Source organism: Staurois parvus, unplaced genomic scaffold (assembly GCF_062004578.1).
Source record: "Staurois parvus isolate SC_StPar_1 unplaced genomic scaffold, SC_StPar_1.0 ptg000136l, whole genome shotgun sequence".
In the NCBI taxonomy this organism is placed as follows: domain Eukaryota; kingdom Metazoa; phylum Chordata; class Amphibia; order Anura; family Ranidae; genus Staurois; species Staurois parvus.
This window is the reverse complement of record NW_028317932.1, coordinates 10,368,334-11,521,766: the sequence shown is the minus strand read 5'-3', so window position 1 is coordinate 11,521,766 and position 1,153,433 is coordinate 10,368,334. Positions and strand designations below refer to the sequence as shown.

At 41.6% G+C, this 1,153,433-nt stretch overlaps 2 protein-coding genes, 1 long non-coding RNA gene and 1 other non-coding gene across 6 annotated transcripts in view; 2 read left to right on the top strand and 2 right to left on the bottom strand.

Annotated features, from left to right (window-relative positions):
• SNX13 (sorting nexin 13) overlaps window positions 1-67,501 on the bottom strand; it is a 169,084-nt gene extending 101,583 nt beyond the window's left edge. The window contains exons 1-3 of the mRNA XM_089673177.1: window positions 67,292-67,501; window positions 17,785-17,897; window positions 6,802-6,904 (exon numbers count right to left, since the gene is read on the bottom strand). Coding sequence (XP_089529303.1) covers window positions 6,802-6,904; window positions 17,785-17,897; window positions 67,292-67,303 — 228 coding nt within the window. The 5' untranslated portion in view covers window positions 67,304-67,501. The remainder of the gene's footprint in view (window positions 1-6,801; window positions 6,905-17,784; window positions 17,898-67,291) is intronic.
• A 141,259-nt stretch (window positions 67,502-208,760) lies between these two features.
• Window positions 208,761-987,640, top strand: HDAC9 (histone deacetylase 9). Of its 3 annotated transcripts, XM_089673174.1 has the most exons (15): window positions 208,761-209,167; window positions 290,370-290,481; window positions 340,092-340,130; window positions 624,108-624,170; window positions 705,833-706,071; window positions 725,884-726,040; window positions 734,593-734,719; window positions 741,494-741,615; window positions 808,886-809,017; window positions 815,564-815,679; window positions 827,373-827,495; window positions 846,626-846,830; window positions 850,377-850,594; window positions 872,761-873,012; window positions 980,104-987,640. In XM_089673174.1, exons 1-15 carry the CDS (start codon window positions 209,156-209,158, stop codon window positions 980,290-980,292), a joined length of 2,106 nt encoding a protein of 701 aa, XP_089529300.1. In that variant the 5' UTR covers window positions 208,761-209,155; the 3' UTR covers window positions 980,293-987,640. The 3 variants fall into 3 exon arrangements, with proteins under 3 accessions (XP_089529300.1, XP_089529301.1, XP_089529302.1); XM_089673175.1 differs by lacking the exon at window positions 624,108-624,170 and having other exon boundaries at window positions 208,763-209,167; XM_089673176.1 differs by lacking the exons at window positions 208,761-209,167; window positions 290,370-290,481; window positions 340,092-340,130 and adding an exon at window positions 623,599-623,815.
• On the bottom strand, window positions 344,741-344,867 carry LOC149465950 (U4atac minor spliceosomal RNA). The gene has a single exon (XR_016312203.1). It is a non-coding gene; the product is annotated as a U4atac minor spliceosomal RNA (small nuclear RNA).
• Window positions 987,641-1,133,810: 146,170 nt separating the features above from the next.
• LOC149465948 (uncharacterized) lies at window positions 1,133,811-1,148,504 on the top strand. Its single transcript, XR_016312195.1, has 2 exons — window positions 1,133,811-1,133,882; window positions 1,148,290-1,148,504. It is a non-coding gene; the product is annotated as an uncharacterized LOC149465948 (long non-coding RNA).
• The last annotated feature ends 4,929 nt before the right edge of the window (window positions 1,148,505-1,153,433 follow it).

Genomic DNA, 1,153,433 nt, shown 5'->3' with positions numbered 1-1,153,433 from the left:
GCATGAAGGACATTCAGGCACTTTCATGAAAATGCATGATCTAATAGAAGTCAATGGGAGCGCATCTAAAATGTGTAAAAAGCACATCAATCGTGATAAACCCAAACTGCAGTGCACTGGTGTGAACCCAGGCTAAAGTATAACTAAAGACAACATGTTCTTTTTAAGTTTTGGATTTCCTCTAACTTCCTGTTTTGGCTATGGCACAGAAAAAGAAGGCAAATCTCCCCAGTGGCACACAAAAGGAAAAAAAAAAAACTCTCCCTTTATCTAAAAAAAAAAAAAAAAAAAAAAAAAAAAAAAAAAAAAAAGACTGACTTTAGTTCTATTTTAAAGAATATTTTCCCTTTTGCAGCCAAAATGCAATGACACCTACTTAAGATCTGTAAATGCAAAACTTTTTTTTTAGTTTTGGATAGAGTGGAGAGGGTTTAGAACTGTCAGTTTTTAATGCAGTCTGTGTACCCGTTAGTGAAAGTCACACTCTCTATTTGTCCTGTTTACCATTATCATTGAAAGTGGGGGTTCCCAAGGAGTTACCTTTATTTGCAGGGATTTTCTCTCACTTCCTGTTTGGCTATAGGACAGGGAGTAAAGAGAAATGTCCACAATAAGACACAGATGGGAAAAAAAAAAATTCCTAACAGGGGTTACAACCCTTCCTTGCTTTATCTAAAATGGGAAAAAAAAAAAAAAAAAGAGAAAAAGTCTGCCCATAGTTCCACTTTAATTATATTTTCTTTCACATAAAAATATTGAAAAATTGCTGCTTACCTTTTCCTTGCATCATGTGTGATTACATGTGGCTAGGGATAGATGAGCGGCCCTATACGCTGACCATTTGCATCCAGGGCCATCCATTTATTTGTCCCTAATTGCAGGTAATTGCTCTATGTGTGATTACATGTGGACAGCTGCACAGGCTCTCGGCCTGTCATCTGTACAGGCTGAGCGGCTGCAGCTAATTGGGGACACCGGTTCATACCCACTAAAGAATTACGCGGCTCTGGGTGGTGTATGGCCAGGAAAAGCCGCGTGAAGAGAGATCTACAGCAGATTCAAAGAAACTAGTTAGGTAAGAGATATTAGGGTTGATTTACTAAAACTGGAGAATGCAAAATCTGGTGCAGCTATGTATGGTAGACAATCAGCGTCTAACTTCAGCTTGTTCGATTAAGCTTTGACAAAAAAAAAAAATTGGAAGCGGATTGGTTTCTATGCAGAGGTAAACCAGAATTGGCATGTTGCAGTTTTAGTAAATCAATCCCCATTGTTTGTAGCCTCCCTAGTGGTCTGATTATGTCAGTATTTCTGTGCTCAAAGCGGTACATTAAGTGATATAATCAATTGATATAAATAAAGTCCCAACAAGTGAAAAAAAATTTTTTATAGCACAATATATATATATATATATATATATATATATATATATATATATATATAATATAAAAATCCAGATTTTTCAATTCTTTGACTTTTATATTCCCACTTTTTGTTGCATGCTCATATTTATGGTGCCAATTATATCCATCACCTTCTAGTGTGTGCGCTCCCCCTTGAGGGTCGAATTTTTGAGGTGAGCGCACACACTAGAAAGTGATGGATATAATTGGCAGCATAAATATGAGCATGCAACACTTGTTGGGACTTTTTTTATTTATTTATATCGATTGATATATGTCACAGTTTTATAATTGGTCACTTTGATTTTATATTTGCTTTGGAATATATTTCACCTTTAATTAAGGTAATAAGGATACACAAGGTTTATTAATATTCTTTCATTTTAATATTATTTATATTTTGTTTTGACAACATTATAACAAAAAAAAAAACCAAACAAACAAAAATCCACAAAATGTTGACAAATGCTTGTGAAACACTACGATTTGCCTGATACCGTCCTCTGATATAAAAGTGGACTGGGAGGAGGCCAGCTTTCTAAAGTATTTTTGTAACGTGTATAGAACACTAACTGTATGTTAAAGGCAAAAAAAACTTCCTCTGCACTACTCTCCAAGCAGTCCGGTGGCTGCAGAGCAAGTTCCTCCATTTCCCGTACAGTTCTATGGAAAATGTTGTTCAAACAAAACCACAAACAGCACTTTCCTCGCTCTTATCAGGGTAATTGATTTCATTAAGTTGGCACAAGCCCAGCACCCTGGCAGTCCTCCATATACAACTCATGCTTTATGTGATTGTGTAGCCTACTGAGGTGACCTGGCGCATGACCATGATATAATAAACACACCCATCACAGTGCCCTGCACAGAGCGGGCCACGCAGAGGTCATACAGGCAGGCCATCCACTCATCTGCTAAGTGACTGATGGAACAACATGGAGAACACAGTTAATGCAGCTATTCCTGGGCAGACTTTCATGCTTCAGAAATATTCTCTTAATGTAAGAATACCTTTAATAAAATAATTAGGTCTCACTCACAGAGGTACTGAGGCCCGTACACCATGAACTGGCTATTTGTGCATGCACCAGGAGCTGCCAGGTGCTGCGTGCGGGCACAGCCTATGCAAGGCCGGACATACATGGGCTGATTTCTGAACGATTTTCTGTTTGAAAATCGGACCTAAGAATAATCGTCCGATTTTCACTCTGTTAGTAGGGCAATGGCACAGGCCGATTTTTGTGGTTCCTCCCCATTTCGTTTATCGGGCATGCTGGAAAATTCGTGACCGATTTTCGAAATCATTGGTGGCACCTTCGGATTACAGAATGAACAATGTTTTCGTTTTTCGATCGAAAATATGTTCGGAATTCGACCCATGTGCGGCCTTCTTAAGTCTATGGGGATGCAGCAGGGAAATGGACACAAGTGTGGGTGAGCGGCCCTAAACGCACACTGCATTTGGGGCCACTCACCCGCACGCCTGTCAATCTTTGCACAGCACCTGGCAGCTCCGGGCACATAAACAGCCAACTTGACGATGTACGGGTCTCAGCGCCTGCATGAATGAGGCCTTAGCAAGATTGGATCTGTTTAGTACAATTTTGCCAAGGTAGTAGATACTGTATATAAGGAATGAAGTCAAATATTCATTCACCAGCCTTTAACCCCTTGTCTACCAAGGTGCATTTATAAACATTCTGGTATTCAAGGGGTTATAACAAGCTCAGGGCTGCTACTGCGGCCGCAAGCTTGCTATGGTTTTTTGTAGCCAGCATCTGGCTTTCATGTACAAATTATCCAGTCAGCTCACTTTTACAGTACCGTGAAGTGCCCCATTCCCGATCTTCTCTGAGATTTGTGAACCCGGAGGTGCTCAGCTCTGAGCAGTTACCAGATTCAGAGCTGTCAACATTTCAGCTGAAATGCCAGGTAGACGGCTGATCAAGCACCGTGCTGGTACACCTATGAGTTGTTTAGCATCTGTACAAGGCAGATTTTCTGTGGGTCCCTTTTTATTTAAACCCCAGAATTGATAAAATATTGATTAAAACTGGAAGCAGTAACAGTTACAAAAGGCACCTAAGGTGGGACATCATTGAAAGGGATTTTTAATGCACCAAAAAAAAAAAAAAAAAAGTGAAAAAAACAATTACACCGCAGCACATCAACCCAATGCAATAGTGTAAACCCAGCTTTAAAGTTGTATTAAACCCAAAAATGTAATATACTGCAGCTTACTAATCATTAGATGTGGTGGCTGCATTCGGTTTTTTTTCCCCCTCTGTTTTCACCTGGTGGTCCAACCAGTAGCCCACCTCCTGTATTAGAGCGCCCCCACTCTGGATGAAGGAGCACAGGGGGCACCTTTGGACAGCAGCATTGACAGTCTGGAGGGGAAGGGAGTGTTAACTGTACTAGCAGATTTAAATAAACTAAAAAACGGAAGCCAAACTTCATCTAATACTTTATACGCAGTTAGAGCACAGTTTTTGTCCCTTTTGGGAAAAAGATTTTACATAAATAAAAGCTGATCATTGTAAACACCCCTATCAGTATTAAATTGTTTGTATCATCCCTGTAACTGATACATTCTGCTAGAGAGCTTGTTCTTTTGAAAAACAATAGACTTACTAACTGGATCACCAGGTGAAAACAGAAGAAAGAAAGCCTAAAAGAGAAAGTGAATGCTGCCATCATGTCTAAGAAATGATAAGCTGCAATATTTGGGTTTAATGCCACTTTAAATTGACACTAAATATTTATAGTCTCCAAAAATAATCTCTCTATATATATATATATACACACTACTTATTGAGCTTGTACCCTATTTTTCATTAAATCATTTATTTTCTTTTTCGTCTTTTCTGACTCCTTGCAACATCTTCTGTGAGCTTCTGAACCTCTTCTTTTCCCTCTCACTTCCATTTCTTTGAAAAGAGCAGTGCACACTAGTTGTGGACGTGCACTGCCATATACACACTACAAATCCCATAGTCCATAGTCCCTAGTCCATTTTAGGAACAAGAAATCCTGAAACTGTAACAGCGAGTCAAGTCACAGAAGTAAAAAGGCTAATTTGGAGATTCAGAGGAGGCTAAAAGCAAGAGAAGGTACTTTCTAAGTTAGGGAACAGAGTGGATTTGATTTAAATCTCTAGTGAAAAGGCTCGATTTAAATCATATTTTTTTAAAGAGCACCTGTCATCTCTGTCCTGCAGCAGCCCCTCCTTTGACCCACTTTTGACTCACTGACAGTCCCATTCACTTTAATGGGATGGCAGGTGATGCCACAGTGACACAACAAGGTGTTAATATTTGCAAACCAAATGAAGGTTTCCCTTTTAGAATAAGCTGTTAGGTTAGTAAAACAGTGATAGCAGAACCGATTTTAGGTTAATCACAAATAGTTGAACTACTCAAATTCTTTTATTTCATGTTTTTTCTCATGGTTACTGTGATATTGTGTGAATTCATCAATGCAGTGCATCTTATCTCAGCTTGCAGAGCTCGGATTCATTGAATGAGTTTACTAAGAATGTAAATATTGCAGAATATACAGCCTCATGCTACATAATTAAGTTCCATTTCATGCTGAATAAACTAAATTATCAATGGATCTTAAAAAGAATACTATTTTTAGATAGATTTTTACTCCAAAGGAGTTTTATTAAAATAAATTTGATTTAAATCAAAAAAATCCGATTTAAAACAAAAAAAAAAATCATTGATTTTTATCTACCCTTTTAGGAATACATATCTGAGTAGAATTTATTTTTTTTTTTGAAAACCAGGAGTTTAGGGTCACTTTAAAGTGACCACATCATGAGAGTTTAGTGGCTGCCATTACTGACCTCTTCTCTCTAAGATGCTGGTTCTCTAGCTGTCATACTAAAGCTTTGGCTTTACCCCAGGTTCACTCCTAAGCGTTTTCTGCAGTGTTCTGCGTTTTGCAGAAACGCACTACAGTCCATTTAACATGATTTCCTATGGGGCACATTCACACCTGTGCGTTTTCTGGAAAGAGTCAGGGACTTTTTTGAACGCAAAAAGTTGCATTTTGTTTCTATAGACCTCAGCGGAAATGCTGCAGAAAAGCATGAATTTCATTCTTGCAGTTTAAATCTGCCTAGCAACAAGAAAAAAAAAAACAAAAACCACAAAAACGCATAAAAAAAAGCGTCAAAAATGTGTCAAAAACGCAACCTAAAGCAAAAACAACTCAAACACAACCTGCGTAGGTGTGGACCTAGCCTTAATGATTTCTGAATTGTCTGCGGGTTCTGACACGTTTACAGTATCCTTCTTCTGGGTCTGACTTAAAAGTACGGAAAGCCAGGCAACCAAGCAACTTGCATTTTCAAAAGCGAACTATACTTCTCCCATGACAGAATCGCTATAATGAGGCAAAAAGCAAAGTCAAATATGCAGTAAACCATGCAGAACCCTGAGGAAGTCACGTGTCTATCGTGACGCAACGTGTCGGTACGCGAGGAGGATTCTGGGAGCACGGTGACGTCATTTCTGGCATGGCGGCCATATTTGAAACCCCTATAACAAATACCCATGCAAGGCATTCATAGCATGAGGTATAGTGCCTGATATTGAAGATCTAAATGTGAGTGGGCATTCTTATTATATATAGATTGAATAAATACAGTTTTACACTATGAAAGTTTTCTGTTTATATATGAACTGGGGAGGAAGCTGCTGACAGAGTATACGACTCTGGGGAGGATCCGGTGATACATCAGAGTGGTGTTTTATCCTAAGGCGAGCTGACCCTGTGGGAGGTGAGGGGCCACTGTAGCCATTGTTTGGATTCACACAGTGTGGACACCTGTGATCACATGCATGAAGATTGAGTTTTTTGGACACTATTTTACATATGGACTTATTTTGAGTGATCTATATTTTGAGTGATTTTGATGAATTATTTGCTGTGATCACTTTGACACTTTGAATATTCCCGGTGGGAACACGTGTGTTGCACTTTACTTTATTTGCACATTTGCACAGATTTTTAGAACACGTATTTATATATTTATTATTATTTTATATATGACATTTAGGATTCAGCGCTGCACTTTGTATTAAATATGCAGTAAAAACACACAAAGTATTAGTAACTATCTTTCCATCTAGGTCTGTGCTACGCTGATAAAACGGATATTGTGAGTTCCAACACAGGATTGCTATTCACACTGCCTTAGATCAATAAATCCAACAGCTCCAACTTAATAGGTGAAAGCTGATAGGACAGATATGAGAGATGGCTCCTTCCACATTGAAAAGCTGTGTCTTGTTTTCCAGGGAACGTGAAAGTAAACAGTAAGATTACACCAAAGCAGAGTTCAATGGCATGTAAAACAAGCAGTGTTTAATGTAATGGAACTTACCCGGGGGATTCCAGCTGAGGTTGGAGGAAGAAACGAGTGCTCACACCTCTCAAGGTACTTTTCAGAGCTTATTTTCCCAAACAGAAGTGTGACTACAAAACCACTGTGAAAAGAAATACAAGATATTAAAAATATGGGAAAAAAAAGAGACTGCAGAGAATACACTGTTGACATAAACTTCCATGGAAAAAGTTAAAATAATATCCTGATAACAGCAAATAATGAAGGTCAGACTGTAGTATTATTATACAGGATTTATATAGCGCCAACAGTTTGCTCAGCACTTTACAATATAACGGGGGACAATACAGAAACAATACAGTTCAATACAAGAGGGTTAGGAGAGCCTGATCCTTGGAGCTTACAATCTAATGCCCCGTACACACGATAAGAATATCGGACAAACGATCAGCCGTTTTTTTTTGCCCGCTAGTCTCACATCGAAAGTGAAAAGGTTACTAAAGATATGAAAATTCTCCTATGAAAGAAAAGATATTCGAAAGGGATGTCATGTATTGCATTGTATTTTCAGACGACTACTGTACTGATTAAATGAAAATCGTACGATCTGGAATTGTACAAGAAAATTTTTTGCACTTGTCCCTTCAGATATTGTCGTACGAATTGTCGTGATCAGCTCTCAAAAGCTGTGTACCAACGATCCGATTATCAGACGATCGGTCCTCATACAAAAATTTTCGTATGATTTTCTTACAGTGTGTACGGGGCATAAGAGTAAGGCTACGTTCACACTAGCTTTGTCAGCAGGCATCAGACAGGCGTTTGGGAAGCGTTTTTAACGCTTCTGAAACGTCCATGAAAATTCTGCACATGGCAGCACACAGTGCTGTTCACATGGAAGCCTTAGCGTCCCCTTGCATTGCGTCAAAACTGACACCTCGTGTCCAATCAGGAGGAGTTGAAGCCTCTCATTCAAGTCTATTGTGCTGCTCTGCAAACGGCTTTGCGGTTGCGAGGCGTTTGCGGAGCGTTAATACCATTTAACTTCATTATAGGAGTTTGTGGTGCGGTTTTAACGCAACCACCTCAAAACAGCGCATAGGGCATTTTGGGAGCGTTTTAGGAGCGTTAAAATTGCTTCCCAAATGCCTGTCTAACGCTATAGGGGCGTTTGGCAAGAGTTAGAAATAAAGTCAAGTGTGAATGAGCCCTAAGGGTTCTTACATATTTGCTTTGCCCTCTGAAGAGCGATCAGTGGTACATCACTTCTCAGGGGGGGGGTTTGATAAGCGGGGAGGAGAGGTCACATCCTCACTGCCTCTTTTAGCCCCTATAACCATGCACCACATGTGCATGTAAGGCATGTGGTTGCGGGGGAAGTTGCGCCGTGGCACCTTTCAGTTACATGGGTCATGTTTGGCAGGGCATAATTTTGCTACCTTTGCAGCTTAAAGGAGAGTGGTTGGGGGGAAGGAGGCAGTAAAAATGCAGCATAATGTGTTTTTACCGCCTTCGCAACCACAATCTTAGATGTGCAAAATTAGATTATAAGAACCACTCAAGGCACAAGTAAAATTAGAAAGTGAACATGTAATGAATCATCTTAGGTCAGACATTGTCATCTTAATTTGACATCATCATAGAAAACATTTCAGCCAGATTCAGCAGGCTTCTCTTAACACTTCTGCTCGGAGGTGCAACTGTCACATGATTCTGCAGGGCCTCACACCGCACAGCTCAGAACCTGACTGCCATTTCCTCAGCAAAAGATCTTTCACTTTAAGGCCACATGCACACTAGCCATTTAGCCTGTGTGCATTCAATCTCGGTGCTTTAGGACAGTCCCACCAGCTGTCAAGAAACCCGAACAGTGCTGGCATCTGATTGAATGCAGGTGCTGTTTGGCCATTTTCTGCCTGGCTCCTTTGATTTTTCAATAATTTGATATTGGGCAGGAGTTGGCTAAAATTCCCTCGGTGTATGGCCAGGTTAAATTTTGTTTTCCGTTCCAGCAATCAGATACAGACGCCATACATGATTCATTATTCTCATTCAACCAGCAGGTTGAGCAAAAAAAGAAAAAGCCAATTCCTCCCTTTTGCATATTTGATGTGGATGGGGGAATCCTTCTCAATGAGCTATTGCAGGGGTGGGAAACTGTGGGCCTCCAGCTGTTGGTGAACTACAAGTCCCATCATGCCTCTGCCTTTGGGAGTCATGCTTGTAACTGTCAGTTTTGCAATGCCTCATGGGACTTGTAATTCTTCAACAACTGGAGGGCCACAGTTGCCCACCCCTGAGCTATTGTGTTCTGACAGCGGGGACCCTTTCCCGCCGGCAAAATACAACGATCAGTGTTGCCAGCTATAGCCAACGGCACTGATCGTTCGGGAAAAACCCAACAGGCTGGTTGTACATTAGAAGATCACAGATTGACTTGTGTACAACCAGATAGACCATACATTATTTATTTAATACAGGTACTTATGTAGCAAAAGATTTATACAGCGCTATATATATATATAAGTACACCTGTTCAATTGCTTGGAAGCACAAATTGCTAATCAGCCAATCACATGGCAGCAACTCAATGCTTTTAGACATCTAGACGCTGTGAAAACGACTTGCTGAAGTTCAAACTGGACATCAGAATGGGGAAGAAAGGGGATTTAAGTGACTTTAAACATGACATGGCATGGTTGTTGGTACCAGAAGGGCTGGTCTGAGTATTTCAAAAAGTGTGGCTCTACTGAGATTTTCACGCACAACCATCTGTAGGGTTTACAGAGAATGGTCCGAAAAAGAGAAAATATCCAGTGAGCGACAGTTGTGTGGATGCAAATGCCTTGTTGATGTCAGAGGTCAGAAGAGAATGGGCAGACTGGTAGGAGATGATAGAAAGGCAACAGTAACTCAAATAACCACTCGTTACAACCAAAGTATGCAGAATACCATCTCTGAACGCACAACACGTCAAACCTTGAAGCAGATGGGCTACAGCAGCAGAAGACCACACCAGGTGCCATGCCTGCCATCTAAGAACAGGAAATGGAGGCCACAATTCACACAGGCTCACCAAAATTGGACAACAGAAGATTGGAAAAACATTGCCTGGTCTGAGGAGTCTCGATTTCAGCTGCGACATTCAGATAGTAGGGTTAGAATTTGACGTACACAACATGAAAATACGGATCCATCTTGCCTTGTGTCAACGGTCAGGCTGGTGGTGTAATGCTGTTGGGGACATTTTCTTGGCACACTTTGGGCCCCTTAGTACAAAGGCTATGGCCTACCTAAGTATTGTTGCTGACCATGTCCATCCCTTTATGACTACAGTGTACCAGTCTTCTGATGGCTCATTCCAGCAGGATAATGCACCATGTCACAGCTCAAATCATATCAAACTTTTTTTGAACATGACAATGAGTTCACTGTACTCCAATAGCCTCCACAGTCACCAGATCTCAATCTAAAAGAGAACCTTTGGGATGTGGTGGAACGGGAGATTCACATCATGGATGGGCAGCCGACAAATGTGCAGCAACTGTCCAAAATAGTCTCTGTTGCTCCTTCATCCATGGTGGAGGCACTCTAATACAGGAGATATGTTACTGGCCAGACCACCAGGTGAAAACAGAGGGAAAAAAGACAAAAAAAAAAAAGAAAACTAATGCAGCCATCACATATAATGATTGGTAAGTTGCAATATGTTAAATTTTTAGTTTTGTGTTCAATACCGCTGTAAGGCAGTACAACGGACACTTCCGAAACTGACCACTCTGGTTTAAGTTATGGATTGTTCCTTCAAAAACAGCAGATTGGGGTTTCAAATTCTAGAGAAGCCACAAATCACAGTTTAATTTTTTTTATTAGAAAAATAAAATAAAAAACAGCTGTGATATTTGTTGTTAAAATCTATCCAAAATAAAAAAAAAAAAAGTTTTACCTTCAGTTTTGTCTGAAGTACAGAACATTCAAAAGGAAAAATCCATGCAAAGCTGGACAAGAACAATCATAGGATTTCTAAAGTATGTGAACAAGGCTTTACTCTGGAAAGTTATATAGGTTGCAGACACTACCATGTCCCATAACTTAACGGAAAATAGGACCAGCCACTGTGAAATCTGCTCACACAATACTTTTATTATATACACAATTAGCCATCTCAAATGTATGGAACAAGTCATATCAGAGGCCATTAAACTGCATGTCTCTGTACACAGGGCTGCTATTCAGCCACTGGTTTCAGCAGATTCATTCACTGAAAGTGATGTCTAGAACGAATGATATATGCCCTTATGACATAATACATGCCCTTATGATAGAATATATGTCCCTTATGACATAATATTTGCCCCTTATGATATAATACATGCCCTTATGACAGAATACATGCCCTTATGACAGAATACATGCCCTTATGATATAATACATGCCCTTATGATATAATACATGCCCTTATGACAGAATACATGCCCTTATGATATAATACATGCCCTTATGATATAATACATGCCCTTATGACAGAATACATGCCCTTATGACAGAATACATGCCCTTATGACAGAATACATGCCCTTATGACAGAATACATGCCCTTATGACAGAATACATGCCCTTATGATATATTATATGCCCTTATGATATATTATATGCCCCTATGACATAATACATGCCCTTTTGATATATTATATGCCCCTTATGCCATTAGGTTTAATGCCCATAATCAGTTACGTATATTTAATGTGAGAGCTAGCTGGTAAAAGGTTACCCACTGCCTCAGCATGAGTTATATTCTGGTTGTTGCATAATCAGGCAATATTTTAGGCGTATGTAATATGAAGCAGTCATAATCTTGGTGCGCAGCATACAGACTGCATGACAGTGATGGCTGCCCAGAGGTCCCTCTTATGACCATCACACTTAAAATTCACAGCAACGGAGTAAAATTCGAGCAGCTCATCTATTTTTTATGAGACCTACTGCACAGCAGCGTGATAGACAACTGCCTTCTACTGTAGGGAACCACCAATATGTAAGCAAAGATTTAGGGCACATTCACACTAGGAACTGCATGCGAATTGCACAAGAATGCTGTGCACCTCCTGTGCGATTCACATGTAGTTCTGTGCAGTGCGATTTTATCTCATTCATTTTAACCGAATCCCGCAGCAGACCGCAGAGGCATTGTGATCGGAATGTGGTGAGGGAAGCTGCATGGAAATGCAGCTCTCTCGTACTGCATTCATGTCTGCACGGGCCCTTAAAAAGTGTTTGCGCTTTCAGAGCCAAGTTGAGATAACATCTACTTTAAGTTATGTTATGTGAATGGAACATGTAACAAACGTAAAGTGTTACTAAACCCAGGACCCTGCATTCACTCTATCTGCTCTCCCACAGTACACAGAACAAAGAAATGCAATTAATTTAGTAAATATAAACTGCTAAATACCTTTTCTCATCAGAAGTTAGAGCAGTCTTGTGACTACTATCAGTGTCCAGCAGAGCACTGGTTAAACCTTGTAGGAGTTTTCTTTCTGCTCTAGGAGGATGCAGAACCCCTTACCTCTGTCTGGACAGTGGTGATTGGCCCTGTGTTGATCACATGCACTCCCCCCCACAAAAAAACGCTGCAGCAATACACACTAAACTGAGCATGAGTATGTGGCTACGGGTTCAGTCTGTCTTATCAGGTGGACAGGAGGAGGGGCAGAGAAAACAGTATCAAACAGTCTTTTTACACAATGCAGAGGATTAACCCCATAGGTTCCACAGGAGTATAACAAGCATGCTTTACTGCATACACAGACTGATTTTACTGTTGTGGGTTTAGTAACACTTTAAAAATAAAACATTAAAAATAATTGCTTGTAGGCAGGTTGCCTATTTGTAGTTTAACCTCCCTAGCGGTCTGATTATGTTAATATTTCTGTGCTCAAAGCAGAACATTTTTTTGCATGGAAATATGCTGTTTTTTATTGTAGGCCTGTAATTTTTAGGAATAACTCACTGAAAATCTGTCTGAACAAGAGTCCAGTAAACATCCCAGGTATGATAAAATTTGAGACACAAAATCATAAATTATAATATAATAATCATAAAAAATAATAATATAATAATACATTTAATAATATAATCAAACCAAAAACACAGAAATTTGAAATATAGCGCCAAGTTTGCACATCACTGAGCAAAGTCGCAAAATCATTTTCAGTGTCTGATGACGAATTTCCCCACGAATCATTATCCCTCAATTCTGCAAGTGGTTCTGATTTACTATCGCTGTTCTCTAGCTGGTCTAAAACCGCTTTTGACCTAAAGGGACGCTTTTTGGACGCCATGGATGTTTTTCAGTTTCCAGGCAGAAAGAACAGTAAAAATGCAGGCAGGGCACAGGACAAAGCACTAGGGACAAAATGTATGTGAAATGGTTTGATACAGCAATGTTTTACTATGTGATTTTAGGGAATTTAGTGAATGTCACTTTTTAAAATTTTTAAATTTCCCGCCAGTTCCGTCCCGACATCGCAGGGACCGGAACATGGAAGACGGATGCCGGCATCGGCTGGAGGAGATGGTCGGGGACACTGCAGGGGGGACATCGCCGGAAGCGAAGGACAAGGTAAGTGAAACAGGGAATCCCTGAGCAATGCTGCACGGTATTCCTGAATGTAGCTCAGGGTTACCGCTTTTGGTTCTGAAAGTTAACCCCGAGCTACACTCGGGAATACCGCCAGGGAGGTTAACTAGTTGTTGTCCCAGACAGGAGGGCGAGGGTTAACGGTTTCCCGGGCTTTCTCTTGGTGGGTTTTTTTTGGAGTCTGACCCACTGATCGTTGTCAATACAAGGGGACAGTGATCCAAAGCCAAGAGGGAGGGAGAGAGTCAGAACTCTTCTGTTACAGTAAGGTAAAAAAACCTTCTGTTACAGAGGATCCCCCCTCCCTCTCCCCCGCTAAACTTACCTGAGGCCGATCATGATCCAGCGCTGTGTACGAGAGCAGAGACTCATCCAGCTCCTCACTAAGCAGACTGGCCATTGGCTCCTGCTGTTGTCAATCAAATTCTATGACAAGGGAACAGGGCCAAGCCCCTCTGTCTGGGACTCAAGAAGAGGAGGATCAGGGCTACTCTGTGCAAAACCATTGTATGACAAGTTTGTTATTTTAATTAAAAAAACAAAAAACAAAAGCTTTACTATCACTTTAAAGCAATCCTGTGCTTTATCCATGCAGGGTAATACAACAGGGTTGCCAACATCCCTCCCTTTCTAGTACCATATATAGTAGCATCAAATTATGCAGCACTATACATACATATATAGCTACCCCCGCAGGGGCCACTTGATAATGCTTGTCCCCAATGGCTGCCCTGACCCTGCAAGCCTCCCAACACCTCTGACACTCTGGGTTCAGACATATTTCAACAGTATAGGATAATGCTGCAAGAGACACAGATCTTTAGTAACACCACTATATTAATCTTGTTTAAAAAAAGAAAGAAAAAAAAAAAGGAGATGGCCACAAGAATAATGGGTTTCGGATATACAACCCCAGTTAATGCATAAAAATAGAACACTGGTAAAGTAGGAATAATTAGTTAAGAACACACTGGACATTTTAATAACGCTGGTAACGTTAGCTGTGTAAAGTCACATTAAAAACCTGAGTTTTTCAGCTTTTTTTTTGTGTTTTTGCATTAGCGTTTAGCAGAGTTTTTTTTTTTCTACCAAGAAATAAATAAGTCCAAAAACCCCAGTTTGCGGTGGTTTACAGTGATTTACCACGTTTTTCAGCGTTAGAGCGTTTTTACAGCTAGAAAACTCCTCTAGAAACCCATTAGTCCTGGGTTTTTTCCAGCCAAAAAACGTCCCTGTCAAAAAACATTAATTACCGTCTATGTGTGCATGGACACATAGGATAGCATGCTGGGGGGTTTACTAGCTGTAGAAAAAAACATGAAAAGCCAAAAACAGCCGCTGTAAAACCGTCCAGCATGCATGAGGACTTAAGCTTCAACTTTTAGACTGCAACACCAGCAGTAAGAAGGGGAAGAAAAGGCTTGCTGACTTATCAGCTTCTTTTAGGCCACTGGCAGTCCCCGTGTTCAGCTCTGAATCCCACGCCTTCTGGTTCCCCAGCTCCCTGGTAGTTGCAGTTCAATCAGCCCTCAGAAATACCGTATGTATCCACTATAGGACTACAGGTCCCAAGATTGTCTGCTGGCAGAACAACTGGATTCACTCTGCTAACCGGAAGTGATGTAGCAGTCCCAGTACTGGGCACTGGGGGGAAAGGATTAATCATAGTAACTTCTGTAAATGTCCTTGAAAGGCATAATGATATAACCGCAGCTGCCTCCAGTATATTGTACATTCACATCAGTCCCTGCCCTCAAGGAGCTTATGTCTACAGTCTCCAACAACTTTTTTAACATCTCCCCAGTCTCTAACCACATGCTGTAGTATGTCTTCAGTTTGACCATTTTCTGTTGCATTACATTCACGAAATATAATGTGCACCCCATTTGGGGATGTCAGGGGGAAGCATTTGATACCCATACATCAAGTAAGTAGAATGCTCCTGGTATAATTATGCTCCAGCCTACAATTATATTTCTAGATGTCCTAATGTTCACATAATTAATGCAGAAATAGGAAATTAAATGTTTTATTATAAATAGACAGTCCCCAATAAACCAACATTTTAAGAACTACTCTGGACTACAGTATACAGACTGAAGTTGGTAAAATTGCACTACAAACAGCAGAAGGGTGAGTTTACAAGCAAATATAATGTATGACTCTGAATAATATCCCAGAAACACAATGAGTTGCTTTCAAAACAGCAACAGTGCAATCAATCATGGTTGTGACTTGTCATTAAAGTGTCATTTAAGTGGTTCTAAAGCCTAAAGGTCTTTTAACTTAATGTCTTCTCTGCATCAAAGCACAACTCTGGGCAAATGTTTTTCCCCATGCAGTAGGGCTGTGACCCCACTTCATGGGTTAACGGCTAGTTTTTTCTAGGGATGAACACAGAGCCTATACTCACCCGATCCTTCAATCCTCCGGAGAACAGTGGTCCCCCACATTCAGCAGTGAAGTGTCCCTGATGTCTGATGTCCTGGGCTGGTCTATGGGCATGATGAAGTCAGGAACAGTCCACCACACAAAAGGGACAGGAGCGGCAGGGACTGGTCTTGCACTCAGAGGATCGGAAGATTAAGTGAGTCTGTCCAATCCCCTAGACAAAAACGAGCAGTGAACTCATACAGTGGGGGCACAGCCCAACTGCATGGGAAAAAAAATTACCAGCGATATATATTTAATTTTTTTTTTTAATAATAATATATTAATATAAATTATATACAAATTATTGCTTCAGTGATCAGTCGGGTAAATCTGGCAGCAAAGAGGAAATTTTTGTACAGGAACAATCAGGGATGTTTACACTGTCTAGCTGTAATGCATATGAACAAGTTAGTAAAATAAGGGTGATTATGAAGAAAGGAGAAGGCTCACCACAAAAAGTCATTGCTTTAGAATCAGGAGATTTAATTGCATTATTTATTATATTAGTTTTTAATCAGAATTAACACGTCATGGGGAAGCACCACACACACACACACGAGAAGTGGGAGCTACGTCTATGAAAAGAAACCGGTTACACGCATGGTACACAAATGTATTGTTTTGGATCAGTAAGAACGACAGCAGGCTCACTATAGGGGCATTTTAGAACATGCAAAGGCTCCTTCTGGAGATCTTTTTTTAAATGCAAATCCAGTCATATTTTTTCTTTCAGATTGAGTTGAGAGGGGTCAGAAGCTCTGTCAAGTTTTTATTGCTGTTTAAAACAGTTCTTTCCAACACAAAAAACAGAGATGTCACAGGATAAGTAAGACAAAACCTCCTCCTAAACCTGAGACACCTGTTCTGGTGACAACCATCACAGGCAAGATTCTGGTACCCAGGACAGGAGCAAAGACAAACATTTACGCCAATGGTGTAGTGTCAGTTCTATGGTGGCTTTTGACCTACTTCACCTTGTGAGAGATGCATTTGCATTGCAGGTAAAACAAGGCAAACTTAGCCCCATGCATACACGGCACATGATTTTACGGAGGATCTTGCAGACACCGAGTTCTAGTGCAAAAGGCAGCATTTGAAGGAAAAGGCCTGTTTACACAAGTCTGTAAAAAGTTGGTTGACTTACAAATACTCCCTATTCTTGTACAGTTGGATAATTTTGGGTGCAGGGACGCACAGGATGCCTTCACTGCCACTGTGCCCTTGCTGGCTGTCACGTGTGTCCCTGTGCCTTCAAGGAGGAGTGGGCTACCTCCAGGCACACCTGCCCCTAATCTAGCCATTTGTGCTCCTACTATGGAGGCTCTAGACATTTAGAGTTAAGACCACAGTAAATACAGAGGTCCCTTGGGGCGAGCACTGTGGCTTACACATATATTTGCAAATGTGTGCAAACAAAACCCTCTGTTTTTAACGCAAACTGTTAAGACAGGGCTGATTCGGTTGTTTTACAGGCTGGTCGGTAAGTGTGCTGGGAAATCTTGTGTTTGTTTATACTCTATTCATACCTAAATACGCCTAGGTTCACACTAGAATGCAATGCAGGAAGACCCACGATCTGTGTGTGGTACCCACACTGCATTCAAATTGCACTATCCTTACGATCTGCAGTGGGTGTCAGTGCAATCTTAAGGACTCCCCAAAGGCAGTGCATTTGCCTGCACCAGATAGCATGGTACAAAACAACCATGAGATCTGGCTGCAGCGCGATTCCAAAATTGGTGCATGCAATACTTTGGTGTAATGCAGTGTAATGTGAGCCCATTCAGAACGAATGGGCTCAAATTGAATTGCATTGAATCGCATGTGAATTGAACAGGAATGCAATGCGGTTCCTGAGCAAATCATATGCAGTGTATAGTGTGAACATAGCAAGAGTTCAAATGAATGCAGAGTTTTACATACATATATCTGGAGATCATGGTACTTACCCACCAACAAAACAAAGGATATAGAAGGCAAAATAAAATATAGCAAAAGGCCCAAAAGTTATTAGGAAGAGCACAACGCCAAGACTTCCCCATCCCCATATGGAAAGGCTGGCCTGCAAAAAGAGAAGAGATAATTAGTTGTGTACATGACTGGTTAAAGAAAACACAGCAATGGGTGTAAAGATTTAATCGATATAACAACATGCCGAATATACTGAAAGAGCCTCCACAATCTACCTTCTGAACAGGTCTGGATGTTAAGCCACAATACGCAACACAACCTTTTGTGAAGATTCACAAGCATCTGATTCACACATGTGCGGTGTGAATTGAAGCTTGGGTTTCACAGCTAATAGACACAGTAGCTGTTCACTGGTTCAGGTCAGGTTTACATCAGGTTCAGGACAGGATCAGCTCAGAATTTTATCCTGTTCACATATGTCAGATTTAGAAACCGTTCCCATAGAAGTCAATAGCCTGTAAGCCGCACCTGAACGGGACCGCACTGCTCAGAAATCGGACAGGACTCTTTTAAAACTGCACTGAATCCACATCGGCAGTGCACTGGACATACAGTGCATCCAGAAAGTATTCACAGCACTTAACTTTTGCCACATTTTGTTATGTTACAGCCTTATTCCAAAATGGATTAAATTCTTTTTTTCCCTCAACATTCTACAAACAATACCCCATAATGACAACGGGAAAGAAGTTTGTTTTGAAATCTTTGTAAATTAATAAAAAATAAAAAACACATGTACACAAGTATTCACAGCCTTTGCTCAATACTTTGTTGAACCACCTTTGGCACCAATTACAGCCTCAAGTCATTTGGAGTATGATGCTACAAGCTTGGCACACCTATTTTTGTGCAATTTCTCTTATTCTTCTTTGCAGTACCTCTCAAGCTCCATCAGGTTAAATGGGAAGCGTCAGTGCACAGCCATTTTCAGATCTCTCCAGAGATGTTCAATCGGGTTCAAGTTTGGGTTCTGGCTGGACCACTCCAGGACATTCACAGAGTTGGCCCATAGCCACTCCTTTGTTATGTGGGCTGTGCGCTTAGGGTCGTCATCCTGTTGAAAGATGAATGGTCAGCCCCAGTCTAAGGTCCAGAGCGCTCTGGAACAGGTTTTCATCAAGGATGTCTCTGTACATTGCTGCATTCATCTTTCCTTCGATCCCGACTAGTATCCCAGTTCCTGCTCCTGAAAAACATCCCCACAGCATGATGCTGCCACCACCATGCTTCACTGTAGGGATGGTATTAGCCAGGTGGTGAGCAGTGCCAGGTTTCCTCCAGACATGACGCTTGGAATTCAGGCCAAGGAGTTCTCTCTTTGTTTCATCAGACCAGAGAGTTTTATTTCTCATGGTCTGAGAATCCCTCAGGTGCCTTTTGGCAAACTCCAGGCGGGCTGCCATTTGCCTTTTACTGAGGAGTGGCTTCCGTCTGGCCTCTCTACCATATACGCCTGATTGATGGAGTGCTGCAGAGATGGTTGTTCTTGTAGGTTATCATCTCTCCACAGAAAAATGCTGGAGCTCTTTCAGAGTTACCATCGGGTGCTTGGTTACCTCCCTGGCTAAGGCCCTTCTCCTTCCATCGCTCATTTTTGCTGGGCAGCCTGCTCTAGGAAGATTCCTATTGGTTTCAAACTTCTTCCATTTACAGATGATGGCAGCCACTGTGCTCATTGGGACCTTTAATGCTGCAGAAATTTTTCTGTACCCTTCCCCAGATCTGTGCCTTGATACAATGCTGTCTCGGAGGTCTACGGACAATTCCTTGGACTTCATGGCTTGGTTTGTGCTCTGACATGCAATGTTAACTGTGGGACTTTATATAGACAGGCCTTTCCTAATCATGTCCAATCAACTGAATTTCCCACAAGTGGACTCCAAGTTGCAGAAACATCTCAAGGATGGTCAGTGGGAACAGGACGCACCAGAGTTCAATTTTGAGTGTCATGGCAAAGGCTGTGAATACTTATGTACGTTTGTTTTTTGTTTTTTTTCTGTGTTTTTTTAATAAATTGCAAAAAGATTAAAAAAATTAACTTCTTTCATGTTGTCATTATGGGGTATTGTTTGTAGAATGTTGAGGAAAAAAATGAATTTAATCTATTTTGGAATAAGGCTGTAACATAACAAAATGTGGCAAAAGTTAAGCGCTGTGAATACATTCTGGATGCACTCTATGTGAACAGGCACCATAGGAAGCAATTTTATTTCACATGTCATGCGGATTGGATGAAGTTCAAATGTTGATTGTGATTGTGAACGGGCAATTATACAAAAAGTGCCTAATTGTTGACAGGTATTAACAAATGCATTCTTGTAGTTATAAACTAGGCAACATGTTATAAAGAACACAGAAACATGTCAGACATCACAGTAACTGCAGACACATGATTGGACGCCAATAAGGTTACCACTGATTTTTTTTTTTTTGGGGGGGGGGGGGGTGACCAAATCTGAATACAAGGAAGAAACATGAGAAAATCAGATACAATACAAATTTTCTACATGTCCCTGGTGGGGACTGAGCTCAAAAGCATAATGCTGCAAGACATGTAGCCAATATTGCTCTTCCTTGATCACAATTACACAATAGCAAAAACAGCAGATCCTTCAAATAACAGGGAAAAATCTCACGGAGTTCATTTGAAAATAAAATAAGTAAAAGGGAGAAGTCACAGCCCCTATGGGAGCCCAGCAATTGTTTGTAGAATTGCCTGCTGTTATTGGATATTATATCCCTACGCATGAATGACGAGATGAAAAGGCACTAAAAGGTAGCGAGAGTTCACACAACAGCACAGTGTGTGTCAATGTTATACTTCGAGTTTCGTGGCCAAATTTCCCATTAGCGAAGAAGTTTCTTGGCAGTATGTTGAAAAACATATCTATAATCATAAAAGCATAAGGGAAAAATAGTTCACAGAAACGTGTTTAACTAAAATCTATTGAATTCTTTAAGCTTTAAAGTCTAACAGCATGCCTAGGCACCAGAATAAAAAAATCTCAAGATTTGCAGTGGTTATAGGGAACATCTAGAAATGTTAATAGTGCCTAAGTAGCAGCCTGAAAAATATACATTCTGTCTGGGATTCCAATTAAAAAGAAAAAAGCAGCGCAGTTCTTGGAATGTAATGGTGCCTCTTGTGCTTTTACAGCCTCATAGTGTGTCTGTAGTGTGAGATCCAAGGCACTGCTGCCTCCCATTGTCTCAGGAGACTTGGAGTGACATTTGATGATGTCACTACTGTGCCCTTACAGGGGTTATAAGAGTCCACAGGTGTCAAACTGGCGGCCCTCCAGTTGTCAAACTACAAGTCCCATGAGGCATTGCAAGATTGACAGTTACAAGCATGACTCCCAAAGGCAGAGGCATGATGGGACTTGTAGTTTCGCAACTGCTGAAGGGCTGCTAGTTTGACACCCCTGCCGTAGTCTATCCAAAATGAGTAAGAAAAGTTTTATTCTACTTTTACTACAAGCAAATTTGGGGATTTTACTGTGTGGTGGGGGGGGGGGGGGGCAGAGATTGCATTTTAATGCATTAAGCAGATAACAGTGATAAGAGTGATAGTACAAGGGATAGCTATACATTCATAGAAAAGCAATACATTCCATCTGCAGTTGGCTATTGTATTTGGAAGGCCATGACAAGCCTAGCTGCCTGAATACCCCAACAGTGACTCCATCTGAAAGGATGCAGTCACTATTCTGCTGATAATGGCCTACCTAACTGTTGCTTCTTAAATTGGCTTTTGTTAAGTAAGGTGTTGGAGAATGGGAGGATTTTGGTCAATTCAGCAGAATTGGACAGAATTTGTGCCATGTACGGCCAGCTTAAAGTATAACAAAAAGGCCAAACTTTTTTTTTTTTTTCAGTTTTAGACATAGTGGAGATGGTTTTTTTATTTCTACCTCTGCCCCCATTAGGGAGATTTGCCCTATTTTTCCCATTTACTGTTCTCATCAAAAGTAAAGATAAAAGAAGATCCCAAGTTTTGGGTTGTCCCCAGAAAAGTAATAGAGGGGAAATCTTCTAATAGGACACTAGTTATGGTAACCTGGCAGCCCCAAGGGATTCCTTTAATTTTTAGGATTTCCTCTCACTTCTTGTTTTGGTTATAGGAAAGGAAATCTCCCCAATGGAACACAGATAAGAAAAAAAACTGACAGGGGTTATAACCCCCCCCCTACTCTATCCAAAATGGGAAAACAAAATGTTTTGCCCATAGTTCTACTTGAAATTTCTGAGATCTCATTCTAATGACCTTCCTTTATTATCATCGCAAACATATGGGAGAACAATGTAAAGGCATTGTCAAGTATTATTTCCAGAAAATACTGAAATAACTCCCAATATGTGCTCACCGAAATGAATATACGGCAATAAGTGGTTTTCTTTATTACTTACTTAGAGGTCGGCTGTAGGTAACCTGGTAGGGGCCCAAACAAACCCAGAATGTTATTACATTTTGATCTGACATCACATCAGTTTTGCAAGTAGCTGTGAAGCTTTCAGCTATTCTATTCTTGGCTTATGACTTCTTGTTACTCCGGCATTAGCTGCACCATAGAAGTCACCCCAGCTACTTAGCATCATTAAGAGAATTACATTTCCTCTGGATAACTACAGCACAAAACCGTCTCAATTAGAATTACTACGGCTTTTGCAGTAACCAAACTCATTAAACTTATTCGATTAGATTTGAGGAACGCCAATTTAGTGGAACATTCGGCTGTTTAATAGTTTTAACAAAATTCTATTTTGCAGTAACAGCCGGGATATCTTTAAGAATGATATATATGAGCTTTAGGGCTCATGTACACTGCAGCTGGTAAACTCACATTTAGGAGCTGTTCAGCTTTTTTTTCAGCAGCCCCTGAACTCTCCCTAATGTTTTCCTATGTGTCCATGTACACATCTTCATCTACAGTCATTTACAAGCAGTTGAGTTTACAGTCGTTTTTTTGAACGCAACAAACTTGCATTCAGACGTCGATTCTATCAGCGTTTCAAACGCAAAACGCGGCAAATCACATTTATAAGCGTTTGAAATTGTTTTTTAACTCTTCCAGTTCCCAATGCTATCCAGAGCCTTTTTTCATCATGAAAAATGCATGTAAAGATTTTTCGAGGTACTCAGATGGACAACACACTTAACAGGATGTTCCTACCAAGCTTGTCACACATTGTAATGACCAGTTCACACCTCAGACCTCTCCCACCCTTGGAAACAAAAGATATGTTAATGCCCATTCACACCTCAAATTCCTCATGAAGATCCCCTGCCAGGTGGCCTTAATGACTCCACCAGGCACCTTCCCACCCTTGGAAACAAAGGAAATGTTAATGAGCAACTCACAGCTAATTATCTCAACACATACTGCTGTGTCTGCTTCTACTCTCTGTATTTCTCTGAAACAGTCTGAAATAGTTAAAAACTTACCACTTTTCAGTGCATTCTGGGCATTTGGGAGGTTCTCCTGTGCTTATCTTTAAAAAACACTTCTAAATGCAAACACAGCTAAACGTGGTATGCAAACACGGCAAAACTAACGTTTTTTAACCTGTGTTTTCCTGTCAATTTCCAGCGTTGAGAATTGTTCATTCAAGCGTCCCGTGTACATGAGCCCTTACAGTACATCCACTTTTCACATAAATAATCATTTTTCCACTGAGACTGTCTTTACTAGCTTCAGAGCAAAAGGGTATAGAATACAGAGTAGTAGGGATGGCCTGCTAGTTAGCACTGTTATCCTGCTTGCAATGAAAGACTCGTTGAAATGTACTTTGAAATTCTGGATACCCTGAAAATCTATTAATGCGCCTATCACATGAAGATGTGTTACTGATGCGTTTTTGCATGCATTTGCGTCACGTTAAATAACACGTCCTCTGTGTTGGGTTTCTTATGCTATCATTCTTGAACTATCCTTTCAGCTAGTAACACTTTCCAAATGCATCTCAAACGTACTGTAAACACCATTTGCATTGCATTTACATTGACATAAATGGAGGTGCCTGGGAGCTGTAAAGCCAGCCCAATGCTACATGCTGGATACATTTTGGCATGATGCAACACAAAGCACTGCAAACACATCCATGTGAACTACATTGTCAACTGGACATCATTCGTACAAAGCTGGAAAGGGAGAGGCTGGGATTGTGCACATGCTGCATCCGTGATGTTTTCTTCTGGAATTATACCCTCATGTTCGGTGGGCACTATCGACCAGCCAAATTCAACTTATTCAAGTGCATGGGTCTGTACTGCAACAGGTGCAATGCTTGTGGTTGCAGCGCAGCGATATAGCATTTAGGGGGTTAAAAACAGGCAGTGAGAAGGTAATACAATGCCTCCTGAATCCTCACCGCTTGTCAAATGCTCTCTGAAGAGCGTTCTAAACACAGATTGCTCTTCAGAAAGCACAAGTGTAAATGAGGGTCCTGGGTTCATATCACACGAGGTCACCATCTGGCTTTAGTACTTACAGTGCCTGACCATAAACAAGTACAGAGATTGTGAGGGAGGAAGTAGAAGCTGATGGCAGGATCACCAGGTTATCTGTACACACGTAGAAAGAATTAGAATTATGGGTATATAGGGATTCATTATTATTGCTGAACAGAAATTAGATCTCTGAAGGTTTAACCACATTAAGACCAGTGTTTTTTCATAGCTACATAGTTAATCTGGTTGAAAACAAAAAGACATAAGTCCAACCAGTTTTCAAACGCAAATTTTCGGGAGCAAAAACACACTTTAATGAATTTTAATGCACAAAAACACAATATTTATTTATTTATTAATTTCAGGTACTTATATAGCGCCGTCAATTTACGCAGCGCTTTACATATATATTGTACATTCACATCAGTCCCTAACCCACAAGGGGTGTACAATCTAAGGTCCCTAACTCACATTCATACATACACATACTAGGGCCAATTTAGACAGGATCCAATTAACCTACCAGCATGTCTTTGGAGTGTGGTAGGAAACCGGAGTACCCGGAGGAAACCCACACAGGCACAGGGAGAACATGCAAACTCCAGGCAGGTGGTGCCGTGGCTGGGATTCGAACCAAGGACCCTAGTACTGCCAGGTGGAAGTGCTAACCATTTAGCCACTGTGCTGCAATATAACACCCAATTGTTTGGTAAGGATAAAAGATGATGTAATGGCTTGTAAATAGATACCCAACATGCCATGATTTAAAATTGTAAACGCTCGAGAAATGGCATTAAACTATGGTACTTAAAAATCTCCATAGGCCTTTACAGGTTACCAGTTTAGCATTACACAGGAGGTCTTGAGCTAGAATGATTTGCTCCCGCTATATCGTTCACAACGATACCTTATAAGTTTCATGCGAACACACGTTTACATATCCGTGCGTGACTTTACCACGCTTTAAATTTTATTATTTTGTTACTTTTTTTTCTACTTTTATTGTTAACCACAAGAAATGTAAACATTCCTTGTGATAGCTATAGGCAGTGGCCGGTACTCTCTACTGAGAGATCTGGGGCCTATTGGATCCCACATCTCTCCTCTGCCCCTGAAAGCTTTGAATCAAACTCGGATCGGTTCAATCAGCAGCTTTCCTTTGCCAGCCAAATCATATACGATAGAGATGATTGGGGATGTTCCAGTCCCCGATCAGCTCTATGGTAAGCTGGCAGAACCGCTGGCTTCAGTCCGGGCTGGCCAGTTATGCCGTAGAGCCCCAAGAGACCCCTCCTGATTCATGGTTATGACTAAGGCTTCTTAGCTGAAACGCATCAACCTATTGTATTTTTCATGTACTCTTTTGTGGTCGCTTCAATAAAGAGGAAGATTTTAGAGCAGTGGCGGTCATGGAGATCTTTTGTTGTAGTACCTTTTTTGTTTCTGGAGACCCCTCCTGATGCCTGTAAATGCAATCCAGCGGCTAGGATGGCTTTTACAAAAAAAGAGAATCATTGTTCCCACAGACCATCACACTAATGTGTCATGAATTGAAGATCTAGTAACTTTTAGCAGGGGTTCCCTGAGAATGGAAAGTTAATTCAAGGGCTCCTCTGTGTTAAAAAGGTGGAGAAAGACTGCTGTTGATGGAGGAATGAGAATCCTTCTGTTGAAGACAGATCCATGGCTGAATGATGGCTGGGCAGACACACTGGTCAATAGATTCACCATAAAGAAAACAATGGGCGAGTTAATTACTGTATTGTATACCAAGGTCTATAAAAGATTATTTCTGACAAGCAAGGCCCGCAGAGCGGCCCTTTGGCACCACAACCAAAAACAATGTTAGTTTATAATCAGAGTAATAGTATTAAAGAACACATGTAATTAGGTTCTTGGATACAAAAACTGTGCAGGTTAAAAACAAACCTGCACTGGGAAAAAGTAGTGAAGTGGAAAACCCAGTTACTCCTGCCCTTGGGGATGGACTCAATGTCATTAGGAACACATATGGAAATTCTTGGGATATGCACACCTTGCTGCCCTCAAAGGACCTGAATAGAGAAAAATAAACAGAGGGCGCAACGGCCTAGTGCATTACCTTAAAAATGTTTAATGATTGTAAATAAGTATTATACTCACAAATTATCAATAAATAAAAAGGTACATCATAAAGGAACATCTCTGTCCAATTCACACTGCGTGTCTATCTGTAGTGAGAACTCTAGACATCCAAAAACTGACGCGTTTCGAGGACTAGCCTCTAAAGGCTGAGGAAGAGGCTAGTCTTCGAAATGCGTCAGTTTTTGGATGTCCAGAGTTCTCACTACAGATAGACATGCAGTGTGAATTGGACAGAGATGTTCCTTTATGATGTGCCTTTTATTTATTGATCATTTGTGAGTATACTACTTATTATTTACATTCATTAAACATTTTTAAGGTAATGCACTAGGCCGGTGCGCCCTCTGTTTGTTTTTCTCTAAACTGGGAAAAAGTAGCCTAACCTCCAGAACTCTGCAAGTCAGTTCCATTTGTTATACAACTCAATGAATGCCTGGAATTCTGAACAACACTGGTAATTCTTAATGGACAGTAATGGCTCCTAGCACAGTGATGAGCCAATAGTACTGCTTGAAAGGGGAGGGATAGGCAAAGTGTAACAAAAATGTACCTGAATACTACTGCTTCTAGAAATAAAACTAGATCAATGAATGGAGGGGGGCAGGCCTATTCATCATTTGCCCGTCCTCTATTCATAGAAGCTGTAGTAACGGCTTCTATGAAAGGAGCATCTGGGCAGAAACAGTGGGCATAGCCAGGCTTTCTTGATGAACGCCTGTTACAGCCCCTTAGTGCTATCAACCCCCATTGCACTGGAAGACTATGGCAACAGTGGTAGGGGGCATCGGAGAAGGAATATTTCGGCAAAAGAAAGACACACATCTCACTGAAGGCAAGCAATGTCTCTTGTGCTTTTTTTTTTTTTGGTAAATTAAAGCCGGCCATAGACTGTTTGAATCTCGCTCAGTTCAGCAGGGACCAGCTGAGATTCAAACCATGTATGGGCAGGCTGAATGTACCCAAGTTGATTGATCAAATTGGGTACAACCAGCCTGTCAGATTTACATACGATTATTGCTAGCTAGCAGTACTCACTGTATTCCCCTGGCAGGGCAGCTCCCCCTGCCAGAGAAAACAATTACTCTGCGGGAGGGATTACCCCATCAACACTGACTGTGTTGATAGAGGAATTGATGGATTTTCTTTCCTGCAACCCATGATCGCAGGAAAGAAAATTGCTACATCTATGGCCAGCATTAGGCTTTAAACACACCACAGCCAAGTTTGTTAAAACTCTTCCAGGTCACTGAAACTATTTTGAAATGAAAAGCAATTATCTCACGTACACTTAGATGCCTCTGGCATGTCATAGAGTAAAGCAAAGAAAGTGTGAAAATAGATAAATTATGTTCTACAAAGATAGTCTCAAATGGCCTGGAAAGATTTGTGGTACCTCTAGAAAAGATCAGAAATAATTGGATCTTAGTGACATTTCAAACTGCCTTATGTAATTAGTATCACACGTCTTTAATCTTGTAATCAGTCTATTTAAATGGAGAGAAGTAGACGCTGTTCTGGGTGGTGTCATCATATGCATCACAGTGAATATGGACCAGAGAAAACAAGGGCAGAGTTGTCTGCAGAGGGGGTGGAATTATAGACCAGCATGTTAAGGATAAAAAGACTATAAAACCACCTCCAAGCAGCTTGATGGTTTTGTGACAATATTTCTAATAAGTCTAAGGTCCATGGGAGTGCAGCCAACTGCCCCATGGCCACCATAGGAAAGTCATCACCAGACAGAACAGAGCAGAGTAGTGCGAATGGTATTCTAAGAGCCAAGAAAACATTCAAAGAGATACAATCTGAAGTCCAAGGTCAAGGGACATCAGTGTCTGATCACACCATTCATCACTTTGTGCGTGTCAGTGGGCTTACAGTAATGCAGGCCATAGACTGCTCGAAACCCGTCCGATTTTTCATCCAAAAGATTAATCGGCCTATTTTCGCACGTTAGTGGGTTAATTCGTCGGCTGGTGTTCGCGTTTTTTCCACTTTTGGATTATTGGTCATGTTGGAAAATTTGTGGAAAACTACCGATTTTCGCGTCAATGATGGTCAAATCGCACAATTGTTTAATAAAAAAATATGCGCATGAGCCGTGACCTGGAAGGAACAGAAGTTTTGCCTCTTATATGGGGTGAACTTTATGACTTGGTCGGCTAATTTTCATAATAATTGGTGGTTACGTCAGTTTAACGAACGACCGATGTTTAGTTTATCGGACGAAAAAACGGCTGGTTTTCAAGCAGTCTATGGCCTGCATAAGCTGGACATACATTATACAATGTTCTTTCCTTCAACCACAGGCTGAAGGAAAGAAAATCACTTGATGCCCTCATCATTACAGTGTTGATTGGGGAATCCCTCTTGCTGAGCTATTGTTTTCTGACAGCAGAAGGTTTTTCCATCATCAGAATTCAATGATCACTACTTCTGGCTACAACCAGCGGCAGTGATTGTGCAAAAAAAAAAAAAAAACCCCAAACAGGCTAGTTGTACTGAAGTTGATCAACAGATCGATATCAGTACAACCATCTTGTCCATAGATGGATCTAATCTTGGCCAGTCCCTGCTGAACTGGCCAAACTTCAATCTGTCTATGACCAGGTTAAAAAGACCCAGGATTCCACTGCTGAAAGAAGTGCTTTAAGTGATCCTAAGGTGGTTGTAAATCTCAGACATGAAATATGAACAGAGCACATCTCTATACAGTGTGTACTTGTCTTTATTAGGAGCACTAAAGTCCAGGCCAAATATCGGCCAAAATAAGCTGACATTCAGCACGTGTGCAGAGGTCCTTGTTTGATAGAAGCCGATCTCACGGTCGGCTTCTGTCGAATGAGCATCGAATGATCGGCATCCAATCAGCACTCTCAGCCAATGGCTGTGAGCACTGACCGGAGTGTTCTGCTGGGGGGGGGGTCATCCTGCCAGAACACAATAGCTCAGCAAGGAGATCACTGTGCTAACATTGCATCATTAGTACAGAGACCTCCTGGGGAGCGCCTCAGGTTTTTATTGTTCAGCCCAGTGTGTGTACAAGGATTAAGTGTCATTTCTGTCTGCTGCTTCCTTCCTGTTATCAGAATGAGTCACTGCTGCTAAGTTTTTCTGACACCAGGAGAAAAATGGTGACATCAGACAGAGCTCCAGCAGATTGACAAGGCAAAAGTGATCAGTGCTACATTAGTCTAGAACACCTCGTCTTTTGTTAAAATGTTGTAATACTTTTAGCACACTACTTCAAAACACTCTATAGATTAAATTGCCTATATACCCAATGCATTACATTTACACCTATTAAAGAATATGTAAACTCAAGATTTATATTCCTAATATGTGCCTGCTGTCCCATGTACTTGTAAGAAAAAGTATCCTGTTCTCTTTGTATTGCTTCCTTTGTGTGAAATCCCTGGTGTTCCTGCTGGTCCCTCTGCTTTCCTATTAAAGACTGACCACACTAGGCATGAGACCACAGTGTGGACAGTTCTCTAGATGTGCTGGGAACTCAGTGTGCTCTCCTCCAATGATCAGACTTGTCCTGACACCCCTGCAGAGCTGTTTTCTGGGAAGATTGGTGAGCTGCTGTTTCTCCTCCCTCAGCTCTTATGCAGAGAACAGAGGTTATGTGATCGCTTTTAAAAAAAATAAATTAAACAATTTAAAAAAGAAGGGGAAAAAGGGTATTTTAATGTTTTTTTTTATAAATCGATACACAAATAATTTGCCTTTAATTTATATTCTAAACTAAATGGGTTGTTTTACCAGGTGAGAGTTTACAATCACTGTAAAGACATGATATAGGAACAAAGCATATCCCTCTACAGCGTGCACTTGTCTCAAACCAGAGCACTAAATGTCAATTCTGTCTGCGGTTTCATTTATATTCCTATAATGCTGCTATTAGCATGAATCGTTACCAACATGTCTTTCTGACACCAAGAGAAAAATGGTGACAGGGTAGGGAGCTCTAGCAGATTGATAGCCTCAGCTCTGTTCCTGTGAGCTGTGTGGAGGGGGATGTCTCTTCCCTCCAATCAGCTCTCAGAGCTCTCCTCACTGAGCTCTGCAGAGTGTAGTTTCAGCTCTACGTCCTGTTTTTTTGAACTTAGAAAAGCTTTATAAATTCAGCACTTCAAATGGATGTAGAGAAGAGAAATCTGCAGATAGACAGGTACGACTAAATGTAGGATTTGTTTCATATCTGTGTATGATCTGAGGCTGGTCACTTCACTGGGTATATCTATGGGTGTAAAATCACTTTATTATACAAAGAATGCCTGACCAACCTTCAAGTGACATAAACCTGTGCAATTCCAAGCAAATAAATATAAGGTTACCTTCAATCAAGAACTTGTGAAAGTTACTTGTAAATCTCTACTCTTTCTATAAAACTAGTGGTGCACTGAAACCAAAAATTCAAAATGCACTTGGCCGAAAACCGAAATGCGCAATTTTTAAAAATAAATATATGTTTTTTTTGGAAAAAAATACACTTTGATTAAAAAAAGAAACCAAAAAATGCCCAATATATACCCCAATTTTTTGTAAAATATGAAAAAGGATATTACGGCAAGTAAATAGATACCAACATGTCACGCTGTAAAATTGCAGACGCTTTTGGAATGGCGTGAAACTGCGGTACTTAAAAATCTCCATGGGGAAACTTTCAAAATTTCTACAGGTTAGCAGTGTAAAGTTACAGAGGAGGTCTAGTGCGAGAATTATTGCTCTTGTTCTGATGTTCGTGGTGATACCTCACATGGCCTACGTATGCGTTCACCACTACATGCGAGCACGGGGGGGACAGGGGCACTTTAAACTTTTTTATTATGTATTTCATTTTTTGGGGGTGTTTTTTTTGCACTGTCCCCTTTAAAAAAAAATTTAATCACTTTTATTCTCATCACAAGAAATGCATGAATCCCTTGTGATTGAAATAATTAGTGACAGTTCCTCTTTATGGAGAGATGTGGGGTCTTATTGATCCCACATCCCCAAAAATGACCGGAACGGAAAGTAACATTGCTCCGGTCCTCCAAGGGCATAGAGATGAGTGGAGGCCATCTTTTCTGCACTAATCTTAAGCCCAGTGCCGGGATCGTTTGATGGTTTCTCAGGTAAGGTTGAGAACTACCGAGCAGCAGCCGGGGGCGGCGGGCAGGTTTTTTTTTGGCACCTGTATTCTCATTTCAATAATAAACACAAAAACAGTGCAAAATCTAAAATTTAAATAACACAAATAGATAAACACTAAAATTTATAATAAGTGTCTGTGAAAAAATATATAAGTCCTTATTCCCATCAAAACCAAAAAAAATCAATCAAAAATCTTCCAAATGTGCTTCCACCTATCCACCACGTGAGAAATAATGTTGACCGCACTCACCAGATGGAGGTGAGTAGTGAGCCTTATAGGATATAAGGGATCCTATAACCCCTCCAAAGGAAATCAAATCTCCTTCTTCACCCTGCTATGGTATAGCCCTCATCTCCACTCTATTTCTCCATGGATTCCTCAGAGCTCAGGCTCAGCAGATGAACAAGTCGTCCTTGCCCTGGGGAGGTTGTGTGGTCCCTCAGAAAAGAGCAGGCGGTGGGTGTGGTGTCGGCGTGCAGTACAAAAAGTCGTGTAGACAAAACGTCTACACAAGCCACCTCCAAATCTCGGGGAAGGAGAGGGAGGGAGGAGCGCACACACATTGGCCGGCACTGTACTGCACGCCGACACCACACCCACCGCCTGCTCTTTTCTGAGGGACCACACAACCTCCCCAGGGCAAGGACGACTTGTTCATCTGCTGAGCCTGAGCTCTGAGGAATCCATGGAGAAATAGAGTGGAGACGAGGGCTATACCATAGCAGGGTGAAGGAGATTTGAGTTCCTTTGGAGGGGTTATAGGATCCCTTATATCCTATAAGGCTCACTACTCACCTCCATCTGGTGAGTGCGGACATTATTTCTCACGTGGTGGATAGGTGGAAGCACAATTGGAAGATTTTTGATTGATTTTTTTTGGTTTTGATGGGAATAAGGACATTATATATATATATATATTTTTTTTTTTTTTCACGGACACTTATTATAAATTTAGTGTATCTATTTGTGTTATTTTAATTTTAGATTTTGCGGTTTTTGTGTTTATTATTGGTGTTTTTTCACTGGTGCACAGCTGCATAATCATATAGGTTTTTCTTTTTTTTGGCGCTGGGATATATACTTTTGCTTTTTCTCATATCGGCCGATGGCTGAAAGGGGTTTTTTTGGCCGAAAAGTTTCAGCCACCAAAATTTCAGTGCATCCCTATATAAAACTTGACTTTTTGACTCCTAAACATCCCTATTTGTTCTTTAATGCACAAGATATATCCACAACCACCATAAAAGGTTTGGAAGGCAGGACAAGCCCAAATATTATTCATTTTCTTACTGGAATCAGGAGCAAATCTCAAATTAATTATGAACAGCATGTTAACAATAATAAATGATTGTAGTCCCCCGTGTAAGCATTATGCTGCATGGCAGAACATAGAAGCTCAAGTGCTTTCCAAGGTCTAATGGTTACTCGATAAATATCCACATGAGAGCCTAGCCGTGTACAATAAGACAATATAAATATCCTGGAATATTACTCATTAATGAGATAACCACAAGTTGTTGAGTGTGTAGATGAAAGACGTCTCTACAACTATCACACCCTGTATCCTAGTGTGGTAATCTAACACAATGTACTCCTAGATACCATTCATGTCTTCTACAGGCAGGGAGTGCTTTATTCCCTGATGACATCTATCATGTAATACCTAGCTGCAGGTCACCAGGTGCTTTTCCTGACGATTAGCACTGAGAGTTCTATAAATGACTGCTTACCATCCATGTTTTCAAAGACAGGAGGGTTCCTTATATCTGGCTGAGGACTAGGAGAAATAACCGATTGTAGGGAATTGGAAAGCCTATTATAGTTGTTGCCGTTCCCCCCGCCGCCCCACCTGAACAGAGAGATGTTTTTGACAGCTCCACAGGGAGAGAATGCCTAAATGCTAAATGGATCATGCATGCGAGGCAAAGCTAGCTATAGAAGGTTCAAATATCACCTGGTTCAGCAGGGACCAGCCGAGATCAGAACCATGTACGGGCAGGCTGGTTGTAACCAATCGATTAACTTTGGTACAACCAGCATGTCGGATTTTTAATGCAATTGTCAGCAGCTACAGCCACTAGCAATAATCACTGTGTGTATTCTCAGCAGAGACAGCTCCCTAATCAAACTGTGGTTGCAGGAAAGAAAATTGCACCATCTATGACCAGCTTTAAGCTGACCATACACTATACCAGGCGTAGGCAACCTGCGGCTCTCCAGCTGTTGCAGGACTACAAGTTCCATCATGCCTCTGCAAGTCATAGCTGTAACTGTCAGTTTTGTAATGTTGCAATGCCTCATGGGAAATGTAGTTCCACAACAGCTAGAGAGCCGCAGGTTGCCTACCCCTGCACTATACCAAAGTTCACTCAGTGGGCTGCCTCTGGCCTGACATTTCTCGACTGAAAAATCAAAAGGAGCCTGGCAGAAAATGATCTGCCGAAAAGTAGTTGCATCCAATCAGATGAAGCCATTGTACAAGAGCCGCAGCGGAAGATTCGTCCACCCAACCTGTGTAGAGTGGATAAAGAAATCTGTGATTGTATGTCCAGCTTTAAAGGCTGCCATACATGGCTTGAATTTTGGCCAATGGGTGCCCCCTGTTGGCACCTCCTGGCTTGACATAAGTAGATTGCTGAATCAATTTTTCTAGAAGGAGCCAGGTGAAAAATGATCAGTCAAATGATGACTGCATCCAATCAGCTGTCCATACACAGCCTGAATTTCAGCATATTCCTGCTACAATTGGAGTCCTGGGTGGCCCTGCTTTGACTGATTTGCTCTTTTACAGCCCAAAGGCTGAACAATTAAATCTAGCCTTGGATGGCTCCCATGCATAATGCTGGATTGAAGAAAAAAAAAAACTGCCTTTGCAACCACTTTCAGTTTGATGCCTGCTGTAAACCTCAATGTACTGCAACACAATGCTAGACAAGGAAGAACGATAAAATAAGGAACTGAGATCAAGCATTACTTGTCCTTAAAAAGTCACTGACGTGCTGTTAGATTAGAAAAAAAGTCAGACTGTCTAAAAGCCTACACTGTGTGACTTGAGAAATCAAGTGACAAAACATGCTTCCAAATATATCTCACCACTTACAAAATGCTTACCATCAAAATAATACAGAGGTGGCAAAACGTAGACTAGCAGTTAGCCCTACCAAGTAATGATTTAACATGTTCACTACCAGCAAGTACCAGAACAGACCACATATTATGCATGCTTGTTATTGTGAACTTCACTGCAAACGGCATTTTTATTTTTGTTTTGCGTAGTTGCTAGAAAGCTGAATTGCATGTCCATAACATACATCGCTGATAGGTTCCCTGCCAGAACGCTCAACTACACCCAACAAGCAACCCGACCAAGTGAAATAAATGAATAATTAAAGAGTGACACATTTGCTGTGGCTTTATGGATCAGATAAATATACAAATTACCAGGAATAAATGTCATTACTGATGGTAATACAGACCCCTGGTGCCCATCTTTAACTCAAGAGCTACTTTTCTGACAGAGGATGTCAAAGGATTTATATCCAAACAAAAGCCTGGCCTACCACTGTAAGGAATTTGGTGAAAGTGAACTTTTAAAACTGATCTTTCAAACCCAAGAAAAATATATGAAAAAACTAAATTTATTAGATTAAAGTGATACTAAAGGTTTATTTTAGTGGTGCACCGAAATCCAAACAGATGACGGCAGCTGAAGTTACTTGTAAATCTCAACTCTTTCTATAAAGCTAGTGGTGCACTGAAAATAAAATTCTGGTGCTGAAACCGAAACTTCAAAATGCACTTGGCCGAAAACCGAAATGCAGTTTTTAAAAATGAACATATATTTTTTGGAAAAAAATACACTTTGATTAAAAAAAATGCATTATATATATATTTATATATACATTTGTTTTGTAAAATATGAAATAGGATGTTACAGCGAGTAAATAGATACCCAACATGTCATGCTTTAAAATTGTGCTTGCTCGTGGAATGGCGTGAAACTGCGGTACTTAAAAATCTCCATGGGTGATTCTTTAAAAATTTCTACAGGTTAGCAGTGTAAAGTTACAGAGGAGGTCTAGTGCGAGAATTATTGCTCTTACGTTCGTGGCGATACCTTACATGTGTCGTTTGAACACCATTTACATATGTGGGCATGGCCTACATATGCGTTCACCAGTACGTGTGAGCACAGAGCGACGTCGGGCGAGCAGTGGCGAGGGGTGGGGGTGTTTTTTTGGCACCTGTATCGGTACTTTTTTTCATATCGGCCAACAGGGATGTTTTCAATGCATCCCTAGTTTATTTATTTTTAAACAACAAAAAGGTTATACTTACATGCTTTGTGCAACAAAATTGCACAGAAAGGTCACATACCTCCTCCTCTGGCAGTCCCCAGCCAGTGCTGTCGGGTGCCTCCTGTAGCAGGCTGGGTGTTAAGGAGGCACCCAAGCAAGCACGCTCCCAAGGTGACACGCACATCGCTTGCAAGCCACTGCCCCCCCCTCCATCACAAGGCTTGTGACTCAGCTGCTCTCGGTTTCCCCTGTGAAAGCAGGAAGTGAGAGGAGTGGTGTTGGAGTCTGGAGACAGCACTGGAGCAGTAACATGGAGCCAGGTAAGTGTTTAGGGATGGAGTTAGCAGGACCCGCTTTGACCCCCGGTAGTGGAGGATTTTTCCCTTAATGCATAAAGATACAAATCATTTAGAAAATAAAATAAAAAAAATCAACAGCGCTGCTGGTGTATCACATATAATTTAAGTGCAAAAAACGTGACATATAAAGTCCACAAAACAAGTGTCCATGTAAATATGATCACTCCAATGATAAACGTGACACACTAGTGCTTCCACGAAGGAACGTTCCTCCAAGGAAAGACAGCTCACATGGATTCATACCTCACTCACCAGATGGAGTCAAGTCCTTGTTTTTAAGAAGCGAGATATCAAAACCGAGCTCCCGATTTTCCACCCAGCCCGCCCCCCCCCCCCCCCACCCTCTCCATCACGACCAACAACGCCACCATCAGTCCCACCCCGCAAGCCAAAGTCCTAGGTGTCACTCTAGACTCAAACCTGTCCTTCCAACCCCATGTCCAATCATTGGCAAACTCATGCAGGCTCCACCTCCGCAACATCTCCAAAATACGTTCATTCCTAACCCCAGACACTACTAAACAACTTGTTCACTCCCGTATGATCTCACACCTGGACTACTGCAACTCCCTCCTCACCAGCCTACCTCATCGCAGAGTATCCCCGCTTCAGTCTATCCTGAACTCAGCAGCCAGACTCATCCACCTTACCAACCGCTCCTCTTCTGCCACCCCCCTCTGTCATTCCCTCCACTGGCTCCCGATTGCCCAATGCATTAAAGTCAAACTACTAACATTGACATACAAAGCTATTCATAACACTGCCCCAAACTACCTCACCGACCTGATACCCAAATACCACCCAACCCATAATCTTCGCTCCTCACAAGACCACCTACTTTCTAGCTCCCTGGTCTCCACCTCCCACGCCCGACTGCAGGACTTCTCCAGGACTTCCCCCATCTTCTGGAACTCACTACCCCAATCAATCAGACTGTCACCTACCCTCCTCACCTTTAGGCGCACCCTGAAAACCCATCTCTTCAGGAAAGCCTACCCCATCCTCACCTAACAGCCGATCTCCTCCACTCCTCCTACCACTCCATCCCCCACAGCCACTTCCTCCTGTACCACCATCCCTTCCCTCCTAGATTGTAAGCTTGAAAGAGCAGGGCCCTTGAATCCCTCGTGTTTTGTTTTGTTACTGTATTGTCTCATGTTCTGTCCCCCACTATAATGTACAGCGCTAAGCAAACCTTTTAGCGCTATATGAATACTGTATAATAATAATAAAGGCTTGTGTATATAAGGCCAGGGATAAACGGCTGCCAGTTCCTCCATAAAATCTCACCATACAACAGGAAGTGCCTGAACAACAACCTTTTTTGGCAGGCTCACCAGGCATTATCAGATTTATAAATGCAGATTTACAAATATTTAAAATGAGTTTTGAACTTCCATTGACATGGTTAAGCTTACATGAGATTTTAGTGATTGGGTTTCCACATACTTGTGTGTTTGTGCTCTAAAAGTATTTGTGTCACTGGCTCAACATGACAGCCAGACAACTAGCATTTTCAGAGGACAGTTCAGCACCAGCAGCCTACGTATTCTCTCAGGTTTTCTTCAATATATACCATTTAGTACTTGCTTACTAATGAGTCCGTGATGCCCGGTCTAGTGCTGGAAATAGAGACGTTCCCTAGCTCTGACCTCCTGTAACCTTCTAGCAGACGATAGGCTCTCCGGTCACAGGTATGTCAATGCTTTTAACTGTAGGACAAACAGATCAGAAAGAAACTTGTCAAGAGAGGACTATTACTACCTCTGATCATCTGTCTTCAATACTTCTAGAGCAGCGGTTCTCAACCTGGGGGTCGCGACCCCTTTGGGGGTCGAACGACCATTTCCCAGGGGTCGCCTAAGACCATCGGAAAACACATATTTCCGATGGTCTTAGGAACCGAGACACCGCTGCTGTCTCCGGCGATGTGTGGGCGGGATGATATGCTGCCCCTGTCACCGCCTCCTCGCCGCTGATTGGCCACCGGAACTGTAGCTCAGGAGAGGCACACAGGCGGCCAATCACCGGCGAGAAGGTGGAGCTTGGAGAGGAGGAGCCGAGCGGCAGCGCGTGGAGATCGAAGAAGATCGAGGGAGCTGCAGGAGCGAGTGAAGAGAGAGGCCAGAGAAGGAAGACAGCTGACAGGTAAGTGCAAATTTTGCTGCTGCAGCCAGGTATGCAGGTTGTAGATGGGAGAGGGAGAGAGCGAGACTAGGCTGGAGCAGGAGTCAGCAAGGTAAGTATCATTGGTGTCAGTGGAAGGGATAGTGCCCCATCATTTGTGTCACTAATACCAACGATGGGGCACTATTCCTCCCCCCACTGACACCAACAATGGGGCACTATTCCTTCCCCCACTGACACCAACGATGGGGCACTATTCCTCCCCCCACTGACACCAATGATAGGCACTATTCCTCCCCCCACTGACACCAACGATGGGGCACTATTCCTCCCCCCACTGACACCAACGATGGGGCACTATTCCTCCCCCCACTGACACCAACGATGGGGCACTATTCCTCCCCCCACTGACACCAACGATGGGGCACTATTCCTCCCCCCACTGACACCAACGATGGGGCACTATTCCTCCCCCCACTGACACCAACGATGGGGCACTATTCCTCCCCCCACTGACACCAACGATGGGGCACTATTCCTCCCCCCACTGACACCAACGATGGGGCACTATTCCTCCCCCCACTGACACCAACGATGGGGCACTATTCCTCCCCCCACTGACACCAACGATGGGGCACTATTCCTCCCACTAACGCCAATGATGGGGCACTATTCCTCCCACTGATACCAATGATGGGGCACTGTTCCTCCCACTGACACCAATGATGGGGCACCGTTCCTCCCACTGACACCAATGATGGGGCACCGTTCCTCCCACTGACACCAATGATGGGGCACCGTTCCTCCCACTGACACCAATGATGGGGCACCGTTCCTCCCACTGACACCAATGATGGGGCACCGTTCCTCCCACTGACACCAATGATGGGGCACCGTTCCTCCCACTGACACCAATGATGGGGCACCGTTCCTCCCACTGACACCAATGATGGGGCACCGTTCCTCCCACTGACACCAATGATGGGGCACCGTTCCTCCCACTGACACCAATGATGGGGCACCGTTCCTCCCACTCATACCAATGATGGGGCACCATTCCTCCCACTCATACCAATGATGGGGCACTATTCCCCCCACTGACACCAATGATGGGACACTATTCCTCCCACTGACGCCAATGATGGGGCACTATTCCTCCCACTGACACCAATGATGGGGCACTATTCCTCCCACTGACACCAATGATGGGGCACTATTCCTCCCACTGACACCAATGATGGGGCACTATTCCTCCCACTCATACCAATGATGGGGCACTATTCCTCCCACTCATACCAATGATGGGGCACTATTCCTCCCACTCATACCAATGATGGGGCACTATTCCTCCCACTCATACCAATGATGGGGCACTATTCCTTCCACTGACACCAATGATGGGGCACTATTCCTCCCACTGATACTAATGATGGGGCACTATTCCTCCCACTGACACCAATGATGGGGCACTATTCCTCCCACTGATACCAATGATGGGGTACTATTCCTCCCACTCATACCAATGATGGGGCACTATTCCTCCCACTGATACCAATGATGGGGCACTATTCCCCCCACTGACACCAATGATGGGACACTATTCCTCCCACTGACTCCAATGATGGGACACTATTCCTCCCACTGACGCCAATGATGGGACACTATTCCTCCCACTGACACCAATGATGGGACACTATTCCTCCCATTGACGCCAATGATGGGGCACTATTCCTCCCACTGACGCCAATGATGAGGCACTATTCCTCCCACTGACGCCAATGATTGGGCACTATTCCTCCCACTGACGCCAATGATTGGGCACTACTCCTCCCACTGACACCAATGATGGGACACTATTCCTCCCACTGACACCAATGATGGGGCACTATTCCTCCCACTGATACCAACGATGGGACACTATTCATCCCACTGACATCAGTGATGGGGCGCTAGTCCTCCCACTGCAAAATTACAGTTATGAAGTAGCAACGAAAATAATTTTATGGTTGGGGGTCACCACAACATGAGGAACTGTATTAAGGGGTCGCGGCATTAGAAAGGTTGAGAACCACTGTTCTAGAGTCACAGCATGACAGCAGACATCAAGTAAAGTCAGAACTACTGAGCCTACGGCTCCGAAAAAACTGAAGTCAGGAGATCATGCTGGTCGAATAATTAGCATTTTCAGACAGAGGATAGCAAAGACAGATAACATTTTTTCCTCATTGCAGTTTTTTTTTTTTTTTTTTAAGATCAACCTGTTGGAAGTCACATTACATAGCTTATAAATTCACCTTCATAATTCAAGTGGTTGTAAACCTCAGACATGAAATCTGAACAAAGCTTATCACTCTATAGTGTGTACTTGTCTCAATTAAGAGCACCAAGTGTCATTTCTGTCTGCTGCTTCATTCCTCTGCTATCTGAATAAATCATTCCTGACAAGTTTTCCTGACACCAAGAGAAAAATGGTGACAGGGAGGCACCTCAACTAGATTGACAGCCTCAGGTCTGTTCCTGTGAGCTATGTGGAGGGGTGTGTGTCTCTTCCCTCCAATCAGCTCTCAGAGCTCTCCTCACTGAGCTCTGCAGAATGTAACTTCAGCTCTCCACCACCTTATTTTTTTTTTTAACTCTCAGACAAGCTTTATAGATTTAGCACTTTGAATGGATGTAGAGAAGACTACAGATAGACTAGATAAGATAGGACTTATGTAGGAGGATTTATTTAAATCTCTGTGTATCACCTGAGGTCAGTCACTTCACTGGGTATATGTAAGGGTTTACAATCACTTGGAACATCAGTCCCCTCTGTAGTGGCTCCACCCGTCCTCCAGTGCTGCCATTATGGTCTGTGCACAGATGTACAATATGGCTCTGCTTGGACTTCGGCCCATGCGCATTGACAGCGAAGGTTTGGTAACTCCCCAATTGCTGTCTTTGCACATGATCGGGACCCAAAGCCTTGCAATATATCAAGTATAATTCTAGCCCAAGCACAAATAAATTGCATCAGTGCAAAAAAATGCATATATATGTCCAGCTGTAAGAGAGAAAGGAGGGAAGAGGCAGAGTGACATGACATATACTTTAGGATGAAGGTCCGTTTTCAGCAATGTGGGGACTTCAATACCCAAGTTGTTCTGGTATTTAAATATCATCTGGCTTCCATGGCCAGCCCCACCCTCACAGCCCCTACTGACCTTATGGTTCCCATTAATAAAATTGGCATAAAAGTCCCATTTTTACCCGGCATGTGGCCACCCTACTCCGGCCACCTTCACACCAGTATTGTTCCCACTGCTCAACAGTATGCCAAGGGAATGTCTTCAAGTTCTTGATCAATGAAGGCAGTCAATGTAGACATACAAGAGCACCCCAAGCTTCAGGGTCCCCTTGACACTTTGGAGCCAAAAGGGAGTGGTCATACAAGAGGACCCAGAGATTCAAGGTCATTAAAGCAACATGGACTCAAGGCGAGCGGACATACAAAAGCACTGAGATTCAAGGTCCCCTCTGAAATACAAGATCCCTGTGGCACTTTGTAGCAATGGTGAGTGGGCATACCAGAGAACCCAGAAATTCAGGGTTCTTGTGGCACTTTGCACTTAACATGTGTGAACATAGAGTATTCTGAGATTCAGGGTCCCAATGGCACTTAGTAAGCAAGGTGAAATGTCATGCAGGTACCTGGAGACATCTGCTATTTGATAGTAATGGCATGTTAAGGCCTTAAAATTCACTTCTGGTTTATTATCCACTGTTTGAGTTTGATTTGCATTCTTAATTTCCAGTGCTATAAATGCTATTTATGGCAGTCAGCTGTGTGGTATTGATGTATCACAAAGGCACGAACAGAAGAAAATTCCTTGAGGAGCTAGACATAACTCCAGCATGCTCTGAACTGTGTGTAGGCAAGTTAGACTGCGAGAAAAAAACCACAATACATTCAGAAGCCAATATATGGGCAGCTGTGAGCTGAGAAAGCTTTCTGACCACATCTTTGGTAACAGTAGACATATCGCAGAGGCCCATCAATCAGTGTATTAGGTACATTTTGAAAATTGGCCTGACCGGGACAGGGAGACTTCCTCGGTATGGAACCACGCACCACTGAATAACATAGGCTTCATCTATCAAAATGCATACTGTAGGAACGGTTGATGTTGTATAAAAAGCAACCAATAAGATTTAATCTTACTCTGGAAAACAGGAGTGAAACAAGGCTGATATCATTACAGGCAAATTATTTGTCCCTTTTTCTTTTTTTAGAAGCGATTTCAAACAAATTCAGTGTTTTTTTATGGAATCATGGCCTGATTTATTTTGTATAGCACAGTGGCTCAGCAACTGGGCTTTAGCAGCATTTCATGTCGGCGTCAAGATTGCCAGCGCAAACTGCTCTTCATTTACCTCTATGGGCTTAGCTGCAAATCATTGCAGGGGAGTGATTTACAGGAGAACACACTATCCCAAATGCAGTAGCACTAGTTTGTAGCAATGACAATTGCATTGCCGCTAACAATTAAAGTACCAGCTACAAATTGCTGTTAATCACTGACGATTTGTAGCATCGATTATTATGTGCCACAAAAATCACACGTCTGACATCAGCCTAAAGAAAATACGACAACTAACAACTCTTACATTCGACCAATTCATAATGGAGATCCAAAAAAAAACAGTGTGTTACTTTTCTTGTACTAATAATTTTGTTTTTGTCAGTGCCATTAAAATAACATTTCAAATGCTGACTTGGCTTTATGCACATCTCACAATGTGAAATGAATAATGAATGAGACAGACGACTGGGCAAAGTTACAGGTTGCAGAGATTCTTACTTATTTATAACTCTTTCACTCTTGCAGAACACTGAGCTACGAGAGAGAATGAACTGCGCATGCGAACAAAGTCAAGTGCTAATTTGTCAGTTTCTGGGGCCACGGATCAAACGCTCGGTACATCCTGCCTTCTGTAGGACTGAGAGGGGAGGACAATGTAATGAGCACTTAAAAAAAGGGAAGCATTCTTTTACTAAACACAGCATGTTATTGTATTCAGAAGGCTAATGTATAGGGAGAGGTTTTGGTAAAATGTAATAAAGGTGAACTAATCCTCTAAAGCCCAGGAATAGAAAATGGCACAGTGAGTGCCTACAATAACCACTGTAAGCATGTAGAGTATTCTAATATAGTGAATATTCAATACAGAGGACACACAGCCTGCACTCCATTAGTCCTGGTCTCCTCATGAAGGAAAGGATGTGGCTTGTTGCACTGATGGCATAGAGTGTACAATGATATTCTTTATGAAGATACTTTATTCTGGCTGTTACGGGAAATGGCATAAATTCTCTTTACTGAATGTGACCTTCATTAAACACTTTAGGACTAGCAGCTGTGTATCCTTTCTGGACCAGAACACCTTTTTACATTTCAACTATTGGCCCATTAAGGCAATGATTTCTGGAAGTATTCTCTTTTAAAAAATAATGTATTTAAAAGCAAAACTCCTTTAGGGCTCGTTCACACTTGACTGTTTTACCAACTCTTGCCAAACGCCCCTATAGCGTTTGATAAGTGTTGGTCCGGCGTTTGCAGAGCTCCGCAAATGCTGCATGCGTAGTTCAGCGGCGGTCGCTAGGCATTGCCGAGCGTTAAAAACGCCCTACAAACGCCTATAATGAAGTTTGAATGGTGTTACCGCTCCGCAAACGCCCCACAACCGCACTGCAAATGCCGGCCGGGAGTTTGCGGAGCGGCACCATAAACTAGAATAGGAGGCTTCAACTCCTCCTGACTCGACCAGAGGCATCCGTTTTGCTGCGACGCTAACGCTCCCGTTAGAACAGCACCATGTGCTGCAATGTGCAGAATTGTCCAAGGCGTTTGGGAAGCGGTAAAAACACTTCCCAAACGCCTTTCTGCCGCCTGCACACAATGCTAGTGTGAACGTAGCCTTAGGGCCAAAAAAACTGAAGGGGTGAGCATGTCATGTTTGTAATAATAAATTAAATTAAAAAAATGTACCGGTATGTACATTCAGTATTTATTACAGCACATGATTCGCCTGAAGTTATTGTTTAGTGAATGTCAAATTGCCCAATTTATAAAATACTCCACTAAGTGTTTCTATAGATACAATGTATACATTTAAAGAGTTCCACCCAAAAGGGGAAGTTCCGCTTTAAGGACTGGTCCTCCGCACCCTGTGAAGAATTGGCACCTTTGGGGAACAGGTAGCCAATTCTGACAAGTACCCGCTCCCACAGCCTGTTTTTTTAAAAGCTACAGTTTTTGTAGATGCAGATTATGTTTTTCAGAGGAGACTGGGTAACGCTTTAATTCTGTTACTTATCCCATTTATCAAAAAGTTAAAATGATGTTTCTTGCACAAAGCATGTTGACGTTATCTATAAGGTTCACATTATGAAACTGCCTATTAATGGCACTGGAATCGCACCACATTGCTGTGCAATTTGCATGCAATGCAGTGCGGGGCAATTTGAATGCATTCATTTGAATGTGCTCAAATTGCACCAAAAGTAGTGCATGCACCAATTTTAGAAACACACTGCAACTGAATTGCAGTCATTTTGTACCATGCCCTCTGGTGCAGGCAAAACACACTGCATTTGCGACTTGCGTTTGGCGAGTCGTTAATACTGCACTGACATGCATAACACAAGAGTAGCGTATTTTAAACATAGTGCAGAAAACATACGTTTTTAGCACAAACGTTCTAGTGCGATTTTTTTTTTTCTAGCACTAAAGGCTCTTGTGTACTTTTTTTTTTTTTTGTTAACTTGGTCTGAACGCAATTGTATCTTATACTGTAGGCTTAGGATCTGGAGCGGTGTTTGTTTACAAATAAATAAATATGGACCATATAATGCTGTATGCATGTAAATGTTTGCTCTAAAATTTACATGCATAAGTTGTTTAGAGTAAATGTACACTATTGGCCCTAAATACCAAGGACACTAGGCAGCAGGAGCAGTCTGCATCCTAGCAACCAAGGACGCACAAGCATTTACATGCATACAGTGTACAGACGAGATTTTATTTAGCCCTAAAAGAAAAAAAACGTTAAAAAATGTACCAATGGTAAACAGCATTATGAAAAACAATATAGGAAAAATGAAAGTGAATAAGTAGAGAAAAGGTAACAAAGATGAAGGTAGACATGCCTACTAAATATGTAAATAGAGCTCACGTTGGTCATGTCTGTTTCAGTATTTCAGATGAAATGATTACATGCTTGCCAAGTCTTCCCAAAAGCTCTTCAGGTACTTTCACACGGGTGCCTTCCGTTCCAATCAGTAGAGAGATCTGTCCACTGATCCCCGGCTGATCAGAGCAGAGCAGGGCAGATGGCATTTCCACTCAGTTTATGTGGAGCGGGCATGGACGTACCCCGCTCTGCTCTATGGGGGACCGGGAGTAAATGGACTATCAGCTTACACCCAGCTGCCTCTGATCCGGTCAGTACAAACTAAAGAGTATGCAGTGCTCCTCCATTGCTTTTTTTTTTTGTAGCAGGCCTAATCGGACTCGGATTTTGGTGCATGTAAACGGACAGTTTACACCAGCCAGTCCACTGGAGTGCCTGAAAAACTGACTGGATCGCCCATGCGAAAGGACTCTAACCGTGCAGATAAAAAACCCCACTTAGCTATGACCATGCAGTTAGTATCTTGTGTAGCCTCACCTAGTTATGTCCATACTACTGTCCTATGTAACCTCACTTCATTTAATTAGGACTATACTATTCTTCTCTGTAGCATCAGTTATGGTTATATAATTCTTATCCCCTGTAACCTCACCTAGTTATCTTAGAATTACTATCCTCTTTAGCCTCATATGACCATTCAATCTCTCTTCTTGCTTAATGACGGCTGTGAGATGTAAGACAAACCACCAAAAGAGAACCGATTCTGGTCATTGGGTAATCTGAGCTAAAGAGGTTCTTCACATTGTCACATTGTTCTTCCAATGGCTTTCTAGTCCAAAGGGTATCCATACTCTTTGGAACTCAAGCCGGTCAATTTGTTTCAGTATTTCAACTGAAATGATTATAAATTTGCCAATTCTTCCCAAAAGCATTCACTGTGCAGATCTGAAGCCCCACTTAAGCTAGCCATACATGGATCAAAATTGATGAGATTTGATCCAAGCATGGGCAGGCTGATTTTACCCAAGTCAATCCATTGATCAATTTGGGTACAACAAACCTGTGAGATTTTTTTCTTTATATTCAAAATTACTGCTGGTGGCTATAGCAGTAATCTTTGTGTTCTTCCAGCTGGAAAGACTCCCTGCGCCCCCTGCAACCACGGCTGCAGGGAAAAAAAAAAAAAAATCACTCAATTCCCCCATCAACAGTCATTGTAGATAGAAGAATCCCTACTGTGGAGATATTGTGTTCTGATGGTAGGGAGCCCTCCCTGCAGGCAAAACACAATAATTACTGCTAGCAACTATAGCCAATGGATCTTCTTCAATAAAACCAGCCTGCCCATAGGTGGATCGAATCTCAGCTGGTCCCTGCTTAACTGGCCGAGATTCGAGCCACCCATGGATGGCTTTAGTATCCACTGTAGCCTCACCTAGTTATGATTATACAATTATTATTCTCTGCACATTCGCCTAGTTACCACCACACTATACTCTCCTTTGTAGCATCACCTAATTATGATTATACAGTCCTGGCAAAATGTTTTGAGAATTATACCAATATTAATTTTCAGAAAGTCTGCTGCTTCAGTGGTTTTAGATCTTTTTGCCAGATGTTACAATGGTATACTGAAGTATAATTACAAAGTATTTCATAAGTATCAAAGGCTTTTATTGACAATTAAATTAAATTTATGCAAAGAGTCAATATTTGCAGTGTTGACCCTTCTTTTTCAAGACTTTTGCAATTCGCCCTGGTATGCTGTCAATCAACTTCTGGGCCACTTCCTGACTGATGGCAGCCCATTCTTGCATAATCAATGCTTGTAATTTGTCAGAATTTGTGGGGGGTTTTTTGTTTGCACACATCTTAAAGATTGACCACAAGTTCTCAATGGGATTAAGGTCTGAGGAGTTTCCTGGCCATGAACCCAAAATTCCATGTTTTGTTCCATAAGCCACTTAGTTATTACTTTTGCCTTATGTTCTTGGATGGTTGGGAGAAGTTGCTCTCAGAGGATGTTTTCGTACCATTCTTTATTCATTGCCGTGTTCAAAGGCAGAATTGTGAGTGAGCTCACTCCCTTGGCTGAGAAGCAATCCCACACATGATTGGTCTCAGGATGCTTTACTGTTGGCATCACAACTGATTGTAGCTCTCACCTTCTCTTCTCCAACAAGGTTTTTTCTGGATGGCCCAAACAATCAGAAAGGGGATCCATCAGAGAAAATTACTTTACCCCAGTCCTCAGCAGTCCAATCCCTGAACCTTTTGCAGAATATTAGTCTGCCTCTGATGTTTTTTCTGGAAAGAAGTGGCTACTTTGCTGCCCTTATTGACACCAGGCCATCCTCAAAGTCTTTGCCTCACTGTGCATGCATATGCACTCACACCTGCCTGCTGACATTCCTGAGCATGCTCTGCACTGGTGGTGCCCTGATCCCACAGCTGAATCAACTTTAGAAGACGGTCCTGGTTCTTGCTGGACTTTCTTGGGCACCCTGAAGCCTTCATCACAACAATTGAACCTCTCTCCTTAAAAACTCTTGAGGATCCCAAAACTGGTTCATTTAGGTGCAATCTTAGTAGCAGCAACATCCTTGCTTGTGAATCCCTTTTTGTGAAAAGCAATGGTGACTGTAAAGGTTTCATTGCAGGTAAATTAATAATTGTGTAATTTTCAAAACTTCTGGCCAGGGCTGTACAATTATTACTCTCTGTAGATTCGCCTAGTTATGACCATTCTTCTCTCCTCTGTAGCCTCACCTAGTTATAGCCATACTATGCTTCTCTGTGGACTCAACTAGCTGAAATTATATGATTACAATCCCCTGTTGCTTCCAGGGTGGATAAAGATCGATGATTTAAAGGGAAAAAAAAAACAGATTTTTTTGATTTTTATAAAATTTATTTTAATGAAATGCTTTTGGAGTAAAAATCTATCTAAAGATAGATCTCTATTTAAGATACATTAATCATTTAGTTTATTATTATATGAAATGGAGCTTAGTTATATAGCATGAGGCTGTATATTCTGCAATATTTACATTTTTGGTAAACTCATTCAATGAATCCAAGCTCTGCAAGCTGAGATAAGATGCACTGCATTGATGCATGCACACAATTTCACAGTAACCATGAGAAAAAACATGAAATAAAAGAATTTGAGTAGTTCTCCAGCTATGTGTGATTAACCTAAAATCAGTTCTGATATCGCTATTTTACTAACCTGACGGCGTATTATTCTAAAAAGTAAACCTTCATTTGGTTTGCAAATATTAAAGATTCTAACTACAATCAAGAATGAGGCAGATTCCTTACATTTAAAGAGCACCTGTCATTTTAGATCTATCATGGCAGCGCCTGTTAGTGGGCATCCACTCACCTGCTGCGGCCACGTCCCTCACCTTGTGTCACTGCCGCGTCACCAGCCGTTCCATTAAAGTGAATGGGACTGTTGGTAAGTCAACAGAAAGTCAGAGGAGGAGCCGCTGCGGGACAGAGATGACAGTTGCTCTTTAAAAATTAATTTTTAAATCGAGCCTTTTCACTAGTGATTTAAATCAACTTGATTTAAATCAAATCCACCCTGGTTGCTTCACCTGGTTATTATCATACAATTACTGTTCTCTATAGCCTCACCTAGTTACGGATCATACAATTACTATCCTCTATGGCCTCACCTAGTTACGGATCATACAATTACCATCCTCTATAGCCTCACCTAGTTATGATTATACAATTACTGTCCTATGTAGCCTCTCCGAGTTATGAACATTCTACCAATATCCTTTGCTTCATGACTGCTGTGAGATGAAAGAAACAGCCAAGAAGGAAAAATGTATTCCTGTCATTGAGTAGTCTGATCGAAGAAAAAAAAGTTATTCAACATTGTCACCCACATAACTTCCAATGAGTCCAGGAGCTTTAACTGAAGGTATCCATAAACCTTGGAGATACAGGAATCAATGATCTCTAAATAATTAAAGAAATTAAAACACAATTCTAGAAAGCAACGTGAAAAATTAGACATGTCAGATGACTTTTATATAAAACATGGTGAGTAACTGTACCTCGATTTCATGTTTTGATTGATCGAAAACAACAAAAAACTCTTACCAGTTATAGAATGCTTGTGTATGTGTGATTGCTACAGAACTTAACATGACAAAATCCTTAAAGTAGAACTATAGGTAAAACACTTTTTTTTTTATTTTTAGATCGAGGAAGGGAGAGTTATGACCCCTGTAAAAGTTTGTAAGCTCGAAAGAGCAGGGCCCTCGAACCCCTCGTGGATTGTTTTGTTACTGTATTGTCTCATGTACTGTCCCCCCTATAATGTACAGCGCTTAGAAAACCTTTTGGCGCTATATAAATACTGTATCATAATAATAATAATATTTTTGCCCTTTTGTTTCATTTGGAAGATTTACCTTCACTTCCTGTCCCATAGCTCACACAGAAAGTAAGAGGAAATCCTATCAAAATTAGGGAATCTCTTTGGGCCCCCCAGGTCAACAGAAGTAGTGTCCCCAATAGTGGATATGCCCTCTTTCTGGGGACAGGACAAACAGAATCTCCCTAACGAGGTACAGACAGCATCAACAACTGACAGGGATTCTAATCCATCTCCGCTCTATCTAAAACTAAAAATAAAACCAAAAAAAAAAAAAAAAAAGGAAGACAAAAACAAGTCATTTACATCTTTTGAAAACATACCGGTGATAGGGCGGGTTCACACTAGATGTAGTTCAGTAAGTTTTTAATCTGCATCAAAAATGTTCAACAGTGTTTTCCATGTATCCCAAAGGTTCTAGTACACACCAGTGCAGTCAACCAAAGTCAAACATGCATTTTTTTTCCTTTATGAAATGCATTAAAAATGTACGGGAATGCACACATCATGAATTGAGTTGAAGAAAAAAAAAACGCACTGGAGTGCATCAAAAACACACATGCAGAAATGCATCTAGAATGTAGGAATTGCAGTGGGAACCAATTTTGACAGTCTGGTGAAGGAAGTACGAGGAGACATTGGGCAATCATCTGTAATTGTAAAAAGACTAAGAATCCCTGTTCTAGCCTGAGCATACAACGGACTATGCTCTGAGATTGGAGCAGTCATGCACATCCATTATAGTGCGCTCGTACACAGGAAGAACAGTGTTCACATACTGTATAATAAACACATGACATACCATTCACACATATATAATTCAACTATACATAGAGCCACCTTTTCAAGCTAGTTAAAGATAACTGGAAGTTTGCAGTGGAACTCCACATAAAATACTCATTAATACATCCCCATCAGAAATATAAAAATGCACGGTAAGACATACATTATAGCACACAACTCAAAACACAAATTTATGAAAACTAACTACTGTGTGGTCCTCTGAATGGACATGCTGGGGGCCACACATGAAGCCCCCTATGTTCACCAAGTTGACCACCACTTATCTAGTGGGTTCCTTTGAAATCAGCATTAAAAACACAGAACTGAAAGGGGATGTTGACTATAACATTACATAAACATCAGTAGGCTACAGCAATCTTGAGAACTGCTCGAATCATGTTTAAAAGCCTGCTAAGAGCTTGTTTGATGAGCCAGTCAAGGCTTCCATTAAAATCTAGGTTTAATATCTTCATCCTGGGAATGAAGTTTGCTTTATAGCAATGGTCTCCAAACTGCAATCCACGGGCTGGATATGGTCTTTTGCTTGCCTTCATCTGGCCCTTGGAGCACAATTTCTCTCACAGGCACCATTTCTCCCACAGACACCACTGATGAGGCACCATTTCTCCCACAGACACCACTGATGGGGCACCATTTCTCCCACAGACACTAATGATGGGGCACCATTTCTCCCTTGAATACCAATAGGGCATTATCCCTCCCACTAAAACCAAGGATGGGGAATTTTTAGTTGCAGTGATGCTGGGGTTTTTTGTTTTTGTTTTTTTACTCCAACTGACCACAGTTTGGCCCCCTAAAGCCTAAAAGAACAGTAAAACTGTCCCATTCTTTAGAAAGTTTGGAGACCCCTGCTTTATAGAATTTAAACAAAACCAATTGAAGCTTGTTGTACACCTTATTCTTGCACTTACCGAAGCCTGTAAGTACAAAACCCTAAGGTAATCCAGAGTCTACACCAAAAACATTTACAGTTAGGTCCATATATATTTGGACACAGGCACAATTTTAGTTTTTTTCAGGTATTAATTAAAACGTATTCAAGCTTATATCATGGATATGGGCTGAAAGTGCACACTCTCAGGTTTAATTTGAGGGTATGTGCATCCAAATTGGAAGAAGAGTTTAGGAATTAAAGCTTTTAAGATTAGCCATCCCCCCTTTTTCAAGGAACCAAAAGTAATTGGCCAATTGAATCAAAAGCTGTTTTATGGCCAGGTGTGGGCTACTCCTTTGTTATTTCTTCATCAATTAAGCAGGTAAAAGGTCTAGAGTTGATTCTAAGTGTGGTATTTGCATTTGGAATCTGTTGCTGTGAACCTACATCTTGCGTTCAAATGAGCTGTCCATGCAAGCGAAACAGGCTATTGTAAGGCTTCAAAAACTAAACAAATCCCTCAGAGAGATAGCAGCAACATTAGGAGTGGTCGAATCAACAGTTTGGTACATTCTGAGGAAAGAAGAATGTACTTGTGAACTCAGCAACATAAAAAGGCATGGACCTCCACAGAAGACAACAGTGGTGGATGATCGCAGGATCCTCTTTATGGTAAAGAAAAACCCATTCACAACATCCAGACAAGTGAAGGACACTCTCCAGGAGGTGGGCCTATCATTGTCAAAGTTTACAATCAAGAGAAGACTTTACGAGAGCAAATACAGAGGGCTCACCACAGGGTGAAAACCATTCATAAGCCTGAAGAATAGAAAAGCCAGATTAGACGTCAAAAAAAAATCTAAAAAAGTCAGACCAGTTCTAGAAAAGAATTCTTTGAACGGATTATACTAAGATTAATCTGTACCAGAATGATGGGAAGAAAAGTGTGGAGAAGGCTTGGAACAGCTCATGATCCAAAGCACACAACGTCATCTGCAAAACATGGTGGAGGCAGTGTAATGGCATGGGCATGCATGGCTTCCAGTGGCACAGGGTCATTGGTGTTTATTGATTATGTGACAGAAGACAGAAGCAGCTGGATGAAGTCTGCAGTGTTTAGTGATATACTGTCAACCCAGATTCAGCCAAATGCAGCAAAGTTGATTGGACGGCGCTTCATAGTACAGATGGACAATGATCCAAAACACACTGCGAAAGCAACCCAGGAGCTTTTGAAGGAAAAGAAGCGAATAATCTGCAATGGCCGAGTCAATGACCTGATTTCAACCCAATTGAGCATGCATTTCACTTGCTGAAGGAAAAAAATAGACCCACAAACAAAGAACAACTGAAGACAGCTGCAGGTAGAGCCTGGCAAAGCATCAGAAAGGAGGAAACAGTCTTTTGGTAATGTCCATGGGTTCCAGACTTCAGGCAGTCATTGCCAGTAAAGAATTTTCAACAAAATTTTTAAATAAACATCTAATTTGGATGTACCAAATACCCTCAAATTAAACCTGAGAGTGTGCACTTTCAGCCTATATCCATGATATAACTATAGCTTGAATATGTTTTGGTAAATACCTAAAACAAAACTAAAATTGTGCCTGTGTCCAAATATATATGGACCAAACTATAATTAAGTCCTCTTTAGATCAGCAGATCTCATCCAAGGGTCCGCCAAAGATTGTTAGGGCTTCCTTGAGCTGTGGCTGACTGACTGTGGAAGAACTGTTTCTCTGTCTTACCACAAAGAACCATGTGCTGTCACTCGCTGGTGAAACAACAAAAAGTTGATATGCCAGAGAAAGTTCAAAACAGGATCTCATCCAAGGGTCCGCCAAAGATTGTTAGGGCTTCCTTGAGCTGTGGCTGACTGACCACTTATTTGATGGTCTTGCATAGTTCTAGGGTCAATGCCAGTTAGAGGAGACAGCTGCATGAACCCAATGTCCTTTTTAGCTATTCGTAAGGTTGCCTGACTATCACTAAAGGGGGACTTTTTTTCCACTGACTATCATTGAACTGGTTTTACCAAAGGTTTCCACAGTACTGAAACATTTTTTTTAAAGGTTTCCCTTGGGTAAAAAAAAATTGGGAAAGGCTGCTCTAAATAGTGGGCATAATAGAAGGTGCTAAATTGTATTTGTGTAAGCTGCCCTTCACTGTGTCACAGTGGAGCTTCAAATGCAAATATGAACTTTTTAGTTATTAAGCTTAGAATGTCTTGATTCCAGACAGTGCTCCAGGCATTGCTGGGAAGCAGACCTCAGCAGATAACTGAACATTCATTTTACTGCTGTGGAGGAAAAAAAGTACCTTGACCAATGTTGAGACCCAAATCTTTCAAAACAAATAGCCAGTTTACTGCCCTTCAAACTTTAGGGGGGCAGACTGTGGACAGCGGGAGTAGAAAGTGTCATGGAATCAGTGAGAGTTAAAAAAAAAAAAAAAAAAAAAGAAGAAGGAGACATCATTGGTGTCAGTGGGAGGAATAGTACTCCATCTTTGGTGTCAGTGGGAGGAATAATGCCTCATATGAGTGGACAGAATAGTACCCCAAGGGCCAGATAGAAGCCATGGGCCACATGCAGTTTGGGGGCCCCTTCCCTAAACCAACAATACTCAACTAAATGTGCCAAAGTACTCAACTATGTGCCACTGCTGTTCTCTGTACAATTTCAAAAACAATCAAAAGGTCAAGAGCATCCCCCATAACATATCAAAAAGTCTTCATCTTTTTGTGACCGTGTGCATTTTTTTTTAAACACAAAGGTTGGATAATAAAATGTGGAACAAAACACGTATCAGCGAGCCTTATTAGTCATAACTGTTTCTCTGTCTTACCACAAAGAACCATGTGCTGTCACTCGCTGGTGAAACAACAAAAAGTTGATATGCCAGAGAAAGTTCAAAACAGGATATTTCTCAAGGTCTCATGAGAATTTAATCCACCTACTCAAAAGGAACTGTATAATATATCAAGGTAGATGAATTCTGACAGCAATATTAAATCACACAATATTAGAATACTAATATTATTATAATGAATAGTAAAGTGATGATATGACGGGGGAATACAGGATGTATGGAGAGTTCTCTACCCACATCAAAGGCTAGAGCAATGAGCTATGTGCTTTTATACAGGCTGCTCAAACTGCCAAGGAACATCTCAGATCTTAGAAATGTAAAGGAAAGGGGATACATTCGTTTCTGATGGAATGTATTACATGATTATATGGTATAGGCATTTAGGCATTTGTCCAGTCCTGATGTAATGAAAGCTTAAAAAAAAAGAAAAAAAAAAAAAAAAGGAAAATCACAGACAAATTTTCCAGGTCTTAAATGTGATGGAGCCCCTTTTACATTTTATGCCAAGTCCCCATTTGAGTAGCTTTTCCTCCCTTTCTAGGGGACAGGACTTCACATGAGCCCCAGGCAATAATTGGAGTACCCTTTAATGAGAAGCGGGAAAGCATTAGAACTTCTTTCAAGTTTTTTGGTTTTTTTGCTGTTTATTTCGATCTATTTCACTAACACTTATACCTGTTGTAAGGCCTCAATGACACAGCCAAGTTGGCCATGGTGCGGAAAGGAACTTGTGGAAAACTGGGCTTAGCAGCTCAAGTGTGTACAGAGAGTCATGGCCAAGAAGCAATGAAAGGCTGACAGCAGACAAATCTGTCCTCCAGTGTTCGGATGTAATCACATATGTAGAGATATCCTACAGTTAGGAACAGAACAGATTATCATCTCTGGGTGCAAACTGCTTGCTTCCAGAGGCAATCATCTATCTCTAACTGCAAGTAATCACTTCTGTACACTGGTGGGTAGTCTGGGAAGCAGAAAGTGCAGGGTCTGGAGTTAGATGCCGGACTCTGCTAAATGTCGAGACCAGGGGAGGTGGGGACAAGGGGGTGTTGTGGCTGAACAGAGGATCAAGATCTGGCAGAGTTCTGTCCTCCGCTCTGCTGCTGACTGCAGAGACAAGGTGGGAGCAGATACAAAGGGTGTTCTGCAGCTGCAGGAGATGTGTGAGGACCACATGAAATGACCTGGCGGGCTAGATTTGGCCTGTGGGCCTTGTATTTGACAACATGTCAACAGATCATCGCAGTCTTAATGCAAGAGCAAGAAACCAAACAGCAAGATGCACTGAAACAAGGCATCACACTTCTGCATCAGTGTGCATGCATTTTATTGTGTGGGCCGGTGTGAAAAAGCCTTAAGACCAGACATATTCTCTAGGAAGCCTTTTCTCCTACAGGAGTTTGGCAGCAGAAAAACTCTGTAAAAAGCTGCGTTTTTGCATGCGCATTCATGCGACTGGTGTTAATGCATGCTATTGGCCAGAATTTAAATGTATTCTGAACATTAGAATGGAGTTAAAGCACGTTTGTGTGCTTTTAAACTTTTTTTTATTTTGTTTTCCAATAGTGTTTATTCTTTTTTTCATAAGAAATTACAAGTCAGTACAGAGAAGATATACCATCCATTCCATCCCATTCAAACTGCAGCCCTTTCAGGCTGGAACCGGCAATGTGCAAAATACAATGTTTCAATAAGAAAAATAAATCTCTGTTGATGGTAACTAATGGGGGCCCTTAGGGACCTATAGATGGAAGATGCTCAACTCTAGGGAAGGGAAAGAGGAGGTGAGTTAAAATAGAAAGGGAAGAGTGAAAATATAGATAGAGGAAATGGGAAAGAAAAGAGGACGCTTGTTGAAGAAGGGTCAGACCAACCGTCGGGTGCGGGGAGCAAGACGGTTTATTGTTATGGACATCCCATGTCAAGTATCCTCCATCCTAGGATGATGCTGAAAGATATTGCATCCAAGGTTCCCAGGTTTTTTCTTCCTGTCTTGAAGAATAGCTCTCAAACGTTCACTGACTATTATCCAGATCAACTTAGCCTTCAGAAGATCAAGTTAGACCAAGGGGGATCGCCAAAAGCGTGCAATAGATATCCTGGCAGCAGTAAATATAAATGCAATCAGGTGTTTCACATGTCTGTAAAACAACTATGTGTACATGGACACATAGGAAAACATTAGGGAGAGTTCAGGGACTGCTGAAAAAACTGCTGAACAGCTCCTGCATGTCAGTTTAGGAGTTGCAGTGTACATGAACCCTAACACTGCATTCATAAACCAGACAGCAGCCAATTCATAAACAACTCATCTACCTTAGAAGCACAAGTTGGGCGTTTTACACCCACTAAAAAGATACATGCACTTTCATTCTGGTTGCCAAAATTTGCGATCATAATAAACTGAAAAAATATTTTTTTTAGATCAGGAAAAATTCCATTAACTAGCAAGTTGTATTTTTCTACATATTTTTTTTTTTGTTGAACAAAAGTATAACCTGGCTCTAGTTATAGTGATTAAGCTGCCCAACAAGGTAATATGGCTTTGCACGCCACCTTGCACTCTGTGCGTCTGCATTGCTGTCTGGATGTATTGATCACAACAATAACAACAAATAGAAACACACAATTCTCAGGAGACATTGGAGCTTATATTACAACAGCATGGATGTTCTACCAGACCTTGTTCAGATGGTGAAATCCTTCTGCAAATCACAATGATCACAGTTCTGTCAAATTATTTGTCAGAGTGTCAGATCTCGCCAAGCTTCACGTGTAAGCATTGAGAGCCTAATGTGTAAAAACCATCTCCAGGTTGTTATGCGTTTATTTTAGGTCTTGTAGAAAAAAAAAAAAAAAGAAAGGCACTTTGCTTTAGAATAAGTTTGCAACACTATATAGTATGAAGAAACAACTCAAAGCCATCTATTACTGTGTCATAAACTCAAAGTGACATTTATTGCCCAAGCTCAAAACAGAGCTGACATATAAAGCTTGCCAATAATGTCATATTAATTCCAAAGTGCACACTGGGCCTGTGGAACGCCAATAAAAGTGGGCGCCTGTTACCCAGAAGATAAGATATATTGTGAAGATTTCCCCAGGAACAAAATGAACCAGACTCTCTCAACCAGGGTTCATCCAGAGGTTGCTGGGGTTCCGTAAGCAATTATCAATATCCAGTGATCAGATAAGTACCCATTGACACCCACAATATTTTTAGCTATCTGTAAGAAGGTGTATTCTTCCCACTGACCACCCAATGTAAACGTGCTCATGAATTGGCCACAATATGAGCATCGGCACAACTCAGCTTGACAAAGATTGAATGAATAATTGACCTTGCGGAACCGAGAGGGAAAAAAAATTGTCAGCGGAACAACATCTGCATTCAGTCAGATGCAGCTACTGTTTGGGTATTCTGACAGCTGTCAGGATACAATAGCTGGCAGGGGAGAGTCATCTATCCACTCCATTTAGTGTTGATGGAGAAATTCTCCAGGGAAAGGAAAAATGCTTCCTTTCAGTAGAGCTAGCCACACACTGCAAGGATTAAATGCATCTTCATGTCCAGGTGACCAGGAGCATTTTTCCAACTTACCACTAATGTAAAGTGGAATTACACTCATCACCTATGCAAAGGATCCCATCTTTACTGACCACCAATGTAATTGGACATTTCTCCACTGACCATATATGCAAAGGATCCCATCCTCACTGACCACCAATGTAAGAGGACATTTCTCCACTGACCATATATGCAAGGATTCCCATTCTCACTGACCACCAATGTAAGAGGACATTTCTCCACTGACCATATATGCAAGGGGATCCCACCCTCACTGACCACCAATGTAAGAAGACATTTCTCCACTGACCATATATGCAAAGGCTTCCCATCCTCACTGACCACCAACGTAAGAGGAAATTTCTCTACTGACCATATATGCAAGGGCTTCCCATCCTAACTGACCACCAATGTAAGAGGAAATTTCTCTACTGACCATATATGCAAGGGCTTCCCATCCTAACTGACCACCAATGTAAGAGGAAATTTCTCTACTGACCATATATGCAAGGGCTTCCCATCCTAACTGACCACCAATGCAAGAAGACATTTCTCCACTGACCATATATGCAAGGGCTTCCCATCCTCACTGACCACCAATGTAAGAAGACATTTCTCCACTGACCATATATGCAAGGGCTTCCCATCCTCACTGACCACCAATGTAAGAGGACATTTCTCCACTAACCATATATGCAAGGACTTCCCATCCTCACTGACCACCAATGTAAGTGTGAGGGAACACTACAATTGGGACTGTCTGTATTTGTTTTCTGGCTCTTATTATTTCTTCTTTCATTTCAGTATTAACGAAAATAATTTTAAAGCAGACTTGTGTGTCAAGTATCCCAACTGTGTCACAGTTTTTTTTTTAATGTATTATATTGCATCTTAAAGCGGACCTCCACCCAAAGAGGAAGTTCTGCTTTAAGGAATGGTCCACCTCTCCCTGTGAAGAATTGGCACCTATGGGGAGGGAGGGAAAAGCGGGTACCCAATTCTGACAGGTACCCGCTCCCAGCGCCTAGTTGATAGGAAGTGGAAATTGTCTCCCCCCATGCAGTCTTCTGGGACACGTGACAGGTCCCAGAAGACTACGGGACCATTCACAATGCACAGCGCTACTCACGCATGCACAGTGGACACCCAGTTGTAAAGCCCTAGGTTGTCACAGCCGGGTGCCCACACCTAAGATGCCATGGGAGAGAGAGGATGGCCAGTGAACCCCGCTGATGTGAACACACCGCTGGATCATAGGACAGGGGAGTGGCTGATTTTTAAGGAAAGTCAGCAGCTACAGTTTTTGTAGATGTTGACTTTTATTTATTTATTTTTTTAGAGGAGACTGGAGCTCTGCTTTAAAGTTCACACTCTTGTAATGTAAACTTAAGAAATAGTAATCATTAGCAGGGGTTCCCTCCGTGTTAAAAAAGTTGAGAAAGACTGATGTGAATACTGAAAGAATTCTTGTGAGCAGAGTACCAGGGCGCAAGTCAACCTAGAACGCAAATAAAAAAGAAGCTCAAAGTAAACTGCAACAAATGAATACATTGTTTGTCCTTCCGATAAATGTAACACATGATGGGGCAGAATGTATAAAGTACTCTGGATGTTATAAAGAAAAGAACCTAAACAGAAGGCATGTGTTAGCCAATACCAACCGACTGGTTTCTAAGTCTGTGGTGCATGTTAGAAAACTAAAGAAACAGGTAAAATGCCAATTTCTTTTTTTTCTGTCATCCCATCAAACCTAAAAAAGAAAATGGAAAGAACAAGTATGGCAATTCTACACAGTCACAGCTCACATCTCTCCTGTAGGCTTCATTATTAGCCCTATAGAGCAGTGTACAGTCCTGCTGCTTGGGGTCTCTGCAGGCCATGCCATTCTCATCCTGCTATTAGGTACCTGGCAACTGTAAGCCGATTTGCCGTTCTCAGATGTCTGCTTCTTTGTTTACGCACATTATCTTCCTACCTTCCTGCTGCCTTTCCAATTACTACTGCAAGGTACCCGTCAGCCCACATCAGGCACAAGGATTTCAAAGGAGCCAGAATACCCACGACTTTAAAAAGCTGCATAGACCTACCAAAGGCTGCACTTACCTGACTGCAAACTATACTAAATTAGGGGGCTAAAAGCTGAAACTTTTTGTTGTTTTGGATAACATAGGAAAGGATTATTACAGTTTTTTGTTTTTTTTCCCCTTCAGAACAAGATTTGTTTTCTTTTGCTTTGCATAGAGCAGTTAAGGATTATTACAGTTTTTGTTAGTTTGGCATAGTATACAAAATAATTATTACAGGTTTTCTATTCTTTTTTTCTTTCAGATAGTGTGGAGAAGGATTATTATAGCTTTTTATTTTTTTCCTTCAGACAGTGTAGGTAAGGATTATTATTTAAAGAATAGAATTAGTTCTTAAAACAAATCAGTACAGAGAGAACGATAATATCGTCAAACTGCACCAAGAGAGAGGTACCATACAGCAAAAATACAGGTTAATATTCTGCAAACAGCACTACAAGGACCCTCATGTTCTACAAATGGCAGGCATAGGAGGCATCTGGAAAGTCTCAGACCCAGTCAAGTATTAGAAGTGGATAAATCAGCCCTGAAGGGGTTAGGGCAAGGAACCCATGCAAGTGCCCATGGTGAACAACTGCTGGTGCCTACAGATTAGCGAGGAGGAATATGTAGTCATAGCAAGAAGAGGCGGAGAGAGTAGAGAGGAAGGAAGAAAGGAAATTAGGGAAGAAGGGCACCCAGGACAGTGAGTCGTCTAAACTTAAAAAAAAAAAGGGCAGTAAGTAAGGAAGGATTTTTAGTTGTGGATAGTGTACACGATTATTATAGGTTGTCTATTTATTTTATGTTTTGGATAGTGTAGAGAAGGATTGTCAGTTTTGTTTTGGATAATGTAAAAAAAGATTATTACAGGTTTTTATATTTTTTTCCCCCATTTTGGATTGTATTAAAACTTTCTTAAACTGTTTTTTGTTCATTTCGGAGAGTATATTGAGGGATTATTTCAGGGTTTTGTGTTAGTTTTAGATAGTGTAGCAAAGCAATATTACAGTACTTTTATAAGTTTTGGATAGTGTACAGAAGGATAATACATTTTTACTGTTCTGGTTTGCCAAAACTTAAAAAAAAAAAAAAATGCATAGACTTTAATGACCAATAAAAGGCAACATACAGTCCAAAATGACTTCTGTCCATACAACTAGAGCAGTCTGAAGAAAATAATACAGACCAAGGTCCGATAAGGGAAAACAGACTGAAGAGGGGAGGAGAACATTTGGGTTTAGGGGATGAAATGGTAATTGCAGTTTTTCAACAAAATGCTGCATATTTTAACAGATTAGCCATTAAATGATTTAATGTGTACAAGCAACTTTAAAATAAAGAAATTCATCTTAAGTAATACTCTTCCTTACATCTGCATTGTCCCAGGTTTGATACTCTTCACAATGCCCACATGGCTAAGACCTGTCATCTTGGTAGTGCTACTATCTATTAGAATGCAATATGTTGCTTCCATGTTATCTGTCCAATCACCCACTATCAAACCTCCTCATCCTCATGATGCCATTATCTGTGATCTTCAGGGCTCATTTACACTTGCTTAAAAATGTAGCATTGGACATGCTTTTTTAAAGCACTCTGAAAGCCAATCAAAGCACCTGTCACTAAATAAAATGGTAGGCTTACAGTCCTGTTCCCACATTGCGTTTTACATTGGCTATAATTTTTGAAGCAAATCCCTTTCTTGGTGCTTAAAAGCATCTCCAAAGCCTAGAAAGAAGTCTATGTCAACGCTCACTAATAGCACCTGCAACTCTTGAGAGGCTTTTATTCAGCTTATCTTCGCTGTGTTTTGGAGGAATTACAAGTTTGGGATATCCCAGGATGCACTGAAAAACCAACCAGCAAACTAGAAAGACATCATCAGCAGTCACTTCCAGCTCATGTGTACATATATTCTGGGGGTGTCCGGTGCAGACGTCACATCTGATGTGCAGCATGGAGCAGCAGGAAGGTGAGCAGGGTCCAGGCTGGAGCGGAGCAACTAGCAGATGGCACGCATGGTGTGCAACATGGGGACACTATTGCAGAATGTGAGAGGGGTCCGTAGAGACAGAGAACTGAACTGCAAGGATCAGCAGAGCTGGGGGACTGGCGCAGTAAAAACTAACAATGTCACAAGTGGTGTGCAGCATGGGAGCAATATAGCGGGAGGGGATCAGGGACTAGGGAGAGAGGAGGATCACCAAGCCAGAGGACTAGCAGACCTGGGAGTTACTACTGAGTGGGGGATCAGCAGAACTGGGGTTCACCATAGAGTAGGGGGGTCAGCAGAGCTGGAATTTACTATTGAGTAGGGGGGGGGGGCGCAAATCAGCAGAGCTGGGGTTTACTATTGAGTGGGGGAGGGGGGAGATCACCAAAGCTGGGGTTTACTATTGAGTGGGGGGTTGGAGGGGGGATCAGCAGAGCTGGGGTTTACTATTGAGTGGGGTGTGGGGGGGAGAGAAGTAGAGCTGGGGTTTACTATTGAGTGTGGAATCAGCGAGAGCTGGGGGTACTACTGAGTGGGGCATTAGCAGGTCCAGGGGTTCTACTGAGAAGGGGATCTAATGAATGCAGGTACTAATAAGCTGGGGATCTGCTGAGTGGAGGTACTACTGTGCTGGGGTTCTACTGGGCCCCTTTAAAACAAATCGAAGATCAACACACACACAGGCTTTTTTTGAAGCTTTAATGAAGCTTGGAAAATGCCATCAATGAAGCATCAAAAATACATCAAAAAAGCACATTGAAGCAGTAAATGCTTTAAAGTGTGTTAAAGTCAAAGCAAGTGTAAATGAGTCCTTAATGTAGGTTTCCCTCCTGTAAATACTGTGTGCCCCTTTCTGCTGTCAGAAGTCATCTGTCCTAAGAGAAATGACCCCTTTTGTGTGTCCCCAAAACTTGCTCCTCCAGACCCATAAGTACATCATCACCTGCCCAGTTGCCGGTCTCCATCCATCTTTTAGTACAATCTGTGTCAGCGTAATTCTAGTAAGCCACAGTAATGCTATCATGTGTCACATGCCCAGCCTGCTCTCCATCTCCTTTAAATCGGAGTCTCCATCATTTCTTGTTCCGACCCCTTCATCCCTAATCTGAGGTCACTTCATATCAATCATCTGCTGCTCCATATTGAACAGAAGCACCTGCAGCTCCAATCCTGCTGTGATCGTCCCATTTTATATGGCTTGTCACCTGCACCTCAAGTCTCATACTTTTGGGCTGATTGTGGTCTACAGTAGACTCTCCATCCTGTGTCCAAATGCTGGTCTAGATGCCTTTACTCCTGTTACCTCCTCCATGTACCCAAGAGTGGAGTCACCTACATCACGTCTATACTTAGTGCTGTCTTTCTTCAACAATCTTCTTATCTTGGCTCCTTGTACTTGTAATGTAGTCAGCTGATGTAAGATCCTACACTGCTGTCACTTGTCACCTGTCTTCTCTACCTCTGTCTATCCCCTTACGTCTGTGTTTCTAATGCTGCCATCACCTCTCCCTCCATCCCTGTACAGCTGTCACTTAATTACCTTTCTACTGCTATCTATCCTCCTCTTACCTGTGTCTCTAGTTCTGCCGTCACCTTCCACTCCCTCCAGGTTGTTACCCGTCTGCTCTACTACTGACTATATGCCTCACCTTCCATCACTTCAACCCAATATACTGCCACTTGTCACATGTCTGCTCTGATTCTGATATCCTGTTACTTCTGTGTCTCTAGTACTGCTGTCTCCTATCCCTTCAGTCCTGTACAGGTGTCCCCTGTCTCCTCCATTGTTGTCTATTCTCTTAGTTGTGTGTGTGTGGCATGCTGCTGTCACCTGTGTGCCCTCACCTACCCCACAGCCCTATATAGTTGTCACCTGTCTTGTCCATTGGTGTCTACCCTCTTAGTTCAGTGTGTTCCATATGTCCGTCCAACCTACTACTGTCACCTATCCCCAGCTGTGTACAGCTGTCACTCGTCACCAGTCCACTCCACTACGTTCTATCCTCTTACTTCTGTGTCTCCAAAGCTGCTGTCATTTATTCTCTTCCCCAGCCCTGCACAAGTGTTACCCGTCCAGTCCACTACTGTCTATCCTGTCATGTCTGTGGCATGCTGCTGTCACCTGTCTTCCCCAATACTGGCAATCCTCTTACTTCTGAGTCTCTAAAGCTGCTGTCATCTCTCTCCCCAGGTCTGTAGAGCTGTCATTTGTCAGCTGTTCACGGTTGTCTATGCTCAGCTCTGTGTCCCTAATGCCACTGTCCCCTCTCCCCAACTGAGCATAGTTCTCCGGTCTGCTACTGCCACTTATCCCTCCGCCCTTCCCAGTCCTGTACAGTATCACTTGTCACCTGTCTGATCCCAGGCTGTCCATCCTCCTACCTCTCAGATTCTAATTCTGACCTTCCTATCCACTGTTATTTCTGCTCAGTACTGGGTCCCTATACTGCGGTCACCTGTCCCCTCCACCCTTGTACAGCTCTCATCTGTCCTGTCCACTTCGTGCCCCTATACTGTGGTCACCTGTCCCCTCCACCCCTGTACAGCTCTCATCTGTCCTGTCCACTGCCGTCTATCCACTCTCCTCGGTGTCCCTATACTGCTGTCACCTGTCCCCTCCAACTCAAACATCTGCAACCTGTCCTGTCTGCTACAGTCTCCCCTTTAGTATGTCTGACTTCACAGGCCTATACTCTTCCCTATACACTGCGCTCCCCTCTAATATACACAGCTTCCCCACTTCTCTCCATACAATGTGCTTCACTTTGCCCTCCATACACAGTGCTCCACCTTCTCTGACATGTACAGCCCGCTGTCCCCCATACACAGTGCTCCACTCTCTCATATACACAGCCTGCCCACTCCCCTCCATACAATGTGCTTCCCTCTCTACAGAATGCTCTCCTCTCCATACAATGTGCTTCCCTCTCTACAGAATGCTCTCCTCTCCATACATTGTGTTCCCTTCTCTCTAATATGCACAGTGCTCCCCACTCTACACAATGCATTCCCCTCCATACACAGCTCTCTCCATTCCCCTGCACACACAGCGCTCTCCTCTCCCCTCCATACTCAGTGCTTCCCTCTCCCCTCCACACACAGCGCTCTCCTCTCCCCTCCACACACAGCGCTCTCCTCTCCCCTCCACACACAGCGCTCTCCTCTCCCCTCCATACTGCTCCCCTCCACAGCGCTCTCCCCTCCATACACAGTGCTCCCCTCCCTCTCCCCTCCATACACAGTGCTCCCCTTTATACTCAGTCCTCCCCTCCATACTCAGCGCTCTCCTCTCCCCTCCATACATAGCGCTCTCCTCTCCCCTTCATACTCAGTGCTCCCCTCCATACACAGCGCTCTGCTCTCCCCTCCACACACAGCGCTCCCGTCCATACACAGCGCTCCCGTCCACACACAGCGCTCCCCTCTCCCCTCCTCGCTCCCCTCCACACTCCCCTCCATACAGACTGCTCCCCTCTCCCCTCCATACTCAGTGCTCCCCTCTCCCCTCCATACACAGTGCTCCCCTCTCCCCTCCATACACAGTGCTCTCCTCTCCCCTCCATACACAGTGCTCTCCCCTCCATACACAGTGCTCTCCCCTCCATACACAGTGCTCTCCCCTCCATACACAGTGCTCTCCTCTCCCCTCCATACACAGTGCTCTCCTCTCCCCTCCATACACAGTGCTCTCCTCTCCCCTCCATACACAGTGCTCTCCTCTCCCCTCCATACACAGTGCTCTCCTCTCCCCTCCATACACAGTGCTCTCCTCTCCCCTCCATACACAGTGCTCTCCTCTCCCCTCCATACACAGTGCTCTCCTCTCCCCTCCATACACAGTGCTCTCCTCTCCCCTCCATACACAGTGCTCTCCTCTCCCCTCCATACACAGTGCTCCCCTCTCCCCTCCATACACAGTGCTCCCCTCTCCCCTCCATACACAGTGCTCTCCTCTCCCCTCCATACACAGTGCTCTCCCCTCCATACACAGTGCTCTCCCCTCCATACACAGTGCTCTCCCCTCCATACACAGTGCTCTCCCCTCCATACACAGTGCTCTCCTCTCCCCTCCATACACAGTGCTCTCCTCTCCCCTCCATACACAGTGCTCTCCTCTCCCCTCCATACACAGTGCTCTCCTCTCCCCTCCATACACAGTGCTCTCCTCTCCCCTCCATACACAGTGCTCTCCTCTCCCCTCCATACACAGTGCTCTCCTCTCCCCTCCATACACAGTGCTCTCCTCTCCCCTCCATACACAGTGCTCTCCCCTCCCCTCCATACACAGTGCTCTCCCCTCCCCTCCATACACAGTGCTCTCCCCTCCATACACAGTGCTCTCCTCTCCCCTCCATACACAGTGCTCTCCTCTCCCCTCCATACACAGTGCTCTCCTCTCCCCTCCATACACAGTGCTCTCCTCTCCCCTCCATACACAGTGCTCTCCTCTCCCCTCCATACACAGTGCTCTCCTCTCCCCTCCATACACAGTGCTCTCCTCTCCCCTCCATACACAGTGCTCTCCTCTCCCCTCCATACACAGTGCTCTCCTCTCCCCTCCATACACAGTGCTCTCCCCTCCCCTCCATACACAGTGCTCTCCCCTCCCCTCCATACCCAGTGCTCTCCCCTCCCCTCCATACCCAGTGCTCCCCTCTCCCCTCCATACCCAGTGCTCCCCTCTCCCCTCCATACCCAGTGCTCCCCTCTCCCCTCCATACCCAGTGCTCCCCTCTCCCCTCCATACTCAGTGCTCCCCTCTCCCCTCCATACTCAGTGCTCCCCTCTCCCCTCCATACTCAGTGCTCCCCTCTCCCCTCCATACTCAGTGCTCTCCTCTCCCCTCCATACTCAGTGCTCTCCTCTCCCCTCCATACCCAGTGCTCTCCTCTCCCCTCCATACTCAGTGCTCCCCTCTCCCCTCCATACTCAGTGCTCCCCTCTCCCCTCCATACTCAGTGCTCCCCTCTCCCCTCCATACTCAGTGCTCTCCTCTCCCCTCCATACTCAGTGCTCTCCTCTCCCCTCCATACTCAGTGCTCTCCTCTCCCCTCCATACTCAGTGCTCTCCTCTCCCCTCCATACTCAGTGCTCCCCTCTCCCCTCCATACTCAGTGCTCCCCTCCATACACAGTGCTGTCTTCCATACACTCCCCCCAGTGCTGCCCCCTGCAGTCACACATCCGGGGTACAGATGATCCTGACAGCCCTGATTTCCTCGCCCAGCCCCCTCACCTTTGGGATCATGGTTGTCTCCTGCCGGTGTAATGTCCTATCAGCGCAGCATTATAATCCTAGGGAGGAGGGCTATCCTCGGCACGGATGTCAGCCCGGACCCTGCCCGGCCCCGTATCCCCGCGGCCTCCGGTAGCTCCACAGTCTGACCCACCCCTACCCTCCGACCGCCTCCGGAAGAGCCGCCATGTTGTTTCGGGGTGACAACAAGCCCTGGGCCATAGGAAGGACTGGAGATTACTAAGCAGGCGTGGCTAACGCGGCTCCACCAACCAGCGAGCTATCTGGGCATACCCTGTCAAGCATGGCGCCCAGTGACTTCACCATACCCCGCCCACCAGTGATAAACTGGGCGGAGAGTCCCTGCACTGTCCATAAATAAAACACACAAGTGACGGTTGACTCCGCCCCCAGTGGGGGGGCTCTGGCTGGTGACATCAATTGGAGGGGCGGGCCCTGCTGAGGGTAGCTTGGCCGTCTCCATAGAGCTGAGTAGGAGTGGAGCGGGCAGTGATGGACGTCTATGCTCTCCATGGAGACATACGGAAGAGCCGCACATGTCACGTGGAAAGCGGCTGATGTGATAACTGGTCATAGTAAAGCAGAACGACTTTTTAGGAGCTTCATGTCCGAGTGTCGTGCGAGGCAGAGCCCTGGTGGAGTCCGCAGAAGCTGCGTATTGGTTTCTCCTTTAACCACTTTCCTACAGGCCATTATACTCCCTTCCTGCCCAGGCCAATTTCCAGCTTTCAGCGCTGTTGCACTTTGCCAATTGCGTGGTCATGCAACATTGTACCCATATGAAATTTTTATCTTTTTTTTTTTGTGACGGATAGAGCTTCCTTTTGGTGGTATTTAATCACCTCTGGGATTTTTATTTTTTTATAAACCAAAAACCACTGAAAATTTAGAAAAAAAAAAATGTTTTTCTTAGTTTTTGTTATAAGATTTTGTAAATAAGTGATTTTTCTCCTTCACTGATGTGCGCTAATGAGGCTGCACTGATGGACACTGGTAGGCGGCACGGATGGGCATTGACAGGCATCACTGATGGGCACTGAATGGCAGCACTGATACATGGCACTGATAGACAGCACTGTTAGGCAGCACTGACTGGCACTGATAGGTGGCACTGACTGGCACTGATGGGTGACACTGAAAGGCAGCTCAGATGGGCACTGATATGTGGCATTGATGTGCACTGGTAGGCACTGATATTTGGCACTGATGGGCACTGGCACGAGGCACTGATGAGCACGGACATAAAGCACTGATGGACACTGACAGGTGGCACTGCTGGGGCTACACTGATCATCAGGGCACACTGATCATCAGTGCCCTGATGATCAGTATACATGTCCCTTCCACAGATGCCGATTACCGGCTCTCCTCTCGAGCTGTCAGCGTAGAGTCTGCAAACTATGGGATATAGTATATGAACATATACTCATACTGTATGTACTGACGGCCAGCTCATTTCCTGAGACCCTAAAATGCCAGGACAGTACAAATACCCCCCAAATGACCCCATGTTAGAAATTTGACAGTCCAAGGTATTAGTAAGAGGCATGGGGAATTTTTTGAAGTTGTAAATTTTTGTCACACTTTTTTTGGAAAATTTTGAAAATATATATATATTTTATTTCACAACATTGTCATTTTTAACAAGTTATGTCTCACGCACAGCATGGGCATACTTATAATTATGCCCACAAATACATTCTGCTACTCCTGAATAGAGGGTGCCACATGTGTGAGACTTTTTCACAGTGTATGGGCATAGAGAGGTCCAAAATCCAAGGAGCACCTTTGGGCTTTCAAGGAGCATAAATTATGCATCTAATTTCCTATCGTAATTTTGGAGGCCTCGTAGCACCAGGACTAGTGGGTGGAACACCCCCTTGTTTGGTTCGCAGTCAAACATTCGAACCTACCAAAAGTTCAACTGCGAACTTCGAATATAATGCAAGTCTATGGGACTCGAACATGTAAATTCAAAAGTGCCCATTTTGAAGGCTTATATTCAAGTTATTGGCCATAAAAGGGTATGGGTACTACCCTGAGGGACATGAATCAGTGAAAAAGAAAAATTCAAAATACAATTTTTAAAGGGGCACTCATTTTTCATTGCTTAACCTCTTTACAACCACGCTAGAGCTGAATGGTGGCTACAGCGCAGTTGTCCAGTTCTGGGAGGGTGTCATATGATGTCCTCGGAGAATGCACCCCCCCCCCCCCAATGTGCCCCCAGCGGCATGCCCCCAGCGGTGTCTCTGATCTCTATGTCCTACGATCACAGCTGATCAAATGACAAGGTATAAGGCCAATCACAGCGGCATTTTACTACGTGATCAACTGTGTCCAATGACACAGCTGATCACAAAGTAAATACAGTTGCCGGTTATCGGCAGCACTTTCCTCACACAGTGCCATAGCAAGGAAAAATACTGCGGGCAAGTGTCACAGAAGACATCTGCACCGATAATCGGCACTGATTATCAGTGCAGCCCCAAAAGTGCCCAGCAGTAGAGCCCATCAGTGGTGGCCATCAGTGCTGCATATCAATGCCTCCTCATCAGTGCAGCCTATCATTGCCCATCAGTGCTGCCTATCAGTGCCCATCAGTGCAGCCTCATCAACACACATTAGTGAAGGAGAAAATTTAACTGTTTGCTAAATTTTATAATAGAAACAAGAAAAACTTTTTTTTCAAAATTTTTTGCTATTTTTGTTTATAGTGCAAAAAATAAGAAACCCAGTGGCGATTAAATACCACCAAAAGAAAGCTCTATTTGTTTGAAAAAAATGCTAACAATTTCATATGGGTACAGTGTCGCAAGACCGTGCAATTGTCATTCAAAGTGCAACAGCGCTGAAAGAATAGAATTAAAGAATAGAATATAAAAAAATAGAATAGATTAGAATAAAATAGAATATAGCCATCTTCCAAAGTTCAAATTTTGAAAAGAATAGAATAAAACAGACTAGAATAGAAAAGAAAAATAGAATAGAGTAGAATAGAAAGACTATATCTGTCTCCCAAAATTTGAATTTCAAATATAATAGAACCAGCTGTTCTTTACAATGAATTTGGATCGATTCAATATTTTTGGTTCAACTGCAATTCAAATACTTCTAATCCATTGGAAAACTTCAAATCCTGTCGAAAACAAACGAAACAAATTTTGTTACGAATGCAATGAAACAAAATTAGTAACTTAACAAATCAATATGAAACAAATATATAAAGAAAACAAAACCTCAGCGCCCAGGACTCTCCTATTTAACACACAAATCCCCGTGAGATGCTGCTGTGCACAGGTACAAAGACCAAAAAACTTTTAACAATGAAAACCAGCGCAAACCCACATATTCAATTGCATTACTCAACTTGAAAAATCATTTTTTTGCTAATAAAGATATATATAATAAATTATATATAAATAAATTAATATAAAAATAAAAACATTAAATTAAAATAAAATTAAATTCATAAGTCCAGTGACAAAAAAATCAAGTGATAAAAAAATTGAAAAAGTCCCAAAAAAAATATATATATAACAGTCCCGTGACAAAATAAATCAATTTATAATTATCATTGGATTCTTCCGTGTTACTGATCCCTTCACCATCCACCAGTGCAGAAATCAACATTAACCGCACTCACCAGATATTAGTAAGTCACACGCCTTTCAGGAATATTAAGGGCTCCTGGACCCCCTTTACTTTTGTGAGACCTCCAAATGCTGTTTCCTCATATTTGGGTACCTCTTCTACTTACTCCTCTCACCGAATCCCCCAAAGAAAATCAGGAAAAAGAAAAGACCATAGCGTGATACCGTAGTAATCTCTCCTCCAAATAATCTCTCCAGACCACTCACATTCTTTTGCGGGATATAGCCCGCCTTTTATTCAAAACAACAATGATTTTCTTCCAAAATGATCCACTTTTCAGGTACACCGACTTCTTATAAGAGACCCCACAGTCTAGTGTGCAGCAGGATGGCAGACCTTAGCTACAGACTCATCTACTAGGCTAAAATGGCCCCTTGGAACGCACCGCTCGGCGTGCGCTCCACTCACCGGAAATGACGTCAGACGACGGACCAGGCAACCGGAAGTGCGTCAACGCGTTTCACCCCCCAAAGTTGCATGATTTGGACAGGGATTGGATGTGGGCCTGAAAGAATAGTACCCCTAGTACCCTGACATGCAGGGATGGGTTGATAGTGGTGCTATTGATCCTGACCGAGAAATCAGGGGAAGAGGCACGTGGGGGAGGAAATATCATGAGCTCAGTTTTGGATATAGTGAGTTTTAGGAAGTGGTGTGACATCCAGTCTGATATGTCTGTTAGTAAATCGGTGATACGTGAGGAAACTAATGGGGTGAGCTGAGGAGCAGAGAGATAGATTTGTGTGTCATCAGCATAGAAATGATATTGGAAACCATGGGAAGCTTCAGCTGACCCAAGGAAGAAGTGTAGATCGATAATAGGAGAGGTCCAAGGACAGAACCTTGGGGGACCCCGACAGTAAGAGGAGTAGGAGAGGAGGAAGTAGAGTTGAAAGTGACACTGAAGGTGCGGTGAGATAGGTAAGATTCAAACCAACGGAGAGTACAGTTACGGAGACCAAGTAAATAGAGTTTTTTGAGGGGTGGTCAACTGTGTCAAAGGCAGTGGAGAGGTCCAAGTGTAAATGTACAGAATAGTGACCATTGGTTTTAGCGGTTAGTAAGTCGTTTGTAAGTTTTAGGGGAGCAGTTTCTGTGGAGTGTTGTGGGCGAAATCCAGACTGAAGGGGATCAAGAAGGTTATTCTCAATAAGGTGGCAGCTCAGTCGGTTCAAGGAGTTTGGAGGCAAAAGGGAGTAAGGAGATGGGTCTTAGGTTGCTAAGATTGGTGGGGTCCAGTGAGGCCTTTTTAAGTATGGGGGTGACTAGCACATGTTTTGCTGTGCACAGCCATCCACAGCAGTTTGCCCAAGCCAACAGAGAGGAGGAGTGTTAGTAAACAAAGCGGTCCTCCTCCCCGTCGGAGATGCTTTGTAATCACCAAGCGCCGGTGGTGAATCAGTGGCTGGGACCAAATGATTGACAGCCATGGCTGCGAATGGCGGCATGGGTAGGGAAACCCTGCCCAGAAATACTAAATGACATATATGTGATTTTGTGCACCCCTGCCTCCCTGTAGCAGTATTTCTGCTATAGGGCGGTCAGGATGTGGTTAAACTGTGACCAGAGCAATGCAATGTTACCATAATAACATTATACTACTCTGGGGAAGTGAATAAGATTTTTTTTTACACATTGTACCGTATTTTTCGCTCCATAAGATGCACTTTTTTCCCCCCAAAAAAGGGGGGAAAATGTCAGTGCGTCTTATGGAGCAAATATGGAGCAGCCAGTCCGGTATTCCCACCACTGCCGCGTATCAGAATACCAGGCCGGCCGGCCGCTCGTCTCTTCTCTGCAGTAGAATCTTACCTGTTCCTCGGTGCAGCGCTGTACAGTCTTCCTGTACTTTTTTAGTGTGGGCTCTCGGCTGTGACAGCTGGGTGCCCAGTGCGCCTGCACGAGAAGCGCTGCACTTTGTGAATGGTACGGCGTCTTCTGGGACACATGACAGGTCCCAGAAGACGCCGGACCAATCACAAATCGCAGCGCTTCTCGCACATGCGCAGTGGGTACCCGGCTATCAGCTGTACTGTCCACCCCTGTACTGTCCACAATCTCTGGTCATCCCCTGTACTGTTCGCAGTCTCTTGGTCATCCCCTGTACTGTCCGCAGTCTCTGGTCATCTCCTGTACTGTCCGCAATCTCTGTTCATCCCCTGTACTGTCCGCAGTCTCTGGTCATCTTCTGTACTGTCCGCAATCTCTGGTCATCCCCTGTACTGTCCGCAGTCTCTTGGTCATCCCCTGTACTGTCCGCAGTCTCTTGGTCATCCCCTATACTGTCCGCAGTCTCTTGGTCATCCCCTATACTGTCCGCAGTCTCTGGTCATCTCCTGTACTGTGTCCGCAGTCTCTGGTCATCTCCTGTACTGTGTCCGCAGTCTCTGGTCATCTCCTGTACTGTGTCCGCAGTCTCTGGTCATCTCCTGTACTGTGTCCGCAGTCTCTGGACATCTCCTGTACTGTGTCCACAGTCTCTGGTCATCTCCTGTACTGTGACCGCAGTCTCTGGTCATCTCCTGTACTATGACCGCAGTCTCTGATCATCTCCTGTACTATGTCTGCAGTCTCTGGTCATCTCCTGTACTATGACCACAGTCTCTGGTCATCTCCTGTACAATGTTCACAGTCTCTGGTCATCTCCTGTACTGTGTCCGCAGTCTCTGGTCATCTCCTATACTGTGTCCGCAGTCTCTGGTCATCTCCTGTACTGTGTCCGCAGTCTCTGGTCATCTCCTGTACTGTGTCCGCAGTCTCTGGTCATCTCCTGTACTGTGTCCACAGTCTCTGGTCATCTCTTGTACTATGACTGCAGTCTCTGCTCATCTCCTGTACTGTGTCCACAGTCTCTGGTCATCTCCTGTACTATGACTGCAGTCTCTGCTCATCTCCTGTACTATGTCTGCAGTCTCTGGTCATCTCCTGTACTATGACCACAGTCTCTTTTCATCTCCTGTACAATGTTCACAGTCTCTGGTCATCTCCTGTACTGTGTCCGCAGTCTCTGGTCATCTCCTGTAGTACATCCGCAGTCTCTGGTCATCTCCTGTAGTATGTCTGCAGTCTCTGGTCATTTCCTGTACTGTGTCTGCAGTCCATTGGTTCAGAATATTTTATTTCTTGTTTTCCGCCTCTAAAACGTAGGTGCGTCTTATGATCAGATGCATCTTCTGGAGCGAAAAATACGGTAATTGCTTATAGCAGTGAATTGCATTGCTATACGCAAGCATTTTACTGAATGAAATCATATCCTGATGAAGTCACGTGTTTGAGTGACGTAACGCGTAGATACGCCAGTGGGAGGAGTTTTTGACGATCGACGGCTTGACGTCACATCCGGCGTCGGCGCCATCTTGGTGCTCCGTTTTCCAATACAGTACACCCTTGGAGTGGTGTAAAGGCCTGCTTGTCCTAAGAGTTTTGTAAGTAGATTTTTAGTATTGTTTTTACCAAATAAAAGGTTTTACACTATACCAGTCTCTCTTGCCTCACTGGTGACCGTATGGGAGAGTCTACCGGAGAGACACCACAGGTATCATCTGCTGCTGAGGAGTACCAGCTGCTGCTGAGGCACACCTATCTGTAACTAAGGCTAGTCAAGTGGGGAGAGATATACCCTCGCCGCCAGAGAGATCTACCTGTCATCTGGAGGAATATTTCATTCATTACTCAATGCTCTTTGGTCCCTGGGGGCCTGAGCAGGAAGGTGAGGGGGCACCCCAGCCTTAGAGGATTGGCACATTGCAGTTCACATTGCAGTTCACACCTGCATGAAGTTTGTGCGATCTACCAAAGACACTATGCACTTTTTGTCACTTTAATGCATGTTATTCTTAGACATATACCCCATCTCATATAGATGTCAGATATTTATCTATCTCACCCCATATAGATGCTATATATATTTATTTACTGTATTATCTCGTCATTATAGCGCCGTATTAATTGATATATACTTTAGTTGATGTTTTTGGTGCTGTGGCTGTGGCACCTCTAATACAGGCTGCTTCCATCATTCACTTCCCAATAGAGGCGCAGGAGATTTTTCTTTAATTAGATTCATTCAGTATTGTTGTGATTAGCTATGATTGGCCATTGGCCACACCATTAGATCACTGTGATCAATCACAGCGTGCAACACAATTTTACACAATGAATGGCATGAAAAAAAGCCATTCATTATGTACAATTGTCATGTTATCTGCTGTGATTGGTCACAGCGATCACATGATATCAGCAGCAACTGGGACAGTGATCTATCATTGGCTATGCCCGATGGACACAGCGGGTTAGAGATCGTGCCAACAATGTGTTCTGGGAGGACATCATATGATCATGTGACGTCCACCCGGAACAGCGAAAGTCCCGCCCAGCTGTCATATATTGCAATAAGCCGGGGGGGGGGGGGGACTGGTTAATATATTGTCCCCTGAGTAAACATAGAAATAGATTAACAATGGTAATAACCCAATTTTGCATACAGGGTGATTGGTAATAAGGACTAGGCATAAGATGACACTTGGGGGTTTATTTACTAAACCTGGTTGACTCAGAATCTTGTCCACTTCTGCATAAAAACCAATCAGCTTCCAGGTTTTATTGCTGAAGCTTAACTGAACATGCTGAGGTTAGAAGCTGATTGACTACCATGCACAGGTGCCCAAGATTCTGAGTCAACCAGGTTTAGTAAATAAACCCCTTGGTGTCCAGATCAGTATAAACAGTAGCAAAATCACCTAAAGTGCAACAATTGGCAGTAAAGAACTATAATGCCAAAGTGCATTGATGTATATATCACAGTTTTCAGAGTCTATAAACTATGGGAAGAGAAAAAGTCCAGTTGGTTTTATGGGAGGGGCAGTCCTTTATGTAGTTTTCTGACGGCTATTGTTGGGCCCCTTTAAGAAGCCTGGATGCAGTTAATGACAGTTTTAGTAAACCAGTATGCAGTATAAGTTCGGTAAAGATGCAGTAAAGTTGCGGTATAGATGTGGTACAGGTGCAGTATACTTAAGGGGGGATTTACTAAAACTGGTGCACACAGACTATGGTGCAGCTGTGCATAGTAACCAATCAGCTTCTAACTTCAGCTTGTTCAATTAAGCTATGATAATAAAACCTAAAACTTGACTGGATACTATGCACAGCTGCACCAGATTCTCTGTGCACCAGGTCTAGTAAATATTTCCTTTAATGTCTTGCCTTCAGTAGCTCAGTCCTTACTAGCACTTTGCATACTAGCATATTATGGCACAAATATCCAACATGCCTGTTTAAAAAAAAAAATATATAGCAGAGTTAATTCTACGTTAAGAACAAGTTTTCCTTGTTTGCCTTATGTGTTCTATTGAGGACATTTCACTTCCTGTCCCATAACCAAAATAGGAAATGAGAGGATGTCCCCATTGCAAGATTACCCCTCCATTTCTGTTCTGGTGATAACCCAAAATGTGAGATTTTCTTTCACTTTCACAGTAAACAGGACAAAAAGAGGGGTGAGCATGCATTTGTGATGTGGTTTTGATATTTCTGTAATGCTTTTTTGAAGCTTTAATGAAACTTTGTAATTTCCCTGTGTGTGTTTATTTTCTATTTGTTTTAAAGGAGTTCAGTAAAACCCTAGCTCAGTAGTACTCCCAGATCAGTAATACCCCTGCTCAGCAGATTCCCAGATTATTAGTACCCCTGCTCAGAAAATACCCCGATCAGTAGTATCCACAGCTCTACTGATCCCCCACTCAATAGTAGCCCCAGCTCAGTGATACCTCTGCTCAGCAGATCCCCAACTCATTAGTACCCTTGTTCAGCAGATCTCCTGCTCAGTAGTAGCCCCAGTACTGCTGATACCCTGCTCACTAGAAACCCCCAGCTCTGCTGACCTCCTACTCAGTAGTAACCCCCACCTCTGCTGATCCTCTGGTTTGCTGATCCTCTTCTCTCTCTGGTCACCACTGTCCTGTTATATTGCTCCCATGCTGCTCACTACATGTGACATCTGCTAGTTTCTCCCGCCCTGCTCCAGTCCCTCGGCTCTGCTGATTCTCCATTGCTCAGTTCTCTGTTATGCTGCAGGACTGGGGGGGGGGGGGGCAATCAAGGTTCCCTGAGGGGCTGGGAACCTGGGAACTCTTGCTGAGCTCTTGTGGTGCCTATCATCGATTTATTGCCTTTGTGGATTATTACTAATCATGGACTTTGTGGACTTTTTCCTACCTTCTGAGGATTTTTGCTTTAATGGACACTTGCCTCTAAAGGAGTATGGACTTTGCTGTTAATCAGGTATGATTACCCTATGAGCACTAGAGCACCTTTGTACAGGGATACATGTGAGAAATTGATTTACAAGAACTGTTCCTGTATGTTACCTTTCATCTGTAAAGTTAACGTTAACTGTTAAATGCCTGGTCTAAAGTTTCTTCCTAAGTGGTGGACTGCGTGGCATATCTAAAGAAAAAGGCTTGTTACAAGGGGACTGTAGATTAAAGGAGATACAATGCATTTTAGTCCAGCATAGTTTGCTGTCTAGTGTAGGCTATATTGCTGTTGCTAGGGACAACTGTACATGCATCATTGCCTAATGCAGCCAAGCAGCCAGAGAATGGGTGACTGGCAAAGCGCCAGAGGGAGAGGTGGAAATAAACAAAGGCAGACATATTTGAAGCCCAGCCTGGGTGGCAACCATGGCTCCCTCTATAGATACAGTAGGGGAGTGGCCACCCAGGGACAGGAAGTATGTTAGTCACAAGATCATCAGGTAAAAATAAGTAAAAGAATAAAGCCAGCAAAATTGACAACTAATGCAGACACCACATCTAAGGACTGGTAAGCTGCAATATAACTCGTATTACATTATTGCTTTTGGGCTTACATACACTTCAGTTTCAGGAGAATTGGGGCAAAAGCAGGTGATGAGTCTGCAGGACTGCTTCCTGGTGTGGGTCAGCTTCTCCCCCTCCCTGAGGAACCTGGTGGTGGCCATGTGCAGCACAATTGACTCAGTACCTTGTCTACTTGGATACTTGGAGGCAAGTCTGATCTTACTTCCAGTTCTTTTGCACAGCGGTTAGATTCCTGGTCATTCCTCTGTAACCGGAAGTGACATGACGGCATTCTGTCTGACAGTTCCGGAGGTGATGAGAGCATCATGCAGTATCTGCGTGACACTAGGATTGATCATTTGGGCTTGTTGATGTTTTTAATGTTGTAAGTGCATTACTTGGACCAAATAAAGTCATTTATCTTGGGTACTATACTATTGGAATGGAAATTTTTCTTCTCTTTCCATGATATGGTGGAGTGGAGTTTTTCAATTATCCTGGCAACCAATCTTAGAAAGGTGATTCTTGGAGGAACCTCCTGGTCTAATTAATGGATATCCTCTTGATTATGCTTTAAAAAAGGCAATTTCTGGTGAGTGCACACCTGAGTGGGGGTGCATGATGGGCTCAGTACAGAGTTTCAACACGTTCATGTTTTTTTTACGTCACATGAATTCATTTCAACACTGGACTTTAATTTCTATCACGGGACTTTTTTTTGAGTTTTTATATATATATTTTTAAGTCACGGGAAATGTGGACTGTCACAATTTTGTGTCATATTCACTAAGTTGTTTTATAATTATAATTTTATTTAATTATAATTTTATTCATTTATGTATTTTTTGTTACAGCAATAATGGTGAAGACAAAGAATGACACAATATATGAATGATAATTGATGTTTAATGATAGCATTATGAAATGTATGCACCGCTTATATTCTCTGGATTAGGGGTGATACCAATATTTTTTAAAAGCAGTTTACCAGCCACTAAAAATATGATTTTTGGTCCATCTCACCAAAATCTTCAATACGGTTTTCGTTGGCTAAACATGATAGGCCTATATATATATAACTGATTTACAACATTGTCTCATTTTGTGATCTTGGAGTATGGCTACATACAAGCTGATAGATCTAAACCAATTACTTAATGTATTTTTGCTGCTGGATACACAAAGAGTTTGCTCCTGCAGAGATCTCGAGTTTTGCAAGGTTCCTAATGGCTCTTGCCAGGAGGTGCAGAGGGCCGAGGGTGTGCTAGGTTGGGGGTCCAACTCTCATTTATTACTACAGAAAGCTGATTAAAAGCATGAAAGAAACAATGCCCATAAGCAGTAACAGGACCTCTAGCACTCAAGGCATGAAACCCAACCAGCCACTCCTGTGGTTAACAAATCATCATGCAGGTTTTGAAGCTTAGTTAAAAATATGCAATTACTCTCTTCAAGCTGTGCTATAAACATTTATCACAGCAATGGCAGCAAATCTTCTAAGGGCTCAAAAGTTATTTTTATTTTATTTTTTATAAACAATGTATATTTAAAGATACTAGATGTCCATACAGCTACACTTCAGAAACTTAACTTCAGAAAGTATGGAAAAAAAGAATTTTGTGACAAACACGGTACCCGACCCCTGCCCTTCTCACCAACTTGTGACAAAGGACCAGCCAATCTCATATCATGCTGTCACTTGCATAGCATTGCCACCCTCAGCTGCACCCTGCACAAAGATTTTCCAGCTTGTGGGACTACAATCTATGTGGCAAGAGCGGAGAGTGATTGTCACTGGGTTAATTAATTACACAATTAACCCTTCAAACTCCAAACTGCCACCAGATAGCGTTGGGACTATCAACCCCTCACAATGTTAGCAAGAACAAATGTGAATAATAAATTTCTGTAATACACACTGTCACCACAGACAAGTATATTCAGAGGATTATTATGTACAGTACCACTCTTCTAGAGACAGGGATTCTTTAGTTTGCATTAAAAGCCTTAGAGATAATTTTAACACTTTTCAAATAGAGTTTATCAATGAAAAGGTCAAATGGTACAATTAAAATATTTATGGAAAGGGATGTTACAAATAAATAAAGAGAACAATAAAACAGCAGAAAAATAAAAGAAAGGAGTTAAAAAGGCAGAATACTTGCAAAGTCCAATTGTCCAAGCAGAAACATTGCCGTTACTCTCTTGGGTGTTCCTTGGTTGATGTTAAAGCAGAGTTTCACCCAAAAGTGGAAGCTCCACTTGTTTGCCTCCTCCCCCCTCCACTACAGTATTTGGCACCTTTTGAGGGGGAGGGGGGAGCGGGTACCTGGTTTTGACAGGTACCCACTCCCACTTCCGGCTCAGTTCGCCACAGCGAAGTGAGCCGGAAGTTCAGCCCTCCTTCCTCCCGTAGTCTCCTGGGAACCTTCACAGGTCCCGGAAAACTACTGGATCAATCAGGATATGCAGCGCGACTCGCACATGCTCAGTGGGCACCCGGCTGTGAAGCCGCAAGTTGTTTAGAGCATGGGTGCTAGGAGGTCACCAAGTTTATGACCAAGTCCCAACTACAGTTTCATAATAATATTAATAACTTCCAATACATGCAGGTGGTATTCTAGCATCTGGCAGATTAATATTCAGAATAAAATTTTTAACCCAGTGATACTAAACACAGCATACCTTGTTATCCAGAAGGCAAGAGACTGCTTTCTCCCCTTTCATGTGTGCTAACATAGTCATGTATGACCTTTACTTGTTCAGTATTTTATTCCCCATTCAAATATACAGTAAAACCTTGGATTGCGAGTAACTTGGTCTGCAAATGTTTTGCAAGACGAGCAACATTTTTTATAAATTTTAACTTGATAAACAAGCAAGGTCTTGTAATATGAGTAGTACGTACGTCTGCCAAGTGTCACGTCACAACTAAGCAGATGGTTTTTCTCTCTCTTTCTCGCTGCAGGATTGTGGGTAATCATCTCCTGGTCTCAGTCGGTGTGCCTCACTCATCTCTGTACTGCAACAATGGCCCCAATTAAGAAAAAAAAAGGTAGAAAAGGAAGGCAGTAAGAAGAAGGAGATGATTATGGTGGAAGTTAAAAAGGAAATCATTGAGAAGCATGAATGAGGTATGTGAGTGGCCAACATTACAAGATTGTATAACAAGATACATCGACAATTTGCACAATATTAAAGAAGAAATAAGGGGGCTAGATGCAGCAAAAGGAGTCATGAGAGTATCAAAGCAATGGCCACGTGTTCTGGAAGATGTAGAAAAGTTGCTTTTCGTCTGGACAAATGAGAAGCAACTAGCAGGTGATACTGTGTCCGAGAACATTATCTACGAGAAGGCAAAGGCCTTGTAAGCCAACCTTGTAAGTAAACTGCCACCTATGTCGAAAGAAAATGAAGGAGGCTTCAAGGCGAGCAGGTTTGATAACTTTAAGAGGAGAAGTGGCATCCGTAGTGTTGTGAGGCACGGAGAGGCTGCTAGTTTGGACGCCAAAGCAGCTGAGGCATTCGCTGCCGAGTTCCAGCAGCTCATGGTTTCTGAGTGTTACCTGCTGTTTTTAACTGCAATGAGATGGGGCTTTTTTGGAAAAAGATGCCAAAGAGGACCTACATTACAACAGAAGAGAATACAATGCCCAGTCACAAGCCCATGAAAGACTGTCTCACCCTCTTGTTTTGTGCTAATGCAAATGGAGATTTAAAATGGGGATTTAAAAATCAAGCCCCTGGTCGTGTATCATTCCGAGAATCCTTGAGCCTTCAAGAAATGCAAGGTGCAGAAGAGCCAGTTAAACGTTATGTGGAGGTCCAACAGCAACAGCAAGACTTGAGTCACTCGTATCTTAATTGTTGAGTGGATCAACAAAGTCTTTGGTCCTACAGTGAAGAAATACCTTTTAGAAAGAATCTACAGCTCAAAGTCTTGCTGGTAATCCTCCAGGCCTTGAGGATGACTTACTGGAGGAATTTGAGTTCATTAAGGTCAAGTTCCTTCCTCCTAACACCACTCCACTACTCTAGCCCATGGATTGGCAGGTCATTTCCAACTTTAAAAAGCTTTACACCAAAGCACTATTTCAGTTATGCTTTGAGGTGACCAAAGGAACAACCTTACCCTCTGAGAGTTTTGGAAAAGTAATTTCCACATCGTGAACTGCCTCAAGATTATCGATAAATCCTGGGATGGGGTCACCAAGAGAACCCTCAATTCTGCTTGGAAAAAACTGTGGCCTGATAGTGCTCTTGGACATGACTTTGAGGGGTTTGCTCAGGAACAGGAGCCACCAGTTGTCAATGAAATTGTGTCTTTGGGGAAGACCATAGGACTGGAGGTGAAGGAGGATGACATTCAAGAGCTGGTGGAAGAACATTGCCAGGAGCTGACCATCAAAGAAACTGATGGATCTGTATCGTGAGCAACAGCAAGAGATTATGGAGGAGATCTCGTATGAAGAGGAGGATAAAAAGGCAGAGGAATCCCTTACTTCAAATGAGATTAGGGAGATGTGCAAAACGTGGGAAACAGTGCAAAATTTTGTAGAAAGACACCACCCACATAAGGCTGTAGCAGTGCGAATGATAAATCTGTTTAACGACAATGAAATGTCACATTTCTGCCAAATCCTCAAAAGGAGGCAAAAGAAAGTGTCATTGGATAGGTTCCTTGTTGAAGTCACACAAAAGGAAAAAGATTCCAGTGAGCCAACAGATAGCAGTGATCCCATTAGTGATAGACGTCCTATACAATAACCATCCTCCTCTCCTCTCTTGTTTCCCTCACACCAGCCACATCTTTTCAAAGGTAAAGTGTTAATTTGTTTTACTTTTACTGTACAGTATTTTGTATTACTGTAATAATTTTTTTAAATGTATAAATGGTTGTGGAACAAATCGCCTGAGTTTCCATTATTTCTTATGGGGGAATTTGCTTTGATATTACAAGCATGTTTCTGGAATGAATTATGCTCGCAATCCAAGGTTTTACTGTATACCTAATATTAATGTGTCCTGTTCCTCTTGAACTCTATAAATTGTATGTGGAATTGTTGCATTGTGGAATTGACATTTCATGGCCCTCTCTGCATTCCTAGAGCCTTAATGACCTTACATGTGCAATGGCTTGACTGATCAGTGTAGTCCCATCAGTGCGGCCAATAGTGCCCCTCAGTTGAATCAGTGACCATCAGCTGAATCAGTGACCATAAGTGCCACCTATTGGTGCCACCTAACAGTGCCCATCATTTTATTTTTTAAATTTTTGTTGTCTTTTTTTGTTTGTTTAGCAACAAGTAAAAACCCCAGTGGTGATAAAATACCTCCGAAAGAAAGCTCTATTTGTTTAAAAAAAAAAAAGATAAAAATTTAGTTTGGGTATTTAGTGTTGCATGACCGCACAATTGTCATTCAAAATATGACAGCACTGAAAGCTGAAAACTGGTCTGGGCAGGAAGGGGGTAAAAGTGCCCGGTAGGCAAGTGGTTAAGATAAGAGGCTCTTTTGAAGTGTGTTAAAACTTACAGCTACAAATTCCACAGTTTTCAGGAGGAGGGAGAGGAATGAGGGGAGGAAGATCATTGCTCAAAAAATGGCTGTCCCATACAGGTTCCATGTCTCTATTGCGCACAATCGTTACAAACGTGAAGTAAGGAAAGGTGGGCAGAATAGATGCATTAAGCTGAGGGGTGCATGCATACAACATTCACCCCCACATACCCACATTGGACTCTTCCAATTTGGCAAAAATAAGTGAACTTTCCCTAGAAAGCATTGAAAAGTCAGGTCCAGGTAAGTAATTTATTTTTACTAGCAAAAGATTTATTTTTCTATCACCTTTGTAGGCTATTTGACTGACAATTTAAAATACAAAAGCAGACAGCACTATTACAATACAATTCAATACAATACAACAGTGTTAGAAGGGCCGTGCTTGTGAGAGCTTACACTTTAAATGGAGAGGTGACTGATACAAATTGTAATAATTGTGGGGGATCAGTTGATGATGAAAGTAAATTCAAGTTGGTTCAAACCTCTGCTGTTTCAGCAGGGACTGGCCGAGATTCAAACCCTCTATAGGCAGGCTGATTATACCCAATTTGATTGTTGTATGACTCGGGTACAACCAGGCTGTCGGATTTTTAACGTGATTATTGTCAGCGGCTATAGCCAATAGCAATAACCACTGTGTTCTCCCAGCAAGGACACCGCCCTTGCATGCAACCTATGTTTGAAGGAAAGAAAATCTCGTTGTCTATAGCTGGCTTATAGTAGAGATGAGTTTCCTAATGAGGTTCATGTTCAATGATAGACTAGGTTAACGGATGAAAAAAAGATAAAAACTCTTCCCTCCACCCATTCCCCAAATTCTCCAAAATACACAGCATTTTGCTGCCTACAGGACACTCAGTTAGGGTTCACATTTACTAATACCCCCTACACACAATGAGAATATTGGACGAATGATCAACCAGTTCTTTTTAGATGCTAGTCTCATATATAAATTTAAGTGGTTACTAAATTTACAAAAATTCTCATACGACAGAATACAAGTTCAGAAGTGATGTAATGTATTGTATTGTTTTGTACTGTAAAGTATTCTTTCGTTTCTGAGCATGGTCTTCCGATTTGTTTTTGGATGACTACTAATTAAACAAAAATTGTTCTGGTATCATACAAGAAAAATTTTTGTGTTCGTCCCTTCGGATAATGTTGCACAAACTGTCATGTTCAGCCCTTGAAAGCTGTGTACTAACGATCAGATTATCGGACGTGCGGAAAATTTCATACAATTTTCTTATGTGCACTGGGCATTAGAGAGCCCTGCCAATGTCAAAAGCCCTACACTTATCTCTAGCTATGCATATTATCAGCAGCACTTCTTTTGCTTTCTTTATCACAACCAAAGCACTTTGTAATTGTGGCTGCTGGAAACCCACTCTTTTATAGTAAGGTGGCTGGATTGTCCAAAAGTTCAAAGGCCAAGTAGTGCATTATGGTTATTATGGCAAAATGCACTGAATATGTGAACACCTAGAACCCATGGTAGTGGCACCCCAAACCTCATCCCTAGAAGTGACCTCTCACCCTCCCAGTCTCCTCTCTCCTAATCACTGCATGCCAAACATCTCTCCTACTCGGGGCAATCTGCCAATCATGGAGAAGGCAGGCCACATTAAAAACTCCTTATAGGGTATCTATAACCCTACTTTTCATTTGTTTATTCAAATGAAAAGGAGGGTAAAATAAACAAAATAGTAATGCTAATGACATTATCCATTTTGCCTCTCACACCTGTTTACCCCCCTATGGATCAGAGCAATTTTTACATTTCTGCTATGGACCTGTTTATTTGGCAATATCTTACTACGTAAGATAAAAATGTAATACTTATGTACAGTATATTGTTTTTTAAGGACAAACAAGGCTTTCTTTTTGTTAATATTGTCTTGCAAAAATTATTTTTTTTTTTGCAATCCTTAAACAATTAAATTTAACAAAACATAACAAAATGAGCTTTTTCTTTTTTTTTTTTTTTTCTTTAGCAGTGTTAGTTTAAAAATAAATAGTGTTACTGCACATAAAATGTGCACATTTTATTCTGGAATTTGTCCTGTTTTAAAATGACACTAAAACTATGATTCTGGTTGTGATGGAGGTGTGGGTGGAACAGAACACACACTGAGAGCTGGAGTACACACACAAAGCTGTTATTGAAAGGCAGGGAAAGCAGATGTCTGGTAGGCAAAGGGTTAAATCTGTAACACAGGGCTAAATATACTTCAGGGATGGCAGGACTCCAGCAGATAAATGATTAAGTCCAGCACACAGGGCGAAGGGCTCTGGGCAGAATAGGGTTAAGTCCAGCACACAGAGCAAAAGGTTCCGGGCAGAATAGGGTTAGGTCTAGCATGCAGGGCAAAGGTCTAGGCAGAGCAGGGCTAATCCAGCACATAGGGCAAGTCCACCTCAGAGATTTGGGGAGGAGAGGGTTAAATCCAGCACACAGGGTACAGCCAGAGGTATGGACTCCAGGACAGGGTTGTGGGGTCTGGCCACAGCTCAGAAGCACCCCAGTACAGGGAGGAGGATAGGAGGCACAAAGTCCACACACACAGCAGTGTTGGCAGAGTTCTGGCAGGGAAAGGGTTAATCCACACAAGGAACTGGGCACACAGCAGGAATGGACAGGGATCTAGCACAAAATGGGCAAAGTCCTTGGCACAGTGTGGCACTCTAGTGCTGCAGAGCTTAGTCCAGACTCAAAAGCAACAATCTGGGCCCAGAGAGTAGCAAACCGAAAACTGTTACAGTCAAGTCCAGATGCACAGGGCAGCAATTCAGGGGGTCACCAGCCAACAGTGGCCTCAGCAAAGGAAGTCTATGCAGAATGGCATGGAAAAAGATGTCCAAAGGGCAGAGGTCCTTCACCAACTCATCACAGATCCTAGGAGGGCTGTGTGTCCTGGCCACAGCTTCAAGACCACACAGTCCACAGTTGATGGAAGAGCAGAGGGTAGAATAAGGTTCCAGTGTCTAGAAAAACCTCACAGACAATGCAGAACTACAAGTCACAGCAGTGCAGAAAGTAACGCACAGCCCATACTGAACTATCTGTCTCAGCAGTTCAATGCATTTTCTTGCGAGACGTGCAGTAGCCATGAGCTCCTCTGTCCATCACTGAAGTAAGCTCTGAATATTCTGACCGTTTCTGCCAGCATAGGGACATTATATTGTCCCTTCATTTCAACCAAACCTCAAGCACTGTGTGCCGACATGTCTGCCTTTTTCCAGCTGCAGTACACAGTGATGTCTGTGCCTCCCACTGAGATCAACCTCATCTCCCACCCCCTGCGGGGCACAGGAACTCAGATTTAATTAAGCAGACAAACTGACTGCTTAGCACACTGTTGAGTTCAACAAAACAACACAAAAATAAACTAATATTTCTGATCTGTCACACTGGTAAAAAGCATTGCAAAGTTATTTTCAAATGAAATGATGTGTTTGTTTTTTTTACATTTTGTACTTTTTTTAAATCTGAAATTTGTAAATATATGTTAAAGGTGTATAAATACTAACAAAACAAACAAAAACAAAAAAAGTTTAAATATTTTTAGTAAATAGAGTAGAAACTAACGGAAAAAAAAAATCAGCAGGAAAATAATAACTGAATGGAGAAGGAGAATAAGGACTTAATAAGGGCTGATTGGAGTAAATTAAGGGTTAAACAGAGGAATAATTAATTTAAAAAACAAACAAACTTTTTTTTACTTCCTTTAACTGACTTCATCTGCAGATGGAAGTTCCTCCCTTTGATCTGTAGATGAATAAAGATACAAAATGAAACATTGTTTCTTTTGAGCAATGTTGTTGATAAACATTACCAGACTGCTTTTCTTTGACAACTCTAGCTGTCAGAACTTTCTCCACATACTCTGCAATGCTGTTAATCAGAGATGAATTACCAAGTACTGTAACAGGGGATGTCCTGGCAGCAGGGCAGAAGGACTGGACATGTTACACACACCCTGTGTACAATGATGACATTTTTGGGCACGTCTAACTCGTCCAGAGTCTGCAACTGGGTAAATTGAATGAACCCTTTTTTCTGACAGAAAGCAGTGTTCAAAAAAGAGTAGACTGAAATGAATGTGAAGAAATCACCAAGACCAGATGACTTACATCCAAGACTTCTCAAAGAACTAAGCCATGTTATAGCCAGACCATTGTTCCTAATATTTAAGGACAACTTACTTACTGGAATGGTACCAGCAGATTGGCGAAATGCAAACCTGGAAACTACAGACCAGTCAGCCTAAAATCAATAGTATGTAAACTATTGGAAGGAATGATAAGGGACCGTATCGTACATGAATTTGCCAGTGAAAGTAGTATCATTAGTAGTAACCAACTGGGATTTATGAAAGCCTGTTTCTGCCATACCAGCATTTAACATTCTATGACGATGTGAGCTGTATTTGCATGGAGGAAGGCATATGGATGTAGTTTATCTAGATTTCACTAAGGTATTTGATACAGTACAATACAAATAATTAAAGTGAAAACAAAGGCAAAACCTAACTAACGCTGAACCTACTCTCAGCCACATTCTAAGCCTAATCAATCTAGCCCTGTAAAGAAAAAAATCACTATACTTGCCTGTTCTGCAGCCACTCCGGTCCAATCCCACGCTGAGCTGTCAGCGGTGGCTTTAGTGTTTAGGAGTGTGTAGGAGAGGCAGCCGACAATGGAAGCCACATTATAATTCTATGGGTGTTATCACTTCCCAGGCATTTCCCAGCTATTTTCGGCTGTCTCCTGCACACAGAGGGCGCAGCTGGAGAATGGGCCGAAGCACCTGCCAAACAGGTAAGTATAGCAATTTTTTCTCTTTACAGGGCTAGATAGAGTAGGCTTAGAATGTGGTTGACAGAAGGTTTAGAGTTAGTTAGGTTTTGCCTTCACTTCCACTTTAATTTAAAGATTGAGATCTTTTTGGCATTGATGATGTTATATGTACCTGAATTAGTAGTGCCATAAACACACAAACACACATTTACATGCACATGCAACCTTTCCAACTATATACAGTATGTATATATAATATATGTAATTAACAACCTACTTTTAAGGGCCCTCTTCCTTATATATCCACTTGAAGACCAAGCCTTTCCTGGCATAGTGACATTTCTTCACCAGAATTGTTTTTTTTTTTGCTCTTCTGTGAGATATTCAACAATGGATGCAACAGGCATTTGATCTGGACTTAGGATGTCCAGTGAAGAATGTCCATGAGACCACTGACTAATTTAACACACAATTATCTACACAAGGATTACATTTCCATTTTAGTGGGACTGACCTTTTAATTTACAAAAACACTAGTAAACTAATATAACAACATATAAAGCTGTTCCCCTAAATGAATTGGAATAAGTCCAAGGCCTTCATGCCAACCTTATAAATGAGGCCCATAGAGAGTTTGCTTTTCCTGAACATGATTGTGCATGTCAAGCTCAGATAAAAAGATTGAGTATCAAAGTATTCCTGGGAACTGGTTACTGTAATACTGAGTCTTATTAATGGAAACTTGTATTAGGAGAAATATGGAGACTGTTCTTGCTAACCTAGTCTTCTGAAAATGCGTTCTAGCTATCATGTTGATTATTTGGCTTTAGTAACTTCAGATTCAGTGACTCTAAGGAAGTATTCATACCAGATGTAATGTCTTATTGCAGGGTTCAAAATTTCAAACCCTGAGCTACTAGCCAGGACTTAAGAGTTACTTGCCACCAGTTGCCCCACCCAACCCCTAACCTGCCCCTCCCCTAATTCTGCCCCTAAACATGCCCTTGTAAATTATCTCATCAAATGGCACTGTTAAATGTTTTTTGCAGAATGAAGGAAGGAATAAAGGAAATGGAAGGAAGGGAGGAGTGGAAGGAAAGGAGGGAAGGTGGAAGAAAGGGAGAAAGGGGTGGAAGGAAGGGAAAAAGGGGTGGAAGGAAGAAAGGAAAGGGTGGGTGGAAGGAAGGATCGGAGGGAAGGGAGGGGTAGGTGGAAGGAAGGATCAGAGGGAAGGGAGGGGTGAGTGGAAGTGATGAAGGGGTGGAAGGAAGGGTGTGTGGATGGAAGGAAGAAGGAAGGAAGAGTGGGTGGAAAGAAGGAAGGGGTGGAAGGAAGGAAGGGAGGGGTGGAAGGAAGGAATGGTGGGTGGAAGGAAGGAATGGTGGGTGGAAGGAAGGAATGAAGGAAGGGGGGAAGGAAGGATGGAAGAGAGGGTGATAGGAAGGAAGGGAGAGTGGGAGGAAGGAAGGGAGGGGAGGAAGGGAGGGTGGGTGGAAGGGAGGGATGGAAGGAAGGAAGGAAAGGGTTGGTGGAAGTAAGGCAGGGGTGGAAGGAAGGAAGGGTGGGTTGAAGGAAGAAAGGGGTGGAAGGAAGGAAAGGGTGGGTGGAAGGAGGGAAGAAAGGAAGGTAGGTCAGACTCACATGTTCAATAAGAAGCATCAGAGCTGTAGGTTGCTCTGTGTGCAATTTCCCACCCACACATCCTCAGAAGCTGCATGGACTGTAATGTGGGTGGGCACAGGGGGAGGCAGAGCAGATCCAGCGCTTCTCTCCTTCTTCTCCCTCCTTCTTCAATGAAGCAGTTGAAATCTGCGGGAGGGAGAGGAGGAGATGCGGCTTCCAGCTGCTTCATTGAAAGCCATACAGGAGATCGCTGCTTGCCACCGCTGCTGTGCGCTCCTCAGTGCCCAGTCTCCTATTAGTGTGGTGGATAGGGGGAGGGGCTGGGCACTGAGGAGCACACAGCGGGAGGTGGGGCGGGTGGGGGGTGGTGGTCAGGAAAGAAACGGAATGATCAGGTATGATCTGTGCAGCGGTGACAAGCAGCGATCTCCTGCATGGCTTTCAATGAAGCAGCTGGAAGCTGACTCTCCTCCTCTCCCTCCTGCGGTTTTCAGCTGCTTCATTGAAAGCCATACAGGAGATTGCTGCTTGTCTCTGCCCCCACTACCACCCTCCCACACACTCCTAGTTCCGGTGCTGCTCGCCCCCACCTTATTTCCACTTGCCCAATGCGAGTTGAAATTTTAAGGGCTGTCTTATTGTATGCATTATCTTGGTCAGGAACTCAAACTATTGAAGCCAGAGAGAGCCAGGCAAGTATGATGTTTTGCTTTGTACCTACAGGTAAGTCTGTAATAAGGCTTGTCTGCATGTACCATAAATATCTCCTAAACATGCACCATTTACGATATATTTATATGTGAATCACCCAGTGACGGTACAGGCGCATGTGTACTGCGCTTTCAACTGACAGGATGCTGTCCACTGAGAGAGCTGTGCCACTGCTGTGACTCCCACGTGCATGTGTGGGAGTGACATAATTGCTGCTCAGTCATTCAAGCAGCCAGAGCCAGCGAACCTGGAAGGAAGACCAGGTGAAGATGGATTCTTTGTCAGTGGTGACAGGGCTCCACTGGAGGGATCTGTTTCACAGGTAAGTCTGTCACAATGTGCTAGAGCAGGGGCTTCCAAACTTTCTAAACAAAGGGCCAGTTTATTGTCCTTCAGTTTTAGGGGGGGGGGACTATGGCGAGCTGGAGTGGACATTTTCCTGGCATCGTTAGGAGTAAACATCGCCGCATTTAGTATAAGTGGGAGGAATAGTGCCCCATGATTGGTATCATTGGGAGGAATAGTACCCCATCCTTGGTATCAATGAGAGGAATAGTGCCCAATCAGTGGTATCAGTGGGAGGAATAGTGCCCCATCATAGGTATCATTGAGAAGACTAGGGCCCCATAATTGGTGTGAGTGGGAGGAATAGTGCCTCATCATTAGTATAAGTGGGAGGAATAGTGCTCCATTATTGGTGACAATGGGAGAAATGGTGTCCAATTGTCAGTATCAGTTGACAGAATAATGTGTTGTATTCATGGGAGGATTCAAGGGCTGGATAAAGACAAGCAAAGGGCCACAGTTTGGAGACCACTGTGCTAGAGTGCAGTGCATCTTAGCACATTGTGACTTTACCCTGCAGGGGGACCAGTTTTTTTTTTTTTTTCAAACGTGGTTTACTACTGCTTTAGGGAGATCAATGATGGTAACTTCAATATTTATTTCTTTAACATTTTATTTAAATTCTACCTTTGTAGGACAACTGTCAAGAAACAAATATCTCTGGTGTTTAATTCTAAAAATGCTGTATGCTTGCCTGTCATGTGGCTCCATTGGCTTTAATACCTTCTACATTACTAAACCTACACATGCAGCTGGCCCACAAACCCTATACTTGACAAGATTTACAAACCCGACTTTCTTTAAGCTGGTGTCCAGCCTTACCTTCAGTCTTACAAAGTTGTACGGACTCCTCTTCTGTACTGATGATGCTTACTGTGATTTCACTGCACACTGTGAGCTTCTCACATTGTATATTAGAACCTGCAGGAAGTCAGACAGAGCTCATCTCATTTCCTGCCTGGAAGACATTCAGTATCATCCATCCCTTTTCTCTACAGCCTGCCTGTCTCTGGTCCACCCCTTTCATACATTTCAGTTCTTTCAATCATGGAGCCTCAGAATAACATGCGGTTGTTACATAGGGTGGCCTGCATGTAAATGATGCCTGTCTAGGACTGCCCAATCCTCCAGACTGATTCCACCCATCAAGCCATATTGATATTTGCATAATTCCTTCCAAGAGCCATCCCACTGCTTGAGGGCTGATAGCTTTTGAGAGGAATTGCTCTTATGGTATCATGAAGCTATGTACAGCATCCTGCCTCCCCATGCTAAACATTTCCCACATAAACTAAGATTTTGTAATGCTCTGCTAAAATCATCCAAAATGATGGCTTCTTCCATCACACTAACTGACCATCCAAGTGCCTCATGAGTTCAGAGGAAGTACTATCCCTGCAGAAACATACTCGTACCCCTATGTTTGTCCCTCCTACCTGTTGGACAAAATGTTGGACATGCTGAGAAGTTTTAGCAGCATTTACACACTCACATTTCTACCTCAGCAGCACTGAATGTAACAACGGTACACCTGACTCCGGGACTATACTCTCAGCTTGATTGAAGCTAACAATACCCTATAAGCAGGCAAGATTTTTTTAATGTTCAAGTTTGAACCAATAAGCCCCACTCTGTTCATCTTACCCACCCATAAAGCAATAGATTAAAACCCTAACATTATCAAAATCTTGCTAAAACCCGTAGTAAGTTTCAGTAATAATATTAATAGTAAAAAATTAGGAAATAATAAATAGTCACGAAAATGCTGTATGTTATGCCTTGATTACTTGATCCCTGAGACTCTAAAGCAAATACATTGTGCCAGTGATTCAACTGATAAGACTGTAAACAGAGGTTAGGAGGATAGCTCCCCAGAGGCTACATTCATGAAAGAGAAAGTGTGCTTTCCTTGTTTTTTTAGAAGCTGTAAGGCAGAGCAAGATACATTATCAACAGCCCTGGGCGACTATGCTCACTATGCTCTGTTTATAGTAATTTAGCACATAGGTACAACACATCCCAGGGCCTTGCTCTAGGCAGTGTGCCCACACCAGTTTGGTTTCTCTGTAATGTTAAGGACCTCATTAGAAATCAGGCTTTACAAATCTCCCTTCTAATGCTTATCAAGCTAGCAGACTTCTAAGAGGACCTCATAGAGGAAAAAATGTTTCCATCAGGAGGTCGCCCACTCTAGTTGACTATGGCCCTAAGTTCCCCTCTCCTCCCTTCTCTCTTTTTGAGCTTGACAGTTTCTGCACCCACTTTAACCACTCTCCTTGCCCTAGATCAAATCTTTCCTTTAGTAGTTTTACTTTTAGATAGGCCCCCTCCATAGTACACAAGGTGTAATGGAAGTCCACACAAATTGAAATTTCAAAAGTATGAACTGTGTACTGAAAGTCTTGTTCATGACAAGCATTTTATATAATCAAACTGGAGCAACAGGTCAAATACACATTTTCTGTGGCTTCAAAAGGTATATTTTGTCCTAGGCTTCAAATGTCAATCTGGAGACCAGCTATTCCTTCACTAAAGCTCCATAAATGAGTGGTAGAGCAGCACCTGCACCACCTCCAAGAAAGCAGAAAAATATTGACACCTCGCTGCTCCACTCCATTCAAAGCACCCAACTTCAACTCTCTGGAAGCATTTCACCTGTGTAGATATAAAGTTATATCTATCATGAACGTAGACCACTTAGGGGCATCACTAAGTCTCGGCACTGGTGGCACATGCCCAGAATTGCCTTCTCTGTACCACAGGTCATGAGATACCATTTTTATAGTAAAAACAATGGAAGAAAGGGCGCACCAGCCTAGTGCATTACCTGAGAATACATTTTTATTAAAACAACAAGATATATACTTACAAACAACTATGTGTCAAAAGCACAAAAATCTCCAAAGCGACCATGTCACCAGGTCAACTCCCAAACCTTGAGAAGACCCCCAGATTGGCTCTGAGGAAAAGGGAATTGCCCCTAGAAATGCCTCAGCCATCTGAGGGTCTTTTCAAGGTTTAGGAGATGACCTAGTGACATGGTCACTTTGTAGATTATTATTCCTTTATCACATAATTGTTTGTGAGTATATATCTTTTTGTTTTCATAAAAATGTATTCTCAGGTAATGCACTAGGCTGGTATCATCCATAAGAAACATCTTTAGAGACTGATCAGACAGAGCATCATTCTGCCATGGTGTTCTGTCTGAGCAGTCTCCAATAAAGTTTCTTGTGGGTCATACCAGCGGTGTGCAACATTCCATTTCAGTTTGCATAGAATTGTATTATTCTCATAATAATTATAAGTAGATGGCAAGAGCCCCCGCCATCAAAAGTTAAGAGCCCCCTACCCTCCCTTACATCACAGTGCACCTCCTAATCTTGTGCTGCTGCTGAGAAGGATCTGGGGGTGGAGCTGGAAAGCAGAAAGCACAGGGTCTGGAGGTGAACCAGAGGAGGGCTGGAGTCAGCTGCTGGAGTCTATTGAATGCTGAGACCAGGAGAGCCGGAGACAAGGGGCTGCAGCTCCACAGAGAGGCACAGGATCTGTAGGAGGATGGGGTATGTACTTTGATAAGAGAAGTGCTCCATTACATTGGATGTCAATGGAAAAGTGCTCCCTTATATTGGTGGTCAGTGACAAACTACCCTATTAGACTGATGGTCACTTTAGTGTTCCCCTTACATTGGTTTTTGATGAAGTGCCTGCTTACTTTGGTGGTCATGGAACAAGTGCCACTTACATGGTTGTCAGAAAACGTGCCTCCTCATATTGGTGCTTAGTGATGTAGTGCCCCTTTATGTTGGTGACTAGCAGTAAATGCCCTTGTATTAGTAGACATTGGTAAGGCACCTCCTTATGTTGGTGGTCAATGGGATCGTGCCCCTTCCTGTTGATGGTTAATGAGTTCTAAATAGATCATTGCTTTCAGTGGCTACTTCGAGAGAAGAATGGATCAATGTCCTGAGCTGCTGTAGGCCTTGCTTTATAACATTAGCACCTGAACTAAAAAGGTTGTGGGGTTGATTTACTGAAGAATGCAAAATCAGGAGCAGCTCTGTATAGAAATCAGCTTCTGCTTTTTTTATGAAAGCTTAACTGAACGAGCTGAAGTTAGAAGCTGATTGGCTGATTTTGCACTCTGCAGTTTTAGTAAATCAGCCCTAAGGCCTGGTTCACACTAGTGTGGGCCATGCAGCCCACGTTCACTCGGGCATGGCAGCCCATTCTTTTGAATGGGCTGCTGTGCCCGCCTTTCACACTTTTCCAAAATGCATCAATGTGGAAACCACATGGTCAGAATAAATGGCACCCCCCCGTGTTTCACAAAAGAAACGTGTTGTGGCTGCAGGTGATTGTGGGTGCGGTGCCTGCATTGATTCGTGCACCCACAACCAGCCCACAGTATGCGGACTAGTGTGAGTGTTGAGTAGAAGATCACTCCATTCAGCAATACCTTCAACCAGCTGGGTGTTGCTATACTAAGACCTTGGATTTCAGCTTTTAGCTGCATTTAGAGGAGCTCAGTTACCGCAGCTAAATGCAGACAATGCATCCCTATGGCTCCATTCACACACTTCATTTAGCAGCGTTTTCATAACATACGGTTTTATGCGTTTAGGAAAAATAAAGTTGACGGCGTCCAGGAGCGTTGTATCGCAGCTATCTGTACATAAATGCAGTTAATAGCAGTACAAAAAAAAAATAAGTAAACAGTTGCATTAGAACAGGCAAGAATTTACTACCGCAGCTAAATGCAGCCACATATAAATGCATGTAAATGCACGTAATTGCAGATAAACGCAATGTACAAACAGGAGTGATCTCTGTGCCAGGAGTGTTGGATTTCCAAAATAAAAAAAAAACAACAAGCATTTACACTTGGCAGAGCAACCGCCCATATGAAAGAGGCCTAAGGGTACCCAGCAGGAGCATGTGCCCCAGGTATTGGAGTTTAGATATGCAAACCACATGGAGTTATAACAATACAACATTTCTTACAGTGACAACCCTTTCATTTTACAAAACTGGACTTTCCATTCACATCAACTGGAACTGGGTAGTTAAGAAATGGCTTGGCTCCCCCTAGTGGGCAGCATGTTTTAAAACTATAGCAATGAAACCAACTACGGGGCGTGTTGTTCAGTATTAAACCATTTTAACAGCACCTTCTGATAAGATGTCAACCAAGAAAAATGAAAACATTAGCGCAGTAGCTTTATAAGTTCCCAAATTATCTATAGCTTTAAATGTTTTGGTACTTCTAGAAATATGTGTAGCACCCTGTGTGCTGTATGCATTGTGAAAGGGTCACTTTAAGTGTAATTTAAAAACACAAACTAAAAAAACCTATATCTGGGTAAATTCTGAGAACTTAGGAATGATACTCTATTAGAGCTCAAACATCCTTGAGAACTGAATGAGAAATGAAATTTACATCCTTTTTTTTCTTACAAATTGAGCTTTCTTTCGGTGGTATTTGATCGCCTGTGCGTTTTTTATTTTTTGCTCTATGAAAAAAAAAAGGCTGATAATTTTGAGGAAAAAAACATAATTTTGGACTTTTTGCTATAAAACATGTCCAGTAAAAAAAAATTAAAAAATCTAATTTTGTCATAAATTTCTGCCAAAATGCATTCTGCAACATGTCTTTGCTAAAAAAAAAAAAAAACCCAATACGTGTAAATTAATTGGTTTACGTGAAAGTTATAGCGTTTACAAATGGCGGGAAAGATACTGGGATTTTTATACTAATAATGGCGGCGATCAGCGACTTATGGCGGCGATCAGTGACTTATGGCGGCGATCAGCGACTTATGGCGGGACTTCGGCAGACATTCTGACACTGGGGGGAACTGACTTGGGGTCACTGACATCCCCAGTGACACCAATACAGTGATCAGTGCAAAAAAAAAACACTGACACTGTACTAATGGCACTGGGGAGGAAGGGGTTAACTTTATTATTCAGTGAAAGGGTTAACTGTGTGAGGGGAGTGTTTTACTAGGGGGCGGGGGTGTGTACTGCAGGGAACACTGCTGATCGGGACAGATAAACTCTTCTGTCTGGATCAGCGTGTCAGGAGCTGTCAGAGAACTGACAGAAAGCACAGCTACTGCAGCTGTGCACTCTGTCACTGATTGCCGCTAATCGCCGGGACATAGCTGGTAATGACCGTCTGTGACCCAGCGACTGACATCCGCGGCTGTGATCGGCGGGACAGGTAGGGCGGCGGCACGCCTTGCGCGCGCCCCCTACCTGTTTTAAAAACACACATTTTAAAACGTGGTTTTGCCCAGCCGTGCCGCCCTGCCGTCGTATTTCTACAGTGGCTAAGCTACTAAAGTAAACCTTTCCTAAGAGAAATAAGGAGGCCTGGAAAAAAACAAATCACCTCCAATGTTGGCTGTCCTATGTGTGTGGATGTTGCTGCGTTATATAAAACTATTAGAATAGTTTTATACATTTTAGAATGGGGTGCCCTTTTAAAATTATGGACAGTCTAGAGCACCCCATTTCAGAATAAGGGTGCCTCGGGACGGTCCATTATTTCAAAGCGTGCCTCGGGACGGTCCACAATTTCAAAGGGTGCCTCGGGACGGTTCATAATTTCAAAGGGTGCCTTGACTGAAAATAGGATGAGAAACACTGCTCTAGAGGACTTTTTGGTCCAAGAAGGAAACATCCCATAAGCTTGTCCTGAAAATGTAAATGCCAGTGCAAATAAAAAAAGTATCGCAGAAAGCACTCAGTTGTTAAAGTTGGTAAAAGAACAGGAATAGAAGCAAAATTTTTCAAAGCGGTCATTTGTTGGGGACTGTTTAAGAAAATTTCCCTTTATTTCATCTTGCTTCCTGCTGTGTCTCCAGGACAGGAAGTGAGGGAAAATCTCCTCAACAGGACTAAAAATGGAAAAACCTGAAGTGTCTTAACAGTTCCTTTTTTACATGCAAGATTTACATACACTTGAATAAATTACTGCTACAAAAATCTAAATACACTAATTAAATTTGCAGAAGAACTCTGAGTCTACAAAAAAGGGTGACATATATTAGCATGACCATGCTCTAAATGTGTAATTATTAAGAAGGAAGTTTTTTTATAGCCAAAGTAGAGAAAGAAGAACAGTGAGTTAGTATGGCTGTGCTGGTTTCTGGATTATCACATTGCTATCCTTTCCAGTTGTGCCCACTGAAACACCAACACAAATAAAAAGATAAAATATAGAAAACTCCTGAGCCCTTCCTCTGCATTACTCCTCTCACCCTTCTTTAAAGTTCACCTGTACTGCTCCTCTGCCTTCAGCATTTCCTTATAATGCTCTTGTCTGCCTCCAGCAATCCTCTCCACATCATTGTTTTCCCTTCCTCTGCCATCTTCTCTGCACCTCTCCTCCTCATCCTATGCTCCCCTATACTGATATTTGCTCTTCTCCATCATCTCCTCTGTACTGCACCTCTCCTCTTTATCCTATGCTTCCCTATATTGCTCTCTACTCTCCTCCATCCTCTCCTCTGTACTGCACCTTATCTCCTCATGCTGAGCTCCCCTATACTGCTCTCTGCTCTACTCCATCCTCTCCTCTGTACTGCACCTCTCCTCCTCATCCTATGCTTCCCTACACTGCTCTCTGCTCTCCTCCATCCTCTCCTCTGTACTGCACCTCTCCTCCTCATCCTATGCTTCCCTATACTGCTCTCTGCTCTCCTCCATCCTCTCCTCTGTGCTGCACCTCTCCTCTTCATCCTATGCTTCCCTGTTCTCCTCCATCATCTCCTTTGTCCTGCATCTCTCCTTCTCATCCTATACTTCCCTGTTCTCCTCCATCACCTCCTCTGTACTGCACCTCTCCTCTTCATCCTATGCTTCCCTATACTGCTCTCTGCTCTCCTCCATCCTCTCCTCTGTACTGCACCTTATCTCCTCATGCTGAGCTCCCCTATACTGCTCTCTGCTCTCCTCCATCCTCTCTTTACTGCACCTCTCCTCCTCATCCTATGCTATCTTATACAGCTCTCTGCTCTCCTCCACCCTCTCCTCTGTACTGCACCTTACCGCCTCATCCTATGCTCCCCTCTACTGCTCTCTGCTGTCCTCCATCCTCTCCTCTGTACTGCACCTCTCCTTCTCATCCTATGCTACCTTATACAGCTCTCTGCTCTTCTCCATCCTGTTCTCTGTACTGCACCTCTCCTCTTCATCCTATGCTTCCCTATACTGCTCTCTGCTCTCCTCCATTCTCTCCTCTTTACTGCACCTCTCCTCCTCATCCTATGCTTCCCTATACTGCTCTCTGCTCTCCTCCATTCTCTCCTCTTTACTGCACCTCTCCTCCTCATCCTATGCTACCTTATACAGCTCTCTGCTCTCCTCACCCTCTCCTCTGTACTGCACCTCTCCTCCTCATCCTATGCTACCTTATACAGCTCTCTGCTCTCCTCCACCCTCTCCTCTGTACTGCACCTTACCGCCTCATCCTATTCTCCCCTATACTGCTCTCTGCTCTCCTCCATCCTCTCCTCTGTGCTGCAGCTCTCCTCCTCATCCTATGCTTCCCTATACAGCTTTCTTCTCTCCTCCATCCTCTCCTCTGTACTGCACCTTTCCTCCTCATCCTATGCTTCTCTATACTGCTCTCTGCTCTCCTCCAACACCTCCTCTGTACTGCACCTATCCTTCCCATCCTATGCTCCCCTATCCTGCTCTCTGGGTTTTTATAATGTGGCAAGTATTGCCAGGACAAAGTTGTCCAGTGCCCAGGGCAAAGATGTCAAATTGCACCTCCCACCCTCCTTCCAGTTTATTACACATGAACTGGGGTGTCAAATTGTTTTTCTGTTGGGGGTCTATGCTGTGGTTTACCGATGGCAAAAAGTAATTTTTTTTCCACAAAAAAGCTGCTGTTTAGGTGACTTAAAGCTTGAAGTTTTGAGAGAGGAACTAGCAACTTTTTAAAAGCCAGTGAAAACAGCTCCAATATTTTTTCCATGGAAGGTTTAATTTGAAATATATGTTAAAGCCCAAACTTTTTTTTTCATTTTAGATAGAGTAAGGAATGGTTATAAGTAGAGATGAGCGAATCGAACTTGGCAAAGTGGAATTCGTTTCGAAGATTAGGAAAAATTCCATTCGCGCCGAATCCGAAAATTAGCAGACTTCGGATGCGCGAATCGAATTTTTCCAAAAATGGCGGCGACATGTGTGGCGACGGAGCGGGGATCTCTGGGAAGGCGCGCAGACAAGGCGCGCTGACCCATAATGCATTCATTCATGACATGTGATCGCATTAGCCAATCAGCAGCCAGCCAGCCAGCACTGTGTAATGGTCGAGCTATAAATTGCGGCCATCTTAGAATTCTCCATTAGCCTCCGGTCATTCAAGAGAGACAGACCTCTCTGTATTAAAGACAGAGTTAGGGCCAAAGAGACTTTAGGGCCACAGAATCGTTACTCAGGGACACAGAATTGTTACTCAGGGACACAGAATTGTTACTCAGGGACAGACACAGAATTGTTACTCAGGGACACAGAATTGTTACTCAGGGACACAGAATTGTTACTGAGGGACACAGAATTGTTACTCAGGGACAGACACAGAATTGTTACTCAGGGACACAGAATTGTTACTCAGGGACACAGAATTGTTACTCAGGGACAGACACAGAATTGTTACTCAGGGACAGACACAGAATTGTTACTCAGGGACACAGAATTGTTACTCAGGGACACAGAATTGTTACTCAGGGACACAGAATTGTTACTCAGGGACACAGAATTGTTACTGAGGGACACAGAATTGTTACTCAGGGACAGACACAGAATTGTTACTCAGGGACACAGAATTGTTACTGAGGGACACAGAATTGTTACTCAGGGACAGACACAGAATTGTTACTCAGGGACACAGAATTGTTACTCAGGGACAGACACAGAATTGTTACTCAGGGACACAGAATTGTTACTCAGGGACAGACACAGAATTGTTACTCAGGGACACAGAATTGTTACTCAGGGACAGACACAGAATTGTTACTCAGGGACACAGAATTGTTACTCAGGGACTGTCAGGAATGGACTGGCCAGCTATGCTGGGACTCACCTGCCTTTTGATCTGCAGTACTAGGGCTGGCCAGCGGGTGTTCCCAGCAATCAGAGACTCAACTTTGCAGCCAGCTAACACCTGTAACTGATTATGCTGGGGTATTTAAGGGATGGCCAGACCCACAGACTCTGCCTTGGTGTGTGTTTGTCCTGGGCCCTGTATCCTGTTTCTGTCCTGCATCCTGTTTCTGAACCGCTGCTGACTTCTCCTGCTCTGATCCCGGCTCGCTCCTGACCATCCCTCTGTCTGACCCTCTGTACCACGCTGCTTGCTACCTGTTCTGATCCCTGGCTTGTGACCCTGACCAATCTCCGCTTGCTCCCCCTGTACCTACCTGCCCTATTGATATTGACCCGGCCTGCCTGACGACGCTTGCTTGTATGTACTGTTATCTGTGGGTGGTTTGGTTTGGTTTGTTTGCACTGTATTATGTTTTAGTATTGCACTGCGTTTATGTTTGTATTGTTAGTGTTAATAAATTATATTGTTTATAACATATCTGAGGTCTGCGTTTCCCTGCGTCAGTCACACATCTCTGGTCACACCTGGGAGCCCTGACATTACACCAAGGCCAATCCTGACCAGAAGTGGCTGCACAGGGAAGCCATCTTGGCTTGTTGATGGGAAGGATGGATCTGGATGAGGTTGAGTATTTATCTCTGCTAGTGCTTGATGACAGAGAGTATGCTTATCAGACTCTGAAGGAGTATCCCCGGGATGAACTGCTAGAATGTATACGGCTCGCTCATGTTCTAGTAGATCAGGGCACAGATTTCTCTATGGTGCAGCCATTGATTCAGGTTTGTGTTGAGTTGGTTTCATCTGGTTCCCCCGAATGCAGGGATGAATTTTTGCCACCATTTAGTGCAGACCAGGTTGAGTCCCTGGTGTGGTTATTAGAGGATGATGTGGGTTACTTTCTGGAGCGTTATTCCACATGTTCACCACAGACACTAAGAGATTGTATAAACGCAGTGCAGTCATTGACCAGACAGGCTTTGTGTAAGCTCAGCTTTGTTCAACCCATACTGCAGACATGGACAGACTTATTGCACCCAGCCTCAGTCAGCTTACAAAAACCCAGTCCTGCTTCTAACTCTACTCCTGTATTCCCACCAGCTCCTCCAGTTACAGCCCAGTATACTTGGCTATCTACCGCATGTCAGTACCCTGTTCCCACTCGCTGCACCTATCCTGCCTTTAACCCTGTAAAAAAGCCCTCTGTAGCAACTGCTCCCTCTCCTGTTCCATCCTCCAGTTTTTCTCTGTCTCCAGCTGCTCCATTCGTTTGCAGACCTGCGTTTACTTGCAGTGCTCCAGTAGTTAAAACCAGAAAAAAGCGAAAATTCTTTCCAACCAATACCATCCTGCCAGTATCCAAACCGGTGAACCTGCTTTCCGTGACTCAGCCTGAAGCCTCTACTCAGCCTGAAGCCTCTACTCAGCCGGATGCCTCTCCTCAGCCTGAAGCCTCTCCTCAGCCTGAAGCCTCTCCTCAGCCTGAAGCCTCTCCTCAGCCTGATGCCTGCATTCAGCCTGATGCCGCTACTCAGCATGATGAACTGATCCAGCCCGACGATCCTATTAGGCCAGTTGACTCGATGCCCGCTGTTGATCCAGATGATCCGGTACCTGATCCAGTGCCCGCTGTCGTGCCAATTGACTCAGAGCCCGCTGTCATACCTGGTGACCCGGTGCCCACTGCCTTGCCAGATGACGCGGTGCCCGCTGGCAAGCCAAATGACCTGATGCCTGGTGACCCAGTGCCCGCTGTCATACCTGGTGACCCGATGCCCGCTGTCGAGCCAGACAATCCGATACCTGATGACCCGGTGCCCACTGTCGTGCCTGTTGACTCGGAGCCCACTGTCTTGCCAGACGACTCGATGCCCGCAGTCTTGCCAGACGACTCGGTGCCCGCAGTCTTGCCAGACGACTCGGTGCCCGCAGTCTTGCCAGACGACTCGGTGCCCGCAGTCTTGCCAGACGACTCGGTGCCCGCAGTCTTGCCAGACGACTCGGTGCCCGCAGTCTTGCCAGACGACTCGGTGCCCGCAGTTCCGCCAGTTGACTCGGTGCCCGCAGTCTTGCCAGACGACTCGGTGCCCGCAGTCTTGCCAGACGACTCGGTGCCCGCAGTCTTGCCAGACGACTCGGTGCCCGCAGTCTTGCCAGACGACTCGGTGCCCGCTGTTCCGCCAGTTGACTCGATGCCCGCTGTTCCGCCAGTTGACTCGGTGCCCGCAGTCTTGCCAGACGACTCGGTGCCCACTGTCGTGCCTGGTGACTCGGTGCCCGCCACTTCGTCTGGGGGCCCGAGACCTGTTGCTCCGCCTGAGGGCCCGAGACCTGTCGCTCCATCTGGGGGTCCGGCGCCCGCCGCTCCGCCTGAGGGCCCGAGACCTGTAGCTCCGCCTGGGGGTCCGGCGCCCGCCGCTCCGCCTGGGGGTCCGGCGCCCGCCGCTCCGCCTGGGGGCCCGGCGCCCGCCGCCCCGCCTGGGGGCCCGATGCCCGTCGCCCCGCCTGGGGGCCCGATGCCCGTCGCCCCGCCTGGGGGTCCGATGCCCGTCGCCCCGCCTGGGGGTCCGATGCCTGTTGCTCCGCCTGAGGGCCCGAGACCTGTAGTTCCGCCTGGGGGTCCGGCGCCCGCCGCCCCGCCTGGGGGTCCGAGGCCCGTCGCCCCGCCTGGGGGCCCGATGCCCGTCGCCCCGCCTGGGGGCCCGATGCCCGTCGCCCCGCCTGGGGGTCCGATGCCCGTCGCCCCGCCTGGGGGTCCGATGCCTGTTGCTCCGCCTGAGGGCCCGAGACCTGTAGTTCCGCCTGGGGGTCCGGCGCCCGCCGCCCCGCCTGGGGGTCCGAGGCCTGTCGCCCCGCCTGGGGGTCCGAGGCCTGTCGCCCCGCCTGGGGGTCCGATGCCTGTCGCCCCGCCCGGGGGCCCGGTGCCTGTCGCTCCGCCTGGTGGCCCGCTGCCTGCTGCTTCGCCTGGTAGCCCGATGTGCCTCTGCCCGGGGTCCTGCCCGATGTGCCTCTGCCCGGGGTCCTGCCCGATGTGCCTCTGCCCGGGGTCCTGCCCGATGTGCCTCTGCCCGGAGTCCTGCCCGATGTGCCTCTGCCCGGAGTCCGGCCCGATGTGCCTCTGCCCGGAGTCCGGCCCGATGTGCCTCTGCCCGGAGTCCGGCCCGATGTGCCTCTGCCCGGAGTCCGGCCCGATGTGCCTCTGCCCGGAGTCCGGCCCGATGTGCCTCTGCCCGGAGTCCGGCCCGATGTGCCTCTGCCCAATGTGCCTCTGCCCGGAGTCCAGCCCGATGTGCCTCTGCCCGGAGTCCAGCCCGGTGTGCCTCTGCCCGGTGTGCCTCTGCCTGGTGTGCCTCTGCCCGGAGTCCAGCCCGATGTGCCTCTGCCCGGAGTCCAGCCCGATGTGCCTCTGCCCGGAGTCCAGCCCGATGTACCGCTGCCCGGAATCCTGCCCGGTGTGCCAGTCTTTGATATCCCGCCAGTTACTAGACCCGGGCGGTGGAACATTTTTCCCAGCTAGGACTGTTTGGAGCGTCCTGAGGCCGCTCCTTGAGGGGGGGTACTGTCAGGAATGGACTGGCCAGCTATGGTGGGACTCACCTGCCTTTGATCTGCAGTACTAGGGCTGGCCAGCGGGTGTTCCCAGCAATCAGAGACTCAACTTTGCAGCCAGCTAACACCTGTAACTGATTATGCTGGGGTATTTAAGGGATGGCCAGACCCACAGACTCTGCCTTGGTGTGTGTTTGTCCTGGGCCCTGTATCCTGTTTCTGTCCTGCATCCTGTTTCTGAACCGCTGCTGACTTCTCCTGCTCTGATCCCGGCTCGCTCCTGACCATCCCTCTGTCTGACCCTCTGTACCACGCTGCTTGCTACCTGTTCTGATCCCTTTCTTGTGACCCTGACCAATCTCCGCTTGCTCCCCCTGTACCTACCTGCCCTATTGATATTGACCCGGCCTGCCTGACGACGCTTGCTTGTATGTACTGTTATCTGTGGGTGGTTTGGTTTGGTTTGTTTGCACTGTATTATGTTTTAGTATTGCACTGCGTTTATGTTTGTATTGTTAGTGTTAATAAATTATATTGTTTATAACATATCTGAGGTCTGCGTTTCCCTGCGTCAGTCACACATCTCTGGTCACACCTGGGAGCCCTGACAGGGACAGACACAGAACTGTTACTCAGGGACACAGAATTGTTACTCAGGGACAGACACAGAATTGTTACTCAGGGACACAGAATTGTTACTCAGGGACACAGAATTGTTACTGAGGGACAGACACAGAATTGTTACTCAGGGACACAGAATTGTTACTGAGGGACACAGAATTGTTACTCAGGGACAGACACAGAATTGTTACTCAGGGACACAGAATTGTTACTCAGGGACAGACACAGAATTGTTACTCAGGGACACAGAATTGTTACTCAGGGACAGACACAGAATTGTTACTCAGGGACACAGAATTGTTACTCAGGGACAGACACAGAATTGTTACTGAGGGACACAGAATTGTTACTCAGGGACACAGAATTGTTACTGAGGGACACAGAATTGTTACTCAGGGACAGACACAGAATTGTTACTCAGGGACACAGAATTGTTACTCAGGGACACAGAATTGTTACTCAGGGACAGACACAGAATTGTTACTCAGGGACACAGAATTGTTACTCAGGGACAGACACAGAATTGTTACTCAGGGACAGACACAGAATTGTTACTCAGGGACACAGAATTGTTACTCAGGGACACAGAATTGTTACTCAGGGACACAGAATTGTTACTGAGGGACACAGAATTGTTACTCAGGGACAGACACAGAATTGTTACTCAGGGACACAGAATTGTTACTCGGGGACACAGAATTGTTACTCAGGGACACAGAATTGTTACTCAGGGACAGACACAGAATTGTTACTCAGGGACACAGAATTGTTACTCGGGGACACAGAATTGTTACTGAAGGACACAGAATTGTTACTCAGGGACAGACACAGAATTGTTACTCAGGGACACAGAATTGTTACTCAGGGACACAGAATTGTTACTCAGGGACAGACACAGAATTGTTACTCAGGGACACAGAATTGTTACTCAGGGACACAGAATTGTTACTCAGGGACAGACACAGAATTGTTACTCAGGGACACAGAATTGTTACTCAGGGACAGACACAGAATTGTTACTCAGGGACACAGAATTGTTACTCAGGGACACAGAATTGTTACTGAGGGACACAGAATTGTTACTCAGGGACAGACACAGAATTGTTACTCAGGGACACAGAATTGTTACTGAGGGACACAGAATTGTTACTCAGGGACACAGAATTGTTACTCAGGGACAGACACAGAATTGTTACTCAGGGACGCAGAATTGTTACTGAGGGACACAGAATTGTTACTCAGGGACAGACACAGCATTGTTACTCAGGGACACAGAATTGTTACTCAGGGACAGACACAGAATTGTTACTCAGGGACACAGAATTGTTACTGAGGGACACAGAATTGTTACTCAGGGACAGACACAGAATTGTTACTCAGGGACACAGAATTGTTACTGAGGGACACAGAATTGTTACTCAGGGACAGACACAGAATTGTTACTCAGGGACACAGAATTGTTACTCAGGGACAGACACAGAATTGTTACTCAGGGACAGACACAGAATTGTTACTCAGGGACACAGAATTGTTACTCAGGGACACAGAATGGTTACTCAGGGACAGACACAGAATTGTTACTCAGGGACAGACACAGAATTGTTACTCAGGGACACAGAATTGTTACTCAGGGACAGACACAGAATTGTTACTCAGGGACACAGAATTGTTACTCAGGGACACAGAATTGTTACTCAGGGACACAGAATTGTTACTGAGGGACACAGAATCGTTACGTTATTTTTGGGGTGCTTATAGAATTAAAGAGTATGTCAGACAACACGCAGAGGAGTGGCAGAGGAGGCAATGTTTCAGGAGCGAGCAGACGTGGCAGCAGAGGAAGGGGTCGAGGAGGCACTAGTCGCAGCCAGAGGCCAGTGCTCCCGGTGTCATCCAGCGGTCGTGTCTCCACCGACAACCCTGCCATCATCGATTGGTTGGCTCGGTCGTCTTCCTCTTCCCAGGTCACCTCTGACACCTACAGCCAACGGTCGGTGGGTACGTCAGACACAACCGTTAGTTGGCATGGCCCGGGAGCAAGCCCACTGAAATCACGTGTCCTCTACCTGCCCCTGTCCTTTGGTGTTCCCTCACCAAGCAAAGTATCACATGCTGTGGGCTCAGCCCCACTGTACAGTGAGGAAGAGCTAACAGAGGGCGGTCAGGAACGGGGGGAGACATCCGCCTCTTCAGCAGCCAGGCAAAGAAGTACTGGCGAGGAGAGTGGCTCGGTAGCCGGTCTAGAGACAGGTCTGTCTCCTGACCCACACGCAGCCGAGGGGGCTAGTAGTGAGGCGGAGACCCTAATTGATGATGATGAGGCTGATCGCACTTGGCAGCCTCGTCGTCATCAGGCTATTGCTTCCGCATCATCAGGAGAAGAGGGTGCCAGCTTGCCAGCGAGCAAAACAGTCGGTGGGTTGCCCAGGAGGCAGCAGGGTCGCAGCAGTGTCAGTGGAGGCAAACGGCCACGGAGTAGAGCACCAGCTCCACTGAAGCCTACCACCACGGCCAGTAGTGGTGCCGGTGTGCACGGAGGAAGTAGCAGTCAGCCAGTGAGGAGTAGCGGGGGCAAAGTTTCCTACTCGGCGGTGTGGCAATTTTTCGTCAAGCCGCCCGAGGAAGTAAACGTAGCCGTATGTCGACTATGTGGCCAGAAAGTCAAGCGTGGCCAGGGGGCCAATGTTGGGACTACAGCGTTGCGTTAGCATATGCAGCATCGCCATTCGGTGGCCTGGGAAAACCGTGATAAAGATACGGCGGTTCTGCCTGCCCCAGCCCTCCTCATGCTGCTGCCAGGCACGTAATCTGTCATGGGCCCCTGTACCGCCTCCTCATGCTGCTGCCAGGTCCAGAGTGTGTCATGGGTCCCTGTACGGCCTCCCATTGCTGCTGTCTCCATCGCCACACTCTGCCATGTGCCACTTTCAGGTCTCCTCACACTGCTGGTGGGTTCCATTTTGTCATAGGGTGCTGGCAGATTAGGGCCTCCCATTGCTGCTGCCAGGCCCGTAATCTGCCATGGGCCCCCGTACCGACTCCTCATGCTGCTGCCAGGCACGTAATCTGTCATGGGCCCCTGTACCGCCTCCTCATGCTGCTGCCAGGTCCAGAGTGTGTCATGGGTCCCTGTACGGCCTCCCATTGCTGCTGTCTCCATCGCCACACTCTGCCATGTGCCACTTTCAGGTCTCCTCACACTGCTGGTGGTTTCCATTTTGTCATAGGGTGCTGGCAGATTACGGGCCTCCCATTGCTGCTGCCAGGCCCGTAATCTGCCATGGGCCCCCGTACCGACTCCTCATGCTGCTGCCAGGCCCGTAATCTGTCATGGGCCCCTGTACCGCCTCCTCATGCTGCTGCCAGGTCCAGAGTGTGTCATGGGTCCCTGTACGGCCTCCCATTGCTGCTGTCTCCATCGCCACACTCTGCCATGTGCCACTTTCAGGTCTCCTCACACTGCTGGTGGGTTCCATTTTGTCATAGGGTGCTGGCAGATTACGGGCCTCCCATTGCTGCTGCCAGGCCCGTAATCTGCCATGGGCCCCCGTACCGACTCCTCATGCTGCTGCCAGGCCCGTAATCTGTCATGGGCCCCTGTACCGCCTCCTCATGCTGCTGCCAGGTCCAGAGTGTGTCATGGGTCCCTGTACGGCCTCCCATTGCTGCTGTCTCCATCGCCACACTCTGCCATGTGCCACTTTCAGGTCTCCTCACACTGCTGGTGGGTTCCATTTTGTCATAGGGTGCTGGCAGATTACGGGCCTCCCATTGCTGCTGCCAGGCCCGTAATCTGCCATGGGCCCCTGTACCGCCTCCTCATGCTGCTGCCAGGTCCAGAGTGTGTCATGGGTCCCTGTACGGCCTCCCATTGCTGCTGTCTCCATCGCCACACTCTGCCATGTGCCACTTTCAGGTCTCCTCACACTGCTGGTGGGTTCCATTTTGTCATAGGGTGCTGGCAGATTACGGGCCTCCCATTGCTGCTGCCAGGCCCGTAATCTGCCATGGGCCCCTGTACCGCCTCCTCATGCTGCTGCCAGGTCCAGAGTGTGTCATGGGTCCCTGTACGGCCTCCCATTGCTGCTGTCCCCATCGCCACACTCTGCCATGTGCCACTTTCAGGTCTCCTCACACTGCTGGTGGGTTCCATTTTGTCATAGGGTGCTGTATGGCCTCCCATTGCTGCTGCCAGGCCCGTAATCTGCCATGGGCCCCCGTACCGACTCCTCATGCTGCCAGGCCCGTAATCTGTCATGGGCCCCTGTACCGCCTCCTCATGCTGCTGCCAGGTCCAGAGTGTGTCATGGGTCCCTGTACGGCCTCCCATTGCTGCTGTCTCCATCGCCACACTCTGCCATGTGCAACTTTCAGGTCTCCTCACACTGCTGGTGGGTTCCATTTTGTCATAGGGTGCTGTATGGCCTCCCATTGCTGCTGCCAGGCCCGTAATCTGCCATGGGCCCCCGTACCGACTCCTCATGCTGCTGCCAGGCCCGTAATCTGTCATGGGCCCCTGTACCACCTCCTCATGCTGCTGCCAGGTCCAGAGTGTGTCATGGGTCCCTGTACGGCCTCCCATTGCTGCTGTCTCCATCGCCACACTCTGCCATGTGCCACTTTCAGGTCTCCTCACACTGCGGGTGGGTTCCATTTTGTCATAGGGTGCTGTATGGCGTCCCATTGCTGCTGCCAGGCCCGTAATCTGCCATGGGCCCCTGTACCGACTCCTCATGCTGCTGCCAGGCACGTAATCTGTCATGGGCCCCTGTACCGCCTCCTCATGCTTCTGCCAGGTCCAGAGTGTGTCATGGGTCCCTGTACGGCCTCCCATTGCTGCTGTCTCCATCGCCACACTCTGCAATTTACCACTTTCAGGTCTCCTCACACTGCTGGTGGGTTCCATTTTGTCATAGGGTGCTGGCAGATTACGGGCCTCCCATTGCTGCTGCCAGGCCCGTAATCTGCCATGGGCCCCCGTACCGACTCCTCATGCTGCTGACAGGCACGTAATCTGTCATGGGCCCCTGTACCGCCTCCTCATGCTGCTGCCAGGTCCAGAGTGTGTCATGGGTCCCTGTACGGCCTCCCATTGCTGCTGTCTCCATCGCCACACTCTGCCATGTGCCACTTTCAGGTCTCCTCACACTGCTGGTGGGTTCCATTTTGTCATAGGGTGCTGTATGGCCTCCCATTGCTGCTGCCTCCACCGCCACACTGTGGCTCCACACTCTGGTTTTGGCCCCGTGACTGCCCAAATGAGTGAAGTGTGCGGTGATTCTAAGATCGACGGCACTCATCTGCATGTCATACTGACTGACAGTATTATTTCTCTTCCCCAGCAGACTCCAAGGGCATTTAAATTAAAGGTACAGTGTTCTGCACTAATATAAATGCTCTCTGAAGCCTAGAAACACCCTTTTTATAAGTTAAATTCGCAGCGAATATATTCGCCTCGAATCGAATTTATTCCTCGAATTCGCCGAATCAGCCGAATCGAATTTTTGAATACTTCGCTCATCTCTAGTTATAAGCCCATGTTTCATTTTCTTCATTCACGTTGTTTCAAAGTCCAAAGTAAGGGAATCCACTCGTTGAAATTTGTCATCTGAACAAGTGCCCCATTTGGAACAATTTCTTTCTATTCCATAAATTCAAAAAGGTGGAGTTACAAGGACCAATAGGGAAGATGGATCCACCCAGTGGGGACATAGGAAAAAAATTAAAACCGGTCAGGGGTTCAACCCTTTCCTGCTATTTCCAAAACAAGAAAAGATAACTTTAGATACACGTTAAGCCTAGGTTCACACAAAAGCATTGCAAAATTGTTCAGTTTTCTAGTGCAATTCAATCAGCAGCTGCAGTCTGATTATCTGGTGTTTCAGGTGGAATACCTAAGTGTTTTCATGTGTTTTTCATAGAGGTGCAATTTTTCCCTCTATCTCCTGCGAAGCTGGTCAGTCATGCAAGGAAATACTATGAAAAACACATTGGACTCACAATATATGTGAACACCTATCTATTTCACGTGTGCTTATTGAGCTCTATAGACTGCAAAATCAGATCGCACAGCTCCAAACTCGCACAAAACCCTTTTTCAAAACCGCGCTGTGGCTGGACTGCATATACTGTATGTAAATGTCCTTCATAAGAACACATTTAATTTTTCAGGTCATGCAAATCTGCCAGTTCAAAATGCATTCACAAAAGACAGCACAGTGGCTAAATGGTTAGCACGTCCGCCTGGCAGTACTAGGGTTATTGGTTCAAATCCCAACCTTGGCACCACCTGCCTGGAGTGTGCATGTTTTCCCTGTGCCTGCGTGGGTTTCTTCCGGGTACTCCGGTTTCCTCCCACACTCCAAAGACATGCCGGTAAGTTAATTTGCTCCTGTCTAAATTGTCCCTAGTATGTGTGTGTATGAATGGGAGTTAGGGACCTTAGATTGTACACCCCTTGAGAGTTAGGGACTGATGTGAATGTACAATATACAGATGTAAAGCACTGTGTAAAATTGACAGTGCTATCTAAGTACCTGTGATAAAAAAATGGATATGTGTGAATCAGGGCTAAAAGTTTAAATAACCAGTTGCCTTGTAAAAAGAAAATATACTGTAATATATTTGAACACTAGATGGCAGTTCAATCCCTACAACCATAAATACAAGAATAAGTTCCAGTCATTCATAGTATACAGGCTACTTTTAGACATCGCCAGGATTTGTAGAAGGAACAATCTTAAAAAAAAATTAGGAATGAAAATTTGAAAAAACACATTGCTAAATATGATTGTTAATATGCTATTCCAAACTTGTTTTTGATCGACTTCAAGTACATGGTCCAAATGTATGTAATGATTTTAATTAGTGCATTGGTGCCTGATCAATCTCATGATATTTTTCTTGACAATACAGTTGTATATAAAATCGCTGCCTGTATGGCCAACATTAGAGGTGGCTATAACATTTTGGTGGATAGTTTAGGTAGTTGATGTCTGACAGTGCCAATATAAAATTGGAGCCCAGTCTTGAATGGACTCCCGTGCCCTGGGACACACAGGGAAGAAGTCCTTTCACTACTTGGGAAACTGAGGTTTCCAGTACGTTTGCGATTTCCAGTGCGGGCGACGTGCCATTAGAAATAATGGCACCCGCCTGTGGGTCCTGCATTTCTTTGTGTGGGTGGTGTGGCTGCAGGTATTTGCGTGAGTCCTGCAGCGGCACCACCCACACAGATGTGAATTAAGCCTTAGGATACATGTTATCTGGCTAAAGGAAGACGTTCTTTGCTGCCCAAAGTCTTCCTTTCCATTACTCCAGACTGTGAAGGTAGATTCTGACTGGTAGCTGTCAGGCTGGCTTGAGACTATTTTCCTCTTCCATTAGGCTGCATTCCCACTTGAGCATTTTGTAGCTTGAAGCTCAAAGCTCGAAGCTCCAAAAATGCTCAAACTTAAAAAAAAATTATTTGTTCTCTAAGGTGCCTGTTCACGCCATCAGGTGTGAACAGGCACCATAGAAAACAATTGATTTTTTAAGTTTGAGCTTTTTTAGGGCTTCGAGCTGCAAGCTACAAAATGCTCAAGTGTGAATGCAGCCTTAATGAGGCCCTCATTGGATCTCCTTAGGTTCATATAAGCACAGCAAAATGCATCATATAAAACAGTAGACCTTGTGTCTGAAAAGACTTTATATTCTGTATTTGTTCCATTTATCATACTGATATTCATCAGTTTAAATAAAAAGTCAAAACCTCAGAAAAGTTACACTCTAAACCATGGGCAGAAAGCAGAACAAAAGCTGACATAATGCAGTTAGTGTTCAGCTAGAGAACTGGAAATTCAATCATAGATTAATGCGCTGTGCAAACAAAGTACAGTACAGTGCTAATTGTTATGTTGGTTTTGTCGTTGCCACTTCTCAAGGTTACAGTCTAAATATATTAAAATGATACACTGCAGTTTAAAAGTCCAAATAATTATGCACAATTATTCTGCAATATGCTCAGTTACGATGGGTATTAACTATATTGTGCACCTGATTACTAAGCTAAGGATCTCACGGGATGCTGTAAACTGGCAAGGTCACCAGAAAAATAGCTTATTGTGAGTCTTTTTTTTGCAACAAAGCACAATTGTTTTGTATATCACAATATGTTTTGAAAGGGCCATTTCACCTCCTGTCCACAGAATGTGATGTCCCATATATTTATTTCCTTTTATGAAATAGATATATATCAAAAAGAAAATTTTAGGGTCCATGCACACTGGGTGACTGAAAAAAATGCCAGATCCTCTGGTAGAAAAAGCAGCATAAAAAACACTCATAGAAGCCACTATTGCACAAGTTTTTATGAACATTATTGGGTATTTGCTTTTATAAGGGTTTTTTTTTTTTCAAAACAATCCCTTCTATTTATTTTTCAACAAAATTAGTCGAACGCTCCTAAACGCCGTGTTTATGCGCTCCAAGGGTTTTTTCTACCCAAAATCTCCTGTCAAAAACGCACTTGTTCTTTTTTCTGAGCCTGAAAATTATCCTTTGCAAATATGCCTGTAAATGCACAAATATGCATGGACAAATAGGCTAACATAGAGTTGCTTATGCAAACTAAAGAAAAAAACAGCCAAAAGCCTGCATAAGCAGCATTTTTTATGCCCAGTGTGCATGAGGCCTAGATGGAATCATCTATATATTATTATATGTGGGCCACTGGGGTAAATGATCCATCCATAAAAAAGAACCAATTAATATTTTTTAAACATTTGAATAATTTTCTTTCTTGACAGCTTAATGTCAGCACAGCTGGGGTAAGGGCCCCATGGGCCCCGCCCCCCCATGCTTCAAGAACCTAACTGATAAATGTGAGCCCACCTGCAGCCTCGGTGTTCCTCTTTTTTCTCCCATGTGCAGGACTTAGGTGTGCTCCTCTACCTAGCTGGTCTACAGGGCTGTCTGTCCATCCATGCGTGTGGGTTTCAGCTGGATGCAGTCCCTGGTGTACCAGCTAAATGACCCATATTCCAGGGAGCCCCTCTGCTGGTCCTTGGGGTGGATTTTATCATGGCTAACAGCATTGTCTGGGGTCCACTGGGTCCATAAGAAGTGAGCAGTGGTGTCAGCAGAGTCTCCCCTAGGCATGTACATCCACGCAGTGCCAGTATTTACAGTTGGATGGCGGAGGATGAGTGAGCTAAATTTAAAAATGGGGGGGACTTTGTCTTTGTGCTTGAGCTGCATGGCAGCACACTGCTAGAGCTCCAGGGAGCGATCAGCTATACAGCCATTTCAGCAGTACACAGCAGGGCAATCATGGGCAGGGTTGTTAAGCCCATTTCGCACAATCGCCCACATTGATTACAATCCGGGTCCTTGGCACGCCAGATCCAGCCCTGTTTGGGGTAAGATGGCACCTTTGCACCATGAGGAGGTTCACAGTGAGGAGTCCCTGCCAGCTTCTGAGGATATGGTAAGAGAAGGCACTCGCTTCGATTCACCACTCACATACTCTGAGATGACAAAGATCGCTGCTGATCTTAAGAGATCATTTACATCTGCAATTACTGATTTAAAGGAAGATCTCATATCTCTATCTGAGCAATTAACAACATTGCAGAAAGCTGGTGCTTACAGGGACAGGGCGATATCTAGGCTGGAAAAAGTTTCTGAAACACATGCCACACACCTGATTAATGTGAATTGCCACCTTGAAGACTTAGATAATGGAGGGAGATGGAATAACATCAGAGTGAGAGGTGTCCCTGAATCTGTGTCTGCTGACCAACTTCTGTCAGCCTTACAATTCATCTTTAACAATTTTTTAGAGAGATCTGCGGACACTGTTATTGATCGTGAGAGAGCACACAGAGCCCTTAGGCCAAGGGGGGCAGATTACACATTATTTGCTGTATTGCCAATTTCCTATTGAAGGAAGAAATCCTCAGAAAAGCTAGACAAAATGATGGTGATGAACTTGCACTATTTCAGGACTTTTGCTCTATTACTTTGAAAAACAGAAGAGCACTATGCCCTCTACTGGCCGTCATGCAGGAGAAGGGGATTCCTTATAGATGGTGGTTTCCTTTTGTCTTGCAAGCTACCCAGAATGGCAAACACTATCTGTTGAGACTACTTGCAAATATCCGGGGTTTCTGTAATAACATCCAACTTTCGTACGTGGAACTACCAGAATGGTATGAGGAATTTCGACTTCCATCAGCAGTTCCCGCCATTGAATATACGCCTCCGCAAAACCCTTCTAAATCACAGTATAGGAAAACCATGCACCAGAAGCAGGCTGGTCTGGGTTCAAGCTTGTCCTCGCCGAAATCAAAGCAGTTCAGAGCTAGAGAGGATTTAGATGATACATGACTATGATTGATCGATTTTGTCTTTCTTCCTCTTTGACGGTCTTTATTGCTCTTTTCAGTCCATGGTTATTTCTGAATGAGGAGGGCATTGGGAGTTCACATATTGAGGGAGGTCTTTCCTGCGGCTAACTACCGTGGGCTCAGATCCCTTGCTGTATGTCTGTCCTGGCTCCTTGTATATATGTCTGATATAGCTTGCCTAATTGAAGGTTAGGTGTTCAATTAGCTAGGTGATACTATTTTATTCTGCTTATGGACTGACTGCCAGAATGTTGCCTATTGTTGGCTCTCAGGGCTCACATGGCCTAAAAGTTATGTGTCCATTGGCACCTTGTTTGAAAATGTTGCACCTGTGTAATTGCAAATGATCTCTGGATCCTATCTAACCTTTATGATACTACCCCTGCTGTTACCTGAATCCTACATTTATTACATGTGTTGTTGGCTTTGAGTTCAGATCTCCCTATATGTATTTGCCATCTGTTTATTATTACTTTTGCCGTTCCTACGGTAAGCTTTACCATAAGCACTATCTTTCTATCTTTCATTATTTGACAGATGGCTCTGCATGCTCAATAGCCCCTCCCATTAGCCTTGCAATTTGGCAGAGTAACACTTTGAGTTCGATATTATACCCTCTAATATCCCTGCCTACTTTTGCTGATGCTTATTTAACCTTACGATATGGTATTTTTCCTGACCCATTCACCACTTGCTCCTAAAGGTCTGCAGTATCATAAAGGTTAGCAATAAACAAGATTTTCTCTACACATGTTTGATTTGAACAGATCCGCTCACGTATTCTTTGTGACTTTTTCTTCCTATATTCTCTTCTTATTTCACCAGCATGACTTACTCAAATCTAGGGAAAAAAACCCTGATCATTTCCCATAATGTTAGGGGTTTAAATGTTCCTGAGAAGCGCTCTCAATTGTTACGCGAGTTAGATAAATCCAGGCCTTCTATAGTGCTCCTGCAAGAAATACATTTTAAAACTGGACAGATTCTGAAATTGTCGAGCAAATACTTTATGAAAGCATACCATTCCACTAATGCTTTAGCCAAGACTAAGGGGGTTACCATACTGCACAGTAGGGAGGCACAGATTTTGATCACAGAACAATCAATTGACCCTGAGGGTAGATATGTCTTCTTAAAAGGCTCACGGGCGGATACATGGATCACCCTGGCCAATGTCTATTTCCCCAACTCCACTCACATCTCCTTTTGTCAACATATTGTGGATGAGCTCAAAGGGTTTGCAGCTGACTGTCTGATCCTAGGGGGAGATTTTAATATCCCACTTAACCCTGCGGTTGACATGTCTAATGGGACAACCTGTATTGCATATAAAAATCTTAAAAGGGTTAAGCTGCTTCTGAGATCTTTACTACTGATTAACGCTTGTAGATCACTTAACCCCACTGGCCGTGACTATACATGTTATTCCCCACCACACAACCGATATGCCAGGATTGATTACCTGTTTATTTCTCAAAGAGACCTCCCTCTGTTGACTGACGCTAATATTGGGATCCAATCCTTTTCAGATCATACCCTTATATCGCTTAGTTTGACTCTCCCAAGTAAGACAGATAAGATGTATAACTGGAGACTTAACCCAGCTTTGTTGACTGATGTTGAAATCCTGACTGATATCACCAATACGATTAAACAATATTTTGATCTCAATAAGGGTACGGAAATTTCTCTTATAAGCTTGTGGGAGGCCCACAAATGTGTCGTTCGCGGAGTGTTTATTACGTGGGGGGGCAGACAGAAAAGAGAGTAATCAAGGAGAATTGCGTATATTTCCGCAAACATAGTGAAACTTGAATCTTAGCATAAACTATCCTCTGCCAAAGCTGTGGCGGTCGAACTTCAGAAGGCGCGGTTGGAATTACAAGCTATCCTAGACACCAACTATTTTTCCCTAGTTTTCAAAAAACTAGTCTACTATGAGGGAGCAAATAAAAGTGGGCGCTTTTTTGGCCTGGGCTTTGCGAGAGGCTAAACTATTTGAAAATATTCATGGAGTCAGAAACTCGAAAGGTACCTTGAAGCATGACAGTAAAGTGATTGCCTCCTTATTTCACCAATATTACACCACCTTGAATAACCTGCCCCCCACTCACAACTTCAAAGATCTTAAGGGAGAGAAATTTGATTTAATCTGATTTTCTTAGGAAAAGTAAATTGCCTTCCCTGAAACTGCTAGAATGCTCTATTGAGGAGAGGGAGTTGGCTAGTGCTATCAAAAGTTTAAAATCAGGGAAAAGCCCAGGTTCAGACAGACTGACGTCACAATATTATAAGGCCTACTCTCTACGCCTCTACTGCAGACACTCAACTCTTTGAGCAAGCCACAGCCTATACCTTCCTCTTTCTCTCTTGCAAATATCACTGTCATCCCCAAAAAGGATAAAGACCCTGCTGAATGTACAAGCTACGACCTATTTCCCTACTTAACCTTGATATAAAGTTGCTTGCGAAAACACTGGCCAACTGGCTTAGAACTTATCTATCTGACATCACTGGACCGGAACAAGTTGGTTTTATGCCTGGTAGGGAAGCACGAGACAATATTGTCAAGGCCCTTAACTTGATCTATGGGGCAGGGGTGGAGGGCTTTGAAGAATATCTCCTCTCTACCGATGAGGAGAAGGCCTTCGATCGCGTATCTTGGGACTTTATGTTCGCTACGTGTGCTCATATTAGGCTGGAACCCCATATGTTGAATTGGATCTCTGTTCTTTACCAGAACCAACGGCTAAGATTAAGGTTAATGGCATGCTTTTAGAAACAATAACTATTAAGAATGGAACGAGACAGGGTTGTTCCCTATCTCCGCGTCTGCTCATTCTCACTGTTGAACCTTTCATATGGTTAGTTCATCAAAATGAGGCGATTCATGGATTCCAGATCAACAATGAGACTTTCAAAACTGCGGCATACGCGGATGACTTGTTATTTTTCATATCTCAACCTCATATTTCTATACCTAATCTTCTGAGTTTATTCAACCACTATAATTTTCTCTCGAATATGAAAATAAATTACACTAAATCAGAGGCATTGAGTTTAATGGTGCACCCTTGCTCCCTAGCCCTCATTAAGCAAAATTGCTCTTTCAGGTGGATTCCTACAGCCCTTAAATATTTGGGCATCTGGCTCACTTCCAATCTTGATGACTTTTACACACAAAACTTTGTGCCCTTACTATGCAATATTCAGAAAGATCTCAATACTTGGTACGTAACAATTTTCTCTTGGTTTGGTAGGGCAGCCATCATTAAAATTAATATTCTTCATCAGATATTTTATTGCATGAACACTCTCCCGATCAGGCTCCCATCAACTTTTTTTAAGAAATTGCAACAGGCTCAAAGAACCTTTGTATGGGTCAATAAAAAACCATGTATTCGATTTCAATTCATCACTTGTACTAAGAGTTCTGGAGGTATGGGGTTACAGGACTTTAAAAAGTATTATTACGCTACTCACATTACCAGAATCATAGACTGGAATTGTCATGCCAAGCAAAAACACCGGGTTTTCCTGGAAAGCTCTTATATTTTGGCTCCTTTAAGACTTTCACTGTGGTTGTCAAAATCTGCCTATCCAAAGCGTTTGATAGCACATCCCTTATTTGGCGCAACATTAGATGCATTTCATGACCTTGCTAGGGTTGTGGACTTTGCTGGTTCTCCTGGCCCTCTCACTCCCTTAGCTGATAATCCAGAGTTTCCACCTGGGTTGGAAACTGGAGTGATTCCAGTGCATGAGTCAGGCTTATCTCTGCTGGCGACTCATTGCCTCAAACATGGGGGAGTTAAGTCCAAAGGAGAGCTCCAGGAGTTATGTGGAAAGGTTTCTATCCCATACTGACCTTATTTTCAAATACACAATTACTTGTCTAACTACAAGCGGAAGGAAGTTTTTTCCAGGCCCCTCACAACTCTAGAAATATTCTGCTTAAAGGGGAAACCCGTTGACAAAACCACCTCTCTGGCCTATTCATGGCTTCAAAACACTCAATCTGAACCCCCTGACAATTTTCGGACTGGTTGGGAATCAGCCCTTTAGGTAGAGTACTCTGATGAGTAATGGAGAAAAGCCTGTATTTTTGCTCACAAATGCTCCATCAGCACCAGGACTCAAGAAACCTCCTATAAATTGTTAACAAGATGGTATGCTACACCGGATAGGTCAGGCTCCGCCCAACGGGATCTCTAGTGGTCCACGGCACGGGGTTTCCCAGGACGCAGAGTCTAAGTCCCAGTCTGCCTTTTCACCAGGGCCCCTGATGGTGGGGATGGACTTGGTGCAAGACTGAAACCAGGTCGCATTCCTGGGCACCCCCGGCGGCGGCTGAGGGTATGTGCCTGGGTTGAGCCTGCTGTGAAGGGGACGACAGATCCCGATCTGAGCGGGATGGATGGGATGAAAGATCCCGATCCGAGCGGGATGGATAGGATGACAGATCCCGATCCGAGCGGGATGGATGGGCGACTGTCAGGAGTAGGCGAGGTCAGACTAGCCGGGTCGGTATTGTGCGGGCAGCGTGGTACAGGGGGAGTAAGCGGAGAATGGTCAGGGTCACAAGCCAGGTTCAGCAGGTAGTGGGCAGCGTGGTACCGAGGGTCAGGCAGAAGGATGGTCAGGAACGAGCCGGGGTCAGAGCAGGAGAAGGTCAGCGTAAAACAGAACAGGCAGAGTTTGGCAACAAGGAAACGTACTTACAGGACAGGAAACAAGACCTTGCGGCAACTTGGAGATGCACAGGGCAGCTTTAAATAGAGCGCCCTGCTCTCCCATTGGTGCGGCCGCTATCGCTACTGCGCGGCCGCCGCCGCGATCGCCGAGGACTCTGCGCTCGCCGGCTGGGACGGATCGGCAGTCTGCGCATGCGCGCACCGCCGAGGACCCGGGATCCCTGACATTGCCCCCCCCTACGGGCAACCTCCGGATGCCCAACCGACCCCTACTCAACGGCTGGTTCTGAAAAAATTCCCGCACAAGCCTTGGGGCGTGCACATTTTGGGCCGGCTCCCATGAATTTTCCTCCGCCCCATATCCTTTCCATTTAACCAGAAACTGAGTTTGGCCTCCCCTCTTCCTACAATCTAAGATAGCTTCAACTTCAAATTCCTCCTCCCCATCCACGTTTACTGCCTCCGGTGGTTTAGACCTTCGATCAGGGAAGGGGTCTGGAGTTGCTGGTTTCAACAGGGACACATGGAAGACCGGATGAACCTTCATAGACTCGGGCAGTGCCAGCTTGTATGCTACCTCGTTGATCTTACGTTTGACCCGAAAAGGCCCCAAGAATTTGGGAGCCAATTTCTTCGAAGGGCAGGACATTTTTAAATTTGCGGTGGACAACCAAACCTGGTCCTCTGGCCGCAAACTCAATTCCCCTCTTCTTTTCCTATCAAATGCCCTCTTATTGTCACCCTGGGCCTTTGCCATTGCTTCCTGCAATACCTTGCTATTGGTTGACAAAAAGGTCAACATATCCTCCGGGATCAGATCTGGCAGGAATACAGGGTGGAACCCATAGTTCGTGAAAAACGGGGACTGTCTAGTAGCAGAGTGACTTGCATTGTTATATGCGAATTCCGCAAGCGGCAGGAGAGTAAACCAGTCATCTTGGAGGAAGGTGGTATAGCACCTGAGGTACTGCTCTAGGGTCTGGTTTGTACGCTCCGTCTGGCCATTGGTCTGTGGGTGATAAGCTGAGGAGAACGATAACTTAATTCCCAGGGTTTCACATAGAGCCTTCCAGAACCTGGACGTAAACTGAACCCCTCTGTCAGATACAATATCCCTGGGAATTCCGTGGAGTCTTACCACTTCCTTAATAAACACACGTGCTGTCTCAAGGGCCGTAGGTGTGTCCTTTAGAGGTACAAAATGGGCCATTTTGGACAGGCGGTCTACAATCACGAAGATTGCTGTGTGGTCCTGAGAGGGTGGAAGTTCCACGATAAAGTCAATGGAAATCATGGTCCATGGCCTGTTGGGTATGGGTAATGGGCGCAAGAGACCCCAAGCTTTATTCCTAGTGGGTTTGTTTCTCTGACAAACGGGACAGGTCTTTATGTAGGTTTCGCACTCTCTGGCCATATTAGGCCACCAGAAAGTACGCTGCAGCAGCTCCAAGGTCTTACGTACCCCAAAGTGCCTGGCCAGCGGGTGATCGTGGCAGTATCCTAATACCAATGTACGGGCCTCCTCAGGGACCACAATCTGATCCTCCTTCCAGAAAAGTCCCTCCCTATTTAGTAAGGGGACACCGGGTGGACCTTGCATTCCTACGGACGCGGTCTGCAGTTGAGAATGGAGCTCCGATTGGAGGACTAGGAAATTTCCTGGGGACAGGATAGTGTCTGGCTTGGGATTCTCTTCGGGATCCCCAAACATGCGGGAGAGCGCGTCTGGTTTTGTGTTCTTAGACCCTGGCCTATAGGTTATATGGAAAAAGAACCGTGAAAAGAACAGCGCCCACCTGGCTTGACGTGGCCTCAGACGTTTAGCTGTCCTCAGATATTCTAGGTTCTTATGATCCGTAAAAATCAATATTGGGTGTACCGCCCCCTCTAACAAGTATCTCCATTCCTCTAGTGCAGGGGTGGGCAAACTTTTTGACTTGAGGGCCGCAATGGGTTCATATATTGGACCCGGGGGCCGGACCAAGAGTAGATGAATTATGTGTATGTGTCATCCATAGTAAGTATAGTAATATTCCCCCATAGTAAGCATAGTAATTAATCCCCCATATAGTAATTCATCCCCCATAGTAATTCATCCCCCATATAGTAATTCATCCCCCATAGTAATTCTTCCCCCATATAGTAATTCATCCCCCATATAGTAATTCATCCCCCCTATAGTAATTCATCCCCCATAGTAATTCATCCCCCATATAGTAATTCATCCCCCATATAGTAATTCATCCCCCATAGTAATTCATCCCTCATATAGTAATTCATCCCCCCTATAGTAATTCATCCCCCATAGTAATTCATCCCCCATATAGTAATTCATCCCCCCTATAGTAATTCATCCCCCATAGTAATTCATCCCCCCTAGAGTAATTCATCCCCCCTAGAGTAATTCATCCCCCATATAGTAATTCATCCCCCCTATAGTAATTCATCCCCCATATAGTAATTCATCCCCCATATAGTAAATTCATCCCCCATATAGTAAATTCATCCCCCATATAGTAAATTCATCCCCCATAGTAATTCATCCCCCATATAGTAATTCATCCCCCCTATAGTAATTCATCCCTCATATAGTAATTCATCCCCCATATAGTAATTCATCCCCCCTATAGTAATTCATCCCCCATAGTAATTCATCCCCCCTATAGTAATTCATCCCCCCTATAGTAATTCATCCCCCATATAGTAATTCATCCCCCCTATAGTAATTCATCCCCCATAGTAATTCATCCCCCCTATAGTAATTCATCCCCCATATAGTAATTCATCCCCCATATAGTAATTCATCCCCCATATAGTAATTCATCCCCCATAGTAATTCATCCCCCATATAGTAATTCATTCCCCATATTAATTCATCCCCCATATTAAGTCCCCAAGTCCCCGTGTCAATTCACTTACCTTTGCTCCGCGCGTTCCTCTCGCCGTGTCCCGCGCCGTTCCGGTGTAGCATGAAAATCTGTCTCCTATGAGGATCTGTCCCCCTCGACGTATCTGCGCATGTGCCAGTTTCAGGCATTAGCAGCCGATCGGCGATCTCCGGCACATGCGCAGATACGTCGAGGGGGACAGATCCTCATAGGAGACAGATTTTCATGCTACACCGGTCTTCAGGGCGGACTGTGAGAGGAGCCTAGCTCCGCGGGCCGGATTAAAAGGTCCGCCGGGCCGTAGTTTGCCCATTGCTGCTCTAGTGCCACCTTGATCGCCAAGAGCTCCCGATCCCCGATATCATAATTCCTTTCCGCAGGAGTTAGTTTCCTGGAGAAGAAAGCCACCAGGTGCATGAGCTCTTTGATACCCTTCCTCTGGGACAGGATCGCCCCGACCGCATTCTCGGATGCGTCCACCTCCAAGATATATGGCAAGGACGAATCAGGGTGGCTCAAAATAGGAGCTGCCGTAAACAATTCCTTTAATGCTTCGAAAGCCCTCTGTGCCTCAGGTGTCCACTGGAAGCGAACCCCCTGCCTGGTCAGCTGGGTGATAGGTGACACTAGGCCCGAAAAGTTCTTAATGAACTTTCTGTAAAAGTTCTTATCGGTGGGGGCTGGCCAATCTAAGATGGCTGAAACCTTTTGGGGATCCATGGCTATTCCCGTGGGAGAGATGGTTAGACCCAAAAACAAAATACTACTCTGTTCAAAGCAGCACTTGTCTGCCTTGGCATATAAGCTGTGTTGGCGGAGCCGTTCTAACACACGCCTCACGTGACCTCTATGGTCCTCCAAGGTTGGGGAAAAGATAAGGATATCGTCTAGGTATACGATGACGAAGATATCCAGGTAGTCCCTGAACACATTGTTTATGAAATGCTGGAAGGTGGCAGGTGCGTTGCATAGGCCGAAGGGCATAACCAAATATTCAAAGTGTCCGAATCTGGTACGGAATGCTGTCTTCCACTCGTCCCCCTCTCTGATACGAACTAAATTATAGGCACCTCTCAAGTCTAGTTTAGTGAAGACAGATGCTGACTTCAGCCTCTGAAAAAGTTTGGGGACTAGTGGTAGCGGGTAACGGTTCTTTACTGTGACTTTATTGAAGTCCCGGTAATCTACGCAGGGCCGGAGGGACTTGTCCTTTTTTTCCACAAAGAAAATGCCCGCCCCGGCTGGTGACGTGGAGGGTCTAATAAACCCCTTATGGAGGTTTTCATTGATATATTCTTTTAGTACCCCTAACTCCCGTTCGGATAAGGGGAATATCCGCCCAAATGGGATTTCCGACCCCGGGAGGAGATCAATTGGGCAGTCATAAGCTCGGTGCGGGGGGAGAGTGTCCGCCCCCCGCTTGCTAAACACATCCAGAAAACTATGGTAGACTGAAGGAATGACTTGCGCCAGCTCCGCATCTGTCTCTAGACACAAGGTCGGCGGAATCGGGGAGATCTTAGGGAGGCAATGCTGCTGGCAGTATGTGGAGAGGAACTGGATAGAACCCGCCTTCCAGTCCACCTGGGGATTATGGGCTCGTAACCACGGGAGCCCCAAAATAATTGGAAATAATGGGGATGCTATGGCGTCCAACCGAAGGAGTTCTTCATGATGGGTTGATACGGTAGTACGGATAGGTGGGGTCTCGTGGTCCACCACCCCTGACTTAATACGTGATCCATCTGCTAGAAAAATATTCAATCCCACCTCCTTGGTTTGTAGGGGAATTTGTTGCTGAACTGCAAAGTCTAAATCTATGACGCAACTACACGCCCCAGAATCCACAATTGCCGTGGTCACCACTGTTCTCCCCGGCAGCTGAAGTGACACAGGTACCGCTAGATAACTAGTGTTGCCCACACTGTTAGAAGTGACCGTAGAGAAAACAGCGGAACACTTACCCCTCTTGGCTGGACAGGTACGTACCACATGGCCTGCTCCCCCACAGTAGAGGCAGAGATGGTTGGTAAGACGCCTCTGGCGTTCCTCAGGTGTAAGTGTTGGCCGTATCCTTCCCGATGGCCCGGTCTCGGGTGTATCCATAGCATCCTGATTCTGGCTTGCCGGCTGCAACTGGGTTGAAGCCTGAGGGGGTGTTCCAGTTGGTCCTTGTCCTTGGTTGCACCTTTCCTGCCTGCGCTCCCGCAACCGGCGGTCAATTCGAATAGTCAAAGCTATTAGGGCCTCCAAAGTGCTAGGTATGTCTATTCGGGCCAATTCGTTCTTCAGGGATTCAGCTAACCCTACGCGGAACTGGTGGTGCAGAGCCACCTCGTTCCATTGGCTGTCACTACGCCAACGCTTGAATTCGGCGGCATAGTCCTCCACCGTCCGGTGACCCTGCCTGAGTGTATATAGGGCCCTCTCGGCCGTTGCGGTGCGCAGCGGGTCGTCATACAAGAGGGCCATAGCCTCAAAAAATACTGTCACTGACTTCAACAGTGGGTCTCGATTCTCTCGGAGCCGGTGGGCCCAGTCTTGGGGTCCCCCCTGTAGTAGGGAAATGATGAACCCTACCCTCACCGATTCGGAGAAAAAGGTCCGAGGCTGGAGGTCAAAGTATAGCTGACAGGAGTTACGAAAGGCCCTGAATCTACTTCGGTCTCCAGAAAAACGTTCCGGTGTGGGGACACGGGGTTCTGGTGCGGGTAACAACCCCGGTGTCTCCCTAGTGGGTTCCCCAGACCCCCTGGTAGAGGTAGCTAAGGTCTGCATGCGACTGTCCAATTCCGTATAACCCTCCTGTATGCCCCTAATTCCCAGTGTAAGGGTCTCCATCTGTTGGCAGATGTCGTCCAGAGGGGAAGTTCCCCTTCCAGGCTCAGTCATGGCCACAAGGTACTGTCAGGCTCCGCCCAACGGGATCTCTAGTGGTCCACGGCACGGGGTTACCCAGGACGCTGAGTCTAAGTCCCAGTCTGCCTTTTCACCAGGGCCCCTGATGGTGGGGATGGACTTGGTGCAAGACTGAAACCAGGTCGCGTTCCTGGGAACCCCTGGCGGCGGCAGAGGGGTCCCGCTGAGGGTATGTGCCTGGGTTGAGCCTGCTGTGAAGGGGACGACAGATCCTGATCCGAGCGGGATGGATGGGATGACAGATCCTGATCCGAGCGGGATGGATGGGATGACAGATCCCGATCCGAGCGGGATGGATGGGCGACTGTCAGGAGTAGGCGAGGTCAGACTAGCCAGGTCGGTATTGTGCGGGCAGCGTGGTACAGGGGGAGTAAGCGGAGAATGGTCGGGGTCACAAGCCAGGTTCAGCAGGTAGTGGGCAGCGTGGTACCGAGGGTCAGGCAGAAGGATGGTCAGGAACGAGCCGGGGTCAGAGCAGGAGAAGGTCAGCGTAAAACAGAACAGGCAGAGTTTGGCAACAAGGAAACGTACTTACAGGACAGGAAACAAGACCTTGTGGCAACTTGGAGATGCACAGGGCAGCTTTAAATAGAGCGCCCTGCTCTCCCATTGGTGCGGCTGCGATCGCTACTGCGCATGCGCGGCCGCCGCCACGATCGCCGAGGACTCAGCGCTCGCCGGCTGGGACGGATCGGCAGTCTGCGCATGCGCGCACCGCCGAGGACCCGGGATCCCTGACAGGATAGGCTAAAGTGGTTGTTCCCCTAGATATCAGGCTTATGTTGGTGCTGTGAATCAGCTGAGGGCTCCTTGTTACATGTTTAGTGGCATTGCCCATGACTTATGCCATTTTGGGACAAAGTGTGCGAGCTGACATACTCTATCACTGAGACTGCACTACCCTTAACCCCTGAATATTGTCTCCTCCATACCTCTGAGTGCTCATTGAAATCGTACAAACAATCCTTGGTCCGGCACCTTTTGAATGCAGCTAAGTCCTTAATCCCCAGGTATTGGAGGACCACTCATGTCTGCTCGATTCCCGATTGGATACGAGAGGTTAACGTCATTCAGGAGTTAGAAATTACATTTAAAATAAACTTCAATAAATCCCAGGCCCTCAATATTTCCCTATCCCAAGATACGATCAGACCGGCGAAAACAAATTTTCCTTTTACATTGCAGCCCGAGGCCATCACTTATTTCGGAATTCAATTACCTACGCATCTTACAGAATTCTATGCCAAAAACTTTCTACCCATCCTACGTAGCATTACCAAGGATCTACAGACATGGGATAAACCGTTTTTCTCTTGGTTTGCAAAGCAGCTATCCTCAAGATAAATGTGCTTCCTAGACTTCTGTACCTACTGCAAACGATTCCAATCAAACTGCCTAATTCCTTCTTTAAGTCTTATAAAACATTATGTACCTTGTTTCTATGGTGTAATAAATGACCCAGAATCGCTTTTGACCAACTTACCATGCCTAGGACAAGAGGAGGTATTGGACTACCTGATATCACCCGCTACTACAGAGCCTGTCACATGGCAAGAATAGTAGATTGGTCTAGTAACTGCAACCGTAAGGCTTGGGTTAATTTGGAAGCTGCTTTTTTGGGGACCCCGCTCGCCACCTCCCCTTGGCTGAAAAATTCCCACATTCCGTCTGAGTTCAAGGAACACCTTCTTATAGGCCCTACTCTATCCTGTTATCAGATAAGTCAGAAAACAGGTTTCTCTTCAACCCCTGGCCCACTCACTCCTATAAAAATAAATCCAGACTTCCCCCCCGGGTATGTTACATGCCTTTCTTGCAGGATCTAGCCTCACAGACAGTTTGAGTTTGCATCAACTTTTCAAAGACGGGACGTTCTTATCCAGAGACCTCATTCTGAATAAATGGCCATCCTTGACCTTGATGCTGTGGATGTATAGACAACTCCACCACTTTTTACATAGCTCTTCACATCTAAAAGAATATACTAGACAACTTACCCCATTTGAAAAACTTTGCTCAACAGACTCTCCCCAGAGACATGTTATATCCAAGCTTTACACTTGCCTCAAAAACACTATTGACCTCCCATTTAGGAAAGCTTGCAAGGCCTGGAGCTCTGACTTACAACTCCAACTATTGCCGGAAGACTTGGATCACATTTATGAACATATACACAAAGGGTCCATATGTGTCTCCACACAAGAAAACAACTTTAAACTATACTCTAGATGGTACAGAGTTCCATCCCTACTTCACCAATTTGACTCCAACATCTCAGATTCGTGTTGGAGATGCCACCAGGCGACAGGTACACTCCTGCATATCTGGTGGGACTGCCCATTGCTGCAGCCTTTCTGGGTGAAAGTCCAATCTACAATCACACAAGTAACTACATATACTCTAGACCTCTCCTCCGCACAATTCTTGCTTCATCACTCCACACTTCCATTTAGGGCGTACCGTAAATCACTCGCCATGCATATGGTAAACGCTGCAAAACAATGTATCCCAGTCCACTGGTGCTCAACACATGTTCCCACCATCCGAGAATGGTTTGCTAGGATCAACAAAATTGAGGAAATGGAGGAACTTATTTTTGTAGCTAAGGAACATCCCGAGAGATTCAGGAAGACATGGGCCTGTTGGAGTCATTTCAAATCACCCTACATATCTTTCTCTAACTATTCTCCTTTCTGACTTCTCTTTATCTCACACCTTTTATACGCCCTTATTATTTTTTTTATCCCCAACAAAATAGAGCATTTACCTCCATACAGGTGTGACTAATTTCACGTAAAGCACACGCTCCTGATATGGACACACAAACCACAACATACCATCATGTGCTATCTTCGTCCAACACTCCACACTTTCTTAACACAAGAACTTACCAATATACAGGTCAATATACAATATATCTATATCGGCTTATCTTTTATATTTATATAGAAACGGGAGGCAACGTGCTGTGTCTATGTTTGGAATGTGACCCATAGTTGTATATGCTTTCATATGCCTTTTTTCTTCTAACAAAAGTTTTTTTGGAAAAAAAAAAGAAATGACACTGACTATGACCGATGACATAGTTGCCAGATTTCACAAATTATGGTCCAGTTGGTATGCTTTCACTTTTTCAGAAACGTATAGAGAGCTTGTGGGTGAATAGCACTTGTTTTGCTTCTCGATGTGAGAATCATGTGGTGGATATTTGACACTGCTTGCGGAAATGGATCTGTTCTCTTTCTTTTTCTACTAAATTTCATACTTCTGTTCATGCACTCTCATGTCAAACGTGATGTTTGTATTTGCATCTTGTAAACGTTTTAATATGTGATTGCCCCATGTAGACTACTGATTTAATTGTACTACTGAGTTTTTCCATAAGCCAACTTTTGTTATCGTGTACTACATGACTTTGCAAAGCTTTTTTGTAGTTCCTTGTTGTTTATATGTTCTACCTCTATGAATAAATGTCAATTGTTTTTAATAAAAAATGTGAAAATGCTTTGTATCCAAATAAATGCTGCATTGCTAGGTATTGTTTTGCCTTGCTCCCTGCACCTGCTGTTCATACCCTGAGCTCCTCCAGAGGTAGTACTCTGTATAACAGGTGTACAAAGTAATACTTTGTCTGCTCACATATGGCATTAATCTGTTGTGGCTTCTCATGTTTACTTTATTATTGTGCCATAATGCCAACCCCCTGAAAAGACCAGCATTTCCAGAGAAAGTAGAGGAGTCACCTGTGGATGACTACTATAGCCAGCATTGCCTGCTCGAATATAGGACATCCTTTTTATTTGTTTGTTCTCTCCAGTTTCTCAAAAGAAAAAAAAAGAGAGAAGGCAATGTCAACAATTCCCTTGGATAGTTTATGTACATTGCAGAAAATTATTGTAATTCTGTTGCAGATTCCTACCTTTTTGTTGATCTTAACAAAACATTTTCATTATCTCCTGCCCTCTGATAAAGCAAAGTTTGGTTCATCAACCACCTGGTGAAATCTGGCTGTGGTTGGAAGCTGCAGTATGAACCACCATCTAGCAGTTGTTAACTCTTTAGGGTTTTCTACTAAGCAAGCTATTTTCTATTTCATTACTTTTTTTTAGCTGCTTGTTAAGTGGCAAGCAAAACCCTGTGAAAGGATTATCTAGTCTGACAATGAGCAATCTCAGAGCTTTCCCAAGCAAAACAACCCTCTTGAGACTTTTCAAAAAGATTTATGGTGACAGACTTGTGAAGATCCCAGTGTAAAATGTTGATCAGCAGCAATCCTGTGAATTTATCTTATATTCTACTATAGGCACTGTTAGGGCTCGTTCACACTAGGCCAACGCTTGCCAAACGCCCCTATAGCGGTTGGTCCGGCGTTTGCGGAGCGTTTTTTAACGCTCGGCAAACGCTCCGCAAACGCCGCATGCGCGGTTTAGCGGCGGTTGCTAGGCGTTTGCCGAGCGTTAATAACGCCCCACAAACGCCTATAATGCAGTTTGAGTGGTGTTACCGCTCCGCAAACGCCCCGCAACCGCGTCGCAAACGCCGGCCGGGCGTTTGCGGAGCGGCACCATAGACGAGAATAGGAGGCTTCAAAGCCTCCTGACTCGTCCAGAGGCGTCCGTTTTGCCGCGACGCAACGCGACGCGACGCAAACGCTCCCGTTAGAACAGCACCATGTGCTGTAATGTGCAGAATTGGCAGAGGCGTTTGGGAAGCGGTAAAAACGCTTCCCAAACGCCTCTCTGCCGCCTGCACACAAGGCTAGTGTGAACGTAGCCTGAGTGCTGTTCTTCTTTGCTTTCATAAGAGTATTCACAACCTTTACAGAGCACCTGAGATCTATTAGTCTCTGCCTCTCAAGACCCAAGCCATGAGCTTGAGCCTGTCAGGTGTTGGATGAATGAGACTTTAGAGAAGATCCCATCTTACCGGCAGAGGGAGTGGATTGTTGACACTCAATGGGAGGGGCAGAGGGTACCAAGGCCCCTTTGACCAATCTGGGATCACCTTCCCCTGCCATAGCCTCAGCAGGAAGTTGAGAATCAGAGGGAGAGGCAGAAAGGTATAAGCTGTCCTGGAGATCCACCAAGCCAGTTTGTTCTCAAAAGGATTACAGTTAGGTCCTGGAAGCATGAGGGGGCTCTTACCCCAGCTGCACTGACATTGAGCTTGTCAGGTAAGGAAAATGACGGTAAGTATCTGTCATTCAATTTTCCCTTTTTCACATGTTCATGTTTAAAGACCATGCTTCTATATAAAGTTTATAACTAGAACAAGGTTCTTATGATCTGTGATCACAAGAACAGGATGTGCTGCTCCCTCGATCAGGTATCAACATTCCTCCAACGATGATTTAATGGCAAGTAGCTCTCGATCGTCTACATCATAGTTCCTCTGTGGAGGACTTAGCTTTCTAGAGAAAAAAGACAACAGGATGGAGTAAGGACTTAGTTCCCTGTCGTTGCGACAGTATTGCCCCCATGGCATTTTCAGTAGCATTTACCTCCAGGACATATGGCAATGCAGGATCAGGATGGTTTTTTTTCAATTGCAGCTTGAGCTTCTAAAGTTCAGGAAAAAGCTATGCGTTGTTTTAGCAGCTGTGTAATCGGGGAAATCATACCAGAAAAGTCTTTAATGAACTTTCTGTAAAAGTTGGCAAACCTCACAAACTGCTGCATCACATTTTTATCAGTGGGGGCCAGAAAATCAAGTATTGCAGACACTTTCTGAGGATCCATGGCAATTCCATCTGCAGAGATAAGTCCCAAGAACAGAATGGAAAGTCATTCAAATTCGCATTTTTCGGGTTTCGCATAAAGGCGGTGTTCCCTTAACTTGCTTAACATTCTTTTTACATGGACCTGATGGATTTCTTGTGAAGCACAGAAGATGAGAATATCATCTAAGCAGACAATAATGAAGAAGTCTAGAAAGTCTAGAAATATGTCATTTACAAAGTGCTGAAAAGTAACTGGTAGAGGTGTAAACTCGGTAAATCAAGCAGGGCATCCGGTCAGGAACAGAGGACATGCTTGAATGACCAGCTGAGGTTAAAGGAGCACTCCACTGGAACTGCAAGATCTGGGTGCGTGGCTTACCTGATTGTCTTATAAGCGTGAGGATGGAACACACCGTGACAACTAGAGCTGATATGATAAATAGCCAGGGCAAGCACTCAGCAGGACTGTAGAGCCAAACTGGAGCCGGAAGCGTGGTCAGAGTGATAGCCAGGGTCAGCAACGAGCAGGCGATGAGGTACCGGGACATGGTCAGGAGGAAGCCAGGATCAAAAACCAATGAGTAGAAGCAAAAACCGGACCAAAGAGCAGGTCAATGTCAAGCCAGGTCAGTATCGGATAACACACAGGATAAGCAGGACACAAGGAAATAGCTGAAGACCAGTCAGCACTGACAGAGAGTAAGAGTCTCCTTTAAATAGTTTGGGGCCAAAAACTGTGGGCATGCTCCCGGGTGCGTGTACCTGTGTGCACGGGCATTCTTTCACACATGCGTGAGCCTATGCTCATTCTTGGAAGCAATGCACCTGTGCTCATTCTATGTGCGATGTTGCGTGCATGTGCATTTCTATGAGCCAGTCGCTGTACACTGTACAGGAATTCCCTTACACTGACTCTTCTCTGAGCCAAACATCACTTCTATGTTATACTGATGTGAGAGGGAGGATAAGCAGCAGTACATAGAAAAGTAGAAGGATCCCTGAGGATGGAGCTTCCTAGAATGGTGTTTTCCCTATTTTATACATGTCTTTTTCTGGTTTTACTACAATATGTATAGTTGTACCCTGATATTTTTTAACTGAAAATTGTTGAAAAAAATATGGCTGATTTAGATGCTGTCCTCTAAATCTTGTGGCTACGAGGATGGCCTTTGGGCTCTTTTTAAGATGGACACCACTGTTATAGCACCAGTGCAGCACTTTACCATCAATAATTTACAGCAGCACATTAAGTATCAAAGAGTCTATAAAATTTTCAAATCATCACATCCAAGCATTGCAACATCAAATGTCACTAGCGTCCTTTGAGATTAATAGTCAAAGATATGAATTTTAAGACAGGAATTCGCATTCTTCGTTACCTTGGAGACAAACAGCTCTGTAATTTCAACTTTCCATAGAAATTGAGGTTGATTCATACTTTGTTCAAACAAACAGATCTCAAGAACATTACTGAGAATACTATCTTAAACAAATAGCCATTTAATGTAACAAAGGGAGCTTTTTTCTGTTCAGCACTTCCCTGCAAGCCCTTGGTATACTTAAAAAACTTTTTTAAACTTAGTGGTCAGAAGAATAGAACCCCTGGTTTAATACTGCATTGGGCCACATTTGTCTATGAGAACAGCTGCTACATATTGACAATGATCAATAATCAAGAATCTTGGTATCATTCAAATGATAAAGCTGACCATAGAGACTGAATGAAGCCCAACTGTCCAGGTCTTCCTCAAAAGCTTTGCCTCGCAGTCAAGCACATAGGCTAATTCACACGTTTCTGCAATGACCAGTCTTGGGGTGTTTTCATTGTCTTTATTTTTGGAGAACTTGTATAGGGATGAGGGAATTGGGTAGGATACTCAAAAAACAGAAATTATGTAAAGTTGAAGACTTTAAGTATTCTTTCAGATAGATATACATAACAAGGTGCAGCGCTAAAATATATAATAAAACTCAGTACTATACATTTCCAGGTGAATATGGTGCACAAATGAGAAATAATATTGCACAGTCTAATGAGTAGAGATGTGTAGAAAGAAGTGCAGGCTTGACTTGGTTAGGTCAGCAATACAAGTGGTTAAACTTCAACTTCGTAGGGAATTCACATAATAAAATCCTGGTGATATGACTGACAGCAATATATAAAATGCGCACTCACCAGATGCACATAGGTTATGCGCATTGAACCAATATGAATCTGTAGGGGCCTTTTTAAATGGAACAGCCAGCCAGCCTGGAGCAAGGATCCCTCATCTGGACACCAGCTTCACATGCAGCTACGCTTCCTCTGGGGGACCCTATGAGCAGTTAGCTCAGAGCCAAGCAATATATAAAAAAAGCTGTATAGTGTGGTACTTCTTTAAAAAGTATTCATTTATTAAATAAGGATTATCATCCAGAAGTATATATTAAAAACATTCCATAAAAGTTTCTGGAAAAAGTGTAATATGAATATAATATGGTAAAATCTCCTGTGGCTGATCAGCCACTCTCCAAAATGGCTGCTGGACCTCCATGCGGTTCCAGTGGTGTGACATCATGACATTAGGGCTCCTCCTTGACGCGTTTCATGCAAGTGCATGTTCTCAAAAGGGGTGTACCTATCATCGGACGTCAGATTCTCCTTTTTATACAGTCAGTGCTTCCGCGCATGCGCATTGCGTGGGCGCCATTTTATCGGAGTATTAGGGACAAGACGCCAGTGCGCATGCGTGTGTGCGTACACAGTCGGATTACGGACACCGGCAATCTGTTCCCAAATGATGATTTTAAGCTCACAACAACAATAATGATTATATGAATACTAATACGTCCAAATCAACTTCTAAAATGGAGAACGTCCACGGCAATAATAATACTAATATAATTAACACTCTTAAAAAATAGGATGATCATTCATCGTGATTGAACCTTATAATATATATTTCATTACTGAAAGAACTGGGGATATAAAAAACAACAACAATATATATCCCCAGAAGTAATATATAAAGGGGAATCAAAAGGAAAACGTTAGAAAAATTAATAAAATTAATAAAAAGGTGATGCATAAGTATCGTAATGGGCAGGGGCGGACTGACCATTTGGAAACTCGGGGCACTGCCCGAGGGCCTGGGGTTAGTAGGGGGCCCCATGAGATGCCCCTGGTACCTTTTTCATAGGCTTTTTTGAGTTTGGACAAGGACACAGGGGCCCTATGTTCCCCTATTACCCGGGGGTCCCATGAGTTGTCAGTTCGCCCCTGGTGAGTGCGCATTTTATATATTGCTGCACGGAGTCACAGCATGAGGATTTTATGAAGTAAATTACCTATGAAGTTGAAGTTTAACCACTTGTATTGCTGACCTAACCAAGTCAAGCCTGTGTTTAATTACTTGTGAGCCACTTATTTTAAAGATGTATTAAGGTTCGCTGACATCAATCACATCCTCATTTAATGTGTGTAACAAAAAAAGAAAAAAACTAATAAATGTGGTGCTCCCACATCTGTGTTAATTATACAATAACTGTGTACCAACTATAATTTAAATAATATCAATTAATGCATAATTAATCTGAATAATTTAAAACAAAAATCCAAAAATTGCCACACTCTAAATAAAAATAGTGATAATATCTCCTGTGTATTAATAAGCAAACAGTGATTTCATAATAAATTAATTATGCTAATTATCAAAGTTAATTATAATCCAATGCATATACAATTTATGGTATACAACTTAAATTTTTTATAAAATTTATGGTATAAAATTGGACAATCACAACCCCCTGATGAAGCCACGTGACCTGTGGCGTAACGCATAGGGGATGGACTACGACATCACTACACACCCGGTGGACGGTGAGTATAGACTGTGTGCAGCGCACACAGCAGTGGATATTTGTTTTTACCAAGTGCATATTATCTTTTTAATAAATGTAAGTGCATTACCTGGCACCTAATAAAGATTACTATAAAAAGGATAAGGCACTATATTCCTCTTTGTCTCTTTATAATATTATACCATGGAGGATAACCGAGGATAAGGGAGAAGGAAGAGAAAGCAGTATTGGAAGGAGAGAAAGATCCCAACAGGGATACTGACATATAAGGAGGAGATTACAGAGACGATCTGGAGGGATATCCATTTATTATCCAATTGATGATACCACAAGTGTTACCATTGTGAACAATAAAGCATAGTAAGCCTATTTACTAGGCTTACAGGGAGGTGAACGCATAGAAAAATCCTAATAAGGAGTCACAGAAATTCACCATTTACTCTTTGGAGCACAATATTTTTTGGAGCACAATATCACATTTTTTGGGACTATCACTTTTATATTTATTCACAGCGTTTTTTTGTGTATTGCTCATATTAGATATATTAGCACTTTATGAGATTTTGTTCACAATTTTATTTATGGTATATAGAGATGAGCGAATCGAAGTAGGCGAAGTGGAATTCGTTTCGAATATTAGGAAAATTTCGATTCGCGTCGAATCCGAAAATAAGCAGACTTCGGATGCGCGAATCGAAATTTTTCCTAAAATGGCGGCGACATGTGCGGCGACGGAGCGGGGATGTCTGGGAAGGCGCGCAGACAAGGCGCGCTGACCCATAATGCATTCATTCATGACATGTGATCGCATTAGCCAATCAGCAGCCAGCCAGCCAGCACAGTGTAATGGTCGAGCTATAAATGGCGGCCATTTTAGAATTCTCCATTTGCCTCCAGTCATTCAACAGAGGCAGACCTGGCTGTATGCAGGGAGAGAGTTAGGGACAGAGAAACGTTACTTAGGGACACAGAAACGTTAGTTAGGGCCACAGAATCGTTACTTAGGGCCATAGAAACGTTACATAGGGCCACAGAAACGTTACTTAGGGCCACAGAATCGTTAGTTAGGGCCACAGAAACGTTACTTAGGGACACAGAATTGTTACTCAGGGACAGACAGAATTGTTACTGAGGGATACAGAATTGTTACTGAGGGCCACAGAATCGTTACTTAGGGCCACAGAAACGTTACTTAGGGCCACAGAATTGTTACTTAGGGACAGACACAGAATTGTTACTGAGGGACACAGATTTGTTACTGAGGGCCACAGAATCGTTACTTAGGGCCACAGAATTGTTACTCAGGGACAGACACAGAATTGTTAGTGAGGGACACAGATTTGTTACTGAGGGCCACAGAAACGTTACTTAGGGCCACAGAAACGTTACTTAGGGCCACAGAATTGTTACTTAGGGACAGACACAGAATTGTTATTGAGGGACACAGAATTGTTACTAAGGGCCACAGAAACGTTACTTAGGGCCACAGAATCGTTACTTAGGGCCACAGAATCGTTACTTAGGGCCACAGAAACGTTACTTAGGGACACAGAATTGTTACTCAGGGACAGACAGAATTGTTACTGAGGGATACAGAATTGTTACTGAGGGCCACAGAATCGTTACTTAGGGCCACAGAAACGTTACTTAGGGCCACAGAATTGTTACTTAGGGACAGACACAGAATTGTTACTGAGGGACACAGATTTGTTACTGAGGGCCACAGAATCGTTACTTAGGGCCACAGAATTGTTACTTAGGGACAGACACAGAATTGTTAGTGAGGGACACAGATTTGTTACTGAGGGCCACAGAATCGTTACTTAGGGCCACAGAAACGTTACTTAGGGCCACAGAATTGTTACTTAGGGACAGACACAGAATTGTTATTGAGGGACACAGAATTGTTACTAAAGGCCACAGAAACGTTACTTAGGGCCACAGAAACGTTACTTAGGGCCACAGAATCGTTACTTAGGGCCACAGAATCGTTACTTAGGGCCACAGAAACGTTACTTAGGGACACAGAATTGTTACTCAGGGACAGACAGAATTGTTACTGAGGGATACAGAATTGTTACTGAGGGCCACAGAATCGTTACTTAGGGCCACAGAAACGTTACTTAGGGCCACAGAATTGTTACTTAGGGAAAGACACAGAATTGTTACTGAGGGACACAGATTTGTTACTGAGGGCCACAGAATCGTTACTTAGGGCCACAGAAACGTTACTTAGGGCCACAGAATTGTTACTTAGGGACAGACACAGAATTGTTATTGAGGGACACAGAATTGTTACTGAGGGCCACAGAAACGTTACTTAGGGCCACAGAAACGTTACTTAGGGCCACAGAATCGTTACTTAGGGCCACAGAAACGTTACTTAGGGACACAGAAACGTTACTTAGGGACACAGAATTGTTACTCAGGGACAGACAGAATTGTTACTGAGGGATACAGAATTGTTACTGAGGGCCACAGAATCGTTACTTAGGGCCACAGAAACGTTACTTAGGGCCACAGAATTGTTACTTAGGGACAGACAGAATTGTTACTGAGGGACACAGATTTGTTACTGAGGGCCACAGAATCGTTACTTAGGGCCACAGAATTGTTACTTAGGGACAGACACAGATTTGTTACTGAGGGACACAGATTTGTTACTGAGGGCCACAGAATCGTTACTTAGGGCCACAGAAACGTTACTTAGGGCCACAGAATTGTTACTTAGGGACAGACACAGAATTGTTATTGAGGGACACAGAATTGTTACTGAGGGCCACAGAACCGTTACTTAGGGCCACAGAAACGTTACTTAGGGCCACAGAATTGTTACTTAGGGACAGACACAGAATTGTTACTGAGGGACACAGATTTGTTACTGAGGGCCACAGAATCGTTACTTAGGGCCACAGAATTGTTACTTAGGGACAGACACAGAATTGTTACTGAGGGACACAGATTTGTTACTGAGGGCCACAGAAACGTTACTTAGGGCCACAGAAACGTTACTTAGGGCCACAGAATCGTTAGTTAGGGCCACAGAAACGTTACTTAGGGACACAGAATTGTTACTCAGGGACAGACACAGAATTGTTACTGAGGGATACAGAATTGTTACTGAGGGCCACAGAATCGTTACTTAGGGTCACAGAAACGTTACTTAGGGCCACAGAATTGTTACTTAGGGAAAGACACAGAATTGTTACTGAGGGACACAGATTTGTTACTGAGGGCCACAGAAACGTTACTTAGGGCCACAGAATCGTTACTTAGGGCCACAGAAACGTTACTTAGGGCCACAGAAACGTTACTTAGGGCCACAGAATTGTTACTTAGGGACACAGAATTGTTACTCAGGGACAGACACAGAATTGTTACTGAGGGATACAGAATTGTTACTGAGGGCCACAGAAATGTTACTTAGAGCCACAGAAACGTTAGTTAGGGTCACAGAAACGTTACTTAGGGCCACAGAATTGTTACTTAGGGACAGACACAGAATTGTTACTGAGGGACACAGATTTGTTACTGAGGGCCACAGAATCGTTACTTAGGGCCACAGAATTGTTACTTAGGGACAGACACAGAATTGTTACTGAGGGACACAGATTTGTTACTGAGGGCCACAGAAACGTTACTTAGGGCCACAGAAACGTTACTTAGGGCCACAGAATCGTTAGTTAGGGCCACAGAAACATTACTTAGGGACACAGAATTGTTACTCAGGGACAGACACAGAATTGTTACTGAGGGATACAGAATTGTTACTGAGGGCCACAGAATCGTTACTTAGGGCCACAGAAACGTTACTTAGGGCCACAGAATTGTTACTTAGGGACAGACACAGAATTGTTACTGAGGGACACAGATTTGTTACTGAGGGCCACAGAAACGTTACTTAGGGCCACAGAAACGTTACTTAGGGCCACAGAATCGTTACTTAGGGCCACAGAAACGTTACTTAGGGCCACAGAAACGTTACTTAGGGCCACAGAATTGTTACTTAGGGACACAGAATTGTTACTCAGGGACAGACACAGAATTGTTACTGAGGGATACAGAATTGTTACTGAGGGCCACAGAAATGTTACTTAGAGCCACAGAAACGTTACTTAGGGTCACAGAAACGTTACTTAGGGCCACAGAATTGTTACTTAGGGACAGACACAGAATTGTTACTGAGGGCCACAGAATTGTTACTGAGGGCCACAGAACCGTTACTTAGGGCCACAGAAACGTTACTTAGGGACACAGAATTGTTACTCAGGGACAGACACAGAATTGTTACTGAGGGACACAGAATTGTTACTGAGGGCCACAGAACTGTTACTGAGGGCCACAGAACTGTTACTTAGGGCCACAGAAACGTTACTTAGGGCCACAGAAACGTTACTTAGGGCCACAGAAACGTTACTTAGGGCCACAGAATCGTTACTTAGGGCCACAGAATCGTTACTTAGGGACACAGAAACGTTACTTAGGGACACAGAATTGTTACTCAGGGACAGACACAGAATTGTTACTGAGGGACATAGAATTGTTACTGAGGGCCACAGAACCGTTACTTAGGGCCACAGAAACGTTACTTAGGGACACAGAATTGTTACTCAGGGACAGACACAGAATTGTTACTCAGGGACACAGAATTGTTACTGAGGGACACAGAATTGTTACTGAGGGACACAGAATTGTTACTCAGGGACACAGAATTGTTACTGAAGGACACAGAATTGTTACTCAGGGACACAGAATTGTTACTCAGGGACAGACACAGAATTGTTACTCAGGGACAGACACAGAATTGTTACTGAGGGACACAGAATTGTTACTGAGGGCCACAGAACTGTTACTTAGGGCCACAGAACTGTTACTTAGGGACACAGAATTGTTACTCAGGGACAGACACAGAATTGTTACTCAGGGACAGACACAGAATTGTTACTGAGGGACACAGAATTGTTACTGAGGGACACAGACTTGTTACTGAGGGACACAGACTTGTTACTGAGGGACACAGAATTGTTACTGAGGGCCACAGAACTGTTACTTAGGGCCACAGAAACGTTACTCAGGGACACAGAATTGTTACTCAGGGACAGACACAGAATTGTTACTCAGGGACACAGAATCGTTTAATTAAAGAGTATGTCAGACAACATGCAGAGGAGTGGCAGAGGAGGCAATGTTTTAGGAGCGAGCAGACGTGGCAGCAGAGGAAGGGGTCGAGGCAGCACTATTCGCAGCCAGAGGCCAGTGCTCCCGGTGTCATCCAGCGGTCGTGTCTCCACCGACAACCCTGCCGTCATCGATTGGTTGGCTCGGTCGTCTTCCTCTTCCCAGGTCACCTCTGACACCTACAGCCAACGGTCGGTGGGTACGTCAGACACAACCGTTAGTTGGCATGGCCCGGGAGCAAGCCCACTGAAATCACGTGTCCTCTACCTGCCCCTGTCCTTTGGTGTTCCCTCACCAAGCGAAGTATCGCATGCTGTGGGCTCAGCCCCACTGTACAGTGAGGAAGAGCTAACAGAGGGCGGTCAGGAACGGGGGGAGACATCCGCCTCTTCAGCAGCCAGGCGAAGAAGTAGTGGCGAGGAGAGTGGCTCGGTAGCCGGTCTAGAGACAGGTCTGTCTCCTGACCCACACGCAGCCGAGGGGGCTAGTAGTGACGCGGAGACCCTAATTGATGATGATGAGGCTGATCGCACTTGGCAGCCTCGTCGTCATCAGGCTATTGCTTCCGCATCATCAGGAGAGGAGGGTGGCAGCTTGGCAGCGAGCAAAACAGTCGGTGGGTTGCCCAGGAGGCAGCAGGGTCGCAGCAGTGTCAGTGGAGGCAAACGGCCACGGAGTACAGCACCAGCTCCACTGCAGCCTACCACCACGGCCAGTAGTGGTGCCGGTGTGCACGGAGGAAGCAGCAGTCAGCCAGTGAGGAGTATCGGGGGCAAAGTTTCCTACTCGGCGGTGTGGCAATTTTTTGTCAAGCCGCCCGAGGAAGTAAACGTAGCCATATGTCGACTATGTGGCCAGAAAGTCAAGCGTGGCCAGGGGGCCCATGTTGGGACTACAGCGTTGCGGCAGCATATGCAGCGTCGCCATTTGGTGGCCTGGGAAAACCGTGATAAAGATACGGCGGTTCTGCCCGCCCCAGCCCCCGCTCCATCACCCGCTCCGTTACTTGCTCCGTCACCCGACGTCAATCGCCCTCTATCAGCCAGTCAAGGCTCCAACACCTCTGCTGAGGGGAGTTGTCTCTCGTTGCCATCTTCCGCTCGTTCAGATGCTCCTTCTCCTGCTACTCCTCTTCACGGATTCCGTCAGCAGTCTTTCTTGGAATCCGTTTCCAAGAGACAACAGTTTGCGAGCACGCACCCGACGGTGCAAAAGCTGAACGTCCTCCTGTCCAAGTTGCTGGTGCTGCAGTCCCTCCCTTTCCAAGTGGTGGACTCAGCACCTTTCCGAGAAATGATGGCTTGTGCCGCGCCGCGGTGGAGAGTGCCAAGCCGTCATTTCTTCGCCAAAAAGGCAGTGCCAGCCCTGCATTCACATGTAGAAGAGATGGTGGGCCAGTCTTTGAGCATGTCGGTCTCTGCCAAAGTGCACGGCAGCGCCGACGTGTGGAGCTGTAACTACGGTCAGGGACAGTACATGTCATTTACGGCCCACTGGGTGAACGTGGTGCCGTCACAGCCGCACTAGCAACTTGGACAGGTCACGCCGCTTTTGCCTCCACGTTTGCACGTCCTTGGTCCACAAAAGATGTCCGCCTCTACCACCTCTTCTTCCTTCGTGTCCTCAGCCGCCACCCCCGTGCCAAGTCCCATTACCCGACCGGCATATCACATGTGCAGGGCGCAACGGTGTCACGCTGTGCTGCACCTGGTATGCCTTGGCGAACGTAGTCACACAGGGGAGGAACTTCTCAGTGTAATGAACAGAGAAATCGACAGATGGCTGTCTCCGCGCAAACTCAAAATCGGAACCATGTTGACCGACAACGGAAAGAACATGGTGTCTGCTCTGCGTCAAGGAAGGTTGTGCCATGCGCCATGCATGGCTCACGTGTTCAATCTGGTTGTCAAGCGGTTCCTAAAATCCACCATCCCACTGCAAGACATCCTTAAAATGTCACGTAAACTTTGCATGCATTTCAGCCATTCCTACACCGCAAAGCACACCCTCCTTGAGCTGCAGCGGCAGAACGGAATTCCACAGCATCGCCTGATCTGCGACGTTGCAACAAGGTGGAATTCAACCCTACACATGTTAGACCGCCTTTACGAACAGCGAAAGGCCATCACCGATTTCCTGATGTTACAAGCGGATAAAGGTACTCCCCTGTGTAACTTCGATGTCAGCCATTGGCAGCTCATGCGTGACACCTGCCGCTTGCTCAGGCCCTTTGAGGAGGCCACGCTATTCGTGAGTCGGCAGGACTATGGGATGAACGACGTCATTCCTCTGTTGCACATCCTGGAACAAATGCTGTTAACAATGGCTGGTCAGGGTGCGGTAGACGTGGCGCACAGATCTCAACGCCACATGACCCCTGTGGGGGCAGGACAGGAAGAAGAGGAGGAGGTAGAGGAGGACATTTGTGCTCAGGAATTATTGAGTGAAATGGGTGGTTTTTCCACTCAGCGGACAGGAGTGGAGGAGCAGGAGCATCTGGTAGAGGAGGAGGAGGAGGAGACAGAGGACCCAGACGCACCGTGGCAGTATGCTGTGGAGATGGAGGCAGGGAGTCCCTCGCATTCCTTGGCACAAATGGCCCATAGCATGCTCGGTTGCTTGCGTAGCGACAGCCGAATAATAACCATCAGACAGAGGGATGACTTTTGGCTGTCCACCTTGTTGGACCCTCGCTACCGTTCAAAAATGGTGGCCTTTTTCACACCTGCTGAGAGGGAGGCCAAAATAACGTACTATAAAAACCACCTATGTAGTCAGTTGGTCTCTGCCTTTGTGCGCCAACGTCCATCCTCAGACACTGTGGGCCATGTGCGCTCGCGTTCCGCTGCCATGGCAGCAGGGGAGGGGTGGGGTGGTAGGAGCAGTGGCAGCTCCACCAGCAGCGGCTGCCTCAGTCTGCAGTCGATGATGAGTAGCTTTCTTCACCAGCGCAGTGAGGAAACTACTAACCAGCCGCAGCAGCAGCAGCATCAGGTGGACCTGGAGCAGGACCTCAAACAACAGGCTTGGGCCTACTTGGACAGCACCCTGCCAACCGAGGTAGACAATCCCCTTGACTACTGGGCAACGAAACTTGACCTTTGGCCCCAATTAGCTGAATTTGCCCTTGAAAGGCTGTCATGCCCGGCCAGTAGCGTGGCATCGGAGCGCGTGTTTAGTGCGGCAGGAGGTATTGTAACTCCGCGGAGGACACGACTGTCCACCCAAAGTGTGGAGAGACTCACGTTTGTGAAAATGAATCAGGCGTGGATTAGTCTGGATTTCAAACCACCAGTTCCTGACACAACTGACTAAATTCGCCATGAATCATGCCCCTGCCATGTGCCACTTTCAGGTCTACTCACACTGCTGGTGTGTTCCATTTTTTGTCATAGGGTGCTGGCAGATTACGGGCCTCCCATAGCTGCTGCCAGGACCCTAATCTGCCATGGGCCCCTGTACCGCCTCCTCATGCTGCTGCCAGGTCCACAGTGTCTCATGCCATGTGCCACTTTCAGGTCTCCTCACACTGCTGGTGTGTTCAATTTTTTGACATAGGGTGCTGGCAGATTACAGGCCTCCCATAGCTGCTGCCAGGCCCCTAATCTGCCATGGGCCCCTATACCGCCTCCTCATGCTGCTGCCAGGTCCAGAGTCTCTCATGGGTCCCTGTACGGCCTCCCATTGCTGCTGTCTCCATCGCCACACTCTGCCATGTGCCACTTTCAGGTCTCCTCACACACTGCTGGTGTGTTGAATTTTTTGACATAGGGTGCTGGCAGATTACGGGCCTCCCATAGCTGCTGCCAGGCCCCTAATCTGCCATGGGCCCCTGTACCGCCTCCTCATGCTGCTGCCAGGTCCACAGTGTCTCATGCCATGTGCCACTTTCAGGTCTCCTCACACTGCTGGTGTGTTCCATTTTTTGTCATAGGGTGCTGGCAGATTACGGGCCTCCTATAGCTGCTGCCAGGCCCCTAATCTGCCATGGGCCCCTGTACCGCCTCCTCATGCTGCTGCCAGGTCCCCAGTGTCTCATGCAATGTGCCACTTTCAGGTCTCCTCACACTGCTGGTGTGTTGAATTTTTTGACATAGGGTGCTGGCAGATTACGGGCCTCCCATAGCTGCTGCCAGGCCCCTAATCTGCCATGGGTCCCTATACCGCATCCTCATGCTGCTGCCAAGTCCAGAGTCTGTCATGGGTCCCTGTACGGCCTCCCATTGCTGCTGTCTCCATCGCCACACTCTGCCATGTGCCACTTTCAGGTCTCCTCACACACTGCTGGTGTGTTGAATTTTTTGACATAGGGTGCTGGCAGATTACGGGCCTCCCATAGCTGCTGCCAGGCCCCTAATCTGCCATGGGCCCCTGTACCGCCTCCTCATGCTGCTGCCAGGTCCACAGTGTCTCATGCCATGTGCCACTTTCAGGTCTCCTCACACTGCTGGTGTGTTCAATTTTTTGACATAGGGTGCTGGCAGATTACGGGCCTCCCATAGCTGCTGCCAGGCCCCTAATCTGCCATGGGCCCCTATTCCGCCTCCTCATGCTGCTGCCAAGTCCAGAGTCTGTCATGGGTCCCTGTACGGCCTCCCATTGCTGCTGTCTCCATCGCCACACTCTGCCATGTGCCACTTTCAGGTCTCCTCACACACTGCTGGTGTGTTCAATTTTTTGACATAGGGTGCTGGCAGATTACGGGCCTCCCATAGCTGCTGCCAGGCCCCTAATCTGCCATGGGCCCCTATACCGCCTCCTCATGCTGCTGCCAAGTCCAGAGTCTGTCATGGGTCCCTGTACGGCCTCCCATTGCTGCTGTCTCCATCGCCACACTCTGCCATGTGCCACTTTCAGGTCTCCTCACACACTGCTGGTGTGTTGAATTTTTTGACATAGGGTGCTGGCAGATTACGGGCCTCCCATAGCTGCTGCCAGGCCCCTAATCTGCCATGGGCCCCTATACCGCCTCCTCATGCTGCTGCCAAGTCCAGAGTCTGTCATGGGTCCCTGTACGGCCTCCCATTGCTGCTGTCTCCATCGCCACACTCTGCCATGTGCCACTTTCAGGTCTCCTCACACACTGCTGGTGTGTTGAATTTTTTGACATAGGGTGCTGGCAGATTACGGGCCTCCCATAGCTGCTGCCAGGCCCCTAATCTGCCATGGGCCCCTGTACCGCCTCCTCATGCTGCTGCCAGGTCCACAGTGTCTCATGCCATGTGCCACTTTCAGGTCTCCTCACACTGCTGGTGTGTTCCATTTTTTGTCATAGGGTGCTGGCAGATTACGGGCCTCCTATAGCTGCTGCCAGGCCCCTAATCTGCCATGGGCCCCTATACCGCCTCCTCATGCTGCTGCCAAGTCCAGAGTTTGTCATGGGTCCCTGTACGGCCTCCCATTGCTGCTGTCTCCATCGCCACACTCTGCCATGTGCCACTTTCAGGTCTCCTCACACACTGCTGGTGTGTTGAATTTTTTGACATAGGGTGCTGGCAGATTACGGGCCTCCCATAGCTGCTGCCAGGCCCCTAATCTGCCATGGGCCCCTGTACCGCCTCCTCATGCTGCTGCCAGGTCCACAGTGTCTCATGCCATGTGCCACTTTCAGGTCTCCTCACACTGCTGGTGTGTTCAATTTTTTGACATAGGGTGCTGGCAGATTACGGGCCTCCCATAGCTGCTGCCAGGCCCCTAATCTGCCATGGGCCCCTATACCGCCTCCTCATGCTGCTGCCAAGTCCAGAGTCTGTCATGGGTCCCTGTACGGCCTCCCATTGCTGCTGTCTCCATCGCCACACTCTGCCATGTGCCACTTTCAGGTCTCCTCACACACTGCTGGTGTGTTCCATTTTTTGTCATAGGGTGCTGGCAGATTACGGGCCTCCCATTGCTGCTGCCAGGCCCGTAATCTGCCATGGGCCCCTGTACCGCCTCTTCATGCTGCTGCCAGGTCCAGAGTGTGTCATGGGTCCCTGTACGGCCTCCCATTGCTGCTGTCTCCATCGCCACACTCTGCCATGTGCCACTTTCAGATCTCCTCACTCTGCTGGTGTGTTACATTTTTTGTCATAGGGTGCTGGCAGATTACGGGCCTCCCATTGCTGCTGCCAGGCCCGTAATCTGCCATGGGCCCCCGTACCGACTCCTCATGCTGTGACGTTGCAACAAGGTGGAATTCAACCCTACATATGTTAGACCGCCTTTACGAACAGCAAAAGGCCATCACAGATTTCCTGATGTTAAAAGCGGATAAAGGTACTCCCTGTGTAACTTAGATGTCAGCCATTGGCAGCTCATGCGTGACACCTGCGCTTGCTCAGGCCCTTTGAGGAGGCCACGCTATTCGTGAGTCGGCAGGACTATGGGATGAACGACGTCATTCCTCTGTTGCACGTCCTGGAACAAATGCTGTTAACAATGGCTGGTCAGGGTGCGGTAGACGTGGAGCACAGATCTCAACGCCACATGACCCCTGTGGGGGCAGGACAGGAAGAAGAGGAGGAGGTAGAGGAGGACATTGGTGCTCAGGAATTATTGAGTGAAATGGGTGGTTTTTCCACTCAGCGGACAGGAGTGGAGGAGCAGGAGCATCTGGTAGAGGAGGAGGAAGAGGAGACAGAGGACCCAGACGCACCGTGGCAGTATGCTGTGGAGATGGAGGCAGGGAGTCCCTCGCATTCCTTGGCACAAATGGCCCATAGCATGCTCGCTTGCTTGCGTACCGATAGCCGAATAATAACCATCAGACAGAGGGATGACTTTTGGCTGTCCACCTTGTTGGACCCTCGCTACCATTCAAAAATGGTGGCCTTTTTCACACCTGCTGAGAGGGAGGCCAAAATAACGTACTATAAAAACCACCTATGTAGTCAGCTGGTCTCTGCCTCTCTGCGCCAATGTCCATCCTCAGACACTGTGGGCCCTGTGCGCTCGCGTTCCACTGCCATGGCAGCAGGGGAGGGGTGGGGTGGTAGGAGCAGTGGCAGCTCCACCAGCAGCAGCTGCCTCAGTCTGCAGTCGATGATGAGTAGCTTTCTTCACCAGCGCAGTGAGGAAACTACTAACCAGCCGCAGCAGCAGCAGCAGCAGCATCAGGTGGACCTGGAGCAGGACCTCAAACAACAGGCTTAGGCCTACTTGGACAGCACCCTGCCAACCGAGGTAGACAATCCCCTTGACTACTGGGCAACGAAACTTGACCTTTGGCCCCAACTAGCTGAATTTGCCCTTGAAAGGCTGTCATGCCCGGCCAGTAGCGTGGCATCGGAGCGCGTGTTTAGTGCGGCAGGAGGTATTGCAACTCCGCGGAGGACACGACTGTCCACCCAAAGTGTGGAGAGACTCACGTTTGTGAAAATGAATCAGGCGTGGATTAGTCTGGATTTCAAACCACCAGTTCCTGACACAACTGACTAAATCCGCCATGAATCATGCCCCAAACATGTGCCACTTTCAGGTCTCCTCACACTGCTGGTGTGTTCCATTTTTTGTCATAGGGTGCTGGCAGATTACGGGCCTCCCATAGCTGCTGCCAGGCCCCTAATCTGCCATGGGCCCCTATACCGCCTCCTCATGCTGCTGCCAAGTCCAGAGTCTCTCATGGGTCCCTGTACGGCCTCCCATTGCTGCTGTCTCCATCGCCACACTCTGCCATGTGCCACTTTCAGGTCTCCTCACACTGCTGGTGTGTTCCATTTTTTGTCATAGGGTGCTGGCATATTACGGGCCTCCCATAGCTGCTGCCAGGCCCCTAATCTGCCATGGGCCCCCGTACCGACTCCTCATGCTGCTGCCAGGCCCGTAATCTGTCATGGGCCCCTGTACCGCCTCCTCATGCTGCTGCCAGGTCCAGAGTCTGTCATGGGTCCCTGTACGGCCTCCCATTGCTGCTGTCTCCATCGCCACACTCTGCCATGTGCCACTTTCAGGTCTCCTCACACTGCTGGTGGGTTCCATTTTGTCATAGGGTGCTGTATGGCCTCCCATTGCTGCTGCCTCCACCGCCACACTGTGGCTCCACACTCTGGTTTTGGCCCCGTGACTGCCCAAATGAGTGAAGTGTGCGGTGATTCTAAGATCGACGGCACTCATCTGCATGTCATACTGACTGTCAGTATTATTTCTCTTCCCCAGCAGACTCCAAGGGCATTTAAATTAAAGGTACAGTGTTCTGCACTAATATAAAGGCTCTCTGAAGCCTAGAAACACCCTTTTATAAGTTAAATTCGCAGCGAATATATTCGACTCGAATCAAAATTTTTCCACGAATTCGCCGAATCAGTCGAATCGAATTTTTGAATACGTCGCTCATCTCTAATGGTATACAACACTGAAGATCAATTTGTTTGTCATGATGATTATATGCATTGGATTATAATTAACTTTGATAATTAGCATAATTAATTTATTATGAGATCACTGTTTGATTATTAATACACAGGAGATATTATCACTATTTTTATTTAGAGTGTGGCAATTTTTTCAATTTTTGTTTTAAATGATTCACATTAATTATGCATTGAAATAATTAAATTTAGAGTTGGTACACAGTTATTGTATAATTAACACAGATGTGGGAGCGCAACATTTATTAGTTTTTTTCTTTTTCAAGTCAAGCCTGCACTTCTTTCTACACATCTCTACTCATTAGACTGTGCAATATTATTTCTCATTTGTGCGCCTAAATAAGCGCCATATTCACCTGGAAGTTTATTGTACTGAGTTTTATTATATCTTGATATATTTTACCGCTGCGCCTTTTATGTATATGTACTTTTACTAGGTTTTTTTGGATTTCCTATGTTGGTGCATTTTGCAGCTGGCCATTTAACTTATTTATATACATAATTTTACATTATTGAGTGCTTGCTGTACATATTTTATTTGATTCTTTCAGATAGGCTATGAGGAAGTCCATGCTTGAAACAAACAGTAGACTTCAGTTTTAAGGCAGCAGTAGTAGTAGCAGTAACTAGAGCAGAGTCTTTTTAGGTAGGAGGTTAAGTAGACAAAGCTCTTTAGAACACCAGCCGATGTCCCCTTTAGCTAGATATGCAGCTGACTCCCTAGCACCAGAGGGGGTTAAGTAGCACAAAGTCAGAGGTGTCTGTACTCACAGTGCCCAAGAGCAGGTAGACACTTTCCTCCATGATACCAGACCAGATCTTCAATAGATGGCCCCTCAGTTAGCTTTAGTATAACCCGGGTCTCAGCATTTAGGCCCTCTACCTGAGGCCACACGGCAGTAGTTGCCCGTGGGGGGGCAACATGCCCTCGCCCAGGCTGGAACAATCCTATGCAGGAAAGACCCAGAGCCCAGTATGCCATCAGAGCCAGTCTCTCTGAGAGAGGCTGAGGCTGTATCAATATTCATGTTGCCATCTGCATAGCTTTCTGGATGCAGAGGGAGCTATCAGACCAGTAGCTAAACCTAAACCTAGCACCTATCTAGGAGGGTGCTACATTCCACTGATTAGTGTTTGGCTTGATGTTCGCCCATCAAGCTCCCCACAATGCACTGAGCTCTCACAGTGCATTGTGAGAGCCATCATTGGCCAAAGCAATGCACCTGACCACAGGTCACAATGCACTCAATGCACTGTTAAAAATGTAGTGCGGTGTTGTGAAGAGCAGTGTAGTGGTGTCAGTGAAGTGTCAGTGTGTTTTACAGCACTTCTGTGTCGCCACTGTTCACACTTTTCTTTTCTTAGTTACATTTTTTTTTATATATATATATATTTTTTGCATCATTAGTGTTCCCCCTTATGTGTCACAGGTGTTCCTTCTTCTGTGTCAGCATTTCCTTTTTTTATTCTTCATTTTTAAAAAAAATTATTTAATTTAATTTTTTGCTATTTAGGGCATAATTGCTGTTTCCTCTTCTGCATTGCAGGTGTTCCTTCTTCTGCGTTGGCAGTGGTTTCCTTTTTTTTTTTTTGGATTTTTGATAATTTTTTTCCAGCAGCAGCAAAAAAATTTTCTCCATAATTGTTGTTCCTCCTTCTGAGTCACAGGTGTTCTTCATTCTGTATCACCTCTGTATCACAGGTGTTCTTCATTCTGTATTTCTTTTGGCTTTTTTTTATTTTTTACATTTATTTGAAATTTTCATTTTTTTTTTAAAAAGGCAGTAGAAAAATAATTCTCAATAATTGCTGTACCCCCTATTTTCTAATGGTTTTAAAATGGTTTATAGTTCACCAAGCAAAAAAGTATTGCACCCAAGCACCAAATTCCCATCCCACACTCTAAAATAAAAAGTTACAAAAATTCCCACCATGTTGGAAAGGCCAACAAGGAGAGGCAGACGCTCACATGCAGCTAAAAGAGAGCAAGCAGCCTCTGTGTCCACAGTGAAAAGTGGTGGTCGTGGACATGATGCATCCTCTGTAGGGAAGGCACACTTGTCCTTTTTTTTCTGTGCTGGCCGTGTTATTGAGCCACAACACGCAGAAGAGGTGGCGAAGTAGGTAACTAAGCAATCCTCATAATTTCATCCTCCTCATCCTCTGTCACCCAGGCTCATACTGGTTCGCGTTCCACCGCAGCTGCCAAAGCAGCCTATTCCACAGCCTCCTTGCCCATAGTTACTCCTTCCATAGCATCACCATCATGTACAGAGGATTCAGCTAAATTATTGTGTCAGTTCCGTGCTGCTTGAGGATGCTCAGCAATTTGAATCCTCCTTGCTGGTGTCCAGGTTGAGGAAGGGAGTGACATGAGCCTAGAGAGAGGGGGTGCCAATGACAGACAAGAAACTGGAAGTCATGTTCCCCCAGCCGCAGCATACTGCCAAGTTGGCTCCAGGGATGAGGAGGGAGGGGATGATGAGGTCACTGACTGTACTTGAGTGCCTGAGAGAAAAGAGGAGGAAAATGAGGAGGCACAACTCCAAAGAAGCAGGATGTCCTGCAGGGGCAGGTGTAAGGGTAGCCACCCTATTGCATCACATGATAGAGCTCCACAGGTGCAGGGCGCTGTTGACTTCCCGCTGACTTCCAAAGGTTCTATGGTTTGGACTTTTTTCAACACATGTGCAGCAGACCGCAGCATTGCTGTTTGCAGTCTTTGTCTGAAGTGGATCAAGCATGGCCAAAACACCAGCCACTTAGGCACCACATGCTTGACAAGACATATAACAACCTGCCATGCAGCCCATTGGCAACAGAACCTGAAAGACCCACATCACAAAAAAGTGCAGACTTCTCCTTGCTCCTCATCTGGGATCTCTACTCCTACTATACCTCAATTCTTCTGTACCACCCATCCACATGCTCAACATCTAAATGCTAGCTTAGCTAAATTGCTAGCATTACAACTGCTGCCTTTCCATCTGGTGGACTCTGCCCCCTTCCGTGAATTTGTGGAATGTGCTGTACCACAGTGGCAGCGTCCAAAAAGACAATTCTTTTCACGTAAGTCCATTCCAGTTCTGTACCATCATGTGGAAGGCCTATGTTTTGGCCTTGTTGGACAGGGCAGTCACCAGCATGTTCCACATTACTGCTGACACATGGTCCAGCAGGCATAGTCAGGGATGTTACATTTCCTTCACGGCGCACTGTGTAATTCTGCTAGCAGCTGGGAAGGATGCAAGAAGGGGTTCAGTGCTGGAGCTTGTTTCTCCACCACGCTTCCAAAAAGCCGGTGATGATTCTGCCACATCTGTCTTCTCCACCCCCTCCTCTTCCTCTATGGCCTCTTCTGCTGAATTGTCCTCTGAACCAGTGTGGTGCTGGTCTGTCTAGGGGACAGGAGCTACACCGAGGCAGAAATTCTGTCAGCCCTGCAGAGGCAGGCTCAGAGGTGGTTGACGCCTTGGCAGCTTGAGCCAGGAGTGGTTGATTGCGACAATGGCACCAACCTTCTCTCCGCCCTCTGACAGGGACACTTGACACATGTTGCATTCTTGACACACGTCCTGAATTTGGTGTTGCAGCGTTTCTTGAGCAGGTACCCAGGCTTACAAGATCTTCTGAGGCAGGCCAGAATAGTCTGTGGCCATTTCCGGCGGTCATACACAGCCAGTGTTTGGCTGATCAACGGGAATTCAACCTGCTCACCAACTGCCTCATTTGTGACATGCCCACCAGGTGGAACTCAACATTGGCAATGCTGCAGTGGCTGCACACGCAGCAGAGGGCCATCAATGAGTACCAGTGTGAGTATGGCACAAGGCTAAGGGGAGTTTGGTTTCTTTTCACCATGCCAGTGGCTGCTGATAAAGGATGTATGCACTGTCTTGTCACCATTTGATCCATGATGACCACCAGGGTCCTCCCCAGATAATATTATATGCACATTTTACTTGCGCTTCTGGTGAGTGCAAGCATACCTCATTTCCTTACCACAAGAAGTCACGTGCACCGAAGTTTGATTCTACGCTCTTTTAGAACTTTTCTGTTACTGAAAATACTGAAATGATTTGGAGCAACATATTGTTTATCTTCTGACCCCATCCATTCACAAATTCATTGGACTATTATTTGGAGCACATTATTGAGTCAATCATTTTAATGTTATTTTAAATCACAGGATATTGATTCATTTTATAGTCAGTTTTATGGTATATAACCATACTGTTGATCACTACCTACTTTTGTCACTTTATTGATTCATTTGTTTTATACTCATCCATTCACATCTGCACTCGTCACCTTGCTGACTATATTTCTTGGATTTCACTATTATTGCACAGTCAATTCTTTGTGCCTTTTGCACTAAGTCACTTTATTAACAGCGCTGCATATTTGTTTTATAATGTACCTTCATTCGGTAGCCTATGACTTCATCGTTGACATCATTATTGCGGTACCATTGGAACCTGAGGAAGTTTCTGTAGTCTTCACGGAGATGAAAAAGTGGAATATCTGCTGAATGTCAGCCATAACAGCAATTGGCTGATGTCTGAAGCGAAGTAAAACTCCTATGAGATTGTTGTTCAGATTAGGCTTAGTGAGAAGATTGTCATTGAGGGAGATGCCTTCATGACGAGCATTTGAGTCAAAGACCACCCTAATCTGATCAGGCTTGCGAGGATGGTAGACACCAAAGCATGATAGGTGTAACCAGCGTATACCCAGAGACTGACGCAGGCCTCCATTTTGCTGAGAATCTCCATTTTCTCCCCTCATACTTCCCCCCCCCCTCTCTGAGAGTCACAGTGACATTTGGCCAGTGTGTATGTGTGTTAGGAGTGTCAAAGGAGGCCAGGGCCCAGCAGGGGGCTAGGAGCTATAGGACCCCCAAGGTAGCTGGGGCCTGCTGTCCAAAGAGCCTGTGCAATGTAACACCTTGTATAAGATAAGGCAAGCTTTCCTAGGAGTTCAAAGAACATTCCCAGGAAACACGATCAGATAACCACTTTTCAAAATCCATTTTTCCCCTATGTCTCATATCTTGGAATATGAGAGACATACATAAAAAACAGACATATCATCAGATTGGCTAAGAGGAGACAAACAATTTGATGGGTCACTCTCCTTGTCTCGAATACATAGGAAAGCAGAAAAGTAGATATCGGGAACCATTCAGTGTATAATTTCATAATTCATATCTAATCAATCCTCAGACATGTCTGCATAATAATCTACCCGCGGGTGGAGTGTCACTTGTGCATAGGAAAAGTTATGAGCCAAAATATGAACTAAACAAGATTTGGGCTCTAGTTTAGATCCACGCCCAGACCTCCAAGCCCTAAACGCATATGGGCTAATTGAGGATAACGGATATCCACGTTTTTACAATCTGTGAAGGAGGAATTCCATCTAAGCAGGTTCCATAGGAGGTGAACCACAAGTGTGTATAGCCTAATTGCAGGCTAATAAGGAGGTGAGCATACATCTTCACTAATTAAGGATTCAAGGAGAGTCACGGATTCACAATGAGTCACTAAGTCAGGATTCAATCAGGCACAAAGTCACCGAATTTAAAGGACATTAATATCACAAATTAATTTGCAGTACAAATATATATATATTTCAAGTTATTTGTATTTTTTGATCATTCACCAATCATGATGTATATTGATTTATTTATATTTATGTTTTAGTACAGATTATTATATCACCTATTTTTCTGGGGATATTATTTTCACATTTATATATTTTTCATATCAGTGGATAATATATATATTTTTTACAATATATATATTTTTATTTTGTATATATATTTTTTTTGCACATCACCTGATTATATACATGTTTACCATGGGTAAACAGAATTATTAATAAAATAGATATTCTCACTGGGAGCGCAACACAATATGAATTATTAACTTTGTGGACACAGAGGTAGTTATGTGTTGAGTGTTTGCGATCCTATTCACATTTGGGACAGTGTGTGTCCATTTTCTTGATGATTTTGGGGGGTTGATATTGGGTGGATATAAATTGGCTCGTAAGTCATACAGATATCTGCTAATTGGTCATTGACTTCACAGACATCCCCTGCTGGGGAACTACAAATTGGCTGTCAGGCCTAAGAAAAAAAGAGAGTTGAAGATGTCTCCCATTTTAACATCAGTACCACCTGGGGAGACCCATGCCCTTTCGCTCTGAAACTTGGATCTGCTAACCCAGGACTTTGGCAAATACCTTAACCCTTTCACCTCTCTCTGATATCTCTTTGCTGTGCTGTTGGTCTCTGTATATTTATATATAGATCTTAGTTACATCTTTTTCTGTAAATATTTTTACTGCACCCGTTTGAACTTTTAGTAATAAATCTTTCCTTCTGAAAGTGTTGAACTGTTTCTATAGCTCTCAATTGCAATTTATGAATTCCTGCCTCTAAAGAGAATGCTCTTTATAGCCTCTGTATAACCGGCCTGTGGTGACCGTTTTATACAGACGATTATCTCATTAATTATAGTGTTATAGCTGATATCGCCGAGTTTCCTCTTTCTCTGTACAAAAGGAGGTGGTGGCAGTGTGAAGGGTTAATTGCGTAATTAACCTGACCCAGTAACAATCGCATTCAGGTTGCCGGTACATCAATTGTGGTCCAATTAGCTGGAAAATCGTTGTGCGGGGTGCAGCTGGGTGTGGCATTGTTATGCACGTGACAGCACGGTTTTAGATTGGCTAGTCCTTCGGTCACGAGTTTGCGGAGAAGGGATGGGGTCTGATGCCACGCCTGTCACATATTGGTGACAGCGATCGTGGGATCATCGCATATTGGTGGCAGCGATCTCGCGTTCGAGACAGTAGGTACCAACATTCTTCTCCTTCCATAAGAGGAGGTGCAGGCTCAGCATGATCTCTCTCAAACACCTTCTGCATAAAGTCCACAAAGTGCTTTTTCATCTCAGGTTTCTGGTTCAAACTGCAATTTAAAGAAACAAACCGTGATTCTGCGTGTACCCTATTGTTTGGTAGACTTTTTCTTAGGGTACGAAATGGTACTACCCAACTGTTAGAATCATCTTGGTAGAACTCTTTATTCATGGTTTTCAAGCATTCTTTGTCTTCTATGGTAGCTGCCAACTCATTGTCTTTAGTGGTTGCCTTGAACACTGTGTTGCCGATGTTGTCATCTCAGAGATTAAGAGCTTTTTTATTGTCTTGTATGATGTACCGTTGTGCACTTTTTTCAAACAGTCTTTCTTTCAAGATATATTTATGTGGTCGTTGTGCAGAAGAAGTCGTTCGCCCATTTGACAGGACATGTGTTTTAAAGGAAGAGACTGAGTAGGACCTCTTGTCCTTGTCTAGGCAGACCTTGCCTCTGATGACCCATCCTAGATCCAGACGCTGAGCATATGGTGCATTGTGTGGACCGTTGATTTGATGACGAATTTTGTGCACCCTTAGGATGTCTCGACCGAGTAACAGCAGGATATTGCCACGTTCATCGAGAGCTGGTATTTGGGTGGCTATGTGCTTTAAGTGAGAATGGTGAAAAGCAGCTTCAGGAGTAGGGATCTCTACTTTTGTATTTGGAATCTGGTTGCACTCAGTGACAGTGGGCAAAGATATTTCCACATTGTCATTCAGAGGAGTAACTACAAGACCACTGGCTCTCCTACCTAAGACTTCTGTAGTGCCAGAACAAGTGCTTAGAGTATACGGCAGAGCATCTCCAGTTATGTTCAACAGTTCAAAAAACTGTGTTCTTGCAAGAGATCTGTTACTCTGATCATCCAGAATAGTATACAGTCTTATGGCCTTTTCAGGTTGACCTTTGGGGTACACACGTACCAAGCATATCTTTACACAGGATTTGACGCAGAATCCTTCTCCACAGACCTCTGTACATGTAGAGAACACTGGGGTGGTAGGTGCTGCTTGATCTAGGTGCTCCTCGCCTTGCTTTGCCTCAGGAAGATTGTTTGTGAGCGTAGTAGAGCTGTGCGAATATTGATGAAGAGCTTGCACATGGTCATCACTGTCACACTCTATACATTTGATGATCACTTTACAGTCCTTTGCAAAGTGTTCTGTGGAGGCACAGCATTTGTAGCAAACCCCAAATTTCTTCAAAAGTTCCTTACGTTCTTGGAGGGTTTTCTTTCTGAAGCCGATGCATTTCTTAAGTGGATGTGGTTTGTTATGTATTGGACATTGGCGATTTGGGTCCTCAATTTTCTTGTTTTGATCAGTCTTTTCAAGAACTGTAGCAGGCGCAGGTAGAACATTAGTGCTTTTCACTAACGCTGGACCTCTCTGTGCGACATACGTGTGTTCGTAGGTCTTGTAAAGAGTGTACTGAGAGAGTTACAGTCCCCATACGAGAAACCTGGGTCATTCTTAGTGTCTGCAATTCTTTTGATGAACTCGCAGAAGTAGGAAAAAAGGCAACTCTATGTTCTTCCTTATACTCCAAGCGCTGCCCATCTTTCTTGAATTCCATATGGTAGCTTGAGAACAATAGATTTGATGCCATGAGAGATGTCTAGGTAACTGAGACCAGGTAAGTTGATGTCAGCCTTAGCAAGTTGAAGCTCTAATAGAACATCGCCGAGTTCTTGAAACTTTAGATTGTTGCTAGCAGAAATCCTTGGGAAGCTTTGCAACCTTTTGAATAAAGCATCTTCAATGGCCTCTGGGCTGCCAAAGCTATGTTCAAGTCTGCCCCAAGCAGCATCAAGGTATGCAGCAGGGTTGTCAATATGAACTGCTTTGAGCCTCTTGATGCGTTCAGTGGACTGGGGACCTAGCCATCTGATGAGTAGATCTAATTCCTCTGTGGCATTGATGTCTAGGTCACTCATTGTGGCCTTAAAGGTGGATTTCCAGCCTCTGTAATTTTCAGGTTTGTCATCATACTTGGTGAGGCCTGTCTTAACAAGCTCTCTGCAGAGCATGTATTTAGCAAATTGTGACATGTCCGTGTTTTCAGATTTTGGGTACATGACTGCAGGTGGAACAGAGTTGGTTGTGACGGTTGGTGGGCTTACGTGGAGTGACTTGGGAACATATGTTGCTGCTAAGGCATTCAATGCTGGAGCTGGCTTAAAGTCCATTGGCATGTTAGGTTGTATAGTAGTGTGTTTGCTAGGAGGTACTCTGTTGGTGCCAAAGTATGATGGATGGTCTATTAAATACACACCAGTGTCTGCAGCTAGCTGAAATGCTGCCGTCTGATATCGCCTTGAGGTACAGTAGGTGCAGAGAAGAGACTTTGATTGAGAACTTTGGCTGCTGTGACAGGGAGCTGACGTTCTGGAGAGGTGTGTGAAGAGTCTGAGATATAAGATAGAACTGAGTGTCTGGAACTGTCTTCTCTTTCGTTTTCACTAGCGGCTTGTTCTAAGACCCTTAACCTTGCCATGGCTGTGGCATGTTCACTTTGTTTTTCCAAAACTTCAGTTTCTGCCTTTTGGCGTGTGGCTTCAGCTTCTTTCTCTGCTTTCTGATGTGTGGCCTGAGCCTCCATTTCTGTGGCCTGAGTCTCTATTTCTGCGGTCTGAGCCTTCATTTCTGCTTTCTTATATGCGGCCTGAGCCTCCATTTCTGCGGACTGAGCCTCCATTTCTGCTTTCTTATATGCGGCCTGAGCCTCCATTTCTGCTTTCTTTTGGGTGAAAACTGCCTGAATTTTAGAAGCTTCAGCATCAGCACGAGCTTTTATTAGTTGTTGACTGAGTGTAGAAGACCTTGATAGTATGGATTTGGAAGATCTTCAGGAGCGTCTAGTAGATGCAGAGCGATAAGATCTGGATTCATGGACCTGTGTTATTCTCACTTCTGCCTTTGTCTTTGTTCACACCACTAAATTGTCTCTTTCAAGATTGAGCTTCTCAAAACTCATTAATTCTTCCAATGACCTTTGAGTGTTGTACCGCTTTAAGTGAGCAATATATTTAATGCACAGTCTTTGATAATTCTCATAAGCAACATTCAATTGCTGGATAGCACCCTCTAGTTGTATTGGCTCATGAGATTGTTGGGAGAGACCAGACATGCATTTAACAGTATTAGACCATAAGTCATTAATATTAGACAGCAATTCTTCCTTGTCAGCATTAAGATTTAAGCGTTTTTCTCTTTTATCTAAGTCCTGCTCTGGATGAAGCTCTGATTGTGGTTGTGTATTAGTTTCCTCAGACTGTATATTACTTTCCTGAAACATCATGTTAGCAAGGAGAGGGGTTGATAGAAAGTTTTTAGAGAAATGTATTTTTCTGTGGGTAAGCTCAGGTATCCTAGGGAATGGTTGCAGAAAAGTTTTTTCACCTTCTTATAATTTCACAGACAAGCCATGTGCTAATGCATACAGAGGCAGTGTATAAACTTGCAGTTGTAAGACATTCACATCAATAATTTGTCCTGACACTGATGAGTGTTATGCTGAGATATACTTGCAGACATGTACAGGCTTGTGTAGAGATGGCTGCACTCTGTATTAGCTGTCCATATAACATCTCACTGTGTATTCAAAGCCAGCAAGGATCATATGAAGACATTTCACTGATCATTTGACTGATCTTTTGGCTGATCCTATGCTGACATTTAACTGATCTTTTGACTGATCTTTTAGCTGATCTTTTGGCTGATCCTATGAAGACATTTCACTGATCTTTTGACTGTTCTGTCTCTCCAGTGTAAGCATTGAAAGTGTGATCTCTGTAACTTACAGTTGTGATGAGATAACGATAACTCCAATCTCAGTTGGATACCACAGTCAGTGACTCAATCAAGATGATATCTTGTAGATCTTGTGAAGTTTATGCCATAAACTGAGAGAATCTTACAACAATGAACATCTGATAGGTCAAAAGATCATAATGTGTCCTGCTTCATGACATGAGGCTAGAGCTGCAATGCATTTCTGGGAAATAGGGTGGGCTATCTATACAGCAATAACTAAACCAAAGGAAAAGGAGGAGCAGAGACAAATTATAGAAAACACTTAAAGGCATATGACAGTCATGAGAAACATGACAACCTACAACACTTGGATCCAGGAAACAAACTATAAAATGTTGTTCTTTTTGTATAGAACCCCATGTAACCTTTTTTAAATGGTTTTTATTTTTGCATTTTAAACAAAAAGTACAAAACAGAGTACCATAAGGCACTGAATAGTAACTATACCTGGCTAGGCTAGGCAGAGCCCATATCACAGTATAAAAAGTTACCAGCTTGTTGGGCCAGTGGTAAATCAAGCCATAAGAGAAACCCTTTGAAACTTTGCATAGGAACAATCTACAGATACCAACATTTTGGAGATGCCACAAGAGTAGATCTTTGATGCACATTTTCTGCTTCTGCCCAGAAATGCAATAAGACTGGAGAAAGGTACATCCTTTGGTAACACAAATCACCAACAGCTCCATCACCTATACACCCATATCTCCTACATGTCAAAATTAGCCCTGTAACACACTCTACAAAAACCCCTCTGAGACACCTAAAAAGTGCTGCTTGTACAATAATAACGTGGCATTGGAGACTGGAAGTAGAAATAAATTGACTATATATATATATATATATATATATATATATATATATAAATTGACATCTAGTAAATTAAATCAGTCTTGCATTCAAAACAGGATAGACTACAATTCCCAAATAATTAATATGCTTGGACAAAATTCCAACAGAAAGGAATTTTCAATGGTGTTAAAACAAAAAGGGGTTAAAGGTGGAACCTAAAGAACTCACCCTGCATAAAACTGTTGGACATTTAATGTTGTTAGTTTTACTAAGACAGGATGTACCACAAGGTACCATAAGGGATATCTCCCTCTACCCTTCTACCTTAATGTTCAATCCTTCATTCATACCCTTTACTACCTTTCTCTACCTCTCCTTTCTTTAATGACCTTCCCCCCAAAACTGGTACCCTCATCTTGGGCTGTCCAATTTGCATGACCCACAGCTCCTACAAAAATATCCGTGAACCAAACCTAATAAATTGAGCAAAGTTTGAACATATGTTTGGTTTGGCTTGAGGAGTGACATTGGTCCAACACATTATTTATTTCAATTAAAGTATTTGAATTTTATTTCTATCTTTATCATTGTTTATTTAAAAGACTTGCATTTCCTGATTTAGCTCACTGTTATGCATGTTTTTTAACACACTGAAAGACATATGATCCAAGTAACTGGGGTACCAGTCATCATTAATGATATGTAAACTGAAAACATTTATTATGTGTTTCTGAAAATGGTCTATACACTTGTACACCATATGTCGTGTTGTAAAAATTTTAAATAAAGAATGTTTCAATGAGGTATGTGATTAAAATGCAGAGGTTTTATTTTAAAATGTTATTAGTATGTTGATGAAAGAGGAAAGGAGGAATCAGTGGAGGCAAAATATAAGCAGAATAAACCTCAGCTTCAAATTAATACCTAGTGGAAGGTTCTGCAAAAGTAGACCTTCAGTCTTCTAGCATTCTGAAACACTGCAGGAATTATATGATATAAGATGTAAAGAGTCTGTAAAAGTATTTTACCATAGTGCCAGTAAGCTCATCTAATTAACTCAGCTTCCCAAAGTATACATAACAGGTTTAACCTTAGAAGACTTGCTTCATCACAAAGTTTTACTGTACTTGGACCTTCAATGAATGTATAAAAGCATATCAGAATGTTTTATCTCATACAAGAAGCTGAAGGTAATATGACCTTGGGCTCTGTGGTATGCAATTCTGTGGAAGAGGAAGAAAGCCAATTAGAGGAGGTGGAGATAAGGATTCTGGGAATCCTGGCTACATCTCGTAGTTGCTTGTTATGGTGTAAAAAAGAGGAATTTCATTTTTTTTTATTTGACAGTTGTCAGAAATTAAGGATGGAAGCACAATGAAAATTGATTTTTTTAAAATCAGTTTACAAAAATGGTTTGTACAGCAAATATTTATAACAGTTTTAATAACAAAAAAAAAACATAGACTTACAGAAGCTCCAATTCCAATTTTTCCCCAAAACAAAACTAATCAAGTATTTATAAAAATGTGCCTTCTTCCTGCATGTGTTGTATTTTTTAAAAGAGGCAGAATATCAATATAAATAGTAATATACTGTATAAAGAAGGACACCCATGTATTTGATTCCTATTATAGCACTTTAAAGATGGTGATGGCTAAGCTTGGGATTTTGAAAATTACAGCATGCTTCTCCATGTTGGAGTAAAAAAATATGTACTCCATTTAATTCAGCAAAGGCTAGATTTTTTAAACTAGTTCTTTTTAATGCACATTGTATGCATTTGGAACATACCTCCTATAATTTGATCATACGTTTCTGGTCATTGAGGAATATTTTAATTTACCTTTGTCCTGCTGTTTAGATTAATCTCTAGCCACAAGCAAGGAAGTTCCTCAAGTCAAAAAGGAATCCTTCTGTTTCCGCAATTCTTTAAAAAATATGTGCTTTTTGATACCTGGCATACACATCATCCATCTGAAAGAAAATATACATTCTACTCCCTCTCTCAACAAAGGCATTCTTGTACAAAATATATTGTATATTTGCTAATGGCATTATCCTATGTTTGTGCAAAAATTGTATCCTCTCTATATCTTGGTCTGACCACACCTTGATCTCTCTTACAGTGGAGTTGCACACTCAGCATCCTAAGACATGCAACTGGCAACAGAATAAAGTCATACTTGAGCAAGAATTGTCCAGGTTGGAACTTGTCGAGACCCCTTGTCTGGATGTATCCAGTGCTACAGTGTGGGAAGCTCACAAACCTGTTATTTGAGAGCAGTTGATAGCCATACAGATTGCCCTTAAAAATAATGCAAATGCCATGCAAAACTTTCTTTAGACTCTAAACAGTTAAAGTTTAGAGTAAGTGAAATATTTAGAGCGCAAAATCCAAGCTTCCTCTTTTTTAAGGAAGACTGCCTAAACAAGAGCTAAAGTCAAATTACTTGCCCTGGGAAGCATGATAAAACAATAGTACTCCTTAAACAGAAGTATTATAATAAAGGCTACAAAGAAAATACACTACTGGCGAGGAAACCTAGAGAAAAAAACGTGATCCCACTGAACAAGCAGATAAAGATAAAACAGGAACTCTTCATTTACTCCCTTTACTCCCTAAAATTTTAGGAAATGTTTGTACAGCTCTTTACAATAGCCACAAAATATACCATAACCCTCCTCCCAAGGAGACCATACACAGAATGCAGGAGTACCTTACTGATACCAATCCTGAGGGGCATGCAATCATTTTTTCTTACGGTAATTTGCAAACCGCATAAAGAACATACCCTTTGTTCTAATTATTATTATTGAATTCAGATTAAAAAATCTTTACAAAATCATAAACTATTAGATTAAACAAAATCCCCCTCTCTATAATAAATAAATATCAAGTGGGCTTTATGCTGTTTAGACAGGCTGGATGGCCCCAAATTATAATTGATCTCATTGATGTAGCTAATAGAGATAAGAGAGATGCCCTTTTACTGAGCTGCAGCTAAAGCTTTTGATCTCCTAGATTGTAAGCTCTAACAAGCAGGGCCCTCTGTTTCCTCTTGTACCAAATTGTATTGTAACTGTAATGTCTACCTTCATTTTGTAAAGCGCTGCGCAAACTATATATCCTATATAATAATAATAGTAATAATCTGAGCTAGCCTTTATTTTTCCCCACCCTCTGCTATATTGGCATTAAAGGCCATTTTCTACAGGCTATTGCCAACCTGTACTGCTCCCTAATAGCACTTATCAGGACCCTATAGGCAACTTCTCAACCTTTGGAGAATAAGTTCACCCTTTGACCAAAAATAATAAATGCACATTTTTTTGCAGTTAAAAAAAATGTGCATTTATTATTTTTTGCAGTTAAAAAAATGTGCATTTATTATTTTTGACTGCAGGATCCTGTAAAGTATTGCATCAGAGATCAGCAGATCGCTGGTGCCATGCAGATCTCCTGACAGGAAGATTCAATGATCTATCATGGCACATTCATCAAGAACTACAGCTAAGGCTGGCCATACACTATAACATTTTCTGTCCAATTTCTGTCCAATTTCCTTTAGATTTACCTTCAGCTATGTAGTGCACGGGCCTGCCTAATTGGATACAATTGAAAGTGTTGTTTGACCTCCTATTGTATGGTTTTTGGTAAATTTAAAGCAAAAATCTCAAGAAAATTGTATAGTGTATGGCCAGCCTAAGGCTGTCAGGACTTGTAGTTCATTCATTACCAGAACACTGTGAATTAATGACACGGCCATGTTGGAGCCCCGCACGGTCATGCTGTTTTTAAAAAATGACAGCTAGTATGGGCAACTTCTCCCAGTACTTCTGTGGGGGGGGGGGGGGGGGAGCTGCTGCAGCATTGGGAACATGTTACATGTTCCACCCTAAAAATGGGTGGAACATGTAACATGTTCCAAAAGGTGAACTTATCTTTTAACTATTGTGAATGGTATAGGGCATGGCCATGTTAGCAACTGAAGAAGATACGGTTAAGAGGAGATATGATAGCGATACACGAAAAAGAGAGGAAGGCGCCTCTAAGTGCAGTATTGACAATTTATTCAGTAAACAATGGAAAATTTGCAAAATTTGCACTTACAAGATAAATGGTTAAAAAGGCTCATCATGTGGTAATTAGAACCAGGTGGGACATCCAGCCGTCCAGCAGCAAACTATGCGTATAGGATCAGGAAGTAGAGACCAGGATGTGCCTGAGCATCAAAAATGAAGCTTGGAGAGCAGAGTCAGATGTAGCAGGTGACGGGGGCGGTAATGCATTTTGGAGCATGCTCAATAGGCTCCTTCTTGAGGTTTGCAGAAGGAGCCTATTGAGTATGCTCCGAAATGCATTACCACCCTGTCACCTGCTACATCTGACTCTGCTCTCCAAGCTTCATTTTTGATGCTCAGGCACATCCTGGTCTCTACTTCCTGATCCTATAGGCAAAGTTTGCTGCTGGACGGCTGGATGTCCCACCTGAATCTAATTACCACACGATGAGTCTTTTTAACCGTTTATCTTGTAAGTGCAAATTTTCCATTGTTTACTGAATAAATTGTCAATACTGCACTTAGAGGCGCCTTCCTCTCTTTTTCTTGTACTGCATTAGAGCCTTGCTTCCACTCTAAGAAGAGCTGCCTCAGTGGTACTGCTCCCATCCATCCATCCCTGATATCTATCTGGCACCTTTATCTTACAGCTACAGAGGTTGGGCTCTAACAAGCGCGCCCTATATAATATACATTTTATGATAGCGATACACAACTACATCTAGCGTAGGGATTAAACTACTCAGTCTCAAGGAGTGTAAGAAGATGCGAGGCCACACAATGAAATTGGAAGAGAGACGGTTTAACCTTAAACTGCGTAGGGGATTTTACTGTCAGGGCGATATGGATGTGGAACTCACTTCCACAATCAGTAGTGTCAGCGGGAAGTATTGATAGTTTTAAAACACACACAGGTTGGACTTGATGGACCAGTGTCTTTATTCAACCTTACCAACTATGTAACTATGTAGCCAGAGTACTTGGTGTCATTCTGGACTCCAACCTATCCTTCCAGCCCCAAGTCCAATCTTTAACAAACTCGTGCAGACTCCACCTCCGCAACATCACCAAAATAGGTGCGTTCCTAACTCCAGAAACCACTAAACAGCTCATCCACTCCCTCATCATATCACGATTCGACTACTGCAACTCCCTCCTCACTGGCCTGCCTCGCCGCTGGCTATCCCCGCTTCAGTCGATCTTGAATACGGCTGCCAGACTCATTCACCTTTCCAACTGCTCTGTTTCCGCCACCCCCCTCTGCCAATCCCTCCACTGGCTTCCGATTGCGCAACGGATCAAATTCAAAATCCTAACACTGATGTACAAAGCTGTCCACCATACTGCCCCAAACTACATCACTGACCTAATATCCAAGTACCGCCCAGCACGCACACTCCGATCCTGACAAGACCTCCTTCTCTCTAGTTCCCTGGTCTCCTCCTCCCATGCCCGCCTCCAGGACTTCTCCAGGGTGTCACCCATCCTCTGGAACTCCCTGCCCCAACCCATCAGATTAGCACCTACTCTCCTCTCCTTTAGGCGCACCCTGAAAACCCATCTCTTCAGGGAAGCCTACCCCACCCCCTGCTAACTTGCCGACCTCCTCCACTCTTCCTACCACGCCATCCCCCACAGCTATCTCCTCCTGTGCCACCATCCCCTCCCTCCTAGATTGTAAGCTCGAAAGAGCAGGGCCCTCAATCCCCTCATGTTTTGCATTGTATTGGTATTGTTCTGTCACATGTTCTGTCCCCCTTTGTAATGTACAGCGCTGAGCGAACTATTGGCACTTTATAAATACTGTATAATAATAATAATAATAATGTAGCAACTTACATAACACATAACCCTGATATTCATGGGATCCTGGTCTGAAAGAGAGAATTCCAGATCTTGTTTGGCTGAACAATGTACTCACCACATTCTAGAGCATGATGGAACACTTGGGGAAATGAACACTTGGGGAAATTAAATTGACAGCATCCTAATCTATCTAGATCATGTATTGGAGTTTTGGGCCACATTTGAGAACCAGTTTGCACACTTAAATGAAGTGTTGGCCTTGCTACACCAGTATGAGCTGAAGCTCAATCTCAAGAAAATGCTATCTTTTGAAAGGATAAGTTCGCATTTATACAAAAATTAATAAATGCACATATTTTGCAGGTAAAAAAAATGTGCATTTATTATTTTTTGTCACAGGAGTCTCCATTGAGATCAGCAGATTGCTGGTGCCATTCAGGTCTCCTGCAGATCTGTCTGTATATCTGCTTTTTTTTGATTGAAAAGATACTTTTATTACAGAAGTATAAAAAACAACATGATACTTTGTAATCGGGGTACATCTCACCCTGTACTGCGACGCAGCGCACCACATTGCAATACAGTTCCAAGCATACGATAAATACATTCAGAAATAAATACATTCGCTCAGCGGTATGATGCCTGACGTGATGTGCGTGGAGGACAAATCTCCAGACCAACACGTCATGCATAACGCCGCTTACCCCAAAAACCATAGCATCCTAATACACAATACGTTTCCTAATGTCACAAAATCATGCAAAAACGAAAGCCGAATATTACACTATACGACAAGCATCGGGTGTGTGGGGGGGGAGGGGAGAAAAAAGGGGGAAACACAGGCCCGAAGCTTTATTGAAGGGACAAAGACACGCAAGGGGGAGTAGGGGGAAGGGGAGATCTTCAGACGTCCTCTTTCTCCTTAAAGTCCATCAAGGTATAGTCTCTGAGCAGACTGAGGGTCAGTCTGCGACAGTCCTCAATGGACATCCTCTCCCGCTGGTGGATGAGGCGCTTCCTGGCGCACCATAAAGCGTCCTTAAAGCAACACAGCACCCGCCAGGCGCCGTCAATGTCCTCCAGAGAAAAAGTTCCACAGAATAGTCCATTCAACACCCCAAAGTGAGTGATGGCTGTCTGTGGTACAAAGTCCTTGAGTTCAGGTTCCAGGGCCCCCAACAGGGCCTGAGCAAAAGAGCACTCCCAGAAAACGTGGTGAGACGTTTCCTCATGGATGATGCAGAAGGGGCAGTGTCTGTATCTGCTCAGGTTCCTGGCATGCATAAATGTCCTGAGAGGCAACCCCCCTTGGATTGCCATCCATACCAGGTCTTTGTGCCTGTTGGTGAGAATGTTGGAAGAAACATTCCTCCAGACCACCTTGCAGGTGTCTGAAGGCAGGCCTGGAACCGACTCCAAAATGTCGCTTGCTCGGATGAGCTTGTAAATGGTCTTTGGTTTCCACAAGTCAGGCTTGACTCCCTGCAGCCCCTGCTCCCTGATGAACTTGCAGGTATCCAAGTAGTACCAAGGAGTGTCCCAGTTGTAGGGGATGGAACTATCCCAAGTGTCCCACCCCAGGGACCTCCAGAGAGGCAACAGGAAGAAGCGAGACATTGCGTTCCCGCAATGAGTCCATAATCCTTTTGGGCAAAGTTCTGCGGATGCAGTTGCAGGCAAAGAACACCCTCAGTTGGGTGGCGATGTCGGGCACGCCCTTACCGCCCTTGAGGGGTTCCTTGAACATGACTGCCCGCTTCACTCTGTCCATCTTGGAGCCCCAGATGAAGTGAAACACCGCCCTGGTGATGGCCTTATATCTGCTTGCTCCACTTATGGGATATACAGGCTAGCAGATATACTGACAGGTAGACTCAATGAACTACCACTTTGCTCCAAAGCACTGTGGTAGTTTATTGAGAACTACAAAATGACAGCCGCTAAGGCACAGAACACAGTGAATGAGTGACTGAATGAGTGAGCCCCGCGTGGGTGCTTTCTTTAAAAATTCGACAGCTAGTGAGGGGGGAGAAGATACCCGCTAGCTTTCAAAGCGGGGGTAGCTGAGGGAGCAAGGCCCGGTGCATTCACAACATGTTACATGTTACAGTCTGAATATGGGTGTAACATGTAACATGTTATGAAAGGTGAACTTATCCTGTAAGCATAACACCATATTCTTAGGACACATCATCTTCAGACAAGGCATACTCCCCAATCATGAGAAAGTGAAGGCCATACAGGAATGGAGGCTTTAATAACAGTGACTAAAGTTAGAACGTTTGTAGGCCTGGTAGGATATTATTGGTATTTCATCAACAGTCTACCCCTATTTAAACGCTCTTACATGGGATTGGCCAGAAGGTGGTCCACATGAAACTGGAATGGGGATTGGAACAATAAGGGTTTTTGATTTTTTGAAGCCGAAGCTGATATTGGCTCCCTTACTGGCCCTTGTTAACTTCTTGCTTCCGTTTTCCCTAAGAACCAACTCCAGTGCTCAAGGCCTATTGGCCATACTATCACAAGTACAGGAGAGGGTCATTGCTAATGTCATTCAAAGCTCACATGAGACTAAGGGGAACCTGGCAAACTACAACTCCTTCAAGATGGAGCTGTTGGCCTTGGTGTGGGCAGTTACCAAACACTTTGATGAGTACCTGACAATTTTAAGGTTTTGACAAATAAGAATACATTGGTGCATCTTCAAACAGACAAAATAATACTGGGCTGCCAATTCTCCAGCTAATTCTTCTTGCTTTATCACCTTGGAAGGATCAACAAGGTGACAGATGCCCTGTCAAAATACACACTAGCTAGACCTCCAAATATGTGGATAAAGAAGCTGAAGAGATAGAAAAACCTGTCTTTACTGGAGTAAGGCCTAAAAACAGGCCTTAGGTAAACCGCATTCATGTACTGTAAGAGTATACCTGGGCAGAGACATGGAGAGACACAGAGAGTGGATCAAGTGGTTGCCACTCTAATAGATATGGTAATGGTAGTTTCCCAATCACAGAGAAAGATTGAAAATATTACCAGAAACCAACACATTACTGAGTGAGTGGTCCTGTCTTGTGCTGTGGGATGGTATAATGTACACCAGAATAATGTTCTCCCATGAATCATCAGTTACCTGGCAGGTCATACTGTGAAGGGTCTAGGCTCTCTCTGAAGGAGAAAAAATACAGTCATTTGGTTCAAGAGACAAAACTACGTATATGCTATTACAGTTGGTTGAACAAGTTTGCCAACACAATGTGGTCTGTTTAGTGTTGAAAGGCCCAGATTCCACCTTCGACATGGCACACTGGAAGTGCTGACCATCGACATTCTTACACTCGACATGTCAAAACATGGATACCATTACGTTCTGGTTATAGTGGATCATTTATCTCTATACAGTATTTGTTAAGTAAACTGCAAGTTACAGTTACTCCCTATCTAATCATTTGACCAAAAACCTACTCTATTAAACAGTTAATAGCATTATTAGTGGGCCAGAGCTAGGTATAATTGTTAATCCATTTATACTGTATATGTTTTTGCTTGTAATGATCTAGTGTTGCACAGAGAGAAAATGTTTCAATGACCTTTTTAATAAGACAAAGAACAGTTTCCAAAATATATTGGCTGTGTCAAATTTCAGCCACACTCAGATCATTTTTCATTATTCTGACTATACTGAAAATTGATTGCTTGTACCATGCAGCATTATTTTTCTTTATTAAATAGGATCCCAGACATATTCTGATCAAGGTTTTATATTGTAAAATAAATACGTAGGATTAAAGACATAGCTAGGGCTGCAAATAATACATTGTTAGATTTTTTGTTGTTCATCCTGCGGGCTGAACGAAAAAAAATCTAACAGATTTCTCCATTCATGTGTAGCATTACTCTTGTAAGGGTCACTAGATTTGATTGGGTCCCCCTATGCTTTGCACAGCCAGGCAATACACATTTTCCACACTTGCGCTTTCAGAGTCAGTAAAACAGTACTTGAGCTGTTTTTTTGTTGTTTTTATTAAGGGGTTAAAACTTGGATGGGGTCTAGGGGTATAACTGATGCCCAAGAAACTGTAGCACTCGAGGACAAACTTTTCAGCAGCTATGTACAAAAGAAAAGGGTGGACTGGCAGAATAAAGCAAATTTAGCACGGTCCCTTTTTCTCTTCTTTTTACATACCTCCTCTTCACCCAGCTGAGCTGAGGGTATCCCTGAGCAGGGGGGTCCCAAGAGCTTGTAATAACGCAGTCCTAGGTGAAGACTATTTGGGTGTTGCACCTGACCGCACTCTTCCCAGGGGGTGTAGGAGTACTCACACTGTCCTGTCCTTTCAGCATGGTGGGTTGGTAGCTGCTTTCAGGCCTTTCACTGGTCTGGCTCCTTCCCTGTTAACATACTGTTGAGGCAGTAGAGATCCTTCTGTCCAGCAACCAGCCTGCAGGTAGGCTCCCTTCTCAGGCTCCACACTCCAGTCTTCTCTCAGTCCATATTTCGCTCGAATCCCCCCTCTCCCGAAGCTTTGTCATAATTGAGGGTTGCCTTGGTCACTATGCCCAGCCACCTGCCTGGGGATTAGCCAGAGTCCCTCAAACATTAGGATCTGGGCTTCTTCTCCACCTCTTCCCCTGTTCCAAAAAGTTCTCAAGTTTATGGAAAGGTGGGAGGGCTCCAGAAGACCTGACCTGTAGAACCACCCTGCCTGTCCTGTGTTGAATTCCCGCCTCACTCCCAGGTGGACATAAACCAGGATGCTACTCAGCCTCTATCTAAATAAAAACCCAACAAACTCTAGCTAACCTGGAGGGCGTTACACATGTTATACAGCACACATGTATGAATCTCCAGTTGCAACTATTTTATTAAAACAGCTGGCAGCAGGGACTATTAGAATACTTAAACATTTGCTGCATCTGACTGGATGTTTGGATGAAAATTGGCCACCTGGTTCCTTTGATTTTTCAATTGAAGGATGTCAGGTGGCCACCCATGTAATGAATTTAAGCCAGTACACCAAGAACCCGAAAAAATTTGTATAGAAGAAAGAAAATCACTGCACTCATGTAAGATGGCCAGCTTAAATATAACAGGTATTTTATAGAAGTAAAAATGACATTTGCTTATGAAACACAGTTAGTTAGCAAACTAAATGTCATCCAGTTAGGCTGCTTTCACACTGATCCGTTTTTCTTTCTCTTTTGTGTTTAAAAAAGCAGAAGAAAAACATGCAATGTATTCCTGTCCATCTCTATACACTGATCGGTTGCGGGTCAGGTGTGGTGCACTAAAAAAATGCGCCATATTCACACATCCCCATTGAAATCAACGGAAAACACTGCAAAAACCTACCACTGTCAACACTATAAATTGTATGTAGCATTAACTGCATATATTACACAGCACTGTGTATGGGTATTTCCTGTCCCTGTTTCCAGACCAAAATCAAATCGGGCTAAATGCTGCTCAGCCATTCACAGGAAGCTTTGTATTCTATGAATGAATGCAAGGCTTACTCTGAATGGTTGAGATGGAGGATAACAACATGAACTCCACCCCAGCCAATCAGATGAATCCCTGTATTTCTTTTAATTCATAAAAATACAAAGCCTCCTGTGAATACCTGGGCAGTGCTCAGCCTGACTTAATTTTGTTTCAGGAACTGGATGGGAAGTCCCTAAATCACTGCTGGAACACCGCGTTGTAACTTTTACATAGCTGATGCTGCATACAGTTTATACAGCGCTGACAGTAGGCACATTTCTTAGTAAAGAAAATTGTTTGTTTGGACCACCTTTGCCTAAATTAACTATTTGTAGCACTACCCTCTTAGGAGTTGCTGAAGTTTGGGTCCCCCCTATAGTCCTGCACAGCCAGGCAACATGCTTTTCCCATACAGACTTGCGTCCAGGAGACAGTAACCTTGAGTAACTGTGAATAGGGAAGCGCTATAAATCAAATTCTATCTAATAAATAAAGATTTGTGTTATATATTGCTAGCCGTGCAAACACAATAGTGCTCAGTGAAAAATGATTGCAAACAAATATATATCTCATTCAACAAATATAAGTGAAACATAACCTTGAATTTGTGACAAAATTCAAATAACTGTGAAGTGGTTCTTTAAGGAGAAAAAAAAAAACATCCCGTGTTATTTGTCAATAACTCTAAAAAACACACTGTGTATAATCAAACAACAAACCAATCAAATTCTATCTGTGTTATTTGAGAACATAAAGTCCATGCAAGTGAGACTGTGCTGATGTGATCTTCACTCCAGTGAAAAGTGAACAGAAATCCTCAAATGTCAGCAATGCCTGCTCACCTCCACACATTGACCCCGGCAGGGCCACAGGGCTATAATTAACAGTATCAGATCCTCTCCACTCCTCATCACAGGGACCATGGGATAGGATAAAGACCTCTGCCCAGTGCACCTTATTCACTCCACTCAAGGTTACATAAATAGGGTATAAAGCAAGAAACCTTCCATGGTGCAGTATCCTTTTATTTAAATTGCAGATAAAGGTTGGTAAAGCACTCACATGTATCCCCAGTAACAATCGCCTGTCACCACATCCTATGGGTGTACTGCATGGTATACTGGGTGTAGCAAGATGGCCACTGCCGGAAGTGCGTCACCTCATACTGGAAATGGCGTACCGATGCGTTGCGTCATGTGCTTCGTGACTTCATCATCAGTACGCCATTGCCGATACGAGGTGACGCACTTCTGGCAGCCCCATGCCAAGCCTCCTGTTGGGATTTGCCAGGATCCCTCAAAAGTGCAGATCAGCCAATCCTCACCTCTGCTCACTGCTTCTAGAATTCTCTCCAAAGTTCTAGTGTGGGGGAAAATAGAGAAAGCTGGTCTGCAGAGCCTCTCAGCCCTGACCGAAATGTAACCCCTGTGTTGCGTCAGGCTGCTACTTAGCCTCTGGCTAACAATTAATACTTTAGCTCCCCCCCTAGCTGACTAGGAGCGTGCTACATATTTAAAGTGAATTGAAAAAGGTAGACCAAAAAGATTGACAGATTAATATGCAAAATAAACATTACATGCCAGAAAGAACTCTGGCACAATATCATCAGACACCTGGCTGATTATTAGCAGAACAATCATCAGATGTTAGGGACAATACAAGAAAGAAAATCACTACCTACAAGTTAGAATTTTGGTACAAAAACATACTGTATGCAAGGAGGAAACCAAGACAAAGACACCAGACACCCATGAAAACATGGACACAAAAGCCACCAGATGCCAGATGGAATACTGGCACAGTAGACACCATATGCTACATAGGGTCTTTTTTTTTCCTGGTGACCATTGCCAGTGGGACTGAAATTGAGGGAAAATCCATTATTTGGAGCTGTCACTGGAATGGTTTCTGACAGGAAGGGGGGGAGGGGGGAATCTTCATATGAGGACTCTCGCTCGGTTGACTAGTGTCTAAGAGGGAATTACCTTTACTTTAAAGATATTTCCTCGAATGACAGGAGAGAGATCTGCGTATGTAAACAACATAGATCTCTCTCCTGTCAGCAGGCATGTGCCGATTTTTACCTCCTTGCAAATCAGAGAATAAAAACCAGCCCATCCCCTAGCAAAACAGCACACAGCTAACCCTATGATCACCCCATATGTTAACCCTTTCCTGCCCAGTGTCTTATTATTAGCACTGATCACTGTATTAGTGTCACTGGAGATGTCAGTGGCAGTTAGTCAGCTCCCACCCAGTATCAGTTAGTGTCAGACTGCCACCACACTATCACAGTCCTGCTATAAGTTGCTGATCATCGCCATTACTACTATAAGTAGTAATGGTGGCAGTATCCAGTATCTATATCATTGTTTGTAGATGCTATAATTTTCACGCAAACCAATTAATATACACTTATTGGAATTTTTTACCAAAGACATGTAGCAGAATACATTTAGACCTAAATTTATAAAGAAATTAAATTTTTTTATTGGATATGTTTCATAGCAAAATGTAAAAAATATTGTGTTTTTCCCCAAATTTTCTGTTTTTTTTTGTTTATAGCACAAAAAATAAAAAACCCATTGTCATCAAAAGATGATGGAAATGATGGAAATTTAATTTGTGTATAGTGTTGCATGACCTAATTTTTGTACACAAATAGAGCGGTATTTGATCATCACTGGGTTTATATTTTTTTTATATAAAGGAAAAAAAACTGAAAATGTAAAAAACCAACCCAATATTTTTTACTTTCTACTATAAAACATATTGATTAAAAAATAATTTAAAAAAAGCAAATGTCTTCAGAAATTTAGCCCAAAATGTATTCTGCTACATGTCTTTGGTAAAAAAAAAATCCCAATAAGTTTATATTGATTGGCTTCCATGAAAGTTATAGTGTATTAAAATTATAGACAGAAGCTATCGGCTGGATCGGCTCTAAAACACCACCATTCTGAAGGGTTGACCATCTCCATTAGCCCAGCTGCTATTGTACCAACCACCGGTGGCGCCTACAGGATGTTTTGAGGATTGGTTATCTCTCATATACACAGATGAGCTTGTTTTATTACTTCCTTTGTGAGTGTTTTTAATCATTTGCTAATAAATACAGTTATTACTACACTCACATGGGCGCCTCCTGTCTCTTTTCTTCTCTCCCTGCATACAGAGCTAGCTTGCTCTGAGGATGGCTGCCGTCTTTTTTTGCTAAAAAGATTCCAGGCAAATTGGCTGAGAGACTCTTATAAGCACTTATTGTACACCTATGCATTTGCATACCCTGTTTTAGTACTTGTGTGCCAATATTGCCATTATCATCTTTTACTTCTTACTTTATACATTTTATAATTTTTATCCTTTTCACCCTTACACTACTTTACTCCTGTGCGCCAGAGTTACTCAGTTTTTACTATAAAAATCATAGTATATATACTGGAATTTTTCTTTCAAAACTTTTTAAAACTCGCTTTGCAGGGAGAAGAAACAAAAATATTTTTCTCTCTGTACAAAGTTAATTGTCATCACAGGGCTCTGGGCTGTGATTGGACATAGCCGATCAGCAGGTCCCGGCCATGAATCATTGGCTGGGTCCTGCTGACCAAATCAAGCTGTGTAGAATCACATCAGGAGTTGGCCAGCAGGGGCAGGCGTGCCCTGTACCCCCTCTTGCTTTGTAATATGTGAATGGAGCCCTAAACTGGAAGGTGAAAATTTACTTTTTGAGAGTTGGAAAATACTTTACTCCTGTAGTACATCAACTGCAATGTATCAATTTTTGTGCATTAAGCACTGATGTTGAATCACCTGTTACATGAATCAGTGCTGAAAGAGTTGCTCTCTACATCTCTGCTACACAGATCAAGATCAAACTGACAGCAGGTCCCATCAGTGCACCCATGGGCATGTCTTCAGTGGGAGCACTCTGTGATGTGTGAGGTTATGTCCTAGATCTTTAACTGGTTCAAGGATAGGCAAAAATACAATTCTTCAGAGAGTCTGGTTTAGGAGATCAGAGAACCTATATATCAGCCTCCCTCACAGATTTATTAAATTGTATATAACAATGAATTTATATTATTTGTTTCCTTTTGGTCTGTTAATTATTGAGAAATGTATTATATCAATTTAAAAAGAGCAAAAAAAAAATAGTAAACGATCCTGCAATAAATCCAGTCATCCTGTAACTTTCTGTGGACTTTGTGCTTCAATGAAATCCTTTTTCAGAAGCCCTTCTCAGTTCTCATCAGTGTGTTTCAGAATTTCTTCCCCCTATGTTACGGGTAAGAGAAGAGGGGAAGGTGTTCTGTAGTTCGAATCAGAAGTGGCAGCCTAGGGGGCCAATGCTGTGGCCCTAGGACGGTAAGTTTGTTACTGAAATAATCAATAGGTAAAAAAAAAATAAAGAAGAAAGCCTATAAAAGAAAACAAATACATCTAAGGACTGGTATGATGCAATATATTGCATACTCGGGTTTAGATATACTTTAAGGGAGGCAAAACTGTTTATTAGTTATATTATTCTTAACAGTGTGGCCATTACACATCATAGCAACATTCTGCTGAAATCAGAGTTATAATAAGTTCTGTGTAAAGTGTGTGTATCTTCATGCTGGTGGGCCTCAGGCTATCTTTGTTCTAGTGTGAGTCCCTGTTGGCTGGTCAAGTTCAAAGAAGACCTTCACCCATGAAATTACCTTCTTCTTAACTGCTCTCTCCTGCCTCCCTCTTACACAGTTGTAGATTTTGTTATGTTAGTAAAGGTAAATGCCTTTTTTTAAGTGCCGTTACTTGATTTCATGCCTAGCCAAGGTGTTGTAGGGTCAGCCACATTCACACATCCCAGGAGGTAGGATTTCAGTGCAGAGACCTGTGACATGTCTGCGCATGCGCAGGACCTCATGCAGCAGAAATGCCAAATTTATGGAACCTAAGCTTAAAGCAGAAGTGCCAGTGTTCATGAGGCCTTATGGTAAGCTACACACTGCCTTCTAGGATGTACACAATGCACATCCCAGGAGGCAGTGTTTCAGAACACAGACATGTGGCATGTCTGTGCATAACAAACAACAAAACAGAAAAATTAACTTGTCTAACAGTATACGTTAAAAACAAAAACAGGGGTTTAGTTAGCACACATTTGCAAATACATGTGTAAGCTACAGAGCCTCGTCACGGCACCCCAATATTCTGGTGCTCCTAATTCTGCACCCCCCTCGACCAACAATTCAACAGTACAAAAAATGGCCACTGCCCCAGTCTATAACTGGCCTTCACAGCAAGGAGCACATGCTGGGTGTCCAGTGCGCTCCTGCACCTTTAAGGAGGGGAGGGATCCCTCAGATCCACCTGCCCTTGGTCTATCCATTAAATACATGTGCCTCCACTATGGGGGCTCCTAAAATTTGTAGAGTTAGGAACTACAGAATACTGGGGTGCCATGATGAGGCTCGGTAGCTTATGAATGTATTTGCAAATGTGTGCTAACTAAACCCCTGTGGTGCAAAGAGAGCTTTGGCTGCAAGGAACACAATGCTGGAGTCTATGAACTAGTAAGTATTTTTTTTACCATACAGGGACAATTTCTAGAGAGCTTAATTTAGTTTTATCTAGATAAGATGAAGTTCCTCTTTAAGCATCACAAACAAAGGATTTTCCAGCACACTTACCAGCCAGCATGCAAAACAACCGAATTGGCCCTGTCTAACCATTTACGTTACAAGCAGAGGGGTTCGTTTGCACACAGTTGCAAATATATGCATAAGCTGCAGTGCCCACACCACGATACCTTTGTATATACTGCGGTCCTAACTCTAAATTTCAAGAGCCTCCATAATAGGAGGATATATAAGAATGAATAGTGTGGCAGGCGCAGCACCCTTTGGTGCCTAGTGCGCTGTGGCATTAGAAAAATTATGCAATAGCTGTTTCTTTGTTTGATTAGACTGACTTTACTCTGTAATTCCTCCAATGCCGCTCTATGGATGCAGTAGGTTTAAAGAGCACACAGAATACTTTAGTTAACTTCTTTAATAACTTCAATTTTCTTCATATAACTGCTTACAATGGCTTGTTTCATTTATCATACAGTAGCTTATTTCTTTCATATTACAGTGGTTTGATTCGATAGCTTATCTCGATAGGTTCAATAGATTCGATAAATTTGTTCTGTATATTTCGATAGATTGATAAATTCACTTGGATTTATAAATTCGTTATATTCGATAAGTTCGTAAGTTCATAAATTCGATAAGTTCGGTGGAACTATTTGGCCTTCTCTGTTTCCATAAAGCTTCTCTGACTGGAACTCTGTCTGTTTCCTCCTCTGTCTGGTGAGCATGTGTCTCTAGAAAATCCTAGCAGGGAGTTTTACACAGGCACAAATGTGAAACTGGCTGGGATTGGTTAAGGCTCTGTACAGTGTGAGGCTGTCTGTGATTGGCTCACCTTTAACTAAATCTTAAAGGCATATTTTCCTTTTCTGCTTCTGCTAACACAATGAATATATAAATGTCATATAACAATCAAAGACATAAATTACAGCAATGATTTTGCTTTTGGCTTTAACATATGCACATATATATTATACTGAGGTTATTGGCAGGTTTGGTATACACATATATGTGAACCATATTAACAACCTAGAACTGGTCTTAGCTGGCCAGCTACAAATAGATTGGGGGCAGGTGAGCCCACCCCTCTTTCAAGGCACAGGGACCCACGTTACATCCAGCAAAAGTACAATGGCAGCAAAGGCATCCAGTATGTCCCTGCACCCAATTCGTCCAACTGTACAAAAAAGTGGCAACCACCTCAACCCATAACTGGACTTTTCAGGAATGCACATCACAAACAAGCAAAATTATTTCTCAGCACACTTACCAGCCAGCCTGCAAAACAACCAAATTGGCCCTGTCTAACAGTTTACGCTAAAAGCAGAGGGTTTTGTTTGCAAACATTTGCAAATATATGTGAAAGCCACAGTACCCACACCAAGGGACCTCTGTATAAATTGCGGTCCTAACTCTAAATTTCAGAAACCTCCATGGTGGGAGCACATATAAGTGTAGCACCCTCTAGTGTGTTAGTAGAATAGTGTAGTGCAGTGTTTCTCAACCTTTTTTTCAGTCAAGGCACCCTTTAAAATTATGGATAATCTGAAGGCACCCTTTAAAATTTGGCACAATCTCAAGGCACCCCATTCAAAAATGTAAAAAACTATTCTACACACTTTCAGAACAACCAACGTTAGAGGTGATCTATTATTCCAACGCAAATACACTTTTGCACACTGGTACTGACTAGTATTCAAGATTGTCTCTTTGTTTCTCTCCCCATGACAATTATACACAATGGATGGCATTAATTCATGCCATCCATTGTGTACTATCGTGTTGATCTCTGTGATTAGTAACAGCAATCACTTGGTGCAGACAGTGATAATCACACATAGGCACAATAGTAAGCATTGAATGAATCAATTTCATTCAGTAAAAATGGTTGCTTATAACAGTGAAATTCACTGGTATAAGCAATCATGTGAATAAAAAGAAAAAATTCCTGATCACTTCCCCAGAGTAGTACATTGTTATTGTCAGGGATGTGGGTATGACCAGAAGTGTGTGGACTGACACAGGGAAACGCAAGCTTCAGATATGGTATAAATAAGACAATTTATTAAGACTAACAATACAAACATAAACGCAGTGCACCAAACCCCAAGCTAACACAAATACATACAACAAGGTGAAACAAACCTAAACTGATATAGATACACAGGTACATACACATATAGAGCACAACGTAGTCAGGCAGGCCGGGTCGATAACTATTGGGCAGGTAGGTACAGGAGGAGCAGGCGGAGAGAATGGTCAGGGTCACAAGCCAGGGATCAAAACAGGAGAAGTCAGCAGAGGTCAGGATCAGGCAGGGTCGGCAACAAGTCAGGCAGAAACAGGAACAGGAATGCAGGTTACAAGGTACAGGGGCCCATGGAAAAACACACACCCAGACACAGACTGCAGGTCTGGCCATCCCTTAAATACACCTGCAATCAGCCCCAGGTGATGGCTAATTGCCGAAGTGAACCTCTGGTTGTTGAGAGCACCCACTGTCCAGCCCTGGTACTGCAGCCCACAAGGCAGGTGAGTCCCACCACTATTGGCAAGTCCATTCCTGACAGTTATTATGGTAACATTATATTGCTCTGGTCACAGTGTGTTAAAACAAATTGTAAAAAAAAAAAAATAGTTTTGTTTATACATGCTGTCACCAGTCAGAATCTCTGATCACTGCTATACCAGTTATATGATGAAGCTGCACTGCACTGATGACAGTATGTAAAAACAAATTTCTGTGACAAAAAAAAATTACAACTTCAAAAAAACTTGCTATGCCTCTTACTAATTACCTCAGACTGTCTACTTTCGAAAAAGAGGCCATTGGGGGGTATTTGTACTGACATTTAGGGGGTATTTGTACTGTCTTGACATTTAGGGGGGTATTTGTACTGTCCTGATGTTTTCGGGCCTCAAATGAGATCGGCTGTCAGTACATAAGGAATGATCGATTTTCATATATATATATCATAGTTTGCGGACTCTAACTTTCCTACAAAGTAAACAATATACACTGATTTTGGTTATTTTCTGTAGCAGAATACAGTTTCACCTAAATTTATGAAGTGTGATGGTGATTAAATACCACCAAAAGAAAGCTCTATGTGTGAACAAAACAATAGACATCTCATAAGGGTACAGTGTTGCATGACCATGCAGTTGTCTGCCTCCTTAACCCCTGCATAAAATTGGGGGTGGGGTGAGACTGGGAACCATGATTTGCAAGGGGAAATATAGGGGGTGTCGATAGGAGATGAGGGGATGGGTAGAGAAGAAATGGAGTGAAACTAGGGGATCCTAGTCTGTATAGGGATAAAAAAGGGGGGGGGCGGATTTGTGTTAGCAAGGGGGAGGAGAGGAAAATAGAGGGGAATCAAGGGGACTGGAGAGGGATGGTCGGGGAAGGGCATGGGGAATACTATTAGCTGGTAAGGAAGAGCCACAGTATGATAAAAGCAAAAAGGAAGGGTGGGAGGGAGGGAGGGAGGGAGGGAAGTGTGGGTTAAGAAGGGTGGGAGGGGTGGAAGGAGGGATGGAAGGAAGGGAAGGGTTGAAGGAAGGAAGGGAGGGGTTGAAGGAAAGAAGAGAGGGGTGGAAGGAAGGAAGGCAGGGATGGAGGGATGGGAAGGAAGGGTGGGAGGGAGGAGTGGAAGTAAGGCAGGGAGGGATGGAAGAAAGGAAGGAAGGGGTGGAAGGAAGGAAGGAAGGAAGGAAGGAAGGATGGGGGGTGGAAGGAAGGAAGGCAGGGACGGAGGGATGGGAAGGAAGGGTGGGAGGGAAGAGTGGAAGTAAGGCAGGGAGGGATGGAAGAAAGGAAGGAAGGGGTGGAAGGAAGGAAGGAAGGAAGGAAGGGAGGGGTGGAAGGAAGAAACAAAGGAAGGGAAGGGTGGGTGTAAGGAATGGAGTTGTGAAAGGGAGGGCTGGAAGAAAGGAAGGGAAGGAAGGAAGGGAAGGAAGGGAAGTAAGGAAGGAAGGAAGGGAAGGAAGGAAGGAAGGAAGGAAGGGAGGGGTGGCAGGGAGGGGTGGAAGGAAGGGATGGAAGAAAGGTAGGGGTGGGTGGAAGGGAGGGGTGAAAGGAAGGAAAGAGGGATGGAAGGATGGGGTGGGTGGAAGGAACTCTTAGGTATCTACAAGGGGAAAGACTACCACACATAACAAGCTTTCTAAGGACAGCGCTGGGCTCAATCCTTTATCCTTGTCCCGAGAGATCTTCCAAAAAGCCAAGAGGGCTGGTAGTGCTTGCAGGCTGTGGAGCCGGGAGCAGCTTTTAATGGGGAGAGAGAAAAGACATCTCTGAGTATAGCTATGAGATGTTAAGTTGATTTTTGAAAGTCTGCTAGTTCCTCGCCCATAAAGGGCAACTGTTATTAATCCCCAATAACTGACGGCTTTCAGGAAAAGAACAGTCCAGGATCTGCCTTGTACATAGGAAGGAAGTGTCCCCTTTCCATTGATTCAAGCCAAACTAGGCATCCCATAATTCCTATATCCCTATCCAAGTTGACTTCCTCCTAATAAAACAACAAAACCAAGCCTATGGACGGGTCATTTACTTTGGATGCAAGTTTATGTGAGAAATACCAGTTGCCTGACTGTGTGGAGAGAGGCTTAGGGATACCCACTACACAGCAGCTCTCATGAGGGTAGTGCTACATAAGAATGGATAGATTAGGGGTAGGTATACTTGGAGGGAGCCCACCACTCCTTTAAGGCACAGGGACTCATGTAACGCCCAGCAAGAGCACAATGGCAGCCCAAAATAAAAGTGCAAACAATTTTAATACAGCCTATATTAACTCTGTACCAGTCCACTATAGTGTACTTAGTAGTGGTGCCAGTATATACGCCTTTTGTGTTTAGAAGATTTATCCAGGTTATAGAAAAACAAGTGTAGGTCAATGTATAAAACAATAGTAGAATTGCGCTCTCCCTGCCTGTTACTGATGGCAAATTAGTAAAAATACTTTTTGTGGTTATTTAAAAATATTAAATAATTTAAGTAGGTAATGAAGCTGCAAAAAAAATTAATATGTAAGTATAACAAAGTATATGAAAAAGTCTATCGCTTCCACTAATGTGGTGCATGGTAAACTTGTTTTTACTTCTAAATACTACTACAAGTTCTGAATAATTAAAATTATAGGTCGTAAACTGTAATTATTGGTTCATGCAACCGTTCACAAAGCTGTGTTTTTACTATAGCATATTTCCTTCTATAATTATATTTTATGTTCATTACTTAAATGCACTATGTCCCTTTTGTAATTGATTCCTATATGGTCTTCAAATCAACATTTGAGAATGGTACATTGTTTATTATTCAGGAAATTGCCATACTCATATTAAATCCCATGCAATATTAATTTGTTTATTGTAATCATGATATTACTGTGATCTTTCAGTTTCCAGTAGGGTTTGGTACTAAAAGGCTTTCAAATTGTTAAATGGCTTCTGTGAAGTGTTTCAAGACTACAATTACAGCTAGCTGAATATGTTTATCTATTTAGTTAATATTTTAAATGCATATTTCATAATCGGTTCATAAATGGGACAACTGTATTAATGATACATCCTAAGGAAAATCGTACTTTATATTTATTAGTCCTTGATGGGATGAGAAAAAGCAAGTGGGAAGCAAATCATTTTTTGTACTGTTGCAACTATTTCAATGTTTCTTTGGCAGTGTCCTTTTTTCTGGGGTCATCAAGTCTCCATCCACAGGCTTGTATAGAATCAGTTACCAGTGAGTCTGTTGCTGGGATTCTAACCCAGTTTTCTGATAAACGTAGAAGAACACGTGAGAAATATAACAGCTGTCATTACTGATTTAAAATTAGAAGTCTAGTCGAATACTAACTATACTTAAATCTGCTCCCACCCCCATTCTAGGCCTATTAACTAACCTGTAAAGGAAGGAAGGCTCTACATATGTATTCTGAGGGTGCTCCGGTCTGGTCACATGATTACTCCAGAGGAGAGATTGCTGACAATGACTGCATTGCCTGGTTGGTGACATCACCCATAGACTTACTATTGGGTATCCGTTGTTGGCTGTCCCTACTTTACACTGAAACAGGAGCTGGAAGCCGATTATGTGACCTGAGTGCACTCAGAATAGTTAAAGTGGCTGTAAACCTCAGACATGAAATATGAACGAAACATATCCCTCTATAGTGCAAATTTGTCTCAATTAGGAGTACTAAGTGTGATTTCTGTCTGCTGCTTCGTTCCATTGCTATCTGAATTAATCACTTCTGACAAGTTTTCCTGACACCAAGACAAAAAAGGAGACAGGGGAGCAGGGGCGGACTGACAACTCATGGGGCCCCCGGGCAATAGGGGATTTGTTTCATCCCTGTGTATCACATGAGGCTAGTCACTTCACTGGGTATATGTAAGGGTTTACAACCACTTTAATTTAAAATAAGGAAATTAATTTTTAAATACAGCTAGTGTAAGAACCTGCATTTGTCATAAAGCTGTACCCGGACTATGTACACTTAAAGTGGAAGTTCAGTTAAAATTTAGCTATGCCTAAAACTTCTCTCACCCATTCTAAGACTATTATATCTACCCTGTGAAAGAAAAGATGCCTATACTTACCTATTCTGAAGCTGCTCCGGTCTGGACACATAATCAGGTCCCAGCGCTGGCTTCAGTGTAGAGGAGGAACAACCGACAAAGGTTGCCCCATAGTAAGCCTATGGGTGACTTTACCACATGGGCATTTGCAGCCATTGTTGGCGATCTCTCCTCTTCACTGAAGCCACTGCTGGAGAGATCATGTGAATGGACTGGAGCAGCTTTAGAATAGGTAAATTTAGGCAAGAAAAATACTAAAAACTGACTTTAGTCATTGTTTAAATTTTTGAGGATCTTTGAAAATGAAATATTCACCTGTATCTGATCCAGCAAAATATCATTAATGAAATTGTACAGATGATTGACAATGTCTTAGGCTTGGCCAACTGATGTGCGTGTTTTCGTCTTCATTCCTGAGTTTATACTCCATGCTCCGGCGGAGTATGAATTCCTCATAGGACTGCTGCTGCTCCCTCTCCCAGGTGGAACAATGAACTGCCAGAGGATGAGTTCAATTATGATGTGCTTAAGATTCCATAACTGCGTAAACAACCATGGTGATTGTCAAGAAGGTTAGTGCATGTGTGTCTAAGCAGTAGCTCGGCTTTGATATACATAGGTTGTGCTGGCAGCTGCTAGCCCAATGAAAGAGACAATAGTCTTTGTAGGAAAGTTTACTTTGAAGCGAATTAAAGCTAAAGTCCTCAATGTTGTACAAAGTGGCCAGTGGCAAACAGATTTATAGTATATAAATATTGTATAGTTATGTATAAGTATGGTATAGTTTGTGAACTTTGTGTGCAAGAGGAAGACACAAGGCTAGTTTAATTTTAAAATGGAAAATAGAGTGCATTATTTGAGATATAATAACCACAAGTATTGTTCAGTGGCTTGACAGCATATAGGTGGCTTGGTTAGGCCCCAGTATAGGAGGGAGAGACTGGACAATAGACATTAGAGTTTATTATCTGAGAGACAATATTCACAAATGTTTTTGAATCCTGAAACATTTGAATGGACTGCAAACTCAAGATTTTCCCTGCAGCAAACTTTAGAAATTTCCAGCTGTGGAAACATTGTGTGGCACCTTTAAAGTGCCAGAGCAACAGATAGGCTAGAAGAGGAAGCAGAAGCTGGTAATTGCAGCAGGTATCATTTTTTTCAACTTTAGTTTGTATCATTAGCAGCAAGGATTTTTAACATATTGGTAATCCAGGACTGGTTCTTGACTAGGGTAGATCAGAGGTCAGCACCCCAAAACTTCTAGCCCATCTCCCACCTTCTAGCTCACTATGATTTAAACTCTGTCAGCAGTTTAAAATAGCTTAGGGAAAGAGATTTTCAGTTGTAAAGATAGGTGGATCCTGGAGTTCAGCTTTAAAAAAGAATGAAAAGTGGCACTAAACCAGCCTCCACTGCTGCTCCTCTTTCTAGAGATCAGAGGGATGGTGTTTGGAAGAGATCCTCTCCTTTCCAATTGGCGCATCCGCAGACAGTCTGCCACTTCTTCATCAACACCCTCCTCATTGCTAGAGCTCACTTAGTAGTAATCTCTAGATGCTGGTACATAACTGCATTTTGCTGCTTTCTCTTCCCTCCGTAACATCCCAATATTCCAACTAAAGAGATACATGCATTGTGGCACTGGATGGTGTCTTCTCCCTTTAAGTACCTGTGCTGGCTCAATCCCTGCTTATCAGCCTAAAGCGGCAAGGCCATCCTGTACTGGCGCCAACCGCAAATGCCTACTTTCACTGACATGCCCTGACTCACTCTGATTCCCATGTATCCTCCAAGGTAGCCAGATGAGTGCTTCTGAACACTCACCCTGCTAATAACAAAGCACTACACATTTTGGACTTTATTGTAGACAATAAGATGGACCTTCTGTGCTTACCTGCAACCTGGCACAAACAAAATGATGGCATCCTTTTCAACCAACTCACTCCTCTGGGGTATGGATTGCTTGACCTCCCACGTCTCTCGGGCAAAGGTGGAGGTAAATTTGTTATTTACAGGTTGTTGTACACTATATCCTCCATTAACGTACTTTCTTTCTCTTCATTTAAATGCCGTGTTCTCAAGGTCTGTGTTGCCTACTCATCTATTATTGTTACTGTTTATCGACCACCCAAGTCTTGTAGAGCGTTCATAGGTGAATTTGTTGATATGCTTTCATTTTTATGTCTTAGTTTTGAGAAAATCATTATCCTTAGGGATTTTAATATACACACTGACTCAGACTCTTGCAGTTTAGCTAAAGATTTTATGGCTTTATTTGAATGTTTTGAACTAACTCAATTTCTTTGCTCCCCCACACATGTCAAAGGACACACCCTGGACCTTATCATTGCTAATGGCTTTTTTGTCTCTGACTGCTTATCCCTTGACTTAGGACTGTTTGACCACCTAGCTATTCTTTTCAATCTGGAATTAGCAGTTTTGTAACACCTTCATGTTTAGGTTAATTATCACAATGGGGCTACTCTTGAACAGCCCAAATTTGCAAATTCTGTTACTTTCTCCCTATACAGCATCCCCTCTTCTGACACACATGTTGACAAAATAGATGCCCTTAATCAAGCGTTTTCATCTTCACTTGACACCCTTGCCCTATTAAAAACTATAACCTTCTTTTTCTCCAACCCAGCTCTATGGTACAATTCTCGCTTACGTTCAATGAAGGTAGTCTCATGGAGTCTGAGCATAGGTGGCGCTGTTCTGGCCTGACTGTTCACTAGCAGGTTTGAAAAGATCATTTGTGTATCTATAAGGGTCAAATTGAGACAGTTAGATCAAACTATTTCTCCCATGCCATCAAAAAACAAACTTAGCAACCCTAGACAACTCTTCTGCACCATCGATAGATTATAAAAACCTCCAGTCCCTCCACATTACCATCCTCCACACAGCTCTGTAACAATATTCTTAGAGTTTTTCTCCTCAAAAATTTACAAAATAAGGCATCAATTTCTTACTTCACTGCACGTTTCTTCCATATCACTTCCTGACCCACCCAGTTTTACTGATTCTTCTCTCTCCTACTTCTCTGTACTTGACTCTGCATCTCTGATTATATTTGTCTCTAACATGAAATCTTCCACCTGCATACTTGATCCTATTCCCACCCATTTATTTAAATTCTGTTTTAGTTCTCTATGCCCCATTATTCTCACTATCACAAATTACTCCCTTATTCTGTATCAATGATCCTTAAAACTGCCTCTATGTACAAAAAAAAACCCCAACACGGCTCTTGACAATTTAAACAACTTTTGCCCCATATCTAACTTATCCTTCCTTCAGCGAGTTTTGATATCTCAGTTACATAACCACCTGGCTTTAAATAACCCATTTGAACCCCTCCAATCTGATTTTAGCAACTGTGCAGCACAGAAACCACCTTGATCAAAGTCATTAACAATCTTAGGGACCTCAGGGTCTGGTCAGTGCACAATTTGGGCACGACACTTTTTATTATTTTTATAGATTTATTTAATTATTTATTTATTTATTTTTCCTCACCCCACGTTTGTCACCTTTTACTTTTGTGTGTGTTTTTTCTCACAGGATGGAGGGTGTGGGTCCTCGGGCCTACCCTGACGTCTAGGGGGAGGATGTGTGGCCATACGGTTCCTTCCTCCCCTGTCCCTAGGGGGTTTTCTCTTCGGGAGAACCCCCTGACCTAGTACTGGATGTCCGGCTTCGGCTGGACATAAGGAACGGTGGTCCACCAGGCCTTTTGGCCAGGAGGACCAAATGGGAACCTTGTCCCTGTCAGGAGCTTCGTGCCCCGGGGGATCAGGGTAACGGTTCAACCCCTTCGGGGGTAGGACAAAAGCACACCCTTAAGTGCACTTTTTGTGTGGTGTTTTGCACTTGCACTTTTTTGTGAACACTTACGGGTTTTTTCGTTATAGCTGCACGTTTGCGGAAAAAAACAAAAAAAAAAAACAAAAAAAAAAACAATCTTCTGTTAGCTTCTGGTACTAACTATTCTTATTCTACTGGATCTTAGTTCTGCCTTTGATACTGTAGACCACAATATTTTACTCTCTCACCTTGAAACCATATTTGGAGTCTCAGAATTGGTTCTGAAATATATTAAGTCATATCTTACTGATCACTGTCACGTTGTTTTTCTTGGTGGATTTCAGTGTAAAGTTGGTCTAGTCAAGATCGGTGTTCCTCAGGCTCAATCTTGGGTCCCATATTTTTTAGCATTTACATGTTTCCACTTGGCCAACTGCTTAGATCACATGGGCTCAATTATCACTTGTATGCTGATGACACTCAGAAATACATTCACACTAAACCTGATTCTACTTCAGCTGCTTCTCTTCTATCTAACTGTATTTGTGATATAAAAACTTGAATAGCCCATCATTTCCTTCAATTAAACTGTGACAAAACTAAAGTCATGCTTATTGGCACCCCCACCAATTGTGTAAGGCCAGTCTTGGTAGCCTATATATCAATGGCGCTGTACTTGAACTTCAGTCTAAATTGAAAAATCTAGGGGTGATATTTGATTCTAGCTCAATCTTTGATCCACATGATGTTGGATTACAAAATGTTGTCAGAACATCTTTTTTTCCACTTGAGAAACATTGCTCGACTGCATCCTATGCTATCAAACACTGTAGCTGAAAAGCTGATCCATACATCTGTGTTCTCCCGACTTAATTATTGCAATGCTCTACTCAATGGTGTACCTAAATCCACTATTAATTGAATACAATATGTACAAAATTCTGCAACCAGAATCCACACTAGGTCTGGTACAAGTGACCATATTACCCCTATCCTGGAGTCCTTGCACTGGCTACCCATCAGGTTTTGCATAGAGTTTAAGATCCTCTTTCTCACCTATAAGGCTCTTCATGGCTTGGCACCCCATTATAATGTCTGAACTTATATCAACTTACTCGCCCCCTTTGCTCCTCAAATTCTGGTCTTCTGTGTATCCCCCCTACTCACCTACACTCGATGGAAGACAGAGCTTTCTCCTGCTATGCTCCAAAACTCTTCAGTTCACTTCCAAGGAACATCAGAGAGTCATCTACTCTAAACTCATTCAAATCAAATCTAAAAGCTTTTTTCTTTAGACAAGCTTTCACTTAATTGTCCTTTGGTCTGAGAATGAACGCAGCGCTTTACACACTTTACATTCACATAAGTCTCTACCCCCAAGAAGCTTACAAATCTAAGGTCTCTATCTGACATGCATACATACATGCACAGATACTGGTACCAATTAGTACAATCACCTATTCATCTACCAGCATGTCTTTGAAGAACAGAAGGAAACCATGCAAAGTATGCAGAGTGTGATGGATAACCTGGCACCCCACCTGGGTGCCTCCAACAAACAGTGCCTCCTGTCTTCCTAACCCTTCCAGCAGACCAATAGCTAATACCAGCCCTTTACCCCAAGCATTGTACACAGAAACAATATGTTACTCAATTAACAATGGGAATTCACACCTATTGTCAGGAATGGACTCGCCAATAGTTGTGGGACTCACCTGCCTTGTGGGTTGCAGTACCAGGACTGGCCAGCGGGTGCTCTCAACAACCAGAGGCTCACTCCGGCAATTAGCCACCACCTGGGGCTGATTGCAGGTGGTGTATTTAAGGGATGGCCAGACCTGCAGTCAGTGCCTTGTTGTACTGTTTGCTTGGCCCTGGTTTCCTGATCCTGTTACTTCTGTCCTGACTCTGCTTGAACTCTGCCTGTACTGACCTCGGCTAGTCCTGACCACTCTCCCGCCTGCTCCTGGTACTCCGTTTGCCCGTTTGCTACCGACCCGGCCTGCCTGACTACTCTTGTATTGTATGTTTGTTATCTGTTGGAGGTTTGGTTCAGTTTGTTTGCACTGTGTTTATGTTTAGTTTTGCACTGCGTTTGTATTGTTAGTCTTAATAAATTATATTATTTACTATATCTGAAGCCTGCGTTTCCCTGTGTCAGTCCACACACTTCTGGTCATACCCGCATCCCTGACACCTAGCAAGCACATAATGGGAAAGTTACACAATGGGAGAAAGATACTTTACACCTAGACAAGATAGGCAAACACAGGTACACATTATAACAATAAACACATAACACCTTAATAAACAGATTACATATAACAGCCAGAGACCCCAGCATCAGGTTGTTTTGAACCCATTGTATTCTTCTGTTTGAGTCACTGAGTCTAGTAGGGGGTTTAAGCAGTCATTTTTATTTGATTGAAAAAGATACTTTTATTACAGAAGTATAAAAAACAACATGATACTTTGTAATCGGGGTACATCTCACCCTGTTCTGCGACGCAGCGCACCACATTGCAATACAGTTCCAAGCATACGATAAATACATTCAGAAATAAATACATTTGCTCAGCGGTATGATGCCTGACGTAATGTGCGTGGAGGATGAATCCCCAGACCAACACGTCATGCATAACGCCGCTTACCCCAAAAACCATTGCATCCTAATACACGGTACATTTCCTAATATCACTAAGTCATGCAAAAAACGAAAACCGAATGTTACAGTCTACAATAGGCATCGGGTGTGTGGGGGGGGGGAAGGGGAAAAAAAGGGGGAAAACACAGGCCCGAAGCTTTATTGAAGGGACAAAGACACGCAAGGGGGAGTAGGGGGAAGGGGAGACCTTCAGACGTCCTCTTCCTCCTTAAAGTCCATCAAGGTATAGTCTCTGAGCAGACTGAGAATCAGTCTGCGGCAGTACTCAATGGACATCCTCTCCCGCTGGTGGATGAGGCGCTTCCTGGCGCACCATAAAGCATCCTTAAAACAACACAGCACCCGCCAGGCGCTGTCAATGTCCTCCAGAGAAAAAGTTCCACAGAATAGTCCATTCAACACCCCAAAGTGAGTGATGGCTGTCTGTGGTACAAAGTCCTTGAGTTCAGGTTCCAGGGCCCCCAACAGGGCCTGAGCAAAAGAGCACTCCCAGAAAACGTGGTGAGACGTTTCCTCATGGATGATGCAGAAGGGGCAGTGTCTGTATCTGCTCAGATTCCTGGCATGCATAAATGTCCTGAGAGGCAACCCCCCTTGGATTGCCATCCATGCCAGGTCTTTGTGCCTGTTGGTGAGAATGTTGGAAGAAACATTCCTCCAGACCACCTTGCAGGTGTCTGAAGGCAGGCCTGGAACCGAATCCAAAATGTCGCTTGCTCGGATGAGCTTGTAAATGGTCTTTGGTTTCCACAAGTCAGGCTTGACTCCCTGCAGCCCCTGCTCCCTGATGAACTTGAAGGTATCCAAGTAGTACCAAGGAGTGTCCCAGTTGTAGGGGATGGAACTGTCCCAAGTGTCCCACCCGAGGGACCTCCAGAGAGGCAACAGGAAGAAGCGTGACATTGCGTTCCCGCCAGAGTCCATAATCCTTTTGGGGCAAAGTTCTGCGGATGCAGTTGCAAGCAAAGAACACCCTCAGTTGGGTGGTGATGTCGGGCACGCCCTTACCGCCCTTGAGGGGTTCCTTGAACATGACTGCCCGCTTCACTCTGTCCATCTTGGAGCCCCAGATGAAGTGAAACACCGCCCTGGTGATGGCCTTACAGGTGTTGACCCGAGGGGGCCAGGCCTGGGTGAGGTACTGCAACACAGGGAGAATCTTGCTGCGGAGTACCAGTGTCTTCCCTTCGATGGTGAGGTCTCTGAGGCTCCAAAGTCCAAATTTCTGCCTCATCTTTGCTAGTCTCTCCTCCCAAGACTTCAGGGCTGCGCCCTCGACACCAAACCAAACTCCCAGAATTTTCATGTCTGTCTTGATGCCAAAGGGCATGGATGCAGAAAAAGGCAGGAACCACTTTCCGAAGAGCATGACTTCCGACTTCCCGCAGTTGACCTTTGCCCCCGAAGCTTGGCCGAAGTCCTTGCAGGTCTGGACGAGCAGGTCGATGGAGCGCTGGTTGGCACAGAACACCGTCACGTCGTCCATGTAGAGCGAGCACTTCACTTCCCTTCTGTCTGGTCCCGGTGCGGTGATTCCCCCGATCTCTGGATTCTGTCTGATGCATTCGGCGAAGAGCTCTATACAGCAAACAAAAAGCAGAGGTGAAAGAGGGCAGCCTTGTCTGACCCCGGAGAGGACCGGGAAGGGGTCAGTTTTCCAGCCGTTCACCTGCACGGAACTGCAAATATCGTTATACATAATATCCACATACGAACAAAACATTTCCCCGAGACCAAACCTGCGCAGGGCTCTGCACATAAACCCATGGGAGACACGGTCAAAGGCCTTTTCCTGATCAAGACTGACCAGGGCCGCGTGCACACGGTGGTCCTTGATGTATTGGACCGTGTCCCGGACAAGCGCTAGGCTGTCCGCAATCCTGCGGCCAGGAATGCCGCAAGTCTGATCCGGGTGGATGATCTGTCCGATGACAGCCTTCAGCCTGTTTGCCATGACTTTGGCGAGGATCTTGTAGTCCACGTTCAGGAGAGAGATGGGACGCCAATTTTTCAAGTCACATCTCTCCCCCTTACGCTTGTACAGGATCGTGATCATCCCCTCCCTCAACGAAGGAGGCATCTTGCCCTCCACCACCATCTCCTCGTACAGCTCGAGCAGGTCCAGGCCCACGAGGTCCCACAGCGCTACATAGAGCTCCGCTGGGAGACCGTCGCAGCCCGGGGTCCTGCCTCGCTTAAAGGATTTAGCGGCAGAGTGCAGCTCCTCCAACGTCAAGGGGGCGTTGGTGGCCGACAAACCTGCAGGATCAATAGCGTTAGAGATACCTGACAAGAATCTGTCGGCAGCTGCCGTGTTTGTTTCTTTGGGGGAGTAGAGGTCTGTGTAGTAGTCGCTGACCACTTCCATCACGGCCTCCTTCCCCTTCTGGAGTGTTCCAGTCTTGTCGCGCAGCTCCGACAGGGGTGTGTGTCCTGAGTGGAGTTTCCTGAAAAAGAAAGAGTTACACTTCTCACCTTTCTCTAGATGCTCCACCTTGGCACGGAAGACAATGTGCCTGGATTCTTCCTCAAAGTGCTTTTTCAAGCTCTTCTTGGTGTCCTCCAGGTCTTGCCTCACGTCCCAGCCACAGAGATGAAGGTCCTGCAGGGACTGCAGCTGACGCTGAAGTCTCCTGAGTTCCCTCCTCCTGGCATACACTTTCTGGCATCCCCTGGCCTGAAAGAAGCTGCGCAGCTTGACTTTCACGAACTCCCACCAGTCGCTTACCTTGGGAAAGAAAGACTTCTCCTCCTTCCAGGCACCGTAGGTTTCCCTGAGCTCCTCTAGCAGTTCCTCATCGTCCAGCAGGGTGCAATTCAGCTTCCAGGGGCCTGGGCCCGGGTCAAAGCCCTCTCCCAGGTCACCCCGAAACTGAATGGCCCTGTGGTCAGAGAAAAAGCAGGGAACCATGGAGAACCCGCAGTGCTTGACTGCCATGGAGGTGAGCACAAAGTCAATCCTGGAACGCACAGATCCATCGGGACGGCTCCATGAGTAGTTCACGGAGCCGCGCCCCACGGATCCCACGGCGTCCTGCAGGGAAGCCTCCGCAATCACCTCCCGGAGCAGCTTCGAGGTGGCATCGAGTTTTGAGTACATGCTGGAGCTGCGCCCGTCCTCCTTTTTCGGACAGTTAAAATCACCGCCGATCACTACTGTTCTCGTTGTGACGAGTTGCGTCCGCAGGGTTTTGAAAAGCTCCAGCCGAGCGTTCTTCTCCGGGGAGGCGTACACGTTGATGAGCCTAACGGGCTCCCCCGCCCACGAGCCGTCTATGACCAAAAGGCGGCCACAGACGAGCTCATGGACGGAGTCAACAGTGAAACGTCCTCCCCTGATAAGAACCGCTACCCCTGCAGACATGCAATCGCCACCCCCAGACCAGTAGGAGGGACCGTGGGTCCACTGGGAGGACAAATGAGTGTACCTCCTCAGAGGGGGAAGGGCGCACTCCTGAAGCATGTAGACATCACTCTGCTGTGTGGAGAGAAAGGTCAGCACAGTCTGCCTCCTAGACACATCCTTGATGCTCCTCACATTAATGGAAAAGATAGAGATCTCAGCCATCATGGGAAAGAGATGAAGGGGTTAGTCGGCAGGGGCTGTGCTTACCTCCCCTGGAGAGGGGGGTGACCTCTGTGACCTCTGCAGCCTGACCAATGTCCTGGCTCAGACCGATCTGGTTGAGGACCTCATTGAGGACCTCATCGAAGTCGGTGGAGAGATCTGGCTCCGACCGGGTCAGAGCCATCTCTTCTTCCACCTCTTCCTCCTCCAGCGTGTCGAGGTCCTCCCCCACGGGGTCGGGACCTGCGGCATTCTGGAGTACAGCAGGCCGTTTGGTGGTGGAGGAGGGGTCCTCCGCCGCCGGGCTGGCCTGCTCCTTCTTCCGCTTCCTGTTCCCCGCCGCAGAGCTGCTGACGGGGGTGGCAGGGGTAAGGGGCGGGAAATCCTCCTGTGAGGACAGGTCGGGCGGGGTGGAACCGGGCCCGGGGGGGTGGGGCAGGAGGGCAAGGGGCAGGGGGACCAGTGTCCGGGGGGGGCAGACTCCGACACCGGAGGGGTAGGGGGGCTGGGGTGGGGGGTTCCTCTTACCTGGGTCCTTCTGAGGTTTCTGTGGCGGTGGTTTAGCAGGGCCCTTGCTCAGGGCCCCCGCATACGTCCTGCTTCTCTCTGGGCAGTCCCTGTAGACGTGCTCTGACTAGAGATGAGCGAATCGAACATGACGAAGTGGAATTCGTTCCGAAGATTTGCAAAAATTCTATTCGCGACGAATCCGAAGATTAGCAAACTTCGGATGCACGAATCGAATTTTCCCAAAAATGGCGGCGACATGTGTGGCGACGGAGAAAATGGACGGAGAAGATGGGGCGGGGATCTCTGGGAAGGCGCGCAGACAAGGCGCGCTAACCCATAATGCATTCATGACATGTGATCGCATTAGCCAATCAGCAGCCAGCCAGCACTGTGTAATGGTGGAGCTATAAATCGCGGCCATCTTAGAATTCTCCATTAGCCTCCGGTCATTCAAGAGAGACAGACCTGTGTGTATTAAGGGACAGAGTTAGGGCCACAGAGACTTTAGGGCCACAGAATCGTTACTCAGGGACACAGAATCGTTACTCAGGGACACAGCTATCAAAGAATCGAAAATTTAAAGTGACATACACCCTTTTTTTTTTTGGTGGCTGTCGTGCACAGTTGGTGCTGCAGTTTGCCGATTGTGCAAAATAAACTGACTTTCTGCTTCACAACCACTATTGTACGTTCAAAGAGTTAAATCCATTTACACGCCGGCTGGCGGTAATATTTTTTGGGTGATTAGTGCATTCCAGTGACACAAACGTACAGTTTCCAGCCAACGGCAAGCTGCAATTGACCGATTGTGTACAATAAACTGACTTTCTGCTTCACAACCACTATTGTACGTTCAAAGAGTTAGATCCATTTACACGCCGGGTGGCGGTAATATTTTTTGGGTGATTAGTGCATTCCAGTGACATAAACGTACAGTTTCCAGCCAACGGCAAGCTGCAATTGACCGATTGTGCTAAATAAACTGACTTTCTGCTTCACAACCACTATTGTACGTTCAAAGAGTTAAATCCATTTACACGCCGGCTGGCGGTAATATTTTTTGGGTGATTAGTGCATTCCAGTGACAGAAACGTACAGTTTCCAGCCAACGGCAAGCTGCAATTGACCGATTGTGTACAATAAACTGACTTTCTGCTTCACAACCACTATTGTACGTTCAAAGAGTTAGATCCATTTACACGCCGGGTGGCGGTAATATTTTTTGGGTGATTAGTGCATTCCAGTGACATAAACGTACAGTTTCCAGCCAACGGCAAGCTGCAATTGACCGATTGTGATAAATAAACTGACTTTCTGCTTCACAACCACTATTGTACGTTCACAAAGTTAAATCCATATACACGCCGGGTGGCGGTAATATTTTTTGGGTGATTAGTGCATTCCAGTGACATAAACGTACAGTTTCCAGCCAACGACAAGCTGCAATTGACCGATTGTGTACAATAAACTGACTTTCTGCTTCACAACCACTATTGTACGTTCAAAGAGTTAGATCCATTTACACGCCGGGTGGCGGTAATATTTTTTGGGTGATTAGTGCATTCCAGTGACATAAACGTACAGTTTCCAGCCAACGGCAAGCTGCAATTGACCGATTGTGCTAAATAAACTGACTTTCTGCTTCACAACCACTATTGTACGTTCAAAGAGTTAAATCCATATACACGCCGGGTGGCGGTAATATTTTTTGGGTGATTAGTGCATTCCAGTGACACAAACGTACAGTTTCCAGCCAACGGCAAGCTGCAATTGACCGATTGTGCTAAATAAACTGACTTTCTGCTTCACAACCACTATTGTACGTTCAAAGAGTTAAATCCATTTACACGCCGGCTGGCGGTAATATTTTTTGGGTGATTAGTGCATTCCAGTGACACAAACGTACAGTTTCCAGCCAACGGCAAGCTGCAATTGACCGATTGTGTACAATAAACTGACTTTCTGCTTCACAACCACTATTGTACGTTCAAAGAGTTAAATCCATTTACACGCCGGCTGGCGGTAATATTTTTTGGGTGATTAGTGCATTCCAGTGACATAAACGTACAGTTTACAGCCAACGGCAAGCTGCAATTGACCGATTGTGTACAATAAACTGACTTTCTGCTTCACAACCACTATTGTACGTTCAAAGAGTTAAATCCATTTACACGCCGGCTGGCGGTAATATTTTTTGGGTGATTAGTGCATTCCAGTGACCTAAACGTACAGTTTCCAGCCAACGGCAAGCTGCAATTGACCGATTGTGCTAAATAAACTGACTTTCTGCTTCACAACCACTATTGTACGTTCAAAGAGTTAAATCCATATACACGCCGGGTGGCGGTAATATTTTTTGGGTGATTAGTGCATTCCAGTGACATAAACGTACAGTTTCCAGCCAACGGCAAGCTGCAATTGACCGATTGTGCTAAATAAACTGACTTTCTGCTTCACAACCACTATTGTACGTTCAAAGAGTTAAATCCGGTTTTATTTTTGGGGTGCTTATTGAATTAAAGAGTATGTCAGACAACACGCAGAGGAGTGGCAGAGGAGGCAATGTTTCAGGAGCGAGCAGACGTGGCAGCAGAGGAAGGGGTCGAGGCAGCACTAGTCGCAGCCAGAGGCCAGTGCTCCCGGTGTCATCCAGCGGTCGTGTCTCCACCGACAACCCTGCCGTCATCGATTGGTTGACTCGGTCGTCTTCCTCTTCCCAGGTCACCTCTGACACCTACAGCCAACGGTCGGTGGGTACGTCAGACACAACCGTTAGTTGGCATGGCCCGGGAGCAAGCCCACTGAAATCACGTGTCCTCGACCTGCCCCTGTCCTTTGGTGTTCCCTCACCAAGCGAAGTATCGCATGCTGTGGGCTCAGCCCCACTGTACAGTGAGGAAGAGCTAACAGAGGGCGGTCAGGAACGGGGGGAGACATCCGCCTCTTCAGCAGCCAGGCGAAGAAGTAGTGGCGAGGAGAGTGGCTCGGTAGCCGGTCTAGAGACAGGTCTGTCTCCTGACCCACACGCAGCCGAGGGGGCTAGTAGTGACGCGGAGACCCTAATTGATGATGATGAGGCTGATCGCACTTGGCAGCCTCATCGTCATCAGGCTATTGCTTCCGCATCATCAGGAGAAGAGGGTGCCAGCTTGCCAGCGAGCAAAACAGTCGGTGGGTTGCCCAGGAGGCAGCAGGGTCGCAGCAGTGTCAGTGGAGCCAAACGGCCACGGAGTAGAGCACCAGCTCCACTGCAGCCTACCACCACGGCCAGTAGTGGTGCCGGTGTGCACGGAGGAAGTAGCAGTCAGCCAGTGAGGAGTAGCGGGGGCAAAGTTTCCTACTCGGCGGTGTGGCAATTTTTCGTCAAGCCGCCCGAGGAAGTAAACGTAGCCGTATGTCGACTATGTGACCAGAAAGTCAAGCGTGGCCAGGGGGCCAATGTTGGGACTACAGCGTTGCGTCAGCATATGCAGCGTCGGTGGCCTGGGAAAACCGTGATAAAGATACGGCGGTTCTGCCTGCCCCAGCCCCGCTCCATCACCCGCTCCGTTACTTGCTCCGTCACCCGACGTCAATCGCCCTCTATCAGCCAGTCAAGGTTCCAACACCTCTGCTGAGGGGAGTTGTCGCTCGTTGGCATCTTCCGCTCGTTCAGATGCTCCTTCTCCTGCTACTCCTCTTCACAGATTCCGTCAGCAGTCTTTCTTGGAATCCGTTTCCAAGAGACAACAGTTTGCGAGCACGCACCCGACGGTGCAGAAGCTGAACGTCCTCCTGTCCAAGTTGCTGGTGCTGCAGTCCCTCCCTTTCCAAGTGGTGGACTCAGCACCTTTCCGAGAAATGATGGCTTGTGCCGAGCCGCGGTGGAGAGTGCCAAGCCGGCATTTCTTCGCCAAAAAGGCAGTGCCAGCCCTGCATTCACATGTAGAAGAGATGGTGGGCCAGTCTTTGAGCATGTCGGTCTCTGCCAAAGTGCACGGCAGCGCCGACGTGTGGAGCTGTAACTACGGTCAGGGACAGTACATGTCATTTACGGCCCACTGGGTGAACGTGGTGCCGGCACAGCCGCACCAGCAACTTGGACAGGTCACGCCGCTTTTGCCTCCACGTTTGCACGTCCTTGGTCCAGCAAAGATGTCCGCCTCTACCACCTCTTCTTCCGCCGTGTCCTCAGCCGCCACCCCCGTGCCAAGTCCCATTACCCGACCGGCATATCACATGTGCAGGGCGCAACGGTGTCACGCTGTGCTGCACCTGGTATGCCTTGGCGAACGTAGTCACACAGGGGAGGAACTTCTGAGTGTAATGAACAGAGAAATCGACAGATGGCTGTCTCCGCGCAAACTGAAAATCGGAACCATGTTGACCGACAACGGAAAGAACATGGTGTCTGCTCTGCGTCAAGGAAGATTGTGCCATGCGCCATGCATGGCTCACGTGTTCAATCTGGTTGTCAAGCGGTTCCTAAAATCCACCATCCCACTGCAAGACATCCTTAAAATGTCACGTAAACTTTGCATGCATTTCAGCCATTCCTACACCGCAAAGCACACCCTTCTTGAGCTGCAGCGGCAGAACGGAATTCCACAGCATCGCCTGATCTGCGACGTTGCAACAAGGTGGAATTCAACCCTACATATGTTAGACCGCCTTTACGAACAGCGAAAGGCCATCACCGATTTCCTGATGTTACAAGCGGATAAAGGTACTCCCCTGTGTAACTTAGATGTCAGCCATTGGCAGCTCATGCGTGACACCTGCCGCTTGTTCAGGCCCTTTGAGGAGGCCACGCTATTCGTGAGTCGGCAGGACTATGGGATGAATGACGTCATTCCTCTGTTGCACGTCCTGGAACAAATGCTGTTAACAATGGCTGGTCAGGGTGCGGTAGACGTGGCGCACAGATCTCAACGCCACATGACCCCTGTGGGGGCAGGACAGGAAGAAGAGGAGGAGGTAGAGGAGGACATTGGTGCTCAGGAATTATTGAGTGAAATGGGTGGTTTTTCCACTCAGCGGACAGGAGTGGAGGAGCAGGAGCATCTGGTAGAGGAGGAGGAGGAGACAGAGGACCCAGACGCACCGTGGCAGTATGCTGTGGAGATGGAGGCAGGGAGTCCCTCGCATTCCTTGGCACAAATGGCCCATAGCATGCTTGGTTGCTTGCGTAGCGACAGCCGAATAATAACCATCAGACAGAGGGATGACTTTTGGCTGTCCACCTTGTTGGACCCTCGCTACCGTTCAAAAATGGTGGCCTTTTTCACACCTGCTGAGAGGGAGGCCAAAATAAAGTACTATAAAAACCACCTATGTAGTCAGTTGGTCTCTGCCTTTCTGCGCCAACGTCCATCCTCAGACACTGTGGGCCCTGTGCGCTCGCGTTCCGCTGCCATGGCAGCAGGGGAGGGGTGGGGTGGTAGGAGCAGTGGCAGCTCCACCAGCAGCGGCTGCCTCAGTCTGCAGTCGATGATGAGTAGCTTTCTTCACCAGCGCAGTGAGGAAACTACTAACCAGCCGCAGCAGCAGCAGCATCAGGTGGACCTGGAGCAGGACCTCAAACAACAGGCTTGGGCCTACTTGGACAGCACCCTGCCAACCGAGGTAGACAATCCCCTTGACTACTGGGCAACGAAACTTGACCTTTGGCCCCAACTAGCTGAATTTGCCCTTGAAAGGCTGTCATGCCCGACCAGTAGCGTGGCATCGGAGCACGTGTTTAGTGCGGCAGGAGGTATTGTAACTCCGTGGAGGACACGACTGTCCACCCAAAGTGTGGAGAGACTCACGTTTGTGAAAATGAATCAGGCGTGGATTAGTCTGGATTTCAAACCACCAGTTCCTGACACAACTGACTAAATCCGCCATGAATCATGCCCCAAACATGTTATTAGGGACAAATGGAAGACCTCCACCTGATCCGTACATTTGTATATATATTTTATTGAGAGGCTGCTGGTCGGCCGACTCATGTTTTGCACATTTTTAATGACTTATACTCTGCAGGTCGGGCCCCTCATGAATTGGGGTTTTTAAATTATTTATACTTCGCTGGACGACCGTCACATGAATTGAACCTTTTTAATGACTTATACTCTGCTGGTCGGGCCCCTCATGAATTGGTGTTTTTAAATTATTTATACGTCGCTGGACGACTGTCACATGAATTTAAACTTTTTAATTATTTATAGTCGACCAGTTCCAGACCGATGGAATAGCAATTTTTTTAAATATTTATTTGACACGTGTTGTCCATCTCATCAATGAGGTGGACTGTTTATTTATTGGCCACGGTTTGGCCCCCTCCTGTTTCTTACATTGTTAACTTGTTGTATCGGTCACGGTTTGGCCACATGTTTGGTTGTCTTGTTAAGATTTTCTGTAATGTACACAGTTACGCTTGACTTGTCGACTTTCCACAATCTACTAAGGTATAGCATCGCATCAAAGTTTTTTTTTTTGGTCTAAACCATTTCTTATAATGTCAATTTGTAGGATACGCTGCTGTAAGGCGACCTACTTTTTTGTCACTGTGTAGACATCTATTTATAGGCCGATGTTTGGCCAGAAAGATATATTTAGTAATAACCTAGCCGTTCAAGCCGCTCACTGAACACCTTGGGAATTGCTTTGTATATCTGTCGCCTTAGGGGCCGCTGTCTGGCGACATCATTTTTTGTCACTGTGTAGACATCTATTTATAGGCCGATGTTTGGCCACAAAAATATATTTAGTAATAACCTAGCCGTTCAGGTCGCTCCCTGAACACCTCGGGAATTGTTTTGTATATCTGTCTCCTTAGAGGCCGCTGTCTGAACAGCTCATGAATTGCTTTCTATATGTGTCGCCTTTGAGGCCGCTGGCTGGACAGCTGATGAATTGATTTGTATATATGTACTTATTGTCCGCTGTCCGGACAGCTCATGAATTACTTTTTGTATATAGCCTTCCAAACCACTCTCAGAATAAGTCATGATATTCATGCTGTGTATAGCCTTATAGGCCAATGGTCAATCAAGTCATGATTGTTATAGTGTGTATAGCCTTATAGGCCGCTGTCTTTACAACTTTATAATTCCATGCAGTATATAGCCCTATCGGCCACTTTCTGGCATCCAGTTGCTGTAGCCCCCATCACCACACTGTGCCACGGGCCCCTGTACCGCCTTCTTATACTGCTGCCAGATCCATCCTCTGCCATGTGCGTCTTTGTCGTCTGCTCACGCTGCTGGGTTCCAGTTTTAAACCTAGGCCTGTGTATGGCTTCCGAATACTGCTGCCTCCACCGCCACCCTGCGCCATGTGCCTCTGTCGTCTGCTCACGCTGCTGACGGCTTCCGCTTTTTAAACTAGTCCTGTGTATGTCTTCCGAATACTGCTGCCTCCACCGCCACCCTGCGCCATGTGCCACTTTCGGGTCTCCTCACACTGCTGCCAGGTCCATACTGATTCATGGCCCCCTGTACCGGCTCCTCATGAACGTGGTTCAGCGGGTTTGCATCACTTAACGGCAAATCGTTGACAAATGCTGGGACGTTCAGTGTTGTGCGCATTAAGCCAGACACCAAAGGGCAGCACAGACCTGTTATTACTCGCTCAAGCATGGCTGAACAAAACCAGTCTCTACCACAAATTGGACCCAGACCTGCCCAGGGTCTCGTAAGTAGATTGCACGGAGGAGTAGAGTCCGTTATCGGAATTAAATAGACAAAACGCCACACCAAAAAGAGTGGCCATTTCCAACACTTATTCCAGAAAGAGGAACAACCCGTTTCATATACGGCCCGTAGACGTTTCACGTCTGCCACATTCAGTCGATTTAAGACGCAAGCTCCACTTCCTGTGGTCTCTGACCGTCGATATACCTTTAAGTGTCAGCTTTAAAGCTATATTCCCTTCGGAGCACTGACACTGGTGCCCTTCCGTCAACATGCCTTTAAGTTTCAGTTTTCAACCATATTCCCCACAGAAGCCAAACTCTTGGGTATCCCAGAAGCTGCTCAGTGGGTCAGGGCAATAAAGCTCCCGGTTCGCAGGTTGTTCCGTCTTATGGATGGAAGTACGACGGTATATGATCTTCTTCGCACCCACGGCATTACCTCATAAAATTTCTGCATTGCATCTGCAATCACAACGCTGACTTCCCGGATCGCCACTCAGCCATTGGACTCTTGATAGTCGTCTCCCCACACTGCTGCTGGGGGGACTTTTTAACCTAGGCCTGTGTATGGCCTTCAATTGAAGCTGCTTCCGCTCCGCCACTCTGCCATTGGACTCTTGATAGTCGTCTCCCCACACTGCTGCTGGGGGGACTTTTTAACATAGGCCTCTGTATGGCCTTCAATTTAAGCTGCTTACGCTTCGCCACTCTGCCATGGGCCCCTGTACCGCCTCCTCTTGCTGCTGCCAGGTCCAGAGTGTGTCATGGGTCCCTGTACGGCCTCCCATTGCTGCTGACTTCATCGCCAGACTCTGCAATGTGCCACTTTCAGGTCTCCTTACACTGTTGGTGGGTTCCATTTTGTGATAGGGTGCTGTATGGCCTTCCATTGCTGCTGCCTCCACCGCCACCCTGCGCCATGTGCCTCTGTCATCTGCTCACGCTGCTGACGGCTTACGCTTTTTAACCGAGGCCTGTGTTTGGCTTCCGAATACTGCTGCATCCACCGCCACCCTGCGCCATGTGTCTCTGTCGTCTGCTCACGCTGCTGACGGCTTCCGCTTTTTACCCTAGGCCTGTGTATGGCTTCAGAATAATGCTGCCTACACCGCCACCCTGCGCCATGTGCCTCTGTCGTCTGCTCACGCTGCTGCCAGGTCCATACTGATTCATGGCCCCCTGTACCGGCTCCTCATGAACGTGGTTCAGCGGGTTTGCATCACTTAACGGCAAATCGTTGACAAACGCTGGGACGTTCAGTGTTGTGCGCATTAAGCCAGACACCAAAGGGCAGCACAGACCTGTTATTACTCGCTCAAGCATGGCTGAACAAAACCAGTCTCTACCACAAATTGGACCCAGACCTGCCCAGGGTCTCGTAAGTAGATTGCACGGAGGAGTAGAGTTCGTTATTGGAATTAACTGTGAGGGACTTTTAAACCTAGGCCTGTGTATGGCCTTCAATTGAAGCTGCTTCTGCTCCGCCACTCTGCCATTGGACTCTTGATAGTCGTCTCCCCACGCTGCTGCTGGGGGGACTTTTTAACATAGGCCTCTGTATGGCCTTCAATTTTAGCTGCTTACGCTCCGCCACTCTGCCATGGGCCCCTGTACCGCCTCCTCATGCTGCTGCCAGGCCCGTAATCTGCCATGGGCCCCCGTACCGACTCCTCATGCTGCTGCCAGGCCCGTAATTTGTCATGGGCCCCTGTACCGCCTCCTCATGCTGCTGCCAGGTCCAGAGTGTGTCATGGGTCCCTGTACGGCCTCCCATTGCTGCTGTCTCCATCGCCACACTCTGCCATGTGCCACTTTCAGGTCTCCTCACACTGCTGGTGGGTTCCATTTTGTCATAGGGTGCTGTATGGCCTCCCATTGCTGCTGCCTCCACCGCCACACTGTGGCTCCACACTCTGGTTTTGGCCCCGTGACTGCCCAAATGAGTGAAGTGTGCGGTGATTCTAAGATCGACGGCACTCATCTGCATGTCATACTGACTGACAGTATTATTTCTCTTCCCCAGCAGACTCCAAGGGCATTTAAATTAAAGGTACAGTGTTCTGCACTAATATAAAGGCTCTCTGAAGCCTAGAAACACCCTTTTTATAAGTTATATTCGCAGCGAATATATTCGGCTCGAAGCGAATTTATTCGGCGAATTCGGCGAATCAACCGAACCGAATTTTTGAATAATTCGCTCATCTCTAGCTCTGACCATCCACAGAGGTTGCAGGTTTTGGACCTCGGGCAATCCTTGGTCTCATGACCTGCAGAACCTACAAGAGAGCACATGGCAATCCTTACCCTCGTGCCCCGGCTGTCCGCACCTGCGGCATGACTGGGGTTGATCCGGGTAATGTAGGAGTCCTGCGGACGCTCCCAGGGAGAAGCACTGTTGCAGGTGTTGGAGATCTCCAGCGGGACGATCTCTCAGCAATCTGCAAAACACGGCCCACTTACCTGTCCAGAAGCCGTTGGCGTCTAGTATCCGGACTGGGTCCTTCAACACGACACAGAACCTCTGGAGATAGGTGGCGATGTCTCTTCCAGGGACGTGAGGGTTCCTCATGGACACCGTGATCCGCCTTTCATCCCTTTGAATGGGAGAATTCGCAATAAACTTGCGGAAAGGGGAGTCGGGCCCAGAGGTCTTCACCATCTCCCAGTACCTTCTGCAGACCTGTAACAAGACAAAGGTTATAAAGAAGATACCTTTCACGAAGGACTGCACCGACAGGGTCTCTGCCTTGCTGAATCCTTGTTCCAGGATCATCTTCTTGCCGAAGACTTCCGGGGTCATGTTCGGGACTCTGCCTTCCACCTCTTTCAGCCGCAGCACGACTGTCTGCTTCATCCAGGGCTCCAGAGGAGGGAGACCTTCTGCAGGGCTGGAGCGTTCTGAGGTGGAGGTGGAGGCGGAGGGGGTTTCTCCCGGGGTCTTGGCAGGGGCGGCGGTCAGCGGCTTCTTGGCGGTTTGCTTGTTCTTCCCCATCTTGTCGCAGAGGAGTTCTCAGGAGGGCTTCCAAGAGATCTTCAGCGGATTCCTTCTCCTTCTTCTTCCTCGGCGGCTTCACTCTTGCTTAGCCTTTGAAAAGGCTATTGAGCGTCTACTGCCCGGAGGTAGTAACGCAGAGTGAACAAGGGGGGGGAAGATCACAAACTCGTTCTGTGTGGGGGCTAAGCCTCAAACCCAATAGCAGCAAGCAGGTGAAGCCGAATTTAATCGACGATCCTACCGGGCCGAGTAGAGGGTACCCCACACAGACCAAATGGCTGGGATAGATGCAAGTGGTTCTCAACGTCCTAGCTGGAAGCAGGGACACCCCTAAAGGCAAGGTCGATACTACACTTGATCTTAGCCAAAAGGCTGAGAAACACTTCTGGTCATACCCGCATCCCTGACACCTAGCAAGCACATAATGGGGAAGTTACACAATGGGAGAAAGATACTTTACACCTAGACAAGATAGGCAAACACAGGTACACATTATAACAATAAACACATAACACCTTAATAAACAGATTACATATAACAGCATCAGGTTGTTTTGAACCCATTGTATTCTTCTGTTTGAGTCACTGAGTCTAGTAGGGGGTTTAAGCAGTCAATGCTGGTTTGGGTTGTTGATTCTATACCCCAACAAAACACAGAGGACCCACATCTGTATCTGGGTCCTCCAGTTCTCAGTGTCTGTGTAGTTCAGGGAGACATGGATTTGAATCAGAAGTAAAACTACTACAAAGTTCCTCCAGGCGCACACCTCCCAAAGAATAGAGCCTCCTCAAATGCCAGGTCCCATAGTCAATAGGCAAGAGGATAGCTTGCAGTCCCCTCAGAAAAGCCCCTGCCCCAGTTGGGTATGTCACACAGATGAACATGCTAACTCCATGCAGATAGCGTCCTCTAAAATCTTTTTCTTTACACCATCAGATTCATTTATTTATTTATTACATGCATTTTAACCTCCCTGGTGGTATTCCCGAGTGTAGCTCGGGGTAAAGTTTCAGTACCACAAGCAGTAACCCCGAGCTACACTCGGACTTACCATGTGGCGCTGCTCCACGATCCCTCGATCACTTACCTTGTCCTGCGCTTCCACGATGTCCCTCCTGTGGCACTGCAGGGCACAGGTGGGTAGCACTGCAGGGCACAGGGGGGTAGCACTGATGGGCACAGATGGGTGGCACTGATGGGTACAGGTGGGTAGCACTGATGGGCACATGTGGGTGGCACTGATGGGCACAAGTGGGTGGCACTGATGGGTACAAGTGAGTAGCACTGATGGGCACAGGGGGGTGGCACTGATGGGTACAGGTGAGTAGCACTGATGGGCACAGGTGGGTGGCACTGATGGGTATAGGTTTGTGGCACAGTTGTGCAGCACTGCTGGGCACTTATCATCAGGGCACAGATCATCAGCGCCCTGATGATCAGTGCCAATCACTTCTCTAACAATTTCTGGTTATCGGCAGTACTTTCCTCATGCTGTGACAGCGTGAGGAAAGTGTAGCCAATAACCGAGAACTGTATTTACCTGATTTTCTGCTGTATCACTGGACACAGCTGATCACGTGGTAAAAGGCTGTTGGAGGCACGCAGGGGGCGTGTTCTGGAATGACGTCCATGGACGTCCAACTGCACTGTAGCCATCTTTCGGCTATAGCTCAGTAGGGAAGAGGTTAAAGTGTTACTAGACCCAGGACAATGCATTCACTATATCTGATCTCCCACAGTACACACAACATGGAAATGCAATTATTTTATAAAATATAAACTGCTAAATACCTTTCCTCATCAGCAGTATATAGCAGTCTTGTGACTTTTATCAGTGTCCGGCCGAGTACTGGTTAATCTTGTAGGAGGCACTTTCATTCTCCTCTGACTGTCTTATGAGGCTGCATGACCCCTGACCTTCTGTCTAGACAGCGCTGATTGGCCCTTTGCCAATCACATGCACCCTGTCTAGCAATAGACCCCAAACTGAGCATGTGCAGACTTGCCACTGTGCTCAGTCCATAGGCAAATGGACTGGGGACAGTAGAAGAAGGGTAGGATCCGAGAAGACAGGATCAAACTGCCTTTTTACACAATGCGGGTGATTAACCCCTTAGGATCTACAAACATGGTTTACTGCATATACAGACTGATTTTACTGTTGTGGGTTTAGTAATACTTTAAAGTGTTACTAAACCCAGGACCCTGCATTCACTATATTTGGTCTTCCGGAGTGCACAGAACATGGAAATGCAATTATGTTAGTAACTATAAACTGCTAAATACCTTTTCTCATCAGCAGTTAGAGCAGCCTTGTGACTTCTATCAGTATCCTACCAAGCACATGTTAAAGCTTGTAGGAGTTTTCTCCGGGAGGATGCAGAACCCCTGACTTCTGTCTGGGCAGTGCTGATTTGCCCTGTGCTGATCACATGCACTCTCCCAAGCGAAAAAAAAAAAAACCTCTCTAGCAATACACACCAAACCGAGCATGTGTAGAGTGACTCCTCATGATATATCTTATCAGGAGATGAGATGGGGACACTGGAAGAAGGGGAGGATCAGAGAAGACAGGATCAAACATCCTTTTTACACAATGCAGAGGATTAACCCTTAGGTTCCACAGTGAGTATAACAAGCATGCTTTACTGAATATACAGACTCATTTTACTGTTGTGGGTTTAGTAACACTTTTAGGGCTCATGTACACTGCAGCTGATAAACTGACGTTCAGGAGCTGTTCAGCGTTTTTTTCAGCAGCCCCTGAACTCACCCTAATGTTTTCCTATGTGTCCATGTACACATCGTCATTTACAGTCATTTACAGGCATTTGAGTTTACAGTCGTTTTTTTGAATGCAGAAAACTTGCGTTCAGTAGTCGGTTTTAAGTGAATAAAATCTTTATTATGCTGTTCAAAATGAAAATTCCAAAATTCTGAAGCATTTATTTAATTGTGGCCTGCGACCGGTTACCAAATTGCTTCATTGGCCTGTGCTCTCCTAAAAGTTGAGCCCCCCCCCCCCCCGTATTTCGGCTCTTCTCCGCACGCAGGTATCCTCCTCCTCTGTTCATTATACCCAGGCACTGGGCTCCTGTGACCTGTACTTGCAGCGTACTCAGCACGGTGAGCATGGAGCAGCAGATTAAATAACATGTAGTCAGTGGTATCAGAAACATGCTGTCCTGCAGGACGCGGTCACCTAATCAGCAGCCTTTTGATGACATCGGGTACCTTTGGATATGAAGTCCCATTCACACCCACAGTAACCTGCCCCTATGAATGCCTATGTGCCATTGTGAGATGGTCCAGGCCGGTGAAGGCCAGAAGCTGTAGACCACCGTCAGTGAAGCTGGGTCACATTGCGCCCTCCATGCGGGCGCTCCCAGCCTCACTGGCCGTGCTCTTGTTGTGAAAGCGATCCACAGTTGTTGGCTCAGCCAGCCTCTTCCTCCCTCTATTGAGATGCTATTTTTAGCAAATCCTACTCGTGTCGCCACGGGCTGTGATCACATCTTTCTCTCCCCGTTTCTGCCTCCCTCCCATCCTCAGCCATCCTTTCCCTCTCTGTCTGCAGATTTGAGAACATCACTGGCAGCGCTCCCCGGCGACTCAGCACTCATGTAACCTGCCCGGGCAGCGAGCACGGCGTCAACTTTCTTCTGCTTTGTGTTCTACGCTTCCTGGCAGCCTCCTTGCTGAGGATGGATCGTCTGGATGAGCGGAGAAGTTCTCCGAGCAGCTACTGAATGAGCAGCAAGGTAAGTGGGCTCCTCCATCCAACAGCCGACCAGTCAGACGGAGAAGTAGTCTGTAGTTTTCTGAACAACCTGCTACGGTCAATGCTGCCGGTCATCGGCACATCACTACATCACTGCTGATCCCAAGACTCGGCCAAATCCATTTGTACCACCATTGCCTTATTTTGGCTGATCGATGAGATGAAAAACAATCACTTCAATATTTTACCCAAATCTATCAACTACTGATCATTGGCCCCTCCCTAGTTATCACTTTCAGCCAGTTTTCGTCAACTGAGTTGTATAAAAGCAAAGAGACAGGGATTGGTTTTTAGAAAAATTCGGATTGTTTTAGAGACGATCGCTCAAAGCAATTGATCAATAATCATGAGATCGCTTTTGTTTTTTGCGTCACCCAATAAACTTTGGATGGCATGGATACAGATACATTTACAATTTGTATTGCACTGAATGATCTTCTCAGACATGCAGCTGATTGAGCTTAGATTCGCTCCTTCATGAGCACGTTTTTGCGCACTTTTTTGGCACATTTTCACGCTGCATGCATGGGGCAGCCCATTCATTTCAATGGACTGTCCTATATGTAAAAATTGTGCCAAAGTAGCTACCTTTTTGGGTGTTGGCACTTTTTTACTGTGTGTTTTGATGCATTTTGATGCGTTTTGATGCATGTGAAATCGATCATCTGCTTGTTGAGTTTGGGTGCCGTTAACAATAAATGATGCCACAGGCATGGCAGGTGTTCGTTCACAGAATGCTCAGGTGTGAACCTAGCCATAGATTATGCAATTTTTTTGCTTGCTTGATTGCTTGTCAGTCAGTGTTGATGGGGGAATCCCTCCTGTTGCACTTATTTTGTATTTTCATAGCGGGAGGGTTTCCCACTGAAAAAAACCCAGCAAGCTGGTTGTACTAAAGTTGGATGCTAGATCAACTTCTGTACAACCAGCCTGCCCACAGATGTATCGAAATTGTCCAGTCCCTACTGGACCAGATGAATTTCGATCTATCATGTTACAATCTAACCATACACTCAATGAACACTAAACTTTACATTTAACAAAATGAATGTACAGTAGGGGTACCTACCTAAACTATCCAATAAATGAGTATCCAATCAGGCAGGCTGGTATACTGCATAGCTATTGGTAGACCTTAAAGAGATTGTACAATCAGATTTGTACATTGTATTGTGTGTAGTTACCTTAAAGCAATTGGATTGGATAGATGATTGTATTAAAAATTGCTGCAGATATGGCCAGAGTAAAAAAACTAAATTTTGTTCTTTGGAGCTGTTTAGGTGTCCCATACAGATTTTAAACTCTAGATTTTTACATTGCTGTGCATTTTCCTCAATATTAGCCAATCAACTCTTATGTCTCATATGGTAATAATAGAGACCTGTAATTCAGATGTTTTCTTCCTCAGTGATATTGACATTTTTTTTTTATTATTATTATTAATATTATTATTATACAGGATTTATATATTGCCAACAGTTTGCTCAGTGCTTTATTATTATTATTATTATTATTATACAGGATTTATATAGTGCCAGCAGTTTGCTCAGCGCTTTACAATATAACGGGAGACAATACAGCAACAATACAGTTCAATACAAGAGGGTTGGGCAATAAGGGATCATGGGGCCCCTGTGTCCTTGCCCAAACAAAAAAGCCTATGAAAAAGGTACCAGGGGCATCTTATGGGGCCCCCTACTGACCCCGGGCCCTCGGGCAGTGCCCGAGTTTCCAAATGGTCAGTCCGCCCCTGGTTAGGGGGGCCCTGCTCCTTGGAGCTTACAATCTAAGATTTTTAATTATATTATTGCCATATTGTCATGAATATTTATTCTACGCAGGGAAGGTATATTCCCCTCAAGCACCCAATCATTTTTTAGAAAAAAGTTCTATTTTCCCGTTATGCTCATAGACTGTTGGTAGATCTGATGAAAGTCCACCATTCTTTAGGAAATGAGCCCCATAAGTATGAGCCCCAAATCCTCGATGCAGATGTTGGATTACTAATGTAAGTTGGTCTAGTGTAGAGATCCTTTAATTACGTATTCACTGCTTTGAAAAAAATATCCTGTTACAATCTGGACATAACCCATTAAAGGATCATTCAATTGTGCAGTGAGGACAACACTGCCAATTTAAAACTGATTAGTCATCAATAAATATGCAATATGTGGCTTTGATAAAGTCAAATGTTGTGTCAATGCGGTCATTTCCCAAATACTGGTAATTCATTATGTTTGGTGCAGATACTGCTATTTTGAATAGTCATTTGTGAAGTATTGAAACACAGAGCAGTATCAGAAGCTCTCAATTCTTTGCTGCAGCAGCGACATAAATTTAAATAGAAAACATGAAAACTACTCATTTTCCACTGCTTGTTACTTGGCAGCAACTGAATTTATTTAAAGGAGAATTCCACGAAAACTGCTAATTTTCCATTGCTTATTACTGGGCAGGATTTGCATTCTTTTAAAGGAGAATTCCACAAAAATTGCTAACATTCTACTGCTTATTACTGGGCAGGAACTGCATTCTTTTAAAGGAGAATTCCACTAAAACTGCTAATTTTCCATTGCTTATTACTTGGCTGCAACAGTATTCAGTTAAAGGAGAATTCCTCTAAAACCACACATTTTCCATTGCTTATTACTGAACTGCAACAGTATTAATTTAAAGTAGAGTTTCACCTGCTGCAGAAAAATAATAAATGCACCCTTTGTTGATAAAAAAAAAAGATCAAGTGCAACATTAGTGGATTGGGGGTACAATGCTTTGGGTCCTGCAGACTATTCCTCCAGCTGCAGGTCCATACCAGGTACAGACATTCAGTTATAATTTCCATGTTCCGTGATGTCACTGTACGTTTGCTCATTTGAGAACTGTCCTTTTGTGGTGGCAGGTGGGACATGTAGTTATTTCATTCACATATACTCATGAATGAATGACACGGGTGTGCAGGTAGAGCCCACATTTTAAAACAATGACAAAAGAAGGCAGGGAGAAAGAAACCCCGGATTCTGTAAAGGTAGGGTGGGGACGAGGGCAACTGTGGACTCTGACCATGTTTCATGTTACATCCTAATTGTGGGTGTAGTATAAAACATGAACGGAAAGATGGACTTCTCCTTTAAGAAGTAAACCCAACTATGTTGCGCAGTCTGCTCTGTAACACTGAGATCTCGCCACCCCCTAAGCTGGCCACATACTTTATATCAGTGGTTTCCAAAGTGCAGCCAGGAGGCCGGTTGCAGCCCTTTGCTTGCCTTTATCCAGCCCTTGAGGCACTGTTCCTGCCATTGACACCAACAATGGGGCACTATTCCTTCCACTGACACCAACAATGGGGGGTGCTATGGCCCCCCCAGATTTTTGTTGTGCCTCCCCAGACCTCTGAGAGTGCATCCACAAATCCATGAGACCTGATGGGGATAGTTGATATAAGGGGGCACTCTGATGGGGCAATTGATGTAAGGGGGCACTCTGACGGGGCAATTAATGTAAGGCAGCACTCTGACGGGGCAATTGATGTAAGGCGGCACTCTGACGGGGCAATTGATGTAAGGCGGCACTCTGACGGGGCAATTGATGTAAGGAGGCACTCTGATGGGGCTATTGATAAAAGGGGGCACTCTGATGCGGCAATTGATGTAAGGCGGTACTCTGATGGGGCAATTGATGTAAGGGGGCACTCTGATGGGGCAATTGATGTAAGGAGGCACTCTGATGGGGCTATTGAGAAAAGGGGGCACTCTGATGCGGCAATTGATGTAAGGCGGTACTCTGATGGGGCAATTGATGTAAGGGGGCACTCTGATGGGGCAATTGATGTAAGGCGGCCCTCTAATGGGGCAATTGATGTAAGGGGGCACTCTGATGGGGCAATTGATGTAAGGGGGCACTCTGATGGGGCAATTGATGTAAGGGGGCACTCTGATGGGGCAACTGATGTAAGTGGGCACTCTGATGGGGCAATTGATGTAAGGGGGCACTCTGATGGGGCAACTGATGTATGTGGGCACTCTGATGTGGACATTTTATGTTAGGAGCACTCTGGTGAGGCTAATGTAGGGACGGACTCTTATAGGAGCCTTGATATAAAGAGGAACTCTGAGACGAACTCCTGATATAAGGAGGGACTCTGTTAGGGACAACTGATATAAGGGGGCACAGGTTCTGTTTAATCACCCCAAACTAATGACAGCATTCCCAGTTATATCCTGCACCACCTCTGCACTACCTGTCAGATGATACTTCTGGATTATGATTCCGTCGTACAGAAGCATGCTAAGTGAACAGGAAATATTGGTTCCATACATCCTTGTCATACTACTGACAATATGCCCCCTGATGTTTTTAACTGCACCCCCAGATCAGATTGGCTAGATCCGGCCCTGACAATGGGAAACTATTCCACCAATTGGCACCAACTATTTTTCCTCCTAATATCAAAGATCGGCCATTGTTTACTCCCATTGGGCACAGCCGGCCCCCCTAAAGTCAGAAGGACAGTAAACTGGCCCTTTCTTTTGAGAGTTTGGAGACCCCTGGCAATCATTGGTATAGGCAATCACTCTGTTATAGTATGTACTAGCAGAATGCATTATAGGAAATTTGTAGAAATATAGGAGCTGCCATTGGTGATTTTTTTTTTAACTGAACTTCAGGCATAAATATAATAAAATGAAATGTAACTAGAATAAGTACCTGAGATTGGTGCCAGCCTCTAGTAATCCTCTGTACAGTAGAACTCAGACTAGGAGAGGGAGGGGCATTCAGTCTCTGCTGCTTGCACATAGACCTACAAAAAAAAAATTTCTACCATGTGATCCGGTACAGACAAACACACTTGGGGTTGATTTACTAAAACTGGAGAGTGTAAAATCTGGTGTAGTTCTGCTTAGAAACCAATCAGCTTCCTGTTTTTTTTGACAAAGCTTAATAGTACAAGTTGAAGTTAGAAGCTGATTGGCTACCATTCAGATTTTGCACTGTCCAGTTTTAGTAAATCAACCCCACTGTGTTTGTGACCTGTGTTTGGGCTGATGTTAACTTAACACTGACACCCTCTGCAGATCACAACTGCAGTGTGCTTTAAGTGCAGAGCGGAACACGCGCACGGATCGCAGGTTTCCCCCACCGCGTTCTATTGTAAACCTAGCTTCTTTGTCCAGTCACAAGCCAGGGTTAAGGAGGTAACCAGCCTGTACTGTTATAACTATAGTAGACAAAAGTCAGGTCACCAACCTGATCGTGCTTTCTGGCAGAGTTGTGTAATTCTCAGGACTGGTTGGACAAAAGTAAAATCCTCTGGCTGGTAAAACTTCCATGTATAAATATCTCAGCTATGTATTTAACTATTTACCTGGAATTTAGCTTTCGGGCCCATTTATACTATGACGTGCACAAAAAATATTTCTGCATTCGTTTTATGTACAGTGTTATGTGCATTTACCTGCGTTTTTTAAAGTGGAACTTTAGTCCCACTGTGTACCAGCTCCCCTCCTCTGGTGTTACCATCATTAGATGCACCAAAGGGCACTGCACATGTGCAGGTGGTTTTCTGCTCATGTGCAAAGGCAATGAAGGTTTGGGACCCTCCTGATAGCCATCTTTGCACATACCTGGGGAAAACCAACATGTGTGCAGATGGTTGGGGAAACCAGTGTGTGTGCAGCTGTGCCGCAGGGCTCACTTGGGACCTGAAGCCCTGTGGCACATCTGTGCACATGAAGGGGCCGGGGACAAAAAAAATTAAATTTTTGCCTTGGCAAGAAATGCCTAGTGACACTAGTTCATGGAAAAATAAATAAATATAATAAATAAAATAAAATGTCCAATTTTAAGAGAGGGAGGTGGAAAGAGGCAGGGCAACATGACATTTAGGATGAAGGTCTACTTTTATATGTTTTTCTGCTTAATATGGTTTATTATTATTATAATAATAATAATAATAATAATAATATGATTTTAAAAGGTGTACTTTGAATGTATGCGCATTTAGATGCATTTACACTATATGTGATTAAATGCATTTTAATAAACTCAGCTTTGTAGTGTGAACATGCAACATAAAAAACATCTATTTTCTAGGTGTCATTACAGTTACCTGTTTTCACCCAGCTTGGTAAAACTTAGTGAGAACAAGTCCTTAAGATGCAATTTTTGGGGCTAGCATCCTGATTCTGTACTCAATCCTTGACCTGTAGCAGATAGAATAGGAAGTTCAGTGTTTTCACTGGCTGTATGCTTGTTTCACCTCAGTGACTGACAGTCCTGAAACTTGCACAGATGGCAATAAGTTATCAGTGGTAGTTTCAACAGTTTTGTTCTCAGAGGTTCACTTTAAGGCTCCGTACACATCTTCGTATTCTGGGAATGCACAAAGAAAAGCATGTTTCCATGTGCGTTCCCAAAATGCACAAAAACTGCATGTTGTACTTGCGGTGCCATTAATTGTTAAGGAGATGTGCTTTTTGCCATTGCCATTTTTCCATGGGCTACCCTATGCCCTAACTTGAAAAAAAAAATGCATTGTTAGGCTCCATGTACACAGGACATTTGGAAAACACTTTTGAACAATGGAAACTGCTGGAAAATGTAGGCTAAAAAACTCCTGTTTAGCCACGTTTGCATACCGTGTTTATGCGCATTTATAAGCGTTTGCGTTTAGAAGCGTTTTTCAAAGATAACCTCAGGAGACCTTCCAAAATGCCCAAAATGCACTGAAAAGCAGTAAAAATTAACTATTTCAGACATTTTGAGAGAAATAGAGAGAGCAGAAGCAGAGAGAGCAGTATGTGTTGAGATTACCTGTCTTTTCTGGTTGTATTCACTATGGATCCCATCATGAGCATAATGCGGCACATTCTACCATTTTTTCCTTCATGCAAAACCTGGAACTGACTGAGCTGGTGTACCGGGTCCATTTGAATACATGGAAAACACTCTGCATGCATTTCTGATGATGAAAAAAGGCTCTGGACAGCATCTGGACATGGAACAGTTAAAAAAAGCTTCTAAACGCAAATGCTTATAAAGGCAGTTAGCCGCGTTTACATGCATTTATAAGCATTTAAAAGCGTTTGGCGTTTGAAATGCTGATAAAATCTACTCCTGAACGTAAGTCTGGTGTGTTAAAAAAAATGACTGTAAACTCAACTGCCTGTAAATGACTGTAAACGATAGAGCAGGGGCGGACTGACAACTCATGGGGCCCCCGGGCAATAGAGGATCATGGGGCCCCTGTGTCATTGCCCAAACTCAAAAAAGCCTATGAAAAAGGTACCAGGGGCATCTCATGGGGCCCCCTACTGACCCCGGGCCCTCGGGCAGTGCCCGAGTTTCCAAATGGTCAGTCCACCCCTGTGTACATGGACACATAGGAAAACATTAGGGAGAGTTCAGGGGCTGCTAAAAAACAAACGCAGAAAAGCTCGAGAATTCAGTTTATCAGCTGCAGTGTACATGAACCCTTAGGTGTGAATGGGACATTATGTCTGTGGAAGATAGAGGAGGGCAACCAGACACCATCGGTGCCATTCTTATCCCAGGAGAGAGAAAAGCAATAGGCCGAAAAATATTCAACTAAATGTTGGTTCCCCTGAGTATAATCAAGCAGGGACGTCTGCTGCTAACCATAGACATCAGCTGGTGATCATTTCATTTATTCTGGATATTGTTATGGAAACACATCGTTATAGGACTGATCAGGTTAAGGTGCCCCAGACCTCCTCCATAGGACTCATGCATCTTACTACAGTACACCAGGACAACCAAGCAGTACAATCTGCACGTTTGCCTGCACACATGTGTTTGGAGCTAAAGGATTAATAATTATTTACCATTTGCCGGTATTCAATTCTGGTTCACTGGTTCAGAGAAAAACAAATCAGTGTTCAGGTCAAAGGAAGGCAGCAGTAAGTGATATGTGATCACATATAATTAAATCTTCCACTGGGGTGCCACAAAGGGACTGGTAGGTAGGAAACAGGTGGAGCCTTTTCCCTTGAACGTATAATTTCTGTTATTATCTTGTTCAAATAAAATAACCGGGTGCTGAGAAGGCTGCTGGTGTTTTTGGCTCTCAGCTATATTTGACATGTACTTTATTAAAAATAATATCATATGTAATTCTCTTGAATTACTGGGTTTAGCAACACAAAGCAAAACAAGTTTGAATAATAAGGCAGAGTCTTGTCTGTAACTGAGCTTTCTAGCATGTTGTGTTGTTAAGTGGTCCATGTTGACTGATCATAGCAGTTTTATTTATTTTTACAATGATCCCTATTGAAAACCTATTTACAACATCAGCATCAGATGTCCAGATGCTTGTAGCCTATGTTGTTTTAGGGAAGAGGTGCTCGATCTTTTGAAGAGCGGGGGCCACTTAAATGATTTGGAAGAGGGTCACAGGCCACAATAAAATAAAATGGTTCAGAATTTGAATTTTTTATTTTGAATAAGATAATAAATATTTTCTTCCTGCAGCCTCTGAATGCCGGCGGGAGGGAGAGGAGGAGAAGCCTCCTGCTGCAGGAGAAAATGGAAAGGAGCAGTTCCTGTATATGTTGCCCCCTCCACCCCTCTTGTCCAAGAGTAAAGCAGAATGTGACAGGGAGACCCCAAACACTTAACACGTAAACTAGCCCCACCAGACCTAAGGGCTACCATCCCTCTTGTAGCTTATCAGTCAAAGTGTGTACTTTATATAAAATAACATTTTATTATGAAAATTACAACAAAGGCACCCATAAACATTCTTAGAAATTACTGTCTGCTGGCAGAGATTAATAGATAATCTCAGTCTTATTACTCCTTGCATACCTTTTTTTTCTTTCCCTCCCAAATCTTCTAACAGTTTTTTTTACTAAGGGCAGATGAATCAATCTCCCTTTACATCCTAGAATGGTACCTAGAACTCTGATTCTGCCTCCTGGAACATGTGACAGGAACTTCCCAGCATGCAGCTTTGAGGCTCTGGTTGCATCACCTGTGCCTCAATCAACCAGGAATTGGAAAAACGGTAATTGTAAGAAATTTAAGAAAACTGCCTATCACCCTAAAACAATATTTTAGTGAATAACCACAATATTTTGCTCAGCATCAAAAGCTCTTTAAAATGTTGGTAACTATAGTAAAGTAAGGCCTCATTCACATGGGTGTACTAAAGCATTCACCCATTCAAGGGCTGTTTGCCCGCACAGGATATACCAGTGTTCTTTACATCCATATGCATTCATGTCTACTGGGACACAGCGGCTGCACAGACACAGTCACTGCTCCCAATTTGACATCCATGCAGGTGCAAACGCATGGCGCCGAACTCACACTGTCGGCATTTGGGGACACGCACCCACGTAGAACACACTGTGTTTATGCAGCCGCTGTGTCCCAACTGACATGAATGGGACCACCTGCATGGGGATGCATGGAACATCCTGTGAGGGCAAACATGGCCGTCACATGTGTTCATGCTTAAGTACAGCACAGTGGCTAAATGGTTAGCACTTCCGCCTGGCAGTACTCGGGTCGTTGGTTTGAATCCCAGCCACAGCACCACCTGCCTGGAGTTTGCATGTTCTCCCTATGCCTGCGTGGGTTTCCTCCGTGTACTCCAGTTTCCTTCCACACTCCAAAGACATGCTGGTAGGTTAATTGGATCCTGTCTAAATTGGCCCTAGTATGTGTATATATGAATGTATGTTAGGAACCTTAGATTGTACACCCCTTGAGGGTTAGGAACTGATGTGAATTTACAATATATATATGTGTAAAGCGCTGCGTAAATTGATGGTGCTATATAAGTACCTGAAATAAATAAAAGTACCCCCATATGAACGAGGCCTAAAGTCAACTTTTTGTCTCCTTTCAGGATCTGTAGCCTGTTTACTTTAGTAAGGTTATAGTGTCTTTCTGTCTTCCTTACTGAGTCCTATACTGGTTAGGCATTTTGTTTTGAGCAGCTGCTGTGTGCAGCCCAAAGCAGACAGGAGTATTGATGCTTGCCTGTGCTGCATGTGGGTGGCAGGTACACTTTATATTTTACATGGGTTTATTATACAATTTGTGTCAGGAGTGATCTGCAGATTGCAAATGTTTTTTATGTTTTATGTACAATTATGGGTGCAAAAAAGTCTATACCTTTCAAGGGTGAGATACTATCTGTCACAAACCTTTTTTCTAATCTCTTTATAGTCCATATTATCATTTGTGACTGATCTTTGCTATAAAATGCCTTAAAATACATTTTGCTTCCTATCCTCACACTGCATTGCCCTGTACTGGCAGAGGTATGTAACAGCCACACCCCTCAGCACTAGTGACCTCAAACAGCATTGCGTAGAAGGGGATGGGGCATGTCAGACCAGTTTCATTTCTAAGTGTTAATAAATAAGACTAGTTGGTCTAGCTCTGCAGTCCATTGGACTGCCAAATTATGTTCAGACACCGTGCACAACTGCTGTAATAGGAACATGGACATTATTAGTACAATATCTATCTGATGACTACGCTGGTCATCATCCTATTAGTTACTATCAGGCAGACTGCATGATTCCCAGGAATGAATATTGATGCCATTCTTGCCATCACGCATTGGGCTAGTCCCAAACCAGGCGCTTAAGACCAACCTAGAGATAGGTGGTCCACGGCTAATGGTGATTGCACATCCATGTGGGGCACTGATTAAGCACAGTGGAGCGCCTGTCATTTTTTGCACGAAGTTCACCAATTAGTATTCAACACTTGGGCACTTTATTTTTCCAAATTGGGACTGAATGTTACAATTATTCACTTTGTATATGTGAAGCATTATTACTCATGTTTTGCCAAATTGAATGCACTTAATTTATGCGCGGTCCACATGGTATTTTGTTTGTTTTTGTGTTATTAGGTTCACAAATTAGGACTGCAGCGTATACTTATCAAAGTTGCATTAATATCTATTCTTAAGCGCAACAGCACTATATTTTATTTACCGAAAATAATGAATGCTCAAGCAACAAACATGCCTTCTGCCGAAACGCTTCTCTCCTTAACACACAAATTATGGATTTTTTTGCCTCTAAATGCTCTTGGCCCAAAAAAATCTATAAGTGCCTGTGTGTGCATGGACACATAGGCTAACATGGAGGAGCTTTTAATGGCAGAAAAAAAGGTCAAACACTCTTAAAGGTGGTATCTATGACACCCAGGGGTTGGTTTACTAAAGGCAAATATACTGTGCACTGCAAGAGCAGTTGCTCCAGAGCTTAGTAAATGAGGTAAAGCTTTACTTTTCAAAGAATACCCAATCACATGCAAGGAAAAAAAAAACTGCATTTTTTCTTGCACGTGATTGGATGATAGAAATCAGCAGAGCTTCCCCTCATTTCAACGCTTCCCCTCAGATCTAAAACAACTGCACTTGCAGTGCACAGACTATTTGCCTTTAGTAAATCAACCCCCCAGTGTGCATGAGCCCTAAAAGGATGTTTGTCCAGCAGCCATATTGACGGGTTGATTTAATAAAGGAAAATCTCCTGTTTTGCTTTAACCACTTCAGCTCCCAAACCTGTACAGGCAGTCCTGTTACATACATCTGACTTACATACGACTCATACCTACAAACGAATGAGACAACAGGAAGTGAGAGGAAATCTACCCCTAGGAAGGGAAATTCACTCCTGTATGAATTATCATTGGAAAAAGGTGTCTCCACTGAAGCTTTATCACCAATCCTTGTTTCCACAACAACCTCAAATGTTCAAAATCCAATTGTCACAGGGACAGAAAGAGAGGTGAAATCTCCTGAACAGGGGCACAGACAGCAAAACAAATGTTACAGGGCTGTTAACCCTTCCCTATGCTATCCAAAAAATTAAAAAATGTATTTTTGTCTGGAGATACATTAAAAAAATGTACCTGTTCCAACTTACATACAAATTCAACTTAAGAACAAACCTAGGAACCTATCTTGTTTGTAACCTGTGGGCTACCTGTATACGCTTTTTGGACCACAGCAGTTTTTACATTTAAGGAATGAGCCTTTTGATTGAGCAATAACTACGTATTTAGAATACTGAAATAGTACATATATTGGGGTTTGTTTATGAAAAGAAAATAGTCTGTGCGCTGTAAGTGCAGTTGGTCTAGGTCTGTGGGGAATCTTTGAAATGAGGGGAAGCTCTGTTGATTTCTATCATCCAATCACGTGCAAGCAAAAATGCTGTTTTTTTGTTTTCCTTGCATGTGATTGGGTATTCTTTGCAAAGTGAAGACTTTTGGTGGTTTACATTTTAAAATTTTGTCAAACTATAAAGAGTCAGTCTCACCTAAGCATATGTATAAATCTAGATATTTATGCTTACATACAGTGAAGGAAATAAGTATTTGATCCCCTGCTGATTTTAAATGTTTGCCCACTCACAAAGAAATGATCAGTTTAAAAATCCAATGGTAGGTGTATTGTAACACTGAGAGACAGAATAGCAACACAAATTTCAAAAGAAATGCATGTCTAACAAATGATGCATTGATTTGCATGTTCATGAGGGAAATAAGTGTTTGATCCCCTTCACAAAACATGACTTAGTACTTGTTGGCAAATCTCTTGTTGACAATCACAGAGGTCAGATGTTTCCTACAGTTGACCACCAGGTTTGCACACATCTCAGGAGGGATTTTTGCCCACTCCTCTTGGCAGATCCTCTCCAAGTCTTTAAGGTTTGGTGGCTGATGTTTGGCAACTGGAACTTTCAGCTCCCTTCACAGATTTTCAATCGGATTAAGGTCTGGAGACTGGCTAGGCCACTCCAGGACCTTAATGTGCTTCTTCTTGAGCCACTCCTTTGTTGCCTTGGCCATGTGTTTTGGGTCATTGTCATGCTGGAACACCCATCCACGATCCATTTTCAATGCCCTGGCTGAGGGAAGAAGGTTCTCACCCAAGATTTGATGGTACATTGCCCCGTCCATTGTTCCTTTAATGCAGTGCAGTTGTCCTGTCCCTTAGCAGAAATACACCCCCAAAGCAGAATGTTTCCACCACCATGTTTGACAGTTGGGATGGTGTTCTTGGGGTCATAAGCAGCATTCCTTCTCCTCCAAACATGGCGAGTTGAGTTGATGCCAAAGAGCTCGATTTTGGTCTCATCTGACCACAACACTTTCAACCAGTCCTCCTCTACATCATTCAGATGTTCAGTGGCAAACTTAAGACGGGCCTGGACATGTGCTTTCCTGAGCAGAGGGACCTGGCAGGCACTGCAGGATTTCAATCCTTGTCGGCGTAGTGTGTTACCAATTGTTTTCTTGGTGACTGTGGTCCCAGCTGCCTGGAGATCATTGACAAGATCCTCACGTGTAGTTCTGGGATGATTCCTCACTGTTCTCATGATCATTGACACTCCACGAGGTGAGATCTTGCATGGTGCACCAGACCTAGGGAGACTGACAGTTGTTTTGTGTTTTTTCCATTTGCGAATGATTGCACCAGCTGTTTTCACCTTCTCACCAAGCTGCTTGGCGATAGTTTGGTAGCCCAGTCCAGCCTTGTGTAGGTCTATAATCTTGTCCCTGACATCCTTGGACAGCTCTTTGGTCTTTGCCATGGTGGAGAATTTGGAATCTGATTGTTTGATTGCTCCTGTGGACAGATTTCTTTTATACAGGTAACAAAATGAGATTAGCAGCACTCCCTTTTAGAGACTGCTTCTAGTCTCAGCTTGTTACTTATTTCCCTCATGAACATGCAAATCAGTGCATAATTTGTTAGACATGCATTTTTTTTTAAATTTTTTTTTGCTATTCTGTCTCTCAGTGTTACAATACACCTGCCATTCGATTTTTAGATTGATCATTGCTTTGTGAGTGGGCAAACTTTCAAAATCAGCAGTGGATCAAATACTTATTTCCTTCACTGTATTTATAACTGTATAGACTTACTTTTGAAATATTCATATTTCTCTCCATATTTAGCTTTCTTTATTTTGCCTGCCTTATGCTATAATACAATCGTTAAATATGAGTATCATTTTGATATTCTACATGGCAGTTTTACATCACTTCACAGCTCAGACAGTTCATTTGATTAAAAAGCAGAAGATCTATCTTGGTAAAAAAAAACTAATTACATTTGCCTGAATCAATTTTTTTTTATGTATGTCATCTATGTAACTTTGAAGTCATCAGGTCTATGATTATTCATTTTTGTTGCATGTACAACTGGCATTCCACATGAGTAAAGGATAGGTCAGGTCTGGTGGTTGCTATCAACTATCTGATCTGAAGTCTGTCAGATTAGAAGGAGTCATAGTTATGTTGCCATAGTAAAGGGTTATCCCAAACTGATATTTTAGTTTATGGTAGGTGCTGAAAAGGTAAATTATCTGACATTTGACATCATGACAAAGTTTGGGATCTCTGTTGGGTGAGATATCTATATTTGAGTTTCTTGGTCATCTTACTTGCTGTGGCCAAGAGAAGGTGTTTGATTTTTTATTTATCATACTATGAAGACTGTAACAGAATATGCTAAAACAAGCAAAGATGGGCAAGTAAACCCCAAAATTCCAAGCAAACAAGATCAGTTAGGAATTATGGCAGCCAGATCTCTCTGTTGTAAGAAGGCCTAAAAGACTAAACCCTTTAGAAAGCAGCCACAGCCTGACTGGAAAAGCCTGTCCTCTGCCAGCAGCTGCAGAGGGGACCCTTGCTCTCAATAGCTCTTTTGTAGAGGTCCAGCACACCATCTGCTGCATCAGAGCCAGCGTGCTCCAATCAGTGGGCAGTCTGTGCTTTGCTGATTGCAGCGCTAAAGGTTTGACTCACTAAAACATATGTAAGACTTCTTCAATTAGATCAACACTTCCCTATACAGAGCTCTTCAGCTGCTGCCAGAGTACAGGCTTTTCTACTCAGGTTGTGACTGCTTTCTAAAGAAAACAAACTGCAAGACTTTGCACACCTTTTGTTTTGATGCATGAGGAATGTTTTTTTTCAAATAAGTTTTTATTAAGAGTTTGAAGCCCCATATGGTAAAAGATCCGTAGTAACAACAAAAATTGTAGTATAGATCATAAACAGTGCAAGGTATTACATCAGTAAACATAGCCATTGGAAAGAGGCACATCAATATACAGTACATGGCAATCCATTGAGAAAAATGGAAGGAAAAGTATGATATGCAAAGTGACATGAAAATCAAATACCTATGAAGGTATTTAAGGGATCATCTGGAATGTATTTAACTGATTTACATGAAGCGGTTAAATGTTCTATAACATGAACCTATTGCTTGACCCTGTTTGCATATAACACAGATGCATTTTAGTATACAGACACGTTAGTGTTATGGTAAGGGCAGGGGCGGACTGACCATTTGGAAACTCGGGGTCAGTAGGGGGCCCCATGAGATGCCCCTGGTACCCTTTTCATAGGCTTTTTTGAGTGTGGGCAAGGACACAGGGGCCCCATGATCCCCTGTTGCCCGGGGGTCCCATGAGTTGTCAGTCCGCCCCTGGGTAAGGGGGTCTTCCATAATATTTTGCCAGTTTTCACCCACCAAGATAAAAATGTCCCTTTTTTCTAGATTTGTGATGAAAGTGATAAATAAAGGCCATCTATTTTGTGGAGGGATTTCGGTTCCTTTCAGCACACTTCACTATAAGTTTAAAGCTTAATGCTAACTGGATAAATTACCAAATAATGCATTTATGTATTCATAAAAATACTTCATGCCTTTTTATAATGCAATTACTATAATTGTGGAGGTGCCTAGATCAACAAAAAACCTGTCAGAACAGAATTACAAACACATTTGCAGGTAAAATAGTTTATATATATATTTCAGGTAGATGTACTTTAGTGCTTGCATGAACTCTATTAAACAATATGTCTTTAGTTGTTTATCTGGAGTTCAGTTACTGAAATATAGGGTGAATTAAAATGCAATTACTGTCAAATTGAGCCCAAACCCTGTTTAAATTGCTCACAATAGCAGATTTCAAGTAAAGGAAAAGTTAGATATAAAACATAGGCATGCTAGTAAGGCCTTGTTTTGTGATAGCACAGCTCCAGCCAAACTTGTTTTTTTGTAAATTTTGGCTAGAGGTAGATGGAGTTACCTCTGACAGGTTTTGATGTCCAACTCGATCCTATTGTGGAGATTTACCCTCACCGCCCTTCCCACTGACATGAAGTTATTAGATATCTCTCTGATGAGGATAGAGATGGCTACTAAAGCACATTTATTAGTACAGTGAAAAAAGTTAAAAAATCTGTCAGGTTTTTTTATTGACCTTTTTAAAAATAACCAGCACACGAATAGTAAACTTCAAAATTGCAAAAATGTATTGAGGTTCAAATGTATAAAGTACAAAAGCAAAGCTTATCCATCAACAATTTGGGGCCATGCCAGACCCCTTCCTCAAGGTGACAAGACCCCAAAATTTTGGTGGATTTACTTTCCATTTGTACTTTATAAATTTGAACCTCAATAAATGTTTGCATTTTTGAGTTTCAAAAAGGGCTATTTGTAAAACAAGCTGTAATACAGGATAACCATTGTCTTTGTATCTCTAATATAGGACAGGATGGGTATGATGCTGGATGAATTGGACTGCTACCAGGTTTTTATTGACTGTTTCTGCTTACTGTCCCAGTGATAGCAGCATTCTCTTATTTCTTGACCTGGTATTAGCGGGACAGAAAATGAAGGGAATTTTCCACAATGATGACAAGGACAGTAACAGAAATGGAATTTGAAGCACCACATCACTGCTAAGTGAAAATCCAAAAGTAGTCAATGTGTTTTGGGAGTCCAAGAAAAGATGCCAGTGTGATTACAAGCACAGGTCTGCCAAACCAGATGCTGACAAGTCCTATGCTTGTATTCACCTTATAACAAATAAAATTAAAGGTCCAGCTCACTTATAGTGTATTCACATTGTGTTTGATCATACCTGGATGAAGAGGATGTTGTTGGACTCCCGAAATATGTTGACCTCCTTTTTGGATTGTCCCCCTGACTTTTACTGTAATAAAGTATGTGGATCTCTTAGCAGCAGTGCGGTGCTTTAATTTCCATTTTTGTTACATTACACTACATTCAAGGAGACCCTGGAGATCTTCTGAGGTGTAGAAGCTGTCTGTTCGAGAACCTGATTATTTACATCAACAGCAATACTTGAAGATACAACATATTGCCAAAAGTATTGGGACACCCCTCCAAATCATTGGATTCAGGTGTTCCAATCACCTCTATGGCCACAGGTGTATAAAATCAAGCACCTAGGCATGCAGACTGCTTCTACAAACATTTGTGAAAGAATGGGTCGCTCTCAGGAGCTCAGTGAATTCAAGTGTGGTACTGTGCTAGGTTGCCACCTTTGCAATAAGTCTATTCGTGAAATTTTCTTGCTACTAAATATTCCACAGTCAACTGTTAGTGGTAGTATAACAAAGTGGAAGCAACTGGGAACAACAGCAACTCAGCCACGAAGTGGTAGGCCACGTAAAATGACAGAGCGGGGATCATCGCATGTTGAAGCGCACAGTGCGCAGAAGTCGCCAACTATCTGCAGAGTCAATAGCTAAAGACCTCCAAACTTCATGTGGCCTTCAGATTAGCACAATAGTACATAGAGATCTTCATGGAATGGCTTTCCATGGCCGAGCAGCTGCATCAAAGCCTTACATCACCAAGTGCAATGCAAAGCATCGGATTCAGTGGTGTAAAGCACGCTGCCACTGGACTCTAGAGAAATGAAGATGTGTTCTCTAGTGTGAGAAATCACGCTTCTCTGTCTGGCAATCCAATGGATGTGTCTGGATTTGGCAGTTGCCAGGAAAACGGTACTTGCTTGCCTGCATTGTAAAGTGTAAAGTTTGGTGGAGGGGGGATTATGGTGTGAGGTTGTTTTTCAGGGGTTGGGTTTGGCCCCTTAGTTCCAATGAAGGGAACTCTTAAGGTGTCAGCATACCAAGACATTTTGGAAAATTTCATGCTCCCAACTTTGTGGGAACAGTTTGGGGATGGCCTCTTTCTGTTCCAACATGACTGCGCACCAGTTCACAAAGCAAGGTCCATAAAAACATGGATGAGCGACTTTGGGGTGGAGGAACTTGACTGGCCTGCACAGAGTCCTGACCTCAACCTGATAGAACACCTTTGGAATGAATTAGAACAGAGACAGCGAGCCAGTCAGACATCAGTGCCTGACATCATAAATGTGCTTCTGGAAGAATGGTCAAATATTCCTAAACCTTGTGGACAACCTTCCTAGAAGAATTGAAGCTGCTGTAGCTGCAAAGGGTTGGCCAACTCAATATGCAACCCTACGGATAAGGACTGGGAAGTCATTAAAGTTCATGTGCGTGTAAAGGCAGGCGTCCCAATACTTTTGGAAATATAGTGTAGCAATGCCAATAAGATCACCTCAAAGTGTTACTAAACCCACAACAGTAAAATCAGTCTGTACATGCAGTAAAGCATGCGTGTTATACTCACTATGAAACCTAAGGGGTTAATCCTCTGCACTGTATAAAAACGCTGTTTGATCCTGGCTTCTCTGATCCTTCTCTTCTTTCAGTGTCCCCCTCTTATCTCCTGATAAGACATATTACGCGTGGAGTCACTCTTCGCATTCTCAGTTTAGTGTGTATTGTTAGAGTGTTTTTTTTTTTTGGGAGAGTGCATGTGATTCGAACAGGGCCAATCGGCCCTGTCCAGACAGAGGTCAGGGGTCCTGCATCCTCCTACAGCAGAATTAAAACTCCTCCTACAAGCTTTAGCCAGTGCTCTGCTGGACACTGATAGAAGTTACAAGACTGCTCTAACTGCTGATAAAAAAGGTATTTAGCATTTTATATTTGCTAAAATTATTGAATTTCCATGTTCTTTGTACTTTGGGAGACCAGATATATAGAATGCAGGGTCCCGGGTTTAGTAACATTTTCCCACTTTCTGCAAAAATTTAAAAGCTTGACAGAAGTATTCTGCTCTTCCCCTTCTGTTTGGCTGGAGTTGGAAATAAAAAATGTACTAATAAAAAAAAATGTTTTTTCCCACCGTCAATATGTAATGGATGTTTATTATTTTAACAGCCACAGTCTTTCCTTAGTATCCACAGGGACCTGTTCTCTCGGGTGTCACCAGGCTGGATTTCTCTCCCCGGTGGCTTTGGATCCGGCAGCAGCCTTTTTGCTTCTCCAGTACACTTCTGGAAGAACCTTCCATGTCTCAGCCAACTCATGGGAAAGGAATCAGCCTGCTGCATTTCACACATTGGATTATACTGACAAGTGTAATGCTCCCTCATAAAATGTAATTCTATATTCTAGAATTTGAAATATACAAAACAGACACACCTAGGCAGGTTGTTTTATATGAAAAATACCAGTCAATAAACAAAAAACAATTGCAAAGTTTCCATGAAGCTAATTACTTTAAAGGCATAATGCAGTAATCTTTGGGGAGATTATATCCTGTGAACACATGACTTCCTATCTGATATAACCCTCCGTGACTGAGATACAGTATAAAGAAATTCAAGAATATACCGAGACACAAGATGTATTTCAATATCATTGTACTAGTTATTTTCTTTGCCATGTTTCCACTACATCAACCCAAATTAAAGCCATCAAGACTCTATATCAGCAAATGTGCCATCAGCAGTCTAGGCTAAAGAGGAATTTCTCCCTTCTTTTCCTCTTCTGTTCCGTCATCTTGATATATCCCGCAAATCCGCAGATATGTCACAGGTTTGGCAGTATATCTGTGCATGTGCAGGTGATTCCAATATATGCACACAGATGACACTGGTTTCATGTATCTTGGACCTCGAACTGCATAATGCATGCACAGGAATCCCCCAAGCATGTGCAGACATTTTTGTTTTTCAAAAATGAGGAAATTTTCTCCAATGCAGGGGATGTCAGGCTTGGGGACCCAGAGGCACTGCTGTGAATTGTGAATCTGAAAAAATTGCACATCATTGGAAGGTGCTTCAAAATTGAGTGCATATCACACAGAATGCAGGGGTCAAAAGTGTGTAATGTGCAAAGGTCAGGAGTACATATCACACAAAGTACAGGGGTCAGCAGTGTGTAAAACACAGAGTACAGGGGTCAGGAGTAAGTAAGAAACAGTGAGCTGGGGTCACAAGTGTGTGAGACACGCAGAGTATGGGTCAGGAGTACATAACATACAGGGTACAGGGGTCTGAAGTGCTTAACACACAGAGTATAGGGGGAGATGGGTAATAATGCATAGAGCACAGAGATCAGGAGTGCACATCTCACATAGTGCAAGGGTCAGGCATGGGTAAGACACAGAGAGCAGGGGATAGGTGTGCATAAGAGAGTGTAGGGATCAGGAAAGTACAAAGCACAGGTCAGTAGGCAGGGTACAACAAAAAATTACTTTTATCCCAAACCAAATTCCCTCTCACTACAGATTTCCCCCCAGTACAGCTCCCCCCCTCCCCAGTACAAATGTTCCCATCCCCACAGTACATATCTTTTCCCTTTAGTACAGCAGTCTGCCCCAGTACAACACCCCCCAATACAGCTATCCCCCCAGTACAGCACTGACCCCTCAGTAATGCTCTCCGTGCACACTTACCACACCAGGAAAGTTCAGAATATGGGGAGTCCTCCCTCGGAGCTGGGGAGGAGCAGCCTACTTTTCTCTGAACTTACAGGCTGCAGAAGTGGCTTCTGCTTCAGGTGCCCGGTGTGGCTGACAACACCAGCTGCTGCATTGTGGACGCTCTGGGGGGGGGGGGGTTTGGACCCTTCTATCCCCTCCTTATCTATGCCCCTGACCAGCAGACCTCATTTTAAAAGCTGCTTTTGCTTTCCTTTACATATGCAGCCATGAGGGACCTCTCTACAGAAACTGAGGTCCCCTCAATCCCCCTCCGTTCTACATTTTGTAGGACAGACTGGATGCCACTAGTGTTTGCCCTATAGCAGCTGCTCTGTCCTGTTCCAACTGTGTGCATGCGCAGTGTGATCGCTTTCCTTCTTTAGCTGCAACAGCAGTTTGAATAGGCCAGTATAGCTGCTCAGAGATACACACCTGTAGAGCCTAGCAAACAGCAGGATGGGGGGGGGGGGGTTCAAGACATCTGCATACAGGAGGTTGTATATTGGCCACTATTACTGTATATTATAAGGGTTTACATTGTGTAGTTTTTTTTATAAGGTTTAGGTGTGAAATTTGAATGTTCTGTTGTTAGCCTGTCTGGACCCTTGTGCAAGTTTATAATGTGAATATTTCTACTGTATGCTTAGCCTTTCTGATAACATATAAAGCTCTTAGACCCTACTGTTGTATGTAAGGTGCTCATGATGATATATTTTCTTTCTGGTACCTTAGCAGGAGAACTTTGGCAATGTGCTCTACAAATATGCGCTTTTAAAATGAACAAGGTAAAAAATGGAAGGAAAGCCTGACATGACCTAATAAAGTTCCCCCTGGTTAAAGCGGTTCTTCACTCTGTTTGAAAAAAAAAAAACAAAAGTCATCAGCTACAAATACTAAAAAAAGGCATTTAGCTGTCTAGGGATCCAGCACCATTCTCACCTGGGCCGGTCCTTTGCTGTCTTCAGGTCCCTGGCACCAGCATGGTGTGGGAGGCTGGCTGTAATTTCTTGCAGTTTCACAGCCGGCTTCACACTGAGCATGTGTGAGCCACTCTGCACTTTGTGAATTGTCCTGCCCCAGAAGGCTGTGGACAGGGAGGGGGGGTGGAGAACTTTCAGTGGGCTTGCCTAGGCCTAGGATTGCCTGCTCCCCTCCAACCCCAAAAAAAATTCAAAAAGAAGAAGTGGGAGGGAGGAGGACATAAAGCAGAACTTGCCCTTTAGGGTGACATTTCACTTTAACAGGCTTCACACTGCAGTTTTCATTTTCTGAAAAAAAAATGGGCTGTAAAATTCAGAAATTCAGATTGGTGCAGAGCTGTACTGTTTTCTTTTTCCAATACCTGCATCTGGCATACCTGTATACATATGTCTCAGACACAGGACTTTGTGTTATGGATCTAAAAGCAGCGCATGCTTATGCACCAGTGAGAATGTCTCCATTGAAAACAATGCAGCTGCATTCAGATCTGTAATTAAAAAAGGCTTGTAAATGTTTTTTTTGTTTTTTTTTACAGCTACTTACACTCTTAGGCTAGGTTCACATTTGTGTTATTCGGCAGCGTTTTTTTCTTGTTACTGTGTGTTTATTTGAATAGGTTGCCTATTGCAGCTCAATCACACCAAAGAAGTCAGTGGCCATTTTTTTTAAACGCACCTCACCAAAACAGATATTACAATTAATGGCACCACTGTGCGTCTGCAAAAAGGATGTACATTTTCTATGCATGGCACGGGCATGCACAATTATGCGTTCATTCCTGTATCGCACAAATGTTAACCTAGCCTTACATTCATGTGAATAAACAATCAAATACAACCAGATTTACATTGTGCTGCAGTTGAAGGACATAAAGCATCAAATGTGTATAACAAACAAAAGTTTAAAAAAGAGAACTACAAAGAATGGTTCATTAGCAGTCTTTGAAGAATGGAGTTGAGAAACATTTATTATAAACGGTGAGACACTTTAAAAAAAAATCTGCTGTCAGTTACATTGTATATACCAACATTTATTAGTGTATCACAGGGATTGTTTTACATTCCAGACATCAATGTAGTAAACCTCATTTATCAGTTATTTAAACATGATTACATTTCTGGGAGACTTTGTCTTTAATTGATAAGTGGCAGTCTGTAGCGTTCCGTACATTTAGGAGCCCATTTTCCTCTCAATCAAGCAGTCAATTTCCTGATGAGTTTCCTTGTTGCTGGCCAAGGTGCTGAACTGATGCCAAAAAGCTGTTGTTTGCATTCACTTGCAGAGGGCCATCTTCCTTTGTATGATACCGTGCATTAATTGGGTTTTACTGAGAGTTGCAATTGTATAGTGGAACTTTGAAATAATTTGCAGGAGGTATCGCAAAATATAAAAAATATAAAGCCTTGTCAATATATATACATATACAGTATATATATAGAATACAGTGTACATCATTTAAAAAAAATACAGATACTGCCTCTGTTGTGTATGACATTTGGACTTCTCTCTATTATTTCTATCTGGCCCTGTTGCCAGGGGTTCCATGATGCTTTCTGCTTGCAGATCCATATTGAGAACAGTAGGGTACTTCTGCTTGTTACATTATACTCATAAAAAGCAGAAAAGCAGAATATAAGACTGCTCAGAAGTTTTACTTATATTCAAATATAAATGAATGTAGTGGTATTGTGTATCTCCTTGTATTGTAGTGCACCTAGGAGGGACAGGTGCAGAGTCCAGCCCTACTGTAGGCAGCCTGTCAAAGTCTATAACAGGCTGTAGCTGCATGGGGCTGAACATTATATAGAGTATTACCAATATTTTGGGCCCTGTGCATTCAGGGACAAAAGTTGATGAAGATCTTTGTTCCTTAATGCACAGGGCCCCAAATGCTACCACATTTAGCCCCTTTCAGCCGCAGCCTGTCATACACTTTGATAGGCTGCCAGCAGCAGTTCTGATTGCTGCACCGGTCTTTCCTGGATGCACTATATCATCAGGAGGGACGCACTGCAGCCAGATGGTCGCATGTGCAAAGGACCTTGGACAGCCCTGGTAGAAAACACTTTTGACAATTGAAATAAGAGAACACATGACAACACTTGCTATTATAAAAGGGTACATTTTCAAATCAGTAAATCTCAGACTGATATCTTGCATTGGGTTTAGGATTTTCAGTGCTGATGTACTCTTGGAAAGGTACTGAGACTTTCAGCACCCTCAAGATAAATATAGATTAAAAGGGGCTAAAGCATATTCGTGGTCAAATAAAATCATATATTAATTTCCACATAGTATTTTATTATATTTAGGCAACTCCTAATATTCTGAATGATCTTGATTATTAAAAAAATTACTTTGTGAAGTTCCCCTGTGAGTAGGCACTGCTGTGTCACACTTTTCACAGAGCCTGCCTTCTGAACTATAGAGGTGCTGAGAGGAGGGGTTTCAGGAGGTGGAGTCAGTGCAGGAATCAGTGTTTGCAGACAGCAATGTATCATGGTATATAGTACTTAGAAATTGAAAGTAAACAACAGAGGAGAAGCTGCAAAGAATGCAGGGAATCCAGTGAGTTGAGGAAATAGATGGCCAGCAGACAGGCAGCACTCACAACATGAAAAGAGATTTTTTTAAGTAAGCCTATATTGGATTGTCAGAAATAGCTATTGTTTGTATTGGTATTACTATGCTGATGTTATAAAATGAAACAATATACTGTGACCATAGAAGTCCTTTAAGTTGGAGTTTAGGCCAAGGCTAAGGTTTGGTTGTGGGACTAGTAGTTAGGATCATTGGTAAAGTTAAGGTGTAGGTGTTTTTTATGTTGGGTTAAAGTGACACTAAAATCTGATTTAAGAAAAGAAAAAAAATATATTGAAGTATGTGTTCTTAACTCAAAAAACACATTCTGTTTGTCTCAGCCTCCTCCAAATTCCTTTTTTTTCAGTATGTTTGGCATCATGTCTTACTGTACACAGTTTTTCAGACTGTTAAAGTTTCCTACTTGGGGATCCCACCAGTAACAGTGCTTCTTGTTTTAGGCTAAGGGCCCTTTCACATGGGGTGGGCTCTGTTTAGATCAGCAGGAGATCTGTTCATTGATCCCCTGCTGATCAGAGTAGAACGGGTCCATGTCCGCTCACTTTATGCATAGTGGACACAGACAGAACTCACTCTACTCTATGATCTAGCAGGTGTAAATGGCCTTTTCTGTCCATTTACACCCGACTGCTCTCCGGTATGATCTGCATAGATGCGGGGGGGGGATTGATCACCTTCCGTCTTTTTCTTTTAATGGACTGGATCGGATTAGAGGAAGGCAGGCATAAACAGACACAAGTTTGTTTACAACCGCTGGTCCATAGGGGTGAATGGAGGGTCTGACCAGGTCCATGGGGCTGTTTGTGTGAAAGGGGCCTAACAATGCTAAGCCACTTCCCCACAATTAACAGAGTTGTCAGCCTTTTAGCCTTTTGTGTTCCTTTGAAGTTGTCCATTGGGCTTGCCTATCACATCTGCAGAAGCTGCATACTAAATCCTATGACTCAGGAACAGCAGTTAACAGTGTACTAGAAGTTGTTTTGTTGCTCAATATGTGTGAATGCAATGATGTATGTCAGTACAACTAACATTCAGTTCTTTATTGTATCAGGTGATAAAGAGGAGCTTAGAGAAGTGTCTGTGCAGTGTGATCTGAACTGCATACACATGTAAAATACAACCAGTGATAAGCTCAGGCATATTCGGACATGAGCCTAAACCTGTCTGAGCTATCCCACCGGGAAACTGTCAAAGCCAACAGCTAGAGATGAGCGAATTATTCAAAAATTAGATTCGGCTGATTCGGCGAATTCGCGGAATAAATTCGATTCGAGTTGAATATATTCGCTGCGAATTTAACTTATAAAAAGGGTGTTTCTAGGCTTCAGAGAGCCTTTATATTAGTGCAGAACACTGTACCTTTAATTTAAATGCCCTTGGAGTCTGCTGGGGAAGAGAAATAATACTGTCAGTCAGTATGACATGCAGATGAGTGCCGTCGATCTTAGAATCACCGCACACTTCACTCATTTGGGCAGTCACGGGGCCAAAACCAGAGTGTGGAGCCACAGTGTGGCGGTGGAGGCAGCAGCAATGGGAGGCCATACAGCACCCTATGACAAAATGGAACCCACCAGCAGTGTGAGGAGACCTGAAAGTGGCACATGGCAGAGTGTGGCGATGGAGACAGCAGCAATGGGAGGCCGTACAGGGACCCATGACACACTCTGGACCTGGCAGCAGCATGAGGAGGTGGTACAGGGGCCCATGACAGATTACGGGCCTGGCAGCAGCATGAGGAGTCGGTACGGGGGCCCATGGCAGATTACGGGCCTGGCAGCAGCAATGGGAGGCCATACAGCACCCTATGACAAAATGGAACCCACCAGCAGTGTGAGGAGACCTGAAAGTGGCACATGGCAGAGTGTGGCGATGGAGACAGCAGCAATGGGAGGCCGTACAGGGACCCATGACACACTCTGGACCTGGCAGCAGCAAGAGGAGGCAGTACAGGGGCCCATGGCAGATTACGGGCCTGGCAGCAGCAATGGGAGGCCGTACAGGGACCCATGACACACTCTGGACCTGGCAGCAGCATGAGGAGGCGGTACAGGGGCCCATGACAGATTACGGGCCTGGCAGCAGCATGAGGAGTCGGTACGGGGGCCCATGGCAGATTACGGGCCTGGCAGCAGCAATGGGAGGCCGTACAGGGACCCATGACACACTCTGGACCTGGCAGCAGCATGAGGAGGCGGTACAGGGGCCCATGACAGATTACGGGCCTGGCAGCAGCATAAGGAGTCGGTACAGGGGCCCATGGCAGATTACGGGCCTGGCAGCAGCAATGGGAGGCCCGTAATCTGCCAGCACCCTATGACAAAATGGAACCCACCAGCAGTGTGAGGAGACCTGAAAGTGGCACATGGCAGAGTGTGGCGATGGAGACAGCAGCAATGGGAGGCCGTACAGGGACCCATGACACACTCTGGACCTGGCAGCAGCATGAGGAGGCGGTACAGGGGCCCATGACAGATTACGGGCCTGGCAGCAGCATGAGGAGTCGGTACGGGGGCCCATGGCAGATTACGGGCCTGGCAGCAGCAATGGGAGGCCATACAGCACCCTATGACAAAATGGAACCCACCAGCAGTGTGAGGATACCTGAAAGTGGCACATGGCAGAGTGTGGCGATGGAGACAGCAGCAATGGGAGGCCGTACAGGGACCCATGACACACTCTGGACCTGGCAGCAGCATGAGGAGGCGGTACAGGGGCCCATGACAGATTACGGGCCTGGCAGCAGCAATGGGAGGCCCGTAATCTGCCAGCACCCTATGACAAAATGGAACCCACCAGCAGTGTGAGGAGACCTGAAAGTGGCACATGGCAGAGTGTGGCGATGGAGACAGCAGCAATGGGAGGCCGTACAGGGACCCATGACACACTCTGGACCTGGCAGCAGCATGAGGAGGCGGTACAGGGGCCCATGACAGATTACGGGCCTGGCAGCAGCATGAGGAGTCGGTACGGGGGCCCATGGCAGATTACGGGCCTGGCAGCAGCAATGGGAGGCCCGTAATCTGCCAGCAGCCTATGACAAAATGGAACCCACCAGCAGTGTGAGGAGACCTGAAAGTGGCACATGGCAGAGTGTGGCGATGGAGACAGCAGCAATGGGAGGCCTTACAGGGACCCATGACACACTCTGGACCTGGCAGCAGCATGAGGAGGCGGTACAGGGGCCCATGACAGATTACGGGCCTGGCAGCAGCAATGGGAGGCCCGTAATCTGCCAGCACCCTATGACAAAATGGAACCCACCAGCAGTGTGAGGAGACCTGAAAGTGGCACATGGCAGAGTGTGGCGATGGAGACAGCAGCAATGGGAGGCCGTACAGGGACCCATGACACACTCCGGACCTGGCAGCAGCATGAGGAGGCGGTACAGGGGCCCATGACAGATTACGGGCCTGGCAGCAGCAATGGGAGGCCCGTAATCTGCCAGCACCCTATGACAAAATGGAACCCACCAGCAGTGTGAGGAGACCTGAAAGTGGCACATGGCAGAGTGTGGCGATGGAGACAGCAGCAATGGGAGGCCGTACAGGGACCCATGACACACTCTGGACCTGGCAGCAGCATGAGGAGGCGGTACAGGGGCCCATGACAGATTACGGGCCTGGCAGCAGCATGAGGAGTCGGTACGGGGGCCCATGGCAGATTACGGGCCTGGCAGCAGCAATGGGAGGCCCGTAATCTGCCAGCAGCCTATGACAAAATGGAACCCACCAGCAGTGTGAGGAGACCTGAAAGTGGCACATGGCAGAGTGTGGCGATGGAGACAGCAGCAATGGGAGGCCTTACAGGGACCCATGACACACTCTGGACCTGGCAGCAGCATGAGGAGGCGGTACAGGGGCCCATGACAGATTACGGGCCTGGCAGCAGCAATGGGAGGCCCGTAATCTGCCAGCACCCTATGGCAAAATGGAACCTACCAGCAGTGTGAGGAGACCTGAAAGTGGCACATGGCAGAGTGTGGCGATGGAGACAGCAGCAATGGGAGGCCGTACAGGGACCCATGACACACTCTGGACCTGGCAGCAGCATGAGGAGGCGGTACAGGGGCCCATGACAGATTACGGGCCTGGCAGCAGCATGAGGAGTTGGTACGGGGGCCCATGGCAGATTACGGGCCTGGCAGATGACGACGAGGCTGCCAAGTGCGATCAGCCTCATCATCATCAATTAGGGTCTCCGCCTCACTACTAGCCCCCTCGGCTGCGTGTGGGTCAGGAGACAGACCTGTCTCTAGACCGGCTACCGAGCCACTCTCCTCGCCAGTACTTCTTTGGCTTGCTGCTGAAGAGGCGGATGTCTCCCCCCCGTTCCTGACCGCCCTCTGTTAGCTCTTCCTCACTGTACAGTGGGGCTGAGCCCACAGCATGCGATACTTCGCTTGGTGAGGGAACACCAAAGGACAGGGGCAGGTAGAGGACACGTGATTTCAGTGGGCTTGCTCCCGGGCCATGCCAACTAACGGTTGTGTCTGACGTACCCACCGACCGTTGGCTGTAGGTGTCAGAGGTGACCTGGGAAGAGGAAGACGACCGAGCCAACCAATCGATGACGGCAGGGTTGTCGGTGGAGACACGACCGCTGGATGACACCGGGAGCACTGGCCTCTGGCTGCGACTAGTGCTGCCTCGACCCCTTCCTCTGCTGCCACGTCTGCTCGCTCCTGAAACATTGCCTCCTCTGCCACTCCTCTGCGTGTTGTCTGACATACTCTTTAATTCAACGATTCTGTGTCCCTGAGTAACGATTCTGTGTCCCTGAGTAACAATTCTGTGTCCCTGAGTAACGATTCTGTGTCCCTGAGTAACGATTCTGTGTCCCTGAGTAACGATTCTGTGTCCCTCAGTAACAATTCTGTGTCCCTGAGTAACAATTCTGTGTCCCTCAGTAACAATTCTGTGTCCCTCAGTAACAATTCTGTGTCCCTCAGTAACAATTCTGTGTCCCTGAGTAACAATTCTGTGTCTGTCCCTGAGTAACAATTCTGTGTCTGTCCCTGAGTAACAATTCTGTGTCCCTGAGTAACAATTCTGTGTCCCTGAGTAACAATTCTGTGTCCCTCAGTAACGATTCTGTGTCCCTGAGTAACAATTCTGTGTCCCTGAGTAACGATTCTGTGTCCCTGAGTAACGATTCTGTGTCCCTCAGTAACAATTCTGTGTCCCTGAGTAACAATTCTGTGTCCCTGAGTAACGATTCTGTGTCCCTCAGTAACGATTCTGTGTCCCTGAGTAACAATTCTGTGTTCCTGAGTAACAATTCTGTGTCCCTGAGTTATAATTCTGTGTCCCTGAGTAACAATTCTGTGTCCCTCAGTAACGATTCTGTGTCCCTGAGTAACGATTCTGTGTCCCTGAGTAACAATTCTGTGTCCCTGAGTAACAATTCTGTGTCCCTGAGTAACGATTCTGTGTCCCTCAGTAACGATTCTGTGTCCCTGAGTAACGATTCTGTGTCCCTGAGTAACGATTCTGTGTCCCTGAGTAACAATTCTGTGTCCCTCAGTAACGATTCTGTGTCCCTCAGTAACAATTCTGTGTCCCTGAGTAACAATTCTGTGTCCCTGAGTAACAATTCTGTGTCTGTCCCTGAGTAACAATTCTGTGTCCCTGAGTAACAATTCTGTGTCCCTGAGTACCAATTCTGTGTCCCTGAGTAACGATTCTGTGTCCCTCAGTAACGATTCTGTGTCCCTCAGTAACAATTCTGTGTCCCTGAGTAACAATTCTGTGTCCCTGAGTAACAATTCTGTGTCCCTGAGTAACGATTCTGTGTCCCTCAGTAACGATTCTGTGTCCCTCAGTAACGATTCTGTGTCCCTGAGTAACAATTCTGTGTCCCTGAGTAACAATTCTGTGTCCCTGAGTAACAATTCTGTGTCCCTGAGTAACAATTCTGTGTCCCTGACTAACGATTCTGTGTCCCTCCGTAACAATTCTGTGTCCCTGAGTAACAGTTCTGTGTCCCTGAGTAACAATTCTGTGTCTGTCCCTGAGTAACAATTCTGTGTCCCTGAGTAACAATTCTGTGTCCCTGAGTAACAATTCTGTGTCCCTGAGTAACAATTCTGTGTCTGTCCCTGAGTAACAATTCTGTGTCTGTCCCTGAGTAACAATTCTGTGTCTGTCCCTGAGTAACAATTCTGTGTCCCTGAGTAACAATTCTGTGTCCCTCAGTAACGATTCTGTGTCCCTCAGTAACAATTCTGTGTCCCTGAGTAAAAATTCTGTGTCCTGAGTAACAATTCTGTGTCTGTCCCTGAGTAACAATTCTGTGTCCCTAAGTAACGATTCTGTGTCCCTAAGTAACGATTCTGTGGCCCTAAAGTCTCTCTGGCCCTAACTCTGTCCCTAATACAGACAGGTCTGTCTCTCTTGAATGACCTGAGGCTAATGGAGAATTGTAAGATGGCCGCAATTTATAGCTCCACCATTACACAGTGCTGCTGATTGGCTAATGCGATCACATGTCATGAATGAATGCATTATGGGTCAGCGCGCCTTGTCTGCGCGCCTTCCCAGAGATCCCCGCTCCGTTGCCACACATGTCGCCGCCATTTTTGGGAAAATTCGATTCGTGCATCCGAAGTTTGCTAATTTTCGGATTCGGCGCGAATCGAATTTTTCCTGATATTCGAAACGAATTCCACTTCGCCATGTTCGATTCGCTCATCTCTACCAACAGCCAATCATAGACAGAGGAGGCATTCTCCATCTTGCTCCGCAGCTGCACATATACATACCCCTTGCATTCGTGCAGCTTCTGGACAGGAAATGCCTCCACCATCTATGATTGGTTGTTGGCTTTGTTGGCTTCCAAGCAGGATAGCTCAGGTGGCTTTGGACTTGTGTCCGAACATGTGTTAACTCATCCCTAGGCACAGCATTTGGTTTACTGTTTTTTGTTAATCACATTTAGGCACAGCTATTAGTGTATTAGTTTAGATAGGCATGTTGTCTGTTAAATGTCAATCATGGTTATTGGTCAGGTGCCTTCTTTTTTCTTTCCATTTTTATGGTAGCATGTTTATGGTAGTATCAGTTCAATATTATAATAAAGGAAGAATACTGCATGGCATGGAGGGCGAAGGGGGGTTGTATAAAAATATATATTGCTCCAGACTGGGGTACCTCTTAAAGCAATGAAAACTTATATATATTCTAAATATAAAATTCAATTAAGCACCCATGCATTTGATTTATTTAACTTACATCCTAAGAAACCAGATGTAAACCAGTTAAAACAGATGGAAATGGAAATGTGCACAATCCATACAGCATAATATTAAATATAGTACAGGTGCAATAGAAGTACCTGAACTTAAAGTTATACATCAGCTCTCAGAAGCTGTTTATACATTGAGTTAGGATCATGTAGGATGTCCGCTGTAGAGCTGAATGACAGGGAGCATGGTATCCCTGCACTAAGTGGCACATTTCCACTGGGCTCTTTTTTTTCTGTTTATGGAACAGAGCTTAGCTGTCAGTTCATAGAGGGCTTGCTGAACACTAGTGCTGCCATCACACAGAAATATTCATAGTGAATATAAAATGGAACCCAAAATGGAACCCAAGTTGACATGATCTTATTAGTTAAGTACTTGTAGAAATTGCAAAGATATTTTACAGTATATATGGTCTAAAAAGCACATGTTAGGTAAACTGAGTACACTTATTTTGGGGAAAACAGTCGAGTATATGCCCTTAAACTATTTTACTGCTTAATGAAATATACAATAACCAAGACATAGTAACAGCTCAGTCCTAGAGGTCAGAAAATACTTCCCCAGTAATGGTTGGCAGGGTGACACGTATCATTGAATTGGCTTTGGTGGCTATCAGTGAGGGAAAGGATCATGCACATTCACAAAGGGAAACTCAACTTTTATAGCAAATTTGATTTATCATATATAAATGTTATAACTTTCCATTTCAATCTGAAGTCATAATTTTAATTTTGTAATTTAGGTAACTGTATACAGGATGCCACCTGAAACGTAACTTTCTGCTTACATGATGCTTACATGATGCGCTCAATTCTTTTCCCATCAGCTTCTGTCCTATCCTATATATCCCAATGCTGGGACTATTCACATGATTATAGCAGACAGGTCAACTCGCTTAGCATTCATGAAGGAGAAATGAAGTATGTTTTCACAGAGCAAGAGCAGTTAAGAGGCTACAATTAAGTTTGTTAAATCCTTGCAATATACAGGTATATACAGGTTGTTTTGTTTCTTAGCACAAGTGACCCTAAAACTTAACCTTTCCCTTAAATTAATTCTACAACTTAACTTGTCCTTCTAAAACAACCTTAACTATCACTTAACCTCCCAACAATTTAACCTTAAAGAGGATCTACATCCTAGAAAGAAAAAAAATCAAACATTGTAGCTTCTGACCTTTACGTAAACTTACCTATTTAGGAATCCAGCTCCGTCCTCACCCAGCCCAGTTCTTCGCCAGCCTTTGTGTCCCTGGTACTGGCATGTTTAGTGTGGAAATGTGGCTGTGACTCCTTGCAGTTTCACAGCTGGCTTCCACCTGCACATGTGCAATCCGCAATGCCCTTTGTGACCAGTCCTGCAGCCTTCTGAGGCCTGTGATGTGTCACAGAAGGCTGTGTGCAAAGGGGGGGACTTCCCCTCAGATCGCCTAGGTCATCTGGGCGGAACTCGGAGTGGGTAGCTGTCAAAACCAGGTACCCGCTCCACCCCACCAAAAAAAAGTACTCTATTGAAAACTACTGAGTGTTCATGATGCATTCCATTATATGCTACATGGCAACACATACTTTACATTTATATACATCAGTAGGAGACAGCAGTAATACTATCAATACATTTGCTATTTGAAATGCCCCAAACCCCTGTGTCTGTTGTTAAATCCCTACATTTATTTGCTTTACTCCGAAGTGTATTTCCATATATTATATCCCCCTTGCCTATTATTTTAGAGTACACTTGTATAGATAAATAAACTATATATTTCACAGCTCAGAAACTATATTCGAGTTCAGATCTTAAAATTAGTACTTTTGTATGTTTGAACATGTAAGGCAAATTTCCTACTGCTTTCTATTCCTTCTTAAAACTCCAATTTTCATTGCTTGCCTTGGTGATTAAGTTATTATAGCTAATTATTGTGTCACGGGGAATTCCGTTTTTTCTTCTTCTCAATGTAAAATTCCTTTTGACTGCTGCAAAATAGTCGAGTAATTAGCCTTTTCAAATATGTATATTAGTCCGCAGGGAAGAGGTTGCGTGGCAAGAGAGCTGATTCCGTTTCTTTATAATTATCTACATTTACCCGGTACAGTGGAAATATTTTAAAGAAACAAATAAGAAGAAAAAGTGCAACAATTAGCTGTTTATAAGCCACCCTTGATTGAAATAATGCTGTAGCTAATCTTTATTACTTGTATTTTTAGTTGATTAGCATGTTACAGTTGCCTAGCTGCCACTCACTAAGAGCTGGACTCAAGGTACCCACAAAATACTTCGTATAGCAGTGATTAATTTCATGGGATTTAGAGACCACAATAAAGATGTCAGCACTTAAATGAAAAAGGATACAAGTTAATAAACTCAATAGAGTTAAAAATAATCCCAATATCTTCTCAATAATTAGTACATACTTCAGGCTGAACACGTAATTGATTCCACAACCTTGCAGCTCCTTCCAGATTGGAAAATCCTTAGAGACTGTTAAGAAATTAACAGAGAGAGTGCACCAGCATAAAAAACCTCAAAATTACCCTTGTGTTTCGAGAGTATACCCTGTTCATCAAAGCTAACTTCAAAGGAAACATTAGTCAGTTGAAGTTAGCTGTGATGAAGACTATATACCAGTGGTCTCTAAACTGCGGCCTGGGGGCCGGATGTGGCCCTTTGTTTGCCTTTATCTGGCCCTTGGGGCACTATTCCTCCAACTGATACAAGACGCTATTCTGCCCACTGACACCAACAATGGGGCATAATTCCTGCCATTGACATAAACGATGGAACACTATTCCTCCTACTAATACCAAAGATGGAACACTGTTTCTACTGGCCACAGTCCGGCTCCCCCTAAAATCTGAAGGACAATAAACTGGCCCTTTGTTTGGAAAGTTTGGAGACCCCTGCTCTATACCTTCAAAATGTGTAAGCCATTTCTATACCATTAAGGCAGCACCTATGTTGGTTGTGAGGGCTCAGGCGTCAGAGATTTATGCCTCTTGGTCTGAGGGACTTTGGATGTTATGGTGTTTAAGAGACATGTATTTACATTAAGTACTTTTGTGAGTACAAGGCATTTATGAAAATAACATTTTATGAAGCCTTTACACTATGCCACTGCACTTTTCAGTAAATCTGTGCTTTGCCTATTCAGGAAACATTAGAGGAAATTTTTCCCTGTGTAGGTAATTACTCCAGCAATTTAGCACTCCAGCAAATAAGCACAGATTTGATTTACATTAAACAGCACTGGTTTTTAAAAGTTGTTGCTTTGGAAAGCCAAAAGATAATGGGGCTATTTAGCAGGAAGATGGTATAATGGTCCTTCTTGAAGTACAGGTGAAACTCAAAAAATTAGAATATCATGCAAAAGTTCATTTATTTCAGTAATGCAACTTAAAAGGTGAAACTAATATATGAGTTAGACTCATTACATGCAAAGCAAGATAGTTCAAGCTGTGATTTGTCATAATTCTGATGATTATGGCTTACAGCTCATGAAAACCCCAAATCCACAATCTCAGAAAATGAGAATATTGTGAAAAGGTGCAATATTCTAGGCTCAAAGTGTCCCACTCTAATCAACTAATTAAGCCATAACACCTGCAAAGGGTTCCTGAGCCTTTAAATGGTCTCTCAGTCTGGTTCAGTAGGAATCACAATCATGGGAAAGACTGCTGACCTGACAGTTGTGCAGAAAACCATCATTGACACCCTCCATAAGGAGGGAAAGCCTCAAAAGGTAATTGCAAAAGAAGTTGGATGTTCCAAAGCGCTGTATCAAAGCACATTAATAGAAAGTTATGTGGAATGGAAAAGTGTGGAAGAAAAAGGTGCACAAGCAGCAGGGATGACCGCAGCCTGGAGAGGATTGTCAGGAAAAGGTCATTCAAAAGTGTTGGGGACTTTCACAAGGAGTGGACTGAGGCTGGAGGCTGCATCAAGAGCCACCACACACAGACGGATCCTGGACATGGGCTTCAAATGTCGTATTCCTCTTGTCAAACCACTCCTGAACAACAAACAACGTCAGAAGCGTCTTACCTGGGCTAAAGAAAAACAGACCTGGTCTGTTGCTCTGTGGTCCAAAGTCCTCTTTTCTGATGAGAGCAACTTTTGCATCTCATTTGGAAACCAAGGACCCAGAGTATGGAGGAAGAATGGAGAGGCACACACTGCAAGATGCTTGAACTCCAGTGTGACGTTTCCACAGTCTGTGTTTATTTGGGGAGCCATGTCATCTGCTGGTGTTGGTCCACTGTGCTTCATTAAGTCCAGGGTCAACGCAGCCGTCTACCAGGAGATTTTGGAGCACTTCATGCTTCCTTCCGCAGACGAGCTTTCTGGGGATGCTGACTTCATTTTCCAGCAGGACTTGGCACCTGCCCACACTGCCAAAAGCACCAAAACCTGGTTCAATGGCCGTGGGATTACTGTGCTTGATTGGCCAGCAAACTCGCCTGACCTGAACCCCATAGAGAATCGATGGGGCATTGCCAAGAGAAAGATGAGAGACATGAGACCGAACAATGCAGAAGAGATGAAGGCTGGTATTGAAGCATCCTGGTCTTCCATAACACCTCAGCAGTGGCACAGGCTGATAGCTTCCATGCCACGCCGCATTGAGGCAGTAATTGCTGCAAAAGGGGCCCAAACCAAGCACTGAGTACCAGGGGTGGACTTACAACTCATGGAGCTCCCGGGCAATAGGGGATCATGGGGCCCCTGTGTCCTTGCCCAAACTCAAAAAAGCCTATGAAAAAAGGTACCAGGGGCATCTCATGGGGCCCCCTACTGACCCCAGGCCCTCGGGCAGTGCCCGAGTTTCCAAATGGTCAGTCCGCCCCTGCTGAGTACATATGCATGCTTATACTTTTCAGAGGTCCGATATTGTTCTATGTACAATCCTTGTTTTATTGATTGCATGTAATATTCTAATTTTCTGAGATTGTGGATTTGGGGTTTTCATGAGCTGTAAGCCATAATCATCACAATTATGACAAATCACGGCTTGAACTATCTTGCTTTGCATGTAATGAGTCTATCTCATATATTAGTTTCACCTTTTAAGTTGCATTACTGAAATAAATGAACTTTTGCATGATATTCTAATTTTTCGAGTTTCACCTGTATATGTCCCAGCTGCCCTAGAACTAGTGGCATTTTCAGAAGACTTTACAGACTATTTTCAAAGCACTTTTACTACACCTAACTTGGTAGCAATCAAGAATTAACATCTAGATAATGGTGCCAAATACCCATAGCTCTTGGAAGCATTGGATCCAAATAAAGGGAGTACTGTAAGTGACTGGATTTCCAAAAAAAAAGAAAAAAGTGATTCTCTGCACCTGAAAACATGGAGGTGGACAGTAACATTGTCAGTAACTGTACCCTGATTCAGTGTCTATTTTGCACAATTGCAGCAGCACAAATCTCACTAGTTGTAGCTAACTGGTGTATTTGTGCTCTGCTATTTTTATATAAATAAATATTATAAAACCTTTATGATTTTCTTTCAGTTGCTTTTTTCCTAGCTAGGTAAAGTAAAACCATACTATTCACATCTTTTGAAATCATACTGGTATCTATTAGGGCTGGTGATGATGTTGATTTTGATAATCTGATGAAGGGGGTATGGGGACATTTTTGGAAATCCAGTGGGAGTTTTTAAGTGTAAAAAGGTTAAGAAACCCTGATCCAGGATGTGAGCAGCTGTGGGAGAGCACTATCAATTTCATGGCAGTGAGTGGGTACTTTGTAGCTGTACGGTGGTCTGTGAATTGCCCTCCCATGATGTCATGATGAACATCCCTTTTTGTCTAGCAAAAAGCACAGTTTTTACTACATATTATTCTGCTCAAGAAACAACTGAACGATGAGCTCTCATGTGTATTGTAATTATTTTAGTAAGAACTAAAACTAGAATTTGCTACTACAGCATGCTGTCTGCTTCTTATCCACAGCTGAATATTACCTGTACAGAACAGGGGGGGGGGGTCATTGGAACTGTGTGAATTTTGAAAAGAAATCAGAAATACTAGTCACAGTGAACAAACTGTCCTGATCGATGTACTGGTATAGCAACAACAGGTTGGATTATTGCAGCTGACATATTGGCAAAATAGAAAAAAGTAAAGACACATCACCCTAGTAATGTCCTCATTGCTCCTTTCTGGTTGTGCACTTTTCTTTGTGTCTGGGGTACAATTTAAAAAATGCCAATGCAGACAATGAATTGTACCTCCATATGGCTTTTTTTTTCTCTAAATGAGACCAGAAACAGGGAAAACCACAATGGTAGTGAGTTCCAGGACACAGCTATGGTCTCCCCTACAGTGTTTGTGCCTCTCATTAGTTCTGTAAAACACATTTGTTTAATCAGGAAGCAAAAAGGAAGAATAGCAAGTCTTAAAACTGAAAATGACTATTTTTATATTAGGACTAGGAATGGGTAATTCTGGCTAGGTTCCATTCAACAAGGGTTCAGAAATCATGGATGAATTTTAGAGAACCTAAACTTAACAATGAATCACAATGAAGGGGGTAAATCTGGTCAATACATTCTGGCCATTTTTAGGCCTATAGGCAAAATAGCAGAGGAAGCTTAGCGTTGTCATGGGGAATATGTACCAATTCTAATTTTGTTTTTTAATACCATTTAAGTGGGAGTGGGTCTGTTCATGCAGCTTTGAGGGTAACACTGAAAATACAAAAATCCTTCAAAAACATTCTTGGGGGATGCCTTAAAGTAGAGCTATAAGCAAAACTTGTTGGACTTGTTTTTGCCATCTGTTTCCCATTGGAGAGATTTACCTTCACTTCCTGTCCCATAGCCAAACAGAAAGTGAGAGGAAATCCCTGAAAATTAAGGGAATTCCTTTTAGACCACCAGGCCACCAGAACTAATGTCCTCATTGGAAGATTTCCTCTCTATCACTGTTCTGGGAACAACCCAAAATTTGGTGTTTTCCTTTACTTTTACTTCCAATGATAATAGTAAGCAGGGCAAATAGAGAGGGTGAATCTTCCTAACGGGCAGAAAGAGAGCAATACAACTGACAGGGGGTCTAATCCATTACCACTCTATCCAAAAATAAAATCAAAAAATTGCCTTTAGTTATACTTTAAAGTTGTACATGGTGTTGCTGAATAGTTCAATTTCACAGACAGTCTCAGCAAACATCATACACTGACAGCTCATATTTGGCTTTGGAATTGATTTTTTCTTTTACAATTACAATTAACTTTGCTTACATACAGCAGCAGAACTGAAATCTGATTCATTTCTGTTTGAAAAAAAATAACTTTTTTAGCTGTTTTTAGCAGAGACACCTGCTTTTCATTAAACAATAATAGATTAGTTTTGACTGGCAGATAAAAATTGGCCAGTAGTTCCCTAAAGCTGTTCCTGTTCTCGCTGATGCTCCCTCTTGTTCATTTCTATGAAACTCTCATTAGGGATTTTGAGATTACAGAAGATACAGCAGTGTAAAATTGGCGAGCAGCAGGACAGTTTTAATGTGGAAGAACTGGCCAAAATGTACTAGAGAAAGAGTTCAGACAGGTGTTTTACTACACGAATGAAGAGACTGCAGATGACACAGTATTGTACATTTGGCCAGAACAGTTTTCAATAGGAAGGCTAAAGCATACTTTGCTAGAGACAAAGCACACAGCTTTATGACGAGAATTGCAGAGGATACATCAGTGCAAAGTTGTTCAGCAGCAGGACAGTTTTAATCGGGGATAATACGCCTAACTGGTGTAAGTCTAACTTTTAACATATATGTGGGGACAGTAGTTGTGGTAAATGTGAGTGATATAATGGGAGGAGTTTTAGGTGCACACTGCTCTTGCACTTAGTTTTTTCTTTCAAACACTGCAGTGGCATGCTGTGAACAAAAGGCAGCGCCAAGAACATATGGTCAGATATAAGTGAATTTTACACCTGAGCACCCCAAAGTCAAAACTGAATTTCAGGTATGGATTTTATTATATAGTTACATTGGTCCAGCTTGGACCAATGTAGCTATGCACATGCCATACCTGTAGAACCATGAGGGAAGTGGAGAATCAATGTAGTACATAGTTACATAGTTAGTTTGGCTGAAAAAAGACAAAAGTCCATCCAGTTCAACCATAGAAAGAAAAAAAAAGTTATAATCCTATACCCACAGTTGATCCAGAGGAAGGCAAAAAAAAACCAGTAAAGCACGATCCAATTTGCACCTGCTGGGAAAAAAATTCCTTCCTGATCCCCAGAGAGGCAATCGGATACTCCATGGATCAACTTTACCTATAAATGTTAGTATCCAGTTATATTCTGTGTATCTAAGAAAGAATCCAGGCCTTTTTTGAAGCAATCCACTGAGCTGGCCAGAACCAACTCTTGAGGGAGTCTATTCCACATTTTCACAGCTCTCACTGTGAAGAAACCTTTCCGTGTTTGGAGATTAAATTTATTTTCCTCCAGATGTAAAGAGTGCCCCCTTGTCCTCTGTAATAGTAGTAGTAATACAGTAATCAACTCTGTTTTCTGGGTCCTGTTTTGAGCTGTTGCTCTTCTGCGTAATGAATACAGGGAGTTGCTCGCTCTGCACAAACACCATTTACAGAAAGCCTATCATTTTACGCAATGAATACAAGGCATTTTCTGATTGGACAAGGTAGAGAGGTGGGGTAGTGAAATGAAAACCCCAAAATACCACCCATGGAAACAAAAGCAAATTTTTTAGGGAAGTCTTTCGACAAAAAAACCCAGTTTGCTATGGATGAGACAACAGCAACAAAGGGATTAATTGCCCAAAGAGCTAACAATCAAAAATAAAGTGTAGTTTCCTAACTAATCCTAATCTCTCCCTTTGCAGTTTGTCAGCTTCCCCTATCCTTTTCCTACAGAAGATTCTAATACTCTAACACTACTGTATGATTGCCCTGTGTTACCCTATTTTATAGTGAGGGGGCTGGCTTATCCTAAAGCTCCCTTAATGGCCCTCTTTAGCCTGCTGGACATAGTCAAAACGCCATGCAGTGCTGACTGTATCGCCTCATAAATTTGCTGGGACCACAAATCTTGAACCTGCTGGAGTCAGCTCTCAAACCCATAGTAGCAGTGATCAAGAACTCAATTCCTGTTTAAAAATCCCAGGGTGTGGAGTGCTGTTTGTGAAATCATTTAGACTTTATGCACACTGGGGCTCTTCTAAATGCTTTTCTCCTGGCAGGAAAAAAGCCGCTGCAAATTGCTCCAAAGGTGTGCTTTTTTTTCTAACAAGTTTAGGTGCGTTAAGCACTTGGGCATTTATTCATATCACTGGCCAAAATATTAATTTAATCTGGCTATTGAAACGAAAAAAAAAAACACTCAAGTGCTTATAGCCTCTAGTGTCTCTATGCGCATTCAGACTCGTTTATAGGTATCAGGCATTTTTTCTGCCAAAAAGCTTCTCTCTTGAATGCACAAGTGATATGCACACATCTATACTGTGCATGGACACATACAGTGAGGAACAGAAGTATTTGAACACCCTGCGATTTTGCAAGTTCTCCCACTTAGAAATCATGGAGGGGTCTGAAATTCACATTGTAGGTGCATTCCCACTCTGAGCAACAGAATTTAAAAAAAAAATTCAGGAAATCACATTGTATGATTTTTAAAGAATTTATTTGTCTTGCACTGCTGAACATAGGTATTTGAACACCTGAGAAAATCAGTGTTAATATTTGGTACAGAAGCCTTTGTTTGCAATTACAGAGGTAAAAATTTCCTGTAGTTCTTGACCAGGTTTGCACACACTTCAACAGGGATTTTGGCCCACTCCTCCACACAGATCTCCTCTAGATCTGTCAGGTTTCGGGGCTGTCGCTAAGCAACACGGAGTTTCAGCTCCCTCCAAAGATGTTCTATTGGATTTAGGTCTGGAGACTGGCTAGGCCACTCCAGAACCTTGACATGCTTCTTACGGAGCCACTCCTCAGTTATCCTGGCTGTGTGCTTCGGGTCGTTGTCATGTTGGAAGACCCAGCCACGACCCATCTTCAATGCTCTGACTGAGGGAAGGAGGTTGTTGCTCAAAATCTCACAATAAATGGCCCCATTCATCCTCTCCTTAATACAGTGCAGTTGTCCTGTCCCCTTCACAGAAAAGCACCCCCAAAGCATGATGTTACCACCCCCATGCTTCACAGTAGGGATGGTGTTCTTGGGATGCAACTCATCCTTCTTTTTGCTCCAAACATGACGAGTGAAGTTTAGACCAAAAAGTTCTACTTTGGTCTCATCTGACCACATGACTTTCTCCCATGCCTCCTCTGGATCATCCAGATGGTCATTGGCAAACTTCAGACCGGCCTAGACATGTGATGACTTGAGCAGGGGAACCTTCTGTACAATGCATGATTTGAAACCATGATGGCGTAGTGCTCTCTTCATGTCATTGACCAGTTCCTCCCTTGTAGTTCTGGGCTGATTCCTCACCTTTCTTATCATCAGTTATACCCCACGAGGTGAGATCTTGCATGGAGCCCCAGTCCGAGGGAGACTGCCAGTTGTCTTTAGCCTCTTCCATTTTCTACCAATTGCTCCAACAGTTGATCTATTTTCACCAAGCTGCTTGGAAATTGCCCCGTAGCCCTTTCCAGCCTTGTGGAGGTCCACAATTTTGTCTCTGGTGTCTTTTGACAGCTCTTTGGTCTTGCCCATGGTAGTAGTTGGCGTCTGACTAACTGTGGGGTGGACAGGTGTCTTTAAAGAGCTCAGACAGGTGCTACTAACTTAGATTAATGAGTGGAGTAGAGGTGGACTTTTTAAAGGCACAGTAACAGGTTTTTGAGAGCCAGAATTCTTGCTGTTTCTTAGGTGTTCAAATACTTATGTTCAGCAGTGCAAGACAAATAAATTCTTTAAAAATCATACAATGTGATTTCCTGAATTTTTTTTTTAAATTCTGTCTCTCAGAGTGGGAATGCACCTACAATGTGAATTTCAGACCCCTCCATGATTTCTAAGTGGGAGAACTTGCAAAATTGCAGGGTGTTCATATACTTCTGTTCCTCACTCTAGGTTAACATTGAGGGGATTTTAGAGGCGGAATACAAAAAAAGCCCAAAGGCACATAAAAACAGTGTTTTTGAGCTCAAGTGTGCATGAGGCCTTACAGAACAGAAAATGTCAACTTTCTGGCAATCACTTATAGTGATTCTCAGATAAAATGAAAAGTTTAAATTATGTATTCACCCCACTACAGCTAATTTTAATACAGAATTTCTGTGGAGAGCTATTTACTTGTGCCTGGTGTTTGCTTTAACTACATCTGACAAACTGTAAATTAAGGTATCGCTCATTTATTTCATCCTGGTGCTCTGGTATTTTTGGTTTATGTGTAGCTTCTATTTTCATTCAGAATTGCTTTTTTAGTGAGGAGTTTGAAGGCATTTCAAGTACCTTTTATGTGCAAAACAAATTATTTGCAGCATCATTATTTTTTATGTTGGCTCATATGTGGCTATAGTTGTAATTCATTAATCTTGCTCCTCTTTCAGAAATATGGCTACAACTTTATTATGCTGATTTAAAGAAAACTGGAGTTGTGACCCATTACAGAACAGCTGGATCATCCTCCTTGAGTCATCTTGTATAACTAGGCTGCTAGGGCTGCATTATGGATGCCCAAACAGCTGCTGCAATGTAATGAGCACATGGTTCTCCTAGGATATACACCTCCATGGATTCTCAGATGCATATGCTAATCTTTGTTTAAAATGGTTAATATGTCTTGCACACACATTTCATTTTGTTATTGATCTTTTTAAGAGCAGTTTTCACCCCTTTGAATGTTTCTTTAGAGAAAAGCTTTGCCTAGTCTGAACATCTTTAAAATGAATTCCAGGCAGATGGCTAAATCCAGAGCTAACTTTAAATAACTTTTTGTCCCTGTGTGTAACACAGCTTGGACACTGATATGTCTCTTTCCTGCTGACTGGATAGTGAAGCTGAATCATAATACTGAGGCCATGTTCACTCTGCTCTCTCCTCCTCTCAGGAAGCTCTCAATTTTAGGTTTACAGTACATCGCTGTTCAGTCTGACTGGCTTATAGTATTACCATTCCCTCTCCCACTGTGATTCCTGCTATGCAGAGAATCACAGGAAGCTAAACTAAAAACAAAATCATATTTTTATACTTCTAAAAGGGGCTTCTTGGTTAGCTTGTTATGGCGCCAAGCACAAGGCCCTACTCCCGCTCCAGCCCTGATAGAACAAAATCCCACTTGCTGAGGCCTAACCCTCTGCCATCTTGTGCCCTGCTGTTTGCCATAGGCCTCCTCACTTCATTCTTCACCATAGACTTTTATTTCCTGAAGAAGGAATGACCACACAATAGCTTCACTTTATTGGTGTTGTTCAGGAAATACCTAGACAGTCACATTACTAGAACATACATTCCAGAGTCACTTAACATACACAGTCAATCACATAAAGTGAACAGTCCACAGTAGTCACAAGTGAAAGCACTTGCAGCACCTCACAGTTATCTCCCTACAGTCTCTCCTCTGCCCAGGGTCATCATTACTCACAGGACCGTGTTCTCTGTAGACACCATCTAGCTGGGTACACAAATCACAGGAACCCTCCAAGGAAGCATCCTCATACAGGGATCGTCAGCCTGGCCTAAAAGACCTTTTGCAATCCTCACTAGCCCCCACCTCCTTAAGGTACAAACTACAGCCAGCTCCTCCTGCATATGGGTCCATTTTACCTGGAAAAACATTTTTTGCTCTCAATGTCCTCCACAGTGACAATGTCATCTGCTTCTGTGCCCCATGATAAATCCAGTTATTCCTGCAATCCACATGTTCATGTAAATGTCCTACAGACCTTGACACTGGCATTTCAGCCTTGACTGACACACTGTCCCTCTAGAATCTCTTCATCACCAGCACTTATTTGCTCTGACAGTCTTTAGCCCTCAATTTCTGTATTGCTCTCTGACCACAGCTTATCCCAATAACTCCAACAACTCTGGGGTTGGTGTTCTATTGAAAAAAAGAAATAAAAGGGAAAAAAACCTAAAATTTTAGCTGCATGGACACACTGTACAAACCTAAAGGGCAATATTAAACCTAGACGATCTCCAGATTAATAATGCTAAAGAAACCCACAAAGAGGTCATGTCTGGGGCTTAGCAGCTGAAAACATGCTTCTTTTAAATTGGCAATTTTTCCTTTCACCATTTTTTCTTAACTTGACCCTTCCCATCCCACATGAACTCTCGATTAAACATAACTTTGCATAGGGCTTCTGAAAGCTTCTTTACACACCCCTTCCCTTAGCCATAGTCTGTGCTGAGGCCAAAATATTGGGGCTGGTAATTGCAAGTTAAAGTCAAAAGTGCTTCTGTGTTGCACTGACCACTTCCTTAGATAGTGACTTTAATTCTGCCCAATGCATTTAAGTATCTAACCACTTTCTTGTACAGCACACACATGAGGTAGTGACATGGAAGAATGAGTGACAGGTTTGCTCCATATATCAGTTGATGTGTGCTGTACAAATATGACAGCTACCATTAAGGCAACTGTGGGGGCCTGGAAACAATATGGGGAGGCACATACAAGCTGTGAATAGACACCAGTTAGTTTTCAGTGACTTTTTATAACCATATTGCGCTTTAGCTTTCAGTGTTGGTTGAATGGCAAGGGTTGCTTTTAAAGGATAAATCAACCAGAAAACTGATATTTCTTCCTATAGGTGAAGGCATGATTCTATTATGTTGACTGTTTGATTACTGTGTATGTGTTTGGGTTAAGGCCCTGTTCACACTATCGCATCGCTGCACAATTTGACAGGAGATTTTCACTCCATTCTGTGTGTCTCATAGGGCAGCCCATTCAATTGGATGGGATGATCTATGCAGTTTTGTCACCTGAAAAGAAGGCGTGCTTTGCCATGATTGCCACATGATGATCCTAGCAGAATTGCATTGCATTTGGGGTGTCATTGAAGGATAATGGCACCCAAACGCATGCAGCATGCTGTGCTGCAAATGCCACACCATTTGGAATCATGGGCAGAATGGCAGCGATTCTTTCTGCAATCACAAATCATAAGATGTGAATGGGGCGTAACTGGACCAAGAATGCTGTCGGTAAAATCTCAGTGTTTAAAGGCATAGTTCACTTCTACCGAAAAACTGCTTATGCAGGTAAGGGGATTCTGCAGATAAAAACAAACTGTGCAGCTTTGACCAAAGTTGAATAATTCCTTTGCTATAGGTGTAGGCCAGAAAAATAACATAAAAGAAAATTGGGATGCCCCACAAGGATATATTCCCAAGAAAGGGAAATCTCAAATATTTTGAGTAGTTAGCCGACTCACCAAGTCCTCCTCAGGACCAAAGAATATGCAATAATAAAAAGGGGGGGGGGACCCACAGGAACAGAGGTCCTCTTTGGAGGCTGTTTGTCTTGTGCGTGAGTGTGTGCATGTCAGAGGGGTCGGGATCCCGGAATGTGGGCTGTCTTTCACATGACAACTTTGTCATCTATTTTTTACTTCTATGTTAGGAGGAGGTCGCCTGCCTTCTTTATTGTGTTTATTTTTTGATAATAAAATTTTTTCTAGCCGCTGTTGTTCTCATTAGGACCCCTTCTCCAGTGGGTCCCCCCCCCTGGTTTCCCCCCCCTTTTTGGTATTATAGGTGTATGCCATTTACCTTCAAAAAAGGGGGATTTGTGAAAAGAAATTCACAGAAAAAGCGGCTACATTATGAACAGAACGTGACACTCAGAAAAATTTCCAAAAATTATGCTTTATTACACACATATAAATATGACATATGGGCGTTCGCCCTGGTTTACCATCACCTCAGTATGAGACAATACACACAGACCTAAAACCATATAAAATGACACCAAGACCGGTCTAAATGCATGTGCAACAATTTGGCTAATTTTCCACTCAGAAGGGAACATATTTCTTTATTGAACAAAGGTATGTCCTTCTCACCAGTGACCCCCATGGACGAGTTCGAGGTATTTAAAGATGTTAACTTATTTCTAAGAAAAGTTTTCTTGAGAATGATACATGGTAATCCCACTATTTTGGAGGATATGGCCTCTGACCCGTCCATTGAGGATCGCAAGATGCTAGATATGTTGATATCTCTCATAGAGGAAAATGAGGATGGTGATGAGAGTGTAATAGATCTGGACAATTCCAACAATATAATTAGGAAGGTTGATCTGAATATTAGATCGACAAAAATGCCGAAAATTCGTTCCAATATGAGGATCTCGACATTTCTAGATTTTGTTGCTGATGACCTTAAAAACCTTGAGTGGAAAATGCCAATTGGTGATAATCTTACCAAAAAAGAAAGAAAAGCTCTTAAAGAACTAAAAGAGACCAAAGACATTGTTATTAAGAGAAGTGATAAAGGGGGTAATGTAGTGATTTTGAATGAACAAAACTATGTCAGGGAGGTGAAGCGCTTATTGAGTGATTCATCCACATATAGGAAAGTGACTGCGAATCCTTTCCATATGGTGGTAAAAAAATTAAATTCCATCTTAATACTAGGAAAAGAAGTGGGTTTGTTAACTAAAAAAGATTATGACTATCTGAGAACTGAAGAATTTAATCACCCTACTTTTTACATTATCCCTAAAATACATAAAAATCAAGAAAATCCTCCAGGTAGACCTATTGTTTCAGCCATAAATGGTCCCCTAGATAAAACAGGGAAATATATAGATTTGTTCCTTAAAGATATGGTTCCTAATCTCCCCTCCTATGTAAGGGACACTAAAGATGTGTTGGCTAAGATTGAAAACATGATCATTAATGATAACTCCATTCTAGTGGGAATAGATGTGGAATCACTTTACACCTCTATCCCACATGAATGTGGTGTGAGATCAGTCTCCTATTTTCTTGATAAAACATATCCTACTTTGGGAGGACAGAACGAATTCATTAGTGAGTTATTGGAGTTTGCATTAAAACATAACTTTTTTCAATTTAACAATACCTTTTATCAACAAACTAGAGGTACTAGTATGGGAGCACCGTGGGCTCCAGCCTACGCATGTCTCCACTTGGGGTTTTGGGAGGAGCAGGTTGTCTTCAGATCATCAAGATTTCTTGCTAATGTCCAGATCTGGTTAAGATATATAGATGATGTGTTCCTTGTGTGGCGAGGAACATCTGAGGAATTAAAATTATTTTTGGGAGAGTTAAATCAGAACTCCTTCAACATTGGACTCACGTATATATTTGATGAAAGATGTATTTCTTTTCTGGATCTGGAGATTAGACTTGAGAATGGAAGACTCCTTACAAAGACATATAGAAAACCTACTGCTGCCAACACCCTACTAGAGGCAAGAAGCTATCATCCACGTTCACTGATTTCAGGGATTCCAGTGGGACAGTTTTTGAGATGTCGGAGAAATTGCTCAAACATCAATGACTTTAGAATGGAGGCTCAGGACCTCTATAGAAGATTTAGAGAAAGGGGATATTCCCACTCCCAAATTAGAAATGCTCGGAGACGGGCATATCAAACTGACCGCGAGGACTTATTATCTCCTAAAAAGGATGTAAAGGCTAAACCGAGTGATCAACCTGTTAGAATGATAACCCAATTTGGAGCCCAATGGCAAGATGTAAAATTGATATTAGAAAAACATTGGAAGATTCTAACTCAATGCCCTAGGTTGAGTAAGATTGTAGGTGAGCGCCCCCAGATGGTAGCAAGAAGAGCACCAAATCTTGGTGACCTCCTTATTCATTCAGATTATCAACCATTAAAACAAACAACATGGTTAAAATCACGTACCAAGGGGATGTTTAAATGTGGAAAATGTCAAATCTGCAAATATGTGGATCGTACGGATTCCTTTTATGACTCAGGAAATAACACTCATTATAAGATTCAGAGTCTCATAAACTGCTCCACAGTGAGAGTATTATATATCTTAACCTGTCCCTGTAAAAAGATGTATGTTGGTAAGACTAAAAGACAACTTAAAGTACGAATAGGTGAACATCTTAGAGATATTAGATCAAATGACCCTGACAGTAATCTTGCCCAACATTACGCCAAATATCATGGAGGTAAACTGGACGGTACAAAAGTAAAAGGTTTCTATGCACTGCACTTCCCACAAAGGAGAGGTGATTTTGACAGAGAACTGCTTAAAAAGGAGAAACATTGGATATATAAACTTGATACACTGTACCCTAAGGGGTTAAATGTGGAATGTGACCTCCAAGTGTTTTTGGAAAAATAGGTTTATAGGACTATGTACCTGTTTATTGCCATGCGGTGGGCAATTTACGGCATTTTTTTGTCTTTATAAAGGGTTGGACTTTAGATTAAATAACCCCAAAATAAACCTATATATATTGGGAATATTAACAAAAGTATGGATGATCTTATGGTATGAGCTTCAATATAGCTCTAAAAAATGTAAAAGGATTGATTGTCTGGTTAATTGTCCCTTAGTACCTCCTATTTTTGAATAATAACCACACCATAGGATGGTCGCCTGAGAATTGGGGTATTTTTGTTGTAATGACCCTTATGAGAACTCTCAGGTTATATTGCCATCTTGTGGTGTCTCTTGGTAATTTACATTGTCTCCTAAAAAACCTGATTCAATGAATAGAATTGTTGATTCTCTGATTTATATCGCCATCTTCTGGTTAAAATGTGATAAAAGCGTTAATTGACTGGTATATTTAATTCATGATCTTTTGATCAATATATGCATTGTTAAAATTGCTAAACCTCTCCCCTCTCTGTTGTCTCCAGCCGTCTGTCTTTTTAATTATATTCAACAAAGACCAGCAGCTGTGCTAAGTATTTAGCCCCCCTTTTTTTCTTCCATTAGGAACAATTGCAGGTTAGCTTTTTTGCATAAATGGGTGGGTCTTTACCCACTATAAATAGGAAATTGAAATGCAGTTGTTTCATTGGTCCTGACGAAGCTGAGTGAGATACGCCCATCGGCGAAACGCGTTGACGTCATACGTCAGATACGTCACTTCCGGTCATGCGCATTAGGTGGAACGCACGCTGACCCATAAGGAGGAAGCCATCTTCACATGCCATGAGGCAAGTGTGAGCAGCACAAGCGCCAAGAAGGGGCTGGAACCCGCGGTATATCGGCGGATGTCAGCGGTGGTTCCTAGGCCTCTGTGGCCGTGTATGGCAGTACCCATGAAGGACATCTCTTTCATTCCTAATACCCACAGCACAGGTGGTGAGTGGACTGTTACAGGACATTAGATATATGGTCCTCTGTGATCTATATGACCTTTATATCTTATTGAGTGTAAACTCTGTCAGTGACTTCCCACATATCATTTGTCTCACTACAGGATGGGGACATCATGGTGCTTTGTATAAGATACAGGATATACCACATATATCTCAACAGGCAGAAGATCTTTTGGGATATGTCCTGTTTTTCCTACGAAAGGTGGTGTGTAGTCCACATATAGTGGTGAAGATACCATTTCAAGCAGAGTGCTGCTTTTTGCATCTTTTCTTCCATCCTGGGAATAAATGGGGCATATTTTCATTCAAGAGCTCTAGGATACAGCTGTCTATATTACAGATGAATGGGCCCCAACCACTTGTGCCGGTACAGGAATGTATTGCATCATATATTTGACATTTATGTCTCCCTCCATACAGGCCTGAGGCTTGTTGTTCTCTTTTTGACGCATATTGTGCTTGCTGCATTGCATACATGTGATACTTATATCCATAGTACAATTTTTGGATTCCCTGACTGGGATTCACCATAATGGTATTGTTCTATTTATAAATTCAATATTATGGTATGCCTATGGTATAATTTTTGGATACACCTCTTTTGGGAAGTGTTCACCTATGTGTCTGTGCTACAGGGACATTAGACTCCTGCAGTCATTTTTTCTGTTGCACATGCATTTAGACCGGTCTTGGTGTCATTTTATATGGTTTTAGGTCTGTGTGTATTGTCTCATACTGAGGTGATGGTAAACCAGGGCGAACGCCCATATGTCATATTTATATGTGTGTAATAAAGCATAATTTTTGGAAATTTTTCTGAGTGTCACGTTCTGTTCATAATGTAGCCGCTTTTTCTGTGAATTTCTTTTCACAAATCCCCCTTTTTTGAATGCCTTTTTTGGCTACTGAATGGAGACCAATATTGGGTGACATGATAATTCATTTGACAACCTCTTAATAACTACTTTTAATGTATGCCATTTACCTACCTCACGAAGCCTGACTGAAAAACTTCCAGCTTCTCCCCATCCTGCCTTGTTGCTAGGATGTTGCTAAGACACTGTTACTGTTCACATCCACCATAATAGATTACAAACTCTCAAATACTGAGCTCTACTACTGAATGAACTACTTCATCAGGAGAGAGTAAGCACATTTGAGGGGGTTTGAATCAGAGAAAGAGCTCACTCTTGTGATGGTGGAGATTAGCTGGGCGTGTCTTAGCAATCTCCTAGCAAAAAACAGCAATTTCTAGGAGTTTTCCAGTCAAACAGGCGCAGATGGTAATTAAATGGCCTACACCAATAGCAAGGGCATTATTCGACTTTGCATACAGACAAATGAACATAAACAGCTCAGCGGGGCTGTGAAAATGCATATAAACATATAATAAACTTTAAGAACAGAATGTGAACTTAAAGACCATATTGAAACGTAGACATCACTTGCAATGTGATATTCTTCTAATGCTCCCAAAACCAAAGCCACCACGTGCTCAAACACCATAGTCCCTTTTGGGTATGCACTCACCGAGCCTACATGGCTTCCACTCTCATGGTCGGCATGTATCGCTTGTAAATCTCCAAATAGGGCATCAAATATATGAGCTCCAACATCTCCACCAATCTCCTTATTCCTCTCCACTAGATGTAATAACCATGTAAAGATAAGAGCCAAACTCCAATGGTGTAGTACTAATAACACCTTTTATTAAAATGAATAGACAGCCACACACAAGATAAATTCATAAAAATACCTGTTGTATAGACTATAGTGGGATGTGTGTGTAATGCTCTCACCACGGCCGGATCCCAAACAATGGTGCTCTTGCATCACTTCCGGCCTCGGTTCAGATGTCACTTCCGGTCGCCTTACAGCCTCACTCTGACGTATTTTGTCACTTCGGACTTCCGGCAACCGGAAGTGGCGTCTGAACCGGAACTGGAAGTAATGCGGGAGTGCCATTGTTTGGGATCCGGCAGTGGTGAGAGCATTACACACACGTCCCACTATAGTCTATACAATAGGTGTTTTTATGAGTTTATCTTTTGAGTGGCTGTCTATTCATTTTAATAAATATATTTATTAAATAAAGAGATTGGTGGAGATGTTGGAGTTCATATATTGATGCCTTATTTGTAGATTTACAAGCGATACATGCCAACCATTAGAGTGGAAGGCATATAGGTTCGGTGAGTACATACCCAAAAGGGACTACAGTGTTTGAGCACGTGGTGGCTTTGGTTGTGGGAGCATTAGAAGAATATCGCATTGCAACTGATATCTACGTTTCAATATGGACTTAAAGTTCACATTTTATTTTTAAAGTTTACTATATGCGTTTTCACAGCGCCACTGAGCTGTTTATGTTCATTTGTCTGTATGTACGTTGTATTGAAGGTGGCAGCAGTGTTGATTATTTAATATTTTGTGTTTATTATTGAATTTTTCATTATCACTTTATTGCACGCATCCAGTGCAAAGGGTTTTTTGTTTGTATTTTATTATCCAACTTGGTCAAAGCTGTGCAGTTTGTTTTTTATCTACAGATGCCCCTTATCTGCATAGGAAGTTTTTTTAGTAACGGAAAACTGTTTTATTAAAGTCCCTCTAAAGTATCAGAAATAGGTATGTAGTTGGATAGACATTTTACTCAATCTCAATTTTATCAGTTCTTAGTTTTCTTACTGTTTTCTTTTGTTACAGCAGTTGTGTGGTGTGTCTAAATATGACTGTGCAGCTCAATAAGAACCAGAGTTAGACCTAGGAGTTGATTTACTAAAGGCAAATAGACTGTGAACTTTGCAAGTGCAGTTGCTCCTGAGCTTAGTAAATGAAATGAAACTTCACTTTGCAAGGAAAATTACAAAAAGTATTTCTGTTTGCACATGATTGAATGATGGAAATCAGCAGAACCGTCACATATTTACTAATGTCTGAAGCAACTGCATTTGCAGAGTGTAATTGCACTTGCAAAGTGCACAGTTTATTTGCCTTTAGTAAATCAAACCCATAGTAGTCACAGTACTTACTAAAATATTGAGCCCAGATCCTCCTCTTTTCCTCTGCCATACAAGTCTGAGTGGGGACACTTGCAATGAGGGGTGTGGCTGTTACTCAGCTATGTCAGTACAGAGCACTGCAGTGTGAGGACAAGAAGCAGCATTTCCACTAAGAAAATGGGCACGTTTAAAGTGCAGACCAGCCAGAAAACATAACATGCAGAGGTACAGCACTGTAAAAAGATAAAAAGAAACATGTGAGGCTTCAATTGATCTTAAAAAAACATGCCAACAATTTATTATTTACTTTTAAAAAAGCCACACTACGCTGGCAAGATTTACTGTAAGTTCCTAATAGGTTATATTGTATTCCTCTCCTCCAACTAACCATATGCAGATTTCTCAGAAGTTTCTGGAAACAAGGGTCGGATCTTTAGTCTGACTATAGCCCTCTTAAGCCTTGTTCCTGCACAGAGTAAGCTGGTACATCCTGTTCAATACATATGGGACTGTTCCTTAACTCCGTAAACACATTAACAGAGCATACAATATGATATAGTTTTGTAAGTAATGGAATGTAATCATCTTGTACAGAAAAACATATACACCAAAGTGTAAGAGAATTGATGCACATTTTGTGAACTTCTCAATATATATTCCATTATAACTGCGGGCCATCTGTTGTAAAAGCTTTCATTTAGGAAGGAATGTCAATACTATTCTTGCATGTCTGGGAATACTGTGATTTATGCTGTTTTTTGGGAGATGACATTATTACATTTGTAATGAATATTTCATATTCAGAGAGCGAGCAGAGCTTCTGGGGAAATGGTTATTACATGTTTGCAGTAAATAACAATCTGGTGGTATCTGCTGTGTGAAAATGCTGATGGGATTTTCTAACTTTACTGAAACGGAAATATCCTACAAAAGAGTTTAGTCAATGGGGTAAAGATCGGAGTCCCCGGGGGTTGAATGTTACCATTAAGCTTTTTCATGTTTAATTTTCAGTCATGTTACTTTAATTGTACATTAATCGTACATTATCCACTGCTTCGTATTTCAGCCAAAGTGCTCATTTCTTCAATTCACATAAGAGAGGCTGATGGAACACATTATAACGTCTGCCATGAGCCATAGTTGAGGTTATTTAGAAAGGCTATTAAGGTCAAGTCACTGCTTTCTGTGAGTTATTTTAAATGTGTTCATTATTTCATTTAACCATAATGCTCTCATCAAAAGTTTTGAATGCTTATTGCGTAGGTGTGGAAACCCTGTTACGGACTCTGGCAATTCATATCAAGCATATCATGAAAGAGTAGTACATAAACAGGTTACCCTCAGTGCAAATGCAAATAATTTTTTTATTTTTTGCATTAGGGCTGGTCGATCTGAGAACCTTAAAATCCCAATTCCTGTCTTGTACCTTTATATCTCTTTTTAGTCCTGTCTGATTTGCAACAGCTTTTTGCTGGAGAATGAAAGAAGGGAAACTTCATCCACTTGACGGTTTAGTCCTGGCACAGGCATAGAGGCTATTTGCCCCATGGCTGTTATAAAATGGAGCCTGGACTAAGCAGCTCCTGCAGACCTCTGTGAAACTGGCACAGGAACTGCAGGCTGTTGGTTACAGTTGTATTCCAGCACTAAGCCCAGGAGACGAATTGACCAGCTTCTTTGTCTTCTGATGTATCTACATATACCTCCACTGAAGCATGCCATAGAAGCAAATTTTAAGACAGTTCTTCTGCATTGTGTTTTCTTTGAGAGTGTACTAAAGTCACCTTAAGGCATGTCCTGTCAGTATGGAAATTCAGACAAAGTTATACAGTTCTGGTTGGTCTCTCCCTACGGTAGTAGATCACTGCTATGTGATCTATTGCTGGCTTATTGTAGGTTAGAAGTGATCCGCTAGATCTGGTCAGTGGTCTGCAGTGAACAATACCAGACCCCCGTGAAGAAAAAAAAGTGTAAAAAAATAGAAGAATAATAAATAAATAGATTGTGTAAGTCAGAGGTTCCCAAACTTATTTGGCCTAGTGTCCCCTTTAAAAAAAATAAATAAAAGAAACCTCATCGCCCCCAGAAACCTACCTTCTATAACCACTTCAGCTTCGAAAGGTTGTACCCCCTTCATGACCAGGCCATTTTTTGCTATTTAGCACCGCACTACTTTAACTGGTAATTGCACAGTCATGCAACACTGTACTGTACTTTTTTATTATATAAACTAAAAAAGACCAAACATTTTGAAAAAAACCCCAAAAAATATTTTTTACTTTCTGATATAAAACATATCCAATTATAAAAAAAAATTAAAAATCACATTTCTTTATAAATTTTGGCCAAAATGTATTGTGCTACATGTCTTTGGTTTAAAAACATTTTCAGTAAGTGTATATTGATTGGCTTGCGTGAAAGCTATAGTGTCTACTAGAGATGAGCGAATTTCTCAAAAATTCGATTCGGCTGATTCGGCGAATTCCAGTGTGAAATTCGATTCGATGCGAATTTCTTCGCTACGAAGATGACTTATAAAAAGGGTTTCTAGGCTTCAGAGAGCCCTTAAATTAGTGCAGAACACTGTACCTTTAATTTAAATGCCCTTGGAGATGAGGAAAGAGAAGGAGAAGGAGAAGGAGAAGGATGAGAAGAAGGAGAAGGATGAGAAGAAGGAGAAGGAGAAGGATGAGAAGAAGGAGAAGGAGAAGGATGAGAAGAAGAAGGAGAAGGATGAGAAGAAGGAGAAGGATGAGAAGAAGGAGAAGGAGAAGGATGAGAAGAAGGAGAAGGATGAGAAGAAGGAGAAGGATGAGAAGAAGGAGAAGGAGAAGGATGAGAAGAAGGAGAAGGAGAAGGATGAGAAGAAGGAGAAGGAGAAGGATGAGGAGAAGGAGAAGGATGAGAAGAAGGAGAAGGATGAGAAGAAGGAGAAGGAGAAGGATGAGAAGAAGGAGAAGGAGAAGGATGAGGAGAAGGAGAAGGATGAGAAGAAGGAGAAGGATGAGAAGAAGGAGAAGGAGAAGGATGAGAAGAAGGAGAAGGATGAGAAGAAGGAGAAGGAGAAGGATGAGAAGATGGAGAAGGAGAAGGATGAGAAGAAGGAGAAGGAGAAGGATGAGAAGAAGGAGAAGGAGAAGGATGAGAAGAAGGAGTAGGATGAGGAGAAGGAGAAGGATGAGAAGAAGGAGAAGGATGAGAAGAAGGAGAAGGATGAGAAGAAGGAGAAGGATGAGAAGAAGGAGAAGGAGAAGGATGAGAAGAAGGAGAAGGATGAGAAGAAGGAGAAGGATGAGAAGAAGGAGAAGGAGAAGGAGAAGCAGAAGGAGAAGGATGAGAAGAAGGAAAAGGAGAAGGATGAGAAGATGGAGAAGGAGAAGGATGAGAAGAAGGAGAAGGATAAGGATGAGAAGAAGGAGAAGGAGAAGGATGAGAAGATGGAGAAGGAGAAGGATGAGAAGAAGGAGAAGGAGAAGGATGAGAAGAAGGAGAAGGAGAAGGATGAGAAGAAGGAGAAGGAGAAGGATGAGAAGAAGGAGAAGGATGAGAAGAAGGAGAAGGATGAGAAGAAGGATGAGAAGAAGGAGAAGGATGAGAAGAAGGAGAAGGAGAAGGATGAGAAGAAGGAGAAGGATGAGAAGAAGGAGAAGGATGAGAAGAAGGATGAGAAGAAGGATGAGAAGAAGGATGAGAAGAAGGAGAAGGATGAGAAGAAGGACAGTTCTGTGACAGTTTCTGTCTATTTCTGACAGTTCTGGGACATTCACTCCATACAGCTGTTTCAACCGCTGTATGGAGGGAATGTCATGGAACTGTCAGAAATAGACTATTAATGACAGTTCTGGGACTGTTCTTCCATGCAGCGGTTGAAACATTGTATGTATTTGTTTCCATAAATGGATCCATTTATGGAAACAAATACATACAATGTTTCAACCGCTGTATGGAAGGACAGTCCCAGAACTGTCATTAATAGTCTATTTCTGACAGTTCTATGACATTCCCTCCATACAGCGGTTGAAACAGCTGTATGGAGTGAATGTCCCAGAACTGTCAGAAATAGACTATTTATGACAGTTCTGGGACTGTCCTTCCATACAGCGGTTGAAACATTGTATCTATTTTTTTCCATAAATGACATTCTGCAAATACACTTAGAGGAGCGCTGCAGATACACTTTTTGCCGGCTTGGAATTAATCTTATTTTCATCCTACTTCTTCTTCTTCATCCTCATCCTCATAAGAAGAAAAAGAAGAAGTAGGATGAAAATAAGAATAATTCCAAGCCGGCAAAAAGTGTATCTGCAGCGCTCCTCTAAGTGTATCTGCAGAATGTCATTTATGGAAAAAAATAGATACAATGTTTCAACCGCTGTATGGAGTGAATGTCCCAGAACTGTCATAAATAGTCTATTTCTGACAGTTCTGGGACATTCACTCCATACAGCTGTTTCAACCGCTGTATGGAGGGAATGTCATAGAACTGTCAGAAATAGACTATTAATGACAGTTCTGGGACTGTCCTTCCATACAGCGGTTGAAACATTGTATCTATTTGTTTCCATAAATGGATCCATTTATGGAAACAAATAGATACAATGTTTCAACCGCTGTATGGAAGGACAGTCCCAGAACTGTCATTAATAGTCTATTTCTGACAGTTCTATGACATTCCCTCCATACAGCGGTTGAAACAGCTGTATGGAGTGAATGTCCCAGAACTGTCAGAAATAGACTATTTATGACAGTTCTGGGACATTCCCTCCATACAGCGGTTTCCGGCAAAAAGTGTATGTGCAGAGTTCCTCTATTCTGCAGATACACTTAGAGGAGCTCTGCAGATACACTTAGAGGAGCTCTGCACATACACTTTTTGCCGGCTTGGAATTATTCTTATTTTCATCCTACTTCTTCTTCTTCTTCATCCTCATCCTCATCCTCTTCTTCTTCTTCTGAGGATGAGGATGAGGATGAAGAAGAAGAAGAAGAAGAAGAAGTAGGATGAAAATAAGATTAATTCCAAGCCGGCAAAAAGTGTATGTGCAGAGCTCCTCTAAGTGTATCTGCAGAGCTCCTCTAAGTGTATCTGCAGAATAGAGGAACTCTGCACATACACTTTTTGCCGGCTTGCAATTATTCTTATTTTCATCCTACTTCTTCTTCTTCTTCTTCTTCATCCTCTTCTTCTTCTTCTGAGGATGAGGATAAAGAAGAAGAAGAAGAAGAAGAAGTAGGATGAAAATAAGATTAATTCCAAACAGGCAAAAAGTGTATGTGCAGAGCTCCTCTAAGTGTATCTGCAGAATAGAGGAACTCTGCACATACACTTTTTGCCGGCTTGGAATTATTCTTATTTTCATCCTACTGCTTCTTTTTCTTCTTCATCCTCATCCTCATCCTCAGAAGAAGAGGATGAGGATGAGGATGAAGAAGAAGAAGAAGAAGAAGAAGAAGAAGAAGTAGGATGAAAAGAAGAATAATTCCAAGCCGGCAAAAAGTGTATGTGCAGAGTTCCTCTATTTCTGACAGTTCTCTCACAGCTTCTTCACATGTACAGCGGTTGAAACATCTGTATCCTAAATGGAAACTAATAGATACAAATTGTATCTATTAGTTTCCATTTAGGATACAGATGTTTCAACCGCTGTACATGTGAAGAAGCTGTGAGAGAACTGTCAGAAATAGAGGAACTCTGCACATACACTTTTTGCCGGCTTGGAATTATTCTTCTTTTCATCCTACTTCTTCTTCTTCTTCTTCTTCTTCATCCTCATCCTCATCCTCTTCTTCTGAGGATGAAGATGAAGAAGAAGAAGAAGTAGGATGAAAAGAAGAATAATTCCAAGCCGGCAAAAAGTGTATGTGCAGAGTTCCTCTATTTCTGACAGTTCTCTCACAGCTTCTTCACATGAACAGTGGTTGAAACATCTGTATCCTAAATGTAAACTAATAGATACAATGTTTCAACCGCTAAACATGTGTTCCTTCTGTCAGAGAACTGTCAGAAATAGCGGAGCTCACTGCAGGGACACTTTTGCCGGCTGATCGGGAAATGTTCGATTCGCGCACCCGAAGTAGGCAAAATTTCGGTTTCGCCGCGAATCGAATATTTCCTGAAATTCGACTCGAATTCCGGTTCGCCTGGTTCGATTCGCTCATCTCTAGTGTCTACCAACTATGGTATACTGTATATATTGGAATATTTATTTTTTTTATACTAGTAATGGCGATGATCAGCGACTTATAGTGGGACTGTGATAGTGCGGCTGGCAATCTGACACTAACTGACACTGGGTAGGAACTAACTAACTGACACTGACATCATCACTAATGATACTAATACAGCAGTCAGTGATAATACTATACACTGTAACTGTACTAATGACACTATTGGGAAGGGGTTAGCGTCTTGGGTCTTGGTGTAATCAAGGGGTTAAGCATATGTCTAACAAGTGTTAATGTGTGTATTATGTGCTGCTTTTTACTAAAAATCCCTTTGTTCCTCCTCTCTCCTTTGTCAGGAGAAGAAACAAAGAGATTGTTCCCTTTGTACAGAGCCCTGTGTTGATTGTCAACACAGGGCTCTGGGCAATGATTGTATGCAGCAAATCAGCAGGTCTCAGCCAGCATAATAATAATAAAATAAAGCTCTGCTAAAGTAAAATGCATACATTCACTCTGAGCTTTACTATTCCTCTACATTACATAAAACTCTCACCAATGTAATACAATTTTAATCAGCAGACTTTGATTATATTTTTAGTAAATATATGTTGGAGTGCAAATTAGGTAAACATTGTGTTTGGAAAAATTATCCAATTTTGCTACCAAAGTGAAAAAAACCCTGTAAAATACATTAATCCAGGCACTCAAAGGGTTAATTAAGATTAAAGGTGGCCATAGATGGGTTGAAATTTGGCTGGTTCAGCAGGGACCAGCCAAACTTCAATCCATGTGTGGCCACTGCAGTTGAACAGAAGTTGATCAGATTTTTTTCAATAACCCTGTTGGATAAAAGCTGCTGGATCAGCGGTTGTAGCAGTGATCTGTGTTTTTTGACAGCAGGGAAGTCTTCCCACTATCAGAATACAATAGCAAATGGGGGAAGAATCCCCTCATCTACATCAATCATATGGCCAGTTTAAGTATTCCAGTAATATCACAGGCAGTAATTACAATTATGCTCAGAACAATCTATCAGTGTCTAAAAAGAATGCTCCCGATCCTGGTGAGCTTTGTTACATCTCCTATAAATCCTGATTACAACTCCAACACAACTTTTGGTTCTTGTCATTCAGTTTTCTGTTGCCTGCCATCTGCTTGTGACTCTGCCTCAACAGCACCTTTCTTGACCTCACCGGACCCTAACTTTACAAGCAATCTACTTGTCCAACCAATTAGTCCTTCATTTAAGTTGCTCTTGACCTGTTGCATGACTCTCAGAAGATTCAAAGATCATGTCATGGAAGTCCCATGCAGGGAAATCCATACTTTCCTTCAAAGATCCCTGGTAAGAACTGGGTGCTCTAGAGCCCGCTATAGGGCCCACAACTTCTACTAGGGGCACATACTTTCCACTCGAAGCCAAGACATATGCAGTGCTGTAGAAGCTTTGCAATAACTTCAGGGAAAAAGTAGGAACAGAAAGAAAACATGAAGAAAAATATCAGAAGACACAGGAAAGACAACATTAGAAGGGGAACAGTGAAAAGATTAATATGTTTCAAAATTTAAAAAGCAAATAACATAGAAATATGTTTACATTTTTAAATATTTAGGTCTAAGAAGTGCTTTACTTTTCTCAGTCATCTCTTGCCATACTTTGAATAAGAAATACTTTAAATTATGAAATTGGAGAAGACCATAAATCATGTTAGAAATGCAACTTCATACCCTAAATAACCAAAAGGCACATCACTCCAGGAGCTGTTCTTTAATTCTATTTATAAGTTCACAGGTTCATTTCCTCCAGCATTTAGCTTGGTATTAGCATAATATAGACATTGACTTGACTTTATAATAAATTGCTGTGACCTATTGTACTCCAAGAAATGTAATAGAAAAAGCATGTAATGATTTTAGGTAATTACTCAGCAAGTGACAACATACTGAATCAATAAAGTAATAAAAAGACAGTCAGATGCAGATATTTATATCCCAAATGGAAGTGTAGATGCATGCCACATTTATATACTGGGTTAACATTTTGTGCTATTAATAAACTAATAATGAATAATCTACCATATTTATATTTTAAGGACACAGTAAATGCAGAATGCAAGAAGCTGAATACTTACCACTTACTTTGCAGATGACAAGTGCCACCTTCACTATCTTCATCACTGATTGCAGAATACTTTGGCTGGAGGTAGAAACCATGGCACCCAAATGTGTACAAACAAGGCTTGAATTAGTAAAAGCAAATAAGCTGTTCAAGGGAAGGTGAAATTTGCAAGAGAACGTTCCCCACAGCCTAGTGAACGTGGTGAAATTTCACTGTGTTAAGAATACCCAATGACTTGAAAAGCATTTTTGCTTGCACATGACTGAACGATGGAAGTCTGTAGAACTTTAATATTATTATTATTATTATTATGGTACAGGATTTATATAGCGCCAACAGTTTGCTCACCATTTTACAATATAACGGGAGAGAATACAGCAACAATACAGTTCAATACAAGAGGGTTAGGGGGGCCCTGCTCCTTGGAGCTTACAATCTAAGAGGGAGGGGCTAGTGGTAAAAAAGTTAATAACTGTGGGGGATGGACTGGTAGGAGGAATAGAAGATTCCATTGTTGGCTGACGGCAGGGTAGGCTTCCCTGAAGAGATAGGTTTTCAGAGATTGCCTAATAGTGAGCAGAGTAGGCGATAGTCTGATAAATTGGGATAGAGAGTTCCAGAGGATGGGGGAAGCTCTGACGAAGTCCTGGATACGAGCATGGGAGGAGGATACAAGGGAGCTAGAGAGCAGAAGGTCATGCGAGCAGCGGATAGTATGGTTTGGGGGATATTTGGAGACAAGATTGGTGATGTAATTTGGGGCAGAGTTATAAATGGCTTTATATGTTATTGTTAACGTTTTCAATTTTCATGACAGACTGAAGAGGGGATAGCCTGCGATTAGGTAGGCCAATGAGGAGGGAGTTACAATAGTCAAGGAGAGAGATAACAAGGGAGTGAATAAGTTGCTTAGTAGTTTCAGAGGTTAGGAACAGGTGTATCTTGGAGATGTTGTGGAGGTGAAATCTACAATTTTTGGACAGTGATTGGATTTGGGGCTGAAAGGACAGATGGGAGTCTAGGATTACACCTAGTACCCTGGCATAAAGGGAGGGACTGATGGTAGTATTACTGATCTTGATGGAGAAGTCAGGGGAGGGGGCACGGGCTAGAGGAAATAGTATGAGCTCCATTTTGGAAAGATTGAATTTGAGGAAGTGGAATGACATCCATGCCGATATGTCACTTAGTAGGTTAGTAATGCAAGAGGAGACTGAAGGGGTGAGGTGAGGAGTAGAAAGATAGATTTGTGTGTCATCAGCAACTTCACTACGTGCTGGGGAACAGTCCTTGCAAAGTGCAAATTCTCTTGCAAAATGAACAGTCTATTGGTCTTTAGTAAATCCATCAATCTATTTGACACACTCCATAGTGTCAGAAATGTCACCTGGAGCTGACAGCAAAGATTTCATGTGCTACCTGCCAAAGAGGTAAGTATTCAGCTTTTTCTCTTTCATTCCCAAACATGACCTCGGTGGAGAGATATAAAAAGAGAGAGTGATATAATGCTCCTGGAACCATTATATTGATTGGTGGATACCTACCTTATGGATGATTGTGTAGCTATTGATCATCACTAGAGATGAGCGAATCGAACATGACGAAGTGGAATTCGTTCCGAAGATTTGGAAAAATTCTATTCGCGACGAATCCGAAGATTAGCAAACTTCGGATGCACGAATCGAATTTTCCCAAAAATGGCGGCGACATGTGTGGCGACGGAGAAAATGGACAGAGAAGATGGGGCGGGGATCTCTGGGAAGGCGCGCAGACAAGGCGCGCTGACCCATAATGCATTCATGACATGTGATCGCATTAGCCAATCAGCAGCCAGCCAGCACTGTGTAATGGTGGAGCTATAAATCGCGGCCATCTTAGAATTCTCCATTAGCCTCCGATCATTCAAGAGAGACAGACCTGTGTGTATTAAGGGACAGAGTTAGGGCCACAGAGACTTTAGGGCCACAGAATCGTTACTCAGGGACACAGAATCGTTACTCAGGGACACAGAATCGTTACTCAGGGACACAGAATCGTTACTCAGGGAAACAGAATCGTTACTCAGGGACACAGAATCGTTACTCAGGGACACAGAATCGTTACTTAGGGCCACAGCTATCAAAGAATCGAAAATTTAAAGTGACATACACCCTTTTTTTTTTTGGTGGCTGTCGTGCACAGTTGGTGCTGCAGTTTGCCGATTGTGCAAAATAAACTGACTTTCTGCTTCACAACCACTATTGTACGTTCAAAGAGTTAAATCCATTTACACGCCGGCTGGAGGTAATATTTTTTGGGTGATTAGTGCATTCCAGTGACATAAACGTACAGTTTCCAGCCAACGGCAAGCTGCAATTGACCGATTGTGCTAAATAAACTGACTTTCTGCTTCACAACCACTATTGTACGTTCAAAGAGTTAAATCCATTTACACGCCGGCTGGCGGTAATATTTTTTGGGTGATTAGTGCATTCCAGTGACATAAACGTACAGTTTCCAGCCAACGGCAAGCTGCAATTGACCGATTGTGTACAATAAACTGACTTTCTGCTTCACAACCACTTTTGTACGTTCAAAGAGTTAAATCCATTTACACGCCGGCTGGCGGTAATGTTTTTTGGGTGATTAGTGCATTCCAGTGACATAAACGTACAGTTTACAGCCAACGGCAAGCTGCAATTGACCGATTGTGCTAAATAAACTGACTTTCTGCTTCACAACCACTATTGTACGTTCAAAGAGTTAAATCCATTTACACGCCGGCTGGCGGTAATATTTTTTGGGTGATTAGTACATTCCAGTGACCTAAACGTACAGTTTCCAGCCAACGGCAAGCTGCAATTGACCGATTGTGCTAAATAAACTGACTTTCTGCTTCATAACCACTATTGTACGTTCAAAGAGTTAAATCCATATACACGCCGGGTGGCGGTAATATTTTTTGGGTGATTAGTGCATTCCAGTGACATAAACGTACATTTTCCAGCCAACGGCAAGCTGCAATTGACCGATTGTGCTAAATAAACTGACTTTCTGCTTCACAACCACTATTGTACGTTCAAAGAGTTAAATCCGGTTTTATTTTTGGGGTGCTTATTGAATTAAAGAGTATGTCAGACAACACGCAGAGGAGTGGCAGAGGAGGCAATGTTTCAGGAGCGAGCAGACGTGGCAGCAGAGGAAGGGGTCGAGGCAGCACTAGTCGCAGCCAGAGGCCAGTGCTCCCGGTGTCATCCAGCGGTCGTGTCTCCACCGACAACCCTGCCGTCATCGATTGGTTGACTCGGTCGTCTTCCTCTTCCCAGGTCACCTCTGACACCTACAGCCAACGGTCGGTGGGTACGTCAGACACAACCGTTAGTTGGCATGGCCCGGGAGCAAGCCCACTGAAATCACGTGTCCTCGACCTGCCCCTGTCCTTTGGTGTTCCCTCACCAAGCGAAGTATCGCATGCTGTGGGCTCAGCCCCACTGTACAGTGAGGAAGAGCTAACAGAGGGCGGTCAGGAACGGGGGGAGACATCCGCCTCTTCAGCAGCCAGGCGAAGAAGTACTGGCGAGGAGAGTGGCTCGGTAGCCGGTCTAGAGACAGGTCTGTCTCCTGACCCACACGCAGCCGAGGGGGCTAGTATTGACGCGGAGACCCTAATTGATGATGATGAGGCTGATCGCACTTGGCAGCCTTGTCGTCATCAGGCTATTGCTTCCGCATCATCATGAGAAGAGGGTGCCAGCTTGCCAGCGAGCAAAACAGTCGGTGGGTTGCCCAGGAGGCAGCAGGGTCGCAGCAGTGTCAGTGGAGCCAAACGGCCACGGAGTAGAGCACCAGCTCCACTGCAGCCTACCACCACGGCCAGTAGTGGTGCCGGTGTGCACGGAGGAAGTAGCAGTCAGCCAGTGAGGAGTAGCGGGGGCAAAGTTTCCTACTCGGCGGTGTGGCAATTTTTCGTCAAGCCGCCCGAGGAAGTAAACGTAGCCGTATGTCGACTATGTGGCCAGAAAGTCAAGCGTGGCCAGGGGGCCAATGTTGGGACTACAGCGTTGCATCAGCATATGCAGCGTCGCCATTCGGTGGCCTGGGAAAACCGTGATAAAGATACGGCGGTTCTGCCTGCCCCAGCCCCCGCTCCATCACCCGCTCCGTTACTTGCTCCGTCACCCGACATCAATCGCCCTCTATAAGCCAGTCAAGGCTCCAACACCTCTGCTGAGGGGAGTTGTCGCTCGTTGGCATCTTCCGCTCGTTCAGATGCTCCTTCTCCTGCTACTCCTCTTCACGGATTCCGTCAGCAGTCTTTATTGGAATCCGTTTCCAAGAGACAACAGTTTGCGAGCACGCACCCGACGGTGCAGAAGCTGAACGTCCTCCTGTCCAAGTTGCTGGTGCTGCAGTCCCTCCCTTTCCAAGTGGTGGACTCAGCACTTTTCCGAGAAATGATGGCTTGTGCCGAGCCGCGGTGGAGAGTGCCAAGCCGGCATTTCTTCGCCAAAAAGGCAGTGCCAGCCCTGCATTCACATGTAGAAGAGATGGTGGGCCAGTCTTTGAGCATGTCGGTCTCTGCCAAAGTGCACGGCAGCGCCGACGTGTGGAGCTGTAACTACGGTCAGGGACAGTACATGTCATTTACGGCCCACTGGGTGAACGTGGTGCCGGCACAGCCGCACAAGCAACTTGGACAGGTCACGCCGCTTTTGCCTCCACGTTTGCACGTCCTTGGTCCAGCAAAGATGTCCGCCTCTACCACCTCTTCTTCCGCCGTGTCCTCAGCCGCCACCCCCGTGCCAAGTCTCATTACCCGACCGGCATATCACATGTGCAGGGCGCAACGGTGTCACGCTGTGCTGCACCTGGTATGCCTTGGCGAACGTAGTCACACAGGGGAGGAACTTCTGAGTGTAATGAACAGAGAAATCGACAGATGGCTGTCTCCGCGCAAACTGAAAATCGGAACCATGTTGACCGACAACGGCAAGAACATGGTGTCTGCTCTGCGTCAAGGAAGGTTGTGCCATGCGCCATGCATGGCTCACGTGTTCAATCTGGTTGTCAAGCGGTTCCTAAAATCCACCATCCCACTGCAAGACATCCTTAAAATGTCACGTAAACTTTGCATGCATTTCAGCCATTCCTACACCGCAAAGCACACCCTCCTTGAGCTGCAGCGGCAGAACGGAATTCCACAGCATCGCCTGATCTGCGACGTTGCAACAAGGTGGAATTCAACCCTACATATGTTAGACCGCCTTTACGAACAGCGAAAGGCCATCACCGATTTCCTGATGTTACAAGCGGATAAAGGTACTCCCCTGTGTAACTTAGATGTCAGCCATTGGCAGCTCATGCGTGACACCTGCCGCTTGCTCAGGCCCTTTGAGGAGGCCACGCTATTCGTGAGTCGGCAGGACTATGGGATGAACGACGTCATTCCTCTGTTGCACGTCCTGGAACAAATGCTGTTAACAATGGCTGGTCAGGGTGCGGTAGACGTGGCGCACAGATCTCAACGCCACATGACCCCTGTGGGGGCAGGACAGGAAGAAGAGGAGGAGGTAGAGGAGGACATTGGTGCTCAGGAATTATTGAGTGAAATGGGTGGTTTTTCCACTCAGCGGACAGGAGTGGAGGAGCAGGAGCATCTGGTAGAGGAGGAGGAGGAGACAGAGGACCCAGACGCACCGTGGCAGTATGCTGTGGAGATGGAGGCAGGGAGTCCCTCGCATTCCTTTGCACAAATGGCCCATAGCATGCTCGGTTGCTTGCGTAGCGACAGCCGAATAATAACCATCAGACAGAGGGATGACTTTTGGCTGTCCACCTTGTTGGACCCTCGCTACCGTTCAAAAATGGTGGCCTTTTTCACACCTGCTGAGAGGGAGGCCAAAATAAAGTACTATAAGAACCACCTATGTAGTCAGTTGGTCTCTGCCTTTCTGCGCCAACGTCCATCCTCAGACACTGTGGGCCCTGTGCGCTCGCGTTCCGCTGCCATGGCAGCAGGGGAGGGGTGGGGTGGTAGGAGCAGTGGCAGCTCCACCAGCAGCGGCTGCCTCAGTCTGCAGTCGATGATGAGTAGCTTTCTTCACCAGCGCAGTGAGGAAACTACTAACCAGCCGCAGCAGCAGCAGCATCAGGTGGACCTGGAGCAGGACCTCAAACAACAGGCTTGGGCCTACTTGGACAGCACCCTGCCAACCGAGGTAGACAATCCCCTTGACTACTGGGCAACGAAACTTGACCTTTGGCTCCAACTAGCTGAATTTGCCCTTGAAAGGCTGTCATGCCCAGCCAGTAGCGTGGCATCGGAGCGCGTGTTTAGTGCGGCAGGTGGTATTGTAACTCCGCGGAGGACACGACTGTCCACCCAAAGTGTGGAGAGACTCACGTTTGTGAAAATGAATCAGGCGTGGATTAGTCTGGATTTCAAACCAACAGTTCCTGACACAACTGACTAAATCCGCCATGAATCATGCCCCAAACATGTTATTAGGGACAAATGGAAGACCTCCACCTGATCCGTACATTTGTATATATATTTTATTGAGAGGCTGCTGGTCGGCCGACTCATGTTTTGCACATTTTTAATGACTTATACTCTGCAGGTCGGGCCCCTCATGAATTGGGGTTTTTAAATTATTTATACTTCGCTGGACGACCGTCACATGAATTGAACCTTTTTAATGACTTATACTCTGCTGGTCGGGCCCCTCATGAATTGGTGTTTTTAAATTATTTATACGTCGCTGGACGACTGTCACATGAATTTAAACTTTTTAATTATTTATAGTCGACCAGTTCCAGACCGATGGAATAGCAATTTTTTAAAATATTTATTTGACACGTGTTGTCCATCTCATCAATGAGGTGGACTGTTTATTTATTGGCCACGGTTTGGCCCCCTCCTGTTTCTTACATTGTTAACTTGTTGTATCGGTCACGGTTTGGCCACATGTTTGGTTGTCTTGTTAAGATTTTCTGTAATGTACACAGTTACGCTTGACTTGTCGACTTTCCACAATCTACTAAGGTATAGCATCGCATCAAAGTTTTTTTTTTTTTTTTTTGGTCTAAACCATTTCTTATAATGTCAATTTGTAGGATACGCCGCTGTAAGGCGACCTACTTTTTTGTCACTGTGTAGACATCTATTTATAGGCCGATGTTTGGCCAGAAAGATATATTTAGTAATAACCTAGCCGTTCAAGCCGCTCACTGAACACCTCGGGAATTGCTTTGTATATCTGTCGCCTTAGGGGCCGCTGTCTGGCGACATAATTTTTTGTCACTGTGGTGTAGACATCTATTTATAGGCCGATGTTTGGCCACAAAAATATATTTAGTAATAACCTAGCCGTTCAGGCCGCTCCCTGAACACCTCGGGAATTGCTTTGTATATCTGTCGCCTTAGAGGCCGCTGTCTGAACAGCTCATGAATTGCTTTCTATATGTGTCGCCTTTGAGGCCGCTGGCTGGACAGCTGATGAATTGATTTGTATATATGTACTTATTGTCCGCTGTCCGGACAGCTCATGAATTACTTTTTGTATATAGCCTTCCAAACCACTCTCAGAATAAGTCATGATATTCATGCTGTGTATAGCCTTATAGGCCAATGGTCAATCAAGTCATGATTGTTATAGTGTGTATAGCCTTATAGGCCGCTGTCTTTACAACTTTATAATTCCATGCAGTATATAGCCCTATCGGCCACTTTCTGGCATCCAGTTGCTGTAGCCCCCATCACCACACTGTGCCACGGGCCCCTGTACCGCCTTCTCATACTGCTGCCAGATCCATCCTCTGCCATCTGCGTCTTTGTCGTCTGCTCACGCTGCTGGGTTCCAGTTTTAAACCTAGGCCTGTGTATGGCTTCCGAATACTGCTGCCTCCACCGCCACCCTGCGCCATGTGCCTCTGTCGTGTGCTCACGCTGCTGACGGCTTCCGCTTTTTACCCTAGGCCTGTGTATGGCTTCCGAATACTGCTGCCTCCACCGCCACCCTGCGCCATGTGCCTCTGTCGTCTGCTCACGCTGCTGACGGCTTCCGCTTTTTAAACTAGTCCTGTGTATGTCTTCCGAATACTGCTGCCTCCACCGCCACCCTGCGCCATGTGCCACTTTCGGGTCTCCTCACACTGCTGCCAGGTCCATACTGATTCATGGCCCCCTGTACCGGCTCCTCATGAACGTGGTTCAGCGGGTTTGCATCACTTAACGGCAAATCGTTGACAAATGCTGGGACGTTCAGTGTTGTGCGCATTAAGCCAGACACCAAAGGGCAGCACAGACCTGTTATTACTCGCTCAAGCATGGCTGAACAAAACCAGTCTCTACCACAAATTGGACCCAGACCTGCCCAGGGTCTCGTAACTAGATTGCACGGAGGAGTAGAGTCCGTTATCGTAATTAAATAGACAAAACGCCACACCAAAAAGAGTGGCCATTTCCAACACTTATTCCAGAAAGAGGAACAACCCGTTTCATATACGGCCCGTAGACGTTTCACGTCTGCCACATTCAGTCGATTTAAGACGCAAGCTCCACTTCCTGTGGTCTCTGACCGTTGATATACCTTTAAGTGTCAGCTTTGAAGCTATATTCCCTCCGGAGCACTGACACTGGTGCCCTTCCGTCAACATGCCTTTAAGTTTCAGTTTTCAACCATATTCCCCACAGAAGCCAAACTCTTGGGTATCCCAGAAGCTGCTCAGCGGGTCAGGGCAATAAAGCTCCCGGTTCGCAGGTTGTTCCGTCTTATGGATGGAAGTACGACGGTATATGATCTTCTTCGCACCCACGGCATTACCTCATAAAATTTCTGCATTGCATCTGCAATCACAACGCTGACTTCCCGGTTCGCCACTCAGCCATTGGACTCTTGATAGTCGTCTCCCCACACTGCTGCTGGGGGGACTTTTTAACCTAGGCCTGTGTATGGCCTTCAATTGAAGCTGCTTCCGCTCCGCCACTCTGCCATTGGACTCTTGATAGTCGTCTCCCCACGCTGCTGCTGGGGGGACTTTTTAACATAGGCCTCTGTATGGCCTTTAATTGAAGCTGCTTACGCTCCGCCACTCTGCCATGGGCCTCTTGGGTATCCCAGAAGCTGCTCAGCGGGTCAGGGCAATAAAGCTCCCGGTTCGCAGGTTGTTCCGTCTTATGGATGGAAGTACGACGGTATATGATCTTCTTCGCACCCACGGCATCACCTCATAGAATCTCTGCATTGCATCTGCAATCACAACGCTGACTTCCCGGATCGCCACTCAGCCATTGGACTCTTGATAGTCGTCTCCCCACACTGCTGCTGGGGGGACTTTTTAACCTAGGCCTGTGTATGGCCTTCAATTGAAGCTGCTTCCGCTCCGCCACTCTGCCATTGGACTCTTGATAGTCGTCTCCCCACGCTGCTGCTGGGGGGACTTTTTAACATAGGCCTCTGTATGGCCTTTAATTGAAGCTGCTTACGCTCCGCCACTCTGCCATGGGCCTCTTGGGTATCCCAGAAGCTGCTCAGCGGGTCAGGGCAATAAAGCTCCCGGTTCGCAGGTTGTTCCGTCTTATGGATGGAAGTACGACGGTATATGATCTTCTTCGCACCCACGGCATCACCTCATAGAATCTCTGCATTGCATCTGCAATCACAACGCTGACTTCCCGGATCGCCACTCAGCCATTGGACTCTTGATAGTCATCTCCCCACACTGCTGCTGGGGGGACTTTTTAACCTAGGCCTGTGTATGGCCTTCAATTGAAGCTGCTTCCGCTCCGCCACTCTGCCATTGGACTCTTGATAGTCGTCTCCCCACGCTGCTGCTGGGGGGACTTTTTAACATAGGCCTCTGTATGGCCTTTAATTGAAGCTGCTTACGCTCCGCCACTCTGCCATGGGCCTCTTGGGTATCCCAGAAGCTGCTCAGCGGGTCAGGGCAATAAAGCTCCTGGTTCGCAGGTTGTTCCGTCTTATGGATGGAAGTACGACGGTATATGATCTTCTTCGCACCCACGGCATCACCTCATAGAATCTCTGCATTGTATCTGCAATCACAACGCTGACTTCCCGGATCGCCACTCAGCCATTGGACTCTTGATAGTCGTCTCCCCACACTGCTGCTGGGGGGACTTTTTAACCTAGGCCTGTGTATGGCCTTCAATTGAAGCTGCTTCCGCTCCGCCACTCTGCCATTGGACTCTTGATAGTCGTCTCCCCACGCTGCTGCTGGGGGGACTTTTTAACCTAGGCCTGTGTATGGCCTTCAATTGAAGCTGCTTCTGCTCCGCCACTCTGCCATTGGACTCTTGATAGTCGTCTCCCCACACTGCTGCTGGGGGGACTTTTTAACATAGGCCTCTGTATGGCCTTCAATTTAAGCTGCTTACGCTTCGCCACTCTGCCATGGGCCCCTGTACCGCCTCCTCTTGCTGCTGCCAGGTCCAGAGTGTCTCATGGGTCCCTGTACGGCCTCCCATTGCTGCTGACTTCATCGCCAGACTCTGCCATGTGCCACTTTCAGGTCTCCTTACACTGTTGGTGGGTTCCATTTTGTGATAGGGTGCTGTATGGCCTTCCATTGCTGCTGCCTCCACCGCCACCCTGCGCCATGTGCCTCTGTCATCTGCTCACGCTGCTGACGGCTTCCGCTTTTTAACCTAGGCCTGTGTATGGCTTCAGAATAATGCTGCCTACACCGCCACCCTGCACCATGTGCCTCTGTCGTCTGCTCACGCTGCTGCCAGGTCCATACTGATTCATGGCCCCCTGTACCGGCTCCTCATGAACGTGGTTCAGCGGGTTTGCATCACTTAATGGCAAATCATTGACAAACGCTGGGACGTTCAGTGTTGTGCGCATTAAGCCAGACACCAAAGGGCAGCACAGACCTGTTATTACTCGCTCAAGCATGGCTGAACAAAACCAGTCTCTACCACAAATTGGACCCAGGCCTGCCCAGGGTCTCGTAAGTAGATTGCACGGAGGAGTAGAGTTCGTTATTGGAATTAACTGTGAGGGACTTTTAAACCTAGGCCTGTGTATGGCCTTCAATTGAAGCTGCTTCTGCTCCGCCACTCTGCCATTGGACTCTTGATAGTCGTCTCCCCACGCTGCTGCTGGGGGGACTTTTTAACATAGGCCTCTGTATGGCCTTCAATTTTAGCTGCTTACGCTCCGCCACTCTGCCATGGGCCCCTGTACCGCCTCTTCATGCTGCTGCCAGGCCCGTAATCTGCCATGGGCCCCCGTACCGACTCCTCATGCTGCTGCCAGGCCCGTAATCTGTCATGGGCCCCTGTACCGCCTCCTCATGCTGCTGCCAGGTCCAGAGTGTGTCATGGGTCCCTGTACGGCCTCCCATTGCTGCTGTCTCCATCGCCACACTCTGCCATGTGCCACTTTCAGGTCTCCTCACACTGCTGGTGGGTTCCATTTTGTCATAGGGTGCTGTATGGCCTCCCATTGCTGCTGCCTCCACCGCCACACTGTGGCTCCACACTCTGGTTTTGGCCCAAATGAGTGAAGTGTGCGGTGATTCTAAGATCGACGGCTCTCATCTGCATGTCATACTGACTGACAGTATTATTTCTCTTCCCCAGCAGACTCCAAGGGCATTTAAATTAAAGGTACAGTGTTCTGCACTAATATAAAGGCTCTCTGAAGCCTAGAAACACCCTTTTTATAAGTTAAATTTGCAGCGAATATATTCGGCTCGAAGCGAATTTATTCGGCGAATTCGGCGAATCAGTCGAACCGAATTTTTGAATAATTCGCTCATCTCTAATCATCACACCTGAGAAGTTGATTTATTGCATCTGCTCCCAGAGCAAAAAGCGTTTTTTGCTGATCTAGAGATTGATCATCATGGAGCTCTGGTGAGTTACCCAACTTTACTTTGGTGGTGGATTTTGGCACAATTTCTTTGAGAGCACCTGAATTTGAAAAGGATTTGTTTGGACATTTGAAGAAATTCAGAATTGGACAATTTTTATATTCACAAATTTAATTATTTAAATTACCTATGCATTAAAAAATAGTTTTGCACATAATTTTGATATTTTTTGATATTAATTGAGAATAGATATATATATCTTTTGCACTAATGTTTCTACACTAAATTAGGAATAGTTTGTGGTTTTAGCGCATTCCTTTATTTAAATTCAGCTTTTTGTATTGCGGGAGGTAGCTGGCTCTATTTTCTCAGAGAAGCAACATGATAACCTTAAGTGCATTGGGCTGTTTAACCACCTCCATCCCTTAGATTATTGTTCCTCTTCAAGTTGCCCCATGTTGAGGGAACATTACTCTACAATCCATTTAACAACTAGGAGCATGCAGCTCAGCGTGCTCCTAGATGTGAGATTGCACTGTCACTGACAGCTCCTGGTCTCTGCTAATGATAAGGAATCAGTTAACAATGCTCTTGATCATGTAGATTTTTGCAGCTGTTACTGACAGTAACAGCTGGCAATGTATTTACTTCTCTGTGCACTTGTGGTGCACAGAAATAGAGATACTTTTCTTAAAGAGGACAATGCAGTGTTTCAAAGGACTTAAAACTGAAAATATATTACAAATGTCAAAAATTTTTTACAACTTCTGCTTGGACAATCTAGGCGATCTCAGCATAAGTGACACCTAAAGCAAAACCTCACTCAAAAAGGGAAGTTCCACTCTCCCCCCCCCCTTCTGCCATATTTGGAATATATATATTTTTTTGGGGGGAGTGGGTACCTAAGTTTGGCAGGTACCCACTCCCCCCCCCCCAAAAAAAAAAATATATTCCAAATATGGCAGAGGAGGGGGGGAGGTTGAGGAACTTCCCTTTTTGCATGAGGTTCTGCTTTAGGTGTCACTGTCTGATAGTGAAGCTCCACAATTTGTCTCTGTTACCCCTGCTATACCACTAGTTGAAACAATAGCCTTTACAAATCTGAAGTATGAGGCAAGTCTTGGAGTGAAGGAAAGCTGGTCTAGATGCAATACAGCCCCAGACAGACAATGGAAAATGTCTGAATGAGAGACCACTATAAGTGGCATGACACAGTTACAGGCATTAATAAATTATATTATGAAGATCCATAGCCTATCAAAGCAACCTCATTTATGGCCAAAGCATTTCCTGTGTTTGTCACATATTATAAGAGTTATTGATTTTCGTCAGTTGAATTGTTATTCATTGCCAAGAGACAGGGAAAAAAGTTGTACATAATTTATATATTTTTGAGATTTTTTCTTTGTAGATGTTGCTATAAATAGGCAGCAGAATTGTGATATTCCCTGGGAGATAAATTAGGCATGCTATCCAGAATGCAGGAAACTGTGTTGACCTTGATGATGGGATCAGAAAGAAATATGGATATAATATTCATAAACTTCACAGTAAAGAATTATTCATGCAGAGTCACTGCCCGGTGAGAATAGGTCTATTTATAAGTAAAGATTCTGACAGGAACATCTTTGGAAAGAATAAGTTACCTTATATTGGTGTTTCCATTCTGCTTTATATAGAAATAGTATTGCTCAATGCCAGCTCACCTGAAAGACTTGAAACATTTTATTTGTCTAGACCAAGGGTGCCCAACCAAGAAGAATTGTCTTGGGTCACACATAAAATACACCAACAGAAGGATAGCCGATGAGCAAAAAAAGATCACAAGTTAACGATCACTGATATGGATAATGTACTTATCTGAGTAATAAAACTGAATTGTTTTGTAATTTTTTTTTTGTTATAAAAGTTGTTATAAAACCAATGCAATATTTGACACTGTTTTTGATAAACTAACGCATCAATATCTGGTTTGATAGTTGTAGAAGCAATTCTCAATGAATTTTCAGCTGCTCATAAGATATTTTGGTTCTAATTTTGCCCTTCATTTGCTTCATCTTTGAAAAAAGTTGCTCACAAATGTAGGTGCTGCCGAAAACTGATGACATGAATAAGGCATGATTGTGAAGAGTGGGAGTTTTTTCTTTGGGAACATAAAACTTACAAAAGCCCAGTAAATAGACTCTGGTAATTTTTTCTTTGACTGCATGTGTTCACTAAGTGTCAATACATTTTTACAAAAAAGTCTCCAAAAATTAACATTTTAAAGTAAGTTTACAATATTGTGTTGGACCGCATTCATACAGTATATGTCTTGGGCCACAGGTTGGACATCCCTGGTCTAGATAATCAGCAGATCTTTGGATCCAAGGCAGCTGTCTTCACATGGCTCATAAACATAGGGCTGTGCACCGCACTAATGGGCCATATTTATGTGCCTGAGAGTCACAGGTGTTGCGTACAGCCTGCTGTACAAGTCAATGACAGGATGTGGTGTTTGCCAGTAAACACAGATTTATCTGTATACATATATACAGGTACAGATGTATAATCCTAGATACAGACTGTCTGCCAAAACCATGCAATTTATTTTGGATGGAGCAAATAAGGGTTATAGTCTTTGTCAGATTTTTACCACTGTATGTGTCCCTATTTGGGAGATTTTCCCTCCTTTCCTATCAAGACACAAAGGTGTCCGTTTATGAACCAGCAGTAATAGATCGCTGCTCAGTTCTCCGGCATTCTCGGAGAACACAGTTCTCCTGTGAATGCCGTTTATGAAGCATATGTAGATCAGTTCTCCAAACGAAGGGAGAATGGTCTACAAATGCTGGAAAACGGCTGATTTTACTATAATCTCGCGAGATTACAGTAAAAGATCAGTTTACTAAACAGAGGTAAATTATCTCTGCTTAGTTTTCGGTCCCTCTGATTCTCCAGCTCTGGGCTGGAGAATCTGGAGGGAGAACACAGATCTCCGGAGAAGGGCTGAACATGTTCTCCTGGGTGTCATAAACTGTGAATGACCAGAGAATAGCTGTGATCCTCTGAATCTCAGCTATTCTGTGTGTCATAAACGGACACCAAAGGGAGTTCCTCAACAGGAACACAGACAAAAAAATTGTTTTAGTGGCGATGGGAATATTTTTATTGCTGTGACAACCCCTCCCATAATTTCTACCTGTCCCAGCTTGGAGAGACTGTTCCTCTTTGCTCCCCAAATGTCCCTGCTTTTGGTCTGATGTATATACTTCTATTGTACAGCGCTGAGCAAACCCTTTGGCGCTATATAAACTCGTAGTAATAATAATAATAATAATATACTTATGTTTATAAAATGTACTATATAAATACCAAAACGTTGTACTATTTTAAACTTTTTCATCGAACCTCTAAATTGGTGGTTCTTAATCTTTTTTGAGACATGAACCGCTTTAAGAAGCTGATGAAAACTATGGACCACATATCCCCAGAAATATTTACATAAACACAACTTTGCATGCAAAGAATACATGTCCTTTATTTTATTGAAATTTGATTACCTTGTACATATATGACATACACAACGTTTGAATAAAGTAAACAATCTTAACAAAAAATTAATAACAAATAGTGCTCATGTGCTTATGAATATGTGTCCAATATATTAATTCATATACAATATATTTGCTATAAATGAAACAAAACTAAAATAATTGCAGCAGGCTTAAGGGTGTAGAATACCACCAAAATGTGAAAAAATGTATACATGTTTAGACCATGCATCTATATTAAACATTACATAGGTGCATAACCTCTATACAATCTCAAAAATTCACGTTTTGCCATTGGTTATATTCCCACATCTATAATGCAAACATTGCATATGTGCATAATCACCACACCATTATAACCAATGGCAAAACATGAATTTTTGACATTGTGTAGATGCGTGGGCTAAACATATATACATTTTTTCACAATCTTAACAAAAAAACTCACTCGTTTCATGTAAATGGCCACTCATTACAAACAATTAAATACAATCAACTTGTGCAAATTAAATAAAACAATTTTAAATCTGCTCAAATCTACTACTACTACTTCTAGAAAATGAGAATTAGCACTTGCTATTATGAAGCAGCACAAAATGATGGTACAAGTTTAAATGCTAAACAATGAGTCAAGATAAGCTTAGCGGTTGGTGCAATAAGCAGAAGCAGGGTGCATTTTCTTTAATTGTTTTCAATGGGAACGTATTGATTGGGACAAGGAGAAGGCTGTATAGTGAATGTAATTATTATTATTATTTTTTTAATCTTACTCTCACGAACCCCCTGAAACCCATTCATGGACTATTTAGGGGTCTTCTCTAAATTATTGCATTTAGTATTTTGAGAAGCCAATTAAAAGAAACCTTGGTGGTGAAAAAAATGCACTTCTATCTAGAGTGTTTGCCAGGGGTGTGTCATTTGCCTGCAAACTTTGTGGTAGAAAGGGCCCCTCTTTTTCATATTAGAAATTTAGGAGTTATGCACTCTGCCCAGTTCTTTTATGGACGTCACAGAGTAAATAAAGAAAAATCTCCCCAAAACACTTGACAGAAGTCTTAACTCTTCTTAACTCTATTCAAAGCGTCAAAATTCTAATTAAAACACTGAAGCTGGCCATACGCAATACAATATGTATGTAGCGCCCACCTAACCTCCAGGGGCAGGTGGAGTACTATCAGAGATAGGGAGGGCTGACATTTCACCTTTTGATCCATGGTGTGTATTGGGATGTGGTGGGGTGGGAGATTCACATCATGGATGTAAAGCCGGTAAATCTGCAGCAACTGTGTGATGCTATCATGTCAATATGGACCAAAATCTCTGAGGAATTTTTCAACTCCCTGTTGAATCTATGCCATGAAGAAATAAGGCAGCTCTGAAGGCAAAAGGGGGTCCAACCCGGTACTAGCAAGGTGTACCTAATAAAGTGGCCAGTGAGTGTATATATATCTATATATCTACAGTATATTTTATATATATATATATATATATATATATATATAAACAGTACATAAATATACTGTATCAACTATGTAAGGAAGAAATACCCATGAGAATTCGTCTAAATTATTCTTCCATTACAGGCACAAGTAAATTAAATATTAAGTTTAAAAGCAATATTTTTCCGTTCACCAGTGTCTCAAGATAAGTATAATTGGAAAATCCATTGGTCTTGCTCGGCCGTACAGAAAATGGGTTTTTCCTTCCTGGGAGAATTCTAATTCAATAAAATAAATAAAACATGCAGGCCTGTCTTTGGCTTTGTATACTATTCTGCCACCCTAGTAGATAAGTGAACAAGACCGCTTTGTAATTAAAGGAAGTATATGGTTTAGAGTATCAGTGGTAATGAATAATAAACTCTGTGCTGTTCACAAAATTTAGAAGACTTACAACATTTTGACAAATAGGTGGACCTAGGGCTAATATATCATAGGATCCCTTAAAATGACCACCAGAACCCTGAAAAGTCCCAGATTCTGTTGTCATAGCCCCCCTGCCTGTCACTGTAATCAAGGCAGTTGGCATAGTTGGCCTTTTCCTTTCAAACTGCATCTACATCACTACATTTACTATGATTACAGTGATAGCCAGTGGAACTTGTGTAGGACATAGCTGTGTATGCCCTTGGAATCTGGGGCTGTTAGGGAAGAAGGGTGAAGGCACCCCTAACGTAATGGGCTCAGTCCTAACGCCCCATTCACACTAGTGCAATTTCAAACTCAACTTGAGTTGCACAGAATCAAATGACAAAGTAATCACATTATCTTAAATGGTGCCTGGTCACATCAATGCAACTCAACATGGCAAGATTTAGAAAAGGTTCCTGTACTACTTTATTGCCATTCCAGCATGATTTTGGCCCCATAGAATATGCAAACCATTTCAAAGTTGCATCCAAGGGCAACCGTGTGACTAAATCAAATACAATCGATTGCTTGCTTCTCAATGCTGCAAACATTTGAAAACCATTTCTTTCTAATGTAACATTTTTATCATTTTAAGTTATTGGGCTTCATTAAAATGACTTATTCAGTCTCTCAAAGTGTACCTGAGAAGAGAAATGTGGGATATGAATCCTCTGACTCAGGCAGGAGGAAGCATTTCATCACTTTCTCTTACCCACTGATCACTCTGGTTGTACATTGTAATTTTCTTGAGGTCCCAGAGGGTGAGACTCCAGCAGGAGGGCTTAGCTATGTTAGACAATCTGCATATACACAACTAAGAATATCTCATCTACTACATGGGCACAAGGATTGCATCATCTTTTGGCAGGTATGTTGGTTGAAGAAATAGAGTTAGACCCTGGACAATGCCTATAAAGGAAAGAGGGAGTGATTATATATGTTACACATACATATAATTAATATGCTGGCCACATACTGATTGAAATTCAACCAATCCATGTGTGAGCTATTCTATTCGACAGGACTTGACTGATAAGATGACTTCTGTTGAAGGGACAAGTTGGAAAATGTTTCGTTGATCAGTGGCTGAAGCAAACTCGCTGGCACCCACAGTTGTATTCTGACAATTATGGGTGCTGGCAGTTGTGATTCCCCCATCCACCTCGCTTGTTTAGTTTTCTTGTTCAGCCTGCTGACTGAACTAAAAAAAGAAATAACTGTATGGCCAGTTTTAACAAGTGTTTAACAATAGCTTTAACAGACCATGCACCTTATAGGAGCCTAGAGGCAAGAAAACCCAGCACTGTCTGTTTACATAGCGAGTTATGATGGCAACAATAGCCTTTAGCAAAAACATATACTGTATTTTAGATATAATAGTTGTGACAGCAGTTAGTATTATGTATCATTATGCATTATGTGTCAGCAATGGGCCCTAAATGGCTCTGCTATGGAACCTAACTGCATACATAGTTACAGCACTGTTCCTAAAGTGATTGTAAACCCTTACATACTGTATCAGTGAAGTGACTAGCCTCAGGTGTTACACAGAGTTGAAACAAATCCTCCTATGTAAGTTGTACCTGTTTATCTGATTGAAGCTACACACTGCAGTTCTCAATGAGGGCTGATTGGAGGGAAGGGACCCACCCCCTTTACACAGCACACAATAACAGAGCTGACACCGTCAATGGCAGGCTGTGTGCTGGTGCTCCCTCCCCTGTCACCTTTTTATTTTGGTGTCAGAAACACTTGTCAGAAGTGACACTGTAGAGCAGCCATTCTCAACCCTAGGGTTCCTCCCGGGGTTGCTAGGGGTTCCCTGAACTGTGGCTCATTGACCTCTCATTTGATGGTGCCTGCATTGTTCCAGGACCTGCACCACTTGGTAAAGCCAGCATCATCACACCAGCTGTCTTATAAACTGTCTGGAAGGGTGGTATTCTGGCCACCACTGTAAGACTGTAAGACTGTAAGGGTTGCATTGTTCCTAATGACCACCAATACATAGAGCATTTTTGCCATTAAGCACTGTTCGTTGGTTTAAGTAAGGGTTCGCTGAGACCTGGAAATTATTATTGGGGTTCCTCTGGGTTAAAAAGGATAAGAAACACTGCTGAAGAGGGATATGCTTTGTTCAGATTTCATGTCTGAGGTTTACAACCACTTTAAAGTATAGCCCAACCTATTTTTTTTTTTTTTTTTGATGGAAGCTAACATATAGCACTTTACTACTCTGCAAATAACATATTATTTCAAATTTCTAACACTACCTGCTGGTTGTGGTAGTAAAAAGTGTGCAAAGAGCAGCGATGAAGGGAAAATGACAATAACCCACAGCAGCCAATTATATTTATTTTACTGCACTGTACAGTTGACTGTCTTCCCCCTTAAAGCAGAACTCTAGGCAATCAGCTGACTATACAGTTACAATTAAAATTATTATTTATATAAATTAATTATATATAATATATGAACGTTCTATCTTTTATTTCAGATACCACTGTACAGTCAGTCAGGTGACCCCCACAGTCTCCTGATTCAGGTTTTTAGCTTTTTGTGCCACTTCTCCACCCTTGGTTTGATCATTGGATAAAAACCAGCATAATCATAATTTTACAGTGAACAAACAGTTAACACAAGAGGCTGCCTTTTTTAATTAGGACATTGGGATGTCCCTTGACTATCTTTGCTATTTATTTTCCCTAAAAAGTATGCAAAAGGATAATGATTATATAGTAGGTTGTCCACCAGAGATCCAAACAAAGCCAATATTAAACTGGGCTGCAGTAATACAAAAAAAATGTAAGCAAAATTTAAGAAAGGAGTATGATCATATAACAATAAAATAGCATGGCTCAAATTTTGACTTTCAGATCTACTTTTTCAGACCCTGCTTTTCAGTTACGGAGCAATAAAATACATTCCTATCAGATCTGGGATCTCTATCAAACAGCAGGCCAGAATGTCTTCACCAACCATGAGCACTACAACACAGCCAGGTCAGTCTTTTCTTGCACATGTACACATTGTGTCACGTATGGACTTAATGTATTCCTTATATTTAATTAATGTTGATAAAGATACAGAATTTAACATACAGTATGTATATGTGTTTGCTGCTTTAGTGTTTCAAGGACAGTGACTGATTGTATACATTTTTGATAATGAGTTGCATAATATAATAATGTGTCATTGCCATGGAGAGTGAAAATAAAAGGAGTAGTAAAGAATGAGCCTGTGTCCTTCTACATGATGAGATGCTGCACTATGGTCTGTGGAGTCTGTGTATATAACAGGCTGAGATTACAATGTAAGCATATGCTGCACACACCAGACCTGTATTCCATGCTTACATGGAAGAATGAGTCAGGAGAGACACCAGACCCACCCGTGGATGCGCTAATGATGATTGATGATGTAACTGATTTTCACCAAGTGTTTCCCTAACCCATAATTTTGCTTAAGTTGTAAGATAATGTTTTAAATTAATTATTTGTATTATAATTATGCTCTGTATTCAGTTGTGGACACTGGGTGTGCTACACATGCCCCAAAAATGTCATTACACAGGGCATGTTTAGTACTCCCTGTTATTCAGCCCCACTGCCATTCCACCTTGCATTTGTCAGTAATTAATTCCCAGCTTGTCTAAAACCCTGTTCACATCTCGGTTCTGTCTGCGATTGCAAATCATAGCAGAACTCACAACATGCTTTTAATGACACCCCAAGCAGGATGCCATTCTGCGTCGATCGTTGCATGCCGTGTTCATGCAGAGATTGTGACAAAATGCAAGTTTTAGAAATGTGCCACTCCTGCTCCTTTTTGGCTGAGAAATACGAATAGGGCAGCCCATGAAGTGAATGGGCTGCCCTATTTGTGAAACACAAAATCGCATGTAAATCACTCAAAAAAATTATAAGCAGAAACACTTGTTCCAGTTAAGCGAAAGTATGAATGCAGCCTAAATCATAGCTCAGAGCTGCTGTGTAAATACAGCAGCTGTAGAAGCTGATGCTGTCAAAAAAGTATTTATAAACATTGTTACTTTTGTATCTACTCAGTTTTATTCATCTGCATTTTCCTTTTTCGGATGTATCCAAATCTCCGAATCACAATAGTAACAAATTTCAATGAATCCAAAGTAAATTACAATGAAAACAATGAATTAATTAATATTTATTTCTTTCATTTGTTTGAAAATTCAGAGAGTTATGTGAGTTCAATAATATTTTCACACTCTGTATAGTTATAATTGGCCAAAGTCAAGCAAGTCACAATGAAGTAGCAAGCAACTTGCATGGGAGTCACTAGAAACAACATAACAACATAACAAATGAGTCCAAATCTTCTGAAATACCTTATGAAAAAATAACAAATACAAGAAATGAGTTTGAATATACAAAACTAATTCTGACAACTAATCATTTTAACCTTCCTAGCGGTCTGATTATGTCCATATTTCTGTGTTCAAAGTGGTACCTTTTTTTGCATGGAAATATGTATTTTTTTTTATTGTAGGCCTGTAATTTTTAGGAATAACTTGCTGAAATCTGTCCAAACAAGAGTCTAGTAAACATCTCGCATATGTTAAAATTTTAAACATGAAATCATAAATTATAATTTAATAAATAATCATAAACATAATAATATTATAATAATAATACATTTAATTCAATAATATAATCAAACCAAAAACACTGAAATTTGAAATATAGCGCCAAGCTCACACATCACTGAGCAAAGTCGAAAAATCGTTTTCAGTGTCTGATGACGAATTTCCCCACGAATCATTATCACTCAATTCTGCAAGTGGTTCTACTTTACTATCGCTGTTCTCTAGCTGGTCTAAAACCGATTTTGACCTAAAGGGACGCCTTTTGGATGCCATGGACTTTTCTCAGTTTCCAGGCAGAAAGAACAGTAAAAATGAAGGCAGGGCACAGGACAAAGCACTCGGGACAAAATGTATGTGAAATGGTTTGATACAGTAATGTTTTACTATGTGATTTTAGTGAATTTAGTGAATGTCACTTTTTGTCATTTTCAAATTTCCCGCCGTTCCGTCCCTGTACGTCCCGACGCTCCCAGGGGACAGAACCCAGATGACAGATGCTGGCATCTGCTGGAGGACATTACAGGGGACACTGCAGGAGGGACATCGCGGGAGCGCAGGACAAGGTAAGAGAAGAACAGATCCCAGAGCAGCGCCGCATGGTAAGCCCGAGTGTAGCTTAGGGTTACCGCTTGTGGTACTGAAACTTTACCCCGAGCTACACTCGGGAATACCGCCAGGGAGGCTACGATAATGATGAAACAAAATCATTGACATAACGAATTGATCGAAACTGAAACTAAATTATTCGTTGTGCACATCTCTAGTTAAGAACCTAAAGAGTATTTAAACCAAAACATCTTTCAAAAAATTTTGAATGGTTAAAACTCCTGTCTAGAGATGAGCGAATCGAACTTGGCGAAGTGGAATTCGTTTCGAATATTAGGAAAAATTCGATTCGCACCGAATCCGAATATTAGCAAACTTCGGATGCACGAATCGAATTTTTCCCGATCGGCCGATTTTCATCCCTTCTACAGCCGGCAAAAAGTGTCCCTGCAGAGAGCTCCGCTATTTCTGACAGTTCTCTGACAGTTCCTTCACATTTACAGCGGTTGAAACATTGTATCCTAAATGGAAACAAATAGGTATTTGTATCTATTTGTTTCCATTTAGGATACAGATGTTTTTATTCGGAAACAAATAGATACAATGTTTCAACCGCTGTAAATGTGAAGGAACTGTCAGAGAACTGTCAGAAATAGCGGAGCTCTCTGCAGATACACTTTTTGCTGTACTGGAATTCTTCTTCTTTTCATTCTTCTTCTTCTTTTCATTCTTCTTCTTCTTCTTCTTTTCATTCTCTCTTCTTCTTCTTTTCATTCTTCTTCTTCTTTTCATTCTTCTTCTTCTTTTCATTCTTCTTTTCATTCTTCTTCTTCTTCTTTTCATTCTTCTTCTTCTTCTTTTCATTCTTCTTTTCATTCTTCTTCTTCTTCTTTTCATTCTTCTTTTCATTCTTCTTTTCATTCTTCTTTTCATTCTTCTTCTCATTCTTCTTTTCATTCTTCTTCTCATTCTTCTTTTCATTCTTCTTCTTCTTTTCATTCTTCTTTTCATTCTTCTTCTTCTTCTTTTCATTCTTCTTCTTCTTCTTTTCATTCTTCTTCTTCTTCTTTTCATTCTTCTTTTCATTCTTCTTCTTTTCATTCTTCTTCTTCTTCTTTTCATTCTTCTTTTCATTCTTCTTCTTCTTCTTTTCATTCTTCTTCTTCTTCTTTTCATTCTTCTCATTCTTCTTTTCATTCTTCTTTTCATTCTTCTTCTCATTCTTCTTCTTCTTCTTCTTTTCATTCTTCTTCTTCTTCTTTTCATTCTTCTTTTCATTATTCTTCTTTTTCTTTTCATTCTTCTTCTTCTTCTTTTCATTCTTCTTTTCATTCTTCTCATTCTTCTTTTCATTCTTCTTTTCATTCTTCTTCTCATTCTTCTTCTCATTCTTCTTCTTCTTCTTCTTTTCATTCTTCTTTTCATTCTTCTCATTCTTCTTATCATTCTTCTTTTCATTCTTCTTCTCATTCTTCTTTTCATTCTTCTTCTTTTCATTCTTCTTCTTCTTTTCATTCTTCTTTTCATTCTTCTCATTCTTCTTTTCATTCTTCTTTTCATTCTTCTTCTCATTCTTCTTTTCATTCTTCTTCTTCTTCTTTTCATTCTTCTTTTCATTCTTTTCATTCTTCTTTTCATTCTTCTCATTCTTCTTTTCATTCTTCTTTTTATTCTTCTTCTCATTCTTCTTTTCATTCTTCTTCTTCTTCTTTTCATTCTTCTTCTTCTTCTTTTCATTCTTCTTCTTCTTCTTCGTCGTGCCCCGTGACTGCCCAAATGAGTGAAGTGTGCGGTGATTCTAAGATCGACGGCACTCATCTGCATGTCATACTGACTGACAGTATTATTTCTCTTCCCCAGCAGACTCCAAGGGCATTTAAATTAAAGGTACAGTGTTCTGCACTAATATAAAGGCTCTCTGAAGCCTAGAAACCCTTTTAATAAGTTAAATTCGCAGCGAATAAATTCGCATCGAATCAAATTTATTCCGCAAATTCGGCGAATCAGCCGAATCAAATTTTTGAATAATTCGCTCATCTCTACTCCTGTCTATATTTCTTTGGAGAAATTTCTCTTCCTTTCCTTTCCTGTAGACACAGCATCAAAATCTTTACAAAGTATGGGAAGTTTTACAAGAACAAAAGTCCCCATTGGTAGATTTCTTCTCTTGTAATTACAGCAAATTTCCCTTCACCTTCTGTTCTGACCACAATGGTGACCAGGACATATAAAGGAAGTGACTCTCTCCAGGGGGACACACAACAATAAAAAAAAACCTGAGGAGGATTCTAACCTCTGAGCTCATCCAAAATGGGAAAAATGGCTTTATATATGCTTTAAAATAAACCTGTGCTTTACCCATTCAGGGCAAAGCAATGAGTTTTGTTTTAACTGCAAGCATCATAAATTGACCTTTCATTTGCCTTCTCAATGCTTTGTTCAGTGCTGGGAGCCAAAGGGGGTACCAAGTTGTTATGATTCATCCACGTGGGAGTAGGTCTGAGTCATTTCATCACTTACGTATAGACTTTTGAGACTAATGTAAGTCATCCCATGCAGTACACGATCATAAAACCTTCTGTGAAAGCCTTGTTGTGTAAGGATGAGCAATTTGATTCCACACTTGTTACCTTCATGGTAAAATATGGGGACTCAACAGTCCTTAGTAATTTGTATTAGTCTCTACGTCCCTCCGCCTCACGCTGCCTGGACAGCTCAAAGGTTCAATTGCTGGCATTTCCGTACAACTCATAACTGAGGAAAAACTCTTTAAGCTAAACTCTTGGTAGATATCAAAACAAAACATGAATTATTGTAGCTCTGTGATCATTTATACATAAATACATTTATTTTTAAATGTAATCACCTTAATGTGACCTGGTATGAGCAGTCCCTGTACAACTGGAGGAAGAAGCATCACATAGAAAGGATGCTGATAGGAAGAGAGAGCAGAGTGACAGAGAGATGAGCTCATCACTGTGCTGCTTCTCCTTTTACTGTTCAGTTACAGTTTGGGGTGGGTTCAGGATAACCTGGACTTGGTGGAATGAATGGTGCTGTTCATCAGAGGGAGGACATTTAGCAGAAAAAAAACCTGCAATAAAAGTACAAAGAATAGAGCAAATGGCAGAAGTTCTAACCCTTTCTTCATTTGTTATTTCAGCCTATGGGTAACTTTTATATTTTCATTATTCCTGGGGCTTATAGTGAACTTATGGCCATGTTAAAAATGTACATTACCACTTACTGTGTGGAGACACATCCAGGTCCAAGTAGGTCCAGTTAGAATACTTTTTTTGTTTTAAATTGGATGTAAACTTTTAATCTCCAGTGGTTTATGCTGGACCCGCAGTCAATAGCTGCACAGACTGGCAGCAGTTGGCAACAACCATGAATGGGATTCAATCCGACAGCCCTAGCACTGCCAGACAGATGTGCTAACCATTAGGCTACGGGAACTGCCCCTTGTTAGATTCTTTTTTAAATGGTCCATTGAGCGCAAAATACTTAGGAGCTCTGATATGCATACAGCGCCAACCTCCCATAATAAGCTACGTCCACCTTCTGGCCTTACTATTGGCCCATGGGCTTCCCCAGTAGCCAGTAGTGAGAAAGAGGTACAGATCAGAAACCTGATTACACATCAAAGAGACAGAGTATTCAGGTACAGATACAGATCATAAACCTGATTACACATCAGAGTGTCCCAGTGTTTAGGTACAGATACAGATCAGAACCTGATTACACATCAGAGAGCCCAAGTATTCAGGTACAGATACAGATCAGAACCTGGTTACACATCAGAGAGCCCGAGTATTCAGGTACAGATACAGATCAGAACCTGGTTACACATCAGAGAGCCCGAGTATTCAGGTACAGATACAGATCAGAACCTGATTACACATCAGAGAGCCCCAGTATTCAGGTACAGATACAGATCAGAACCCTGATTACATATCAGAGTGCCCCAGTATTCAGGTACAGATCATAAACCTGATTACATATAAGAGAGCCCGAATATTCAGGTACAGATACAGATCATAAACCTGATTACATATCAGAGTGCCCCAGTGTTTAGGTACAGATACAGATCATAAACCTGATTACATATCAGAAAGCCCCAGTATTCAGGTACAGATATAGATCAGAAACCTGATTACATATCAAAGAGCCCGAGTATTCAGGTACAGATACAGATCATAAACCTGATTACATATCAGAGTGATACAGATCAGAAACCTGATTACATATCAGAGAGCCCCAGTATTCAGGTACAGATACAGATCAGAAACCTGATTACATACCAGAGTGCCCCAGTATTCAGGTACAGATACAGATCAGAAACCTGATTACATACCAGAGTGCCCCAGTATTCAGGTACAGATACAGATCATAAACCTGATTACATATCAGAGTGCCCCAGTATTCAAATACAGCTACAGATCATAAACCTGATTACATATCAGAGTGCCCCAGTATTCAAATACAGATACAGATCATAAACCCGATTACATATCAGAGTGCCTCAGTATTCAGGTACAGATACAGATCATAAACCTGATTATATATCAGAGTTCCCCCAAAGTGCTATCCAAAGACAAACCCCTGAAAGTGCCTTCTCTTTACAGTTAGCTGTAAGTTCTTAGCTACAGGTTTGTTTTAAAATCTAATCTTCTGCCTTAAATCACAAATCCCAGCATATTTCCCAAGACACCTGGAACTAGACTATTAAATTATTTGCAATAACTACATGACTTAAATATTTTATGCTACGTTATAAAAATATATATTATGATAGTCTGCAATGACACAGAACTGGAAGTCAAGTCAAATGCATAGTTATACCAGTGAAGTAATAGATGCAGTGTGTCATTTCATTATTATTGAAGTTATTATCCGTAGGATCATAATTATGCTGTTCATTGTTCTGTAGCTGATACATCCTCTGTAATAAAATGACCTAATAAAATTTAACCTAGAACTACGGCGTAATGTATTAATACTGTCTGGATGTTTCAGTGCTGCCTGTTGCAGAAGAGAAAAGTCTGCTGCCTTTCAGAAAAAAAAAATCTTTTCAACTCTGAAATAGTACCGCACTTTTGTTATAGCGGCTTGACAGAGAACATGGTCTATAATAGGCTCTTCCAAAAGGAAAACTCCTGCTGTAGACTAGCTGCTGACATATTCCCGCAGATACAGGTATTATTTCAGAGTAAAAATTACATTGACTTCAATGAGGCTGAACTTTTATCCATCTTGTTCTTTGTTGCCCTGAAATCTGAAAGGGTGACATGTCTCTATTGTTCTTACAAATCCCTTAAGTGTCCCTTTTCTAAAATAGCACCATCTGGTTTAATCGCCGCTAGGGCTTTTGGACCTACTATTTGAGACAGTATTTTTGTACCTGTATTCTCCAGCTGCACATACTCCAGAGCTTACTGTGTCATCAGAACTGAACTGCTGAAAATAGTGCTGTTTGCTACAGAACAGAAGGACCTCAGCCCCCTGGATTGTTTGTCAAATGCAAAAATAACTCTTTGTTTTCTTTACATTGTGCAACAGACACACATGGTTGTGTTAGAGTAGGAGCAAAAAAATTCATTGAATAAAGTTGTAAAGAGCACTCAATATTAAAAAAAAAAAAAAAAAAAGCCCCTGACAATGAACAGATTAATTAGTTGTTTGCATAAAAAGCTTTTTTTTCCCTCTCTAGGAGAACAGGAACAAGGTAAGTTATGGCACCCCCAACATCTCTAGTACATGGCATTTTCTTATTGGTGTTGCACATCATATACTTGCTATATGCACAGTACCATCTGCATGAATGAGTCTGTTCTGTAGGAAGTAAGAGCTCATTTATACAAGCTTCGCCCTCTGTAGAGCAATCTGCTGTGGATTGGTTTTCAGAGGGCATTTGAAAAGCAGTGAATAAACGTTGTTAGCTCCTTACCTCCTGTTTTAACCCCTTCAAACCTGAACCACAGGGCTGCAACCACTTGCATTGTAAGCTGCTGCAGGCAATGGTGTATTTAGGTTTTGTGCTGCCCTAGGAAACACAAAAATTGTCTGCTCCCCATGGACACCGACCAACACCCCCTTCCCCATCCGGGGAGAGTGCCTGACATTGAGAAACAACACCCCTGCCCCCCACTCGGAGACCCTTCCACTATCCATTACTCCCCCACATCCCCACCCCTGGCGATACAGAGAAAGACACTCATCTTCAAAGCTCCGGACATCCCCGGGAATGAGAGTTAGGCTCTACAAACACCATCAAGCAGTCTGCAGCCTCTCTTGGACCTTACCTGGTTTCCATGGCACGTGTGTCCCTTCTTTCATCCCTTCTTCTGGGGGGAGGTGCTGCTTCCTGAAAAATGCCACGCTAGGCAAGTGCCTTGTTTGCCTTGTTTGCCTTGTGGTAAATACATCCCTGGCTGCAGGGGCAGTTGTGGCCCAGCCCCATTCAGTTGAATGGGCCATATTTGGCAGGTGATACTGCCTGCAAAGCATGATGGAAGGGGGATAATTTTTGCTGTGCCACAGTGCAAAGTGCTGTAGCATCTATACACCTCTGTCTGCTGCCTTTGCAGCTTAAGGGGGGCTGTTGGGGGATGGTAAAAAATGTGTATTTTTATTCTCTTCCTCTCCAATACATACAGAGTTGTGCCTATTTTTCTGTAACTCAGGTCTGCATGGGCCTTACAGGAATGCTACATCTTTGGAACTGTCTGCATTACAGCAATTCTGGAGCCCAAACGCAGTAAAGGTTTTAATGTCCAGTGGGTTATTGTTTCTCTGAAATTGTAATGTTTGGCATTTGGGGAAACATTCCCTTGCTTCCTATCATGACCCCAAAACACCAGGTGTCACTGATACAGGAAGTAAAAGGAAATCTCACCAGTGGAGGCATGGACAGAAATGAAAACCAAGTTCCACGCCTTGTCCAGTCTACTATAAAAAATGCACTTTTATTGCCGTTTGTGGCTCTGTTGGAGAAATTGCCCCTCACAGGGAAGTGAGGGGCAGTCTCTTCATTGGGGTTTACGGATAGGAGTAAAAATAGGAAATCAGATAGTAAATATGAGTAATAACATGACCCAAAACCACCTAGGGATAAACAGAAAACAATGGCCCTTAATAGACTAGTAACAGTGGTTAAGTGCAGGATAAGGTGTCCATAGTTCATACAGGGGTGTAAGTGAATCACAGCACACTTCAAAGAACGTGACCCCGGGCAGTCTTGCTGCAATGGCCTCTCACCTCCACTCTACGACCCTACAGGGCCATAAAGCGTAATGTAGATCACCACGGAATCCTCCAATTCAGGGACTCTTTAGATAAATTGGCATCACATAAACAGGGACAGAATTCCTCCAGGCCAGCAGGTGAATAGAAGAGACTCTCCTCCGATGTCACAACCGCTCATATGCTCATAAATGAGGAGATAAACACAATCCTCATAGTGTATTACCGCTTTATTTGAGTATAGGCAACAAACAAAGAAAGAAGGTAACACACTTACATAACGGCTTGTATGGAGATGCAATGCTGGGTGTACAGCAGGATCAAAAAGGTGCACCAAGATGGCGTCACGCCGGAAGTGCGTCACCACGCTATTGCCGTCGACGCGTTGCGTCATGTACCTCGTGACTTCATCAGGACAACGTGATTGGCCGGCGGCACTTCCTTATAAAGGCCAGGAACCGCACCCATCAAGACCACAATGGGCGGTGCGATCGCGGCCATATTTAAATAGTCCAGCATGCCAAAAAAGACCCAGGCAGCCATATAAATGTAGTCTAATAAGGACAGACCTTCTCCCATTAGGTCTAACAATCCCAGTGAAGTAATACACTATAAAGAAAAAAAAAAAAAAAAAACAACACACATCCATGTCTCTCCATAATCAACACATAGAGAGACTAATATATAAAAAAATATATAAACAATGTATATAAATGTAGAAAAAACACATAATTTAATGAAAATCAGAAAAAAATATATATAAAAAAACGAGCATAACCATGTAAGGCCCTATACAAAATACACTAAAAAAATACACTAAAAAAATACACGAATAAAAAATATATATATATATATAAAAATATATATATATTAAATAAAAAATGATGAAAAAACGCTCCTTTGTAATCCTGCATGAACTCTTTACATCAAGTGCTAAAACACACATTATATCCACATAGAAGAGGTTATCGATCACTGATAAAACAGTTCAAGTCGAACTCAATATTGAGTCCCATCGGGGCAAATGTATCCATGAGAAAAATATATTTTGATTCTATCTGACTTAAAGATCTCACTTTGTGGGACCCTCTCCAATGTTTCTTGTATTTCTCGACTCCCCAAAATTTAAGACCAGAAGGGTCTTGATTATGGTATAGCCGAAAATGATTGGATAGACAGTGTTTCGGGAAGCCCTTTTTTATCTTCTGGACATGCTCTCTCAACCGGACCCATAAAGGTCTTTTAGTCCTTCCCACATATTGCAAGCCACATCCGCATTGGAGAACATACACGACCCCCTCCGTTCTACACGATATAAAGTCCTTAACTTGAAAAGACCTACCATTACTAGTAGCTGAAAAGGAACTCAATCTAGTGTTCGAACCCCTGGTGGCTCTACAGGCATAACAGGTCTTACACGGGAAAAACCCTTTAGAATCAAGAAACGTAGCCATAGGATTTTTAATAGGGGGGTTCAATACACTACGAACCAGTTTGGACCTAAGGGAAGGAGCCTTCCTGTATATGAATTTAGGTGTAGCCGGTAACAATTTTGAAAAAATGGGGTCGGTTATTAGAATGGGCCAATAACGTCTGAATACACTTTCTATCTGTTTATAATTACTGGTAAAATCCAGAATAATCGCCGTGTGATCCCTCAAATCTTCTGTCTTGGGTTTATCAACAAGAAAATTACTCCTCATCGTTGTTCCCACTTCTATGATCTTATTTTTAATCATTTCTCTAGAATAACCTTTGCTACAGAATCTCTCTTCCATAATGTTAGCCTGCTCATAATATTCCTTGATATCTGTGCAATTCCTTCTAAGTCTGACCAGCTGTCCTTTTGGGATATTCATCAGCCAAGGAGGGAAATGGCAACTATCTAATGGAATGTTTGTTATGTAAGTGTGTTACCTTCTTTCTTTGTTTGTTGCCTATACTCAAATAAAGCGGTAATACACTATGAGGATTGTGTTTATCTCCTCATTTATGAGCATATGAGCGGTTGTGACATCGGAGGAGAGTCTCTTCTATTCACCTGCTGGCCTGGAGGAATTCTGTCCCTGTTTATGTGATGCCAATTTATCTAAAGAGTCCCTGAATTGGAGGATTCCGTGGTGATCTACATTACGCTTTATGGCCCTGTAGGGTCGTAGAGTGGAGGTGAGAGGCCATTGCAGCAAGACTGCCCGGGGTCACGTTCTTTGAAGTGTGCTGTGATTCACTTACACCCCTGTATGAACTATGGACACCTTATCCTGCACTTAACCACTGTTACTAGTCTATTAAGGGCCATTGTTTTCTGTTTATCCCTAGGTGGTTTTGGGTCATGTTATTACTCATATTTACTATCTGGTTATATACTGTATTTAGGCTTTAGTCTTTTAGCGCTGCATCAACTTTACATTCTATTCATATTGCCCTTGTTTGGTATGGGACAGATGCTGGCTGCTTTTTAGTTAGTTTTTTACTCACCACTTACCATAAGAGCGCAGGAGGATTTTTTTTTTATGTGATTTAAAAATAGGAAATCGTTTCTGACTCTTTACTATAAAACAAAAGAAAACAAATATAAAATATAAAATATTTTTTTAAATATATTCTTCAGATTTTTTTTAACATATAAAAAAGTCATTTTAACATACATTTTTAAATATATTTGTAAATGCACTCCAAAAATGTAGATTTGTATTTTTAAAGACATACAGTATATTTGAAATGTATTTTTAAAAATATTTTTCATATATTTTGTAATAAAAACGCATTTCAACATGCAGTATATATATATATATATATATATATATATATATATATTGAATATGGTAAAAATTGTAGCATTTCAAATATATGGCAATATATTTGGGAAGAATATTTTTAAAATATAATCCAAATATATTTTTCTGCCATGTGGGCAGAAAGGCAACCAACCCGTCCTGCTCTTCTCTGGCCACCACTCCTGTTGTGGGGACACTTTCTGGTGCCAATGGCATGACAAACAAATTCAGCCAGAGCTACACTTTAATCAAAAATTATTTCTTCAGTTGCTGTTAGTGAAAACGATTGCATCATCACATATGTACAAATTTGTGAAAAAAAATATCAATGCTTAAAGAACTACGTTATCTATGCTTAGTCAAGCATAACATGGATAATTATTACTGTTCCGTTGTTTCTGTTAGTTGCTGTTCTGTAATCTAACAAAAAATATTAGGAAATGGGTTTCATACAGCTAAAACATTTAAATGCTGCCATGAAAAAGATGACTACATGAGACAGGTTGCTATTGGAGTTTCAGTTAAAGCAGAACTGCAGTTAAAAAATTAATAGCCTGTTAAAGCACAAAATAATAAAAGAAGTGATACTAATCTTTAATGTAGTGTTGTCCCTGCAGTACTTCTTTTTCATCCCTAGATGGCATCAGTATTATGGGTCGAATAGCTACAGCATCATTCACCCCACTTTCTCTGAGTTGTTAGGAGCCCATCCCTAGCCTGTGACTGGACAGTCAAGAAGAAGCTGCAGCACAGTGATTAGCCCATCTCTCTGTCACTGTGTTTTCTCATCCTATCAGCATTCTTCTTGTTAGCACACTAGATTATTGTGCTGATTCTCCCTCTCTCACCCTGAGCTCTGCAGTTTATTCAGGCACCTACTCTGTTTGCATTTAAAAACACACATGTAATAATGTATTCATTCATATAGAACTGCATTAATCTGTGTCTTTTTTTTAGCTTTATAAAGTCATTAGAGCTATGCTTTATTAAATAAATAAATAATAATTAAAAAAAAAAAAAAAAAAAAAAATATATATATATATATATATATGTATATACATACATACATACATACACACATACATACACACACACATATATGATGGTGTGATTCTAATAAAAAAAAAAAAAAAATATATATATATATATATACACACACACACATATATTAGATGGTGTGATTCTAATAAAAAATATTTCATGCCGTGCTTTTCAGAGCACATAATAATTTATTTTACAAAACGATTTATCTACATTTTTGTCATGGGAATTGCCCATAATTTAGTTTAGTTTGTTGAAATTTGTCACCTGGCATTTTTACCCCACCACCCAAACAGTGCTGACAATAGCCTAACAGTACAGCTATCTATCATATTTGTTTGGCTCCCAGCAGTAATGTATGTCAAATGTTTCTTTATAATGAATGATGCAAAATGAGGGCCCCTGAGTGGTAACACTGACTTCCAACACAACACATCCATTTAGAAAACAAGAGCACTGCACCCCAGAGAGACGGGTTTTCTAAATGACTTAGTAATTCCCACTGCATGTAAAAACCTAATGCCAAGCGCTACTTGGGGAAAATGGATAGGGGCTTTGTTATTTGTTTTTGCTCATTAGAACTGTAAGATCATTAAGGAAATGTTTACATCCTGCCCACGTCACATGCTTTCAACAGGCAAGACTGTACTTTGAATGTGTGATATAGAAACACATCAGATGTGCATGCATATGTATTACACTTACATAATTAGGCTAATATATGCAATGACAACATGATTTTTAAGAATTATACAGAACACACCTGAAAGTAGCTAAACTTTGGCATAGCTGTGGGGTTTGCGCAGTCAAATGATCCTGAGAGATGGAATGAGAGTAGGATTGCAATAAGTGGGCTCCTGAAGATGACCCAGACTGAGCACCACACCGGGGTTTTTGTATGCAGTAAACAACATAATTTTGGTATTAAAAAAAAGAAAGAGAGAGAAAAGGTAATTACCTTTTATACATTAAATATATAGACCATGTACAGTACTTAAAAGTGTTGTTCACCTTTTAAAAATAATAGTAAATGTACCTGCATTGATAAAATTAAAAACATGCATTTATTAATTTTTAGCATTAAGTACTGCAGAGCATTGCAACTGTGGTTACTGTGTTGCAGGTACAATGCACAGGCCCCTGCATTGTTTATATCCTTACCCCAGGTCCGTGTGGAGGTATAGACCTACTGTTCTGGAGCTGGAGGAAGTAAACCTTGGACTACAAGAGCAGTGATGTGTAGTGATCTCACCACACTTTTGCTCCATTGGGATTTAGAAATCCCTCTCCCCCAGTGGAAGATGGGACTTGTAGTCTTTCCATTCGCAAATCCATGTGACTGTACCCTGTGGATGGAGGATGACATGTCTCTGTGGGTGGAGAAGAATTCAATGTACTATATAAAATGACAATATCTTACACCAATGTTTAGGGCCTTGTGTGCCTATGTTCACAAAAAGATCACATGTACAACATAAAGGCAAGGGTGAGGGCATGAGGTAGAGAAAGCATGAAAGAAGAGAAGAACAGAAAAATTGTGGTTTAAATAGAGAGAGGATAATGAAGGAGGAGGCATAAAGGAGAAATGGGGTCAGAGAGTGGGGTATAGGGGAACTCTTTTCCACCATAGTTAGACCAGGGGAACATTGATTTGGCATTATAATCATCAGTCATGGAAATTTCCAATTCCAAGTGGCCCAAATCTGAGTGTATGAGTTTATCATTTTCCTGAGCTAGGTGGAGTTCCATGTGGGAGATAAAGTCTAATTCTGTGATCCATTCTGAAAAGGTGGGTTTTTGAGGTAAGAGCCAATGGCATGGGATCATGGTATGTGCAGAAATAAGGACATGCCAGAGGATATCCCACTTGGTATGTTCAATGGAGCCTGTTAATACGTAGAGAAGAACCATATAAGGAAGGTTCGTGACAGTGGAACCTGTAGTCTTGGTGTAGAGTTCCAGGATTGTGTTCCAGAATTTTTTAATGGGGTACAAGCCCACCAAATGTGAACATAGTGCTTGGCTGTGACATCTACAACATTGGTCTGAAATGAAGGAATAGATAGCTTGAAATACTGATGAATGTCTCATTACCAGAATTTACATGTACAAGCACATATTTTCAGATAACATGTCACTGCTTGAGTCCCCACTTCTTTATAAGGTTTTGATGAAGGGGACAATAATTGGCTCCTAAGAGAGTTTTAGTACCCTTATGTTTAGCTTATGTTTGGAATAAAACTTCATTTTTGGACGCATTTTAGTAATTTTTGGTGTGGAACTTCAGTTTCCTAGATCCACATATAGTCCTCACTACCAAAGGTGATTGTGGTAATCCCTCGGTGTTTGGAAGCTGCTTACCAAACATCTACATGCCCCAGAGAAACACCATACATTTAATATTTACAAAAGCATTTGAGAAACAAATTCTTACAAATCGTTACCTTAGGGTTAATGCACCATTAGTCGACTACTTCAAGCATTTTACACCTATGGACAGATATTGCAGAGGTGTAGGTCTACTGCAGCAAAGGGTTTGTTTGACCTCTCCAGAGATCTGAAAGAAAAGAGAAAACTGAAAATAAATTTGGGATTTCAGCTGGCCTTAGACGTTACATGATTGTACAATCTCCTTTAGAGCTAACAATACCTATGTGATGCAAGATGACTGGATACAGATTGATACTTTATTATTAATATTATACAGGATTTATATAGCGCCAACAGTTTGCTCAGCGCTTTACAATATAACAGGAGACAATACAGCAACGATACAGTTCAATACAAGAGGGTTAGGAGGGCCTTGCTCCTTGGCGCTTACAGTCTAAGAGGGAGGGACTGGTGGTACAAAAGGTAATAAAGGTGGGGGACGAACTGATGGGAGAAATAGAAGATTCAGTTATTAGCTAAAGGCAGGATAGGCTTCCCTGAAGAGATAGGTTTTCAGAGATTGCCTAAAAGTGAACAAGGTAGGCAATAGTCAGATAGATTTGGGTAGAGAGTTCCAGGGGATGGGGGAGGCTCTGCTGCACCTAAAGGCGCTTCTTTTCTTTCTCATCACACAGAGTTCTGCTACAATACTTCATGAAGCTTGCCCAAAGTGCCCCATGGACCTTTCTGTTTGAATCTATTGGACTTTATGGACTTTTTATAATCAGTTTGGTCAACTGGTGGTAGTGTTTGCGCTGATTATCTTTTCTTTTTTCTTGTTTGCGATTCTGCAGTAGCCCAATTTTGCACCCGTGATCTGCTGATCACGGGTGCAATGCTCTTCAGGTTCCTTACAAAAAAATAACAAATGCACTTTTTTTTTCCTGCAAAAATGTGCATGTATAATTTTTTTGTAAAGGTGAACTTATCCTTTTTTCCTGCATTGATTGTTAGTGGCACTGCTATTTAAAACATTGTTGGTCAATGGTGGTCTTAATTAACTACTTCTAGCTGCATTAGTGGCCAGTGGCAGTGTTTTTTAACCCTTCACAATGCAGCATGAAGAGGTTAATTAACATTGGCACTGACCACTACTGCAGCATAAAGGGGTAAATCAACTAACACTGGTCACTAATACATTAGTGGCCAGTGGCAGTATTATTTAACTCCTTCAACCTGCATTAGTGGCTAGTGGCAGTGCTAATTTACCCCTTCAGAATGAAGGGGTTAATAAATACTACCACTGGCCACTAATGACACACAAAGGAGTTAATTAACACTGCCACTGGCAAGTTAGTGACAAGTGACAGTTAATTAACTCTTCGTGCTGCATTAATGACCAATGAAATTGTTATTTCACACTTTCGTTCTCCCCCAATTCCCAGTCATGAACCCCCCCACATCTTCCAAGGAGTTAATCAGCTCACTGCATGATAAGCATTAATGATTGCATTGATGCTTATTCTCAGCCTGCTGCCCTGTTTTTTTTAAATTTTTTTTAATGTACCTACCTTACTTACAACCAGGTCCCATAGCACCGCTCTGTCTCCTGGCTGTCAAATGCTGTCAGAGGCCAGTACTAAAGGATATCTGTCAAGCTGAGATCACTCCGCCTTACAGGAGTGTGAACTCTTTAGTTGGGTGCAGTATTGCAGACAGTGCTCCAGCACTCAGGTTGACGATCGCGACGTCAGACCCCCAGCCCTTCTCACCAACTCGTGACTGAAGTACTAGCCAATCTAAAACCGCGCTGTCACGTGCGTAACAATGCCACGCTTAGCTGCACCCTGCACAAAGATTTTCCAGCTAATGGACCACAATCTATGTACCTGCAGCCTGAGAGCGATTGTTACTGGGTCAGGTTAATTACGCAATTAACCCTTCACACTGCCACCACCACCTTTTTGTAGAGAAAAGGAGGAAACTCGCCAATATTAGCAATAACACTATGATGTTTGAATAATCGTCTGTATACCACTGTCACCGTAGGCAGAGGTATATAGAGGTTTAAAAACACACAGTAGCACTCTTCAGAGACAGGGATTCTTAGTTTGCATTAAAGAGCTTTAGAAACAGTTCAACACTTTTCAGGAAATAAGATTTATTACTAAAAAGGTCAAAATGGTACAATAAACGTATTTACAGAAAAGATGTAGCCAATACAATATATATAAATACAGAAAGCAATAACACAGCAAAGAGATAACAGAAAGAAGTTTAGAGAGGTAGAGTACTTGCCAAAAGTCCTGGGTTAAGCAGATCAAGTTTCAGAGAAAAAGGGTACTGTCTCCCAAGTTGGTTCCGATGTTAAAAGGGATAATTCTTCAACTTAACTCTCCAAACCTGACAGCATTTTTCTAGGAACTCAGCAGGGTGTCTCCTTGCAGGAGAGAACCAATCGCCTCATTTGGGGAGGCTAGAACCAAAATCCCTCCCAAGTTATACCAGGGTCAATAACCTTTCCTAGGTACATGTAACATTCTATCCATGGGTAGGATAATCTGCAGAATGATATTCCGAACATCCAGACATCAAATATGGCATAGTTCACTATTCCAGCTAGAACTTTATGGCTTTCTGCTCTCCTGTATACGTAATCCAGGGGTGTAAGATATCAGACGACTCGCATTAAGCTGAGCTATCCAAATATGTGTTTTATTTTTATGTAATTATTTCCTACCTTAAGATATGAAATTATAGGGAAAAGAGGGTTTTAAATGTGAGGCCTGTTTTAAGTCTACCTAGGAATGCGTTTGAAGCCCAGTGAAGGACTGGTTTATGGCTTTACGATTATCTCAGATTGATAAGCTAACAGACACCCGGGCACCAGCTAATTTGGGATTTATAACCATGAAGCTGTCCCACTGTGCCTGATTGCCTATGCACTTCTGAACCCAGCACACAGGGACCACGTGTCACTCAACAGAGAGGGAGGGGGGAACCTGATTTGGAGTAGAAATGATACAAGATGGAGGGCCTTTGGCAAAATGGAGGTTTGCATCCATCTCTGTACGTACAATTGCTACACTCAGTACGCCACTGCCACTCTTAAAGGATCTCTGTTGCTGTCTGGGTTCTCTGGCAATGGAAATCACTCCACTCCACCTGTACCCCTGCCTTCCCATTGAACTGCTGAGCCTAGGACTTGTGCCCTTTCTGACCCCCTCCCCCCTTTGTTCCAGCTCTGGTTTTGTTTATTTAATTCATTTCATTCAAACAGATAGCAAATTATATGGCTATTATGGGGATTGTGAAAACAATAACTTGTGTAAGCAGTGAAATAAATAAAAGAACAACACCATACAATGTCAACAGGGAGATTTTCTGTTCATTTTAATAGCTACTACCAATATTCTCAAACGCATGTGTCATGATTCCCATAATATAAATAGCGCCTGTTCCCATCTCTGTGCTGCAGTACATTTTGAAAAATACAGTTGTGCTCAAAAGTCTGCATACTCTGGAATGTTTGGCCTTGGTACAGACACACAAGGTGACACACACAAGTTAAAATAGCAATTATATTTTAACTTCCCACATCTGTTGCTTTTTAAATTGCAGTTAGTGTCTGTGAATAAATAGTCAATGAGTTAGCTCTCACATGGATACACTGAGCAGGCTAGATACTGAGCCATAGGGAGCAGAAAAGAACTGTCAAAAGACCTGCCGAACAAGGTAATGAAACTTTATAAAGATGGAAGCGGATATAAACAGATATCCAAAGCCTTGAATATTCCAGTCAATACTGTTCAGTCACTTATTAAAAAGTGGAAACTTTGGGGATTTCTCTCCAATGTCAGGTAGACCAAGAAAGATTGCAGCCACAACTGACTGAAGAATTGTTCAGAATACAAAGAAAAACCCACAGGTATCCTCATGAAAAATATAGGCTGCTCTGGAAAAAGGTTGTTTCAAGGGCACAATATGATGATATTTGAACAAAAATGAATGGAATGGTCAAGTTGCCAGAAAGAAGCCTTTACTTCGCCAATGCCACAAAAAAGCCTGGTTACAATATGCCTGACAATACCTTGACATGTCTCACAGCTTCTGGCACACTGTAATCTGGAGTGACGAGACCAAAATAGAGCTTTATGGTCACAACCATAAGTGCTATGTTTGGAGAGGGGTCAACAGTGAATAACAAGACTACTAACCCCACTGTGAAGCATGGTGATGACTCACCGATGTTTTGTGGGGGTGAGCTCTAAAGACATGGGAAATCTTGTGAAAATTGAGGCAAGATGAATGCAGCATGTTATCAGAAAATACTGACAGACAATTTGCATTTGTCTGCATGAAAGCTACACATGGGACTCTCTTGGACTTTTTAGCACGACGATGACCCTAAGCACATGGCCAAGTTAGCCCTCCACTGGATACAGCAGAAAAGGTTCTGCAGTAGCCATCAGTCTCCTGACCTTAATATCATCGAGCCACTTTGGGGAGATCTCAAATATGCAATTCATGGAAGATGACCAAAGACCGTGCATGGCCTAGAGGCACTTTGACAAGACGAATGAGTAATTATGCCACCTGTAAAAATCTGGGGCTTCATTGACAACTATTACAAAAGACTGCACGCTGCCATTGATGCTAAAGGGGGCAATACACAATATTAAGAACGAATGGTATGCAGACTTTTGAATAGGGGTCATTTTATTTGTTTACTTGTTGCCAGGTTTTATGATTGTGCCATTCTGTTATCACCTACAGTTGAATATGAGTTCCAGAAGAAATTAAAGTAATGTGTTTTGCCTGCTCACTCATGTTTTCTTAAAAAATGGTACATATTAAATATTACAAATTCTCCAAGGGTATGCAAACTTTTGAGCACAACTGTACATTTATTCTGTGTTTTAGTGCATTGGAAAGCCCGTAGAAGTCAACTTCTATTAAATCTATTAAAACGCATGTAAGCACAAGCATTTTGATACGTCGGCAACAGATACTAACGATCATTTATTGTTAACCCTATCCTTTGCATATACTAATGTGCAAAATGAGCATCAGTAATGAGCATCAGTAATGCATGTTGACGTATGACAAAGCAACTGTTTAACCAGTTCCATGCCACCCTATTGCATAAATACAGCTACAGAGCAGCACTGGTGCACAAAATATATATATATATGATTTTGCAGTCCGGGTAGGGGCGCGCACGCGCCCTACCCATGCCACCATTTGCGGCCTCGGCTGTCATTCACCGGGTCCCAGCCGCTGATTACTCGGTGATCGACAAGTATCTCCGACGGGGGGGAGACCTGTATGTAAACAATATACAGTTGTGGCCAAAATTATTCAACCCCCACTGAAATTGAGTGTTTTGGCCAGTTTGACATTGCTTTTGATCATTCAGTCATCTTGCTTACATTTACATTAAAGAGGCACTTGTAGGTCAGACAAATATAACATAACAGTTATAATGAAATAACCACAAATGTCTTTTCTGTGCTCACAGCATTATCAGTTTTATTCAACCCCCAAGTGACATTCAATCTTAGTACTTAGTACAGCATCCTTTTACAGTTATAACAGCTTTTAAACGTGAAGCATAGCTTGACACAAGTGTCTTGCAGCGATCTACGGGTATCTTCGCCCATTCTTCATGGGCAAAGGCCTCCAGTTCAGTCACATTCTTAGGCTTGCGCACTGCAACTGCTTTCTTTAAGTCCCACCAGAGGTTCTCAATCGGATTTAAGTCTGGTGACTGCGATGGCCACTCCAAAATGTTCCAGCCTTTCCTCTGCAACCATGCTCTAGTGGACTTGGAGGTATGCTTGGGATCATTGTCCTGTTGAAAGGTCCAACGTCTCCCAAGCCTCAGGTGTGTGACGGACTGCATCACGTTTCCATCCAATATCTCCTGGTACTGAAGAGAATTCATGGTACCTTGCACACGCTGAAGCTTCCCTGTACCTGCAGAAGCAAAACAGCCCCAAAGCATGATTGACCCTCCACCATGCTTCACAGTAGGCAAGGTGTTCTTTTCATCATAGGCCTTGTTCTTCCTCCTCCAAACATAGCGTTGATCCATGGGCCCAAACAGTTCTAATTTTGTTTCATCAGTCCACAGAACACTATCCCACAACTTTTGTGGTTTGTCCACATGGCTTTTGGCATACTGCAGTCGACTCTTCTTATTCTTTGGAGACAGCAAGGGGGTACGCCTGGGAGTTCTGGCACGGAGGCCTTCATTACGCAGTGTGCGTCTTATTGTCTGGGCTGAAACTTCTGTACCCACATCTGACAAATCTTTTCTCAGTTCCTCAGCAGTCACACGGGGACTTCTCTCCACTCTACGCTTCAGGTAGCGCACAGCAGTCGAAGTCAGCATCTTCTTTCTGCCACGACCAGGTAGCGTTTCAACAGTGCCCTTTGCCTTGAATTTGCGAATGATGCTTCCTAAGGTGTCTCTTGGTATGTTTAACATCTTTGCAATCTTCTTATAGCCATTGCCCTTCCTGTGAAGAGAAATCACCTCTTCTCTTGTCTTCCTGGACCATTCTCTTGCCTTCACCATGTTTGTAACCACACCAGTAAATGTCTAGAAGGAGCTGAGTATCACAGTCATTTTAAAGCTGCCTAATTGGTGCTTATTATGCTTGATTGCTGCTCGGTGACATCCACAGGTGTTTTCAATACCTGATGGAAAGCACCTGTATGAACCTCTGTTCTTCAGAGTGGTAGTCTTTAAGGGGTTGAATAATTGTGGCAATGAAGAAACCACATAAGAACCATTTACTACTGTATTACATAAACAATTGATGTCATTTTAGTTGCATTTGGGTAGTTACAACGTCCTTGTAGGATTTGATTCTGAATACAATTCCAAATGTACACTATAGTCCCTAAACCCCTTTACAGCATTGGGGGTTGAATAATTTTGGCCACAACTGTAAATCTCTACCTTGTCAGCTCCTCCACCTGAACACTGCTTTGTATGGCTCTGTATAGCAGACCCATACAAAGCAGTGTGCTTACACACAGCCCCTCGTAGTGAAACAGCACACAGTTAATCCTTTGATCGCCCCAGATGTTAACTCCATCATGCCCAGTGCAGTGGGATTTTATTTAGCAAAGGCATGTAGGAGAATACTTTTGGCCTAAATTTATGACAAAATGTGATTTTTAAAATTCTTTACTAGGAAAAAGTAAAAAATATTTTATTTATAGCACAAAAAATAAAAAACGCACAGGCGATAAAATACCACTGAAATAAAGCTCTATTTGTAGGGAAAAAAAGGACATAAGTTTCATTTGGGTGCAGCATTGCATGACCGTGCAATTGTCAGTTAAAGTAACATAGCGTGTATCGCAAAAAATGACCTGGTCAGGAAGGGGGGTAAATCCTCTGGAGGGCAAGTGGTTAATTCTACAAAAAACGAAAAAAAATACAACTCTACTTCATAAATAGATCTAAATGGGCCCTTTAAGTGCATTGGTGTAGTGGTGCATTCTGTATTACCTGTGGACTTGCGTAAGTGTTTCTCATTAGCGTTTATTTACTCATCCATGCCATTTGCTGATAAAAAAATGCAGAACAGTAATTTCAGTAAAGCTCTTTCTTACAGGAAGCATAATGTGATTCATTATTCCAATAATAGCATGTGTTATACTTCTTGTTGCCTCAACTGACTTTCTTCTAATAGGCACTGTTCAATCAAAATTGTGTTTTTGTATTTATGATTTGGTTAAGAACATTACAGCTATTTCCTCACAAACAGATTTATGGAAAACATTTATGCATACAAAAGTATTCAAGGTAGATTAAAGTCTCAAGAAGATACAATGCAAGGCCTCCATACCATAAACATATTCCATGTACATACTAAATATTTAAATAGTGATTGATTGACTTTCTTTCCTGACTATAAACACCCCCCCCCCCTTTAATCCAGCCAGAAATCCAATATACACATATTGTACCTTAACCAGTGTTCTTAGCCCTGTGCAGTACATCTCTGTGGATTACAGAGCACCTCTTCTTATGTTATGGTGATGAGGTGGCGGTGTTGTGTAGTTCTGCCACACTTTCTGTTCTAGGGTAACAACGCTGCTTCTGCATATAAACCATAAAAGCTTTCAATGTGCCACAGCCAAATTTAGCATATAGAACCAAGAAAACCTCTAAAAATATTTTAGAAAGTATAAAACAGACTTTATAGGCCTCACAGGGACCAAACATAAATTGTAATAAAAATTGTATGTATTTTATTCAAACATTATAATAAAATTGGGCACATATCAGACATATATGCCTGAACTAAAAAGTACATATGGGGATACCCCCATAACAGTTATAACCTCATCATATATATATAATTGGCATAAATATCTATAACATGTTCATATTTTATCCATCTTCAATGGTTAACGCATTTCGCATTTAGCTTCTTCAGGACCATATATTTGAGGAGACAGAAAACTAGTACTGTAGAAAACATGCAACAAGCTGCTCCGGCATAGATACAATACAGTCAGTGACAGTTGTCAGCCTAGGAAGGGAAGACACTGGCAGGTTCACAGGTTCACATAAAGGGAAAAAAGACTGAAAAATTTAAATTCACACAGCTCCCGCACCACCACCATTTCTTGGCTTTAGATAGACACCCCTAGATGATGCAGAGAACAGTATGGATGTTAGTGTAGCTCTCTGTGTCAATACAATGTGAATGCAGGGCACTATGCTCAGGTTATGGGAAGACAGAGGACATTGGGGGGCACTCTCCATCCTTCACCAAAATTCTTTGTGGATGATGAGGACAGAGGGGAGCTCTCTCCATCCTTCATCCCAATTCTTCTCTGTGGATAGATGAGGACATTGGGGGGCATGCTCCATCCTTCATTCCAATTCTCCTCTGTGGACAGATGAGGACATTGGGGGGCACTCTCCATCCTTCATCCCAATTCTCCTCTGTGGACAGATGAGGACATTGGGGGGCACTCTCCATCCTTCATCCCAAATCTTCCTTGTTGACAGATGAGGACATTGGGGGGCACTCTCCATCCTTCATCCCAATTCTCCTCTGTGGATGATGAGGACATAGGGGAGCGCTCTCCATCCTTCATCCCAATTCTTGTCTGTGGACAGATGAGGACATTGGGGGGCACTCTCCATCCTTCATCCCAATTCTCCTCTGTGGACAATGAAGACAGAGGGGAGCACTCGCCATACTTCATCCCAATTCTCCTCTGTGGACGATGAGGACACATCATGACTGAGATTTATAGCATTCAGGATTTGTATGATGTTAGACAAGGTGAAGAGATATATGGAGAGGATGATCAATACATGGATAAATCAATCTATTCTATCATAGAAGGGAATCAATAGATCAATAAATGACATCAACCAATCAATAAGATCCATTGGGCAGCACAGTGGCTAAGTGGTTAGCACTTCCGCCTGGCAGTACTAGGGTCGTTGGTTCGAATCCCAGCCACGGCACCACCTGCCTGGAGTTTGCATGTTCTCCCTGTGCCTGCATGGGTTTCCTCCGGGTACTCCGGTTTCCTCCTACACACCAAAGACATGCTGGTAGGTTAATTGGCTCCTGTCTAAATTGTCCATAGTATGTGTATGTATGAATGTAAGTTAGGGACTTTAGATTGTACACCCCTTGAGGGTTAGGGACTGATGTGAACGTACAATATATATGTAAAGCGCTGCGTAAATGGACAGCGCTGTATAAGTACCTGTAATAAATAAATAAATCTAGAGGCCAAGAGGTATGGCAGTGGACAACTCCATAGTGAAGATATTGCAGCCAGAACTGTTTTTTTTTAACTCTAGGGGGACATTTGAAAAGAATTGGGTAAAACCATATTCTGGAACCTGATCGAGCCTGGCTCCTAGCATGTCTTGAATACCTTGATCATAAGTTTGAGTCGGTTCCTGTACACCTGTGCAATTTGGATGTTCTTGCCTAATTCTACATTTTGCAGGATCTGCTGTTGCATTTACCGAACTAATATTCCAGCAGAGAAATGGGGGAATACCCTGATAATGGACACAGCACACGTGGAGATCCAATATTTCACCTTAAGTCCCAGAAAGAAAAGAAACCATGAGATGGCTTAAACTGACACTAAACAAAAAATAAATTCTACTGAAGTACCTACTCCTAACTAAACAAAATGCCTTCTATTATTCTTAACCTCCTCCAAATTCATTTTTGATGATTCAATCTGACTTCCTCTTTGAGGGTGGCTCACTCTCCTTCATTCCACTCTATGTAGGAGTGTAGCCTCCTTCTCTTGCTTGCAGCTGAGAAAGACTAGGGACTTTGGATTTTGTAGTGTGCATAGAACAGTGTAAATAACCAAAACTATTGTGCACAATTAATTCCAAACTAATGTAAATGAATGGTGGGGGGAGAACTGAGAAGCTACAAGGGGGAAGAACAAAAACACAGCAATAAATAATTTAGCCAAAAATAGATTACATAACCATTAAGTATTGGATGTGCATTGGTTGTTTTCAGAGAATAAGGATCTACGAAAAAATAGAATAACAGTTTTCTGCGGACTAAACACTTAAGTTGTCTTTAACCCTTTAAGACAACAATACAAATATATATATGATTGCAGGGTGGGTTGGCCCCTAAAACCCGGCTTCTGCATTAATGAGTTGCTATCTTGTCCTGAGGTGCCTTCCATTTGACTCCCCAAGTATTGTGACTGAGCTGTCACCAACAGCTCATGGTGAACTGCTGATGATTGGGAGCCAGGTAGAAGGCTCCTGATGGCATCAGCATTGTGCAGAGAATCACAACGCCATGTGACCAGGAACTCTTCCTACTGACCTCAGGTATGGTCACCTATGTTAAGTTCCCACTGACAGGCAAATATCAGGATTGAGCAGTGATTTACAGAACCATAACTAAATCCATATACTACTAAACCAAAGGCATTTTTATTCTATCCCATACATGGAAGTACAGATATGTTTGTATGATATCAGCATCTTAGAAGTCAGTGTTAGGGAGAAGGGTTAACCCTTAGAGCTATTTCACTTTGTTGGTTTACAGAAATAATCCAACCTGGTCTTCTCTCTGGGGCACCAGAGTTGTTAATGTAGCACTACCCCCTTAAGGGTTGCTTAGTAATTTTTGGGTTCCCTGTCAACCTGGACCTCTTTGTGAAAGCCCAACCTCTGCTGACAGCACAGTACTCTTGTGGTCACAAAAAGTCACCACTGTAAAAAGGACTCACACACAAGTTAGTGTAAATCAATATGAAGTTTATATTGAATTTGAACATAGCTTGATCAAAAAGCACAAAACAACATTGGCATATGCAGCAAATATAATCACTCTTGTCAACTTTAAGTAAAAGTAACAGCATCCACAGTAAAGTACCAGTAACTATTAGCAGGCCTGCTTTCATAAATAATCCACTGCCTTCAATCTGAGATTACTGTTGAATCCACAGTGAGCAAGAACAACTATCAATAAATAGGTAAGCTCACTGCGGGTCCTCAGAACCTGATGGCAAGGATTAGATTTGAAATAGAGAGCTCTCGTATAAAATCAGCAAATGTCCCTTTAAGGATGATATAGAGTCTTCTGCATGCCAGTTGGGGCCCAATTGGTGTGAAGATGATCTAAGGTGTGGATGATAACTAATATGTACTCCTCCTTTTGATGGTAGTGAACTGGTGTAAGGTCAACTTTAAGGCACTAAATAAGGACAGATTCGAAGTTGGCAAGTATAACAGTTGGCGTAAGTGTCTGTGGGCAAGAACAACTTTCTCTGGGTGATAAGGGCTGAAGGCAACAGCAGTAGAAATCCCATTCAGCTGTTGTTTAGGTTGGCACTGCTGTATTCTGGTATGCAGCTGTGTGTCCTGTGATCAGCTTGGATGATGAGACTGTAATGCAAACGTGTTCCAACAATGATAGCTGGGAGAACTAGGCTGCAAACTTGCAAACTGGGGTAACTGTGTAAAGTCCGCAACTATGTGCAGGTAGATAGCAGATGTGATGAAATTGTCAATGTTCTTTTAGTTAATGGATGTATGAGGCTTTCTCTCTCGCCCAATTAATAGTGTCCTGCAAATCTTAGCGCTCCATCTTTCCTTGCAGGTGGGGGCCCCCACAGACTCTCCAGTTCTGTAACTTCTGGTCTCCTGCCTGCAGATGGGCTCGCTGGGCAATGTGGCAAGACTGATGATCAGCAGACTCTTTCCGCTCTTCCTCCCTCTGTGACTCTGGCTCCATGGCCTGGTTCAACACTCCAGCCATCAGCACACTTCCTCCTCTCTCGATCTTTCCCCTCTCACTTTCTGCTCAGTCTCCCAGGCTTGGAGTCATATATGCCGCCACCCACATGTAAGTTCCTCTGGGAAAAGTAGTTTCCAGATGTACTTCTCTTTAGTAAAGTCCTGCAATTCAGCAAACAAGTTCCACATGGATATTCTTCAACATGTGGCTGCTACTGTTCTTCAGGACACTGCCATCTTGTGTTGGCATTAACATCCTGCAGTAGACATTTACATCAGGGTGTTACACAATTAATAATTGAGAAGTTGATATTGTGAGATTTGTTATGTATAGAGGTTTTTACATACTAAACTATGTGTAAGTCCTTGTGGAAGAAAAGCAAATACAGGCAGAAATAGTAAGTGAGTAAGGTGTGAATGGAAGAAATTACAGAGGGTGCATTGGAGTGGAAAAAAAGAAAAGAGAGGGGAGAATTATGGTAAAAAAAAAAATAGGTGGGTATTGATGGGGTCATATTCCCTCTCCATGATAGCTTGTATATGAGTAGGAGTAGTTGGTCAGGGAGCATGGCTTAAAACTCTTGTGAGAATTTGAGCATTGTCCAGGAGACCCACATTATCATAAACTGGTCTGATCTGTCATATTATTTTGTCAGGAGAAGTTGTAGAGTTCTAGATCCTTTATGGATTTGAACTTGAAAACCCACTCAGCTAGGGTGGGTATTTTGGTGTATTTCCAGTATTAGGGAAATTATTGCTCTAGCTGCAGTGAAATCGTGATGAAGAACATAATTTTTGGCTGAAATAATGAAGCCTGGTAGTACTGAGAGAAGTACAATTTTTGGGTCATTAGGGTTAAGTGTTCCTGTTACTCTATATTAAATGGTGAGGATTTTATCCCAAAATTATTTCTGTATTTTCATTAAGATATACATTTTTCTAGGCAACATTATTCTCACATTTTTAAACTCTGGGTAATAAATATATAAATACTAAGGTGGCATTCAACAACTTTAACTGAAAATATTAGATTTACTTATATGATGAACCTATTCATTAAACTAATCACACATCACTCATCTAATTTCATCAGCCTCTGGGTCTGCTGTGAAAGTTGCAATAAATATACATTTGCTGTGAAAATAAATGTAACACTTGTAAAAAACACAGTTGTTGCTCTTTTTCATAATTCCATATGATTACTTACTAGTCATAAGCATATTTTCATAAATGTTTAGCAAATAGAATGACTAGTTAAGTCTATTTCTGCAGATGTGGCTGTTATCTCATTTACGTCTTGTCTGATGAAAAAGGAGCAAGAGCCATCTGGGTTATGTAACTTCTGTTTCTGAGACAGCTTGCAGCTGGTTTACATTATGTGACATCTATTTTTACTCCTGCAGGTTTATTTTTCGGAATTATACATCTAGTACAGATTTCTGAAACTTGACGTAAACCAGAGCAAAAGTGCTGCTTATTTTACAGGCCAGCCAATCAGACTTGATTATATCTAAAGAATATAACTAATTGAAAGATTATATCTAATTGTTGTGAAGAATGGGCCCACTTTTGCTTGAGGTTTCATAAGTTTGCTGTCCTGTCTAAGTGTCCACTACTACATTTTGCCTAGCCAGGTAAACCCCAAAAAAATCATTGCCAAATCAGTACCACTGTAAGGTCCATGTGTTAAAGCTCACTCCAACCAAAGTGTTTATTGGCATCCTTATTTGACATATTTCTCCCCCACTTCCGGCCACAGTTGCCACAAGGTCTGGCAGACATAGAGATCAATAAAAAAAACAGACAAAGGTTATAACCCTTCCAACTCAACTAAATTAATGTGCTTTTGATGCTTTCTCTGTCCTTATCAGAGAGATATACTTCATAACTTCCAGCCTTTGTGATACTGTGCCACCAGTTACATTTGCCCAACAAAAACAAAGACGGAAAGCTAAGCTTGATAGAGATTCAAGACCTTTTCCAGTTTATCCAATATGTTAGCTGACATTGGACTTTAAAGCCTATCTAAACTCAAAACAGAATGAAATATATTGCATTTCACCAGCCCTTAGGTGTAGTGACTGCGTTTTCCCTTTTTTTCACCTGGTAATAATCTGAACTTCCTGTTCAGTATTCCTGCCTTTGTTCATCTCCACAACAATGTGAATTGATGAAACGTGTAGTGTATGCAATACAGTTCTATGTGCTAACTTTTAAAGAAAAATTTCAGGTATGACATTTTTTACATAGTTGCATTGGTCCAGCTGGGATCAATATAACTGTGTATATACCACACTTGTGGCATCCCTCTAGAAGCTGGAAATCTCAGAGTTAGAAACCGTAACTCCAGTGATCTCTACGTGCTTCTGGGTCCCATGCCGAGTGGCTGCCCTGCTGCATATTTAACGCAGGAGGTTGGCCACAGTGCACAGGTGCCATTCAGAGGAAGCTATGCTTAATGAATGCAAAGCTATCTCCTTTCGAACAAAGTGGTGATGTCACACTCTCTAGCTTTTCTTTTTTTTTTTAATTCTTTATTTTAGTTTTAACTATCGGCAACAGTACATCCAATAATATTAGCCACAAAAACATGAATATACAGTTCCAAAGACCTGCACAGAAAATCAGCTGTCAACAAGAAAGGATAAGCATGAATCAGTAAAGTAACAGATCATTCCAACAAAGTTAAGCTTATTCAGGTCTAGAAACATAAACACAAAAGTTCCTGACTGTGAAAGTCAGACATCTCAGGAGAAGGGGAGTATCTGCGCCCCAAGCTGCACTTTACAGTTTTTCCGCTTTTGCGGCATAGCAACAGAGGAAGGTACAGACAGAAGGGTAAAAAAAAAAGAAAGAAAAAGGCAAAAAAAAGTAAAGGGAAGAAGGAAGAGAGGTAGAGGAGAGAATAAAAAAACATTTTTAAGGGGGGAAGGGGGGAGTGGGAGGTGTAGAGGGAGGAAGGAAGGAGAGGAAGGGGAAGAAAAAAGTGGGAGAGGGAAAGCCAGACGAGAGGGAACCCATTTAACACCGTTCCCTCCTAAGCCAACCCAGAACTATATTGGGTCATAGAACAGGACACACAAATGGGCTACACCAACAGAGAAGCATTTTCCTCCGAGTAAATAAATTTGTGCCAATAATGTCATTTCTTAAGAAATTGTGATCGGTCGCCCCTCTCCACTGCCACCATGTCTTCCATCTCATTAATGTCTACCTCCTTCTGCAACCAAGTGGAGACGGTCGGAGTTTGAATCTGTTTCCAAAAAAGAGGGATGCAGCACTTTGCTGCCATCAATAATAAAGGCAAGATGGATCGCCGATAGGACTTGTCAGGATAATCATGATGACGCAGAAGGTAAAAAGGTAAAACGCAGGTTCGTGGGAAAGTATATGATACATACATTTCTGAACTATTCGATGTATGCCACCCCAGAAATGTAACTGGGTGCAGGACCAGAAAATGTGAAGTAGGGAACCAATTTCCTCCCCACAATGCCAACACAGATCACTACACTGGGAGAACATCGTGTGCAATTTGACGGGTGCGTAATACCAAACCGTCAGCAGTTTAAAACCAGATTCCTGATATTTAGAACAAACCAACATTTTACAAGAAAATTTGAGGATCTTCTCCACCGGTGCATCAGTAAAACTCAAGCCCAGATCTTGCTCCCACTTAAGAATGTACAGCAACCTACGGGATGAAGGCGGGGTCACCAAAAGTTGATAGGTCTGCAAAATCGCATGGCGAATCGGAGACTCGTCTGAACATAGCTTCTCAAATGGAGTGAGGGCACGACGAAATGCCGTTGCTGCAGGCAAAGCACGACGGAAGTGTGACAGTTGTACCTTGTGCCATAAAAAATGTCGGGCAGGAAAATAACCATGAGACTTCAGAATTTGAAATCTTGGGTCCTGTAAACCCGGACGGAAAGATGGGTTCCCCACAGATGGATGCAATGGGGAGGGTATCAGCACTATCGACAAGGTACAAAAGAGTCTGCAGCAAATCCACCACATTTCCCCCACAATGGGGTTTGTCAGGACCACGGTGGGCAAATCCACCTGGCACCAGGGCAAAAAGCATAACGGCATCCCTGAGATCGCCTGTTCCAGCTTCACCCATCGCTTCAGAGCGCTGTACACCAATCCAGCACTCTGGTTAAGTGGCAAGCACTATGATATAAGGCCATGTTGGGCAGAGCCATACCCTGCTGCAGTTTTGGAAGCCTAAGAAGTTTCAGAGACAGCCTAGGAGGCTTTTGAGCTCAGATGAATTTGGCAATACAACGGTTTACAGCTACCAGAAAGGCGTGTGGCACCCGAATTGACAGAGCCTGCAGAGGATATAGAAGTCTAGGCACAACATTCATTTAACTATGCTGCATTATCCGAACCATGAAAACAACCCGCCCTGCCATTTCGCGAGATCCTTTCTAATCGCCATCAATATCGGCAGAAAGTTCAACTGAAAAATGTCATCCAGCCTCCCGGACAGGAAATTACCTAAACACTTAATGTGAGCAAACCCTCAGTTCCATAAGAAGATTCGGAAGCGATACCAGGGGATTTGAGAGAAGAAATAAAAATCGTCTGCGTATGCGGCAACCTTTGGGGCCATTCAGGAGTCGACAGGGATGCCCTGAACATCACAATTTCCTCTCACCATAAGAATGGTTCCAAAGTTAAAATTGATATCAAAGGAGAGAGAGGGCATCCCTGACAGGTCCCATTGGTGATCTCAAAGGGGGTGTGTGTGGGAGATGGCCATTTACCTTCACCTGGGCAGAGGGGTGTGAGTAGATAGCTTGCATCCATCTCATCATCCGTTGCCCCAGACCAATTTGTCGCAGAGTCTCCCACAGAAAGATCCAGTTAACCCAGTCAAATGCCTTTTCCGGATCAGTGGATAGCAATAGCACTGGCCGCTTCTGGGTTTTGGCCACACGTATCAAATTAATGGCCTTTGTTGTTTTGTCCCTGGCATCTTTTGAGGGGACAAAGCCCACCTAGTCATCATGAACGAGGGCTGGAATGGAATCCATCAGTTGCATAGCCAAAATATTGGTGAATAATTTAAGATCAACATTCAATAGGGATATAGGTCTGTAATTTTGACAATAAAGCGGATCCTTGCCCTCCTTCTGGATCAGTGTGATATGTGCCCAAAGCATGTCATGGAGGAGGCCATCCCCCATACCTACACCATTATAGGCCATGAGAAAATGCGGAGAAAGAACCATGTAATAGAGCAAGGAATAGCCATCCGGTCCTGGGGCCTTGCTATTTTTCATATGAGACATGGCCACCCCTAACTTCTCCACTGATAATGGCACTTCCAAGGAAGCCACCGCCATATCTGATAGGCCTGGAAGGCCCGAGTCTGCCAGATATTGCCGTATTGACTCCGTCCCAATGGGACCCATCAACGACGGCTCTCGATCTTTTCTAATCAGAGAAAGCTGTGCATTCATTGAGAAAATGGGCCGCATCCTCTGAGTGGTACTCATGCCAAGTTGCTGACCACCTATGTTCATAATGCAGCAAGGCAGCTGCTCGATACAGGACCTGGAAGCTAGTGGAGACCATTGGAGTACTGGTGTCTATTTCAGTCATTTTGCAGCTTCCAGAGTGATCCCACAACAACCTTCAACAAGCTCAACAGCAAACCAATACTGTCAGGCTGGCCAGCCCTTCTTGTAAATGCCAAAACTGCCATATTGTCAGTCTAGTCCTGCTAGCACATATTACGCTTATTTAAATAAACCTGACTTGACATACACTCACCGGCCACTTTATTAGGTACACCTGTTCAATTGCTTGCAACACAAATTACTAACCAGTAAATCACATGGCGAAAACTCAATGCATTTAGGCATGTAGTGTGGTAAAGATGACTTACTGAAGTTCAAACTGAGCATCAGAATGGGGAAGAAAAGGGATTTAAGTGACTTTGAATGTGGCATGGTTGTTGGTGCCACACAGGCTGGTTTGAGCATTTCAAAAACTGCTGATCTACTGGGATTTTCACGCACAGCCATCTCTAGGTTTACAGAGAATGGTCCGAAAAAGAGAAAATATCTAGTGAGCGGCAGTTTTGTGGACAAAAATGCCTTGTGATGTCAGAGGTGAATGGGCAGATTGGTTGCTGTGACATTCAGATGGTAGGGTCAGAATATGGCGTAAATGACATGAAAGCATGGATCCATCTTGCCTTGTATTAACAGTTCAGGCTGGTGGTGTAGTGGTGTGGGGGATATTTTTTTGGTACTAGCAATATGTACCTAATAAAGTGGCCAGTGAGTGTATGTAAGTTCTAGTTGGTGATATTCCTGCTGCTAAGGTCCTGGCTGTCATACTGGTCTATTTTCTTCAATTATTAGAGTTTATATCCCCGAACATGTATACATTTCAACAGTTCTGACTTCACTTGCTACACATGCTGACAGCCAGGGAGCTAGCATTCTCAGGAGGATATTGTTTATAACAGTACATAACAAGTATCTTTTACAAGTTGAGGTAATAAGACTTGATGTTTCAGTGGTAAGCTTGCAGTCTAGATGTTGGGATTGGTGTGGTGAAAAGGAAGGGGAGGGTAGGTACATCACTGGGGTCATCAGGTAGGCACCTTTCCCCCTTCTTTGACATTCCTTTAATGAGCGAATTATATCTACAGAGGCCTCAACAGTGATACCTGGCATGCCAGGCACACTCTCCTCTATCTCATACTATCTTATCTCATCTTGCAAACCAGTTGTTTTTGCTTTTAACTCAAATCCAATGGTTGTTTTTCTGCTGCATTTGAGAATGACTTGATTGCTTGTTGGGTGGATTGGTCCCCTGGTTGTAGCTATTTCAACAAAACCCCTGAAGTCCACTTCTACAGGGAAAAAATCTTTCTTCCATTTTGAGCATCTTAAATAATATTGAAACTCAAAAGAGGATTATATGAAAAAGCATGAAAATGTAATGGCTACATTGTAAGGGTGTGGGGCGTGGATAAATACTGATGTGCAATGTTAAACTGCAATATGCTCTTTGGTCAGTAGATGGCAGCAAAGTACAAGAATCGATTTTGCATTGAGGTTTACTAAGACAAAAACAAATGCTTATTTACCTTATAAAGTTTAATGAATGCTAATTTAGGGGCCGAGCAGGACCCTCAGAAGGGTCACAGTGAACTGTAAATGCAGGTTTGAGGCTGCAATTAGGAAATTATTTACTGCATCACAAACTCTCTGGGAAGGGGAGGAGTTCCGGTGCAGAGCAGGAAGTGAGAGGGGTTCTGTGTCTGGCTGGTGTATGCTGAGGACGTCTGGAGAATCTGTGTGGGGCCTGGAAGAGGATTTACAGCTCACAGTGGAGTCTGGCGACGGGAAGATTCACCGCGACGAGACCGGTAAACAAGTGACTGTATGGTCCGGTTCTGGAGTGGACCAGTGGATCAGGAAAAAGCACCAAGAGCCTGCCAAGGAACTGTAAGTGAGTCTTTGCCGCAGCACATCGCACCACACGTGTTCAGTGACATTTTGGATATACCAGAAAGCTACAAGAGACATACTTCACTTTCCTTTGGATTACAAATAGTATTGTGCAATACTTAGGGTGCACCCCAAAGTTATATCTTGCTCAGGAACATTCAGGCGCAGCCAGGCTGCTTTCTGGACATTGGGGAAAGTCCGCAAGTACGGGGTTAGTGTTACAGTATTATTCTTACTGTATGGTTATGCGCTGTTATCATTCTGTTTATGTATGCTCAACTACTTGTTCACTATAACTGTTCAGTAAACGTAATTGTTGTAAAAGAACTGCTGTCTGTGTCTGTGTGGCATCGTGTACCCTCTGAATCTGTGGGCCCAGCCCTTAGTTCTCTTTCAACATAATTTCCATAACAATGTTCAACATTACCTGACATTTTGGAAATATTTATGAATATTGGGGTGTTTACACATTTATATTTCCCTTAGATTATATATTTTAGAGTTTTTTTTCTCCTTGGAGTTCCTCTTTTACAAAACTTGATGCAGACAGGGTCTGTGCTCCTCTTCACTTATGTTGGCCTGATTGTACTGGAGATCACCTAGCACAGGAATAACTGTTTATTAAAAATTATATTAGTAAGAACTAAATTAGCCAAGAAATGTTGCAGTGATTTCCAGTGCCCTAAGCCACACACCCAATCTTCCAGGAATGGTCATGAATTCATGTAATCGGTTACTACCATCAATATCTCATTGTGACTGCTGTGGTGATTGTCCAATCAAAACATCAAAATTGAATAATTACTCCATGATCACAGCAAAGATAGATTGTCTATTAAGCAAAATATGAGCCCATGAGAAAGATTCAGAAGATAGAAAATCTATACTGAATTATCCTTATAGATGAGGCTAAGGACCCAGTCACAAGATGTCCTTGTCCAACATGCTTTGCTACTATGTTTGAGATGAGAAAACAAACTCTTTATCTGGAATTGCTCCGGACAGATCATTGATGAGTAAAAGACAATCGTCTGAAAGAATTAAAGAGGAACTTCACCCTTGACTTACAAATCAGAATAAAGGCACTTAAATATATCTAGTAATCAGCATGGTATACTGATGTCTCCAGGTTGGATAGGAATGACTGGAATGACATCTGGGAGGCCCCTTTTTTTTTTTTATACCAGAGTGGTGTCAGCCAGGGATCCTCTAATTCATTATAAAGGCCTACACAGAATCTAGTTCACTCCAGCTAAACTTCCAAGGGTCTATAGTATTCAATCATCTTCTTGCTGGTGTTGCTCTTCTGTGTATGCCAATTTCCCACATATTTTATGGGCATACCCAGTTATTCAGTTATATTGGGAAGAAATCCTGGCTTGCATCACTTTGGTCACCAGTATACCCATAATTCCTTCCACTGAGGTTTGTCTTCTGAGTATGGTAGATTCTCTAGCACCTACAAATGCCATCCACACCCTCCTCCAGGAAGCTAAGTATCCTGTCTTGGAAAAACACTTGAACACTATTGTTACTTACTTGGAAATTGTTGGTGAACAAGGCTCTTCTCTCTATAGGGCAACTTATTCCAACAGTGGGGAACCTCCTAAATTTGCTAAGGTGTGGAGTAGATGAGTTTTCTCTACATCAACCACCTTTTAGTAGAGTCCATCACATGCGCCTTTCATTCTGATTATTTTGTTTTAATGCTCATTGGTAGAGATGAGCGAAGTATTCAAAAATTCGATTCGGCTGATTCGGCGAATTCGCGGAATAAATTCGATTTGAGTCGAATATATTCGCTGCGAATTTAACTTATAAAAAGGGTGTTTCTAGGCTTCAGAGAGCCTTTATATTAGTGCAGAACACTGTACCTTTAATTTAAATGCCCTTGGAGTCTGCTGGGGAAGAGAAATAATACTGTCAGTCAGTATGACATGCAGATGAGTGCCGTCGATCTTAGAATCACCGCACACTTCACTCATTTGGGCAGTCACGGGGCCAAAACCAGAGTGTGGAGCCACAGTGTGGCGGTGGAGGCAGCAGCAATGGGAGGCCATACAGCACCCTATGACAAAATGGAACCCACCAGCAGTGTGAGGAGACCTGAAAGTGGCACATGGCAGAGTGTGGCGATGGAGACAGCAGCAATGGGAGGCCGTACAGGGACCCATGACACACTCTGGACCTGGCAGCAGCATGAGGAGGCGGTACGGGGGCCCATGGCAGATTACGGGCCTGGCAGCAGCAATGGGAGGCCTGTAATCTGCCAGCACCCTATGACAAAATGGAACCCACCAGCAGTGTGAGGAGACCTGAAAGTGGCACATGGCACAGTGTTGCGATGGAGACAGCAGCAATGGGGGGCTGTACAGGGACCCATGAGACACTCTGGACCTGGCAGCAGCATGAGGAGGCGGTACGGGGGCCCATGGCAGATTACGGGCCTGGCAGCAGCAATGGGAGGCCCGTAATCTGCCAGCACCCTATGACAAAATGGAACCCACCAGCAGTGTGAGGAGACCTGAAAGTGGCACATGGCAGAGTGTGGCGATGTAGACAGCAGCAATGGGAGGCCGTACAGGGACCCATGACACACTCTGGACCTGGCAGCAGCATGAGGAGGCGGTACGGGGGCCCATGGCAGATTACGGGCCTGGCAGCAGCAATGGGAGGCCCGTAATCTGCCAGCACCCTATGACAAAATGGAACCCACCAGCAGTGTGAGGAGACCTGAAAGTGGCACATGGCACAGTGTTGCGATGGAGACAGCAGCAATGGGAGGCCGTACAGGGACCCATGAGACACTCTGGACCTGGCAGCAGCATGAGGAGGCGGTACGGCGGCCCATGGCAGATTACGGGCCTGGCAGCAGCAATGGGAGGCCCGTAATCTGCCAGCACCCTATGACAAAATGGAACCCACCAGCAGTGTGAGGAGACCTGAAAGTGGCACATGGCAGAGTGTGGCGATGGAGACAGCAGCAATGGGAGGCCGTACAGGGACCCATGAGACACTCTGGACCTGGCAGCAGCATGAGGAGGCGGTACGGGGGCCCATGGCAGATTACGGGCCTGGCAGCAGCAATGGGAGGCCCGTAATCTGCCAGCACCCTATGACAAAATGGAACCCACCAGCAGTGTGAGGAGACCTGAAAGTGGCACATGGCAGAGTGTGGCGATGGAGACAGCAGCAATGGGAGGCCGTACAGGGACCCATGACACACTCTGGACCTGGCAGCAGCATGAGGAGGCGGTACGGGGGCCCATGGCAGATTACGGGCCTGGCAGCAGCAATGGGAGGCCCGTAATCTGCCAGCACCCTATGACAAAATGGAACCCACCAGCAGTGTGAGGAGACCTGAAAGTGGCACATGGCAGAGTGTGGCGATGGAGACAGCAGCAATGGGAGGCCGTACAGGGACCCATGACACACTCTGGACCTGGCAGCAGCATGAGGAGGCGGTACAGGGGCCCATGACAGATTACGGGCCTGGCAGCAGCAATGGGAGGCCCGTAATCTGCCAGCACCCTATGACAAAATGGAACCCACCAGCAGTGTGAGAAGACCTGAAAGTGGCACATGGCAGAGTGTGGCGATAGAGACAGCAGCAATGGGAGGCCGTACAGGGACCCATGACAGATTACGGGCCTGGCAGCAGCATGAGGAGGCGGTACGGGGGCCCATGGCAGATTACGGGCCTGGCAGCAGCAATGGGAGGCCTGTAATCTGCCAGCACCCTATGACAAAATGGAACCCACCAGTAGTGTGAGGAGACCTGAAAGTGGCACATGGCACAGTGTGGCGATGGAGACAGCAGCAATGGGAGGCCGTACAGGGACCCATGAGACACTCTGGACCTGGCAGCAGCATGAGGAGTCGGTACGGGGGCCCATGGCAGATTACGGGCCTGGCAGCAGCAATGGGAGGCCCGTAATCTGCCAGCACCCTATGACAAAATGGAACCCACCAGCAGTGTGAGAAGACCTGAAAGTGGCACATGGCAGAGTGTGGCGATAGAGACAGCAGCAATGGGAGGCCGTACAGGGACCCATGAGACACTCTGGACCTGGCAGCAGCAAGAGGAGGCGGTACGGGGGCCCATGGCAGAGTGGCGAAGCGTAAGCAGCTTAAATTGAAGGCCATACAGAGGCCTATGTTAAAAATAATAACATGTTTGGGGCATGATTCATGGCGGATTTAGTCAGTTGTGTCAGGAACTGGTGGTTTGAAATCCAGACTAATCCACGCCTGATTCATTTTCACAAATGTGAGTCTCTCCACACTTTGGGTGGACAGTCGTGTCCTCCGCGGAGTTACAATACCTCCTGCCGCACTAAACACGCGCTCCGATGCCACGCTACTGGCCGGGCATGACAGCCTTTCAAGGGCAAATTCAGCTAGTTGGGGCCAAAGGTCAAGTTTCGTTGCCCAGTAGTCAAGGGGATTGTCTACCTCGGTTGGCAGGGTGCTGTCCAAGTAGGCCCAAGCCTGTTGTTTGAGGTCCTGCTCCAGGTCCACCTGATGCTGCTGCTGCTGCGGCTGGTTAGTAGTTTCCTCACTGCGCTGGTGAAGAAAGCTACTCATCATCGACTGCAGACTGAGGCAGCCGCTGCTGGTGGAGCTGCCACTGCTCCTACCACCCCACCCCTCCCCTGCTGCCATGGCAGCGGAACGCGAGCGCACAGGGCCCACAGTGTCTGAGGATGGACGTTGGCGCAGAAAGGCAGAGACCAACTGACTACATAGGTGGTTTTTATAGTACGTTATTTTGGCCTCCCTCTCAGCAGGTGTGAAAAAGGCCACCATTTTTGAACGGTAGCGAGGGTCCAACAAGGTGGACAGCCAAAAGTCATCCCTCTGTCTGATGGTTATTATTCGGCTGTCGCTACGCAAGCAACCGAGCATGCTATGGGCCATTTGTGCCAAAGAATGCGAGGGACTCCCTGCCTCCATCTCCACAGCATACTGCCACGGTGCGTCTGGGTCCTCTGTCTCCTCCTCCTCCTCTACCAGATGCTCCTGCTCCTCCACTCCTGTCCGCTGAGTGGAAAAACCACCCATTTCACTCAATAATTCCTGAGCACCAATGTCCTCCTCTACCTCCTCCTCTTTTTCCTGTCCTGCCCCCACAGGGGTCATGTGGCGTTGAGATCTGTGCGCCACGTCTACCGCACCCTGACCAGCCATTGTTAACAGCATTTGTTCCAGGACGTGCAACAGAGGAATGACGTCGTTCATCCCATAGTCCTGCCGACTCACGAATAGCGTGGCCTCCTCACAGGGCCTGAGCAAGCGGCAGGTGTCACGCATGAGCTGCCAATGGCTGACATCTAAGTTACACAGGGGAGTACCTTTATCCGCTTGTAACATCAGGAAATCGGTGATGGCCTTTCGCTGTTCGTAAAGGCGGTTAACATATGTAGGGTTGAATTCCACCTTGTTGCAAAGTCACAGCATGAGGAGTCGGTACGGGGGCCCATGGCAGATTACGGGCCTGGCAGCAGCAATGGGAGGCCCGTAATCTGCCAGCACCCTATGACAAAATGGAACCCGCCAGCAGTGTGAGGAGACCTGAAAGTGGCACATGGCAGAGTGTGGCGATGGAGACAGCAGCAATGGGAGGCCGTACAGGGACCCATGACAGATTACGGGCCTGGAAGCAGCATGAGGAGGCGGTACAGGGGCCCATGACAGATTACGGGCCTGGCAGCAGCAATGGGAGGCCCGTAATCTGCCAGCACCCTATGACAAAATGGAACCCACCAGCAGTGTGAGGAGACCTGAAAGTGGCAAATGGCAGAGTGTGGCGATGGAGACAGCAGCAATGGGAGGCCGTACAGGGACCCATGACACACTCTGGACCTGGCAGCAGCATGAGGAGGTGGTACAGGGGCCCATGGCAGATTACGGGCCTGGCAGCAGCAATGGGAGGCCCGTAATCTGCCAGCACCCTATGACAAAATGGAACCCACCAGCAGTGTGAGGAGACCTGAAAGTGGCACATGGCAGAGTGTGGCGATGGAGAAAGCAGCAATGGGAGGCCGTACAGGGACCCATGACAGATTACGGGCCTGGAAGCAGCATGAGGAGGCGGTACAGGGGCCCATGGCAGATTACGGGCCTGGCAGCAGCAATGGGAGGCCCGTAATCTGCCAGCACCCTATGACAAAATGGAACCCACCAGCAGTGTGAGGAGACCTGAAAGTGGCACATGGCAGAGTGTGGCGATGGAGACAGCAGCAATGGGAGGCCGTACAGGGACCGATGACACACTCTGGACCTGGCAGCAGCATGAGGAGGCGGTACAGGGGCCCATGGCAGATTACGGGCCTGGCAGCAGCAATGGGAGGCCCGTAATCTGCCAGCACCCTATGACAAAATGGAACCCACCAGCAGTGTGAGGAGACCTGAAAGTGGCACATGGCAGAGTGTGGCGATGGAGACAGCAGCAATGGGAGGCCGTACAGGGACCCATGACACACTCTGGACCTGGCAGCAGCATGAGGAGGCGGTACAGGGGCCCATGGCAGATTACGGGCCTGGCAGCAGCAATGGGAGGCCCGTAATCTGCCAGCACCCTATGACAAAATGGAACCCACCAGCAGTGTGAGGAGACCTGAAAGTGGCACATGGCAGAGTGTGGCGATGGAGACAGCAGCAATGGGAGGCCGTACAGGGACCCATGACAGATTACGGGCCTGGCAGCAGCATGAGGAGGCGGTACAGGGGCCCATGGCAGATTACGGGCCTGGCAGCAGCAATGGGAGGCCCGTAATCTGCCAGCACCCTATGACAAAATGGAACCCACCAGCAGTGTGAGGAGACCTGAAAGTGGCACATGGCAGAGTGTGGCGATGGAGACAGCAGCAATGGGAGGCCGTACAGGGACCCATGAGACACTCTGGACCTGGCAGCAGCATGAGGAGGCGGTACGGGGGCCCATGGCAGATTACGGGCCTGGCAGCAGCAATGGGAGGCCCGTAATCTGCCAGCACCCTATGACAAAATGGAACCCGCCAGCAGTGTGAGGAGACCTGAAAGTGGCACATGGCAGAGTGTGGCGATGGAGACAGCAGCAATGGGAGGCCGTACAGGGACCCATGACAGATTACGGGCCTGGCAGCAGCATGAGGAGGCGGTACGGGGGCCCATGGCAGATTACGGGCCTGGCAGCAGCAATGGGAGGCCCGTAATCTGCCAGCACCCTATGACAAAATGGAACCCACCAGCAGTGTGAGGAGACCTGAAAGTGGCAAATGGCAGAGTGTGGCGATGGAGACAGCAGCAATGGGAGGCCGTACAGGGACCCATGACACACTCTGGACCTGGCAGCAGCATGAGGAGGTGGTACAGGGGCCCATGGCAGATTACGGGCCTGGCAGCAGCAATGGGAGGCCCGTAATCTGCCAGCACCCTATGACAAAATGGAACCCACCAGCAGTGTGAGGAGACCTGAAAGTGGCACATGGCAGAGTGTGGCGATAGAGAAAGCAGCAATGGGAGGCCGTACAGGGACCCATGACAGATTACGGGCCTGGAAGCAGCATGAGGAGGCGGTACAGGGGCCCATGGCAGATTACGGGCCTGGCAGCAGCAATGGGAGGCCCGTAATCTGCCAGCACCCTATGACAAAATGGAACCCACCAGCAGTGTGAGGAGACCTGAAAGTGGCACATGGCAGAGTGTGGCGATGGAGACAGCAGCAATGGGAGGCCGTACAGGGACCGATGACACACTCTGGACCTGGCAGCAGCATGAGGAGGCGGTACAGGGGCCCATGGCAGATTACGGGCCTGGCAGCAGCAATGGGAGGCCCGTAATCTGCCAGCACCCTATGACAAAATGGAACCCACCAGCAGTGTGAGGAGACCTGAAAGTGGCACATGGCAGAGTGTGGCGATGGAGACAGCAGCAATGGGAGGCCGTACAGGGACCCATGACACACTCTGGACCTGGCAGCAGCATGAGGAGGCGGTACAGGGGCCCATGGCAGATTACGGGCCTGGCAGCAGCAATGGGAGGCCCGTAATCTGCCAGCACCCTATGACAAAATGGAACCCACCAGCAGTGTGAGGAGACCTGAAAGTGGCACATGGCAGAGTGTGGCGATGGAGACAGCAGCAATGGGAGGCCGTACAGGGACCCATGACAGATTACGGGCCTGGCAGCAGCATGAGGAGGCGGTACAGGGGCCCATGGCAGATTACGGGCCTGGCAGCAGCAATGGGAGGCCCGTAATCTGCCAGCACCCTATGACAAAATGGAACCCACCAGCAGTGTGAGGAGACCTGAAAGTGGCACATGGCAGAGTGTGGCGATGGAGACAGCAGCAATGGGAGGCCGTACAGGGACCCATGAGACACTCTGGACCTGGCAGCAGCATGAGGAGGCGGTACGGGGGCCCATGGCAGATTACGGGCCTGGCAGCAGCAATGGGAGGCCCGTAATCTGCCAGCACCCTATGACAAAATGGAACCCGCCAGCAGTGTGAGGAGACCTGAAAGTGGCACATGGCAGAGTGTGGCGATGGAGACAGCAGCAATGGGAGGCCGTACAGGGACCCATGACAGATTACGGGCCTGGCAGCAGCATGAGGAGGCGGTACGGGGGCCCATGGCAGATTACGGGCCTGGCAGCAGCAATGGGAGGCCCGTAATCTGCCAGCACCCTATGACAAAATGGAACCCACCAGCAGTGTGAGGAGACCTGAAAGTGGAACATGGCAGAGTGTGGCGATGGAGACATGGGCCCCCTGGCCACGCTTGACTTTCTGGCCACATAGTCGACATACGGCTACGTTTTCTTCCTCGGGCGGCTTGATGAAAAATTGCCACACCGCCGAGTAGGAAACTTTGCCCCCGCTACTCCTCACTGGCTGACTGCTACTTCCTCCGTGCACACCGGCACCACTACTGGCCGTGGTGGTAGGCTGCAGTGGAGCTTGTGCTCTACTCCGTGGCCGTTTGCCTCCACTGACACTGCTGCGACCCTGCTGCCTCCTGGGCAACCCACCGACTGTTTTGCTCGCTGCCAAGCTGGCACCCTCTTCTCCTGATGATGCGGAAGCAATAGCCTGATGACGACGAGGCTGCCAAGTGCGATCAGCCTCATCATCATCAATTAGGGTCTCCGCCTCACTACTAGCCCCCTCGGCTGCGTGTGGGTCAGGAAACAGACCTGTCTCTAGACCGGCTACCGAGCCACTCTCCTCGCCAGTACTTCTTCGCCTGACTGCTGAAGAGGCAGATGTCTCCCCCCGTTCCTGACCGCCCTCTGTTAGCTCTTCCTCACTGTACAGTGGGGCTGAGCCCACAGCATGCGATACTTCGCTTGGTGAGGGAACACCAAAGGACAGGGGCAGGTAGAGGACACGTGATTTCAGTGGGCTTGTTCCCGGGCCATGCCAACTAACGGTTGTGTCTGACGTACCCACCGACCGTTGGCTGTAGGTGTCAGAGGTGACCTGGGAAGAGGAAGATGACCGAGCCAACCAATCGATGACGGCATGGTTGTCGGTGGAGACACGACCGCTGGATGACACCGGGAGCACTGGCCTCTGGCTGCGACTAGTGCTGCCTCGACCCCTTCCTCTGCTGCCACGTCTGCTCGCTCCTGAAACATTGCCTCCTCTGCCACTCCTCTGCGTGTTGTCTGACATACTCTTTAATTCAACGATTCTGTGTCCCTGAGTAACGATTCTGTGTCCCTGAGTAACAATTCTGTGTCTGTCCCTGAGTAACAATTCTGTGTCCCTCAGTAACAATTCTGTGTCCCTCAGTAACAATTCTGTGTCTGTCCCTGAGTAACAATTTTGTGTCCCTCAGTAACAATTCTGTGTCCCTCAGTAACAATTCTGTGTCCCTCATTAACAATTCTGTGTCCCTCAGTAACAATTCTGTGTCCCTCAGTAACAATTCTGTGTCCCTCAGTAACAATTCTGTGTCTGTCCCTCAGTAACAATTCTGTGTCCCTCAGTAACAATTCTGTGTCCCTCAGTAACAATTCTGTGTCTGTCCCTGAGTAACAATTCTGTGTCCCTGAGTAACAGTTCTGTGTCCCTGAGTAACAATTCTGTGTCCCTGAGTAACAGTTCTGTGTCCCTGAGTAACAATTCTGTGTCCCTGAGTAACAATTCTGTGTCCCTCAGTAACAATTCTGTGTCCCTCAGTAACAATTCTGTGTCTGTCCCTGAGTAACAATTCTGTGTCCCTGAGTAACAGTTCTGTGTCCCTGAGTAACAATTCTGTGTCCCTGAGTAACAGTTCTGTGTCCCTGAGTAACAATTCTGTGTCCCTGAGTAACAATTCTGTGTCCCTCAGTAACAATTCTGTGTCCCTCAGTAACAATTATGTGTCCCTCCATAACAATTCTGTGTCTGTCCCTGAGTAACAATTCTGTGTCCCTCAGTAACAATTCTGTGTCCCTCAGTAACAATTCTGTGTCTGTCCCTGAGTAACAATTCTGTGTCCCTGAGTAACAGTTCTGTGTCCCTGAGTAACAATTCTGTGTCCCTGAGTAACAGTTCTGTGTCCCTGAGTAACAATTCTGTGTCCCTGAGTAACAATTCTGTGTCCCTGAGTAACAATTCTGTGTCCCTCGGTAACAATTCTCTGTCCCTCAGTAACAATTCTGTGTCTGTCCCTGAGTAACAATTCTGTGTCCCTCAGTAACAATTCTGTGTCCCTCAGTAACAATTCTGTGTCCCTCAGTAACAATTCTGTGTCTGTCCCTGAGTAACAATTCTGTGTCCCTGAGTAACAGTTCTGTGTCCCTGAGTAACAATTCTGTGTCCCTGAGTAACAGTTCTGTGTCCCTGAGTAACAATTCTGTGTCCCTGAGTAACAATTCTGTGTCCCTCAGTAACAATTCTGTGTCTCTCAGTAACAATTCTGTGTCCCTCAGTAACAATTCTGTGTCTGTCCCTCAGTAACAATTCTGTGTCCCTCAGTAACAATTCTGTGTCCCTCAGTAACAATTCTGTGTCTGTCCCTGAGTAACAATTCTGTGTCCCTGAGTAACAGTTCTGTGTCCCTGAGTAACAATTCTGTGTCCCTGAGTAACAGTTCTGTGTCCCTGAGTAACAATTCTGTGTCCCTGAGTAACAATTCTGTGTCCCTCAGTAACAATTCTGTGTCTCTCAGTAACAATTCTGTGTCCCTCAGTAACAATTCTGTGTCTGTCCCTGAGTAACAATTCTGTGTCCCTGAGTAACAGTTCTGTGTCCCTGAGTAACAATTCTGTGTCCCTGAGTAACAGTTCTGTTTCCCAGAGTAACAATTCTGTGTCCCTGAGTAACAATTCTGTTTCCCTCAGTAACAATTATGTGTCCCTCAGTAACAATTCTGTGTCCCTCAGTAACAATTCTGTCCCTGTCCCTGAGTAACAATTCTGTGTCCCTCAGTAACAATTCTGTGTCCCTCAGTAACAATTCTGTGTCCCTCAGTAACAATTCTGTGTCTGTCCCTGAGTAACAATTCTGTGTCCCTCAGTAACAATTCTGTGTCCCTCAGTAACAATTCTATGTCCCTCAGTAACAATTCTGTGTCTGTCCCTGAGTAACAATTCTGTGTCCCTGAGTAACAGTTCTGTGTCCCTGAGTAACAATTCTGTGTCCCTGAGTAACAGTTCTGTGTCCCTGAGTAACAATTCTGTGTCCCTGAGTAACAATTCTGTGTCCCTCAGTAACAATTCTGTGTCCCTCAGTGACAATTCTGTGTCCCTCAGTAACAATTCTGTGTCCCTGAGTAACAATTCTGTGTCTGTCCCTGAGTAACAATTCTGTGTCCCTCAGTAACAATTCTGTGTCCCTCAGTAACAATTCTGTGTCTGTCCCTGAGTAACAATTCTGTGTCCCTGAGTAACAGTTCTGTGTCCCTGAGTAACATTTCTGTGTCCCTGAGTAACAGTTCTGTGTCCCTGAGTAACAATTCTGTGTCCCTCAGTAACAATTCTGTGTCCCTCAGTAACAATTCTGTGTCTCTCCCTGAGTAACAATTCTGTGTCTGTCCCTGAATAACAGTTCTGTGTCCCTGAGTAACAATTCTGTGTCCCTGAGTAACAATTCTGTGTCCCTAAGTAACGATTCTGTGTCCCTAAAGTCTCTTTGGCCCTAACTCTGTCCCTAATACAGAGAGGTCTGTCTCTGTTGAATGACCGGAGGCTAATGGAGAATTCTAAGATGGCCGCAATTTATAGCTCGACCATTACACAGTGCTGGCTGGCTGGCTGCTGATTGGCTAATGCGATCACATGTCATGAATGAATGCATTATGGGTCAGCGCGCCTTGTCTGCGCGCCTTCCCAGAGATCCCCGCTCCGTCGCCACACATGTCGCCGCCATTTTTGGAAAATTTCCTAATCTTCGAAACGAATTCCACTTCGCCAAGTTCGATTCGCTCATCTCTACTCATTGGTCTATGTAACGGCCTTAAATTTTAACCTTTTGTCTGTACATGATGTTTGGTACTTGTAACTCTGGTACCTAATTCCCCGTGGATGGCCTTGTGTCAGGTTATTTTTTCTGCATGACCTAATTTGAATTTATAGGGTTGAGATATTCGGTGGGAGATCATTTGACATTTTTACCTGTACTTTTGGATGAGGGTTGTACTCAGCTAGGCACAGAAGTTGGGTTTGTTGTCTACTTTGTCAACTTTTTTCTTTTTTTTTTTCTGTACTACACTTTTTTTGTATGTACAATACTACTTAAAATCAGTAAAAAGAATTTGACAAAAGTATGTCATCTTTATTTAACTAATGAATGTGAAATGCTTTTATATCAGCATGCAGAGCTGCATGCTGATGTGTTTTTAGCGTGAAAGGGTGAAAGGAGCACTTTAAGCTTACACTTTTTTTCTTCTCAAACATAGAAATCATCTAAATATAGACTTCAATAAGTAAAAAAAGTTTATTGTAAAAACATTCATATCTGAAATCTTCAAGAACACTTAAAAAATGAAGGTCATAGTGTGCGGAATAACATTCCCTACGCACAGCTGACTTTCTTTTCAGAAATCCATCTTGAAGAAAAAGGGCATTTTCCAACCTCAACCAAAACTTGTATTCTTCACATAGTTGCTATCGAGGTGCTTATGGGTATATTAATTACAATCTAACAAAATTTTCAGTTCTGCGGAAATGCTTTGGCTATTACAAAGACAAACATTGGATTTGTTATAACACAGAGCTATGGATAATTGGGGAGTACATTCAGAAACATGTGATGTCTTGCAGAGACAGGCTGAAGAGTCCAACTGTTGGAAAATATCATCACTAGGTCTTTCAGCCCCATTCACACTACTTTAGTGCGGTGTGGGCTGTTGCACTTTGCACATAGGGCAGCACATTTCAGTGGGCTGTCTTACATGCAACAAGGGTGCTAAGAAATTCAAACACCTTTTTTGATCTTTGTGCATTTTTAATGGTGCAATTTTCTACATTTGCTGCACAATTTTCCATGTGCAAAACTGCAGCTCTTGCTTGGCATGTTTAGGGTACCATTAAAAATGAACTGCACTGTAAGAACCCCATACGTTTTTGTGTGTTCAATTTTGTATGTGTTCACGTGCTACACTAGATTTAAAGTGGCTGAACTCCAGGCAAAGTAAAAATACACATTGATGCTTTACCTGTCAAGGAAATTATACTTCTGACCAGCCAGTCTTGTGATTCATGTATCACTGCCTTGACAGCACATCTTTTCCTTCCTAGCTTATGCCACTGTGGTTAAGCAGTAGTCTGCTCAGGAGTACAGTCCTTATGCAAGACAACAGACGCAGATTTTTTTTCTTGGATCTGAATGCAGCACATGTTTTCTGATCTTTATGCAGCTGTGTGCAAGGCCATTAGAAAACTTTATAACTGCATACACATCTATAAAAAAAAGCTGAACGGATGAAAACTCTGCATTTTTCATGCTCATGTGTATGGGCCTTATAAAGCAAATAGTCTGATCAGTCCACCAATCCATAGCAAAAAACATAAATATAATTTCTTGTGAAGTTGGTCTACTTTAACCTGGGAGTAACAGTAAACTCTCGTAAATGTCAGATGTTTAATTTTCCAAGTGTAGAACCTTTTACATAAACCTTTGTGGATGTTGTTAGCATTTCTTTCAAGCAACGTTTTTTTTCATATACCTTTACTGGTCCATTAAGGCTATTAATGGTTTGCCTTATATCATACACTGTTCTGTGATGCACAGAGTCCGCATTAAAATGACTTTGATGTTATGTGTTTGCAGGGAAAGTGCTGGGACATACGTTTCTTGAAGAAGACATAAGTGAGTACAGGTTTTTTTTATTCTGAATTGTTATGTCCCATGGTTATATGGATATGCATCACTAGCCATGCACTGAGAATTTTACAAGAAAAGTATCAAATCAGCACATCATTTAAATTATGCTGGTGGTTTGTAAATATATATTAGAATGAGCTAAACTTCTACTTTCATCACACTAGAGAATTTCTGACCAGGGTGGATTTGATTTAAATCAAACTGATTTAAATCACAATTTAAATCACGATTTAAATCACTAGTCAGTATGGCTTGATTTAAATCATAGTTTTCTACATAGACTAATTCTTGCTGGTATGACTTTAATATGCAAGTAGATGAAGATTTTTAGAATAACAACTTTTCATATTAGTTTTTTATCCCCAGTTTAATAGGTTAATCATTCATATTTGGACAACTTTTCTGTTGTACTTAGGAAGGAGAAAAATAATCATTACCTTAATAATAACAATTTAAATAGATTTATTCAACTGAAACAATAACATTACAGCATATGTTATTTGCTTAAACATCCATGTTTGTTAACTAATTTGGCTAAACAAAATATATATATTTTAAGAAACTTAGACTGTCAGCCCCTTCCTCCTCACACTTAGTTTCACTTTCTTCTTGTGCAGATCTATTCCACTCCAATCAGAAAAATATTGTTTCTATTCTATTCACTGAACTTCTTTAAATTTAGCACTGAAGGGGTTGATTCTGTATTCATAGGTTTGTAGAAGTTAGGATTAAGGTCTTTTTCTTAACTCTGTTCATGTTATAACATTTTTGCTGTGAAGAAGAGGCATGTGATCTCCGCTGAGTCAAATTCAATTTTGACAACTGCAAAAGTAAACCAAGCATCTGTGACAATATCTTGTAGGCAGAGAAACTGCCCAATAATCTTACAAAAACCTCTGGAAGAGCCTGACATTGTGAATGGATTAATGGAATTTATTTACCAAAAAAATTAAACACATACTGTACAGCCTTATTCTACATAATTAAAAAACTAATCTTTATTTCATGATGGAATAACCTTTGGGTGGTAATATATTTTCCTCAAAAAGCATTTTATTTAAAAAAAATCTGATTTAAATAAAAAAATCCAAATTAAATAAAAAAAATCAGATTTTTTTGATTTTTTTAAAAAAATCATTGATTTTTATCCACCCTGTTTCTGACTATCATTTAGAAAACATGCTTTCTGCAAGATCTTATATCTGCTTGGGTTTAGAACTCAGCAGTTGTTACAAGATTGGGCAATTCTCAGTTCTTTTGTCAGAAGTGAAACCAAATGCACCCATGTAACTCCTAGATTGTGAGCTCGAAAGAGCAGGGCCCTTGACCCCCTCGTGTTTTGTTTTGTTACTGTATTGTCTCATGTTCTGTCCCCCACTATAATGTACAGTGCTGAGCAAACCTTTTAGCACTATATAAATACTGTATAATAATAATATTAATAATATATAGGTAAATGTGAAGTTTAGGAATGGCAATTTTTACATTTATGTTACAATGGTCCAGCTTGGATCAATGTATGTGTGAGCCAGACCTGTGGGATTCTCATGGAAGCTGGAAATCGCTATAAAAGAAGCAGTGCCTATTATAGTGATTTCCAGCTTCCATGGGGATCTCTACTAGCTTCTAGGTTCTGTGTTTTCTGATTGAACGAGGTGGAGATTGTGATGTCACCATTCCACCTCTCCATCTTGTCCCATTGGAGGAAGCTTTGCACTCATTAGGCCTAGGTTCACATCTATGCATGTGTTTTTGATGCATTTTAATGTGTATTGCATCTTTGAGATGTGTTAATGTTGTTAGGCATCTGCTGACATTTAGGAAAACACACCAAAACCACATGTATATGCATTTTTTATGTAATTCAATGGAAACCTATGGAGCCAAAAATGCACTGTGCAGCGTGTAAAAAAGTCCCTGCACCTTTCTAAAAAATGCTCCAGGGTAAACTGCTTAGATGTGAACGTGACCCATAGGAACTAATATTAAATGGACTGCATTGCATTTGTGCAAATCTGCAAACACATTGTAGAACCCATGGGTATGAACCTAGCCTAAGTGAGGGAAATCCTTTCTTGGCCAGTTGTCACTGTAACAGGTGTTCCCATTGGATGATTTCTTAACTATAGGATGACTTAACTTTGCATTTATCTGTGACTTTCACATACAATCTAAACAGTGAGTGAACTGCTACTTTTTAAAGATCTCTTTTTTGGAAGCAGAGTTGTTTTGATTATTCATACATAGTGTGAAATACTCTGTTTGCTGGATAGTGTGCTAGATGCACAGATGAGGTATAAAGAAATGTTTTGCATGTCTCCGCCCACAAATCATAAAATGACAAAGTAACCTCTCATTTAACAACATGGTCATTTGGGGGTGTTGACTGCAGTTTGAATATGGAATTGTTGTGCTTCTCAGTAAGGTTTAGTTTACATTTGTAGTTTGGGAGCTGTAAAAAAAAAAAAGGTGTTGAGCCTCTTCCCGCTCTCCTTAAACTAAAAAGCAGCTATACAGCGTACACACATTTTGCTGCCATGTTTGGTGGGTAGTGCCTAATGTAGCCAGTTTGGGAGTTGTGTGGGCCAAAACAGGCAGAAAAGAGAAGATATACTGTCTGTCAAACTCGTTTGGACCAACAATCTTCTGTGGCTCATCAAAGGGCCAATGCAAGTGTAAATGAGCCCTAACACTGGGAGAAGGTTTTATTGTTTACTTTACTGTAACCTGACTGTTTCTTCAAAGACTACATGACTATAATTCATACTGTTGCTACAATTTGCATACTTTCCAATTGACAGTGGTTTTGAGTCATGGTGTGCTTTACATTACATGACAGGGTAATTTCTCCTGAAAATTGACATTTTGCAGGTTTAAACTACCTACTATCCTCATAATTCTTGGGCATTCCAACAGTTTTTTCTACTAAGCAGATTTCTTGAAGTATTTCAAACAGTCCTGCCAGGAAAAAGGGAAAAAGCTGTCCCTGCAAAAGACATGAATAATTTCCTCTCTGTCTACCTGCACGCACCGATCAACTCAAGATAAATATTCCTCTGAAGTCCACTAAGAAGTCAACACTTAAAGGACAGTCACCTTCCCATGTCCCTCTCTGTGTTCAATGTTTCCTCTGTCACTACTATGTCCTGTAGATTAGTAAGGTGAGGGTCGGCTCAAGGAACTATGGAGAACCGAGGCAGAAGATTGACATTCATGGGAGTGTCTTCTCAGAGGACTTGCACTTTAGGTGTCCAGCCCCTGTGTGTTCAATCCCAGCGTATTTGTGAGCCCCAAAGGCGTAGGTGCAGTGTCCAGCCCTGTTGCCTCACGTTTAGGGCCCTATGTGTTCAGGGATGTATGCCCAGAACTCAGAATACCTGCATTCCAAACCTGAACACTGCACCTCTTCCTCCCAGATCCTCAAAAATGCCAGGATTGGATGCATAGGGCTAGACACCCAGTGTGCATGTGGCTTTGAAGCAAAATTTCTCTGTCATTTCAGCAGAGCAGTCAACAGTCAGACTCCCATTTCTTTGAATGAGGCTTCCTGTCTGCATCTCTTCATAAGGATTCCCACTGAGTCTACTGTAAGTAATCACAAACAGCCCCATTTATAAGTGTGAATGGGGCTTTACACACTCTACTAGCACCATTCAGTAAATTTTATTCAGTGTTGGAGCTTGGTGAGAGCCTGCTCAACATGACAACAGCGTGTATGAAGTGACAGTCAGGACTGCCAGCAAGATCAGTGTTAAGCATTCCCAAACTAAAGCTAATGCATGTTGTAGAGATTGTAAAATGGATTGAAATTTCTTGAATACTCTGAAAGTACTTTGTAAGAATCATGCTGTATTGTGTTTATAAATGCCCGTATGCACTACGTTTTGGGGTCCATGTCACCAGTCTTCAATGGACCATTGTAGTGTGTTTTTGACATAATTTGAGATACTTCTAAGATCATTCAGAATTCATTGTAGGTACAGTTGACCTGCTGCAATCTGCTATTACATTCCCATAAACTTGTATGGGATAGTAGCAGTTCTGCAGAAAACGAAAGTCATCCAACACTCAAACTTGCTTGGTTCACACCTATGCAATTTGCTTTTGATGCATTTCTGAGCTGCTTTTAGGGTTTTTGCACATGTATTTTAACTCGTTTTTCATGTGTTCTTGTACTTTGTTTTGGACAATTTGTTGTGCAGATTAAAGAACACAAAACACGTAAAAAAAAACACACTACATGCTTTTCTGCTGTGTCTCCTTTGAAGTCTATTGAACCAAAAAACACAGTTTTTGGTTAAAAAAAAGTCCCCGACCCTTTCCAAAAACACAGCAGCTGAAAAAAGCATAGACGTGAACATGTTCTATAGGAAACCATGGTAAATGGACTGTAGTGCGTTTCTGCAAAAGCATTTAAAAACACATAGGTGTGACCCAGGCCTAGTAACCTCTATTCTGCCTCCTTTTAAAAATAGTGAAGGGAAAAGCTTTAACTAAAATACAACACCAGTGGTCATCTATGTATATTTTACTTTACTTAAATCTTTTAAGAGATGGTATAACATATATTAGATACTATCTTTTACTATATCAAAGGGTCCAAAAATTGCACCTTACTAACATTCACATATTAGGGATGCTTTGGTGTTGTTTGTGGTGTTAGCAGTACTGACCTCATTAAACATTCATTGGTCAGGCACTCAACCCCAAGAGAAGGATGGTTAATTAGGAGATGGACAGAGAAAAAGGGTGGAAAACCTGCCCTGCATTTAAGTTAGGGAGAGAGAAGTAAAATTTTCTTTTAATACCTAGAATGTTCTTCAGTTTATTGCCAAGGAACTTGAATGCAGTATCACTTACCATCACAGAAGGGAAAGGGACAACACTGTTTGAAAGAGAGAGATTAAATGTAAGACCCATTCACGCCATTGCAAACGTTGACAAACATTAGGAGCTGCCTAATGCATAAAAAAGTTGCATGTACCATTTCTGACAGTGTACATTAGCATATTGCTCTGTACTGCAACGCATGGCTGTCCTGAAGGTGCATTGGGGTGCTATTCAGAATAAATGGCCTTGCATCACATTATTGCTAGATGTTTATGAATGGACCCTGAGCCAACACAGGAATCAGACTGCAATTACTAGTCGGAAGCCTATCATGTGTAACAGGTGTGAAAGAATAAGAAAAAACTTTCAGCAAGGCTTGAGAAGCTTTAGTTTAGCAGTGCTAGCTTTCACCATACAAACTGTTTAGTGAAGACCGGAACATTCAAAGCCCAGCTTTAGCCAAATATTTTTCTTTTAGTTTTGGATAGACAGCAGAGGGATCAGGTTTGAAATGCTGTGTTCCCACTGAGTAGATATTCCATTATTTATTGTATTGTGTGATGCCCACCTAAGTAAGAATCAAGGGGAATTTGTGTTTGTTTTACAGATTTATAAGTATACGATAAAAAAAACTGAGCAGGGTATTAATGAACAGTATACCAAATAGAAGCCTTATATGTCCAGAATACGATTCCTGTATTCTTCCTCTTCCCTCATTAAAGGTAATCAGCACCAACCTCTAAATATGTGAACTGTCAACAAAATCTGCATATACCAGAGGCGCCTGCACATACTATATTATCTTTGCCACTGCACTTTGGTACTGCACAGTTGGTCCGTTGGACTCTATTTATCTGATGAATACTGAGATGCAGAGGGCTAGAGGGGAGAAGACTAAAGTGCCCACATATCAATATCTTCTCGCTAACAGGTCCTTCTGACTGTACACTTTGGCAAGCTTTTTGAGTCACCATAACATTGGTGGTAATATTTACTCATTGGCTACCAAAGTACTGTTGAGTAGAAGTTTTATTTCTATATTCAGAGTATATTTGAAAAAGAAAAAAAAAAAAAAAAGTAGTCAAAAATGGATGTATGTTGTTCTATTTGATAGCTTGGTTTTTTACTTTGAATCCACATTTCTGAGTTAGAGTAGTAAGCATCAATCCTACATTATACACCTGGGGTTCAAGATCTGTGTTTGGTTATTGGGCTATAAGGGAATGATTTGTATGGGAACTCTCAACTTCTCCATCTAGCAGGTTATTACACCAGATCCTGCTTCAGGTCTATCTTCCTTATTAGACAGTTAAGGGGGGAGGGTGAACCTCACCTCTTCTCATCTCCAGTACTGTCTGAGAGAAACTTTACATAGAGGCTTCTATTTTAGCAGTACTTCCAAGCCACTACCTAGAGGCACCAGGTAGGTGTTGCATTTCAGGAGAATGGAAACTCTATTACTCCATACTGCAGTGGTATGTTCTATCCAGCAGGCCAACTCCCCCTTTCCCAAGTCTATTCACTTCACAAGACTCAGCTTCTGCAGAACAGATATTACTAGGTTCACCTATATATTTCAAGGCTTTCTCATCAATTCTCCAATCCTAGAACTCTTTTCACTTCCTTCTAATTCCTGGGTTGGGACCCAAATCCAGGTCCACACAATGGCTCTACCACCAGTCCAGCTGGAACTTTCCACATCCAAAACCAGGAACCAAATATCCCAAACATTCAGGGCCATCACAGGGGACACTAACATGGTGACACATGCTCTTGCCCTCTTGGGGCACAAGGACCATTAAGCATGACAGAGTCAGGCTAGTCTACACAAGAACAGAGTCCTCCATCACTCAGGTGCCAATACTACCTCTCCTCATGCAAAATATTTCAAGAAGATTTGTTCATCATTAATGAATGTCCCAGCTTGAAAGATATGCCCAGTGTTAATTAGGAATGAATTAAGCATAGGGCATACATGACAGGCTGGAAGGGGAACCATGTTGTAGAGGGTTAACTATTTCAAAAGTAGCTAGTCGGTTACTGACCCTTACCTGATTAGATGGACAGACAGGGTGATGGGGTGGAGTCTAGTTACTGGGGAGGAGTGGTTAGGCTCCCTCACAGAGTAGGTATCATAGGAAGAACGTCTGTCCCTCTCGCCCTTATGGTTTCAGGATACTTGAGTTATTTTATTCTTTTGTGTTATACAGCGGTTTGGGGTCTTTGATGAGGGTCTAAAGCTGGTTTTATTGGGAAAACCTTCCACGGTATGGCGTCCTTTACTTGGTATGGTTCCAGCTAGAAGGACCAGGCAGTGGGAAGACAGGTGGTGTTTGGTGACTAGGGATGTAACCCAGCTAAATGGTGCTACAGACACAAAGTTTGTACTAATATGGTACTATCAAGAACCAGCATCCAAGTTTAACTGGAATATGTTATGTTTAATATTTAAACCTTATTGTTTAATAAAAGGCCGGGTTTTGGGGGGTGGTTTGGAGGTTAGCACAACTATGTGAGCTGTGAACTACCTGGTCATGTAGTTGCATTAATATTAAATCTTTACTGATGCATACATCCTTAGTTAAACAAGAAAAAGTGCTTCTTTGGAGAATTTATCATACTTTAAACTATACTTCCATGGAGGAATCTGGTGCTCACACTGTCTTTATCCTCAGAAAGGTACTTTATATTGGAGAAACCTCTGTATGCTTAGCCCCCAGTCTGTGCAGTGCTGCTCCCCCCCCCCCCCCAAGGGGGGGGGGGGGGGGCTAAGTCCTAAAAAAATAATGCACATGTTTACTGTGTTATCTACTCACAGAGTGAAAAAGGGTTCCTCCTTAAAATACCTCTCCTCACCCCCTTTACTCCTGTGATGCAGGTAGTGATTATACAGTACATTATCTATCTATCTATCTCACCTATGGCACACAATGATTGTAAATCTTGTGGGTATTTGGTGTCCAATTGTAGCACATGCCTTCCCTACTACTTCCAGGTAGTGCCTAGAGCCCACAGACGAGAACACATTAGTCCTATGTTGGGTTCACCCATCTAATTTGAGAACTAGTGGTATGAGCTTCTCCTAAAAACAATTCCACAAAAATAAAATAAGGACAAGTAAAGACATCTAGTGCCAAGACTGAGACGCTACACAAAAATCACTCAAAGGGAATTACAACACCCAGTTAGATTCAGCCACTGTCCTAAAAGGAAGATTGATGCACTAATTTGTGGGATTTATAACAGAATGAGACATGTGAGTACATTTTGTTCTAAAAAGACTCTACTGTACTACACACTAATTCCATTTCAGTGCTTTTTGATTCATTTAGTCCCTGCTTAGAATCCCCTTAATAGTTTATACTTCCTAATTAGATATACATGTAAAAGAGATCAGCTTACAATACATATTTTTACCTATGTGAGGCAATGCATAGATATTTTGTGATTTTTTTTAACTCTATGCACATGAGCCTCTCCTGCACTTCAGTGCTCTTCATTGCAAATAAGTTTCAGCTTTCTAAGTTTTTAGCCTTCTTTCAGAACGTACACTGCTCATAAAACTTAGAGAAAGACTTTTTAATCACTGTGTAGCATCAAGTCAATTAAACTCCTGGGATATTGATCCAGTCAGTTAAGTAGCAGAGGGGGTTGGTGATCAGTTTCAGCTGCTTTGATGTTAATGAAATTAACAACAGGTGCACTAGATGGGCAACAATGAGATGATGCCCAAAACAGAAATGGTTTTACAGGTGGAGGCCACTGACATTTTTTTCCCTACGCATCTTTTATGACCATTTTTCACTAGTTTTGCATTTGGCTAGGGTCAGTGTCACTACTGGTAGCATGAGGAGATACCTGGACCCTACAGAGGTTGCACAGGCAGGCCAACTCCTTCAAGATGGCACATCAATATGCACATCAATATGTGCCATTGCCAAAAGGTTTGATGTGTCTTCCCAGGAGACCATCTGTTGTCTCATTATGAGCATGCTCTGAAGTTGTCAAGCATGCATACAAGCATGTGGGGGCCTTACAAACTACTCAGTACCATTTTGAGTTGCTGCAATGAAATTTCGGCAAAATGGACTAGCCTGCTGCATCATTTTTTCACTTTGATTTTTTGGGGTGTCTTTGAATTCAGTCCTCTGTAATAATTTTCATATCCATCAAATGATGGGGCATCCTTACGTTCCTAACACATTACCCAGTCCATATCAGTATAGATATCCAGCATATTTTTTCCCTTTGAGATCTGATGTGTTTTCAAAGCGTTCCTTTAATTTTTTTTGAGCAGTATATTATGCAAGGCAGCCTTTTATTGCCCTCAATAAAGATTAACTTTGAAGTTTAAAAAAAATCACCCTAATTTAAGCTAGAACCACCCACCCATGTGCTTACTTACAGCTCTATGAGTGGTGTCCTCTGATGCTCACGGCCTCCGGCCAAACATTTTCTCATGTGTTTGCCAAGCCTGTGCAGTTACTCCCTATAGATCACTGGAGACCCTAGAAAGTTAGGAAGTATATGCTAGGTGTGCCTAGCCTTTTAACAGCTGCAGTTGATATGTTTTCTGAATGTTATTTACCTATAAAAGCCTTCTGTGTGTAGAAATCTAATGCCTGAGATTGTTGCTTGACTCATCTTGGTTGTGATGCCAGCAGCTCCATCAAACTCAGGGCTGTCCCCTTGACTCTTCCCTCAACAGCTACATAAAAGGTTACATAGGGAAGTGAAAGTAGACATGGAGGAGCTGGGCCAGCACAGAGTGCTTAGACTCTACCATAAGAGGAGAGGGCTATGATGTTCAAGGAAGAAGGGAAGAAGTAGTTATATTTTCTAGCAAGTTCAAAGGAACATTGCAAGTAAATAAAAGATCATTAATGGAAAGGAAAACACTGAAAATGAGCATTGAAAGTACTTGATTTTCTGTTCTTTTACCTGAAATACTTAATGTTGGTAACTTCTTTTTAGGATTATAAAATGATCATACATAATACCTACACACGCAGTGAACCCGAAAGCATTGTGATAATATTGCATATCTGATAATAATTTAAGAGTATACCGCTGCATAAGATCAAATTTAAAATATGAACACTGCTTTCTAAACCCTGCAGAAATGTTTTCTCATAAACACATATTACAAGTAAAACACAAATATCTGAACATGTTGACCCTTCTACAAGATCCGTGAACTGAGAACAGCCCTGGGCCTGCGGTACAATTAATCCACCACTGCTGTTCAAGGTCAAGCAATTTGCAGGACAGAAAATGTCCAACTTCAGGTGACCTCTGACCCTGTGATTGATTTAGCAGTGGCAGTTTCTATATTCCTATCAATACATGTTTATTTTTACTAAAAAGCAAACAAGACTATGATATGCATACATAAATGCATAGTACATAAATGCAGCAGTATTTAACTGTTTAATAAGGTGACATAAAACTTTTACATTTTCACTGCATAATTTACCACCATCTCTAATGTGAGAGCCGTGTATTAATTTTTAAACATTAATTTCACTCAGCATTTTATGCTTTTTAAGTACATATATTACCTGAAATGTAACACTTGAATGACGCAGTATATGTTTAAATAAGAACATGATAAGTTAGATCACACCAAGATTCAGAATCTGGGGTGTGGAAATCTGTCATACTACTTTGTATTGGGATAGTAAAATAATGATTTATATTTGTGTGGTATATACAGTATGTAGAATTGTTGGAATCTGAGAATTGATTGAGAGTGATTGGATATATTTTCACTTCCTTTGGTTATGTCTCATGTCTGCTATATAATTTCTAATTTTCCTAGATTTATTAATGACTGAATTAAGCTTTGTTCTTATTTTTTTTATTTCTAAGTAGATAACCATGTAATGCAAAATTTGCTCTGCCGGTATTTTTAATAAAATATTCATCAAGCATGTACTGCATGTGAATTGGTAGCACATGGTCCAAAGGACCACCTAACTTTTCACTACCGGCAGAATGTGCAGTGGGCTCCTGTTGCTCCATGGGTGACTTCTGGTCCATTTGAGGTATTCAGAAGGGATCCTGCTTTTAACACCACCCCGTAGCCTAATAAATGAGTAGTAGACTTCCTTATTAGGATCCTAAATGAGGTGGGAAAATGGTTCACATGCTCCAGTTTGCTCAGTCAGCTGGTAAATCAGCTGGTAAAGTGGTCCAAAGAACCACTAACATCAAAGCAGAGTACTTATCTGGGCAACTGCTGGGTCCCAGTGATTGAATATTCAGACCTTTAGTTATCTTTTATTTATCAGGAATGCTTAAAATGTTTTATTTTGAACTGTTGCTTTATATATGCTTTTTAATATGTATTTAATTTTTATTTTACAAATAAACTTTTACTTCATGACAAAGGATTCCCATAGCGTTATGGATTAGTTAAAGAGATAGCACAGCAACAGCTGTCTTCCTAAAAGCAGTAGTAAACTCCACTTTTTTTTATGTTAACCTAAAGGTAAGCCTATATTAAGGCTTACCAGCAGATACAGTAAATATCTCCTAAACGTGGACTGTTTAGGAGATATTTACTTCAGTAGCAGCCAGTGACATAACTTGCTCATGCGCACTGCACGCTCAATGGATGGCATGCCATCCGTTGAGAGAACTATGCCGAGGCAGACACCCATGTGCTTATGTGGGAGTGACATCATCATGGCTCGTCCATTCAAACGGCGGGAGGAAGGGAGATGGGGTGAAGATAGAAGCCCTGTTAGTGGTGACAGCATTCCACTGGAGGGCTTCATTTTAAGGTAAGTCTGTCATAATATGCTAGAACATTATGACATTATCCTGCCGGGGCCGACTTTTTTTCTGTGCAATTTACTACCACTTTAGGGCCTGAGCCACCACAAAACCACAGTACAAAGCCATTATGCATTCCTTTTAGGCAAAGTCTATATTTTCTGGTCAATATTTTCTATACATGTTGTTGTGGCAGTGCAAGGAGATTAAGCAGTGAGAGAATAAAGCTGGCTGTACATGGCTGAAAGCTCAGCAGGAATTAGCTATAAATCGAGCTGTAGGTGGCCCAGTTGGCACCACCTTTTAAGCAGGGCCAACCGTGACTGAGCCACCACACACACTGCTAGGGGACCTGCTACAATACGGGGGGCTGACTACAGCCTCACTGCTGTGCCCATATACAGTCTTCAGCCCATTCAAAATGCTCTTTCTGCAACATACGCATGAATGGTGGGTCATAAATCCTTCACTCACCATTCTCCTGGTATCCATAGCAATGACTCTCCAATGGCTAGAGACACTCCTTGCATGAATCCTTGCATCTTCTCTGTGGTTGCAGGTTAGGGCTCAGACAGTCTGCTGAACACGTGAGGCCCATTTGACATTGAGGCTCAGGTCACTTGCTGCATGCTACGAGGAGGGGGCCAGCTCCTCACCAACGAGAGGGTGACTTTGTTCCCTGTCCACCACCAACCCCAACTTGACATGGTTTGCGTCAGTATAATTTCCTCCAGATTCTTGTTAATACATTTTACACATCAAAGGACCATTATATGAATGTGTCATCCATAAAGTGCCAAAATACATAAAAACTAATATGTGCAAATATACAAATCAGTGTAAACAAACCAATTAGTGCTTTCCAATCTGATCTCAATCCTCCATATAATTTATGTGAATGTACTCTTATGCAACCGCTTAAAAGAAACCTTGTTAAAAAGTTCCAATATAAAAGTCCTTGTCTAAAAAATGTACTTGGGCCCAAAAAAATGTGATCAGTGCTTGTGAACTGTTCTTCTATAATCAGTGCTGCAATCACTCAGTGCTCTCCTCTTTTCTTCGCACTCACAGAAGTATATTGACTCCTTATATTTCATAAACAGGTCTATAGCACTTTATGACATCACTGATGACATCAGTGTGACAAAATGCATTGGGCGAGGCTTGTTCCATCACTTCTGCTTTCATATATCAAGCAGGTGGAATACAGATTGTACAGGATATAATATATGCATTGCAGCTTGTGTTCAATACAAGCATTTTAAAATTGTAAGTGAATTTTAATTGGCTTTAATGGTTTCAATAAACTGTATTATGCTACTGGAGGCTGCCTCTGGGTCTCTGTTTCTCTCCTTACATGCGCGCATATGGATTGGCATAAGGAAAAGCAGCCTTTTGGAACTATGATATTGAACATCTGAGGAGTGAAGAGCACATACATAAAGCACTATAGACCTGCTTGTGAAACATAAGGGTTCAATATACTTTGGTGAGGGCTGTGAAGAGTGATTGCACGCACTGATTGTAGAAGAACAGTTCACAAACACTGATCACTTTATTTTGGGCACAAGTTAATTTTTTATACAAGGGCTTGTACACTGGAACGTTTTAACAAGATTGTTTATGAGTGATTGCATAAGTGTACATTGACATAAATCATATGGAGGATTGAGATCAGATTGAAAGTATGAATTGGTGTGTTTACACTGATTTCTATATTTGCACATAATAGTTTCTATTTATTTTGCACTTTTGGTACTTTATGGATACGCATTCCTTTGATGTGTAGTATGTATTAACCACACTTTTGACATATCATTTATATTACACCATCTCTAGTGGGGTAGAAATCAGAGTGCAGGCAGCTGTTTATTTAGTATTGTTTGGTTCTGTACCTGCATAGCTCGGAACACCTATATAATATTAATTTCCTTCACAACCCTGTATCCCACAGTGTGTACTCTCCATGAGATGTACCTGTCCAGCATTGTAGCCTAACTGTGAGCTGTTCCAACTCACACTTTCAGCAATAACAGACTTCCACCTGGTTCACTATAATTTAGCCAAAGGTTCTGTCCATCTCCATTTTATTAAATGCTTGAAGTAGTAAATAGTTAACAGTCTTTAGCAAAGAATGATCTTCATTACAACAATTCACAGTAGGTCCTTCTTATGTAGGTAGTGTACCTCTGTCATCATCTGGCATTAGGGATGCCATCCTGGGGGTTTTAGTCTTTTCCAGTATACTGTATATCCATGACAGGCAGCTGTGTTCCTATCAGCCTACTCCATTTAACTAAGTGCCACTCAGACTATATATAGGATAGGGGCATTGAAAAATCAAAGGAGCTGGGTGGAAAACTGTCAGCTGAGCAGTGACTACATCTTATCAGATGCAGTCACTGTTCAGGTATTCAGAAAGCTGTGGTTGCTGCAGTTGTGTGAATATAATAGCTGGCAGGTGAGATTCCTTCATCCATACCCTTTATGGTGGATGAAGGAATTATTAGATTCTTTTAGAAAATCAGCTTCCAGGTTTTATTGAACAAGCTGAAGTTATAAGCAGATTGGCTACCATGCACAGCTGCACCAGATTCTGAGTGCTCCAGTTTTAGCAAATCAACCCCTATGGGTTGTGTATGGCTAGCATTAGACACTGATATTCACCTAAGAATCTAATAGTGAAGAGGGGGGCAAGAGTGGGAAAACTCTTATTAATGCCCACATCACCTATCTATCCATTAATTCAAATTAGTATAAAAGATGTGATTATGTTTTTTATTGCAGTTATTCACCTTGGCAATTCCATTGTACTCTGATGTAAAAAAATAGCAATTTTTATTATTGCGCTTTTATTCAGTACAAAAGCAAGCAAACAAACTGTTTTAATCCAAATGCAAGGTTTGCAGCTGTTTTTATTCACATAGCTGTTCATCATTTCTTGTTGAATGACACAGCCATGCTCGTGTAATTGCTTCAGCTTTTTCAAGTATTGATCTTGCTTATTTAGTTCTTGTTCCATTTTCATATTAATGGACAACACATAACACATTAAAGTACAATGTAAATCAAACTTGGCTTTTAGAATCCAAATACTGTGTGTGAAGCAATATATGTTTAACACTATGTGGTCTCCTTTGACTTTTCATCAATGGTACACTGAAAATACTGTATATATATATACATATATATATATATATATATATATATATATATATATATTCTGCTCAAAAATATTAAAGGAGCACTTTAAAAACACATCAGATCTCAATGGGGAAAATTTCATGCTGGATATCTATACTGATATGGACTGGGTAATGTGTTAGGAACGTAAGGATGCCCCATCATTTGATGGAAATGAAAATGATCAACCTACAGAGGACTGAATTCAAAGACACTCCAAAAATCAAAGTGAAAAAATGATGCACCAGGCTAGTCCATTTTGCTGAAATTTCATTGCAGCAACTCAGAATGGTATTGAGTAGTTTCTATGGCCTCCACGTGCTTGTATGCATGCCTGACAATGTCAGGGCATGCTTCTAATGAGACAACGGATGGTGTCCTGGGATATTTCCTCCCAAGATCTGAACCAGGGCATCACCAAGCTCCTGGACAGTCTGGGGTGCAATCTGGCCTCGTTAGATGGACTGAACCATAATATCCCAGAGGCATTCTATTGGATTTAGGACAGGTGAGCGTGGGGGCCATTCAATGGTATCAATTCCTTCATCCTCCATGAACTTCCTGCATACTCTCGACACATGTGGCCGGGCATTGTCATGCACCAGCAGGAACCCAAGACCCACTGCACCAGCATAAAGTCTGACAATGGGTCTAAGGATTTCATCCCGATACCTAATGGCAGGCAGTCAGTGTCACTGTGTAGCCTGTAGAGGTCTGTGCGTCCCTCCATGGATATGTCTTACCAGACCATCACTAACCCACCACCAAAACAGTCATGCTGAACTATGTTACAGGCAGCATAACATTCTCCATGGCTTCTCCAGACCCTTTCACTTCTATCACATGTGCTCAGGGTGAACCTGCTCTCATCTGTGAAAAGCACAGGGCACCAGTGGCAGACCTGCCAATTCTACTGTTTGTGGCAAATGCCAATCGAGCTCTATGGTGCCGGGCAGTGAGCACAGGGGCCACTAGAGGACATCGGGCCCTCAGGCCACCCTCATGAAGTATGTTTCTGATTGTTTGTTTAGAGACATTCACACCAGTGGCCTGCTGGACATCATTTTTTAGGGCTCTGGCAGTGCTCATCCTGTTCTTCTTTGCACAAAGGAGCAGATACTGGTCCTGCTGATGAGTTAAGGACCTTCTACAGCCCTGTCCAGCTCTCAGCCTGTCTCCTTAAATCTCCTCCATGCTCTTGAGACTGTGCTGGGAGACACAGGAAACCTTCTGGCAATGGCACATATTGATGTGCCATCCTGGAGGAGTTGGACTGCCTGTGCAAACTCTGTAGGGTCCTGGAATCGCCTCATGCTACCAGTAGTGACACTGACACTAGCCAAATGCAAAACTAGTGAAAATCAGTCATAAAAGATGAGTAGGGAAAAAATGTTAGTGGCCTCCACCTGTGAAACCATTTCTGTTTTTGGAGTTGTCTCATTGTTGCTCATCTAGTGCACCTGTTGTTAATTTCATTAACACCAAAGCAGTTGTAACAACCCCCTCTGCTTTTTATCTGACCAGATCAATATCCCAGGAGTTTAATTGACTTGATGCTATACTCTGATTACAATGTGTTCCTTTAATTTTTTTGAGCAGTGTATATACCTTACCAAAAAGCAGAAAGAAATGGTGGTTACAAGTTTTTTAATTGTATGTAATTATATTTAAATCTTCCAATGAGGGGTGTGGCTTGGCACATGAAGCTGTAGAACGTGTTCTTCGGTAGCTCCCGGTCCTAGTTTCTCCCGCAGAGCTATTTACCCTCACGAGTGATCTCTGAACCCCACACATGGGCAAGAACCAGCACAGGGACTCCAAGAAGTCTGGAGGGGGCTGCTCTGGAAGCTATTTGGGCTGTTTATTCATGAGATCCGCAGCTTGCATACTCTGGCCGGCAAGATTAAATCCCTGGCTACCAAGGATGATTTTGAGCACTGTGTAAAATGCATTGAAAAGACATACAAACAGGAGATATCAGAACTTAAAGATATGTGTCTGCACTGAAGAAACTGAAAACCCTTCTGATGGACTTTGTAAAGCCTTGCAATCCCATGAGGAGAGTCTTAACTCTCACACAATACTATTACAGCAACTTATGTACCAACAGGATGACATAGAAAATAGGAACCGTTGTAATAACATCAGAATCCGGGGCATTCTGGAATCAGTGGAACCTAAGGATCTAGTAGCAGCAGCTACTGCTATTTTCAATCAACTAATACAGCAAACTAAAGATGCGCCGATTGAATTGGATCGGGCACATAGGACCTGGGGCCCAAGAAATCCTGACCCCTCATTTGTGCATGACATACTATGCAGAGTTAATTTTTACAAGGTCAAAGATGCCATTTTGTGCAGCCAGTACACAAGACATCATACTCTTCAACGAGACTCCTGTCATGCTTCTTCCAGACCTCTCCTGTCAGACCCTGAATATGCAAAGGGCCTTAAAGCCACTCATGCAACTACTTCAAGATCGCCACATCAGGTACCAGTGGAGATTCCCTTTTCAACTCCGAGCCTCCCACAATGGCAAGACTGCACAGTTCCGCACTCTTGGGGATCTCCCCAACTTTCTTGGCACCTTTGCACTGCCTCGTGTCTTTTCCGGATTGGCCTTTTCCACCGACAACTCGGGATTACCTTTCACCCCGCTATGGCAACGACAGGGCAAGAAGTTCAAGGTCCTCATCCCACAAGGCCTGGATGACTGATTGATTCTCTGCCTAAGTTAGGGGGGTTTTCACTCTTTGCCCCCTCCTTGAGGGTCTTTATCCTCGGCTTGAAACCTTACTAGATTTTGCTAGTCGATTACTCCTGTTGAATTCCACTGGTGATTTTATGCTCAGAACACCTTAGATTGTGGTACGCTCCCACGTCCTCTTGTATGTGTCTCCTAGGCATGGAGCATTCTACAATCACATAAGGCATATCAAAACAATAGTCTCTCAGGTACGCCCCGAACTTACTTATGCAGTACATTTAGTACGTTTGTGTGGTTACCATTTTTTTTTAGGGTTTACTTCAACTTATTATGTGTTTCTGAAATAGCTGAATGGTCTTCCACTCCATTCATTCCCCGAGGGAGGCCTGGGCCAGGATCTGCTTTATGTGCCTTTCATGTTCCCCACCTTGGCCTCTCGGTGCTATCATTATGCACTGTTCGATGTTTAGACAGATCTATGTCTGTTGGTTATCTGTTGTATGTTGTATGTTTAATGTATTCCTTGGCTCCCTCTTTTTTAATTTTTGGGTGGATCCCATCTCTGTTATTGCTTTCATCCATTACCTACTCTGCACAGAGACGTGGTCCTACCCTTTTTCTACTCTACCTCCCTGTCCTTGGTCTTTACTCTTCCTCCCTCCCACTTATTTTTGAACTTTACTCGGTTTGTATCTTCCTTTTTCTGCCCCCCCTTTTTTTATTTATTTTTTGCGAGGGTTGGGAACGGGACTGGGTAGTGCTGCATGAAACCTCCTCCCCCCTTTTTTTGTCTTGTATTTCCGTTAGCCTCCTGCTTCCCTGTCCGAGCACAGATCCACGGACACCACCGCTGGCCATACAAGAAGAGACAGCACCAGACTTGTATGAAAGACAGGAAATAGACTGCTTTATTTTAACATAGATACAAGATATATACACAGGGCGGGGAAATACACCCAGACAGGAAACACATCAGCAGACCGTCCCATCAGGGGGAAGGGCTGCTGGAAACATTGCATCCCATAATAGTTTGCTAGAACAATGGTATGCGGCCACATGGCAGTGAACAATGGGATACACCAAGTGGCAGTAGACAATACACAAACCCATACATCCCATAATAGTTTGCTAGAACAATGAGATGCAGCCGCATGGCAGAGAACAATGAACAACCCCCACACCAATATTAGAACATTTCACCCTGTACCCCTAACAGGCACAGGGTGACTTACACATAATGGGGATATGGAAAGCTAAGACAGGGATCCCCCCATCCCCAAAAGTCACTCCCGTCACACGGTTTATAACCAAGTAAAACTTTCTTCTATGAACTGTAGGGGGTTCAACACCCCGGAGAAGCGGAGCCAAATACTGTACCATTTTCATAAAGCTAGGTCCTGGACTCTCTCATAGAGCTTTCTGGTCGCTATATTTTCCTTAAAGTACCAGAATTTTGTCTTTACAGTGGCAAATGTTTACTTACCTAACCAGGACCAGAGGCACTTTCTTTCCACGACCCTCACCCAGCTAACCTCATACGGTGGTCCCTGTTTTACCCTCGGCTTGAAACCTTGGGCGGTGACTTCAATGTGGCCCTATCCCCATCCACGGATACCTCCTCTGGTAAGTCCTCTATCTCCAGCTCCACACTAGTCCACATTAAATCACTCCCCCATACATCTCAATATACACTCCCTATGGCTTCTCGTAATACCTGAAGTGTGTGCTTAGGGGTGTTTTTATCCAACACGGCTCTTGTTTGAAGAAAGCCAGAGCATTAGAGACACATCCCTTGCTTTCCGGTATTGCAACTCTGGAAACCTCCCATAGGCAAACCCTGAATCCCTCTGTTTACGTAGATTTATCAAATACCCGTCGTGATCTCCTCCAACTATTAGATTCTTACTCTCTCATTGCTCGAGACAAGATGCGTAACTACCATTACTCTTCAGCTAATAAATGTGGTCAACATTTGGCGAGGGTGCTTCATCTGTGCTCATATCAACTCATGCTGACCTTACACCAGAACGTGGTCTGTGGATGTGGGGAAAGATTTGCCTGTTGCTGATTGGCAGACTTCATTCTATTTTGCACATAAATCCTCCATCTCCTGCTACACACAGGAGAAAAATGTTAAGCTTCTCTCAAGATGGTACAGGGATCCCTCATAAGATATTCCCTTCCAGACCCAATGTTTGTTGGCTATGTGATGTTGTGGAGGGTACTCACTTGCATATCTGGTGGGGTTGCGACTGAATCCAGCCCTTCTGGTCCCAGATTTTTGATATATATATCAAAATCTATGATGAGTCCTTGACCCCCTCCCCAGAAATCGCTCTCCTGTTCATGCTCCTGGGCTCATTAACTGCACAGAGAAAATGCTTACTGATTTTTTTCCTTTCTGCTGTGTGACAACTGATACCCCTTTTTTGGTGACTAATACCACCCCGCCCCTGTCTTTGTAGGTCTCCATGGTGAACGATATTATGCACATGGAAGAGATGTTAGCGCTTGATCATAATACTTATGAGAAATATAAAATGCTATGGTTTATTTGGCTCCATTTCTCCTCCTCAGCTGCTCTCAAGGAGATGCTACCACCTGAAGTAAACCATTGAAGCCTCAACTTCATCAATAGATGAGCTAGTTGCGGACAGTTTGGCACCTCTCACCACCCCCAATTGGTTTCATCCTGTTCCATTTCCTGCCACCTGTTTTACGTGTCCATGTCTGCTCAAACCCCTTTTTTCGATTTTCCTCAATTTGGAGCTTCCCGTTTAGGTCCTGATTCTCGCCACCCCCCCACCCCCCCACACTCATTCCAACTCACCATCTCCCCCCTTTATTTTTTTCTCTCTGTCTCTTCTCTCTCCCCCTCTTTAGCTTTCTCACACTATCTCTCTTGTTCCTGCTCAGCTCTCATCCCGTGCAATTTCTGCTTTTATCATTGTGCCATCTGATGTTCCCAGCCAGTGGACTCTTATGGACTCTATCCTGCTGTCTCTGCCTACGGAGCGCCCACATGAACTTCATATGTTATATTCTCTGCTTTTGCCTCTGAGTCATGTAGACTTTAATTATACATATTGTTTCCGCTCTTTTACATTGGCTTGGCACAACATGTATGTATTTTTCTCTTCTTTTATGAAACATCTAATAAAATACATATTTACCTCTTAATCTTCCAATGATTGTCCCATGGTCCAAGACAACAGCCCCATGGTGTAATGATAATTAGTCAGCTGGAAGGTGCTCTTAATGTATTGTATGTCCACTGTGTAATCCAGAAATTCTGTTTAATTTCCTAATGGTGCCATTACTGATATTTCTCTCAAATACCCATTTCCAGGTAAACTGCCAAAAACACATTATCAATATATATATGAATGCTGCCAAAAGAAATGTATTTCTATTCATCCAGCCCTGAGATTTACACAGTTCTGGCACACAAAAGCAACACCATCAGGCACAGCATGAGTACCTACCCCATGTCTATGACTGGACAGTGAAAGTTAAAGCAGCAGTGTTCTATTTTAAATATAAATATATGCAGTGACATACCTCTTAGCTCCTCCGAGACTCATGACCACTTGCTGGTTTCTCACAGTCCACAGGCAGCCTAAAGTGTTAGTTCATCTTACCTTCACAGAAAGAAATGTAAAGATGAACTAACACTGCACACTCCTTTCCCCTTCTCCCTGCTGTACTTACCTCCAAAAGGGGATGGGTTGTTAGTGCTTAAACAGCTGACAGAGTAGTCTGGTGATTTGAAATCCACACTCTTCTCCATGCAGAGCTTCTGGATGGATCAGAGTGATTCTGATTGGACAGCACTACACATAACATCATCTGTCCTGGAAGCTCTGCAGAGAAGAGGGAGAATTTTAATTTCCCAGACTGCTGGGCCAGCTGCATGGGCACTGACAGCTCAGCATCCATAGATGTAAGTACAGCAGGGGTCGGGAGTGGGGAGGGCATATGGTGTTAGTGCATCTTTTATTTTCACATATTTATATAGCGCCTTCAATTTTACGCAGTGCTTTACATATATATTGTACATTCACATCAGTCCCTAACCCTGAAGGGACATGCAGTCTAAAGTCCCTAACTTACAATCATACATACAAATACTAAGGCCAGTTTAGACAGGAACCAATTAACCTACTAGCATGTCTTTGGAGAATGGGATGAAACCAGAGTACCAAGAGGAAATGCACGCAGGCACAGGGAAAACATACAAACTCCAGGCAGGTGGTGCTGTGGTTGGGACTCAAACCAACAACCGTAGTACTGCCAGGTGGAAGTGCTAACCATTTAGCCACTATGCTAAAGCCACTTTTTTTCTGAAAGTAACTCTTTAACTTCTCAAAAAACACATATGTTAATTTCAATGTAATTTTATTTTAGGTAAGTGAAATACAAAGGATGTTTTATAGTGTTTTGATGTATAAAAATGACACTGACTTTCTACATCCTGTCTTAATGAATGGAATCTAACTGAGGAAACATGAGAAAAGCAGGGAGGATATAGCTAGGTCTGTAGTAACCAGCATAAAATAAAAGGGGAGGTACCAAATGTACACAATAACAAGTTGTAGTGATGCGGCACACCGCTAAATATCAGTATATATAAAAACATTAATAGCATAATGAAGTAACAGAAAAATACATAATAGATGGGACGTAACAAGTACTGATGAGCTCATTTATCTGAGGATGAGGTTACCAACCTAGTTGTGCTTTTTGCCAAGTGTACTTGAATCTCAAATCCTAAAGAAAGTTAAAACAATACACATTTACATATACATATTAAGCTATTTGTCTAGATGTCAGCTAGTAGGAACATTTTTTTCTCAATTTTAAAATATCCAATTTTTTTGTTTATTATATACAGTGTTGGTGTCTGCTGGCATAATTTAAAGCAAAATTAAGAATTTGATATGTGGCATTCAAGAAAAGTATAGGGCCAAACCATTACTGGGCTTATATTTCAGAACAAATTTTCAGGCCTTATCTTTTTTTATGTGTACACTTCAATGTTTATTGAACACATGTTTTCACACTCTCTGTGTGCACCGAAGGCTGTGATAGTTAATAAAACGGCAAAGTGTTTTGTGGAGCAGGACCCACTGTAACATTTTTAATGCCAGGCAATAATGTTTTTTATTGGCTCAATGATAAATGTCGTGGTGTTAATAGGGCCCAGGAGTGGGCAGTTTTGAAGTGATTAAAACGTAAATAACACCTCTGTTATTGTAACAACGTGTGAACACCGACTGGTGTTCCAAACAGCAGATTCCAGGGGAGTTAACAGATTGTTCTAATGAAATTTCATTAGTGAACCTCTTTTTATGCTGTGCTGGAATGTACAAGTGTTATTCCACCATTGTTCTACGACTGCTAGGTGTCATTGCACCATGACAAATGGCACCCGAAACCTGGGTTCCTAATGCAATGTAACCAGACCTGGTGCAGAGGAGGCCTGAAAGTTAACCTTGCTTCTTAGACAACATTAAAGTTTACATTTAGTTAGCACAGGGGAAGTACTTACATGAAATGAGCAGTATCCCTCTCTTTTTTTCAATCTTCAGTTCTCTGCCCCTTGCATACACCTGCAGTGGTAATCTCCTAGTTCTGTGGGGCTAATATGAGCCTCTGGACTTGTTATAGGCAAGCATCAAAAGTGCCTACTATGCTCACCTTTCTGCTCCCCCTTCCATTCATAGAAGCTGTTCTATAGCTTCCATCAATGAATAGTGCTGTATGAATGGAGGAAGTGAACCTTTCATTCATCCGCCCATCTTCCGCTCATAGAACACTTTTTGTTGCAGGAAGTGAACCTGTGCACTCCAGCCTCTAGCTTGTTACAGTGACCCCAAGCACCCCAGCCTTCACCTAGCTCCAATGTTAAGACTCTCATCTCTCTGTCGTTATGCCCTTGGCAACTCTGCCTGCCATAAACAATTCTTTACTATTTACCTTGAGTTCCCAGGATCCCTGGGGTGCAAGACACTTTTTCCTGCATATCTATACCCTCCTGCATATCTGATCACTCTTCAGTAGCTGCCTGCTCAGGGGAATCAGAGGGCCACAATCTGGGAGCCAACAGCACCAAAACCCATCACCTCTTAAGTGGTGCTTTGGTGAAGACCAGCAGTTCCTTAGACCCTTTTCCTTGGTCCTTCCTTTTTTTTTCGTGCCCCCTAGTATCCTGTTTCTCCAATACTCTACTGGTACTCTGTGCCTCCTCTATGGCATACACAACTGCCTAGCCCGAGATGCTATAACAAATTCTGGTTAGCCAGTCATCCCCTAGTGGGAATGTACTCACATTTAAGGCATACAGTGCTCAGAATAAATGAGTATACCCCAACAGATTTGTCAGAAAACCTTTTCTTTCAGAATAAACATTTGCTATGGGACACTATACTGCAAAATACTCCCACAAATGTGGGCCATTGATTGCAAACAAGATTTGTTAATTTGCGCATTCAGAAAAGTATTTTTCCTAAAAAATTAATTCAAGACTATGTTGCAAAAATAAATACACCCCAATGAAAGTCTTAGGAACAAAGCTAAATTTTAGACATCAAAATTCTAATTAACAAGAATTTAACTACAGGTGAGTCTAATTATTCATTAAGCAGGTGTCCAGCAGACATATGATTTTAAAAGGGTTTTACTTAACAAAGAAAACCGTTTGCCATTTCATGCTGTCAGCAATGGCACCACATGGAAGAGAAAGAAAATAATTTCTTTACACAAGAAAGGGAAAGGGTACAAGAAGATCAGCAAAGCTTTACTTATCAATCAGAATGCTGTAGCAAAAGTGATACAAATATTTTACAAAGATGGAACTGCAACCATCTTACAGAGATGTCCAGGCCATCTATTGTAGTTAACACCTCGACTGGAGCGTCTTCTGATGGGAATGGTTGAAGAAAATCGCCATGCAAATTCATTGCAGTTAGTTAAAGCAGTAGAAAGCCAAACGGGGGGGATTGTCCCCATGACACAATACAGCATACACTACAGAGGATGGCATGCATAGGTCTGGACCACGAAGAAAGCCTCTCCTAAAGCCCATGCATAAAAAAGCCCACCTAGAATTTGCCAGAGCTCATGCTGAAAAAGAAGATGACTAATGGGACTCTGTACTCTGGAGTGATGAGACCAAGCTAAATGTTTTTAGAACTGATGGCTTCAAAACTGTATGGTGTCGCAAAGATGAGGAGTACAAAGAAAATGCATGGTGCCTACAGTGAAACATGGTGGTGGCAGTGTCCTTCTATGGGGTGCATGAGTGCTGCTGGTGTCGGGGAGCTGCATTTCATTGATAGTATCATGAATTCACAGATGTACTGCTCTATGTTGAAAGAGAAGATGCTTCCATCACTCCGTGTCCTTGATTGTTGTGCACTTTTTCAACATGACAATGATCCAAAACACACATCTAAGGCCACTGTTGCATTTTTGAAGAAGAACAAGGTGAAAGTGATTCAGTGGTCAAGTATGTCTCCTGATATATACCTAATCGAACACCTATGGGGAATTCTGAAGAGACAAATTGAGCATCACTCTCCATCCAGGCTCTAAAAGAGGTCATTCTTGACGAATGGAAAAAGATAGATATTGCAATAAGTCACCAACTTGTTCATTCCATGACTAGAAGATTTGGTGCTGCTCTTGCAAATCATGGAGGTCATACAAAATACTAGATGTAGTAGTTTTTGTAGTGGGGTGTATTCATTTTTGCATCAACTCATTTGAGTAAAAGTGAAGATTTTGTAATCTAAGTTACATTATTAACCATACTTTCATGTAATGAGGTAAACAAATGTTCTATAAAACTCAGTTTTGTCAAAATTTTGAAAATTGTTCTTGTGTACATTGAGATATTGATTAAAATCTTACTTTTCAAAAGGGGTGTACTCATTTATGCTGAGCACTGTAAGTACTGGACAGCTGCAGTATATTATGTTTTAGAGTTTGGTCTGAGATGTGCTTTAAAGGTCTGCTGATGTGAATACGGTTTACCATATTGGCTGTTTTCTTATGTATTACCCCTTTTCTAACCCTTTCCCTTCCACAGCACATATAGTTACCTACATCACTGCACAGTTACCTACATCCAGCCAGCACTGCACAGCTTAGCCAGCATTGCACAGCTTTCAGTTGAAATCAACAGAAATCCTCTGATTTGTACTGTTTCCAATTTGTAAACAAAAAAATGCTGTTTTCAAAAATCTAGTTTGGGGATTTGCTTTTGTACCAGGTCATATGAGTGCCTTGAATGGCTTCGGGTGGTGGGGGACCAATCTGGCCTGCCATGAATTGAAATGACAGGGGGGGAAACTGTCAAACAAACTCAACCCCATCAGGTAGAGTAAGCTGTACACATTGCTTTTGTTTATTATGATCTGAAGCATGCAGACAAGCGGAGGTAAAGCTACAGAGGGTAGATGAGCCCGGAGATGGTTGTATACCAGGTCACATGACTGCCTTGAATGGCCTGGATAGTGCTGGGACCAAACTGCCTTGTCATGAATTGCAGTGATGGGAAGTGTCACTGTCAATCAAAACCCCTCTTACCCAACCCCATCAGACAGAGTAAGCCATAGACCCAGCATTTGTTTATTAAGATCTGGAAGATGAGCACAAGCAGTGTATAGATGGATCTGCAGATCCTTGCCACCACTAACAAGCAAGAGAAATCCCTTTGCAGGATCAACAGGTATTTTCATCAAAGTTCAATGTATTAAGAAATAAAAAGGCTCACAATGTTATACAAATATATTGTAGGGACTATGATGTTTTTTGGGAGTATACAGCTGCTTTAATGGAAAAACTATCCTAACACATTACACATTATATATAATAAGGATCAAATATACTGTATTAAAAAGTAAATAAATGTTACTTGATTAAATGGTGGTTTCATTTATGAAACAATTCCTTGTTTAAAACCAAAATGAAAACAAAACTAGGAACACTTCTTAACCAATTCAATATTGTAATAGTATACTTCTTAAGAGCACAATTTATGAATGACCGTAGTGCATCAGAGTGACACTTGCAAAAGGAACCTGTTTCTAGCACAGTAACACATGACTTCTGCATTTTGGCATCTACACATTAAGAGGAACTTAGAGAGATTGCACAATTCTTGGTGTACAATAGAAAGGCAGCAACACCTATCAACAGACCTTGGATGAGGTTTTACTGCTCGAACCTTTTACAGCAAACACTGCATTAGCCATTGAATCAAGACATACCATGCAATGCAACAATGGTGAGTGCTTTCATTTGTTTCTAAACAGACTTGGGTAGGTACAGAATTTTGGTGGACCTGAACAATTTTTCTTTTTTTTTTTGTAAATAATGAAATAATGGAAAATAGCAAAATTAATTTGGTGCTGACTTTCCTGACCTCTTGTAATAAATAGCTGTTCTAAATGTCGTTTAGCGTAACACGCTAGGCAAATTTATTTTTTTGTCTCCTTCTGTAGTCAAGGGGGTAGTGATTACAGTGGGCCAAAATCCCTCCTGAGATGTATGCAAACAAGGGATTTGCCACCAAGTACTATGTCATGTTTTGTGAAAGGGATCAAATATGAACATGCAAATCAGTGCATAACATGTTAGACATGCATTTCTTTTGAATTTGTTGTTGCTATTCTGTCTCTCAGTGTTAGAATACACCTACCATTCGATTTTTAGACTGATCATTTCTTTGTGAGTGGGCAAACATTCAAAATCAGCAGGGGATCAAATACTTTTTTCCTTCACTGTATTTGTTCTGGTCTGTTCAGGGTTTCACAGACTGGAAGTTTGATTGCTTTCCCCTCCTCAGGAAGAAGCTTCTTATTTATAAAGGCCTGGCAAATCCCTGGGGAAGAGTGTCCAGAAGGTGGTTGGGGGGTGATAAATGGTCTGAAGCCCTGGATCCATTGTTTTCTTTCCTCATGAGGGTTCCATGCCTTAGGGGGAACTGCTGCCCCTCTGAGGTTGCCTGTGGACTGTGTAGCTGTTCTTGAGGCCTCAGCGTGTCAGGGCTGAGGGTCTGAAGTGATCTCATGAAGGAGCTGGCTGTGGAACTTCAGCATAGGGCTTGGATCTAGAGGATTTTCTCTCTCAATGAACCATGTTTGGAGGGAGCTGGAAGGAGTGCAGCTGTCCTGTGGACTTGTGAGCATTGACCCTGAACTTATTCCTGGTGGCTGTATATGCTTTTGGGATATACGTACCAGAGGTAGCTTGGAATGAGACATCTCTTACAGGGTCTCAGAGTTCTGGCCATTCCCCTGTTCTCAACAGAATCCTGGAGAGGGAACCTAGAGAAGAGTGTCCTCTTGTTACTGTGCAGAGTTTTGGAGTATCCCATGCCCTAACTCCTCTTCTGTTTAAAGTTCCTCTAGCAATACATTTCAAAAGACATCCCTCAGATTGAGTTATTTGAGCTGGAGTGCAAAGACTTGTGCTTGTGGTGGTGGGCAGCCTCTGTACTATAAGGGCTTGTTCACACTTGACTGTTTTAACAACTCTTGCCAAACGCCCCTATAGTGTTTGGCAAGCGTTGGTCTGGCATTTGCGGAGCGTTTTTTAACGCTCGGCAAACGCTCCACAAACGCCGCATGTGCGGTTCAGTGGCGGTTGCTAGGCATCTGCAGAGCGTTAAAAACGCCCCACAAACGCCTATAATGAAGTTTGAATGGTGTTACCGCTACGCAAACGCCCCGCAACCGCATCGCAACCGCACCGCAAACGCCGGCCGGGCGTTGGCGGAGTGGCACCATAGACTAGAATAGGAGGCTTCAACGCCTCTTGACTCAACCAGAGGCGTCCGTTTTGCCGCGCCGCACCGCACCGCTAACACTCCCGTTAGAACAGCACTATGTGCTGCAATGTGCAGAATTGTCCGAGGCATTTGGGAAGCGGTAAAAACACTTCCCAAATGCCTTTCTGCCACCTGCACACAACACTAGTGTGAACGTAGCCTCCTGCGGGGGTAGCGCTACATTTTTCAATTTGATATTCAATTACTACTGTATAAATTCTGGTTGATGTTGTAGATATGGATCACATTGGACTGTGAATAGTGTTTTTTTTTTTATTAAAGTGTACCAATACTTAACAATCAAGTTGTCATCAGAAATCCAGAGCCAGTTTTGTACACAGATTAAGGCACTTTTCACATTACAATATACAGCATCTACAGACCCTGTGGTTGTGAATTCCAAGCTTCCTGCTGTGATTATGCATTGGTTTAATGTTAGAGTGTGGAAAATATTCTGCATGCAGGCATTCAATTGAGCATGCCCACTGGTGATGTTAGAATGAAGAAGTCTGTGCTTCCCAGGGATTGATTACTGTATGCCATAGGCCATTGAAAATCACAGCCTCTGCTTTAGTATTGGCAATATCTTTTTTAACATTTTCTTTTTTTAAATAAAGATATTTGATTTCATTCAAAAGACATAGTTGTAGTGTCTACCTAAACTTTAATCATGTAGAGATTTGCAGAGTGTAACTAAAGTATGGCATGCACTTAGTCAGCCAATGTTTTTAGTCAACCTTGTCCTGTCTACACAGAGACAGTACTTACTGTATGTCAACTATGCAACCTGTGTACTCAACAGCTCCTGTTTCTCGATCTCAGTCCTCTTTGTGTGTAAGTTGTGAGTATGATATCTAAATTTTATTTGACTATGTTTACACACCTTGGGTTTTTAACCACTTTCACAACCTTCCTGCCCAGGCCAATGTTCAGCTTTTAGTGCTATGCATTTTGAATTACTATTGCGTGGTCATGCAACACTGTACCCAAATAAAATTTTTATAAATTTCTGAGACATATAGAGCTTTATTTTGGTGGTATTTACTCAACACTGGGTTTTTTATTTTTTGCTAAACAAATGAAAAAAGACCAACAATTTTGAAAATTGTTTTTTTCTTAGGTTCTGTTCGAAAATTTTGCAAACAGGTAATTTTTCTCCTTCACTGATATGCACTGATGAGGCTGGACTGATGGGCACTAATTTGCAGCACTGATGGGCTGCACCGATGGTCACTGACGATGAGGCACTGATGAGGCTGCACTGATATGTGTCACTGATGGGCACTGACTGGCAGCACTGATCAACACTGACTGGCAGCACTGATGGACACTTACTGGCAGCACTGATGGACACTGTTGGGACTGCACTGATGTACCCTTGGGGCTGCACTGATATTTGAATACACTTGACGATTACCAGCTCCCCTCTCTTCTCACGCTGTAACAGCATGAGGAAAGTTCAGCCGATAACCAGCAACTGTAGCCATGCTGTACCTGTCATTTGTCTATAGCCCGATCGTCAAGTGGTTAAATTCTAACTGCAGCTAGATTTATTTTTAGTTTTTGATTGAGTGGGGAAGAGTTAAACTTTATGTTAGCTTCTGTTCTGTCTGTGAGCCTATTGGAGAAGTTTCATTCCCCTTTCTCTCCACGTGACATCAGAATTTGGGGTAGCGGCTATCTCCCTATTGTCAGTTGTTCCTGCTCAACCAAATTGCATGTTCTTGCCAGTGCCCCTATTTTCCCAGTAGGGACACAGATGTCAATTAAAAAACAAAAGTTTTGACTGGTATCAGGAATTTAAGCCAAGCTTCAACTGATTTTTTTTGTTTTAAGATTGCATAAAGTAGGAAAAAGTTTAAAATCTCCAACAGATTTTAGGGCTGTCTGTGAATCTAACACCTTTGCCACACCAGTTGAAGAAATAAGGCAAATGGGGATTCCTGGTACAGAAGGCCAAGTGAGAAAAACATGTTATCAAGATTCTAACCTTTCTACACTCTACTCAAAATGTGTTATTATTAGTGTTCCTGTTCATATTTAAGAAATTCTGGTGTATATTTCATTACTTCCATTATTTCAATCACTGAAGCAGAAAATTAGAAGATTCTTCCCAATGGAGACAAACACACAACAATAAAATAAAAACATGAGAGAGGATCAAACCCTTCCTATCCCTGTCAACAACAAAAAAGAAATGTGTATTATATTAGTGGTAGGATTGCACCTATACCAATACTGGTATCAGCTCCAATACCTGAAACTGATACCTTCAGGCTCAGGTTCCTTCAGCTGTCAGTGGGGTTCCCTCACTAACAGCTGAAATGTAAACAAAAAAAAGCTAGCAAAATAAAAAAAAGTGGCAATTACTGGTTGTTAAGGAGCGGGGCAGACGCATCCTTAACAACCGAGGACTCATTCAGCTGCCAGCTTGGTTCCCCTGTTGACAGCTGAACTGAAAGGAGCTTTCAAAAAAAATTAAATGTTCCTCTGTTTAACCCCTGTTAACTCTTAATGTACTCGAATTGGCCCTAATTAACTCCTTATTCTCCTCCATTTAATTAATATTTTCCTGCTGTTTTTTCTGTTCATTTCTATTTTATAAACTATTAATAATTAAAACTTTTGTTTGCTTTGTTCATTTATATTTTTACACCTTTAACATATATTTACACATTTCACATTGAAAAGAGTGCAAAATTAAAAAAATACCTGTATTTTATTTGTAAATTACTTTATGCTTTGTACCAGAATCATAATTTTAGTGTCATTTTACACAGGACAAAGTACAGAATAAAATGTGCACTTTTTATGCGCAGAAACACTATTTATGATTACATTAACACTGCTCAAAAAAAAGAAAAAGTGTGTTTTTTTTTACATTTTGTTACATTTAACTGTCTAAGGATTGTGAAAAAAATATCATGGTTGCAAGTCAATATTCACAAAAAGAAAGCTTTGTTTGTCCTTAAAAAAATATGTTTTACATTGTTATCTTAAGTGGTGACAAAGATATTGCTGAATAAACAGGTCCATAGCAGAAATGTAAAAATTGCTCTGGTCCATAAGGGGTGAACAGGTGTGAGAGCCGAAGTGGTTAAGGAGCAGGGCCGCCTCATCCTTAACAACCAATCATTCATTCAGCTGTCAGCGGGGTTCCTCAGTTGACAGCTGAAGTGTAAACAAAACAGTTGCTGGCAGGTACCAGTATTGGTATTGGCGAGTAAAAAAAAAGTACCGGTATTTGTACTCACTGTAAAAAAAAAAGGTATTGGTGCATCCCTAGTTAGTGGTGTTCCTACTAGAATACAAATGTGTGGAAGCATCCACATAGAAAAGAAAAAAGGAGAAAACCCTTATTGTGTAGTAATTAGGTACCTCATAGGTGTAAATGAAAAAAATGTAGTACATGGGAAAGTGTAACTTGCATTTGCAAGATTGCAAGTAACTGCATGGAGATGGTGACTTTATTATAAATTCAGAGAATATGCCCGTGTCCATGAAGAGTCAATGCAGTTGCTCTGAATGCTCAAGGAGGCCCATTCCTAGGTCCAACTGGGAACTATAGGATGGAAAGATGATAGCGGTCAATGGCAGAAATGTTATGTGTGTTGCAAAGGTACCCGTTACTTTCATGGTATAAGTGTGTTCGGGGACCATACCACATGAATAAATAAAGATTCCAGTGGCCACTCACCTGTCCCAGAATCCAGCAGTGTCCTCACTGCAGCGGGGTTCACTGACCATCCTGTGTCCTCGGCACTGGCATCTTAAGTGTGGGCACCTGGCTGTGCAGCTTGCGGCCTCACAGCTAGGTGCCCACTGCACATTGTGAATGGTGCTGCAGTCCTCTGGGACCCGTCCCGTGTTGCAGAAGACTTCAGGGGAGAACTTCCACTTCTGATCATCTAGGCGATTGCAGCAGATATGGGTGCCAATGCTTAACAGGGAGCGGGGACGAGGCCTTAAAGCGTAACTTAATCTTTTGGGTGGAGCTCCACTTTAAGTATTTATTGTGACACCGAAGATGTGCTTTATGGCTACAAGTCACTTCCTAAAAAGACAGATAAAAGGTATGCATTATAGATAAAAATAGATATATATGAAGTGTAGAACACATTTTAAAAAACTGTATGTTTCAGCCTTTGGAGTGATATAACAAAAATATGGAGTGATGACACTAATATAACTAATACACTAATATTAGTGGTAATATAAAATTGATTTTAGATCAAAAAGAAGATGGTAACATAAGGAGAAATAAAAGAAAATTGAAATGTTAAGTATTGTCAGGATAGCATAGAAGGAAAGGCCCTTTGTTTAAATGACACCATGGAGTTGTATGAAAACAGGATTAGACAACATTGTATTCATATGGTTACATAAAGGCATATTGCAGGTACTGCATGGCACAGAATCTGACAAAGCATATTTAATTGCTATTATTATACAGTCTCAGTTGTAGTAAATCATTGTATAGAGTGGTAAGGTGGTGATGTAAGATTATTATTAAGATTTGGTCACTGGAATACTTATTCTTCACATGGTAATGTCCCCGGTGGACACCTTTACAACATGCATAACTTCCTGCTTTATTCCACTGGCCACAAAAAAAATTAGTCTTTTAAAAATGTGGTAAAAAGCAAACTAATTATGCTTATACTGCAGTAATTCTATGAATTGTGCCCAACTATCACTCTTCAGTATTCCTTTACAGAACTGTAAATGTAAAAAGCTTGCATTGGATTTACCATTGAGCACAAAGGTGGCAGAAGCAAAGAGATGGATTCATAATTTTCCCAGTCATCAGTAGAGATATAATCATTTTATATGCTATTACCTGAATTAAGTTGTCACAATATTCTAAGCCAGGTTGGGACCAATAAAACAGGAACACGTTTTGTGTAAATGTGGTAATCCTAGCAGAGGCATGTTGTTTGGGTGCCTACAGGCTCCAGTCATGGAAATACAACCCTGCTTCTTCATGTACAAGACCAACACAGGCCTGATGGAGCATATTTTAAAAGTTATAACTCTTAAATCTCAACTCCATTTTGAGCAATGATACCACATCTTCAGTCCCTGATATATCCTGGAAAGAATAAGGCCCTAGCTGCTATACTACCTGATTTTCCAAGACTGTCCCCTGCAGACTCACCCAGTCACTGACCCAGCAATGCAGGTATTTGTCCAATGCCATTTAACTCATTATATGTGAGCCCAGAACATCAAGGTTACAACCTGCCCCCTCACCCTGGACGCACAGAAAAATGCTCAAAAAAGAATGCCATGTCATTATGTGGCTTCCCAGTATCGAGACTTTATTGTACACTCACTGCTAGAAAAAGAAGAGAGTAAAGAGGACCTGTGATGTCATCCTGCCCATCCAAACACATCTGGAAAAGAGGGCAGAGATCTAAAGTTTGGAGTTGTATTAGTTAGAGGGCACTACCTCTGACCAATACCACAACAGTACTACATATAAAAAATAGTAATATTATTATATTTCCATGGAAGCTGTAGGAGTTAATAAAGACAAAACAAAATTCTGCTAGAACACCTACAGGTATGTGACGGTGCATTTCTAAGTGACAGAGTTTGTTTCACTCTTGCAGAGGAATACGCTGCTTTTTTATCCTGATTAGCACCTTTAGTTCACGGCCACCCTCTTCTTTCTTTAACGCTGAATACACTAACAAAATCTTTTTATAACAGAATTGACCTACTTAGAATAAGAAAAAAGTTTTGATTATCGCTACATTTTAACATATGTGTTTTTCTACTTTTGCAAATTAAAGAAAACTAAATTTCCCAATAGGCCCGTTTAACAGAAATTCCATCTGCGACAGTGTTTGCCGGTAATGCTACGCTAGCTGAGATCTTACATTACCATTTATTTTATCTAGAAGTCTTCTTTTAAGGTTCAGATACTTCCATATGCATACATTTATTTTAATAGGTTGTTAAAGTGAACCTATGTTAAAATACAAGCATGTACATTGAAGTGTATTTAAACCTGAAGAATGCATTGTTTGCACCGTTTGGTCTGGTAAATAGCAATCAGTGTTTTGCTATTTCTGTTTAATGGTTGATTATGCCAGAAATCCAGTGTTGTCCTGTGTCCTGTGTTATATTCCTATTTTTCTGAGGTTCTTGTATATTGATTACCCATGCAATGACAATAATTTATATACAGGCAGTCCCCAAGTTACAAACATCAGACTTACATATGACTCCTACTTAAGAATGGAGACAGCATGCCATCACGCTGGTCCTGGAAGCCACTAGTCTGCCATCTTGCTGCTCATATCATGCTGCCACCAACTGTCTGGAGGTTGGCTTTTTTGTTTTAACTAGGACCCTGAGGAGGAGATATAGAGATGTCCTTATATTTTTTCCCTGATTAAGGGACATTTTTGGACTCCTGAAATGCATTGGCTACTTTTCAGATTATCCCGCCGGTCTTTATTTTTAAGACAGTGTGGCCTTTCAATTTACATTTTTTGATGCATTGCCATGCAGTGTTACCAGTGCTGACTGAGAGCTCCCTATGAACTTTATAACACTTCCCCACCTTTTTCCTAGGGTAACAGTGCTGTTCCTCCATACATATAGTGCAATGAGTGAGTCTTCTTACCCTAGGACAGGAATATTGTTACTGGCAGGATCACTAGGTGAAAATAAGCCTGAAAAAAAGAAACCTAATGCAGCCACCACATCTGACAACTATTATGCAGAGAGCCCACAATGCCATGGCCACTTTGTTTGCAGACTCTCTAACTGCTCCTACAAAACCATTAGGTAAGCTCCCTGCTCACTGTACAGAGATGATGATCATTGAGTCCACTGTCTAGTAAGGAGACTGAAAGGGGAGTGGTTACATAGCAAGCTAAATTTCTGAACCAGGGAGATTGTTTGGGTACTAACAGTCACTAACCTGACTGTGTAGTGTAGAAAATGATGAATATTTTTACTACATGTATTTAGAGAGCACCAACAATTTTATATTCATATCAGTCCCTGCATTTAAGGAGTTTAAAATCTAAAGTCCCTATCTCACATACTAAGGTCAGTTTAGACAAGAACAAATGAACCAACAATGCCTATGGAGTATGAGAAGAAACCCACACAAGCACAGGAAGAGCATGTAAATTCCATGCACAAAGGATCTGGGCTAGGATCCAAACCATGGATCCCAGTACTGGCAACTACTCCCAGTATCCCAGAAGAAATGCCAACTACTAACCACTGGGCTACACATGTCGGTAAATCACAAAATATGCTGAACCAGGGGCGGACTGACTATTCGGGCTCTCGGGCACTGCCCGAGGGCCCGGGGTCACTAGAGGGCCCCATGACAGGCTCAGTTCGTCCTCTGGATATGCCGCTGCTGAAAGGAGGAAAAAAGGAAGTGTTGCAACGGGGCAGCACCGCGGCAGGCACTTCAGACACCTTTCCTCGGAGTTTCCTCAGAGGGTCGGTCCCACATCCCTGCCCCAGGATGGGAGACCAGAGAAGAGAGCGGTGTCATCTTTGTGCTGACCTGTCCTGTATCCTGCAGCAGGTCAGTGTGTAATCCCCCGACCCCCCGGTGACACTGACAGCACTGCAGCTTAACACCCTCCCGCCCGCCATATAAGGAAATGACAGGCGGGCGGCGGTTCTCTTGTTCTGGGAGGACCTCATATGACGTCCTCCCACTCCAACGATCGGTGGTGCACTGTGTCCCTGGGACACAGCGGATCACTGATTAGCGGAAAGAGCTGAAGACGTCGGCTCGGTCATGTGATCAGCTGTGTCCAATCACAGCTGATCGCATGTAAATAAGGAAATGCTGGTTATCGGCTGACAGCTGGTGAGGAGAGGAGAGCCGGTAATCGGCATTCCTCAGAGGGGACATCTACACTGATCATCAGGGCACTGATCAGTGCCCTGATGATCAGTGTAGCCCCATCAGTGCCACCTGTCAGTGTCCATTAATGTCACCTGTCAGTGTCCGTCAATGCCACCTGTCAGTGCCAATCAATGCCACATATCATTGCTAATCAATGTCACATATCAGTGACTACCAGTGCACATAAATGCCACATATCAGTGCCCATCTGAGCTGCCTATCAGTGCTAGTCAGTGCCGCCTATGAGTGCTGCCAATCAGTGCCCGTCAGTGGAACCTAACAGTGCCAATCAGTGCTGCCTTTCAGTGCCGCCTATCAGTGCCATATATGAGTACTGCCTTTCAGTGCCCATCAGTGATGTCTGTCAATGCCCATCAGTGCCACCTACCAGTGCGTCCTCATCAGTGCCCATCATTGCCAGCTATCAATGCCCATCAGTGCCACCTTATCAGTGCCCATCACTGCAGCCTCATTAGCGCACATCAGTGAAGAAGAAAAATTAATCATTTAAAAAATTTTATAACAGAAACTAAGAAAAAAACTTTTTTTTCAAAATTTTCAGTTGTTTTTTGGTTAGTTTAGCAAAACATAAAAAGCCAGAGGGGATTAAATACCACCAAAAAAAGCTCTATCTGTCTCAAAAAAATAAAAAAATTTCATACGGGGACAGTGTTGCATGACCACGCAATTGTCATTCAAAGTGTGACAGCGCTGAAAGCTGAAAATTGGCCTGGGCAGGAAGGGGGTATAAGTGCCCTGTAGGCTAGGGGTTAATAGTAGTCTCCTATTCTATATTCCCTATATAAAACAGTGATATCTGTACACTGAGTGGCACCCAGTGTACAGAAATCAGTGTTATGTATAGGGAATAGTACGCAATGTGCAGATATCAGTGTTATACTGCATATATGGAATAGCACTCAGTGTACAGATATCAGTGATATATACAGTGGCTTGTAAAAGTCTTCCTCACGACTGAAATGTCCCCCATGTTGTCATGTTACAATGTATTTATTGGGAATGGATGTGATAGACCAACACAAAGTGGCACATAATTGTGAAGTGGAAGGAAAATGAGAAATGGTTCCAACATTTGTGACCAATAAATCTGTGAAAAGTGTGGCACCATATGTTTTCGGCCCCCTGGAGTCAGTATTTTGTAGGACCCCCTTTGGCTGCAATTCCATCTGCAAGTCTTTTTGGGGACGTCTTTCCCAGCTTTGCACATCTACAGAGGACATTTCTGCCCATTCTTCTTTGCAGAATCACTCAAGCTCTGTTATTGGATGGAGAGCATCTGTGAACAGCAATTTTCAGGTCTGTCCACAGATTCTCCATTGGATTTTGGTCTGGACTGTGACTGGGCCATTCTAACACATGAATATGCTTTGTTTAGAAAGTTTGGAGACCCCAAATTTAGATCAAAGGGCCAGTTTACTGTCCTTCAGGTTTTTGGGGGCCAAACTGTGGTCTTTGGGATCAGAAATTGTCCTGGCATCAGTGGGAGTAAACCATGCATGTTTAGTATTAGGGGGTTAGGGGGAGGAATAGCATCCCACCTTTGGTGTCAATAGGAGGAATAGCGCCCCATCGTTGGTATCAGTGGGAGGAATAATGCCCCATCATTGGTATCAGTGGGATGAATAGTGCCTTATCATTCATGTCAGTGAAAGGAATAATGTCCTATCATTGGTGTCAGTGGGAAGAATAGTGCCACATCATTGGTGTCAGTGGGAGGAATAGTGCCCTATCATTGGTCTCAGTGGAAGTAATAGGAAAAATTAATTAAAACCTTCATTTTGAAATGTATCATTGTTGCGCTCTCTTTAATGTAAGTTTTTTTCTTTATTTTGAGTAATAAACATTTATTTTGAACATAATGTAGAGAATTTCTGTGACAAACGCATGTATTGAGGGCAATGTAATATGTAGGTGGGGCTTTGTGTGGGTGCAGCTTGAGTGGGCAGGGACACAGGGTGCCCCATGATCTCCTATTGCCTGGGGGCCCCATGGGTTGTCAGTCTGCCCCTTTGCTAAACAGAATTACAGAAAATATATATAGCTATCAAGCATTCATTTATTATTTAGCTGTTTGCCCAGGGTTTCATTTTAAGGTCCACTTTAAGCATCAGTGGGCTCTGCAGCTCTTACAACTATGTCATTCTGATTGCTACTTTAATTTATCAAACTCCAGAGTCATAAGTATGGTGGGTGACTACTTCACTTGGACGGAATCCATAGGGTACAGCTTACACTGCAAATATTATAAAGATTCTTCCATAAATCTGTATGCAAGAATAATTTAGTTTTTTAAGGATGAGATTGCCTTGGACACAGAAATAACTGAATTTTAAACTTAAAAAATATAAACCTATTTAAATATGTATTTATGTTTTACATATGTTTTACAAGCTAGAAGAATGCTATAAAATAGTTAAATTAAACGCTATTTGTGGCAATGTTAAAGATAGATTGAATTTCCTGTCTGTGGATAGTACATGGCGTGAGACCATGCTGTCAGTTACATGTTTTTGTCTCGCTGTGAGCTTCTTCTGCAATGATACTTATTCACAGTTCCCACTGTCAGATTCTGTTAAGATTCTAAATTTAGTCTTTTATAAACAGTTTGTTCTATTCATGAGTAGAGGAAGAAGAGAAGAAGAGTGGACATAAGAGTGAGAAGTGACTTAAAAGCATGTACTTATATTAGATATACGTAGTTATGGCATAGAGGATACAATTTTATTTCAGTTCGATAAAAGAAATAAGAATGTAGAATGATGTACATTATACTTACTGTTAGTACTCTTTGTTACATATTTAAAAGTGATTTGTATAAATTTATATATACAGTGTATACAATATATATATATATATATCATTTTTTTTATATATGTAAATACTTGCAATTGAATTACCAACTTAAAAATCTCCAGGTAAAAGTACAGAATAATCAATTATTTAAAATGTTTATTGCAGATTTTTTTCTTTATAAATACATTTTTATTCACTTGCAGTGTTTCTTTAAACTTGCTAGAAAATCAGGAAGAGTCAATTCCCTAGCACAGTCGCAAACAAAAGTAAGCCCCTAATGACACTTCAGAGTAGTGTGTGTAGGCAATTATTTTGTATGTTTTGCACGTTTTTAAAGGAAAGTGGCATATGGAAGCTTCTTTGGGGCTGGGTTGCATGTTTTTGTATCCATAGACTTTTATTAAGAGAATGCCTTAAAAATGCATGCAACACACATTTTCCTGCATGGGCCCGTTTTAGCCAATAAGGCCAAAAATGCTCCATTTTGCTTTAAAAGTAGCTCGTGTAGGTTTTTAAACATGAGTTACAGGTGCCTAATATGAACAGGACAAATTTAAAAGCATGAGATTTGGCTTGTTAAGCATTTTGGAGCTTCAGACTTCAAGCTATAAAACTTCAGCTGTGAATAGGAGCTAACAATTGGACAAGGGTTTCAATACTTCTCAACTCTATTCAAAACCAAACAAAAAAAGTTTTGGCTTTAAATACACTTTATATGTATCACAGCTTACCAGTCCTTAGGTGCAAATTGTCTGTGTCCAGGGTCGATCATCTGTCTCTAACTGAAGGTAACCATGATTGCATGCAAACATCTGTGGCCATCGGTCAGACTCCTATTGATTCGTAAAGGCTTGCTGGCAGCAGCACACCACATCTACCTGTGCTACAGATATGCTCATTCTTGGCAGTGTACAGCCGTACACGGTCATGTAAATGAGGTTTAAAGCAGTCCATAGATGATTCGATTTTCTTTCCTTCCACCACAGTGGATGAATCAACTTGAGTACAATACTTCTATAAATAGATCGAAATATGGCCGGTCCTTGCTTAAGACAAATATTAAATATTATAAGACAAAGCAGTTTGTGGTATTCATAATGTGCTGTTTGCAAATGTCTATTCATGTTGTTTTTTGGCTATAATGCTTATGTGGATTGTGAAATGTATAGTATTTGTATCATTTCTCATATCCTGTATGATGTTTCCTCTTTTCTAAAGCTCTGGTCCAAAAAAAAGTTAAGAAAATCCAAGTGACAGACTGCCACCAAAAATGACACAAATGATATAATCAAAGGTTATAATTAAAAGATAATTATATGGATGATAGGAGTTTGCCTGCCAATATAAAACACTCTGAGCTCAGATGTTAATTCAGTTAACCTGATATCTTCAGCAGGGTTGTACCGAGGAAAAAACATTTATAATACATGGCTAAAGCTGGCCATGCACTGTTCAAAATTTGTCCAATTCAGCAGGGAATGGATGAATTTTGATCAGCGTGTGGCTGTCCCAGTTATTTGATCAAGTTCTGTCAAAGGGACATGCTGGAAAACTTCAGTGTATTCTGACAGTGGCAGGTCCCGCTGTAAAACCACAATTCCCCAGTGGGGTTATTCCACCATCTAGCTCATTTGTGTGGATAGAGGAATCTGTTTTTTTTTTCATTCGGTCCCCCTGGCTGAACAAAGAAACTAACCATCTATGGCAAGCTTAAGTGATGTTGGCCCTCTTGATCTACAGTGTTATGTTCTGATTTTAAATCCACCAAGGAATACTGCTGCATGGAATTTGTAAGTTGTTCCTATATTCGTTTGGGTTTTATCTAATGGAAGAATAGTATGGAGAGATAGCAACACCAACGCACTCTATTACAAAAACAAAAAAGTATGTTTTCCCAATAATACAACTAACTTTTTTAGCATCTGGCTATAAAAAATACAATGAATCATGCCACTTAATTTTACATTATGTAATATAGAACTTTACTTTTATAGTTTTGAACCTCTGCCTGGTTTTTGTCAGGTCTGTGCCCCTTTTTGGTGACCATTGTCACTGGGACAGACAGTGCAATTCTAAGTTGTTACCAGAACATGTGAGGGGGCATTTCCCACTGGAGAAACCTGTTCAGGTGACAACTGTCGAAGTTGGGACCCCCTTAACTTATCTGGATTTCTACTTTAATAAGTTCAAACTCTATGTATCTTATGAACCATCAAACCTAATTGTTTAGAATACTTAAAAAAAAGACAGGTATATCCTATAGTTCATTTGAATTCCCCTATTTGGTTTAGAGATTTTGCTAGGGCCTTGTAGGTGGCTGGATCAATATTAAACACAGTTATGTCTTCATGGCTAGAGATAATAAAATTAGCTGTGTTATTTATAAAAATGTGTTTTCACTTAGGGTGTATTAGAGTAAATTGGTATTGATATTTGTTTGTTTGTTCCACTGAGGCCTATATATTCAAGGGCTGTTCTTTCTAGAGCTCCTACTAATAGGTCACAATTTAAATGTTGTATATTTGCTAATTCCATTTATGGGCTTTGTTTTTTAGGGTATTGGGTCCCCCATAACTGTAACACATGAATGATGTCTCTACAAGCTGTTCTAGATACTAGATTGTATATATCTAGATATGTTAAAGTGATACTAAAAACTTTGTTTTAAAAAAAAACAAAAACAAACGTGTCATGCTTACCTGCTCTGTGCAGTGGTTTTACACAGAGCAGCCCAGATCCTCCTCTTCTCGGATCCTCCTCTTACGGGTGCTCCTGACTCCTCCCTCCTGCCCATTGCCCCCTTAGTAAGCAGCTTGGACCCGCCCCCTCCTTCTCCTGATTAACTCACTGACTGTGACTGACTCCCGCTGCTGCCTCAGCCAATCAGGAGTGAGTGTCTCCAGAGAGCCGAGGCTCTTGTGGACATCGCTGGATCAGGATGGGGCTCAGGTAAGTGTTAGGGGAGTTGGGGGGGGGGGCTGCTACAATGCATGAAGGTAAAAAACCTTGAACCTTTACAACCACTTTGAGCTTTGATCTCCATAAGGAACCAGGACTCATGTGAAAATACCCTTTATGAGAGAACTATGGGGAGGGGGGAGCTCCACTGCTCAACAGATATCAATTGTTTAGTCAACCTCTGTAAAAGGTACATGTTGGAACATTTTCCATTGATCAGTGATCAGAGTATTCTGACAGTGGCAGGTGCTGCTGTCCAAATACACTAACTCGGTGGTGGGGGGTGAGTGGGGCTGGTGTAATTCATCTAACCAATATGTTTGCGTGCATGGAGGAATCTTCTAGTTTTTTTTGTTCAACCAGCTGGCTGTGGGGAAAAAAAATATACGTGTATGGCCAGTTTAAGTCTCAGGACTAGTTTAAGGACAAAAGCACTAATCATTTAACAGGGTTGTCTTATCTACCATGAAAGTATTACAAAGACTGGTCTGATGCATTCTAGACACAAGAGGTTGGCAGCTCAGCATGGGCACCATTCAGAGAATGTTTTGCATTTTTTGAATGAATTCAAAGCATTCTCTGATTGGATGAGGTGGAGAGTGTGATGTCCCCGCCCTGCCCCTCCACCTTGTCCAATAACAGAATGCTTTGTATTTTCTGAATAAATGCAAAGTATTCTCTGATTGGGTGAGATGGAAAGCTTAATGTCACCACCCTGCTTCTTCACTTCATCCATTCAGAGAAGGCTTTGCATTCAATCAGAAAATGCAGAATATTTTCTGAATGATGCCAGTGCCAACCTCTTTTGTCCAGAATGCATCAGGCCGCCACTCAGCATGGTACCCTAAAGTAAGTGAAGATCATGGGAGTAGAGGTGTATGCTTCAGTGATCTCCACCTTCCAGGGGCATCAGCCAGGTATTATTTACACAGAGTTACATTGGTCCAAGCTGGGTTAATGTACCTCTATATAAAATATCCATACCTGGAATTCAGCTTTTGAAGTACTGAATGCAACTAGCATTTTCGGAAGGTCTCATCAATGTCAGCCTCCAGATATGTATGTTGAATGAAAAGAGATGTCACTCTGATCTGGTGTTGTATTTGTTCTGTTAAATCCAGGCTCTTTTTTTCATCCCCAACTATTATAAATCCATCTGCCCACAGTGTTTTCATTTTCCCAATCCCTTTGTTCACCTAATGAACATTATTTTTAATTCTAACACCTTTTCACAATGTACACCTAGCACAGTTTTCATATAATGTGCTTATTTCAAAAAAACACATCGTCCAACAAATACAGCACCATCACAGGAGAGGTAGAAGGAGAATATAAATGTAATTATCTCTCTGTGTGGCTTTTAGAAGAGGAACATGTAACACCTTTCCAGCTCCTCTTATACTTCTCCAATTTATTTTTAGCTTGTTTTGACCTTTATTCTTCATAAGGGAACACATAAGAACAGTAATCTGTATGAAATCTATTTAAATGAAAACTCTGAACCATTTGCGTTTTGCCTGTAAATGTACGTAATGTTAGGCTTTGTGCACTTGGTATTTTTTTTATATTTCAGTGCGAGCTGTCACTTTACCATTACTAAAGGTTACAAATCAAATCTCAGCAGGCATCTTGTAAAAGGGATATGGTGCAATTCAAACTGCAGCTTCCTTGTGTGCTGAGGCAAGTTTGTATTCAGAGCATACTTATGCAGCATCTTGTTTGGGACAGGCTTTGTTCTCTGCTATGAGCCTCATAAAAATGCCTGAACTAAAGTTGTTTTTACAGTCTGAAGGTTTTTTTTTTACTTTTATGAATTCTATACATGAAGGTAAAAAACCTTCTGTATGCAGCTCTCCCTCCCCACAACCCCCAGGCTACTTTCATACTGATGAGTTTTTGAAGCGTTTTTGCATTAAAAAAAGCTTCTGAAAAGCTCAAGAAAACTGCTTCCCTATGTATGGGAATGTATATCTATGTGTGTTTTCACACTGCGGCGTTGCACTTGCAGTGTGGTGTAAAAACTCCTGCTTGCAGCGTCTTTGGGGCATTTTTAGTGAGTTAAAAAAAATGCCCCAAAATCACCTCTTCCCATTGAAATTAATGAAAATTGCCTGAAAAATGCCTGAAAAGCACCCATATGAAAGAAAAATATATTTGAAATATATTTTTAAAATACTCTATATTAAAAAAAAAATAGATAGATAGATAGATAGATAGATAGATAGATAGATAGATATACTGCATGTTGAAATGTGTTTTTATTACAAAATATATGAAAAATACATTTCAAATATACTGTGTGTCTTTAAAAATACAAATCTACATTTTTGGAATGCATTTACAAATATATGTAAATATATATATTAAAATTATTTTTTTATATGTTAAATTTTTTAAAAAAAAAAATAGATTTTTTAACATACTGTATAAAAAAGTAATTTTAACATATATATTTACATATATTTGTAAATGCATTCCAAAAATGTAGATTTGTATTTTTAAAGACACACAGTATATTTGAAATGTATTTTTTAAAATATCTTTCATATATTTTGTAATAAAAATGCATTTCAACATGCAGTATATATATATATATATATATATATATATATATATATATATATTTTGAAATATATTGAATATGGCCAAATTTGTAGCATTTCAAATATATGTCAATATATTTGGGAAGAGTATTTTTAAAATATATTTCAAATATATTTTTCTTCCATGTGGGAAACGCCTCTAAGAAGCGTTTTTGGTACAGTTTTTAAGTCATGTGTCCTTCAAAAAACACTCAAAAAGTGTGGCAAAAGCACAGTAAAAACCCCTATGCGGATCAGTGTGAAAGTAGCCTTATACATACTTGAGCCCAATCTTGATCCAGCGCTGTGCATGAGAACACAGACTCTCTCCTCTCTCTCCCACCTCACAGGGCAGATTGATAGCAGCAGGAGCATTGGCTCCTGTTGTTGTCAATCAAATCCTATGACAAGTGAGAGTGAATGGGGGGGCGGGCAGGCAGCAGACCTCGGGAGTGAGCCAGCCCAAGTGCCCCCATAGGAAGCTGCTTTTTATAGGGCCACTTGGCAGGAGGGAGGAGCCAGGAGTGCTGGTGAGGGACCCAAGAAGAGGAGAATCGGGCAGCACTGTGCTCAGAGCAAGTAAGTATACCATGTTTGTTGCTTTTTTTGTTTTGTTTTTGTTTTTTAATTAGCTTTAGAATCACTTTAAGAAAGGGTCTTGGACTGAGTAATCTTTTCATGCTTTTACATACGTGTTGGTTCAGGACAATCCGACTCTCACCAATTCTACGGGCAAACTCTCTAGACACTATGCTTGATACACTTGACATTTTTTTCTCCATAGATTTATCTTAGTAATGTTGTTTGCCAAGACATTTTACACTCCCAAAAGCTCAGCTTAGCACTAGCATGCAAATATGTGAAACACGCGTGTATAACCAACTTGTACATTCATACTAGAGCCAATTAATCTACCAGCATGTCTTTGGAACATGCAAACTCCAAGCAGATAGTGTCCTGTCCATGATTCAAACCAAGGACCTCAGTGCTGCAAGGCATACATTGTTACGACTAAGTCATCGTACCACCCTTATCCTCCTATAATGGCTGGAAACAGCATTAGGAAATGGAGATTGATAAGGACAACATTTAAAAAAAAATTATATCCATATAAATCTTTAATAAGCACAACAACAATAGAGAATGAGTGTACATATTAAGGCTTCATGCACACCATCACAAGAGGACCACACAGCATTTACACTGCACCAGTTAGGTGGCATGGTGGCAGTGGGTGCAGGAGCGCTCTCTGTGGTCCTGCACCCAGCACTGAAAGAGAGACTGTACTGTGGGCGGAGTTATTTCCACTCACTGTGCAAGTAAAGTCCCAGCCTGGGGAGAGAACAGTGCAGGAGTGTATGATGGGTAAGGGATCACTAATGGGGTAGAGGGGGGAGCTGGGATTAGGAAAAGGCTAACTTGCACTGCCATAACCACCAATACTGAGGAGTTAATTTTCATTGCCATGACCACCAATGCAGGGAGAGGTTAAGGTTCACTATCAATGCAGGAGGAAGGAAGGATAGGGGAGTAACTTTCACTACCATGACCATCAAAGCAGAAGGGGGGGTGAGGGTTAATTTTCACTGCCACTGATCCCCCCTTTTTCCGGCATTGGTGGTCCGTGACAGTGAAAGTTAACCCCCCCCCATTTTTCCTGCCTTGCATTGGTAGTCATGGCAGTGATATTTTAACCCACCACTCCCTACTCCTGCATTTGCGGTCATGACAGTGAAAGTTAACACCCCCAACATTGGTGGTCATGGGGGGGGGTTTACATTTCAATGTTACTGTGCTCAATTCACAAAGTGGTATTTTCCTCTTGAAAAAACTGTAGTACAATAGCTACTAAAATAAGACAAGCAGTATTTAATTGAAAAGTGCAGTATTTATCTCATGAAACCAGGCGGTATTTATCTCATGCGATATCCAATGGGATGGATACAGTGGAGAAGGATTAGAACCCCTGTCAGTTTTTATTGCTAATAAAGAGGTAAAATGGTTCAACCCGTAGAAATATGCCAACTCACTAAGACAGTGCGATCCCTGTAGCGTATGTATTAATACAAAAGTAAAAAAAATGTACTGGAATACCATTCAAAGGGAAGCAACTTTCACGAGACACAAGTTGTGGATCAAAAACAACTAAAATTAATTAAATAAGTACAAAATATATTTATAAATCTCAAATATTAAATGAGAATGGTATAAAAAATCACACACATATAAATTCTCTTCTTCCACCAAAGAAAAATACAATGTTGTAGAAGAAGGGTATTGAAATATGTGTGTGATTTTTTGTACTATTTTCATTCAGTATTTGACATTTATAAAGATATTTTGTATTTACTTAAAGCATAGCAAAAGGAAAAACTTTTTTAGTTTTGGATAGGGTGGAGAGGTCTGTGCCCTTAATAAGGAGATTCACCAGCTCTGTTTGTTCTGTTTACCAATATCATTGAAAGTGAAATGAAAAGAAAATCCTACATTTTGCATTGTCCCCAGAACAGTTATAGAAGGGAAATCTTCCAATGGGGACACTAGTTCTGGTGACCTGGGGGGCCCCTAGGGATTAATTTAATTTGCAGGGATTTCTTCTCACTTTTGGAATGGGACAGGAAGTAAATATTTATCTCCCCAGTGGGACACAAATGGCAAAAAGAAGTTCTAACCCTCCATGACTCTGTCTAAAGTGAAAAAGAAAGTTTTGTGTTTAGTTACACTTTCAAGCAGCCTTTCTCAACCTTTTCAACACAGAGGAACCCTTATAATAACTTTTCAGTCTGAGGAATCTCCTTCTAAAATGACTATATGATACATTAATGTGATGGTCAATGGGAAGAATGCTCCTTACACTTTTGGTCACTGGGAAGAATTACCCCCTTATAGATAGATAACAAGATCAGTGGTGTCAGTGGGAACTTTTCTGAGAGGCAGAAATTGCTCATTGCTCAAGGAACCCCTGGTAACCTCTGTAGGAACCCTTGGGATTCATAGAACCCTACTTGAGAAACCCTGCTTTAACCGCTTGCCGACCAGCCACAGTACTTTTACTGTGGCGGGGCGGCACCGCTGCGCAAAATCACGTATATATATATGATTCTGCATTTCCAGGTAGGGGGCATGCACAAGGTGCACGACCGCACTTCATGCACTGCTGATCATGGCCGTGGGTGTCAAACACCAGGTTCCGGCTGGTGATTACCCTCTGGAGCCTGGCGATTACCGGCAAACACCGATAGGGAGGAGGGCTGCATTGTATACAATGCAGCCCTCCTCCCTGTCAGTTTGGGCACACTGATCGGGATGGCTGAGCACAGACATCCCAATCAGTGTGCTTACATTGAAGCACACCCCCCCCACCCCCTAGTAAAACACTCCCATCACACACATTGCCTCCAAATGTTAACCCCTTCCTCCCCAGTGCCATCAGTGCTTTTTTTTTTTGCACTGATCACTGTATTGGTGTTACTGGGGATGTCAGTGACTGCAAGTCAGTTCACCCCCAGTGTCAGAATGTCCACCGCAGTCCCGCAGTCCCACCATAAGTCGCTGATCGCCATGATAAGTCGCTGATCACCGCCATTATTAGTATAAAAAAAACCCATAGAAATAAAGCTCAATTTGTGGGAAAAAAAGGATGTAAATTTCATTTGGGTGCAGTGTTGCATGACCACGCAATTGTCCGTTAAAATAACGCAGTGCTGTAACACAAACCGCTGTGATTTTTGCTGCGATATTTGGTAATTGTTATATCTTTGGTTAGCTTTGTCTTGTTAGAGAATAACCATTATCATTATGTGATGTTCTTAAAAGTGTCACTCTGGTATCCATCTGCCAAACCTTCAAATTGATGACATCCATTTCCTAACACCTTTGTAGGAATACCTCTATTCCTAATCCCATTCTGTCTTGCGAATATTTGAGCCAAAGATATCTCTAAAAATAATTGTGAAAAAGTATCCCCCACTACATACGACATATATATTCTAATAAGGGATTAGACCATTGTGATATCCATGTGCATTGTATTGTTTGGAGTGATTGGGAGGTTTTTTTGGAGTAAATTATGTATATGCTTGTATAGACACAAAAAAAGTCTCTAAAAATCTGGCAAAATGACAAGAGAAATACTCTCACCAGACACTTTATTTAGGCATCTAGACGTGGTGAAGACAACTTGCTTATGTTCAAACTGAGCATTAGAATGGAGAAGAAAGAGGGTTTAAGTGACTTTGAACATGGCATGGTTGTTGGTGCCAGACGGGCTGGAATTTTCACGCACAACCATCTCTAGGGTTTACAGAGAATGGTCCAAAAAAGAGAAAATATCCAGTGAGTGAGAGGTAATTGTGCTTATTAACCTCTTCATGCCAGCCGCACACAAATGTGCGGCCTCCCGGCGTCTGGGCCTAGACGCCGAGTGGACGCACATTTGTGTGCAATTAAGAAAAACATATGTGGTGAGAGCACGCGCCCTCACGGAAAGGTCCCGATCTCGTCTTTGGATCGGGACCTTTCCCGATCATGTGACCGCCGTGACGGCGAATCACAGCGGTCACATGACCCTAAAACCCTGCCCCGTCTCCCGACTTCTGAAACCCTTAAAGGGCTGAGAGCGCCAGCACCAAGGGGTTAAAATGCTTGTTGATGTCAGAGGTCAGAGGAGAATGGGCAGACTGGTTTGAGATGATAGAAAGGCAACAGTAACTCATGTCAATATGGATCGAAATCTCAGAGGACTGTTTCTAACATCTTGTTGAATCTATGCCACGAAGAATTAATGCAGTTCTGAAGGCAAAGGGGGCCCAACCCGGTACTGGCAAGGTGTACCTAACAAAGTGGCCGTTGAGTGTAAATGTATTTCACTATATGTAATGGAGTGGATTTACTAAAGGCACATAGACTGAGCACTTTGCAAGTGAAGTTGCTCCAGAGGTTAGTAAATGAGGGGGAGTTCTGCTGACTTCCATCATCCAATCATGTTTTTCTTTTAAATTTCCTTGCATGTAATTGGGTATCCTTTGTATAGTGAAGCTTTACCTCATTTACTAAGCTCTGGAGTAACTTGCAAAGTGCGCAGTATATTTGCTATAAAGTAAAACTATAGGCACAACGTTTTTTCATTTTGGATAGACTAAGGGAGAGTTATAACCCCCTGTCAGTTTTTTTGCCATATATGTCATATTGGGGAGATTTCCCTTCACTTCCTGTCTCATAACCAAAACAGGAAGTGAAAGGAAATCACTACAAATTAAAGGAATACCCTGGAACCCCCAGGTCACCAGAACTAGTATTCCTATTGGAAAATTTGCCCTCTATTACTTTTCTGGAGACAACCCAAAATTGGGATTTTCTTTTACTTTCATTTTCAATGATAATGGTAAAAGGGACAAATAGAGAGGAGGAATCTCCCTAAAAGGGGCACAGAATGCAATAAAACCTGACAGGGGTTCTAATCCTCTCCACTCTGTCTAAAACATTTTTCCTTTAGTTATACTTTAAGTAAGTCAACCCCAATGATTCTGTATTTTTCCATATTTAGGTTTCTATGCATTAGGCTCCATTCACACTAGGTTTTTTCAAATCGCAGGCGGAATCGTCACGATTCTGCCTTCGTTTTGAAAACGCGCTGTAAAAGTGTGAAAATGTGCGATCGTGTTTTCAGGTGACCAGGCCTTTTGGCTAGGATCAGGGCAATTTTTGCTACGGGCCTCAGGGCCTGGTCTGTGCACAATTTGGCACGGTACCACTTTTTTATTTTCTATTTATTTAATTTATTTCACCTCCCACGTTTGTCACTTTTTCTTTTGCTTATGTGTGTGTTTTCACGGATGGAGGGTGTGGGTCCTCGGGCCTACCCTGAAGTCTAGGGGGAGGATGTGTGGCCTTTTGGTTCCTTCCTCCCCTGATCCCTAGGGGGCTTTTCTTCGGGAGAGCCCCCTGACCAAGTACTGTGTGTCTGGCTTCGGTTGGACACAAGGAACGGTGGTCCACCAGGCCTTTTGGCCAGGAGGACCAATTGGGAACCTTGTCCCCGTCAGGAGCTTCGTGCCCCGGGGGATCAGGGTAAGCAGTCCAAGCCCCTTTAGGGGTAGGACACAGCACACCCCTAAGTGCACTTTTTCGTGTGCTGTTTTGCACTTGCACTTTTGTTGTGATACACTTACGGGTTTTTACGTTTATAGTTGCACGTTTGCGGACTTCAAAAAAAAAAACAAAAAACAAAAAAAACCCCAATGATTCTGTGTTTTTACATGTTTAGGTTTCTATGCATTAGGCTCCATTCACACTAGGTTTTTTCAAATCGCAGGCGGAATCGTCACGATTCTGCCTTCGTTTTGAAAACGCGCTGTAAAAGTGTGAAAATGCGCGATCGTGTTTTCAGGTGCCATTCATTTCAATGGCACCTGAAAATTCAGGGTGCTTTTGCTGAGATTGCGGTGCGTTTTTCCGCACTGCAAATGTGCCATGATCGTGCAAACAAAATTGCGGGATGTGCGACGCCCAAAAAGGAAACCTTTTTATAGCCGCGGAAAAACACCCTGCATTTTGACATGAATGGCAGCTGAAAACGTGATCGCGCATTTTCACACTTTTTCAGCACATTTTCAAATCGTGGGCAAAATCAGATTCTACATACCGTATGCCTGCACCACTACTTATTTTGCGCGTGCATTTATTTGTTTATTTCCTTTTGTGATATGATTTTAACACTGTTTTATGAGGTATTTACCAAGTGTTTTAGGATTTTGAGGTTTATTGTGATAGTGATATGAGATAATTAGAATAAAATGTGTCAGATCACTGAAATACTACATGCAATCTGCTTTAATGAATGGAGCCCACTGTCCTAAGTTCCTCTAGGACGGCGACTAATGTGAATGTACAGGATGTATAATGTACTTTACATGCATGGATATAAGTGCCTGTAATACATTAGCTTTGAACCGCATATCTACAGTGTATTAGCATGCACTGAATTGTAATGCGGGTCATCAAGCACATTAGGGGTTAATATGTGAACAAGGACCTGGTATTAATTGGTAGCCAGTAATTCAACCTGGCATATGTTACCTGGTATTAACCACTTACTGTAAGCGCTATAGCCAGAAGACGGCTACAGCGTGGTCAGCTAGTTCTGGGAGTGCGTCCATTAACATCCTCTCAGAGCCACACCCCCAGCACGGCTTTTTGGGTGCCCATCATGCATGTTCTGTGATTGCACTGGCTTAAAGGACACAGCTGATCACAGATCGTGGTAAAGGGCCAATCAGAGCAGCCCTTTACCATGTGATCAGCTGTGTCCAATCACAGCTAATCACATCGTATACAGAAATGCCAGTTGTTGCTGACAATGCGTGAGAAGAGGAGAGCCAGTAAGCTGCGATCTAAAGAGGGGACATCTACACTGATAATCAGTGCCCTGATTATAATTATCACTGTAGTCCTATCAGTGCCACCTTTCAGTGCCAGACAGTGCTGGCTATCAGTGCCCATCAGTGATGCCTGTCAGTGATGCCTATCAGTGTCGCATATCAGTGCCGCATAGCAGTGCAGCTTCATCAGTGCCCATCAATGTTGTCTCAGCAGTGCCTTTCAATGCCCATCAGTGTCGCATATCAGTGCAGTCTCATCAGTGCCCATCAATGATGCCTCAGCAGTGCCTATCAGTGCAGCCTATTAGTGCCCATCAGTGCTGCCTCTTCAGTGCAAATCAGTGAAGGAAAAAATATCACCTATTTACAAAACTGTATAACAGAAACAAAGAAAATCTTTTTTTTTCTTCTAAATGTTCTGTATGTTCTGTAAAAAAAAAAAAAAAACCTAGTGTTGACTAAATACCACCAAAATAAATCTCTATTTGTCTCAAAAAAATTATAAAAATGTCATTTGGGTACAGTGTTGCATGACCGCGCAATTGTCATTCAAAGTGTGACAGCGCTGAAAGCTGAAAATTGGCCTGAGCAGGAAGGGGGTGAAAATGCCTGGTAGGCAAGTGATTAATGTAGATGAATATAACTATGATTATCCAGTTTGAGACAGAGTACACCTAGACATGAACAGTAAATAAACTGTGGTATATACGAGGGGTGCTCAAGTCAAACGGGACTTTTAATCTTACAGGTATAAAAAGGGATGCTAGCGTGGTGGTACTTCATGCAGTAGTAAGTGGCGAGTGCGTCCTTTTACTGATAGGTGGCACACATGTCATGGTCCATCTAGAGACTGTTAATCAAGATGGCGAACAACAGTGTTAATGTGCGCATGGAACAGCGTCTGGTGATGACGTTTCTTGTAAATGAAGGTGTAAAACTCGCGGATATCTACAGAAGACTTCAAGCATAGTACGGTGATGAGACACTCAGCCGCAGTAAGACATTAGAATGGTGTAAACGTTTCAAAGATGGCCGTATGTACATCAGTGATGATCCTGGCCGTGGTGGTTCCCAGCCACATCAGTCATTTCTGTGAACATTTACACGTCTGAGCCTGGATAATCAACGCATAACCTGTTATGAAATTGCACAAAAGATGAATCTTTCTGTGGTCAGCATTTCAGCACTGATGACAAAACGAAGCAGGCTGTCCTATTATTATTATACAGGATTTATATAGCGCCCAGGGGCGGACTGACCATTCGAGCACTCGGGCATTGCCTGAGGGCCCAGGGTCAGTAGGGGGCCCCATGAGATGCCCCTGGTACCTTTTTCATAAGCTTTTTTGGGTGTGGGCAAGGACACAGGGGCCCCATGATCCCCTATTGCCTGGGGGCCCCATGAGTTGTCAGTCTGCCCCTGATAGCGCTGATAGTTTGCTCAGCGCTTTACATTATGGTGGGAGACAGTACATGAGACAGTACAGTAACAATACAATTCAATACACGAGGGGTTTGAGGGCTCTGCTCCTTGGAGCTTACAATCTAGGAGGGAGGGGATAGTGATACAAGAGGTAATAACTGTAGGGGATGGAGTGGTTGAAAGAGTAGAGGATTTCAGTATTAGCTGAGGGCGGGGTAGGCTTCCCTGAAGAGATAGGTTTTCAGAGTGCACCTAAAGGTGAGCAGAGTAGGTGATACTCTGATGGATTAGGGTAGGGAGTTCCAGAGGATGGGGGAAGCCCTAGAGAAGTCCTGGAGACAAGCATGGGAGGAGGAGACAAGGGAGCTAGAGAGTAGAAGGTCTTGTGAGGAGCGGAGAATACGGTTTGAGTGATATTTGGAGACAAGATCGGTGATGTAGTTTGGGACAGTGGTATGAACAGCTTTATACATCAGTGTTAGCGTTTTGAATTTTTTCCGTTGGGCAATTGGAAGCCAGTGGAGGGATTGGCAGAGGGGGGTGGCGGATACAGAATGGTTAGTAAGGTGGATGAGTCTGGCAGCAGCATCCATGATAGACTGAAGTGGGGATAGCCTGTGGTGAGGTAGGCCAATGAGGAGGGATAGTTCAGGCATACTGACAAATCTTTCTATACCGAAGCTATCCAGGCATTAGTTAAACCCTGGGATAAGTGTATAAATGTAGCAGGGGAGTATGTCGAAAAATAAATGCAGTTTCCACTCCTTGAAATTTGTTCTTTTATTATATAAACTCAAAAGTCTTGGTTTGACTTGAACGCCCCTTGTGTGTATACATTTAAAATTTTATATTATAGACATTTTTTTTCCTTTTTTTTGTTAGTGATCATGTCTTGTCTGTAGGTAAAACCTCACACTTAATCTTGTAAGTGCTCCAACGCCACCTGCTGGCTGTAGAACAAAAGAACTTAGAAACAAAATGCAAGACTGTGCTAAGGAATATCTTCATCATTGTTACTATAATACAAATGATTGCACAACAAAGTCATCTTTTTCAGTTTTGTGAAATGCTACATAATTATTTATAATTCAATACTTATACTGGTGTTATAGCTCCTATGATTTGTAAATAATATTGAGGGATACTGTAATGCTTAGTAAATGGATCCCATCTAGTCTGTACAGAAGCAAGGATGAGGTCACACTTTGTATTTTATTTGTAATTATGACCTGGGCTGCTGATTGTTGTAACATCTCAGAAGTCTAATGCTCAGACAATAGTATAATCCGATTTCTTTGCATTAAAAAGCAAAAAAGTTAAGAATAATACACGGATCCTAGCAGAGTGCCTTCTAAGAGCTTGTGGTTGGTGGAGCTGTAAAAATAGGCAGTTGATCTGAAGTTTTACCACCTCCAATGACCCTCCTTAGGCTGCAAGCTGCCAAAATGATACCCCCTGTACTGCAGTTTCCCCACCAAGTGTGACCTGTTCATGTGAATGGGATGTGTGCAGCTCATGTAGTTGTGGCACAGACAATACAGGTGGTGAGGAGGCGGGCAACATATTGCCACCTTACTGTCTGCCATATGCCTCTGAAAAGCACTGCAGATACTTACCAGAAGGGCGGCAAGGTCTGCTGCAGGTGTAAACGTACTCTAAGTTACCCAAATAGTGAGCAGAAATAAAGTTTAGCTAGTCAGCTGTATTCTGGCAAATACTGAGCTAGGGAGTACTATTCAATGCAACAGCTATTACAACAACCCATTTTTTCTTTCTTTGGGTAGGGGGGTCTTTAAGATGATTAAGCAACATGTGCTGTTAGTATAGTATTGCCTCTGTATACATTTAGGTACCTTATTAGACCAAAAATGCCTTAGGCCTATTTTACAAGGGAGGGGGTAAAATCAAGCAGTTGAGCCACAGTTTTACCATCCTAGGACTGCCGACCTAAAGCATACCACACAGCTGGAGGGGCCTGCTAACATGCAGTTGCCATAAAGCCTTACGTCGCTTCTACGGCAAATTTGAATTGCCATGTTGAGTTGACAGGCAGCACCACCTGCCCAAAAAAAGCAAAAAAAAAAAAGCACCAGACCTGAGTTGTTGCTGCTTAGTGCACTCTGAAAAGTAGTCCACTGTAGATCACTTTTCAGAGAATATACACTTGTAAACTTAGCCTCAGAGACAATTTAACTCACATATTTAAATATAACCAAGATCAGTGTAAAGATTTGGGTGTGTTGTCTAGGGACAGGGAGGGACGATTGTAATGGTTGTTCAAACCATCAGACCATACAGGTGTTATGTAGGAGTGGTCAGAGATGATTGTTACAATTTATCGCACTATTTACATTTTTCTCTTTTATAAACCAAAAATGTCAAGTAATGCAGCTTATCAATGTGGTGGCTGCATTCGTTTTCTTTTCTTCTGCTTTTACCTTCTGTTTTCACCTAGTCAGTAACACACCTCCTGTAGTAGTGAGATACAACTCTGAAGGAATGAGCACAGGAGGCACAGCGGGCAGCAGCATTGTTAGTTTGGGAGCGGGAAGTGTTGAAAGTATTAGAAGATTTGGAGGGGGGAGTGTTAAATGTATTAGCAGATTTGGAGGGGGGAGTGTTAAATGTATTAGCAGATTTGGAGGGGGGGTGTTAAATGTATTAGCAGATTTGGAGGGGGGAGCGTTAAATGTATTAGCAGATTTGGAGGGGGGAGTCTTGAAAGTATTAGCAGATTTGGAGGGGGGGTGTTAAATGTATTAGCAGATTTGGAGGGGGGAGTATTAAATGTATTAGCAGATTTTGAGGGGGGGGAGTGTTAAATGTACTAGCAGATTTGGAGTGGGGAGTCTTGAAAGTATTAGCAGATTTGGAGGGGGGGTGTTAAGTGTATTAGCAGATTTGGAGCGGGGAGTCTTGAAAGTATTAGCAGATTTGGAGGGGGGGTGTTAAGTGTATTAGCAGATTTGGAGGGGGGAGTGTTAAATGTATTAGCAGATTTGGAGGGGGGTGTTAAATGTATTAGCAGATTTGGAGCGGGGAGTCTTGAAAGTATTAGCAGATTTGGAGGGGGGAGTGTTAAATGTATTAGCAGATTTGGAGGGGGGAGTGTTAAATGTATTAGCAGATTTGGAGGGGGGTGTTAAATGTATTAGCAGATTTGGAGGGGGGGTGTTAAGTGTACTAGTAGATTTGGAGGGGGGAGTGTTAAATGTATTAGCAGATTTGGAGGGGGAAGTGTTAAATGTATTAGCAGATTTGGAGGGGGGAGTGTTAAATGTATTAGCAGATTTGGAGGGGGGAGTGTTAAATGTATTAGCAGATTTGGAGGGGGGAGTGTTGAAAGTACTAGAAGATTTGGAGGGGGGAGTGTTGAAAGTATTAGAAGATTTGGAGAGGGAGTGTTGAAAGTATTAGCAGATTTGGAGGGGGGGTGTTAAATGTATAAGCAGATTTGGAGGGGGGAGTCTTGAAAGTATTAGCAGATTTGGAGGGGGGGTGTTAAATGTATTAGCAGATTTGGAGGGGGGGTGTTAAATGTACTAGCAGATTTGGAGGGGGGGAGTCTTGAAAGTATTAGCAGATTTGGAGGGGGGGTGTTAAATGTATTAGCAGAATTGGAGGGGGGGTGTTAAATGTATTAGCAGATTTGGAGGGGGGGTGTTAAATGTATTAGCAGATTTGGAGGGGGGAGTCTTGAAAGTATTAGCAGATTTGGAGGGGGGAGTCTTGAAAGTATTAGCAGATTTGGAGGGAGGAGTTTTAAAAGTATTAGCGCATTTAAATACACTAAACACATTGAAGCAATATTATCTTTCCCCTTTAGGGTGATGCCAGTATAGTTGCTTGTACGCAGGTTGCTCCTGTGCTCTTTTGCTATTTTTTTTTTCTTTCCCTATTTTGTGTGTTTTTTTTTTTTATGTTTTCAAATTTTTTGCTTGGCCATCCTTATGACTGATGTGTCTCAGACACTAATATGGACATCGTCCTGCTTATTCTCTGGGTAATTATTCTACAATCCTGTACGAATTATGGGACCTTTTCTGTATTGCGAGATTGCTCCTACTTATATTGTATGATGGTTATGTAACTGTCGAATTTGCATTTGTCTTGGTCTGACTGGCATTTTCTAATAAAACTCAGTTTAACAAAAAAAAACACATTTAAGCAGTTTTTTTTCCTTTTGGGGTAAATGTTTTACATTAATAAATAAAAAGCAGGTCATTTTAATCACCCCTGCCAGTGTTAAATGGTTTGTCTCATCCAATCAATACACGGATACATTCTGCTGGAGAGCTTGAGCTTCTGAAAAACAGCAGACTTTCTGGAAGGATCACCAGTTGAAAATAGAAGAAAGAAAATCTTAAAGTGGTAGTAAATCGCAGGCAAGAAAAAAAATCCCCTGCAAGGTAATGTCATATTGTGCTGGTATGCATTGCATACTAGCACATTATGTAAAACTTACCTTAAAACGCAGATCACCAGCGGCGAGCTGTCACCACTGAAGAGGCTTCCATCTTCATCCATCTTCCTTCTGGGTTTGCGAGCTCCGGCCTTCTGACAGGCTGGGCCATGATGACGTCAATCCTGCGCATGCACGCGGAAGTCCCGGGCCATGGCATACAGCTCTGAAAGAACGGCATGGGTATGCTGTTCCGTCAGAGCGCATGTTCCAGATTAAATGAAGAGAGAACATCTCCTAAATGGTGCATGTTTAGGAGATATTCATTTTACCTACAGATAAGCTTTATTATTATTATTATACAGGACTTATATAGCGCCAAACAGTTTGCGCAGCTCTTTACAATATAAAGGGAGACAATACAGCTACAATGCAATCAAAACAAGAGGATTAAGAGGGCCCTACTCATAAGAGCTTGCAATCTAACAGGGTGGGGCAAGTGGTACAAAAGGTTATTACTATGGGGGATGAGCTGCTGAAAGTGATAAATGTCTATTCGGATGCGTGATAGGCTTCCCTGAAGAGGTGAGTTTTTAGGGATCGTCTAAAGGCAGCCAGAGTAGGGGATAGATGAACAGATTGAGGTAGAGAGTTCCAGAGGATGGGAGAGGCTCTGGCAAAGTCCTGGACAACCAGCCTGCTCATGCATGGATCAAAATATGACTAGTCCCCACTGAACTGACCAAATTTCAATCAATATATGGCCAGCTTTACACAGAGAAACAGATCATATTTGTCAATGCTAAATATACGATAAACCAAATCAATTTTTGCATTTTAAAGAATGTGTAACCCAGCATTTCATATTTCTGATATGTGCCTGCTGTACCATGTACTTGTATGAAAAAATATCCTGTTCTTTTTGTATTGCTCCCTTTCTGTGAAAACCCTGGTGTTCCTGTCAGTCCCTCTGCTTTCCTATCAAAAACTGACCACACTAGGCAGAAGAGCACAGCATGGTCAATTTTCTGGCTGTACTATAAGGTTACCTGTAGGTAAAATTAAAAAACAGAGTTTACAACCACTTAAAAAAGGAAACTAATACAGCCATCACATCTAAGAACTGGTACAATGCAATATAATAAATGTTTGCTCTTTTATTTAACACTGCTTTAACTTTATTAAAGTGTCTCAAAATCATTCTGAGGAAGGGACCTTGTGTGGCCCCGTAATGTTGGATGCATTTGACACGTGTGAATCTGCACCAAAAAAGGTATACATCAGTGTATTAGCTATATGGTGATGATTCATCTTACTATTTTGGTGTATGTAGCAGCATCCTTTAAGAGCGTCCCGTCCGCCCTGTAGCAGAAATAGTGCTACATGGCAGCACAGGTGCGCAAAATCACATATATATATACGTGATTTTGCAGTACTGGGTAGGTGGCGTGCGAGGACTACGTGCGAGGACTACGTGCATGCCCTACCCACGCCTTGGCTGTCAATCACTGGGGCCCGGACAGTGATTATTCACTAGCACCCGGTGATCGCTGAGTGTTACTGACAGGGGAGAGAACTGTATGTTAACAATACAGTTCTCTCCCCTGTCAGCTCCTGCACACTGCTTTGTATGGCTCTGCATAGCAGAGCCATACAAAGCAGTTTGCTTACAGTGAAAAGCACTCACACAGCATACTGTGAAACAGCACACAGTTAACCCATTGATTGCCCCAGATGTTAACCCTTTCCTGCCCAGTGCCATTAGTACAGTGTCATTGCTTTTTATTAGCACTGATCACGGCTATGCTGTTCCTTCAGAGCACATGTGCTGGATTAAATGAAGAGAGAACATCTCCTTAACGGTGCACGTTTAGGAGATATTTATGTTACCTACAGGTAAACTTTATTATTATTGCTATACAAGACTTATACAGCGCCAACAGTTTGTGCAGTGCTTTACAATATCAAGGGAGACATAAGAGCTTGCAATCTAAGAGGGTGGGGCAAGTGGTACAAAAGATTATAACTGTGGGGATTAGCTGCTGAAAGTGAAAAAATGTCTATTCGGATGCGTGATAGGCTTCCCTGAAGAGGGGAGTTTTTAGGGATCGCATAAAGGCAACCAGAGTAGGGGATAGCTGAAAAGATTGAGGTAGAGAGTTCCAGAGGACGGGAGAGACTCTGGGAAAGTCCTGGACAACCAGCCTGCTCGTACATGGATCAAAATATGGCATATTAGTACAGTGTCAGTGCTTTTGTATTATTGTATTGGTGTTACTGGGGATGTCAGTGACACCAAGTCAGTTCCCCCTGTGTCAGAATGCCCGCCGCAGTCCCACTATAAGTCACTGATCACCACCATTACTAGTAAAAAAAAGAAAAAAAAAATCCAGTATATATACTGGCATTTGTAAACGCTATAACTTTCACATAAACCAATTAATTTCACGTATTGGGATTTTTGTTAGCAAAGACATGAAGCAGAATACATTTTGGCCTAAATGTATGACGAAATTAGATTTTTTAAATTTTTTTACAGGGCATGTTTAATAGCAAAAAGTCACAAATATTGTTTTTTTCTCAAAATTGTCTTTTTTTTTTAAAGTGCAAAAAATAAAAAATGCACAGGCGATCAAATACCACCAATAGAAAACTCTATTCGCGGGAAAAACATGACCGTGCAATTGTCAGATAAAGTAACGCAGCACCATAACGCAAAAAAATGGCCTGATCAGGAAGGGGGGTAAATCCTCAGGAGGGCAAGTGGATCTGCTAACAAGGTTGAACATTTGTCCCGTATTCACATTTTTTCCACAACACATTTTATTCCACCGTACGAGTTTAACGCACTGTAACGTGGCATGCTGCAGTAACATGTGCTGAGTTTTGTAGAATTAATCGGTTTTAAAAGTCAAGGAAAACCCTGGCACAACTTTGAAAAAGCCTTGGGTTACCTCTGGAAGACAGCTATGCAGTTGAACTCCGTCCATAGGGTTTGTATAGTGAATTAGCACATTAAATATAAAGAGCATGACTTCCTTGGGCTCATAGCGGGGAGAGGTTCTAGCAGTGAAAACACAGCTGTTGCAGTGATTAAGACAATATTAGTATACAACCTCAAGGCAAACAAACTCTTTTTTCTCTCTTAAATGAAGTTGACCGTTGATTGTCAGCCATGCTTACCGCTCACTCTCCCCTGGAAATACGCATTTTATTACATGGACGGACGCCCCTGCCTCAGCTGTGGGGTCAGGGTACTCCATCATATTTTTTGTCTTGCAGAGAGAGAAAGATTAGTTTGCCATGAAGATAAAGTACAGGCTTCTCTGCAGCAGAGGTCAGAGGTCACTCACAACTATTTATTTGCCTTTAAAACTCAGATGGAATATGATTAATGCAGGATATTAGCTTATAACTTTGCAGGTGCTGTCATGGGATACTGACCCCATTCTAATCCCCAGTAGTACAGTGAGCACACACAGAGGGACTTTGTTGTTGCCGAAAAAGCTCAGTTTTAAGATTCCCAGTCCACACATATGACAGATTTGTAGTTTCGGCCTTTGCAGCCTTCAGCTTATGATCTGGTATTAACTTCTTCACCGCCAGAATTCATCTCCTGTACTATGAACTGACATTGCCTGGGTCCTGTTCTGATTCCATATATAGTACACACATATATATATATATATATATATGTGTGTCTTTACTTGTTTATATCCTCGAATCCAATACTTGCAGTAGGAAAACTATTCAGAATCATTTAGACCTGCTTTGTAGGCAGGATAAAAAAAAAATAAAGAAATGAAAGAAAGAAAGAAATAAAGAAAGTATTTCATAAATTGTTTACAATGTTGAATGTCCATTTGCCCAATAAGAACAAATATGAGGGGAAATTATATGAGGATAAATATGGGGGGAAATTATATGAGGGGAAATTTAAATATGCGGGGAAATTATATGAGGGGAAATTTAAATATGGGGGGAAATTATATGAGAGGAAATTCAGACATGAGGGTATATTCAAATATGAGGGGACATTCAAATATGAGGGGAAATTATATTATTATTATTATACAGGATTTATATAGCGCCAACAGTTTGCTCAGTGCTTTACAATATAACGGGAGACAATACAGCAACAATACAGTTCAATACAAGAGGGATATGAGGGGAAATTCAAATATGAGGGGAAATTATATGAGGGGAAATTCAAATATGAGGGGAAATGATATAAAGGAAATTTAAATATGAGGGGATATTCAAATATGAGGGGAAATTCAAATATGAGGGGAAATGATATAGAGGAAATTTAAATATGAGGGGAAATTCAAATATGAGGGGAAATGATATAAAGGAAATTTAAATATGAGGGGAAATTCAAATATGAGGGGACATTAGAGTCCTAGTGACCTATTTCTGGTGGTTTAAATTGAGTGTGCCAGATTCAAAAATCCCTGCCGCCCGACGGTTGGTCCTGACGCTCCCGAATCCCTGTTTCTGTTTCTGCTTCTCTTTTCTTGTTCTGGTGTCTGTGCATATTTTTTCTTCAGTTGTGTCTTTCTTCATCTTATTCCCCCTTTTTTTTCTGTTTTACCTGGTTTTGTCTGAGTTTCAGGCGGCGGACTTATATGTTTCTGGGTGGAGCGTGTAGGTGTCTCGCGGTTACAGCAGCGACCCTCTGAGCTGCCTATTGCCTGTGGTTATATAGTGTGATACGTCATTACTGTGGTGTCAGTCTACACCTGACCTTTGTTGTTTTGGTCTACTGTTTTCGTTTATCCATATGTCTATTTTCCCAATATGTGCCATTGCTAGCCTCTGCATGGGCGTTCCTTACGTGTATATGTTTTCTGTGTTAAAATGTAATAAATACCATTGAAATACAAAAAATCCCTGCCGCCCATTTAGGTAGCTTTACTGACACGGCTGGCAGATTCAGGTAGTTCATGAAAGCACCACAAATTGGTTCTATTACTGCACCAAATTAAAAATATAATTAGCTCCAGTTCATAGTTAATGAAACTAAAGATAATTAAGACCTATTCTAGTTTGGCATACAGAGACAGGCAGGCTGATGGTTTACAGGCAGCTGATATGTCGCCACTTGTTTTAACCCTTAATTGCCCCCAACCACTGTGTCGCAATTGTGTGCATCAGTCTAGGTTCACATAAGCGTTTTCCATTGCATCGTGCAATTTGCAGAAACGCACAGCAGTCCATTTACCTGATTTCCTATGGGACAGGTTCACATCTCCATGTTTTCACCCGGTACGCTTTCTGGAAAGGTTGAGCCCGGGTTCACACCGGTGTGGAATTTGCACCGGTTTCTGTGCGATTTCCATACTGCATCATAATCGCACCTCGTTCTTACAAACCACAGCGGGTGTGTATTTTAAGTTAATGACATCCCAAAATCAGTGCACAAAATGCGGTGTGATGTGCAGAATCATATCGCATGGGTGTTCACACCCATGCTATCCAATTCTGGTGCAGACTAATAAAGGGTCCTGCACTTTTTTGGTGCAGATGACAAGTGATTTGAGCCATACAAAATGTATGGCTCAAATTGCGCTGCACAGAAATCACATGTGATTTGTACAGGAATGTGGTGCGGTTCTTGTGCGAATCACATGCGATGTGCTGCACCGCATCAGTGTGAACACAGGCTCAGGGACTTTTTTAAACACAAAACATTGCGTTTTTTGGTTCTATAGACTTCAACGGAGATTCCGCAGAAAAGCATGTTGCGTTTTTGATGCGTTTTTTTAATGTGTTTTTGATGCATTTCACATTTTATTCTGCCCAGCAACAAGTTGAAAAAAAAACGCAAAACACATAAAAAACACAGCAAAAATGCAGCACAACCGCATGTGCAAAATGCACCACAAAAAGCACTGCAGAAACACATCAAATGCAAACTGCATAGGTGTGAACCTAGCCTTACACACAGTTGCAGGGCAGTTGCAGTGCAGCCCCATTCTTGAGGTGATACTGCCCAATGAATGCCACATCAGGTAATCTTTTTTTTCTATGCGGCTGTGAAACAAAGCATCATTACCACAGTATGTGTACCACCCAACTCTACCACTTCAGTAGCTTAAGGTGGGTGATGGGGATAGTGGATGGGGGTGGTAAAACTATGGCTGAATTGCCAATTTTTAAAGCCTTCCAGCTGCAAGTGTGAATGAAGCCTTATTGAGCCAACATACAGCTGCTGCTGTATTGTTCCTGGATACTTTATCACTTTGTTTCATTTTAATTGTGAAGATCCTATTTAATATTTGAGCCCTGATGAAGGAGGATACTTCTGGGCCCTCAAAATGTGTTGGGTGTTATTTATTATTGTAGTGAACAATGCAATTATTAAAAGTGTTTGGACTCATCATGGCTCATTGGTCTGGCACTCTCTTTGGACTTTGTACACATGGTTTCCAAACATCCCATCCTATAGTTTAATGGGCACTCTATTTTGTAAGGACCTCTTCAAACCATCAAATCCAGTGTCTCGGTCACACATATTGTACGTTTTTATTGCCATCTGAGTCCCAAATAGAAACTATTGAGTACTGTCCGTGATACTTTTTTTATTTGCACTAACATACAATTTTCAGGACAAGCTTTCGGGGTATGTCCCCTTCTTCAAGGTCCAAGCGTGTGTCAAATAGGAAATTTCCCCCATTTTCTGTCTGTTCACTTGGGTTAGTGACAGGGAATGTCTCTATCAGGGACACATATAGCAATAAAAACGTTTTATTAGTAGAGTGGGGTAGGACTAGAACCTCAGTTTTGAGTGGTTGCATGTATCCATATTGGAGGGATTCCCTGTTAATTTCTGTGATCTTCAGGAAAAGAAGTCAGGTGGAATCTTCCTGTTCTATCTGAAGCTATAAATCATTTTTGCTGGTAGCTCTACTATAAATATAAAAACCTTTTAAATTCTCCCTTAACCGCCTCCCGCCCGCCATATAGTCATATGACGTCCTCCTATTCTAACCGCGCATGCTGCGGGGAGCACGCAGCGCGGCGATTGGCGGTGCGCTGTGTCCGAGGGATCACCGATCAACGGAAAGAGCCGAAGATGTTGGCTTGGTCATGTGATCAGCTGTGTCCAATCACAGCTGATCGCATGTAAATAGGGAAATGCCGGTTATCAGGCTGACAGCTCGAGAGGAGAGCCAGTAATCAGCATCCCTCAAAGGGGACATGTACACTGATCATCAGGGCACTGATGATGAGTGTGCTCTGATGATCTGTGTAGCCCCAGCAGTGCCACCTGTCAGTGTCTATTAGTGCAAGCTGTCAGTGCTCATCCATGCCACCTGCCAGTGCCCATCAGTGCCACATCAATGCCACATTTCAGTGCCTACCAGTGCACATCAATGCCACATATCAGTGCCCATCCGAGCTGCCTTTCAGAATCACCCATCAGTGCCAGTTAGTGCCATCTATCAATGCCAGTCAGTGCCACCTATCAGTGCTGCCAATCAGTGCCACCTATCAGTGCCAGTCAGTGCCGCCTATCAGTGCTAGTCAGTGCTGCCTATCAGTGTGCATCAGTGCCGCCTATCAGTGCCCGTCAGTGCTGCCTATCAGTGCCACCTAACAGTGCCAGTCAGTGCCACCTAACACTGCCACTCAGTGCCACCTAACAGTGCCACCTATCAGTGCTGCCTATCAGTGCCATATATGAGTGCTGCTTTTCAGTGCCCATCAGTGATGCCTGTCAATGCCCATCAGTGTCACCTACCAGTGCCTCCTCACCAGTGCCCATTAGTGCCACCTATCAGTGTCCATCAGTGCAGCCTATCAGTGCTCATCAGTGCAGCCTCATTAGCGCACATCAATGAAGGAGAAAAATCACTTATTTACAAAATTTTATAACAAAAACTAAGAAAAACAATTTTTTTTCAAAATTTTCAGTGGTTTTTGTTTTGTTTAAGAAAAAATAAAAAACCCAGAGGTGATTAAATATCACCAAAATAAAGCTCTATCCGTCACAAAAAATGATAAAAATTTCATATGGGTACAGTGTTGCATGACCGCGCAATTGTCATTCAAAGTGCAACAGCGTTGAAAGCTGGAAATTGGCCTCGGCAGGAAGGGGGAATAAGTGCCCTGTAGGCTAGTGGTTACATTGCTTTGGTGCTCTCAGCACATATGTGAGGATTGGATGCGGTTTGATCCACATCCAGTCCGCATGACATGTGAAAAAGCATTGTTTCCTATGGTGAGGGGGGAGAGGGAGCGCTAAGACCCATCTACCCTGTTTGTGTTTGGGGATGGACCATCAGCAATGGGGGTTAGTAGAAGGTCCATGTAGAGGTGGTGTCCAAGTTCATCTGTAGTGGGGGGCTTGTAGTAGTATGGACTTGTCCGAGGAGGCAGCCGGCTGTAAGAGCTTGTAGATACTCCTAATGCAGGAAGAGAAGAGAGACAGCAGCGCCAATCTAAGTGTAGACCAGGGGCGGACTGACCATTCGGGCACTGCACAAGGGCCCAGGGTCAGTAAGGGGCCCCATGAGATACCCCTAGTACCTTTCATAGGCTTTTTTGGGTGTGGTTTGAGTGTGGGTGTGGATCTTCTGTCTGTGGCCCCATGAGTTGTCACTCCGCCCCTGGTGTAGACGGTTAAAATCAGACAGATTTAATGGTAAAATTGCACTCACATAGGTAGGCTCAGAGCCTCACTGCGCCCCTCTGCTACTCCCTGAGCCCTGGTCACCATCGGAGCAGTGGGAAAACACTCAGAGCGCAGCCAAAGGACCTGATGCTCCCACTGGATCTTTATCACTTGACATGCCTACCTGTTATCTATCTATGTGAGTGCAATTTTACCATTAAATCTGCCTGATTTTAACCATCTACACTTGAAGTGTCACTGCTGTCTCTCTTCTCTACTTGGTTCCTATGGTGCCTGTTCACATATGTCCGCTGCACTGGTGGTGCGGATTGAGTGCGATTTGAAAAAGAGTCCTGTACAATTTCTGAGCAGTGCCTTCAGGTTCAGGTGTAGATTACAGGCTATTGACGTCTGTGGAAACTGTTTCTAAACCACACATGTGTGAACAGGATAAAATCTTAAACTAATCCTCTCCTGAACCTGATGTAAACCTGACATGAACCATTGAACAAATACTGTGTCAATTAGCTGTGAAAGCTGAGCTTCAATCCTCACCGCACATGTGTAAATCAGCTCTCAGAGCAATCAAGTAGTAAGAATGTATTATGTTAGTGTGCATTAATACATTTTCTATTAAAAAAAACAAAAACAAAATACCTCCTCAGTATGATGATAGGTCAAAGTGATAAAGGCTTATTATATAATTCAGCAAATTGCTGGAGGGCTAAATTATTTTTTTTTAATGATATAATTGCTATTTTCTCATTCCAGGTATATTTACTTCATTTTATTAAAAGATGCACATAATTTTTAAAGGAGCACTATAACCCCCTTTTTATGGACCAATGACCTGGCATCTACTGGAGGGGTTAATTGTGTGTGACATGAGGAATGTTCACCCATGAAGGATGGTTTCTCTCTAGAGATGCAGCTATGGAATGAAACCTTTTTTTTTCCATTTAAATTGATTTGGGGATCTCAGCACCGGTTCACATATATGAGGATTGGATGCAGTTTGATCCACATCCAGTCCGCATGAAATGTGAAAAAGCATTGCTTCCTATGGTGCCTGTTCACATATGTCCGCTGCACTGGCGGTGCGGATTTAGTGTAATTTGAAAAAGAGTCCTGTGCAATTTCTGAGCAGTGCCTTCAGGTTCAGGTGTGGATTACAGACTTTTGATTTCTTTGGGAACTGTTTCTAAACCACACATGTGTGAACAGGATAAAATCCTGAGATAATCCTGTCCTGAACGTGATGTAAACCTGACATGAACCATTGAACACCTACTGTGTCAATTAGCTGTGAAACCTGAGCTTCAATCCTCACCGCACATGTGTAAATCAGCTCTCAGAGCAATCAAGTAGTAAGAATTTATTATGTTAGTGTGCAATAATACATTTTCTACTAAAAAAAAAAAACAAAAAACAAAATACCTCCTCAGTATGATGATAGGTCAAAGTGATAAAGGTTTATTATATCATTCAGCAAATTGCTGGAGGGCTAAATTATTTTTTTAAAATGATATAATTGCCATTTTCTCATTCCAGGTATATTTACTTTGTTTTATTAAAAGATGCACATAATCTTGAAAGGAGCACTTTAACCCCTTTTTTATGGACCAATGACCTGGCATCTACTGGAGGGGTTAATTGTGTGTGACATGAGGAATGTTCACCCATGAAGGATGGTTTCTCTCTAGAGATGCAGCTATGGAATGTCTGTGTATAGCAGGTTTGACAGGTGGAATGTGCGGCAATGTCCTCAGCTGTCATGACATACCTCACTGCCTGCCCTGCCCTGGATGAAATCTTGCTGGGATCAGTCATAGCAAACGCATATGGTGTGTAATAGTCACATATTGTAAATTACTTGACATTGTGCTTTCACTTCCTTAGACAGAAGCACCTGCTCTGAGCTTTAACAAGCTGTCTTGTAGGCTGATTCTTCACAGGAAATTACTATGTGAATTACTGTGTCTGTGCGATTGTATCTCTGTCACATGGAGTGCCTGAACTCATGCAGATAAAACACTGCTTGCTGCATTATATATATGCTAATGCTGGGGAATAGAATATAATTCCATGTTTGCGGTGAAATCTGACCACCTTTTTTCATACCACTCAATGCTCATTCTTAGCTTTCACATCTTCTGAGTTAAAAAAAATAAAAATAATGCAAATCAGATATATGAAAATCATATAGAACTGTTAGAAGCCTTCATTATGCTTTTAAGAAATAGCAGAGTCAATTCACTGGGGTATAACGCCTTAGTGAATAGGGGTGAGTGAAATTAAGGAGTTTCATTTCTTTGAATTTTTAGCAAAATTCTGAGATTTTTGTTAATTTCTGCCATTTTTGGGGAAATACATTGGAGTCAGTGGAAATAAAGTAGCACTTTTTAACTAGCCTGTACTTGTGTTTGCATCAAAGAAAGGACCCCTCATCAACCCCATTATTTTATTTTTTTTTTTTCAAAGAAAGAAAAATATAGACATAGGAAAAAAATAAAGTTACAAATTTAAACCAACAGTACACATATAGTGCTAAAATACACACTCAAAAAGGGTAAAACAGTACAAAGAACACTAAATAAACTAAAGTATCCTAAATATACCCAATTAACACCCCTCACCCCCTTTTAAATATAAAAAGCAGCTAAATGAGCAAAAAAAAACACAAAAACGGTATTTGGAAAAAATTAAAGAATATGCAAACTCAACATTTCATATTCCTGATATGTACCTATTGTACCATGTATTTGTATGAAAAAAGTATCCTGTTTTCTTTGTATTACCTCCTTTGTGTGTAATCCCTGGTGTTCCTGCCAGTCCCTATGCTTTTCTAATAAAAAAACTGACCAAATTAGGCAGGGGAACATAGCGTGGTTAGTTCTCTAGCTGTGCTGGGAACTCAGTGTGCTCTCATCCACTAATCAGACTTCCGCTGACACATCCCCCCTCTGAACAGCTATTCACTGGGAAGCTCAGTGTCCTGCTGTTTCTCTTCCCTCACCTCTCTGTTCTCATCTGCATAAGGAGCTTAGAGAGTAAGTGATCACTTCTAAAAATGGAAAAGGGTATTTCTAGTGTTTTTTTTTTACAATTTTACCTTTCATTTCAAGTGAAATTCCTCATTTATTGTGCTAACTCCAGAAATCAACTATTTTTCTGAACAATTTTTTTTATTTTATTTGCACATCTTCTGAATTTTTTAGTATTATTTTCGGGTTTAATGCATACAAGTCAATTTATGGATAATCACAGGAGAATCCTCATGTTAAAAAAACACAATCTTCTGCCTAGTACTCATTGTAAGGTTCTCTGTGTTGTATGTTAAGAAGATCAAGATCATTTGCCATTGTGCCAGAGTAATAAAGTCCATTTATTATTCATTGAACTGTGTACTCTGTAGGTTCACATAGCTTGCATTCTTTTTTTCTACTCTTGCATAGAATGACAGCCTCTTACAATATTATTATCTTCTGTGCTTCATTTTTCATGTTCCAGTTTGCAGAGGTGGGGTTGCAATAAGGTCAAAGATTGGGCAGCACAGTGGCTAAGTGATTAGCACTTCCGCCTGGCAGTACTAGGGTCGCCGGCTCATAACCCAACCATGGCACCACCTGCCTGGAGTTTGCATGTTCTCCCTGTGCCTGCATGGGTTTCCTCCGGGTACTCTGGTTTCCTCCCACACTTCAAAGACATGCTGGTAGGTTAATTGGCTCCTGTCTAAATTGGCCCTAGTATGTGTATGTATGAATGTAAGTTAGGGACCTTAGATTGTACACCCCTTGAGGGTTAGGGACTGTGAATGTACAATATATATGTAAAGCGCTGCGTAAATTGATGGCGCTATATAAGTACCTGAAATAAATAAATAAAGATAGGGCAGTCTAGGAACTACAAAAGACATCGGGGTGGATTTAGAAAAGGCAATTAGACTGCACTTTGCACATGCAGTTGCACGAGTAAATGTGGTAAAGCTCTGCTGATTTCTATCATCCAATCACGTGCAAGCAAAAATGTTTTTTAAAATTTTCCTTGCACCTGATTGGGTATTCTTTACAAAGTGAAGCTTTGCCACATTTACTAAGGAAAATGTATGACTGCATTTTCTCGTTTCTGACTTCCAAACTTTCATCAAGCTGTTGTAATTATTATTATTATTTACATTTTTTTTTCTTTTATTTCATCTGTGAAGGTTCTCATTTATCCAGATCATGGTGTAGCAAGTAGTATTTAGTTACATGAAGCAGCAGCACCTCTTCACCATTACACTATTACGTTTTTGACATGTATCTGCTTTCAAAATATGCTTCTTTCTTGGGTCTTCAAAGACTCAAAGGAGTCTCCTTTGAAGAAGCTTGGATTACAATTTTTCTGGCAGTACATAACTCTTGCCTTGTACCTACAAAGCAATTCTTCACTGATTTTCTTTTTTGCTTGTCCATCAGCATTGAAAGAAAACTTGTACAGAGAATTAATGGAGGCTACCATTGCTGATCTCTTTCTGATGATACTGGTTGCATCTGATCTGCTGTCTTCAGCACTTCCTGAGTAGCTGACCTGCAACAGGTATGCAGATCAGGAGCTCTGACTTTATGCTGACTTTGTTGCAGATTGCTTGCTGCAAGTCAGTGACTGTAAGTACAGAGCCAACCAGAAAATTAGCACTTTCAGAAACAGTTCAGCAGTGCCAGCACCCATATTTCTTAGGTGTCATTTTATATTAGAGCATAGTATGTAAAGCTAAAATTTTTTGCCGCAACTTAAGATTATTGGGACTGACTTTTAGCCACCAGAATATTTTGTAACAAAATCTAATACGGAATAAGATCCTCTGTTTACTGTTACTTAAACAATACTCCAAGGGCAATAATCTTAATTGTTTCAAAAGTCATCACTGTTCTGAGTACAAATGATTTAATTACAGCTAGACGTTGAGCATGGTTGCCTCTAGAGGGTGCTAATGTCATGTTCTTTACATCCTTGGATATCATTAGTGCACAACCTGCTGTCTCATCTTCACAGCTGAAGGTTTGTCCTCTTGTAGATTGTTTTGTTCTACATTTTTTTTAAAAGAAAGAAAAGCAACATTTCAATATGAAATATATTATAATATTTCCACTTCCCTTTAAAACTCATACTGTTCATTCCATTAGTAGTATTTAAAGATGTGACTCAGAATGTGTGGCACTGCAGTGTAAAGGGTTTGAACAATAGGCTGGTATAATTATAAAATTGAACTGTACATAAAAATGAAATGACAACATATATTTCAGCTGTACATAATTACTGGAGTGAAACCATCACCCTGTTGTTTATTAGGTAGTGTAGGTGTTATATATTCATGGATTGAAATAGACAGCCACTATAATTATTAGTTGTGGCAGACTGCCAGTAAGAAGTATGACCGCACTTCTCTAAGCCTATTGAATCAATATTATGTGTTTATTGGATCCAACGCTGATGCATGGTCATCGGGGTCCTAATGCACAATGGCTATACCATACAGGTCTGATTGACAGCCCACAGGTACTTATTTGTGTATTCTCCGAGACACATCTCCTCTTCTGGCCAATACCAGTCTGGTTTACTAGCTTCTTAGTGAAGTTCAGTGTACCAAATATCAAAACAAAAATATGCCTGTTAAAAGAAAAATAGTAAAATATGTTGGAAGCCATATGCTTGAAGATCACTGCAGCCGGTGATGGTATAGAGGAGGGACAAACCATTAGAGCTCAATGTGAATTCAGCATTATGCATGGACTGTCACTTTAAATGAACTTGCTGCCATTTTCACATTATTTATATGACCATTTATCTCTTATTTTTATATCACATGTTTAATATCATTATTTATCACGTTTAGTGTTTTGTATGCCCCATGGAAGGGGGCCAGTTGGGCTTTATTATACACTATTTGGTTTGTGTCACTATTATCTGTGTGTCACTATACACAATTTTTTCCTTTAATAGGACATTATTTATTGATGGTCTGATTTGATGTTACTCACGGAGTTGGAAATATATATAATTTTTTTGTTGCCATTTATTTAATTATTTCTGTGCAGTTAAGTAGGGGTTAGTAGTTTTTTACCGCAATGTGTACAGAAAATCCTCAGCGCTACGGACCTCCTATGAAAAGAAAAACTTGTGCAGCTAGCAAATAATGTGTTCCCACATATACAACATAAATAAACAAATCGAAAATGCAGCGCAACAATATAAAGGCAAAATACAGTGCTAAACAATAAATACGTGCACAAAACAAACGACTATGCTTGTGAGAATTAATGTGCGCTATACCAGACGACTAATCCATACATGCATATACAACTCCATAGACTGCACATATCCAGTGCTATACATGAATTGTGCACACAGATAACGAATAATTGTCCTTAATAATGAACTGTCTCTTTAAATCTTGAATATCAGTACGTGGAGTTGTGTGGTATATACCTCATAAATCGTGATCCACATACACCAACTATAAGTGTCATTAGAATATAGTCTCAAAAATTGGTGAACCCTCCCTTTAAATCTGCTGTACTTCGAAATAGATCAGTGTACGACACTACTGCATACACGTGTACGGTGTTCCTGTGTCACCCCTTAGTGCTCATCCACTTACAACACTCAATCGCACTCACCTCCAGGTTTGACCCATAATGACAGTTCAAACTACGCTTTCCCCTTTAACCCGGGAGGGTATACTGGTACATAGATCTTCACCACCATTAGCCAACACCTTTACACAATCTAGTAAAACTCATATTAAAATGTGTCCCCCTGGGACACTAAAGGGTTAAAAACTCACTATACAGTGTTTGCTGTGAGAAATATGCAAAAATCCCCTATCCAAAATGGCGGCACGCGCATTTCCGGTTTATGGCCTGACGTTATCGGCGCACCCTACGCATTACGTCATATCATGTGACTTCATCAGGAGTACTTTTTAACAGGAGTTTTTTAGTTTTTTAGTTTAATTTATATATTTCTATATTAGTTTAATTTATATATTTTAATTTATTAATTTATATATTTCTATATAGTGGTGGAACACGCTCTGGTTCTGGTTTAGTTTATTTTTTTTCACTCGTTTGGCACCACAAAGGATCCTTAATATTATCATTGTGACTTCAGCATTGTTATCTCCTCCAGTCCAATGTCATGTATAATGGTTACTGCCTGGATTTCAGCTGAGCTTTATGTATTACCACCCCTACTAAAATTCCCCCATACACTTCAGTATAGTATCTTTAAGAGGCTGAGGTGGGTGAAGTTACTGCAAACATATTTTCACATCCTACTCTACACCATTTAAACTGGTGTAACTAATTTGTCTGTAGAGTTCTAGCTTTAAGTATAACTATAGGCAAAACTTTTTTTTTTTAATTTTGTAGTATTGGGGGGGGGGTGTTATAACCTCTGTCAGTTAAATTTTTGCCATCTGTGTCCCATTGGGGAGATTTACCTTCACTTCCTGTCCCGTAGCCAAAACAGGATCCTGCAAATTAAGGGAATCTCTTGGGGCCCCCCAGATCACCAGAACTAGTGTCCACATTGGAAGATTTTCCCTCTATTACATTTTTGGGACAATCCAAAATGTGGGATTTTCTTTTCCTTTCACTTTCAATGATAATGGTAAACAGGACAAATAGAGAGGGTGAATCTCCCAAGGGGGTGCACAGATAGTAATACAACTCTACCCTATACAAAACTAAAAAAAAGTTTTGCCTTAGTTATACTTTAAATTCTCATGCAGATATCTACCTAAATATCTTAACAGGTGTATTTCCTTTGCTTTGGTTATGATTTGTTTGGCTCTACTTATTTAGATAACCTTCACTTCAGCTACCAACCAGTGTGAAGCACAGCGACCATAAAGAAGGGTGAGAGCATGCATAGTATGGTTCTCACATACTCACTGAATCCAGTGATCATAAAGAATGATGAGTACATATAGTATATAGCATATCTATTACATATTCATTAAATTTAGTGACCATAAAAAATGTTGAGCACCTAAATAGCATAGCTGCAACATACTAATTGAATCCAGTGACTATAGATATAGCACCACTCCCAAAGGAGCCTCTTAGTAACCTACAGTATGTTCTCTGCTCTGCGCCTTGACTTGAATAACTCTCCCAGCCCTTCTGACATATATAGTTGAATGGAAATCAACAGAAACACTTGAGGAATCCAAAGCAGATACCCTTGACTTGGTAGAGAGCTAATACCAGGGAATGGGCATTAGACTGTTTAGGAGGTAGATTTCAGACAGTTTGCTAGATAGTAGAATCACTATGCCAGAGCTACTTAGATTAGAGTTCTGTACCACTAGACTGCCAATAACACAGGAACCAGCAAGATCAGAAATTGAGAAGGAACATGAATATTAACTATGATAAAAATAGGAATATTGAAACTGCTTAGGGTGCATCCAAGGTATGACTAAGGACTATATGTTACCCCTGTGTGGTACCTCTGAACTAAGCAACTAGCAATGATTACTGTATACATGTCATCTCACTATAATGGAGTACAGGGGAGCTGGGATATACATACTGTATACATGTCATCTCACTATAATGGAGTACAGGGGAGGGGGGATATACATTACTGTATACATGTCATATCACTATAATGGAGTACAGGGGAGCTGGGATATACATTACTGTATACATGTCATATCACTATAATGGAGTACAGGGGAGCTGGGATATACGTTACTATGTACAGTTTTATAATTTGGACTATTTATTCTAAAGAAAAATTTAATTTCATAAGCTTTAAGGAGGTGTGGTTGGGGGTGGGCTGGGGGCAGGGTTTGGCCAGTCCAGGGGTGAGGTTGGGGGCGGACCTGGGCAAGGTTGGGTGGGGCAACTGGTGAAGAGTACGTTTTGTGACCAGCTAGTAGGTCTGGACTCAAAATTTTAACCCCTGCTTATAACTTATATGTAAAATGAAGCCAACTTTTATAACGTTTATCTTGTTAAAGTAAATTCAAAAGTAACTTACAGATTTTATTAATACTTTCTGAAAGTATTTGTTCAGCAGGCACTTCCTGTTATAAGGTGATAACACTCTGTCCCTGTGCTTCTGCGTTGTTACCTGGGTTTCCATTGGTGGCTACGAGTGACTGTTTTGACACACAATAGTGTCACCTTTAGGATATCTGTGCTCATGAATGCCATGCAGCCTTTGGTTAGAGTGCAACAATTAACACAGGAAGTGGATGCTGGTGATCAGCAGCACCAAGATACAACAAAAGATGAAAATGAAAAAAAACAGTAATTTATTATATGAAGTAAAAATTACCTAGCTGTGCTTCTGCAACTGCAGTAAGAAAAGATCAGGTCACCAGGCCGGCAGAGCTTTGTAACTCTTTGGACTCACTGGACAGTCCATATATATTTCAACAATGATTTTAGATATTTGCTGGGGCTCACCTGATGATCACAGGAAATATGGAAGGGAGGAGGAAGATGGAGACAGAGTGTAAAAGGGGCATTTGGAAATGACCTGCAGCTCTGGGGACTGCATCACAAATCACGTGACAGCCACTGGTCCTTGAGTTCCTGACACAGCCCCCTCCCTACTTGCATGTCATGGCCCTTCTTCTGGAAGTGTCTAATTATTAACTATGCTGGCCCAACTCCTCCAGATGCCCTGTCATCTCCTTCTATAACTTTCATGTAGCCGCCAGGGGAGGAGTGAAGGGGAATACTATACAGTGACACTTGAGTGACAGCTCTGAGTCTGCTGGAGTTGCTGACATCACATCCAAGATGGAGGCACCCAGTAGCAGCCTCAGGTCTTTATAATTTCTACACAAGGAAGGGGTTTGAAAGTAAATTACATGCATACAGTATGCTAAATGCACATATCTTCTTATAGAAGATTGTTGTTGAAATAAATTATCTAGCGACAAAATTTGTGTGGAAGGGAAGTCAGCAGACACACTGTAGTTCTAGAAACGTGGCACCATTTTGCTTTCCTTTTTTTTATTATTCTCTAGCGTTAAATAGAACCTGTGCCTATAGCCTAGATTTATATTACTACAATAGTCATGTGGCACAAATGTAGGAGCTTGTATAACAGAGCATCGCCATTCAGGTGTGTCTAGGGCAGCACGATGCCTAAATTCAGCCGTCTGCACTAATCATGTATTTTCAGCTTTATTACACCTGTGATTTTGCACAAGAATTGAACTCAAGACAAAATGTACATAGATATAAGATGGGAGAGCACAAGCAAAGGGCTAATTTATCAACCCCGGCCATGTAGTGCTCTTAGATGCTGTACGCACCACACTAATATATTATTGTGGATTGAATAGGTCAGTGTTTGTATGTGGCAATGAACATTAGTATTCCATAGTATGACAAATATACCCGCATAATTCTACAAATTCCCATATGGTCATAAGAGCACCAAAGTGCTCTATCTTACACTGTTCTATATTCGAACATGACGTTTTCATGTTTGTGACCACAATACACTTAATATATTTTTAAACTATCATTACTTGTACGTCTTATGGAACAAATATTTTACAGTATGTGTTGAAGTCCAACATCAAGAATGATGATTTCTTTGTATTGTGAAAATAGGTTTTTACCTTAGCTGTGTGGCAAGATCCAGGTGGATTTCTTCTAACAGGTTTAGTGCGATCTAAGTTTATTAGATTTTTAAAATATCAGTACGATCATAGAAATCATAGTATATGATACTAAGATCATAGTATAGAAAATTAAGTAAACAGGGGTTATAGGGTTTGAGATGAACGATGTAGCATTATAACGCTGGAGAAAAATGCTTTGGTGGCACATTTCACTTGATATTAAGAGTTTAAAGTGATATTAAATAACAGACATGCCATACTTACCTGCTCTGTGCTATGGTTTGGCAGAGCAGCCCCGATCCTCCTCTTCTCAGGTGCCCCACCGGCGCTTCTGGCTCCTGCCCCTGGCTTAATGCCCTCAGAGCAAGCCACACTGACTAGAGATGAGCTTGTGTTTGTTCTGAACTGGATTCAGGTCCAAACCTGGAAGCCAGCTGTCATTTCTGGTTCAATGAGCTGTAGGAGGGGGATTCCTCACCCCACAGCTGATGTATTCAAAGGGATGCTTGAACCAATATGGGTACATGCCTGCACTTTAGGGGCAAGCAGGAGTTGAAACATTGACCAGGAGGTCAAAGTTTTCCAAAATTGTTCTGATCTAATACTTTCCTACGACAACAGACACTCCAAGTCTCTGATAGAGCCATTGCCCATTCTGCCAGGCAGGGAAAAGTTACAGATTTGATGGGGCCGGGCATTATTGAGAATAATACTATTTTTGATGGGCTTGGGAGTTGTGTCACTATGATCTTACAATGTATATCATAGATGTTTGTTTATCTGGATATTTCAGCTTCCTGTATATTTCCTGTCTGTTGCCAACATAAGTATTGCAAGTGTCATAGACATCGACATTAGTGTCATGTCTCTGCCCCTATCTTTGCTTGGCCATTCCCAAAGGTTCACAAAAGATTTTTATAGTTCCCTTTTTTGCTTTGCTTACTTTAATTCTGTATAATGACTAAAACATTGCTTTTATTGAGAAGCAGTGAACGAGTCTGTCTGGGTTTGATTTGCAGGTTGTGGTTCCTGAAATCCTGCCTGAAATTTGCAAAACCTGAACTTAGTGAATCCCTATATAGGCTGAATCCTGCTGTTAAAAAAGGGAATATTGAGAAACATTTAACATAGGACTTTTTTTTAAACTACTGTATGGTAGAGAGAGGGTGCTTTTATTGCGACTTTGATGGAGACATGGAAAAAACACCAATCCTTTAAATTACATGCTTGAGAGGTGCCTTTAAAGTATTCTAAACCCATGACAGTAAAATCAGTCTGTATATGCAGTAAAGCATGCTTCTTATACTCACTGTATAAGGGGTTAATCTTATACTAAGGGGTTAATCCTCCACATTGTGTAAAAAGGCTATTTGAGCTTGTCTTCTCTGATCCTCCACTTCTTCTTCTGTCCCCAATCCATCTGTTGATAGTACAAAACTGTAGGACTCACTCTGCACATGCTCAGTTTAGAGTGTATGGCTATAGAGTTTTTTTTTTCTTTAGGAGGGTGCATATAATCAGCACGCTCCAGACAGGAGCACAGGGGTTATACAGCCTCATAGAACAGTCGGAGCAGAATGAAAATTCCTCCTACAAGCCTTAACAGTGCTCAGCTAGACACTGATAGAAGTCACAAGACTGCTATACACTACTGATGAGAAAAGGTATTTAGTAGTTTATATTTACTAAAATAATTGCACTTCCATGTTCTGTGTACTGTGGGAGACCAGATATAGTGAATGCAGGGTCCTGGGTTTAGTAACACTTTAAGTTGCATGTGGTGTTTCAGAGGAGTACGACTTCCATGGACGGCATCAGCAAAACCATATCTGCCACCGCATATTTTGGTTGTGTAATTGATTTTTATTTAAACATTTACATTAATCTTGGCTTAATTAAAGTAGCAGCATCATTATCTGATATTTTTCAACTTGAAAAAAAGGCTTTTTAGGTAGTTTTGACTGCGAGACCTTTTTTTTATTAAGTGGTATGTGACCTGAATTGAAGAAGAAGCATCCACAAAATATCTAAAAGCTATAGGAATGATCAAAGCCCTCAACTTTTTAAAACTTGATCAGTGGCAAAACATTTTATCCTGTTTGCATGGACAGTACACATCTTGACACAGAGAGGCCGCATGTATGCATACCAAAGTGTAAACAAATCTGTCCCGAGAGCGGGTGCTCTGCGCAGGTAACGTCACCTAATGGAAAGCTCCCGATCACAAGCTTTCCGATCATGTGACTGCTGGGACAGCCAATCACGGTGGTCACATGATCATAAACCCCTCCTCCCGGCAGCAGAAACTCCTTAAAGGGCCGGGAGGCCCTGGCATTAGGAGTTAAGAGTATAGTCTGTGAGCTTCTTTTCTTTGTCATTCTCACAGGATTTAGAGACATTTGGATTATTCTGTCCTCTAAAGGGAATTTGGACACTGGCAAACAAAAAAAAAAGCAGTGACCAGTCTAGTATAACACCTCTTATTCTCAGCATGTCCTAGTTTTTTGTCAGTATTCTAGGTAGATGATGCCTTTTCTCTATTGAGAAAAGTGTCATCGTTTTTTTGCTAGCCATTTTTCCTGCATTGAAAATTATTGTTTTTTCTTCAGTCACAATTCTCCTACACACAGTTTGAGCTAGTAGCTATCCAGATCAGTGTGCCATCAGTGTTAGACCCCATTTAATTGGACGATTGCATGGCTAGCCTGGAATGTGACCTTTGGGCACTGGGCTCCACATTGTGGCACTTTACAGGCCTTAGTGTATTGTTACCTGCGTCTACTGTTACTTGAGTCTACTGTTAGACACGGAGCTCTTTCTAGGTCTAGAGCTATGGCACTGCCTCTGGTGTGGCCCAGTGTGTGAAGGCTTACTTTGTAGGTAGACTGTGCAGGCCAAGCACCAGGAGCTATCTTGTGAATATGAGTTGAGTGCCATTTTTATTCCTATTTTTTTTTCCATTGGTTTACCATGGAAAGGGTTCATGCTGAGGGTTTTAGAGCACTGGCATAATCTCGCCGATGAAGTAGTGATCTGAGAAGGGTAGGGGTGAGTGAAATTATATTTGGTCAGCTGCAGGCAAACAGGGAAGGCTGGAGAGGCAGAGGCTCTCTAGAAATGTACATACTTCGGCAACCCAACTAGTGTAGCTGGTCCTGTTTAAGGATGACTTAACCCAAAAAAGTTTTTCTTTTTTTAGTTTATATAAGGAATGTCCATATACTGTAGTGCTGTCATTTTTTCGGTGTAGTCTAACTACATATCATGATATTTTTCATGACAGATGGTCTTCAAGAATGAACAAATGACACATCACTTTTAATCAGTTGTTAATTGTAATAATCTGTTAAAGTATAACTGTTCTTTCATCAGAAAATATACATTTGTACTTGTGAAAAAAGCCTATATGACGAGATAACTTTTCTGAAGACAAGTTCTGTTTCCATCAATACCGCCTACAGCTTCCTGATTCTAAGAGCGTCCAGCTGTGCTTTGTGAAGTCAGCTCTTGGGAGACAGATTGCTCATTCAGCTCAATGCAGAGCAGGCCTCCCATCTCCAAATAGCCACCTCTATTGGTGACTACAGATGAACTTGTATTTAGTCTTAACTGGATTTGTTTCTAAACCTGGAAGCCAGCTGTCATTTCTGGTACAATGATCTGTGGTTGGATTCCCCACCCCACAGCTGATGTATACAAAGGGGCAGGGATGCTTGTGGCATTATTGAACCAATATGGGTACATTCCTACAGCTCAATAGACCAGGAATGATATCTGTGTGTGGATGTGAACCGAGTTCCGAACCCTAGTGGTGACCAAGAACAGTTTATTTACCGATAAGATGAATACAACCAGATGGCCAAATTGTGCTGCTGGAAACAGGATTTATCTTAATTTACAATCCAGCTTCTGCCAATTTGTGTTTTCTAGTCTGCAAGGGTAAGAGTTAGAAACATAGGTAGGTTTTCAATGTTGCCTGTGCCCCATTGAAAATAATTTTTTTTGGCACTTTATAAGCACAGCCCTGGTCCAGTTCAAAGATAACTAAACCCAAAATCAAAAAAGTAATATGTTGTGGCCTACCAGTCCTTAGAGGTAGTGGTTGCTTTCATTTTCTTTTTTCAGCAAGTACATATCTTTCCATAAATGCAGTAACTTATGAGCTAATCAGAAAGCACAAACAGCCATATCTATGTAAACTACTAATTCAGTCATTCTGCAATGTAATGGAAATGGAAAAAAAGACATATATATCCAGTTTGGTTACCAACCATGGCTGTCTCCATAATGGAGGGGTTAATGTAGCCACCCATGGGACAAAAAGTATATTTTTCATTGTTCCTAGGTGAAACTAAAGAAAGGAAAAACAGAAAAAAGACCAAAAATGAATACAGCCACTGCATCTAAAGTCTGGTACACACGGGCTGAATATTGGCCAATATTGGCCTGTTCAACAGAAACCGGCTGAAATTAGGCCATGTTTACAGCATCCTGTCCGACAGAAGCTGATGTCCAACTACTGTTGAACAGGCATGCTGGAAAAACAGCAGCCGATGGGCATCTAATCAGCTCTTGCAGCCATTGACCAGTGTGTTCTGGTGGGGAACATGATAGCTCAGTGAGGAGATGTAATAACATCGCAAGCTCCTCAGGTTTTCTTTCATTCAGCATGGCTGGGTTGAACAAAAAAAAACCTGTGCATACCGGGCTTTAGGATTGGTAGGCTGTGAAATATTACATTTTTACTTTTAGATTTAGATACAGAGGGTGATTTACTCTCAGTTATATCTGGCATTCATCATCTAGAAAGGAAGTGGTGGAAAACCCCTCTAGTGTACAAGGACAGTCATATATTCCTAGGAAACATAGTCACAGTGCTATACAAAACATGTAGAAAACAAAAAAAGTCCGTAATAAATATCATCTTAGAATCACAAGTGAATACTGTAAATAAAACAAGTCCATGATATGTAACACAAAATTGCACAGTTCACAAGTAATATACCCCAAAAGAGTATCTGTTGTATATCCTTAGTGAAGTGCTCTGCATAGATAAGGTGACTTCATGCTCAGAAAAAAGTGGTCCACTCTCCCTCTGATGTGCTCACAGTCATGAAAGGGATGGACCCCCTGCCAACAGCATGAGAGTCAAACAAGCTTTTTGTAAAGGATGGCATTCCTCTTTAATCCATTCTCCTCTCAACTCCACACTCCTGCAAACTCCTTTTTCTGCTCCCAGGAATGGCAGTATATAATAGTAATGAACATGGCAACCTCAGGCAATAAAGAGGATCAAAAGGGAAGAGGGAACCTTCATAGTAGAGCAATTATTTATACCAAATCACATTATACAAAATGCACTTACATAAAAAAATGGCATGCCATGGCAGCTCAGAAAAAAAACAACCAGTAAGTGCTGCAATCAGCATGCGTTACACATAATGGAAGTGACATCATCAGAAAGCATAAACCCCCGCCAACACGTTTCACCCCTCACCAGGGGCGGACTGCCAACTCCTGAGGCCTCTGGGCAATAGGGGATCATGGGGGATCATTGCCTGAACTCAAAAAAGCCTATGAAAAAGGTACCAGGGGTATCTCATGGGGCCCCCTACTGACCCCAGGCCCTCGGGCAGTGCCCGGGTTTCCAAATGGTCAGTCCACCCCTGCCCCTCACCCTTGGGTGTCCTCAGGAACAAGAAGTTCAGGTTTCATCTTACTGTTTAAATAGGCCAGTGAAACTCCTCCTCATCCTATTTTTACACACTTCTTCTTAATATGGTTACCCCACTTCCTTTTGGGTGCACTTGAGCTTCAACTCGCCATCTTACTAGATGCTTGAAAACCTGAATCTCAGCTCAAGAAGAACTGCATATTAATATAAGTAAAATACAATAAAAATTCAATAAAAACATGACATTAAAGATAAATAAAATTAAAAATACTACTAATAATAAAACAAATGAAAAAAAGGAACTCTACATCACCTCCTGTTGGTCACTATATTATTATCAGAATTCTCCATATGATCCTACTTGTTGTTCTACATCTTCTACACTCTATTAGAAACTGGGTGTTTATTGCTGTGTGGATTGCATAAGTGGGACTTCCCTTAATTTCTTTATGCATTTGATATTTTTAAAAAGACCAGAAGTCTCTCATTTATTGTTCTGTCTGACCTGACACCCTAGCACTTCCGCCTGGCAGTACTAGAGTCATTGGTTCGAATCCCAGCCACGGCACCTCCTGCCTGGGGTTTGCATGTTCTCCCTGTGCCTGCGTGGGTTTCCTCCGGGTACTCCGGTTTCCTCCCACACTCCAAAGACATGCTGGTAGGTTAATTGGATCCTGTCTAAATTGGCCGTTGTATATGAATGTGAGTTTAGGGACCTTAGATTGTACGCCCCTTGAGGGTTAGGGACTGATGTGAATGTACAATATATATATGTAAAGCGCTGCGAAAATTGACGGCGCTATATAAGTACCTGAAATAAATAAAAAATAAATTAATTAAATAAATTAAAACAGACATGAACTGGGAAAAAAATTCTCAGAAATACAGAGCAATATCTTACCTCTCCATTAAAACTACTAAACACAGAGCACCCTCACAAGTTAGGAAGCAGTACACTCCAGTTAATAAACTACAGTGATTGTTTCTTGGCATAACAACTAGCATGAGATGTGTGCAATGATGCTTCACGATAAATTGTAAAAAGAATCTTTTGGAGTGTGGATTTTCCAACTGTACAATCTGTGTCTCTGAAGGGCACTCGCCACTTTGAATGACTAAGGGCACTGCAGTACACATAAGGGTTATCGGAGCAATAATAACCTGACAGAGGTTCTACCTCGTTCCTACTCTTATTTAATAAAAGAAACTTTGAGTTTGACTTTAACATAACCCATCATATTAATATTTTTTTAAGAGACTACCAGGACAAATACGAATGCGTAATGTTAATGCTGAACTCTGGTGAAAAAATTACCCTTACAGTAGGGCCATCTTTGGGTAAAGCAATAAGCAGCTATACTTACCTTGGTCCTCACTTACATGATTTCTCTATACTGTATAACAAATCCCCAAAGTCAATCCACCCCAGAGCATTGTAGAGTGCCAATTGACCAGGGAAGTGAGGAATAACAAAAATGATTACTGCCAGTTCCTCTACCCCTAGACAAAAAATTAGCATTTAACCCTTGCAGTGTGAAAGGAGGGTAGAGACTACAAGTGTCATTTTTTCACTAAACCCATTTGAATTGGAAGACCTATGCTACTTGATTATCACTAGCATGCTTAACCAGTGATAATCAAATAATGTAAATTTACCAGGAAATCATAATAGTGTAAAGTCCTATGTTTTGTTTCTTGCTTTTCAGTTGAACAACTTCTTTCATCCACCCTTTGAAACAGAGCATGAGTTTAACTAGAGCGAAGCTGTAAACTCCTAAAAAATAGTGTTTTACCAGCTCCTCTGACAGCCGAGGTGTTGGGAAGCCTTCAGCTGTTGGCAGACATATTATGGCCCTTTCAAGTGAAATAAAACTCTGCTTGTTTTTCCTCCTGGGCCTATGTTATAACACATGCCCCACCATGTAAATTATTATATTTTCTTTTTATACCGCAAAGGATTGAAGAATGTTACAGGAATCATTCTTTCCTGACCATCCCTTCAGTTCTTATTGCTGGGGGACCCATTAAACACAATGATTCTGTTATTGAATGGCCTGCCTGCTACCATCAGAGCATTTTATTCCCTGGGTATCAGTGAGGAAAGTTTTTACGGTATTTGCCGTATAACAGGTATTGGAGGATGTATAGCAGGACTGAGTGACATGGAAATGCTGTGTAGGGAGAAGGGACTGGAGGAAGTGCTAAATGTTCCTAGTAAATCCTTTAAAATTATACGTGTCAGAAAGAAAATCCTATATGATAATGAAGAACTGTAAAAAGAACAATTTGATAGAAGAAATCAATTAGTAAACTACCGATTCGGTATAGGAAACATTGCTGCTGTGCTTAAAGTGTTAGTTCACCTTTACAAAAAAAGAAAAAGGTGAACTAACACCATACACCCCAGTCTCTGCTGTACTTACCTCCGGCAATGCTGAGCTGTCAGTGCCCATACAGCTCGTCAAGTGATCCGGGAATTCAAATCCCTATTCATTTCTGTGTAGCACTTCCTGGGTGGGCACGAATGATTCCGATTGGTCAGCGTCTGCACTATGAATTATTTATGTATTACAGGTACTTGTATAGGGCCCTCAATTAACACAGCGCTCTGCATATATATAGCACATTCAGATCAGTCTCTAACCCTCAAGGAGTGTACAATCTAAGATACCTAACTCACATTCATACATACACACTGGAGCCAGCATGTCCTTGGAATGTAGGAGGAAACCCACACAAGCACAGGGAGAACATGCAAACACCAGGCTTGCAGTGTCATGGTTGGGATACGAACTAACAACCCTAGTGCTGCTAGGCGGAAGTGCTAACCACTTATGCACTATTCTGCCCAAATCACTCTGATTTGTCCCAGAATTGCTGCACAGAAAGTCCCCATTTGGGACACTTGTCTTTACTTCCTGCCTTTTTGACATGTGTCAGATTAAAACAGAAGTAGGACAAAATCTTCCCACTTCCTGTCTGTATATCAATGAGTGCCAAACAAAAGAGGAAGTGAAGAGAAATCCCTTTAATTAGGACACAGACAGCAATAAAGATAATTTTTCCAGTAGCATAAAGAGGGTTTGGAACTGCAGGATTTTATTGCTGCATCCCCATGGTTTCCTTTCACTTCCTGTCCAGGTAATGGGTGAAACAGAACAAGGAAAAAAAGATGAAATCATCACTTTGGGGGAATGATAAGAGGGAGAACTATGCCATTAAAGCTATCCAGATACGTTTCGAATCACGGCCAGTTCAGCAGGGGCCGGACAAGATTCTACCATCTATGGGCAGGCTGATTGTACCCAATTTTATTGGTAATTTGGGTACAATCATCCTGTTGGACTTTTCATGTGATTATTGCCAGCAACTATAGCTGCTAGGAATAATCACTGTGTTCTTCTGGCAGGGATGGCTCCTTCCCATGTCTGCCCGCGGGAAGAACACAACAGCTTTGCAGGAGGGATTCCCCCATCAACACTGACTGTGTTGATGATGGAATCAAGCAATTTGTTGCAGGAAAGAAAATTGCATCATCTATGGCCGGCTTTAGATGCGTGATGGTCACTGATTGTTTCTGAAAAGGAGTAGCACCCCTCTAGTTATGCACTGGAGCAAGGTTATATGAATCACAAGAATTGCTGAACAGAAATATTTTAGCATACAAAATTATTCATATATGCATTTACCCTCTTTAGGTGATATTCTGTTATAAGTAAGTAGGCAAACATAAGATCAGCCTTATTTATTCACCCCAGAAAGGAAAAAAACACATTACATAAATTATTAGGGTTATATTAAAAATGTAGAAGATAACATATAGGTCCCTGTTACTTAAATGGAAGAATATCTCATTAATAATGTATCACTTCTTTACATTTTCAACTAAATAGTACAGTCTAATGTAAATTACAGATGTTGAAAGCCTAACTTTCCTGTTACACTGCACTGGAAACACTTCACACCTTCCATTATGTTTGTCTAGTAATTATTTATATGGACTAAGCTGTAGATTGCTTGCTGGAGTTGTTGGGTCATGGGGAAAGCTTTTACTAGCAGATTTATGTACTTCATGGGTATTCCAGTTATTAATGTATGTAACAATGTTTCCTAATGTATGGACAGAAACATAAATTGCTGTAGAAAATTTTAGTATTAACCTTTTCTTTGGTCCCCAGCTTCACTTTCCTTCTGAATTAAAATGTTATTTAGATAAAACAAAATACCTAGACCAAAATATGTAAAACATTGAAAAACATATGAAAAAAGACAGTAAAACATTTTATCACTGGGGCAAACATTTTGCTTTGCAAATTAAATTGAAGAACATCACAGACCAAGCATCCTTTAGCATAAAATGGCTTGAAATATAAAGGTGTTTCACAACCTATGGTGAGAAACAAATTATCACAACATACAGTCTACTGGCATTAGTTAAACATTTGGCAGCTCTTACATTATAGACATTTTGCTCTGGAGGTTCCTTTATGAAACACAGAAACATAAAAGAGTGATGGCAGAAAAAAGACCAATTTGTCCACTGAGTCTGACCCATTTTTTCTTTTTTTAATACATACTGTATAATTTGTACTTTTTTTTTTATTTTCTTGGCTTAGTATAAATCTCTGTTTATCACTTATTGTTGATTGACTCACTACCTCTGCTAAAAGAATATACCTAGCATTGACTGCTATTTCTGTAAAATAATACTTTCCAAGATTAGTTTTGAACTTTCCTCCTGCTAGGTTGCAGTTATGTTCCCGTGTTCTTGATCTTGGCTTCATATTGAAAATGCTGCCCTCCTAAACCTTATTCACACCCTTGTTGTATTTAAAAATTTCAGTCACCTTTCACCATTTTTGTTGCCTGTCTTTGGACCTGTTCTATCTTATCATAACCGTTTTGTAAGTAACGTCTCCAGAGCTGAGCACAGGATTCTAAATGAGGTTCAACTAAAAACCTACAGTATATCCACTTGCCTACCAGGCACTTATACCCCCTTATTTACCAGGCCAATTTTCAGCTTTCAGCGCTGCCGCACTTTGATTAACAATTGCGCGGTCATGCAACATTGTACCCATATGAAATTTTGATCATTTTTTCTCACAAATAGAGCTTTCTTTTGGTGGTATTTAATCGCCACTGGGCGCTTTACTTTTTGCGTTATAAGTAAAAAAAGTGCAAAAAATTTAAAAAAAAAAAAAGTTTCTTTGTTTCTATTATAAAATTTTTCAAACAGGTAATTTTTCTCCTTCACTGATGTGCGTTGATGAGGCAGCACTGATGGGCACTGATAGGCCGCACTGATGGGCACTGATAGGCAGCACTAAAGGGCACTGATAGGCAGTACTAATGAGGTGGCACGGATAGGCGGCACTGATAGACAGCACTAATGAGGTGTCACGGATAGGCGGCACTAATATGCAGCACTGATAGACAGCACTGATAGGTGACACTGATGATGGGTACTGATAAACGGCACTGACTGGCATCACTGCTGGGCGCTGACTGGCGGCACTGACTGGCACAACCGCTGGGCACTGACTGGTGGCAATGCCTGGCAGCACTGCTGGGCTGCACTGGTGGGTGGCACTGGTGGGCAGCACTGGTGGGTGGGCACAGGTAGGTGGCACTGGTGGGCACAGGTGGGTGGGCACAGGTGGGTGGCACTGCTGGGCACAGGTAGGTGGCACTTCTGGGCACAGGTGTGTGACACTGCAGAGTGGCACAGGTGGGTGCACTGCTGGGCACAGGTGGGTGATCTGCTGGGCACAGGTGGGCAGAGCTAGTGGGCGCACTGCTGGGCACAGGTGGGCGGAACTTGCGGGTGGCACTGCTGGGCACCGATCATCAGGGCACTGATCATCAGTGCCCTGATGATCGGTGCCGATCCCCGCTCTGACAACTGCCGGTTCTCGGCAGTACTTTCCTCACGATCTGACAGCGTGAGGAAAGTGCAGCCGAGAACCGGCACTTGCATTTCCCTCTGATCAGCGTGTCATTGGACACCGCTGATCACGTGGTAAAAGGCCGCTGTGATTGGCCTTTTACCACATCACGTGATCAGCTGTGTCCGTAGGACACAGCGATCACGGAGATCGCCGGGTGCGCGCCCCCTGGGGCGCGCAGGAGAGCGCTTTCTGGGAGAACGTCATATGACGTCCACCCAGAACTGGACGGCCGCAGTGCAGCCGTCATTCGGCTATCTGCGGTCGGCAACTAGATATAGAAGAATCAAGACCTCCTGATCCTTCTAGTAATGCATCCTGAAATTCTATTTGATTTTTCCCTTGCCTGGCCACACTGTTTACTCATATTGCAATCAACTGAAGTAAGAACCACCAAATCTTTATTAGTGCTGGCCAACACTGTACCCTTGTTATTGTACTCTATCAGAGGACTCTTTTTTGTTAGGTACATTGTTTTACATTGGTCTTTCCAAAAACGTTTTGCCAGGTACATAGGCACATTCACACATTTCTTCAATGGCCAGTCTAGTGGTGTTGTTTTTATTTTTGGAGATCTTGGATAAGGTTGAGGGAATTAGGTGGGATGCTCCAAAAAACAAGAACTATGTATAGTTGAGGACCTTCAGTATTCTTTTGGGTAAGCTATGATGAAGTCCGTGCTTGAAGCAAACAGTAGACTTCATCTTTAAGGCAGCAGCATTAGTAGTAGTAGTAGTAATAGTAACTAGAGCAGAGTTCTTTTACGTAGGAAATTAAGTGGTCAAAGCTCTTTGGAACAGCCGGTTCCCCTTTTGCTGGACCCACAGCTGACTCCCTAGCACCAGACGAGGGTTAAGTAGCACACAGTCTTTAAGATCCTTTAGAAGTGGCTGTACTCACAAGGCCTAAGAGCAGCTTGATGCCAGGAAACTAGACCAGATCTTCAGTAAACGCCCCCCTCAGTCAGCATTAGTAGAACCTGGGTTTCAGCATTCAGTCCATCAGGTCATCCACCTGATGTCGCACGGCCGTAGTTACCTCAACATGTCCTCTCCCAGGCTGGAACAATGCTATACAGGACAGACCCAGAACTCAGTTCCCTCACTGAATATATACAGTTACCCAGCATACCTTCAGAGCCTCTCTCTCTGAGATAGTCCAGGGCTATATCAATATTCATGCTGCCATCTACATAACTCCACCCCTTTTATCCAGAAGCTTCCCAAACTTTCTGGATACAGGGGGAGCTATCAGCCTAACAGCAGCTGATATCACTGAGCAGACCAAACTAGCAGAACACAGCAACACAGATTACAGTGTGCAAGTTATGCTTTTACCTAACAACAATTATAACCACACTGAATACAGTGTGACAGCTAAATTTACCTATCAAAACGCAACTAAATCTTATCTACCTAAATCTAGCCCCTATCCTGGAGGGTGCTACACATTTATAAACAGTGAACTGCAATTGCTTTGACCCATCTTCCAGGATTACCAAATCAAGTTCCATGTTACAGATACCTCTAGGAACAAATTGTTTGTGCTTCATGTCAACCACTAATACAGCCACCCCATAGCCCAGTGTACATGTATGTACACTATATGCTGTAGCATATAGATGGGTTGAAAAATTTAAGCTCTCACATTTGACCAAATTAATGTTCTGTCTAATCCATCATTTGGGAAATGGTTGAATTGATGGAAAATCTGTTGCTTGTTCTAATTGGACTAGCAGTGATTCCAAACCAAACAGTGGCCACAAAAAATAAAACTCCAGCCATTTTTTTTGGATAGAGCGGGGAAGAGTTAACATCTTAATTTCTTTGGACCCATTGGTGAAGATGATTCTCCCTCAATTCCTGTCTCTGTGATGTCCATACAAGAAATAGGGGTCGGTGCAACAGGAAGGCATGAATAGCAATAAAAATATTGTCTTAGGATCTTAGCCCTTCATTACTAAAAAAATTTTTTTTGTCTGTGTTCCCTGTGTTAGAACTTCCTATCCTGGCAGGAAATGAAGGTAAATCTCCCCAAATAGGGGCACAAAAAGCAATACAATTTTGACTTTGGCTTCCAAGACGTTTGGATCTTCCATCAAGTTATCCATTCATCTTCTATTAGGCTTCTGAGAGGGATTCTCAAATACTAAGTATAACTTTTTTGGATAGAATAGGGCAGGGTTAGAAACACAGTCACATTTTTATTGTTACCTGTGACTCCATTGGGTATATTTTTTCTTTACTGTATGCCCCACTGACAAACCTGTGTTAACAGGTCTCCTGCTGTCATGGAAATTGTGTTATTGCTGTCTCGGTCACCATTTTCCATCACCTACCAATGTGGTGCAGGGTGCTGTGATGTTTTCAGGAAGCTTTGTACATCACCCTGCTGGTCCCTCCCACCAGCTGTGATCTACCTGCATTGATGAGGGAGGAATAGAAGGTCAAATTTAAGCTGCACAATTAGAAGTGCATGGCAGAGAAAAAATGGAATTGTTGCTTATACGAGGGGCATTCAAGTCAAACAAGACTTTTGAGTCGATATAATAAAAGAACAAATTTCAAGCAGTGGAAACTGCATTTATTTTTCAACATACTCCCCTGCTACATTTAGACACTTATCCCAGTGTTTAATTAATGCCTGGAAAGCTTCAGCATAGTAAGATTTGTCAGTACTCCTGAACCATTCTCAGACAGCCTGCTTCACTTCGTTATCATTGTGTTTACCAATCCCACAGAAAGATTTGTCTCTTGTGCAATCTCACGAAATGTTATGAATCAGTTATCCAGGATCAGGCGTTTCATGCGCTGAATGTTCATAGGAATGACTGCTGCGGGCTGGAAATCACCACAGCCGGAATCGTCACGGCCATTTTTGAAACGTTTACACCATTCAAATGTTTTGCTGCAGCTGTGAGTCTCATCACCATACTGTGCTTGAAGTCTTCTGTAGATATCTGTGGGTTTTACACCTTTGTTCACAAGAAACTTCATCACTACATGCTGTTCTATGCACACACTGTCGTCTGCTATCTTGATTAACCTCCCTAGCGTTCTGATTATGTCAGTATTTCTGTGCTCAAAGTGGTACATTGTTTTCATTGGAAATATGTTGGTTTTTTTTTATTGTAGGCCTGTAATTCTTAGGAATATCTCACTGAAATCTGTCCATGCAAGAGTCTAATAAACATCCCGGGTATGATACAATTTGAAACACAAAATCATAAATTATAATATAATAAATAATCATAAAAAATTATAATATAATAATAATACATTTCATTTAATAATATAATCAAACCAAAAACACTGAAATTTGAAATAGAGCACCAAGTTCGCACATCACTGAGCTCAGTTGCAAAATCGTTTTCAGTGTCTGATGACGAATTTCCCCACAAATCATTATCACTCAATTCTGCAAGTGGTTCTGATTTACTATCGCTGTTCTCTAGCTGGTCTAAAACAGCTTTTGACCTAAAGGAATGCTTTTTGGACGCCATGGACATTATTCAGTTTCAAGGCAGAAAGAACGGTAAAAATGCAGGCAGGGCACAGGACAAAGCACTATGGACAAAATGTTTGTGAAATGGTTTGATACAGTAATGTTATACTATCAGATTTTAGTGTATTGAATGTAAAATTTTTACATTTTTGAAATTCGCGCCGCTTCCGTCTTCCGTACGTCCCGACACTCGCAGGGTACCGGCATCTGCTGGAGGACATGGCCGGGGACGCTGCAGGGGGAACATCGTGGGAGTGAAGGATAAGGTAAGTGCTCGAGGGATCCCAGAGCAATGCTGCAGTGTAATCCCGAGTGTAGCTCGGGGTTACCGCTTCTGGTACTGAAAGTTGATCCTACACTCGGGAATACCGCCAGGGGGGTTAAAGGTCTCTGGACTGGCCCATGACATGTGTGCCACCTATCAGTAATAGGATTCACTTGCCACTTATTACTGCATGTAGTACCGCCATGGTAGCATCCCTTTTTTTTTATTTGTAAAATTAAAAGTCCCAGTTTGACTTGAACGCTCCTCATAGTAACCAATCAGGAATTGGCTTACTTTTTTATCTGTGCTAGAAACGTGACAACAAAGTCTGGTTACTAAAAGTAGTATCTCCACTGTATACTCAGGGTCCTTTTGAGGTTTATTGTGTGTCTTCAACTATAGATGTATATAAACTATATGTTTTTGTTCTGCTGTATGAGTACTTGGAGAACCAAACATGCTGTTTTTCAGCAGCTTCAATGGTTTTTGTCAGCACTAATTTTACAGTTCATATAATACTGAGTTTGTTGAAGCTGTTGCTTAAACTTCCCAGTCTTGCACTTCTGAAATTACTTTCTGCCAGCAGAAAAATCCATCACATGGAGACTATGGGGTTGATTTGCTTAAGGAAAACAGGCTGTTTGCCTTGCAAGTGAATTTTTCCTTAGCTTAATCAATGTGGTGAAAAAAATACCCAATCGCATACATGGATAAAAAAACTGTATTTTTGCTTAAACATGCTTCAATGATGGATGTCAGCAGAGCTTAATCTCATTCACTAAGAGACAATTCTCTGCAAAATGTACACTCGGTTTGCCTTTAGTGGATCAACCCCTATACTCTATTCCATAATTCTGAAGCATGCTGTAACTATGACATCAATTAATTTAGTGTTTTGTTATATAGCAGTCACTGTATTCCATAAGCTGTTTCACCTACCCCATCATGAATGTAAAATCATTTTGCCATCATAACCTTTTTTTCTAAGACGGTTCAAATTGATTAAGAATTTTTTGGGTTAAAGGTAACCCTTATGCAACAGCTAAAATATGTGGCCAGTAATTTGTTGCTTGAAAAGAACCTTGTAGCAATGTCATTGCAGTAGTCTATAGATTTTGCTGAAAATATGTCTGTCGGTTCCACAAGAAATAAAATGTGCCTTTTTTATACATAAGCCAGGTGTGTGAAATGATTCATTGTCTGTAAAAAATCTATATAATCATGGTAATAATTCTGTCGTCTTCCACATGTAGTTGGGAGCTCATCTTTGAAGTGAAATATGCATACTTATCATTTTGTAAAGAGTTTGATGTTCTGCATGTGCAAATAATTTAGACTATTATTCTCCTAAATGGGACCGAAATTCTGACAATTTAGAAAAACAATTACTTAATATACCCATTTATCTATAAAGCTGCATATCTACAAAAAGTGGACAATGTATTCTGCGGGAAGACAGTTTGTTAAAAAAAGAAAACAAAAAAAAAATAGATCAAATTGTTACTTTATAACTTTCTTTGTTTTTTTTTCTGTTTATAGCTACGCAGACTATGAAACATAAAATGTATACTGTATAACATACATATATGGAAAAACATTACTTTTTAATGGCAAATTGTTTAAAATTTACTATGGCATAGAATTGTACAATGACATCCAAAAAATACTATGAACCAGTACAATAATTCTTAGTTCATTCATTCTATAATTCTATAATTGTATTAAATAATTTAATCTAATATATGTATGTCCTAGGCTAGAGTAACTCCTCGTATCTCCCCACACCAGCCTTCCCTGTCTCCTGGCCCTTGGCAATTCTATAACATTCCCAGATTATGGGGGGGGGCATTTCATTTCATACTGCCAGAATATTGGCATGTTCAGCAGGCATTCCCTTTTTTGCCATTGCCTCCACCACTCAAACCAACTGTTATAGCTCTGCTGAGTAACTGCCCAGGTGAGTAGCTCCATACAGGTACTTTAACCACTTTGTGTCTGAGGCATTTTCTAAATTTTTTGCATACATGTTAAAGTAATTTTTTGCTAGAAAATTGCTTAGAACTCCAAATGTTATATATATTTTCTGAAATCAGAAGCCGTGAGACAGGGGCGGACTGACAACTCATGGGGCCCCCAGGCAATAGGGGATCATGGGGCCCCTGTGTCCTTGCCCAAACTCAAAAAAGCCTATGAAAAAGGTACCAGGGGCATCTCATGGGGCCCCCTACTGACCCCAGGCCCTCGGGCAGTGCCCGAGTTTCCATAGTGGCAGTTGCAGATCTTTTTATATGATATTTGCGCAGCTGTTTATCAAATACATCTTTTCAGAAAAAATAACTAAAATTAATTTTAACGCATATAAACACAGGATAATACCCATTTTTGTTTGAATATAAAAGAAAGCGCTACGTCAAGTAAACAGATACCAAACATGTCAATATCCAAAACTGTGGGGTTGATTTACTAAAACTAGAGCAGTTGCGCATGGTAGCCAATCAGCTTCTAACTTCAGCTTATTCAATTAAAGTTTGACAAAAAATACTCCTGTGTGTGCTAGTGAAATGGTGAAACTCCACAGTACATTTTTTTTAAAATTCTTTCTTAAATGCTTTAAAGATCTTTACAGGTTGGCAATTTCGAGTTAACCATGAATTATGACCCTATAATGTTTTTCTCATACTCTGTGGGGTTGATTTACTAAAACTGGAGAGTGCACAATCTGGTGCAGCTCTGCATAGAAACCAACCAGCTTCCAGTTTTTCAAACCCTAATTCAACAAGCTGAAGTTAGAAGCTGATTGCTTGCCATGCACAGCTGCACAAGATGTTGAACTCCCCAGTTTTAGTAAATCAATACCTGTGTGTGGCATAATGTGACAGTGGTATCCTAGGAGGCAGTTGTTGGATTTTGGTTGGATGGTGATGGCGATCAAGAGTAGCTTCATTATTTAGATGCACTGCTATAAAGTTTCTCCCATAACAAGTTCTCTGTGCTCTGTAGGCTCCTGTTGGTTTGCTTGCTGTCTTAGAATTTTCCTAGGACCTCAAATTCTGGGAGGGTAGAACTTTCTGAGCAGTTAAAGAAGGAAATTGCCAAATGAAGCTTTAAAGCACTGTAATTAGCAGAAATTAAAAGGTAAATGCCACCTGTTAGTTCCCATCAATGCCACCTGCCAGTGCCCACCAGTGCCACATCAATGCCACATATCAGTGCCTACCAGTGCACATAAATGCCACATATCAGTGCCCATCTGAGCTGCCTTTCAGTGCCAACTATCACTGCCAGTCAGTGCCACCTATCAGTACCAGTCAGTGCCTCCTATCAGTGATGCCAATCAGTGCCACCTATCAGTGCTAGTCAGTGCTGCCTATCAGTGCCAGTCAGTGCTGCCTATCAGTGCCAGTCTGTGCAGCCTATCAGTGCCACCTAATAGTGCCAGTCAGTGTTGCCTAACAGTGCCAGTCAGTGCCACCTATCAGTGCCAGTCAGTGCTGCCTATCAGTGCCACCTAACAGTGCTAGTAAGTGCTGCCTAACAGTGTCAGTAAGTGCCACCTATCAGTGCCAGTCAGTGCTGCCTGTCAGTGACACCTAACAGTGCTGCCTTTCAATGCCCATCAGTGATGCCTGTTGGTGCCCATCAGTGCCACCTACCAGTGCCTCCTTATCAGTGCCCATCAGTGCCACCTATCAGTGCCCATCACTGCAGCCTCATTAGCACACATCACTGAAGGAGAAAAATCACTTTTTTATAAAATTTTAAAACAGAAACTAAGAAAAAAGGTTTTTTTTCCCAAAATTTTCAGTTGTTTTTGGTTTGTTTACCAAAAAATAAAAACCCAGAGGTGATTAAATACCACCAAAAGAAAGCTCTATCTGTCTCAAAAAAATTATAAAAATTTCAAATGGGTACAATTTAGCATGACCGCGCAATTGTCAGTTAAAGTGTGAGAGCGCTGACAGCTGAAAATTGGCCTGGGTAGGAAGGGGGTAAAAGTGCCCTGTAGGCAAGTGGTTAAAAAGGGTTTGCCTTGAGATAAAGTCGGTGCCTTAAACAGATTCAATTTCATGTTATGAGCCTGGTGAAAGCAGCATATAGTATACTGTGTTTTGCTTATGGACTTTATGATATACTCCAACTTTTGTTGGTTTTAAGTCCAGAAACTTGAATTTTTCAAACCAGCTGTTTTCCTGGTTTTTTTTTTTTTTCAGAGTATACATAGACCAAAATAAGTATACCTATTATCTTCACATGCTTGAGGTTTGTGCAATAAATAGCTCAGTGTAATGGACATTTGCCAGTTTTTTTCTTGACTTTTTATTCCCTTACTTCTGTTTGCAGATCCAAAAATCAATTTTAGACTGATTAAGTAGACAGTATCTGAGTCCAGAACATTCCTGTCTCTCTAGGAATTTACAATATGAGCACAACTGGAGTTACATTAATTCCTGTGAGAGTTGTCTTACATCTGTTTTGCTGTAACATGTTTGGATGGGACAATTTGATTTGTTGAACTGCTCAAATACTATAAAATTCTGGGTCACTGGCCTGTACTGAAGATCTTGTAAAGGACATAGAGCGTGTAACTGCTATATGCAGCTTTTGTTACATGTAAAAATTGCCAAGAGACCCCAAATATTTGGTATACACGCCTATTGGTAAATTAGTCACATAATATGTGTGCTGACTGATATCTTTGGTTTGCTGACAGGTGAAATTAATGTCTGCATTAATACATGGAAAAGGATCTCACTACCGCTGAATGTCAACACTCACAGCCCACTCACATTGATAATGTACCACTAGAACCATGATGAGTTAAAATGTTCCTTTGAGTTCACTGGGACACATGTTACAAAATAAAACTTAATAGAGTTGTTTATGCATCCAAAGTGTCCCTCCTATATTGCTTACTTAATAATCAATGTTCCCTTTAAAAAAAAAAATAGAAATGTTTTTCATTACCAAAGTCATGTGAAGGGATTTTCAGCTACAGGAAAGCTTATTTTTATGGCTTCCATCCTGTTTGTCAGCAGAATCTATTTAGGACATTATATTGGGAATAGTATGCAGTAAATAATTACCAATGATCTTAAATCACTATAAGATACATTCTGGCCTTCAATTAAAGAGAAGCTATTTGAAGTATCTTTTTGGTTTGTGATAAAAATGTTATTGGAGAGGCTACCACTGGAATTTATCAGGGCAATTCAAGATAGAAATAAATTGGGTTGAGGGCCATTTGATGAATTGGAAAAATTGCCTTGTATGATGAAATCATGGCAGGGTGTTGGGTGGTCCAGTGTAATTTCTTCTCTCTATAACATCTCTGGTAAATCATGCAATTATTTAAATGTAAAAAATACACAGGAGGGGGCAAACGACTAGTGCATTGCCACCATAAAGATTTATTGGATTCAAAAAGACAATTGGATACTCACAAACATAATAAGGAACAAGCATGAAAAGTTGACATGTTTCAATGGATGTGCCTCCTTTTTCAGAGCTCTGAGGAATGAGGAATGGATTCAATAAATCTTTATGGTGGTATTGCACTAGACATTTGCACCCTCCTGTGTGTGTTTTTACAGTTTATTGAAGTATCCTAGATCTGAGGAGGGCTGCATCGGGTGAAGCATTATGGTGACACAATGGGATGTACTACTGTCTGAGCGCTGGAGTGTTTGAATGTTATGTGGATATATTCAGTTATTTAAATGTGTGTGAGGGCTAGGATCACTAACCTGAAGCTGCTCCAGCCACCAGGAAAGTGACCACCTGGCCTACCTATTTTAGTGCTGTCACAGCTTTATGGCAGATAAAAGTGGTTGTAAACCTCAGACGTGAAATATGAACAAAACATATCCCTCTATAGTGCGTACTTGTCCCAATTAAGGGCACTAAGTGCCATTTCTGTCTCCAGCCTTGTTCCTCTGCTATCAGCATGAGTCACTTCAGACAAGTTTTCCTGACACCAAGAGAAAAAGGGGACAGGGGAAGGAGCTTCAGCACACAGCCTCTGATTGACAGCTTCAGCTCTGTTCCTCTGTGCTGTGTGAAGGGGTGTGTGTCCCTTTCTTCTAATCAGCTTTCAGCAATTTAAGCTCCCTGCCCCCTGTTTTCTGACAGCTCAGACAAGCTGTATAAATTCTGGATTTTGAATGAATGTAGAGAGCAGAATACAGCAGATAAACAGGTACAACTTTTGGGAATTGTTTCATTTCTGTGTATCACCTGAGGCCAGTCACTTCACTGGGTATATGTAAGCATTTACAACCACTTTATCATTTAAATGGTTCTTGTTTTATACATTTTAGAATGTGGGTTTAGTCTTTTTACTGACAGTAATGTGTGGTAGTCTATGTGGACATATTAAAAGTAATTTGTTGGTTTGCTCTGATATTGAATAAACATGTTCAACCATGAAGACAGCAGCCTGGTCCTTCCAAATCGAAAGGTTGTTCTTGTATGTTATTTGAGCAAGGCCCATCTTAAAAATGGACAAGGTTTTGTGGTTGCCTCATGCCTGATTCTCAGCAGTCAGAGCTTTAGCTTCCTTGTCAGATGAAGAAGCAAGCTGTTTGCTCTGATATCTACTTTGCGACAAGCAGATGGTTACGAGTGGTAGCAAACAAAATAGAAGGAAAATATTTGCCTCAAGGCTTTTGTCGAAAAAAAAAGCTGAATAAGTATTGTTTGTTTAAACTGACAGACTTTAGCTCTACTGGCAGTCATAATTTAGGCACTTTTGGTTTATAGAAATTTGTGTTCTCCTTGCTTCTCTTCCTCCCTTAACATTAAGGGGTCTGTTTATAAATGTTTTTACCAGAGATTTGCACAACTTTCACCCAAGAAAATATTTGAATCCTTGATAAAAGTCTTGTGAACGTTGTGTGAAAACATTCATAGATTGTTTTCCCTTTTTAATTTCAAATATTTTTTATTGAAAGAATTTTATCAAAACAGTATATGGTACAACAAAGCGGTTCACATTAGGTACAGTGAGGTATATATGCAGTCAGTTCCCTACCAATTGGCTAGGGACATCATAAACAGAGGTTTCACTTAACTGAGAGGTATGCTTGACGGAGTGTGAACCAGGGTAGGGTGAGATACTGTGTATGGAGTGGGTAAGGTATAGAAGAGGGGCTGGGTAGGATGGGGGGAAATAAGGAACTAAGCACCAGTCACTTGCGGAGGGTATGTACATTATGTTTATATGAGTATCATTTCATAGTGCAGTTGGGGTTTTGTAGCCATCTAGGCCATTGGAGTTTAAATTTGTGGTAAGAGGATTTGGCTAGGGACATCATAAACAGAGGTTTCACTTAACTGAGAGGTATGCTTGACGGAGTGTGAACCAGGGTAGGGTGAGATACTGTGTATAGACTGGGTAAGGTATAGAAGAGGGGCTGGGTAGGGTGGGGGGAAATAAGGAACTAAGCACCAGTCACTTGCGGAGGGTATGTACAATATGTTTATATGAGTATCATTTCATAGTGCAGTTGGGGTTTTGTAGCCATCTAGGCCATTGGAGTTTAAATTTGTGGTAAGAGGATTTGTAGAGTGCTGATCTTTTTTCCATCTCGCATTGGAAGTTAAGGTCGGTGAAGAGATCGGAGAGAGAAGGAGTTTTGGATGATTTCCATAATTTAGCGATGTTGGTTTTGGCCCCTTACCCTTTTTATTGCCACCACCATAACTATTACAACCAGCACAAAAAATCAAACTCCCAGCTGTTATAGAAGCTGGGGGTTTGTTTACAATTTTTCCCTCAGCTACCTGCTTTCTTATAGAAATGATCAATTCTACATGAAAAGGAGGGTGCCACCAAAAAGCCACCCCACCCTGCCATATTTTTTGTTCTTACCTGATCCTCCTGGGTGCCCAGGACCCCCATAGTGTAGGTCACGATGGAGATTGGGTGTCAGGGTGTCTAGGCTCACCTTTCCCTCCTTGGTGCCCAGGATCTCCATGATGGGTGCTCAATTCTGAGCACATCTGGGATCAAAGATTCCCTGACTGGAGGTGAAGCTGATGAAGCACACTCTGTGCTACATCTGTGCTATGTGCTAGGAATGTAAAGGAACCTTTCACCTACTTTATGTTATCTCATAGAGGGCTTGTCAGGATCCTTGTGATAACAATACAGCTAAATTAAAAAACAAAAATAAAAATTTAAGTTCAATAAAATGTAACAAAAAAATTAAAGAACCCACAAGAAGTCCTCCGTCCTCATGTACATGTACATACAAAGGTAAACAGGTGCACTGGGTGCACAGTTGTACAAAAACTACATTTATACCACACATATTAGGTACTGCTGTAAACACCACCAAAGTGAGAGCAATACTTCCAGAGCCATCATTTAAAGTTACCTCAAAAGTGATAACATATAGAGGCTTTTAAAGCATTACCTTGACATTTTGGGTACTGTAGTTATTTGTCGTTTTATGGGTTTGCACAGTTTTGAAGTTGACATATTTGTTATCTATTTGTTCAACGCATCTCATCTTCTGTATTTGTTTGTTAATAGTAAACTTCAGTTGAATGTATTTATTAGACCCCTTTCACACTGCCGGTCCGATCGGGTCTGCCTGTCAGTTTTTTCTATGGAGCTGAAGTTGTCAGCGGACGTGTGTCCTCTGCCACCCGCTGGCACACAATCCAATCCTGTACCCTATAAACAGATGGATGAGTATCCCCTCCCCATCAGTCCGGTGGATTGCATGACAGTCAGATGGAAATTGACAGGCAGTCCGTTTCCATCTGACTGCCCTAAAGAGAACAGCAGGCTGTGTCCGTGCCCACTCTACATACACTTTTTTCTAAAAAATTTCCAATAAAAATGTATTGAAAATTAAAAATAGCAACTACCACCATTTAATTCTACAAGGTCTCTGCTTTCACAAAATATATAATGTTTTGTAAATTTTAAATATTCCTCAGGCCTAGAATGTGCATTTTCATATGTTTCCAAATTCTAAAAAAATGGCCTTGGCAGAGAAAGGTTTACTCTCTAGATCAATATTAAAATGTTATGTGATAAATAAGTTAAATTTTATGACTTCCTTTAAAATGTTTTCTTTTGTCTCACAGAAGGCTTCATTGAGTGGTAATGACAGGGCATGCCATTAAGGGCATGTTTACCGCTCCTCTAATTCCTCATTCACATGGATGTTTAGAGGCTTAAAAGTGCTCCAATGTAATATTCAAGTGTTCAAGTATAACATTCCTAGTGCTCTCCTGCTGGTGGCACGTACAACCGGTCATGCAAATGTAAGGGTACACATGAGGTATTTGTGTAAATACACAGAAAATTGGTGTTTACATGAGTATGGCTTCATGCAGCCATTTACTTTCATGGCCAGCTGTACTCACCACCTGCCACCCCCCAGAATAGGAAAGCGCTGGAAATGTTCTACTTGAATACTTTTGAGCCTTTAAACTTCCCTGTGTTTAAGACTTAAAAGTCTGGCACTCATCTGAATCAATCTGAACCAGTTCCATTTGAAAACATGATTCCATATATCTGGATTTATCTTTGCAATGAGACATTCAGATGCTACCCTTACATCAGTATATGTTTTTATACATAGGGCAGACTCCCATTAAATCTGATTATATTTATTCATATTTTCTTTAAGTGTTATGTTTTATAGGAATGCTTATGTGATTATTACCTTGTTTATGTCTCACCTGTGTGAATGGCTGCCAAAAGCACCACACGTGCTTTTTCAAGTGATGTACAAATAAACCTTACTAAAAGGAATTAAGGTCTATGTCTGAAGATATCATATTTCCATATTGACTTGTCGTCTGGCATGTTGCAGCACATGCAGTTAGCTGCTAGCTTGACTTCAACTCTAGCCATAGTTTTTTAGAAAAGATTAGAACAACTTATATCAGGTATTTTGGGAAAAGGGAAAAAGCTCCTTTATAGCGGTACTAGCAAAAAAAAAAAAAAAATGAAGATGGATGGCTTATTTTTTCTGAAGTTATTTAATTAACAATGCCAAATAGATTTCTGTTTTCTGACTGTGTAAGAATGCCTTGAGTCCATAGATGTGGTAGATGCAGTGCTTGTGACATGAAAGGGTGAGAGAGAAAACAAACAGGACATAAAAATCATTAATACTGTATGTGCTCAGAATTGTGGATCCTTTTGGTGGATACTGTGGAATTTTCCTTTGTCTTTTGAAGAACTATATTTGTTCTTTGGCAGCTACTAAATCATATGATACACTATTCAGCCACAGGGACATCTGCAATTGTCTCCTTTCTCTTCTTTACCATATGTCTCACTACGCTACTCTTGTCTTTTTCTCTTTCATGTAGCACCCATTGTCCTGACCACAGTTTTCCATGTAGATCAAATATATACAGCTTATAGCCCAATGGGGAGCTATGATCATTAAATAGGGATTGGAAATATGCAGATATGTGAGGTTTTACAGCATAAGGCAGGAACAGAGACAAGCAAACTGAGCTAGGAAAACACAAATCCATATCTGAGGATACTTTTTTGACTCTTGGATATCAGTAATTGAGTCTGGTCCAGACAGTCCAAGACATCACCTTTTTTATGCTTTTTTTCATATAAAAGAAGAAGACAGAAATGAAATACATAAATTAAGAGAATAATAAATCAACATAGAAATTAAGAATCAATAAAGAAGTAAGATTAGTAAGACCAGGAACAGGAAGGGACAGAATGCATAAAATCCTCTATACTTGCAACCATAATCTTTGGGCAAAGGGACATGTTCACCGGGTATCTAGAAATGTGCCTATTTTGGAACAGCCTTGGAAATGTGAATTTTTTGCCAAGGGTTACATGCACTAGTTGATTAGGTACTATGTACCACCAAAGCAGCACTTTATAACTAGTTTCCACCACTGCAGCATTGCGTGAGCAAGATTTAGTGGTGTCACTTTTATCTTTTAAATTGTTTACTAAGGTAAATCTAAAGACGATGTCTTGGTAGAATTGGATGGGGTCAGAGGGTTGGGGAGATAGGCTAGAAATCTTCATGTTCTCTTCTTAAATAAACCAGCCCATTGCTTAGAAAGGAGTCTATGGCCCATACACGCGAAAAGAAAATCATGGGAAAATTGCCTTACAAGGATCTGTTGGTTAGTTAGTAGAGGGCTTTTTAAAGTCGACTGGATGAGAAAAAAAAATGAAGGTGCAAGCTAGAAAATTTTTATCATACATGAGCACAACATCCAATTTTCAATCAATGTGTACAGTAAGCGTATGGATATAATCGAAAAGAAAAAAACATGCATGCTTGCAAGCAAAGAATGACCCCACACTTCCTTTTCTACTTCACTAGTACTTAGCTACATTTGCCTGTTTTTGCCTTTGTCTTTTGAGAATTTTCGTACAAGTTAATACTATTGTCAGTTACATCATGATACGCACCTTTGTGGAAAATCGGATGACTGTTTGTCCGATTTTCTCATAGTCCGATTTTACCAGGCTTAGGCCCTATGTCTGGCCTGAGATGAATCATTTTTTTGGCAGGCTGTGTTTAGCTCAGCAATTAATCAGGAACTCTAGTCACACTCCTGCATGTCACTATACCATGAAATACACCATCTAGCTGCCCTGTAAGTCTTTCTTGATTAAATCCAAAATCTGTATATGCTATGGTTTCTAAATAGTATTCTATAAGAACTAAGATATTTAGGTCTCATTAATCTTCTGTGTAGGATGTTGTGTTCTGAATCCTATTTTTATGTGTTAACATTTACTCCGATGGAATAAATGTGTTGAAATGGCAACCACACCACAAATGCAGAAAGTAGGGTACCTCTAATGCATGACATCCACAATGCTTGAACTTGTAGAGGTGGGAGTGCACCTTTATAAAAGCAGTGTGCTCAGTAGGTAAATGTTTCTTTTTGGTGTTCTTGCTATAAGTGAGCAAATCTGGATGTACAGTAGGAACTTAGCATAAAGAATAGATTCATATCAGCTGAGCTTGACTACTTTCCTATTAAAATGTTAGTATCAAGGTTCTGGTTCCTTTTGTCTCACCTCACAATAACCTGACGGATTGTACTACAGAGTGTAAATCTTTTCTAAAAAAAATTCCAACAATTTCAAAAGTTTTAATTATTTTTTTTTTAATGATACAAGTGCTTAATTTAGTAATAACATTTTATGAAACCAATTTTTAATTCCAAAAGGGAAAAATCATTGTGTGGCATATTGTGATTTAATACCTTATGGAACTTTGTCTCAATGCTGAGCAGTCAAAATTATTTTTACAGTATACCTTTTCCAAAGAAAATAATAGTACTGTATTTGTTTCCATAATCTTGTCAGCTAAGGATACTAATGGATGAATTTATATTACTTAGTCAGCTAGAATGGAGGCCTTCAGTATAGGTTCATTTTTTTTATGAAATAAAAATACAACCAGCTATAGTGATCATTAGGAAATTGGGCATCAACAGAAGTAACCCTGAAAAGAACATTTTAACTATCACAATTCTTACTATAAATGTTTATTAAAATACCTCAAAATAGCAGTAGTTTATTTCCCTGAAGTTACACCATTAAAGTGTTTCTAATGCCAAAAGTTAATTATCATTTTGGATAGAGTAGAGGAGGATTAAAGCCTTATCTCCTAAGGGAGATTTCCTTTAATTTCCCATTCTATAGGCTCAACAGAAAATGAGAGGATAGTTTTCCAATGTGAGAGAAATCCCATTTTAGACAGTTGTCACCCGAAAACGTGTCCCCAGTGAAAGATTTCCCCTCTATTCCTGTTTTGGCAGCAACTCAAAATTTTGGATTGACCCTCACTTTCATTCCCAGTGACAATAGTGATTAGGACAAATAGATTAGTGAATCTCCCTAGTGGGAAGACAGACTGTAATAAAAAGACTGACAGTGATTTGAACCCCCTCACCACTCTATCCATATCCAAAAAATTTTTTGTCTTTAGTTATGCTTTAAGGTTTTGTTGGAAGGGAACTAAATGAATCAAAAAGCCTTCTGCATAACACAGCAGAGCCTTATTACAATAAAGGTTAGTCACATGTCTCATGCTATCACATATCCCAAAAAGAGATGATTATTCCTTATTTTGAGACTGTGGGTACAGCCATGTATATAATTCCTTTAAGCCCCCATTACCAAATGCACATCTAACTACAGGTGTATAGTGCAAATATTTCCTAATATTTTAGAGCAATTTATTCCTTTTTTAAAAAAAAATCATCATTATAGATAACTGGCTCAGTTTTTACCTAGTTTCTAAATTAGATGAGATACTTATGGGAGAGTGCAGGCGATTGGCAGATGAGAGAACAGGTATTCGGTATGTGTAGGGAAATGTTCTCAGGCCCTCGATCCTAGTCTTAGCAAATAAAGTTTTGCATTTTGTTTTATGACTTTCTGATTGTTTCCCATAGTGCTGCACAAAAAAAGAGACACTGTCATTATAAACATAAGGTATTTGTACCCAGACATGAAAGGAGATTGATCAAGACTAGCTGTAATGAAAGGCAAACCAAGCTGCGATGGCTTATTTAATAAGTAACTCCACTTTTGTTGAGAAAAGAACATTGCCCTCTGGGTGATCTATGTACATTGCAAGGATTTTAAAAAACTCAGATTCCTACCTTTTGGTATTCTGAAGAAATAGCTGTTTGTTTGTCTGTGTCCATGTGCAGAGCGAATCTGTAAGGGAGCAATTTCATAATTAGCTGTTACACCTGCAGGGCTCTAATAAGGAAAATTGCAGAGTCTGTATCCCGTTAAATGGGATTTACTCTTTGGGAGTATATCACCAAAAAGAATATTTTTGTTGCAGGGGATGCCCAAAATCTGACTTGTATCTTAGTGTAGATTTCTGGGAAAATCAGGGGGCCAATTACACAAGCAGGAAATTAGATTTATGTAGGGTGTTTTGTATACCATTTTGTACAGAATGGCTCCAGGTAGCAATATTTCATTGCATTTTACAGAAAAGTACAGCACTGCAGACTGAAAAGAAAAGGTAATTTTTTAGTAACATTCAATTACAATATGACTTAAGTTGCAATTCTATACACTATACTATTATTTTTTTATTTGCTATTTTTTCCTACAAAAGTGAAGTTTTCCTTTAAGTGGACTATCTCTTAGGCAAAGTAAGCATCTGCATAGGACACATGGGAGACATGGAAAAAAGTGGGTTGATTTACTAAAGGCAAATAGACTGTGCAAAGTGCAGTCACTTCAGAGCGTAGTAAATGAGCTCTGCTGACTTCCATCATCCAATCATGGGCAAGCAAAAATGCTGTTTTTTTATTTTCTATGCACATGATTGGGTATTCTTTGCAAAGTGAAGCTTTACCACATTTACTAAGCTTTGGAGCAACTGCACTTTATAAACTTCACAGTCTATTTGCCTTTAGTAAATCAACCCCAACGTGCACATATTCTTTTTGCCCTTTTGCCTTGAGCAAACTGATCCCACCCTCCTCCTCCCTTTCCAAATGTATACATACTGAGATACAGATCCTGCTGTATACCAGGCTGTGGGGTCTTTATGCAAAGTCGCTGTACCTGGGAAGTGGATCATTTTGAAAGAAAATCATTGTTGTTTCTAATAAAATGCGGGTTATACCCCGCTAAAATGTGAGTGGTCTGGAGAGATTATTTTGAGGAGAAATCACTACGGTATCACGCTATGGTCTTTTTTTCTTCCTGATTTTCCTTGGGGGATTCGGTGAGAGGAGTAAGCAGAAGAGGCACCCAGACATAAGAGGAAGCAGCATTTGGAGGTCTCATAAAAAGTAAAGGGGGTCCAGGAGCCCTTAATATTCCTGAAAGGCGTGTGACTCACTAATATCTGGTGAGCGCGGTTAATGTTGGTTTTTGCACTGGTGGATGGTGAAGGGATCAAAGGCACGGAAGAATCCAATGAAAATTATAATTTAATTATTATTTGATTTATTTTGTCACGGGACTGTCTACTTAAGTTTTTGGGATTTTTTTGTCACTGGACTTATGAATTTTAATTTTTTATATTTATATATTTATTTTTATATATTTTATAATTTAATTTTTATTAACACAAAAGTGTTTTTTTTGACACAGTCTTTAAGTTTGTTTAATAAGTTGAGTAATGCAATTGATTATGTGGGTTTGCGCTGGTTTTTATTGATATAAGTTTTTTTGGTTTTTGCACCTGTGTACAGCAGCATCTCGCGGGGAATTGTGTGTATAATAGGAGAGTCCTTGGCGCTGAGGTTTTGTCTTTTTTACATATTTGAGGTGTTATCACTTTTTGAAACTTAGCAGCCATGGATATTTTTAATTTTGCATCTCAGAAAAGGGTTAATATAGAGGATGTTTTTTCACAAAATTATGAGCATATGGATTTAACTAAAGATTTTAGACACCTTAAGAATTCATTGGATAAACAAATTAGAGCATGGTGGGATGTAGCCACTCTTGAAAAATATATAAAAGAAAGGATCACGCCTAGGAGGTTAAGGTGGGAGGTGGGACCAAATGATGGTTTGATGAGTAAGGAATTGGATGAGGAATGGTTCTCTTTTTTTAATAATGTGGAAATGAAATTAATGGAACTTATTGTACAGAGAAGGAAAAGGAAACTTAAATTGTTGGATGAAAAAATTCAGGAATTAAAAGATAAAATGACACCTTTCAATAATTCCAGTGAATTTGGAGATAAGGTTAAACAAATTCAGGAATATGTTAAAAAAGTGGATGAAGATACACAGAAAAAGAAAATAAAAAAATACTATCGAGATATGCAGGACTATAAAAACAATAATGTTTATAAATGGCAAGAAGATGTTACGAGTATTAATAGTGAATCTAGGAGCTCCTCACCAGGAATAGGAAATGAGAGGACGACAGGGAAATCACCTATGGTTAAAAATAAATCCCCTCAGGGTAAAAGTAAATCCCCTATGAAAAACAAGGAACAAAATGGGACACCAAAATATAATGTGCCAGTATTTAACAGGTTTGAGCCTTTTAATAATTGGGGCACCCTAGCACCTCATGAATATGGATATCCTCCAATGAGGGAGGATTTTCAGAGGGGGGGGTATGGGGGACCCCCATGGAGAGGGGGAGGAGGAAGGGGGTCATTCCAGATGAGGGGAAGAGGAGGACCTTTCTATCCACCCAGGAGAGGGGGAGGAGGGTGGAGACCTCCTATGAACCAACAGGACCCCTACTGGCCAAAAGGAGGGGATGCAGAGGGGGGAAAAGGAAAAAGAAAGAGGTCAGCTTAAATCAAGGGATCTTCAATTTGAGTGATTCTGTTTTAAATGAAGAAGAGTTAAAAGTTTTAGCATTAGGATTGAAATACGCACCGGACAAAAAACTTAATAAACTGAAAACTTATATTGATATACATAAGTTTGTGAGGAAAGTAAATTTAAAGAAGTATTGGGCTAATAAAACTAATTTTGAGTATAACAGTGAAAAGGGAGAGGATTATTTTCTGCATACACAGTTGAGGAATAAATCTGTGTTTAATCCGAAAATCTCTAATAATTGTTGTGTAGAAACATTTAAAAAAATGGTGGAACATGATCTGGAGAATTTATCCATTCCTTTTATGAGGAAGAAACAGGATTTAGAAATTGGTATAAAAAGACTGGAGGAAAATAGAAATATCGTTATAAGGCCGGCAGACAAGGGTGGTGGCCTGGTGGTACTAAATAAGGTAGATTATTACACAGAACTAAGTAGATTGGTAGATGATGTTGAAACATATGAGTTGTTAAGGGGTAACCCGACCATTAAATATAAGAATTTGCTAATAAAACATGTTAAAGAAGGTGGTAAAAGAGGAATACTTAAAAAAGAGATTAAATATTTGGTACCTTCTGCTCCAATAACACCTGTGATCTACCAATTACCAAAAATCCACAAAGATCTTAAAAAACCCCCCGGGAGACCCATTATTAGTGGGGTAGATTCTTTGTTTTGTAGACTAGGTGAATATGTGGATACGTTTCTGCAACCTCTAGTTCCCATGTTTCCAGCGTACCTGAGGGATAGTGGTGATCTGATCAATTTGATTAGGGGAATTAGGGAAGAGGGGAGATGTGTGATGGCTAGTGTGGATGTCAATTCCCTGTACACTAATATAAGGCATGTGGATGCACTAGGAGCAGTTAAGTGGGCCTTAGAGGCCAAAGCAGGTTTAAAATCACAGCAAACTGAATTTTTACTTAATATTTTAAATTTAGCTATGTCACATAATTATTTTTGGTATTCTGGTAAATACTATAGGCAAGCAAGGGGTGTGGCCATGGGGGCCAAGTATGCACCATCGGTGGCGAATTTGTTCATGAGTAGATGGGAAAGTGAAGCCATTTTCAAGAAAAGAACTACAGAGTTGCTAGTTTATAGAAGATTTATCGATGATATTATTATAATTTGGAAAGGTACAAGAGAGACACTGGAGGAGTTTATTCAAGAGATGGGGAATAATTCTTTCAATATATCATTTACTAAAAATATTAGTGAGGAGGGAGTGGATTTTTTGGACCTGACAATTTACAAGAAAGATGATAGGTTTTATACCAAGACATATTTCAAGCAAGTCGACAGGAATGGATATATCCCGAATTTTAGTTGCCACCATAGAAATTGGCTAAAATCCATCCCTAAGAGTCAGCTTATTAGGATCAAACGTAATTGTGATGATGAAGGTGTTTTCTTGGAACAGTCTGAGGTGTTATTACAAAGGTTTAGGGAGAAAGGCTATGGAGAAGAAAATTTGGCGGTTTCATTGGAACAGGTTAGAAAGATTAGTAGAGATGAACTTTTAAAGAAAAAAGAAAGCAAAAAGAAGTTGGGAGATGTGGCTTTCATTACAGGATACTCTAAGCATTATAAATTGGTTGAAAACATCATTAAAAAATATTGGTCAATTCTAATGAGGGATGAAACTCTTGGGAAAGTGTTACCTAGTAAACCCTTGTTTATATATAGAAAACCACCAACTTTAAGATCTCGACTTGTTAAAAATGTTCCAGATGTACCTAAGAAAATGGTTACTTTTTTGGATAGGGCTGGTTTTTTCAAGTGTGGGAGATGTTTGGCTTGTAGAACCCTGAAAGGGGACAGGAAAAAGCATTACAAGGATTTTCAATCCTGTTATAATGGAGCATCCCATAAGATCAATAAGTTTATATCATGTGATAGTACGCATGTTACCTATCTGCTGGAGTGCTCTTGTAAACTCCAGTATATAGGGAGAACAACGAGGAAACTTGCCACCAGATTGGGAGAACATATTATAAACATAAAGAAGGGATTCAAACATCATAGTTTATCATATCATTTTAGAAAGTATCATAACAGAGATCCGGCATCGCTGAAATTTTGTGGGATAGATAAAGTGGAAGTCCCTTGGAGAGGAGGAAATATGGTAATAAATGTGTCTCAAAATGAAACGAAGTGGATTTATCAAATGGGTACATTGTATCCTAATGGGTTGAATGCAGATATTGATATAAATTGCTTTTTGTCAAATTGGTAATACCCAGTTAATGTCCGAAGTGCGTGTTCATGATTAGGTGTTTTTGAAGTTTTATAATATATATAATATTTAGATGTTATATGTTAGTGATATTTTTTTTTTTTTTATTTTTTTTTTTATTTTTATTTTATTTATTATTTATTTTTATTTTTATTTTTATCTTTATTTATTTTTATTTTATTTTTAATTTTATTTTTATTTTTATTTTTATTTTTATTTTAATTTTATTTTTATTTTATTTATTTTTATATTTTTTTATTTTATTTTTTTATTTTTATTTTTATATTTATTTTTATTTTCATTTATTTTTATTTTATTTTATTTTATTTTAATATAGATTTTTTATTTAATGTATTGTAATTTCCTGTCTTTACCCTTATGTTTGGGGTAGAAGACTTAAGGTTATGAAATTAGGTTTTTAAATTATGTTTTTTAATTTAATGGGATCTGTTTTTGTTGTAAGGGGACCCCACATGGGTGTACAGAGGGATGGCGGTGATGGACATGCTTGTGTCCAGGTTTGTGTCCAGATTAATTAGTGGGAGGGATCTCCCATTGCTTTATAAGCGGCTTGGAAGTGGAAATGAGCGTCTTGATAACGCCCTGTGGGTGGGGCGAAACGCGTTGACGCACTTCCGGTTGCCTGTTCCGGCGTCTGACGTCATTTCCGGTGAGTGGAACGCACGCCGAGCGGTGCGTTCCAAGGGGCCATCTTAGCATAGTGGATGAGTCTGCATCTGAGGTCTGCCATCCTGCTGTATACCAGGCTGTGGGGTCTTTATGCAAAGTCGCTGTACCTGGAAAGTGGATCATTTTGAAAGAAAATCATTGTTGTTTCTAATAAAATGCGGGTTATACCCCGCTAAAATGTGAGTGGTCTGGAGAGATTATTTTGAGGAGAAATCACTACGGTATCACGCTATGGTCTTTTCTTCTTCCTGATTTTCCTTGGGGGATTCGGTGAGAGGAGTAAGCAGAAGAGGCACCCAGACATAAGAGGAAGCAGCATTTGGAGGTCTCATAAAAAGTAAAGGGGGTCCAGGAGCCCTTAATATTCCTGAAAGGCGTGTGACTCACTAATATCTGGTGAGTGCGGTTAATGTTGGTTTTTGCACTGGTGGATGGTGAAGGGATCAAAGGCACGGAAGAATCCAATGAAAATTATAATTTAATTATTATTTGATTTATTTTGTCACGGGACTGTCTACTTAAGTTTTTGGGATTTTTTTGTCACTGGACTTATGAATTTTAATTTTTTATATTTATATATTTATTTTTATATATTTTATAATTTAATTTTTATTAACACAAAAGTGGTTTTTTTTGACACAGTCTTTAAGTTTGTTTAATAAGTTGAGTAATGCAATTGATTATGTGGGTTTGCGCTGGTTTTTATTGATATAAGTTTTTTTGGTTTTTGCACCTGTGTACAGCAGCATCTCGCGGGGAATTGTGTGTATAATAGGAGAGTCCTGGGCGCTGAGGTTTTGTCTTTTTTACATACTGAGATTTGACTGCGGTGACTTCTGTTGTTCATTTGCATCTTGTTGAGCAAGCTTTCTCTAGCCTGGCCAAATTAAAAAACGATTAGCATAAAAATATTGATAAGGGAATCGTATTTAATAAAAGGGTTTTGAGTATATTTTTCATTTTTGTCAGTATCAAAGTGTGAATTTGTGAACATGAAAATGAGACTTGGAAACTCAGAATGAAAATGAATGTACAGTAAAAATAGTTATTTTATTTCACTTGCTTAGACTTAATGTCTTCTCAGGGCCATAGGGGACATCATAAGGACTGTACCCTTAATCTGGCCCTGATTATTTTATTATTTTGTCCATACAGCTCTACGTAGCTGCCATAATCACAAAGCACTCCATTTTTAATGTCCATCCACTTATAATTTCCATTACTATCATTCAGTTAAACTGTTACTAAACCCAGGACCCTGCATTCACTATATCTAGTCTCCCACAATACACACTACATGGAGTGTTTGTAATCATAAACTGCTAAATACCTTTTCTCGTCATCAGTCTTGTGACTTCTATCAGTGTCCAGCTGAGCACTGGTTAATGTTATAGGGGGAGTTTTAATTTTGCTCTAGTAGGATGCAGGAACCCTGAGCTCTGTCTGGACAGTGCTGATTGGCCCTGTGCTGATCACATGCACTCTCTCAAGAAAAAAAAAACCTCTCTAGCGACACATACCAAAATGAGCATGTGCAGAGTGACTCCATACAATATATCCTATCAGGAGATAAGAGCGGGACACTGAAAGAAAGGGAGGATCAGAAAAGTCAGGAACAGTATTTTTACACAATGCAGAGCCCCTTGGGTTCCACAGTGAGTATAACAAGCATGCTTTACTGCATATGCAGACTGATTTTATTGTTGTGGGTTTAGTAACACTTTAACAGACACACTTTTATGATTAGTTTTCATTTGTTAACAATAAAAGCACATGGCTTCAAATTCTCAATTGAAATATTGTGAAGACATGAAAACATTTTAACAGAACAGGTACTATGCTTTTTATTTATTTGTATAGAATATGAGTTATAAAACTATACTATATATACAGTATATATGTAATTGTCTGTCCTGGTGGTGGTGCTGTTTGTTTAGTTCATCATCCCGTAGCATGGCATCACATTTGTATAGTTAGTAGTAACTTCTTTTCAAGCTGTTCCATTTTCAGTTTTCTAGTACTTTCAAAAACAGTATGCAGATGCTTTCCGATGGAGCGATACTAAATGAAAGAGTGTTTCTTATTTTGTCTTGTGTGTGAAATTGGCATCCTTTACTTGCTAATTTACAGTGCTAATCATTGTATAAACATAATGAGGCCTAAAACATTCTGATTAAAGAAAACTTGTCACAAACCTTGGCAGTCCAAACTGAACGTAGGATGAAAAATAGCAGAAGCTACCTTTGTTGAAAACTAAATTTCAAAACAGTCAGCAGATCCATAAGTATGGGTATTTGAACTCACATTGAAAATCTTTGTCTTTCCTATAAAATTTGAGCTTAGATTGTCAACTTTTTATAAGAAAGAACTTGTATTATATCATTTCTGTAAGCATGAGCTGCCTGTGGGTTAGTAGCACTGCAATCCAATTCTTATTTTCACTAATTTGTGTTTGACACTGAACTCATGGTTAACAGGGATTACAGTCCTAGCAAGAGCCTCCTATTCAAAGTTCCTAAAGAGACAGGAAAAGGGTATTAGCTGGCACGTATAACAACTGTGCTTCAGAAAGTCTTATTTTACATGTCTTGCTTATTGTTAAGCAGGAGAGAACCAAGCTAGCAAAATATATTTTACTAAGTTGGATTTTTCCTTTAAAACAAGTAGTCCATAATAATAAACATAATGCTTCCCTTTACCAGGAAGGATATTTGGCGTGCTGTTTTACATACTAGAGCAAAACACAATTTCTTTGGCTTCCTTGGCTCCCCTTAAGCTCCATTTCTTGCTTCCTGCTGTATCGTACAATGGTTTCACAATGGGATTCCATTAAAATCTAATGTACTAAGCGGATGCCACTGTGTGATATCACTACAGGGCCTTGGGATTAGTGAAGTGCAAAGCTCATTGCTGTGTATTGAATCTATTACATACCACAAGAATATACACTGAAAGCTGTTTACAAATTAATTGCTTAAGTGTTGTTAATGTCTTAGCTTTCTGTTAATTACTGGGCATCTCAGCAGGACAGACAAAAACTCATTCTACTGGGATTAAGTCCAAAGTAACAACTGCATACTACAGTTTAGTGGTGAATCCAGTGGGTGGGTTTGTTAATGTATCCTTGGATTAGGATTAATTGGGTTGAATTGGGATTGCTGCTAGCAACTGGGCAGTTTGGTGTTCAATTTGACACAATAAATCTCATCAAACAGTTTACTTAGTTTGCAAAATCTCTCATGAAAGAATCATCTTTGCTGGTATGTATCACCGCTAGAAAAATTATGTTACCTTCATTTTTACAGTACAGTATAGGAAAGTGAAAGAAAGAATCTGATTGGTTGCTGGGTTGGTCAAACAATAAAGATTTCTGTAAATCAGATCAATTTAATTTGGACGTCTAGGGTAGACTTATCCCTACACAAAGTATTGCAACATAGTAAATTCTCCCATTTGCTATGGTGCCTACAAACCAGGCCTGGGCATATTTCATCCAGAGCCAACCTTGAACATCTAGGAGCCAGCACTACGTAACCTGCATTTGACTATATACAGTAAGTGGCTAAAAGATACATAGATTAACAAGTTAAAAGGAAAACATTTGTTCTCTCGTTTTATACAGACTTTATTTTACCATTTAAATTAAAAATGCAGAACACCTATAACTTTGCTAGTACAATTGAAACACAATAACTAACAATAGAAAATGACAAATGTTCCCATGGCTTGCCTGCACTGTGGTTACTGTTCCTTTCTCTCACAATGCAGACAAGTCATTGTCCTTCGATATGCTTGCGAAGGGAGAGACCATTTGGACATGGGGTTTTTCCCAACATACTAATATATATGTTGTAGGTGGGTGAGGCTAAATTGGCTTTTGTTAGATAAAGTCAGCACTGTGAGATGATAGCAGCTAATGTGTCTGTATTGATATCTGGCATTGTACAAGACAGATTTAAACTAACTTTGCCTTTCTCACACCCAGGCAAGATCTAGCTAAATCTCTCACTCAATACCTGCTGTCAATACAGTCATATTCGCTGCTACATACTCATGCAGTGCTGGCGTTACCTAACAATAACCACAGTATTTCAGTGCCTGTCTGTTTAACAAAAAAAAAAATCTCTTAATGATCCAGCCACCAGGGAGTTTTTTCAGTGGCCATAGTGGTCAGGTGACCGGGAATTGTCAAGCCCTATTAAACAAAGTCCAGTTGACATACTGTTGGCATTTTCATACAGATCTTCACTATTTTTTCTGTACGGCATCAACATCCTATTGATATATAATTAGAGTGTTTTGCATTAGATTATGTTTCCTGCCCAATTCACATCCAGAGTTAAACTAAAAGTCAGAGATGGTCGGATGGGAGTTTATAACAAATCTGTAAATAAAGTAAAAAAGAGCAGGGGTGATGCTCCTAGTTCCCACTTAGAAACTGTCTTCCACAAATTTGCATTGCATTGGATGTCTTACAGTATGCTTGACACTGGGTGGGCAGCTCTCATGGAGACAAAGAATGGAGAGCCACACTCAAAACTAGGAGTCCAAATATAAGGGTTTTCCACATATGTAGCCAACATGTGTATTTGCTCACTCCACAGTAGCTGGTTGCGTTGGTAGGTGACAAAACCAGCTGCTGTGGATTGCACACATACCAAATATATCTATTTTGTCTGCCTAACCACTTATTTCTCAGATCCAATCTCCATCTTCAACAATATTGTATTTTTCAAGGCCTCAGAAGAGAAGTTCCCTTTGATCCCTGCAACGCAATGACCAGATAAGTGGAACATAACGATTTGTTTTAATGGAATGAAAACCTTATATTATGGTCTCTAGTTGGAGTGTGGTAGTTCAAATAAAATTAAAACTCAATTACTGTTAGATATAGTGGGTAGAAGCTTAGAGGCACCTGCATGCACTTGAAGCAGCCTCCAAGTCTCCTCCTTTATGTCTGAATGCCAACCCAATCTCTGGCAATTCCTGGTAGTATTGTGCCATGCTCTCTCCTTCCTGCCTCTTGCACCTTACTATTGGCTAGATAGATGGCACATCATAGTTATGAGCCAGTGGGAATATGTGAGAAGTAAGAGACAGTGAGCAAGCTTTGAGTTGACCCACTTTTAGATATGTTTGGAGCTTTGGCTGCAGAAAAGCTCTTTATTGGAGATATCTTCAGGCACCACATTGGTCTGCACTTTATACGTGGCAGAAGTTTTTTTGTCTTTTTAGTTTAGTTACAGAGTAACACTGAGCATATCACTTATGACTTTATGACTGTAAAATATTTGTCACATTGAATTTGAAGGGTAATTCTGCTTTCTGCAATGGGGTCTTTTTATTCTCTGTACTCTAATTCTGGTCTGTCAGTCAGGCAGTCTCATTGTACCTTAGCAAGAGTTTATTTTTCTTTAGTTTCGCATTTATTTAAAAGTTCCCGTCATGTGCAGTGGGTCCTTAGAACATTCACAGCTGAAGAGATTGCTTCACTTTCTTGGCAGCTGGTTTGGGTGGGTGCCAGCTGAATAATGCTATTGAATGTGCAGTTTGCCTGCGTGTCTCTGTCCAAACATTGGGATCTCCCACAATCTACCTTTTATATTTTCTCCTCTTTCCTTCTGATGTTGTAATTTAGAATACATATCTGACTTTGAATTAAGTAACATATATTGTTAATAACCAAAGCCAGTAATATGATAGACCATCTTCAACATTATTTCATAGCATTACCATCCAGTTTCTAACAAAAATACAAGAAGTTGTGCCTTGTTTGAAAATGTAATAAATTCAAGCTCAAATTCACCAGCCCAGAATGAGATGTAGGCTGCAAAGATGTAGACCTCAACAAATAGAATGGCTTTTATTGGTAATGCTAAATCATGGGTCCACATTTTTCTTTAAGCCTCCAAAGCTTAGGTGGACGGGATCACTTCCACCTAAGATTCCACCTAAGCACTTCCCAATAACTATTCACAAATGTGGTTGATGGCTTGCAGCTACTATAACCTAATGGATGCATGGCATAACCTAACAATTATGGCATGAGCCTAATGGAAATGCCTCAGCCCGATCGCATGTTTTAAAACTATAGTTACACCACCTCTAAAGGGCTTGAGTATAGTAGGAACCAGTTTAAGAGGTGACACAAATGTCCAAATGTAAAAATAGGATAATTTTATATCCAGCCCCAGTCTACTGAGGTATACATTCACTACACAGAGATAACCCATGATTAAAATAGCTTATCTCCTTTGTGGAGCAGTGTGTGATGCTGTGATGAGACGTAGAGAGGACATTCTCCATTTCTCAACACAGCACAGTGGGAAGCCACTACACAAGTAAATACCAATGGTCAGTATGATGAGGTTTGATTAAAGCACTCTGTACTCTGGAGTGATGAGACCAAGATAAATGTTTTTGGAACTGATAGCTTTAAAACTGTATGGCGTCACAAAGGTGAGGAGTACAAAGAAAAATGCATGGTGTCTACAGTGAAACATAGTGGTAGCAGTGTCCTTCTGTGGGGCTGCATGAGTGCTGCTGGTGTCGGGGAGCTGCATTTCATTGATGGTATCATGAATTCACAGATGTACTGCTCTATACTGAAAGAAAAGATGCTACTATCACTCCGTGCTTTTGGTCATCATGCACTTTTCCAACATGACAATGATCCAAAACACACTTCTAAGACCACTGTTGCATTTCTGAGGAAGAAGAACATGGTGAAATTCAGTGGCCAAATATGTCTCCTGATCTGGACCCAATTGAACACCTAAGGGCAATTCTGAAGAGACAAATTGAGCATCACTCTCCATCCACCATCCAGACTATAAAAGAGTTTGTTCTTTTATAAGACTCAGTTTTGTCAAAATTTTGGAAATTGTTCTTGTGTTCACAGAAATATTGATTTAAATCTTACTTTTTACTTTTTGAAAGGGGTGTACTCATTTATGCTGAGCACTATATACATAAGGAGCAATTTTATTTATCTGATCCTCCTCTTCCCAGGGGCAGACAGTACTCCCCTATGCTCCAGCAGTAGACTGTCCCTCATCATCCTCATGTCCACTGCAGGGCTGTGTAGCTCTGCAATGGTCTTTATGACATCAGAGGACCTTAGCTTGCCGGAGTGGAGGACTTCTCATTTTCCTGGAGTTCAGGTTTACGTTGGCTATACACTGAAAGTGTGGATGAAGGAATCTCCCCTACCAGATATTCTATCCTGACAGCCCATGCCTGTGACTGAGGGAATAATAGACAGTGACTGTACTGCACCTGGCCCTTTGGATGTGTTTGTGGAAGTGTGAAATGTTGACAATAAAAACACTGCTGTTTTTTCTCTTACTCCCTTGTAGGACCTGTGAGTGCCTCTAAATCAGTATATATATATATACAGTATGTGTTTGTGTGTGTATGTGTGCCACACAAGGGACCCTCAACTACTATGTGTATAAGTATACTGTGTTATGGTTTTGCTGTCTTCTTTTTTCTTTGTTCATTGAGAAGTGGATGAGAGAGGGATGTAATCTTTCTAGATTTCTAGATCACATCCATTATCCTCACTTCTCTGCACATTGCTACCATTCATCCATTGAATGCTATCCCCTGAGAAGTTTATACACGGTGAATAGCCACAATGTGATAAGGCTCATTAGACTGCACATTAATAAATATATACCAGAATATTTTCCTGCTCAGCTACATATTTACATAGCTAAAATACAGAATGCATTTTTGTGTTTTGCTTGAAGGATTGGATTTGTTCTGCCAAATTAAGTACATTTGGTAGGTATAGCTTTACCCAGAACAACGTACATATAACAAGGTCCAGTAAGACATGGTTCAGCTAACATACTGTAGAAGATAATTGTTTTTTTTTTAATTTGCTTATGCCATACACATTTTGTTGTAAGAGCCCGTTGAGAAATAACCTCTATATTTTGCTGATTTTGTTTAAAATGATACTAAAGCTTTGTTTTTTTAAACATGACATACTTACTGGCTCTGTGCAGTAGTTTTGCACACAGCTGCCCCGATCCTCTTCTTTTTGGGTCTCCTGCGGTGCTCCTGGCTCTTCCCTCTTGCTCTCAAGCAGCTGCTCTATGCGTCCATAAGATACATAAAGCTGTGACTCTGCCCCACCCCCGCTCTCTCCTCATTGGCTCCCTGGCTTTTATTGACAGCAGTGGGAGCCAACTGGCTCCTGCTTCTGTATCAGCCAATGAGGAGGGAGAGTCCCCATACAGCCGAGGCTATCGTGAACAGGTAGAAAACCTTGAGCCTTTAGAACTACTTTAAGTCTAAAAAAAGATGGCTTTGGAATGTTGTGCTATTTGTTTTTATCTTATGTTGCCTAGTAAGAAATCAGTTCTTGAAAAAATACATTTTATTCAAGTATTCAGGTATACACCAGACAGCTAGAACACCACCTCTACACAGCATGATTGGTTAATATTTTTGTTTTTCTCCCTCCTTTTTTACCAGGAAAATATAGAACTATGCCAGCATTTAATCTTTCGGTCAGACACAACAAGGACCAATTAGCTAATAGCCCAAACTAAGTCAATGTTTCACTTTCAGAAGATTTGATTAAATATTATGAAACAGGTGACAGATTATTTTCTTTTTAACATTTTACAAGCAATAGGGGGACAATACCTAAAGTGCAAAATTTAGGGCATTAAAAAATATTAGTTACTTTACAGATATATAAAACTTACTAATAGGGAAAAATACTTATTAAACTTTGCAGGGCAAATACTTATTATTTTGGGGTTGCCTTATTAACATGTTAGAAAGAATTTATTATCAATGTAGTGGTGCTGCAAGATTTTGCTTTAATTAGATGCTGAATGCTAATTTCGGTTTATGAAAAAAAATGTTTGGCATGGACTACTAAAACAAGAGATAAGATGCCAGCAATGTGTGGACAAGTTTATAAGCTCAGTCAATGGTTTTTGTATCTAAATGCATATGTGTAGTTGCCTGTTTGTGCTTCTTTGTGTGAATGATACACTAGATTGTAAGCTTCCTAGGACCGCATTTGAGAGGTCTGCCTAAAATGAGGAGTAAATTGTCTAAGGCCATTTAATGCAGAGACCCTGTTTTAAAACTGGAGTGCCCATAGCTAAATGTAGTGCTGCAGCCAGCCTGAGCTTTGTTTATATTTTCTGTTCTTGCTTGGTTTCTCCTAAGCTCAGGGCATTGATTATTTCTCATAAACAATAGGTGCAGGGCTAATACAAGTGAATAAAATTGAACGTTACCATGCAGTATTGTAGTGTACCAAAATAATATGAATAATGATCAAAAATGAAATGTCCACCATATTGTAAATTGTGACTAGCAAATAGGTGAATATAATTCACTATAATGTGTCCCAAAAAAATTATTGTGTGCCAACAATGACCAGAATTGTCCAACGTGTGATGTGAACCAGTAGTGACCAGTAATAACAGTGACTTCTGGGACTTCTGTGATACTCCTTCACCACTATGCACTCACTAGAAGTAAAAAGCAAGCCAGTATTAAATGGAAATGACCCCTAGGAATGTATCCGTCCACTTCCTACCACCAGTCACTGATCCATCCAAGATGAAGTACCTCATTTCCTCCTGACAGGATGTATGCTAATCTCAAATCTTCATCTGGTTGGTGGTCTTGAGATTTTGCCTTGAAAATCTCTGTTTTAATATTTACCGCTATACCATAGATTATTGGAAGGTGAATTCCATCATCCTTTTTGTCATTTAAATCTCTTACAAGATGTATTTCTTGAGCTTGACTGTCAAATGCTCAGTGCCCGGTATTAAGAACTTTTTTGCAATAACTCTCTATGTGGGGGTGTTCCAGAATGGTTTCTCCAAAAGTTCTTGACAGTCAAGCTCAAAGAAGTAACTTTCTGTGTAACAGATTTAAATACCAAAAAGGATGATGGAATTCACCTTCCAATAATATATGGTATAGTGGTTAATGTTAAGAAAGGAGAGATTTTCAAGGCAAAATCTCAAGACCACCAACCAGATGAAGACTTGAGATTAGCGTACATCCTGTCAGGAGAAAATGAGGTACTTCATCTTGGATGGATCAGTGACTGGTGGTAGGAAGTGGACAGATACGTTCCTAGGAGTCATTTCCATTTAATGCTGGCTTGCTTTTTGCTTTTAGTGAGTGCATAGTGGTGGAGGAGTATCACAAAATCACCATTATTACTGGTCACTACTGGTTCACATCACACGTTGGACAATTCTGGTAATTGTTGGCACACAAGAATTTTTTTGACACATTATAGTGAATTATATTCACATATTTGCTAGTCACTATTTTCAATATGGTGGACATTTCATTTTTGGTCATTATTCATATTATTTTTGTACACTGAAATACTGCATGGTAGTGTATAATGTTCAATTTTATTCACTTTTATTAGCGCTGCACCTTTTGTTTATGTGTTTGTACAATGGAAGCGGAGGGTTTGCCACATTGTGCTAGCTGCTTCCATATTTCCTTTTGCGCTCACTGTTCACATTTTTATACATTGATTCTGCCTGCTGCAGTTGAGTTGTCTCCAGTTGTTAATGTGAGAAGCAGCAATGGGGTTGATTTACTAATGCAAATATGCTGTGCACTTTGCAAGTCCAGTTGCATTCATTTTACTCAGAGCTTAGTGAATGTGGTGAAGCTCTGCTGATTTCCATCTTCCAAGCATGTTCAAGCAAAAAATTTTATTATTTTTTTTTTTTTCTCTGATAAGTGAATCTTTAGTAAATCAACCCCAGTGTGTTGTCCTTTTTTTCCTGAGCTATTGGCTGTAGAAGATGCCACAGTGTAAGGTTTCATTTACTTGGGGCCTGGCCCCAGCTTGGCGCCTATGCCAAGGGCCAACAAATCTGACATGACCTGGGCTAGGGGAAGAGAGGTGGGTGGACCATAGGGAGCATCTCTAAAAAGGCCAAGGAACTTACTAAGGAGGGTGGATACCTAGAGGGACAAACTGGAATAGGAAGGTAGCTACCTAGGGGTGTATTCTTCAGGGAAGTCTGGAGACTTTGCAGCTGGAGGGAAATTGTATAGAAATCTCATTACTTAAAATTTTTTGATACAATGACAACTCATATATAGGGTCACTATATGTATATATGGCTAATATATATATATAAATATATATATATATATATATATATATATATATAAAAAAAAATATATATATATATATATATATATATATAGCTGCTTCTGACCCTAATGGCCAATTACTATTGTGGGACTATAAATCTATTAAAAAAATCTATGATCTATTAAAAAGATTAGGGCCATCAACCATACTGTTACAGATAGTGACATTCGTCCCTTTCTAGGAGTCTCTGCATCCTATCTTACTGCTCTTAAAGAGCCACTACAGCACTGTTTTGCTTTTTTTTTTGGGGGGGGGGGGGTGTATCTTGTGCCATATCCATCTCTCCACAAAAAACTGCAAAAAAAGTACTAAAGTAACTGGTACCCAACAGAAGTGCTACATTTGCAAATGGAATGGCTCTGGGGAAAATTCAAGGATATTTTTCTTAATAATACATAATAATAGTAATAATAAAAATAAATGCAAAATACAGATAATTTTTTAATTAAATAAACTCAGTATGAGAAGTGCGCTATAGATGTGATTTCAGGGCACCAGCTGAAGCCTCTGAACTCTGGGACCACTCAGTCAGTTGGAAAATTTTTAAATATACCACTCTGGTTTCTTTTCTTTTTTTTTTAATTTGTAGTCTCTGTCACATTGGGTAGATTTGGCTTTATGTCTTGTCTCAGAGATACAATATGTAGAAACAATATCTCTACAGTGAAGGAAAATTACTTCTTAAACTAGATTCACACTATTATAGTGTATAAATACATATGTTATTATGTGTGTTAAAATGTTTTGTGTTAAGGCAGTGTATTCATTTTTTACCACTCATCACAACAATGGAATTGTGGACATATGTGTATTTTTCATGCCTCTGAAAAACTAACAGTCCCTGCACACTATACTTGCATTTCTATTGTAACTGTTACTGTGAACTACAATTCCTAACATTCTACATTTACATTTTCCTGTCTTTGTAGAACTACAAATTTCACATTTTTCCTGTCTGTAGAACTACTTGTCCCAGGACACTCTACTTACACTTATCTTGTATCTGTAGAACATCCCACCAAGCTAGGATTGCAATTCTCCTGTCTTTAACAACAAAAACAAAAGCAGTCAAAATACAATTTTCAATAGAAATACAGAAATACTGGAGTTATTTACTAAAACTGCATGGGGCAAAAACTGGTGCAGCTCTGTATATCAACCAATCAGCTTCCAGGTTTTATTGTCAAAGCTTAATTGAACAATCTGAAGTTAGAAGCTGATTGGCTACTATGCACAGCTGCATCAGATTCTAAGTGCACTGGTTTTAGTAAATGCCCCCCCAGCATTTTTACACAACTAAAAGGCATACATTTACTGTTTTTTTTCCTTGCTCAATCTTGAGTTCATAACAGGCACATTTCTGCTATACTAATAAAAGAAACAGAACTATATTGTCTGCAATACTGTACATGTATGCATATAGAATCTACCGCTGTCATTATTTTGTTTACTAATTCTAAAGGGCTTTCTTCTCTATAGCTTGTATTTCTTTTCCCAACACTTCTTTTTGGAGACAGAAAAATCACAGAGCAATGTGTATGCCAAGATTTTCTATAAACCATATAAAAATGAAGTGGCACTTGAACTAAATACTTTGTGGACAAAGCTTTGGCTCAGCTTTCTGCACTGTAAAAGCTAATAATGCTCTAGTGTTATAGTGCAATCATAATTCATTCTAAATTAAATTGCTTTGTAATTCTATTTCATGTATATGTGTACCTGTGCAAACACATATACATATTTTCAATATAAAATGCACATAAAGCAATCTTTTCGGTCTTGTCTTCACCATCCATAAATGGCTATATGCCATTGAAATGTCAAATAAAATCCATTTGTTTTTCATTATCCTGCCTTGTTTTCCATATGGAATGTGTAAATTTAACATACTGTATATTCCCTTAGCTATATTATATACATTTCTTGTACCCTCCTTTAAACTTCCAGAACAGGCTTTCTCAACCTTTTTAACCCAGAGGAACCCCTAAAATAATTTTCAGTTCCAGGGGAACCCTTACCAAAACCAATTAATCTGGGGTCAATGGCAAAAAAACCTTTTACATTGGTGGTCAGTAGGAAAAATGCAATATCTGCAGTGGCAGTCAGAATACCACCTTTACAATCAGCTAAAAACATCATTGGTGACATGCTTCTGGCTCTGCCAAGTGGCATTGGTCCTGATACTATGCAGGTCCCATCAAACAGGAGATCAATCAGCCACAGCTCAAGGAACCCCCAGGAACTTCTGGAGGAACCCTAGTTGAGAATGACTGCTCCAGAATAATTTCATAATAGTTTCAGGAGAAACACAGCCCATTAGGTTTAGTGCAGACAGTGGATTATTTGTTTGATAGGTTTATACTTATTAATAATATATACACAATAATTATGTGCAGCAGTAGTAAATTCAACAGAATTGTAAACACTTGGTGTCAGTTTTGCCGCAATGTGACACTAACGCTTCAATGTGAACAGCACTGTGTGCTGCCATGTGCAGAATTTTCATAGGCGTCTGAGAAGCATTAAAACCACTTCCCAAATGCCTGTCTGATGCCTGCTGACAAAGCTAGTGTGAACATAGCCTGAAGCTGATAATTTTCCATCCAGCTGAGATGATTTTTATATCAACTTTTGTTGCACCGAGTGGTTCCAACGGAAGTACTGGGTTGCATTTTGTGGATGGGGCTTTGATATCACTGGTACCTATACTAACACTATAGACAATTGGGTTTCTCAGTCATTTTAGTCTTTGGAAACATAAAAAATGTACGATCAGAAGGAGCTTTATAGCTATCAATTGTCTTCATACTATACTTTTTTTTCAGAATTACTAATGAACTGCTAAGCTCTATTAGGATATGTAGTTTAGAGTAAGAGGATTACACAATCTTTCAGTGGCATGATTCTCTCTGCACTATTCTGCAAGGAAATGTAGCTACTGAAGGATAAGTAAACTGCATGGGGAAAATATTTTTATAATAAACTCAACTCCTGTCTTTAATAATGTTTGCAGGACGATCCAGATCAGCTTTAGAATAAAATCATTGACTGTTTTAAGTCAATTGTATCAGTTTGACTAAAATATACATTTCTTTTTACATATATATGTATGTTTGGGGTAGAGACCCTCCCACAGCCTGATAATGGCCCCTGGGGGAAACGTACACTATAAAGGTCAGTCTGAAGGGCATTATTATTATTATACAGGATTTATATAGCCCCAACAGTTTGCACAGCGTTTTACAATATAACGGGAGACAATACAGCAACAATACAGTTCAATACAAGAGGGATTTGAGGGCCCTGTTCCTTGGAGCTTACAATCTTGGAGGGAGGGGCTAGTGGTACAAAAGGTAGTAACTGTGGGGGGTGGACTGGTTGGAAGAGTAGAAGATTCCAGTATTAGTTGAGGGCAGGATAGGCTTCCCTGAAGAGATAGGTTTTCAGAGATTGCCTAAAAGTGAGCAGAGTAGGCAATAGTCTGATAAATTGGGGTAGAGAGTTCCAGAGGATGGGGGAAGCTCTGGAGAAGTCCTGGAGAGAAGTATGGGAGGAGGAGACAAGGGAGCTAGAGAGTAGGAGGTCTTGCGAGGAGCGGAGAGTACGGTTTGGGTGATATTTAGAGACAAGATCGGTGATGTAATTTGGGGCAGAGTTATAAATGGCTTTATACGTTATTGTTAGTGTTTTGAATTTTATCCGTTGGGCAACGGGAAGCCAGTGGAGGGATTGACAGAGAGGGATGGCAGAAAAGTGTAAATCACTGGTACACAATTGTAGAACGGTACATACTGTATGAGGTCTTTTTGCTTACTCCCTGTCAGGAATGGATTCACCACTGGTGGTGGGACTCACCTGCCGTGTGGGCTGCAGTACCAGGGCTGGCCAGCGGGTGCTCTCAGCAGCCAGAAGCTCACTCCTGCAATCAAGCCATCACCTGAGGCTGATTGCAGGAGGTGTATTTAATGAATGGCCAGGCCTGCAGTCAGTGCCTTGGTGTATTGTTCCCATGAGCCCCTGTACTTGCATCCTGTCTGCTTCCTGCCTTATCCTGAGTTTGCTTGATCCTGACTTTGCTTGAACGCTGCCTACACCGACCTCGGCTACTCCTGACCAATCTTCTGCCTACTCCTTGTACCTTGTCTGCCCGTTAGCTACTGACCCGGCCCGCCTGACTACGTTGTGCTCTATATATACAGTCATGGCCGAAATTGTTGGCACCCTTGATATTTCTCCAGGAAATCATGTATTTCTCACGAAACGTATTGCATTAACACATGTTTTGCTATACACATGTTTATTCCCTTTGTGTGTATTGGGACAAAACAAAAAAAGGGAGGAAAGAAAGCAAATTCGACATAATGTCACACAAACCTCCAAAAATGGGCTGGACAAAAGTATTGGCACCCTTTCACAACTGCGGATAAATAAGAATGTTACAAGCATGTGATGCTCCTGTAAACTCACCTGGGGCAAGTAACAGGTGTGGGCAATATAGAAATCACACCTGAAAGCAGATAAAAAGGAGAGACGTTCACTTAACCTTTGCATTGTGTGTCTGTCTGTGCCACACTAAGCATGGACAACAGAAAGAGGAGACGAGAACTGTCTGAGGACCTGAGAACCAAAATTGTGGCAAAATATCAACAATCTCAAGGTTACAAGTCCATCTCCAGAGAACTAGATTTGCCTTTGTCCACAGTGCGCAACATTATCAAGAAGTTTGCAACCCATGGCACTGTAGCTAATCTCCCTGGTCGTGGACGGATGAGGAAAATTGATGAAAGATTGCAACGCAGAATAGTCCGGATGGTGGATAAGCAGCCCCAAACATGTTCCAAAGACATTCAAGCTGTCCTGCAGGCTCAGGGAGCATCAGTGTCAGCGCGAACTATCCGTCGACATTTAAATGAAATGAAACGCTATGGCAGGAGACCCAGGAGGACCCCACTGCTGACACAGAGACATAAAAAAGCAAGACTACAGTTTGCCAAAATGTACTTGAGTAAGCCAAAAGCCTTCTGGGAAAACGTCTTGTGGACAGATGAGACCAAGATAGAGCTTTTCGGTAAAGCACATCATTCTACTGTTTACCGAAAACGGAATGAGGCCTACAAAGAACAAAACACAGTACCTACGGTAAAATATGGTGGAGGTTCAATGATGTTTTGGGGTTGTTTTGCTGCCTCTGGCACTGGGTGCCTTGACTGTGTGCAAGGCATCATGAAATCTGAGGATTACCAAAGGATTTTGGGTCGCACTGTAGGGCCCAGTGTCAGAAAGCTGGGTTTGCGTCCAAGATCCTGGGTCTTCCAGCAGGACAATGACCCCAAACATACGTCAAAAAGCACTCAGAAATGGATGGCAAAGAAGCGCTGGAGAGTTCTGAAGTGGCCAGCAATGAGCCCAGATCTAAATCCCATTGAACACCTGTGGAGAGATCTTAAAATTGCTGTTGGGAAAAGGTGTCCTTCCAATAAGAGAGACCTGGAGCTGTTTGCAAAGGAAGAGTGGTCCAAAATTCCGGGTGAGAGGTGTCAGAAGCTTATTGATGGTTATAGGAAGCGACTGATTTCAGTTATGTTTTCCAAAGGGTGTGCAACCAAATATTAAGTTAAGGGTGCCAATACTTTTGTCCAGCCCATTTTTGGGGTTTTGTGTGACATTATGTCATATTTGCTTTTCTGCCTCTGTTTTATATTTGTTCCAATACATACAAAGGGAATAAACATGTGTATAGCAAAACATGTGTTAATGCAATACCTTTTTTGTGTGAAATACTTGATTTTCAGGAAAAATATCAAGGGTGCCAACAATTTCGGCCATGACTGTATATCAGTTAAGGGTTTGTTGCACCTGGTTGTACGTATTTGTGTTAGTTTTGGGTTTGGTTTGTTTGCACTGTGTTTATGTTTATGTTGCCTTTAATAAATTATATTGTTTTACACTCTATACCTGAAGTCTGTGTTTCCTTGTGTCTGTCCCCACACCTCTGGTCATACCTGGAGCCTTGACACTCCCCCCGGGGGCCAGGTGACTGTTTGGCCCAAGCTCAATTCCCTTGTCAGGATTTACTTCACCCCCACATACATTTTTTTCTATAGAGCCACTGGTACTATGATTTACACCACCGCTATTGCTATTGAACTTTAACTTAGTTATAATAGTAAAATAAAGTTCAAACATGATTCCCACATGAGTCACTGTGAATCACTAGTTGGTGCATGCATTCAGATGTCTCTCCTATAACAAAGTCTCATGGTCCATGTCTCCCTTTTGAAAAATACACACACCGCAAACATGGAAAGGCCTAGTTTCTGAAAAGCAAATCCTCCCTCTAACTTCTTTTGCTGAACTCCTTCTCCTTTCAGCAACCAGTATTTAAATTTAAGGAACATTTTCTCCAGTCACAGAACTTGTAAGGGGGAGATAAGCTGGTGCCACCACTGCACCAAAATAGAGCAATCACTGTTCAAGCGGGTCGCCTACCCGCTTCCACATTAGTGTGCAGCTCATTGTACATTCTGTAGATAACTGCAAACAGACTGGAAAGTTCATTTTATGGAAGAAGAATTGCACGCTTTAATGTGCACAAAGTAAGACAAGTCTTCTATTACATGCGTTCGAGACCTTAAAGAAGACAATTTGCAATGAGAGCAGATCCACATTCTTGTTGGGTCCAATTATGCTTTTTTACTCTTTTGGGAAAATAACTTCAGTTGTTATATTAAGGTTCACAGTGCTGAAGCAAGGTGCAACTTATCTTCCAAAAAACTCAAATTGCAAAGGAGGTATATTTACATGAAACACCTTCTCTGTAAATTATACCTAGATATTCTTTGCCATTCTCCCACAGCAAGTTCAGCCAGCATGTTTTACATCAGAACCTTACTCTATGCTTATCATTAATTACACAGTTTATTCTTTTATACTAGCTTTGATAGGAAAAAAGTCTGCTTTATTTGACTTTTTTCAGGAGGTCATGCTATCCTTTAAAATTGGTATTAGAGTTTACAATTTTGTTGAAAGCCTTCATTTAAGTCAGTGCCTGCTGCCTGCCAAGTCAAAGTGGGGAGAGCAAGACTAAACCTCCATCTGTTTTTCTTTCATGGCATAAAGAGAACTGAAACAAGAACTCTTATTTAATTTGGTGTTTATATTTTCAGAATCTTGTTTAATTTAGCCAGCAAAGCATTGTGTATCTCAGCCTAAGTCAGTGTACCGTAAGCATGGAACAGTTATGAACGTCAGCTACAGAGAAAATAGCTTTTATGGTTAGTTTATATTGCAATAATGTTTCCTTTCTTTCTAATGTTTTAGAATTAAAGTCACAAAATGCCACATATATAAATATATATGTTTGACAGTTTGTGACTTTAATGAAAGTTTCAGTTTTACAGTTTAGATTTTCAACTGTGAGGGCTACTTCACGCAGTGTGCAGTGACAGACGTTTTACCGCAAAGGCACACAGGAATCAATTGTTTCCTGTGTGTCCCATTTACACTGCAATGCAGCCTAGGGCTGTGCTCCAGTATGTTGTGATAAAATGCAGACATGCTGCATTTATCACAGCACACTATACAGAATTGCATTGCACTGTATGGCAATGCCTCGTGCTGCTGTACAGTGTCATGAATGAAGTCTATGTTTTTGTATACCTCAAATAAAGTTTGTAGAAAATTTAAAAAAATTGAGCCATGTGATGCACTGAATCACGCACTACACTGCCCCTTACCATGGCTGGGAATGCACAGCACTCCAGTGGCTTTCTTTTATAGTGAGAACCCGACCTCATAAATTTATTATGGTCAGAGATAAAAAATTTTTTGTTAAATTTTGTTCAGGTTAACATATTTCCTTTACATTCCACTAGCAGGTGGAACTCCGCAGCAGGGTATCCTTATAGAAGATGTAAACCCAATTGCTAAAATCTCATAGAAGCTTTTTTATTATTATGATTATTATTATTATTATTATACAGGATTTATATAGCGCCAACAGTTTGTTCAGCACTTTACAATATAACAGGAGACAATACAGCAACAATACAGTTCAATACAAGAGGGTTAAGGGGGCCCTGCTCCTTGGAGCTTACAATCTAAGATAAGCTTTAAGGTCATTTCAAAAGTTATCTTCAAACTTCTTAAATCTGCAGCTTTCATTAAAGAAGAACTTCACTCCATGTGTACAAGTTTTTTCTTTCCATCTTACTTTGTTTGCTGGGTTGTCCTCAAAAACATTCTGGTGTCTGAATGTCCATTGCTGCAGACTGGGTCCTGCGCCATTACCTTCTCTTCTTACGTCATTGTTGTCTCTTCCTGATTCTTGTAGCCAAACCCTTGATGATGTGTCACGACACATGCTCAGTGTGGTGTAGACTGCCCAGTGCATGCGTAGTGTGGTAAAGGTTGCCCTGAGGCCTCCTAGGATGTGTGATGTGGTACCCCAAGAGGGAAATAACATCATTCTCACCTATGCTGGAAAGTAGGACGTGCAGGGCCTGGTCAAGAAAAAAAAACATATTTCAAAATTAAAGAAAAAAAAATTGAATGTCCAGTTGTGTAAAAAGCGGGGAGGAAGAAGTAGAGTTATTGAAGGAGTCTGCTTTAAAATAATAGCTGATGATCCAACTTTGAATTTTTTTGTTCCAGCATTTACTGTTATGGGGTAACAAATGTTTCCCTGTTGTGCTCCTGTTTTGTCCATTTAGGATGTTATGCAGTTAGGATGCATCTATTTATTTTAAATGCTTTACAGAAAAAATTCCTTTTGTTTAAACTCACACAAGTGAGTGACCCACCTTCCTCCCTAACTGTTCTGCTCCATGTTGAGTTTCAACTAGAAACAGAGAGTCTGAAAGAAAACAACTTCTGTTTATCATCATTCTCTGCAACATAAGTATCATGGGTGTACACTATACTGAATGGTTATTTATAAAATAAAGATTTTATATAACCACTTCAGCTCAGGAAGATTTTATTTCCTTCATGACTAGGCCATTTTTTGCCATACCGCAGTGCGCTACTTTCACTGGTAATTGTGCGGTCATGCAATGCTGTACACAAACAAAATTCTTTTTCCACAAAAATAGAGCTTTCTTTTGGTGGTATTTGATCACTGCTGGGTTTTTTGGTTTTTTTTGCTATATAAATGAGAAAAGTCCGAAAAGTTTGAAAAACAACCCCAATATTTTTTACTTTCTGCTATAAAACATATCAAATTAAAAAAAAATTCTTCATAAATTTTGTCCAAAATGTATTCTGCTACATGTCTTTGATAAAAAAAAATCCCAATAAGTGTATAGTGATTGGCTTGCGTGAAAGGTTTAGTGCCTACAAACTATGAGATAAATACCAGAATTTTTATACAACTAATTGTGGTAATCAGCGATTTTTAATAGAGCTGTGGGAGTGTGAGGGGCAATCTGACACCAACTGACACTGACTAAACAGAAAGAGCCTCCTGCGCTGCCACTAATCCCCCACAGGAAAAAAAAAAAAAAAAAACAGGAATGGCTGCTAGCACCTAACTATATACCAGATAGTGAAAAAAGGACAAAAAAAATGTGCTGCGCTAATCCTATATAATGAAAACAACCAAATAATATTAATCCACACAAACCAAGGACTGTGTTAACATACCATATATAGTAAGACTCCTTAGTGAGATGGAAAGAAAGAGGGAAAACTCCCAACTAAGCAATAATGAAAACCTAAATCTGTGAAAAAGTTGCACTATTCATATGTATATGATGCAACCAAAAAAGAAAAAATATGGCACACGTGAACTAATAAATGTGAAGTGACATGAAACCATAAACATAATAGTAATAACATGATCACAAATGCATCAAAGAGACACATAGGAAAAAAACAACGATAATGAACAATAAAGTGAGTGAATCACAGCAAAAGGAAAGAGTGCAAAAATGACATATATCAGCTTATAAAAGTGACAACTCTGCCACAAAAACTAACATAAAAGTGATAAGTCCAAAGTATCTCTGTGGGAGTTCCAATAATATGATTCCGTGCACAACTTTGATAGGTAACAGATATGGTGATCAACTTAACAAGTGTATCCACCACCGGCTAGCATGCCCGCTCACCTCCACGCTGCGACCCCTAATGCCAAAACACATCAAGCAAGTGCTCAGCGGAGTAGTGTAAGTCATGTTGCGGCTTTTAGCAGCAATCCGGAAACCGTTAGCAATAGTGGTGGTATCCCCCTCATAGCGATGGTAAATCAAATAGGCTCTCCAGAGATCACCATTAAGAGATAAGAGAAATAGACTTGCATAGTGTAGTTAGTTTAACAATTTATTGCAGATAACACATGCCAAAAACGCACTTACAATGAATAAAAAGGATCTGCAGACCCACAGGCTTTAAATCAGCACAAAACACTTCTGGGTGTACTTACATGGGTGTAGCAAGATGGCGGCTGCCGTCCACGCCGGAACTGACGTCACCACGCTTCCATCCTACACGTTACGTCACGGGTCATGTGACTTCCTCAGGGTCACTGACTAACTGCCACTGACATCACCAGTGACATAATTACAGTGGACAGTGATAATACTATACACTGTCACTGTACTAATGACACTGGCTGGGAAAGGATTAACATCTAGGGCGATCAGGGGTTAAATGTGTGCCTAACTATGCGTAATGTGTGTAAAGTGTACTGCTTTTTTTTTATAGATCTATCAGTTTCTGACTGACAGACAGATTGCTCCCTGTGTACAGAGCACTGTGTTGAATGTCAACACAGAGCTTTGGGCTTTGACCGCACACAGAGGATCATCAGGTGCCGGCCATGAATCATTAACCATGACTCACTGACAGACATCTGCTGTGTACAATCACAGTGGGTGCCAGCAGGAGGGTGTGCACGTGCATGTCCAAACCCCAGAAGTAGGTAGCGGTGTACCTGTATGTCGCTTTGCCTACAGCATCCGTCCATCTGCAGTACATTGGATGAAGAGGATAATTAGAAAAAAGAAGTATGAAAGGCATCAGTTAAACAAACTTTTATATTACAGTTTTCGGGTATTTACAGTAAGTGTTACATTTAGGATCTCAGTTCTTATACGAGGAACTAAATAGCGTTCACAGTAGTAAATCTAAACCTTTATAATTTGGATAAACAACAGCTATGGTGGCCATATGTGCTTTAATTGTATTTTCCGATCATGGAATACTCAAGCAGTCAAATAGCCAAACTTCCCTTCTAATCAAATGATCAATTGTTTAACATTAGTTGGCAACCCACAGATGAGTTTTCCATGAATACGATCATATTTTGATCAATTAGATTATGAGATCACATAGATGCAATTGATAACTTACAATCGTAAGTCATGATCATATCCTAATTATCAATCAAAATCCTCATCCCTGTTTGTAACTTATTGGTCGAATGCATTGTTGACTATAGATCAATTGGAAGACATCAATCAGTCATTGATGCAAGTATGGCCACTATTACATCTGGATGCATTTTATCTTGTAGTAGTGAAAGGAAAATATATATATATTCAGATAAACTTATTTCTAAAGTTGGGACCAAATGGCTGTTAGATTAGAACAGAGGAGGGCTTGAACTTTATTAGCTGTCAATCAGCAAAGAGAAACCTGAAAGTGGGTTAGCAGAATATTTGGTATGTGTTAAATGACATAAGTGAAAATAATGGGTCATTTCCTTTACCTGTGGCTTGTATTTGGAGAGGGACATGCAGATCATTAGTACTATTGCAGCACTTGTTTTCCTGATAAATGACTGCATAATCAACTAGTTGAAAGTTGTAATGAGCTGTCAGCGGATGAGCGACACTGATGGATTGGCTTATTGAAATGTCAGGAGAGCGCTTGTGAACAGCTTCTGTGGTGGCTTTGTTTTGTTCAGATTTTGGATCTCTTGGGCTGTAATTACATAAACAGAGACACTTTAGTTAGCCAGGTGTCAGTGTCAATTTTCCACCCAATCTATCCATCCTCATGGACTCTTGCTATATGTCATAGCCTTGCCTTGGCAGCGTGCTTTGATGTCCCGTGTTTATTTGGATACCAGTGTTTACATTGCTGAAGCAAAGGGAACCCTACTTGAAGCATTCCTCCTGTTTACTGATAAATGAAATCATATTTCCCAATCCTGGATTTTTAGTTATTTCTGTAATTTGAAATAATTTGGAGAAAGTGGTTTCTGTTTAATTTGATTAATCATAGGAAATGAGTCTCTGATTCAATAAAAAGTCTCAAGCCATACCTAATCATTTAATTTAGAATGCTACAGTATGAATTTCTAAATTGAAAAAGATAAAAAGCTAAAGTAAATCTCATGCAAGCTTTACATGTTAATGTAATTTCAATTGTCATTTTTTTATATTTTTAAATCTGCAACTTTCATGCAAATACTTCCTGCCATGTAGGTCCTAGAATACTTTCTGTTAAATGGTGATCTTCTGTCCATGTCTACCAGTAGAGCTTCTGTATGTAACATCTGGATTCACACATACTGTATACATTTCAGCAATGCAATGCAATGTGGACTGCAGTGTTAGTAATTCTGAATGTTATTCATTCTAAATGTCACCCTTATTCACCTGTGTTGTGGTGTGCTGCATTGCTTTAAATGGTGCATGTTTTGGTCATTTTACAGTCTGTTCTGGTGCATTGGCAGCCCATTCATTTGAATGAGATTCCTTAAAACAGCACACTTTAACCACTTGCCCTCCAGAGGATTTACCCCCCTTCCTAACCAGGCCATTTTTTGCGATACGGCACTGCGTTACTTTAACTAACAATTGCGTGGTCATGCAACGCTACACCTAAATGAAATGCATGTTCTTTTTTCCCACAAATGGAGCTTTTTTTCAGTGGTATTTGTTTGCCTCTGCGTTTTTTTAATTTTTTGAGCTATAAAAAAAAAGACTGAAATTTTGAGGAAATAAAACAATATTTTTGACTTTTTGCTATTAAACATGTAAAAAAATGTAAAAAATAAAATTTTTCATAAACTTAGGCCAAAATGTATTCTGCTTCATGTGTTTGCTAGAAAAAAATCCCAGTAAGTGTAAATTAATTGGTTTATGTGAAAGTTATAGTGTCTACAAATGGTGGTATGGATACTGGAATTTTTCTTTTACACTAGTAATGGCGATGATCAGCGACTTATAGCGGGACTGTGGGACTGCTGCGGGCATTCTGACACTGGGTGGAACTGACTAACTGTCACTGACATCCCCAGTGACACTAATACAGTGATCAGTGTTAATAAAAAGCACTGACACTGTACTAATTGCACTGGGCAGGAAGGGGTTAAAGAAGAACTTTACCCATAACAACTTAATATAAAATAATGCTCTTTAGTAAGGAACATACATTCGACATTGCTAATTATGCTACTAAAATTAGTGTGTGCTGTACATTGCCTCAAGCATTGTTCCTGTTTCTTTCTGGAGGCTGCCATTTTGCTGAAGCCCAGAGCTCCTGAGCAGTAGTAAATCTTTAGGCTGTCGGCAGATCGGCCTCTACAAATTCAGTGCCTAAAAATAGAGAGCAACTGGGCATGTGCAGAGCAGGGTGAGTCAGTGTATTACTGGATTTTACCCAGTATAGGCACTTATTTTTAATGTTTTACATAGCTATACCTGCATAAGGGGCCAGCATGAAGTGATCTAGCAAGACTTAATTTTCTGACTAAAGTTCCACTTTAATGCATTTTAACGAAACCCAATAGAATAGGTAAGCGTATGTCCCTTCACCCCTTCCACAATTACAGCAAGCAATAGTTGACATACAGTAGGTAGTCTCTAAAAAATAAAATAGCAAGAGTTTTATTAGCAATACTAACCTTATCATAACTGGTCCATAACTGTCACTGCTCATACACGCAAATACACTATTGTCCTAATACAAACTTCTTAAGGGCTTGTTCACACTAGCTTTGTCAGCAGGCGTCAGACAGGTGTCTGGGAAGTGTTTTTAACGCTTCTCAAACGCCTATGACAATTCTGCACATGGCAGCACACAGTGCTGTTCACACGGAAGTGTTAGCGTTGCGGCAAGATTGGCACCTCATGTCCAGTCAGGAGGCGATGAAACCTCCCATTTAAGTCTATGGTGACACTCCTCAAACACCTGGCAGGTGTTTGCAGGGTGTTTGCGCTGAGTTTGCAGTGTGTTATTTCCATTAAACTTCATTATAGGTGTTTGTGATGCAGTTTTAACGCTTTGCAAACGCCTATCAAATGCCTAAAAAATGCGCATAGGGTATTTGGAGAGCATTTGGGGAGCGTTAAAAATGCTTCCCAAATGCCTGTCTAACGCTATAGGGGCGTTTGGCAGGAGTTAGAAATAAAGTCAAGTGTGAATGTAGCCTAAAAGTTTTGCAGAACTACAAACCTCAGCTTTCTGATCATGTATTAATTTAGGAGTCACGCTGAAATGTGTACTGACAAAAAATACTGTGTTAGGCATATATGGTAAATTTAGTATTCAGTGGTTAAAATGTCTTGCTTTACATTAGTATTCAGTGGTTACAATGTCCTGCTTTACATTGGGGTTCAGTAGTTAAAATTACTCTCTTTACATTGGGGATAAGTCATGGAGGGGTCTACTTTTCACATTGGAAAGCTGGACCTAGATGGATAGTATCTCAGCTGGTTCAGCAGGGACCAGCCAAGATTTGATCAATGGATGGCCAGGCATGATGTATTGAAGTTGATTCATTAAAAAACTTTAGTACAACCAGCCTGTCGGGCTATATGCATGGGATTAATGCCCGTGTCTATAGCCACCAGCAGTAATCATTGTGTTCTGAGGACAGGGAAGGCTCTCCACCAGCAATACATAATAGCACTGTGGGAGAGTTTCCCCATCAACACTAACTGTGTTGATGGGGGAATTGAGTGATTTTCTTTCCTGCAACTCATGGTGGCAGGAAAGAAAATCGCATCAACTATGGCTTCCTTAAAAATGTCTTGCTTGTAATGTCAGCATCTTTAGCAGTTCGATAGTATACAGTGTACAATATGCTTGATCCTGCTGAGCAAATCCCACCACCTTCTGGGCTGGTTGACAATAGTTGATACAAAAGAGACAGCGCTCTTGAATCTGTCTTTTGCAGACTCGCAGTGTTAAAGAGCGGTGTGCTACTGGCTATTAAATTATACTTGCATGGGCAGAACCCAGAAAAGTAGCTTTTGCCCGCAGGTCTGTGTGCACTTTTTCATCATGGGGAAGAGCTATGCAGAGAATTGTGAAAAGGAAGGAACCTTGCCCAGCTGAGCCTGCTACTCTTTTTTCCTCTCACTGGTCCCCCCTCCAATGCCACATAGTAGGTGGCTATAGTAGCGGTTACGCCAATAGCTGCACCCTTAATGTGAGCTTGAGAAAAATTTTAATTTTTTTTTCTTTCTTACTAATAAAAACATATATAATTATATATATATATATATATATATATATATATATATATATATATATATACATACTGTATATATATATATATATATCTTTATAAAACAAACCTGAACCTGTTAGGGGGTGTAAATTGCTGGAAGGGCATTTATAAAAATTGGTTAAGAATTTAGTGTGTTTTTATATACTGATAATAAATTTTTCTCATATAAATAAAGGAGAACATTTTAAATGCCCTTTGAACACAAAATTACATGCTGCAAAATATGCACATGATGTATATAGTGCACTCATACATTTATTCCAGCAGCCCTTACAGATAAAAATGCCTGACCAACAAGTGCAAATGCAAAGTCCTCCTGGGAGAAATGAAGCAAACTGAAAATTATTGTCGATGGATACTTCAGGAAAGTGGCACATTCGCTTTTCTAAAGATATATATGTGTATATGTATGTGTATCATCTGTCACATGCAGGTGAATGTCTTTGATGAAGGTCTCTTTCGTTATTTAAGTAAGAGTGACAGCTGATGTTATGAGTGAAAACACAGACTTCCTCGATGCTAAATGCATGAAGCTTTGAAAACATTCCTAACATTGTTACATGGGCTGCCTCATAAAATGCACATTATAAATCTGAATTTGTGCACTTCAAACCTGTTCTTTCTCAAGCACTTCATTTAAGATAAGTTCATATTAATTCTGGTGTATTTACAGTATACATCAGTAATTTAGCTTTTCACAGGGAGAACTACTGAAGATATTGCTTCTAATGCGATGGCATCATTGTATCACTGGTTGAAAGTCACTTCAGTCCACACTGTATTGTTGTCCAAATAAAACAACTGCATAAATATAATATTGAAAATCAAGCAGAAACAAGTGGTATAAAAAGACAAAAATTGGACAAACCATGCGAGAACCATGCCAGGGATAAGTAACGACTCCCTACTGAGCAACCGAAGAGCTTGAAGTGAAACCTGCTTTGAGTTAATTTTATATTTTCAAGTTAATTTTTATTTAGCAAGAGTCTCTGAGATCGGTGGGAGCCTTATGTTTCTGTAAAAACCTGTGAGGAGGGAGCAGGGGGTGGTGGGGGTGGTAGGGGCATGGCTATGGATGCACAACTTGCTACTGGGGGCACATCATAGAAGAGGAGGAACCAAGAGCACCAATGGGGACTCCAGAAGAGTAGGTAAGGGACTGCTCTGTGCAATACTACTGCACAGACATGTTTTAAAAAATAAACTTTACAACCACTTTAATACAGCAGAGGTGAGGGGGAGGAGTCACTGTTTTGATCATCTGTGCGCAAAATTCAGCTTGAGCTATTAAGCTCTATAACAACAGCTTTCAGTAAACCAGATACGTCTAGTGTGAAAGAGAATAAATATTTCTTATTTTTTTCTAATCTTGACATTTAGAAATATATGCCAAACTAGTACACTTTACCTTTAAGAACTATTTGGTGGCTTGAACCTTGTTTTAGGTCACACGAAAGAGGGACAGTATTTTCTTTAACCACTTCAAGTCTGGACACTTTCACCCCCTTCCTGTCCAGGCCAATTTTGAGCTTTCAGTGCTATCACACTTTGAATGACAATTGTGCAGTCATGCAACACTGTACCATATGAAATGTTTAGCATTTTTTGAGACAGATAAAACTTTATTTTGTTGGTATTTATTCACCACTGGGATTTTTATTTTTTTGCTATATAAATTAAAAAGTCCAAATATTTTGAAAAAAAAGTGTTTTTCTTATAAAATTTTGCAAATGAATAATCTTTCTTCATAAATCTTGGCCAAAATGTATTCAGCTATCTTTTTAGTAAAAAAAAATAACCCAAATTAGTTTATAACCAAAAATTATAATTATTACATTTTTTTTCCATTTTTATTTTGTTTTTATATTAATATTTATGCTGTCACCCTAGCAGTACAGTGTCACCATAGTGACACTGTACTACTTGTGGGGGGTGATAAAGATTTTTTTTCTTTTTTACACTGATTGCTTTTACACCCATAAAGGCTGTAAAAGCAATACTTTCTCCTTCTTTCTGGCTGCATTCTTGCAGCCATTGAGAAATACTGTGAGAGCTGTAATTGGTCACAGCTTGTCACATCGTACAAGGCAGTTGTGAATAGCCTTGTACAATGTGACCTCTGTGATCATTCACAGATTTCGCTAGTAGTAAGCAATGATGTCAGAAGTGACATCTTGCTTATTACTATTCATGTGATCACTGATTGGCCAATCAGTGATCACATGATCGGGACCTCACACAGAGGTCCCGTGCAGTGATCGGTGTTAAACTGGGTCAGGAGGACACAGCGGCACCGGATCGCGGTGCCACACGCTCCCAGGGAGCGTGCACAAAGAGGCAAACTGGGAGGAAGTTTATAAACGGCTACCCGCACCTGCACTGCTCCTGTCCAGCCGTTTATGTACATGGGCTGGGCGGGAAGTAGTTAAAGATGAAGCCATGGTTAAGTCCCCTGTCACATTGATGCATTATGGAAAAATGTACAAAGTAGTAAAATGTGTGTTTTTATTCTGTTTGTAAGTTATACAATTGAACGTCTGCTGGGCAAGGTGTCTTTTTGCTGATGACATAAAGGTGTGTAATAAGGCAATGCTGTAAGATTGGTCAAAGTAGTGGAAATGGCAGTTCCAAATTCCAAAAAATGCACCTAGGGAAAAAGAATCCTCTGGCAGAGTATGATGTTGAGGACACATTGTTGGCAAGGATTACAGCTGCTTATTGGAATGCAAAATGAGTAAACAGTGTCACCAAGCAGTGGGGAAAGCAAAGAGAATTCTAGAATGCATCATTAGAGTAATCACAGCAGGAGGAAGGAGGTCCAGATTCCCAGGTTATAGATCTTTAGTTAGACCTAATTTAGAATATTGTGTCTAGTTCTGGACTTACAAACTTACACAAAAGATATTGACAAGAAAGAACAAGTCAAGAGATGGGCAACAAAAACTGGTGAAAAGTCTGAGGAATAAAATGTATCAGAACAACAGCAAGCTTTTTAATATCTATAGTCTGGAGGAAAGAAGGAAATAGAGAACATGACTGAAACCTTTAGATACATTAATGGTGTGAGTAAGGTTCATGAAAGCAATGTTTTCAATGCAAAGTCAAGATTAAGAACATGGGGACATGGCCTGAAACTAGCAGGAGCAAAGTTCAACACTAACCTTAGAGACGATATTTTTACCAAAAGAATAATTGATGCTTGGAATGGAGTTTTAACAGAGGTAGTGAGTCAACAGTAAGTTAATTTAAATATTATTGGGACAAACCAAGAAAGACCTCCCGGTCTTTTTCTGCCCTTTGGCTGCTCATGTGTTGGGAGAGCTCTGTGTCCAATCAGATACGGGCTCCTCCAAGATATCTGATGGGAACCCAAGCAGAAGACAAGCCAGTTGTCACGTAATTGTTTACTTCTGGCTGCTCATGCAGAAAAGAGTGAGAAATCTGTGGATAACCATCTCACTACTCTACCCCTATTCTGTCACCCATTTGAGTGGCAGTTCCACTCTTCAGGACAGCAGTAGCTACCGCACAGCACCCGTCTACACCAAAATGGCTGTATGAATGGCCAAGGCCGAGATGATGTCACACAACGGCATGGAGCTCTGAAGGTCTGGCAGGATATGCTGTCCCTTCAGAGCACATGTGCTCATGATGTCCCTGGCTGCATGTTATGTGGATGTCTCCTAAACAGTGCAAGTTTAGGAGATGTTCACTGTACCTACAGGTAAGCCTTATTAAAGACTTATCTGTAGGCACAGGTTCTAAAATGGACTTTACTTCCGCTTCAACCAAAACACAACCAACTTGTCACTTAATGTGAACCAAGACTCAGGCAACCATATACTTCAAACAGCCTCCCCTTGGTTAACATGGCTGCCCACGTGTTGAAAGTGCTCTGTGTCCAATCACATTCGGGCTTCTCCAGGATGGCTGATGGGAACCCATACAGAGGACAAGCAAGGTGTCCTGTAATGGTGGTGTTCTTTGGCTGCTAGTGCATAAATAAATGAGCAATCTGTGGATCATCGCCTCACTACTCTGCCCCTACTCTGCCCATTTGAGTGGCTGTTCCACTCTTCAAGACAGTGGCAGCTGCAGCACAGCACCCTTCTGCACCAAGATGGCACCTCCAATGTAATTCAATAATTCGTAGCATGAGTGGGCAGAAAATAGGAGGACACTAGGTTCCTAGGCACTATGAAATGTGTGGAAGCCCTCTTCTGCTTCTAATCAGGACTTATATAGGAGAAGATAAATTTGTTATGATTGCTTTGCCATAACTGCACTAATGAACCTCTATTAGCTAAGCTTTAGATTGTGACTATAGATCTACCTTAACCTTGTGAAATAACCATTTCAACTTGACTTTATATATTTTAGGTACTCATAATTACCTTTCGTCCTATTTTATTTCTTCTCATGTATTTAATTTGCAAGCGGTGGGGGATTTTATAAGTGTTATTTTACTTTGATGTCCACTACTTTCTTTTATCAGGTTGAAATTAAATGTGTCTTTTATCTGCTCTTACAAGCCAGCTTTCTTTTTCTAACTGTTTTTACCAATTGCCAGCCTCATTAAATCAAGCACTTTATCTACCACAGAATAAATAATGTTATTCTTTTGATATATAGACCTCTTCCCCTTAGAGACTCTAACCTATTGACACAACTCATTTTGTTAATGATCCAGTGTGTGCTGGAAGCTTGGTTTCCACAGGTGCGCTCCCTGAATAAAAGCACTGTTACTCTGGTGGGGAGGGGGTAAAGCACATTGTGGTGCATACATTACATTAAAGAATTCACAACTCTGAAAATGTCTCATGTGTGAATGTGTTTTCTTGTTTTACATAATGTTTTGTAGGCCTTGGTAACAAATAGCTCAGTTTAGTAAAGGAAAAAAAAAGAATTATAATTTTTAGAGCTGTGCTACACTTTATAGAAGAGGAAGAGAGGGGCCCCAAAAAAAGCAAAGAAAATGGTGCTTTATGTCACAGGGGAATTGGCAGGGATGTGGAATACTTGTAATAGCCATAGCTGCAAAGGGTTTTTACTGAACAGGGGGCATGACCTTTAACTTCTAACCTCAATACCTTAAAATTGGAGGTGAACAGGAAGTTAGGGTTAGGTATGCTTTTAAAATTTATAACTAAGCTTTCCTACAAGGTAACACATAAATGTTCAAAGTGACATTCACGCCACTCAGCCCAAAGATTAGGAAGGGGGAAATACACCGTGCACTGTTATACGTTTGGCCTTGACAAAGTTGACATTCTTTCAGGCAGCGGACAAAGCGCTGCTGTTGCGTTTAGCTGGGCAATAACAAATGAGCCTTCACTTGTGAAGGGGATTTTAAACCAATAACTGCGATCATTTATCTTTCTTTCTCCCTGAACTCATTGTTATGTTAGGCTACATCTGCACCTAGCATGTGTAACATAGGCCTGTGAAAATTACAGCTTGTATTGTGGGAATACAACTGTCCTGGCCGATGTTGTTTTTTTATAGGCAGACTTGTGTCTTTCTGTGTGACATGTAATGGCTAATGGCAAAAGGCAGTTATAATTAGAGGGGACCAAATTCTAAAATATATGCTGTACCAGTGATTTTCTCTGGCAGTGTAGTTTTCTGGATTTGGATTTGCTGATTGGCCCTTAAAGTGATTATAAAGGCACAATTTTAATTTTTTTAAAATAACAAACATATCATACTTACCTGCTCTGTGCAATGGATTTTCACTCAGCAGCCCCAATGCTCCTATTCTCGGGTCCCCTACAGGTGCTCCTGGCCGCTTGCTATGGAGGCACTCATGCGTGCTCGCTCCTGAGCACAGCTCTGTGTGTCCATTGACTCAGCCATGCCCCCTCTTTCATCACTGCCAATGGCTCTCTGTCCAATGAGGAAAGAGAGAGAGAGCAGAGAGAACTGCAGTTTTTGTGCACATCGCAGGATAGAGATCAGGCTCAGGTAAGTATAAGGGGGGACTGGGGAGGGGGAGCTGCACGCAGAAGGTTAAGGCAGGGGTCTCCAAACTATGGCCCTCCAGCTGTTGAAGTACTACAAGTCCCATCATGCCTCTGGGAGTCTTGCCTGTGGCTGTCAGAGTCTTGCAAGGCCTCATGGGACTTTTCCTCAACACCCAGAGGGCCATAGTTTGGACACCCCTGCACTAAGGTTAAAAACCTTCTGCCTTTAGAACCAATTAAATTTTTTCTTTGCCCCTCGTGAAGCGATTTCCCATCACTTACTATTTTAACAGATAGTGAGGGCAAAAAATCCTCAATAGGAGTACACTCAGCAATAAAAGCCAACTGTCCTAATAATACAATGGGGGAGATTTACTACAGCTGGAGCACTCAGAATCTGGTGCATCTGTGCATGGTGGCCAATCAGCTTCTAACTTCAGCTTGTTCAATTAAGCTTTGGCAATAAAACCTGGAGGCTGATTGGTTTCTATGCAGAGCTGCACCAGATTTGCATGCTCCAGTTTTAGAAAATTAGATATAGGCTTTAAAGTTGTAATTTCTATCCTTCAGAGCTGAACTTCTCTCTTTGCACAGGGTACCTGGTCTTGTCTCTGGGCCTTCTGTAGTTTTCTAGAGGCAGCCTGTAGTGTGTGTGGCCTGCTGGGCCCCTCTCAGAGCTCTGCTTTTTGCACAAGATATGTGCAGCACAGTGCTGATATCAAAAAACAATGGAGAACCACCTGCGCTACCCTGAATACACTATTATTCTAGGAATGGGTTGCCGCTGACACCTGGCTATACACCTGGATAGAATGGGATCAAAATTATAACAAAATTGGTGCTGCGCTCCCACACTTATATAAATAATTAAATAAAAAATGAGGTTTCAATTACACCCCTAGTGAATCCTCCTGTGTGTAATTATCCCAAACTCAATTCTTCATATTATTATAAAAGCTTATGCAGTGATGTTTGATAAACCATATGAAACAAAATATACATGTGCAAAACGCATAAAAACGCGATACATAAACCCACTTGTGTCCCTAAACAGGGTGAAATCACAAACATGTATTAAACCACATGTGATAAAACACTTGGCATAAATGAATGCCCAAAGGTGCAGTGGAAACTGACTGACAAATGGCTCTATTGTGCCTATAAAAACAAACAATAGGACAGTCAGGATAAATTAACCCTGATTTTAAGACAACTCTACAAGGACTCTAACAAATCCTTCAACATAAATGTGCGACCACCACTCAAGTGCCCACATGTACCAAAATAAATTGCCGGGCTCTAGTCCCTAAACATGGGACTATCTTGCTATATAAATAGCAGGAAGATTTTTTTTTTAAAATAAATAAATAAAAATAATTAAATAAAATATTGAGTGAATCCACAAATGGAAATCCAGTGACACTCTATGATAAACACATAACTTAAATTTATAACAAAGTCCACAAAAACATGTGCCACCAATTATTAATAAACAATAAACAAATCATCCATGTGTGTAATCTTCAATATGGCTGGATATATAGAAACCTCCAGCGACCCATATAAGTCTAGCAGGTGAACAAAAAGTGTAATCCTTCACCAGTAAGATTGCCCCCTCACCTTCATGAAGCGACCCCACATGATCAAACCGTTTTTTGCTATTCAGCACAGCCAACCGCTCAATCCTCCACGTCAGATTTGCACACACAAACAGTGGTGGTATACCCCTTCGAAACTTACAGGTATCACCTCTCCTGATGGTTTTCATATGATCTATTTGTACCTCAGTTTTCTCATTGATGTTTATAAAACAAGAAGAGGAATCCTTCCATCGTGTGATATTGTTTCATTTATTGATATAAAAGAATACTATAAATGCTCACTCACATGTGTTATGAGAAACAAAATGCTCACAGATCCTCATAGGAACTCCTGGGTGTACTCCTATGGGTGTATCAAGATGGCCCTTCCGCCGGAAGTGATGTCACCACTAGTTGCGTCACTAATCACGTGACTTCATCAGGAACCCCCATCAAACATCATAAGCTTGTATGGCCATACATTATACAATTTTCTTGAGATTTTTGGTTTAGATTTACCAAAAACCATATAATAGGAGGTCATACCTAACAACACTTTCAATTGTATCCAATTAGGCAGGCCCTTGCACTACACAGTTGAAGGTAACTCTAAGGAAATTGAGCAGAAATTGGACAGAAAATTGTAAGAAAATTGTATTGTGTATGGCCAGCCTAACTCTCTATATCAACGGACAGAAGGGGGCTCCCCCTTCTGTCCGTTTTTATCTTCTGCAGAGTACTGCTTCGCTCTATGGGAAGCTGCCTTCACCAGCCATACACCATTTAGGATCCCTGGATTTTGGACTTTTATGCCTTATCTGTCATTTTTCATTGTATTATCTTTTTATTGTAACATTACTAATTGTTATTATAATTCTATATATATTCTTTTTATTGCCCCCCTCACCTCCACTCCCCTATTTTATAGTGACCATCCATCACATTTTATTAACTTATTTTATAAGTTTGGTCCCCTCCCAGCGCCGATTTGTTCTTTTTTCTCTAACTCTCTATATCATGCTGTTTGAGCTACCAGTTTCCATTGGTGAGGATGACCCCAGTCTAAGATTCTATACGTTGGGAGTATTTGTCTTAGCCTGCTGTATATTCCATCTTGGACCCCCATACTGATTTTTGAGTGGACAATCTGTGTTTCAACATTCATCTTAAACTAAGAATTGATGTCTGTGAACCTTGCTGAGTAATACATTCCTGGGCCCACTGGGGAGTGATGGTCATGCAGCCCTCCAGTGTGATGTGTTTTTACCAGTTGTATATCATGTGATCCATTTGGTTCTGTTTGTACCTTCTCATTTCCCTTGAAGAGAATATCTCGAAACGTTTCGGAGTATGAGAAATTGTTACCCAAGTTGTACTGTGATCATTAACAGTTTTGCATATTTTAAATTTTTTTTCTGTATTATGTGACAAATACAATTTGTATTTTATTTATAATCCAGTAGTTGAAATTCCTGGAAAGTCCCAATCCAAAATCACTGTTGTGTTGTAAAGGCATTTATTGCACACAAAGTGGATTCTTATTCTTTGGGCCTATTGAGGGATGTCTTTAAATTTATGTTTTATGCCTTTATACCATTATCTGACTTTAATATCTTTTACCATCGCATTGTATTCCTCACTATTATCAGTGCTCCGCACAGATAACTTCCCCTGGCCGCACAGCACTGTTGAAACTGCTTATTGTGCAATTAAGTGTTTCTGATTAGATAAAGACATTGTTTTCTTTCCTCGCCCTCATTTGTAATTATTATCACTCTTAAGTGTGCATATAAAACATTCTGTGAAATTGCTGAGCCAGCATCTGTGCACATTCTTTCCTTCGTGAAAATAGCTTCAGACAGTCAAGTTTTACCACAATCTCTTTGAAAATCTTGGCGGTTTCTCCTCAGTGGAATTACACTTAATTTTATTCATGGCCTCACATGAAGCAAACGTTTTCAGCGGTAACCTTTCCAAGCAGGCAGACAAAGCCCAGTAGTAAGTCATGATGGGAAAATTCTCTCCGAGCAGAAGTGAACAATAATAACACTGGGCTCTGTTCGATGGAACTTCTGGCAGAATTGTGCGTTTCCTGTATGTAGCTGTGTGGGTTGTAAGAAATGCTGTATATGACAAAAATAAAAGGAGTTTCTCATTGGCACCATTAGGTCAAAATCTCCCTGCAGGGATGAGAAAATTAAAATAAATGTTTTCATTTTTATTTATTTTTCATGTGTATATCTGACTAATTTTTTTTCTTTAGTTTTGGTACAGTAGGAAAGTCCAACTAAAGGCAAATAAAAAATTATCCCTTGCAGTGGGCCTGCACTCACACTGCAAGGGTTAATAGTTCATTTTGTCTAGGGGAGATGAGAAACAGCTTAAAGCGGAGTTCCAGTTGAATAAAAAAATAAATAAAAGTCAGCAGCTGCAAAAACCATAGCTGCTAACCTTTAAAATACAGACACTTACCTGTCCCTTGGTCCAGCGGTGTCCTCACCATGGCTGGTTTCACCGGCCGTCTTCTCTCCCCGGCTCCAGCATCTTCAGTGTGGGCACCCGGCTGTGACAGCATGCAGCTTCACAGCTGGGTGACCATTGTGCATGAGCAAGTAGCGCTGCACTTTCTGAATGGTCCTGTAGTCTTCTGAGACCTGTCACGTGTCCCAGAAGACTATGCAGAGGGAGGGACGAGGACAACTTCCGCTTCCAATCACCGTCAGCGATCGCACTGGAAGTGGGAGTGGGTACCTGTCAAATTTGGGTACCCACTCCCCAAAGGTGCCAATTCTTAACGGGGAGCGGATGATAAAGGCTTAAAGTGGAACTTCCCGTTTTGGGTAAAGCTCCGCTTTAACTTACCTAATCCTCTGCTCTCCCAGCAGGTGGCACTCCCCAACAACCCAGCAGTGGACTATCAATCTGATTCTCATATCCAATGCAGGGCTATGGGCCCTGTCCTGGTCTTGATGATGTCAGGCACATCTTAGACCAGTGCAGTGTGGGGGTGCAGACACTGCCGGGACCAATGGAGGAGTGGAGGATCAGGTCAGTAAATCTCCTTTTATAGACATAAATGAGTAATTAACCCTTTTAGTGAGTATACATTAAATTTAAATGCAGGGGAGAGATGTGGGTTAGCTGCACTTCACCCCTTGTAATATATAGGAATAATTGAAACAAGTAGGAGTGGGGTTTTCTAGGTGCATATTTAAAATGCCAACACTAAACATTGATTAAAATCTTAGTTTATATTAAACAATACATAAAAAGATTCTAAAAAGAAACTGATTTAGTTCCATAGTATATGCTATTTGGTGGTTCAAAACCACTCCTGCTTGTTTCAATTATTCCTAACCCTTTTAGTGAGGTCACAGCCCCTTTTCAAGGGATAATTTTTTATTTGCCCAGAGTTGGGTTTTAGTGGGCAAAATATAAAATGGCTTGTAAATTGTAGCCTTTCACTGGAATTTACACAACTGTTTTTCTGAGTCCCCTGTAACATGGTTTTATTACATGTTGATGTTGTCTGCATCTGTCCCCTGCCAGCTCTAAGCCTTAGAACTGAGTGATCAAAAACAGTTGATCGCTCAGTTCTCAGCCTTCAGTGAGCAGAGAGCCAGGGGCTGTCAGTCAGCAGCTCTGTGCTCTGTGCCTCCTGCGCTCACTGGAGGGCCGGGCTGCGGAGGGGGTGGGAGTGGCTGGCTCATCCGCTCAGCAGATCACTGAGAGGCTGAGACAGGTGACAGTCCGGGCTTCTGGGTGGATCCTGACTATTTGGTTTTGATCTTTTCAGAGCCTGTTCCTGCTCTGTGACATCAGCTGACAGAGGACTGTAGCGAGCTGTTGGCTGAAAACGGGTCATGGGCATGTAGAACGGACTGCACTCCTGTGATCCCCCAGAGAAGTACAGCCAAACAAGCTTTGACTATACTTCTTCTTTAAATAAAGCAGATGATTTAGATTACATTCAGAATTCAGGCCCATATGTAATAAAAAATTTTACATTTATTTGGAAATGTTGGTTTCCTTTTAGTTTTCCTTTAATTTAGCTTCCTGCGTTACTCTATGCAGACTGAGAAAGGGAGGATCAACTGTTTGAGCAAATCAGGAGCTTCTACCAGTCTCCCACAGCTTGTTTGCAGGAGGGTTAAGCAGAGGAACCAAACACTCAGTAGGCTGGGCATGGGTCCAGTACCAAGCTGTGTTGCATTACTGAAGTAAAGAAAACTGGATGAGCTGCCTGGCAGTGTAAAAACACAGGCATTGCTGGACAGAATTGCAAAGGGGTGGGGGTCTACACAAATTAATTGGTTACTTTTTCCTGGTCTCCCAGGTTGCATACCTCAATAAGGTATGAATTTTAGAGGAATTCCATGCCATTTCTTAAGGGACAATACAACATAAATATACCAATACCACATTAAAAAAATGTCAGTATGTCAGTCACTATGACATGCTATCACCACCCAGCAATTTAGTCCTACCACTATGACGACCCATTGCATGCCAATGCTTCCCAGCCACCACTCAAACAAATCAACTGTGGATGCTTGGTGATGCCATTGTCCAAATGTGATCATGATCATATTTGGTTAATAGAGTCACCCAGCATCTCTAGTTTGTTTGTCAAAAGTGACCAGGGATCTGTCATTTAGCGGCAGTAGGGCTACCACCACTAAATAAGGGATCCCTTGCTGGTTTGTTTATAAATGAACTGCGAATTTTAGAAATAGAAACGGGCTGCATTCAAGTTGACGCTCATCCCTAGTCATTATATGACATCTCTTATAATAATTTTAATAACTAAGCCACTGAGGAAGTCCAGTGTCACTATAAAGCTCAAGTATGGCTTTTTGAACTTCTTACTGACTAGATAGGCTGGGACCTGGCTAGCAATGTATATGATGAGACAAACTCTCGTGTTGTAAAAACTTGCCAACCTAATTGATTGCTATAGGAAACAAATAATTTTTTCTATTGAACACTTTTTCTATACAGAAGACCCATAATGACATCACTGCTGCATTATATTGACCTCTCTTAAAGACCTCATTTGGTAATTTGACAGATCTCACAACAGAAATGCTAACCCAATTTAAAGCAGAACTCCAGATGGATATAAAATACACAAAAAATGCTTGTTTTCATTATTACATCAAAATAGCGGTTGTAAAGGCTGAAGTATTTTTACCTTCATGCATTCGATGCATGAAGGTAAAAAAACCTTCTTTGTGCTGCTCCCCCCACAGCCACCCTAATATGATGTGCACGGGAACCTCGACTGTCCTGGGTCCATTGGCAGAGACACAGGCTCCTACTGCTGTCAATCACAGTCAGTGAGGAGAAAGCGGGGGTGTCTTATGGACTCATAAAGCAGGGCACGGGAGCAAGCATGCATCAGTGCCTCCATAGCAAGAGGCCTGCTTGCAAAACGACTGCAAACAGCAGATAAGTAGGTAGGAAAGAAAAGAACAACATTTACTATCACTTTAAAAATGTATAATATGATATACACTCACTGGCCACTTTATTAGGTACACCTTGCTAGTGCCAAGAAAATATCCCACCCCCACTATTGCACCACCACCATCAGGCTGAACCATTGATACAAGGCAGGATTGATCCATGCTTTCATGTTGATTACAACAAATTTTGACCATACCATATGAATGTTGCAGCAGGCAGTCTGCCCATTCTCCTCTGACCTCTGACATCAGCAAGACATCTTTGTCCACACAACTGTCGCTCACTGGATATTTTCTCTTTTTGGGACCATTCTCTGCAAACCTAGAGATGGTTGTGTGTGAAAATCCCAGTAGATCAGCGTCTGACACCAGCAACCATGCCACATTCAAGTCACTTAAATCCCCTTTCTTCCCTATTCTGATGCTCAGTTTGAACTTCAGCAAGTCGTCTTCACCACGTTTAGATGCCTAGAATGCATTGAGTTTCTGCCATGGGATGCCAGGCTCATTAGCAATTTGTGTTACAAAGCAATTGAACTTGTGTACCTAATTAAGTGGCTGGTGAGTGTATATAAAAATATAAATATATATATTGAAATATATCATATAATAAATATAACATATATTTAAATGCAAGTAGTGTAAGTACCTGAATTGACCTTCTATGATCCCTTTGCAGTCCCTGTACAACAGAGCTTTGGGAGTGAAATGACCTACACAGAAAGAAAGCAGCTGTGCTCATATGCTAACAATGGCATGCTAATAGGATAAGTGACCACAGTGCCAGAGAGATGTGGTCTTCAATCTGAGACTTCTTTCACTGTCCAGTTACAAATAAAATCAAAAATGTTGATTTTATTTATTTAAGGTTTATTGCAAGGGCGGACTGACAACTCATGGGGCCCCCGGGCAATAGGGGATCATGGGGCCCCTGTGTCCTCGCCCACACTCAAACCACACCCAAAAAAAGCCTATGAAAGGTACCAGGGGTATCTTATGGGGCCCCCTACTGACCCCGAGCCCTCGGGCAATGCCCGAGTGCCCAAATGGTCAGTCCACCCCTGGTTTATTGTATATCTACAACTTTTGTGTGTCTGTCAGTTTAAATAGTCAAAAACATCCTACTGACTTATCAGTAGGAAGAGCCCTAATGAGTCACTTTTTACAGTAGGCTAGATTGAAAAGTCATTTGCATTTGGAAGTTTCTGAAGCCCTGGAATATCGGTGGCTGTTTTCATGCCAGTTTTACACTGGCTTTACAATTTGGCTGTTGTCTAAAGAAATTATGATCCTCCAAAATAAAATAACAATTATTTTTGGCATTTTTATGTCATAAAATGGTTAATCTTTCTTTCCGTAACTGGGAATTGAATTAAGGAATGCTTTTTCTAATGTGCCTTTTCCTATGTTAAGAGTGACTAACTATGCTGAAAGTGAAGCAAAACTCCTGGGACTGAATGGATATTTATTCAAACCTCCAAACGTTTTGAGTCATCATCTGAGAATGTAGCGCTATATACTAATCATTAGTAATGAAGAAAAATGACCACTTCTCTTTCTGACTCCAAAAACCTCTTTCTACAACGCCCTTTCAACTGAAGGATTGCTGGAAAGGTTAATATCTAAATAAATGAGCCAAGCCTTCTATGTTTGATCCTCCCCAACTGCTTTCCTGTGTAATGTAATACTTTCAAAATTAGTGTTTAAAATATTCTGATGTAGGATCTGCACAAAGCAGAAAAAAAAATTCTTTATTGCAAGAAAATGCTAGCTGCTATTAGTAACAAATAGAATGTAGTGTATATTTTATGTTTAAAATTTGGTAATTTTCATATGAGAAAATGTTCTAATACAACTTTAAGCTGAAATCCATGTAGCTATAAAAGACACAAATGAATGCAGGTCTGTTATCATTAATACATCATTAAATGTATATTTTAAATGCAAGCGGTGTCATTTTATATGGATCAGCATCTTGCAGTCTTCTATACAGCAGAGTTGGAGTGTGAGAGGAAGAAGCAGCACAACAAGTAAATCATATGCCATCAAGAAGCATCCTTATAGTAACAGAGAGCATTATGGATTAACAGAGCATCAGTGAGATTAGCTGGTTATTGTGGTGCTTTCACTATCAAGTCACAGGCTGGGGCAGGTCCAGAACAGCGGGGGCTCAAAGGAAGTTGGCTGAATAATGCTGGCCATCAGAAATAGGACATCTAGTAGCAGAAAAAAAGTTCTGGGGAGAAATTTCAGGATTGAAACTGAATACTGCAGCAAAAATTAGGTTTGTTACTTTATCTTTTAGGCTCTGTTCACACTGCTGTGACTTGGGATCCGACTTGTGAGACCCGTATGTCATGTCAAGTCGCATGACATGTGAAATCCCATGTTAGTCAATGAGAGCCGTCTTAATTAGCACTACTGAAGTCGCTCCGACTTTAGAAAAGGTTCCTCTGCTACTTCAAGGCGACTTCTATCCGACTGCCAATAGACTTTAATGGAAGTCACCTTCATGTTGGATCCTCATCTATATTAATGTGATTTGGATCCGACATTACAGGCATTCCCTGAAAGTTGCTTCAGAGTTGATTCAGAATTACTTCAAAGTAGTACTCAAGTCGCCTAGCAAAGTCGCACTGCAAGTCATGCAACTTTCAGGCAGCAGTAGTGTGAAAGGAGACATAGGGCTCATTCACATGAGCATTTAGATGCGCACAGCATATACTTTTTACAAATCTAAATGCAGTACTATAGACATTAATGGTGACAAACACACAACTCTATACAAAAATGTGCAAAAAAATTAGGACACAGCTGCACTCAGCACCATACAAATCTGCAGATTTTCCGTGTCTTTAAAGGCATCTAAACGCAAGCACTTTAGGTGCGTATTTTACATAGATCTTCTGCTAACTCTGTCAGCAAGAACCTGGGTGTAGAAAATACATATATGCCCATGTGACTTATGCAGGCCATAGACGGGTCGAAAATCATCCGATTTAAAAAAAAAAACAATTGAAAAATCGATTGTTCGATCGGCCAACGTCACCACCAACGTTAAAAAAATCGGCTGATTTTCGTCCCGTCTACGGCCGGCATTAATGTTTTTATTTGGATACAGATGTTTTTATTTGTATACAAGTGGATATACAAAAATATAATACCGGACTGGAATTCTTCTTCTTTTTCTTCTTCTCCTTCTCATTCTTCTTCTTCTTTTTCTTTTTCTTGCAGGTCACGGCTCATGCGCAGATTTTTTCATCGGTAAAACGATCGGCAGATTTGCCCATCATTGCCGGGAAAATCGGCCGCAAATTTTCCAACATGCCCGATAAAAAAAATGTACAAAAACCCTGAAAAACAGCAGACCAATTAACCCACTAACGGTGCGAAAATCGGCCGATCTTTTTATCAGCCGAAAATCGGTCGAGAAAATCGGCCGATTTTCGACCCGTCTATGGCATTAGTTAACCCTTGTCACCATCACCCCTCAACTATTACACTGTTCAACAAATTTTTATTTTTTGCCAGTTTTGGAAACAAAAGGGTCCATTTCTTAATGAATTTCACATTCTGAGTTCAAATATAACAATGAAATTTGTCAATTGGCTCTAGTTTTTCTGTAAACGGAAAGTTTTCTACTATAGGCGTAATGACTACATAATGCACAATAATTATATAGATAGATGTCTTTCCACAAATATAAAGCAAGTGATATTGACTACATAACAAAGCCTAAATGGCATAATATATTGCATAGGATTACCAAGAAAAATTATAGCCATAAGCTAAGTTGAATCATTTTAATACTTAGGATTCTCACTAGTTTTGTCTTCAGTTTGTGTCGGTTTTGCTTCTCTTGGCTTTTCTCTTGTATTCGAGGAAAGGGCTATCTCTTACAACTGCAAGTGACTACACGCTTCAGGTTCTTCCTCACTTGACTCAACCACGAAGGATTCTGGTGCTTTAGGAATTGGTAGCCCCTCTCCATGAGGAACTGGACGTATTGCCGATGGAATATTTGGATAGTGCACAGATAACTTTTTCTTCTTATTTAGCCCTTTTACAATCGGAGGCACCATACAAAAGTAACAATTACTAACATGATCTGTTGGCTCTCTCCAAATCATTGGCACAGCGAAAGGCATAGATGCCTTTTTTCCATTCAACCATTGCTCCAGTGCCATCCCACAAGAATTGCGGCATATATGTGGTGCCCAGCTCTTGTCCTGGTCTCCTATCTTGCAGCCAAAATACAAGTTGTAGGCTTTCTTAATCATTCCTGTTATCCTCCTTTTTTGTGAGATAAAAGTTATTTCACCGCAGATATAGCAGAAATTTTCTGCTTTATTCACACAAGTTCGAGGCATTACTGAGTAGCCTATATAAGCATAAAACGAAATGTAAAGACGCTGTCGAACTACAATCAGCTACAGATACTGCAGCTTTTATGCAGTGAAGTGATGCAATTAAAGGCTAATATTGCATCATCTCAGTATACATGCAATTTTCTATTGGTCACCAGTATCAATTGTGCAATATGCAGCTGAAGTTGCATCATAATTTTGAATGGCTTACGTCATTAGATGGGTGAATATATCATGGAAACTAGAGCCAATCAACATTTTTTAGGGTCATTTTCGTTTTCAGCACCCCAAAATTATGTAAGATTAGCTAATTTTATGCCCAAAACTTTTTACCTGTTGAACAGTGTTATTTTTTGCTGATTTTTTTTTTCCATTAAAGGAGTATGGGATTTAAACAAAACAGATATACATACTTACCTAGGTGGATGCAGCATTGGTCCAATGACCCCCACAGCCTATGACCATTCATTTCTCATTCTTCAGTGAGAACAGAGCAGTGACTGCCAATCATTGGCTCTCTGCTCTGCCCATCCAGTGCTCACTGGAGTGCCAGGCTGTGGAGGAGGCAGGAGCGGCTGATTCAGTCTCCCAGCAGTGCGAGTGACTGAGCCAGCTGACTTAAGAAGTCCACTATCGGCTGAATATAGGACACAGGAGCACAAAACTAAGTGCAGATATCAGTACAGAGTGAAAGAGGCCTAAAAATGAAAAGGAAAAATATTAAAGGAGAAGTAGGGCCAAAGCTTTTTCTCTTAAAAGCTTCTCTTTTAATATTTTTTTTTTTTTCATTTTTAGCTTTGGCCCTACTTCTCCTTTAATATTTTCATTTTAAGCCTGTTGCACACTGTACTGATGAGCATCAGACATTCCTGGCAGACAAAAACTCAAGGATTTATTTATTACAGGCTCACGCACACACACATATACTGTATATATATATATATATATATATATATATATATATATATATATATACACTTAGGTCCATATATATTTGGACACGGGTACAATTTTAGATTTTTCAGGTATTTACCAAAACTTATTTAAGCTATAGTTATATAATGGATATGGGCTGAAAGTGCACGCTCTCAGATTTAATTTGAGGGTATGTACATCCAAATTGGACTAAGGGTTTAGGAATTACAGCTCTTAAGAGTAGCCACCCCCCCCTTTTTCAAGGGACCAAAAGAAATTGGACAATTGAATCAAAAGCTGTTTCATGGCCAGGTGTGGGCTACTCCTTAATTATTTCTTCATCAATTAAGCAGGTAAAAGGTCTGGAGTTGATAAGTGTGGTATTTGCATTTGGAATCTATTTCTCTGAACCTACATCATGCGTTCAAAGGAGCTGTCCATGCAAGTGAAACAGGCCATTGTGAGACTTCAAAAATGAAACAAATCCATCAAAGAGATAGCAGCAAAAACCTTTCACAACATCCAGACATGTGAAGGACACTCTCCAGGAGGTGGGCGTATCATTGTCAAAGTCTACAATCAAGAGAAGACTTAAAGAGAGCAAATACAGAGAGTTCACCACAAGGTGCAAACCATTCATAAGCCTGAAGAATAGAAAAGGCAAATTAGACTTTGCCAAAAAACATCTAAAAAAGTCAGACCAGTTCTGGAAAAGCATTCTTTGGATGGATGAAACTAAGATTAATCTATACCAGAATGACGGGAAGAAAAAAGTGTGGAGAAGGCTTGGAACAGCTCATGATCCAAAGCACACAACGTCATATGTAAAACATGGTGGAGGCAGTGTGATGGCATGGGCATGCATGGCTTCCAGTGGCACAGGGTCATTGGTGTTTATTGATGAAGTGACAGAAGACAGAAGCAGCCAGATGACTTCTGCAGTGTTTAGAGATATACTGTCAGCCCAGATTCAGCCAAATGCAGCAAAGTTGATAGGACGGCGCTTCACAGTACAGATGGACAATGATCCAAAACACACTGCAAAAGCAACGCAGGAGCTTTTGAAGGAAAAGAAGTGGAATATTCTGCAATGACCGAGTCAATCACCTGATCTCTACCCAATTGAGCATGCATTTTACTTGCTGAAGGCAAAACTAAAGGCAAAGCATCAGAAAGGAGGAAACCCAGACTTTGGTAATGTCCATGAGTTCCAGCCTTCAGGCAGTCATTGCCAGTAAAGGATTCTCAACAAAATATTAAAAATGAACATTTTATTTATGATTTTATTCTTTTGTCCAATTACATATGAGCCCCTGAAAATGGAGGGACTGTGTATAAAATGGTTGCAGTTCCTAAAATTTGTGCTTGATATTTATGTTCATCCCCTTGAATTAAAGCTGAATGTCTGTACTTCAAATTCATTTGGATTGTTTCGTTTTAATTTATTCTGGTGCATACAGAGCCAAAAGTATGAAAAGTGTGCCTGTGTCCAAATATCTATGCACCTAACTGTATATATATATATATACATGTAACTAACTGTATATATATATACATATATATATATATATATATATATCATCCACATATAACATCCACACATCAGTCCCTAACCCTCAAGTACAATCCAAGGTCCCTAACTCATACATGTACTACAGCCAAGTTAGACACAGGAGCCAATTAACCTACCAACATGTCTTTTGAGTGTGAGAAGAAACTGGAATACTCTGAGGAAACTCATGCAGGCACAGGGAGACCATGCAAAATCCAGGCAGGTGGTCCTGTGGTTGGGATTTAAACCAATGACCCTAGTACTGCCAGGAAGAAGGCTAGCCATTTAGTCACTGTGCTGCCCCAGGATGGTTTGCATATTACGTGCGCATATTTGCTCATATTTGAAAGTATGAGCACACTAGTAGGCAGTGTGGCATTTATGTGTATTTCTACGTATTCATACGCATTTTACTGTTCAATACACCTGCATATACAGGTACATTGAAAACAATGGGGTGCATTTCAGATCAGTAACAAAAAAAATAAATACTGTATGCCTGAAAGCTGAACATTTTCAAGCAGCACTGTGCAAGAGGCCTAACTCATTGTTTGTATTCAGAAATGCACATTTTTTTTCCTTTAACATTGCCATGCTTTGTACTATTTTAAATGGAACAGATTATAGAAAAAAAACAAACTTTTTTATATTTAACAATTGTCAAAATGATTTTTGCAAGTCAACACTGCCAAAAGAAAGCCTAGTTTGTGCTGAAAAAGAAGCAATGTAATAAGTTACTGTCTAATAAACAGACCCACAGTGGAAATGTAAAAATTGCTCTGTTCCATATGAGTTATGAATGCTGAACTGGTTAAAGTTTTCCAAACTTTTCTTTAAAAAAAAAAACCTTTACGATAGCAGCCTGCAGAGGAGATCACTTAAATCTGAAAGTACATAAGTGCATACATGTTTTATGTACACCGGTTTTTATAATCACTCCCTTGTGTATTTGTTTTAATATTAAGTGATGATATTTGCTTACACAGGTCATACACAAATAAACATAAGCTCCAAAATCAGCAAATATCCCTCAAGATTCATCTATATTCTTGCTGTCCCAGAGACCTAAATATTTTCAATTAAAACATTGGAGTAAGTCCATCCACTTTGAAAATGTCAGTAAAACACCTGTTTAAATGAACCATCCTGTTCCTTCCACCTCATCGCTCACAACGTTTTTTTTATACGTGCCTGAACTCTGAGATTTTCCTAGAACCCTCCTCTCTGGTATGGTAGAATGTCCGTGTTAACAAAATATCCTCATTTAGCGTAGGTTGTTCTAGTTTAATTACACCTAGCATGGTTAATGTATGTTTGCGGCTTCATGAAAGCTATGAAAATAATGTAGAATGTAGATGCTTTTACCAACTTGTTAATTGGCAGCTTACATTATTTTATTAGTTTCTGGTGTCCTGAATTGTTGGCTGTTAAAAGTTGCAGGTGCTTTGGAAGGTCCACGGCTGGGGGAAGAGCTAATTTCAAAGTTATTACAAAATAATAAAATGACATATTCCACCAGCCAGAAATGCTAGTGGAGAGTTTAATGGTTTGCAGTGTTCGTTGATTAGGGAATGAATATGGATTGAATTAGTTATACTGCCTATAATGTATAAGAATCAAGAATAAAAAGAAAAAAAAAAATCAAGAGTGTCCAACAAAAATACGATTGGGGATTGGAAAGAGGAATTAGTGATCATTATGAAGTCTTAAACTTCTTTGGCATAGAAATATTAGTGGTGGCTTCAAGCAGTATAACCTGGTAAATTCAGTAGGTAAGCATATTTTTATAGTTAGCAAACCTTCTACCCTTTAACCTGGTCTAGAGTGTAAATGCACTTGAACTTGACATGATAGAGGTGAAAGAGCATTACCTACAAGGCTCAGGAGTATTACCTACAATGTTCTGGGACATCTAAGTGCATGTCAGTATTGAGTGATACTTTTCCACCATACAGCTTGGTGCACAGCAGTTATAGTGTATATGCAGCCACTTTATTATCAAATGCAGATTGCTGGAGAGTGTACACTCTACACCGTGAATGTGCTGTCCTACGCCGTGGTTTCCTGGCTCTCCTACTCCTCCAGGGAGTCCATTTAAACAGCGTCAGAATGGCGAACAGGAGCAGATCAGGGAACATCTATTCCCTGATCTGCTCTGCAATCAATGAACCTAGAAGTTCTCAGCTCTGAGAGTTGTACTTGACCATCTGTAGCAGAGAGCAGGGGATACAACAGAATGTTTCAATAGACCCTGAAGTCTCTGCAAAGAGAACATGCCACTTACCAATGCTATTATGTAGGGGGATTGTTAGCCCTCTTGTGATAGCACAAAAGTTAAATATAAAAGTTAAAGAAATTAAATTTTAAATTACAAATATAAAAAAATTAAAAGCAACCCTGATGTCCTGTGCACACATGCGGCTGCAAACGCATGCATGGGGGACGGGGGAATGTAAACAGTGATTTATTATATAATACATAATAGGTATCAAAGTGAATGTTGGAGTGAGATCAATACTAATAAACAAAGGCTTTTAAAGTGTTGCTTATAGACAATTGTGAGTACTGTAGTTTTTCGCCATTTCACAAGTTCACACAATTTTAAGACTTGACATGTTTGATATCTTTTAGTTATACTGGGAGAGAGTTACTGCACTCAGAATCTGGGGCAGCTGTGCATTGTAACCAATCAGCTTGTCCAATTAAGCATTGACAATAAAACCTGAATACTGATTGGTTTCTATGCGGAGATGCACCAGATTTTGCACTCTCCGGTTTTAGTAACTCTCTACCATCATGTGCACTAAAATTAATTTTAGTGTTTTCTAAAAATATTAATTTGATAAACTGTTGCATATGTTTCTTGCTACATAAGAAATTGCAACTGCCATCATTTTATTCTACACTACTTCTGGTTTCCGAAAAAATATCTCTGGGGGGTTTAGGCAATTTTCTAGGAAAAAATGTCGATTTTACCATGTATGTGAAAATTTGAAAACATTGGTCAGACAGAGCAGTGGTTAAACTGAAAGTTCAATGGGGCTTTAATGTTTTTGCATCTATTTAACTACTGTTAGCTATTTTAAATGTGCATCTACTGTGATATGAGAATAATACAATATGTAGTGAACATTGATCAGTAGAGGTGAATTTATAAAAAAAAGAATACTAAAGGTAAAAAGCCATGCATAAAGAACATCTAGAAAAGTTATTGTGCCTATGCAGTACCCTAAAATATTTATCTTTTTATCTTGAATTCCTCCTGAAAGAAACCAGTTCACCTACTGTCCTAGAGACACTGTGCAGAAAAGGTAATGGCAAATCAGTAGGGAAAGCCAGAACTTCCTATTTTTTGCTCATTCAGAACCTCTTATAAAGTAACTGTATTTCTACTGCTACTACTGTATATATCACAGCTATCTTTCTGTCAATGGTTGTTAAGGAAGCAACGAGTACCATCACCCACATCTTTCTTAGCAACCAGTGATGTCATCTGGCCCCATTCATATTCTGTCTGGGAGTCCCAGGCATGTAAACAATGGAGCGGGGATAGCGTTGACATCACTGTTCAAACATGGCCACATGGCGATATTTAGGCAATTTTGTTTTTTTATATATTTTTTTCACCCATTGGTATATTTTATATGTTCAGTTAATATTGTATTTTATTTGTGGTATATATATATTTGTGATTTGTGTTTGACACTAGTAGATATTTGGTGGGTGCATTTATTATTTTTCATGCACATAAAGGAGGCTTGCATGTTTATGCGTTTGTTATTGTGTCTATAGTGGTATAGCCCCAATCCATGTTAGTCCCATTTGGACTACAATTCACTATCACCATCATATCCTGTTTAGGATATAATCATTTTTGTATTTGGTTTATGTGTCACATTGTATGTATGTGCGTTGTTTCACTGTTTTTTCACTTATTGATTTAATTAAGATTGCAGCACGTGTTTGGAGTGAGTGAGTAGCGCTACATCATTTTTTATATAGATATTTGGGCAATGACAATGGCCGGGTCAATAAATCACCCTTGGCTGGGTGTTTAACAGTGGGGACTGGGAGCTGTCATTTGGCTTTAGTGAAGGTTTTGCGGGGATAGGGGGGTATTATCTGGTAGCCCCCTTACCCTAAAGGGGACTTCCAGATTCCAACAAGCCCCCCCAACCGCAGACCTCCACAATCACTAAGCCAGGGTTGTGGAGAAGAGGCCATTGTCCTTTCAACATGGGGACAAGGTGCTGTGCCAGGGGAATCCCCATGACAAGGTACCCCACCATGTGGCCTGGTTCGGGGGGGGAATTTTCTTCCCTCCCAGACTGAAAGCTTAAGCTCACTTTGGGGGGAGGGGGGCACAATTTTTTTTGCTTGTTTTTTGGAGGGTTCCTCCTTATAATTCAAACCCCAAATATTTTGCATGTGGTCCCCTTTACATCCTTACCATACTTCATCCAGAATGAAAATATGTTATGCATTTTTCGGGGGAACCATGCCATCCTTATCTAGGAAAAAGGTATGGTATCGATGCAAGGAATCCCCAGATGCTTTTTCAATGGCATTCTTTTTTCTTCTTTGAAAACGTTAGTTTTGCTGTAGTAGGTTGTATACTTCACACAGATCACAGGGCATCCCCAGGCAGGTTATTCAAAGTGATTTAGCATTTTTAATGTTATACTTAAAGCATTATTAAAATTACTGTGAATAACAAACAGAATAAAAAAAAACACACAGGGCAGTGCTCAGGCCCCATGCCATTTGTTTTACGGTTCCTTGCCTGATATCCTAGAAAATGACCACAAGTAAATTTTAGCATTTGGTTCCCATTGACTTCCATGGGGTTCAGATTTGGCTTCAGTAAAATCTGCCAAACCCGCCTCGAAATGAAACCAGGTATGTTCGGCTCATCCCTGTAAACCAGTACTGGTGAAAAGATCAGCTACAGGGGAGTCCACAGGCAATACTGGTGACCAGTCCCTTGCTTTTATTTTGAACACAGCTTCCACAACCCAGGTCTGTCGAAAGCAGTCTGTGATAACAAACAGAGTGCATAGCATTCAAATCATCTAACCTTTCATGTTCTCTCATATGTGGCTATCATCCCAACCTCATTTCACATGCAGCAATTTTCTTTTGAAAATATATTTGTAACTGATGTTGCTGTCTTATATGGCTTTCAGCCACTTTTACAGGCTCTTTGTTTTATTTCCACAATTAATCCTGTCATATGCCAAAACAAAGACAGAAGCCTGACAATTTAGATTTGTGGAACTGAATAGAACAATAAGAGCATAATACAATTTTACAATTTAAAGGACCCCTAAGCTCAACACCATTCAGGCCAAAAACCTTCAGTAAGGCAGTATACAAAGCAATGCTGCTGTAGAATGTAGAACCCTGTCATCATCACCAATCCAAAATCATTATTTTACTGATCTGAGTTCAGTAAAGGGAAATTTAATTTTTAGCCAAGGATTCCTACACATTGTTCATCAACAGTGGTCTTATACAAAGGATAAGTACAAGTACAAAAGACTTCTTTTCATATTGTACTGTTTAATATACTATTGTTAACATTTGTTTGGACTGTCAGCAATTTAAAGTGCCAGAAAACCCAAAAAGAAACATTTGTTTTATTACAGCTTTCCAGTTATTAGATGTGATGGCATTTTTTCAGGCTTTTCTCTTTTATTTTTACCTGATGATCCTGCCCATTAGTCTGTTATTTTTTAACAACATTTAACAGACCAAGCAAAAATTGAAGTTAGAATGTTGGTACAAGCCATTTGACACTGACAGGGGTGCTTACAATGGTCAGCTTTTATTCATTTATGTAAAAACTTTATCCCAGAAGAAAAAAAAACTTTTGCTGCAATTGCCTACAAATTATTAGCTGGAGTTCGGCTTCATTTTGTTATTCAAGTCCATCTAAATGTGCTAGTACATCTAATGCTACTCTGTGGAGACAGCTAAAGCTAGATATACACTATTAGTTTTATTTCGTTAGTCAGTGGGGTAAACTAAAAACAACCCAGATTCCTCCATCCATACAAACAAGGTGGACGGAGGCATCTTTCCTGCCAGGACATTGTATTCTGACAGTTGCTCCCACTGAGGACAGACATAATGACAGACATAAAGCCGAATGACGGCTTCACTGCGGCCGGCCAGTTCTGGGTGGACGTCATATGACGTCCCCCCAGAACGCGCTCTCCTGCGCGCCCCAGGGGGCACGCACCCGGCGATCTCCATGATCGCTGTGTCCTACGGACACAGCTGATCACGTGATGTGGTAAAAGGCCGATCCCAGCGGCCTTTTACCACATGATCAGCGGTGTCCAATGACACGCTGATCACAGGGAAATGCAAGTGCCGGTTCTCGGCTGCACTTTCCTCACGCTGTCAGATCGTGAGGAAAGTACTGCCGAGAACCGGCAGTTGTCACAGCGAGGATCGGCACCGATCATCAGGACACTGATGATCAGTGCCCTGATGATCGGTGCCCAGCAGTGCCACCCGCAAGTTCCGCCCACTTGTGCCCAGCAGTGCGCCCACTAGCTCCGCCTACCTGTGCCCAGCAGATCACCCACCTGTGCCCAGCAGTGCACCCACCTGTGCCCAGCAGTGCACCCACCTGTGCCACTCTGCAGTGTCACACACCTGTGCCCAGAAGTGCCACCTACCTGTGCCCAGAAGTGCCACCCACCTGCGCCCACCAGTGCCACCCACCTGTGCCCACCCACCTGTGCACACCCACCAGTGCTGCCCACCAGTGCCACCCACCAGTGCAGCCCAGCAGTGCTGCCAGTCAGTGCCACCAGTCAGTGCCCAGGGGTTGTGCCATTCAGTGCCGCCAGTCAGTGCCCAGCAGTGATGCCAGTCAGTGCCGTCTATCAGTACCCATCATCAGTGTCACCTATCAGTGCCGCCTATCAGTGCTGCATATTAGTGCCGCCTATCCGTGACACCTCATTAGTGCTGTCTATCAGTGCCGCCTATCCGTGCCACCTCATTAGTACTGCCTATCAGTGCCCTTTAGTGCTGCCTATCAGTGCCCATCAGTGCCACCTATCAGTGCCCATCAGTGCTGCCTCATCAACGCACATCAGTCAAGGAGAAAAAATACCTGTTTGAAAAATGTTATAATAGAAACAAAGAAAATTTTTTTTTTTTAATTTTTTGCAATTTTTTTATTTATAGCGCAAAAAGTAAAGCGCCCAGTGGCAATTAAATACCACCAAAAGAAAGCTCTATTTGTGAGAAAAAAATGATCAAAATTTCATATGGGTACAATGTTGCATGACCGCGCAATTGTCAATCAAAGTGCGGCAGCGCTGAAAGCTGAAAATTGGCCTGGTAAGGAAGGGGGTATAAGTGCCTGGTAGGCAAGTGGTTAATGTTTGTGCAAATGTTTACATGCTTACAGTGCAAATGTACACATTAGAGCCACCTGCTTCCTAGCAACCAATGATGCTAGATGACAGGAGTGGCCTGCATACTATCAACCAAGGACAATAGTTGGCAGGAACTGCCTGCATCCTAGAAACCATGGACACTAGGAGGCAGCCAAATGCTCCCCAGCAATCAACACGGCCACTGTACACTGTACATTGTATGCATGTGAACTTACGTGAATTTTACATGAGTGCGGTATATAGACAAACCTTTATAAAAGATCTTACTGTTACCAAGATCCTTCTTAAAATCCCAGTGTGCATGGGCCTCTCCACCCAAAACAGGTTGCTTTATTTTAGGGGAGATGATGTGAGCTGGGTCTAAAGGGCCACCATGATTCAGCTGGGGAAATCTTCCAGTCTTCGTGGAGTAACATCCTACAGCCTACTTGGCTCATTTCACACCCCTAACTGCACCATCAGCCCTTCTTGAATGTCCCTATATACTGAACAAGGCAGATTGACACTGCTGATCCGACTGGATATATTCCTGTACACATATTATAAGAACAGCACTTTGACATTGGAAAGGGAGCAGTTTCAGTGTCTTCATGAATGTTTTGTAGCTCTGACATGACTTATAATTTGCATTGAATAACTGGATTTTTCAGCAGTGACAGGTCCAAGTGTACGAAACCTGCCATGCCATCTATTTTAGGGACTGGGATTCTGTAAATAGCACAGCATGCCCTGTATCAGCCAGAAGGCAGGTTCCCATTGCGTCACAGTTTATCCTTCTGTGCTATTGAAAAATTAGTAACAAATCGTTCACTGAAGTTTCTTTTTTTTTCTCCCTTGTGTATCAACATCCTTCTAGCAACAGTTGCTGTCTACGCACTGTAAAAGTAAACAGTCCAGAAAGGAACCCTCAGAATAAAACTCTTGGAGTATATTTAGAAGTGAAATGCATAAATATATATTAGGGAGATATCTTGGGCCTACAAAGAGAGACAGCTTGTCTTGTAGTACAGCTTTAAAAAGTCTCTGGGGGCTTATTACCTATTTTTCAAATATCACTGCACGTCTGACTCACAAGTCATGTGACATATTTTGTCTTTGTATGTGCTGTATATATATATATATATATATATATATATATATATATATATATATATATATATAAAATAAAGCTCTAAATAGACATACAGGGGAATGACAAGGTCAAGTTGAATTTGGAGAAAAAGTTCACTGTATATAAAGTCAACTCCACATTACAATTGTTACTTTATTTTGTGGTTACTAAGCCAAATCATACATTGGTCTGTTATATCTCTCAGGGTCTCCTGTTATAGAATATATCCTAAATAATTGACAATTTCACCCAAATGGAATTTACATTTCCACCAAAATACAAAGTCAAATGATGGTGTTACCCATCCCACTGGATTCTCTCAAAAGTACAATAGACACATCATTTAGGATTTTGGCTGGGAGAAAGTGACCCCTTTCTTATGGCTCTGTAGGAGAGGGTAAAAGAGCAGCAAATCCTTGCCCCATAGTCTTCAAAAGATGTGAGAAACCTATTCAGTTTACCCACTCAAAACTGAACACCCTTACAAAGTGAAGCAGGTGTTAAGGATAGATACACCTATCTATTTAAGAAGAACTCTGGGATTACAAATATATCCTTGCAGTGGTCTCCTATTGCACTGTAAGAGTTAAATGGTCATTGAGTTTAGGGATAGAGGATATAAATTGTAATACTCCTTTCTACAACAGGCTTCCAGTACTCTCCTCTTCTCTCTTGCTCTCCAAGTTATGGCCTGGCCCTTGCCATCCTCACATACAATGCAGAACTATTGGTCCTGCATTGTATGTGATGACCCCAGAGTACGAGCTCCGAACTAGAGCACCTTACAGAATAGGCTTCCTATTCCTGAACTATTATAGAACTCTTATCTTGAACTGGTATATCTCTTTGTGGTGGGAAAGACCAAGTCTTGGCACACCAACAACAACTTGATGTACTCCAGTGCCATCTTATTTCTAAAGTTGCCCATATCCAATTAAACTTCTGTATAAATAGTCGAATTAATATTAGTATGTAAAATTATCAGTGAAAATTAACAATTTTCGATGACTTGATGAATGTAGTTTTAAAGTACAAAATTGAAGTTGCGTTTAACATTCGATTTTGGAATGAATGTAACCATATACATTGCCACTCATATTGTTTCATTTGTGCAGATTGAGCACCATACAGGTTATTAGTAAACCAAAAATCCTGTTCTAAATGACAAAGTGCTGAAATATTTAGGACTGTTGCACCTAAATTACAATCCAGATAGGGGATGCAGACTTTACAAATAAATAAATATATAGGTGCACTGCCCCTTTAAAGATAAATCACAACTTAACATGCATGTATAAATATAAAATAATATAAATATAAAAGTGATAAAGGCTCCAATTCATTCACAATTTACATAAATGCATAACAATTCACAATGTGCCATCAGGGCTGGTGCAAGAATTTTTGTCTACTCAGGTATAAGTGCTGTGCATTTTGCTGCAAGTTGATTGAGACTTGGATTTTGCCACCCCTCTTCCTAGCACCATAAGGCAGCTGCCGAAGCTGCCTTATACTGGCGCCGGCCCTGTGTGCAGTTCATAAGAAAGCATTGCAAAAATTAAAATATAAATACAGTGACAAAAATTTAATTTATCACGAATAAAAAGATAAAAACTCACAATTCCACAATAAAACGCCAATACATGTAAATATAACTTTAGTAAAGTGAAGTAAATACAAACAGATAAGTAAAATATTTATTAAAATATTATTTTTACCTTCTCTCCATTCTAGCACTGTAAACTCCGTACAAATCTTTTGTCATTTAACACTAGTGTTGGATTCCTTTGTCCCTGACCAAATGCCATGGTTCCATCCTGTGACACCCTACGTCACTGCTGAGTCCCATAGTGACACAGAGCTCAGAGGATGGAACCACTGTGTGCAGAGAAGGGCAACAGGCATCTGATATTCTCAGAAGTATCCAATGCTGAAGAGACTAGCAGCAAGCTGAGTTGCTGAAATTGAAGAAAGATAGGAGATATAGGCCAAAAGACAGACGAGTATTAAAGCACTTCAATTGTAGGGATTGCCCTGATTTTTTTTACCCTGACAGAGTCACTTTAAGTGTTTTACACTTTTGTTAATGACAGGTAGCTTGCTCCTTCAACATCATCATAAATTAGTGATTTGCCTGTATATACAAAAACTACACTTTCAAATAAATGAATAAAAAGTCGTGAAATTCTCACTATCAGTGACCAAAATGGGACACATCACCATGAATAACACGATCAGCTAGCATACAAGATGGGAGTCACATCAGTAAATAATGTTGTTAGTTTATCAGTAATAGAGCATTGAAGTTGGAATTGCTTAGTTGCAGTTATTGAGGTTTCTAAAAATATTCCTAAAAATATGATGGAAGCACAACTAGCTTACATGACTCTTGAGAAAATACTTTCTCATGTCAATTAATGACAACTTTTGAAGGAATTTAAGAGTGGTCTACCTTGTTTCATGCAGCTTTTTAAGTGTCATGTCAAGTATAATATCCTGTATCCCTGTTCTATACGATACATCCTGTTTCCTTTTTAGTTTCTTTTTATATCCTCGCCTGTCCATTCTGCTGGCTCATTGCCTAGTGCAGAAAGCCTAACGTTCTGAACATTGATAGCCATGTGATATACAGTTATTGCCTCCCTGTTATTTTTCCACCCTTTGTTTTTATTTCAAGAGCAGTTGTATACTTTATGATTCTACAAGTTATTGCCTTTATTGCAAGGTTTGTGCGTTACGCAAGATGACTTGTAAAGTTTTGTCAATCTTCCCGACCAAAAGCAACAGGAAATACCACAGAGCACTAGACTCAGTAAACCTATAAAATTTCAGAAAGTAGCCCATTATTTCAAGCAACTTTTCACTGAACACATTGGGAAGTTTGGACTAATTAGTTTTTGGCTTTCACAATAACAGTTTCAGGGTCTTTTTTCTTTATAGCGTTCATATTAGGTTAAAGAGGTGGAATGGATCTGAAAGATGAAATATTGGCAGCGTATGCATTTACTTCGCAGTGGGGGCTCTGCTCTTTGATCTGAACTACAATTATTTTCTTGCTCAACCTTTATTGCCATTCCACAGACTTAATAGGCTTTGGCATTATACACGACAGACCCAGCCATTACTGAAAATTGATTACTTCGGAATAATGAATTACACTTTCTCGGCCCTGAAGTTGCTCATCTCTGAGGTGTCATCCCTGTTTACATCAAAAATCAAAACAAAGTATAGTATTATATATAGTATATTAACTTATATATATATCTGTGCAGAATACATGCATTTTTTTCCATAGTAAATACAGCAATGAATCACAATTGGCTTCCTTGGGGAAAAGAAAGGTCGTGAAAGAGGAATGAGAAGAAAGATGGCATGTCTTAAGTCATGGACAAAATATGCAAGAATGATCCATTTTCAGGTTAATTCTTTGGTTTAAGCAGGGGGAAAATGGTGTATCTCCTTGAAATGACAAATTGGTTTCAACTGTAGGCATCATGATACAAGCTAGATAAATGAGCAGTTAAATTCTAGTAATAAATATGTCATTTAATTACAAGGTCACCATGGTGCTAGATAACGAACAATAATAGAAAAGTATAACTTTTAATAATAGTTTAAAACAGGAAAAACGGTAATAATAATATAATGGTATCTCACAGCAGTCCTATAGCACTGGTCATATTTTAGGTTTACACCAAACAATACAAAAAGCCTTTAATATGTTATTTTGCTTTAAGTACACTTGAACTGGCTACAGCAAGCTGACGTTGTGTGCATAGAAGGCACAATCAGATGCCATAACGTACCTTTTGGCTCTATTCACATCACTGCATTCCATGAATGTGCATGGAAGCGTGCATTTTCAATAGAAACATGTCCAATTATTACCGTGCCATTAATTGTTAATGACACCCCAAACACGGCCAGCAAACGTGAATTTGTGTATATGGCAAAACACACAAAAAACACTCCAAACTCTATGCCTGCAAGTGGTCCAATAGCTTCTTTGGTGCATTTGTCATGCGGTGGGCAGCCCACTTAAATAAATGGGATGCCCTAAGTGTGTCGTGCAAAAAATTTACAAAAAAAAGTGTGTCTAGCAAACACTAGATGTGAATGCAGCCCTAAAACATATCTAAACCCAAAAGACAAACCTTTATTAGTTACTTACTTTTGGTCTATTAAAGTGTCACTTAACCAAGGACCCTGCATTTACTATATCTGGTCGAACACAGAACACAGAACATGGAAATGCAATTATTTTAGTAAATATAAACTGCTAAATACCTTTTTTCATCAGCAGTCAGAGCAGTCTTGTGACTTCTATCAGTATCCAGCAGAGCACTGGTTAAAGCTTGTAGGAGGAGTTTCATTCCCCCCTGAGTATTCTGAGGCTGCATAACCCTTGACCCTCTGCCTGGACAGTGCTGATCACATGCACTCTCCCAAGAAAAAAAAAACACTCTGGCAATACACACCAAACTGAGCATGTGCATCTTGCCTCCAAGGCTCTGTTCTATCAGCAGATGAATTGGAGGCAGTAGAAGAAGGGAAGGATCAGAGAAGACAGAATCAAACATACTTTTTACACAGGGATTAACCCCCTAGGTTCCACAGTGAGTATAACAAGAATGCTCTACTGCATATAAAGACTGATTTTACTGTTGTGGGTTTAGTAACACTTTAAGTATACAAAGTGTTTATTTATACCTGCTGATCTTGCCAGAAATCTTGTGAGTTGATAACTTCCTATGCTTTCTGCCTGTGTTGCATCATTGGTGTTTTCATCATTCTAGTTTCGCCTCTGCATAGCAATTGTGTCCTGCAATGGTCGGTGTTGCCACGGAGTTCTGTATTGTAGAATGGGCCAGGCGTGTACCTAATTTTCCCAAGAGCTTCACTGGAATCTCTGGAACTGAAGGAAATGTCTAGTGTTTCTGGTTATGGAAAAGCATGTGACCCTTTCCATGTGACTGCATTAGTTTAAAAGTAAAATCTGACCGGGGACACATAAGCCTCATACACACAATGAAAATATTGGCTGGAAAAAAAACAGTTTTGGAGCAATCGCCGATAATCTAATCGTTATTACACAACGTTAGAGAGCCGATCATGACAATTCATGTGAAAATATCTAAAGGGACAAGCACGAAAATTTTTCTTGTATAGTATTTCTACAAAAAAAAAATCAAGTAACCAAGACCACGCATGCTTGGAAACTAAAGAATACATTACAATACAATACATTAAATCACTTCCAGAGTTTTATTCCGTCTTACAAGAATTTGCATAACTTTAGGAACCTATTCATTTTTGATATGATACTAGCATGCAAAAAAAAGATGATCATTCATCCGATATTCTCATCGAGTGTACTAGGGGGAAGGTTTACTAAAACTGGTGCACTCAGAATCTGGTGCAGCTGTGCATGTTAGTCAATCAGCTTCTAACTTCAGCTTGTTCAATTAAGCTTTGACAATAAAACCTGGAAGCTGATTCTATGCAGAGGTCCACTAGATTTTGCACTCTCCAGTTTTAGTAAATAACCCCCTATGCATAAGGAGTTTATATGGTCTCCACCTGTTTGCTTGGTTTTACCCAAGTTCTTTGCTATTATCTCACAATCGTATAGTGGTTAATGGGCTTCTTCCCAAACTGGTGCTAGATTGTAAGGTCCTTCTGCGAACATGGACTGATATAAATAATTCTATGTACTCAGTAAAGCGATGCGTAATATGCTGGTGATATATAAATATATAAAATAAGAACAATTTCTGCATGGTTTAATTTTACTTTATATTTTTTGCATCCTAGCATCATATAATGTTAAACAAAAATCGAAGCACGTGGCTATCAATAAAGCCAATAGTACAAGATTCTTAAACTGTGCTATTTCTTGTACTTCTAGGTGGCATTACTGCTGCTGCTACAACTGCTAGTGCAACTGCTATCACTACAACGTCTACTAATTTTGCTAGTTCTATTGCTACTTCTAATGCCTTTGTTGCAGCTTCTACTACACATCAATATTAATGAATAGCCTTTAAAAGGCATATTATAAAAGAAGAATTGACCCGGACCAAAAGTTAGGCACAATCCATGATTTTTAATAATTCTGCTAGCTAACTGACAGATTTCCTGTGATATTCACCAAGTGAGACTAAGAAATGAAGATGAAACTTTAGATATGAAGTGTATGCATAACCAGGACAGGGAATTCTACACCTACAACACAGAGAAACTAATGTACCATCAAAGCACAGGAAGGAGATTATTAACTATTCTGAAATTGTGCCATGGGATTTATTCTGTAATGGCAATTAGATCTCTGTCTATCCAGTAATTACATGTGATATCATTTATTCACATTTCCTGGAAAATATCTGCTGAAATAAGAGTGTAGACAGGGGAGTAATGGTGATGCTTGTTAGCATTTCCAAGACCAGCTTTGAAAAATTTAGAATGATTGCAGTGACTGTGGTGCATACTCTACCTATTGGCTGTCTTTCATTTATCCCTCTGCTTCAATCAGATAACCAGAGTAATACTGACTAAAGTATATGACAGAATGGTCCTGGGCTCATGAAGATGGATGGAGTTCAGGGACAAGTGTGTGTATGGAATGTATCTGGATAAGATACATTGGGTAGGTCACCCTTGACATTTCCATATGCTTCCTAAGGTATGCTTTCACATGCATGAAAAAAATGGGCTATTTCAATCTTAATAAGACACATAAAATATTAAAGTCTCAATTCAAAAACCATGACTTGTCACCCAATGGGATAACCAAAAATATGACTTCTCCAATACTTCTTCATACCTTGGCCTTCTCCCAACTGTAGGGCATCCAAAATAAAAGACAGCGGTCCACTGCTACAGGATCTATGCAAACCACCATGTTTTTGGTAATATATGGACCTACACAGCTGTTATTTCAATAGTTCCTTGAGATGACTGCTGTATAGCTTTATATCTTAATAAAAACTCACTAATTTCCCAGGATCATAACTTTTTTAATAATTTAATACAAAATTAAAATGTTTCTGAAGATGCAATGGCATTGGACTTTTTTCTTATAATGGGATAATACTTTAAAGCCTAACTCCTGCAAATTTGTTTTAGTTGTAGATAGAGTGGAGACGAGTTAGAATTTATGTCAGTTTCATGCTTGACGCCATAGAGATTTTCCTTACTTCACGCTTCTGTGGCACCCATACAAAAATGGAGTTAGTGTTCATTAACAGGACAGGACGGCACCGTCAACAATAAAAACATTCAATACAAAATTAAACAGACAGCGTTGTTACCCTTTAAATCTGATCCAATGAGGTAAATCCCCACACCGGTGCCCCACTCTCAGATCTGCAATACTCAAAACAAAACAAAATACACCTAACAATTTCTACAATAAGATTAAAATTTTATATACAGACAATATCACCCTAGATGGAAATGCAAATGCATTATATGTTATTTCATTTCCATCTAGGATGATATTGCCTGTATTTAAAAGAAATTCTTATTTTAATATTTTTGTAGAAAAAATTTGCTGTGTTGTGTTCTGAGTATTGTTTTTTAAAGGATTAAATTCTACTCCTTCCCCCTTGTTAATGAGTGACCGTTGGTATTTAATTATCCATATATTTGTTTGTAGACTACTATGAATAAGGCCTGTAGAGGGTGAAAGGCATCAGTGTCTCTGTTCTTGGATTTTTCTTACCCCTTTGTTGTGTATATTTAACAAAGAAGAATGGACTGCAGTTCACTCTGTTTCCAGCTACTTTGATACAACAATGAAAATATTGTCAGAAGTTTGTACCTATCCTTACTTTGCTGAATATATATTTTGTATGTGTTCCTGCTGGAGAGTTTTCCATCATTTCCTGTCTTCACAGGAATTGAGCAGAAATCATATGGTGATAAAAATGTGACCCTTACCTGCTCTCTCAAGAACAGAATCCACTCAGATGACTTGCACTGTGAAAAGGAGCAGTAAAACTCAGCCTCTGTGTAGTAATGCAAAACAATAAGCAGGCTCTCTGCAAATGGAAAGAGCAAATAAGGCGACCCTTCTACAAATATATACTACTCAAAAAAATTAAAGGAACATTTTTTAATCAGAGTAGAGCATCAAATCAATTAGACTCCTGGGATATTGATCTGGTCAGTTAGGTAGCAGAGGAGATTGTTAATCAGTTTCAGCTGCTTTGGTGTTAAGGAAGTTAACAACAAGTGCACTAGATGGGCAACAATGAGATAACCTTTAAAACAGGAATGGTTTTACAGGTGGAGGCCACTGACATTTTTTCCCTATTCATCTTTTCTGGCTGTTTTTCACTAGTTTTACATTTGGCTATGATCAGTGTCACTACTGGTAGGATGAGGTGATACCTAGACCCTACAGAGGTTGCACTGGCAGTCCAGCTCCTCCAGGATGGTACCTCAATACGTGCCATTGCCAGAAGGTTTGCTGTGTCTCCCAGCACAGTCTCAAGAGCATGGAGGAGATTCCAGGAGACAGGTAGTTACTCTAGGAAAGCTGGACAGGGCCATAGTAGGTCCTTAACCCATCAGCAGGACTGGTATCTGCTCCTTTGTGCAAGGAGGAACAGGATGAGCACTGTCAGAGCCCTACAAAATGACCTCCAGCAGGCCACTGTTGTGAATGTCTCTGACCAGGCAATCAGAAACAGTCTTCATGAGGGTAGCCTGAGGGCCGACATCCTCTAGTGGGCCCTGTGCTCACTGCCCGGCACCATAAAGTTCGATTGACATTTGCCACTGAACACCAGAATTGGCAGATCCACCACTGGCACCCTGTGCTTTTCACAGAAAAAAGCAGGTTCACTCTGAGCACATGAGACAGATGTGAAAGGGTCTGGAGAAGCCGTAGAGAATGTTATACTGCCTGTAACATCGTTCAGCATGACCGTTTTGGTGGTGGGTCAATGATGGTCTGGGGAGGCATATCCATGGAGGGACACACAGGCTAGACAATGGCACACTGACTGCTATTAGTTATTGGGATGAAATCCTTGGACCCATTGTCAGACCCTACGCTGGTGCAGTGGGTCCTGGGTTCCTCCTGGTGCATGACAATGCCCGGCCCCATATGGCAAGAGTATGCAGGCAGTTCCTGGAGAATGAAGGAATTGATACCATTGAATGGCCCCCATGCTCGCCTGACCTAAATCCAATAGATCACCTCTGAGATATCATGTTTCGGCCCATCCAACACCGCCAAGTTGCACCTTAGACTGTCCAGGAGCTCAGTGATGCCCTGGTCCAGAACTGGGAGGAAATACCTCAGCACACCATCTGTCGTCTCATTAGGAGCATGCCCCGACGTTGTCAGGCATGCATACAAGCACGTGGGGGCCATACAAACTACTGAGTTCCATTTTGAGTCGCTGCAATTAAATTTGAACAAAATGGACTAGCCTGCTGCATAATTTTTTCACTTTGAATTTGGGGGTGTCTTTGAATTCAGTCCTCTGTAGGTTGATAATTTTCATTTACATCAAACTATGGGGCATCATTACATTCCTAACACATTACCCGGTCCATATCAGTATAGATATCCAGCATGATATTTTTCCCCATTGAGATCTGATGTGCTTTCAAAGTGTTCCTTTAATTTTTTTGAGCAGTGTATAATTATAGGTGTTTATGTAAAAAGCATCTGAAAAAAAACATACATACCCATTAATGAAAGGCAGTTGCAAGGAAGAATAGACCCACAGACCCCATGCCTGCCTTCATTTGCTGTTCCCAAGTTCAAAACTGGGGTCCCTCAGTTACATGTGTTTAGTGGAAGTGGACTCTTAATGGTCCACTTGTGGCTCTCAACTATCTTTCTGTTGCTTAATATCTGCCTGAAAATTTCATGGGTTATGTATTTCCTAAGTGGTTTAAGAAATCTCAGTTTGGACCCTATGACCACTTTCCTTTGCTGTCCCCAAATTTAAGACTGGGATGCCTAATTTACATGTGCTTAGGGGAAGTAGACTCTTAATGGTCCATTTGTGACTCTAAGTTACCTTTGAAATTTGTTATTGTGGCCTCTTTGTAGAGATTGGCTAGATGTTCAAGTCAAACATAAGTTCGACTTGAACATCGGCTGTTTGTGTGTTTGACAAACACACAAATGGTAAGCGCGTTTCGCCCGCCATGCCCCACAATGCACAGCACCCTGACAGTGCATTGTGATTGGACACAGCAATGCACCTGACCACAGGTCAGGTGCAATGCTTTGGCCAATCACAGCGCATGATGACATCACAAGGGGGCAGGCATGACCCTGCCCCTTTGTGACATCATGACAGTCATCCCGAAGCAGCTGTCAGATGGCGGGAGCCAGTGTTGAGACAAGGTGCTGTGGGGGGGGGCACCTCAAAGCACCTCCCCATGTTAATGGCATGTGGCCTGGTATGGTTCAGGAGGGGGGTGCGTGTTCGTCCCCCCTTCCTGACCTGCCAGGCTTCATGCTTAGATAAGGGTCTGATATGGATTTTTGGGGGGACCCCCTAGCCATTTTTTATATTTTTGTGTGTGGGGGGGTTCCCCTCAAAATCCATACCAGACCTAAAGGGATTGGTTTGAATAGGGGGGAATCCAACGCGTTTAAAAAAAAATGTTTTAATTGCTGGACAATGCAGCAATTTTTTTACATTCAGATGTCAGTTGATAACCCCGTTGACAGATGAAACATTAAATAATGTTTTCACTACTAAATACCGCATGATTTAATAAGTGCAGTATCTTACCGCATACTCAGTTGGTCGAACTTTCAGGTTCAAATGTTTTACCGCGAACCGAACAGGCAGGTGTTCGGCCCATCACTGCTCAGCTGTTGCTTAATATCTACCTGAAAATTTCATGGGTTATGTATTCCCAATAGCCATGCCACTTTTTTAAAAATGAAATTGGCTTCCAAGTTGACAAATGTTAGAGACCTCGGCTCTAAATACTTATGTTTGAATGTCTGCACATTCTCTGTGAATATCATATGCTTTCACTGCCTATTATTTGCAAGAAAAAAAGAGCATATACAGATGTCAACTCGTATGCCATTACCATCCTCCATATTTTGTCTTTAGTTTGACAGTCAAATTGCTTTATAGAAATGATTAAGAAAGCTGCATTTTTCCTGTGGGCTGAAACATAATACAGATAGCTCAATCTATATTTAGCACACTATTTTTGTTGATAATGTCTTGGAACATTTGCTTTTCTTTAACTGGATAAAGTATCACTATAATTAGATTACTAATTTCAGCTTTTTGGTTGCTTAATTAAATTAGCATACAATCATTTTTTGTTATTGCTTTACGGGATATTGAAAAGCAATTTACATTGTATCTTCTTTCAGATCAGGACTGTTTCATTATTTAGAGAGATTGGGCAATGCTATATTGGAGTGAGAGACCCAAAGCAGTGTATATAATTAGATGGCACATATTGCGGCTAAACCAATCACAGCACAAAAATGTCAGCACACTGTCAATACAAACTAATGTATGACTACCAACAAATTACTGTCTGTCTAGCAGGTTAGGCATAATTAAATCATTAAAGCTCAATTCCAACCTTAAAGTGATTCTAAAGTCAAAGAGGTTTTTTTTACCCTAATGCATTACCTGCATTAAGGTAAAAACAACCTTTCACTAGCTGTTCTCCCCACCCCCTTCAATAAATGCCTATCTGAGTGCTCTCTTGTTCCAGCACTGTGCCTGTCTACAGCAGCAATGGTCTCTCTCCCTGCTTTCATAGGAACAGGGATAGCATCAGGAGCCATCGGCTCCTGCTGCTGTCGAACAAATCCTGCGAGGACAGAGCAGGGGCCAGGGGCAAGCAAAGCTGTGTGTGCCTGGCTCAGGAGTGTGTCCCAATAGCAAGTAGATTGCTTTGGGGGACGCTCAGAAAAGAGGAGGAGCAGAGCGCAATGGTGGGGGACCCCAGAAGAGGAGGTAAGGGACCACTCTGTGCAATATCACTGGACAGAGCAGGTAAGTATAAACCTATTTTTTTTTTTTTAAATTGAGCATTTACTATCACTTGAAGTTTTTATTTGAGTGCTAACTAGTTAGAACTTCTGCTGGATTTAAAATGCTTGTATATGTCCCTGTATAGTAAACTGTATATCCCTTCTCTTCCTGTTCTTTCTGACACCCACCAACTGAACCTCCCTCATTATATGTCAGCTTACCAATTTTTAGATGTTATGGCTGCATTAGTTTTTTTTCTTTATCTTCAACAGAGCAAACTGTTCTGCAGATGTAGCAGTTACATGGTTGAAACAAACCATTTTCTACTGACAGGGGTGCTTACAATGATCAGCTTTTATTATCTATATAAAACCTTTATCCCGAAATGAAAAACAAATGTTGCTGTAACTGCTTATAAAACGTTAGCTAGAGTTCAGCTTCAGTTTGTTAGTGTATCTAAATCTGCCAGAACATCTAACATTTTCCTCCTTCCAGATCAGCCTTTTTCGACCTTTTCAACACAGAGGAACCCTTGAAATAACATTCTAGTCTCAGAGAACCCCTACAAAAAAATTTCAATATCTACAAATCATGATACATTAGTGTGATGGTCAGTGGAAAAATGTTCCTTACATTTGTGGTCATTGGGATGAATTAGCCCCTTGCAGATAGCTAGAAAGATCAGTGGTGTCAGTGGGAATTTATCTAAGATGCAGAAATTGCATATTCCTCAAGGAACCCCTAGCAACATCTGGGGAAACCCTGGTTGAGAAACCCTGCTCCAGATTCATTTAGAGTGGTGGCATTCCAACACAGGAGGTGTGTTACTGGCCAGATTGCCAGGTGAAAACAGAAAGAAAAAATCTGAAAATAAAAAATGCAGCCTCCACACCTAGTGATTGGTAATTTGCCATATATTACATTGTTGGTTTTAGGTTTAATATTGCTTTAAGGTCTTTAAATGTTTCATTAAAGGGGTGAGGAGAAAGGGTTCTAAATATTTTTCACTGTACTGAATATGTATTTTTTATTGATATCTGTTTCTTCATTAGGGAGATTTCCCATCACCTCTGTCTGACACCTTACAATCCTTTCACACTAAAACTAAAAAAAAAATGTTTTAACCAGTGTTTGGCCCAAAATTTTGTACTTGATAAGATCTGTGTTGCATTTGTCTGCATAGTTTAAGCAATGCATATTGTTGGCCTTGGCTCAAGCTGAGTTGCCTTTTTTAAGAGTCAAATGCACAAGGAGAGAAGCTGGAATTGTAAAAGAACATCTTAATATAGGCCCTTGGTGTCACCATAACCCGCCTACTGCTTTAATACTACTTGGTTTAAGGCAATGATATAGTAACATTTTGCCAGATTCTGTTTTGTGGTCATTGGTCAGCATAGCTTAGCCCAGTGCCAATTTCACATTCTATGTGGGGAATGGGCAATATGTCGCATTCAGTGTGTGTTGTTTGCATGAAACATCTTTTCGTGGTTGAATCATTTCATAAGGCATAACCTCTGCAATTAAATGCTGCTGTAATCACTGAGGTCTCTGATCTGATTTGACAATCAGTGTGAATGTTTGAACTATGATTTTATTCACGGGTCAATGGGTTGCATCTATTCATTACTGATAGTTCTGGTAGACCTTGGACTGCATCAAGAGTTTCTACCATTTCTCATGTGCAGATCTTTATTTTGATTTTCACACTAGCAGATGCATTCATGTGGATGTTGGAACTGTGACCACAGAGAAGAAACTACACGTATACATCTAAATGTTCTTTAAGCAATGACAAGTTTCATGAAACTTCAAACCAGTCCTGATATGTGCCTCTAAAGCACCATTTCATATATCAGAACCTCCTCACATTGAAGTACAACCATAGTATATTTACGAAATGGCATGGTTGCATATTTTACATGTTTGGCATCTGAATATTTTATATATGAACCTTTCTAAAGAAATCGGTTTTGAAATTAATATGTTGACTGCTATTGTTGAGTGTCTTCTAAAAATGCTAGCAGCCTGGTTTCCTCTGATTTCATTGCTTTTAGTTCACTGACCCAGAATGCAGAAAGAGAAGTCAAAACTACTGTTCTATATACAGTACATGTTCCAAGGACATATGTAGCGCTACCCCTTCAGGAGCCACTGAGTTTTCTAGGTACCCTATTCACTACTTGGCCTGGAGCAGAGTGTTGCCCCTGTAGACACCTTGGCCAGCTGACTCTCTGGCTGTCACACAAAGGATAAACACGTCCACCCTGATGGAATAACTGTTTAATGTGTATTAATGTCACAGTTGGTAAGAGCAGTAACTAGGTTAGACTGCAGCACTGGATGGCCTATAGCATCCATGCCTTTAGATATAGACCTGTACTGTAACTGTTCCAGACTTTAGCAACTGATTGCAACTACAAGCTTGAAGGAAATGGCAGCGTTGGGTGGGTTAAGGACCCAATCTCACAGTGCAGCAGGGTGAAACAATGACTTTCCGTCTAGAGGGGTGGGGGGCCTCTCAGTCAGTCTTCTTGTAGGGTTGTGTAGACGGCGATGACCCGATCCACCTCCCTGCAGGTTCTGCTAATCCTCCTGCCTCAGAAGGATCAGCTCTCTCTGTCTGGTGACTTTATAACCTCCTGGCTTGGCCCAATCTGGCCTGGGCCCCTGTGGATCCACTCCGCTCTCTTTCATGTCTGGTCTCCAATGCAGACTCTCCCACCTACACCCTGGTTTCTGAGCTTTTTCCTTTTTAAATGCTTGGCCAGTCCTCTTGGGTGGTGTAGTTCAGCTTCAGCTAATGTGAATAAAAGAATCCTGCTTACAGCACACAAGTCCTAGCATCCCCAGCATTCCTGTATGGGTTGTGGGGTAACTAAGTGGTGGAAGACTGCCATCCTATGGCAAAATACAGTTCTACATAACAGTAACACTGCACACTGTTACACATAGATGGTTCAGCATATACTGAATCCAATGGTTCAGGATGACAGAAAAAGTGGAGTAAACCACGATTTTTCCACTAAGGGGTATGTGGGAACATTCACTTACAATGTTATTCCAGTAATTATTTAAGACTGTAGTGTTATTGGGGTCATGCACAATAATTATGCGTTGATATTCCAAATGCACATGTCCAGCAACATATACATGTTGCACCAGAGTTATGACAGTGGTGACAGTCGACCTTTAGAGTCAATGTTTTCCCCTGCAGTGGGGAATTTTATTATTTATAGCTCTTTTGGCAATACAGAAGTCACACTACTTATGCTACAGGTGCCTTATAACCAAGCAATTTAACCCTGTCTTACATACAGATTAATTGCTATACAGTGCCCACACTATATGTATTTGTAGCAGCTTCCACAACTTCTGAATTGTGCATGACTCATCTCACCTCCCACTCCTTACTATATCCATCAGGATGTTTGGCAGGCTCAGTAATGAGTAGTAAGGTGCAGGAATTGGAAAGAGGCAGGCCAGATCCAGTAACCATGGGAGTGTATCGCTTTTTGCAAATCAGAGCCCTTTCCAGGCTTCTAGTACACTCTATAGAACATCAGACAGGACATCAAGGTACTTGGGAGTGCCATATTTATAATGTAAATGTCCAGTACTTTGAGTTTGATCACAGACTCAGTTTGAAGGGTTGTTAACATCTGGGTCAATTTTAAACAACATTCTTCTTATAGCATAATAGAGAGTGATACAATGCTAACCATTTAAAAATAAGACTAGAGCTCCCCTTACTAGCTGCAGAGAAGACTTCATAATATTCATAAGCAATTTTTTATTTTTAACTTAATAAATAATTTGAAAAGCATTTTGTAAAGTCCAGAAAAGAAGATGTATGTAAACCAGTTGTGCTGCAGTAATACAGCTCAAGATTCCGTGCATGAAGGTAAAAATCTATGTGCAGCAGCCCCCCTAAAACATACCTGAGCCTCATCGCGATCCAGTGATATGCAAAAGAGCCTTGGCTCTCCGGGGACTCTCCCTGTTCATTGGCTGAGACAGCAGTGGAAGCCATTGGTTCCAGGTGTTGTCAATCACAATCAGTGAGCTAATGAGGAGAGAAAGAGGGCGAGAGGTGGAAGGAGAGAGAGCAGTTACTTGGGAGCGAGCCTGCTTGGGTGCTCCCATAGCAAGCTTCTTGCTTTGTTGACCCTTAGCAGGAGGGACAGGCCAGGAGCACTGGCAGGGCAAATCACTGCACAGAGCAGATATGACACGTTTGTATTTTTTTTATTATTGCCTTTTATAACACTTTAAGTCAAAATCTGCAATTCACTGATGCCTCTCTTGAGTAACTAGTACATAAACCCTCCTAGAAGGGTACCACACAAACATGGGTTTTCTGGTGTTCCTGGAAATCCTCTTTAATGGCGAGTAGACAGAGGGACTTCAAGTATTCAGCTTTGCAAATCTAGCAGATCTACACCACTATATTAAAAGAAAAGTATGTTTTTTTTCCCCCAAATTATATTTACCTAGGTGAATGCAGAATCGGAGCAATGCTGCATCTGACCTCTGGCTCTAAGTGTGAGAACTCAGCGATCACATGGTCGCTGATCGCTGAGTTCTCACCACCACTATGTGCAAAGAGCAATGACTGTCAGTCACTGCTGTCTGCTCTGCCTCCTCTGTGCTCACTGGAGCTCTGGGCTGTGGAGGGGGAGGATAACAACTGGCTCAGGCTCTCAGCAGATAGCTAAGAGGCTGAGCCAGGTTCCACTCCAAACTCTGGGGTGGATCCTGACGTTAAAGTCGGGATCTTTCCCCAGCCTGGACTGAGTGACATCAGCCGACCGTGGGCTTCAGCCCATTGTCAGCTGAAAATGGGTCACAGGAGTGCAAAATGAACGGAACTCCTGTGATTCATAGAAGTACAGTCAAAAGAGCTTTGGCTGTACTTCTCCTTTAAGCAACTACTGTTACACCTGGGGAACGTTTTGCTAAAGTGCTGCGCAGAATAGAATTTCAGCTTTTAACAAAGTCATTTCAAATAAATCTCAAAGTATATTTTTGTGGTTTTGTCTTAATTGTGTGGCTTGATAATTATCATAAAAAAAATCTGCACAGCTGAAAAATGGCAGTGACACATAATACATTATTACGGTCTTGCCAATATAAAACTGCAATGTTCTGCCAAAGTCTTTTTTAAACATTTGGGCTTTCTATTAGGTAAAGCCTTTTCTTTAAATAGACTGTACTTATTATTTTTTCATGTGACGGGATCATTGTTTATATCCCAGCAGGGAAGAGTAAGTGGTGTGACACTGTTGATAGCTTCTGCTAAACCTATCTTGGCTGAGTTATCTGTGTACAGTCGAACCAGCAAATAACTCTGCTCTCAGGACCATCCTGATTTCCTTCTCATGCTGGAATGCTATTTATTTGTGTGTTTTGTTTCAACATTTGCAAATGAAAAGGTCAAATTATTTCCGTATGCCTTCTGAAATTTTAAATAGAAAAGAACAATGGTGTTAAAAAAAAGCCAGCATGTCTCATTCACAGACATCAAAATGATTCATAAAGAACATATTTGTTTCGTTTCTTTTAAAGTCAAAAACCTTCATATGGCAATTATTTGATTACAATACGCAGCTCAGTTTATAATGCATTTAGCCTAATTTATAGAGCAGGAACTAAGAAATCCCAGGATTGTGGTACAATAGCGATCAATCAAATTCCAGTTGCATTGTATTGTTACTAACTTATTATACTTACAGGCAAGGCTGTATTAAGACATCATGCTGACTTAGGCACGCTCAGAGATGGTGCCCTTTTGTACAATATTAACAAAAATTACTAGAATTTGCTATCAGAAGCAGCATTGGGTCTGTATTATACTGTACGCTACATTTCAAATGTACAGATGACCAACCAAGAGAAAGGTGAGATGGTTTTATGTTTCCTGAGCGATAGGGAGTCTTCTGATTCCTCTACAGCCTGCCTCCTATGGTTTTTATAGTGAATTTGTCCAGAGGTGACCAGAAGAGGGAAACAATATAGCAAAATAAAAGTGAATAAAGTGAACATTTGCTCAGTTTAGGTTTGGTTCACAAAACTAATACAACAAGATAAAGTACTTATTTTTAATAAAGTGACAGTTAGCAATTATTGTCCAATGAGATTTAAAAATTCCAGCCACATAGCTAAAATAACCCCATGTCCTGGGATTAAAGCTTTTTGAATTGAGTCTCCTATTATTTTAATGCTTGGTGCTGACCCTTTGAAGACTGCTGCCCTGGGCATTGGCCCATAAGTGCACCTATGTGAAAGCTATTTTTCTAACAATTTCTGCAAAGAAAAGTGGAGTTATCTCCCAGAGTCACAAATCAGATTTAGAAGGATAGATTTACAAAAGTCACATATTAATTATAAATATCCAATCAGTCAAAACAGGAATTTTTCTTCCCTTTGATTGGATTATTGTTATTTCACTGCACTTCACTTTACCTAAAGTGCATGTATGGCCAAAACCTCTTTTGTTTTGGATAATGTAGGAAAAGGTTAAAAACCCCTGCCAGGTTATTTTTTTGGTTGTCTATGTACCACTGGCTACATTTACCTTTTACTTCCTGTCCCAGAGATGCAACATGAAGATACAGTATCTCCCAACATGAAGAAATCTCCCGCAGTGAGGGAAATACTCCTCTTAGACAGCTGTCCTTAGAAGAGGTGCCCCCATTAGATTTTTCCCTCACCATCTATTCTGGGGGACAATGCTAAAATTTTGGATTTCTGTTTACTTTCTTTCTCAGTGACAATGGTCACCAGTACAATTAAAGAGGCAAATCACCCCAAGAACTTTACGGAGGGTATGAGTCTTTCCCCACTCTATTAAAACTTTTTTTCCTAGGGATACACTTTAATACTTTGGTAAAGGAGGCCCAGTGCATCTTGTTATATGTATTTTTGTCCATGTGCTTTTCATTTATGATTTTCAGATTTAATGACTGCTTAGAATCATCTTAGAACTCAGTAAATGATTCTGAAGCGAGTATTGGATGAGATTAAAAAAACTTAAGTCTACACTTTTACATTTTCTATATCTGCAGTGGAGTAAACCAGCTTTATACAGTACAGTTCAAAAGTTTTAGGCAAGTGTGAAGGAATGCTGCAAAGTAAGAATGATTTAAAAAAAATATGTATTTATTGTTTATTTTTATCAATTTACAAAATGCAAAAAAAAGAGAATTCTAAATCAAACCAACGTTTGGTGTGACTACCTTTTGGCTTCAAACCAGCATCAGTTCTTACACTTACATACTTTGGACACTTGCACAAAGGTTTTCTTAGTGCTAGAGTCAGGTGTATGATTAACCAATTTTACCAAGCAGGTGCTAATGATCATCATTTGTAGGTTGAAATACAGACAACAACTGAAACAGAAACAGCTGTGTAGGAGGCTTAAAACTGGCTTAGGAACAGCCAAACTTTGCTATTCAGGCGAGGTTGTGGAAGACAGTTTCATTGCACAGGTCATACACCATGGCAAGACTGAGGACCGCAACAAGACACAAGGTAGGTATACTGCATCAGTAAGGTCTTTCCCAGGCTAAGATTTCAAAGCAGACTGGGGTTTCAAGATGTGCTCTTCAAGCTCTTTTGAAGAAGTACAAAGAAATAAGAATGTGTGACACAGTGGTTGGCCAAGGAAACTTAATGCAACAGATGAAAGACATGTCATGTTTACTTCCCTTCAACATTAGAAGATGTACAGCAGTGCCATGAGCACAGAACTGGTGGAAACCAGTGGGACCCAGGTACAACCATCTACTGTTCAGAGAAGTATGACCAGAAGTGGTCTTCATGGAAGAATTTCATCCAAAAAGCCATACCTCTGACATAGAAACAAGGATAAGCAACTCAGCTATGCATGAAAACATAGGAACTAGGGTGCAGAAAATGGCAGAAGGTGCGGATAAAACTGTATTAAATATATTAAAAACTAGCAGGTGCTGATGATCCGGTGCTGATGAGACTAAAACAATATTAAATATATTAAATTAAATAAAATGTTTGGCTGTAGCAGGAGGCATTTCATTGCTGAAAGGCTGTAGAGCAGTACAATAATGAGTGTCTGCAGGCACCAATAAAAAAACAGTGAAGCATGGTGGAGATTCCTTGCAAGTTTGGGGCTGCATTTCTACAAATGGAGTTGGAGATTTGGTCAGGATCAATGGTGTCCTCAATGCTGAGCAATACAGGCAGATATTTATCCATCATACCATACCATCAGGAAAGCACTGCAATTGGCCCCAAATTTATTCTACCACAGAGCAATGATCCCAAACATACAGCAAATGTCATCTTCTATGAAAAGAAGAGCAAGGAGTCATGGAAGTGATGGTTTGATCCCAACAGAGCCCTGATCTCAACATCATTGAGTTTGTCTGGAACTTCAAGAAACAGAGGGATTTGAGGCAGCCTACATCTACATAAGATCTGTGGTTAGTTCTCCAAGATGTTTGGAGCAACCTACCTGCTGAGTTCCCTGTTTTAAAGGCAAAGGGTGGCCACACCACATATTGATTTGATTCAGAATTCTCTTCTGTTTATTTACTTTCCATTTTGTTAATTGCTAATGCTTTTGCAAACTTCAAGCGGGCTTCCATGAGTTTGAGGCTTCTGTCTAGCCACTCTGCCATGAAGTCCAGATCGCTGGAGAGCTGCAATGATGGTTTTCCTTCTGGAACTTTGTCCCATCTCCACACAGGATCTCTGGAGCTCAGTCAGAGCAACCATTGGGTTCTTGGTCATCTCTCTTACTAAAGCCCTTTTCCACTGATTGCTCAGTTTGGCCAGGATACCAGCTCTTGGAAGGGTCCTGGTTGTGCCAATCTTCTTCCATTTGAGAATTATGGAGGTCACTGTGCTCTTGGGAGCTTTCAGTGCAGCAGATTTTTATTTTGTACCAGATCCCCAGATCTGTGCCTTGCAATAATTTTATCTCTAAGCTCTGCAAGCAGTTCCTTTGACTTTATGATGACTTTTGTTTTGATACAGTATGCATTGGGGGTGGGGGGAATTACAACATCTGGTGCATCTCTACAAAGAAACCAATCATCTTCCAGGTTTTATTGTCAAATCCTAACTGAACAAGCTTAAGTTAGAAGCTAATTGGCTACCATACCTAGCTGCACCAGATTCTGAGTGCTCCAGTTTTAGTAAATCTCTCCCACTGTCAGCTGTGAGGTCTTTTATAGAGAGGTGTGTGTCTTTCCAAATCATGTCCATTCAATTTAATTTACCACAGGTGGATTCCAATCAAGGTATACAAACATCTCAGCAATGTTCAAGAGAAATGAAAGAAAAAAATGAATTGAAACAAATGTAGTATAAGACTACAACATAACAAAATTTAAAAAAGTGAAGGAGGTTGGAATACTTTCTGAATGAACTGTATATATGTGAATTTACCAAGGCTTTTTAAATATGCCTAAGGCCATGCCTCTCATGAGGTCTAAGGAGGCACTCATGGAGATCCAGGGGGTGGGGGAGATGGGCAGTTGATAAGGTAGGAATGTCTCTTGTCAGTGCATGATCAGCCCTCTGTATGTTCAGCTGCCTGGCCCCATAGGGGTTGATTTACTATATATACCAAAAACATCAGCACTGAATAAATTTAATAAATAAATAGATTCTCATATACTAAATAAAGTGCATATATCAAAATAAATCTTCAAAAACATTTAAAGTGCATAAACGTAAGGTGCAATTATCATATGTGCAAAAGTTCATCATGAAGTATGTAAGCCAAATAAGTCCAATATCAAGCTGCTTGAGGGAACATGGTCCACTCTTTAGATGTGTAGTGATGTGGTGAAATCAAACACCAAGTGCACCCTGCTGTCAGACGCCTCTTACCAAAAATGGTGCACCATTACATTATAAATCGTCAAATACGCCAATAAAAGTTCTCTACAAGTATTGGCATAGAGGTTCCCCACCGCAGGACGACTTTGCCAGCAAGAGAAAAAAAATGTACTTCCATAGTGAAATAATTATAAAAAGGTTTCACACCATTTATTTTAGTCTCCAAAAAGATTAACAAGCGTCTTCAAACAACGCTTCATACAAAGTCAGCAGATAAAGGTAAAATTAGCAGTCTGATAGCTTTTCAACATGAAAACATGCTGATCACCCTCATCATAGAACATCGTGACATCACGTACAGACCACTTCCAATGCATTTCGTCAGAATGACAGCTTCGGGGGCCGGGCTGAAGCTGGAAAATGCTGTACAAAAGCACTCAAAAATGTGTCAAACACACCAAAAGGCAATGCTCAGGTGTGAATGCAGTCTACAGTATATTAGCAGATGGTACCAGACGCTCTCCAACTAATAAATCTTAAAAAAAAAAAAAACAGCCTGCCATATTGAATATTTTTGTCTCATGTCACTTCACTTCTGGAGATGTGTGTCCACACTTTCCATTCTCTGCTCTAAAGCCATAAACGTGCACACATGGATGTTCTGACTAAACATTTTTATGTTACAATCTAGAAAAACTAGCAGATTATGGCTGTTTAAGTGACTGTCCTCAAATTTCTATGGCCAGCTTTAGGGTGAGTCTTCCCCACTCCGAAGGCATCTATTGAGAGCTTGGATAGATGTCAGAAACATGGTAATGTGCATGTGAGCCATTACAGTTTGTCAGTTACCTTAATGCGTCCTACCATATTTAGCAGTAGATGGAAGGAAGAAAAGGAAACATTTGTCAGACATCAGCATTCTTTCTTTCCCCACCTTCTCTTTTAAATGGATTCGATTTCTGCTTTGCTAATGGGAACAACAGGCTCACTGTGGGGTTTTGATCATGATATTCCATGAGGTTTCCAGCTGTGAAAAAACAAACCAGTACTACTGTAAGTGAAAGACCTGCCGAAGAATGGAAAGAAATGTACACATACTATGTTTTCGCACACTATTTAAGTAGACATAATTACATAAATAGTTAAGTTTTTTTTTTAAATGGATATTTTCTCAGTTTGTTCATTGTAGTACAAGAATAAGGATAACTCTGTTTGCGACGAATAGAAATGGAAAATATTTCCAATATAAACATAAATTACCTTAAAATGCACATATTATTTTATAAGATACATTTCATGTTAGAACTACATTTCCCCATATAGTCCATGTCCAGATGTCCTGTCTGAACTAGGAGCTGATATAAGACTCTAACCATTGGGAATATTTATTTATTTATTACAGGTGCTTATATAGCGCCGTTAATTTACGCAGTGCTTTACATGTGTATATGTATATTGTACATTCATATCAGTCCCTAACCCTCAAGGAGCGTACAATCTAAGGTCCCTAACTCACATTCATACATACTAGGGCCAATTTAGAGAGGAACCAATTAACCTACCAGCATGTCTTTGGAATGTATGACAGTTTTCATATCAGGAGAAAGCATTTTCATACTCAATGGTGGTTAACATTAAACATTTATTTCATTAATTATGTTCATGTTCTTGAATACTATTAAAGCAGTTTTATTTGACCTCTCCATATCGAGTATTCACAACATCAGTATTTGTGTCTGTCGTCTCTTACACTGCTGCCATCAATAGTTGCCACACATAAAGCTGGCCATAGATAGATTGAAATTTGACTAGTTCAGCAGGGACCAGAGGAATTGAAATCCATGTGTAGCTGTGACTGTTTTACAGAAGTTGATTGTTAGGCTGGCCATACATTATACAATTTTCTGTCCAATTTCTGCCCAATTTCCTTTAGATTTACCTTCAACTATGTAGTGTAAGGGCCTGCCTAATTGGATACAAACTGAAAGTGTTGTGTTGGTTTGACCTCATACTATATGGTTTTTGATAAGTCTAAAGCAAATTTCTCAAGAAACTTGTATAATGTATAGCCAGCCTTAGGTCAACTTTTGTTGAACAAGCTTGTTGAAAAGAATTTCTCGATCAGCCAGTTGCAGACGCTGATCAGTGTATTATTTTAGCAATGAATCCTGCTGTCAGAATACAATGTCCCAGCGGGGAGGATTCCTCTATTTACTTTGCTTGTATGGATGGAGGAATCCATTTATTTTTCATTTAGCAGGACTGCTGAATGAAAAGAAATGCATCATCTATGGCCAGCTTTATATATACACCATACCTTCAAACACAGAGATGCCAGTTTATGGTATATGTAAGCCCCATCTTTTAAATCTCATAGGCCTAAACATGTTAATGTAATTTCAAATGTTTGTAATATTTTTATATCTGAATCTAAAATAATATCTGGTGATCCGGTTATTAAGATCCTTGTCTAGGCCCTCCCAGTTATTGTGAAAACTCTGTCCCTGTCTCCCAACTATGCTCAATCATTGTCTCTGTCACACAGGCTTCTGTTGGAAACTAAAAGTAGCTTTTTTAAATACACATTACATGGACATGGTCCACTGCCTTCTCCAGGTGGAAACGTGCCCTAAGAAATTACATTCAGTCACCTGGAGTACATGCATGTACACACAGAATGCCTGCAAATGAGACTACAGAAGTTCAGCACTAGCCCCCCTTATGACTGCACATTCTAAAGATGCTCGATTGGATTGAGATTTGGAGAATATAGAGGCCAAGTCAATACCTCAAATTTTCTGTAGTGTTCCTCAAACCATTCCTGAAATCAGTAGACCAGTCCACCATCTTCCACTGCTCCTGTGGTTCAGTTCTGATGCTCATGTGCCCATTGTAGGTGCGTTTGGCTGTGGACATGGGTCAGCATGAGCACCCTGACAGCCCCATATGCAACAAATTGTGATGCACTGTGTGTTCTGACACCTCTCTTTAGGAACCAGCATTACCTTTTTAAGCAATTTGAGCTACAGTAGCTCTTCTGTTGGATCAGACTAACCAGTCCAGCCTTCACTCCCATGTGCATCAATGAGCCTTGGCTGGCCATGACCCTGTTTTTGGTTTATTGGTCTTCCTTCCTTGGGCCACTTTTAATAGGTCTTGACCACTGCAGGCCAGGAACATCCCACAAGAGCTTCAGTTTTGGAGAATCTCTGACTCAATTGTCTAGCCATTACAATTTGGCCTTTGTCAAAGTCATTCAAATCCTTAAGCTTGCCCATTTTTTTCTGCTTTCAACACATCAACTTCAGGGACAACATGTTCACTTGCTGTCTAATATATACCAGCCACTTTCAGATGATATTGTAATGAAAAAAAAATCAATGTTATTGACTTTATCTGTCAGTGGCCATAATGTTATGGATGATCAGTGTACAGCTGAGGTCTACTTATGGAAGACTGATTTTTATATTTTCACATCTAATTTGTCTTTAACTTGTCCTGTATATGTTCAAGAAAAGCTATTATCACCAGTCAAATAGAAATAGCTTTCAACGCATATTAATTCAGGTGTCCCATTTCTAAGTGCAGGAGATAAGGTGTTTGCAATTGCAAGACAAATACTGAATAACAATATCCAAGTCTAATTCATACCTGACTCTTCTATCAACATAAAATGGAGGAAAAGCCTAGGGAGGAAAACAACAGTTTTGGATACAACAGGGAAGGATTATAACCCTTGTCAAGTTTTTGTTGCTGTCTGTGTCCCAACTAAATACAGTATAATTCACCCTCTATATCTGTCCTGATAACCACTGTCATTGGTATAGGAGAGAGGGAAAATCTTAACATTGTCAGCAGAACAAGAGTTTATAAATTTCCAGTGGGGACACTTGTTTCAGTGGTAAGTGCTTAAGTTGGGAGATTCGATCTCACTCTCTAATACAGGAAACTTTCCCCAGTGAAACACTGAAAGCACAAAGTAACTGAAATTCCATCCATAACTAAAACCAAGAGTTTTACCATATATACACTTTAATGTGAAATGTAAATAATGGATGCATTTAAAAATATTTCTTGTATCTTAGAATACAGAGCTAAACTTCTAAAGTAGGTTGCTGCTACAAGACTGAAGACGGAGAAATGAAACAGTTATATTCAGACAGTTCTGTAGCCTTGTGCTTGTACTATAACATGAGTATGACATTCAAGGAATATTCTTTGCTTACTTCAAACTCAATAAAGCCGTTGCCAAACTCAATAAAACCCTAGCTGCCACAAATTAAATGGAAATTACAGCTACTGCAATCTAGATATAAATCATAATGTAATACCAAATGAATAAACTTAATAACAATAATACTCAACAAACAACAGTTGTCAAAGGTTAGGTAGATCTTTAATTATAGTAAACAATTGATTGTGGCCATACTCAAAACCTACAATAACTACACCAGCGGATCATCATGCAGTGTCTATATTATTACATACAGTACATTCTCTGCTTTTCAATAACTTGCTCCTCCAAAAACACCCACTGTGAAAAATACTGCAACAGAAAATAAGACCCCTTACTTAGCTGCCATGATTAATCTTCCCACCCATCAAAAATATTTGGACCTTGAAGAAGGGGGTTGGATGTTCATGCAGATAAAAAAAGTATCATAAACAATACTCAACTAATATGGCTACAATCACCCCACCCAGCAAACCTACACTTGGGGCAGGAAGGATAACATGCCCTAGTAGCTTCATGCTCAGGCCCTGTTTTGTCTCCTACCTTCCTGACCTCTAATTAAATGTACTCCTTTTATCAATATCCACAGCCCAAGCAGGCTAAACAGAGGAGTCCTTGACACATGAAGCCTGATTTACTACAAGAGTTGAGAATGTTCACAGAGTGGAGTGAAGATACACTGCAAATATCAAATAATTCTTCAGTAAATCAGCCTCATGGTCTTTGACAGCCTGGCTTCATCTTCTCTATACTATGTTAGGGGCAAGATGGTGATGCCCTACTGGGAAAAAATTGGGTCCAGTGGATGGACTGGATCAGAGATTTGTTCACTGATGTTGCCCTGGTGATTTGTCAATCAGCTGAAGACTTCATATTGTGCCAGCTGTTTCTATGGAAACTGGTAAAGGAAAGGGTGCTGTAATCCTTTTTCTGCTAAGGCCTCCTAGCTCAATCATGTTACCCCTCTGCCCAACCTTTGCCTTTTTCTGAACCTTACTACTATATGTGTAATAACTCATAATATTCCTTGGGCGCAAGAACATTGATTTGCTTTAGAAAAATTCCCATGGAAGCACAATTTGCTTTCCAAAGAATGTTTGTCTCAAAGTCCAGACTTCCTTGAGCTGTGATTTGGGACTCTAATTTATATGCATATTCTGGTAATTAATAAGCTTGTAATCAGAGGCTGCATTTGACCTGCAAAAGCCAAATCAGATCGTGTTACTGTTCTGTCAAAATTTGGAGCAGACAAATGCATTAGAAATGATTTTCCTCGGTGGTGGTTGAAAGTGATCAGTGGCACAAATCATTTTACATTTACTTCTACAAATCAGATTCTTTGCCTGAGGTATTTTGAGGATTTCAGACAGGCAGGTAGATTCCCAAAGAAATGATTGAGCCGGTGGGTTTAAAACTTTCTGCACTATCCTGTTTCAAAGGCAATCAATATTGCTATGTCCATATGCAATTATATATAATCCTGTAGACTTCTTTCATTGTAGGGTTCAGGTCAACTTCAATCTTATTTCCTTAGAAGTCAATTAGTTTTGATTATTTGCAGGTACATAAAATTACTCTCTTCAGCTTACCTTTAAAATGTCAACTGAATGTATTTAATTAGAATATATATTCCTGATGACACATTTTGAATAGAAAGATAGCATTCCTGGGTTTTAACATAATACTTAACTGATAATTTGACTAATAATTACTTTGCCATCATGGCTTTAACTCCAATGCCCTCTTCTTTCTTTGTTCAACCAACATTTGCCTAAAATAATCAAAATGGGTGTAAAGAATTCCTGTTTTTAGTCAATATGACTAATATTTAATAGAAAAATATACTGATATAAGAGAGAGTTGGCCCGTCAATGCATTAACCCTGATGCTACATGTCAGCAAACATTATTAGGTTGCTCCACTAAGGAAATTTAAACTGTTTACTTAAGCTGGCCATAGGTGGATTGAATCTCGGCTGGTTTAGCAGGTACCGACCAAGATTCGATCCATCTATGGGCAAGCTGATTGTACGCAATCTGATCTGTAAATTAAATAAAAATGCAGTGCAGCAATATAAACTCAAATGGTGCTCATAATACAAACATGCATAAATGAATAGTGAAACAAAAATGGTGTATGTGACAATAAATATGTGCTACATCCAATGCATACAATAAATTATATTTAATAGTGAACTGTTCACCATTGTCTGCAGATTTATGTTGTTGGTGTATTTGGAGCACGAGATATAGGAGACATACCACACAAACACACGTGAGATTTTTGAGTCTTAAAGGGACAGTTCACTATTAAATATAATTTATTTGGTTTTATATCTACATTCATTTCAGCACTCATATGTGCAAGTCTATGGTGATTTATGTGTATGCGTTAAGAATACATTGGATAAAGCACATAGTGATTGTCACATACACTATTTTTGTTTCACTATTCATTTATGCATGTTTGTATTATGAGCACCAATTGAGTTTATATTGCTGTGCTGCATTTTTATTTGATTTAGGGTTTGCATGTGGGAACACATTATATGCTAGCTGCACAATTTGTTTTATAGGAAGTTTATTGCGCTGAGGATTTTTTATACATATATACGCAATCTGATCCATCGATCAACTTGGGTACAATCAGCCTGTTGGATTTTTTGCAAGCGATTTCTGCCAGTGGCTAAAGCCACTTGCAGTAATCATTGTGTTCTGCCAGCAAGGGACACTCCCTGGCGGCAGAACACAAATGCGCTGTTCGAAGGGATTAGAGCTTGGTGGAAGGAAAGAAAACCATATATGGCTTGCCTAAGCAAAGTGAATGTTCACTTTGCAAACTAAATAATTATGGAGCTTAGTGAAAAGGATGAAGCTTCATTCATCTCAATAAACCAAACATGCACTTGCAAGTATACATTTGTTTAACATTTACTTTGCATACTATTGGGTATTCAAAGTAAACAGTTATCTACTGTCATTTACTAAGTTAAGTGGACAGCCTCAACTTTAGTAAATAAACTCCTGTGGCTAATGCCATTCATTGAGGTTCTTTGATATAGGTTCATTTCAAAGTGAATCTTAACTGAAAAATAAAAAATGATTGTATTGCAGCTTACCAGTCCCTAAAGAAAAAAAAGCCAGAGAAAATATAGCTAATGCAGCCACCACATTTATTTTCACCTGGTGATCTTAGAGTGACACACTTAGGACCTGTTCACACTATGTGTTACCACATGCTTTACTGCAACACGTTACCTGTAAATGTGTTGCAGCGAGGGGCGGACTGACCATTTGGAAACTCAGGCACTGCCCGAGGGCCCGGGGTCAGTAGGGGGCCCCATGAGATGCTCCTGGTACCTTTTTCATAGGCTTTTTTGAGTTTGGGCAAGGACACAGGGGCCCCATGATCCCCTATTGCCCGGGGGCCCCATGAGTTGTCAGTCCGCCCCTGGTTGCAGCTCAGCACAACATGCATTGTGGTGTGCTGGCAAAAAATAGCGCATGCACGATTGTTTGCGGCACATCACATCGTGTTGCAGTGCAAGGCTTTAACAATGATCAGTTGATGGTAAGAGCGGACAGTGTATATCTGTCTGCAGCGGTGCATGCACCATTTTTGACAGTGCACCACAAAGCAGCTCGGTGCTTTTCTGTGCTGCAATGCACAATCATCAGCAGGGTAGCCCCACATTGCTCCAATGCATTTTGCTGTAAAGCATGTGGTATCATGCTATCACGTTACTGCAAGGAGCTTACACTAGTGTGAACAAGCCCTTACTGTCCTGAATGACAATACTTTTCTTTACCTATGGAGGAGCAGTGTTGTCACCGTAAGACAGGAAGTCTTCTCATTTTCATAAAATAGTGGGAGATGTTCAGTAGTCCACAGAAGGGAACTGCGCAGGGCAAATAACACTGTTTTATTAACCACTTGCCCTCCAGAGGATTTACCCCCCTTCCCGACCAGGCAATTTTTTGCGATACTGTGCTGCGTTACTTTAACTGACAATTGCGCGGTCATGCAATGCTGAACCCTATAGTTACATACAGGGGCGGACTGACAACTCATGGGGACACCGGGCAATAGGGGATCATGGGGCCCCTGTGTCCAAACTCAAAAAAGCCTATGAAAAAGGTACCAGGGGCATCTCATGGGGCCTCCTACTGACCCCGGGCCCTCGGGCAGTGCCCAGAGTTTCCAAATGGTCAGTCCGCCCCTGGTTACATAGTTAGTCTGGCTGAAAAAAGACAAAAGTCCACCTAGTTCATCCATTATAGAAAAAGTTATAATTCTATACCCACAGTTGATCCAGAAATAGGCAAAAAAAAACAGCAAAGCGTGATCCAATTTGCTCCTGCCGGGGAAAAAAATTCCTTCCTGATCTCCCCAGAGGTAATTGGATATTCCCTGGATCAACTTTACCTGTAAATTAAATGTATTTGTTTTTTTCCACAAATAAAGCTTGCTTTTGGTGGTATTTGATCGCCTCTGGGTTTTTTATTTTTTGTGCTATAAACAAAAAAAGACCAACAATTTAGAAAAAAAAATAAACAATATTTTTGACTTTTTGCTATAAAACATATCTAGTAAAAAAATGTAAAAAATCAAATTTTGTCATAAATTTAGGCGAAAATGTATTCTGCTACATGTCTTTGCTAAAAAAAAATCAAAATACATATAACTTAATTGGTATACATAAAAGTTATAGCGTTTACAAATGACAGTATATATACTGAAATTTTTATTTATTTATTTTTTTATACTAGTAATGGCGGCAATCAGCAACTTATAGCGGGACTACAGTGGACATTCTGACAATGGGAGGGAACTGACTAACTGCCACTGACATCCCCAGTGACACTAATACAGTGATCAGTGCTAATAAAATGCACTGACACTGTACTATTGGCACTGGGCAGAAAGGGTTAACATCTGGGTTATCAAAGGGTTAACTGTGTGGTGTTTTACTGTGTGTGCTGTGTGTGTTATACTAGGGAAACATACTGATTTGTATTGCTCTGCTATGCAGAGCAATACAAAGCAGCATGTCGGTGCTGACAGGAGAGAGATATGTGTCTTTTACATACAGACCTCTCCACTGTCACTGTTCCTTGGTGATAGTCAGGTGCCGGTGGGGAATCTCTGGCCGGGACTTAGTGATCAACAGCTGTAGCCGCCAATGGTGGCTAGGGTAGGGTGCAGCATGCGCCCCCTGCCCGGAAATGCAAAATCACGTATATATATATGTGATTTTGTGCAGCCCTGCCACCCTGTAGCAGTATTTCTGCTATAGGGCAGCGGGGAACCAGTTAACATTGTAGAGTGCACAGGGCAACAACGGTATCTGGCAAGATCAACAGGTGTTTTTTGCAGGTATTAGACAGATATAAAAAAAACTATTTCAAGAGGAAGCCAATAAGAGAAGTTCATTATTAGAGTTCACATATACTTAAATGGTTTTAACAACTTGAGCAAGTCAGAAAACATATGAAATATACAGGGGTTGGACAAAAAAAATGGAAACACTACATGATGTGCAGGTGTGAAAGTGACTACATGAAAACAGAAGTGATGTGACATTATTTTGCTTCCGCTGTGTGATGAGACACCTAGCAAATAAGTGAGAAGCCTCGCTTTCGTCATTCACTGTGTGTGCTGCTAATAATATGGAGTCATGTCAGAGCTTACTGAGCTTCAAGGAGGGCAAATTGTTGGTGCCTGCTTAGCTGGTGCCTCTGTGACTGAAGTTGCCAATTTATTTCCCGTGCCGCAAAGTACAGTATCAAAGGTTATGACGGCATATACATTTTCCGAGAAAACGTCATCTGATAAGCTAAGTGTGGTCGACATGGTAAGCTGACCGAAAGAGACAAAAGGACATTGCGCAGGATTTTGACCCAGAATAAGAAATCAACTGCTGCAAGAGTGACTGTGATGTACTAATGAATACAGAGCTGTATTGATTTGTATCTTTTACAATAGGATTGATTTACTAATTGAAAAGTGACAAATCTGGTGCAGCTCTACATAGAAACCAATCAGCTTCTGGGTGTTTTTTGGCAAAGCTTAATTGCACAAGTTAGAAGCTGATTGGCTACCATACACAGCCGCACCAAGTTTTTCACTCTCCAGTTTTAGTAAATCAACCCCCAAACAGCTGAACATAAATGTCATTACTTTAGTGTTCCAGAGGCTTGAGCTAACAACTATTCACAGCAAAAGGGTTCGACTTTTACCATCAGTGCTAGACCTCTGGGATCAATTTTACTCTATTTTTGAACCTTATCAGCCAAAGGCAATTCCCTACAAGTTATACGCTTACAATGAATCCTCAATTACAAAAGAGAAGGCAGAAAAATGCTGTTTCGCATCTATGTAGACATGCTAGTTTCAGATGGTCAGGTCAGAGTAATGCTTTTTTTTCCTTCTTGCTGTTTTCAGCAATTATTATTGCCTTATTTCGGTGTCAAGGGAGCTGGCTCTGTTGTACAGCTGTCAGGATTGTCTATTTACATGATGACTGCTTACAAACATGGGTTTATTGCGTAGCATTTCATAATCCTCTTGTTACATCATATGCTAGCTTAAAGCTGACTATAAGCAGGGGAATCTAATGGTTAAAATAAGGAGAGATCAGACCCTCCGACAATGCTCTCTTCACCTAATACGCTTATTCAGTCAATTCCTCATTACTGCCTCATAATGGATTTTTGGATTATTTCTAATAATAGATCTCTAGGTTATTTCTGTTTATCTATGCTTTATTATCAAAGTTGAATAGAACATTTTGTGAAACCTGCCAACCTGCCAGACCCCTTGTTTCCAGAGCCATATATCTGTTTAGCCAACATAGATCATTGACCAGGGCGGCATGGTTGTTTTTGCTATGTGCCTCCTGCACATCATGTTGCTGATTGGCATTAACACATTCCCTTAAAAATAATATTTACTTATTTTAAAATATTCCCGACTGTCACCCTGGCTGAAAAAGCAATTGTTCCTGCCCCTGCAAAGTTTGCATGATTTTGTTATTGAAACAGTGTACTATCCATTCTGGGCCTTTACAGGCAGAGCCTGTTGTTCTACTACTACATGTAGTAGTCTGTTCTACAATTTCTTGGTTTTAGCCTCTCTGCCCCAGGTGCCTTGGGTGGCATCTGGACATATTTGTCTGATGCAAGAGCTAGGACATCAACTGGGGTTTAAGTAGGGTGGCAAGAGAGACTAAGGGCAGAAAGTACAAATCTTGCCCTGTTGGTGGCAACGACACATCTTCTGGGATTGACTCATAAATACTCCATGGCAATCAGAATTGAGCTTCATACACCTTGTTGTTTACATACCCCAAAGAGAAAGGAGCTGGGTGTATTTGTATTCATGCTAATGCTGTTAGGGCATAATCACTTCTAAGTACTATTATTATACGGGATTTATATAGCGCCAGCAGTTTGCTCAGTGCTTTACAATATAGCTTAGTTCAGCGGTGTACCACATGACAACAGCATTTGAGAAATGAATCGTTTTATCTACTGGTTCTATTATGTGATTTGTGCTTTGACATTGTGCTCCCTCAATGTTTCAGTTTTGATGCGCATTACATGAGTGCAGTGTTGGATGTCCTCCAAGGACATCTCTTTGCATTCATACCATACTTTGAAAACCGTGGGTCATTATACCTTGTATCTTAATTGCTCTAATGTAAACAAGCCCTTAGGGAACCCAGGGGCTCCACAATTACATCATCAAGAATGTTGTACAGAGGAAGTATAAATTCGACAAGTCCACTGGGTTCCACTGGTAGACACTCCATGCTGAGCAACGTTGTGAATGGCTATTAAAATCAATTGTAAGTATCTGGTCTATTTTTTCACAGAACCCAGAAGGAAAATGGTCTTGGTGGGACTTCTACAATTTTATATTGTTTAAAGCTGAATTCTGATCAGCTTTCCAAAATATTAATTTGAGTATTGCTGCTACTTCTGTGTTTGGGGGAAGGGCCACACGATCGGAGAAGAGGAGCAGCTTTGTAGGTCCAGTTGTTCATACCAAAAATAGTGGTGAGAAGACCTGGGGGACAGAGAAATGAGTTAAGTAGATCTGTCACATACCCCCAGAACAAAAGAGAATTAGACCATTAATGTACGAGGGGCATCCACATATAATTTTTGTTGAGCCGAGCAAAGCTCATGTTTTTCCTGTCTCTAGATCCAGATGACAATGTTACAATATTTATTTATTTATTTCAGGTACTTATTTAGCGCCATCAATATACGCAGAGCTTTACATATATATTGTATATTCACATCAGTCCCTAACCGTCAAGGGGTGTACAATCTAAGGTCCCTAACTTACATTCATACATACACATACTAGGGCCAATTTTATACAGGAGCCAATTAACCTCCTAACATGTCTTTGGAGTGTGGGCAGAAACCAGAGTATCTGGAGGAAACCCACGCAGGCACAGGGAGAATATGCAAACTCCAGGCAGGTGGTGCCGTGGCTGGGATTCAAACCAGCGACCCTAGTACTGCCATATATTGAATTACCTTATAGTGCATGGGAATTGCATCATGATCTACTTTAATCAGCGGTTCTGAAAACTGAAACCAATACATATTTGACCACTTGCTGACCGCAGACTGTACACAAATGTCCTGGAAAATGGCAGGATAGCAAGCTACAGAGAAGATCAAGTAACACCCATTCCCCAATCTTCTCTGTGAATATTGAAGTCAGGAAGCAACATTAAAAAATTGCCCTGGACAGTGGTTAAAATAAGTGATATTTTTTTTTCCTAATGCCCCCTTTACAACATAACACATTTCTATGAAGCTGTACAATAAAACTTGCCATCCAAAACAGTGTATTATGCATCGTAAATAAAAATTCATCCATGCAAACTGACTCTTCTGATCATGCAATGATTTTGCCTCAACTAAAATCTGCACCCCATGCAGATATAAAAGACAAATTATTACAGCTCTGAATTTATTAAGAAATCAGTAAATGTATTTTATAAAAGCAACATATGCAAGTACCTAAATATGATCTGGTATCCTGTCTTTTGTAATCCCATAGGGACACAGCAACATTCAGACTGGAAGGAGGGGGGGGGGGGAGACTGAGAGCCAATCAGGTTGCATGCAATGTGCTGATATGAATCAGACTGACAGGAGGAGAAAGAAGAGTGTGCAGAGGCATGACCTCATTAGTCTTTTGCTGCTCGTTTACTGTTCAGTCAGTGAGCTGATTGGATGGTAAAAGAGCAGGGATCATCCAAATTTCAATCCATGTATGGGCAAGCTGATTATACCAAAGTCGATCCATCAAGTGACTTGGGTACAACCAGCCTGTCTGATTTTTCTGTATGTCACTATTGCAAGGAAAGAAAATCTGATCATCTATGGGTTGCTTTAGTAGTGTCATCCACATGACTGTGCTGTATGATGGTGCTGTGTAGGTGTCAGGACAGGATATACATAAATACAAATCTTCTTACCGGTAAAGTAGCTCCCTTATATGCATTTTCTATGTGTATATAGCTGTTTTCTTAGAATTCAGGTTTCATTTTTTTGCTTTGGCCTCATTTACAAGGGTTCAGAGAGCCATGTGTTTATGTGACCAGGAGGTGACCAGGAGGTGCCCAGGAATGGCAGGTATTTGCATACAGCCACCTATACAAATCAGTGACAGGCTGGGGTTGTATGCATATCACCACACATCCAAACATTTGCATATGTACAAAGACAGATGAGTGGCTCTGGACACAGATAGTGTAACGGCAGGAGTTATTTTGGTTTTGATGCAATGATCCTAAACATGTAGTTGCACAGATCGATCATATTTCTAGTACTATAATAACATAAGCCATGTATTTTATTGTTCTTTACATGCTCATTTAACCTCTACCATATTATGGCCTTTCTGATATTTTTATGTTTTACATGTGTGTTCTATAACAGCGTAATAAAAGGTCTGTTTTAGCAAATACGTAATGATATCCTTCCAGGAAATATTAAATAGTAGTATTTATTTCTTCTTAGAAGTCCATGGCTTGTTAGTTCTTTTAGTTAAATATGTTGCACATGGGGAATAGCATGGCCTGTCATACAAAGCTGTAAAACTTTCTGTAATGCAGCTGTTTTCACTAAATATAAATAGTATTCACTGATAATAATTTAAACATATTTTGTGCGAATTGTAAAGTTGAATTATTCATATCAAATGCCACATACATTTTTATGTTGTGACATATAAAACAGGTGCTAGTGTGATCCAAAGGCATAACAATGTCAACAAGAACAACTTGAAAATGATCTACAGCAGACATGACTGCTCACTGGATCCCATTTGCCAGCTGAACAAACACGGATGTTAATAAAAGTGCCCAATTGTTATGGAGCTGACTTGCTGAAGGAGAATATTTACCATAGTTTTTGTTTATTTCAAATAGCCAATAAGATTTTGGGGGTTCAGGTTGGACTGCTTTTTTTTTTTTGTTTACAAACGGTTTTATTGTACAAAAGTAGACTGTAAAACAACAGTACATTTTCAAATGATACTTACAGCAAAAACAAGGCACTTTTGAAAAGTACAATACAGAAAAGTATATTAATGAAAGAAAGAGAAGAAATAGAAAAGAGTAGGTTGCAAGTACATGAAATATGTAGATGATAAGGTAGATTGAATGACACATCTGTCAACAGTATACGCCAGTCAACTTTCATTGGGAATGTTATTAATTATGCAATAAATGTCTATAATCCCTCCATGACTCCCATTTTTTATCAAATAAGTGCATCTTATCCAGTAGGGTATAATGAATACGTTCCATGAGCATTACAGATTCAATTCTGTGTGAAACGGAGGCCAAGGGTACAGAATTGGACCTCCAATGTAAGGCAATAGACCATAAAGTGGCAATACATATAGTATGTATCAATCTCATAATGGCATCAGAGACCCCCGGGATATGAGCCCCCAATAGACAGGTCTGTAAAGATAATCGTACCGGGGTACCCACCAGTGAGGTAGCCACCTCAGATATCTTGCACCAAATAATAGATATGGTCGGGCAGTCCCAAAATATATGAACCAAAGTACCTGTGAGGCCACAGCCCCGGAAACATAAAGGGGACGTTTGTGGGAACAGTACATGTAGTCTTGATGGGGTATAATACCATCTAGTTAAAACCTTGAGGGCCGTCTCACGAACAGAAAGAGATCTAGAACACTTACATATGTTATCCACCATGGAATCCCAATCCTCATCCGAAAAAGTGATACCACTATCTTCCTCCCATTTTTGTCTATATAGCGGGGGTGTATGAAAAAGACAGATCAAAGATTGGTGATAAAGATCAGAAATAAGACCCCTTCCCCTAGGAGAGTCACGGCTGATACGTTCAAAAAAAGAAATCGGAGAAGATGGCACAAGGCCAAAGTGTGAACCAAAAAAACTGGACCGCTTTTTTTTTAAAGTGAACTTGTGTTTTCCCCATACAGGGCAAAGTAACAGGTTTGCATTGATGCTCTTGCCCCATCAGCACATACTGACCTTCTCTTCACTTTCCCAGGACTCTGTCAATCACCCCACAAGTAGGGGTGAGTTGTGATTTGAGTGAAATTGATTTTACAGCAAAACTAATGATTTCTTTGAGACTGAAACTTTCAATCTGGCTCACTTAACTTTCTTGAAAATAAAAACAAAAACATTTTATTATTGTTTTATAGACTTGTTTAAACAGTAGTTTTCGGAGCAGTTTTGTTTTCTGTTTAGTACCTTCATTTTTTTCTATCAGTGTTTGTATACTGTTGCTTTAAATATTTATTTTCCTTACTTTGATTTTTTTTTCTTCTCTGAGGATACTTTTTAGCATGTGAACAGGTCCAACATAGTTGCAATGAGCTTCTGTAATTTTAAGGAGCAATTTAAAGCCTTTTGCGTCCTTAAAAAAACAAAAAACACCTTAATCTAGTCTTTCTATTGAGGAATGTATTTTGCTGAGATTCAGAAATTTCCCAGAAAATTCCTGAGTTTTCTAGAATTTGAGGGAAATGGTAAATCTAATTTTTGCTCTTCCCTACCCACTGTTAGCAAAGAGACAGCCTTGTATATGAGTTCTAAATTGCTCATTCACATGCAATATACCTATCACAACTTAGGCTCAGATGACTACTCGTATATTGGCTGCAAATGTATACAGATGTGGTTGCTATATGACCAGCTTTCCCATCCTGCCCATTCCATATTTAGGTGGATAGGGGTACATTGTAAGAGAAGTTTTCTTCACTTTTACAGTACAAATTTGGCAAGTTAGGTCTAAATTGAAGTAATTTTGTTGGCAAACTGGCCATGTACTCATTTATGTTAATACGATGTTTACAGCTGTGCAGTTATGGATTATATTGCTAGATAAAGTTCAATTCCACAATACAAAATACATGTTTTTTCTGTTCCGTACATGTTTTACCAACTACTTATTTTCAAACACATTTTTGCATGAAATGGGACTGAATTGAGGGTTTTTGTGATATTTACCAAATTCCCCTGGCTGGGCATTATATGATGTCTTTGGATTGAATAGGTTTTACTGGGATGATGCCTGCAGCTACAGGCATCTTCCCAGTATCAGCCTTTTCAGCTGGTTATTCTCTTTCATATAGAAGTGATTTTAATTGATCACTTCTACAGGCAGCAAAAGGGGGGTGCTCTCCTATTTGATCAGGGAGCCTGGGACGGCTCCAACTTCAGGCATCCTTTGAACTGAACAGAGAGAGAGGAACTAACGTTGTTTCTCCCTCTCTGTGAGATCAGAAACCTGAAGTGAAGAGGATTTTGTCACTTCTGGTTTCAGTCTTTTGTTTACCAGCCATTATCCACTTTTACAAGCATTTGATCAAACCGATTTCAGTTTGATCAGATGCTTTGTAGAACAGAGGAGAGATACTGTATGGGGTCTAATAGACCTAAGATCATGCCATAAAAAGGGTCTGTCATGGCCCATGGTATCACAAGGGATGTTTATGCCTTGTGATAGCAATAAAGTTGATTTAAAAAAAAGGGACAGTAAAAAAAAAGTTATAAAATAAAATAAATAATTAAATTAAAAAGTGTCCTGGTCCCCCCATGCTCGCGAGCTAATCCGAGCACATATGTAAGTTTTGCACACATATGTAAACGGTAATCGCACCACGCATGTGAGGTATCGTCATGAACATCAGAGCAGTAATAATAATTATAGCACCAGACCTCCTTTGTAACTCTAAACTGGTAACCTGTAACGGCTTTTAAAGCATCGCCTATGAATTTTTAGATAGTGTAGTTTGGTGATCTTCCACGGGCGTACGCAATTTTAAAGTGTGACATGTTGGGTATATATTTACTTGGCATTACATAATTTTTTAGATTTTAATAAAAAAATTGGCATTATATTTTGTTTGTATTCACAAAAATTCATTAAAATGTATTTTTTCCAAACATTGTGCATTTGAAAAACTGTGCAAATACCAAGTGACATAACAAAAATTGCAACACCCACCATTTTTTTTTCTCTAGGGCCTCTGCTTAAAAAAGATATAATGTTTGGGGGTTCTAAGTAGTTTTCTAGAAAAAAAGTATCATAATTTTTTCACTTTGATTTTCAGGGTGTCTTTGAATTCAGTCCTCTGTAGGTTGATCATTTTAATTTCCATCAAACGATGGGGCATCCTTACATTCCTAACACATTACCCTGTCCATATCAGTATAGATATCCAGCAAGATATTTTTCCCCATTGAGATCTGATGTGTTTTCAAAGTGTTCCTTTAATTTGTTTGAGCAGTATATATTCAGTATAATGAAGAACAAGGAGTCCTGGAAGTGATGGTCTGGCCCTCACAGAGCACTGATCTCAAAAGCATCAAGTCTGCCTGAGATTACATGAAAAGACAGAAGGATATGAGACAGCATACATCCACAGAAGATCTGTGGTTAGTTCTCCAAGATGTTTAGAACAACCAATTTGCAAAGTTCCTTCAAAACTTGTGTGCAAGTGTACCTAGAAGAATTGGTGCTGTTTTGAAAGCAAAGGGTGGTCACACCAAATATTGATTTGATTTGGATTTCTCTTCTGTTCATTTATTTTCTATTTTGTTAATTAATAAAAATAAACTATTAACACTTCTATTTCTGAAAGCATTCCTAATTTACAGCACTTTTTCACACCTGCCTAAAACTTTTGCCAGGTAGTATAGCTGTCACCACATAACTGGAAGTGCCTGAAAAAAGGAAATGAAAGCTGCATATATAAAAAGATTAAAAACAAGTCTTGAAATAACATGTTAAAGATTAATTGAGACTTAGTTATTGGGCACTGCTCTTCCTTAACAATAACTAAAAATATATTTCACGCTGGGATATTAATAAATATTTATTTGCAATGTTTTAAGCTGGCACAGTTTTCAGTAGAATACATTTCAAAAAGGTTCATTTTAATTATAGATTAATTTTCCTTAAATGTTCACCTACATTTTTTTGCTGCTTTTCCAACCTGTGTTATAATTTAATCATTCATTTTAGACAGCTAGCAACTTGGCTTTGGCACTGAAAATATAGCAATGCAGCAAGCAGTATATGTAATGTACAATTTGTCACATATTTCCTTTTCTTTTGTAATTATATTTTAGTTCACCTTTTATTAGTATTCATGATGCCATTCTCTCTGTGCACACATGGAAATGGAAACACAGTTAAGTCCTATATGGTGGTCAGAACACCCGGTTTAGGGCTGTCAGATATGCACATCTGTACACTAGAGTGTTGTGACTAGTCTTTCATAAAGATTTTTTTAGCAAACATAAAAAGAGCGATGCCAATGGGCATGGCTGGTTTTAAACAGGCACAGAACGCTCAGAAAAGCAGCTTAACCCTCCTAGAGGTATGTTTATTTCCGATTTTTGGTGCTGAAAGCAGTACCATTTTTTTGCATGGAAATATGTAGTTTTTTTATTGTAGGCCTGTAATTTAGGAATAACTCACTGAAATCTGTCCAAACAAGAGTCTAGTAAGCATTCCGGATATGATAAAACTTGAAACATGAAATCATAAATTATAATTTAATAAATAATCCTAAAAAATAATAATATAATAATAATAATAAATTTAATTCAATAATATAATCAAAACAAAAACACTGAAATTTGAAATATAGCGCCAAGTTCGCACATCGCTGAGCAAAGTCGCAGAATCGTTTTCAGTGTCTGATGATGAATTTCCCCACGAATCATTATCACTCAATTCTGCAAGTGGTTCTGATTTACTATCGCTGTTCTCTAGCCGGTCTAAAACCGATTTTGACCTAAAGGGACGCTTTTTGGATGCCATGGACTTTTCTACGTTTCCAGGCAGAAAGAACAGTAAAAATGCAGGCAGGGCACAGGACAAAGCACTCGGGACAAAATGTATGTGAAATGGTTTGAAACAGCAATGCTTTACTACGTAATAACCGTTTTTAAAAAAATGTCATTTTTTAAAATTTTCAAATTTGCCGCTGGTTCCGGCGCCTGTACGTCCCGACGTCACAGGGACCGGAACACGGAAGCCAGATGCCGACATCGGCCGGAGGAGATGGCCGGGGATGCTGCAGGGGACGCATTGCGGGAGCGAAGGAAAAAGGTAAGCGCTGCAGGGAATCCCTGTGCAACGCTGCATGGTAAGCCCGAGTGTAGCTCGGGGTTACCGCTTTTGGTACTGAAACTCTACCCCGAGCTACACTCGGGAATACCGCCAGGGAGGTTAAAAGCTTGTCTCTATTGAAATCGGTGAGCTCTGAATTGCAGTAAATCTGCTACAAACCAGACTTGTTTACTTGATATATTTGCTTTAAAAGCATTTTCTGAAGATAATACAAGAAATGATAAGATAGTTTGTGAATGAAGCTAAATTAAATCTTACGTTTTTAAACTTTTGCACTTCTAGAAACTAGCGGACATTATATGTGTTCCAACTGCCCAAATCACATGCTGATATGTCCAAAATTTACCTGTAAAGAAAAATGTCAAATTATAAACTTAAAGTGGAACTTCACTCTCTCATTCTGCACTGACTATTTTTAATCCTTATGCCGCTAGCATTAGTAAATACCATAGATAGGAAAGTATATTTATTTGTATTAAACTTTTTTTTTACATTTCTTCAGTTATTTCCTGGTTTCCATGCCTAGGCAAATGATGCCAGGAGTCTTAAAGAGTCTTAAAGAGGGGCTTTCTCAGTACATTGTCCTGCCTGCATTACTGAGATAAAGGCAGATAGATTCTGGGAAGTAAATACTTCATGAATCGTATGCCGTTTTCCAAGATGGCCATGGCCAGAAATGCTAGGGGGTGCTTTTCAGAGTGATTTCTCAGCAAAATAAATCATGGAAACATGGCTGGATGGGGTAGTTTGGTTTGAATATTAATAACTAGTTAAATAGCATTTTTGGTATGTAGTGTTCAGATGCAAAGTAGTTCCACTTTATTTACTTAACCACTGTTAATAATTCTGAATGTTACCCTAATTCACCTGTGTTGTGGTGTGCTGCATTATTTTAAATGGTGCATGTTTTGATCATTTTACAGTCTGTTCTAGTGCGTTGGGAGCCCATCCATTTAAATGAGATTCCTTAAAACAGCACACTTTAACCACTTGCCCTCCAGAGGATTTACCTCCTTCCTGACCAGGCCATTTTTTGCATTACGGCGCTGTGTTATTTTAACTGACAATTGCGCAATCATGCAACACTGCACCCAAATTAAATGTATGTCCTTTTTTTCCCATAAATAGAACTTTCTTTTGGTAGTACTTGATTGCCTGTGCATTTTTTTATTTTTTGCGCTATAAAAAAAAAAAGACCAACTTTGAGAGAAAGTTGTCTAGTAAGAAAATTGAAAAAAAAAATAATTTCATCCTAAATTTAAGCAAAAATGTCTTTGCTACAAAAAATCCCAATATGTGTAAATTAATTGCTTTACGTAAAAGTTATAGCGTTTACAAATGTCGGTATATACTGGAATTTTTATATTTTTTTACTAGCAATGGCGGCGATCAGTGACTTATAGCGGGACTGCAGAGCGCATTCTGACACTGAGGGGGAACTGACTAACTGTCACTGACATCCCCAGTGACACCAATACAGTGATCAGTGCTAATAAAAAGCACTGACACTGTACTAATGGCATTGGGCATAAAGGGGTTAACATCTGGGGCAATCAAAGGGTTAACTGTGTGCTGTGTGTGGTTTCACAGTAAGCTGTGTGTGTGCTTTCAACTGTAATCACACTGCTTTGTATGGCTCTTCTATGCAAGGCCATACAAAGCAGTGTAATAGAGCTGACAAGGGAGAGAACTGTATTGTTTACATACAGTTCTCTCCCCCCATCAGTAATACTCGGCGATCACCGGGTGCCGGCAAGTAATCACTGTTCGGGATCCGGTGATTGACAGCCGAGACCTTGAACCTAGAAATGCAAAATCACGTATGTATATGTGATTTTGTGCACCCCTGCCACCCTGTAGCAGTATTTCTGCTATAGGACAGTGCTAAAGCAGTTAACTTACCCCTGCCTTCTGCATTGCTGGCAATATGTCACTATCTTTCCCGTATGATTTTTGGGGAATACAGAGCAGCATCTTCTCACAAGATTTGGAACTATCTTGTTTCTTCTAGGATCTTGCTGGAAATATAGGTGTCCATTTATGAACCAGCGGTAATAGATCGCTGCTCAGTTCTCCGTCATTCTCGGAGAACACAGTTCTCCTGTGAATGCAGTTTATGAAGCAGTTCTCCGAACAAAGGGAGAACGATCTCCAAACGCTGAAGAACGGTCTACAAACACTGGAAAACGGCTGATTTTACTATAATCTCGTGAGATTACAGTAAAAGATCAGTTTACTAAACAGAGGTAAATTATCTCTGCTTAGTTTGCGGTCCCTCCAATTCTCCAGCTCTGGGCTGGAGAATCTGGAGGGAGAACACAGATCTCCAGTGAAGGGCTGACATGATCTCCTGAGTGTCATAAACTGTGAATGACCAGAGAATAGCTGAGATCCGTTGAATCGCAGCTATTCTCTGTGTCATAAACGGACACCTTAGTGATATCATTCTTGTCTAGGTGCTGAAGACAGGAGTAAAATAACTATATAGGCCAACATTTTTCTTTATTGGTAAGTTTTAGACCTACTATTAGCAGGCGGTTTATACAGGAGGAGTATACAGTATGTGGGCTTTTTTGCAAGGTCAACTTTAAAGACCCACAACTTAACACATTTTAATGCAATCCATGTGAGCATGCTGTATATACAGTGCATCCAGAAAGTATTCACAGCGCTTAACTTTTGCCACATTATGTTTTATTACAGCCTTATTCCAAAATAGATTAAATTCATTTTTTTCCTCAACATTCTACAAATAATACCCCAAAATTACATGAAAGAAGTTCGTTTGGAAATCTTTGCAATTTCTTAAAAATAAAAAACGAAAAAACAAACACATGTACATAAGTATTCACAGCCTTTGCCATGACACTCAAAATTGAGCTCTGGTGCATCCTGTTCCCACTGGTCATCCTTGAGATGTTTCTACAACTTGATTGGAGTCCATCTGTGGGAAATGCAGTTGATTGGACATGATTAGGAAAGGCATAAACCTATCTATATAAAGTCCCACAGTTAACAGTGCATGTCAGAACACAAACCAAGCCATGAAGTCCAAGGAACTGTCTGTAGACCTCCGAGACAGGATTGTATCAAGGCACAGATCTGGGAAAGGGTACAGAAAGATTTCTGCAGCATTGAAGGTCCCAATGGAAGAAGTTTGGAACCACCAGGAATCTTCCTGGAGCAGGGGCCGCCTGGCAAAATGAGCGATCAAGGGAGAAGGACCTTAGCCAGGGAGGTAACCAAGCACCTGATGGTCACTCTGAAAGAGTTCCAGCATTTCTCTGTGGAGAGTGGAGAACCTTCCAGAAGAAAAATCTCTGCAGCACTCCACCAATCAGGCCTGTATGTTAGAGTGGCCAGACTGAAACCCACTCCTCAATAAAAGGCAAATGGAAGCCCGCCTGGGGTTTGCCAAACGGCACCTCTCAGATCATGAGAAACAAAACTCTCTGGTCTGATGAAACAAAGATTGAACTCTTTGGCCTGAATGCCAAGCGTCATGTCTGGAGAAAACCAGGCACCTCTCACCACCTGGCCAATACCATCCCTACAGTGAAGCATGGTGGTGGCAGCATCATGCTGTGAGGATGTTTTTCAGCAGCAGGAACTGAGAGACTAGTCAGGATCAAAGGAAAGATGAATGCAGCAATGTATAGAAACATCCTTGATGAAAACCTGTTCCAGAGCGCTCTGGACCTTAGACTGGGGTGACGGTTCATCTTTCAACAGGACAACTACCCTAAGCCCACAGTCCACATAACAAAGAAGTGGCTATGGGCCAACTCTGTGAATCTCCTGGAGTGGCCCAGCCAGAACCCAGAGTTGAACCCAATTGAACAACTCTGGAGAGATCTGAAAATGTCTGTGCACGCCGCACCCCATCCAGCCTGATGGAGTTTGAGAGGTACTGCAAAGAAGAATGGGAGAAACTGCCCAAAAAATAGGTGTGCCAAGCTTGTAGCATCATACTCAAAACGATGTGAGGCTGTAATTGGTGCTAAAGGTGCTTCATCAAAGTATTGAGCAAAGGCTGTGAATACTTATGTACATGTGTTTTTTTTTGTTTTTTATTTTTAATAAAATGCAAAGATTTCAAAACGAACTTCTTTCACATTGTCATTATGGGGTATTATTTGTAGAATGTTGAGAAAAAAATGAATTTAATCCATTTTGGAATAAGGCTGTAACATAACAAAATGTGGCAAAAGTGAAGCGCTGTGAATACTTTCTGGATGCACTATATGTGTTACAGGGCATTGCCATTCACTGTTATTGGAACCCAGCATACATATGGTATCATCCATGACACCTGCACTTCAGCGCAATGTATGTGTATGACACATATGGTACAGTATGTACACACTTTATGGCTTGTTGCCTTAACCCAAAAAAGTGCTATTTGTATGGAGACTCATTATGAGCATGTTTAAAATGAATTAACGGCCTTAATGCAATTCCTATTAACTCACAAATGAATGTGCATTAACGGGCGTGCTTTGGCGTGCACATTGGTGCGAATAAAAACTAAATATATCTCTTCCATTTATTATTAATAATTATAGCAGAAATTGTCTACAGTGAGATGCATGTAAGAGGGATTTATTTAGTTTAAAGCTGCTCTTCAGGATGCTGTGTTACAGGGACTGGCTACTGTATGATAGGAAGACCCTGTAGTAAACATCTATCAATTGAATGCATGTAAAACAGAATGGCTCATCAGTGTGTTTTACCTAGCTTTCTTAGCAGCTTTTTAATCATTAAAGAAAGAAGGAGGAAATACAAAGTACAAAATGATAAAACAAATGACTCTGTATAAAATATTGTTTTTCTGTATGTTGGAAATTACATTTTCTTTTCATGACATTTGCACATTAATTTTATATACAGTAGCACTGTTCCAGATGTCAAAAGAATATACATGTCATTATTATAACTACTATAACTTGCCTTGTAAGTGATTCCTGATTGTCAGTTTGTGAAGGTTGATTATGATTGAGAACAATAATTTCCTTTATTGTATGATCTGTGAAGTGGGGTGGGGGGGAGCACCAGGTTTCTCTTTATACCTTGGATTTTTCTTTATTTTTATTATTGGGATCTGTACGTAGGTGTCATAGGTTGTGTTTACCTACAGTTAAAATATAGCCAAACCTTTTTTGGATAGAGTGTAGTTGAAGTAAAGTAGAGTAGGGTTAAATCTCTGTACATTCTTTTTTGCCATTTCTCTTCACTTTCAGTACTATTGACACATTCAGGCTGGGTTCACACTGATGGGGTGTGGAATTTGCAGCGTTTTTTGTGCGAATTCCGCACCGCATCAGGATCGCACCCCGTTCATGCGATCCGCTGCGGGTGTTTATGTTAACAACACCCCGAAATTGGTCCACAAAATGCAATGCGATGCGCAGAATCACATCGCATAGGTGTGAATACCCATGCGATCTGATTGTAGTGCGGACCAAAAAAAGGGTTCTGCACCTTTTTATTGCTGGTGCGGTGCAATTGGAGCCATACAAAATGTATGGCTCCAATCGGACCGCACACAAATTACATGTGATTTTTCACAGGAATGCGGTACGGTTCCTGTGCGAATCACATGCGATATACCGCACCGCATATATGTGAACCCAACCTGAGAGGGATTTACTAAAACTGGAGCACTCAGAATCTGGTGCAGATGTGCATGGTAGCCAATCAACCTCTAACTTCAGCTTGTTCAATTAAGCTTTGGCAATAAACCTTGGAAGATGATTGGTTTCCATGCAGAGCTGAGCCAGATTTTGCATGCTCCAGATTTAGTAAAAAAAAAACCCATATCTTTCCAATCTGAGGAGAAGTCCCATCTTAGGTCACACCAGAACAAATGTCCCCATTGAAATATATTGCTTTTGTTTTCCTGCTCTGGTGATGGCATGTTTTATCATCTTTTGTCATGGTGACAATGACTACCAAATAGAAGGTGAATTTCCCCAGTGGGGAATTTAGCTGAGATTTTAGCCCATCCCCACGAAGCTAAAATATGTTTGTGATCCAGTGTGGAGAGGAGTGAATACCACCCTCACCCTTCTTATCTCTCCCTTCTTGACCCCTTTTCTCCCTTCTATAGTTTACACACCTTTTATTTTGCTTTTGCTCTTTGCTCATTTTTCCCCTTCCCTTCTGTTTTGTGTTCTGACCCTACCTTTCTCACCTACCCTTTGTACCCCCAAGTCTTATTCCGTAAAGGGTATTTCTCAGAGCCATAGTCATTCTGATGGAACTTTTTCTTTCATAATACTCATGTAGATTTCTCTGCTACATACATAACTGACCTTTGATAATGGTACTGGCTGTTACTATTGACCTCCAGTTAGTTGTTGGACTGTAAATTCAAGGCCATGGCATTCCCTACTCTGAATAATAACTGTGATGTATATATTTTGTTCTGGTAAATACTTATGAATAAAGAATTTATTGAAAAAAATAGGTTTGTGCTTTGGATAAATTTTAAGATTATCCGTGTTAGCAGTGCCAGGTAGTTCAAGATGTGTTTCCTTTGTCTGTTTTCTCCACTGCATCTGGACAGCTGTCATTATTCTAATGACCTTTAAGTTGTTTTTTTTTTCCCCATGAGCAAGTGGTAAATGATGTATGACGTTAGGTTTTATAGAAAAAAAAAATTGCCAAGCATACAAGCACTTTTGTTGAATACAGAGGCTCAGTGAATGATGTTTTCCATGAAACAAAACAAACTTTGCTATTATAACAAACAGCAATAAACTGCTACTTAAATTGGAGTGCGTAATAACAAACTATTTCCAGTGTGTTTAAGAACATAAAATGGCTAATCCATAATTAATGACGATGAATCAGCTCCCCCCAAGTTTTATGTGGGTTAGCACTTTAGTAAAATGCCTCGATGGCACATGTAGTGGATAGTAATAAATTGTTCTGGGGATACATGTGCCAGTAGTGGAAACCGAGTCATTTCTGCACCTGACCAAAGTAGAGTACACTATGATAAATCCCTTCATCCACTTGTTTCCTGCCTTATTAGCTATTCTGCATCACTCCATAAAACAAGCAAGCAAATTACTACATCTGTTAAATGAGAAGGATTGAACATGTTTTAGCATTAGTATTCTTTTGTACAAAGGAGACAGCTTTCCAATCTCAGTAGCGATACAATTCCGTGATTGTATTATAGTTCTCCAAACAAATGATATTGACTCTTGCATCTCGTCAGGAAGCAGAAGGTCACTACAGACGTCAGCTAGTTAGGTTCCGCAAACAAAAGGGACAGGCTATGCGCAATGAATAAAAATGGGAGACATTACCATATGATAAAATTCCAGCCGCTTTCAGGCAGCATGTATGAAGTTAAAAGACAGGCATTAAAGCTTATGTTTGTCATTGTTTGGGTAATTGCTACATGCAATATGCACTAGTTCAGCATTACTGATAACTGTTACTCATTATTACTTTGGAATAGGAAATCAAGGCTTAAATAAAGAATCCTGTCCAGTGGGGACACATTGTACCGCTTTTCTATATTCATGAATCCATCCACACATATATAAAAGCTTATTAGGGCTGACAAGTACAAAAGAGAAAGATAATGATGTAAAACGCTCCGTAAAAGAAAAGTAGCAAAAAAAGAAAAACATAGCCTTACATTCATACAAGGCAAGCTTTAGTTCCTAATTAAAGTAACCTTTTTTTCTTTGTTTAATTTTTTTTTTTTTATTGCTATACTTTTGCATAATGTGGTATCCTGAGTAGACACTTTATATTCTTTAGGTGTATATGAGAATATATATTACACTATTTCTATTTGTGTGTTATTTCTATTAAAAGTGGAAGGAGAGAAAAAAAAAAGCAAAGTCAAGGTTCTTGCAGATTCACCAGGCTACTAATTCTGAGAACTGGAATTCACCAATCCAGAAGGCATAGACAAGTCATAAATAACAGGCTTGTGAGTCACCAATACTTCTGACATTCTAAGTTGAAAACCCTTTAACAGGTAACAGGGTAGTAGATTTGTGTTTAAATTTTTACAACCACAAAAGCTGTTTTCTCTGGCAGATAGAAGATTAGCTAAACCAGTCACTTACAGGGTTGACACAGACAAAAGCAGACTCATTAATTCTCTCTAGATTTGTATAAACTTTAGAGCATTGGTTCTTAAAGGATATGTTCATCTTTGTAAAAAATAATTAATGCACATCTCTTTGCAGGTAAAAAAAATGCATTTATTTAGGAGCCTAGAAAGCATTACACCCGCTATCAGCAGATGGCGGGTGCCATGCAGGACTCCTGCAGACCTGTGTGTATATATGTGTGCTCATGTCTAGTACGAGCAGGCAGATATACACAGACAGGAAAAGAGAATGAACTACCACAGCTCTCAACATCGCCATGGTAGTTCATTGAGAACAACAAGCTGACAGCCGCAAAGGCTGTTGAGACTTGTAGTTTTTCATTCATAGAATTCTGTAAATGAATGATGCGGCTGGGTGGAAGGAGCCCTGCACAACTGAATTGTGACAGCATGGGGGGGGGGAAGAACATGGGGGGGCAGCTGCAGCACTAACATGTTAAATATTACACCCTTAATATGGGTGTAACATGTAACATGTGAGAAAAAGTGAACCTATTCTTTACCCTTTTTTGAGTCACAGACCCATTTCAAAATCAGATGAAAGCTATGGACCCCCTCCGCAGAATTATTTACATAAACAATGAATATAAGAATTTTATTTTATTGAAATTGGATTGCCTCATACATATATGACATACACAAATTTTGAATAAATTGAACATTCTTAAAGCGGAACACCCAAAAAGGGAAGTTCCACTTTTCTTCTTCCTTCCTCCTCCTCTGCCATATTTGGATATTTGGAATACATTTTTTTTTGGGGGGGGGGGAGGGGAGGAGGCTGGTACCTAGAGAGGTACCCACTCTAGAGGCACCTGTCTAGGTGATCAGACCAGAATTTGGCCTCCGCCCATCCCACCCCGCCCGCTCACAACCTTCTGAGACTGCAGATCCATTTACAAGGCGCAGAGCAGCTTGTGCATGCACAGTGGAGTCATAAGGAGTCACAGCTGGTTTCCCACAGTGTGCATGCCAACGCCGGGGACCTGAAGACCGGTGAAGAACTGGCCCAGTTGAGGGCAGCACTGGATCCCTGCACAGGTGAATGTCTCTTTATTAAAAGACAGCAGCTACACTTTTTGTAGATGCTAGCTTTTAAATGTTTGAAAAGTAGCTGAAGCTACTCTTTGACAAAAACTCACTTTTTTCATGCAAAAAGTAATGGTTATTCGTTACAAAAATGAAATACTATAATTTTTCCCAAAAAGAAGCAAAACAATTAGAATTCTCCTCATTCTACTTCAATATACTACTACAACTACTACTAGTAACTACTATATTTTCTACTACCATTGCTATTCTTTCTTTCTCTCTCTCTTTTTATCTGACCTTCACAGACCCCCTGAAACACATCCATCCATGGGCCACTAAAGGGTCTATGGATCCCAGGTTAAAGTAGGACTAAAGACGAAAAATTTTTTTTTGTTTATTATGGATAGAGTAAAGAGGGTTATGACTCCTGTCAGTTTTCTTTGCGATCTGTATTCCATAGTAAAACAGGAAGTGAGAGGATATCCCTGCAAATTAACAGAATCCCTTGGGGTCCCCAGTGTCCCGATTGGAAGATTTCCCCTCTATTACTTTTCTGGGGACAACCCAAAATTTGGGATTTTATTTTACCTTCACTTTTAGTGATGTTGGTAAACAGGAAAAATAATGAATGAATGAATGAATCTCCCTAACAGGGACACAGACAGCAATAGAAACCTAATATAGGTGTTCTAATTCATCTCCACTCTATCCAATATTTAAAAAAAAAAAAAAAAAAAAAGATTTGCTATTAGCTATACATTAACTGCTTTAGAGCAATAAAAAAAATGACATGTTAATTTTCTATTTAATATTTCAAAAAGAGGCCAGTGTGTAGTCACAGTTAAAGAGGAGTTCCAGATGTTTTTGTGTTTATTAACAGTCAGCAGCTACAAAAACTGTAGTTACTGACTTTTTAATAAACACACACTTACCTGTCCATGGGGTCCACCGATGTACTCACCCGTGCAGTCCCTTCTCTTCTCCTGTCCTCCATGGCACTGACAGCTCAACTGTGGGCACCAGGCTATGACAGCTTGCGGCTTCACAGCCTGGTGCCCACTGTGCATGCGCGAGTCATGCCGCGCCCCCTGATTGGTCCTGCAGTCTCCTGGGACCTGTGAAAGGTCCCAGGAGACTGCGGAAGCAAGGAGGAGGCCGAACTTCCAGGTCACTTCACCACCGCAAACTGAGCCTTTAAGTGGGAGTGGGTACCTGTCGAAACTAGGTACCCGCTCCCCCTTAAAAGATGACAAATATGGCAGTGGAGGAGGGAGGAGGCAAATAAGCGGAGCGTCCGCTTTTGAGTGGAACTCCGCTTTAAAGAAAGTTACACAGGACCTATAGTATATACAAGCATTGAAAAGGGATAAAAAATACAAAAGAAAAAAAAAAACAAAGCACTGCTCTGACCCAAGATATAGAAGAAATAGAAAACTTACCCATTCCTTCCCAGTCAGCAACTGGACCCCAAGAATGTGGTCATTTTTTGAATTTCAGAAAGCAGACTATATATCGTACAGTGGTAATTTTTAGAGAAAAGTTGCTGGCCCTTGCCTCCCTCCAGTTAAATGCTAGGGGGGCATTGGTGCATGCAAGGTCATTTCCATAGTTAAATTTAGACTTAGTAAGTGTTTTAAAGGATAAGTCCACATTTGGAAACATGTTACATGTTCCACCCATTTTTATGGTGGAACATGAAACATGTTGCTTTTGTTGCAGCCGCTTGCCGATCTCCTCTCACTCTGTGACAGCAGTATGGGGAGAAGTTCTCCATAGTAGGTGTCACTTTTTGAAAAGAGCACAGCTGTGTGGGGCTCTGTCCACGTGGCCACATCATTTATTTACAGAGTTCTGTGAATGAATCAACTTCAAATACTGACATCCTTTGCGGCTGTCAGTTTGTAGCTCTCAATGAACTCCCATGGTGCTGTTGAGCACTCTGATAGTTCATGGATTCTTCCTGTCAGTGTGAAACTGCCTGCCTGCACATCGTGCATCATCAGCAGACTCTGACAGTCTGCAGGAGTCTCGCATTGCACCCGCGATCTGCTGATTGCTAGTGCAATGCTTTTTAGGCTTCTACAAAACAAAAATAGTAAATGCATATTATTTTACTTCATCCTTTAATTCATATACCCCTGCTACATTACATGATACATGCATGTAATTATGCTTATAGATTAAATAATTCTATTATAGGTATTTATTAGAGATGAGCGAATCGAAGTATCCGAAGTGGAATTCGAGTCGAATATCGGAAAAATTTCGATTCGTGCCGAATCCGAAAAACAGCCTAATTCGGACGCGCGAATCGAAATTTTTCCGAAAATGGCGGCTGACATGTGCGGCGACGGAGCGGGGATGTCGGGGAAGGCGCGCAGACAAGGCGCGCTGCCCCATAATGCATTCCTCAACGACATGTGATCGCATCAGCCAATCAGCAGCCAGCCAGCCAGCACTGTGTAATGGTCGAGGTATATATAGCGGCCATTTTGGAAATATTCATTTGCCTGCAGTCATTGAACAGAGGCAGACCGCTCTGTACTAGGGACAGGGACAGAGTTAGGGCCACAGAAACGAGAATTGGGGACAGAGAGAAGTTACTTAGGGACAGAGAACCATTACTCAGGGACACAGACTTGTTAATGAGGGCCACAGAATCGTTATTTAGGGACAAAGAAACGCTAGTTAGGGCCACAGAATTCATACTCAGGGACAGACAGAATTTTCACTCAGTGCCAGAGAATTGTTACTTAGGGCCACAGAAACGTTATTAGGGCCACAGAATTTTTACTCAGGGACAGACAGAATTGTTACTGAGTGCCAGAGAATTGTTACTCAGGGACAGACAGAATTGTTACTGAGTGCCAGAGAATTCTTACTCAGGGCCACAGAATTCATACTCAGGGACAGACAGAATTGTTACTCAGGGACAGACAGAATTGTTACTGAGTGCCAGAGAATTGTTACTCAGGGACAGACAGAATTGTTACTGAGTGCCAGAGAATTGTTACTCAGGGACAGACAGAATTGTTACTGAGTGCCAGAGAATTGTTACTCAGGGACAGACAGAATTGTTACTGAGTGCCAGAGAATTGTTACTCGCACAGACACAAAATTGTTACTTGCACAGACACAGAATTGTTACTCGCACAGACAGAATTGTTACTCAGGGCCACAGAATTCATACTCAGGGACAGACAGAATTGTTACTGAGTGCCAGAGAATTGTTACTCAGGGACAGACAGAATTGTTACTGAGTGCCAGAGAATTGTTACTCAGGGACAGACAGAATTGTTACTGAGTGCCAGAGAATTGTTACTCAGGGACAGACAGAATTGTTACTGAGTGCCAGAGAATTGTTACTCGCACAGACACAAAATTGTTACTTGCACAGACACAGAATTGTTACTCGCACAGACACAGAATTGTTACTCAGGGCCACAGAATTCATACTCAGGGACAGACAGAATTGTTACTGAGTGCCAGAGAATTGTTACTCAGGGACAGACAGAATTGTTACTGAGTGCCAGAGAATTGTTACTCAGGGACAGACAGAATTGTTACTGAGTGCCAGAGAATTGTTACTCGCACAGACACAAAATTGTTACTTGCACAGACACAGAATTGTTACTCGCACAGACAGAATTGTTACTCAGGGCCACAGAATTCATACTCAGGGACAGACAGAATTGTTACTGAGTGCCAGAGAATTGTTACTCAGGGACAGACAGAATTGTTACTGAGTGCCAGAGAATTGTTACTCAGGGACAGACAGAATTGTTACTGAGTGCCAGAGAATTGTTACTCAGGGACAGACAGAATTGTTACTGAGTGCCAGAGAATTGTTACTCGCACAGACACAAAATTGTTACTTGCACAGACACAGAATTGTTACTCGCACAGACACAGAATTGTTACTCAGGGCCACAGAATTCATACTCAGGGACAGACAGAATTGTTACTGAGTGCCAGAGAATTGTTACTCAGGGACAGACAGAATTGTTACTGAGTGCCAGAGAATTGTTACTCAGGGACAGACAGAATTGTTACTGAGTGCCAGAGAATTGTTACTCGCACAGACACAAAATTGTTACTTGCACAGACACAGAATTGTTACTCGCACAGACACAGAATTGTTACTCAGGGCCACAGAATTCATACTCAGGGACAGACAGAATTGTTACTGAGTGCCAGAGAATTGTTACTCAGGGACAGACAGAATTGTTACTGAGTGCCAGAGAATTGTTACTCAGGGACAGACAGAATTGTTACTGAGTGCCAGAGAATTGTTACTCGCACAGACACAAAATTGTTACTTGCACAGACACAGAATTGTTACTCGCACAGACACAGAATTGTTACTGAGTGCCAGAGAATTGTTACTCAGGGACAGACAGAATTGTTACTGAGTGCCAGAGAATTGTTACTCAGGGACAGACAGAATTGTTACTGAGTGCCAGAGAATTGTTACTCAGGGACAGACAGAATTGTTACTGAGTGCCAGAGAATTGTTACTCGCACAGACACAAAATTGTTACTTGCACAGACACAGAATTGTTACTCGCACAGACACAGAATTGTTACTCAGGGCCACAGAATTCATACTCAGGGACAGACAGAATTGTTACTGAGTGCCAGAGAATTGTTACTCAGGGACAGACAGAATTGTTACTGAGTGCCAGAGAATTGTTACTCAGGGACAGACAGAATTGTTACTGAGTGCCAGAGAATTGTTACTCGCACAGACACAAAATTGTTACTTGCACAGACACAGAATTGTTACTCGCACAGACACAGAATTGTTACTCAGGGCCACAGAATTCATACTCAGGGACAGACAGAATTGTTACTGAGTGCCAGAGAATTGTTACTTAGGGACAGACAGAATTGTTACTGAGTGCCAGAGAATTGTTACTCAGGGACAGACAGAATTGTTACTGAGTGCCAGAGAATTGTTACTCGCACAGACACAAAATTGTTACTTGCACAGACACAGAATTGTTACTCGCACAGACACAGAATTGTTACTCAGGGCCACAGAATTCATACTCAGGGACAGACAGAATTGTTACTGAGTGCCAGAGAATTGTTACTCAGGGACAGACAGAATTGTTACTGAGTGCCAGAGAATTGTTACTCAGGGACAGACAGAATTGTTACTGAGTGCCAGAGAATTGTTACTCGCACAGACACAAAATTGTTACTTGCACAGACACAGAATTGTTACTCGCACAGACAGAATTGTTACTGAGTGCCAGAGAATTCATACTCAGGGACAGACAGAATTGTTACTGAGTGCCAGAGAATTGTTACTCAGGGACAGACAGAATTGTTACTGAGTGCCAGAGAATTGTTACTCAGGGACAGACAGAATTGTTACTGAGTGCCAGAGAATTGTTACTCAGGGACAGACAGAATTGTTACTGAGTGCCAGAGAATTGTTACTCGCACAGACACAAAATTGTTACTTGCACAGACACAGAATTGTTACTCGCACAGACACAGAATTGTTACTCAGGGCCACAGAATTCATACTCAGGGACAGACAGAATTGTTACTGAGTGCCAGAGAATTGTTACTCAGGGACAGACAGAATTGTTACTGAGTGCCAGAGAATTGTTACTCAGGGACAGACAGAATTGTTACTGAGTGCCAGAGAATTGTTACTCGCACAGACACAAAATTGTTACTTGCACAGACACAGAATTGTTACTCGCACAGACACAGAATTGTTACTCAGGGCCACAGAATTCATACTCAGGGACAGACAGAATTGTTACTGAGTGCCAGAGAATTGTTACTCAGGGACAGACAGAATTGTTACTGAGTGCCAGAGAATTGTTACTCAGGGACAGACAGAATTGTTACTGAGTGCCAGAGAATTGTTACTCAGGGACAGACAGAATTGTTACTGAGTGCCAGAGAATTGTTACTCGCACAGACACAAAATTGTTACTTGCACAGACACAGAATTGTTACTCGCACAGACACAGAATTGTTACTCAGGGCCACAGAATTCATACTCAGGGACAGACAGAATTGTTACTGAGTGCCAGAGAATTGTTACTCAGGGACAGACAGAATTGTTACTGAGTGCCAGAGAATTGTTACTCGCACAGACACAAAATTGTTACTTGCACAGACACAGAATTGTTACTCGCACAGACACAGAATTGTTACTCAGGGCCACAGAATTCATACTCAGGGACAGACAGAATTGTTACTGAGTGCCAGAGAATTGTTACTCAGGGACAGACAGAATTGTTACTGAGTGCCAGAGAATTGTTACTCAGGGACAGACAGAATTGTTACTGAGTGCCAGAGAATTGTTACTCGCACAGACACAAAATTGTTACTTGCACAGACACAGAATTGTTACTCGCACAGACACAGAATTGTTACTCGCACAGACACAGAATTGTTACTCAGGGCCACAGAATTCATACTCAGGGACAGACAGAATTGTTACTGAGTGCCAGAGAATTGTTACTCAGGGACACCTAATCGTTGAATTAAATAGTATGTCAGACAACATGCAGAGGAGTGGCAGAGGAGGCAATGTTTTAGGAGCGAGCAGACGTGGCAGCAGAGGAAGGGGTCGAGGCAGCAGTATTCGCAGCCAGAGGCCAGTGCTCCCGGTGTCATCCAGCGGTCGTGTCTCCACCGACAACCCTGCCGTCATTGATTGGTTGGCTCGGTCGTCTTCCTCTTCCCAGGTCACCTCTGACACCTACAGCCAACGGTCGGTGGGTACGTCAGACACAACCGTTAGTTGGCATGGCCCGGGAGCAAGCCCACTGAAATCACGTGTCCTCTACCTGCCCCTGTCCTTTGCTGTTCCCTCACCAAGCGAAGTATCGCATGCTGTGGGCTCAGCCCCACTGTACAGTGAGGAAGAGCTAACAGAGGGCGGTCAGGAACGGGGGGAGACATCGGCCTTTTCAGCAGCCAAGCGAACAAGTACTGGCGAGGAGAGTGGCTCGGTAGCCGGTCTAGAGACAGGTCTGTCTCCTGACCCAGACGCAGCCGAGGGGGCTAGTAGTGAGGCGGAGACCCTACTTGATGATGAGGAGGTTGATCGCACTTGGCAGCCTCGTCGTCATCAGGCAATTTCTTCCGCATCATCAGGAGAAGAGGGTGGCAGCTTGGCAGCGAGCAAAACAGTCGGTGGGTTGCCCAGGAGACAGCAGCAGGGTCGCATCAGTGTCAGTGGAGCCAAACGTCCACGGAGTAGAGCACCAGCTCCACTGCAGCCTACCACCACGGCCAGTAGTGGTGCCGGTGCGCACGGAGGAAGTAGCAGTCAGCCAGTGAAGAGTAGCGGGGGCAAAGTTTCCTACTCGGTGGTGTGGCAATTTTTCCTCAAGCCGCCCGAGGAAGTAAACGTAGCCGTATGTCGACTATGTGGCCAGAAATGCAAGCGTGGCCAGGGGGCCCATGTTGGGACTACAGCGTTGCGTCAACATATGCAGCGTCACCATTCGGTGGCCTGGGAAAACCGTGATAAACATACGGCGGTTCTGCCTGCCCCAGCCCCCGCTCCATCACCCGCTCCGTTACTTGCTCCGTCACCCGACGTCGTCAATCGCCCTCTATCAGCCAGTCAAGGCTCCAACACCTCTGCTGAGGGGAGTTGTCGCTCGTTGGCATCTTCCGCTCGTTCAGATGCTCCTTCTCCTGCTACTCCTCTTCTCGGATTCCGTCAACAGTCTTTCTTGGAATCCGTATCCAAGAGACAACAGTTTGCGAGCACGCACCCGACGGTGCAAAAGCTGAACGTCCTCCTGTCCAAGTTGCTGGTGCTGCAGTCCCTCCCTTTCCAACTGGTGGACTCAGCACCTTTCCGAGAAATGATGGCTTGTGCCGCGCCGCGGTGGAGAGTGCCAAGCCGTCATTTCTTTGCCCAAAAGGCAGTGCCAGCCCTGCATTCACATGTAGAAGAGATGGTGGGCCAGTCTTTGAGCATGTCGGTCTCTGCCAAAGTGCACGGCAGCGCCGACGTGTGGAGCTGTAACTACGGTCAGGGACAGTACATGTCATTTACGGCCCACTGGGTGAACGTGGTGCCGGCACAGCCGCACCAGCAACTTGGACAGGTCACGACGCTTTTGCCTCCACGTTTGCACGTCCTTGGTCCAGCAAGCATGTCCGCCTCTACCACCTCTTTTTCCGCCGTGTCCTCAGCCGCCACCCCCGTGCCAAGTCCCATTACCCGACCGGCATATCACATGTGCAGGGCGCAACGGTGTCACGCTGTGCTGCACCTGGTATGCCTTGGCGAACGTAGTCACACAGGGGAGGAACTGCTGAGTGTAATGAACAGAGAAATCGACAGATGGCTGTCTCCGCGCAAACTAAAAATCGGAACCATGTTGACTGACAACGGAAAGAACATGGTGTCTGCTCTGCGTCAAGGAAGGTTGTGCCATGCGCCATGCATGGCTCACGTGTTCAATCTGGTTGTCAAGCGGTTCCTAAAATCCACCATCCCACTGCAAGACATCCTTAAAATGTCACGTAAACTGTGCATGCATTTCAGCCATTCCTACACCGCAAAGAACACCCTCATTGAGCTGCAGCGGCAGAACGGAATTCCACAGCATCGCCTGATCTGCGACGTTGCAACAAGGTGGAATTCAACCCTACACATGTTAGACCGCCTTTACGAGCAGCGAAAGGCCATCACCGATTTCCTGATGTTACAAGCGGATAAAGGTACTCCCCTGTGTAACTTAGATGTCAGCCATTGGCAGCTCATGCGTGACACCTGCCGCTTGCTCAGGCCCTTTGAGGAGGCCACGCTATTCGTGAGTCGGCAGGACTATGGGATGAACGACGTCATTCCTCTGTTGCACGTCCTGGAACAAATGCTGTTAACAATGGCTGGTCAGGGTGCGGTAGACGTGGCGCACAGATCTCAACGCCACATGACCCCTGTGGGGGCAGGACAGGAAGAAGAGGAGGAGGTAGAGGAGGACATTTGTGCTCAGGAATTATTGAGTGAAATGGGTGGTTTTTCCACTCAGCGGACAGGAGTGGAGGAGCAGGAGCATCTGGTAGAGGAGGAGGAGGAGGAGACAGAGGACCCAGACGCACCGTGGCAGTATGCTGTGGAGATGGAGGCAGGGAGTCCCTCGCATTCCTTGGCACAAATGGCCCATAGCATGCTCGGTTGCTTGCGTAGCGACAGCCGAATAATAACCATCAGACAGAGGGATGACTTTTGGCTGTCCACCTTGTTGGACCCTCGCTACCGGTCCAAAATGGTGGCCTTTTTCACACCTGCTGAGAGGGAGGCCAAAATTACGTACTATAAAAACCACCTATGTAGTCAGTTGGTCTCTGCCTTTGTGCGCCAACGTCCATCCTCAGACACTGTGGGCCCTGTGCGCTCGCGTTCTGCTGGCATGGCAGCAGGGGAGGGGTGGGGTGGTAGGAGCAGTGGCAGCTCCACCAGCAGCGGCTGCCTCAGTCTGCAGTCGATGATGAGTAGCTTTCTTCACCAGCGCAGTGAGGAAACTACTAACCAGCCGCAGCAGCAGCAGCAGCATCAGGTGGACCTGGAGCAGGAGCTCAAACAACAGGCTTGGGCCTACTTGGACAGCACCCTGCCAACCGAGGTAGACAATCCCCTTGACTACTGGGCAACGAAACTTGACCTTTGGCCCCAACTAGCTGAATTTGCCCTTGAAAGGCTGTCATGCCCGGCCAGTAGCGTGGCATCGGAGCGCGTGTTTAGTGCGGCAGGAGGTATTGTAACTCCGCGGAGGACACGACTGTCCACCCAAAGTGTGGAGAGACTCACGTTTGTGAAAATGAATCAGGCGTGGATTAGTCTGGATTTCAAACCACCAGTTCCTGACACAACTGACTAAATCCGCCATGAATCATGCCTCAAACATGTGCCACTTTCAGGTCTCCTCACACTGCTGGTGTGTTTAATTTTTTGACATAGGGTGCTGGCAGATTACGGGCCTCCTATAGCTGCTGCCAGGCCCCTAATCTGCCATAGGCCCCTATATACCGCCTCCTCATGCTGCTGCTAGGTCCAGAGTCTCTCATGGGTCCCTGTACGGCCTCCCATTGCTGCTGTCTCCATCGCCACACTCTGCTGCCATGTGCCACTTTCAGGTCTCTTCACACTGCTGGTGTGTTTAATTTTTTGACATAGGGTGCAGGCAGATTACGGGCCTCACATAGCTGCTGCCAGGCCCCTAATCTGCCATGGGCCCCTATATACCGCCTCCTCATGCTGCTGCCAAGTCTAGAGTCTCTCATGGGTCCCTGTACGGCCTCCCATTGCTGCTGTCTCCATCGCCACACTCTGCTGCCATGTGCCACTTTCAGGTCTCTTCACACTGCTGGTGTGTTTAATTTTTTGACATAGGGTGCTGCAAGATAACGGGCCTCACATAGCTGCTGCCAGGCCCCTAATCTGCCATGGGCCCCTATATACCGCCTCCTCATGCTGCTGCCAAGTCCAGAGTCTCTCATGGGTCCCTGTACGGCCTCCCATTGCTGCTGTCTCCATCGCCACACTCTGCTGCCATGTGCCACTTTCAGGTCTCTTCACACTGCTGGTGTGTTAAATTTTTTGACATAGGGTGCAGGCAGATTACGGGCCTCACATAGCTGCTGCCAGGCCCCTAATCTGCCATGGGCCCCTATATACCGCCTCCTCATGCTGCTGCCAAGTCTAGAGTCTGTCATGGGTCCCTGTACGGCCTCCCATTGCTGCTGTCTCCATCGCCACACTCTGCCATGTGCCACTTTCAGGTCTCTTCACACTGCTGGTGTGTTTAATTTTTTGACATAGGGTGCAGGCAGATTACGGGCCTCACATAGCTGCTGCCAGGCCCCTAATCTGCCATGGGCCCCTATATACCGCCTCCTCATGCTGCTGCCAAGTCCAGAGTCTCTCATGGGTCCCTGTACGGCCTCCCATTGCTGCTGTCTCCATCGCCACACTCTGCTGCCATGTGCCACTTTCAGGTCTCTTCACACTGCTGGTGTGTTTAATTTTTTGACATAGGGTGCAGGCAGATTACGGGCCTCACATAGCTGCTGCCAGGCCCCTAATCTGCCATGGGCCCCTATATACCGCCTCCTCATGCTGCTGCCAAGTCTAGAGTCTCTCATGGGTCCCTGTACGGCCTCCCATTGCTGCTGTCTCCATCGCCACACTCTGCTGCCATGTGCCACTTTCAGGTCTCTTCACACTGCTGATGTGTTTAATTTTTTGACATAGGGTGCTGCAAGATAACGGGCCTCACATAGCTGCTGCCAGGCCCCTAATCTGCCATGGGCCCCTATATACCGCCTCCTCATGCTGCTGCCAAGTCCAGAGTCTCTCATGGGTCCCTGTACGGCCTCCCATTGCTGCTGTCTCCATCGCCACACTCTGCTGCCATGTGCCACTTTCAGGTCTCTTCACACTGCTGGTGTGTTAAATTTTTTGACATAGGGTGCAGGCAGATTACGGGCCTCACATAGCTGCTGCCAGGCCCCTAATCTGCCATGGGCCCCTATATACCGCCTCCTCATGCTGCTGCCAAGTCCAGAGTCTCTCATGGGTCCCTGTACGGCCTCCCATTGCTGCTGTCTCCATCGCCACACTCTGCTGCCATGTGCCACTTTCAGGTCTCTTCACACTGCTGGTGTGTTTAATTTTTTGACATAGGGTGCAGGCAGATTACGGGCCTCACATAGCTGCTGCCAGGCCCCTAATCTGCCATGGGCCCCTATATACCGCCTCCTCATGCTGCTGCCAAGTCTAGAGTCTCTCATGGGTCCCTGTACGGCCTCCCATTGCTGCTGTCTCCATCGCCACACTCTGCTGCCATGTGCCACTTTCAGGTCTCTTCACACTGCTGGTGTGTTTAATTTTTTGACATAGGGTGCTGCAAGATAACGGGCCTCACATAGCTGCTGCCAGGCCCCTAATCTGCCATGGGCCCCTATATACCGCCTCCTCATGCTGCTGCCAAGTCCAGAGTCTCTCATGGGTCCCTGTACGGCCTCCCATTGCTGCTGTCTCCATCGCCACACTCTGCTGCCATGTGCCACTTTCAGGTCTCTTCACACTGCTGGTGTGTTTAATTTTTTGACATAGGGTGCAGGCAGATTACGGGCCTCACATAGCTGCTGCCAGGCCCCTAATCTGCCATGGGCCCCTATATACCGCCTCCTCATGCTGCTGCCAAGTCTAGAGTCTCTCATGGGTCCCTGTACGGCCTCCCATTGCTGCTGTCTCCATCGCCACACTCTGCTGCCATGTGCCACTTTCAGGTCTCTTCACACTGCTGGTGTGTTTAATTTTTTGACATAGGGTGCAGGCAGATTACGGGCCTCACATAGCTGCTGCCAGGCCCCTAATCTGCCATGGGCCCCTATATACCGCCTCCTCATGCTGCTGCCAAGTCCAGAGTCTCTCATGGGTCCCTGTACGGCCTCCCATTGCTGCTGTCTCCATCGCCACACTCTGCTGCCATGTGCCACTTTCAGGTCTCTTCACACTGCTGGTGTGTTAAATTTTTTGACATAGGGTGCTGGCAGATTACGGGCCTCCCATTGCTGCTGCCAGACATGTAATCTGCCATGGGCCCCCCTACCGACTCCTCATGCTGTGACGTTGCAACAAGGTGTAATTCAACCCTACATATGTTAGACCGCCTTTACGAACAGCTAAAGGCCATCACAGATTTCCTGATCTTAAAAGCGGATAAAGGTACTCCCTGTGTAACTTAGATGTCAGCCATTGTCAGCTCATGTGTGACACCTGCGCTTGCTCAGGCCCTTTGAGGAGGCCACGCTATTCGTGAGTCGGCAGGACTATGGGATGAATGAGGTCAAATCGGCCATGGGCCCCCGTACCGCCTGTTCACGCTGATGCTGGTCCCACAGTGTGACCTGGGTCCCTGTACGGCCTCCCATTGCTTCCACTCTGCCATGTACCTCTTTGAAATCTCCTCACACTCCTGCGGTTGTCCATTTTGTCATAGGTTGCTGGCAGATTAGCGGCCTTCCATAGGTGCCGCCAGGCCCCATATCGACCATGGGCCCCCGTACCTCCTGGTCACGCTGCTGCTGAGCCCACAGTGTGACCTGGGTCCCTGTACGGCCTCCCATTGCTTCCACTCTGCCATGTGCCACTTTGAAATCTCCTCACACTCCTGCGGTTGTCCATTTTGTCATAGGTTGCTGGCAGATTACAGGCCTTCCATAGGTGCCACCAAGCCCCATATCGGCCATGGGCCCCCGTACCGCCTGGTCACGCTGCTGCTGGGCCCACAGTGTGACCTGGGTCCCTGTACCGCCTCCCATTGCTCCCACTCTGCCATGTGCCACTTTCAGGTCTCCTCACGCTCCTGCTGGTTTCCATTTTGTCATAGGTTGCTGTATGGCCTCCCATTGCTGCTGCCTCCACCGCCACACTGTGGCTCCAAACACTGGTTTTGGCCCCGTGACTGGCCAAAGGAGTGAAGTGTGCAGTGATTCTAAGATCGACGGCACTCATCTGCATGTCATACTGACAGACAGTATTATTTCTCTTCCCCAGCAGACTCCAAGGGCATTTAAATTAAAGGTACAGTGTTCTGCACTAATATTAAGTCTCTCTGAAGCCTAGAAACACCCTTTTTTAAGTTAAATTCACAGCGAATTTATTCGACTCGAATCGAATATTGTCCACGAATTCGCCGAATCAGTCGAATCGAATTTTTCATTTCTTCGCTCATCTCTAGTATTTATATAACACTGACAATTTATGCAGTAATTCATATATATTGTGTGTGTGTGTGTATATATATATATAGTACATTCACATCAGTACCTGCCCTCCAAGGAGACTACAGTCTAAGGTCCCTAATTCACATTCATGCATTCAAATACTAGGTCCAATTAACCTACCAGCATGTATTTGGTGCATGGCAGGAAACCAGAGTAAGCTCACGCAGGCACATGGAGAACATGCAAACTCCATCCAAGTGAGTGACAATCTTTAAAAATCAGGGGAAGCCCCATCTCTGGGAGTTTTCTTTAGAACGCATTTCCTTATTAGAGCATAACCCATCTACTCATGTTCCAGTAACATCCATAACATTTTGGATTCCCTCTCCCAGTCTCCCCAGTAACAACGGTCCCCAGGACAAATATTGAAGGCAAATTTCCCCAGCTGAGACACAGATTGCAGTAGAAACCTAACCTTCTCCACTTTACTCAGAATTAGAACTCTATTCCTTTGTGTGCATTGCATTAATTTTAAATGGACTGCCAATACACAGGAATGGATTAAAACTGGGCATGCAGTTTTTAGGGCTTTCAGCCCATGGAAGTGCCTTACTGTGCATTGTGGTGCACTAAAACACATGTCAGAGCTGCATTTCCTTTGTGCATTAGGGTGGCTTTTAAAGTAAATGACACTAAAATGTTCTAATGAACACAATGTGCATTACCATGTCCTACCACCCTATCCCAAAAGTTTTTTTCAGTCCTAAAAGTTTTGACTAGACATATTTTATTTTATTTTTATTTAGATTTATTAAGTTTTCCAGTACAAAAAAAAGGAACAACCTAGTACATAAACCCTTCACATGTACTTAAAATTCCGTTTTACATCACCTTAACCCCTACCCCCACCCTTCTTCCCATACTCCCCCCTTCCGTTTACCCCAGTCCAAGTCCTATAACCCTGTTTCCATAATTGTCTATCTATATCCATATCTCTCTCTATCACACCTCCACTCTCTCTTTCCGGTACTCCGTTGAGCCCTCTGTAGGTTTCCCCCTAGACTCCAACCAACTCCGAATATCTTTTAGATGTTTTAAAGTTTAACCAACTGCTCCACATTTTCCTTTCTGTTTTATCCTCCTCTATGTGATATAGCTCTTCTATCCTATAAATATTTTTCACTCTATTTATCCAATCATTTATTCATGGTGGCTTTAGAGCTTGCCAGAACTTGGGAATCAAGCCCTTAGCCGCACCAATTAAATGGTATAGTACCCTATTTTTATGCAGTTTCACTGAAGGCTCAAGATTATAAAATAGGCACGTCCACTGGTCCCTCTGTACAGTGATCCCACATATTTCCTGAATATATTGGGTAATTCCTTTCCAGTAATCCTGTATTTTTGGGCAATCCCACCACATATGTGCCATTGTTCCCTTTTCCCCGCAACCTCTCCAACACAACGGTGATACCTCTACTTCTGTTTATGTGCCATACTCTGTGTAATATACCATCTCGCCAAACATTTATAGTTCATTTCAACTGTGCTCATGCTTATCACCTTGTGTGTTGAATTAAATTTTTTATTAATTTGTTGCTCATTCAATTCTGTTCCAAGTTTCTTTTCCTATTTTGCCCAGAACTGGGGAGGATCAACTCCTTCCATATCCATAAGGATCTTATAAATCCTAGAGGTAGATTGTTTTGGACCTATAGTTACATTCAACAATTTTTCAAATGGATACTGATCCTCCGACGTCCTCATCTAATGTAAAAAATAAATCTTTTTTCCTTTTTAAATCTAAAAAAGTGTACAATTTCCCTTCATTCAAAATATCCTTCAAACGTGCATTTTTATCTTTAATCCATTTCCCTGAGATATTATCCTTCCCTGGAGGGAAATACTCCGTTCCCACTAAGGGAGTCAATACTGAGTTATATTTCCATCCTTTTTACTTAAACATTATATCCCAAACACTTAAATCTTTCTTTGTCAATGGACTAGTATTCACATCCAATGTGCAAAATTTATGTGGAATTCAAACTGTCTTCTCTAACTGTCCCTTCCATATTAACCCAACCTTTCCTATGTGAATTAAATGTCCAATCTACTATTCATGATAATAACACTGCTAAATGGTATTTCCTAACATTAGGCAAAAACAATCCCCCTGCCCTTTTGCCCTACATGATACATCATACCTAATTCTTGGTTTCTTGTTAGCCCATATAAACCTGAGTATCATCTTCTTTATTATCCCAAAAAAGGCCCTGGCAGGTGTATTGTAAGCATGTGAAACTTATCCAGGATTTTTGGTACTATCACCATCTTTACCAGATTTATAAAACCTATCCAGGAGGCTCTTCCCTTTAAAAGTCTTGCCAGCTCTTCCTTTATTTTATTTAATATTGGAATAAAATTTGCCTGGTATAGGCCTTTTATTGAAGGTGTTAGTTTTATTCCCAGATAGCCTATTTCCTTTTTCTTCCAGGTAAATGGAAAATCTTTTTGTAAACTCAGTATCTCTAGCTTTGGTGTATTGATACTTACAATTTCTGACTTTGCAGGGTTTTTTTTTCAGGTTTGATAGCTCGCCATACTGTTTTAATAATCTCAGTAAATTGTGCAATGTTATTCTAGGATTTACAATATAGAATAACATATCGGACTAGACTTATATTTTAAATGTTATGGCACCCATTTATCTACTTTTGGAGACCAATCAGTATGGTGCCAGAGAGACCAAAAGTAATAATTCTCTCATATCACGAGACTTACAAGAAGTGTTTATCATTTTTTTTTTAAATTTGGTGCCTAGACAGGGTCATCCAGCATCCATGGCAAAGATGCCAAACTATGCCCTCCTGATTCATAATGTGCAAGGTTAAGGGATCCTACTCCCTGCAGTCACTTGCTTGAAAAAATCACTGACACTGTCACTACTCCTGTCAGCCTTGTAACAGAAGGATGGCGCCCCTATCCCTACAGCAAACATTGCACCCAGGGGAGCTGCCCCTTTCGTTCACCCCTTGCCCCGGTCCTGGCTTTCAGTATACAATAGCCAGCATGGGAGATTCCTCCATCCTTGCTGCTTAATGTGGTTGATGGAATCTATGCGTTGAGGATCTGATTTCTCTCATTTAGGTCATGAGGCTGATTGTACGAAATCAGAGCATTTTTGTTTGGCCTAAGAGACATTTTAAATCAGATTTTGACACATACAGCTCCACCCGTCCTCTGATGCAACCAATGGGAATCGACAAAACTGGTGAGGCAGGTTTTTACCATTATTCCCAGTCTCCTCCCCTCAAGTGAAGGAGCTACCTTGAGGACTGATAAGTATAGTTGGGATCCTGATTGTTTATACATTATGTGCATTACATGAAACACTTTGGACTATTCTGATCCATGCACTTCATACTTCATTGCTTTTCAGGATCAGAGAATCACTCATTTGGCTGGTGTGTAAGGGAGGTGCAGTTATGCCACCATATACACGTCAATGTCCAATAGTATTCACTGGAGATGATGTCGTCCTTAATGCATTCCATTGCTAGTGGCATTATCTGTTTTCCTCTTGACCACAGCACCTATCTGGAGATTTAGGATGCTTCTCGCTCATTTCTATACTGAAAGTTCCATTGGACTCGAACTTGTATGGTCAGATATTAATACCACATTAAGCACATCAAAGCACATATACACTTTGTTGTTTATTTACAATTACTTTGGATATTTTTGTCAAGATCATACAGTCAATACAATTGGTTTAGCTCCTCACTTTTTTTGAGCCTATTTAATATACATTTTGCATATCTATTTTAATGTACCATTACACATATGATAGTATAGAGGGGAAGGGGTATTTAAATTACTATTGTTTATAACCATTGGTTTTTTGTGTTGTTTGCAATAAAAGTTTTGTAAAGTGTATTTTGTTGATTCCTTGCATGTGTTGGTTATTCTAGGTTCATACCTAAATGTTTTCTGCAGCGTTTTGCAGAAACTCAGTTCAGTCCAGTTAACATGATTTCCTATGGGACAGGTTCACATCTCCGCGTTTTCATCCGATGCGTTTTTTGTAAAGGTCAGGGACTTTTTTGAATGCAAACAGTTGCATCTTTGGTTCTATAGACTTCAATGGAAATGCTGCAGAAAAGCATGTATTGTGTTTTTTATGTGTTTTTGCCACATTTTTGATGCATTTTTTAGCTTTCTTTGCGTTTTGCATTTTAAATTTGCCTAGCAACAAGAAAAAAAAAAGAAACAAAAAAAACTCAAAAGGCATCACAAAGACGGCAAAAACGCAGGTGCAGAAACGCAAAATGCAACGCAGAACACAATGCAGAAATGGCTCAAACGCAACCTGCATAGGTATGAACCTAGCCTTAGCGAGAGGTTGGTAGAGTCCCAACCAGTTATTTTTATAGTGGATATTGTGTCAGTTGTTATACTTTCTAAAGTATCAGTGCAGCGCTATAAATACATGTCACAATTCATAAACGCATGTAAACTTAGCGTATAGGTGAATAAAGTGCAAAAAAGTGCAATATTGGTGTAAACTACATATATCATTCAAATGGTGCAAAAACAGGCTGTGAAAGTTTATAAAATTACTCATAAATATTGAAATGTCCTTTGTGCAAAGGTATCGACTGAGAGAGTGCCTATGATTGGTACGTGTTATTTATCCATGATAAACAATGGTGCAGGAACTCATGAAAAGGAATCCACTCTTTGGACGGATGTACACTCACCAGACCAAAAGTATTAATGCGCATGGGTTATAAAACATCACACATATGGGGGTGCAGAGGAATGCTGACAGCTACGGACTTAGGCCATACAGCTCCATCCATCCATCAGGGTTGGTGCCGGGTGGTCCTGTGGAGGAATTAGCTCAGCCACAGGAGCCTCCACACTCAGACCTAAGACCTAAGTCTGTAGCTGCCAACATACCGCTGTACCCCCAGATGTGTGATGCTTTATAACCCATGCGCATTAATACTTTTGGTCTGGTGAGTGTACATCCGTCCCAAGGGTGGATTCCTTTTCACGAGTTCCTGCACCATTGTTCATCACAAATAAATAGCACTTACCTATCATAGGCACTCTCTCAGTTGATACCTTTGCACAAAGGACATTTCAATATTTATGAGTAATTTTATGAACTTTCACAGCCTGTATTAGCACAATTTGTATGATATATGTAGTTTACACCAATATTGTACTTTTTTGCACTTTATTCACCTATACTCTAAGTTTACATGTGTTTATAAATTGTGACATGCATTTATAGCGCTGCACTGATACTTTAGAAATTGCTATTCTGGGACTGTTGCCAATACCCTGAGTGCTAGCTGCTACACTTATATTTATATATCATTTTTAATATTTTAGAACTTTATAATTGTGTTACCAGCGCTCGCTTTACTATTATTTTAAATCAGTTGTTATACTGGTGACTCGCCCACCTTAGATGTTCAGGACAATATTTTATAAACTATTAACCATCTGTATGTGACATTTGGTCAGGTTGGAGACAACTACATGTAGCTAAAACTATTACAGCAGGCTTTGGCTTATTATCCACTGCTCTGCTTACATCCTTATAAAGCATATTCTATTTAATTAGCACTAAACAGCTATTTGCAACATAAAATTATGACAATTTCGATGTTTATATTTTTAACTCATGCAATGCTAACTATGGTGCCAGTGCACCACAAATGTAATCAAGTGCGAATAATAAAAATTTGCTTAAATTATACCACAAAAATGAGTTCCATATGAAAATAACGAGTATGCAGGCAAAAAAAGATGGAGAGGTTTCATGCAACAAAAATATTTCCTAATAAATAGGTTGGGTTAAGTTAGATTGTTATATTCCTTATGGGCAAGCACATTTATATATTGACCAATTTTAGAGATGTATACTAACAATACTGTAGAAAATATGCTTTTTGTTCCATTCGTGGTTTTATATAACTCTAAATTGTTTTTCCCATTCTGGAATGTTTATGCCTACATATAATTGAAAAAAAGTCTTTGTTAGTTTTTCAGTACAAATTAAGCCCCGTAACTTGAAGGTTATAATTACTATAGATTGCCTGCATGTACTTTTTATGGTGGATTAGTAGGGGTGTCCTCACTTGTGGGTGAAAATATGGCTGGTATGGCCGGAAGATTTTTACTTCAACAAGGAAGTTGTTGAAGGGCAGCAAGTTCCAGTGAGTGACAGCAATACTATAAACTTCACTGTGTGTATGGTTACTTATAGAACTGAAACTATAAATCTGTGAATATGTGGTATGATTGAGATACCGGCTTCTTCTGGGGCTTTTAAATACATTATTATCATATAAATACATAGCCAAAGCTGTACTAAAAGGATGATTAGTAGTAGGTAAAATGCCTTTATGTCACAGCAGAATTCATAGCACAACATGATTCTTCCTCTTGCCTTTTTTATGTACTGAAGGGTATAATTTGGGATGAACAACATTTGCACTCACTATACTGCTTGAATATTAAAGTGGAAATAGAGCCATTTTGAAATCACTTGGGTTCCTGGGTCTTTATATCCCTCAAGTTCCAGAGGGTTTTGTTGTCAATGTCTTGGTTCCTCACAGCATACCTTTTACCATTTTTTTTCGGGACTGATGGCTCTTTATTCTGGTAGTAAATTTTGGTACTGTATATTTACTGTATACGTATAATAGCAATGTTACTCCGTTAAGCTTGTGACGTCTTTTCGGGTGCGTGTAGGAGCCACCATCTGTGTTCACCCTGTTTTTCCCTTAAATGCTTGCAATAGGTTCTGTGAACCCTGTATCTATGTGAGTGGCATTTTTTATACATTTTTATACATAAAGCCTTGCTGCACTATGAGGAGTTTCTTATCTTTTGAGTACCTATCTATTGGAATGGGGACGTAAAGGATTGTTCCTGAGAGTGCCTGGAGAGACCTGTGGAAGCAGAGGATCCAGTGGGATTCATATTGAGACTTCTTAGATAAGCATAGACATACAGTCATGGCCAAAAATATTGTCACCCCTGCATTTCTGTCAGATAATGCACCACTTCACCCAGAAAATTGTGGCAATTACAAATGTTTAGGAATTCTCATGTTTATTTCTTTTGCTTGTATTGGTATGACAAAAAAAGTGGAGAAACAAAAAGCCAACTCTGACAAATTCCATGCAAAAACCCAAAAATGGGAAAGTTGTGATGCTCCTGTAGTTTGTAATTAAACTCACCTGTATCAATTAACAGGTCCTGACAATATAGAAATCACATCGGCAACCAGTTCAAATGGTGAAAAATTGACTGAACCTTTCTGTTGTGTCTCTGTGTGCCACACGGAGCATGGAAAAGAGAAAGAGCAGCAAAAAATTGTCTAAAGATTTGAGAACAACTGTGGAAAAGCATGGATAATCTCAAGGTTATAAGTCCATCTCCAGAAATCTTAATGTTCCTGTGTCCAATGTGCACAACAATGTCAAGAAGTTTACAGCCCATTGCATTTGTAGCTAATCTCCCTGGACGTGGACAAAAGAGAAAAATTGATCAAAGATTACAATGAAGGATTGTTCGAATGGTGGATAAAGAACCTCAATCAACTTCCAGACAAATTCAGGTTGACCTTCAAGCACAGGGTACAACAGTGTCAGCTCGCATTTTACATCACCATCTGAATGAAAAGGGATGCTATGGTAGGAGATCCAGGAGGACCTCACTGCTGAGACAGAAACATAAAAAAGCCAGATTAGAGTTTGCAAAAACTTACCTGAGGAAACCGAACTCCTTTTGGGAGAATGTGCTGTCGACAGATGAAACAAAATTACAGCTTTTTGGTAAAGCCCATCATTCTACTGTTTTCAGAAAAATCAATGAGGCCTTTAAAGAAAAGAATACAGTCTATACAGTCAAACATGGAGGTTCACCGATGTTTTTGGGTTGCTTTGCTGTTTCAGACACTGGATGTCTTGACCGTGTGCATGGCATTATGAAATCTGAATACTACCAAAGAATTCTGGAGTGCAACGTAGGGCCCAGTGTCAGAAAGTTGGGTTTCCACCAGAGGTCATGGGTCTTACTGCAGGACAATGACCCAAAGTACACATCAAAATGCACCCAGAAATGGTTTAGGACAAAGCACTGGAGTGTACTGAATTGGCCAGCAATGAGTCCAAATCTCAATTCCATAGAGCACCTGTGGAGAGATCTCAAAACAGCAGTTAGGTAAAGGAACCCTTCCAATCTGAGAGATCTGGAGCTGTTGACGAAAGAAGAGTGGTCCAAAATTCCAGTAAGGAGGTGTAAGAAACTCATTGTTGGTTACAGGAAGCAATTGATTTAAGTTATTTTTTCCAAGGGGTGTGCTACCAAATATTAAAATGAGGGTGCAAATAATTTTGTCCAGTCCAATTTTGGAGTTTTTTTTGTGTCATACCAATACAAACAAAAGAAAGAAACATGAGAATGCCTAAACATTTGTAATTGCAACAATTTTCTGAGCGAAGTGGTGCATTATCTGACAGAAATGCAGGGGTGCCAATATTTTTGGCCATGACTGTATAATTATTTTCATAGCAGCTAATTTATTACTCAAACTGCATACAGAAAACAAATTTGTCCCTAACTTGCGTTATTAGTCCTCATGCACACTGGGCGTTTGCTTTTCTCCCCTGAATGCCAGAACTGGCAGGAGAAAAGCTGCTTAAAAACATGCCCAAAGCCGCATATTACACACACGTTTAGGCACATCAAGTGCTTGAGTGTTAATGGATTTTGTTGGCCAGAATATTATTTATTTTGTCCATCGGAATGCATTAACGCTGAAATACACCCAGCATATACACACATTTAGGTGCATTTTGCATTTTTGCATTTCTGCTGAAACACTCTTCTGAATGCACTGGTGGTGGGTTTTACTATCAGCCTATACAGGCTCCTTTTATAACACGCCTGTAAACATGTATGTGTGCATGGACACGTAGGCTAATATAGAGGTGCTTTTACAGGCTGAAAGAAAATATGCCAAATGCCTATAAAAGTGGCATTTTTTAAGCCCAGATAAGCAACTGCAAAAAATAATACAGTTTCGATAAATGCCGCCCCATTGTCTATTTATATCACAAACTGCTATTTTTATTCAAATCCATGGATTCCTCATTGACAGCTTTCAATTTTTCTCAGCATTTACTTTAATTTGAAATGTAAGTCTTGAGTGGACTGAAACTTGCTAAAGCTTTAGCTAACCTGAAACACCATTCTGGCAAAAATGTTGCATTGTGGGAGCTAAAAGTAGGTGTTGATCTGAGTTAACTGAGATGCTATTTCGCACCTTGTCCTGGTCTTTCTATCTGCTATTTTTAGCAGCTGTATACATTTGTGATTAGAATTAGCTTAGGGATAGAAGACCAGGTGCCATGTTTAAAGAAGCTCACTAAAAATATTTTTTTTATACTTACATCACATTGAGATTTTGCAATTTAGCAATACTTTTAAAACAATAAGACTGATTTATTAAGTTGAAAATCTTCACACAATAAATTGTGTGAATAGTAGAGATGTGCATGATGGAAAAATTTGTTTTGTTTTAGTTTCATTCATTAAGTAGATCATTTTGTTTTGTCATAATTGTTATGTTAGAATGATTTGCTTCAGGACGATTCGTTATTTTGAGAGTATACATTCGTTGTTCTGGATTGATTTGTATTTTCAGAATTTCTGATATCCTTTTGTTATCTTCGAAGATTAGCTATAATAATTTCCATGTAATAAATTAATATGTATTAATTTGTTATGTTATTATATTGAACTCCTTTTCCCATTCACAACTGACTTTGTTGGGCTGCACACAGATGTAACACCCTCCAGGTTAGTAAAACAGCCTGTTTGTTGTTTAATAAGAAGCTGAGTAGCAGCCTGGGGATCAGTCAGCTTGTAAGTGAGACAAGAGTTCACCTCAGGACAAGCTGGGAGGCTCTAAGAGGTCAGGGCTTCTGTAGCCCTCCCACTCCTCCAGAAACTTAGAGAACTCTCTGGAAAAGGGTTGGAGGAGAGGAGTAGGCCCACATCTGCATGTTTGAGGCACCCTGGCCCTGCCCTGGTAGGAGGCTTGACATGGTGTCCAGGGCAACCCTCAAAAGTGACAGAACCTGTGCAGAGTCAGGTCAGTTTTGGGTGGAAGATGGAGTGAGAGGCTGGAGTGTGGAGCCTGGGAGAGGGCCCAGGGAAGGGTCCTACTTACAGACTTGTGCTGGCCAAGGGAGTCTCCACTGTACCACCATCTTCCAGGAAGGACAACCTGAACAGCAGGGAAGGAGCCACCCCAGCGAAAGGTCTGAAGGCAACCACGAACTCATTGAGCTATCGGGAAGAAAAACACGAGTACTCTTACACCCCCTAGGCCAAATAAGGGGAGAGGGCAGTCAGGTGGAAAACCCAACTAGCTTCCCATCTGGGGTTGCTGTGCTAAATTGGCCCTTGCCCAGGGAATATTTTGAGTACAGCTGGGTGAAGAGGAGGATTCATCTGGGCTCTGAGGAGGTACACCAGGGAATTGCAATACTCTTAAAGTAGAGACTATTTTGTCCACATCTGTACATAGTTGCTATGGAGTTCAAGTTTGCAGTTTCCTTGGGCATTCTCATCACCGTTCTAAATCCCATAATAAAATAAAAAAAACCAAGCTCAAGAATTGTTTACTGACTCAGAGTGCAAAGTGTGGACGAAAATGTGTGTTGCCTCTCTATGCAGAGCTTTAGGGTGACCAAAAAACTCATCGACTCCTAAGGGGGTAGTGCTACATGTGGGGGCTCATAATTCTGGGATGTCTCTATAGCAACCTGCATGGTCATTGCCCATAGCAACCAACAAGCTAGAAGATTGTGTGCTGCTGTAAAGTGTCGCGTAGCCAAGCAGGAAGGTGGAGTTGTGCTGTACTTCTTGAACTGTGGCTGTTGCTGTGATTCAAGTGCTGTTAATGCTGTCGCCCGTGGCAACCATGCCAGTCCCATCCAAAAGTCTTCCTGCTGCTCTACAGGTGGCTGGTGTAGGAGACTATGTTCATGATTTACCTGCTAATGCCAGTGAAATGTCTGCTGTTACTTTGCTTGCCATTGCAGAGCAGCCAGAGTGGCTCATCAGTCTGTGAAAGTCTTTTTGCTGCTCTACAGATGGTTACCACAAAAGACTCTGATTGCTATGTATCTGCTCTCAACTTCAAAGTTGTTGCTACTTTGCTCATTGTCACCCATGGCAACCATGGTGAGCTTCGGTGCCTCTTTGGATTACAAATATTCTGTTGCCCACCAGTGGCTGAGGCCTATGTTCTACTACTATTGAAGCCTGCAAAAGTCAGCGTGTGTCTCGTGTTCCTGTGTTCCATTGTCCAGAGCAACCGAAAGATTCCCCTGACTGTGGATTACAAATTTCCAGTTGGTTTACAGTGGCTGGACTCAGTGACTCTGTGTTCATGTGCTTTATCATTTGCAGCGGGGAATGTGTCCTGTTCCTTGCTGTTGCCCGTATTAACCATTGTGGGCCATCACTACATCGCTATAACTACCAACATCCAGTCACACAACAATGGTTGGGGCCAACCGTCAGTGACCTCAAGACCACCCAGCACACCCAGCATGGAGAGAGGGAGAGAAAGAAAAAAAGCAAGATGGAGGGTGTGCTGCAAAAAATGTCTTGGTCATAAAGGGGGTAAAATCTTCTGGAGCTGAAGTGGTTGAATAGCCAGTCATGCAGACGAAATTACTAAACAGAAATTTGCTTTTCCCTTGATTGTATAATTGGAGAGAATATTCACTCAATTTGTTTGGTGAAGATTTTCAGCTCCATTAGTAAATCAGTCTCTGTGTTATTTGTACAGCATTTTTATTTCACAATGTGAAATATTTATAAATAGTTTGAGAATAGTTGTTGATGCTGGAATCCACTGCATGCTATGGTTCCTTCTGTTAGCTGCTACATCATGAGTGGGCAAAGAAAGTAGTGATGTAGTGGTCAATGGAATGGACCCCAATGCCCAGTAGATAAGAATATTATCCAAGAAGTGTTGGATAATGGTGACATTGGTAGCACTGGAGCAAAGATTTAGCACTCCACCTGCTGAAAAGGTAAATATGAAACAGGTTGTCTTACAGGGTGCACCTATTTTGTTTTAGGGTCACATTAAATATTTAAATGGTTAGTTCTTCACTTTTTTCCATTTTTTTTTCATTATCAGTTTGGTCTGTGTTTAAAAGTGTCAGGTAAGTCTTTAATATGGAGAGCCCGTGGTGCTCTTAAGGTACCTACAGACATATGAACCTGATCTTTCTGTATATGGTTGAATGGGGAATATTTGTAGGTTTGTTGGCCTTTCATGATGCCTGTTGACCAAGCATACTCAGGGTAAGAATCAGTATATAGAATTGCTTTCCCCTGCCTTACTGTTATTTTTTTCCCTTTCTCCTACCCTCCCCACTGGCACAAACAGGAGTTTGTCTAATCTGGCACAAAACGCTAGTCCGTGGCAGGACTTCATAGCAATGTATTATTGGTGCTAAATCTAGTGATCTGTCAAAATGTTAGCTCAAGAATGAAGCTCATTGCACCTATTGATTGCTTCAACATGTTTACATTTCTTTTACCACATTTAATACTGAACTCCATGAAAATTAGGAAATTAACCTTGCAGGATATGTCACACTCTACAAGAATTAAATGCTCATTTTTACTTAGGGTACCTTTATAGAGCAAGTTTACCTTTTCTATCCCTTTTGTCTGCTGGCTTCTTCTCTCAATGCAACTGGTCCCCAAAGCCGCTGTTTGCCAGTAGCATTCTGAGTTTATCATGTACAATACAGGACCAGCTGTACAATGCAGGATCATCTGTCTTGCATTGTGAGTGAAGATGCTGAGGGCCCACTCACAAACTAGAGAGTTGGATGAAAGAGAAGATGGCTGGTTGCCAGGGGGTGAGGAATAAGATAAGTAAAAGTGCTTTTTAGTGGTACCATAGGCAAAAAATTAAAATGTAACCCTTGCAACAAGAGGGGAGCCTCACTGCAATTGCAGTTATTATTTTAATTTGTTTAAAAAGTGAAATTAAAGTGTTTGTAAATCTTATATTTTTTAATAACAAACATGTTATAATTACAATGGTTTTGCACAGAGCAGCCCCTATCCTCCTCTTCTCGGGTCCCCCGCCGGGGCTCCTAGCTCCTTCTGCTTACTGAGTTCCCCCATAGCAAGCCGCTTGCTATGGGGGCACTCAAGCAGACTCTTTCCCCAGCCAGCTCTGTGTGTCCATAGACACACAGACCACAGGTCAGCTCTGCCCTCTTCTCTCTCTTTACTGGCTGTGATTGACAGCAGAAGGAGCCCGCTGGTGTCTCTGAGTCACTGAGGAGGAAGAGAGCTGAGAGAGCCACTGCTCTCATGCACATCACTGGATTGAGATCGGGCTCAGGTAAGTATAAGGGGGGGGGAGCTGAGCATTTATGGTTTTTTACCTTAATGCATAGAATGCATTTAAGTAAAAACCTTCAGTCTTTACAACTACTTTAATTGCAGCTGTCACAGTTTTTGTTGTTTGCTGACTTAGATAGATCTTTATGTGAAGATGTGGAGATCTTTTCAATAAGAGAGGCCACACACAGACACATACTACCATTTTATCCAAATTTACACGGTGACAAGGCTCAGCATAAAATGTTAGTCAAAAGTTTTATTTTTTTTAATAAGTTGATATGGATTAAGTTATATTTGTTGGTAATTTTCAGTACTAATAGTGCTTAATGGATTTCTTTAATACCCGTTTGTGCTGCTTCTGCTTTTATTAGAGCATTTCTGTTTACATGGACTGATACACAATCAAGTATCTCATTATTTTGTATCCAGACCGGGGATGTTTTAATCTGTTGGAATCTGTCTAAAAGTGTTTTTGGTAACTAATGTGTTTTCATGAAATATTTGTCCCTGTGCTTGTTTTAATTTATCTAATGGATATAATCATGCAGCTTAAAGTGTAACTAAATTAAAAAAAAAATTGCAAACAGGCAGGCTTTTTATTGCAGAAGAAACATCCAATGCTTCTCTTCTTTCCTACTCTATCCAAAATTAAACAAAGCAAGTTTTGGCTATACATACACTTTTGATTTTGATAGACTATTTTTTATACCAAGGTCTTGTATCCTCTAAAGTGTATGTAAACCCCCAAAGCCTTGTTCACACAGGCTGCAAGTTTTCTGTCCCTCTGAAAAGTAATCTGTGTTAGATCATTTTTCAGAGGCAGTTAGCAGGTGTTCAAGAGGTGATATTGCTGCCTCCTGAACGTTCATTGTTTTCCATTTCCAAGATAGATTTTGCATTGCAGGTTATGGTGCAGTCCATTGACTTCAATTAGTGTGTTTGGCAAGTGACACTGCCTGCCAAACGTGACATTCTGAGTTAAATATGCCACCCCACCAAGTGAAGTATCATGGCTGCGCCAATGTGAATGGAACTGAGAAGCCACCATGGTTTTTCGTAGGTGGCCAGCTGGGGGTCAATTAAAAAAAGGAATCAGTCAGATGTTTTAGCATCCCTTACATTCCTTTGTGACTTAAGCCTTACAATAAACGTTCCCTATTTACTCCCTATTTGGTGTGGTAAATATACCATTTTGCCTGTTAAATATACCATTGAAAGCATTTTGTGATATCTATTAAAGAAAAACTTTTCCCATAACAACTTGAAAAAAATAATGTTCTTTAGTAAGGAACAAACATTCCACATTAATAATTATGCTGCCTCCAGCATTGCTCCTGTTTCTCCTTGCTGGAGGCTGACATTTTGTTGAAGACCATAGCCTATGAGCAACAGTAAATTTTTAGACTGTCAGCAGATCGGTCTCTACATTTTTGGCACAGTGCCTAAAAATAGGGAGCAACTGAGCATGTGCAGAGCAGGGTGAGACAGTATTTTACTAGATTTTAAACAGTATAGGTAATTATTTTTAATGTCTTACATAGCTATACCTGTAAAAGGGGCCTGAATGACCTAGCAGGACTTAATGTTCTGACTAAAGCTTCACTTTAAGTGAGTGGCAAGGACTGTGTCAAGCTCAGTGCCAGAGAGATTGCCAAAAACTGTGTCATACTGGGTGCCAGACAGACCAGCAGAGACTGTTCCATATAGACTGCCAGAAAGACTGCCAGAGACAGTGTCACATAAAATGCCAGAGAAACTGCCAGAAAGTGGGCCATATAGAGTACAAGAAAGACTGGCAGAGACTGTGCCAAGCTCAGTGTCAGACTGCCAGAGACTGTGCCACATAAAGTGCAAAAAGACTGTGCCATATAGAGTACAAGAAGGACTGCCAGAGACTGTGCCATATAGAGTACAAGAAGGACTGCCAGAGACTGTGCCATATAGAGTGCAAGAAGGACTGACAGAGACTGTGCCATATAGAGTGCAAGAAATACTTCCAGAGGCTTTGCCAAGTTAATTGTCAAAAAGGCTGCCAGAGATTGTGCCATAAAGAGTGCCAGGGAGACTGCCAGAGACTGTGCCACATAAAGTGCCAGAGAGACTGCCAGAAACTGTGCCATACAGAGTGCCAGAAATACCATCAGATACTATGAAAAACTTAGTGCCAGAGAGACTGCCAAATAATGTATGATATAGAGTTCCAAAAGATCGCCAAAGACTGTGCCACATAGAGTGCCAGAAAGACCACCAAAGACTGTGCCATATAACATGTCAGAAAGACCACCAAAGACTGTGCCATATAACATGCCAGAAAGACCACCAATGACTGTGCCATATAACATGTCAGAAAGACCACCAAAGACTGGGCCATATAGAGCACCAGAGAGACTGACAGAGCCTGTGCCATATAACATGCCAGAGAGGCCACCAAAGACCGTGCCATATAACATGCCAGAAAGACCACCAAAGACTGTGCCATATAACATGCCAGAAAGACCACCAAAGACTGGGCCATATAACATGCCAGAAAGACCACCAAAGACTGGGCCATATAGAGTACCAGAGAGACTGCCAGAGCCTGTGCCATATAACATGCCAGAAAGACCACCAAAGAATGTGCCATATAACATGCCAGAAAGACCACCAAAGAATGTGCCATATAACATGCCAGAAAGACCACCAAAGACCGTGCCATATAACATGCCAGAAAGACCACCAAAGACTGTGCCATATAACGTGCCAGAAAGACCACCAAAGACTGTGCCATATAACATGCCAGAAAGACCACCAAAGACTAGGCGACATAGAGTGCCAGAAAGACCACCAAAGACTAAGCCATATAACATGCCAGAAAGACCACCAAAGACTGGGCCATATAGAGTACCAGAGAGACTGCCAGAGCTTGTTTCAAACACAGTGCCAGAGAGATGATGAGAGACTGTACCACAGTTAGTTTCAAAATAACTTACCAGAGACTGTGCCAAACTCCGCATCAGAGAGCCTTTCACACTGGCTCTGCTACTTCTACAGGTCTGGAAGCAGCTCAGCAAGTATGAGCCATGCGTTATCTGTCTCCCTCTCCCCCATGTGTACTTTTATACCACTGAGCTGCATTTATGTTTTTGCATAAATAAAGGGGAAGATTTACTAAAACCAGAGAAGTCAAAATCTGATGCAGCTGTGCATGGTACCCAATCAGCTTCTAACTTCAGCTTGTTCATTTAAGCTTTGACAATAAAACCTGGAAGCTGATTGGCTTCTATGCACAGCTGCACCATATTTTGCACTCTCCAGCTTTAGTAAATCCCCCCCCACAGTGTTGCTCTGAAGAAAAAGGGGGTGCATCTATCCACTTTTTTCATTTGTGTGTGTGGGTGCTATGGGTACACCATTTCTCTGCCTGCTGCATTGATACATTTTGTTGGCTTCATTTATCAAGAAAGTGCAAAGTATGCATACTACAGTATGTATACCTTAATGCATTGTGCTGTTCCTGCAACCATGACAACAGTATTCCATCAGTAGTTCCCATATTCGTCATTCTGTTGCTGCTGTTCCTGGCACATTACCTCTCCCAGGTTTGTGAGCAGTTTTGGGTTAAGTTTGCCTTTAAAAAAAAACTCAGTTTGCTAACGGCAGAATAATTTAACACAGTTGAGTGTTAGTAAACCCAAAATCTGTACAAAGTGTTTGGATATGTTATGACTGACGAGGGCAGCACATCACAGGTGGCCTGTACAGGCATTCAGTAGTTCTTTCTTAAGGCCACTGTGAATTGCATGACCTGCAGTCACCATCATATACATTGTGCATTGCACCATCCATTGCCGTACCCACCAAATGTCACCTACCTACCAGCAGACCTGGATTAAAACGGGTGTGGTAGAATAGTAAATCATGAAAAAGAAGGCAAAGTACAATTACAGTTGTGTCCAAAATTATTCAACCCCCACTGAAATTGAGTGTTTTGGCCAGTTTGACATTGCTTTTGATCATTCAGTCATCTTGCTTACATTTACATTAAAGAGGCACTTGTAGGTCAGACAAATATAACATAACAGTTATAATGAAATAACCACAAATGTCTTTTCTGTGCTCACAGCATTATCAGTTTTATTCAACCCCCAAGTGACATTCAATCTTAGTACTTAGTACAGCATCCTTTTACAGTTATAACAGCTTTTAAACGTGAAGCATAGCTTGACACAAGTGTCTTGCAGCGATCTACGGGTATCTTCGCCCATTCTTCATGGGCAAAGGCCTCCAGTTCAGTCACATTCTTAGGCTTGCGCACTGCAACTGCTTTCTTTAAGTCCCACCAGAGGTTCTCAATCGGATTTAAGTCTGGTGACTGCGATGGCCACTCCAAAATGTTCCAGCCTTTCCTCTGCAACCATGCTCTAGTGGACTTGGAGGTATGCTTGGGATCATTGTCCTGTTGAAAGGTCCAACGTCTCCCAAGCCTCAGGTGTGTGACGGACTGCATCACGTTTCCATCCAATATCTCCTGGTACTGAAGAGAATTCATGGTACCTTGCACACGCTGAAGCTTCCCTGTACCTGCAGAAGCAAAACAGCCCCAAAGCATGATTGACCCTCCACCATGCTTCACAGTAGGCAAGGTGTTCTTTTCATCATAGGCCTTGTTCTTCCTCCTCCAAACATAGCGTTGATCCATGGGCCCAAACAGTTCTAATTTTGTTTCATCAGTCCACAGAACACTATCCCACAACTTTTGTGGTTTGTCCACATGGCTTTTGGCATACTGCAGTCGACTCTTCTTATTCTTTGGAGACAGCAAGGGGGTACGCCTGGGAGTTCTGGCACGGAGGCCTTCATTACGCAGTGTGCGTCTTATTGTCTGGGCTGAAACTTCTGTACCCACATCTGACAAATCTTTTCTCAGTTCCTCAGCAGTCACACGGGGACTTCTCTCCACTCTACGCTTCAGGTAGCGCACAGCAGTCGAAGTCAGCATCTTCTTTCTGCCACGACCAGGTAGCGTTTCAACAGTGCCCTTTGCCTTGAATTTGCGAATGATGCTTCCTAAGGTGTCTCTTGGTATGTTTAACATCTTTGCAATCTTCTTATAGCCATTGCCCTTCCTGTGAAGAGAAATCACCTCTTCTCTTGTCTTCCTGGACCATTCTCTTGCCTTCACCATGTTTGTAACCACACCAGTAAATGTCTAGAAGGAGCTGAGTATCACAGTCATTTTAAAGCTGCCTAATTGGTGCTTATTATGCTTGATTGCTGCTCGGTGACATCCACAGGTGTTTTCAATACCTGATGGAAAGCACCTGTATGAACCTCTGTTCTTCAGAGTGGTAGTCTTTAAGGGGTTGAATAATTGTGGCAATGAAGAAACCACATAAGAACCATTTACTACTGTATTACATAAACAATTGATGTCATTTTAGTTGCATTTGGGTAGTTACAACGTCCTTGTAGGATTTGATTCTGAATACAATTCCAAATGTACACTATAGTCCCTAAACCCCTTTACAGCATTGGGGGTTGAATAATTTTGGACACAACTGTATATATAATAAAAATAAAAAAAAACAACTTACAACAAATTAGTAGCAAGAAGAACGTGTGAACAGGATGAAAATAGACATTAAAGGAAAAACATTATTGAGTGAAATACTAAAGCTGCCTAACATTCTTTTGAAAATACTAGTTGCCTGGTCGTCTCCTGAGCTGAAACAAGCATGCAGCTAGTGAAATCAGAAGGAAGCCTGAATTTCTGACCTCTAGACAAGCCTAACATCCAGGGTATTAGCAATTTGTAAAGGTGGGCTTCGCAAAAAGCGCCTACAATTGTCTGCCTATCAGAGTAAAATTTAAAAACTAAACTGTTACTCTGTTTAGCTTTGATTTCCTTTTTTTTAATATTTGTTCTTGAATTTCAAATATTCGTCAAGTTGTAATGCTCAAATAGGGGGTTCAAGTTGTAGTAGGGGCTATTTACTAAAACTATTGGTGCAAAATTTGGTGCAGTTCTGTATAGAAACCAATCAGCTTTCATGTTTTATTGTGGTTCAAATCCCGACCACGGCACCACCTGCCTGGAGTTTGCATGTTCTCCCTTTGCCTGCGTGGGTTTCCTCCGGGGACTCCGGTTTCCTCCCACCCTCCAAAGACATGTTGGTAGGTTAATTGACTCCTGTCTAAATTGGCCCTAATATGTGTATGTATGGATGTGAGTTAGGGACCTTAGATTGCACGCTCCTTGAGGGTTAGGGACTGATGTGAATGTACAATATATATGTAAAGCGCTGCGTAAATTTACGGCGCTATATAAGTACCTGAAATAAGTAAATAATTGTCAAAGCTTAATTGAATAAGCTGAAGTTAGAAGCTGACTGGCTACCATGCACACCTGCACCAGATTCTGAGTGCTCCAGCTTGAATAAGTCTACCCTAGGGTTTCCAAATATATTTTGTATGCCCTAAAAAGATTGAATGGAAGAAAAGAATTCTTCAAATATCATACACTCATACATAAAAAAAATTAGGCAAATTTAAATTATTTGTTATACCATCAAATGCCTTAGATCATCAAAAGATGCAACTAAAAATGGGCCATAAGATGCCTGCTATTACTTTCTGAATTTCCTTGGGCTGGGAGAGAACTCTGACTCAGACCTAATACCTGCCGATCATCATTCTGCTGTACCACATTCTGCAGTGGGGCTGTTATTGGATATTAACATGACAGCTATGGTGGTAAGTGTAACTTACAACTTTATGCTTACCACCCCCAGCCTAGTGGTAGTCTCTTTAGCACTGTAATGACATATTTGTCACCAGTTTTTTTACATATATAAACCGTATATTCACCGCACAAATGTGATGTGAATATATATAAAACCTAACACCTGAAAAAGTGCACAATAAATCACTCACCTAAATAAATAAATGAGTACATAAAATGTGTATGCATGCAGCTGCCCTAATAGTGAATAATCCAATAATCACCTCATGAAACAATGACAAATAAAAGCAGCGCAAAAAAATAAAAATAAAACACAATACACAAACACAAGTGAAAATATAACACTTCAAAAAATATACACAAATATTTAAATCATTTCAAGTCCACTAACTGAAAAATGAAAATTGTGATGAAATACAAAGTCTTTGATCCACCAAGATCACCACATGAACAACATAACGATAATTGGTTAAATAAAATGCACTCAAATATCACCATGTGCTCCAGAGGAAAACCTCCTCCAATTCAATGGCACTCATCAAATATCGTGGCCCATCCAAACCTGATAGGCAATAGCGCTTGTGGTGAGTGCCAGCGTAGTACAATCAATCAACAAGCCCTTCATTAATTAGAGACTGACATGATGACGGGACATCCTCCAAACTATTATACTCCATAATTAGGGAAAGATGTGAAAGGAAACTCATAGCGTGAATCCATTAAAAACCATTTATTGGATAGAAAGTATTGCACTCACATAAAATAAATGAAAGCATGCCAAAATATCCACAATAACTGTAAAGAGTATCTGTATATCACATGGAGCGAGCGTCTCATCCAATCCTCCTCGCTGCACGTGAGCGATACGTCACTTCTGGCGGGGGATGTAAGGTGGATGCCTCATTACAGAATATATCGTGCGGCTCAACCCTGACACGTGTTTCGTCACCTGACTTTATCAAAGGGTTCTGAACCCTCTGATCTGATCCACCTAAACAGAAGAGGACAGATCCCCTGTCATGTACCTGACCTGAGGCTGCAATAGAGAGAGGGCTCCCCTTACGGCTAAATGCAGTGCGCCCCTGGAGGTGGAAACAGGAGGTGCAGTGCCCAAAGAAGCATGGGTTGCCAGTGGTGTTGCTGTTTGGAAATGCCTGATGAGATGGAACCCGTGGCTGCTCCAGTTGCAGGATAAGTTTCTCCAGAGAACACATGAATCCTGGAGGATGGGTACAGTAGTCAGTAGCCAGAGCCAGGATCAATATGCAACAGCAGACAAGAGCAACATCAGGATCAAGCCAGGGTCATACACAGAGTAGCAGGAGACATGATCAAGGTCAGGAGCAAGCTGGGATCATACACAGAACAGCAGACAGGCACAAGGTCAGGATCAAGCCGGGTCGCTAATGGGTAATCAGCAGTAAACTCAGGAACACAGGAACAGGAGGGGCTGACGATAACCCAGCAATCACTGGGCAGAGCTGCAGTCCTTATAAAGGCCACTGAGTGTCAGCAATTAGTGCACCCTGCGTGTGCCGGTGCGTTTTCATGCACAGGAATGCATGGTCACGTGTCGCCCGCCAGTGCGCATGCGCACTTCTTTGCGCGAATTGCACATTGGCGCATTTGCCCAGGCTTCCTTGTCTTTTCCTCTGACATCCCCTTTCCCAACTGGACTGAATGGACCATCCAATCAGGTCTGCCTGAAAAACTAACGGGCGGAAATGATCGGACCCGCCGTGTGAAAGGGGCCTTAATCTTTTTGAAAGGTTTTCCCTCAAAATATATCCAGTTAAACAAATGAAAGATACTATCTATCATTTGTCTTTCCTATCCAAAATCCATGACAGATAACTGTCCACAGGGTGAATGGACCTTTCAATCAGGTATGCCCAAAAAACTGATGGGTGGAACTGATTGGACCTGCTGTGTACACTCACTACTTTACATTGTAGCAAAGGATTATATCATCAGTGTTGTCACTTCTGTGAGATACTGTAACTGTTTCTTAAAATGATGGAACCCCCCCCCCCCAACATCTTTTACATGGAAACAGATGACTTTAAGACCTTGACATGAGCCCCAAAAGAAGCCAAAGAGCCCCTCATCTGTTAAATCTTAATTCCACTGAGGCCCTCTTTAGCCCTCTAAATGAAACTGTAACAGAGCAGAACCCCTCCCCTCCAAGGCATAAAAACATTTTAAAAATTCACAGAAATAAGAGGATATGTTGATTGAGCACTGCAAAATTGTTTTTACATTTTATAAAATGCATGACAACATCAATATTGATGATAACAATGGTATATTTGTGAATATTTATATACTATATTCCATAACTAACAAAAAAGGTAAAGAGACAGTCTCTGCTCTAGCACAAAAAAATACATAACTTTTATGAAACTGGATAAAAATCCATACACCAGTACTACCGTCAACACTGGACTGTAGCCCTGTCTGCTATATTGCTTTATACCCAGCAGTTACACAAATATAGTGTTCTTAGAAATGTTTGACAGGATTTCTTCCTGTGCTTCTCATTAATGTGTTTCATGGTAGATACTGCTTCTTCAGAACGAGACATGCAGTGTCTGGGCTGTATAGTACCCACACAAATAGTCCCTCAAGAAGACATAGGAGCCATAGAAATCCCATCAGAGAGGTACTTACAGGGAAGTAGAGTGCAGGAGAATGGACACAACTAAAAAGGGGAGACGGGAGCAGAAAAAAAGGAGAGGTAACCAGACAGAGTAAAATATCCCCGCATCTCCCAAACTGCATTATATCCTGGTTCAGTCGGGACCCAATATGTAGGGGCCGTATGATGGATCCCCAGCTCCCATACAGTAGATGAATTGGATTATTAGCAAATACATTTCCTGGAGCCAAATTGAGGAAGAAGGACCGAGACTTGTACAATAACACCAATAATGGCAGTTTTCAAATAAACCTTTCCCAAATGCCCTTGGGAGAGTGTCCATCTGTCTGCCACACCACCATCTGTCTCTATATCTTTTTTGTTAGTTATGGATATAGGATTTGGTACTGTGAAAGTTTAGGTTAATCTAAATACTATATTCTAATAGGGTCATGTGTCTCCTCTATATATATATATATGTATGTATATGTATACCCTAATTAAAAAGAAAATAAAAAGATATTAATCCCTTCCTGTCTACCCCAGCGTCCGTTTAAAAAGACCTGATCATCCAGGGGGTGGGAAGGATTGGAGATCATGTGACCACTGTGGTGTGCTGTCCCAGTGGTCAAATAATTGGAAGCCAGTCAGCTCAGTCTCTGTGTTGGGAGGGTGTAGTGAGCACGCCCTCAGCACAGAAACATTGGCCGCCCAGCAATGCATATGTGGGGCATGTGGGCATTAAATTCCATCCTCTTGCCGACGTACCTATGTGTTACCAGGGTGGCAGTAAGTTAAAAAAAGTAGGTGTGTTTTGTAAAAATGTGTACAGTTTGAAGGCTAGGTTTGATACTGCTAGGTCAATAGCTCAAAACTGGTATGCAAATTAGACAGTCAGAGTGAAGTCAGACCTCCTGATTTATGTACTTTTAGGTCAGTTACATGAAGCTACTAGATTAATAGGACAACCAGACAGCATTTGCAGAAGGCAGCAGGTTTCCATTAATGCGTCTAATTTGTCTAGAACACCACAGAGTAGATTCATCACAATGAACAGTCGTTTATAGTGATAACTCAGCCTAGGTATGATGTACATTTACTCCAAGAGTCAGTGATATTTCATGTAACTAAGCAGAAAATAAATATTTTGACAAGAATAATTTTAGCGTTTAGCATTGTCCTAAATTCAGTAGTATAGCGTTTCTGAAGGTTAAGTTGCACGTACAACATTCTGCATTTACCGTTGAAGCCATAAAGTTGACTAATTAATGCGTATTGACAGACATTGTAATTACTTTGCAAAGACATTACATAATTTGTAATGTAATTAAAAGAAGACACTCAGGAAAAATGCGCACAAGTCTGAATGACGCGCAAATGGCAATCACTGAACCAAACACAAGCAATTCTCCGAGCCGTAATTGAGACCCCTAACATCGTTGTACACCATCGCTACATTCCGTCAATGCAGACATTTCAAATTAATTTCCGTGACCTCATCTGCAATTATAGTGTTTATTTTCAATGCATTAATAATTGCAGAGTGAACACACACACACACACACACATACAGTAACACCAGCAGCACTAATCTATTTTCAGCCACGGTTAAAAACTGAAACTGCAAGACATGAAGCGTAGAGTGCATCAGCCAACTGCAGCGTAGCCAGAGAAACAAGCAACAGAAATAGAATAGCAGGATGGCAGTGCGTGGGCGATGCATAAACCACTTTATGAGCAAAAGCTTCGAGTGATATTTTAGACTTGACATAGATGACAGTTCCTTTTCACTATTTACTATTCTTATTTTGGAAGGAGAACATGTATATTTATATTTAAAATACAAATTCCCGGGAGATAGGATCCGTTCCTACATACATAATGGTTAAGTGCTTTGCATAACTTCTTCAGGATGAGTTTACTTGGGGAAAGTTTAGCTGTATGTCCTGCAGAGCCCCGTTGTATGTTATGGAGTGTTTGCCTGAACCTATTCAAGATCTCACTGTTACATTTGCATTTTCATTATGCTCCCATTTGCTGGGTGTTTTTTGACAAGCGTTTATATCACATACAGTATGTATTTTTATGTGCATTAATCCACTTTATTTTGACTTTTGAGTTTTACAATTTTTTCCAATTTTTAAATGAGAAAAAGCTTGCATAGAAACATTTAAGTTGACATCTCAACATCTTTACACAATTTCAGGTGTGTTATAAAAAAATTAAATAAAAATAGAAAAAAGCTAATGAAATTTAGTAACATCTCACGATAACCTTATGAGTTATACCTTCTTATTGCTCCATATGCCCTACTCTAAAGAAGCTATTGTTTCAGTGCTGTGAATATGATGAAATTCTGCGTGAAACTAGCCAAATCACTGGATCTCCACAATGTGGTCAAATGGCAACCTTTGAACTGGATTTTCATCTTTGGGACGAGGATATTTTTGGGGGTTGAGCTCATTGAAGGTCTTCCTGATCGTTGTCTTCCAGTGATGTTCTTCTGCTCTTGAACCTAGCGTGCCACTCAGAACACCTGAAACGACTCACTGCAGCATCGCTGTAAACTTGCGAAAGCATGTGAAAGGTCTCTGTAGCAAATTTGCCCAGTTTCATGCAGAATTTCACATTTTCTCTTAGATCTAACTTGCTGTCTATGATGAAATAGCAGATGTGATAACGCACTTGTTTAGAATAGCACCAGTTGCACACCTTCCGATGTACACAGTATGATGTCTTTTGTTACTTATGAAGGCCGGTGCTCCCTGTGGCTGTGTGTGCAGCCTTGTGCTGCCATCTGTTGGTGTGTTACAAAACTTGTCTCAAAACCTTCTGATACCACCTTGTATTTTGGCTCAAATATGCTTTTACCTTAGTAACAAAGAAAGTGAAATGAGAGACTGGATTTACAACATTCCAATGTTTCCTTCAGCAATTACTTTTTGAACTTTTAAGACTGGATAACAGCTGATTACAATATGTGAAAACATATTAGTCCATCTCATCTCAAAATCCTTAATTGACAATCATCATCAGTAACAATGGGCTGCAATTGCTCTTAGTTCTAACTTGCTGTCTATGATGAAATAGCAGATGTGGTAACTCATGTGTTTAGAACAGCACCAGTTGCACACCTTCCAATGTACACAGGATGATGTCTTTTGTCACACTGACTTATGAAGGTCGGTGCTCCCTGTGGCTGTGTGTGTGCAGCCTTGTGCTGCCATCTGTTGGTGTGTTACAAAACTTGTCTCAAAACTTTTTGATACCATCTCGTATTTTGTCTCAGATATGCTTTTACCTTAGTAACAAAGAACAAAAAATGAGAGATTGGATTTACAATATTCCAATGTTTCCTTCAGCAATTACTTTTTGAACTTTTAAAATTGGATAACAGCTGATCACAATCTGTGAAAACATGTTAGTCCATCTCATCTCAAAATTCTTAATTGACAATCATCAACATTAATGATGGGCTGCAAGAGCTATTTGAACACACGAACGGTATGGGCGTTCGACGGGCTATTCGCCCGCCACACCACACAATGCACTACACAATGACAATGCATTGTGATTGGCCAAAGCATTGCACCTGACCTGTGCTTTGGCCAATCACAGGGCTTGATGATGTCACAAGGGGGCAGGGAAGATCCCAACCCCTTTCTGACATCATCACCCTATTTAGGAAGTGTCATCGTGGCGCATATTCATTCACATGGGGGGCGGAATCTGGGGGCCCCCTTGTTAAAGGGGGCTTCCAGATTCAGATAAACCCTCTGCCCGCAGACCCCCACAACCACAGGCCAGGATTGTGGGGAAGAGGCCCTTTTCCCCATCAACATAGGGACAAGGTGCTTTGGAGGGGAGCCCCCCTGCCCCTAAGCACCCCCCCATGTTGAGGGCATGTGACCTGGTATTGTCCAGAGGGGACGCTCGTCCCTCCCCTTTCCTGACCTGCCAGACTACATGCTTGGATAAGGGTCTGGTATGGATTTTAGGGAGGACCCCACGCCATTGTTTAAAAAAAATTTGGCATGAAGGTTCCCCTCAATATCCATACCAGACCAGAAGGGCAATGGTGACAATTTTTTTGACATTCAGCTATAAGAAAGGAACCCCGCTGACAGCTGAAACATGAATGAATGCTTCACTACTAAAATACCACATGGCTTAATAATAAAACTCATGCTGTATTTTAGCAACTGAGAGATATCTTACCGCAAACAGTAAATTGTCCCTGTCACAAGTCCCTACACGCCACGCCCACAGTGACTAGCTAACCGAGGCACGCACGTGTGGCCGTGACTTGGGGTAAGAGGGAATAAAGGGGACTTAACTTTGAATATATAAAACTGTTTATAAGACCAGTCGTGATATACTTCCACAGCCCGCACTACCTTTTGGCCACCACAAGAGGGAGACTCCACTCCAATCCAGATGGCTGACCACACACACTGGCAGATACAAATCTTATATACAATCTGGTGCACTGATTAGAGTTGAGGAGCAGCTTAGCAATTACACCCCTTCTAGGGTCCCTCCAGCTATCCTACAGCTTGAACCCCAGTGTTAATCACTCTCCCACTGTCCACACACCCCCACATCAGACACACCACAAAAGGTAGCCTGCCACCACCCAACAGCTTTATCCGCAGAACGGTCTGCTAGGACACCCCACACACACAGATCTCCGTCTGGCCGATCTGTTACCTTTACAATCTTCATGCAATCTGCCCACACACAGTGCAATTGCCTACAGATTGGCAATGAGCTTGACCGAGCGTTTAAAGGCACTAAAATACAATACAATCTAATCCAATCTAATCTCTCCAATCTAATCTCTCCGAAGATATGAGCCCGTGCTTAAATACACATAAGTCACTAATTAATGTTAAGATTTAATATCCCGAAAGTGGACAGTGCATAAAATATGTACAAAATATAAAAAGTTACAGAAATACAAAAAATACAAGAAGACACACAAATGACTATTCATTATAAAAAAAAGGGAATAAAAAACAGAGATAAAACTTTTTCCAAGATCTATTCTGCGACTGGAGCAAGTCAGGGAGAAATAGCAATCTGTTGGTAGATCGAACCAGCTCCATACAAATTACAATGTCCCAATGCCCGGGCACTCAATTTATGGGGATATGGACATAGTCGGGACATTAGTCCTTGGCCAATTGACCCTGGGGGGTGTTCCTGTACCTGCCCACAGTATGTTCTGGGTGCTGACCTGCCCAAGTTCAATCGGACCAAGACCGTCTTGAAACATCAAGTCGGGGATTGGATTTCTGACACCAGCGCATTAGTCCGATCGCGACAGTACCAAACACTGTTCGATTGTGGCACTCCAGCGCCACCTAACCATTTCCTGCATTTTCCTGGCCTTCTACCTAAGCAACAAATATGATTTTTATATGTTGGTGTGACCCACATGGTGACCCAACAAAAGGAAGTATTTTCATCTCTCTGTAACTAATATTTTAGCTGTTATGAGAGATGAAACATTTCCTTTGATGTATGTTTATTCTTTTACAGCTCCCAATGTCAGGTAGACAATGTGTCTACAGCCATTTCCTTCAAACCGGCTTCCCCAGAAGGTGACAAACCTTATTAGCCCCCAGGTGCCACTTCTAGAGGAAGCTAGGCTTTTCAGATGCTAATTGATGAGCTAATTGATGACCATTTGTGTCTGAGTACCTATGACTGAATATTTGACTGAATACATCTTTAATAACAAGGCATGCAATTACGTTTACGATTACATATTGCTACTGATCACATCTTATTTACTCAAATCTGTACATTTATGTCACAGTCCCTGTTCAAAGTTTGTAGTCGAACTTTTGGTAGGTTTGAATGTTTGACCACAAACTGAACAGTGGGTGATCAGCCCATCACTAATCATCATTATAATGTATATGAGCTTCCAGCAGTTAGGGATAGCAGGATGAGCAGGGTGAGCTAAGCCACTGGGAGAACGACTTCAGTGCTTCTGCTGTGCACTTTGTGGATATATTGTTCCACAGCGCCAACAGCTACAGAGGTCAGTGAAAACCTGATTTAAAGCTCATTTATTGCTGTCACTGTTGTTAAATGTAAGTGTTTGAATCTCCATATCCCGCCATGGGTTAATTTAGGTTGTTTTTCTCTGCTGTAAATGTTCATATCACCTCTTTTTACAAAAAGAAAATAAATGGTTTGTATGCTTTTGTGTGAAATACCAAAGTGGCATTTTCAGTATGGGTTTGAAAGAGCAAAGCTGTAGTGTAAAGCAACCCAACCTTATCAGATATAAGCATACTAAAGCCAGATTGCTAAAAGGTGAATTGTTAATGAATAGCACTTTGTTGTTTGGCTTATTTAGTAAGATTGAAATTGTACCATGCGGGACCAGGGAACTGTGGTGGAAATACTAGAAGAAAAAAATAAAATATTTAGGGAAAGAAAAGAGAAAGGAAGAAAGTGAATTATTTGAGAATCTAATTGTTCTCAGAATTGAAGCAAAATTAAACTCCTTTTTTTTTATGGGCCCCCAGGAGTGTTATGCCATAATGAGCTAGTATGTACCGCATATTAGTACATTATGGCAGACTTACAGAACAGAAAGTGGAAAGAAATCTCTCTAAAGTGGGGAATTCCTTCTTTCACAGTTTTCAGCAGAACAGGTTTGTATATAGTGGAAGGCTGCTGTGTCATGAATAAATAGGCAGGAATTACGATGTGTGTATGCCACCATTCAGCAAAACCGCAACCAAGACCATCAACCAGACAAGACTATAAGAGAGGCAGGAAAACATGTGACCAGCAACCAGTTCCCTAATGGCAATGCAAGTGATAACAGATAGCACTGATACATCCTGTCTGAAAATGCAAACGCTATGACCTTTTATACCCTTTATACAGCTTATTTACTTCCATTACCTCTTATTTCCAGCCTCAGTCTCTTTAACCCTTTGCTGTCCTGAGGATTTACCCCGTTCCTGACCAGGCCATTTTTTTTGTGACGGCGCTGCGTTACTTTGACTGACAATTGTGCGGTCATGCAACGCTACATCCAAATGAAATTTATGTATTTTTTTCCCACGAATTGAGATTTCTTTTGGTGCTATTTCATCGCTTGTGCGTTTTTTATTGTTTGCACTATAAAAAAAAGGCCAACAATTTTGAGAAGAAAAACAATATTTTTTACTTTTTGCTATTAAACATGTCCAGTAAAAAAATTTTAAAAAATCTAATTTTGTCATTAATTTAGGCCAAAATGTATTCTGCTACATGTCTTTGCTAAAAGAAAATCCCAATACGAGTAAATTACTTAGTTTACATGAAAATTATAGCGTTTATAGAGACTGGATTTTTTTTTTTACTAGTAATGGCGGCGATCAGTGACTTATAGCAGGATTATGGTGGGCATTTTGACACTAGGGGGAACTGACTTGGTGACATCCCCAATGACACCAATACAGTGATCAGTGCTAAAAAAAAAAAGCATTGACACTGTACTAATGGCACTGGGCAGGAAGGGGTTAACATAAGAGGCGATCAAAGGGTTAACTGGGAGTGTTTTACTGGGGGGCTGTGTGTTTGGTGCTTCACTGTAAGCCATCCAGTGCCGTGTGCCAGAGCCGACAGGGAGGAGGACTGTTAGTAAACAAAGCAGCCCTCCTCCCTGTCAGAGATCCTCGGTAATCACCAGCTGGGACCCGGTGATTAATAGCCGCGCTCGTGAATGGCGGCGTGGGCAGGGCGCGTGCACGCCTCCTACCCGGAAACACAAAATCACATATATATACGTTATTTTGTGCACCCCTGTCGCCCTGTAGCAGTATATCTGCTATATGGCGGTCGGGATGTGGTTAAATTGTAAGCTCATACAGGTGAATCCTCCAGGCCTAGTGTTCTTTGTTATTAGTGTGTATTAGTATTTGCCCCTTTTTCTATACATTGCATTACATATAGTGCTCTGTTTTGTTAGAACCACTGCTGGACCCATCTAGATGGCACTGCACAACACCACAGAACCAAATGGGAATATATGAGTAAATATTATAATAATACAACTGTGTTTTTTTGGGCATATGGTGTATACCTTCCAGACAGATGTACAATCACAGCAGGGACTTAAAACCTACACCACATGACCAGAAGAACACAGTCATATTCTTCTTCTTATTAATATTATCATCATTATTATTATTATAAATACCTGGCTCCCAACATGCGGCCCACCAGCCCTCTCTGTGCAGCCCATGGGCTGCTGAACACCATATAGCACTCTCTCTGTTCCAGCACCCGGAACTGAAAAAAAGACTTACTGTGGGAGGAGTAATCGCTACCTACAGTACAAGTAAAGTCCTGGCCAAGGATTTCACTATTTCACAACTGGTGACCACCACTGCAGGGTGGGGGGGAGGGGGCTATATTTCACTGCCAGTGATCACCAATGTGGGGGGCAGGGTTAATAGTACTGACATCAGTGCTATGGGCTATTATTACATCCACTGACACCAATGCTGGGTGTTATTATTGCGTTTACTGACACCCATGATAGGTTTTATTATTATTTCCAATTATGCCAATGCTGGGGCTTATTATGGCATTCACTGACACCAAAGCTAGGGGTTATTATTGTGTCTACTGACACCAATGCTGGGGCTTATTATTGCATTCACTGAGACCAATGCTGGGGGTTATTATTGAAGTCACTAACACCAATGATGGGGATTACTATTGCATCCAATGAAACCAATGCTGGGGGATAATTTTGTGTCCACTGACAACAATGCTGGGGGTTATTATTGCATCGACTGACACTAATGCTGAGGGATAATTTTGTGTCCACTGACAACAATGCTGGGGGTTATTATTGCATACACTGACAGCATTTTTGGGGGTTATTATTGGGGTCAGTGACACCAATGTTGGAGGTTATTACTGCATCCACTGACACCAATGCTGGGCGTTACTGTACTCAGTTCAGTGTAGTTCAGTGTGCATTGGGATATGCTGCAAAAAATGCAGCAGGGCCAAAGGTTTGGGCTGTTGAGGTATAAAAAACTGCTGTTATTGTGTTGCCATCTAGGAGAGTACTGCCCAAAATTAAAACCAGAGCAGGAGGAAAGCAGAAGGACTGGGAGGAACACCAGGGATTTCACATAAAGGAAGAAATACAAACAGAACAGGATACTTTTTCATACAGGTACATGGTACAACAGGCACATATTAGGAATGTGAAATGTTGGGTTTACATATTCTTTAACTGAGAAAAATCTCTAATAGTAACCAAAAATTTGAGATTTGTAAAGGACCTTCTTATGAAAATTGATGTGCAGACATAAAAGACTCCAGTAATGATTAAACTTGAAGAACTAGCCTGATGTTTCTATTACGTTGTATCCTATTTGCACCACTGCTGGAGTGACGCACAAACCAGAATTATAAATAAAAGCTATTGATTATTTTATATGTCAAAGAGTACTCCTGAAAATCCATTCTATCCATTGAGTTTCAGGACACGCTTGTGCAGATAGATAACATCCTTTTGTTTCTAAATACACTTAGCCAGATTCTCTCACTCTGCCTGTGGCTAATAAAAATCTATATTAAAACTGAATTTGCACTAAGATTTATGGTCTCTTGTCAAGAAACTTTATTTCTAAATTATTTCTTTATCTCTAGAAACTGTTAGGATTAAACAACTTCTTGTATCTAAAATGACCATATAACATTACCCCATTTTAATTTTAGAAAAAATACAGCCATTTCTGACAAAAATAAAACACATAGGACCCCCATTATAAAGCATTAAAGAGGTAAAACCTAAAAGCAAACATTTATTATATTGCAGCTTAACAATTCTTAGATGTGCTGGCTGCATTCGATTTCTTTTTTTAGGCTTTCTTTCCTTTATTTTCATCTGGCCAGTAAGAGTATTTTTTTTTTAACAGAACAAGCTGTCCTTCAGATGTAGCAGTTAGAGTGTTGAGACAAACCATTTATTACTGACAGGGGTACTTTCAATGATCAGCTTTTATTTATTTATGTAAAACCTTTATCCCAAAAGGAAAACAAAATGTTTGCTCTAACCCCTTTCCCCCCAGATTAGCAATGCTGATGTCCAAAGATGCCCTTGTGCTCCCTCATCCAGAGTGGAGGCATTTTAATACAGGAGGTGTTTAGTTTGACCCTGCCCAGGAGTGGAGGAGCTTTGCCAGTCAGAACAGCCTGACATTTGTGCATAATGGCAGGGGTATGGTGGCTGCAGATATGTGTCGTGATTGCACTTTGTACTTTTGTGAGTTTGTGATGAGGAGCAACTAGTGGTTTAATATCTTTATTGGATTAAATAATGGGGTACAGCTAAGGTGTTTTGAGGTGGATATGGTTCCCCTTTTCTTAGGTTTTTGAAAGCTACATCTATTGTTTGGCTATACCATGTGTTTTAGATAAATGCATCCCAGTGTTGTAGGTATTGTATGTAGGGGGGGCAGCAGGTGATGAATGACCTTTCCGCCATGTACACTTGCACCATAGCAATGTACACTCTCTCTCTGTGGAGTTGCAATTAGGAGGTAAACGCTGAGCACTGTCCACATACACCTGTCCAGCATTTTCCACTACTGTTCCCAGCAGCAAAATGGGGCCCCACCATGCACCTACCGCGAGCTCCACATGTGCACTTTACTTGACTCTTGAATTTTCGTACCTCTGTACAGGATGGGGACCCCTGTGGTATGATTATGCTCCCGTTGCTATGGGAGACAGATCGCTGGCGAAAGGATTGCCGACAACATTTCCCTTGCTGCTAGAGGCCATTCCACTGATAAGAGATACATGCTACCAACATGCTGCATTACAGTAACTGACTATAGGCTTTACCATGCTGCCACCACCATGCTTCAATGTTGGGATGGTATTGGGTGATGAGCTGTGCCTAGTCTAGATAATGTTTAAAATTGAGGCCAAAGAATTCAACCTTGGTTTCATCAGACCAGAGAATCTTGTTCCTCACAGTGTAAGAGTCCTGCAGGTGCTTTTTTGCTAACTCCAAACTGGCTTTTATGTGTTTTGCACTGAGAGGAGGCTTCCGTCTAGCCACTCTGCCATAAAGCCCATATCAGTGGAGGGCTGGTTGTCCTTCCAGAACTTTGTTCCATCTCCAAAAAAGTTCTCTGGAGCTCAGAGTGATCATTGGGTTCTTGGTCATCTCTTAGTAAGGCCCTTCTGCCATGATTGCTCAGTTTGGCCGGAAGACCAGCTCTTGGAAGAGTCCTGGTTGTGCCAAACGTCTTCAGTTTGATAATTATGGAGGTCACTGTGCTCTTGGGAACCTCTAATGCAGCAGAATTGTTTTGTAGCCGTCCCCAGATCTGTGCCTTGCAATAATCCTGTCTCGCCAATCAAGGTGTAGAAACATCTCAGCAATGATCAAGAGAAATGGGAGGAACCTGAGCTAAATTTCAAGTGTTGTTGCAAAAGGCCTGAATACTTATGCCAACATGATATTTAATTTTTTCTCTCTGATCTTTCCTTCTGTCAATATGCCATTGTTAGCACATGAACACTGCTGCACAAATGACTGGCTTTATGACCAGAATATTACTCTATCACTCTAAACATTCCCCATTAGGTCATCATTGTACATTACAAGGATTTTCATTTACTCTGTTGCAGATTCCTACCTGTTTTTGCTCTGCAGAAAAACTGTATGTTTGGTTATGTCAATGTGCAAAGTGCATCTGAATGGGCATGACATTTTCATTATTATTCAGCTGATGTTCTAATAAAGAAAGTTGCAGGGCCTGCATCCCTTTAGAAGCGATTAACCATTTGGGGGTATCTCACTAAAAATTTAATTTTTGTTGCAGAGGATGCCTAAAACCTGACTTGTAGCTTCAAAAAGTGAAAATGTTCACACTTGTGCTCTGCTACACCCTAAGTAAAAATAAACAACAGAAGATTGCTGCACCCACTTACTAAGTGTACTTTCACTTAAAATGCATATAAACCATAAATATGTAGTGCACTAACTCCTCATCCAGACATATAAATGAAATAAAATAATCCTCCAGTAATCCCATGCAAGATAAATCCACACTACAATAAAAGTTCAACTCCCAAATCACAGAATGTCCAAACTAGTGCGTTTAACAATCACTTCCCAGAAGACGTGCTTGTGCTCAAGATACTCTCCCTGCTCACCTTTAAGTTTTACCTACAAATTATAATAGGTCAAATGCGTTTTTACAGAAGTGAATCCTTTCATGTGGAGATGAATCCAGAATTTCTTCACTCAATCACGACTCCAAAAACATGTACACAAAAACCAAAAACATATATCGTAGTGCAACACCGTTTATATTAAAGCTAATGGTTGAGTGCACAAAACATATGCGCTCACATTACAGCAAAGTACACCAAAGTGTTCATTTCATCCAACATATACAAAAGTTCTTCCCATCACCAATGAGTGTGCCATGCACTCACCTTCTTCCTTGACCGATATATCATACAGGTCATAAGCACTATAAAATCTTTTGATTGTCCTCTGCTATCCCTTAACAGCTATTTCCTTGCTACTGGCCCCTTAAGAGACTGGATTTTAGCTTCCCATCAGGATGGTGAATGCTCAGGGGAAAATAGGACAAATCATAGTGCAACCCCATAAAAAAGATTTCCTTTATTAAGCTATTAAAATCCACTCACAAAATGTAAAACAGTGAAGGCATGTAATTCCAATGACAAAAATGGTTCCTCTCACCACACTTCCTGGTTTGCACAATACCGGAAATGACATCACTAGGCTCCACCCACATGTTACGTCACTGGCCACGTGACTTCCTCAGCTGACTTGTAGCTTAGTGCAGACTTCTGGGAAATGAGCCAATCACAAGCAGGAAATGACATTTCTCTGGAAGATTTGTACACCAACTATGTACAGAATGCCTCTAGGTTGCTATATTGTATTGTATTTTACAGAAAATTACAGCATGACATATTGAAAAAGAAAGATAATTTTTAATAACATTACATTACAATATGACTTGTGTAGATAATGTCAAATAGTGCAGCGCTACAAAAACAAGTAAGAAATTTCACACTCTTGAATAACCTTCAAATATTAACAAAGGAACAGAATATATTAACAGTAAATATGTGATCTTCAAACCAACACAGAATTAAACACAATACCAGTCAGTGAGAAGAAAACAAAAACAAAACGTAAATCCTTAGTGAATTAGGATCCAACAGTTAGAAAAAGCATACTCCACAGCAAAACTCTGTGTAGTCCAGCTTACCGCAATTCCAATGTACCAAGCGTGATGACGTCATTGGCAAACAGAGTGTGCTGGTTTTCAGAGCAATATTCTATTTTACCATGAGTGGTGAAAGAATTATAACTGGAATTATGACTGATCCTTTATAGGAAGAATGCTTATTTGACCTCTTACAAAATGTAGGGGTCATATTTGGAGGTGGGCAGATTTATATATCACTGGGTGGAGTGCTCTCCTATCACTGTGTGAGGGTAACACCACCACAGAAGATTTTGATACTTGTGACAGGACTGTTACAGATCTCTTTCCATCTATTAGATTCTTCTTTACTAAGGATTTACTTATTTCATACTGTTCACTTGTTAATAATGGAAAGATTTTGGCACTGATGACAGGACTGGTGCTGATCTCCTGCTCTCTGTTGGATCCTACTTCAATGAGGACTTACTTATTTAATTTTTCTATTTCTCGCTGACTGGTATTGTGTATAATTCTGTGTTGATTTGAAGATCACATATTTATTGCTAATATATTCTGTTATTTTGTTAATATTTGAAAGTTATAAGAGAATGTGATATTTCTTGTATGGGTAGCACCAGGGGTGGACTGACCATTTGGAAACTCCGGCACTGCCCGAGGGCCCGGGGTCAGTAGGGGGCCCCATGAGATGCCCTGGTACCTTTTTCATAGGCTTTTTTGAGTTTGGGCAAGGACACAGGGGCCCCATGATCCCCTATTGCCCGGGGGCGCCATGAATTGTCAGTCCACCCCTGGGTAGCACCACACTATTTGACATTATCTAGATATACTGAAAGTGTTGTGAAATCACTTCTTTAGTGCGTGTTTGCAACTCATGATAGGTCCATAATAGGTAGGTGTTGTGGACTGCGTGGATTGATTTTTGTTTGCTGCTTGTGTAGCAATTGCATATGCTGAATTATTTTTTTTTTAATTTGCTATTTTTCTCCACAAAACTGGAGTTACCCTTTAGGTTACTTACACGTCTTGCATTTACAAAAAAGAACAAGCCTGCATTCATTTTTGTATTTTCTGTCTGTCTGAAGTTCAGATCTAAGGTCTTATGCACACTTGAGCTCACAAATGACTGTTTTCCAGACGTTTGATGTTTTTATATTTTCTGCCTTTAAATGCATATCCATGCACAGACAGGAGTTTAGAGGCAGAAAAAAAAATCACTTGTTCATTCAAGAGAGGAGTGTTTCGACAGACAAAATACATGAAACATGCCTAAATGTGTGTAAATGCATCTAAATGGGCCTAAGCGCTAGGCGTGTTAAGCATTTTCTCATTTCAGTGGCCACAATAAATGAACCACTTGCCAGCGGGCAGCAGCTGCAGGCTTGGCAACATACGCCAATGTAAGTTGTCATCTGCTTCTGGGTTTTCAGGTGTGCATGCATGTCCCCCCTGCTGACCCGTGCTGTTATTATACACAATATGAGTTTGTTAGCAGGTTTCAGCCAATGGTTTTGTCAAGTGGTTAATATTCTGGCCAATTAAATAAATAAATGCCCAATTGCTTGATGGACCTAAATTTACAAAAACGCGGCTTATGTGTGTTTTTTAAGCTGCCAGGAAAAAGCATTTACAAAAAAGCCCCAGTGTGCACGAGGCCTTAGGCTTCCATATTTACTGAAGTCTTGCAAACCAAACTAAAAGGATTGGTTAATGGATTCTACCAGGACCCGGGGTGTATTTACCACAAGGCAAACAAGGCATTTGCCTAGGGCAGCATTTTTTAGGGGGGCAGCACTGCGGCATGGGGACCAGGTGGGATCCAAGAGAGACTGTGGGCTACTTGATGGTGTATGCAGAGCGGGGGGGGGGGGTCTGGTGTTGGTCGGTGTGAGGCTCTCTCTCTGCCAGGGAGGAAGGGGGGCGATTTTTGTGTTGCCTAGGGCATCACACAACCTAAAAAGACCACTGACCAGGACTCATGGGTTTTTGGTATACTTATTAATAATAGATAAACAGGCTGATGGTCAAAAAATTAATGAACGACTTCTTTAATGAAAAACATATTAAAAACATACACAACAATAAAGCGTTACACTCCACAGATCTCATATTGAATACGGTGGACCAAGTATTGAGATATGTATAGTTCCATAATGGCAGCTCCATATTGCAAGGTTGAACCAATAAAGCCCCCATGAATGAGGTATTCCATAAATTATGATGTTGCGCCTTTCAAAAGAAACATATAATATGGAAAGTAAGTAATGTATACATATAGCGTGCAGTCCAGAGGAGGACATTAGTGCTGTATCAACCTCCCTCATGCACTAAATACTGTAGATGACTTAATAATCTTGAGGTGAATAATTGCAGAGCCCAAATAGAAGACAATAACTGATTGTAGTCCAGAGGAGGAAGCAGGTAATGTTTAGATGTAATATGGTGTAAATTACATCAAATCTCTACCACCCTCTAGTGCCCAAAGGGGTAAGAGTGCTGTCCCAGGGAGGATTCCAGTAGGTAAAACCTCCCTCATACACAGAGTTAGTCTTCAAATAGCAACTGAGTGGGAAAATGAAAGGAGCAGTTCCTTGAAACAGGAAAAGGCTTGGACCCTTAGAGCAAAAACAGTTCAAAATGCAGGAGCTGGATGCAGTACAAATCAGTACTTATCAGACTGAGGTCATCATTAGTAGATCTGGGGGTGTGGAAGCACCCTTCCTGACCAGTTTTGCCAGTGTAAACCAGCTGCTGAAAGGGTTAATCTAGGATTCCACAATATGTATGTGTGCATCATCATCTCCTCTGCTGCCACTTCCAGCAATGTCTTGCAGGACCATTTGGCTCCTGCGGAACTATTGCATGGAAGTTTCGGTCAGGTCCAGGGGGGAACAAATCTATGGGTTCTCTCATCTATGGATGTACAGAAAAGCCAGGAACAGTTCACAGATTTGGCAGGGGACAGATTTAAGACTTACAGAGCAATAATTCAGAATTCACTGAATGAGTTTCTCTGCCTTCAGAGTAAAGCGTCTCTATTGTAGGGGTGGAACATTTCTACCTTATGACAGAAAAAGTCAACAGGTAGACTATGGCCACTGTAAGGGCTTGAATACAGATAGTTGTATTCTAATTTGAATATCTCTTTAAATCACAGAACCAGAGAGCTTTGCATTCAAGCCATGCACACGAGTCATTTTTGTGTCATATAATTTCCTAGAAAGATGAAGCAAAGCATTATCATACTCAGTTTTGCATGCACCCAAATCACATAAGTAGAGGCTGTTCCTGTGCTTTTTGCTTCCACTGGTTTGATGAATATCTGATACTCTGCTAGCAGTGACTGCCTGTGAGTGAGGAGACAAGATGATGACATCCGTTTTTTGTCACGTACTTAGCATGCAATTTGTGTGGGGGAGACGCACAGCGCATACGTGTTTTTATGTACAGCGTTCCACAGCCTGTAATTTGCAATCTGACTTGTTGACAGGGTTGTGTTGTTTGGGGACTTCTATGCTGCAGGTTTAATCTGGATATAACTATGTAATTTCCAATGAAAGCCACACACTCTGAAATGATCACCCAAGTCTTTGCTTTGGATAGATGCCTTACAAAAATGATGTAATGTTACATTTTATTTGACTTTTGCTTGCTGTTCTTTCCTGTAGTCATTATTTTCTATTGTGTTAAAGAGTGGTCTTGTATGGTACACTATATTGCTTAAAGTATTGGGACACCCCTCCAAATCCTTGGATTTAGAAGTTCCAATCACCTCCATGGCCACAGGTGTATAAAATCAAGCACATAGGCATGCAGACTGCTTCTACAAACATTTTTGAAAGAATGGGTCACTCTCGGGAGCTCTGTGAATTTAAACGTGGTACCATGATAGGTTGCCACCTGTGCAATAAGTTCATCCATGAAATTTCCTTGCTGCTAAATATTCCACAGACAACTGTTAGTGGTATTATAACAAAGTGGAAGCAACTGGGAACAACAGCAACTCAGCCATGAAGTGGTAGGCCACGTAAAATGACAGAGCGGGCTCAGCCCATGCTGAAGAGCACAGTGCACAGAAGTCGCCAACTGTCTGCAGAGTCAATAGCTAAAGACCTCCAAACTTTATGTGGCCTTCAGATTAGCACAACAACAGTGTGTAGAGAGCTTCATGCAATGGGTTTCCATGGCCGCGCAGCTGCATCCAAGCCTTACATCACCAAGTGCAATGCAAAGTGGCGAATGCAGTGGTGTAAAGCACGCTGCCACTGGACTCTAGAGCAGTGGAGACATGTTCTCTGGCGTAACGAATCACGCTTCTCTGTCTGGCAATCCTATAGACATGTCGGAGTTTGGTGGTTGCCAAGAGAACAGTACTTACCTGGCTGCATTGTGCCAAGTGTAAAGTTTGGCGGAGGGGGGATTATGGTGCGCGGTTGTTTTTCAGGGGTTGGGCTTGACCCGTTAGTTCCAGTGAAAGGAACTCTTAACCACTTGCCTACCAGGCACTTATACCCCCTTCCTTACCAGGCCAATTTTCAGCTTTCAGCGCTGCCGCACTTTGATTGACAATTGCGCCGTCATGCAACATTGTACCCATATGAAATTTTGATCATTTTTTTCTCACAAATAGAGCTTTCTTTTGGTGGTATTTAATCGCCACTGGGCGCTTTACTTTTTGCGCTATAAATTAAAAAAAGTGCAAAAAATTTGAAAAAAAAAAAAAAGTTTATTTGTTTCTTTTATAAAATTTTTCAAACAGGTATTTTTTCTTCTTCACTGATTTGCGTTGATGAGGCGGCACTGATGGGCACTGATAGGCGGCACTGATGGGCACTGATAGGCAGCACTAAAGGGCACTGATAGGCAGTACTAATGAGGTGGCACGGATAGGCGGCACTGATAGACAGCACTAATTAGGGGTCACGGATAGGCGGCACTGATATGCAGCACTGATAGGCGGCACTGATAGGTGACACTGATTATGGGTACTGATAGACGGCACTGACTGGCATCACTTCTGGGCACTGACTGGCGGCACTGACTGGCACAACCCCTGGGCACTGACTGGTGGCACTGACTGGCAGCACTGCTGGGCTGCACTGGTGGGCGGCACTGGTGGGCACCACTGGTGGGTGGGCACAGGTAGGTGGCACTGGTGGGCACAGGTGGGTGGCACTGGTGGGCACAGGTGGGTGGGCACAGGTGGGTGGCACTGCTGGCACATGTAGGTGGCACTTCTGGGCACAGGTAGGTGGCACTGCAGAGTGGCACAGGTGGGGGCACTGCTGGGCACAGGTGGGGGCACTGCTGGGCACAGGTGGGGGCACTGCTGGGCATGGGTGGGCGGGGCTAGTGGGCGCACTGCTGGGAGGAACTTGCGGGGGTCACTGCTGGGCACCGATCATCAGGGCACTGATCATCAGTGCCCTGATGATCGGTGCCGATCCCCGCTCTGACAACTGCCGGTTCTCGGCAGTACTTTCCTCACGATCTGACAGCGTGAGGAAAGTGCAGCCGAGAACCGGCACTTGCATTTTCCTGTGATCAGCGTGTCATTGGACACCGCTGATCACGTGGTAAAAGGCCGGTGGGATCGGCCTTTCACCACATCTCGTGATCAGTTGTGTCCGTAGGACACAGCGATCACGGAGATCGCCGGGTGCGCGCCCCCTGGGGCGCGCAGGAGAGCGCGTTCTGGGAGGACGTCATATGACGTCCACCCAGAACTAGCCGGCCGCGGTGCAGCCGTCATTCGGCTATGCGCGGTCGGCAAGTGGTTAAGGCATCAGCAAGACATTCTCAACAATTTCATGCTCCCAACTTTGTGGGAACAGTTTGGGGATGGCCCCTTCCTGTTCAAACATGACTGCACACCAGTGCACAAAGCAAGGTCCATAAAGACATGGATGAGCAAGTCTGGGGTGAAGGAACTTGACTGGTCTGCACAGAGTTCTGACCTTAACCCGATAGAACACCTTTGGGATGAATTAGAGCGGAGACTGCGAGCCAGGCCTTCTCGTCCGACATCAGTGCCTGACCTCATAAATGCGCTTCTGGAAGAATGGTCAAACATTGCCATAGACACACTCCTAAACCTTGTGGACAGCCTTCCCAGAAGCTGTTATAGCTCCAAAGGGTGGGCCAACTCAATATTGAACCCCATTAAAATTAATGTGCGCGTAAAGGCAGGTATCCCAATACTTTTGCCAATATACACCCTGTTCCAAATAATTATGCAAATTCTATTTAAGTTTCGCAAAGATTAAATATTTTGTTTTTCAGTTTAATTCATGGATGGCATTGTGTGTCAGGGCTCTTTTGATCACTGAAAACAATCTCAGACACCTGTGATAATTAGATTGGCAGGTGAGCCCAATTTAAGGAAAAACTACTAAAGGACGGTGTTCCACATTATTAAGCAGGGCACCATTTTCAAGCAATATGGGGAAGAAAAAGGATCTCTCTGCTGCCGAAAAGAGTGAAATAGTTCAATGCCTTGGACGAGGTATGAAAACATTAGATATTTCATGAAAACCTAAGCATGATCATCGCACTATTAAGAGATTTGTGGCTAATTCAGAGCACAGACGGGTTTGTGCACATAAAGGCACATTGAGGAAGATTTCTGCCAGGTCCATGCATCAGAGCAGCTGCTAAAATACCATTACATAGCAGCAAACAGATATCTGAAGCTGCTGGTGCCTCTGGAGTCCCACGGACATCAAGGTGCAGAGTCCTCCAGAGTCTTGCAACTGTGCATAAGCCTTCTATTCGACCACCAATAACCAATGCTCACAAGCAGAAATGGCTGCATTGGGCAGAAAAATACATGAAGACTAATTTTCAAACAGTCCTGTTCACTGATGAGTGCTGTGCAACCCTGGATGGTCCAGATGGATAGAGTAGTGGATGGTTGGTGGACGGCCACCCTGTTCCAACAAGGCTGCGACGTCAGCAAGGCGGTGGTGGAGTCATGTTTTGGGCCGGAATCATGGGTACAGAGCAGGTCGGCCTCTTTACGGTCCCCGAAGGTGTAAAGATGAATTATGTGAAGTTTATGACTGACCACTTTCTTCCCTGGTACAGAAGGAAGAACTATGCTTTCCGTAATAAAATCATCTTCATGCATGACAATGCACCATCTCATGCTGCAAAGAATACCTCTGCATCAATGGCTGTTATGGGGATAAAAGGAGAGAAAGTCATGGTGTGGCCTCCATCCTCCCCTGACCTCAATCATATTGAGAACCTTTGGAGCATCCTCAAGCAAAAGATCTATGAGGGTGGGAGGCAGTTTACATCCAAACAGCAGCTCTGGGAGGCTATTCTGACATCTTGCAAACAAATTCAAGCAGAAACTGTCCAAAAACTCACAAGTTCAATGGATGCAAGACTTGTGAATCAAATAAGGGGTCCTATGTTAAAATGTAATGTGACCTGTTAAAAGTGATACTAAAGTCTTTTTTGTTTTTAATGTCATACTTACTAGTGATGGACCACACAAACCCGTGTTTGGTTCGTGGTTGAACATTCGAACCTAATGAATGTTTTACTGTGAACTTAATGTAAGTCTATGGGACTCGAACTTGTAAGTCTATAGGACTCGAATTTGTAAATTCAAAAGTGCCCATTTTTAAGGCTTATATGCAAGTTATTGGCCACTCTTTACATCTGGAGGAAAATAAATTTAACCTCCAAACATGGAAAGGTTTCTTCACAGTAAGAGCTGTGAAAATGTGGAATAGACTCCCTCAAGAGTTGGTTCTGGCCAGCTCAGTGGATTGCTTTAAAAAAGGCCTGGATTATTTCTTGGATACATAGAATATAACTGGATACTAACCAGGGGCGGCTTGAGCATTTGGAAACTCAGGCACTGCCCGAGGGCCCGGGGTCAGTAGGGGGCCCCATGAGATGCCCCTGGTACCTTTTTCATAGTTTTTTTTTAGTTTGGGCAAGGACACAGGGGCCCCATGAGTTGTCAGTCCGCTCCTGATACTAAAATTCATAGGTAAAGTTGATCCAGGGAATATCCGATTGCCTCCTGGGGGATCAGGAAATCATTTTTTCTCCTGCAAGAGCAAATTGGGTCATGCTCTGCTGTTTTTTTTTGCCTTCCTCTGGATCATCTGTGGGTGTAGGATTATAACTTTTTTTTTTAATGGTTGAATTGGGTGGACTTCTATATTTTTTCAGCCAGAGACTAACTATGTAAAAGGGGTGCTGCCCTGAGAAACATGAATCAGTGGAAACATTTTTTCAAAAACTACCATTTTTAAAGGGGCAGTCATTTTTCATTGCTTAAAGCACTGGTGTCAAACTGATGGCCCTCCAGCTGTTGCCAAACTACAAGTCCCATGAGGCATTGAAAAATTGACAGTTACAAGCATGACTCCCAAAGGCATTATGGGACTTGTAGTTTCGCAACAGCTGGAGGGCCGCCAGTTTGACGCCCCTGGCTTAAAGTAAATAAGGCCCCCTTAAACTACCTGCAAAGTTGCACATCTGTACAATGTATAGTATATGCTGCAGCAGGACTGACCTCACCTCCCACAAATGGGGGGGGGGGGAGTGCGTGGGGTTTCCTCCTATCGGGTGCCCCCATGGCAAAAAGCTTGCTATGGGGGCACCCAAGCAGGTGCACTCCCGAGCAATGACTGTATGTGTCCATTCACACACAGAGCCGCGGCTCGGGCCTGCCCCTTCCTCTCCTGATTGGCTCACTGGCTGTGACTGACAGCAGCAGGAGCCAATGGCTCCCACTGCTGCCCTAGCCAATCAGGAGTGAGAGTTCCCAGAGAACTGAGGCTCTCGTGGACATCGCTGGATCTGGATGGGGCTCAAGCAAGTGTTAGAGGGGGATGGGGGGCTGCTACACACAGAAGGTTTTTTAGCTTTATACATATAATGCATGACGATGAAAAACCTTGAGCCTTTACAACCACTTTAAGACTGATGGAAAAATAATATATATGCTTCAATAGAATACAAACTAATTATTTTTAAAATAACAAACGTGTTATTCGTACCTGCTCTGTGCAATGGAATTGAACACAGTGGCTTCAATCCTTGTCTTCTCCTCTGCCAGTGCTCCAGGCTCCTCCTCTTTTTAGTGTGCAACCACAGGAACCAGCTTCCTTTTGTGGCACACCTGCAGGCACAATCCCGAGCCGCACTACCAGCGTCTATAGACACAAACAGCGTGGCTCAGCCCCCTCCCCCCACTCCCTCATCACAGGATTTGAGTGACAGCTGTGAAGCTTTGGGAGCCTGAGAGCCAAGAGCTCAGCAAAGCCTTGAGAGTGGGAAGAGAAGACAGAGCCACAGCTCATGGGCACAGCACTGGTTGAGTGAGGACCCAAGGGGATGGGGATGATACTGATACCTACACGTTTTTTACATTAATGCAGGGAATACATTAAGGGAAAAAATGTTTAGGCTTTAGAACCACTTTAACCTCCCTGGCGGTATGATTATTTCAGATTTTTGGTGCTGAAAGCGGTACCATTTTTTTGCATGGAAATATGTATTTTTTTTATTGTAGGCTGTAATTTTTAGGAAAAACTCACTGAAATCTGTCCGAACAAGAGTCTAGTAAACATCCCGGGTATGATAAAATTTGAAACACAAAATCATAAATTATAATTTAATAAATAATCATAAAAATAATATAAAAATAATAAAAAATTTAATTCAATAATGTAATCAAACCAAAAACACTGAAATGTGAAATAGAGCGCCAAGTTCGCACATTGCTGAGCTCAGTCACAAAATCGTTTTCAGTTTCTGATGACGAATTTCCCCACGAATCATTATCACTCAATTCTGCAAGTGGTTCTGATTTACTATCGCTGTTCTCTAGCTGATCTAAACCGCTTTTGACCTAAAGGGACACTTTTTGGACGCCATGGACGTTTCTCAGTTTCCAGACAGAAAGAACAGACAAAATGCAGGCAGGGCGCAGGACAAAGCACTAGGGACAATATGTATGTGAAATAGGTTGAAACAGCAATGTTTTACTGTGTAAAATGTAAAAAAAAAAAAATGACATTTTTTAAAATTTTTAAATTTCCCGCCGGCGGCGGCGGCGGCGGCGGCGCCCGTACGTCCCGACGTCACAGGGACAGGACACAGAAGCCGGATGCCGGCATCGGCCGGAGGAGATGGCCGGGGACGCTGCAGGGGACACATCATGGGAGCGCAGGGTAAGGTAAGTGAAGAACACTTGCCGGAGCAGTGCCTCAGGGTAAGCCCGAGTGTAGCTCGGGGTTACCGCTTTTGGTACTGAAATGTTACCCCGAGCTACACTCGGGAATACCGTCAGGGAGGTTAAAGAGTAACTCCACTTTTGTTGAGAAAAATGCAATCCCCTTTGGGCAATCTATGTGCATTACAGGGATGTTAACAAACTTTGTAGTCTATGTTGCTCTGAAGAAAAATCTGTGTTTTTCGCCATGTCCTTTGCAGACTGAATCTAACTAGGAGGGTCTGGTTCATTATAATCAGCTGGTGCACTCTTAGTGTTCTAAGGAGAAAAGCTGCAGTGTCTGCATCCCTGTAGCAGTATTTAACCCTTGGGGAATGTCTCACCAAAACTGGACTTCCTATTCCTATTGCCTAAGACTTGACTTGCATTTTAGGGCTCTTTCAGATGAGTGGCTAAGCCGCAGTTTTGCCTCCCCCCCATCCACCCACCCAGACTGTCACAATTTACCTGGACAGGGCTGTATAAATGCTGTGGCCACAATGCTTTGCTTCACAGCTGCGATATTTTTAACTCAGGCTGCAGAGTTTGAGAAGCATCACGGCATGACTAACTCTCCCACTGAGTTCATTGGGACCAAACTGCAACTGCATGCGCTGCATGTGCTGCATGTGATTGTGGCACATTAGTGCACCATTACAGGGTTATATTATAGATTGCTCTTCACAAAGCACCACAGAGCACTGCAAATGTAAAACAGCCGTACACACAGATTTCTGGGAAAATCAGTGAGCCGATCATGCAAGCAGGAAATTACATTGCTGTTGAATTTTTGAACACCAAAGCTGCTGCATGCAGCTCCCCCCCAGTCCCCCCTAAATACTTATCTGAGCCCAACTTGATCCAGCAATGTGTCACTGTCTCCCTCATTGGACAGTGAGGTCAACAGTGGGGGCCATTGCATCCTGCTGCTGTCAATCACAGCCAGTGAGAAATCAGCAGGGGTGGGGCCAAGCTGCGCTCTGTGCCTATGGATACACAGAGCCTGCTCAGGAGCGAGCACACTCAAATGTCCCCAGAACAAGCGGCTTGCAATGGGGGCACTGGGCAGGGGAGAGGAGCCATGAGCGCCAGCAGGGGACCTCAGAAGAGGAGGATTAGGACTGCTCTGTGCAAAACCATTGTACAGAGCCGGTAAGTAAAATAATTGCCTTTAGAATGACTTTAAGTTGTACCTTGTATGGCCAATGTAACACAGCAGACTGTCAAGCTTTGCCTGTCTCCAGGACTTCTCCAGGGCTTCCCCTATCCTCTGGAACTCACTACCCCAATCCATCAGACTGTCACCTTCCCTCCTCACCTTTAGGCGCACCCTGAAAACCCATCTCTTCAGAGAAGCCTACCCTGCCCTCACCTAATTGCTGATCTCCTCCGCTCTTCCCACCACTTCATCCCCCACAGCTATTTCCTCCTGTACCACTCTCCTCTCCCTCCTAGATTGTAAGCTCCAAGGAACAGGGCCCTCGAACCCCTTGTGTATTGTATTGTATTGTTACTGTACTGTCTCCCATTATAATGTACAGCGCTGAGCAAACCGTTGGCGCTATATAAATACTGTATATTAATAATAATAATCTTTTGCAGAAAAAACTCTAGCTTTTATTATGAAAGTGATTACCACTTTTATGCAATGTTCAAACAGCCAGATGCTAGCTGAATTCCATGGAACCCTTGTGATTGGCCAGAAGAATCCAAAAGGGCCATTAATACTTCCCAAGAGATTGGTTGGCAAGTGGTCTACAAACTGCAGCCAGGGGTGCTTTTATCTGGCCCTTGGGGCATTTTATCTCCTACTAATAGGAGACACTATTCCTCCCACTGATATGAGACTATTCTTTCAACTGACAACAATGAGACACCATTTCTCCCACTGTCACCAGCAATGGGGCACTATTCCTCCCCTTAAAACCAAACGTGACGATGTTTACTCTTACTGATGCCAGGAAATATGCCAATCCTGCTGGACACAGTCTGACCCCCCCTAAAGTCTTATGGACAATAAACTAGCCCTTTATTTAGAAAGTTTGAAGACTCCTGCCCTAGACTAGCAGTCATTGCATGATGTGGTAAAATCATCTTGATGATGCTCATCTTATGTCTATGCCCTTTTCACTGGTTGGTAAGAAGTGTCTCACATGGGGAGTTTACATTCCCCAAGGAATCCAAGCCTGTTTACAATCACTGTGGCCCTTGCACCTTCTGCACAGATCTTCATGTATTATCGGTAATGGCACTTAATAAAAACATAGCCTTTATTGGGTCACTTAGTAATGGATGGTAGAGCCATGTGTCATGGGTATACACTGTTCCTGGGAGCAATGATTTATGAAGGTCTGTGGAGTCCACATAAATTTCTGGGTTAAATAGGTGGCTTTTCTTTATCTGAACTGAATTGACCAACCAGAGAAGTGGCTGTTTTTATCTCAGCCAAGGCATCAAGACGTGCAGGTAGTTAATATGTTTTTGCACTATTGAACTTTAGGAACATTTCTTATTATATATGAACAATGCATTTTTCTCTTGGGATGCAAATATTTAGAGCACATCATTACTTATATACATTTTTTTTTCCAGGATGGAATTGTTAGCAGCAGTAGAACATGTGTAATCTTGGCAAAATAGGCTGACCAAGAAGAAGTCTCATATTTTTCATAACACATCAGTCAGTGGATGATCAGTTCTGTAGAATATTGTTTTTACAATGTCAGTGCATTAATACTTTCACTGATGACTCTGAAGCCTCTTAAACAGCAAACATGTACTGTATATGCCGTTTCTCGAGTTGTACGTGCACAGATTTCTTCTCTTCCTTAAAGAGTCATAATGATGGGAAAACTTTATTGCCAGTTCTGCATGGAATCAATTAGTCATTTTTCCATATTGTACAGACACCACCATGCTGTGTAGACTCAGCAGATTGTCATTATCACTGAACTATGCCTTAGTGGGCGATTATTGCACAAAAATTAATTTGTGATAACTGTATATACTTTATACATTAAATCCTTTTTTTATCTCATAAACCATCATTTAGCCCTGGTTCACAAATATCTGTTTTTTGGATGCATTTTTAACTGCTGGATTTGCATGACCTGAGAAATAAAATGTGTTCCTTTGTAGGGTGATCACATATGTGCAGTCCAGCTGCGAAGCAGTTTAAAAATGGGGTCATGTGCGATTTTGGAGTTGTATGATACAATTTAGCAATTTATAGTGTTTCAATTGGAACCTCACGTGAAACGGATAGGCGTTTGGATAGAATGCAATTGCAATGCATTTTTCATTGTATTTCCCTGAATGACTGAGCAGCGAGAGAGAGAAAGAAGGAAATAGAGAGGGCAAGAGAGCGAGAATGATAGACAAAAAGAGAGAGAGAAACTGAGAGAGAGAGAGAGAGAAAAGAAGCAACATCCAAAATCGCAGCTCTATGAAAAATGCATGACAAATGCTTTGGTATTCAACCTGAATCACAGGTAATCAGACTGCAGCTGCTGACTGAATCACACTAGAAATCTAAACAATTTTGCACTGCCTATGTGTAAACCTAGCCTTAAATTTTTGTTTAGCATTTACACTCAGACTAAGATGTCCGGTGACATTACTAGAGTTGGACAAATGGACGGCTGTTGTAAAAAACAAAATGCCGTAAAAAACTGCTTTTGACCTGCGTTGCAAACGCATTTCAACAGGATCTGCTCCATCCAAAGAAATGCAAATCAAATGCAGCGTCCGCACTGTCATCCACACTCACCATTGAAGTAAATGGGGAATGGCTGAGCCATGTTTGGTGCATGTTTCAAATACAGGAAAACCACCCCTGTGTAAGTAAACCCTATGCACACTGGGCACTATTTTGAATGCCTTTTCACCTGGCAGGAGAAAAGCAGTGTAAAAAGCGCACCTAAAGCCAAGTTCAGGTGCGCATTGAGGTGTGTTTAGGTACATCGTGTGCTCTTCTTCTAAACGAGCAAGTGATTTTTTTTTCTCTGCCTCTAACACTCCTGGCTCTAAATGTCTGTAAACACCTTTGTGTGCATGGATACATAGGCTAACATGGAGGGGAATTTAGAAGCAGAAAAAAAAGTTGAATGCCCTTAAAGTGGAAGTAAACCCAATTTTGCATATTTTACCTACAGGTAAGCCTTTAATAAGACTTACCCGTAGGTACTGTATATATCTCCTAAACATGCACCACTTAGGAGATAATTACTGTAGAAGTGACGGTGATGTCACAGCGCATGCACACTGCACTCTCAATGACGCTCTCTCAGTGGCATGCCGTCCATTGAGAGAGCCATACCATGGACAACAATCAGATGCCCGTAGCTCGCTAACCCGGAAGGAAGACTGGGTGAAGATGGAAGCCTCGGGCAGCCATGACAGCACTCTGCTGGAGGGCTAGTTTTCAGGGCTTTAGTCCTTCATACTGTGCTAGTATGCGATGCATACTAGCACATTATGCTCTTAACTTGCAGGGAGAAGATTTTTTATTTTGACGTTTACTACTGCTTTAAAAGCAGTATTTTTGATGCCCAGTGTGTATGAATACTAAAACTGTCAGGACCTTGAGCAATACAGTAATTTTTCTTAAAAAAGATTTAACCCCTGTGAGTAAAAGGTGACTGTGACAAGCAGTGCTATAGTTTGTCCCAGCTCCAAGGTATGTGAAATAATAATGGTATGCTGTCATTACATGCATTAGCCACATACGTTTGTCACAATACTACAATCATTTTTCATGATAGCGATCCTTTCATTTGTCTTTATTGCAATGAATAATGTCATTAAATTGTGAAAATATTAGGTCATTCTCGCTTTAGCCTTCTACTATCAGGCTTTTAAAATTATTAATTATTTGCATTTAATGCAAATTATCTATCTATCTATCTATCTATCTATCTATCTATCTATCTATCTCGATATACATAAAATAAAAAAAAAAAAAAAAAAATATATATATATATATATATATATATATATATGTACTGTTATACATAATTTACTTTCTTTCTTTTTCTGAAAATATAAATTATCTATCTATCTATCTATCTCGATATACATTATAAATAAAAATAAATATATATATATATATATACTTATAATGTATATCGAGATAGATAGATAGATAGATAGATAGATAGATAGATAGATAGATAGATAGATAGATAGATAGATAGATGGATAAATAGGTACTGTTATACATAATTTACTTTCTCTCTTTCTTTTTATGGATATATATATATATTATCTATCTATCTATCTATCTATCTATCTATCTATCTATCTATCTATCTCGATATACATTATAAGTATATATCTATATATATATAGATATATATAGATAGATGGTATGTACTGTTATACAGAATTTATTTTCTCTCTTTCTTTTATGAATATATATATACTGTATATATATTTATATGTATGTATTTATATACACACACACGCGTGCGTGTGTTCAATTGATCATAGCATGAACATATGAACATTTGCTGGTGGTAAAAGGTTAATAATTACTTTGAACCTCTGAGGACTGAAAGACTGACTGACAGTATTTTTTTTTTCTTAAGAGAGGGACAGACAGCTGTGTTTGCTGTGATATTTTTAAGTACATTAATGTAGGCTCCTATCACTGGGCCCTGCTTGACCTATTTTTGGCTCAGGCCAGCCATTGTTCTATTTTTGTACCCTGTGGGCCATGCTGTTGTTGATTCACATGCAAATGAGTTATCACCAGCTATAGCCAACTTTACTGAGAGAGACAGAGAGTGAGAGAGGAAGCACAGGAGGCAGATGCAGAGAGGAAAAGGCAGATATAGCAGGACGCAGAACAGGGCTGACATTTCCTCAGAACCCTTCACCTTTCCTTTACTGTCATATTTAATATTTGGACCCATTGCCTTCTCCTTTTCTTTTTTTATTGATTGTAGGTGAAAAGCCTGCACAGATCTCCTGTTGCACCTGCTGTCAGGGCACCCTGGCAAGGTACACTTGACACTGACAGCTCCTTGCTATTGCCTGAGCTTGTGTAGAGAGGAGGGGGAGCAACATCTACACCCTTCTCTGTATTCTAGAGTACTTAGCACAGTAAATATGTGTAGAAAAATGGAATAATTGTCAAAGTGTGTATCACTGCCTCCTCCCCCTGTGGAGGAGTTAAGACTGCTGAAGGGTCGCTTCCGTACAGAAGAGTGATGAAGCTTTCATGTGTCTGAACTAGAGAGTGATTGGAATATGCTGCAGACAATTTATGAGAGTGAATCATGTTTTTCTTCAGATGGGGTCTCTGGACGGGAGAAGCTCCTGGCACAGCACAGAATGCACAGCATGATCAGTCCAGGTAAGAGGTCCCTCTGCATGGTGGCATGACACTCAGTGCCTGTGAACTTGGCATTAATAAAGAAAAACAACTGCCCTTTATTGAGGGTTTTCCCTGATCTACTCCACTGTTCTACACCATATATAGGATTTACTTGCTTTATTGTGTTACGTGGCATCATGTACAGTTTGTTGGAACATAGACCTCTTTCATTACATATGCATGTGTACATATATAAATTATATATGTAGTTATATTACATTTGTATATACGCATATATGTACAGTATACATACACATTGTAAATAATTGTGCATGTGTTTACTAATTATACTATATATGTGTGCACATGTATATATACACTCATAAATGTATATATATTTCTGTTTACATATACTTGATATGCATTTTCCATAGGTTTGTGCATGTATATACAGTATGTGGCTAGCATAGCTCTATGTAATCTTGTCCATAATACATCGCGTTCTTTTATCATCATACACCTATTTATAGATTTCTACCTTTGCCTGTGCCCTGCGGGGATCATGAATTAATTGAAACATGACTGATCCATGAGAAAAGACTCAAGAACGTTATCACTGAAGGGATGCATCTAGTGCAATGTATAGGAGCTGTCCTCACAGCATATACAGTATTAATGTAAAACGAATTGTATTAGATCAATATGGGCAGCAGCTCAGCCTTTAAATACAAAGTGAATATCAATACTGGTTAACATATACAGTCACTGCTAGGCTTTGTAAGGTTTAGACAGTCACTTCTGCTTTGGGATGTATTGGAGTAGTATTTGGTACAGATAACCCACAGGCTATTTGAATACAAGGAGCACTGCCAGGCCTCATATTTAAATAATCAGCCCTCCCAAAACAGATATCCCAGTTCTGTGCAGACACCAGTAGGTGCAGTTCTGTATTGGTTTCTGTAGGCTTTGAAAACTCTGACAGCAAGGTTTCTACACCTGAGTTTTCAGATTTGCCAACCTGTTTGGTCCTATGGGGCTCTCATCTTCATTTAAATAACATTCTAAACAGTGGTGCAGATTAAGCAGGACTCCACTCTCTGTGATACATGTAAACTTCTGTCCAATTTCATTTTAGAAATGATGCGTGTTGTCACTGAATTAGTACAACGCAGACACGTAACACTTGGAGATCAGTTGTAAAGTGACAGGTGAAATTATCAGACACAATACTGTATATTTGCAAGCTCCGCAGTCTGGACGGAGTCTCTGACTGTAATAGTTTGAAAATAAAGCTGACTCCAACATATCATATAAATTGGTTGGCATTCATTGATAGCAGGACAAATCCAGCCTCCTCCTACCCCTGAGAGAGGTTTTATTGAATATGCTTATGCAATTTTTAACACAGTTTTTATACTGTTAAAAATGATTTAAGTACATTGACTTGGTTTATACAGGCCAATACTGTACTAGGTGTTCATAGGTTCAGCAATGGGTTTGAGGCTGGCCAGGAGTCTAAAAACCAACCCCTTATCAATGGTACCCACAAAAACCTCCTTTGCAACCTGGCCAATGGATACAAGTGTCACACATCCTACATGGGTGGTTAACAAATATGGGCGCACAGTGCCAATTTCTTTACGCACTCTTATTTAGATGTTTATGTTCCAAATAAAATTGTAGCACAACAATTTGTAATTTGTTGAATGATGGCGGTGTGCTGTCTGTCCTTACACATCTACCTCCTCTCCCCTCCTGCAATGCCACTCCTCTCTGTTCGCACCTCTTCACTACACAACTTACACCACTGTGGCAATGGTGAATATTTTAGAGCAATTTTTCACTTAGAACATTGGTGCAGGTGCTTGATTATTTTGGTAATATCAAACATTAATAGAAACTGTTGCATATCACTTTTAAAGTAGTTTGGCGTGACTGGTGCAACAGCACATACAACTTGTGTAATGGCATTGCTGATATGGACCAAAGAAAATGCGCCAATATCTGCACTAAAAATGACATATTTCCCTTTGCTGATCCTCCAACATAGTGTAACTCCGACTCCTTTTTTTCCATAGGATAGGAAACACTCATTGATTGCTTGTTCAGATGTTCCTGAAGGTTCATTATTTTGCGCTAGGGAGGTCCTAAATGACCCTAACCTCTCGCGATCAGAGCAGTGTGTGAATTAGTTGCTTCTCTTGTAGAGACTGCCAGTAGCCCCTTAGCTGATTGTAGCTGACCACAGATAATAAGTAGAGGTTGCATGAGTGTGAGTAGTTCAGCTGGAAAAGTTTTTTCTATTTGCAGTCTAGTGCATAGACAGTCAATGAGCATGTATGTCTGTGGGCTAAGTGAACATGACCCATAAAGGCCTTTTCTTGTAGAACCTTAGAGATTGAAAGGAATAATTAATTTCAACTACTTTTAGTGATCTTTAAGCCAGTCATACATGAACCGTCTGAGATTCGGTTCATGTATGGGCAGGCTGATTGTACCCAAGTCGATCTCTTAATCGACTTGGGTACAGCAAGCCTGTCAGATTTTTTACATACAGTTGCTGCCCGCAGCTATCTCTGCTAGCAGCAATCATTGTGTTCTGCCGGCTAGGAAGGCTTACCTGTGGTAGAAGGAAAGAAAATTGAGCCATCTACGGCTTGCTTTAAGCTGGCCATACATGGATCGAAATTCAGTGGTTCAGCAGGAACTGGCCAAGATTCAATCCTTTTATGGGCAAGCTGATTGCACCCAAGTTGTGTTCTGCTTGCCGTAAAGGTTGCCCGCACCCCCCGCCAGCAGAACACACTAGCGCTGTGCGAGGCATTCCCCCATCAACATTGACTGTATAATGGGGGAATCAAGCAATTTTATTTCTTTCCACCCAGGCCAAAAAAAAAACCAGGCTTTTTTTATGGCAAGAAAACTATATGAGTTGGAACAGCAGTTTATAGCAACACAATATATGCGTTGTGTTTGCTTTTAGGGGCACGCATTGTGTAGGTATGTTCAAATTTGTTAGTAAGGATTGGCACTCTTTTTAACAGTCATTAAAGTGTGCAGTATATATATCTAAAACATTTTTTAAGTTTTGGGTAGAGTAGAGAAGTAATAGAGCTTTTGTTGAGTTTTATAATACTATGTATCCACTGAGAAGATTCACGCTTTCTGTCTGTCTTTGTGACCTTTATCAGCAGAACAAAAAAGTGGTGGGAAATCCAAAATTTGACATTTGTCACAAGAAGGTAAGGGTAGATCTTCCAATGTGGACACAATCTTTCTAGTTGCATCTTTGGGACAAGAGGAAAGGGAAATCTGACCAATGTGAAGCAAATAGCAAAATAAATAAATAAATAAACTGGCAGGATTCTAATCCCTATTCTATCCATCTGAAAGATAGTTTTGGCTTTGTAAATCCTCCAGCTCGCTGCGTAATAGACCTTAATGACTATTGCTTAGTACATAACTATAATGCCACATTTTCATATATATAGATATGCAGTTTTAGGAAAAAATGTGTTGAGAGTAATATGTAATATTCACAAAACAACCTGACAAAAAATTGGCCATTGTACAAAGTTCATTTCCCCATGGCAACCGTTTTCCAGTGAAAGGTAAAAATCTTTTGCCTGTTATGAATTATTGCATTTGGCACGTCATCATTGCACTGTCTTAATAAATAAATCTATTGGTGGGAAGAATGGTGGCAGCATTGATAGCACATTTGTGCATTTCAAATACTGCTTTCTTAATATTGGTATAATTAATCTGAATATCATCTACAAACATTGTTACAAACACATATCAAAGAGCAACAGTATCCTAGTGCAGCAGCCATTAGATATCAATCTCCTTTCACTTTTTATTGGCTTACAGGAGGAAAATGACTGCTGTTTTTTGGTGGAGCTTACTTTTTTGTTTAATAATGGCAGAATATTGACAAAGTATAGGGCCAGTTTACTAATCATTGTGTTGTATTTGTTATTGTATCTCATAATGATTTTTTTCATCCAAACAATTCACATATACTGTATAATATAGATGTGAAATTCTAAATTTTTTCACAGAAAACAGTTACTGAAAGCTTTTATTATGAAGTGTTATTTTATATTATGAAGTGTTATTTCATCTCCAGTGAAATGGCTGATTGTCCTGCTTTTTCAGAGAGTTAACGTCAGAGAAGCTAGAAGTATTTTACATACAAAGACCCAAAGTTCCCCATTATCCGTCACACAGGTGTTATATAGAGAGGTTGGAAGAAATAGCAGATATAAAGAGTAGATCAACCAAATTTAAGAGCTTTGCAATCCGGCAATCATTTTAGAGTGTGGCTGGTTTAGGTAGGGCTGCTACTATATAATTTTGGTAAATCTAAAGAAGGCTGAATAGACATTCCACATTCATAGCATTCCAACCATGTTCTGAATCCCTTGTCTTGTGTACCTTTTCCACTAAGATAAAGTATGAACTGATGTCCCTTGCTGTAACATGCTGCATAGAAGATAGATTTATATAATCTGAGCACTAGTCTATAGTGATATAGAGTTATATTCTTGAATTCCAATGAATTTTGACTTTTTTCCACATAACTGAAATACATAAGTTATGGCTTTGCATTTCTAATACAATCTTTGGAATAATGATAGACAGAACTTTTTTTTTAATCTGCACAGTCTTTGAACTGAGTTCTCTTAATGGGGTATGATCCAAGTAATGAAACACCTGTTGTCATTTTTTTTGGTGAAAAGGAACAATTGTCAATCGATTGCAGAGGTTTTTCAAAGTTTTGTTAAACCTTGGCAATAACCATCTACTCCAATGCAACAGTTAGCTTTGGTAGATACTGGAGAGTTTATATTTTTCTGTCTCAGGGACTCCTGGTGAGATATGTGAGTTTCATTTCCTTGGTCAGTGCACTTGCTGTAGCCATTATGAATGGCCTCACTCTTCCTTTTGGATTTTTTTTATTCTTATACAGTAGAATGTAGCAGGAGGTGCTGAAACACAGGTGAGGTGAGAGTAAACTCCCAATACTCCTAGGTGGACAGAGTTGGGAATTATGTCAGAGAGATCTAGTTGTTGGAGTATCCAAGACATATAAAAAGCTCACTCAGCTGACCAAGCTCCATATATAACTAAAATATCACCTTTAGGCTGACATGCCATTTACCGTATACATGGCCTAATTATAGCAAACAAAAAGTTGAAAACTATACAACAGCTTGCATTTTAGTGGACATTGAATGGCCAACCTTACTGGTAAATGCTGGTGCATGTAGTGCACATTTTGTAGTGATCAGGGGCGGACTGACAACTCATGGGGCCCCCGGGCAATAGGGGATCATGGGGCCCCTGTATCCTTGCCCAAACTCAAAAAAGCCTATGAAAAAGGTACCAGGGGCATCTCATGGGGCCCCCTACTGACCCCTGGCCCTCGGGCAGTGCCCGAGTTTCCAAATAGTCAGTCTACCCCTGGTAGTGATTGTAGGTTTTATTTCACACAAGATAAATAAATGTCTTCTAGAGAAGATTGAGTCTCAACTAAATGTCTCGGAAATGCTCATTGCATGGCTAAAATTCAGCAACTTCATAATGTTGTAGAGCAGACTGAAACAATGTAGAATGTTTCTTTTTTTGTGTTGTTGCTGCAAACAGACACAGCTCAGTAGTACAAATAACCATATTTTTCTATTTCAATCTCATTTGTAAAAAATGCTATTTTTCCTAACTAGTAGAAATTTGCTTGTCCAAGTGTTCCTAAAGTGACGGCAAGTTCCCTTTAGGGTGGACATTTGCAAAGCACAGTCACAGTCATGTGACAAATTTCCCCATGTATAAAGTGCAAACAATATTACTGGAATTTGGCAGACTGTAGTTGGAATTACAAGGGATTTGTCAGACTGAAATGCTTTGTCTAATGTTCTGTATGTGATACTAAGGGATCGATGTGTGGAGATAACATGGCTCTACCCAGTACTGCATTATAAGCAGTAAAGCATATGTAAACTAAAGCACTAAATCTCACGTAATCTTTAACACATTAATGCAATTTCAAAAGTCATTTTAAAGATTGTGTTTAGTGAACTTTTTGTTGTTAAATCAGCACCAGGGATGATAGTTACAATGAATGAGGTGTCCCTGGTGCTGGTGGTTGCCATGTTCATTGAAATCTTCAGTACTATACCCCCAAGATACTCCTGCAGCTGTGATCTTCCAGTGCTGTGGGGGTTAATACGTACAGCTGGGAACTGTCATTGGTACTTGTCAAAAGTGGCTACTATGCCCGCCTGTTCCACTCCCTTTCTTCATTCATAGATACCATACTGTCGCTTCTCACATTGAAAAGCATTCTATAAATAGAGGACAGGCGGATGAATGAAAGGTCCACGTCTTTCATTCATAAAGTGCTTTCATTGCAGGAAGCATTAGTACAGCTTTTATGAAGTGATCAGGGGGGCAGAATTGGTGGGCATAGCTGGCACTTTTGATAAATGCCTGTCACAGGTCCAGCCACTCCTGTTAACCCCCACAGCACTGTAAAATCACAACTTCCTGGATATTTGGGTGAGTGGCAGAGAACTGAAGATTTCATGAACATGACAGCTACCAGCATAATGGACACTTTATTATTCATCGTAAGTACCGTCTTAGTGATTTAAAAAAAATATTTCATGGAACTTTTAGTTTACATTTTTTAAATCTGCAACTTTCATTAAAAAAAAAATACCTGGTGATCCTGCCCTGGAGGTCCTTACCCATTGCACTTTCAGTTTTAAGCTAGCCATAGACTGATCGTGATTCAGCAGGTTCCGTTGGATCTGCCAAATTTGGATCACTCTATGTCCATTCCCATTAGAGAGAAGTCAATCTAATTATCAGCTCCTCTCAATTGTTGGTTGATTTTTATTTAATCAGAGCCTGCAGCCAATTGGTTGCAGTGCCGATCAGTGTATTCTGACAGTGGAGGAATCCGCACTGTCAGAATACAATAGCACAGAAGGGATGATTTCTCAAACCACCTTGCTTATGTGGATAGGGGAATTTGTTTGCTTTTTGATCTCTGTGCAGCCAGCTTTAGAGTGACAGTGCTCTGTCTCTGTTTCCCAATTGTGCTCCTGTCTAGCCATCCTGTTGCATGGGATTCCAATGGAGACTACTGGTGGCTATTTCTACACACATTACAGGCAAGGTCCACTGTTGTCACCATCAGGAAACTCGCCATAAGAAATGCCATGCAGCCTGGAGTGCATACATGTAGACAGAAAAAGGCTGCAGGAGATCAGAAGAACAAGAGATACAACAAAGGATGAAAAGATTAGGTGTTCATTTAGTTAATAATTACATCTTCCAACAAGGTTCAGTCAGTCACTAAGCAATTTTCAACTAAATAAGTGTAATTTTGTTTTAAAAAAGTGTTTGTAACCTTTATTCAGGCCTGTGTAATCCCTATATGTGATCACTGTTGCAGAGGACAAATTCAGAGTTGGTAAAGATGTGTTGTCTATGGTCTGTGTCTTTTAGTTTACCTTAAATACATTCTTAGAATTTGGGTGCATTTAAACAAGTCCATGACTGTTCTGGCTTAACCGTCTTGTTCTCTCTTTGTTAATGTGAACATTTGTTGCACAATCTGGGTGATGCTGATGGAATTGTCTGTTCCAACATTAAATTTGATCCTCTCATTACTAGAAAATTCTAATCCCATCATCTGTTGGAGCTCACTATATGAGATTCCATTGTGCTTGTTATTGCTCTCGCTGTCTGCCAACTAGATGAGAGCATTTGAAGATGAGACTAGGTGCCACTGCCTCTCTGTACAGCTCAATATCAGGATCCGTTCTTAAAGGGAGGAATGCCATTGATTATAATAGTTCAGTAAAGTCAGAGTCGAGTCAAATTTAGCACTATATCACTGCATTATTCGGCCTGTATATATAGGCAATCAATACCAATTTATCAACAGTTGAAGGCTTCTAACTTCTGTGATTATAATGTTACTTTTTGCTACTTCTGGCTTTCAGTCTATCCCCAGATTCATTTAAAGTTGTAGTGTTAAACTAGCCATACACAGATCAAAATTCAGCCACTTGAACAGGAACCAGACAAATTATGATCCATCTATGGCCAGGCTGGTTGTCCTGAAGATCGACTTCAGTACAACCAGCCTGTTGGGTTTTTTTCTTGTGATTACTGCCAGCAGTACTGCTACTATAGCCAGTAGCAGTAATCTTTGTATTCTGATAACAGGGAAACCTCCTTCTGCACGATTGTATTCTGACAGTGTGACTGACAGCGTGTTAATGCAGCAATCGAGCAATTTTCTTTCCTTCAAACAAGAAAATTGCTTAATCTATGGCCAGTCTTAGTGCAAACCTAATTGGATGCGAACATTTTTATTGGTGCTCAGTGCAAAATAGTTTTTCTTTGTGGTTTATGTAGAAGGAAACCAGTAATAAGGGAAATATGGGGGCTGCCATCACTGACTTTGCCTTCTTAAAACCTTAGTTGCCTTATTGTTATGCTGATTCAATGGGGTCAATTTTCCAACAAATATACTGTTGACTTCTAAGAGCATTTGCCTCTTTGCAAAGGAATATTCCCATAGCTTAGTGAATGAGTTTAACCTCGGCTGACTTCCCCAACCAATCATGTGCAAATAAAAATGCTTTTTTATTTTTTTATTTCACATGATTGGGTAATCTTTGCAAAATGGATTTTCCAGCACATTTACTAAGCTAAGGAAAATTCCCTAGCAAAGTAACAGTCTATTTGTTGATAACTAAACACCACTGAATTGGCATGACACTTTTCAAAAGTGAAAGTCAGTGATGGGAGAGTGCATATTTCCCTTAATACTGGTTAATGCTAGCAAAGTCCTTTTAGTAGATCAACACGTATGGCTTCAGTATTTGCAGAGTGGCTGGCTGAAAAATGTCTGCAGATTAGGAGTCCCCCTCTTGACTTTACTTGCACCATGCTTGTTCCAAGTCAGAGATTCAGTGTACTATAGGTATAGACAAGATAAGAAATTTGGCCCAGTATTTAATTTTTTTTAATTAACTCAGGTTTTCTAGAAGATAAATAAAGTTAGATAATTAAAATGTTTGTGTCTGAATTAAAAAAAGGCTTGTAGAATTTTTAATTTATTGAAAGTTACTTCCTATTTTGCCAAGTATAGATCCAGCTTACCTTCAGGTAAATAAATCATAGCTCAGTGAAATCATAAATATGTACATCAATATTTATTTATTTCAAGTACTTATATAGCACCATCAATTTACGCAGTGCTTTACATATATATATTGTACATTCACATCAGTCCCTAACCCTCAAGGGGCGTACAATCTAAGGTCCCTAACTCACATTCATATACAAGGGCCAATTTAGACAGGATCCAATTAACCTACCAGCAAGTCTTTGGAGTGTGGGAGGAAACTGCAGTACCTGGAGGAAACCCACGCAGGCACAGGGAGAACATGCAAACTCCAGGCAGGTGGTGCCGTGGCTGGTATTCGAACCAACGACCCTAGTACTGCCAGGCGTTAGTGCTAACCATTTAACCACTGTGCTGCCCATCAATATGTCTTGGACTACTCATATCCCATCTATTTTGGCTCTTGTCTCTGTATATGATATTTAGTATATTGCCACAGCCCTTAAATCACCCCAACACAAACATTTAAACCATTCAGCATGACTGATTTCATTTTTTTTATGAGTTATATTGAACGCTTAATGTGTGTTTTTTAAGGTTTGAAACCTATTTTGACAATTGCGTTAATAAAAACTATATAAACAAACATCTTCCATCTAATTTTTATACCTCCTGGATGCTACAAAAGTTTTATGTGTTATTTATTTTGTTTAATGCCATTGCGATTTGAATTGCAAAATGTAATCCGGAAAACAAATCTCTATGTGAGTAATCGTCATTTTGGGTTAAATAATATTTTTCTTGCACGATAATTTGTTAAAAGAAAGTAGGTTTATGATAAAAATAATCAATTTTATGCAATGCCTATCAGCAAGTCCTATTAATGAATGTAGCATCTGTTGTTATGAAGGTATTGTATTGTTATAATAGCACAAGGGTGGCACAGTTGATTTTTTTAGATAATCTATGCATTCCTTATAAATAATCTAGATCTATGTGCTTTAGCTTTAGGAAGAATATAAAAAACGCATCTAGATTTTATTTGTCTTGTTGACGTCTGGCCCTTCCTATATGAGATGCATAAAGGCCGCCTGAAGTAGTTATGGGTTAGACTGAATCTAGCTGGAGCTCTTTTACGTTCCTATGATTGGCTCACAGAAGAGTTGCTAAATAACTTTTAAGGATTTCGTTATTTACTATATGACTATATTTTGAGCACATCATTTATCAAATCTGCGAACTGACTTTGAATCTTTCCCAAAAATAAGAATAAAATGTTATTTGACTTAATTCTGTATTGGGGCAGTCTAATGCAAGACATCTTTATTTTTGATTATCTTTTCTGGGACTCAGATAAACTCCTGACTTCCTATATGTTGAATATACCAACAGCAAGATCTTACGGTTCAATCCCTGAGTCTGTTCTTCTCTACCTGAGAGTTTTGGGTATTCCCAGCCACCTTTGTATGTTCCAGCACCTCTTGTTGCATTCTTCAGAACATAAAGTAGTAAAGCTAATAGGGAGAGTGGAACTCATCAAATACAAAACAGCAAGTGTGCAGACCCAGTGGTTTAAGTGTAAAATTCTCAGCAATAGAGTAACCTAGATTAGTAAATCATTGCCTAGTGGTTAAAGTCAAATTCTGGCCTAATCTTAACTAATCTTAAAACTGCCCCTCCCCCACCCTAACACCTATATTACCTAACCCATGGAAGAAGGATGTATATACCTTTTATTCAGCCCGCTCTAGTCCAGTCATATGATCAGCTCCCCGGTGCTACAGGGGAGAGGAGGGAGCACTGACAACAGATGGGCCATAGAAGCATATGGGTGATGTCACTGCACAGGCATTACCAGCCACTGTTGAGCACTCTTTCTATTCCCCTGCAGCATGAACAGTCTGATTTTCACCACTGTAACCAAACACATGTAAGTCCAATAATGACAAATTTGAAAGTTCATCTTCAACATCTTACGAGGTAAAAAAAGCTGTTGTGGCCCTAAGCTTTCATAAATATACAGTACACTTCCTAAGGATGTTCCAAGCAGTATAAAAAAAAAAACACTTGACAGTAATCAACCTGCATGTGGGCATCATTATCTGCATATTTAGCAGGCCTGTGTGTCCTCACAGCTTATTTTCTGTAAATATAGTGATCATGCTTTTTTTCTGTTCACTTCATTTTTCTTTTATCTTGAAATTATTTTGTAACCTTCCACGAGACAAAAAAGGACACTCACCCTTTGTTCCGTACAAGATTTTGCTTACTCATGTTCACTCCATTCCTTGCAATCATCATTTTTTAAAAATATAATAATTATTTTCAGTTCCATCTTGTGATACAAAGAGAGGTCAGTTCCCTTTTTTGTTGGTGTTGTCTGGTCTTTCTAAAATAGGAAACTGAATTGTAGCAAAGTTAAATATCTAATATATTTATTATATGCTGAGATATATTTATTGAAGACATGAGATAAATTCTAAATGAACTATATGATTTGTGCAGTGTATTAACATTGATTATGTCACATATTAATGTTCATTGCATTAAGACAAATGGACTTTTAATACACAGAACCATACCAAATATTAGGTATGGCCAAGAATGTGGGGCACAACACCCTACAACACACTATGTGGCATTGCTACGCATTGTAGCACATTGCAATACATGTACATTGCATTGGGGTGATGTTCAAAAAGAATGGCACTGCAATGCGTCAATGTTTGTAGCATGCATTGTTGTAATGCATGAGTAAACACAACTCATAGATGTAAATTCACCCAAAAGGAATGGTATTGCAGTGTCATTGACTTTGAATATCACCCCAACACACTAAGGCTAAGCACATACATATCAACAAGCTGCAACACATGGTAATTCATCATAATGCAATGTAGCAAAAATTTTGTGATTCTTTTGTAAGCCCAAAGGTTGGCTTTATGCAATACATGTTAACACGTAACATAACCAATGACACATGTCATGGCCATGATGCCTATTGTCTCGGCTGCAGCAAATTTGCTGCGGATTGTTGAGTTGGAGAGGCAGCACCACCTGCCAGACTTGCCCATTAAAGTCAATAGGACTGCTCCTGCAATATATTTTAAAGGTAAAGGTATATCTATGACGTCATCATGCACGTGCATGCCGGAGGGTCTCGCTGCCATCCTTGGACATGTGTATATTGCTTGTTGATTTTTATATTATTTAAGTGCAATAACCATTCATTAAACATTTTAACTACCTACTGCACTATTAGGCTTCTCCTATTCTTTGCTTTTTAATTGATATATGTGTTAGAGAGTGTTCAGTGGATTGAGAGAGCTGACTTTGGGATTTCTCTGTGGGGACACAATTGCTACAACCTGCAGGCAGGGTCATGGACCTACCTGATTGTGGGAATGTTGGCTTTTTTTAATTGACAAGCGCTTTTGATCTGTTCCTGTCAGGGGCGGACTGACAACTCATGGGGCCCCCGGGCAATAGGGGATCATGGGGCCCCTGTGTCCTTACCCAAACTCAAAAAAGCCTATGAAAAAGGTACCAGGGGCATCTCTTGGGGCCCCCTACTGACCCCGGGCCCTCAGGCAGTGCCTGAGTTTTCCAAATGGTCAGTCCGCCCCTGGTTCCTGTTGAGATCAGTTCTGTCTGGTAAGAGGCTTGGCTTGAGGACAGCAGTCTGAACACAGGAGCACTGGTTTTTTGATGTCCAGCACTGAGCACTAGTTGTCACTTGGAAATAACGAAAATAGATGTGAACTGTTCACTGTATAGATTAATGAACTTTGTATCCATTATTAGTGTAATTTTTCACTATATTAGCTGATTTTGAAGCACATTTGTATTTTGACATTGCAGGATTTATTTGTTGTTATATTTATTTGTATTCTAATCACTATCTTAATAATAGGAGGTGATATACACGGTTTACTCATTTAAAGGGACATGCTCACCATTCCTTTTTGTTAATGCATTTAAAGGCTAAGTTCACCTTTTTGCAGGTATGAAAATGTGCATTTCTTATTTTATTTACATTGCAGCCTGTAAAGCAACCTGCTGATCACAGGAACAATGCCAGGATCCTGCAGGCACTTAGTCAGCTGTTTGCCCATACCTCCTGTACAGGAAGGCAGTTACTGAATGGCAGGAAGAATCAAAGAGATATGAGAGCAATCATCAGCGCCCCCACAGTTCATTGAGAACTACAAGCCATCTACCACAATGGCAGAGTGTACTTGTAATCTATTAATTCGGTTGTGCTGCAGTGGTCATGTTTTAACAAGACAGATGCTGCTAGGGGAGAACAGAAGAGTGACAGAGAGCTTATGAGTCTGCTGCTTCTCTTTGACTGTCCAATCAAAGGCACAAAGTATGGACAAGACCTGTATATGTTACCTAGCCACAGCAGAGAAAAATAGGGTCTTCTGCCCTGTCAGACAGAGTTGTGCAAATATTGGGACTGGATTGACAACAATACAAATACTTGGATGTTGTTTAAGTGATTGTATTACCACTGTAATGTATCCACCGAGATCTGCCTGCTAAGTCTGTACTAAGCTTTAATAATATGGACTTCAGTGATGTACCTCCTGCTGTGTACTATGTAATGCAATTGTACTATGGTTTTTTTCTGTCAATTAAGTTGCTTTTTACAAAAAAAACAAACAAAAAAAAAACCCCAAATACTTTGATAGTTAAACCAAACAAATCATCTTTGTATTTAGCTGTTTGCCTGGAATTCAGCTTTAACTTCTTGCTGCCCATGTAATGTATTTGTGCAGCTGCACATATGTGTCCATAGACATCCAAGGCTTCTATGGTAAGAATGCACTCACTGCACAGTGACCAATCTGTCATAGACATCTCTAAGTCTCTAGTCCTGTTCAAGAGCTTACAGGATAGGCTGCCGATCATATGACCATTGTGACAGCCAATCCTAGTGGTCACCTGGTCAATAAGCCCCTCCCACCCCCTGGGCATTTAGAATGACTTCAAGTGAAGCCAGGGCAGAGCGGGAAGGGGGCAAAGAACAGATTTTTTTATCTGTATATGTTGACTAATGTAAAACAAATGTTTGGCAATGTAAAATACCAGTATAGTAATCAGATTTAGACACCACAGAAATTGATTTTATTTTTAATCACGTCACCACTAGCAAGTACAAAGTGAAGGTCATCTGTCTTGGGCCTTTTTTAATATTTCCCACTGCTTTTGGAAGATTGAGCTGCATGGAGACAGTACCCAGGGTGGATTTATTACATTGTAACTTTTGTACTTGTATTTTGTTTTTAAATTCATATTTATAATAAAACTTGTGTTTTAAAAGTTTACATACACTAACAGTATATACAGACATACAGGCTATAATACAGCAACAAAAAAACAGTACATAATCAATATAAATCCGGACACCCTCCCTGGGTTTCAAACCTCTTCTAGTGAATTACTGCCTCTCCAGGTGTTCTTTTATAGGTGACAAAGCACAGAAGCTACATGTTCAGACTTCATAGAATAAGCAAACATTAGCCTTTAGTTCTCATTCCAATGACATTTTAAAGAGTGAATTGAATTATAGTGAAAGGGGTTAGAGCAATTCATTAATTATGCAGAGCTAACTACTGTTACACAGTTTCATACATTGTCTGGCATTCCCAAACACAATGGCCTAAGAAAAACGAAGCGACAAATCAATACTCATTGCTCAATGGAAAATGACAAATTCTTTTCAAGGAAAGCTTGTTAAAGATTATTCTTAAATAAATTAAAGTGCAAGCGGCTTAGGCCTATGGATATCTTTAGCAGGCTGGCTCCCCTGGGTCAGCTATTCTTAGACAATTATTTTCATCTCATGCCATTGCACGTCTAAGATTAGCCTCTTAGGTATTATCATGGCATCCAAACTACCTCCTAATATAACTGTACACCGGAATGATTATTTATAGCATGCAGCCATTCTGTCATATTTGGTTTATTTGCGGCTGTTATGAAGAAATGAAGAAAACCACAAATTCCTGCCTGCTACCAAAACAACCCTGATAAGATGCTTAGAGGGGGCATAACCGAGTTTAAATGTATGCACGGAATAACTGAAACGCTTTGTGTTTTCACATGTCGGAGAGGGAAGAAAGCCTCTTGGGCGATTTTGACTCCTCAGTGATCCACCTTGTCACACAGGATACAAATACGTGGGTGACATTAACAGGAGCCGACAACTTACATTCTATTTTTAGCTGATTTGTTTCTGAATAATATGTGGCCACAGCTGGAAGATCACACAGACAGAAATATTTCAGCATATAGTATTGGGATAATTTACTATTTTTGTTTAATGAGTTTTAGAGTAGAACCAGAGATTAAAAAACAGATTTTATTTTTTAAGGATTATGTTTTTATTAAATTACTATTAAACACTTCCCATTTTTAATAGATGCATCCTACTACACCTGTTAAACAGTCCCCAGTACATAATTGTGCTCATATATCACACAAAACACTTACATGGTGTCATAGTAAATGATGCTAGCTCCAGGTTGCACAGTGGTGCTTCCCCGAACTTCCAGGAACAGTGTAGACTCCAATATCTGTCAATCAACAACTTGGAGGAGGCGCAAAGAAGTTGCTTACCAGGGCCTATGTGCTTTAGTGGGCATACTGAGACTCCTTTGTATTGTCAGCCTGAAGTGTACGTGTAAAGGAGGCTCTATAGGACTCTGTAAGTCTCCTGAAGAATGGAACTATTGAAGAGATCATTTAAAGTGGTTCTAAAGGTAAAAAAAACTTTCTGTGTGCTGTTCCCCCCACATTCCCCCCAATAATTTCCTTGATCCAGCAATGTGTACAGGAGCCTTGGGTCTCCTGGGTCTTAGTCTCCTCAATGGCTGAGAAACAATCACAGCCAATGAGGTGAAATCGGGGGACGAGGCCGAGCTGAGGCAAGGCTCTATGTTTCTTGTGGACGCATAGAGCAGGGTTCGGGAGGGAGCACACACCAGTGCCCCCATAGCAAGCAGCTTACTATTGGAGGCACTGGTCAAGGAGGATGAGCCAGGAGCACCGGCAGGGGACCTGAGAAGAGGAAGATCGGGACTGCTCCATGCAAAACCACTGCACACAGCAGGTAAGTATGACATATTTGTTACTGAAAAAAAAAAGAACCTTTAGTATCAACCAAAGAAATTCAGACATGCAAAAGTGTTTTTTTTTAACGTTTTTTTAAGGTTTAATACCACTTTTATTATCTGCATACGGCTGGTAGACAAGAGATTTAAGATGTGTTTACTGTAGGTTTGCTATCCATTCACATAAACCTGGTGGACCTAATCTGCGCCTGAGACTCTAAGCAAAATAAGGTGACTGTAGCTTTGGAAATAAAAAAAATGAATCTACAGTAGGTTGACCCCATGGGTTTAGGCTGAAGCTAGAGATAACCAGTCTCATTTTTGCTTATGACATAACTAAAGAGAGAAATGTAATTTCGGATTTTCATTCTAATAGAAAAAGTGCTCCGCATGGGAGGGGTTACAAAGTGGATTAACCTGAGCTCCACTATGAGATTCCTATTAATACACCCCACTGCAGAGACCTAGTGTGGCAGAAAAATAGTCCAAATTTTGAAATCATGTTTTAAAGTGTAACTGTAGGCATTTTTTTCAGTTTTAGAATCTAAAACTGAAAAAGTTTAGAACCTATATCTGGTTTCCATATATACTGTATATACAATGTTTGCATGCCTGATTTTCTTTTGAAGCCTGTGGTTTCTTGTATTTCTTTTCTTAAAATGCTCTCTTATGTGGTTCCTGTCTTTGGGTGTCTCCATCACCTTACAGGGTCCCACTGAGCAACCTTTACATGCACACTCTGAGCTGGCAATACAGAGTCCACTCCACTAAAGCAAACAGCCCTTGTTGCAAGCCATTCCTTTGCTCCCCCTCCCAGCAAGTGAGTGATCAACAGCAGCTGGAGCCTTCGCTTTCCCTAGTGAACTGTATTATAAAGCATAGAGGGCGCATATTCCCCTACCTGGAAGTTTAGGGAAGTGCCGCTGTGTGACCTGGAGTCGGTGGCAGTGAATAGGACACCATGTAAGTATGTTGTGTGCTATATGGGCACAGTTATGTTTTGTGGAACATTTAACAGGTGGTGTAGCATGCTTCTATTAAAAACAGGGCGTTTAATACTACTTTAATGTAAAAGTAATCTAATAGTGACATGCATTGCAAACCCATTTAGTTCCATCTCCGAATGCTGAACAGTATCCAAAGCATAACTAAATACTTTTTAGAAGTTACTTTGTCAGCATTCTAGTGTTATTATGGGTAATGTTATTCCAGTCCAATATTTGGAAAATTCCAAAACTAAAATTTAAGTTAAAATTGTATTTATTAATCACAGTATAATACACAGCTAATTATAACCTTAGTCGATTGTTCACCAGTTGCTAAAATTGCCTTACCAAGATGATTCACAATTTGCCAGATAGAGACATTTTAAAAATAAAGTTGTTATTCTTGACGTGCACCATCATTAGGCACAAAGCCCAAATCTAATTATTGCTTTTGTGTTACCAGAGTATTAATAGAAACATGGGAGTCAAGTCAACTGAATTAATTAGGAAAAATAATATTGAAATCATCAACACGAATAAAGATATTCTGCGTGCAAATGGTAAATTTTAGTTTATCTTCCAATCTAGTTTGATACAATTGAGTATTGCATTCAAAGTTTGTGTTCATTTTTAATTGGCCAATGGAAAATAGATGGATGTAAACAGAATTCAAAAATGTTTAGTGACACAAGGATGGGAAAGCTTCGGAACAGCAAATAAGCTGCCTGTATTGTACAGGTCTGAGGATATAAATTACACTACTGTATGAACAATATCCATGCAGCTGTACATAAGTGGATGTTTAAGGCAGAAAAATATAATTGGCAATGACACGTCTGAAATAAAAATACCTGACATAGATTTAATTGGCCACAGCAACCATTTTATTAAAATGTAATTGAATAATTAACAATACAAATAAAAAAATATCAAGAATTTTAATTTTAGATTTGAAGAAAACAGGGAGCAGGTCTTTGTTCCCAATTAGGCTTGAAATTTTAGTTTTCCGCTACCATGGTATTATGCTGAATCCCTGGGATTCACAAAGCTCATGAATTGCGTACTTTCAGTTGAAAACTTTGCAGGATGATTGGCAGAAATAGGGAACAACCTATAATGTAGTGCATAGCCTTTACCCCTGATCGCCTGAGTCACAAGCCCAATAACTTCAAAGAATGATTGACCCAGCCTCTTTTTTTATCAAAGGGTGGGCTGATAGCAGCCATATTGCCAGTGTGTGTTGGAACTTTAGGGTGAGTGGACAATTCTTTCTAAATTTTATTTTTGTTTTTACTTTTTTAATTTTGGCATTGGTACATGTCCCCCTTGGCAGTGCCCAGGTTCCAATGCCTTGTATTGCCTTCTATAGCTTGATTGTTAGCCCTACAATAGGGCAAAATGAAATACCAAGTTTCGTTTCCATAGACTTCAGTGGGGTTTGCCACAAAGTCTGTGAATTTCAAGCAAGATTTCCAAAACTGTTTGCATACCCAACCCATGTAGACTCACTTATCCTTGGCTTAATATGTTTTAAAATTAGTTGCATCCAAGGTCAGTCTTCAGCTGTACCTTATTGACATGAGGACCTCTTATTGAAACAGCACCAATCCCTAGGAACCGAGCCCCAAGGGGACCATTTGAGCCACCAGAAGGCTCCATACCATCAGATGTGCCCTGTATATAAAGTCACAGAGACAAGAGATGAGGATATCATCCAACTAGGAGGATATAACTCTTCAGTTTTGATAGATTTGGAAAGATTTCCTCTTACAAACAGAGAGAGGGCATATACCAGACAGACATAATACAGACACTTTAAAAAAAAAAAAAACATTTTTACTAAATTCCAAAAAAAAAAACAATTTTGTTAAACACACTTTAAAACTTTTCAGACTTGATATGTGCCTGTCCAACTTTATGAACTCAACATGCTATTCAAATATGGATTACTTGTGTGGTTGTAGGAGCACTATTAAATATGTGTGGAGATGCTTCCATGATATGGAACCTGAAAGTCTATATTAGCTAGTTTTCAATATTAGCATCACCACATTTGTTGCAAATCAAGCTACAAAAAAAAAAAAAAAAAAAAAAATATATATATATATATATATATATAGATTTATTGATCTACACAATGATACACGCATACATGATGTACACAATGCACCTAAAACACTAAAACCATAGGCATCATTTAAATGATAAATCCAGACCCGGCTCTACAACTTTTGGCATATTAGTTAGATAAATGAGAACATCAGATGTGCATTTCCATCAGTTTACTACACTAACTATAAATAAATCATGAGGATTTCAGATTTGTAATTGGAAGCATTTAGAATTAATCATCATCTTAAATATATTCATTACATGCTACACTTACCCTTCAGCTGAATTATATTCTTATTTTTTTTTCTCTTCTCTTTGCCTGCACCTAACATTAACCTGCTTCTTTCAACTTACTGGTTATATCTATTCACTGGGGACTAAATCCTTATGCATGCAATGAAACGTGATATTTTTAGGTTCATGGGAATTACATGTAAGCCTTGTTAAGCTATAAACGTTCTATCCAGGTGTGCAGTGGCAGTGGCTGTGAGGATTAAAAAAGCCAGGAGTTATAGGCAACATCTGAATTATTAAGACGGTGTCAATTCTAGAGTGATGTGGCTGGCATCTAAATCACCATCCTAAAATATGGCAAGTTTTTTTTTTTATTTTATTTAAACTGAGCCTGTAACAAATTCTGAGTCAGTAAAGTAAGGCAAGGTTTACATCTCTGAATTTTAGTATGATGTGTTTTTACACAACTCATGCTTCTGCATTTAGTGGGGTTTTCAGTAAGTGCATCTTTCACAGGGATGAATGGTGTCAAATAAACGTAAATCTTATCAAAAACACAACACAACAAATTGAAAAGTCAGATGTGGGAATAGGACCACAGTCATGCTAACGTTTTGAAAGTGGGTGTGCATATAGCGATTTTCCCTTACCCCTTGTGAGAGTGCTCAGGACTGCTGCTAGGCTGGTTGGGCACAGGGCACTGTATTATGCAAAGTTCAATTGTGTAGTTGGGCCTTGTCCCCAGATGTTTGTTTTCAGAAGGCTACTACAAAGTTTTTGGGGAGGATGGGTGGGTTGGACAATCCACTAGGTGACCCAAGCAGGTGATGAGGACTTAGCATATAAAGGTAGCAAGATCATAGAGGCAGATCTACTGTTTCATACAGGTTTCTTGGTCCAGGACAGGCAAGGGTGGCATGAATGTGCCCTAGGACCTCAATGGCCAGTAATAGGCCCCAGGACCTCAGAGAGGCTTGTGGTAGCTAAATATATAAAAACTGCCCATGAGGGGAACTAAAAGTGGATAGTTATGAGAATGGCTAGAGATTAGCTGCTTGTCATATATTCTACTAATATGTTGTGGTATAATTAGATGTTGGTAATTGCTAATAATAATTTTTAAAGTATGTTATGTTCTTGCAAATTGTTTACATTGTTTAAATGGCATTTAGAGTTAGCAAATGAGTATTCTCCTCTCAGAGTAGCAAACTCCTGCTGTCTCCTGGCTGAAAGGGAGCTGTCCATGCTCCAAACACAATCCAAAAACAAACCAAGCAGCCTCACACAGGTGACGTACAGTATGCTTTGTGCATCTCCGGTGTGTGCCTGCTTGGTTAAACAACATCATACAAAATGCTATTGCACTGCAATACAATTTACTGTTACAGTGCAGTGTGGAATGCTTACATACAGGGGTGGACTGATAACTCAGGGGGCCCCCGGGCAATAGGGGATCATGGGGCCCCTGTGTCCTTTCCCAAACTCAAAAAAGCCTATGAAAAAGGTACCAGGGGCATCTCATGGGGCCCCCTACTGACCCCGGGCCCTCGGGCAGTGCCCGAGTTTCCAAATGGTCAGTCCGCCCCTGCTTACATGGCATTACCTATTAAGCTCAATTCACCATGATGAGTTATTATAACTCCATTAAATGTGCATTTAACTTCTGAAAACCATAAGATCTCATAATTTATTATTTTATCTCACCAAAAACACAAAAATTACATGCAAAAAAGGCCACAATTCACTGAGCCATATTGCACGTTTTATTTGTTAGTATATTTTTTAGCCATATGAGAGAAATTTTGCCCCTTATAGTTAAAAAAATTTATGTTATGGCAAATACTGTTGACTTATGCTACTGACTACATATGTAATGTTTTGGTTGTGCAAACGGCACTGCATAAACGCATTTGTACAGTCAAGCAGTACTACTCCACAGTGTGAATAAGCTGGTAACATTTATATAGATGAACAGTGTAAAACGTAGAAGTAATAGAGAGTGGAGTTTACAGTCTATTGGGGTATAATGGTTAAGTATAGAAGATAGAAGAACTTACAATCAAGCAAAAAAGGGAGCAAGACAGAAGTAAGAAGAATTTTCAATGTGAAACTGTATTAGGGAGTGGTACAAAGATGGGAAAGGTTGCAATCAGATTGGATTTAAGTAAGTTATATGTTTTGTGGAAGAGTTTTCAATCAGAGTTCAAAAGAGGAGCATAGAATATAGATCTGTTATATAGGTGTGAAGCTCGATTTGGAGAACCCATCTTTGCAGTCCTGTCTAGAACCCTATGGCTTCTTAATGGTGATTCTGGCATTGTAGGATGCTTGCTATACAACATGACTGTTATTTACATGAACATGTTACAAGTTTCCTTTAAAATCAGATAATTATTGGTAGAAAAGAAGCTACATGCAGCATTGCTGTGAAAGGAAAACTGAAATGAGAATTATGGAGCTATCATTGCTAATCTTCTTTTAAAATTGTAGCTGCCTGGCTGTCATAATGATCCTCTGGCTTCCATACTAAATCACAAAACATAAATATTTCAGGAGATCTTCAAAAGCTTGAAATATTTCAAGGAGATTCTAATATTGATGAGAGATACTTTAATTTTCTCTGGTGACAGATGTAAATGTCAGCTTGGGTTTTTAACACAGCAGTATTGTGAGTTATGGAAATTAGATCTCTGCATCTGATTGTTTTAAAGATGATCCATAGCCTTCCACAAGTTTATTTATATAGGTATATGAATCAGCTTAGCAGTAGTTTAGTGTGTGCAATAAAAATCTTGCTTGAATGTATATTTTTCATTTAACATGAACATGAGGGTAGCCATATTTACCCTTTAAATATACATGCAGATTATGCACAAAGGCTTTTGGTCAACTCAAACCTTTAATAATCAACTGAAAGAAATACACTCTATGCAAGTTTATTTTACGATTGATTTTAGCTTAGTATTAGTGAAGCTTGGTTGCTACATGCATTTTTTTAAAAATAAGATACTTTAGGTAAGATCTATTTGTATGTATGATATAGCAAACTATTAACAATGTGAAAAACACTACTACTACTTCTACTACTACTACTACTACAACTAACCAAACTGTTTAAAGGAAATCTATGGCCACAACGTAAACTTTGATTTTATAACATCAGCATTGTAATAGCTAGAGATGAGCGAAGAAATGAAAAATTCGATTCGACTGATTCGGCGAATTCGTGGACAATATTCGATTCGAGTCGAATAAATTCGCTGTGAATTTAACTTAAAAAAGGGTGTTTCTAGGCTTCAGAGAGACTTAATATTAGTGCAGAACACTGTACCTTTAATTTAAATGCCCTTGGAGTCTGCTGGGGAAGAGAAATAATACTGTCAGTCAGTATGACATGCAGATGAGTGCCGTCGATCTTAGAATCACCGCACACTTCACTCATTTGGGCAGTCACGGGGCCAAAACCAGAGTGTGGAGCCACAGTGTGGCGGTGGAGGCAGCAGCAATGGGAGGCCATACAGCACCCTATGACAAAAATGGAAACCACCAGCAGTGTGAGGAGACCTGAAAGTGGCACATGGCAGAGTGTGGCGATAGAGACAGCAGCAATGGGAGGCCGTACAGGGACCCATGACACACTCTGGACCTGGCAGCAGCATGAGGAGGCGGTACAGGGGCCCATGACAGATTACGGGCCTGGCAGCAGCATGAGGAGTCGGTACAGGGGCCCATGGCAGATTACGGGCCTGGCAGCAGCAATGGGAGGCCGTACAGGGACCCATGACACACTCTGGACCTGGCAGCAGCATGGGGAGGCGGTACAGGGGCCCATGACAGATTACGGGCCTGGCAGCAGCATGAGGAGTCGGTACGGGGGCCCATGACACACTCTGGACCTGGCAGCAGCATGAGGAGGCGGTACAGGGGCGCATGACAGATTACGAGCCTGGCAGCAGCAACTTGGACAGGAGGACGTTCAGCTTCTGCACCGTCGGGTGCGTGCTCGCAAACTGTTGTCTCTTGGAAACGGATTCCAAGAAAGACTGCTGACGGAATCCGTGAAGAGGAGTAGCAGGAGAAGGAGCATCTGAACGAGCGGAATATGCCAACAAGCGACAACAGTGGCCCATGACAGATTACGGGCCTGGCAGCAGCATGAGGAGTCGGTACGGGGGCCCATGGCAGATTACGGGCCTGGCAGCAGCTATGGGAGGCCCGTAATCTGCCAGCACCCTATGACAAAAAATGGAACCCACCAGCAGTGTGAGGAGACCTGAAAGTGGCACATGGCAGAGTGTGGCGATGGAGACAGCAGCAATGGGAGGCCGTACAGGGACCCATGAGAGACTCTGGACCTGGCAGCAGCATGAGGAGGCGGTATAGGGGCCCATGGCAGATTAGGGGCCTGGCAGCAGCTATGGGAGGCCCGTAATCTGCCAGCACCCTATGACAAAAAATGGAACGCACCAGCAGTGTGAGGAGACCTGAAAGTGGCACATGGCAGAGTGTGGCGATGGAGGCAGCAGCAATGGGAGGCCGTACAGGGACCCATGAGAGACTCTGGACTTGGCAGCAGCATGAGGAGGCGGTATAGGGGCCCATGGCAGATTAGGGGCCTGGCAGCAGCTATGGGAGGCCCGTAATCTGCCAGCACCCTATGACAAAAAATGGAACACACCAGCAGTGTGAGGAGACCTGAAAGTGGCACATGTTTGGGGCATGATTCATGGCGGATTTAGTCAGTTGTGTCAGGAACTGGTGGTTTGAAATCCAGACTAATCCACGCCTGATTCATTTTCACAAACGTGAGTCTCTCCACACTTTGGGTGGACAGTCGTGTCCTCCGCGGAGTTGCAATACCTCCTGCCGCACTAAACACGCGCTCCGATGCCACGCTACTGGCCGGGCATGACAGCCTTTCAAGGGCAAATTCAGCTAGTTGGGGCCAAAGGTCAAGTTTCGTTGCCCAGTAGTCAAGGGGATTGTCTACCTCGGTTGGCAGGGTGCTGTCCAAGTAGGCCTAAGCCTGTTGTTTGAGGTCCTGCTCCAGGTCCACCTGATGCTGCTGCTGCTGCTGCGGCTGGTTAGTAGTTTCCTCACTGCGCTGGTGAAGAAAGCTACTCATCATCGACTGCAGACTGAGGCAGCCGCTGCTGGTGGAGCTGCCACTGCTCCTACCACCCCACCCCTCCCCTGCTGCCATGGCAGCGGAACACGAGCGCACAGGGCCCACAGTGTCTGAGGATGGACGTTGGCGCAGACAGGCAGAGACCAGCTGACTACATAGGTGTTTTTTATAGTACGTTATTTTGGCCTCCCTCTCAGCAGGTGTGAAAAAGGCCACCATTTTTGAACGGTAGCGAGGGTCCAACAAGGTGGACAGCCAAAAGTCATCCCTCTGTCTGATGGTTATTATTCGGCTGTCGCTACGCAAGCAACCGAGCATGCTATGGGCCATTTGTGCCAAGGAATGCGAGGGACTCCCTGCCTCCATCTCCACAGCATACTGCCACGGTGCGTCTAGGTCCTCTGTCTCCTCTTCCTCCTCCTCTACCAGATGCTCCTGCTCCTCCACTCCTGTCCGCTGAGTGGAAAAACCACCCATTTCACTCAATAATTCCTGAGCACCAATGTCCTCCTCTACCTCCTCCTCTTCTTCCAGTCCTGCCCCCACAGGGGCCATGTGGCGTTGAGATCTGTGCGCCACGTCTACCGCACCCTGACCAGCCATTGTTAACAGCATTTGTTCCAGGACGTGCAACAGAGGAATGACGTCGTTCATCCCATAGTCCTGCCGACTCACGAATAGCGTGGCCTCCTCAAAGGGCCTGAGCAAGCGCAGGTGTCACGCATGAGCTGCCAATGGCTGACATCTAAGTTACACAGGGAGTACCTTTATCTGCTTTTAACATCAGGAAATCTGTGATGGCCTTTTGCTGTTCGTAAAGGCGGTCTAACATATGTAGGGTTGAATTCCACCTTGTTGCAACGTCACAGCATGAGGAGTCGGTATAGGGGCCCATGGCAGATTAGGGGCCTGGCAGCAGTTATGGGAGGCCCATAATCTGCCAGCACCCTATGACAAAAAATGGAACACACCAGCAGTGTGAGGAGACCTGAAAGTGGCACATGGCAGAGTGTGACGATGGAGACAGCAGCAATGGGAGGCCGTACAGGGACCCATGAGAGACTCTGGACCTGGCAGCAGCATGAGGAGGCGGTATATAGGGGCCTACGGCAGATTAGGGGCCTGGCAGCAGCTATAGGAGGCCCGTAATCTGCCAGCACCCTATGTCAAAAAATTCAACACACCAGCAGTGTGTGAGGAGACCTGAAAGTGGCACATGGCAGAGTGTGGCGATGGAGACAGCAGCAATGGGAGGCCGTACAGGGACCCATGACAGACTCTGGACTTGGCAGCAGCATGAGGAGGCGGTATATAGGGGCTTATGGCAGATTAGGGGCCTGGCAGCAGCTATAGGAGGCCCGTAATCTGCCAGCACCCTATGTCAAAAAATTCAACACACCAGCAGTGTGAGGAGACCTGAAAGTGGCACATGGCAGAGTGTGGCGATGGAGACAGCAGCAATGGGAGGCCGTACAGGGACCCATGACAGACTCTGAACTTGGCAGCAGCATGAGGAGGCGGTATATAGGGGCCCATGGCAGATTAGGGGCCTGGCAGCAGCTATAGGAGGCCCGTAATCTGCCAGCACCCTATGTCAAAAAATTCAACACACCAGCAGTGTGAGGAGACCTGAAAGTGGCACATGGCAGAGTGTGGCGATGGAGACAGCAGCAATGGGAGGCCGTACAGGGACCCATGACAGACTCTGGACTTGGCAGCAGCATGAGGAGGCGGTATATAGGGGCCCATGGCAGATTAGGGGCCTGGCAGCAGCTATGGGAGGCCCGTAATCTGCCTGCACCCTATGTCAAAAAATTTAACACACCAGCAGTGTGAAGAGACCTGAAAGTGGCACATGGCAGCAGAGTGTGGCGATGGAGACAGCAGCAATGGGAGGCCGTACAGGGACCATGACAGACTCTGGACTTGGCAGCAGCATGAGGAGGCGGTATATAGGGGCCCATGGCAGATTAGGGGCCTGGCAGCAGCTATGTGAGGCCCGTAATCTGCCTGCACCCTATGTCAAAAAATTTAACACACCAGCAGTGTGAAGAGACCTGAAAGTGGCACATGGCAGCAGAGTGTGGCGATGGAGACAGCAGCAATGGGAGGCCGTACAGGGACCATGACAGACTCTGGACTTGGCAGCAGCATGAGGAGGCGGTATATAGGGGCCCATGGCAGATTAGGGGCCTGGCAGCAGCTATGGGAGGCCCGTAATCTGCCTGCACCCTATGTCAAAAAATTTAACACACCAGCAGTGTGAAGAGACCTGAAAGTGGCACATGGCAGCAGAGTGTGGCGATGGAGACAGCAGCAATGGGAGGCCGTACAGGGACCCATGAGAGACTCTAGACTTGGCAGCAGCATGAGGAGGCGGTATATAGGGGCCCATGGCAGATTAGGGGCCTGGCAGCAGCTATGTGAGGCCCGTAATCTGCCTGCACCCTATGTCAAAAAATTAAACACACCAGCAGTGTGAAGAGACCTGAAAGTGGCACATGGCAGCAGAGTGTGGCGATGGAGACAGCAGCAATGGGAGGCCGTACAGGGACCCATGAGAGACTCTAGACTTGGCAGCAGCATGAGGAGGCGGTATATAGGGGCCCATGGCAGATTAGGGGCCTGGCAGCAGCTATGTGAGGCCCGTAATCTGCCTGCACCCTATGTCAAAAAATTAAACACACCAGCAGTGTGAAGAGACCTGAAAGTGGCACATGGCAGCAGAGTGTGGCGATGGAGACAGCAGCAATGGGAGGCCGTACAGGGACCCATGAGAGACTCTAGACTTGGCAGCAGCATGAGGAGGCGGTATATAGGGGCCCATGGCAGATTAGGGGCCTGGCAGCAGCTATGTGAGGCCCGTAATCTGCCTGCACCCTATGTCAAAAAATTAAACACACCAGCAGTGTGAAGAGACCTGAAAGTGGCACATGGCAGCAGAGTGTGGCGATGGAGACAGCAGCAATGGGAGGCCGTACAGGGACCATGACAGACTCTGGACTTGGCAGCAGCATGAGGAGGCGGTATATAGGGGCCCATGGCAGATTAGGGGCCTGGCAGCAGCTATGTGAGGCCCGTAATCTGCCTGCACCCTATGTCAAAAAATTTAACACACCAGCAGTGTGAAGAGACCTGAAAGTGGCACATGGCAGCAGAGTGTGGCGATGGAGACAGCAGCAATGGGAGGCCGTACAGGGACCCATGAGAGACTCTAGACTTGGCAGCAGCATGAGGAGGCGGTATATAGGGGCCCATGGCAGATTAGGGGCCTGGCAGCAGCTATGTGAGGCCCGTAATCTGCCTGCACCCTATGTCAAAAAATTAAACACACCAGCAGTGTGAAGAGACCTGAAAGTGGCACATGGCAGCAGAGTGTGGCGATGGAGACAGCAGCAATGGGAGGCCGTACAGGGACCCATGAGAGACTCTAGACTTGGCAGCAGCATGAGGAGGCGGTATATAGGGGCCCATGGCAGATTAGGGGCCTGGCAGCAGCTATGTGAGGCCCGTAATCTGCCTGCACCCTATGTCAAAAAATTAAACACACCAGCAGTGTGAAGAGACCTGAAAGTGGCACATGGCAGCAGAGTGTGGCGATGGAGACAGCAGCAATGGGAGGCCGTACAGGGACCCATGAGAGACTCTAGACTTGGCAGCAGCATGAGGAGGCGGTATATAGGGGCCCATGGCAGATTAGGGGCCTGGCAGCAGCTATGTGAGGCCCGTAATCTGCCTGCACCCTATGTCAAAAAATTAAACACACCAGCAGTGTGAAGAGACCTGAAAGTGGCACATGGCAGCAGAGTGTGGCGATGGAGACAGCAGCAATGGGAGGCCGTACAGGGACCATGACAGACTCTGGACTTGGCAGCAGCATGAGGAGGCGGTATATAGGGGCCCATGGCAGATTAGGGGCCTGGCAGCAGCTATGGGAGGCCCGTAATCTGCCAGCACCCTATGTCAAAAAATTCAACACACCAGCAGTGTGTGAGGAGACCTGAAAGTGGCACATGGCAGAGTGTGGCGATGGAGAAAGCAGCAATGGGAGGCCGTACAGGGACCCATGAGAGACTCTGGACCTGGCAGCAGCATGAGGAGGCGGTATATAGGGGCCTATGGCAGATTAGGGGCCTGGCAGCAGCTATGTGAGGCCCGTAATCTGCCTGCACCCTATGTCAAAAAATTAAACACACCAGCAGTGTGAAGAGACCTGAAAGTGGCACATGGCAGCAGAGTGTGGCGATGGAGACAGCAGCAATGGGAGGCCGTACAGGGACCCATGAGAGACTCTAGACTTGGCAGCAGCATGAGGAGGCGGTATATAGGGGCCCATGGCAGATTAGGGGCCTGGCAGCAGCTATGTGAGGCCCGTAATCTGCCTGCACCCTATGTCAAAAAATTAAACACACCAGCAGTGTGAAGAGACCTGAAAGTGGCACATGGCAGCAGAGTGTGGCGATGGAGACAGCAGCAATGGGAGGCCGTACAGGGACCCATGAGAGACTCTAGACTTGGCAGCAGCATGAGGAGGCGGTATATAGGGGCCCATGGCAGATTAGGGGCCTGGCAGCAGCTATGTGAGGCCCGTAATCTACCTGCACCCTATGTCAAAAAATTAAACACACCAGCAGTGTGAAGAGACCTGAAAGTGGCACATGGCAGCAGAGTGTGGCGATGGAGACAGCAGCAATGGGAGGCCGTACAGGGACCCATGAGAGACTCTAGACTTGGCAGCAGCAGGAGGAGGTGGTATATAGGGGCCCATGGCAGATTAGGGGCCTGGCAGCAGCTATGTGAGGCCCGTAATCTGCCTGCACCCTATGTCAAAAAATTTAACACACCAGCAGTGTGAAGAGACCTGAAAGTGGCACATGGCAGCAGAGTGTGGCGATGGAGACAGCAGCAATGGGAGGCCGTACAGGGACCATGACAGACTCTGGACTTGGCAGCAGCATGAGGAGGCGGTATATAGGGGCCCATGGCAGATTAGGGGCCTGGCAGCAGCTATGGGAGGCCCGTAATCTGCCAGCACCCTATGTCAAAAAATTTAACACACCAGCAGTGTGAAGAGACCTGAAAGTGGCACATGGCATGAGAGACTCTGGACCTGGCAGCAGCAGGAGGAGGCGGTATAGGGGCCCATGGCTGATTAGGGGCCTGGCAGCAGCTATGTGAGGCCCGTTATCTTGCAGCACCCTATGTCAAAAAATTTAACACACCAGCAGTGTGAAGAGACCTGAAAGTGGCACATGGCAGCAGAGTGTGGCGATGGAGACAGCAGCAATGGGAGGCCGTACAGGGACCCATGAGAGACTCTGGACCTGGCAGCAGCAGGAGGAGGTGGTATATAGGGGCCCATGGCAGATTAGGGGCCTGGCAGCAGCTATGTGAGGCCCGTAATCTGCCTGCACCCTATGTCAAAAAATTAAACACACCAGCAGTGTGAAGAGACCTGAAAGTGGCACATGGCAGCAGAGTGTGGCGATGGAGACAGCAGCAATGGGAGGCCGTACAGGGACCATGACAGACTCTGGACTTGGCAGCAGCATGAGGAGGCGGTATATAGGGGCCCATGGCAGATTAGGGGCCTGGCAGCAGCTATGGGAGGCCCGTAATCTGCCAGCACCCTATGTCAAAAAATTTAACACACCAGCAGTGTGAAGAGACCTGAAAGTGGCACATGGCATGAGAGACTCTGGACCTGGCAGCAGCAGGAGGAGGCGGTATAGGGGCCCATGGCTGATTAGGGGCCTGGCAGCAGCTATGTGAGGCCCGTTATCTTGCAGCACCCTATGTCAAAAAATTTAACACACCAGCAGTGTGAAGAGACCTGAAAGTGGCACATGGCAGCAGAGTGTGGCGATGGAGACAGCAGCAATGGGAGGCCGTACAGGGACCCATGAGAGACTCTGGACCTGGCAGCAGCAGGAGGAGGTGGTATATAGGGGCCCATGGCAGATTAGGGGCCTGGCAGCAGCTATGTGAGGCCCGTAATCTGCCTGCACCCTATGTCAAAAAATTAAACACACCAGCAGTGTGAAGAGACCTGAAAGTGGCACATGGCAGCAGAGTGTGGCGATGGAGACAGCAGCAATGGGAGGCCGTACAGGGACCATGACAGACTCTGGACTTGGCAGCAGCATGAGGAGGCGGTATATAGGGGCCCATGGCAGATTAGGGGCCTGGCAGCAGCTATGGGAGGCCCGTAATCTGCCAGCACCCTATGTCAAAAAATTTAACACACCAGCAGTGTGAAGAGACCTGAAAGTGGCACATGGCATGAGAGACTCTGGACCTGGCAGCAGCAGGAGGAGGCGGTATAGGGGCCCATGGCTGATTAGGGGCCTGGCAGCAGCTATGTGAGGCCCGTTATCTTGCAGCACCCTATGTCAAAAAATTTAACACACCAGCAGTGTGAAGAGACCTGAAAGTGGCACATGGCAGCAGAGTGTGGCGATGGAGACAGCAGCAATGGGAGGCCGTACAGGGACCCATGAGAGACTCTGGACCTGGCAGCAGCAGGAGGAGGTGGTATATAGGGGCCCATGGCAGATTAGGGGCCTGGCAGCAGCTATGTGAGGCCCGTAATCTGCCTGCACCCTATGTCAAAAAATTTAACACACCAGCAGTGTGAAGAGACCTGAAAGTGGCACATGGCAGCAGAGTGTGGCGATGGAGACAGCAGCAATGGGAGGCCGTACAGGGACCCATGAGAGACTCTGGACCTGGCAGCAGCAGGAGGAGGTGGTATATAGGGGCCTATGGCAGATTAGGGGCCTGGCAGCAGCTATAGGAGGCCCGTAATCTGCCAGCACCCTATGTCAAAAAATTCAACACACCAGCAGTGTGAGGAGACCTGAAAGTGGCACATGTTTGAGGCATGATTCATGGCGGATTTAGTCAGTTGTGTCAGGAACTGGTGGTTTGAAATCCAGACTAATCCACGCCTGATTCATTTTCACAAACGTGAGTCTCTCCACACTTTGGGTGGACAGTCGTGTCCTCCGCGGAGTTACAATACCTCCTGCCGCACTAAACACGCGCTCCGATGCCACGCTACTGGCCGGGCATGACAGCCTTTCAAGGGCAAATTCAGCTAGTTGGGGCCAAAGGTCAAGTTTCGTTGCCCAGTAGTCAAGGGGATTGTCTACCTCGGTTGGCAGGGTGCTGTCCAAGTAGGCCCAAGCCTGTTGTTTGAGCTCCTGCTCCAGGTCCACCTGATGCTGCTGCTGCTGCTGCGGCTGGTTAGTAGTTTCCTCACTGCGCTGGTGAAGAAAGCTACTCATCATCGACTGCAGACTGAGGCAGCCGCTGCTGGTGGAGCTGCCACTGCTCCTACCACCCCACCCCTCCCCTGCTGCCATGCCAGCGGAACGCGAGCGCACAGGGCCCACAGTGTCTGAGGATGGACGATGGCGCACAAAGGCAGAGACCAACTGACTACATAGGTGGTTTTTATAGTACGTAATTTTGGCCTCCCTCTCAGCAGGTGTGAAAAAGGCCACCATTTTGGACCGGTAGCGAGGGTCCAACAAGGTGGACAGCCAAAAGTCATCCCTCTGTCTGATGGTTATTATTCGGCTGTCGCTACGCAAGCAACCGAGCATGCTATGGGCCATTTGTGCCAAGGAATGCGAGGGACTCCCTGCCTCCATCTCCACAGCATACTGCCACGGTGCGTCTGGGTCCTCTGTCTCCTCCTCCTCCTCCTCTACCAGATGCTCCTGCTCCTCCACTCCTGTCCGCTGAGTGGAAAAACCACCCATTTCACTCAATAATTCCTGAGCACAAATGTCCTCCTCTACCTCCTCCTCTTCTTCCTGTCCTGCCCCCACAGGGGTCATGTGGCGTTGAGATCTGTGCGCCACGTCTACCGCACCCTGACCAGCCATTGTTAACAGCATTTGTTCCAGGACGTGCAACAGAGGAATGACGTCGTTCATCCCATAGTCCTGCCGACTCACGAATAGCGTGGCCTCCTCAAAGGGCCTGAGCAAGCGGCAGGTGTCACGCATGAGCTGCCAATGGCTGACATCTAAGTTACACAGGGGAGTACCTTTATCCGCTTGTAACATCAGGAAATCGGTGATGGCCTTTCGCTGCTCGTAAAGGCGGTCTAACATGTGTAGGGTTGAATTCCACCTTGTTGCAACGTCGCAGATCAGGCGATGCTGTGGAATTCCGTTCTGCCGCTGCAGCTCAATGAGGGTGTTCTTTGCGGTGTAGGAATGGCTGAAATGCATGCACAGTTTACGTGACATTTTAAGGATGTCTTGCAGTGGGATGGTGGATTTTAGGAACCGCTTGACAACCAGATTGAACACGTGAGCCATGCATGGCGCATGGCACAACCTTCCTTGACGCAGAGCAGACACCATGTTCTTTCCGTTGTCAGTCAACATGGTTCCGATTTTTAGTTTGCGCGGAGACAGCCATCTGTCGATTTCTCTGTTCATTACACTCAGCAGTTCCTCCCCTGTGTGACTACGTTCGCCAAGGCATACCAGGTGCAGCACAGCGTGACACCGTTGCGCCCTGCACATGTGATATGCCGGTCGGGTAATGGGACTTGGCACGGGGGTGGCGGCTGAGGACACGGCGGAAAAAGAGGTGGTAGAGGCGGACATGCTTGCTGGACCAAGGACGTGCAAACGTGGAGGCAAAAGCGTCGTGACCTGTCCAAGTTGCTGGTGCGGCTGTGCCGGCACCACGTTCACCCAGTGGGCCGTAAATGACATGTACTGTCCCTGACCGTAGTTACAGCTCCACACGTCGGCGCTGCCGTGCACTTTGGCAGAGACCGACATGCTCAAAGACTGGCCCACCATCTCTTCTACATGTGAATGCAGGGCTGGCACTGCCTTTTGGGCAAAGAAATGACGGCTTGGCACTCTCCACCGCGGCGCGGCACAAGCCATCATTTCTCGGAAAGGTGCTGAGTCCACCAGTTGGAAAGGGAGGGACTGCAGCACCAGCAACTTGGACAGGAGGACGTTCAGCTTTTGCACCGTCGGGTGCGTGCTCGCAAACTGTTGTCTCTTGGATACGGATTCCAAGAAAGACTGTTGACGGAATCCGAGAAGAGGAGTAGCAGGAGAAGGAGCATCTGAACGAGCGGAAGATGCCAATGAGCGACAACTCCCCTCAGCAGAGGTGTTGGAGCCTTGACTGGCTGATAGAGGGCGATTGACGACGTCGGGTGACGGAGCAAGTAACGGAGCGGGTGATGGAGCGGGGGCTGGGGCAGGCAGAACCGCCGTATGTTTATCACGGTTTTCCCAGGCCACCGAATGGTGACGCTGCATATGCTGACGCAACGCTGTAGTCCCAACATGGGCCCCCTGGCCACGCTTGCATTTCTGGCCACATAGTCGACATACGGCTACGTTTACTTCCTCGGGCGGCTTGAGGAAAAATTGCCACACCACCGAGTAGGAAACTTTGCCCCCGCTACTCTTCACTGGCTGACTGCTACTTCCTCCGTGCGCACCGGCACCACTACTGGCCGTGGTGGTAGGCTGCAGTGGAGCTGGTGCTCTACTCCGTGGACGTTTGGCTCCACTGACACTGATGCGACCCTGCTGCTGTCTCCTGGGCAACCCACCGACTGTTTTGCTCGCTGCCAAGCTGCCACCCTCTTCTCCTGATGATGCGGAAGAAATTGCCTGATGACGACGAGGCTGCCAAGTGCGATCAACCTCCTCATCATCAAGTAGGGTCTCCGCCTCACTACTAGCCCCCTCGGCTGCGTCTGGGTCAGGAGACAGACCTGTCTCTAGACCGGCTACCGAGCCACTCTCCTCGCCAGTACTTGTTCGCTTGGCTGCTGAAAAGGCCGATGTCTCCCCCCGTTCCTGACCGCCCTCTGTTAGCTCTTCCTCACTGTACAGTGGGGCTGAGCCCACAGCATGCGATACTTCGCTTGGTGAGGGAACAGCAAAGGACAGGGGCAGGTAGAGGACACGTGATTTCAGTGGGCTTGGTCCCGGGCCATGCCAACTAACGGTTGTGTCTGACGTACCCACCGACCGTTGGCTGTAGGTGTCAGAGGTGACCTGGGAAGAGGAAGACGACCGAGCCAACCAATCAATGACGGCAGGGTTGTCGGTGGAGACACGACCGCTGGATGACACCGGGAGCACTGGCCTCTGGCTGCGAATACTGCTGCCTCGACCCCTTCCTCTGCTGCCACGTCTGCTCGCTCCTAAAACATTGCCTCCTCTGCCACTCCTCTGCATGTTGTCTGACATACTATTTAATTCAACGATTAGGTGTCCCTGAGTAACAATTCTCTGGCACTCAGTAACAATTCTGTCTGTCCCTGAGTATGAATTCTGTGGCCCTGAGTAACAATTCTGTGTCTGTGCGAGTAACAATTCTGTGTCTGTGCGAGTAACAATTCTGTGTCTGTGCAAGTAACAATTTTGTGTCTGTGCGAGTAACAATTCTCTGGCACTCAGTAACAATTCTGTCTGTCCCTGAGTAACAATTCTCTGGCACTCAGTAACAATTCTGTCTGTCCCTGAGTAACAATTCTCTGGCACTCAGTAACAATTCTGTCTGTCCCTGAGTAACAATTCTCTGGCACTCAGTAACAATTCTGTCTGTCCCTGAGTAACAATTCTCTGGCACTCAGTAACAATTCTGTCTGTCCCTGAGTAACAATTCTCTGGCACTCAGTAACAATTCTGTCTGTCCCTGAGTAACAATTCTCTGGCACTCAGTAACAATTCTGTCTGTCCCTGAGTAACAATTCTGTCTGTCCCTGAGAATGAATTCTGTGGCCCTGAGTAAGAATTCTCTGGCACTCAGTAACAATTCTGTCTGTCCCTGAGTAACAATTCTCTGGCACTCAGTAACAATTCTGTCTGTCCCTGAGTAAAAATTCTGTGGCCCTAATAACGTTTCTGTGGCCCTAAGTAACAATTCTCTGGCACTGAGTAACAATTCTGTCTGTCCCTGAGTATGAATTCTGTGGCCCTAACTAGCGTTTCTTTGTCCCTAAATAACGATTCTGTGGCCCTCATTAACAAGTCTGTGTCCCTGAGTAATGGTTCTCTGTCCCTAAGTAACTTCTCTCTGTCCCCAATTCTCGTTTCTGTGGCCCTAACTCTGTCCCTGTCCCTAGTACAGAGCGGTCTGCCTCTGTTCAATGACTGCAGGCAAATGAAGATTTCCAAAATGGCCGCTATATATACCTCGACCATTACACAGTGCTGGCTGGCTGGCTGCTGATTGGCTGATGCGATCACATGTCGTTGAGGAATGCATTATGGGGCAGCGCGCCTTGTCTGCGCGCCTTCCCCGACATCCCCGCTCCGTCGCCGCACATGTCAGCCGCCATTTTCTGAAAAATTTCGATTCGCGCGTCCGAATTAGGCTGTTTTTCGGATTCGGCACGAATCGAAATTTTTCCGATATTCGACTCGAATTCCACTTCGGATACTTCGATTCGCTCATCTCTAGTAATAGCAATACAAACAATAGTCATTTTTTACAATCCAACATAAACATACTTGAAAATCTCCTTTCATATTATGAGTTCTGCCTGTCTGCTGGCCATCTCTTTCCACATCTTCTTGGATTCCCTGCATAGTTTTCAGGTTCTCCTCTGTTATTTATTTTCAATTACTAAGGACCAGGGGCGGACTGACAACTCATGCGGCCCCCGGGCAATAGGGGATCGTGGGGCCCCTGTGTCCTTGTCCACACTCAAAGCACACCCAAAAAAGCCTATAAAAGGTACCAGGGGCATTTCATGGGGCCCCCTACTGACCCCGGGCCCTCGGGCAGTGCCTGAGTGCTTGAATGGTCAGTCCGCCCCTGCTAAGGACTACATATCCCGTGGTACCTTGCTGCCTGCAAGCAGGGACTCCTGTACTGACTCTGTCTCCTGAAACACTCAGCACATCTATAGTTCAAAAGGCAGGCTCTGTGAAATGCGTGACACAGCAGTGCCTACTCACAGGGCATAGTGACCAAATATCACAGAACTCAAGGAAATAAATGTGTGGGAATCTTCACAAAGTAACTTTTTTTGAACTTCAACATCATTCAGAGTAATAGGAGTAGGCTAGAGATCATTGAAATACAATTTTGAAATAAATATATGATTTTTTTTTTACCATAGATACACTTTAACTTAAAAAAAATAGCCTTTTTTAGAAAAAAAGGTTTTTATTTTAGATAGGAAATACACTTATTTCATATTACTTTCTAATTATTAAGCATGAATTAATTTAATACTTTTAGCACAAATGATGGCAAGAGTTTAAAACATTGAATAAATACTGTATATGGGCTTATTTTGTGTTCTGCACACCATTGATATCTTTGGTTGCAATTTGAATGTTATAGGAGTAGTACTGTCAAAGCTGTTTTGGTTGTACTTGATCACAAGTTTGTTCCGCACTCCTGTGACCCATTTTCAACTGAAGCTCGCTGTCGGCTGATCACTCAACCGGTCCAGGCTAGGGAAAGATCCTGACTTCAAAGTTGGGATCCACCCCAGAGTCTGAAGCGGCACCTGGTTCAGCCTCTAAGGGATCCGCTGAGAGCCTGAGCCAGCCGTTCCCTACCCCTCCACAGCCCAGCACACTTAGAGCCAAGGGGGACAGATGCAGTATCGTTCTGCTGCTGCATACACCTAGGTAAGTATAACTGGGAAAAAAAAAAAACTATCCCACACTTCTCTTTTAATCTAAACATTTGTGAGCCTATACTATGGTTTCCTATGGATCTCAATTACAGGTTCATTGCTGACATGAAAGAGGTGTACAATCAGCTTGTTCTAGCCAGACCTGATTTCTTTTGCATATGTTTTGACAATTCATGGAAGAAAGGTTTACATTTGTTAGAATTACAATGCTATATGCAGATAGTCATGTTATGTTCTGTGATATTTTGTGCAAGATGTATTTTCCAGCAAGTCTTCTTAACTGATATGGCCAACTCTTTAATGAAAATATTAGGTTGTCAGTACATTTGAGGCTGGTAAAACCAGTGCCGTACTTACCAGCCTAGCATTCTTGGTTTGGAAGTAGCCACACATGGAGAAAGAGCATGGAATAGCCAGGGAATGTCAGCAAAATATCATAAAGAAAAGGGCTAAATACGTTGATGTATGTAGGTTTGTGTATGTCGGGGGTTATAGAGTTGAAAGTCAACCTGTGCCCAAACCATGCATACTAAACTATTGATGTGATCTTTGAGGATTTTTGAGAATTAGACACTTGACATTAAAATCCATTTTGAGATGTCAGGAGTGGCTTGTGTCAAAACTCTTAGGGTTCAAGCACATGGATATTTGTAGGCATTTTATGGGCCTGGCATAAACTTCCCGCTTTCCTGCTTCAGGGTAGACACCTGAGTCATGTACAGGATGCCTGTGTTGAATGGCTGTAGGCAGACGTACTCTTGTAAATGCATCACTTTTTACTTGCACATGCGCATCCAATGCAAGGAAGCATCAGTGTTTTCAAAAGTGCAGCTGCTTACATCTGTTCACTTGTATGGCAGGCTATATGTGGCATATGCTTCCCAGGAAAAAGAAAGCACCTGGAAATATAGGTATGTTTATATGTTATAAGTATCCATGTACATGAACCCTTAGGCTTTATTCACATGGCCACAAACATTTTACTGATTTTATTACACGTGTTTTCTAGGAGAAAAGTTGCTGCATAATGATCAGTAAAATGCTTTCATATAGACGCGTCTAAACATATAAAGATACATAAAGATATTTATATGCGTAAGCACATAAAGCACGTTAGACACAGTTTTTTAGATTCTGTGTTATGGATCTGAATGCAGTGAATGTTTTGCATCTGTGTGAATGCAAACAATGCAACTGTGTTTATATACATGATTACAAAACACTTGTATATGCATTTTTTATGGCAGTGTGAATGAAGCCTTATACTACTTTTTAGGTATATTTCAATAGTTTAATATCGATAGTATGAGCACAGGTGCATTTGAAGTGGCTGTAAAACCTTACATAACCCAGTGAAGCGACTGGCCTCAGGTGATACATAGAGATTAAACAAATCCTCCTACATAAGTTGTACTTGTTTATCTGCAGTCTTCTCTTCTCTACATCCTTTCAAAGTGAATAGTTTATACAGCTTGTCTGAGAGTTCAGAGGAGGCGGAGAGATGAAATTACACTCTGCTCAGTGAGGAGAGCTCTGAGACCTGATTGGAAGAGAAGAGACACACACCCTCCACACAGCACACAGAAACAGAGCTGAGGCTTTCATTCTTCTGGAGGTCCCTCCCCAGTCACTATTTTACTCTGGGTGTCAGGAAAACTTGTCAGAAGTGATTCATTCTGATAGCAAAGGGACAGCAGACAGTACACTCTATGAAGGGATATGTTTTGTTCATACTACTACTTTACAGTCACTATAAGGACAGACTATAGTAAGGTGACCAAAACAGGTCAATTGACTTAATAATATATAGCTAAAGCCTACCTTTGGTCGTCTTTGTTCATACTGATATTTTTGTAGTTCTTAAAGTCAACTATATGGTACACTGGCCACTACACAATACATTTCTTATCAGCAAGGCTCTCATTGAACTACAGTCCTTCAGCCAAGAAGAAGAAAGAGATGTTGACCACGGGTTGCAGGAAAGAAAATAGCTCAATTCCCCCATTAGCACAGTCAGCGTTGATGGGTGAATCCTGCCTGCTGAGCTTATGTGTCCTCCTGGCGAGGGGCTGGGGGAGCCGGGGGAACATAGTGATTACTGCTAATGGTTATAATAGTTGCTAGCAATAATCGCATGTAAAATCCAACAGGTTGGTTGTACCCAAGTTAATCGATTGATCAACGTGGGTACATTCAGCCTGTCTAAACATGGTTCAAATGTTGGCTAGTCCCTGTTGAACCAGCAGAGATTCAAACCGCCTATGTCTGGCTTTAGTTATCAGTGCCCATCCTATTGTGTTACTCAGTATTGGATTACTGTTAGATATGAGAAGGGAAAAAAATGGGAAACATACTATGTGCATTAGGGTAAGTTTTGGGCCTTACCCTACCGCCATAAACAATGACCAGTAAGTGACAAAGATACTTATGGCCACTACTGCTAGACTAAGCTAGCAGATGACATACCTAAAATGAATACTACTAGTGCCTGTCTGAGTGATACATTAGTGCTATTTAGCTAAGTTAATGCTGTCAAGTATAAATTATACCCTATTTTCAAAATTGACGTCAGTCGCTTCAGTCATGTGCAGTGGTTCCATAATTTCCATGTATAACACAGAATATATATCTATTATGTCTTGTTACATGTACTTTTATATACAAAGAGAGTGTATCGATAATAGCCACTTGAGTGTATCATGCTGGGAACTTGCGTGTAACCCAGAATGATTGACTTTATGTAAGGAGATACTCTATAAAACTGAAGCTTTGTTCCACTGCTTTGACATGTCTGAAGCTCAGAATAAATTTGAGTTTCCTGCTTTAGCCTTAGTACAGGCTTAAAATAGCAAAGAGAAATTACACTGAAAGCAGGGGACTTAAAGCATTCTCTTAATAAAGCTACAAGGTGACAAGTCCTTGTCACCTGCAAGTTTTTCATTACCACAGCACCACAGGGAAACAGATATCAGCGTGGTATGTATATGTCATTAACAACATCAATTATCAGTGGGTATGCTAGTCACCACTGTAAATTATGGCCATAGGGCTGTATGACATGGAGAATAAAATGCTACTACAGTCTGTAAAAATACAAAGTGTTTAACAAGCAACTAAAATATCTTACATAAATGTACCCGGTATGAATGTTCTTGGCTCTTATGAAAGTTGACCGATCTTAGTGGGGTCATGCCCTCCCATATTAGCTATGGCTATGATAAAGTAGATCTCTCTGAAAAAATAATAAATACAGATTGCACCATTATCCTTAAGGTTAGAGCTAGAATACATCTCATGCTATACTTTATCATTTTTGTTTGTTGTCCTACATTTTCTGAAGTGTGATATAATGAAGACCTACTTTTAAAATGTGTTTTTCTTTACTTTACACATATAGAATATAAGGAGGGAGCTGAGGAAAGGTTTTTTTTTTTATATCTGGACTTTCTCCTTAAAGCGGAACTAAACCAATTGATTTAATTGTTTTCCAAAACCATTATATTCCAGCCACGCCATGAATCATAACCGTCACAGTTACTTTTGCTTTCAACCAAACTGTCAAGCCATCAAATAGCTGGTGTCATGACTGATCACATGTATGGTATCATGGAAACTGCATATTAAACAGAGGCTAAGATGGAAGCTTCTTTGTCTGTGAGGGACAGGAGGGTTTAGTTCCACTTTAACATTTAATGCTTGACTTTACTTCAAATCCCTCAAATTAAAAAATAATAATAATAAAAAAGAACTAGAAGATTCAAGTTACACAATCAGTTTGCAATAAGTAAAAATCACAGCACCGGCATATCATCACCAACCATTTAATGCCCTGCTGTCAGTGTCAGCAGCAGAACAGCTATCTCATATGGATATCTTGATTGGTGTTCCTCCTGAAGTACTGCTTTTTTAATATAAATTAAAAAATAAGTCTCCTAGAAGGCCAATCAGACAAATGAGTACAAAAGCAATATGAGGGAATTAATGTTTAATTCTGTGCTGAATGTAAAGTACACCGCTCATAAATAAAGGAACAGCCTATGTTGGGACTTCAAACCTTCAAGGCCAAGGAAAGACCCCCCCCCCCCCCCAGTTCTTCAGCAGGCTATATCACCTTCTTTTTATATAGCCATAAAAAACTTAGATGAGTTACAATTTTGGGTTGTATATCTCTTCCACAACTCCATTCCAAGTCTTACAGTTGCCTGTCCCCTTTCTGGTGAGATTTTTGATGTGTGACCTGCTTAGCCTCACAGTCACTTCCCCAAATCTTCACCAAGAAGTCCAGCTCCTCCTGCTTTTGTGTGCCTCATTCTTGTCTTGGAAAATACAGCTTGCCCTATATAAGTTTCTTGTACAAGTTGGACTAGGCACTGCCCATTCAGGCCTCCCTAGCCTCCCTATTGGCGTTGTTTTGTGATTAGACTTTTAGAATCTTCAAAGAATTTCTCATTTAGAGTTCACATGTTTAGGTCCGTGTCTTGAATTTTTGCTTGCCTGCGGTTTAAATAATAAAATGCTTTACATGTGTTTCACTAAGGTAATATATGCAAATGATTACCCCTTACACCTCCTCCAACTTCAGTCCCTTTCCTTCCTTTGTCATTCATAACACAGCTTCATATATCTGTGACCTTTTATCCCTGGGTATACTTTCTTTTGCATCTAACTTATGTTAGGACGAATTCTGATATTTTACTATTTTGTTTTAACACACCATCTTCAATTTTGGGGATATTATTATTCTTGTTTAATGTTTTGTTATGTTATGTTTCTGTCTTTTTTTTAAGTAGTTATAAAATAATAAACAACTGTCTTTAACTACTTCCCCACCGCCCTATAGTAGAACTACTCCTACAGGGCGGCAGGGCTGCGCAAAATTATGCACATATATGTGATTTGCACTTCTGGGTGGCTGGTACACGCGTGCGTCACTGTACCTGCGCCACCATTAGTAACTACAGATGTCAATCTTAGGTTCCTGGCCGGAGATTCTCTGCTGGCACCCAGCAATCCCTGAGTAACACTGACAGGGACAACACAGATCTCTCTCCTGCCAGCAAGCACATGCTGTGTATTTCTCTCCTTAGCAGAGAAATACACAGCAGCAAGTTTCCCTAGTAAAACACACACAGCACATTATGTAAAACATCACACAGTTAACCCTTTGATCGCCCCAGATGTTAACCCCTTGCTGCCCAGTGTCATTAGTACATTGTCAGTGCTTTTTTTTAGCACTGATCACTGTATTAGTGTCACTGGGGATATCAGTGGCAGTTTCTTAGTTCCCACCTTGTGTCAGAATGCCCACCGCAGTCCCACTATAAGGCGCTGATCACCGTCAATATTAGTCTAAAAAATAAAAATAAAAATTCCAGTATATATACCACTATTTCTAGACGCTATCTTTCACATAAAACAATTAATTTACATGTATTGGGATTTTTTCTCAGTACAGACATGTAGCAGAATACATTTTGGCCTAAATTTATGACAAAATTTGATTTTTAAATATATATATATATTTTTTTTTTTTTCAAACTTGATGGTATTCTTTTCTCTATAGCGCAAAAAATAAAAACCACACAAGTAATCAAATACCACCGAAAGAAATCTCTATTTGTGGGAAAAAAAGTACATTTATGTACAGCATTTCATGACCGCGCAATTGTCAGTAGCGCCGTATCGCAAAAAATGGCCTGGTCAGGAAGGGGGGTAAATCATCAGGAGGGCAAGTGGTTAAACTAAGAGGGAATAAATGATAAACAATGTGGGGTATGATGATATAGAATTGTAAAACTTTTCTGTACATTGTTATAAATTTTTAAGGGTGTCTATATATAGTTTGTTTTTGTATATATATATATATATATATATATATATATATATACACAAACCTGGGGGCACACACAGGGGCGGACTGACAACTCATGGGGCCCCCGGGCAATAGGGGATCATGGGGCCCCTGTGTCCTTGCCCAAACTCAAAAAAGCCTATGAAAAAGGTACCAGGGGCATCTCATGGGGCCCCCTACTGACGCCGGGCCCTCGGGCAGTGCCCGAGTTTCCAAATGGTCAGTCCGCCCCTGGGCACACACATGCTTCCCAAACATGCCTGATGTATGTCTAGCTATGGTAGAAACTGCATGTATGAGTTAAATATTTTGTGCATATACATTGAGGTACATGAGGTTGTTAAATAGAAGGATGGAAGGATCGCTCAATCTTGTGAGCCTTTAAGAAGCATAATATGTTAATGAGGTTAATGAAGCATTCACATATACATTTCCCCCTACTGCCCCTTTGTTTACACAATCCCTTTGTGGGAGAAATACATTGGTGGGGAAGGTCTCAGGACAGAAATGTCTGTGTCTGCTGGATTGGACTAATAAAGTTTTACTTGGAAGTGATGTTATTGGAGTGCAGCCACTTTGTTCTTTGGAAATAATAAAATAGGTTATTTTAAGCATAAGGGATCATTTGTCTCCTCAGTTCTCCAAGAGATATGATTTAGCTGCCCTATATGCAGAATAGCATGGTGTGCAGATATTTTTGAGGTGCTCTTTTGTTTTGCACATATGCTTTTCGTACCTTGGTAAGCCATCATTGTGCTTGTCATATTATATTTTTAAGGCAGAATCTTGTTACACACATTTCTCCATCTTAACCACTCCAAGTCCGGACACTTTCACCCCCTTCCTGTCCAGGCCAATTTTCAGCTTTCAGTGTTATCACACTTTAAATGACAATTGCACGGTCATGCAACACTGTACCCTTATTTTTTAGCAATTATTTAAGACAGATAAAACTTTATATTGGTGGTATTTATTCACCTCTCGGTTTTTTTTTTTTTTGTATAAATGAAAAAGTCCAAACGTTTTGAAAAAAAAATAGTTTTTCTTATAAAATTTTGCAAATAAATAATCTTTCTTTATAAATCTTGACCAAAATGTATTCAGCTATCTTTTTAGTAATAAAAAAAAACCAAAACTAGTTTATAACCAAATATATATATATATATTTTTTTTTTAACATACCATCACCCTAGAAGTACATTTTTGCCATAGTGACATTCGCCATAGTGACACTGTACTACTTGTGGGGAGTCATGAAGATTTTTTTTCTTTTTTTACACTGATTGCTTTTACACCCTTAAAGACTATAAAAGCAATAATTTCTACTTCTCTCTGGCTGCATTCTTGCAGCCATTGAGAAATACTGTGAGAGCTGTGATTGGTCACAGCTTGTCATATGGTATAAGGCTGTTGTGAATAGCCTTGTACCATGTGACCTCTGTGATCATTCACAGATTTCACACATAGTAAGCAATGATGTCAGGAAGTGACATCTTGTTAACTACTGTGCCTGTGATCACCGATTGGCCAATCAATGATCACACGAATGATCACAGAGGTCCCATACATACCATGCATACCCACTCCTGCACTGCTCCCTTCCGGCCGTTCATGTACATGGGCTGCACGGGAAGTGGTTAAGACAACATTAGTTAAATATTTAATGCACACTTCAATTGGGGACAACAGCATATGCATTGCACATGAGTCTGAGAATAAGTGAGACTATTGGCAAATAAAAAATGAATAGCATTAGCACAGCAGTGTTTTTTTTATTCTCCTGTGACATGGTTTTATTGTATGTTGATGCTTCCAATAGACTGTTATTTTTCTTCTTTCTGTAACATACCAAGCTGGGCAGCAGAAGTGGCAGTTACAGCCCAGTCTCAGCGGCTAAATGGTGAGAGCAGCTCTCATCCAGCAGAGGGTGGTGGGTTGGATAAAACCACGAGGTGACAACCAACCTGCAGCATTGGGAGCTGGCGGTCACCCTATTTATTTAGAGCACAGAGAGAGCAGAAACTGTCAAGATCAACTAGTATTAATTAAACATTTACATTATTTACACAACTTTTTTATTTTTTCGGCTGGGATATCTTTTTTTGTATACAATCATTTTTATTAATAATTTCTTTCATTAAAAGATTATACAATACATCAAACATTACAGATCTACATTTTCTTAACCCAACCCTTTCCCACCCAGGGGGTACCGAGGATATCCACCTCTGGGGAATCAGTTTTCTGGCCAAATATAGACATCTCTGCACTGCCAGTTGCACAGAATATTACATTCCATAGTTTTCCATAATCCCCAGTATACACAACTTGGGCTCCTGTTATCCACTCGTCCTGTTATCTCAATCACCTTTTCCCAATATCTATATAATTGGGGACACCTCCAGATCATATGGAAAAAATTTCCCACCTGATCCCCAAACCTGGGACAACATGCATCTGGACGTCTCCCAAACAAAAACAATTTCCTTGGTGTGTGGTATGTTCTATGAATAATGAAAATCTGTGTCAACTTTTGTGCAGGGGATAATGATACTAAATCCACCAGTTTTAAAACATGCTTCCATTGCTCATCAGTTAATTTTCCAACATCTTCTTCCCATTTAACCCTACATGGTAGTTCTTTATCCTTATCCAAGGCCATTAATTGTATATTTGTATACAGCTTTGAAATTAACCCTTTGATAGATGGAGCATTTATTAAGGACTCTAACAGAGGGGCATGACTCCACTCTATTTCCTTTACCTTAAACTGAACTGTCAAAGCATGCCTCAACTGTTGATATTGATAGAAATATTTATTCGAAAGTCCAAATTCCTCTCTCAATTGCTCAAACGATTTCACTCCCCTAGGTGTGTATAACTGTGTTAAATATACAATTCCCTTCTGTTTCCAATCATTGAAGTTCTCTAGTTTTTCAAGCTTTGGTAGGTTTTTATTTTCCCATATCGGCGTGTATTCCATAAATCCTGTGTACCCAAATAGCACTTGTATTATTTGCCATAATTTCAGCATCAGTTTATTTGTTGGGTATTGACTTTCTGTGTTTTAAGACTCCGCCTCCAACACCTCCACTAAAGTATGGTGGGGTGTACAAAGTAACAACATATGTATACTATGATCCTTGTTTCTCCCACCTAGTCCACAGCCTCCCAAGTGCTGTAATTGTGCTGCCAAAAAATAACTCCAATGATGCTGCACCGCCAATCTTCCTCTATCTTTAGAGAGCTGCAATACCCTAAGATGTATTCTGGCCTGCCCCCCTTTCCACACCAATTCCCTAAATAGAGTATCTATCTTCATAAACCACTTTCCTGTAATCCATACAGGTGAATTATGCAAAATATATAAAAGTTGGGGTAGCCATACCATTTTAATCAAACCACATCGTCCCACCATTGAGAGAGGAAGTTGGCGCTATGCCTTACACTTCTCTTTAAAGTTTGCTAACAAGGGCACTAAGTTATTCAAAATACATGCTGTTACTTTTATTCTTAAGTACCGAAAGCTTTCTACTACCTGTAGGTGCCTATTAAGGTAGGGGGCGCCTCGCGTGCGCCCCCTACCTGTTTTAAAAACACACGTGCCGTCCTGCCTCCGTATTTCTACAGTGGCTGGGCGGCATGTGGTTAATTCTCAGCCTTGCCTTGGGGTATTATAGAGTAACTGCACTCACTGGACCAAATTTAAACGCCGACATTACCTGCCACAGATAACTCCACTCCACACTATCAAATGCTTTAGCAGCATCTAGGGAAAGAATAGCTCTCGAACCCTCCTCCTCTCTTAATACTCTCCTAATATTTAGTGCTGTGGATTTCCTTAGGATAAACCCGGATTTATCCGAATGAACCAATGTATGTAGTGGCTAACACTTTTTCCAACAACTTAACATCCACACACAACAAGGATATTTGTCTATACGATGAGGGCAGTAGGGGATACTTTTCCTCTTTATGTAGCATTATAATTGTGGCTTCTGTCATAGACGTTGGAGAATAATACCCTCTCAAATGCTCCATTTAACACCTGTAGGAGTTCTGGAAGTAAAACTTCCCCATAGTGTTTATATATTTCTGTTGGTAACCCATCTGGGCCCAGAGTTTTATGATTGGCGGAAGTTAAAACTGCATTTTGCAATTCCTCTATGGCAGGGGTGGGCAACTGTGGCCCTCCAGCTGTTGGTGAACTACAAGTCCCATCATGCCTCTGCTTTGGGAGTCATGCTTGTAACTGTCAGTTTTGCAATGCCTCATGGGACTTGTAGTTCTATAACAGCTGGGGGGCCACAGTTGCCCACCCCTGCTGTATGGTAATAGGGGCTTCCAACATATCTATATCCCCATTTGATAGGGTTGGGATCTGTAAACCTTTAATACATTTTTCCATCTCCCTGTTCCCCTCCCCTATTTTAGTGTTATACATATCCGAGAGATAATTTTTAAAGACATCTATAATCTCATTCGGGCACATAGTGACCCTCCCGGTCTCATTTGAGGTCACCGTATTTACCGTGCCCTCCTGAGTGTCCTTGCTAGGAGAGCCAACATGTGCCCTGTATTTTCACCTTCATCATACCATTTTTGTTTCATAAAAAACCTTTTGTTTTCAGCTCTTGTCAAGGAATCTTTGCTATACATCTGTTGCATTTCCTTCCATCTCTCCAAATTATCATTAATTGGGTCTTCTATATAAATGTTCTCAGCTTCTACCACCCCTTTCATAATTGACAGTTCCCAATCCCTAGTAGTTGAATTATAAGCCCCCTACAATACACCTTAAGTGCATCCTACACCATATTTTGGGGTGCTGAAACCCCAATGGTCTTTTAAAAAATCACCCAGGGCTTTATTCATATGCTCCTAGGCTGTTATTAATTTTAACCTCCTTAGCGGTAATCCCGAGTGTAGCTCGGGGTAAAATTTCTATACCAAGAGCGGTAACCCCGAGCTACACTCGGGCTTACCATGCGGCGCTGCTCTGGGGGTCCCTGCAGCACTTACCTTGTCCTTCGCTCCCGCGATGTGTCCCCTGCAACGTCCCCGGCCATCTCCTCCAGCCGATGCCAGCATCCGGCTTCTGTGTTCTGGTCCCTGTGACGTCGGGACGTACGGGCGCCGGAACCGGCGGGAAATGTGAAATTTTTAAAAAATGTCATTTTTGCTGTCATTGCTGTTTCGATGCATTTCACATATATTTTGTCCCTACTGCTTTGTCCTGTGCCCTGCCTGCATTTTGAATGTTCTTTCTGCCTGAAAACTTAGAAAAGTCCATGGCGTCCAAAAAGCGTCCCTTTACGTCAAAAGCGGTTTTAGAACAGCGATAGTAAATCAGAACCACTTGCAGAATTGAGTGATTATGATTCATGGGGAAATTCGTCATCAGACACTGAAAACGATTTTGGGACTTTGCTCAGCTATGTGCGAATTTGCCTCTGTATTTCAAATTTCAGTGTTTTTGGTTTGATTATATTATTGAATTAAATTTATTATTATTATATTATTATTTTTTATGATTATTTATTAAATTATAATTTATGATTTCGTGTTTCAAATTTTATCATATCCAGAATGTTTAATAGACTCTTGTTCGTACAGATTTCAGTGAGTTATTCCTAAAAATTACAGCCTACAATAAAAAACTATATATTTCCATGCAAAAAAATGGTACCGCTTTCAGCACAAAAAATCGGAAAGAATCATACCGCCAAGGAGGTTAACCAATAGGTGTTTACCTTCCATTCCCTTTGTTGTTGATAACGATCTGACGTTATTGTCAAAATCAACGGAGAATGATCTGATAGACCTCTAGCCTCATACCTTATATCAGAAATTAAGGGCAACATACTGTCACTCCCCAGTGCCAAATCTATCCTGGAGAGCGACAAATAGATGCCTGAACAGCATGAAAATGTTTGATTCTTTGGATGACGTTCTCGCCAAATATCTCCCAACCCTGACTCCATTATCACCCATTGTAATAGAGTGTAATTACTCTGTCCTGTTCTCCTCCTCGGTAGAAATTTATTCATCTGTACATCCATGACCATATTAAAGTCCCCTACTACCAAGATTGATATATTTGGCTTATCCACCAGAAATTCTAATATTTGTTTAATTATACCCATTTTAAATGGAGGGGGGACATACACATTTATCAGTATACATAATATACCTGCTAATACACAAATACATAGCATCCACCCTTCTCAATCTTCATCCGTTTACAGGAAAACGGAACTGATCTATGTATTAAAATACTCGTACCTCTTGAATAAGAGGTATACCCTGACTGGTATTGACAAGAGAACCCATTATGTTTTAATCTTGTTACCGTTTCCTTGACCAGGTGTGTTTCCTGTAAACAAAGGACAGAGATCCCAAAATTGGAAGCATGATAAACATCAAAGAAGAGCTTCAAAAGCATAATATTGCTTTTATTGAATAAAAAAAACACTTAAAATTGCACTTACATGTACATGTGTATGGCACTTTAAAATCCAAGGACACTGCAATCCTCTGTATTCCCTCTCAAGAGACAAAAGTGGTGCTGTGAAGCCCCGCCCGCTACTTTTGTCTCTTGAGAGAGAATACAGAGGACTGTAGTGTCCTTGGATTTTAAAGTGCCATACACATGTTGTACATGTAAGTGCAATTTTAAGTGCTTTTTATTCAGTAAAAGCAATATTACGCTATGAAAGCTTTTCTTTGATGTTTTTCATGGCGGTGGAGGAGTATTACGGATGATTTGGAGTGTTTTCACATGTGGAGTCCACAACCAGTGAATAGAGGCATCAAGAATATACAGGCAGCTAATCGGTCTAGAGGCGTGCCGAGGCACCAAATGAACAGTTTGACCTACCTATGAAGGTGGTCAACATCTTGGGGTGAGTGGGGCTCTGGAGGGGGAGCACTAAATGGAGCACTCAACGTTTACAGATAAGAAGATTAATCACCGAATCACTTTGTTTCACGTGTGGTTGGAGGAAGTGTTTCACATTGGGACTTTAAATATTTGGATGTAGTGGTGTAAGCTGTAAGAGACTCTAATACTTATAACAGATGCACTGAACTTACGTTTATTATCATTATGTTTTGATTGACATTGGTTTCAATTTGGGAGTATTGTTATTCATGTTTGATACACCATTTGCACACTATCTCACTAAAATTAACAGAGGTTTAAAACATTGGTTTAAGCACGCATGGAATATAGGAATGTTATAATTTCCCCCTGTCATAGGGACACATGGAGGGGTACACTTTAAGACAACCAATTTTTTTATTTTTATGTTCATATGTCATACAGAAGTCACATTTATTTAATTGTGGGCCACTATCACGAACGGATTGTGGCACTTTTTAATTCACTAGCGGCAGCGCAGAATTTATTTATACTTCTTTACCTTTATCTTTTACTGTGCGTTGTGCTTGTGTACCACCGGCCTCCTGAACCACCTGCACTGCTATCTTTTTCCTTGTCATTTTCTACTGCTTATGCACAGTTTAAGATGTTATACTGATTCTCTTTTAACACTGCACACTCCACCCTTCCAAACAAATCAACATCACCTCTCCACTGATCTTCAATCTATCCTCTCCGCTCCCTCCACTTCTGCTCTCTCACCTTCTCCCAGCTGAAGTGACAGGGGCCCAGGAAAGCCAAGGTAAGTCCGTCCGTGGGATCCATGGAGCTGGTCTGGGGCCGACCTAGCCACCTGTCCTTCTCCCACCATGCACGGGTCTCCGGACAGCAGGAGGGGTCCTCACAGGGGGGACCGCTAAGACCACATGGGACCCCAATGATACAGCAGCTACTATCCCATCTGCACCCGTCCTCGTCTCCAGCTCCGGCGTCTTCCTCCTCCAGGCCCGACCCACCAAGCGCCGCCCGCAGTTGGGCAATCTCTCTCCAGCCACTTCACTGCAGACACAGCCAGTAAGAGATCAGTATGGAGGAGCCCAAGTGAGTTGTGTATGCTCGCTCACATCGGCATTAGGCCCCTCAACCTCTACACAACTTTATTATATGGGTTTATATACACTTTAAGGGGTTGTATTTGTTCTTTGATGGTTTATGCAAACCAGCAACAAAGAAAGTCCCCAGGGACTTATGTCCTACTCATGTGCATCTCTCTATTATTTAATCAGGCCCCAAAGTCTTGAGAAAACTGGAAAATAGCTTCTATATTCTAAAGTAGATGGACAGGGTACAGGCAGATAAGGCAGGCTGAGGGGAATCATTGATGAAAATTCAAAAGCCTAAAATAGAAAACTATAAACCAAGCAATAGATGTTTCTTTAAGTCTTAATTTCTAACTAATTCCTAGAAACTGTGAATCACACTTTAATGATATATTTCTGCCGAGTCTCTGACAACAGGTAATAAAGCATGACAGTATGGAAGACGTTTAGATAACATGTTATTAGTTTTAATATTTCGTGTAGCACTACAATAAAATGATTTCAGAGAACAAATCTTAAAGCGTTGCATTGTTAGGTGCTAATAATTACCTTTCTCTGCCCTTATTGTCCTTGTCAGTTGTATGTTGTTTTTTGTTACCATTTTTATCTTTATTTGGTTGTCACCTAGAGCTATATAAATAATAATCCTTGCAAATGTGTCCCTGTTTGAGGTATTGTGTAGCCTCACAATAATAACTTCAGGTGCGGATCGTTTATTTGGAAACCTGTAATCCTGAAAATTACAAAGAAGGACCAAGAAAAAACAGTAAACATGTTTTGCTTGTCATAAATAGATTCATCAGCCAAGATTTGTTTCACTGAGTTTCATTTGTCAACATACAGCATCTAAAAGAAGAACTATTTGTATCACCCTATATTATCCACTAAGGAATGAAGCACACTCCCAGTGGACAGCCAATTTGCCACCAAATTAGAAACATAAACAGAATAATTTTAGGGCAGTAACTATTCTTCCAATTGTTTTGTATGTTCCATGCATTTTTCCTGCACTGCATTCAAAATGCACTGCCTTTGCCATCTACTGTAGGTGCTAACACATTGTTAACCGCTGCTCGACTTCCCTATAACAGAACGACTGCTACAGGGTGGCAGGGATGCACAAAATCACATGTGTGTGTGTATGTATATATGTATGTGTGTGATTTTGCATATCCAGGTAGGGGGTGCGCGCCATTGGCAGCTACAGATGTCGATGATCGGGTCCTGGCCGGCAGCTACAGATGTTGATCTGGCCGGAGATTCCCTGCCTGCACCCGGGTATCACTGACAGGGGAGAGACCTGTGTGTAAACTTATGCTGTATATTTCTCTGCACAACAGTATATTTCCTAGTAAAACACACACAGCATGATTATGTAAAACAGCACACAGTTAACCCTTTGATCTCCCCAGATGTTAACCCCTTCCTGTCCAGTGTCATTAGTACATTGTCAGTGCTTTTTATTAGCACTGATCACTGTATTAGTGTCATTGGGGATGTCAGTGGCATTTAGTCAGTTCCAACCCAGTGTCAGAATGCCTGCCACAGTCCCACTATACAACTCTGTTCGCCACCATTACTAGTATAAAAAAAAATAAATCCAGTATATATACCGCCATTTGTTATAACTTTCACATAAACCAAGTACTTTACATGTATTGGGATTTTTTTTTAGCAAAGGCATGTAGCAGAATACATTTGGCCTAAATTTATGAAGAAATTTGATTTTTTTAAAAAGAAATTCTGCATATGTTTTATAGCAAAAAGTAAAAAATATTGTTTTTTTTTTGTCTTTTTTTGTTTATAGTGCAAAAAAATAAAAAACGCACAGGTGATCAAATACCAAAGAGTGTATTTTTGGGAAAAAAAGGACATACATTTAATTTATGTACAGCATTGCATGACCGCGCAATTGACAGTTAAAGTAACACAGCACCGTATCGCAAAAAATGGCCTGGTCAGGAATGGGGGTAAATCCTCTGGAGGGCAAGTAGATAAAGTGGTAGTAAATCCTCATTAAAAAATGAATGTCCCCCTGCAAAGGAATTTTATAATGTGCTAGTATGCATCATATATTAGCACATTATGAAAGACTTACCTGCAAGAGGAAGCCCTCCAGTGGTGCTCTGTCATCGCTGACATGGCTTCTATCTTCACCCAGTCTTCCTTCCAGGTTCATGGGATCCGGCTGTTTGAATGGCTGAGCCACGATGACATCATACATGCAGATGCATGTGGGAGTCACAGCCATGGCACAGCTCTCTCAGTGGATGGCATGCCATCTATTGAGAGAGCATTGTGCATATGCCGGTGATATCACCAGCTGCTAGTTATTGGATTATCTCCTAAACAGTGCCCGTTTAAGAGATATTCATCTTACCTACAGGTAAGCTTTACTGCCCGTAGATAAAAGTGTAAAAACAGGACTTTGCTACCACTTTAACAGCACCTCACCACAATGTGTTTGCGGGTAATAGATCGCATAATACCACACTACTATTTGGTGCAATTTTGATTCTTTTAAAAATGCACTGCACCAAACTGCATGGTACTGGCCACAGTCCAGCCCTAATAAAGTCTGAGGGACAGTAAACTGGCCCTTTGCTTAGAAATTTTGGAGACCCCTGATGTAGATCACAGTATAGTCAGTCCAGCTCCAGCAAAGTGTAATCAGTATTTGTGGGTCTGGGAACGTTTCTCAAGGTACCAAGTAGTGGAAACAATTTAAAGGTGTTTTCCACTATAAGTTAAAAGTATACAGTACCTCCTATGCCAACATGCGATTCCAGCAAGATGGAGAATTATTGTCACAAAAGTGTGGGAAACAACTGCTCATATTTAATTAGAAAGTTGTTACTTGTCGACGATACAACTCGCCTGTGGGATTTTTCATGTTATTATTGCCAGCGGCTATAGCCACTAACGATAATCACTGTGTTCTCCTGGCAGGGACTGCTCCCCCCTTCCCAGGAGACCATAATAACACGGTGGGAGGGAGTCAGTCAACAGTCAGTGTTGATGGGGGAATCGAGTGATTTTCTTTCCTGCAACCTGTGTTTTCAGGAATTACAATTGCATCATATATGGCCGGCTTTACTGTAATGCACATTTAAAGTGGTAGTAAACCCACTTTGTTGATTTTTACCTACAGGTAAGCTTATAATAAGGCTTACCTATAGCTAAAATTAATATCTCCTAAACATGCACCGTTTAGGAGAAATTCAGGTTTTTTTTTTTTAGCTGGCACATGTGTTCTGAAGGAAAGGCATTCCGGGCCATGGCCCGTGACTCTCATGTGCAAGCGCAGGAGTGACGTCATCACGCTTCAGCCATTCAGATGACCGGAGCTTGCAAACCCATAAGGAAGACCGGTTGAAGATGGAAGCCTTTACAGAAGTGACAGTGCGCCACTGGAGGGCTTCGTTTTAAAGTACGTTTTACAAAATGTGATAGTATGTGATGCATACTAGTACATTATGCCATTGCCTTGCAGGGAATGTTTTGTTTTTATGCGATTTACTACTACTTTAAAGAAGTAGGCAACGGTGAAAACTCCAGTCAGATTGTTGCCATCTGTGTCACAATGGGGAGATTTCCTTTCACTAACTAAGGGAAATCCCTCATTTACATTTGTTTCTGGATCAAGTGACTCCATCAGAAGATTTGGGCTTGGTTCACACTGGTGCAGCTGCGATGTCATCCAATTTTTAATACAATTATGTAGTACAACTGCAGTGCAACTTGGAGCAGCATTTTTGTCACGTTTTTTATGTTGGTGTTGGTGCGATTTCTGCAGGGAGGAGGAGACTAGTTGGGGAAAATTGCCCTGGGATCCCATCAAAAATGCATGTACATGTGATTTTGATACATTTCATTTGAGGTCTATGGGGCAAAAAATTGCCCTGCATCACACCAACGTAGCACAGGTACCTTCCCCAAAGTCACATCACGGCTGCATTGCATTGATGCGAACAGGCACCATTGAAATCAATGTGATTTCCATTGTCATGCAATTCTGTGTGGATCAAGTCACATCTTAAATTGAACCAGTGTGAACCGGGCTTTACCCTTTATTCGTCTTTTGATGATATTTTAACATTTTGGATTTTCCCTGACCTTCATTCCTGGTAAGTGCAGCAACTGATGATTAATATTTATAAAATCCCTCCCACTCCCAAATAAACAGACCTATAGCCAGTACATAAAATTACTTTCAGTTGCCCCCTGCTGAGCCAGACTCATAGCTTTGCAACCAGCAAAGCTCAGGCTCCCTGCTGATTGGAAAGCTCTAGCAGGGATTGTGTTGCATCTCTGCAGAGAGACCACTGCTTTCACACAGATAGCAAGGGTCCCGTTCTGCAGCATGCTGGCAGGACACAGTCATTTCTATCTGAAAGGCTTTGCACACCTTTTGTTTTTCAACACCTGGAATATATTTAGCTAATTTAAACCAAAAGCTGAATTGGACTTTAAGAAGAGTCAACTTTTGCATTTTGGTGCCTATAATGTTGACAATCAAATTTGTCCTCTAAGCCAAGACCTTGTAAACTCTCAAGTGGATATGGTAAGATTCCGTTTATGGGTCAGGAAAAAAGATAAATTACATTTAAAACACTTAGGGGGGCTCTACATAACCTTGATATATTGGGCTGCCTTTTCTTAACCTGTAGTGAGCAGTCACTTGTTCACTGACTTTGATCCTCTCTAATCCCTCTCTATAACGTTGAATACCAGGACCGAGTCTCTATGCTGCACTCAATTTTCTTGACTGTTTTACTATAGCACTAAAACCTGATTCCTTTCCAGGTTTGGCTCTCAGCTCTGTTTATATGCCTGTGGTAAATTTTATTGGGAAAAGAGGCAAACATTCTAGGAATCCTGCAAATCAGGAGTGTTGGAAAGGGCTAGAATCACTTGAACTGCTGAAAGAGAAATAAATAGATCCCAACTGAATTCATTTTCATTATATTTGGATGGTAATTGTTGAACATTAAACATCCAGCACAACGTGTGTTCAAAGGTGCAGTGCTGGTAATATTCTTATGTTCAAAGTATCACAACCAAATAGGCTTGTAAAGAAAAATAGAAATCTGGAGATGAAATCACTCCGCTATAAATTATGTATAAATGATTCTTCTGGATGCAGTTTGAAATGATCAAACTTGACGTTTTGCTAAAATTTTACTCGGTTTATTAAACTATCTGTTCTTAGGAGCCAAATAATAAAGGCATGACATCAAATGTACAGTAAAAGGATGTCAAACTTTTTTTTTTTTATAACAAAATCTCAGCTTTTGCTGGCTGTGGCAAGCTGAGAAATTGCACCTGAACATGTTTCAAAAATATACAAATCTTTACTGTCCCAATCTGAAGATTTCAAAGAGATGGGGCTAGCTATGAGTGTTCCAGATATAAAAGACACAACTGAATGCAGCTCTGTATTCATCAATCAAGCATTACATGTACTTTTCTAAATGCAAGCAGTGTAAGCACTATGACTGTAGCATTGGCCTCTTGCACTCATTGAACGACAGAGCTAAGACTAGGAGAGGGAGGAGAAGCACAAGGAGTCAATCAGTTATGGTGACGTGCTTGTGTGCTAACAATGAGCATGCTGATAGAAGAAGAAAGCAAAGTAACAGTGAAAAAAAAGTGTATTAGTCTGCTGCTTCCCCTTTCACTAGAGGGGCAAGGCCTGTAAGTGCTACATATCTGTTGCAGAAAAAAAATCAAGTCTTTTCTCATGCCAGACAGTGTTTTAAAGTGATATTAAGATCTTATTTTTTAAAATAACAAACAAGTTTTACTTGCCTGCTCTATGCAATGGTTTTGCACAGAGCAGCCTCGATTCTGGTCTTCTGGGGCACCCCGCTGGTGCTTCTGGCTCCTTCTGCCTTCAAGTACCCCACCAGCAAACCACTTGCTGGGGGGGCACTCGTGCAGGCTTGCTCCTGAGCCACACTTTGTACAATTATTGACACATGCAGGATGGCTCACCGCCGATCTCTTGTTACTTGATTTGATTGACAGCTGCAGGAACCCATGGCTCCCACTGCCCTCACTGAGTCCAGTAAAGAGGGAGATAGAGAGCAGCACCACTGCTCTCAGGCACAGCGCTGGGCTGAGAGCAGGAAAATATTTGCACCTAAAAGGTTTTTCTACCTTAAAGTTATATTAAACGCAGTAAAAAAAAACAAAAACAAACGTGTTATACTTACTTTCTCTGTGCTGTGTTTTTGCACAGAACAGCTCCAGTCCTCCTCTTCTGGGGTTCCCCCGCTGCTGTTCCTGGCCCTTCCCTTCTAATGAGTGCCCCCACAGCAAGCAGCTTGCTAGCGGGGCACCCAAGCAGGCTCGCTCCCGAGCTGTTACTCTGCATTTCCATTCACACAGAGAGTGGTGGCTCGGCCCCACCTCCTCTCTCTCCTCATTGGCTCACTGGCTGAGATAACAGCAGTGTGAGTCAATAGCTTCTGCTGCTGTCTCAGCTGATGAGGGAGAGTCTCCAGAGAGCCAAAGCTCTTGTGCACAACACTGTATCGCAATGGGTTTCAGGTAAGTACAAGGGGGGCTGGGGGGCTGCTGCACACAGAAGGTGTTTTACCTTCATGCATAAAATGCATGAAAGTAAAAAAAAAACCTTCAGCCTTTACAACCACTTTAATGCAGAGAATGTATTAAAGTGAAAAAACTGTAGGCTTTACAACCGCTTTAATCTGAGGACTGGATAAACAGATATACAAATGCTTTGGCAGGTAAAACTGCTCCCACGTGTGAATTCTAGCTGTGCACTTACCTGTTTGCCTGAAATCCAGTAAACCCTTTCTAAAGCTCACAATCAATGTCACACAGACTGAATGGATTTATTGGGTAGGCTCTCACATTACATGGTTTTGATAACTCTAAAAGAGTTGGCACATAGCTTATAGAATCCAAGAAGAACTTGGAGGCTTCCACTTAAGACTATGACCCACTGGCTTCCATACTGTCTGACTTATTGATCTGAAATAAGCATACAGATCAGAAAAGTCAAAACCCTTACCCACATTCTTGTTTTTGAATAGTGAATCAAGGTATCAACGTAGTCAGTAGATAGTTGCTGTATAATGTATGGATGGGGAGAGGGCTTTCAGAAAATATAAGGTCAAAAATGTAGGATTTGTCATTCATGGGAAGAGCAGAGGACACCTGAAATCCTTGATAAACTCGGATGATTAAACTTTTGCATCAGCTCAGTTGTGACTAGATATTTAACCAAATGTGTGGTAAATGCTTTTTCTACTTACTTTTTGATAAGGAAGAGTATTTGTAGAAGTTGGTGATTTTGCAAGGTGGCATGATAATTTTCCCATTAAACAACTTGTTTATGTTAAAGGTGGCCACAATATTATATATAGGTAATAAGTGTTGTGTTCTTGAGAAAATATTTAAATCTAAAAATGCAGAATAAAAACAGGAACATACAAGGGTTGGAAAGCCTCTAGACTCAAGAAACTGCAGCCAAAACATCAAGAGCAAACTGTGCTCAAAATTACAGGGATATGAAAGCATTAATCATTATACTTTGCTGTAGCTACATTGTGTGTTAATACCTTTGTGCAGTGGAGAAGGTGATTTTTATCCTCTGGGGACTTTTGTTGGGTGAAAATTTGAGCCACAGTAATTTAGCAGAAAGGGTACATTATATAATGTATAGTGACATAGCAGATAGCTGTCATGGGCAGAAAATCACAAGGACAGACTTCAAACTATTCTATACCATCATTTATTCTAACAGCCACATAAGCATTGCCATGTTAAGTACTTTGAAAGAACGCCAACATGACACATTTAAAGGAAAAATATCTGAAAAGTCTACAAACGTAATGCTGCTGTTGTTCTTATAGACCAGTTTTAATACATGGATGGATTCATTCAATAAAATCTGTCCTAGGCCGAACAACAGTTTGCTGGTATATGTCTTTAGAATCACCAAGCTAAAAATGGCCTTTTGATACAGAAAAGTCATAATGCTAAAATAAGCACCAGGAACTGCTGCATTATTTAACCTTTGTGTCTGGTGAGATGGAAGCAAACCATTTCGGGTCTTCTTCATGAATGACACAAATCAATGCTGAAGAAACACAACTTGGATACTGCTCCTCCCCCAGTGTCAAAGCAGTATGTATAAATCACAAGCTTCTTGTCCACTGACTGATGTTCCCGAATTGGAGGGTAGAATTGCTCTCCCTCCCCTACGGCCACACTATGTTTGTAGAATCAGTAAGATAAACAGACACATACTGTATATAGCTCTATAATAACCATAGGTGTATATTAGCCAGTGAGAATTCTGCCCATAACCAGGTTCAGTGGACTTATACCCAGGGTATTCAGCCATGGACCCCAGAGTTTTTCAGATTTATGAGGGAAACTCCTGTCCTGGTAGATATATCTCTCCATTCTAGGAGTGTCTGCTGTGCATTGCAGCCATTCCTTATGAGTGGAGGTCTATTGACTTCCAATGTCATAGGATAACACTACAAGCCTGGAATAATGCCCTGATTACAACTTCCATTGCGTTTGTAGGCAACTGTACAGAGTCAAGAATTCCCATTAGCATCAAAATGGATCGGGGCATGGAATTCTGAGTTCAGAGTATGTACAAGTCCCTCCCAATTTAGGGGTAATGTAGGGCACATCCACAAAAGGTAAATTAAATCACCACGGTCCCAGCTACATTTACTGAAAGTGGAGTCCTCAAATATACCCAATGTTTTATTTAATGACATCTATGTAGTTCCTCTGGAGATCTCCTCACCTCTTTGCTTACTTTCTACTGCCTGTGATCCATGTTGTAATGAACAGAGAATCTTTCAACATCAGACAAACAGGGATGTACAGTGAGGGAAGGAGACCACCAAAGAAATGTAGGGTACACTAATGAAAATCAACAATGCAAAGGTAAGTACAATATTATACACAGCCCAACCTGATCACTCTCTATCTAAAATTAATTAATAAAGGCTTCTTTAACTGCCTGTTCATATTTAATTTACCTCAAATATGACTTTCTAAAATAAAAGTTCTTTTCTCGTGTTACGGCTAAAATCTATTCTTTTTGTGGAAAAGTGTGTAGCTTTTAACTGTTTGCACTGAAAATTTATTTTTTATGTCTTAATTTTAACCAATTGACATGTGAAGTAGTAATAGTCGCCAATTATAGTGTCAACTGCAATCCAAACAATTAGAGTCAAAGGCCTGACAACTGAGTATGATGAGTTCAATGATGAAGTGCAGCTGGCCTAGATAGCACTATTGTATTTGTATTGCCCTTGAAGAAAAGCATACTAAAGCATTGTAGATTAAGATTTTAAAATATTATTTATTTTGCCGAACAAAAAAATTGACAGGATTTCTTTCTTTAGATTTAGTTACATGATCAAAACCACAATATACTATATATAAATGTAATGTTATAATAAATATTGTTATAATAACACTTGCAATGGAGAGAAATATAGGACCTTTATCAAGAGACTAAGAATTCAAGCAGGTTACGCCACTCAACTATAATGAAGAGGAAAGAGAGCAGAGTTTATAAGAGGACATTTATAGTAATTATTAACAATATTATTTTTACCAAATTCCCACTCAAATTCCTCACAAGGTAACCTCTGTATGATATACAAAGGGCGCTCAAGTCAAACCAGGACTTTTGAGTTTATACAATAAAAGAACACATTTCAAGGAGTGGAAACTGCATTTATTTTTTTACATACGCCCCTGCTACATTTATATACTTATCCCAGCATTTAACAAATACCTGAAAAGCTTCGGTATAGAAAGATTTGTCAGTACATCTGAACCATCTTAGGACAGACGGCTTCACTTCGTCATCAGTGCTAAAATGCTGCCTTCATGTGAACACTTTTAGGGGTCCAAACAGGTGGAAATTACTCAGTGTGAGGTATGGGCTGTAAGGGGGATGTGGTAATACCTCCCAGCCAAGTTGCTGTACTGTGCACGTAGTGTGGTGAGCAGTATGAGCATCTTCAGTGTCTTAGAGAAACAGGACATTCTTACTGATCAAATCAGGCTTTTTTTTTGCAAACATGTATGCACATCACCCAGAACATGGCAGTAATATTCACTGTTGATAGTGGCACCAAGAAGTAGAAAATCCACATGAATAACGCCATGTTTGTCCCAGAAATCGCTTGCCATCACTTTACTTGCAGATGCATTTGTTGGGAATTTTTATGGTGGTGGTGAGTTCTTCCACTGCTTTGATGCTCGTTTTAATTCTGGAGTGAGATGATGTGCCCAGGCCTTGGTACCCAGCATGTGCTAACTTTTCTAAAATGCAAGTGTTCGTGAATGACTGTGTTCACCATTCCCACAGAAAGATTAATCTGTTGTGCAATTTCACGACAGGCTATGCGTTGATTATCCAGGATCAGGAGTTCTATGCGCTGAATGTTCACAGGAATGACTGCTGTGGGCAGGGACCACCATGGCTGGGATCTTCAGTGACAGATTTACAACCATCTTTCAAACGTCCACCATTCAAATGTCTTACTGTGGCTGAGCATCCCATCACTGTACTATGCTTGAAATTTTCTATAGATATCGACGGTTTTACGCCTTTGTCACCAAACGCTGTTCCATGCACACACTAACACTGCTGTCTGCCATCTTGATTAACGGCCTCTGGATTGGCCCACGACATGTGTGCCGCCTATCAGTAATGGGACACACTTGCCACTGTGTGTAGTACCACCATGCCATCATTCCTGTAAAATTAAAAAGATCTGGTTTGACTTGAATGCCCCTTGTAGTTTAAAATGTTAGAGAGGTGGGGGCAATAAATACGCCATACATTCTGCGGCCAAAGATATTAGGTAAAGGAATGGCTGGCATCAAGAAGGAGGAGGAGGGTGTTACCCTGCTGTCAGAGATAACAGCCTTAGGGGAATTCTCTTTTTTGCAAAACCGCTTATTCTCCATCCAGTTTAAATTTAGGGAAGTGTTGATGGGTATGGTCTCTCAACAAGAAATCCCTTCCCTCTGACAAAAGGTTGCTGCATTCATAGACCCTATAGACACACTTGGAAGTGAATATGAGAAGCTGAAGATGATATAGACGTATGCTTTTTATCCATGGAGCCAAAAAATTACTACATGTGAATCTGAAGAGAGGAAATGGCAACGATTCTTTGAACATAAATATTATACATTACATCTGTCATTCTAAAAATACAAAGTTTTTAAAATACACTACTTCATAATCAGAAGAGTATCAGAGTGAAAACTGAGCGCTGTTAAATCTCTAGGCTGCTGAAGTGTATAGAATATTTTTTCACAAAATGTCTTGTGTGTCAAACAAGGAGTTATTAGGAAACCTTATAGTCTTTTAGTTTCCATGCCAATGCTAATAATGGTGCATTAATGTTACATTACATTGGTATTAATAACACAGTTTTGTTAGGGTGGTCCAAGCCCAGAGTTAAAAATTGGAAGGACTGTCAATGTTGACTGCATTAACCTATAATTAAATAAATCCTAAGCCTTTAAAAGAGGACTTCAATGAATATTTTTATATTCTACTGCACATCAATGTAAGTATGAATTTATTCATTTAGTTGGAAAAAAATGTTTTTTTTTGGCCTGACAACTCAGATGACTCTGCATCAAGCTCACCTAGTTCACCTTAGGAAGCCCTGAATATAGAATGTTTTCCATGAACTATAGCTTTGAAAAGGCTTTCCAATGTGTAGGGAAAATGCACTGTAAAGTAGACCTATCCTTAAAATGTATACTTCATAGCCATCAGTAGGGCACGTTTGAAAGAAATTTAAACTACAGGTTCACCTTTTGGGGCATGTTACGCTTTACACAGATTTTTAGGGTGTAATGTGTACCATGCCCTAGGTCTGCCCCCCCCCCCCACCACACCATCCCCCGATCCTGCCCCCATAACAGCAGATAGGGGTTCCTCTCCCCACTATCACTTGAAGCAGCTGTGTGGAGTGCCTCCCACACAGCCATGTCATTCATTCATAGAACTCTGATGGCTCAATAAACTGCAAATGCACCAATGAGTGTCCTTGTAGCCCATTGACACTTTCTTCAGCTTTGTAATTGCTGGATATAATTACATAATTATTCAGGTAGAAAAAAGAAACAAGTCAATCTTATTCAATGTATGAAAAAAAAAGAAATAGAAAACCTCTGTATACAGAACCCTATAAAGCATAGTCCAATTTCCTTCCTGATCCCCCTGCAAATAGATATTCCCTGGATCAACATCATTTGGCGTTATAACCTCGCCGATTATATGTTTTGCATTTAGGAATGCATTCAGCTAATTTTTAAAATTTAGTTCCTGATTGAATCTATGCCACATTATCACAGTTCTTACTGTAAAGAAGCCCTTCTGTATGTGGAGGTTAAATCTCTTTTCCTCCAGACATGAAGAGTGCCCCCTGGTCCATTGTAATGTCCTTAAATTGAATAACTGCACACCAAGTTAACTATATAGACCACTTATGTATTTATACATGGTGATCATATTCCCCCTTATTCGCTTCTTCTCAAGAGAGAATAAAGTCAATTCAGCTAATATTTCCTTAAAGCTGAGCTGTTCCATGCCTCTTATCATTTTGATTGCCATGTTCTGCATTCATCAGTCATTTTTACCTTATTAACTATCTAACTATGTCTGCATTATCAAATCACATTATTATTTTACTACTAATTTTTTTTTTTTTGCCATAAGAAGAAAGTCACTGCTCTGAACCTTCTAGACTAGCAACCAAGGTCACATGGCCTTTGGGCAATCATTAGGGACTGTGGAATCTAATGTATTCAATACAAATATACCCTGGGTGTTGGGCTTCCAAAAAGATGCACAAGGTACAAAGGTATCAGTTTATGTAATTAGTTATCTAAAGTATTTCTAAAGCTAAAACTTTAAAAAACAATTGCATAGAATAGGTAATGGTAAAACATCTGACAATTTTTTTTTTGGCAGAAAATAGGGCAGAAAAGTTAAACCTCATCATGTGGATTTTTATAACAAAAAAGCAAACAAAATTAAGAATAAAACGTAAATATATTGGTAAAGAGATTATAAGAGAAACTTGCAGAGAGAGCCTATTGGAAAAATGAAGGAAACATCTTTATTAAATCTATGCAAAATATCTAAAAGATTACATGGTCTTGAACCTTGTCTGTTTTATCTGACCACTATTTCATTTAAAGTTATGTCATAAAAACAGGCTTCATGGACCACCATGGCAACCACATTTATTGATATCTATAAAAATAACATGGCTACTAAGAGTGTTAAGTACAAACTACTCTTTTCCTTTTGCACCTCCTAAAGTTAACAGGGCATGAATGCCTAAAATGTTTCAGGAAAAAAGTAAACTTCACTCTGACAATGTAAAATGTTTTGCAAGAAGTTTTTTCCTACTTGAAATAGTAGTCTGTGAAAATGAATGAGGTTCAAGTCCATGGACACTTTTGATACTTTGCAAGGATTTAAAAAGGTGTAAGGCACATTTGTAAGAGGTTTAACTCGATGGACATCCCATTTATTCTTCTGCTGAAAACTCAAACTTTTAGATTTGACCTTACTTTCTGTCTAAGAGACAGTGGTCATCAGGTAAAAGAGAGTGTAAACACAAAGGAATAGAAACCTAACAAAGTATAGGTATGTTATACACCTGGTTTTCAGTGTAAAGGATATCTTTTAGACAGCTTGTCAATGCATAGGGGTTGAATTTGACCTTTTTCTCAGGAAGACTAGAAGCGCGTGAGGAAAAGCACCAAAACTGTTATGTTAAACCAAAAAAATGTTTTATTTGGATTCACATATAACAGAATGCCAAGGCATTTCTGGTTCCAAGGGGCCCACTTCATGAGGGTGGAGTGAAGGGCAGCTCCAGCCACTGGTTTGACAATTCTTTTACCAGTTTGCTATTTTTCTAGAAACCAAATACAAACCTTTTCCCAGCAAATGTCATCCAACTGTTGAAAACTAATTAACCTGGGTACGTAATTTTTGGTAAAAAAGTATAAACATTCCTAAATCTAAACAAAACGCTGGCAAAAGTGAAGTTGAAATATTTTGTACTTGAGGCTCACCTAGCATATCTAAAAATAAAATAAAATTGCCTTATCTACTTTCTCTTCTCCTTTTCCTTTCTCCAATGGGGTTCCCCAAGGTTATTGGACCCCTCCTATTCTCAATCTACACCTCCCACTTGGGTCAGTTGATAGCATCCCATGGCTTTAAATACCATTTCTATGCTGATGATACCCAAATCTATCTCTCCAGCCCTCAGCTCACTCCATCAAGCCTCACTAATCTACTAGCAGACATATCAGACTGGATGTCACACCAGTTCCTGAAAATTAATCTATCAAAAACCGAGCTCATAATATTTCCTCCCCTACATGCCCCTTCCCCCGACTTCTCTGTCAAAATCAATGACTCAACCAACAACCTGTTCCCGCATGGCAAAGTTCTAGTTGTAATCCTGGACTCTGAACTATCCTTTCAGCCTCACATCCAATCACTGTCCAGAGCTTGCTGCCTCAACATCTGTAACATCTTCAAGATAAGCCCCTTCCTAACCAATGACACCACAAAGCTTCTAACTCACTCCCTGGTCATCTCCCGCCTTGACTACTGCAACTCCCATCTAACTGGCTTACCTTTACATAAACCATCTCCCCTCCAGTCCATCATGAATGCGGTTGCCAGGCTCATCCACCTTACCAACCATTCAGTGTCTACCACGCCTCTCTGCCAATCCCACCACTGACTTCCCCACACCCAAGGAATTAAATTCAATATACTTACAACAACAGTATACAGCCATGCACAACTCAGCTCCTGATTACATCATTAACCTTGTATCAAAATACCGCCCAAATCATTCTCCTTGTTCCTCCAAAGACCTCCTGCTCACTAGCTCCCTTGTCACCTCCTCCCATGTTCGCATCCAGGACTTCTCCAGAGCCTTTCCCATCCTCTGGAACTCCCTTACCCAATGTGACTATATCCTACTCTGTCCACTTTTAGACGATTCCTAAAAACTCATCTCTTCAGAGAGGCCTATCCCTCCCCCACCTATTGTAGCAACTGTACATGTATTTTGTCCATCAGCTCACCCCCCTTAGTTATTACCTTTTGTATCAATTGACCCTCCCTCTTAGATGGTAAGCTCTAATGAGCAGGACCCTCTGATCCCTCCTGTATTAATTTGTATTGTAATTGTACTGTTTGCCCTTATGTTGTAAAGTGCTGTGTAAACTGTTGGCGCTATATAAATCCTGTATAATGATAATAGCCTTTCCACCTCTCCCACAAGTTCCCTGTCTCTGCCTCTGGTATTGATAGTATTCCTGCACAAGCATTGTTCACAGGACTGAGGCAATACAGCAGCAGCCAGGAAGAGAGGCTGGATGCATAATGTCAGTTACTTGGATAGGTGGCTGGAGTGAAAAGTCAGCTTCTTAAGGGAGTGGCTAAAATGATGTCAGTTGTTTTAGGGGTGTGCCTTGAGCAATGTATCAATGACCTGGAGCAGTGTTTGGAGCTATATATCAGTATGCTGAAGAATGACTGGAGTGATAATTATTAGGCTTCAGGAGGCTGCAGAGAACATGATTGTTGACTGCTAGCTAAAAGCCAATACTTCCCTGCAGGAAACAGCTCTGATATCTCTGCATGGAGGGCTAATTTGGTCTCTAGAAGATGTGCATTTGAAAACTGCTGCACTTTATTACTACCATATTACAATACCAGAGAAATAAAATATTCACTATATGATTAATAAAATCTGGAACAAAAATCTTTATTTGTACCAGTCACAAGTGAACCTTTTATGTAACTACTCCTTGCTGTTTAATGAAATAAAAGTTGTTGTTTTTTTCTTGATGTCATCATAAATGTGCACCGTTCAGAAGATGAAACATGAGATTTCTTCAGTTCTAAGTGCAACAGCTTAAATATACTATTGTTGTGTTTTAATCATGGTCTTTTTTGGGACGGTAGCCATGGAATGTATTGAAAGTACTGTTGGACAGACGCTTGATGATCACTGGATAAACAGTTGGATGAAGGTTTCTGTCTACTATTATTTATAATTTATAACATAATTTTGATATATATATTTGTCCTATAATTTAGAACATTTTGATTTGAACATTTGTAACTTGTACGTGTCTTTTTTAAGTTTTTAGATGTGTTTCATGTCGCTCCGTCTTTTGTTATCATTCTGCAATCTGCCTATATATATGTGTGTGTTTTTATGAACTACATATGTAACAGCTGTACAGGTGACAAAAAGCTGAAGAGAATGAACTGAAAGGCAGTTAGGTGGTTAATGTATGCTGCATGATGCCTGTAAATCAAGATTAATTCATCAAACTTTTTAAAGGGCATCTCAGGTGGGAAAAATTGGGTTCAGAGCAGTTAGTAAAACCACACATGTTCACATATGGCTGATACACCAGCTTGACCTCAGCACTTCCAGTAGGAAGATCCTCAATGTTTTCCCATAGCCTTGGGTAAGCCTTGTACCTAGTGCAGCAGGGAAATGCTTGTTAGCAGATCCACAAGCAAGATGTTGGACATTAGATTGCTAATTGCAACACAGATGACACAGATGTCCCCTGGGACACCCCACTCCAATTGTATTTATTCAAACCAGGACCATTCAATTTGGTAAAATCAAAGATACCAGCACTCAGGAAATATAAATAATTGTGATCCTTCTTTTAGACCTAGCTACTTGGTCATCCTAAATGGTCAGCCTTGGTTATTACTGAAGGTTTTGGTGTTCAGCACAGCTATAAACAAGATACGGTTACATCCATCCAGCTCATGCTTTTATTAAACAACTTTAGATTGTTTTCTTTTTTTAAGGGTTCTTGATTGTTATAAATGTATGTTTCATGTTCATAGGGGAAATTACTCTGCCCTGTTCCTTCTCTTTTAAGTAAATTTTCCAACTGAACTTCCCTTGAAGATGGGCTGGAGTTGTTAAGAGCAAGGGAAGTCTGGGCTGGTTTTCTCACTCAATCATTTTTATTGAAGGTTTTCTGTATATGTTTACAGTATTATTATTCATGACATGTTTGTATCTCAAATAAATATAATTTTATGCAAAGTAGAATTTTTAGATTAAAATTAATAAACAACACATAACAAAGTAGCAAAGCATTTCTATCTACAATATGTTGACTGATTTAGTAAAGATATACAGTGAGGAACAGAAGTATTTGTACACCCTGCGATTTTGCAAGTTCTCCCTCTTAGAAATCATGGAGGGGTCTGAAATTCACATTGTAGGTGCATTCTCACTCTGAGAGACAGAATTTAAAAAAAAAATCAGGAAATCACATTGTATGATTGTTAAAGAATTTTTTTGTCTTGCACTGCTGAATATAGGTATTTGAACACCTAAGAAACAGCAAGAATTCTGGCTCTCAAAGACCTGTTACTGTACCTTCAAAAAGGCCACCTCTACTCCACTCATTAATCTAACTTAGTAGCACCTGTCTGAGCTCTTTAAAGACACCTGTCCACCCCACAGTCAGTCAGACGCCAACTACTACCATGGGCAAGACCAAAGAGTTGTCAAAAGACACCAGAGACAAAATTGTGGACCTCCACAAGGCTGGAAAGGGCTACAGGGCAATTGCCAAGCAACTTGGTGAAACTAGATCAACTGTTGGAGCAATTGTTAGAAAATGGAAGAGGCTAAAGACGACTGTCAGTCTCCCTCAGACTGGGGCTCCATGCAAGATCTCACCTCGTGGGGTATCACTGATGATAAGAAAGGTGAGGAACAGAACCACAAGGGAGGAGCTGGTCAATGACATGAAGAGAGCTGGGACCACAGTTTTAAAGGTCACTGTCGGTAGAACACTACGCCATCATGGTTTCAAATCTTGTATTGCATGAAAGGTTCCCCTGCTCCAGTCATCACATGTCCAGGCCCGTCTGACGTTTGCCAATGACCATCTGGATGATCCAGAGGAGGCATGGGAGAAAATCATGTGGTCAGATGAGACCAAAGTAGAGCCTTTTGGTCTAAACTTCCCTCGTTGTGTTTGGAGGAAAAAGAAGGATGAGTTGCATCCCAAGAACACCATCCCTACTGTGAAGCATGGGGGTGGCAACATCATGCTTTGGGGGTGCTTTTCTGTGAAGGGGACAGGACGACTGCACTGTATTAAGGAAAGAATGAATGGGGCCATTTATTGTGAGCAACAACCTCCTTCCCTCAGTCAGAGCATTGAAGATGGGTCGTGGCTGGGCCTTCCAACATGACAACGACCCAAAGCACACAGCCAGGATAACCAAGGAGTGGCTCCGTAAGAAGCATATCAAGGTTCTGGAGTGGCCTAGCCAGTCTCCAGACCTAAATCCAATAGAACATTTTTGGAGGGAGCTGAAACTCCGTGTTGCTCAGCGACAGCCCCGAAACCTGACAGATCTAGAGGAGATCTGTGTGGAGGAGTGGGCCAAAATCCCTGTTGCAGTGTGTGCAAACCTGGTCAAGAACTACAGGAAATGTTTGACCTCTGTAATTGCAAACAAAGGCTTCTGTACCAACTATTAACACTGATTTTCTCAGGTGTTCAAATGTTCAGCAGTGCAAGACAAATAAATTCTTTAAAAATCATACAATGTGATTTCCTGAATTTTTTTTTAAATTCTGTCTCTCAGAGTGGGAATGCACCTACGATGTGAATTTCAGACCCCTTCATGATTTTTAAGTGGGAGAACTTGCAAAATCGCAGGGTGTTCAAATACTTCTGTTCCTTACTGTAAATGTAGGTTTAAAGCTACAATCTATTCTTTGGCTAGCATCATAAATATTGTTCAGAAATACTTCTGTCTTGTATAATCATCAAACATACAATGGAATCAGGGCGCAAGAAATAGAAGTGTAGGAGGAGGAACATGGAGGAGGGGAAGAGGCTAGGAAATATAGGAGTTAGCATGCCAGGGGTTTACTTTGTTTCGAGAGGCTGGCTACAATGTCCAGTCCAAGAGTAAGAAGAGTAAGAAGATAGGTGTCTAAGCTTAGGATGGCCATACCTGGTTATCTTTTTTTATTTCATTCAGCCAGTTGACTGAACATATTCATCCACTCACACAAAGTAGTGGAGGCATCCCCCTCTGCACCAGTGGCTGCAGTTGATTGCAGCTGCTGATTGAGAGAAATTTTCCAATGTGTCTCTTCAAAATAAGTCGATCAAATGACTGGAATAATATTGATCAGTGTATGGTCAGTTTTAGAGGTAATTAATATTCAACTCAAGGTTCCTTATCTCTACCATTGTAAGCTTAGCATCTCTTAGTTTTTTGTCATTGTTTTGGCTTGTCATCATCCAAATTTTACTTGTCCTTACATAAGCAAACTGTAAAGTATTTGTTTTCCAGGACTTGGCGATAGCTTGTTTGACTGTTGTAAATATATGAAACTTCAGTTTGTGTTGATATTTTAATGCTTTCTGTTTTTTTATTTAGTGAAACTTACCTAGAGTTTTTACGTAATGGGTGCTCAAGGACTGTGTGCCATTTGATGTACCCTAGTCTACAGTCATTTTGCTAGTGGACAGGTTGAAATTGGGAAGCGCGTTTTAGAAAAAATTTAGCAAAAGTGTAGGCAAAGTACCACTGTGTTGTAAATGTATATCTTTTTGCTAGCATAAACATTTTCTGTGAATATATTTTTGGTGTATTCCAGAGTCCACAGCTCCACTGCCAGAGACACACCAAAGTCTTATTCCCATTTTTTAACATAGGCTTGAGTAGTTGAGGATTAAGTATTGATTACAGAGTCGTAGAGTAAAGAGATGATGCCTAAACTCTAGTCTAGTTTTGCAATCCTACCCCATGACCTCCACGATATCAAGTCAAGCTGTTGTACCACACTTCCACTTATTGAACCACATTTAATTTGCACATATGTTAATCTCATTCATTTTAGGGTGTAAAAAATCTATGCCAAAATAAATGTTGTTATCTGAATTGACTGTATTTTGCTGAAAACCGGGAAGGGTTAAGTGTCTGGGTGCTCATATACACAGACAGATGGTTCTCCTTTGGCTAATTTAAAGGTTACCATGTTAATTATTATAATTAAGCTGTGTATGAAAAGTGGTGCCCCTTTGTTTGTGACTTGGCGATGTGACGCAGCAAGTCGGTACAAAAGAGACGTGTGCGCAGCAAGCTGTATTGAGTTGCTATTATTGCTCCTTGCCGAGCGTATTATCCTGTCATAGGAGATGTAAGAAAATCTCTCACTTCAAAATGATAAGGCTTTGTCACTTGCAACACAATTACCGTTAAAAATAGAAAGAAGCATTCAATATGATTGCAAGTTGCAGGGAGGGAGCTATTGTCCAGCCCGGTGTGACTCATCCAGAGGGCCGCAGTCAGCCTCTACATAGCTGTCAGCTAACTGATTGCCATCATTCCCTCTCTCCCCGTGTTTGATGAAATATTCATGCCTTTGCTGTGCTCTCAGCAAGTACTATTGATTTCTTGTGTAAACGTTGCTATATTTAGTCTAGACAAATGGAATGTGGATTGCTGCTGAATAAATTGGATTGAGGGCTGGGCTCTTGCCTGCTTTTAGCTTCCAATCCATGGCTATTATTTATAATCAAGGGCAGTTTTTGTGAGTTTAAGAGTGATTTTTCACCATTTAATGATTAGTCTGGAAAACCAAACCAAACAGTTTAGGCGCAATAATTTCAGGAGAGTGGAATAAAAAGCCATTTCTCTTTTTCTTTTAATGTGACACAAAATGTCTCTGTTGGAGTGTGTTGACACCATTTCAGATGTACTGTTTTTATCAGCTGTGCTTTCACATTTCTTTTGTCTTAAAAACTAATGATTAAAATGAGCATTGAGTGTATCTGAACTTTTTAAAGTAACTGAAATTATTTTTTCCGTACTCTTGGTGAAAAGCAACTTCTAATATGACACAACAGGAAAGTATTTCACATTAGGTTGTGAAAAATGGCTTCAACTATAGCTTTGAAATTGGAAGTTGAGGTATTATTTCTGTACTTCAAAGATCATCCTTTGACATCAGGTAGCCAACCCCGTGTACCTTGGTTTTTTATAAACCTGTATTCCATTGTAGCACTGTTATCCAGGGAGTCACAATTGCTTATATACCATATATGATTAAACTGTCTTTATACAATCCAATCTAGCTGACCTCAGGAACATATATTATATTATAAATGAGTCTATAAAAGTCTCTGGAATTGATCTATAACACTCATGGCAGCTGTCCCCAGAGCAGAAGCAGTGTCTGTAACGCTTGCCCGCCTCCCTATAGTAGACGTACTGCTACAGGGCAGCAGGTCTGTGCAAAGTCACGTATATATACACATGATTTGCATTTCCGGGTAGGGTGCACGTGGTAAGGAGCGTGCCATTGGCAGCTAGGGATGTCAATTACTAGGTCCCGCCCGGAGATTCCCCACCAACACCCGGTGATCGTCGAGGAAAGCTGACAACACAGGTCTCTCTCCTGCCAGCAAGGATATACTGTTTTGTATTTCTCTGCACAGCAGAGAAATACACAGTAGCATGTTTCCATAGTAAAACAGCACATAATGCAAAACAGCACACAACACACAGTTAACCCTTTGATCACCCCAGATGTTAACCCCTTCCTGCCCAATGTCATTAGTACAGTGTCAGTGCATTTTATTAGCACTGATCACTGTATTAGTATCATTGGGATGTCAGTGGCCGTTAGTCAGTTCCCACCCAGTGTCAGAATGCCTGCCGCAGTCCTGCAGTCCTGCTAAAAGTCACTGATCGCCGCCATTACTAGTATATATAAAATAAAAAATTCCAGTATATATACCGCCATTTGTAGGCGCTATAACTTTCATGTAAACCAATTAATATACAAGTATTGGGATTTTTGTTTTAGCAAAGACATGTAACAGAATACATTTTGGCCTAAATTTATGAAGAAATTAAATTTTTTTAATTTTTTTTACTGGATATGTTTTATAGCAAAAAGTAAAAAATATAGTTTTGTTTTACAAAATTGTTGGTATTTTATTGTTTATAGCTCAAACAATAAAAAATGCAGAGGTGATCAAATACCACTGAATGCTCTATTTGTGGTTAAAAAAAGGACATAAAATTCATTGTCAGTTAAAGTAATGCATCAACGTATTGCAAAAAATGGCCTGGTCAAGAAGGGGGGTAAATCCTCCGGAGAGCAAGTGGTTAAAAAACAGAGAAGAGAGGGAAGCGCTTACTAAGAGTAGCATAAGGACAGTTTATTACAAACACAAATATAGCAACTCACATTGTTAAAAAGGTCAACAGGCTCATCAAAAAAGAAGACCGCTGTTCTGTGTGTGATGTCCCCATCCCTCTATGCACAGGCTGTCTCTGTGTATCTGGATAGATGGTGGAAAGATGGCACCACAAACTTCCGGCTTCCAGGAACCACATAGGAATGCAAACTGGTGGAAGTTTCTCTAACATACACACTGGCTTGAGAAAAGAGTGCACATGTTCCAAAATGCAAGGCCAGTTGCATCCTGGAGAGACATCACACATAGAAAAGAAGTCTTCTATATTCATGAGCCTGTTGACCTTTTTAACAATATGAATTGCCAATTTTGCGTTTTTAATAAACAATCTATATGCTACACTTAGTAGGTGTTTCCCTCTCTCCCCTGTTGTATAATATGTGTCCAATGTCCTTTACATGTACCAACAACTGTGTAGTGGAAGGGCCTATGAAAACAATCCATTCAAAAGAGGTAACCCCAAAGAAACCCGTTCAGCGCCAAGGCTTGCTATACCTGCCTATGTAAAAAGTGGATAGCCGCATACCAACAGACAGCACAGTCCTAGTTTAAAAGATCAGCTTCAGCCTGTCTCCTCCCATGCCACATCCCACTAATGTGTTTCACTCTCCCTTAATTACCATAGTTAACCCTCCCATTTCCCCCCCTCCCCACGGCCTTAATCACCATGGGTAGGCCAGTAGGAAGGTGAAATGTGTTAGAGGGGTGTGGTATGGCAGGAGACATACTGAATCCAATCTTTTTAACTAGAACTGGGCTGTTTGGTGATGTGCGGCTGTCCACTTTTTACATAGGCATTCAGCAGAGGTATTGGGAAATCTAAAATTGATTGTGAGCTACATTTACCTACTTGGTGTGTAATAGGTAAAGAACTGGGCACCAATCACTTTAGTAAATTTAAACCAATTCAAACTTCCCCTGACTGTCAGTTCAGATTTTTATTGCTGTGTGTGACCCAATTTAGGAAACGTTTCCCACTGAAGAAAGTGTCATCACTTCTTGTCCCTCTGACACAGGATCAGGACAAATTACAGGAAATTCCAGCAATGAGGTCACATACAGCATTTAAAAACCAACAGAGGCCCTAACCCCTCACTGCGATAGAAGAGTTTTGACTTTAGATGGGCTTGATCACTTCAAGCCCGGACACTTTCACCCCCTTCCAGTCCAGGCCAATTTTCAGCTTTCAGTGCTATCACACTTTGAATGACAATTGCGCGGTCATGCAACACTGTACCCATGTGAATTTTTTAGCAAATTTTTGAGACAGATAAAACTTTATTTTGGTGGTATTCACCACTGGGATTTATTTTTTTTTTGCTATATAAATGAAAAAGTCCAAACATTTAAAAAAAAGTGTTTTCTTATAAAATTTTGCAAATAAATAATCTTTCTTCATAAATCTTGACCAAAATGTATTCAGCTGTCTTTTTAGTAAAAAAAAATAAACCAAATTAGTTTATAACCAAAAATTATAATTTTTCTAAAAATGTTTTTACAGTTTAATTTTTTTTCTTATATCATTATTTATGTTTTGTTTTTGTTTTTTTGTTTTTTTTTTAACATACTGTCACTCTAGCAGTACAGTGTCACCATAGTGACACTGTACTACTTGTGGGGGGTGATGAAGATTTTTTTTTTCTTTTTTTACACTGATTGCTTTTACACCCATAAAGGCTGTAAAAGCAATCATTTCTCTTTCTCTCTGTCTATATTCTTGCAGCCATCGAGAAATACTGTGTGAGCTGTGATTGGTCACAGCTTATCACATGGTACAAGGCTGTTGTGAATAGCCCTGTACCATGTGACCTCTGTGATCATTCACATATTTCACAAGTAGTAAGCAATGATGTCAGAAAGTGAGATCTTGTTTACTACTGTTCATGTGATCACTGATTGGCCAATCAGTGATCACATGCTTCAGGACCTCACACAGGGGTCCCGTACAGCGATCGGTCCCAGACACAGCGGGGAACCAGATCACGCTGTGCGCGCTCCCAGGGAGCACGCACAGGCAGTGAATGTGGGTGACGTTTAGAAACGTTAACCCACTTCTGCACTGCTCCCGTCTGGTCGTTTATAGTCATGGCTAGGGTCACACCTATGCAGTTTGCATTTTATGCGTTTCTGCAGTGCTTTTTGCGGTGCATTTTGTGATTTTGCTCATGCGTTTTTGCTGCATTTTTGATGCGTTTTGGGGTTTTTTCAACTTGTGGCTGGGCAGAATAAAACACACAACGCATAATAAACACATAAAAAACATACAACATGCTTTTCTGCAGCGTCTCCATTGAAGTCTATAGAACCCAAAACACAGCGTTTTGCAATTTAAAAAGTCCCTGACCCTTTCCAAAAAATGTATCGGGTGAAAATGCGGAGATGTGAACCTGTCCCATAGGAAATCCTATTAAATGGACTGTTGTGCATTTCTGCAAAACACAATGGAAAATGCATTGGTGTGAACTTAGACTTAAATACAGTATGTAATTGTATACAAGATAAATTATATGTCCTTTTTTGGACATGTGAAAGGACACATATTTGCTTTGTTAATTAACTATTTAGATATGCACATACATAAGATGTTACAGAGCTATTCAGTGAGTGTAAAAAAAGAAAAGCAGCAGCCGGACATATAATTTTCATACAGATGATATAACTCCAAAGAGACCTCTAAGATATGGTTTTAAAATACGGAATGCATATGTATTTTTTACTTGTAAATTATAAGCAAGCGTGACAAACTTGACCTCCTTACTACACCCCCCTCCCCCCCAAAAAATTATATTAGCATATACATTTTTACAAAATATATTATTCAATTATATTTTACAGAATTGATATCATTACGTTATGCAGTATTACTACTCTCTAGCAATAAACAGTAACATCACTGCATTATGTGTTAGGAACATACTTTACAAAGATATTTTACATTTATCCAAACCCGACATATTAAAATATTAAACACCGGTCCAAGAAACACAGCTTTGTACAAAAATATGTCGGGTTTCGATTTTTCTCGGCCTTAACTGCATAAGCCTTGATTGATATATACAGCAATTGTTAATTGCTAGCCATGGAAATAACCTCCTACGATATGTCAATTTAATAGCCTATTCTAATGAGAGAGATAGTTTGTGGAGACACTGAACATTTCAATACATAATTCATTGTGATGAAGTGACAGGAAAAAGGCTGTAAAAGCCAAGCATTAGAATTGATATGACTGGATTGCAGTGAGCCAACGACCCCTCTTCCATCAGTTTAGGTGATAAATATTTTCATATAAGTGGGTGGTGGAATTACTGTGGGAGGAAAGTGTGCTACTTATTCTTTAGCGGTATATACAGGATACTGTAGTGCACGTTAAATCAATAAATCATTCATTTTGAGCAATGACAGAAGATTATTTAGGATTTCCAAATTTAATCCAGTTGAAAGAGATGTAGAAGGTTGCCATGTGTTGATTTAAGGTAACTACTTAAAGTGTATTTTAACCCGAAATCTATTTTCAGTATGTCTGGAATCATGCCTCACTGTATACGTTTTTTTAAGAAAATAATTTTTTGTAAATATGTTGCAGCCTCCTAATCTGTAACAGCACCTTCTGTAGAAGACAGACAACAAGCCCATGCCTCTCAATTAGATGCAATGTTGTCAGCTTTTCTTATGCAGTCCTTCAGTTGGGTGTTGGGCTGCCTGTCAGGTCTACCAGAGAGGTAACCCAATGGTCAACTGGCCAACCAAAGGGCTGCACACGGTAGACTGGTGATGTGACTGCAAGGCAGTGGATTAGCATTTTTCTGGCAGGATTTCCAGGTATACATTGTGCAACAGATTCACAAATATCTTACAGCATTTGTAAAGTCTTAGTTTTTTTTTTATTTTTTAATTAAACAAAGTATACTAATGGTATTGAACAGAGTAACCCTGAACCTCCTCTTCTGGGGTCCCTTGCTGGCTCCTTCTCTTCTCAGTGCTCCACCATAGAACGCCGCTTCCTATAGGGTGCACCTGCAGGCTCGCTCTGGAACTAGGAGATAGATCTCAGGAAATGTAAAGGTGGGGGGTGAGAGGGCAATTCTTCCACTGGAACAATGTAGGGAATGCATTAAGGTAAAACAATTTTGGGCTTTAGAACCACTTTAAGAAAATGTATAAAATTAGACTTGTTGCCAAATCTACTGTTAAATAGGCATCACATACATTTTTAAGCAAGCCTGTTTTGGAGATAAAAATACCAACTTGCCACTTGGGTGCTGCATGTCAATTCAGTCTCAAGACAGCACTCTTAATTTATTCGCCCAGCACTTTGAAGGGTGATCTTGCTGACCAACAGTGAGTGAGGAGAGAAAGCTGGCAGGTCCAAGTGGTAACTTTCTAGCTACAGTCAAGATTTGCAAAATATATAGCATTATTGGCTTTGGGGTACCTGGGGAACCAATGTACAGTCATCTTGAAGTGACTGCTACTATATTATTTTATTACAGGTACTTATATAGCACCGTCAATGTATGCAGCACTTCGATTTCATTCAGTTAAATGCCTGCTTATAGCAAAGAAATTCTTTGCTATAAGCAATCAAATTGAGTAAAATAAATAAATACTGATCACTTCCCCAAAGTAGTACAATGTTACTATGGTAATATTATACTACTTTGGTCATAGTGTAATATGAAAAAAAAATCTTAAAAAAAGAGAAAAAAAGTTAATAAAAAATAAAAAAAAATAATTATCAATTTATTTTTTATCGTAGTGTCACCAGTCAGTGTCCCTGATCACCGCCACACCAGATATATGATGATGCTGTACTGCACTGGTGACAGTATATAAAAAAAAAAACTTGTGAAAATAATTTTTTTAATTTCTTCATTTTCCAAAATATTATGACAAAAAAATTACAACTTCAAAAAACTCGCCATGCCTCTTATGAAATACATCGGTCTGTCTACTTTGCAAAAAGGGGTAATTTGGGGGATATCTGTACTGTTCTGACATTTTTGGACCTCAAGAAATTAGATTGGCTGCCAGTACTTCAGGATTGATACATTTTCAGATATATCCCATAGTTTGTGAACTCTATAACTTTTCTACAGACTAAATAATAAATACTGATTTGGGTTATTTTCACCAAAGACATGTAGCAGAATACATCTTGGCCTAAATTTATGAAGAACAATTATTAATTTGCAAACTTTTTTAATAGAAACAAAGAAAAATGTGTTTTCTTTCAAAATGTTTTTTTTTTTTTTGTTAATTTAGCAACAAATAAAAACCCCAGTGATTATTAAATACCACCAAAAGAAAGCTCTAGTTGTGTGAACAAAATGATAAAAATTTAGTTTGGGTACAATGTTGCATGACTGCACAAAAGTGGGAGAGCGCAGAAACCTGAAAATTGGCCTGGGCAGGAAGGGGGTAAAGTGCCCGGTATTGAAGTGGTTAACCTCCCTGGCGGTATTCCCGAGTGTAGCTCGGGGTAAAATTTGAGTACCAAAAGCGGTAACCCCGATCTACTCGGGCTTACCATGCGGCGTTGCTCAAGTAGTCCCTGCAGCACTTACCTTGTCCTTCGCTTCCACGATGTGTCCCCTGCAGCGTCCCCGGCCATCTCCTCCGGCCGATGCCGGCATCCGGCTTCCGTGTTCCGGTCCCTATGACATCGGGACGTACGGGCGCCGGAACCGGTGGCAAATTTGTCCCTACTGCTTTGTCCTGTGCCCTGCCTGCATTTTGACTGTTCTTTCTGCCTGGAAACTTAGAAAAGTCCATGGCGTCCAAAAAGCATCCCTTTACGTCAAAAGCGGTTTTAGACCAGCTAGAGAACAGCGATAGTAAATCAGAACCACTTGCAGAATTGAGTGATAATGATTCGTGGGGAAATTCGTCATCAGACACTGAAAACGATTTTGCGACTTTGCTCAGCGATGTGCGAATTTGCCTCTGTATTTCAAATTTCAGTGTTTTTGTTTTGATTATATTATTGAATTAAATTTATTATTATTATAATATTATTTTTATAATATTATTTTTTATATTTATTTATTAAATTATAATTTATGATTTCGTGTTTCAAATTTTATCCTACCCGGGATGTTTACTAGACTCTTGTTCGTACAGATTTCAGTGAGTTATTCCTAAAAATTACAGCCTACAATAACAAACAACATTTTTCCATGCAAAAAAATGGTACCGCTTTCAGCACAAAAAATCGGAAATAATCATACCGCCGAGGAGGTTAAAGCTTACCTCGATGAAGAAATTTTTGATTTCCGAAGGAGATATAAAGATGAGGCACTGGGTAGGGATATTTGATATACTGTATAATGAGAGAAGTCCATATAATACCAACTGGCTTGCATTAAGCACCTCTCCACAAAACAGGGGCCCCTCTTGGAAGGCAAAGATCACCTTAAATTGGAAAGTCCAAATACATTTCACAGGGTGCCAAAAATTTTTTTCTAGAGTTCCTAGATTCTTAACATGCCAGTAACATCATATAAACTAAAACCATGTTAAATTGTTGTATACCATTTTACTGTTATTTTTTTATTACCAAAGGATTCAATCCCAATTAGTTTTCCTGGATGATCTTATGATCTTTCCCCAACACATCCAAGATAAGTAACTACTACTACTAATAATAATCTGGCTGCATAGGGGTTAATCAACAAACTCATGAATGAAACACATAATTGCCAATCTAAAGATCTTCAAAGTTACCTGAAAATCTGTGTGACCAGTTAAGGATCAGTTCCCTTCGTCTGGGGAAAAAGAAACTGCTGCAGATCTGAATATGTATTATATGATGCAGGATTACAGAACTGTTCACCAGATTGAAACATTGTAGAAATTGCTGTAATCAGCAGTAGAACATCAATGGTTTTGATGCCTTTAATGCTAGTTTACATTGCTTTGTGCCTGGGAATGGAAGATAACTATTCACAATGATTGCTTTCATGGTGAATTTAGTATTTTACTGTTAGCCTAATCTAGACTCTTGACTTGTTTTATTAGTGAATATTGCATGTCCAAGCTTGACATCTCTTGATGTACCTGATGAGATACTGGCCCATCCATGTGCAGGCATTGGTGGTTTCAGAGTCTTTGGTACTAGTCAATTTATTTTACTTGTATCTGAAAACCTAAACACACAGTGCAATCACTAATTTACTTGAAATTGTAGTAAGTATTCCCATTGCAACACAAAAAACATTTCTCTAACTTTGGGACATGTTCCAAACCCTCCTTGCAGCATTGTGTATGTGTATTTATTTATTCTTAAAAACCATGTTAGATCACTGGATTGGATCTCACATGTAGAATTATTGGACCACTTTTGGTAAAACCTAACTTGTTTAGAAATAATCCTTTGTAGGTTAGCGGTATAGCAACATTATTTGCAATTCCCATTTTTTTTTTTGGACACTGACCCAGCCAGCCTACATACGTTCTTTTTCTGAGTGCTGAGAGGGAGCATCTTGCTGCTATGAATGTCCTTGAGAGTTATTTTATGAGTTATGGGTGCACCGACTCTTTATAAACATTTGATTATGATATGGATTTGGTCTGGTCTGGTCATGATCTCCATGACTATGAGCAAAGCAGGTATTCCTGTATGATTGTTGTAAGAGAATATAGTGAGTTGCTATGTTATATTCTTTGGCCATTCTGTTGGCTGGAACCAGATATATCTCCCTGTGTGCATGCTTTTTTTTAGGTTTACAGCCTTCAGATATCTTTGGGTAGATTTAGAACAACATGCTTACACTACACCTATTAAACTCTGTCTCTATGGCCTGTCGTATTGTGGGAAACAATGGATAAGCACAAAGCTTTTCAGAAGAGATTGGTTTTCCCAAAAGTCAGAGCAATATCTCGCTATGGTCTCAAGAAATTTGTCATAACTTTACTCATAGCTTGCAAATCTATTGGAGCTCATCTTATCAGGAAAGCTGCACACAATTTAAAATAATAGACACAATAAATAAAAACTCTTTAATCTTTATGCAAAATGTTTTACAATGAAAAGTATTGTTGTTTCTGTAACAAGTTCTTCATGTTCTTTATGTGTTTATGTGCTATTTGATTCTCTTACAGATGTGAAGACTGAAGTTCCAATAGGTTTGGACCCCATCACACCACTGGACCTACGGACAGATCTAAGGACAGTCATGCCTATCTTAGATCCTAGCTTACGAGAGAAGCAGCTGCAGCAGGAGCTTTTACTGATTCAGCAGCAGCAACAGATTCAGAAACAGCTGCTCATTGCTGAGTTTCAGAAGCAGCATGAAAACCTCACAAGACAACACCAAGCCCAGCTGCAGGAACACCTCAAGGTACCAGTTTGCTAAGGACTAATTGTAGTATACTCTAGTGGTCTTGCTTTTTCTTTATGTTTCCCTTTCCAAAAGGAACATGACTTCCAGTAACCCAATCATGGGAGAATTAGGGAGGCTTTAATTGCAAGTCTCTGTCTAAAGATGCTAGATGCCTGGCTGGTATGCTTATCCACTGACTTCAATACTTCTGAATCAGTGATCTGAAGCAAACATGCATTTTAGGAACATTATAACTTGAGGTGATTGTAGCCGTATTAGTGCATTTGCGACAGAAACAATTGAGTACTGTCCGTGATACTTTTTTATTTGCACTAACATATAATTTTGAGGACAAGCTTTCGGGGAGTGTCCCCTTCTTCAAGGTCCAAGCAGTACTATCAAGCAGAACTTTCAGGAACATTATAAAAAATACATACGTATACATACATGCTCAAGGCCAGTGCTTCTAGTATTTTGAATATCAAGGGGTCAACATGACAGCCTGGAGCTAGAGATTTTAGAAGCAGATTTCAGGATTAGGAAACCAGTATTAATTGCCCTGAAATTTCAGTGCTAATCAGAAGATTTCAGAAAAAGTTCACCATTTTGGCAAAATGCATTGGAAGCTGTGGAAATGCTGTGAAAGACAAAATTAAGGTGGTTTTGATGGTTTCTAATGGTGCGGTAAGCTTTAAATGGGTCCTGAGGGTAACAAACGCTCCTATCAACTTTTGTGCTAAAAAAAGGTTAAAAACATAAATGCAGAGAACATGGGGAGAGAAATTGAGGGGGAAAATAAAAGCCCCAAAGGAGTTCTAAGGCCCCTTTTACGTGGACTGGATTCGGTTTTGCACAGCAGGGGATCCATCCGCTGAACCCCTGCTGAGCTGAGTGGAGCTGCCGGATGGCAGGTCTGTGTTCACTTTGCTTATCCAAAGTGGATGCGGACACAGCTCGTTCTCCTCTATGGGCAGGTGGATGTACACAGGCTGGCTGTCTGTTTACACCCGACTGCCCTCTGATCCAATCCAGCCAGATGAAGAGGAAAAGATCTCCCTTACATATTTTTTTGCTGGATCAGATCGGATCAGAGGTAGCTCGGTGTAAATGGACACAAGTCTGTTTACATCTGCCTGCCCAAAGAGGAGAATTAAGGGTCTAGCAGGGTCTGCCTCAAAGATGGACAGGCAGACCGAACCAGACTGCGTGAGAGAAAGGGACTTTACTAAGGAATAAAATTGAGACTGGATTTGGACTTTAAGAGAGGGGGGTTACAAAAACTGGAGCACTCAGAATCTGGCACAGCTGTGCATGGTAGCCAATCAGCTTCTAACTTCAGCTAGTTCAATTAAGCTTTGACAATAAAACATGGAAACTGATTGGTTTCTATGCAGAGCTGCACTAGATTTTGCACGCTCTAGTTTCAGTAAATCTCAACTTAATGGTTTTTGAAAAATGAATCCTGCTCACATCATGATGCATTAAAGCTGAATTCAAAGATAAGCTAATATTGCCTAAATACAAGAGTCATCTGTATTCTTACTTGAATCTTGGTGTGATTTGAGTGTCTTTCAGATCTGTGAAGTTACCCTTTGCCTCTGTGCAGGACCTTCCTGTAATAAAGACCATTTACTGCTGTTCTCTCTGTATGCAGAGTGACTGGTCTGGTATCTGACCGTACCTGTAGTTATTTACATGTAGGAAGGATTTCCCATTAAAATATAGTTACTTCCCCAAGGGTTTGTGGTGCTTAGAGGTCCCACCCTTTCCCTTTATAAGGTAAAGGAGTTGTAGCATGTGGGAGCTTGGGAAAGAGAGGGCAGCCATTTAGCAGAGGGAGTATTTTCTTCTTGCGAGAGTTTCTAGAAGGCTTAGGTCTTGAAGAAGACACTAGTAGGTGAGCACAACAGTAACCCCTCCTGCATATTGGAGACTGTTACAGACTGTTTAGATATATTTTGGGAAGTTTATGCCAATTACTTTGGGTCTTATGCCAACATTTGGACTGTATTAGACTTCATGTTAACGTATACCTGTAGTTTATTTTTAAGTATTGCACAGTAAAGTTTACAAAAGTAAGCCATTGCAATGCCTCATTACTGACCATGAAGGCAAGATGCAGCTAGAGGAGATAAGATGAATAGCTACTAATAAGGTGAATAAGGATCAACGTTGAACACATATTTTTAGTGTGAAGTTAAAATTTGATCTACCTAGGGTCTGGTGGTGGCTGAAAAGACTTTTAGTCTTCTGGTAGTGAACCCCTCAACTTGTGTCAAGCCCAATCTGGCTGGGGCCATCATGTCATATGTGCCTCAAGCATTCAAGCTAATCTTGGAGCCCTAGCCTGAACCACAATATATGCAAGGCCCTGCAAGGGAGTGCATTCCCATTGTAAAGAGGATTTGTGGCAGGGGTGCTCAACCTTTTGAAGAGTGGGGCCACTTAAAGTGTTACTAAACCAGGACCCTACATTCCCTATATCCGGTCTCCCACAGTACACAGAACGTGGAAGTACAATTATTTTAGTAAATATAAACTGCTAAATACCTTTTCTCATCAGTAGTTAGAGCAGTCTTGTGACTTCTATAAGTGTCCAGCCGAGAACATTCTCAATTTTCATTTTGCTATAGGAGAACCCCTGACCTCTGATTGGCCATGCGCTGATCACATGCACTCTCCCAAGACAGAACAACCCACACCAATCAGGAGATAAGAGGGGGCAATGGAAGAAAGGGAGGGTCAGAGAAGTAAGGATTAAACAGCGTTTTTGCACAATGCAGAGGACTAATCCCTTAGGATCCACACTGAATATAACAAGCATGCTTTACTGCATATACAGACTGATTTTACTGTTGTGGGTTTAATAACACTTTCAGTGATTTGGTAACCAGTTGTGGGTGACAATGAAATGAAAGGTTCAGAATTTCAAATATTTTATGTAGCACTACCCCCTCAAGAGCTGCTGAGAATTTTGGGTTCCTCATTCACTTCTGAAGTCCTGGCTGAAGCCCAACTCCTGCTTCTAATACCTTGGTCAGGTATCCCCCTGGCTACAACACACACACAATAATTACACAGCATTTGATGAACGGCAAACCAGTCTGTATTAACCACTTCCTGTCCAGGGCAATTTTCAGCTTTCAGCGCTATCACACTTTGAATGACAATTGCGCGGTCATGCAATACTGTACCCATATGAATTTTTTTCCATTTTTTTGAGACAGATAAAGCTTTATTTTGGTGGTATTTATTCACCGCTGGGATTTTTATTTTTTTTACTATGTAAATGAAAAAGTACAAAAATTTTAAAAAAAGTGTTTTTGTTTTTTTTTATAAAATTTTGCAAATAAATGATATTTCATCCTAAATCTTGGCCAAAATGTATTCCGTTATTTTTTTAGTAAAAAAAAAATCCAAATTAGTTTCTAACCAAAAATTATAATTTTTAAACATTTTTATTTACATTTTTTTTTTTTTTTTTTTTAATATTATTATTATTATTATTTTTTTTTACATACTGTCACCCTAGCAGTACAGTGTCACCATGGTGACACTCTACTACTTGTGGGGGGTGATGAAGATTTTTTTTTTTTTTGAAATGATTGCTTTTACACCCATATAGGATGTAAAAGCAATCATTTCTCTTTCTCTCTGTCTGCATTCTTGCACTCATTGAGAAATACTGAGTGAGCTGCGATTGGTCACAGCTTGTCACATGGTACAAGGCTGTTGTGAATAGCCTTGTACCATGTGACCTCTGTGATCATTCACAGATTTCACACGTAGTAAGCAATGATGTCACAAGTGACATCTTGCTTACTACTTTGCATGTGATCACTGATTCGCCAATCAGTGATCACATGATCGGGACCTCGTACAGAGGTCCCGTCCGACGATCGGTGTTTCACTGTGTCCGGAGGACACAGTGGGCACCGGATCTCGGTGGTGCGCGCTCCCAGGGAGCGCGCACAGCTAGAAAAGGCGGGTGCCATTTAGGAACGGCAACCCACTCCTGGAGTGCCACCGCAATGCCGTTTATAAACAGCAGGCGGACGGCAAGTGGTTAAAGTCAGAATAGCAGAAATCAACACACGAAGAATCACTGACTGATGTGTGCAAAAGAGAACCACACATGAGAAATAAACAACAAAGTACAGCACAGTACCATGTTAAATAGTTCTAAACATCCTGCAGGACTCAGAGTTGTCCTATTGAGAGGATTTTCCCCAAAGAAGCAGAAAAGGCGAGAGCAAGAATATTAGGCTAGCTCGCTTTTAGGCTCCCAGTAACCAAAACAAGTGTTTAACTCTCTTAAGGTTTTCAGAAAGCAAAAAATCTCATAAAGAACTTATCACACAATCTGGGAAAAACTCTTCTGCCAGCTGGATGGAGCTCTACATTGGCACAGTGGAGGTGTAAATCCATTTTATGAAAAATTACACTTCCCTAAAGATGATAACACAGCAAGCAGAGTTCCCCTTTAATAAAGGTGGTTGCAGAATTTAGCAGAAGTATGTTGCTTATTTGAATAGAATAGGCCTGAGATAATGTGCTTTTACTTTTTACAATTGCTTTACAAATGATTAAGGCTAGTATATTGCATATAGTACTTCAATGGGCTACTGGTGTAAATAGGCCGCAGCACTGATTTGGCCTATGGAGTCTGTGTCTCTATGTGGCAGTCTGTGTCATAAGAATCTTGGACTTAAAGCGGAGTTCCACTCATCCTATCAAAAAATAAAAGTCAGCATCTACAAAAACTGTAGCTGCTGACTTTTAAAAAACAGCTACTTACCTGTCCCTCGGTCCTGTGGTGTGTCCCCTGCAGCCCGTTTCACCTGCTGTCCTGGATTCCAGGAGGTCGGCATCTTCAGTGTGAGCACCCGGCTGTGACTGCTTGTGGCTTCACAGCCGGGTGCCCACTGCGCATGCGCGAGAAGAGTTGCGCTTCATGAATGGCCCTGTAGTCTTCTGGGACCTGTCACATGTCCCAGAAGACTACGGGCAGGGAAGGAGGGAGGACACCTTCAGTTTCCGATCGCCTAGGCGGTCCAACTACTACCTGTCAAATTCGGGCACCCGCTCCCCCCCACCCCCCAAAAGTGCCAATCCTTAATGGGGAGCGGGGGAGCAGTCCTTAAAGCGGAACGTCCCCTTTTGGGTGGAGCTCCGCTTTAAGTAACTGGCAACAACAACAACTGAACTTATAACATGTGGTGGTGTGGTATGGATTAGGAACCCTCTCACCTGGACCTTCAAAGTACTGGTGCAAAATGATGGCCTTAATGTTGGGGGGCCCCCTTTCTTGCTGTCCTCCCATGAAGATAGTGGTGCCGATGACCAAATCTTCTTGCATGTAGGATCGACTGTCCTGTCTCTCAGTACGATCAATGACCTGGAAATTCCCTTCTCCGCCCTCCAGTTCAATCTGATCCAGCCTGAGGATTCCTGGATCAGCACTCCTCTCTCACAACCATCCTGCCTCTCTCCCTTCTCTTCAGCTGTACTTTGTCATAGACTTCTTTTGTATCTTGAGGGTGTGGTGTACTTTCTAAAAGCACACCAAACCTGCAGGATATAATAGAGGTCTATGGCTCAGTGCAGGTAACCCAAACCTGCAGATCAGTTCGAAAGCAGCATATTTGTTAACCCTTTTATAGGTGCTAATATGTCCATTGCAAAAGTACAGTTTATGTGTTGATTAGAAACCTGACCTTGTTTTACTCTGTATCCAGGCTGCTAGAAAGGTCCCAGGTGAAGTGCAATTGGTATCACTACACCTGGAACAGGAGCTGGTGCTACAGAGGAAGCATTGACTGATGTAACTCCTACTGCTTCCTCTGCTGCCAGCACCAGCTTGATGCATTCTGATGCTCTGGGATGGCAGGTTGACAAGCCCAGATTATGATCAACAGGTTACCGAACCCAAGCATGCGCTTTCCTTCTTTGTGGCCATGGGCCATGGTCAAGCACCCCTGATTTGGAAGGAATGCAGATAAGCAGAATTTTGTGTGCGGGGTCTCAGAATCCCCAGTTGTGCACATGAGCAGACACTGGGATCCCATAGATTGATGCTCTTGTTAACCTCTTCCCCACCCAGTCTTGATATCCCTTAATGCCTAGGAGAGTGGGAAAGACTGTCTGATTACCTGAACACTGGGATTCACTGTTAGAGTGGTCACATGATCGGGAGCCTGCCCTGATGGCTCCCGATCTTTACTAAAGACAAAGCTATCTTCGACAGCTCGGTCACTGTAATGGGAATGAGCAGTGAGTGCACACTTAGCAAAGAAACCTCAGCCATTCATGGACACAAATTGCTAATCAGCCAATGACATGGCAGCGTCTCAATGCATTTAGGCATGTAGACGTGGTGAAGACATTCTGCTGAAGTTCAAATCGAGTGTCTGAATGGGGAAGAAAGGGGATTTAAGTGATTTTGAACATGGCATGATTGTTGGTGCCAGACAGGCTGGTCTAAGTGTTTAAAAAACTGCTGATCTACTGGGATTTTCACGCACAACCATCTCTAGGGTTTAATGAGAATGGTTCGAAAAAGAGAAAATATTCAGTGAGCGGCAGTTGTGTGGACGAAAATGCCTTGCTGAGGTCAGAAGCAAATGGGCAGACTGGTTGCTGCGACATTCAGATGGTAGGGTCAGAATTTGGCGTAAACAACATGAAAGCATGGATCCATCTTGTCTTCTATCAACGGTTCAGGCTGGTGGTGTAATGGTGCGGGAGATATTTTCTTGGCACTAGCAAGGTAGACCTAATAAAGTGACCGGTGAGTGTATGTGTGGCCTCTGGGTGTTACAACCCACCCTCTTTGCCACCACATATATGTGTTACCTGGGTGAATTTTCATTTGAATGCATACATTTGAGGATTCAAATAGAAAATGCAGCACTGGGCTAAAAATCCGTCATTTTGCTTGTTTTACCTGCCTTTGCAACACACCTCATTAGGTCCTGCAAGGCCAAAGAAACACAATGCAATGCAGATAAAATGCAGCCTCTGAACTGTAATCTACACTATTCTGGTTAAAAAAAAAAAAGAAGAACCTGCTGATGCCCATATACACAAGAAATAAGGCAGGGATTATATAGAACGTCAATTCCACCAAACGCTCACTGTGCTCATAGCAACCTTTTCTTTGCATTGCCAAGGAAATAGCTGTTGTAATGTAATACACAGATCAGATTTGCAAAACATCATGAGTGCGTATAGGGACAGGCACAGAGATTTTCTAACTAGCAAACACATCTGAACACTTGTATGTACATAAGTAATTATTCCGAAAATTGAATCTTAACCATGCAATGAATCATTTGTATATTTAACAGCCAGATATAGTCTATATATTGATCCCTGTCCATCACATGCACACCTGTGCTCATTAGCCAAAGCTAAAAGCAGTCATGTGACAGCACTTAAAAAAAAAACAGACTTGAAACATTGACGTATAAATCAAAATAATTAAAGTCTCATTGCCGGCCAATATTTATGTTGTTAAGTAATGACTGTGAGTGGTCAGGGAACAGCCCTAAGCCTCCAAATAGCGGTTGTTATGGAGCCTGCTAATGTCAGCTGGGAGCCAATGCAAATTGAAGTGGAAGGGAAACACAGCAAGCGCTTGTGGGACCGTTGTCTTCCAGGAGTTGTGTGGTCTGCCTGGCTGCTTCAGAGAACCCTCACTGTGATGAAGTGTTTACCCAGCTATGCTTAAGTATACTACGAGGATGTAGGCCATTATTACATGGTGTTAGATTAAGGGTATCTCATTCTTTTTATTTTTTTATTATGAAGAAGCAAAATAATCTCACTTTTTGGACGATCTCTTTCTAAGGTCAGATTTTCACTCAGAGATCCTCAACACAAAGAAAAATATGTTTTATTGCTATTGTTAGTCCAATAAATGTAAGCTCAGCTAGTTTGTCTATAGCAGTGGTCTCCAAACTGTGGATGCGGCCCTTTGCCTGCTTTTATCCGGCCCTTGGGGCAATATTTCATCCTTTGACACCAACACTGAGGCATAAATTCCCCCACTGACAGCAACAAAGGGGCACAATTCCTCTGAATGACACCAATGATGGGACACAGTTTTTTCCAATGACACCAATGATGGGGCACAATTCCTCCCAGTGAAACCAAAAATGAGGAACAATTCCTCTCACTGACACCAAAGGTGGGGTAATATTTACTCCCACTGACATCTACTTACGATGGCCACAATTCGGCCCTCCTAAAGTCTGAAGAAAAGTAAGCTGGCCCTTTGTTTAGAAAGTTTAGAGACCCCTGGTTTATAGCTTTGAACACAGTATACACAATATAGTAGTATACAACGTAAAGAGGAGCTAAACTCTGCAAGGACACTAAAGGGAGGCAGAGGGCAAAAAACAAAAATCATTCCCTGCTACAAAGAAATGAAATGCAAGATTTGGATTTAGGTAAATTGTAATAAAGTCATACTTTACCTATTTTTAGAGCTTCTCTGACTGATTACTTACATTTGGTAAAAGTCATTCACGATGCACTTCTGTTCTGACAAGCATAATAGTAGGGATCACTTCAAATTCTATAACACATGTCTTAGGCCAGCATATGCCTGTTTACCCATATGAAAGAAAAATATATTTGAAACATATTTTAAAAATATTCGTCCCAAATATATTGACATATATTTGAAATGCTACAATTTTGGCCATATTCAATATATTTCAAAATATATTTTTATATATATATATATATATATATATATAGATAGATAGATATAATATATCTATCTATATATATATATATATATCTATATATAGATATATATATATATATACTGTATGTTGAAATGCGTTTTTATTACAAGATATATGAAAAATATTTTGAAAAATACGTTTCAAATATACTGTATGTCTTTAAAAATACAAATCTACATTTTTGGAATGCATTTACAAATATATGTAAAATATATGTTAACATTACTTCTTTATATTTTAAAAAAAATCTGAAGAATATATTTAAAAAATATTTTTTTCATATCTTTTGTGATAAAAACGCATTTCATCATGCAGTGTATATATATATATATATATATATATATATATATATATTTATTGAAATATATTTTTAAATATATTGAATATGGCCAACATTGTAGCATTTCAAATATATGTCAATATATTTGGCAAGAATATTTTTAAATTATATTTCAAATATATTTTTCTTCCATTCGGGTAGGGTCATGGCTGTTACCTTTATGGTCTTCTGACCAGGAGTATAGCAGTTTGGCTACAATTGGTTAGCTTTATATTGGACACCCAAGAGAATAAATAATAATAAACAGGAGTATTACATTACCCTTGTACATTAGCAGGTGGGGTGGCATTGGGGCATTTTGAGAGTACACTGGGTGGCAGACTGGCAGGGTATCATACGAGCCACTGTGGCAAAATAAAGGAGTGGAATATTCACATGGATATGGCCATACAGAGACATATGAAGAGGTAATAATAGAATATTTGAACACCTGACCAGGGAGATACCTGCACAGACTCCAACAAAGTTACAGCTGTTCTTGGACCCTCATAGGTATTTATTAAGACTACATTCCAAAGTTCTAAAATCAAGATGAAAATATAATCTAGATCTAGATAGCTTGGGGCATCCATCTACTGATAGTAACTCAAAGGCTAGGTTTTCACTGATGCAGTGACAATTGATGCAATTTCACAGTGTGATTTGTGTTTTGACAGGTGCAAATTTAAAGTGATTTGTGAGGAGACTGGGCATAGCCGGAGATAAAATTTACACTGTACCTGCATTATTCTCACACAGGACCTTTTTGTTTTAACCAAATCAAACTTGCACCACATAGATGTGAATGGTCTTCATAGAAAACAATGTATTTTCAGATGACATGCGAATCTATTCCTTTCAGATTGCATCTGATCTGCATAAGATTTACATCAGTGTGAACTAGGACTCAAGATTTGATTTACTAAATGCGAATAAGCTGTTCACTTTGCAGGGGAAGTTACACTTTGCAAGATAATTTGTTCCTAGAGTTTTGCAAAGAATACCCAATCATTTGCAAGGAATATAGTAAAAAAGTATTTTTGCTTGTGCATGATTGGATGATGGAAGTCAACAGAGCTTCTCCTCTTTCACTAAGTTCTGGGGAGAATTCTCTTAAAAAGTGAACAGTCTTTTTGCTTTTAGTAAATCAACCCCTATTTAGCTCTGTATGCCTATGAATGTTACATTTTTACAGTTGTGAATGCTGTACAAATTAACTGGTGGAAGCAAGTCGAATCAAATATTAAAGAGCTTTTGCTTCCAGTTACTTTGCCATAAGGTCACTCATACGAAATTGTTATGTTTTACCCAGATGCAGAATCAGAAGGATTTTCAAAGTGTGTCTTATCACATGATTCTTTAATATGCAATTTCCTTCTCTGAGAACTAGAGTGGGAGCTGTTTGGACCAAGGAACATTTTTACTGGCTCATATTCAGGACTCTAGAATATAAAAACACCAGCAATAATAGAGACCTAATTATTGGGGCAGCTGTACAGGTTTAGTGGTAGGGTGAAACTACCAACACACAGCAGATGTTCCCTGGGTGAGTCGGGATGAGTGGAGTGACTTTGGTTAAATATATCTCATCTTTGGTGCTATTTCAGCAAAGTAAAACGTCTAAATGATCATTTAGTACTTTAGGTGAAGTCTATTTTGGGGCAAAAAAAATACTCTTTTTCTTTTTGGCATTTAGAGACTGTGTTTTTTAAGAGTATATTTAAGGTAGTTTTGTTTTTATTTATTTTGCCTTTTTTAGTAGTCTTTGTATTTGTGTTTTTTTCCTTTATTTTGTGTATTTGTTTGTTATTGTATAATGTCAGTTTAAATATTTTTTTATGCCTGTTTGTTTCTATTTTTGAATAAAATATAAATAAATAGGGCTAATGAGGGTTTGTTATAAAAGTGCAGGTCCATCAGGAGCCTTATTGCATCCCTAAAAAACACTTTAAGTTCACATTTTCCATTGATGCCAATGCATTTGGCCATAGAGTTATTGGTGAAATATTTAGATTTTCTCCAAAATTTCAAAGAAGGGAAAACACACAATTTCGCTCACGCCCATGGAGAGGTCTACATTGAAAAATATCATACCTAATTGGAATGTTTCTTGAAATAATGGCATTTAAACCTTATCTATCTATTTATCCAGTTGTTGTATCTGATCCTTGGCGATTGCATGGACCGTCACTTGTGACTTTTTCCATGAATTCTCGTAGCAATAATTTTACAGGGTAGGTTGCCAGGTCTTTCCCCAACCTCTACCATGCAGGAGATCCTGCATGGCCAGGGATGAAACTAGGACAATTTAGACAGGAGCCAATTAACCTACCAGCATATCTTTGGAGTTTAGGAGGAAACCCATGCAAACACAGCGAGAACATGCAAACTCCATGCAAGAGGTGCCATGGTCAGGAATCGAACCCATGACCCATTTACTGCATGGCAGATGTGCTAACCACTAATCCACTGCGCCACCCCTATTTAAACCTTATAACATATATCTATAATCTGAAATATATAATCAATAAAGATATAATGGCCCCATTCACACTTGTGAATGGTGTCATTTGTGATTACCTTTGGGACACTCAGCAGGGATCTATGTAATCATTCATGCAGTGATTACCTGTGCATGATTGGCCCTGAATGCAGACTGTCTGATCATCTGCAGGGAGTCGCTGTATGAGTGATTACATGCGAACAGTCTCAAACAGCTGTGGGCACTGTCAGGCTCCTATTGCTTTCAGTGGGGCTTGCCGCCTGTACCTGTTTGTAGGATCTCAGCTGAGTCTCCTGTGGGTAATCGCAAACACACATGTGAATGAGGCCTTAATTTACAAAATTGTTTGAAAATTATTTCAGTCACTTGGTTAGTGTGCATCTGTGTATATAGCAGATAATAAATCATTATGTGATAATTCTGTTGTCTAAGTGTTGTAATTCAAGGTTATTAAACGTTAAAGATAGCTCAGATGGTATGCAGGGCTTCGTAGAATGGAAGTTCAGTTGTCAGATGGTGCAATAACACGGGTTCCAGCACTATGCATGATTAATGACTTTCCACTTCTTAAAGGTTAACGTTGTTTTTGATTTTAGTCAAATTGTCCTCGGGCCTCTCTCCCTAAACAAGCAGTGGGGCACCACATTTCTTTAATTCAGCAAATCTGTTTCCTGCATAGCTGAGTAGATTTCTCATATTAACAGGGCTTCCATTGTCATTCCTCTTGTCTGTTATCCAAAGAGGAAAAGAGTGACTAGCAATGTTTCTTTTAAGAACATTTACAACTGACTGTGAATGGTTCCCTGGGGCATTGCTTCCATTAAGTTCTTTACAAAGAAATGTGATTTCCAAGAAAGTTCAGGTCTTGCAACTTGAGCTGCCAGGGATGGATTTGACATAGCGTACCATCCATTGCAGAGCTCTGGCACAGGACAGGTTAATGTATGATGGAAACGCTTTTAGACTGAGATGGACGGTTTTGTCTAACATAGAAATTACATGGATTTTTGGTTTAATTACAGCATTTTGTTCTCTTCTATTCTGAATGGCTAATCTAAAGCTTGTTTTGTGTTATTTATATGTAAGAATAAAGTAAGCATTTTGAAAAGTGAATTCCAAGCCTATATAGACTCTTGAGCTCATTCAGTAAGGTAGTATAAAGAGAGACACAAATATTCGCAATTCAATAACCAGGAGCGACCAATCATCTTCCATTTTTCTTGCAGAGTTTCTGATGGCTTGTTGTGGTCAATATGACTGCTCTTTATCGCGTATTTTTATGTAAAAAATATTTTTTTGTTCTGTTCTTTTTTTTCATTTTGGATCCAGAATTAAAACAGGGCTTGTAAGAAATAATCAATGCAAGAGGTGTGCAATCTCTTTGGATGTATGTTAAATCAAAACCTGTTTTTCTTTCATTTTTGATAAGAGTGAGTTAGGGTTAAAATGGAATTTCCTCTCTTCCTCCTCCCCCCTCCTCTTCAACTTTTAGCACATTATTTTTTGGATGGGGGGAGTAGGTCCCTAGTTTGGACAAGTACTTTCCACTTCTGCTTGGATCACCTGGGCGATCCGAGTGGATGATTTCCCCCCACATACAAGTCCCAGGAGGCTGCAGGACCATTCACAGGGCACAACGTGACTTGCGCGTGCCAGCAAAGAACCGGCCCTGGTGAGGACAGTGCTGGGTCTCTGAACAGGTGAGTGTCTGTTTATTAAAAGTCAGCAGCTACAGTTTTTTTAGCTGCTGGCTTTTAATTTTTGGAAAGCTAGCTGAAGAACCACTTTAAAGTGTCACTAAACCCACAACAGTAAATTCAGTCTATATATGCAGTAAAGCATGCTTGTTATAATCACTGAGGAACCTAGGGGGTTAATCCTCTGTGTTTTGTAAAAAGGCTGTTTGATCTTGTCTTCTCTGATCTTCCACTTCTTCTACTGTCTCCAATCCATCTGCTGATAGAATAGAGCCTTGGGGGCAAGCTGCATATGCACAGTTTGGCGTGTATTGCTAGAGAGGTTTTTTTTCTTGGAAGAGTGCATGTGATCAGCACAGGGCCAATCAGCACTGTCCAGACAGAGGGTCAGCGGTCCTGCAGCCTCATAGGACAGTCAGGGGAGAATGAAAACTCCTCCTACAGACTTTAACTAGTACTAGGCTGGACATTGATAGAAGCCACAAAACTGCTATTTACTGCTGATGAGAAAAGGTATCTAGCAATTTATATTTACTAAAATAATTGCATTTCCATGTTATGTGTACTGTGGGAGACCAGATATAGTGAATGCAGGGTCCTGGGTTTAGTAACACTTTAAGACCCCTGTCAGATTTATTTTGCTGTTTGTCCTGTTACAGAGATTTTACTTTAATTCCCATCTCAAAAACACAGCGGAAAGAAGAGAGCTGTTCAGAATAAGGGAACAAAAACCAAAAAAAAAGAAAAAGGGAATATCTCCTCTTCTCCTCTCCTCATATCAAACATGTTGGAATGTCCATCATCAGAGCAAAGGGCCTGAGTACCAAAGATAATGATCATCGGGACCAACCGAGAGGGTGAATGCTTACAGTGGAGACACTGAAATCAATAAATACCTGCCAGGTTTTCTAACCCTGATTTACCCCCAGTTCACATCTATGCGGCCGTGCGAGCCGCGTTTTGCACGGGCACGAGAACCCGTTCATTTGAATGGACTCCTGTGCCCGTGACACACAGGGAAGAAGTCCCTGAACTTCTTCCGAAAACGCAGCCCACACGGGAACCTCGGTTCCCAGTACGGTTGTGTTTTCCAGTGCGGGCGGCATGCCATTAGAATTAATGGCACTCGCCTGCAGGTCTGCATTTCTCTGTGCAGGTGGTCGGCTGCACAGATTTTTGTGCAGATCCGCAGCAGTGCCACCCGCACATATGTGAACCTAGGTTAAAGCCTGTTCACAGTAGTGAGTCGCACAGAATCGCATGCCAAGGGAAATCACATTGTTTTCAACGGTGCTCGTCCACGTCAATGCGACTCTTTTGTTGTGAATCCAGTGTGATTTTGTCTCCATGGAATATACAAGTTACATCAAAGTTGCATCCAAGTAGCACTACGTAATTGCACTGTAAGTCGGATCAAAATCATATTGCAGCAGTGTGGATCTAGCCTTATTCTTTCGAAATCGAAGAAAAAAAGTTGTGGCTTTACATATAATTGGAAGCCGAATTAAACCTCTGCCGTAATTTCTTTTTAAATGAGCCACAGGAGCTTTTTGCTGTAGTTTTCTAGTATGCACAGCATATTGGAACACTCTGGCAGTCCCTAGCAAGTGATCCCCTCCAGCGGTGCGCTGTCAGCGTTCCAGTAAGTCTCAGGCACTGCCTCTCAGTCTTCCCTTCGGGTTCTAGCTCTTCTGCCTCTTGGTTGACGGGGGGGGGAGCAATGACATCACTCCTGTGCATGCACACGGGAATCACATAATCACAGCAGAGAGCAGCGCTGTAAATGTATGCTGTTCTGCGAATGTATGACTTGGTGTACATAACCATTGACAGGCAGGGAGAAAGGTTTATGAGAGAAGAGACAGGGTTTCTTCTGTTACAACATTCCTACTTGTCAGCATTTATTTTAGGTTTAATTCTACTTTAAGGGCCAGATCACACCATGCCCCGAGCTGAATCACAGAGGAATGTTCTGTGCGTTCCTGTACGCTTCATCTGCGGCTCTGTGCGGTGCAATTTCAAGCCCATTCATTCGAATGGGCTGAAATTGCACAGCATCAAAAGTAGTGCATTCACTACTTTTTGAAACACACGGCAACCGCATTGCATGTTTTTTTCTACCATGCGATTTGGTGCGGGGAAACGCAATGCATTTGCGACCTGCGTTTGGGGTGTCGTTAACTTTTAACTGACCCCTGCAGCAGATCACAAGGGCATTGTGATCGGATTGCGGTGCGGGGAAGCCACACAGGACCTCTGCTCTCCTGCACCACATTCTAGTGTGAACGAGCCCTAAGGGCCAATTCACACTGACGTGTGCTAAAATGTATGGAAAATAGATGTACATTTCCATACAATTTAGTTAAGTGCTGACATCCATTAACATCCATTTTGACATTTGTTGACATGCATTTTAGCGCGCGTTAAAGCATACTGCATTTTCACAGGATAACCTGTACATTGCATTGACATCTGCTTACATCCTCTTGCATCCGCTTACATCACAACATGCATTTTAGTGCAACTCAAGTCAACTCAGCGTTATAGTGTGAATAGGACTCATTGGAAATGATTGTTTTTCAGATGTCCTGCTAAAACGCAGATCAACGCACTGGTGTGAATTGGCCCTTAGTAAAAAGTTTGTACTCTGTAATAAATTTTCAGATTTTTGAGATAGCCAGAGCTTCCAGATATGATATCACAATTACATTGATAACTCGGGCTCAGGAAAATGGAATGCCAAGGCACAGGAACATATAACAAAAAAAGAAAGAAAAGTTGAGCTCTGCTGCTCTTTGTGATTAGGTACCACTTTGTCATTCACTGATGAGGTAAACTGATGGACCAAAAGACAGGTTATGTCTAAGTTCATAGGTTAGGCAACTCCTTCACATTCTTTCTATTAGCTATATTTATTATTTGGAATTAGGCCCCTTTTTACTCTCCAAAGTATATTGATAGTCCATTTTTTAAGTTTTGGAATTTTTTTTATTTTTGTTTTTTTTTTCTGTCTGTGTCCCATTAGGCAGATATTCTTTCACTTCCTGGCTCTAGACACAACAAAAAATTAGAGGAAATATCTAAAAATGAAGGTAAATCTTCTGAGCAGAACAAGAGTCCCCATTAGATGGTTTCTTCTCTCAATGGCTTACCAATAGCCTTAACAGCTTAGGCAGCTGCTATGGGGTCTAGCCATAGAAGGGGGGCTTTTGATGCAAATTAAACAGGAAAATCTGTGTGCATGTGAGTATAACACATATCCATCACTGAATAATTGAGTATTGTTGGGGTTGCTGTTGATGCTAACCCTATACCCAATGTGATCTTTCCAGTCGAGAACAGCTTGATGTCAGACGCACAGGAGGTTACTTCAAAATTGTTGTTGCTAGTTACAGATCCCACGTTTTTGGCTATGGAGAGATGAGAATCTATTTAACTGTCTTACTAGTGTGGATGTATTCCATCTTCTCCTGGTCATTCCAGCCAGCACTGTCATTTATTTATTACAGGTTCTTATATAGCACCATCAATATACACAGTGCTTTACATATATATATATATTGTACATTCACATCAGGGGTGTACAATCTAAGGTCCCTAACTCACATTCATACATACACATACTATGGACAATTTAGACAGGATCCAATTAACCTACCAGCATGTCTTTGGAGTGTGGGAGGAAACCAGAGTACCCAGAGGAAACCCACACAGGCACAGGGAGAACATGCAAACTCCAGGCAGGTGGTACCATGGTTGGAATTTGAACCAACAACCCTAGTACTGCCAGGAGGAAGTGCTAACCATTTAGCCACTGTGCTGCCCCATCAAGTCTAGTGCAGTCTTCCTCAGGCTATAAAATCTTCCAGTGTGTCTTCTCAGGTAAAAACTAACAAGATAGCTATTTGTAGTTAATCAAAAAAGCCAAAAAGTATTAGGGTTATAGAGTAATTGTGTGCAGGAGTACTAACAATTAAGTTATTATATACTATTTTGTGATATTCATCATTATTATTGCCATTCCATCTCTACTACAATTCTACCAGACCAACCTCTTTTAGCACTTGCTTATTGTGGTGGTGTAGGGTGGTCTTTTTCAAACCTGGCATGCCTGCTAGGCTCTTCACGGGTGCCTTGATAAATTGCCTAAAATTGCCCAAAATTGTGTGAAGGCCAGTGGGTGGATCAAGTCTGACTTTTTGTTACACAAGGCCACAGGTTTTCATTGTGTAGCATTACAACCTGGGGCACCTTGTGGGCCAGCCGCCGGCATCCTAACAACTGATGATGATGTCATCAATGGATAAGGAGGACATTGGTCGCCTGTCCGAAATGCTGGAATTCTAGTCAGTACCAAGGATTATTTGCTTTGCAAAAATAAATCACCTCTGATGTTTGGTGTTCTACGTGTATGGATGCTGCTGCAACATGTAAAACTGTTTTTTACATTTTAGAATGGGGTGTCTTGTGCAGAATTTTAAAGTGTGCTTTGACTGAAAAAAGGTTAAGAGACACTGGTGTAGGGGGTGAGAGGTCTTAGAATTTACACTGAGGCCCTGAAATGCTAATAAAGATGAGGAAGCTACTGAGGACAGAGTCATGAACTGGAAAATCAAGGTGACAAGTGATTCTGGGGTAAAGACATACTTGGAGCTGAACTCTGGGGAACAAAAAAAATACTCTTGCAATTGAGCTCCCTTCACACTGCAAGAGTTCAAAGAGAAGTTTGGGATTAAAAAAAAATTATACTCACCTAGGTGGATGCAGCATCTGTCCACTGCTGACACTAACACTGAGAACTGAGAGATCAAAGACCTCTGATCGCTCAGTTCTCAGTCTTCAGTGAGTAGTCTGTCAGTCACTGGCTCTCTGCTCTGCCCCTTCCAGAGCGGCAGGCTGTGGAGGGGATGGGAGCAGCTGGCTCAGGCTCTCAGCAGCTCTCTGAAAGGCTGAGCCAGCTGCTGTTTCAGGCATCTGGGTGGATCCCGATATTAGAGTTGTGCAGGCCATAGTCGGGGAGAAAAACGGCCGTTTTTTTTAACAAAAAAATGAAAAATCGGTCGTTCAATAGGCCGACGTTACCACCAACAGTAAAAAAACGGCCGATTTTATTCCCGTCTACGGCCAGCATTTAATTACTTCTGTCCCTGCAGAGTGTCCCGCTATTATATTTGACATTAAAAAGTATTGCGGTTGCAACATTGTATCTATTTGTATCCATTTCGGATACAGATGGGTTTTTTTTCCGGATACAAATAGACACAGTACATTGTTGCAACCGCAATACTTTTTCATGTCAAATATAATAGCGGACTGGAATTCTTCTTCTTTCTCTTCTTCCTCTTCTTCTCCTTTCTCTTCTTCTTCTTCTTTTTCTTCTTCTTTTACTTCTTCTCCTTCTTCTTTTTCTGCTTCTTCTTCTTCTTTTTCTTTTTTTTCTTCTTTTCCTTCTTTTTCTTGCAGGTCATGGCTCATGCGCAGATTTTTTATCGGTAAAAAAAATCGGCCGATTTGCCCATCATTGCCGCGAAAATCGTCCGATCTTCTTCTTCTTTCTCTTCTTCTTTCTCTTCTTCTTCTTTCTCTTCTTCTTTCTCTTCTTTCTTTTCTTCTTCTTTCTTTTCTTCTTATTTTATTTCTTCTTCTTCTTTTGCTTCTTCTTCTTTTTCTTTTTTTCTTCTTCTTTTTCTTCTTTTTCTTGCAGGTCATGGCTCATGCGCTGATTTTTTATCGGTAAAAAGATCGGCCGATTTGCCCATCATTGCCGCGATAATCGGCCAATCGGCAAATTCGGCCAATTTTTTTCCAACTTTACCGATCAAAAATATCTGACAAAATCCAGAAAAATGGCCGAAAAATTAACCCATTAACAGTGCGAAAAAAAAATCGGCTGATTTTCGACCGATCTATGGCCTGCATTGGGACCCCTCCAGAGTCTGGTCTGGAGTGATGTCAGCCAACATGGGCTGAATACGGGTCGCAGGAGTACAGAACAAAGTGCACTCCTGTGATTCCCAGGAGAAGTAGGTCCAAATGAACTTTGGCCCTACTTCTCCTCTTAACTGGTTTTTTTCACTAGAGTACCAGCTTAAAGCACTTTTACTTTCCTTATCCCTCGCTCCCACAGGGGCCTCCATGCGACCCATTCTCCAAAACCTCTTTTCTTGGTGCACCAGCCCGCAGTCCTGCATTGGTAATAATGACATCACAGCTGTGGCCATCAGCCGGGGCACCAAAGAGAGGATGCTGCAGGGGACCAAAGTCCTCCATTGTAAGGGAGGATGTCAAGGGTCTGCTCACAACCTTGAATGTCGAAAAGAAAAGTTGAGCACTGGCTGCCAAGGAGGGGTGAGGTGTAAAGTAGGTAAAAATCCATGTCCCTGCTACCCTAGACAAAAAGGAGCATGTAACCCTTGCGGTGCAGGGAAAACCCTCTGCAAGGGTAATTTTTTCAGAGCTAGGCTTTTATGTCCTAATAATTTTTCAAAAACATTTCAAAATAATAATAAATATATGTCAAAGTAGATTCTGAATTGTTTTTTTTCCTTTGTCAAGTTGCAGCAAGAACTTCTAGCAATGAAACAAAAACAAGAGATCTTGGAACGGGAGAAAGAGCACAAAATGGAACAACAGAGACAGGAACAAGAAGCAGAAAGGCATCGCCGTGAGCAACAGCTGTCTCACCCTCGCAGCAAGGACAGAGCAAAAGAGCGTAAGAATGCAACAACATTTATGCTTGTACATGTGTCATGACAGTATGATCTGCCATTGGAGCCAAAGCAATAGGAATCAGCAAGGTTTGGCAATAATGTATCCTGTCCTGTAGGTGTCACTTTTGCATTGGCTTTGGTGGTATAGCCAAAGAGTTCCATATTTAGGTAAGTGTGGATAACTCTGCTTAGATAGTCAAATCTATTACCATGCTACTTGCCTTAGATGAGTCCTAGTTAGGGCTCATTTATGCTTGCAATGCCTGTGAAAAACGATGCACAGTGGATTGCTTTTCACAAAGTGGCAATTGGACAGCTGACAGGAGTTCAGGAGGTGATACTGTCACCTCCTGAATGCTTCTTTTTCTTTTAGACATCCAAATTGGCTTTTTCAATGGGAATACTGCACCACAATTGCTAGCCTAGCATTTGGCTCATGGTTGCAGTGTGGCCCCCCACATATCATTTTTGCTGAGCCACAACACAAAACTCTGCATCTGTGACATGTTTACACCTCCATATGGCTGCCTTTTCAGCTTAGGATGTGGGAGGTTGAAGGGTGGTAGAAATGTGGTTCAACCCCCTATATTTTCCTCCACCCAAAACAGCAGGTGTCAACTAGGCCTTAGAGTATATGTAAACAATATCAATTCATATTTGTTCACCTTTAACCAGATAAGTATACTCAAAGCATTTTGATATATCTGTATGATAATTTAAACAATTACCTATTGATAATGTCAGAAATTCAGTGCTGCCCTATGTCCTCTGCATTCCATAGTGTTATCTTAAAGAGTAATCCACCCTGCCCAGTTCACCGCTGTGAACTAAAAAATACTTCCCTCATATAGTATGGAAATGAAGAGAGGGGTGGGTGTTCCGTAGGAAGGAAGAGGAGAACTTTCCAAAGTGAGAGGGACTCCCTTCCTGGACAGTTGGCACATGAGCGTATCCCCACTGGAAGTTTTTCACCTTCTGTTCCTGTAACAACTGTAAACTGTATTTCCTATCATTTTCTATGCCAGTGACTATGGTCACCGGAACAGATAGAGAGTGTGCATTTTCCTAGTGGGGACAAAGACAGCAACACAGACCTGACAGGGGCTCCAACCCTTCCCTACGACATCCAAAATAAAACAAAAAATGTTGACTTTAGATCTACTGCCCAGCCCCATGTCCCTATAAATGGGTTTTTATGCCCAGGATACAGGACGGACTTTCCAGTCATGTGACCACTATGATTGGCTGGCACAATGGTCACATGATTGGGAGTACACCCCCCACTGGCATCTGATCATAACTGGAGGCTGAGAGCTGTGTAAGTCAGCTCACTCACTATGCTAGGAACATGCAACACAGAAACCTTGGCTGTTCTTGGACTCATAGATGTGGCATGTAAGAGTTAAAGCCTATCCTCTTTTCCCCAGCATATATGCATTACGTGGGTGCCAAGAGATTAAACACCAACATGTGTATTCTATGGGCGTTCCAGTATAGAGAGCTATATGGATATAATGGTTAGTTTATGGGTAAGGATGGCTATCAAAGCTCAGATGTCTCTTCACTGATCCCCCAGCATTATTAATGATTCTTAGGTCCTGTTCCATGAAATGTACTAACACGTATGCCCCTGGAGGGTCATATTTACCTGCATGGGGATGCACGGGTGTTCTGTCTATCCCTATGCAAGCAGTTCTATTGATGTAAATTGGGAAGCAGAAGTTGCACAGGCACAGCCACTGCTACTAATTTGACATCTGTGTGGGTGCATGTCCCCGATTTCACAGTGTGCGTTCAAGGACATGTACCCACATGCCTGTGCATCCCTGTGCATCCCTGTGTGGGTAAACATGGCCCTCCATGGGTGTACACCCCATGTGAATGAGGTTTTCTGCACAAATCATTGAATGTTTGACTCTTTCACTCTTTAAGGATACACAGTCTTCTTCTAAGCATTTCTTCTTTTACATTTTTTCCCTAGTAGTCTTTCTCTTCCATATACCACATAACCTAATCAGACTGAGGAGTATTTATTACCTTTAAAACTCTGTGAATGGTAATTTACTCTGACAGCTGTAAAAGAGTATAAACAGGGAAATATCACTGACATTTCAGAGGAACGTCTATAAAATAACATGCTGTGGTCACTCAGATTGCAGCCATGGCAGATTTCCACCAACCGGGACAAAGCGTGTCCACTCCAACCTCAGAAATATGCTACTCACTTTGTAACCTCAAAATGATTGTTTGATTTGATTTTAATTTCTGTTTTCCCCCAACTCCAGTTTCTGTTTGCTCTTGTAATCAGTGTCCATTATGGAGTGTCACTAACAACTTAACATCCTTTATTCCCAGTCAGATGTAAATTCTTTGTGTCAGTTTGACCTTGCTGACACCTATCGGATTGCTTATAAAACATACTTTACTTTCCTTCATACTTGAGGTTGGCAAGGAATATATGTTGTAATAAAGCATTTTCCCCTATAATTCCAGTGATCTGTTCCTCACCAGTGTGTTTGTTTTTAAAACATACCTATGGAATATAAAATTGGTAAAAACTTTAAGATACTATAATGTACCTCCCTGTACAAAAAAAAAAATGTACCGACCTCTTATGGGCAGGGCTGTATTTACAATAATGGCACTAGTAGGCCTAGGGCGGTAGGGTTAATGTAGGCTGTACAAAAACTCAAAAGTAACAATTTTCTCCTACATTTGTTTCCGTCTTCTGTCTCTTTCCAGAGAATTGTGGCTACGCTCAACATGAAGCTGCAAGGGAAGGGTGACAGGGGATGTTGAGAGCAGTCAGAAGGCTCTTTATTGCTCAGGAAACTTCCATCTCTCCTTTCTCTTGCTTAATGTTTGGTAGTATTGAAAAGTAGTTCAGCATATAAAGAAAATGCTATGCTGCCCCCAGTGGATCATTCTAGGAGCATGTTTACTAAAATAATCACATGACATAAGGGGTGGAAATGGCATCATCATGTAGGTGAGCCTAGGCCAACATGATTGTTAGAGATGGCCTTGCTTACAGGGTGCCTTTCACCACTTTGGTTTTACTATGGGCAATCAAGAGCATGGAGGTAGGGAACACCTCTTCCAGTTGGGTACTGTAATCCTAGTTGTTACCAGGCCCGTAGTGTCATTTCCAGTGTTTACCATTCCTTGGATTCAGTAGAAGAGGGTATGGTGGCTCTAGTACTCTCATTAGGGTCACAGCTGAGGTTTTTTTTTACCATGCAACACTCTAGTCTAGTGAAGTTAAAGTTAAAGGACTGAGTGGAGAGGGATTAGACCACCTGTCAGCTTTTTATTGCAGTCTGTGCCCTCAGTTAGGCAGATTCACTCTATTTGTCATGTTACCATTTTCATTGCAAGTGAAAGTAAAAGAAAAAGTTTGGGTTGTCCCCAGAAAAGTAATAGAGGGGAAATCTTCCAATGAGAACACTAGTTCTGGTGACCCTGATGTCAACCAGGTATTCCCTCACTTTGGAGGAATTACCTTGCATTTGGAGGGATTCCCTCACTTTGGAGGGATTACCTTGCATTTTTGGTTTTGGTTATGGGGCAGGAAGTAAACGGAAATCTACCCAACAGGACATAGATTGAAAAAAAAAAGACTTAACAGGGGTTATAATCTTCCCTTATTCTCTTTAGTGCTATGTTAAAACATGGCATGGATTGAAAGAAACATTATACTGAATTCCAGCACACTGGGACTTGCCATCCATCTATCCAACATCATATTTGTCCACAGTGTAGTCTGGTTGGAGGTAGTGTTATGGACCTTGCTGGGCACTTTTCCAAATATTTGTGTACTTTTTCTTAATCTAGTGATATCATAACTGCGTTTTTCAGAGGTGAGCCTGAATGCACAATCTTTACTGCTTCCAGGCCCCACCAAGTTTTAGGGAAATGACAGCCAAAAATCGGAAAATCAAGGCTTATGTCTCCTGAGAACATACAGCAACCAAACCCTGACATATCACATACCTTGCCCAATTTGCACTGCCTCATTGGGTGAAAAACATCATTACATGAGGACAAAAGTACATCACTATTAGTAATTTCAATAGGGAAGTCACAGCACAAAAGGTATTTCCTCCTGGCAGTATTAATTAATAGAATTAGTAACTGTACCACTGTGCCTTTTCTCGTCTCTGCCACTGCGTTGCGGAAACCTTATAACATAGAAACTATATCAGTTTCTTTAATAAAGACTTGACTGCATGGCTTTAGATCCACTTTTACTTCCTAGTATTTTTTTTTATTACAAAAAAAAATATAAAAGAATGGGTAAGGGCTTTTGCACATGGGTGAAAAAAATGCCAAATTTGTAGCTGTTTAGCTTTTTTTTTTTTTAATTTACGGATCTGAACATAGGTGCATTGTTGTCTATGAGACAATGCACACAGCTACATAAAGATCTGTAATGCAGCGATGTGTTCAGACCATTAAAAAAAAATTGAAATGAAAAAAAAAGAGAACATTTTATGTTTGAGTGCAGTAATGTATATGCAAACACGTGTGTAAGCAAATATATATATATATATATATATATATATATATATATATACTGTAAGCATATATATGTAAATTGCAACACTGGCAGCTAGAAGAGGATGAAGAAGAAATGTACACATGTATACACATATGCACGCTTAAGTGCCTGTACACTCGTATACATAAGGTTGTGTGGACCTTTCTGCCAGCAAGATCCTGTATATAAATTGGGCAGCACAGTGGCTGAATGGTTAGCACTTCTGCCTGGCATTACTAGGGTTATTAGTTCAAATGCCAGCCACAGCGCCACCTGCCTGGAGTTTGCATGTTCTCCCTGTGCCTGCGTGGGTTTCCTCTGGGTATTCCGGTTTCCTCCCACACTCCAAAGAGATGCTGGTAGGTTAATTGGATCCTGTCTAAATTGGCCCTAGTATGAATATAAGTGATGCACCTTAGATTGTACACCCGTTGAGGGTTAGGGACAGATGTGAATGTGTAATATATATATAAAGCACTGCATAAATTGACAGCGCTATATAAGTACCTGTAATAATATTCAATTATTTTATCCATTTGCAAGAGCCTTAAATAAACTGGCAATGCAAATATTTAACCCTTTGTATCCGCTTTCAGGACATTGCCAGCAGACTGGATTTTACAAAATCTGATCACCCCTAAGCCCACTACTAATGCTAATAATGTTGATGAAGATTATTTTTACACATCTTTTGAGCACAGTTACAAACATCAGATCATTTTCGTGCCATGGGACTTTTCCGTAGACCCTTGTTCCAATGTTTCTTCCTAATGCAGATTATATTTCTGGGTGTATTTTTAGTAGATAGGATGCTCTGACTTCTACAGGCACAACAATTATCTCTTGTGTCTTCTTACCAACCTTGAACATTTTTAGATAGTTAAGAAATATCTGCAGGAAGTGTCACTGGAACCATAAAAGGATCTGAACCTGTTCTGTGGATAGTTGTTGAGATCTCTGTGTGCACACTAGAGGGAGACAAATACATTCACTTTACTTTATAGGTAAACATCTCTGGCTTGTTTTATTGTATTGTTTCTGTGAATTGAATCGTATCTTCTCAAACTGTCCATTTCTCCTAACTGTACAGCTTGGAGCTGTCCAAAAATTGATGCTTTTAGGAGTAAGTTTTAGGAATTAAACATTTGTCCCTGGAAAGGTTACTGATTTTCAGGACTGACCAAACTGCATGTTTGGTTACATTGTTGGCACCCTTAAAGTGTTGCTAAACTCAGGACCCTGCGTTCAATGTATCTGGTTTCCCACAGTACACAGAACATGGAAATGCAATTATTTTAGTAAATATAAACTGCTAAATACCTTTTCTCATTAGCAGTATATAGCTGTCTTGTGACTGCTATCAGTGTCCAGCAGAGCACTGGTTAAAGCTTGTAGGAGATGTTTTCATTCTCTCTTGATTGTCCTATGAGGTTGCAGGACCCCTGACCCTCTGTGTGGACAGTGCTGATTGGCCCTGTGCTGATCGCATGCATTCTCCCAAGAATGAAAAAATATTTAGCAATACACACAAAACTGAGCATGTGCAACTTGCCCCCAAGGCTCTGTTCTATCAGGAGAGAAGTCAGGGAGAGTGGAAGAAGGGTAGAATCAGAGAAGACAGGATTAAACATTCTTTTTACACAATGCAGAAGATTAATCCCTTAAGTTCCACAGTGAGTATAGCAAGCATGCTTTACTGCATATACAGACTGATTTTACTGTTGTGGGTTTAGTAACACTTTAAAGTGGTTCTTCAGCCAGGTTTCCAAAAATTAAAATTCAGCAGCTAAAAAAACCGTAGCTGCTGACTTTTAGTAAACAGACACTCACCTGTTCAGAGATCCAGCACTGTCCTCACCAGGGCCAGTTCTTTGCTGGTCTTCGGGTCCCCAGCAGTGGAATGTTAACTCCTTGTGGCATCACAGCTGCTCCCCATTGCACATGCTCAAGACTGATTTTACTGTTGTGGGTTTAGTAACACTTTAAAGTTTATTTAAAGTCACACTAAATTCTAGAGGGTGGCTACGTTCATTCTCCTTGCCACTCATTCCACTGTGTGTAGGAATTAAGCTACTACTCTCACTCTCACTCCCGAGCTGGACCAGTGACAGGGGCGGACTGACAACTCATGGGGCCCCCAGGCAATAGGGGATCATGGGGCCCCTGTGTCCTTGCCCATACTCAAAAAAGCCAATGAAAAAGGTACCAGGGGCATCTCATGGGGCCCCCTACTGGCCCCAGGAGATCATGGGGCCCCTGTGTCCTTGCCCAAAATCAAAAAAGCCTATGAAAAAGGTACCAGGGGCATCTCATGGGGCCCCCTACTGGCCCCAAGGGATCATGGGGCCCCTGTGTCCTTGCCCAAACTCAAAAAAGCCTATGAAAAAGGTACCAGGGGCATCTCATGGGGCCCCCTACTGACCCCAGGCCCTCCGGCAGTGCCTGAGTTTCCAAATGGTCAGTCCGCCCCTGACCAGGGACTATGAGATTTGTAGTGTGCATAGAGCATGATCACCATTAGCATACAATGCTAATTTCAAGCAAACAGGGGGAAAAAGAGAGGTTCAGGAACGTACGGAGGATGTTACAAGGGGGCTGAACAACACAGTAAGAAACCGTTTCATGAAACAGACTGTAGGACAATTACTTAGTGAATGTGTGGGGTAATATTTGTAGAATAACAATGCTATAATTCCAAGAACAAACATGCTCACTCATACAGCATTTGGGGACACCTACCTGCACAGATGTCATATTAGGACAAAGCAGCTGTGTGCATGCAGCCACTGCTTCCTAATAGACATCAATAGGACTGCCTGGACAGGGATGCTTGGAACACATGTGAATCCCCATGCAAGTAAATACGGCCATGCATAAGCGTACGATATAACATACCCTATGTGAACAAGGCCTAAGGCCCCTAGTTTGTGAACTGAGGAACTGTGTATTTATGTGGCTTGAGCCACCAGGTCCTCCATACAGGCAGCGCATTTAAGTCTATGGGGACATAGTGGCTGCATGGACACAAATGGACATTTCCATTCGACAGGCATGCAGGTGTAGGTGAGCAGCCCTCAATGCAGACATTGTGCGTTCAGGGTCACTCACACGTAACTGTACAGCTGTCAAATTAGGACATGACTGAGCCGCCTGCATGCAGCACCTGGAGGCTCAAGTCACATAAACACAAGGTACACTTACAGACCACAAGTCTCAATGTAAATGAAGGATACATGTAAAAGCAATAGGGAGACAAGGAAAAATTAAGAAACTAACTCAAGTGTGATAATTCCCATCTTACCATGCAACTATCTATATAGACCCTTACATGCCCTTTGACCTACGCACCCACATCCCACTCCAACCTGAGGTGTGACCCACTACTATTGGGTGAGAGTTCGACAATTAGCCAAATCCTTCCTGTTCTTTTCATTACCTTTGACTTTGTGCTTTGTGAATTAATATTGACTTTGTATGAGAGACTGAAACAATTTCGAATACATTTGCTCATTTTATGTTTGCCGTCTGCTCCCACTCCACCACGTAGGTGCAGCAGGTTTTTCATTTAGCAATCAATAAGCATGAACAGAGATTTAATTGACCTTAGGGGAGAGCATTTAATCCTTTTCCAACAGCTCGCACAATGCCTTGTGTGCTTTCAGAGTCACAATATTAATTTGAAATGCTGGCAGTAAGTAATTTCACATGTACCCTATGAGTAAACAAATAGTGTGGGAAGCAGAAATAAATTGTCACTTTTATAGGCCTTTCCCTCTGGCTGAGTGTGTGCTGTGCGGACCTGTTACCTAGGAACAAGCAAAATGGACTCACACTTCCTAAATCAAGTTTAACCCTCTCTGTGCCTAAGGGACACACCGTCCCATTAATATTTATTTATAGTGTTAGATGGCTGGTGTGAGAATTAAATAAAGTGTTCTACTTCTGTCCAGAGAACTGTTTTGTTCCTTTCAGTTTAATGCTTTAACGTGTTTTCTTTGCTCAATTGCCTTTCAGGAGCCGTGGCCAGCACCGAAGTCAAGCTTAAACTACAGGAATTCCTTCTGAGTAAATCTGCCACAAAAGAATCCTATACAAACGGAAACAGTCATTCCATAGGCCGCCACCCCAAGCTTTGGTACACGTATGTCATCAGGTTTTTGTCTTATATTGCTGCAAAGAACTCAGTTTTTGTGTGTAGCGGTTCCCCCGTAGGCTTAGGTCTTTCCATGCAATTGCCCAGCAGCCAGGCACACAGTCACAGTCACTCCTTTGGCTCAATGAACAGTCTAGGGGTATGCTTTTCTGAGTCTTTATTGTAGAGTTTGGACTTGGATAGGAATAGAGTAACTGTGGGATACTCCAATAACCTTTTGTAGCAATATGAGGACACTAAAATTCTTCTTCAGAACTGTGAGCTAAGTCCTTGTACAAATAGATGATAGACTGAGCTTTGTAGTAGCAACTTGAGGATATAAATACTCGTCTTAGAGATCTGAGCAGAGTTGTTTCTCTAGGAATTAAATAGACTAAGCTCTTTAGGACACCGGACACAATGGCCCCTTTGCACACATCTGACTCTATAGCACCAGAGGGGGGTTAAGCAGCACAAAGTCTCTATGATCTCTCACACCAGTCTGTACTCACTAATGTCCTTAGATAGTTTGTTGCCTCCTCCAAATATCTTCCAGGCACTTTCTTCCAGCGATACCAGACTAGATGCTCATATGAAAAACCCCTCAGTCAGCTCCAGTCTGCAAACTAGGCCCTCCAGCTAGCCCAGCTGAGGCCTCGATGAACCCCAAGCACATGGCAGGCTTGCCCAGGGGGCAGGCAGTTCCCCCAGGGCTTTAATCTCCTCCTCAGGAACAAGGCACCTCTGTTCCAGGTCTTAGAGTTTTTATACATACTCCCAGCCACCATCTGGGCAAACTCTCCCCAGGAATTGGCCAGTGCTACGTAAATATTCAGATGCCAATTTGACTTCTTCATCCAGCTCCCTTCCCGAACTCTCCCAGACAGACGGGGGAAGCAATCAACTCTGCAGCCAGTGAAACACAGAAAAGACCTAACTTATCACATGCAGATGCACTGATTACAGTGATCCAGAATTAAATTTACCTAACTTAGCACCTATCTAGGAGGGTCCTACATGTGTTAGAACTTGTTCACATAGAAGGCCGGGGGTGGGGGGGGGGGGGGTAGTAAAAGCAGGGAGTTGAGCCATAATAGCTGTGCAGCAGTATGAAATGCACATGGTTGTGGCACAGTGGCTCGGCAGTGAGGAGGTAACATATCATTTCCTCACTGCCTGTCAAACATCTTATGAAAAGCGTTGTGCACATGAGAACAAGCCCTAAGGGAGAAAACTGACCAACTTAATACCTTAGAGTGAGGATACTTCAGCAGTGTTAGGATTTTTATAATTAAAGTCGATCTAATAGCAATCACTAAGATATCATTAAATCTTTATATCTATATATATATATATATATATATATATATATATTGCTATAATTTTCAGTCTTTTTGAATCTACAGCTTTTAATAAAGGATATACATGGTAATCCTCTGACGGCCCTTGTCCTGGTACTTCCTGTTATGGGGTGAAACTGCTCTGTCCCTGCCTCCCAGATTCATGTCCTGTCACATGCCCTTTAAGTGGAGACTTAAAGTGGAATCCCTCCTATCCTTTACAGCTAAGGAAGCTGCCATCTTTGCCTCTGTTTGATTTATAGATGCTAAGGTGCTGCACATGTTATCCGTTATGACACCATCCATTTGAAGCTCAACACCGGCTAGTAATTTTGGATTAAGGGGGGTGGGTTAGAGCCTCCGCTTGTTCTTTTTATTGCAGTCAGTGTCCTTATTTCGGAGATTTAACCTCACTTTCTGTCAAGTGGTGGAAAATTCCTCTAATGGAGACACAGACAAAAAATTATTTGCAGTAGAGTGGGGAAGAATTGGAACTTCTGACAATGGGGTTTATTTACTAAAGCTGGAGAGTACAAAATCAGGTTCACTTCTGCATAGAAACCAATCAGCTTCTAACCTTAGCTTGATCAATTAAGCTTTGGCAATACAACCTTGAAGCTGATTGGTTTTTATGTAAACGCGAGCCTAATTTTGCACTCCCTAGCTTTAGTAATTAAATCCCAATGTGTTTATTGCTGCTTGCATCTACCTGTACCCTGTCTAAAACTACCTCCATTTTTTGTCTTTGTGCCACAGCACAATGGATCGCCCCAATTACAACAGAACTTAAAGCCTAGCAGACATTTTAACTCTTCCTCATATTATCCAAAACTATAAAAAAAAAACAACTAAAAAAAAAATTCTGGCTGGGTTAGGCTTTAGGAGAAAACTAGGGGGAATGAAATGAGAAATAAGTGAAAGCATTAAGATGGGTTATTTGTGATTTATGAACCACTAAAGGCTTATAAATGTCTTCTGAATTAATGTTCATTTATACTTCACTATTTCAGCTATGTGTAATAAATGCTGAAAATCCATTTTCTGGCTCATTTTCTAACTCTGAGGCAAATTATTGGTCATGAATAACATGTTTATACTGATGGAATATTGAAAAGAAATAGTTGCCATTGTTTTGCTGTAATTGGCTCCCATTTTGGATGTTCCCTGTTCAGTGTATGTCTCAGGAAACACCCATTGATCCCACTGATAGAGTGGAATTCCAGATTACAACTAAAGCTGGCCATACATGCTTTACAATTTGTCTTGTTCAGCAGGGACCGGATGAATTTTTATCCATGTACGGGAAGGCTGTGTTGTAATCTACCAATGGACTTCTGTACAAACAGCCTGTTAGATTTCCCCTGCCCGGCTCAATCAGTGCCGCAGGCTATAGACGGAAGGGTGGATCAGTGTATACTGATGGTGGAAAGTCTCCTTGCTGTCAGAATATAACACTTCAGAGGGGAGGATTCCCCATTCAAATCAAGTGTGTGAATGGGGGAATTGAGTCTTTTTTATTGTTCAACCCACTGGTTAAACAAAAAAAAAAAGACTCATCTACAGGTTGCTTAACTAGCATTAAACTCCCCCCTCCCCTTTTAACACACATATTAACTAACCTGTGAAAGAAAGAAGTATATACTGCTCTAGTTCGGTCATGTGATCCTGTGTGTAAGCCACTGGTGGCTGCAAGAGAGAGCACTTTGACAACTGCTAATAAATCCTGGAGCTCTGACGTCACCCATAGGCTTCATTGACCCATCCGTTGTCTGCACTCCCTCGTCTCCCCTGCAGCTGTGCTGGCACAGGTTAGTCAGATTGGAGTGGCCTGAAAATACATTATATTGCCAAAAGTATTGGGACGCCCGCCTTTACACGCACATGAACTTTAATGACATCCCAGTCTTAGTCCATGGGGTTCATTATTGAGTTGGGCCACCCTTTGCAGCTATAACAGCTTCAACTCTTCTGGGAAGGCTGTTCACAAGGTTTAGGAGTGTGTCTATTGGAATGTTTGACCATTCTTCCAGAAGTGCATTTGTGAGGTCAGCCACTGATGTCGGACAAGGATGCCTGGCTCGCAGTCTCTGCTCTAATTCATCCCAATGGTGTTCTCTTGGGTTGAGGTCAGGACTCTGTGCAGGCCAGTCAAGTTCCTCCACCCCAATCTTGCTCATCCATGTCTTTATGGACCTTGCTTGGTGCACAGTCATGTTGGAACAGGAAAGGGCCATCCTCAAACTGTTCCCACAAAGTTGGGAGCATGAAATTGTCCAAAATGTATTGGTATGCTGATGCCTTAAGAGTTTCCTTCACTGGAACTAAGGGGCCAAGACTCACCCCTGAAAAACAACCCCACACTTTAATCCCCCCTCCATCAAACTTTACACTTGGTACAATGCAGTCAGGCAAGTACCGTTCTCCTGGCAATGGACAAACCCAGACATGTCCATCGGATTGCCAGACAGAGAAGCATGATTCGTCACTCTACTGCTCAAGAGTCCAGTGGTGGCATGCTTTACACCACTGCATTCAATGCTTTGCATTGCACTTGGTGATGTAAGGCTTGGATGCAGCTGCTTGGCCATGGAAACTTATTCCATGAAGCTCTCTATGCACTGTTGTTGTGCTAATCCGAAGGCCAAACAATGTTTGGGGTCTTTATCTATTGACTCTGCAGACATTTATTAACTTTTCCGCACTGTGCGCTTCAGCATGCATTGACCCCACTTGTCATTTTATGTAGCCTACCACTTGCTGGCTGAGCTGCTGTTGTTTCCAGTTGCTTCCACTTTGTTATAATACCACTAACAGTTGACCGTGGAATATTTAGTAGCAAGGAAATATCACGGATGGACTTATTGCACAGGTGGCAACCTATCACGGTACCACGCTTGAATTCACTGAGCTCCTGAGAGAGACCCATTCTTTCACAAATGTTTGTAGAAGCAGTCTGCATACTTAAGTGCTTGATTTTATACACCTGTGCTCATGTAGGTGATTGGAATACCTGAATCCAATGGTTTGAAAGGGTGTCCCAATACTTTTTGCAATATAGTGTAGGTAAGTACAGTATATACAGTACATCTTTATTACACAGGTTAGTTAGCATAGGTGTTAGGAGGGGGAGGGGACCACTTTAAGGTTAGTTAGGTGTAAGCTGGAATTCCACTTTAAACAGAGAGCAATGGCACTCCATTGGACTTCACAAAATTACTCCACGCTGGATTTTAAATCTCAGTGATGACATGCAGGCTACAGTGTAGAGCCTGATGTATGTCATTGAGTTTTGTCTGTTGAATATCAGTGATTGGAGAAGAAGCTGGTACCTTAGATTGTGCGCCCCTTGAGGGTTAGGGACTGATGTGAATGTCCAATATATATGTAAAGCGCTGCGTAAATTGACGGCGCTATATACAGTAAGTACCTGTAATAAATAAATATATGTTACTTTGACAGTTTGACTTCTCTCAGACATGGTCTCCTCATCCTGGATTTTTTTAAATCATGTTGATTGTGTACCGCTCGCTTTGAAGTAAGCACAATGCACATTTGTAAAGTACAACTGTGTTCTTAAAAATGTGCAGATTGTTATATATATCTGTATATGTATATGACAAATAAAGGACCTCTTTGTTGAGAGAAATATGGTTGCTGTCGTCTTCTCTTTCTATAAATGCTAGTTACCTGGCTGTCTTTTTGACCCTGTAGTTTCAATAGCTTCAACCATTAGCCGCCCAGCCAATGGCCGTTTGGCGGCTTCAGATATGTATCTGCATTCCGGGTGCACGCCATTTGGCGTGCTCCCGCACATGTGCCATTTGCGCTAGTGCAGAGCGGTGCAGCAGTGCGATCTGTCATCGGCCGTGCACCTCGGACACAGCCGATGACAGATCCGAGTACAGGCTCCCCTTGCTGGTACCATGTGTCCTGCTGTGACCAATCACAGCAGGTCACATGACAGTTGTATACAATGGATGGCTTCATTCATGATGCCATCCATTGTATACTAGTGCCTAGCTGTGAATGGTCACAGCTAATCACATGCACATGTCATGTGATTAGCTGTGACCAAATCACAGCTAAGCACAAAAAAAAAAAAGCTGAATGAATCGATTTCATTCAGGTAAATGCTTGCTTATAGCAAAGTAATTCTTTGCTATAAGCAAATTGTGTAAAAAAAAATAAAAAAAAAAATACTGATCACTTCCCCAAAGTAGTACAATGTTACTATGGTAACATTGTACTATTTTGGTCATAGTAAAATATGAAAAAAAATCTTAAAAAAAATAAAAAAAAATGTAATAAAAAATTAAATATAATAAAAAAAATAAAAAAAATTATAAAAAAAATATATTTTTTTTTTCATACTGTCACCAGTCAGTGTCCCTGTTCACCGCCATGCCAGTTATATGATGACGCTGTACTGCACTGGTGACAGTATGTAAAAAAACAAAATAGTGAAAATAATTTTTTTCATTTTCCGAAAAATTATGACAAAAAAATACAACTTCAAAAAACTCGCCATGCCTCTTATGAAGTACGTCGGACTGTCTACTCTGCAAAAAGGGGTCATTTGGGGATATCTGTACTATTCTGACATTCTTGGACCTCAAGAAATTAGATTGGCCGTCAGTACTTCAGGATTGATCAATTTTCAAATCTATACCATAGTTTGTGAACTCTATAACTTTCCTAAAAACTAAAAAATACATCCTAATTTGGGTTATTTTCACCAAAGACATGTAGCAGAATACATCTCGGCCTAAATTTATGAAGAACAATTATTTATTTGTAAACTTTTATAACAGAAACAAAGAAAAATGTGTTTTTTTTTCAAAATTTTTGGTCTTTTTTTGTTAATTTAGCAAAAAATAAAAACCCCAGTGGTGATTAAATACCACCAAAAGAAAGCTCTAGTTGTGTGAAGAAAATGATAAAATTTTAGTTTGGGTACAGTGTTGTATGACCGCGCAATTGTCATTCAAAGTGTGAGAGTGCTGAAACCTGAAAAATGGCCTGGGCAGGAAGGTGTAAAATTGCACGATATTGAAAGGGTTAATTATTGTCCCTGAACATGTAGGCTGAGAAGGTGATTGACATATTCAGGTGCATTTTAATATGAGCTCAAAGCAGTGTTAAACCCAAAACCAAAATGTATATATAATATACAATTTATATAATGCAGATTACCAATCATTAGATGTGGTGGCTCTGTTTTCACCTGGGGATCTGGCCAGTAACACACCTCCTGTATTAGAGTGCCTCAACTCTGGATGAAGTATAGACTATAGATAATATCCATCACACATACTTACAGACTAACAGAGCAGAGGCTGATAGACAGATATTCATGCCAATAATTGTTTTGTGATACAGTTCCTTTCACCTACCACTCTGCTAATGACTGGTGTGTGAATGTATATCTATATTTCTATTGTAGGGCAGCACATCATACTTCATTGGATCAAAGCTCTCCTCCATTAAGTGGGACCTCTCCATCATATAGATGTCCTCTCCCTGGAGCACATGATTGCAAAAATGACTTTCCTTTGAGGAAAACTGGTAAGGTTCTAATATTTTTTAACCATAAGTGCCAAAAATGTCTGTTTTTCCTATCAATGTTGGTGAATGTTTACCTTGTCAGCCTGTCAGAGTAATCCTAACCTAATAAATAAAGCCAAGAGCTTAATACAGTCACTGAAAGTAATCAATTTGGGGGTCACAAGATGGCTGCAGAGTATTCTCCGCTCTGCCTGGGAATATGGCCTTAAATAAAAGAGACAGCACTCAATGAACTGTTGCCACACTGTTGTGATTGTGTCAGGGGAGATTAGCTGCATTGGCGGAAGATTGGTCCCACAGTCAAGCCAAAGCCTAAGCTTGTGACTTATCGTACCTCTATTACCTCAGTTGCCAGAGCCCTACTTAACAGGGGACCCACCGATAGGGGAGTACCCTTCCTCTGGGGAGTCTAACCCATTTTGCTGGAAAGCCTAAATTAATTTCTTACAGGCCTCAGGAGTGTTGAGTCATTGGATATTTCCTTGCTAGGTCAGCTAAGGAAAATAGTCCAAGAAGATATCACTCAAGCTTCTTGTAGACTATCTGCAGAAGGTTTGAAAAACTAAAGCAGATCTAAAGGCAGAACTTTTTTTTGTGCATTTTGGATAGAGTATGGAAGGTTTATAACCCCTGTAAAGTTTATTTTTTCTATCTCTGTCCCAGTGGGAGATTTCCCTTTACTTCATGTCCCAAAGCCAAATCAGGGAATGAGAAGAAATCCATTAAAGTGAGAAAACCCCTGGTTGTCATCAGGGTCACCAGAGCAAGGGTCCCTATTGGAAGGTTTCCCCTCTGTTTTCTGGTGACAGTTAAATTTTTTTTTTTTTCACTTTTTGCTCTTGATGATAATGGTGTTCGAGAGCAACAGGTTTTCTAATCCCTCTCCACTCTAGGCAAACCAAACACTCTTGTTTTGAAGGCCACTAAAAAGAAATAGAGGACCTTCTGTAAGAAATTGCCCTCTTAAAATTTAAACAAGAAATATTTGGAGAATCTCTCAATGCCGGAGCAGTCTGCATATTCATAACTTCCCCAGATCCATCCCAGACCTTGTCAGCTTGGTCACGGCACTGTTTAAGGAGCTCACCCTTGCTTTCATTCCAGAGACATTAGAGATGGGTAGAATACACAGGGCACTGTTAAGGAAAATATCAAATGTTCCCACTTGGCAATGGTTAAGTGCATTATTTCCCCACCCATGAATACGTACTGGGGGCTCTCACTAAAAATGCTCCAGGAAAATAATTACCAGCTCTTTGCTGATTTAGTACAAAGTACTATACTAAAACTGGCCATACATGGCTCAGTTTTTTCCGACCAGCTAGCGGGCTGAATTAAATAACTGAACCAATTCCCCTATCCACACTTTCAAGGTGAATGAGGGAATCCTCCCCACTGAGTCACTGATAGAAATAAAGTTTTCCAGCAAGGTTTATGCTTTGTATCCCATGTTGGGACAGACTGTAATTGCACATCCTAATTTCTCCATGCAAGGTGCTGCTTTGTTTGCTCAGATGCCCCTGTATATACTGTTAACATCTGGCAGCCCATATGCCCTGGTTTATTGAAAAGGGATCTGTTGTCTCCTGTACTGATGTCTTCCTAAAGTAGATGCCATAGCAAATGGGACTATGTTGTTGTGAGTTTGTGCTACTACTGACAGGCTTTGCAGAAGGTCTGATGTGCTGCTGTGGCTCCCTGTTGGTTCTGCTCAGTGGACCCACCCTCCTACTTTTATACCCGTGTTAGTATTATTGTTCTAAGTTCCTGTTTTTGTTGAAAACAAATCTTGAAAAGATGCTTTCCTGGTAATTTTCTGAATGACTATTATAAACCCCTGTAAGCACTTGGGGGTTATTTATCTATAATAGATTTTTATTATCCAGCTAAACCACCCTGATATTTAGCCAGGGGGTCTGTTTGTCCTATATTACATTGCAACAGATTGCCTCAACCATAATTATGGTGCCTATAATGCACACTAAATCATTTATCTGAGCGATTCTTTGTGTATATTTATACTCCATATCTAATGTATATGGAAAGACAGAGTTGAAGCCAAGCATCCTTTACGCTCTCTATGAGTCCCCCTTTGACTACTACACATCCAAAAGGTGGAAGGGTCCAAGTAATTTTTGCTCACACCACTCTCTAGAACTATATTTTAGATGGGCTGCACTTTTGTTCGTCTGAACATGTGTATATTTATATTACATATTAGTTTATATTTCATGTTACAACACTCTTGAGCGGAGGTCTTAAAGTGCAAAGTCCACTCTTTAATAAATTTTTATTGTGCATCTGGATTTTCTTTATAAGTATTGTTGTTTTTGATGTTTTGTGTACCTTTATGGTAAGAGTACCTCCTGGTGTTGGCTCATCTTTGACAGCCATAATGTATGCTTTTTCAGGAATTATATCAAAACTTCCAGATAATCTCTTGGCTCATTCTCCTGTACCAAATTCATGCTCCCCAAGAGATGAATAAAACTCATAGGGCTCACACGCTAGTGTTCAAAATGAGCAAATTCCCACCCTCACTTCATACATTATTATTACAGGTATTTATATAGCACCATCAATGTAAATAGCACTTTACATATATATATTGTACATTCACATCAGTACCCAACCCTCAAGGAGCGTGCAATCTAAGGTCCCTAACTCACATTCATACATGCACTGCTAGGGCCAAGTTACACAGGAGCCAATTGATCTACCATCATGTCTTTAGAGTGTAGGAGGAAACCCACGCAGGCACAGGGAGAACATGCAAACTCCAGGCAGATAGTGCTGTGGTTGGGATTTGAACCAAGAACCCCAGTGCTTCCAGGTGGAAGTTCTAACCATTTAGCCATCATGCTGCCCACGCGTTTGTGCCACACTTTCCTTTCTTACTTTGTTAGAGACTCCCCTGCTAGCTATTTTCTTTTTCGACATTTTTTATAACCTGTCCCGGCTTCCCCCCTTTAACTCCCTCTCCCACCGAGGTGGATCTGACCATGTGCACTTGCTAATTTTCTGTTCAACAACTATTATCAATGACTCTACCTTCTCAGATAAATGTTCTGGGCCTTAACTCTACATTCAAAAGGATAAAAGTATTTAAATACCTGCATTCTCACTGAATTGATGCTGCATTCTTTCAGTAGACCCATATTCAAAAAGCCTTGACCCCCAGTGCTTGCTTTCCTCAAGTGTTTCAGGCCACAGCCCAGACCAAGTAAATAGTGTTGATAATGTTTAATGTTGATAATGTGTTTACATGTTGCAGGTTAAACTCCAGGATGCTAAGGTCATGATACACCTATTACAATCCTAATTCCCAACAAACACAATTCCCATCTTACTTTCTTTTCCTCCTTGAACAATACCAGAAGAGAACAGTTTTCTCATGCAGAGTCTTTAATTTAACCCTTAGTCCCAAACTGGACAAATACCCTTTGGGACTCAATCTGCTGAAACTACAGTTTTCAACAACTACTGTCCCAATACTACCTTCCTTTTATACACTCTTTTAGGTAGCATACAAACAGTAACTTACACACAGGCATAGGACTTTACTTACCCCCCTACATCAATTTAGTGTTTGCAGTTCATCTTTACCAAAACAAAATCTGATTGGTTGATGTATGAAACTACATCCTTACACTTTTTAAAGTGTAATTAAATAATCCAAAAGACTATAAGGCCTCATGCACACTGGGAATTTTTGAGGCTGCCTCTAAACGCCTCAGCATGTTATCCTATGTGTCCATGCACATATAGGATTTTAGCAGCATTTTGTGGCAGCAGAGTTTAGTGGCAGGAAAAAAAACCCTGCCTATAGCAGCTGCGTTTTGGCAGAGATGTCATGTAAATGCGTTTAAACATGCCTAAACGCTAGATGCGTTTAGCACTTGAACGTGAATTTATTTCAATGGCCAGAGTAAAAAAATTATTCTGGCCAATTAAAAAATTAACGCCCAAGCACTTGATATGGGTAAACATGTTTTACACTTTTACAAGCATTAGGCTTTTTTTTGGCCAAAGGAGTTAAAAAAATGTCAGTGTGCATGAGGCCTAATGGTTGAACTAGACTATACTATAATGCCAGCTTTATTTAGTTTTATTAAATAAGCCTCAGAATTCTTAAAGTGTTTGTGAAGCCAGTTTTTGTGAAGTTCAGCAGGGACCAGCCAAATTTTGATCAGTGTGTTGCTGTCCCTACTTGACAGAATTCAATCAGTTGACTGACTTCTGTTGAAGGGACATGCTGGAAAACCTTTCTTGATCAGTGATCCGGCTGTTGGAATATAATGTCTTGGTGGGGGAGGGGACTCCTCCATCCAACGTTTTTGTGCCTATTGGCTGAATGAAAACATTTGGTTGTGTCTGGAACAGGTGTGTCCATTTGAAGATTCATTCTCACCTTATGTTGTGGTGACAGCTCTAAAATTTTGGACTTTCTAACACCTTCTGGCTTGGTGACACTGGTCATGAGTACAAATAGAGTGGTCAGTCTCCACTTTGCAGACATAGAAAGCATTAAAACCTTTACGGAGGATATAACCCTTCCCAGCTCTATCCATACTAAATAAAAAAAAAGTTTAGACTTTACATTCACTTCAAGCTAACCTCTCATAGATTATGCTTGCAGATGTGGTTTCATAAGTGAAACATTCAGCAAAAATGTCATGGTCTTATTTCAGTGGGGAATACCTTCTTTGGATGGCAAAATAAGTCCATGTTACTGAGCATCTCTTAGTAAACACATAGATGATATCATTGCTCTTTGATGTCCAGCACAGAAACAATCCTGATTGTTGTTTTTTGTTCCGAAGGGAATCGAATGCTGTCCCAGCTTATATTTTCTGACAGACATCAAGATTGCATCAAGTGAGACTTTTTGAACCCCTACTGAGAACATGAATAGGTGTAGACATCCCTGTGCCTTGAAACACAGCTAAACAAGGTCTAGTGATGTTTAATGAAAGTGGCATTTGAAAGGAATACAGGTCCCACATGCAAGCCTTATCAGAATCACAGAGTTAAGAATTTGCCCTTCAAGTTTATCTTGTGTCCATTTATATTAGATATAAATTGGCTGATATTTTAAACAGATGAAACCGAGTAGACATTGCAGATTAATCCTGAAAGATGATTGCTCGTAGTTTCCATTATGTTGGGTAAATACGTGGGCAGGGAGGACTTCTGCATTCCAGCTGTGAGACTGATTACCTTGCAGATACATGTACTATTAACCAGTGTTCCTCCTAAAGGACTCCTGGAGAGTGTGGTTTGTTACAGTTGGCCACCAATTACAAATATTACATGGCTTATTTCCTTTAAACAAGATTGTTCAAACAGTGTAACATAAAGTAACTATTCATCTTTTAAAGAGTAGAATATGTAAGTGTTAAGGAATTAAAATAAATACATCGGGGACATTCATATAGACAGCCGCATAAATAAATTGTACAAAAACCAGAACATTAGAATATCATGAACAAAAATGTTTAGAAAAATACCCTGATGTCTTGTATTTTTTTTTATAAATGTCCTTGCACTGGCCATACATAAGGACATGTACCTGGTGCTACAATGTGTTCAAGCTTTTATGCCACACACTGTATACTTCTGAATCGGAACAAGTTAGGTGTTCCAAGTATCCTGAGATAATGTCCTCTGTGTAGAAGTATTATATCATTGGATCTGATTGGTGAAAACTGGAGCACAAATAGAGCTACTGACTAGCAGCCAGTCACATTGTTTATTTCATTCCAAAGGTCTAATTTTATTAGTTACTATGGGAAATTGTTTAATTTTTGCTCCTGTATTTTATTATAATGAAGCCTTATAATCTGAAATATTCTGATTCTGATCAACATTTTTTTGCAAGTAGAAGGCAAAAGCACTTAATGTAACAATAATGCAGTTCTAATTAGACCATTTCTGCCCAGTTGATGAAGATTAGATAGTTTGGGCTGTGGGCTTGTACTAACAGGAGTATGCTACAACCCGCTGTCTGCTTGAGACTGAACACTTCAAAGTATTAAAGTGGTATTAAAAGACCACTAAAACTTTGAGAGCACTGTTATTGGATGTGAGTGGTTACTGAAACCTGATAACTTTACAGCCATGCCTAACTGTAGATTAGTCACTTAGTATTTAAAATATACCAGGATCATACTTGGCCTGTTACTATTTGTTTGCAATACTGAACTGACTCCTTCAGTAAGTAGTAAATCCCATTCTTTACAAAATGGAAATGTTAGGTTCAAGATGTTGATGTATATGTTAAATCCCATTGAAAATATCACATTTCTACATATATATCATTGAGAACATATGTACTGTATATATATATATATATATATATATATAGATACACTATATTGCCAAACGTATTGGGACACCCCACCAAACCATTGGATTCAGGTGTTCCAATCACCTCCATGGCCAGAGGTGTATAAAATCAAGCACCTAGGCATGAAGACTGCTTCTACAAACATTTGTGAAAGAATGGGTCCCCCTCAGGAGCTCAGTGAATTCAAGCGTGGTACCGTGATAGGTTGCTACCTGTGCAATAAGTCCATCTGTGTAATTTCCTTGCTACTAAATATTCCACAGTCAGCAACTGGGAACAATAGCAACAGCTGAAGTGCACAGTGTGCAGAAGTCACCAACTTTCTGCAGAGTCAATAGCTAAAGACCGCCAAACTTCATGTGGTCTTCAGATTAGCACAACAACAGTATGTAGAGAGCTTCATGAAATGGGTTTCCATGGCCGAGCAGCTGCATCCAAGCCTTACATCACCAAGTGCAATGCAAAGCGTGGGATGCAGTGGTGTAAACTCTAGTGTAGAACTCTAGAGCAGTGGAGATGTGTTCTTTGGAGTGACGAACCACGCTTCTGTCTGGTAATCTGATGGATGTGTCTGGGTTTGGTGGTTAACAGGAGAACGGTACTTGCCTGACTGCATTGTGCCAAGTGTAAAGTTTGGTGGAGGGGGGACAATGGTGTGGGGTTGTTTTTTAGGGGTTAAGCTTTGCTTAACCCCTAAAAAACAGTGGGGACTGTGAGACAGGCCTTCTCATCCGACATCAGTGCCTGACCTCACAAACGTGCTTCTGGAAGAATGGTCCAACATTCCCATAGACACACTCCTAAACCATATGGATAGCCTTCCCAGAAGAGATAAAGCTGTTATTGCTGTAAAGGGTGGGCCAACTCGATACTGAACCTTACAGAATAAGAGTGGGATACCATTAAAGTCTATGTGCATCCCAATACTTTTGGCAATATAGTGTGTGTGTGTATATATATATATATATATATATACAGTCATGGCCGAAATTGTTGGCACCCTTGATATTTTTCCTGAAAATCAAGTATTTCACACAAAAAAGGTATTGCATTAACACATGTTTTGCTATACACATGTTTATTCCCTTTGTATGTATTGGAACAAATATAAAACAGAGGCAGAAAAGCAAATATGACATAATGTCACACAAAACCCCAAAAATGGGCTGGACAAAAGTATTGGCACCCTTAACTTAATATTTGGTTGCACACCCTTTGGAAAACATAACTGAAATCAGTCGCTTCCTATAACCATCAATAAGCTTCTGACACCTCTCACCCGGAATTTTGGACCACTCTTCCTTTGCAAACAGCTCCAGGTCTCTCTTATTGGAAGGACACCTTTTCCCAACAGCAATTTTAAGATCTCTCCACAGGTGTTCAATGGGATTTAGATCTGGGCTCATTGCTGGCCACTTCAGAACTCTCCAGCGCTTCTTTGCCATCCATTTCTGAGTGCTTTTTGACGTATGTTTGGGGTCATTGTCCTGCTGGAAGACCCAGGATCTTGGACGCAAACCCAGCTTTCTGACACTGGGCCCTACAGTGCGACCCAAAATCCTTTGGTAATCCTCAGATTTCATGATGCCTTGCACACAGTCAAGGCACCCAGTGCCAGAGGCAGCAAAACAACCCCAAAACATCATTGAACCTCCACCATATTTTACCGTAGGTACTGTGTTTTGTTCTTTGTAGGCCTCATTCCGTTTTCGGTAAACAGTAGAATGATGTGCTTTACCGAAAAGCTCTATCTTGGTCTCATCTGTCCACAAGACGTTTTCCCAGAAGGCTTTTGGCTTACTCAAGTACATTTTGGCAAACTGTAGTCTTGCTTTTTTATGTCTCTGTGTCAGCAGTGGGGTCCTCCTGGGTCTCCTGCCATAGCGTTTCATTTCATTTAAATGTCGACGGATAGTTCGCGCTGACACTGATGCTCCCTGAGCCTGCAGGACAGCTTGAATGTCTTTGGAACATGTTTGGGGCTGCTTATCCACCATCCGGACTATTCTGCGTTGCAATCTTTCATCAATTTTCCTCATCCGTCCACGACCAGGGAGATTAGCTACAGTGCCATGGGTTGCAAACTTCTTGATAATGTTGCGCACTGTGGACAAAGGCAAATCTAGTTCTCTGGAGATGGACTTGTAACCTTGAGATTGTTGATATTTTGCCACAATTTTGGTTCTCAGGTCCTCAGACAGTTCTCGTCTCCTCTTTCTGTTGTCCATGCTTAGTGTGGCACAGACAGACACACAATGCAAAGGTTAAGTGAACGTCTCTCCTTTTTATCTGCTTTCAGGTGTGATTTCTATATTGCCCACACCTGTTACTTGCCCCAGGTGAGTTTACAGGAGCATCACATGCTTGTAACATTCTTATTTATCCGCAGTTGTGAAAGGGTGCCAATACTTTTGTCCAGCCCATTTTTGGAGGTTTGTGTGACATTATGTCGAATTTGCTTTCTTTCCTCCCTTTTTTTGTTTTGTCCCAATACACACAAAGGGAATAAACATGTGTATAGCAAAACATGTGTTAATGCAATACGTTTCGTGAGAAATACATGATTTCCTGGAGAAATATCAAGGGTGCCAACAATTTCGGCCATGACTGTATATATATATAAATACACACAGTATATATGTGTGTGTATATATTGAGAGCCCGTTCAAAAACTCTTTCCTTTAATGACTGTCAGAAATATGTCAAAATATGTCAGGGCATGAAGGATGTGAACCCCTTCTGTACTCAGGAATGGGCACAGAAAACCTTCTTGTAAGCTATTTTCATGACAGGCAGTTGTGAAGGATCACTCCTTGCATGGGTGTGGTAAATACGAAAGCTTTCAGTTACACTTCATTAGGTCATTACACCTGGACAAGCATTTGGAGCTTTCAGCCTGTACAGATCTTTTTGCAGACAACATCCAAGGTAATCTAGTCCCTTTATTCAGTTATACTCCGCATTGTGTAAATGGGTTGAAGTTATTAAAATTGCGCACACCCTTTAGTAAATCTTTGGATCTCCATGCTTTATAAATTAAGAAAATTATCAAATACATCCTAAATGTGTACATGAAAACAGAGCAACAATGGTTACATTCTGCTGCTAAACCAGAACAGGAACTACTGTGCAAATTAGGCAGATGAAACTATTTCCCATTACATTATTAAAAAGTCATGTTTTTCTTCTTGTATATGAATTAGAGATTCCTAACATAATGCTTACAGAATGTATATTCTGTGGGGTTAATGATTCATTAGCTGTACCATATTTCATTAATTAAAGTGACAGTTTAACAACATGCAGGAATACCCTGTTTACCTATTAAATCACGATAAGAACAATGGAGTTAATTCTAGCCCTTTAGCTATATAACCCTTATGTTTTTATGCTGGCTCGATCAGGAAAAGAAACAGGAACCCCGACACGAGTCAGATGACCCCTTGCTCATTTTGGTAGCCAACAGGCTATGCTGTAGGCTCTAGGAACAATAAGGGACTGTCTCTCTGCCCTGGCTATAGGACAGACAATGATGGCTCAACCGGGTTTACAGTGATGGACAGGCAGGCATTTGTAACCTTTGCCACTGAGGTTAAGCCTTTTTTCCTGTGCCCATGGGCAACACAAGATTATTGTTACCTATACTGAGTATGCATCTGCCACTTTGAGTCCATTTTCTTGATTATCACATGTAGATATAAGATTTAAGCACATAGCCATATATTAAAGATACCTGATTTGTTTACAGGCTTTTAACAATGTCTGTCTACAGTAATGGACCAAGATACCACTTTAGTCACCATTTTAGTCCCTGTCTATTTTTGCTATGCTCATTTATGTTATAAGGCTATTACCCATAATTTGCGGTTGGCTTGGAGATCTGTTGATTTTACAGAGTGAGCTTTAAGATATGTACAGTAAACTATTAACAGTTTAGCAAAGAAGTTTCAGTATTAAAATATAAGTGCAGCTTTAAATGAAAAATATGCCCAAGCCCCCCCCCCACCCCCATATCCCCATGCCCAAAAGGTTTTAGGTCAGAAAAAAAACATGTATTTGCCATATTGCAGATTAAGAAAAATGTACATTTTATCTAACCTTTCGAATGGTGTGGATAAGAGGTGCTGGATCCAATGCTGGGCTTTTTAAACAAGCAAATGCTGAAGCAAGATTTTTTAAATAAGAAATTCTACCATAGCATCCGACTAACTCCTTTGAGTCTATTTTCATCCTTGGTTGCAATTTAAGCCCTGATGAAGGAAGAATTTTGTGACTCTTATTAGCTTGTTATCTGTGCATTTAATGATTCAATAAATACAAGATTTCAAAACTATTGACATGGCCCTTTTAATATTGATCTTTCGATATTACGAAGATGGGTGGCAACTATACAGAATATGGCCAAACCTGAAGAATGTAGCAAAGTGAAGACAGGGGTTGTCTTTATTCTTTATGGCCATCCCCTAACCCAATGTGGAGGCTAAGCTTTATGTCAGGCTGTATGTATTCCAATCATTGGCAGGCAGTAAAGACTGGGCAAGCTGGGCAATAGTACTTTTTTCCATGATTTCAGGTATGCAATTTTATGGTGGTTTCTAAAATTGACACCTCTGTATCTGGGTTCATTGGCCATTTTTGATGTACACTAATTAAGTCCATATACCTCAAAAGCTGGGATAGCAATGGTTTGGACAATCAAACATGTTCTAAACTCCAGACAGGTGTTGCTGTGGTTAGGATTCAAACCAACGATCCGACTACTGCTAGGTGAAAGTGCTAACCATTTAGCCACTGTGCTGCCCGTCATTTCACCATAGAAAACAAATGACCCCTGCATATGCAGACTGTCAGGTTTTAGACCTGAGAAACAAGTACATATCAATTGCACCAACATAAACTTAATTTACAACAAATTGTTGAACATAAGCTAACTATTGCTATAAGGAATGAGAGTGCCTCTATGCTTCTATTAATTGGTGGCAGCGACTTTTTGGGTGAAACCCAGTCCCTTAGTGCTGTCACAAGGGACTCGAACTATGGCATAGTAATGTTTTAAACCACCTGGTATACTTAAAACTATAGGTGTCCATTGAGCAGAGTAAATGTAGTGATGAAGCTTCTGTTTAGGGATTTTTAGCAGTTGTGTGCTATTTGTTTTACTCACTTGTGACAGTTCATTGTAAATGGATAATAAGTGCAATTAGGCTGTGAGGTCACACTCCTCTGTTGTTGCTAGAGGGTATACTGACCCTAGGAGGTGGGAATTATGTGATGCATTAAACTTCCCCTGCTAAAATGGAGAGCTCAGCATATGGAGTAAATTTTGTTTTGTGACGCACACATGCCAAACGTGTCACAGTACGGATGTTTTAGGCTGCAGATTGGAAAAGTATTTTGATTTTAATGTTATTTAGGTTTGTTTTAGGTTTTTGCTACATACAGTATATTGTGCAGAGCATGACTGGTCGGATCTGACTGATGATAGACTCACAAAAAATGTTCTGAAAGTTCCTGTGAAAGTGGCTGCTCAGTTCACTTCTGTGCATTGTGGGGGCACATCAACAGCTTGTTAGCCAAATAATAAAAATGTAGTCATTCGATTTTTTTGCTAACTATTTATCTGATGTGCCCCACGGACAGTCCAGTTACCTCATTCTTTTACACTGCAGGCATTTGGCAAAAGGAAGTCTGTATTAAAGTATATGTAAATCCAATCACTCAAACCACATAACTTGTTAATTCATTTTTCAGAATAATTTTACTTGTACTGAAAACAGCAGTTTTCATTAAAATCATAGTCGCCATGAAGGTCCTTTTATTATATTATAGGTGCATATTATATATACTATATATACTGTATATATATATATATATATATATATATATATACATACACAGTTATATACATTACATATACTATATATATACAGTATATATATATATATATATATATATATATATACACAAACATTTATATACATTACATATACAGTGTGTGTGTGTGTGTATATATATATGTGTATATATATATATATATATATACTCACACACAAACATTTATATACATTACATATACAGTATGTGTGTGTGTATATATATATATATATATATACATACTGTAAATATTATATATTGTCCTATTAGGTCCTTTCAAGGATGCCAAACTGCACCCCCCCATTCATAATCTGCAAGCTTAGGGGATCCTACACCAGCAGTCATTCACTTGTCAAAATCACTGCTGCTATCACTACTCCTGTCCATCTTGTAACAGAGGGAAGGACCTCTATCCCTACAGTAAGTTGCTGCTAGGGCAGCTTCCCCTCCCCCCACCCCTGACTACAGCTGTCACTATCAGAAAACCTGCCCCTTTAAAAATGGCATTTTTGACTGTTTTACAGTGCTGGATGACTGCAGTGCTGAAGCGGTGATTGCACTGGTTTTTTTTTAAACGGCCTTTTTTGACATTTCATTAAGTTCTATTGGCCGCCACACAGCGTGAGACGATGGATTGGCTCGCACTGCCCTGGAAAAAGTACAACCTGCCGTACTGTTTTCCAGTGCACAACTCCCACAATTTATTCATTTAATGATATAAATAAATAAATTGCACAACCAAAAATGGCCTGTCCTGTCAGAGCTCTATTTGCCATAATGGCTCTCATGGACCAGTGTCCTAGGACAGGTTGGTTAGAGAAGGCAGCATTAAGCTTCAGAATGAACTGTTTGTAATACCTTTCCCCCTATTTTGTTTTCATCTTCTAATCACCTCTGGGCATTTGTTGCAAAGAAATATGAAAGCATCTCTTCTTTCTTTTGTTTGGTTGACTATACTGATAAAAGGTAGTTCTGCATATAAAGAAGACCCCATGCTGCCTCTAATAGCTGGTTATAGCAAAATTCATATTCATATGGCTCAAAATATAAGCATCCTCACTCAGGTGTGCCTAGAACAGCATGCTTTCTAAATACATCCTTGATGTTCTCCTGTTTCTGATGGGAAAGTTTAGTACTGTGTATCTGACTTTCCAGACAGGTTGCAAAAAAGGTAAAGTACACAAATACACCAGCAGTGCCATATTTTTTGCAGATATTGGGTATCAAAGTAGCATGTTGGAGTCACTGATAACTGTCCCAAAGCCCACAGGAGTGGAGGAGCTGAAGTGTTCTCAGATGGACTTTAGAGTTGTCCATGTAAGAATATCCACGAGGCCATTTGTAATAAAAAAAGACATATCAATGTCTCCAGCTTGTTCCTTTTATCTCAGGGAACCCATAAAAGCTACGCAGGGCTTTGAGGGAGGAATGGTCCAGAAGACATGACATTCCTTGCAAGCGTCAGTGCACCATGTCCCCTATCTGTCTAGGACCTATCTGTGAGAAAGGTCAGACTGCAATAAGAGAGTACAGCAATAAATATACAATAATACAGGGGTACAATAAAACTAAGAGCACTTAATCCCCCTTCCCATTGCTGACAAACCAGTTTCAAAACAAAAACAGTGCAAAATAATTCTTGACCTTTTTTATACATGTTAATCCCTCTCTTTCCCAAGGCACTTAATACTAGTCCAGGCTTCTAAATCAGTGCCACAAACATGTCTTCTGCCTGATGGTTTTCATCCCTTTCTTTTAAATGGGCTGACCTTTACTGTGGCTTGAGAAAGACAGTTTAACAACACATTAAGTCAAATATAATTTGAGACTTTGCTTATAAACAGTTTGAAGCATTCAATCCTTGTGAGTTAAGCAAAGCTGACATAACCTAGTGTCTCCAGATCCAATAAGCAATATAATGATTTATTTAGATCATGCAGAGAACTTGGACTTGGCAATCAGTCCACAAATAGTAGAACCTGATGCCAAATGCTTATAAATGGGTTGCTCTTTAGAAAAAAAATGTATATTTTATCCATGTTTATGGAGAAGTTGGTCCTGATTGTTTGGCATTTTACTTCAGAAATCAAAAGCTTCGATTAGTGTATAGTCTTTGAATGTCTTTCAGATGAATACTCCTGAGGCTACATTGTGGCTAATGGATTAGTATTCATGTCCTGCGGTGCTGGGATCCTGGGCTCAAAGGCATGAATAGAGTTTTTATATTCTGCCATGTTCGCATAGGGTTACTTCTGGTGTTTTATGGCATTTCTACCCCATAGTTGAAAACGTTGCTGGTAGATTTAATACCACTCAAATTGACCATAATGTGTTTACGGCTGTGGTACGGACATTAAAGGATAAGTTCACCTTTCGTTACATGTTACATGTTTCACCCATATTCAGGGTGTAACGTAACATGTTACAGAAGGACCGGCCCCCGCTCCACCATTGTGATAGCCAGCGGGGGATCTTGTCCCCCGCTAGCTGTCACAATTTTAAAAAATGTGGCAATGTGGAGCTCTGCCCACCCGGCCGCGTCACTCGTTCACAGTATTCTGTGAATGAGAAAACTACAAATTCCAACACCCTTTGCAGCTGTTGGCTTGTAGTTCTTAATGAACTACCATGTCACTGTGGAGCGCTGTGGTAGTTCATTGAGTCTTCCTGTCAGTGTATCTGCTTGCCTGTATGATGTACGGTGACACAGATACAATGATAGGTCTGCAGGAGTCCTGCATAGCACCAGCAATCTGCATCCTTATAATTTTTTAGGAAATTTGAGTACAAAACCACTTCAGTACAAAAAAAAACACACTGAGATTTTAAAGTGTATGTAAAGCCAAAAACTTATTTTTTTTTAAGTTTTTGTTAGGGTAGGGAAGGTTTAGAACCCCTGTTTTATTGCTATCTGTGTTCCAGCTCGGTAGATTTACTATCCCTATTTTTGTCCTTGGTGACTGTTGATGGAAACAATAAAAATATCAGAGATGTCTTCAGAAAAAGAGGTAAGGGTAAATCATTCAAAGGGGAAAGCTTTCTGTGTTGTGATGATAAATGAGAATTCACCTCATTTATAGAGATTTCCTTTCACTTTCTGTTAATCTCTGTAACGAGGAGTAAAGAGAAATTTTTCCAATAGGAAAGAGACAGCAAAAAAAGAATTGAGAGGGGTTTTAAACCTTCTCAACTTTATTTAATGCTAAGAAAAGTTTGCGCTGTACATAAGCTATATTAATACAATTAATGAAAATCAAAGTGTAAATATGGTTAGTTTCATATGTTTACGCTAGAGACGTGCATGACAGAAACATTTGTTTCATTTCGTATTCATTCATTAAGCTAATATTTCATTTTGTCATACTTGTTATGTTAGAATGATTAGTTATTGAAATTCATTTCATATTTTTGGAATAATTTCAAATATTTATTATTTTCAAATTGATTCAAAATTCTGTTCTATTCTGTTCTAATCTAGTCTATATTTTTATTCTATTCTATTCTGTTTTATTCTGTTCTATTCTTTTATTTTCTATTCTATTCTATTTTATACTATTATTCTATTCTATTTTATTCTTTTCTCAGTAATGAAACAAATTGCCTAATGAAACAAAAATGTCTAAGTTTACAAACTTTCTTTGGTGCAAGTTGCCTTTGCCAATTCAATGATCCTGCTGGTATTGGCTGCATTGTAATCATGTTACTTGTGGTCAACAGATGTGTGTAAGGCTGAGAAGCTCCAGAAGTAGAAGGGCCTTCTCTTATTGTATAAGGGAGTCCTGATTTACTGTATTTAGTTATCTAAATATTTACTGCAACCACTGCAGGAGGAGCAGAGACTACAGAGGATGCTAGTGGATGCATATTATGAATGTGAAGAAAGAAAATCGGTGGCCTTTTGCATACTGTATAGATGTAGCACTACCCCCTTAGGAGTCACTAAGTTTTTGGGTCCCCCTATTATCCTGCACAGCCAGGCAACATGCACTTTCTTCCACACTTGCACACTGGAGACAGTAAACAGTCATTGAGCTTGTTTTTGTAGTTTTATTAAGGAGCATTGAATTTGGATAGGGTTGAGGGGTCTATGGGATGCCCATGAAACTGTGAACATGAGGACAAACTCCTTAGCAACTAAAAGTCCATAAACAAATAATCTCTTCTTAGAGAGCTATCCAGCCCTCCTGGTGTACCACCTCAGAACCCAAATTAATTCTCCTCTTCACCCAGCTGTCTGAGGGAATCCCTGAGCAGGGGGATCCAGAAGCTGCTCCTTTAATAAAGCAGTCCCAGATGAGGAGCTTGTTGGGTTTTCCACCTGATTGCCCTCTCCCCTTATCTGGCCCAGAAGGTGTAGGATTACTCTCTCAGTCTTCTCCTGTGAGCTTGATGGGTTGGTGGCTGCCTTCAGGTCTTATGCTGGGCTGGCTCCTTCCCTACTCCACAAGTGTTCCCCTCTCAGGGGATGGTGAGGCTGAGAGATCCTCCTTTCCAACTCCTGCCTGCAGGTAGGCCCATCTCCCGGGACTCCTCCCAGGCTCCACACTTCAGCCTTCACTTCATCTTCTACCCAACACTCACCTACTCCTCCCAGACTCTGCATTACTTAAGGAGTTGCCTTGGTCACCATGCCTGGCCTTCTGCCAGGGGATTGGCCAAGGTCCCCTAAGTATGTTGATCTGAGCATCCTCCCCCCTCCATCCCTCCTCCAGAAAACTCCTAGGTTTCTGTAGAAGTGGGAGGGCTCTAGAAACTCTGACCCTCAGAACCTCCCTAGCCTGTCACTAGGTAACCTCACTACCCAGGCTGACTCATCCCAGGCTGCCACTCTGTCTTTGATCAAAAACCTGCCTAGCTCCCCATAGCTATACTTTAGGGGCACTACATAGATATTAGAAGGAATGGTTTATCATCTGCTTGCTCACACCACTCAAATTTCATCTGTATTTTGTTTAGTGAATTTCTGCAAATGAAAATTTAAATGTTGCTAGAAGCAAGCACTCCACATTTTATAGAATGCATTTTTTTTAGAAGAAGCCCCTTGTATCCCAAGGCACTGGCCCTGGTGCCCCGGAGGAGGTTTTCACCATTTGCAAAATCTCCCATTATAGATAATTAAATCTATTGTGTCAATCTTGCGCACCCTTTGGACCAATCTGATCATGAGGCAAAGTGAAAATGTTGTCTCAGATGATACTTTCTGTGACTCAAGACACAAGTCATTTCTGTTTGCAATGTTCAAACTAAAGCTGATCATCAGGAGAAATTTTTTGACAAATAGAAGAAAAGCACTGGGGCCTTGAAATGATCTCACTGCTGATAGAAGTTGTAATATTCAGACTAAGTTTTTGGATTCTGAGCTGTAGCTTCCCAATGCCAAAGGATGGCCACTGTCTCCTTAGCTCCTTTGTAAAAGAGAAAGTCTGAGATTGAAGCACCCCACAAAAAATGTTTATTGTCTAGATATAAATAGTTCCCAAATAGGACAAAGGTTTTATTACAGAGCTAGCACATTTTGGGGGGCAAAGCATGCCCCCTTCATCAGGGTTTAAAGAAAACCAGACTGGTGTAAATTGGAGTGAGTGAGTAATATAAAGTAATTGAACTTGGCTGGTTTAGGAGCACAGCATCTGTCAGCAGCTATTTTGATCAGAAGGAAGCAAGGCTTACTACGGAAAACACATTTCTGATTGCATGTTGATGAAAGTCCATACCTAGGAGAAGCAAAAAAAAAAAAAAAGACAACTAGAGATAACATAATTTGTACATGTCATGTTAAAAAATAGAACCCATTGAGGGCGGTTCACTAAACTGTATGAGTTATCATAACTGTGTCCTTATTTATCTTGTAATATATTTCTCATCTAAATGTTTAACCAGCATACACGGATACCACACAAAATCATTATTTTCATTCAGGAAATATTTATTTAAACATTACAAGCATTTTCCCCTCTTGAACCAGTATTTACTTTTGTTAAATATTATTTTATTCCAAATTTGTGTGATCATTTTCAGATTATTTTTATGTGTGCATGTATGAATGTGAGTTAGGGACCTTAGATTGTAAGCTCATTGATGTTAGGGACCTTAGATTGTAAGTTCATTCACTGATGTGAATGTATAATGCATATATAAAGCACTGTGTAAATTGATGGCACTATATAAGTACCTGAAAACAAAGAAATAAATAAAAGAAAATAAATATGCAAAATAGCACAAATATCCATAATATAAGGTACATGCTGTTAAGTCAACAGATGCATATAATGAAACCTTTAGTTATGAAGTTTGGAAACTTAAAAAAACATATTTTTCTTTCTGATCAAATAAATATTATTATTATTAATAATAATAATAATAATAATAATAATAATAATAATAATAATACTCTGTTCATTATGGTTTACTGAAATGGCCCATTGTCATTAATTTGGTTCCAAAATCATATTTTCTCATTTTATTACTATACAGTATAGTTAAGAGGTATATTAAACATATCATACTATCATTACACCAAATAACTTGGTCTGCCAGTTTCTGGATTAATACGTTCACAGAGTGCAGCCATCTTGCTTGACAAGTGACAGATTCCTTTATAATGTTTTTCTCTTGGCAGATCAGATCATTCCTGTACTCTCTGTATCACAGCAACTTGCTCCTTATAAGAACTGCTTGTACTTTTTGTTTAAGAAACCTGATGATTGGGGTCTGCACTGTTGACACCGAAGTCAGCAAGCAACGACCTGTGGAAATAAAGTTTCCAGAGGAACACAGACATGGTATGTCTGACTGCTGATGGTGTTTAAAGAAACACTCCAATGAAAAATTAAAGATGATTATGAAAGAGTTGCAATGGCCGCTGCCCTCCTCTATAATAATCGTAGCCTGTCTATATTTTGTATTCCCTCTCCCTCTTATTTTATACTAATGTGTTTTTGGGGACTCAGCTTTGCCTACTGGAAGTCCTACCTGACCTGTCTGTTGTACAAATAGCTCTGTACCACAAGGCTAAGGCTTGTAATATGACTAGAGATGAGCGAATCGAAGTATCCGAAGTGGAATTCGAGTCGAATATCGGAAAAATTTCGATTCGTGCCGAATCCGAAAAACAGCCTAATTCGGACGCGCGAATCGAAATTTTTCCGAAAATGGCGGCTGACATGTGCGGCGACGGAGCGGGGATGTCGGGGAAGGCGCGCAGACAAGGCGCGCTGCCCCATAATGCATTCCTCAACGACATGTGATCGCATCAGCCAATCAGCAGCCAGCCAGCCAGCACTGTGTAATGGTCGAGGTATATATAGCGGCCATTTTGGAAATCTTCATTTGCCTGCAGTCATTGAACAGAGGCAGACCGCTCTGTACTAGGGACAGGGACAGAGTTAGGGCCACAGAAACGAGAATTGGGGACAGAGAGAAGTTACTTAGGGACAGAGAACCATTACTCAGGGACACAGACTTGTTAATGAGGGCCACAGAATCGTTATTTAGGGACAAAGAAACGCTAGTTAGGGCCACAGAATTCATACTCAGGGACAGACAGAATTGTTACTCAGTGCCAGAGAATTGTTACTTAGGGCCACAGAAACGTTATTAGGGCCACAGAATTTTTACTCAGGGACAGACAGAATTGTTACTGAGTGCCAGAGAATTGTTACTCAGGGACAGACAGAATTGTTACTGAGTGCCAGAGAATTCTTAGGGCCACAGAATTCATTCTCAGGGACAGACAGAATTGTTACTCAGGGACAGACAGAATTGTTACTGAGTGCCAGAGAATTGTTACTCAGGGACAGACAGAATTGTTACTGAGTGCCAGAGAATTGTTACTCAGGGACAGACAGAATTGTTACTGAGTGCCAGAGAATTGTTACTCAGGGACAGACAGAATTGTTACTGAGTGCCAGAGAATTGTTACTCAGGGACAGACAGAATTGTTACTGAGTGCCAGAGAATTGTTACTCAGGGACAGTCAGAATTGTTACTGAGTGCCAGAGAATTGTTACTCAGGGACAGACAGAATTGTTACTGAGTGCCAGAGAATTGTTACTCGCACAGACACAAAATTGTTACTTGCACAGACACAGAATTGTTACTCGCACAGACACAGAATTGTTACTCAGGGCCACAGAATTCATACTCAGGGATAGACAGAATTGTTACTGAGTGCCAGAGAATTGTTACTCAGGGACAGACAGAATTGTTACTGAGTGCCAGAGAATTGTTACTCAGGGACAGACAGAATTGTTACTGAGTGCCAGAGAATTGTTACTCGCACAGACACAAAATTGTTACTTGCACAGACACAGAATTGTTACTCGCACAGACACAGAATTGTTACTCAGGGCCACAGAATTCATACTCAGGGACAGACAGAATTGTTACTGAGTGCCAGAGAATTGTTACTCAGGGACAGACAGAATTGTTACTGAGTGCCAGAGAATTGTTACTCAGGGACAGACAGAATTGTTACTGAGTGCCAGAGAATTGTTACTCAGGGACAGACAGAATTGTTACTGAGTGCCAGAGAATTGTTACTCAGGGACAGACAGAATTGTTACTGAGTGCCAGAGAATTGTTACTCGCACAGACACAAAATTGTTACTTGCACAGACACAGAATTGTTACTCGCACAGACACAGAATTGTTACTCAGGGCCACAGAATTCATACTCAGGGATAGACAGAATTGTTACTGAGTGCCAGAGAATTGTTACTCAGGGACAGACAGAATTGTTACTGAGTGCCAGAGAATTGTTACTCAGGGACAGACAGAATTGTTACTGAGTGCCAGAGAATTGTTACTCGCACAGACACAAAATTGTTACTTGCACAGACACAGAATTGTTACTCGCACAGACACAGAATTGTTACTCAGGGCCACAGAATTCATACTCAGGGACAGACAGAATTGTTACTGAGTGCCAGAGAATTGTTACTCAGGGACAGACAGAATTGTTACTGAGTGCCAGAGAATTGTTACTCAGGGACAGACAGAATTGTTACTGAGTGCCAGAGAATTGTTACTCAGGGACAGACAGAATTGTTACTGAGTGCCAGAGAATTGTTACTCGCACAGACACAAAATTGTTACTTGCACAGACACAGAATTGTTACTCGCACAGACACAGAATTGTTACTCAGGGCCACAGAATTCATACTCAGGGACAGACAGAATTGTTACTGAGTGCCAGAGAATTGTTACTCAGGGACAGACAGAATTGTTACTGAGTGCCAGAGAATTGTTACTCGCACAGACACAAAATTGTTACTTGCACAGACACAGAATTGTTACTCGCACAGACACAGAATTGTTACTCAGGGCCACAGAATTCATACTCAGGGATAGACAGAATTGTTACTGAGTGCCAGAGAATTGTTACTCAGGGACAGACAGAATTGTTACTGAGTGCCAGAGAATTGTTACTCAGGGACAGACAGAATTGTTACTGAGTGCCAGAGAATTGTTACTCGCACAGACACAAAATTGTTACTTGCACAGACACAGAATTGTTACTCGCACAGACACAGAATTGTTACTCAGGGCCACAGAATTCATACTCAGGGACAGACAGAATTGTTACTGAGTGCCAGAGAATTGTTACTCAGGGACAGACAGAATTGTTACTGAGTGCCAGAGAATTGTTACTCAGGGACAGACAGAATTGTTACTGAGTGCCAGAGAATTGTTACTCAGGGACAGACAGAATTGTTACTGAGTGCCAGAGAATTGTTACTCGCACAGACACAAAATTGTTACTTGCACAGACACAGAATTGTTACTCGCACAGACACAGAATTGTTACTCAGGGCCACAGAATTCATACTCAGGGATAGACAGAATTGTTACTGAGTGCCAGAGAATTGTTACTCAGGGACAGACAGAATTGTTACTGAGTGCCAGAGAATTGTTACTCAGGGACAGACAGAATTGTTACTGAGTGCCAGAGAATTGTTACTCGCACAGACACAAAATTGTTACTTGCACAGACACAGAATTGTTACTCGCACAGACACAGAATTGTTACTCAGGGCCACAGAATTCATACTCAGGGACAGACAGAATTGTTACTGAGTGCCAGAGAATTGTTACTCAGGGACAGACAGAATTGTTACTGAGTGCCAGAGAATTGTTACTCAGGGACAGACAGAATTGTTACTGAGTGCCAGAGATTTGTTACTCGCACAGACACAAAATTGTTACTTGCACAGACACAGAATTGTTACTCGCACAGACACAGAATTGTTACTCAGGGCCACAGAATTCATACTCAGGGACAGACAGAATTGTTACTGAGTGCCAGAGAATTGTTACTCAGGGACAGACAGAATTGTTACTGAGTGCCAGAGAATTGTTACTCGCACAGACACAAAATTGTTACTTGCACAGACACAGAATTGTTACTCGCACAGACACAGAATTGTTACTCAGGGCCACAGAATTCATACTCAGGGACAGACAGAATTGTTACTGAGTGCCAGAGAATTGTTACTCAGGGACAGACAGAATTGTTACTGAGTGCCAGAGAATTGTTACTCGCACAGACACAAAATTGTTACTTGCACAGACACAGAATTGTTACTCGCACAGACACAGAATTGTTACTCGCACAGACACATAATTGTTACTCAGGGCCACAGAATTCATACTCAGGGACAGACAGAATTGTTACTGAGTGCCAGAGAATTGTTACTCAGGGACACCTAATCGTTGAATTAAATAGTATGTCAGACAACATGCAGAGGAGTGGCAGAGGAGGCAATGTTTTAGGAGCGAGCAGACGTGGCAGCAGAGGAAGGGGTCGAGGCAGCAGTATTCGCAGCCAGAGGCCAGTGCTCCCGGTGTCATCCAGCGGTCGTGTCTCCACCGACAACCCTGCCGTCATTGATTGGTTGGCTCGGTCGTCTTCCTCTTCCCAGGTCACCTCTGACACCTACAGCCAACGGTCGGTGGGTACGTCAGACACAACCGTTAGTTGGCATGGCCCGGGACCAAGCCCACTGAAATCACGTGTCCTCTACCTGCCCCTGTCCTTTGCTGTTCCCTCACCAAGCGAAGTATCGCATGCTGTGGGCTCAGCCCCACTGTACAGTGAGGAAGAGCTAACAGAGGGCGGTCAGGAACGGGGGGAGACATCGGCCTTTTCAGCAGCCAAGCGAACAAGTACTGGCGAGGAGAGTGGCTCGGTAGCCGGTCTAGAGACAGGTCTGTCTCCTGACCCAGACGCAGCCGAGGGGGCTAGTAGTGAGGCGGAGACCCTACTTGATGATGAGGAGGTTGATCGCACTTGGCAGCCTCGTCGTCATCAGGCAATTTCTTCCGCATCATCAGGAGAAGAGGGTGGCAGCTTGGCAGCGAGCAAAACAGTCGGTGGGTTGCCCAGGAGACAGCAGCAGGGTCGCATCAGTGTCAGTGGAGCCAAACGTCCACGGAGTAGAGCACCAGCTCCACTGCAGCCTACCACCACGGCCAGTAGTGGTGCCGTTGCGCACGGAGGAAGTAGCAGTCAGCCAGTGAAGAGTAGCGGGGGCAAAGTTTCCTACTCGGTGGTGTGGCAATTTTTCCTCAAGCCGCCCGAGGAAGTAAACGTAGCCGTATGTCGACTATGTGGCCAGAAATGCAAGCGTGGCCAGGGGGCCCATGTTGGGACTACAGCGTTGCGTCAGCATATGCAGCGTCACCATTCGGTGGCCTGGGAAAACCGTGATAAACATACGGCGGTTCTGCCTGCCCCAGCCCCCGCTCCATCACCCGCTCCGTTACTTGCTCCGTCACCCGACGTCGTCAATCGCCCTCTATCAGCCAGTCAAGGCTCCAACACCTCTGCTGAGGGGAGTTGTCGCTCATTGGCATCTTCCGCTCGTTCAGATGCTCCTTCTCCTGCTACTCCTCTTCTCGGATTCCGTCAACAGTCTTTCTTGGAATCCGTATCCAAGAGACAACAGTTTGCGAGCACGCACCCGACGGTGCAAAAGCTGAACGTCCTCCTGTCCAAGTTGCTGGTGCTGCAGTCCCTCCCTTTCCAACTGGTGGACTCAGCACCTTTCCGAGAAATGATGGCTTGTGCCGCGCCGCGGTGGAGAGTGCCAAGCCGTCATTTCTTTGCCCAAAAGGCAGTGCCAGCCCTGCATTCACATGTAGAAGAGATGGTGGGCCAGTCTTTGAGCATGTCGGTCTCTGCCAAAGTGCACGGCAGCGCCGACGTGTGGAGCTGTAACTACGGTCAGGGACAGTACATGTCATTTACGGCCCACTGGGTGAACGTGGTGCCGGCACAGCCGCACCAGCAACTTGGACAGGTCACGACGCTTTTGCCTCCACGTTTGCACGTCCTTGGTCCAGCAAGCATGTCCGCCTCTACCACCTCTTTTTCCGCCGTGTCCTCAGCCGCCACCCCCGTGCCAAGTCCCATTACCCGACCGGCATATCACATGTGCAGGGCGCAACGGTGTCACGCTGTGCTGCACCTGGTATGCCTTGGCGAACGTAGTCACACAGGGGAGGAACTGCTGAGTGTAATGAACAGAGAAATCGACAGATGGCTGTCTCCGCGCAAACTAAAAATCGGAACCATGTTGACTGACAACGGAAAGAACATGGTGTCTGCTCTGCGTCAAGGAAGGTTGTGCCATGCGCCATGCATGGCTCACGTGTTCAATCTGGTTGTCAAGCGGTTCCTAAAATCCACCATCCCACTGCAAGACATCCTTAAAATGTCACGTAAACTGTGCATGCATTTCAGCCATTCCTACACCGCAAAGAACACCCTCATTGAGCTGCAGCGGCAGAACGGAATTCCACAGCATCGCCTGATCTGCGACGTTGCAACAAGGTGGAATTCAACCCTACACATGTTAGACCGCCTTTACGAGCAGCGAAAGGCCATCACCGATTTCCTGATGTTACAAGCGGATAAAGGTACTCCCCTGTGTAACTTAGATGTCAGCCATTGGCAGCTCATGCGTGACACCTGCCGCTTGCTCAGGCCCTTTGAGGAGGCCACGCTATTCGTGAGTCGGCAGGACTATGGGATGAACGACGTCATTCCTCTGTTGCACGTCCTGGAACAAATGCTGTTAACAATGGCTGGTCAGGGTGCGGTAGACGTGGCGCACAGATCTCAACGCCACATGACCCCTGTGGGGGCAGGACAGGAAGAAGAGGAGGAGGTAGAGGAGGACATTTGTGCTCAGGAATTATTGAGTGAAATGGGTGGTTTTTCCACTCAGCGGACAGGAGTGGAGGAGCAGGAGCATCTGGTAGAGGAGGAGGAGGAGACAGAGGACCCAGACGCACCGTGGCAGTATGCTGTGGAGATGGAGGCAGGGAGTCCCTCGCATTCCTTGGCACAAATGGCCCATAGCATGCTCGGTTGCTTGCGTAGCGACAGCCGAATAATAACCATCAGACAGAGGGATGACTTTTGGCTGTCCACCTTGTTGGACCCTCGCTACCGGTCCAAAATGGTGGCCTTTTTCACACCTGCTGAGAGGGAGGCCAAAATTACGTACTATAAAAACCACCTATGTAGTCAGTTGGTCTCTGCCTTTGTGCGCCAACGTCCATCCTCAGACACTGTGGGCCCTGTGCGCTCGCGTTCCGCTGGCATGGCAGCAGGGGAGGGGTGGGGTGGTAGGAGCAGTGGCAGCTCCACCAGCAGCGGCTGCCTCAGTCTGCAGTCGATGATGAGTAGCTTTCTTCACCAGCGCAGTGAGGAAACTACTAACCAGCCGCAGCAGCAGCAGCAGCATCAGGTGGACCTGGAGCAGGAGCTCAAACAACAGGCTTGGGCCTACTTGGACAGCACCCTGCCAACCGAGGTAGACAATCCCCTTGACTACTGGGCAACGAAACTTGACCTTTGGCCCCAACTAGCTGAATTTGCCCTTGAAAGGCTGTCATGCCCGGCCAGTAGCGTGGCATCGGAGCGCGTGTTTAGTGCGGCAGGAGGTATTGTAACTCCGCGGAGGACACGACTGTCCACCCAAAGTGTGGAGAGACTCACGTTTGTGAAAATGAATCAGGCGTGGATTAGTCTGGATTTCAAACCACCAGTTCCTGACACAACTGACTAAATCCGCCATGAATCATGCCTCAAACATGTGCCACTTTCAGGTCTCCTCACACTGCTGGTGTGTTTAATTTTTTGACATAGGGTGCTGGCAGATTACGGGCCTCCTATAGCTGCTGCCAGGCCCCTAATCTGCCATAGGCCCCTATATACCGCCTCCTCATGCTGCTGCCAAGTCCAGAGTCTGTCATGGGTCCCTGTATGGCCTCCCATTGCTGCTGTCTCCATCGCCACACTCTGCTGCCATGTGCCACTTTCAGGTCTCTTCACACTGCTGGTGTGTTAAATTTTTTGACATAGGGTGCAGGCAGATTACGGGCCTCACATAGCTGCTGCCAGGCCCCTAATCTGCCATGGGCCCCTATATACCGCCTCCTCATGCTGCTGCCAAGTCCAGAGTCTCTCATGGGTCCCTGTACGGCCTCCCATTGCTGCTGTCTCCATCGCCACACTCTGCTGCCATGTGCCACTTTCAGGTCTCTTCACACTGCTGGTGTGTTAAATTTTTTGACATAGGGTGCTGGCAGATTACGGGCCTCCTATAGCTGCTGCCAGGCCCCTAATCTGCCATAGGCCCCTATATACCGCCTCCTCATGCTGCTGCCAAGTCCAGAGTCTGTCATGGGTCCCTGTATGGCCTCCCATTGCTGCTGTCTCCATCGCCACACTCTGCTGCCATGTGCCACTTTCAGGTCTCTTCACACTGCTGGTGTGTTAAATTTTTTGACATAGGGTGCAGGCAGATTACGGGCCTCACATAGCTGCTGCCAGGCCCCTAATCTGCCATGGGCCCCTATATACCGCCTCCTCATGCTGCTGCCAAGTCTAGAGTCTGTCATGGGTCCCTGTACGGCCTCCCATTGCTGCTGTCTCCATCGCCACACTCTGCTGCCATGTGCCACTTTCAGGTCTCCTCACACTGCTGGTGTGTAGAATTTTTTGACATAGGGTGCTGGCAGATTATGGGCCTCCTATAGCTGCTGCCAGGCCCCTAATCTGCCATAGGCCCCTATATACCGCCTCCTCATGCTGCTGCCAGGTCCAGAGTCTCTCATGGGTCCCTGTACGGCCTCCCATTGCTGCTGTCTCCATCGCCACACTCTGCCATGTGCCACTTTCAGGTCTCCTCACACACTGCTGGTGTGTAGAATTTTTTGACATAGGGTGCTGGCAGATTATGGGCCTCCTATAGCTGCTGCCAGGCCCCTAATCTGCCATAGGCCCCTATATACCGCTTCCTCATGCTGCTGCCAGGTCCAGAGTCTCTCATGGGTCCCTGTACGGCCTCCCATTGCTGCTGTCTCCATCGCCACACTCTGCCATGTGCCACTTTCAGGTCTCCTCACACACTGCTGGTGTGTTACATTTTTTGACATAGGGTGCAGGCAGATTACGGGCCTCACATAGCTGCTGCCAGGCCCCTAATCTGCCATGGGCCCCTATATACCGCCTCCTCATGCTGCTGCCAAGTCTAGAGTCTCTCATGGGTCCCTGTACGGCCTCCCATTGCTGCTGTCTCCATCGCCACACTCTGCTGCCATGTGCCACTTTCAGGTCTCTTCACACTGCTGGTGTGTTAAATTTTTTGACATAGGGTGCAGGCAGATTACGGGCCTCACATAGCTGCTGCCAGGCCCCTAATCTGCCATGGGCCCCTATATACCGCCTCCTCATGCTGCTGCCAAGTCCAGAGTCTCTCATGGGTCCCTGTACGGCCTCCCATTGCTGCTGTCTCCATCGCCACACTCTGCTGCCATGTGCCACTTTCAGGTCTCTTCACACTGCTGGTGTGTTAAATTTTTTGACATAGGGTGCAGGCAGATTACGGGCCTCACATAGCTGCTGCCAGGCCCCTAATCTGCCATGGGCCCCTATATACCGCCTCCTCATGCTGCTGCCAAGTCCAGAGTCTCTCATGGGTCCCTGTACGGCCTCCCATTGCTGCTGTCTCCATCGCCACACTCTGCTGCCATGTGCCACTTTCAGGTCTCTTCACACTGCTGGTGTGTTAAATTTTTTGACATAGGGTGCAGGCAGATTACGGGCCTCACATAGCTGCTGCCAGGCCCCTAATCTGCCATGGGCCCCTATATACCGCCTCCTCATGCTGCTGCCAAGTCTAGAGTCTCTCATGGGTCCCTGTACGGCCTCCCATTGCTGCTGTCTCCATCGCCACACTCTGCTGCCATGTGCCACTTTCAGGTCTCTTCACACTGCTGGTGTGTTAAATTTTTTGACATAGGGTGCAGGCAGATTACGGGCCTCACATAGCTGCTGCCAGGCCCCTAATCTGCCATGGGCCCCTATATACCGCCTCCTCATGCTGCTGCCAAGTCTAGAGTCTCTCATGGGTCCCTGTACGGCCTCCCATTGCTGCTGTCTCCATCGCCACACTCTGCCATGTGCCACTTTCAGGTCTCCTCACACACTGCTGGTGTGTAGAATTTTTTGACATAGGGTGCTGGCAGATTATGGGCCTCCTATAGCTGCTGCCAGGCCCCTAATCTGCCATAGGCCCCTATATACCGCTTCCTCATGCTGCTGCCAGGTCCAGAGTCTCTCATGGGTCCCTGTACGGCCTCCCATTGCTGCTGTCTCCATCGCCACACTCTGCCATGTGCCACTTTCAGGTCTCCTCACACACTGCTGGTGTGTTACATTTTTTGACATAGGGTGCAGGCAGATTACGGGCCTCACATAGCTGCTGCCAGGCCCCTAATCTGCCATGGGCCCCTATATACCGCCTCCTCATGCTGCTGCCAAGTCTAGAGTCTCTCATGGGTCCCTGTACGGCCTCCCATTGCTGCTGTCTCCATCGCCACACTCTGCTGCCATGTGCCACTTTCAGGTCTCTTCACACTGCTGGTGTGTTAAATTTTTTGACATAGGGTGCAGGCAGATTACGGGCCTCACATAGCTGCTGCCAGGCCCCTAATCTGCCATGGGCCCCTATATACCGCCTCCTCATGCTGCTGCCAAGTCCAGAGTCTCTCATGGGTCCCTGTACGGCCTCCCATTGCTGCTGTCTCCATCGCCACACTCTGCTGCCATGTGCCACTTTCAGGTCTCTTCACACTGCTGGTGTGTTAAATTTTTTGACATAGGGTGCAGGCAGATTACGGGCCTCACATAGCTGCTGCCAGGCCCCTAATCTGCCATGGGCCCCTATATACCGCCTCCTCATGCTGCTGCCAAGTCCAGAGTCTCTCATGGGTCCCTGTACGGCCTCCCATTGCTGCTGTCTCCATCGCCACACTCTGCTGCCATGTGCCACTTTCAGGTCTCTTCACACTGCTGGTGTGTTAAATTTTTTGACATAGGGTGCAGGCAGATTACGGGCCTCACATAGCTGCTGCCAGGCCCCTAATCTGCCATGGGCCCCTATATACCGCCTCCTCATGCTGCTGCCAAGTCTAGAGTCTCTCATGGGTCCCTGTACGGCCTCCCATTGCTGCTGTCTCCATCGCCACACTCTGCTGCCATGTGCCACTTTCAGGTCTCTTCACACTGCTGGTGTGTTAAATTTTTTGACATAGGGTGCAGGCAGATTACGGGCCTCACATAGCTGCTGCCAGGCCCCTAATCTGCCATGGGCCCCTATATACCGCCTCCTCATGCTGCTGCCAAGTCTAGAGTCTCTCATGGGTCCCTGTACGGCCTCCCATTGCTGCTGTCTCCATCGCCACACTCTGCTGCCATGTGCCACTTTCAGGTCTCTTCACACTGCTGGTGTGTTAAATTTTTTGACATAGGGTGCAGGCAGATTACGGGCCTCACATAGCTGCTGCCAGGCCCCTAATCTGCCATGGGCCCCTATATACCGCCTCCTCATGCTGCTGCCAAGTCCAGAGTCTCTCATGGGTCCCTGTACGGCCTCCCATTGCTGCTGTCTCCATCGCCACACTCTGCTGCCATGTGCCACTTTCAGGTCTCTTCACACTGCTGGTGTGTTAAATTTTTTGACATAGGGTGCAGGCAGATTACGGGCCTCACATAGCTGCTGCCAGGCCCCTAATCTGCCATGGGCCCCTATATACCGCCTCCTCATGCTGCTGCCAAGTCCAGAGTCTCTCATGGGTCCCTGTACGGCCTCCCATTGCTGCTGTCTCCATCGCCACACTCTGCTGCCATGTGCCACTTTCAGGTCTCTTCACACTGCTGGTGTGTTAAATTTTTTGACATAGGGTGCAGGCAGATTACGGGCCTCACATAGCTGCTGCCAGGCCCCTAATCTGCCATGGGCCCCTATATACCGCCTCCTCATGCTGCTGCCAAGTCTAGAGTCTCTCATGGGTCCCTGTACGGCCTCCCATTGCTGCTGTCTCCATCGCCACACTCTGCTGCCATGTGCCACTTTCAGGTCTCTTCACACTGCTGGTGTGTTAAATTTTTTGACATAGGGTGCAGGCAGATTACGGGCCTCACATAGCTGCTGCCAGGCCCCTAATCTGCCATGGGCCCCTATATACCGCCTCCTCATGCTGCTGCCAAGTCTAGAGTCTCTCATGGGTCCCTGTACGGCCTCCCATTGCTGCTGTCTCCATCGCCACACTCTGCTGCCATGTGCCACTTTCAGGTCTCTTCACACTGCTGGTGTGTTAAATTTTTTGACATAGGGTGCAGGCAGATTACGGGCCTCACATAGCTGCTGCCAGGCCCCTAATCTGCCATGGGCCCCTATATACCGCCTCCTCATGCTGCTGCCAAGTCCAGAGTCTGTCATGGGTCCCTGTATGGCCTCCCATTGCTGCTGTCTCCATCGCCACACTCTGCTGCCATGTGCCACTTTCAGGTCTCTTCACACTGCTGGTGTGTTAAATTTTTTGACATAGGGTGCAGGCAGATTACGGGCCTCACATAGCTGCTGCCAGGCCCCTAATCTGCCATGGGCCCCTATATACCGCCTCCTCATGCTGCTGCCAAGTCTAGAGTCTGTCATGGGTCCCTGTACGGCCTCCCATTGCTGCTGTCTCCATCGCCACACTCTGCTGCCATGTGCCACTTTCAGGTCTCCTCACACTGCTGGTGTGTAGAATTTTTTGACATAGGGTGCTGGCAGATTATGGGCCTCCTATAGCTGCTGCCAGGCCCCTAATCTGCCATAGGCCCCTATATACCGCCTCCTCATGCTGCTGCCAGGTCCAGAGTCTCTCATGGGTCCCTGTACGGCCTCCCATTGCTGCTGTCTCCATCGCCACACTCTGCCATGTGCCACTTTCAGGTCTCCTCACACACTGCTGGTGTGTAGAATTTTTTGACATAGGGTGCTGGCAGATTATGGGCCTCCTATAGCTGCTGCCAGGCCCCTAATCTGCCATAGGCCCCTATATACCGCTTCCTCATGCTGCTGCCAGGTCCAGAGTCTCTCATGGGTCCCTGTACGGCCTCCCATTGCTGCTGTCTCCATCGCCACACTCTGCCATGTGCCACTTTCAGGTCTCCTCACACACTGCTGGTGTGTTAACTTTTTTGACATAGGGTGCAGGCAGATTACGGGCCTCACATAGCTGCTGCCAGGCCCCTAATCTGCCATGGGCCCCTATATACCGCCTCCTCATGCTGCTGCCAAGTCTAGAGTCTCTCATGGGTCCCTGTACGGCCTCCCATTGCTGCTGTCTCCATCGCCACACTCTGCTGCCATGTGCCACTTTCAGGTCTCTTCACACTGCTGGTGTGTTAAATTTTTTGACATAGGGTGCAGGCAGATTACGGGCCTCACATAGCTGCTGCCAGGCCCCTAATCTGCCATGGGCCCCTATATACCGCCTCCTCATGCTGCTGCCAAGTCCAGAGTCTGTCATGGGTCCCTGTATGGCCTCCCATTGCTGCTGTCTCCATCGCCACACTCTGCTGCCATGTGCCACTTTCAGGTCTCTTCACACTGCTGGTGTGTTAAATTTTTTGACATAGGGTGCAGGCAGATTACGGGCCTCACATAGCTGCTGCCAGGCCCCTAATCTGCCATGGGCCCCTATATACCGCCTCCTCATGCTGCTGCCAAGTCTAGAGTCTGTCATGGGTCCCTGTACGGCCTCCCATTGCTGCTGTCTCCATCGCCACACTCTGCTGCCATGTGCCACTTTCAGGTCTCCTCACACTGCTGGTGTGTAGAATTTTTTGACATAGGGTGCTGGCAGATTATGGGCCTCCTATAGCTGCTGCCAGGCCCCTAATCTGCCATAGGCCCCTATATACCGCCTCCTCATGCTGCTGCCAGGTCCAGAGTCTCTCATGGGTCCCTGTACGGCCTCCCATTGCTGCTGTCTCCATCGCCACACTCTGCCATGTGCCACTTTCAGGTCTCCTCACACACTGCTGGTGTGTAGAATTTTTTGACATAGGGTGCTGGCAGATTATGGGCCTCCTATAGCTGCTGCCAGGCCCCTAATCTGCCATAGGCCCCTATATACCGCTTCCTCATGCTGCTGCCAGGTCCAGAGTCTCTCATGGGTCCCTGTACGGCCTCCCATTGCTGCTGTCTCCATCGCCACACTCTGCCATGTGCCACTTTCAGGTCTCCTCACACACTGCTGGTGTGTTACATTTTTTGACATAGGGTGCAGGCAGATTACGGGCCTCACATAGCTGCTGCCAGGCCCCTAATCTGCCATGGGCCCCTATATACCGCCTCCTCATGCTGCTGCCAAGTCTAGAGTCTCTCATGGGTCCCTGTACGGCCTCCCATTGCTGCTGTCTCCATCGCCACACTCTGCTGCCATGTGCCACTTTCAGGTCTCTTCACACTGCTGGTGTGTTAAATTTTTTGACATAGGGTGCAGGCAGATTACGGGCCTCACATAGCTGCTGCCAGGCCCCTAATCTGCCATGGGCCCCTATATACCGCCTCCTCATGCTGCTGCCAAGTCCAGAGTCTGTCATGGGTCCCTGTATGGCCTCCCATTGCTGCTGTCTCCATCGCCACACTCTGCTGCCATGTGCCACTTTCAGGTCTCTTCACACTGCTGGTGTGTTAAATTTTTTGACATAGGGTGCAGGCAGATTACGGGCCTCACATAGCTGCTGCCAGGCCCCTAATCTGCCATGGGCCCCTATATACCGCCTCCTCATGCTGCTGCCAAGTCTAGAGTCTCTCATGGGTCCCTGTACGGCCTCCCATTGCTGCTGTCTCCATCGCCACACTCTGCTGCCATGTGCCACTTTCAGGTCTCTTCACACTGCTGGTGTGTTAAATTTTTTGACATAGGGTGCAGGCAGATTACGGGCCTCACATAGCTGCTGCCAGACATGTAATCTGCCATGGGCCCCCGTACCGACTCCTCATGCTGTGACGTTGCAACAAGGTGGAATTCAACCCTACATATGTTAGACCGCCTTTACGAACAGCTAAAGGCCATCACAGATTTCCTGATGTTAAAAGCGGATAAAGGTACTCCCTGTGTAACTTAGATGTCAGCCATTGGCAGCTCATGTGTGACACCTGCGCTTGCTCAGGCCCTTTGAGGAGGCCACGCTATTCGTGAGTCGGCAGGACTATGGGATGAATGAGGTCAAATCGGCCATGGGCCCCCGTACCGCCTGTTCACGCTGATGCTGGTCCCACAGTGTGACCTGGGTCCCTGTACGGCCTTCCATTGCTTCCACTCTGCCATGTGCCACTTTGAAATCTCCTCACACTCCTGCGGTTGTCCATTTTGTCATAGGTTGCTGGCAGATTACAGGCCTTCCATAGGTGCCACCAAGCCCCATATCGGCCATGGGCCCCCGTACCGCCTGGTCACGCTGCTGCTGGGCCCATAGTGTGACCTGGGTCCCTGTACCGCCTCCCATTGCTCCCACTCTGCCATGTGCCACTTTCAGGTCTCCTCACGCTCCTGCTGGTTTCCATTTTGTCATAGGTTGCTGTATGGCCTCCCATTGCTGCTGCCTCCACCGCCACACTGTGGCTCCAAACACTGGTTTTGGCCCCGTGACTGGCCAAAGGAGTGAAGTGTGCAGTGATTCTAAGATCGACGGCACTCATCTGCATGTCATACTGACAGACAGTATTATTTCTCTTCCCCAGCAGACTCCAAGGGCATTTAAATTAAAGGTACAGTGTTCTGCACTAATATTAAGTCTCTCTGAAGCCTAGAAACACCCTTTTTTAAGTTAAATTCACAGCGAATTTATTCGACTCGAATCGAATATTGTCCACGAATTCGCCGAATCAGTGGAATCGAATTTTTCATTTCTTCGCTCATCTCTAAATATGACAATAACAGAGAGCTGCACCTAGGAAAGACTTCTAATGTTATTTTTTGGTAATCCTAGCCCCCCATCCTTCTCCTTCTATCACATTTCAGCAGACATATACACCCACATTTACTGCCAGCCTTTATATGTTTGTATGTGGTGTTAACATCCAAAATAAGAAGAACAGGATTGCATTAGCATAGCGCAAACCCTCACCCCGCTAAGTAGGTGTAGCCCCTCTGTCCCCCTCCCAAATTGCTCTACTGACTTAGACCTTACTCCAGAGCCTGTGGTATTGTTTAAATCCTTCCGCCTGCTTCTTGATCTGACACTTGCACCTGCACAGTTCAGTTTTGTAGGCTTCTTTGAGGCTGGTATACAGACAGGAACAAATCTAACTAACTTCCTCATAGAAGTCTATGGAGTTGAACTGCACAGGTGCGGATGTCGGATCAAGAAGCCAACAAAAGGATGTAAATAATGCTGTGGGTCTTGGAGCAATATCTAGGTAAGTATAGCATTTTGAATAGGGTGGTGTGATTTACATAGGGGATGGGGGGCATAAAGGTAACTAAACTTTGTGAGATAAATCATTAATTGAACCCCTTTACAAAACACACTTCCTCATCTTAAGTGTGCAATTTGGTCACCAATCCTCTGGAGAGATGTCTCTAAATGAGAACAAGTTCAACTAAGGGCAAAAAAGTGAATAAGGGGGTTGAAGAACCTCAGATATGGGGCAAGACTTTAAAGAAATCACTTGTTCAATGTGGAGAAGAGATGCTTAAGAAATGATAAGATCACAATGTACATCAATGTGCATTAATACAAATGAATGTATGTGAACAAGAGAATAAGGAGATTAAGGGGGGATATGATCAACATGTATAAATACATCAGTGGTTCATATAGTGAACTCGGTGTAGAGTTATTCACCCTGAGGTCATCACAGAGGACAGGGGGGCACTCTTTACATCTGGAGGAAAAGAAATGTAATCTTCAAACACAGAAAGGTTTCTTCACAGTGAGAGCTGTGAAAATGTGGAATAGACTCCCTCAAGAGTTGGTTTTGGCCAGCTCAGTGGATTTCTTCAAAAAAGGCTTGGATTGTTTTTTAGATACACAGAATATAACTGGATACTAATATTTATAGGTAAAGTTGATCCAGGGAATATCCAATTGCCTCTCGGGGGATCAGGAAGGAATTTTTTACCCAGCTGGAGCAAATTGGATCTTGCTTTGCTGGGGTTTTTTTTTTGCCTTCCTCTGGATCAAGTGTGGGTATAGGATTATAACTTTTTTTTTATGGTTGAACTGGATGTACTTTTGTCTTTTTTTCAGCCAGACTAATTATGTAACTATGTAAGACATGCACTCCAATTTGATTTTGGAAAAAGGGAGGTTTATTCTTAACAAGCGTAAGGAGTTCTTTACTATTAGAGCAGTAAAACTTTGGAACCCCCTTCCCCTGGTAGCGATATCCCTTTGAGCTGGATTTATCTGTATCTTTTTCTCAGACTTATCAACTATGTGACCCTGTAGTTGACGCTGCTTTTCACTGTGCAATCTCCCTATGAGTCTCTGATAATCCAGTGGATCTGAAGAACTACAGTAGTAGTAGGAGATTGTAAAGAGGAGTGTAATGACTGGATGTGTTCAAGAGAGGAGATTGCTTTTAGGTATATGTGTAGATTAAGCACACAGATGTATGAGTATGTGTTAAAAAAATCTATTATGCATCAACCAGATCCAGAGAATGTGCTTTAGGAGGGATTGCCGTATCTTGCTTTGCAGCAAAATTTTAGTTAATAGAAATGCCTTGTTTTAAATTCTTTGGCAGCCATTTGATGTCCTAGCTTTGTGTTCAAGCTACATATAAACTGATTTAGAGGGAAGGCACTTTGCAACTGTAGCACCCTCCTACTCAGCTAATGGGAGCTACGTTTAAATTGTTAGTGAGGAAGGCTGAGTATCAGCCTGTGTAATAGTCAGAGGGAGGTCAAATTCAGAACAGGGCTTCTCCCTTCTCTGGAACTTTGGAGAAAGTTCTAGAAGCAGTGGGCAGAGATAAGGAGTGGCTGACCTGCACTTTTGAGGGATCCTTCCTAATCCCCAATGAGAGGGTTGGCATGGGGCCAAGGCAGCCCTTAAAAGGACAGAGCCTGCTCAAGAGAGGGATAGTTTTGGGTGGAAGATGGAGAAGTCAGTCTGGAGAGCAAGAGCCTGGGAGGGAGCCCAGATAGGAAGGGACTCACCAACAGGCAAGGAAGCTGGGAAGGAGGAAAGTTTAGGACTTCACCGGACCCCAGAGTGAGGACCAACTGTGCAGCAGGGAAGAAGCGGCCCATCTAGAAGGCCCGGTAGCAGCCACTGACCCACCAGCAGCACAGGAGAAGGACTGAGTGAGTAGATCTGCTAGTAAGGGGAAAGAGGCACTCTAGTTCAAAACTGCATTCGTTTTCTTACCTGGGACTGTTTTACACTGCAGTAGCAGGCACTGGATCCCCTGCCCAGGGATTCACCCAGTACAGCTGGATGAGGAGAGGATTCATCTAAGGTCTGGGGTGGTACAACAGGAGAAGCTGGATAGCTCTCCAGAAGAGACATTTTTGCTGTAAAGACTTGTACATAGTTGCTAAGGAGTTTGTCATCTGTTGCCATTACCCTTGGGCATCCCATACACCCCTTACCCCATCCAAGTTCAATCCCCTAATAAAACTTCAAAACAAATCTTAAGGATTGGTTACTGTCTGAATGAAGGAAGTGTGTGTTGCCTGGCTGTGCAGAACTATAGGGGTACCCAAACCCAGCGACTCCTAAGGGGGTAGTGCTACACAACCATTAAAATATAACTGAAGGCAAAACTTTTTTTTTTAGTTTTGGATGGAGTGGAGAGGGGTTAGGACCCCTTTCAGGTTTCTGTTGCCATCTGTGACCCCATTAGGAAGATTTATCCTCTCTGTTTCTCCTGTTTACCATTATCATTGAAATGGAAAGTAAAAGAAAATCCCTAATTTTGAGTTGTCCCCAGAAAAGTAATAAAGGGTAAATCTTCGAATGGGGACACTAGTTCTGGGGGCCCCCAAGGGATTACCTTAATTTGCAGGGATTTCCTCTCACTTCCTGTTCAACTATGGGACAGGAAGTAAAGGAAAATCTCTGCAATGAGGCACAGATGGCGAAAAAATAATCTGACCAGGACTAAATATATATACAATATTTTGCCTATAGTTCTACTTTAGGGTTATGCTGATTTGGCCAAAAAGAGCCAGAACGTCTTTGGGGTGTCAGCTCAGCTTGAGTGAGTCACCTCCAATGACAGTCTCTATCTGCAACAGTTCATATAGTGAGGCGCGGGGCATTACAAAATGTCAGCATTCTGCAGGGGAGCTAAATGGGTCCTGAGAATGAGACCTCCTATAATAAGTCATGAGTATAGTTTTTATTCTCACATCTCTTGGAGTGTTCCTTTAAACAGAAAAAAAGACATTTGGAATGCAAATAGAATTATAACATACTTTAAATAACACTGAAATTATCACACGCCCCATAGAACAACAATAAGGGTAATGTACAAAAGAAAACATTCTAAACCCAGTCTGGTTAGTGTTTTTTTACATGTAACACCTACAAAGTTGAATTTATTTCATAAATAAATTCCTAAGCTTCAACTCAAGTTAAGGGATTTAGGTGCAAATGTTATTTTCTGTTCAAAAGCAAAATATTTGAGTCGCTCATGAAAAATTGCACAAGCTTTATCCTGTGCTGTGGGTATCCTCATGGGAAAGTCATATAAATGAGAGTGATACCTCCCTGTTGGTTTTAGCTGTTAAAAATTCTAAGCATGCTGAAATTATACATAATTCTCTTCTAAAGGAAATAGCATTTCAGTAGTTTTTCCTCTGTGCCTCATTGAGTTATGGTGCAGCAAAATTATCCCTGGTAAATGACTCTACCAGATGGAGACTTGCATTGTATATTTAGCTAATTAAGTTGTAGGGGACTGAAATAATTTCCCTCAAAAACATAACGACCCTTTCAGAAAGCAACCTGTACAATTAACATCTTTCTTGGACCACGTTTTCAAACAGGTGCTTTTCATAATTTAATTAACAAGACAAATAAACTTTGCCTTTGTAAAAACTGCTTTGACATTAAATAGAATTTAAATGAAACCACAGACCAGCATTAAAGCATAAATTCACCTTTGGAAACATGTGACATGTTCAATCCGTTTTTAGGGTGGAACATGCAACATGTTCCCAGTGCTGCAGCCACCACCCAATCCCCCCCCCCTCCCTGTGACAGCAGTACAGGAGAAGTTCCCCGTATAAGCTGTTACGTTTGAATACAGCGTGGCTGTGTGGGGCTCCGCCCACAAGGCCGTGTCAGCCATTCACAGAGTTCTTTGAATGAATGAACTATAAGTCTTAGCGGCTGTCGGCTTGTAGTTCTCAATGAACTACCATGACGCTGCGGAGCGCCATGGTAGTTCATTGATTCTTCCTGCCAGTATATCTGCTTGCCCATACATCCCATCCCAGTAAGCAGATATACTGAAAAATTTGCAGGAGACCTGCCTGATCACTGATGTAATGGTTTCCAGGCTCCTGTAACCAAAAAAAATAAATGCACATATTTTTTTTACCTCCAAAAAAAATGTGCGTTTATTACTTTTGGTCAAAATATGAACTTATCCTTTAACATTGCAAAGGATTTATTTAACCCCCAAAAGGGGAAGTTCTGCTTTAAAGATTAGTCCCCCGCTCACCATTAAGGATTGGCACCTTTGGGCAGTGGGGGGGTGGGAACGGGTACTCGACATTGACAGGTACCTTCTCCCACTTCCGCTGCGATCACCTAGGCGATTGGAAATGGAAGTTGTCCTTCTACCCTCCCTCCCCGAAGTCTTGTGGGACACATGACAGGTCCCAGAAGACGACGGGGCCATTCAGGAAGCGCAGCACTACTTTCGCATGCGCAGTAGGCATCCAGCTGTGAAGCCGCAAGCTGTCACAGCCGGGTGCCCACACTGAAGATGCCGGCGCCTGGAATACAGGACAGCCGGTGAAATGGGCTGTGGTGGAGGGTGACGCAGTATCGTGGGAAAGGTAAGTGGCTGTTTTTTAAGTCAGCAGCTACAGTTTTTGTAGCTGCTGACTTTTATTCTTTTACAGAGTGAGTGGAACTCCGCTTTAAGGGGAACTCCAGATTTGTAGAAAAAAATACACAGTCTAGCACTAACCCCCCCCCCCCACCTAAAAAAACCCCCCTGCTTTTTTAACCTAAACTTCCACTGAGTTTAGGTTGTTGTGGACATCCCCCCCCTGTGGATGTGTCATCCCAGCTGCTTGTGCTTGGGGTCCCACTGCACCTAACGGTGCTCACATATCCTTACTGGAAAGCTGTAGTAAGCAAGGCATCTGCTTTCAGCCGTATTTAACATTCAAGGCTTACCAAAACAGCAGAATACATTGGGGTTGAATTATTTAAGGAAAATAGACTGTTCACTTTGCAAAAGCAGTTGCACTCTGCAAAGGAATATTCACCCGAGCTTAGTGAAGAAGGTGAAGCTTTGCTGAGTTCCATCATCCAATCATTTCCATGCAAAAATGCAGTTTTTTTTTTCTTCCTTACGTGTGATTGGGTATTCTTTGCAAAGTGAAACTTCACTACATTCTCTAATCTCTAGGCAAATTCCCTTGTAAAGTACAACTTCCTTTGTAAGATGAACAGTTTATTTGCCTTTAGTAAATCAGCTCCATTTTGTATATTTCAGAGCATCTGATGTTGTCAAATATTGCAGTTATGTTAGCTGAATATGTCACTCACTTAGAGTCTAAACTAGCTTTAAATCGGAACTTCACCCAAAAGGGTAAGTTCTGCTCTTCCTCCTCCCCCTTTCTCCTTAACATTTTTTTTTCAGACTCTAGGTACCTGTTTTTTGACAGGCACCTGCTCCCCCACTTCCGGTCAGAATGCTGTGGCCATCTGGGAAGACGTTCACCTCCCCCTTCCTTCTTCCGCAGCATTCTGGGACATGTCACAGATCCCAGAAAGCTGCGGGACCAATCAAATAGCACAGCAGCTGGCTGTACAACCGCGAACAATCACAGTCAGCTGCCCACAGTTAGTATGCCAGCGCCAGGGACCGAAGCCCATTGAACAAACTGGATGGGTAAGAACATCGCTGGATCCTGGGACAAGTGAGTGTCTTATTATTAAAAGTCAGCAGCTACAGTTTTTGCAATTTTAATTTTTGAACAGATGACTGGGCGGCCGCTTTCATTTTTTTTTCTTTTGCTTCTGTGGCTGTCTATACATATGAACATCCTGTATCGTTATCATGGGGGTGTCATATGGGTAAGCTGTGATGAATCGGTGAATTTTAGTAAGACTAACTGCAGCAGACATCCATGTTCATGTGGCCTAAAGCAAACAGTTACTTTCTACTTGTTGATAAATTTGATTCTTACCAGAACTTACCCATTAAACTGTAGCAAAGTATCCTCAAATTTTAGTTCCTCATTGGCTGTGTGAAGGGATACAGCAGATTGCTTTGATTACAATAACATCTGAATGATTGTTTAGTAAAAATGTATTCTTAAAATCACTTTTCTCTAACATACAGATTTTTTACTGCTGGTTGGGTGGGCACCCCCAATTTTCCACATCCACTGATCTCTGCCTTTCTAGCAGAGAAAAATAGGAAGTTATCAAACTTCTCCAGGTCGTTTTGGGACTTCATCAACCCAAGATCCTCTGTTGTCATTTTCTTGGTAATAAAGTGGAATAAAACCCTCCTATTCTTTATAGCCATCTTAGCCTCTGTTTGATCAGCCATTGCAAGGTGCTGCACATGTGATCAGTTATGACACCAGCCATTTGCTGAATTGACAGTTCAGTTCAGTCACACAAGTAACTGTGACAGTTATCACTCATGGCATGCCTTGAATGTAACTGATTTGGGAAACCATTAAACTGATGGGTTTAGTTCTGCGTTAAAAAAGCAGTAATAAACCCCAAACTAAATACAGTATGTATTACATCGCAGCTTACCAATCCTTAGATGTGGTGCTTGCATCAGTTTTCATTTCTGGCTTTTTTTCCTCTGTTTTCACCTAGTGATCTGGCCAGTAACACACCTCTTGTGTTAGTGAGACACCACTCTGGGTGAATGCGCACAGGACACAGCAGACAGCAGCATTGTCAGTCTTGGCAGGAAGGGAGTGTTAAATGTATTCGAAGATTTGTAAAACAAATTAAAGCTAACCTCCAGCTAACACTTTATAATCAGTTACAGCAAACATTTTTTTTTTCCTTTTGGATAAAGGTTTTACATAAAAAAAATAAAAGCTGATCATTTTAATCACCCCTGTCAGTGGTAAATGGATGGTCTCATCCATGTTTTCATTCTGCTGGAGAGCTTGAGCTTCTGAAACACAGCAGACTTGCTGACTGAATCACCGGATGAAAATAAAAAAAAGAAAACCAATAAAGGAAACTAATACAGCCATCACATCTAAGAACTGGTAAGCCGCAATATAATAAATGTTTGCTTTTGGGTTTAATACCGCTTTAACTGTTGGGTTATCTCACAAGTTCTCAAAACCATTTGACCGTTTTATTCATTACGGGTGATTTACCAATGTGAAATGTATTTATGTTTGCTTCAAACATCCAGTCAAGGGAAATTTGGACATGATTGAAATAAACTTCACTTCAGTAAATGATCCCTGCCTACCATGCATGGAAAGCTTAAAGGGTCACTAAACATAAACTGCAAACTGAGTAAAACAGATTTTTATAATATTCAAAGTTTCAAGAGTATATTAAATTAGAGATATTTTTAAAAAGGTTGTGTAGCAGGGTGCAGTCTTTTAACATATGCTGCACTTTAGTCCTTTAATATTATAGGGGAAACCTATTCATTTTAATTCTGGTGTCTTCTTTTGTCTGTAGCAGTTAACATAAAAGCAACAGACTACCCAACTCAGTTACTATATATATATATATATATATATATATATATATATATTTAAATTCTTCAAATATCTCAACTGTTGTAAAGATAGATTTGCATATACAGTAAATCTGTATATGTTATTAATAGTCTTTTTAGCTTCAGATTTTAGGTTCTTTTGTTCTTTACAATATGGTAATTTAAGTGAATACATCTGAAATAATACCTCATAATTGCTATAATTTAAAATATCCAGTATTCATGCAATTACAGCTCAGATGCAGCTAAATAAATAATCAGCATTGTACTGGTGTTAGTAGAGAATTTCTATACCAAGTGATTTAAAATATAATCCTATTAATTAAAGAGCTCCCTAATCCCAAGTTCCTAAAACCTATTTATATGTAGTGTATTATGTAATGGACCTCTGCAAAGGATTTGTGTGTACAGTAGCTGTATCTATAGACTGTGTCATTTGCCAAAAAAAAGAACACCAGTACATCTTATCTGTCCTCAAAACATAACTGCAATGCAGAAAGACAACCATCTTTGTGTATGGTTAAGAAAAAAGCTTGTACTGTTAAACTCACAATCTGGAGCAAAAGGAGAGAAATCATTACTGAATCCCAAGGTAACCTAGCCTGCATTCACACCTGAGCAGAATATTTGCCTTTAGTAAATCAGCTCCATTTTGTATATTTCAGAGCAAAAAAAAAAAACAGTTTACTATGCTTCAGTTATGAATAAGCACAGTGAGTGATTAGTACTGATCACTCATTGTGTTCATTCAGGAAACAAGGGGGCTGGTAAATTTGACATATTTACCAGGCCATTCCCCCACTCTCCATCCTCAAAGATCCTATTGTGTCCTCGCAGATGCCGGTGGAATGGAGAGGAGGGAAGCTGGTAGCACTGGGTGGTGGGGCCACACAGGGGGAAACTTATGGTGCAAAGGGAGGGCAATGGGTGTGACGGGGCAATTACTGAAACTGATCCCCTGTAGGGCTCTCTCTGTAGCAGCTGCCAGCAGGAGGGAGAGGAGAAGAAGCCAACTTTCAGTTGCTGCAGAGAGAGCCATACAGTGGATTGATTCCAGTATTTGCCCCCTGCTGTGTCAATCCCCCTCCCTGCCCACATCCAAATCACCCAGGGCCTGGGCCCTGTATAGGAGGACTGGTGGTACCCCCTTATCCACGGCCCTGCCTTAGGTTGTACGCCCCTTGAGGCTTAGGGACTTATGTGAACGTACATTATGTACAGTATATAAAGCTCTGCATAAATTGATGGTGCTATATAAGTACCTGAAATAAATAAATCACAAACACAGTGTGATTACAATGCGGGAAACACACAGGGATCATTTTGTTTCCCACACTGTATATGTGTGAACCTAGGCTGACAGGGAAGCTATAATTGAGACTGTAAGAATAAATGAGCAAATCATGCATTATCTTTCTCTTGGATCTACCTGTTCTTTAACAAAACCTTTAATGGACCTGATTTGTGACTGTCTATATTGGCTATGTTTCAGGATTTCATCAGCCTGATTTTTTTTTCAAACAATATCCTGGTATTTCCATGCTGACTCACATATTTGCTTACAGCATTCAAGGTTTTCAATGTTCCCAGCAGATGGAGCTGTTGAAAATGTATTGTGTCCTTAAATCAGTATACAGCACACAATGCTAGACTGTGCAGTTCATTTTCTAAACTGACAGATCCTATTGGAGGAAAATTTGTGCTGAGAAAAATTGTCGGCTTTCATGACTAAACTCCTTTGTTAAAGAGGTTATATAGATTAATTTTTTTCCTAATATAATAAAGGTGTTATATTTACCTGCTCTGTGGTTGTGCACAAAGCAGTCCCAGATCTCCTCTTCTGGGGTCCCCTGCTGGTGCTCTCAGCTTCTCCTCCCTTCTAAGTGCCTTCATCGCAAGCCATTTGCTATGGTGGCAGTCATGTGGGCTTACTCCTGATCTGGGCTGTGTGCATCTATAGACAGAGACAGCACGGCTCTGCACAACCCTCTCTCCTCACAGGATTTGATTGACAGCAGCAGGGACCAATGGCTTCCACCCTGTGAGGAGACAGAGAGCGCAGTGGTGGATCAAGAAAGGGCTCAGGTACTGTAATTTTTTTTTTTTTTTTGGGGGAGGCTTATTATGGAAGATTTTTTTACTTTAATGCAGTGTACGCATTAAGGTACAAAACCTTTAACCTTTACATCCACTTTAGCTAGTCACCTGATTGTTTAGCTTTTGGCTTTAATGCTTTCAGGTAAAAGGGAAATTGCAAAAAGAGGTGACACAGTGGCTTAAGCTGGCCATACGTAACTCAGTTTTCTCATTCAGTCAGCTGGCTGAACAGAAAAACTGAGTTGATTTCCCCATCTATACTTTTTAGCAGGATGGGGAAATGCTCCCTGCTGTCTCTGTATTCTGACAGTGGGACTCTCCCACTATCAAAATACATTGATCAGCGTTGCAGCCCGTTGGCTGCATGCGCTGATCAAGCAGAGATTTTCCAGTAAACCTAATAATGAAAAGTCGATCAATAGATTGCCTTCTCATGAATGAGGAAACAGGAACTGCCATACATGGATCAAGATTCGACCAGTTCTTGAGGAAACAACTAAATTTTGATCCATGGATAGTCATCTTTTAGTGACTAGCACTTATGCCTTGGGTTACCGGTTTGAATCCCAACCAGGACAATACCTGCATTTGCATGTTCTTCCTGTGCTTTTATGAGTTTCCTCTGACACTCCAAAGACATGCTGGTAGGTTAATTGGCTCTTGTCTAAATTAGCCCCAGTATGTGTATGTATGCATTTGAGATAGAAACCTTATGGTGGCCATACATGCTTCAATTATATTTTGCAATTTGATCAAAACAAGCAAATCAGCAAACAATCTAATAAACATATCTTCCCTTACACTCAATTTAGATCAGATTCAATCAAACTCAGTTGATCAACCAGTGAGGAAAATTATTGATGCGGTGCATCAGTCGGCAGCACTTTGGTTTGTTCATGAATTTGATCATGCTTCAGTTGATCAGATTCTAAGATTGCATGGTGAAAACAAAGATGCACTTGATAACTTATGATTATATCTTACAACTGTCAACCAAATTTGGGTGGAAGCAGGGGCGGACTGACCATTTGGGAACTCGGGCGCTGCCCGAGGGCCCGGGGTCAGTAGGGGGCCCCATGAGATGCCCCTGGTACCTTTCATAGGCTTTTTTTGGGTGTGGTTTGAGTGTGGGCAAGGACACAGGGGCCCCATGATCCCCTATTGCCCGGAGGCCCCATGAGTTGTCAGTCCGCCCCTGGGTGGAAGACAGCATTGGACTGGTGTCACTGGAGGTTGCCTAACAGCAGATTACTGTGTGGAGGGTATAGAGGGAATTGCTTCCAATGGGTTAATATCCCATTTGTAGGTGGTAGGTGATAGACTCCATTGGGGTCTAGGGCTGCTACCTTTCTGATAGAGACGGTGGGAGCGTTACCACAGGAAACAATTGGGTGACTGGAGAGTAATGGCCAGTGTCCAGAAAAATTATGATTTTTATAGTTGTTTATTGAATATAAAGGTATTTAAGTGGAGCCAACATGTTGTGTGGGAATTGCTTCCCCCTTCTTCAGTGGCTCCGGCATTGTGGAGCAGAGACAACCTGTCAACTGTCAATCAAAATCCACTTCCTTGTATGTCTTTTCAGTTGAATAAATTGTTGACTATAGATCGATTGTTGCCATCAGGAGAGATCAATCAGAAAATAATCAAGGTATGTATGGCCGCCATTAGATTGTAAGCTTTTGAGAGTAGAGAATGATGTGAATGTACAACATGTCAATGAAACTAATAAAGAAACAAAAGCGCACAGCTACACTTGCATGTGTTCCAGGCTGGGAAATGGGAATAACTAACAACCATCAGTAGGAAGGTCCATGAATGAGAGTGGATTTGATACTACAGCTCCTTGCACTGATCCGGGATGATTGTCTTCTGCATCAATGTACAATATGTAAAACACAGTGTAAAGTGTCGGCACCAAATAAGGCAGTCCATACAGTCATCTTTCTTTTTTTCATTCAACCAGCGGGTTGAACAAAAAAAAATGATCCAACACCTCCATCCACGCATTTGTTTTGGATGGGGGAATCCTCCCACTCTGCTATTGTGTTCTGATGGCGGGGAGACTTCCCCGCTGTCAGAATACACTGATCAACAATGCGTTCTATAGCCAGTGGCACTGATAAATCCTGAAAATCCCCACAGGCTGGTTGTACAACTAGGGTGCCCATACATGGATTAAAAAATTCGGGCAGTACTTACCTGTAATAAGTAGCAACAGAACTCAGAACACCGAATCTGCATGCTTCTAACTCAGTGACTCCAAAACATTGGACTTAGAGGATCAGAACAACAGCCAGGGAACTGGCGTTTTTGTTAGCAGTGCCAGCCTGCATAACTCATTCAGCACGGGGTCCCTTTAAAATCCATTAAGTTTGCAAACAGCTTAGTTTTTAAAACCAAATTGTGAACTAAAATGGAATTTACAAGGGATAGTTAAATATGTATTTTTGTTTGTTTTATTGTAATGGTTATTAAACAATTTTAACAAAGTGCATTTTACTGGAAACAGTTTACATTTTTCATTTTACTTATAATAGTTTGAAAAATAGTTTTGGAAACAAATATTTCTGTGTAATCATGGCTGGTATTTTAACTGGCAATTAGGATGTATTGCCAAGACTAAGCCTATTATACTTTACAGAGTCAGCTGAAACATTTGATGAGTTGAGTGTCATTTCAGAAAGCGAGTGATTGAACAGGAAACATGAGACAAGAGGAGGGTTGTCTCCGTACATGAACCACAGCAGGCACCGTGACATACCTAAATACCTAGAAATGTTTTCTGAGAGATACACAGGGAAGGGATTTTGTAATAGTCTATCCTGCGATGAGGCAGAACATCTGGTGGACATGTCTCATGGTGTACTCACCACAGCTGTGCTTTAATCACCATTGACTCACATGTACAAAGTGACTATAAAAAGATTATGTATTTTAAGAGGCGCTGATATATAGGGCTAAGCCAGTAACATTACTTAGCACTGTTGTCTTTTCTTCGAATGAAAACATGTGCACATTGTCAGCATACCTACCAGCCCTGCAAATTGTAAAAATTGGAAATAGAATTTAAGAGGGTTTAGCTTGGAAAGTGCATTAAAAGTCATTAAATAAGTAAGAATTAAAAAAAATCTAAACCCAACATATTTCTGTTTCAATTGCAGTTATTTTGCATAATGCCATGATACCATTGGAAGTGTAATAAATATAGATGAATTCCAGGTATTGAAAAACACTTGACGCAGATGTATTGCATTAAAAATAATTGTATGCATTTTTAATATTTTTTTATATATATTATCTTTTAATTAATAGGTAATATATAAATGTCCAGTATTTTTACGTACAATTATCATAAGCACCTGAACCAGATTCATGTTCTCCCTTGCACAGCAGTAGACTGGGAGAGATGGGAACAAGGACGTGGATAAGGGGGTACCACCAGTCCTCCTGTACAGGGCCCAGGCCAGCAGTGAGGACCAGGCAGCTGAGTGAATTAGATGTGGGCAGGGAGGGCGAGTAGCACGGCGGGGGGGAGGGGGCAATTACTGGAACCAATCCCCTGTGTGGCTCTATATGCAGCAGCTGAAAGCTGGCTTCTTCTTCTTTACCCCCTCTGCTGGCTTTCGTCTGCTGCAGAGAGACATACAGGGGATGGGTTCTGGTAATGTACCAGCCCCTTCCTTTCCTAAATGAACACAATGAGTGATTGGTACTGATCACTCACTGTGTTCATTCATAACTGAAGCATAATAAACTGTGTTTTGTTTTTTGTGGGGATGGAGGGGCCCTATTAGGTTGGCTGTATGGGGCCCCATGGTTTGGGGGGCCCTGTCAGGTTGACTGTAAGGGGCCCCATGGTTCCTAACAGCCACCCTGGGTGGGAACAGCACTAGGAGACCAATCAGGCTCTACTGCATACATGTGCTAACAGGGGCAGTTGTTGACTGGGATTGCAGGCTGAGAACAGGAAGGTGACACTATCCTATTCCAGAATTCTAGGTATGATTTTTTTTTGCATGTTTTAATTGGTCCAGCTTGGACCAATGTAAGTATGCGTATCTAATTCCTGAGTGATTTGTGTGGAAGCTACAAGTCAATGTAGTAGTTACCACTTTAGCACAAGACCCAGAAAATAGCAGCAATCTTCTGTGCCGGGCGGCTTCCCCTCTGCATAGTAAACATGAAGGGAGGTGCTTGCTTTGCACTGAATGTCTTCTATTCTTTCAAATGAATACAAGGTGCTGTCTGATTGGATGAGGTGGAGAGATGGGAAGTGATGTCACTCACGCTCTCCTCCTTGTCCAATCACAGAATGTTTAAAGCTCAGCTTTAACTTGCAGAGAAAGTGGTGTCACTGTCCTGGCTGTGCTTTCTGGCAGAGGTGTATTATTCAGAAGGGGCTGGACAGAATTACAAATCCTTTGTAAAAAAAAAATGCTTTACATGTGTATTTTAGCAGTGCATTAGGCTGTTTGTCTGTAGCTGTGATTTATAACTAATGTAATAATTTAAACGTCAGTAAAAATAAATCAGCATATGTACTCTGTAATAAAAGAGGAAAAGAGAGAAAAATCTAGAGATATTTCTGCCGTGTTTTTGTAATAGTGTAAAGCAATTATTTTCAACTGTTTTGTGATATGATACAACCTTTATTGCTTTCACACTAGTATTAAACTGAGGTTCATTTAAAAGGCAGTACCTTTGTAACTTGTCACACATACCACAAGATGGGAACCACAGATGTAGAGCATAGGGTGAGTGTCATGACAATTGAATGCTATGGCATGAAAAATGGACTTCAAAATTCATAATTTGGTAGACCCAATACTCACTGTACATTGTTGTACCTCTGTAGAGCTGAACAAACTGCAAGTCCAACATCATAGTTTATTGGCAAAATGTAGGGACAGAATATTGGAAAGTTTGATGGGGGAATGGGTTGAACAAAAATACAGTGGCATGTTAATGTCTTGTTTATATTTCACCATCTGTTGTTGTAAACTGAAAGACGGTTTCTATCAGCTACATTCATGGGGATATTTTCACAAAAAGAAGCTGAATGCTTTCCTATGACTGTATCTGACCTCATTCTCCCCACTAGAGATGAGCGAATTATTCAAAAATTCGATTCGGCTGATTCGCCGAATTTGCGGGAGAAATTTGATTCGATGCGAATTTATTCGCCGCGAATTTAACTTATTTAAAGGGTTTCTAGGCTTCAGAGAGCCTTTATATTAGTGCAGAACACTGTACCTTTAATTTAAATGCCCTTGGAGTCTGCTGGGGAAGAGAAATAATACTGTCAGTCAGTATGACATGCAGATGAGTGCCGTCGATCTTAGAATCACCGCACACTTCACTCATTTGGGCAGTCACGGGGCACGACGAAGAAGAAGAAGAAGAAGAATGAAAAGAAGAAGAAGAAGAATGAAAAGAAGAATGAAAAGAAGAAGAAGAAGAATGAAAAGAAGAAGAATGAAAAGAAGAATGAGAAGAATGAAAAGAAGAATGAAAAGAAGAATGAAAAGAAGAAGAATGAAAAGAAGAATGAGAAGAATGAAAAGAAGAATGAAAAGAAGAAGAAAAATGAAAAGAAGAATGAGAAGAAGAATGAAAAGAAGAATGAGAAGAATGAAAAGAAGAATGAGAAGAATGAAAAGAAGAATGAGAAGAATGAAAAGAAGAATGAAAAGAAGAAGAAGAAGAATGAAAAGAAGAAGAAGAAGAATGAAAAGAAGAAGAAGAATGAAAAGAAGAAGAAGAAGAATGAAAAGAAGAATGAAAAGAAGAATGAAAAGAAGAAGAAGAATGAAAAGAAGAAGAAGAATGAAAAGAAGAAGAAGAAGAATGAAAAGAAGAATGAACTATATTACTATATCAGTCTCTAATGGATGCTGGAGAGTTAAACCCCCTAACACCTGCTGTGCCCATTATGAGGGGTTCCCACCATCCCTGTGCTGAGGTTCTGGGTGTGCACACCTGCTGTGCCCATTATGAGGGGTTCCCACCATCCCTGTGCTGAGGTTCCAGGTCTGCACACCTGCTGCGCCCATTATGAGAAGTTCCCACCATCCCTGTGCTGAGTTCCTGGGTCTGTACACCTGCTCTGCCCATTAGGAGGAGTTCCCACCATCCCTGTGCTAAATTCCTGGGTCTGTACACCTGCTGTTCCCATTATGAGGGGTTTCTACCATCCCTGTGCTGAGGTCCCAGGTCTGCACACCTGCTGCGCCAATTACTAGGGGTTCCCACCATCCCTGTGCTGAGGTTCTGGGTATGCACACCTGCTGTGCCCATTATGAGGGGTTCCCACCATCCCTGTGCTGAGGTTCCAGGTCTGCACACCTGCTGCGCCCATTATGAGAAGTTCCCACCATCCCTGTGCTGAGTTCCTGGGTCTGTACACCTGCTCTGCCCATTAGGAGGAGTTCCCACCATCCCTGTGCTAAATTCCTGGGTCTGTACACCTGCTGTTCCCATTATGAGGGGTTTCTACCATCCCTGTGCTGAGGTCCCAGGTCTGCACACCTGCTGCGCCAATTACTAGGGGTTCCCACCATCCCTGTGCTGAGGTTCTGGGTATGCACACCTGCTGTGCCCATTATGAGGGGTTCCCACCATCCCTGTGCTGAGGTTCCAGGTCTGCACACCTGCTGCGCCCATTATGAGAAGTTCCCACCATCCCTGTGCTGAGTTCCTGGGTCTGTACACCTGCTCTGCCCATTAGGAGGAGTTCCCACCATCCCTGTGCTAAATTCCTGGGTCTGTACACCTGCTGTTCCCATTATGAGGGGTTTCTACCATCCCTGTGCTGAGGTCCCAGATCTGCACACCTGCTGCGCCCATTACTAGGGGTTCCCACCATCCCTGTGCTGAGGTTCTGGGTATGCACACCTGCTGTGCCCATTATGAGGGGTTCCCACCATCCCTGTGCTGAATTCCTGGGTCTGTATGTACACCTGCTGTGTCCATTGTGAGGGATTCCCACCATTCCTGCAATGAGTACCTGAGTCTGTACACCTGCCAAAAGAAAGTTTCAGGATTTTGAAGGAGCAAAATACAGTAATACTGGAACAAAAATGAGCTGCGTGGTGGAGTTGCCAGAAGAAGAAAAAAAGAAGAAGAAAAAGAATGAAAAGAAGAAGAATGAAAAGAAGAAGAAGAAGAATGAAAAGAAGAATGAAAAGAAGAAGAAGAAGAATGAAAAGAAGAATGAAAAGAAGAAGAAGAAGAATGAAAAGAAGAAGAAGAAGAATGAAAAGAAGAATGAAAATAAGAAGAAGAAGAATGAAAAGAAGAAGAAGAAGAATGAAAAGAAGAATGAAAAGAAGAAGAAGAAGAATGAAAAGAAGAAGAAGAAGAATGAAAAGAAGAATGAAAAGAAGAAGAAAGAAAAGAAGAAGAAGAAGAATGAAAAGAAGAAGAATGAAAAGAAGAAGAATGAAAAGAAGAATGAAAAGAAGAAGAAGAAGAATGAAAAGAAGAAGAAGAATGAAAAGAAGAATGAAAAGAAGAAGAAGAAGAATGAAAAGAAGAAGAAGAATGAAAAGAAGAAGAAGAAGAATGAAAAGAAGAAGAAGAAGAAGAAGAATGAAAAGAAGAAGAAGAAGAATGAAAAGAAGAAGAAGAAGAATGAAAAGAAGAATGAAAAGAAGAATGAAAAGAAGAAGAAGAATGAAAAGAAGAAGAAGAAGAATGAAAAGAAGAATGAAAAGGAGAAGAAGAAGAAGAATGAAAAGAAGAAGAAGAATGAAAAGAAGAAGTATTCCAGTACAGCAAAAAGTGTATCTGCAGAGAGCTCCGCTATTTCTGACAGTTCTCTGACAGTTCCTTCACATTTACAGCGGTTGAAACATTGTATCTGTTTATTTCCGAATAAAAACATCTGTATCCTAAATGGAAACAAATAGATACAATGTTTCAACCGCTGTAAATGAACTGTCAGAACTGTCAGAAATAGCGGAGCTCTCTGCAGTGACACTTTTGCCGGCTGATCGGGAAAAATTCGATTCGTGCACCCGAAGTTGGCTAAAATTCGGATTCGATGCGAATCGAATTTTTCCCGATATTCGAAACGAATTCCACTTCGCCTGGTTCGATTCGCTCATCTCTACTCCCCACCAATTCTGTTCTAACATTTTCCCAACAGTCGGTAAAGCAGGTGAATGCCAAATTAGGATGCCTAAAGTGGGACCTAGCTTCCCATCTTAAAAGAAATGAGTGGACCCCAAAATCAATCACTTTACAAACAACTGAATTTATCATTGCAAATTGGCAACCTACAGATGGTAGGCAATTACAAGGGGAAATCTGACCAGCAAATGCAATTTTACATGTAGCAAATCTGAACTTTGGCAGTAAAAGCTGAATAACCACCACCAGCAGGTCTTATCATATGATATTATTATACAGTATTTATATAGGGCCAAAGGGTTTGCTCAGCGCTGTACAAAGGCAGAGGGACAAGACATGAGACAAGACAGAGACAGTGCGATACATGAGGGGTTCGAGGGCCCTGCTCTTTCGAGCTTACAATCTAGGAGAGAGGGGAAAGTTGTACAGGAGGAAGTGGCTGTGGGGGATGAGGTAGTGGGAGGAGTGGAGGTCAGATGTTAGGTGAGGGAGGGGTAGGCCTCCCTGAAGAGGTGGGTCTTCAGGGTGCGCCTGAAGGTGGTGAGGGTGGGTGACAGTCTGATGGATTGGGGTAGGGAATTCCAGAGGATGGGGGAGGTCCTGGAGAAGTCTTGCAGTCGGGCGTGGGAGGAGGAAATCAGGGAGCTAGAGAGTAGGAGGTCCTGAGAGGAGCGAAGGGCATGGGTAGGGTAGTATTTTGGTAACAGGTCGGTTAAGTAGGTTGGGGCAGCATTGTGGATGGCTTTGTAGGTCAGGGTTAGTAGTTTGAATTTGATGCGTTGGGCAATCGGGAGCCAGTGAAGTGATTGGCAGAGGGGGGTTGCGGATGTGGAGCGGTTAGTGAGGTGGATGAGTCTCGCCGCCGAGTTCATGATCGACTGGAGCGGGGTTAGCGTTCGTTTGGGTAGGCCGTTGAGGAGGGAGTTGCAGTAGTCCAGGCGTGAGATGACGAGGGAGTGCACGAGTAGTTTGGTAGTATTTGGGGTGAGGAATGTACGTATTCTGGAGATGTTGCGGAGGTGGAGCCTGCATGATCTTGAGAGCACTTGGATGTGGGGTAGGAAGGAGAGGTGGGAGTCCAGGGTGACACCCAGGACCTTGGCAAGTGGGGTGGGAGTGATGGTGGCGTGGTTAGTAGTGATGGAGAGGATGGGGGGGGCGCGGGGGGGGAATACCAGGAGCTCAGTTTTGGACAGGTTAAGTTTGAGGAAATGGAGCGACATCCAGTCTGATATGTTGTTTAGGAGGTGGGCGATGCGGGTGGAGAGTGAGGGGGTGAGGTGGGGGGTGGAGAGGTGACTTCATTGTGACTTCAGTTGTTGGTGAAATCCTGCATTCAAGAGCGGAGGGGCAATGCTCCTAATTTTACACTGTTATGTTTGTAAGGATGTCAGAATTGTATAGAAATGACTGGAAAACAGCTAGCCAAGTCTTGTCAGAAGATTTCTGGGAACTTGAAAGATTGGATTGGATAACACCTAGAAATGAATTTATTAAAATAAAAACTTTTAGCAGTGTGAATAAGACAAAATTAATGTTCTTGGGCTATAGTCTCTGCAGATTAAATGTGTGGGTGTGGAAAATGCAGCATTATGTCCACTATATCTACTGGAGCCGAGTAGCATGCATTTTTCCTATGACAGTCAGTACCATCCAGCAGTTATAATGAGTAATTTCCCCATTCACAGTTTCTCAATCAGAGACTATAGCCGGAGAACATTCTATTTTGCCCCATTTGCACAGAACAAATTTCCATACAGTTTTGATGGACAAGCAGATGTGCACACTTTTTTATATAAATATACCCCAAGTAATGCTCTGGTAAATAAAAAAACATGAATCTTAGGGTTCTCTCTGATCCCATCCCATCTAAATATTTATGCAAGAAATAAATATCAGATCCTTGTCAATGACAAGTATAAATTAAATTCTTTTTAAGAACTCTGTGTCCTATCTTTAAACAAGAGCTGGCCTCTAGACTCTCATATTACCTATGCAAAGTTCCAGCTCTACACAAAGTCCTATTTTCTTCCCCCATTTCCTGTCTATTTTCATTACGTCCTGATCTGTAGTTAGCACACATCTCTCTGATACAAAGGTAGGAGTTGTTCTCCTTCCACAGACCATCAGAAACTCCATGTCATCTTCACACAACACAACAACCAGCTCTGAATATTTTGTTTTAATGACGTTCTTCCTGGTGCATATTTTTCCTGTGAACATATGTTTGTAAGAAATTAGATTAAAAACAATGGTTTTAGAATGTTCTTTTTTAGTTACACTTATATGAAGTTTTTTACATTTCAATTCAAACATCTTAAAGTGCAAGATAACAATAATAATGTTTTATCACAGCATAAGGATACCATTTTGACCAGCTGGTTATTGGTTCAGGAATAGGCAATACTCCAGGTTGTTATTATTAAAAATAACTACAGAATATAAAAGAAACAAGATACAACTAGTTGCTTGAATGGTCTAGGTCCTCTCTGGTAGACTGATGACGGTCTCGGGAAGGAGAGGAAAGAAGAAAAGAAGGGGGAGGGGTGGACATTGGGGAGCAAGAGGTGGGTAAAGGGATCATACCAAGTCTAAAGACCCAGAAAGCTTGTCAATTCCAGTAGAGGTAAAATGTGTAAACCATGGATACCAGATAGCAGTTATTTTGGCAGATAACCTGGCCCCTGCTTTCTCATGCACTATAATCTGCATGATTCTGAATTTAGTTTCAGCTATAGAAAGGTTGGAGGTTTTCTATGCTTTACCAATCACCTGCTTAGCTGAAGTAAGGACATGAAGGTTCCTTTTAAAATGACTTTGGCTAGAACACAATTTACAGTAGAACATTGATGACAAGGAATAAAAACATCTGGACTCCTGAAGAAGCAAAGAACAGTGCAGCAATCAATCATTTATTTATTACAGGTACTTACTGTATATAGCACTATCAATTTATGCAGCGCTTTACATATATATTGTGCATTCACATCAGTCCCTAACCCTCAAGGGGCGTACAGATTTCAGGTTTCTATAGCCATATACACTGATCAGCCATGACTGTCACGAGCCTGCGGTAGTGAGCCCTTGTAGATCGCCAACTCGGGGTTCCCCAGTGCGCAGAGTCTATGCCCCAGCCTGCTTCTTTGGCAGGGCCCCTGATGGTGCGGATGGACTTGCAGCAAGCTGGAACCAGGTCGTGGACCCCATGTACGCCCAGCTGAGGATGCTGAGACCGCTTTCGTGAGCAGAGCAGTATAGCAGGAGACAATAGGAAATCCAGTAGACAAGCCAATGTCAGGACGGGCGGGAAAACAAGCAGTCGGTGGACGAAGCCGGGATCGGTACACAGGTAGTCAGGTGTAGTATACAGGAGTAGCAACAAACAGAAGCTCAGAGAACTAAGAAGTTGCTCAGGCAAAGTGGGCTAGACTGAACATGTCTTATGTAGACAAGCAAACTAGGAGGCGGGACAGGAAGTAATGGAAGGGAAGGAAATAAAACCCAGAGAATAGCAGGCGATGCCCATAGGTGAGCACAGACAAACCACACGTGAAAGGAATTAGGGTAGGAAAAGCACTGCAGCAAGGAAGCAAGAATACACAAACAAGAAACTGCAGGCTAACTTGTGACAATAACATTGTGATGATCTACCTAATACTGAGTAGATCCCCCTTTTGCCACCAAAACAGTGCTGACCCTTCAAGGCATGGACGCCACTAGACCTTTGAAGGTATGTTATTGGACAACATGCTGTCAGTATCAGATCTTTAAGTTGTGAGGTGGAGCCGTCATGGATTTGACCAGCACATACCACAGATGCTTAATTGGATTGGGGGCTGGAGAATTTGGAGGCCACATCAACACCTCAAACTTGTTGGTGTATTCCTCAAACCATTCTTGAACCATTTTTTGCAGTTTGGCAGTATGCATTATCTAGCTGAAAGAGGCCTCTGCCATTAGGGAAATACTGTTTCCATGAAGGGATGTGCCTGGTCAGCAACAATGTTTATGTAGGTGGCACATCTCAAGTAACATCCACATGAATGGCAGGATTTAAGGTTTCCCAGCAGGACATCACCCACAGCATGACACCACCAGCTTGCCTTCTTCACATAGTGCATCCTGGTGTCCTCTCACTTGCCAAAGCACATGTACCTGGCCACCCACATTATGTAAAAGAAACCATGATTCATCAGACTAGGCCACCTTCTTCCATTCCTTGGTCCAGTTCTGATGTATCCATTACTGGCCATTTTGACCATGTGCCAGGGTCAGCATGGAAACCCTGACCAGTCTGTGACTATACAGCCCCATCCACAATAAACTGTGATGCCCTTTTATTTTCTGCTATCAATACATCAGCTTCATAGACAACATGTTTACTTGTTGCCTAATAAATCTCACCCACTTTCAGGTGCCATTGTAACAAAATAATCAGTGTTATTCACTTAACCTGTCACTGGTCATAAAGTTATGGCTGATTGGTGTAAATTATTTCTGATTCCTTGGAATGAGCTATACATTTTCAACTTTTTTGTTCTACCTTACTGAATGGATTTTTCCCCCAGTGTACCAAAATGTTTTTCCCAGCACATTGTTGAGATTTCTGTACATTTTAACTTAAATGTATTGTACTTGACAATCAGATTAAAATATGTGTTGGGGGGGGATAATTATGACAAGATCTGTAAATATTATTGTGGCACAATTCAAAATAATAGAGAGTAATGATCCATCAAGCTAAAAGAATGGCATAGGTCTTTGGTGGTAAATAATTTAGTTGACCCTTGTGTAAATTCTTTTCTATTATACTGTATGCATTGCAATTGATTGTATTGCAAATATTTTCACTTGGTTTCATGTAATGGTAGATATTTGTCAAGTGTCAGCTGTACTGTAGTGTAGGTAGGAAAGTACAAGGCTGGCATGGGAAAAAAAACAAGGGTTTGATGATATAATTGCAAAATGAAAATATTTTTAGACATTCCAGTAGAAATCAATAATGGTAATAATGAGGCTCAGCTTTACAAAGTTACAAGTTTGTTATTTTTCTTTTTGTATTTTTTTTAAAGGGTCCCTGTCATGTCCATAACAGTTCCCTTCTAGTATTTTCAATGCATTGCAGAGGCAGATTTGTACTGTCAAACCTTTTTTCACTAGGAAAAGTGCTAAATACTGTATATAGACAGGTAAATGTAAGGGAGCTGTTTTATCTGCCAAAGGGTTTGCATTTCTTTCTGTCCTATAAGATTTAACACAACAATACAGCACCACTTTCTCTGCTACAGTTTAGACTGTAGAAGGCATACCATGGTGTCCCCCCCCCTTCACCCCCAGCCTGCTAGGAGAAGTCAGGAGCAGCAGAATTCAGGTACATACACTTAATGATTTAAAGCGATTCTAAAGGTTAATTATTTTTTTGGGGGAAAAATAACAAACATGTCTATACTTACCTGCTGTGTGCAGTGGTTTTGCGCAGAGCAGCCTGGATCCTCCTCTTCTTGGGTCCTCCGCAGGCTCTCCTGGCCCCTCCCTCCTGTTCAGTGCCCCCACAGCAAGCAGTTTACTATGGGAGCACCTGCTGCTCTGTGTGTCCATTCATACATGGAGCCTTGGCTTGGCCCCCCATCCCCCCTCTCTCCTCATTGGCTGACTGGCTGTGATTGACAGCCATTGGCTCCCGCTTGGTGTCTCAGCCACTGAGGAGGCAGAGACCGAGGTTGTCATTAACATCGCTGGATCGCGATGAGGCTTAGGTAAGTATTGAGGGAGCTGGGGGCACTGCTGGCTGCACACAGAAGGTTTTTTTTACCTTCATGCATAGAATGCATGAAGGTAAAAAACCTTGAGCCTTTACAACCACTTTATTAATGAATGCAGTTATATGTGCTTTGTATATATATATATATATATATATATATATATATATATATAGTCAGGTCCATAAATATTGGGTCATCGACACAATTCTAACATTTTTGGCTCTATACACCAACACAATGGATTTGAAATGAAACGAACAAGATGTGCTTTAACTGCAGACTGTCAGCTTTAATTTGAGGGTATTTACATCTAAATCAGGTGAACGGTGTAGGAATTACAACAGTTTGCATATGTGTCTCCCACTTGTTAAGGGACCAAAAGTAATGGGACAATTGGCTTCTCAGCTGTTCCATGGCCAGGTGTGTGTTATACCCTCATTATCCCAATTACAGTGAGCAGATAAAAGGTCCAGAGTTAATTTCAAGTGTGCTATTTGCGTTTGGAATCTGTTGCTGTCAACTCTCAAGATGAGAGCCAAAGACCTGTCACTATCAGTGAAGCCAGCCATCATTAGGCTGAAAAAACAAAACAAACCCATCAGAGAGATAGCAAAAACATTAAGCGTGGCCAAAACAACTGTTTGGAATATTCATAAAAAGAAGGAACGCACCGGTGAGATCAGCAACACCAAAAGACCCGGAAGACCACGGAAAACAACTGTGGTGGATGACCGAAGAATTCTTTCCCTGGTGAAGAAAACACCCTTCACAACAGTTGGCCAGATCAAGAACACTCTCCAGGAGGTAGGTGTATGTGTGTCAAAGTCAACAATCAAGAGAAGACTTCACAGAGGGTTCACCACAAGATGGAAACCATTGGTGAGCCTCAAAAACAGGAAGGCCAGATTGGAGTTCGCCAAACGACATCTAAAAAAGCCTTCACAGTTCTGGAACAACATCCTATGGACAGATGAGACCAAGATCAACTTGTACCAGAGTGATGGGAAGAGAAGAGTATGGAGAAGGAAAGGAACTGCTCATGATCCTAAGCATACCACCTCATCAGTGAAGCATGGTGGTGGTAGTGTCATGGCGTGGGCATGTATGGCTGCCAATGGAACTGGTTCGCTTGTATTTATTGATGATGTGACTGCTGACAAAAGCAGCAGGATGAATTCTGAAGTGTTTCGGGAATATTATCTGCTCATATTCAGCCAAATGCTTCACAACTCATTGGACGTCGCTTCACAGTGCAGATGGACAATGACCCAAAGCATACTGCAAAAGCAACCAAAGAGTTTTTTAAGGGAAAGAAGTAGAATGTTATGCAATGGCCAAGTCAATCACCTGACCTGAATCCGATTGAGCATGCATTTCACTTGCTGAAGACAAAACTGAAGAAAAAATGCCCCAAGAACAAGCAAGAACTGAAGACAGTTGCAGTAGAGGCCTGGCAGAGCATCACCAGGGATGAAACCCAGCGTCTGGTGATGTCTATGCGTTCCAGACTTCAGGCTGTAATTGACTGCAAAGGATTTGCAACCAAGTATTAAAAAGTGAAAGTTTGATTTATGATTATTATTCTGTCCCATTACTTTTGGTCCCTTAGCAAGTGGGAGGCACATATGCAAACTGTTGTAATTCCTACACCGTTCACCTGATTTGGATGTAAATACCCTCAAATTAAAGCTGACAGTCTGCAGTTAAAGCACATCTTGATCCTTTCATTTCAAATCCATTGTAGTGGTGTATAGAGCCAAAAATGTTAGAATTGTGTCAATGTCCCAATATTTATGGACCTGACTGTATATATATATATCATATAGATTTACGTATCATCTGCTTGGAGTTCAACTTTAACTCGGGTAACTCCACACACATTTATGCATATATATATATATATATATATATATATATATATATATATATAAAATATATAAGATTAAAATAATATAGCATATGCAATTGCTACACAAGCCATATTGTAATGTAATATTACTAAATATTACATTTTCTCACTTGTGTGACTAGCTAACTGATTTTTCCAAAAGTGTGCACTAAGATAGGAGTCATTTTATAGGCATCATCTACAACTAAAATTTAGTATTGGTGAGATATTCTAAAGGAATAAATTAAAGGGTGCAGATACTGCACCTTTTAGAGCGCGAACAGTGCACAAGTTGAATATATATGACCACTCAGAATTAGTCTCCAAAGGACATCTATTTCTTCAGAGCAGAAACAGAAATCTGTAACAAACTTTTTTAAAACTCCTTGCAATGAACATGTTTAGTTTTTTCTTAACAAAAGTGAAGGTAAGGTGGCCATAGATGGATCAAAATTTGATCCCGATTTCAATCCATATGTCCATAGTAGATGAACAAACAGAAACTCAAAGAACAATAATAAATGGGACATTTTAAGTGCCACAATTTACAACACATATATACGTATTACATAAAATCACTTTGATGACATATGGTTGAATTTATATCTCAGAAATTGTTAAAACCAATGACAATTGGATAAACATGATACATTTGTACCCCAACACAAACCCATGTAATGTGTTATATCAAAGTTTCACCTTGCATAATTCCTGTGCATAAACGATCATCATCGGTGGTTTCCACATGTTTCGCTCTTGCACTTCATCAGAAAACCACTTGAAAATGAAATGCAAACCACTTCAATCACTTCACCAGAGAGCCCAAGGGTCCAACTGAAGTGGAACCCCCTCCGACTTCAGAGACCCCACCCAGAGGGAAGCACAGAGTGGACCACAGGAGGAGATAATCAGGAAGCGTGCAACTTAACAATAAAGGGGTACAATCAAGATCTCACAAGGGCAATCAGAGGTATCTATCAAAAACCAAAAGCCATGCAACTTTACTAGCATTAGTAATGCCCATGTATAAGCGTCCCGTCTCCAACTGAAATGAAAGAAATTTCCCCCCCCCCTTATCTGTTTTGAAACTAAGCAGGTAGTTAAACAAAAGTCGATCTACCATTCGACTTCTGTTCAACCTCTCTATCGGATAAAAGCCCTTGATCAGTGGCTGCAGCACTGATCTGTGTGTTATGATAGTCAGGGAGCCTCCCCACTGTCAGAATGCATTAGCGCAGCTGGAGGCTTCCGCCATCCTCCTTGATTGAGTAGATGGGAGAACCAGTTCAGTTTTTTTTTTCGCTCAGCCTACTGACTGAATGAAAAAAATTTAACAATGCATGGCCAGCTTTACTGTCAGAGCTCACTTGGCAGCAGTGGAAGACCATTGTTTTTTCACTTTTACTGTCTGCTTAAACCTCTACATAATCTGTTGGCACTGGAGATGGTTGATTGTAAAGTAAATTCTTGTGCATATAGTAACATTAATGCAGATACAGCCTAGCTGAGTGAACTGCTGCAGGTAACGTCACTCTTCTTGGCAGGGAAATACCCTTTATTGACAACCCAGTATTGTATTTTTCCATTACTATATAGAGGGTGCAAGTTCAAACTCAAGTTTTAATGAATTTCCTTCAGGTTGCTGTTTTGCAAAATGGGTGGAACAGAGATTTTCAACTACATTGGAAAAAATGTTCATTTGTTAATTTCTTCAGATGGGAATAGCTGCATCAGTAGTACAATTCAGTGATGAGATAAGCAGATGCTGACCATTGGATACTGCAGAGATCATGGTAGGAATGTCATAGCAGGGAGCCCAGCACAGGTGCAGCATCTTGTAGACGGTGTCTGGATTGTTGCACCTGACCGGCCCACATCCTGACATGTGGTATTCTTTATGTTCAAGCGTTCACATGTTTTTCCAATGAAAAGCTCTATCTTAGTCTTTCGTCCCTATTCACTGTATACATATCTGCTGAAATTAGCATCCCCTGCAGCAGCCCATGCTCAATTAGCTACAATGAAAACCTGCTGTTTCCAGAGACATTTTCCCCTTGATGAATTTAAATAAACACATTTGTTAGGTCTCTAGCACACGGTATTAAGAACACGCGACTCCTGCTTTTTTGTATGGCAATCTGCTTATAGATGAATATGTCTTCATAGTGCCGCTGTGATATTCTTCATTTTATTTGTTAACGATTTCATTTTTATAACAGATGCATGTCAATATTGCCACCTCTTCTTCCTAATCAGTCTTGTGCCACCAAATCTATTTGATGATTGTAACACTTTCCATTGCCTTTCTTTTTTACTAGCCTATTTTCCTTTAGTATTCATGGCTCCCCTAAAATGTCCTTTCTTCCTAGTCAAACTGTCCAATGACTGTTCTGGTATAGTATACAACAGTGGTCTGCAAACTGCGGCCCAGGGGCCGGATGTAACCCTTTGCTTGCCTATATCTGGCCCTTGGGGTACTATTCCTCCTACTGACACCAAGAATAGGGGTATAGTTTGTGCCACTGATACCAACAATTGAGCATTATTCCTCTCACTGACACCAATGATGGGGCACTATTTCTCCCACTGACATCACCAATAGAAGCATAATTCCTTTCACTGACACCAACAAGGGGACACTATTCCTCCTACTGATACCAATGATGGGGCACCTTCCCTCCCACTGACACCAATGATGGGCACTATTCCTCCTTTTGGCATTGCTTACTCCCTCTGACACCAGGACATTTTCTACTCAAACTGGAATTAATCCGGCCCCCTTAAAGTTTGAAGGACAGTAAACTGGGCCCTTGTTTAGAAAGTGTGGGGACCCCTGGTATAAAAAGGTCATCAGCCAGCCCATAATTTGAGGGGGGTACATAGCAGCCAAATGAAACGTTGCAGTAGTATTAAACCTTCAGCACTTTTTATCATAACACATTAAGCACAAAAAAATAAACATCCCCTGGTAAACTATTTGTTAAAACTCTTATCCCAGCAGTTGCAGTTTATAACTTTTAATGCTGCCGGCTCTTGTTTTCTTAGTGTTGCTTCCCTGAACTTCTGGTTATCGTAGACAGCGCAGTCTACAGTCAGGCTGTTCTCCATGAGAAGGGAAAAGGAAAGAGGAGCAGGGTTTGCCTTGGCATCCAAGGCTATGGGGTTATATGTTTCTGTTGCTGCACACAGTGTAGGGAGGCACATTCCTAGTCTCTGCATGCAAGGGTGGATCCATAGGAAAGAGAAAGCCAGCCTAAACAGGAAACCTGGGGCAGAAGTCATGGTGCCAGCTTAGTCTGCAACATAGGCAAAAGCCTAAAAAATAAGGAAGCTGAATGATCAGTAAGTGGTTAGAGCGACTGCAGAAAATGCTTAAAAACTGGGGGTTTAATATTATATTAACGCTTGCTAGATAGCAGTGAGTCCAAACATCCATATCTGTGACATATGTTCACATGTATCTGGCAGAATGATCGTCCTTTTTAGTGATCAAGCCTGTGGACAAGTTGGCACGCTTTCTAGGAAGCTGTGAGAATAACTGATAAAAAATAGAAATGCATAAGAATATAGCATCATACTGCCCAAATTAAATGTCTTAATTTACCTGAAGGGCCCATTTTTGATTCATCAAGCTGCAATAGCATATAATGCTCCCTAAAAACTCATGCATTTTAAAAAAAGAGCAGTGGAAACGGGCCCTTAAAAATGCATTTATACTTCTGCAACAATTAAAGTCCCATTTCTATTTTTTGCATTTTTATAATACACTTCAATTTTGCTTCCAATATGTATGTTGGCCTATTATAAACTGTGTGAATGCATCCTCAGAAAACTGTAGAGAAAAAGCTGAAAGCTGCATTTTACTAATTGGCAGGCCACAGATACACATACATGGAAACTGTACCTTCAAATAGTGGAATCTTTGCCTGTTTCAGTGCAGTTCGGATTGATTGATATTTTTTATTCAACCATAGGCAAATAGCAGCACTGCCAGTAGGTCCTAATAGTTGAGGTTTGCTTCCAATATGGCAGACATATACTGGTCAAACTCTTCTTCTTTGCATGTGAAAATAAAAGTGCTGATTACCATAAGTGGAGTCTTGCTGGCGAGGCTAAAAGCTGAAGCTAGTAGTAGTTATTTATTTTCAACTGACTTGTTCTGTGGTGTTGAAGACATTGTTACCACATCTTCAAGTCTCTTCTTTAGTTCTGAGTGTCAGGAACATACCTCAACACTCATAGCTACACGGTTCACTCAGCCACTTTCATCCAATCACCATGATCCCATTAAATGTGGCAAGACAGCTGTTGGTTGTTAAAAACATGGTGTAGGTGCAAAAGTTAGTAAAAGCCCCATGTTCTATTACCATGGTGTCAAGAAGCCTGGAACCTTGTAAGCTGTTTAAGTTTCATGGTGGAAGGTGTGAATTGTTTTTAAACCACCTGGGTAAAGATTTGAAATTAACATATGATGTGGGTGACAGACCCTGTTAAAGGTCTATACCCCTGTTTAGATTGGGCTGTTCTAGTTTGATGATAACATCTTTCATGGCATGCAAACCAGTTATCTCTGTCCAAAATGTGCACCACACTGTCCTCAATACCATATACTTTCTCCCTAAAGAGTCCCTGTCACCCCTTCCCCCCGTGCATTGTATGCACACATTCACAGTATTCCCCTGCTCCTACTTATTCTGTTGCAGTCACTGAAAAATAACCTATGATGGCTGATGTTAGAGCTTAGAGAGACGTCACCCCGCAATGTGTGAAATTGCTCAGGTTTAGCCATTAGATTTTAGATTTGAGCACAGCATTATGAGAAGATGTCACATGATCCCCAATACCCAGGAACACCCAGTATTTTGTAGTGAGTCATGAGTCATGAAAGAAAGATCAGCAGGAAGGTGCTGTGAAAGGGTGGGCTAGATGAGCAAGCCAATGGGGCCTCTTTAAGGTGTAGGAAGAGTGTAGGAAGACTGCTAGAGTCCTTACCTCCGCTACTATATTGGGCCCTCGTAAAGCAAACTTACAGAATGATCATTGGTAACTAAATCAACAATTATTTTCCTAGTTAAAAATGTTCTTCCACATGACTGCCATGAAGTCGACATGTCTTGTTTTTTTTATAATTTTGCAGAAAAGAATGTTATTTTTCTGTAATTGCACTGGAGTGATGTACGGTAATGTGAGATACACACAGTTCTTAGTGGAATTTTTTTAACTGGAAAACGAAGCCTGGCACACAGCTATCAGTCAAAAAGCTCACTCCTCATCTATTGCCTCTAGAAGTGATTGGCAGGGTGATGTTTATTGTATATAAATGGGAAGTAATCACCTATTTTGCTGCTGAGGTTTATAAACATTGAAGTTCTAGGAAAGACCATTAACTGGTTTTATATATATATATATATATATATATATATATATATATATATATATATTTATCATTTTATGCCTTTTTATTTTGGAACTAATTATTCATGTTTCTCTTGTGTTACTTATAGATTTAAATCACAGAATATTCATGTATTTCTTTCAGTTCCAGATTGCATGTTTACATTTCAATAATTTATGTTATGCAAGGTTACCTTCTCAGCAGGCCGACAAATTTAGAGACGTGAATATATAAAGAAAAACTTCTACTGCTGATGTGATTGAAATGCAAAGAGTGAAGAGTGCGTGGTAAAAATAGGAAGGCAATCAGTGCCACCGGGCATGAAACACATTGACATAGAAGTTAAGAGACTCTCCGGTGAATACTGAACAGCTTCCTCTCTGAGTAGAGGGAACATACCTCATATTAGTCGATGACTGGCAGGGAAATCTCCTATAAATGTACATTGAGGAGAAATTAAGAAAAACTATGGTGTGGATTTACTAAAGGCAAATAGACTGAGAACTTTACAAGTGCAGTTGCACTAATTTTTCTTAGTAAATGTAACGTGGTGAAGCGTCATTTTGTAAGGAATACCCATTCAAGTACAAGAAAAATAAAAAAACAGCATTTTTGCTTGCACATGGTTGGATGATGGAGATCAGCAGAGCTTCACCACATTCACTAATATCTGGGGGGAAAGAGTGTAATTGCGCCTGCAGAGTGCACAGTCTGTTTGCTTTTAGTAAGTCCACCCCTGTATGTCTAGATTTCTTTTCCACAGTACCCTAACCACATTGCAACATTTTCCAAATAATAAAATCAAAATAACATATTGTCCTATGTAGTTTATAGATGTGGTGCATTATTTAGGAGCCTATTTATAGACATGCCTGGATGTTGCCGAATAATAATACCTGAATTTGTGGATTGACTAGTTGTGGCTTTGTTCAGAACAACATGGTGGAAATTGTTCTGATCACTTTTGGTAGGTTTTAGGAGAATCCTGTGGCCTGGTGGTTGTGCTCCGCATGCAATTATTGGTCCTGTAAGGGTGAGCTATTATGCTCTGTCTGGGAATCCTCTTTCAGGCCTGTCCTTGTGAGCTCATGTGACCATCTGTTATCTATTAAATGAATGGCTATTGTTTTTATTAAAGCTAAAATAATTGTACAGTACATAATACAGGTCTGGGTTATAGGCTGCTACCTTCAGGTAATTGGACCCTGGCAAAAACTTTGCCACTCTGTGAGTCCTCAGTTTGCTAGTGTCCTTCAGTGATAAACTCCATCCCCCTATGGAAACACTTTAGAAGCTTAACCCGTTTTCTATACTGTATTTTATATTATCTATTGTTTTTTTTAGCTTTAGCTTTTTGACTTTAGCTCTTGGGTGCGTGAAGGTACTAGGGGCCTCAGTGGCTACCCTTTATTGTCATATACTGTATAAAACAGAATAAATAATAGACTATCTATTACTTCATATAGTGATGTGTTATTTTCTGCATAATTCTCATTTCAGCTTCAGAACCCAATTTGAAAGTTCGCTCTCGATTAAAACAGAAGGTAGCAGAGAGGAGAAGTAGCCCTTTACTAAGAAGAAAAGATGGCAATGTTACAAGTTCCTATAAAATGAGAATATTTGAAGTGGCAGGTAAGAGATGTTTAATGATGTATATATATATATATATATATATATATATATATATATATATACATATATATATATATATAAAGAGTTTTGCTTGTTGCCGTTTTTGGCAATATTTGCATAAGTTTTTGTATATTTTCACTAAGGTTGAAGTAGTCCAGGGGCAATGATTTTTGCAGATAACTCCCAAAATACAAAGTGCTCTAAACCATGGATTGGTTTTTAATGCCAGTGAATCAGTGCTGTTAGTTTTCAGGACAGAACTGCTGCTCTTGATATGCTATTTTGGGCTCCAAGGTAAGTACAACAACTAAAGGTAAGTACACTTCTGCATGGGCTAGTTTATTGTTAAATTAAATTAGCATTGGGGAAGGTTGAGAGTTAAGTCTTAGGATCAGGTTGAATGTGAAAGATTAAGTTTTTAGGGGTTAGGTTGAGGGCTCAACATTAAGGCTCCACTAGCATTTTTAAGCTCCTAGAAGCTGTTATTAGCATTTTTTTCTTGCTGCTTGAAGCTAAATAGTATTCTCTTATGTGTCCATGCACACTATAGGCTATTAGCATATTTTGGGCTTCAGCATCTAGGAGCATAAATTGTTTTTGTAGAGTTTTATGTAGTGTTTTTCTAGCATAAAAAAATGCTAAACACCCCTAAGCACTGGTCTATCTATCTATCCATTCAGTCGTATCCGACCCTTGGTGATTGCATGGACCGTCACTCGTAAGCGACTTTTTCCATGAATTATCTTAGCAATTATTTTACAGGGTATGTTGCCAGGTCTTTCTAAACACTGGTAAACGCTACTAAAATGATCCTAGCATTTTCTAGCATTTTTTTTTTTCTTCCTCTACATGTAATGTAAAAACGCTAATAAAATGCTATTGTTCCTAAATGCTCCTAAATGGGCCTAAATACTAAAACACTACTAAAAAAACACTATTGCCAGCAATTTTTATTCAGCGTATTTTCCAGCATTTTTGAGCTTAAAAAACCATTAGTGTGCATGGAGCCTTAAGCCGAGCTATAGCGGCTAGTACTCCACTCCCCTCCAGCAATGCAATGTCTATGAGCCCCGTGGCCAACGTAGACATCGTCATCTTGGCTGGGCTGGATGTAACTTATCCTGGCTCCGAGGCATGCCGATAATGTACACTGAGTTACACATGTACATTCCAAAGAAGTTGGCAAGCAGGCAAATAATAATATTTAATTATAAAAGAGACATTATAAGGCTGATTTAGGATTTGAGAATGTTCACACAATAAATTGTGTGACTATTCACTTCAATAATTCAGTTTTTGCAGACGAAATAAGGACTTGAATAATTATATAGTTGTGTGAACATTCTCAACGCTTTCAGTAAATAAGTCAGCAGTATGTTTCTTCTGAAATAAAATGCCTGCCTGCTTGCAATTTTTTATTTATTTATTTATTTATTTTTTGGGGGTTAATTCTCCACCTTAAAGTGTTACTAAACCCAGGACCCTGCATTCACAGTATCTGGTCTCCCTCAGTACAAAGAACATGGAAATGCAATTATTTTAGTAAGTATAAACATCTAAATACCTTTTCTCATCAGCAGTTAGAGCAGTCTTGTGACTTCTATCAGTGTCCAGCAGAGCACTGGTTAAAGCTTGTAGGAGGTGTTTTCTCTAGGAGGCCGCAGAACCCCTGACCCCTGTCTGGGCAGTGCTGATTGGCCCTGTTCTGATCACATGCAAACTCCCAAGAAAAAAAAAGGCTTCTCTAGCAATACACACCAAACTGAGCATGTGCAGTGTCGCCACGCAAAATGTCAGGAGATAAGAGGGAGACATTGGAAGAAGGGGAGGATCAAAGAAATAAGGATCAAACAGCGTTTTACACAATGCAGAGGATTAACCCCTTAGGTTCCACAGTGAGTATAACAAGCATGCTTTACTGCATATACAGACTGATTTTACTGTTGTGAGTTTAGTAAAATTTTACCTGTTAGGAGAGAGGATGAAAGTTAATGGCTCATTTCAAAACGTAGGTTACGTTTTACACCCTGGTTAAACAGGCTCACTTGGTAGATGGGGTATTGTTGACATTTTTCATACACCTCCCAGATCCCAGCAATGTTTAATGTAGCAAGTGGAATGGTCCAGTACTAGTTGTCAGGCTTCATGTGACAGGTTGCCAGTCAATTTTGTATTGGGAAAAACCTAGTTTTGAGGCTTAACTCAGTGTGATGCAATTGCACATGTATCATTTTCACTTTTTTTACCACAATTCTTGCAAATTTGACTGAAATGTTCATAAAATGATCTGAAATCAAAACACGCGAATATGGCTCCATAGTCCACAAATATTCAATGAAAATCAAATAAACCTATGCAATAAAGGATAACTATGCCTAAGAACAGAAATGTAATACATTGTAGCTTACAGTCTTTAGAAGTGGTGTCCGCATTAGTTTTCATTTTTTTCAGACTATAAATACATTCAGCAAATACAAAAAAGCACTTGTTGATCTTTCCAGAAAGGCAGTGTCATTGTCACGTCCTGTGAGCTGCACAGAAGAATATCTTCCTTTCTAGATATCTTCTGTAAACTTGCCCTGCCCTCCTATAATGGAAACAAAGAAATACGGACATGTTTGTTCTCCATATCAGGAGAGCAGCCTAGGGGAACAACCATAGCTCCCTCCATAGATATAGTGGAGGAGTGATGTAGCCACCCAGGGACAGGAAGTGTGTTATCTGCAGGATTTCCAGGTGAAAATAAAGCAAAAGAAGCTTAAAAAAGAAAACAAATGCAGCCACTATACCAAGGACTAAGAAGCTATAATTTATTACATGTTGTGGTTTTTGGTTTAGATACATATTTTTTTAGATGTTTATGCTGATGAATAATTTTCTGCTTGTTATGTGTTTTTTATATCAGATGTTGATATAAAGTCAGTGGAGAATATACTAGCACACAGAAGGACAGAACAGTGGCTGACTTACATTCTAGATTAATAGCATGTTATTATGACCTCTGTAAATCTACATTGTTTATCTTGGTGACACAAGTAAACTCCTCATGTCCTCATGTCATGATATCCGTGACATTTTCCTACTCTGCAAATACACTGTCATGCTTCATTTTGGCTGTTTGGCTGTTGAATGTGTTTAAATAGTTTGAAGTGTTGTTAACCCTAATTGGGATGCACAGAAAATTTTAATGCTGAACTCCAGGGTACCTTAAAAAGCACAACTTGTAGGAATCATACAGTAATAGAAAATGTGCAGAAATAGACAATTTACAATGTCAGTATGGATACATGATACCGTTTGGCAGCCATGACAGTAAGAATGAAGAAATGCCCTCAGAGCCCTGGATAGCAGAAATTCAACCAGGGGTTCTACGCCTTCCCCGCTCCACCCAAAATGAACAAAAAAAAAACTTGGATATACACCTAATATGAATGTGTACCCTTAAGAGAGTTTTATTTGTTTTCATTATTATTAATATACTATTATACAGGCCAGTAGTTTGTGTAGCACTGTACAATATGGAAGGAGACAGTACAGTTACAATACGATTTAATGCAGGAGGAATCAGAAGGCTTTGCTTCTTTAAGCTTACAATCTAATAACTATTAAAATCTAACATTGGTTATGTAATCTTTACCAAAGAGGAGGATCGTTGTCAGACACAGTGGGATTGATTTACTAAAGAAGTAGAGCATGTTGGGCAGCACAGTAGCTAAGTGGTTAGCACTTCTGCCTGGCAGTACTAGGGTCATCAGTTCAAATCCCAACCACAGCGCCACCTGCCTGGAGTTTGCATGTTCTCCCTGTGCCTGCATGGGTTTCCTCTGGATAATCCAGTTTCCTCCCACACTCCAAAGACATGCTGGTAGGTTAATTGGCTCCTGTCTAAATTGGCCCTAGTATGTATGAATGTGAGTTAGGGACCTTACACTGTACACCCCTTGACAGTTAGGGACTGATATGAATGTACAATATATATATGTAAAGCGCTGTGTAAATTGATGGTACTATATCAGTACCTGAAATAAATAAATGTTCTGTTTGCATAGAATACCCAATTACATGCAGGGAAAATTTAAAAAAAAAAGGATTTTTTCTTGAACATGATTGAATGATGGAATTCAGCAAGCCTTCACCTCATTCACTAAGGCTTCATTCACACTTGAGCGTTTTGTAGCTAGTAGCAGCTGAAAAACTCTCAACAAGCAAAAACCTATATTTTCTTTAGCACTTGTTCACATCTGAGTGTTCTCTCGCTTGTAGAAAAATGCTCGTCACCCAAAAAAAGGCACATGAGCTACTTTTCAGGCAGAATTGAGCATTTTTATCCCAATAGACTTCAAATGAAACATCTGAAAAGTGCAACATGAGTGTTTTCAAGTGTTTTTCTGTGCTTTTTGTTGCATGTTTTCAGCTCAAACAGTAGCTTTCTGCCCCTTTTTCAGCTGTCCATGGACCACATAAAAATGCCTAGTTGAAAAATGCCTGAAAAAATGTCTGACAAAAGCTGCAAAAACATGCAATTCTGCTTCAAAAAACACTTAAAAATAAAAGCTTTAAAAAACGCTTGAAACCGTGATGCTTAAGTGAAAATGTAGACCAAACTAAAGAAAATTCCCTTGCAAATATATCTATTTGCCTTTAGTAAATCAACCACAGTGTCTGACTGTTTGGGTGTGCCTGAAAGTCTGCGCCCTAAGATCTTTTAGTAGAGACCAAGGCATTGGTCGTCTGGCCAGGAATTTGCATCTGTCTTTTTTTTAAGTTATCACTAGGGGCTCATTTATACTTGTGCTTGGAGGGCAGTAAAAATATGTTGGACTGACCATTCGGAAACTTGGGCCCTGCCCGAGGGCCCGGGTCAGTAGGGGGCCCCATGAGATGCCCCTGGTACCTTTTTCATAGGCTTTTTTGAGTCTGGGCAAGGACACAGGGGCCCCATGAGTTGTCAGTCCGCCCCTGTCCTCAACCTCAATGATTTGTTTTGGATTCCGGCAGGAATTTAACCCCCGTAGCATTCAGCAGGCACTACCGCCCCTGCAGAATGTTACCCATGCAAGTGAATGGTGAATGGAGCTGAGTTACAATTGGCCCACAAATGTGTCCATTGAATGTGGTACAGTGGAGAAGGGACAACATTTTGCCTTCTCTCCACCTGTCAAACGCATCAGGGCAATCCGACCACAGTTTGCTTTTCAGAGATGCAACAGCCCTCGCCGCATGTATAAATGAGCCCCAAGGGTAATGATAGTAATAAAAAAACCTCTCTGAGTATTATTATTAGTGTGAACACAAACGACTATATAGCTTGTACAGCTTTGGGGATAAGTCAGTTCAATATATAACAAGCAGCATTTTTGAGGAAGAGTCAGCATTGTGTAACCACCTTGATATGGGATAAGCAGTCCATCAGAGGGTTTGGCAGATCATTAATAAAGTGTTCGTAAGTTAAACAAGAGATGTACATCCAGATTACTGAAACTCTAGATTGATGGATGTCTTCTATGTAGAATGACACTACTACCATAAAACAACAAGGTGCCACAAACCTCCCAGTAGTAATGTAAGCCCAACCAAGCATGAAACTACCAGTTCCCATGTTTTTCCTTTCTTTCACTGTCTGGTCACCATATGGGAAGAACAGCAGCGTGCACTAGGCTGGCCACTGATATTGCAGACAGATTTGAATGAATATGAGAAATATATTGTACAAGAATTAAAATTAATATATTATCAGTGTATCTTTAAAGGTAATAGTAATAGGAAAAATAGGTGGTGCCCAGATAGTTATGTATGTCATCCCTAAAAATTAACCCTAAAAGTTAACGTCCTTTATTTGGTCCCTATTTGCTTTGTTAAATATACTATTGAAAGCATGTTGCTGTATCTTTTTGTAAAAAAAAAAAAAAAAGATGCATTGACCTTCCTAGAAATCTTGTCAGCTGATATCAGTTGTTGCAGTCTTATCAGCTACATCGCTACTAATTGTCTCTACGGACTGCAGAAGTCCTCCCTTCTATGTTGTAGAAAAGAGAGGTCTGTAGTCTGGTCCTGGGCTGACAACACTGCTTCTCCATAGCTATAGTACAGTGAATGAGCATTGTACCTCTAGGAGAGGAAGTGTGTACTGGCGGGATCACCAGGTGAAAATAATGCAAAATCAATTTAAAAACAAAATCTAATGCTGCCACCACATACGACGCACTGCAGGTAGACAACCCTTATGTGCAAGGGGCCTAATTATGCATATTGTGGAGTCCTGTAATGTTCAAATAGCATAGCTTCCTTCACGGAAAACTTTACAAGGGTATAACGTGCTTGTAAAAAACATGTTTGTAAAAATTTACATTAGTAGTAATGAGGAAGAGCAGGGCCTTTTACATTAGTTGAAGCAATAGAAATTGAAAACTCCTTGAATATAGGGAATACAATATAGTGTAAACCTGATCTTTCATTTCACAATGCACTGTATATGTTATACTTTATTATGTGTGCCTCATTTGTATGCTCTTTTCATTAATTTTGACTGTTTTATTTGGGTTACAGAGTCTTCAGTTAGTAGCAGCTCTCCAGTATCTGGACCCAGCTCTCCAAATAATGGCCCAGTTAACATGGGTGTAGAGAATGAAAATTCAGCATCACCATCCAGCTCACATGCCGAGGTATGTGGACACACTTATTGTTTACATGCTGTTGTTTCTTAGGCTGCCAATTATGGTGAATTAGATCAAGAGATCAAACTAATACTCTAATGCAGGGGTCTCCTGAAGTTGTAAACAAAGGGCCAGTTTACTGTCCTTAAGACTTTAGGGGACCAGACTGTGGGAGTAGAAAATGCCCCTCATTGGTTTTAGTGGAAGTAATAGTGCCCTATTGTTGGTATCAGTGGTATCAGTGGGAATAATATTGCACCATTGTTGATATCAGTGGGAGGAAAAGCATCCCATCATTGGTATCTGTGAGAGGATAGTGCCCCACCACTAATGTCAGTGGGAGGAATGGTGCCCCGCCACTAGTGTCAGTGGGAGGAATGGTGACCCATCATTACTGTCAGTTATAGGTTAAATAGTGTCCCAAGGGCTGGATAGAGGCAAGCAAAGGGCCACATCTGGCTCCAGGGCTGCAATTTGGAGACCACTGCTCTAATGCAAAAAAATGTAACAGCAAGCATTGTCTACAGCAGCAATGGGCAAACTACGGCCCGCGGGCCGTATACGGCCCGGCGGACCTTTTAATCCGGCCCGCGGAGCTAGGCTCCCGCAAGGCCAGTGGTCGGCAAGCCGCGGCTCTTTACAAATTTAGATGCGGCTCTCCTGTGTGCCGGGCGCCCGCTCCCCTCCCTCCTCTCCTCCTCTCCCCTCCCTCCTCTCCTCCTCTCCCCTCCCCTCCTCTCCTCTCGGATGGCCGCCCCCCCTCTCGGATGGCCGCCCCCCTCCCTCCTCTCGGACGTCAGGACTCTGCAGCTGTCAGGATGTAGGCGGGGCAGCGTGACGAACTCCTCTCACAGTCCTCCCTGAAGACCAGAACGGCGCGGGAATACGAGAGGAACGCGCGGACCAAAGGTAAGTGAATTGACACAGGGGGGGGACTTACTATATGGGGGATGAATTACTATATGGGGGACTTACTATATGGGGAATGAATTACTATATGGGGAATGAATTACTATATGGGGGACTTACTATATGGGGAATTAATTACTATATGGAGGACTTACTATATGGGGAATGAATTACTATATGGGGAATGAATTACTATATGGGGGACTTACTATATGGGGAATGAATTACTATATGGGGGACTTACTATATGGGGAATGAATTACTATATGGAGGACTTACTATATGGGGGATGAATTACTATATGGAGGACTTACTATATGGGGGATGAATTACTATATGGGGGACTTACTATATGGGGAATGAATTACTATATGGGGGACTTACTATATGGGGGATGAATTACTATATGGAGGACTTACTATATGGGGAATGAATTACTATATGGAGGACTTACTATATGGGGAATGAATTACTATATGGGGGACTTACTATATGGGGAATGAATTACTATATGGAGGACTTACTATATGGGGAATGAATTACTATATGGGGGACTTACTATATGGGGGATGAATTACTATATGGGGGATGAATTAATATGGGGGATGAATTACTATGTGGGGGATGAATTACTATATGGGGGATGAATTACTATGGGGGATGAATTACTATATGGGGGATGAATTACTATGGGGGATGAATTACTATAGGGGGGATGAATTACTATGGGGGACGAATTACTATATGGGGGACGAATTACTATATGGGGGACGAATTACTATATGGGGGACGAATTACTATATGGGGGATGAATTACTATGGGGGATGAATTACTATATGGGGGATGAATTACTATGGGGGATTAATTACTATATGGGGGATTAATTACTATATGGGGGATTAATTACAATGGGGGATTAATTACTATGCTTACTATGGGGGAATATTACTATACTTACTATGGATGACACATACACATCATTCATCTACTCTTGGTCCGGCCCCCGGGTCCAATATATGAACCCATTGCGGCCCTCAAGTCAAAAAGTTTGCCCACCCCTGGTCTACAGTATATCATTGTACATAGAAAATCATCTTTTCCAGGATAGAGTATGTACTAAATGAGGTTTAACTTGAAACAGATAATTAATTTATGATAATTAGAATCAATTCCCTCACCCACATCTTTAATCTCTCCCTCTCCTCCGGCACTTTCCCCTCCCCTCTGAAACATGCACACATCACCCTCATACTTAAAAAGCCCTCCCTGGACCCCAATGACCCGAACAACCTCAGACCCATCTCCCTGCTCCCATTTACATCTAAACTCCTTGAGCGCCTAGTCTACACCCGCCTAAGCTCTCACCTCAAGGACAACAACCTCCTTGATCCCCTACAGTCCGGCTTCCGTCCCCTACACTCCACCAAAACTGCCTTACTCAAACTCTCCAACGACCTGCTAACCGCCAAAGCTAATGGCCACTATTCAGTGCTCCTACTCCTTGACCTCTCTGCGGCCTTCGACACAGTCGACCACCCCCTCCTCCTCAAAAAACTACACTCCCTCGGCCTCAGAGATTCTGCTCTCTCCTGGCTCTCATCCTACCTGTCACAACGCTCTTTCAGCATTACCTATAATGCTACCACCTCCCCCTCACTCCCCCTCTCTGTTGGGGTCCCTGAAGGCTCTGTCCTCGGGCCCCTTCTTTTCTCCATCTACACCTCCTCCCTTGGCCAACTCATACACTCTCACGGCTTCAACTACCACATCTATGCCGACGACACACAAATCTATCTCTCAACCCCCCACCTCACCCCCTCGGTCTCCGCCCGAATCACACACCTACTGAGCGACATATCAGACTGGATGTCGCTCCACTTCCTTAAACTGAACCTCTCCAAAACCGAGTTTCTTGTCTTCCCCCCAGCCCGGACCCCACCCCCCATTGACTTCTCCGTCACATCCAACAACGCCACCATCAAACCCGCCCCGCAGGCCAGAGTACTTGGTGTCATTCTGGACTCCAACCTATCCTTCCAGCCCCAAATCCAATCTTTAACAAACTCGTGCAGACTCCACCTCCACAACATCGCCAAAATACGCACGTTCCTAACCCCAGAAACCACTAAACAGCTCATCCACTCCCTCATCATATCACGACTCGACTACTGCAACTCCCTCCTCACTGGCCTGCCTCGCCGCTGGCTATCCCCGCTTCAGTCAATCCTGAATACGGCTGCCAGACTCATTCACCTTTTCAACCGCTCCATCTCCACCACCCCCCTCTGCCAATCCCTCCACTGGCTTCCGATTGCGCAACGGATCAAATTCAAAATCCTAACACTGATGTACAAAGCTGTCCACCATACTGCCCCTTACTACATCACTGACCTAATATCCAAGTACCGCCCAGCACGCACACTCCGCTCCTCACAAGTCCTCCTTCTCTCTAGTTCCCTTGTCTCCTCCTCCCATGCCCACCTCCAGGACTTCTCCAGGGTGTCACCCATCCTCTGGAACTCCCTGCCCCAACCCATCAGATTATCACCTACTCTCCTCTCCTTTAGGCGCACCCTGAAAACCCATCTCTTCAGGGAAGCCTATCCCACCCTCTGCTAACCTGCCGACCTCCTCCACTCTTCCTACCACTCCATCCCCCACAGCTATCTCCTCCTGTACCACTATCCCCTCCCTCCTAGATTGTAAGCTCGAAAGAGCAGGGCCCTCGATCACCCTCATGTTTTGCATTGTATTGGTATTGTTCTGTCACATGTTCTGTCCCCCTTTGTAATGTACAGCGCTGAGCGAACCATTGGCGCTTTATAAATACTGTATAATAATAATAATAATCAAGGTTCAATAACCTCTCGAGTCTTTAAAGCTCCCAGACCCCCTGCAGCAGCTTTCCCTCATCACTGGCATGGCAATAACAGACTGATTACAGACAGCTCATGGGAGGCAATGCTGAAAAGACCTTTGGATGTACAGTTTCAAATGGCCATCTTTCTTCCCATATACAAGGAAGATATGTCCAGCCAAATTTTTTAAAGTGTGGCATCCATGGCTTACAGCATCCTTTGGTAATTAAGACTGATTTAGTGTGTGTGTATATACTGTATGATATATATATATATATATATATATATATATATTTATATACAGTATGTTTATATTATATTGGTGGATTCTCCAGCTACAAAATAATAATGTTCTTTAGCAAGGAATATACATTCCACATTAACAAGCATGCTACTAAAATTAGTGTGTGCTGTAAATTGCCTCCAGGATTGTCCCTGTTTCTTCTTGCTGGAGGCTGCCATTTTGTTGAACCCCAGAGCCCCTGAGCAGCAGTAAATCTTTAGGCTGTCAGCGGACCGGCCGCTACATTTTTGGCACGGTGCCAAAAAATAGAGAGCAATTGAGCAAGTGCAAAGAAGGGTGTGGCAGTGAATTACTTGATTTTTAAACAGTATAGACACTTACTTTCTATGTTTTACATAGCTATACCTGCAAAAAGGGCCAACCTGAAGTGATCTAGTAGGACTTAAATTTCTGACCAAAGTTCCACTTAAAGTTAAAACATCATTATTCCAGGTGAAAAAGTCAGATGTGGAAAAGTTAGAAAGTATCAGTGCTGGTGACAGCTAGGCAACTTTTGCAGGAGGTCAGCAGTGACAACCTCAATATTCAGTACAGGCTTCCTTTAACACATTGAAGGTGCAAAATATTTCCACTGTGAAAAAAATGTTACTTTCAATAAGCACACATTTATTGTTTGCTTTAGTAACACCACCTTTGGCTGCTGTTATAGCTGTGAGCCTTTTGGCGTAAGTACGTGCTAGCTTTGCAAAGCTGGATCCCTCAGTTTTTTCCCTTTTCCTGGTTGAATGGGCAACGTTGGTATAAAAGCAATTTTATATAATACCACACATTCTCAATTGGATTAAATTCTGGGCTGTGACTGAGCCATTCTAAAACATTCACATTCTTTGTTCTAAGCTTTTCAGCTAATGTCGGTTGTGTATTTAGGGTCTTTGTCCTAAACTGTATGAAGTAAATAAATTAAAATGAATCTATGCATAGTTCAGACAGGAGGGTTGATTTACTAAAACTAGAGAGTGAAAAATCTGGTGCAGCTCTGCATGGTAGCCAATCAACTTCTATCTTCAGCTTGTTCAATCAAGAATTGACAAAAAAAAACTGGAAGCTGATTGGTTTCTATGTAGAGCTGCACCAGATTTTGCACTTTCCAGTTTTCTAGTTTGGAATAAACGCATTCCCGGTAATGAAACTGTTATAGTATGCTTGTCTTGGTTACACTGCGTCTCTGTGGCAAAATTGCATTAAAGCCCAACTCTACTTTTCGTGCCCTTCATCCACTTTCCCTTCTTGGAACCCCATCCCCATTGGGTGACATTCAACCCAGAAAAGTAGTCGGCAGGGAGAGTGCCAAAGAGGAGGTGAGTACTGCAACCAAAACTGCTTTGTTTGTCATAAGCTGTTGAGGGACTCTAAAAAAGTGGAGTTGGGGTTTAAGTTCTATGCATGTGTCTCCAATAACTGTGATGTGAAAAAGGATGCTAACCTCACATGGAATTTTGTATGAGGATGGCCTCAGCCGTCGCTCCGGCCATGCCCACTGACGCATTTCATCATCATTCAGATCCAGCTTGGAGCAGCATCATCACACTACACATATCCATTTACTATCTTTAATAACTGTTTTATTTAACTTTACTTAACAAAGAAAGTGATTAAACCAATTGAGATAGGAGAAAATTGCATTTCACACAAATTGATTGTATTTTTGTTTTGTTTTTTTGTTTTGTCACAACATAATAAAGTTTTTTTTTCTCTTCCAATATAATTAACATTTTTTTAGCACTATTGCTGCTCTCACTAAGCAATGAAACGTGCTTGTACAGCAAAATGTATAGGTCATCAGCAGGACATCCACTGAGAGACTCAGACACATCTACTTCCAGGCTTCCCCTTCATAATAAATTAATTGTTGGTGAACTGTGATCCTGGGGGCAGGTGTTTGACCCCTGCCTACTGATTAGTAGCCCCCTGTGGACGCCAAAAGAGAAAATAATGTTACACTGATAGCTTACATGTGGCTTTATCTTGTAACTCTTTGTGTAAGAAGCCAGAGATGTCAAATTGAGCTGGAAGAATAAAGACTTCATTACTACACAATTAGACAATTAGGAAGTGAGCATTCAGTAATGAAAGATTTGATGCTTCAGGTACCCATTAGACCTTGCTCTACTGCAGATCTGTCTATCACCAAGGAAATCCAATAACACAAGCTCGTCTAATTAAGCAGTAAAAAAAAAGAAAACTTTTTATTTGGTTAAGTTTCAGGTTTGCTGCATGTTACAGATTGTGAATTTGGAGCTTTTCATTACAGCAGTAGAAAAAAATTATAATTTTTTCCAAATGAGAATTCAAATATTTTTACAGCTCATATTGGGAGATTCTAGATCATTTTCATTTTACCCAACATAAGCCCTGTGTTTTGGATCCATGAAAGGGCATCACTTGATGACAGGATAGAAAGTGAGATTATTATTATTATACAGTATTTATATAGCGCCAAAAAGTTTGCTCAGCGCTTTACATTGTAGTGGGGGACAGTGCATGAGACAATACAGTAACAATACAATACACGAGGGGTTCGAGGGCCCTGCTCGATTAGGTGGAATTACCCAACAAATTACACTAGTGGTGGACAACCTGCTGCAATTATTGACCTTACATGTTACCCGTGGCTCCTCTAAAGGGCCAAAGATCACATTTTTTAAAACAAAAAAAGTAGTGACGACCTCTGACAAGTTAACAGCACAAATACTTCTAAATTCTGCCTGAGTCTTAGTCTGTCACCTATTTTTTCTCATCATTACTGCATACTGTAAATGGTGAGGAAAAAAAATTGTCACTGTACAAGAATGGTATACAGTATTTGTCTTGGTTTTGCAGCCTGGGCTTTAAAAGAAAACACAAGGGCTACAGCAAAAGTTTTTACTTTTTATCAGAAAGCTCCAAAAAATAATTTTGTCTGATGGGCCTGCTGTCAGTTTGCCTTTGTGTGGATCTCAAAGAGCAGGGCTTTTTTTCAGTGGGAATGCGGGGGAACGTAGTTCCGGAGCCTCCAGCACTTACTGTATTAAAATGGAAAGGGGTGCTGGGGTGTGCTGCAGGGTCTACTGTGGCTGGCTGCTGGGGTATCTATTGTTTCTGGGGAGGTCTATTGTTGCTAGCGGGGATCTATTGTTGCTGGAGGGGGGTGTCTATTGTTACTGGCTGAAGGGGATCTATTTTACTGCTTTTATTGCTATCCTTAACAAATTCCATACAAATTACCGGAACATGATACTTGGTTCTGAATTCTCTGTAAGGGGTGGTACTGGGAGGTGGGTAGAGGTGGGACCAAAGGACGGTGCTCAGAGATGGGTAGGGGGTGGAGACATGGAGAGATTAAGAAAGAAGGAGTACCTGCACCTATTCTCTGAGAAAAAAAGCCCTGTCAAAGAGATATATTCCCCCATTAGATTTAATAGCATATTTGATAGAAATGTGACCATAGGTTGTAAATCAGCACACTGTAGTAATGTAGAAGACGAGCTATGTGTGCAATAAAGGAGAGAGGCTTTAGGACTAAGACTAATAATGATATGTAATGTGCAGTGTCCTATAGCAAACAATCAAAAAAATGTCTTTAATGAATTTAAATTCAAAAAGATGGTCAGCTGCATGTGTGCATGGTTGAATTAAATATAGAGTGTAGCATTTTATTTATAGGTTCTGTACAAATACGATTTAGAAATACAAGTGCTATTGACAGTAACCAATACGCAATTTTTTTTCATGAGAATGAATGTAGCTATAGAAAGGTATCATATGTGTAGGTAATGGTTTCTACTACATTAGGATTTGTAAATGATTCCTGATTATATATGTATGCTTGGAGCGCCTGCAAGGTTATACCAGTGGAGATCAGAAAGGGAGCGCTAGTCGCTATAACACAAGCATATCTTGCCCTCTGATTAGGTTATCAATTCCCACCAGTTGTGCTTTACCTAGACATATGTGGGCCAGAGATATCTGGCACATTACTTTTGTACCCATAGAGTTGAAAAAATCTGCCAGATCAAAATAAGCCTTATCTCTTATCTACTTTACCCTACAGAAGTTATTATTTTTGGATTTCTCAAACAAGTATTCATTGGAGTTAATGTACTGAAGGCAAATAGATGGTGCACTTTGCAAGTGTAGTTGCACTTCTGCAATTTTTTCCAGAGCTTAGTAAATGAGGGGAACCTCTGTTGACTTCCACATCCAATCATGTGCAAGAAAAAATGCTGTTTTTGTTTTTAATTTTCCTTGCATGTGATTGGGTATTCGTTGCAAAGTGAAGCTTCACCTCACTTCACTAAACTCTGAAGCAACTGCACTTGCAAAGTGCACAGTCTATTTGCCTTTAGTAAATCAATCCTGTTGCCTCTCAGCTCCTCATACAGGAGTATGCAGTTCCTTATTGGGATTTACATATATTTTGCTTGCATCATCGCATCTTCCTTTTTTATACAGGAGAGTCACAATCAATACACATTGTTCCTACACAAGCATAAAGGGAGCATCTGCTCAATAAATATTTACTTTTCATTTAAAATAAATATATAAAATTTACATTTATTAAAATCCCCAAATTTCCCCTCTGTAACCAACATATTATTTGCATTTTGCTAAGCATTGCAAACCTTGTTAACAAGCCTATATGTAAATACAGTCATTCTGCCTCCATCTCCTAACGCACAGTACGTTTTGTTCTTTACTCATACAGTACATGGCCATTCTTTTGTGTCATCATGTTATAGTTTAGCAGATCTGAGCAGGAGAGTGCCTAGTTCCCATGATGCAATAGGAGCTTTTTCATGGTTGCTGGATGTGGGTTGTGCTGTCAGTTACTTTGATGTTATTGGACAACGTGCAATTTTCCCATCGCATATGTTTATGTTCCTGGAAAAGGCTGTAGAGTAAGTGGGTGCAGCGGCAGATATTATCTGGAGACTGGTGACACCATAGATCAAAATATATTTCACTAGCACACCATGGATCATCAAATTCAAGGTCCAAAAAAAAGGTCACATCACAACGGTAAAGTGCAATGCTTCGGGGCCACACATGCCTGACAAAGGGGGTCCTGCATGACCCTGAAAAGTTGCACCTTACCACTGGGTTGTGACCTTTTCAAATAAATGTTTGGACACTGATTTAGATGATCCATGGTGTATTGGTGATATATACTCTGATCCTTGATGTTTTGGGAGGTTTAGGCCTATACACAACATTTTGGAGAAGTCAGATCCTGGGTTGCACTTTAAATTACATTCCATGGCAAGGAATAGGCTATTGGTTGGTCTTTGGTTATATCTTTCTGCACTTCTGTCATGAGTAATAGTATTTTCTGCCTTTATGTTTGCAGTAATTCCCTTTAACAGACTTTTACTGCTTTTTTACGGATCAGCTGCAAAGTGCTTTGGCACATTGAAGCAGTGTTGCTCTACTCTTTTGCAGTAAGGGACAGAGGTAATGATTTAGAAAATGTTGGTTTGTATGACAATCACTTTCAAATGACAGTAATCAGCAAAGTACCAATGTGTTACCTCTAGGAAGGGTAATAACAGATGAAAGCAAATTTCCAGTGTCCATGAGTATGCGCCTTCATATATGCATTCTCCTGTAATATGCCTGTACTCACTCTTGTGTATCGCAGTATATAGAACTGTATTCTATTGCAGCGCAGCCATTTTATCAGGACACATATTTACTATGTATCGACTTTCAGGGGTTAAATTTACAGATATATATATATATATAGTAAGAAACTCATTTTATTCTAAATGTACGAACTGCATCGAAGGCATTTTCCCATATGACCATTCCATAAAAATAATGTCCCCATTAGGACATCTGAATGTATTTTCACTTCTTTCACCTTCTGGTTATAACGATTTGCCACCTAAGACTAATAAAAAGGTTAATGGCTGCCATCCATCCTAGTAAGAAGATTGTTTAATGACATGCAGCAATGGATGACCAGTTCCTTGATTTACTATAAATACAGTAACGTAACACCTTTTACTACTGTGCAGCCTTTTCTTGTTTATCATACTGCCCCTGGGTACACACAAATGTCAAAGAGAAAATTACTCATCCCATCTCCTCTGCCCAAGAGCTCCTATAAGCTGCATCTAAAAACAAAACCAGCCCAAGAAAGGTTACATTTTTAAATAACATCCTGTATTTTTGTGTTACTGTGCTCCACGCTGACAGGCGAGCATTAGGAAAATTTATTTTCTCAAGTTAATTGATATTCCAGATTGATCCATTACAAAACCAGCAGCCCTTCCAACCTCTACATGCTTGACAAGTTATTATATTTACTTAGTCAATCCTATGTGTGCTGGATCCTTCTTGGTGGTGGTCTATTATCACAGACCCATATGCTTTTTGTTTGGGAAGAAAGCAGTCACTGTTGTCGTACTGTTACACAGGGTATTCTTTTTCAGGGATGTGACTCCCCTGGGGATAATATCATGGCATAGCTTCTAATTCTAATGGAGCCTATGTGGCTCTTATTATGCAATGCTGTTGAATTAGTAAAAGAGGTATAAACAGACTGTGTAATTTAAGGAAGAATGTGTGAGACCACATGTGGAAGCCATGGACTTTGGGCAACTGCACGGAAATGCTTTCTTCTGTAGCAAAACAAAATGGATTTAAATGAATCAACAGATAGAACATGGAAGTAGCCTCTTTTGGGCAACAAACACGCATAGGGCAGCCCATTGAAGTGACTGGGTTACCCTATGCACTATATGCAGAATTGCTCAAAAATTGCACAACAAAAATATGAGCAGGAATGTATATTCTCGCTACGCGATACCTGAACAGGGCCTTAGTGAATGTCACATTTCCTGTTTTATAAATATGGCCTGTATAGTTTTATACCAAAGACATGCTGGTAGGTTAATTGGCCCCTGTCTAAATTGTCCCTAGTATGTGTACATATAAATGTGAGTTAGGGACTCCTTGGGAGTTAAGGACTGATGTGAATATACAATATATATGTAAAGAGCTATGAAATTTGATGGTGCTATGTAAGGACCTGTAATAATAATCAGTAAAGTGACCAGCAGTTGCAAAAAATTTTTTATTTTTATTTTTCAAAAAGATTTAAAAAAGAAGTATGGGGTTTCTTTTTTAAAAATCATACTTACCTAGGTGGATGCAACATCGGTCCTATGCTGCATCTTTCCCCCGCCGGCTCTAAGGGTGAGAACTCAGTGATTACATGACCGCTGATCACTCAGTTCTCCCTGCCACTCTGAGCAGAGAGCAGTGACTGTGGGCTGTGGAGGGGGAGGGAGTGGCTGGATCAGGCTCTTAACGGATTGCTGAGAGCCTGAGTCATGATCCGCTCCAGACCCTGGGGTGGATACCAACTTTGAAGTCAGGATCTTTCCCCAGCCTGGCTTGGTTGAGTGACATCACCAGACAGCTGAAAACAGGCCACAGGAGTGCACAATGAACTGCACTCCTGTAACCCACAGGAGCAGTACAACCAAAAGTGGTTTGGCTGTACTTCTCCTTTAAGTCATGTGAAAAATGGGTAACTTGAGCATTATAAATAATGAACTGATTATAAAACAATGTAATTTTTATATTTATTTTTCCATTGTCATATATCAGTGTAATACCTGGAGCTTTGTTTTTTCTCTTACAGCATTTGGTTTCCCAACAACATATTGTTCATCATGAAAAGTCAATGAATCTGCTAAGTCTATATACATCTCCATCATTACCCAACATTACCCTAGGACTTCCAGCAGTAGCTCCCCAACTCAGTGTGAGTACCTTTAATATGCAAACAGAACAGCAATAATACAGTATGTGTGCAAAATCTCTTGGGAGAACGCATTCCTGCAACAGTTAAAAAGTTGTGCTGTGCTTTGTGTGTCATCTACTTGTGTGCTGCTCCCTGCCTATTAGTAGGGCATTCTGTGGGGTATGGCACAGTTTAAGGGGACTGTACTGCAGAAATTGGGACTCATGCCTACCACAGAGTGATGGATCACAGAGATGCAGTTCTGATGCAAAGGGACTGCCATGGTGGATGTGCACAACCCTGATTGAAATGGTAATATTTCATTAAGCTTTCACTCACCCATGTTACAGTACAGTTCCAATCCCCCTTTTCCCAAGGTGTCAGGACAATCTGTTACACTGATCACAACACCTTGGAACGTACTGTACCAGCAAAAGATAGAAACCTTCATTTATGCTGACAAGATGTAGGAACAAAAGTTTACATATGTGCGTCAATGATTCTGACAGTGAATTATCCTACATATGGGAACTTTTAAATCATGCGTAAAATCTATCTTCTAAAGAAAGGCGGACTAGACAGTTGCAATAGCTGGAAAACTCATAGGAATGGCTAAGCACATTTTTAGAGTGTTCTCAGAGGAACAGCATTTGAACTATGAGGAGGTTATACAGATTCTATTAGCATATTATGATATCTCTTTAGAGTTTTACATACTGAATTACCATGATAGTTGTCCAGAATTTACAAAGAAATTGTTATAGAGTGGTTGATTATACTCTGGGGTAGACTTCCTACAGTCTTTCTAAATTGACAGGTAATGGAACACTACATTTCTGCAGTAGGTATTGAATTGCTTCCCAACAAAACTGTTAGCAGATACATTTGTGAAAAGCAGAGAAATTTGTGAAAAATTTGTGGGGTCCAGATCAAAAACATAGAATGCTGTTGCTCATTCCCAGGTAATGGAACACTACATTTCTGCAGTAGGTATTTAATTGCTTCCCAACAAAACTGCTAGCAGATAAATTTGGCGGGTCCAGATCAAAAACATAGAATGCTGTTGCTCATTCCATGGTAAGGGAACACTACATTTCTGCAGTAGGTATTGAATTGCTTCCCAACAAAACTGCTAGCAGATAAATTTGTGGGGTCCAGATCAAAAACATAGAATGCTGTTGCTCATTCCCAAGCATAGAGAAAGCACAATATCCTACAAAAACAATTTTAGAAATTTATATCGTAATGATTCACCCAGGTGTTGAAGTTTGACATTTTGCTACACATCTCCAGAAGGCAGTCTGTTCCTGTAGCATTGTTTAGACAAGTCCATTTGACCCTCAATAGGCAACACAAAGGGAGTCTGATAGACTTGTGCAAGTATTGTCTGATAAACTTGTGCAAGAATTTGTGATTAACTAAAATAATTGATGTAAGCAATGAATAAAGAACCAAGTACAGTATATTGCCATTTGACAAGCTAAGTACAAATATTGACAATGATTCTGTTTGATTGATATAAGCTATAACTACACTTTTGTTCTAATTTTCTTTGCTCCATTTTTAATGTAGAACTTTGACTTCTAATTTAAAGAAAATGTGCTGCAGCATTTAAGGCTAAACCCCAGGAAAAAAAAATATTTTTACATATTTGCCTTGTAAAATGAAATTACCTCTCATGTGGGGATGCCTCTGCTTTATGGAAAACTACACGTTACATTCATCCTTTCATTAGTTTAAGCAGTAAACTTCTAGTGCTGAACCGTACAGTTGCAGCTCTCACACAGTGTATAAAGTACATTGAGTCTCTTGCACTCGTCCTCAGCCATATACATAGGCGTTCTGTGAATGGAGGAGGGGAGATTGTGTTGTTCACCATCCCCTTTACTCCCCTTGCTCAATTACAGAATGCCTTGTATTCTATGAAAAGGATACAACATGTTTTGTGAATGGATGAGGTGAGATGAGGTTTGAGCCACCCACTATCCTTCACTTTATACATCATACAAGAAGCACAACTGTACATTTTGCACTGCAACTAACAGACACACATTATTAGAGTTGATTAATTTTTACAAAGCAAATGTTCTGATTTTTTTTTCCCCTCTGGAATTCAGCTTTAATTGTATGTGCATCTGCACTTACATTCTACAGATATTTTTGTTAAGCTGATATGCATTGCAGGTTTCTTAATAGATATTTGATTTTTTTCTAGTAGTCAGTTTTGCACAATTGATAGCTGTCCTGATTGTCTCATGTTACTCTAGTGACTTGAAAGCCACTTGGAATGTAGTTATGTAATTTGCGTTGCCTGTCTTGCCTCCATCTTCACTTCATGGTCACTGCTAAGTCTTTAACTATACAGTAAAAAGTTGAACGCATAGCTGCTGTTTTCTATGGGGGAATCCATATTTTCTTTGGTTCTATATTATAAAATAGCTTGTTAAAGAAGCACAGATCTAACTCATTCAGCTTCCAGCTGAGCTCCCTGGTTGCCAGAATTGATGCTCCTGGCTCTTCTTACATCAACTTGGCTCCAACCTGATGCTTTCCCTCAAGACGTCTGGTACTGATAATGCTTAACAGAAAATCACTGAGAGGTCTTGACAGATTGCTATATCTCAGATATGGTAACTTCAAAGAACTGTCACCATCACCACCAGTGCCCTAGATGAGCAGGATTGATACTTTTCTATATGAAAGCCAGTGGGGACTGCAAAAATGAATCTCAAACAGCTTAGTATTTATTTCCTTGGTTTGCAAAGGTTCAATTTCCTTTGTTCTAACCAGAAAAGGGGAACATTTTATTTGCTCTGACTTATTCATACCTGAGACATGAACCTTTGCAGTCAGTGAAGATTTAAGGGCCAAATCAGGCAGTAAGAAGCGCAGTTCTGAACCTCCAATACATTTGCTTGTTATTCAGAAAGGCTGGTCTGGACCGGTAGTCATGAGGGTACATCATTTTTGTTGATCCTGATTCCATTAAAAGATTATAATAAAAGTGGGTTAATACCATGGTTTGCAGTGCAGGGATCTTACACAGTAAGGGGGCAGCAAGCGAAGTCTGTATTAACAAGCCGGGGCTACAGCCAGTTGAGAAGCCAAGAACAGTCCATGCATATCACATCTGTGTGCATTTATGTTCACATTAGCATAACCATGTTGGGTATTGGCAGCTATGCCATTTCTTCCACAGTTCATCCTCTAACAGATATATTTCTTATACTATAATCTTGATGAATCCATAGACATTACATAGAAATGTTGTACATTTAAGCACTTGTTCAGCAAGTGTCTTCTGGCTGTGAATGAGGGCTTGGGTAGTCTTCAACCATCACTAAGTATGCTTACAAGCAAAAGTTCCACAAAAAGTATCTTAAACTGGCAAGCATCCAAAAATGTCTGCTGGGGTCAGTATAGCTTTTACTGTTGTCAAAAAGGTTTTTAGTTTAGTCTGTCCATAAACACTAGCAGGACAACTGACTTGGAGGCATGATCCAACTGTTGAGAGAAAACATTCAGCCACTGAGTGCAGGAGAGCCATGTGTAGACACCTGAAATATCACTAATTTCCTCAAGAAATTGGTGTCTTCAGGCAGCCACAGATGTAAGATCATCTGATCCAGACATCTTCTTTAATAAAGTTTTCATGATGAAGTGTTTTTGGGGTTAGAGGTAAGGTTCAATAAAAGATGTCACCAGTATCTGAGTTCTCTCATTTCTTATGACCTGATTGGTACTCTGTTGGTTTGCACATTCTGCATATTCTTAATGTGCACAACAAGCATCTGCTGTGTGTCAAATTGTGACATTTTGAATACATTTAATACATTTAGCAACATAATACTGTACATAACATGTTCCTTCTGCTTATTTATCACACTTCTGACCATTTCTGTGATTTTTGAGGCCAGGAATCTTTCAATCACATTACTTTCTTTTAGCCAATAATCTTTCAATCTCATTTTCTCCATTAGCCAAAAACCTTTCAGTTTTCTCTTACTGGCTAAATATAGACCTTTTGTATCACCTTTGTAGCCTTATCGCAGCGCTGTGCATCAAGCCACAGCACCCAAACATCTGACCTGTATAAAAGTCTGGTCAATGTTTGTTATTTTAAAGAGAAATTCTTTAAGGGATAAAAGTCAGTCTTGTGTTTTCTTTTTAGATATATGAGCAACAAAAACCTGTGAAATAAAGCTTTTATGATTAGTACAAACATATATGGATTTCTTAATATAAAAGTGTTACTAAACTCAGGACTCTGCATTCATCTGGTCTCGCACAATACACGGAACATGGAAATGCAATTATTTTATTAATTATAAACTGCTAAATACCTTTTCTCATCAATAGTTAGAGCAGTCTTGTGACTTCTATCAGTGTCCAGCTGAGCACTAGTTAAAGCTTGTAGGAGGAGTTTTCATTCTCCTCTCGTTGCCCAATCAGAATGCATAACCCCTGACCGTCTGTCTGGACTGTGCTGATTGGCCCTGTGCTGATCACATGCAGCCTTCCAAGAGAAAGAAAAACCTCTCCATCAGTACACACCAAACTGAGCATGTGCAGAGCGTGCCTGAGGTTGTGTTCTATCAGGATATGAAATGGGGAATGTGGAAGAAGGGGAGGATCAGAGAAGGCAGGATCAAACTTCCTTTTTACACAATGCAGAGGATTAACCCCTTAAGTTCCACAGTGAGTATCACAAGCATGCCTTACTGCATATACAGACTGATTTTACTGTTGTGGGTTTAGTAACACTTTAAAGTGCAATCAAAATGATGCACTGTAATTTCTAACAGTTAATAAGAAATCAGCTATATTGGTCTACCTACAGCACTAGAATTTATAGAGAGCTGAGTTCTGATTGTGGTTCCAAGGCAAGAAGCCTTGTGCCTTGTACTGTAAATGGTTAATAAAGACACACACTTTTGACAAGTCCTTTTTCAAAATATAACAATGCCCACTGACTCACCAAGAGGAAAAACCCACCAACTGGCCAACACAGCTGATCCAATCTCTCACTTGCCACAAATGACAAATCACAGGCCCCACCAGTGAATGTAAACAAAGATACAGATGACCTTACTGACCAAATATCGACACAACCATATGATCAATGACATTACAGGGAATCCCTCTATTAGAGTCTGGTATGTATTTTTAGGGGAATCACAATGCAATTTTTTGTGAAAAGGTCACATTGACATTCAAACCACCTCTACTGACCACCTTTATGACAAAATCTTATCCCTATCCTGCCCCAATCTAGCCACTTCTGTCTACAACAGCTCACTGTCATACTCCCTAGAGAAGCTCACCTCTCTCACTACACACACAATCAGGCCCCAACCTCTACAACCTTGGCACGACACCAGAAGTCTAAAAAAAGTACCCGCACTCTTGAGTGCTTGTGGCGTAAGACTAAGTCTCAGAAAGACTTCTGCCATCCAAAAATACTATTCCTGCCTCCTCACTGCCAAGCAGACCTATTTCATCACTCTCATTAACACCTTCTCATCCAGTCTCCGTCAACTCTACCTTCAACTCTCTTCCTCGTCCTCCATTGCTTCCACTAATTCACTCACTGCCCAGCAGATCATCAATCACTTAAATAAAAGATTGATACAATTCATGAGGAGATCTCATATGTGCAGATACCTCCCCCACTTAACACTACATGCCCAGGTACAATCACTACTTCCCTCATTCAAACCCACTACTATTGACAAGGTTGCTGAACTGTTTTCTAACACCCATCTAATCTCCTGCCCTCTTGACCCTGTTCCGTCGCAAATTATACGGTCACCCTCTGGTTCAATCATATACTCTCAAACTCACAATTTCAATCTGGCCCTCTCTTCCGGCATTTCCTGCAACTTTCTAAAACACACACCAGTCACCACCATACTTAGAAAGCCCTCACAAGACCCCACCAATATTAACAACCTCATGTCCTTACTCTCCTTTTCCTCCAAACTCCTTGAGCAACTGGTCTACAACCAACTGAGCAACCATCTCACTGAAGACAACCTTCTTTATCCCCTTCAGTCTGAAATTCAGTCTGGAATCAAAAAACTCTACTCCTTTGGTCTCTCATTAACACTCTTCACTGGTTTTCCTTATACCTATCCCATGGCACCTTCAGTGTAACTTACAATTCTTCTTCCTCTTCACTTCCTTTCTCCACTGGGGTTCCCCAAGGTTCTGTTCTTGGACCGCTCCTATTCTCGGTCTACACTTCCTTCCTGGGTCAGTTGATTGCCTCCAATGGCATTCAATGGTGTTTCTATGATGATAACATCCAAATCTATCTCTCTTCCCCTCAGCTCACTCCATCAGTCTCCTTATGTATCACTAATCTACTAACAGACATATCAGCCTGGATGTCCGAGCTCATAATATTTCCTCCCCCACGTGCCCCTTCCCCTGATTTGTCCATCAAAATCAATGGCTCAACTATCAACCAGGGGCGGACTGTCCATTTGGAAACTCGGGCACTTCCCGAGGGACCGGGGTCAGTAGGGGGCCCCATGAGATGTCCCTGGTACCTTTTTCATAGGCTTTTTCGAGTTTGGGCAAAGACACAGGGGCCTCATGATCCCCTATTGCCCGGGGGCCCCATGAGTTGTCAGTCCGCCCCTGCTATCAACCCGTCCCCTCATGCCAAGGTTCTAGGTGTAATCCTAGACTCTGAACTATCCTTTCGGTCCCAAATCCAATCACTGTCCAAAGCTTGCCACCTGAACCTCTACAATATCTCCAAGATACACCCCTTCCTAACCAATGACACCGAAAAGCTTCTAACTCATTCTCTGGTCATCTCCCGCTTTGACTACTGCAACTACCTCCTCACTGGCATACCTTTACATAGGCTATCCCTTCTTCAGTCCATCATGAATGCTGGTGCCAGACTCATCCACCTCACCAAGTGCTCAGTGTCTGCTACCTCTCTCTGTCTATCCCTCCACTGGCTGCCGCTCACCCAACAAATAAAATTCAAGATACTAAGAACAACTTACAAAGTCATTCAAAACTCATCACCTAGCTACATCACTAATCTTGTCTCAAAATACCAATCAAATTGTTCTCTTCGTTCCTCCCAAGACCTCCAGGACTTCTCCAGAGCCTCTCCTGCCTTTGGAACTCCCTACCCCAATCTGTTTGACTATCTCCTACTCTGTCCACTGTTAGACAATCACTGAAAATGTATCTCTTCAGAGAGGCCTATCCTGCCTCCACCTAACAACTGTACATGTATTTTCTTCATCAGCCCATCCCCCCACAGTAATTACTTTTTGTATCTCTTGCCCCTCCCTCTGTAAGCTGTAATGAGCAGGGCCCTCTGATTCCTCCTGTAATAAATTGTATTGTAATTTGTATTGTCTGTCCTTATGTTGTAAAGTGCGGTGTATATTGTTGGTGCTATATAAATCCTGTATAATAATAATATCACAGAAACAGACCCTCATCTAAGAAAATAGTCTGGTATTAATGAAGAGAATTACAGGCTACTTTGTTTACAAACAGACGTAAGTGGCCAAAGCTGTCATTTACTGGCGCTTTAAAAAGCCAGTAACATTTTACAAAAAATAAATTGTCAGTAATGCTACAGTATATTGATATATTGTACAGGTGTTCCAATTCACAGGCAGGTGCAAGGCATCCTCCAGGCATGTTATTTAACCACTTGCCCTCCTATTTACCCCCCTTCCTGACCAAGCCATTTTTTGCGATATGGCACTGCGTTACTTTAACTGACAATTGTGCGGTCATGCATGCTGCAACCAAATTAAATTTATGTCTTTTTTTCCCTACAAATAGAGCTTTCTTTCAGTGGTATTTGATTGCCTGTGCATTTTTTATTTTTTTGCGCTATAAGCAAAAAGAGACTGAAAATTTTGAGAAAAAAACAATATCTTTGACTTTTTGCAATTAAACATGTCCAAGAAAAAAAATTTAAAAAATCTAATTTTGTCATAAATTTAGGGTAAAATGTATTCTGCTACATGTCTTTGCTAAAAAAAGGTGAAAGTTATAGCTTTTGCAAATGGTGGTATATACCGTACACTTGAAATTTTTCTCTTTTACTAGTAATGGCGGCAATCAGCGACTTATAGCAGGACTGCGGTGGGCATTCTGACACTGGGGGGGAACTGACTTGGTGTCACTGACATCCCCAATAACACAATACAATGATCAGTGCTAATAAAAAGCACTGACACTGTACTAACGGCACTGGGCAGGAAGGGGTTAACATCTGGAGCGATCAAAGGGTTAACTGTGTGTGTGTTTTACTATGGGGCTGTCTGTGCTTTCCACTGTAAGCACACTGCTTTGCATAGAAGAACCATGGAAATGCAAAAGCACATACATATACATGATTTTGTGCACCCCTGCTACCAGGGGCGGACTGACAACTCATGGGGCCCCTGGGCAATAGAGGATCATTGGGCCCCTGTGTCCTTGCCCAAACTCAAAAAGCCTATTTAAAAGGTACCAGGGGCATCTCATGGGGCCCCCTACTGACCCCGGGCCCTCGGGCAGTGCCCGAGTTTTCAAATGGTCAGTCCGCCCCTGCCTGCCACCCTGTTGCAGTATTTCTGGTATAGGGTGGTGGTAAAGCGGTTAAAGGACTTTTGCATTTTTACAGCTGCCCTTTAAGTACTATTAAAATCACTGCTTCCTGCTGAACAGAACAAAAATAATATTTGCCTTGGTACATGTTCCTCAGGGTAGTCCGAAGTCCCACATGCTATTTGTTTCACCATCCCTTGCCTATTAGCTTAGAATTGGCCTTTACTGTTTTTTAACATTTTACTCCTATTGCCTTTAATAGGGTGCAGATTCTGTACTCGTACTAATGGTGGCTTACTCACATCAGATGTTACATGGGAGAAGCCCTTTTCTCTACAACTATGTTTATGTTGTAAAGAGAAATCCAAAAAACTCAGTGAAACTTCTTCGAGGACATTAAACTCGGGTCCCACGTACAACAAGGCAAGCTATTTTTATCACTGAGGCAAGTCATCTTCAAAATCTGATTCTAGTTCAATGTATATCTAAGGCCCTGTTCACATGTAGTGGGGTGGCTGGCGTTTTACCGCACTGGAAGAACACAGATCACCACTAGGACACAAAAAACAATTGCTTTCTATGTGTCCTATTCACACTGCAGCACACTCAGAAGGTGCAGTGCAGCGAGCTGTGATAAAATGCATACATGCTGCATTGTATCTGAGCTCTCAGGACGGGATTGCATGTCACTGTACAGCAGCACAATGTACCATGCTTCTGTACAGTGACAAGAATGATGTATCACTTTTGTGGACTTCAACTAAAGTTTGTACAAAAAAAAAAAAAAGAAAAAAAAGGGAGACGTGTGATGTGCTGAAACTGGCATCCAGGACCATGGATAAGGGGGTACTACCAGTCCTCCTATATGGGGCCCAGACCAGCAGGGGGGCCCAGGCAGGGAGAATCAGATCTACGCAGGGAGGTTGATCGGAACAGCGGAGGGGCGATTATTGAAACAGTCCCCTGCAGCAGCTGAAATCTTACGTCTTCTCCTCTCCCTCCCGTTGGCTTTCAGCTGCTGCAGAGAGAGCCATACAAGCGATTTCAGTAATTGCCCCACATCACCCTCCTTGTGCAGCATATGTTTCCCCCTGCTGCCCAGACCCCCCTGTGTGCCCCTACCCCCAAAGTGCTGTCAACATCTCTCCTTTCCACCGGCAGCTGCAGGCACTAGGACAAAAGGATCCGTCAGGATGGAGATTAGGGAAAGGTTCCAGTAAATATGTCCCATTTACCAGCCCTCTCCTTTCATGGATGAACACAGTGAGTGATCAGTACTGATCACTCGCTGCGTTCATATAGTAAGCTTTGTTTTTTTTTTGCGGGGGAGGCCCTGTCAGGTTGACTGTATGCGGTCCCGTGGTTTCTAACAGCAGCCCTGCTGGCATCACACAATCCTCTACCTTGAAATCACAGCAGCCAGAATGCACAGATACCGCACACTAAACAGCTGCTTTTTAGTGTGCGCCAGTTGTCTGGGGCAGTCTGTATGTGCCCTCCCAGCATATTATACTGTACTAATTTGCCTCTATTTACTAACAAGACTAAAGGTGGGAATACACGATTAGAAAATCGACTGATCGCTCATTCGACGACGGAGAGGCGTTCGTTCATTGGTCGAAATCGTGGCCCACATTAACCAATCTAAAAAAATTGTTCGTCGGGCAATACGTAGTGTTGAAGTGGAAGTGATGCAGTGTGCGTGTGACCTTGTAGCCACGCCCTTCCAGCCAGAACGAGCGATATATACAACAATTACCAGCAATGAGTATAATATAGTTTATTACATTATCTATATACATAAATAGTGATACATAAAAATATAATCTGCAGAATTCTGGTTTCAATATCTCATTAGGCGAATCTACTTTTAACATTTGGATTTTTCGTTCGTGTTTAGAAGATTCCTTGGACATAAACATCCGGGTCATCTTCTGTTTTGCTCATGCGTGATAGCGCTTGATAGATTTTTTTCGGGCGGCCGCATAGAAAATTGGTTGTTCATATGCGAAACGACAACATTTTTCACTGTTGTTCAACCGCATTTTTTTCGTTTACAATATCGTTATCGGTTAAAACATCCTGCTCATCAATGAAAAGAAAATAGTTTGATTAGTGGTTCCGCGGAATTTTTCATACAATTTTCTTATCGTGTGTACAGGGCATTAAGCTGTTCATACATGTATTGAAATTTGTCTGGTTCAGCGAGGACTGACCGAATTCCGAATCATGCTATACAAAAGATGATATACCAATCAGCTTTTGTACAACCGCCTTGTGGCGCTGTCATATGATAGCTCAGCTGGGAGAATTAGAAAAAAATGACACATCTATGGGCTGCCTGCGGGTTGAGAAAAAAAATAACACTTACTGCCGGTTCACACTGAAGCGGTGCAGAATTCTCAGGTTTCTGTGAGATTTCCACACTGCATCAAAATTGCACCCGATTCATGCGAACCGCTCGGGTGTTTATGGTAAGTTAACGACACTCTGAAATCAGTTAAAAAAACACAGTGCGATTTGCAGAATTGGATTTGCAGAACTTTTTTTGTCTGCACCAGAATCGAACTGCATGGGAGTTCACACACATGTGATTCTGGTGCAGAAAAAAAGGGTCCTGAATGACTTTGGAGAGAATGCGGTGCAATTTGAGCCATAGAAAATGTCTGGCTCAAATTGCACAAATTGCATGTAATTTGCACAGGAATGCAGTGCGATTCCAGTGCGAGTCGCATGCAATGTGCAGTGTGAACCAGCACTCAAGGAGAAAGTAAAGGAAACACATTTATAAATGACTCATAAATCATTGCACTGAATATAGAAACCCCCCAGTGCCATGATTACATTTATTTGCAGGCTACTTTTTAATGCCGATGACCTGGCTTTTCTAGAACAATATATTTTACATCAAGGGAGTTTTTGGAAGGCTTCAGGTACAAAGAAGAAAAGGGCACATGTGATCAATGAATCAGATACAAAGCATTATGGGAAAAAGTACAAAGAGCCTGGACAGGCCGAGGTGGGAGTGAAAATCACAGATTTGTGAAGAAAGGCAGCAGCACAGAAAATATATCACAAGCTCAGCCACACATCCAGCACTTAACCTTTCAGATGTCAGTGATGATAAGTGTGAGGAAAAAACACAGATGTGTAATTATGAAGCTTCAAAATGCTGATTGAAATTCCTTCCTTGCCAAGCCAGAGCAACATGTGCTGTAGAGGAAGAATCACAAGCAATTCATTTTTTGGGTGAAGATACTGCTTGTCCCATTCTGCTTTAGCATTAATGCTTGCTAAAGAATATTCCAGAATATGCCTGTGTGATACTCACATTTTATAATTATACTATATAATTATATTATTTTAAAATTATCATTCTATATTTACAATTTGTACTTATATATAAAAATAATCTATATATATATTTCAGTTTATTAAGGACTGACACCAATATTTTATAATTAGGTTTTAAAGGGATTTCTCCGTTCATACCCATGCAGTTTGCTTTTTGATGTCAAAGCTTAAAATTGCATACACCCATGATATCGCAAAAAACTATGGTACCCAAAAATCTCCATAATTGATGGTTTAAAAGCGTTTACAGCTCATCAGCTTTGAGTTAACCAGGAACTCTTGTGCTAGAATTATTACTCTCACTCTGATGTTCCCAGTGATATGTCACATGTGGTGTGACCACGGTAACTATACACATGCGCACTGTGGTCATGTGTTTACGGGTGTATGCAGGGTAATGGGGGATATGGCGATTTTTTAAAAATTACATATTATTATAACTTAATTGGGTTTTTTTTACTTTTATGTTTCTCCTGCCCTTCACAACATCTAACCAAGCACAGATCTGCTCCTTTAGATGTTCCCTTACCTGTACCTGCCAGGAAATGGAGGATCGGAAACTAGAAATGGCCAAATCATCATTGCTTCCATTTATTTTCAGTACAAGGGAGATTGAGGCAAGGATATGATATCTCTATCCTAAAGATGGAAGTTGTGGTCCCGGGCTCCCAGTAAGAGAAGAAGAGTCTGGAAACCACAAGGTGGGAAATCGATGGTGGGTTGGGTTTGTGAAAGTGCTCCTCGAGCTGTCATCAGCTATGTAAGAGGAGTGGGGATACTAGTGAAGTCAATGCCCAAAATGTCCATGTCCATATTTGTGCAGTGCTATTACCCAAATGTGGCCATATGGCCATATTTAGGCAATCATATAACCCCTCTTATCCCCACCCCTTTGCTCATGTGGTAGGGGATTTCTGCCCATGTAAGTGAATAGGCTGGGTGACATCAGTGGTTGGTAAGGATGCAGTGGGTGCAAGGACCTGCTGCTTCCTTAGCAATGATTGACAGCCAAAAGCCACATCCACACTGAGTGCCTTAAATGTTTGGTGTTTAGACAAAAGTTGAAATAGCCAGTGAGATAGCCAAATCTTTTTTTCAGACTGAGCACTGAGCTCATACCTAGTGCAGACTGGTTCATGTCAAATGTATTTTTGCACCTTGTGATAAATTTCCTCAGGTCTGGTTCACACCTATGTGTGTTGCAATATTTGGAAGGAAAAAAAGTCGCTGACCTTTTACAAAAAATTCAGTGGCTGAAAATGTGTAGATGTAAACATGTCCCATAGGAAACCATGCATAGGTGTGAACCAGGCTTCAATGTGGACACAGGTTTTAAAATCTAACAGATGCGGACATCATTTAAAATCTGACAGAAGTGCTTCCCCTTCCTCTCCTTATTCAAAACTAACTTTGAAGTTGGGCTTTCATTTTTGACTGTCCTTGCATTTACCTGCAATGAAACATGTGTTAATAATACTACAATATGCAGAGATGGAAAGAAGCCGTAAAAAGATATTCTGATGTGGAATCATTAAATACTAACTGCACCCAATGATGGAAATTCAGTGCGCAATGTAAAGGATGCTGTTTATGCAACCTATTCAGAAAGAATAATGGAAGCTAAACTATTACCGCTTTTTAAATTACAATTCAATATTTAGTCTAGTAATGTGTGTAGTAATATTCGATAATCAGTGCAAAATTTCCCAAGACATCTGCAAGCTGCCGTCTTTTTTGGTCTTCTTTGATGCTTTTTATCTTAGAAGAATGACAGTGTGTAATAATAGAAGCATTTATGGATCATGCTGCATTAGCATTTTTGGGCAATTTTCTGTAGAAATATCCCATATAAACCTTTTCATGTGGGATGTGGTGAGAAATCACTAAAACAACTTTGTGCAATATTGTTCACACTGAATGGAAACTGCTGATGGACTGTTATGTTCCCAGTGTAGCACTGATTGCCGTATTTTTGGAGAAGACATTTTTGTTTTATTGCTGGACTATTTATTTTTGATGATAGACAAAAGTTTCCAGACTTACCCAATTTTAGGCAAATGTGTTCTTTGATAAAAGTAAGACTCATCTGTCTGTATGGAGATGCAGTTTATCTTCCAGAATATAGGAATAAACCACTAAAACATAGATAGAAGATGATATAATGTTCCTTTTCGACTGCTACAAAGCGCAGGAGTCACACTATAATGTTGTAAAAACAACTCACATTTTTACAAGAGATTTTAGCACATTCTGCTGAGCCTATAGTGTATGTGATCCCTAAAAAACTGCTTTTTCTTTATTATAAAATGAACCAAGCCCTATTGTGTTAAACGCGCTAGAGGCAGGAACTGTCAAAGTCATGCTTGTCGATTTCCTAGAAAAATAAATGAAGATACAAATAAATGCAGATACTCTTTCTTTCTTTTCAGGTACTTATATAGCGCCCTCAATTTGCGCAGCGCTTTACATATATATTGTACTGTATTCAGTCTGTGAGCATAGATGGCTCTTTTGGTGCTCTTTTGGTGCCAGCACCTGGAGTTAGAGTGGTGTGGGGAAGGGAGGCTTGGAGTGAATAATATCTGTGCTTAAGCAACCATACTGTTGGAGGTGTATTGTTATCTTTGTGATAAGTGCAAAAAATGCCCATTGATCCTGAAAATCTTGTGAGCTGATATTTCCTGTCCATGCTGCACTCTTATCAGTTAGCTTCTAGTTCACCTCCAGTGGACTACTGGACAATTTCTTCCTATGATATGGAGATGAGAAAAGAGAGAGGTGCTCTCTAGTCCTACCACACCTCCAATCCTAATGCCCTGTACACACGATAAGAAAATCGTACGAAAAATTTAGCGAAACCACTGATCGACCGATTTTCTCTTCGTTGATGAGCAGGATGTTTTAACTGATAACGATATTGTGAACGAAAAAATCCGGTTGAACAACAGTGAAAACTTTTGTCATTTTGCATACGAACAACCGATTTTCTATGCGGTGGTATGATGGTCGTACGAAAAAAAATCTATCAAGCGCTATCACGTATGAGCAGAAACAGAAGATGACCAGGATGTTTATGTCCAAGGAATCTTCGTAAACACCTATGAAAAATCCAAATGTTAAAAGTAGATTGGCCTAATGAGATAATGAAACCAGAATTCTACATATTATATTTTTATGTATCACTATTTATGCATATAGTTAATGTAATAAACGATATTATACTCATTGCTGTTAATTGTGTATATCGCTCGTGTTGCAAACGTGTGCACCAGAGAGTGACGCAGTCCGCCATTTTGCTAAGAATCTCCATTTTCTCCCCTCATTCTCCCTCCCCCCTCACTCTGAAGAGGCACAGTGACAATGTGTGTGTGTTAAAAAATGTCACAGGAGGGTCATAGGAGCTATAAAGGCCCCCCCAGGGAGCCGGGGCCTAGCTGTTCTAGAGCCTGTGCCATTTCACACCTCAGAAGAGATAAGGCAAGCTTTCCCAAGAGTTGAAAGAGATCCCCACCTAATAAACCTAACTCAGCATAGGTGACAGAATCAGATAACACTTCTCAAAATCCATTTTTCCCTATGTCTTATATCTTGGAATATGAGAGACTTACATAAAAACCGGACATATCATCAGATGGAAGATGAGCAGGCAAAAAATAGATCTTGTGAACCGTTCAGTGTACACTTTCATAATTCATATCTAATCAATCCTCGGACTTGTCTGCATAATAATCTACCCGCGGGTGGAATGTCACTTGTGCAGATGGAAAGTTATAGGCCAAAATATGAGTTAAGGGAGATTTTGGCTCTAGTTTAGTTTGACACCCAGACCTCCACGCCTACACGGGGTATTGGTCCCTGATGTCAGCGACACCCCCTGCTGGGAACTACAAAATAGACTGTCAGGCCTAAGAGTAGAAAGTTGAAGACGTCTCCCATTTTAACATCAATACCACCTGGGGGAGACCCGTGCCCCTTCTGCTCAGAAACTTGATCTGCTTACATCCAAGGCTTAATGGCAAGTACCTTAACCCTTTAACCTCTCTCTGTTATCTCTTTGCTGTGCTGTTATTCTCTGTATGTTTATATATATATATCTTAGTTACATCTTTTTTCTGTAAATATTTTTTTATTGCACCCATTTGACCTTTTAGTAAAAAATCTTTCTTTCTGAAAGTGTTGAACTGTTTCTATAGCTCTGTATTGCAATTTACAAATCCCTGCTTCTAAAGAGAACGCTACTGTTTGTTTAACCCTCTGTATGACTGGCCTGTGTTATGACCATGTTATGCAGGCGATTATTTCAATCATTATAGTGTTTTAGCTGAGATCGCCAAGTTTCCTCTTTCTCTGACAAAAAGGAGGTGGTGGCAGTGTGAAGGGTTAATTGCGTAATAAACCTGACCCAGTAACGATCGCTCAGGCTGCTGGAACATCGATCTGTGGTCCATTAGCTGGAAAATCGTTGTGCACGGTGCAGCTGGGTGTGGCATTGTTACGCACGTGACATTGCGGTTTTAGATTGGCTAGTCCTTCGGTCACGAGTTTGGTGAGAAGGGGGTCTGACGCCGCGTTTGTCACATATTGGACGTCACGATAGTGGGATCGTCGCATGTTGGTGGCAGCGATCTTGCGATCGAGACAGCTCGTTCTGGCCAAAAGGGCGTGGCTAGAAGGTCACACACACACTGCATCACTTCCACTTGTATGGAAGACGTTAACACTATGAATTGCCCGAGGAATTATTTTTTTAGATTGGTTAATGTGGGCCACGATTTCGACGAATGAACGAACGCCTTTCGGTCGTCGGATGACCGATCGGTCAATTTTCTAATCGTGTATTCCCACCTTAAGGTGAAAATGCTGCTCTTACATAGAGTACATACTGTACATACAATACAGTGAGTGATTCTTGTCACCTTAGGACAGGAGGTATGTTGCCTGCAGGATCACCAACGAAAATAAAAAAAAGAAAACTAATTCAGCCAGCACAACTACGGACTCATTATCTGCATCATATTACAGTTAGTTCTTGGGTTTAGATACATATACTTTGACTGTGTTTTTAAAGTGTAATTAAAGGTATTTTTTTATATTAAAACTATAATTATGTTATCCTTGCCTGCTCTGTGCAATGGTATTGCACAGATTGGCCCTGAACCTCCTCTCTTGGTGTCCCCAGCTGATGATTTTGGCTCCTCCTCTTCTGTGTCTTCCCCCATAGCAATGCTATGCTATGGGGGCAGATGTTCGGGCTTGCTACTGAACCAGGATCTTTCTGTCCATAGACATGCACAGCACAGCCCCAACCTCCTTCTCCCTGGATTTGATTGACAGCAGCAGGAGCCAATGGTTGCCGCTGCTGCTTCTGTGCCTGTAAGGAGAGAGAGCAGCAATGCAGCTCTCAGGCACAGCACTGGATGGAAAGAAGAGCCAGGTAAGTATTTGGGGGCGGGGGCTGGGGGGAGCTGATACTTGAAGGTGTTTTACCTTAATGCATGGGGTCAGTCTGTTGCTTTGCCCTCCATGGGTCAACTACAGTGGTTTGCTTTAAAGAGCATTTGGCATCATCAGGAACAAGGCTGCATGTAAAGTGATAAGAACACGATTTGAAGCACAGGAATGAAAGCTCATATTGGCTCATGGGTAAAAGCTATTTTTATTATTGATTCAGACTTTCCTAGCTATGCCATTCTACAGATGTGAAGTAACCACCCTTCAGGTCATTATTTTTGTAATAGAAGTGTATATCTGTTGGGACCTCCTAAACAATTTTTTTTGACAGAAAGGTGTAGTTTTCCTGAAATTGTTTTGGTGTTGTATAATGTAGCACTTTAAAATAACAAGATTTCTCTTTGTAACATGCAAAATGAAATGCATTAAAAGTGGTTACAGTAATATTAGGTTAAATTTCGCACAGTTCCTTCTCGTATCAATGTTAAAGATTAGGAGACTCTCTTTATGTGTCTATAATCTGATTTATTATCACTCAGATATGAGTCATCTAATAAAGGGAGTTAAAGTTAGAGAATATCTGTTTATTGTCACCGCCTCACCCCTGATGACAGCTATTAATGGGTGATGAGAACCAGGTCTGATTACTCCCCAAACAAAGACATGCATTTTCTTTTATATTCTATATCAGAGAGAGGAAAACTACTAATATTTTGATTGCTAGGCAAGTACTGAAGGACAATTAAAGAGGTGGAGATTTTATGCAGCCGCAGGACAAGCTTTCAGCACATAATGTAGTACTTACCTTTCTATTCCCATCATGCACTTCTCACAGCATGACCGTTGTATCTCTGTGCCCATCCCAGTGTACCTAAAGGCCAAAGCAGGAGCAGGCATGGAAGAACAGTTAATTACCTGCTGTCATGAAGGAACTGAATATCATCAACTTTATGAACAGCAGATATTTTTGTCTTTTCTCAGTTCATCCCACAAGCAAAGTGGGAAATGGAGATTCATATAGAAGTGATTGATCTCCATGTAAAACATTTTAAACTGTGCCTGTCATTACAAAGTGAATATAAAGTGAGCATGGCTGTTATTGTTTTGCTAAATCACACAAAATGTATTTGTTCAATACAATAATTGCAATCTGTGATCTATTAATTAACCAGCAACCCCAGTATGGTCATAGTGGTTACATTTGTAAAACAACAATATAAACTATATTTCCCAGAAATTCAACATAATATTTGAAGATTGTATTCCATTTTCTGGTAAATAAATGCATTATATACTAGTTTGCTTCAGAATTTTTATTCATCTACCATGAACCTTTTTTGTAGACTATTATTTCAGTAATGTGGGCTGCCAAAATTGTCCTAGCTGTGACTTCCCCCTACTATATCTCTTTCATTAGAAGCTATTCAATTAGAGCAATTTTTGTAATCTAGGAATCATGGAAAACTCATGAAAATTGGCTTTGACTTACTCTTATTTTCACACAGGTGTGTTATTGTTAGTTTGTTATAAGTATGTTTTTTTTTTATTTGCTTCCTTTATGGCACTAAAAGTTGAAAAAGTGATAAATGCCTTATTGATTGATCTTCCATCGGTATCTTCTTTGCTGCTCAAATATGTAGGGAAGATCCTAAGCTTTGATGTGTATTACTTAAATCATGTGGCCATTGATGGTATGGAGCTCCAAACTGTGCAATAATATGCATGTAATGGGATTAAAAACCTTATTTCTGATTTGTGTGTTACAGGCCTCGTCTTCATTAAAAGAGAAACAAAAGTATGAGCCTCAGGCACCCAGGCAGGGGGTGTCACTGCCTGGATCATACGGAGGGGCCCTGCCTGTTTCTTCAGCTCATGCATCCCTGGAGGGCAAGACCAACAGCAGCCACCAGGCCTTACTGCAGCACTTACTGCTAAAAGAACAGTTGCGACAACAAAAGATTTTAGCTACAGGTAATAGGATTCACCAAATGGTTCTAAAAGTTTTAAAGATGTTTCTACTTTATACAAATAATGTACCCTTCTGCACAATGCAACCTGCAGACCTTCATAACACAACTTACCTTGTAAGATAGAAGCTGTCAAGGCATTCTGTGATTTTATGTTCCTTTATATAAAGCTACCTCAAAAGTTACATGAGTACAGCCATGGCTGGCACTTATCTGCAAATTTCAGTTAAGTTGATGCTCTGATTTCAGTACTTTCCAAGTCACTGACCTGAAAGAAGTATGCAAATTAGGATAATCAGGATAATCATAGAAAAAGTATATATCTGCACCCTTATTCTGTGTCAATAACTTAAAGCCTGAGTTTATCTAAAATGAAAAAATAAATAATCAGCACAAGGGACATTACTTACCTCCAGTGAGATGTGTCCCTTGTGCTGCTATGCCCTGCTTTCATCAAAATCTTCCTCCTCTCCCAACCCACACTGCTTTATCTTCCAAAGTAGCAGCGGGTAATATACCTTCATAGAATCTGTGTATTCTGAAAGCAGCAGGAACATTTGTTTGAGTGGATGGAGGAATCTAACTGTGTATGGGCAGCTTAAAGCAGAGTTCTAGTTAAATACCTGTCCCTCGGTCCAGCGATGCCCTCACCACAGCTGGCCGTCTTCTCTCCCCAGCGCTGGCATCTTCAGTGTGGACACCCGGCTGTAACAGCTTTCAGCTTCACAGTCGGGTGCCCATTGCGCATGCACAAGTAGCACTACACTTTGTGAATGCTCCTGTAGTCTTCTGTGACCTGTTACCAGAAGCCTATGGGGAGGGAGGGGGGAGGACAACCTCCGCTTCTGATCACCTTAGGCGATCTCAACGGAAGTGGGAGCGGATACCTGTGAAATTCAGGTACCCGCTCCTCAAAGGTGTCAATTTATTAATGGAGAGTGGGGACAAGCCTTGAAGCAAATCTTCCCCTTTTGGGTGAAGCTCCACTTTAACTGGCTTTTGACCAGCTTGACTATAGGGTGTGTTCTTTGTAAGTTCCCCCAAAGGCAAGGATGTATAAAACTTGAGGCTATACACTCTGTAAAGCACTGCCTAAAATTGGAACAATTTAAATGTGGGGAAAAAAAATTCCTTCAGTTTTCTTTGTAACCTGTGTTGTAAAATCAAGGAAAAAATCCCAAACATTGTGAGACTCGTTTTGGTAAACCACATTCGATGATTCTGCTCTAAGCAGTCTTCCTCTGTTCTCACAAATTGTTACCAAATACAGTAAACTGTTTTTAAAACTTTTAAGCTGTTCTTGAAAGATAGGCTCCTTATCTCAAGTATTTTAATCCTAGTGAGTAATTATGTACTTTCTTAGTTTTATCATTACCTCTCCAAAACCGATTGAGCAAAATGCCTTGAATGAATAGGGCTGTGATTGTGTGAGGGAGATGTGGCATCATGGAGTTCCTGCCATCTTCCATGTTAAACGTGTTCTTCATATTATGTTGGGTTTATAGTCAGGGTCACATGTTTATAGCAAATCTGTTCAGAAACCACTTTAAATCTCACATTGTTCTGTCATATTAAAAGATGTCCATTTACACCATGCTAGCCTGTAAATGTGTTTTGACACCTTCTAATGTCTGGTAATGTGTGATGAGCTTAAAAGAAATCTGTCAGGATACAAATATGGAACTTGCCATAGATATCTTGTTTTTAATCCTTGCTTCATTGCTTAGTCAGTCACTAAACTTTTAAACCTGTTAGAAGTATAACTAAAAGTTAATTAGCACTTCTGTAGAATATAAAACCTTTCAATATATAATAGAATAGAATATTATCTTTTCTTTTGTTGTATAATACTGTTCAAGAGTGGATTTCAGGTACATACTGTTTAAAGTGGTAATAAACCCAAAAATAAAAATATAATATATTGCAGTTTACCAATCCTTAAGTGTGGGGGCTGCATTCGTTTTCTATTTTTCTTTATTTTCACCTGGTGATCCGGCCAGTAACAAACTTTACATTCCACTCTGAATGGAGGAGTAGTGGAGACACCTTTGGACATCAGCATTGCCAATCTGGGGAGATCGTGATGATAGAGTATCAGATTTAGTTGGACTTGACCAGGGGCGGACTGACAACTCATGGGGCCCCCGGCAATAGGGGATCATGGGGCCCCTGTGTCCTTGCCCATACTCAAAAAAGCCTTTGAAAAAGGTACCAGGGGCATCTCATGGGGCCCCTATTAACCCCGGGCCCTCGGACAGTGCCCGAGTTTCCAAATGGTCAGTCCGCCCCTGGACTTGACTAACAAATGAAAGCTTAACTCCAGCTAACACTTTTCAAGCAGTTACATCAAACAGTTTTTTTCCTTTTGGGATATACGTTTTACATAAATGAACATAACCTTTCCATTGTAAGCATCCTGTCAGCGTTAAATGTCAAGTAAAATATGAAAAAGAAAACAAAACCTTGTCCTTCTCCTCCCATCTTAAAAAATGTCTTGTCATCCAAATTTGATCTATTTTATTCACATCAGTACTTTTGCCAACATCTGATGATATAACTGGCACCAAAATAGGCCTCTAGCCAGTCTATACCATTCCCTGTCAGCTTTCTTGTGTTCAGCGGATGCGTTTACAAATAGGGATGAGCTTACGCATGTTCAACAACGATTCTGAACCCGCTTGAGCTATCCTGCCAGGAAGCTGTCAAAGCTAACAGCCAATCATAGGCAGTGGAGGCATTCCCCACCCCACAGCTGCACGTATACGTGATGCCTCTTGTATCTGTGTGGTTGGCGGGCAGGGGATACCTCTGTGGCCTATGATAGGCTGTTGGTTTTGACAGCTTCCTGGTGGGATAGCTCAGGCGGGTTTAGACTCACCTGAGCTCATCCCTTACAAGGAGCATTATTGTTTCATATGATGTATTGTACACTGAAGCTTCCATATCCAGATTCAGAGGGCCCAGATGGAAGTTTGCACAGGAGCACTTTCAAGAAATGTCAATGGTCCCGCCTAGACCTGGGGCTTCCACTTTATGCTGTAAAACAGAATAGATGGGGTACATTTTGTTGAACATGCTGGATCTTTATGTGCCTTTATGTATGAAATCATCCTTTAGATAGACAACTGTGGTCATTACTCCTGCTTTTGGACTCTGGGTGTTGTCTTGGAACAAAATAGTTGTGCACTCTCCTCCCAAGAATCCACTTGACAGAACAAACCAAAAGCTGTTTTGACTATCATTAAAAATGCCCCTGTGCACTTCAGTGGGGACACCTATTTGGGCACCTGCTGCATCCATATGCAAATTCTACGCTCAAGCACTATGGTATGTTCTTTACATCACTGTGTCTCTCTATAGGTTGTGAGGGGCATGCAAGAGGGCTTGACCTTGACAGCAATTTGGTATGAATATAGCATTCAAATGTTCTTGGGATACACAACCAGGAGCTGTTGTGTATAGAGCATAGATGTATTCCTTTGCCTATTGAGATGTGTTTATTTCCTAATATTGTCTCTCTTCAATAAATGTTTTTTTTTTTTCATTTTAGGTGGTGCTGCAATTCTTCATCCGTCTCCACTTACAGCAAAAGAGCGGGTTTCTCCCGCAGGCAGGGTGGCCCACAAATTGCCTCGGCACCGGCCCCTGCACAGAACACAGTCGGCTCCGCTGCCTCATAGCACTTTGGCCCAGCTTGTCATTCAGCAGCAGCACCAGCAGTTTCTGGAGAAGCAGAAACAATATCAGCAACAAATCCAAATGAACAAAGTGAGCCCACTTTAACACACATACGTTTACGTGCATGCTAACTAGGAACCCCTCTTAATGCAGTGCACTTTTTACTTGTTCCTGTGGCTCTTAATGGACTAATATATCTAACAACATGTACCTATGTACAAAATAACAACTAATATTCACCAGTGCTAATGCAGACATTTCCATCTCTGTACAAAAACCTTGTGATATTTGATACTGTATTTAAGAGAGTCTGGACAAAATCAACTCAATTCATTAACTAACATTATGTACTAAAATATTGCTTTTAGTAGTAAACTGCACAAATACATATACACATACAGGGGATGGACAAAATTATGGAAACACCAGGTAAAAGAACAAAATCATTACCTAATATGATGTTGGACTGCCTTTGTCATCCAACACGTCATGAATTAACATATATAGGTCTTGGATGGTAGATAATGGAAACTGATACCACTCTTCACGCAAAAATCATTCCAGTTCTCACAAAGATGACGAAGGAGGAAAATAAGTCTTAACCTTGTTCTCCAAAATTGGCCATAGTGGCTCTATGATATTGAGGTTGACTGCGGTGCTCAGGGAAGGTGCGAGACTTCATCTGCAGGCTTGTCAAACCAAGATTTGACAACTCCAGCTGTGTGAATTGGAGCATTATCATCTTGGTAAATGGCGCTGTCTTCTGGAAACAATGTTTGCACCATGAGGTGCACATGGTCGGCCAACATTTGTACATAGTCGCTGGCAGTGACTCTACCTTTCAAGGTGAAGATGGGACACCATGATTGCACCATGCTTTACCGTTGGCACAAGACAGTCCTGATCGTAAGCTTGGGACGATGTTCGCTACATGTACACATGACCGGCGGTTGGGAACAGTGTGAAGCTCGATTAATTGAACCATATTATAGTTTTCTATTGATCAATAGTTCATGATTTATGGGTGTTGCATCACTTTCTCCCCTTCTGAGCATTAATATTGGTCACTACTGACTTTGCAAATGCAGCTCATGAATGTTTTGAGGTTCTCTCTGCACAGTTTTTGTGGACACGGGCTTTGGAAGACTGAGATTGAGCTCTGTAGTCACTTTTGCAGCAGTTGTTTTCTTATTCTAAGTCGCAATTCTACGCAATGTCCTTTTGTCTCTTTCGGTCAGTCAACCAAGTTGACTGCGCGTATGCTTATCAGACAACGTTTTCCCAGAAACCGCATATGCCATCATAACCACTGACACTGTACATCGTGCCAAGGCAAATAAATTGGCAACTTCAGTCACAGAGGCACCTGCTAAGCAGCCCCCAACAATTTGCTCTCTTTGAAACTCCATAAGCTCTGACATGACTTTGTATTACTAGCAGCGCACGTAGTAAATGACGAAAGTAATGCTTCTCACCTGTTAGCTAGGTGTCTCATCACACAGCTGAAGCAAAATAATGTTACATCACTTCTGCTTTTAATGAAATACATGTCGTCACTTTCACACCTGTAAATCATGTAGTGTTTCCGTATTTTTGTCCAACACCTGTACATCAGTACTAAATGAACCCGTGTTTGCCCTTAGTAAGCTTAGTGCTCAGTTCATACTAACATTAAATTAATTCAGTATGTAATTATTCAGGTATCTACTCAGTTATCAATGGCTGATAAAGCGTGATCAAATGGTAAATAAGCAGTACATTTTGCTCCCAATAATTAGTATAGACATTCTAACTATGTGATGCTTTGTTCTACATCATTTTTATATTTTGTATTTAGTATATGAGGGTTTTTGGTTTAGATATACAATTTTTACTTAAATGTCTGCTATTTATGTAGTCTTTTGAAACCTTTCTACTGCCGTACTAAGATTGGGATACCCCTTCTTGAGCGAAATGTGGAATTGCTGACTTCCTTCAAAAATTGAAGCTTGGCTGACATTCTAATCCAATTGCTTCAGTATTTCTGAGTCACTGACCCAGCATAGGCAAATTCAAATTAAAGGAGAGATTGGCAGTAGCAGCCACCATACTCTCTTGCTCATTCCCTTGCTGTGTAGTGAAGAACAGTTTCCAGGTCTGCCATAAAAAGATCAATTTCTCTTGATTAGCCTGTGGGCTGAACAAGAGAAAATAAATCAATTCTGTCAACTACACCTCTCCATAACAGGGATGCCAACTGTTGTATTCAGCAGCCACAGCATATGTGGCTGCCTACAGTAGATATAGTGGCAGTGCTGAGCAGTAACTGTGTCCAATAGGGTGCAGTCACTTTTTGGGTGATAATTTTCCACTTGGTCAATTTTTAAATTGACTTTTGTGGAGCCGGGTAATGCTTGCAGGGCCTCTTACTGATCCAGTAGGAATTAGCCAAAATTTGAGCCATCCTTCCCCAGCCCTATCCTCTACTTTAGATTGGATCTATTTCCTTTTACTAGCAATAGAGATAAGAAAGGTGATTTACTGTACTTAAGGAGCTGAGAATCTTCAAACAAGGAGATGTGTGAATATACACTTCAGTTATCCAATCATGATTGGGTATTCAAAGTAAGCAGGAATGTGCTTATCATGTGATGGACAACTGAAGTGAATATTCATGTGATTTAGCGTGAAGACTCCTTTAGTAAATCAGCCCAATTAGGTAGAAATCTTTAAAACTTCTCCCTGTCTGATGCAATGATGAGAACCAACTTAAACGCATTGAAAGATCATTCTACTTTTGTATGGAGAAATGGAAATAATCCCTCGCTGAACAGATATTTTCCAACATCCAGTACATTTACAGCACAAAATGCCATTCCCTTGATATATAAAATGTATAGATACTTTACATATGTTTTTTTCATACTGCCATTACGTACATATATCCATTTTACCTGCACTTGCTGGTCACAATTTTAGATTATTTTTAAAGCTTTGTATTATATATTATTATTTATTATTTTCTCTGTAGATAATCCTTTAAGTGTGTGTTCTTGTAAACAAAAACAAAAAAAAACAAGCATGACATTTTTTACCTTAAATTAATAATTACATAGTTCATTATGTTGAAATATTTCAGCTGAATAAATGAATGCAGCCTGTCCATAGTATATGATTGTTATTGATGCTTCTGTCCCTGGATTTGATGGTCTTATAGCTCAACTAAAAATATGTGACATATGCTGGCCACTAGAGGGAGCATGAAAATTCAATATTTAGATCATTAGAGAGCTCAAAACTGCTCGTAATTTTCCTAAATCCTGAATGGGCAGTATTTAAACAAATGCTGCTAACCAATAATTAATATCATTTCATTTACTTCACTATGTTATTTCACATTAATTGCCACAGAAAATTAAAAGAAATTCAGCTGTATGCAAATGTTCAGGTTTATGATGATATTAATATATAGTACATTGTTTTTTAAGTTATGAAAGCTATCAACATTTTTGGTGTAGCAACACTGGCGTCAAAGATTCTGCCACATGAAGTTTTGTAACCAATAAATTCTACATGAGTGAGTTTTTGTTTCCTCTATGTATATTAAAGTAACAATAACAATAATTATCTGAACCAATTAGAGTAGATCTGTTTTATATTCTTTAAACCTATCCAGTTCTCCTAATAACTACTGTAAAGCTCAACTCTAGCTAAAACTTGTCTGTGAAGGTTCTCATATTTCCAGATCATGTTGTGTAGTAGTATCACATTCAACTAGATTTGTTCTGTTATGTTGAAGACATTTCGTAGCTCATCCAAGCCACTTCTTCAATTCCAATGAGAGTAAAGCCTAGCGCGCACGATTGAAAGTACACAACTTTCGTCTGAAATTGTTTGAAGGGACAAGCACAGAAATTTTCCTTGCATGATACCAGATTGTACGATATTCATTTGATCAGTACAGTTTTCATCCAAAAATACAATACAAATACATTACATCACTTCCAAATTTTTATTCTGTCATACAAGAATTTTCGTAACTTTAGTAACCTCTTCTCTTTCGATATAAGACTAGCATGAAAAAAAAAAGGACGATTATTAGTCTGATATTCTCATCGTGTGTACTTTAGGAACATAATCCAGCATTTATATCTACACAGATAACACAGACACCTTAATCTATTCACCATAGTATGATAGCAGATGCTGGTTGTCCAAGAACAGCATGAGAAGTGTAAAGGTTTTGGATGGTTAAGATTTCAAAGTGACATTTGTTTTTGTACAAATTTCAACACTGTGCACAGCAATTCCCTTCCACCATTTTCTTACTGTCAGTGCAATTGGCATGGATGCACAATGAACCAGTGATGTAGAAAACTTGCATCCTCCCGAATATTTCTGCTCTCTGTTGGCTGGTGTTATATCTAATAGCGGGCCCTTCAGGGCCACAGCTCTTCACACTGATCAAATTACATCCTCCATCCGTCATAATAAAGTGATTCTAAAAGTAATTGTTGTTTTAAAATAACAATCATGTCATACTTGCCTGCCCTCTGCTGGCACTCCTGGCTCCTCCCCTTTGCTGTGGGCCCCCATAGCAAGTGCCTTGCTATGGGGGCACTCATGCATCCTAGCGCCTGAGCCGGCTCAGTCAATGGACACACAGAGCTGGTTTGGCCCCCTCTATCCCTCCTTACCTCATCACTGGCTGTGATTGACAGCAGCAGGAGCCAATGGCCTCTCTGTGACATGAGGAGAGAAAGAGAGCTGGGAGAGCCACTGCTCTTGTGCATGTCGCTGGATTGAGATTGGGCTCAGGCAAGTATAAGGGGGTTGCTTGCTGAAGTTTTTTTTACCTTAATGCACATAATGTTAAAAAACCTCTGACCTTTAGAACCACTTTAAACTGAAAGCTGTCTGTCACAGAGTGGGCAGTGCTGACGGAGTATAAAAATATGAGCACTGATGCACTGTGCCTAAGCTTGCAGTGCCCAAAAGAAGTGCACATTCCAAGTGTGACAACACTGCTCCTACATGGGAAGCTACTTGAGTAGCCTTGCCACCCTTACAGAAGAAGTTGAAAAAAATAATATTAGATGAATACTTTAAAAAAAACAGGTCTCCCGCAACAAGTGCATGGTTGATAAACATTTAGAGATTTTTAAAATTGCGATTTAGATCCATTTTGATGCACCCTTGAATATAAATTGGTTTTAACCTGATCTGGCCACTTTTGGCTAGATGGTATGATGATCCTCTTGTCTATGGCTCATTGTAGATTTCACTCGACACACCTGGCTCATTAATCGTAGGGAGAATAGATATTTTCAGCTGTCCACTATTGTTTCATCTGAAGTAGGCTGACCCCTCCATCAGATTATGCCAACACACTGGACCATACTCTCATGGCTAGATAACAGTGCTATGAATTTTAGGAAACTTGTCAAAAATGGAAGGAATTCTGGTCATTTTCATTTCTTGGAGATATACCTATTTATGTATGCACAGATCCAGACTTCCTCATTTTTATGTTCTACATATTTCTGTCCAGAAATCCTATCAGTAAGCCATTTTGATGGTCTGTTTTATTCTAGTTACACACACATACATTATATAGTCCGATGTACTCTATGCTAATGTACCACACATTTCCATTTTTTCTATATGATCCAAAAAACAAGTGTAACTACTATCAAATTTAGCTATTTCTATTGATCAACAAAAATCAAAGTTTTATAAAGCATTCAAAACCACCAAAAACACATGAAAATGTTTTGGTTTGTCCTGTCACTGTTTTTTTTTGTCAAGCTGTCCTAAAAAAATTAAAACTTATTGGGACATGCCTACATACGGATTTCCTAAAGATATGATCAGTACAAAGACAAACAACTGAAATGTGTGCATTTAAGCTAAACGTGTCCATACAAGGCTAAATTCTTTACCAATTTAATGGTACAATGGTCAGACAATATAGGGCTTCCTTTTGGGGTAGGGATGGGTGAACCAAGCAAAGTCCTGTTCATAGAAGGTTTGGTAAATCCAGCAGGAAGTCTGAAAGCTCTGAACATATTGATGAACCCTGTTGAGGTCTATGGCAGCTGAATCTTACTATATTTTTCTGGCCTTCTTCACAGCTAATTTGCAAGAACCCAAACTAAAAAAAGTGCATGGGTAGTTGGCCACTGCTAAAAATACCGTTCAGCAGGAAGAGGGTCTTTTAATGAAGGGCAACATTGAATATATTTTACACAATCATTCAAATAACTTTCTTGGGGGAGTTTCCTAAAGCTGCAAGTAAAATTAGGGAGCAATACAATGTATTCATGTAAAAATGACATTATATTCATTTTGAGGTAGTATGGGAGGTAGTCAGACACAATGAGGATGATTTACTAAAGGAGTTTAAAATCTTTTCTAAATTGAGTGAATCAGATTCCTGTTCACTGAAACTGAAAAGAAGGGATAATTGTGCTTCCAACAAAAGTGTGAAAAAATATTTCACTAATATCATCACAAATGTATCATGCATGAAAAAAGTCACATTCCCCTGATGACATCCACTGGTAGATGAAACGTATAGGATGGGGCCTAATTAGTGACATCATCATGCCCGTCAAGTGCTGAGGGTGAGGTGATACATGTTTATCTCTCATTTTATTGTGTAAGTACCTGTCATTTTAATAAAGTATGCAGTTACCATGTGGTATGCCTTTGTTCTTCCTCTGAGGATTTTGTGAAGTGGATCAAGGTTTGTCTCCTGATCTTTTGCTCCTGTGGGCTGGCCATCATTAATGTGGAGTGTGATCAGGGTGTCATTACATGCCTACTTAATGACCTACTACACTAGCGCTATTGCTCTCTTTATATTAGAGATCGTATGTTCTTGGTAAGAGGCTGTAAATCCTGTGGTGTGGGACACTGTTTGCTTTTTATGTCACACTGAGGATTATTTCTTGCAGACTTCTCATAATTTTATTTGTTCACTATATATTTGTATATGAGCATTTAAGTCACTTTTATATGCCTCATAGATTTATGATGATATTTGTCAATTATTGACATAGTCACACATTTGTTGGAAGCGCACTTAACCCTTCTTTTCAGTTAAATTCTATCTTGTATTCTGATAATTAGAGAGCAGCATTCTCATTTTTTGTTGAATCTTCACTAAGTGCAGAAATGTTTATTTAATTTTTCTTTCTTTTCACTTTGAATACCCAATCATGTGCAGAAGTAAACAGGAATTTTCTTTTTATAATTAGATAATTGATACAAGCTTGTATATTGTAACAGGTTAACATTTTAAAACCATGTCATTTTTTCCTTAGCCAACAGTCCTTTTTTTAACTATATGCATTGCAAAAAACTAACCTTGAAAATGTCATCATAAAGTTTGATGGTTTTGTCAGTTTTAATTTCAAATTAGCAGCTCCTTATCTTAAAGATTAGCTTTCTAATGACCTGACATTATATGTCAGATTTTCTACGGATATTCTTATGTTTTTATGCACAGAGGCCATTTGTCTGGGCTGCTACATAAAGGTTATGGATTTTCAAATAGTGGACAGCTGCAGTGACAGCTTTTGAAATGCCAACAGTATTCATTGGAAGTGACTCTAATATCTCCTGAAGAAAAGACTTTGGAAACTTACTTTTTTTTTTTCCTGGAAGTGTTCTTCATTTCTTAGTCTGAACTCATAGCGTGTCACTTAAAGAAAAATTTGACACTTGGCATATATATATATATATATATATTGCTAGTTGATATTTTACCTATGGGAGCTAGACTATGTAAAACACCTTGAAAATTGTGCTGGGAATGCAAATTGTGACATTCCATCTAAGTGTGGGTGGAAGGAGCTTGCCTAACTTTTTTTTTAAATATTAATGTTTGGAAATCTGACCTGTTCTGTTCTATTTGGAAGGCAGATTTCTGTCAGATTGAATTGGTTTATGTGCTGGGGACAGCTGTCTTCCTCTTAAAAGGAGCACTGATAGCTTTTCTTCTAAATTTTACTTTGCAACAGACCGCTTTAATTGACCTCAATAATATTATTATTTTTATTCAGAGTTTATATAGGGCCAACAGTTGGTGCTGCGCTTTATAAAATTAAAGGAGACAGTACATTTACAATACAATTCAATATAGGAAGAATCAAACGGCCAATATGTCATTATTTTATTATTAGCAGACATTATTGGTACACCCCAGTCAAAATTAAAGTGTATCTAAATCAATATTTTTATTGTATAGTTTTGAGTAGTTAAGAACTCTATCAGGTTTATCTGTTTTACACAAAGCTAAAAAAAAATGACTTTTTATATGATTTATGCAATCCTGTTTAGACCTTGCCTATAGTGCCCCAGCCAGCCTAGCTACTGCTAAGCTGTGGTTCCAGAAACCTCAGTCCTGGAGACATGAGAAAAAGCAGGCCAAGCATTTCCAAACAAGCACACACAAAGCTCAATACTATCTCTTAAAAGGTGGAAGTTGCACAGAATCATGTGGAAGCTGACCCATCTAGAAATACAGTTAGTTTCTTCTTGAATCTGGTTGCACAGGATTACATAAGGATCAAACTGAAGCCAACCAAAAGTGATATTGCCATTATGTGTACTGTTGGAGCAGGGGCGAACTGACAAATCATGGGGCCCCTGGGCAATAGGGGATCATGGGGCCCCTGTGTCCTTGCCCAAAATCAAAAAAGCCTATGAAAAAGGTACCAGGGGCATCTCATGGGGCCCCCTACTGACCCCAGGCCCTTGGGCAGTGCCCAAGTTTCCAAATGGTCAGTCCGCCCCTGTGTTGGAGTTTCCAAGAAATATAGGAAACCTATGGATGGTGTCTCTTTTCAACCTCTACCAAAATCAGTTTTGTGTAGAGCAAACTTTTAAGATAAGATCTAAGATTGTTCTAAGGTATTTGATATTAAAGTGGACACCACATGCAATCCAACAGGAAACATCCTTTGCACTTGAGATCTAAAAAAAAGTCAAAACTACTTGCAAAGAGAGATGTATGCTTTGAAAAGTTCAGGGAATGCAACTTAACATAAAAGGGGCACAAGTTGCAATTATATTACAATGTGGTTGTTGTCATGTAGACCATACGTGTATACATCATATTTCCATTTTTTTCATTTCTATAAATAAAGTAATCACAACACATTCAGCTAGTCAGTTATTATGTGTGAGTGTGTGCTATTTTCTTAGGCGCAATCAGTACAATGTATTCATTCGTCAGAACAAAAACATAGATCATTCCCAAACTATAGCTGGGCAGTGTCTCTTCTGAGCTGTAACATTAACTTCAAAGCCAGCTGTGTCAGAAATTAGCAGATAACCCTTGCCATGGCTGTTTCCTATTAAAAGATCTTAGTTTTCAGGACCTGAGACTTCTCCTTTAACTCCTTAATTAGGTTCAACTTCAAATACGTTACGTGCATAATCAACAAATATCCTAAATTACATTAAAATATGTGATACATAGGGTCTGGTGCACAAAAAAATGCTGCACTTGGGGTGCAGGTTCCCATGAGCATTAAGATGTTCACTCACCTGCTCTTTCTACACTCAGGTTCAAAATTATGATGCAATCACCATTTGCAGTGTGCTTTGAACACCCAAATTATGCTTTTTGGGACTCTAAATGCAGATAAGGTGCACTAAGTACAACATGTGTTCAGATTTTGTATTAAAATTTAAAAAAAACTGTCATGTTACAAGTGGCACAAATGCTCACTAAGATATGAAAGGTAGACGCACCAAAGGAGCAAATACCCACATATTGTGCTTTTGGAGCAAATAAGGCAGAGTAACGTTGGCTATACGTTAGTTAAAAAATTCTCAGTACATTTGATGACTCAAAATTACCTGCAAATTTTGTTTGCTTTTAACATTCAAAATTGGAAAGAGTGGATTTTCCCAAATGAAAATTAGATTCATTGTTAGAAATTCAAGCATTCAAGAAAAAATTTCCATGCTGCTCTTTGGAATTTCTTGTTACTGCAGACAAAAATTAATGTTGATTTAGCCTCACTAATGATTAGAAAATCAAATGAACTCAACCAGTGTTGGAAATCTTTTGGACACACTTGACATGGCTCTATCTTGCAATTCTTTTCAGGTGTGAACTATGGCTTTTTTTACTTTCAGTATCTTTCAGTAGCTTTTTAGTCACCTTTAGTGATTACAAAGCACACCTCATATGGTACTGTTATTATATACTAGCAAACAGATTTCACATAGTTTCAAAAACATTAGAGAGAATGCAATCTTTATTGAAAATATGCTACCACTTAGCTGTTGTACGTCGGGATGTTGGGTGTGTTCTGCTTAGAAAAACATCTTTGTTAAAAAATGAGCTTCATATACATGATCATAGTTGTGCTTATCTGCACTTAGTAAATAATATTAGGGTATGCTTTGCCTGTTGGACATGGTTTGCTTGTGCATCAAAGTAACAGACCCCAGTTTACTAAAGGAGTAGAGCATTTGCAGTTTCAAAGTAAAATGTCTTTTATGTCAATGAGGTGAAATAAAATAAAAATTCACTTTGCAAAGATTACTTAGTCATGTGCAAGGAAATGAAACAAATACAGGATTTTTTTTCTGACATTTGATTAGATGACTGAACTCAGCACAACTTCACTTCATTCAAGAAATGTGAATGTTCTCCCTGCAAAGTAAATCTTCATTTAGATTAATAGAAAGCTAGTTAGATAGTGTAGGGATGCAGCATTTTTGTCAAATTCCTTTTTGTATTTTTGTGAATTCTGTAGTGAACAGTGGGCAGTAGTCAGGAGAGATTGCTTAAAGTGTTACTAAGCCCACAACAGCAAAATCAGTCTGTATATGCAGTAAAGCATGCTTGTTATACTCACTGTGGAACATAAGGGGTTAATCCTCTGCATTGTGTAAAAAGGCTGTTTGATCCTTTCTTCTCTGCCCCTCCTCTTGTAGAAATGACTACTTGATACAAACTGAACCCATAGCCACATGCAGATGATCAGTTTGCTGGGTATTGCTAGAGAGGTATTTTTTCTTAGGAGAGTGCATGTGATCAGCACAGGGCCAATCAGCACTGTCCAGACAGAGGGTCAGGGGTTTCACATCCTCCTAGTGCAGAAAGAAAACTCCTCCTACAAGCTTTAACCAGTGCTCTGCTGAAGTCGCAATACTGCTCTAACTGTTGATGAGAAAAGGTATTTAGCAGTTTATATTTACAAAAATAATTGCATTTCCAAGTTCTGTGTACTGTGGGAGACCAGATATAGTGAATGCAGAGTCCTGGGTTTAGTATCACTTTAAGTATATACACTATCATAGCTGTGCTTATCTAAAATAAGTAAATATAGTTAGGGGAAGCTTTGCTTTCTAGACTGGGTTTGCATGCTGGGTATGATCTTCCCTCCTGAGCTTTTCCCATGTAAGGATGTCAGCCAAAGAGATCAGTCTTTCTTATGCCTTGGGCGTAGGCTCATGGAAGCATGCAAGGTACTCCTCTTCTGGGTGGAACCCCGTAAGTTGTTGACTGGTGAAGAAAAGTGAGTAAGGCCTATGGATACAAAGCTGCAACTGTTCTTTTGTTCTTACATATGGATATGTGGTAGGGTATAGTTGAGTGGAAAATCCCTGTACCTTTTTACATGTTGTCCTTCGTTATACCACTTAAACTTTAATTGCTAAGGAGCTAGAGCTCTGAAGAAGTTTAAATAGCACAGTCTATGATTTTGAAGGTAATTGTGAAAGAATTTTGGGAGTGATCCAGAAGATACTGAGGCCTAGTCTAGAGTATGATAGCCAGTGTACTTGGCAATATCCTGATCCGTACCTCACCTTCCTTTCTATATTATTGCCTTTTGCAATAAACATCTTTTCTATCTTCTATCTATTAAAACTAAATGGACTGGTGCCCATTATTTAGAGAAAAGAGCCACACCTGAGAGCTCATATTTCTGAAATTTAATTGGCAAGTAAGTGCATTTAGGATATGGTTAATGTAGATGTTTAACAGCTAAAGACGAATATTTATGTGTAATTATAGATAAATAAATAGATAGATGGACAGATAGATAGCTTAAGCCAGTTTTATGAGAATTTCCAATGCTATGTAGCTTATTGACTAAAGCAGTTCACAGAGCAGTGATGGTGTGCAGAGTTCAGTAATCTATAGCAATATTTTTCCACAAAATTTACACCCGCCCCCGGGGATATCCGACAAGTTCAAGGGTAGTCCTAATTGTCTGCTGAAACTCACTATAATGCTTTAAACATTTAGAAAACTCTAAATAGTGTTCAAAATGAGCGGGGTATGTGATAGTTAGTCATCTTTAAGGCATAAGGGAAGAATGTACATTTATTGCTCATACCCAGAAAGCATACATTTAAAAGGCAATAAATGCACCTTTAGGGGGAAGTACTATACATAAAAAAGCATACAAAGGGAGGTACTTCCCAAATATTTGTTGTACAAAAGGGGTAAACACGATGTGGAAGAAGGCTGCTGAAGTAGGGAATTAAATAAGTTCCAGCTTATTTCAATACCTCCAGACCTAGTGAGCGTTTAAACCTTGCAGTGCAAGGAGGTCCCACAGAAATATATTTTTTTTTCTGGTGCTCAGAGTTGGGATTTAAACAAAAAAGAAATTGATTTAATGCCTTCTGATAATTTAGATTATTTTGCTTAAGAGAAATGTGTAATAGGATTGTCAATTTTTTTTAGATGTATATGTAAAGGAAATCAACTGGGTGTACATATCACTATTTGTTAATGTCTTAGAAAGTGATTTTCGATTTTAGTTTGTATTTATATGTAGATTGGGGCAGCAATATCAGCTTATAATAAATGCAGGATCTTCTACCTGCTTTACAGTACTATGCTTGTTAGTGTTTGCGCACTACTGTTCCTTCTCACACACTGAGACCCAATGAAGTGGGTTTATTAAAGCTGTAGATCATTTTCAATTTGCAAAGTAAATGTCTGCTTAGCTTAGTGAATAAGTTGAATATTGAGTAAATCCTGTTTAGTCATCTAGTCATTTTATTATAATTGTTTTTCTCATTATCAAATGATTGAAATAAACATACCTTCACCTTACTTATTAACTGCTTAAGGACCGTCCTATAGCAGATATACTGCTACGTGATTTTGCATTTCCAGGTAGGGGGCATGTGCGAGCCACGTGCACACCCTACCCGCGCCGCCATTCGTGGTCGTGGATGTCAATCACCAGGTCACGGCCGGTAATTACCCGCCGGCACCCAGTGATTACTAACAATCACCCATGGGGAGGAAGACTGTTTTGTTTACAAACAGTGTTCCTCTCTGTCAGCTCGAGTACACTGCTCGGGTTGTCTGTGCACAGCACAGCCGTCCCAATCAGAGTGCTTACAGTGAAGCACACACCTCCCACCCCCTAGTAAAACACTCCCAGCACATAGTTAACCCTTTGATTGCCCCTCACATTAACCCCTTCCTGCCCAGTGCCATTAGTACAGTGTCAGTGCTTTTTTTTAGCACTGATCACTGTATTGGTGTCACTGGGGATATCAGTTACACCAGGTAAGTTCCCCCCAGTGTCAGAATGTCCACCGCAGTCCAGCTAAAAGTCGCTGATTGCCGCCATTACTAGTAGAAAAAAAATCCCAGTATCTATACCGCCATTTGTAAATGCTATAACTTTCACGTAAACCAATTAATTTACATGTATTGGGATTTTATTTAGCAAAGACATGTAGCAGAATACATTTTGGCCTAAATTTATGATGAAATTTGATTTTTAAAATTTTTTTACTGGACATGTTTAATAGCAAAAGTCCAAAATATTGTTTTTTTCTCAAAATTGTCAGTCTTCTTTTGCTTATAGTGCAAAAAATTTAAAAACGTACAGGCGATCAAATACCACCAAAAGAAAGCTAGATTTGTGGGAAAAAAATACATATATTTCATTTTGGTGCAGCGTTGCATTACCGTTCAATTGTCAGTTAAAGTAACGCAGCGCCGTAACACAAAAAAATGGCCTGGTCAGGAATAAGCAAAGTGATCCCAGCAAATCCTTGCTGGAACAGAAACTCTTAGTCTCACTCATTGAGCTGCTTAGGCAAATTAGCTTGGAAAATGATACTTTATTTTTGGGAGTGTGCTTTTTTCCTGGGGGGGGGGGCAGGGGTAATAAGAGTAACTTATTTTGTTTAATGGTATTTGCATTTCTTTGTGTGTGTGTGTAATTATTATTTGTGTATCAATTTTTTTAAATTCTACTGCTGGTATAGATCAGATCAGGGTAGTTCAATGAAGCTTCTGTAAACCTCAAAAACCATATAAATCCTATAGCACCCCTAAAGTGGAACATTAGTCAGAAAATTAAGTCCTGTTAGATCACTTTTTGCTGGCCCCTTTGCAGGTATCGCTATGTAAAACATTATAAATAAGTGCCTATACTGTTAAAAATCCAGTAATACACTGTCTCACTCTGCTCTGCACATGCTCAGTTGCTCTTTATTTCTTGGCACTGTGCCAAAAATCCAAGGCACTAGAGGCCAACCTGCTGACAGCCTAAAGACTTACTGCTGCTCAGGGGCTCTGGGCATCAGCAAATGACAGCCTCCAGCAAGAATAAACAGAAGCAATGCTGGAGCTGGAGGCAATTTACAGCACACACTATAGTGGGGTACACACTATGAGAAAATAGGAATAAAAGTTCCATACGAGGACCAATTGTTCGATTTACATATAGTGTATACACAAATTATGGCATCTCATTCAGACTTTCCAAATTAACATTTCCGAAGGGACAAACTCCAAAATTTTTCTCATACGTGAACAGAACTAATGATTTTTGTTTAATGTGTACTGTTTTTGTATGAGAAAAATCTGATACGAAAGACTGAGCACAAACAGAAACAATAAACAACAATAATCTACGCTACAACATTTCTACGTCAAACAAAAAAAACTCTTTGTTGTTCGAGAATTTGTGTACAATTGGAGCCATCCCTGGGTTCGACTTGCTGTAAAACATCACTGTGAACAGCTTCATTTTGGTATCATAATTATTAATGTGGAATGTATGTTACTTGCTGAAGAACGTTATTTTTTATAAAGTTATTATGGGTAACCAAAAGCCACCAAAAACATCCACCCTGTTCCAAATTATGCAAATGATATTTTTCTCATTTACCTAAATAATTGATGTAAATAACAGTCAGTATAATTCTCATGTTATCAACTATTAAGAGTACAATTCAAATTTTATTGAACAAACCTCCTAATGATAACAGTATTTTTGTTAAACATAAAAAACTTACAATGTACTGTTCCAAATTATTACGCACAGTACGTTTCAAAACACTTTATAGGTTGTAAAGAACTGAAAATTGTCATTTGTTGTGTTTGCAGCATATTTACTGAAATCAAAAGCTATTTCAATCAAACTTTTAACAACATTTTAACTCTTTAAACATTTTAACAGGTCACGTTACATTGTAACATAGGACCCCTTATTTGATAGCAGCTTCACAAGTCTTGCATCCATTGAACTTGTGAGTTTTTGGACAGTTTCTGCTTGAATTTGTTTGCAAGATGTCAGAATAGCCTCCCAGAGCTGCTGTTTGGATGTAAACTGCCTCCCACCCTCATAGATCTTTTGTTTGAGGATGCTCCAAAGGTTCTCAATAGGATTGAGGTCAGGGGAGGATGGAGGCCACACCATGACTCTCTCTCCTTTTATCCCCATAGCACCCATTGATGCAGAGGTATTCTTTGCAGCATGAGATGGTGCATTGTCATGCATGAAGATGATTTTATTACGGAAAGCATAGTGCTTCCTTCTGTACCAGGGAAGAAAGTGGTCAGTCATAAACTCCACATACTTTGCAGAGGTCATCTTTACACCTTCATGGACCCTAAAGGGGCCGACCAGCTCTGTTCCCATGATCCCGGCCCAAAACATGAATCCACCACGGCCTTGCTGATGTCGCAGCCTTGTTGGAACAGGGTGGCCGTCCACCAACCATCCACTACTCCATCCATCTGGACCATCCAGGGTTGCACGGCACTCATCAGTGAACAGGACTGTTTGAAAATTAGTCTTCATGTATTTTTCTGCCCAATGCAGCCGTTTCTGCTTGTGAGCATTGGTTATTGGTGGTCGAATAGAAGGTTTATGCACAGTTGCAAGACTCTGGAGGACTCTACACCTTGATGTACATGGGACTCCAGAGGCACGAGCAGCTTCAAATATCTGTTTGCTGCTATGTAATGGTATTTTAGCAGCTGCTCTCTTGATCCGATGCATGGATCTGGCAGAAATCTTCCTCAATGTGCCTTTATCTGCACGAACCCGTCTGTGCTCTGAATCAGCCACAAATCTCTTAATAGTGCGATGATCACGCTTACGTTTTCATACTTCATCCAAGGCATTGAACTATTTCACTCTTTTCGGCAGCAGAGAGATCCTTTTTCTTCCCCATATTGCTTGAAAATGGTGCTCTGCTTAATAATGTGGAACACCCTCCTTTAGTAGTTTTTCCTTAAATTGGGCTCACCGGCCAATCTAATTATCACAGGTGTCCGAGATTGTTTTCAGTTATCAAAAGAGCCCTGACACACAATGTCATCCATGAGTTAAACTGAAAAACAAAATATTTAATATTTGTGACACTTAAATAGAATTTGCATAATAATTTGGAACGCGGTGTAATTCTGCCTTCTCCATTGACCTCAATGCATTTTATGAAAATAGTGAAATTTGCAGAAGTTGCTCAGTTATTGCTTTAATTTTGGTAGGAATGAAGATTCTCAATTTGCCTCATCCTTAGCCTTTAGCGATAAAGAGTTGCTTCTGTGGAAGATGTTTAATTTGTAACTGTGCTTAGCTGACCAACTAGCAGATTTGAGATGCCAGTCAACATGACATAGTGGGGTTGCATAGACTGTCAGATTGTGGATTATAAATTATCTATTATTTCAAGTAAATTGGGTAAGTTAGTTGTTTTTGTTTAGTGACTTCCATATCTCTATTTTTAATAAATATCCAACATTTTTTTAATAATTGTATCAGAGTGTTATTTCTGTAAAATTTCTAGGTTAGATCCTTAACTACTTGCCGACCGCAGATAGCCGAATGACGGCTGCACTGCGGCCGGCCAGTTCTGGGTGGACGTCATATGACGTCCTCCCAGAACGCGCTCTCCTGCGTGCCCCAGGGGGTGCGCACCCGGCGATCTCCGTGATCGCTGTGTCCTACGGACACAGCTGATCACGTGATGTGGTAAAAGGCCAATCACAGCGGCCTTTTACCACGTGATCAGCGGTGTCCAATGACACGCTGATCAGAGGGAAATGCAAGTGCCGGTTCTCGGCTGCACTTTCCTCACGCTGTCAGATCGTGAGGAAAGTACTGCCGAGAACCGGCAGTTGTCAGAGCGGGGATCGGCACTGATCATCAGGGCACTGATGATCAGTGCCCTGATGATCGGTGCCCAGCAGTGCCACCCGCAAGCTCCGCCCACCTGTGCCCAGCAGTGCGCCCACTAGCTCCGCCCACCTGTGCCCAGCAGATCACCCACCTGTGCCCAGCAGTGCACCCACCTGTGCCACTCTGCAGTGCCACCTACCTGTGCCCAGAAGTGCCACCTACCTGTGCCCACCTGTGCCCACCCACCTGTGCCCACCCACCTGTGCCCACCAGTGCCACCCACCTGTGCCCACCCACCAGTGCTGCCCACCAGTGCCACCCACCAGTGCAGCCCAGCAGTGCTGCCAGTCAGTGCCACCAGTCAGTGCCCAGGGGTTGTGCCAGACAGTGCCGCCAGTCAGTGCCCAGCAGTGATGCCAGTCAGTGCCGTCTATCAGTACCCATCATCAGTGTCACCTATCAGTGCCGCCTATCAGTGCTGCATATTAGTGCCGCCTATCCGTGACACCTCATTAGTGCTGTCTATCAGTGCCCTTTAGTGCTGCCTATCAGTGCCCATCAGTGCCACCTATCAGTGTCCATCAGTGCTGCCTCATCAACGCACATCAGTGAAGGAGAAAAATTACCTGTTTGAAAAATTTTATAATAGAAACAAAGAAACTTTTTTTTTTTTTCAAATTTTTTGCAGTTTTTGTATTTATAGCGCAAAAAGTAAAGTGCCCAGTGGCGATTAAATACCACCAAAAGAAAGCTCTATTTGTGAGAAAAAAATGATCAAAATTTCATATGGGTACAATGTTGCATGACCGCGCAATTGTCAATCAAAGTGCGGCAGCGCTGAAAGCTGAAAATTGGCCTGGTAAATAAGGAAGTATAAGTGCCTGGTAGGCAAGTGGTTAAAGTGCTAAGTTAGTGCATACATTTTCTGATTTTATAAATTGGAGATATCAGCTTACTGAAAAGGGGACCAGTGGGGCAAGCCACTGAGGCAGTCACCCGACAGCTACAAGTTAAACAATCCAACTGTGGTAAGCCTGAAATATACTTAATTTTCCATTTCTGTAACCTACAGTACAGAGGAATTACTAGAAGATTTAACCCCCCCCCCCCCATGCCCAGGCCATTATTTGCTATACTGCACTGTGTTATTTTAACTGACAATTGCGCAGTTATACAACTCTACATAAATGAGATTTATGTCATTCCCCCCCCCACAAATAGAGCTTTCTTTTGGTGTTATTTGATCACCACTAAGTTTTTCCATTTTGTGCACTATAAATGAAAAAAGACCGACAATTTTGAAAAAAAAAAAAACAACAATATTTTTTACTTTCTTTTTAAATCATATCCAATAGACAAATTTAAAATTCTAATTTCTTCATATATTTAAGTCAATATATAGTTTGCTACATATTTGTGGTAAACAAAAAAGCCAAATAAGCATATATTGCTTGGTTTACTCAATGTTCTAGCATCTGCAATACCCTGGAATTTGGATTTATTTATTTTTTTACACTAGTAATGGCGGTGATCAGCGGCTCATAGTGGGACTACAATATTGCGGTGGACAATCTGACACTAACTGACACTTTGTGGAAACCAGTGACACTATTGATGCTAAAAATATACACTGTCACTGTATTAATGACACTGGCTGGGAAGGGGTTAAACATCTAGGGCAATCATAGGGTTCAATGTGTACCTAACAGTGCTTGGTGTATGTTCTGTGAGGTGTTATTCCTGGAGAATGTGCTGGATTTTATTCCCTGCTTAGCAGGGAAACAAAATCCACCACATTGTGTCTGACAGGACACAGCTCTGCCTTGTTTACATAGGTACAGCTGTGTGCTGTCTGTCTCCTAACCGAATAGCATGTGCCAGTGGACATCCATTGGCTTCTGCTGTGACTAATCACAGTAGAAGCGGTGCGCCGGGAACTTGCACACACACCCTAAACCAGGAAGTGCAAATTCACGTAAATTCATGCCCTGGTTAAAGGCCTCAAAGGCATTTTTGCAGCTGCACTCCAGGCAGATATAAAAGATACAGATTAATACAGCTCTGTATTTAATAATGCATTGTTACATTTATTTATTTTTTTAAAATGCAATCAGTGACATGATATTCATGAGGTTCTGCAATTCCCTATACAGCAGCACTGTATGCTGGCAGAGGAAGGAATCAACTAAGTGTGTGGCATAGAAAGGTGCTGACAAAGAGCTTGCTGATAGGAGGAGAGAGTAGATTGAGCAGAAAGATAACCTTGTCAATCGGTCCAATCAGCAGTCAGGGGTTGGAGAGAGGTTGTTTAACTTGAGCTTGTAAACCTCTGAAATGAAAAGTGAACAAATCATAACCTTGTATAGTGTGTATTTGCCTATATCCAGAACTCCAAGTGTGATTTCAGTCTGGTATCTCCTTTCTCTGTTATCTGCATGAGTCACTTCTGACAGGCTGACATCAAGCAGTCAGGGGTGATAGGGGAGGAGGGCTCAGCACACAGTCTGTGATTAACAGCCTCAGCTGTGCATATTTCCCTAGGTCCATGACACCACCCAGGTCTCAGATTACACTCAGCTCTCTGTTCTGAGCTGTGCAGTGTGTGACATCAAATCCCTGCCTCCTGCCTCTGTTTACAGTGTAAACTGTACAATTTGAATGGATGTAGAGAAGAGGAGAGTGCAGATAAACAGATACAACTTATGTAGGAGGATTTGTTGCATCTCAGGGAGATCACCAGAGACTAATCACTTCATTGGGTATATGTAAGGGTTTACAACCACTTTAACTGTAAATGGTATCATGTACCAGGGTTTGTTGTGTGCCAGAGCTTTATAAATCTCAGGACTAGATGGACATTCAGCAGTAAATATAGCTCCCATATACAGTTGTGACCAAAATTATTCAACCCCCAATGCTGTAAAGGGGTTTAGGGACTATAGTGTACATTTGGAATTGTATTCAGAATCAAATCCTACAAGGACGTTGTAACTACCCAAATGCAACTAAAATGACATCAATTGTTTATGTAATACAGTAGTAAATGGTTCTTATGTGGTTTCTTCATTGCCACAATTATTCAACCCCTTAAAGACTACCACTCTGAAGAACAGAGGTTCATACAGGTGCTTTCCATCAGGTATTGAAAACACCTGTGGATGTCACCGAGCAGCAATCAAGCATAATAAGCACCAATTAGGCAGCTTTAAAATGACTGTGATACTCAGCTCCTTCTAGACATTTACTGGTGTGGTTACAAACATGGTGAAGGCAAGAGAATGGTCCAGGAAGACAAGAGAAGAGGTGATTTCTCTTCACAGGAAGGGCAATGGCTATAAGAAGATTGCAAAGATGTTAAACATACCAAGAGACACCTTAGGAAGCATCATTCGCAAATTCAAGGCAAAGGGCACTGTTGAAACGCTACCTGGTCGTGGCAGAAAGAAGATGCTGACTTCGACTGCTGTGCGCTACCTGAAGCGTAGAGTGGAGAGAAGTCCCCGTGTGACTGCTGAGGAACTGAGAAAAGATTTGTCAGATGTGGGTACAGAGGTTTCAGCCCAGACAATAAGACGCACACTGCGTAATGAAGGCCTCCGTGCCAGAACTCCCAGGCGTACCCCCTTGCTGTCTCCAAAGAATAAGAAGAGTCGACTGCAGTATGCCAAAAGCCATGTGGACAAACCACAAAAGTTGTGGGATAGTGTTCTGTGGACTGATGAAACAAAATTAGAACTGTTTGGGCCCATGGATCAACGCTATGTTTGGAGGAGGAAGAACAAGGCCTATGATGAAAAGAACACCTTGCCTACTGTGAAGCATGGTGGAGGGTCAATCATGCTTTGGGGCTGTTTTGCTTCTGCAGGTACAGGGAAGCTTCAGCGTGTGCAAGGTACCATGAATTCTCTTCAGTACCAGGAGATATTGGATGGAAACGTGATGCAGTCCGTCACACACCTGAGGCTTGGGAGACGTTGGACCTTTCAACAGGACAATGATCCCAAGCATACCTCCAAGTCCACTAGAGCATGGTTGCAGAGGAAAGGCTGGAACATTTTGGAGTGGCCATCGCAGTCACCAGACTTAAATCCGATTGAGAACCTCTGGTGGGACTTAAAGAAAGCAGTTGCAGTGCGCAAGCCTAAGAATGTGACTGAACTGGAGGCCTTTGCCCATGAAGAATGGGCGAAGATACCCGTAGATCGCTGCAAGACACTTGTGTCAAGCTATGCTTCACGTTTAAAAGCTGTTATAACTGTAAAAGGATGCTGTACTAAGTACTAAGATTGAATGTCACTTGGGGGTTGAATAAAACTGATAATGCTGTGAGCACAGAAAAGACATTTGTGGTTATTTCATTATAACTGTTATGTTATATTTGTCTGACCTACAAGTGCCTCTTTAATGTAAATGTAAGCAAGATGACTGAATGATCAAAAGCAATGTCAAACTGGCCAAAACACTCAATTTCAGTGGGGGTTGAATAATTTTGGTCACAACTGTATGTAAGAAGTTTAGCTTTATTTATTTATTTATTTATTTATATCAGGTACTTATATAGCACTGTCAATTTACGCAGACCTTTACATATATATTGTACATTCACATCAGTCCCTAACCCACAAGGGGTGTACAATCTAAGGTCCCTAACTCACATTCATACATACACATAATAGGGACAATTTAGACAGGAGCCAATTAATCTACCAGCATGTCTTTGGAGTTTTAAATATCCTTTTCTGTTTCCAGTGTAAAATTGTACCCCTTCTTTCATTACTCTCTGGACAGCTGCACCTTTGTTTTTGACCTCCTGTTTGTATTCATCATAATCATTTATTACGTTTTTATCTCTTAAAGATGCTTTCAAAATCAATTGAGCAACTCCGCCAGCCTGGAAGCCATCTAGAGGAATCTGAAGAAGAACAACATAGTGATTATCTGATGCAAGAAGGGAAGATGTCCTCCTCAGCTGCTATAAGAAGTCACAGCAGTACTGACATCAGAATAGACCACCTCCGATCTGTAAAGGTGAAAGAGGAGCCGCCAGACAGTGACGATGAAAGCCAAACACCACCTCAATCTATTCACAAAACGGCTTTTGTGCAACAGGTAATAGGCAAAGAATTAGCTCCAGGATTTGTTATTAAAGTTGTCCTTTGAAATTTAAGACTGAGTAAGAAAAAGAGAGCCCCCTCTACTATGTAAATAGCCATTTTTATTTTAATATGTTCATACAGATTCTTTTTTTTTTAAATGTTAGAAAAGGTGGTCATATACTAGAATTCCAAATGAATGTCCGTACAAATATTCATGCAGACATTTGTATGAAAATTCTCAGTACATTCAATGACTGGGCAAATGCTGTTGATTTTAATATTCAGTTTTGGAATAAATGGAATTTCCTGAACAAAAACCACATACACTGTTAGAAATTTGTTTGTTCGAGAAAAAAAATGTCATCCTATTCCTTCGAGTTTTCTCATCACTATGGTCTAAAAAAAAAGCTGATTTGACCGCAATAACAATTAGAAAATCAAATTAATGTTCTTAAAACCAAACATTTTTACCAAAATTCTCCTAATGTATGGCCAACTTAAGGCTACGTTTAGCTTTAATGCTAATGGAAATCACAGCTAAGTAGCAACTTAAAAAGGGAATTACAGGTATGACAGTTTTTTTCTGCACACCTACTATCCAGAAATCTTAATTTTTCAGAAAAAAAATATTATAAACTATAGGCATATATAAAAACCCCGCATCCAGCTTAGTGCTGGGAATGTGCTATGGGACAAAAGTGCACAGGCATGATTTTATTGTTGTGCTGCTGTTTCTCCATAGTCCATTCTGCAGGTTGGAGGTAGGCCCCTGATCATACTGTATAGAAAGGGAAGATGACTGGCTTGGCTGGACTATCTGGTAGGGGTACTTTGTTAAGAAGCCTGACAAATCCTTTGCTAGACATTTTTGTGAGAACCTTTTAATGAGTTTACAGACAAGATTAAATTGCCTCTTTTTGTTGGGTGCTATGCATTTATGAACTGTTGACAGCTCTGCTCAGGTCCATCTCTCCCAAGGACAGCATGCCGCATTTTCAGCTTGTTTCCTGGTCCATGCATGGGTGGGATGAAGAGTAACATTTAATTAATAGCAGTGAGACTTAGGCAGGCCATCGACGGAGAAAATTTGTTTCCTGCAACCATGGGACACCAGACAGTGTTAACAGGGGAATCCCTCCCAACAAGCCATTGTGTTCTCCTTGTGGGGAGGTGGGGGAAGCCACCCTTGCTGAGACAACATAGGGATTATTATTGATAGTGGCTGTAACAGCCGCTAACGATAGTCGCATGTAAAATCTGGCAGGCTGGTTGTACCCAGGTTGATCAATCGATCAACTTTGGTACATTTAGCCTGTCCATACATGTTTTGAGCCTTGTCTGGTTCCTGTTGAACCAATCAAAATTCAAACCATCTATGGCCAGCATTAGGCAGGCCATAAACAATGCGATTTTCTTTCCTGCAACCACGGGTTGCAGGAAAGAAAATCACTCCATACCCACATCAACAGTCAGTGTTGATGGGGGAACACCTCTCATGGAACTATTATGTTCTCCTAGAGGGGAAGAACGGGGCATGGGGGGGGGGGTGCCGTCCCTGCCAGGAGAACACAGTAATTATTGCTAGCAGCTATGGCAGCTGGCAATAATCGCATAGAAAATCCGACATGCTGGTTGAACCCAGGTCATACAACAGTCGAATTGGGGACATTCAGATGGTTTGAATCTTGGCCAGTCCCTGCTGAACCAGCTGAGATCTGAACCATCTATGGCCAGCTTTAGCAGAAGGAGAGGAATTAGCATGTAATTTTGGCACCACGGAGAGCTGATTCACACATGTGCAGTGCGAATTGAAGCTCAGGATTCACAGCTAATTGATACAGTAGTAGTTCAGCGGTTCATGTCAGGTTTACATCAGGTTCAGGACAGGATTAGCTCTCAGGATTATCCTGCTCAAACATATGCAGTTTAGAAACCATTCCCATAGAAATCAATAGCTTGTAATCCGCACCTGAACTGGACCACACTGCTCAGAAATCGTACATGACTCTTTTTCAAAACGCACTTAATGCGCACTGAATCAACACCAGACATATGTGAACAGGCACCATAGGAAGCAATGTTTTTTCACATGCCATGCGGATTGGATGCAGTTCAGACCACATCCAATCCGCATATATATGAACCAGCACTAAGTGTAAAGAACTCCAAGTTCCCTTATCTAGAGAACTCCAGATGACAAACATTTTGGATTACATCCCTTGGCTGTATACTGTATATGTTTTTGTATATTTATTGTAAACTTTAGATTTGCACAATACAAGTTAATCAGTGCTAACTTTACTAAGGTATGTATGGCATATCTTTTTTTCTTCTAACTATTTTGATCAACTATGTTTATAGAATTTTTAGCAAAATTTAAATTGAATCCAATAAGGTCATAGGGGTCTCCCGTCATTGTTAACTTTCTACCTATCTATTTTGGGGCAACTTTTTCATGCTTGTTTCAGTAGGAATTTTTGTTTTTCCTGGTAAAAAACACCATTATGGGAAATGACAATGCTAACTTATTTCACTCCTGGGTTTACATACATATTCTTTTTTAGTATTTGGTGAGGCACTAAACTGGAAGTAGAAGGTGCATATTGGGTGTCCCAAAACATGCTTGGTGTAGGTGAGTGACTCACCCAGTAGTGAAGAGAACCTAAGAACAGCTCTAAAATCAAGTCAGCTATGGCAGCTTCTATCTGCCCTGGCAGATTCCTTTAGACAAAAATATGAACAATTTTAGAATCTCTTGACTCCGTTTTGGCAGGCAGTTGATACAGAATGAATGATTATGAAGTTTGCAGTTTGCTGAATAACATTAACACACCTGCTTGAGGAAGATGTTGTACTAAGGGGACGAAAGCTTTTATGTCATGGCGTCAAAGGAATGCTTGGAAAATTCCCAATTGGAGATAGAGTCAGCAGTAAAAACCTGGCAGAGATTTAACTATTTCTCATCTATCCAAAAACAAAGAACAGGTTTTGTCTTTATTTATTTTTCTGCCTTTAATCAATTGGATGAATAAAATGAAGACAACTTTAAACGTTTGGAAGAATACTGAGGTTTTTTTTTAATATTAAATGCACAAAACAGAAATTCACAATTCATTATCATACAAACATATTTTAATATGACATATGGCATACATTATCCTTTCCAGTGTTATAAAATATGTAAGAATTGGCTTGCATATTTTCTCTGCCTATCTTCCAGTATTCTCAGTTGTTGGTAGAGCTAAGCTGTGGTGCACAGCCTATATGCTGTAAGATCTTAGTCCATATGTGTGCTAACCAAGGATGTTGTTTGCTGGTTTCTTTTTTTTAGTTATTACATATTGGCCATAATGTGCCAAAACTATTGCAAAGAGTACTGATGATTTATGTTGCACAGTGTTCCTTTATGCAGTAAGCATGAAGGGACCAGAACACTAGGCAATGTGGTAATTGGCTCATGGACAGTGGTAAAAACCTGGTCTTGGCCATTGCTTGGAGGCAGCCATAGCTCCTTGTGGGAGGAACTCTTCCATATACCCTACATGATGTGATATTATCAGGATAGTCAGCTTCAACATAATCTTCTAATGACTAGACTGTCACTATCACCTTCACCAACATTTAAGAGGGGTTATGTGGGAAAACATATGGCTGTTTGTGATAAGTCCAGCCGATTGCACCTTTGTAATACCTATTATTGTCATCAAAATTTGTTTTACAAAATTGTGTAAATAATATCATACAAAACAGTCTCTTTTATATGTGAAGGTGTCTTAAATATTATCCTGCCATTTTGTTTTTATGTTATGCAGTCATAACTATGCTTACTCAAGTTGCAAATCACATTTGCTATATGATTTCTAGGTAATGGAAATATACAGTTTGCCTAATTTCTAATTAGGTGTTACTTTTTATAGCTATAATTTATTTTCTGTAGAGAATCATGTTGTATGACATATTTACATTTTTTTTAAGTAATGTTTATGTTAATGGAAGCTGCTGTCTTGGAAATAGATCTGGAAGCCTAATAGATGTTCACTGAAGACAGATGTGTGAATAAGATCAGCAAACACCGAATGGGGGAATTAAACATGTGCTTATATGAAATAGCTGCTATTCACAGACATATTATACATAAGAATGCATTTATAGGAATGTATTTGAACTAAAAATATGTCAAATAGCTTTTTGCTCTTGGGAAAAAATCTACCGCCTAAAATACCCTACCATATTTGCGAAAAAATGATGGGTATGTTTAATAGGAACGATATAGCAGCAAATTGCTGTAAGCCACAAAAGCCAATGATAGACTCAAAGTCATTGAGCTGAGTGTGCCTAATTGCTGAAAGCTCATTTTTGATACGTAGCTATACAGTATTGCACATCTTGGCCCTTTGGACTTTATCAAATAAATCATCCATTGTAATGCAAGAGACAGTTATTTTTGTTTCTTACATATTATTATTCATTTAAAATTTATCACAATTGCAAAAATGTTCATAACATAATTTTTATCGAAACTGTTTCTGAAATAACTATAAAATACATTAATGTAAATTTAAATATTAGGAGACATTTCATCAGTATGTATGACCATTTTTGGTTTCCAAATTTTTTTTTTTCCTTTGGAGAAGTCAGATCTTGCCAACAGTTTGCTAACCACAAAAGACTGAAATATGTAGAGGAGTACAGAAACATTTTGCTCATTCTTAATTAAGATGTATATATTTTTTAACACACTTGAATTTCGGGTTTACTGTATGTACTGGGGATTTCACACCATACTGATATAGGTGATATTGAAGTGGATCATTACCATAAATAAATATTTTTATGTAATTAATTTTCACACTGCATTTTGAGCAAAGAAACAGGTAAAATAAATCACTGGTTGCACCAAATTAAATAATATATTGCCCACTGTGTATATTACATTCATTCTATTGTATTTATTTTCACCATTAGTGGTGATTCTGTGTTTTATGTTTTGTAAATAGATTATGTTTATGTTATTTTTACTTTATGTTATTTTGCTAATTTTAAAATAAAGTTGTACCTTGTTTTTTTAATGTCTTTTTGTTCTGCTGTTTGTTTATTCTTTTAATTTCACACTCCAAACATAGAATATTCTTTCATGTGCATTGGGTACCTGTAAATCTCAGGAATACAATAATATAATATCCTTTGCTTCTTAAAGGAGACTATTTAAAAAGCTTATAGTCCTAATTTTTGCTTAAGCTACTTTTTGATGTGACAATCTTGCTAACTTTGCAAAATTTTTATTGTTTTACAGGTTTTATCTTTAGTTCATCTTTGTATATAAGATTATCAGGGTTAATTTTATAAGGTAGTAGCTTCCCTTTGCGAAGAGTACATTCTTTATGCCTTGGGCTTCATTTACTAAAGGAATGTTGGGTGCTCACAATGCAATGTAAATGTTTGCTTAGCTTAGTAAATAAGGTGGGACTTTTTTCACAATAAATTTGCGAATTGCGAATTTAAATCATAAATAAATCATGTGCCAGAAAGATTAAATGAAAACAAAACAGGATTTTTCTTGTGTGTGTATGTGATTGGATGAAGAACATGTAAGCAGGGCCCCGATTCACCACCAGCAGTGTCCATGTTGGTCAAGGGCACCTTCCTCCTGCACTAGGAAGGGAATAGGACAATACACACTCTAAATGTGGAGGAAATCTGCCATCTTGGTTACTCACATTCTCCTGGCCCGAGATCCACCTCCAAAAATAAAGAAATGTCCATACATTCCGCATTTTTAACATTTTACTGCAGGAGGAACAGAATGTATAGTTCTTTGTGAAAATACTTCACCTCTGCCTCTTTACCCCTCATCAGTAAAAACTGCATAGTTCAAGTTAAACTTTAACATAGGACTGCCAATCAGGCTTCCAGTTCCCTCACTGTTGGTCCTGTTAGGGGGATTCTCCAATGGGATTCATACTGGGACTACTCCAATGAGTTAATTTCCTGAGACTACAAGCTTAGGGGGGTAGCCGCTTCCCATCATCCTCTGCCCCAAGCTATTCCAGCTCTAGATTATAAGGGACTAAGCTGGCCTCACCCAAAATATGCACCCTGGCGAAGGGTTTTCCCAAAAGGGTTACTAACCCATGCTTACAGATGTGAACACTAAGCTTAATGTACATACCTTTGCATTGTGAACACTCAATACTCTTTTAGTAAATCAACTGTAAGGAGTAGAGAATGTTTACTTCTCTATAAATCTTCACTATATAATAAAAAAAAGAGTTATGCTTGCACATGATTGGATGATTGATGGGAAACAAGCTTTATCTCATTCATTAAGCTACTCAAGCATTCATTTTGCAAAGAAAAAATTTTCTTAAGTAAACCAAACCCGCTATTTTAACAGCAGGATGGCTAGTTTAAAATTTTGTGATTGAGCGGTTGTCTATAAAGAAGGACAAGCCATAAACGCACTTAATGTAAAATATGAACTTGGTTTGCATATCACCTATAAAAATATCACCCGCTATAGACAAAAAAATGCCTAAAGTTATCTAAAAACAAACTTATTTTTAGTTTTGGATAGTTTAGAGAAACCAAGTCACAATTTTGGATTACTGCTCACTTTCAGTCCCAGTAACAATGGTTACAAGGGCAAACAGAGATTGTGAATCTTCCTAGTGGGGACCTAAATCTTTTGCCTTTTTGACTTTAGATATACAATAAAGGGGAACTCGAGGAAAAATCAATATATGCACATTTGCTATATAAAACTTAACTACCCCTATTGATGTGTGTCCCATTGGTGGATGCTGCTGCATTAGGTTCAGGCTAACTTTCATTCATTTTTATGAATGTACTGTGCTTCCAGCTCTGAAAATTACACTCCCTGCTCTAGTACACTGCATACAGTAAAAGGTATGTGGGCCGCTTGTACTGCACCTCATCCATTCATAAAACATCCTGTATTCCTTTTACTGAATACAAGGTGTTCTATGATTGGACGAGGAGCATATGAACGTCATGATCTCCGCTCCTTCAATCACAGAACACCTAATATAACAAACTTGATTGTTGATGCATTTCCCATAAATTATGCATAGATTACCTTAGGTAATAAAGGTAGAACACAGATAGGCATTCTAGAATCACATATAGACCTTGATGGACCCTGGTTTAGATAGCACATCAAATGAAAGTCAGCAAAATCCTTTTGACTTTAACTGAGTAGTACACATGGCAGTTTAGAGGCTGCATTTGACCTGCTTTACGCTCTACTATATTGTTTTTGTAAGCACCATGTGCTATTGCAGTACATTTGAACTGTTGTAAAGCAGGTCAAATGTAGTATTATTTTGGAAAACAAATAGCAAACACAGCATTTAAAAATAAATGGCCATTGACATGAACACTTCATTGCTTCTATGTTTACTACCCCATTTTCAGCAACATTGCGGTAAAACATGATCCACAGAACCTTACTACATTTTCTTATGGAGATACTTGAGGGTTTATGAATATAAAAATCTACTGTGCGAATATCTCAGCATTCATGCAGTAGTATTATACCTGGAATACTTTATATGTGCGTAATGTCAGTTTCTATTTGTTGCCTTTTTATGGGAGAATGTAACATTTCCATAATACTTCTTGTAAACAAGTAACACCATGGGGTTGATTTACTAAAACTGGAGAGTGCAAAATCTGGGTCCGCTGTGCATGGTAGCCAATCAGTTTCTAATTTCAGCTTGTTCAGTTAAGCTTTGGCAAAAAATACCTGGAAACTGATTGGTTTCTATGCAGAGCTGCACCAGATTTGTACTCTCCAATTTTAGTAAATCAACCCCATTGAGTATTTCAACTGAAAACAATGCAGTCACTATTTGACAGATCCCTGTCAGAAGTTATTTATCTAACTAAATAACTGCAATGCAATTCACATGAAAAATGAACAATTCAATGAACAGGTTTTCTGTAGAAAATCAACCCCAACATGCTAACTACAGATTCCCTTCCTTGAGTACAAAGTATTATGATAAATGCCAATAAAGTTATTACAATGAAAGATACATGACCATCAAAGCCAATCTAAAATTATAAGTGTATGCTGGGAAAGGTCTGTCCAACAAAACTCTTCCAAAGTGACTGATCATGCCTTGCCATGACTTTACTGAAGTCTATATCTGCCTAGGTGATGGTATCATTACCAACTCCTGACAATTTATTTAAATGTTAAAGTATTTCAACAAAAATGAAAAATCTACCCTAAGTGTTTTTACAAATGTTTCACAGAACATGTAGGATAACACCTAAGTGGTGACAAATTCTTAATTAATATTTAAATTAACATTTAATCTAAGGACAGGTGGACATAACCTTTTAGGTACTGAGAGCCCATGTGTTACTAGGCACTTTTTGGAAAGTCCAGCTTTTATTTTCTCAGTGACCTATGACCCTAAAAGCATATGCATCTTAAAGTGCATGTCCAGCCAACACATTTTTCTTTTGGATGGAGTGGAGAAGGATTGAAAATATTGTTTTTATTTTTACCTGTGGCTTTCTTAGAAATATCTATGCTCACTTCCTGTCCTGATGACAAGGTTTTACTAGACAGAAAGTAAGGGAAGCTCTCTGAGAGCAACACGAACAGAAATCAAATTATTTGCTTTAGTGGAGAAAAAGAAAGTTAAGACCACTGTTATATTTCTATTTCTGGGAAGTGGAAAATCAGCAATGGACTTGTAAAGTTATCTTATTGGTATTGCTATCAAGAACACAGGGACATGATTTCAAACTAGCAGGAGGAAAATCCAAAACTAATTTTAGAAAGTATTTTTTTACTGAAAGAGTAGTTGATGCTTGGAAAAGACTTCCAGCAGAGGTAGCGAGTCAACCATTGTAAGTAAGTGGATTCAAACATGTTTGGGACAAACATAGATCTATCATCTATCAGACGAAAAAAAAAGTAAAACCGAAAACATATGTGATGAAAAAATTAAAAAATGGTCAGGTCTACCAAACCAGCTGCTGATAATACCTGTACTGATAAACACAATGGAAGAAATACCAGTAAAGATCCAGTTCACTTTTAGTCCAGTCATATTGCTTTCACGCTCAAGCCCTGATGAAGGGGCATTTTTGGACCCCTGAACCATGTTGGCTACTATATGGAATGTACCCCTGGTATTTTTTGGAATAAAATAGATTCTGGACCTTTTAGCAGTGGTATGACATTCTAATTTACATTTTTCTTGTTAAAAGAGTATTATTAAAAACCCTTTAATGTATACATAAGAAAACGGCAATGTCATAATGCAAACATTTATAACCTCCACAAAGGGGAGGAATAGGTCAACGATAAAACAAAAGGAAATAAACCTGTATCATATCGATCCCAATAAAGCATATTTGTAAGGCGGGGAAGCATAAACACATCGTTTGTGAAGAAATATGGAATAGCTCAGGAGAAGCAGAAAAATAGCTAGCGTAGCACCCTGAGATAGAACAAGAAGAACTACGGGAGAGAAGGGTCCTAGGGGTCATCAACACCACAGCACCCACCTAAGATGATATATAAAGAACCACAAAGAGTCAAGTCTCTAAGAGGAATCCATAGAAATCCGGATGAAGGAAATGGTCCACCCATGGTTGCCTAACTTTAATGTAACTATAGAACCTATCTTGCCAGGCTGCAAGACTAAGGCTATTTAAGTCCTAGTCTGTGTCACTTTTGTAGATTGTCCTTCACTCCCTGCCTAGTGAAAAATGTAGTCAGCAGATAGCAGTAAAAACCCATCTGAAGTTCCTTACCTACTCTATCCAAAACCAGCAAAAAAAAATAGTTTAACAAACGCTTTATGTGAACCCAAAATGAATCATGTACTGTTGATATGTGGGATAGATAACATATTACTTGGTTTGGATGTGTCCTAACCAAGAGGTTGCACACAGGGCCAGATATCCATTTCTGGAAACTATGAGCAAATAACTTTTATCATTCCTAGTAACATTCCTCTGCGAGGAACATGTCTTTTACACACAATAATTAGTTGCTTTACCGTTGCCTATAACCTTACATAACAGGACTATTTGTACTGATAATAGGAAAATATTATGTGCCAAAAACTATACAGGAAAGAGCTGTCCTTTTTCTTCAGTCGCTTTTAGGCCCCTTTCACATGGGGCAAACTTTGTTTAGATCAGCATGGGATCTGTCTGCCAATCCCCTGCTGATCAGAGCAGAGCAGGCAGATGACAGATCTGTGTCCGCTCAGTTTATGCAGAGTGGACATGAACAAAGCCCGCTCTGCTCTGTGGGTGGCCGGGTGTAAACAGACTCTGCTGTCTGTCTACATCAGACTACCCTCCGATCCTATCTACCTAGATAAAGGAGGACAGATTCCCTACCATTTTTTTTTTAAATGATCAGATTGGAAGTAGGCGGATGTAAATGGACACAAGTCCATTTACACCCTCCACTCCATAGGGGTGAATGGAGGGTCTGATTAGGTCTGCCTAAAAAACTAAGAGGTGGAACTAATCAGACATTATGGGGCTGATTTACTAAAGGCAAATAGAATGTGCAGTTGCACTCTGCAAGAGCAGTTGCTCCAGAAATTAGTAAATGAGCAGAAGGTCTGCTGACTTCCATCATCCAATCACGTACAAGCAAAATTGTTATTTTTTTTCCTTGCTTGTGATTGGTTATTCATTGCAAAATGAAACTTTACCTAATTTACTAAACTCTGGAGCAACTACACTTGCAAAGTACATAGTCTATTTGACTTTAGTAAATTAACCACTTTGTGTGAAAGGAGCTTTAGTCACGTGCCTTCTTTGTCTAATAGTAAATATGAACCTTGTTCCACACCTATTTTTTTAGGGTAGAGAGATAGTACATCTAGACCCAAAAATGCTTAGCAGTAAGGTAAGGGCCATCCAGCCCTTGCCAACACCCTTTCTAACCTTTTTTGTAATTTCTTTTAACTGGTACGGGTGACTCAAAAATCATTTGGTTTAAAGACTGCTAACAGTTGTAATAGCAAAAATAAACAACATAACTAATCTTAGTTTCCTTCAAATTTGGTAACCATTTGTCCACTGCTGAAAGAGTTTTATTTAATAAGCCCAGGAGGCATAAACAAATTAAAACTGCATGTAATTTAGGTAGCCTTATGCAATGTCAAAAGTTAGTGTACTTACTACTTTTTATGTGCACTATATAAACACAAACTTTGGCACATTTCTTAAGCCTGGGACTTCTCACTGGACCAATTTAACATAAAAGATTTACTGTTACAGTTTGTGTGTGGCCAGGGAATGTCATATGGAAAACATGTTTCCTGTTATTTAATTTAATTACTGGAATCACGTGCCAGCCTCAGGCATGTCAGTCCGAACCTCTAAAGCTCTTTGTCTCACAAAGGGATGGACAACATTGAGGCTTTGTTTTGCTGCCCGCAATCCTCAGATAAAGCCTTTTATTTCTTGCCTGTTTGTTTTACCAAAACAGCAGATTTTTTAATTATTTGGCTAAGGACTTTGACCTTTGCAAACTCCATATGAAAAAATCTTTTAGAATATATACTAGATTGAATAGAGTTTTTGCAACAGGAGAGTTAAATAAAAAAACATGATAAATGCTATGGAAGGTTTGTGAGCATAATATTATCCATTTTGTCTGTCTCCACGACCAATATGATTGGGACAGAAAGTGATGAGAAATCCAAATTATGACAGTTGTCGCAGGAACAGCAATAGAGGCAAAATGTTCTAATGGAGACACCTGTTCCAGTGACAACTAAGAGGGGATTTCCCCTCACTTTGGAATGCTTTTCACTTACTAGACATGTGTGGTTTGTTTTGTTCCGAATCAATATTCAGACACGTTTTTTGTTATTCGGAGATTCAGATGTATCCAAATTTTCAATAGTAACAAATGTATATAAATACGAAATAATGAAACAAAATTTCGTACAAAATTCAAAATGAAATTGAATTCGAAAACAAGAATAGAATAAGATAGAATAGAATAGAAAGGAATGGAGAGTAAAACAAAATAGAATAGAAAAATATATAATAAAATAGAATAGAAAGAATAGAATAAACAATAGAACAAAATAGAAAGACTATAATCATCTTCTGAAATTCAAATTTCAAGTAGAATAAATTTGAATGCCGCGTCAATACGTTTCAATTCGATCAAACTGAATTCAGTTTGACTGAATTTGGAAAATTCTAATCGAATTTGAAAACAAATGAACAAAATGAAACTAAATGAATTCCGAAAACAAATAAATGAATTTAACGAATGTAACTAAACAAAATTATTTAAATAACAAAACAATTTTTTTCATTCTGCACATGTCTATCTCTTAGTTCCTGTTTTGTTTTAGGGACAGGAAATTAAGTGAAATATATGCAATGGGGCACATATAGCAAACTTAAATAAATATAATAACGTTTAAAACATTCTATACTATATCCCCCAAAATGTTAGCTTTACATACTGTATATTTTAAAAATGTATGTGAAAAAAGGCTGTGGACATATTAATTTAATATTTATTTTAGAAAGGATTAGAAACTTCCTCACTTCCTATCCTAGTGAGCCAACAGTAAACAAGAACTTGTAAAGTAGGACCCTCAGCCAATTTGATTTAGAATGATTAGTGCCCATGAAAATGCCTACACAGGCACAGGTATTGGCATGTAATGGGTTCTTAGAGGTGACCTTCAGTATACCATTTGCTCATAAAACATACATCCAATTAGTCTGTTACATAGTTACATACTGTTACATAGTTAGTCTGGCTGAAAAATGACAAACGTCCATCCAGTTCTATCATTAAAAAAAAGAAAAAAAAAGTTATAATCCGATACCCACAGTTGATCCAGAGGAAAGAAAAAAAAAAACCCAGCAAAGCATAAACTAATTTGCTCCTGCAGGGAAAAAAATCCTTCCTGATCCCTCGAGAGGCAATCGGATATTCCTTGGATCAACTTTACCTATAAATGTTAGTATCCAGTTATATTCTGTGTATCTAGGAAATAATCCAGGCCTATTTTAAAGCAATCCCCTGAGCTGGCCTGAACTAACTCTTAAGGGAGTCTATTCCACATTCTCACAGCTCTTACTGTGAAGAAACCTTTCCATGTTTGGAGATTAAATTTCTTTTCCTCCAGATGTAAATAATGCCCCCTTGTCCTCTGTGATGACCTCAGGGTGAATAACTCTACATAGAGTTCACTATATGAACCACAGATGTATTTATACATGTTGATCATATCCCCCCTTAATCTCCTCTTCTCAAGAGAGAAATTCTGTTCCTCTAATCTTTCCTCAAAGCTCAGCTCCTCCATGCCTCTTATCAGTTTGGTTGTCCAGACGAAGCTACGAAATCCCTGTAGCGCAACGCGTTGGGGAGGGGCAGTGATGTCATTGCGCAATCTAACAACGATATGGCGAGTACTGAGGGTGTGTTGACACACACCGCTCATTTGATTCAGCTACAAGCTGCGGGAGATTTTATATATATATATATATATACAAAGCGCTTTTGATACTTTTAAAATGTGAGTGCAATAGAGAAGCACAATAAAAGGCTGTTTTACCCCTGGGATAAGGCACCATATCTTTTATTCCTTTTCTTACATGTTATTCACGAGGAATACAAAGGCAGAGGGCTAAGGAGTGGATCAAAGAAGGGAGTATCCCTCACAGTCCTGCAGCCACACAGGTTCTCAACATTACAGCAAAGATCAGATATTCATATAGAAGGAGAGTATATCCATCCAAGCTGAACATTCATTTTGCACTGTGGGATATAATTGTCGTTTATCCAGAGACTTTTTGACTTTTTGATTATTATTTATTTTTTTAATATTTTTTATTATTTCCTATATACTTTTTATTTATCACTTTTCATCCACTTTTTAATTTCATTTATCAAATTACAAGTTTTTCACTGAGGGAAAATTTGCACACTGTCATAAGGATTGCACATTTTGTGATGTAATAATATGATAGGAATTATTTTATATAATTAGCTACGTTTAATATTAATTCATTTGTTTTCACAAATTCCAATCATGATACACTATTTATTATTATATTTTATTTATTTATAAGCACATAGAAGTTGTTCACTGCTCAAGGAACTCCTAGCCATTGGAAGAACCCCACGGGTCCATGGAACCCTGGTTAACAAAGACTGCCATAGAGTCTTCATATGAGAGCGTCATTGTGCATATATGCCTACAGGAACATTGCCTCTAACATTATGTTTGTATAGACCAGCCTTTCTCAACCAGGGTGCCCAGGCACCCTGGGGTGTCTTGAAGTTCCTTCAGGGGTGCCTTGGCAAAATGTCTAAAAATTGCCTAAAACTTGTATACAAGCCAGTGGGTGGAACAAGACTGTCTTTTACTTACACAAAGCCACGGGTTTTGTGCACCATTACGACCTTCTAGCCGTCCTGACAACCAATGACATCATCTGTTGATAAGGTGGATATTAGCTCCCTGCACAGCAGGCTAGTTTGACCCTCCCCTGCCCCTCTCCATCAGTGTTGGGGTCACATTAGCTCAGTGATGGAGAAAAACTGAGGGAGAAGAGAAACATTGGAATACTAGTCACTACCAGTGTGCAAAAGTGTATTTGCTTTGGAAGAAATAAATCACCTCTAATGTTGGGTGTCCTATGTGTGTGGATGTTGCTGCATTATGTAAAAGTATTAGAATAGTTTTTTCACTTTTTAGAATGGGGTGCTTCAAGACTTTCCATAATTTTAAAGGGTGCATTGGGACTATCCATAATTTTTATGGCCGTCTTGACTGAAAAAAGGTTGAGAAACACTGGTATAGACTACAAGGATGTTTTGTAATGGTGCCAAAATTTGGGTTGGGTAGCTTAAGTCTGTTCTGTTATCTTAAAGATATCCTGTTGCCCTTTTGATTAAAAATCTTCCTATCAGATTATAAGTGCATTTAACACATTTTATGCACATTAATTACAGTACCTGCAAAAGTCACCAAGTGTGGAGTCAAAATCCCTGAAACTGCTGCTGAGTGCCACCATCATGGATGTAATGTCAGCAGGCCCAACAGGCCCAGAGCTGTCACTCAAGTGGCACTCCATAGTATGCTATGCTTCTTCCCCGTCAGCTACCTAAATGGTTATTTAAGGAGATGATGGGAAAGGCAGATGAGATGGACCAGCACATACAGTAATAAGACTCTCAGAAGAGGAGATGGCTATGACATGCAAGGAAGGAGAGGACTCTTCCTGGAGTAGTCAAATTTTCCTGGAGTTCAAAGGTGCATTGCAAGTGATTAAAACCTTGTTCATGGAAAAGAAAACTGCTTCAAGTAAGCATGTAAAATATGTGTATAAAATTATTTACCAGTTAAAATTAAAACTACACGTAAAACCCGACCAGTGATCACTCCTACAATGTGTATGTGTGTGCTGTGCTGAAAGGTAATCGAAATCACAATTGTATTCAAAATGTTAGCGCATTGAGTACAAAGTAAAAATCATTCACTACTCCAAAATTAAGTAAAATTAAAATATAAGTAAAACATTGAGAAAGACCATGCAAGTCTGTGAAGCAGTCCAAAAATCAAATTTTGCAAACAGTGGAAAATATGCACTCACAGAAGACCTTTACCTTTTCCCCTTTGAACACTCTCTTGCCTTTAATATATGACCCTTATCACAAAGGTCATTAATGCGCATTCAACTAAATCAAATCCCAGGCGGGTGGTGGTAGATAAAAACAGTGTTGGTAATCCATTAATAATGCAGCTGACAAGGAGACCAACATCAACAAGCATTCAGAGAGCAAACCCAGCAGCACAAGCTGGTTGGCAAACCCAGGCAATCAAGATATGTATCCCAATCCAAACCCAAAGGAGACAAAGAAGAAACATTGCACTCAGCACCATAACTTCATTATAACAGAAATAAAATATAGCACTAACATAAGAAACAGATGCAAGTCTGCATATAAAAACCTCTGAGAAGGGTGGCGCTGCTACACTTTAGCAGACTGTATCTCCCCGGTCAGTATCCCTTTTTTAATAGGAGCTGTTTTTCCTGACTGAGGAGATACAACCTTTTACAGTTTAGCAGCACCACACTTTTCAGAGCCTTTTATATGACAATTTGCATCTGTTTCTTATGTCAGTGCTATGTTATATTTCTTTTATAATAAAGTTATGGCAGTGAGAACTATGTCTCTTCTTTGTCTCCTTTGAGTTTGGATTGTGACAATTATACTGAGAGCCTGGGTTTGCAGACCATCTTGCATTGCTGGGTTAATTTTCTGAAGGCTTGTTGATGTCGATCTCCTTGTGAACTACAGTATTGATGGGTTACCAATACTGACTTCATCTACCACAACACACGTGGGATTTGATTAATTTGAATGTGCATATATGACCTTTGTGATGAGGGTCATATAATAAAGATGAAAGAAAAGATTGAGGTCTTCCAGTGCACATTTTTCACTGGTTGCAATATTTGATTTTCGGACTATTTATTGACATGAATGTTCTTTCTCACTGTTTCACTTTGCACTTATTATTGAAGCATTGAATATGTTGTAATCCATGCACTAGCATTTTGATTACAACTATGATTTTGATTACCTTTCAGCATAGCACATACATACATGAGCATGTAAAGTACTATATTTTTCTGTGTAATTTTTTATGGGGACAGGGTCTCTTTAACTTGAACCTCTGTGTTGCCCATACAGAACAAAGCCCAGGTTCACTTTAATGCCCATCTCCCTAGCTGCATCTACTCACCTTACCTTTACTCACCAGTTGTTCGATTCAGCCTGCATAAGTATAGCTTTACGGTGAAATACAGCTGTGTATGCATGGACCAAGATTAGAACATATAGCGATATCCATTAGACTTTACATTAGAATAATACACAAATAATGATAATCAGCCAGCCATTCACAGACATGATTCTGGACTTACTAATAGGAAATGCTCATTTTTGTTTGAGTGCAATTATTGCTTAGATCTCAAAATAAGATGCATTCTCTGTGCCAAGCTCAGACATCAAGATTAAAGAGGTAATGCTAACTCCTTGGACGCTTGCATTATGAATAGTACCTTTTATTATGCATCATGCCAGGTTTACTCTGGGGCAGTTTCAAGGCTTTTAAAGTGCAGAACAAATGAGACAACAGACAAGTAGTTCATACACAACAGAGCCAGAAAAAAAAAATTCTCACAGCCTACTCTAAGATGAAAATGTATTATGGTGATTAGACTGCCTAGTGGCTGTCGTGTTATTGGCAGACTCATCTACTACACCTTAAATATGTTTAAGGTAATCTTTAGTGTTTTATATGTTTTCTTTGCCTCTTTAAAAACTTTTTTTTATTTCTAGTTAAGTAAATATGAAAGCTTTATATTAAATATTTGCTCCTAATTATGTGCTGGTGGTGGTGGTGGTGGTGGTGGGGGGGTGTTCTGTCAACTGCAGATTGCCTGCAATGTTGTTTTTTAATTTGTATTTTGCAGAGCATGTTAACTGTGTACCTACATTTTTCCCACCATCAGGAGAAGCAACCATCTCATATAAGGTTATTTACACATTCCCAAAGTCAGTTTAGGATCAGTAAAATAGGGAAATGTTTTGTGTAAAGAGGTGTTCATAGCAGAGAAGTGTTACTTAGTGCACCAGAGGATTTTGAAAAACACACACATTTAAATTATTCACCCTACTCCTTCTGTTTGCTCAAATAGAAACACGTGTAGTTTTGTTCCTAATACAAACTATGAGAAAATTGGATGAAGACTATTCCTTTCAGAGCGATCGTCCGATAATATGATTGTTAGTACACAGCTTTCGACAGCAGATCACAAATATTTATGTAAAATTATCTGAAGGGACAAGCATGAAAATTTTTTGTGTACGATAACAGAATTAACAATTTTCAATTAATCAGTTCAGTCTTCGTGCATAAAAACTGAGTGATAAAGACCATGCATAATCTGAAACTAAATAATACATTGCAATGCAATACAATACATTACATCACTTCCGAAGCCGTCTCCTGTTTTACGAAAATTTTCATTAATCTAGAAACCTCTTCATTTTTTATATGAGACTAGCAAGCAAAAAAAAAGAAAAGAACAATTATTTGTACAAGGCTTTAGATAAAATCAGTTAACAAGTAGACAGCTTCTGTTTGACTTTCTGATTAGAAAGCCCAGCATGTTCTCCAAAACATTTGTTAAAGTGTAAGTTCAAAGTGTTCAGGTAAAAAACAGTATGCTCCCTCCTGGCCCTATCCAACATCTGAAAGTAAAAAATTACTTGTTTTCTGAGATGGAAGCTGTTGAAGCTCTTCTGACAACTCAGCATTTGGGTTTTCATACAACCTATATACAGTAACCACCTTAAGTTTTGTAATGTTACAAGCTGAAATTAATTTATGTATTTGAATAATATAGAATTGTTCAGAATCTTAGAATGTGATAAGCTGCATAGCTTTTCAATATTTTTCCACACTAAATTAAAACATTTTTTTACTTTGAAACCCCCAAATAAAATCTGTTGCTTCTGAAGTCACATGATTAGTACAAAAGAGTTCTCCAGTGTGCAGTTACAGTGTCATGTGATTCTGATTCTGGAAGTCCACAGAGCTTGTTAAAGACTATATATAAATAAATAGCATCTTGAAAACCAATGAGCTAAGTTAGCTTACTGTTCAGTAAGAACTAGGAGCGCAGGGAGCAGGGGCGGACTGAAAACTCATGGGGCCCCCGGGCAATAGGGGATCATGGGGCCCCTGTGTCCTTGCCCAAACTCAAAAAAGCCTATGAAAAAGATGCCAGGGGCATCTCATGGGGCCCCCTACTGACCCTGGGCCCTCGGGCAGTGCCCAAGTTTCCAAATGGTCAGCCCGCCCCTGGCAGGGAGAGTGCACGGACATAGATCACACGAAACACGATTAGCAGTTGTTTATTGTGCAACTGAGATATACAGGAGTGGTGGTGCCGGGATCCTGGAACAGTAACCGATGCATGGTGTAGCAATGGGCACAACACAAATAAACAGTTCATGGTATAGCACTGATGACAATACAAATAAACAGCCCACAGAGTAGCAATGAGGACAACATGAATGAACATTCCATGGAGTATCAATGGACTCAGCAAGGGAAAGTGATCCTCCAAGGCAAAAGAGGGTGTGGTGAGATAGGAACAGTCCACTCGCAATGAAGGGGCATGGCAAGTGGGGGTGATCCTCCAGACAGTAGAAGGACACAGGAAGGGTCAGTCCTTCATGGGGGGATGGCACAACCAAAAGGGGAAACGGTCCTCACGACAAAAGTAAGGCACAGTAGGGGTTAAGTCCAGCAGACAGGGCAGAGACTCGGGCAGAGCAGGGTTAAGCACAACAGGGGTGAAGTCCAGCACACAGGGCAGAGATTATGGTTGTATTATAAAATAAAAATCTTGCATTTTGTATATTCCACTGTACATGGTTACATTCATTGCTTAATGCTTGAGGTGATTGTAGCCGTATTAGTGCATTTACGGCAGAAACAATTGAGTACTGTCTGTGATACTTTTTTATTTGCACTAACAAACAATTTTGAGGACAAGCTTTCGGGGAGTGTCCCTTGGACCTGAAGAAGGGGACACTCCCCGAAAGCTTGTCCTCAAAATTGTTTGTTAGTGCAAATAAAAAAGTATCACGGACAGTACTCAATTGTTTCATTGCTTAATACATTTTTTAAGGAATTTGGTAGAGTCAAGACTCTGCCTAGAAAAGGCCATCCATTAGAACTTAATGAATGGGTAAGATTGGAATCAATTGGGGAATTAGCTGCAATTCTAATGGTAATGCTGAAGGAGTTGCTGAAATCCACAGCTGGGATGGGAGGGATGAACTCCAAAAAAATCCCAACTCCATTTGGATTTGGCCAAAAGAATATGTAAATTGAAAAAAAACATGGGGGAAATAATTCTTGGGTCTGATAGAATCAATACACTTTTTTTTGGCTTAGCGCGAAGCACTATGTATATTGGAAAGCTAAACCTGACTATTCCCTTGAGGGCACCATGCTCATATTTAAACATGGTGGTTGAAGCTTCATGTTCCAGGGATTTTTTTTATTTGTAGAGACTAAGAACTCAGGCAAGTTTGAGGGCAAAATGGATAGAGCCAAATACAGGACAGGGGAATCTGTATTGGTGGCCCATGCATTTCTGATACTTAAAATGAGCCTGTGAAATCACCTACAGGTTTTATCTTCACAGGGTCCCAGTGTCCCCAAACACTCAGATGTTCTATAAACTCTTTCCATAGCTCAATCTGGATTGAACTCATATTTCATATTCACAATATTTATTGTTTATCCTGGCAAGCAAATGTTATTGGTCAAAAGAAAGGTGTAGGTTGTGAGGGATGGGTCAAAGCGTGGCAACAGAATCTGTGGTCAATATTTGAATAATGGAGCACCTCCGATTTTGAGGCTACTGCTACACAGTCTCCAAATACCTGGAGAGGCCTTCTGTATGGATATAGAGCTTCTTTATAAAGTTAGGTGAGACCAAAAGAAAAAAAAAACATGAAAGCTGCAGACTTCTCATTCTGCAACTGCTAGCTGCCTGGCTTGCTAACCCTCTTGCTTCAATATTTTGTGTCACTGACCCATAATTGATATACAGTAAAGGCTTATAACATCTATGACTTTCTTAATCTGCATGTTTTTCCAGCTCATTAACTCCAAAGGTAATTTCTATGATTTCTAAAAAGTAAGCATAATAGCCAGGCAACTAGCATTCCACAAGCATCCTCCCTTTTTTGCTGTCATAAAAAGTTTATCTTAAAGTATATCTACCCTCCCCCCACCCTTTCATCATACTGTATATATAGCAACTTACCATTCCTTGAATATGGTGGCTGTTTTAGTTTTATTTTTAGGCTAAGTACATTTTCTGCAAGTACAGGAAAAATTGGCAATCCTGCCAAAAATCTAGCACCCTAATATATTTCTGTGTGCTAAACTACAAACATAACAAACAGGGTGGTGCCTAATGTGACGATTGCTGCGCACCAAACTCGTGACCGAAGGACTAGCCAATCTAAAACCGCGCTGTCACATGCGTAACAATGCCATGCCCAGCTGCACCCTGCACACAGATTTTCCAGCTAGTGGACCACAGTCTGTGTACCGGCAGCCTTGAAGCGATTGTTACTGGGTCAGGTTAATTACGCAATTAACCCATCACACTGCCACCACCTCCTTTTTGTACAGAGAAAGAGGAAACTCGGCAATATTAGCAATACACTATGATGTTTAGATAATCGTCTGTATATCACTGTCACCGCAGGCAGGTTATACAGAGGGTTAAACACACACAGTAGCGCCCTTTAGCGGCAGGAATTCGTAATTTGCATTAAAGAGCTTTAGAAACAGTTCAACACTTTCAGAAAGTAAAATTTATTACTAAAAGGTCAGAAGGGTGCAATAAAATATTTACAGAAAAAGATGTAGCCAATATATATATACTGTATATAAATATACAGAGAACAATAGCACAGCAAAGAGATAACAGAGAGAAGTTAGAGGGTTAAAGTACTTGCCACATGTCCTGGGTTAAGCAGCTTCCAAGTTTCAGAGCCAAAAGGATGCTTTGATCTCCCACTGTTAGTTTCGATGTTAAAGCAGGGAGATCTTCAACTCTCACACACACCTCAACTCCAAGCATAACAACCTTTTTCTAGGATCTCAGCAGGGTGTCTCCTTACAGCAGAGAACCAATCGCCTCGTTTGGGGAGGGGTGTTGGGGCGGAGACCCAAGCTAGAACAAAAATCCCTCCTAGCTTATATTATGATTCATAACTTGTTCTCGGGCATTTAGCAGTCTGGCCACTAGTATATTAATACTGTGCCGCATCTGCGGAATGGTTAGAGATGAAACATGTCATATCTACTTGAATGGTTCAGGAGATATAATTTCTGCTCTCCTATATTATTATTATTACTACGAGTTTATATAGCGCCAAAGGGTTTTCTCAGCGCTGTACAATAGGGGGGACAATACATGGCACAGTACAACAACAACAAACAACGTACGAGGGGTAAGAGGGCCCTACTCTTACGAGCTTACAATCTAGGAGGGAGGGGGTAAAGGTACAGTAGGAAGTGGCTGAGGGGGATGAAGTGGTGGGAGGAATGAGGGAGGATGGCCGTTAGGTGAGGGTGGGGTAGGCTTCCCTGAAGAGATGGGTTTTGAGGGAGCGCCTGAATGTGAATAGGGAAGGCGACAGTCTGATGGATTGGGGCAGTGAGTTCCAGAGCATGGGGGAGGACCTGGAGAAGTCCTGCAGTCGTGCATGGGAGGAGGAGACCAGGGAGCAGGATAGAAGGAGGTCCTGTGAGGAGCGATATATATGCTAGCTAGGGGGTGTAAAATATCAGGAAACTTGTATCAAAGTGACCAATCTGAATATATGCCTAGTCTTTTTGTAAGTTTCTCATATTCCAAGATATGAAATCATAGGGGAAAATGAATGTTGAATGTGATGTCTAGTTTATGACTCCTCTGGAATGTCTTTGAAATCAGTGAAGGACTTGGTATATGGTCGTAGGTATCCCAGATTGTGAACTAATAGGTACCTAGGCACCAGTTCAGCTGGGTTTTTTTTTAATCCTGACGCCCTCCTACTGTGTCTGGATTGCCTGTGACCTCTGTCATCACCCAGACCACATATCACTCAGCAGCGAGCGAGGGGGGATGATTGGAGGAGGAAGCCTGCTTTGGGAGTGAGAGATGGTACAAAATGAAAGATTCTTAACAAAATGGAGGACCGCGTCCATCTCTGTGTGCACGATTGCTACACCTAGTGCATTAACAATGATTTATTTGGAAATAAAATGTTCAAACAGATGGGTACTCACAAAGGTACAACATATGAGAGCGGTTAAGACCACAAGATGCCGTATAGTGGAGGGTACTTTATGTGTACTCCAATGACACCCTGCTTGGCTGGCGAGCTTATGTGTTTCGGGGGCATACCCCCTTCTTCAGATTAAAGCTAACCAGCCCATCTATGCACAAGTATATAAATACAGACACACACACACATTTGTATTTCTACACTTGTGCATGGATGGGCTGGTTAGCTTAGTTCTGAAGAAGGGGGGTGCACCTCCAAAACATGTCAGATCACCAGCCTAGCGAGGTGCCCTTGGAGAACGCTTATTCTGCACTGTATGGCATCTTGTGGTAAATGCTCCCATATGTTGTACCTTTGTGAGTACTCATCTGCTTGCATATTTTATTTTCCCAAATAAATCATTGGTAATGCATTAGGTGCTTGTGCCCCCTTGTTTGTTCTTTCTGCAGTTTTGCAATGGATTCCCCTATCTGAGAAGGGCTGCATCCGACAAGCATTCTGGAAACTTATTGACTTGTTGTTTTTTGAGTTTCATCAAGCTGTGGAGGACCTCTGAGTGCTGGGAGTGGTTGTTTCGTTTCCTACAGTATGTGCTAAACTAAAATCTTAAACAATGTCATCAGAATTCCCAGTTCTCTTCTGAACCACACTCCCCCTGTAGAGGAGGAGGTGTGTGTAGTCCAAAGCTGGAGAACAGCCTAGCCTAGCCAAAGATACAGTACAGTGAAACAGCGTTACTGACAGGATCACCAAGTGAAAATAAAAAAGCCTTAAAAATAAAAACTAATGCAGCCATCATATCTGATTTGGTGAGCTGCACTATATTTTTCTTGGGTTTAAATACATTTTAAGTATATGTGCTTTTTATCAAAGCAGTACAAAGAACAGTAGGGGTAGTTCAAAGTATCAGAGGCAACCACCTGGAATTCGTGTTAGGGTGGTACAATAAAGATGTTTGCTGTTTGGTTGCTTGCATGGCCTTTTTACACATTTTTTTCCTTTAAATAAGCTCAGATGTATGGTACATAAATAATGCACATAAATGATATCCTGGGAGGAACTTTAAATTGTAGTTACAGAATAATCTACATTGTCTTAATGGCTTTTTTTAATGACTGAGACTTTCTCTGACCGGATCTGCAAACGACTCTGGTGACCAAATTAGTTAGCAGCTGATTGCTAGGTAAGTTAGCAGCTGAGAATACTAGTGAGGCATGGCAAATCTCTGGAGGATGTACAGCCTATAAGCATAGCACATTAATCACATATATCTACTGTATCGTATTGCCTAATTAGCATAGTGCTCCCAGAAAACACAAAACTAAGTGTTTAAACAGGTGTATGACATGCTACTAAATGTTTCAGGGGCTATATGTTAGCACATTGTTCTTTTTTTTTATTCCACAGAATTATATATTTTTATATTTTTCTCTCATGTCATTAATCTTAGACAGAAACAACTGTGAAACCTAATTCAATTGTGATGTTTTTAAGTTGGTAATGGCTCTATGTGGAAGTATATTTTTATATTCAAATAGTTTTTATTGAAAGATTTTAAGGTTCCCAAACAAACAAGTCATTATATGAATACAATCAAGTAAACGGTTCATATAAACAGAGCAACAATATACGAAGTGATAAGCGAGATAATAAACTCCCACCATCCGGCTGGGAATTCATTCATCATAGTCATACTTATAAGAGAGGTATTCTCAGTGGGTTGTGGACCGTACTGATGAGAGCAAAACCATGAGGGAAGCAAACAGGGGATGAAAGAGGGTATAGGAAGGCTAGGGAGGGGGATAGGAGGGCACCAATGAGCTACCGATGTAACATTTTATAAGGTTTAGTGTTTGTAATCAGGTAATCGAGCAATTGGGGTGTTTCAGCCATCGAGACCAGTATAATGTGAATTTATGGTAGGAGGAGTTTCGGAAGGCCGTTCTTCTTTCCATTTCACATTGTGAATTGAGGTCAGCAAGTAGTCGGGATAATAGGGGAGGCGACGCAGATCGCCATAGTCTCGTAATGTTAGTCTTTGCTGCTGCTAGAATATGTATGATAATGGACCGGTGCGTGAGCGTACAGGAAATTGTTCTATCGTTAGATGTAGAAGGGCTAACCCTGGATTAGGAGTCGTTGGTGATTCTATGATTGAAGAAATTAATTGGAACACTTTATTCCAATAGGACTTGAGGGATTTGCAGGACCATAGTAAATGGAAAAGCGAACCAGTTTCACCACATTGTCTCCAGCAAGTTTGTGATTGTTGTGGATAATAGATGGATAATTTGGCAGGAGTCAAGTAGCATTGGTGGAGAATTTTTAAATAAGATTCCCAGTGGGAGCTACATTTCGAGGCTTTGTATGTAGTGGTAAACGTCATTTGCCATGATTGTGGGGTTGTTGGGAGAAGGAGATTCTTCTCCCAGTTATTGAGGGATGATGTATGGGTTGTGAAATATGCTTCGGTTAGTAATGTATAGAAGGTAGAGATACCTTTCTTTGGATAAATAGTCTTGTGGAAGAAATGGTGTGCAGTAGCTGGAAGATCTATTTCAAATGGTATATTCGTTTTATGGAGCAAATGGAATACTCGCATAAAAGTGAATTGTTCCGTATCGGGAAGATGGTATTTCTTCTGAAGTGTCTGGAATGACTCGGGTTCATGGTTGTTGTAAATATCTTGGATATGATGTATCCCCAACTTATTCCAAGATATTAGGTTCAAGTGGGGAGATAAGAATTGTAGCGAGGATATGGGAGTCGGGATTTGTAAATTAGTCTTCTGTGAATAAGTGCAAGTCAAGAAATCATGCCAAGCTGTCAAAGAGGCCTGGATACATGGGTGCGTGTGTGGATGTCCAATCTGTGTTGTACGGGGTATAAAAAGCAGATCTGTTAAAGCACTCGGCGGATACTTGGAGGATTCTATAATAGTCCAGGTTTTTTCTTGGGTAGGGTGCCACCAGTAATATAGCTGGTCTAGTAGTGCCGCTTGATAATAGGATTTTAAATGTGGGAGGCCGGCTCCCCCTCTAGATGGCGGGCGAATCAAAAGGTTTATAGAACATCTAGGCCGCTTAGAGTTCCATAAAAATTTATTTAGAATTTTTTGCATCGCAGAGAAAAAGGAGGAGGGTATAGGGATAGGCAATGTACGGAAGATATATAATATTTTAGGCAATATACACATTTTGATCGTAGCTACTCTGCCTAGCATTGACAATGTGGTTGTACGCAGGCTCCTAAGCTCCTGGGGAATTGTATCTAATAGCGGTTTATAGTTAGCTATATAGAGTAGGTTGGTTTTGGAAGTAAGTTTAATCCCCAAATATGGGATACTATGTTTTTCCCATTTAAAAGGGAATTGTTTTGTGAGGAAGTTTTGGGTTGGAGCAGGGGTATGAAGGTTTAAAATTGAGGATTTGGTTTCGTTGAGCTTGTAATATGATACATCTGCATAGTTTTGTATGTGTGTACGTATTGAAGTAAGTGATTTGTAGGGGTTCGAAATCATTAGAATAATATCGTCTGCAAAAAGGCTGATTTTATGTTCGTGCTGAAGAAGTTTAATCCCCGAGAAATTAGGGTCATTTCTAAGGTTGGATGCTAGTGGTTCAATGAGTAGTGCAAAGATTATGGGGGAAAGAGGGCAGCCTTGTCTAGTACCGTTAGATATGTGGAATGGCTGCGAGAGCGTACCATTGGTGAGCACTCTAGCTGAAGGTTGGGAGTAAAGGGATAAAATTGCTGACAGTAACCAGTCCGTAATTCCTAGTTTTTGAAGAGTAAGTGTCATGAAATGCCAGTGAATGCGATCGAATGCTTTTTCTGCGTCAAGAGATAGGAGAAGTGAGGGTTGTTTGTGTGATTCAAGGTGGTGTAATAGTGATATAAGTCGTCGAGTCGCGTCAGGGGCCTGCCTACCTGGCACAAATCCTACTTGATCAGATTTAATTAGCGTAGGAAGGTACGGGAGGAGTCGTTGGGCTATTATCTTGGCATATATTTTTAGATCCGTGTTTAGTTCTGGACTAAATGGGGGTCCTTACCCGGTTTCGGGATAGTAGAGATTACGGATTGTAGCATGTCAGGGGGAAATTTTCCTTTAGAAGCAACGTAGTTGTAGAGTTCAGATAGGTATGGCTTGAGATTAGGCGCAAACATTTTATAAAATTCATTGGTAAAGCCGTCGTTTCCCGGTGATTTGTTCATGGGGAGCTTGTTAATGGTTTTCTTGATCTCTGAAGGTGAGATTGGTACAGAGAGGGATGCTAATTGAGTGGGTGTAATATGGGGAAGTTCGGTATGACGTAGGAAATTCTCGATCGACGGGTTTGTTGGTTGAGTTGTATTTGGGTCATCTTTTATATTGTATAGAGATTGATAATAACACGCAAACGCATTAGCTATGTCTTGTGGGTTAGTCACGGGAACACCTGAAATCGGATGTTGAATCGTGGCTATTTTGTTTTTAAGCCGTTTTTGTTTAATGGTTTTGGCAAGAAGGGAGCTAGTTTTATTACCAAGCGCATAGAAGTGGGATTTTGTTTTTTGGAGGTTCGTATCATAGGCGTGTAATAAAGTAGTGCGTAGTTTGTCCCTATCTCGGCTTAAAGCCGCGGTTGTGGTAGCGTTTGGGTTTTGTTTATTAATGTCTTCGTTTGTGCGTATAGAGGCGAGAAGTTGGTCGATTTGCTGAGACCGTTGCTTTTTAAGACGTGAATTTAATTGGATGAGGATACCTCTCATATAAGCCTTATATGTCAACCAAAGTGTGGTAATAGAGATATCTGGAGAAATGTTAGTTTCAAAAAAGAGATCATGTGCGTCTAAAACAAATTTCCGATTTTCCGGGATATTCAAAAGTGTGGAGTTGAGTCTCCAAATAGGTGGAATTGCTGACCGCTGGGTGTCATCTAAGGATATGGTGATCGGTGCATGGTCAGACCAGGTTATAGTACCGATGTTAGAAGATGTCACATGTTGTAGAGTCCATTTGTCCGTGACGAACATGTCAATTCTAGAATATGAGAGATGCGATGGTGAAAAGTAAGTGTAATCTCTTTCCGCACCATGTTGGCATCTCCAAATGTCATATAGGTCATGGTTGTGCAGGAAGCTATTAAAGTTGAGATTGCTGGGTTGTTTATTGGAAGAAGAGTCTAGGAGTGAGTCACTGAGAACATTAAAGTCTCCGCCAATAATAAGTCTGCCTTGCTGATGGTGGGAGATGAGATTATAGAGTTTCCGGTAGAATTTAAGTTGCCTTCTATTAGGGCCATATACGTTCACCAAAGTGTAAGAGATTTCATTAATTTGGCATTGCAAGATAATATAGCGGCCTTGTGGGTCTATTATAGTAGAAGTAAGTTTGAAAGAGAGGGCGTCGTTTACAGCGATAATAACTCCATTCTTTTTTTTTATGTTTGTTGCCATGAATAGTTGAGAGAAGCGAGGTAGATAGAGCTTAGGAGTTTTTTCAGTGGCAAAGTGAGATTCTTGTACGAAGAGAATATCTGTTGGAGATTTTCGGATTTCTCTTGCTAGCATCAATCTCTTAAAAGGGGAGTTAAGGCCTCGCACATTAAAGGATTTGATAGTAATCATTGGTAAATGGATTTCCGGAGTATCGACATATTTGGGGTGTTGTTTGGTCTAGTGGTAGTTATGGTCACAAGGGAGAAGTCTTGTGTCAAGGATATACATTTGATGGTGCCATTGGAGGGAGAGGGTGAAGCGGGAAAAATAACAATAAAAAAACACTTGCGCATAAAGCAAGTAAACGGTGTAGCCAGAATCGCTACATCAAAGGCGGGGGAGTCAAACAGGATATGACCTCCGGTAGGGTCATATCTATACAAAACCTTGCAATTAAAGAACATTGGGTTTAGGCCGATCGCCAGAATTCGGAGTATGTGGACCGCGCCACCAGGGAAAAAGAGAAGGAAATATAAACGCGGCTTATGCCGCTAAGCTCTTCAGGTTGCTTCCATATTTTGAACAGAACCAGGGTTGTTCTTCTGTGTATCCACTGGTAAAATGCTCCAGGCCTTAAGGAAGTCCAAGCCGGCCTCCAGGTTTTTAATATTATAGATTCTGCCTTGATGACGCACTATTATTTTAGTGGGGAATCCCCATTGATATGCCATATTGTGATTTCTGAGCGCTTTCGTGATTGGTATCATTTTTTTTCTGTTGGAAAGCGTGGCCTTAGATAAATCGGCATAGAGGCGCAGATTTGCATGTGAGGATGGTATTGGAGGTGAATTCCTGGCCGCCATCATAATTCTCTCCTTAATATGGTAGAAGTGTATTCTGACGAGCACGTCCCTAGGGACGGTTGCTGACAGGAATGAAGGCTTAGGTAGTCGATGTGCTCGATCGATTATGGCTTCTACATCAGAGAGAGTTGGGATTAGCAGCTTAAAAAAGTGATGTAAATATGGTAGTAAAGCCTCATTAGACACCGTTTCTGGAATTCCTCTAAATTTGATGTTATTACGGCGCGATCTATCCTCTATATCGGCCAATTTCAGATTGATTTGTTCGATTTCTGACGCGTCATCCGCATGAGCATCAATCAAATCATTATGGGCTTCTACGATATCCGCTATGTTGGTTTCAATATGGCGGATCCTGCGTTCCTGTCTTTGCACCAGAGTAGTAATTTGGGTCAGTGGCGCAGAAATATCATTATGCAACGTTTGGCGCAGTAGCGTTAGCATATTTTTCATGCAAATTTCAGTCAGCGGTTGATCAGATGCTGGAAATGCGTCTAAATCAGGCAGGGTGGGAATTGGTGGCTGAGGCGTAAGGTTTAGGGCCTGGCATGCATCATCATGGCCATTGTCTAGCCGTGGCCGCGATTTAACAGGGCTGCAGGATGTGGGTGACAGTGGGGGGTGACAACTCACCAGGATCCCCTGGATAGAGCTGGTGCTGCAGCCTGGGATCCACAGGCTGGGAGCTGTAGTCCTCCTCCTGGCCTCTGTCATGTCTCTGCATGTCCGCATGGCGGCCGCCATCTTGGATTCCCGGCTGAACGGCCGGGAAGAAATTTGTGAGTTTCCCTGGTTGCCCCGGGCTTTTTTTCCTGCGGGGCATGTCCAGTGGGCTGTGGGTACCTGCCGGGAGCTGCCTTGTACAGTAAGTTTTCCCTGGGGTCGTAGTGTGCCGCTTCAGCGCTGGCGGGTGGACGGAGCTCTGGTTACAGCGCGGCCATTCCCGAGCCGGCCGCGCATGCGCCCCGGAAGTATATTTTTAAACATCCTTGTCAGATGGAATAGTTATATTTGGTATCACACCATACGATACTGAATATTGGATGTCTATGTTTCTTTATAAACTGTTTTATATTTGAATATGTAAAATATGGTAAAGCTCAAAATAGAGTGACAAATAGATAGTAAAACAGTGAATTTTGTTTTCCTTGTGTTACTGGTTTTGTCCTAAACATTCTACCTAAACACTTAGGGGCCGATTTATTAAAAATTTGCTTGCTATTGTCTCAGAATTTGTGCACGCATAACAAATAATTTGCATAATTCTTGTAATATGTGTGTAATAGCTTACTTGTTATCTTTTGCTAGGTGAATGTAACAACCACTAACATCCTAAGAGAAAAACAGCTTAAGAGCATTCGATCATGACATTAACAGGCTAAATACACTTGACCAGCAGGGGAAACAATACCATGGGGACCTCTGCACTGTGTGCAGCTAATTGGAGAATCTTGATGCGAATAACCAATCAAACATTCTGCTGCAGAGTGAGGCGAAACATTTAGCAATGGTATTATTACCACTGCTTTATTATTATTATTATTATTATTATTATTATACAGGATTTATATAGCGCCAACACTTTGCCCAGCGCTTTACAATATAACGGGAGACAATACAGCAACTATACAGTTCAATACAAGAGGGTTATGATGAACCTGCTACTTGGAGCTTACAATCTAAGAGTGTGTGCTTTATGTGACAGCTTCCTTCTGGTTGTTAGGGAAACTTCAAAAGCCTGATTGTTACAGAGACTCGAAGGGTATTTTATATAATTTAAGGTGGACCCAATGCCATTTCTTTTTTTTTCAATGAAGTCCCCCTTAAAATCCATAGCAGACCTAAAAGGCCTGGTATGATTTTTTTGGGGGGGCAGGGACCTCATGCTTTTTTTTTTTCTTTTTTTTATCCCCACTGATTGTTTCCATTCACCTGTCAGTCAGGAATCCCTGGCTGACAGATGAAAGTGCTGGGTGGGGATGAATTACTGGTTGTTAGGATGCTGGCAGGTGTAGGCTCCTTAACAACCAGGAGGAAGCTGTCACATTTAGCAGTTGTAATAATACCACTGCTAAATTTTTCACCTCACTCTGCAGCTGGAGGTTTGTTTGGCTAAACATTCATGTATTTGGCTGTTCACACAAGATTCTCAAACAGGATGATCGTAATTCTTTACAGCAGGGTGTGATTTTTTTTTTGGGGGGGGGACCTCATGCTTTTTTTTTTTTTATTTATCCCCACTGATTGTTTACATTCACCTGTTAGTCAAGAATTCCTGGCTGACAGATGAAAGTGCTGGGTGGGGATGAATTACTGGTTGTTAGGATGCTGGCAGGTGTAGGCTCCTTAACAACCAGGAGGAAGCTGTCACATTTAGCAGTTGTAATAATACCACTGATAAATTTTTCACCTCACTCTGCAGCTGGAGGTTTGTTTGGCTAAACATTCATGTATTTGGCTGTTCACACAAGATTCTCAAACAGGATGATCGTAATTCTTTACAGCAGGGTGTGATTTTTTTTGGGGGGGGGGACCTCATGCTTTTTTTTTTTTTATTTATCCCCACTGATTGTTTACATTCACCTGTTAGTCAAGAATTCCTGGCTGACAGATGAAAGTGCTGGGTGGGGATGAATTACTGGTTGTTAGGATGTTGGCAGGTGTAGGCTCCTTAACAACCAGGAGGAAGCTGTCACATTTAGCAGTTATAATAATACCACTGGTAAATGTTTCACTTCACTCCACAGCTGGAGGTTTGTTTGGCCAAACATTCATTTATTTGGCTGTTCACACAAGAGTCTCAAACAGGATGATCGTAATTCGTTACAGCAGGGGTGTCAAACTGGCAACTCTCCAGCTGTTGCGAAACTACAAGTCCCATCATGCCTCTGCCTTTGGGAGTCATGCTTGTAACTGCCAATCTTGCAATGCTTCGTGGGACTTGTAGTTTGCTTGCTGATGTCTCAGAATTTGTGCACGCATAACAAATAATTTGCATAATTCTTGTAATATATGTGTAATAGCTGACTTGTTATCTTTTGCTAGGTGAATGTAACAACCACTAACATTTGATCCTAGGAGATAAACAGCTTAAGAGCATTCGATCATGACATTAACAGGCTAAATACACTTGACCAGCAGGGGAAACAATACCATGGGGACCTCTGCACTGTGTAGTTTGCTGGAGGGCCGCCAGTTTGACACTCGTGCTTTACAGGATGATAGTGATTCATAAATATTTGGGTTATACTGCCACCTTGGACACTGCCAAACAAAGAATGGTAAAGTCTGGTGCTGTGTTCTGGAAGCAGTATTAGAGACTTCCTGTCTGCTTCCAGAACAAAGTCCAGCTGAATGCTTTTCTGAGAAGCTTTGTATTTTTATCAATGAATACAAGGCTTCCTCCAATTGGCTGAGGTGGAGAGGCAGGTGGTTGACGTGACAATTTCCACCTAGGCCAATCTGAAGAAACCTTGCGTTCATTGATAAAAATACAAAGCTTCTATGAATGGTGGAAAAGCATTCAGGCTGAATCAATTTTGTTCCAGCAGCAGGCGGGAAGTTGCTTGTACTGTAACTCAAACTGAAGTTACAGCCATTTGTATGGCAAAGCTGTGTAAATCTTAGGACTGAATGGAAAGAAATTGAATATTTTTGCAGGTGAAACAACTTCCTTGCATACTTTTCTTTGAGTATTTAAATGTTTGCCTGGTTTTCTGCTTTGCATGATGATCATACATTTAAATTACTTTTAGGCACTGTACTACTAGCCTAGTCATGAGGTTGGTTGATTTTATGATCACACATTTATTTATTTACTTCAGGTACTTATATAGAGCCGTCAATTTACGCAGCACTTTACATATTTATTGTACATTCCCATCAGTCCCTAACCCTCAAGGGGCGTACAATCCGAGGTCCCTAACTCACATTCATACATACACATACTAGGGAAAATTTAGACAGGATCTAATTCACCTCCCAGCCTGTCTTTGGAGTGTGGAAGGAAAATGGAGTACCCGGAGGAAACCCACGCATGTACAGGGAGAACATGCAAACTCCAGGCAGGTGATGGCATGGTTGGGATGAACAAGATCCTAATGAACAACCTTTAATATCATCAATCCCCCTTTAGATATGCATGTTAATTGGACATCATCCAAACATGAACTAATGAAAATTTTTCCAGAAAGCCCAATCAACCATTTACCCCACCAGGCTTCAAAACAGCCTTCATATCAGTGTGGAGATATGTTACATACTGTGCAACCTATGTCTTCAGGGAAGCCTATCCTGCTGTCAGCTTATAACTGAATCTTCTATTTCTCCCATCAGTTCATCCCCCATAGTTATTACCTTTTGTTCCACCAGCCCCTCCCTATTATATTGTAAGCTCCCAGGAACACGACCCTCCTAACCCTCTTGTATTGAACTGTATCATTGCTGTATTGTCTCCCATTATATTGTAAAGCACTGAGCAAACTGTTGGCGCTATATAAATCCTGAATAATAATAGTAAATATACAACACAAGCTTTGCACACACTTCCTAACATTTCTCCACACTTATGTACTCAGATACTTTAGAACTGCTACTCATGAATAGCGGAAAATGAAATGTCTGATTTGAGTAGAGTATTGTAGAATGTTTTATCATGACAGAATGAAATAAGAATGAATCATTTCTTTAGCGTGCAAGAAACGGTGTAGAGCGAGACAGGAATTAGCCAGTGACGGATATATCTACCTAGAGAAGGTCAATTATGCAGCTGTGCTTGAAGGCATTTCAGTGGGGGGGTTTAAACAGGATGTCAGGAGTCAGGGGCACTCAGAGAGTCATACATTTTGGGAAAAGATTGTTTTCTAAAATACTAATGTGTCTTACAAAAAATGCTTAGAAATGTTTCACATATTACATGGAATATTTTAATCGCTCTGAAGCAATTTCTATTTAACGCAATGAAATAGTAAATTATTTTTTCAATTTTTTTTAAATTTGTTTTCTCTGATGAATTGTAGTGTGGATTTGTTGATGTTTATGTATTCAAAAACAATTTTTTTTAGGTATTACGCAACTTAATTTTTTGGGCTGTTTCTATTTATTGGCAATAATTACACAGTATATGACATTTACTCAAGATCACTGGTGCCCAACCTTTGGCCCTTTGGTATTTATCCTGTGGCCCTTGGACCCCAGAAGATAGTAGTCAATAATTTTCCTGCCAAGGTACTTACTTACTGAAGGAAACATACACTAGTTTTGCTTCTTCTAGTTTAATGAATGTGTTATTTCTGGCACACTTTGTTCACTTTTTTTGTGTTGCTCCTTCCCTTATACGTTGTTATAGGTATTTGATTTTTTTTTTAAATAAATCCATTTAGTGTTATTATTATACAGAATTTATATAGTGCCAACAGTTTGCACAGCTCTTTCAATATAAAAAAGGAGACAGTACAGTTACAATACAATACAATGCAAGAGGGTAAAGAAGGCACTGCTCATAGGAGCTTACAATCTAATAGGGTGGGGCAAGTGGCATAAAGGGTTATAACTGTGGAGGATGAGCTAATAGAAGTGATACAAGTTTAGTTGGAGGTGTGATAGACTTCCCTGAAGAGATGAGTTTTCAGGGATCGCCTAAAGGCAGCCAGAGTAGGATATACCGCTGGACAGATTGTGGTAAAGAGTTCCAGAGGATGGATGAGGCTCTGGAGAAGTCCTGGAGATGAGCATGGGAGTAGGAGACAGGGGAGCTTGAGAGCAAGAGGTCTTGAAAGAAGCGGAGAGGATGGTTTGGGTGATATTTGAAGACAAGAATGGTGATGTAGCTCAGGGCAGAGTTGTGAATTGCTTTTTATGTTATTAGTATTTTTAATTTAATTCGCTGCACAATCAGAAGCTAGGGAGGCAAAGAGAATTTGTATGGGAAAAAAAACATTTTATTTGTTCTGTATTTTCTATTATGAAACACTAAGCAGGTTGTAATTTGTCTCATGCAATACACAGGGATACACATGGATAGTTATGACGTTTGCTGTTTGCATAAGCTTTATTACTATATATATATATATATATATATATATATAGATATATATATATATATATATATATATAATGTTTCATGTTGAAAAAGATATGGTTTAGAGGTGTAATTGCTTGTACCTTTGAAAAAAGGGGGGGCAAAGGTGGGTAGGGTACGGGTCTGGGGGGTCCCAGGAGCGTGGCCAGCAATTTATAAAGTGTCAGCAAACCCACTACAACTGTTTCCATCATGCCATAAGCAAATACGACCATTTAACCAACAATCTATAGATCATGTTAAAATTTTAGTGTAAACATTTCTTTCCTTACTTGGCTACTTTTAGATTTTAAGCCTTATGCTAAGCCAGGGAGGATCTGATATTTCAGTGTGATTAAGGTAAGGTTAAAATATGTAAACAGTTTGGAAACAGGAAAGCGTTTACTAAAATGCTTTAAAATGTAAGTCCTTAGTCAATTACCACCCTTTTTTTCTTTTGAATTTTTTTTTTAATAGAGTAGTATCTCAGTACTCCTATTACCTCACTCTAGCTTTTGATTAAGTAGGGATGAGTTAAGACATGTGTCCAGTTTTTTCATTTTGGACCATGACACTATTGGAGAGGCTTTCCTTCACTTTAATATTATTATTATACAGGATTTATATAGCGCCAATAGTTTGCTCAGCACTTTACAATATAACGGGAGACAATACAGCAATGATACAGTTCAATACAAGAGGGTTAGGAGGGCCCTGCTCCTTGGAGCTCACAATCTAAGATACTTCCTGTTCTTGTTCTTATTAGGGAGATTTCCCAGTACTTCCTTTCCGGACAATAAGTGAGGGGAAATCTCCTAAACAGGGAGACAGATAGCAATAATATAAAACAGAGACTCTAACTAAGTCTTTCTAAACAAGGATTCCTTCTGCATGTACTAGGGCAGGGATGTGACATTCAATATCATTGCAGGCCGCATCAGCATTACGGTTGCCCTCTAAGGGCCAGTTGTATCTGTAAGGCTGCTTTCACACTGATCCATTTTGCTTCTGCTTTTTAAAAAAAGTGGAATAAAAACATGTGACCATGTATTCCTATGGAACTTTTCACACTGATCTGTTGTGGGTCTGGTGCGTTTTTTAAAAACCTGCTTGCTGCATTTTTGATGCAGGTTTGTTGCTGTAAAAAAAATGCACAAAAAATGCACCTCCCCTTTGAAATCAATGGAAAAAATTGCAGAAACGAATCCAAAATGTATAACAACACATTAAAATTGCACCTGTATTTTGTTTTTGGTGCTTTCTATGGGTCAAATGTCCTTTAAAAAACAAATCACAAATGCAGTAAAAACATATGCATTTTTGCCATGGATCAGTGTGACAGTAGCCTAAGACTAGAGCAGAGTCTGTCCAAAGCATTCCCCTTACATCAGATGTCAACAGTCCCCCACCCTTTCTTACATCACAGTGCACCCCCTTACCTTGTGCTGCTGCTGGGAAGAAGCTGGGGGTGGACCTGGGAAGCAGAAAGTACAGAGTCTGGAGGAGGACCAGAGGAGGATTGGAGTCAGCTGCCGGAGTCTGCTGAATGGTGAGATCAGGGGAGACGAAGATGAGGGGGTGCTGCAGCTGCACAGGGAGATGCAGGATATCTTGGAGGAGTTCTGTCCTTCTCTCTGCTGCCAACTGCTGAGACAGGGTGGAGGGGGAGAGGCAGAGAAGGGCCTATCCGCAGCTGCACAGAAAAGTGCACTTTCTGGCAGAGGAGTTCTCTCTTCCTCTCTGCTGCCGACTGCTGAGACAAGGTGATGGTGGAGATGAGGGGTGTGCCGCAGCTGCAGAAGAGGTGCAAAGCCCAAATAAAATGGCCTGGCGGGCCGGATTTGGTCTGTAGGCCTTGTGTTTGACATATGTGTGCTAGGGGTTGCTTAAGCTGTGGCAAAATTTATCATTAACCTCCACTGACCACCAATGTAAGGGGGCAATTTTCTAATGACCACCTAAGGAAGGAATTATATCTACACTGACCATGATAGGGAATCACAATTCTCACTGTTTTTGTTTGTATTATTTATTAAATTTCAAGATTATTACTGAAAATTGTTTTGTTGTAAAACAGCAGGGTGTTAAAATGAGTTTCTTGGGTGGCAAGTACTCCAGGTATGTCACAGTCTTTATCCTATTTAAAACTTTCTGTAACTTACTAATCACATTAATGTCTGTTGAACTACGTGTGCAATAATTTTTAGCAGGGGTTCCCTGAGATCTGAAAATTATTTGAAGTGTTCCACCAGGATAAAAAGATTGAGAAAGGCTGCTCTAACCATTCCCTGCCCTATCAAAAGCTAAATAAAAATTTTGTCTGAATTTAGACTCAATCTGGTCTAAGCTACTGCCAACACACACTGACTATTTAAAATGAAACAAAACAGACTGTGCAGATAAAACAACATTTAACTAGAAAATAAAACATTGCACTTTCAAAGTAGTGACTTGATAAGACCATGTAATCAGATACAGGACTGATTTCCAATGGGAGTTGATTTACCTGGTAAAATGTTTAATATGTCATAGTAATATTAATTAACATGGTTTTTGGAAACATGATATTCTATATAGCTAGTGCACTGTGGCATATCCAAGCACTTACTTGATGCAAGCTTTTCTTTAATATTCTCTATGCTCACAAGTGTCAGATAAACTCATACATAGCTGTCAGGTGCACTTTAACCACTTGCCCTCCTGAGGATTTTCTCCCCTTCCTGACCAGGCCATTTTTTGCTGTTCAGCACTGCGCTATTTCAACTGGTAATTGCATGGTCGTGCAATGCTGTACCCAAACAAAATTTATGTAATTTTTTTCACACAAATAGAGCTTTCATCACCTCTGTGATTTTTATTTTTTGCGCTATAAACAAAAAAAGACCAAAAATTTTGAAAAAAAAAATATTTTTTACTTTTGGTTCTAAAATATATCCAATAAACTCAAAGTTAGTCATAAATTTAGGCTAAAACGTATTCTGCTACACTTCTGTAAAAAAAAACTCAATACGTGTATATTAATTGGTTTGTGTGAAAGTTATAGCGTCTTCAAACTATGGTATATATTAGAATTTATGTAGGTTTTGCTATCTGACTGCCTATAACATTTCTTGAAGTGCTAAAATGCCAGAGTAGTACAACCCCCCCCCCCCCAAATGACCCCTTTTTGGAAAGTAGACACCCCAAGAATTTTGCAGAGTGGCATGTTGAGTGCATGGAACATTTTATTTTTTGCCACAAATTTTTTGAACATGACAATTTTTTTTCTTTTTTACACAAAGTTGTCACTTTAATGATATATTTCTCATGCATGCCATGGGTATATGTGAAATAATAACCCAAAACACATTCTTCTACTTCTCCCGAGTATGAGGATACCACATGTGAGAGACTTTTGGCAGCCTAGCTACATACAGGCCCCCAAGATACAATGACCACCTCCAGGCTTTCAAACGGCATACAGTTAGCTCCATATATATTTGGACACAGGCACAATTTTCGTACTTTTAGCTCTGTATGGCACCAGAATAAATTAAAATGAAACAATCAAAATTAATTTGAAGTGCAGACTTTCAGCTTTAATTCAAAGGGTTGAACATAAATAACAAGTACAAAATTTAGGAACTGCAACCATTTTTATACACAGTACCTCCATTTTCAGGGGCTCAAATGTAATTGGACAATTGAATATAATCATAACTAAAATGTTCATGTTTAATATTTTGTTGAGAATCCTTTGACTGCCTGAAGTCTAGAACCCATGGACATTACCAAAGGCTGGGTTTCCTCCTTTCTGATGCTTTGCCAGACTCTAACTGCAGCTGTCTTCAGTTGTTCTTTGTTTGTGGGTCTTTCTGCCTTTAGTTTTGCCTTCAGAAAGTGAAATGCATGCTCAATTGGGTTGAGATCAGGTGATTGACTCGGCCGTTGCAGAATATTCTACTTCTTGTCCTTCAAAAGCTCCTGGGTTGCTTTTGCAGTGTGTTTTGGATCAATGTCCATCTGTACTGTGAAGCGCTGTCCAATCAACTTTTCTGCATTTGGCTGAATCTGGGCTGACAGTATATCTGTAAACACTGCAGAATTCATCCAGCTGCTTCTGTCTTCTGTCACATCCTCAATAAACACCAATGACCCAGTGCCATTGGAAGCCACGCATGCCCATGCCATCACACTGCCTTCACCATGTTTTATAGATGACGTGTGCTTTGGATCATGAGCTCTTCCAAGCCTTCTCCACACTTTTTTCTTCCTGTCATTCTGGTACAGATTCATCTTAGTTTCATCCATCCAAAGAATGTTTTTCCAGAACTGTTCTGGATTTGTTTCATTTTTGAATCCTTACATTGGCCTGCTTCACTTGCATGGACAGCTCCTTTGAAGGCATGATGTAGGTCCACAGCAATAGATTCCAAATGCAAATACCACACTTAGAATCAACTCCAGACCCTTTACCTGCTTAATTGATGAAGAAATAACGAAGGAGTAGCCCACACCTGGCCATGAAACAGCTTTTGATTCAATTGTCCAATTACATTTGGTCCCTTGAACAGGGGGGGATGGCTACTCTTAAGAGCTGTAATTTCTAAACCCTTCCTCCAATTTGGATGTACATACCCTCAAATTAAACTTGAGAGTGTGCACTTTCAGCCCATATCCATTATATAACTATAGCTTGAATATGTTTTGGTAAATACCTGAAAAAAACTAAAATTGTGCCTGTGTCCAAATATATATGGACCTAACTGTATTTCCTCATATCACTTCCCCATTACCTAACACAGTTTCGGAGGCTCTAAAATGCCAGGATAGTACAACCCCCCCAATGACCCCTTTTTGGAAAGTAGACACCGCAAGGAATTTGATAAGAGGCATGGTGAGTATTTTACAGATATAATTTTTGTTACAGGGTTTTAAAAAAGAAAAGAAAAAATAATGTTTCTGTTTTCTTAATTTTCCAAAAACATGCGGCAACAAATTAGATCTGCAAAACAAGCATTATGCCTCTTAACAAATACCTTGGAGTGCCAGCTTTACAAAAGGGGGTAACTTGGAGGAGTTGCTTCTACTATCCTGGCATTTCAGGGCCAACATTAGAAGAGTAAGCCACACATCACCCATGCTTGAAGACCAAGCCTTTTCTGACACTTTTTGTTCACATGAAAAGACAGTTTTTCTTCTAGAAAATTACTTTGAACTCCAAAACATTATATATATTTTTTAAAGCAGAGACTTTAGCCCAGAGCTGGAGAATCGGAGGAACCACAAACTAAGCAGCGGTAATTTACCTCTGCTTAGTAAACTGATCTTTTACTGTAATCTCGCGAGATTATAGTAAAATCAGCCATTTTCCAGTGTTTGTAGATCGTTCTCCCTTCGTTTGGAGAACTGGTCTACACTGCTTCATAAAAGGCATTCACAGGAGAACTGTGTTCTCCGAGAATTCCGGAGAACTGAGCAGCGATCATTTACCGCTGGTTCATAAACAGACACCTAAACTAGTAATGGCGGTGATCAGCAACCTATAGCGCGAGTGTGATAGTGTGTGGGCAATCTAGCACTAGCTAACCATAAAAATTCAATATACTGACACTGTCAATCATTGTCACTTAGTAGACATTGATTTTGTATGCATTGTATGGATGATTCTGGTACTATTTTTTGCTATTCGTTAAAGTCAAAATTGTTTATTGTTTGTATTTTAGTTTTCTAGTGGCAATTACATGCAACTACCTGTAAATTTCCTGAAGAAGCCAGAAATTTGGCGAAACATGTCGAGTTGGAATTGTTGTATTGTGAACTTCAAGCCATATGAAGTATCATGTTGGTTTAATATTTTTCAAAACTACTAATGTGATGTAGTTTTTTTTCTATGTTAATATGGAATATTGCTTTGTACTGATTTTAGTACATACTAAGTGTGAAATTTGTTGAGCACCTAAAAAAATCCCTATTTTTCTCATATAATGCTGGAATTACACAGTACAACACACACATACACAATAGTAAAACAGCACGCAGCTAACCCTTTGATCACCCCAGATGTTAACCCCTTCCTGCCCAGTGTCATTAGTATAGTATCAATGCTTTTTATTAGCACTGATCACTGTTTTAGTGTCACTGGGTATGTTAGAGACAGTTAGTCAGTTCCCCCAGTGTCAGAATGACAGCTGCAGTCCTGCTATAAGTTGCTGATCTCCACCATTACTAGTATTTAAAAAAAAAAATTCCAGTATATATATATATATATATATATATATATATATACACACACACACACACCACCATTTGTAGACGCTGTAACTTTCATGTACACCGATGAATTTACATGTATTGGGATTTCATTTTTGCAAAGACATGTAGCAGGATACATTTTGGCCTAAATGTATGACAAAATTAGATTTTTCAAAATGTTTTACTGGACAGTCAAAAATATTGTTTTTTTTCTCAAAATTGTCGGTCTTTTTTTGTTTAGCGCAAAAAAGAAAAACTTCAGAGGCGATCAAATACCACTGAAAGAATGCACTATTTGTAGAAAAAAAAGGACATAAATTTCATTTGGGTGCAGCGTTGCATGACCACGCAATTGTCACCTGAAATAACATAGCGCCGTATCACAAAAAATGGCCTGGTCAGGAAGGGGGGTAAATCCTCTAGAGGGCAAGTTGTTAATTATAATAATAATAATGCAGTAATATATCATTCTTTTTGCTTAGCTGTAATTTTGGTTATGGCCACTAGGTGGTAGTCTTATTGATATAGATGGAGAACTGGCTGTGAAAAAAGATACAGCTGAGACAAAAGAATGCAAAATGCTTTGAGATTTCCTGGCATACATAAGAATATTTCACTTTTTAAAACTATTATTAACAACAATAAAAACAAAGAGAAGATCAGGACCTTTCTATGGCTGAGAAAGTCTATAATGTCCCTGTGCTAAGATCTGTAACGATGAGTTTCATATCTGACTTTAAATGAGAATTACTTGTGCGAAGTTTGGCTAGAAATGGGGCTCATTTAGCGGCTAGGCCTAGAGCTAACACTTATCTCAGTCTAGGGTTAGAGCTATGGTTATACTAAGGTTAGATCCTGGTTTAAGATGAAGATATATAGTTTTTCATGTTCATTTTGTCATTTACAGTTAGGTCCATATATATCTGGACAAAGGTTCAATTTCAGATTTTTTCAGGTATTTACCAAAATATATTCAAGCTATAGTTATATAATGGATATGGGCTGAAAGTGCACACTCTCTTGTTTAATTTGAGGGTATGTACATTCACATTGGAGGAAGGGTTTAGGAATTACAGCTCTTAAGAGTTACCATCCCCCCTTTTTCAAGGGACCAAAAGAAATTGGACAATTGACTCAAAAAGCTGTTTTATGGCCAGGTGTGGGCTACTCCTTCATTATTTCTTCATCAATTAAGCAGGTAAAATGTCTGGAGTTGATTCTAAGGTGTCCGTTTATGGACCAGCGGTAATAGATTGCTGCTCAGTTCTCCGGCATTCTCGGAGAACACAGTTCTCCTGTGAATGCAGTTTATGAAACAGTTCTCCGAACGAAGGGAGAACGGTCTCCAAATGCTGGAGAACGGTCTACAAACTCTAAAAAACGGCTCATTTTACTATAATCTCACGAGATTACAGTAAAAGATCAGTTTACTAAACAGAGGTAAATTATCTCTGCTTAGTTTTCGGTCCCTCTGATTCTCCAGCTCTGGGCTGGAGAATCTGGAGGGAGAACACAGATCTCCAGAGAAGGGCTGACAAGATCTCCTGAGTGTCATAAACTGTGAATGACCAGAAAATAGCTGAGATCTGTTGAATCGCAGCTATTCTCTGTGTCATAAACAGACACCATAGTGTGGTATTTGCATTTGGAATCTATTGCTGTGAACCTACATCATGCGTTCAAAGGAGCTGTCCATGCAAGTGAAGCAGGCCAATGTAAGGATTCAAAAATGAAACAAATGCATCAGAGAGATATCAGCAACATTAGGAGTGGCCAAATCAACTGTTTGGTACATTATGAGGAAAGAAGCACTGATCAGCTCAGCAACATAAAAAGTCATGGACGTCCACGGAAGACAAAAGTAGTGGATGATCGCAGGATCCTCTCTATGGTAAAGAGAAACCCATTCACAACATCCAGACAAGTGAAGGGCACTCTCCAGGAGGTGGGCGTATCATTGTCAAAGTCTACAATCAAGAAAAGACTTCACAAGAGCAAATACAGAGGGTCTACCACAAGGTGCAAACCATTCATAAGGCTGAAGAATAGAAAAGCCAGATTAGACTTTGCCAAAAAACATCTAAAAAAGCCAGACTAGTTCTGGAAAAACATTCTTTGGATGGATGAAACTAAGATGAATCTGTACCAGAATGACAGGAGGAAAAAAGTGTGGAGAAGGCTTGGAAGAGCTCATGATCCAAAGCACACAACGTCATCTGTAAAACATGGTGGAGGCAGTGTGATGGCATGGGCATGCATGGCTTCCAGTGGCACTGGGTCATTGGTGTTTATTGATGATGTGACAGAAGACAGAAGCAGCTGGATTAATTCTGCAGTGTTTATAGATATACTGTCAGCCCAGATTCAGCCAAATGCAGAAAAGTTGATTGGACGGTGCTTCACAGTACAGATGGACAATGATCCAAAACACACTGCAAAAGCAACCTAGGACCTTTTGAAGGAAATAAAGTGGAATATTCTGCAATGGCCAAGCCAATCACCTGATCTCAACCCAATTGAGCATGTATTTCACTTGCTGAAGGAAAAATTAAAGGCAGAAAGACCCACAAACAAAGAACAACTGAAGACAGCTGCAGTTAGAGCCTGGCAAAGTATCAGAAAGAAGGAAACCCAGTCTTTGATAATGTCCATGGGTTCCAGACTTCAGGCAGTCATTGCCAGTAAAGGATTCTCAACAAAACTTTTTAAAAATGAACATTTTACTTATGATTATATTCAGTTGTCCAAATACTTTTGGTCCCTTGAAAAAGGGGGGATGGATACTCTTAATTCCTAAACCCTTTCTCCAATTTGGATGTACATACGCTCAAATTAAACCTGAGAGTGTGCAATTTCAACCCATATCCATTATATAACTATAGCTTGAATATGTTTTGGTAAATACCTGAAATAAAACTAAAATTGTGCCTGTGTCCAAATATATATGGACCTAACTGTATAGTGTATGTAAACCCTAACAACGAATGATTTGCTTTCTTTTAGTCTTTTAAAGAAGAATTTCATAGGCCCCCTTTTTTTTCCTTCTCTATCCCCTCCTACCTGTTATACAGTGTTATCTTCAATTCACACATTTGCTGGCCATGAGAATCCTGCCCTGATGTGATCAGCTTATGTGATGACATGCCCCGCACTCAGTCTTCATTTTGGATATCATTGGGAGCCAGTTGTCTCTTTTTGGCTCTGCAACTGGCTCCAACAACAGGCTTCTGGGTCCACTCACTGGCCACTGTGAGTCCAGGCTCCTTTGCCCTCCTGGTATGTGTAACATGGACACCCCAAGGAGGTTACTGGAGCAGGGACAGTTTAAAAAAAAATCATTACATTAACCAAAAAAAAAATATATATAACTGAAGTTTTATATTGTGGGGAAGGGGGGAAGAGAGGGTAAAGCAGAGGGCTTAAAGTATAAATAAGGGCAAAGCTTTTTTTTTACATTTTGGACAGAGTGCAGATGGAATAGAATGCCTGCCAGTTTTTATTGCAGTCTGTGCCCCCGTTAGGGAGATTCACCCTCACTATTTGTCCTGTTTACCATTATCATTGAAAGTAAAGAAATCCCAAAATTCGGGTTGTCCCCAGAAATGTAATAGAGGGGAAATCTTACAATGGGGGCTCTTGTTCTGGTGAGCTGGGGGCTCCCAAGGAATTACCTTAATTTGCAGGGATTTCAGCTCACTTCCTTGGCTATGGGACAGGAAATGAAGGGAAATCTCCAAAATTATGGCAAAAAAAATGTGCTCTATTTATAATGTAAAAAAGCGTTTTGCCTATAGTTCTACTTTAAGTGGATCTAGAAGTGAAGAGCCTCCCCCCCGAGTCCTTACCTCCATGGGTGATGAATGAGCTGTCAGTGCCCGCGCAGGCAGTGTATTTGAATTCCCCGTGTTCTTCCTCTTCTTTCTGCAGCAATTCATTTTATTATTATTTTGTGTGGACATAAGTTGTATTAACGCCTGAAACTGGGTGCCCTTGCTGCCCCCCCCCCCACTTTCTGAAAATGCTAATTGCTTGGTTGCCTTACAAATCAAACAGCCTAATTAGATCCCTGAGTCACTAACTTAACCTCCCTAGCAGTCTGATTATGTCCATATTTCTGTGCTCAAAGCGGTACATTTTTTTGCATGGAAATATGTATTTTTTTATTGTAGGCTGTAATTTTTAGGAATAACTCACTGAAATCTGTCTGAACAAGAATCTAGTAAACATTCCAGGTATGTTACAATTTGAAACACGAAATCATAAATTATAATTTAATAAATAATCATAAAAAATAATAATATAATAATAAATTTAATTCAATAATATAATCAAACCAAAAACACTGAAATTTGAAATATAGCGCCAAGTTCGCACATCACTGAGCAAAGTCGCAAATTGTTTTCAGTGTCTGATGACAATTTCCCCCCGAATCATTATCACTCAATTCTGCCAGTGGTTCTGATTTACTATCGCTGTTCTCTAGCTGGTCTAAAACTGCTTTTAACCTAAAGGGACGCTTTTTGGACGCCATGGACATTTCTCAGTTTCCAGGCAGAATGAACAGTAAAAATGCAGGCAGGGCACAGGACAAAACACTAGGGACAAAATGTATGTGAAATGGTATGATACAGTAATGTTTTACTATGTGATTTTAGTGTATTTAGTGAATGTCACTTTTTGTCATTTTCAAATTTCCTGCCAGTTCCGTCCCCCGTACGTCCCGACGCTTGCAGGGGACGGAACCCAGAAGACAGATGCCGGCATCCGCCGGAGGACATTGCCGGGGACGCTGCAGGAGGGACATCGCGGGAGCGCAGGACAAGGTAAGACAAGAACAGATCCTGGAGCAGCGCCGCATGGTAAGCCCGAGTGTAGCATAGGGTTACCGCTTATGGTACTGAAACTTTACCCCGAGCTACACTCGGGAATACCGCCAGGGAGGTTAAACCAATTTGCAGATTGAGCAGTAGTTTACCTGGATGTGCTTTTTCTGCTTGGATGCTCTGCTAGGTTGTACAAGTCATGATTTACCTCTGTTTGTTATTGTCGTAGCCCCTGGTGTCTGTTTGTGACACAGTGGAGTCAATCGGTTTTCTTGTGGCATATTGAATGTTCACTTTACAATGTAAATTACAATAACTAAGGTGAACCTGTGTTCACTTTGCATCTAATTGGATGCAGCTGCTGTTCGTCAAGCAGTTTTCAAACCTGAGCCTTCGATTTGTCAACCAAAGGATGTTGGGTGGGAACATGTCAACATGGCCACCTAAAAAGCAAATATAAACTTGTTCATCAGGAACTGCCAAAAAATCTGCAGAGTTTATGGCCTGCTAAAATGAATGGTTTTTATCCCTTGAATTAATCATTTGCAGTGTTTTCTACATTTTGTGGACAATGTGCAGCACAAGCTGGTACAAACTATAGTTCGATGCAATGCAGTTTACATTTAGAACTGAGGTTCTAGACCTTTCTATGAATACAGCTCCAACCCATTAATAGCTCAATATATCCCCTACTCACCTCGTCAGGCTGTTAAAATTGAAATAGAAAAATGACAAATCACAAATACAGAAGCTAGCTACTACTGGAAATATTTTTGCTGTTGTTGTTGTGCAATTACACATGGAGTGGATGTATTTTTGCTGACAATATTACTCACATGATAATACATCAAATTAGTTACTCCATTTTGATTTTAGGTTCATTGAGGCTAGATTTGGATCTTTGAGTGTCAGGAACGTGCACAAATTTGCACGCTTTTCCAACCTGCAGAGAAATGCTATGCTATACAGTAGATGCAGATTGGTACAGAGTATTTTTGGGACAGTGTTGGAGAATCCATCTTCATAGCTGGTATGTCTGGAGCTTAGAAACTGAACATATGTGTTAAACACACTTGGACAAACTGTTCATTAGATAACAATGTGTAAATGTACTTGTAATTTGACTGGACATTTCCTTTAAACTTTATATAACGTCCTTTAACTGTATTATCACTGTAGGATTATATATAACAAATATTACATACAGATTAATTCTTTTCAGGGATGAATCAGTTCACCTAACACCATAAAATATCTTAGATAAAGCTGGTAGATCATTAAAAAAAATATATTTTTAGCTCCATAGAATTTGCATGATAATTTGTACAACATAGAGGATTTATTTAATTTGTCTATGGAGATGTCTACTATGTAAGACTTATGCACACTGGTAACAGGTGCATTGATGCATTTCTGTCCTCTCTAATCCATCTAATCTTTTACTAAATCCAGAAGACAGTTTTTTCAGGTGCTTTTCTTGTGACTTAACAACTGATTCCTTCATTCTTTACTCATACAATATACTGTTATTGTAACAACTTAGTAGAAAAAGCACTTACTTGTACATCATAGAAATGTTAGATGGCAACTAAGGCAGGCCATAGATTATGCAATTTTCTTTCTGCAACCACAAGTTGCAGAAAAGAAAATTTCTAGATTCCCCCATCAACACAGTCACTGTTGATGGGGAAGTTACTCCTGTGGATCTATTGTGTTCTTCTGGGGGGGAGGGGGGGGGACAGCTGGAGAGCTGTCCCTATCCAGAGAACACAATGATTATTGCTAGTGGCTATGGCTGCTGGCAATAATAGCATGGTAAAAATCCAACATGCTGGTTGTACCCAAGTTGATCCATTGATTGACTTGGGTACAATCAGCCTGCCCATAGATGGATTTATCAATGGCCGGCATAAAGCTGGCCATTGAAACCCAGACCCATTAGGACAAAAAAAAAAATTAATCAGCGCAACTACGTATACAAATATATACCAATACAAATGACACTGAATAAATAAAATAAATAAATACTAAAAACCAATATTATAATGCAAGCTGAACACTTGTTAATGAATTTCACCTCACCCTAACATAAACTAATATCCAGGTGAAGTGGATTTCGGGACCAGAAGGGCTGCTTTATTTTGAAGGAGATGAGCTAAAAATGATATATTGGAGGTGAGCAGGATTTTCACCCGGTGTGGTGGAGGTGCTCTGATTGTGTAAGGAAGAAGTGAAGAAGTAAACACATCTAAGTCGCATGTTGCTTTGGATAGAGAAGGGCTAGAGCCTGTTTAAGATTTTTGTGTTGGCTGTGTGAGATTTCACTTTTCCCTTGCTTCGGGTCCATACAGGGAGTGACTGGGAGTGACTGGAAATTTCTCTAATGGGGACACAGACAAAACAGAAAAGCATTTTTAAAGTGGGGAATAATTAGAACTTTTGACAATGTTTTTACTGCTGTCTGTGACTTCCTGTCCTGGTAACCACAACACCCTCTCATTTATGTGCATAACAGGAACAGAAAATAAGGGCACATCTTCCCAAGGTCACAGACAGAAAGGAAAACTGAATACAGAAATTGTAACTTGTCCCTACTCTACCCAAAGCTTAAAAAACTGTATGAAGTTAATATTTAAGATAGAAGACAACATAACAGTTACCTGCCAACCCACTTGTTGGGAGGAAAGATGTTCTAACAGATTTGGCATGAAATGTGTTCAAGTTTGGTCATCTACTAGTAAAAAATGCTTCCTACAGTGTACCACACAATATTGTTAAGTACAAATGTGTTTTTCCACTTGGCAGCACTAGGGTCGTTAGTTCGAATCCCAACTATGGGGTCCGTTTATGACACAGAGAATAGCTGTGATTCAGAGGATTGCAGCTATTCTCTGGTCATTCACAGTTTATGACACTCAGGAGATCAGCGAGGAGCGATGTCAGCCCTTCACTGGAGATCTGTGTTCTCCCTCCAGATTCTCCAGCCCAGAGATTATAGTAAAATCAGCCATTTTCCAGCATTTGTAGACCGTTCTCCCTTTGTTCGGAGAACTGATCTACACCGTTTCATAAAAGGCATTCACAGGAGAACTGTGTTCTCCGAGAATGCCGGAGAACTGAGCAGCGATCATTTACCGCTGGTTCATAAATGGACACCTAAAGCACCACCTGCCTGGAGTTTGCATGTTCTTCCTGTGCCTGCGTGGGTTTCAGGGTACTTTGGTTTCCAGTGACATGCTGGTAGATTCATTGGCTCCTGTCTAAATTAACCCTAGTATGTGTGTGTATTAATGTGACTTAGGGACCTTAGATTGTATAATCCTTGAGGTTTAGAGAAGTCTGTGAATTTACAATGTATACAGTGCTATATAAATACCTGTAATAAATAGACATATGGGCAAAGGAACGTCTACTTAATTAAACCAACAAACTTCTGTGGTCTGACAAGTAGCATGACTAAGTCCAAGAAAATCAAGGCAACTGGCAGGTATGCATCACATTAGGAGTTTTTTTATTTAAATCATTAATGTACTATTAAAATGTAAATACTTAAAAGATACACTGTGTAGCCCTCCAAGTCTGCTGAACATAATTAGGGATATAATATTATATTTAAAGTTATAATTTCACTTTGCCAACATTTTCAGTATCTCCAAACACTGTTTAGTAATTACATGGCATTCTGCAGTGTTTTATGCAAACAATCAAATATGTAATTAAAAGACTCAGTCTTTTTCTCTAATCTGCTTTCCTCTCTGTGGAATAGATTTTTTTTAAATTAAATAAAATATGATTGAAACTGCCTTTGAAGATAATTTGTATGAAAAAGTGCTCTCCACCCTCTCCGTGGCTAACCACAACCTCTGAAAGGTTAGCAAGAGTACGTCTGAGCCACAGATGGAGGTAAATATTTATACCTAAGGAACGATGGACCTTTCAGGAAACTTGGAGTGTAGACAGGCCACTATGTGCGGAAAGGTGAAGGAATCTTGAAGCAACGAAACAGAGCAATGGTTACTTGAAAAAGAACCTGTTTCTAATTTAGAATGCTGATATTTATCATTTACATTCCGGAGGGGATTTACTAAACTTTTTCCAATAGCAAACCCACATTTGCCTCAACCATCCTAAACTGATTAAAACGGATCTCTGGGCTCCCCCTACCCCCCAGTCCCCCAACCCTGTATAACTGATCTCTGGCATGCAAAAAATAAACCTTTCTGAATGTTGATTTTACCTACCTAAAGCTGCAGTCACGTGATGCTCCAGCCCCAAGTCTTCTCACTTCTGTTTACAGGAGGTGCTTCTATAGGTGTTCATGTCACTGCTTGGTGATGTGGTCATTTGATATTGTCTGTCTAGTGTCTGGGTCCTCTCAGTATCCAGAAGAGGAGTCCTGGTGTTGTCTGGAGTAGCTATGCCATCATAAGGGACCAGCCATTGTGGGCACAACTGAAATGCTGGATTAACACCCCACACCTGAAGATGGTGTTGGTAATGAACCCAGAAAGTGGACTAGGTGAGTATATCTTAGTATAAGCAAAAAAACGTGCAGGATGGATTTAGAGAGAAAGTGGTTAATGTTTGCCTGGATGAGCTCTGATTAGTAAATGCTGTGATGCATACCTTGAAAAAAAGAGATTATGTTGCCTAAAACAAACATTAAGTATCCAGTTGTTGCTGTTAAACTGCACGATAGAAAAAAAATTTAGGCAACAAATTGGTTTCCATGGAAAACACATCTATTGTTTCTATCCCTAAATCTATTTTTATAAATCTTCATCAAAATGTTTGCAGCAGGGAATGTATGTCCACAGCAGATAAGGAGAACAGTGCATTTCAGTTCCACAAAAGCAACCATAAATTATTTGTCTCCTGTCACTTTATATCTCAGTAAGAGTGGACACCAGGACAAATAGAGAGGATGAATCTACCAAATGCGGAGACAGACAGTAATACAAATTTTAACAGGGTTAACATAGCAAAAAGTTTTGTTAAGTATAGTGCATGTTCAATTTATTATTCTAGTGTTTATGTTAAGGTGTGAAAAAGTCTCCCCTTAGGACTCTTTTTAACTTCTTAAAAAAATAGTACTGTCACCATTTTGTCCACTGAAGGAACACTTTATGCCTTCTTCCTCCACTTTCTCAATTATAAACTTGACTATGGGGTGTGCCAATTGTTTGGAAAAAGTGCATGAAAAACTTATAGTTCACTTTCATGTCTGTGTGGTCACTTCTTCCATGTCAGGTAGTGAATTTCTCAAACTACCCTTGTAGGTTTTACCTAAAACCTTTTTTTTGGCTCCTTTATCTTTTAATAAAAATAAAAAATGCTTACAGTATCTTCCTAAGCAGAAGCTGCCGATTGCCATTCTATAGGTTAGTGATTGAGTTCTCATAGAAACACAGTCACTGGAGCCCCTTAGGCTGTTAATAAATGCGGTCTCTACTGTCAACTTACAGATTGATGGGAATAATTGCCTATTGGGCTGCAGGCCCCATGGCATAAAATGACTTTTGCACTGGAAGGTGTATAACAAAACATACATATGACAAAATTCAAACAAAACTAAGGGTTGCTCTGGAGCCCAGTACATACCCCGACTCAAATGCCTGCTGCCAGGTGCCAGCTCCGCAACTGAGCCTGTATAGCTCAAAATTATCCCATACCAAATGAAGTCGCAGGGCCACACTCTGTTCATGTTAACGAAATAATGCTGATGCAAGAATTGGTTTCAGCTCAATCTCCTCCTTATGCCACCGCCCTTCAATGCGTTTCATCCCATAAGATGTAATTGCAGAGGGACATGGCATATGGGAGGAGATTGAGCTAAAGCCGATTCTTACACTAGTGCTATAGATAACAATTGCAAAAGTGTGCACTAGCGCTAATAGATTAACACGGACAGTGTACAGCCCCACTTCTTCATTTGTTGTAGGAGTAACGCCTACATCATGTGTACATGAAGATAGTAACAATTTATTTTTATAAAACTGTGACATATTGACACATATTGATATTTAATCAAATATCATAAATTAAGCTTGTCTCTTATATATATTATATATCTTATATATGTACAGTATGTCTACATAAATTAAAATGTATTATACATTGCCTAATTGCATATTCATGGCCCTAGTCTGTACTGCCATTGTTTAGTAGACATATGATCTGCACTCTCAAAGTAGAAGTATGGATACGTTGCATTTGAGTAGTGATTTATTCTAAAGATAGAGAGATTACTTGCTGACTTCATCCACTCTGTATTTCCTCTTACGTCTTGTGAAAATTCACCAAGCTGTGTAGCCAGGGAGGAAGATTGTACACATCTCATATCATAGTAGACAGGAAGGTGTCAGTATGGGCAAAAAACAAATTTCAATCAGCATCATAGAGTGGGGATGGCCAAGCTCTCAGCACCAGAACCAACAACAGGTGATATAATTACGTAGTGGTTTCAGAATGTATTTTTTCTTGCAATGTCTGCTTTTGTTGGTAATACAGAGTATTCAAATAAAGCTTTGGCTATCATGTAACAGTCTTACAAAAGATTTATTCTGTATAAGTGCCTTGTTACTATGCTGACTCACAGATTCTGTATTGCTTAAGATATTTCTTTTTAAGAGATATATTAAAAAGCAGCCTTAGCAGCCAAGACTGCACCTCTGCTTTAGTGGGTGGCTTATGTGCTCCGTGGCCACAGATATATAAAAAAAAAAGCTTTTGATAGAATGGCCAACTATTTGAGGTGAGGGAAGCATTAAAAGATTCCCGGTAATTGCTCAAGTCTTGACTTAAGTACTTGCATAAGAGGAAAAAAATAAGGCGAATTCCACGAGGAAGTGAAATAGATCAATTCATGAACAAATTTTGAGGTTTGTCACCTTGAAAACTAGATTTACTGACACAAAGCTGCGGTAATTTTAATGTTTAGCTGGGCTTTTTTGAGGACATGGAGGAGCAGAAAAACATAAAACATTTACTAAGGAACATGGGTTTGGCTGCAAACATGCTGGGTTTGGCTGAGCATGCAATATTGTTGCTTACCCTTAAATCTTTTCAACAAGGCATTTTCTTTAGTCTGTAGTGCTGGACAATATTTATATTGCACTGTTTTTATATAAAGGTGGGATATAATTCTTTATTTAAATCATCATCATGTTCAACCAACTTTGCTTAACCACTTACGTCTCTGCGCCATTTTCTCACTAAATCCTCTTGCGTCCCATACAATTTTTTTTTCGTGTAGGTGATGTCTTGGTTCATGACATCTTTTAAGTTTTGTAGTCTATTGTATAATACATTGATTTTCTTCAGAACAGATAGGGCTTTAATTGAATACCAATTCTTTACTTTGAATACATTCATTTTTATTTACTTGGCTTTTAATGGGAATAAATCATAAAAAAGTTGGAAAAATGCATTTACAAGTAATTTTTCCCAACATAATGTTTATGTAATTTTGCACAACCCCATATATTTACCCAAAAATATAGTTAACAAAGTCAGCTTATTAAGATGACATCACATTAGCACATCTTTATTCTAATTTATTGGAATAGTAAAACTTAAAGTGAATGTGTTTTATCATGACTTTAATTAAATGTATTGGAATGGTAAAGCTTAACGTGAACAAATGTGTTTTACTGAAGGAGAGATATTATTACCCTGTGCATTTTATTGTGTTTTAGTGCAGCAAATGGCAGGCAGATTTTATTTTGTATTTTGTTAAGGCAAGAATGAATGCAGGGTAATAGAGTAAATGCACACTGTGTTAATGCACTTAAAACAGATGAAACTGCATGCATTGTCCCAACATAAAGTGTGAACCAGCCTCTTAAAATGCAATCACAAGTGCCTCTGTTGAGTAAACATCCACAAACCAGGAACCCCTCATTAGTAAAAGCAAACCCACTAGTAGCATTGGATTTCAATGACTTTGCCCCCCCCCCCCGGGCTATTATACCATACCTTTCCCATGACTACAAATGTTTGCAGGCTAATATTTCCCAACATTTTGTATAAAATAGAGTGGAAATGTATTTTGATTGATTATTAGTGATTCATTAAAAAAACCCAAAAAAAACAGAAAAATACTGTATATTAAAGCCCAACTGAAATAACAGAAATATACTTTCAGTCAGATTTATTGTACTTACAACTTGCATTTTCATGGTCTTCATATATTAAGAATTGTTAAACCCAGAGGGTACCATAGTTTGTCCACACTACCTAGTGCACTCTATAATGTAGGATGTCTCCACTTATTCTCAGCAGTAGAAGTCTGATTGACACATGTGATTTGAGATATTCCTGTTATTCAGCCATGCTAGCATAATGTACTACGGTGGGTAAACAATGGGCATTTCTATTAAGATTTAAATATTTTTTTTTTAAGTAGAACTGTGGCCAGGCTAAGGATATTCCAATATTCCTATATATTACTAAATTGGTAAATAAACTTTGAAACAAACTCTCAATGACCCTCATAGCTGTGAACACCATGGAATATCATCCTTGACGTTTTCATTATTTCTAATGCAAACACTGGGTAGGTACACAGTTAGAGAGGAGGGAGAAAAGTGCTTCTTCATTGTTTCTATTTTGAACTTTGAGGATGAATGCCCTTAGCCTGCTACAGGACTATAAAGAGAAAAATAGGTGTGAGACATCAAATATGTTTAGAAATAATGGAGCTGGACATAGCTTATGGGGAAATTAGCAGTTCTGAAATTTTTTTATTTGCTGGAACAATTCTATAGTGCTTTTTTAACTGGAGAGAATGGACCAATTCAGGAATCTTATAATTGAGATTTATGAGTTGTGTGATTCTCCATATAATGGACTTACAGTGCTGTGAAAAAGTATTCATACCCCTTGAAATTTTCCACATTTTGTCATGTTACAACCAAAAAGTAAATGCATTTTATTGGGATTTTATGTGATAGACCAACACAAAGTGACACATAGTTGTGAAGTGAAAGGAAAATGATAAATGGTTTTCAATTTTTTTTTGCAAAGAAATATCTGAAAAGTGTGGTGTGCCCCCTTTACTCTGATACCCTAACTAAAATCTAGTGGAACCAATTGCTTTCAGAAGTCACCTACTTAGTAAACAGAGTCCACCTGTGTATAATTTAATCGCAGTATAAATACAGCTGTTCTGTGAAGCTATCAGAGGTTTGTTAGAGAACATTAGTGAACAAACAGCATATGAAGGCCAAAGAACACACCAGACAGGTCAGGGATAAAGTTCTGGAGAAGTTTAAAGCAGGGTTAGGTAATAAAAAAATATCCCAAGCTTTGAACATCTCACGGAGCACTGTTCTATTCATCATCTGAAAATGGAAAGAGTATGGCACAACTGCAAACCTACCAAGACAAGGCCATCCACCTAAGCTGACAGGCTGGGCAAGGAGAGAATTAATCAGGGAAGCAGCCAAGAGGCCCATGGTAACTCTGAAGGAGATTACCTGATCCACAGCTCAGGTGAGGGAATCTCTCCACAGGACAAATGTTGGTCGTGCACTCCACAAATCTGGCCTTTATGGAAGAGTGGCAAGAAGAAAGCCATTGTTGAAAGAAATTCAAAAGAAGTCCCACTTGCAGTTTAAGAGAAACCATGTGGGGGACACAGCAAACATGTGAAAGAAGGTTCTCTTGTCAGATGAGACCAAAATTGAACTTTTTGGCCTTAAAGCAAAATGCTATGTGTGGCAAAAAACTAACACTGCAATCCACCCCGAACGTGAAACATGGTGGTGGCAGCATCATGTTGTGGGGATGCTTTCCTTCAGCAGGGACAGGGAAGCTGGTCAGAGTTAATGGGAAGATGGATGGAGCCAAATACAGGGCAATCTTAGAAGAAACCCTGTTAGAGTCTGCAAAAGACTTGAGACTGAGGAGGAGGTTCGCCTTCCAGCAGGAAAACGACCCTAAACATACAACCAGAGCTACAATGGAATGGTTTAGATCAAAGCATATTCATGTGTTAGAATGGCCCAGTCAAAGTCCAGTCCTAAATCCAATTGAGAATATGTGACAAGACTTGAAAATTGCTATTCACAGATGCTATCCATCCAATCTGACAGAGCTTGAGCTATTCCGCAAAGAAGAATGGGCACAAATTTCACTTTCTAGATGTGCAAAGCTGGTAGGGACATACCCAAAAAGACTTGCATCTGTAATTGCAGTGAAAAGTGGTTCTACTCATGGCAGCAGAATATAAATGCATGCCACGCTTTTCAAATATTTATATGTAAGAAATTAGGAAAACCATTTATCATTTTCCTTCCACTTCACAATTATGTGCCACTTTGTGTTGGTCTATCACATAAAATCCCAATAAAATACATTTATGTTTTTGGTTGTAACATAACAAAATGTGGAAATTTCAAGGGATATGAATACTTTTTCAAGGCACTGTATCTGCATGCATATAAACCAATGTGTTCACCTTGTTTGTAAATCAGTTTATCACTGCCAGCTACCACTCTATAAGGTGTTGCCAATCTTTGCCACAACCTATGTAATCATGCCACAACTCACCAGGAGTTTGGCTTCAGGATGTGTATTATGTTTTTATTACACACACTATATTGCCAAAAGTATTGGGATACCTGCTTTTACATGCACATAAGGCATCCCAGTCTTAGTCCGTAGAGTTCAATATTGAGTTGTTCCACCCTTTGGAGCTATAACAGCTTCAACTCTTCTGGGAAAGCTGTCCACAAGGTTTAGGAGTGTGTCTTTTGGATTGTTTGACTGTTCTTCCAGAAGTGCATTTGTGAGGTCAGGCACCGATGTCGGTCAAGAAGGCCTGGCTCATAGTCTCTGCTCTAATTCATCCCAAAGGTGTTCTATTGGGTTGAGGTCAGGAATGCAGGCCAGTCAAATTCCTCCACTCCAAACTCGCTCATCCATGTCTTTATGGATCTTGTTTTGTGCACTGGTATGCAGTCAATTTGGAACAGGAAGGGGCCATCCCAGACTGTTCCCACAAAGTTAGGAGAATGAAATTGTCCAAAAATGTTGGCGCCTTAAGTGTTCCTTTCACTGGAACTAGGGGCCAAGCCCAACCCCTGAAAAACAACCCCACACCATAATCCCCCCTCCACCAAACTTTACACTTAGCACAATGCAGTCAGGCAAGTATCATTCTCCTGGCAGCTGCCAAACCCAGACACGTCCATCAGATTGCTGGACAGAGAAGCGTGATTGGTCACTCCAGAGAACACGACTCCACTGCTCTAAGTCCAGTGGTGGTGTGCTTTACACCACTGCATCCAACACTTTGCATTGCACTTGGTGATGTAAGGCTTGGATGCAGCTGTTCGGTCATGGAAACCCATTCCATGAAGCATTCTATGCACTGTTGTTGTGCTAATCTGAAGGCCACACGAAGTTTGGAGGTCTTTAGCTATTGACTCTGCAGACAGAGCTGACCCCGCTCTGTCATTTTACGTGGCCTACCACTCCATGGCTGAGTTGTTGTTCCCAGTTTCTTCTGCTTTGTTATAATACCACTAACAGTTGACAGTGGAATATTTAGTAGCAAGGAAATTTCATGGATGGACTTATTGCACAGGTGGCAACCTATCATGGTACCATGCTTGAATTCACTGAGCTCCTGAGAGCAACCCATAGTATTGAGTACACATTTACCATTTACGCTCCTCTGCTGAACATAATTCCTGCTATTATGCCCTCCACATCCCATTGCTGCACATAAAGCCCCCCTCATACCCTCTGTACTTATCTTCTACACATCCTACTCACTAAAATAGTTCTTCAACATTGTAATATTCCTAAACTTTCTTATACTGAAATGTGTACACTTCTACTATTTTTAAGTATAGCACAATATTTCAGAGATGTTTTTTGCTCCATTATAATTCTGCCTTTGACAAACAGCAATAGGCAGTGTAGCACTGAAATGCTGACTTATATATACTGTTGCGGTACGTACAGCGTGGATGTTTATTTATGTATATAGGTAAAACAAAACACATGGAGGACAAGACTTTGCTTTCTCATGTCAGATCTACACCCCCAAAGACTGATGGCCAGGTAACTGGTGGGGATGATATTCAAGAGGCAGCATAAATGTAGGAAGCACAGATACACAGAATCCATGAAGCTGCAACAGGGAGATCCTTGCAATGCAGGTCCTCAGTACAGTTTTATCTCCAGCGTGCAGAACAGTGAGCAGCATAGTAGTGACATCACCAAATTTCAACAGCAATTTTTCACGTGTTGTGTTCAGTTACACTGTAGGCTTTTAGTTTTAGGTTAGATCACCTTGCCAGTACCTGCGGACTACAACTGGTAATTTATAATACAAGTGCAATGGGTGCAAAGCATAGTGCAGGGCATATACATTTCAGGCATTGCTGTCTTATAGTTGGTCCTGAGGTTTTTAATAAAATAAACTGTTCCAAAAGCTGCACTTACCCCCACTTCAGATACCAAGTGATACTTTATTTATAATGGTATTTTGTCTGAAATAAATGAATTGATTAAACTCTTTTGATTCCCAGCCATATTTTTTATTTATTTGTTTTCTGCCAGCATAGTAGATGAATAATGATTATGAACATGAAGATCTGGTTTAGTCACTATACTAACGGCTTTCCAAAAATTAATTTTTTTCGAGTTATACGGTCTTAACAAGAAGAACACACAACTGCTTCTAAAACAAAATCAAAGTGTTGTTAAACTGTTTTTAAACACAGATTTAGAGAATCAAATTGAGGGTAATAGCCTAGTAGCCAATGAAAGCAAAAAGTTCTGGAATGTTGCTAACCAACTGCTTGCAAATCATCCAAGCATAACATCTTGAATTGCTGGCGCTGTAATAAATTACAGAGCTTGCTTTTGCATTTTCAAGAAAAAACATCGGAATAGTCAAACTGCAGGATTGAAACAGAAATATGGCATTTCTAATACGTGATGTGTTGGGAATTTCTGACTGTGGTGTAGTCAGTGAGAAAAAAAATCAGAGCCGGAGTTATGTTATATAACACAGAATGATTGCATCAAGCTCACTGTCATTTGAGAGGTGAGAGGAAAACTGACAGAAGACCAAATAGGAAAATCTCTTGTTTACCAGAAACCCATGATAATAAAATGCTGCATTGAATTCCATCTTTTGTTATTTTTTTTATTTCAAACCCAAAAACAAAAATGTAATGTATTGCAGCTTATCAGTCCTTAGAAGTGGCTGAGTTAGTTTTCTTTTTTCAGGCAATACTGCCAGTAACAATATAAACAAAAATGTGCAGCGCTAAAAATATTAAATTCAATAAAAAAGGTACAAGTGAATAAATAACATGAATCTTAAGAGGATAATGAGAATGTTCATAAAGGGACTTTAGGTGCTCATAGGAATCCTGCGTTCTCCTTAACTCGGTGCTTGTGCAATCAGATATAGAAGAAATGCGCACTCACTGGAACGCATAATAAAATGCACGTTTGTATAATAAATCCTGATGTCATCAGAGGTCATCTGAGATAGGACAGGAGTGGGGTTGAATCCCTCACAGGGTGTATGGATCCTGGGACTTTAAATGATGATCAGGAAAACACTAGAGTTCCCCTTAAGGGATGAATGGGTGCAGCTCACAAGATGTACAGGAGGCTCCCTCTCTGGAGACTGGATACTGGGATATTCTGGACACAGCGGGCACCGGATCGCACGCACAGGTGGGGAGTGGGGAGGACATTTATAAACGGCCACCCACTCCTGCAATGCTCCCTTCCGGCCGTTTATATACATGGGCCAGAAAGGAAGTGGTTAAATGTCACTTCTGCTTTAGTACATCCTACAGGTCTGCCATTTCATAGACAGGTTTATGGCATCCCTCAAGCTTGGTATTTTAAAGAAAATGTGCATTTTTTTGCATTGGTACATGCCCCCCCTTGGCAGTGCCCTGCTCCCCATTTTTATGTTTAACAATTCCTGCTTTAGCTATTATCTATTAAATTGGTCAAAATTGATTTTCAAGATCCTCCTTTCATTGACTTTTGTGGGGTTTGCATTAAAGTGGTTGCAAGTCCATACATAAACCGATACACAGAGATGAAACAAATCCTCCTACATAGGTTGTACCTGTTTATCTACAGTCATATTTCCCCTACACCCATTCAAAGTTCAGAATTCACATAGGATCTCTCAGCTCTGAAAAGCAGAGGGTGGGGAGCTGAAGTTACATCAGAGAGGAGAGCTCTGAGAGCTGATTGGAGGGAAGAGACACACCCTTTGTACGCACACAGGAACTGAGTTGAGGCTGTCAATCACAGGCTGTGTGTTATTTTATGTCTGAAGTTTACAACCACTTTAAAGATTGCAATTTGTATATTTTAAAATGAGCTCATCAAACAATCCAAAAACTGAGCATTTTGTGAGGTTTTTCACTGTTGACCTTGTTACTGTTCATGTTAATGTAGTTGCTCTCTTCTTTAATCTAGTGTGTTCAGATTGGGCCCGCAACAGTCAATAAGGGAACTTTTACTTACTGTGTTATTTATTATTCTGGTATTTTATACAGGGGTTAACTGCTTTCCGCCGGCCCGCCAACAATGTACTGCAGATGGGCGGTAACTGCAGGCAAATCTCTTCTGGGTTTAGAGCACGCATGCGTGCGCCCCCCTCCCCAAGCCCTGCTGTAATTCGTTGTAGGAGGCGCATGTCAGCAGGTCTCAGCCAGTGATTATGGCCAGGACTCTGCCAATTTCCTACAGCTAATGGAGATGCAGAGCCGTGCCTCTATTTGTAAATACAGGCATAGGATCTAGCTGGTTCTTCTCTCCCTGGAACCATTTTGTTCCAGACAGAGAAGAAAGACATCACACGTGAGTAAAAGCAGCACACTGCACCCACATACATTAGATAGAGACATTTTAACCCCTTGATTGCCACATTTAACCCTTTGATTGCCCCCTGCCACCCTGCCAGTGCCATTATTACAGTGTCAGTGTACAGTATTTTTCACTGATCACTGTATTGGTGCCAGTAGCGATTTCAGATAGCGTCAGGTCAGTTAGCATGCCTCCCTGCCAGGGTCAGCTAACGTTAGATTGCCTGCACACTATCACACTCACGCTATAGGTCGCTGATCACCGTTATTACTAGTATAGTGTTTTTAGGGATCAATATATTGATCATGAACAAAACTATATCAGTGCCCCCTTAGTATTAATGCCCCCAAAAACGCAATGTTAACAGGATCATTCCCGTTCGCTACCAGCACTTGCGTTTAGCCCCAACACTCCCCCCCCATCCCTAGCAAGAAGTGCAGTGTCAGTATAATTTCTGATCACCGTCACCTGTAATACATTGCACACAAAACTGCAGTGTTCACAGAATCAGGTCTGATCTCTGTTAGCCGGTAAATTTTTTTGTTGTGATTCAAGCTGTCCCTGTCAGCCAGGTGCTTTTTTTCCCATGAGCCACAAGGTGCCTGTAAATGTAGAGTTCAAAATGTCCAACAAAAGGTACACTAGTGAAGAGGCCTACAGGATTCTGAGCATGTCACGTGAGAGCGAAGGGGAAGACTCCCTGACACAATCAGTCTCAGAATACGAACCTGTAGACAGCAGCGGCACCTGGCCAGGTATCTCGGACGATGGAGAAGAGGTCCCTGTTAAGATCAGGCGTACCCAACCCCATGAAGCTGAAGTGCTAGAAAAGCATGACTTGTCTCATATGCAGCACAGTGCCAGTGCTAGTTGCGTACTACCTTTTGGTGAACTGGTGAGCACCAGCGGCCTAGTATATTCTGGTCTTTTTTATACCAGCACTGCAGTATCACTTGGTGACGTGGCGAGTCCCATAAGTGCAGTACAAGCTGGTGCAGTGGGAAGCACAAGTAGTGTCCCGCAGCCACCAAGAGTTTGCACAGAAGCCCATAGACCCCCTAGTATCCTTCCAGAGGTACTTGCAAATCCTGATTGGCAGCCCACAGATTCTTCAGCAGCTGTACTTCCCCCATTCACTTCCCAACCCGGAATTTAGGTTTGAAACAGCAAATTTACCTGCCCTTGATTTTTTGGAGCTGTTTTTCACAGAAAATTTGTACAATTTGATTGTGGGACAAAGCAATTTATATGCTCAACAATATATATCGGCGCAAACCCAAATTCAAACCTTGCCAGACCATTCGCATGGAAACCCATTACGGTTTCCGAATGTAAAACTTTTTTGGGCCTAACCCTCAACATGGGCATTACAAAAAAGAATGAGTTGCGCTTGTATTGGACCACAGACCCAATTCATCATATGCCCGTGTTCTCTGCTGCCATGACCAGGCATAGATATGAGACGATAATGCGCTTCATGCATTTCAGTGATAACACACGCTGTGATCCTCGGGGTGACCCTGAACATGACAGGCTCTACAAAATTCGGCCCCTTATAAATCACCTCACTGAGAAATATGCAGATGTGTATACATCCCAGAAAAACATCTGTGTGGATGAGCCCCTCATTCACTTTACTGGCCGTCTTGCATTCAAACAGTAAATCCCCAGCAGGCGAGCCAGATATGGGGTAAAATTGTATAAGCTCTGTGAGAGGGCCACAGGCTAAATGTACAAATTTAGAGTTTATGAGGGAAGAGACAGCGAAGTAGAGCCCCACGACGGCCCAGACTACATGGGGAGCAGTGGCAAGATAGTTTTGGACTACTACTTTCCAAAAAAGGGTCATTTGGAGGGATGGGTGCTATCCTGGCATTTCAGGGCCTCCAAAACTTTGATAGGTAGTGAGGAAGTGAAATGAGGAAGCTACGCACCTTCAGGCTTTCAAAGTGGTCATTGGATTTCAGGCTCCTGTATGTGGCTAGGCTCTCAAAAAGTCTCACACATGTGGTATCCCCACACTTGGTAGAAGTAGCAGAATGTATTTTGGGGTGTAATTCCACATATACCCATGGCTTGTGTGAGAAATATATCATTTAATTGACAACTTTGTGAAGAAAAAAAATGTTTTTTTCATTTTCCAAAGACTTGTGAAAAAAAAAAACTTCCATGGACTCAACATGCCTCTCAGCGTCTAATTTCCGAAAAGGGGTCATTTGGGGGTGTTTGTACTGTCCTGGTATTTTAACACCTCAAGAAATGCGATGGGCATTCAGAAAGTAAAAGCTGTGTAAATTCTATTATCTATACCACAGTTTGTAGATGCTATAAATTTTAATCAATATACACTTATTGGGATTTTTTTTTACCAAAAACTTGTAGCAGAATATATTTTGGCCTACATTTATGAGGAAGATTTTTGGATATTTTGACAGAAATTAGAAAATATTGTTTTATTTCAAAATTTTCGGGCTTTTTTTGTTTATAGCATGAAAAATAAAAAGTGCACAGGTGATCAAATACCACCAAATGAAATCTCTACTTGTGTGAAAAAGGACATAAATTTCAATCAAGTACAGTATTGCATGACCGTGCAATTGTCCGTTAAACTAGTGCAGCGCTGTATAGCAAAAATGGCTTAAATTCCATTATCTATACCATAGTTTGTAGACGCTATAACTTTCACACAAAGCAATCAATATACACTTCTTGGAATTTTTTTTTACCAAAGACATGTAGCAGAACACATTTTGGCCTAAATGTATGACTAACTTTGAGTTTACTATATATTTTTTATAGCTGAAAGTATAGGTTTTTTTTTTAATTTTCGGTCTTTTTTTGTTTATAGCGTGAAAAATAAAAAGTGCACAGGGGATCAAATACCACTGAAAGAAAACTTATTTATGTGAAAAAAAAGGACATATATTTTGTTTGGGTACAGCATTGCATGACCGCGCAATTAGCAGTTGAAATACTGCAGCGTTGTATAGCCAAAAGAGGCCTCGTCAGGAAGGGGGGTAAATCCTCAGGAGGGCAAGTGCTTAAATAATAAAATGAAACCACTACATGATTTGCAGGTTTGAAACTGACAACATGTTTCAAGTTGAAAGCGGATGTGATGTATCACTTTTCTGCTTCCGCTGTGTGATGAGACATCTAGCTAACAGTTGGGATGCCTCACTTTCATCATTCACTGCATGCGCTGCAAGTAATGCGGAGTCTTGTCAGAGCTTACTGAACTTCAAAGAGGACAAATTGTTGGTGCCCGCTTAGCTGGTGCCTCTGTGACTGAAGTTGCTAATTTATTTGCCGTCAAGTACAGTATCAAAGGTTATGATGGCATATTTCCCAGGATACTTCAACATGGTCAGCTGACTGAAAGGGACAAAAAGACATTATGCAGGATTGTGACCTGGAATAAGAAAGCAACTTCTGCAAAAGTGACCGCAGAGCTCAATCTCAGTCTTCACGGGACTGGTGACTATCCTTAGGACTGCAAGTGATGGAAAATCCAAAATGTTATCAACAGAACAAGAGTAGAGGGAAAATCTTCCAAATGGGCACACTTGTTCCAGTGATTATAGGGGATTTCCCTTTCTTCCTGTTGTGTCTACAGGAAAAGAAGTGGAAGAAAACCTCTCTGATGGGACACATACTGTATGACAAGAAAAAAACATAACAGCATTTTAAATATTACCTAATCCATCCAAAATGAAAGAAAAAAAGTTATGGCTTTGAATATACTTTAAAGCAGAACTTCACGCTAAAAGGGAAGCACCGCTGAACCTCCTTCCCCCCCCTTTTAACACTTTTAGTACTTTTTTAATTAGGGAGAGCAGGTACCTATTTCTGGCAGGTACCTGATCCCAGAGGATGACCCCCTTTCTGCAACCTACTCAGACATGTCAGGCTGCAGGATCATTCACAGAGTGCAGAGCATTTGTGCATGTGCAGTGGAGATCCAGCTGTGAAGCCGCAAGGACTTATAGGCGGCTACCCACAGTCAACATGGTGGCCCCAGGAACAGGGGCGGACTGACCATTTGGAAACTCAGGCACTGCCCCGAGGGCCCGGGGTCAGTAGGGGGCCCCATGAGATGCCCCTGGTACCTTTTTCATAGGCTTTTTTGAGTTTGGGCAAGGACAAAGTGGCCCCATGATCCCCTATTGCCCGGGGGCCCCATGAGTTGTCAGTGACATGTAGGGAATTGTAGGGACAGCCTGTAAAATGAATAAAAATGTATGTTTACTGCATTTGTCAACAAAGGCAAAGAGGCAAGAGATACAAAATGGTTTGGTCACTGTCATATATTTCATTTTTCATGAACTGTCCATGATATTTTTTTAATTTGCACTAATATACAATTTTTCAGGACAAGCTTTAGGGGTGTAACCCCTTCTTCAAAGTCCAAGCAATACTAATACATAAAGTTTTAGAAGAATGAACATGTGTATTAGTACTGCTTAGACCTTGAAGAAGGGTGTACACCCCAAAAGCTTGTCCTGAAAAATTGTATATTAGTGCAAATATAAAAAATATCAAGGACAGTACTCAATTGTTTCACAAGTGCACTAATACAGCTACAATCACCTCAAGCAAGATTTTTCATTTGAACACTTGTCCATTTTACTTGTGCTGCAATGTATTTTTTTCCTCTGTATCATTTTTCTTTGAATTCTCAATGAGATGAAAGACAGAGGAGAAAGGTGCTCTTAGAGCTTACAGGGGTCAAGATGTGGTCAAGAGCTGGTTTATATCAAATTCTGATGGTTGCACTTGATAAGATGTGTTAATAGGCACGTGACATACACTCTTAAAGGAGGAATGAGCTGGAAAGCAAGCTAGGCAAATCTCCCGACCAAGCAGTTTGTGAGATTTGGCATATTGGGAGGGAAGAGGTGATTTATTTTTCTGCCTGTCCTGGAGTTCATCTGCTATGGTAGACTCCCTTCATCTTGATATACATAAATTAATTAAAAGAAAAAGTAATAGAGGAAACTACATTAGAGAGGATCTTAGTGTTCGCATAAACAGGGCTTGGCCTTCAAAGCCTTCTTATCTTTTAATAATAAAGATAAATGACTTGAGATTAGTGGCAAATCTTAGCCATGTATAAGTGTGTTTAACTGCCATACTCCTGTGTCAGTCTGCCTACTGATGTTTTCTCTGGTGCTTTTTAAGTGGTGCTTTTCTGTTCCATTAAAGTTGGAACCTGGATAGTAATGAGATTAGTATGCGTAGATAAATAGCTAGGTCAGTGTTAAAATATCATTAGAGAAAAACTACAGTTTGATTAAAAAACTAAATACATTTATTTTTTTTTTAACTGCAAACAAAAATCAATACACAGATCCCTCAACAGCACATCTAAATGGTGCTTGCCCAGAAAGCAAAGTTTGAAGTTGAATTCCTTGCAATTTCTTTACATTTATTGCCTTGAGAATTTTTTCCTTGGTGAAATATTTGCACAGGATTCTGCATATCCATAGGTTATGCAATTATAGATTAAAGAAGTCCTTTCACCTAAAGTCAACCCCTTTTTTTTTAGTTTTGGATAAAGTGGTGAAGGTTGGAAGCCTTGTCAGGTTTTTATTGCTTTCTATGTTCCTCTTGGGAATATTTACTTTGTTTTTCTATCCAGGTGACCACTGTCACCAGGAAAACTTGAAAAAATGTTGCGTTTTCACTGGTACAGAAATAGAAAGAAAATCTTTCAATGGGAAAACATGTTTTAGTGACAACTGTCTAAGAATTGATTTACTTTGGAGAGATTTCCTATAGCTTCCTAATGTGTCTACAAGACAGGAGGTAAGCGTGATCTCACCAGTGGTACATGGATAGAAAAAAATTTACACTCTATCTAAAAATGTAAAATAAAATGGATTTTTTTTAAATTGGTTTAGAAAGGTTTGTGTGTATTATTTAATTATTATTTTATTCCAGGTACTTATATAGCGCCGTCAATTTATGCATCGCTTTACATACATATATTGTACATTCACATCAGTCCCTTAACCCTCAAGGAGCGTACAATCTAAAGTCCCTAACTCACATTCATACATACACACACTAGGGACAATTTAGACAGGAGACAATTAACCTACCAGCATGTCTTTGGAGTGTGGGAGGAAATCGGAGTACCCGGAGGAAACCCACACAGTCACAGGGAGAACATGCAAACTCCAGGCAGGTGGTGCCGGGATTCGAACCAGCGACCCTAGTACTGCCAGGCGGAAGTGCTAACCATTTAGCCACTGTGCTGCTGTATCTGCTGACAAGGCATATTTTGGCATTTACAGAACACAAGCAGGTAATATTCTGCTAAAAGCACCCAGATGCCATTGTGCAGATCCTAAACCCAGCCATACCTGTCAAAGGAGCCTGTGCATACCTACCTTTTCTTATGCCCACGTCACACAGAACGTCACGCTGATACTGAGAAATCTTTTGCTAACGTCTGAAGGGAAATTTACCATTCTGGGACTGTTGATCTCCATAGTCTCCCACAATATTCACTGGTTCTTTCTGCTGACCTCCATGTCACTTGCGTTTCCTGTAATGAGTTGAGGAACCAGTGAAACCTGCAGGGGACCAAGGAGATCAACATTCCTGGAACCTTTGGTTTCCCTTCGGACTTCTGCAGATTTCTCAACAACAGAATTAAGTTTTTGGTGCGGGCAGCAGTAAGTTTGCAAAGATTTATTTTCCAGGTATGGCTGGTTTTTAATTTGTTTTTACAATAGAAACTAAAGATTTGCAGTGTACAGGCAAGAAAATAACTTGTTGCTTTAACTGCTTAAAACATATTATCTGAAGTGAGGCTTTCCTTTGTTTGTTGCTTACTTAAAGTCTACCTAAAACTACAAGTCTATCTTATGGTGGTCAAACAAGTAACAATCTGAGAGAAAGTTTTTGCACAGAGACTGATAATGTGATTGAATATAAGAATTATCCAAAATACACATACTGTGTCATTGATAGTTTTTGCCAAAAACAAAACAATTTCATCAAAATGATTTTGATTGGTTTGTACAGAAAATCCTATTGTAGGAAAGTAGATAGATCAATATGATCATTAAAGAAGATATATCATTATAATTTCTTGTTACAGTTCTGTCTTCTGTGAGCCTAAATACATGTAGTGCTTTGTCCCATGTTGCTAAATGCTTTCTAACCCTAGTTATGAGGTCTGACCTGCCCCCCTCCCCACCTGCTGTGGCCAATCTGACAACAGCTACGAGGTTAAATTCTAATTGTCTCAGCTGTGAGTACTTTCTTGAGACAAGCAACGGAAAGAGTAATGCAGACAAAAGGGGGTGGGGTGTCAGTATTCCTCTCATTCCTTTTGCTGTAGTTTGTCTTGGGAAAATGCTAACAGCTGAGACAAGTTGCAGCTATGAATCATCTGTCTCCTTCATAGTTGTTATCATGGCAAGAGAGGGGGGCAGGTAGGACTTCATAACTAGGGTTAGAAAGCACTTAGAAACATGGGGCAAAGTATTACATGTACTTTTTCTAAAAAGGGACAGACCTGTAGGAAACCCTAATGATAGTTCTTACTGAAGTGACCAGGGCTACATTGAAAATTGTATTGGTAGACACCAGAACAGGAGGCAATGGGAAACTGGGGACACTTGTTCCAGTGAGAACTGTCCAAGAGAATTTCCCCTCAGTTTATAGAGATTTTTCCACATCTGTTGTGTATTTGGGAGAGAAGGTGAATGTAAATCTCCCCAAGGGAGATACTATATATAGAGATATACAACATAAATATATAACATTACGACAACCAACCATAACCTGCTGAGACATTGACTCCACTAGACCTCTGAAGGTATGCTGTGGTATCTGGCACCAAGTTGCCAGTAGCAGATCCTTTAAATCCTGTAAGTTGAAAGGTGGGGCCTCCATCCATTGGACCTCTTTTTTCCAGTACATTCCACAAATGTTTGATTGGATTGAGATCTGGAGATTTTGGAGGCCAAGTCAAAGTCTTGTTGCCGTGTTCCTCAAGCCATTGTTGAACTCATCAGACCAGGCCACCTTCTTCCATTGTTCTGTGGTTTAGTTCTGATGCTCATATGCCAATTGTAGACACTTTTGGCTGTGGACACAGGTCAGCATGGGCACCCTGTATGGTCTGCAGCTACGCAGCCCCATGCACAACAAACTGCATTACACTCTGTGTTCTGGAACCTTTCTATTGAATTAGCATTACATTTTTCAGCACTTTGAGCTCTTTTAGCTAGCTCTTTTAGTAGCTCTTTTATTGAATCAGGCAATAAGGGCCAACCTTCGCTCCCCACAGGCATCAATGAGCCGTGACTGTCCATGACCCTGTCGCATTTTCACCATTTTTCCTTCCTTTTGTAGGTCCTGACCACTGCAGACCAGGAACATCCCACAAGAGCTGCAGTTTTGGAGTTGCTCTGACTCACTTGTCTATCCATTACAATTTGGCCCGTGTCAAAGTCGCTCAGATCATCACACTTGCCCATTTTTTTATGTTTTCAGTACATCAACTTAAGAGACAACACTTTCACTTGCTGTCTGTTATATCCCCACTTTCAGATGCCCCTGTAATGAGATAATCACTGTTATTCACTTTACCTGTCAGTGATCATAATGTTATAGCTGATTTGTGTATAGCATACGTTTGCTTTCCATGCCTTGTCATAGGGTCCTTTCTGTGATATCACATCATCACTCTGTCATGTGATAGGGCTGAGATTCTTGCTGCATGCAGATGGGACTTTCCGAACATGCGTAAATTGAAGTGAATCTTGGAATAGAAAGAACTGGGGATGAACAGTTGAAACTTCGGTTGTATGTTCAGAGTTATTGCATGCAAAAATAAAATAAAAAATAAATGAATATACATTTTATTACATTTATAATTAAAACTTTGCTCAGTGGGGCTGATTTACGAAAGGAGTGGAAATGGTTCACTTGGCAAAAGGTTCACTAAGCTTAGTAAATATGATAAAGCTATGTTCACTTTAATCAACTAATGAACTTTTTTTTTTTAATTTCAATCACATTTTGATATGAAATTTAGAGTGAACACTAACTTTAACAATGATGTTTTGTAACTTTCACCTTGCAACATGAACATGAACTGTGCAAAGTGAACATTACTTTGCTAAGTGAACAGATTCTATTCTATTAGTAAATCAACCCCATTGCATGGACCTTGCGGAAAGGTACACAGTATTTATGCACCAAAAAAAAGACTATTTCTGCACAAGCTAATAATCTGTATTTTTCCAAGTTGAAAGGAACATTTGCCAAATACCTTCCCTTCTTAATTCCTCAAAAATGCACGGGATAATTAAATTAAATTACACCATTTTTATCTGTAGAAAAATCAGAACTGTTTCCTTTCCCTTTGTGTTTACTTTCCTCCAGTAGCTGACATCAAACTGTTTTCTGGAATGCTTGGCCTAAATAAGTTATGCTTAACTCAATATCTAATATAAATAGCCCTGGGGAGATCCAGCCATACAATGATAAAAGCTTGAGTTTCTTTTTCTAGTGCGCCACACTTTACTAATATTGTATTTCTCTAATCACCAATCTTTATATGCCTTCCTGACCCTAAGCTCTCTGTCCAAATAACTGTGTATTGGTATCAAAGGCTCGTGTCACTAAAAGAGTGAATGGCTTTCATTTTTTTTCTTAGAAATCTTCCGGTGGTTGGCATCTGCAAAGAATTAGCCTGAGCCTTTTTTTCTCTCTCCCGCTGCCTCCTGGTCAGAGCCCCCATCCAGTGGAAGTTGCATTTTCTGGAGTGAGGTCACTGTGGTTACAAATAACTGGACAGTGTAATTTATGTGGATTTCAAACTGTTTTCTTAAATTAGCTCAGTTTTGAAATCAGGGCTTTTATGCCCGGCACAACATGACATCGATGAATTTTCCACAGCCGATTCTGTGATTTATTAAGGAAAACAAGGAGTTCCAAGAGATAATAAATAGTAGTAAAACACACATAAATTCTATCATGGATATACCTGGCATACAGAATAGTAAAATAAATGTTAGTTAGAAGGCTAACCCTAGGTTAGCAATAGGATATATATTTACGTCCAAGTCCTTAGGTCCAATAACTGAATATTTGGATATACGTTAAGTCTTGAAAGTACACTGGGCATTATTTTGGTGGATAGACCTAAATTTCAGTTCAGGGTTAGTCATTTGTACACACCTGATTTTACTCTTTTTTCATCTAACTACATCTGTTAAGTGAGGCTCTCTCCATTCATAGTGCACAATAATGATGCCTAACTGACAGGAACCACATGTTGTCCTTTTTATTGATGTGTAATATATACATTTTCGTGTTTGATTCCCAACATTCACCAATGTCTGGATGGTCAAAGATGTGGAGAAAAAAGTTTGCCCTTCTATGATGACTTTACTAATACAAGATAATAAAGCACTAGCTGTACATTACAAAATGCAGCAAAAGATGCAGCTGAAATATTTTTTGATTGTCATAATTCCTCTTTTATGCAGCTCAGGAGCTTCCATAACTATTAACTTGCAGTCTGCAAAATTTCACTTAAAGCAACCATTTAGGGCAAAACAACAAGTCTGCTTTGAAGTAGAACTATAGTTTTTTTTTTGGATAAAGTAAGGGAGGGTCATAACACCTATCATTTTATTTTTTTGTCATCTGTGTCCTATTGGGGAGATTTACCTTCACTTTCTGTCCCATAGCCAAAACAGGAAGTAAGAGATAATACCCGCAAATGAAGGGGATCCCTTGGGGACCTCCAGATCACCAAAACTAGTGTTTCCATTGGGAAATTTCCCCCCTATTACCTTTCTGGGGACATCTCAAAATTTGGGGTTTTCCTCACTTTCACTTATGATGATAATGGTAAACAGGACAAATAGAGATGGTGAATCTTCCTAACAGGGGCACAGACGGCAGTAAAAACCAACAGGTGTTCTAATCTAAGCTAAAAGAAAGTCAAAATCAAAACAATGTGCCTTTATTTATAATATAACGCCCCCATTTAATTCCCAGTACATATTCACCTTTTCTTCACTCCATTGCTCCATTCAGCCACAGGGATCTAATGCAATACCTTTAATTTCTGGATATGGAGGAGATGTTACTCTTTCTCCCCGAGACAATACTGAGACTTGGTGATTAGTTTAGAACTGTCACATGGGGAGGAGAGAGAAATTGCCATCCTGTGTAAACTCCAACTAGAGTGACTTAGACTTTACACAGGGCTTCCTTTACTCACTTCTGTCAGCTACAGTACATAGAGTGGCTTGGAGCAAACGACATTTGAGTAAGTGCTGTAATAAAGGGGTAAAAAGCAAACATGTTGCTTTGCCCTGAAAGTCAATTGGCCTCTCAAGCCTAAGTGCTGGCACTTGGGGGAGGTCACATACTCCCCATACCTGGAAGACCTGCTCTGTTAGAGCAGTGTACATACTGATTATGTACAGTAGCTATGTACAGTTGCATAGCTGGTAGCATTGAATAAAGACACCAGTCTATCCCGTTCAACCTGAGTGTGCTTGTGTGTGTGTCTAAGTCACTACCATTTCCCATATCCCTGTATATTGTGTTCGCTAAGATACACATCCAAATGTTTTTGAACTTATTGACAATTCCTGCTGAATACACCGACTGTGGAAGGGAGTTCCACATCCTTATTGTTTTAAAAGTAAAGAACCCCTTACACAGTTTTAACCACTTCTCGTCCGATTTTACTGAGTGGCCGTGTGTCTTCTTAACACACCTAAGACTGAATCGTTTTCCCCTATGCTAAAATCACATTTAGATATTTGTATACTGTGAATATATCTCCTCTTAAGCGTCTATTCTGCAGGGAGTATAAAAGTGACTGTTCCTTTAAGTTCCAAGATAGGCCAGTTTGCAAAGCAATACAGTACTTCTACTGTTCTGCTAGCTGGGATGGGGCAATTCCAACTTAAAATTTAAATCATAAGGTGCTCCCACTAATTTCAGGGCCATTGATTTCAGGTGAGGAGAATTATGATAATCCCACAGCATATTCATGGTACTTTATAGCAGTTTATCTCACTTCTCATTTAATAAATTAGGCTGACTGTGTAACAAAATTGATTGATACTTGAGTTAACGGGTTTTGGTATGAAACACATTGGAGCAACTTGATTCTACTGTGGATGCTTTGACAGATAATAAGATTCTGTAATAAAACTTTGCTGTGGTTACATTTCTGGAGTGTGTGCTCAGCACAGAGCAGACATGAGCTCGAGGACAGGTACCATGAGTCCAGTCTTTGCACTGTGAGAAGGACATGTGCACTTGAGAGCAGTGATGCCTCAGATCTTTTACTAAATTTGATTGATAGTTGCATGAATAATGATTGGGCAGTAAAGTCACTCACTCCCCATACATGTGATTCAAATGACCAACTTTGATGGGTAATCAGCTTGTAGCTAGCATAATTTTGCAGTGCTACCACTGCACGAGGAAAGTCAAGGGCTATATTTAAAGCCTCTAAACTCTAGTCAGCCACCAACCTCATTTATTTATATAATAAATATTGTAGTTTAATAATTTACTTTTCTTTCATCGATTTAAATAGAAACTCAGAAGACATTTTATTGCATCAACTGCAGGCATAATAGCATCCAAATTATGCAGCTGAAAGTCATCAGCACCAGGGTAAATAAATGAAAAAAATATAAAAATTATGTAATGTAGAAAATTTAAAACAGAATATTACTTGTAAATAGCAGTATATGTATGTAATGTTATAAAAATTAATAATGCATTTCATGACTCCTCTCTGTTTTCCAGACCTCTCGCACTGGTAGCAAAGTGGTGGTGCCTCATGTAATTTAATTCGCCCTATGGTTCATTACATTTTGCTATTAAATTGTATTAAAACTTCATGGAACATTTAGCCCCAGAATACCTGCTTCCGAATGTTTCCTGCTACAAACTTCTGCCACAAACTTGCATTCAGCATACAAGTTAGTAAACCAATAACCTAAATGTTTAAGCAAACATGAAACAGTAATAAAATAATAGAGGCAATCCAACCCATATGCACCATAGCAGGTGTGATGAGAAAAAAAGGTACGTTTAGTCCGTTTGTCATATCAAGCACACAAAATATTCCTTGCATGATGCTATACATAGTAGGCACTGGGTTGCCTTTTATTATTGAAAATACAGAGGATTTGCTCATAAGGGTCTGGGCTACAGTTTATTGCTGCATATTTCAACAATGTAGAAATATCAGACCTTAGGAGTAATAGTGGATTATTAGGGCAGAATGGGCAGGTGACTGGGGCTCCAGACTCCAGGAGGCCCATGGGTAAGTTAAAAATATTACTGCACTTTGGTGCTCTACACAATATGTCAGTTTCAGCTTTGGTAGCATGTGCATTGCTTGCAATAAAAAAAATCCTTTCAGATACTCAATTGATCTTACACAAAGCCTATGCCCTTTCCAGTGCCATCATTACCATGATATCTGACTCTATCATACAAGTATATTGCAGTGTATACTGTTGTATGCAATCCCATTTTAAATTCAGACACTTTTTCCAAATTGTGCAGAAACGTTTCACAAAGCCAAGTCAGAAGCAAAACACAAATGTCTGTGTACACCATTCCTTATGTAGGATCCAAATGTTGTACCCTATTAGTTAGGTTTCTTTTTACTCCTCTGTAACCAGTGGATCAAGTTTTTATTGCTTTTGGCTGGTGTGGGTTCGCTGATTGCATGATTGCAGGCTTAACTACATACCTCTGTATTCTAGTAAGTTCTAAAACAGGGCTTGAAAAAGCCACTCGCCAGCTCGCCAAATATGAGGAGAAATTCTCTAACGGCGAGCACAGATGATGGAGTGGCTGCGCTCCAAGCCTCATTGTGAAGCCGAGTTCCAGTTTGCGAGTTCCGGTTTCTGGCTTCTTCGGCACTGCCGCTGAGGGGACAGGTGCAGGGAGGTCCGCTCTCCTCCGCTGAGAGGAGACACCTTCTCCACCGCCACGGGGCACTCAAGGAATAAGTACTGTATACATGCCATATCACTATAATGGAGTACAGGGGAGCTGGGATATAAATACTGTATACATGTCATATCACTATAATGGAGTACAGGGGAGCTGGGATATACATTACTGAGTATGTATATCCCAGCTCACCTGTACTCCATTATAGTGATATGACATGTATACAGTAATGTATATCCCAGCTCCCCTGTACTCCATTATAGTGATATGACATGTATACAGTATTTATATCCCAGCTCCCCTGTACTCCATTATAGTGATATGACATGTATACAGTAATGTATATCCCAGCTCCCCTGTTCTCCATTATAGTGATATGGCATGTATACAGGAATGTATATCCCAGCTCCCCTGTTCTCCATTATAGTGATATGACATGTATACAGTAATGTATATCCCAGCTCCCCTGTACTCCATTATAGTGATATGACATGTATACAGTAATGTATATCCCAGCTCCCCTGTACTCCATTATAGTGATATGACATGTATACAGTATGTATATCCCAGCTCCCCTGTACTCCATTATAGTGATATGACATGTATACAGTATGTATATCCCAGCTCCCCTGTACTCCATTATAGTGATATGACATGTATACAGTAATGTATATCCCAGCTCCCCTGTACTCCATTATAGTGATATGACATGTATACAGTAATGTATATCCCAGCTCCCCTGTACTCCATTATAGTGATATGACATGTATACAGTAATGTATATCCCAGCTCCCCTGTACTCCATTATAGTGATATGACATGTATACAGTAATGTATATCCCAGCTCCCCTGTACTCCATTATAGTGATATGACATGTATACAGTACTTACTCCTTGATATGACATGTATACAGTAATCATTACTGTATACATGTCATATCACTATAATGGAGTACAGGGGCGCTGGGATATACAGTACATACTGTATACATGTCATATCACTATAATGGAGTACAGGTGAGCTGGGATATACATTATTGAGTAATGTATATCCCAGCTCCCCTGTACTCCATTATAGTGATATGACATGTATACAGTAATGTATATCCCAGCTCCCTTGTTAGGTACCGCCCGGCGGTATCTCCAGTGAACCACAGAACGGGATTCCCCAGGGCGCGGAGTCTAAGCCCCAGTCTGCTTATTCACCAGAGCCCCTGATGGTGGGGATGGACTTGGAGCAAAACTGAGACCAGGTCGCGGCCCCTGGGTACGCCCAACCGTGGTACAGAGGACCGCCGGAGGAATGTACAGGAGGAGAGCCTGATGTGAAGAGACTGGCAGGCCCTGGACAGTAGCGACTGGATCCGAGCGGGATGGATGGGTGGATGACAGTATGGAGTAAAGCGGGGTCAGACAAGCCAGGTCGGTAACTGCAGAGGCAGAATGGTACAGACCGCACATGCTTAGACTCACGCGCCGCGGTAACTCCCGGAGTCCCTGACACCCCTGTACTCCATTATAGTGATATGACATGTATACAGTAATGTATATCCCAGCTCCCCTGTACTCCATTATAGTGATATGACATGTATACAGTACTTACTCCTTGATATGACATGTATACAGTAATCATTACTGTATACAAGTCATATCATTATAATGGAGTACAGGGGCGCTGGGATATACAGTACATACTGTATACATGTCATATCACTATAATGGAGTACAGGGGAGCTGGGATATACATTACTGAGTAATGTATATCCCAGCTCCCCTGTACTCCATTATAGTGATATGACATGTATACAGTAATGTATATCCCAGCTCCCCTATACCCCATTATAGTGATATGACATGTGTACAGTAATGATTACTGTATACATGTCATATCACTATAATGGGGTACAGGGGAGCTGGGATATACATTACTGTATACAGTTTTATGTTTTGGACTCTTTATTCTAAAGAAAAATGTAATTTCATAAGCTTTAAGGGGGCGTGGTTGTGGCAGGGCTGGGGGCGTGGTTGGGGTGGGACGGGGGTGGGGTTGGAGGTGGACCTGGACAAGGTTGGGTGGGACAACTGGTGGAGTGTAAGGTTTGTGCCTGGCTAGTAGGTCTAGACCAGGGGTGGGCAAACTTTTTGACTTGAGGGCCGCAATGGGTTCATATATTGGACCCGGGGGCCGGACCAAGAGCAGATGAATGATGTGTATGTGTCATCCATAGTAAGTATAGTAACATTCCCCCATAGTAAGGATAGTAATTAATCCCCCATATAGTAATTCATCCCCCATAGTAATTCATCCCCCATATAGTAATTCATCCCCCATAGTAATTCATCCCCCATAGTAATTCATCCCCCATAGTAATTAATTCCCCATATAGTAATTCATCCCCCATAGTAATTCATCCCCCATAGTAATTAATCCCCCATATAGTAATTCATCCCCCATATAGTAATTCATCCCCCATAGTAATTCATCCCCCATATAGCAATTCATCCCCCATAGTAATTAATCCCCCATAGTAATTAATCCCCCATATAGTAATTCATCCCCCATAGTAATTAATCCCCCAAATAGTAATTAATCCCCCATATAGTAATTCATCCCCCATAGTAATTCATCCCCCATAGTAATTCATCCCCCATATAGTAATTCATTCCCCATATTAATTAATCCCCCATAGTAATTAATCCCCCATATAGTAATTCATCCCCCATAGTAATTCATCCCCCATAGTAATTCATCCCCCATATAGTAATTCATCCCCCCTATAGTAATTCATTCCCCATATTAATTCATCCCCCATATTAAGTCCCCAAGTCCCCCCTGTGTCAATTCACTTACCTTTGCTGCGCGCGTTCCTCTCGCCGTGTTCCCGCGCCGTTCCTGTCTTCAGGACGGACTGTGAGAGGAGCCTAGCTCCCTTCACGGTCATCACGCTGCCCCGCCTACACACATCCTGACAGCCATCCTGACAGTATCGCTCCGCGGGCCGGATTAAAAGGTCCGCCGGGCCGTAGTTTGCCCATTGCTGGTCTAGACTCTAAATTTTAAGCCCTGTTCTAAAACATAGTGGGTTGGAAGAGGCAGAACGTGGGCTGAATATTCATGCATAACTATTGAACACCAAACTGTAGATGAACTCTTGTTATGTGGTTAAGCTGCTAAGCACATCCTATTGTTCCCATGGACAATAATACACATAAATCTTCATGCAGCCTCAGCCTTCCCTTGGTCAAGAGAGTGACAAGCATAGGGGGGTGGGGGCTGAGTTGTGCATAAATAGTCGGGGGGCCAAGAACAGCTGGGTCCTGAGGGAGGAGATCCAGCCTGGAAGGGCTGCTTGCCCTTCTTGGAAAATCAGTTGAAGTTTGCAGAGAGATCAGCTATGCTCAAACTGGGGGGAGCTATCATCCTAGAAGCAGTTCAGAGCCAAATAAAAGGGGTGTTTTGAGGATCCGGCCTGGAGATTCACAGTACATTGCCATGCCAATAATGGATAGGATATCCAAGTATCTGAAGACACAAAGAGTAAAGGCCTGGAATTAGGATCCTAGTAAATGTTTGCTGCTTAAACCCATTGTGTGACTGTGTCAGTTCTGCTAAATTGGTATTTGCCCTGCTGGGAGTCCCAGACGTGCTTTTGCCTTTTGTCTATGCAAAGTGGTGGTTGCTTCCCTGAAGAGAATAGACAGAATAGAGAGAGTCCTCCAAATGTTTGTGCACTACACTCTGGAGTATCCCAAAGCTTTTCCTGCACCTCATCCACATGTAAAGCTGTAGTAAACCACCATAAAATATTTAAAAAAAATCTATCTTCACCTGATCTTACTTCCGGGTTAGCGGGCTCCAGGTGTATGAATGGCCAGGGCTGCGATGACATCACTCCCACTCATGTGCGTTGGAGCCCCAGGCACAGAGCTCTGAAGACACGGCATGGGTATATTCACTGTACCTAGGTAAGCCTTATAATAGGCTTACCTGTGGGTACAAATTAAAAAGTGGACTTTACTTCCACTTTATCCAACAATAAAACCAAGAAAAGACATCCATTGCCTGGTTATTATGAGAAAATGTGCAAATGTCATGTGCCGGGCTGCATGGGGACCCAGAAGAGAATAGAACGTTGGACAAAATTGAGGGACCAGTCAGAGTGTCTGCTCTACACAATTATCTGTGGGGGGCATAAATTGAACACAAACTACATTTTACAATTAATCTTCAACTGCTTAGGAGATTCCTTTATTTTCCCCCATGCTGACTATTTAGATGATCAACCTCTTTCTGCATCTGTAACACTAGCTTCTTTCTGTTCCATAAGTAAACAACAATAGAATACCATACAAAATGATCAGACCTTCTCATTGCAATCCACTCAAACATTTCTTGCATTTATTTCACGTACAATGTGAGATTTATACAGGGTTGCATCAAAACCCTTTATAGTGTGCCATTATCATTCATGTGTGGATGCCCTGTGATGTAAGAAACAATCTCTGTGGTTTGGGGGAATCAAAGAATCAGAGCATTGCAGTACTGTATTATACAAGGTAAAAATTCTGAAATTAAAGTGAAGACCTGTACATTTTTGTACCGGAAAATAAAACTTTTTACTTGGGATAGCATAGGGAAAGGTTAAAACCCCTGTTGTTATGTGTTTTTTTTTGTCATCTGTGTCCTGTCCGGAAGAATTCCCTTTCTTCCTGTCTTGTAGATACAACAGAAAGTGAGATAATAAGGCTTGTTTACTAAAGGAGTTGAGAATCTTCACACAAATTGTGTGATTATTCACTTCAATTATTCACCCAGAAGTGGACGAACAGCATTTTTTCTATAGAGATGATGCCCATACTTGGTTTCCTAAAGGGGTGATGCAATAGTTTTAAAAACAATCCTACTGTTGTGTACTGGTTTGAAGTGCACTTAATTGTGAATGGTTTTCTTGTGTTTTTTTAACCCCTTCATGCTTAAGGGCAAAACAAATCTTAATGCCTAAGTAAAATTTTGCAACTTTGACATGCTCTAATAAAACCATACATTTCATCACAACTACTTTGCACATTCAGGTGAATTATAACTTGTTTTGTTCTTTTTATTTGGTGGTAGACAGTTGTGGATATCTCCTGATTTTTTTTTTATTATCAAAGGAAATCTTGCCCAAAATAGATGTGTTTTTCTTGTTACTACCATAACCTACCACCAAAGAACAACCCAAAATAAATTCTCCAGCTTCTCACAATTGCAATCCCACATATGTGTATGTTATTTGTTGTTCATACTTGTAGTACAGCCCAGAAACAATAGTGTGCATTTTGCTTTTTTTTTTGTCCTACCTAAAACACACTGACACTAACTGACACTGATACTAATTTTTTTTAAAAATCTTGACCATTGACCCTGTCCTCAACCCAAACACTAACCCTCACACTGACCTAGGTCAAACCTTGGCCTAGGTATTTTTTCTTTTTATGTTTTTTGTTTTTTAATTATTTTTTATTTTTTTTTCCTCACTGTTATTTTTTTTCTCTCTGCAAGGAGAAAGATACAATGTATCTCCTCCATTTAAAGAGAAAGAAAACATAGGGGTGGGCTTTACAAGGACTGATCACTGTAATAGCCAATCAGAGGCTATTGCAGCGATCAGGTGACCTTGAATCAGAAGTTCCAGGTCCCGATGGTTAGTACAGAACCCTGGGCTCTCAGTGACACCCCAGTCTTTGTCCTGGGAGTGTGCTGTATGGAGCACTGCCAGCACAAAGACAGATACACAAAAATGGGGCCCCACGGAAAAATGCCAAGTTCTGTGAGGCCTCATAATTGGCTCCCACTGCTGTCAAATCACTGCCAGTGAACAAATGAGAGCGGGAGGGGGCAGGGCCGAGCCACGGTTCTATGTGTCTTATCCTCATAAAAGCATCTCACTCAGAGAAGTCCAGGGTAGATCTACGCAGGAGTCCAATGACAAAACTTGAATTGCAGTACTCTGCTAGCAAACAAGAAGGGGCTCATACAGTAGCTGGGTCTCCTGGAGAAGACCTCCTGACCCTGCTATTAGGACCTGGCCTGACTGCCCACACACTAGTTCTGAGTGTGGAGAACCCCTCACCTGGCTGCAGATCTCTTGCCCAACTATCTCTGCCTCATCATGTGTGGCCTCCCTGGGCTATTGAGAAAGGAAAGCTGGGGAAATTATCTTCCCTGGACATGTGGAGGAGCCCAGGAAGATTTGGAAAATTGAGTTAAGGGGGCCCTCACCTGAGAATGGTGAGTAAATGAGTACTTTACCACACTTCTCCCTTTTAGTGCCATTGACAATGGCCACCAGGACAAATAGGGTGTGAACAGAGTGGCACAAACAGCATTAACAATGTTTGCAAGGGTTCAAATTCCTCGCTGCTCAATCCAAAAAAAACAACAAAATCTTTGGCTTTAGATACACTTAAATTAGGTGTATGTAGATAGAAGAGGTAGGGTAGCCTAACAGGAAGACTAAACAAGTTATTTTTCTGCAGCTCATCAAGTGCATATAGCCATAATTTAGTCTGTTTGGATAATCCTTAAAAGATTTATGGACTGAAATGTTACTATGTGCACATGCTGAGATGTGATCAAACAGTTATTAAGTCATCATGGTAATGCTGCTTCTTAGTTAAGTATGGAGGCTTTCTGCTGCTGCTTCTACATTGCTTGCAGTACTGTGTCTAGTGACTACATGACTTTGCTGAAGATTCAAACCAGACTGCAGTGATTTGCTGGAGTTGGTTATTTCCAAACTGTTGATTTAACAACAAAAATTTTACGTCGTTATTACATCCAGTGATGTGTCCAGACTTCTCAAATCCACCCTGCTTCCTTCTCTGTGCTTTTTCAACTTTTCCCACCACCAGTCAAGAGAAGGTATGTTTCAAGCACAAATTAATTACCTAAACGTTTGTTCACCATTTTCTGTATGCACTTAGGGTTGGATACCTTTATTAGTGTTGCCAAGCCTATCACAGGGTTTCTTAGTCATAGGGATTGATTTGCTAAAACTTGAGCACTCAGAATCTGGTGCAGCTGTGCATGGTAGCCAATCAACTTCTAACTTCAGCTTATTCAATTAAGCTTTGACAAAATACCTGGAAGCTGGTTTTTATGTGGAGCTGCACCAAATTTTGCATTCTCCAGTTTTAGTAAATGAACCCCACATTGTATACTGGGAACTGCTTGCTTTAACTTCTGATTATTGTCACGTTAGTTACACTAGGTTTGCTGTGGATTGGGCTAATTTTTTTTTAGTTAGTTGATATTTCATATATTTCATGACCCAATTTGACCCATCAACAAGGTTTTTATTTTTTTTTTCGTATTTTTATTTAGAAAAAATGTACAAAAGGTCCTTCTCTCTCCAACCAGGGGTTCTTAACCAGGGGATCTTTATTCCTTGGGTGTATGGGAAACAAACAATGAGGTTATGGGACTAGACCTTTGACTAATTAAAATACAATGAAATGGGGTTCTCTGCTTTGTTAAGCTTGAAATAAAAGTGGAAAAATCAGCTGGATTTGTCAGATGAAATACAAATAACATTGTCAGTAACATGACATTCTATGTTTTGATAGCATGAAAATAACAAGAAAAAAATCTGCATTTTTTAAACAAATGATGATAATATCCTATGATTTCTTTTTTTTTAGCTGTTTTGTTCCTAGCTAATCCTGTGTATAGTAAGATCAAGCAATTGAAATGTTTTAATTTATACTGGTACCTAAAAGGACAGGTGATGATAATGATGATTTAAATAATCTGAAATGTTGGTACTAAAATGGACACTGACATTGCTTTGGCTTCCTATTCTCACAGTGTCAGACTCAGCACAACGTATGGCTGTGGGAATTTGGGAAGCAGTGGTATTGTTACACACAGAACTCTTGCCTGGTGATCTTTAGAGAAATCACATGACTACATATCTAATACCAGCTTTACTGCAGTTAAGAAAGGGCTATGCCATTGGCATTGAGGCACACCTTTGGAAACTCCTGCTCGACTGACCATTCGAGCACTCGGGCACTGCCCGAGCGCCCGGAGTCAGTAGGGGGCCCCATGTGGTGCCCCTGGTACCTTTCATTGGCTTTTTCATAGGTCTTTTTGGGTGTGGGCGAGGACATAGGGGCCCCATGATCCCCTATTGCCCGGGGGCCCCATGAGTTGTCAGTCCACCCCTGCTCCTGCTCCATATGATAACTCCAAATGAAATGCTGGCTCACTGTCATATGGGAGAGTGCAGTGAACAACAACACAAGGCCTCTGTTCCTCCATGTCATCATTTTAGTCCTCAGTAAAAAGTACATAATTGACATCTGTTTCTGTTTCCCATGGTGTCTATTGTATTTTTTTGGGGCTAAGGATTCACCTTCTATGCCACATAGAAATTTGTCTTCTATGCTAATATGATGAAGAGATGGGGGCAGGAGGGGAAGTACAGGTGAAACTTGAAAAATTAGAATATTGTGCAAAAGTTAATTTATTTCAGTAACGCAACTTAAAAGGTGAAACTAATATATGAGATAGACTCACACTGCCCACACTGCCAAAAGCACCAAAACCTGGTTCAATGACCGTGGGATTACTGTGCTTGATTGGCCAGCAAACTCGCCTGACCTGAACCCCATAGAGCATCTATGGGGCATTGCCAAGAGAAAGATGAGAGACATGAGACCGAACAATGCAGAAGAGCTGAAGGCCGCTATTGAAGCATCCCGGTCTTCCATAACACCTCAGCAGTGCCACAGGCTGATAGCTTCCATGCCATGCCGCATTGAGGCAGTAATTGCTGCAAAAGGGTCCCAAACCAAGTACTGAGTACATATGCATGCTTATACTTTTCAGAGGTCCGATATTGTTCTATGTACAATCCTTGTTTTATTGATTGCATGTAATATTCTCATTTTCTGAGATTGTGGATTTGGGGTTTTCATGAGCTGTAAGCCATAATCATCACAATTATGACAAATCACGGCTTGAACTATCTTTCTTTGCATGTAATGAGTCTATCTCATATATTAGTTTCACCTTTTAAGTTGCATTACTGAAATAAATGAACTTTTGCACGATATTTAAATTTTTTGAGTTTCACCTGTACATAAGGGAACAGGAGAACAGCCGTGTGTTTGCTATGTGCCATCATCCTCAAACTCTCCAGCAGAAGCTTTTATGCAAAAATGATCAGTCAGCCCTACAGAGCAGCCACTGATGCTTTAAAGTGATTGTAAACCCATATTTGAAAACAAAAGTCATATTTACCTGCTCTGTGCTATGGTTTTGCACAGGGCAACCTCAATACTCCTCTTCTTGGTTCCCTGTTGATGCTCCTGATTCTTTCCCCTTCCGAGTGCCTACCATAGCCAGCCACTTGCTATGGGGTCACTCGGACTCACAGAACATGCTTTGGCCCCCCCCCTACTCTCTCCTTATTGGCTGTGATCGACAGCAGCTGAAGCCAATGTATCCTGCTGCTGTCTCTGGGCCTATGAGGAGGGTGAAAGCAAAGAGAGACACTGAATTGGCTCAGGTAAGTATAAGGGTGTGTGTTTGTGTGGGGGGGATGCAGAAAATGCATTAAGGTAAAAAAAAACCTTCAGAGTTTAGAACCTCTTTAATAAGGTTTCCCATGCATAGTAAGCTCATGTCAGTGGGAATGTTTCATGCCTCCTGAACCCTGTAAAGCAAAATGTATGTCTGTACTGACATCTGGAACAACAGATACTGTATGGCCAGAGACAATACTTATCTTTGAAAGTCAGTTAGTTAAGTTTTGTAACTAGCAATGGTAATGTGCCGTTCTTACAGACGTGAAAGAGTTGAACTGATAACATTGCAAAGAACAGCTAGCTGAAGTGGTAGCACTGGGCATTTGTCCTTCTTCACATTTTGTTTTTTTTATAGAAGTGCTTCCTGTCCTCAACAGTTCTTCCTTCTCCCTATTATACTTATAAGCTAAAGCACCTTCATACTGTATTGCACCTTATGATCTTGAAGGTCAGAAGCCATACAATGAGTGATATGCAAGCATGAACACACCAGCGAACAAGCAGATGTTTTTGCAACCAGCTGTAATAGCAAAAACATCACAGCTTCCCTAAGATTGTGAAAACTAAAACATATTGTAGAAGAATTTATCAAATTGTATGCCGCTATAAATGCTCTTTTTGCATTGCAAAGATGGAATGGTCTTCCCATTTTACAAGTTGATCTTAGACGTTCCATCTGATAGAATTTCTCCAGAGCACCTAAGCAGGAAACTTGTTTGTCTTGAAACCCAGCCAGTGACAGCTGACCAGGGATGCATTTAGTTTACTATGACCTTTTTAAGAGCTGTGATTTGCCAGTGAGGACAATGGCAGCATCCACCTATATCACAGAAAGTGTGCACACTGATGCAGCAAGACAAGGGGAGAAATTAACTTGCAGACATTTTGCTACTAGGGATCTATGGGGGAAATTGCCTCAAAGGAAGAGATAGGAATGAGCACATTCAAGCAACTTCATGTCCTCAAATTCTTTTGAAACTTGGGAGATTTCTGTGAAATATTGGCACTATGGCAAAATGCAATGGAGTCATTGGGAAAGGGAAAATTAGGGTGGTGTGTGGTCTTTAGGGGGGCAGTGGGCTCTACATGGCTATTGAATATACACTAAGAAAACAACACAAAAATACAGAGAACATTTATTTAAAAAAAAAAAAAGAAACTACCCTAAGTACCCCCCCCCCCCCCCAAAAAAAAAAAAAAAGTTGATTTTGTTTTCAAGAGAATTTTGCTCAGTCAGCTTAGTGAGCAATTTTGAGAGATTATAATTCTGTAAAATTTCAACAGTGCTTATTTTTCTCCAAATTCCTCCTGCTCATCTGAAGAAGGAAGCAGTAGAGAATGTAAAGTGTCAACATTTTACCAGAAAGTGTGGGGAAAGGGAGGAGGTCTAAATATCACCAATGGTGTATCTTTGAGATAAGTCTTACCTAGCAGATCTGCCAGAGGCCCATTTTAACCTTTAAAACCATATTGGGAAAATGTATCATACTTTCTGAGGTTTCCTGCTGCAAAACAACCTACATGGTACAATCCAATTGTTACAACCCAATTAAAATCTCTGCTTTTTACCACATAATTATTCTTTAGATATTTTTTATATTTTCTCTTTGCAAGGATGGCATGTCAGATACTCTTTAAAAAGAATGCATTGAGTGTTGTATAATGTTAGCCTGGGAGAACAGAGTGATGGGAAAATTATGAATACAGAGGGGCTGGGGGCAGGGAGCTTCATCTGTACAGCTTCAAGTAGTGAAGCACTCACATAAGAGGTGGCAGACAGGAAACCTGTATCTTACCAAACCTGTCTGGATCAAGGATGTCAAGATAATTTTATTAAATTAGCATTGTCTGCTTTTTTTTATTTGTGTATCTTTCATTTCCAAAGGGTAACTCCTGTTTAATAAAACATGTCATGTTTGTGTGCATACATCATTAAACCACAGCACTGCCTAGAAGCAAAACCATTTTGATGTATTATTCTAGAAAAAAAGGCTTTTTCATGCAGTACTTTGTCATACCTGCTAGCATTGTCAAATTAAATGTAAATCCATTCATTGTTCTAGCCAAACTTTTTCTGATCTACTAACTACATCTACATTTATGGAAACTACTATTTTTTATTGATCAGTTATTTAAGGCATTTGAAAATGGGCCCGCCAAAACCAAGGCATTCCGCAATATCCATTTAGAGTGAGAAACATTGTGCCATCTCCAGTACAAGTAGGGTAAATGGATAGTACAGAACAAGTCTTTAAAAGGCCCATAGGCTGTCTGCCTCACAAGTTGATACCACTACTAGGACCTTGCTATTCTAAAATGCCAATGTATGCTGTTGCTTACTTTTTGCTTTCACTACGATAGAGATGCCTTATCTGTGTATACTGTATATGAATTACAGTTGTGGCCAAAATTATTCAACCCCCACTGAAATTGAGTGTTTTGGCCAGTTTGACATTGCTTTTGATCATTCAGTCATCTTGCTTACATTTACATTAAAGAGGCACTTGTAGGTCAGACAAATATAACATAACAGTTATAATGAAATAACCACAAATGTCTTTTCTGTGCTCACAGCATTATCAGTTTTATTCAACCCCCAAGTGACATTCAATCTTAGTACTTAGTACAGCATCCTTTTACAGTTATAACAGCTTTTAAACGTGAAGCATAGCTTGACACAAGTGTCTTGCAGCGATCTACGGGTATCTTCGCCCATTCTTCATGGGCAAAGGCCTCCAGTTCAGTCACATTCTTAGGCTTGCGCACTGCAACTGCTTTCTTTAAGTCCCACCAGAGGTTCTCAATCGGATTTAAGTCTGGTGACTGCGATGGCCACTCCAAAATGTTCCAGCCTTTCCTCTGCAACCATGCTCTAGTGGACTTGGAGGTATGCTTGGGATCATTGTCCTGTTGAAAGGTCCAACGTCTCCCAAGCCTCAGGTGTGTGACGGACTGCATCACGTTTCCATCCAATATCTCCTGGTACTGAAGAGAATTCATGGTACCTTGCACACGCTGAAGCTTCCCTGTACCTGCAGAAGCAAAACAGCCCCAAAGCATGATTGACCCTCCACCATGCTTCACAGTAGGCAAGGTGTTCTTTTCATCATAGGCCTTGTTCTTCCTCCTCCAAACATAGCGTTGATCCATGGGCCCAAACAGTTCTAATTTTGTTTCATCAGTCCACAGAACACTATCCCACAACTTTTGTGGTTTGTCCACATGGCTTTTGGCATACTGCAGTCGACTCTTCTTATTCTTTGGAGACAGCAAGGGGGTACGCCTGGGAGTTCTGGCACGGAGGCCTTCATTACGCAGTGTGCGTCTTATTGTCTGGGCTGAAACTTCTGTACCCACATCTGACAAATCTTTTCTCAGTTCCTCAGCAGTCACACGGGGACTTCTCTCCACTCTACGCTTCAGGTAGCGCACAGCAGTCGAAGTCAGCATCTTCTTTCTGCCACGACCAGGTAGCGTTTCAACAGTGCCCTTTGCCTTGAATTTGCGAATGATGCTTCCTAAGGTGTCTCTTGGTATGTTTAACATCTTTGCAATCTTCTTATAGCCATTGCCCTTCCTGTGAAGAGAAATCACCTCTTCTCTTGTCTTCCTGGACCATTCTCTTGCCTTCACCATGTTTGTAACCACACCAGTAAATGTCTAGAAGGAGCTGAGTATCACAGTCATTTTAAAGCTGCCTAATTGGTGCTTATTATGCTTGATTGCTGCTCGGTGACATCCACAGGTGTTTTCAATACCTGATGGAAAGCACCTGTATGAACCTCTGTTCTTCAGAGTGGTAGTCTTTAAGGGGTTGAATAATTGTGGCAATGAAGAAACCACATAAGAACCATTTACTACTGTATTACATAAACAATTGATGTCATTTTAGTTGCATTTGGGTAGTTACAACGTCCTTGTAGGATTTGATTCTGAATACAATTCCAAATGTACACTATAGTCCCTAAACCCCTTTACAGCATTGGGGGTTGAATAATTTTGGCCACAACTGTAATTAAAAGTCATCTTAAAAATGTAATTGTCTTCTGCTTTACAGTTAGACAGCATTTTCGATCATGTGCTGTTGAGCCATATGGTCTGCATTGGCTATAGTTACCTCCTTATTCACACGACCTAATTCAATAAAGAAGAAAAGCCATAGTGTAGTAGCCATGAACAATTAACTAGTCAGTATTCAATTTTGCAAATCCAGACTAACACATAGAGGATTCTAACTGGTTGTTAATGTATTGGACTTTTTTACTTTCACTGTTTAGTATTATATATTATAATATATTATATGATTATATATTACTGTACAATATATGTATATTATAATATATTGCATTACAATATGATAATATTAACAGATTGTTGGTCAGATATAAGCAACCAGGAGTAATTTAGTTGCTGAGAAAAATTAAGTGCCATTCTGTATGGCAGTCGTTGGCTGAGAATTGTAATTTGACAAACAGCTGGAATCCATAGTCAGTCAATAAGTATGTTGGCTTACAGAATGTAGAACATTTGCCCATAACAACCAGTCACATCTATTTCTTTATTTTTTACCTCATTTATAAACATGACAGCTGGAAAATGACTAGTTGCTGTGATGTAGAAATGCTTTCTTCTCTTTTAATCTTTACAACTCTCCAACACCCTAATTGGAGGAGAACAGACTGTCCTGCTGTAGAATTGCTGTACATATGATGTCTATGTAAGCCGTAGGGCATGCAATGTTATTATGAGCCAGAAAGTGGATCATCAGACAATGATAAATGGAACTCTTTGAAGTCTAAAAATTGTTGTTAATAAGATACTGAATAGTACATTTAAAGACACTATTATTGACTGTAATGCAAATGAAGTGGCAATGATGCCCATTTTCCTAATCGTACATGGTAAACCTTGATAAGAATTTTGTAGTGATAGTGATGTTAGTAGAGCAAAATTACCTTCATATGGGCCAAGTAGTAAAGTGGGGAACACTGAATGTCTCTGTTCCCTAGCTCTAAATACTCTAAAATAGCTGATATACAGTATATTTGGCTTAATGTAACAGTTACTATGTGCAATATAACATGGGTAGCAAGCTCTGCCCATCTGATGTTGTTTCAGTCATGTAAATTGACAGCAGCTGATTTCCTTTAATCAGTTCCTAGGTCTGACAGAAGTTCTGTTTGATCAGAAAATTTTGTTTTAATGCAGTTTCAGTAGTAAAAACTGTCATTATTGACACCCTGCTGTTGATCAGATTCAAAACTATAGTGGATAATATCTGGAATTTTAAAAAATTGAGGTTAGTATAGTGGCTTGGAGGAACTGCTGACATTATTTACTGTATGTGTTTTACGTATTTGGTTCTTTGTTAAGTACATACTGACAAAGAGATGAGTGTATTTGCATTATATGCATGTGCATTTCATTGCATTGCTTTGCTTCTATATGTCTTTAATTTTATACTGAGAGTGCTAGAGGACTTCCACCCTTGGATCAAATACAAGTTGAAAGGTACTAATTGAACCTACTCCAATTTTTCTGCATGATAAAATACTCTGAACTTTCTGAAATCAATCAGGAAAGAAGTTATAAAGCTATAGACTGTGGATTAGCTTCGAGTTTGGGTCAACCATGAGTTTATTATAAAGGGATTGTTGCCACTATAGCAGCCAATTACCAATCATGTAATTCCTGGCCTCTGAACTGTGATGAGGTGCCATATAATGGACAATAATGGGATGTTCTAATGTGCCAGCCTCCTCCCTATAAAAGCTATAGTTCCCATCAGCCTTTTTAAAGTTATTGTGTGGAGTTGGAGTAGATAGGAAGAGCGAACAGAGCGTTTTCAGGGAGAAATAGCTCCTGCTATACAGTTCTATATAGCTTTATATAGTGCTATATACAGAGCTATGCAGAGCTTTATACAGTGTTGTACTGTGCTCTGTAGCAGTGACTTGCAGTGTGGTGTGCTACAAAGTGTGTAGTGTGCCACCCCTGTATTCACTTTGCTGCATTAGTCCACATAACTGTGATCTATGTACATTGAGATGGGTTACATTTCATTCCGTACCACCCAATGTGTACACAGCGATTAAACCCATGAGCAGGGGCGGACTGACAACTCATGGGGCCCCCGGGCCATAAGAGATCATGGGCCCCTGTGTCCTTGCTCACACTCAAACCACACCCAAAAAAGCCTATGAAAGGTACCAGGGGCATCTCATGGGCCCATTAGTTAAAGATAGTTATTTAGAGGTTGTATAATAAATTACCATATCACCCAGTAGATGGCCTCCATTCAGTAGCCAAAAAAGACATGCACAAAAAGGGGGGTTGTGAAAAGAAATTCACAGAGAAAGTGGCTACATTATGAACAGAGTGTGACAATCAGAAAAATTTCCAAAAATTATGCTTTATTATATATACAAGTTTGACATTTGGGCAATCGCCCTGGTTTACCATCACCTCAGTATGAGACAATACACACAGACCTAAAACCATATAAAATGACACCAAGACCGGTCCAAATAATTGTGCAACAAAGACAGTGACTACTAGAGCCTAAAGTCTTTGTAGCACTGGCTCACAGGTGAACACTTCCCACAGGAGGTGTATGCAAAAATTATACCATAGGTATACCATGTAACATGTTGTAAATATGTAGACATATGCTACTACCAAAATGGTTATATCCCAAGCAGGGAGTGTCAAAACATTACACTATAGATATAAAATATCACATGTATGCAGTGCAGCAAGCACAGTATGCGTCAAAAAGAGAAGCATGCCTCTAGGCCTATAAGAGACAAAAAATGAATGTCATATATAAAATGCAGTACACTCCTATGCCGGCACATGTGGTTGGGGCCCATTCATCTGTAATATAAGCGACTGTTTCCTTAGGGCTCTTAAATGAGAATAAGCCCCATTTGTTACCAGGATGGAAGGATAGATGCAAATAGCAGAGCACTGCTTGAAATGGTTTCTTCACCACTATATGTGGACTACACACCACTTTCTGTAAGGAAAACAAGACAAATCCCAATAAATCTTCTGCCTGTTGAGATACACGTGGTATATCCTGTTTCCTATGAAAAGCACCATGATGTCCCCATCCTGTAGTGAAACAAACAATATGTGGAAAGTCACTGGAAGAGCTTTACTCTATATAAGATGTATAGGTTATATCGATCACAGAGGACCATATAACTAGTGTCCTGTAACAGTACACTCATCACCTGCGCAATGGATAGTAGGAGAGGAAAAGATGTCCTTCATAGGTACTGCCTTACAAGGCCAGAGAGGCCAGGGAACAACCGCTGACATCAGCCGATATACCGCGGGTTCCAGCCTCTTCTCGGCGCCTGTGCTGCTTAAGCCTGCCTCGTGGCATGTGAAGATGGCTTCCTCCTTGTAGGTCAGCGTGCGTTCCACTTAGTGCGCATGACCGGAAGTGACGTATCTGACGTATGACGTCAACGCATTTCGCCGATGGGCGTATCTCACTCAGCTTCGTCAGGACCAGGAGGAAGCCATCTTCACATGCCACGAGGCAGGCTTAAGCAGCACAGGCGCCGAGAAGAGGCTGGAACCCGCGGTATATCGGCTGATGTCAGCAGTTGTTCCCTGGCCTCTCTGGCCTTGTAAGGCAGTACCTATGAAGGACATCTTTTCCTCTCCCATTATCCATTGCGCAGGTGGTGAGTGGACTGTTACAGGACACTAGTTATATGGTCCTCTGTGATCGATATAACCTATACATCTTATATAGAGTAAAGCTCTTCCAGTGACTTTCCACATATTGTTTGTTTCACTACAGGATGGGGACATCATGGTGCTTTTCATAGGAAACAGGATATACCACGTGTATCTCAACAGGCAGAAGATTTATTGGGATTTGTCTTGTTTTCCTTACAGAAAGTGGTGTGTAGTCCACATATAGTGGTGAAGAAACCATTTCAAGCAGTGCTCTGCTATTTGCATCTATCCTTCCATCCTGGTAACAAATGGGGCTTATTCTCATTTAAGAGCCCTAAGGAAACAGTCGCTTATATTACAGATGAATGGGCCCCAACCACATGTGCCGGCATAGGAGTGTACTGCATTTTATATATGACATTCATTTTTTGTCTCTTATAGGCCTAGAGGCATGCTTCTCTTTTTGACGCATACTGTGCTTGCTGCACTGCATACATGTGATATTTTATATCTATAGTGTAATGTTTTGACACTCCCAGCTTGGGATATAACCATTTTGGTAGTAGCATATGTCTACATATTTACAACATGTTACATGGTATACCTATGGTATAATTTTTGCATACACCTCCTGTGGGAAGTGTTCACCTGTGAGCCAGTGCTACAAAGACTTTAGGCTCTAGTAGTCACTGTCTTTGTTGCACAATTATTTGGACCGGTCTTGGTGTCATTTTATATGGTTTTAGGTCTGTGTGTATTGTCTCATACTGAGGTGATGGTAAACCAGGGCGATTGCCCAAATGTCAAACTTGTATATGTAATAAAGCATAATTTTTGGAAATTTTTCTGATTGTCACACTCTGTTCATAATGTAGCCACTTTCTCTGTGAATTTCTTTTCACAACCCCCCTTTTTGTGCATCTCATGGGCCCCCCTACTGACCCCGGGCCCTCGGGCAGTGCCTGAGTGCTCAAATGGTCAGTCCACCCCTGCCCATCAGTCATTTTTACTACTACCTTTATGTGAGTGTCAGCAACAACTCCTGTTGCTGTTTAGTTGCTGCTCAATCTCCCTATTGCCATAGTATTGAAGTTAGGAAATCCCCTGTATTCATCATGTCTGCAAGCCTAAAGGGAGAGCCAGAGGCTCTACACATGTAGCTAGTATGGGCAAGCAGGAAAAAGTGGTGGTCAGGCAACAACTCTGAGAAACAGGGCACAACTGCCTCTTCTTTCTGTGAGTGCTTAATAGACAGAGCTAATCAGCTAATCATCGCAGTGAGCAGTTTTCTGACAGATAGAAAGATCTATTTATCCCCTGATACAGTTGACTGGCTCAGTTTTATTAAAATGAAACCAATCCTGGATCAGCAATGATTACAAAACCCTGCAGCTAATGCTAATGGATACATTTATCCTTGGAATCTGGGCCCAAAACATTATACATTTCAGCATTGCAAAATTCAGCTACAGCTGCAGTCTTGCCCCCCATTACCAACTCCTGCCACCCTTACCATCTTCCGGCATCATTACCAGATCCTGCCATCATTACCAGATTCTTCTATCGCTACTAGCCTGACTCCATAACAATCTCCTGCCACCATTACTATTCTTTTTTTGTTATTATTACTTTTAAATGCACAGGAAAATACAAATAGATTATTATTATTATTATTATACAGAATTTATATAGCGCCAACAGTTTGCTTAGCGCTTTACAATATAACGGGAGACAATACAGCAACAATACAGTTTAATACAAGAGGATAGGAGGGATAACATAAGATCATCAAATAGCTGGTATAACAAAACAGGTTACCTGCCAAGTGAGAGAAGAGCAAAAGGATCATTAAAACTAACATTGTCAGACTTGACATAATAAATAAGCAGAAACTCAGTGCTATAAAAGGCATGTTTGAAAAAGAAGGGAGGATTTTTGAGAAGGCACAATGAGTGGCACGGTAGGGATGCAGAACCCTTAGATGTCATCTCTGAGAGTGGTAAACCATCCTGCTATCTAATGTCTACTGGCCATGGATGCGTGCATTAAGGATTTTTTTATTTTTTGAATAGATAGGAAGGAACAGAAAAGCGTGCAGAGGGAAATGTGGGGAAGAGAGAGTGAGAGAAAAAAAAGGGGAAAGAGAGGTGAGGTTGGATATGGCGTGAGAGTAGGACAAACCACCAAGGCAGTAGCAGAAGAACAAAAATTTAGACATCATGAGACTATTCGTCAGAGAAACGAAACTGATCCCAGTAGAACCACCTAGTCTGGTGTTCCTCCGATTTTCCCCAAAGCACAGAAGTCAAATTCTCCTTGCTTTCTATATCGTTCACTCTGGCAAACCATTGGGACATGGTTGGAGGGGTCTTCTGTTTTCATATAGCTGGAATACAGGCTCTTGCCGCATTTAATAGATGTTTAAGTAGAGATTTGTAGTAGTTTTTCTTTGAGAGAGGGGTCAAGTTTAGGAGAATTGCTGCTGGGCCATCTGACAGGGAAATGTCTGTGAATTTGTGTATACATTTCAGGGCTTGTTGCCAATATGGACGTATTACAGGACATTCCCAAAGGGTGTGGAGAAGTGTACCCAAGTGGGCTCCACATTGCCAGCACCGACTGGTTTCTTGTGGAAACAACCTTGGTCAGAACCAATGGGGTCCTGTACCACCTACTCACTATTTTATAGGTTGTTTCTTGATACTTGCTGCACAATGAAGATTTATGTGCAAAGAAGAGATTCCGATCCGATCTGTTTCCCACTTTCAGGAATGGAGGGTCCAACTGTGCATGCAAGGTTAGTAGGTGTTGGTAAGACCGTGGTAATGATTTTTGGATCAGTTCTTCTCCCAGACAAAGCTCCTCAAATGTGGTAAGTGGCCTTTGAAAAAGGTGTGGTTTGGGGAGAAAATGTATAGTTGATAGGCTCACCAGTTGTTTAAGATTTTGGGTCCTAATTTAGCAAAGATAGTGCTACCCAGTGTCCAACCTGTGGGTCGAAGAAAAAAGGATGTGCGTAGAAGTTTTTAATGAGTGTGTTGGAAAAATGTGAAGTCTGTCAGACCAGGGGCGAAAGACGGGTGTCCTATGATCTGTGTCATTGTTGACGGAAAGCTTTGTAGAGAAGAAAGTTTGTATAGTATTCCCATTTCCGTCAATGTAGCATGGATCAACGGGTGAGGTGATAAATATGCAGTATGTTGAATGCCTGCCCAAGGTATCCCCCTCAAGGATGCTCCTGAAAAAATCCTGTTCCAAAGAGACCCAAAGTTTGCATATGTTATGTCTGCACCAGTCCACCACTCGAGTCCTGTGGACTGCTGTGTAGTATAAAGCTTGATCTGGGAATCCTATGCTCCCCTTTAGTATGGGCCGCAGTAAGAGCAATCTGCTAAGACATAATGATCTCCATTGCCACACAAAGTTGGCAAAGATTGACCTTAATGAACGGAAGTATGTCTGCAGAATCTTAATTGGCAGGGCCTGTAGGAGTTACAGTAGTCTGGGCATTGTGTTAATTTTAAGTACATTACATCGTCTAAACCATGATAAGGCCAGGAGGCTCCATCTGGTTAGGTCTTGTTGTAGAGAAGATAAAAATGGTTGAAAATTAAGTTTGAAGGTGGAGTTCAGGTTCGCAGGTATTTTCGTTCCTAGGTATTGGATATAGTTCGCCGCCTATTTAAATGAAAAATTAGGTCATAATCTAGAAAGAACAGAGTCAGACAGTGAGATATTGAGGGCTTCTGATTTTTGGAGGTTCACCTTAAAGTTAGGAAGGGAGCCTTAAATCTTAAGTTCTTGGAGCAGGGAAGGTAAGGAAGCAAGCAGTTTTGAGATATAGAAGAAAAAATCATCTGTGTAAGCCGCAACTTTATGATGGTATGTAGGCAGCTGCACTCCTCTTATGGTTGGTTTAAGGCAAATGTGTTGGAGGAAAGGTTCTAAAGTAAGAACAAAGAGGAGAGGTGAAAGTGGGCAACCCTGTCTGGTGCCATTAGAGATATTAAACAGATCGCAATTAAAGCCATTGACTCGCACGGTTGCTGAAGGGGTCTTATACAGAGCTGATATCCATGATAATATCAGGGTAGGCATGCCAATATGTTTAAGACTCTCAATAAGGAAAGTCCAATCAACTCTGTCAAACACCTTTTCAGCATCGGTTGACAGGAGCAGAAAAGGGGTGTTTTGTCACTTGGCTGATGCTACGATGTTCACTGTTCTGATGGTATTGTCCTGTGCTTCTCTGGATTTAATAAAACCTGTTTGATCAAGTGAGATGAGGAATTGAAGAATGACATTCAATCTCCATGAAAGAATTTTGGTAAACAATTTAATGTTGCAGTTCAGCAGACATATAGGGCGGTAACTGGCACAAAGGAGAGGATCTTTGTCTGGCTTCGGAATCACAGAGATACTGGCCCATATGAGGTCGGGGGGAACGCTTTTTCCTTCTGTAATAGTGTTAAAATCATTCAGAAAATGTGGCGTGAGTTGAGTGAGAAAAGCTTTGTAATATGCAATGATGAAGCCATCAGGGCCAGGGGCTTTACTTGGCTGGGTGGTCGCTATGGCTGCTGTCAACTCATCAGACAAAATTTTTTGTGTCAGGGATTCTTGTTCATCTTGTGTAAGCACAGGGAGATTGGCTTCTCTTAAATATTTAGCAATGTCCGCAAGTTGAGTCGCCTGCTGGGAGACAGAGGATGTGGGTCGTAGATTGTAAAGGGCTGAGTAGAATGTGCGAAAAGCGTTTGCCAGCTCTGACGTGGAATGGATTTTTGTGCCCGATGGAGAAATTAGGGCAGAGACAAATGATCGAGAATTCTGGGCCTTCAAAGCTCTGGCCAGCATGCAACCACATTTGTCCACATATTCGTAATAAGAGCAGCATGTCCTCAAGAGGACATGTTTAGCCTCATAAAGGGAATGTTCCCTAATCGACTCACGAACTCTTGTGAGTTCCACTTCCGTGGCTTGATCAGGGTTAGTTTTGCGCAATCCTTCTAGAGTAAGTAGTTTAGTAAGTAAGTCAGGGATTGTAGTCTGCATTGTTTGGTCGCATGGCCATGTTTAATGAAGATACCTTGGATGTAACACTTATGTGCCGACCACACAGAGAGAGGGTTGGCAACTGATCCAGAATTCTTGGAAAAATAAACATCTCATTTGCATAGAATGTCAGCTACTTCATCAGGATTTTTTAGCAATGATTCGTTAAGGCGCCACAGCGGTGTCTCTAGTTATCTTTGGTGGGGAGCAAGTGCTAGGGAAATTGGGGTGTGATCAGAGAGCACGATATGGCATATACAGTCAGGTCCATAAATATTGGGACATCGACACAATTCTAACATTTTTGGCTCTATACACCACCACAATGGATTTGAAATGAAACGAACAAGATGTGCTTTAACTGTAGACTGTCAGCGCTAATTTGAGGGTATTTAAATCCAAATCAGGTGAACGGTGTAGGAATTACAACAGTTTGCATATGTGCCTCCCACTTGTTAAGGGACCAAAAGTAATGGGACAGTTGGCTTCTCAGCTGTTCCATGGCCAGGTGTGTGTTATTCCCTCATTATCCCAATTACATTGAGCAGATAAAAGGTCCAGAGTTCATTTCAAGTGTGCTATTTGCATTTGGAATCTGTTGCTGTCAACTCTCAAGATGAGATCCAAAGAGCTGTCACTATCAGTGAAGCAAGCCATCATTAGGCTGAAAAAACAAAACAAACCCATCAGAGAGATAGCAAAAACATTAGGCGTGGCCAAAACAACTGTTTGGAACATTCTTAAAAGGAAGGAATGCACCGGTGAGCTCAGCAACACCAAAAGACCCAGAAGACCACAGAAAACAACTGTGGTGGGTGACCGAAGAATTCTTTCCCTGGTGAAGAAAACACCCTTCACAACAGTTGGCCAGATCAAGAACACTCTCCAGGAGGTAGGTGTATGTGTGTCAAAGTCAACAATCAAGAGAAGACTTCACCAGAGTGAATACAGAGGGTTCACCACAAGATGTAAACCATTGGTTAGCCTCAAAAACAGGAAGGCCAGATTAGTGTTTGCCAAGCGACATCTAAAAAGGCCTTCACAGTTCTGGAACAACATCCTATGGACAGGTGAGACCAAGATCATCAGAGTGATGGGAAGAGAAGAGTATGGAGAAGGAAAGGAACTGCTCATGATCCTAAGCATACCACCTCATCAGTGAAGTGTGGGCATGTATGGCTGCCAATGGAACTGGTTCTCTTGTATTTATTGATGATGTGACTGCTGACAAAAGCAGCAGGATGAATTCTGAAGTGTTTCGGGCAATATTATCTGCTCATATTCAGCCAAATGCTTCAGAACTCATTGGACGCCGCTTCACAGTGCAGATGGACAATGACCCAAAGCATACTGCAAAAGAAACCAAAGAGTTTTTTAAGGGAAAGAAGTGGAATGTTATGCAATGGCCAAGTCAATCATCTGACCTGAATCCGACTGAGCATGCATTTCACTTGCTGAAGACAAAACTGAAGGGAAAATGCCCCAAGAACAAGCAGGAACTGAAGACAGTTGCAGTAGAGGCCTGGCAGAGCATCACCAGGGATGAAACCCAGCTTCTGGTGATGTATATGTCTAACCTGAGCCCTCAGTCTCCAAAGTTCAGTGAGACAGCTAGTTTGTTTCTATGGGGAGTTTAATCCCTTGATGTTCCATGAAACAAATTTCACTGCCATAGCCTGCAGAGCTTGAATAAATTTGAAACACAACCTCAAATGTGTGGGAAGGTAAATATTTGGAAGGACGGGTAGTGGGTAGGTGAGAAAAAACTGAGAAGAAAGGAGAGAATTGGGAAGGAAAGAGATGTCAAGCAAAAAGCAAAAAAGAGATTAGATAGAAGGGAGAGACCTATAGGTTACAGCTCGAATGAATTGTTTTACTGCCAACCAGGAAGAGAGTACCAAAAGGGGGAAGCAGTAAGGCACAGTCGGAAGTCGAGCCCCGACCCAAGGGGGCCCCCATCCTTGCCCAAAGAAGAACTATAAATGACATAGCAGTGTCAAAGCACTCTATGATATCTCCGCCCTGCTGGAGAGCGTAATGGTCAAAATCAGGCACCTTCAAATGATTGTATGTTAGCATCTCCCCAGTATAATTCCTGGGAGGTCTCTCTGCGTGGGTGGCGGTCCTGGGATTGCACTAGGGAGGGACTGACCAGCGGGGATAGCCATCACAAGGCCATGGGTCCCCTAGGTGCAAAACCAGATATGGGCAATGTCACCATGCATAATAATGCATAGTGCATGCTATCAGAAAAGATTCAAACATAATATGCATCTAAATGCATCAGAAAATCAAGTTGCAAATGATACCTTATATAGAGTCATTAAAGCTATATACATAACTCACTCCTCCAGGTGTCAACCTCTGGCTGTGCATAGCACACCCACAGTCCCAAGGCAGTTAAGCAAGGAGGGTTTGTATAGCTCTACAGATCCCATCTCTGTGGAAGCATAGTAATTAAGGTATAACACAAACCACCCACTCAATTGCGGAATATGGTCTGTTCCCACCATGGGACTGTGTGAGCGCCAAAGCAAGCATAAACAAATAAGTCTAGCAGGTTATTGAACTCATAACAGAACAAAAAGATAACATGATAAACCACAGTCATAATACCAACGTGTAAATCTACTATTTAAGAAAATCCAACAGACATCATGGGGTTAAAATGGAGAAATGTCCAAATACCAAGTCTCAGGAGGCCTCTGGGGCCAATATCAAGGCCAATCTGGTAGCAGATTTAACCCATCTGAGTTGAGGGTAACATTCAGGTAGGTTGAAAAGTTGGACATTGCATGTGTGAGGATGGTATGCGCTAGAGCAGAGTACCCATTAAATAGGTCCATGAGATGGAGGCTTTATCAATTAGTCCACAGGGATGTCAGCACTGGTCGCCCTGGTGTGTGGCTTGCTGATGGTTTCTTCTGGATCTGCGGTTTGTACGAACTCTTTGCGGCTTGCCCTGAAGTGTTTGCTCAGGAGGGTACAGAGCGGCATTAATAGTGAGCCAGTTGGGAACTGGAAGGGGAGATCCATTTTGGCGAAGGCAAATAGTGCTGGCAGATCTGATGGGTGGCGTACTGGAAAGGTACGGTTGTCCTTACACACTATTAGATGAAAAGGATTACCCCATTTGTATGTCCTCCCCATTTCCAGGATTTGGTCTAGTAGAGGCTTTAGGGACTTACTGTATGCATCAGCAATGTTTTTTTAAAAATATCAGGGTGAAGGTGACCCGAGGCTCCATCAAATTCCAGCACTCCCACTCTCCAGGCTTGTTGTAATATCTCTTCCTTGAGGTGATATGAGTGCAGGCGGCACAACACATCATGTGGGCGTTCCACTGAAGCAGGGCTTGGGCCTAGAGTCCTGTGGACCCTATCTATGGTAACCTCAGTATCATGAGGGTGGTGCAGGTATCTATTGAAAAATTAAGGTAATGTGGGAGCGCAGGTCGGCCTGCGTGACAGTCTCTGGTACACTCTGGAGCCTGATGTTTTGCCTATGATTATGGTTTTCTAGATCATCCATAAGTAAACGGAGTTGTATGACCTGGTTGGACAGATCAGACTGGGCAGATTGTAGGTTGTCAAGTGTGTGCCCCACAGTTTCATGGTTTTGTTCTATGCCCACCAGCCTAGAGTCAATGTCGGATACTTCTTGTCTGAGCCTCTGCAATTTCCCTCTAAGAGCTGATTCCACACGGGTGACTAGGGCCTCAAAGTCAGCTATAGTAGGTAATTCCTGAAGGAAGGCCCATAAGGCTTGTTTGGAAAATGGGGTGGACATGGAGCCACAGTGCAGCGTGTCCCTATGGGTAGTACTCACTGTAGCCGAAGAAGCAGTGCCGAGCTGTAGGCCATCTGCAAGCTGGCAGAGACTGCGTTCAGTGCTTTGTGTAGGAGAGGTAGCTGCCATGGGGAGGCTGGGTCCAGGGAGCAAGACTCCTCCAGGGCAGCTGGGGATTTAACCAGCGACCTCGGCATGCCAGGAGAGAGATCACTTGGCGGTGAGAACAGTGGTAAGTCTTAAGAGTAGAATGTTGTGGGATCAGTAGGAGCAAAAGCCTTAGCGGAGGGAGCTGGTGCCATCTTGGAGCCCAATGGTGTGGACACCATCTGTATGTTCGGCCAAAGATACCGCTCCATTGTCCCATCGGGTGAGTGGTGGAGAGTGGCAGATGTCTCAGACTCCAGCTGGGTATGGAGTCATAGTAATGTGGGGTAGTGTGTAGTAGGTTGGCTGTGAGGGCACCTAAGGCTGGGAGATCAGTGAGCACACATCTTCATCCATCCATGCCGAGACCCCCCCCAGTACCATTCTGTACTTCTCTCTAGTGCCCCATTCTGGTGTATGAGCACGTCAAAAGGTACCACACATAATTTTTTCTGCAGGGCAATTCTAAATTGAACCTCAATATTTGCAGTATTTCTGTACTGTCTGCATAATTTGTTTCCGCAGATGGTCTGAAATACTGTACTCTTAATTGTGATTTCTTCCTTTTGAACTTGCCTGCTCTTTTCCCATTAAGCAGCTGTCTAGGTCAGTGGTCAGCAAGCCGCGGCTCGCGAGCCACATGCGGCTCTTTACTCACATTAATGCAGCTCTTCTGTGTGCCGGGTGCCCGCTCCCCTCCCTCCTCTCGGGCGGCCGCCCCAAAAGTCAGGACTCTGAAGCTAGCCCAGCAATGGGCAAACTACGGCCCGCATACGGCCCAGCGGACCTTTTAATCCGGCCCGCGGAGCGTGGCAAACATTGGCTGTCAGGATGTAGGCGGGGCAGCGTGACGAACTCCTCTCCTCTCACAGTCCACCCTGAAGACCGGAACGGCGCGGGAACACGGCGAGAGGAACGCGCGGAGCAAAGGTAAGTGAATTGACACAATATGGGGAATGAATTACTATAGGGGGGGATAAATTACTATGGGGGATGAATTACTATATGGGGGATGAATTACTATATGGGAGATGAATTACTATGGAGGATGAATTACTATATGGGGGATGAATTACTATGGGGGATGAATTACTACGGGGGATGAATTACTATATGGGGGATGAATTACTATGGGGGATGAATTACTATATGGGGGATGAATTACTATGGGGGATGAATTACTATATGGGGGATGAATTACTATATGGGGGATGAATTACTATGGGGGATGAATTACTATATGGGGGATGAATTACTATAGGGGGGATGAATTACTATATGGGGGATGAATTACTATATGGGGGATGTATTTTCAGTTTTAAAAATGTGGCTCTCAAAATAAATTTCAATCGTGGTTTTGGCGAGATTTGGCTCAGTTGAAGAAAAAGGTTGCCCACCACTGGTCTAGGTAAAGTGCATACATACTTATGCAGTAAAATATTTTAGTGACTTTTCTTTTGTCAAATAATATACTCCAAAGTATTGTTTAAAATTTAAAGCTGTTTGGTGCTTCTCCTGTTCAAAATGCTGCCAAGGAAACATTTTTAATTGCTTCGTATTGTATCCGTATAGCATTTAACTGTTTTTAAATACATTCAGAAGCTGATTTTGTTGATTAAAAGCTGACTGTTGTCCCTCCTGTTCAAAATGCATATTACCAACAGTCCTTAAATATTGTATATAGGGGGTCACTAAGATATGTATTCTTTTATGTATTCTTTACATGCATTTTGTTTTTGGGCTGTAAAATTATATGTGGTTTGCCATTTTAAAAAATGAAGCCAACATGAGATTGTTAAAATATTGTCCATGCAGTCTGTAAAATATTCCTTCATTTTAACAGTGAAAATATACACTATATTTTTTTGTCCTGAAAAGCTGCATGAGGTATGTGCTTTAGTAAATAAGTCCTACATGATTTTTTTTTTTTAAATTATGCCTTTTGACTGTGTACCATATTCCTTCTATGGTAATGTGAGAAATATACACTTTAAATTGCTTTTGTTCCTCCAATGTTAAATTATGGATGAGCTTTAGTAAATAAAGGTTTGCTGAAAAAGCATTATCTGTAGTTTTATGCTAAGATCAGAGGAATAGAAAAGCATGAGCATCTCTGTAAACAGAACCCATGGCATGTACTGTATAAGTATTATGAAATAAGGACTTTACTCAAATACATAAAGTAATTAAAAAAAGAACAACATTATGAACACATTATTATCATTACCAACTTTAAGTAGACACATTTAAATGTATAGCCTAAAGTTGTGCTAATATAAAATTGCAGGTGTCTCCAGATGCTTGCACATCATTTTAGGCTTCCACAATTGATCCACTACTATGATAGCAGCCAAACTGGTTAATACTAAGGCAAAGCTAGTGGGGAAAATAGGGCCAGGCTTTAGAGGTAAAATGTGATTCACAATTTCTATACCAGAACCTCCCAGGGTTCAGGAATCCTGGGGAGCTCCAAAAGAAATTTAGAGTAGTGTGCATCACTTAAACTGACTGCCTTTTAGGTAGGTTTAGATTATTATTTATTTCAGGTACTTATATAGCGCCGTCCATTTACGCAGCGCTTTACATATATATTGTACATTCACATCAGTCCCTAACCCTCAAGGGGTGTACAATCTAAGGTCCCTAACTCACATTAAAAAAGATTGTAGATGATCCCATTGCATGAATGCTGCACATTCGTAGATTACATAATCACCAGAAGATCTCCTTTTCTTTTAATGCTGACATAAACACATATCTTACAGATCTACATGGATTGTTATAAAAATTACACTACACTTATCTGAGTACTGTAAAGGACAGTGGCGGTCATTTCCCAAGTTATTAAGGTCTCAAGTGTGGTCACTGATAGCACCAAATGCCCACACATAGTATTCTGTCAAAGACTGGGAACTTACTACAGGAGTTTGCCTGTGACAGACATGCTACAAGAGCAGCTGAAGACTGTTACATAGGACTGCTAGAAATCACTGCTATTACAACTCCAATACAAATCAATTCTTCAACATTTATGTTCCCTACAGGCCCCATAAAAATTACTGTCCACACATTTGATTTTCCTTAAAACAAGATTTATTATAACTATCCAAGCACAGAAGTATGAAAAATATTGACCAAAAAAAATTAACTAGCAGAAGCCAAACTGCAACCTAAAAAAAAGTCAAAGTGGAACCTAAAAAAAGTGAGGGGAAATATTCTCAGACTTTCTTGGAAAAATTCTTGGACTTTCTTGGAAAAATCTGTATGTAAATGGATAAAAAACTGGCTAAAAGATTGTATTCAGAGAGTGCTAGTAACCGATTCATACTCTGATTGGTCTGGGGTCATCAGTGGTGTACCCCAGGGTTCAGTGTTGGGACCCTTACTTTTTAATATATTTATAAATGATATAGGGTCTGAGATTAAAAATACCATTTCAGTCTTTGCAGATGACACCAAGCTGTGCAGGGGAATAACGTCCTTACAGGATGTCTCCAACTTACAAGCCGACCTCAATGCACTTTTTAATTGGGCAACTATGTGGCAAATGAGGTTTAATGTTGATAAATGTAAGGTTCTGCACTTGGGGGCTAAGAATATGCATGCATCATACATACTGGGGGGGGTACAACTGGGGGAATCAATGGTGGAGAAGGATCTGGGAGTTCTGGTAGATCACAAGCTTAATAATGGCATGCAATGCCAAGCTGCGGTTTCTAAAGCGAGCAAATCCTCTCTTGTATTAAAAGAGGTATAGACTCCAGAGAGAGAGATATCATATTACCCCCAGTACAAATCATTTGTAATACCTCATCTGGAATATGCAGTTCAGTTTTGTGCACCAATTCACAAAAAGAACATTGGGGTAACTTGAAAAAGTACAGAGAAGGGCAACTAAACTGATAAGAGGCATGGAGGAGCTCAGCTATGAGGAAAGATTAGAGGAACTGAATTTATTCTCTCTTGAGGCTGAGGACATTAAGGGGGGATATGATCAACATGTATAAATACATCAGTGGTTCATATAGTGAACTCGGTGTAGAGCTATTCACCCTGAGGTCAACACAGAGGACAAGGGGGCACTCTTTACGTCTGGAGGAAAAGAAATGTAATCTCCAAACACGGAAAGGTTTCTTTACAGTGAGAGCTGTGAAAATGTGGAATAGACTCCCTCAAGAGTTGGTTCTGGCCAGCTCAGTGGATTGCTTCAAAAAAGGCCTGGATTGTTTCTTAGATACACAGAATATAACTGGATACTAACATTTATAGGTAAAGATGATCCAGGGCATATCTGATTGCCTCTCGGGGGATCAGGAAATTTTTTCCCAGCAGGAGCAAATTGGATTGTGCTTTGCTGGGGTTTTTTTTGCCTTCCTCTGGATCAACTGTGGGTATAGGATTATAACTCTTTTTTTTTTTATGGTTGAACTGGATGGACTTTTGACTTTTTTCAGCCAGCCTAACTATGTAACTATGTAACTTTCCCTATATCACCAGCCTTATGATGCAGATCTAAAGCAGAAGTCTACAAATGCTTCTCCTAGTATACACCTAGACCAGGGTTTCTCAACCAGGGCTCCTCCAGAAGTCACTAGGGGTTCTATGAGCAAATTCTGCCTCTCAGATAAGTTCCCACTGACACCATTGATCTTTTTAGCTCTCTGTAAGGGGGTAATTCTTCAAATGACCACAATTGTAAGAGGCATTCTTCCCAATGACCATCACACAAATGTATAGTGAGTTTTAGAAATAATAATTTTTGGCAGGGGTTCTCTGAGATTGGAAAGTTATTTTAAGGGTTCCCCTATGTTGAAAAGGTTGGGTAAGGCTGACCTAGAAGGTAAAAACACTACATAGCAAGGAGCCACATGCAGCCTTCAGCCTTCAGCCTTTCTAAATTGCCAGATGGACAGTTCGTCCAATAGTTTCCCGTTTCAGCTCTTTTGCCCCTGACTTGAAATTCTTGGTTAACTTACAATGGGTATTTTGAGTGCTGCACATTACATGCCTAATTAGAAAAGCAAATTACACACAGCTTCTTATTGGAAGCAGATACTAGTTTTTACAGTTCAATTTCAATTTGACATTTAAATCACAGAGTAAAATATAAAATCAAAATCACTTAGGATTCATACAGTAGCTGACCAAATGACAGCTGTGTTTCTAGGAAATAGCAGATTAGCACTAATTCTTCACCTGTCAAATAATCTTGCGTTTTTCATAGTGTATATATGGTTATATGTCTTGCAATATACTATCTGCTTTAAAGCCAGATTTCTGCATGTCGCTTTTAGTATTTATTTGTTAAAATATAAAAAGTCATTTGTTGATTTTACCTCTTGTATTTGCATACTTAGTTTTAGTTATTTTTAAGATTTATATATTTTTGTTAATTTAGGCCAAGGAAAAGCTTTCCTCAGACTGTGAGAACTGACAGGCTTCCTGCTATCACCTAGTATTCCACAGGCCCAATGACTCTCCTGTGTCAGTGTAAAAACATCTGTTGAATGAATTTATTGACTGAGGCTCTGACTTTTTTTTTACACCGTTTATAACAGGCCTGACCTAATGAACTTAATTTGTTGACATGTTTCTCTCAGTGTCTTTTACTTGATCCCCTCTCATGTTTCTTTCTGCTGTGCTGTTTTCTTGGCAACTACAGTTCTCGGACCATCAGCGTATCAACCAATTTCAAGTCTACCAGGCTCAGATGGATACAGTTGGCATGGCAGGATTAGACAAACATCGGCCTGTGTCCAGAACCCAGTCTTCCCCTGCTGCTTCATCGTTACCTCAGCCTGCTGCAGACCAGCCTGTCAAGCATGTCTATGAGACTGGTAGGACTCCCTGAAGACCTAATTTAATAGGCAGGATAAATTCACTGTTCTTGTAGGATCAACTGATTTAAATGCTTAGAATATCTCCAGTAGCTGAACATTCATCCTCCCTCTGTTTTGGCTGGATATTTTGAGGTTATGTCGGCATTGTGACAGTCAATGTGGCTGATAAATCAGAAGCCGTACATTCACATACTTATAAATCACTGCTATCATTGAAGGCTTTTGCCAAAATATCAACAGGTGCACTTATGGGTATTTATAGTTTTATTGTTGATGGCTTGGACTTCCCACGTTCAGCATTTCAGATCACATCACAAAATGCGAATTTCAAAATTGCATTTGAAAGAAAAGATGATGTTCGCAACAGCTGTGACTTTGACAAGGAAAGATCACTTCACCACATTTTACAGAGTTACTATGATTACGAAGATATAAAGTTGTTATATAGTATTTCGAGGCTCTTTGGTTTACCTTTTATCAAACTAAGAACTACAAGATCTCAGTGCAAGGCTTAACTTTATATGTAATCCTTTCTTAGGAGCTGTAAATGGCAGTTGTTTTTTTTTAATGAGCAGCATTATGGAAAAGTAATTGGCTGCATACACTCATCTATGTATATATTAAGGTCCTGCAAAAGGAACCATAGACAGGCTACTGTCTATGATATCCCAATTGACCAATAGAAGACAGCCACCATTTTATTCTATCAAATCATTTCATTATTGAATCAGTTAAAGCGCTTATTATTTTTAATGTCTTAAATCCTATCATTTTAGGAAAATGAATATGTGGATTGACAAACCTAACAATAAAAAATTGAAAAAATTCTCCTGCGCTACAATGGATGATCCCTAACCTAAGCTGCTCACACCCACTCCTTATACCAATAAGTGAAGCACAAATAAATATATAAAATAATGGTGTAGCGCTAATGAATAACTACATAAATGTGCATAACACAAACATAACAAAATGAGATATAAATGAATCACACGTGACACACAAAACAAGTGAATAATACCACAAAAACCTGTGAAGTGGGTACACGGGTAAAAGCCCCCCTATCCCTAACTTGGGGATCAACACACAAATATGACAATCAGTGAATAAATGAATCCCTAACAAACCTAACAACTCACACCTCTAATGTGAGCCAAATTACATACAAATTTGTATTTATCATTTTTTTTACTTATTTTCAGATAAAGGTTAACTGAAACCTTAAAGCCCAGCTGAAGTCACAGCAATAGATATGCAGTCAGACAAAAATTGCACCAAACAGCCTAAAATTCATAGTCTTAGCTCCACTTTCCTGTTACCATAGCTGTACAGTGTGCCCAATATACCTGTAAAGTCTAATAGGCACCAGAAATAAGCCTTGCTATAGGTGGTTTGAATCTTGGCCAGTTTAACAGGGGCCATCTGAGATTCAAGCCATGAATGGGCAGGCTGATTGTACCCAAGTTGATCCAATGATCAATTTGGGTACAACCAGCGTGTCGGATTTCTAGCATGCGATTATTGCCAGCTGCTATAGCCACTAGTAATAATCACTGTGTTTTTTTGGCAGAGATAGCTCCCCACGCTGACGCCCCGCTGGGAAAACACAATAGCTCCGTGGGAGTGTAAGTGTTGATGGGGGAATCAAGCAATTTTTCTTTCCTGCAACCCATGGTTGCAAGAAAGAAAGTCACATCATCTATGGCCTACCTTAAACTTCTTTTTTTTTTGTTTTTAAATGGGAAACAGGAGATTGAATAGTCTGCCATTTTGCCACTAGAGTCCATGTGAGCTTGAATAAGTGAGCATGGGATTTTGGTTTCTGTTGAAGTTGGCCTTTAGAGGAAACTGATGAGGTCATCCAGACTGGGGTTGATTTATTAGGCAAATATGCTGTTCACTTTGCAAACGAAATGTTCTCCTAGCTTAGTGAATGCAGTGAAAATTTACTTAGCAAACAAAACCCAAACGTGTGCAAGCAAAATAAAAATATTACATTTTTGCTTGCACATGATTGAATGATGGAAGTCATCAGAGTATCACCTCATTCGCTAAGCTAGGGGGAAATTTCCCCACAAAGTGCAAAAAACCTTGCAAAGTGAAAAGCTTATTTGCTTTTAGTAAATCAACGGCCAGTGAACCTACTATTATAGGTTTTAATTTTAAAAGTGTAGCCTTTAGAGCTATCATCTCAATTTTGGCATCATGTCCTGTGCCCTCTTCAAGGTCAAAATCTCAACAGGCAGTGAAATCAGAGTCAAAAGGATGGCTCTGGAGTTTGTACATTTACAAACCAAAAGAGATAGCGCTTTAATATTTAGATTCTCACAGGCTCTCTTTGGTATATATATTTGGTAGATAATGGTTTAATAAAACCCTGTCACCAGACCATTTTTATTAACCTGTAAAACCCTCTCTTGTATAGACATCCAAATGCACCTGAGGCTGCTGCTGGCTTCCACCATCAAGAATGTAATGGTGGCACAGTCCCAGTCTCAACCCCAGCAGACCCAGAACTCTCACTCAAGTGATATTCTGTAGTTTCTCCTTCATTCCTCCCCTGGCTGCTATAAAAAAAGTTTAAAGGCAGGTGAGGGGAGGGGATTAAAAGCTGGGCTGCAATCCTAGAAGAGAAGCAACCTATGTGCAAAGAGGGTGCTGTGATAGGGAATTGACTCTTCTTGAAGAAGTTACTTTTTTTAGCCAAACCAAAGACATGTTGCAAATACAAAATCAGTTATGGAAAGAAAATACACTGCAAGTGAGAATTTAAAGAGTAACGCCACTTTTGTTGAAAAAAAAATTCCCCTCTGAGTGACATATAAATTCCAAGGATTTTACCAAACTTTGTTGCAAAAACCTACCTTTTGTTATTCTGGAGAAGTAACTGTTTGTTTGTCTGTGTCCATGTGCAAAGTGAATATGCATGGGAGTGTCTTTATAATCATCAATCAGCTGCTGTACCTGCAGGACTCTAGTGAGGGAAGCTACAAGGTCTGCATCTCTTTAACCATGATTTCCCTTGGGAGTATCTCACCAAAAATTACATTTTTGTTGCAGAGGATACCAAAAATCTGATCTGTATCTTAGTGTAGATTTCTGGGAAAAGTAAGCTAATCACACAAGCAGGACATGACATTTCTGGGGAGGTTCTGTACGTCTGTGTACAAAACGTCTTCAGTTAGCCATATTGCATTGCATTTTACAGAAAAAGAGCTGCAGATTGAAAAAGAAAGGTATTTTTAATAGCATTCAATTGCAATATGATGTGTAGCAATTGTATATGCTATATTATTATTATTTTCTCTTTTTTTTTGCTAATTTGTTTCCCACGAAAGTGGAGTTACTATGATCACAAGCAGTGTTGAATTTTCTGACTTTTTCTGGGCTCTCTAATTTGATGACAGGATCTTTATATGACATTTTCACATACACACAAAAGTCTCTGTTGCTAAACACCAGCTACTTTTTATGACAATCGGCAAAAGGTGTATACACATACATAGAAAATGTAAAATGCATGTCAATTATATTCAATTCTATCAAGGCATGGGAACACCTATATTTGTGAATGTATATAACATATTGCAATGAAATTTATTTAGACTGTAAACCTGCAGAGAAAATGGATTGGTAGTTAATTATCACATCTTCAGAATACCACTATTTAATCAACACACTTGGGAAAACATATGATATTATTTCTAAACATAAGATATAATTCTGATTGGCATATTTCGAATATAGGCAGCATGACAGAAACTTCAGACCCCATCTCCTGTTTTGTCTTTAGTTGTTTTCATCATTTCATAATTATTCCCCTACCTGATTCATAGTTACAGGCAGTACATAGTCAGGCTGAAAAAAGACACAAGTCTAACCAATAATTCAACCAATAGAAAAAACAAATATATAGAAAGCCTCCATATACACAATCCTATATCAACAGTTGATGCAGAGGGAGGCATAACGCTCCTGAAGTATGGTCCAACTAGCTCTAGCAGGAAAAAAAATCCTAAATGATCCTTCGGGAGGCAATTTGATATTTCCTGGATCAAAAATTTCAAAAAGTCCTGGCTTTCTTAAAATGGGGGCCTAGGCTTTGTGGAACTACTCTGATTTCATATCATAAATCTGCCAATTATATATTTCTTTTTATTTCCCAAAAAGGAACTAAATGCAAACTTAATGATATGAAAATGTAATAAATTACAACTTTTAAATATTGTTTAAAACATTTATGAAAAATATAGATAATCTGTAAAAAAATATTTAGCTGCATACCCTTATCATGCATCAGTTTCTCACCAATATTCTGCCATCCTGATAAAAATAATATAAATAACTGCACCTAACTACACAGTAGTAGTAAAAAAGTAGGAAATATTTATTTCATAGCTTGTTATTTAAGTTTCCACAGTTATTACAGGGATAAATATAATAAGTACAGACAAAAAATAATAGTGCATATTTAGGATAACAGCATGAAACAACTTGTTCTGTTATGGGAAATTTTACAGTTATATGTAAAGAAGACAGAAAATGTAATTAAAAAAAGAAATCAAAAGTGGTGGAGGTCCATGTAAGCACCATTCAGGAATAAAAAGGCATTTGGAAACATTTGAAAAAATACATATTCATTAATAAATACAAGTATATCTTGTTGAAATAGCTAACTTTTACATTGTTTATTAATGTTTTATATGTATGTATTTCACACTTGCAGAATCTATTTATAAAGATCCATCCACAGTCACTCAGCATGTATTAAATAATGAAAAATAATTTTATGAGAGGGTCTGCTTATTAGTTCCATACCATTTGAAAGCCAATGCGTATAAACCTCTTAAAGAAGAACTGTACTTTTCCTATAAAATCCACTAACAACCAGAACCCATCGCTTCTGAACTAACCTGCACTAACCCAAGTATCTTAAGTTGGCTATACATGGAACAAAATTTGACTGGTTCAGCAGGAATCAGCTAAATTTCAATCAATATGTGGCTGTTCCCATTCATGAGATAACAATCAATTTCTCATGAACTGGCTTGTTGGAAATGTTTTCTTTCTATCAGTACACGCAGTCAACCGGCTGCAGCTATGATCAGTATTCTGATGGGGAGGTAGTCCTGCTGTCAAAATACAATAAAACAGCAAGGAGCTTTCAGTTCAGTTTTTTTTTTTGTTCAGCTGGCTGGCTGAATGAAAAAATTGATCCATGTATGGCCATTTTTACTTAGCCACATAGTAAAACTGCATCCTGTGCAACACTTCACCTTGGACACAAATCCTTTTTGGCACTGACCATGCTGACCTGCTCACTGAGACTTACTAGATTTGTAATCTGGAGATGTGTCCTGGTACAACTCCAAAGTGTTTATGAGGCCTCAATGTGCAGGTGCAGTGAGTTTCTATCGGCCGTGAAAATAAAATTGTGAAGGAGGTAAGTAAGAAGCTGGGGTTGGGATTGTTAGTGCAGGTCAGCTGAAGAGGGGTGGAGGCTAGTTAGAGGATCTTATGTAAAAAAATAATTGCAGGTTCCAGCTAAAACTCTATCTTTTAATTTTTAGATTAGAAATAGGGTGGGGCAGGGCTGTAGCTTTTGTCAGGTTTTAATTGCTGGCTGCCTGTGTATCCTTTTGGGATATTTTCTTTTACTTTCTATGGGGTTACAGGGAATCTTACCAATGGGAACACAGGCAGCATTAAGAACACAACAAACATTCAAATCCTTCTCCGCTGCCAAATTAAATTAGCTGGAGTCCTGTTTTAAAGTGGTTCTAAAGCTTGAAGGTTTTTTACTCTAATGAATTCTATGCATGAAGGTAAAAAAGACCTTCAGTATGCACCTCCCCCCCTCTATACTTACCTGAACCCTATTGTGATCCAGCAATGTGCACAAGAATGGCTATTCTCCCAGGTCTCTGCCTCCTCATTGACTGACAGACAGCAACAGGAACCAGCAACAGACACAGTGAGGAGAGTGCAAGGGTAGGGCCAAGTCCTGTAATGTGTGTCTCCTGGACACACAGAGCAGGGCTTGAGAGTGAGCATGCACAAGTACCCCCATAGCAAGCTGTGACCCAGAAGAAAATAACAGGTGCTGCTCAAAGCTCCACCAGGTCCTCTTGCATGAAAAACCACTTGGAGTGCTGACAAGGACACAGTTCCCTATGAATAAACTCTGGGGGGGAAGTGAAACACACTGGGGGGGGGGTGACCGTACCCCCTTCCCATAGCAAGCCGCTTGGAAAAGAGGAGGAGCCAAGAGTACCTGCGGGGGACCCAAGAAGAGGAGGGACCCAAGTATAACTTGTTTGTTATTTTTAAAAAAAAAATTATCTTTAATATACTTTAAGTTGCCTATGTTTCCCAGTCAAACCCTACAAAAGGTTTGGCTCACCTAATCATAAAAGTGTGCCAAATCCCACCTTTCAATTAATGGGGTTTATGTACTATGAATAGAACGTGTTATGTTCATTTAGAGAAATAAATGAGACTATGTTCACGTTCATCATCAATCATCCAGTAAGGTGCAAGGGAAAATTCTGTATTTTTACTTCTGTACCTGATTAGGTATTCAAAGTGAATACAGCTTGATCTTATTTACTAAGCTCAGTAAACATACATTTTTTAAAGTGAACAGCCGCTACTTCAGTAAAGCAACCCTACTATCTTTTCGCACCTTAGAGTCCCACTGAATCCTAGTTCTCTATGGTTCACTTACAGTATATTAATTACCAAGATACAATCTCCATCTAACATCGTCATAGGTAACATCTGCCTTCATTTACCTTTATTTAATGTTGTGTTACTTTCAAATTCTTTTTTCATGCCCATACTTGATATCCTTTATTTATGCTGTATATATTTTTGAGATATAGAAATATACTTTGTTTATACAAAATGCTCATTAAGCTGATTCAAATGTCAATGTTTCTTGATTTTACTTGGTAATTTTGTTTACTTGAACTGAAATCATTAAATTTTGGGGACATCTACCTAACTTGTTTTCTTTTCTTACGTCAATATCATAAAAGCTGTATCTAAAACATATCTAAATGCATACTTAATTATTTAATTATCTTAATTATTGTATATTCCATCCATCATTGTAAAAATGATTAGATTGTTCCTACTGTTTTGAAATATACTCTTTCCTGTTCTGCCTTGAATGTAAGCTGTTTATTGTGATCATTTCTCCATTCTTTGTATGTCTGCAATTCCTACTTTTATATTGATTTTTTTCTACTCTATTATTGATCAATTCTATATTTCTACTGTACAACACCCTATACCTAATATGATGATGTAAATGAAAGATGCATTCATAACATAAATAAAAACATGATTTGTGTACTTGTCAGTCCCTTATTTCAATATTTTAACACAAGGTTATGAGAACATTGAAGTGAATCTTCAAAAAAGTTTTGAAAAAGCCTCTCTGTAAAGAAAAGGGTTAATACTCACTTGCCTGAACCACCAACCTTCTAAGTTTTGAAGAGCTACACTGGCTGAAATGTGCTTTGCACCTCTCATTCTTTAGGAATTGATGGGCACCTGGTCCCCCACTGTGCACTGTGGTTCCATCCTCCAGCCTCTCTACCACTACTCTGTCCAGCGGAGACATAGAGGCCGGTGGGCGGGCCCACAGTATGCAGAAGGGTTCTGCACACCCTAATGGATTTTGAATGCAGAAGACACTTCAGCCAACATAGCCCTGCACAGATGATCAGATAGGTAGATATCAACTATTACAGGCTGTCCATTTTCTAAACTGTTTTAACTAATAATAATGGCTTTTATTATAGACCAGGGGTCTCCAAACATTCTAAACAAAGGGCCAGTTTACTGTCCTGCAGACTTTAGGGGGACCGGTCTGTGGTCATTGGGAGTTGAAATTGTCCTGGTGTCAGTGGGAGTAAACAATGCATCTTTGGAATTCGGGGTAGGAATAGTGTCCCATTGATGGTGTCAGTGAGAGGTATAGTGCCCTGTTGGTGCCAGTGGGAGAAATAGGGCCCCATTGCTGATGTCAGTAGCAGAAATTATGCCTCATTGTTTGTGTCAGTGGGAGGAATAGTGTCTTGTATCAGTGGGAGGAGAAGTGCCTCAAGGGCCGGATAAAGGCAAGCAAAGGGTTGCAGTTTGGAGACCACTGATATGGACTATAACATTTTAGCAGAAAAAATTAAGTATTTAGCATTAAAAATGTTATGATTAAAATAAAGGGAATTGTTATAAAAAAAATTAAATAATATCGGCAGTGATTTGCAATTCTCAAAAAGAGGGGTCAGTGAAAACCCCATATTGTGTAGTAAATAAAAAACTGAGCAAATCTATTAAATTATAAAAAATGCACTCACAAAAGGAGAAAGTACAAGTCAGGTGTTCAGTGGATTATATGTCTCTCTGGGAAGGACCATCACACAGGTGTGGAAAATGTTGTCCAGTGATGGCTTCCATACATTGGCCAGTGGAAACTGTGAGTGGAACTCTGAGGTCCATCGACTGCTGTGGAGCTGGTTCAAGAGGAAGCCTCCATTCGGATAAACCTGCCCTCACACTGGGTCCGATCAGATCCACTCACTGCCGACATCACTCTTTGGATATGAGCAGGAACACATTTTGGGGAACCAATCTCCTTCCTCAACCCCTTATTCAGCCTCAGCATACTTGCTATATTTATGTGTAGCATTATCAATGTTATTACCCTTTTCTCGTTATGTTATCCTCTCCCCCTCCCCCTCTTTGCTCTTTCTTCCCTTGTGCTATATTTATCGGACATCCTCATTATAATGTTCTGCAACATAATTGTGGTCAGATCTATTCAATCTGATTATGGCAGGAGATCAGCAATGTTAAATTCTGCCCTCTTGCTGTGGGTATTTTAACCAATGCAGGTAGTCCATAGGTAGAGTGAGGAAGGAAGGAGATTGGTTCTGAAATGCATTTCTGAGCATGTCCAGAAAGTGATGTTTGCAGTGGGTTTAACTGACAGCACCTAGTGTGACAGCGGGTTTATCTGAACAGAAGCTTCCTCTTGAACCAGTTGCCTTCTGCTTGCATTTGAGACCAGGGACACCTGAGATCATTCATAGTGCAGTGACAGGTGCATTTGACCTCCATCTGACCTGCATTTGACCTACTTCTTTGAGTTTCTTATTCATATAGACATTTATTAGAATTCAAAACCCATCTGACACAAACAAAGGCCTGTTGACACAGGCCCTAAACAGCAGTGAAAGTAAATACAGCCTCTCCATTTTAAAGTACAGCACATCTGTTCCAATTTGGAAAGTGTGTGTTGACTTTTTATTTCTAAATCTGTCCATGGCATGTCCTCTTCTGAGTTAGGTGACAGTGCCCGTGTCATTCAACCCACTTCCTGTGAGCCTAGGAAATTAAAGATACACCCATGATAGTGCATCATCAACCTGGCCTGGAGTCCCAGGAGAATATTTTACAGGGAATAGATCCACATGGTTATGTGAGTGTGTTCAACATCCAGGGCCACCAGAGGACAAAAGAAGACCCTGTACTTTATGTTGAAATTACTAATAAATAAAAAGAGGAGGCATTGGGGAGTTCTAATTTACCAATTTTGTATGCTAGTCCAATCACCTGTTTTTTTCTTTTGTATTCAACTTTTAATTAACATTTTAATGAATTTCATGAATATCCTGGAAAATGGTTGAGGGATTCAGAGATACCAGGGAAACCATATCTTGCAAATCCAATTAAATCTGCACTGTTTTTAGAAATAAGACCCTAAATTTTACCAATTAAAATATATATTACAGACCATTTTTTTGTATTTGGTGTTTTATTCATTTAGGTTCTGGTGATGTTTTTAAAAGTCTCTTATGTGTCAACGAGTTCCCAAATAATTGTTCCAGTCAGTTCCCAGATATAAATTCAAGCTCTACTGACACTAGTGTTTATTCTGGCTAATAGTGCAAATTTTGATATATTTTTTCTCCGTTTTCAGTCTAAACATAGTTAAACATTTAAATGTATCCTGTCCACCCATAAAAGACCTTCTTTACTATTTGCCAAAAAACAAAATGGCTCATTAATATCCAGATTTTGTAATTTGCACAGTGATCAGATGTTGAATCCCATCAAAAGTACAAATTAAACAGACATGAGATTTGCCAAAATATCTCAACTGCCAAGTCTGTCTATTGGGGTTATATTTCTTAAAAATAAATTTATAAGGAAAATGTTTCAGATTAATGTCTATTATCTGGTGTACCATTCACTGTAATTTAAATATACAGCTTTATTTGGTGCAATTAACAGAACAATAATTGCTTGTTTCAGTAGTTTACTACTTTATGAGTTCTATTTATAAATGTTGCCACCCAATTTTTGTAATGTATTTCATATGAAAATGTGGACATCCTGGATAAAATTTATGTGAATTTTGTTTTAAAAAGTATAAAGAGGCTACCAAGTGTATGTGCAGCCAAAATAAGTACATAAACATACGATTTTGACAGGATTGGAACACCTGTCAGGTTTTTTACTGCTATCTGGTTTCCCTTCAATTATTTTCAGGTGACAATGGTTTCACCAGACAGTAAGTGAGGGAAAATCTCCAACAGCAACAAAGAAATAGAAATAAGTTACTTTAGTAAAGTAGGAAGGCCCAGAACACTGGTTATTCTGGGAAAAGCTTTGTATATTAACCAAAATAAAAAAATCTGAAAACAATAAAATATACAAAATCTTTCTTGAAACAGTATCATTATGGCTAAAGGACCCCCATCTAATTAAAGGCGTTTAAGAAAGGCCTAAATGTAGGTGGATCTATAGATTAATTTCCAACTGGTGTTAAATGATTAAGTATATTTTGCATGCTCTTTATAAGAGAAGGTAAGGGAAGTATACATCTTCTATTACATATTTTTTTCTGACACACCAACATTTTTATGTTTTATAAAAAAGGTTCATATATGTTGCATGTAATTTAATATGATTCCATATGAACCAGTGTTAGGATTGATATCTTTGATTGATAGTTAATTGTTCTTTGATCTGCCTTATTTTGTACAGCAGCCCATTTAATATTATCTTTTTAATTCATTTTAATGTTTTTGTAGTTATTTCACTTTGCTGTCAAAGTGGCACTAGAAGTACTGGAGGTAAGTGGCTTTTTGAATCTGCAAACAGCAAAAGTGAAGAACACCTCTGGATGATGTAGACACTTTTCCACAACTACATTGTTTATGTGGTATCATTTTGATTAATTTCAGAGCTGCTTGGTCTCACCATTTTCACTGGCTCTACTTGAGAAAGTTGCTATTTGGGTGATGAAACGCACTGAGTTTGGGTGTGGTGCCTCCATCCCAGCCATGTTCCCTTCTTCTGCCATCTTGGGAAGTGATGGACTGTTTAATGATAGTATTGCCACATTATATTTTTCATATAATATATAAGTGATCGTATGTGATTGAATGATTGAACCTTGACACAGCAGATTTCTATTTTCTTTATAAGACTGTATTTACACTTACAATACTTAATGGATATATTATTTTAATAGGTTGAACGTTGCTAGTTGAAATCTACAGTATCTCTTACGGTGACTTGGAACAATATGCAGAACTATACCTTTGAGCCAGAGTACACTGGTGTTATTTCAAATAATGGCTGTTATAAGAGTCATTTTGAAACAGAGCTGGTATTTCTTTTAGGCTTATCCTAAATGTTTTTAGTTATATAGTGTTTTTGGGGCCATAGAAAATCAAAACTGTGAGGGGAAATAGCTGTTTTTGAGAGATACTGTAAGATAATATTTGCCCCTTTGGGCTATGTATTACATTTTTTTCATCATGTATCACAAATCATTGATGTGAAGTTGTCTAAATGACAAAATAGCCTTGAATCTAGTAGGCAAATTTTGTAAATCGTATGAAACTTTTATAGTCAACAAATCAGTTTAGTATAAGAAGTCCAAAATGTTTTCTTGGAACTTGAACATTTTAAGGAATCACTTAGGTATATTAAAATGCACAGGACTTGCTACTTCATGCAGAGGAAATAAATGGACATTTTCTAAGTAAAACATTTAAAGTCACAAAACACCCATAGGCTTACAAAGAAGGGAGTACTTATGAGTTCACTTACTGACACTAATATAGAGGACACAGGATTGTACAGCTCACTATACATTTGTAGTTTGGAGAACACCTGTACATTTAGGAAGGTTTGCTACAAGACTAGGTCACAAAAAGGAATTAGTATTAAAAACATTAAGCAAAATAATACTTTGGTTCAAGTGTACATGAACATACCTAATCCACAGGGCCCAGAAATATTGAAAACACAAGTAACACTTGCTTCTACACAAACAAAATCATCTTCTAACCTCTCAGGGTGGTTCACACAAATTAAATAACCCTCTTTGGGTTCCTATTCTTGCATTTTCTGTTTTAACAAACATTATAATGAATCAGTCAATGACCCTTACAGCAAAAGATCCTAAATCACAGGCAGTGTAAATAAATACCAATACACACACACACACACGCAAAATTAAAACTTAGGGGTGATACCAAAGAAAGGAAATCTAGAGCATTGTTTATTCAAGAAAAATTGAAAGAAAATGATACCCAGATCCAAGGTCCTTCATTTAATAAAGATGAGTTTAAAACAATAAAATATCTACATTTATTTTACATTATCCTAAGCTTTCTACATGCAAATAAAGAAAATGCCCCTCTCAGTGGTTTAATTAAAGACTGGAGACAACTCAGCAGGAAAGCTTACAGAACCTTAAAGACACAAAGGGAACTATGAGAGAAGGGTCATATGGAGGATGTGCAATCTGAGAAAACATATTAAGGTAAAGTACTAGATTGACAGATAAACAATTCAGATTTCTTTAATAAACATTCCCATCCTTTACATTAAATGTTGCCACCTTCCTCTGCCTGGTCTGCATGGACATTGAGCAATTAATTGTTGACAGGTATTGCAGGTAGGTAGGTGGTCTTTTCCTGTTCCTTGGGGGCCCCCTCAAGATACCAATGGTCACACCCAGACACAGCTATTGTATCCATGTAGGAAACCATGACCAAGCCTAGTCTTCTACCTTGAACAAATCTCTCTTATATCTATGTTTCAGAGGATACCAGGGATGATTACTGGCCAACAGGGCAGCACTATGTTCTCCTCCCATAACTTTGTGACAAAAGGTTTTATATATATATATATATATATATATATACTGCACAAAAAAAAAGAAAGGAACACTTTGAAAACACATCAGATCTCAATGGGGAAAAATATCATGCTGGCTATCTATACTGATATGGACTGGGTCATTTTTTAGGAACGTAAGGATGCCCCATAGTTTAATGGAACTTTAAATTATCAACCTACAGAGGACTGAATTCAAAAACACCCGAAAATCAAAGTGAAGAAATGATGCGGCAGGCTAGTCCATTTTGCTGAAATTTAATTGCAGCAACTCAGAATGGTACTTAGTAGTTTGTATGGCCCCCACATGCTTTTATGCATGCCTGAAAACATCAGGGCATACTCCTAATAAGACAACAGATGGTGTCCTGGGGTATTTCCTCCCAGATCTGGACCAAGGCATCACTGAGCTCCTGGACAGCCTGAGGTACAACCTGGTGGCATCAGATGGAACGAAACATGATATCCCATAGGTGTTCTATTGGATATAGGTCAGGCGAATGGGGGCCATTCAATGGTACCAGTTCCTTTATCCTCTGGGAACTACCTGCATGCTCTCACCACATGAGGCCGGGCATTGCTGTGTACCAGGAGGAACTCAGGACCCACTGCACCAGTGTAGGGTCTGACAATGGGTCCAAGGGTTTCATCCCGATACCTAATGGCAGTCAGGGTGCCATTGTCTAGCCTGTAGAGGTATGTGCATACCTCCATGAATATGCTTCCCCAGACCATCACTGACCCACCACCAAAACGGTCATGCTGAAAGATGTTATAGGCAGCATAACTTTCTCCATGGCTTCTGCAGACCCTTTTCACATCTGTCACATGTGCTCAGGGTGCACCTGCTCTCATAAGTGGCCAGTGGCGGACCTGCCAATTCTGGTGTTCAATGGCAAATGCCAATCAAGCTGTATGGTGCCGGGCAGTGAGCACAGGGCCTACCAACAGTGACACTGACCCTAGCCAAATGCAAAACTAGTGAAAAACAGTCAGAAAAGATGAGTAGGGAAAAAAATGTCAGTTGCCTCTGTCACGATTGCGGCGTCAGACCCCAGCCCTTCTCACCAAACTCGTGACAGAAGGACTAGCCGATCTAAAACCGCGATGTCACGTGCATAACAATGCCACACCCAGCTGCACCCTGCACAATGATTTTCCAGCTAATTGGACCACAATCGATGTACCGGCAGCCTGAGCGATTGTTACTGGGTCAGGTTAATTACGCAATTAACCCTTCACACTGCCACCACCTCCTTTTTGTACAGAGAAAGAGGAAACTCGGCGATATCAGCTACAACACTATAATGGTTGAGATAATCATCTGCATAATATGGTCACTGCAGGCCGATTATGCAGAGGGTTAAACAAACACAGTAGCGTTCTCTTTAGAGACAGGAATTCGTAAATTGCAATAAAGCGCTATAGAAACAGTTCAACACTTTCAAAAGGAAAGATTTATTACTAAAAGGTCAAACAGGTGCAATAAAAATATTTACAGAAAAAGATGTAACTAAGATATATATATAAATATACTAACAGCACAGCAAAGAGATATCAAAGAGAGGTGAAAGGGTTAAGGTACTTGCCAAAGTCCTGGGTTAGCAGATCCAAGTTTCAGAGAGAAAGGGCACGGGTCTCCCCAGGTGGTACTGATGTTAAAATAGGAGATGTCTTCAACTTAACTTTTCTTAGGCCTGACAGCCTAATTTGTAGTTCCCCAGCAGGGGGTGCCTCTGAAGTCAAGGACCAATACCCCGTTTAGGGCGTGGAGGTCTGGGCGTGGACCTAAACTAAAGCCAAAATCTTTCCTAACTCATATTTTGGCTCATAACTCTTCATATGCACCAGTGAAACTCCACCCGTGGGTAGATTATTATGCAGACACGTCTGAGGATTGATTAGATATGAATTATGAAATTATACACTGAACGGTTCACGAGATCTACTTTTCGGCTTTCCTATGTATTCAAGACAAGGCGAGTGATCTATCAAATTGTTCGTCTTCTCTTAGCTAATCTGAAGATATGTCTGGTTTTTATGTAAGTCTCTCATATTCCAAGATATGAGACATAGGGGAAAAATTGATTTTTAAAAGTGTTAGCTGGTCCCGCCTTCCTTGGAATGTCTTGAACTCCTGGTAAAGTTTGCCTTATCTTATACGAGGTGTTACATTTTACAGGTTCTTTGGACAGCTAGGCCCCAGCTCCCTTGGGGACTTTATAGCTTCTAGCCCCCTTCTGGGCCCTGGCCTCCTGTGACACTTTTAACACACATACACACTGGCCAAATGTCACTGTGACTCTCAGAAAGAGAGGGGGAGAATGAGGGGGAAATATGTTTGTCAGGATGGTTAACCCCTTTGCCAAGATGGAGGTTGAAGCCAAAATGGTTGAACCGCGTCCATCTCTGTGTGTACGCGGTTACAGCCTCCACCTGTAAAACCATTCCTGTTTGGGGGTCGTCTCATTGTTGGCCATCTAGTACACCTGTTCTTAATTTCATTAACACCAAATCAGCTGAAACTGATTAAAAACCCCATCCCTCTGTTAATTAACTGACCAGATCAGTATCCCAGGAGTTGAATTGACTTGATTCTATAATCTGATTAAAAAGTGTTCCTTTAAATTTTTGACATGGCACGTGGGGGCCATTCAAAACTACTGAGTACCATTTTGAGTTGCTGCAATGCGATTTCAGCAAAATGGAATAGCCTTCTGTATAATTTTTTCACTTTGCTTTTTGGGGTGTCTTTGAATTCAGTTCTCTGTGGGCTGATCATTTTCATTTCCATCAAATGATGGGGCATCCTTACGTTCCTAACACATTGCCCAGTCCATATCAGTATAGATATCCAGCATGATATTTTTCCCCATTGAGATCTGATGTGTTTTGAAAATGTTCCTTTAATTTATTTTGAGCAGTAATATTTCAACTATGAACTAATGTTGAAGAACAAAACATGGTATTTAAAATACCACAACAACAACAACAAACTACAGCAAGACTTCAAAAGGAGCTCTTTGATATGATTGAAGTTGCTGTTGAAAAACAAGTCATAGATAATGGCAAATCTACTCTTCTTATAGTTGATAGTCCAACATTATCTAGGTTTTATGCCCTGTTCAAGGTACGCAACCAATCCACTGGAAGGTCAGTTATGTCAGGCTGTGGATTCCTTACTGAAAGAATCAGTTTGTACAGTATTTAGATTTTCTTCTTAAACAGCATGTGGTAACATTACTCTCATATATCAGAGGTACTCTCCATCTTCTCCAATTGTTACAAAATGTCATTGTTCTGCTAGAGACACTTATGATATCTCTGGATGTCTAATCATTATTTCCTAATTGTACATTATGGGAAACAGGAGAAGAATTCATGTACGTAGGGTTATGCTGCTGCCTATATGAAAATGAACACTAGCAAAACAAGAGCTGTTAGGACAACCCAGTATAACCTTTGCTACTCCCAGCATGCCTCAGTTTTTGCTAGTATCCTTAGGAGAATGGATGTCTTCACTATGCTATGAGAGAAACAATTTCCATTTTTTTTTGCTTTGTATCAATATTTTTTTACCTGCTAGCAACATTCTTTAGTTGAGGCTCATTTTTTTAACTTCCAGATCAGCTACTTATTGACTTTTCCCTGGGGGCAGAACCGAACCCCTCTAGGATGAAGGAGCAAGGACTCTTCAGAAAGTCCATGGTCTCATCTGGATCTTCTGACCCAGGAGCTAGTTTACCACCTTGCTTCTTGGTCACTGGCTTTAACAGCTGTTGAATCCCAAGTCCTGAGGGACAGAGGCATATTGAATTCAGCTTTCTCTACACTCTTGAAGGCTAGTAAATCATTGGCTCACGAAGCCTACTATCACAGCGGCAAGCTGTATGTCTTCCCTTACTCAAAATATGCCTTTCTTATTGCCATCCTTTTTCTCTGAGTTGGTGGCCTTTACCTGTAAAGAACCTTTTCATGTGACAAGATTGTCTTGAGGCCCAAGAGCTCATTTCCTCCCAGGGTTCTAGTATCCACCTTACCAAGGACAGTGTTCTACCATCTTCTGTCCTGCTTCAAAACATGCTTAGGATATTTCCCTCCATTGTCTGAATGTGATACATGCTGTTCAGTTCTATCTCTCAGCTACAGCTCCTTATTTGTTGTTTCTGAAGGCCCATACAGGACACACTGTATCTCTTTCCACTTTTACTAAGTGGATTTGACAGTTTATCATTCAAGTACATGACCTCAAGGGCAGGGTTGCCCCTTTTCTTGTCAAAGCGTACTCCACCAGATCAGTTAGTGCCTCTTGGGTTTTTCAGCATCAGGCTCAGATTGCAAGGCTGACCCCGGTCTTCTGTTCACTCCTATGTTTTTTGTAAAGTTTTACCAAGTGGACATTCAGGTTTCTGCTGATACTGGTTTTGGTAGTAAGGTTCTTCAGGCAGGTCTGTTAGCTTTTAAGCTTCCTTTGTTGGTTCTAAAGGTTGAATGTCCTTATGTACCTGAATACTTCTCCTGTGTCTTGTAATATTTAGAAAATAGAATATTTGACTTACCATAAAATTCTTTACACATGCTTCTCTTCTCTGTTTCTCAAGATTCATTTCTACTATTGCTTGCTACAAAACCAAGGCATACTGAGAGTGAGCGGGGTTTTACTGGGCTGTCCTTACAGCTCTCCTTTGCTGGAGTCCCATCTTTTAAAGGCAGTAATATGCCCTTAAGTACCTGAATACTTCTTCTGTATTCTATAATGAAAAGCTTTTTATGGTAAGTCAAAAATCTTGTTATATGAGCATTCCCAGCAAATTAGGTATATAGCAAGTAAAACTATTCTCAATGACTGTAATATCCTACAAGAGGATTGCAATACTTTTCTGTTAAATCCTCTTGAGATCCTCTGGCTCATATTTGTTTCTTCTATCTCCCGTATGCAAACCTGTACCTGGGGGGATGAAGCAGAATATCTTCAGCTGTTATGAGATGTCCATGTTCAAGTACATACTGTAGATAGTATTCTATTTTTGGACAGGGCTAATAAATCTACTTTATGATTTAAGATTTAAGATTTTGTGAAATCTTATTAATATGTTAATATTTTATGATAATCTTGAACATCAATAGGGACAATTTGAGATTTACAATGCCATATGTTAAAAAAAGCTTTACCTTTTCAGATGTAATTGTGACAAAAATGCAAATTGGTCGATCCTTACTTCACTGAACCACAAACCAAAGGTATTTAATATACTCCTACATGCAAAACGTTCACCCACTAGCCCAATAAGGAATTTCCATTGATTAATACAAAAGGGTTTCTAGAAATTGCTCAAAGGGCAGCATTATTGAAGCAGAAGTTACAGGTAGGATTCAAAGAAATGATGCTGGAGAACCCTGATTGTCTTGCTTGAAAGAACATGCCTTTATTTGCTCTTTTACTAGATTTACAAGACAGTCTAACTACATTTGTAGAATTTTGAGCCAGCTTTGGCTATGGTTCATGAAGTTACTGTAATACTACTTGTTGGAATACAATGTTCATGTTATTTTGTACAACTACATCAGTATTCAGTGGAGATATACTCTTCAACATGTAGATGGCAGTTTTTATAAGTTTGTAGCTGCATCTATGATAAACTCGTGTTTTCTCTAAAATAAAATTTCCTGTTTCCTGTTTGCAGAGAAGCATCAAATAAACACATGTGGACTGTGCTGTGTTCTTGAGGGATATATACAGAATCTCTAACACTACTCCTAATTACTTGATGTAACGGAGGTCAAAAATATTAGATTTTTGAGAAATAGGGAAAGAGATAAAACCTCTAAAAGAACATTTGTTACATGAAACTAAATGAAAAACAGTATGTAAATAAATTAGCAGATCTGCAGGATCTGCATAATTGATTAGTGAATCCCTGTGATCAAGCAGGGGATCTGGAGGTATGGAGTCTTTCTCATCAGGGAGTACAGAATTGACTGAATTTTGTACCATGATGGCCAGACACTTTGGCACTGACAGAGATCTCTGACTGAATTAAAAGTACCATCTAACAAAGGAGAGATTAGACTGTTCAAAGTTTACTTCAGTAATGGACAGAGAAGCAGGTGACTGCAGGTCTCACTGCCTACCCTTGCTATGTGTCCGAACTACTGCCCTATGTTGAGGACTTAACTTTGCTGTGCCAGTTTGCTCTAATCTCTGATCCTTGCCCACTCTTTGCTGGCCACAGTCTTTCAATAAAGATCCTTGTGATCACTCCTGCTCTGCTCGTGTGTTCTGTTCCACCCACACCCCCCTCACACTTGGAATATTGTTTTAGACAATACAAAAAAAATTAAGTGAAAATATGCCTTAATTGCACTGATATAATGGTAGTGGTCATTTCCCTATGGCATGCTTACATATAACTATGTCAGTTTTTCTTTGGCTTTTTAATGCAGTATTTTATTTGAAATGTATTCATATTTGCATTTACAACCTGTGATATGACCTTTATTGGTACTAAGAAGGATTTATCTTCCAATGATAGTCCCAGGAGGGATTACAATTTGAGAGAACATTATCTTCTAATATAAACAGTTCCTATTGGTCTAGGAGACATTTGGACATGTGGCTGGTGTTTCTTTTGGGCTTATCCTTGATGGTTTTAATTTTATGGTGGTTTTGTGACCATGAAAATAATAATAGTACTTTTTTAACATATTTTTTATATTATATATAGTTTGAATTTTCTGATTTTTTTCGATTTCTTATTTTAAATAATTTTTAAAGTTAGGGTATTCCAAGTTATATTTTTGCTTTATCATATATTTTTTTTTTTACTGAATAGGCATTTCTATGTGGGCACTTCCCATTTTGCTAGCTTTTTCTTGCTGTCCATAGATTTTCCTTCACTTCCTGTCTGGTGTCATCAGGACAGTGATTATGGGAAATTCTCTATAAAGGATTGCAGTGAAAAGCTGAAAGGGGTTCTAATCCATTTATACTCTCTTCACAACTAATAAAAAAAGTTTTGGCTGGATGTACTGCACAATTTGAGATCTTCTTTTAATTCATAAAATACAACATACTGCTTATCTGTGTTTTTGACAAAAAAAAGTGTCAATTGCACATAAGCTAATAGATAAAAAAAGTCTTTAAACTCTTCTATCCATTGTAAAAATTGAGTCTTCACACTCATTGGAACCTGATTAGTTAAGCCTTTAAGGTTAGGTTCACACCTATGCAGTTTGAGTTTGACCCGTTTCTGCAATAACACAACTTTTTGCGTTAAAAAAAGTCCCTGACCCTTTCCAAAAAATGCACTGGGTGAAAACGCGGAGATGTGAATGTGTCCCATAGGAAATCATGTTAAATGGACTGTATTGCATTTTACAAAATGCTGCAGAAAATGTGAACCTAGAGTAAAATAGGCATATTTGCAGCTCCCATAAAAATAAACTATCCAAACACATATCTAACACTATGAAAGTTTGCTAACAATTTAATTTTGACTATGGAGTCACCCAATCACTTTTATGGGGTTCTGAAAGCCCCCCATACACACCCCATTTCAAACACATAGCATAGAGTGAGCATGTGTATATAAATATAAACCATGCAACATATGTGAGGTATCACTGTAAAAATTGGAGTGAGAACAATAATTATAGGGCCGTAACAACAACCTGTAAAGACTTTTAATTCACCACCTATGTAGAATTTTGGGTACCATAGTTTTTTGTGATTTCATGTGTGTGCCCAATATAGTATGAAAATATAGTATAACATTAAAAAAATTGCAACTTCCACCATTTTATTCTCAGGTTCTCTTCTTTTTCATGTGGTGTTCAAGTAATTTCTCGCAAAAAATGCAGATTTCAACATGTGTCCAAAAAAATTGATATTGCCATGGTGGACAAAAGCAAATCTAAACCCCAAAACAAAAATGTAATATATTGCAGCTTACCAGTTCAGGCAAATGGTGGCTGCGTTTGTTTTCTTTTACCAGTCTAAGACCACTTTTGGAAACTACAACAAATGCCCGTTGATCTTGCTAGAAATGCAGTGTCATTGTCATTTCCTGTGGACTCAAAAGAAAGCACAAAGGACCTTATCTTTTTTGTGGAAACAACTAGTCCCATCAATCCATCATGCAATTGAGATGAACAAAGGCAACCTAGTTACATTTTCTGTAGTTCTTGACCAGGTTTGCACACACTGCAACAGGGATTTTAGCCCACTTCTCCACACAGATCTCCTCTAGATCTGTCAGGTTTCGGGGCTGTCGCTGAGCAAAATGGCGTTTCAGCTCCCTCCAAAGAGGTTCTATTGGATTTAGGTCTGGAGACTGGCTAGGCCACTCCAGAACCTTGATATGCTTCTTACTGAGCACCCCCTTGGTTATCCTGGCTGTGTGCTTCGGGTCGTTGTCATGTTGGAAGACCCAGCCACGACCCATCTTCAATGCTCTGACTGAGGGAAGGAGGTTCTTGATCAAAATCTCACAATAAATGGCCCCATTCATCCTCTCCTTAATACAGTGCAGTCGTCCAGTCCCCTTCACAGAAAAGCACCCCCAAAGCATGATGTTACCACCCCCATGCTTCACAGTAGGGATGGTGTTCTTGGGATGCAACTCATCCTTCTTTTTCCTCCAAACACGATGAGTGAAGTTTAGACCAAAAAGTTCTACTTTGGTCTCATCTGACCACATGAATTTCTCCCATGCCTCCTCTGGATCATCCAGATGGTCATTGGCAAACTTCAGACGGGCCTGGACATGTGATGACTTGAGCAGGGGAACCTTCCGTGCAATGCATGATTTGAAACCATGACGGCGTAGTGTTCTACCGACAGTCACCTTTGAAACTGTGGTTCCAGCTCTCTTCATGTCATTGACCAGCTCCTCCCTTGTAGTTCTGGGCTGATTCCTCACCTTTCTTATAATCAGTGATACCCCACAAGGTGAGATCTTGCATGGAGCCCCAGTCCGAGGGAGACTGACAGTCGTCTTTAGCCTCTTCCATTTTCTAACAATTGCTCCAACAGTTGATCTATTTTCACCAAGCTGCTTGGCAATTGCCCCGTAGCCCTTTCCAGCCTTGTGGAGGTCCACAATTTTGTCTCTGGTGTCTTTTGACAGCTCTTTGGTCTTGCCCATGGTAGTAGTTGGCCTCTGACTGACTGTGGGGTGGACAGGTGTATTTAAAGAGCTCAGACAGGTACTACTAAGTTAGATTAATGAGTGGAGTAGAGGTGGACTTTTTAAAGGCACAGTAACAGGTCTTTGAGAGCCAAAATTATTGCTGTTTCTTAGGTGTTCAAATACTTATGTTCAGCAGTGCAAGACAAATAAACTCTTTAAAAATCATACAATGTGATTTCCTGAATTTTTTTTTTAATGCTGTCTCTCAGAGTGGGAATGCACCTACAATGTGAATTTCAGACCCCTCCATGATTTCTAAGTGGGAGAACTTGCAAAATTGCAGGGTGTTCAATTACTTCTGTTCCTCACTGTATATTACATACATTGCCTCATCTATAATCAAAAGATATAAATACATCTTTGTAAATCAAAATCATGGTAACAATTGAGTACAACAATTATCTATTAACATGTATAGTGGAATTGGCTGTATACTCATTTGGTAGTCATTCTTGTATCCCTGGGTTTGCTTATCATTTATTTCCTTTACATATTTTTTCACATTGATGACCCCTGGATGTGTTTGGCTGGATCTCATTGTCTACCCTCTACATATATATTTTTTGTATTGTTACTAGTGTACATCCTTTGCCTCTCAGTTTCTCAAAAACAACTGAAGCAACATAAAAATACATGGTGTGATGTCACAACATAATAATGGACTAGAACAGAACAAAATTTGCACCAGGGACCTTGAGCCATTAGCTACACCCCAGTAATTATCATTGATAAGTATAATTAATAGCCTCATCTTTGGCATACTCAGTGTGAGTATGGGTTAATTATCTTTCCATTACATTTAGAGTTATCATTCACAGAGCTTTGGCCTCCCTAGGCGTGGTTCAAAGGAAATAGAGGGCCAACCATTAATCCATTAACAGTGAAATATAATGTCATCAAGTATGTGTTTATTTCTAAACTACACATTACTGAATTGGTCTGTGTGGTTAGTTTGGAAAGCAAACTGAGAAAACTGGTTGGCCAACACCAACAATGATTCAGCCTTTTAACTTGTGCCAGGGCACCTGGACTCCCATCATATGTGCTGATATTATTTTTAGTATTCCAACATACATCATGTATTTATTTGTGCTATTTCTATCATGTCAACTATGTGGAACCTTATGTTGCAGGTTTTTAAGCATAACGCAGCGTGAGTGGATTCCATGAATGCCTAGCACCTTATCCCCTGAGATAAAGAATTCTACCTAGACAGATTTTGCATTTTGTGATAATGTTTAACTTCCATAAAGAGACTTAAACATTATTCTGCCTAAAAACCATATTACCATATCAAGAAATATCTATTTATCCTCTAGCTTTATCTTTACCTATTTTATATCTCTAGTTATGAGAAGCAAATTTTGGCCTAAGAAAAAACTATGAGTGGATAAAGGTAGATATATGTGCCCCTATGAATGATGAGCATGCAAATATATGCTCTTCCTGAAAACCACTAGAACTTACTTCAGTGCTGACTTGCCCAATGATGTCTTCCTGTAAGAAGACGGAAGGATGGGACTGCATAGACAGAGATCTCCCAACAAGAACAAATCTTCAGAAACAGCTCAGTCTTGATCCAAACACCTTTAATTCTCTGTGGTACCTGTGATGTGGTAGAGATGTGGCCTCTGAGTAAATATTGAACTAAAATTGTACCTCTTTCCCATTGGAGAAGGTTTGGAGATACTGAAATACCATGCAACCATGTATACATACAAACAGAAAGGCGCTAGAAAGAGTCTAAAAGGGATCTCAGGATTTAAATGCAAGAAAAATGAAAAGTGGTAAAATAAGTACTTTGTAAGAATAGCAATAGTTTATGATACATGGGGCTTTACAAAGTGTTCAGTGAGTGAGTTTACATGTACAGGAGTTTTATGTAAATAAATGTATTACTGTGTGTTAAAAGAGGAGTTTGGGCTTTTAAGAAAATAAACACACATACTCACCTCCATGCCACAGCATTGGTGTGATGCAGCTGACCCTTAGCTCCAAGACCAAGAACTGAGCGACAACATGACTGCTGATTGCTCAGTTCTTGGTTCTCAGTCTGCTTTTTCAGCACTCAGCGGAGTTCTGGGCAGGAGAGGGAATGGGCACAGCTTATCGTGGCTGACAGGCAGAGACAGCTGTCAATCAGGAAGCTGGGTGGATCCTGACTAAATTTTCAATATAATTCTAGATCCTGGAGCGGCTCTGCTACGCCATACCCTGAAATAGCCCACTCTCAGCTGACTATGGGCCACTAGAAAGCAAAGGTGAGTACACTCCTTTGACCCACAGGATAAGTATGACCAAAAAGCCTGACCTTTTAACCACTTGCCTTCCAGAGGATTTACCCCCCTTCCTGACCAGGCCATTTTGTGCGATACAATGCTGCATTACTTTAACTGACAATTGTGCAGTCATGCAACGCTGTACCCAAATGAAATTTATGTGCATTTTTCCCCATGAATTGAGCTTTCTTTTGGTGGTATTTAATTGTCTCTGCTGTTTTTAATTTTTTGCGCTATCAAAAAAAAAAGACCAACAATTTTGAGAAAAAATTGTTTTTTACTTTTGCTATTAAACATGTCCAGCAAAAAAGATTTTAAAAATCAAATTTCTTCATGAATTTAGCCCAAAATGTATTCTAGTACATGTCTTTCCTAAAAAAAAATCCCAATACATGTAAATTAGTTGGTTTACGTGAAAGTTATAGCATCTACAAATGGCGGTACAGATACTGAATTTTTTTTTATACTAGTAACGGTGGTGATCAGCGACTTATAGCTGGACTGCAGGACTGGCATTCTGTCACTGGGGCGGACCGACTAACTGTCACTGACATCCCCAGTGACACCAATACAATGATCAGTGCTAATAAAAAGCACTGACACTGTACTAATGGCACTGGGCAAGAAGGGGTTAATATCTGGGGCAATCAAAGGATTAATTGTGTGCCATGTGCTGTTTTACTGTGTGCTGTGTGTGTGCTTTACTGTGTAAGCACATTGCTTTGTATTGCTCTGCTGTGCACGAGCTGACGGGAGAGATCTGTATTGTTTACATATACAGTTGTGTTAAAAATAATAGCAGTGTGTTGAAAAAAGTGAATAAAGCTCAAAATCCTTCTAATAGCTTTTTTTTCCATACATACAAATGCATTGGGAACACTACACATTCTATTCCAAATCAAAACATGAAGAAAAATATATCAAATTTGTGTTGTTCCTCTAAAAAAAATTGAAGAAAAGTGAATATTAGACTGTTCAAAAAAAAAGCAGTGTTTGTATTCTTCTTTACAAACTCAAACATTCACTATATAAACTGAAAAATGTTTGAATATTTTGCTTTCCTTTGAATCACTTAATTAATATTTAGTTGTATAAGCACTGTTTCTGAGAACTGCTGTACATCTGTGTTGCATGGAGTCACCCAACTTCTGGCACCTGTGAACAGGTATTCCAGCCCAGGATGATTGGACTACATCCCACAGTTCTTCTCTATTTCTTGGTTTTGCCTCAGAAACTGCATTTTTGATGTCACCCTACAAGTTTTCTATTGGATTAAGATCCGGGGATTGGGCTGGCCACTCCATAATATCAATCTTGTTGGTCTGGAACCAAGATGTTGCACGTTTACTGGTGTGTTTGGGGTCATTGTCTTGTTGGAACACCCATTTCAAGGGCATTTTATCTTCAGCATAAGGCAGCATGACCTCTTCAAGTATTCTGATCTATTCAAACTGATCCATGATCCCTGGTATGCAATAAATAGGCCCAACACCGTAGTATGAGAAACATCCCCATATCATGATGCTTGAGCAACCATGCTTCACTGTGTTTGGGGGTCATCTGACAAACTGTCTCCAGCCAATAGACCCAAAAAGAACAATCTTACTTTCATCAGTCCACAAAATGTTGCGCCATTTCTCTTTAGACCAGTCAATGTGCTCTTTGGCAAATTGTAACCTCTTCAGCACGTCTTTTTTTCAACAGTGGGACTTTGCGGGGGCTTCTTACAGATAGCTTGGCTTCACATAGGCATCTTCTAATTGTAACAGTACTCACAGGTAACTTTAGACCTTCTTTGATCTTCCTGGAGCTGAGTGTTGGCTGAGTCCTTGCCATTTTGGCTATTCTTCTATCCATTCGAATGGTAGTTTTTTTGCTTTCTTCCACGTCTTTCAGGTTTTGGTTGCCATTTTAAAGCATTTGCGATCATTTTAGCTGAGTAGCCTATCATTTTCTGCACTTCTTTATATGTTTTCCCCTCTCCAATCAACGTTTTAATCAAGGTACGCTGTTCTTCTGAACGATGTCTGGAATGACCCATTTTCCTCAGAATTTCAGAGAGAAATGCACTGTAACCAGCATGTACAACAATTGCTGTCTTCCTTCCTTAACCATTAGCCGCCCGGCCAATGGCCGCTTCAAAATTGTCTCTGCACTCCGGGTGCGTGCTCCCGCACATGCGCAGTTTGCGCTAATGCAGAGCGGCGCAGCAGTGCGATCTGTCACCGGCCGTGCACCTCGGACACGGCCGATGACAGATCCGAGTACCGGCTCCCGTTGCTGGTACCATGTGACCTGCTGTGACCAATCACAGCAGGTCACATGACAGTTGTATACAATGGATGGCTTCATTCATGATGCCATCCATTGTATACTAGTGCCTAGCTGTGAATGGTCACAGCTAATCACATGCACATGTCATGTGATTAGCTGTGACCAAATCACAGCTAAGCACAAAAAAAAAAAAAAAAGCTGAATGAATCGATTTCATTCAGCTAAATGCTTGCTTATAGCAAAGTAATTCTTTGCTATAAGCAAATTGTGTAAAAAAAAAAAAAAATACTTATCACTTCCCCAAAGTAGTACAATGTTACTATGGTAACATTGTACTACTTTGGTCATAGTAAAATATGAAAAAAAAATCTTAAAAAAAAAAAAAAAAATGTAATAAAAAATTAAATATAATAAAAATTTTTAAAAAAAAAAATATATATATATATTTTTTTTTCATACTGTCACCAGTCAGTGTCCCTGTTCACCGCCATGCCAGTTATATGATGATGCTGTACTGCACTGGTGACAGTATGTAAAAAAACAAAATAGTGAAAATAATTTTTTTAATTTTTTAATTTTCCGAAAAATTAAGACAAAAAAATACAACTTCAAAAAACTCGCCATGCCTCTTATGAAGTACGTCGGACTGTCTACTCTGCAAAAAGGGGTCATTTGGGGATATCTGTACTATTCTGACATTCTTGGACCTCAAGAAATTAGATTGGCTGTCAGTACTTCAGGATTGATCAATATTCAGATCTATACCATAGTTTGTGAACTCTATAACTTTCCTACAAACTAAAACATACATCCTAATTTTGGTTATTTTCACCAAAGACATGTAGCAGAATACATCTCGGCCTAAATTTATGAAGAACAATTATTTATTTGTAAACTTTTATAACAAAAACAAAGAAAAATGTGGGTTTTTTTTCAAAATTTTTGGTCTTTTTTTGTTAATTTAGCAAAAAATAAAAACCCCAGCGGTGATTAAATACCACCAAAAGAAAGCTCTAGTTGTGTGAAGAAAATGATAAAATTTTTGTTTGGGTACAGTGTTGTATGACCGCGCAATTGTCATTCAAAGTGTGAGAGCGCTAAAAACTGAAAAATGGCCTGGGCAGGAAGGTGTAAAATTGCACGTTATTGAAACGGTTAAATAAGGGCAATAATTGCCACCTGTTTTTCAAAGAATGAATGACCTCACTAATAGAACACAACACTGCTATTATTGTGAACATGCCCCTTTCAATTAGTGATTCAATTACACAGAATCAGCAGCATGCATGTCATGACTGTTGGGTCTGTTGGATTTCTATTACTCTACTACACCTGCTAGTAAATTATTTGCCATGTAGAAATATCATTTTTACCAAAAACAGTAATTGATCAGGTTAGTGATGTCTGACTGCTATTATTTTGAACACAACTGTAGGTGTCTCCCCTGTCGGTGATACACGGCAATTTCTGGGTGCTGGCGGAGAATCACTGGCTGGGACCCAGTGATTGACAGGTGAGGTCACCAATGGCGGTGTGGGCAGGGCACATGTGCCCCCTACCCGCAAATAAAAAAATCACGTAAATATACGTGATTTTGTGCACCCCTGCCACCCTGTAGCAGTGTTTCTGCTATAGGGTGGTGGGAAAGCAGTTAATCTGTTAAAAACATTGTTGACAAGTACAATTCGTTAATATAGTCAGTATGTAAAGGGGTTGTTAGGTTTATCCAAGCATTTCTGCAAAGTACAGTTGCATGGTCATCTTGTTTTACAGTTTATCTCTCTCACTGCAGTTCCATTGGGATAGTTAGATTGACTCTTCATTGGCCTGGTGTATGGTGTATAAAGGGTTTAGTGTCTGCAGTTATTCCTCTTTACAGCCATCGATCAGATTCAGACATTCAGTGCAGATGCACCCTCTTTTTATTGAAGGACAACACTTTTAACTAATGACACGTGGGAATGTTATGTTAGACAAAATAGCCTCAATTCACAAAGTTTCAGTACAAGGCTAGGGATTGCTTTTCTAGCTTTGCGAATGTAATTCCAAAATCTCATTGTGCTCAGCTGAAAATAACTGTCACTCTTTGACAATCTAAATGTTTTTTATGGTGTGTTAGTTTAATTAAGAGAGCCTTATGTCTTCAGCCCTGTTAAGTTGTAGCACCTTTAACTAAAGATTTAGCATCTCTTTAATTTAGATTTTATGGCTGTATATTCTAATAAATATTTAATCTTGCAAACAACTGGGAATAAACAGACGTTTGCATGTTGATAAATTAATGTATGTCCTAAACTAACCTCTGATCAAATAATATCCTGGACATTATCCATATCAAGACAAATACAACAGATTATTCTGTGTTATATTAATTGTATAACAAAATATGCATAAGGCTAAACATCGCTGACCTTTTTTGCTCGGTATGTATATACTGTATACTCTCACATACCACATGACAGTATCTTGGCTGAGTCTTGTCACTCTCTCATATGGGGAATGTCTAATGTTTATGATACCTTAAAGTTTTTCTTGGCTGCTATAATTACAAGTTTCTACCTTCATGGAATATTAGGCAAAATACAATTTTAAATGTAGTTTACTAAGAATCTGGAAAATTAACATTGTTTGGCAGTGTGTAGTAATGTTATACGTTTCCCCTTTGGCCGCAGTGGTTTACCAAAACTATTTCTTCTGCTACCTTAGAGTATGTGTATGATTTCCGAGCTACAAAAATCAGCTATGGTGTCACATGACTGAATGTGACATAGTGAATTCTGATACACTTTCTAGTTTGGGTAGGTAAAGCAACGATTTGTTTCCATGAGGCTTCTAGTTGTTTTGATAGATTAATTTAATTGCTCTTATGATTTTAATGTCTATCCAAAAGCAATGATTGATACAAAACTGTCCAAAGATTAATGCTGACTAAACTAAATCTGCAACAGGATGTACATTCCAAATTACACATATGCATGGATCTTGTACCAGTAATGAGAAAATGGAATCATGGGTTGGTTATTGACACTACTAAGCCACTGTTCAAATTTCCCCTCTGGGCTACTGTGCTATAAGCCAGTTGTGTCACTATCAGCTTAATTATTGGATATTTTTATGATGTTACTGGCAGCTAAAGAAAATTTTAGCCACCCACTATAGCACACTACAGTTTCATTTTACACTGTGGCTTCAACTTGTAACACAACATGCAGTCTAATATTTTGAGGAGCTAAATTAATGTGATCATTTCACATAATTTTATCATGAAAAAAGTTTTGGTCCGTAAAGCCAGTAGGAGAGGAATGGCTGCATGCACCAGGCTGTCAGTGATGTTTGCTGCTGCAGCCGCCGACACCCAGCCGGTGCTGCAGTTTCTATCTCCTTCCTTGGCCACCAGCAAGCAAAGGAGGAGCTGTGAGAGGGCAGAAAGAGTGTATGCAGGGCTGTGTGCAGGCACAGAGAGAGCCAGAGTAGAGGCAAACCCAGTAGCAGAAAAAGCAGAGAAAGCTGTAATTCAATGCTTTGCTCCCTGAGAGAAGACAAAGCCTGCTAGGAGGAACAAGGACATGTGTGGGAGGTTGAGCATAGGGATGCAGAGTTGCTTTGGAACAGAAAGATCTCCTCTGTAGAGGTGAAAAGGGAGGATAGTTCCTGGGCTTAAGGCAGTTTTGTGGAGGATGGTGTGGAGTACACAGTGAAGAAAGCTTTCTAGTGGATAATTCACTGCAAAAACGCAGAGAGGTTTGGCCACTTACATCCCCAGGTGTGTGGGAACGTCATTATTGAACCTGGTGTAGCTGCAAGGTCTGTGAGTGATCATCAGATCTGTGGGGAGGATGTCATTACCAGGGGCGGACTGACAACTCATGGGGCCCCCGGGCAATAGGGGATCATGGGGCCCCTGTGTCCTTGCCCAAACTCAAAAAAGCCTATGAAAAAGGTACCAGGGGCATCTCATGGGGCCCCCTACTGACCCTGGGCCCTCGGGCAGTGCCCGAGTTTCCAAATGGTCAGTCCGCCCCTGGTCATTACCAGATTGTGTTGATATTGCAATCCAAGTGGAGAGTGGGAGGAGGGGAATCCTCAACTTGTTTTGTGGTGAGTGGTCTCTGACCACAACCTTCTACCCACTATGACCCCTTTGGGATAAATTTTGTGTACCTATGCCCAATTTTGTGGGCATCAAGCTGAGCGCTTCAGTGCCAGAAATTTGAGCCCAATGTACACCAACACACTAGCCAGTGGGAGGGAATTTTAAACAGACTTACAGAGTTCTGTTCTTTGCATTGCACCTTAGTTAGGTTCCCATTAGTATACAGCAAAGAGGTAGAGACATTGGTTCACCTGTTATCTTTTTAGGCCACACCCTATTTTGTACCTGTAACTGTACAGCTAAGTGCTCACTGTCACTTTCCATTGTTGGTTGTTGATTTGGGGTGTAGCATTGCCAGAAAGATAGTTGACATCCTGAGTCAGGGACCCAAGCATCAGTGGCTGCTTGAGAGGTAAGCATTACATGGTTTTATCTTTTTCTCTTTTTTATCTAGATTTTTATGACAGATCATGAAGGGGTATCACAATCCATATTCAGAGATTCTTCCGTGCCTGTTAGTGACTCTTCCTACTGAGCCACCTGAAGTTCTGGGGAGCTACCTGCCTGAACTCTTTGCTCCTCTCCTGGGTTTCCTATTCTAGTCATGCCTCTTCACTTCTAGTTTACCAGATCATTGTTCTTATTCCAGTACTTTTCTCTTTGTTGCTACTGCTACAATGCACCCTAATCTACCTTTTCCCTGGTAAGAAGTCTTGAAAAATTATTGGCCACTCTTCATCACTACCATTTCAGATCTGAAAACTCTGCCAGCTGAATTCAGGTTCCACTCTGACTATGTGTTAGCTTTGCTCCACTACTGCTCCTGGTACTTGAACCTAGCCCGTTAATAACCACATGTCTGCTGTTTCATCTAATGGACTCCCCGCCTGATCCCAAATTGTGCCAAGTGGTTAACTAACCTTGTATGACTTTGAAAAAAAATGACTAAACCTTCATGATGCTTAGCTCCATGTCACAGTTTTTCAAACCCGAGATTCATGAAAGTGTTATGCAACTGCTGCAACTTGTAACATACCACGTCTAATCCCTAAAAGACTAGATTTCTATTACTGGAGCATGTAGGCACACAATCTTTAACACTCATAAACAAACCACATAGTTAGAATCATCCATAAAGAATATATCCTATTCCTACAAGTGTGAACCTGTGTTGTGACAATGTGTAATTATGTTGATAGGGGAATGATGTACTTTACAAGCTTGACTATACAGGAAGAAGATGCCTCTTCATCTCTCCTGCCCATAGACACAGGCCAACTACTGTATGCCTAATGGTAAATCCAGGCCTGTCCATCCCACATCATAACTAGAGAAATACAAATTTGTATGTGTGTAAGATGAAATATCTATGGTAGCAGATATTTTACCTTTCCTTGACCACAACAATTGCTACTAGGTCCAGAGACAAATGTCTTCAAAAAACAATAGAATTTGTGCCTCCCTCAGAGTTATACTAGAGGCATACTAATAACAGAAATACAATATTTGCAAAGAAAGTGTTAAATTGTTTTCCATGGGATTATAATTACTGATATTCGAGAAAGACACAGAGAGCATAACATCCCTTTCTTTTGGCAGTAATTATTGAAGCAGCTGTTGCTGTGAACAAAAAAAAACAGTATGCTGACTTTGACTTGATGTAAATAAAAAAATATTACTTTTATTGGAAATCTAAGGCAAGTGTTGCTTCTTTTTCAGGTTTATACACTCCTTTACCCTACTTTGTATTTTTACTTTATGCATATCATTGTTTTTGTGGGAATTCAGAATGACATGTTTCAACTATGACTGACTTGAACTATTCTGTTAAAAGAAAGTGGTACCTTAGCTTTAAAGCCGTGTCATCCTTCAGTGTTTACATTCTCTTATAACAAAAAGCTCTTGAATAGATTTATAGATTGTCTGAAAACAGTTTCAGTTATGTACCTTTTTTCTTTTAATGTACCTATTTTCCTTTTGGTATGTGTTAATTTCCTGTCTTGGTTTGCATACAGGTATGTGAAAAGAATTTCACCAACAGGGACACATATAGCAATAAAATATGGCAAACATGCTTTCCTTTAAGAGACTTCTCTAAATTCCTGTCCCAGTGACCACATAGGGAATTAGTATAAATCTTCCCTATGGAGTTATCCTTCCCAAAGCTATACAAAACTAAAGACAGTTTAGGATGGAATTCTATGTCTGAAGCTTATGTTGATGCACACATTTCTGTACACACATTGCACTATCCATAACATTGACTGCAGTAGGGCAAGTCAAACTCTTGCAAGACTGAGATTTCAAAGTTGCTTAAAAGCTGTTTGCATGTTACATCTTTCAGAGCCACCAGTGAGTGACATTCCCACCAGTTTTTCATGATGGAATTCTTCAAAAGCCACTGCAAATGAAGATATTATTCTGCTTTGATGGCATCTTGATGAATTCTTCAGGGTAGAACAAACCAATCAGTGGATAAAACCAGGTGCAGCTGTTTCAGGCAAAAGTCACTCAGATTACTCCGGGGAAGTCTCACCACTGGATCCAACCATTAATTTATCCTTAATGCTATAGCATTAATAACATTAACTTTGAGTGACACTTACCTTTAAACATGATAAGATCCATTTGCACCTTATGGTGTTGGTGTATATCAGGGGTAATAAATTAAAATTCACGGAGGTTCCATCAGTAAAATGTTCTTCCAGTAGAGGTCTGAACCTCATATTTGTTCTGTGACTCAGATCCTTCACATCACAAACCCCCTTTTTACATTAGTGCCCTTGTTCTCCATTCACATTATAGTTAGAGATGAGCGAATCGAAGTATCCGAAGTGGAATTCGAGTCGAATATCGGAAAAATTTCGATTCGTGCCGAATCCGAAAAACAGCCTAATTCGGACGCGCGAATCGAAATTTTTCCGAAAATGGCGGCTGACATGTGCGGCGACGGAGCGGGGATGTCGGGGAAGGCGCGCAGACAAGGCGCGCTGCCCCATAATGCATTCCTCAACGACATGTGATCGCATCAGCCAATCAGCAGCCAGCCAGCCAGCACTGTGTAATGGTCGAGGTATATATAGCGGCCATTTTGGAAATCTTCATTTGCCTGCAGTCATTGAACAGAGGCAGACCGCTCTGTACTAGGGACAGGGACAGAGTTAGGGCCACAGAAACGAGAATTGGGGACAGAGAGAAGTTACTTAGGGACAGAGAACCATTACTCAGGGACACAGACTTGTTAATGAGGGCCACAGAATCGTTATTTAGGGACAAAGAAACGCTAGTTAGGGCCACAGAATTCATACTCAGGGACAGACAGAATTTTCACTCAGTGCCAGAGAATTGTTACTTAGGGCCACAGAAACGTTATTAGGGCCACAGAATTTTTACTCAGGGACAGACAGAATTGTTACTGAGTGCCAGAGAATTGTTACTCAGGGACAGACAGAATTGTTACTGAGTGCCAGAGAATTCTTACTCAGGGCCACAGAATTCATACTCAGGGACAGACAGAATTGTTACTCAGGGACAGACAGAATTGTTACTGAGTGCCAGAGAATTGTTACTCAGGGACAGACAGAATTGTTACTGAGTGCCAGAGAATTGTTACTCAGGGACAGACAGAATTGTTACTGAGTGCCAGAGAATTGTTACTCAGGGACAGACAGAATTGTTACTGAGTGCCAGAGAATTGTTACTCGCACAGACACAAAATTGTTACTTGCACAGACACAGAATTGTTACTCGCACAGACAGAATTGTTACTCAGGGCCACAGAATTCATACTCAGGGACAGACAGAATTGTTACTGAGTGCCAGAGAATTGTTACTCAGGGACAGACAAAATTGTTACTGAGTGCCAGAGAATTGTTACTCAGGGACAGACAGAATTGTTACTGAGTGCCAGAGAATTGTTACTCAGGGACAGACAGAATTGTTACTGAGTGCCAGAGAATTGTTACTCGCACAGACACAAAATTGTTACTTGCACAGACACAGAATTGTTACTCGCACAGACACAGAATTGTTACTCAGGGCCACAGAATTCATACTCAGGGACAGACAGAATTGTTACTGAGTGCCAGAGAATTGTTACTCAGGGACAGACAGAATTGTTACTGAGTGCCAGAGAATTGTTACTCAGGGACAGACAGAATTGTTACTGAGTGCCAGAGAATTGTTACTCGCACAGACACAAAATTGTTACTTGCACAGACACAGAATTGTTACTCGCACAGACACAGAATTGTTACTCAGGGCCACAGAATTCATACTCAGGGACAGACAGAATTGTTACTGAGTGCCAGAGAATTGTTACTCAGGGACAGACAGAATTGTTACTGAGTGCCAGAGAATTGTTACTCAGGGACAGACAGAATTGTTACTGAGTGCCAGAGAATTGTTACTCGCACAGACACAAAATTGTTACTTGCACAGACACAGAATTGTTACTCGCACAGACACAGAATTGTTACTGAGTGCCAGAGAATTGTTACTCAGGGACAGACAGAATTGTTACTGAGTGCCAGAGAATTGTTACTCAGGGACAGACAGAATTGTTACTGAGTGCCAGAGAATTGTTACTCAGGGACAGACAGAATTGTTACTGAGTGCCAGAGAATTGTTACTCGCACAGACACAAAATTGTTACTTGCACAGACACAGAATTGTTACTCGCACAGACACAGAATTGTTACTCAGGGCCACAGAATTCATACTCAGGGACAGACAGAATTGTTACTGAGTGCCAGAGAATTGTTACTCAGGGACAGACAGAATTGTTACTGAGTGCCAGAGAATTGTTACTCAGGGACAGACAGAATTGTTACTGAGTGCCAGAGAATTGTTACTCGCACAGACACAAAATTGTTACTTGCACAGACACAGAATTGTTACTCGCACAGACACAGAATTGTTACTCAGGGCCACAGAATTCATACTCAGGGACAGACAGAATTGTTACTGAGTGCCAGAGAATTGTTACTTAGGGACAGACAGAATTGTTACTGAGTGCCAGAGAATTGTTACTCAGGGACAGACAGAATTGTTACTGAGTGCCAGAGAATTGTTACTCGCACAGACACAAAATTGTTACTTGCACAGACACAGAATTGTTACTCGCACAGACACAGAATTGTTACTCAGGGCCACAGAATTCATACTCAGGGACAGACAGAATTGTTACTGAGTGCCAGAGAATTGTTACTCAGGGACAGACAGAATTGTTACTGAGTGCCAGAGAATTGTTACTCAGGGACAGACAGAATTGTTACTGAGTGCCAGAGAATTGTTACTCGCACAGACACAAAATTGTTACTTGCACAGACACAGAATTGTTACTCGCACAGACAGAATTGTTACTCAGGGCCACAGAATTCATACTCAGGGACAGACAGAATTGTTACTGAGTGCCAGAGAATTGTTACTCAGGGACAGACAGAATTGTTACTGAGTGCCAGAGAATTGTTACTCAGGGACAGACAGAATTGTTACTGAGTGCCAGAGAATTGTTACTCAGGGACAGACAGAATTGTTACTGAGTGCCAGAGAATTGTTACTCGCACAGACACAAAATTGTTACTTGCACAGACACAGAATTGTTACTCGCACAGACACAGAATTGTTACTCAGGGCCACAGAATTCATACTCAGGGACAGACAGAATTGTTACTGAGTGCCAGAGAATTGTTACTCAGGGACAGACAGAATTGTTACTGAGTGCCAGAGAATTGTTACTCAGGGACAGACAGAATTGTTACTGAGTGCCAGAGAATTGTTACTCGCACAGACACAAAATTGTTACTTGCACAGACACAGAATTGTTACTCGCACAGACACAGAATTGTTACTCAGGGCCACAGAATTCATACTCAGGGACAGACAGAATTGTTACTGAGTGCCAGAGAATTGTTACTCAGGGACAGACAGAATTGTTACTGAGTGCCAGAGAATTGTTACTCAGGGACAGACAGAATTGTTACTGAGTGCCAGAGAATTGTTACTCGCACAGACACAAAATTGTTACTTGCACAGACACAGAATTGTTACTCGCACAGACACAGAATTGTTACTGAGTGCCAGAGAATTGTTACTCAGGGACAGACAGAATTGTTACTGAGTGCCAGAGAATTGTTACTCAGGGACAGACAGAATTGTTACTGAGTGCCAGAGAATTGTTACTCAGGGACAGACAGAATTGTTACTGAGTGCCAGAGAATTGTTACTCGCACAGACACAAAATTGTTACTTGCACAGACACAGAATTGTTACTCGCACAGACACAGAATTGTTACTCAGGGCCACAGAATTCATACTCAGGGACAGACAGAATTGTTACTGAGTGCCAGAGAATTGTTACTCAGGGACAGACAGAATTGTTACTGAGTGCCAGAGAATTGTTACTCAGGGACAGACAGAATTGTTACTGAGTGCCAGAGAATTGTTACTCGCACAGACACAAAATTGTTACTTGCACAGACACAGAATTGTTACTCGCACAGACACAGAATTGTTACTGAGTGCCAGAGAATTGTTACTCAGGGACAGACAGAATTGTTACTGAGTGCCAGAGAATTGTTACTCAGGGACAGACAGAATTGTTACTGAGTGCCAGAGAATTGTTACTCAGGGACAGACAGAATTGTTACTGAGTGCCAGAGAATTGTTACTCGCACAGACACAAAATTGTTACTTGCACAGACACAGAATTGTTACTCGCACAGACACAGAATTGTTACTCAGGGCCACAGAATTCATACTCAGGGACAGACAGAATTGTTACTGAGTGCCAGAGAATTGTTACTCAGGGACAGACAGAATTGTTACTGAGTGCCAGAGAATTGTTACTCGCACAGACACAAAATTGTTACTTGCACAGACACAGAATTGTTACTCGCACAGACACAGAATTGTTACTCAGGGCCACAGAATTCATACTCAGGGACAGACAGAATTGTTACTGAGTGCCAGAGAATTGTTACTCAGGGACAGACAGAATTGTTACTGAGTGCCAGAGAATTGTTACTCAGGGACAGACAGAATTGTTACTGAGTGCCAGAGAATTGTTACTCGCACAGACACAAAATTGTTACTTGCACAGACACAGAATTGTTACTCGCACAGACACAGAATTGTTACTCGCACAGACACAGAATTGTTACTCAGGGCCACAGAATTCATACTCAGGGACAGACAGAATTGTTACTGAGTGCCAGAGAATTGTTACTCAGGGACACCTAATCGTTGAATTAAATAGTATGTCAGACAACATGCAGAGGAGTGGCAGAGGAGGCAATGTTTTAGGAGCGAGCAGACGTGGCAGCAGAGGAAGGGGTCGAGGCAGCAGTATTCGCAGCCAGAGGCCAGTGCTCCCGGTGTCATCCAGCGGTCGTGTCTCCACCGACAACCCTGCCGTCATTGATTGGTTGGCTCGGTCGTCTTCCTCTTCCCAGGTCACCTCTGACACCTACAGCCAACGGTCGGTGGGTACGTCAGACACAACCGTTAGTTGGCATGGCCCGGGAGCAAGCCCACTGAAATCACGTGTCCTCTACCTGCCCCTGTCCTTTGCTGTTCCCTCACCAAGCGAAGTATCGCATGCTGTGGGCTCAGCCCCACTGTACAGTGAGGAAGAGCTAACAGAGGGCGGTCAGGAACGGGGGGAGACATCGGCCTTTTCAGCAGCCAAGCGAACAAGTACTGGCGAGGAGAGTGGCTCGGTAGCCGGTCTAGAGACAGGTCTGTCTCCTGACCCAGATGCAGCCGAGGGGGCTAGTAGTGAGGCGGAGACCCTACTTGATGATGAGGAGGTTGATCGCACTTGGCAGCCTCGTCGTCATCAGGCAATTTCTTCCGCATCATCAGGAGAAGAGGGTGGCAGCTTGGCAGCGAGCAAAACAGTCGGTGGGTTGCCCAGGAGACAGCAGCAGGGTCGCATCAGTGTCAGTGGAGCCAAACGTCCACGGAGTAGAGCACCAGCTCCACTGCAGCCTACCACCACGGCCAGTAGTGGTGCCGGTGCGCACGGAGGAAGTAGCAGTCAGCCAGTGAAGAGTAGCGGGGGCAAAGTTTCCTACTCGGTGGTGTGGCAATTTTTCCTCAAGCCGCCCGAGGAAGTAAACGTAGCCGTATGTCGACTATGTGGCCAGAAATGCAAGCGTGGCCAGGGGGCCCATGTTGGGACTACAGCGTTGCGTCAGCATATGCAGCGTCACCATTCGGTGGCCTGGGAAAACCGTGATAAACATACGGCGGTTCTGCCTGCCCCAGCCCCCGCTCCATCACCCGCTCCGTTACTTGCTCCGTCACCCGACGTCGTCAATCGCCCTCTATCAGCCAGTCAAGGCTCCAACACCTCTGCTGAGGGGAGTTGTCGCTCGTTGGCATCTTCCGCTCGTTCAGATGCTCCTTCTCCTGCTACTCCTCTTCTCGGATTCCGTCAACAGTCTTTCTTGGAATCCGTATCCAAGAGACAACAGTTTGCGAGCACGCACCCGACGGTGCAAAAGCTGAACGTCCTCCTGTCCAAGTTGCTGGTGCTGCAGTCCCTCCCTTTCCAACTGGTGGACTCAGCACCTTTCCGAGAAATGATGGCTTGTGCCGCGCCGCGGTGGAGAGTGCCAAGCCGTCATTTCTTTGCCCAAAAGGCAGTGCCAGCCCTGCATTCACATGTAGAAGAGATGGTGGGCCAGTCTTTGAGCATGTCGGTCTCTGCCAAAGTGCACGGCAGCGCCGACGTGTGGAGCTGTAACTACGGTCAGGGACAGTACATGTCATTTACGGCCCACTGGGTGAACGTGGTGCCGGCACAGCCGCACCAGCAACTTGGACAGGTCACGACGCTTTTGCCTCCACGTTTGCACGTCCTTGGTCCAGCAAGCATGTCCGCCTCTACCACCTCTTTTTCCGCCGTGTCCTCAGCCGCCACCCCCGTGCCAAGTCCCATTACCCGACCGGCATATCACATGTGCAGGGCGCAACGGTGTCACGCTGTGCTGCACCTGGTATGCCTTGGCGAACGTAGTCACACAGGGGAGGAACTGCTGAGTGTAATGAACAGAGAAATCGACAGATGGCTGTCTCCGCGCAAACTAAAAATCGGAACCATGTTGACTGACAACGGAAAGAACATGGTGTCTGCTCTGCGTCAAGGAAGGTTGTGCCATGCGCCATGCATGGCTCACGTGTTCAATCTGGTTGTCAAGCGGTTCCTAAAATCCACCATCCCACTGCAAGACATCCTTAAAATGTCACGTAAACTGTGCATGCATTTCAGCCATTCCTACACCGCAAAGAACACCCTCATTGAGCTGCAGCGGCAGAACGGAATTCCACAGCATCGCCTGATCTGCGACGTTGCAACAAGGTGGAATTCAACCCTACACATGTTAGACCGCCTTTACGAGCAGCGAAAGGCCATCACCGATTTCCTGATGTTACAAGCGGATAAAGGTACTCCACTGTGTAACTTAGATGTCAGCCATTGGCAGCTCATGCGTGACACCTGCCGCTTGCTCAGGCCCTTTGAGGAGGCCACGCTATTCGTGAGTCGGCAGGACTATGGGATGAACGACGTCATTCCTCTGTTGCACGTCCTGGAACAAATGCTGTTAACAATGGCTGGTCAGGGTGCGGTAGACGTGGCGCACAGATCTCAACGCCACATGACCCCTGTGGGGGCAGGACAGGAAGAAGAGGAGGAGGTAGAGGAGGACATTTGTGCTCAGGAATTATTGAGTGAAATGGGTGGTTTTTCCACTCAGCGGACAGGAGTGGAGGAGCAGGAGCATCTGGTAGAGGAGGAGGAGGAGGAGACAGAGGACCCAGACGCACCGTGGCAGTATGCTGTGGAGATGGAGGCAGGGAGTCCCTCGCATTCCTTGGCACAAATGGCCCATAGCATGCTCGGTTGCTTGCGTAGCGACAGCCGAATAATAACCATCAGACAGAGGGATGACTTTTGGCTGTCCACCTTGTTGGACCCTCGCTACCGGTCCAAAATGGTGGCCTTTTTCACACCTGCTGAGAGGGAGGCCAAAATTACGTACTATAAAAACCACCTATGTAGTCAGTTGGTCTCTGCCTTTGTGCGCCAACGTCCATCCTCAGACACTGTGGGCCCTGTGCGCTCGCGTTCCGCTGGCATGGCAGCAGGGGAGGGGTGGGGTGGTAGGAGCAGTGGCAGCTCCACCAGCAGCGGCTGCCTCAGTCTGCAGTCGATGATGAGTAGCTTTCTTCACCAGCGCAGTGAGGAAACTACTAACCAGCCGCAGCAGCAGCAGCAGCAGCAGCATCAGGTGGACCTGGAGCAGGAGCTCAAACAACAGGCTTGGGCCTACTTGGACAGCACCCTGCCAACCGAGGTAGACAATCCCCTTGACTACTGGGCAACGAAACTTGACCTTTGGCCCCAACTAGCTGAATTTGCCCTTGAAAGGCTGTCATGCCCGGCCAGTAGCGTGGCATCGGAGCGCGTGTTTAGTGCGGCAGGAGGTATTGTAACTCCGCGGAGGACACGACTGTCCACCCAAAGTGTGGAGAGACTCACGTTTGTGAAAATGAATCAGGCGTGGATTAGTCTGGATTTCAAACCACCAGTTCCTGACACAACTGACTAAATCCGCCATGAATCATGCCTCAAACATGTGCCACTTTCAGGTCTCCTCACACTGCTGGTGTGTTTAATTTTTTGACATAGGGTGCTGGCAGATTACGGGCCTCCTATAGCTGCTGCCAGGCCCCTAATCTGCCATAGGCCCCTATATACCGCCTCCTCATGCTGCTGCTAGGTCCAGAGTCTCTCATGGGTCCCTGTACGGCCTCCCATTGCTGCTGTCTCCATCGCCACACTCTGCTGCCATGTGCCACTTTCAGGTCTCTTCACACTGCTGGTGTGTTTAATTTTTTGACATAGGGTGCAGGCAGATTACGGGCCTCACATAGCTGCTGCCAGGCCCCTAATCTGCCATGGGCCCCTATATACCACCTCCTCATGCTGCTGCCAAGTCTAGAGTCTCTCATGGGTCCCTGTACGGCCTCCCATTGCTGCTGTCTCCATCGCCACACTCTGCTGCCATGTGCCACTTTCAGGTCTCTTCACACTGCTGGTGTGTTTAATTTTTTGACATAGGGTGCAGGCAGATTACGGGCCTCACATAGCTGCTGCCAGGCCCCTAATCTGCCATGGGCCCCTATATACCGCCTCCTCATGCTGCTGCCAAGTCCAGAGTCTCTCATGGGTCCCTGTACGGCCTCCCATTGCTGCTGTCTCCATCGCCACACTCTGCTGCCATGTGCCACTTTCAGGTCTCTTCACACTGCTGGTGTGTTAAATTTTTTGACATAGGGTGCAGGCAGATTACGGGCCTCACATAGCTGCTGCCAGGCCCCTAATCTGCCATGGGCCCCTATATACCGCCTCCTCATGCTGCTGCCAAGTCTAGAGTCTCTCATGGGTCCCTGTACGGCCTCCCATTGCTGCTGTCTCCATCGCCACACTCTGCTGCCATGTGCCACTTTCAGGTCTCTTCACACTGCTGGTGTGTTTAATTTTTTGACATAGGGTGCAGGCAGATTACGGGCCTCACATAGCTGCTGCCAGGCCCCTAATCTGCCATGGGCCCCTATATACCGCCTCCTCATGCTGCTGCCAAGTCCAGAGTCTCTCATGGGTCCCTGTACGGCCTCCCATTGCTGCTGTCTCCATCGCCACACTCTGCTGCCATGTGCCACTTTCAGGTCTCTTCACACTGCTGGTGTGTTAAATTTTTTGACATAGGGTGCAGGCAGATTACGGGCCTCACATAGCTGCTGCCAGGCCCCTAATCTGCCATGGGCCCCTATATACCGCCTCCTCATGCTGCTGCCAAGTCTAGAGTCTGTCATGGGTCCCTGTACGGCCTCCCATTGCTGCTGTCTCCATCGCCACACTCTGCCATGTGCCACTTTCAGGTCTCTTCACACTGCTGGTGTGTTTAATTTTTTGACATAGGGTGCAGGCAGATTACGGGCCTCACATAGCTGCTGCCAGGCCCCTAATCTGCCATGGGCCCCTATATACCGCCTCCTCATGCTGCTGCCAAGTCCAGAGTCTCTCATGGGTCCCTGTACGGCCTCCCATTGCTGCTGTCTCCATCGCCACACTCTGCTGCCATGTGCCACTTTCAGGTCTCTTCACACTGCTGGTGTGTTTAATTTTTTGACATAGGGTGCAGGCAGATTACGGGCCTCACATAGCTGCTGCCAGGCCCCTAATCTGCCATGGGCCCCTATATACCGCCTCCTCATGCTGCTGCCAAGTCTAGAGTCTCTCATGGGTCCCTGTACGGCCTCCCATTGCTGCTGTCTCCATCGCCACACTCTGCTGCCATGTGCCACTTTCAGGTCTCTTCACACTGCTGGTGTGTTTAATTTTTTGACATAGGGTGCTGCAAGATAACGGGCCTCACATAGCTGCTGCCAGGCCCCTAATCTGCCATGGGCCCCTATATACCGCCTCCTCATGCTGCTGCCAAGTCCAGAGTCTCTCATGGGTCCCTGTACGGCCTCCCATTGCTGCTGTCTCCATCGCCACACTCTGCTGCCATGTGCCACTTTCAGGTCTCTTCACACTGCTGGTGTGTTAAATTTTTTGACATAGGGTGCAGGCAGATTACGGGCCTCACATAGCTGCTGCCAGGCCCCTAATCTGCCATGGGCCCCTATATACCGCCTCCTCATGCTGCTGCCAAGTCTAGAGTCTGTCATGGGTCCCTGTACGGCCTCCCATTGCTGCTGTCTCCATCGCCACACTCTGCCATGTGCCACTTTCAGGTCTCTTCACACTGCTGGTGTGTTTAATTTTTTGACATAGGGTGCAGGCAGATTACGGGCCTCACATAGCTGCTGCCAGGCCCCTAATCTGCCATGGGCCCCTATATACCGCCTCCTCATGCTGCTGCCAAGTCCAGAGTCTCTCATGGGTCCCTGTACGGCCTCCCATTGCTGCTGTCTCCATCGCCACACTCTGCTGCCATGTGCCACTTTCAGGTCTCTTCACACTGCTGGTGTGTTTAATTTTTTGACATAGGGTGCAGGCAGATTACGGGCCTCACATAGCTGCTGCCAGGCCCCTAATCTGCCATGGGCCCCTATATACCGCCTCCTCATGCTGCTGCCAAGTCTAGAGTCTCTCATGGGTCCCTGTACGGCCTCCCATTGCTGCTGTCTCCATCGCCACACTCTGCTGCCATGTGCCACTTTCAGGTCTCTTCACACTGCTGGTGTGTTTAATTTTTTGACATAGGGTGCAGGCAGATTACGGGCCTCACATAGCTGCTGCCAGGCCCCTAATCTGCCATGGGCCCCTATATACCGCCTCCTCATGCTGCTGCCAAGTCTAGAGTCTGTCATGGGTCCCTGTACGGCCTCCCATTGCTGCTGTCTCCATCGCCACACTCTGCCATGTGCCACTTTCAGGTCTCTTCACACTGCTGGTGTGTTTAATTTTTTGACATAGGGTGCAGGCAGATTACGGGCCTCACATAGCTGCTGCCAGGCCCCTAATCTGCCATGGGCCCCTATATACCGCCTCCTCATGCTGCTGCCAAGTCCAGAGTCTCTCATGGGTCCCTGTACGGCCTCCCATTGCTGCTGTCTCCATCGCCACACTCTGCTGCCATGTGCCACTTTCAGGTCTCTTCACACTGCTGGTGTGTTTAATTTTTTGACATAGGGTGCAGGCAGATTACGGGCCTCACATAGCTGCTGCCAGGCCCCTAATCTGCCATGGGCCCCTATATACCGCCTCCTCATGCTGCTGCCAAGTCTAGAGTCTCTCATGGGTCCCTGTACGGCCTCCCATTGCTGCTGTCTCCATCGCCACACTCTGCTGCCATGTGCCACTTTCAGGTCTCTTCACACTGCTGGTGTGTTTAATTTTTTGACATAGGGTGCAGGCAGATTACGGGCCTCACATAGCTGCTGCCAGGCCCCTAATCTGCCATGGGCCCCTATATACCGCCTCCTCATGCTGCTGCCAAGTCCAGAGTCTCTCATGGGTCCCTGTACGGCCTCCCATTGCTGCTGTCTCCATCGCCACACTCTGCTGCCATGTGCCACTTTCAGGTCTCTTCACACTGCTGGTGTGTTTAATTTTTTGACATAGGGTGCAGGCAGATTACGGGCCTCACATAGCTGCTGCAAGGCCCCTAATCTGCCATGGGCCCCTATATACCGCCTCCTCATGCTGCTGCCAAGTCTAGAGTCTCTCATGGGTCCCTGTACGGCCTCCCATTGCTGCTGTCTCCATCGCCACACTCTGCTGCCATGTGCCACTTTCAGGTCTCTTCACACTGCTGGTGTGTTTAATTTTTTGACATAGGGTGCAGGCAGATTACGGGCCTCACATAGCTGCTGCCAGGCCCCTAATCTGCCATGGGCCCCTATATACCGCCTCCTCATGCTGCTGCCAAGTCTAGAGTCTCTCATGGGTCCCTGTACGGCCTCCCATTGCTGCTGTCTCCATCGCCACACTCTGCTGCCATGTGCCACTTTCAGGTCTCTTCACACTGCTGGTGTGTTTAATTTTTTGACATAGGGTGCAGGCAGATTACGGGCCTCACATAGCTGCTGCCAGGCCCCTAATCTGCCATGGGCCCCTATATACCGCCTCCTCATGCTACTGCCAAGTCCAGAGTCTCTCATGGGTCCCTGTACGGCCTCCCATTGCTGCTGTCTCCATCGCCACACTCTGCTGCCATGTGCCACTTTCAGGTCTCTTCACACTGCTGGTGTGTTTAATTTTTTGACATAGGGTGCAGGCAGATTACGGGCCTCACATAGCTGCTGCCAGGCCCCTAATCTGCCATGGGCCCCTATATACCGCCTCCTCATGCTGCTGCCAAGTCTAGAGTCTCTCATGGGTCCCTGTACGGCCTCCCATTGCTGCTGTCTCCATCGCCACACTCTGCTGCCATGTGCCACTTTCAGGTCTCTTCACACTGCTGGTGTGTTTAATTTTTTGACATAGGGTGCTGCAAGATAACGGGCCTCACATAGCTGCTGCCAGGCCCCTAATCTGCCATGGGCCCCTATATACCGCCTCCTCATGCTGCTGCCAAGTCCAGAGTCTCTCATGGGTCCCTGTACGGCCTCCCATTGCTGCTGTCTCCATCGCCACACTCTGCTGCCATGTGCCACTTTCAGGTCTCTTCACACTGCTGGTGTGTTAAATTTTTTGACATAGGGTGCAGGCAGATTACGGGCCTCACATAGCTGCTGCCAGGCCCCTAATCTGCCATGGGCCCCTATATACCGCCTCCTCATGCTGCTGCCAAGTCTAGAGTCTGTCATGGGTCCCTGTACGGCCTCCCATTGCTGCTGTCTCCATCGCCACACTCTGCCATGTGCCACTTTCAGGTCTCTTCACACTGCTGGTGTGTTTAATTTTTTGACATAGGGTGCAGGCAGATTACGGGCCTCACATAGCTGCTGCCAGGCCCCTAATCTGCCATGGGCCCCTATATACCGCCTCCTCATGCTGCTGCCAAGTCCAGAGTCTCTCATGGGTCCCTGTACGGCCTCCCATTGCTGCTGTCTCCATCGCCACACTCTGCTGCCATGTGCCACTTTCAGGTCTCTTCACACTGCTGGTGTGTTTAATTTTTTGACATAGGGTGCAGGCAGATTACGGGCCTCACATAGCTGCTGCCAGGCCCCTAATCTGCCATGGGCCCCTATATACCGCCTCCTCATGCTGCTGCCAAGTCTAGAGTCTCTCATGGGTCCCTGTACGGCCTCCCATTGCTGCTGTCTCCATCGCCACACTCTGCTGCCATGTGCCACTTTCAGGTCTCTTCACACTGCTGGTGTGTTTAATTTTTTGACATAGGGTGCAGGCAGATTACGGGCCTCACATAGCTGCTGCCAGGCCCCTAATCTGCCATGGGCCCCTATATACCGCCTCCTCATGCTGCTGCCAAGTCCAGAGTCTCTCATGGGTCCCTGTACGGCCTCCCATTGCTGCTGTCTCCATCGCCACACTCTGCTGCCATGTGCCACTTTCAGGTCTCTTCACACTGCTGGTGTGTTTAATTTTTTGACATAGGGTGCAGGCAGATTACGGGCCTCACATAGCTGCTGCCAGGCCCCTAATCTGCCATGGGCCCCTATATACCGCCTCCTCATGCTGCTGCCAAGTCTAGAGTCTGTCATGGGTCCCTGTACGGCCTCCCATTGCTGCTGTCTCCATCGCCACACTCTGCCATGTGCCACTTTCAGGTCTCTTCACACTGCTGGTGTGTTTAATTTTTTGACATAGGGTGCAGGCAGATTACGGGCCTCACATAGCTGCTGCCAGGCCCCTAATCTGCCATGGGCCCCTATATACCGCCTCCTCATGCTGCTGCCAAGTCCAGAGTCTCTCATGGGTCCCTGTACGGCCTCCCATTGCTGCTGTCTCCATCGCTACACTCTGCTGCCATGTGCCACTTTCAGGTCTCTTCACACTGCTGGTGTGTTTAATTTTTTGACATAGGGTGCAGGCAGATTACGGGCCTCACATAGCTGCTGCCAGGCCCCTAATCTGCCATGGGCCCCTATATACCGCCTCCTCATGCTGCTGCCAAGTCTAGAGTCTCTCATGGGTCCCTGTACGGCCTCCCATTGCTGCTGTCTCCATCGCCACACTCTGCTGCCATGTGCCACTTTCAGGTCTCTTCACACTGCTGGTGTGTTTAATTTTTTGACATAGGGTGCAGGCAGATTACGGGCCTCACATAGCTGCTGCCAGGCCCCTAATCTGCCATGGGCCCCTATATACCGCCTCCTCATGCTGCTGCCAAGTCTAGAGTCTCTCATGGGTCCCTGTACGGCCTCCCATTGCTGCTGTCTCCATCGCCACACTCTGCTGCCATGTGCCACTTTCAGGTCTCTTCACACTGCTGGTGTGTTTAATTTTTTGACATAGGGTGCAGGCAGATTACGGGCCTCACATAGCTGCTGCCAGGCCCCTAATCTGCCATGGGCCCCTATATACCGCCTCCTCATGCTGCTGCCAAGTCTAGAGTCTCTCATGGGTCCCTGTACGGCCTCCCATTGCTGCTGTCTCCATCGCCACACTCTGCTGCCATGTGCCACTTTCAGGTCTCTTCACACTGCTGGTGTGTTTAATTTTTTGACATAGGGTGCAGGCAGATTACGGGCCTCACATAGCTGCTGCCAGGCCCCTAATCTGCCATGGGCCCCTATATACCGCCTCCTCATGCTGCTGCCAAGTCCAGAGTCTCTCATGGGTCCCTGTACGGCCTCCCATTGCTGCTGTCTCCATCGCCACACTCTGCTGCCATGTGCCACTTTCAGGTCTCTTCACACTGCTGGTGTGTTTAATTTTTTGACATAGGGTGCAGGCAGATTACGGGCCTCACATAGCTGCTGCCAGGCCCCTAATCTGCCATGGGCCCCTATATACCGCCTCCTCATGCTGCTGCCAAGTCTAGAGTCTCTCATGGGTCCCTGTACGGCCTCCCATTGCTGCTGTCTCCATCGCCACACTCTGCTGCCATGTGCCACTTTCAGGTCTCTTCACACTGCTGGTGTGTTTAATTTTTTGACATAGGGTGCTGCAAGATAACGGGCCTCACATAGCTGCTGCCAGGCCCCTAATCTGCCATGGGCCCCTATATACCGCCTCCTCATGCTGCTGCCAAGTCCAGAGTCTCTCATGGGTCCCTGTATGGCCTCCCATTGCTGCTGTCTCCATCGCCACACTCTGCTGCCATGTGCCACTTTCAGGTCTCTTCACACTGCTGGTGTGTTAAATTTTTTGACATAGGGTGCAGGCAGATTACGGGCCTCACATAGCTGCTGCCAGGCCCCTAATCTGCCATGGGCCCCTATATACCGCCTCCTCATGCTGCTGCCAAGTCTAGAGTCTGTCATGGGTCCCTGTACGGCCTCCCATTGCTGCTGTCTCCATCGCCACACTCTGCCATGTGCCACTTTCAGGTCTCTTCACACTGCTGGTGTGTTTAATTTTTTGACATAGGGTGCAGGCAGATTACGGGCCTCACATAGCTGCTGCCAGGCCCCTAATCTGCCATGGGCCCCTATATACCGCCTCCTCATGCTGCTGCCAAGTCCAGAGTCTCTCATGGGTCCCTGTACGGCCTCCCATTGCTGCTGTCTCCATCGCCACACTCTGCTGCCATGTGCCACTTTCAGGTCTCTTCACACTGCTGGTGTGTTTAATTTTTTGACATAGGGTGTAGGCAGATTACGGGCCTCACATAGCTGCTGCCAGGCCCCTAATCTGCCATGGGCCCCTATATACCGCCTCCTCATGCTGCTGCCAAGTCTAGAGTCTCTCATGGGTCCCTGTACGGCCTCCCATTGCTGCTGTCTCCATCGCCACACTCTGCTGCCATGTGCCACTTTCAGGTCTCTTCACACTGCTGGTGTGTTTAATTTTTTGACATAGGGTGCAGGCAGATTACGGGCCTCACATAGCTGCTGCCAGGCCCCTAATCTGCCATGGTCCCCTATATACCGCCTCCTCATGCTGCTGCCAAGTCTAGAGTCTCTCATGGGTCCCTGTACGGCCTCCCATTGCTGCTGTCTCCATCGCCACACTCTGCTGCCATGTGCCACTTTCAGGTCTCTTCACACTGCTGGTGTGTTTAATTTTTTGACATAGGGTGCAGGCAGATTACGGGCCTCACATAGCTGCTGCCAGGCCCCTAATCTGCCATGGGCCCCTATATACCGCCTCCTCATGCTGCTGCCAAGTCCAGAGTCTCTCATGGGTCCCTGTACGGCCTCCCATTGCTGCTGTCTCCATCGCCACACTCTGCTGCCATGTGCCACTTTCAGGTCTCTTCACACTGCTGGTGTGTTAAATTTTTTGACATAGGGTGCTGGCAGATTACGGGCCTCCCATTGCTGCTGCCAGACATGTAATCTGCCATGGGCCCCCGTACCGACTCCTCATGCTGTGACGTTGCAACAAGGTGTAATTCAACCCTACATATGTTAGACCGCCTTTACGAACAGCTAAAGGCCATCACAGATTTCCTGATGTTAAAAGCGGATAAAGGTACTCCCTGTGTAACTTAGATGTCAGCCATTGTCAGCTCATGTGTGACACCTGTTCTTGCTCAGGCCCTTTGAGGAGGCCACGCTATTCGTGAGTCGGCAGGACTATGGGATGAATGAGGTCAAATCGGCCATGGGCCCCCGTACCGCCTGTTCACGCTGATGCTGGTCCCACAGTGTGACCTGGGTCCCTGTACGGCCTCCCATTGCTTCCACTCTGCCATGTACCTCTTTGAAATCTCCTCACACTCCTGCGGTTGTCCATTTTGTCATAGGTTGCTGGCAGATTAGCGGCCTTCCATAGGTGCCGCCAGGCCCCATATCGACCATGGGCCCCCGTACCTCCTGGTCACGCTGCTGCTGAGCCCACAGTGTGACCTGGGTCCCTGTACGGCCTCCCATTGCTTCCACTCTGCCATGTGCCACTTTGAAATCTCCTCACACTCCTGCGGTTGTCCATTTTGTCATAGGTTGCTGGCAGATTACAGGCCTTCCATAGGTGCCACCAAGCCCCATATCGGCCATGGGCCCCCGTACCGCCTGGTCACGCTGCTGCTGGGCCCACAGTGTGACCTGGGTCCCTGTACCGCCTCCCATTGCTCCCACTCTGCCATGTGCCACTTTCAGGTCTCCTCACGCTCCTGCTGGTTTCCATTTTGTCATAGGTTGCTGTATGGCCTCCCATTGCTGCTGCCTCCACCGCCACACTGTGGCTCCAAACACTGGTTTTGGCCCCGTGACTGGCCAAAGGAGTGAAGTGTGCAGTGATTCTAAGATCGACGGCACTCATCTGCATGTCATACTGACAGACAGTATTATTTCTCTTCCCCAGCAGACTCCAAGGGCATTTAAATTAAAGGTACAGTGTTCTGCACTAATATTAAGTCTCTCTGAAGCCTAGAAACACCCTTTTTTAAGTTAAATTCACAGCGAATTTATTTGACTCGAATCGAATATTGTCCACGAATTCGCCGAATCAGTCGAATCGAATTTTTCATTTCTTCGCTCATCTCTAATTATAGTCTCCTCTTTACATCACTCCTCCCCTTCACATCAACATCCCCCCCATTTACATCACAGCCCCCATTTACTTCATAGTGGCCCACCTTTACATCACAGTCCTTTTTTATGTCACAGTGCTCCTCTTTATATTCTTATATGATCCCCTTGTTGCTGACCCAGCTTGTTCCTGACCTGACTTTGGATTCCACTCCTGCCTTGTTGCTAGTTCCTGTTCGTGGCTCTGTTCCTGACTTCGGCATGCTCATGATTTGGTACCTCGCTGTCCGCTAGTTGATGACCTTGGCTATTCCTGTGAACTGTTCTGCTCTTGTGCCCACCTGGCTGTCTACTATACCAGCTCTGCTCACCATAAACTGTTCCTACTCCGAGTTGGCTGGGAGATCTGACATGTCACTTATCCTGAACCTGTTGTGCAAGCCCTTTTAGCCCAGGTGGGATTCCGAAACATTACTACCGTTCCTGAACCGGTGGTTCACCAGTCTCTTCAGGACTCCAGCTGCAAGCTCTTCTGACAACACCTGCTGGCACTCTTGTTCCCCTGGTCCCTCGGCACCCTCTGTTCCACTTATAACGGGGTAAGGGCTAGTGACACAAGTGAGGCCAACCTCATCATTTCATTCTATTATCAGGTACGTGACAGCCCCCCTTTACATCACAGTCTTCCCCTTTATATTGCATTTCCCCTATTATATCACAGCCCCCCATTTACATCGCAACCCCCCCATATACATTACAGTGCTCCCCTTTATATCACAGCCCACCTTACAGCACAGTCCCCCTTTACATCACAGTGCTCCTCTTTACATAATGGCTTCCCCTTTACAATACAACCCTCCTTTACACTGCAGTACCTCTTTATATTGCAGTCGGCCTTTTACATTGCAGTCCCCCTTTTAAATGACATCTCTTTTTACATTACAGTGCCCAGCTTTACATCACAGCTCTGCTTTGCATCACAATTCCTCCATATGCATTAAAGCCCCCTCTTTACATCACAGCACCACTCTTTACAATGTAGCCCCCCTTTAAATAACAAGCTACCCCTCTACATGACAGCCCTGCCTTACATTACAGTACCCCCCTTTATATTGAAGTATCCTTTTACATCACAGTCCCCAACTTTACATTACAGCCTCCCTTTAAACAACAGCATCCCCCTTTACATTGTACCAATTCCTACCTTACACAGCTGGGCAGGGGGTGGCAGGAGCATCGGGACCAAATGGAAGATGGGAGTTTTTCTGATAACTAATAGGTGATTGGTTGCTAGGACCACCCTGTGTCACAACAAGCAATCACAGCTAGGCTACTCCAGTCTTCTATCCAGACAGACCAGCACTCCCAGTGTCAGCTTTACAGCAAGGCAGAGGATAGGAGTGCTATCTGGTCTGGATGGAAGGGATGGGAAAAAGAAAAGACACAGGCAGCTGGCGGCAGTCTGGACAGACCTGTTGCTCAGTCCAGGTATGGACCGCGGTCCGCCATTTAGTGATGCCTGGTGTATAAGTGTTATAGCAAAATATGGATGTTGGGAAACTTGGGTTGAAATATAAAACATAGGACAGACTTGTAGGAATACATTTTTTCTTCACCTAAAAGAGCATAATATTTTATTATTACAACATGTGTTTTAAACATTTTTATTTGTTCCTATTGCAAGTAATCCACAGTTTACAGCAATATACCACACTAAAATCATGAATTAGCAAAGATATGGCATAATCATTGTGTATATGGAGGAAATTTCAGCCATTTCAATGTGGATATACTTGTATGTTACGTTATCCAAAGTGAATTGAAAAGTTGATGTTGTTATAGAAAGTGATTTAAATAGATGTCACTGTTATTGTTGCATCCAGTCTTACTAGGAAAGATAGGTACAAGTAGAGTTTCCTGTGTCTGTTCACTTTGGTTAAGTAGTCTGTCCACTTAGGGCCATGTCACATTAGTGATCCTGTCTCTGGCATCAGGAAACAAACCAATTACTTTGTTTAATGGAGTTGCTCCTTTGCTAGACCAACTAGCAATAAAGCCCCATGTACACAAGACATTTCTAAACAATGGAAACTGACTGCTGGAAAACGTAGGTTAAAAAAAGTCTGTTTAGTCACGTTTACATAATGCGTTTATGCGCATTTATGTGCATTTGCGTTTAGAAGCCTTTTTAAAGATAAGCACTGGAGAACCTCCCAAATGCCCAGAATGCACTGAACAGTGGTAAATTATTAACTATTTCAGACTGTTTCAGAAAAATACAGAGAGTAGAAGCAGAGACAGCAGTATGTGTTGAGCTTAACTTAGGTTTGAGTTTCTCATTAACATTTCTTTTGTTTTCAAGAGTGGGAAAGGTGCCTGGTGGAGTGAGTCATTAAGGCCACCTAGCAGGGGTTCTTTAGGAGGAATTTGAGGTGTGAATGGGCATTAACATATCTTTTGTTTCCAAGGGTGGGAGAGGTCTGATGTGTGAATTGGTCATTACAATGTGTGACAAGCTTGGATGTTTCTATCCTGTGTTTAGTGTTTTGTTTGTCTGAGTACCTTGAAAACTCTTTGCATGCATTTTTCATGATGAAAAAAGGCTCTGGATAGCATCGGGAACTAGAAGAGTTAAAAAAAAAATTTCAACCGCAAATGCTTATTAACGCAATATGCCACAATTTGCCACATTTAGCCGCGTTTACAAGCATTTTGCTTTTGAAACGCTGATAAAATCGATTGCTGAATGCAAGTTTTCTGCATTCAAAAAAACTACTGTAAACTCAAATGCCTGTAAACAACTGCAAACGAAGATGTGTACGTGGACACATAGGAAAACATTAGGGTGAGTTTAGGGGCTGCTGAAAAAAACACTGAACAGCTCCTGAACGTCAGTTTATCAGCTGCAGTGTACATGAGCCCTAACTCGCTCCCTCAATGCTTCCTGGGTAGCCAGTTATTCCATGATGGCATAGATGGCATGATGGCATAGACAAGCTTTTCACAGGTGGTACTGCTGCAGGCAATGTGCCCTCTTCCTCATTGGAGCAAACCCATAAAATTATTTATACATACCTATCTTTAGGTGTCCTTAGTTCATTCTGGTGACATCAGAAATTCTCTTCACACATTGCTTCTTCTGGTGGTGAGTAAAGCCTAAATGCTGCAGATAGCTGCAGTGATGATGAGTCAAGAGCACAGCCTTGATGCCCTGGACTCACAGGAAATGGGCTGAATGATGCTGGATCACTGAATAGATGAGTCTGTGAGGGAAAGCACCAGAAAGGAGGTGTGTATAATGGCATCTGTGACGATCGTGGCGTCAGACCCCCAGTCCTTCTCACCAACTCGTGACCGAAGGACTAGCCAATCTAAAACCGCGCTGTCACGTGCGTAACAATACCACTCTCAGCTGCACCCTGCACAAAGATTTTCCAGCTAATGGACCACAATCTATGTACCTCAGCCTGAGAGCGATTGTTACTGGATCAGGTTAATTACGCAATTAACCCTTCACACTGCCACCACCGCCTTTTTGTAGAGAAAAGGAGGAAACTCGCCAATATTAGCAATAACACTATAATGCTTGAATAATTGTCTGTATACCACTGTCACCGCAGGCAGTGATATATAGAGGTTTTAAAACACACAGTAGCGCTCTTCAGAAACAGGGATTCTTAGTTTGCATTAAAGAGCTTTAGAATATATATATAAATACAGAGAGCAATAACACAGCAAAGAGATAACAGAAAGAAGTTTAGAGAGGTAGATACTTGCCGTCAGCCTTGGTTTAAGTAGATCAAGTTTCAGAGCAAAGGATACCGTCTCCCAAGTTGGTTCCTGATGTTAAAAGGGGAGAATACTTCAACTTACTGCTCCAAGCAGAACAGCCTTTTTCTAGGAATTCAGCAGGGTGTCTCCTTACAGCAGAGAACCAATCGCCTTATTTGGGGAGGGGTGTTGTAGGCGGGGGACTCAGACTAGAACCAAAATTCCTCCCAAGTTATACCATGGGCAATAACCTTCTCTAGGTACATGTAACATTCTAAAAACAGGTAGATTAATATGCAGAATCATCTGCTGAACGTCTAGATATCAAACATGGCATAGTTCACTATTTCAGCTAGAACTATATGGCTTTCTGCTCTCCTGTAGACTTCAACTAGGGGGTGTAAGATATCAGACGACTCGCATTAAACTGAGCTATCCGAATATATGCTTGGTTTTTATGTAATTATTTCCCATCTCCAGATATAAGTCTATATGGAAAAGTGAGTTTTAAATGTGTTGTCTGTTTTACGGCTAGCTGGAATGTCTTTGAAGCCCAGTGAAAGACTAGTTTATGGTTTTACGATTCTTTCAGATTGAGAGCTAACAGACAACCGGGCACCAGCTAATTTGGAATTTATAACCATGAAGCTGTCCCGCTGTGCCTGATTGCCTGTGTCCTTCTGAACCCAGACACAGGGACCATGTGTCACTCAACAGAGAGGGAGGGGGGATTGGAGGGAGAGAGATACAAGATGGAGGATCCGTAGCAAGATGGATGACCGCGTCCATCTCTGTGTGCACAATTGCTACAGCATCAGCTGCCTTTTTATCTTTAGAGTTTCTGGGGGTTCCAACGTTGTCCTTTTGACTAAGCTGGAATTGGACTCTAAGAACAATAGGATTATATGAACTCATAAAAAGGACAATTACTTTTCCAAGGGCTGCATTAATCATATCCAGCCAGGATGCTGTTTCACTTACATTTAGGATGATTGTTTTTTCTGAAATCACACAATATTTCACCCAAGTCCATTCTGTTACCTAATGTACTGTAGCTCTTACACTTTGCCGTCTCAACAAAAAATGTCTTTGTGCACAAGCCCAGTCCATAGAACAGCTGTTTTTCAGCATTCAGTATTAATTGTTAAGGCAAATCAATCAGAAGCTTGTATGATGCAATTTTAATTTAAGTTATTAATCATTTAAGCATTGTAGCTGTTAAAAGGGGAGATTATTTTCCTTCGAGAATTGTCAGAGGACTATGTGAGGCCTCTACTGTTTTCTTTCAGCATATCTGAGGTTGTAAAGGCATATTTTGAGAAATGTAGCTAGTATATCATGGACAGAATTCAGCACTGTATGGTACAAACCTTCCAAAAAGGCAGATGAGGGACCCCGGGAATCTGCAGAATCATTGCAAATGGGAAATCCATGCAAGACATAGCATTCCCAACAGCCAGAGCTTATCTCGTCCTGAAATATTTGGCAAGCTGCTTCATGCTTTAATTTCTTCAACTTTGTTAGTATAAAGCACATTTGTTTAAAGAGGAAATAATAAAGAAATAACTCTTTATTGAAGTACATAAAATTTTTAACCACTTAAGCTCCAGAAGATTTTACTCCCTTCATGACCAGGCCTTTTTTTTGCTATTTAGCACTGCACCACTTTAACTGGTAATTGCGCACCCATGCAACGCTGTACCCAAATTAAATTGATATACTTTTTTTCACACAAATAAAGCTTTCTTTTGGTGGTATTTGATCATCACTGAATTTTTTATTGTTTGCTATATAAACGAAAAAAGACTGAAAATTTTGTAAAAACAATAATATTTTTTACTTTCTGCTACAAAACGTATCCAATAAAACATTTTAAAAATCTAATTTCTTCATAAATGGCCAAAATGTAGTCTGCTACCTGTCTTTGATTAAAAAAAATCTTAATAAGTGCATATTGATTTATTTTGTGTGAAAGCTATAGCCCCTACATACTGTGGTATATATACTAGAATTTTTTTTATACTAATAATGGCAGTGATCAGTGACTTATAATGGGACTACGATAGTGTGACAGGCAATCTGAAACTAACTGATGCTGGGGGGAACTGACTAACTGCCACAGACATTGTCAGTAACATTAAAACAGTGACCAGTGATAATACTTTACACTGTCACTGTACTAATGACACTGGATAGGAAGGGGTTAACATCTAGGATGATCAAGGGGTTAAATGTATAATTAACTATGTGTAATGTGTGTAAATATTTTACAAATCACAGGGATGAGAAAAGAGAGATCATTCCCTATGTACAGATCTCTGTGTTGATTGCCAACACAGAGCTCTGGGCTGTGATTGTACAAAGCTGATCAGCAGGTCCCATGAATCATTGGCTGGGACTTCCTGACAGGTTCCCACTGTGTGCAATCACAGAAGGAGTAGGTGGCAAGCGTGCGCTCAAAATCTGGAAACAAGCACACAGGCCCTCAAGTGGTTAAAGTCTATCTCCATCAAAAATAATTTGCATAGAATGGAGAATAGTTAAAACCTCTTTAAGGCTGTTTTCCTTTTTCTGCCTGAGTACGTATTGTATACCCCAGATCCTAAACATTACAAAGGGAGTACCCAGCAAAACTAGCTAGCTAGCAAAAAAACCCCTAACTAATCTTTTTTAACTATTCAGGTTAAAAACCGAGGTTTTCGCTTCCTACATTTACATACAAATACATGTGAAGTCACATTGCTGCGTCAAGGCAACTCTGATAAGTGCGTTCCCTATCTCTAAACTGTATGAGACACATATAGCAATTCAGAAAGTTGGCTCACCTAGAGGCAACCTTTCCTCCTAAAGGGACAGCAACACACCACAAGCCCAGACATCTCCCTATGCAGAAGCTGAAGACTTCCAGTCTGTGTGCCTGCCCCAAATCTAAACAATGGCAGTCACTCTCGTGTTTGAAATTGCCAAAAAACAGAATAGTGCACATGGGCAGGGAGTACAAAGGGATGTTCAACACACTTTCAAGAGAAAGATCTAATTTTGCCCCTGTACAAATCATTAGTAAGACCTCATCTGGAATATACAGTGTGGTTTTGGGCACCAAATCACATAAAGGATATCAGAGAACTAGAGAAAGTGCAGAGAAGGTCAACCAACTAATACTAGAAATGGAGGAGCTCAGTTATGAGGAAAGATTAGAGGAACTTAATTTATTCTCTCTTGAGAAGAGGAGATCAAGAGGGGAGATGGTCAACATGTATAAATACAAAAGTGGTCCATATAGTAAACTTGGTGTAGAGGTCATCACAAAGGACAAGGGGGCACTTTTTACATCTGGAGGAAAAGAGAAAAAGAGATTTAACCTCCAAATATGGAAAGGTTTCTTTACAGTAAGAGCTGTGAAAATGTGGAAATGGACGGAAGCTTGTGACGTCTTTTCTGGTGCGCGCAAGAGCCGCCATCTGTGTTCACCCTGTTTTTCCCTTACATGCTTGCAATAGGTTCTGTGAATCTATGTGAGTGGCATTTTTTTATACATTTCTATGGTAATAAAGCCTTACTGCATTATGAGGCATTCCTTGTTTCTTATCTTTTGAGCACCTATCCATCGGAGTGGGGACGTAAAGGATTGTTCCTGAGAGTGCCTGGAGAGACCTGTGGAAGCCAAGGATCCAGTGGGATTCATATTGAGTGCATGTTGACCTATATTTTCTATGGGTCAGTTGTTAAGGTGAGCATGCATGCCTGAAGGTGGAGGAGCACAATAGATGTGTACACCTGTTGAAGTCACTGGTGCATTACTTGTGGAAGAAAGAGACTGTTATATCACTTTTGGACTGCATTTTGTTACTTTATTACAGTAAGTGTTATCTATCATTCACCATTTATCTGTTTTTTTGTACATTCAGTAGAGCTGCTTATCTTTTTCTTTTATTTTTTTTAAATACACACTTTTTCTGAATATCTAGCCCAGTTGAACATTTACTTGTTTCATCACATATTTATTCCACTGGGGGGGCTGATTGCTCAGCCAGTCATTTGTTTTACAATCATTTAATGCTGTTTTTTTTCTTTTTCACACTTTATGCTTTAGGTCAACCGGGTGTTTATTACAGCTCGGCCAGGTATTTACTGGCATTGTGATCGTGTTTTATTTCTGATATACGTTTTGCATATTTTATTGTTTTGTTGTTTTTTACACTTTATTCTTCAGCTCATCTGGGTGTTTATTATAGGCTGGCCAGGTGTTTATTGCTACTGGATTTTGGTTTATTTTTGATATATGTTTCACTTATCATTTTAATTTAGTGGCTAAGCCATAGCTTCTAACACTTCCCCAACTCATCAAAAAAGGCTTTGACTGGAATGATACTGTACTTTGAAATAATATTATTAGTAATGTTATTTGTCTATAATATTGTCTATAGTTGTAGTGCAGCTTTAATGCTTCTCTTTCCCATATGAAGTCTTTAGGTTTGATTTACTACTGGATGAAAACTGTTCACTTTCCAAGTAAATGTTGATTTAACTCAGTAAAAGGTGAAGCTATGTTCAATTTTATCATTCAGTCATGGAGCTGTCCCTATATCAGTTAATCATCTAAAAATCTCTGGTATCAGTCCTGTATGGTCCCATCTGTCATATTACAAATGGTGTATTCATGCCCTTGATTATAACAATGAGCAAGTCATATCAAATACGTTGTTGCAGCAGTTTTCATACTTTTTTTGTAAACATTTGAACTTTCATACTGCCCACCCCGATCTGTATGTATTTTTTTGGGATCAGACATACTATATATATATATATATATATATATATATATATAAAATCCAGACAGAAAAAAGTTTGTGTTTCAGACAGAAAAAAAGTTTATCTTTTCACCTTTCAATTTAAGTATAGTAACATAATCTATTGATATAAGCAACATGTTGCAGTGATATTATAACCATATCACTGCAGCCAGTATCCTAATTACTTTTTAGACTTCAGAGACTGGCCAAATGATTGTTAGAACATCATGTTCAAATGCAACATGTGCTCTCCCAAAATGACCATCTTTGCTGCTTTTCTTCTTGCTAGTGCTGCACTATAGTGGATGAACAACATCACAGGACATCCTATCAGATCACTATGTGGAGCTGAATGTGTTCCCATAGCTGAATGTGTTTGGTCTCTTCCACTGCCCCTCTAATGACAAATGGGCACATGCCGCACAGTTTATGTAATTATGCATTATGGTATATATTTCATTAAGGGAGACAAGAACCATTGAGTACTGTCTGTGAAGCTTTTTTTATTTGCAGTACCATCCAAAATTTCAGGGCAAGCTTTTGGGGTGTGTTCACTTCTTCAAGGTCCGAGCCATACTAATACACTAAGTTTTAGCAGAATGTTAGGTAAGACAATTTTACTTAACATTGTCAATTAACTTCCTGCTAAAACTTTTGTATTAATACTTCTTGGATCTTGAACAAGGGAACGCACACCGAAAGCAAATAAAGTATCACAGACAGTACTCAATGATTCTTGTTCTAAGTGCACTAACACAGCTACAATCACCTTAAGCATCAAGGAGGACAAATATACAGTTTAAAAATCAAGGGTTTAAGGTAAATGAATTCATTCAAATTACAAAACCTAACCTTCAAATCACACAGAAAAAAAGAAAGAAATTAATTGGCAAATACGAATTCTTATAAAACTACAAAGCACAATAATTGCATATGTGATATATCCTTCGGGGACTGTGATATACTGTATGCCTATAATTTGAAGTTTTCAATAAGAACAAACAGTGTGAAAGATGGGGCTTGTGTCCTCTTCAGAACCCATTGTACAGATTGAGATTTATTGGTAATCATATTAAAGCTACTATTGTGCACTAGAATAATAAAAATGTGCAAACAGTAAAGAGGACCATTAATGTATTCCAAATCCTGTTAGGCTAGCAGTTAGAGGCAGCAAAACTTTGAATGATCTCACACTGCAGAAATACAACTATGAGGCTACAGAAGAGTTTGGGCACCCTCACAAACCAGGATGTGCACTGCTGCTTCTCAGGAGGAAATGCAAGGCAAAATGTAGATTTTTCAGGGTAAAAAATAACCATTCTAAATATTTTCTATAAGATAACATCTTTATTTTGAATCTAGGTCTACTCTAAAGAAACGTTCTTTCTTTTTCTAACTGACATCAGTTAAGTGCTCAATAGACTGCTTGAATTGCAGCCGATTCTTGCTGGTATGTTTGACTTTCAAGCACCACCATTCTTGCTGACTCGTTTGATAAGCCAGCACCACCTGGCTTGACAAAAGTTAATTTAAAAATTGACTAATCTGGGTGTAAAATTATTCAAATGCAGTCACTGAACAGCAATACCAGTGAACTCAGGCCAGAGCTGCCGAAATACAATAGCCAGCAGTGGAAATTTCACCACCCATGCTGTTAGCAAGGATGGGGGTAATTGATATATCTTCACTTTTTCAGCCCTCAGGCTTAATGATAGGTGTGTACACAAACTCCAGTATATACTAAAGTAGGTAGACACACTATTCAATCTGTATCTTGCATCTGATAGTGCATATACCCTTTTAATAGAAACACAGTCTGACAAGCTTCTTTCAGTGCTGTCCTGTGGAGTAATTTCAGTACGTATGACATTTCTATTAGGACTCTAAATGGATAAAACATAGGTGAAATGAACTTCTACATGTGGATTTGTTTCCTTGTGCCCTTTCACTGTTACAAGCTCACTGAGCCCAAAGGAGACCTCCTGTGCATTTCTGGAATGTTATAAATAGTTACAGTAATAGTTTCCAGGGGAAATAGTACTGAAACTTAATCAGCATTTTCATTTTTGTGATTATTAGAAAATAACAAAAAAGGAAACTAATCCCATGGTCACATAATGAGTATGATTGTGCTGATTATGGTGAAGTGAGTACAGCATAGTTTGCAGAACACCATCAGTTCTATAAAAAAAATGTAGTGCTTTTCAGTGTAGACAGCTGGCCTACTGCTTTTTGTTAACATGCTGTCTATGTGCATGGAAAGATATACAAGAACCCAGACCAAACCCAGCTACAGATGAGTGGACAGAAAAAGATAAAAAAGCTCAAAGTATTAAATGGTCAAGCATAAAGGTGAGTAAACCTTAGCAATAAAATGTACTTTATTAGGAAGGTATACCAGACTAAGCTAATGAAAGGCCAGCATCTGCAAGACTATTTAAAATGTACTTTAGATATGGTGGAAAGCCTTTTATATAGCGGGATCCCCATAGAAGCCAGCAATTTGTAAGTCCCAATGTCTTTTCCCTCTATTGCCCCGCAGCCAGGCACAAGAAACAGTCCAGGGTTGTTGGTTTTGTTGTTTTAATAAGGGAAGAACTTGAATGTGGATTGGGGAAAGTAAGAAATCCCAGTGACTTACTAGATCAACGTTGAGGACATTAAACTTCTTAAAACTCTGAACTCTTGAATCTCTGAACACTGCCCCTGTGTAACAGATAGTGGACAGGTTCTGCAGTACAGGATTGAGGAGGTTGAGCCTTCCTTGGTTAACAGTCCAAGCAGCAGCCCCTTCACAAGGAATGGAATGACTTTGCTCTTCTGGACAAAAATGGCTGAATTTCTAGCACACAACAGGGGTGGCAGCATTCAGTCTCCAGGATCTTTACCCACTTGTACTCACAGAATGCCTCTGGAAAAGTGGTGGCCTCCTATCAGTATCCTGCAGGCAGCTAAGTTCTCCCAGTGATACCAAACTAGATCCTTGGATGATGACCCCTCAGACAGTCTTCAGCAATATACAGTGGCTCCAGACCCTCTAGTGTCTCAACCTGAGCCTCCATTCAACAAGCACATGGTAGCAGTGCCTAGGGAGGGCCAAACGAGCCCCCATGAACGATGATCTCTCCCCTTGGAAGAAGACAAATCTGCTCTCTGCTCAAGGATATTTATATATTCTGCCAGAATCCTCTGGGCTAGACCTCCCAGGGATTGGCTAGAGGCACATAAATTCTAAGCTGCTGATTGATATCCTCCTACCTCTACTACCCAGAGCTCCTCAAGGTTAACAGGGAGATGCAAACAATCATGAAGCCTCTGGAACACAGACAGACCAAAATAATCAAACCCAGCTTCACTGGTTGCAGTGGGCTAAAACTAAATTTACCTACAGTAACAGGTATAAAACCCAAACAGAATTCAAGCTTCACTGGATACAGTGAGCCAACTAAATTTGCCTAACAGAACGGATTAGCTCCATTGACTACAATGAGCCCATACTAAATTTACTTATCCTAGCACCTGACTAGGAGGGTGCTACATTTATATAGCAGAACTTCTACTCATTGGTCTCCCCGACTTCTATTACAGACTTTTTGAGCACTTGATGCTCACTCAGATGATGAGCTTACCTTGAATATATAAAAGGCAAGCTTGTGAAAATATATAAGCGAAAAAAAGAAACATGCCAACAGTGAAAATGCACTTAAGATCTACAGGAAGAACCAACTACTGTAATAATAGTGATATGCAATACATAAATGTTTTGTGTGAAAAAACACAGGTCACTAATTGGCAAACTGCGTAATTTGGAAAGCTAGAATGTAATCAGCAAAATCAGTTAAACACAAAAGCCCAAAAGTGTTAAAGAAGAAAAAGTATGCACATTAGATACTGATTTTGCTCCTCATCATTTTCACCTGGATCTTGACAATGGTGCTACAAGTCACATGACAATTGATAGAAATCTCTTCACTCAGCTTAATCAAAGCAAGGCAGAAAGAATTACAACAGCTAATGGACAGTTTATGGTGTTAGAAGGAATAGGGGAAGATTATGCAAGATGCCCTCTCTCCCAAACAGACACCAGTATGAAATATACTCTTAAACAAATCCCCTGAAGAAGCTTGTAGGCAGGTGCCTACAAGTTGAACTGCTGCTAGACAGGAATTCTAGGCTGCCTGAGTGGGAAGGGGTTACCACTGGTTCTGACATTTTCCAGGGCTTTTCTGGGCTCTGCCCTCCACCCTGGGATATATATAAAAAGGAGGAAGGCTCGGTCCAAGGGGGTTCTGGAGGACTACATGGGAAAAGAGTAAAAGGTCAAAAGATGATGTAACCAGGAGCAACCCACAACCACAACCCCAAAGGAGTCTATCTGCTAAGGACTTTGCCATGTATGGACCCCTACCTGTAAAGCTATGCCTGGGCAGCTAAAGCACAAGTTAGTAAGGGACTTTTGGATTCATTAACTGTACTGCTGCAGTGTAAAGTTTAATTAATCATTGAAGGCCTGGTCTAAAGTTACTACTAAGGGTGCTTGGTGGTACATGGCATATTGGAGAACAGGGCCTGTAATACACACACGGGGTGAAGAGTAGGAACTTACTGTTGTCAAAAGTAACCAACACACACAAAGGAATGTAATGACAGCCAGTCAGCAGGAGAACAATGTCGGCAAAGGTGATGGGCTTCATGCATAGCGAGGGGAGAGGTTCACTGCCTCCCTCCCGAGTGGTCAGTGCCCCAGGAAACTTGAACTGAATCTGCATGGAGGAGACCCTAGGAACCTAGCTGCTGGTATGGAAGGAGTTAAACAAGTCGTGCATGAAAGTGGGTCCATGCAAGCACATGGCAGGATCTCAGGCTATCACTGAAAGTGCTGGACTGGTCGAACAGGACATTCTCCGTGGTGTCTCCTTCACAATGTCACATTCCAAGCACAGGTGTACGTATCATGGGTCAGTGTGGTGTGTGCAGCAAAGATTCAGGATATGATACAGAGGCACCGGGTGTACAGCTCACTTCTAATTTAGGGTGCCGCCTTAATGTTGACTTCACATGGATGCAGCCTCACTTGGTTCTGGGCATTAGAGAGTGTGTACACCACAGAAGCAGGAGAGAGAGGAAAAGGCCCCATGTGCATAGGCATGGTGACCCCCACCCACAAGCTAAACAAGCAAAATTATGTTATGACATTTATTGGTGACAGCTATATTATCACAAAAGAGAGCCACATACTAACTAAGGGAAAAATCACACATGGACTGTATCAGCTTAAGTGCAGTGAAGTAGGTAACCTGGTCTAAGAGGGAAAATGCTTACACTTATTCACACCTGCCACTGTTGTCTTACACACAGACATCCTGAAACAATTTAAAGGCTAGCAAAAGATCTGCATGCAAGTGGCATAAAATTAACCTATGCAGGCAAATAATGAAGTGTACCAGTTGCATAATGAGGAAAAGACCAGGAAATATTTTATTTAAGAGTAGCAACAACAGAGCCCAACATACATTGGATTTTATTCATTGAGCACTATGATGCCATATGAAAGATCAGATTTCAAGAAAGAAGAGGTATTTTCTCATATTCATTGATGACTTCTCAAGACATACTGTACTCTAACTGCTACACAACAAAGATGAAGTTCCAAAAAAATATGAAAAACGTCTTGCTCGGGTAAGCAACAAATTTATCAAAATACCCAAAAAACCCACACAAATAATGGCACAGAGTACGCAAGTGGGGAAAAAAAGCTATTCTGAGGAAGCATGGAATTATGTTCCAGACTATAGTACCATCCAATACAGAACAAAATGGTGTTGCAGGGAGAATGACCCATACATAGTGTGAAAGTGAGAGACAATTATGACAACCTGATATCTCCAAGAAACCTTACCTGGAAAACAGCAGAGGTAACTCCATATGAGCTATGCAATGGAAAGACGCCTGACCTGAAACTGCATACATGTTCCTAAAGAAAAGGGTACAAAATGAAAACCTTGTGCTAAGCATGGTATATTTGTTGGCTACGGTAAGACCCAAAACCGTTACAAAATTCTGCATCTAGATACCAATAAGGTATCAATTAGTAGATATATAGCTATTAACAAAGTAAAAATGCTTCAAATGAAGTGTCAAATGCTTCATGAACTGTCATCCCAAGAATCCCAGATGGTTCTCTAGGAAAAGTAACAAAATATCACTGAAATTGAGATTGGCATCAGTGATGTATCCACCTAAAGAAAGAAGGTGAACCACCTGCAACATTGGTCAGAAAATGCAATAAGGGCATCCCAGCTGGATAGATACTTGTCATATATGATTTGCAAAGTCACACAGTTTGAGTCAACATCATGGGAAGAAATGCAAAAGCTACCTGGTCATAAGAAACAAAAGTGGATTAATGCTAAAGATGAGGACATGACATCTATCAACCAGCTCCAAGCTTGGCAACTTTCAAATGTTTAAGAGCACTAATGTCTTATTTAAAGTTTGAAGGGGAAGCAGATCTTCTATCTAATGCTGGTATATATTGCAACCACTATACATCCAGATATAGAAGCTGACATGTCAGGTATGTGCAGATGTGTAAATAAACCACCGCCAAAGTGACAGTTTGAAGGACCAATAGAAGAATATGAAACTTTTCTGAGAGTAGTTGTTGAGCCTGGATGTTGGCATGCTGTTTATAAAAACATAGGCTCAAAACCATTCTCACATATTATACTGTGATTAATAGTTTGCTAATAGGTGATCGTGTTTTGGTAATATTATATTTATGTTCGTTTAATGTAATGTTCAAGGGCTTAGCCATGTGCCCAGCATGTCCTTGACTGGCAGGAGTCATTTGCAACAGCTTTCAAAGATTTCTATACTTTCCTGTTGGTCCATTTTATGATGGACAGCCTTACTGGCAGATTTGGAGGCATGGAAATAGGGGTCAACATAATAGAGAGAAAAAGTTTAAAAATGTACATAATAAGGAGTCTTAGGATTATAGTAAGGTGAGATACTAGAAAAGTATTTTGAAGACATTTGCAAGTACTGCTAGGTTTCTGCATTTTAGTCCAATGTCATTTTATTGAGGGTAACATACTGGTTGGTGTAGTTTAACTGTCACTGAATCATTAGCATGGACTTGCCAAATCAATCATTATTATACCACAACTCCACATAGGCCTCTTTGTATACCTTTTTGGATCACTTTATGGATTTTGCACTACAAGCTAGGTCCATTTGTTTACTGAACCCCCATGGAAAAATACTATAGAAACATAAAAAAAAACTTGTGGGAAAAAAGTTAGTAAAAATACTTACTCTATCCCCACCACTGTACTGCAGGGGGTAACATCACCATTCATTCAGCAAGATCCTGAGGAAAGATGAGTTTTCTAAATCTTGCAAAAAGATGCACCAGCAAACTGCTGGAGCATAGTGGTTGAATAATACTAGTTAGAGTAGCGTGTTCGTGATGTAACAATAAAAAAATGAAAGGTCTCATTTACATGGACGTATTGATCCATACGCCCAATGCGAAGGGGCTGTTTTCATCCATTCAGGATCTGTGCAGGCAGCCTATTGAAATCAATGACAGGTTGCTTGCTACAAGGACCTGCAAGGTTCTCCATCCTTGAGAATGCATCCATATGCATGCATCAGAATGCAGTCTGTCTGATTTCTGATTTGTGCCTTTTTGCCCACATGGATGCACACTCTGGGATGCATTGGATGCAACTCATGCAAGCCCATGCAACTAGAGACCTGTCATTAATTTCAACAGGCTGCCTGCATGGATCTGCATGGAACACCTTTGCATCCCCCATGAATGGAGACACCCCTTCATATGGCGCATACAGATCTATATGCCTGTGTGGATGAGCCCTTAAAGGAAAGTGAATCTCAGCATCCCAGACTGTAATGACCAAGACAGTTTGTTAGCTACACTAACAGGTCTTCTTGCTAAGAGTCTCTGAGAATTATATGCTGTATGAATTTGGTCAGTAATCCAACTTTCCAGCATTTACCTACACATTTTTGATCAAGATGCAACTTTAACAAAACAAATAAATATTGAGTTACGAAAATACGAGGCCACCATTGCTGATCTTCTGAAAACACTCATTACCTGACTGTCACACTTTTACCTTCAGTGCTTTCTGAGTCAATACATAAGTGCAATATAAGATAAATAGTGCAGCGCTTGATGTTATATGACTGTACCAGTATTGAGGATGGTACAATATCCCTTACTTAAATGTCAGCAGATGTGGACCACATGCATTATATGTGACCAAACACACTATATGTGATCCTCCCAAAAGTTGGAAACAGGAGGGGGAGAAGAAATGACGTGAGCTTCAACAATTTTCACTTCACAATACAAAACGCACAATATAAATGCACAGTATAGTCCAGTCATCAAAGAAACACAGACGAGTGTATCTCGATGAGATCTTTGTAATGCATGTAGTCCGGCGATATGCAGAAGAAATGAATAAATTGCGCACTCACCGGAAGCACAATTTAAATTGTGCGTTTGTGTCTCATACACCAAAGATCACTCCGACTGTGGATGAAGGGAAACTCCGAAAAGATGGTTCTATGATGAAAGATAACCCATCTGGGGATTCCTACTGGCAGACAGGTTCCAAACAGGATCAGCTGAATATATCTCTGAGCCTTGGGGTAATCACCTGGTGGTCCTGAGGAATTAAATGCTCGATGTGGAGCATCCTTGACGCGCGTTTCGTATCAAACGTACATCATCAGAAGGAATGGCTCTTATTCCTTCTGATGATGTACGTGTGATACGAAACGCGCGTCAAGGAGGAGCCCTTGCTAGCCGTGACGCTAAGCCGCCGGATCAAGGGGGTCCGGCAGCCACTCATCTACACCAGCTGGTCAGTGTGTCATTCATGATATCCTTAGTGCACAAGGATTGATTTTATTCTTATATTTATGTTAAGTGTGGTGTTTTTTAACATACAATAAATTTTTTTCATAATTTAACATAAATACTACACTATGGGCATTCCTTTTTGCTCCACATCGAGCATTTAATTCCTCAGGACCACCAGGTGATTACCCCAAGGCTCAGAGATATATTCAGCTGATCCTGTTTGGAACCTGTCTGCCAGTAGGAATCCCCAGATGGGTTATCTTTCATCATAGAACCATCTTTTCGGAGTTTCCCTTCATCCACAGTCGGAGTGATCTTTGGTGTATGAGACACAAACGCACAATTTAAATTGTGCTTCCGGTGAGTGCGCAATTTATTCATTTCTTCTGCATATCGCCGGACTACATGCATTACAAAGATCTCATCGAGATACACTCATCTGTGTTTCTTTGATGACTGGACTATACTGTGCATTTATATTGTGCGTTTTGTATTGTAAAGTGAAAATTGTTGAAGCTCACGTCATTTCTTCTCCCCCTCCTGTTTCCAACTTTTGGGAGGATCACATATAGTGTGTTTGGTCACATATAATGCATGTGGTCCACATCTGCTGACATTTAAGTAAGGGATATTGTACCATCCTCAATACTGGTACAGTCATATAACATCAAGCGCTGCACTATTTATCTTATATTGTTTATCTGAAGGTTGATGGTTTTCCTTTTTAGTGTATCAGCTGCTGTGTCGGTTAGCGCTCACTGAATCCCTCATTACCATATTAATACATAAGTGCAGGTTAGCAGATAAAGAGTTTTTGCTTAACTGTCCCTTCACTTACCATTGCAAAGCTCAAGTGCACTGGCATTCCCCATATTTTTCTCATGACAGGTTTCCTTTGAAGAATTGGTGTCCACCTAAGACAGAGATATTGGTTTAGCTTGGGCATATATTTTAAAGTTCAACAAGTAATCAAAAAACATACTTTACTTTCCCTGACTGAGTCAAATTCTCCTTCATTTGGGCCTCACATGCCCCCACTTCTAGACACTGCAGCTCACAGATAGAGGGTTTAAACAACAGAGGCAGTGCTATCAATTCGGAAATCAATGGGCAGGACTAGGTGCGGCCAGATGCTGATTGACAAGCTACATTCTTGTGAATCATCAGTGACAATGGTGATAGCCATGTCCCCTGCAACATTATTTCATGCCACTGAGTGAAAATGAGAGTGGCAACTCTGTTCTGAATTCAGAAACAGTGCAGCGACATTGTTGCAACACCAACACAAGAAGCTAAATTAGGTGGACTTACTGGCAGGTTCTACAGATATTTGTAAGAGAAAACTGTACTGTAAATGTAGATGCACTTATAATTATATGCTTCAGCACATTTTTTTTTAATGGGAGGCCATAGTTCAGTTTTAGCAAGCTGGACTTTTACAGTATATGTAGGCTAGATTTATTTGTCTAATGCATTGAATAATCTTGTAATCTTTGCTGCTTAGTATAGTCCAATAAAACAATATTCATAAAGAGTATTCTGCATGCATGACAAAACTGTGTGAAAACCCTTGCAAATGATTTCTCAGTTTCTTTTTCTCATTGGTTGATAGCTTCCAAAAGTAAGAAAGGGCAGGCTGTCACAATAATGTCGTCACCAGCTCCCAGCTTCAAAAGCCTCTGCAGTGTTTGACTTGTCATTTATAACTTGGATCTGAAACGACCCACAATTCCCTGGACAACTCTAGAGAAATTGATAACAGACCTCAAGCCTCTTTTATGACTTTGAGGAGGCAACTCCAATCACATGATCATTGGCAGTCAATATTATTGCTTGACATGGTTGTAAAAACTATAAAGGAGCTTATGGCATTTGTTTAGATGAGAGATGGGCTCTCAAGCTGTGCACGATCTTGCAGGGCCAGATTAGAGAGGGACCGAGGGAATATAATGTTTGCAAACAGGAGATGCCTTCTCTATAGGTATGGCTTTCATACAGGAGTCCCAAGGGTAGGTTCTGCAGACAGCAGAAAATTCCACATTTATCAAAAAATAATATGGCAATCTTCCAGTGCCAGGTTTTACAAAAACAACCGCGTATATATGCAAAGCTAAATTTTTACATTATAAAGGGAGGAGCAGTGGAGGAGTCAAAACAACACTCAGCGTGAAACAAGGCATGCACAGTATAAATCTCAAAGTTTTGGCTATATGGGAGAATAGAGGCATGTCACAAATATTGTACATAGTCTGGGTTTCATTAAAACACATTTTCTCTTTCCCATTTTTCTTTTGAGAATATATGGGATTTTTTTTAACAGTCTTTGAAAACTTCATCCAAGTTTGCAGAACTTCTGACCATTTGTGTTATTATAAGCTGTGACTTTATGTTTCTTGCTGGAGAGAAAAAGCAAGTTTTTCTAAATATTAGTGTTGAGATTGTAGATAGTGTGTGTTTTTGTTTTTATTATTTGTGGTCAAGCCGTGATATATATATACAGTTTATTCAAGAAGGCACGGTAGAACAGTTCCATACATCATAGAGCTTCCCCCTCTTAGCTTTAGCATTCCTAACTGTAAAATGTACTAGACGTGTCTTGTTCAATGGCAGATCCTGACTGACAGCATTGGTCAAGCAATATCAGGAAAGGCAGAGAACTAATGGCAGTGTCTAGGGATTTTGGAAGCTCCTGGACTGAAGGAGCATGATGACACGGGGATAGTAGAAATCCAGGACAGTGGAACTTGAATGTATGGGCAGAGATGGATGGGGTATATAAAATGTTGGTATCTGATGATAAATGGCTCTCACCAGAGTGCAGGGACCAATAGGACCTGGTCTTCATGCTTCACCATGGCTGTTGAATACACAGATACATTTGTGGTGCGGGATACTTCCCAGTATGCAGCTCTCAGGATTGCCTAGCTGGACAACTGTAGAAAGATAGACTGACACAGATTCAGCTCCCTAACTTTAGTAAAGTTCACCTAACCTTCTCCAAACCAAATCCAGGTACGTTACGCTTATCACCAATCAAGACGCAAGAAACAAGCCAAAGACTAGTCAGACCATTGCTTAAATAGGCTGCCTGGTGCCAACACTGACCACATGCACACATGTCTACAAACACACTGTGAAGTATGTACACAAACACGTCACTATTGCAAGCAAACACACATGCATACATGGGTTCCTGATCAAGCTGGCTAACAGGTATTCCCTGATATTTCTCCTCCTTAAAGGGCAGTCTCCAGATGCCCAATTGGATAAAATAATGATTGAGTCCTTTGAAGTTGAGACAGTATGGTACCACTGCGCTTTCAGGTGCATTTAACTCTACAATGTAGGATAATGCATGGTCAGAGTGTTTTAAGATAGTTGCAGATGTAACTAAAGTTTCAAATGTTCAAAGGCTGCTTGGGCCTCCAGGGACTATATAAGAGATGTTGTTCAGCCAGTTGGGTTATGGGTCAAAGGATACTAGACAAGTTCTTAATAAACATTGATAGAAGTGGGTGAAGCCCACAAATTGTTGCAATGCTTTCCTATTCACTGGAGCAAACCATTCTAACACATCGGTCACTTTCTGTGGATCCATGGCAATTCCATCAGTAGAGATGATAAATCCAAAAAAATTAATGGTGTGTCTTTCAAATTCACACTTTTCTGGTTTAGCGTAAAGATGATGCTTTTGAAGTCTAACACTTTCTTTACATGGATCTGATTACGCTCGAGTGAAGTGTAAAATATAAGGATGTCACCCTGGTAAATGATAATAAAAAATCAAAGATAGTCCAGAAATATATCATTCAAGAAATGCTGAAAGGTGGGTGGGGTATTACAGAGGCTGAAAGGCATGATAAGATATGTTTGAAAAACCATCTTCCACTCATCCCCTATTCTAATTCTGACAAAAATGTATGCACCCCTCAAGTGACGTTTTGAGAATACTCATGCACTTTGTAATCTCTGGAAGAGTGCAGGGATGAGTGGCAAAAGACAGCAGTTTTTAATAGTGATTTTGTTAAGGTTTTGGTAGTCCACACAAGTCTCAAGTTTATGATTCTTCTTTTCACATAAAAAAGTGAATTGTTGGGCTAAATAAACTCCTTTTCAAGGTTCTAATCACTATTTGTGCAGAGTTCCTAGTTCAGGTTCAGAGAGGATATATCAAGCCAAATGGGATATCTGCTCTTGACAGCAACTCTATTGGACAATTGTAAGTTCAATGAGGTGGAAACAAGTCTGAGTTCCTTTTGTTAAAGACATTCAGATATTTATGATATAGTATCTAAAAAGTGTAGCGTTTAAATAATAAATTTGACTAATAATGACCACATGTGAATAAAAAGTTCAATATGATAATTAGCAAAAAATAAAGATAAAAGTCCACAATCCAAAATGCGAAGTGACTTGAGCAAATCGTCCTCATAGAGAAATGTAGATTAATCAGGTCTGTGGAAACCACACCTGTGCACGCCTTCACAACAAGCTCAATAAGACATATTTACCAGAATGTTTTGACTCCCTTTTAACCACTTCCCGCCCATCCACAGTACATATACTGAGTGCAGGAGGCACGGGCAGGCTAAGCAACATACCCGTATGTCGCTTACCACATGCTCACTGGCACACTGCCTAGGGTGCACTCCCTCAACTGCTTTGTCCACCTCTTTAAATGGCCAATCGCTATACAATCCCTAACAACTGTTATAGGTTTCATCCATAACAGTTGGGCTTAGAATTGTAATGCTGTGATTGGCTCACATCCATCACATGGTACATGGTACCATGTGATCACAATAGTAAGCACAGCTGTTATGAGTGAAACTCATTCATGACAGTTCAAAGCATTGCTGGTACAGTGATCATCACTGTAAGAGCAATCAAAGCGTAAAAAAAAAAACCTGGTCACCTGCCAGAGTAGTACAGTACAACTATGGTGACACTGAACTACTCTGATGACAGAAAGTAAAAACAATTGTAAAATAAATTGTAAAAAAAATATTTAAAAAAATGTTTAAAAATTGAATAAAAATTATTTTAATTTAATTTTTTTTAACCTACTGTCACCAGTCAGTATCCCGTATCCCCGCCACACCAGTCATATGATGATGCTGTTCCCCACCCACACGTGTGATTACCGTGGAGGCATAAGTTAGCGTGTCATCACCAAAGACATTTTATTGTAGACAGAGGAGTCTGCAGAAAGTTCCTCCACAGAGGTTTGCCAAGCCCTCCCATAGCTGATAAGATAGTTGTGATAATTCTAGCAGGTGACAAAGCTAAATTGTGCCAAGTTGTGCCATGGCAATAAAAAAGCGCCTGGAGTGGCTAAGGTTAAGTGACTTTCTCTAAAAGATGCTCCTGAGTATGAGATTCACCCTGAAGCAGTGAAATGATGAAACCAACCTTTGTTGTCTCCAAGGAAAAAGGTTAGGTTGGTGTGTGAAGAAAAGTTGACAGGAGTTCCTAAATGCCCAGATATTCCGAGGATGATCAAAGAAATGTTAATGCAGGGAAACCCTTGATGGAGAGATGACTACTGGGGAGTGGCAGACTTAACTTTCAAGGATGTGATCATAACAGCAGGAGAAGGTCTACAGAAGACAACAATATTGTTGGGGCCTGTATTCTCCTCTCAATCAGACAGAAGTACTCTTGAATTCTTTTAACTGCCAGAGAGCAAGTGCAGATCAACTGGCAAAGGGTTTCCCTTTTTGATTCCATCACTGGCTGAATGGTACTATCAAGTACCTGATAGGAGATTAAGATGATGAGGGTAGCCACTCTTGTATTTCCTGCCCAACAACCCCTGAACGTGAGCCAAATGGTGTTAAGGGACAAGAGGAATACGAGGGCTGGGAGATGTTTTTTGCAGAGTCACAGACTGGAGATGCCCAGGAGGAAAATCCAGCAGAACTTGTAGGTAGGAGTGTCAGATGAGGAGCCAGAAGGAGAACCAGCAGAAATAAAAGAGGAACTCTAGTACGACTGTGGATCAGAAAAGCAGAATCCACTGGTGACACCAGCAGGCAGGCAACAGGATTAGACATAAAGGTCTGTCACTGTATCTTGGATTGGTGTGAACAGGCACTTGGTGGTAGCATGGAGCAGAATCAGAGACAGTAGCAAAGTCACAGAGGAAGCCAAAGTTAGCAATGAACGGGCAATGCAGTACTAAATCAGAAGCCAGACCAAAGTCAGAAGCAAAGTCAAAGTGGGAAACTGATTAGGGAACAGTACAGCACAGGATCCAAAACAAGGTCAGGAGAAGCCTGCTTGATGCCAATACAGACACGACTGTGCACACACTGTGAAGCACTGTGAAGCACACACACAAACACGGGCACTTCTGTGTGCAGGAGGGCACCTAGCTACAATTCCTTCATACCCCTAATGCAACTGTAGAGCATGCCATGGGTGTTGCTAAGAATTTACTGTGGCATATTGTACTCTCAGGGGATGTATTAAAGTGAAAAGTAATAATCAATTTCACCTAGTCCTTGGTTTCATGCAGAGTACAATTCAAGTGCACAGTAGTCCAATCTGTTATATCAGAGTTAGCAGTTCTTATAAATAGCCCCTAGCATTTTTTTATAGTTTCAAAGGAAATAAATGCTGTAACTGCCAATTGCAGCCATCCTAACCAATCCAAGGGTCTGAGTTGTCTGCTGAGGGGAGTAGACTATATTTAGTGACTCTTGGCAGATACACATTAATGCCTACTTTTCTTGCTATATCTATATTTGCAGATGACATATTTATTTAGCAGAATGAAATTATGATTTGATAGGCACCAAATATAATATACATAAGTTGCATATATCACTGAGGAGATTTTATTTGTTCCATTCACCTGCTGGATATTGCAACATAGACATATTAGGTGTGTAAATGATTGGCAACTTATCATACATCAGCCTAATCCATTTTGTTTATGAATGTAGCTCCCTCATACTGCATATTATGGACTATGAATAGAACTTGGCACTGGTAGTTAAAATTGTGGTCAAAACAAAACAGCCTCACTGATGTGTATTCCTAAGCTGTTCTGCATATGGTTTACAAGCACATCATTTATGACACAAATCTTTACAAATTGTTTATAGACCTGCTAGTGGAAATTTATGACAGCTCTGCTTTGCTTCTAGTTTGAGGCTATGGGTGGTTATATGAAATGTATCTTCAGAAACATAACATTTAAATCTGGCTGTTTTTTTCACTGGCTAGTACATTTTGGAGAAATAAGGGTAGAACTGAGTGCAATCCAACTTCCCCATTCTCTTTACACAGTTTGGGTGTCATCATTCTCATTATTGTCAAACTTGTGTAGCCCCACCTCCAAAGGAGTCGCTTGGTAACTTTGGTTTCTCTGTTCTGTGCCTCAACTTCAAGAACAACTTTGGCCTCTTTGAAACACCTGGTTGACTAATAAACACTGCAAGTACGGATATATAAATAAGTGTAAAATGCCTTTAATCAGGTTATGGGTTACTACCAGTAAATAGACACTCACCCATTTAGAGGTAAATGCTCTTAATCTATTGATATGGGTCAGAATCAGGGGCGGACTGACCATTTGGAAACTCGGGTACTGCCCGAGGGCCCGGGGTCAGTAGGGGGCGCCATGAGATGCCCCTGGTACCTTTTTCATAGGCTTTTTTGAGTTTGGAAAAGGACACAGGGGCCCCATGATCCCCTATTGCCCGGGGGCCCCATGAGTTGTCAGTCCACCCCTGGTCAGAATAAATGGCAAATTGAACATAAATGAGCACACAGCTGAAAGATTATAGCATTGTCTGCTATACAAAGAAATATTTGGAATAATTAGATTATATACTCCTAACTTGGATTAAGTTAATAAATCAGCAATAATCAATATTAGTAAACATTAAAAGCAGTGTAAATGATGATACCACTACACTAGGTTAGAGTGAACTCTAAGGGATTGACTGTGGTGCAGTGTCTCTTATGAGGTACCTCTTTAACTGAAAAAAAAAATAGGAACTCAGGGCAGCAACCATTAGGGGAAGTCTTTAGTCCTGACTCTTCAGCTAAATGTTGGGACCCATTGGCACATGTTAACGCCATCAATAAGGCCTGAAGTCAGTAGCTTGTAGGCAGTTCCTAATGGCTTAGGTTTTAACGGTGCTAACAAGTAGCAGCTACAAGACCCTCTCACCAGACCCATCAACACAGCAGCAGTGGTTTCTCCAATTGGGTATCTGCTCACTCTGGGTTGCCCGTGATGACTCTGGTAGTTAGCTTCATCCTTCTGTAGTCAGGTCATGCTCAGTATCCTCTGGCTGACCGTCACATGGCTGTGGACTCTGCTGACCACTGTCTCTCTCTTAGGTGGAGAGTCTATGATACAATCTTGTCACACTCAGCTCCTGTCACACTCTGAGGAGAATCCTTTTTCCAGAAACATCTGGTTCTCGCCTTGATACTGCTGATTGGTCCATTGCTATTTCTAGGAAAGGGGGAAGAGAATCCACACAAATTACCTCTTCCTTGTCACAATGCAGCCGGATGTTTACTCAAACTATCAAACAAATCTGATTTCTTTTTATGAGGAGGTGAGCAAAACCTTGGACAGAGGGGTGGCAGTGGATGTGGTATACTTGGATTTTGCAAAAGCGTTTGACACAGTTCCCCACACACAGCTAATGTGTAAGGTAAAGTCTACAGGCTTGGAAAAATCTGTATGTAAATAGATAGAAAACTGGCTAAAAGATTGTATTCAAAGAGTTTTGGTTAATGATTCATACTCTGAATGGTCTAGGGTTGTCAGTGGTGTACCCCAGGGTTCAGTGTTGGGACCCTTACTTTTTAATATATTTATATACAATATAGGGTCTGGATTAAAAATTCCATTTCAGTCTTTGCAGATGACACCAAGCTGTGCAGTGGAATAATGGCCTTACAGGATGTCTTCAACTTACAAGCCGACCTCAATGCACTGTTTAATTGGGCAACTATGTGGCAAATGAGGTTTAATGTTGATAAATGTAAGGTTATGCACTTGGGGGCTAAGAATATGCATGCATCATACATACTAGGGGGGGTACAACTGAGGGAATCAATGGTGGAGAAGGATCTGGGAGTTATGGTAGATCACAAGCTTAATAATGGCATGCAATGCTAAGCTGCGGTTTCTAAAGCGAGCAAAATCCTCTCTTTTTATATGTATTAAAAGAGGTTTAGACTCCAGAGAGAGAGATATCATTTTACCCCTGTACAAATCATTAGTAAGACCTCATTTGGAATATGCAGTTCAGTTTTGGACACCAATTCACAAAAAGAACATTAGGGAACTGGAGAAAGTACAGGGAAGGGCAACCAAACTGATAAGAGGCATGGAGATACTCAGCTATGAGGAAATATTAGAGGAACTGAATTTCTTCTCTTTTGAGAAGAGGAGATTAAGGAGGGATATGATCAACATGTATAAATACATCAGTGGTTCATATAGTGAACTCAGTGTAGAGCTATTCACCCTGAGGTCATCACAGAGGACAAGGGGGCACTCTTTATGTCTGGAGGAAAAGAGATTTAATCTCCAAACACAGAAAGGTTTCTTCACAGTGAGAGCTGTGAAAATGTGGAATAGACTCCCTCAAGAGTTGGTTCTGGCCAGCTCAGTGGATTGCTTTAAAAAGGCCTGGATTCTTTCTTAGATAACTTTTTTTTTATGGTTGAACTGGATGTACATTTGTCTTTTTTCAGCCAGACTAACTATGTAACTATGTAACTTCATTTACTTAAGCTTCATTTACTGATCTCACTATGGGCAGCAAATTCACCGTGGTGAAAAGGAATGAATAGGCAGAGAGAACTTTTGAAGAGCTGAAGGCAGTAGTGTGTAAAAGGACTAGCATTAATCATCATCAACTTAAGTCAAGGCTTTTTTTGTACCAACAAATGTCTCTTATGTTGTCTTGGGGGCAGCTAGCCCAGGAAATGAATGGAGAAGAACATACAGTAGTATATTGCAACTGGAAATTAACTTCTGCAGAGAAGAACTATTCAGTAGTGGAAAGGGAGTATCTAGCCAAAAAGTGGGCACTCGATTCACTGAGATATTATACTTTGATTACAAACCATTTTCTTCTAGAATGTATGGTTTAGAACAAAGGGAACATTGCAATTGTGACAAAATGGTTTCTGGCTCTGCAAGACTGTTAATTTTATGTTGACCACAGACCAGGGACACAGTAAGGGAATGCTGATGCCCTGTCACACAAGCACAGTATATTGGCAAGAGGTGTGCCTTCCCACAGGTCTAAGCTAGTGAGGGAAGGTATGTGAAAAATTGGCTAGCACGATTGTGGGAAGTGAGTCTATGTCACCCAGGTTTCTCACATACACATGGTGAGGAGCTCCAAGGTTTGTGACTGATGTGGAGAAAAACATTTTACTTAAGAATTTGTGTCCTGGGTCCTCGAGCCCAGAGGTTTTGCAGAGCTTTGGGTGGAACAAAGCCTCCACTCCTATGTTCACATGCTGTTTACAGGCCTTTAATTATGCCTGCTGACTCATGCACAGGGTTCTCTCTCTCGTTTTCTTTGCTGTGGGATCCTGGGAGCTGTGGGAAATGCTGCCTGTTTGTTTTTTGAGGACCCACTGGGGGCACCCTGTTAGTATCTGACCTGAATCTTGTTAATAGCTCTGATAAGCAGATGTTTTGCTTATTTTATACAATGGACATACTACACAAAACCTTTTTGCATAAAAAAACTGTGTTTGTTCACTGCTAAATAAAAGTGCAGGACATACCTGCTTGGACTGCTCCTAAGTGCATCTATCTCATATATTTTAATATTACATATTTAGGTATTTTGATATACACACTAAGAGTTGTTGAGTGGTTTCATAAGATTCCCTTGAATTTAAGTGATCCTGGATTTTTGTCTCACCTTGTGTGAGTGGGCATGATTAAAGTGATTGGAAAGTCTAATTTGTTTAAATTAAAACCATAAACATGTTATACTTACTAGCTCTTTGCAATGGAGAGGTCCCTTTCCTCCTCTTCTGGGTCCCTGCTGCCACTCTCTGCCGCTCTCGGCCTCCTCCCTTCCAGGTGCCCCATAGCAAGTTGTGTTCTATGGGTGCACTCATACAGATGCGCTCCTGAACAAGGTTGTGCTTGTCCATAGACATTGCAGCTTCTGTATCTGAGACCCAAAGGCCCATTGTTGGAGAGCAATAGCTGTACTCCTGGCCCTCAGTAAAAATGTAAATAGCAAAGAAAATAGACAAGACCATGAGGTGTCATACATCTTTGCATTAACCTCTTATAAGCCAGCAGACTGTTAAAACTGCTGCAATTACTGAGGTTCTCTAAAATCTCTATAGAGCTGTACATTTTAAAAAGAGAATTGGAATGGAGGGAAAAGGAATCATTCACCTGCATGTATAATTCTAGGTGTAGTTATTGAGTTCTGTAAACAACAGTGTTTTTAACACATGTATCTGAAAGATATATAGATAGAGATATATAGTCTATAATTTCTCTTTTCCAAATTGCTTTGGTTCACATAAGCTGTAGACAAGATTAATACAACATACCATCCCTTAAGACGGCTATAAATGGGTAGAATATTGAATGAAAAATTGAGAGAACCAAACAATCATTTGCTTTTTCAATGGTTAGTATGCCCAATTCTGACTGTCGATCCAATTCTTTACAGGAAAAAAAATGAATGGTCATGTTGGAAAATTTAGTTTGAACAAGCACTTTTCTAGGCATGAGTAGTGAAACTGATTGAAAAAAAAATGTCAAAAGTTTAACCCAAATCAAACACAACATGATACTTTGTTGCTAAAAACAAACAGGCATATGTAGATGAGAGGTGGAACATTTGTGATATAGTGATGGATGAACTGAATGCACCATCAAATAGTCATTTCCATTTTCAAATGGATTTTTGTTTGATTTTCTTACTATGTATGGCCAGTTTTAGAGGAAATATTGTTTACAATCTTTACCATTAGTCTCTGCTCGACAGTACATTGTATCTCTGTATAGCACAATTATAAAAACCTATAGACAATTCAAATATACAACATGAACAGAATTTGACAGACACATCATAGGCTGTCCTGAATCATTTATGCCTATCAGTCACTCTGTCAGTTCTTCAGCTGCTGTCAACAGTCTCTTGATTAGATTTCTCAGGTCACCTACTGCCCGCCTGGTCATCAGACCATCTGAAGCATGCTGACATTTGTGACAGGGGGCTGCTGATAAGTAAAAGGATAATATTACAATTTACATGCATGCCATCATTAAAAGGGACATATCACTAAACCTTTATTTATCATGAAAATACCTCCATTACATTTCTTCAGTCTTTTTCTTGCTAGAAGGCATAATAATGTTTTACTGCTGAACTTTTGATAACAATGACAATGGTTTCATGAATTGTTTCAATTGATGTACGGTTATATAAATATGAAATAAATAACCTAACCAGGGGTACTAAAGTGGATATTTATAAATGTCCCACCAAATGGCAAGAACCTCAACATTTGTATTTTGGTTTATGTGTCGAATGCAAGGGCATCATTAAAATAAATATGTAGGTATACAGCATATGTATGTTGCACTGAAGATTGTGTGCACAATCTATTTATTGTTGCAGTAAAATCAACAAATTTACTGCAAAAATATTGTGACAAAAAAGGCAGTTACATGATACAGCACCCAACAGGGCTCACAGATTTGCTTTAAAATAAGAAGTGCACAAAATAACCATTGCTGTATAGGACCACTAAGCAGGAAGAACATGTAATAATTACAAGATGCAAAAAGAAATATAACTTATACCACTAAGATTATTCACATTAAGCCATCCCTGTGCTTTGCCCATGCAAGAAAAAGCAACCTCCTCCCCAGTAGTACATAATTTCCATCACTCCTCTGCTGCTTAATTCAGCTGTTGGGAGTGTCAAAAATAGCTGGTACTTTTGGGTATGAAGGAAATTTTGACTTGTGAAAAATCTTTTGAAAGCACTGGTGCTTGGTCCAGGGTTGACAAGTGCAAAACAAAACAAAACAAAAAAATGGGGAAGAGCAAGTCTCGAGCCCTGTGTTAGGTCCAACTAGAATGATTCAGGCTTTATATAGGACTTTCATATAGATCTCTCAGTGCTCAGGTAGAGACATCCAATTTATTCACAATCCCCCCAGCTGCTGGTAATTCTTATCCCCCTGGACAGATACCATGAAAAAGTAATCAGGTGCTTCCAAAAAATTAAACTCTCCCCCGCAAAAAAAAAATTTGGGGGCGGTATTTGAATTTTTGAATTTTTTGGGGGGGCTGTGCTGTCGCATTTTTTATTACTGATATTTGTGCTTTGTTAAGCTTTTTTGTTTCTCCCGTTTGTGTTTTGGTAAATGGTTCAACCCTTTACTAGGCACTCATAGCCTTCCTGTGCTCCAGGTTAGTTTCAGTTGTCCAGTAAAAAGGCCCTTTTAGGGAGTCAGAAGCCTTTAAACTTAAAATGCTTTTTCACCTCAAAACCCAGAAAACATCCTAACATAACTTAATGAAATTTAAACGGACCGCGCATTGGTATTAAACATATAATCATGTGCATATATTTCAAATAATAACATACAACATAAGTTGCTGTTAATAAAGTCCCAAATGGTGAAACAAGTGCACACGCTTGTGCTCCAGCCTAATTGAAGTGCTTAGTTTCTTACGTCAAATCAAAGTGCTTCACTGTGCTCAACAAGGTGCCCCACATGGACTAGAACTCACCCTTAGCCAATGACCATCTATTTCTAGAGTGATCTATAATGCTTGTGGGGAAATCCCCAGTGGAACAGTTGTCTCTAGATCTCCGCAAATTTAGGATAGGCATATCACCAAAAAAAAGCAAAGAAAGAGGATATCCCATAGTGTAAAACTGTAAGATATTTTATTGAGGGATAAATGTAAAAAAAATACCACTCCCAAACAGGGGCAGACTGACAACTCATGGGGCCCCCGGGCAATAGAGGATCATAGGGCCCCTGTATCCTCGCCCACACTCAAACCACACCCAAAAAAAGCCTATGAAAGGTACCGGGGGCATCTCATGGGGCCCCCTACTGACCCCGGGCCATCGGGCAGTGCCCGAGTTTCCAAATGGTCAGTCCGCCCCTGCTCCCAAATAAAGTGCCTATGCCCGGCACCTGGTGTACTCAGCCTTATTGATCCTGATGTATGGAAGCCACTGTACTAAGCGCTCCTCAGAGCACTTCCTGAAGATGATCTATGATCAAAACGCGTTGAGATCTGATGACGCAACTTTCGCTGACGTCACATCTGGCCTATGGAATGCATGCCGCTCTGAGGAAGTGGTTGTCAATGATACAAGTTTTTTAACCACTTATAACAGATTTACTTTGGCAGAGCAGCCCTGCTGCTCCTGATCATGTACATGTACATAATCCTGCACTTCCGGATAGGGGGCCGCTCGTTGCACCGCAGCAGCTGTGCTGTCATTCACTAAAGCACAAGGTGATCAGGGGGTACTGGCCAATAATTTATGACAGGGACCTGCTGATCGGCTAAGCGAATGGCAGAAGGGAGCCCTGTGTTGGTAAACAACACAGGGCTCTCTACAGAGTGTAGCAATGAGGCTGTTTTTTCTATGTGCAAAGGGGAAAAATGGTCACATTACTTAGTATTACACACTTTACACATGTTAGGCACACAATGAACCCTTTTATTGTCCCTAGATGTTAACCCCTTCCCAGCCAGTGTCATTAGTACAGTGACAGTGTATATAATTAGCATTGACCACTGTATTAGTGTCACTGGTGATGTCAGTGTCAGTTAGCCAGTTCCCACAAAGCATCAGTTAGTGTCAGATTATCCACTGCACTATCACAGTCCCGCTATAATTTGCTGATCACTGCCATTACTCGTATAAAAAAATAAATAGAAATTCCAGTATATACCATCGTTTGTAGATGCTATAATTTTTAAGCAAAACAATTTATATATGCTTATTGGGATTTTTTTTTACCAAAGAAACATAGCAGAATACATGTTGGCCTAAATTTATGAAGGAATTAGATTTTTTATTTTTTTTATTATATGCTTTATAGCAAAGAGCAAAAAATTGTTTTTTTTTTCTACATTTGTGGTATTTTTTCATTTTTATAATTTAAAAAAACCCAGTGGTGATCAAATACCATCAAAAGAAAGCTCCATTTGTGTGAAAAAAATGAAATAAATTTCATTTGTGTACAGTATTGCATGACCACACAATTACCAGTTAAAGTAGCACAGTGCTGAATAGCAAAAAAACCGGCCTGGTCAGGAAGGGGGGTAAAACCTTCTGGAGCTTAAGGGGTTAAACATTACAGTATCCTGTTGCTGTATATTGTGACATGTCAGGGATTGATTCATGCATTCTAAAAGGTCTGCTTTAATGTTCACATTAAAAACCAAGGTAAAATATTCTGTAGTTTTACCATTAAAATTAATAAAAATATAAGCAGGAAGCTGCACCTAACCTGTGAAAACATATTTTAAAATCTTATATAAAAAATAAAAACTTTTTTCAGCTAGTTAATATTTGTTCTCAAAAGTGTGAAATAGCTATGCAGTGAAACATGTACTTTGTAATTACTGTTTTGCAAAAGTCTTCTGAAAATTCAGAAAAGCTGAGTTCATATGTCTAAAAAAATACAGTTTTCATACTGCGTTTATGCTTACTGGCAGTGCACACTACCTTGGGACTCTCCAGTTCATACCTCTGAATTGGCTGAACTAAGTTTCTTGGATGTAGGTTCTTTCAGTAAATATATTGATTACAACCTAAAGGGTATGTCCATCCAAAACTGACATTCCAGTTACAGAGGTAGTCTGGTGGAGTCACTCCCTGGCTTATTATATTTCTCCTGGGACTCCAGTGGTGAGACCTCCATTCTGCTTGGCTCTGTTTCTGCCCACCTTGAAGTTTTTGAGTTCCCACTGTACTCCTTCTGTTGTGTTTTTCTATAATATAAAATATGATATGAATTCTAGAAGAGTAGGGTCACCATTTAAGACTGCAGCAAATGTGCAGGCCTAAGATGTCAAGAGATATTTTACCATAGGGCTCCTTAAGATATATGTGAAAATGGTGATTTACTAAAAACAGAGACTTCAGTTTCAAGTGAGCTGACTCATTAACCAATCTATAAATATTTTCAAGTGTCAAGAACAAAATTTGATAAATTGCAGCTTAGATATGTTGACAGCACGTTTCCTTTGTGTAAAGATTTTTTTCCTTTATTTTCACCTGAAAATCCTGCTAGTAACAAGTGTCCTGTATAAGGATGAGCTGATGAAGTGTGCTCAGACTCGAACCCACAGGAAGTTGTCACTTGTATGGGCCAATTATCTGAGGCAGGACATTCTCCCACCCCACAGTCACATGTATGCAAGGGTTTTGTATATGTGCAGATGCAGACGATTGGCCCGTACAGGAGATAGCTTCCTGATGCACACGTGGGTTTAGATCTAAGTCTGAACATGCCCAAGCTCATCACTAGGCCTGTCCTAGGGTGACAATATTCACCCACCATAAATATAAGAAGGGAATGGAAGGGCTGGATCTACATGCTTCTGGAAGGAGAATAAGAAGTGTGCAAAGTTCTCTAACAAGACAGCAAAAAAATCAGCAGATTTGAATGTCCTAAATTTATATCTAGTATGATGTATTGTATGGATAATGCTTAAACACTTAATATTAGTTTGTAATAGTAATAAACACTGTCTATTCTCATCTTTAGAGCCTTGTGATTTTTCCTCTGCTGAATTAATCCTTACAAAAGATACTGGAGTCGCCTAGGATGGTGCAGACAGGAAATGTGTAGGAGGAACACAGTCCTCAGCCAAAGAAGTGCATAGGGATCTCCAAGACAAATAACAATGTTATTTAAGGGATCCCAGAAAAATATTACAAAGTAGGAGTTGAAAGTTAACTATCTGATATCTCTAATAAAGCCAGTTATCATTTCTCATATAAGGAATACTCTTTTCTAACTCAAAGTAGATTAAAAAAAATGGTGTGTGAAAAATGAATGATAGTTAAAATGTCTTGTTTTCATGACATCGTGCCAGTTGGGTTGCATTTTTATTAGATGGAAACACTGCCAGGCTAGGATTAAAAGAGAAGGACTTGCATTATAGCACTGTGGGACTGTTGTACTAGAGAAGGGACAGAAGGAAATGTATTATGTGTGGGCTTTTTATGGTTTCATTTGAAAAACTACAATTTGAATAAAACCAATTATGGGTAATTTAGAATGAGGACAATACCATAATACCAAAATACACTGCTCAAAAAAATTAAAGGAACACTTTAAAAACACATCCGATCTCAATGGGGAAAAATATCATGCTAGATATCTATATTGATATGGACTGGATAATGTGTTAGGAACATAAGGATGCCCCATCGTTTGATGGAAATTAAAATTATCAACCTACAGAGGACTGAATTCAAAGACACCCTGAAAATCGAGAAAACATGATGCAGCAGGGTAGTCCATTTTGCTGAAATTTCATTGCAGCAACTCAGAATGGTACTCAGTAGTTTGTATGACCCCCACGTGCTTGTATGCATGCCTGAAAATGTCGGGACATGCTCCTAATGAAACAATGGATGGTGTCTTGGGGTATTTCTTCCCAGATCTGGACCAGGGCATCACTGAGCTCCTGGACACTCTGAGGTGCAACCTGGCAGTATCGGATGCACTGAAACATGATATCCCAAAGGTGTTCTATTGGATATAGATCAGGCGAGCGTGGGGGCCATTCAATGGTATCAATTCCTTCATCCTCCAGGAACTGCCTGCATACTCTCACCATATGAGGCCGGGCATTGTTGTGCACCAGGAGGAACCCAGGACCCACTGCACCAGCGTAAGGTCTGAAAATGGGTCCAATGATTTCATCCCTATAACTAATGGCAGTCAGGGTGCCATTGTCTAGCCTGAAGAGATTTGTGCGTCCCTCCATGGATATGCCTCCCCAGACCATCACTGACCCACCACCAAAACGGTCATGCTGAACGATGTTACAGGCAGCATAATGGTCTCCCCGGCTTCTCCAGACCCTTTCACGTCTGTCACATGTGCTCAAGGTGAACCTGCTCTCATCTGTGAAAAGCACAGGGTACCAGTGGCAGACCTGCCAATGCGGAAGTCTGTTTCTGATTGTTTGGTCAGAGACATTAACACCAGTGGCCTGATAGAGGTCATTTTTTGCTCCGACAGTGATTCTGTTCCTCTTTGCACAATGGAGCAGATTCCAGTCCTGCTGATGGGTTAAGAACCTTCTACAACCCTGCCCAGCTCTCCTAGAGTAACTGCCTGTCTCCTCGAATCTCCTCCATGTTCTTGAGACCTTCTGGCAATGGCACGTATTGATGTGCCATCCTGGAGGAGTTTGACTGCCTGTGCAACCTCTGTAGGGTCCAGGTGTCGCCTTATGCTACCAGTAGTGACACTGACCCAAGCCAAATGTAAAACTCACTAGAAAACTCAAACAGAAAAAATGAGTAGGGAAAAAAATGTCAGTGGCCTCCTGTAAAACCATTCTTGTTTTGGGGTCATCTCATTGTTGCCCATCTAGTGCACCTGTTGTTAATTTCATTAACACCAAAGTAGCTGAAACTGATTAACAAACCCCTCTGTAACTTAACTGACCAGATCAATATCCCAGGAGTTTAAATGACTTGATGCTATACTGTGAATACAAAGTGTTCCTTTACTTTTTGAGCAGTGTAGATACCTGCAGAGGCTGCCTTCAGAGTATAAAAATAGTTACTACATTCCTCAGTTGTCAAAGAAAGATTGGGAGGATGTTTGGGACACCTACAGTTTATGATCTTGGTACTATTGTCTAAGGATAGATTTCTACCATGCCCTGTGATTGTACCCCTGGAGTCAACAATTTTTGACACAAATGTTCAGATTTATAGAATCCTCCATGAGTATCCCAAATGTTAAATGTCCTAAGGTAAGCTTGTTAGGGTTGGTGGAGGACCATCAGGTTAGCTCTCATCCCAAAACATATTGAGTAAAAAAAAAAATCTTGATTACTTGGAAGAGGTCCTGCTCCCCAACCCTCCTAGAATTGAATCAATTGATAAATGCAGCCCTTCCATCATACCAACTTACCTATGCTGTCCTGGGTACCCGAAACTCTTTGAAAATATTTCTGGTCCATGGACCTAGTCTCTTCTCACCGCTTGAACTATCTGGGTTCTTGATAGACTGAAGTTCATATGTTATATTCTAACCTATATACCTTTTATATCTGTGTAATGAGGTTTCATCATGTGATATTTGTACAACATGTAATATGCAGGGGACATAGACTCTGTTAATTGTTTATTAAAAGCTTTATTGGATTTCTATTTTTCTACATGAAAATAATAAAAAGTATCTTTAAAAAATAGTATAGATAGATATAGGCAGCTGAAATTATATGCAAGTCTCTTATTTTTCCTGTAAATGGCTACCCTGGCATCATCCTCTTCTGCTTACCGATCAACAGTATTGGTCTTTAAAGAATATGTAAATTCAACATTTCATATTCCACTTATGTGCCTGTTGTACCATGTAATTGTATGAAGAAGCATCCTATTCTCTTTGTATTGCTTCCTTTGTGTGAAATACCTGGGGTTCCTGCCAGTCCCTCTGCTTTCCTATTAAATACTGACCACACTAAGCATGAGAGCACAGCATGGTCTGTTCTCTAGCTGTGCTAATAACTCAGCCTGCTCTCCTCGAATGATCACACTTGTGCTGCCCCCCCCCCCCACTTCCCCAATGAGCAGCAGTGTGCTGCTGTTTCCTCTCCCTGAGCACCTTATGTAGCTGAGAACAGAGGTTACGTGATCACTTATAAAAGGGGGAAAAAAGTATTTATAATTTTTTTATATCTATACTCAAATGTTTTGCGCGCGCTGTGCGTGATCTGAGATCACTCTGTCCTTTGGACACAGCTGATCACGTGTCCAAGTAGGGGGCCAATCAGAGCCGCCTTTTACATGTGACCAGCTGTGTCCAATTAGGACAGTAAACAGGAAATGCCGGTTATTGGCAATCCTCTCACGCTGACAGCACGGGAGGAGAGTAGAGCCGGCATTCATTAGAGGGACATCTACAATGATCATCAGGGCACTGATCATCAGTGCCTGATGATCAGTGTAGCCCTATCAGTACGGCCAATAGTGCCCATCTGCACTGGTTTCAGTGCCCATCTGTGCTGGCTATCAGTGCCTTCTCAGTGATGCCTGTCAGTGCCCATCAGTGATGCCTGTCAGTGCCCATCAGTGCCGCCTGTCAGTGCCCATCAGTGCTGCCTATCAATGCTTATCAGTGCCGCCTATCGGTGCCCATTAGTGTTGGCTCATCAGTGCCTCCTCAATCCGTGCCCATCAGTGCAGCCTATCAGTGCCCATCAGTGCAGCCTGATCAGCGTACATCAGTTAAGGAGCAAAATCACTTTTTAACAGAAACTAAAAAATAGATTTTTTTTTCCAAATTTTGGGGGTTTTTTGGTTTGTTTAGCAAAAAAATAAAAACCCCAGCGTTGATTAAATACCAACAAAAGAAAGCTCAATTTGTGTCATTTGGGTACAGTGTTGCATGACCGTGCAATTGCCATTCAAAGTGTGACAGCGCTGAAAGCTGAAAATTGACCTGGACAGGAAGGGGGTGAAAGTGCTCGGTAGGCAAGTGGTTAAATCTTTTACTTTTATTCAGCCCACAGTCTTCTGTCAGTTCTAAATGTTCAGCACAGAAGCTTGTAGTTTTGGCTTCTATATTGATATCATATGAGGTCGCTTGCTTTGCACCTCCTCCATTCAGAATAAGCCCTGCATCCTTTTAACAAAATGCAAGGCACTTTCTGATTGGAGAAGAGAGATTGTTAATTTCAGCTCCTCCATTCACAGAACTCCTTCCCTCCAGTGAAAAGAATGCAAGGCTTTTTCTGAAGGGAGAAGGTGCTGAGCAAGCAAACTCTTGTCATATTTGCACTGCAGCAGAATCTACAAGTCTCACTGCCTAGACACTGTGGATTGAATAAATGTAAAAAGACTTAAAGCGGTACTAAAGGCAAAAATGCTCACCAAAGCTTCAAAGGTCCAACAACAGTGTGGTCCCTCGCCGACTCCCACATCTTTTCCCAAGCTTTTTTTGGTGCCAGTCTTCAGCTGTCTTCATTGGCCAACACAGAATGATATCACTCCCATGTGCAGGAGTGCAGTCATTCTGGCACACAGAGAGTGCACAGCTCAGTTTACAATCTAGAGGGGGCCATGAATAGGTAGGTAAGTGTATTATAATTGCAAAAGAGACATTGCAAGCTTCCTCTGCAATAAAAAGCCAGCCTGTTCACTATTTGTAACTTTTTTGCTTTCAATTCTGCTTTAAAATCCTGCAGCAGCCAGAGATGGGGCACATTTCATTAGAGGTTACCTATTTTTATTGTGCAAATGTACAAAAATAGTGTTTGTCAATACTGCAGCTGTAAGGTAACCTTTGTGTATGCATTGCTTCTTTGCATGCTTATTTTTAAATGCCCAGAAATTAGAATTTGTGGCAGATTTGCATTCAAGTAGCTCTAAACACTAACTAGATGATGATTAGTTTGCTAAAGCACCATGTATATTGTTATATATTTTTTCCCCATCAAATACTGTATTACTACTGGACAGGGGGAGAACAGTTTGAAATGGGGGAGCACAGTGGCTAAATGGTTAGCACTTCTGCCTGGCAGTACTAGGGTAATTGGTTCAAATCCCAGCAATGGCACCACCTGCCTGGAGTTTGCATGTTCTCCCTGTGCCTGCATGGGTTTCCTTCAGATACTCCAGTTTCCTCCCATACTCCAAAGACATGCTGGTAGGTTAATTGGATCCTGTCTAAAATTGGCCCTAGTATGTGTATGTATGAATGTGACTAAGGGACCTTAGATTGTACACCCCTTGAGGATTAGCAATTGATGTGAATGTACTATAGTACAGTATATGTAAAGCACTGTGTACATTGACAGTGCTATATAAGTACATGAAATAAATAAAATACAAATTGGGTAAGTATGTACAGATTACCATATTCTGTTCACAAAAACTGTTATATATAACCTCTTCACATGGCACTTTCCATCATTGCAAGGGACTCTCAGAGACCAATACCAGTAGCTCTTGAAAAAAAGCTTCTCATGATGAGTTTCACATTTTTCAGCAGGCCTGATTTACTGCACAGAAGTCCACAGCATGTGGCAGAACACAAATATTCACAAATAAAAAAGTATTTCCCAGCAACACTTATCAGTTTGTGAAACAACCAATATGGCCCTGTCTAACAGTTTGCGTTAAAAACAGAGGGTTTTGTTTGCACACATTTGCAGATACATGTGTAAGCCACAGTCCCATGTCAAGGATCCTCTGTATACTGAAAATACATATACTAACATTTTTTTAGACAGGGCCATATTGGTTGTTTTGCAAGCTGGCTGGTAAATGTTGCTGGGAAATCCTTTGTTTGTTTGTGATGTGCATTGCCTGTTCATGTGCACCTTACTGTTAAGGCTGGTTATAGGTTGGGACGGTTGCCATTTTTGTGTAGTTGGCTAATTTGGACACGGACGCACTGGATGCCTTTGCTGTCATTTTGTATAGATGGGCATCACGTTCGTCCCTGTAACTTTAAGGAGGGATGGGCTCCTCCAGGCACACCTGCCCTTAACTTCTCCATTTCTACATGTACTCCTACTATGGAGGTTTTGAAAATTTTAGTTAGGTCCACAGTATACAGAGGACCCTTGACGTGGGACTGTGGCTTACGCATGTATTTGCAAATGTGTGCAAACAAAACCCTCTGTTCTTAACGCATACTGTTAGACAGGGTCATATTGTTTTTTTCGCAAGCTGGCTGGTAAGTGTTGCTGGGAAATCCTTTTTTGCCTGAGACGTGCATTGCCCTTCTATGTGCACCTTATTGCTGAGGCTGGTTATAGGTTGGGATCAGGGGTGGACTGACAACTTGTGGGGCCCCCGGGCAATAGGGGATCATGGGGCCCCTGTGTCCTTGCCCAAACTCAAAAAAGCCTATGAAAAAAGTATCAGGGGCATCTCATGGGGCCCCCTACTGACCCCGGGCCCTCGGGCAGTGCCCGAGTTTCCAAATGGTCAGTCTGCCCCTGGTTGGGATGGTAGCCATTTTTGATTAGAACATGAATATTACTTCCCAGGGGCTTCTGTTTTCAGCCTCTGAGATTCTCTTGCAATCCTGGAAGCAACCATGCAAGTAGATTGAACAAGCTGTGGTGTGTGTGTGTGTCTGTTCAGCTGTGGTAGAACTACGACTATCACCTGCTGACATTTGTAGTCTTACCACAGCTGGAGAATAGGGATGAGCTGAACTGTTCTGTGTTCTCAGTTCAAGCAGGGTACGGTCTTCAAAAAAGTTCAGGTGCAGAACCAAATCACCACTGAAATCAAGGGCAGCTAAATATGTCAAATTAAACATGACCATTTTCTGGGCTAATAGGCAAAGGGTGTCAAAAAATAGCGTAGGGAGTGGGAATTGCCCTGAAGAACATATACCAATGTAAAAAAAATTAATTTCCATTCTGTCATGTGCAGTGATTTTTTAAATGTTTAAAATGATAGTCTTTAAAATATCATGCCTGAGGGGTGTTACAGTAAGGGGTGTCACCAATGAAATTGGCATTGTACTATGTGATCAAACGAGAATGTACACCTAGGTTGATTTCCCATGGAGGTAGACCAACAGTGCTCCAAAACTCACAGTGTCTTCCTGTGACTTTAAACAGCATGAGAGTATGGGGGTAATAAGGTGAAGAGCTGGAAACGTGTTCTCCCGATAAAAGTACTTTATTGATAAAAGGTACAGTATGCAAGTTACAGCAGCTTACACGTTTCAGTAAAGAAACCTTATTCATAGCCATCACCTTGTGATCACTGTGACCGAACATAATGATCGCAGTAGTAAGCAATGGCTGCTTAAATGCAGTCAAAAACTGTTAGGAAAGTGATTGCTTATACAGTCATTATGACTGTAATAAGCAATAACAGTGTAAAAAAAACCCTGATAACCCCCAGTGTCCCTCACTATGGTGACACTGCACCAATCTGATGACAGTATCCATAAAAAAAAATATTTCACTGTACGTACTGTCACCAAATCAAGTGCAGTGTCACTATATGTACTGTACTGGCTGCTCTGATATCACTGTATGTCAGTGCCGCCAGCCATTATATCTTTTATCACTACCACTAATCTCTAATCATCATAGCACCATTCACAGTGACCCTAATCACCCCTGCACCAGTCACAGTGTCCCTGATCATTGCCACACTAGTCCCATTGTCCCTTATCACCATTACACCAGTCCCAGTGTCCCTGATCATTGCCACACTAGTCCCATTGTCCCTTATTACCATTACACCAGCCCCAGTATCTCTGATCACTGCCTCACCAGTCACAGTTTCTCTGATTATCATCACAAAAGTCACAGTGCACAGTAACTGATCACCGCTGCACCATTCACAGTGTTCCTGATCATCGCTGCACCAGTCCCAGTGTCCCTGATCACTGCCGCACCAGTCCCAGTGTCCCTGGACACCATCATACCAGTGACAGTATCCCTGATCAACAACACACCAGTCACAGTGTCCCTGATCACTGCCACATCAGTCATAGTGTCACCATAAGAACTTATTCACGTGTGATGCTCTCTGAAGAGAGATCCATGTTCAGATTGCTCTTTAGAGAACATTTGACAGACAGTGAGGAGGCATTGTATTGCCTCCTCACCGCCTTCCTTCAACCCTTGGACCCTGCACAAACACTCCCATTCACTTGAATAGGTCACAGTCAGTGAAACTACAGGAGGAATAATTCCTGCTATAGCTGAGAAGCAAAGCATCACAGCCTTAGCATGTGTACAACCGTGGCCACTGCCTCTGCAGCTAAAGGGGTTAAGGGGTTACAGTTGAAGGACGATAAAACTGCCGCTCAACTACAAGGTTTTTCTGGCCCCCCACCCACTTCACAGGTGAACAAGCCCTAGCAGTGCAGCCAAAGTGTCTCGGTTCACCACCACGCCAGTCATAGTGTCGCCAGTCCAGTGTAGCTAGAACTCGTGTTGCTGATTGCCATCACACCAGACCAGTGGAGCCAGCAACAGGTTTTCTGATCACCACCACCACACCAGTCCCAGTGTCACCAGACCAGTGTATGCTAGCAACAGTGCTTCTTAATACCACCACACCAGTTGCAGTGTCACCCCACTAGTGTAAGCCAGCAGCAGTGTTCCTGATTGCCACCACACCATTCCCAGTGTCACCAGACCAGTGTAAGTCAACAACAGTGTTTCTATGTTATATGGTCATTTTGTGGGTGTTTCTCCTGTCCTGGCACTTCAGGGACCCAAGAAATATGATAAGTAGTCAGAAACGTAGATGCATAATTTATGCTCCTTAAAAGCCCAAAGGTGCTCCTTAGATTCTGGACCCCTCTATGTATCTAGGCTGTGAAAAAGTCTCAAACATATGGTTTCCCCATACTGGATGGCATTACTGAATGTTTTTCTAGTGTAACTGCAAGTGCCTATGTTGTGAGCGAGAAATAACTTTTTCACCATCCTGGCATTTTAGGTCCTCAAGAAATGAGATCGGCAGTCAGTACATCAGTATCAATCACTGGGTACAGTGTTGCATGTCTGAATGATTGTTATTAAAAATATTACAGCTCTGAAATCTGAAAAATGGCCTTGGTAAGAAGGTGGTGAGATGATTCAGTCTTGAAGTGGTTAAATCCCCACACTATACATAACAGTAGATGAACTAAGGGTAATGACCACTCTAGTTTTCTACATCAGGTAAAGGACAAGAGTTTTCAGGTTTAATATACAAGAATATCTTTACAAACGTATTGTTTTTTGTTTTATAAAATTGTCAACCAAAGACTTCAAGAAGCTCAAATAACACATTTCAGACTCACAGTAGGATCAATTACACTGATTCCAGTGAATGTTTTTTATACCAGGTCTATACTTGTAAACTGCTAAGCGCATATTTGGCTTATATTCATTTTAAAATCATTGGTACATAAAAATGTAATTTCTTTCTCTTTTAAAATAACAGTGAAGATCTTTGATAAATATCCTGAAAAAAAATTACACATGTAAACTTTGCCATGGAACCTCTAAATCTATGGGATATGATTATTATTTAATGTCAGTTGGGACCATTATAACCCTTATATACAACATACCATTGAGTATGAGACATTATTATTCTGCTTAGCTACATGCCAATGTGTCAGTAAATCAGTTTGGCTGCCCTCACAAAGACTATAATTTATTTGCTGTCCTGCCAGCTGAATAGAAATACAGCCGTGGTTTATGAATTTTCTCCACTGCATTATAGTTACCTCCTGTGATATATATAAGGCAAAGCTAGGGATTCTTTGCAGTTTAAACATGTAGATAAGAACAGCATGTCCTATTGCTGGCAATATCTCAATTTAGCTGGAAACAGTCAGACTTGGACAGAATTTCCGTCTCTTTTAGATAATGTTGGGTTGACTATTGAGAGTCCATTCTATCAAAACCCGCTCAGTGCTGACCACATAATTTTGTGCTCTTGAAATGCAAATACCATGCAATAAAATGGACTATATGCAAATGAAACCAGACATACACCAGTAGATTTTTTTAAAATTTTCTTTTCAGGACATTTGTTTGACTTGCTAATGGTTGGTGAGGTCAAATAGACATACATTTTTGAGCATAGCGTTAAGAAAATTTGAGGATCAGGATGGAGATATTTTCTCAAATCAACAAAATTCTAATTGTGAATTGTGTGGAACTGGAGAAAGTACAGAGAAGGGCAACCAAACTGATAAGAGGCATGGAGGAGACCAGCTATAAGGGAAAGATTAGAGGAACTGAATGTATTCTCTCTGGAGAAGAGGAGATTAAGGGGAGATATGATCAACATGTATAAATACATAAGTGGTTCATATAGTGAACTCAGTGTAGAGCTATTCACCCTGAGTTCATCACAGAGGACAAGGGGGCATTCTTTACCTCTGGAGGAAAAGAAATTTAATCTCCAAACAAGAAAAGGTTTCTTCACAGTGATAGCTGTGAAAATGTGGAATAGACTCTCTCAAGAATTGGTTCTGGCCAGCTCAGTGGATTGCTTTAAAAAAAAGGCCTGGATTCTTCCCCAGATACACAGAATATAACTGGATACTAACATTTATAGGTAAAGTTGATCCAGGGAATATGCGATTGCCTCTCGGGGGATCAGGGAGGAATTTGTTTCCCAGCAGGAGTGAATTGGATCGTGCTTTGCTGGGGTTTTTTTTGCCTTCCTCTGGATCAACTTTGGGTATAGGATTATAACGTTTTTGTTATTTATGGTTGAACTGGATGGACGTTTGTCTTTTTTCAGCCAGACTAACTATGTAACTATGTAAATGTGGTTTTAGGTCTGGAAACATTGTACATATTGTAATGAAACTTGTTTAATATGTCTAGGCCTACATTCAAATAGCAGGTCTGGGTGAAATTTTAAGGACGTTTGGATGACATTAGTTGGCAAAAAATAATGTTCTGATAAAACATTTTTTAGAATTACCAAAAGAATGTTTGAACAAAAATCTAATTGTGTATGATCAGCTTAAGAATTGAATCCACTATCAGCACACCAGCAGATACTGTATTTTTTACCCCATTTCCCACCAATCTATGGTCTTGTGCCTCACTCCAGCTGTGTGTGTTGGCCAAACTCTGGACCTGTCACATCTCTTGTGATTCAAATATATGTAAACCTGAAAACCTCTCCTTTCTCTGCATAAAACTTTATTGCACAAGCAGGAACGCAGATACCCTTCCCATTTCCTCTTCTATTGCATCCTCCCCTACCTGGATTTAATTGCAGAGAACAATAAAATTGTATGCAAAGGATGAGGCTGAGTATGCCTTTGCATTAACTTAAAAGGGGGGGGACCCCTTTATCAAGGCAATGAACACACAAGTCTCTTACTTGCCAACTATATGCTGGAATCCATTCTTACCTGGATGCCCTAGTTACTATGCAATCAACTTATCAAAAAGGCCTGCGTCATGGACTTTTCTTATACTTAAGAAAGTATTTTTTAGGGTATATCATCAGCCAGTAACAGTACTCTGATTACATAGTGTCCCAAAGAGGCAAGGAAAATTAGAAAATGAATTCAGAGAGGAAAAGGGTCCACCTGAGAAGTTCCTTCTACAATTTGTGTGATTTCAGAATTAAGGTGGTCTAATAAATAGCAGCAATATAAAAATAATTAGAACCTAACATATAGAATACTAGCTACTACATCAGTTCTGAGAAGATTAGTGAATATGAAATATAAAATAAAGTATAGCATTTCCTGTCAGCATTGCACAGGTTTAATTATTATGGTCATGTTTTTATTTTTTGCATTATGTTTAGTGCTGTTTGATGTTCAATTGTAAGTCATGCTGAACATTACCTTTACTACTGTTACATCTGATGTGCATGCAATTATGCCAGCCCTGGCCTATGTAATGCTGTTTGTTATGTGAAATCTAAACAGGGAATAGCAGTGAGGCATGAAAGGAATGTGTTTCTATTGGAGAAGCCTGTGTCAAGAAAAAGTTTAAGCAAAGACATGTCCAGAAGGGCCTTTCAGCTGGCGGAGACGGAAGACTAATGTTATTGTACATTGGCTGTCACCCTGCCAGCCCTCCCTCACAGACTTGTTTTCACTTATATTTTCTTTCTCCTTTTTTTTTTTTTTTTTTTTAACGTACTGTTTGCTCAGGTGGACAGTGACACCACTTGGAATGCACTGCGCTCGTCCAGTGCCTGCACGCATGGCCATTGGCTGTGTCATCGGACAGGCTTCCAAAGTGGCCTCAGGAGAGCAGAAGGTGAGGTCTGGGTTGCATTGTGTGTGGGAAAATATGGAAAGAAGCAAAGAGTGAGATACTGTTATTCTTGGGCTTGAAGGTCTACTGAGGGTCATAGTGTGGGAAGATGGACTTCGAGGTGTGGCAATCCAAAGAACATAAAGTATAGTTAATAAATGCTATAAAAAAGATCAGAAAAAAATAATCTGAAACCAGCATTTTGACAAGTTCCTTCTTTGTTTGGTTTTAAAAGAATCAACTCAACCTAAAGATCATATGGTTTTATGTTTAGTTGTGTTGAGTTATGCAAATAATTCCCAAATGCCACCCAAGTATTCTAAACATAATTACGACACATGTAAGGTATGAGAAAGACCAGTATTGTTGACTACAAGAGTAATGACCCAAAGTGTAATTTTCCCCAAAAGCTAACTTCTTTCCTCCTGTTTTTATCTTCCCCACATGATCTGTAAAGGTTAATGTGTATGACCAGAGTACACTCAGTCTAAACAGTTTATAGAAACTTCAGGCTTGACAGAAATTTGACATTTTATTTGGTATGTTAACAGGAGCTAGCTATACCATTTAGACCCATCATCTACCGAACTCAGCTGCAGTCTTTGAAGACACATATCAACAGGACATAACCATGAATTACTTCTGGGTTTATAATCTGTACTAACTACTTTATAACCTGTTGTGAGGTCTAAATGCAGACAGTTCAGCATTGATTCAATATGATTTTTTGTAAGTTTAAACTGTATTTTTTTCCACATAGATATTGCTCAACTCAGGAATTTTCTATCATTTGTACTCGTCTTGCACATCACAGCAATGTAATATGTATAGTAGCTTCAGTATAAACAATGTACATTTTCGAGACACCACTCAAGAACACAGCTGGGATAGTAAATGAAATCATTGTTTGCTATGAAACAAGCACCTGTGCAAATCTGACATCAACCTGAATTTCTGGATGTGTAGAAAGGCTGGATTACCAATGTTTAAATCACCCTGGCTGAACTAAGGAAATAGACATAAATATTTAATATATAATTTGTTTTAATAACCCAACTTATATATTTATCTCATTCTCTGAACCCCCATCCAAATTCCATTTTTTATGGTTTATTTCATGTGAATAGAACTTTTCTATGAACAAGTACATTTAGGTTGGTAGCTTGTTTTTGATTAACAAAAGAAGTATTGGTTGCTTAGAGATTAAATATAGAATCCTGACAGCATTCTGGGGGAGATGACTATTTTTAGCCCTTATGACTTATTATGCGGATAAATATAGAATCCTGACAATGCTAATGCTAAAAATAAAAAATGTAACCAGCACAAAACAAAGCAAAGCTAATGCATCTAATTTCCTTTACAATACAGTTTATTTATTATTTTTTTATTTTTTTTTACTACACGTTTCTTGTATTTTGTGAGACCACTAGCACAAATGCCCCCTCACAATAAACTACATCTTTCAATGTTGCAGCTATATGCATCTCTATGTACTGTATGTAAATGTAAACTTGTTACAGATTAAAGACATTCAAATAAATCATATACTGTACAAAGGTTATATGAAACCCTTGACCTTTTCTGTTACAGCTAGGCCTTTCTGTCCAAACAGGTAGTCTTAATAACCAATATGGAGGATTTTGTGGTAGAAAGGCGAAACTGTACCTTTACAGCAAAAATGAATGATTTTTAGCCAATAACGGACCCTATACATATTGGTACTAGTGCAAAGAACAACAGACAAAGCTGAGCCAGTAAGCTGATGGAAAAAAAGCAAACTTGGTTTTCTAGCACTGTGCATGAGAGCAGTGACTCTCCTGGCTCTCTCCCTCCTCATTGGCTCAGAGACACCATTGGCTCCTGCTGCTGTCAATCACAGCTAGTGAGGAGGGAGGCAGGCGGTGGCTGAGCCAAGCTCTGTGTGTCAACGGACACATAGACCTGGCTCAGGAGCAAGCATGCACAAGTGCCCCAATAGCAAGTGGTTTGCTATAGACATGTGCAAAACAACATTTTTTATTTTGTTTCGTTTCGAAATGTAACAAATTTCATGTAGTTGGATTTGGTAAATTCGTTCAGTTCACTTTCGGGATTAGTTTCGGTAGTTCGTATTCAAATTCAATTAAAAAACATTCCGACCAAATTCAAAAAGTCGTTCACATTCTAAATTGGTTCTACCGAATTCGAAATTGATTCAACAAAATTTGAAAAGTCGTTTAAAATCTAAAATATTTCAACCGAATAAGAAAAATCAATCAATGGTCGAATTCTGTTTCTTTTTTTTCGTTTAAATTTGTTATTTTTGTAATTTTGAATTCTGATACATCTGAATCTCTGAATAACAAAAGAAAATTGTCCGAAATTTGATTTGGAACAAAACGAACCGCATATGTCTAGGTTGTTATGGGGGCACCCAGCAGGGTGAGGAGCCAGGAGCACCAGTGGGGGAACTGAGAGGAGGAGTATCGGGGCAACTCTGTGGAAACCCATTATGAGTCTATCACTTTAAACATATAACTAATTTTGCACATACCAGGGTAATGAAAATGCTATTATTTATATGCTGTTCAAACCTTTATATCTTTTCTAGATCAACATCACAGATGAGAAATGTGACGGTTGCGCGGCATCAGACCCCAGCCCTTCTAACCAACTTGTGACCGAAGAACCAGCAGATCTCAGACTGCGCTGTCAGTTGCTCAACAATGCCACTCTCAGCTGCCCCCTGCACAAAGATTTTCCAGCTCACAGGACCAGAATCTATGTGCCAGCAGCCTGAGAGTGATTGTTACTGGGTCAGGTTAATTACGCAATTAACCCTTCACACTGCCACCACCACCTTTTTACAGAGAAGGAGGAAACTCACAAATCTTAGCAGTCACACTATGCTATTAGTATAAGCGTCTGTAATACACCCTGTCACCACAGACAGATGTATTCAGAGGATTATCACATACAGTAGCACTCTACAGAGACAGGGATTCTTTAGTTTGCATTAAAAGCTTTAGAGACAGTTCAACACTTTTCAGAAAATAGGATTTATTACTAAAAAGGTCAAGATGGTGCAATTAAAATATTTACCAAAAAAGATGTAACAAATATATATAAAGAGAGTAATAAAACAACAGAGAAATAAAAGAAAGAAATTTCAGAAGGCAGAATACTTGTGAAAGTCCTTGGTTTGAGTCCAATCGTCCGAACAAAAGGTTGCCTTTGCTCTAAAGATGGTTCCTGCTTGATGTTAAAAGGAGAGCTACATTTTCTCTAGGCTGTCAGTCTTTTTCTATTATCTCAAAGGGGCGTCTCCTGAGGACAAATAGCCAATCACCCCATTCGGTGACCAAGGTTATGACCAAATCCCTTACAAGTTCATAGTACGGTCAATAAGCTTCAATAGGTACAGGTAGCACCCTAGCAACTGGCAAATTAATATTTAGAATTATATTCCGCTCGCACAGATACCAAACTTTAGCATATCCTGCCACTCTGGATAAAAGAAATTACTTTCTACCCTCTTGTAGGCGTTACATAGGGATGTAAGTTGTCATGTGACTCATATTAAAATGACCTATCCAAATATATACTTCATATCAATGTGCCCAGTTCCTGCTGAAGTTTATGAATTTGTATGAAAAATGACTCATGTGGAATGTATGTTTTATGGTACACTCTGCTCTAATGGCCCAACAGGTCATGACCGACTGAGTTATGGTTTTACGACCAGGCAGAGGAAAGTGGTTTTTCAAGCAGACCTTCTGGTACCAGGCTAATTAGGGTTTACAGCCATGGAGCTTATCCAGCTGTGCATATGCACTGTTGAACTCAGTTCACTTACAGACTCACATTCCATTCAAAACAGAGGAGGGAGGATCTGGAGAGACAAAATGGCTGCCAGTGTCCATGTCTCTATGCACACAATTGTCACAAGAAAGAACTTATCACACAAATCCAATCATTTTTTTTATTATTAGATAAACTCGTTTGCTATATTTATATCCAGATCAAAACCCAGAAGATTCTCCTATCTGGCAATAACTTATCTCTGCTGAGCTACATGAAATCTTGGAAAATTCCTGGACTGATCTCTGTCAACTTTTATGGTACCTAGCTTATTGCTGAGCTCTGTAGCTCTACGCCTGGACTTTCTTTTAAGCTCTGTCTCTTCACTTTCTGTTTTCCAGAATATTGTGCCAATGCCAATATACTGGCTGTTGTTGCTTGGTACTACACTACAGATCTTTTGGCTGACTATTGACTACGGTTTGTTGATCTCTTCTTTGTACCTAACCACTAGTAACTGGCCCTGGCTTGACTATGCACATGATTCACTCCCATTACACATACTACTACATGTACACTGAACCCAGCTTGCTCCTGGCTAGGGTTAAGACAGATGTACCTGGAACTGGCTGGTGGGACTTTTGCCAAACAGTTCACAAGTTCTCTGTTTTTTTATAATTTAAATATTTATTGATTTTCATTTTAAATACTTTTCAACATCATGATATACAAACATATAAATATATCTATACACCATAGTATCCAACATTTCTACTTTATTTACTTTATTCCAAATTTCTCCCCCCCCTCCACCACCCTCTCCCAAATCCCATCTTCCTACTTTTCCTTTTCTCTGCATCATTTTATCTCAGCAAGTGCAGTTTTCCTATTATTTTCTTTAATCTTTCCTATATTTCGTATATAACTTAGCTTTTTCCCAATTCTCCCATTTCACAAGTTCTCTGTTAATTAGAACCCCACTAAAGTCAATAGGAGTCGAATTTTTGAAATAAATTTTACCATTCTCAAGGGTAATAGGCAAGGGACCATTAAACAAATGGCATGAGAGGCTGGATATTGCCAGGAGCAGCTTGTGCCAATATAGATAAAAAATTCAAACAATACTAAGATTAAAAATGCCACTTATAAAAAGCTTCCTGTGGGATGCCTTTAACAGTTTCTCTTTAGGGGTGCACCTGAACAATGTATACAATGCTCAACAGCGGTACTGACAAAAATATGTTGTTTAAATTACCAGTAAATGACATTTTCCTGACAACATGCGTTTTCTTGTCAAAACCAGTGACATGGACCCCCCCAAAAAAATAAACACCAGACATGTAATTATTAGCAAAGGGACAGGGATAGTGACTGCTGCCATTGACTAACAATAGCCATGGCCATATTTGGTCAGTGATGTCAGCCACCATAGTTGTCCTTTTGTTTACATTCAGCTGTTAACCAATATTACTTGCCTGACATCTAAATGGCCAGGTAAGGATATGTCACTGGTTGCTAGGAAGCTGGCTGCTGGCGCCAGCTTCCTAACAACCATCCTATGCAAGAAGCTATCACATTTAACAGTAGTCAGACTGCTGATACATTTTCACTTCCACTGCAGCCAGAGACTCAAATCAGTGGGAAGGAGAACAAGCCACTAAATGCCATACAGACAAACTTGAATTTGATCCAACCCAGTGTCAGATTACCAAATAGGCAGAGTAGGCACCGGCTTATGGGCCACACCATTTAAAGAATATGTAAAGCCCACATTTCATATTCCTGATGTGCCTGTTGTGCCATGTGCTTAAATGAAAAAGTATCCTGTTCTCTTTGTATTGCTTCCTTTGTGTGAAACCCCTGGTGTTCCTGCGAGTCCCTCTGCTTTCCTATTAAAAACTGACCACACTAGTCGTGAGAGTTCAACATGGTCAGTTTTCTGGCTGTGCTGGGAGCTAATCCAATGATCAGGCTTGTACTGACATGCCCCCCCACCCCGCACAGCTATTCACTGGGAAGGTGAGTATGCTGCTTTTTCTCTTCCCCCAGCTCCTTCCGCAGATGAAAACACAGGGTATGTGATCACATATAAAAAGGAGAAATAAAGATATTTAAAATGTGTTTTATATGTATACACAAATGTTTTTCCTTTCATTTCTATTTTAAACTGTATGGGTTGTTTTACAAGGTGAGCGTTTACATATATTTTAAGGGCCCGTGACAACAGATCAACATACTATTGATTTGACCTTGAAAGAAAATTACAATGAAGCTTTTTTAAATTGTTTACAAAAGATAGAAAAAAATTAATTAACTCAAACAAAAACTTTACATAAAAGACTCTATAGAGAAAACACGGTATCAATGTAGTGTACCCAGTAACAACCTAAAGTGGTAGTAAAGCCACTTTGTTAATTTTTACGTACAGGTAAGCTTATAACAAAGCTTACCTGTAGGTAAAATTGATGTCTCCTTAACATACACTGTTTAGCAGATATTCAGGGTTTTTTTACAGTTGGCGCATGCGCTCTGAAGGAATGACATACCCGTGCCGTTCCTTCAGAGTACTGTGCCGTGTCCTGAGACTCCCGTGCACATGCTCAGGAGTCACATTATCACGACTCAGCCAGTTAGATGACCAGAGCCCACAAACCGAGTCAGAAGGAAGACCAGGTTAAGATGGAAGCCTCTACAGCGGTGACAGCGTGCCACTGAAGGACTTTGTTTTAAGGTAAGTTTCGCATAATGTGCTAGTATGGGATGCATACTAACACTATGCCTTTACCTTGCAGGGGATTTTTTTTTTATGCAATTTACTACCACTTTAAAGTACATAAACCATAGACATCAGGTTCACACTTCAGTTTGTCTCATAAAAACTCATCTTCTTTCAGCTGTGAGTTTGTAAAATATTTTGATGTAATCTATGTGCGTGTAATGTGGTCATCACCATCTAGCTGCTGACGTGCACACTACTTAGTTCAATGTTATCCCACTAGAGCTTGGGCATGAGAAACCTCCAGAAACTTGAGAGGGGGACACCAAGATTTTTACTGCCTAGGGGCTTCCACAGAGTTTAATCTGGCACTGGTCCAAACTCAAACTTCATTCTTATTCCCAATCTTAAAATTGTCTGCTGTTTCAGCAACTGGACTCTGATCTTAATCTCAGATTGGTGACAAATCTACAATTATATACAATGTTTTTTTTAATAGGAAAAAGAGAACTACAAACTCCAACAACCCATCTTAACCACTCACCAGTTTGTTTCATGATTGCTTCTTTTTGCTAATACAAATTTGTAGATACTCAGCATAGACTCTCTGTGCCTGTACTAGGCAATTGAGACATTTTTCATGGAAACAGACCTAAACTGTAACTGGTTGGCTATAAAGAATTACAAACTTAGGCTGGGTACATATGAGCCGAAAATCAGGCAAAAACAGTTGGTTCGGCAGGAATTTTGGCCCATGTATATAGCTCCTCATCCAACAGAAGCCTGTCTCATGACTGGCTTCTGTGGAACAGGCATGATGAAAAACCAGCATCTGATCGGCATCCAATCAGCACTGGCAGCCTATGACTAAGAGCGCTGACTGGTGTGTCCTGGTGGGGGTTCAGTCCCCCTGTCAGAACAAAATAGCTCAGCAGGGAGACTGCCACACTAACATTTGATGTGTCAGTAGGGGGATCTATAAGTGTTTTTCTCTTTCACCCCACTGGGTTGAATGAAAAAGAACTTCCAACACTTCCTGGTTAAGCAAGTTGTTCCTGATGATGCACCATCTGGCCCTGTCCCTCCTCCTTTCAATTGAAACTGAAGGTTTATGCCTTCTGGGATAGGTGACACATATCACAGGAGGCAGAGTGGGCAAAATGCAAATCATTTGCCTAGACCAGTGGACTCCAAACTGTGGCCCAGGGTCAGGATATGGCTCTTTTGCTTGCCTTTGTCTGGCCCTTGGTGCACTTTTCCTCCCACTGACACAAGACATTATTCCTCCTACTGAGTCCAGCAATGGTTCATAATTCCAGCTATTGACACCAACAATGGAGCACTATTGCTCCCATTGACACCAACGATGAGGCACTATTCCTCAAACTATCACCAACAATGGGTCACTATTCCTGCCACTGACACCAACTATGGATCACTATTCCTACAGCTGACACCAATGACGAGGAACCCCTCCCAATACCAAAGATTTGTTGTTTTCTCCCACTGAGGCCAGGACAAATTTTACTCCCAAAGGCCACATTCTGGCCCCCTAAAGTCTAAAGAACAGTAAACTAGCCCTTTGTTTGGAAAGTTTGTCGACCCCTGGCCTAGGCGAATAACGCACATAGGGGAGAAGGGAGGGGGGCAGAGCTTTATATTTAAAAAAAATGTAAATAAAGAAAAATAAAAGAATACCCAATTTGGTCAATGGAGATGAGGAGGGGTGGATGGGAGGCAGCATGTCATGGAGGGTGAAGATTCACTTTAACCTTTATCTGAAAAACTCTAGATAAAAAGTGTTTGTAATATTACCAGAATCTGATATTATGTTTGCTAAAACTCCTTAAAATATATGTTGGAGAGCGTTTCATTTACTACAGGAGTTTTCATTGCTATGGCATTCCTGCTAGTGACCACTAAGTAAAATATACATTATCCTGTATAGCGGGAAGTATGAGTAAATATAAGGGTTACTAGAAATGAGATTTGGAGAAGTCAGTAATTAGTTGAAGTTGGTCCAAAGCATTAGGCACATACTAAGTTTCTTCAGAAGTATGCTACCCTACAAATGACATTAATACTGGGCACTGATATTTTGCTAATGAGGCATAAAATGACACAAAGAGCACAAAGCTTCACATCTATGGAATGGCTGATGGAATTTGTGTTAACTCTGATGGTGATTACCATAATAGCGAACTATCACACTTAGGATAATATTTACAAAATTTCTTCCGTAATTTCTACCGGGGCTGTTTTGTGTTCTCACGCTCACATCATTGGTTTCTGTGAAACTTGTAAAGGATGTTTCCTGCAATCTTCTAATCGCTAAGAAATTGTTTTCCTTTAATGTGTCCAAGCACTGCCTAAACATAACAGACATGCTCTAAAATTTGAAACATTTGGCTAATATATGCTTACATTCATTACAATATAGGTTGTTCTTTGTGCAGCAATGAAAATGTGCCGTTATATACAGAGGTCAATAAACTTTCATAGGTTAGTCCATTGATGACTGCTACAGAAATCAGTCTCCATGATTTAATAAAAATGTACAAACATTTAATGCAACCTTAAAATGTAATGTAAAATCTAAATCTATTCTATTTCATTATGTATACAGTTTATGTAAGCCTAATGTTTTTGTGAGTCTGTTGTTGAGTTTCTTACTTGGAGATCCTGCCAATACCATCACTTCCTGTTTCAGCCTGACAATGCTACGTTACTGCCTGCCATGTGAGATCCTTCAGTTGCTATTGGGCTTCCTATCTGATAGACTTGATAGACCATTGCTGAAGTAAATGTAGACAGGAAATGGTTCAAAAGAGGCAAAAGGAGATCAGTATCACTTAAATAGATGAAGAAAAAGGTGAAAACAATCATTTTAATTTAAAAGAAATAAACAGTGATTTTGCCTTTTAGTCATTCAATTAGGGCTTGCATATTCTTTAAAGAAGCACTGTTATCCAGAAATAAGAAAACAAAAACTACTAGGAGACAGAGTTTTCTGGCAGGTCTACTGCAGAAAAACGTCCTCATGTTTGCTCTAGCAATTCTTCTGCTGTGGGCACTGCCTGCTGTGCATGCACAATGTAATGTCCACCAGTGGTGTCCCTAGGGGAATGCGGGGGGAGCGGGCCACACCGGGTGACACCATCACAGGGGGTGCAGGAGCAGGATGCCAGCAGCGCTTCTGGGCTATGTGAAGGTCCTGGCTAGTTATTGGGGTGATCCCGGATTCCCGGCACAGTGACAGCTGCCCCTGGTGTAGTGGTAAAATGAGTATCCCGTGAAGATATGTATCCCCTGAAGCAACTGCGAATGTCCCAGTTTCAGGCCAGAAGAAGCTGATCACCAATCTCCCACTTTAGCACAGAGCTGCCACAGTTAACCCCTTACAGACTTCAAACTGCTGAAGCTGATCCCACGGATCACTATGGGTTCAACCTATATGTGGTTGACTGATCTTGCAACCCATAGTGATCCACGGGATCAGTTTCAGTGGTTTTCAGCCTGTAAGGGGTTAACTGTGGCAGCTCTGTGCTAAATTCAGAGATCGGTTTCTTCGGCCTGCGCAGTAGCTTCAGGGGATACATATCTTCATGGGATACTCATTTTACCACTACACCAGCACCGCTCCCTCCTTACTGAATCGGGTGACACCACCAACCCTAGGGACACCTGTGATGTAGACTCCTCATTTTCAGCATCTATGTCACATACCTGTATGATGAGCTTGAGATGACGAGGGCAGCCTTTTGCACAATTCCCATCTGAGCACCCCTGAAAGTTGGGACATGGGCTGCAAGGACAACGGAAGGGCACAGGTGCTAGAAATCTAGAACTTGGGAGCACTGGTGTGGCACATCCAAAATACACCATGCTCAGTAGAGATCAAAGCCTGGTCACATGCAGAGTTCAGTAACAGTTGAGCTGGAAGGTACTTCATTGTGAACAGGATCAAGGTCAGGGATGAGCAGAGGTTGGAAACACGCAGGCAATGGGGTACAGAAAAAATAGATAGAATCTTGGTCAAGAGTCCAGGCCATGGTTCGTAATAAAGCTAGTTAGACAACATAGGCAACCAAGAACAATCCAGGAGCAGGTCAGAGGAAAGCCAGGTCAATATATGGTCCATGCAGGTTCAGGATCAGGCATTCAGGCATAACAGGAGCTGAAGCTGAAAGATTCAGCAATGCAGGTACCAGGTTTAAATGGCCCACTAGGTGCCAGTTCCTTTGCAATAATGAAATAAAAATTGCATAGTATCTCCCCAAAATGCACACCAGACCCTTTCAGAATGGTATACCATAAAACTCATCCAACACAAAAAATTCATACCAGACCATTAAGGTCTGGTATTGCTTTTAGGGAAACTCAAAAAAAATTCATACCAGACCCTTAATATAAGCATGCAGACTGGCAGGCCAGGAAAAAATTCATGAAGAAAAGTCCCCAAAAAATGTATCTCAATGTAAATCCATCATCAATCACAATGCCTGCCAACTGTCATATATATAGCTGTCATTGGCTATATGAAGAAAGGGGCAGGGATATTGATGGCAAAATCACACAAATATGGCCATGTTTAGGCAATGATGCAAGGTTCCATTCACTGCTCATTTGCTTATATGGTCATGGATTCCCACCCATGTAAGTGAATGGGTGGGGTAACATCAGTGGTTGGTATGGATGCGGCGGCTACCAGCAGCCACTGCTTCCTTAACAACCATTGACAGCATTGCCCAAATATGTCCATCTGGCACTACGTTCCCCGCTCATTTGCTTACATGGCTGGGTATTCCCAGTCATGTAAGTGAATGAGCTGGGTGAAATCAGTGATTGGCAAGGATGAAGCAGCTGCAAGCAGCCACTGTTTTCTTAGCAACCATTGACAGCTGGAAGCTGTCACATTCTTCCGCACCAAATGCCCTAAACATTTGGTGTTTGGACAAATCTCCGAACAGCCAGTTTTCAGTCTGAATTTACATTTGGACCAAACACTGAGCTCATTGTCAGTTCTGACAATTTCTGTTGTGGGGAAGGATTGTTAGAAATCTCCAGTAGTAATGATGTGAAGCTTCGGATTAATCTGCTGGCAGGGAATAGGGGATGATGCTCCTCCCGAACCCATGATAGTGGAACTATTTTGTCTTGGATGCACTCAATTAACCTTTTAAAGTATGGGGAAATGAATGGATGGATTTCAACATACACTCTTTCTGTCTTTCTGACATCAATGACCATTGGCAGTGTACTTTATTATTCTAGACTTTTCTGTCTGAGGTTTTTTTTTTGTTATGATCCATTAATGAATGTTTCATATTTGTTTACTTAAAAGTACCGCTTTGAAACATGATTGAAATCACTGCTGCATTTATTTCATGCTTTGTTTAATATGCGTGTATGTCGGAGTGTTTGGCGAGCTTCATTTTATGTTTTTTTTTTATATTTGGGATCCAACAATAACAAGCAGTATTTATGTTTTATACAATGCATGAAGTCATATAAAGTGCGCAAAAACTCTCAGAGAAAGGCACTGTGTTCTAAAGAGAAATTAACTTTCTACACAGAACAGACCATATGTATATATAATGCCTAGGAAATTCCTAAAACAATAAGGATTGCTTGAAGTTTCATTTTATTTTATGTTATTTTTCTGGAAACAAAGGGTAACCATAACACCACCTACAAGTGTCCAGGTCTATTCTCATATAGTCTGGGCCATGCACAAATGGAATCCAAGGCACATTTGCCTATAGAAATGTAATAACTAAGCACTTCGATCTCTATCTATCTATCTATCTATCTATCTATTCCATCTTATCTATCTATCTATCTATCTATCTATCTATCTATCTATCTATCTATCTATTTATTCCATCTTATCTATCTATCTATCTATCTATCTATCTATTTATCTATCTATAAAATGTTTTGAAAAGCCATACATCATGAGCTCCAACCAGGTATAGTATGTATTAATATGAAACAACAAAAATTAAGAGCATTTTTTTCAAATAATGTCCAGAAATATGAGAAATGTAAGGATCAGGTATTTATATGACCTGGACTTGAAGTAATATGAGATATAGAGAAATATTTGAAGTGGTCTGAGTGGTAAAAGTTGAGGTAATATAAAGCCTTCAACATCATAGAATGGTTATATACTTATATACTTTTAACATGACTTGAAAGAACAAGTCTTGTATCTTTTAGTGCAACTATTCTATCCATCTATCTATCTATCTATCTATCTATCTATCTATCTATCTATCTATCTATCTTATCTATTCCATCTTATCTATCTATCTATCTGATCTATTCCATCTTATCTATCTATCTATCTATCTATCTATCTATCTATCTATCTATCTATCTGCACCATACTTTCTTTTCTTATGAACAAATCTTATTTAGCCTATTTCACACACACCAAGGTAGGCATACTTATTAAACAAAAAGACAATTATTTTCCACCAAAGAGATTTGGAAAATTGAACCTAATGTCTGCAAAAATCTACTAGGTACTGGGCACATAGGCATGCCTCTTTGCATTTCAAAAGTGCTGGTACTTTAAAATATTGAAAAACCTAAATGAAGCAGGTCAGATGGAGGTCAACTGCAGGTAAAATACACATGTTAATACATTCAGAATGATCTCAGAAGCATCTCATACTGATATCAAACTGATGCCATTAACACAAGCCTAAAGCCCATCAACACAGGCCCTAAGGCATCTACATAGCTGTCAATTCATTGTGTGGTACCATCCCCACACAGGATTAGAGGAGAGAGCACAGCCTTCACGTCCAGTACCACATCATGTCACCAATGCTCAAAAAAATACAAAAACTCCCCTAGTGCTCCAGGAACAATTTATTTAAAGTGTTAATAAACCCAGGACCCTGAATTCACTATATCTGGTCTCCAACAGTACATTGAACATGGAAATGCAATTATTTTAGTAAATATAAACTGCTAAATACCTTTTCTCAGCAGCAATATATAGTAGTCTTGTGACTTCTATCAGTGTTCAGCAGAGCACTGGTTAAAGATTATAGGAGGAGTTTTCATTTTGCTCTAGGAGGATGCAGAACCCCTGACCACATGCACTCTCCCAATAAAAAAAACCTCTGCAGCAATACACACCAAACTGAGCATGTGCATAGTGACTCCATACAATATGTCTTATCAGGAGATAATAGGGAGGCACTGGAAGAAGGGGAGGATCAGAGAAGTCAGGATCAAACAACCTTTTTACACAATGCAGAGATTAACCCCTTAGATCCCACAGTGAGTATAACAAGCATGCTTTACTGCATATACAGACTGATTTTACTGTTGTGGGTTTAGTAACACTTTAAAATCAATCATAAAAAAGTGGTTTCAGCATTCAAAAAAGCCACTACCTGCATAAACCACAGTGTGCGTAATGATATCAACATCCGGAAGCTAATCCCTACACGTTTCATCAGAATAGGATATCCTCAGGGGCTCTCAGTAGTGACTGTGTTCTCTTCTCTAATCCTGTATGGGGATGGTAATATACATGTAGATATTGACTTATAGGCTTTGAGGATCTACTGTCTGATCAGCTTTTTTTTATTTCAGCGTGGTGGAGGTGTTTTGCTTTGGTGGTCACAACAGCTTAACTCAAATTGTGGAACAAGTATACAGTTGGGATTTTCACTTGTAGCACAGTGGTGGAAGAGTCTATTTATGCAGATCAAACTGGAGAAGTCTTACTGCTAGCGCTGCAGCTTTTTGAACACATTTTTACAAAGACTTTCTATATCAGTTTTTGTTGTTGCCAGTTGTTTTTTTATTTAATTTGTATGTTTGCCCTGTGCTATATATATTTTTTAGTGTGGATAGTCTGGTTTAGGTGGTTAGTAAATGAAAGTGCTCTCCTCTGAAATTAGAAACAGCCCTGAATCCTGAGTGTAAAGCAGGCATGATAAACACAGCCCAAAAACAGGCCATGAAGGCAGTTGCACCTTCAACTGTGGCACTTTGACAGATATCCTTTTACAGCTATCCAGTTTTTACGTATTTAACATTTAATCTTATTGGTTTAATCTTGATGGATAGTACTAAACAAAATTACTGCAGCTCCCATTTATCCTGGAGCAGTCCATGCTTATCTTTAATCTTCTTTTTCACTTTAGAAAAATCCATGCTGGAATAAAAAACAATAGCTCAAGAAAAAGATTAGGGAAACTCCTAATCAGTGTAATCTGCTGGACCTATCCAGGGGTGGACTGACCATTTGGAAACTCGGGCACTGTCCGAGGGCCCGGAGTCAGTAGGAGGCCCCGTGAGATGCCCCTGGAACCTTTTTCATAGGCTTTTTTGAGTTTGGGCAAAGACACAGGGGCCCCATGATCCCCTATCCATGACCATGACCTATCCATCCAGCTGAAATTCGTATTTACCAGCTTCACACCACTCTCTGCCTGCTTACCACCTTTACACAAGTGGCAGGGCCAAGCTTTAGTGGTGTCTTTCAAATTTACACAGCCTTTCATACAAGGGCCCGTTTAAACAAGAGTCACCTCTATAGCCATGATCCAACTATTTTACCTATCTATCACCTGTCACTCAAAGTCGCGTCTTATGCCAACTCACCACCATGTTCTTGGAAGAGACATTTACCACTTTGAGTGGACAAAGGAGATGTTTAGCCAGCTGCAGGCAAATATAAAAAAAAAAATACAACAACATATGTAGTAGATGTTTGCAATACATTTACATTTACACATGTTTATCCATATAAATAAGTAAACATTGTCCCTGAGGTTAAGGTGTTTAAAGCAGAATAAACAGGAATCGCGGTTTGTTTTGTATGGAGCTGCGTAGTCGCATGCCAGTCAGGGTGCCCATGCTGACCTGTGTTTGCAGCCAAAAGCACCTACAATGGACATGTGAGCATCAGAATTGGACCATGGAGCAATGGAAGAAGGTGACCTTGTAGGCAGCTGTAGTGTGGCCTTCCTACACAGGTGGTGCTATGATGTCCACCGCCATGCAGAGAGGATGGAGGACAGGAGGAACTTTTGTTCCTCTGAGGCCTCTGTTGGTGTCATCAGGGGAGCAGCTATCTGATTGGACGCTTCTGTCCTGGATGAACTTGGTGGCCATCTTTAGTGTAGGCAGTGCTAATAAATAGCACTGTCCCACTGCAGTTGACATACATTTCCAATGTGGCTAAGTCAGAGATAAATCACATTTTCTTTTATATAATGTGGATGACTGGGTGTGCATGCATTGCTTACCTGGGGAAGAGATAGCACCAAGATGCGTTATGGAAAGAAGGTAAACTGGTGGAGGCAGCGTGATGCTTTGGGCAATGTTCTGCTGGAAACCCTGCCATTTATGTGCATATTACTTGACGCGTGCCCATTACCTAAACATTATTACTAACCAAGTATACCTTCCTACTCATGGAAATGGTATTCCTGGATTGCAGTGGCCTCTTTCAGCAGGATAATGCACCACGCCACACTGCAAAAATTATTTAGGAATAGCTTGAGGAACACAACTGTGGGGTTGATCTACTAAAGGCAAATAGACTGTGCACTTTGCAAGTGCAGTTGAACTCATTTTCCTTAGCAAATGTAATGTGGTAAAGCTTCACTTTGTAAAGAATACCCAATCAGGTGCAAGGAAAATAAAAATAGCATTTTTTTCTTGCACCTGATTGGATGATGGAAATCACATTTACTAAGCTCTAAAAAAAATTAGTGCAAGTACACAGTCTATCTGCCTTTAGTAAACCCACCCCAGTGAATTCAAGGTGTTGACTTGGCCTCCAAATTCTCCACATCCCAATCCAATTGATCATCTGTGAGATGTGATGGAAAAAGTCCAATTGATAGAATCTTCACCTCACAACTTACAGGACATAAAGGCTCTGCTACTGATGACTTGGTGCCAGATAACTACAGAATACATTCAGAAGTCTAGTGGCCAGGGGCGGACTGAGCATTTGGAAACTCGGGCACTGCCCGAGGGCCCGGGGTCAGTAGGGGGCCCCATGAGATGCCCCTGGTACCTTTTTCATAGGCTTTTTTGAGTTTGGGCAAGGACACAAGGGACCCATGATCCTCTATTGCCCGGGGGCCCCATGAGTTGTCAGTCCGCCCCTGCTAGTGGCATCCATGCATTGACAGGTCAGGACTGTTTTGGTGGAAAAAGGGGCTGTTTTGGCAGCAAAAGTGAGACCTACTCAATATTAGATGGGTGGTCATAAAGTTATGGCTGATCGGTGTATGTGGAAATGTGCATGTATAGCATAGATGTAACAGATATGTTTTTCTTTATATTTTGCCCAGTCTTACCCATATTCTATCCTTGTTAGTGAGTATTTCTAACTGTTCCTGTTTCCTTCCACATTTCTGCAACATCCAATAAAATTATGCACACCCAGGGGTGGACGGACCATTAAGGCGCTTCCCGTGAGAGGCTCCTGGTACATCATACAGCAGGGGGAATCTGACAGTACTGACAACATCTACAACTCTACTGACACTATCCACTGCCCCCCCCCAAAAAAAGCATTATTACAAAATTAAAAAAAAAAAAAAAAATTGTAAAAAAATAATAAAAAAATAAAAGTAAAAAAAAAACAATTCAGCAGTACAGTGGCTAAATGGTTAGCACATCAACCTGGCAGTAATAGGGTCATTGGTTTGAATCCCAACCATGGCACCACCTGCCTAGAGTTTTTATGTTCTCCCTGTGCCTGCGTGGGTTTACTCTGGTTTCCTCCCACACTACAAAGACATGCTGGTAGGTTAATTGTATTCTGTCTACATTGGCCCAAGTATGTGTATGTATGAATGTAAGTTAGGAACCTTAGATTGAACACCCCTTGAGGGTTAGGGACTGTGAATGTACAATATATATATGTAAAGCGCTGCGTAAATTGACGGCGCTATATAAGCACCTGTAATAATAATACAAATAAAAAATGACTGACACGGTCCACTGCTCTACTAACACTGCTCCATCCCACCCAACCCTCCAAAAAAGCATTGTATAAAATAAATGTAAAAAAAAATGCAACAAATAATAAAGCAATGTAAAAAATAATTACAATTTTTAAAAAATAATTAAAAAAATGAATGGCTCATTCACATAGATTTTCTTGCGCATACAGTGTGAATGAGTATGGGGACACAGTGATGCAGTGCAGAATGCATTTAATGTGGGTAGTGCAATATGTAGGTGGGGCTTTTTATGGGTGTGGCTTGAGTATGGGCAGGGATACAAGGGGCCCCATGAGTGGTCAGTCCACCTCTGTGTACACTTTAGTTATGTAACAGCTATATTTTCCGCACAGTTATGGGGACTTTTAGATATATATCAGTGAATGTTTTTAGTAGCTCCTGTTATCCTGTTGTTTAGCCCTAACATTTTAGGGCCTCTGTTCAAACCCTCATAGATCAGGGTTCCTTTCGGTTTTTGATGATTTCCTATTTGTATTTTAGACATCACATTTCCCATGCCAGTATTGTAAATGTGCTTTCCATTGCTGTGTTTGGTTAGAAAGCCACATGTTTGCTCTTCAAAGCCCCCAAAATATGCAAAGCTATCAAAGTCTTTGCAATGCTGTCATCATCCTCCATCCTCAGATGGTCCCTCTGCGAGTAACATGTGCAGCTGTGGAGCTGCTTCTGTGACCATCCCGCAGTCAGGATCCTATATTCACACTTTTGCTTTCATAACCTCTAATGAAAATCATATGGGGGAGAATGGTATTCCTCTTTGCATGCTGCTGATTAAAGATACAAATGTGTTCTAAGAGAAACATACACAAGCATTTTTTTCCCTTCTTCATAACGCTGACATCTTTGCAAAAGTGTGAGCAATATATGGCAGCGGTAACTGACGTTCAGCTGCATGCCACTGAGAAATATGTCATAAGGACTTATTCTATAATTGCTACCATTTGGTGCAGGAGTGCTTGCTGTTTGCTTAGTGATTGTCATATACATAAATAAAGGAAGCTGGATCTTCTCTGAAATGAGATTCCTGGGTAACAGCTGGCTGTAAAAAGGCAATATTTGAACACTAAATGGATGGAGAAATTAGTGACGAGCACAGAAAATCAGCTGGTGCTTAATGTCCATATTGCACCTCCTGTATGCACCTTTGAATGTGTTTGTTACACATACACCCAGAAACTGTCCATTACATGGTTAGTCCTCATGCACACTGGATATTTTTTCTGCTGTTCCTAGGGTTGTCTAGCATTTTGTTTCCTTGCCTCTAAACCTCCCTGCATGTTAGCCTATGGGAGAGATTGACTAAAATGAGCACTGGTGCAGCTGTGCATGGTAGCCAATCAACTTTTAACTTCAACTTGTTCAATTAAGCTTTGACAATAAAACCTGGAAGCTGGTTGGTTTTTGTGTAGAGCTGCACAAGATTCTGTGTGCACCAGTTTTAGTAAAACTCCCCCTATGTGTCCATGCACATATAGGCATTTAGAAGAGTTTAGAGGCAGGGACATTTAGAGGCAGAAAATAAAAAAAATCCCACTACCAGCGCATCCAAGAGCAGCAGTGTTTTGGCAGAAAAAATGCTGGATGCCTGTAAAAGTGCCTAAATGCTCATCGATGTGCGCCTATGCATTTGGCACTTGACTGTTAATTTATTACGAAAATTGCAACAACAACCATTTTATTCTCAAAGACCATACTGTATATATATATATATATATATATATATATAATGTTTGGGATTCCAAGTAATATTCTAGCAAAAAAAAAAATACTGGAGGTGGTTAAAGCAAGCCTGTTGGGAAACAAAAATCCCCAATGTATCTTTACAGCCTCCAGGGCCTATGTTTCTTTTTGCCAGCTGTTCAGCGCCATTTTAATGTTCTGTACACACCTATTACACCTAAATGGAGACAAGTGCCATACTACTTGCCCACCCACAATGGGGTGGGGGATGTTATTGATTGTAAAATTATTTACAGTACTTGCTATTGTCAACAACGCTTGAGCAGCTGTGGGTAATCCCATGCAACTCAGGGTCAAATTTTTTGCAATGGTGACTAAAAAATGGTATCTAACTATAAGAATGCTGATTAGGATCTAGCTAGATAATACACATGCAATTCTAGTGCGAATGAGAATAGCCATAGAATCTGGCCTATCTTCAATGAATAGACTGGATCGTAGTAGGCTAAAGGACATAAATAGACTTGATCCTGTTGGGCTAAAAGATCTAGTCCTTTCAGAAATCTGATTCCAATTAAATGACAGCTCACCTGGGTCCATACTAGGGGCAGAAAGTAGTCGGAACATACATTTAGAATCCCATTTCAAAGCTCTTATGCTAACCCATATCCCAAGAAAGCCTTAATGCCCAGTTATGTTTATGATCATCTAATATACTTACATGACTTTGTTATAAATAGACATATGATGTTGCACATCATCCTCAGACTAAAGCAGATCTTGACAGCTTACCATCTTCAGTTTCAGCTGTAAATGTCACATAAATTGACACAGCAAATTAAATTACAGTTGACTCATGGAAGAGTGTTCACACATTCTCTGCTGATCCTCTTGGATCAGACTGTAAAACAATAAGTATAATATGTTTATTATATGTTAAGTCCAGCAAATTGTAACATTTTCAGAGATAGCATCTTACCTGATAAACAAGCAATCTCTTTTTAAATGTATCACCTTCCCATATTTGTGATGATGTTGTCGGTTTTAAAAACAAAAACAAAGCCAACTATTTGTCCAAGTGAAGCTGTACTTTTTTGGTATTTTTTTAATTCACATGTTATATAATCTTGGCAGAACTTATTAATATGATCCTGTTGAGCGTATTTATACTTTATTCTAAACTGCGCATGTAAATGTGACCTTTTTAAAGTAAATGTTCTCACCAAAGGGTTACTATTTGTATTCAGTAGCTAAAAATTATTTTTTTTACTAAAAGTTGGATCATCTTTCGCATTAATAACTGGCTCTGTAGTATGCACACATTGAATTAACACATTATGTAACTGCTAAAATATGATGGTAGAAGCTTCCTTTATGGATGTTACATTTCAGGTAATCCCAAAGTCATTGCTATAAAAACATGGTATAGTTGAAATTAGGATTTCAGCAGCTGTATTTCAGTCTCATTTGCCAAGCCAGAGCTGATGCCCCTTAGTCTAATGGAAGTACATTTGGTTGTTTACCAATAAAAAGGAAAATGATTCCGCATGGTCATCTCTGGTCATACCTTATAAAGTATTTTTCCCATGTTTGTCATTATACCTCAAAGCTTTATTCTTGTATTATTGAGTATGTTATAGTGGACTGACAGTTTGTGGCTCGAGTCAAAGACAGCCAAACCAACATCTCCCAATACACGAAGAGGCAAGGAATAGCACAGGTAAGGAAAACTGTAATGAATAAGTAATGAATAATCTGCAATGTAATAAAGAGAACCAGGATAAGATGAACAGGCATATGGGTTGCCTATTCCATTGAAACGCTACACGTTAAGTGTATAGCAAAAGTGTTTTTTTAAGACTTAGTACCCCTGTGAGTTTATTTTTTTTCTGACTTTGTCTTAGAAATTCCCTTCGCCTACTGTCTCAGCAGCACAAAAAAAGTAAGAGAAAATCTCTACATATTTCCCTCTTAGACAGTCATCGTAATAAGTGTTCCCATTGGAAGATATTTACCATACTTATCCTTATTGTTCCCACTCACCTTCTGTCTTGGTAACATTGATCACCTGAACAAATACAGCAAGCGAATCTTTCCACCAGGGACACAGACGTCTGTAAACTTGACATAGGTTCCAAGCCTTCCCACTCTATGAAAAATTACAAAAACGTCTGGGCTATACTTGTAACTTCAATGTATGTTTAGAAATTTCAGTAAGCTTCCTTAAAGAGGTTCTAAAGCCTAAACATTTTTTACCTTAATGTATTCCCTGATGGCATGCACTTTGTGGTACCTAGCAGCTGGGTCTGGAATATATGTTCTCTTTAGTTGTACATTTTTTAAGGGAATCAATTGAATTTGTAAGATGTAACTTTGTGATGAGAAATACAAAATAAATACTTTGTAAGTCATTATAAATTTCAACATTTCTAAATAAATATTCCAAGCTGGCATCATGATTTACTAGGCATTAAAAGTTAGATACAAGTCACTGACACTCAAAGTGTTATTGTTTTTTATTGAATATCATAGTTAAAATTCCTAAGACATTTGTTAACCATTTTTATGTGTTTGCCAAAAACATAACTAGAGGCCTAAAGGTTGATTTATGAGGACTTAAGCAAAGAAAAGTTGAATTGTTGCCCAATAATATTTTATGTTTCATTTTCCAATGCAGGTGAGGAACTGAAAGGAGAAATGTGACTATCTGTCATGGGAAACCAGTATTTTCTTTTTCTTCATTTTTTTTTAATGTCATAATCCACCATCTTCACTGCAACATTGTGTAATTATATAATTATATAAAAGGACTATGGTACTGCAAAGTCTGTGTATACGCAACATACACACAGATTCAATTTATTTTCCTAGATAACCCTTTTACTTTTATCAGCGCATTGAAATGTAACCCTTTATTCAGTTTTGTGGAATTTGAATTTTTTTTTTCACCAGAAAAACTGTACTCGCATGCCATAATCTGGCAAGCTTCCATCCCTGAAGTTGCGTGATACTTCAACATTATTTCAACATGATGATTTGTGAATAAAACTGTATACTGAGCATGAGTCATAAATACTTGAAGACAGTGAATTTTCTACCTTGAATGGACAATGAAAAATGTGCAGAATATGAAACTGTTGCCAAAGATTGAGTATGGGATTTGCATGTCTTGATGAAGATTTTCACTGTTTGATAATCTACGCAGGGCTGTACCTAAGTTAGGTGGCACCCTTTGCAACTTTTTAATACAGTGGACCACACTGGCACTATTATTACCCCCACTATCCATAGAGATTGGTGTTATGGTGCCAAAGCTACATCAATGCCATAAATGCCATTATGATACTATTTTTATATAATGTGTTCCATTTTATTCCAGGTTACCAACATTTCTCTGTGATACAGAAAAAAATACCACAACACTATGGAAGTGTTGGTGTGCAGTAGTGATTACATACATATATGAATGATGTGGTGTGTGAGCTGCCTGCTACCAGCTTCTGACTAACTAATGCCAGATGTCAATCAGAAATTGCAAGTTAGCATTATACAATGCATTTTGGGAGTACTGGGAAACATGTCCATGATTTGCCCTATCAATCAGCAAGCATCCAGGGAGGTACAATAGCTTTAATAGCAAAATCTATAATTGTAGGATTGAGGAGATGAACAGAGGGACAAGCCCAGCTCCAAGGAATCATGTCCTAGATGATATCAATGGTTTCAAAAAACTAAGGTCAACTACCATGTCTGTGGTAATATATAGCACTGTAATTTATTGGTTTACTGATATTTATACATTTGGGTCACAATTAACAAACACCTTTTATCTGTATTAGTTAACAGACAAATTATCATATATGTAGTGATTATCATCACCATTGCTCTGGAAGTGTCTGCTTCCTGACTCCCTTCTTGTTTTGCCCTACTGTATTTCCAGTTATTGGATTTCTTGTTGCTGGCTCCTACCTTGTACAAAGATTACTCTTTGAATTGCTACCTGAGCTTGACCTCAGATTGTTTACTGGAATAAGTTGCTTTCTACCTGCCATGATCTCTGAACTGTCTCCTGGATGACAATTGTTTACTACCCGCCTTGACCTTGGAACTGTTTTGGATTCCGCCTGCCTTCTATTTGCCCTGACTCTTGGACTGTCCCAAGATTCCATTACCACTGTGTACTGTCTGAACAGCTTCAAGACTAAAGATACCCTTTCTTGTATCATTAGCTCAGTCCTGGTGCTGGATGGCCAGGAACTATCACATTGTGTTCTAAGACTTGGTTACAACCAAGTATTGGTAGGCATACTTGCCTTAAAGGGTTAGTTCGCCTTAAAAAACAAAAAAAGAAAAACTACCTTTGCCTATTGATAAATACAAACTGTGCAGCTTTAACCCAACTGAAATAATGCCTTTTCTATAGGTGTAGGTCTTTTATGTACCTCCCAAAGCCTGACTGAAAAACTCCCAGAGATGTCTTCATCATATCCTACCTTGTTGCTAGGACATTGCAAAGACTTCCAGATGATTCAAACCCTCTCACATGTGGTTTCTGCCCTCCGCTGAAGTAGCTTGGTAGGGAGCTCACCCCTGTAATAGTGGGGGTGAACAGTAATGTCTGAGAATTACTTAGCAACAACCTAGCGACAAGGAAGGATGGGATGATACAATCTCTGGGAGTTTTTCAGTCAGGTTTTGGGAGGTTATGCAAATGGTCTATGTCTATAACAAGGATACTATCCAACTTTAGTCAAAGCTGCACATTTTCTTTTTATCTACAGGTGCCCTTTACCTTATTTTCAAGAAAGGGCATAGTGTGCCCAGGCGCCTATATTTACTCAATCACAGAATTACATTGAGTTATGCTCATGCACACAACGGTACACACATATGCATGCACGTCCACCACTAAGACAGGCTCCAGTTGGGTTATTTAAGCAGTACTGAGGCACTGGATCATTGCCATATGGTCCATAACATTTTCTTGCTACCTGCTCCTGCATTTGATCTTCTGTTGCCAACCCAATCTGCCTCTGACCACATCTATTCTCTGTCTGCATCAACCCCTGGTTTGCCTCTTGACTATGTCTCTGCCTGCTCCTTTTGCCAACCTGCCTTACCATTACCGACTTTGACCTGGGCTCTGACCAGTGGCGGACTGACAACTCATGGGGCCCCCGGGCAATAGGGGATCATGGGGCCCCTGTGTTCTTGCCCAAACTCAAAAAAGCCTATGAAAAAGGTACCAGGGGCAGTTACCAATCTCAGTTGCCTGACTCTGCTCTGCACTCTGAACCTATGCCCACAAACTATGCTTAGCCACCACCAGTCTGCCAAGTGCCTGCTGTCTGTCTGCCAGTAACCTGCCAGCCTGTCACGTCTGCTGTTCTGCAATCATGGTCCAGCCTGTATCTGGAAATGCACAGCCAACTCTTCTGCATCTACCACCGTGAGAACTGTCACGTACTTGTACCACTACATGCTCTAGTGCCTCCTATTGCCTTACCAAGGACTATGAGCTGGAGGTGTAAGAGACACCAACGTCTTCATGTCAGGCTCCACCACAAGGTACGTGACATTCATAGGTAGTATTCTCATTCTATGCATGAAGGTGAAAAACTTTCTGTGTGCTGCTCCCCACACAGCCCCTCCCTTATACTTACCTGAACCCTCTCTCAATCCAGCAATGTGAACGGAGCCTTGACTCTCCCAGATCTCTCTCTCCTCATTAGGTGAGGCACAGCAGAGGGAGCCTACTGTCAATAACAGCCAGTGAGCCAATGAAGAGAGAGCAGGGACGGGGCCGAGCTGCAGATCTATGTGTCTTATGGACACATAGAGCATGCACCAGTGCCCCCATAGCAAGTGGCTTGCTATTGGGTGAACTAATCAAGGAGGAGGAGCCAGGAGCGCCAACAGGGACCCAAAAAAAGAAGAATCAGGGCTGGTCTGTGCAAAACCATTGCACAGAGCAGGTACGTATGGCATGTTTGTTATTTTAAAAAAATGAACCTTTAGAATCACTCAACTCCTTAAGAGAATGAGGGCTACTAAAGGCAGAAGAGACATCAGATAGCTATAGTTCCTGACCTAGGCATAGGGCTGTGAGTTACAGCTACACAATTCTTCACTAAATCCTAAGGGACTAATCTAAGACTGAACAATTCAGGATTCATTATACGTCTTTCAAATTAATGAAGATTGTAAACTTGTAAACTGCCTTAGGCTCCATGCACACTAGCATTTTTTTAAGCTCCTAAATTTGTTATCAGCAATTTGTTTTCTGCTCCTAGAAGCTAAGTAGTGTTATCCTGTGTGCACTTGCACACAATTTTAGGCTAGAAGTGTTTTATTTTATTTATTACAGGTACTTATATAGCAACGTCAATTTATGCAGCGCTTTACATGTGTATATACAGTATATATATTGTACATTCACATGAGTCCCTCACCCTCAAGGAGCTTACAATCTAAGGTACTCACATGCATATATACTAGGGCCAATTTAGACAGGAACCAATTAATGTACCGGCATGTCTTTGGACGGTGGGAGGAAACCCACGCAAGCACAGGGAGAATATGCAAACTCCAAGCAGGTGGAGCTGTGATTGAGATTCAAACCAACAACCCTAGTACTGCCTGGTGGAAGTGCTAACTATTTAGTCACCGTGCTATTTTTCGAGCATTTGTGATTAGGAGCAGAAAAAAAAATGTTTTTGTAGAGTTTTTGGGAGAAAAAACCCTAAACAGCTTTTTTCTAGCTTTTTTTTTTCTACTTGTACTGTAAAAATGCTAATAAAACGATAATTCTTCTAAACACTTTTAAACGCTACTAAAACGCTACTAAAAACTGCTATTACCAGCATTTTTTATCCACTGTATTTTTAGCTTTAAAAAAATGTTACTTTGCATGGAGCCTTATGAAGATTCACTTCAATTTGCATGAAATGAAAAAATGAAATAGTTGCATTCTTTCTGCCAAAGTGAAATGCATTTATAATTCAATATGACCCTTATTTAAAACATAAAGACAGAGTAGCATCTCTTTGTTTAGAATGGTTATGCCATCATAAAGCCTCTGATATCATGCAGTGGGAGCTTTGTCCACGTAAGTATGTGAGAATATTGTCCTTCTTGTTGTAGGTTTACTAGCAATCACCTGCACGGTATATGTCCCTCAAGCATATCATTCTAACTAGTTGCAGATGTCTACAAAGCTTTTCTAGGTATTCCCAGAAGCAGATTTATAGCTGCAGAGATCGCATAGCATTAAAAAGACCCTTACCATTATTTATAACCATTAGCCTGAATGCTTTGCTTTCATATTTAATGTTCTTCTTTATTGCACAAGGGATTCTGTTTTTTTAATTCTGTTGCAATTTTCGCCAAAAGGGACTTAAAAGGGACACTAGAAAGAAAAATAGAAATTAGCTGTAAAATACAAATAAGTGGGCAGCATAATATTCATGCAATGTAGACTTATACAGCTAAAGGTACTCATAGAGAAGAGACTACTCTTGGCCAGACCAGTCTGTTTTCAGTTATGATCTATCCACTGACATAAACTTTACTGAGCACATTAGTTGATGTAGTGCAGAAAGTTTACCACCAGGTGACTTATTATGTACACATTAGCTTGCTGCTGTTTTACAAAACATTGAGCAAACTGCACCAAATGTGGACCTATTCACACGTCTAACAATGTTCCATATGAAAATTAAAGTGTATGCAAATCCAAAACTTCTTTTGTAGTTTTGAATAGAGTGAGAAGAGTTTAAATCCTTGTCAGGTTATATTTTGCTGTCTGTATCTCATTGTGGAAATTTCTCTTCACTTCCAGTCCTGGAGACACAACAGGAACTGGAAGAAACATAAATTCACACCTTAGGCTGCCCATACTTTGTACAATTTTGTTATTCAATTTCCTTTAGATTTACCTTCAACAATGTAGTGCAAAGGCCTGCCTGTTTGTGTACAAATTTAAAGTGTTGAAGGTTTACCTCCTATTATATGGTTTTTGTAAACCTAAAGGAAAATTGTACAAGAATATTGCATAATGTACGGCCAATGTGCAATCTTAGACAGTTGTCACTAGAACATTTATCACAAATGGATGAAATACTGTCACCTCTTGCTCTATTAACAACTCTAAAATTTTCAATTTTCCTTATCTTACTTTTTTGGTTACATTAGTCACATAAATCTTCCTATTGGGGACAATCCAAATCTTACAACAACAAAAAACTTTTTCTCTTTCATATACTTAAAGCAGAGCTCCACCCAAAAGGGGAAGGTCTGCTTTAAGTACTGGTCCTCCATGAGGAATTTGCACCTTTGGTCCCTCTCTCCCTGTAGTCTTCTGGGACTTGTGACAGGTCTCAGGAGACTATTCACAAGGTACAGAGCTCTATATGCATTCTCAGTGAGCACCTTGAAGCCACAAGCTGTCACAGCAGGGTGCCCACACTTAAGATGATGGCGCCGGGGAGCAAGGATGGAAACCAGCTGCGATGAGTAAACCGTTGGATCATGGGACAGGTGAGTGGCTGTTTTCTTTAAAGTCAGCTGCTACAGTTTTTGTAGCTGCTGACTTTTATTTTTTTATCTTTAACTGGAGATCCGCTTTAACTTGCCAGACAAGTGTATAAGTTTAACACTTATCTCTGAAATTATTCTGTGTTTAAAACACAAAAAAAAAGAAATGTCTCAAATAAATGCATATAACTCAAGCAAACCCCCAAACCTCCAATGTTATATGCAGATTTCATTTTATACAAGGTGAAACTATAGGCATGACACTGGCCTCCTATATCTAGCTTCTGAATGCTGGAACAATATACCTAGGGATTACTTCTAGGAATGAGGTTTGGGCTTACCTACTAATTTAGATCTGAGGCAAATCCTGGGGGTTCAAGATTCATTTTCTATTCAAATTTATGTGCAGATTTGCCAGCGAGGAAACTGTACTTCTTATCCGATTGCTAGCTATTATGGCTATCAGTCCATTTGCTGCCTTTTTGTTATTGTTATTGGGGACTTTCTGTCTTCAATCGTATTTTGTGGTTGTTTGAGGTCAGAGTCACTTTTCGCTGCTTCCCTGTCAATAGCAAACTTTTTTGTTGTTACATGACTTTTAAAAATGTGGGATTTTGTTACAGGGGTGGTATTTTGGGGTTTTAATTTATGTTAGGATTCTATTGTTTTTTTTTTTTTTTTATGTTGACATGGTCTTTATTTCAGGTTAAATGTTTTTTCTTTCAATTTTATTTTATGTGGATAGCTTTGAGCAATAAAACTGCAGCATTTATGTGTTAGTCAGGCCATAGACAGTGAACATTTCTTTCCTGCAACCACTGGTTTACTTAATTCCTCCATCAACACAGATAGTGTTGACAGGGAAATCCCACCCGCTGAGCCTTTGTGTTCTCCTTCTCCTGGCAGGGGGGTATCATCCCCGCTGGGAGAAGACAATGATTATTGCCAGTGGCTATATCAGCCACTGGCGATAATTACATGTAAAATCTGGCAGGCTGGTTGATCCATCACTTGGGTAAATTCAGCCTGCCCATACATGTTTCGAATTTCCAGAGATAAAATAAAGTCAGACTTGCACTTGTTAGGCATATTATCCCTACACACATGCTTACACTACTGTTTTCCCTTCCATATTTTACTTCTTGTAGTAAAGCCCAACCTGTGCTGTTTGTCTCCAGTAAACTTCAGGTCTAATCTTGACCAATAAAATTTGTCTTGCTGTTGGCAAAATTTACATTGTTGTGTCATCTGTAATCTCTAGATTTATATTAAAACACCAACCTGTATTCTTTTTCTCTTGTAAATTTCAGCCAATTCTCCTTCATTTCAAATGTTCAACTGCTGTCCCATTTTACATTGCTGGATTATATGTAGTCTTTTTATCCTTAGTAATAGTTTGATGGAAATTGGCAAGAATGGAGAACATTTTGCATCAGCAAGAACAGGGACAGCTATAGCAAACTACTGGCAAATTTCTATCTGCTGGTCAAAATGGGTTTATTACTGCTTAACAGAAAAGTATGTGTTATTGCTAAAACCCATTGAAAAAATAAACTTTTTTAAAATTGTGATTAATCAGATTGCGTTGATTCTGCTTTATGTAAGCCAAGCTAATTGTAAAATTCAAAAAATAATTTTCACAGCCAAATATGTGATTTAGGTTTACCCTGATACTTAGACAGTCCATAAAATGGAACTGCTCTGTAATGTCACATACAGATTTAAGGCATTCCCCAAATATGATATTTAAGTGATTTATGTATTTTCAGTGTTGAAGCTGCATGAAGGGACCTTCTCCTCCCTGCACAATATTTTTTCTTTTATTTTAATTTGCATTTTTTAACAGTAGCTTTCCCATTACCTCCCAAAATGGCTAAAACTTACTAACAGTATTCACCTTCCATATACTTCAATAGGATTTGCTGATAAGTCCAGGTTCACCAAATTTCAAATATGATCCCTTGAGCCTTCAGTGAATGGTAAAAAAAGAAAAGAAAGAGAGAGGATACGGCCATCCAAGTGTAGAGTTATCACAGGACAAAGCATTAAAAGTAGCATATACACTCACACATGGCCCAGGACTGCAGGCATTTAATCACAACCAAGGGCATCAGTGTGGACCTCAGCTGAAGCCTCAAAGATGAACCCTGTTGCAAAGATTGCCAGGGAAGCAGCCATTATCTGCAGAGTTGCACCAGGAAGCAGCTGTGTGGTGTGTAGCAGTTGACAGAAAAGTAACTGGCGGTTCTGGGTAGAGTGGATGATGTCAGACCAGGGCAGATTTTCTGATCCCCAGACACAATAAGGAAACGTCAATTTGCATTCACATTAAAGAGACTTGTAAGTGCCCCTGAGTCTATTAAATTGATTTCCCTTATAATCATAATTCAAACTTAGCTTACTCCCAGTGGGATCCCAGCAATTCCTGTGAAGACGATTGCTTGCTCTCTGTATGCTTGGAGACTGTTCTCCTAAACACCCAGTATTACTTTTATTTCAGGCAACACTGACATTATCAAATGAGTTCTTTTTTTTTACATCTTGAAAAGTGAAAAAAAAAACAAAACTTGAGATTGGCTTTAAGAATATTCCAGGACGTTTTCATCTCATTTCATTTTCAACTTGGTGGCCATGCAACAATCATGTGTTATCCTGTTCTCCTCATCCCATGCTCCTCCCCAAGCTCCCATTCACTAAAAAAAACTTATTATAGGACTTGATGTAAATTAAATTCCTGGTGTATACAGAAAATGATACCGATAAAAGGTGAAAACTGTTTTGCAAGCACGAGTGGAAGAATGCATGAGCTCCATGATCCCTTATTGTCTTGGGAAGAACACCTGCTACAAAACTGTCTCCCCTGCTCTTCCAGGAAAGAAAATTTTGCAATGCCCCCTCCCGCAAGAAGCTGATGTAAATGTTGGGTTGGGTAGGTTCTCCCACAATTTCCATTAATTACTTGCCCTATGGCATGATACAGCAATACTCCCTCACACCAATAAATACAAACAAGCTTTTATTAAAACTAGCAATAAATCCTGAAGAAAAGTGGTTGTTAAACAGGTCTGACAAGAGTAAATGTCAACAGTTCAATATCAGCAGAAACATGCAATAGTGCACTGTGGTTATTAGGGCTGGTGTTTGCTCTGTTTACTGTCAGTGAAAGGCTTTGCCTAAACTGCACAGGTAAGTGGAGAGTGACACCAGTGGAAATAATAAAAAGCAAACAGTGCTACCAATATTGATAAGAATAAGGAGGATGCAGCTAACTATGGGGCGCAAGTGCAATTTACTAGACCTTAGCTAACCTCTGGGTAGTGTTTAAGTCTTCTGTTGGAGGGGCTCTTTAAATTTGAAGGTGGAGTGCTCAAAATTAATTTGAAGATATTTATAATCAGGGTTAGGGTATCTTCACAAAAGTCCTAATAATAGATAGTGTCCCAACAGGTAAAGGCAAAATCCAGCACAACAATGGATGGCCAAAGGCAACTCATCACTCCAGCTTCTTCAGCCTCTGGATACAGTCTGCATCTTGTACGTTATCAGTCATTGCTATTGAAAACCTCCTTTTGCCTGTTCTGTTGTGGAAATTTGCACAGCTTTGCAGATTAGTTCAATTCAGCAAAACAAGAATTATTGTGTTTTCTCAGTTCTCAAAAATTATTTGTGTTGCTACCATGATAACTGATATTTAATTTTTAGGTGTACCCTGGTTTCAACCATTTTCTGGTTTCCTATGTCTCTGGAATCTCTAATGTGACATTTCAAAATAATAGTTTGTGTTCTGCCATTTTCCTTAAACCCATAATGAGGTGTTACTGTTTGGTAGCTAGACTCCCCAATAAACTGTTTACTGTACATTGTGTGGAAACAACTGCATTTTAACATCATAATTTGGCTTTTGTAGCAGCCATGGCATTTGGGTTTATTTGGGAATTCTGGTGGAGATTTCACCATACTCCTCAAAGGAGAGAGTTCTAAAAAGAAAGCATATTGTCCACCTTACAGCCTTGAAAAATAGCAGATTAGCAGCTTCCCTAAAACTATGGCAGTAGACAACATAGCCATCATCTTGTTTGCTACTGCATACTACTGGTAGCCAGGATGCTTGCCAGCTGAGGGAGTGAATAAAGACATCAACAGTCTGATTTTTTTCACTATTGTTATGGTAAAGAGGACCAAGATGCTCACCAATTTTTTTTATATAAACAATTTTAAAATTTCACTTTTATGTGTAGCTGAGTTTTCAAGCAAAAGCTCTGAAAACAACCTACTATTCAGTTAATCGTTACTTCTTTACTTGTTCTTCATTTCAGAGGGTTTTTAGGCAAAAATGCATTAATTTCATGCACAACTGCTTTATTTAAATTTAAATGACATTTGGCATGTTGTCTATATAGATTTCATGAATAATGAATGAAAGTTTTGCCTTAATCGAAAGGGGTCAGTACAATCCACAGCCCGGGGAAAGCTAAATGTTGATTTATGAGCACCATTTTTGTTTTGCCTACAGTTCATGAAAGGTGTAATAGGTTGTCTGACAAAGCAAAGGCAGGAAATGAACTTTGGCATCACAACCTAACCTGCTACATCTGCTTTGAATTTCCACAGGTGATAAAAGATTTAACAGGAGAAAAATCTTTTTCTGTGTTAACATGTTTAAGTACTTTCTTTTTAATTACTTACTTATTCTACCTCACTGATTTCTATCTTCTTCAACATACTGTACTGATTTACAATACAAAATGAAATTAGATTAATGACAAGCTGTGAATGCTTTCTGTTTTGTGAAATTATGTTTCTTGCATTTTTGTAAAAAGCAACTTCAGGCAATACGTAAAATCTTTTGGTGAGCTGCAAATGATAATCAGGAAATTCAGCTCAGACACATTCCCTCTGCCTAGTTAATCATTTTAATCATAGCACTAGGCTGTGATTGGACATTGAAAGAACTGCAGTACACTGTTGAAGCCATTCCTCTGCTCTACCACAATGTGAGGAGGGTCACACTGTGCAAAGCAATAGAACCATGGTGGTCTCAGAATGTTATGCTTCCCTCTCTTGGTATGAGTGCAGATGTGTACAGTGTGAAAGGAAGTTGATATACAGATTGATAATGAATACATACCTGGATGTAATCTGTCAGAAGTTCAGTCTTTAAAAAAAAAATGTTTAATGAGTTTAGAGCATAACTGTACATTCAGAGAAAGTATGCTTATTCTTTTGGCCTAATTCCCCTCTGACCAAAAGTAATCCCCCTTTTTTCCCCAGATGTATACTTACCTGAGATGTCTAACTCAAGTCCTCATGAATTTTCAGTCACAATCTATATTTCTCTGGCTATGCAAAGTTGATCCCCAGAGAATTCTATTACACCTTCTCACAAGCCTGATCAATGGCCTTACTCTTCCACCATCAAGAATCACACTGCCATCCTGACTACACTGCCTACAACATTTCTAATCTGCCTATCTTAAACTACGCTCCTCTCAAGATCGGGTGAACCACTTTGAATACATGTGCAAATGCTACAATTAAGCTCCAGGTCTTCTATCTTACCTATATCTCTTATTTTTTGGACAAACCTGATACCAAATCCCCCACATACACCTGCCAATGGGAAAACGATCTCTGAGTCTCCTGAGATGTGAATGACTGGAATGACATCTTGGCCTCAACCAAATCCTCAGCACAAATATTAGTGCTCTAGAAACTAATTACAAAATCTTGACCCACTGGTATCTGGTTCGTGCTAGACTTACTTAGTTCATTCCAAATTACCTGTCTACCTGCTTCCATGATTTCAAAGCCTGTGGTACACACCTACACATCTGGTGGTCCTGAGCCATTGTAAGTCATTTCTGGATGGAGGTATTTCATATTATCTCTATACTATTCTCCACCATAGTCCCCCCTGACCCTCTTCTATCATTTGCTCAGCTCTTTCCCCTGAACCTGTCTTGAACCTAAGTCAAATTGATTTTATAGGTGATGATGGCCACCAAGCAGCGAAGGCTTAGAAATCTAACTCTCTAAATATAGTGGAGACTAAGAACTGGAAAACATGGCCTATGATCCATTCTAAAATTAAAGTTGTCCTCCTAGACAGGGTCACAAATTACAGAAAATTATGGCAATCCTGAGTGCACTATTTCTTGTGTCCCCATTTTGACAACTCTGTTACCCCCCACAACAGTCCACCTTTCATCTTATTTAGGTCCACCCCATACCTTCTCTAGAGCCAGACCTCATTTAAACACCCAGGCTAACCCTTTACCTTCTTTCTTCGTCCCTTCTACCTTTCTCCACCTGGCCCTATAAAAGTTATTACACTTCAGGCTAAGATGAACATTTCTTCCTATATGTTATTTCCTATCTATGAATTAATGTTCACTGCCATACTACTTCCCCTTACACTGTCTAGTTTGAGTTGACGGCCTGAGTTTATGCTACTACCTTACTGGACTAACTTTTTCATTGCTCAACACTTGATCACTGCAAATAGAAATGTCCTGCTATATTGTTGCTATACTGCTATTTTTATTATGTCATTACTCTCTGTATTCCATTTTCAATATCTTTTGCTAAAACAATAATAATATTGAATAAGAAAAAAAAAATAGAAAAGAAAAAAAAAGAAATGGAGTACTGCTTTAAGTCAGGGTAGCATGCATAAAGGATAATTGTACTTTCTCTGAAAGAACAGTTATCATTTAAAATGAACCTATGTCCAGCCTCTGCACATTAAAATATTTACATGTTCTGGGGGGGCGCATGCGTGGGAGGCTCCGGGATGGACGCACTGAGAGACAAGTTCTGTCCACCCGCCAGCACTGACACGGCTCACTCCGACCCCAGGGGAAAATAAACGATCGGCATAAGAGATAAGGGTCACAGAACCCTCTGCACAGCATGACCCGCTGCCGCAAAGCTCCAGGATAGCCAGGGAAGCTCACTAATTTCTTCCCTGCTGTCACCACATGCAGCCAAGATGGCGTCGGCTGCATGACAAGCAGCCTCATCACCTATGAGGGAGACATCCCCATGTGAGATGGGGAAACAGCTCTCATTGTTTGAACACTGTTTGTGTGCAGTACATTATTGTGTGGAGTAAATTAAATGTTCTGGAATGACATTCTGCAGTTTAGCCACAACATGCCACTGTTTTCCTAACACAGCCTCAGACTGCATAGATATTTCTACATTCATGAAGAGGTGGGGTTTTTCACACAGAGTTTAGAGAACAGGAAGGAGAGAGAAATCAGCCATGTTTTAGAGGATGGTGAATGCAGGAGCCATGTGAGCAGAGAATCTGATGGCATCCAGGTGTAAAAGCATCCCTCAGTAACCAGAGCTGCAGCTAAGTGAAACTGATCGTGCCCGAGACCCTGATCCTGTTCAGAGAAAGGAAGATTGCTGCCAGGAATGCTAATGAGAGCAGAGGAACAAAGCAACATACACTGCGAGACCGCATGCTTGTTGGAGAGACATTTGTTCTGTTCAGAGTCACCAGCGAATACAAAGCAGACTTGGGTCGGTAAGATCGTGCACGCACCTCATTTCAGTGTTGGCGCCTAGAGACTGAGACCAGGCCTATAGTTAGTTAGTTAGGGTCTCTGTTTGTGTCAGGCCACAAGTGTTATTACTGATCATTGGAAGGACTCCATAACTTAAAGAGACATTTCACATTGGAGAGCTGATAACATCCCACAAACTCAAGCCAGACTAGCGTTTTGCTCAGAAGGAATACTCAGGCACATGCTACAGGACCAGTTATGGGAGGGGGAATACTGCAGATTTGTGTAAGATTGTAAGCTGTTGTGCTGCACCGCAGGCTAGCCCATACCGTACACCCATACACTGATTCCTGCTTTTTTAGGGTAATAACGGGTAAGGTGTGGCAGCTTAGTTGTGCCCGCAAGTAGGTAACTTACTACACCTTCTACCTTCATCCATCAGGAGGCACCGTGCTGTGCAGCACAAGGGTCTCAACCTTTGGGCTGGGTATATGTAAATTTATTGTATGTTCTCAGCAATTGTGGTTGTGTTTATTTGCCACATCTAAGTAAAATTCTCTTGTGGCAAAAGCTGGTGTTGGGGTTGCTTTCCTCGTTCGTGACTTCACTGTATCCTGGGGAGGCTACCCCGGTACACGGCTTACACCCACACAGCACCTGGACCCCAGGCTCAAGGCACCACTGTACCCAGGAGACCCGGGTGATTTCTCTCCTCCCCTGTCTCCCACTACCAGCAGCCCTGCTAAATCCAGGCCTAGACTGGATACTGACCCAATTCCTGACAGACAGCCTTCTTTTCCGCATGTGCTATCTAACAATACTACTCCATCTTTAATTGAATCCTTTCCTGCCTCTGACTAACCTATCACTGAAATCTCCATGAAAAACATGCTTCTTTCTCTGCGATAAACACTGCACAACAATCTGACATCATCACTATCCCAAATCTCAAACGTGATACAAAACCAAGAACACCGTATACGCCATATTGAGAACAAAATGGGAGAAATGTTCACAGCGCATAATGATCTCATTGACGCACACGCAGACCATGAAGCTGATATTGAACAAATAAACCTTAAGCTGGCGGACCTAGAAGACCGCTCCAGGCGCAACAACATTAAATTTCGTGGTATCCCTGAATCAATCACCAATGATACCATAGTGCCATATATCCAACAATATATGAAGTACCTCATTCCTTCACTCACAGATGTGGAGCTTGCCATAGATTGAGCACACAGAATACCCAAACCATCATTCCTGCCAGCCGCAATACCGAGGGATAATGTCAGCCACCAGAAATCCTTCTTAAATCCCAGCATCACATGCGAATATCAAATTATTTGCTGATTTATCTAAAGCCACACTCCTTAATCACAAAAAACTCGGCACTTTAGCCAAAGCACTACGGAAGCATGGAATTGGCTACCAATGGGGCTTCCCCACAAAACTTACCATCAAACACAACGGAAAGATGTACACCATCAAAAATCTAGAAGCAGGCATCGAACTCCTGAAAACCTGGAACATAATACCTGTGGACTCCCACCAAACCACCTCCAATAATACGCAGCAAATGGATGCAGAGTGGTCTTGATCCACCACCTTCTCACATCACTAAATACCCATTATCTTGGGCACTGCCCCTCAATCCAACAATTGCTGGCAAACAGCCCTTCATCGAATATTTCTAAGCCTCAAGTTATTTTTCAGCATGACTTCTTTCATGAGTCATGCTTGTTCATACCCCTCTGTTACGAAGTAGCAAGACACGCTACTCATGTTACTTGGATTTTTCGAAGTCTTTTTTACTCTTTTTACTCTTCTTCCGTTCTTGCACCTCCAGTCAATCAAGTCAATTAATCTCCCAACTAAATCCTCCAACACACAATGGAAAACACAATCAGACCCGGCAACCAAACCGAAACCATACTACTACACTTGTGGAAGACCACTATCTATGACCACAGAAAACTTGCCTTCCTCAACAACCTAAATATCAACTCTTCTACTCTCCAAAACCAGTCAACAATCAACAAAATGATTAATCTATCATCCCTAAATATCCGTGGCCTAAACTCCCCCTATAAGAGGTCCCTACTCATGAAAGAAGCTTGCTCACTACACGCCGACACACTTTTCCTGCAGGAAACACACTTTGCATCCACCAAAATTCCTAAATTTCATATGCAACACTTCTCCTATACATACATGGCAACGAATCCCAAGAATAATAATGGTGTCATTACAGCTATAAAAGACTCTCTCCGATTCCACCACATCTCAGAAACAGCAGACCCTCAAGGCCGCTACCATATCCTGATCTGCAAAATCAACAAAATTCTATATACCCTGGTTAATGTCTACGGTCCTAATACCAACCAACTCCAATTCTACAACAAACTTCAGACAGTCATCTCCTCCCAAAACAAGGCAGACTTCTCATTGGCGGAGACTTCAACATTATTGGCAACCCACTTCTGGACTTTTCCTCCAACAAGCGCTCCCCCAAACACAACTTCAACCAATTTATGCACAACAACGACCTCTACGACATTTGGCGATGCCAACACAGCACAGAAAAAGATTACACCTATTACTCCCCATCCCACCTATCCTACTCCAGAATTTACTTTTTCGTTACAGACTCTACAGCATGTAACTTCTTCAAAAATCGGCACCATAACATGGTCAGACCACGCTTCAATCAACATTACCCTTGACAACAATCAACATTCTTCGATCCCTCGGATTTGGAGACTGAACTCAGCACTACTGAAGAACCCAGACCTCAAAAAATGCATATTGGATGCACACAGCATGTTCTTTGAACTGAATGACACACCTGATATTTCTATACCCACATTATGGTCCACTTACAAAGCATACATGAGAGGTATTCTCATACAATTAAATTCCCACATCACCAAACAAAAAACCCAACAAATTGACAAACTTCTCACATCAATTAAACTAAAAGAATAAATAAATTAAAAATCCACAAGTCCTTCCACATCTACCTCCCTTTCCTCAGACAGGAATAAACTTAGATCCATCCTACTTTACCAATATGACCTTAATCTACAAAAAATGAAGGCAAAATTCTATTCCCTATTCTATTCCCTGCAATAAAGCAAATTCCCTACTAACTAAAATAATCATACAAAGAAGCTTAAAATCCCAAATTTCCTCAATCCAACACCCAACTACTCATTCCTCTCTCACAAATCCACTAGAAATAGCTAACGCTTTTGCAAAATATTACTAAAATTTGTATATTCTTAAAAATGACCCAGATACTACCCAACCAACACTTGCATCCATACAACAATTTCTACACACAACCAAACTTTCCCTATCCCAACTCACTAATATCTCTACTCCGATCTCTCCTACAGAAATATAAAAAGCCATTAAAACACTCCCATTTAATAAATCACCAGGAAACGATTACACTAACGAATTTTATAAACAACTCACTCCCGACCTTTCACCCTATCTGACCAAACTCTTTAATCATGCTACCTCTACAGGTACATTTCCCAAAGAAATGACACAATCTATAATCACGACTATACCAAAACCCGGCAAAGACCCGAAACTTGTCCAGAACTATAGACCAATATCATTACTCAACACAGACATAAAACTTTATGCAAAAATAATAGCCGAAAGACTTCTCCCCTATCTCCCTGTAATAATACATCCAGACCAAGTAGGATTCATCCCAGGCCACCAAGCACCTGACGCAACTAGAAGACATATCCCTTCTCCACAGCCTAGAATTCACCAAACAACCCTCCTTACTATTATCCTTAGATGCAGAAAAGGCATTCGACCGAATACATTGGCAATTTATGCAATTAACCCTACAAAAATTCAGCATAACAGGTTGGATGTTGTAAGCCATTCTATCCCTTTACACTAATCCATCAGCCAGAGTACTAACAGATGGAACATTTCAGATCCATTCAACATCACAAACAGCACTAGACAAGGCTGCCCATTATCCCCCATAATATTTACATTGCTCATTGAACCCTTAGCTTCTAAAGTTAGAGAAGACCCAGCATTTACCTGAATCACCCACCTCAACACAGAACATAAAATCAGTTTATTCGCAGATGACATCATACTAATGGTTACCAACCCAAACAAGTCCCTCCATACAATTCGCACACACCTCCAAAACTACTCGAAAGTTTCTTACTACAAACTTAACGAGCCCAAATCCTCAATTTTAAATCTCCACACACCATCTCAGACTCAAACACTACTAGCCAAACAATTCCCCTTCTCTTGGGAGAAACACAATATCCCCTACTTAGGAATCAAACTCACCGCAACAACAGATCAATTATGTTCCTCAAACCACAAGATGCTACTCGAAACCATTCCACAAGAAATTGCCTCACTCCGTACCTCAACACTTTCCAAACTGGGAGGAGTAGCGACTTTAAAAATTTACATCCTACCAAAATTCTGTACATATTCCGCACACTTCCCATACCCATCCCCAGCACCTTCTTCTCTAAGTTACAAGCAACTTTTTCTAACTTCCTCTGGAACTTCAAAAAACCCAGATGCACCACAAATCTCCTAATACGTCCGATATCCAAAGGAGGAGCAGGCCTTCCACACCTAAAATCCTACTACAATGCAATTCTTCTTGACCAAATATACTTTTGGTGGAACCCAACAAAAGAGAAAATCTGGTCCACAATGGAAACCCTCCCATTTCTCCCGCTCATACTATGAAACCTACTCTTAATACCGCCAACACCCCAAACCATTTATCAACTAAAACATCCATGTATCCAAGCCTCTCTACAAGCCTGGTACGATCTCCTAACTACTAAATTCACAGATACTAAACATATTCCCACCCCAATTAACATACTACACCTCATTACCCCCTCCCTAAAATTATCCCAGTGGGAAAATTGTGGCCTAAGTAACATAAAAGACCTCTACACAGACCACAAAATAAATTCTTTCCAGACTCTCCAAAACAAATTTAATCTCCCCACCACTGAATATTTCACCTACCTCAGAGTAGCTCACTGTATACAAATGAATAATATACCTAATTTCACAAAAATTCCTATCACTGCATACAATTTCTTAACCAAACCACAATACCTGGGTAAGGGTATTTACCTTCTACACATACACAATAAACTCACAATTCACCCTACAAACTACATCTTTAACTAATTGGGGAAAAATCCTCTCAAAACTAATAACAACACAATCATGGGAAAAAGCTTTCAGCATCACCCATAAATCTTCCCGATGCAGTTCTCATTGGGAATCGTACCTAAAAATCCTCTATCAATGGTACCTAACGCCCATTAAACTATCCCTATACTACCCAAAACATTCCAGCCAACTGGTGGGGAACATACTCAATACTCTTCTTGCTGGAGACAATGCAGAGAAATAGGCTCAACACTTCATATACTATGGCCATGCAAATCACTTAGATCCTTCTGGAACAGCGTCTTCCAATTAATTTTGGAACTATCCAATACCTCAATAACCCCAAACGCTGCTCTTGCACGCCTTCACATTGGAATTGAGAATTTTCCACACGACTCCCGTACTATTATCATTCACACACTATCTGCAGCTAAAATCAATATCACTAAGTTATGGAATACTACTAAGATCCCTTCTCTCACTTCACTGATAACAGACCTTAATTTCCAATGTGACATGGAAAGAAGATCCACCCTTAACAACTCCACCCATCATAAAATTAATCCCCAATGGTCTTGCTGGCTACAAAATCCAAATTGTTACCTAATTGTAAACTAATCTGACCACTAAACCTAGACTGGTTGCATCCACCCTTTCCCTATCTATCCCCCCCCCCCTTACCCCCTCTCTCCTTGTTTTACATCCCTCCCCGACCACCTACACATCTCAACATGGTTCAAATTATAACCGAGAATACCTCTCACGTTAATGTCATATACACCACTATCAGCCCCAGCCAACTGGTGGGGAACATACTCAATACTATACTGTATTCCCATTTATGCTGATTAACCGTATATCCATACCCTGTTATGTCATAAAAATCTTCAATGAAAATGATTGAAACTAAAATATTTATATGTTCTGAACCAGCAGTAATAGCACTTTAAAATAAGTCCTAATTCACCTCTCTAACTGCATGTATTTTGCAGAAATTCATCTTTAATTTCACATCAGGGGAACTGAAATCCCATCTTCTCTTCTTTTTATTGTCTATGAAGAGCAGAATCCTAAGAATATGTAAATACTTTAGCTACTTCCCTTCTGAAGAACATCCATAGACATCCTTGGGTTGAGGTGGTTATACAGGGATGATGATAGCAGCTACAAGCATCATCCTGGTATTAAAATTTGTAGCAGGAGATTCTCTTATAAGCAGAAGTGATTAGAGTGGCTGAAAAGCCACTCGATCACTTCTGCGGGCAGCAGAAGGTGGTTACCCCCTCCCACCCCTGCCTTTCCCAGGCTCTCCCATCTGATGGTGGTGCCTGGGAGCACTGTGAGTGTGGGTGATGGCTGCACTATACAGAGAGAGAAAAAAAAATAGAGACAGTGTAAAGAAAGTTCTAGATAAAATAAATATTTAAACAAAATTAAAGCACCCCTGTCTTCCCATGCTCATGCACAAATAAGAATGAATGTGTACGTTCTGAGCACATATGTAAATGTAATCACCCACACTTGTGAGGTATCATGAATGAATATCAGAGCAAAAGCAATAATTCTAGTGCCAAACCTCCTGTGTAACTCCAAACTGGTAACCTGTAAAGTTGTTTAAAGTGTTGTCTATGGAGAATTTTAAATACCATAGTTTGGCACCATTCCACAGGTGTACGCAGTTTTAAAGCATGACATGTTAGGCATGTATTTACTTTACATTTTACAAAAAAATTGGTATTTTATTGTGTTTGTGTGTAATAAAATTCATTAAAGTGTATTTTTTCCAAAAAAATTACGTTTGAAAAACCACTGTACAAATACCGTGTGGCATAAAAATTGCAACATCCATGATTTTATTCTATAAGGCCTCTGCTAATATATATGTATATATATATATATATATATATATATATATATATAAAATGTTTAGAGGTTCTAAGTAATTTTCTAGCAAAAAAATTAGATTTTACATGTATGTGAGAAGTGTCAGATTTGGCCTGGTAGGGAAGTGGCTAATTTATTGTACATAGTATGAGCACAGGTGTCATTTAAACTAAAAGGTACTATTATTAAGAATTATTAGCTATGCTAAGTATACGCTGGTGATTTTGCAGTGTGCTAACTCAGCTGATTAACAGAAAAATCAAATTGTAATTTAGTACCATTCACAATTTAAAATCTTGACAAATTGTAAATCCTTTTGTTGTTACCAGGAAATAGCCCATTGTACACTTGCAAATTCTGCAATCTTTGTCACATATTTTCCAAAGCATTAACATATTTTATTCTTTTGGATAGCATCATATGAATTTGTCACGTTTTCATTGCTGTCACAGCTCCCATTGGAGTTCTGAGTCAATTTCCCCTTCTTTTGTTTTAGCTTGTAAGATCTAAAAGCTATATATTTTATCTGTTGCTGTTTTACAATATACGGTAAGTAAAATCTTTGTTTTACAAATAAAAATTTAAGCGGAACTCCAGTTTCATAAACTGTTTTTTGCAATATTCACTTCCTCTTGGCATTTTTACCCACAGACAGTGACTGCCGCTGACTTCTGTCCTCTTGAGGCTTGCATGATGGCCAAATCATTCAACCCATTACCTGTGAGCTTAAGCTATCATGGATAAAACACCTGGGAATGCACCATCACACCAGCCTGGCCTCACAGTACAATACTGCAGTGAGCAGCACAAATGTCATAAAGTTAGCCCTGATCTCTGCAAATTAAAAACTGTCCATCACTAATGCTGGAGCAGAAGAGGATGGTCCTCATGATGTTACATGACTGGCAAAACAACTGCTGAATTTAAGGAATGCATAATGGGCATTTTGGAGATGCATTTAATACCTGGTGCACCCATGTTTTTTCTAAAGAGAGAGAAAAGCATAAGCTCTTCCCTTTCAAATACTCTGCCAGATGAAATTCTCCAAAGGGTGAGGGAGATGTGTCAGTGCTCTGATTCATTCTGTTTTAGCTTGAACTACTGAGCTTTGTAAACAACATGAATTTTACAACAGAGCAAATAATGAGAGATTGGAAAACATGAAAAGAAGCCAAGAGTGCCACCTGCTGGTTGCACATACAAAGTGCTGAATATTTAAGTGCAATATTATATATTTACCAGACTGAAAATGAAAAGTTAAATTTTATTTGTTAGTCCTGACCATAATTAATAAAGAAACAACACATATACAATCATTAATGTTTATAGAAAATAATTGTTGTAATGATGTTCTGACAGTTTTGATCTGCCATGCAAATGTATATAACAAATGAAAGCTAGTCCTGTATGTGTTTAAGATGGGGAAAAATTAAAGTGTAACTAAAGCCAATTTGTTTCATTTTGGTTGGAGTACGGAATAGTTTTTTATCAGTTTTTTTTTCCTATGTGCCCCATTGGGATATACACAACAGGATGTGAAAAGTATTTCCAAAGTAAGAAAAATATCCTTTTAGACATATGTCATCAGAATAAGTGTCCCCACTGGAAAATGTACAGTATGTCACAGAAGTGAGTAGACCCCTCACATTTGTGTAAATATTTTACTATATCTTTTCATGTGACAACACTGAAGAAATGATACTTTGCTACAATGTGACGTAGTGAGTGTACAGCTTGTATAACAGTGTAAATTTGCTATCCCCTCAAAATAACTCAACACACAGCCATTAATGTCTAAACTGCTGGCAACAAAAGTGAGTACACCCCTACGTGAAAATGAATTGGGCCTAAAGTGTCAATATTTTGTGTGGCCACAATTATTTTCCAGCACTGCCTTAACCCTCTTGGGCATGGAGTTCACTAGAGCTGTACAGGTCTCCACTGGAGTCCTCTTCCACTCCTCCATGACGACATCATGGAGCTGGTGGATGTTAGAGACCTTGCGCTCCTCCACCTTCCGCTTGAGGATGCCCCACAGATGCTCAATAGGATTTAGGTCTGGAGACATGCTTGGCAAGTCCATCACCTTTACCCTCAGCTTCATTAGCAAGGCAGGGGTCATCTTGGAGGTGTGTTTGGGGTCGTTATCATGTTGGAATACTGCCCTGCGGCCCAGTCTCCGAAGGGAGGGAATCATGCTCTGCTTCAGTATGTCACAGTATATGTTGGCATCCATGGTTCCCTCAATGAACTGTAGCTCCTCAGTGCCAGCAGCACTCATGCAGCCCCAGACCATGACATTCCCACCACCATGCTTGACTGTAGGCAAGACGCACTTGTCTTTGTACTCCTCACCTGGTTGCCGCCACACATGCTTGACAACATCAGAAACAAATACGTTTTGTCTTGGTCTTATCAGACCACAGGACATGGTTCCAGAAATCCATGCCCTTAGTCTGCTTGTCTTCAGCAAACTGTTTGTGGGCTTTCTTGTGCATCATCTTTAGAAGAGGCTGCCTTCTGGGATGACAGCTATGCAGACCAATTTGATGCAGTGTGCAGTGTATGGTCTGAGCACTGACAGGCTAACCCCCCACCCCTTCAACCTCTGCAGCATAGCTGGCAGCACTCATACGTCTATTTCCCAAAGACAACCTCTGGATATGATGCTGAGCACGTGCACTCAACTTCTTTGGTCGACCATGGTGAGGCCTGTTCTGAGTGGAACCTGTCCTGTTAAACCACTATATGGTCTTGGCCACCGTAACACTAACAAGTCACATGACACCAGGGAGGGAAAATGGCTAATTGGGCCCAATTTGGACATTTTCACTTAGGGGTGTACTCACTTTTGTTGCCAGCAGTTTAGACATGAATGGTTGTATGTTGATTTATTTTGAGGGGAAAGCAAATTTACACTGCTTTACAAGCTGTACACTCACTACTTTACATTGTAGCAAAGTGTAATTTCTTCAGTGTTGTCCCATGAAAAGATATAATAAAATATTTACAAAAATCTGAGGGGTGTACTCACTTCTGTGAGATACTATACGTTCTATTCCAGCTCTTGTGGCAACTGAAAATTTTGGTTTCTGCTTCACTTACACGTCTTGTGAGAGTGGGCACCACAGGACATATCAAGAGAATGTATCTCTCGAACCAGAACACAGACAACAATCAAAAATCTGTCCATGGTTATAATCATTCACCATTCTATCTAAAACTAAGAAAAAAAAAAAAGGTTTTGGTTTTAGATGCACTTTAATGATTCATTTATCAACATAGCCTGTTTCTGATTGTTTTTTTTTTCTTTCTATACATCTATAGTTTCATACTCACTAAATAATCTCATACTGTGAGGAAATATGACAAACCCCACTTGAGAAGTAGCCAGTTTTGAGATATTACCGTGAATTAAGTATTTTATTAGATTTTCTTTTCAATCAATCTCACATTTCAGTGGTTGTATTACAAGCCTTTAAATAACGCAGCTTGGCCATGTGTCTCGAATTCAGCCTTCTGCCTTTGATTGTGAAAATCATGGAAATGCCTATGATCCGGGGGGCAGGGTTGCCATCTCAATGAGATCATACTGTACTTAAATGTCTTCAAGTTTTGCCGTCATGATTTAGCAAAAATGAAGTATGAAGTTCTTTTCGCATCTGGCAGGCCTTTTGATGTCAACCTCGCTGCTCAGGGACTGCTAACTGAACTGAATGCTTTAAGAACGCCAATTTACTCAGCTGGTTGCAAAGCCTTTGACCTTAGTAGTGGAACTTGGCAAGTCAATGCATACATTTATGTTTTGCATTCTGTCAAGATTTGGGAAAATACTCAGTGTCTCCTAGCTCTGATGTGTGTGTGTGTGTGTGTGTGTATCTTTACAAAATACTATTCTGCAGTTGAAACATAAGGCTTCCTTCAGAGGCCATCAAGGCTAGTTAATTAAGCCAGAAAGGTTATGAACTGTTGGCAGTTAATAAGTCATAAAATTCCTCTATAAAACAGAATGTTAGATTCCATCCCAGTGACAAGAACTACAAAGCAGTGGTATATAAATATCTAATTGTACAAAAGGACTGGGTTTTCTCAACGGCTGCTCATCTAACGTCTCCTGGGTACTCTTGATTTGGTTTCCCGGTCTTAAGAAGCCAGCCTTAAGAAAGAAAAATGTTCATTAAACATAAAATTTTATCAAGACTCAGGAAGCAAAAGATTGCTTGAAAAAATAGACCAAAGTCAAAAGACTTAAAAATGAAAAGAGGCCGAGTCAAAGAAGAATCTTTCAGCAAGTTCAAGTTCAACAGACAGGTTTGTGGTAAACTCTGATCTTGGCTGGATATTCTTGAATATGTCATATGTTTTCAGTCGCCTCTAGGATGTTTACCATGGAAACGGTACCCAGCAAGCTTTCTGTTCCGACCCCAACATCCTGTATTTCTCTCCATTTTCTATGATGAAGGCAACATCTTCTCAGGAAGAGGTTCCCCAGATGAGGTTAGCCTTAGTCCCTTTCTTGTTCGTAGCATTCTGCTCTAATTGCATTGCATGATTACCCCTAATTTTCTCGTCCTTCTCTGGCTCTTTAAATTGCATGAGATTACAAAATTGTCCACTGGGACCACGGATCGTAGTAAAGCAAAGTTGTCAAACAAAACTGAACTGACATGACATGTTTTTTGATCTTCTCAGAAGCACACGGTTTGTATATTTTCCTATTATAATTTATTTTTATGTGGTGCTGTTCCCTATTCCAGGTTGGACTTGGCCTTGGTGAAGGATTTAATGTAAATATTGCTTGGACAGGTGGCCTGGATCCTCCCTTGGGAGCTATAGGATATCTTACAAGTCAGGTTGATGTGAAATTCCACTGCATTTTTTAGAATGCACGCAAGCTTGAAAAAAAAACAAAAAAGCAAAAGTGAAACTTGAAATAACAAGCAAGAAAGATTTCTTAAATTCCTAAAGTTTTGGTAACGGTGGGGAGGGTGAGTTAGTAGTAAAATGTAATTTCTTATGGCTAATTAAAGTTATGCAGTTTTCTAGACATAAGAAAATATTCAAGATAAAAGTTTTGGTGATTCCATTTTCATTTTTTTTACTGTTTTATATAATGAAATGATCACTTAAGGTACCCGAGAGAGAGAGAGTTGTAGACATAATATGTAATGGATACGCTATTTATAGGGTGGAGATTATTCTTATGGTTTATTGATATCTGAATGGCAATCAGTACATATTGGGGATCATTAAAAGTCTAGTTTATTTACTCCTACCTGGAGGACCCCACGTATTGTTATCCTGTCTAAAGGAAAGCTTAACCAGAAGTTTGATTTTCTTTTTCTTTTCTGTAACTTTTTGTAACAATTTGTATTGTGCATATACTCTTTTTTTCTGTAAACATTTTGTAAAATGTTAATAAAGAAGGAATAAAAAAAATAGTCTTGTTTAATTATATATATATATTATAGCATCTGTAAGTGTACATGTGTAATGTACAAAAGTGGAGCTGGGGTCTTTATGTTTCTCACTAGGGGCACTGTTTGCATGCAGTTTGTATTGTCATGTGCATGTTTGCGTGGGTTGGGTGTAAATAATCCAGAATCAAAAATCCTTGGTTAATGGAGAATTATTATGAACATAGTTATTTTGTAACTATAAGGCAAGCATACTTAAGGGTCGATTCCCACCAGCCACTGCATTACAATGCAGGTGTGATGGAATGGGACAAATGCAGTGATGATTTACCGATCATGACTCCTTACACGTTTCCTTTTTCTTTTAAACAAACTTTAATAAAATGTCACAGAGTGACATTTCATAAAGTTCTACTGACTGCCACAAGTGTGCAAGGCAGAGGATTGCCTCACAATGTGTTGAAAAAGTACTTTTTTGCAGCTCACACCACCACAACACAGTAGTGTGAACAAGGCACATAGGAGACAAAGCATTTTGCACAACACAGTCCCACCACACCTGGTGTGAATCAGCTCTTAGTAAATCAGAACAAATAAAAAAATAACATTTATACAAGCTCCATTGCTTTATAGATATCAAAAATTTTACTTTTTCATATTCTATTAAACTACATATCCAAATATCAGTACAAACCCTTGAAACAAATAAAACACCATGGCGATGATTTACTAAAACTAGTGAGTTCAAAATCTGGTGCAGCTGTGCATGGTAGACAATTAGCTTCCAAATTAACCTTGCTCAATTAAACCTTGACAAAACAAACTAGAAGTTGATTGGTTTCTATGCATAGCTACACCAGATTTTGCACTCTCCAGTTTTAGTAAATCAACCCCCATGTATACAGCTTTACTCACTAGTAATACTCGTGCATAGACTCATAAACATATAATATAGACTGATAATTATTAGCAATTTATAATTGGTTCCAAAAAGAGAAGAAAAATATCCTACAACTGGATATGGTATGGGCAAAATTGAAAGTAAGGAAAGTAAGACATTATCATTCAGCATCTGAATTGTAAAAAAAAAATATAAAGATATTATAAGGTTCCAAACCAAGTGAAAAAAGGGATAATGTATCATATTGAATAAAAATAACCTTAATAGACCTTAATCTAAAAGGACAAAAATGGAAACAAGTAAAATACACATATGATAGTAATACAGTGGTGCAGCATGTAAATTAGACTTTTTTTCTGCTTGGATTGACATACCAAACTAGAGAAAGTACATTCAATCATAAAGGACTTGATACCTAGCATATTCCATTATTTAAATGCACATGTACAATATTAAAGGCAAAAGCTATGGCAAGGGGGATGAAAAGCACAACTGTAGCCACAACTGGGCTCACCTCGGCAATAGTTGGTTTATTTATTTTGTTTATGACACTCGTGATCTCAGAAGCTCTAGCACCATATTAAATTTGGGTTCTTCCCTGCCTTCTAGAACCAGAGGCTTAGGCCAAGGCATCATACATAAATATTGTAACTGCTCCAAGATTGTTACTCACTCTGTTTTTCTTTCTTTTTTAAAGAACACATAAACTAATGGCAAGCTGAGCGTATGCCCTCCTTACAAACCTAAAAAGTTCTTCCATCTCTGTTGCTATCAAGATTTTTTTACTCTGATACGTGTATACCAAAACCACCAATTATCCATGGTCATAAATATTTAAAAAAGTGAGAGGAAAGTTTTTATGCATAAAAAATAATAAATATAATATAAGTATAATATAAGCATGATAAAAATACAACTTACATTTATTAAAAAATATATATAATCATGAAAGTTATGCTTTAAAATGCTTCTGACCCCATTGGTCCTCAAATGTGCATTTGTCTGACTGTATTTAGCTACATTGGGCTGTGACCAATTCTGGGAAAGGGACTGATATTATTACTTCGATTTATGTATTCCGCAAAGCACCACCAAAAATATAATCAAATAAATACACTGCAACATTCAGAGATCTTTTGTCCTTCTGCAGTAAACATTTGGATACTGTAGGTACTAGCACTGAGCTGTTACAAAAAGCAAGCACAGGTCATTAGCCTCCCTTAATTTTATTCCCCCTTCCATCTGCTTTAAGTGTGCATTGATATTGCTATTTGACCAATTTACAACAATCCTTCAAACAATACTATTTTTGATGGCTGTTGATTGTTTGGATACCTGCATTGTCAAGTACTAAATTAAAACTGTTCAACGCCAACAATTTTCTCCAATGTTTCCTGTTCTGGTACATTGTAAAGTTGCAGCCACTGAAGCCCCAGAGCAACAGGTGCAGTTCAAAGGCTACCACAAACACCCCACGTAAACTCTTAATAAATCTCCCTGCCATTGTTTAGTTGTAATTTAATGTGTTGTTTTATTCTATTGGTGTCTTGTTTAATGATATAACACTATAACAGATGACTGTGCTTTTAAGTAGTCTGTTAGTAAAATATTACCACTTACCAGGTTCTCAGATAGACATCCTTTAAATCCATGCACATAATACATAGTTTGGGGTATGTCAAATGCAAAGTGTCACATAGACATAATTTATCTGGTTATCTGGCTGAGTGGGAGCCAAGAGCAAAGGAACAGCTCTGTGGATAACACATGACATCAAAACCAGCTGTGCAGCCTTCAGCTTGAAGCATTCTAACAAAAACAAACTCCAACAGCTGAATGTGAATGTGACATTACAAGTTCATTCAGCAATTTTATTCTCAGATCATGTTTTATCAACCAGGCTTATAACAGGATGAAAAATTATATAAAAAGGAGATATTCTGCCTTGAAATGTCTGTTTTATTTTCCATCATCGGCCAATACCCACCCCTCTTTCTCAGCCACATAAATACGATTAGATTTTGCTGTAATCTTGAGTGTTAGTCTACTTTCAGTGTTGGAATGGGAACTGATAAATATTTGTAGAGTCAAAAAAAGTGAAATACAGCAGCTGTTAGATACTAGAATATTCTGGTTTTCTCACTGAAACTAAACAAAGGGTTTTACCATTTCTGACAGAAGTGGACCAATTTGGACAGTTCTATGCCTCTGTTAAAGTACGTCATGATTTGGACATTTAATACCAGGGTTATGGCTGCAGCTAGATGCCATAACCCCGGTATTAAATTTTCCCTCAGGCACCTCTTTCCAATAAAAGTAATCCAAGCAGTTAACTAAGGCCCTCCCCCCACTTTCCAGTGGTTCTTGGGCTTACCAATTATCCAGGTAACGATCCTGAGCTGGCAGCAAATGGTCACAGAGATGACCGGAGATCATCTTTCCTACACTAATTTCTGTGACCATCCGCACAGAGAACCGATCCTGCGCTGGCAGCAGTTGGTCACAGAGATGAATGGAGGAAAGATGGCCTCTGCTCATCTCTATGGCCTATTAGGACCAGCATGATGTCACTATCGGTTCTGGCCCGATGTAAAAAAGGGCATTTTTTTAAAGCATTAGGTAAATTTTTTGTAATCTAATGCTTTCTATTGTAGAGGAGAAAAATGGGTCTTATTGACCCCAGATCTCTCCATAGAGAGGACCTGTCCATGCCTATTTCTATCCCAAGTGATGTTTACAATCAATAACATTTTTTTAAAGGGATAGAATAAAAATAAAAAAAGTGATAAAATAAATAATAATAATAAAAAAATGAAAGTGCCCCTATCCCCTGTGCTCATGCACAGTGGTGCATGCATATGTAGGTCACACCCACATATGTAAATGACGTTAGCACCACACATGTGAGGTATCACTACAAACATCAGAGGAAGAGCAATAATTCTAGCACTAAACCTCTTCTGTAACTCTATACTGGTAATCTGTAAATACTTTTAAATCGTCGCTTATGGATATTTTAAACTACTGTAGTCTGGTGCCATTCTACGAGCGTGTACAATTTTAAAGAATTACATGTTATGTATCTTTTTACTTGGCGAAACATCATCTTTCATATTTTACCCAAAAGGTTGGATAGTGGGGAAAATAATTATTTGATCACCTGCAGATTTTGTAAGTTTGCCCACTTACAAATGAAGGGTCTATAATTTTTATCATAGGTGTATTTTAAACAATAGGGACAGAATATCAACCAAAAATCCAGAAAAAAAAACACATGATAAAAACGTTATAAATTGAGTTGCAGTTCAGTGAGTAAAAGATAGCAGGACAAACCCCCCAAAAATTCTTCAAATATATTAATAGTAAAAAGGTCAGGTCCAAGCATATAGGCCCTTTACAAAATAATCTAGAGTGGGTGACTGGGGACAAAGAGAAGGCACATTTATTAAACACCTTCTTCAGCTATGTGTATACAAAGGAGCATGGGGGAGCTCATGATATTGACACAGCCCCAGATGATCCACATTGGCTCACAATTGATATGATCGAGAAATATTTAGACAAAATAAAGGTGAATAAAGCACCTGGATTGGATGGCATACACCCACGAGTCCTTAAAGAATTGAGCTCTGTCATTTCAAAGCCATTGTTTCTAATTTTTAGGGACACTTTATTGACTGGCATACTATCACTGGATTGGCGTAAGGCCAATGTGGTGCCTATATTTAAAAAGGGGTCAAAATCTTTACCAAGTAGTTATAGACCTTTTAGTTTAACTTTTATCATTGCGAAAATACTGAAGAGTTTAATAAAAGACCACATGGATGAGTTCTTGCTTGAAAAAAATATTTTAAGCAACAGACAGCATGGATTCATGAAAGACAGAAGTTGTCAAACAAATCTGATTTCTTTTTATGAGGGGGTGAGAAAAACCTTGAACAGAGGGGTGGCTGTGGACATGGTATACTTGGATTTTGCCAAAGCGTTCGACACAGTTCCCCACACACATGGCTAATGTGTAAGGTAAAGTCTACAGGCTTGACAATATCAGCATGTAAATGGATAGAAAACTGGCTAAAAGACCGAATTCAGAGAGTAGTGATTAATGATTCATACTCTGAATGGTCTAGGGTTGTTAGTGGTGTATCCCAAGGTTCAGTGTTTGGACCCTTACCTTTTAATATATTTATAAACTATATAGGGTCTGGGATTAAAAATACCATTGCAGTCTCTGCAGATGACACCTAGCTGTGCAGTGGAATAACATCCTTACAGGATGTCTCCAACCTTCAAGCTGACCTCAATGCACTGTTTAATTGGGTAACTATGTGGTAAATGAAGTTTAATGTTGATAAATGTAAAGTTATTAACTTGGGGGCTAAGAATATGCATGCATCATACATACTAGGGGGAATACAACTGGGGGAATCAATGGTGGAGAAGGATCTGGGAGCTCTGGTAGATCACAAGCTTAATAATGGCATGCAATGCAAAGCTGATGTTTCTAAAGTGAGCAAAATCCTATTTGTATTAAAAAAGGTATAGACTCCAGAGAGAGAGAGATTTTACCCTTGTACAAATCATTAGTAAGACCTCATCTGGAATATACAGTTCAGTTTTGGGTACCAATTCACAAAAAGAATACTGGGGAACTGGAGAAAGTGCAGAGAAGGGCAACCAAACTAATAAGAGGCATGGAGGAGCTCAGCTATGAGGAAAGATTAAAGGAGTTGAATTTATTCTCTCTTGAGAAGAGGAGATTAAGGGGGGACACGATCAACATATATAAATACATCAGTGGTTCATATAGTGAACTCTGTGTTACGTTATTCACCCTGAGGTCATGGGACAAGGGAGCACTCTTTACGTCTGGAGGAAAAGAGATTTAATCTTCAAATACCAAAAGGTTTCTACACAGTAAGAGCTGTGAAAATGTTGGTGAAAATTAGTTGGTTTTGGCCAGCTCAGTAGATTGCTTTACAAAAGGCCTGGATTCTTTCCTAGATACACAGAATATAACTGGATACTAACATTTATTGGTACAGTTGATCCAGGGAATATCTGATTGCTTCTAATGGGATCAGGAAGGAAGGAATTTTCCCCCCTGCAGAAGTAAATTGGATCATGATTTGCTGGGGTTTTTTTTCCTTCCTCTGGATCAACTGTGAGTGTAGAATTATAACTTTTTTTAATAATAATAATAATAATAATAATAATAATTATTATTATTATTATTGTTTACGTAGATGGACTTTTGTCTTTTTTCAGCCATACTAACTATGTAAATAAGTATTTGATCCCCTACCAACCAACAATAATTCTGGCTCCTACAAACTAGCTGTGTGCTCATGTGGTACACAGATTAGTCCTGTTATTTTAAGAAGGTACTCCTAACAACAACTCATTATGTGTAAAAAAAGACACCTGTCCACAGAATCTCTTTCTTCCATTCAAACCTCACCATCATGGATAAAGAGCTGTCAAAGGACGTCAGGGACAAGATTGTAGACCTGCACAAGGCTGGAATGGGCTAGAAGACTGTCAGCAAGAGGCTTGGTGAGAAGGAGACAACTGTTGGAGCGATTATTCGCAAATGAAAGAAATACAAAATAACCAATGCCATTGGTCTGGAGCTCCATGCAAGATTTCGCCTCATGGGGTAAGGATGATTATGAGAAAAGTGAGCTTGTGAAGGATTTCAAGGCAGTTCGGACTACTGTCACCAAACAAACCATTGGTAACACAATAAACCGCCATGGATTGAAATCCTGCAGCACCCACAATTTTCCTCTCCTCAAGAAGGCACAGGTACATCTGAAGTTTGCCAATTAACATCTAAATGATTCAGAGAAGGACTGAGAGAAAGTGCTGTGGTCAGATAAGACCAATATTGTGCTCTTTGGCATTAAGTCGACTAGCCATGTTTGAAGGAAGAAAAATGCTGACTATGACCCTAAGAACACCATCCCTATAGTCAAGAATGGAGATGGAAACATTATGCTTTGGGGCTGTTCCTCTGCTAAAGGTACGGGCCGACTTTGCCACATTGAGGGGCCAATGGACAAGGCCATGTATTGTAAAATCTTGGATGAGAACCTTCTTTCCTCAGCCAGAACACTGAAGATGGGTCATGGATGGGTCTTCCAGCATGACAATGACCCAAAACATGCTGCCAAGCCAATAAAGGAGTGGCTAAAAAAAGAAGCTCATTAAGGTCATGGAGTGGCCAAGCCAGTCTCCAGACCTTAATCCTATAGAAAATTTATTGCGGGAGCTGAAACTTCGAGTTGCCAATACACAGCCAAGAAACTTTAAGGATTTAGAGAATATTTGTGAAGAAGAGTGGACCAAAATCCCTCCTGAGATGTGTGCAAACCTGGTAACCAACAACAAGAAATGTCTTACCTTTGTGCTTGCCCACATGGGTGTCTTCACCAAGTACTAACTTATGTTTTGCTTGGGGATCAAATACTTTTTTTATTCACTGAACTGCAAGTCAATTTATAACATTTGTGTCATGTGTTTTTTCTGGATTTTGGTTAATATTCTGTCTCTTTCATTTAAAATACACATTTGATAAAAATTATAGACTCTTCATTTTAGTTTACAAACTTGCAAAATCTGCAGGGGATCAAATATTTTTTCCCACTGTATATTATATATTGTGGGGGGGGGGGGTTTAATTCATTAAAGTTTATTTTTTCCCAAAAAATTGTGTTTGAAAAACCACTGCACAAATACCATGTGACATAAAAATTGCAATGAAAACCATTTTATTCTGTATGGCCTCTGCTAATATATAGGCCTGGTCCTTAGGTGGCCAGAGAGTAACTACAGAATGTAGAGTGCAACTGCCCCCAGACCTGTAAGATTAGAGAATAAGAATCTTTCCCTCAATTTATGTATAACTTGGTGTCCTTTATGTGTGCATATGTCCAGTTTATACGTTCACACCTAATGCTCTTATACTCATGCCTGCTACTTGCTAGCTGCCTATATTGCACACCAAACCCAAACTGCTGAATGGCTTGCTTCTGCTTAAAAAGATTGCTTCCACTTTGTCAGCTTTATTGCTCTTAGGTGTGTTACTTTGTAAATGACTTTTGTGATAGACCCTTAAAGTGTAACTAAAGTCAGCATTTTTAGTCTTGGATTGAGTGGCGAGAGATTAGAACATCTGTCAATTCTTATTTTTGCTGTTCCTACAGAGCCCCATACCATAAACAGTGACTCCCATGCACATGCAAGGGAATTACATCATTGTGGCTCAGCCATTCATACCACCAAAGCCCGTGAACCTGGAAGGAAGACCCGGTGAAGGTGGAAACGCCTACTGCAGTGACAGCACATCATCGAAGGGCTTCGTTTTCAAGTAAGTCTGTCATAATGTGCTAAAAAGCAGTGCATATTAGCACATTATGACTTAAACTACCCAGGGCCCAATTAGTTTTTTTTCTTTTTGCTGCAGTTTACTACTCTTTAAGCTTTACATACACTTTAAGTTACAAGCATGAAAATTATGAAATAAAAATACAATGCAATGTACAAAGCATGTACATGGTTGGCTGGAATTATTTAAAAATTTGTCACGCTATGCTCTTTGCTAAAATTTAACTTATATTATCTTATGTAGTTTCCCCCTTGCTGATTAAGCCAGTGATACATAGCTCCACCACTGCTCCTTTGGGTTTCAACAGTGATGTCAGGTTGTAATGGAGCAACCTCAATTAGTGATAATGGGAGCTAAATTACTGCAGGCCATAGGAGCTGGTGGGAGGAACCACACAACATGCCAAAAGGTACAGAAATATGACACACCTGGAAGTATCAAATACCTAAGCCATGCAGAGAGCAGCAGCATGGAAAAGTTTTAAATCAGGGGTCACCAGAAAGGTAAGTATGATGCCTTTTGTTTACAGCTTGCCTTCATTTTTGCTTCAACCTGTAGTGACAGGCAATTTGTTAAAAAATGTTTTTATAGTTTGCGATACAGAGAGTAGAGTTATGGTATATGTAACTCTATGATTATTATTTCTCCCTATGACCTCACTGAGAAGATTTTCCCTTATTGTATCAATGTAACACTAAGACAAGAAATGGGGGAAGCAGTCTTTATAGGGACAGGAAGGCATGAACACTGGTAAAAAATTGTCAGACAGTCTAACAATTTGATTGTTCAATTATGTTCCTGTTGAAGAGATATAATATCATTTCCTGTCTTGACAGTTACGCACGTGACATCGCGGTTTTAGATTGGCTAGTCCTTCGGTCACGAGTTTGGTGAGAAGGGCTGGGATCTGACATCACGATCGTCACAGTGGTCTCTATGCTTTTGAATGCCAGGAAGGCAGTTTCCAGGAAATCTTGCATTGCCTGGTGTGAGGCCACAAGGAAGTGGCATCCCAGGGAATATGTGATTGGGAGAATTCCCTCCTTTCTCCAGTCAGGAGTGGACATGAACTTAAGCACTATTAAGGGTCAGATTTCTAGGCACTATTAAAGGTCAGATTTCAGCTTTGGCTATATTTTTTCAAAGACTGATACCTTCAAACTTTTTGATTCTGACATTTTTGCAGGGGGTACTACACATGGGCCTTACTGTAGGGCCACCCTTGTGCTCTTGGGACTTTAATTTAGTATTGACAGTCTTGCAGAAGTTGCTCTTTGAACATATTGGTGAGGCTTCACTAGTCCTTTTAACTCGGAAGGTGGATTTCTTGATTGCAATCACTTTGGCAAGGAGGGTGTCAGGATAGAGTGGTGTTGTGTCCTCATCTATCCTTTTGGCCTAAGGTGGTTTCTAAATTTCATTTGAATCAGAACATTGTCCTACCCTCCTTTTTTCCTGGATCCTCATACAGCAGGAGAAGGGTCCCTGCATTCTTTTGATGGGGTGCAAGCTGTGAGAGTCTGCCTGAGAAAGTCAGCACAATTCAGAAGTTGTTTGTGCTACAAGAAGGCCCAGGAAGGGGCAGGTGGCATACAAGACAACTATTTCTCATTGGATCCACCAGCTAATCGTTCAGGCCCTTTGGTTTGAAAGGTAAATCCCCACTGTATCGGGTAAGAGCACACTCTACCAGAAGTATGGGAGTCTCTTGGGCGATTCGCTATCAGGCATTGGTGGCTCAGGTTTGCAAAGCAGCTACCTGGTCTTCAGGTCATACATTCACTATGTTCTACCAAGTGGATGTCAGAGCTGCAGAGAATTCCACCTTTGGCCGCAGTGTGTTACGAGTGGCAGAATAGGTCCTTTGTGCTGGTGGCAGCTTTCAGTGATGGGTGTCTCCCTTCCCTTAAGGGCATTGGTTTGGGACATCCCAGATAGTTATGTTTATAGCTTGCTTTGTGTCCAGTGATATATAATAAAGAAAATTGTTTTTTTTCTACTTTAAAATCCATTTCTTTGAGTACATCACGGGGCACAGAGCTCTCTCCCCTCTTTCTGGAATTTAATTGCTTAGTTCAAAACTGAGGGACTTCCTGTGTAGGAGAGGAGTGTTGGCTCTGAGGAAGAGGTTGTGTCCTCAAAACGCGTTAGCAAGTTGGTCATTCAGGGTTCCATCTTATGGACTCAGATGTTGTTTGGATCATACATCTTGTTCAGTTTGACATGCCTGTGTTTTTATGTCTATTGTGAGTATGATACTTACTTTGTTTCTTCAATAAATATTTTAAACGATAATACACTAGGTTGGTGCGCCCTTTTTCTGTTTTCTTCATTTGCATCCAGTGTATTTGGACCACCCCGGTCTGTTGAGGGCAGCAAGCAGTGCATATTCCAGAAAATTCCAAAACATCCCTATTGGGTCTACTGAGTCTTTTCCTAGCGCAGGAGAAAAGTGTTTGTTGTAGGGGAAGACTTCCTGTTTTTGCCTGCCAGTGTCCATCCACCAATAGGTGGCGCATAACCCAGATAGATGTCTATAGCCTGTTCTATGTCCCGTGATATACTCAAAGAAATGGATTTTACAGGTAAGTAGAAAAAATCCAATTTTTAGACAGTTATCTCTGGTACGGGTTTCTCCTTGCAATAAGAAGAAGGGTCAGTCGCACACCAGGACATGAATACAGGACCTGTTAAGCGTTTCACACAATCTCGCGTTTAATAATAAGTTATGAGTAAGCATGAGATCATGTGAAAAGCGTTAACAAGTCCTGTATTCATGTGGTGGTGTTTTGTGTGTCCTATGGATTAATGAATGCACACTGTATTCGCCTATCCTCCTGTGTGCGGCTGACCCTTCTTCTTGTTGCATCGTATGTGGTGGCGAGCCAGAGCCTGCACCTGTTGTGAATTGATCTGGATTGTTTGCCTGAGCAGTATACCTTTGTTCTTTGGGTACAGGTTCCTCCTTGAAAGATTTATCTTTTGTTCTGGAAACAACTCTAAAATTTCAGATTCTCCCTCATTTTTTCATGGTCACCAATACAAATAAGTGGGGATCTCCCCAGTAGGGATGCAAACAGATATAGAGAAGGTATAATCCTTTCCAGCTCTAGCTAAAACTAGAGATACACTTTACTTTTATTCTTAATTCACGCATTCTGGCTTTTTTTGTTGAAATGTTGATTTCAATAAGAATCTGTTTTATTTTTAGCACTTGTGGTATGAAGAACTTCTAAACTATGCTGTTAGAAGTGTTTTTTCATAGACTATTCACTCCCTAAAAGCAAGAAATATCTGACTCATTTTATAGACACACATCAACAGTGTATCATCACTTCCTGTTCTTAATAATTTCACAAGATGCAGTTTTGTTTAATGCTCAGTAAGTTGCAGAAGGCATTATGATTTTTCATGTAATACCAGAAATGCCTTTTTAAAAACTACAAGTCAAATATGTGGCACTTGGCAGAGTAACCACAAATGTGAGTCTTCAACAGCTGTCAAGACTGTAATTTTACAAGGTAAAACTAGAATATACAATTTGAAAGCAACAGTATAAAGCAAATAAGCCACAAGGTATGCTAAGCAACCTCTTCTTGTTACACCATTGGGTGGTCTCTGAGACTGTATAAATAAATTGTAGCGTTTAGCCATAACACACCTGAAGCCTTTAAATGTGCACAAGGAAATGGATGGAAATCATGAAGAATGGTATGTTTTATAAAGTAAAGCTTGTACAAACATTTTGTTTCCTTCGCATTTCCCTCGGCTTGCAATTGACTTCAGGACTTTACTTTAGAAGTTGAATCTAGCTAAACAATCTGCTTTTGGATTGACTTTCTGTTTCTTTTATGGAAAATTAAAGGAACAGATCAAATTATCTAATTTGCGGACTATTTTAGGGCATGTACTGTATATACAGTATATGTGTATATATATATATATATATATATATATTTATATACTGTATATGTCACTCTTTTTCTCTTTTTAATCATTGCTTGATACATTTTCCATTACAATGTGCATGTTGCATGGTTGATTTCTACAGTTAACCTATGTGCAGTTCTTTTTCTTTGCCCACTTTCCACTTCGGTCTTATTGCTTGTCAACTTGAAGTTCCAGGCAAATGGCTAGATACAAAGCTGAAAAATATTATTTGCAATTCTGTCCATCCATTTCCTGTGGTCCAGGTACCTCTGCAAATGACAATGCAGTAAAACAATGCAGACTGTGACTGGATGGTGAATTGGCAGCAGCAGATTGATATTTTCACCCCTCTTCTCTTCTCTACTGGGACAACATGATGAAAAGCAATGGAGTCCTCATTTGAGTGATGAAACTTCTTCTCCCAGTTGGAAATTGAAGTGCTGCTGTCCACAGGGTTCCCAAAGGATAATATAAAGACAGTTGTATTTAAAAATACATTTAAAGTGGCAGTAAGCACCACTTAGTGACTTATAATAAAGCTTACTTGTAGATACAAGGATTATCTCCTAAACGTACACCTTTTAGGAGAAATTCACTTTTTCTGCAGCCTGTGACGTCACCTGCACATGCGCACTGCGCTCTGAAGGGACAGTGTACTGAGTATGCCGTCCCTTCAGAGCGATGTGTAGTGGCCGTAGCTACCATTTGCATGCGTGGGACTGACATAATCGTGACTCAGCCATTCAAACAGCTGCAGCCTGCAAACCCAGAAGAAAGACTGGGTAAAGATGAAAGCCCTGCAGTGGAGTCTGGAGGACTTCATTTTAAGGTAAGTCTTTTATAATGTGCTAACATGCAATACATACTAGCACATTATACCCTTAAAGTGATATTAAAGGCAAGTTTTTTTAAACTATCAAACATGTTATACTTACCTGCTCTATGCAGTGGCTTTTCTGATACTGCTGAAATTATTTTTCTCATATGCAGCAGAGTGCAAGTACTAGTTCTGCACTACCTTTTGGTGGACTGGCAAGCACCAGCAGCCTAGTACATCCTGGCTTTCTACACATGAGCACTGCTCTATCTCATGGTGATGTGACAAGTGTAGTCCAAGCTAGTGGGGTGGCTAGCACCAAGAATTCAAATACAGGCCCATAGAGCCCATAGTGTCCTTCCAGAGGTGCTTGCAAATCCTGATTGGCAGTCCCCAGATTCAGCAGCACTTGTTATCCCCCAATTCGCAGCCCAACCTGGAATTCAGGTGGAAACAACATATTTAGCGGTTCTTGTCGGAAGATCCGTATCAGCTGATTGTGGACCAAACTAATATTTATGCTAACTGGTACATTGCCACCCAACCAAATTCAAATTTTGCCAAATCATTTGCACAGTTTCCAAATTTAGGACATTTTTTGGGCCTAACCCTAACATGCACATGGGCAAAAGAATGAATTGCTGTCATATTGGTACACTGACCCACTACATCATATGCCCATGTTCTCTGCTGCAATGGCCAGAAAAGATATGAGATAATAATGCATTTTTAGTTATAATACGCTCTGTCATCCTTGGGTGACCCTGAATCTGATCAGCTCTACAAAATCTGTCCCCTCATAAACTACCTCTCTGAGAAATTTGCAGATACCTATATGCCCCAGCAAAAAAATATGCATAGACGAGTCCCTTATACATTTTACTTGCAGGCTTACAATCAAGACACAAGCATGCAAGATATGGGGTCAAAATGTATAAGCTCTGTGAGAGGGCAATAGGCTATACATATCGATTTTAAGTGAAGTTCAGCCCCACGGATGCCCAGACTGCATGTGGAGCAGTGGCAAGATGCAGTGGCAAGGTGCACTTTATGTTATCTTTGTTCAGTAAAGGGGTACCATAAATACACTGACAACTTTTATCCAAGCGTATCACTTTTTAGACACTTATTCAATCTTAGAATTGGCTGTTGTGGCACTGCATGACCTAATTTCCGGGACTTCCCCCAACAGCTTATTAACATCTGATTTAGAAAGGGGGAGAAAACCTGTTTGCTCAATGAAGAATTACTTGCAGTGAAGTGGAAGGACAAATGGGATGCTATCGTCCTGTCTTCCAGTCACGCTGACGTGACACAGTCCAAATTAACACATCATCTGGTGTCATTGAAAAACCTTGCTGTGTGCATGAATATAGTCTTAATATGAGAGGTGTACTTAGTTTCCTGCAGGGTTAAACTCTGGTACAAAAAAGTGTCTATTTATTTCAATTGGCTACATATAATGTTTTTGTTAATATACAAAGCAACTGGAAGAACTGGATCCTTCCTAAAATTTCAGGAAGTAATCACCACAGCCTTTTTTATCCAGAAGGTGCTGTAGCCCAAACCCCAAATCCAGATGCAGTTAACCATCTGCATGAGAGGCATTTTCCAGATGTCCTCTCTGGTACCCCAACCAAAAGATCACCCCAAAGAAGATGTAGTGTCTGTAGTAAACACAAAATAATGCAAGACACCAGTTTTATTGTCCTGGCCAACCTGGTCTCTGCATCAAGGACTGCTTTTGTCAATACCACACACTAGGGGCATATTAGTCTAGGGTACAGCATGACACAGTCTAGAATATACAATTCTTCACAAGAAGGGTCTTGAAAGCTGTTAGTCAGGAAACTTAGAGTTATTCACGCTGAGGTTATCACAGAGGACAAGGGGGCACTCTTTACATCTGGAGGAAAAGAAATTTAATCTTCAAACATGGAAAGGTTTCTTCACAGTGAGAGCTGTGAAAATGTGTAATAGACTCCCTCAAGAGTTGGTTCTGGCCAGCTCAGTGGATTGCTTTACAAAAGGCCTGGATTCTTTCTTAGATACACAGAATATAACTGGATACTAACATTTATGGGTAAAGTTGATCCAGGGAATATCCAATTGCCTCTTGGGGGATCAGGAAGGAATTTTTTCCCCTGCAGGAGCAAATTGGATCATGCTTTGCTGGGTTTTCTTGCCTTCCTTTGGATCAACTGTGGGTATAGGATTATAACTTTTGTTTTCTTTTTATGGTTGAACTGGATGGACTTTTGTCTTTTTTCAGCCAGACTAACTATGTAACTAACTATGCATTTTGTGAGACCCTGAAATCAAAGGCTGGAAAGTTTATGGTTCAGATAAGTTAAGTTACAAAAAAAAGTTAAAAATAAAAAAGTTGTCCTATTGAGTTAATGTTATACTGTTACTATGCGTTATTGTTAACTGTTGTTTGCTTTGCAGGAACACCAATCAGCTGCAGCACTGATCTGTTTATTCTGAACGTACAGCTCTCAGAATACATACATCAATACCTACAGCGCTACAAGAGGAGATTTCACATCCTCAGTTTAAAAAAAAACTGTGTATGGCCAAGCATGAGTGGTGTGGGGTGGTTAGTGAGCAGTAGTTCCCTATGCCTCAGTTTATATTTTTTCACTTTTGTTCATCCACATTAATCAATGTGAAAGAAGGAATCTGTTAGGTTCTTTTTTGTGTGTCCAGCAATAGGAGCGTGGGGTGGTCAGTGGGCTGTAGCTCCTAAGCTTCAGCATATACTTTTTACACTTTTTTATGGCAGAGGTTTCCTCATCCACATGGATCAATATGAATGGAGAAATCTGGTTATTTTATTTTGTTCATGTATGCCCAGTATTAGGAGTGTGACAGAAAATCCTAATGCTGGCCATATACGTAATGTTTTTTTTTTTTTTTAACTGGTTTTCACCATAGAATTACAAGTTAAAAAGGCACAATATGGTGAGACCAGATATAATGATACATGTGACATTTTGGTAAGAAAGATATTGTCAGATCCTAGCCTCAGGCTATTTACCTCAGCAGACTGGTGAATTACCAAAGATGACAGCATGTTAACAACACTAGCATAATCTTGAGGATGGATAGATATACCCATCTGTGTGGAACCATTAATAGAACACCCCAACAACCCATATAGATCTACCATATATATAGCAGGGAACAATAACAATAACACCATGGCAGGATTGCTGTTAAGGTAAGAAAACCAGCAAAAGACAAGTAATGTCCTGGTACTAGTTTAACAAAAAAGTTCTAGATCTAGGCCTGCTTGCCAGCTTGTTTGTACTGGGCAGGAAAAGAAGAGCTAGCTGCTTGAGGAGGAAGCTTAAATCTTGAATTTTCCCAGGGAGTTAGTTAAGTTCACCATACTCCAAACTTAGTGGGAACATAGGATGGCCATGTATAGGCACATAATTGGAAATATAAGGGGTAGGTAGAGACCCAGAAGTTGTCGCATTTCCCACCAAGCTATAACTGTGTCGCGTATCAGGAGGTTGTGTTGTAATTGTTAAGGAACAGACTTGAGCTTGCTATGGAGTAGTGCAGACAGGTTGTATGGTGACACCATTACAGACTCATAAATTAAGTTGGAATATTGGGAACATCCCCATAGCCAATCAATACCAAATCTTAGTAAACAGGATAAATTATACAGTCCAATATAAGGGAGGCCAGCACCCCCTTCACTCCTTGGGAGATATAGCTTGGTAAATACTGCACAGGGTTTTTTAAAGCACCACGGAAAGGAAGTCTGGGCTTTATTTAGGAAATTGACATCCTTATGTCTTAGAAGAATGAGAGTAGTTTGGAGGGGATAGAGTAGTCTCTCAAAGGAGACCATCTTAAAAAGGTGGCATCTCCTGAGGAGTCAAATAGGTAGTTTCATCCACACTTCCAGTTCTCTTTTGATACTGGAAATAAGGGCTGGGTAGTTTAGATGGTATAAAGAGGCAGATTCTCAACCTATTTTGATGCCCAAGTTGGTGATGGAATGAGTGGTATGTAATGTTTTTAAAGGCCCTAAATGCCAGCACAGTTCAAACAACCCCCAAATGACCCCTTGTTGGAAAGTAGACTCAAGGTATTTTCTAAGATGCAGGGCGAGTACTTTATGTACACTGCTCAAACAAAAATTAAAGGAATGCTTTGAAACCACATCAGATCTCAATGGAATGCTGGATATCTATACTGATATGGATGAGATAATGTGTTAGGAACATAAGGATGCTCCATTGTTTGATCAAAATGAAAATTATCAACCTACAGAGGACTGACACCCTGAACATCAAAGTGAAAAAAAGATGCAGCAGGCTAGTCCATTTTACAGAAATGTAATTGCAGCAACTCAGAATGGTACTCGGTAGTGTGTATGGCCTCCACGAGCTTGTATGCATGCCTGACAATGTTGGGGCATGCTCCTAAAGAGACGACAGATGGTGTCCTGGGGTATTTCCTCCCAGATCTGGACCAGGGCACCACTGAGCTCCTGGACACTCTGACATGCAACCTTGTGGCATTAGATGGACTGAAACCTGATATCCCAGAGGTGTTCTATTGTATTTAGGTCAGGCAAGTGTGGGGGCCATTCAATGGTATCAATTCCTTCATCCTCCAGGAACTGCCTGTATACTCTCGTCAAATGAGGCCAGGCATTGTCGTGCACCAGGGGGAACCAAGGACCCACTGCACCAGTACAGGGTCTGACAATGGGTCCAAGGATTTAATCCCAATACCTAATGGCAGTCAGGGTGCCATTTTCTAGCCTTCAGAGGTCTGTGCATCCCTCCATGAATATGCCTCCCCAGACCATCACTGACCCACCACCAAAACGATCATGCTAAATGATGTTACAGGCAGCATAATGTTCTCCACAGCTTCTCCAGACCCTTTCATGTCTGTCACATGTTCTCAGGGTGAACCTGCTCTCATCTGTGAAAAGCATTGGCGCCAGTGGCGGACCTGCCAATTCTGGTGTTCAATGGCAAAAGTCAATCAAGGTCTATGGTGCCAGGCAGTGAGCATTAGAGGACGTCGGGCCCTCAGGTCATCCTCATGAAATCTGTTTCTCATTGCTGGTCAGAGACATTCACACCAGTGGCCTGCTGGAGGTCATTTTGTAGGGCTCTGGCAGTGCTCATCCTGTTCCTCCTTGCACAAATAGCAGATACCGGTCCTGCTGATGGGTTAATAACCTTCTACGGCCCTGTACAGCTCTCCTAGAGTAACCATCTATCTACTGGGATCTCCTTCATGCTCTTGAGACTGCTGGGAGACACAGGAAACCTTCTGGCAATGGCAAGTATTGATGTGCCATCCTGGAGGAGTTGGACTGCCTGTGCAACCTCTGTAGGGTCCAGGTATTGCCTTATCCTACAAGTAGTGACACTGACACTAGCCAAATGCAAAACTAATGTAAAATAGTAGGGAAAAAATGTCAGTGGCCTCCACCTGTAAAACCATTCCTGTTTTGGGGGTTGTCTCATTGTTGCCCATCTAGTGCACCTGTTAATTTTATTAACACCAAAGCAGCTGAAACTGATTAACAACCCCCTCTGCTACTTAATTGACCAGATCGTATCAAAGGAATTTATTTGACTTGATGCTCTAATCTGATTAAAAAGTGTTCCTTTAATTTTTTGAGCAGTGTATTATTTGTTACCACAAGGAAAATGATGAAAGAAAATAAAAAGGTTTTTTATTTTTCAAAACCTTGTGACAAAAATGAGATCTGAAAAATACTCACCATGCCTCTTATCAAATACCTTGGGGTGTCTACTTTCCAAAAAGGGGCCATTTGGGGGGTGTTAATTCTATTCGGGCATTTTAGGGACTCCGAAATTGTGATAGGTAGTGTGGATGCGACATGAGGAAATACACCCTTTTAAATCCTGAAAGTGGTCATTGAATTTTGGGGGCCTGTACATTACTAGGCTGCCAAATAGTCCTATGCATGTGGTATCCCCATACTTGGGAGAAGTACCAGAATGTTTTTTGGGGGTGTAATTCCATGTATACCTATGGAATGTGTTAGAAACATCTCATTAAAGTGACAACTTTGTGTAAAAAAAAATTTTTTTTGCATTTTCCAAAACCTTGCAACAAAAAATAAAATCTTCCATGGACTCACTATGCCTCTCGGTAAATTTCTTGGGGTGTCTGTGTTCCAAAAAGGGGTCATTTTGGGTGGTGTTTGTACTGTACTGGCATTTTATCACCTCAAGAAATGTGATAGGCAGTCAAAAAACCTGAGCTGAGTAAATTCCAGTACTGTATATATACCATAGTTTGTAAACGGTATAACTTTCCCACAAACCAATAAAAATACACTTTTTGGGATATTTATTACCAACATGTAGAAGAATAAATTTCGGCCTAAATTTATGAAGAATTTGAATATACACTCACTGGCCATTTTATTAGGTACACATTGCTAGTGCCAAGAAAATATCCCCCACACCATTACACAACCACCACCAGTTTGAACCATGGATACAAGAGATGGTATTCTGCATACCTTGATTGTAACAAGTGGTTATTTGAGTTACTGTTGCCTTTCTATCATCTCAAACCAGTCTGCCCATTCTCCTATGACCTCTGCCATCAACAAGGCATTTTTGTCCACACAACTGCCGCTCACTCGATATTTCCTCTCTTTCGGACCATTCTCTGTAAACCTTAGAGATGGTTGTGCATGAAAATCCCAGTTGATAAGCAGTTTTTGAAATACTCAGACCAGTCCATCTGACACAAACAAACATCCCACATTCAAAGTCACTTAAATCCCCTTTCTTCCCCATTCCAATGCTTGGTTTGAACTTCAGCAAGTCGTCTTCACCACGTCTGAATGCCTAACGGCATTGAATTTCTGCCATGTGATTGGCTGATTAGCAGTTAACTAAAAGAAAGCTCTATTCTTGTGAAAAAAAAATGATATAAATTTAATTTGGATACAGTGTTGCATGGCTGAGCAACTGCCAGTTAAAGTAGCGCTGAGCTGAATAGAAAAATATGCGCTGGTCATGAAGGGGGTAAAACGTACTAGAGATCAAGTAGTTAAAAAAGAAGTATGGTATTTTGTTTCTTTTAAAAATCATACTTACCTAGGTGGATGCATTATTAGTCCGATGCTGCATCTGTTCTCTGCCGGCTCTAAGTGTGAGACCTCAATGATCACATGACTGCTGATTGCTGAGTTCGCACAGTCACTCTGTACAGACAACAGTGACTGGGCTGTGGAGGGAGAGGGACCAGATCGCTGAGAGGCTGAGCCAGGTGCTGCTCCAGACTCTAGGGTGGATTCCAACTTTAAAGTCAGGATATTTCCCCATCGTGGACTGAGTGACGTCAGAAGACAGTAGGCTCCAGCCCACTGTCAGCTGAAAACGAGTCACAGGAGTGCAGAACAAACTGCACTCTCGTGATCCACTGGAGAGTACAACCAAAAGACCTTTGGCTGTACTTCTCCTTTAATGTATTACCTGGTGCTTTTCTAATTCATTCCTGTCACTTGTTTTTCTGTATTTAACTCTGCCACACCATCTACAAGCAAAGACTGCAAAAGTTAATCTGGATATACACTTGTCAGTTTTTTTTCTTTCAACTGAAAATTGACAGATTCCTGCATTCACACAAGCGCTGTGGAGTCAAGAATCCCTCCCATCAGGACATTGTATTCTGAAAGCTGCAAGCCCTTGATCAAATATGGTTTTCCAGCAGTCCCGCTTGACAGAAACCAATCTAACAAATGGCTTCTGTTGAACCAGGAGGGTTACACACAGATTGAAATTCAGCCAGTCCCTGCTGAACAGACTGAATTTCGATCTGTGTGTACCCAACTTTAGAATTTACATATGCCCTCTGATGGGAAGCCATTAAAATATAACTAACAGCAAACTTTTTTTTTTGTTTTCTTTGGGGAGAGGGGATTAGAATATTTGTCAGGCTCTCACAGTCACCAATGAGATTCAAATTTGCTTTGGAAGTTTGAATGTGATTGGTGATACAAGAAGCAGTGGAAGTTTCATGGTACAGGCTTCAGAAAGTACACTCCCAGGGAGCCTAAAAGGAGATATTTGGATTATGTTTGCAGTGGTCAACAAGGCTCTTCTTTGTCCTTATGAAGTAAAGCAACAGGTTCACTTGACCCTGCCTATAAAGTGGCACATTTGTGCAATGTACATATCATGCTACTGCAAAACTGACATTTACAAAAAAAGTGTATTAAATGGTTGGCAAAATGATAGCTCTCAGATGCTAACTTCTGTTATTCTGTTACTAAACAAAACAGAGATCCCCATCATCTATGCCAGACTCTTGAACTAGATTAGGTTTTTAATACAGATTTTAATAAGGGCACAGGGTTCATCCCTAATTCATACCTAGTTCTTTAACATCATGTGATTTTTAACCACTTCTCATCCAGTGTATGTATATATATAATCTGGAAGGGAAGCAGTTATATGAGGCTTCACAGCCACCCAATCACTTTTACAGGGCTTGGAAAGAGCCTCCACACCACTTCCTGGTCGCTGTTCCTGGAGTCTCATGTTCCACCAGAGATCCCGGAATTGCTGGTGGGTAACTGGTCAGGTCAGTTACCCACAGAGGAGCTGGAAGAATATCAGCTCCCCCATCTCCTCTGTGAGGAATGAAGCTGGAAGCAATGAGATATTTACACTTCCAGTTTTAGTGATGTTTTTCCCTGGCCAGTATGGTCAAGGAAACATTTGATCAAACCAAACTATGTGCCAGGAATGCAAGGAATTTACAAAAAACAGGCAGGATTTTCACTTGCACATGATTGCATGATTACAGCCATTATGGCTTCATGTCATTCATTAAGTGAACATTCAGTTTTCTAAATGAACAGCCTCTACTTATAAACCCCATTGTCATCAAAGTTCAAATGACTGCATCAAGGACATTCTGAAATCTCTAAAGCCTTGTACACACAATGAGAATATCGGACAAATGATAATCTGTTTTGTTTTTGCATGTTGGTCTCATATCGAAAATGAAGAGGTTGAAAAAGTTACGAAAATTCTCGGATGACAGAATACAGCTTTGAAAGTGATGTAATGTATTGTATTGTATTGCAAGGTATTCTTTAGTTTTTGAGCATGCACAATCTTGTTCTTTTGATTGTCTCTTGACGAACACTGTACTGATTAAACGAAAATCATAGGTTCTGGTATCATATGAGAAAAATGTTTGTGTTTGTCCCTTCGGATAATTTCACATGGACTGTCATGATCAGCTCTTGAAAGCTGTGTGCCAACAATCAGATTATCATACAATCGCTTCAAAAGTGGTATTTTTCATCTGATTTTCTGATGGTGTGTATTAGGCATTAGTACATCTCTGTTTTCTTCAGTACGCTATCCAGCAATAAAGAAGTTAACAAAAAGAAAAGAAAGCTAAAAAAAAAATCATCCTGTGAACATAGACCTAAAAAAGAGGATGATGCATCAATGCCATTATTGCTAGTATTTTATCTGATGTCTTAAATGCAGGGACATTAAACTGTGGTCTAAAATATGAGGATGGATGAGATTCCTTTTTTTTATCTTGACTGTGACTTATAGCTATCCATCTTGTTAATATTACTCTTTCTAGGACAAACTGTAGAATGTGCTTTGATCATCTGTAGAAGATATATGAAGCCGTTAGTTCGAAACTTTGGCGGAAAAGAGGCACCTCTGGAAAAAAATCAGCTGAAACCAATTTTAAGACTTGCTTTCCCAAGAAAAGCTGCTCTGAAGAACTGACACTGCACGCAGTGCACAATTTATACTTTTCATTGCAAACAATAAATATTGCATTTTAACGTGTCACACGTATTGGATTTGCTATTAATTCTCAGTAAAGGTTCATAATATATGTTATGAAAAGCTGGTAAGTAAATGCTATCTGGATTGCTTAGTAACTTTCTTGTTGTTTTGGACAGAATGAGGAAGGGATAAGACACCTGACTGTTTTTATTTGTGTTGTGTTCCTATTGGGCAAATCAGAGGCGTGACTAGAATCTTCAGGGCCCCTGCAGAAAGTGTAAAGGGCCCCCCCGACCCCTGGCCAGGGCCCCCCCACATGGTGGGGGAATGCCAAGGCCTGCTCACAAGTGCAACCTTTGGGACCCTGGTAGTTCCATCACTGATGTCAGTAGTTTCTTATTTTTGCTATTTTATTTTTTCATTGTTTTTACGATTTTAATTTATTTATTTTTACACTTTATTTTACATTTTTTTTAGGATCCCCATTTAGGAGGCTTTGGTGAGATATCAGGGGTCTAAACAAACCTCTGATATTTCACTTTTGAGATAGAGAAAGGAGACAGCCTACAATCTCCATCTCTGCAGTCTCCGCTGCACAGAAAGAATAGACAGGAATAGCTCTGTACAGTGCTTCCTGTCCATTCTTAAACTGAAGTATAGTAAACACAATTTACTTTTCTTCAGTTATGAATGAACAGTCAGTGATCGGTACAGATCACTGACTCTCTTCATTAGGACAAGGAAGGGGCCGGTAAATGACACATTTACCGGCCCCTTCCCTACTCTCCACCTTGATGCATCCCCCTCAGAAGCCGGAGAGGGAAGGGAGGAACCCAGCAGAGCTGTGGGGGACAAGAACACAGATGGGTCAAAAAAGAGCTTGGGGGGGGGGGGGGGCTGGAGAGCACTCCAGAGACAGCAGAAAAAAGCTAGATAGGAGGAGCGGTGGGGGGCTATACAGGGGCCTGGGGACAGCAGGAGGTGGATAGGAGGGCCATCCCCACTGCCTCTCCTCTATATGCCACAAGTGCGACCCCTTTATGTACACCCCTGTCACCTCCACCCTGGAACAAATTATCTCCACTCCCCTAATCCTCTCCAGGACAAATTTTCTTAACCCCCCCAAATCCCCGTTCCCAGCGCAACACCTAGGGCATTTGCACCGCATCTCTTACAGGATGCCATGGGTCCCAGACTCTGTTATTGCTCCTCTGTGGCAAACAGCATCTCATTGATTGAGGGAGGGGGGTGGTAAGAGGATATGTGTTGGGGGATGCTTTGGGAGGGGAAAGGTGCTAGAAGGTGTGATGGGGGGATTTGAAATCCACCCCCCCAGAACAGACCTTCGCCCCTTCCAAAACACCCCCCAGTAAATGTCCTCTTACCACCCCCCATCACTCCTCTAGGTGTATATTCTTACTATCTGACCCCCCCCCCCGATTCCCAATTACTGTGTCCCCCTCCTCTGTTTAGAGCAATAAACACAGACCTCAGATCATTAGCTCAGCTCATCCACTTCCATGTTCCTCCTCCCTGGGTCCTCCTCTCTGTGTATAGAACATTGGAGCTGAGGTGGAGGAGCCAGCTTCAGTGAAGTCTGTGAGGTGTGCACTGTGCAGGCAGTCAGTGGGGAGACATCCTGGCTGCCACAGAAGGGGAGATGGCCACATCTGGGATCCCAGGCACCCCGCAAGAGATGCGGGGCAGATGTCTCAGTTGCCCACGCTGGCGCACCCCACTAAGCAAGTAACCAGAGCTCAGTGCCTCAACTTTTCCTGGCACTGGGCTCCAGGAATTAGCACCTAGAGCCTAATCTGGCTTATGCTGGGGATGGGGCCAGGGGACCCTCATGGTGGGGGAACACCAGGCCGGTCTCAAGTGCAACCTTTGTGACCCTGTTAGTTCTGCCACTGGGGCAAATGTCCCTTCACTTTTTGTCAGGACACAAAATGATTATAAATCTCTCCAATAGGGACACAGACTGTAAGAAAACACATTTTTCAGGAAAATGGGGAAAGGTTGGTATGTCTGTCATCTTGTCATTATGGTCTGAGTATTCCTGGCTCACTGAAAAACACTCCGTTAATGCCTTTCACTGCTATCACCAAAGTGACAGGAAGTAAGGTGAAATCTCCCCAATTAGGTCATCGGCAGAAATAAAAACTTGAATATTCAATCTTCCTTAAAAAACTCCCAAAACAAAGATGCTTTTTTAGAGTTGGAGTTGCATAATCTCTAGTGAAATCAACCGAACCCCCCCCCCCCATCCAAAAAAAAAAAAAATCCTGAAGCTTCAGAACTGTAAACTCTAAGTTAATCTGCTGGAAGGCAAAAATTCTTTGGAAGCAATGAACACTCAAAAGTCCCTTCCTCATCCTGAAGGCAATCAATTACCCCTATATTCAATATACAGATCAATGGAAATTCATATAACTATTAGTATCTGTTTATATTTTGTGCATTTGGAAACTCAGTGTGTTTTGGGGCCCATAAAAAATAATGTTAACTGGTAAAATTACCTAATATCTACATAAACACACCAAAATGCAAATCAACACATTAAAAATGAATGCTAACATGCGTGTAAAAAATGTGTAAAACTACTTGCGAAATGTGAAATGATTTTTGGGGAAGTGCCATGGAATGTTTTGCCTGCAGATTTACTGTTATTGTCTGTGGGTTGAGAAAATGAGGGCTCACTGGATAAAAAGGGACTCATCTAAAAAGTCCTGAGTCCTATGGCAACAACTCCAGAAATAAGGCAACTGGAGGAAGTATAAAGCAACTGGGCAGCACTTCCGGGAGTAGAAGCAGACTCTGAAGGAAAAGTATAAATAAATAAAACTGATTTAATTAAATGAAGAACTTGAAAACACTCACAACGGTAGTGGTAAATCAAGCCCATCAATCCCACCGTGACCCTCTCTCTATGCCTCTCCTGTCTTGGCTCTTTCCATGACACTCCACACTGGCCAGCAGTAGAAAGGGAAACAGAATCACTGGCAGCCAACTTGCAGCCATCTGTGTAAGAATCCATGCACAAGTGTGAATGGATCCTTACACAGATTTTGAGACATTCTTTATAAAAAAAGTGTGACAGTGTACAGTACATCTATTGATAATCATTAGAGATGAGCGAATCGAACATGACGAAGTGGAATTCGTTCCGAAGATTTGGAAAAATACTATTCGCGACGAATCCGAAGATTAGCAAACTTCGGATGCACGAATCGAATTTTCCCAAAAATGGCGGCGACATGTGTGGCGACAGGAGAAAATGGACAGAGAAGATGGGGCGGGGATCTCTGGGAAGGCGCGCAGACAAGGCGCGCTGACCCATAATACATTCATGAGTCATGAATCATGACATGTGATCGCATTAGCCAATCAGCAGCCAGCCAGCACTGTGTAATGGTGGAGCTATAAATCGCGGCCATCTTAGAATTCTCCATTAGCCTCCGGTCATTCAAGAGAGACAGACCTGTCTGTATTAAGGGACAGAGTTAGGGCCACAGAGACTTTAGGGCCACAGAATCGTTACTCAGGGACACAGAATCGTTACTCAGGGACACAGAATCGTTACTCAGGGACACAGAATTGTTACTCAGGGACACAGAATCGTTACTCAGGGACACAGAATCGTTACTCAGGGACACAGAATCGTTACTCAGGGCCACAGCTATCAAAGAATCGAAAATTTAAAGTGATATACACCCTTTTTTTTTTGGTGGCTGTCGTGCACAGTTGGTGCTGCAGTTTGCCGATTGTGCAAAATAAACTGACTTTCTGCTTCACAACCACTATTGTACGTTCAAAGAGTTAGATCCATTTACACGCCGGGTGGCGGTAATATTTTTTGGGTGATTAGTGCATTCCAGTGACATAAACGTACAGTTTACAGCCAACGGCAAGCTGCAATTGACCGATTGTGTACAATAAACTGACTTTCTGCTTCACAACCACTATTGTACGTTCAAAGAGTTAAATCAATATACACGCCGGGTGGCGGTAATATTTTTTGGGTGATTAGTGAATTCCAGTAACATAAACGTACAGTTTACAGCCAACGGCAAGCTGCAATTGACCGATTGTGCTAAATAAACTGACTTTCTGCTTCACAACCACTATTGTACGTTCAAAGAGTTAGATCCATTTACACGCCGGGTGGCGGTAATATTTTTGGGGGGATTAGTGCATTCCAGTGACATAAACGTACAGTTTCCAGCCAACGGCAAGCTGCAATTGACCGATTGTGCTAAATAAACTGACTTTCTGCTTCACAACCACTATTGTACGTTCAAAGAGTTAAATCCATTTACACGCCGGCTGGCGGTAATATTTTTTGAGTGATTAGTGCATTCCAGTGACCTAAACGTACAGTTTCCAGCCAACGGCAAGCTGCAATTGACCGATTGTGCTAAATAAACTGACTTTCTGCTTCACAACCACTATTGTACGTTCAAAGAGTTAAATCCATATACATGCCGGGTGGCGGTAATATTTTTTGGGTGATTAGTGCATTCCAGTGACATAAACGTACAGTTTACAGCCAACGGCAAGCTGCAATTGACCGATTGTGCTAAATAAACTGACTTTCTGCTTCACAACCACTATTGTACGTTCAAAGAGTTAAATCCGGTTTTATTTTTGGGGTGCTTATTGAATTAAAGAGTATGTCAGACAACACGCAGAGGAGTGGCAGAGGAGGCAATGTTTCAGGAGTGAGCAAACGTGGCAGCAGAGGAAGGGGTCGAGGCAGCACTAGTCGCAGCCAGAGGCCAGTGCTCCCGGTGTCATCCAGCGGTCGGGTCTCCACCAACAACCCTGCCGTCATCGATTGGTTGACTCGGTCGTCTTCCTCTTCCCAGGTCACCTCTGACACCTACAGCCAATGGTCGGTGGGTACGTCAGACACAACCGTTAGTTGGCATGGCCCGGGAGCAAGCCCACTGAAATCACGTGTCCTCAACCTGCCCCTGTCCTTTGGTG

Coding starts and splice junctions, on each gene's coding strand:
- HDAC9 (XM_089673174.1), top strand. Junction 734,720..741,493: donor CACCCCAAGCTTTGGTACAC/GTATGTCATCAG, acceptor TTTCTATTGTAG/GGCAGCACATCATACTTCAT. Junction 827,496..846,625: donor CAGTAGCTCCCCAACTCAGT/GTGAGTACCTTT, acceptor TGTGTGTTACAG/GCCTCGTCTTCATTAAAAGA.